This window comes from Podarcis bocagei (genome assembly GCF_964188305.1).
Source record: "Podarcis bocagei genome assembly, chromosome: Z".
NCBI lineage: Eukaryota > Metazoa > Chordata > Lepidosauria > Squamata > Lacertidae > Podarcis > Podarcis bocagei.
In genome coordinates, this window is record NC_138140.1 from 6,853,047 (window position 1) to 7,819,974 (window position 966,928).

The 966,928-nt window shown below is 44.3% G+C and overlaps 3 protein-coding genes, 5 long non-coding RNA genes and 1 pseudogene across 17 annotated transcripts in view; 3 read left to right on the forward strand and 6 right to left on the reverse strand.

Annotated features, from left to right (window-relative positions):
* Positions 1 to 40,151: 40,151 nt before the first annotated feature.
* On the reverse strand, positions 40,152 to 345,027 carry LOC308579100. Of its 2 annotated transcripts, XR_014004283.1 has the most exons (4): positions 344,944 to 345,027; positions 264,156 to 264,226; positions 43,404 to 48,414; positions 40,152 to 40,661 (listed from the first exon to the last, which is right to left on the reverse strand). It is a non-coding gene; the product is annotated as an uncharacterized lncRNA (long non-coding RNA). The 2 variants fall into 2 exon arrangements; XR_014004284.1 differs by lacking the exon at positions 344,944 to 345,027 and having other exon boundaries at positions 264,156 to 264,393.
* LOC308579091 lies at positions 46,343 to 71,612 on the forward strand. The gene is made up of 4 exons (XR_014004273.1): positions 46,343 to 46,446; positions 47,147 to 47,260; positions 58,422 to 61,553; positions 70,089 to 71,612. It is a non-coding gene; the product is annotated as an uncharacterized lncRNA (long non-coding RNA).
* On the reverse strand, positions 88,879 to 143,996 carry LOC308579098. 2 transcript variants are annotated; one of them, XR_014004280.1, is made up of 4 exons: positions 143,728 to 143,996; positions 143,068 to 143,180; positions 106,906 to 107,036; positions 88,879 to 89,060 (listed from the first exon to the last, which is right to left on the reverse strand). It is a non-coding gene; the product is annotated as an uncharacterized lncRNA (long non-coding RNA). The 2 variants fall into 2 exon arrangements; XR_014004281.1 differs by lacking the exon at positions 88,879 to 89,060 and having other exon boundaries at positions 106,596 to 107,036.
* ASTN2 (astrotactin 2) lies at positions 210,718 to 903,763 on the forward strand. 7 transcript variants are annotated; one of them, XM_081179638.1, is made up of 23 exons: positions 210,718 to 211,457; positions 371,346 to 371,533; positions 443,254 to 443,632; positions 483,972 to 484,121; positions 513,417 to 513,524; positions 543,312 to 543,458; positions 566,899 to 567,066; positions 577,650 to 577,734; positions 578,648 to 578,722; positions 581,973 to 582,110; positions 641,555 to 641,705; positions 661,008 to 661,174; positions 664,157 to 664,345; positions 716,266 to 716,390; positions 717,014 to 717,118; positions 720,147 to 720,326; positions 750,094 to 750,359; positions 798,055 to 798,188; positions 800,015 to 800,163; positions 862,101 to 862,242; positions 895,259 to 895,359; positions 897,694 to 897,877; positions 902,826 to 903,763. In XM_081179638.1, exons 1-23 carry the CDS (start codon positions 210,899 to 210,901, stop codon positions 903,061 to 903,063), a joined length of 4,128 nt encoding a protein of 1,375 aa, XP_081035764.1. In that variant the 5' UTR covers positions 210,718 to 210,898; the 3' UTR covers positions 903,064 to 903,763. The 7 variants fall into 7 exon arrangements, with proteins under 7 accessions (XP_081035764.1, XP_081035765.1, XP_081035766.1 ...); XM_081179640.1 differs by lacking the exon at positions 210,718 to 211,457 and adding an exon at positions 346,296 to 346,373; XM_081179639.1 differs by lacking the exon at positions 897,694 to 897,877 and having other exon boundaries at positions 902,826 to 902,990.
* On the forward strand, positions 354,399 to 354,799 carry LOC308578964 (casein kinase II subunit beta pseudogene; annotated as a pseudogene). Its single transcript has one exon. The product of its transcript is annotated as a casein kinase II subunit beta pseudogene (transcript).
* Positions 594,184 to 596,808, reverse strand: LOC308579090. Its single transcript, XR_014004272.1, has 2 exons — positions 596,574 to 596,808; positions 594,184 to 595,055 (listed from the first exon to the last, which is right to left on the reverse strand). It is a non-coding gene; the product is annotated as an uncharacterized lncRNA (long non-coding RNA).
* LOC308579096 lies at positions 666,078 to 667,901 on the reverse strand. The gene is made up of 2 exons (XR_014004278.1): positions 667,798 to 667,901; positions 666,078 to 666,417 (listed from the first exon to the last, which is right to left on the reverse strand). It is a non-coding gene; the product is annotated as an uncharacterized lncRNA (long non-coding RNA).
* TRIM32 (tripartite motif containing 32) lies at positions 729,062 to 737,259 on the reverse strand. Its single transcript, XM_081179748.1, has 2 exons — positions 737,038 to 737,259; positions 729,062 to 731,898 (listed from the first exon to the last, which is right to left on the reverse strand). Exon 2 carries the CDS (start codon positions 731,843 to 731,845, stop codon positions 729,899 to 729,901), a length of 1,947 nt encoding a protein of 648 aa, XP_081035874.1. The 5' UTR covers positions 731,846 to 731,898; positions 737,038 to 737,259; the 3' UTR covers positions 729,062 to 729,898.
* An 18,765-nt stretch (positions 903,764 to 922,528) lies between the features above and the next one.
* Positions 922,529 to 966,928, reverse strand: part of PAPPA (pappalysin 1) — a 246,209-nt gene continuing 201,809 nt past the window's right edge. The window contains exons 19-22 of the mRNA XM_081179613.1: positions 963,818 to 963,927; positions 953,693 to 953,764; positions 948,053 to 948,151; positions 922,529 to 931,738 (exon numbers count right to left, since the gene is read on the reverse strand). Of these exons, the coding sequence (XP_081035739.1) occupies positions 931,631 to 931,738; positions 948,053 to 948,151; positions 953,693 to 953,764; positions 963,818 to 963,927 (389 nt within the window). The 3' untranslated portion in view covers positions 922,529 to 931,630. The remainder of the gene's footprint in view (positions 931,739 to 948,052; positions 948,152 to 953,692; positions 953,765 to 963,817; positions 963,928 to 966,928) is intronic.

The window sequence follows — 966,928 nt, forward strand, 5'->3', positions numbered from 1 at the left end:
TCTTGTGGTGATGTTCCATGTTAAAGAGCAATTTGGAATCTGCAAAATTAATTTCGTGTCCTGTTTCTTTCATGTGTTGGTAAAGAGAGGAAGTTTTTTCTTCTTTTTTGACGGCATTCTTGTGTTCTGCGATACGTGCATTTATTCGTCTGTTTGTTTGTCCAATGTACGTGGCTGGGCAGACTTTGCAGGGTATTTCATAGACCCCTTGGTTTTCTAACTGGATTTTATCTTTTGGGTTTCTGAGGATATTGGCTATTTTTTGGTTGGTGCAAAAGGCTGTTTTGATATTGTGTTTATGGAGGATTTTGCTAATTTTATCTGTAGTGCCCTTGATATAAGGAAGGAGGGCCATGCCATTGTTTTCTTCTGTGTCTTGGTTTTTGGGGGGTGTTTCTTTTTGGATTAGCTTCGTAACCCTGTTTTGCTGGTATCCGTTGGCGATTAACACATTTGAGAGATTCTGTAACTCAGTTGTCAAGTGGTCTTTGTCAGCCAGGCGTTTGGTTCTGGAGATGAGAGTCTTGGCTACGGAGTTTATTTGTGCAGGGTGGTGGTGTGATTGTGCATGTAAGTAGCGGTTGGTGTGTGTTTTTTTCCGGTAGATAGTGTGTCCTAGGGAGCCATCAGGTTTTTTGTAGATTAGGACGTCAAGGAAGGGAAGTTGGTTGTTGGCTTCTATTTCCATAGTGAATTGTATTTTGGGGTGTAGGCTGTTGAGATGTGTGAGGAAGCTATCTAGTTTTTCCTTCCCGTGTGGCCAAATTACAAAGGTGTCGTCAACATATCTGAGCCAAAGTTTGGGTTTGTGTTCTGACTTGTCTAAAGCATTGGTTTCAAAGTGTTCCATGTACAGATTTGCGATGACCGGTGAGAGGGGTGATCCCATAGGTGCTCCTTCTATCTGTTTGTATCTTTGTCCATTGTGGATGAAGTACGTGTTGGTTAGGCAGTGGTTGGTCAGGTCCAGGATGTATTCGGGGGGATTGTATTTGTTTTGAATGGCTGTCAAGGCTTCATTAATGGGCACTTGTGTGAAGAGAGATACAACATCGAAGCTCACAAGTAGGTCATCGGGATGTAGGTTTTGCTTCTTTATTTTTTCTATGAACTGGAAGGAGTTTGTAACGTGTGAAGCGATAGATTCTGCATAGGGCTGAAGTTGCTTAGCGAGAAATTTAGCGAGATTTTGTAGAGGTGAGCCTATGGAGCTGACTATTGGTCTGAGTGGTGTTCCTTCTTTGTGTATCTTGGGGAGACCGTAGAGTTTGGGGCATCTGGATGATTTTTCTCTGGGGATGATTCTTAGCTGGATTTCTTCACTGATAGGAGAGGCTTTTATTTTGGATTTGGTGGTTTTTTCCAGATAGGTGGTGGGATCTGTTTTTATAGGTTGGTAGGTAGGGTCTTGGAGTAGATTTGATAGTTTTGCTTGGTAGTCCGATGTGTTCATCACAACAGTGGCATTACCTTTGTCTGCTGGGAGAATGATTATGTTGTTGTCTTTCCTCAGGTTGGTGAGTGCTTTCTGTTCTTCTTTGTGTAAATTGCTTCTGGGTGGTTTGCTGGAGCAGAGGATGTTGGTGACTTCAAGTCTGATTTTATTGGCTTCATCTGGGTTGATTTTGGTTAGGCTAGCTTCGACTCCGCATATGATGTTTTCCGTGGGGATGCGTCTCGGGGCGACTGCAAAGTTGAAACCTTTGGAGAGTACTTTGGTTTCAGTTGAGGTGAGGATCCTGTCTGATATGTTATGTACTGTTTGTTTCATGGGTTGTTGTGGAGGGTGGCTGGGCTTCTGGCGTTTCTCTAGTTTGTGGAGTTTGTTGGTGTGTATGTCTGTCTTATGTGAGGACTCTGTTTCAGCTCTCCAAACGGCTAGTTGTTTGCATTTGTCCCAGAGTGCAGGGTGGATTTTGTTACAGAACAGGGTTACGAAGCTAATCCAAAAAGAAACACCCCCCAAAAACCAAGACACAGAAGAAAACAATGGCATGGCCCTCCTTCCTTATATCAAGGGCACTACAGATAAAATTAGCAAAATCCTCCATAAACACAATATCAAAACAGCCTTTTGCACCAACCAAAAAATAGCCAATATCCTCAGAAACCCAAAAGATAAAATCCAGTTAGAAAACCAAGGGGTCTATGAAATACCCTGCAAAGTCTGCCCAGCCACGTACATTGGACAAACAAACAGACGAATAAATGCACGTATCGCAGAACACAAGAATGCCGTCAAAAAAGAAGAAAAAACTTCCTCTCTTTACCAACACATGAAAGAAACAGGACACGAAATTAATTTTGCAGATTCCAAATTGCTCTTTAACATGGAACATCACCACAAGAGAATAATCATGGAAGCCATCGAGATAGAGAAACACCCTCACAACATGAACAAGCGTGACGACACGTCCCGCCTGCCAGACATCTGGAAATTAGCCCTCCCCACAAAAACCGACACCAGAACCAGAGGCACACAGAACGCCATCTCCAATCAACCACACCAGACCCAAACCCAGACCCTCTCCACAGATAAATTACAGACACCATCCAGTAGCCAAACCATAGTGGCACCTCCGGATGCTGCACCCCCCTACAATCCCTACACAGATCTGGCTGGCACAGGGCACAAAACCACAGCTCGCCCCTATACACGAAGCCAAGCCAGAGCACAACTATTTGCAGTACAGCCATCTTCTCAGAAAAACTTTTCACAAGCTCAAGAGGTCAAGACACGAAAGCTTTAGCAACTAATCCACACCTAATGACCCTCCTAAGTGGTACTCAGAATATCACTCAAGAAATCACTCAAGATATCCCTCAAGTAATTAATGAACAAAAGAAGAAAAGGCACACTAACCTGGGAACTTCCTCTCTGCCCAGAACGTTGGAGGCTATACACCACACCCCCTCAACAGTATTTATAGGAACTCAAACACTGAGATCCTGCTCTGTTCCAGTAACAAGAAGCCGAAAGCACCAGCCTGAAGATGACGAGTGAGACCTCGTCGAAACGTCGCCTAGACACCCCAACTCTTACACGGGAAGACACCCGAAGACACCAAAACCTGCATTCCTGTACCCGTGAAAATCTACGAAAGCATATATATATATATATATATATATATATATATATATATATATATATATATATATAAAAACAACAACAACATACACTGGCTGGGAGTGACTCTTTGGGGTTTCAGGCAGAGGGAATTCCCAGACCTACTTGGAGATGCCATGAATTAAACCTGGGACCTTCTGCATGCCAAGCGGATGCTGTACTGCTGAGATACAGCACTTCCTAGAAACCACTGGAAGCAAAATAATAAAGTATTTTTTAAAAAATATTTTTATTGCATTTTTTTCCAGGTATAGATGTACATTCATATATAAAACGAAGTAACAAGAAAAAGAAAAAAGAAAAGAAGAATAAAAGGAATCCATCTTTCCAATACATTTTTTCGTAACCAACCGGACTTCCCCACGTCTCCCTCACCCTGCATTCTTTACAATAAAAATAACAGCAAATTAGTACCTTGTTTCATGTGTTTTTTATACTTTCAAATCATTATATTTTAAGTTTAAAATACTTATTATTAATTTACTTTACCCTAATATAAATATAATATAATGTTGTTTTAAACTTTGGTCCTTTCATAATTATAACTTAGTTTCCAATATCCCAGATCTTATTGCTGGAGCTAGATTTTCCAAATCATGCAAATTCTTAACATTCGTATAACTTATAATGCTTTTGTAAATAGTCCTTAAATTTTTTCCAATAATAAGGAAGCAAAATAATAAAGTAGAAGGGCTGTGGACTTCATCCAGCAGGTGACTCCTTATGGCCTTATGTTCTAACCATTCCATCAAAATCAGAAATCCAGCAGATACAGCTTACTACTTGCCTGACAACAGACAACATGGTATAGTGGACAGAGTGTGAGACTAGGACTAGTGAGATCTATGTTGAGATATCTAGTCAGCTAGAAAGCTCTCTGGGTGCTTCTCTCACAAGACCATTGTAACAATAAACTGGATGTGTGGGAACTTGACACTTTTGCAGCCTCCTTTGAGCTGGATGGATGGATGAATTGTCAAAGCCACAAAATATATGCTAGGTGAACATAGTGGCACTCCAACTGCTAGGAATCCATAGGTAATTGTGGGACTAGGCCTTGGAACCTGGAAGCAAAAAAACCCCCCAGATGCTGTCACTCAGGCGGGTTTATTTATTTGCTCAGTCAAAATAGAAGGGGCTGCCTAGGTATTTAAGAAAGCCATTTAAATTGGTCAAGGTTTCGTTGGTGGGATTAGGACTTATGGCTAATATTTGGGAGGGGAGATTTTGGTCGACTACTAGGAGACACTTCTTGACTGTAAGAGCAGTTTGATAGTGGTGCCTATTACCTAGAGGCAGTGGAGAAGAGTCTGCTAGGACAAGTGGTGCCCTGTCCCACCAACCTCACACTGCCAATCGATGCCTTCATTCCTACTTACAAACAGAAAGAAATAGCATCAGTATTAAGGAAACAGCCAGTTATTTGTTCTTGTTTTAATGCATAATTCAAGGGTTTTTACCATGGCACCTAAAAAATAAAATAGCAACAGTCAGAGATGCTGTCCCTGTCAAAATCCCCACTTCTGCAGGACATGGTAGCTGAGATGCAATTTTACTGATATCTGCTTCCTAGCTTTCATCTTTAAACCTGGAAACTGTAATTTTCAAAATTCTGAGATCCACAAATTTGGCCCTTTGGTTGTGCCTCTCCTGAAGAGCTCTGTGTAACTCGGAGAGCTGACATTGTCTTTAGACCAAGTAAGCCTTTTCCCTTTCTTAAATGCTTTTCCTCCGCCTGTATTTTTGATAGAAAAAGGAGGCAGAGGAGGGAGGCAAGATTCTTTCTGTAGCTCTGCAATGCCTCCTTGTGGCATAAGCATGAGCTACAAGCAGAAAGAATCCTCAATGCTTCTACCATTAGAAGAAAAGTGGGAAAATAGCCTAAAGTCTGGCTAGCAACACCCTCCACTAATCAGCTGTCAATGATCAACCTCACAGTAATCTTATGCAACTTCATCCAGTACATAAAAACTAGATCTTGTGGGCACAAATGAGGACACTGGGAAGCAGCTTTAGAAAGCACCCAGGCACTCATTTGAACATTTTAATCTGCTGTCAACAGCAAGAAATAAGCAATCCTGTTCGGAGTTTAGGTTGCCAACGTTTTCATTTGCTTCCCCTACAAGTCTCCTGTGCCTTCAGCTGCTGTTCGACGAGAAGTGCAATAGGAAATTGAGTGTATTAAACACGAGGCTCAACTTTTCCCTGCATACAAACATTAACAATAAGCAAAACTTCTATCAGCTTCATTTCACCTGGCAGCTGTAAAACAGACATGCAAGCCCTGATTTTGGGGGAGGGGGTGCAGAGGGGCAGTACTCTGTTCTGAAGGCCAAGGTCTGGCTTGATTAAGGGTAGGTAAAAAGGTAAAGGGAACCCTGACCATTAGGTCCAGTCATGACTGACTCTGGGGTTGGGGCGCTCATCTCGCTTTATTGGCCAAGAGAGCCGGCGTACAGCTTCCAGGTCATGTGGCCAGCATGACTAAGCCATTTCTGGCGAACCAGAGCAGCGCACAGAAACGCCGTTTATCTTCCCGCTGGAGCGGTACCTATTTATGTACTTGCACTTTGACATGCTTTCAGACTGCTAGGTTGGGAGGAGCAGGGACTGAGCAATGGGAGCTCACTCTGTCGCAGGGATTCGAACCGCCAACCTTCTGATCGGCAAGTCCTAGGCTCTGTGGTTTAACCCACAGCGCCACCCGTAGGCAGATGCAAAAAGAAAACGGGGCTCTTGCATCTTTAATAGTTGTGTTCCTAAAGTTCCCTTTTCCACAGAACCATTACAGGTGTGCAAGCCTCTGCTCCATTTGAGCCCAAGCCCAGCCCTTAATGCTGTGCCTTCAACAGCCAGGTTTGATCTACAACAAGGGTGTGGAAGCTTTTCCAACCTGAAGGTCGCATTCCTTTCTTCACAACCTTCCAAGGGCCACATGCCAGTGGTTTGTGGGGCCACCAGAGGCAAAGGTGGAAGGAGCAACAAATGCAAATTTTACCTTCACACAGTAGGTTAGGCTCAGGTCCTATTCATGGGCCTCAGGTATCTTGCTTGGCCACTGGGAGACTGGAGTGCTGGACTAGATGGACATGTGGCATCTTCATCCAGCAAGTTCTTCTTAGGTTCTTAGGTCCAAGGGTCCACTAAGAAGAATGAAAAGTTGGCTTAGCACATATTTGAAGTAAGAAAAGAAATGCCCATTATCATGTGCTCTGTTTTACAGAAAGCAATCCTCTATTTGAAGGGCTGTCCAACAACAGGGCTATTTGAAAGTGTCCTCTAGTTGAAGGGCTACCTGGTCCAAGTCCAGTTTAAAGATATGAACCTCTAAGCACGGACAGGAGGAGGACCCTTGAGGTTGGCCACCAACAGTTAGTGCCTGGACAGCAGATACAGGTGGCCTCATCAAAGTTTTCTCCACTATGTTGAACTGCATTGTATTTCTATTTATTTCTAAACTTGCATATATACATCAGCATATGATTTTTAAAATGCAAATTGGCATCTGTAAGTCACCTTGCTACATATTGCTGTCTAAAACAGTGCTTTTATAAAGTGGGTAGAAGCACCCCCAGCGGGGGTGAGATTACCAGGTGGTGGTGGGGACAGCATTAAGAGGCAGGGGGGAGGCAGTGGGCACTGGAGCTACAATGGCTATCAGACTTTGTGGATATGCTATCGCTAGATCAAGTTCATCAAATTCTGTTGAATTAATTAAACCAAATAGTTTCTATTTTAATTTTGAATAATGATGCAATTAAATGTTACTGTTTTGAATTTTCTTGTGTTAGACCCACTACTTGGTGGGTCATGTAAACTGCTATTTTGAATTATGCTTCTTTTGGGGAAGGGGGGGAAGGGAAGGGAAGGGAAGGGAGCACTGTGGATGACTTTATGGAACCAAAAAGGCATTGTCCCCAAAGGTTTGTGAACCACTGATCTAAAGGGTGAAGAGAGTCACAGTAAATCCATTGAAGTCCAGAACCAAAAGTTCCCTAACTGAAGCACTGCAGGATAGTGTCGTCGTCCCCCCCCCCCCGCACACTCTTTTCTTAATGAATATGGAGGCATTTAAGCCCCCTGCTGTTTGAGGTGTTTTTCTTTTGCTCTTACATTTGAGATTGATAATCAGTCTAACGATGGATCCAGTTGTACTTAATCTAGAATACCTACATCTCAAGGCACATTAAGCCATGTTTACCATCTGGAGAAGCAGTTTCAGGCAGGATAAGAAGAAAACTAATGTACTCTGGAGCATATGAGGAAATGCTAGCAAAAGAATGTTTTCAAAAGGCATCTGTCAGATGTTCCCATAAAGGCAAAACAGGGGCAGTAGTTTACTAAGGACAGGGACTATAAAAGGGGTGCTGTCCTTGTTAAATAGTGACTGTTGGGAGTGTGTGCTCTCCCAAGCAATTCGCTTTTTTAAAAAATATTTACTTTAATGTCCAGAAATGCCTTGTTAATGTTCATAACCAAGGGTCGTCTAGTCCAACCTCCTGCAATGCATAAATCACAGCTAAGTAATCCATGACAGACAGTCTCTTACAGCTGTCTCCTATCAAGCAAAGGTGGGTAGCCAACTACCTACGCCCCCATAAAATTCCCTTCGCCCCCATAAAATATTTGAGGGGGTCAGGGCCCCCCAAGTTGATAGGCATTGCCATTCAAATGGCACCTGGGCCCTCCCAATATTTTATTCAAGTTGGCATCCCTGCTCTGCTTTAAAACTTCCAGTGAAGAACAGTACATCTCCTTCTGTTCATCTGAACTCCCAGAATTGTATCCCCACCCCATGTAAGTTTTTTCTTTCTTTCTTGTTGTTGTTTAGTCGTTTAGTCGTGTCCGACTCTTCGTGACCCAATGGACCAGAGCACGCCAGGCACTCCTGTCTTCCACTGCCTCCCACAGTTTGGTCAAACTCATGCTGGTAGCTTCGAGAACACTGTCCAACCATCTCGTCCTCTGTCGTCCCCTTCTCCTTGTGCCCTCAATCTTTCCCAACATCAGGGTTTTTTCCAGGGAGTTTTCTCTTCTCATGAGGTGGCCAAAGTATTGGAGCCTCAGCTTCATGATTTGTCCTTCCAGTGAGCACTCAGGGCTGATTTCCTTAAGAATGGATAGGTTTGATCTTCTTGCAGTCCATGGGACTCTCAAGAGTCTCCTCCAGCACCATAATTCAAAAGCATCAATTCTTTATGGTCCAGCTCTCACTTCCATACATCACTACTGGGAAAACCATAGCTTTTACTATACGGACCTTTGTTGGCAAGGTGATGTCTCTACCTTTTAAGATGCTTTCTAGGTTTGTCATTGCTTTTCTCCCAAGAAGCAGACGTCTTTCTTTTTAGCATGACAATATGAGCAGTGGTAGATGACTGGGTCCAGCAGTTGTTTTAGGCCCCAAATCCCTGAAATATTACCTGCTTCCCTACAAATCCTCTTAGATGTTAAGATCAGCAGAGGGGGCCCTCTTGATACTTTCACCACTCTGGAAAGTTTGGGTTGTGACTGCCTGGGAGAGGACATCCTCTGTGGTAGCCCCTGAGCCACTGCTTAGTGAAATTTAGGCAATTCCCTCCCATAGAAGTGTATTTGACAGCTTGATTGTATACCTTTCAATAGGGATGTGACTCAGGTTCAGCAGCCCAAGATTGCTCCAGATCGGATTGGGTCCATTCATACTTTGGGTTAATTCATTCTACTATATCATATCATTGTATTGTGAAATATAGGATGAGAAATGGTAATTTAATCCTTGCTGGACTGGTCATTCCAGAATGTCAAATGTCTCCTCAGTACTGTATATGTTTGTTCTTGTTTTGTTTTCACCAAATTAAATAAATATATGTTTGTTTGCTTCTTTTTAAAAAATATAAATACTTGCCTCTATTTTTCATGTCTGATGCATTAGATTTACATTTCCCCCCTTTTCTTCTTGGCACTAAGTTATCTCCAGATTGCACTTTCTTTTCTCTTTTTTTTAAAGAGTCTTCACTGAGTTACTCTCAGACAGCTTGGAGTTGTCAGCCACTCTCCAATCTCCCAGCCAACATTAAGTCATGGCTTTCGCAGAAAGACAGAAAAGAACCGTCACTTTTTCTCTGCCAGAGATGATCAGTCTGGAGCCTGTCACCAGCCTCAAGTCTTGTTCTAAAATATTTAATTTTGTGATGATAAATTGGCAGATTGTTTGAAACAGACAACAAGGAAACAGAAGGGTGGGGAAAACAGACATGGGCAATCTGTTGCACTGCCCTCCCCGGGCCAGGTTGAGAGCGTTTCCAGGAAGATGGAAGAAGAGAAGATGTCCACAGCTCAGCTGCAGAGCATTTGTCTTGCATGCAGAAGGTCCCAGGTTCAATTTTAGGCAGGGTGGGGAAGGCTTGTGCCTGAAATCCTGAGCAGCCACTGCCGGCCAGTGTAGACAATACTGAGCTAAATGGAAAAGTGATCTGGCTCGGTTTAAGGAAGCTTCTTATCTCCGCATAGCATAAGATCTTAGACTTCTTTGTGAAGCTTTTGGGGAAGGACCATAGCTCAGTGGTAGAGGATCTGCTCTGATAAGAGGGGAAGCCAACTCTCCTATCCTCCACTCTACCCACACAAGTAAGCTCTTCTGATCTGGCCAGCAAGGCTAGAATTGCAGTACCATGGAGAGCTCCGAGCAAACCACTTGCTCCAACAATGGTTGAAAGCAGACAGGGACTGAATCTAGACACAATTTTTAAAAAAGCATTACAGGAAAATGCATTATAAAGCTCATAATGCAAAATCACATAGGCGATTTTGGCTGCTCTACAGCACCATCTGGTGTCACATGTTTATAACACAGTTATAACGATATAATTGAGTGTAGCTGAGTCCAGGGCCTTTTATGGCCTTTTAAGCCTCTGCTCCCAGACTACAGGTTCATTCAGACTACCTTTTGTGCTGCATTTCTAGGCATAGGTCCATGTTTCAAAGCACTGTGTTCAAGTGCTTTTTTAAAAATGCCCATGCACTTTCCCCATGAAATGCTGCTCTTTACCGCTGAATCGAAGCAAACAGTAATCTACAAAAATGCTAAATTGCTGTTTGTTCTGATTTCATGCTAAAGAGCAGCTTCTACTGGGGAAAGTGTACTTTAAAGGACAGACCTGTCTATAGAAAGAGTGGGGCAAAAGGTAGGTGTGGATGAGCTCTACATATCCCATGCTCTAGTGGACTCACCCTTTTCAGGCTCACCCATTGGCCTGAAAACCAGCATTCCTCCTTTGCTCCACGGCCCCCCAACAAGTGCACTTCAGGTGCCACAGGACTGATGAGGCTGTGCAAGAGGTCTTTGATTCCTCCAACTTAGGAGAAGGTACCCATAAGCTGCTGCTGCTGCTGCTGCTGCTGCTGCTGCTTCGGCGATCACTCGTAGCTGAGTAAGATCGTCTTCCATAAATACAGTTTCAAAAATGAGTCCGAAAGTGATTGTGGAGGCCAATTCTGGATCCACACGTCCTTCCACAGTAGGGACCTTGGTTCCCGGGCAGGAGTTGATCATGGTGTGGATTTGCCAAGCGTGCCTTCCTCTTAGCATGTTTCTCCCTTGCGTCCTGAGTTCGAGTGTCTTCAAAGCCCATGACACCTTTGGTAAAGGCTGTTCTCCAACTGGAGCACTCACAGGCCAGTGTTTCCCAATTGTCAGTGTTTATACTACATTTTTTTTTTAGATTTGCTTTCAGACAGTCTTTAAAACTCTTTTTTGTTGACCACCAGCATTACGCTTTCCATTTTTAAGTTTGGAATAGAGTAGTTGCTTTGGAAGACGATCATCAGACATCCACACAACATGACATCCTGGCTCTGGCTCCATGGGATCTAATGCTTTGGGAGGTGGCTTGGATGGCTTCCATCTGTTAGCCTCAGGCAAATAATAGTAGTAGTAATATAATAATAATAATAATAATAATAATAATAATAATAATAATAATAATAATAATAATTTATTTCTACCCCGCCCATCTGGCTGGGTTCCAACAGCAGCAGGTTTAGGAATCTGAACTTGGTTCAGCCCCTTAGCTAGAAACCTTGCAGCCTCTTACTCTGTGTCATAATACCTGGTCAACTTCGGAGTCACAACACCAGCAAGGGATGGAAAAAGTGGTTCCTCCCCTTCCGTTCCTTCCCTTCCCCAGATTGGTCTGCTAGTTTTCTTGTATCTTGGGACTCAGGCAAGCAAAACAGGTAACTTGGCAAATTTACCCCTCACCACCTGGAAAACTAGAAGATGGATGAGGCATATTCCCATAAATGGCAGTGACAAGATTTATTAGACTATGTACTCTCTGCAATCAGTGGTGGTAACCTGAGAATTGATATTATCTGAAGAGTAATAATACATTTCTCTGCCTTGCCATTTCCATAAAAGAAACAGGGAACTGAGCTACTGAATGGGAGAATGATTAGAGTGTTGTTTCTTCTCTCTCTCTCTGCATGAATTTAAAGTTTCTCCTGTGTTTGATCAATGTTCCAGGGAGCAGTGCATTTGCACTGTGGGCAATGGAGCATCTTTAAAATCTTTCCTGCTTAACCACACAAGAAGCATCATGGGTTTGAATGAGAGAAGCAGACAGACAGAAACAGTCATCACATCAATCATGGCTTGCACTTACCATTGTTTGCAAGCCACAACATGGTAGGCACTTCCAAATGTGTGGGATACATGGTAAACCAAGGTTTAGCAGCACTTGCCTACTTTAGTTTTCCAAAGCCTTAGTACACTGGTTTCTAGGTTCAGAAGCCTACAGAGACACAGCAGTGGCTGTAACCATGGTTTCTCCATTCTAACACCATGCTGAACTAAGGTAAGTCAACACAAATGATTTTGGAGGAAAAGGAATTTTCTCCACTCTGATTGAGGCCAAAGAACTCCAATACCTGTTCTACTTGAGGAATGGGAATCCTACATCAAGGGATCAAATGTCATCCTCCAAGTCTTTGTCTGGTCCTCACAGGAGTCTCCCCAATCCAACATCATTCTCCCAAGCTACCTCCTCTTCCCAGACCACATCCCTTGTCAACACTGATTTGCACCCTCCTTGAGTGTTTTTTCCTGGCTGGAATATGACCCTTCAATATCGTCTCTTTCTTGCCTGGATGGAGGATAGAGAAGGATGCATGAGTGTATGCAGACACAGACCTACAAATGCAAAATTTGCATTAATTGCTCTCCCCACTTTTGCTTCTGGCCCCACCCACCACTGTCATGTGCCCCCCCCCCCGAACGTTGCCCAGAAGAGAATGTGGCCCTCAGCTGAAAATTGTTTCCCCATGCCTCTTCTACCTCCATTTATCACCCATAATTTGTGGAAGTTAACTGAGTTTTGGCTGGTGCCTCCATCTAGGCTGGATTGGGGAAAAGAAGGTTCCCCAAATCAGCAGGACTGGCTTATCACATTTTGAAATAAGTAAAGGGATGCACATTACAATTAAAACATCCATAATGCCATTATTCCCTGGAGTCTAAAATTGCCTAACTGTACAAATGGGATTGGGATAATGTTCTGAATAGGCTGTCTGTTGGTGAATCATCCTTCTTACAATGCACAAGGGAACCCTAAAATACCTGATATCATACACACATCCCTCAGGCTGATGTTTGGGCTGTGTGATGTAAATTTCATAGAATCAAAGAACTGGAAGGGAACTCAGATGTCATCTAGTCCAACCTCTGCTACAGGATCCCTGATACATGTAGCCATCCAGCCCTCCTTGAAAACCTCTAGACTGTCCCTCACCTCCAGAGACAATGTACCCTATTATCAAGCAGCCTGTACTATCAAGAACTTCCTTCTAACATTTTATCAAATTTTCCGTTCTTGTAATTTGAACTCAGGCCGTAAGCTTTGGCACATCAGACAACACATTTGCTCTATCTATGCACGAAAACTTTTCAAATAAAATAAATTGTTTGGCAGTCCCAATATGAGATAATGAGCCCCTGAGGCAAGGACTGTGTCAGTTCAGTGCATGCAGGTCCTGCTTTCTGAAAAACAATGCATTCCCTAAAAATCGTTTGTTAAGTGAGTGTTTGCATAATGAGCTGACAATTTCCATTATTTCCTATTGGAACATTTGTAATTCTGTGCTGGATTACCAAATAGGCAATTGCCCTTAAATAGCTGCCCTCAGCCTGACTGACTCCTTACTTACAACCAGTCTCGGCTTTCTCCCCCTTGGTTGCAGCTTGTACAACTCAGAAGGATGTGGGCAAATGCAGAATTAGTTGGCTCCACATCTACTGTAGCCTCCCTGCCTTGCACCCTACCAGCCCCAATGGACACCATCCGCCTTGGGGTTATGAATTACACCATTTCAGACATCCATGGCCTGTTATGAGCCAAGTCCAAAACTTCTCCAAAGTTCACGAACATCCCATTATAACTCCAACACTGCCACCAGCAGTAGCTGCAACCTGCCAGTCAGTTTCTACCACAATCAGCAGCTAATTTACCCTTGCAAAGGAGGCAAGGGAAAAGAAAATTGGCAGCAGACAGAATTATCCAGGGAGAGGAGATAATGTGTTTGCAAAGAACAAGCAAACCAGAATAATGATCCCTAATGCAACTGCTGCACTAAAGCCTCTTTAAAAAAAATGTCCTCTTGTTAGAGGAGGGATGGGTCTTCAGATTCAGCTAAGAAAGATTGCCATGGGGGTGGGGGGCCCCAGCCAATATAGTGGACCTTGCTATCTCACTTCAGAATGAAGCCAGAGGAATGGCCCCTGCCAGAGGCACAATAGGTCCCAGCCAGACTGAAAATAGAAAATGTAGCCAAGTGGAATAGCCTCTGGGCAAGTCTCTGCTGGGATGGGAAAGCTTTCCAAGCTTTTCATGTTAGCGACACACTTTTTAGAAATGCATCTTTTCATGACACAGTAATTCAGTTTTACTAGCAAGCCAGAGGTTAAACTAATCCTTGACCTCTCAGCGGCTTTTGATACCATCAACCATGGTATCCTTCTGGAGTGACTGTCTGAACTAGGGGTGGGTGGCAACGCTTTGTGGTGGTTCCAGTCCTACTCAGATGGTGGTTTCCAGAGGGTGTTGCTTGGGGAATGCTTTTCAGCCCCGTGGAACCTTTAATGCGGGGTTCTGCAGGGCTCAATCCTATTCCCCACATTGTTTAACATCTAGATGAAACCGCTGGGTGGGGTTAACCGGAGGTTTGGAGTACGTTGTCAGCAGTATGCTGATGACACTCAGCTCCACTTCTCCTTTACATCTGCAGGTGAGGCAGTGGAAATGCTGGACCAGTGTCTTGCCTCGATAATGGACTAGATGAGAGCCAAAAACTGAGGCTCAATCCAGATAAGACTAAGGCATTGTTAGTGGGTGGTTCCCTAGACAAGATGGGTGGGAGGTTGCCTGCTCTTGATGGGTTTACACTCCCTCTGAAGGAGCAGGTTCATAGCTTGGGGGTACTTCTGGATCCTTTGCTGTTGCTCGAGGCTCAGGTGGCCTCAGTGGCCCGGAATGCCTTCCACCAGCTTTGGCTGGTGACCCAGCTATGCCCCTATGTGGACAGGGATAGCCTAACTACTGTTGTCTATGCTCTGGTAACCTCAAGGTTAGATTACTGCAATGTGTTATACATAGGGTGTCCTCTGAAGATGGTTCAGAAACTTCAGCTGGTGCAGAATTCAGCAGCCAGGTAGGTCACTGGAGCAAGATGGTATGAGCCTATTACACCGATCCTGGTCCAACTGCACTGGCTACCAATTAGTTTCGGGGCCCAATTCAAAGTGCTTGTTTTGATCTATAAAGCCTTAAAGAGCTCAGGACAGCAATACTTCAAGGACTACCTCTTTCCATATAAACCTACTCAGACCCTGAGATAATTTTCTGAGGCCCTTCTTTGTGTGTTTCCTCCTTGAGAGGTCCAGAGGACATGAGAACAAGCCTTCTCTGCAGTGGCTACCCATCTATGGAATGCTCTCCCCAAGGAAGTTTGCCTGGCGCCTTCATTATACATCTTTAGGCACCAGGCAAAAACCTTGCTTTTTAACTAGGCCTTTGGTTGATTTGACTGACATCTTATGCCCTTTTAAAATGTGGGGGGTTTTTGGGAGGGGGGTTATTGGGTTGTTGTTTTTATTTTGATTATATATATTGTGATTTTATATTTTGATTTTGTTCTGTGAACTGCCCTGAGACCTACAGGTATAGAGCAGTATATACATTAAATAAATAATAATAATTAATAACCCCTTTCCAGCCCCAGGAGGAGCGTGAGGAACATTCGCGTGACACAGCTACACACTGCACTCAATACACTAACGTGTCATGACACACAGTTTGGAAAGCTCTGGAAATGGATGTTAGTCTCAGACAAACAAATGGAGAGGCCCTTTCTGTCTCACACTGCCTTCTAAGGCAGCCACATGGAACAGCCTCTGATGTTATCTGCTCGCATAATGACTATAACAGGAAGAGACGAAACTGGGCTTTCTGTCACCAGAATTCAAGACCCACTTTGGCACACACCCCCCACACACACACCAGATGCGTGTTTGCATACGTGCACATACAAACAAACAAACACACCTCAACACATTTATTTGTAAAGGGCCTAGAAAGGAGACAATATATCATTTGAATACAAAGAAGTATTATGACTGTATGACCAAAGGGAAAATGATCATCTCTTCCAGTAAAAGCAAATTGTTTGTCAAAAGTAGAACTTCCATGTGCAACAATTGTCTATCTGATGTCAAGTTTTGAATTGTATTTATTTGGTCACAGGTTCATTAAAACACTGCATTTTCATAAGATCAGCTAAGACCCTCTGGTTTCCTTTTAAAATGTTTTTTTCCTCTCTCTCTCTCTCTTTGAGGTTTTTTGCTATCCACCCCTCTTCTTGGTTCTGTGCAAACCCTTTCAAGGAGTTTTGTCGTGTAAATTTACTCCTGAGTAAGCTTCAACAAGATTCCTTTCAATTTTATTTTTGTTTGGTTACTCATTTTAGGAAATGATAATTTTGTAGTCATTTTAGGTTCTGTGTATGGTGAAGAAATGATTTTTGCCAGTCTAAAGTGCCCTTCCATTACAATCCTAATGTAGCCAGACTGACCAAAACTTGTCAGGGAACTGCCTCTGGCAGGAAAAATGCTCACACACACACACACACACACACACAACACACACACACACACACCCTTTACTTTCCTGTGTGTAGATCATGTATACTTTGTAAAATGACCCAACCTTAGCTGTTTAAACACATTCTAAGTTCTGAAGTGATCATAGAATCACCCCAAGGATCATCTAGTCCAGTGTTTCCCAACCGGTGTTCCGCGGCACACTACTGTGCCGTGAGACATCGGCTGGTGTGCCGTGGGAGGGAGGCGGGCGAGTCGGGCGGCGAGAGGCGGCGGCGGCGAGGATCCGCGTCGAGCCGGGGGCGGCTCCGCGGTGGTGGTGCCGAGCGGCGGGGCAGCGCGCGCAAAAGGGAGGAGCGTGAGACAGCGGAGGAGGAGGAGGCCGGCATGTCTGGGCAGCAGCAGCAACAGCAGCAGCAGCAACTCCCGGCGACGGCTCCTCAAGCCCCGCCGCCGCCCCCTCCTCCGCCCGCTATCGCCGCCACCACCACAACAGCCGCCGCCACCTCAGCTGCCGCCGTCCCTCAGTCCCTCGCTCTGCTGGCTCCTCCCACCCCGGCAAGGGGGAGGGAAAAAACTTTCACTTTTGTGCGTCCCTCCCGGCGTGACGCTGCGCGCTGACGTCACGGGGCGGGGCTTTAATGGTGGTGTGCCGCGAGATTTTTTTCCGGTAAACAGGTGTGCCGTTGCCCAAAAACGTTTGGGAAACACTGATCTAGTCCAACCGATTCTCTTCCTCAGCTTCCCACCCCTCCCTCCAGAGTTTCTTTCTCACACAGTAAATGAGCCTTCTTCAGAAGGATTGAGCTTGTGGCTGCTATTCACTTTTTCATCTTTCTCTCCAGCTAAAGCCCAGACATGGCGCCCCTCAGGTGGCTTCACCCAGGACTAGAACCCCGCCCCCAGCTATGGCTCTGATGGAGGAGAATTTATTTGGTCTGCATCTTAATGTAAACCAATCTAATTTGCCAGTCCTGAACTTATATGTGGATTGGTACATGACTATCCATTGGTTTAGGCATGTCTTTGAATTTTGCAATGCAGCTTTGGTTTAAAAAATGTCTTTTATGGGGAAAATGCATTGAAAAGCACACAGAAACGCCTACAAAATGCAGATTTTCAAGGAAAGTGCATAAATTTAATTTTTTTAATGATCACATTCACACATGCTTAAGATCATACAATTATAGAGTTGGAAGAGACCCTCAAAGTCATCTAGTCCGACCCCCTGCAATGCCTGAATCACAGCTAAATAATCCATGACAGATGGCCATCCACCTCCGCTTAAAAACCTTCAATGAAGGGGAGTCCACCACCTTCAGAGGGAGTCAGTTCCACAGGTGAATAGCTCTTGTATGGTGCTAATGTGACAGGATGGAAAGGACTCCTGATTGAGCATGTGTGAAACTGGTGTGGAATTGAGAAAGGCTGGTGCTTCCACTCCTAAGCCATAATAACACAATAAAAGCCTACCAAACCCTTAAGTCCCTCTCCCCAGCCAAAAAAGGCTTTCCCCTTGAGTTAGTAATAATAATAATAATAATTTATTATTTATACCCCACCCATCTGGCTGAGTTTCCCCAGCCACTCTGGGCGGCTCCCAATCAGTGTTAAAAACAGTACAGCGTTACATATTAAAAACTTCCCTGAACAGGGCTGCCTTAAGATGTCTTCTGAATGTCAGGTAATTATTTATCTCTTTGACATCTGATGGGAGGACGTTCCACAGGGCGGGCGCCACTACCGAGAAGGCCCTCTGTCTGGCTCCCTGTAGCCTCACTTCTCGCAATGAGGGAACCGCCAGAAGGCCCTCGGCGCTGGATCTCAGTGTCCAGGCAGAACGATGGGGGTGGAGAAGCTCCTTCAGGTATACAGTTAGGCTAAGCTGAGGTGCTCTGCCAATACTCACACAGCACCCACTTACTTTGAAATGAACAATTGAAGCTTCCAGTTTTCTTGATTCATAAGGAGTTAACTTTCTATTGAGCAGCCACTGTCATAAGAAGGATGGGTTTAATTTCAGGGCTGGATCCTAGACAACAAAGGAGAGAGTGGGGAGGAAGGGAGACAGAGACAGAGACAACATTAGACTGCTGGAAGGGAGGGAGAGAAAGAGACAGATTTCAACAAACAAAGGCCACCCCCCTGCGAGGGATTCATTCAAATCCACAGTGTCAGAGTCTATTGAAAAATCCAATAAAACCCACTTGATCTTTTTCTCCATGTGGAGTTGTCACCAGATGCCTTAATTAGATATTGTCATTAACAAGAATGTAGCACACAAATTAAACCAAGCCTGCCCTTAATCTTTGGTGGCCAGTGAGCCAATTTTACCGAAGTAAGCTCACGGCAGGGGCGAGAATTCTTTATTTAGGCTCTCCTTTATTCTATTTTACCATTTTGGAACATGCTATGCAAAGAGAAGTTTTGTTCTGGGAACTGTTACAAGTCTCACCCTGAATCCCTATTTTTGAGTGGCTTCAGTCACATACCGGCAAATTAGGGATGCTCTCTTAAAACTGATTTGGCAATTTTACACAATAAATCCACCCAAAAAAAACTAGTCCCCCCCCCTTTTGTTTCATTCTGCAATATAGAAAGTGACAAGAAGATGCAGTGGAACGTGCAGGATAATAATGATTGCTCCCCATAAACAACTCAGAATGAACACTGCGTAAATAGCTGGTGGCATCTAACAAACTTTGTGCTAGGGTTGTGATATGTCTGGGATTTCCTGGACATTACTGGGATCTCAAAGGCAGAAAGGGATGTCCAGAGGGAATTTTTGGAAGGTGGCGGTTTGTCCTGGATCTTCGGCAAGTAAATCACAGGGGTTTTTTTTGAAAGAAAAGAAAAGCTGAACAATTTTTGGGGTGTCCTGGTTTTTACTTATTGAAATATGGCAACCCTAATTTGTTCTGACAAATCAAGATAATGTTCAGTAAATAGGTAAATCTGGAAGCAACCTAAATGGCTAAGCTAAATTTGATGCAGGGTGGGAAAGGACAGACTTGGCCAAGGGTGGGCATGGGAGATTGTCCCATCTCACACTGTGAAAAACCAAACTAGTGTGATCAAGCCACATGAGGATATCCTTGAGGAGTCACAAGCTTCTTCACACCAAGCCATCTAGTCTAGTGTTGTCTAAACAGACAGGCAGAGGCTACCCAAGCTTCCAGGCAAAGATCTTTACCAGCCCTGGTACCTGCCACATATAAAGCATGTGCTCAGTCACCCAGCTACGATCTACCTAGCTCAGCCATGTCTTCCTTAATCTCAGCTAGCTATGCTATTTCCTTGTATCCTATTGCAGTGGTGGGGAAATGTTTTTCAGCCTGAGGGCCACATTCCCTTCTGGACAACTTCAGGGGGGCACATGCCAGTGGCTAGTGGGACCAGAGGCAAAAATGAGCAATGAATGTAAGTCTACCTTTGTACAGAAGAGTTGGTTCAACACACACATCCAGGCAAGCAGGCAGTGACGTAGCATGGGGGGCAGGGAGGCGTTGCCCAGATGCACAACTGGGGATCCTGAACCAGGCACCCCTTGCAGAGATCCCTGTCATGCGCCCTTCACACCCCACCCCTGCCTAGCACATGAGCTCTCACTGTGGCAAGGCAAGGACTGGATGAGTGTGCTCCATACTTGCTCCAGGTGCCGGCAAACAGAACTACACCCCTGCAAGCAAGAGACATTATCAGAGTTCAATGGCACGTTCTGGCCACTCAAGGAGGTTGTGAAGCAAGGCCAAGGAAGGATGTGGCCAGAGGAAAGGAAGTGGAACCGAGGAGTAGGCTGCAAGTAGGCAAGTCCCAAGGGCCATGTATTGGAGGGGTGTATTTGGCCCCTGAGGTGAAGGTTCCCTTCCTCTGTCTTATTGGGAAAGCCTGAGAGTTTAAGGAAGAGTAGCAGACCACCTGGTAGATCTCTATGGACCATGTTTCTCCCATTGACTACTTAGGATGATGCATCATCCCCTTAACCGTTTAGGAGTTCTGTGAATTCTGCTGCAGAGTCAGACTTCCCAGCAAGACATCCCACTGCCCACTTGACCTAGTGCCCTTTCTCAGTGCTGCCCTTTCCATCTATCCAGGCTTTAAAAAGGTCACGGTGTCATAGACCAGTCATGCTAAGACACTGACCTTTTCTTCTGAGAAATTCAAGTGTTTACAGGCAATCTGTCAATGTTCTGCTCTTCTAAGATGGTAGTCAGTAGTGTGTGTGTGTGTGTGTGTGTGTGTCTGTGTGTGTGTGTGTGTGTTTCTGGTCTAACCTCTGCACTCACGTTCAGAGAAAAACACAGAGAAAGAATATTAGGAGGAACAGGAAACCCTTGGTCCAGAGGGCCAAATACAGTCCTCCAGGTTTTCACTGCAAAATGCTGCAAAATTTGGCACCGGTTTGAAGGGGATCCCAAATTTTGGGGTTTGTAGTTAATGAAGCTTTTGAGGCCTTTGCCCAGGCCACATCCTTTTCTCCAGCCACACAGCTCACTGACCATACTTTGCACACCATATGGTCTGACATTGGCTCCATCTGCACTATAACATTTAAAAAAGGATCATACTGATTTAAGCTGTCATAGATTCCCTCAAAGAATCTTGGGGTGTATAGTTAGCTATGGGTGCTGAGCTTTGTTAGGACACTCTACTTCCTCTCAGAGAGCTACAATTCCCAGTTTCCAAAGAAGAGGGATTGACTGTTAAAGCACTTGGAGAAATGTAGTTCTCTCCTAGCATAAGGGTCTCCTAACAATTCTCAACATCCATAACAAACTACCCTTCCCAAGTCGAAATAATAATAATAATAAAATTCAACTGAGTTAGACCAACACGGCTACCTACCTGAATCTACAATTCCCAAGATTATTTTTTGTGGGGGCGGGGGAGCCATGACTGCTTCAAGTGGTATGATACAACTTTAAATGAATAGTGCAGATGGGACCTTAGTGTAAGGCAGTGATGTCCAAACTTGGCCCTCCAGCTGTTTGGGGTCTTCAGTTCCCATCATCCTTGACCACTGGTCCTGTTTGCTAGGGATGATGGGAGTTGTAGTCCCAAAACAGCTGGAGGGCCAAGTTTGGCCATCACTGGTGTAAGGCAATATGCTATGATCCACCCTGGAGAGGTTTTGGTGAACTCAAAACACTGCTCACTGCTACTGTGACCTTTCAGTTGGCCTTAACAAAGGCTTGACTATTCTCTTCACTTTTGGATTTATTTGTTTTCTTCCCTAACAGGCCTTCCACCTACAGTGTTTTGCCAGTCAAAGCAGAGTCATGCAGACAGGATAAGGCAGCTTCATAGCACTTAAACCTGCTTATATCAGTTTATCTCATTGCCCACTTATCCCTGAGTCATAGGGTCCCCTAAGTGACTGTTTCTGCTTCATGTCCTTGGATTGCAAAACTCTTGATTAAACACGCCACTGTTACACCTTACAACATGCATGCCTGCAGCAGACACTGAATACTGGCGCAGTTCCTCATTTGGTCCAGAGTGATGACTCATAGTGAAGGGAAATTATTCCTTGAACCAGAGAGAGTGAGAAAGAAAGGACCTGATTTTTATTTAGAGCTGAAATCAAAGCTTATACAGCACCTGCCTCTAAGCATCATTGGACAGGACTGAGGTTCCCTGAGCCTTTTGTTTTGCTTACCCCTCTGTTTAGAATGTTCTCAGCATAATGTGGGTATCTGGACTGGGAGTCACAGGTTGTTTGGGAGGTATCCATCTCTGAACATTGTTTCTCTTCTGACTGCAGTCAGCAAAATACAATTATCCAGTTAGCATATTTATGGAGTGTTCAGTGAAGCATTTTAGCCTTCTCCACAGCTGCTCTCAAGGGAGCAGGAATCAGGGTGGTGCAGTGGTTAGAGCAGCCTTTTCACAACCTGGTACGCTTCAGATCATATTAGGACTACAACTCCAGACTACTTGCCATGATGGCTAGGACTGATGGAGCGCAGCGTCATCTGGAAGGCTGGGGAAGGTTTAGTTGGAACACTGAACAATGGTTGTGCAGACTTGATTCAAATACCCACTTAGTGGAGACATTACTGAGGTAGATGAACCAATGGCCTAATGATGTCATTCATTTTGCAAGAATCTTTTAGTGTGGCTGCACTTGCACTTTGGAACTCCTTGCCTACTGGTGCCATGCAGCCGCCTTCACTGTACTCTGTACATGCTTAACAAGTTTTTGTTCAGGCAAGCTTATTCCTACATGTTGTAGCTACATGTGTATTGTTATGCAGTATGACTCACTGTTGTTTTGTGCCTCTCATACACCACCCTAGAATCCATTTTGGATGGAAGAACATTGACAAATAGTTTAATTATAAAAATAAAGACATTTTAGAAATGCAGATGGGGAAGTAACCCTGGAATAGCTGTTGGTAGCGCATGAGAATCTTAATCTCAGAGTTTGAGCCCAAGTTGGGCAAAATATTCCTGCACTGCAAAGGGTTGGATGAGATGATCCTAGTAGTCCCTTCCAACTCTAAATCTATAATTCTATGATTCTAAGTTGGAAAGAATGAGGTGAGACAGCAACAAGTCACTGCAAAAGCAGTCAGCATGATGAGACATGCATGTCCTGTTTTGCTTTACAAGTGGCTTTTAAATGTTAAGACTTATTAGCGGCTGTCGTTAAATTGCTGTGCTTTCTCCCCAAGATCCCTGCAAATGAAATGCACCTTAATGTTAATTGGACATGTTGTTTCCGGTTTTGAAGAGAGAGCACTTTGATTTGTTAAAATGGCCCTCAACCAGACTGGAGTACACACACACACACACACACACACACACACACACAACTTGCACCACAATTTACATCCAAGTCAACCTTCTTGGTTTCAGCTGGGACACAGGTCCAGCACACAAATTTGACCCTGGGCAAATTAAGATAGTCTGAGGGTTGCATTGTAATTAGACAATGGGCAAGCTAAAAACCAGCTGTTAGTAGTGCAGTGGCAATGAGGATTGAACCTGGGACCTTTTGTATATAAGGCATGTGCTTACCACTGAGCTACAGCCCCTTCCAAATGTATCTATTTCACCAACAGGTGGCATTCTGCTTTGCAATGTGCTGCTCTGCTCTGTTGGCAAAATAAATACAATTGGGGGGAAGGCTGTAGCTCAGTTGTAGAACACCTGCTTTCCATGCAGCAGATCCAAGAGTCAATCTCCTTTGCCACTCTGCCACTGATGGCTAGTATTTAATTCACCCCAGTCTAAATGTAATGCACAATAGGAAGTCTTCTCTTAGGGCTTCAAGTCTCCTTTGCCATTAGCACCCTGGAGCATTGGAAACCTCTGGCAACTTGATGTTTCGGTGGTGCCATCTAGGTTCTTTTGCCATACGTGCCAACTTTAGAATTGCCACTTGGCCCCTGTGAATAACTGCAACCCCACAAGCCATATAAATCCTCATCTTAATCAACAGATGTGAGATGAGTTGTGGGGAAGGGGTAGAGCATCTGTTTGCATGCAGAAGGTCCCATGCTCATAGAATCGTAAGCCTATAGAATCATAGAATTGCAGAGTTGGAAGGGACCAAAAGGTCATCTAGTCCAACCTCCTGCAATTGAGAAATCTCAGCTAAAGCATCCATGACAAATGGCCATCCAAAATCTGCTAAAAAACCTCCAAGGAAGGAGAGTCTACAACCTCCTGAGGGAGACTGTTCCACTGTCAAACAGCTCTTACTGTCAGAAAGTTCTTCCTGATGTTCAGCTGGAATCTCCTTTCTTGTAATTTGAAGCCATTGGTTCAACTCCGACCCTCCAGAGCAGGAAAAAAACAACCTTGCTCCATCTTCCATGTGACGGCCCTTGAGATATTTGAAGATGGCTATCATATCTCCTCTCAGTTTTCCATTTCAAAGGCTAAACAGCTTCTTCAACTGTTTATCATAAGGCTTGGCTTCCAGACCCTTGATTATCTTGGTTGCCCTCCTCTGCACACGTTCCAGCTTGTCAACATCCTTCTTAAATTGTGGTGCCCAGAATTGGACATGGTATTCCAAGTGTGGTCTGAACAGGGCAGAATAGAGTGGTACACCTTACTTCCCTCCCTTACTTCAGGACACCTTACTTCTGTTAATGCAGCCTAAAATAGCATTAGCTTTGCGGGGGGGGGGGCTGTATCACACTGTTGACTCATGTGATCCACTGTTGAGCTTGTAATCCACCAAGGCCCCTAGTTCCTTTTCACATGTACTCTAGTAATCCAGGTGTCCCCCATCCTAGTTTAGTGTCATGTGCAAATACGATGAGCATCCCTGCAATTCCTTCATACAAGTCATTTATGAAGACACTGAACAGCAACGGGCCCAGAACAGAGCCCTGTGGTACCTCACTTGTCACGTTTCCCCCAGACTGACAAGGAACCATTAATGAGGACTATTTGGGTTCAGTCAGTCAGTCAACCAGCTACAAGTCCACCTAACAATTACCTCATTCAACCTACATTTTACCAGCTCCCTTGCAAAAATATCATGGGGGACAGCATTCCTCTGATCCACCAAGCTTGTAACTCCATCCCAAAAAGAAATTACATTTGTCTGGTATAACTTCTTTTTTGAGAAACCCACGCTGAGTCTTAGTAATCACAGCATCCTTTTCTAAGTGCTCATAATTGTTGAATTATCTGTTCTAGGAATTTTCTTGCAATCGATGTCAAGCTCAACAGGCGGTAGGTACCTGGGACTTCTTTTTTCCCCTTTCTGAAGATGGGGACAACATTTGCCCACCTCTAGTCTGCAGGGACCTCATGTGTTCTCCAATAATTGGGTCCTAAAGCAGCTCATCAGGCCAAGGGAATTTGAATTCATTTAAAGTAGCTAGGTGTTCTTCTCTCTGTTACCCAATAGCATTTCTCCATCTTCTCGATGCAGAGGACCTACCACTTGTTTATTCTCCCTCTTACTTCAGACATAGCCAAAGAAACATTTTTTTTAAAAAAAAAACTTTCTTGCAAGCCTGAGCTAATTCTGAGCCTTGGTCAGCCTGACCTTCACTCTCCAATTGTTGGCTACTTGTGTATCCTCCTCCTTTGTGATTTCCCCTTTCTTTCATTTCTTATACATGCCCTTCTTAACTCTCAGCTCATCTGTAAGCTCCTTATGCAGCTACATCAGTTACATGCCTCCCACTTTTCTTTCTTGTTGGGATTGTCTGCATTTGGGCCTTCAATATTTCTCCTTGTACAAACTCCCATTCATCTTGGACCCCCTTTTATTTGAGTATTTCTAACCATGGGATCTCACCTAGTAGCTCCTTAAGCTTTTTAAAACCTCTATATCATGAAACCCAGGAGCACACGACCACTTCCTACCAAGTTTCTGAGTACTTCAACTGAAGCTATTACCCCCAGTACCTGGTATTCTTCTATCATTTGTAATCTTGTCTCCCTCCTTCTCAAGATCTAATTTAAAGCTCTTATAATCAGGCTCATGGGATTCCTAGCAAACACATTCATGCCAACCGCTGTGAGGTGCAGCCCATCTCTTGCCAGAAGTCATTCCTCAAGGAAGTATTGACCATGATCCAAGAAGCCAAACCCTACCTGTTGACACAATCGGTACAGACAGTGGTTTACCTCCAGTATTTTCCTCTCTCTTCCTGGGCCACAATCTTCAACAGGAAGGAGTGATGAAAAGACCACCTGTGTCCCAAGGCCATTAGCTTAGGAAGGCAGGGGCAGGGTGCCCCAGCCACTGTCCCTCCTGGGTGCCCTCCAGCAAGCCCAGTGGTGCCTCCAAAAGTGGCATGGGGCTCGGGGTGCACCGCAGGACCTGAGTGGTGCACAGCCTGCAGCGCGCTACAGCTATCACGTCCCTCCTGGCCACAGCTACCCTCCACCAGGCCCCGCATTACCCAGGGCATGCTGTGGGCCACCCACCTGGGAGGGACACGGTAGCTGGGGCACCCTCCATGCCAACACATGCCAGCTGTATCCTTCCCAGTGGTGCACCCCACACTGCTTTTTCCAGCTGCACTGGGCCAGCACATGCCAGCTGCGCCCCTCCCAGGAGGGACACATTCGCTTGGGGGGCAAGCCCTGCCCACTTGGCATGTCCCACCCCATGACATGGGGTGCACACGTGCACTGCTCACTCTCTTCCGTCTCCTCCTCAGTCTCCTCATATTGCAGATATTAATACAGTATTGCATAGCTTGAAGCTATGGGGTACATAAAAACTGACTCCTTTTGAAAATAAAACATTTTCAAGGCCCATAAGTTTAATTACAATTTCGCTTGCAGATCTTTCTTCAAAACAGAATAAAATCATCAAAGATACACCCAAATAACTCCATACAATATCTTGTGCTGTCCAGCACAGGCTCAGCATGCTAAAAATAACTTTAACTTATAATCAGAGCTGACAAACATTGCTCTCTTTCACACAGGTTGCACTTTGCCTGTGTTCCAGCCCCAAGGCTGTGTGCTCCTGAAGAGCCATTTACACATCTTTACTCCACAGAGCCTGGGAACAAAGTCTTCAAAGGCAACTCCCTTCAAAATATCAATTTGCAATTCAATACCTTTGTCACATGTTCAAAAGACAAACAATCAGTATTAGAGCATAGAACATTCACAATTAGATCATTAACTCACTTAGAGCTCAGAAAGCTCTCAATATGCTGCCATGGGGTGGAGTGGACACAATGTTGTGCTGTTGTTTAATCGTGTCCGACTCTTCGTGACCCAAAAGTATGGGTCCCCAGATCCCAAAGAAATTAGGTGGGGCCACAGACAAATTTTTGCTTTAAGGTTTGGTTTACTCCTGTTGGTTTGTGCACGCTTTGGACACTCCCCTTTTGCTGCATTTACCCATGCAGAAGGGTCATGTCTGGGTAGAGCATCTGCTTTGCATGCAGAAGGTCCTAGGTTTTATTCTCAGCATCTCCAGATAAGGCTAGAAAAGGCTCCATATCTGAAACCTGGAGAGCTGCTGCCAGTCAGTGTAGACAATACTGAGTTAGACAGGTGTTGGTCTGATGCAGTATAAGACAGATTCCTCTGTACCTTCTATCCATATTGGAGGTCCAGTGAAATCGGTTTACCCTATAGCTGTGCCAATCCTGCCCCAAGGTCCCCTGCCCCAAGGTCCTCCAACAAGCTTTCTGGCCAAGGGTAGATTTGAGCACAGGTCTTATGCCTGACACACTCTAACCACTGCACTGCTCGATGGGGATCCCTCAAATGTCATTGTTCCAAGTCCTAATGTAGGGAAAATATTCCAAGGCTCAGCTGTGCAGATCCTTGACTCTTCTTAAGGCCAGGTAAGCGAACACTTAGAATCAGCCCAGCAGTATGGTACACCTTCCTGCAATCCTATCCAACTCTCTCCTTCGAGTATGTTCTTACTCCGCAGTCTCTGGCCATTACTCTCTCCACTCCTTCATTACCAGAACGTGCCATTAAAGTTTCACTCACTTCACAATGATCTCCTATTATCTCTCCATGGAAATTACCCTAGCAACAAGCTCCTTCCTTCACTATCTATCAAGCTGAAGAAAGCCATTAAAGAAATTGCAGTACGGACACAAACCCACCCATTCCTCCTCCTCCTCCTCCTCCTTCTTTCCCCTCCTTGTTTTTTAACCATCCCTCCACAGGTAGAAATGAGGCAACTTACAATGACTTTCTATTGCCATCTAGAGGGCATGGAAGGAAGGTCACCACCTATCGTTTTCACTGCTGTTGCTGTTACAATGTAAAACCTGCAAAACGTAGAATCAAGGGGGGCTTGTAAACTATCTAGTCTAATGTCATGGTCAGTTCAGGAGATCCAGATCTACAGCATCCTCAACAGATGCCCATTTAGCTTCTGCTTGAAACCCTCTAGCAAAGGAACTATATTGATGGATGGTTCAAACTGATGCTTGCAACACCATGAGCTGCATCTAGTGCAAGCTGGTCCATTTGGGCAAACAGGGGACTGCCCTGCCAAACTCAGGCTGTCCTCAGCCAGCTGCCAGCTGCCTAACTTCCTGCTTACATCCAGCCCAGGAGGTAGTCCTGCTTGTCACCTTCCTCTTCCTTAGTCTCAAGTGTTTGCCAGTGTGGTGTAGTGGTTAAGAGTGGTGGACTCGTAATCTGGTGAACCGGGTTCGCGTCTCCGCTCCTCCACATGCAGCTGCTGGGTGACCTTGGTCCAGTCACACTTCTATGAAGTCTCTCAGCCCCACTCACCTCACAGAGTGTTTGTTGTGGGGGAGGAAGGGAAAGGAGAATGTTAGCCACTTTGAGACTCCTTAAAGGGAGTGAAAGGCGGGATATCAAATCCAAACTCTTCTCTTCTTCTTCTTCTTAGAACTCAGCAGGGAGGAGCATGGGGAACAAAGCTAGAGTGAGTTCGCTCTGCCTGTCATTGACTCTGTTGCCACCATAGGCGCCGACTCCATGGGGCCTGAGGGGGCCCGAGCCCCCTCAAAAATTTGTTTGGGGGGGCTCCGCCCCCCCAATAATCTCGGGCGCCCCTCCAGCAGAGCGCCACCGCCGCCCCTCCCCCAGCCCAAAATGCACAGGGTCGGGCTGCATGCCTCCTGCCCTCCCTCCCGAGCAAAAGCTCCACCCAATTTCCTTCGGAGCTGATTAATAGGCGCAGCACGCTCTCCCCTATTCGCTCACGAGGAGGCGGCGCCACTTTATCTGCATATTCATGAGCTTATTTATTATTCATGAGCTTTCCCGGGGCCCCCCCAATATTTTTTATAAGTCCACGCCCCTGGTTGCCACCTACTGTTAGCATTTCTGCCTTTTGCCCTATGGGCACCAGCCACCATCAGCTACATCCTCTGTTTCTAGCAGAGTGTGCATGTCTTCAGTGCAGTGTATAAGTAGGGATCCTGGAACAGTGTAGCAAGCAGCATTCCTGGATCCCACCCCTACCCTCCAAACTTCCTTCACAAATGCATGAGCATTAATGTTCTTGTGCAATTGAAAGGAAGGACCAGCATGAAGTTGAGGCTTGTGTCCACCTATGACCCCCTGCAGGCACTGATCCCACCCACTGAGTTTGGGAATTACCAACAATATCCTGTGGCATGCACCTCACCACAGCAGCAGCAAAATGAGCTCTCTAAATCTGTGACCTCATTCAAGTCCATCTGTGCAACTCGCTCCACCAAGCTGCTGAAAGAAACATTTTCTCCCTGTAGGAAGAACAAGCAAAAACAGTGAGACATGTGCCCTCCATGATACTCTCCCAATAGGATAGGGAACATTCAGGATTAATTGCAAGGGCTTTGTGAGAGGTGCTTCTCACCATGCCCCCCAAAAGCACATGGAAGACCTTTTCACTTAGATTAATGGCTAGATAAAGCGGAGACAGGCTAAAAGCAATGAACTCAGCCTGCGTAATTCACTGCAGTGGGAGATCATGGTATGATAGACTTCGGCTAGGGTGGGAAAGGTGCTCTATAATTTTTCAGCCATTAAGAATATGTCATTATGTCTTCTGGGGGGCACAGGGGGAAAGAGATGTAGGTGTAATAAGTGTAGTTTAAGGAATCATCATCCTAAGCCAACTTCTCCAGCTTCCCATTAACATGGAATTTTAGAATCATTGGGTTGTAGCCAGTGTTACTCCTACTCAGAGTAAACCCACTGAAATTGATGGGCATAACCAACTCGAGTACATTAATTTAAATGAGTCTGCTCTCAGTGGGCCTAAAATTAGGCACAGCCCATAGAACCAGGGGTCCCTTGTAAGCAGTCAATGGTCAAATCCCTTGTTCAGTGCAGGAAACCCAGATATAAAGGATTCCCAGTGGATGGCTGTCCAGCATCTTCTTGAAGATTTCCAGTGAGAGAGAGCAAACCATTGGAATTAACCATTGGAGTTAATTGATTCCATTGTGGAACTGCTCCTAATACTTCTCCTAATGCTCAACTTTAATCTACCCTCCTGTAACTTGCATCAAGGGCTCCCAAACTTTGGTCTGCAGACCACTAGTGGTCCACTAGCTTCATTCAGGTGGTCTGCAGTATGTTGGTGAAGAACAGTGGAAGCAGCAGTTGTGAACAGCAGAAGCAGCGGCTGCTCCGTCATTCTTAGAACCTGGCTGTCCACCCAGAAGTTGAGCAGGATAGACCGGGAGGGAGGGGAAGATGGAATTTGAAATGAGAGGAGAGAATTAGCAGTAAATTGGTGGGAGGCTAGAATTAAGAAGTTTAATCATGATTCAGTTAAAAATCATACAGTATCTAGCACAGAGCATTACAGTGCTACAGCAGGCACACACACAAAAAATTATTAAGTGGTTGCGTTCAGTAGTGGAGGAAGGGGATGGAAGGAGGGACAGGGTGTACCAGGCAGCACTTACCTTCAGGTGGCACGCTGGAACCCAAGGTGCAGTGCCCTCCAGCCCTGTGCCTACCGGCTCCCTCTCAGCCACCACCGCATGCCATGTCCTGGTGCACCGGGGAGGGATGCAATTCCGGGGGCATGCCCCACCCCTGGGACGCCTCGCCCCCAGATGCCCTGCCCTATGGAGCAACATGAGCATGCTGGCATGCAAATGTCCACCCCGTTTGTCACCGGGGCTCCCAACTGGTTGCGTTGAACCAAAGTGAAATGTTCAGGAAGATCTGCAAACACCATTTTGGTAGTCAAGATAGCCTCAAAAATAACTGGTAGTTTTTTCATGAATGAGCTCATGTAAGTTTATGTTTCCTTGCTTTGATATATGGTAATTGGCTTGCCTTGAGGCTGTGATTATCTGTTGACCTTGCAAAGCTGGGCTCTAGGCCCAGAGAAGAAAGAAGCTTCGGGTAGCTGCCACCTATGGCCTTACCAGTTGGGTGTGATGGGAGATTCTGGGCAAACTGATGTATGGTGCTTTGTGCATAAAGGCTATACGAATGTTTGCTTGGGTGCGGACAAGTCATGATGACAAAAATATGTCTGACCATGGGATCTCACCCAGCAGCTCCTTAAGCTTTTTGAAACTGGCCTTCTTCAAGTCCAGCATGCATGTCAGTCCACACTCAGCTTTTGCTTGCTTCTGCATCATGAAACCCAGGAGCACATGACCACTTCCTACCAAGTTTCTGAGTACTTCAACTGAAGCTATTATCCCAGTACCTGGTGTTCTTCTATCGTTTGTAATCTTGTCTCCCTCCTCCAAAAGATCTAGTTTAAAACTCTCCTGGTCAGGCCTGTAAGACTCTTAGTAAACACACTCATGCCAACCGCTGTGAGGTGCAGCCCATCTCTTGCCAAAAGTTCTTCCACAAGGAAGCACAGACCATGATCCAAGAAGCCAAACCTTAACTGATGACATCATCAGTGCAGCCAGTGGTTTACCTCCAGTATTTTCCTCTCTCTTCCTGGGCCACAACCTTCAACAGGAAGGAGTAATGAAAAGACCACCTTCTTGTTTATCATGATATGTTACAGTATGAGAGTGAAACTTTGGTAGAGCACCAAAGCCCTGCAAATAGCTGGTGGCAGATCAGCTAATTCATCAATAGGGAAAGTTGCCACTGAGCCACAATTCCAGCTCCACTTCCTTGGGGAAGTGCTGCAGCTCAGTGTCAGTGCAGCTGCTTGGCATACAGAAGGTTCCAGGTTCAAGCCCAGCATCAGCAGGTACAGCTGGTAGTCTTTCCCTTCTGAAACCATAGAGAGCTGCTGTCAGTCAGTGTAGACAATGCTCAGCTAGATAGATCAATTGTCTGACTTAGTAGGAGGCAGTTTCCTGTGTTCCTGTGATATTTTGCATTTGCCCCGCTACCCAAAAATCTTGCTTATTCTGGTGCTTCACCACACTGGGCAAGGAAATGGAACAACTCAGCTGCTTGCTTTGCCACTGGCTGCCGGGCTGGCAGGAGTCACATTCTGTCAACTGTTCCCAAATTGCCTTGCTTCAGTTTGCATAATCTGTGGCTGCCAAGACTGGCATGGAACACGAGACCCAAGGGAAAGAGAAGTAGTAGGCCCAGAATCTAAAATGTGTGAGCTCAAGAAAAAAGTGGTTTCTTTCTGAACATATGAAATGGCTTTGCTAAATGAAGCCTTTACTGCACTTAATTATTGTGGGGTGGGGTGGGGGGTTAGTCATAATTTCTGCTTTTTGTTTTTCTTAATCCAGCAAGGATAGCCAGCTCAGTTGGCAACATGAGATGGATGATCTGGAAGGACCAACTGAGAAACCACAGACTTCGCCAACCAGGTGCCCCACAGTTACTTTGAACTGCAGCTCCCATCAGCTGCAGCCAGCGCAGCCATGCTGGCTGAGACTGATAACCATTAGACTCCAAAACATCTGAAGGACACTAGTTTAGCAAAGGCTGGCATATAGTTATCAACACAGTCTGAGAAATAGATAGCAAAAAGACTTCATTCACCGTTCCAGGGCCTCTTGACATGTTCAAATGCTGGTGTCATAGTCTAATTCTTCAGATGGAATGTCATAGGTGCTACCTGCACTATCCATTTGGAGCAATATGGTACCTCTTTAAAACAGTCATAGCAACATCTGGAGGGGGCCACACATTGCTCCTACCTGGTCCAAGGAGACATTGAAAAACAATGCATTGGTTGAGCCTACATGGTTTCCCAGTTTGTAAAGAAACTCTTCCTTTATGGGTGTTACTATTGAGCTGCCATGAAAAGATCTTGCATTTCAGAATTTAACACTACATCACTGGTAAGCAGCCACCTTATTGGAAGGACCAATAAAGAAGGAAGAAGGAACCTTTTTTTCAGCCTGAGGCCTACATTGATGCCATGGATTGGTTGGATGCAGAGGAACGGTGGGAGGAACCCCTTGGGAAACCACCAAGGGAAGAAGTTTCAGAGCCCAGGGAGTGGTGGTGGAACAACAAATGGTTGGAGGAAGAAGACTGGGAAAAGGGGGGTTGGAAGCTGAGGAGGTAACTGGGCTTAGTGAACTAGGAGAGTCAGTGGCAGAGAGAATTCCAGTGTCAGAAGCAAAAGAGGAGGGAGGTCAAAAGGCAGAGATGAGTCAAGCTGGTAAAGAGTCCCAGGTATCTCCCTTCCTGCTGCAACGTCCCCTCTCCCTTGTCTCCCAGAACCAGAAGAGGCTTGAAAAGGGCAGAGGAGAGCCTGGTGATGTGCAGACCTCATGGGGGCAAGACCTACCAGAGATGAACTGCTGAGCTCAATAGACCTGACACTCCTGTACAGATCATATTTTTGCTAATGAAGAGTTTACTCAAATTTGCACGGTGTGATTTACTGCTGGCTTGCTCCTGACAATTCCCTCCTAGGCCAATTTTCTGGGAGCCACAAAGTAGTGGTGGGCGGGGCCAAAGACAAAAGTGGGTAGAGCAATGATTGAGAATTTTATCTTTGTACAGCTTCTAAATTCTTGCCCCCTCTTAGTCCTGCCAAACAAGAGGTGTGATTAGAGTTCAAGAACACGTTCCAACCAACCAGGCATAAACACTCAAAGAAGTGGGCTGGTGAGGCATGTAGCTGGAGTGGAGGGAAGGGGTGTGGCAGGAGAAGGGCTGTGGCCTGGGGTGTGTGGGAAGACCAGATGGCGAGTGCTGCCTACTGGCCTACAGACCTGGGAGAATTGGGGGGGGGGGGTTATAAGAGAGCAGAGTGATTAGTCCCCAGCAGTCATTTAACAGTATCCTGAGATCAGACAGAAAGACAAGGATGTGTCAGAAACTGGAGAACCATGAGGAGCATAGAACAGTGGACAGGAGGAAGAAGGAGGGGTAGAGTTCATTGTACTTAAAATTGATGGAACAATCAGTCCAAAGCTAAAGCAATTTTAAGATTAGAGCCCCTTTTGTTGGAAAAAGTGATCTTTCTTTGATGAAAACACCGCCTTCACCCATCCTCTATGCAATCTTTTTTCTTGTGGAACCACTACCCTGTATTTCACTCCTGGCCCACTTCCTTTATCTTCCTGCCTCCTTGCCTTCAAGTGAAGTTTTAGCTCCAAACCACATAAACACCTTGTTTAAATTGCTTTAATCTCCAAGTGCTATTTCTATTGATCCACAACAGTTAAGCTGTCAATCAGACCTTTTCACTTCATGCTCTGGAGAAGAAGGCCAGAAAGATTAAAACAACAAGCAAACAAGATGGGGAAATGGAACCAGGGTGTGGGGTGGGAGTGAGAGGAAGGAAGCTCAAATTATTTTTTGCAAATCACTCTTAGAGCAAAGGTTAAAACCAGCACTTTGAATTTGGCCTGGAAACCAGTTGGTAGCCAGTGCATTTGGACCAGGATTGGTGTAATATGCTCAAACTGACTTGCTCCAGTGAGCAACCTGGCCTCTGAATTCTGCTGTAGTCGAATGAAAGGATACTATAGCCATGGTGGAAAATTCCAAAGTGCAGTACCTACTCTAGATGGAATCATAGAATTATAGTTGGAAGGGGCCCAACAGATCATCTAATCCAGGCATAGGCAAACTTGGGCCTCCAGATGTTTTGGGACTACAGTTCCCATCATCCCTGACCACTGGTCCTGTTAGCTAGGGATCATGGGAGTTGTAGTTCCAAAACTTATGGAGGGCCGAGTTTGCCTATGCCTGAACTAATCCAATCCTGTACTATGCAAGAACCTCCTGCATTGTTAGGTATTAATTTGTATGCCGAGCTCATCTGGTGTTAAGTTGTCAAGTCTATGGATCGAGGTGTTTTCTACTGTTTCCAGAGTCTTTTTTGTCAAGCTTGTTGATTTATGGTTCCTAAAACACATGCATATTTAATATCATATCCAGAGCATTTTCACTCAGTGATGCAAATTGTGTTGTGTGTTGTGTGACCTGCAGGTGATGTTTTGTTTGTTACAGTAAGTTCTACCAGCCATAGTGAACCTGAATGAAGACATGGGAGATACTGTGTTTAGATTCATTAAGATGTGACCTAGGATGGTTTAAGGACAGCTCTCATTAGCAATCTACTTAGTTCTGAAGGCTGTTGGATTGCTACAACAGAAGGTTTTAGCTGGTTGCTTTAGCAAGACATTCAGTGTTGGCTAACAGGGAGAGCTTCCATTGCTAGGAGATGCTGAGTGGGAATCACAAACATTTTTTCTATGTAATGCAGAACTTTACAAGCCAGGTACAGGCAGCACAAAATTTCAGTTACTACCCCCTGAATGGGGCTGGCCCTAGGATTAGGAAGAGTGAGGCAGCCACATAAAGATAACAAATGCTCAGACATGGGGATGATTAGAGGCTGTGGACAACCAGATGTCCATGGAAAGCCCATAAGCAGTAACTGAGCACAATTCTTGTGATTCGCAGAAATGGTATTTAGCAGAGGCCATTGTTACTTTCCATAAATGTGTCTTATGCTCTTTTAAAGCAATCCAAGTTGGTGGCCATCACTGCGTCTTGTCAGAACTTAATTCCATTTGTGGATGCTATTCCATCACCAGAACTGAAGTTGGATTCCGCCTGCCCGTCTAATCCACTTCTATGTGAAGGGTGGTGTCTTGCCCTCCACAGGCAGTAAAAAGTTCTGACGACCAACCTGGTTTAGACTTCTCTAGAATTTCCAGAAAGATTTGCTTTCTGTTCCCTCCAAGTTTAAACATGTATCCCCTTTACAGTGGTACCTCTGAATATGAACGGGATCTGTTCCAGAGCCCTGTTCGCATCTTGAAGTAAACATAAGACGTGACTGCGCGTCTGTGCATGTGCGGGTCACGTTTTGCTGCTTCCGCGCATGCATGTGATGTCGTTTTGAGTGTCTGCGCATGCACGACTGCGTGTCTGCGCATGCACGGGTCGCGTTTTGCCACTTCCACACATGCACGTTACGTCATTTTGAGCGTCTGAGCATGCGCAAGCAGCGAAACCCGGAAGTAACGTGCTCCGTTACTTTCGGGTCGCCGCAGAGCGCAATCCAAAAATACTTAACTTGAAGCTACTTCAACCCAAGGTATGGCTGTAGTAAATTTTGATTTGAATTGGAGAACAACATTCTGCTATCAATTCTCTTTGGTGTTAACTTTTCATTTGACTCTGTTTTTCATTTTTTCATTTTTCCAAATAATCCAATTTCTGTTGCATTCCATGCTTCCCCACCCCTTTATATTTTCTATTGATGTTTCATGGCATGTTATTGTTTGTATATTTTTATATTGATTAGAAATGTTATTGTTTTTCTACGGATCTTATAGGTTCATATTTTTGAGTGCTGGGCTGCCGTTTTCTTCCAAAATTATCCAAAGCAAAAGAAGACATAATCAAGGGTGCCAAAGATGAGGAAAGGGTGCAGGGGGAGAGAACTGTCTTCATCAGTGGCCATTTCAACTATCAATGAAACATTTACGGTATGTCATTTTGTTTATCTGAGCATTTGCAACCCAGTCTTCAGTAAAAAAAAAAAAAAAGGCACCCAGAGTCGCTGACATATGATCAATCGAAAACAAGCAAGCAAAATCATGATCAAAAAGGCAATGACACAGAAGGAAAAGACGACAAGGAGGGAAGAAGGAGGGAAGCAAACTCGGGCACCAGTTGTTACAGTTGAATGTTAGACCTTACGCAAAGCCATAGAGACTTGCGAACTACCCAACCTAAGATGAACTTATAATGTCTGGTTTCAATGGATTTTTTCAAATGCTTAACTCAGTCTTTTGTTTTCTTTATCATTTTAGGTAAGTTCATGAAGATACCAACAAAAGGTAAGTTTGGTGTTGTTCACAATACCGAGAGATGCTAGTGAAGTTGTAGACAGAGTGCCGGCGTTTTGCACCTGTTTTGCCGTGGCAGTCCAACATTCCCAAGGTAGTTAACATCCATCTATAACTTCACTAGCATCTCTCAGTATTGTGAACAATACCGAACTTACCTTTTGTTGGTACAGTGGTACCTGGGGTTACATACGCTTCAGGTTGCATATGCTTCAGGTTACAGACTCCGCTAACCCAGAAATAGTACCTCAGGTTAAGAACTTTGCTTCAGGATGAGAACAGACATCGGGCTCTGGGGGCACGGCGGCAGCAGGAGGCCCCATTAGCTAAAGTAGTCACTTCCTTGGCCTCCTCTGAGTGTGAATTCTGTAACAAAGGAGAAAATCCTTTATATTTCCTTCTGCCCATGAGGAGACTCTCTTTCCGCCACGCCTCCAAGCTGACCAGAATTGCATGGCTAAAGCTCCTGCTTTCAGCCATGTTAGCTAAGACTACCAACTTCTATTTTACCGTAACTTAGAAGAATTTTTCTGCACACCGCTTTGCTGTATATGTTGCTTGCATTGAAATGTAGGTAAACGTTTTTTTCTGCTTATCTTACTAAAAACAGGTCGTTTATTCTCTGCAACAGGAGATGGAAGGTCAGCAGACCACAAATGAAATGTAATTGCCTAATTCCTAAGCTTTAATAAACTGCAAAACTTGTAAGTGTTTTACTCTGCTAAAAAGCCTTCACAGCCAGATTACTTTTGTATTTCTCACACACATGTGAGATAAGCAGTTTAGATCTAAATCTACAGATTTAATCCTCAATTCACCTGTCACATATTGAACACAGTTTGCAGGGTGTTTACATATCTCACTGTTAGTAATTTGTTCATCCCACACTTTCCAGTAAATTTCCCCATCTCTTTCCAAAGAGCAAAAAGTCCGTGCTTTTTAAAAAGTGGGTTTGTTGGCAGTGCAGCAATGGAGCCCCTTAGTTAACTTTAAATGCAGAAAACAAAAGTTCAGTGTGTGCTTAGGGATGGTGGAAAAAATTGATTCAGTTTGTGTTTAAAGGCAAACTTACCAAATTCACACTTTCTGAAACAATGTGTGTTGGCATCTGCCTGTTTCAGGAGACAATGGAGGAGTGCAACTTTGGGGGTGAGGTCAAGCTGTTGACAGGTAGCAACACCTGCTGTGCCCGTAGAGACTGATATGGGAGAGAGATGTTTTGTTGCAGCTGTGGCAGTTGAAGGCGTCCAGTTGTGCTGCTGCAAATACACCATGAAATGTCTTCTCTCTGTGCCGTGCTTCTCCCACCAGTCATTTCTCTGGACACGGCAATGGATACATATCTTGACTCCCTGTCTTCAAGGGATTCCCAGATGGCAGGGTTGATGTTGGCAGCCTTTGTGTCACGTTCACAGACATCTTTGTAACACAGAGTTGGTTCTGTCAATTGGTCTGGTGCCAGAAACCAGCTCCCCATAGAGCACGTCCTCGGAGATCCCACCAAATAATGTATACAAAAAAAAATGTATATACTATGGCAAAGTTTCTAATAATGCATATGTTGGTGAAAATAACACATTACATTTGGGGAAATGATTTGCCATATGTGTATATTGGGGAAAACTGCTTACAACAATGTGTAAATTAGGAGAAATCGACATTAAAAACTGATGAGTGGGGGCTTAAGAAAAAATAATTGCAAACTGTTGTGTGTCATTATTTTTCAGGTAGGATTCAAATATGTGCCAGAAACTTTGGTTTCTGAAAATAAAGTAGGTTAAAGCACTGCATTGTCCTAATGTGACAAATCAACTTCTTGCCCTAACGTAACAAATGCACACAGACTTTTTGCAATTTGGTATTGCCAAAAGGAGCAATACTTGTTGTTGGATTCCAAACACAATGCACGCACAAATGGGCTGGTGGCAAAAGATTTAACTAAATAGCCCAAATAATGCATTGCAATTATCTTACACCCCAGAGCTGTTGGAGACATTAGGTGTGGCTTCCACAGCTGAAGCTTGGTCAGTACACAAGGCTTTCTAGATACTGACCTAGACTAACAGAGGTGTTCTTGTGAATTATGGTAGGTCTTTATGGCCACCTTTGCTGTCATCCAGGGATGTGGGTGGTGCTGTAGTCTAAACCATTGAGTCTCTTGGGCTTGCCGATCGTAAGGTCAGCAGTTCGAAAGCATACCAGCGCGAGTAGATAAATAGGTACCACTGCGGTGGGAAGGTAAACAGCATTTCCAAGCACTCTGGCTTCTATCATGGTGTCCTGTTACGCCAGAAGTGGTTCAGTCATGCTGGCCACATGACCTGGAAAGCTGTCTGTGGACAAACACCAGCTCCTTCAGTCTGAAGCAAGATGAGCTCTGCACCCTATAGACACCTTTGACTGGACTTAACCATCCAGGGGTCCTTTACATTTACCTTTTGTGGCTTATATATCCTTGGGGCTGCACATTTATATGAGACATTTGTTCCTGCCAAAATAAAATACTATTTTGCATTGTTGGGATTACATAAACCAACATCACCCCACGCCCTGGAGTGAAAAAACCCAACACAGCATAGCCTATTCTCCCTACTTCAGGTGACAGTCTTATCTTAAAAGTAAGAATTCTCACAGTTCCATCTCAACATATGAGAAACTAATACATTATAAAATGAACAGAATTAACCAGTGCGTTTTAAAAAAAATAAAAAATTGGGGTACTCTCATTTTCCTACTCATATTGAAATACTGCCCCTCAATGAGGCCAAACTTAGATTCACAAAATGTTTAGGGGTATGCGTACCCCTGCATACCCCCAAAAGAACAGCACTGGAATTAATCATTCAAATGGCCAAGCCCACAGGATTTCTAGGCATTACTGAGCATGAGAGGAGCAGACTTCTGCGCACCACCCAATCTCCTCAAGGTAACAGTCATATTTTGCAATGTGGCAATACAGATTGGGAAACCAGTTGAGAGATCCACTGAAAAGTTTGAGATGAATGAACGATTAATGGGAAGCCACATAAACACCCCACAAGCAAATCAGGATGAATTCATGATTAATGCTCATTGCCGTAAAATTCTCCACAAATACAAATGAATGCTCTATAAAGACCAGATATAGAATAATCTATAATCAAAAAGTGCCTAACTCTGACTAGATTGTATTCTTATTCTGCATGCTGACATCCACACATGTATAAAGTAATATTAAGTTTTAATGTTTCAACAAATAAGCTGTGGCTTTTTTCCTTTTTATTTCCTAATTAAGACCCTAAATAATTTTGTTCCATTTAAACCTTTTGATATCTCCTTGTTCATTGTTTACTATTAACACCCTTAATTATTGCAAAACAAAATAGTATGCCAGTCACTTAGTCCAAGATGCTTGTAATTAATTTTCCATTATAATCAACCTTCATATAACCTACACAAACTCATCTGTAACTCTGTCTTCTTTTTTACATGAGACATCTAATTATGTATTTATTTTAGGAAGATGTTAATTATGAATAGGTAAATGCTTCTGAATGTAAAAATAACTGTTCTTATTTATGTTATACTTTTCTGATGCTAACAATCCACAGCCGATGAATGACGCATAAACATTGGGCTTGATGAGCATGTTCTAGAAGTGTCCATTAGTAACCAGGAAATCACAGGTTCTTCTTCTCCATCTTTGTTGCCCTCTTCTGGAAACTTCTGGTTTGTTGAGAGTTGGGAAGAGTCTTGAAGCAGTGCAGGGGATCTACAGAGAGCAGAAGGGAGAACAGATATTGTAGAGGCCATGTGGGCTTTTTACACTGATGGCAGGAGGTGGAAGCCAATGGTGGAGCTTTAATTCATTTCACATTTAAAGGCAAACCCTACCTAATCTGCACTTTCGGGGGGGAGGGATACAGAGTTATCCTTCAAAATTCACATTTCTCCCTAGCTTCCTCCAAAAGATTCTGGGAACTGTGGTTTATTAAGGGTACTGAGAGCTGTTAGTAGACCTCCTATATAAGTTATATATAGCAGTTATATAATTCCCTCACAGTTACATAATTCCCAAAGCAATTAGACATCAATCCCTCTTTCCAGGGGACTCTGGAAACCGTAGCTCTCATAGGAATAAGGGTCTTCTAGCTGCTCCCAGCACCCATAGCAAATGACAGCTCCCAGGATTCTTTGGGGGGAACTCATGACTGTTTAAAGTGACATGATACTTCTTTAAATGTATATGGGACCTAATAAAGTATAATGAATGCCCCGGTATAAATTCACCTATAGTGCACTATTGTTGTATCAATGACATGTTTCAGAATACGCTTGAGTTTTCTGCAACTCAAAAACATTGGTTTGGAGAGATAAATAGGTATGGACAGGATTTCAGTCCACATTACAGGGGCATGCAATTTATTATTTCTGGCTGACTTTCTGGGGAAATGATTTCTATTTATTACGTATGTAGAGTCAGCAAAAACAATGCATAGAAAATTGTTGCATCTGAGTTCAGTATTTTTCTTGCAAAATTAAAAGGGAGAAGGCAGGGAGAAGAGAAAACCAAATAAACTGCTTTGGATTTGCTGATCTCTGATTTTCCAACAGTTGAAATTTACAAGAAATACTGACTGTTGCCTGATTTGTTTTTTCCTTGAAAAACAAAATATGTTTTTAAGGAAAACTATAGAAGCAAGTCTTATGGGGAACACTTTTAATCCTCAGGTGGAATCTCTTCCTTAGAACATAAGAGGTGCCCAGCTGGAGCAGGCCAAAGGCCCATCTGATTCAACATCCTATTCTCAGATTGGCTAACCAGATGGCCCAATGGGAAGCCTACAAACAAGGCTGAAGCACAACATTGCCATAATGGCTAATAACCATTGATACCTTTATCCTCAATGAATTTATCTAATTGACCTTAAAAGCTAGCCAGGCTGGTGTTAATCAATACATCTTGTGGAAGTTTAACTAAACTTGTAGGCCTTGAAAATGAAGCTAAAACTCCCAAATATTTATGGCGGAAATGACTGGCAGAATCCGAGACCAGGGAGAAGAGCTGGTGGAAGAAGATTGGAGGAAGTTTAAAACTTATTTGCAGAAATATTGTAAAATTTTTGAATGCTGATGACATTGAAATGAATTGAAGGGGTTCTAGCAACAAGGTAAAATGTAAGATGGGATCAATAATAGATAAATTAATAGAACATGAATTTGCTGAACCAAATTCTAAAAGGGATACAAAAATGGGAGACGCGAGGAAGTCAGGAAAATAAGTTAACTAAAGATGAGAAACTAAGAAAGACGGAATTTTTGTTTTTTTATGTTTTTCTTTTTCTATTTTTGTGTTTAATGTTTGTATTTTTGTATTCTGTAATCTTGTATCTTTTTCGTTTTTTGTATTTTTCTAAACTTTTCTATTGATAAAACCTAATAAAATATTATATTTTTTTAAAAAAACTCCCAAATATTTAGCCCAACCTAGAAATCTGGCAATCCTCACAATGCCCTTCTTTGGTTTCCTAAAGGCAGCACAGAGTGGACAGGAGAAGAGAACACAGGAAATCTTTTTTTCTGCAACTCTCTTATTCAGGGAACTAAACCTCTGGAGCTTCAGTTGCCTGGATATTAAAAGAGCCATCTGCACATCAGGCAATCCAGGTGGCAAATATGAGGCAGTGAGTCATTATTTTATCATTAGCACTGAGGGTAATGACACTGCCAGTATGACTCATTGATTTAAAGGTGATCAGTCAAGGAAAGAAGAAGGAGAGTGGACATGAGAGGTGTATAATGTGTGTCTCTGATGCAGAAATGCCCCAGTCCATAGATTTGTGGCCTGTGCTTCTCAGCTAGAAGAGGAAGGAGATTTAGAGGTGTTGGTAACTTTCTGCTTCACTCTGCCATGCCTTTCAATATCTCACCTGGGGAAACTTGGGTTTCCATGACTTCTGTCTCTCAGTATGGGCACTAGCATGGCTATTTCCACCTAGCACTGAATGCTGAAAGCCTGCTCAAATTTCAATAGCCTAGTTAGTTAAAGTTAGTTTATTTATGGATTGCAATTTCCACAGATACAGTTTCTACAAATCTGTGCTCAAAGCAGTTAACATAAAACTCAAACAGTCTAAATACAGCAGCACAATCTTTGACATTTTTTTTTAATTGTAATTTTTGGAGCAACTCCCGTCAGCCCTATTTCTGCATCAGGGTGACCTCCTCACAGCTCCTGAGGTGCCTAGGTCATCAGGGATCTCCTTACATCAGTAGTAGGCATATTTTACTGGCTCATCACTGAGCTTCCAATTCAAACTTCTGCCTTTCTCAATTGACCTTCCAATTCTCTCATTTCTTTTGCCCACCCTTCTGGATTCCACTTGAGCTTGCTGCCAGCTGCTGTGGTGCTCCAAGCTGATGCTCAGCTCTAGGACTCCTGTCTCTCCTGCTTTCAGCCAGAGTGGCACATTGCAGAGCATCCCCTAACAAGGGCTGCCATCCTGACACTCACCTCCTGACCCAGCTGTTTCCACAACCAGGTGACTTGCAAGGAGTGATTCCTCAGAGGCTGCCAGGATTCAGTTCGCCCAAAGATGGAAAGAAGGCACATTTCCAACCAAGGAAGGGTGGCAGATAAAATTGATGAACTATGCTGAAATGGCAAAACTTACAGGAAGAATTAGAACCAGGAAAAGGCAAATTTTAATAAAGAATGTCGAAAGTTTATAATTTATTTGAAAATTATTGTAAACAACTACATTCATTGGTAGGTTTGACAGAAAACTTGTAGTAAAAATTTGAACTGTGGGTTGGCAAAGGATTTATAATAATAGAGTTACAGAAGAGATGCAGAGAGAAAGTCTTTACATGAGGATCCACAAAGGGTGGGGGGGAGGAAGTCAAAGGTGATTTCATGTTTTTATTGTGTCTGTCTATTTTTCTTTTGCTTATTGTATGTAAAATTGAAAATGCAAAAAAAAAATTATAAAAAGGAATGACTCCACAGTGGCCAGCCGCAACTACAACCACAAGTCCACATCCACTCTGCAAGTGTGAGCAGGAAGCAGAGGTTCCCATTTTTCAACACTGAGTTTTCCTCCATCTCTCCATCTTCACTTTCAGAAGGACCTGTCCTCTCAAGATCTCTACAAAGTCCTGTTTCTGTCCGAGGCCATGGTGGCAGCTCTTCCATTCCCAGGAGAGACTTAGGCAGAGGGAAGTAAAACACCCTGAAAACATTTGAGGTGATTAAGGGGACCAGGGTTCCTGCGGTCGTCTCTGTGCCCCACTCCTGCCTCCGAAGAAGCAGGGTGTGTGTGAAGACGCAGGATCTTGAACTCTCCGCCTTGGGATTTCTATTTTAGAATGGACAACAGACTACAACAGGAGGTACGTGGAGTGGAAATTTAAGAGTTCTGGACAGAATCTTGGACAGAGTGGACTGCGGAGATAAGAAAAGTAGAAAAATCTAGCGAAAGTGAACTTTTGGGCATTCATACATGCAGAAGGAAGGAAAGGAATTCATTTTAGAAATGATAATTGCTGATTTATTGTGGATTGATAATTTGTAGCGTAACCTGTGCTGATGGTTAAGGATAAATAAGTTTTTAAAATAAATTTTAAAAAGCTATTGTAATATAAGGTGAATTGTAAGGAGTGGAATGTGAACTAGAAACTCTTAGAAATTTCCATTCCACCTTTAGTTACAAACATGGAACTGCTGCGTGTCACATGTCTGTTTACGTTCCAGCACAGTCTGCTGGGAACTTCCATATTATGTATAACTTTTGTTTTTTACTCTCTCTCTGAGGAGAAGAAAGGGAGATGACATGTTTGTTTTGTCCTGATTTACGCTTAATAAATCTTTAGCTGTTAGTATGTTTCCACAAGCTTCGGCGCCTCTTCTGTTTGCGCAGCATGCTCTGCTGATATAGCGTGTTCAGGCTTTTGAAGTCTGAGCTGCTGATTTACGTCGCACCAGAGATGTGGGGATCGTCATGGCTGGAAGGGCATGATCCAGCTGGGGGCTATCCAGCTGGCATCTCGACCCCCAAAGGATGCTGACAGAAACAACTAAGAAAATAAAGCAGCAACAAGAGGAAACTTTGGACACATCAAGAATGGAGTGCAGCAAACCAATTTTTGGAGAAATTGTATTAAATTGTTCCTAATTTGTGGCTGATTTGGTAAAATTTGAAAAATTAATAAAAACGATTTGACAAAAACAAAGTGCATGTGGGGGATTACATCTTTGTTACTCTTTCTCTCATCACAATTCTGCCCAAACTTACCAACTTTTGTCTCATCCAGTGTTGCGTCCTGTCATGGGCCAGGAATTGGCTTTACCTGCTGAGCAACAGCCTGAAGAAGCAAAAGACAGAGTGACTCCACCTGCTGCTGATCAGCCTTCTTGCTCCTAATGAGAACCAGCTGGCTCCAGCTTTCTTAAGCAGGGTTCCAGCCTCAGTCAGTTCCTGGAAACAACATTCGTCATTCCTGGCCAGACCTTGATGCTTTTTGCTTCTCATGACCTTGGAGTCTTGACTTTCTTGACCCGTGGACCATCTGACTATGTGAACGGAGATATTCCTGACCTTAGGATAGGACTGAACCTTGCATATTGACTCTGCCTTAACTGGACTCTGAGAAGCCCTCTAAAACTATTTCAAGTCAAAGCAGAACCTGACCAGTATGTGCATGTCTACACTATTTTTAGATCTATGACTCCACCTAGCTCCTAACTGCTCCTAACAGATTGGGGGGGGGGCATTTGTATTTCCTTTTCTTCCACTCATCTCCCATGTAGCAGCGTGTTAACCTTTCCAACCAGGCCTCTGCCATTGCACAGACATGTTTGCGTGAGGGCCCTTCTAAGCTGCCCTTACCACCTGCCTGAATCTAAGAGAACAAGGGAGGCCCATTTATTTGACTTGCACCATAACTAGGGGCAAGCCCCCAAACCAGTTAGGCAGACGACATGCCATAGTTTTTAGCACTCCCATGGGTGATGAACGCAGATGTTGTCAAACCAGCATCTGTTCAGGGCTGCCCCAAGTCGCACAGCAACTGGAAGATGGTGTCAAAAGGAAAGGGAAGTGGGTAGCAGAAATAAGAGAGGAGGAGAGAAAGACTGACAGAGGAGAGAAGGAAAAAGAGGGAGAAAAACAGGGAATTCAGAGAGAGGGAGAGAAGGGGTGGAAGAAAGAGGGAAAAGGCAATGTTTCTGTCCATTTTTGCCTTTGGCCCCAACCACAACTGGTATTCAACCCTCAACTGATTAAGAGAAAGCAGGCAGTGGCAAAAAAAGAGAAGAGGTTCCTCACAGCAAATCTGTTTAAAAGGCATCAAACATTTATTTTTATTTTATTTTTTTAGGTGCCCCATTATTTGAACGGATGGTTTTGAAATTCCAAAAGCTTGCTCACCTATCCACCACCACCCATTTTTGAGAATAGGAACAGCAGCTGCCACTCCAGCATGTGTATTTGCATCCTCTTTACGTGGAACTCCAGAGAAAGTAGAAAACTGGCAAGCCCCAAATGATGAAAGCCATGGTGATAGCATTTGATTTGTTAATGATTTTTTAAAAAAGGAAATTGCCCTAAAATACCTATGAGGAACTCAGATTTCCTACACAATGTGTGCTGTTCCAAATCTCTTTGTTCTTTTTTTTAAAAAAATACTCTGGGGTGGGGAAAGGAATTGATATCTTAAGGTTCTTTTTAGCAAGCGAATGTAGCTGAAAGGTGACATTTAACACATGTTTGATTTGAAAATTGTTTGTAATCCTTGAACATCAAATGCTAGCAAGAAAGAGGGAGATGGAAAATAGGCAGCTGCATTTGCCGTTCAACATTACCTTAGTAATCGCCCAGACATATGAGCTATTGTGAGCTGTATATAGGGTAAAGTGCAATTGCCCTTGCTGAGAGTGCAACATCACAGCTTCCAGCATTGCATAGCCATTGTGAGGCAGCAGCTCCTGGCAGCATATTTCAGTGACAAAGCAGGTGATTTGCAGAATACAGAAGATTTCCCAGGTTCAATTCCTTCCCTGCATCTTTGCACAAAGGGGCAGAGATGGGGCACCTCAGACCCAAGGGCAAAATGTGACCCACAGGACCTCTCTGTCTGGCCCTCAAAACTCTTCCCAAACCATACCTTCCACTGGTCCTGTTTCACACCCTCTTTGAAATGGGTGTACAGTACAGTCCACTGCACAAAGGTAAAATTTACATTCTTTGTTCCACCCAGTTTTGCCTCTGGTCCCACTCAACACTGGCTATTGGAAGGTTTCCCAGCACAGAATGTGGCCCTCAGGCTGAAAAGGATTCCCCGCTTTTCCATTACACAAAGCTGGCTCTAAAGGTTTGACAATAGCAAGTGATAAAATCTAGCCACCATTTTTACTCCTTTGAGCACCCCTGAATCTTAAGATGCCCCTTCTCCACCTTACTGTCTTTGCTCCATCATTAATTCTCACACTTAGGAGCGGAAAGGGATGCATAAGTTGTGACAACTGAGTTGTGGCATATCCCAGCCCCGTAAGGTTAAGCATCTTGACGCAGAGCATGAAATAAAGAACAGCAAAGAGCAAAAAAATCAATAGTCCTGAGCAGAACTCATTTTCAATATGCGAAAGCAGTTTGTGATTAGCAAGGAGCTCAGCAAAAAAGCCATTATTTCCAGCCTCTGCTCTAAAACTTAAATGTCAGCCCATTGCACGAGGCAGCACAAAAACACTCTCACGAGAGAGAAATGGCAGGTAGACCTTAGAAAGCTGGCTATCTGAGGGGGTTGTCAACATTACATTTGTGGGTAACGGTCCACCTGCCAGTGCCTCCTATGGCACAGGCAAAAGGTCTTATTATATAACCCCTCAAATATCAAAATTACTTGGGGTGGCATATCTACACCATTTTTGGTTCTTTTCTCTTTCTAACCTTTTATATATGAGTAAAACAAAATGTGGAGTAAAACAAAATGACAGCCATTTTGTTTTACTCATAATCCAGGGCAGTCATTTTGTATTATGGCACATGCAAGACAGCCATATTGTGTTCTTGTTGTTCTTATTATTTGTTTGTTTTATAATTATGTATTGTTACATATACAGTGGTACCTCAGGTTAAGAATGTAATTCACTCTGGAGGTCTGTTCTTAACCTGAAACTGTTCTTAACCTGAAGCACCACTTTAGCTAATGCTGCCGCTGCACCGCTGCTGCACAATTTCTGTTCTCATCCTGAAGCAACGTTCTTAACCCCAGCAACTATTTCTGGGTTAGTGGAGACTGTAACCTGAAGCGTATGTAACCTGAGGTACCACTGTAATTATGTTTTATAAAAACAACCTTAATATGAAGATCACAGGACAGTTTACGACATAAAAATACCAAATGAGACCAATAACTAAAAGGTAAAGGTAAAGGTACCCCTGCCCGTACGGGCCAGTCTTGACAGACTCTAGGGTTGTGCGCTCATCTCACTCTAGAGGCTGGGAGCCAGCGCTGTCCGCAGACACCTCCGGGTCACGTGGCCAGCGTGACAAGCTGCATCTGGCGAGCCAGCGCAGCACACGGAAACGCTGTTTAGCTTCCCGCTGGTAAGCGGTCCCTATTTATCTACTTGCACCCGGGGGTGCTTTCGAACTGCTAGGTTGGCAGGCGCTGGGACCGAGCAACGGGAGCGCACCCCGCCGCGGGGATTCGAACCGCTGACCTGACGATCGGCAAGTCCTAGGTGCTGCGGTTTTACCCACAGTGCCACCCGCGTCCCTGAGACCAATAACTACCCTCCCTCAAACACATTTAAAAGCTCATAGATTGTTTAGTCAGTCAAAGTCCTGATTACAGAGAAACCACTTTGCCTGGCACCTAAAGATATGTAATAAAGGCACCAGGTGGGCCTCCCTGGGGAGAACATTTCATAAACGGGGAGTCACCACAGAAAAGACGCTGTTCTCATGTTGCTACCCCTGGACCTCTTGTGGAGGGAGCACACAAAGAAGGGCCTGAGGTGCCACACCCATGGCAGTTATTTAGCCTAGGGCTTGCCGATCAGAAGGTTGGCGGTTAGATTCCGACAAGCCTTGCGGGACCCTGCTCCTCATTAGATGGCAACTCATTAGATGACCTTGTTGAGGACTGGAATAACCAGCTCTAGCGCCCTCTGCGACCCCGTCGAAACTAGGCCCCTTGGTTTACTGAGGAGCTCTGGAAAATGAAGCAGGATCTCAGACGGCTAGAGTGAGTATGGCGACGGACTCGTGACGGAGCCTCAAGAACATCTTATAGGACGCTTATGAAAGCCTATGAGATGGCTATGAAAGCTGCTAAGAAATCTTACTTTGCAGCTTCCATTGCATCCGCTAGCTCTCGCCCAGCACAACTTTTTAGAATAATTAGGTCAAAAACGTCCCTAGGAGGACAACCAAATTTAAGCACAAATTCAACCCACAGCTGTGAGGCATTCGCGAGCTTTTTTGCGGAGAAAGTCCTGTTGCTCCGCCATGACCTCCCTGCCAATTTAGATACAGTAACTGTACTGGAGGCCCCTCGACTTGGAGGGGTGAAGGTCAGGATGACCAGTTGAGAGCCAGGCCAGAGCTAAACGCAAGCAGCTAAAACTAATTTTCTCTCTCTTGCCTTGCAAACAGCAAGCATGCAAGCTTGTGGGTGCAGCTAGCTTGCCCCTGCAGGAAGTTTGCCAGTTGAGGTTAAGCCATTTCTGAGAAACGACCCCTGACAAAGGCAAGTAGCAGGATGTTTGCTGACCGCCAGGCTCCAGATATAACGCTTAGGTGTGAAGTTGCTAAACCACAAGGACATTTCTTGGAAGCGGGGGGTTCAGGGGCACTTCCTGGAATTAGTAAAGAGGTTAAGTAGTTTATAAGCCAGTAGCGCCACCTAGTGGAATAGGCAACTTGGAACCGAAAGGCCACCACCAAATTTATTCATTGGTTGAGCTTTAATGAATATGTATCAATGACCATAGGAAATTGTCAATCATTGGCTAAAGGGATGCCAAGGGGCTGAACTATGCTTTGCAGAAAGGTATATAAGTTAACTGCCCCTAAGGAGGGGTGGGCATTTTCTCATTTTCTGAAATGCACCCTTTGCTTTTGTCTGACAAAACCAAATAAAAATCTTCTTCTTTAAGAAACTTTGCTGCCTGATTTTTACATTCCTGGTCTGCATACCGAAGTCCCTTTCATTTGGTGCCAAGGTGACTCGGATCAGAAGGACTTTAAGTGTCCTCAGAGACCAGGAGGCAGCTCCCTTGCCCTCTGGGCAGAGATGGCGGAGGGCCAACGGACCTCCTGGCTTCCAAGTGCACACCGAACCTTTTCTTCGGAGGGGGGCAGAAGGCAACTTGACCCTCTTGCTGTATCCTGGGACAGAGGACAACGGATTTGAAGAGCCGAGGTTGGGAGGACAGGGCAGAGAACAGCCGGCTGGGGTGAGTACATGGCAACAAGCCCTGAGGGAATAGGAAATCCTCCTTTTAATTAAGGAGAAGGGAGATCCTGATCAAATCTCCAGCGTGGATAGTGGCATTAAGGAGGAGGGTTGACCCCTGACAACCACCCACGCTTTGGTATTAGGAAGGAGAGAAGGGGGGGGCACAGGGTGGTTAGCGTATGGTACAACGTCTGGCGAGAGAGGCATTTTGTGCATGTATGTGTGTTACCCCGGGGCATTCCCCTGGGGTCGTAACAATAAGTACTCCAATGAATGTGTGAGTGTTTGGTGTGGGGAAGCTGTACAGGGCCATACTGAAAATGGGAGGGGGAGGCTCGAAAGGCTTGAAAGGTCCAGTAATCCCCCTTCAATGTATGTTAAACAACTTCAAGAAAGGATTCAGCGGAGACTATGGCATAGACCAGGGGGGACATCCTGACCAGATTCCCTATATAGACAACTGGCTGAAGGTGGTAGATGACAACCCCCCCCCCCCTGGTTGAAGAAATGCAGGACTGAACATTGCAAAGTCACTCCCTCATGTCAGGTTTTGGAGAGGGAAGATGTCCAGAAGAAGTGCAGTGTTTATGGAGAAGAGTGTACAGAACAGTAAGCAGTTATTACTGCATTAACAGAGGAAAAAAAAATAAATACTTACTTTCAAGAAAAGACCATGAAACAGGATGCTGTTATAGAATTAATGTAACAGGATCTTGAACAGACAAATGAAGGACTTAATAGATTAAACACAAGTCATTTAGAAGAGAGGTCTCAACTAATTCAAGACCTCCAGAGGTATGGAAGAGAATTTGACAACCTCAGAGAGGTTTTAGCTGAGAAAGACAAAGAAATTTCTGCTATTATTTCAAATATAAATGTGTATTCTGAGCAGATTAATATTCTGAAATGTCAGATCAAGTGCAAAGAGGATGAAATGCAAGACAGGGAAGAAGTGTTGTCTAAGGCTGAAAGGGAAGTCCAGTTGCTGAAAGATGTACAAACCGAAGATGTGAACAGTGGAGGCAGAAAGCTTTCAGAACTTTCTGACCAGTTAAGTGCAATAAAAATCAGAACTGGCTGAGGGAGAAATTGAAAACGTTAGTAAAACAAAAGAGAATGAAGAATTTGTTAGGCAAAACAAAGAGACTAGCCAAACAGTTAAAGATCTTCATTCTGCAATTAAGACTTGTGATGTTACTTACAACAACAAACTCATGGAGTGTGACTCACAAATTAAATTGCTTAAAGAACAAATAAGTAAATCAGCTAAAAATTGCAAGAAACAGAAATAGAATGTAAGGAGGAACAGACCATCTTAAATCCCAGGTCGATGAACATATCTCTGTAAAGGAGAAATTGAACAAGTTACTAAAATTAAAAGAAAAACAAAGAACAAAGTTTTGTGAATGAGCTGAAATCAGTGAAAGATTCACACAACCAGCTCACTTTACAAAATGCAAAAAAAAGGGATGAAGATTTAGCTAATTTATCCAGACAACTTGCTGAACATACTGGCCATCTAGAAATTGTCAAAAGGTCACTGCAAGAAAAGGCAGAGATTGTGATCCCTAAAAGACAAGTTTAAAGTTGTGGAGAATCAGAATCCCAGGCTTCAGTATTTTAGCAAAACCTCTAAATTAAGTTACCAGAGGAAGGGAAAGAGACCCCTTTGAGTGGGGACCGGCCCAACAAGAAGCCTTTGAGACTATCAAGCAATTAGATTCCACAGTGAAAGGCTGGCCACCCTGTCTGTGGCCTGTCACTGCCACCGCCACACTAGTGGAAGAAGCAGACAAGTTCATGTTTGGCCAGGAGATGCATGTGAATGTGCCCCATTCGGTTCTCACCCTTATGGAATATAAGGAGGCTGAAACAGGCTTTGCCCAACCCATTGAGAAGTCTGCAGGCGCAGTGGAAGTTTGTGAAACAGACGTGCCTGATGGTCTAGAGAGACCAAAGGGTCCTAGCCATTTTAAGGGCCAGCCTTGATTCTTGGCTGTTGCCAATACTCCAAGGGAGGAAGCCCTGGGTCGCGTGGCAGGAACTGAAGACAGCATGTCAGGCCACAATGGCAGCCAGACCAGAGGGGGCTGGAAGCCCAGAAGGGGCTGTGGGACACCCAGAAAGCCCAGAGGGGGCTAGAGGATGCCCAGAAAAAGTACCAAGTCCAGAGGGGGCTGAGGCTGTTTTGGGAAGTTGTTTCTACGCTTCAATAAATCTGTGTGATGGACTGTGGGCTGGAGAGAGGCTGAGACCTGGGAAGAGGAAGGCAGTTACAAGTTGTTCCTCAGGCAGCAGAGCACCCAGAAGTGGGGGTGCAAGCCAGGCAAGCCGTTCCAAGAGCTCTAAGAAAGCCAAAGTCTCCAAGAGTTGTTTGTGCTCTGAGGCGAAGTCCAACAGCAAAAGGCATTGCCCTGCAATTGGCAGCTGGATGCAAGGCTAATGTCCAGAAGTTGAGACGTTACTGGAAGCAGTATGGGGTCCCGAAGAGATTGCCGTGATGCACTGCAAAGCCCATGGGAGAGGCCGGGACATGGTCACTAGGGGCAACCGGAAGGCAGACAACGCAGCTCGTGAAGCAGCTTTGAAACCTCCACCAGCACTCAACGCAGCCCTCATCCCACAACTCACTCCAGACGATGTGGAACCACGCTACACACTGGAGGAACAACAGTGGGCACGCCAGGAAGGAGCAACACTCCAGGAGGGATGGTTCCGTCTACCAGAAAACCGTGTTTTTGTGCCCCAGCATCTAGCCAGCGTGATTGTAAAGAACTACCACGAGTCTACTCACATAGGAAGCCCAGCTGCTAAAGCACACCTTGGGAGAATACTCTACATCCCCAACCTATCCCAACTAATTGCTGCTATATCCCAGAGGTGTGTCCTGTGCGCCAAGAACACCCCCAGACAAGGCCACCTTCCCCCACCGGGTGTACAACACGTGGGCTTTACCCCTATGGAAAGCCTGATTGTGGACTTCACTGAACTACCACCAACTAGGGGCATCAAATACCTGCTTGTGCTTGTCTGCACCCTGACAGAGGCATACCCCACTAGAACAGAGATACCTCGTGAAGTGTCCAAGAAACTGTTACATGAACTCATACCCCGATTTGGCCTCCCCAGAAGTATTGGCAGTGACAATGGCCCTGCCTTCATTGATAAAGTTGTGCAAGAAGTGTGCAAGGCGCTGCAGATAAACTGAAGGCTACACACAGCCTACAGACCCCAGAGTTTGGGAAAACCTGAGCGTATGAATCGCACCTTGAAGACCCACTTGGCCAAGTTGACCCAGGAGACGGGACTACACTGGATAGATGTCCTGCCCATTGCCTTGTTTCAGATTCGGAGCGCTCCAACCAAGAGACTGAGACTATCACCCTTTGAACTTTTGTATGGCAGGCTACCCCCTTTCGTCCGAGACATCCCCGCCAGTTTGGGGCGGGTGGGAGATCACATCACTCAGAAACAAGTGCAATTCCTGTCCCCGTGTGTGTTTGCTTCCCTTTCCAGGTACTACCTCGAGCCTACACTGTGCAGTCTCGCTGAGCCTGTCCACCAGTTCCAGCCGGGTGACAGCGTGGAAGCGCAACCCCCTCATCCCTAAGTGGCGAGGCCCGTATACCGTCCTCCTCTCCATCCCAACTGCGGTGAGAGTAGCCGACGTGATTCCCTGGGTGCATCACACGCGTCTGATCATCACCTTGTGTCTGACGCTACCGGAAACGCGTTGGGCCACGGGCAACGAGATCCTGAGACTGATCATCACAAGGACTTTCACAAGGACTTTCCCCTTTTCTCTATTATGTTCTGTATTGATTTGCTCTATGTCCTACTGCCCTTTTTGCTCTATGTCCTATTGTCCTGACCCCACTGAGCCATACCAACCCTATTGGCCTGCGGACCTCTGCTATGACTGGTTCGTCTTGCCAGTGGTAAGAAACGGCGTGCTCATTGGCTATTGGGAACAGGGCTTTGATGAGGTTGCCGTATTAAAACATCCCACTACCCCACTGTGGCTTCTCTTCCACACCACTGTCCAGCGCACATGGGTACTGCTCCTACGGGAAGTTGCAGAGACGGTCGAAATCTATCGAGTTCTGGACCGCTCTTGCTGTTGTGGGGGGGGTGACGGAGCCTATCTTAATGCAAATATTGCAGGGGAGGGAGCCTGAACCAGGTGCACATTGAAATTGCTGAACAAGTGCCAGTAAATCCTGCAGCCCCACCTGTGGTTGTCGTGGTGGCTCGAGCCTCCCAAAAATCCCAGAATACTGCCTGAACTACTGGGCCTGGTAACTCCACATCTAATACCCTTGAATGTGGTAGGGTATTCTTATGGCTGCATAAGGGTTACCACCCCAGGCTTCAGCCTCCATAGGCCCTGGTCAGAGACCACGTAGGTGACCGCTACCCAGTAGGACCAGCCTTTGAACTTTACAGAGTCTATTGCCATCCCTATAGCTCCCGAGGCCTAACAGTGTATCAGTGCCAGGCGGCCACTTTTCCCTGTGTAGAGTGGGAATGTTTTGTGTGTAGACGCTGTTCACGCCTCAGTAGGGCCAGGAGTTAGAGGCCCACATGACCTGGCCTTCGTGGGCCCCCATCCCTTTGGCCTGTGGTATTTCTGTGTTGGTGGTACAGTTCTTTGTTCTGGGGCACCGAACATTCCTCGCATCAGGATGTGGATCATACCCTGCCTCCTGATGGTTCTCACCTCTCAAATGGCCACAGGGTGGAAGGAAAACACCTTCCTGAATATGACAACAGCTATAGCTAAGAGCCTGAACAGGTCTGAGTGTTACAGGCTGATTTGTACCACAAAATTAGTCTAGATGGTGCAGGTCTCTCCAGTGTATGTACTTGAATTAGTTCTTAACTCCCAGGTTGGTCATGGTTAAAAGAGATTTTGCTTGTGATTTTACTTCTCTTCGTTACCGTATTACTCTTATCATGCTTTTTGCCTTGCCTTATTCAGATTGTACACCAAATGGTAAGCCGCTCAGTTAATGCAGCAACACGTACCTATATCCTGGCTCTCTATGATGTTGCACCTATAGGTCCATCAAGCGAAAATGGAGAACCGTGACCGGTCAGCATTTTCGTGATGGAAAGGGGGGAATGGAGGGGTGAAGGTCAGGATGACCAGTTGAGAGCCAGGCCAGAGCTAAACGCAAGCAGCTAAAACTAATTTTCTCTCTCTTGCCTTGCAAACAGCAAGCATGCAAGCTTGTGGGTGCAGCTAGCTTGCCCCTGCAGAAAGTTTGCCAGTTGAGGTTAAGCCATTTCTGAGAAACGACCCCTGACAAAGGCAAGTAGCAGGATGTTTGCTGACCGCCAGGCTCCAGATATAACGCTTAGGTGTGAAGTTGCTAAACCACAAGGACATTTCTTGGAAGCGGGGGGTTCAGGGGCACTTCCTGGAATTAGTAAAGAGGTTAAGTAGTTTATAAGCCAGTAGCGCCACCTAGTGGAATAGGCAACTTGGAACCGAAAGGCCACCACCAAATTTATTCATTGGTTGAGCTTTAATGAATATGTATCAATGACCATAGGAAATTGTCAATCATTGGCTAAAGGGATGCCAAGGGGCTGAACTATGCTTTGCAGAAAGGTATATAAGTTAACTGCCCCTAAGGAGGGGTGGGCATTTTCTCATTTTCTGAAATGCACCCTTTGCTTTTGTCTGACAAAACCAAATAAAAATCTTCTTCTTTAAGAAACTTTGCTGCCTGATTTTTACATTCCTGGTCTGCATACCGAAGTCCCTTTCAGACTGACATCAGGTCCAGTGTTGGACCATTTCGATCGGATACTCCCTGCTGATGTGGACAGATTCCTCCAAGTTAGTAGGCCCACCACCTGCCTCCTTGATCTGTGCCCATCTTGGCTGATTAGGGAGTGTCCAGATGTTGCGTCGACTCCCCTGGTTGAAATTATCAATTTGTCCCTTGACATGGGGACATTCCCAGGGGAACTGAAGGAAGCAGTAGTGTGTCCACTCTTAAAGAAAACTTCATTAGATCCCTTAGACCTTATCCAATTACCGCCCAGTTTCAAATCTTCCATATCTGGGTAAGGTAATTGAGAGAGCAGTTGCTGAACAGCTTGGTAGGTTTCTGGAGGAAACATCGGCTTTAGATCCATTTCAGTCCAGTTTCGGTCCTGGTTTTGGGACCAAGACGGCTCTGGTTGCCCTAACAGATGATCTCCATAGACAACTGGATCGAGGCGGGTCAAGACTGCTGATCCTTTTAGATTTGTTAGCAGCCTTTGACATGGTCGATCATGATCTTCTGGACCACCGCCTCGCAGACGTGGGGATACAGGGCATAGCCCGTAACTGGCTGTGCTCTTTTATCTCTGGTCGGGGACAGAGGGTGGCGCTAGGGAGGGAAATGTCATTGCGCCATTCCTTGGTGTGTGGAGTGCCACAGGGCGCAATTCTCTCCCCGATGCTTTTTAACATCTTTATGTGCCTCCTTGCCCAGATTATCCGGAGCTTTGGGCTGGGCTGTCTCCAATATGCTGATGACACTCAGCTCTATCTGCTGATGGATGGCCACACCGACTCGGCCCCGAACACACTGACCAGATGCTTGGAAGCTGTGGCTGGATGGTTTCGTGGGAGCCGATTGAAACTAAATCCTTCGAAGACAGAGGTCCTATGGCTGGGTCGGGATGGCATGGGGATGAGGGACCAACTCCCTTCTCTTGCAGGGGCCCAATTAGTGCCATTGCCTTCCGTTAAGAGTTTGGGTGTAATCCTTGAAGCCTCCCTTTCCATGGAGGCGCAAGTTACAGCAACAGCCAAGGTGACATTTTTCCACCTTCGCCGCATCAAGCAGTTGGTCCCTTACCTTTCCCGCCCCAACCTGGCCACAGTGATCCATGCGACGGTCATCTCCAGGCTTGACTACTGTAATTTGCTCTATGCAGGGCTGTCCTTGAAGCTGACCCAGAAACTCCAGAGGGTGCAGAATGCTGCAGCGAGGCTCCTCACGGGGTCTCTGCCATGGGAGCATATTCACCCAGTGCTTTTCAAACTGCATTGGCTCCCGGTAGAGTACAGGGTCAGATTTAAGGTGCTGCTTTTGACCTTTAAAGCCCTTCACGGCCTAGGACCCTCGTACCTACGGGACCGCCTCTCCCGGTATGCCCCACGGAGAGCCTCAAGGTCCATAAATAGCAACACCCTAGTGGTCCCAGGCCCTAAGGAAGTTAGATTGGCTTCAACCAGAGCCAGGGCCTTTTCAACTCTGGCTCCGGCCTGGTGGAGCGCTCTGCCTCATGAGACCAGGGCCCTGCAGGATCTGATTTCTTTCCGCAGGGCCTGTAAGACAGAGTTGTTCCACCTGGCCTTTGGCTTGGAGACAATTTGATTCCCTCCCTCTCTTTCTTTTTTCCTTTCCTTCTCCTCCTGCAATGAGGCTAAATTTTAATATTTTAATGTTCCATTATTTTAATGTTGTATTTTATTTTTGTTTTTAAGTTGTAATCATTCATCTTGTTTTTATTATTGCTTGTAAGCCGCTCTGAGCCCGGCCTTGGCTGGGGAGGGCGGGGTATAAATAAAAAATTATAATTATTTATTATTATAGAATTTGCTCCCACATGAGGCAGTGATGTCCACCAACTAGGGTGGCTTTAAAAGAGGATCAAAAGAGGACTAGCTAGGATGGCTATGCTCTACCTCAATGGTTAGAGGATGTTTGCTTCTGAATAGCAGTTTCTGAAAGCCACAAGAGGGGCGAGTGCTGTTTCGCTGAGGTCCTGCTTTTGGGTTTCCTGCAGGCAACTGGATACTGGACAGGGTGGGCCACTGGCTTGATCCAGCAGGTGCTTCTTCTATTCCTTGTCACCCCAGGACAGCCCATCAATTCCAGGAGTCCTGAGATCAATTTGTGAGCCTCTTGTTCTGCTGCCATGACAACTACAGCACACAAAATTAGCTGCCTCTTCACTAGGAAGATCCCCCCCCCCGCCGCCCAATAAAACCCCAGTATATCCTCTTGAAGCCTTTTGCACTGATTGCTCTCTCTCTCCTTCCTTTCTCCCCTCAAAGCTGGCACATTCCTGAGCCTCTCTGAAACAGTCACTCCAAGCATCCCTGATTGAATGCTGAGTTCTTGACATCCACGAAGAGAATGCACAGTGAGGGGGATAAAGGGTTCTCCTGGACTCTGAATTGACAGGAAATTCTCTAAGATTGGTGTTGTGTTTAGAGCCACCTGGAGTGGACAACTTTTGCCCATGCTGAAATGGTCCCACCTGAACGGAGAACTGGAAACAAGAGAAGAAACATTGGGGAAGCTCAGGTCCAGGGGCCAAATGCAGACCATCCAATCCTCTCCAGCTGGCCCTCAGAACTCTCCCCAGGCCAAATCTCTTGCCAGACCTGACTTCTACCTTCCTTGAGTGCTTTTGCCTGGCTGGGATGTGCCCTTGAACTCTGATCATGCTTCTTGCCTCTCTGTAAAAAGCAAGTGTGTCTAGAAACCAGCCTGCTGTACAAAAGTGAAATCTACACCTGTCTCTTCACATACTTTAGATTCTGTTCCTAACCACCACTGGCCTGTGGCCTCCTGGAAAGTTTCACAGAAGGGAATATGGCCCTCAGGCTATAAAATTTTCCCCAACCTGGGTTAGACTAATCCAAGTTCGTTTTCAAAGGACTGATATGCTTTTGAAGGATGAATCGTGAAGATTTGGTGCTTCAGTTTACAGTTAAATGGCATGGGGCCAGGTTGTTTGTGTGGGAATTAAACTTTAGTTCCCATTTACAGAGTTAGGCAGAAGAGAGCCTGGGTTGTTTGACCCTTTAATTAGTTCCCTTTTACCTCCTATAAAAACTATGCAAGACATTCTCTGTTTAAAGTTTAAATAACATATAACTTTTACTCAGTGTACTTGCACTTGTTAGATTAAATATACAAGACAGATGTTATTTACATTGCTGATACATCTTACATAAGCTTGTCTCTAAGACAAATAGTGTTGCAGACTGACTAACTGAGGCAGACAGCAGCACAACAGAAAATACCTGCTGCTCTCAAACAAAAGACTGTTAATAACTGCCACTGCTGTACCAACGGACATAACTGCCTCAGAGTTCTATAGCCCTTGCAAACATTAACCCTTTACCTAGCATCTTGAATGCTTTCATCCCACAGTTCAGGGGACTGACTTCAACCATATGTTCCTGCCCGGCCCCTGAGATAAGTTATAGAGGCCTTGTGCATAGGCTCCCCTGGAAGATGAATCAGATTAGCAGGCACAAAAAAGCAGAGCCTGCTCAGTGGTAGCCTCACATAAATGGAACTCTCTTCCAAATTATTTATCTATGGTGTCATCAACACAGGCTTTTAAACAGGCCTTTAAAACACAGTTATTTTAGGTTGCTTTTTCTTGAAAGATTCATAGAGATGCTTGTCTACAACTGTTTTAAGCTGTTTTACTTGATGCGTAGCTGGCCTGTGAATGGCTTTAGACTGCCAATCTAAATGCTTGGTTTTTTTACTATGTATTTTGTGGAGTGGTTTGCCCTAAAAGGCAGCCTAGAAATATGGGCATTAAAAAAGGGCCTCTGGAACAGGCTGCAGAGAGATATAGATATATGTAGATGTAGATATACTTGATGAGAAAACACAGAACAAAGAGTTGAAAAGTTTTTGAGGATATCCAAAGTAGAATAAATTAGAGTCCCAAAGGCAGAGGACATAAGCCACTTCAGATGGGGTTCAACAGTCTCAAGAAGGCAGATGGAAGCTGAAGATCTAGTCTATATCCTGTAATGTATTCCTATAAAAAAAAAATGAAACTTTCCAACATACTGTACAATATAATAAAAAAACTAATCAAACTAAAGTAAAAACAAAACAACAACAAAGAGAAATAAAATAGAAGAGAAGGGGGGGGGGTGAGGAGAGAATCCTGTAATATATCCTGAAACGAATTCCATGAGTGGACTCCAGGTTCCAAAAAAGCCAAAATGCTTTGCTTTCCCTTTGCCCAATTTTATACTCTACACTTATTTTTCTTCAAGTGCAATATGCAAAAATCTGTGGAACCATTGCTCAAAAGTTAAGCTGACCACCAACTTCCAGGTTTTTGTAATTTCTAACCAAGCAGCTACTAACATGAAGGAAATTAATGTTTTATGCATTAATTTCTCATTGCACTCCTACCACACGTTAAGTACAGTTGTACCTCGGAAGTCAAACAGAATCCATTCTGGAAGTCGGTTCGACTTCCGAAATGTTTAACTTCCAAAGCGCGGCTTCTGGTTGGCTGCAGGAAGCTCCTGCAGCCAAACAGAAGCTGTGAAAGCCCAGCCAGATGTTTGGCTTCCAAAAGAACGTTCAAAAACCAGAACACACACTCCCAGTTTCTATCGTTCGGGAGCTGAAACATTCAACTCCCAAGGCGTTCGGGAGCCAAGGTACGACTGTATTGCTAATTGTGGAGTAAGAGGAACCATCAGGCTGCAGTTTGCAAACAAAGCTCCACAGAGTCAAAGGTAGTTTACATAGCTGGAAATCAACATGGTGTCCTCTAGATATTGACCTCCAACTCCCATCAGCACTAGGCAGCATGGCCAATCATTAGGCATGATGGGAGCTGTGGTCCATCAACATCAGGAAGGCACTATATTGGCTACCTTTGACATAGTCAAAAGTAAGCTGTTGTAGGAAAGGCAAATCAAGAAGTAAACAAGACGAGGCACCTGATGAGATGAGGAGTTCAGACTGCAGGAATGACTTGGGTTTATTGAACTTACATCTTGATTTGTTTTCACAAACTCTGTGGGGAAGTTAGCTGATGCCAGCTGATTATTGAGAATTCCTTCTGAGTTTATATGAAGTTGTGTCAAGTAATTGTTATCCTATATGTTCCAGCACATTTCTCTTTAATTTGTGTTTATTGCAAGTTCAGTTTTGGGGAGTCAAGTTTGTTGTGCAACAGCAACGGACAAACTTTAAATGTGTAGCCTGAATTTGCCAGTATGTGGCCAAATCTCACTTGAAAAGAGTGATGTTCTGGAAGTGCCCTTGGGTGTCGGTTTTATATTACACAGTGTGCCTTTGTTTGGACTGTAGGGTCAGCCAACAAGCAATTGGGCTTCAACATCAACCTAGAGGGTGCTCTTGATCCACAGAGCCAAATCTGCCTGGTTGGCTGAAGTATCAGAGCACTGGTATGTCAGACTGGTGGCTAGAATCCTTGTTTTGAGACATACACACCCCTTGGTGCCTCACAACTAGTTTAAATATTTGTAAACACAGGCTCTCCACACAAAAGGCACATCAGTTGTCTGGGAGGTCAGTTAGCTGAGATCAAACATCAGCTGCAAACCCCAGGGCTGCCATCAGGAGTTGACATAATAGAGCACTTCCCAAGGCCACTCACCATGCATGGCTAGGGTGGTGGGGCATATCTGAGAGCCTGCTTAGTCAGCTGCTTCTCCTCCTGTTTGCTGTTGTAATCTGCTTGCTTACCCCACACACTCTCTGCCCTAGAGGGGATGAGATGAGCAAGTGAATAGTAAAGGCAGCAATAGCAAATAGCAGCATACACCACCTGATAACTCCCCAGCTTTCTTCCTGGCAAGCAAGCATTAACACAGTGAACATAAGACGCTGCCTTATACTGTGACAGACTTTTGGCCCATCTAGTTCAGTACTGTCTATTCTGATTGGCAGCAGCTCTTCGGGGTTTTGGACAGGAGGTTTTCAAAACATCACAGGAACTCAAAACCTTGGTTTATTACCCCTCTTAAGGCTCCCAAATTATTTGAATTCCTTAACTTCTTCGGCTCATAGATATGCCTTTATAAAGGCAAGATTCAACACCTTCCCATCGAACGTGCTGAGAAATAGATTTTCCAATGGACAGATATCGCTCTTATGTGATTGTAATTGTAGGGCACCGGAATCGTTGCATTACATAATCTTTGATTGTGCTTTTCACTCATCGGCCAGGAGCAAGTTTCTTGATCCATATCTAAAGGGAATCGGACTTCCGGGGGCGGCGCGAAACTGTAATGGCGGTCCTCTTCGAGCTCTGAAGAGGGGCTCCGCGGAAAAGGGTCGTTCGCTGCGGCATAGCGACGACCCATCAAGATAAACCACGGGTAGAGGGAGCCCGTGGCCGTGGGACTCGGCGGGCACCAGAAGCTGCTCCGAAAACACAGAAGGGACCCCGTAAGGAGACCCGGAGTGAAGGAGGGGTAGCGGTGCTGTGAGTTCATCGCTCTTTCCGCGGAAGCGAAGCCGCGCGGCTGTTACAGATGAGCGCTGATCCTTCTTCCTAAAATCAACGCTAAACTGCAAGCAACATACCCGTGAGTAAAGGGGTTTTAAATTTGGCAGAAGAAATTCGGTAAATTTGGCTGAAAGCGGGAGACGAGAAAAGGGAAGTCCGTCTTCCGACATTGCTGACAAGATCAAAGCAAAGCTTTTAAAAACGGAAGCGTTTGAATCGGGACTGTGGGAAGCTTAAAATTTTTCGTGCTATAAGATCTGCTTATTTTACTGAGCTGAAGGTGGAAATGGACATTGACTAAAAGAAGTAGTAAATGGTGACTTTCCTCCTATCTTTTTTCTCCGTTGGGCTGTCTTTTTAAAGAGCCAGATAGTCGGGCTGCCAGAGAGAGAGACTGTGTCAAACTGCGGAAACAGTTGCAAACTTTGCTGAAACGTAACTGTTATATTTGAGCAGAAAAGACTGAATGGGACACTGTTACAAGCACCTTTCATGAAACTTTGTTGATCTATAAAAGGTGCTTTGGGAAACTTTGAGTTTATGAAGGGACTTTTGGACTAATGAATCTACTGTTTTGAAACAATTTGGAACTTTAATGGCGGATTACTTCCTTCTTTGTCTTTGAAACCTGGTGGTACTCCCCCTACAGGGCTTTCGGATTATAAAATCCTGGGAACTGACTTTTGTTTTGAATTCCATCTCACTGGTTGTTTACTTCTGAATTTGCCTTTCCCATGGAACAACAGACAATTTGACCTTGAACATTGACAGATGTGTAATGAGTGGTGCAGGGAGAACAAGAGCATCTAAAGCAAAGGAAACTAAAGAGGCTAAGGAAAAAGAAAAGGAAAGAAGACAATTTGTACAAACAACGTTGACCCAAGGACGCCGTTCGTCGGTTCCAGCTGTACTGGTGACCCATAGAGAACAAGGGGAAACAACTGAGAAGTCCACTGAGGAAGATATGGCAGCAGGTGGGTCAGATACACTATTAAAACAAATATTGGAGCAATTATCAAGTTTAAACCAGAAGGTGGACGATCAGTCTGTGAAGATAGATAAAGCAACTTCCTCGATTCAAAAATTGACTGACCAAGTTTCCCAGCACACGCAAGCCATAGAGAAATTGCAAGGAGCAACAGCGGAAAATCGGGAATTAGCTGGAGAAGCAATTCAGAAAGTGGGAGTTCTACAAAAAGAGGTTGAAGAAATAAAAGGAGAAGTTAGGCCCCTGCACAAACAGGTGGGTGAACAACAAGTCTATCTGTCAATGGTGGAATTGAAAAACCGCGAGAGCAACATCAAATTGAGAGGCATCCCGGAACTCGAGCAAGGAGACTTGATTGGATACTTAACACAGGAATTCTCGAAGTTCTGGGGTTTAAAGGAAGATACAGATTTCAGGATAGTCTCGGCATATAGACTGGGAAGACTGGTAAGGAAAGACAGATCCAGAGACTGCTTGATAATTTTAAGAACAAAGGAAGAGAGAGACAAGATCCTAGGCCTTCATTTTAAAAAAGCAATTGAGATACAAGACAAAAGGGTGGAAATTTACAGAGATATCCCGAGGCAACTGCTGGACCTTAGAGCCACCTATACAGAATTAGCAAAATTGCTGAGACACAACGCAATTCCCTATAGGTGGGAGTTTCCACAGGGATTATCCTTCACCTACAAAGAAAGGAAGGTTAAAATAAGAACACCTGAAGATAACCAAAAGTTCCTTCACGACCACGGAGAAGATCTCCAAAAAGGAGCGGATTGGCTTCCAGGTTTACCAGCACCAATATTGCCCGGAAGTGGGCCAACGCCTACACCCTCGGGATCTGAGAAAAAGGAAGACACCCCACCTTAAGAACATTTTAAATTAAACAGGATGTCTCTGCAGCTACTTAGTTGGAACATAAATGGCGGGAATTCTCCGGAAAAAAGGAGAAGGATATTTCATATCCTAAAAAAAGAACAATTGGATGTAATATGTTTGCAAGAAACACATGTGACTAGGCTCCACAGGAAAGTATTAATCAATAAAAGACTTGGTCAAGAATTTATCTCATCAGACAAAGTTAAAAAAAGAGGTGTTGTAATTTATGCAAAGGAGAACCTGTCGCCAAAATTTTTATTTAAAGATGATTATGGAAGAATTCTCGCAATTGAAATTCAAACACAAGGAGAGAAGATTTTGATATTAGGAATTTATGCGCCAAATGATGGAAAATCAGAATTCTATAAGAAGCTGCATGAGACAATGATGGACTATTTGGACTATGCTAATATTATTGTGATGGGAGATATGAATGGGGTGGTGTCTACAAATATGGACAAATCGCAAAATCAAAACTTGACAACAGACGGCAGACTCCCTAAAACCTTTTTTGAAATGACAGACAATATGGACTTGATTGATATCTGGAGGACAAGGAACCCCTTGGGTAAAGAAGGAACCTTCTATTCTGAGGCCCACTTGTCATGGACACGAATCGACCAAATTTGGATATCTAGAGGGCTGGCTCCGAAAACGAGAAAAGTGGAAATCTGCCCAAAAACCTGCTCCGACCATAATGCCTTAAAAATGGAACTGAGACTTTTTCCAACTGGATCCTTCAGATGGAGAATGAATGACACCTTGTTAAGAGATCAAGAGATTGTGAAGAAGGCCCAAAAAACATTAAAGGACTACTTTGAAATAAATTTGAACACTACGGTGGAGAAAAGAACAATCTGGGACGCAAGTAAAGCTGTAATGAGAGGGTTTCTGATTCAACAGAATTCGATAAAAAGAAAATATTGGAATGGAAAAAAAGAAAAATTTTTAGAGAAAATAAGTGAAGGAGAGAAAAAGCTGAGAGTTAAACCAAAGTCAAAAGAGGTGCTAAGAGAGATCAAATTTCATCAAGCACAATATTCAAAACTGATCAATCAAGAGATTGAGTGGAAAATCAAACAAATGAAGCAGAGATCGTTTGAATCAGCAAATAAATGTGGAAAGTTGTTGGCTTGGCAATTGAAAAAAAGACAAAAGTTAAATACGGTTACAAATTTGGAGATTCAAGGAAAAATAGTTCAGAAACCAGAAGAAATAAGAAAGTGTTTCCACAGATATTTCAAAGAGCTTTATGCACAGGGGCCTCAGAAAGAATCGGAAATGGACCAATTCCTGGAAACAAATGGACTACCTAAAATAAGCCAAGATAAAAGATCAATCCTTAACAGCAAAATAACTCAACAGGAAATTGAAGGTGCCATCCAAAACATGCAGCTGGGCAAATCTCCAGGCCCGGACGGACTCACCTCCAAATATTATAAAACTTTGAAGGATTTCTTGATACAACCGTTGTTGGAGGTTTGTAACCAGGTCATGGAGGGGAGAAAGGCACCGGAAACGTGGAAAGAAGCATTCATCACATTGATTCCCAAGTCAGAAAGGGAAAAGACTCAGCTTAAGAACTACCGTCCCATCTCACTCCTGAATGTGGATTACAAAATATTTGCAGACATTTTAGCAAGTAGACTTAAAAATGTATTAAATGAAGTAATTCACAAGGACCAAGCAGGCTTTCTCCCTGGTAGACACATGTCGGACAATACCAGGAACATTATTGATATATTGGAGCTGTTACGAATTAGAAACACAAGGGCTGCTTTAATCTTTATTGATGCGGAGAAAGCATTTGACAACATTTCTTGGATGTTTATGAAGAAGAACTTGAAAGGGATGGGAGTGGGACGGGGGTTTGAAAATGGATTAGAAGCAATTTATGCAGAACAAAAAGCTAAACTGATAGTGAACAATGTGGTATCGGAAGAACTTCGAATTGAAAAAGGGACACGACAGGGGTGCCCTTTATCCCCTCTGCTATTTATTTCTGTTCTGGAGGTATTGCTGAATATGATTAGGGAGGACCAGTTGGTGCAAGGTATAGAGGTCGGAGCGAAACAATACAAACTGAAAGCTTTCGCAGATGACTTAGTCTTGACATTACAGGAGCCAGAATCTAGCACAAAAAGAGTTTTGGAACTCATCTTGGAGTTTGGTCGGGTGGCGGGATTTAAGTTAAACAAACAAAAAACTAAGGTTTTGGTTAAAAATCTGACACCTACAGAGATAGAGGGGTATCAGAAAGAGACAGAGTTAAGTGTGGTTAAAAAAGTGAAATACCTGGGAGTATCCTTGTCCACTAGAAATTTAAATCTTTTCAAAGATAACTATGAAAAATGTTGGTTGGAAATCAAAAAAGATTTGGATATATGGTCAAGATTGAAACTTACCTTGTCAGGCCGAATCGCAGCTATAAAGATGTGTGTTTTGCCAAAAATGTTATTCTTATTTCAAACCCTTCAGGTCGTGGACAGAATGGAATGCTTTGGAAAATGGCAGAAGGATATCTCTAAGTTTGTCTGGCAGGGCAAAAAGCCCCGAATAAAATTTAAAATACTAACCGACTCAAAAGACAGAGGGGGATTTGCCCTGCCGGACTTAAGGTTGTACTACGAAGCTGCAGCCTTCTGCTGGTTGAAGGATTGGTTTCTGTTGGAAAACACCGATGTCCTAGATCTGGAAGGGTTTGACAATGTGTATGGTTGGCATGCATATTTGTGGTATGACAAGGCGAAGATTCACAAACTGTTTAAAAACCATATTGTCAGAAAATCAATTTTTGCCGTCTGGATGAAGTATAAGGATCTATTAGAAAGTAAGACCCCGAGGTGGTTATCACCTGTGGAAGCTAAGATTTCTAAAAAAAGGCCCAATATGGAGGCCTATTGGCCAAAATATTGGGAACTGATTGAAAGAGTTGGAGATAATTGGAAGCTCCAAAGCCAGGACAAACTAAAAGGTAAGGTGCGAGATTGGTTACATTATGCTCAAATTCAAGAGGTATTCAAAATGGATAAAAAAGTGGGTTTCCAGTTGGAGAAATCGAAACTGGAGACGGAGTTACTAGAACCAAGGACTAAGGTACTTTCAAGGATGTATGACTTGCTGCTTAAATGGAACACACAGGACGAGACAGTTAAATCTGCTATGATTAAATGGGCACAGGATGTAGGACACAACATTATGTCTGAGGACTGGGAAAGGTTATGGAACACCGGTATGAAATTCACGGCATGTAGTGCCTTGAAAGAGAACATTATGAAAATGGTATACCGGTGGTACATGACCCCAGTCAAGTTGGCTAAAATATATCATCTTTCTGATAATAAGTGTTGGAAATGCAAGGAGGCAGAAGGGACATTCTTTCACCTCTGGTGGACCTGCCCGAAAGTAAAGGCCTTTTGGGAAATGATACATAATGAGCTGAAAAAGGTATTTAAATATACCTTTTCTAAGAAACCAGAGGCCTTTCTCCTGGGCATGGTGGACCGGAAGGTGCCAAAGAAGGACAGAACCTTGTTTATGTATGCAACCACAGCAGCTAGGATTCTCATCGCTAAGTTCTGGAAAACACCAGATTTACCCACACTGGAGGACTGGCAGACGCAGTTGATGGACTACATGGAGTTGGCAGAAATGACTGGCAGAATCCGAGATCTGAGCGAAGAAACAATGGAGGAGGACTGGAAAAAATTTAAGGACTATTTGCAAAAACATTATAAGTTGTTTGAATGTTAAGATAGCGCACGATTAAGAAACATTATGCTTCTGCATTTTATTTTAAGCAAATGATAAAGTAAGCATTGATGGAAAAAATGAGACATATTCGAAACAAAATATTATGTTTATTAAGAGTCTTAAATTAAATTACAAATTTTTGAAATTGGTAACATAATATATTTAAAGGTATAATAAGATGGGAAACAAGATAACAAATTGCTGAACTGGCTAGAACAATGAATGCAATGCTGAGAGGATGTGAGGAGGTCCAAAAGTTGAAGGACTGTTGAAGGACGTTAAAGAAAGTTCCTTAATATTTTTTCTTTGTTTATTTTTCTTCATATACATATATATAAAAAATGTTTCTTGAATGTTGCCATGTAAACAAATTTGTTAACCTGTGAAAAGAAACGCAATAAAAAATCTATTTTAAAAAAAAAAAAAAAATAAAGGGAATCGCCGATGATTCGAATGAAGCCAAACTGAGATATCTACTAAATGATGAAGACCCCCTAAGATCACTCACGGTTGCCAGATTCTTGATCAGCGTCCTATCCCTAAAGAAGAAAAACGGACTCCTGTGCAGCTCGGATAACCCTTTTAAACCATGATCTATGTTTTAGGATGTAACTAGGTGATACCACCACTGATGTCTTTTATTAACTTATGAGCAGAGGGTGATGTTTATGTTGCAAATTTATTGTAATGTATGTTGTTGGTCTTTTGCTTATTTTGCTTTGGTTCTTGTCTGTTTTCTGTAAGTTTTTGGCTGTTTTAAATTTGGAGGTTTAAGTATATATATGTTGGTGGGAAACTGTCGTGTGACGGGCCAATGGCCGTAATAAATATCAATCAATCAAACAAACAAACAAACATCACAGGAAGACCAGAAGCTGCCTTCTTCTATGTCAGGCCATTGTCCATCTAGCTCAGTGTTGTCTACACCAACTGGCAGCAGCTCTCTATGGTTTGAGATGGGGACCATTCCCAGCCCTACCTGCTGGTGCTGGGGATTGAACCTGGGGTCTTCTGTATGCAGTGGTTTCCCATATGGAAAGGAGACTAGGGTCCACTAAAGAAGAGGTCCTCACGCTAAGGTTATCCTCAGATATAGGAAGTTGCCTTATAGCAGGTCAGACAAACTATCTAGTTCAGTTCTGTCTTCTCTGACTGGCAGTGGCTTTCTGGGATCTCAGGCAAAGAAGGGATTAAAATAATCCATGTCATGATAGCAGTAAGATAGCTCCAATACTAATCACTGGAGGAATATGAGTAAGAGGTGGCTGTTCCCTTCTTGTCCTTATTTTGGGCTTCTCTGAGATTGACCATTATGGGAAACGGGATGCTGGACTACATAGTCCTTTGGTTTGATCCAGCAGGGCTCTTCCTATGTGCCTATGTCTTTCAAACGTAAGAGCCCTACTGGATTGGACCAAAGTCCCATCTAGTCCAGCATCCTGTTCTCACAACCAGGTATCTCAAAGGGAAGCAGGAAAATCCAGGAAGGGACAGCTCTTCTCACCTCTTTGTTCAGAACTTTTCCTTAATGTCTCTTCAAGAAGTGCAGATTACCTAAAACCGTCCAACTGGGTTGAAACTCAGTGTGTCTGTTAGACTATAATTACATTGGCTTTAATTCTGGTTCAGCCGTTAATATCTGGCCAGTGAAAGAGCTGGACACGTTCTCCTGTTCTCCACCCATTCCACCACCCTCACCTCTGTAAATGTCGAATTATTTTACAGTTGATCATCTGCTGGATTCTCCGACCTTTAAAAGCTGAACACTCTGTGCCTGTTGAATTTTAATCAATTTATATATCTCTCTTTTCTCTTCCCCTCCCTCCCCCCCTTGAATGGAAATGTCAGACTACTGGTATGGAATTACTCAGTGCCAGATAATGTGACAAAGACTCCAGAGTTCAGTGTCTGAAGTCATTCAGGAGCAGGGTGCAGCTTGCATTAACAGAGGTAATTTGTGAGATGTGAAAATTAGATGGCTCATGGGAGAACAAGCATATATTTTTCATTAGGTTTCATTTTGAAAGTTCTGGGACCCCATTCTTATTTCATCCAGAGACCTCTGGCCTCATTAAAATCTTGTCAGGGGTTGGTAATGACTGGAAAGTAGCAATGGTGGAGGCCATCAAAGTGTGTGGGGTAACCAAGTTTGTTGAAGGAGCTTGGAGTGAAAGGCAGTGGTGTCCAGACAGTCAGATTTGAATGGACCACAATGGAAGGAGGGCGAGCTATCAAGCATAGCAGGGATGCCACACCATCTGAAGGTCATCTTTAAAAACAAAACACCATACACACTCACACTACAGCAATTGCTTTAAAAAAGAGAGATTTTGACCCATTATATTAAATGATTTTTTAAGAAAAACAAGAGAGAGAGAAATTACTTTGCTTACAAGGCAGCTCTCCTTCTAAAAATTTGCTTCATTTGCATCTATAAATAAAGATATGAAAAATATGTGCAAACGGCTTGTGCCCCCAAATCTTGCCAAGACCAAGCAATGCTAAGGGGAAAATGGGGGTCGATCAGTGGTAGAGTACCTGCTTTGCATGTACAAGGTCCCAGGTTCATTCCCCGGCATCTGTAAGTAGGCCTGGGAGAGAACACAGTCTGAAACCCTAGAGAGCTGCTGCCATCAGTGTTGGTATTACTGGACTAGGTGGACCATTGGATCTGTATAAGGCAGTTCTCTATGTTCCTAACGCCCCTGGCAAAAGGCATATTCATGAGTAGACATTAATTGTGTCAGCATTTCCCTTTTTTCTCTTTGCAGAGTATTGAGGGTGCAAGGCTCAAAGATAATCTATTTTATCAGAGCCCAGAAAGGTCCACTCTTATTCAAGAAAGGGCAAACCAATTATATCTGTTTAGCTGAAGTTCCTGGCTTTTGGTACAAGGTACAAGCATGTGCCATTTGTAGCAACAACAAAGTGCAGATAGACAGAGAAAGGCATCACAACCATCATTTTCACTGTTTATTGTCCCATTTTCTATGGACTATATTTATATACACCACTGAGAAATCTGAATACAGTAATTAAGCAGTATATAAATGACTTTTATATGCCTGTTGTCTTTGTCTATGGAGTTTTCTTGGCAGGGATATTGGAGTGGCTTGCCAGTTCCTGCTCCAGGTGGATCACGTTTGGTCAAATCTCTCCACTATGACCTGTTCATCTTGGGTGGCCTTGCACGCCATAGCTCAAAACTTCTCTGAGTTATTCAAGCCCCTTCGCCATGGCAAGGCAGTGATCCATGAAGGAGTTCCATGAAGATCAAACCTATCAATTCTGAAGGAAATCAGCCCTGAGTACTCACTGGAAGGACAGATCCTGAAGCTGAGGCTCCAATACTTTGGGCCACCTCATGAGAAGAGAAGAATTCCCTGGAAAAGACCCTGGTGTTGGGAAAAGATGGAGGGCACAAGGAGAAGGGGACGACAGAGGACGAGATGGTTGGACAGTGTTCTCAAAGCGGCCAACATGAGTTTGACCAAACTGCGGGAGGCAGTGGAAGACAGGAGTGCCTGGCGTGCTCTGGTCTATGGGGTCACAAAGAGTCGGACACTACTAAACGACTAAATAACAGCAACATAAATGACTTAAATAATTAAGTAAGATCTTCATCAATAATAATAAGGAATTATATCCAGTGCTAGTCCTGCTCAGATTAGGTCCATTGAAAATATCAGATATAACTATTAGAGTCATTAATTTCAGTGGGTGTACTCTGAGTAGGACTTAGTTGGAGACAACCCTAAGTTTCTAACATTCCCTTTCCACCCAAGGCAGGAAACAGCAAAGTAGCAATTAATAAATGGAATAACCAAAAAGTTTAAAGTCTATGAGCATTTAGGGTTAGCAGTTAGTCCTGAGTATCTGGGTATAAACTTCTGGTAGTAGTTTGCGAAACCCAGGAATCATTGCAAGTCTTTCTTGGTTCTGGGTTCCTGCCATGTCACCACTGCCTGCACTTTGGCAGGGTCCATGTATACTCCTTGGGGAGTGATGTGTTAGCCCAAGGACTCCACCTCAGTCACGTGGAACTGACACTTCTCTAATCTGATCCTGTCGTTTGCAAACTGTAGTCTTCTACCAGCTGCATTCCAAAGCTGGGAGCTAGCGTATTCATGACAGCCACAAAAGGCTGAATCAGAATTCAAAATTACCACAACCGTTTGATGAACTGGGCCCAAGCTAACAAAATGAATTTTAACAGAAACAAATGTCAGGTTCTGCACTAAGCCAGATGCACAGGACACATGAAAAAGATCTGGGGGGGGGGTCTTGGTGGATTACAAACTCAACAGTGGATCACATGAGTCAACAGTGTGATACAGCAGCGAAAGAAGCAATGCTATTTTAGGTTGCATCAACAGAATTATAGTGTCCAAAGCAAGGGAAGTAATAGTATCACTCTATTTGCCCTGTTCATACCATACATGGAACACTGTGTCCAATTCTGGGCACCATAGTTCCAGGAGGAGGGCAACCAAGATGATCATGGGTCTGGAAACCTGGCCTTTTGAGGAGCAGTTGAAGGAGGTGGGTATGTTTAGCTTGGAAAAGAGGAGACTGAGATTAGATTTGATAGCCATCTTCCAATATCTCAAGGGATGTTACACGGAAGAGGGTAGAAGCTTGTTTTCTCCTGCTCTGGAGTGTAGAGCTTGAACCATTGGCTTCAAGTTACAAGAAAGGAGATTCCGACTAAACATTAAAAATAAAAAAATCTGACAGTAAGAACTGTTTGACAGTGGAACGGTCTCCCTCAAGAGGTTGTGGACTCTCCTTCCTTGGAGGTTTTTAAGCAGAGGTTGGATGGCCATATATCATGGATGCTTTAGTTGAGATTCCTGCATTGCAGGGGGTTGGACTAGATGTCTCTTGATGTCCCTTCCAACTCTAAAATTCTGTGATTCCATGAAAACCTCTTGAACCAATGCCTAGAAGCATGGGACAAGTGGGGAACCACCCAAAGTGTGCTTTCTAGGCACAAGACATGTGGATGAGCCCTGTATAAAGATTAGAGTTGAATGACAACTGAATGCAAAAATTCAGTTTGTTAAGCCTGCTGAGCAGTGTTAAAAGACCCCTATTCCATACCTTCCAACATTCCTCAGTTGAACATAGGGACATTTCTCTCTCTCTCTCTCTCTCTCTCTCTCTCTCTCTCTCTCTCACACACACACACACACACACACACACACGACTGACTCTCCTTGATCCCCCACCAAAGAGCATTTCCTATCAGAATAAAGGCGAGTGGAAGAATGAGGAAATCCCAACAAAAGAACAGTGGCAAGAAAAAATGAAGAGCTATGCAGAGTTGGCTAAATTGACATGCAAACTGTGGGACAAGGACAACTGTGACTTTAAGGAAGAATGGGAACTTTTTACAAATTATCTAAAAGACAACAAAATGAACTGAACTGCTTGGCAGGTTTTGAATAAACATACATAAATTTATTGGTTGATAACATGATAGATAGAAAAGGCAAGGATATGTATAATTTTATAACATGCAGAGAATAACATGTGCAGAGAAATCAGAGAGAGGAGCTGAGGGAGGTCCCTGGTGGGGTGGAGGGAGGGATGGAAGGGGGGGAAGGGGGGAAATAATGTATGTGGATATATGGTTTGATAATTTGTTATGTTGAAATTGTTTAATAAAAATATTTTTAAAAAGAATAAAGGTGAGTGCCAGCACTACATCAATGGGACACAGCGCATATTATAGAATCATAGAGTTGGAATAGACCACAAGGGGCATTGAGTCCAACCCCCTGCCAAGCAGGAAACACCATCAGAGCACTCCTGACATATGGTTGTCTTTTTATTTATTTTTATAGATATTTATTGAGAATTTTCCATTTTAAAAAACCAAAAAGAAAAAACAAAAAAAGAAAACATATACAGTTTACAGTCCTTATTTTTCTATGACATATTTCCCTGACTTCCCCACACCTCCCCTTCTTATATTCCAATTCGAATTGTTAATTCAACAAGTTCTTATCCCCAATTTTTAACCTTTTTGTATTTAGTTCAATTTTTTTAAAAAACCAGTTTTACAACTTCTAAATTTATACATCAATGCTCATTCTTAAATCCTTTTTCTAAAGTCGACCCAAATTCCCTTCCACGAGTTCCCCACTTTTCCTACTAATAACCAAACAAAATAAAAAGAAAAAAACAGATTATAATTGTGCACCCTTTGGATCCCCAAACCCCACCCCATCCCCTTTCCCGGTTTCAATCCCCAACAAATGTCCCTCAGTCTTAATCTGGGACAATCAGGGACATTCTGAGATCAACTCAGAAGCCAGGATGGCTTTCATAATTCTGGAACTGTCCCTGGAAAATCGGGACACTTGGAGAGTATGCTGTTCCCCTCCCAAAGCTACAGTCCCAGTGTTCCTTCCAGAAAAAGGGCTTAACTGTTAAACCACTTTGGGAATTGTAGCTCTGGGAGGGAAATAGGGGTCTCCTAACAACTCTCAGCGAAGGGACGCGGGCGGCGCTGTGGGTTAAACTACAGAGCCTAGGACTTGCTGATCAGAAGGCCGGTGGTTCGAATCCCTGCGACGGGGTAAGCTCCCATTGCTCGGTCCCAGCTCCTGCCAACCTAGCAGTTCGAAAGCACGTCAATGTGCAAGTAGATAAATAGGTACCACTATGGCGGGAAGGTAAACGGTGTTTCCGTGCGCTGCTCTGGTTCGCCAGAAGTGGATTAGTCATGCTGGCCACATGACCTGGAAGCACATGACCTTATTGGCTCTCTCGGCCAATAAAGCGAGATGAGCGCTGCAACTCCAGAGTCGTCCGTGACTGGACCTAATGGTCAGGGGTCCCTTTACCTTCACCCTTAACAACTCTCAACATCCTTACATTTCCCAGGTTTCTTTGGAGAGAGCTATGGCTGTAAAAGTAGCATGATATTACTCTAAAAGTATACTGAAGGTGTGGCCTAAGCAGGAAGTGGACCATTCAGTGCTTGGTGTTCCTTTCCCTAGGATGTGATTGCAGGGAATTGTAAAATCCACTGATGATGACTTCTAGAGGCCTCTTAACAGGGGGTGTAGCTATAGACTGCACCAATGCCCAAGGAAGATAGAGTGTGCACAGTTCTCAGAGCTTCTCACAGAGCCCATTTGACCTGATGGGAGCTGTGCTTCGTGCATTTTGTGAATCATTATCTCCTGCAAGTTCACACACTCAGTCACGCTACAGCAGTCCCATTGACTTTGGTGCAGGGTGGCTGGCTGTGACTGAAGGACATGACTGGCCAAAAAAAAAAGGTCTCCTTTGCAGCACCTGTTCCTCTATAGGCTAAGGAAACATCAGAGAAGATACAGCCTTGGCAGTAAGGGGGGGGAAGGACACCAAGGTTGCTCGACTCCTCTTATGCAACAAACTGATATTAAAACAAGAGTGAGCGACAAAAGAGTGATTTGCAAAGATGTGTACCAGGCAGTTGCAAAGACTAGTGCTTTGGCTGATAGTAGTTTGTACTATAGATAGGGTGGCCACATGGGAGCAGATGCACCCACTTCAAAGAAGTGCGCACTTGCAATTCTGACATTCCCAGAAGGTGAGAGAGCCTCATGAGTGAGCATACCACACCACATCTTTAAAAGCTTGGTGAGAAACAGGAATCGTTTACATGCAAAGCAGGTGCTGTATCACTGAGCATTGGTCCGTCTCTCAAGTGGACATACCAGGGATTGAACCAGGGATCTTCCACATGCAAAGGAGGTGCTCTGCCTCTGAATTACTGTATGTCCCAAATGGGAGTGTTAGTAAAACACTGAATGGAAAAGAAAACATTGATACAATTGTATAGATAGTTAAATATCAAGGTCTTTAAAAAAAAAAAAAACAAGCATGCTTTTTTTTTAAAAAAAGCATTAAAAAAATACATTGAATTTTCCATAAGGCTCATCATCGCCATCTAGTATCACATTGTATATTGCACGAAAAACACACATAAAATGTTTTATTTGCAGCTATATAGCTGAGTCCTCGGTCCTGACTCAGAATCTGAGCTTTTGCAACCAAATCACAGGCATATAATGCAGGCATGGGGAACCATTTCAGACTGAGGGATACATTCCTTTCTTAACATTATTCAGGGGGCAATGCAGCAGTGGTGGGTGGGGTCAGAAGTAAAAGTGAGAGGAGCAATACATGTAGATTTTACCTCTGTACTGTAGGCTAGGTTCTACACACACACACACACACACACACCCCTCTATCCTCCATCCAGACAGGCAAGCAAGCAAAAAGCATGACCAGAACTCCAGAACACCTTCCAGCAAGGCAAAAACACTCTAGAATGATCAATGAGGGGCTTGCCTGGGGAGATGGGGTGTGGCTGAGGAAGCCTGGGGAGAGTCCCAAGGAACAGACAGAGAGAACCGCATTTGATCCCCAGGCCTGAGGTACCCCAGCCTTCCAGCATTTAAACCCAATTTCATTATAAAAGTCCTGAGCAGTTCCTGCTAGAGATAAATGGCAGAATATATTCTTATGAAGGTTGTACACCACCCCAGCTCTCTACCAAATGGCAACAAGACCCAGGGGGTTCCTGATGTTCCTCCAGGATTGTGTTTCCATTGGGAAAATCAAGGCACAGCGGAGAGTGTCTTTAAGAAATGTGGTTTATTGGGCGCACATTTACATGTGGAGCCTTCCATTGAGAGGGTGCAGAACATTATACCCCAAGAGTGTCTCTCATTGTCCCTCTCCTAGCTTCAGCAAGCTTGAGTCCAGAGCAGCAGTCAGTCATGTCTCCTGGTCTCTTGGTGCAGCTTCCTCCAGCCAGCACCAATATGGGCTTTTGTTCTCCCAGAACACCTTTAGAATTTCAAAAGGGACAATTTAACCTGTGACATCATGCCCTCCCTTCACCTGGGCAATCTGCCAATTCTCCTTAGAAGCGGGTGGGAAGGCCAGCTCTTTTGCATTGCCAGTGATGCTTAATGGCTCAGTGCTTGGTTCCCCATTGTTCCTTAATGGCTCTGCACTTAACTAGCCCGCCCAGGCTGGTTGCATAAGGTAACCCAGGAATTTCTTCTCTGGCACATTTCTGCAGCTTGTATTTTTCTTCATATCCCAGATATTGTCTAAATAATACCATTTATTAATTTCTACCATTGACTAACAGACTCCAGTGTGCTAGATCTATTGCAATATATATTTCTGCTCGACAACAACACATGGTCACATTGTATGTCTGTATCCTTCTTCCTGTTGTAAAAGAGAGGCCTTGAAGAGTCTTAAAGCACCCCCTTATACATCTATTTGCAGCATGCACAGGTCAAGACACCCTGCTACAAAATGCATGTTTGCTGTAAAGAGTGTGTGTGATTATTATTCTCTGCTTGCCCCTTTAAAATGGATTGGGAACACATTTGTATATTTCAGAGGAGTAAAATGCCACGTAATAAAGACTTTCATGCCCTTCATAACTGACTCCAATGTGTACAGGTATCTTTAAGTAAAAATGGTTTGAGAGAGAATCTACACTGGAGAAAGAAGGTCAACTAAAAATAGGGCACTCAGACTCTAACAAGATAACGAAACTAACTATTGTAGGGTGAACAACAAACCAGGGTGAAAATGTGAGTAGTGAGGAGCAACAGGAATGATAAAGAATAAAAAAGCTTATAAAAGATATTCATTACATTGCCGATTACATTCTGCATCTATTTCAGAGGCATGTGGATGTGTATTTGTTTTGGGGCTACAACAGATGTTTCATGGGTGGGCAGGGGGGAGGTTTAAAATATTTCCTGAGTAGCTCTACATTTGAAACACCTTCACCTCGTTTCACCTAGAAGAGGATGGTGCCCATTGGGATTGCTAGGGCAAAAGGCAATGGTTGGTGGAGCCAGATCCAGCGACAGAGACAGAACCAATGAAGGGCAGAGTTCAATAAGGCAACACTGAAACTAATGAAAAGGAAACTGACAGCCAGTGCTGCCTCCTGGACTGGGTGTAAGTCAGAAGACCGGTGGGTAGGGGATGGCTGAGATTGCTGGGGCAGTGCCCCATTCACCTTAATGGGCCAGCCTTCACTGTTGTAGCCATTGTTCTGCTTCTTGTTTTGTTTTTTTAGCCAGCCAGTTCTTTTTCTAATCACTCAGGGCTTTTCTTCTGTTCATCGCATGATCCTAGCCAGTCAGGGATCATATTGTGAGCAGAATGACATGGTGGTATAGCCAGTGTGGTCAGTTCTGGACTAGGACTCACTGTGTGGCTTCATGCCAGTCACCATTTCTCAACCCAAGCCACCTCACTAGGTTGTAGTAAGGTTGAAATGGGGAGGACCATGCATGCTACCTTAAGCTCCTTGGAGGGAAGATGGGATATGAATTTAATAGTCAATAGATAAGTGCAGCAAATCAGATTAAGCGATTGTGTCACATGACTAAAGAAAACCTAATTGAAGCACAGTTCCTGTATTCAAACATGAAGAACAATAATCCCTGTTGGGAAAGAATAATTCTGCATAGAAACAGTAAAGATGTTCATACATTTAAGAACAGTTTTTGTGAGCTCTGGGCTAATTGGGTGCAGCTGGCCATGGCTACAAAAGGAGAAAAGCTGCAGTTTGAACTCTGCCTGCAGGAAAAACACCCACAAGCTTTGCTGTTTGTTGTTTTGAAAAAAAAGTCTTTATTTGGTTTGGTTTTACACCTGTCTCATGGAGTCACAGTCTCTGTCATCTGCCACCAGTGGAAAATCCCTGCTATACACCCCTACTCTGCTCCTTCCCCAACACTTTCCACAAGTTGAGGGCAAGTCTACAGTGGGGGAACCTACTGAATGTGCATAGGTTGTTCCTATGAGCTGGAACCATGAACACTACTGTACTGAGGTTTCCAAATTCTTCTTGTTGCTAGCTCAATCAGTTTCTGTAATGAAACCTAAATCAGTGTGAGGTTTAGTAAATTTCCAATATCACCATCAATTTTAATTTAAAAACCTAGGGTTGTATATCACCATGTTTTATTCAGAGTAGACTTATTGAAATTAATGGATCTTAGTCACATCTGTTAGTTTCAGTGGATCTACTGAGAGCAGAACTAACAGTAGATATGGCCCAGAGCTTCTAAAAATAAGACAATTCACTTGTACTAGCCATGCAGATGGGGCTCATCAGGGCTATTTTTCTAGAAAAAGAGGTGCTGGAACTCACCATGAAAACCTCTCTCATTCTCTTAGAATGGCAATGATGCCCACCTGAGAGGTGCAGGACCCCACTTGAGACGTGCAGTTCCTGTGAGTTCCCCCTGAAAAAAGCCCTGGGGCTTGTCAACCTGGGAAGGTAGGCCATCTAGGAAAAGGAAAACTCTGTTCCTAAACCTTCACTGCCTTGAGGCTTTCTCATTAATGAGAAAGGCTTCAAGAGTAATCCCCAAGGGAAAATCTGTAGCTGCTGCCTTGCAGGACATATTCAGGAGAAGAAAGGACTAAGAAGTAAGCAATACATAAATCTAGAGTCCCTAAGATACTTCGATGGCATGTTGTATGCCTCCTTCTGGAAACTCCTGCAGCCAAGCTTCTGCCAAATGTATTGCTCTGCTTTCAGCAAAACCAAGAGAGGGTTTTGCCATCTGGGCAGCCCTAGGGTTGCCATATTTCGAAGAGCTAAAAAAAAAGGGGATGCATTTGCCAACTCATGATTTACAACTCATGATTTTCCACAGGTTGGTCCATGGCTTTGCATGTTGCTAAATGCGGTAGTAACAGCTACTGGGGAGAGGAGGCTAGTGTGATATACTGCTGAACCAAGCCTTGCACAACATTGTGCCTTCTAAATAGAGGTGTCAACTCCTAGGGGTCCAGGTCCCTTCTCTTAGCCTTCAATCTTGGGGGTGGGAGTAGGCTCCAAATCACAGCCCTGCAGAGCACAAAGCCATGAGCAGTGCTTGGTCTCCTCCTGCCCAACAAGTGCCAACCCAGGCCCAAGGCAGGTTGGGTGCAGAAGGAGAACAGAAGTGGTTGTAGTCTGCCCAGGACAAGCCGGAAAGGACCAGGGTGAGTGGGAGGACAGTGTTAAGAGGGTGAAAAGACTCCTCTTGCCTTGGCCAAGATGGAGAGGCTACCTGAGTGGCCCCCTCCTCTTACCTGAACTCCTTGTCGCTTGACGTCATTTTCATCAGCAAGCTGGAGATGTAGTACAAAGCACTCACCACGTTGATGGTTCTGGTGGGGGCCATGTCTCTCCGGCTCCATGTCGCCCAGTTCTGTGTGCGTTGACAGTAGCTGAGGGGGGAGCGATGAGGAAAGGTGGGATGGGGTGGGCTGAGGGAGTGCTTGTCTGGTGAGGGAGCGTAGCAGTTCCGCACGGTGCCCTTACCCGAGGTGAGGGTGGAACACGTCAAGGCAGGGTGAGCAGGGAAGGATTAACACCCGTGCTGCATGGAGGTCAGAATCATCGAGAGATCTGAGAGGAAAGGGGAAGTGAGGAGGAAGATGAAGGATAAGGAGGAATGAGGGTGACCTCTCTTTTCTCAGACAAATTGGGGGGGGGCTGCTGTTTGTTTGCCTCACACTCAAAGCCTAGGTTCAAAGAGATCATTGCACAAAAGGGGGCTGTGCTAATGTCACTACTTCACAGACTCCAATTGGCTCCCCACGGCAGCCATGGGCATGATGCTCACACATGCACTGCATCCTTGTCATGAGGGAATGTGTGTGTGGGACAGTTAGTTGAGGAAGAGGGGAGGGTGAATGAGCAACATGGTCACCATGTTTGATTTGGATGCTGCACAGAACCCCTGCTCAGATAGAGATTTTAGCCCTGAAAAAAAGAGGACATGTCTGGGGAAAACCGGACATATGGCAGCCCTACACAGCCCAGGACCTCCACACATACTGCCCAGGCTTGTGCCCTGGAGAGGACATTTCAGTGCTGCTAATGCAGCAGGGGGGAAATGCAGGATGCAGCAGTTTTGAGTTAACAGTCTCTGCAGCCAAAGCAGATGCTGTGATTCTCCAGTGGTTTGACTTCACCCCCCACCCCAGAGGCGCATTCCCTTGTCTCTCGGGACAGACAGATGCCAACAACTCATGTAGCAAAATTAGGTGGCAGGACAGAGTGTACATTCATGAGACCCGAGGAGATGTCATGGAGGAACTGATTGGAACCTAAGGAGGAATTGAAGGCATTCAGGGCGTTGGAGCAAACTTTTTCAGCCGGGGGCCAGTCCACTGTCCCTCAGACTTTGTGGGGGGCCAGACTATGATTTGAAAAATAATAATGAACAAATTCCTATGTCCCACAAATAACCCAGATATGCATTTTAAATAGAAGTACGCATTCTACTCATATAAAAACATGCTGATTCCTGGACTGTCCGCGGGCCGGATTTGGAAGATGATTGGGCCAGATCCGGCCCCCAGGCCTTAGTTTGCCTACCCATGAGCTAGAGAATACTGCTGGGATTGGGGAGGTGAAATAAGGACTCCAATAGGGCTTCCAGTCTCTGAAAGATGGCGAATGGAGCACAGAACTGATCATTCTGACAGATCTGAGCCTTGAGGAGGGTCAGGGTGGAATGCCAAGGTGAGGCATACCCCCAAAAAAGTCTTGAGAGGGCCCTCAAGACGTCAAGGGGTCCAAAGAGCTGTCCCACAATTCCCAGACCCGTGCGCTGAAAGGCTTGGGAGAGTGGGGAAAAGAAGTGGGACTGAGTGCAGTCTTCGCAGTAACGTATCTCCAAGGAAGCGAAGCCTTAACGCTCCGGCCACCAGCAGAGATTTTCCATAACCAACATTCAGGCTGACAGGAATGTAAGAAGATTTACTATTGAAATCAATTAAGATAAATTTGGCACCAGACGAAGGATTAAAAAGGAAGTCCGTTCTTCATCTTCTGGGTAATTAACTGTACATGGGGAAAAATTGCAAGTGGAAAACTATTATCTTATTTGATATTTACAGTGTGGGCCTGCTGATGGGAGAATTCAAAGCAACTGAAACCCATTCTGTATTGTTTGACACTGCTACAGGATTTTAAAGTTGGTCACAACTCGGTATTTGTGTATGGAAAAGGGAAGGTAGTGCTAGGACTACCTTCTGAGAGTCCTTATGCTGCCCTTCCAAAACTTTTCCCCATTTGCGGGGAAGAAAGGCTAAGGCAATTGAAATCTAGTGTTCTTGGTTTGTTACCAATGCAGTGGTACCTCTGGTTACAAACTTAATTTGTTCCAGAGGTCCATTCTTAACCTGAAACCGTTCTTAACCTGAAGCACCACTTTAGCTAATGGGGCCTCCCGCTGCCGCTGCGCCACCACTATGCGATTTCTGTTCTCATCCTGGGGCAAAGTTCTTAACCCAAGGTACTACTTCTGGGTTACTGGAGTCTGTAACCCGAAGTGTTTGTAACTGGAAATGTTTGTAACCCGAGGTACCACTGTACTGGAGAATAAAAGTGGAAACTGGATTTTGAACTGCAGCCGCCGTTAAAATTCACCTCAGCAGAGGAGATTTGGATTAAGACAATTAAAGTACTCTGTTGGGGGAATATAAGAAAGACATATCTGGGCTGGAGGGATCTACAGATCACTGAAATAGGCTTCCTGTATATAAATCGGAATTTTAAGGAGAAAAAAAGAAACTGGCAAGAGAGGTTGATATACCTATTTATAAGAATCTTCAAGTGCTGCAACTCTTCATTCTACCCTGAGACATTTTAGAAAATTGGATACTGAGTTTAGTACTATCTCTCCTGGACAATTAAGTGGTAATTCTTAAGGATATATTGTTTCTGTCTCTTCTTTAAGGTAGATATTTGTTATATATGAATATCAACTCAAACTTTGGATTTTATGTTAAATTGCATATGTGTATAAAGTAAACGGGTCGAAAGAAGTGGAGTAGTGAGAAAGCACAAAAACTGTTACAGTTTACTGAGAAATTACCTTGAATGTCCTTGAAACTGATAAGGTGGTGGTGAAAACTGGCTTTTTTTGAGAACAACAGAAAGATGAAAATATGAAATATGAAAATATGACAATGATTAAACATTCTGAAGAAGTGTGCATGCACACGAAAGCTCATACCAAGAACTAACTTAGTTGGTCTTTAAGGTGCTACTGGAAGGAATTTTTTTATAATGATTAAACAGTCAGAGTTGAGTCTGGACAGAAGGGCCCAGGTAGGGGGAGGCGGGGCACATAGATGCAAGGGGCACATTGATACACCAACAATATTTCAATATTGAGAAACGTTATTCGTGTTGTGACATCACTAAAATGTGTCTATACATGTGTGAGTCTGACTGTTGTGTATCAAAACTAAAGAAACAAATTGTAAGGCTGATTATGATCTCTCACAATAAAAAATGTTTTTTCCCCATTATTATTTTTTGTAAATAATTACCATTCTCATACAATTTACGCTTTGTATCCAAGTGCCCCGTCCACTGTATCCAAGTGCCCCGTAGGTGGGGCAGAATGATACAAACCCATTTTTTACTCAAGTCATTATATTCTTATCTTCTAACTTTAATGGTTCTTTTGATTGCTGTTATAATATTGATTAGTTATGCCATGCATAAAGCAATTTTTTTTATTATTTGACTCATTTTGGTGCTTAAAATATCTGATTGAATTTTTCTGCATCAATCTGCCCCACTTCGCCCTACAGAACGCAGGGGATAAATCTCAATCTGAATTGGCGAATCTTTTTTCTGAACTGAAAAAAGAATTCATGAGGGAAATTATGACTAAAATAACAGATGAGTTTACAACCCGAATGGACCGAAGCAGTAAAAGGGTGACAGAACTGATTGAAACAATAGAGTCTTGGACAGGGAGAATTGAGGAAGGGGATGTTCCTAGGCAAAAGTTGGAGAGGAAGCCTGAAAAACTGGGAAAAGATGGTTAATATGAAGAAAGTCCAAAATAACAGGGTAGATTTGAAGGTTTTGTGGTTTAGGCAGAAAACACTTGAGGAGGCCTTGGTGAAGAAAACAAAGCAGAAAATACAACCTCTGAGACTGTGAGAAGTTTGGAGGGAAGGCGAGCGGGATCTGGAACTTGCCTCAAATGACAGATGTCTTCTGATGAAAGTTAAGGACGCCAGTTAGGGGAAAGAGTGGGAAATAGTCTTGGAAATGGTTCTTGTTTATGTGTCAAATTTTGTAGATATTGGTACATTAGCAGGCTTTGATTAAACACTTGCAATTAGTAGAAATGGGGATAAAATTAGAAGGAAAAATAATAGTTAAGCACAGATGTGGAATGCAGAAGGTTGTTTTAAATTATATTCTAGATTCTTAAATGATATCTGTGTTAAATAATGGTAAATGATTTGAAGTGTTAGTAAGTTTTGATTAATTATGTGTAACTATTAGAAAATTGGGTAAATGAATATGGAAATGTAAGAGAATTTTGTTTATATTAAGAATTAGAAGAGGGGATGGAGGGAAGTCCAGAGATTCCTGGAATCTTGAAGAAAAGGTTTTGAAAAGATATTGTTATACATGGGGATTGTGAGGTAAAAATGTTCTTTTTTACTGATGTTAATGTGGAATTAAATTGTGAAAAACAATAAAAATTTATTTAACAAGAAATGAGGACCCCAGGAAGTGTCTGAGTCTTGGGAGAAGACCAGTAGTCCAGAGAATGGAGAGCTACATCCAGAAGAAGGACCAAAAGGTCATCTTGAATCCTGATTCTGTCTGCTGTGGCATTACCTACCCCTCTCAGTTTGCAGATCTGATGAGCAGCCCCTCAACTCCTTCATCCAAGTTGTTTATGAAGTCATTGAACAACTGTGGGCCCAGGACAGAGCCCTGCAGCACCCCACTTGTCACTTTCCTTCAGAATGATGAGGAATCATTAGTGAGCACTCTTTGGATTTAGTTAGTCTACTAGCTACAAATCCACAGTTAACACTTTTTACCAGCTTCTCCACAGGAATACCATGTAAACTCAGTAGTGTCCATCCGCTCTTGGTCTGTTTGTATGATTAGGGTTACATCTTGAATTTCTGAACTCATTTTGAGCAATGGAGATACTTTGTACTTGTCTGTATCTGTATATATCTGTGCCTGCAAAAGCCTAGAAGCTGTATATATCCATGTCAATAACTGTTTTACTGAGCCTTGTCTTCTGCAACAGTACATTTTCTGAACTTTTCTCTGCTTCTGAAGCAGCAGCATTTGAATACCTATTCAAGGTGTGCTCAAAGACCGCAGACGCAGCAGTTGGAGAAATAGAAAGTAAAGTTTATTGCTGACAGCAATAGGTCCAGAGGAGTTCTCTCCGAAAGACTGGACCTCGATCAGTTGTGCTCTGGGCTTATATATTTTTTTCCAGATAGCTTTAGGCATTACATATTCATAAACTTCAGCAAAACCAATAAGCACAGACATCGCCCTTCCCAAATCCTCCTATGTCCATATACAGATCACTTCTGCTTTCCATATAGTTGCTCATTATATTACTAATTACTCATATACTGTTATCAGCAAGCAAAGCAAAAGTCCCCTTTTGGCAAGCAAAGCCCAAAATTCCCCCCTGTTATCAGACATCCTGTATCTTATGAGGAAAGCACCCAAATTGGACATCCTGCTCTGCTGACTGTCTGGTCATGGTGACCATCTCAAGACTATGATGGATGCCTTCCTTACAGACTGCAAACACAGCTAAATATATTTATGTTTTCTGCTAACGCAGCAATAAGGCACAGAGAGAGACAGCATTTGATTTTCAGAATTAGGCACTTCAAGCATTAAGCACTATACAGTAAAGTGAGACATAACAATATATAAGGCACAGAGATATACCTGTATACTTTCCTTAGGTGGCCCTGCCAAATAAAAAGTGTCTATATACTTCAATATGAAAGCCTTTTGAAGGGAGGGAGGGAAGTCCACACGCGGTAGAGCGTTTAGAAAATAAGTGGACATATGACTGTTGAATTTTAGAGTATTTATTTTGTTTCTGTTAAAGAAAACTCAATAAAAAGCATTGGGCGGGGAAGTGTCTATATACATAGCAAAAAGTAAAGAGCAGAACAGTGATTACTACAGCAAGTAGAAGGGGTGTCCGCCAAGGACGGGGCATTCCTACAAAGGGAACCACACTCCGTCCAGTCATACCCAGTGGAAATTTTCTCATCCTCTGTACCTGGGTTTTTTGGGGGGTTTTTTTGCATATAATTTTTTTATTATTTTCTTTATATAATCTTTTTTCAACAACATCCATCAATCAAGATATATACCCTTTTGCTCTGCCGAGCTGTGACTTCCCTGCGTCCCTTCAGTTGGTATCCCTTATCACATTTTTTATCACATATTTTATTCTCGCATCTTATCTATTTTACATTGTAGGTGTTACTTCAACCCTGCTAGTGTTTTTAAGTTTTTACAGTTCTCTTTGAAATACTCAATAAATTTACTCCAATTATCCTGGAATCTCTGGTCATTCTAGTCCCGGATCCCTCCTGTCAATTTGGCTAATTCCACATAGTCTGTCATCTTCGCCTGCCACTCTGCAATGGTAGGAACTTCTTGTGATTTCCACTTTTGGGCCAGCAAAGTCCTTGCAGTAGCTGTGGCATAGACGAATACTCTTTGATCCTTTGTCTAAATCTCCTTTCCCATCAGACCTAGCAGGAAAGTCTCTGGTGTTTTGGGGAAGGTGTATTTTCTTAAGTTCATTGTAAATTGACTCCCAGAAGTTCTTTACTTTAACACAAGTCCACCACATATTGTAATATTCTCCTTCTACCTCTTTACACTTCAAATATTTTCTGTCCCTCTTCCTAAACCTTTTTGCCAACTTAGTTGGCATTAAATGCCATCTATAAATCATTTTCATTAAATTTTCTTTCAAAGCCGTACATGCCGTAAATTTCAAACTCTCATTCCATAATTTTATCCATGCATCCAATTCAATATTGTGCCGAAAATCTACAGCCTATTTTATCATAGCTTCTTTCACTTCATTTTTCGTGAACCATTCAAGCAACAAATCATACATTCTGGATAGTGTTTTACCTCTACACTCTATTAGTTCAATTTGAAATTTTGATTTTTTTTATCCTCAAACCCAACTTTCCTTTTATCTTCATTCAGTATATCATTTACCTGATGGTATTGCAACCACCCTGTTAACATACTTTCAATTTGGTCATACGGTTTGAGTTTTAACCCTTGTTCCATACTTCTAGTGATTTCCTCGTATGTCGCTCTTTTCCCTTCCATATTCACCTTTTTGATTGTCAGTACATCTATCGGTGATACCCACCATGGGGTTTTCCTTTCCAATAATTTTTTATTCCTTTCCCATACTTTGTATATTGACCTTCTAATCACATGGCTTAAGAAACATTTGTGTACTTTTACTTTGTCGTACCATAGGTACAAATGCCACCCATACCTATTGCCATGACCCTCTAAGTCCAAGAGATCAGTGTTTTCCAATGTCATCCATTCCTTCAACCATACTAGACAGGACGCCTCATAATATAAATTCATATTTGGCAAGGCGAAACCGCCTCTTTCTTTGTCTATTAATATTTTCAATTTAATCCTCAACTTTTTCCCTTGCCAGACGAATTTTGATAATGATTTTTGCCAATTTCTGAGTTGTCCTGTCCCTTTAATTACCGGAGTTAATTACTGCGGAGCCGCAACCATTGAAAGAAGCCCGAGATAACCCTCCAGGGAATCTCAAGGTTCAGTGAAGGCTACGTGGACCTCGGAACCTCAAGGGGTATCTTGGGGGTCGTGGCACCTGGTGGTGTCTGGTCATGCTCCCCTGCTCTTCAGGTTTTAGAAATAAATCCAGAGATGGGATCAAGCTTCTAATGAAAGCGGCGAGCTTCCAAAAATTAAAAACCAATTTGGAATTATAATTGGTAGAGTCCATCCCAGCAGCTGGGAGACGATGGCGTATGGCAGAAGGTTGCAGGAAGGAGTGAGGAAAGAAAGTATCTGCTTGAGTGAGTGTTACTTATTAAGACCTTGGATACATTGTATAAAGTGTCGAGGCGACGCTTTTATTTAAAATAACTTGTGGTGAGTGGAGTTAGAGGTTTCCCTCTGTCAGTATTAGCTGGAATTTGAACTGTCTGCTGCTTAAAATAAATTGATTCGTCACGCTCCACCATTTTTAGATGAGAAAAGTTGTACTAGCCATGACTGGCTAAACATATTAAAGATCTAGATTAGTGACCCATTGCCGAACATGGGAAAATCTAAAAACATTCAACTGTAGCTCTTTATTGGGATTAACAACGGACTTTGTTGGAGAAGGAGACTTTGGCGTTTGGATTTATAAACACACACACCCCAGCATTCTTTCGTGAGGAGGAAGACACCAGAAACCCCGTTCTTTATTACTTTTGGAGTACACGGCTTTTTTCCCTTTTTTTTTTTAGGTTTCCAGTGGACTAAGCTGACAAGCGGACTTTGTTGGAGGGCTTAAGACAGTGTTGGAGAAGGCGATTTTGGCGTTTGGATTTATAAAATCCCCCCACCCCACCAGCATTGCTTTGTGAGGAGGAAGACACCGGAAACCCTGTTCTTTAATGTTTTTGGAGTACATGGCGCTTTTCTGAGGTCACCAGTGGATTAAGCCAACAAGCGGCGGAAAAAAGAAGAATGCAAATTGGGTCACAAATATCTTCCTTTTTTATTCTTTCTCATATACAGCAGTTTGGATTCTCCGCTCTTTGTTTCTTGCTGGCTTTCTTCGGATGAGACGGTGGGACAGACAAAGAAAATGAAAGTAACTGTATTGAAGGACCGTCATTTCTGTGTTTGCTGCCATCGCATTGGACAGAAGGGAATCCAACCTAAAAATAGAAAGGTTGGATTTGTGACCTCTGGGGCTTGTCAGAAAAATTACACAGGACAATTTAAGAGCCAAACAGTACTTTTGGGCAATAAATAAACAACGTGTCTGGGGGGAAATGGGAAAAAGGGAATAGGCACCCCAGGAGAAAGACGTCCTTCCTGGCAGGAGAATGGGAAAGAGGTCAAGGAGATTAGAGACTGTAATGGAATGGTTATACCAGATTTAGATAGATCAATGAAAAGACGAGATGCAAATGAAGGTAAATTACCGAAAACATTCTTTGATATGGTTAATACATTGGGACTAATTGATATTTGGAGACTTAAAAACCCAGCAACAAAACAGTTTACATTTTTCTCAAAACCAAATCAAAGATCTGGTAGAATAGCTTATATATGGACCTCTAAGGAATTGATTCCGAGAGTTTCAAAAACATAGATCTCCCCAAGAACTTTGTCAGACCATAATTCATTATATATTGAAATAATAATAATAATAATACATTTTATTTATACCCCGCCCTCCCCAGCCAAGGCCGGGCTCAGGGTTGCTAAAAACCAATAATAAAAACAAGTTGAATGAATGCAACTTAAAAACAAGATTAAAATACACATTAAAACATTAAAATGCAGCCTCATCACAGGAGGAGAAAGGAAAAAAGAAAGAGGGGGAGGGAATCAAATTGGCTCCAAGCTAAAGACCAAGCAGAACAACTCTGTCTTACAGGCCCTGCGGAAAGAAATCAGATCCTGCAGGGCCCTGGTCTCGTGAGGCTGAGCGTTCCACCAGGCTGGAGCCAGAGTTGAAAAAGCCCTGGCTCTGGTTGAGGCTAATCTAACTTCCATAGAGCCTGGGATCACTAGGGTGTTGCTATTTATGGACCTTAAGGTCCTCCGTGGGGCATACCGGGAGAGGCGGTCCCGTAGGTACGAGGGTCCTAGGCCGTGAAGGGCTTTAAAGGTCAAAAGCAGCACCTTAAATCTGACCCTGTACTCCACCGGGAGCCAGTGCAGCTGGAAAAGCACAGGGGGAATAAGCTCCCATGGCAGAGACCCGTGAGGAGCCTTGCTGCAGCATTCTGCACCCTCTGGAGTTTCTGCGTCAGCTTCAAGGACAGCCCCGCATAGAGCAAATTACAGTAGTCAAGCCTGGAGATGACCGTTGCATGGATCACTGTGGCCAGGTTGGGGCGGGAAAGGTGGAAAAATGCCGCCTTGGCTGTTGCTGTAACCTGTGCCTCCATGGAAAGGGAGGCTTCAAGGATTGCACCCAAACTCTTAACAGAAGGCAATGGCACTAATTGGGCCCCCACAGAAGGGAGTTAAAAGGGAAAGACCCCTCAGCATTTAGATGGAGAATGAATGAGTCTGTTTAATGACCAAAAGATAGTGCAAAAAGCCAATGTGATAATAGCAGAATATTTCAAATGGAATTTAAATAAAGGAACACCCATTGAAACACTATGGGACATAAGCAAAGCAGTGATGAGAGGCTTTTTGATTCGAAATAATAGTTTCCAGAAAAAAGGAAGAGAGAAGAAAAAAGAAATTCTGGCTCATCTCATGGAGAATGCGAGAATGCTAACAATAAAACCAAAAGACGAGACAATAAAACAAAATATTAAAATATTGCAGTTCTCCATTGTGGTGGGTCAGGAAGTGGAGTGGAAAATAAAGACAATGAGACAAAAGAACTTCGATTCGGCTAATAAAAGTAGAAAAAATTGGTATGGCAATTAAAGGCAAGACAAAAGCAAAACACAGTTTGTAAGATAAAAGAGGCAGATAAGATAATTGAAGACCCCAAGGAAATTATAAAGACTTTCAAGAGATTCTGGTCTATAAGGAGTTATACGGAAAAGATAGTAAGAGAATAGAAAAATATATGCAAAACCACCAATTGCAACAAATTCCTACAGAAGAGAAAGAACAATTAAATCAGGAAATATCAGAACAAGAAATTGAGAAAGCAGTAAGAAGAAAGAAAATAGGAAAGGCTCCAGGCCCACATGGCATTTCTGCAAAATACTATAAAACAAAGTGAAAGCTTTCGCAGATGATCTAGTCTTAACTTTGGAAGACCCCAAATATAGTGTAAAAGAGGCCTTAAAGAAAGTGGAAGTTTTTGGAAAGGTATCTGGGTTTAAACTCAATAAAATTTAAACAAAATGCTAGTAAAGAATATGAACAAAGAAGAAATAGAAGAACTACAAGCATCTCCAGGTATTATGGTGCTTAAAAGGGTGAAATATCTGGGAATCTGGCTGACAACAAAAAATATTGATTTGTTCAAAGATAATTATGAGAGTACATGGAAGGAAATTAAGAAAGATCTAGCTATATGGAGTAGAATATAAGTCATTCCTGGGTAGAATATAAGTGATAAAGATGAATATCTTACCTAGAATGTTATTCCTTTTCCTCTGCATCTGCATCTGGTTTAACCGGTGCAGTCAGCTCACACACCACACACATTCCCACTGCGATTCCCAATCGACCAGGAGTAGTGGGTGGTGGGGGAAGGAAGGCTACTGTGACAGGTATGGTGGCAGGGTTTGCGCCCCGGGGTGGTGGAGGAGAGAATACCATCACTCTTTTCTGGGGCTCACCTGGCATTTTTTCCCCTATGTTAAGTCAAAAAGCCCAAGGCAGGAAATGTGCCGCTGTAGCAAAGAGCCAAAGGGAAATGCTGACCTTATATCCCTTCCTGGCTCTTGCACCAGGTGCTGTGAATTACCAATTGGCCTCACCTGTGCAGCCATGCCTTGCCTCTTCAGAACTTAGGAAAGCCCAAGTCCTGCGAAGCCCTACTGGTCACAGGGCCTGGCTCCTTCATGCACTCCTGACAATAGGATGGGAGACACCTGGCTTGCTAGTAGTAAAAGGATCTGAAAAGGATCCTTTTCAGTAGTAATAAAAGGATGTGAGTAGGATCTACGAATCTTAGTAGACCACAAACTTAACGTAAGTCAGGTATGATCCAGCAGCAAAAAAGGAAAAAGAAAAGCTAGTGTTATTCTAGACTGCATCAACAGAAGTATAGTTTCCAGTTTAAGGGAAGTGACAGTCTCACTCTATTCTGCTCTGGTCAGACCACACCTGGAACACTGTGCCCAGTTCTAGGCACCACAGTTTAAGAAGGATGTTGAGAAGCTGGAACGTGTGCAGAGGAGGGCAACAAAGATGATCAAGGGCCTGGAAACCAAGCCTTCTGAGCAGCAGTTGAGGGAGCTATTTAGCCTGGATAAGAGGAGACTGAAGGGCATTAAGATATCCATCTTCAATATCTCAAGGGCTGCCACATGGAACACGCAGCAGGCTTGTTTTCTCCTGCTTTGGAGGTTAGGACCCAAATAAATGGTTTCAAGTTACAAGAAAGAAGATTCTGACTAAGTTTCAGAAAGAACTTTCTGACAGTAAGAGCGGTTTGACAGTGGAACAGTCTCCCTCAGGAGGTTGTGGACTCTCCTTCGTTGGAGATTTTTAAGCAGAGGTTAGTTGGAATCTCATGGACACTTTAGTCGAGATTCTTGTATCACAGGGGGTTGGACTGGATGACTCTTGGGTGCCTTCCAACACTGCAGTTCTATGATTAATCAGATCTAGTTGGGTCACTGGGCTGTTACCATAGCAACTGAACTTTCACCTGCATCATCATGGGATGATTTACAATCATGAAGAAAATTAACCCCTTCTAGTTACTCTGTTTTGCACCTGTTATTTTTTGTACCTCAAACCTAGCCTGTGTACTGTTTTGATTTACACATCAAAGCCTTTAGCCACATTAACTGAGGACTAATGGGAGGTGGAATCGAACCACATAAGGAGGACCCAGAAGTTCTTCCTTTCAGTGCCTGGCACCTTCCCTCTGTACACTGCAGATCTCTCCCTTCACCTTCCCAGCAGCACACTCTGCTCAAGCATCTCAGCTGTGTTGCCTGCCTCCTTTGCTTCTTCTCCCTAATAGTCAGTGCCACATGGAAGCCCAAATTGGCATGATGTTGATTATGCAAGAGTGGGTTCTTAGCACCTCTAATCAGCTGGTAATCCAATAACCTTCTCGGCTAACATGCACTTGCCACATCCTGATGGCTGAGAGAGAGCAGGAGCAATCCCATCAGGCTACTAATTATCACCTGGCAGCTGTAAAGGTGAGCATCAGGTGGGGAAGCAAGGAGAATGCAGTCCTGGATTATAAACCATGTGTCAGGTATTCTCTCCTATACCAGTTATCTGCTACCCATATATATATATATATATATGACAATGAAGATGCTTAGCATGCAGAAGGTCTCAGAACCAATTCCCTGTATCGCCTGTTAAATTAATCTGCTCATGCAGTGAATGGAGGAGGGGAAATTCTTCCTGAATCACTGGAGCAGCATTCTCAGTCAGAGGAGAGAGTTATAGTGTTGGATGGACAAATAGTCTGGCCTAGTGTACAGGAGGCATCCTAAAATACTTGTAGAACTATTTGAATCTCAGCCTCCCATCAAGCCTTGTTAAAAAACAGCAGAAGGATATGTTGCAACCTTGGGGGCTTTTTTGTTTAGAAAAACAGAAAGGGAGGGGGGAGATTGTGACCAACGAATGGAAACTAGGAGCTGGTTTTTTTGTGTGTCTTACTGTTATTGCAGTGCCACTAGACTATTTCTCAAAAGTGAGACATGCTCTCACCCACCCAAAGGCAGATGCCCCAGTTAGAAAAAACATACTCAATCAAAGAAATAGACCAAGAAGTACATAGCACGCAGGCCAATTTTCCAGTTGACGCACAGGGCACTTTAATATCCAGGTTCTTGACGGGGAAAATGTCATTGAGGATTCCATTTCTGTAAAGCAGAGGTGTCATATTTTCCTAATGCTAAATAGAAGGAAGAAGGGCTATGCTATCAGAGGGAAAGGTTATGGCGGTAGCATGAAACGCTACCCCCTGCAATGCATGAAGCATAGCTAAATAATCCCTGTCAGGTGACCAATCCAACCTCTCTTTATAAACCTCCAGTGAAGGAGAGTCCACCACCTCCCAAGGTTGTCCATTCCACTGACAAACAGCTCTTACCATCACAAAGTTCTTCCTGAGGTTTAGTCAGAATCTGCTTTCTTATAATTTGAAATCAGTGCAGGGCAGGCTATTCTGGTATAAATGAATACATCAGACAGTAGAGAATGGATGAGAAAGTTGTGGCCCTCCAGATGTCGTGGGACTCCAAACCCCATCATCCCTGACCACTAGCCACATTGACTGGGGCTGATGCAGAATTGGAGTCCCACAACATCTGAAGGACCACAGACTCCACAAACTCTGCAGGAGAACCTTCAGTAATGTGGAACGCCCTCCCACCAGATGTCAAAGAGAAAAACAACTACCAGACTTTTAGAAGACACCTGAAGGCAGCCCTGTTTAGGGACATTTTTAATGTTTAATAGGCTATTGTATTTTAATATTCTGTTGAAAGCCGCCCAGATGGGTGGGGTATTTATTATTATTATTATTATTATTATTATTATTATTATTATTATTATTATTATTATTATTAATTTATTAATTATTAATTAATTATTAATTATTGATATTAATTACTTTTATTATTATTTATTGTTATTATTTAATGGGAAGTAATCCCCACGATAAGAAGAGTGACACTCCACATTTGTGCCTGTATCAGTCTGTGAAATTTTGGAGAGTGTAAGTTACTGTGAAATGCCAAGTGCCTGACATCTTGTCTGGGGAAGTTTTGATTCCCAAGCAGCAAAAATGAGAGATTTATCTAGCACCCAGTATGGTCATAATAGTTCATGACTGGTGGTGAACTGCATTCATCCAGGTGTGCCACTGATTTTATCTATGATATGAATCCTCTCTTCTGTCTACTGGCAATGCCACATCTAATACATTAAAAAAATTAGATTTGGCATCTTCGCTACTGCATTGCATCAGTGGCTTACAGCATAATTCTATTAATTGTGTTGATATTGTTTTTTAGAATTGTGTTGATTTTTTTATTTTTTGTAGTCACTTAGAGTGCAAACTTCTTTTAAAAAAAAATAGCAGGTCACGTAAGGCAGGTAGAAGAAGCTGACCAAATGATTCCTGACTGCAGTGTAGGTTTGGGGAGATGCTAATGAGAAATGAGAGGGTCGGGACAGGATGCCAGAGATGAGATACTTTGACTCTGTGGTGAGAAGCAAGAAGATGAGTGAAGTTGCTGTTTACTTAGAGAAAGAGTTACTGAAAGAGGCTGGAACGATTGCTGACATGCTGTTTTGCTGAGCAATAAGATTTTTTAAATGCAGCTGAGCAAAATCTAAAAGCCCTTTCTGAGGTCAACCGAGGTCATCCATAATCTGTAAATGCAGGTGTGGGGAACCTCAGTCCCAGGAATCATATTCTGCCCTCTCCATCTGGCCCTCGGGATTCTTCCAAAGCCACACACCTTCCCCAGGTAAAGCTCTGACTAGCCTTTATTTGCAGCCTCCTTTTTGCATGACTGGAATGTGTCACTAAACTCAGATAATATTGCAGGATCACCTTACCCCATGTACACTCAGTCTGCAGAACTGTTACAAGTGCTGTGTAATACTCATTCCACATGTGTAATAAATCAATCTTTCAGTGTGGCAGCACCTACACTTTGGATTCTCTGCCTTTGGGTACCAGGCAATTGCCTTCACTGTATTTATTTTGGCACTTGCTTAGAACATTATTTTTTCTTAGGCATGACTATCCAGACATGCAGAAGTTACATGTGTTTCATAATTTCCTCTGTGCAATGTGGCAAAGAAAATGAATATGCCAGCATAACATTTCCCTTCGCTGGATGTGGTAAGCTGTAACTTATCGTTCCACCTGAGTGGCACTCGCATTGGTGCCATATATCCTCTCGTGTTGATGTAGGTGTTAGACTTGTAGTGAGTGTGTAATTCCTTTACGTTCTAGTCCAGAAATTCCTTTTTCTGTTGGTGTTGTTCTCTATGTAACTTGGACAGAAAACTGTTCTGCATCTCTTCCCCCACAATTTATTTAACCAGGGTTGCTCTCCATTGTGTGTTACACAAGAACCCAGTACGAGACAGCTCTGTACCTCTTCAGTATTTCCTAGAAGTGTGTGAAATGCAGAATTTCCATTTGTGATCTTCTGGGTTTGGAGGGGATGGGATGATGAATCCCATCTTTTTGTAGTAGATCAATGTGAAAAATCGCTTTTCTTTTCTGAATAAAGTGAATTGGATAAGGGCCTGAAATACATCTGCCTCTGTGGACAACCTGCCCCCACCCCCACATAGAAGGTCAAAAATTAGGTTTTCCTAGGGTCTGAGTGAGATTTTAAAGAGAGGGACAATAATGTCATTATTATAATGTCATTATTTTCCTTGTGCTGGAGTGAATTGAGGAAGTTGATGGAATTAGTGTTTGCTTTTCTTTCATACACTAGCCCCCAGACAATAGTGATTTATTTGCAGTGCCATTTTGCATAATTTCTGAGCTTGCTAAAGAGCTTCCTTCTCTACTTTTGGTAATGGGTCAGTTGAGAATGTGTAAATCAGGGTACAAGAAGACTGAATACTATTTGTTACAGTAAGATGCAAATGGAAGGGAAGTGTTTACTAGATTATCTGAGGGCAAGCATGAGAAGTGTATCGTATCCTCCTGATACTTCTGGGGACGGAGTTCTTAATCACATTTATTCTGAAATAATTGGTTTGAAAGTTTGTTAAGGAGCAGGACGTTCAAATAGCTTTCTCCACACCCACCCACATCCTTTCTCCTATAGCTGAAAATGAAATGTTCTAGCAATGTGTCACAACTTCTATAGCCTACATATAGTAGGGGTATTTAAAATGAGAGTCATCATAATGATTCATAGTTAAAAATCGGTGAGGCAGCAAATGTGTGTTCATTTTTTGCTTTTCAAATTATGCCACCCCTACTGCCACCTCTCATTCTGATCTGACTAGCTCTACCATGGTGGCTTCCTAATATTGTCCAACCAAACAAAGGTGCTGTAAATGTGTATTCCAAAATTGCCCAGGTCGGAAAGTTAAAAGGAAGGTTTCCAATATTTGATACGGGTGGCACTGTGGGTTAAACCACAAAGCCTAGGACTTGCTGATCAGAAGGTCGGCGGTTCGAATCTGACGGGGTGAGCTCCCGTTGCTCGGTCCCTGCTCCTGCCAACCTAGCAGTTTGAAAGCACATCAAAGTGCAAGTAGATAAATAGATACCGCTCCGGCAGGAAGATAAACGGCGTTTCGGTGCGCTGCTCTGGTTCGCCAGAAGCAGCTTAGTCATGCTGGCCACATGACTCAGAAGCTATACACCGGCTCCCTTGGCCAATAAAGCAAGATGAGCGCCACAAGCCCAGAGTCAGTCATGACTGGACCTAATGGTCAGGGGTCCCTTTACCTTTAAGGTAAAAAAAAAGGTAAAGGACCCCTGGACGGTTAAGTCCAGTCAAAGGCAACTATGGGGTTGCGGTGCTCATCTCACTTTCAGGCCGAGGGAGCGGGTGTTTGTCCACAGACAACTTTCAGGGTCATGCGGCCAGCATGACTAAACTGTTTCTGGTGCAATGGGACACTGTGATGAGTGTGATAGTGCTCAGAAATGCTGTTAACCTTCCCACCGCAGCGGTACCTATTTATCTACTTTAGCTGGTATGCTTTAGAACTGCTAGGTTGGAAGAAGCTGGGACCGAGCAACAGGAGCTCACCCCATTGTGTGGATTTGATACGGTGACCTTCCAATCAGCAAGCCCAAGAGGCTCAGTGGTTTAGACCACCACGCTATTTGCTCCCCTTATTTGATACTAGACTATAAGTAGGAATGATGGTATAGTTCCAAATTTAGAATTCCAAATCTACCTGAAAGGATTTTCTTGGTGTTGTTGAACCCGAAATACATTTCCTAAACACATAGTTTATCTTCTGGAAATATGTTACAGGTATAAAAACTGACAGAGCTCTCAGAAAATATATAATTATGGGAATAATATTCATTTTGAAAGCATTCACCCTTCCCGAAATGGTAAGGTTTAATGACTCCCATCTGTCAATATCCAAATAAACCTCTTTCATTATTTTATTTATATTGACTGTTACTAGCTGAGTTATATCTCTTGGTATTAGCATTCCTAAGGATTTAATAGATTTGGGGCAAATTCGGAATTGATATTACTTAAATGAATGAGCAATAAAAAGTTTACCTATTGGCATCAATTCCAACTTGTACCAATAAATAAAGTATCCTGGTATTTTACCAAAGGCATAAATTGTTTGCATTAACATAGGAGTACTAGTATGAGGTTTCAAAATAAACAAGAGAATATCAGCTGCAAATAAAACCAATTTATATTGAACTGAATCATGGACTGCTCTGTAAATCTTGCAATGTTGTCTAATAGTGCAAGCCAAGGGTTCTAGGCAAATATTAAAAAGCAAAATACCATTCACTTTAACTCTAGATGTAAGTGAATCATACAATAGTTTAATCCATTTTATAAAAAATAAATAAATCCAAATTTAGTTAAAGCTACCTCTCTATACTGTTTATAAATTTTGTTGAAAGCCTTTTCAGCTTCTAGTGATAAACTTAGAAATTGATCTTTATTTTTGTTTAAATCTACCAATCCATTTCTAATCTAATATTATCTACTGCTTGTTTTTATGAAGTCTGTCTGTTCACTCTTAATGAGCAGTGCTTTTACTTGGTGGATTCTGTTTGCTAAGGTCACTGTTAAAATTTTTGTATCAACATTGATCAATGATATAGGCTGATAATTTGCACACTGAGTATGATCTTTATCTGGTTTGGGTATGAATGTAATATAAGCTTGATTAAATGCCCTACCTTTAGCCAATGTTTTTTCTAGAAAAATAGGTGCCAGTACAACCATGAAGTTGTTACAGTATGTGGCACACTTTTTAACCAAAATAAAAGAGGTGCCAGTACCCCCTGATAAAAGGCACTGCCTTTAGCAAATGATGATGTTTTGGAGTTAATAGAACTATGTATGTCTTATACCATTCAAAAGGAAACCCATCCAATCCTGGTGTTCTACCATTTCTCATTTTAAGAATTATTTGCTTAATTTCTGCTTCCGATACTGCTGCTATTAACATTTGTTTCTGTGAATCCTCTAAATACAGTGGTACCTCTAGTTGTGGACTTAATCCGTTTCGGGGTGCCATTTGCACCCTGCCCCGAAAAGTCCGCAACTAGACTGCTTCTTCTGTGCATGTGCGTGGCACGATTGAGCGCTTCTGCACATGTGTGAAGTGCGCAGATCGCTTCTGTGCATGTGCGCATGGCAAACCCAGAAGTAAACACCAGGTTCATAAGATGAAAGTCCGTAACAAGAGCGGAACGCAACTAGAGGTACCACTGTATGGTATATTTATTTTGTTAAAAACCTCTGTATCATCATAAGCTGCATAGTATTTTACATGTACTGGACTCTGAAGTCAAAACGAGCAAAGAACTGTGTCCTGCAGATCTGCCACTTGTTGAGACAACACATTGTCTGCCAGTACTCAAGATTGAGATGATCAATGAGGACCTCCACCTGGTGCTGTACCCTTTCAAGAAAGTTATTCCATGCTTTGAACAGCTGCTACCTCAGCTGGGCGTGGACCAGTTGTTGGGGCAGCATTATAAAGTCTGCTTGCCCTGAATTCCATCTACCTGGCCCTGCAGTCCCCCCTTGGGGGCCATCATCTACCCTACCTGGAGGATTCCTGCTGTTGCTACAGTTGGGGATACTGCAATCTCCCCCCACTCTGAGGACTCCTGCTGCTACTGCTGCTGTTGGGGGGACTGCCATATCCCTGTGGGAATGTTTAGGGAGGCAGGAGAGGAAATATTGTTTATTAATATCCTTCCTAACTTGCGCTAGTTCTATAACTTAGCAGAGTTTTAACATTCCCCTTTAAATGCACAGCGGGTAGCTGGTTGCAAGCTTGTTTAAGCTTCACAATATAGATTCCTGGTAAGATCCCTTATTTTCCTCTTGAAAGAATGAACTCACGACAATCTTATTTAAAGTCATAAAAGAAGTTTACTCACAGCATCATCAGTTCACAGTTGGATCCCTGAAGGCAGACTTAGTTCCGGATATATACATGTGAGTGTATCCCATATGGATAGACTTTGTTGGCTGAAAGCCAACAGGACATCTCTAGCTAAAAAGCTGCTCCAACGACGAGAGGAAGTCAAAGAGTCTACTGTGTGCCTTGTGCTTTTGTTACCTGCACAGGTAAGGTCATGCCCACCTCTAGTCACATGCAAGAGGAAGGATGCCACAGCACAGGAGGAAGTTTTCGACTGGCTGGACCAAACATCCCCTTTGCGTGTCCACTCTAGGAAAACAAGGAATGTTGTACTAGACTTGCCACTTATCCCACACTCCCCTCTGAGGATTTGCAGGACTCCTGCTGCTGCAGTGGAGGGGATGGATGGCTGGTGGGTGGGATGTTGGGGTGGGTGGGATGAGGGCATGGGCCAGCCCCCCATGTTAAAGTTGTTTTAAAGGGGATAGGGTTTGTATTTGTATGGGGGTTGTCTTAATGTATAGTTGTTTTAGCTTGTATTGTAGCTTTTTTTGTTTTTAGTTAAGTTATTTTGTTTAAGGGGGGGCAGGGCTGCCTGGGAGTGGGATCCAGCCAACAGAACAGCTGGGGCAGATTCCACGAGGGGGGGGGGACTCTTCCTTGTCCAACCCTCGGCCCATCTCCGGGTGTGGTAAGACAAACTTGCCAGGCCACTGAGATGGACCGGCTGCCAGGTGAGGCCTAGTCAGTGGCTCAAGGCATGCTGGAGGGGTCTGCCTCTGCACCGGTGGCCAAGCGCTGCTCCCAGGCACCACTTGGGAGAGGGAGCCCAGCAGCCTTCATGATGGGGGGGCGGGGCGGGGTGAGTATCGGGGAGTAGGGCAACACTGAAAGGGAGTCGTCATCCCCCCAGCTGCAGCCTCTGAGCAACATTTGGACGGGGCCAGAGAGGCCTTCCCTCCTCACTCTGCTTTGTGGGTTGGCTGCTTGTGGGGGGATTTTTAACATTGATTGGGCACTACCATTTGATTCCAGAATATGTGTGTGTTTGTGTGTGTGTGTGTGTGTGTGTGTGTGTGTGTGTGTGTGTGTGTGTAGATAGATATGTAACAGAAATGACAAAGGGGGGCACATCTTTAAAGTTGTTAAATGTTACAAATATTATGCCTGAATGTATCCTTCCAACTTGACAGCTCAGGGAAGATACCTAGCTTTAAAAATCATATAAAATCAACCCCCTTTGCCAGTTTCCTCCATTTCAACACTATTTGCTCTTGGAAAAAGGACTCTTTTCCCTGCCCCCTCGCCAAGCTTGAAGACAAGTATTACACACCTCCTACTCCAGGAAGTTCCCAGAGGTGACAATTGCTGAGCTGATTGTTGGCCAAGGAAAACCTAATCCCATCACCAGACTTCGAGGGGTCCAGACATGCAAAGGAAGTTCTATTGTACTTTGGGTGGTGGGACTTCAGAGGTGTTTGCCTATGCTAATCTTATACCTGGGTCTTGCCCTGACATGTTTTGCCTATGCTAATCTTGGCCCAAGGACTTGTCTGGACATGTTTGCCAAGGTTGAACAAGTGTAACCCCTGTCTACCCCTACCCTTTGGTGACATTTCATGCGGCCAAGGTTGAACAAGTGTAACCCCTGTCTACCCCTACCCTTTGGTGACATGTCAGTGATATAAAGATGATGTACCAATGATGCTGTACGAACTGTATTCTGGGATGTGGTGGGAAGTTTTAAAAGTCAATGTTGCTCTGGGTTCACTCACCGCTGTTGAACCTGTTGCGCAACAATAAAGGATCTAAGTCTACTGACTGCTGTTTTGCTCCAAGTTACTTGGCTGGAATTTCCTACTTTTACTGACTGCATGGACCCACGGGGAACTGGTACCCCAACGAACTGGGTTGTTGAGTAGTCTCTCAACCCAGAATTTCCTTAACAGATATAGATAGATTTAGATATAGATAATATAGATATCCCATACACACACATACCCCCTTCTCCCTACCCCCTTTTCCCTTTTCCTTTTTTCTCCACAAATGTACACATATTTGGCTATTATTATTTTAATTAAAAACAACCAATAACACCCCCCTATTATTTCTTGCTTCTGCAACCGTTTCCCCTTTGCTTCTCAGGTTGCCATGGCAATGCTGCCAGCTTTTCAACCACATAGCCACAGGAACAAAGTCCAGCACCTCACTGCCCTACCTTCACTTTTCCTCTGAAGTGTCTTCCCTCTAGGCAGACTCAACCAAAGGCAGGCGCAACCTAATCTACATGTTGGTGATTAACCATACTCAGGCTGGTACACCTGCAAATAAGAAGCAGCCTTATTCTAAGTTGCACCATTGACTCATCTAGCTCAGGACTCGTCCATACTTCTGCTTGTCCCATGCCTAGAAAGCATGGGTTAGAGCAGTTTTCCCCTTGTCCTGCTCCTTTCCCAGGGAAAACCCACTCTTTAACTCTAAATAAGAGGAAACATCAATCTGGAGGAAAACTGAATTGCCTTTTGCTCCAATTGAGCATGAAAGAGTGGTTTTCCTTGGGGGAAAGCAGCCAGACAAGAGGAAGTGTGGATGAACCCTCAGTCTTGTCTGTGCTGACTGGCAGCAGCTCTCCAGGATTTCAGACAGGGAATCCCTAGGAATGCCAAGAATTGATCCTGGGACCTTCTACATGCAGGGCAGTTGCTCTACCACTGAGCTACATTCCTACAGTCATACCTTGGTTCTTGAACACCTTGGTACTCCTAGGTTTTGGCTCCCGAATGCCACAAACCCGGAAGTGAGTGTTCCGGTTTTCAAATGTTTTTTGGAAGCCGAATGTCCAATGCAGCTTCTGCTTAAGTGCAGGAAGCTCCTGCAGCCAATCAGAAGCCACACCTTGGTTTTCGAACAGTTTTGGGAGTCAAACGGACTCCCAGAATGGATTAAGTTTGAGAACCAAGGTAAGACTGTATGTAAAAATACCGTATTTTTCACTCTATAGGACGCACTTTTCCCCCTCCAAGAATTAAGGGGAAATGTGTGTGCATCCTTATGGAGTGAATGCAGGCTCCTTGGCTTCAGCGATAGCAACGTGAAGCCCCCGAAGCGCAGAGGGAGCACTGACCCCTCTCGCTCTCCAGGCTTCAGGGATAGCCGCCTTCAGGTTCCTTTTGCTGAAGCCAGGTCCTGGCTTCAGCAGAGAGGGAGAGCTGTGCAGCGCCCCTTCAGCCAAGCGGGAGGAGAAATGGAAGGGGCTCCGTTTCTCCTGCCGCTTTGCTGAAGGGGTGCTGAGCAGAGAGGGGGAGGTTTTTTTCTCTCTTGTTCTCCCCCTCTAAAACAAGGTGCGTCCTATGGTCGGGTGCATCATGTAGAGCGAAAAATACGGTAAAAATTGGAAGCTGCCTTATACTGAGTGAGAGCATTGGTCCATCTAGCTCAGTACTCTCTGCCCTGACCTGCAGTGGCTCTCCATGGTTTCAGGCAGAAGATTTTGTCCAGGGATTGAACCAGGGACCTTCTGTATACAAACCAGATGTTCTGCTACTGAGCTATGCCCTTTACCCCTTCTTCGATCAATCTTAATACACTTCAAACACATTGCAGATGCCTATTTCCCACCCTATCTCCTTTTGCTTCCTTGTTGCACTTTCAAATAGTCTGCCAGGGCTACCAGCCTCAGTCAGTGCAGCCAATGGTGATGGGTGAGGGGAATTATGTGTTGGAATTCCTGCTCCATGACTGCAGTCATGGGATTGTTGTCTTTCACATGACGTGGTATGTTTTGACTCCACAGAGTGGGAAGTGATGGAGACAGGGTGTTTTTGATACTGTGTTCCCTAAAGTGGGACTATTGTCCTTTGTTCTTTCTCTTTGCTGCCTGATGCTAGAGAGAGAGGGAGCCATGTTGCAGTGCTCCATGTGTGTTTATATGTAAATAAACTAGATTAGCCAAAATGCTGAGTTGCTGAGGTCTGTCACGCAAGTTGTGAAGACTCTGCAGATCCCTAGGTGTGCTGGTGTCTGTTGGCATCGGTCGCTGTGATGTCCAGACAGAAGAAAGCTATTGAAGCTCCCGAACGATTGACCAGGAGGGAGAGAACATGTCAGTTGGGCATGTGTCTCTGCCAGCGTCCTACTTGAGAGTAGGCTGAGCTCCTGACATTATCATCCAGCAAGATCTGGAGGACCACAGGCTCCCCATCCCTGATTTAGACTTCCATGCTTGTCCAGGAATTGTTAAGGGGCTACATTTGGTTTTTACTTGTTGTCTTTAATTTTTGTTAGTTTGTGATGGTTTATGTTTGGCTTTTATTGTGTTTCATTGTCTTTTTTCAATATCACACAGTGCCATGGGAGTAGTTTAGATGAAGAACAATTTAGAAATGCATTGTTATGAGTTGGGGGGCACAGTTTAGTCTGTACGCCTGAGTCCTTTCAAATTCCTGGAACCCAGGCCAGGTTCTTGATAATGGCCCCCTAAGTATGAATCGTTAAGGTAACAAAGGAAGTTGCTCAGTGCCAGAAGACAAATGGGTAGGGCCCTCCTCCCTCAACTGGCTGGTAGTTAGAAGGACGAAAGCCAGAGCTGAATGTGTCAGAGAGACCTAGTCACTAGAAGCAGATGGCAGGCAGAAGCCTGGGAGGTAGAGACATGCTTGACTTCTGCTGGAATCCAAGGCTGTGGCTATGGAAGAAGCGAGACCTTGGGGTGTTAATGCTGTGATTGGGATGTTAATGCCATTGTAGGCTCAGTTTGTATATATGTGTAAATAAAATATATACAGTCATACCTCATGCCACGTTTGCTTCAGGTTGCGTGTTTTCAGGTTGTGTCCCACAGCGACCCAGAAGTACCAGAAAGGGTTACTTCCGGGTTTCACCGCTTGCGCATGCGCAGACGCGCAAAATGACACCGCGCATGCACAGAAGTGGTGAATCGCAACCCGCGCGTGCGCAGACACACAGACGCGGGTTGTGTTCTTTTCAGGTTGTAAACGGGCCTCCGGAATGGATCCTGTTCGCAACCAGAGGTACCACTGTATTCTAAACCAAGGGTCAGCAAACTTTTTCAGCATGGGGCTGGTCCACTGTCCCTCAGACCTTGTGGGGGGCCAGACTATATTGGGGGGGGTGGATGAATTCCTATGCCCCACAAATAACCCAGAGATGCATTTTAAATAAAAGCACACATTCTGCTCATGTACAAACACCAGGCAGACCCCACAAATAACCCAGAGATGCATTTCAAATAAAAGGACACATTCTACTCATGTAAAAACATGCTGATTCCCAGACCGTCCGCGGGTCGGATTGAGAAGGTGATTGGGCCAAATACGGCCCCCGGGCCTTAATTTGTCTGCCCATGCTCTAAAGACACCAAAGTCCCTTCTGTCCCTCATTCCAAGGAAACCAAACCCTGAATAAGCACCTGGAACCCTTGGAGTAGGGTTGCCATATGTCCGGGGAAACCCCCTCTTTGGGGGAGCAAACACGCCCATTTTTACATTTTAAAGAAAATGTCCAGGTTTGGGTTGGGGGGAGGTGTCTTGGGATTGGGTGGCTCAGGCTCACCCAATCTGCTCTGCATGCCATGGCTGCTGCCAGCCTGAGCAGGGGAAAGAGGCATGAGGTCACAGCAGCGCCCCCACGTGCCTTTCTCCGGCTCGGGCTGGCAACGGCTCAAGCTGCTCTCTTTTTTGCTCTTCAATATATGGCAAGCTACCATGGAGTCTCGGACTGCTCAGAGTGGCATGCAACAATGTAGTACTTGATCAATTTGAACTGCAGAAATTGCCTTTTTACAAGTGCCACATAATGGCTGCATTCCAACATGGGGTTTATTGAGTTTTCCTGATTATAATGCTAGCACTTCTGTCCTGATTTCTAATGCTCCTTTTACACTGCAGTACCTGTTGGGTTATAGAACTGCAACTTTTTAATCAATATATCAGCACATAGTGCTAAATTTTAAACAGCAAAAAATAACTGTATGCGAGGGCATAGCCCCAAATTTTGCCCATGAAATTGCAATGTAAAGCTCCTACAATTTTCTGAGTTAATGCAGTTGCAAATTGACTTTTTTTCTGGAAACAATTAGCAGGGAAATGAGTGCTAAACTTCCGCTAGATTTCCAGAAGTGACCTTTACATAATGTGAAAAATCACATAAAATGTGGAAATTATCTGGTATGGAAATATCAGGAAAATGTAGCAAATTATTTTCTTTATGTAGCAAAATCTCATTCTATATTTGTGAGAGCTCAGTTCTTTGGTATGGGAACAATTGTGCTTGGGAACTCCTAGGCAGTTGCCCTGATTTACTGTTTTAGATACTTGCTTTTTGGTTCAGCAAGCCTATCAAGACATATAATTTAGTCACCTATATCTGTTTTAGCTTTGCATTATCTCTAAGCTTTCTTTGTGCACAGCTGGGGAAACTGTTTTATCAAGAGTGTATATATATTTTTACATAAATTTTACCATAGATATAAGAGAGAGGGAGAGAGAAGAAAATACAAATTGTTACAGACATACAAACTTGCTGGATAGTTTTGGTTAAAAGACAAAGCAGCCCAAGACATATATTTATGTTTTGGTGACATCTTCAGATTAGTTTGCAGGGCTGTTCTTGGAGATGGGTCCAGAGATTACGGCTGGTACAAAATACTACTGGAACATAGGAAGTTGACTTATACCAAGTCAAACTATTGAATCCATCTCAGTACTGGCTGCCTGCATTGGGGCAGCAGATGTGGGGCCCTCAGTATTATTATTGCTGTTGTTGTTAAAGTGGTACCTCAGAAGTCGAATGGAATCTGGAAGTTGGTTCGACTTCCAAAATGTTCAGAAACCAAGGCGCAGCTTCCAATTGGTGGCCATCTTCCAAGGGAGTCCATTCTGCTTTCAAACCACTCCTACTGTCAGGGACTGGGATAAAGAGGCAAAGGGATGGTGGGGATCTCCCCACCCTCTTCTCCTTTGGCTGACAGGGAGGGAGGAGATAGTATTGAATTGTAGTCAAGCTATGAGGGAGATAATGAGACAGAGATGGGTGAGCAGCCAAGCTATGCTGAGTTAGGAGAATTAAAGGAAGGGAGAGAGCAGCCAGCGAACACTTCAATAGACAGTGTAGAAGATCTTCCATCCCCTAGGACTCGGCGGTCGTTGAAGGTACAAGAGCAATGCACACAGCAATGTTTGACAATGGGAGGCTTCTGTAGGGGCCGGTGCTGTTGGAGAAGGGGAAGAGAGGAGAAGCCAGAGTGATCAACTCCATCATGAAGAAAGACTGAAATTCTTCATCTGTTATCGCAGTGACTGAATAAATCTAAATTAAAAGCTTTCTTGTTTTCTCCCAGCTCCTTGAAACCATTGGGAGGGGAGGGAGAGAATTCCTCAAGCCTGACACTTACCCTTAGAACATTCCTAACAGAATAGCTCAGAATGGTGGGTTCAAGCCCCACATTGGACAAAAATATTCCTTGCAATGGGTTTGATTAGATGACCCTTGTGGTCCAAATTCTATGATTCTATGATATTTCTGTCTCCTTTTCACCAGACTAAACATACCCAACTCCCTCAAATTTTCCTCATAAGGCTTGGTTTCCAGACCTTTGGTCATCTTGGTCAATATTCTTGGTCAATATCCTCCAGTGAAGGAGAGTCCATCACCTTCCTTGAGAGTCTGTCCCACTGTCAAACAGCTCTTACTGTCAGGAAGTTTTTCATGATGTTTAGTCAGAATCTCCTTTCCAGGTTGAAGAGCCATTTGCCCTTGAGTTTGTCTGATCCTCATTTAAAGCTGTCTAGGATAGTGGTCACACACCCTCCCAGAGGCCTTCACAGTAGATTACATTTCAGCCATGCAAAGGCAGGTTTTTCTGCACACACACACACACACACACACACACACACACACACACTGTCCTCCTTTCAGGGACACTAGAGGCATTGTCATGGTTCAAGGAGACAGCATAGCATCATCAAGTTGGAAGCTACCCCCAAAGGTGATCTAGTCCAACCCCCTGCAATGCAGGAATCTCAACTAAAACATCCATGACAGATGGTCACCCAACCTCTGCTTAAAAACCTCCAAGGAAGGAGAGTCCACCACCTCTTGTGGGAATCTGTTCCATTGCTGAACAGCTCTTACTGTCAGAAAGTTCTTCCTGATGTTTAAACGGAATCTCTTTTCATGTAACTTGAAGCCATTGATTTGAGTCCCACCCTCCAGAGCAGGAGAAAACAAATTTGCTCTGTATTCCATTGGATATTGGAAGATGGCTATATCTCCTCTCAGTCTCCTCCTTTTCCAGGCTAAACATACTCAGCTCCCTCAACCGTTCCTCAGAAGGCTTGGTTTCCAGACCCTTGATCATCTTGGTTGCCTTTCTCTGCACACATTCCTTCTTAAACTGTGGTGCCCAGATTTGGACACAGTATTCAGGATGTGGTCTGACCAAGGCAAACTAAAGTGGGACGATTACTTTCCTTAAGTAACTGACGCCCTGTATGAATTTCTCCAAACCCCCTTTAAAGCCCTTCAAACTGATGGCATCTTGTGGTCATGAAACACAGTATTTAACTATGTGCTATGTGAAGAAGTTCTTCCCTTTGTCTGCCCTGAATCTTCCAACATTTTCCTTCATTGGATGATGCCTGGTTATAAGGGAGCCCTATCTACATTCTTCACACCATGAATAATTTTAGACAATTCTATCCCCTCCCTTACTCACCTTTTTTCTAAACTATAAAGCCCCAAATACTGTAATCTTTCCTCATTAAGTGATAATGGTGTATCAACAAGGTCATAGGAAAACTTTCCAAGTTGGTCACCAGCATTTGTAGCAAATTCTACAGCTTTAACTATGTGCTGTGTGAAGGGATTGTTCCTACTGCCTGACCTGAATCTCATTCAGTTTCACTGGATGACCCCAGTCTTATGAGAGAGAGAGAGAGAGAGAGAGAGAGAGAGAGAGAGAGAGAGAATCCTCTCTCTAGCCACTTTCTTCACAACATGCATAATTTTATACATTTCTATCATGCCCTCACTCTTACTTACACCTAAACTTTTTAGGGAAGCTCCTCCAACCCCTTGATAATTTTGGCTGCCCTTTTCTGAACCTTTTCCCACTTCTAAAATATCATTTTAAAGGTATTATTTGAGTAAAACTTTTTAATCAGGTAAAGTAACCTGGGGTCTAAGCCCAGTGACTCCAGTTTGGACCATAACAGCCCCCTGTCAACTGAGTCAAAAGCAGCCTTAAGATCTAAAAAGGCCACAAATAGGTCTTCTTTATGGTGCTGCGTGTACTTGGCGGCTAAATGGGATAACACTGTACATTTAGGATTTCCCTGATCTAAACCCTGCCTGCTCTGGGCCTATGCCCACCTGGTGGAAACTCTAGTGCACATGGCCCTTAAATGTAAAATATATGATGATCTCCGCCATCAATTTCTAGAACCATCTATGTATTCCAACATGGAAACCAAAGACAGAGGTTATACACTTCTTATTACAGGGCAGAGACGAGGAGCTCACCAAGACAGTAGCTAAGTTCCTCTATTTGATTTTTTTGTCGCCAAAGTACACTACAGGATCCTACCCTTGCTGGAAACCCACAGAGGATGAAACAGATTGCTCACCTCTTCTTCCCTTTGGTGGGTGGCTGTGCTGTTGGGGTGGCGATGGGATTGCGCTGGCTTATTTATTCTTAATGTATTCTGAATGTTTCTATGTGATGCCAATAAAGGTTACTTGACTTGATTTTTTAGGTGCAGTGACCAGAGTATACACAGTATTCCAAGTGTCATTTCTCCATAGATTTTTATTAAGGCATTTTAATACTGAGTTTTCTTTTTGCTGAATCCTTCAAACAAAAACTAAGCAAAAAAAACACACAAAAATTTAAAAAATGGAACAGTAGCTTGATTATGAAGGACAAAAATGGAGCAAACTCATTTTCTTTCAATTGCAGACAGCTAATGTCTTCCTGGGAATATAGCAGAAGAAGCCTTTTGTTGTAATTTTTGAAACCAACTTTTGCTTTTGGTGTTACATGATTGAAATTTGCCTTTGAACCATGAATTGCTTGAGTTTTTCTTCCCCAAGTGGCCGATTGTTTGATTTTACACATTATTTATTCAATTGTTTATATCCTTCCTTTCCACTTGAAAATCCACAAGGAAGCTAACAACTTGATTTAAAAATCACAAACACAGGCATACACCAATAATTAGAACAACAAAGAAATCAAAATGGTATTGACAGCAAGACAATAAGTCTACGGAATTGACTACAGTCAATTCCAGATTACGTGCATACTGAGCATGTATCCTGATCTGCTTGCACAAAGTTTGCAGAGAGATTAAATGACACCAGCTATTTATTGAACAAGAATTTGGATTTGTTTGCAAGGAGGTTAGATGGTGTTGTAGCAAGCAAATATTAGTCCACAGTTTCCAGTACATTTCCCCTTCACTTTCCCTGCTGCTAAAAGTCCAATGGAAGGAGAGGGCAGGTTTGCCAATGAGATTGGCACATGCCTCCAAAAAACAGCAGTCCTGAAGCACCCTAAGAGCAGCTGCAACTTTCCAAATGCTAACCAGAAAAGTCATGCCTTTGCTATAAATCTAAAGCACAAAAGGGAATATGATGTTTTTCTCATCACCACTTCACTGAGAGGGGATACATTCCACAGGTACAGTTGCTTTCCCAGTTTGGTTTCCTTTGGAGTGGAATCTCTGGGGGCATATCAAACATTATGTAACATTTATTTACAAATATCCAGTTTGGGCATGGGTGGAGCCACGCAGTTTAGAGATTTCTCTGTTCCCACATCAGGTCTCCAGGGAGGCAGCCAGCATCCCAAGATGCCCAAATTCATCTATCTTTTAAAATCTCAGTCAAAAACTGTCCCTTGCTTACATACACAAACACCTATCTAACCCTCTCTGCTTGGCAAGATGGGTGGGAGAGAGATATTTGGTTCTGTTCTGACCATCAGCTTAGAATGTGCCTCTTATACAACAGAATTGTAGAAGTTAGAGTTGGATTGGACCACAAGAGCTATCTTGTCCATCTTTTGCCCAGGGTGGGGCTTAAACTCATGGCCCTAAGATTAAGAGTCTCATGCTCTACCAACTGAGCTAAGTGGGATTCTTTTTCAGCTCAAGGGCCACATCTCCTTCTGCGCAGCTTTCCAGGGGCCATGTGCCCATGGTAGGCTGGACCAAAGGCAGAAGTGGGTGTGTGTGTATGAGCCTACTGTACAAAGATGTTTATATATACGGGCCAAATGGAGAGGCCTGGTGGGTCGCATTCAGCCCCTGGCCTAAGGTTCTCCACCAGTGATATACAGCAGGTATGTCCAACTCCCAAGAGACTGCAATCTACTCCCACTATTAAAAAAAAAATCTGGCAGTGATCTACCCATTGGATTTACCAAAGTTGTTGAGCTTTTATTTGGGGGGGGGTGTATCAGGATCTCGCGATCAACCACAATCTGCCATAGACAACCCACGGTCAACCAGTAGATCACGGTCGACCTGTTGGACACCCCTGATATACAGCAAAGTTAGATGTTATGACTCACATTGACTCCATTCCTAGAATCAGGGACTGCTCCTTTTTTTTAAGCTCCCTCTTTTACCTGGAAGTCATCTGCCATCGCACCCTAGCCACTGCCATATGTGTGTGCAAGTTGAACCTGGCATCACTTTAAGCCCACCCCCACCTCACACAACCCTCTGCCCCATCCTCTCTCTGTCATTCCATGACAGAACAGAATCAAATTAAAGTTCCATTTAGTAGCTTTATGGCCTATTATTTATAACACTTCGGCTCCAAAGTGCTGTTTTATAGAGTGGTTAAGCTGCCATCGTCTGGATAGACTTTGCCATAAATGTCTCGAAGTGCACAGAACATAATGTCCCAGTGTCGCAAAGGAAAAGGCAAGAGATTACTCTCAATTATTTCATATAGTCTGTTTTATTGTCTTATTGTAATAAACTGTCATTCCCCTACAACACTTTAAAATCAATAGTTTGCATTAAAAGTAATGAAAAGTCGTTATTAATCCCACTTAGTGCTTCAGCTCTCCTGCTTACCAAGATGGTCTTGGAGAATGAGGAAAGGGAGTAATTATTCATTTCCAATCAATAGGAACATTTCCAAATGGTCCTGTGTGTATCACCATTATCACTGCCATGTGAGTTAATAATGGTGGGGAAATAGGTCCCAGAACTCTGGCCTGTTGAGATGCTTTCCTGTGCCAGCGCCTCATGGGGTGCCCTTGCTCCAGTTATGAGAAAACAGATAGTTCTGCAAAGCTGGTTACAATCGCAACATGAGCACTATTCATTCACAGTGGAGGTTGGTCGATTGGGGCAGATAGGGCACTTCCTTACCAACCTCCATCTAACTTCAGTTAGTCCCCACCTGCCCACCTTCTTTACTTACAGCCCAACCAGCAGGTGGACCAGGTTGTCAGCTTCCCCCTCCTTAGTCTTGCCCTTCTAGAGCTCAGCAGGAAGCAGGATTGAGACCTAGGATTAGCTGGCTCTGCCTGTTATTGTCTCTGACTCCAGCTACTGTTGGCCTCCCTACCTTTCAACCAACCAGCCCTGATTGCAACCAGCCACCATCGGCCCCCATAACCCACCAGAGTCTCTCTGAACATTCCACATTCTGTTCTGGCTCCATCCCCAACCTCCCGTATTCTTCTACTACCACTAGGGCAACATAAGAAGGCATGGTTTTCCATTCTACCCTGTATTCATTTAATACAGCACTGTTTCCATTGCACTGCAGTTCATCTTCCATTAAAAAAAAAAAGCCTGCATTATTTGCTTCGCTGTCCACTATGGCAAAATTTTGATACTTACACAGTCAATACATTATTCCATCCTATTCATTTCAGTGCAAGGGAAATGCAATGCAAATGGTGAACAGTGTGGGATGATGACACACAACCAAATATGTATTGTTTGCAGTCTGAAAGCAGGACCGCATTTGCTGGGTTTATTTCCATTCTGGACACAGGGTGAATAAGCAAACAGGGGCAATTTCCACTCCCATTTCTGTTTTCATCAGAATTGTCTGACATCGCAAACCACCTCTAACCTTAATGCCCTGGTTCCTCCCTCAGGGCAAAGAATTAGTGCTTTGGAATTTAAATAAATAGCAATCCTTCCTGTACACTTTCATGGTTATATAGGTGAGCTGGGGGCAGGAAGTTAATGCTCGGCTCCCAAGCCCAGCTGTATGTGGAAACAACAACTCTGGAACACACACAAAAAACAACACCCAAACAGAGCCATTTCTGTCTTTATATAAACTCCATTTAATCAAATTTTCTGATGTTTTATCGGTGCCTAGCTGGATGGATGGATGGATGGATTTACTCTGTCTTTGATACAATGTCATTCTAATGAAAAAGAACTCGGCAGCATATTAATTCCGAGGGACGATAAACATCAAAGTGTCTGCGTGCCTGCTGAACAGGCAGGGACGCTGCCATAATATGGGGAGGGGAGAGGGGGACAATTGCTATAGAGCCAGGTTCCATAGGGGGAGTGTAATACAACTTCATAATAACATGACAAAGAGCAAATAATTGTTACAGGGGATTAAAGATCAAGGGAGGGCTTGTTTTAATAAACTTCACCGCTGTCTTGTTTGTTGGAAACATTTGGGGTTAAACACTGCAGGAGCTGTGATCATGGAAAATGAATACGACTTACAATGTCCACAGTGGATTCTGAAGCACTTTTCAGGAAACAAACATTGTAGCGCATTTAAATAACAAAAATGTGGTGCCATGTAGGGGCTACGAGACTGAAGTTTAGAATTAGGAAGTCTCCAACTGGAATCTTCCTGCTGCAGTGAGCAGACCTGAACATTCTATATATATGCTAAGTGGTTAGCTGGTTATAACAACTAGTGGCCCATAGAGACCAAAGGAGCAGTGACCCACAGGTAGGAGTCCCCAGGCTCCATCAGAGCTTAAGCCCACTCTCCCACTCCTTTTCCCTACTTCATAAAATCTACATTCACACCATATATTCAAAGCACTATGATATCACTTTGAACAGTCATGCCTCCCCACAAAAAGCATTATGGGAATTGTAGTTTGTTAAGAGTGCTTTTTAGATGTCCCCTGGTCTCCTTTCAGGGCTACAGTTCCCAGACTGCCCTGTGAAGAGGGGTTGACTCTTAAAGCACCCTGGGAACTGTAGCTCTGGGAGGGGGATAGGTGTCTTTTAACAAATCTTAGGACCCTTAACAGAGTGCAACTCCCTGAATTATTTGGGGGAAGCCATGACTGTTTAAAGTGGTATCATAGCACTTTAAATGTATGGTATGGATGTGGCCAGGATCAGTGATGTAGCATAGGTTGCCAGCACCCAGGGCAAGGCATGTATTGCACCCCCTAACCCATGGACCATTAGCACCCCCTGAGTCTGTGGAAAGACCAGTCCAGTTACTGAACTCCAGTATTGAACCCCTTACCCCCCCCCAGCACATGTATTGTATCTCCAGTAAGTGTGTTCGGGATCCCAGCCTTCAACATGGAAAGTTGTGTGTGTGGCAGCAATCATGTGTTTGAGAAGCCAGTATGCAGTCCTTAGGCATGGCCGGTGATGGCTCCCCGTTGAGTGTCAGCCAGGGCACATGCAGGCCTGCCCTCAGTGCTGTGTGAATGAGCCCCCTGTCCTGTGTTCTCTGCTTTGCAGAAACAAGGGCATTGCTCATGGGCAACTGCAAGTGATGACCTGGTTTCTGTGGACAAACATTGGAAAGACAAAAGTGCTCTGCTCCTGGAAGCACAACAAGCAACTGGAAGAGCAGTGGGACAAACATGCATGCATTGACTACTTCCCTTTCTGGGTTACATGTGTCGGTGACTTCCCCACCTTGTTTTCCACAGATCCCCACACAGCATCTGAAGAAGTAGGTTGTTGCCCACAGAAGCATGTACCACTTTATAATAACACATTATCCAAAGTTATCCAAGCTGGCATGAAACATTTTCCCACAAATCTCCCAGAATATTTTATCCTGTATCATTTTTTCCATGTGCCCGACATTTATCTAAATATAACCACAATGGCCTCATTTACATCAACACTTCAGCCCCTAACCCCAGCTGTTGCAGAATGCACTTTGCACATGATCTGAACCTATTCTACCCATATCTGTGTAGTGGAAGTCTGATCTTTTGCTACTCTGTACAGATCTAGCCTCAAAACTCCATTGGAATAATTATGCTTTGCAGGGATGGCAGGGTAGCCAGTTTGGGATAACAAATCCACAGATTCCATGATGGTGCCTCTGTGGCTGCACCCAAGTTGTGTGAGTGGAAAAGAGGAGGGAGGTTCAGCCCCCTCCTGCCTCTCTGCTTTTGGGAGGCTGCAAAGTTGCACACGCGCACACAAACACACTCCAGAGAGATGACCCCTCCCTGTAAAGTTGAACCCACCCACCCACACTAGAGGGATGATCCCTGCCTGCCTCCATGAAATTAATGTACCTAAGTAATTCATCTCTAGCCATTTCAATGGTTCTACTTAGCTGGATACAATCTCCTGTCTGAAGTCACTGAAATGCAGGAGAGAATGGATATAGAGAAATGAACAAAGAGCTTATCTTTGGAAAGGGTTGGCATGTGTCAGGCAGTGCCCTAAAGCTGTGTTGTAGGTTTCTTTGTGGGGGGGCTGAGTCTCTTCCAATTCTTGGAGTCCTGTACCCAGTGAGGGTTAGAATATAACAGAGGAAGTTGCTGGACTTATCAGACAAGTTTATTTGTAAGGCATGACCTTAGCTGGCCACTTAAGTGTCTTCATTCTCAAAAGAATGAGCTAGTAGTGATGCCATTCCCCACCCCCACCCCTCACATAGGTGCTAGATAGGGGACAGTAACATGTGGTCAGTGGACTGGGGGACTAGGCTAGTCCCCTAAATGTTCCTGGTAAATTAGAGTATTAAAGCCTGACAACTCCTTCCCAAAGCCCATGAAGCTTCTGTCTGGCTTAGGGAGGTATGTGCAATGCCCACATGCACGGCATCAGGATGTCATGATGTTGCCCCCGCTCATCACCCTCGCAAGCTGGTGCCTCTGGCCACCACATGCCACTGGTAGAAGAGCAAAAGCCAGAGAGTTATGTTTGAGTAAGCTGGAAGCAGGCTGGAAGCTGGATATACATAGACATGTTTTCTGTGTGCTGGATCTAAAGCTGTGACGAATGGAGAAACAAGATCTGTTGGGGAGTTCATTCAGTGGGCCCCTCAGGTTGTATATGAGTATAAATAAAGCCATATATCCTAAAGACACCACAGTCTCTGTGGACCTTCATTCCAAAGTAACAGAACTCTGTGTAAGTGCCTGGAATCTGTCTCTCACTGCTTGGTGATTGGGGTGGTGTGTTAACAGCTGTATCCTTGACCCACCACAATATTGGATGAAAGAACTGATCTCATTCCCAGAAGTACGGTACTCAGCACCCACTTCTGCACAATGGAAACCAGGTCACTCTAATTTGGGCATGTAGGTATGGATTTCAACAGCACACTATTCAGGCAACATGCTGGTCTGCCTTTCCTGATAGAGCCAAGAATAGAATGACGATCAATAGACTTTTTGTCTTATGCTCAAGACTAAGGGATCAAGAAGAAGCTAAGTGGGACAGATCAAGTGACGAGCAAGTGAGCAAAGGAGAGCAGAGCTTGGTATGGCAAATGCAGGGGGAAGCTAAGATATGATCACCTGGTGACTCTCTTCACATTCCTCCCACTTCACTGAAAAAACCCAGGAAACAGATTGAGCAAGGAAGCTTGAAGGGTGATGAGCAGGAAATATAACAATGTGGTTTTTGCATGCACATGCACACATACAAAGGTTTTGCATGCCTTCAGACGAGGACACTGAGCCCAGGTCCTGCCCCCCTCCCTCCTTGCTGTCTCCCATCAAGCACGGTGATGCAGATGTTCAGAATGAAGAACTCCAGAGCACACATTTCCCTAGTTCAAAATTTCTGGGCAATTTATAAGCCGTAACTCTCCAACATCCAAGCTCAGGTTGCAATTTCTTTGGCCTCATCTGCAGGACCTGCCCACCCTCCCATTACAGCTTCCCTTCTCTCCTTTCCTATGAAATTTACTTGGTGACAGTAGCAGCAATGAGAAGGATTACTACTGCATCTTTTACTGAGCTATGCAACTGCTTTGCGGATACAAAGACCCTGGGGAACGCCATTTCCCCAGGGCTCCTAAATCATTTCAGGTTATTATTATTATTATTATTATTATTATTATTATTATTATTATTAAAATTTATATACTGCCCTTCATCTGAGGATCACAGGGTAGTTATACAACATAAAAACACAATGATAACCAACAAAACAATACCTCCCCATACTTAACATGGTTTTAAAAGACCATAGACTAATTAGCCAAACACCTGGGAGAAGAGGAATGTTACATATCTTTAGGCAACAGGTGAGCCTCCCTGGGGAAAGTCTCCATAAATGGGGAGAACTGTTATTGTGTTGCCACTCTCCAGGCTTCTCATGGGTGGAAAACATACAGAAAGACATCAGATGACGATTGTAGGGTCTGGGTCGGACCATATGGGGAGAGGCTGTCCTTGAGGTATTGTGGTCCTGAGCTGTTTAAGGCTTTAAAGGTCAAAACCAGCACTTTGAACTGGTGATCCGGAAGACCTACGAAAGTAATTACAATTCCCAGAGATATTAGCATATGAGATACTGCATACCCTTCCAAGTGTCCCAATTATCCAGGGACAGCCCCGGAATTATTGAAGCCATCCAGGCTTTTGATTTGATCCCAGAATGTCCCTATTTTGCCCACCATAGCTGCCAAGCTCAGGGAGGAAGGTGAGTCGATGTTTGTCCTGAGTGATGGCAATGGGGGTTGTGAGGGAGCAACTTCCATGGCCGCTACTGCTAGCCTCCTCCCTTGGGTGGCTCACAGTGGCTGCTGGATAGCAGGAAGGCAGGGAGAAGGAGAGGCTGCTGTCACTGAGGCCCAGCCCTATGTAATGTGCTGGCTTTGAGGGGCGGACAGAGGGCAGGGCTACTCTGGGTGGGAAGAAAGGGGGAGTGGAACTGAGTGCAAGCAGTCTTCATTTTGTTTTTAAAAAATGCTTCGTGCATCCGTGTCTAATCTTGCCCCTTTCTGAAATGTATTTATTAGTGTGGTTTTCTTTTCTTTTTGTAAATCTACCAAAGAATAAGATAAAATGAAATCAGGATTAGGGGGTTTCCTCAGGATGGTGGAGGCTGTGTGTGCTGTGTCCCGTTGGCGTAGTGGTGGTAGCACTCCTCGCCCTTCTGCTGGGAGGAAATGCACGTGGGAGGAGTGAAAAATGTTCCTATTTTTATCTGAGTAATGTTGATACTGTTCCTGCAGCATTCTTGGAACTATTCGAACTGCAGCAGACCTCATTATCTAGCACTACCAAGTAAGTTTTTATGGGGGAAGGAAAGTGGTCTTAGCAGGGTATTCTCAAAGAAATTGGGGTCTGTAAAGCCCCCCTTTTTCACCCCATTTCATCTACCTCAAACCATTCTTTTGGCTTTTTCTTCACTACATACAAATGGAACTGCAAAACTGGGGCAGCATTTCAGTTCACCCTGGCCACTTTAATCAGCTTGCCACATAGCATATGAGCCTGTTTTGCATGCCACTGACCTCAGAGATAGACAGTGGCATTTAGGGCTTCTTTAGTGGTGACACCCCAGCTGCAGAATATTCTCCCTGGTGACACTTGACAGGTGCCTTGTTTGCAACACCAGGTGAAGACAATTGTGTCCTCATGTGCTTTTTAATTGATTTTCTGTTTACCGTATTTTTCGCTCTATAAGACGCACCAGACCACAAGACGCACCTAGTTTTTGGAGGAGAAAAACAAGAACAAAAATATTCTGAATCTCAGAAGCCAGAACAGCAAGAGGGATCGCTGCACAGTGAAAGCAGCAATCCCTCTTGCTGTTCTGGCTTCTGGGATAGCTGCACAGCCTGCATTCGCTCTATAAGATGCACAAACATTTCCCCTTACTTTTTAGGCGGGAAAAAGTGAGTCTTATAGAGCAAAAAATACGGTAATTGCTGCTCTGGTTTTCCTTCTGTGGTGCTTAATAGTTTATGGCTTTCATGTCATACAAACACTGGCAGAGGAACGGGGCTGCGGAGGGAGCGGACCACCCCCGGCACCACTATTCTGGTAGGGTGCCATTGCAGCGGGCCCCCCGGACACGCACCATGCACCCCCCTGCGCGCTGGGCGCCACACCCCCACAGGCAGCACATCACACCCCCAGAACACAGACCACGACCTCGCAGGCAGCGTGCAATGCCCCCAGGAGCGCCAGTCATGCCCCGGGCTGCTCTCCGCCCCTGGTAGTGGAGCATGCAGCTTCACCACTACATACAAATAGCTAGCTGGGTTTTTTTAAAAAAACACTGTTAGCTACCTTGAAATTGTGGGGGGGGGGGGTAGTGAAGGGATTGAGAACCTCAGGCCCAGGGACCAAATGCAGCTGCCCAGGCCCAGGCTAGGCGCTCCAGTGGCACAATGGGTCAGTGTGTCTGGCTGTTAACCAGAAGGTTGGTGTTTCAAGCACCCAGAGACAGCTGTGGACAAGATTCCTGCATTGCTGGGGGTTGGGCTAGATGACCCTGGGGTCGCTTCCGATTCTACAATTCTATGAGTCTTTAGCCAGACCACAAAAACTCTTCTCAGGCCACACCTTGCTTTTCCCTGGCTGGAATGAATTATTGAACTGTCACCTGCTTGCCTGGAGGATGGACAGGTGTGATTGTGACTTCTTGCAGAGACCTCTGGTTTTGCATGGCTGGAATGCAGCCTACTGTGCAAAAACAGCAGTCACATCCATTGCTCCAACTGCTTTTGCATCTTGCTACATTCATTACTGGCATACGGCCCCTGGAAAACCTTCCCATCAGTAAATGTACCCCCTGGACTAAAAATTGCCCCGCATCCCTGTTTTTATGAAAGACACACACACACACAAAGCCTTTTTCCTTTTTTATTATTATAATACATAGCATTAAGGGGCAGAGTTTACACATGTACTTCTTAATGCCCAATGCATTTGTGGAATTAATCACAGGATGAGCTCAGGGTAGGAGAGGATGGCGAGTGCTTCTTTCCATGTTGTTGAAGTATCAGCATGGTGGATGGACCATAAAAGTCATTAAGAGGCATAAAAGTCAAGTGTGTACAGAAGGGAAAGAAAGACACATTGCTCCAGCAGCTCACTGCTACAAGTAAGGAAGGGGTGGCCCTTTCTCTGAAGATGATAGTCCTCTAATCCAGTGTTTCCCAACCACTGTTCCGCGGCACACTAGTGTGCCGCGAGATGTTGCCTGGTGTGCCGCGGGAAAAATTAAAAAATTCGAAAGATTTTTTTTTAAAAAAGTCAAATTTTCGATTGGGGCGCCGTCACTAGATGACCCCTGGGGTTCCCTCCCTCCCTCCCTCCCGCCTCCTCCTCCTCCTCCTCCTCCGGGGAGGCCCTTCCTGGCTCTCGGCCAAGGCTTGGCGGCTGCCACTCACTCACTCGCTCCCTCCATCCCTGCACCCGGCCTCTCCCCCTCCGTCCCCGGCGCGGGGGCTGCCGGGATCCGTAGTCCCCTCGCCCTTGGGCTCTGCGCCCGCGCGGGGTGCGCGAACTACGTTTCACAGCGTGGCCTGGCGGGCCGGCCGTTTTGTTTGAAGCGCTCTTCTCCCGGCCATGGAATGAGCGCAGCGGCGGTGGCCGGGCGGGCAGGGGCTCTTCCGCGCAGACCCCGCGCAGCCTGCCTGCGCCCCCGCGGAGATCGGGCGGCAGGATGGAGCTCGGGGATCCCCGCGGAGGAGGAGCGGCGGAGGCGGAGGCTGCCCCCCAGGTAGGGCTGCGTCGGGGGGGTTTTATTTTTGCAATGCTGCATCCGCGCCGGAGGGGACGCATCGGACCGCGGGGAGACCCCTTGGCGTGCGTGCAAGGCAATGCATGCGTGCAGGCGTTGCATGGAGTGCAGTGCAATTCAATGGCAACGCGGCGCCCTGCATGCATGCATGCAACTTCCACCAGCGCTCCGGACTTGGCAGGCGAGGGGGGTCCCCAGTGGGCGGCAGAGAGAGCCGGGAGGGCGAAGGGGAGCCGGGGGGAGCAGCGCTGCTCCCCGAGCCGAGCCCGGGGGGAAACTTCGGCGTCGTTCCGCCGGGTGTTGGAAGCGGAGGCTGGCGGGGGCCCCTCACCTGCAAAACCTGGTCGCCTCTCATATATTTCGTGCATTGCATTCATCGCCCGCTTTCTCCTCCAAGGAGCTCCCGGGGGCGCGCGTGGTTCTCCCCGTGTTATCCTCGCAACAACAGCCCTGCGAGGTGGGTCAGGCGAGTGGCCCAAGGGAGCACCCAGGGATTGTCCTGGCCAGGTGGGGTGATTTGAACCCTGCTCTCTGCCTGGTCTTCGTCCTCATTTAGCCCCCACATGTGCATGACTGTGCATGACTGAGGTTTTCCCCCCTCGTCTTGGCTATGGTGTGAGTCTGTGCTGTTAATTAATGGGGTTCTGCCTTCGGAGAAGATGAGCCAGCCCTCAAGGAGGTGATTATGTAATTTGCTAGCAATTCATGTCCCTCCTGGCGTGACGCTGCGCGCTGACGTCACGGGGCTGTAATGGTGGTGTGCCTCGAGATTTTTTTCATGAAACAAGTGTGCCTTTGCCCAAAAAAGGTTGGGAAACACTGCTCTAATCGAGCAGTGACTTTATCTGAAATTAAAATCAAACCTGACATATGGACAGTGGTAGGAATGAATTATATCTCAGAGATGGCTAGAGCATTCCTTGCTAATTTTCTGCTTTATTCAGACAAGGAATGGTTTGAGAAGGGAAAGCAGAGATGAGGGGGTGGGGTGGTTCCCATGCCCCCAACTCTGCAGGCATCAACAGCTCTAGGATGGAATGATAGTGAGCCACTGTGCAAAAGCACCAAGTGGGGTGGGTAGGGCAGGTGGCTGGGTGGAGAAGGAATCCCTTAAACATCCGAAGCATCCATGTCGTGAGTCCCATGGAAATGTCATGAAGGAGATGGTCAAATCATGAGAAGGAATGGAAGGAACTTAGTGGCTGGAGCTGGGCAACCCTAGGGAGGGTCCAAGCAGGATGGGGGAGGTGAAATTTACTGACTGAGTTTACTTGTACACAGATTTTCCACAATGAACTGTACCCCAAGCAGCTTACAGCAAACAGCCCAAATGTCAAAATACAGAGCACTGGAAATACAGATATGCAAAATACAGAACCTATCAGTAATTTTTTAAATGGCGAAAATAAAAAAAGGCAAACAGAATAAATTCAATATTACAAACACACACACAATCTAGGCACCTGTTGAGACGTCTGATATCTGATAATTGTCTTGGGGGATGGGTGTCTCAGTGGGTCTCATGCTCAGTGGTAGAGCATCAGGTTCAATCCCTGGTATCTCCAAGCAGGGCTGGGAAAGAATCTGTGCCCGAAACCCTGGAGACCCACTGTCAGTCAGTGAGGGCAGCAGTGGAGCCTAGTACACCCTCCTTTCTCAAGCAGTTCATGCTGGGCATGCTGCCTTTACTGGCACACTGCTCCATGGAGTGCAGGGCCCTTGGAAGCGAGTTTGCCGGCCCCCTGCAAGGTTTGAAAGCTGCTGACTCTGATCCAAGGATCAGTGACAGTGATGGAACTTGGGCAAAGGGTTTCCTGCCTTTGTGACTGGGCCACACTTCTTTAAACAGTGATTACAGAAACATTTCTGAACAATGTTGTTGTTTAGTCGTTTAGTCGTGTCCGACTCTTCGTGACCCCACGGACCAGAGCATGCCAGGCACTTCTGTCTTCCACTGCCTCCCACAGTCTGGTCAAACTCATGCTGGTAGCTTCAAGAACACTATCCAACCATCTCGTCCTCTGTCGTCCCCTTCTCCTTGTGTCCTCCATCTTTCCCAACATCAGGGTCTTTTCCAGGGAGTCTTCTCTTCTCATGAGGTGGCCAAAGTATTGGAGCCTCAGCTTCACGATCTGTCCTTCCAGTGAGCACTCAGGGCTGATTTCCTTCAGAATGGATAGGTTTGATCTTCTTGCAGTCCATGGGACTCTCAAGAGTCTCCTCCAGCACCATAATTCAAAAGCATCAATTCTTCGGCGATCAGCCTTCTTTATGGTCCAGCTCTCACTTCCATACATCACTACTGGGAAAACCATAGCTTTTACTATACGGACCTTTGTTGGCAAGGTGATGTCTCTACTTTTTAAGATGCTGTCTAGGTTTGTCTGAACAGTGAGGAGAGGCTAAAATCAGGGAAGGGAGCTATTCCCAAATGTGTAGAACTTTAGACGGGGGGGGGGCGGGGTGTTGAAGTCTAAAAATGCCCTTCAGACAGAATGCATTTGTTCAACGGTGAGGAAAAAGAAGAAGGAGGAAGTTCAAAATGCAGTTTGTAAACTCTCTTTCTTACATAGATCCTCAATTGATTAAAAACCCCAGTACATTTAAAACAGCATACTTGTTGTTCACACATTCACACTGAGAGAGCATCAAAAGTGCTTTCTGGCAGCACAAAATTGCATGTGCAAATTGAAGTTATGTCCAGTAAAAGTCCACCCACTGTTCTGACATCCCAGCACAGGGAAAGTAACATTATCCTATTTTCCTGCAGCTCGTTTTACTGGCTATCTACTGTGCTGTGTTGCAAAGGGACCCTACCCTACTGTTGCAGTCAAAATATATAGAATAGGATGGGGAAACTGTGGCCTTCTGGGTGCTGTACTTCAACTCCCACCTACCCAAATGAGCCAACTCATAGGGGCCAAGGGGTCTTCCCCACAAATAAAATATTTAAGGGGCCCACCCCAAGCTGATGGTCATTGCCATTCAAATGGTGTGTGTGCACCATGTCATTTGATAAATTCTGTGGGGTGGGGCTTACCTGCCTCCCCATACTTTATTCAAGCCGACACGCCTGCACCTGCCCCATTCACCATGGCCAATGGAACATAGGAAGCTGCTTCATAGTGAGTCAGATCATTGGTCCATCTAGGTCAGTATCATTTACACTAACTGTTAGTGGCTCTCGAGATGCTCTGCATGCAAAACAAATGCTCTACTGCTGGGCAACAGCCCTTCCTCCAAATGTTCAAGGATGATAGGAGAGGGAGAGGTGTAGAAGATACATACTGTGTCACCCATGATATGGAAGATCCAAGAGCTTGTCTGCCCTGCTGCCTGCCTTTAAAGTTAGACATATGTACCTCAGCCATAGAAGGGCTTGCCAATCAGAAGGTTGGCGGTTCAAATCCCCATGACGGGGTGAGCTCCAGTTGCTCAGTACCTGCTCCTGCCAACCTAGCAGTTTGAAAGCACGTCAAAGTGCAAGTACATAAATAGGTACTGCTCCAGCGGGAAGGTAAACGGCGTTTCCATGCACTGCTCTGGTTCGCCAGAAGTGGCTTAGTCATGCTGGCCACATGACCCAGAAGCTGTACACCGGCTCCCTCGGCCAGTAAAGCAAGATGAGCGCCACAACCCCAGAGTTGTCCACGACTGGACTTAATGGTCAGGGGTCCCTTTACAATTACCTTTTACCTTAACCATTCCCTGGTAAGAGAATTTATTTTCCTAGTCTGTGCAGAAATGCAAACTACCAGTAGACTTCCTAGTAGAAAGATCAGACTTACTTCTCTTATGTATGTATGGTTGTGCCTTTTTCCATACCTAGGCGAGAGCCAGTGAAGTGTAAGGGTTAGTGTGTTTGACTTGGAGACCAGGGTTTGAATCCCAACTCAGCCATGAAGCTCACTAGGTGACCTTGAGTAACAGCCACTGCATAACCCCCAACATTTCTCTGATGAAAATAGGGATGTCCTATTCTATAATAATGATAACAATAATTTTATTATTTATACCCCACCCATCTGACTGGGTTGCCCCAGCCACTCTGGCAGGCGTCCAACACACACACACACACACACACACACACACACACACACCATTTAAAAGCTTGCCCATGCAAGACTGCCTTCAGATGTCTTCTAAAGGCTGTAAAGTTACCGTACTTATCTTCTTGGCTTGGGGATTGCATAACTCCATACTCTTCAACATTTATCTGGTGAAAATAGGGACGTCGTAAGGAAAAGTGGGATATTCTGGGATCAAATCAGAAACAGGGATAGTTTCTGTGAATTTGGGACTGTCCTTGGAAAATAGGGACACTAGGAGGGTCTGCCACTGTCTCTCAAGCTACCTTGCCTCACAGAGTTGCTGTGAGGTTAAAATGGGGAGGGGAGGCTCATGTGCACCACGTTGAGCTCCTTGGAGGAAAAGGTCGTATATAAATAAAATTGATAAATAAGAAGAACATAGGAAACTGCCTCATACCAGCTCTGACTATTGGTGCAGCTTGTGCAGTAGTCTTCCCCAACCTGGTGCCTTCAATGTGTTTTGGACTCCAATTCCCATCAGCCCAGCCAGCACAGTCAGTGGTCAGGGATGATGGGAATTATAGTCCAAGCCATTTGGTTGCAGGAGGGCTGGTGTATGCACTGCCTGGCTGTTACCCTCCAAGGTTACATGCAGTGGTCCTTTCCAGCCTAGGATTGAGCCTGGGGACTTCTGTATGCATAGCAGGTGTGTTACCCTTGAGCTATAATATATTCCCTTTTTCTGCACTGAGCTGTGGTCCTTCCGCCATTCTTTTCCCTCCTAGTTCATGTAGCCAGTGGCAGAGGAGCTGGGTGGGTAAGATATGTGGCTCTGCTAAAATGAAACTGGCAGCAAGGCTGTCTGCAACACAACTGAATTTCAAAGCCATTCTTGCCAATAATGAAATGACTCTAAAACAGAACGTAATCAGTAATTCACATTGTAAGGCAAGTCTAATTGCTATGAAGAGGGGGGATGAAATGGGTTTTGGAAAAGGTTCCACTGATGTATTTCGCATTGAGTTTGGTGAGGTCACAAGATAATGGAACATCCATGCTCAAGTGTCATATAAATCAATCTTCAGAACATCTTCAATCTTTGTTTAATGGTAAAGGAGAGCAATGTTGCTTCCTTCAAAGCATCAGAAAACTTTGCGAGGTTTCAGTCTTTGGTTTTCTGTCTTCACCCAAAAGGAAAGTGATGTTAAACCTGGTGATAGCCTCATGAGCTGCATCCAAGGGTACTAAAGGAGCCTGCAGATGTAATCTCAAAGCCTTTGTCTATCATCTTTGAGAAATCTTGGAGAATAGGTGAGGTCCCTACAGACTGGAGGTGGGCAAATGTTGTCCCCATCTTCAGAAAGGGAAAAAAGGAAGACTCAGGGATTGACTGGTGAGCTGAGAATGATACCAGGGAGGGTCCTAGAACAGATAATTCAACAGTCGGTCTGTAAGAATTTAGAAAAGGATGCTGTGATTATGAAGACCCAACATGGGTTTCTCAAAAATAAGTCATGCCATACCAATCTGATTTCTTTATTTAATCGAATTACAAACTTGGTGGATCAGGGAAATGCTGTGAACATAGTGTATCTTGATTTCAGTAGGGCTTTTGACAAACTCCCCCATAATATTATTGTGAGGAGGATGGTAAAATGTGGGTTGAACGAGGTAACTGTTAGGTGGATTTGTAGCCAGTTGACTGACTGGAAAAATGTGACAAATAGGGTGCCACAGGGTTCTGTCCTGGGCCTGCTGTTGGCCAACATCTTTATAAATGACTTGAAGGAATTGAGGGGATGCACATCAAATTTGCAGTTCACACCAAACTGGGAGGGGTAGCTAATGTCACAGAAGACAGAATCAGAATTCAAAATGACCTTAACAGATTGCAGAACTGGGCGCAAGCTAACAAAATGAATTTTAATAGGGACAAATGTCAGGTTCTGCACTTAGACAGGAAGAACCAGATGCACAAATATAGGATGGGGGACACCTGGCTTACTAGCAGTACATGTGAAAAGGATCTAGGGGTCTTTGTTGACCACGAGCTTAACATGAGTCAACTGTGTGATGCAGCAGGGGAGAAAAGTTAACGCTATTCTAGGCTGCATCAGCAGAAATATACTGTCCAGATCAAGGGAAGTAACACTCTATTTTGCCTTGGTCAGACTAGAATACCGTGTCCAATTTGGGCACCATAATTTAAGAAGGATGTTGACAAGCTGGAATGTGTGCAGAGGAGGGCAATCAAGATGATCAAGGGTCTGGAAACTAAGCCTTATGAGGAACGGTTAAAATAGCTGGGAATGTTTAGCCCAGAAAAGGGGAGATGGAGAGGAGATATGATAGCCATCTTCAAATATCTTGAGCTGTCACGTGGAAGAGGGAACATGCTTGTTTTATCCTGCTCTGGAGGGTAGGATTTGAACCAATGGCTTCAACTTACAAGAAAGGAGATTCTGACTAAACATTCGGAAAATCTGACAGTAAGACCTGTTCGGCAGTGGAACAGACCCCCACAAGAGGTGGTGGACTCTCCTTCTTTGGAGGTTTTGAAGCAGAGGTTGGATGGCCATCTGTCATGGATGCTTTAGCTCAGATTCCTGCATTGCAGGGGGTTGGACTAGATTATCCTTGAGGTTCCTTCCAACTCTAAGATTCTATGATTCTATGAACTGGCTGTGAATGATCAGGAAAAAGACCTTGGGGTCATGGTGGCTAACTGAATGAAAATGTGAACCCCGCAGCTGTGAAAAGGACAAATTCCATTATAGGGATTATTAGGAAAGGGGCTGGAAATAAAACTGCCAATAGCGTAATGCCATTATACAAATATCTGTTGCAACTGCAGTGGAAATGTTTCATGCAGGCATCCCAGAAGGAAATAGTTGGCCACTTGAGAACAAGATGTTAGAGTAAATAGCCCTTTGTTTTGATCCAGCAGGGTTCTTCTTATGATGTTATATTCTTACTGTATACACTACAGCAATAAAGAGACAAGAAGACCCTCCTTGTTTGTCTAGTTGTAAGTTGTTTTAACTGATATTCATCTTGTATTTTTAAATTATGACCTGTTCTGGGACCTCAGGTGAACGCTGGTTACGGAATCTAAGAATAATAATTGTTCCCACAGTGCCCCTGACATAGTCCTATTTGCAGCTCTGCTGTTGGCGCCTGCTATCATTGCCAGGTAAACCTTCCAATACCTAGGTAAAGGTAAAGGGAGCCCTGGCCATTAGGTCCAGTCATTGCCGACTCGGGGGTTCGGCAATAAAGCTCATCTCACTTTATGGCCAAGGGAGCTGGCGTACAGCCTCCGGGTCATGTGGCCAGCATGACTAAGCCACTTCTGGCGAACCAGAGCAGCGCACAGAAACGCCGTTTACCTTCCTGCTGGAGTGGTACCTATTTATGTACTTGCACTTTGACGTGCTTTCGAACTGCTAGGTGGGCAGGAGCAGGGACTGAGCAACGGGAGCTCACCCCGTCACGGGGATTCAAACCACGACCTTCTGATCGGCAAGTCCTAGGCTCTGTAGTTTAACACACAGCACCACCCGCGTCCCTACCTGTTGTTAAATGTAGGATCTAGTAAGCCTGCTCTCATAGAATCATGGAATCATAGAGTATGGCTGGGGATGGGCTATGGCTCAGTAACAAAGAATATTGCTTTGCATGACAAAGCTCCCAAGTGATGGAGTGCAGCAGGGTCAGTTGGGGTGAAGTACTACTGATTATTCCACAGCAGGGAGTATGATGTCATCTCCTGGGGCGCTTTAAGACAATCCTCTGCATAGCAAATAAATAACCATTTCCCAGAGAGAAACCCACCTAGTCATCTAAGATAAGCAGAGGAAGAGGGAGGTTGCATTAGCATGCAATGCTAAGGATAATTACATTTGATATTTTGAAAAATCCACTAAGTCCGTATATTATAATTGACCAGCCATGTCACAAGAGAGTGAGCAAATCTGTGAGTCCACCAGAACATTCCATCAGGCTAGATGTGAGCAGAGGTGGGGTGAATGAGGTAGGGAAAGCTGCCTTGGTACCAAAGCTATAACATCTGCACTGGTTAAAAAAATCATTTTTGCTGCGCAGTCTTGGAAGGCTATGGGGGTTGTCACCACCCTGGGTTCAGTTTTGTGGAATGCTCTCCCCAGGGAAACATGCCTGGTGCCTTCACTGTCAGTTTTCAACCGCAAGGCTTCACCCAGGCTTTTAGTTGTTAATTTGGATCACACCTTGGTATGATGGCAGTCTTTTCTATGGTGCTCATCTTTTAGGGAGCAGAGAGGCCTGCAATGCATCACTATCATCTTCTAATATTACAAAGTAGCAAATCAATATTCAAGGTATTTTATAGTGTGCAAGATGATAAGTTCTGCCCCAAAGAGCTTACAATCTAATATTTGACACAAACAGAGGCCATGGATGTCATGCATCACAGTCCCATACTTTGCGGGGGGGGGGGGGCTTCCACCAGCTGCTGGCTTGTATGCTATGGTGTGGCAAACTTACCCGTTAATCTTTGCCTTCATTCCCAGCCAAACACACACTTGCACAAAACCAGCAATAACCTTGGGGAGATGAATGACCTTGAGAGATTGCAAATATATTGCCTGTCATCCCTTAACAGAGCTGCCTCGGGTCCAGAGCTCCTCTGTGCGTTTGCTTGGCTAAGTGCAGGCCCTGAGAATACCGCAGAGACACACGACTCATTACAAGGCACATAGAAAATGTGTGCAATCTGTGGAGAGGCAAGGATGGAGGAAGGAACACAATGACTTAAAGACCTCCCCACTGTGTGTGTCCCCCCCCCTTTTCTTCTTTTTGTGCATTTCTTGGAAATTTAAAAGGTCGCCAGGAGCTAATGAACCTCGGATAGCAAAGCTGTCTCCTGTTTGTTTGTCATTTTGAGTTTTTCTGGTTGATTAGGATCCAGCCTGGCAGGAAGGTATGAAATAACAAGTGCCTGGGAGTTAAGAGAGGTCACATTTTGTTTCCTGAAAAATGCTGAATTGACTGTGGAGGGGGGAATAGTTTGTCCAGAACACTAAATGGAGTGGGGGGGGGGGAGAGAAAGAAGAGCGAGAAAGTGCAGCAGTGCCACAGAAATAAACACACTGTTCTCTGCCTCTACCTACCCTTTAATAGATCTCATTTTTTTAAGCATACCCCCTTCTTCAGTAAATCTATTTATTTCTCCCCGTCACCAGCCCCCGGTTACAGAACTCGGTGACTTTGCCACCCAAACAAAAGGGAACTGTGTTAGAAAGTTGGGTTGACTCATTCGATTGGTTAGGTGGGGTTGCTTAAGCATTGCAGACTACAGTATTTCTGTGTGAGAAGCTTGGCTTTATTTATTCATCTGCCATCCCTTTAACAATAAATCCTCTGGACAACCTACAAAGCACTATTATTATTAACCGTAAAATGTCTTTAAAAAATGCAATCCAAACATAAAATTGAACACGCTAAAGCACCACCAGAATAAAAACAGAAACAAACCCCAGGACAAAGTAAATGGGGTTCCCACTGTCTAAAAAGCACTCAGGCAAGTTCAGGTCCACAGTCACTCGCTCAACCAAGTGAATAGTTGTGGACAAGTACCATCTGGATGGGGAACACTGAACCAGGCAAAAACAGTCAAGGGAGATGTGAATCAAGGCTGGCAAGGAGTGTGTCTTGAGAAGGCTGGCCACATCTGCCCCCGGAAACTAAGGTTCCCTACCTCTGCCCTAGAGTTTCCTTTACAAGCTCTCTTTGCCCCCTGCCCCCTTGTAATGAGTGTTCACCTGTACTCCTGTTCCTGCCTATTGGCCTTGTTTTTGGCTTCAACTGTGTTATAATCATCATCCCTCCCTCAGCCCAATACAACCTTAGTGTTCAAAAATGTTACTTTACTTGCTTTTATTGCATTTCTATCCCACCTTTCTTCCAGTGAACTGTAGGTGACGTGCATGGTTCTTTCCTTCCTCATTTACGGGACCACCTCTCCTGCTCTGCCCCGCAGAGGACCTTAAGGTCCATGAATAACCATAGTTTAGAGGTCCCGGGCCCTAAGGAAGTCAGACTATCCTCCACCAGGGCCAGGGCCTTTTCAGTGATGGCTCCGACCTGGTGGAATGCTCTGTCCCATGAGACCAGGGCCCTGCAGGATTTAACCTCCTTCCACAGGGCCTGTAAGACTGAGCTATTCTGCCTAACTTTTAATTTGAATTTAGCCTGATCTTTTCTTCCCCTCTCTTCCCTCCCCCTCCCCTTTTATGAAGATCACCCGCTCTGAGACCCCACACCTAATTCTCCCCTGGCCTTCTCGCTGGCCCAAGTAGGACTAATTCAGCCAGCTAGCCCTGGGGATTATCTAATGCTTATTAGATGGGGGACTTCCGGTCGGTGCCAGCGCTTAATGGCGGTCCTACCTCCGAGCTCCGGAGAAGGACTGCTTCGCAAGTTCGGGTCTTACCCGCTACGGCAAGCGGGGGACCCCTAAAATCCCAGGCGCTGAAGCCTGAGAACAAGGAGACTCGGTGGGCACCTTCGCGCCCCCCGGTACCGTGAAAGAGCCTTTTTAAAGGCTACGGATCGACATCGGGAGTGAGCGCGGTGCTGAGAGTCGCTACCCAGCCTGCGAAGTGAAGCCGCGTCGCCATAAGCGGAGAGCGCCGATTCCTTCCTGAAAAGAAATTCGGACTGATTCCCCGTGAGTAAGAACTGAAAAATAACTGGGACTTTTTCAATTTTAAAAATTGGGCTAAAAACGGGGGAGATTTAAACAAAGGAAGTCTGCCTCCCCCCGACCGCATGAAAGTGAAAGCAACGGAGCTTTAAACCTGCATCCGCTTAAATCCGTCCTTTGATCAGCTAAACCGGACATTTAAACCTTTGATCTCCCCTCTAGCAAGCAGGGCAGAGGGGAGGCGAATCTGACCATTAACTGCATGACTTATTTGAAGGAAAAAACCTCTGCTATCTCATCTATTTGAAAGTCTGAAACGGTCTGCCTTTTTAGTACATTGAGCTGACTTTTCCCTGTGAAGTGACACCTTGATACAAAGTTTCCACAGTGCCTGACTTTTGTACATTTTAAGAAGAAACAGTATAAACAGCATACTGGGCAACTGTGGCAATTGGAAGCTATAAGACTTTAGCAACATTGATTTTGACTGGGTTAATCTCCTTTCTTTCTACATCTTGGATGGTCTCCTTTGTTCATGTATTTGGAAATTTCCTTCTATGGCCATTTTGATTTGCTCCCTCTAGAGGATAAAGTGAAGTCCAGCACGGCCTAAGACAGTGGAATTTTCCAAGGGAGAATAAATCCCGTGGGAATTGACCTTGACATGAGTGGGCCACAAGAAGAGATAACTACAAGAGCCAAGACCAAGCAACAACAACAGCAACAGCTGCAGCTGCAACAAGCAAAGAAAAGAGGTTCAATCTCAGGCGTAACAGCCGGACTAGCTGGAACAACAGGACAGGACAAAGGAGCAGCCGTTTCTATGGAAGCTGTGACAGAAGCTTTGCTTAAGATAAACCAGACTCTGGAGTCTTTGACAAAACAGACTTCAGAGAACACACAAAAATTAACAGAAATATCAACAAGATTAAACCAGAATACAGAATCTATAAACAAATTGGTCGAGGAAAACGCCACCACGCGTCAAATTGCCGAAGAGGCCAAAGCCACAGCTGGAGAGACGCAGGAGAAATTAGAGCCACTTGCCAAGAAGGTCTATGAGCATGATGCAACCTTGGCCTTGTGGGAGTTACAGAGGAAAGAGAGAAACTTAAAATTAAGACTGATTCCGGAGAATGAAAGTGACAACCTTGTGGAATATTTGACACGGGAGTTTGCGGATTGTTGGGACCTGGAGGAAGACGATTTCAAAATTACAACTGCCTTTAGACTGGGCAAAAAGCAAGATAGAAAGACACCAAGAGATTGTTTGATCACACTCAGATCTAAGGAGGAAAGAGATAAAATTTTAGGACTACACTTTGGAAAAGCCCTGCAAATTGGAAATTCAGCTGTACAGATCTTTAAAGACATACCAAAATATATCTTGGACTTAAGAAACTTCTACAAGGATTTGGTTCTTTTGTTAAAGAAAAATCTTATCCGCTTCAGGTGGGAGTTCCCACAAGGACTGTCATTCGACTACAAGGCAAAGAAAGTGAAAATAAAGACAATTCAAGATAAAGACAAATTTTTGGCAAGATATCAGGAGGACTTACAGAAGGGGACTGTGGACGCACTTGCAGAACAGAGGAGAGCACTGGATATCCTGAATCTCTCGTTTGGACAAAAACCACCACCGTCAGAAGAAGAGCAACAACTTGGAGCTGTTGGAGGAGCCTTAAGAAAATAACAAGATGGCTCTGCAATTCCTTAGTTGGAATTGTAATGGACTGAATGGGCCTTTGAAGAGAAGACAAGTATTTCATATTTTGAACAGAGAACAATTGGATTTGATATGTTTACAAGAAACTCACATAACTAGAGCCCACAGGAGATTACTCACAAATAAAAGGTTAGGACAAGAATTTATTTCATCAGACAAAGTTAAGAAGAGAGGAGTGGTAATATATGTGAAGGAGAAATGGGCTCCAAAAATGATATTCAAAGATGAACAAGGGAGATATCTGGCTGTGGAGATACAAGTACAAGGAGAAAAACTTTTAGTTGTTGGAATTTATGCACCAAATGAAGGCAAATCTGACTTCTTTAAGAGACTTCATGAAACTTTGACGGACTATCTGGATTACAACATGATAATCATGGGAGACATGAATGGCGTGGTCTCCACTAATATGGACAAGGCACAAAGACTAACAGTCACTAAAGAAGGGAGACTCCCTAAGACTTTTTTCGAAATGACAGAAAACATGGACTTGATAGACATTTGGAGAACAAGGAACCCTCTGGAGAGAGAGGGAACCTTCTTCTCCCAAGCAATGATGACCTGGACCAGAATTGACCAAATCTGGGTTACTAGTGGATTGGCTCCAAAGATTAAGAAAGTGGAAATCTGCCCAAAAACCTGCTCCGACCATAACGCCGTGAAGATGGAGATGAAACTCACAATAACCGGTCAATTTAGATGGAGAATGAATGACACCCTCTTTCGAGATAAGGAGATTCTCACGAAGGCCCAAAAGACCCTAAAAGACTATTTTGAAATAAATTTGAGGACTGACGTGGAGAAAAGAGTGATATGGGACGCAAGTAAAGCTGTTATGAGAGGATTTTTGATCCAACAAAATTCAATAAAGAGGAAAAAACAAAATGAGAAAAAAGAGAAGATCTTGGAAATGATAAAGGAAGGAGAGAGGAAACTAAGAACAAAACCAAAGTCTCAGGACATTTTAAGAGAGATTAAGTTATATCAAACTCAATATATGGAATTGATGAACCAAGAGACTGAATGGAAGATAAAGCAAATGAAACAAAAGACTTTTGAATCAGCAAATAAATGTGGTAAACTTTTGGCATGGCAATTGAAGAAAAGGCAGAAACTAAATACAGTTACAAGCCTAGAGGTCGATGGAAAGAACATATCTAAACCTAATGAAATTAGAAATTGCTTTTTAAGTTATTTCAAAAAACTTTACACCCAAGGCCCGCAAAATGAAGAAGATATAGACAAATTCCTTGGAAGATATGGATTACAAAACATCTCTCAGCAAAGTAAGATGGACTTGAACCAGAGAATCTCAGAACAAGAGATAGAGGCTGCCATTCAGAATATGCAACTGGGCAAATCTCCGGGACCAGATGGACTGACTTCTAGATACTACAAATCGCTGAAGGAATGGTTGATTCAACCACTAAGAGAAGTTTGTAATGAGATTCTTGAGGGAAAAAGGGCACCTGAATCGTGGAAAGAGGCATATATTTCACTCATACCAAAGTCAGAGACTGAAAAGACTCAACTCAAGAACTACCGCCCGATATCACTCCTCAATGTGGATTACAAAATTTTTGCAGACATTTTGGCAAAAAGATTTAAAAGAGTTTTGATGGAGAAGATTCATAAAGACCAAGCAGGCTTTCTCCCTAAAAGACACCTAGCAGACAATGTAAGGAATGTAATAGACATTTTGGAAAAGCTGGAGGTGAATATAAACACTAAAGCAGTATTGATCTTTGTGGACGCGGAGAAAGCCTTTGATAATATCTCTTGGAGTTTTATGAGGAAGAATCTTCATGGGATGGGGGTAGGCCAGGGTTTTGAGAATGGTATGGCTGCAATATATTCCGAACAAAAAGCTAAGCTGATTGTAAATAATGTTGTGACTGAGGAACTTAAGATAGAAAAAGGAACTCGGCAGGGGTGCCCAATTTCCCCATTACTTTTCATTTCGGTTCTGGAGGTGTTGCTGAATATGATAAGAAATGACCAGCAGGTCAAAGGTGTGCAGGTCGGAGCTAAACATTACAAGTTAAGAGCGTATGCAGATGACCTAGTATTGACTTTGCAAGAGCCAAACACTAGTACGAAAAGGGTTTTAGAAATAATTCAACAATTTGGCCAGGTGGCTGGATTTAAGTTGAATAAGCAAAAAACTAAAGTCTTAGGGAAAAACCTAACAGATATGGAAAAGGAGAAATTTCAGGAGGAAACAGGTTTGACAGTGGTTAAGAAAGTCAAATACCTAGGGGTTTATTTAACACCTAAGAATGTCAATTTGTATAAGGACAATTATGAAAAATGTTGGTCAGAGATTAAAAAAGATCTAGAAATATGGTCAAATCTGAAACTGTCAATGTTAGGCCGAATTGCAGTAATTAAAATGAATGTATTGCCTAGAATGTTATTTTTGTTTCAGACCTTGCAGATTCTTGACAAGATGGAATGTTTTAAGAGGTGGCACAAAGACATTTCGAAATTTGTCTGGCAGGGCAAAAAGCCCCGAATTAAATTCAAAATACTGACTGACGCTAAAGAAAGAGGGGGTTTTGCCCTGCCGGACCTAAAATTGTACTATGAGGCAGCAGCGTTTTGCTGGCTGAAAGAATGGATGCTCCTCGAGAACACGGACATCTTGGATCTGGAAGGCTTCAATAATGCTTTTGGCTGGCATGCATATCTTTGGTATGACAAGGTTAACAGTACCTTTAAAAATCACATTGTTAGAAAAGCATTATTTAATGTTTGGATAAGATACAAAGACTTATTGGAAAATAAAACCCCTAGATGGGTGTCACCAGTGGAGGCTAAAGCAGTGAAGAAACTCAATATGGAGGTCGGATGGCCGAAGTATTGGGAAATTTTAGAACAGGATGGAGACAAGTTTAAACTACAAAGTCAGGAGAAATTGAAGCACAAAGTAGAAAATTGGTTTCAATATCGCCAAATAATGGAATTTTTTAAACAGGATAGGAAAATCGGTTTCCAAGTGGAGAAATCAAAACTAGAGACCGAATTGCTAGAACCCAATACTAAGAATTTATCTAGAATGTATAACTTGCTGTTGAAATGGAACACACAGGATGAAACAGTTAAATCTGCTATGATTAAGTGGGCGCAGGATGTTGGACACAACATTATGTCAGATGACTGGGAATGGTTATGGAACACCGGTATCAAATTTACGGCATGTAATGCCTTAAAGGAAAACATTATGAAAATGGTATACAGGTGGTACATGACCCCAGTCAAGCTGGCAAAAATCTACCATTTGCCCGATAATAAATGTTGGAAATGTAAAGAGACTGAAGGTACTTTTTATCACCTTTGGTGGACATGCCCGAAGATAAAGGCCTTCTGGGAAATGATCTATAATGAAATGAAAAAGGTACTTAAATGTACATTTTCTAAAAAACCAGAGGCCTTTCTCTTGGGCATTGTCGGCCAATTGGTGACAAAGAAAGATAGAAATTTCTTTATGTATGCCACAACAGCAGCAAGAATACTCATCGCAAAGTATTGGAAGACACAAGATTTACCTACTCTGGAAGAATGGCAGATGAAAGTGATGGACTATATGACACTGGCTGAGATGACAGGCAGAATCCGTGACCAACGCAAAGAGATGGTGGAAGAAGAATGGAAAAAATTTAAAAGCTATCTTAAGGTCTACTATAAACTTAACGAATGTTAAAATGTTGTGGTTGCTAGAAGTAACAGGGTACAGGGATACAAGGTTAGACATTAAAGGAGGACTAAGACGACAGAGATTAGAAAGTAACAACTGGGAGTTGCTAGTTCAAATATGGACACTGGGATGCAGAGAGGGGGGGTATGGGGAAGTCCAAGAAAAGAGGTTTATGAAAATATCTTTGAAATTATTTTGTATGTTTGTTTTGTTTTGTGTTTGTTTGTTTTTCTTAAAAATGCTGTAAAACCAATAAAAATTTATTAAAAAAAAAAAAAATATCTAATGCTTATTAGATGGATTTCCCCTAAATTGATTTCTGAACTTTGAATTTTATTGTTATTCATGTTTTAATACTGTATTTTATGCTGCTTTTACAATTAAGTGTTTTAAATTTGTTGTTAGCTTTTGGTTGGCTCTAGTTTATCGTACAAGGTCTGGACATTCTATATGCATACTGGGAAATAGCCTTTACTTTCAGTATTATGCTAATGACAATGGATTTTCAGGATCTGGTAACCTGTACCTGTTTCTCCCCACTCCTGGGCTACCTGCCGTGTTTGGCCCTGAACTACATTATAATCCACTCCTGGATTTCTGCCATTAGTGGGGATGGATGATCTGGCTTTTCAACCACTGCTGATTGCAAAGCTCCCCAAGAACAGAGGCCAAGGCGTGTAATGAAAGCTACTGTATACAATCGTAACCGCAAGGGGCAATTTAGGCAGATAGAATGCAGTTACCCAAATTACAATTTAGCCAGGGCATAAATCTTTCAGCAGTAATAATAACACTTACCCCGGCTATGCAGGTTTGCATGTTCAAAGCACAGATAGTAATTTGTGTGTCAGAGGTACTTCAGCCCCTGGAAAATTATTAACCATCAAGGAAGTTGCTGCAGCTGTGAGCACCTCCGGTTTCAAATTTGCAAAAGTGGCTTGGGAATCTGTGCTCAGCTTATTTTTCTTTGGCCAACCATTGCAGAAACCTGCAACTTTGAATGGGAAGAGTAAAAAAACAACAACATGTGACAACCTTTCTAGCCTGCCAGAGCTGAGGTTCTCATTCAGCAGGCTTTAATCCTGCCGTGGCATCCTGATGCCCTCTGGATTAGGGCACAATAAAAGACTGGAAGCATGCATTGCAGTATCCACCACTCCTCAATAAATAAATAAATGACCCCTCCAAATTTGAAGGTCATGGCCCCATTGTTCCCGAAGGAGATGTTTAAAAAGCAGTATATTTCAGTAATAGGTCAGCACCATTGAAACAAGCTAAAAAACAAAATAAAATAATTAAATCAGCACCACAATAAGACCTTTAAGATGAAGCAGTATGAGATGGATACTCAGCTGGATAGCTCAGCTGATTAGAGTGTGGTGCTGATAACGCCAAATTGTACTAGGCCAGGCTTCCTCAACTTTGGCCCTCCAGGTGTTTTTGGCCTACAACTCCCATGATCCCTAGCTAACAGGACCAGTGGTCAGAGATGATGGGAATTGTAGTCTCAAAACATCTGGAGGGCTGAGGTTGAGGAAGCCTGTACTAGATGATCCTCAGGGTCCCTTCAGACTCTATGATGCTATGATTCTATGGGTGAGCTTTTAAAGGCCATATTGAAAGGGCCAAACACACAGTGGGAGGGAGGGAGCTCCACATGTGTGAGGCAGCCAGTATCACAGATCTTTGAGCAGGGCCTTCATCATTCATCTGAGCCAGGGCAAGCTCATTCAGGTAAAGACTGCCTTGCAGCTATCTGCCAAACAGACTGGGTATTCTATTCCCAACAGGAGCAAAAAAGCTGCCTTATCCTGAGTCAGACCCTTGGTCCATCTAGCTTTGTATTGTCTACACTGAGTGGCAGCAGGTCTACAGGGTTTCAGGAAGCGGTTTTTCTCTCTCTCTCTACTGAGGACTCAAGATGCAACTTTCTGCATGCAGAGCAGATGCTTCACCACTGAGTGATGGCCCTTCCACATGAAGGCTTTTGCCATAATACATTTGATAGTCTGTTTACTTCAACAGACTAATATGGCTGCTCCTCTGGAAATTGGTACTGTTAGAGCAATTGCTATTATTTATTGCCCCCAGTTACCATTCTGTGTGTGAAATAACCATGCACACTTCATATTTATTGCCCTCGGTTACCTCCATGTGCAAAACAACCATGCACACTTCATATTTATTACCCTCAATTCCCATTCCAAGTGCAAATTTAGCATGCACAGAAAATATTTTGTAGGATTTGTCCTTTTTATAGTATCGCTGGATGAGCACTTTATGAATTCAGTTTATAGTGTTTCATTTCCTTTTTTGTTTCTAACTGGTTTTTAATTGTTTTTGTATTTGTACAGAATTGGAAGTTGCTTTGAGACTTTTACAAAAAGCAACAAATAAATGCAAATAATAATAATAGTTTGCTGTCCTTGATCACCTTTCCATGTGGATAACAAGCATATAGAGCAGCTCATATTTATTGCCCTCTTCGCAATTCCATGTACAGATTAAGAGTAAACATGTAATTTTTGCTCCCCTCGATCACCATTCCAAGTCAATAGCATAGCAGCCCCCACCAGTGCCTGGTGAAGTGGGGGGGGGTGGTTTGCAGGTGTACGACACTATGGGGGTGGGGCATCCCAAGGGGGCAGGGCAAGCAGCGCGGGGTGCGCCACCCAAGCAAATGCATCCCTCCCACATTTGGTTTTGGGACAGCTTCCCTCTCCCCACCAGGTGAGAAGGTGGTTTGGCATTTTGTCAGGGACTGGGAAGAGGAGGAATGGTGAAGACCGCCTCCCCAGCTTGACCTTTCCAGGGAAGAGGAAAAGGAAGAGGAAAACAGTTTAGATTTACAACAGGGGGTTGAGGGAGGTCACAGCTCAGAGACAGATGGGGGGGGGGAGTTGGGAAATAGTGGGAGAGGAGGAGGAGGAGGAAGCACCAGGGGGGTGACAGCTGATGGACACAGTGTCTTTAGGAAGCATTCCAGACCCCCCCTCCCAGAACACAGCAGGCCTTGGGAGTAGGAGAGCAAAGAGTTCAAAGGCAGAGGGCACATAGCAGCACTCGTTCCACAAACGAGGAACTGGGAGAGACAGCAGGATGGAGATTCACTCGGGATAGCGCCATTATCTAAGAGGCTGGGTTCTATAGCCTCTCTCTGTAAATACTGAATAAAAAGCGGACAGTAAGAAAAATTCCCTTGTCTTTGTACATTCCTGGGCAACCAGCCGAGATTTGCTGGCAGCATCCTGACACATTTTCTCTCCAAAATAACTTTTCTTCTTGGGTTTTTCTGCCCCATCCCTCCACTCACTCACCTGGCTCCACAGTTTGCCAGCTGCCCCAGTGTGGTTTGCCAGCCCCCCCTCCCAGGAACAACCCAAAGTTAGACCTAAACTTTTGGGAAGAGGCCAGCTGGCGGCCAGGAAGGAAATAGATACCACCCAAGAGCTGCCAGCCAGCCTTGGAGGGGGAGGGGAACTTGGACGGGCAGAGTTGGCACCGTGCTTCTGTGTTGCCTTCGTGCCACCTCTGCAGCTCTTGCTCCTCCAGGCTCTCCAAGAGTTACTATGAAGGAGTGGATGCCATGTTGCAAAAGAAAGCCAAAAACAAAGGGAAACGTTTTTCAACATGCTGCTCAGCTTTTCTTCCTATGGAAAAGAGGCAACTCGCAGAATGCAAAGCACAGCCACCTCCGAAGAGACCTGTGTCAGCCGGAGACATAGCTGGGCGGGCGGGGGGTTCCAGCCAGGGTTTCTGTCCCGGGTGAAGCCTCCAGAGGGGCGCCATTGAGGCTCCCAGCCTCCCAGCCTGTCTGGGCTTTAGCTGGAGAGAAAGATAAAAAAGTGAATGGCAGCTGCAAGCTCCGTCCTTCTTCACCTTTCCCCATGAAGGCTCATTTGCAGGGAGAAGGAGAGTTGGGAAATCTGGAGAGGCCGTGTGGCTCTTCCCAGTGAAGCAAAAGATAAGATCCCCTGTGGGTTTGCTACTGTGTGAGAAAGAAACTCTGGAGGGATGGAGGGAGGGGTGGGAAGCTGAGGAAGAGAATCGGTTGGACTAGATGATCCTTGGGGTAATTCTATGATCACTTTAGAAGTAAGAATGTGTTTAAACAGCTAAGGTTGGGTCATTTTACAAAGTATACATGATCTACACACAGGAAAGTAAGGGGGGGTGAGCATTTTTCCTGCCAGAGGCAGTTCCCTGACAAGTTTTGGTCAGTCTGGCTACATTAGGATTGTAATGGAAGGACACTTTAGACTTGCAAAGATCATTTCTTCACCTTACACAGAACCTAAAATGACTACAAAATTATCATTTCCTAAAATTAGTAATCAAACAAAAATAAAATTGAAAGGAATCTTGTTGAAGCTTACTCAGGAGTAAATTTACACGACAAAACTCCTTGAAAGGGTTTGCACAGAACCAAGAAGATGGGTGGGTGACATAAAGTCTCAAAGATGAAAAAAAAATATTTTTAAGGAAACTAGGGGGTCTGGGCTGATATTATGAAAATGCAGTCTTTTAATGATCCTGTGACCAAACAAATCCAATTCAAAACCTGACCTTGGATAGACAATTGTTGCACATTGAAGTTCTACTTTTTACCGGAAGAGATGCTCATTTTCCCTTTGGTCATACGGTTGTAATACTTCTTAGGATTACTTTATATTCAAATGATATATTGTCTGCTTTTTATGCCCTTTACAAATAAATGTGTTGAGGTGTATGTGTGTGTGTGTGTTCATATGTATGTGTATGAACACATGCATCTGGGTTTTTGACCCAGGTGACAGAAAGCCCAGTTTCACCTCTGCTGGATCCTGCCCTGAAGGCTCGCTTGTCCCACAGTGTGCCTCACGCTGCTTTTTCTGGCAGCGCTGGGCCTGCTGGAGGGCGACCAGGAGGGCAGGCAGTGACTGGGGTCCCCTGCAGCCCCAGTGCTGTCCAGTGTGCCCCTCCCATTCCTAAGCTACTCTTCTGAGTGATAACAAGTATGCACAGCTCCTATGCCTTGCCTCTCCATCACCACACCAAGCTGTGTCAACTCTGTTCAATAAGTTTGCGGAAAGAGATATAATGGGGGAAAGAGACAATAAAGCCCCCTGCCCCCAGGATCTTCAGGGCTTGAATAACTTTCCTAGGCACAATTAAATGGAACACAGCACTCAGATTTAGCCTGCAGCAGAGATCCCAATGGGGGCAATGCAATCTGAACCTGCAAAGCCTAAGCTTCCCTTCACTTTCTCTTCCTTTCTTGCTCAGAGCAACGAGGGAAAGACTGAATCATTTGGTGGAAGGGAAAGAAAAAAACAAACCCAGAAACCACTGCCATCTGAACTTTAATGGCTTAGTTTCTTGTAGCTGGAGGCAGCGGTTCATATGCATTCCAAACAGTGCTTTGAAAGCAAATGTACCATTTTGGAAGCTATTCTACCTGAAAAACAATATATTTCATCTACGTTCCCCCTGCATCCTGGCAGGGGCAAGAGAACACATCAATCTGAGGGGGGTGGCAGGTTCACACATGCAAGTGAGATGTCTGGGCAGGGAGAGAAAGGGAGAGAGTCAGAAGAAGGTTGATCAATCGCAGGTGCCCCCACCTCCCCCCTACAATAGCTTTTACTGGAGGCCCCCAAAGCACTGGGGTTCTGAATGACTGTAGGGTGGGAAGTGATTCAGGAGGATGAATCAAATCAGTCTTCTCTGGTTTGCTCTTCCCAAACTCTGCACACTACATGTGTAGGTTCAGCCCTGCCCAGGCCTCAAACCTGGCATCTCCTCATCGTGCTTAAGAAGAGCCCTGCTGGATCAAGTCAAAGGAAAGCTTGCACAGAAAATGAGGCAAGATAGAGGCTGCTCACCTATTACACACATCATGCTGCAGCAAAACTTCCACAGAGCAATTTTCTGTAAGGTACGGGTGATGCATGTGCATATGTCTGGCTCCTGTTGGAGTTTTGTAAATACACTGCAGCTGTGTGCAGAAAGAAAAAAAACACTGGTAAGACTGCTGGTTGAAAGGATAAAGAAAACTCAAGGTTTATCGTTCATGACAAACTTAGCCGTTCTGCATAAAGGCTTTATATGTGGCCAGTATGGAGCCAATAAGTGAAAACTAGCACATGCAAACAAGAAATACTGACTAAAACCCCAGTGCTTTGGGGGCCTCCAGTGAAAGCTATTGTAGGGGGGAGGTGGGGGTTTGCACCTGAGATTGATCAGCCTTCTTCTGACTCTCTCCCTTTCTCCAAGCAGTGGCACCATCTGGGGGGGCAAGGCAGTGTCCCCCCAAAAAAATTTCAAAGAGGGGGTCAGGCCTGTTATGTATATGAAAATAAATTTTGATGATATGCGAAGAAGCAGAGTAGCTCACAGCTAGGAAGCTAAGTAATTCTTCTAGGTGATTGATAGCCTCCTTGTAAAGACTATACAATGTCCAGACTCTTTGTATTCAGAAAAACTTTACTTTCATAAACATATAACTAATAACAATATATTTATTCAAATGGGTACGTTCTCACTTGTAGATGGAAGTCGTCTTCCTTAGACTTATAAATAAAAACTGTGGTGAGACTTGCACCAGAGCTTTACCTCACTCAGGCCTTACAGCTTCTTATAAGAGGTTTTTACTTTCGCCTCAGCAGTATTTTCTCTGTTCCTTACAGAGAGCTCCTGCACAGGTTTCTCCCAATTAATGTTTAGGGATCTTCCTCTGTATGTTTCACTTCAGACAGATCACACTGACACAACACTGCCCTCAGCAGTATCCAGAGAAGCCTCTCAGCAGCCATTCTCCCTCACACACAGAGAGAGGACAGAGAGCAATTAAAAACAACAGTTACTGGAATAACAGTCACAACAGAATGGAATGCGTGTCTCATGTGACTCAGTCAGCCAATCACATGAGAGCTACTGCCAAAGGGGGGAGGGAACCCATGTTAAAAGTACATAGTAATTTAACACAAGTAAACATTCAAATCTCAGGAAATTCAATCATTATCCTTAACAGGGCCCCTTCAATATTTTGCAGCCTGCTTTGGCTGTGATGGGGTCTGTCAGGCAGAAGGCCACACCAGCCTGCTCAGCATCAGGAGACGTGCCTGACATCACACATCACTTGTGCGCACCAGGTGAGGGCAACTTGGTGCCTGTGCCAGGAAGGAGATTCAGGGTGGCCACTAATGAGCCCTGTTACCTACACGTAGGGCTGCTCAGGAGAAGGGGGAAGTACATGGCAGCATCTCCCAGATCAGGGCCTGGTTGAAAGCCAGTAAAGTGTTGGAGCCCCCAGCTTCTATATAAGCTCCCAGTTTGGGCTGCTCCGTCGCTGATGCAGCAGCTCTCTTGCAAACTTTAGCCTGCCAGAAAAGAGAGCAGGGTTTATCCTTGGCACAAGCTGATATCTACCATTAGGGCAGGACTTTGAGGCAGTAACCCAGGTCCAGGATCAGCAAGAGCCTGCCACCACCCCCTGCATATAAAGGAGCGGATGAATGTAGGACAATTAACACTGTTGTCTGTGAGTATTCATTTGCCTCCATCTTATAACAGAAGTACCGTATTTTTCGCCCTATAGGACGCACCTTTTCCCCTCCAAAAATGAAGGGGAAATGTGTGTGCGTCCTATGGGGCGAATGCAGGCTTTCGCTGAAGCCTGGAGAGCGAGAGGGGTCGGTGCGCACCGACCCCTCTCGCTCTCCAGGCTTCAGGAGAGCCCCAGCGCCAGCCCCACAAGGTCGGGGGACAGAGGGAGGCGGAACGCCGCCATCCCGCTGTCTCCCGAAGTGGTTTGGAGGCTGACGGCAGGGAGACCCCGCCGCCAGCCCCGCAAGCTCCGGGGACAGCTGGGAGGCGCAGCTCGTCTCCCCGCTGTCCCCGGACCTGATCTCAAGGCGGGCGGTGGGGAGAAGAGCGCTTTTCCCCGCTGCCTGCCCCGCAAGCTCCGGGGACAGCTGGGAGGCGCAGCGCGTCTCCCCACTGTCCCCAGACCTGATCTCAAGGCGGGCGGCGGGGAGAAGAGCGCTTTTCCCCGCTGCCTGCCCCACAAGCTCCGGGGACAGCTGGGAGGCGCAGCTCGTCTCCCCGCTGTCCCCGGACCTGATCTCAAGGCGGGCGGCGGGGAGAAGAGCGCTTTTCCCCGCTGCCTGCCCCACAAGCTCTGGGGACAGCTGGGAGGCGCAGCTCGTCTCCCCGCTGTCCCCGGACCTGATCTCAAGGCGGGCGGCGGGGAGAAGAGCGCTTTTCCCCGCTGCCTGCCCCACAAGCTCCGGGGACAGCTGGGAGGCGCAGCGTGTCTTCCCGCTGTCCCCGGACCTGATCTGAAGGCGGGCGGCGGGGAGAAGAGCGCTTCTCCCCGCTGCCGGTCCCACAAGCGCCTGGGGGGGAAATAAAATTTTTTTCCTTTATTTCCCCCCAAAAAAACCTGATGCGTCCTATGGGCCGGTGCATCCTATGGGGCAAAAAATACGGTAACTGTTTTTGAGTCCCACTCTAGAACCATAGAATTGTAGAGTTGGAAGAGACCCAGGGGTCATCTAGTACAACCCCCTGCAATTCAGGAATTTCAATTAAAGCATCCATGGTGGATGACATCCATTACAGATGATCAAGTCTCTGTAGGAGACTTGGATGAATTTCCCTCTCGTTCATTTTTCCAATAAGGAATTCATCCTCCAACTGGTCACCCAAGTACCAAGAACAATGTATTGGGGAGAGTGTCAGAATGGCAATGATACTGAGAGCATGTTCTTGGGCTGGGAGACATAGCCACCTTATGCTGTCAGAGCATTGGTCCATCTAGCTATGGCCCTTGCTCTAAAGAAGCAGGATGCTGGTTTTAGTTGGAACTTTGGTCTGGTCCCTCAAGCTCCCGCTTATGTACTACCCATAATTGTTATGTTCTGCCTGTACTGTACAGGCAGTACATCTCTGAATGCCTGTTTCAAGGGGAATGCTGTTGAATTAAGGCTCTGCTTTGTGGCTTCCTATAGGCATCTGACTGGCCACTGCAAGAACAGGAAGTTGAGGGGGTGGCTGGCTCTGCGTATATTCCTTTCTGTTCTAGTGGCCAGTCATACAGCTCCAACACTTTTTGTGGTGGCTGTCAAGGCCAGCTGGCAGGGTGCCAAGCAGAGGTTTTTGCCAGAAACTGGACCTCAGGTCTTGTCAATGCAGGGTAGGTGCTATCCAACTGAGCAACAAGCCCTCCAAGAACAAGTTGAAATATATGCTTTGTATGGTTTGAGGAAGGGAGTGTGTGAGAAGGGATGGACAGTCAAATAGCCAGTCCTTTGAGGGGGTGAGACGTCAGCTGCATAAGCATAATGGCTCCGTGGTGTTGCCCTGGCAACTGTAGCCTCCAAGACGATGCAATCAAATTTGGGGAAGAATGAAATGAGAAATGACAGAGGGGACGGGAAACAGAGATATAGCGCATGCAGGCTGCCACAGAACAGATTCAGGCAGCAAGACATTATTCCAAGCAATTACACTAAGCATCATCTTGTATTTGCCAGCTAATTACAGAATATTATTTGGAGCCCACTGTCCATCCGTGCCAGCCGCCCCTTGCTCTCTGGGCTTCGTCAAAGCCTAAGGAATGACATTCTCATTAACCTGGCTGTGTTTGATCTGTTGCTACATCTCCACTTGGCACAAGCCCAACTAGAACCGAGCTGTCCCCTTTGTAACACATCACCACATCCTCTGCTGGTTCTTTTCCTGCTACCTCCTTCTTCCTAGTGTACAATTTGTACAAAGAGAGGGCCTGGTGTTATGGGGAAATCACACCCTTTAGAGCTGAAATCTCTTCCCTCAAATTAAAAATATTCAGGGAGCTGGGTGGGGTCACCCAGTGATGTGGTCCTCAGTACATGCACAGGAGCCACCTTTAACATTAATTCCATCAATCCAATGCTGAACAGAAGCACTGGAAAGATACCTCAAAGAGGAACCCCATAGAATCCATATTAGGGCTTGCCTGTTTCTCTGCACATGCATGTATGTGCAAACACCACATGTAGGTGGCTTGCTGGAAATGGGCTTGACTTCTCTCCTGACCCTCTGCTCTCACAGTGTGGATTCACTGGGTTAAGAATCAGAGAGCACACATCTGACATTAGAAATGTTAGAGCCCTGGTGGATCAGGCATGCTCTCCAGATACCTATGGGGAACCCAGAAGCAGAATCTGAGTGCAACAGCAAATCTCCCCCCTTGTGATTCCCAGAAACTATTACAGTCATACCTTGGTTCTCAACAGGGCCATCTTAAGCATATCCGGTGCCATGGTGCAAAGCTCTCTCCGGTGCCCCCCTTCCCGTTTCCCAGAGTTGTCCAACCTTTTTTTAGGGAGGGCAGCGCTGCCAGCGGGGCTGGAAGAGGCGGGCAGTGGGCAGTGGCTGGAGGGCGGCTCCTCTGGTGGGGAAGAGGCAGAGGCTGGACGCGGCACCTCCTGGCTCAGCTGGCCGCTTCATGCCGTGGTAGCCACGGCAGATGGAGGCTCTGGGTGCGGCGCTGCTTTGGCGTGGCATGGCAGAGGCGGGCAAGGGTGGCAAGCTGATGCCAGGAGGTGCCGCGTCCAGCCTCCACCTCTTTCCTGGCGCCCTCCAGAACTTGGTGCCCTCGCACCCTGCGCCACTAGCCTCTATGGGTAAGTTACCCCTGGTTCTCAAACGCCTTGGTACTTGTCCATTTTGACTCCCAAATGCCACACACCCGGAAGTGTGTGTTCCGGTTTGCAAACATTCTTTGGAAGCCAAATACCCGACGCAGCTTCTGTGGCTTCCGATTGAGTGCAGGAAGCTCCTGCAGCCAATCGGAAGCAGTGCCTTGGTTTCTGAATGTTTCCGGAAGTCGAATGGACTTCCGGAACGGATTCCGTTCGAGAACCAATGTACGACTGTATTCATATTTTTTCCCCTATTTTTTTATTGATTTTCCACATTTATAACAAATATAACATAAAAAACACACACAAAAGAAAACACATTACAATACTAAAAAGAAAAAGAAACAAAAATATAAACACATGTTACTTGTAAAACCCAATTTGTCTTTCATTGTTAACTGACTTCCCAGAATTCTCCCAACTGAATTTCATTGTATCACCTTGTAACAGCTCTCCAAAATCATCTTTCTAATACAATTAACTCCTTCAATTTACTATCTTCTCTTTTCTTAATAATCTAAATCCATATTTCTTTACAATTCATTCTTATTCTAATTCTAAGCCTATTTGATAGTTTCAAGTGTCTTCTAATTATCTTATGTTAAAATATTTGGCTAAATAATCTTTAAATTTCTTCCAATCTTCTTGGTACTCCTCTTCTTCCTGATCGCGGATTCTTCCAGTCAAGTCGGCCAGCTCCAAAAAGTCCAACATCTTCATCTGTCATTCTTCTATCATTGGTACTTATTGCGATTTCCAATTTTTGGCTAATAAAAGTCTTGCCGCTGTAGTGGCATACAAAGACAATCTAACATCTTTTGGGGGCAATTCCAATCCTATTATTCCAAGTAGAAAGGCCTCTGGTTTCTTAATAAATGTACTTTTCAACATTTTTTTTAACTCATTATAAATCTTTTCCCAGAAGTCTTTCACTTTGGGACACGTCCACCACATATAATAAAAGGTACCTTCTTTTTCTTTGTATTTCCAACATAAATTATCATTAGTATGGTAGATCTTTGCTAATTTTATCGGCGTTAAGTACCATCTATACATCATTTTCATAATGTTTTCTTTTAATAAAGATACGACTGTATTCAGAGGCATACTGCCTCTGATATTGGAGGCAGAGCAAAGCCATCATTGCTAGTAGCCATTGATATCCCTCTCCTCCATGAATTTTTCTAATCCTCATATAAAGCCATCCATGTTGCTGGCCATCACTATGTCAAATTCTATAGTTTAACTATGTCCTGTGTGAGAAAGTATTTTATTTTGTCTGTCCTGAATCTTACACCATTCAGCTTCATAGAATGTCCATGAATTCTAGTATTATGGAAAAAATAATTCCCAGCCACATTCTCCATGCCCTGCATAATTTTATACACCCTTATACACATTCCTCATCTAGTCTCTAAATTAAAAAGCCCCAAGAGATGTACCTTTTCCTCCTAGGGGGGGCTGCTCCAATCCCTTCATCAATTGTGTTGCCTTTTTCTGAACATTTTCCAGCTCTCAAATACCCTCTTTGAAGTGAGGCAGCCAACACTGTACACGGTTTCCAAGTGTGGTTGTGCCATAGATTTGTAAAGCAGCTTTGTGGCATCAGTAGTTTCAATCCTATTCCTAGAAAACCCCTAAAATGGATTTTGTCTTTCTCACATCTACTGCGACGGAGGGTTGACAACATCACTGAACTATCCACCACAACCCCCAAGGTCTTATTCCGGGTTAGTCTCTGTTGGTTTACAACCTACAAGTATGTATGTGAAATTCAGATTTATTTCTTTATTGCCCCAGTGTACATCTCTTTGCACTTGCATTGGATTGCATTTGCCATTTAACTGCCCGTCCACACAGTTCTGAGATCCTTCTGCAGTGTGTTGCTGTTGCGGGAAGTGGCAGGAAAAAGTCTGCTGTATGGTTCTAGAGCATTTTTGGAAGTTATGCCTGCTTCAGGCAGCCTGGCTAGCATCATGAAAATAAATGGGAAAAGGGAAGCTCTGGGCTCATCAACACATATCTTTGCCCTGCACTTTCTAGACACAGGTCTGTACTTTCAAGCTTTTCTTTTTGCCCTTCTGCTTTCTGCACCAAAAAATGCTCTTTACTGCTGAACTGGAGCAAATGTCAATCCATCGAAAACCTGAACTGCTATTTGCTCCAGTTCAGTGGTAAGGATTGGGTTTTTGTGGAGAAAGCGGCAGGCCAAAACCCCCCAAAAAACAACGCACTCAGACATTAACTAGGAAAGTGCAGGCCTGTGCCTAGAAAGCCCTCACTGAGCTAGGGAATCTGCTAGTGGCTTTAAAAGTCAGGGAGAAGGCTGGCCCTGGGTATTATATATATATACAGCAACCCATACAGTTTTCAGAATTTGATGTTACTGTTTAACCCTCTGGCAATCCTGAAGATTATCCTAAATCTACTAAATTGGGTAGGGGAGGGGGTAATCACAGGCGATCGCTCCCTCATCTGCTGCAAGCCCAAGAAATTGATGAGTCTGTAACTGCTCCAGCCAGATGGCTTGGAATGGGCATTTACTGTTCTGCTGCCTCCATCACTAGATGCTGACAGCCCTTTATCCCAGGCCTAGAGTGTTAATCCCATCACCTTCTGTGGCTTCGGAATAATTTTTCCCCTAGTGTACAAACCTCTCAGATACAAATTCTTCCCTCTTGCCACTAGTAACAGAGAATATCAGGGGAGGGGGGGGGACATGTCAGGAACTGAATTAACACTGGCAGGGGTCCAAGACCTGGTGATGGGGGGGTGGGGGAGAGGTGCCTGTGGCACTTGGACAAATGTAAAGACTTTGGGTTTGCAAGCAAGGGAAATGGCAGGCATACATGGAAGAATCTGCTTTTGCCAGCTGGGACACAGGGAGGCAATCTTAATTTGATCGCTTGCAGGCTTAGCAGCTCAGCAGTAGGAAATCATTGGAAAATCCATCCAGTGCAGAAGTAATTCTCATCATTAGGAAACAAGATAGGCTTGTGGTGTCTGCAGTGCTGAGGCAGGTGCTGTAGACAAAGGAAGGTGCTGGCCGTAAATGATGTTCTTCTCTTTGTCCTTTTATCTATCTAACCGTTGCCTTTCTTCTTTTACACTTTGGGAGAAACTGCTCCTGCTGGAATTCTCCCTGCTCTGTGCAGCAATGATGCATGCAGCCCGCATCCCTCGTATTGGCTTTGGAAGCCTTAAGTACCCTGCAATGTATGCTAGACTACAAACTGCCTGCTGGACACTGTAGGAGGACATATCCCAGATTGAAACACAGGAAGTTGCCTTATCCAGAGTCAGACTGTTGGTCCTTCAATACTGTTAGCAGCAGAGGTAGGGAACTCCAGGCCTCTTAAAACTCATTGCAGCCCACTCCACTCTCCAAAGGCCACACTTCCTCTGTTTTGAACCCCAAGTGTTTTTTGCCTGGGTGGAGGCTAGAGAGCAGCATGGGTGTGTATAGAAACCAGCCTACTGTACCAAGGAGGGGTCTTTCCTGGCTCCACTCACTTTTGACTCTTGCCACTCATTAGAGGTAGAGGCAGGATGCCCAGAAGGAAATGCGGCCCTCAAGTTAAAAGGTCCCCCACTTCCGCAAAACAGTATTGTCAACTAACATAGCTAGGGGTAGTTCTGCTAATTGCACAGTAACTTGGGTGTAAGTGCAACAAGGAAACTTCCTTGTACCAAATCAGATCATTGGTTCATCATCACTCTCGACTTTGCTTATAGCACCCTTCCCCAGCCTGCTGCCTTCCACAGTGAATCACAGAATTCTAAAGTGGAATGGGACTCCAAGTGTCATCTAGTCTATCCCTTGCAATGCAGGAATCACAGGTAAAGAATCTCTGACAGATGGCCATCCTGCCTATGTTTAAAGACCTCCAGTAAAGGAGAGCCCATTTATGTAGACATTAAAAAAGCATTGGGGACAGGATGGTATCTTGTGGCAACCCACAACACAACTGCCCAGAAGTCAAAAGACAACCACCCACTGCTGTCCTATCAAACCAACCCTGGATACAGGATCAGAACCACTGTCAAGCAGTGCCACCAATACCCATCTTCCTAAATTGGCTCAAAAGGGTACCATAGTCAATGGTATCAGAAATCATAAAGAGATCAAGTAAGAATAACAGGGTCACTCTCCACCTGTCCTCCTTCCAATAGTGGTCATCCATCCAAGCAAACAAGGCTAATTCTCTCCTATAATTAGGCCCAAACCAGGATCAAAATGGGTTGGGATAATTGATTTCATCCAAAAATACCTGCAACTGTTCCACCACAATCCTCTTGATCACATTTCTTAAAAACAGAACACCTGGAAGGCATCTTGCTAGTCTAGTAGTCTGACTAGGACCAGAGCTTTAGGGTTTCAGAACAAAGTCTTTCCCATCTGTACCTGATGATTCCAAGACTGAATCTGGGACTGCATACTCACTAAACACTTGAGGCACGTTTAAAGCATGCTTCCCTATTAAGTATAGTGATTTAATTTACTGAAATTGGGAATGCTTAAATGCATTACTGTGTCTTTAATTCTGGAACTTTCCCCAGTTGCTCTCATGTGATTAGTTAACTCTGGTCACATGGGGGGTATCTTATTACATTCTCCATTATGTTTTGTGTTTAATGACTTGACTGTAATGGTTGCATTTCCATGAACTCAGGAGACAATGTTAAATAACTCTCTCTAAATGCTATAGAGGTAAGGAATGCTAATGTTTCTGTGTGAAGGTATGTGACAGAAAGAAGGACAGAAGTTGATGTTCTCCCAAAGAAGCAGTAAGAAGTCTGCTGAAAGGAGAAAGTGGGAACATCTCAGAAGGAACTGCATGGCCCGGCTGGGTCATGTGCAGAAGTCTGGAAAGAGAGAAATACTGTACACCATTTGTTTGAAGGTTTAAGGAAGAAGCTGTAATCTCCAACTAAGAAAAAATAAGCCCATGTTTGTATAAGCATGTGAATGAAAATACTTTGCACATATTCTTCTTTAGCTATATGTTATGCAAGTAATAGCTTTTGAATATTTTAACAAGTGTTAGGACATTGTTTTGTTTCGAGAAAAGAGTCAGTATTGCACATGATTTGGCTTCCTAGCTGCAGTTTAGCTACTCTGCCCACACTCTGCCTAAATAATCCTGGGAACGAATTTGTTAAGGATGCTGGGAATTGCAGCTCTGTGAGGAATATTTTTCTCCTAGGGGATGTGTGCTTTTAATATATGGTGTGTAGACAGCCTGAAACGTTCTTCATGCAGTGGTATGCACATCTATCTGGGAGAAGTACTTGCTTCTGAGTAAACATGCAAAACAAGTCTACAGTGGTGCCTCGCAAGACGAAAAGAATCCGTTCTGTGATTCTCTTCGTCTAGCGGTTTTTTCGTCTTGCGAAGCAAGCCCATTGAAGGATTAGCGGATTAGCGCTATTAGAGGCTTTTAGCAGCTTTTAGCGGCTTATCTGCTGATCGGATCAGCTGATAAGCGGCTTAGCGGCTTAGAAAAGGGGGGGGACCAGCAGGAACTCGCAAGACATTGTCGTCTTGCGAAGCAAGCCCATAGGAAATTCATTTTGCGAAGCACCTCCAAAACGGAAAACTCTTTCGTCTAGCGAGTTTTCCATCATGCGAGGCATTCGTCTTGCGGGGCACCACTGTATTTTAAATTCCTGGTTTCCCTGAGGGGTGGCAGACTTTGGGCCTTAAAATTTCAGCAGTGCACTGTGCAGTGCCTAAATTTGGCACCGCCTGCCTCCATCTTCCATTGTTCGTTGTTGCTGCAGCACACTTTGCAGCACTGTCTCGGCTCAGTGCCCAGTGTGAGCAAACCAGTTGCACTTTCCTAAATTCACTTCTGCCCTAAGGACAACAAACCACCCAGCCAACAACGGCAGTTGTATTCTAAAGTGTATAGCCTACTATCTAGCCAATAAATAAAGAGAAACAGACAGGGACTGGAAATCTCGAATCTTTAGATAAAACCTTTGGGTTTTCCACCTCCACCACTGCTACCATCTCACACTTTCTCATGTAGCATTCCCAAAGCAAGCCATTTTAAAAATAGTCAAATACTTTTGGATAGCATTAAAAAAAAAAAAACAACAGATCAATAACTTGATGCAGGCCAGACCACTTGAGTGCCAGTTCTTTTCTTTTTTTATAGTAATAATAAAAAACCTTGCTGCCCAATAATGGAGGGAAGAGGAAACGAAGATGGATCTCAAGGGACACTGTCAGGTTTGGTGTTTCGTTTCTCTCTCCCTCTCTCTCTCTCAGAAGAAAAACCCAGGATGAAAAATTCCACAATTCATTTTGCCAATAATGCTAACCATTCATCATCCCAAACAGAAAATCTAATGTCCTGAAACTGTTTTTATTGCTTTCGCGTCAGGTTCTTGTTTGCTTTCATCCATCGTATTTATTTAAATAAAAGCTGCTGTGATTCTTTTTCATCCACAATGTTTTAAAAGATGTTGGTGTTTCACTGAGAGGAGGGGAGGTGTGTAATTAATGGAACAAAGCGCTAACTGCCCTCTTTGGTGCCCTCCCAACAGGCTTCTTCATTAAGCCCTGGTTGTTCTTCTATAATTATGAGGCCTGTGCATCTATCTGTGTGCACTTTTTTTTGCCACCTATCCAAGTTAATTAGCTGTTTCCATTTCTCTTTCTCACTCCCCTCCCCTCCATCTTCTCAAGTGGCTCTTAGGACTCAATGGGAGTAAACAGTTCTCTCTCTCTCTCTCTCTCTCTCTCTCTCTCTCATCTTATCATCACAACTAACCTGCAAGGTAGACTAAGCTGGTAGGTGATGACTTGTCCATTGCACCATAGGCGTGCAAAGGGGTGCTGAAACCATGGGTTTGTCTGCATTCAGTATAGTATAAACCTGAGGTGGGGAACCTGCAGTGCTCCAAATGTCATTGGACTCCAGCTTTTATCAGCCTCATACTTCATAGCTTCAGGGATGTTGGGAACGGGAGTCCAACCGTTCTAGAGGGCCACAAGACAGTAATCGGTCTACACACAGCAGGAAAGGGGAGAGCCCTAAAATAAAAATGTCAGTTGGGAAGGGGAATAGGGAGTATCCGAGAATCTACCAAAGTCACACTTCCTGGCATAATTTGTGAATCGAAATGCAGCCATCATTTGAAATTTGCACTTCCCTGAATATTGCAGTGCAGCTCCTCAGCACAAACCTTGTGTAAATAACATACAAAAATGCAGTATATTAGGAGAAATTATTTGCAAAAGTATGTGTGTTAAGCAAAATTTGCTGTTATAGATGTGTTCATTAGGTGAACTTTGCACTAAATGCTAAGAAATCTTCATTCTTTCCCCCTTATTAATCAAAAAATTGCTGCAGACATGTGGAGGAGTGAATATAAGATTGGGAAAATGAAAACCAAGAGAACCAAAATTGACAGATCCATCCATTCCTACCTGAAAGAGGGCACGACACTCTAGATCAGGGGTCAGTAACCTTTTTCAGCCGTGGGCCGGTCCACCATCCCTCAGACCATATGGTGGGCCAGACTATTTTTTTTTGGGGGGGGGGATGAATGAATTCCTATGCCCCACAAATAACCCAGAGATGCATTTTAAATAAAAGCACACATTCTACTCATGTAAAAACACACTGATTCCCAGACTGTCCATGGGCCGGATTAGGAAGGCGATTAGGCCGGATCCGGCCCCTGGGCCTTAGGCTGCCTACCCCTGCTCTAGATCCCTGATCAAGACTTCTCTACACTTCAACATTTTGTTGCAGGTCACACTTGTGCTTTACACAATCACATGCTCATGCACTCACTCGTGTGTGTGTGTGTGTGTTGTGTGTGATATCTACCCACCTCAGAGCTCTAAGCAGCATTGGATGACTGAGTTTCTCAGCTATTCTAATTTCCCATAATGCCCCAGTGTGACACTGTGTCAGGAGCATTGTGGAAAATTTAAATGGTGGCTGGACTCAATTGCATGGTGCTGCTGCTTCTGTCCACAGCCAGGCACTGACTTTGAGGGGAAAGGATGCCCCTTGTGGGGGGTGAGATTTTTTTTTGGGGGGGGGAAGAGACTTGATTAGACAAATGGATTAGTCTTTTGTATTGATATTCTAAGGACTATGGGGGTTTTCTTCTGGATTTCATTTATTCTTTTTCCTATTTGATTTTGCTGTTAGTAAAAGGGGGAGAAATTCAATTTAGTTTGCTTGTAAAGGCGAACTGACAAATGCACACTTTTCAAAACAATATGCAGACCAAAACACAGCAGACCTTCAAAATTCCGAATTCCAATTACTGGAAACCACAGAAGGGAAAAGGGCTCTTGTGCGCAAGTCCTCTGAGAGCAGCACTCTCATAATTTTCTTATGTTCAAACTTCCTGAATTCTGTTGTGCAGTTCCTCAGCCAAGTTATGTCTATGAAAACGCTTATACTAAAGTGTGCATACATTAGTAGAAATAGCATACAAAATGCATTGTATTGGGGGAAAGTGCTTTGAAAAAATATGCACATTGGGCCAAATTGCAAACAAATGTGTGTATATGAAGAAAAATTAACCTTAGAATGCTGCTGACCTGCCCAAGGGTTAAGGCTTTCTGGGAAATGATATATAATGAGTTAAAAAAGGTATATAAGTATACCTTCCTTAAGAAACCAGAGGCCTTCCTTTTGGGTATTGTCGGCCAAGGGGTGTCAAAGAAAGATAGAACCTTTTTTATGTATGCAACAACAGCAGCAAGAATACTCAACGCAAAGCATTGGAAGACACAAGATTTACCCACACTGGAAGAATGGCAGACGCAACTGATAGACTACATGGAACTGGCCGAAATGACTGGCAGAATTCGGGACCTGGGAGAAGAGACGGTGGAAGAGGACTGGAAAAAAATTAAAGACTATTTACAAAAACACTATAAATTGTATGAATGCTAGGAGAATGCACGATTGAAAGTAACACGGCAGCAGTAAATTTTGATGTAAGACATATGAGAATAAGTGATGTTTAAGGATTTGATGGAATTTGAAGTAGTATTATGTTCAAGCCAAGCAGTTTGACCTATGATAAAACTATCTAAAAGTTGGAACATAATATTTGAGATTTATATAATAAGAAGGGAAGTAAGGTAATAATTTGCTGCATATAATTATTTGATTGAGAACGCAGGGAAGGGTGATGTGAGGAAGTCTAAAGATTATGAAAATATGGTTTATGAATAATTTTATTCTATTTGTAAAAAAAAAAAATGCTGCTGACCTTTCTTTTAAAAAGATCTGCACGTTGATACTGTAATGTAGAATATTGGGGGGAAATGAAAAAGTGAGACAAAACTAAAATGGACAGATTCACCCACCTTTGTTTATTGCAATTCATGCAGCAAATGGCATTATATGGAACATCTAAACAAAGAAAACGTAAATAAGGTCCCTTGTTCTTATTTTTGTTTTCAGACCATTTCCACAGCATCCTTTGCTGCCTCAAAAGCCTTAAACACACTGCATTCAAGCTATTCCTCCTCTCTTCCCAGCACCCTGTCCCTGCCCCACAATGCCTGCTAGTTCCCACTGGGTTGAAAAGCAATAAAAAGTCAAGAAGAAGTATAGCCTCCCCTCTTCTCTTTGTCATGTGGATGAATAGCACAGCACAAAGCACTGAATGCAATCAGTTCAAACAAACTTGCTGCTCCAGGAAAGTACATCTTTGCAGTGCCCTGTGTGGCTGGCTGGGGTGGAGGAAGGTTGCTGTGTTTCTGCATTCCGAAGAACTTTTGCTTATAAGCTCCCAGTTGGGATCTTCCATGTTGACATAGGGCTTCATGCTGCTTCTGCTGCTTTTCTGTTTCTTCGTGTCACAGAAACAAATCTAGAAAATGGTAACTTGAAATCAGGGTACCTATGAACATTTCAGAGAATCTGGCATCATAACCTCAGAGTGGAGAGGTGGTGTTGTTTAGCAGGTTTATATACCACCTTTCTGCCAAGTAGCCCGGCGGTCTACAATTTAAATACAGAAATAAAAAGAATATATAAGCCAAAGACTGACAAGAGTCCCCTCATACCAACTGGTAGGGAATGCTCTGTGTGCTCCCTGGCTTTCTTCTGTCAGGACATGAGGGAAGGTGAGGGAGCAGCTGCCACAACAGTTATTTCAAGCTGTTGGTGGTTCTGGCAGCAGCTGATGTTATGTGTGCTCCCGACCTGGGCTCACTTAACTTAAGAAGAGCCTTTGCTGGTTCGGACCAAAGCCCCATCTTGCCTGTTCCCACAGTGACCTACCAGATGCCTCTGAAAAACTGACACTCTCCCACTCATTCCTCAGTATGACACCTCTGTTTCTGACATTCATTCTGCCAGTTCACTGCTGCAAACCAAGACAGAGGAGGGGAGAAGCAACATTGACCTTGCTACCCATGACAAAGCTGTTTTTATATATAAAAAAGGCCCCTTACTATTTTGCATCCTCAGATATATTGATTGAATCTCTCTCTCTCTCTCTCTCTCTCTCTCTCTCTCTCTCTCTCTCTCTCTCTCATCTTTTCCTTCCTTCCTTCCTTTGTTTCTCCATCTATCTGTCCATCTTCCTTCCCCACATGCTTTTGAATGATTCCACAAATCAGCCCAGGTACATGTGTATGAGATACAGATATTTAGATATGAAAGCAGCCTTGAACCCAAAGTTGTTCAGGAATTCTAAAAAACAACACCACCACAACAACTAAGTTTTGAGACCAGTGGTTAAAATCCATGATTTTGGAAAGATTAATCCAATTATAGAAACTATTCCACTGAACAGGGACACGGGTGGTGCTGTGGGTTAAACTACAGAGCCTAGGACTTGCTGATCAGAAGGTGGGCGGTTCGAATCCCCGTGACAGGGTGAGCTCCCGTTGCTCGGTCCCTGCTCCTGCCAACCTAGCAGTTCAAAAGCATGTCAAAGTGCAAGTAGATAAATATTTTTTTTTTTATAAAATTTTTATTGGTTTTTCAGAATTTTTAAAGACAAACAAACACAGAAAGAACAAACATACATGTACAAATTCATAACATATTTTCATAAACCTCTTTTCTGGGACTTCCCCATACCTCCCCTTTCTGCATCCCAATGTCCAAAGTTTTGTAGCAACTCCCAATTGTTACTTTTCAACCTCTGTCATCTTAGTCCTCTCTATGTTCTGATCTTATATCACTGTATCCCTTTGTTTCTAAAAACCACAGCACATTAACATTCATTAAGTTTATAGTAGTCCTTAAGGTAACTTTTAAATTTTCTCCATTCTTCTTCCACCGTCTCTTTTCGTTGGTCACGGATTCTGCCTGTCATCTCAGCCAATGTCATATAGTCCATCACTTTCATCTGCCATTCTTCCAGAGTGGGTAAATCTTGTGTCTTCCAATACTTTGCGATGAGGATTCTTGCTGCTGTTGTAGCATACATAAAGAAAGTTCGGTCCTTCTTCGACACCAATTGGCCGACAATGCCCAGGAGAAAGGCCTCTGGCTTTTTAGGAAAAGTACATTTAAGTACCTTTTTCATTTCATTATAGATCTTTTCCCAAAAAGCCTTAATCTTCGGGCATGTCCACCAAAGGTGGTAGAAGGTACCTTCAGTCTCTTTACATTTCCAACATTTGTTATCGGGCAAATGATAAATTTTTGCCAGCTTGACTGGGGTCATGTACCACCTGTACACCATTTTCATAATGTTTTCCTTTAAGGCATTACATGCCGTAAATTTAATACCGGTGTTCCATAACCATTCCCAGTCATCTGACATAATGTTATGACCAACATCCTGTGCCCATTTAATCATGGCTGATTTGACTGTTTCCTCCTGTGTATTCCATTTCAGCAACAAATTATACATTCTGGATAAATTCTTAGTATTAGGTTCTAGCAGTTCAGTTTCTAATTTTGATTTTTCCATCTGGAAACCAATTTTCCTGTCCTGTTTGAAAAATTCCACTATTTGATGATACTGAAACCAATTTTGTACCTTATGCTTCAGTTTCTCATAGCTTTGCAATCTCAACTTATCTCCATCTTGTTCCAAAATTTCCCAATACTTCGGCCATCCGACCTCCATATTGAGTTTCTTCACTGCTTTGGCCTCCACTGGTGAGACCCATCTAGGGGTTTTGTTTTCCAAAAGGTCTTTGTATCTTCTCCAAACATTAAACAATGCTTTTCTAACAATGTGATTCTTGAAAATACTGTTAACTTTATCATACCATAAATATGCGTGCCAACCAAAAGAGTTGTTGAAACCTTCCAGATCTAAGATGTCTGTATTTTCGAGGAGCATCCATTCTTTCAGCCAGCAAAATGCTGCTGCCTCATAGTACAATTTCAAGTCCGGCAGGGCAAATCCCCCTCTTTCCTTCGCATCTGTCAGTATTTTAAATTTAATTCTGGGCTTTTTGCCCTGCCAGACAAATTTTGAAATATCTTTCTGCCACCTCTTAAAACATTCCATCTTATCCAGGATCTGCAAGGTCTGAAACAAAAATAACATTCTAGGCAATACATTCATTTTAATCACAGCGATTCGGCCTAGCATTGACAGTTTCAAATTTGACCAAATTTCTAGGTCTTTTTTAATTTCCGACCAACATTTTTCATAGTTATCTTTATACAAATTCACATTTTTTGATGTCAAATAGACCCCTAGATATTTCACCTTCTTGACCAGTGTCAACCCTGTCTCCTCTTGGAACTTCTCCTTTTCTGCATCTGTTAGATTTTTGCCTAAGACTTTGGTTTTTTGTTTATTCAGCTTGAATCCAGCTACCTGGCCAAACTGTTGTATTATTTCTAACACCTTTTTCGTACTAGCGTTTGGCTCTTGCAAAGTCAATACTAGGTCATCTGCAAACGCTCTTAACTTGTAATGTTTAGCTCCGACCTGGACACCCTTGACCTGCTGGTCTTCCCTTATCATATTCAGCAACACCTCCAGGACTGAAATAAAAAGTAATGGGGAGATTGGACACCCTTGTCGTGTTCCTTTCTCTATCTTAAGTTCCTCCGTCACTACATTATTTACAATCAATTTAGCTTTTTGTTCAGAATATATTGCAGCCATACCATTCTCAAAACCTTTACCTACCCCCATCCCCTGAAGATTCTTTAACATAAAGCTCCAGGAAATATTATCAAAGGCTTTCTCCGCGTCCACAAAGATCAATACTGCTTTGGTGTTTATATTCACCTCTAGCTTTTCCAAAATGTCTATCACATTTCTAACATTGTCTGCCAGGTGTCTTTTAGGGAGAAAGCCTGCCTGGTCCCTATGAATCTTCTCCATCAACACTCTTTTAAGTCTTTTTGCCAAAATGTCTGCAAAAATTTTGTAATCCACATTGAGTAAAGATATTGGGCGGTAGTTCTTCAATTGAGTCTTTTCAGTCTCTGTCTTTGGTATGAGTGAAATATATGCTTCTTTCCACGATTCAGGTGCCCTTTTTCCCTCAAGGATCTCATTACAGACTTCTTTCAGTGGTTGAATCAACCATTCCTTCAGTGATTTGTAGTATCTTGAAGTCAGCCCATCTGGTCCTGGAGATTTGCCTAGTTGCATATTCTGAATGGCAGCCTCTATCTCTTGCTCTGATATTCTCTGGTTCAAATCAATCTTGTTTTGATGAGAGATTTTTTGTAATCCAAATTTTCCAAGGAATTTGTCTATATCTTCTTCATTTTGCGGGCCTTGGGTATAAAGCTTTTTAAAATAGCCTAAGAAACAGTTTCTAATCTCCTCTAGGTTCATCAATTCCATATATTGTGACTGATATAGCTTAATCTCTCTTAAAATCTCCTGGGACTTTGGCTTTGCTCTTAGTTTTTTCTCTCCTTCCTTTATCTTTTCCAAAATCTTTTCTTTTTTCTCATTCTGTTTTTTCTTCTTTATTGAGTTTTGTTGAATCAAGAAGCCTCGCATCACGGCTTTACTTGCGTCCCAGATCACTCTTTTCTCAACGTCAGCCCTCAAATTTATTTCAAAATAGTCTTTTAAAGTTTTTTGGGCCTTCGTAAGAATTTCCTTGTCTCGAAAGAGGGTGTCATTCATTCTCCATCTAAATTGACCAGTTGATGTTAGTTTCATTTCCATCTTCACGGCGTTATGGTCGGAGCAAGTTTTTGGGCAGATTTCTACCTTCTTAATCTTTGGAGCCATACCACTAGTAATCCAGATTTGATCGATTCTGGTCCAGGTCAGCATTGCTTGGGAGAAAAAGGTTCCCTCTCTCTCCAGAGGGTTCCTTACTCTCCATATATCTATCAAGTCCATGTTTTCAATCATTTCAAAGAAAGTCTTAGGCAGTCTCCCTTCCTTAGTGATTGTTAGTCTTTGTGACTTATCCATATTCGTAGAGACCACGCCATTCATGTCTCCCATCATTATCATATTATAGTCCAGATAGTCCGTAAGGGTTTCATGAAGTCTCTTAAAGAAGTCAGATTTGCCTTCGTTTGGTGCATAAATTCCAACAACTAACAGTTTTTCTCCTTGTACTTGTATCTCCACTGCCAAATATCTCCCTTGTTCATCTTTAAAAATCATTTTTGGGGCCCATTTTTCTTTCACATATATTACAACTCCTCTTTTCTTAACTTTATCTGATGAAACAAATTCTTGTCCTAGCCTTTTGTTTGTAAGTAGTCTCCTATGGGCTCTGGTTATGTGTGTTTCTTGTAGGCATATCAAATCCAATTGTTCTCTGTTCAAAATGTGAAATACTTGTCTTCTCTTCAAAGGCCCATTCAGTCCATTACAATTCCAGCTAAGGAATTGTAGAGCCATCTTATTGTTTTCTTATAGCTCCTCCAACAGCTCCAAGTTGTTGCTCTTCTTCTGATGGTAATGGTTTCTGTCCAATCGAAAGGTTGAGAATGTCTAGTGCTCTCCTCTGTTCTGCCAGTACGTCCACAGTCCCCTTCTGGAGGTCCTCCTGGTGTCTTGCCAGAAATTTATCTTTATCTTGGATTGTCTTTATTTTCACCTTTTTTAATTTATAGTCAAATGACAGTCCTTGTGGGAATTCCCACCTAAAACGGATGTTGTTTTTCTTTAGCAAGAGGGCCAAATCCTTGTAGAAGTTTCTTAAGTCCAGGATGTATTTTGGGATGTCTTTAAAGATCTGTACAGTTGAGTTACCAATTTGAAGGGCCTTTTGAAAGTGTAATCCTAGGATTTTGTCTCTTTCTTCCTTGGATCTGAGTGTGATCAAGCAGTCTCTCGGGGTCTTTCTGTCCTGTTTTTTGCCCAGTCTAAAAGCTGTTGTGATTTTAAATTCGTCTTCCTCCAAATCCCAACAGCCCACAAACTCCCGTGTCAGGTATTCCGCGAGATTGTCTCTCTCATTCTCTGGAACCAACCTTAGTTTTAAGTTTCTCTCTTTTCTCTGTAAGTCCCATAAGGCCAAAGTTGCGTCGTGCTCATAGACCTTCTTGGCAATCGGTTCTAGTCTCTCCTGCGTCTCTCCAGCAGCAGCTTTCGCATCCTCGGCAATTTGGCGTGTGGTTGCGTTTTCCTCTACCAGTTTGTTGATGGATTCTGTATTCTGATTTAATCTTGCTGATATCTCTGTTAATTTTTGCGTATTTTCTGAAGTTTGTTTTGTCAAAGACTCCAGAGTTTGATTTATCTTAAGCAAGGCATCTGTCACCGCTTCCATAGAGGCAGCTGCTGCTTTTTCCTGTTCTGTTATTCCTGCTGGTCCTGGAGCTGCAGCTGAAATTGAGCCTCTTTTCTTTGACGACTGCTGTTGCAGCTGTTGTTGTTGTTGTCTTATTTTAGCTCTTGTGACAATCTCTTCCTGTGTACCACTCATGTCAAGGTCACTTCCCACGGGAGCTGTTCTGCTGGGAAATTCCACTGTCCTGGGCCGTGTCAAACATTCATTACCCTCTAGGGGGAGCAAATCAAAATGGCCATAAAGTAAAAAGTTCAAATACAAGAACAAAGGAGAATGTCCAAAGGTGTAAAAAAGAAGGATTTTACAGTCAGAGTCAATATTGCTATAAACTTGTAGCTGCAAATTGCCACAGTTTCACAGTTTCACAGTTTCACAATCTATGTTGTTTCCCCTTGTATTACACTGTGGCCAATCACTGTATAAACTTTGTATCACAGTATCATAGTATTACTTTGTGGGCAAAGTCGGTTCAATGAGCTATTGCTCTGAGAAGGCAGACCGTTTCGTGCTTTTAGAGCGAGACAGCAGAGGATTTTGCTTGAAATAGATCTTGCAGATTTACAGTCTCATTCGTCTCCCCTCTGCCCTGCTAGCTAGAGGGGAGATCCAAAATCCCCGTGCCCGGTTCAGTTACTTAGAAAGCAAGTTTCATCGGATGCAAGTTTAAAGTTCCGCTGCTTTAAATTTCATGCAGTCGGGGGGAGGCAGACTTCCTTGATTTAACCCCCCGCTTTCAGCTCAATTTCTAAAGTTTCCCAATTGTTTTTCAGTTCCTACTCACGGGAATTCAGTCCAAATTTCTTTTCAGGAAGGAATCGGCGCTCTCCGCTAATGGCGACGCGGCTTCACTTCGCAGGCTGGGTAGCGACTCTCAGCACCGCGCTCACTCCCGATGTCGATCCGTAGCCTTTAAAAAGGCTCTTTCACGGTACCGGGGGGCGCAAATGGTGCCCACCGAGTCTCCTTGTTCTCAGGCTTCAGCGCCTGGGATTTTAGGGGTCCCCCGCTCGCCGTAGCGGGTAAGACCCGAACTTGCGAAGCAGTCCTTCTCCGGAGCTCGGAGGCAGGACCGCCATTAAGCGCTGGCACCGACCGGAAGTCCCTGCTCCTGCCAACCTAGCAGTTCAAAAGCATGTCAAAGTGCAAGTAGATAAATAGGTACCGCTCCGGCGGGAAGGTAAATGGCATTTCCGTGCGCTGCTCTGGTTCGCCAGAAGTGGCTTAGTCATGCTGGCCACATGACCCGGAAGCTGTACGCTGGCTCCCTCGGCCAATAAAGCGAGATGAGCGCCGCAACCCCAGAGTCGGTCACGACTGGACCTAATGGTCAGGGGTCCCTTTACCTTTAGCCTACTGAACAAAAGTAACATTTACATTTATTGCTTTTCTCATTTTTGTCTCTGTCACTGCCCAGCACTGGTATATGGCCCTTGGAAGGTTGCAAGGTTGCCCAGAAGAGAATGTGTCCCTCAGGATGGAAAAGGTTCCCCACACCTCCTCTAGCCTCCACAACACTTTGCAGCTGTGAGTATCTGGCCCCAGCATTATGATTTGTTCCTCTCCAACTTTCCCCTCTACTCATGCAATGAGGCTAACACAGAATAAACTAAGCTATTTCCCAGAGAACAGAGCAATTACAAAGAAAAGAGGGATCCTGCCCCCCCCCCACAGCCACAGTGCTGGGATCTGGCAGACATCCTAGGGCGCAGGCAATAGAAGGCTGATTTTATACAAGGTCTTCCTTTCACAGTGGCTTTGCCATTCATTCTCTGATGTCTGGCTCCTGCCAACAGCATGCAGGTCTGGAGGTGGGTGAGAAGAGGAAGACTGGAGGAAGGTGTGGTGCTAGGCAGTCAACTTAAGGTGAGAAAGGGTGACTGCAAACATACACCATCAGTGCTTTCACACCGGAAAACAGAAATAACCATCTTTGTTTAATATTCTGTGCTCCCCCTTTCCAGAATCTTATACATGGGCCAACTTCCTCCAGGGGAGGCTGTGCCAGATCTAAGATTGTCTCCAAATGGTCAGTATTTTGCAGGAGGGGTTCAATAACACATCTGGAATGTCTGGTTGGAGCAATTAAAGTGGATTAAAGTACTCTGTTACCCTGGCAGAATAAATCCACTTTTTAAAAAAGCAAGCTTTTGTGGTTGATGAAATTTTTGTAAATGTGTGTGGGGTGTGCGGGTGTGTTTGCATGCGTTAATTTATTTCCAGGCATTCTTAATATTCAGAATTTCTAAGAAGTGAAGATATTTTACAAGAAATATACAAAGAATGAGCACAATTGAAATTTGTCCTCTTAATGAACAAATGAATGAATGAAAGATGCAAACACCCAAAAATGTAGTGCTTGAATGTCCACTGTCATACTGGATAAGCTCAGTTGGTGTGATGCTGATAACACCAAGGTTGCAGGTTTGATTCTCATATGGGACAGCCACATGTTCCTGCATTGCAGGGGGTTGGACTAGATGATCCTCAGGGTCCCTTCCAACTCAGTGATTCTATGATTCTATATAACCTGTATGACACCCAGCTCTACCTCTCCTTTAAATCAGAACCAGTGAAGGCGGTGAAGGTCCTGTGTGAGTGCCTGGAGGCTGTTGGAGGATGGATGGCGGTTAACAGATTGAGGTTGAATCCTGACAAGACAGAAGTACTGTTTTGGGGGGACAGGGGGCGGGCGGGTGTGGGGGATTCCCTGGTCCTGAATGGGGTAACTGTGCCCCTGAAGGAACAGGTGCGCAGCCTGGGAGTCATTTTGGACTCACAGCTGTCCATGGAGACGCAGGTTAATTCTGTGTCCAGGGCAGCTGTCTACCAGCTCCATCTGGTACGCAGGCTAAGACCCTACCTGCCCCCGGACTTTCTTGCCAGTGTGGTGCATGCTCTAGTTATCTCCCGCTTGGACTACTGCAACACGCTCTACGTGGGGCTACCTTTGAAGGTGACCCGGAAACTGCAATTAATCCAGAATGCGGCAGCTAGACTGGTGACTGGGAGTGGCCGCCGGGACCACATGACACCGGTTCTGAGAGATCTGCATTGGCTCCCAGTACGTTTCCGAGCACAATTCAAAGTGTTGGTGCTGACCTTTAAAGCCCTAAACGGCCTCGGTCCAGTATACCTGAAGGAGCGTCTCCACCCCCATCGTTCAGCCCGGACACTGAGATCCAGCGCCGAGGGCCTTCTGGCAGTTCCCTCATTGCGAGAAGTAAGGTTACAGGGAACCAGGCAGAGGGCCTTCTCGGTAGTGGCGCCTGCCCTGTGGAACACCCTCCCACCAGATGTCAAAGCAATAAACAACTATTTTACTTTTAAAAGTCATCTGAAGGCAGCCCTCATTAGGGAAGTTTTTAATGTTTGATGCTGTACTGTTTTTAATATTCAGTTGGAAGCCGCCCAGAGTGGCTGGGGAAACCCAGCCAGATGGGCGGGGTATAAATAATAAATTATTATAAATTATTATAACCTTCCTGCAAGCAAATAAAAAGGGATGTTCAGCCAGATGACTTCTTTATTGAGCATTCATCCTGAGGTTTGGAGCATAGGAAGCATTCTGAGGTGAACCAGAAAGAATAGAACTACATGGATGTCAAGCTAGGAGGCAGGGCTGACAAATAATCATGGAAACAGGAAAACATCCAAGCTAGGGAACTAGGCAGAGGGCCTTCTCGGCAGTGGCACCCACCCTGTGGAATGCCCTCCCAGCAGATGTCAAAGAGAAAAACAACTACCAGACTTTTAGAAGACACTATTGTATTTTAATATTCTGTTGGAAGCCACCTGGAGTGGCTGGAGAAACCCAGTCAGATGGGCAGGGTATTATTATTATTAATAATAATAATAATAATAATAATAATAATAATAATAATAATACATTTTATTTATATCCCACCCTCCCCAGCCGAAGCCGGGCTCAGGGCGGCTAACAACAATAAAACAGTACAAAAGTACAGCACAAACAACACTCTAAAATCATTCATTATAAAATTAATTAATTCAAGCCACTGGCAACCATTGGGCCAGAGCTCCATGAAGATTGCCGAGGGAGGGAGTCAGGCTGTGCCCTGGCCAAAGGCCTGGTGGAACAGCTCTGCCTTGCAGGCCCTGCAGAAAGATGTCAAGTCCCGCAGGGCCCTAGTCTCTTGTGACAGAGTGTTCCACCAGATCGGAGCCACAGCCAAAAAAGCCCTGGCTCTAGTTGAGGCCAGCCTAACTTCTCTGTGGCCTGGGACCTTCAAGATGTTTTTATTTGAAGACCGTAAGTTTCTCTGTGGGGCATACCAGGAGAGGCGGTCCCGTAGGTACGAGGGTCCTAGGCCGTATAGGGCTTTAAAGGTTAAAACCAGCACCTTAAACCTGATCCTGTACTCCACCGGGAGCCAGTGCAGCTGGTATAGCACCGGGTGAATGTGATCTCGCAGCGAAGACCCCGTAAGGAGTCTCGCTGCAGCATTCTGCACCCGCTGGAGTTTCTGGGTCAGTCTCAAGGGCAGCCCCACGTAGAGCGAGTTACAATAATCCAGTCTGGAGGTGACCGTCGCGTAGATCACAGTGGCTAGGTCAGGGCGAGAGAGGTAAGGAGCTAACTGCTTAGCTTGGCGGAGATGGAAAAATGCCGCCTTTGTTATAGCTGCGATCTGCGCCTCCATGGAAAGGGAGGTGTCGAAGATTACACCCAAACTCTTAACGGACGGTGCTGGCACTAATCGCGCCCCCGCAAGAGATGGGAGTTGCCCCCCCAATCCCATATCGTCCCGTCCCAGCCCACAGGACCTCTGTCTTTGAAGGATTTAGCTTCAACCGGCTCCCACGTAACCAGCCACAGCTTCCAAACATCTGGTCAGTGTGTCTGGGGCCGAGTCAGGATGGCCATCCATCAACAGATAGAGTTGGGTGTCATCGGCATACTGATGGCAACCCAGCCCAAAACTCCGGACAAGCTGGGCGAGGGGGCGCATAAAGATGTTGAAAAGCATCGGGGAGAGTATCGCACCCTGAGGTACTCCACACATCAAGGAGTGGCGCGATGAAAATCCCCCCCAAGCGCCACCCTCTGTCCCCGACCAGAGAGAAACAAGTGCAGCCATTGAAGGACTGTGCCCTCGATCCCCACGTTGGCAAGGCGGTGGTCCAGAAGTTCGTGATCGACCATGTCGAAAGCTGCTGACAGATCTAGAAGAATCAGCAGCCCCGACCCGCCTGGATCCAGCTGTCTACGAAGATCATCTGTTAGGGCAACCAGAGCCGTCTCGGTCCCATGACCAGCACGGAAGCCGGACTGGAATGGATCCAGAGCCAATGTTTCATCCAGAAACCCATCAAGCTGTTCAGCAATCGCTCTCTCAATCACCTTACCCAGGAACGGAAGATTCGAAACCGGGCAGTAATTGGATAGATCTAAAGGATCTAATGATGTTTTCTTTAAGAGCGGGCGCACCACTGCCTCCTTCAGTTCCCCTGGGAATGTCCCCGTGCCAAGGGACAAATTGATGATATCCCCCAGGAGGGCCCGCACCTCGTCTGGACACGCTCTAATCAGCCAAGACGGGCACGGGTTGAGAGGACAGGTGGTGGGCTTTCCGGCTCAGAGGAGTCTGTCCACATCGGCTGGGGATATCCGGTCAAAGTGGTCCAATACTGGACCCGAGGACAGTCGAGGGGCCTCCAGTTCCTTTATTGTATCCAAATTGGCAGGGAGATCATAGCGGAGCAACTAGACCTTCTCCGCAAAAAAGCTTGCAAGTGCCTCACAGCTGTGTGTCAAATTGTTATTTAAATTTGGCTGTCCCTCAAGGGACGTTAAAGACCGGATTATACTAAATAATTGCGCGGGGCAAGAGCTAGCGGATGCAGTGGAGGTCGAGAAGTAAGACTTCTTAGCAGCCTTCACCGCCATCTCATAGGTTTTCATAAAAGCCCTATAAGATGTTCTTGAGGCTCCATCACGGGCACCCCGCCATACTCACTCTAGCCGTCTGAGGTCCCGCTTCATTTTCCGGAGCTCCTCGGTAAACCAGGGAGCCCGGTTTCTGCAGGGTTGCAGAGGACGCTTAGGTGCGATCTCATCAATGGCTTCCAGGAGCTGGATATTCCAGCCCTCAACAAGCTCAATGAGTTGCCAGGGGGAGCAAGGACCCACAAGGCTTGGCGGAATCTATCAGGGTCCATCAGCCTCTGCGGGCGAGCCCAAATCGGCTCGCCACCTAAGCAGGGTGGGGGTGGAAAGTCAATCCTGGCTTTCAGAGAGTAGTGATCAGACCATGGCACCTTCATCGAAGGAGACATGATCACATCTATACCTACGCCAAAGATCAAATCCAGCGTGTGGCCTGCTTGATGTGTGGGGCCCGAAACAAACTGGGAGAGCCCTAGTGTCGCCATGGAAGACACCAGGTCCAGAGCCTGTGAGGATGGAGTGGCATCAGCATGGATGTTGAAGTCCCCCAATACCAACAGGTTAGGGAACTCCAAGGCCCAGCCAGCCACCGCCTCCAATAGGCCTGACAGGGTGGCTGCTGGTGCGCTAGGTGGCCGGTACACCAGACAGACAGCCAAGCTCTCCTCGGAGCCCCACACTAGGCCAACACATTCAATGCTGGGGATCGATGGCGATGGTAGAGCCCTGAAAGGACAATCTTCCCGGATTAATAATGCCACTCCTCCCCCCCGGCCCACAGTCCACGACTGGTGGAGGACGGAGAAACCCGGGGGCGCCATCTCTCGTAAGGTAACAGTTACCCCTTCGCGCACCCAGGTCTCCGTCACACAAGCCAGGTCAACCCCCTGCAAGATAAAGAAATCTCGCAGGGTGGCGGTTTTGTTGCCTATAGACCTGGCATTGCACAGCACCAGTGACGGAGGTGAGTAATCCTTGCTCACCCTACCCTCGTCCCTCGGGATGAGGCGCAGATTGGAAGGGGTACGAGCATATCCATATCTCGATCCCCTTCCCCTATAACATCTGCCCCCACCGCCATACCTCCCTCGCCCCTCCACGGTAGCAATCCCAGGCCTCATAGTAGCCTCCATTGATGGCAATTAATGTTATTCTTTCGCAGCCTAAAACAATAAAACCTTAAAACAATAAAAACAAAAACAACCCAGAAAACAATAAAACAATACAAATAAAAACTGCAAAAATTACAAATTCATCAAAATCTAACGAATTCCCAAGCCCACCCAAACATCCATCCCACCCCCATATATAAAAAATCTAAAGAGAAAGGAAAATTTTAAAACATGTTAAAAAGAAGTCTGCACCCCTCCGGATCCTCCTGGGCAGTAGCAGCATCAGTGGCAACAACCGTCCTTGTGAGGCCCCACCCTGGGCCAGATAGTAAGTGGCAGGAGCAGTCCTTGTGAGGCCTGTCAGGCCCCGCCCTGGGCCAGATGGTAAGTGGCAAGAGCAGGGCCCTCAGACACTCACACAGGGGAGTCCTCCTGGGCAGCAGAGCAGTCCTTGTGGGGCTTCAGGCCCCACCCCGGGCCAGATGGTAAGTGGCAAGAGCAGGGCCCTCAGACACTCACACAGGGGAGTCCTCCTGGGCAGCAGAGCAGTCCTTTTGAGGCTTCAGGCCCTGCCCCGGGCCAGATGGTAAGTGGCAAGAGCAGGGCCCTCAGACACTCACACAGGGGATAATTATTATTGTTGTTGTTGTTGTTAGTTAAGGAAAACCATGTTGCTCAGCCAAGGCTGAGCTAGAACAAGAGGCCTTCTTAAACTCCTTCCTGTCCAGGAGCCATAGTATCCAACTCCTAGGGGCTGAGACTCCTTCACCCCCCCTAAAATATTCGAGAGGGCTGGGCACCCCCAAATTTGATGGGTATTGCCATTAAAATGGTGTGGAGAGGGCTGCATCTTATCATCAACTATGTGGAGCAGGGCTTACCTAGGTCCCTCCAATGTTTTATTCAAGTTGGCACCCCTGCTAGGAGCATCCAATAGGCAGGCTGTGTAGATGGAGTCAGGCCCAGGGCCCCAAGGCACCTAATCAAAAAGCCATCACTGCCATTTGATAGCTCACCATATGGGGGAGCTGCATATAGACTCTCCAAGGCCACCTTGAGTTCCCTAGATGGAAGGAAACAGAATACTGTGGTACCTCTAGTTAGAAATTTAATTTGTTCTGGAGGTCCATTCTTAATCTGAAACCGTTCTTAACCCGAGGTACCACTTTAGCTAATGGGGCCTTCCACTGCCGCCTCGCCGCTGGAGCACGATTTCTGTTCTCATCCCGGGGCAAAGTTCTTAACCCGAGGCACTACTTCTGGGTTAGTGGAGTCTATAACCCGATGTGTTTGTAACCCAAGGTGTTTGTAACCTGAGGTACCACTGTATAAAAATTAGTAGGTGGGATTTAAAACCTAGAGTTCTCTGCCACAGGATGCAGTGATGACCTCAGATGGCTTTAAAAGAGAATTAGGCAAATTTATAAAGATGGAGAGGTCTCATCTGCTTATGCCCTATTTGCAGGCTGGCCCCCACTGGCAACTGTTTGGCCACAATGGGAAATGGGATGGTGGACTCAATGGACTAGACTAGACCTGATCCAGTGGGGATCGTCTTATGTTCTCACTAGCCATGAGAGTTAAACAGAACACCCACTGTTCAGAGCAGCAGAGCACCAAAATCTTTTCCACAACGGACCACTTGAAAATTGTATTGTTTTTCGCCTGTGATCTTGAAACTGCTGATCAATGTTGGATGCATCTCAAAATCAAACGCTCTGAGCTGCACCTGGGTGACTTTTCATGCACCACCCCTTCTCTCTCTCTCTCTCTCTCTCTCTCTCTCTCTCTCTCACACACACACACACACACACACACACACACACACACACACAGAGCTGAGTTTCTCACCACCATCTATTGTCTGAGGCAGTCACATGACTCCCAGCATGATTAAATATTTATAAGTTCTGTAGCTTTCAGCATTTTTCATTGCAAACTTCTTTCTTCCCCCTCCACTCTTTCCTTCCCTAGAACAGAGAGAGGCATCGTAATGTAAGAATCTCTCCAGAAATGGGCTGATGAATCCGCCATTCAGCTTTACGTTATATTCAGCATTTACACAGCGCTTTTGAGTGCTCAGCCCAACACGTTGTTTTGTGTCGTTGCTCCTCAGGATAGCTTCCAAAATTATCCTTGTCCACATTTCTTCCTGTATTTTGTAGCTCAGAATGAAGTGGAAACCAGTGTGTTACAAACTATTCCCAAATTGCCACAGTGCTACAATCCTTCATGCCTTTTCAGTGGTACAGCATTTGCTTGGTTTGCAAAAGGTTCCAGGTTCAATTCCTAGCATCTCCTGGTAGGTCTGAGATAGGTTACCAGTTTGAAATGCTAGGGAGCTGTAGTCAGTCAGTCTAGACAGATAGATGGACTATCGCCATGGCTTGTGATGTCATTTTAGAATGAAGATTTTGTAGCTCAATGGCAGAACATCTCCTGGTCATGTAAAATATTCCAGGTTCAATCCTGCACTGCCGACTTTAAAACCCAAAGTGCTGTTTATGTTTTAAATTTAGGACAAAGCCCATTGCAACAGGAGCGTACACGAAAACAACCATAAGGCAGTAGCACTGTTGTGGAATTAATATGCATCCATGCCATTCCTCCTTCCTGGGCTATAAATACTGATCAGGCAGGCAGCAACACAAGGAGCATAAACAAGTGTATCAAAGGGAACTAAAGGACACCAATCAATCCTCCAGTTTTTCAAAACAGACAAGGCCATTCATTGCAGCGGGGCGGGGGAGTTATAAGTGTAGGAGGCTGAGATAAATTATGCCTGGCCACCTTCAGTTATTGCCAGGATTCCCTTGGTAACCCTCCACTTTGGTTCATTGCTGGGTTGGCACAACTGAAGAGCTGTGTTAGGGGTAACTTCCTCTCAGTGACTTTCTCTTCTTTGACTTTCTACTTTCTGCTCTTTCTACTTCTGCCCATTTATGGAATACTCTTCCCAGGATGCTCACCTGGCACCAACTTTGTCACTGTTTCAGCACCAGGCAAATATGTTCTTCTTTTGCCCAATATTTGAACAGCACCAATAATATCATACTATTCTGCTGCTTTTTAAATAGGCTTTTGTAATTTTATTGTTGCATTGTTTTTATTATTATTTTTACTTGCTTATAAATGGCTTTGGCGCTTTTTAGTGGGACACAATACAGTGGTACCTCAGGTTACATACGCTTCAGGTTACATATGCTTCAGGTTACAGACTCCACTAACCCATAAATAGTGCTTCATGTTAAGAACTTTGCTTCAGGATGAGAACAGAAACCGTGCTCCTGCGGCGTGGCAGCAGCAGGAGGCCCCATTAGCTAAAGTGGTGCTTCAGGTTAAGAACAGACCTCCAGAACGAATTACCGTATTTTTCGCTCTATAACACGCACCCGACCATAACACGCACGTAGTTTTTAGAGGAGGAAAATCCATAGGCATGCCACTCGTAGGCATTCCCTCCATAACACGCACAGACATTTCCCCTTACTTTTTAGGAGGAAAAAAGTGAGTGTTATGGTGCAAAAAATACGGTAAGTACTTAACTGAGGTACCACTGTATACAAATTTAATAAATCTGAATCTGCACCTCACATTGCTACGTTTAATTGCAGCTACCACTTGTCACTCTGGTCGATAAGGACAGTTGGAACACACCCAGACCTGTCCTTTTCTGTGCAAAGACACCAAATGCAGACAGGGATTCCCCTTCCAAGAAGACCAATAGCCCTGGATATGTTTGCAGAGCAGTGATAGATTTGCACTCTAGACAGCTCTGTACCTGGGCTATGAAGTGTAGCTTTGCTGGTGGGGTTTCCTGTGCAGCATCTCATTGTGATTTTCAGGCAGGCTTTTGAAAAAAACAAGAGGAAATTAATCCAGAGCTCGCTACATCCACCTGGGAGCTGACAAGCCTGTGGGGTCTATTTCTGGCACTTGTCTGCAGTAACAGGCAGCTCCGTATGTGTTGTATCAGGGGCACACAATGAATTATTTGTTTCACAGGGTTTTCCCCCCCAGTGAAATAGTTCTTTTGCAAAAAAAAAAAAAAAGTCATGCAGCTTTATTCCCCCCAACTCTAGGTCTGCAATCTTAGTGCTTTCCTCGAACAGGAAGCAAGCTTTATGACCTCCAAACGCTCTCCCCCTCCCACATGTCCTTTGCATGCAGAAAGCTGTAGGTTCCACATAATCTCCACATAAGGCTGGGAGAGGCTGTTGTGTGAAACCCTGGAGGGCCAATAACAGTAAATGTAGACAATAATGAGCTACACTGAATAATGGGTTGAGTCCGTTTAAGGCAGCTTCCAGTGCTCCTGTGGATACAAACAGGCCATAGTTCAGTGGTAGCACATTTGTTTAGCATGCAGAATGTTCCAGGTTCGTTCCTGGACTACTCCAGTTAGGGCTGTGAATATCCGTATCCAAAACCCTGGAGGACTGCTGCCAGTCAATGTAGACATTACTGAGCTAGATAGAGCAAATGTCTAAGGCAGCTACCTATAGTCCAGCAGACAGACTTATTGGAGGGGGATTTTAACTGGTGGCAGAGAACAGACTGTGTGACACCATGAGACAGGTGTAAAACCAAACTAAAACGAAGACTTTATTACAAAACAACAAACAGCAAAACTTCTGGGTGTTTTTCCTGCAGGCAGAGTACAAACTGCAGCTTTTTTCTTTTGTAGCCACGGCCAGCTGCAACCAATTAACCCAGAGCTTACAGAAACTTCTTAAAGGTACATACATGTTTCTGTGCAGAATGTCTCCCAACAAAACTACACACAACTGGTCACTAAAGCCTCATCAGCGACTTCCGGTCGGCGCCAGCGCTAATAGCGGTCCTCTTTCCGAGCTCCGGAAAAGGACTGCCCTGCGAGTTCGGGTCTGTCCCGCTACGGCAAGCGGGGGACCCCTAAAATCACGGGCGCGGAAGCCTGTGAACAAGGCAGAATCCGTGATCAGGCAGAATCCGTGATCAAGGAAAAGAGACGGCGGAAGAAGAATGGAGAAAATTTAAGAGATACCTGAAGGACTATTATAAACTTGATGAATGTTAGAATGTTGAGGTTTGCAGGAAAAAAAGGGATACAGTGACATAAGAACAGACTATAGAAAAGATTAAGATGACAGAGGCTGGAAAGGAATATTTAGAAGTTGCTAAAAAATTATGGACATTGGAATGCAGAAAGGGGGGGTATGGGGGAGTCCCGGAAAAGAGGTTTATGAAAAAATGTTATGAAATTATACGTGTTTGTATGTCTTTTTAGGTGTTTGTTTGTCTTTAAAAAAAACTTTGTAAAACCAATAAAAATTTTATATATATATAAAAAACTAAAGCCTCATCAGCCCACAATAACCCCAACATGATAAGCCCACTCAGCTGCTGCTGCTGCTGCTACTTCACAGATGTTGTCAGGGGCTCCTGTGCTGCAACTGGGAGCCTTTGGGTTTATGTGTGGCTACCCCATGTGAAGAGTCAGAGAGCTGCTTTTTGCAACATCTGCCTAGACTCAGGGTGGGGAATCTTTTTTCAGCTCTAGGGACCAAGTGCCAGTTGTGGATGGAGCCATATGCAAAAGCGGGGAGATCAATTAATGTGATTGTAACCTTTAATATAAGAACATAAGAAGAGCCCTGCTGGATCAGGTCAATGGCCCATTGAGTCCAGCATCCTGTTCTCATGGTGACCAAGCAGATGCCTGTGGGATACCCACAAGCAGAACCCAAGCACAAAAGTATTCTCCACACCTGCTGTTTCCATCCACTAGTATTCAGAAGCATCGCTGCCTGCCAACTGTGTAGGCAAATCATAGTATCATGGCTAATAACCATTAATAGGCCTCTCCTCCATGAATTTCTCTTTTGGCAGCCATCTGTCTCAAGAGACCATGGAGTGCACCTCCAGGGATGAAAATCAAACTACTGTATTAGCAGCACCAAAGTGACCTCCCCAGGGCTCAACCAACTGCCCTGTTTTAAGTGAGACAGCCTTGCTGCTCACTTTGAAGGCGTCCCGGGCTCTGCCTTCATCCTGGGGTGTCCTGGTTTTACAGGATGGGTGGGCAAGGGCCAGTGGTGATGGGCAAAAGAGTGCAGAGATGGGGCGAAGGGGGTCTCCCTCTCTGGCTGCAACAAGCTCCCACCTCCCCCCTGGTCTTCAAGAATGAGCAGAATAGGAGGGCAGAACAAAGATCAGAGGTGCGTAGACAATATCCCCCATCTTATATTTGTGCATCTGGTTCTTCCTGTCTAGGTGCAGATCCTTACATTTGTCTCTGTTGAAATTCATTTGTACATTCAGCTCGGGGCCTGAGGTTCTCCACCCCTGATCGAAAGACTAGCCACACATGATTAAGCAACACTGGAGACAGAATTCTTTTGATACAGCCATAACTTGAGCCCAAGTTATGCCTAAAAGGTAAATGCAAAGGTACCCCTGCCCGTACGGGTCAGTCGTGTCCGACTCTAGGGTTGTGCGCCCATCTCACTTAAGAGGCCAGGGGCCAGCGCTGTCCGGAGACACTTCCAGGTCACGTGGCCAGCGTGACAAAGCTGCTCTGGCGAGCCAGTACCAGCGCAGCACACGGAAATGCTGTTTACCTTCCCGCTATAAGGTGGTACCTATTTATCTACTTGCACTTAGGGGTGCTTTCGAACTGCTAGGTGGGCAGGAGCTGGGACCGAAAGACGGGAGCTCACTCCGCCGTGGGGATTCGAACCGCCAACCATACGATCAGCAAGTCCTAGGCACTGAGGTTTTACCCACAGCGCCACCTGCGTCCCGAAGTTATGCCTAAAGCTCTCTGTAAATCATACTGCATGTTTCAATACCTTCTAACATTTCTCTGATGAAAATAGGGACATCCTATTTCATAATAATAATTTTACTATTTATAACCTACCCATCTGACTGGGTGGCCCCAGTCACTCAAGGCGGCATCCAACATATATAATAAAACATGAAACATTTTTTAAAAAAACAACAACACCAAACTTCCCTTACAGGGCTGCCTTCAAATAGCTCGGGGGCTGGATAACTCCACACCTTCCAACATTCTCTGATGAAAATAGGAACATCCAAAGGAAAAATGGAACATTCTGGGATCAAATCAGAAACTGGGACAGCTTCTGTAAATCCGAGACTGTCCCTGAAAATACAGACACTTGGAGGGTCTGTATTTTCACTATGTGGAAAAACAATTTACAAGTTTTCTCTCTCTTTCCTATAACTCTGCCAGTGACTCCACATTCCTTATTCTGAACTGGGAGAGTTGACATCTAAAACCAGATGCAATTGCTAGTTTAAGCTGCTTTCCCTCAAAGTAGCCAACAGAGGGCGTTGGCATCTAGCTGAGCTGAGTCTTCAATGTACAAATACACATACTGTATATTTTAGACATGCTAGTGGCAAAACCAAGCTAGGCCCTTTTGTCATATTTTGACATTTCGCTGTTTACAGGGCTCTGCCTCCCTTTCTTCCCTTCAGCCCATGCTTTTAGTAGGGATTGTTTTCTCTCAGAGATGATTTAGGTGGGAGGGGAACAAGAGCTATTTTTCTAGAAAAAGAGGTCCTGGAACTCACTATAAACAACACCCTTGTTCTCTTATAATGGCAATGGCGCCCAAATGAGAGGAGCTGGAACTGAATTCCAGTGAAAGAAAGCCCTGGCTAAAACTCTTCGGCAATGCAGGTCTGATACATAAAACTTAGCACACAGAAAGAGAGAGAGCGTGCCAAAGTATCATCTCTGATCCATGCTCTGCTCAACTAAATCAAAAGAGCTAGCAAGCCAGACTTTTGGAGAGAAAAGAGGAGACGGAAGGAGAGGCTTTTGAGAATGCATGCCAGCACATTAGTGCCTTTGGAATAAAGAAAGCTGCCTTCAGAGGTAGATTTGGGGGAGTACAACTGGTTTGCCCACACTGGGCACTGAGCTGAGACGATGCCACAGGGTGTGCTAGTAAAGGTAAAGGGACCCCTGGCCATTAGGTCCAGTCGTGACTGACTCTGGGGTTGCAGCGTTCATCTCGCTTTATTGGCCGAGGGAGCCTTCCGGGTCATGTGGCCAGTATGACTAAGCTGCTTCTTAGGCGAACCAGAGCAGTGCACGGAAACGCCGTTTACCTTCCCGCCAGAGCAGTACCTATTTATTTACTTGCACTTTGTGCTTTTGAACTGCTAGGTTGGCAGGAGCAGGGGCCGAGAAACGGGAGCTCACCCCGTCGCAGGGATTCAAACTGCCAACCTTCTAATCGGCAAGTCCTAGGCTCTGTGGTTTAACCCACAGCGCCACCCGCGTCCTTATGCAGGGTGCGCTACAACAATGGAAAACAAAAGGCAATAGGCTGGGGGGCAGGGTACTGGTTTTAGGCATTGCCCAGGGCGCTGCTGAAATTTTAAAGCCTGAAGTCTACCACTGCTATATTCATCTAGCTCAGGGTTGCCTACACTGACTGGCTCTCCAGGGTTTCAGGCAGCGGGCACGTCCAGCCTGACTTGGAGATGCCATTGGGGATTGAACCAGGAACCATCTACATGCAGAGCAAACCATCTACCACTGAGCAGTGGCCCTTCCCCTAAGCCTTAGCTTCATTGATGAAAGACTTTCACTGACATTACTAACCATTTTTGGTGGCTAGAATGAGATAACAACATTTAAGGAGGTGCAAAATTCATTTTTTGTTGCTGCAAGACAGGTGATCACAAAATATTAGAAAGGTGGAAATGGAGGCTCTGTGTAAGAATGGCATTGTGTTACAACTGGCAGTGCCAACCCACCCATGAAGAAGAAGAAGAAGAAGAAGAAGAAGAAGAAGAAGAAGAAGAGGAGGAGGAGGAGGAGGAGGAGGAGGAGGAGGAGGAGTTTGGATTATACATATATACATTTTTTAAAAAAAAAACAGAAGCTTTTTTACTTATAGGTCAGGACATTAATAGGCAAGATGATAAATTGTTTTTATATGCAATAACTGTGGCAAGAATATTGTTAGCCCAGAAATGGAAACAAGAAGAAATTCCGACGAAGGAAGAATGGCAGACGAAATTAATGAACTATGCAGAATTGGACAAAATGACAGGAAGGATTCGAAACCTGCGGGACCAGAGATTTACAGGTGATTGGGAGAAATATATGAATTATTTGAAGAGCAGCTGTAATTAACAAATTACGCTAGTAGGACTACAAGAGGTTTTGTAAGGAGAAATATACAAAGTGTTACAACGTAGAAAAAGATAGGGATATTGGTTATGAGTTTGAAATGTAATATGGAAGATAAGAAATGCATACTGAGAGATTAGATTGGAAAATTTTCAGACAGGATTGATGGAAGTCAAAAATTTGAATAAAATGTAAAAATATGTTTAATTACTGTTGAAAATGATATGTTAAAAAACTAATAAAATTTATATATATATAAAAAAAGAGTTTGGATTATCACTACCCAAAGTAGTCTCAAAGTGGCTAACATTCTCCTTTCCCTTCCTCCCCCACAACAAACTCTCTGTGAGGTGAGTGGGGCTGAGAGACTTCAAAAAAGTGTGACTAGCTCAAGGTCACCCAGCAGCTGCATGTGGAGGAGCTGGGAATCGAACCCGGTTCACCAGATTACAAGTCCACTGCTCTTAACCACTACACCACACTGGCTCTCCATGAGGTAGACTGAAGCAGCAGCCTCAGGCAGTGGAATCCCCATGGGTGCCATGCCTTCCCCTTCTGCTGCTGGTGCCTTGAGGTGGCTTCTGGTGAGATCTCGTGGAACTCTCACAAGCACTCACTGGATGCTGCTGCCACCACACAACCTTTGTAAGCAGGGCTTCAGGGGTCTGGTGCCATGGCACCTTCCTATTTTGCCTCAATTGGTGAAATGGGATTGGCAGTCCCTGATGGATGGCAAGGTGCCTTAGCAGTGAAGCTGGCTAAAGATGATTGGCAGGTCTTCAGGCACCAAGTTCAAAAGAAAAAGGGGGAAGGAAAAGAAAATATCATCTGGTGACTTGGTGATGTCAAGTGATTGACAGGTAGGTTGCTCCACCCACCCATCAAACTTGGCCCATGATGGGCAGAGGAGATAACAGTCTGGTCCACTGAGCTATCAAGGTTCCTCACCCCTGGACTAAATAAACTGGAGCTTCGAGGATGGCTAAATGTGAGGATAACTTTGCACCTCACTGTTATAATTTTATTCTATGGTTTAATAGAGAAGGTAGCCATTGGATTTCACCACCCAAACATGGGACTTTATGGACTGACCTGCTGAGATAAATAAAATACATCCCTTTCCTACTCAGCAAATTAAACTAGGGTTTAGGTGCATTAGCAGAAGTTTGAACTGTGCACAGAAATCTCTTGGAGGAATGCACATTGGCCTGGATGTAATTACAAAGAGAAAAGTTTAAGGTAAAAAATACATGTTAGATAGTAAAGATCCTAGTTCTGGCGAACTGAGTTGGAGATGCAAAGAGCCATGTTAGAGAGAGAGAGGGACAGAGAGAGAGGGAGAGGGAGACTAAAGTAAATATGTCTCCTCTCCCAAGGTGTGATTGAGAAGAAAGGCAAGGGGAAGTTAGGTTAGCAAACCTAAGATTACCAGACATCAGAAGGAAGGTCAGCACAGGTTAGGTCAGAAAGATAGTCTTGGAAGCTTTGAATTCATCTCTATCTACCTTCTCCCTGAGTTGCATCCTAACTGACTGATACAGTATCATGCCCCTTTAAACGGGGTTGGCGTCCCCAAAAGAAACCTGGGAACTGTAGTTTGTTCCAAGTTCTAAAGAGACACCAATCCCCTTCCAGAGCTTCTGGGAATGCTTTAAGAGTTCCATGGGAAGAAGGATGGGTTGTTAAACCACTCTGGAAATTGTGAGAGGAATAGGGGTTTCCTAATACCTCTCAACAGCCTTAAAAAACTACAGTTCCCAGCAGGGTCCCAGCTTGAATAAAATATTGAGGGGCAGGTAAGCCCCACTCCACATAATCAATCACAAGACACACACACCATTTGAATGACAATGCCCATCAACTTTGGGAGCCCCAGCCCTCTAAAATATTTTATTGGATGGCCGAAGGGACCTTGGCCCCTAGGAGTTCCCAGTATCGTTGGGAGAAGCCATGACTATTTAAAGTGGTATGATAATGCTTTAAATGAATAGTGCAGATATGGCTTAAGACTGCTATATACCTACATATGTACTGTGAAAATGATGTGCCACATGTTGTTAGGTTTTTGAAAAATATAAATAAATAAATAAATAAATAAATAAATAAATAAATGGTTCTCTCACTTTTTTTAAAAAAAAAAGTACATTACTTATGGGTGGCTTTTCTTAACATTTAACCACACTTTTGTGTTTCCGGTGGGTTTTCTGAAGAGAAGGAATCAACAGTCCTGAAGCTAGGACAAATATATATCTATATACACACACTCACATGTTTATATATAATCACATATACATAAATCTGAGCAGATGGTGTCCGTTGCTTTGCAAGTACACAGAAATCCTTGGGGTTTGGCGAAGACAGAAGGAAAGATTGTATTCTCAGTACCTTCAAAGGCCATCTTTTGCAGCTGCTCTAAAGACCTGGACATCTCCAGGCATATCATGGGGTGCTGGATTGGTCTGAACTAAATTAAAACCAAACATGATAAGCCATAGCTCAGCTGGTGTTGATAATGCCAGGGTTGCAGCTTTGATCCCCATACGGGACAGTTGCATAGTCCTGCGTTGCAGGGGGTTGGACTAGATGGCCCTCAGGGTTCCTTCCAACTTTTATGATTCTATGTGGGTCCTGCAACCGATCATTGCAGTGTGGAGTGATGCTGTTCAGGCTCCAGCCAGGCAGTCATACTAGAGATTCCACTATGTTTCCCCTCCTCTTTGTTTCCTTCCCTGCCCCTAAGCCAATGCTATGTAGCTACTGATCCTGTCCAGTACTCAAGTTCTCTTTGCACTGGTTCTGCCACCCCCAGCCACTTCCCTTCTTGTACCTCTGCAAACTTTGTGTATGCCGGTACTGTTACATCCACTTTGCTTAGCTGGTAGTGAATGAGACTCTTAATCTCAGAGTCATGGGTTTGAGCAGATGGGTGAAAGATTCTTGCATCGTAGGGGTGTGGACTAGATCAGTGTTTCCCAACCACTGTTCCGCGGCACACTAGTGTGCCGCGAGATGTTGCCTGGTGTGCCGCGGGGAAAATTAAAAAATTCGAAAGATATTTTTTTTAAAGTCAAATTTTCGATTGGGGCGCCGTCACTAGATGACCCCTGGGGTTCCCTCCCTCCCTCCCGCTCTGCGCCTCCCTCCTCCTCCGGGGAGGCCCTTCCTGGCTCTTGGCCAAGGCTTGGCGGCTGCCACTCACTCACTCGCTCGCCCACCTGTCCCTCCATCCCTGCACCCGGCCTCTCCCCCTCCGTCCCCGGCGCGGGGGCTGCTGGGACCCGTAGTCCCCTCGCCCTTGGGCTCCGCGCCCGCGCGGGGTGCGCGAACTACGTTTCCCAGCGTGGCCTGGCGGGCCGGGCGTTTTGTTTGAAGCGCTCTTCTCCCGGCCATGGAATGAGCGCGGTGGCGGCCGGGCAGGCAGGGGCTCTTCCGCGCAGACCCCGCTCAGCCTGCCTGCGCCCCCGCGGAGATCAGGCGGCAGGATGGAGCCCGGGGATCCCCGCGGAGGCGGAGCGGCGGACCCGGAGGCTGCCCCCCAGGTAGGGCTGCGTCGGGGGTTTTTTATTTTTGCAATGCTGCATCCGCGCCGGAGGGGACGCATCGGACCGCGGGGAGACCCCTTGGCGGGCGTTCAAGGCAATGCATGCGTGCAGGCGTTGCATGGAGTGCAGTGCAATGCAATGGCAACGCGGCGCCCTGCATGCATGCATGCAACTTCCACCGGCGCTCCGGACTTGGCAGGTGAGGGGGGTCCCCAGTGGGCGGCAGAGAGAGCCGGGAGGGCGAAGGGGAGCCGGGGGGGAGCAGCGCTGCTCCCCGAGCTGAGCCCGGGGGGAAACTTTGGCGTCGTTGCGCCGGGTGTTGGAAGCGGAGGCTGGCGGGGGCCCCTCACCTGCAAAACCTGGTCGCCTCTCATATATTTCGTGCATTGCATTCATCGCCCGCTTTCTCCTCCAAGGAGCTCCCGGGGGCGCGCGTGGTTCTCCCCGTGTTATCCTCGCAACAACAGCCCTGCGAGGTGGGTCAGGCGAGTGGCCCAAGGGAGCACCCAGGGATTGTCCTGGCCAGGTGGGGTGATTTGAACCCTGCTCCCTGCCCGGTCTTCGTCCTCATTTAGCCCCCACATGTGCATGACTGTGCATGACTGAGGTTTTCCCCCCTCGTCTTGGCTATGGTGTGAGTCTGTGCTGTTAATTAATGGGGTTCTGCCTTCGGAGAAGATGAGCCAGCCCTCAAGGAGGTGATTATGTAATTTGCTAGCAATTCATGTCCCTCCCGGCGTGACGCTGCGCGCTGACGTCACGGGGCTGTAATGGTGGTGTGCCTCGAGATTTTTTTCATGAAACAAGTGTGCCTTTGCCCAAAAAAGGTTGGGAAACACTGGACTAGATAACCCTCATGGTCTCTTCCAACTCTACAATTCTATTATTCTATGGATGGCATGGTTTTGACTGCATAAGGACCTACCCTCAGAAAATGAATCTGCAGATAGGATTATACAGCCAAAAGAATGGTTCAAGGCCCCGTGGGGAGTAAAATGGAACACCGTTGTGGCTGATAGCCAGAGATGATGGGAGTTGTCCAGCGACATTCGGTGGCAGGTCAATGAAGTTTTCTTTAATCCAGGGGCAACCGTCAATGTGGTAGCCTCCAGATGGTGCTGAACTCGATCAGCCCCAATGAAAATAACCAATGGCCAGAGATATTGGGAGTGGCACCCCAACAACATCCAGAAGACACTATGCAGACTTGCCCTGTTTTAAGCTATGGGCAGTCCTGCTACCATGGAGGAGACCACAGCAGTTTGCTGCTTGAGACAGAGGCCAATTTTAAATAATTTATTAAAAGACCTTGGCAGGTGTCAAGAGGGGTGTCTGAGGGTTCTGAGCTTCCCATGGGTGGCAAATTGGGAGGTGATGTGACATCCAGGCACAAAGGCATTGTAGTGAGGGGGTTTTGCTGCTTCCACCACTACCACCACAAAATTGACAATACGGGGTGGGGCAGGACATTGATGTGCTGTACAGCCACCAGCCATTGTCAAGCTAAGGGGCAGAGGGCAAATGAAGACCCTGAAAAAACCTAGAGCCTGATACCAGTCTCAGCTGAGAGGGGCCAGAAGACTGCATAACTGAGGATTCCAAATAGATTGGCAATCGACTTGCTAACTGTGGTTGCTGCTTCACTCGGTGGAACCTGCCGTACTCCATAGGCTTGTTCTATTTTAGCAAAATGAGTATGTATTTAGGGCACACGTTTATCTGCCGAAGTAGCATCCTATGGAGAATTCCCTGCTAGCAGATTCTTGCACCCTTGGGTGGCCCAATCTCCTGCAGGAGGAGCAACCTTCTATAATAAGAAAGAGAACGCTCGCTCCCTACCCACTCCAGCTCCTCAGTTACCTTCAGAAAGCTGCCTTCTGCTGAAACAGATCACTGGTCTATCCAGCACAGTGTTGTCTGCACTGACTGGCAACAGCTCTGGGGTTTCAGGCAGGCATTTGTCCCAATCCTTCTCATAAGTGCTGGGTGCTGTACCTTCTGCATACAAAGCAGGTACTCAGTTGCTGAGCTATGATCTTTTCTCCCCAAAACTGACATTTTAAAATGTATTTGGGTGCATTTTTTTATCTACAAACAGCATTGAAAACTTTGGAGTATTGCCAAATCTCAATAATAATAATTATACCCCAATCCAAATCTTTATTACGGTCATAGACCAGCATAAGATAAAAGCACCTTCATATATAAATAAAATATACTAGATAGGCAGTAAGGCAACTGCAAAATTAGTGGGTACACATACTCATACTCACAGATACAGTAGACCAACATAAGATTTTAAAAAAACATAAAACATGTAAATCAAACCTTCAATTTTAGACCTGCTGTGTGGCACATACCGTCCTCTGACGTATGTCAATCATAGCAGCACAATATCTGGCAACTGAATATGTTATAACAGGATTTATATCTTGGAGCAGTAAGGAGATACAGTGGTACCTTGGGTTAAGAACTTAATTCATTCCAGAGTCCGTTCTTAACCTGAAATGGTTCTTAACCTGAAGCGTGCTTTCGCTAATGGGGCCTCCTGCTGCCACTGGCACGCAATTTCCGTTCTTATCCTGGGGCAAAGTTCTTAACCTGGAGCAACCACTTCCTGGTTAGCGGAGTTTGTAACCTGAAGCGTCTGTAACCCGAAGCGTCTGTAACCCGAGGTACCACTGTACAGTCATACCCCGGGTTGCAAACGCTGCGGGTTGTGCGTTTTTGGGTTACGATGCGCCGAAGCCGGAAGTACTGGAACTGGTTACCTCCAGGTTTCGGTGCTCACGCATTTGCAGAATTACTAAGTTGTGTTTTGCGCATGCGCAGAAGTGCTGAATCGCAACCCACGTGTGCGCATAGAATCACAGAATCATAGAGTTGGAAGAGACCACAAGGGCCATCGAGTCCAACCCCCTGCCAAGCAGGAAACACCATCAGAGCACTCCTGACATATGGTTGTCAAGCCTCTGCTTAAAGACCTCCAAAGTAGGAGACTCCACCACACTCCTTGGCAGCAAATGCCACTGCCGAACAGCTCTTACTGTCAGGAAGTTCTTCCTAATGTTTAGGTGGAATCTTCTTTCTTGTAGTTTGGATCCATTGCTCCGTGTCCGCTTCTCTGGAGCAGCAGAAAACAACCTTTCTCCCTCCTCTATATGACATCCTTTTATATATTTGAACATGGCTATCATATCACCCCTTAACCTCCTCTTCTCCAGGCTAAACATGCCCAGCTCCCTTAGCCGTTCCTCCTAAGGCATCGTTTCCAGGCTTTTGACCATTTTGGTTGCCCTCCTCTGGACACGTTCCAGTTTGTCAGTGTCCTTCTTGAACTGTGGTGCCCAGAAGTGGACACAGTACTCCAGGTGAGGTCTGACCAGAGCAGAATACAGTGGCACTATTACTTCCCTTGATCTAGATGCTATACTCGTATTGATGCAGCCCAGAATTGCATTGGCTTTTTTAGCTGCCGCGTCACACTGTTGGCTCATGTCAAGTTTGGGTCAACCAAGACTCCTAGATCCTTTTCACATGTACTGCTCTCAAGCCAGGTGTCACCCATCTTGCATTTGTGCCTCTCATTTTTTTTTGCCCAAGTCCAATACTTTACATTTCTCCCTGTTAAAGTTCATCTTGTTTGTTTTGGCCCAGTTCTCTAATCTGTCAAGGTCGTTTTGAAGTGTGATCCTGTCCTCTGGGGTGTTAGCCACCCCTCCCAGTTTGGTGTCATCTGCAAATTTGATCAGGGTGCTCTTGAGTCCATCATCCAAGTCGTTGATAAAGATGTTGAATCAGACCGGGCCCAAGACAGAACCCTGTGGCACCCCACTAGTCACTCTTCTCCAAGATGAAGAGGAACCATTGATGAGCACCCTTTGGGTTCGGTCAGTCAGCCAGTTACAAATCCACTGAGTGGTAGCATAGTCAAGACCGCATTTTACCAGCTTCTTTACAAGAATATCATGGGGCACCTTGTCAAATGCCTTGCTGAAATCAAGGTAGGCTACATCCACTGCGTTCCCTTCATCTACCAGGCTTGTAATTCTGTCAAAAAACGAGATCAGGTTAGTCTGACATGACTTATTTTTCAGAAATCCATGCTGATTATTGGTGATCACAGCATTCCTTTCTAGGTGCTCACAGACTGTTTGCTTAATGATCTGCTCCAGAATCTTCCCTGGTATTGATGCCAGACTGACTGGGCGATAATTATTTGGGTCCTCTCTTTCCCCCTTTTTGAAAATAGGGACAACATTTGCCCTCCTCCAGTCTGCCGGGACTTCGCCTGTTCTCCAGGAATTCTCAAAGATGACTGCCAGTGGTTCTGAGATCACATCTGCCAGTTCTTTTAATACTCTTGGATGCAGTTCATCTGGCCCTGGAGACTTGAATACATCTAAACTAGCCAAGTATTCTTGTACTATCTCCTTAGTTATTCTGGGCTGTGTTTCCTCTGCTGAATCATTTGCTCCAAATTCTTCAGGTCGGGCATTGTTTTCTTTATCGGAGAAGACTGAGGCAAAGAAGGCATTGAGGAGTTCAGCCCTTTCTGTGTCCCCTGTTTGCATTTCACCATCTTCTCCTCTGAGTGACCCCACTGTTTCTTTGTTCTTCCTTTTGCTATGGACATACCCATAAAAGCCTTTTTTGTTGCTTTTAACCTCTCTAACAAGCCTGAGTTCATTCTGTGCTTTAGCTTTTCTGACTTTGTGTCTACATGTGCTGGCTATTTGTTTGAATTCCTCTTTGGTGGTTCCCCCCTTTTCCATTTTTTGTACACATCCTTTTTTAATCTTAACTCAGTTAAAAGTTCTTTAGATAGTCACCCTGGCTTCTTTAGGCACCTTCCATGTTTCCGTCTCATTGGTATTGCCTGAAGTTGTGCTTTTACTATCTCCCTCTTAACAAACTCCCAGCCATCATGAACTCCCTTTCAGATGTGTGCAGATGTGGCGCTGCAGGTTGCGAATGCTGTGGGCTGCGAACATGCCTCCTGCATGGATCACATTCGCAACCCGAGGTTCCACTATATAGAACTGCCCTGTGTGTCCTGGAAATGTGTGTATGATCAGCAGAATAAACTTAACACATATGTTTGTGTAATACTGGCAGTGGAGGAAAACATGTTCATTTGTTTCTATATGTCCAGAGCCGCAGGGGCATTTTCTCTCCTCGTAAGGTGTCTTCCTGAAATGACCTTCCTGGGTGGCTGAAGGGAGAGCCTGGCAACAAGCCAGAGTGAAAACTCTTTGCTGTTTTGGTATCTCAAGATAGGCTAAATATGCCATTGGAGAGGTGAGGTACCTACTGGTTTCACTGATAATGAACTTTGGGGACCTAGCTACATACAGTGGTGCCTCGCAAGACGAAAAGAATTTGTTCTGTGATTCTCTTCGTCTAGCGGTTTTTTTGTCTTGCGAAGCAAGCCCATTGAAGGATTAGAGGATTAGCGCTATTAGCGGCTTTTAGCGGCTTATCAGCTTATCGGATCAGCTGATAAGCGGCTTAGCAGCTTAGAAAAAGGGGGGAGGAGGGGGAAAAACCTGCAGGAACTCGCAAGACATTTTCGTCTTGCAAAGCAAGCCCATAGGAGATTCGTTTTGCGAAGCACCTCCAAAACGGAAAACTCTTTTGTCTAGCGAGTTTTCCGTCTTGCGAGGCATTCGTCTTGCGGGGCACCACTGTATATCTGAATGACGTTCTACAAAAACCACACACTGTTTAATGGTTTCTTTGGCCTGTTCATAGCCCATGCCGAGTAAAAGCTGTGAGGTAAGACCTAGAGTTAACATTTTGTCTACCACTGCTGGTTTCCATGTCATTTGAAAGTTGTGTTTTATGATTAGTGGGGCAAGGTCATGTGAGTAAAAGGATAGTCCCTGTGAGAACAGAACGCTGCACTAGCAGGATCCTTTGGTCTTAATAGCGGGCACTTCCAATGTTGTTTCCCCCATCAACAAGATGGCAACAGCAGTGTCCTAGTTTAAACGAGTCAGGGCCAGCCCCCCATGCGGTGAGGTAAGGTGGCCAACTCAGGCTGCAGGCTCTGGAGTTGGGAGGGGCGGCAGGTCCACCACGCCTGCCACCTGCTGTGTGCTACTGTCAGCTGCTCCCTTCCACAGCAGCAAGAAAGGCGACTGGAAAAGGCTCTCAAACCCCTCAGCCGTCACTCTTGTCATTATTCTCTGAGAGAGGGAGACACAGCTACTGTGAACCGACCCCCCCCCTTCCACAGACACACCTTCCTCAAGAGGGTTGGTTCACAGCAGACAAGGAGTGAAGATGAATATTGCAAAGAAGGGCAGGACTCAGATCAGCATCAGATATAAGGGGGAAGTAAAGATCAGCATGGGACGCGGGTGGCGCTGTGGGTTAAACCACAGAGCCTAGAGCTTGCCAATCAGAAGGTTGGCAGTTCAAATCCCCACAACGGGGTGAGCTCCCATTGTTAAGGCTGAGGCTTGGGAGTTAAGGCTGAGGCTTGGGAGGAAAGAGTCCCAAGGGCCAAAAAGAGAGATGTAGAGGAACAACACATTTGCAAGGGAGTACCTCTCTACCTAGGGACGCGGGTGGCACTATGGGTTAAACCACAGAGCCTAGGACTTGCCAATCAGAAGGTCGGCGGTTTGAATCCCCGTGACGGGGTGAGCTCCCATTGCTCGGTCCCTGCTCCTGCCAACCTAGCAGTTCGAAAGCACGTCAAAGTGCAAGTAGATAAATAGGTACTGCTCTGGCGGGAAGGTAAACCGCGTTTCCGTGTGCTGCTCTGGTCCGCCAGAAGTGGCTTAGTCATGCTGGCCACGTGACCCAGAAGCTGTATGCTGGCTCCCTCGGCCAATAAAGCGAGATGAGCGCCGCAACCCCAGAGTCAGTCACGACTGGACCTAATGGTCAGGGGTCCCTTTACCTTTACCTTACCTCTCTACCTACGCCAGCTGAGGATGTCTGTTTGTGGAGACAGACTGCTGTCTGGAGACAGAAGAAGAGAGAGATCTGTGCTTTTGGACTGCACAAACAGAATTTTGGGGTGCTGCCTGTCTTCCTGGAAATCTAATGTGAGAGCACTAGACTTTTTCAGGTATAATATGTGCCTCCAACCATGCTCAGCCTGTATATCTACAAATTCAATTGATAAAGCACACTTCAGCATAACGTGTTGTGTTAAGAGCTTTTTGTGTTCATTCAAGCTCCAAAAAGGTGGGAAATTGCAGCTGCTACAGGCCACAAATTATTTAGGCATTGTAGATATGGTACTGTATTTTGTGCTTCAAGTTTCACAGCTATCTTGGAGCTGAATGACTGTCGGAGGCAGAGGATTGAACCTAGGTCCCAGATTTGGCTGTTCACTGGAACGGATGCAAAGAGTCTCTGCCATGGAAGCTACAAGTACCCAACTAGAATACTTGGGCATAGCCATGGGGGGAGGGGCAACTGTCTCCCCAAATCAAGTAAATAAATAAAAATGAAAAGAAATAATCCCAATATTTGAAACTGAAATGCTCACTGGGGTCACTTGGATGATGTTGTGGTCATTCTAGTGACGCAAATGGTAACCTGATTAAGCAATAGGTGTGGCTTCTGCAAACTGACCAATTGTGACACAGGTAGTTTGGTTCTGGAAGCTTCTCACAGTTTTCAAATGACTGAAGATTTTGACAGATTTTTCTAAGCAGTTGGGGGTCAAGAGAAAGTAATTTAAAACAACGGTTGCTGAGACATTTCATTCTAAATCTGCTAGACAGAGCCAGACAGAGGATGATGACAGGGGGTGTCTTGCCCGCCCCCAACATAAATCCTGACTATGCCCATGACCCTCCGCATAGAATTATAAAAGCTGGAAGGGACCTTTTCATTACAAAATGTTCACAAGTCTCATTTGTCAAACATGGGTAAGTGCTGCACCTCTGGAAAATGTCACTGCTCTGAAAAGTATGGTGTGTGTATGGGTGTGTGTGTGTGTGTGTGTGTGTGTGTGAGAGAGAGAGAGAGAGAGAGAGAGAGAGAGAGAGAATTCCATTGGACTTCTCCCCAGTCTGTCACTGCCTCTAATTTGCTAATGTGAATTGTTCAAATGGTCCCAAGGGTAGGGTGACTGGATGGATGGATCTTATATCGAGCACATAGGCATAACCCATGGGTCGGCAAACTAAGGCCCAGAGGCCGGATCTGGTCCAATTGCCTTCTGGATGGTCTGGGAATCGCCGCATGGATTGGCATGGGGATTCTGACAGTTTGGGGTGCTCCATTTCCCCCCACACATGCACACTGCGGCGGCGCCTCCTCCCTCCCTCCTCCTGGCTTCTCCCCACCCTGCCTAGAAGAAAAAGGGGGCTGGGCTTTGTTGAGCCGCGGTTGGCTGAGTGCCATTTTAAGCAGCCCCTCTCTGGAACCAGCCCTTTCCCGCCGCTCATTGTCCCTCCGCTGCTGCCGCCACCAACCCCTGCCACTCGCAAGGCACAGGTAAGCAGCCACCGGGGCTCGTCCGGTGCTGTGGAGAAGGGAGGGGAGAGTTGGTGATGGGGATTTCACCCCCAAAATATAGTCCAGCCCCCCACAAGCCCTGAGGGACAAAAAAAGTTTGCTGACCCCTAGCATAACCCCCAATCCACCCCATTAATGTAGTGCATTATTTTTATTTTTAAGTTGTTTGGTACTTTTGCCATTTTCATTTTACTGCCAATGGATGGAGACTTGTTTACTGCAACTTCTTGAATCTCTGCAAGTAAAATATTCACTTATTTGCAAAGCTACATGTCTGTGATTTATTTTAGTCTAAGTATTTTTGTGGAGAAGTTTGTGTAAAGATGGATGAGGGCAGATGTAAATCTAAGCAAGTTTTAATGGAGTGATCACAATTGTGCTTCACTTTGCTACTGTGTTATGAGAGAGTAAGATATCTCTCTTCCAAACTTCTCTCTAAAAACTGGTAGATTCACCTTTAAAGGTAAATTGAATAGAAGTTCTCCCCCATTTTTATGCGCTGTATATATAATTGGTGGTTGGATGGGGTAGGAAAGGCAGAGTCATGTTATACTTTCTGATATTTCTCCTTATGTTTCCTTTCATAACTCTGTGTATTTTTAGGTTCAAAAAATGGAAACAACACAGCCAGTGGGATTTGGTGCTTAGATCATTTTTAACTGCTCTATTAATAACCAGTCAAACAGTGGTCAAGCTTTTTAAAAGCAAATCTTAATTAAATCAGCTTACTACAGTTGTTTCACTTATTGAGAGGGCAACAAAAAGACTTTTCATCTTCCTATGTATTTAATGCTTAAAATAATTAACCCAAAAAAGTTAGCCAGGACCTAGTGTGAAACATTGAAGTTTTAATCCTTAACAAAGTGCAATGAATTGGTATAATTTAGGGAACAATGTTAAGTATAAATGCATAAGATATAAGAGGCCGAGCAGTTCTTATTGGTGTTTTGTCTCCAAATACCAGCATGAATAGGACACAAAAGGAAAAAAGAATTGCAATATGCACACTGTATTAAAAGAAACAGGAAGCAAACATAATAAAGGTCATTTCTCCCCTATATTAGCCTTTGCCAACTTGGTGCCCTCCAGATGTTTGGAACTGCAGTTCCCATCATCATCTACCAGCACGGCCATTCTAAGCCTGTTCCAAATGCTATTTAAATTCACTTGGCAGCAAGCCAACCATTCTAGTATTTAGATCTGTGATTCTCAGGGCTCCTCCAGTCCACCTGTTTATTCAGCGCTCATCCTGATCTGCTTGCACAAAGCTTACATGGAGGTTAGTCTGTGCCTAGTCTTTACTGGGTATTTGTTTTCAATGCATTTCTCTATCACATTCCTAACCTCAAAAACTCAATCTGTTGTGCTAGGGGGGACAGAACGCTTTTTACCCATGTTAATTGTGCAAAACTAAATTTTCTGGTATGTGCTCTCTCCCTCTCTCCTCTCCTGCAAAACCAGGACCTCGTTGGGGATAAGAACCGGCCTGAATAGTGCCCTGAACCCTGGACCAGCCAGGAAGATGGGTAATTTAAACGCCCCCCTGAGAGAGAAAAATCAGCACATAAAAAAAGAACTGCAAAGATGTGTTCCCAACATGTTCTGATCACGTGAGCAAGTGAAAAATGTTGATTGTGTCAAGAAACAAAAATATAATGGTTATTGGGCAGCGGGCAGCTTTGCTGAACAGACTTATGAAAGGATATGTGCAATTTCTCTTGATAAGAGTATCGCTGAAACACGTTGGGAATACCAAACTCTCATTTTTAAAAAACAAACCTGCGCATACCTGCATCCTCTTTCAGCTGCTTTTGGCCCTCCTTTTGCTTTCCTTGAACTCCTAAAAATAGACGCACACCCCTTATCCACATTCAAATGATTACAGTAGTACCTCGGGTTACAGACGCTTCAGGTTACAGACTCCGCTAACCCAGAAATAGTACCTCGAGTTAAGAACTTTGCTTCAGGATGAGAACAGAAATCATGCGGCGGCGGCAGGAGACCCCATTAGCTAAAGTGGTGCTTCAGGTTAAGAACAGTTTCAGGTTAAGAACGGACCTCCAGAACAAATTAAGTTCTTAACCCGAGGTACCACTGTACTACGAGTGGGACCTGCAACAAAGTGTTACAGCACATTCCTCATCTCGTAACAGGGGTGCTGTTGCTGAGGCTTCTAGTCAGCTTGCCATTCAGAATGCTGTGTGTGTGCTGTGGTGACTCAAGCAAGCCAACACACACACGCACATACACAATTCCCCCCCCCCACCTCACTTTATTTTCCAACCGACACTCAGTGGTCCATTGTTCCTGGAGGCTGCAGATCAAACTAAGCATGCACTGGGAGGGTTGTGCTAACTACTGCATACAGCAGGAATAGGAAACCTTCTGCATGCAAAGCAGATGCTCTGTTCTGCCCCGAAAGGGTTCAATTATTTAGTGATAAGATTAGGCAGAAGGAATAATAATGTTGCCCCTTTAAGAAAAAGTAGTGCATTTCCCATTTCCAGACCTCAAGGCAGCCTGGGAAATAAAGGAACAGTAATATTTTAGTTTCTATTGGCTCTGTTCAGGGCAGGAAAACTTTCCCTTCCCACCTGTCTTTCCTTGCAACTTTCTGTTTTAGTTCATGCAAGTTCAGGAAGAGAGGCAAAATCGCTCGTTCCTACAGAACTCCATAAAGAACTCCATAACTGTAGAGTTTCCTAACCACATTCATTCAAAGCCAAAAGGACAGCCTACTGGAATGTGAGTCCATGTGCCTTGTAAACTTCAATAAAATACATGTTTAAGAGCTTTGTGGAGTTTTGTTGCATACTAGCCAGACTGAGAGAGAAGTCTCAGGACAGAACATGCTCTAATACTGAGTTATGCTTTTCCTCCACAAGGCAAGGGGTGGATGTCCGCAAAAGGCAAAAGTAAGGATGAATTTAGGACAGTAATTTACCAAGGGCAGGCAACAAAAAGTAGGAACTGCGTCAGGTAAATAGAGACCAGTATTTCAAATATTCTGAAATGTTTTGTACATGACATTCTGACTTTTAAAGATTTATTTACACTCTTCCAGTAGCATCTCATGCCCCATAAAACCACATGCTGGCTCACAGTTAAATCAGAGGAAAGAATCCTGGCTGTTGGATCATAAATGTCACTTCCTGCATTACTTAAAATATTATTTCACTACCCCCTGCTGCCCTCCCTCTCCCAAATCCAGAAATCTTTTAATTGAATTGCTGACCTAAGCATGCTCCTGCTTTAGAGGCTGTGAAAGCTGACAAGACCACAGGTTGTATTGACGTAACTCTAGGCCACAGCTAGATAATATATGGGCACAGAACAGAGTTAATACACCACAGTTTAAAGGGGGAAATTAATTCTGCGGTGTTTTCCTTTGGACTGTGAAAAACTCTCTCTGCTCTTCCTTAGAGGAGTTATTGATGCTGATCTGCATCTTGAAAAGTGAAATATAAGCCTCATATTACATCACAGTAGGGCAATATGACATATTTGACTAGCTGGCCCTAGAATTTGCCAGATCAGTTACAGACAGTGCAAATTGTTCCATATATTGTAAATACGTATGTAGTGCACCATCACTGTATATACATATCATCAATAATTGGTCCAATTGAAAACCACTTCAGAAAGAAAATTCTAAGCCTCTGCTGATATTTTGCAATAACTCTCTCATCTCCTGTACTGCTTGATGAAAGATACATTACACTAGGCTGTCCAGAACCGTAACTCAGAAGATTGTAAGGCAAGGCAAATGTTCCACCTGCTACCACTTAGACCAAAGTGGTTATTTTCTCTTCCTCTTTCTCCTTTTTAACCTGGATTGCATTGGCGTTTTAAGTATTTTTCAGTTTAGATTACTGCATGCAGATGCCTAGAGAGAGACTACGCACAGACCAGCTACCATTGTGTCTGTGTGTGCGCGCACACACACACACGACCAGAGCAACTGATGCTGCTTAGAAAAATACATCACATCACTTCTGGGATTGCTGCTAATGGCTACAGAATGAGAGCTGTAGCCTCCGGGAAAGGCTCAATCACCAAGAGGGATCTGGGAAGAACACAAGAGTGCTGTGCACTCCAAAAGCCCCAAATTGAATTTTGGGTGCTGAGGATTTGGTGGCACCGGTCAGCGAATTCTCCTGTCCGCCCCACCACACAGAAAGGCGGTGGGGGGGGAATGAGACGGGACTGAGTCATGGCATGGAAGAAAAACATCTTTACCCCCTGGTGAGAAGCCTCGAGCTCCAGCTAGGATGTAGTAATCCTTTCCAATTAATTTAAAGCACTATTGAATAAAGATATTTGGAATTAAAAGAATCAGAAAATTGGGCATTATGATGGGGAAACGTTTCAGGAGGTCCGCGCCCTATTCTGGCATTACCTTCTGTGATGCATGCTTTTTTTGTCCCTCCCAAAAAAAGCTCAACAACTCTGGGCCATCTCCCCCCATTTTCTTAAATTGGAGTCCCCAAAAGTAGGGGGTGTCTTATACATGGAAAAATATGGTATCTTCTTTGATCCCTTTCCCATCCATTAATAAGCTGGTATCTTGCTGAAGCTGTAATCAGAACTAGAGTCCTCTTTACCATCATAGAAGGTCAATGCCACAAATCATTACAATATTTTCACACAGTTCAATTCTTGTAGTTATTTCGTAAAAATTATGAAGTCCTCGTTAATTCCCTCTTGCATTCCATTAATAATAAATCTTCGGGGGAGGCTTGCCAGATCATAAAACAGCAAGTATAATGTATATGAAGATAGAGTAAAGGCTCCCTTCCTCCTACATACCAATCAGGTTATGGCAAAAGTCCTCTCCAGTGGCTGATTCATTTAGCAGGTTATCTTGTCTCCTTAGTTCAGAATGCACCTATTACTTAAGTCCAAATCCAAATACATCTTAAGAAACAGAAGGACCTCTGCTCATAGTGACTGCGTTGGAGAGTTACTGATATGTGGCAGTGCTAGGCACTCAGCATCCCCTGCTTCCAACATTCTGTTGGAACGAGAGGCGGGTATTAGATGAACTGCAAGTGAAAGTTCACCCCCCCCAACCCAGCTTGCAAGGGTAATTACTCTCAAATTATCTTTAATTTGCTGCACGGACGGTCTCCGCTAGCGTGGGAGCCACTTTTCACCATGGTGGTAAGCACCGGAAGTCCTTCATAATACAATTTTATATCTGTTTGCTCAAAGGCTGATCCTCTTCTGTCACTACCACATCCAATTCTGAAATGTGCCAACTCTTTCTTGTATTTTCTCCAAAATTGCACAGCCTTCAGTATCTCAGTACATCTGTGGTTTTTTTCATTGTATATGTAAATAAAATCCCTTCTGGGAATTCTCACCTAAATGGGATTCCCTTTTTCCTGAGCGCTTTGGTCAGAAATTTAAAGTCCTTTCTTTCGTTCAGTATTCTTTTTATAATTTATTTCAGAATTAGTATCCTCTTGCCATCTACCTATAGGTTGTTTTTAAAATGCATTTGCAGAATTTCATCTTTAATAGCTCTTGAGAAGAATTGCACTAGGCCATCTCCTGGTAGCTTCTTTGTTCTGGTGAACACAGACAACATGGAATGCTCTCTCTATCACAGCCAGCATCTGTTCTTTCGTTTTCCCCAGAAATTCCGCTAGTTCTGTAGCGTTTGTCTTTAATGTTCTCACCTTCTTGCTCCAATTCCACAAAACCGCAAGATTTTGGTCTCATTTCCAAGAGAGTCATCTGATCTAATACCTGCTCTTTCTCCAGTTTAAGAGCACCCACATCCTTCTGAGTTGTGTCCACATTGTTTTTTTAACCTCTTGATGTTCCACCCAAATTTTCTTCACAGAATCTTCAACAGAGGTTGTTCTCTTAGTCTGTTCCACAATGTTGAAAGGAAGCTGAGTTATTGTATTTTTATTAGCCTCTAATGCCACTTGAACCCCTCTCAGGGATTCATTTAAATCTGAATTTTTCTCCTCTTCCACTGCCACCAATCCTCTCCTTGATGAAGTCCCTATTTGCCTTTCTTAACTTCTGTCATTTTGGTCCTGTCAGTTGCAAATAAGTCCGCTTAGACAACAGCCTTTCTGGGTCAGGATTTTGTTTAGTAGTTCTCTTCCAGACTAAACAATCTCACAGCCAAATTCTTGTGATCCTGTGATTCTTCCCCCACAGATTTCAAATCTGAACCAGCATAAGAGGGTAAAACAACTTCAGAATTTGCATGCAGATGATCCCAGCCACCCTGCTCACAAAACTCTGCATGTCTAGACACTACAATCCCGCCATGCCCAAGAAAAAAATTGATAGCCTTTGGACAAGCTCTGATATCTGACAAACCTCAACCTCTGTGCTGTGGGATCCCCTTTTCTTCTCTGCCCCCCTCAGGTTGTGCACCCAAGCCCAGCAACTAAAGGTTCTGAGATGATCCACGCATGGCTCGTTGCCAAAAAGCAGTAAATAAGGAGTATTATCTACTGTAGAATGAAACAGCTTGTTCTGTATGTAATTAGCACACAGAATTGCTCCCCCCCTCACAATTTTCTGGGTATATCAGAATCACTCAGCATAGAATCCTGCATTGTTTGCAAAGATCTAATCTCACATTCTGTTCTCCTGAGGAGAAAATGGTCATGTTTTGCGCTGACTGATCCCACACTTCTTCAGCCAGGTATGGAAAGCTCCTGACATGAACTCTCCACCTCTATCAATTTGAAACTGTGCCACCTTGTGGGAGAATCTTCTATCCACATAGTTAACCCAATCCTTAATTACCTGGAACGTTTCACTCTTTTGCTTTGTGCCTCACCCACATGAGGCGCTAAAAATCATTGATTAGGACCAAAAAATACTTAGCCCCTCCTTCCATCTCAGGGAACGGCCCAAAGAGATAAACATGAACCAGAGCAAATGGTCTCTGACTAACCCTGTCACTTTTCTGATAAGACCCACATTTATTCTTTGATTCTTTGCATGTATTGCAATCCAGGAAAAGTTGAACTTTTCCCCCCTTTCATTTTGGACCCTTCACACAGCTCAGACATTTTAGCCACATTTTTTGAAATTTGCGTCCCAATGCATCAATGCCATGAATGTAAACAACCATTATGCAAAGCTTTATTTCATGCTCTCATGCACGCCCCAGACTCTTTCACACAGCCTGGTTGGTCTTACAACACATACAAACCATTCTTCAGTGGCGCAGTGGCAAGTTTGCCTGCCTTCTCTACTGTACAGCAAGAATCAGAGAAAGATGCTTTGAAACCTTGTTTCACAAGACATGATACAGACATTAAATTATTTTCCAGACAAGGAACAATTAACACATTAGGCATTGCAGCGTCAAGACTGTGAACATACACACTGTCACGCCCAGCTGATTCCTGCACTCTACCATCAGCCAAGACCATGCGTGCAGGTGTATTAGGAAGCTCCTCTTCAAAAGGCTGTGATGAACAAACTAGAGACTTAGATTATTCACTGTCAATTATCCAGCATAGATGGGCACCTTCATGAGATTCCTTGGCCATTGAGCCTGCTGCTGATGCTTCTTCTGCTTCTTAGCAGCTGCTGGCTGCTGTTTGGCTTTGCTGCCACCCAAATTAGCAGTGCAGTTCCGCTGAAGATGTCTTGATGATCCACATGGAAAACCCTATGCTGACTCCTATGCGCAGTCACCGGCCTCTGTGGAATGCTGTCCATCACCAGCTGCGTTCCTTCCACCAGAACGCCTCCCACTTCTTGGGTTGCATTGAGGGGTTAACTCCTTCCTCTCCTGGTGTTTTGACACCTCCGTCAATGATCTCCCGGTGAGATACTGCATGGTCCCTTGCTGCTCAGGCAGAGCCTCAAGAGTTAAGACTAAACTGTCCCATGATTTATTCAGTGATGACAATATGATATACACCTTCTGCTGCTCTGAGTAATCCTCACCAAGCTTGCTGAATTGTGAAAACAAATCACACATCTTTTGCAGATGATCTGAAACACTTTCACTTTCCCTCAACCTGGCTCTATACAAAGCCCTTGTTCTTACCCCCCACCGAAACTCAGCTGTATCTTGATTGGCAGCATCTATTCTATGCACATGTGATAGTTGGGAATTTTCCAAACTTAAATCAGATTAGCATGGGATTTGTCCTCAAAGCTCTGTTGCCCATTATCAAGATTCCCAACAGGAGGATTCATTACAGTGCTCCACAATCCCTCCTGCTTCAAATACGCCCACATCTTGTCACTCCAGGATAAATAATTGTGTTCATTCAATCTTTCCATCGGGAAAGAAACTGACGTTGAAGCCAACGCCATAGCGGCAACCAAGCTATCAGCTGTCCCGGACCGGTGACTGATTACTCACTCAAAGCGGCAAGAACACTGCTCAACTTCTGGCCCCACAGACTCTCCTTGCTGGCGCTCCTCACAGGCAACTCCTGGTAACACAGATTAGCTGCTGTTTATGCATCTGTGCCAACCCCAACACCTTCACAGGAATTAACCCATAACCTGTTAAAGATTTTATTATCTCCAGATCACATTGGTGTGTGCCAGCCCTAATATCAGCAGAGATTAGCCTTGGACAGCCGCCTTGGAAGCACATCGAAGTTCAGGTCACACACCAAAGGCAACAAAACACTCATGGAAGCAATAAAGATCAATCAAGTAAGTTGTTTACTTGAGCAGGTCATAAAATGCATAACTGTTTCTTTTTACATGCAGTTACTACAACTGTCTCCTGTAGGAACTGTGCATGTTCAGAAAACAATTCCCACAGCAAAAGTTCATTTGTAGACTAAATAATTCAGCTTTCACTGCTTCTTGAATCTTCTTTCTGTTTCTGGAACGAATGATTGAATGCACTCTCAATCACTCAGCCCAACATGCCAAACAAATCCAGGATTACTCTGAAACAAATACTCCCATGATGTGAAGCCAAGAGAACACCAATAATATGGTCTTGGAGTAAGTACTAATGATTCCTGGAATAAAAATATGTAATGCAATGCAAATATATATTACAAGATGTCTGGTCAAATTACACAGGCATTACCAGTCCTTAGTAAGTTTGGTTGAAGCAATAGTTCACTGAGTTCACAGGAATTTGCTTCGCCTGAGCTTGATACTGCAGTCCAAGATGTTGGTCAGGGAGGGAGAACGGCAGGTATGTAGGTGTAAACACCTTTCCCTCCAGAAAATAAACTCCCTTATATTTTCATAACAGCAGGGGACTCATGAGAAGTGGATGGTGCCCACTGAGACCAGTAGGACCAAAAGCAGGGAAGCCAACAGCAGGTAGAGCCAGAGTAAATAACATGCAGAGACAATGACAGGTGGAGCCAGATTTGCCCTATCCTCTTCCCTGTTGGATTTTTACAAATGCAACACTGAGACTAAGAAGGTGGATGACAGCCAGTGTCACCCACTGGGTCTGTTGTAAATAGGAAGGCAGACAGGTGGAGGCTGGCTGAGGGCAGTCTGGGGTTGGTGGGCCAGTGTCCTATTCACTGTAATGGAACAGCCTCCACTAGGACTCACATCTTTATGAAGCACCCCCCCCCCCCAGCATTGAACCCTCATTCACATGGTCTTCTTTCCATGACAGGAGTTCCCATAGGCAATAAATATATTTGGGGTAACCAATATGGTATCCTCCAGATTCCACTGGATCCCAATTCCCATCCTCCCCACCACCACCACCACACATAAAATCTCTCTGCAAGAAAAAAATCTAATGTAGCAGGTAGAGGTCTGAACCTAGCCCACTCCTCTGTCTGAAGAAATGAACCTATGCTGCCAATTCTCGTAGTAGACCAGTATAAAGTAAGCAGCACGTAAGGGGCACACAAAACTCTACCAAACCATTCTACGTTCTAAAACCTATATTAATGATCCAAAAATTGAGAGAGCAATGTACAAGATCTACTACAGAAGCCACAAACAGAAAACTCATTCAGATTGTGTCTGTGCTATACTTACTGGAGAACATTCAAAATTATTATCCACTCCATGGCAGTAAAAAAATGAAATGATGATAATAATAATAATAATAATAATAATAATAATAATAATAATAATAGAAGAAGAAGAAGAAGAAAACATTTCATGAACCTTCATGACATCCCAAATCAGGGCTGGATCTACACTGACCATTTTAACTTTATTAGAATTATACGAGATATATTGTTCTAAAAAGTCACAGGGGATACTGGTAAATTTTTAAAAGTTCCTTACCTTGTTTTCTCCATAACAATGCAGCTTCCCTATTGCTGGTTCCTGGTTGCTCTGCAGCGCTCTCTGATGTCACATTTTAATAATGCATTATTAACGTTAGAAGTGAAACGTAATGTGTCCATCTATGTTATGAAAATCATTCCTTAACCCTTCCTGAATGTTATAAACCATGAGTGTAGATCCACCCCAGCTGGTTGCAGATATTACTTTTGAAGCTCTCCTGCAAGTACAAAAGTAGCATAGATGGAGGAGTGGGCTTGGCTAGAAAGCTAATGGCTGCATGACACTCCAGCTCCCCCGCAACCCATTGCACTGAGTGGAAGAATACAGTTTTTGTCGCAAGGATTCAGATTGTGTGATGGAGCATGCCAAGAGCATTGTTACTGCTGTAACAATTTGTTACTAACAACTGTTTTCTCATGTATATTCTGTACCATGAAAAATAAATAAAAACTTTATTTTAAAAAAGAACATTAGAGCATAAGAAGAGTTAACTTTTCCAGATATGGTTGCTCTAAGTCTGACACCCTTTCCTCTTCCTTTTGTGGCTCTACACAACAGAAACTCAGAGAGTAAAAGATTACAAACACACACATAAACATACACTTACTTCCGACCAGGCACTCCTTTTTCTCAGGCTTACTGCTTCTGATGCCTCACACATGCAAGAGAAGCATCCAGCCTTTCAGCTGGATTTTGTGGTAGACAAAGCAAGGGTCAAAGAGCTTTTGAGAGATGGGGAAAAAATGAAGGTGATGTTTATGAACATCACCACTGCTGCTATAACAAATTAAGCCAAGTGTTCACTGAGATTGTGAACTTTTAAGATCATCTGACCCATTTCTGTGATGGTGCCCTTTCCCTTTTCCCAGTTTAATCCAAATTAGTGGGTAGTCAGCCACTTACGTGCTTGCATCTGAGGCTTCCCAGTAGAGGAGTCAGCAGTGGTGTCCACCTGTGTCTCGCTGCTCAGCCTGCCTCGGATGAGATCCTTTGACTCCGTCCAAGGCAGGAAACAGTGATTCCGATACACGTGGAAGATCTCCAGCCAACCCAATACATTTGCCTTTGTGACCCCCAAATCCCCCTCCACCAGGCCTTTTCCAATCTCAGAAAAACTGCTTTGCGTAGTTGCAGTTGACCCAGAAGTCAATTTCAACAATTTTTAAAGAACAGCAGAAAACCAGCAAAACTAAAACAGCAAAATAAAAAAACAAGATTTAAAGATATAATCAGCCTTTCAAAATAACTGAAAATACTTTTTGATCACATGAGAAACTGTTGTCTGGGTGTGTATACTCTTCCTCCTCTTTCACTCAATGCCACCACAAATAGAATCTGTTTCTGTCTTGAACTTTTTGGTTACTTTGTTCAAACAGAAGGCGCATTGCCTTGAACTGGGTGTTAAGGACATCCAGCTATGATTTTAGCAACTACCAGCTTTCTCTCACATATGTTGCTAAACAGACTATCAAGTAGTAACAGCTCTTTAGCTGCTATTGATTGCAGCTGGATTTGAACTCTAAGGTACAAATCCCCAGAGCCAGTCAACCTATCCAGCGGCTGATATTTGAAAGGGCAATGAAAGGCTGAGCTGAAAGTACATTTTTCTCCCAAGGCCTTCTGCTGTCTCACGCTTGCTTGCCTGAACGTAGAGGAGTTCAACATAGAGGAGCTTGGACACTTTTAGAAACCTTGTATGCATTACAAGCCTATCTACCTATAAAATGGAAATAACCAACCAAGAATATTGCCTGGAGCACAGCTGTGTTGTTATTACAGAGTTGATAGTCTTGAGAGGAATGTGTTGCCGGTGGGTAAACTGGGTAACTATTTCAGAAGAGTGTGTGAGAGAGCTGGACTGTGTAAAGCCTAGACAACAAGAGAAGTTATGCAAAGGGCAAAAAAGGCATTGGAAGAATTAATAGCAGACTGGAAAGAGGAGGCAGAGAAAATGGATCGAAAGAGAAGGAGCAAAAGGGACAATGAGAGAACGAAAGATAGGATGAAAGATTAAATAAGTGAGGCAGAACTGAAGAGAAAACAAAGCTGATGAGAGATATTAATGCATTGGTAGGCAAGAAGTTTGTTGAAGGTAGTACAACAAAAGGGCAGACCTGAGTAAGAGAAAACTAAAGAAGGGTTTAAGTGACAAAGTACTGAAGCAAAGAAAAGGATGGAAGAGTAGTGCACCTCACCCAAGATGGGAATTGTTCCTAAGATTTGATTTGATTGAGAGTTGTGTATGAGAGATCCCATTCAAGGCCCAGGGAACTGAGGGCTTAAAATAAAATTACCGGAAGCAAGCAGAAGTCAGCCAAGGGGAAAGGGGAGTGATGAAGCTGTCTGAAATAATCTTTAGGAAGGACTAAGGGTGGGGGAGATTAGCAGAATGTGGGAATGGAGAGGCGAAAGGTTAAATAACACAGTAAATTGACTACTTTTATCAGATAGGAGGAAAGTGGAGACAGCTTGCAAAGCGTACACAAGGGAGGAGAATATATAAATGGTGGGGTGGAGAAAAGGCCCCCTACTTGTAGTGATTTCAATTTTTGTGACTCCCTTGTGAATTCTTTGTTGTTCTTTCTGAAGGTGAACAGAAGAAGAGTCTTGCTGGATTAGGCCAAAGACTCATCTAAAAGCCCTCTAGACTGGTGGATTTTTGTGTGTGAGAATATTCGGCAATATGCATTAGTTGTGGATTTCAACCACATATCATTCCACTTTATTAATAGTTCTGCAATGCTTCTCCAATGTTTCCAAATTATTTTCCTCTGGAGGGGTACTCTTGCACTGTAGTGCAACAAAAGCAGGACAGTCCCTCCCCTCAGCCCAAACAGTTATGATATGAAAAGTTACATATTTCTGTACGCAACAACAGCAGCGAGAATGTTGGTAGCCAGTCATTGGAAAGGAAATTATATTCCAACAAAGGGGGAATGGTTAAGTAAACTCTGTCAGTATCTGGAGTTAGCAAAATTGACGGATTTAATAAGGCATAAGTCAAAAAAATTAATTCAGAAACAATGGAAATGTTTAAATGATTATTTATACAAGCAGGGCTCAAATACAAAAGTTTGGTTGTTTCTAGACTAACCTTGTGAAGAATTCAGAGAACATAAAGATTTGATTGTGAAAGAATCTAAGGAAGGGAAATGATTGAAGAACAGATGTAAATGCGGGCAAGATAACTAAGAGACGTGTGGTGAATGCGGTGGAAGTCTTTTATAATATTTTAACCAAGATTTATATATGGCAGTACAGTGGTACCTTGGATTAAGTACTTAATTCGTTCTGGAGGTCTGCTCTTAACCTGAAACAGTTCTTAACCTGAGGCACCACTTTAGCTAATGGGGCCTCCTGCTGCCGCTGTGCCGCCAGAGCACAATTTCTGTTCTCATCCTGAAGCAAAGTTCTTAACCTGAGGTACTATTTCTGGGTTAGTGGAGTCTGTAACCTGAAGCATCTGTAACCTGAAGCGTATGTAACCCGAGGTACCACTGTATTTGAAGCAAGAATTTGGTAATATTTCAGGTTATGAAAAGTATTTTTTTTCTTTTGTTCCCCCCTTTATACATTTCCCCCCTCTTTTTTTCTTTTTATTATTGTTTAACTTCTATTTTTTGAAAAAAATATTTTTTTTAAAAAAAAAGTTTCAGGATTTTTGCGGGAAGCTATAGGGACGCGGGTGGCGCTGTGGGTTAAACCACAGAGCCTAGAACTTGTCGATCAGAAGGTCGGCAGTTCAAATCCCCGTGACGCGGTGAGCTCCCGTTGCTCGGTCCCTGCTCCTGCCAACCTAGCAGTTCGAAGGCACGTCAAAGTGCAAGTAGATAAATAGGTACTGCTCTGGCGGGAAGGTAAACGGCGTTTTCGTGCGCTGCTCTGGTTTGCCAGAAGCAGCTTTGACATGCTGGCCACATGACCCAGAAGCTGTACGCTGGCTCCCTCGGCCAATAAAGCGAGATGAGCGCCGCAACCCCAGAGTCGGTCACGACTGGACCTAATGGTCAGGGGTCCCTTTACCTTTTATAGGACTGAGCAGTATGACAAAACTTTTGTTGGTGCAAAGAGGAATGAAAAAGGGATTCTGTACAACCTTCCAAATACCATCATGAGCACACATCACCATGAATGTACTGAGTCAAATATTCTGTTTCTCACAGTGGGCAACCGGATGCCTTTTCTTGAAAGCCCACATGCAGGACCGAAGTGAAACAGTTCTTCACCACTGTTCTTTGTCAGCAACTGGTATTTGGAAACAGGCTCTCTCTGCCCCATTAGCAGCTCTGTCCTCCATGAATTTGGATAATTCCCCTTTAAAGCCATCTAAGTTGATGGCCACAATCATATTTTGTGGAAGTGACTCCCATAGTTAAATCTTTGTGCTGTGTGAATACATACTTTCTTTTGTCTGTTGTGACTCTTCCATCATTCAGCATCATCGATGACTCACAGTTTAAATTTTAATTGCAGGGCCAGGGGAGACTTCTGTCGATTTAACTGCCACATGCTGGCTCACTGTTTCATTGTGCTATCCACCTGCAATATCCGAAAGTACTCTTCCTGATCAGCCACTACCAGCTCAGATCTCATCAGTCTACATGAAAATGTAATTTATTTTTTTTACCTGGTCCAATATACATCACTTTACTGTTAACTTACAGTTAAACTGCATCTTCCATTTTACTGCTGATGGAGACATCGTTTTTTAATTCTTTGCAGTCTTTCTGTTTTTATTTACCTTGAATAATTCGGTGTTTTCAGCAAATTTGGCCACCATACTTCACCGATCACAACTCTGTCATCAGTCCCACTATAGATCCTTAGGAAGATCCCCCCCCCCTTTTATACATGTCCACTGTGCGAATGTCCCCATGATACATAAGGGAGGCTGTCCTCTTGCACCAGGACTACTAAGTTTAATTTTGGCAAGAGACTTTGTCCTCACAAATTAATGGGGATGATTTGTTTTTAAAGAAATATGTGTAAAGGGGCTTTAAGATTTTGCAGGGGTGGCGGTGGTGAGATGAAGTAGAGAATTCTGAGGTGGTTTTAGCAACAATATGTTTAAGTACACTTGAGGGGGAAAAAGGTGAGAGGGAATCCTTATCTGCTAAGTGACTAACTAGAAGGTGCTAATATGTCTTCAGGAAGAGAGCAGATTTAGGTTCCTTGTTACTGAGTATATTTTGAGGTTCTCTCTTCAAGCTTATGCAACAAATTCAAAGTCTTCTATTCAGAAGAAGAGTTTGGGTTTGATATCCCGCTTTATCACTACCCGAAGGAGTCTCAAAGCAGCTAACAATCTCCTTTCCCTTCCTCCCCCACAACAAACACTCTGTGAGGTGAGTGGGGCTGAGAGACTTCACAGAAGTGTGACTGGCCCAAGGTCACCCAGCAGCTGCATGTGGAGGAGCGGAGACGCGAACCCGGTTCCCCAGATTACGAGACTACCGCTCTTAACCACTACATCACACTATATATTCAAGATGCTGCATTCCATGATTTTGGCCTTACCAAGCAGGGCTTTTCTTATGTTTTTATCCTCAGGTACTTTTTAACACATATGTTCTATCCTCATACTTTCCCAGCCTTTACAAAATTCCTCACCCCAAGGTCATTTCCACCTACTGTACCTCTGTACACAAATCCTTCCGCTTTGTATATTTCTATTTCTCCTCACAAGTTCTTCATATCCCAAGAGTTTGTTAGTTCTGTAAAATTATCCATTAACTATTGTTGGCTGTATATTCCCCTCCTTGCCAAAACCCACACATTCCAAGGACTTATTGGATGTATATCATATAATCTGAGTAGTAATTTACCATCCCAAAGTGGTAATTTTTATTTGATTTTACTTGTACATCTTCTTCTCACATTCTGCATATTCTAGGAATAGGTTATTTTTGAAACAATTCCCCCCCACCCCGTATCCCTTACAAAACAGAGGGCAGCATTTTAAAGAGGCTATTTATATACACTTCCCTCCAATTTCTCAAAATACAAAAAAGCTGAGGGGATCCATATGTATTTTCAAAAGCAAAGTAGTATAATACTGCTTCTAATAATAATGATAATGCTTTCTGGTTTTTATCTAATGGACAGACATGCATATCTGCAATTTTTGCTTGCTTTGAAGAATTTCTATTTGAGCTTTGTGTCTACTTCTTCCCAGAGATTTTGCATCTATGTTTTTTCCTCCCAACTTTGAATAGCAGACCAGTAAACAAAAGTGGAGGAGGAATTAAAGAACCTCTAATGAGGGTGAAAGAGACTCTTGAGAGTCCCATGGACTGCAAGAAGATCAAACCTATCCATTCTGAAGGAAATCAGCCCTGAGTGCTCACTGGAAAGACAGATCCTGTAGCTGAGGCTCCAATACTTTGGCCACCTCATGCGAAGAGAAGACTCCCTGGAAAAGACCCTGATGCTGGGAAAAATGGAGGGCACAAGGAGAAGGGGACAACAGAGGACGAGATGGTGGGACAGTGTTCTCCAAGCTACAAACATGAGTTTGACCAAACTGCGGGAGGCAGTGGAAGACAGGAGTGCCTGGCGTGCTCTGGTCCATGGGGTCACGAAGAGTCGGACATGACTAAACGACTAAACAACAACAACAAACATGGGAACATTGTTTGTGTACACATGAGTAAAAGTGCATTAATCTTTCATTGTGAAAAGAGGCTGCCAAAAAGTGAAACTGGCAGTGTGTAAAGATTTGTATAATGTGGTGTGTATAAAGAGTACATTTATTTTTAACTTTGTGAGGGGAAGCAAGGCAGTAAATTGGAACATCTTTTAAGAGAGAGGGAGTGTGTGTGATGAATATGAAGTTCTTTGAATATTTGAAAGTGCTATATAAATGCTAAGCATTATTTTTAGTGTTTATTTATTTATTTATTTTAGTGAGGGGAAACCTAGCCAGCCAGTAAATGAATGCAAAACATCTCCAAGTGCTGAAAGCATAATGAAAAGTCTAAATATTGTACTATTATTAATAATATAATTATTATTGTTTTAGTGTATGTTTTCCTCCGTGTGAAGCATGGGTAAGGGCAAGTGAGGTAGTCAAAATCTTTAAAAGAAGTTTGTGTAATGAATTTAAAAGCACACTTTTTTTGGTAAGGGGAAGCGAGCTATTAAGACTGCAGCTCTTTACCTGTTTACCTAGGAGTAAACCCAACTCAATTCAGTAAGACTTCTGAGTAGACAAGTATAGGATTGTGCTATGATTAAAGTTGGAAGTGTGTTTGTAGGCACATTTATTTTTTCCTCATGTGAAGAAGTGAGTCAGCATCTAAATCTAGAACCTATTAAAAGTGTGTGTGTGTGTTTGATGGCCAAAAATTGCTGACCACATGAAAGTGCCATATAAATGCTAAGTACTAGTTTTCTAATTATTGTTTAGTTTTCCCTTGAGAGAAGAGCCAGTAAATTAAAGGATTTTTTTTTTAAGGACTTATTTTAAGGACCCAGGAGAGCCAATTTTATTTTTCTCTCCTAAGTAGTGAAGTGAGCTTCAAAACTCATAAAGTTAGAAATCTTGAAGAAAGAAATAATGTGTTTCTAAGTGATGCAAACCTGTTTGACCCCTTGAAAGGAGGCATATTTTCTAAGTTATTAACACTATTTCAATTAAGCCAGAGTTTTGTTTCTCTCTCTGGAGAAGTGAGTTAAGATCGATTAAGTTGGGGATATTTAAAGGGCTGTGTGTATGTGATGAATGCCCCCTCAATATCATTAACAATAACTAACAGAGGTGTGGTATTTTTGACCCCCAAGCTCTCCATGTTACCCTAGTTATTGTTAATAATAATAGTTATTATTATTTATTTTTGTGAGCAAAGATGTGTTTTATGTTCCTTTTTTTTTTTTTGAGCTGTGCATTACACCTAAAAAGCACATTTACCGGTATATTTATGCAAAGGGAACAGTCTAAAAAGTCAATAAAAGTTGGAAATCTTTCAAGCTCAGAGTTCTTCGAATTTCTTTTAACTCTTCAAATGCTGTGCACACACAGAGCCTAATTACTAATATTGCTAATTATGAAGAAACATGTTCTCTCTGTGTGTGTGTGTGTATTGCCTAATTACTAATATTATTACTAATTATTATGATTTTAAAACACATTTGCCTTCTTGTGAGGGGGAGGCATGATATATTACTAATATTAATTATGATTAAACGTCTTTTTCTTTCTCTTGTGTGTATACGTACATCCTAATTACTAATACAGTATTAGAGTATATCTAATTATGATTATTTTTAAACAGGTTTTCTTTCTCGTGTATGGGTGTGAGGAGGAGGCATGATATACAGCCTAATTACCTAATATTAGTGCCAATTGTGATTAAATACATTTTATTTACTTTGTGAATGTGTGTGCGCACACACAGAGCCTAATTACTAATATTATTACTAATTACTATGATTTTAAAACACGTTTCCTCCATCCCTCTCGTGTGTGGTGTGTGGAGCCACGAAGCGGCTAGACTGCGCTTTAAAGTTGGGACCTGTCGAACGGAGCGTGTTTTCGGGCGGCTCAAAAGTAACTCGCTTTGATTTTGGAAGCAGGTCGCTTGCGAAGCGACGGCGGCAGCGGCCAGAACCAGAGCCAGCGCGCGAGGCGGAGCCAAAGCAGCGGCGGCGGCTGCCGAGCTGGGGGGCGGCTGAGTCGGGGGCGGAGCAAGGGCGGGGAGGAGGCAGGCGAGGCAGGCTGTGCCCGGCAGGCGAGTCGCTCGCGTCGGCTGCTGCTGCTGCTGCTGCTGCTGCTGCTGCGACGTCCTCCTGCTCTCTCTCGCTCCTTCTCTCTCGCTCCCTTGCTCCCTCTCGCTCCCCGGGTCCGAGCCACCTCCTCGCGCGCCCCGCGCCCCTCTCCGCTCGGGCATGGCAGCCCCTCGCCCCTTGCTGCTCCGCCGCCGCCGCCTCCTCCTGTTCCTGCCCGCCGCTTGCTCTTCCCCATCGGCGGCCGCCGCTGCGCCCGCCGCCTCGGCTTCCTTCTCTTCGTCGCCTCCGCCGCTACTGCCGCTGCTGCTCCTGCTGACCAGCGGGCCGGGCCCTTCGGCGGGGGCGGCCGCGAGAGTAGAACCGGGCGGAGGAGCTGGCGGAGCCGGCGGGAGGAGCGGCGGAGCTGGCGGCGGCAGCCCGTGTCGGGAGAAGACGGTGACGGTGTCTACTCTGCCGGTGCTGAGGGAGAGCGACGTCGCCTGGAGCAGCGGCGGCGGCGGCGGGAGCAGGAGCCCCCCGGTCGGTTCATCCTCGGCAGCGGCGGCCCCGGCTGCCGATTCTTCCTCTTCGTCGTCGTCTTCCTCGGCTGCCGCCGCCTCACCGGGCTCGTCGCCTCCCGCGGACTCGCGGCTGCTGCTCTTCGTACGGACCGAGCTGCCCGGGCGCGTTGCTGTGCAGGACGACCTGGACAACACCGAGCTTCCCTTCTTCACGCTGGGTAAGGTGGCGGGGGAAAGCGACCCACAACTTGGATGGGTGGGGAGGGGAAAGGGGGAGCGGGGTGGGGTGTTTGCCTAGAGGTGCCTCCGTCCTGCCCTCTTCGCCTTCTTTGTGGGAATTTATATCTGCCTGTCGGGAGCTCCTGCAAAAAGTTGTTAGGCGACCCCCTGGGGTGCGGGAGGGGGGGGGAAGCATCTCTTTCTCCCCTCCTTCCCCGCAATTTATGGAGGTAGCGCATGCGACCCCTGGGATGGGGCAAAAAAGAGCTCCTCTGCTTTTTGTGGGATTTCTTTCTTTTCTATCTATCTATCTGGCGCTGCAAAAGTAGTTAGGCGACCCCCTGGGATGGGGAGAGAAAGATGCTTTCTACCCCAAATTTGTGGGCATGAAGAGACTACCGAGGTCGCACATAGGACCCCCTGGATAGGGAAAGAAAGACTTCCTCCTCCCACATCCCTTTATTGTGGGGATTTATATCTATCTATATCCTCAGGGTAAGGATATAAATAAGCTTTCCTTTCTCCCCACCCCTCCAATTTTTTTGTGGGCATGAAGAGAGTATGGAGGTAGTGCAAGCACATACGACCCTCAGGATGATGCAAGAAATACATCCCTCCTAGGGGTGGGGGCATAAAAGGAACTGCAAAGATTGCCCCCCACCTTCCTCCTCCCATTGGGTTGAGGGTACAAAGGGATGCATAAACCCTGACCCCTTGGTGAGCATGGAGGGTGTGTAAAGGTAGATGGGTTTGCCCTCATGACCACACACAATATGGGGATAGAAAGAAGTGTCTCCTCCTTATGGGTGTAGCAGGAGTACAACACCCCCAAAAGGGGGGGGTGTAGAAAGATGCCCACAAAGGGGTTGCTCCCTCCTTTGGGGGCATGCTGGGAGTAGAACATGGATGCCCGCTGCCTCCACTTTTTTGAGCCTGGAGAGCTGAAAAGGTGCTCCTCTTGGCATGAGGAGGCAGCAAAGAAAGGCAGGCATACCCCACCACCACCCAGAAGGGGTGGAACGGGGTGCTGATACCCCTCTCCCAATGAGGGAATGCAAAGTAGAAGGGTGGAAAGAGATCTGCCTGCTTTCCCTGAAATGTCTCTTGGGGAGGAGGGTGTAGTGTGCTACCATTACTTACTCCAGGTGCTGTACAACTGAAAAAACAAGAACAAGTCCTTTGCGAGTTACTTGCAACTGAATGTTCAGAGAGGGAGTAGGTGATGTCTGGAGCGAGGTGAGCAAAAATGTATAGCAAATGTGAGGTTTACTCCACAGAACTGCAGGTGCTCCTTGAAAGGGTGGACTGGAATGGGGATGTGAGATGTAGTGGATGACGGTGCCTGGTGTTGCGCTAGGTGCTGTGCATCTTAAATATAAGAACATGCACTTGCTAACAGCTTATTGGAATGGCTTCAGCTACACAGATAAATAATATTCCTGTAACAGCTTATTGGCTAACACACTGGGGAGCAGGCGCCCAATTGTCCCGTGATGGTTGGGGAATGTGGTGGGGAGTGCAAGGCTTACCATACACGAGTTGTGACTTTTCTACCCCCAACTTTCCCAGTGGGAACACACATTGGAAGATAGGTAGGCTTATCTCGTCTCCATGTGAGTAGGGCTCTGGAACAGTGGGCTGGAATGAAGGGGCAAGATATTGTGCATGAATATTGTGCCGGGAATTGTAAAAATTAAAAGCAGCCAATTCCCTGCCTTGTTGCATACAAAAATTTGCCCACTAGGACTAGGAGAGGACCCTACTTTGGGGTGGGGTTGCAAGTTTACTATGATGGGTTGCAAAAGAGATTCCCCATGGGCACACTTACTGGGAACGGGAGAAGATCATAAGTAGTGAATGCCCAGCACATAGGATAAATGGATTTGTGTGTGGGGATAACACAAGGGAAGGCATGGGGTATTGAATGGCAGGAAGCATTATATGTGCATTTAGGCAGGCGAGAACAAGATTCAGCAGAGTGGGCGGGAGGGCAGTGGCATATATTAGAAAAACCATTCAGGAGGTACAGTAGGTGGCCAGATGAAGGAATTGTGTACACTGGTGAGTAGAAGAGGAGAAGAGCATGTCTTGAAATGGTGCGTTGGAGGGATGCTCATGTGCTGATGGCTGGAAGGATGCAGTGCTGTGTTTCTGGTTTCACAGACAAGAAGCTTTTTGGAGAAGAAGGGCACTGGATGAAGAATATGTTTCACATGGCAATGGACGGTTCAGTAGAAGGAGACACTGGGCCAGGGTGACCCTTCTGTGGATTGAAGGGAACACACCATAGCACAGTAGCGAGGGGTGGGTAGGTAGGTGGTGGGACACAGAGTGAGAGATAGTATAGAAATGAAATACTAAATAATAATAATATTGATAATAATACTCACTGACAGGTGAAGAGGATGCTTTGGAATACTGCATCAGGGTTTAATCAAACCTAAAGTGATGGAGAACCAGTTGCAGATGTTCCTTAGATAAAGTGAGGCATTGATAGGGTAGGTTTGGGAAGAAGTGATGATAACAGCTGTGGAACAGCTCGCTGCAGCAATTTCTTTGGCAGGAAAGAAGGAGATGATGTACTAGGATGCAATGTGCAAAGTACCAGTCATGAGAATGTCCTGGGAATGGACGTGAATGCATAATATGGTGGCCTTGTGGGGTTGTATACCAGGCATGGAGGTTAATCAGGTAGGGAAAGAGCCAGTTGCAGATTACAGCAGGAGAAAGGGGGCTGAGATCCAAGACCTACGGTAGTGTAGGAGGAGCTGTGTGTGTAGATTGGGAGGGGTGGGAAGAGAGGAGGAGTTATCTTGAACATTTTTGGGACTATGGGAAATTTTTCTAGGTTGCGAGGGCTAGTCCAGGTTAGGAAGCATAAAAAACCTAAATTAAAATGTTGCGCAGCTTGTCTGCATTGGATTGTATCAATAGTCTATAAGCATTTTAAACTTTTTCTTTACTTAGGGGAAACTAGCCACGTTAAAAGATGTGTAATGTGATTATTATTTTTCTTTTATGTTTGCTAGGATTTTATAAATAAATAATAATAAGTTTTGTTTAAAAAAGAATATATTTTGCCATTTGAACAACCCGTCATGTACATTTGGAAACTCTTGCGGTGGATCTAAATAAATAGTACTCAGAATAAGGGAAGTAAATGCAAGTTTGCTGTGCTCTGGAGAGTAGCAGAGGGTGGGATGGAATTTGGATTGGTGGTGGTGGTAAGGGAGTGTCTTTGCAACGAATTATTGGTGGCACCACCATGGACCAAAGCAGAATGACTGAGAACTGTGGAGCGGGTAGGCATTGAGGGTCAGGAGAAGGGTGACTGTGCTCCAGTGAGTGAGAATGTTATGAAAGGTGATTCTAAGATGTGTGGCCTGGAGGCTTGCTTCAGTTGAGGTTGGTGTATAGGGGAACAATAATGAGACTTGTTTGGTTGGTATTCTGTAGTATACGAATAGGATTCTAAGCACGTGTTTGACCTACAGTTGCTCTAGGCAACAGTGGAGAGGCTGGGATAACTGCTGGCAAAGCTGCTGGACAACTTGTTCTTCAAGTTGCTATCCCTGGTTTCTGGTTTCTTCTGCTCCTGGTTAGGACAACTAAGAGTGCTAACACTATTGATTGACTGTTAATGATTTGGCTTATGCCTTATTTCTGTTCATGGGGGGGGGGCTGTGAAAGAGAGAGAGAGAATGGCTTGGGCAGAAACAAGTTTGTCAATATGATTTCCATACAGTTTCCAGAGCTTTGCGATGGGTTCATTTGGAGATGCTAAGCGGTTTATGGGTTTTCTTGCCATCTCCTATTCCTCCCTTGCAGTGTGTGCTGGACTGAGTAAATTGTCATTTCCATCCCTCAAGGATTGTTACCTTTGTCCCTGTGGATGTTTAAATTTAGGCCACATCTTCAAATGGAAAGTATCTTCCCTCTTCCCTGCCCCCTTTCCAAGCTGCCAAACACTTTGAATTTTGTAAAAAGACATTCTTTATGCTGAGGCAGGAGTCTCTTTAGTGCTGCTGTCACTTTGCTGTGGCTTGATTTCCTTCTCTTGCAATTGATAGCTTAATTATCTTTTAGTGCTTTGTAATTTCCCCCCTTCCCTTCTTCTGCTTCCTGGTGTGTTCCATGTCCCCCTCCTTTCTGTTCTCTTCGCCTGGTTTTGGAACAAGATCTGCAAACCTGCCCAGGATCTCTTGCTTTGGAGGAAACTCTGCTCATCTCCAGTGTGGCAGGTGGCATCCTTAAAAGACTCTGTTTTGAAGCTGAATGGTGGAGTATGAGAGTTGCGCAAAGCGAAGGCTTTGTTCTAATAAGCATCTTGTATATAAATATTTTGTTCTGATTATTCTCATTCTAGTTGTCATGGTCTGTCACTTGAGTGTCTCTGTGTGTTTGCTCCAAGCTTCTAAGGTTCTCTCTAGTCTAGTGGGAAGAAGAGAAAGGAACAAACGCCTGTCATCCTGTGTGTACCTTGTTGCTCTTTTGCTCTAACATGGTGTGTTCTTGCCAGGCCTTGTCAAGGTTGTCGTGTGTATCATAGCTAACTTGTTATCCTCACTAAAAGTAAACTGTTTAGAATTCTGCATCCAGAAGCAGGCAGGCTCTCTGCTTTGGCAGAACAGCAAAGGCAGTCTGTTGATCTCCACACAGCTCCTCTTTTATCTACCAGCTTCTTCCCCTCACTGACGCTTCAAAACCTTGCTGTAATTTGTGGATCTGCTTGGCTTTGTGCTGCCACTGATTGGTGCTTAACTAGCTGTGGTTGTGAAACCCCCTCACATGTCTTGCATAAACTTAAATGTGTCAGGCTGTTGTGTAGGTACACATATATGCCTGAAGTACAGCTGTCCTAGGCAGTCTTTAGAACACTGGCTTAGTTTTGTTTAAAGCATTTTTTTTCTTTGATCAGGGAAAGTATAATGCTGATGAAAAATACAGATTTCTCCACACCGGGGTCCTTTTAACCCTTCCCCAGTGATTTTAAATGCTGTTTTGTTTTGTTTTTACTTTAAAATAATACAAAAATTGCTAAGTAGAGCCAGTGGCGTAGCGTGGGTTGTCAGCACCCGGGGCAAGGCAAGTAATTTGCGTCCCCTAACCCGTGGATTTGCGCCCCCTAACCCTAACCCCCAGATGTTGCGGCCGGCCCCCCCTGCACCCCCCACGCTACGCCACTGAGTAGAGCTTTCTGTTGAATGTATTTCTCTCACTAAAAGCACAATTTTATACTCTCAGTTACACTGGGTGATGAGGTTGCAGGATTTGGTGAAAGACCCGTCACGCTGGTTGAAGTGGATTGAGTACAGTGGTACCTTGGGTTACAGACGCTTTAGTTACAGATGCTTCAGGTTACAGACTCTGCTAACCCAGAAATAGTACCTCAGGTTAAGAATTTTGCTTCAGGATGAGAACAGAAATCGTGCTGTGGCTGCACGGCGGCAGCAGGAGGCCCCATTAGCTAAAGTGGAACCTCAGGTTAAGAACAGTTTCAGGTTAAGAACTGACCTCCAGAACGAATTAAGTTCTTAACCTGAGGTACCACTGTATGCTGCTACTGTGAAAGATACACCAGAGACTGACCAAATAAGGTAGGGTTGCGGGCAGCACTAGGGTCTACCCTAACTCCTCTGATCATGGCCATGGCCGTGTTGGCAGTGCACTGGACCTGGAGTAAATCGTTGCCCTCTTACAAACTTCAGCAGAAAGGATATTAGCTGCTCCTGCATTGAGGGCTACCCCACCCAAGACATCACAACAGAGCAACTTTGCACGTAGTCACAGCACTCTGCCACCATTGGTGTAGCCAAGGGGGGGGTAGGGGGACAGCTGCCCCCACTAAATCAAGTAAATCAATAATAAATACTTAAATAACTGAGGTTTTTACCCCCTCCCTAATATAAAGGCAGCCTCCTAACAGAAATCCTGGCTACACGCATTCTAAAAAGGTAAAGGACCCCTGACAGTTAAGTCCAGTCGCGGATGACTCTGGGGTTGTGGCGCTCATCTCGCTTTATTGGCCAAGGGTGCCAATGTTTGTCCACAGACAGTTTTTCTGGGTCGTGTGGCCAGCATGACTAAGCCACTTCATTGCCATTTCTGCTGTTGCTAAGAGAAAAATGAGGTTTTTTGATACATAGGTTTTACTCGGAGTAGATCCATTAAAATGAATACATATAAGTTAGTTGCATTCATTAATTTCAGTAAGTCTGCTCTGAGTAGGACCAACATTGAATACAACTAGCATTTGGAATTCACCATTCACCAGGTGCGTTACATGCCTGAGAACTGCTCAAATATGACCAAACTACCGTATTTTTCGCCCTATAAGACGCACTTTTTCCCCTCCAAAAATGAAGGGGAAATGTGGGTGCGTCTTATGGGGCGAATGCAGGCTTTCGCTGAAGCCTGGAGAGCGAGAGCGGTAGGTGCGCACCGACCCCTCTCGCTCTCCAGGCTTCGCGGACCTCTCCTCAAGCAGCGGGAACGTTCCCACTGCTTGGGGAGAGTTGCCGGCATCCCGAAGCCTGCAAGCGCTGATCCCAGCACGTGCAGGCTTCGCGGATCTCTCCCCAAGCAGCGGGAACGTTCCCACTGCTTGGGGAGAGTTGCAGGCATCCCGAAGCCTGCGCGCGCTGATCCCAGCACGTGCAGGCTTCGCGGATCTCTCCCCAAGCAGCGGGAACGTTCCCACTGCTTGGGGAGAGTTGCCGGCATCCCGAAGCCTGCAAGCGCTGATCCCAGCACGTGCAGGCTTCGCGGATCTCTCCCCAAGCAGCGGGAACGTTCCCACTGCTTGGGGAGAGTTGCAGGCATCCCGAAGCCTGCAAGCGCTGATCCCAGCACGTGCAGGCTTCGCGGATCTCTCCCCAAGCAGCGGGAACGTTCCCCCTGCTTGGGGAGAGTTGCAGGCATCCCGAAGCCTGCAAGCGCTGATCCCAGCACGTGCAGGCTTCGCGGATCTCTCCCCAAGCAGCGGGAACGTTCCCACTGCTTGGGGAGAGTTGCAGGCATCCCGAAGCCTGCAAGCGCTGATCCCAGCACGTGCAGGCTTCGCGGATCTCTCCCCAAGCAGCGGGAACGTTCCCACTGCTTGGGGAGAGTTGCAGGCATCCCGAAGCCTGCAAGCGCTGATCCCAGCACGTGCAGGCTTCGCGGATCTCTCCCCAAGCAGCGGGAACGTTCCCACTGCTTGGGGAGAGTTGCAGGCATCCCGAAGCCTGCAAGCGCTGATCCCAGCACGTGCAGGCTTCGCGGATCTCTCCCCAAGCAGCGGGAACGTTCCCACTGCTTGGGGAGAGTTGCAGGCATCCCGAAGCCTGCAAGCGCTGATCCCAGCACGTGCAGGCTTCGCGGATCTCTCCCCAAGCAGCGGGAACGTTCCCACTGCTTGGGGAGAGTTGCAGGCATCCCGAAGCCTGCAAGCGCTGATCCCAGCACGTGCAGGCTTCGCGGATCTCTCCCCAAGCAGCGGGAACGTTCCCACTGCTTGGGGAGAGTTGCAGGCATCCCGAAGCCTGCGCGCGCTGATCCCAGCACGTGCAGGCTTCGCGGATCTCTCCCCAAGCAGCGGGAACGTTCCCACTGCTTGGGGAGAGTTGCAGGCATCCCGAAGCCTGCGCGCGCTGATCCCAGCACGCGCAGGCTTCGCGGATCTCTCCCCAAGCAGCGGGAACGTTCCCACTGCTTGGGGAGAGTTGCAGGCATCCCGAAGCCTGCGCGCGCTGATCCCAGCACGCGCAGGCTTCGCGGATCTCTCCCCAAGCAGCGGGAACGTTCCCACTGCTTGGGGAGAGTTGCAGGCATCCCGAAGCCTGCGCGCGCTGATCCCAGCACGCGCAGGCTTCGCGGATCTCTCCCCAAGCAGCGGGAACGTTCCCACTGCTTGGGGAGAGTTGCAGGCATCCCGAAGCCTGCGCGCGCTGATCCCAGCACGCGCAGGCTTCACGGATCTCTCCTCAAGCAGCGGGAACCACCGCTGGGCTCCCACGGCTTGCAGAGAGCTGCCTGTTTGGGGGCTGGGGTCGGGGGACGCTCGGGCTGCCCCAGCCCCGCGCCTGGGGGGGAAATATTTTTTTCCCTTTATTTCCCCCCCAAAAAACTAGGTGCGTCTTATGGGCCGGAGCGTCTTATGGGGCGCAAAATACGGTAAGCTTTCCGGTCGCTTTCTTTGCACCTGAGCCGTCTGTGAGAAGTGGAGAAACTTCTTTGTTTCCCGACCTCAGCACCACCTGATCCCTGCCCGGCTTGCTTCAGAAAGACTGTTTAGAACACTAATGTCTCAACAAATGAAACTGACTTGTAGAAAATGTAACTTGAAAAAAGAGACATTGCACATACTTTTGTAAACCAATAAATCTTTAATAAAAATACGTTAAAAAAAAGGAAAGAAAGAAAGACTTCTTTCAGCCTTTCTCAACCTGTGGGTCCCCAGATGTTGTTGCACTACAACTCACATCACTCCTAGCTAGCAAGGCCAGAGCTCAGCGATGATGGGAGTTGTAGTCCAAAAACATCTGGGGACGCACAGGTTGAGAACCGCTGGTAGATGCTGGATGAGAAGCGAAGGGGGTGGGTGTGAAACTCTGAGCAGAGGTGACTCCCTGCCCATCCACCAGAGTCGCATGGTCAGCTGTCTTGGGTAGCTGGCTGGTGGGAGCAAAGAGGAGCTGTGGTGTTTATGATGATTAGGGCAGGCAAGAGGTGGTGGTGGGGAAGAGCAAGCAGCTGCCTTGTCCCTCCCTCGGTCCCTTTGTCTCCATCAGTCTTGGTCTCACCTCATTCATATCCACTGAGAGAAGGGTAGATCTTGCCTGTGTAGAGACACCAGTCCCACAAGGCTCAGACTCGCTCTTTCCTCAATAGTTGTGAAACTCACCCCACGCTCCTCCCCACAGCCTGTCTTCCTTGAACCTGCCAGAGGGATGGGCTTTGCTGCCGGAGCAGATTTTGCTGGGAGGAGGGGGAGACCCTGAAAGGAACGGAGAAGAAGATGAGAAATCGGCAGTGTGAGCAGCAACTGTGTGTCTGCTTTGCTTGTTATATGTGTGTGAGAGATAGCAGAAGCCAATAGCAGCACTGCCTGCTTGCCTGCCTGCCTGTTTTAAGGGCTGAACTGAGGAGGGGGAGGCTCCAGTAAGCAGTTTAACCCTCGCCTGTGCAGCATTCAGCCAGCCCTGATCGGCCAGACAATTTTTGAACAGGGGATACCCAGAACACATAATAAAGAATGCAGTTAGGAAAATGACCAACATCAACAGGGAGAGTCTATTCCAGAAATGGACTAACATTTTGGAGCACAGAATAGCCGGTGCATTTGATTTTTCATGTTTGTCCACAGAATTAATGCTCAAACATTGGCATGCAGTATCAGTAGTATTGAACTTTATTTGGATCACAAACCAGCATAAGATGAAACATACGGATAAACTGTACACATAAGACTTAAAACAGGTAAGGGATAAAACCTAATAATTAAAAGATGATTATACCATCGTGGTTGTTGTTTAGTCGTGTCCAATGCTTTGTGACCCCATGGACCAGAGCACGCCAGGCACTCCTGTTTTCCACTGCCTCCCGCAGTTTGGTCAAACTCATGCTGGTAGCTTTGAGAACACTGTCCAACCATCTTGACCTCCGTTGTCTCCTCCTTGTGCCCTCAATCTTTCCCAACATCAGGGTCTTTTCCAGGGAGTCTTCTCTTCCCATGAGGTGGCCAAAGTATTGGAGCCTCAGCTTCACGATCTGTCCTTCCAGTGAGCACTCAGGGCTGATTTCCTTCAGAATGGATAGGTCTGATCTTCTTGCAGTCCATGGGGGGACTGCTGTCACCATCTGCAGTGATCATGGAGCCCAAGAAAGTAAAGTAAAATCGCTCACTGTCTCCATTTCTCCCCCTTCTACTTGCCAGGAGGTGATGGGCCCAGTGGCCATGATCTTGGTTTTTTTTTATGTTGAGCTTCAGACCATATTTTGCGCTCTCCTCTTTCATCCTCATGAAGAGGTTCTTTAATTCCTCCTCACTTTCTTCCATCTCTTTGTGTCATCTGCATATCTGAGGTTGTTGATTTTTCTTCCGGCAATCTTAATCCCGGCTTGGGATTCATCCATTCCAGCTTTTCACATTATGTATTCTGCATATAAGTTAAATAAGCAGGGAGACAATATACAGCCTTGTTGTACTCCTTTCCCAATTTTGAACCAATCAGTTGTTCCATATCCAGTTCTAACTGTAGCTTCCTGTCCCGGCTTAGGATTCATCCATTCCAGCTTTTCACATGATGTATTCTGCATATAAGTTAAATAAGCAGGGAGACAATATACAGCCTTGTTGTACTCCTTTCCCAATTTTGAACCAATCAGTTGTTCCATATCCAGTTCTAACTGTAGCTTCCTGTCCCACATAAAGGTTTTTCAGGAGATAGATGAGGTGATCAGGCACTCCCATTCCTTTAAGAACTTGCCATAGTTTGCTGTGGTCCACACAGTCAAAGGCTTTTGCGTAGTCAATGAAGCACAAGTAGATGTATTTCTTGAACTCTCTAGCTTTCTCCATAATCCAGCGCATATTTGCAATTTGGTTTCTGGTTCCTCTGCCCCTTTGAAATCCAGCTTCTACTTCTAGGAGTTCTCGGGCCACATACAGCTTAAGCCTGCATTGTAGAATTTTAAACATAACCTTATTATACCACACATCACTCAAAAAGATAAAGACAAGGACAAACGGTTAAAGCGACTATAAGGGAAAGAATGTAAAGGAGCACAGGTCTTGCATTTTGGACCTTCAGTTTAGGCCTAGTTTGTGGCACAAACCATCCTTTGACGAATATCCATCATGGCAGCGCAAAATCTGGCAACTGAGTATGTAACATCTGGGTTTTTATCTTGATGTAGTATGGAGGTATAAAGCTGTTCTGTACAACCTGGAAATTTATGTAGTACAGTCGTACCTTGGATCCCGAACGTCTTGTGAGTCAAACATTTTGGCTCTCAAATGCTGCAAACCCAGAAGTGAGTGTTCCGGTTTGGGAACATTATTTGGAATCTGAACGTCCAACATGGCTTCCACAGCTTGCAATTGACTTCAGCCAATCAGAAGTCATGCCTTGGTTTCTGAACATTTTGGAAGTTGAATGGACTTCTGGAACAGTTTCCATTCAACTTCCGAGGTATGACTGTATAGGCAAGATGAACCTCACACGTGTATATTATTAGCAGTGAAAAAAGGCATGTTCTGTTGTTTCCAGTTGCCCTGAGCCACATGGGCATTTTCTCTCCTCATACAGTGTCTTCCTAAAGAGGCCTTTCTGGATGGCTGAAGGGAGGGCCTGGCAATGGGCCAGAGTGAAAGCCCTTTGTTGTTTCGGAATTTCAAGGTTGGTATTAGGTATTTGGGAGGTGAGGTGTCTTCTGGTTTCACTGGTTAAAAATTTCAGGGACCTGGCTAGATCTGCTTGGCGTTTTGTATCTTCCATGCAGTATTTAATAGTGGTTTTTTTTGGCTGGTTCATACCCCATTTCGAGGATAAAGCAGATTTGGGGGAGTTGGGGGCGAAAGGCAAAAGTGGGCAGAGCAACAAATTTACTTTTGTACAGCAGGCTAGTTTCTACACACTTGAACATAGCCCTCTTTATTTTTCATCCAAGTGAGCAAGAGGCATCATAAGAGTTCAAGGAGATACTCCAGCCAGGCAAATGTACTCAATGAGGGTGTAAAGCTGCATTGGTAATGGATATGACCTGAGAAGAGGGTGTAGCCCAGGTGTGGGGAGAGTCCTGATGACCAAACAGAGACTTGGAGACCACATTTGGCCATATCCTAAATTTGCCAGTCTTTTTTCAGAGGCACCCCCATCACAATCTGTTGTTGTTGCTGCTGTTTGCATATAAAGAAAAACATGACCCATCCTACACTGGAGTGAAATCTGTCTACTAATCAGGATCACTTTAGACTTATTCTCTACCCACAGGCATTAGGGGGGGGAAGAGAGAGCTGCAATTATCCTCCACGTTTCAGAATAACATTGTGCTGATTCTGTTATGTGTGAAGCAGCCCTAAGCCTGACTGCATATGATCTAGCTTGCTTGTTACTAGGAAGCATGAAATAGCAGGCTGAGGTTGTCGTCCTGATTCCAAGAACTTGTGTGCTTGCCACATTAAACTAATAAGACTTGAATCTGTGGGGACTGGGTTGCTTAGCCCGATGCAAAGAAATGCAGTTTCCTGGAGAATAACAGGAACATCGCTTTAGAAAACAGCATCAACTATTGCTGCCCTTGCAGTTGAGAGAAATTCCTGTGCCAGCGTTTAGAGCCAGTCTTCTATAAATGTGTGCTGGCCATCACTACATCTTCTGTGAGTGTATGGAAGGAAAAAAGCCCACTCCCATTTGTTTGTTTCCACATGATGCATACTTTTAAAAAAATCTATGATTGTTCATCTTATCTGCATGAAAAGAATGGTTAGGGAACTTTTTTTCTGAATTCCTCTGATGTCATCTGTTAGCAACCACGTTTCATTAATGGTCAGGGCTGAAACCAATAATGGGCAGTGCACATGCTTTTCTCTGTTTACTCTCTCTGCCCTACCCCTTCCCTTGCCACCTTCTTGAAATTAGGCCAAAAACTGCAAGTTGCCCATTTCTGCTTTTCAAATAAAATGTCCCATATATTGAAACTTGTCTTCCAAGGGGGGTGGCTCTTGCCCGCAAACATTTTGGTTGCCCTTTTCTGTATTTTCCCCAACTTTACAATAACCTTTTTGAGATGTGAACAGAACTGTGCGCAGTATTCCAAGTGTGGTTGCAACATAAGTTTGTATGAAGGCATTGCAATATTGGCTGTTTTATTTCCAGTCTCTTTGATCCCTATCATGGAATTTTCCTTTTTTTCACAGCTGCCAGCAGACACTGGGATGCTTTTGTTGAGGTAGCCATTACAACCCCAAGAACCTTTTACTGATCAGCCCACTGTCAGCTCAAAGTCTTAAGATGCATTACTTATATTTATTGTGCATTGAAATGCATTTCTCATTTTATGCCCATTCATATGTTTTAGAGAAGTCCTTATAGGGTGTGACCCAATCAGTTTGTACCAACATTAATATTTTTGTGCCCTCCCCAAAGTCAGCTGCATGCTGGCACACATAAACACACCCACACCACATCCCAGCTTGGGATTGCAGAGAAGAGTAGAAATAAGATTTCTTTTTAGTGTACAAAAGTAAGTGCAACAATCCAAGCATTACCTCTTGCTGTCTTGGTCTAGGATGCAAATAATTGATGACATGTCCTTTAGGGGCATCAATCATACCTTAACTCATAGCTGTAACTGTTGAAAAGTTATGACAGTTCTTTTTACTCATCACATGTCAGAGAAGTATTTTAGCCCACTAGGGGGTGTTGGTGACTGGATGGAAATGCTTCTACAAGAAGTTTTCAGCACTGAATTTGGCTTACAGTAGTTTTAAATTTTTTATTTTTAAGTAGCCCGTATGAGTGTGGGGATAATTATTCCAGCTACCCATCAGAGCCCCAAAATAGCTTTGTGGATTTGTTTGCATGATTACTGCAGGGGATCTCTGTCAGAAAACCCCGCTCCCGACTTCGTTTTCTTAGTCTCCTGGGAGCTGTTAAAATACATATGTGGTCAGCCTTTTTTGCCCATGGAATCAGCAGCTTTCTGTGTTCTCCATAAACTTGCCTCTCTGTTCTGCCCTATCTTGGTGTGGCTGCAATAAAAGAAATGTTCACACTGTACATTGGAGAAACAAACTTTGTTCACTACGTTTTGAGTTCATACCAAAAAGTGTGCTTTTGTTAGGTAGATGTAAGAGACTGCTCCCCTCCCCATAAATGCTTATAGATGTTTCCTGTAGCTCAGGATGCACTGATATCTTGCAGCGCATATCTTTTTTCTATCTTTTGTCATTTTCATCACCATAAAAGACTGCTGGCTCTGATCTTTAGACCTTTTATATGAGAAGGTCTCTACTCTTTCAAATATATATCGTAATTTTGTCGGCAGCCATAATATTTCTTTCGTATTATTCTGTACCTACCTTATGTTCCATCTCATTTTCTTGAACTGTGAAATGCTAGGTTAGCAGAGCAGAATGTGAGTGTGTCACTAGCTTGCATGGGTGTTGTAAGGGTGTTTATCAATAAATTCACTTTGTAAATTAAAGGTAAATTTTCTGGGCTTGAATTCTACTGTGTTGCGCAAGGATAACCTTCTGTCCTTTTAGGGTTGTTATCTGATATGAGTTGATGATCTGATAAGAGTGAGTATAGGAAAGGTTTTCACAAGGGGCTGAATCCCTGACATAGAACTATACTACATCACCAATCAAGTATGCCACATATTCCCTTACATTCTAGAGGATGAGACAAAACAATGGGTACACTTGGAAAGAGACATATTTGAAAACACACCCACCACACCATACCCATTCCTCTCAAACAAACTAAGGAAAATCCCCACAACATTAAACCGGTTCACGAAGACCATGCTTAAAGCATAGAAGGAAGAAGTAGGCAAACTGTCCCCAATCCCATCCCCACTAATCCCCTTGGTTCGTCACCCACTATGCAGCACAAAACCTCCAGGTAAAAACCTGGCAAGCCAACGGCACAAGAAATACAAGACAAATTAAGGGACACCCAAATGCCCTGGCTAACACACCACCAATTTCATGCCCTCTTAAACAATCCAGTAGTAAAAGCAGCAGCAACTAGATCCTTAACCACCTTTGAAAACCTTCTCCCAACAACAAAGGAACAAGGCAAGGGGATGGTATCCATAATATATAAATTATTGCTCCAAAGCCCCACAAACTCCCTCAGTGCAATCAAAAAGCATGACATAGGCTATGAAATTTACCCCACCCAATGAACTGGAATGTGATCTAATCCTCCCTTTAAATCCATCTCAGCCAATAGAAGGGAACTCATGCTGAAACTCACATACAGATGGTACTTAACACCACAGAAACTGGTGATACACCCAGGAACTTCACCAAAATGTTGGAGAAGCTCCACCTCCACAGGCACATACCTCCACATGTGGTGGGAATGTCCCAGAATCCAACCCTTCTGAACAACAGTCCTACAAGAGATATGCAAAATAACTAAAAAAGTATTAGAACTCACCCCAGAACTGGCCCTACTGAACAGTTTCCAAGATCATAATGACCACTCACATTACAAAGAGCTTACAACCCACCTACTTTCAGCAGCCAGAAGCCTCATAGCCAGACACCGGAGAGCCCTGTCAGGAGTGAACATAGACAACTGGTACCAAGTCATATGGGAAACAGCCTTATTAGAAAAAACTAACAAAAAACTGAGACTGACACGGGGGCAAATAGAAGAGGATGCCTTCATCCCAGTATGGCTCCCCTTTATCACATACACAGTCCAACAAGACAACAACAAGAACCCACCAACAACATATGAATGAATTTGTCTTACTTGACCCAACAAGCCCCCCCCAAATGCAAACAAAACCCACCGCAGACAACCAACCTCACCCTGCCCCCCAATACCTCTCACTATCAAGGAAATGTAACAATCAAATAGAAAGAGAACCTACTCAGTTGACTCTGACACTCCCCCCATTAAGTAGAAGAATATAAGCTTTACCACCACCCCACCACCCCTCTTCTCTTCCCAATCTTACACTGCATACAACACTAATGTCTCACAGCAAATGTAACGGATCTGTAGAAAACACAACCTGAAAAGAGACAACGCACTTACTTTTGTAAACTAAGAAAACCTTTAATAAAAATTATTTTTAAAAACAACAAGGGGCTGAATGCAATGATGCTGCCTTTCCTCTCCTCTACCTGTGCACCTTCACAGTCTGCGCTGGAGGGTCTTCCACTCCATGAGAGCAGATTTATAGAATTCATTTATTTTTCAAAAACCTAACTAGCAAATGCAATAAAATGCAACAAATGAACAAGTACGTTGAAGCACAGAAAAGGTGCTTCAATGTATAATACAATGCAGAAATACAACAAATAATAATAATGCAGAAATACAATGTAGAAGAAGGCACAATTTATTTCATTCAGTAAATCCCTCTATAGTCCTCTGTGTGTTTGTGGCGGTTTTCTTGTATGGTTGTCATGGCATATATAGGAAAGAAGAGGAGGCCAAGATGCATAAAAAGTCAGTGGGTCTGAATCTGGCTAGTCAGTTTTTCTGCTAACACAGCATTCCAAATATGGGCATTCCAAGAGCCAAGGGTTAGCCCTTCAACAGAACACAATACCTGACAATTTCTAATTGTGCTATAAGACAAACTATTTTTCATGACTTACATTCTAATTAAGATTGCCTCTGGAGAAGGTTTTGAGGGTGGGGTGGGGCTGAAGGGGAGAGAAGGGAGAAGTTTGACTGTGCAAGAAGAAGTTGGTTATACTAGTAGAACAGCACGTTGGGTTACGACCCATGGCTAGTATTAAATATGCAGAATAGTAGGTAAGTAAACTCAATGTTTAAACTGACTCCAGATAGAAGATTAGATGGACCTCTCATTAATTTGGATTCAAACAACTGCACAAATATTTCTCCATGGCTAAAGGAACTTTTGGCAGCATCGAACTAAGTTCTGTTCCAAGTAGATCAACTGAAATGTGGGCAGAGAGTTGTTACACTCAGTGCCTGCTCATCACCTCCCCAAATGAGTCATCTGGTTTGCCATTGTGAGTTCAGGATGCTGGACTATATAGACCTTTAGCCTGATCCAGCATATTCTCTTATGGTCTTAAAAATATACCAAGATCGGTATTATTTGGCAACCACTGTACCTTAAAAGATCCAGCACTGAATCCTAGCACTCCTGCTAGGGAACTGAGTGACTTCAGCTGAAAATTACAAACAAGGACAAAATTACAAACCTTGTAATAGAGGAGGGAACACTCTTGGACACGCAACTCCATTGGTGCAGCTCTTCAGACACAGGAATACATTATTTATAATTATATGCCATGAAGAGTCAAAGGCCTCTAGAGCTTTTGCCTGTTCCTGCAAGCTATTCTAATGTTCTTATTATGGCTACAACCCTTTGTGCTTCTTAAACAGTGACCAAGTGGCATTTGCTTTTCAGAAAACTTTGAATTGGATTTTTTTTAATACTGGTGTAAATTGATAGAGACCTGATTAAGCATATTTCATTGACATATTTAGCATATATGTTTATATGTATATATGCACATAGACAGCTCTTACTGTCAGAAAGTTTTTCTGTATGTTTAGTCGGAATCTCCTTTCTTGTAACTTGAAGCCATTGGTTCAAGTCCTACTGTCCAGAGCAGGAGAAAACCAGATTGTTCCCTCTGCCATGTGACAGCCCTTGAGATATTTGAAGATGGTTTCATATCTCCTCTCAATCTCCTCTTTTCCAGGCTAAACATACCTAGCTCCTCATAAGGCTTAATTTCCAGACCCTTGATCCTTTTGGTTGCCCTCCTCTGCACACATTTTAGCTTATCAACATTCTTCTTAAACTGCGGTGCCCAGAATTGGACACAATATTCCAGGTGTGGCCTGCCCAAGGCAGAATAGAATGTTACTATGACTTCCCTTAGTCACGACACTTTACTTCTGTTGATGCAGGCTAGCATAGTGTTTTGGGGTTTGTTTGTTTTTTTAAAAAAATTGATTTTTTAAAAAATAAACATACAACAAAAAACAATTCAAAATCCAAATATCGAGATCACTCTGAATCTCCTGACTTCCCCCCATCCCTTCCATGCGTCCTATTGATAATATTTTCCAACTGCATATCAATACTCCTCCGATTTTTTTTGTCTTTCTAAATTATCTATACATTCCGTTACAAGTGTGGTTAAAATCCTGCCAATGTTTTAACCTGCTTACAATGATCTCGTATATAAATTATAAACTTTTCCCATTCTTTTTAAAAGTTCTTGTCTTCTTGATTTCTGAACTTCCCAGTTAATTTTGCCATTTCAGCGTAGTCACAATTATTAATTGTTTTTTATGATTTTATTTTAAAAATGTACTTCTTTAACACTTCTATGTTTGCTACCCTGGATATCTTTGAGAGGAGGTGGGTAGCTCAGTTGGTTAGAGTGTGGTCCTAACAAGGCTAAGGTTGCTGTTTCGAATGAATCACCATAAGAGACAGCTGCATATTTCTGCATTGCAGAGGGTTGGACTAGATGTGTTGGGAGACATTCTGCACAGAAACATGTGTATACCTTTAAGAAGTTTCTGTAAGCTCTGGGTTAATTGGTTGCAGCTGGCCGTGGCTACAAAAGGGGAAAAGCTGCAGTTTGTACTCTGCCTGCAGGAAAAACACCCAGAAGTTTTGCTGTTTGTTGTTTTGTAATAAAGTCTTCGTTTTAGTTTGGTTTTACACCTGTCTTATGGTGTCACACAGTCTGTTCTCTGCCACCAGTTGAAAATCCCCCTCCAATAAGATGATCCTCAGGTTCCCTTCCAACTCTGTCATTTTATGAGGAAAAGCTTCTATGATAGAAAGGTTGAAAATAAGTCAAATCCATAAATAAATAAATAGGTTGTTTGGATCCAGACCTTTTTCAGGCTCCTTTTTTCCTTCAATATTTCCACTTGTGCACAGAGTAAAAATCCTGAAAACTGTATTGAAAGGAGATCAAGACAATCAACTATTCCACTATGAAAACACCTTCAGATGTTACAGCTTTGCAATTTGGGAATTACTGTTCCTCCTTCATCTCCTAAAAAAGGTAAAGGTAAAGGACCCCTGACAGTTAAGCCCAGTTGCAAACGACTCAGGGGTTGTGATGCTCATCTCGCTTTACTGTCCGAGGGAGCCGACGTTTGTCCGCAGACAGCTTCAGGGTCATGTGGCCAGCATGACTAAGTCACTTCTGGCAAAACTTAGAGTAGCATATGGAAACACCGTTTACCCTTCCTGCCAGAGCGGTACCTATTTATTTCCTTGCACTTTGATGTGCTCAGTGGTTTAGACCACAGTGCCACCCATGACCTTTCATCTCCTTAGATGGTAGCTATAATCTGCAAATTCTTAACACGAGTCTGACTTGTGCACAGATCTATGAAATAGCATGTTTGTTTTGTAAATTTAGATTTCATGGATCTGTCCAGGAATCTGACTATTTCCCCCTGGTTTGCAATTGTTTTTATATCCTTGAATGCAGATACCAAAATGACCTACACAGCTGCATTTTGTGAACTTAATCACTAGATTGTGTGGGTTAGGAAAGGGTGCGGGTTGGAGCTTTCTTAAAACGAAAAGATAAAATACAGTGGTACCTCTGATTGCGAATGGGATCCGTTCCGGAGGCCCGTTCGCAACATGGAAAGCCCGCAACCTGAAGTGCTGTATCTGTGCAGGTGCGCGGCTTGATTTGGCGCTTGTGCGCATGTGCAAAGCGCGATTGGCGAAACCTGGAAGTAACCCTTTCTGGGTCGCCGCGGGATGCAACTTGAAAAAACGTAAGATGAAGCAAACATAACATGAGGTATGACTGTAGCTGGTAAGATCTGAATTTGCATAATTTCTTCTTTCTGCATATCACTTTTGTGTCATGTCTGCTATGTTGTAAGCAACTACAGTGGTACCTCGGGTTACATACGCTTCAGGTTACAGACTCCACTAACCCAGAAATATTACCTCGGGTTAAGAACTTTGCTTCAGGATGAGAACAGAAATCGTGCTCCGGCGGCGCAGCAGCAGCAGGAGGCCCCATTAGCTAAAGTGGCTCTTCAGCTTAAGAACAGTTTCAGGTTAAGAATGGACCTCTGGAACAAATTAAGTACTTAACCCGAGGTACCACTGTACATTAAACAGAGATCTGCCTTGAGTGCTGTGGCAGAAGAGCAGTAAATAAAAATGTACACGAATAACTGCAAATGTGTGTTTGATACAGGCCCTGTTGTGCTCTGAAGCAAACTTGGCTTCTTCAGTGCAGAAGCTGGTTCACAACCAGTGCTATTTTTCTAGAAAAAGAGGTGCCGGAACTCACCATGAATGTCTTCCTTGTTCACTTACAATGGCAATGGTGCCCACCTGATAGATACTTCTGGCAAGTTCCAGCTGAAAAGAAAGCCCTGTTCCCAACTATTGTTTTTGTTAGTGCATCCCTCAAAGGACACAGATTTTGTTACTTGGGTATAAAAAAGCTCAGAATTTGTGCCCCAAATAGTACCATTAACATAATTGTTTCCATTGGATATGACCAAAATAGTCTTATCAAGTAGAGTAGCAAGCTTCCAGACTGAAGAGCACTTACCTCCCACAGAACAGAACGAATCCTGCTGAGCAAAACTACTGAAGGGAAATTGTGATGGAAGCAAGACACAGCCTGAGAACTCCCTGTGGTGGGAATTGAGTTAATGTCTCCCGAGTCAAAGGATGAGGTGCTCTCGCTTTTGAGGGAACCTGCCAACACGCAGGAGTCATTCTGTCAGCATGCATGCCTTTGGTCTTTCCAACAGTGTCACAGTGTCGGGCATCGAGCTATGTCTACTTACATTCACACTGAGGGGAATAAAGGAAATAAGGAACAGATTCTGATTCTGGTTTGAATCATTTTGTTGAAAATAAGGGTCGGACTCAAACTGGTTGGTTGGCAATGGTGGTCTGCTTCTTCTTTGTAGACTACCATCTTTGTAGACTACCATTCTTTACCGATAGCATGTCTAATTTGCACAATCAAGACACAAACTACTTTCTTAAAAGCATCAGTGAAATAGATGACTATTCTCATTTACACACAGGAAGGAAAGGAATTCTGTAGAGCAGTCAGTAGGAGCATTCTGTGAAGCAGTGAATGGTATAGTGGGCTCACCTGATCTCCTTTTGGTTGTGTCACTGCTGCTTACCTTGAGGTAGAAGTGTGAGGCAAAATTGAGGTCAATGCTCTGCCATTGCAGAGGTGGGAGTTTTGGATTTGCTTCTGCTGGTGCATTTGTACTGCACCACACTTGCTGTTACCTCTGTCCTTCCCCTCTGCCTCCTGGTAGGCAGCAGTGATGTGAACAGAGGTTAGGTGAGTGTCCCCATGCAACCATGCTGTCCACTACTACTTCTGTGGATGTAGATAAAGGTAGAATATAAGCTTTGCAGTTTGACTAAACTGAGTTTGACTAAACAGTGGGAGGCAGTGGAAGACAGGAGTGCCTGGCATGCTCTGGTCCATGGGGTCACGAAGAGTCGGACACGACTAAACGACTAAACAACAACAACAACATAAGCTTTGCAGAGAGGCAGTTGCAGACTGAAGCCCTGACATCTCTAGGAAGGGGTGCAAAAGGCTTGTAGCTGAAATTATAAGAGAGGTGCTACCAGTTGGTACTGTATATAGTCTAGGCATAGGGAGCCTTCCCTTCCTCACCTATTGGCCATGACTGGGAATTGGAATCTGACAATGTTTGGCAGCCAAAGTTTTCCCACTGCTAGTGTAGACAATACCAATGGTCTGATTCACTATAAGACAGCTTCTGCATTGGGGGGGGGGCAATTCTCCTGAAGGTGCATGCAATCAGAACATGGTCTGAGGAAACTTGGTTAGTGCAGTGGACAGGCATTTTAGTATAGTGTGCCACCATTAGCAAATCTCCACTTGGCCACTAAGACATAAGTGAGGCCATTGTTGGGGCGATGCAGGAGCATGCATACCCCTAAACATTTTGTCAATCTTTGTGGTTTTGTCCATTTACTGTATCTATTTCCCCCGATTTGAACTACGTATAAAATGGTGATTCCCCCCTAAACATTTTTTAAAGAAAAAAAGCACTGAGTGAGGCAATTCTTCTGTTGAAGGGAAATTATGTTTTCAGTATCCAAAGTGCAACATTTAGCTAGCATATCTGTTGCAATTGTGGCTGTGTGACATTTAATTGCACTAGTGTCACAAGGCCTAGCGCAAGGTCTATTAATGATGCAATCACCTCACTCCCCCCAACATTTGTGTACCTTTCCTTGGGAACTTAAAAAGCTTATTTGGCTAGTCTCTCTCTCTCCCCCCCCCCCCAGCAGTTCCTACTATTTCGTAAATGCTAGCCTCTTGCCTTTTAAAATTAATTATCTTTGTTTGCTTTTCCTCTCCGCCTCTGTAATGTGCATCTCCATCTTTCACCCCACCCCCACTGCCAAGTGGTGAATGGAGGTAGGTTATTTACACCTTGTTAATCTGACCTTTAATCCTTTCATTTATGTCAGGGCCTGGAAATTGTGGTACTGGAAAAGTGTGGTTCATAGTTTTTGGGGGGCGAAGTGGTGATGATGATATCAGTCAGTCATTTCACTTGTATCATTTTGTTTGCTCTCGACACTATACCAGTGGCGTAGCGTGGGTTCTCAGCACCAGGGGCAAGGCAATTAATTTGCGCCCCCTAACCCGGGGCAAGGCAAGTAATTTGCACCCCCTAACTCGTGGATTTTAGCACTTGAGTCTCTTCCGCGCCCCCCCAGATGTTGCGCCAGGTGCAGCAGGCCCCCCTGCACCCCCCACGCTACGCCACTGCTCCCACCACAAGTCTTCAGGACAGCCACCCGAAGGCTGGCGTGGGGAGAAGGTCTCTCCGCCCCACCGCCAGGCTTCGGAGCAGCCTTCCGAAGGCTGGCGCGGGGAGAAGGTCTCTCCGCCCCACCGCCAGGCTTCGGAGCAGCCTTCCGAAGGCTGGTGCGGGGAGAAGGTCTCTCCGCCCCACCGCCAGGCTTTGGAGCATCCTTCCGAAGGCTGGCGCGGGGAGAAGGTCTCTCCGCCCCACCACCAGGCTTCGGAGCAGCCTTCCGAAGGCTGGCGCGGGGAGAAGGTCTCTCCACCCCACTGCCAGGCTTCGGAGAAGCCTTCCGAAGGCTGGCGGCGGGAGGAGGTCTCTCCGCCCCACCGCCAGCCTTCGGAGGAGGTCCGAGGACAGTGGGGTTCCTGCTTCCTCGAGGAGGGCCGGCCAAACGCGCCCCCCCAAATGTTGCGCCCGGTGCGGCCGGCACCCCTGGCACCCCCCACGCTACGCCACTGCACTATACTTCTGTTGATGCAGCCTAAAATAGCATTAGGTGTTTTTTTGCTGCTATATCACACCATTGACTCATGTTAAGATTCTTAATCTCAGGGTTGGGGGTTTGAACACCACATTGGGCAAAATATCCCTGCATTGCTGGGGGTTTGACTAAATGCAGTTCTAGGATTCTGTCATGAAAACAATGTTTAAAATGACATTTGTAAAAACAAAACAGAAGCATTTCTGTTAGGGATTCTAGGACAAGACCTGCCAAGAAAAATAAAGAACTTATTCATGTATGCTACAACAGCGGCAAGAGTTTTGATAGCACAAGGATGGAAAGAATAAGGAAATCCCAACGAAAGAATAGTGGCAAGAAAAATTGATGAGTTATGCAGAACTGGCTAAATTGACAAACAAACTGCGGGACAAGGACAACTGTGACTTTAAGGAAGGATGGGAGCTTTTTACAAATTATCTAAAAAGACAACAAAATGAGCAAAATGAACTGGACTCCTTGGCAGGGTTTGAATAAACATACACAAATTTATCGGTTGATAACATGATAGATAGTTAATGTAAGGATATGTACAATTTTATAACATGCAGAGAATTACATGTGCTGATAAATCAGAGAGAGGAGCTGAGGGAAGTCTTTGTGGGGGGAGGCTTTGAAGGGGGAAGGGGGGAAAATAGTGAATATGATATGTTGAAATTATTAATAAAAATATTTTGAAATAAAATAAAGTAGTCATGAATAATAAACAAAGCATCAAAAAGTGCACAACCAAATTAAACAATTTCCCCATAAATCATAAGATCCAAAGTAAAGATACAAAAAATTAACAACAAAAGTAACAACAGCCCCCCCCTCAACAATCCTCCCTAAACAATACCTGATCCCAAGGTTGTGTTCCACAGCCTCAGCTTTTGTAGCTGGAGTCAGTCAGGCCCTGCCCTTCCAGGTCAGGTGGAAAAAGGCATGCAAGGCAGGGAACAGATCTTCCAGCTCTCACAGTTATTTATTGCTCATGCTGTTGATGAGTCTGGGCTTCCAACTTACAACACTTGGAAATAAGTGTAAAGCAATTTTAACGAGTAAGAACCCTTTCAGATCGGGCCAAAAGCACATCTGGTCCATTGCTGTGTTGTCACATTGGTTGGCCTGGTCTCCTTGCCATGGTTACTTGAATGCTGCGCTTCGTCTATCAGAAATGGAAACTTAACTAGAGAGGTTCTTCAGGGAAGTGTATAGAAGGTGCCTGTGGTCTGTGCATCCTAATTTTTCATTGTCTTATACAAGCAAAATGAAATGTATACTTGGCTAGGATGAATCATAGCATGAAGTAGCAAGCTGTTGTCTAAGCCAGAAAACCTTTGGTTTTTATTTATTTACTTCTTGGTTATGTAGCCCTGAGCAAAATGCCTAAGCATAATTTACTGACTGGATATTGAAGGACTGGCAGGGTAGGGAGAATTAATCCCACCTTTGCTTTTGCAGTCTGCGGTCTTGACATGTTTCAGATCTTTACTGTATCTTTAGATATTTTTTCCTTTCACCGAGCACACACATTGCTAGGTTTGGAGTGATCATCACAAAGTGATAGAGGTTTTGGAACATAGGAGGAAAATGTTTGTAAATAAGCATGTTCGGCTTTGAAATGAGATTCATTTTGTCAGGGAATGACAGAAAATTAGAAACATTGAATAATAGCAACATTTACTGAGTTTGCAAGAGGGAGAACAAGAGCAATGTAGCTTGTATGTTAGGGTTGGCTTCCCCTCTTTCTATCCAATTCCTGTAAAATGCCCATTTATTTGTGATTCTTTGGCATTTATTTTCCCATCTATCCTCTGCCACTATCTGTGCGAATATTTCTGATTGTACGTATTCAAAAACATAATCATTCCATTTTTCCATATTCCATTTGGCCTTTTCTTTCCATCCCAAAGCAATAACTGACTTTCCAGCTAGAATCATAATCTTGTACAACTCTTGCTTATTACTCTTTACTTTGTTATTTCCCAGTATTCCCGAAAATAACAAATCCCTATTAGCTTCTATGTTTATTTGAAATAGTCCAGAAATTACCTTTATAATCTTTTGCCAATATTCCTTAACGAGATTACATTCGAGCTGCCTAGGGCTAATGGGAGTTGTGGTTCAAAACATCTGCAAGGCTAGGTTGGGGGAAGTGGCAGTCTTGCTAGTTTGAATGGGGAATGCCCAATCTAATTGGAAGCAGGGCTCTAAACTGGAAGGGGCATTAAGTTATTCAAAGGCCAAGTACCCACTATCCATCATGTGTGCATTAGGCCTCTTGTGATGTGAAGACCTGACAAAAAAAACACTTTCCCCAGGTTTTGTTTTTTTAGTCTCTCTGCTCTCCACCTGCTCCCCAGCTTTCACATTGATACTGCTGAATTGTTGGGATCAAAAGAGAAAAGCAGTGTAGTCCTGGCCACAGCAATGGCTTGAGATGCTATTCTGGGTGGGCAGTTCAAGCACAGAGCAGTTCGTTTAATTATAGTCTCTTTTCTTACTACAATAGATTATGAGTTTGCTCAGAACCTAAATGGCTTTTTTTTTTGGGGGGGGGATAATGGCAGCCTGCCAATAGGAAGCATGAATGGGTCAGAATCACTGAAAGTGTCTTTTATAGTAGGTGCTTATCTATTATCCAACCGGCCACAAAAACAGCTTTATCAAATTGTGGTTGTCAAGAAAAAAAGTATTTATTAGAGCTACTGTTTGTATCTGAACAAAACCAAGCAACCAAGAACTGCACTTTTGCAAGAGTACCCATGTCGTCCAGCTAGTGGCAACAAAGCACTTGCACTCCCCAACAAGAAGACAGTCTGTAGGAAGGTAGAAGCTATTAGAAGATCCTAAAGTTTCAGGGAAGGCAGGCCCAGGGCTGGAATACTGTGAATATTACAATCTTTTCTCTGTACAGAAGGCCTGTGAGTTGAAGGTGGGATTCATTCCAAAAGTACCTATTACCTGCGGTGGTGGATGGTGATATAAAGGCTTGCTGCCCCAGATACTATGGTGGAAGAGTTGTTGTACACAGAAGTATCCAATGTGGAATCTCCAAAAGACTAAGCATCATAGAATAATATAATAGTAGAATTGAAAGGGTCCCAAAGGCCATTTAGTCTAACTCCTTGCTGTGCTGCAATCTTAACTAAAGCATCCAATCACTGCTTTAAAACCTCCATTAAAGGAGAGTCCAAGGGAATCTCTGTTCCACTGTCAGAAAGTTCTTATTGATGTTTTGTTGGAATCTGCTTTATTCTAACTTGAATCGAATGTTTTGGGTCCTAGCTTACTGAGCAGGAGAAAACAAGCTTGCTCCATCTTCCTTGGGACAGCCCTTTAGATACTGGAAGGTGGCTATCATATCTGTTCTCAGTCTTCTCTTTTCCAAGCTAAATAGAGCCAACTCCCTCAACTGTTCCTCATAAGGACACTTGATCATCTTGGTGGTTTCTTTCCTCTGCACATATTCCAACTTGTCAACATCCTTCTTAAATGGTGGCCCAGAATTGGACACAGTATTCCAGATGTGGTCTGACCAAGGCAGAATAGAATGGCACTATGACTTCCCTTGTTCAGGACACTATACTTCTGTTGATGCAGCCTAGAATAGCATCACCTTTTTTTGTTTTTTGCTGCTGCATCATACTGTTGATTCATGTTAAGCCTGTGGTCCACCATGACCCCTAGATCCTTTTCACATGTACTGCTAGTCAGCCAGGTGTCCTCCATCTTATAGTTGTGCTTCTGGTTCTTCTTGTCTAAGTGCAGAACCTTACATTTGTCTCTGCTGAAATTCCTTTTGTTAGTTTGGGCCCAGTTCTCCAATCAGTTAAGGTCATCTTACATTCTGATTCTGTCTTCTGCAACATTAGCTACCCCACCCAGTTTGGTGTCGTCTGCAAATTTGTTGAGCATCACCCTCAGTTCCTTCATCCAAGTCATTTATAAAGCTGCTGAACAACAATGGGCCCAGGACAGAACCTGGCAGCATGCCATTTGTCACTTTTTTTCCAGGATGTCATGGAGCCATTTGTGAGCACTCCTTGTGTTCAGTCTGTCAACCAGCTCCAAATCCAGTTGTTACCTTGTCCATTCCACATTTTACCAGCTTTTCTGCAACAATATTATGGGGGATTTTGTTAAAAGCCTTACTGAAATCAAGATACACTACATCCACAGCATTTTCCTGATTATTATTTTCCCCCTTTTTTTGAAGATGGTGACATTTGCCTGCCTCCAGTCTGCAGGGACCTCACCTGTTCTCCAAGAATTCTCAAATATTATAGACAGAGGTTCTGAGATTACAACCGCAAGCTCTTTTAGTACCCTTTGGTGCAGGTTATCAGGCCCTGGATATCTGAATTCGTTTAAAATACCTAGGTGTTCCCGTAGTACAGTGGTGCCTCGCAAGACGAAAAGAATCCGTTCTGTGATTCTCTTCGTCTAGCGTTTTTTTCGTCTTGCGAAGCAAGCCCATTGAAGGATTAGCGGATTAGTGGCTTTTAGCGGCTTATCTGCTGATCGGATCAGCTGATAAGCGGCTTAGCAGCTTAGAAAAAGGGGGAGAGGGAAAAAAACCAGCAGGAACTCGCAAGACATTGTCGTCTTGCGAAGCAGGCCCATAGGAAATTCGTTTTGCGAAGCACCTCCAAAACGGAAAACCCTTTCTTCTAGCGATTTTTCCGTCTTGCGAGGCATTCGTCTTGCGGGGCACCACTGTACCTTTTTCCCTATATTCAACTGCAGCTTCCTCCTTGTATTGGTTATTCTGTTATCTTTAGGCTGGCAATGCTTTCCTTTTTGGTGAAGACAGAGGCAAAGTAGGTGTTGAGCAGTTCCACCTTCTGTCTGTCACCCAGTAGAGTTTATCTGTCTTTTCCACATAGAGATCTATTACTTGCTAATCCTTCATCTTTGAAAATAGCCAGAGAAAGCATTTTGTTTGTTGTTTTTAACCACTCTTGCAAGCCTGAGCTCATTCTGAGCTTTGGCCTGCCTAACCTTTTCCCTGAAGTTGTTGGCTACTTGTATATACTCTTCCTTTGTGATTTCCCTTTTCTTCCATATTTTATACATGCGCTTCTTAAATCTCAGTTCATCTATAAGCTCCTTATGCAGCCACGCTGGTTTCTTTAGATGCCACCCACTTCTCTTTCTTCTTCTAATTGTCTGCCTTTGTGCCTGCACTAGTTCACCTTTAAGAAATTCCCATCCATCTTTGACTCCCTTCTCCTTGAGTATTTCTGACCATAGGATCTCACCCAGTAGTTCCTTGTGCATTTTGAAATTAGTGCTCTTGAAGTCCAGAGTGCATGTCCAAGTACATTCTGCTGCCCCTTGCGTTCGTATCATGAAACGCAAGAGGGCATGATCACTTCCTCCCAAGGTCCCTAGCACTTCCACTTTGTCAATGTTCCTTCATGTTGGTGAGGACCTTGAATGAGATAGATGTTCATCTGGTTGCTTCTTCTACTCTCTGGGAAATTATATTGTCAGTGAGGCAATGGAGGAATTTGTTGGACCTTACATTATTGGCAGAGTTGGAGTTCCAACAGATGTTGGGGTGGCTGATGTCTCTCATTGTTTCTCTCTACTGTTTTTTTTACCCATATCCACTCAATCTGCCCTCCATGCTCCATTCCGCATTTAGGGCCTTACATATTTGGTAAGTTTGGGAAGCAGAGGAAGAAAGCTTTAATGTCCAACATGAATGGCTAAGGCATATATTTCTGATTTTGTGGTGTGTGGGGAGGGAATGGTACAGTAGCTTCTGACAGTGACACTGAGGTCCAGCGCTGAGGGCCTTTTGGCGGTACCCTCACTGCAAGAAGCAAAGTTACAGGGAACCAGGCAGAGGGCCTTCTCGGTATTGGCTCCTGCCCTATGGAACGCCCTCCCATCAGATGTCAAAGAAATAAACAACCACCCGACGTTTAGAAGACATCTGAAGGCAGCCCTGATTAGGGAAGTTTTTAATTACTTAATTAATTAATTATGTTTTAATATATTTTTAATCTTTTGTTGGAAGCCGCCCAGAGTGGCTGAGGAAACCCAGCCAGATGGGCAGGGTATAAATAATAAATTATTATTATTATTATGATTATTATTAGTGAGTGTTCTGCCTATTTAAGAATCTCTGTGCCATATGTGCAGGCAGAATCTAGCCTAATACAACGGCATGACCTTGTATCTAACTCTTTAGATCCCTCAATCTGTAGTATATCAAGTTCAGATGAGTGTCTTGCTTAGCAGTTAAGCTGTTGCTTTCTTGAATTTAAGGAACGACAGGTCAGTTTTTTGGCTTGGGAGGAGAGTGTGCTGGAGACATACAGAGCCTTCATAACAACTCAGTTTATTTCCAGTTGTAGAGATTGAGGAGTGATAAAAAAAACAGCACCCTCTTATTCTCAGGGCAGAATGGGTTACTCCTCCACACAATTTAACATACCTCTCTTGAATGTATAGCTTCTTCTCTTTTGCAGCATCTTATCAAGTCAGTTAAAAAGATGTGCTGTAACTTCTTGCCTACCTGCACTCTTGTTAGCCTTTCAAGAAAACCCTTTGTGTTTATTATGAGTCTGGACTGGAAAAGTACTGTAGATTGTAAAATGCACCTTTAAGCAACACGCCAGATAGCTAGAGCTTAGTATGAGTGACACATCTAGCCATGCCCATGGGAGAATAGTTAGGCCCTAATATGCGTATATGCTGCGCTGAGATCAGCACTTTATGGAGTGTGTACTGAAGGACTGGCCCCTTTCTGTGTGCATGCAGTGGTGAGGCTGGAGTAGTTATGGCTGACTTAAAAAGTTTAAACTGTGCAAACGTTGTCCTCTACAAAGGGCAACACCAGCAATAGCTAGGAGCAGCATCCCACAGAACAGGACGTTCTATGACATCTGAAATCCTTATGGTTGATCATCAGGAACCTGTGCTCCTCCTGGCATTGTTGGACTACAACGCACATCACTCCCAGTCAACATAGCCCATGTTGAGGGATGAAGGGAATGGTAGACTAGGTGTCCGGAGGACTACAGGTACCCAATGCCTGCTCTGTTCTTTCATGGATTGTGTTAGGGAAACAAGTCCCCAGCCGCTATATGTTCATGAGATAAGTTTAAGCCAATGCAGCCCATAGAATAGACACTATACTTCCTCATTTCCTACAGCACTTAGTTATTTTCTTGTGTGGGATGAAAGCACTGGGAACCTTTCAGATCATTTGGCAGAGAACAAAAGACTCTTAAAAAACAGTGGTTGGGGTTTCCACACAGATTGCTTGCTGCTGCTGGATCACAACTTGTTAGGGCTGATTCTGTTAGGATTATCAGTATCTTCATAATGACCAGGGTTTATGGGGTGGGGTTTGGCAGTAAGGAATTCAGGGATTGGACAGTGTTGACTGCAGCCTTGTAAATAAAACCACAAAATGTACAAGCTTGCAAAGATATTTGCGAGCCTGCTGGGAGCTGGAAATATCAACGCTTCTTCAGGTGGCCTGCTCTACTTCTCTGCTTTCACATATGATGGGTGCAAGAGGGGCTAAACATTCTTTCTCTGCTCCCCAAGCCTTCTCCCTTGTTTGCATGGAGCCCCTCCTGGCATGCAGGTTTTGATTGCATTTTATATTTATTTATAGTAGTATTTCTTTACTGCCATGCCGTGAACTGTCAGGGCTATGTACAACATTAAGACACGAAACACCGTTAAAGACAATAAAATCAGCATTAAAGTGATTAGCTAATCAGTTTAAACAGCTGCAAAGTCCTATTGGCATAAAAAGGTCTTCAGGAGACCCCTGAAAGTCCAAAGTGAACATGTTAGCCAAATCTCAAATGGAAGAGTATATTGCATAGTATGGGACCAGTGTTACTAAATGCCAGACTTCACGTTGAGGCCAATTGAACCTCTGTAACACAGAGGACAACACTAGCAGTCTTCTGGATGAGCTAAGTGATTGTGTTGGGATATAAGTGCTCTGGTGGTCCTTAAGGTATCCTAGACCCGCATTGTTGAGGGCTTTGTGTATCAGCCCAAGAACCTTGAACCTGGCCATGGCATATGGGGAGTCAGTGCAGATATTTTAGCAGAAGCTTTGGCTACTAGTCTACTGCTTACAGGGTTGCTTAATACAGGCAAATACCCACTTACGCAGGGGTTACCTTCCTGGGACCTACATGCATAAGTGAAATCCTGTAAAATAGGGACCACCCTCTAAGCATCCTTTAAATGCCCTGTCTGCTTCTCTCTTCAGTCCATGCCAAAAATACTGTATCCAAAAATATCCACAACTAGAATTGAAGCTCTGGGGCCAGTAGGAGGCTGGAGGTTGTGCGGGAAAGTGAATGCTGCTGCAGCTGCGCTACCACACTAATAAGCTGTTAGACTGAGCCCCATTTCACCTCCAGTCCCTCTGGGGCTTCCTCCACTCTCACTGACATCCTATTTGGGCTCCAGGAAGGGTCTCCTCATGAGCCATGAGGACTCTCCAGCAATCTCCTGCCATTTTCAGGTATGAATTGAATTATTTATTCCTGGGTTCCATGCATCTACTCTTTTGTACATGAATAGAACATGTGTAAGTGGGGAACATGTGTAAGCAGAGCCATCACCTTGCCAACAAAGGTCCGTATAGTTAAAGCTATGGTTTTCCCAGTAGTGATGTACGGAAGTGAGAGCTGGACCATAAAGAAGGCTGATCGCCGAAGAATTGATCCTTTTGAATTATGGTGCTGGAGGAGACTCTTGAGAGTCCCACGGATTGCAAGAAGATCAAATCCATCCATTCTTAAGGAAATCAGCCCTGAGTGCTCACTGGAAGGACAGATCCTGAAGCTGAGACTCCAATACTTTGGCCACCTCATGAGAAGAGAAGACTCCCTGGAAAAGACCCTGATGTTGGGAAAGATGGAGGGCACAAGGAGAAGGGGACGACAGAGGGTGAGATGGTTGGATAGTGTTCTCGAAGCTACCAGCATGAGTTTGACTAAACTGCGGGAGGCAGTGGAAGACAGGAGTGCCTGGCGTGCTCTGGTCCATGGGGTCACGAAGAGTCGGACACGACTAAACGACTAAACAAAAGTGGGGAGTACATTGCCTCTACTTGCTTTGCTGTCACATGTTAATTCTACTCCTTTCCAGTTGGGACGCTAATGGGTGTTTCAGGCTATAGGTCTCTTCCTGCTATGTAGGTTAATAAGTTGGTTCTATTAATCCCACACACACACACTTTTTGAGAGTTAAACCGCTGATTATTATTTTTTCATTTGCTACTGCAGGAATATAAAAATATGACTACTGGCAAATAATTTCTTTTCCTTTGAGCATTGGTTAATTTAAATTCCTTACTACAATGAGAGCTGTTTAAAGAGGGGTATCAGAAGCAAATAATTCAGTGCAGAGATTGCAATTATTGCAACACCCCAAAAGTTAGGAACAGAAGAAGAGCCCTCCTGTATCAGGCCAGAGAGGACCCATCTCGTCTACCATGCTGGTCTCATCATGGGCAATGAGATTTTTATGGGAAACCTGCAAGCAGGACCTGAGTGTAAAAGCATTCTCCTCACTTGCAATTCCCAGTAGCTGGAATTCAAAGGCATAATGTGTTTGATAGTGGAGGCAGAACATAGACAGCAGGGGGCAGAGAAGTGGGGCACCTGGTTATCTCTCATCAGCCTGCAATAATGATGTCCCTTACATGCCAGGTCCTTCCTCTCTTTGCTGTAAAACAGAGTCTGTTTTTGAGCATTTACAGCGATTCTGTTACAAGCTGCTTTTTATTATCTTCTGTTTTCTGGTGGATTTCCAACCTGCCTGCCTCTTATTGTGAAAAGCAAAAAACCAATAAAGATGCTTGAAAGCATGGCCAACCCTAGCTTCCTGAATGTGTGACCCAGAAATTTTGGATCCCCTCCAAACGGGTGCCAAAGTTTTTTTTGCTACTTTTATGTTGTTTTGTACTATAAAATCCACATTTTGTGCCGCTCCCCAAACTGAATAACTGACGCAGCAAACCATGGCCACAAGTTAATGCTCAAAAGTCCAAGTCGAAAGCATGGTTTTATGCTAGTTTTGTATCGTTTTGTGCTGCAGCTCCAATGTTTGGTTCGGCCCTCCTAAACTGAGTAACTGACACTCAAACTGGGGATCATAGGTATACCCCAAACCCAACACTGTCCGATTGACTCCAAACTGGTGCCAAAGTTTTGTGGTAGTTTTGTGCCATTTTGTGCTGCACACTCCACATTTGGTGCCACCTCCCCCAACTGAGCAATTGACTTGGGAATTTGCCCCCTATGCCCTCATCTGCTCGGGTGAAGCGATGGGAAATCCTAGCTAAAGTGATATCTGCTACTTTGTGTATAAAGAATGTAGTATGCACATTTGCTGGGGTGCTGTCAGGCTTCTTTGCTTTAAGTCTACACCTATTTTAGTAAAGCACTAGAACTGGTCGTTCTGATGTTTTCACATCCTTCTTTGGTATCCCTGCACCCAACCACTCGCATGAGCCCTCCTTTGGGATTGCGGTTGAGAACAGTGTTTGATAGGCATTACTTAAACATGACAGTAGACCCTCCATAATTTGGAGACCCTGGAACAAGCCTGATACCAGTCTCCTCCAGAAAGTAATTCAGGCATATCTGGAGTTCACCAACACCTGAGCTTTAGATTTACACATGCAAATTTAGTTTCCAAGTACAGGATACTCTACTCCATGGGTAGGCAAACTAAGGCCTGGGGGCCGGATTCGGCCCAATCGCCTTCTAAATCCAGCCCACGGACAGTCTGGGAATCAGCGTGTTTTTACATGAGTAGAATGTGTCCTTTTATTTAAAACGCATCTCTGGGTTATTTGTGGGGCATAGGAATTAGTTCATCCCCCCCCAAAAAAAATATAGTCTGGCCCTCACAAGGTCTGAGGGGCAGTGGACCAGTCCCGTGCTGAAAAGGTCTGCTGACCCCTGCGTCTACTCCAAAGGGATCCATCGCTACAAGGGTAAAGTGAATGGAAGACAGATAGTAGGCAAAGAGGTGGCCAAATTCAGTTAACCTGCTCACTATCACAGATGTTTCATCCCTTTGTTAAGTGAACAGAATGGCCAGTTTTCAATCTTTCTCACTAGGATGAGCAATGTGAGAAATTTGCAGAAACATTGCGGGAAATAAAATAAAAGATAAGCTGTTATGCTACTGGCCGGGGGGGGGGGGGGTTTAGAAAAAACACATTAGCATATCCCTGAAACAAAAATTAGGAAATCTCTATCCCAAACCATTTAGAAAAAATGTAGATAAAGGGCAGCAAACTGAAGTCACTTACAATTTTGTGCTTGGGTTACAGATAAGTTTGTTTGGTGCAGGAAATACATGATCATGCTTTGATCTTTTTCTTAAAAAAAGAATAAAGTTCGACAAAACTAATCTGCCTGGTACTGGGTGAAAAGTTAGAATGCAATTTCAGATTTTAGTATTGGTCTTAAATTCCAGGCAAAATGTACCGGTAAGTAAGATTTGTATCAATCTGCTCCTTAAGGGAGCAAGGAATTAAAAACTGAAAATGTGTGCATGAGGAAAAATGGTTTACCAGAAGTGTGCTTAAGGCAGCAAGCAAGACCTTTTTGTGACTGCAGGGAAAAACTTTAAAATTCATGTCCAAACAACCCATTGGTGAAGAAAGTGGTTGGATGAGAACAGAGCTTAAAACATTCTACCCTATCTTAAGGACCCCCAAAGTCTATGTGCTATCCGGTTAAGCAACTTGCAAAGGGACAGAAGTTTATGTGAGTCTATTGTTTTATGTGCCTCACAGGAGAACTTACTCAAAGAGACAAGAACCTGGTTTTATAGTAGAGGAAATATTCCTGAGGGAGTCTATGAATGATTTAAGTGCACAGTCAAAAGTTCCTCTAGGCAGACTGGACGTTACACAGCTTACCTGGGTACATCTACAAGAGTCAATAAGTGAAGTACCAGTACAGTGGTACCCCGCAAGACGAACGCCTCGCGAGACAAAAAACTCGCAAAACGAAAGGTTTTTTCGTTTTCGAGTTGCCTCGCAAGACGAATTTCCCTATGGGCTTGCTTCGCAAAACGAAGCTTGCCCCGCAAGCTCCGGGGAGAAGCGATCTCCCCGCAGCCCCTTGCTTCAAAAGAGGTCTGGGGACAGCGGGGAAGAAGCGATCTTCTCCCCGCAGCCCCAGGTCCGGGGACAGCGGGAAGTGCTTCCCGCTGTCCCCGGACCTCTTTTGAAGCAAGGGGCGGCGGGGAGAAGTGATCTTCTCCCCACAGCCCCAGGTCCGGGGACAGCGGGAAGCGCTTCCCGCTGTTCCTGGACCTCTTTTGAAGCAAGGGGCGGCGTGGAGAAGCGATCTCCCCGCAGCCCCTTGCTTCAAAAGAGGTCCGGGGACAGCGGGGAAGAAGCGATCTTCTCCCCACAGCCCCAGGTCCGGGGACAGCGGGAAGCGCTTCCCGCTGTCCCTGGACCTCTTTTGAAGCAAGGGGCGGCGTGGAGAAGCGATCTCCCCGCAGCCCCTTGCTTCAAAAGAGGTCCAGGGACAGCGGGGAAGAAGCGATCTTCTCCCTGCAGCCCCAGGTCCTGGGACAGCGGGAAGCGCTTCCCGCTGTCCCCGGACCTCTTTTGAAGCAAGGGGCGGCGGGGAGAAGCCTGCCCCCACCGCCCGGCTTCGGAACGATGCTCCGAAGCCGGGCGGCGGGGCGGGAACACCTGCCCCCGCCGCCTGGTTTCGGAACGATGCTCCGAAGCCGGGCAGCGGGGCGGGAACACCTTCTGAAGGCGGGCGAGGTGCGAAAGTCTTTGTCCCCCCTGCCTGCCTTCCCAGGGGCTTTTAAATCGCCCCGGACAGCGGAGAAGTCCTCCGCTGTCCCGGGGCGATTTTAAAATGCCGCCGCCAGCATTTTAAGATCGCCTGGACAGCGGAGAAGTCCTCCGCTGTCCCGGGGTTTTTTAAAATGCTGGGGGTGGGAAGAAAAGCCCTTGTCCCCCCCCCCAGCCTTCAGAAGAGGTCCGGGGACAGACTGTTCCCGGACCTGGTCTGAAGGCGGTTTCCCTAGGAATGCATTAATTGATTTTCAATGCATTCCTATGGGAAACCGTGCATCGCAAGACGAAAAACTCGCAAGACGAAGAGACTTGCGGAACGAATTAATTTCGTCTTGCGAGGCACCACTGTATCTGATTTTCTATAGGAAACAGGAGTTCCCAAGAAGAGAGGTGATTTATACAGAATAGACTCTTTAGAACCCATTAAAACTATAACATACACCCATCAAGGTTCTCATTTATATGTAATTCCAAAGCATTTTTTGAGCATTAACTTGTGACCCCGGTTTGAGTGTCAGTTACTCAGTTTGGGGGCGGCAGAAAATGGGTTTGTGGCACAAAACCTTGGCACTAGTTTGGAGTCAATCAGATAAGGTTGTATTTTTGGGCACTAACTTGTGACCACAGTTTGCTGTGTCAGTTATCCAGTTTGGGGAGCAGCACAAAATGTGCAGTTTGTGGCACAAAATGGCACAAAACTAGCACAAAAATTTGGCATAAGTTTGGAGGAGATCCAAAATTTTGGGGTCACACATTAATGAAGCTGCCGACTCTCTAGCCAGCAGGGAATAGTAAGAATCCTCCCCAACATTAGCTGGAAAAAGATAACCAGTCACCTGCTAACTGCCCATTTTAGGAAGATTATTAATAGCTAGGCTCTCTTCTCTACGAATGGGCAAAGAGAAAACCTTTGAAAGAAAGTGGGAGACCCAATTTTCTGTTAGAGGTAGCTGTGACCTTTGGAGATGGATGACTCAGGGATTTGTTTGAAATATTGATATGAATGTAGTTTTGAATAGATCTTCCTCGCAATGATAAATGAAGGGTCAGCATAAGGGTGGGGGACAGTAGCTAATAGGCCACTACTTCATTAGACCCTGACACATTCTACTAATACCCTGGGATAAAAATCTAAGTTGTTGCTTAGATTTTTACCCAGCCTTCATTTTGAGGCAGGCTATAACAACTTAAATATACAATATTAAAATCAGTTAAAAGAGATTGCAGTGACGATAATAGGGTGCCCCCCTCTCTCTGTGTAGAGGTATCAAAGGTCAGAATGAAGTGGTACCTCTTCAGCATATGATGAAAAACAGCATAATAAAGGTGACCAGCTACACCTTTGTAAGGAGGGGATTCTGCAGCCTCAGAGTTGCCACTGAAAATACTCTCTCCTGAGCTACCACCACTCAAACTTCTGAGTGGGGCAGAACTAGCAAGAGAGCCCCCTCTGCGGATGTTAACACCTCAGAGAATCCATAGGAAATGAGTGGTCGTTTCCAATGTTTAGTGCTCCAACATCTAATCGAAAAATACTCCTCTTGCAGCACAGTCTCCCTTTATGCTGTCTTCATTTACTTTAAAGTAGCTGTTGACTCCATATCCAGAGTTAAACTATGAGAGAAATTGGAGGTCTCCACACTTGGCAGGTGCTTGTTATACTTAACACGCATGTCGCATGAAGGAACCTCACTAAAAGCGTGATGTAACCCCCAGACCATCTCTCCAGTACTGTTGCAACTGAGAAAGGTGTCAAGCAAAGGTGCATAATGGCCCTACTCTTATTGAATTTGTATATTAATTATATTTTACCCTACCTGCATAATGTGAACTTCCATCCTCCAAAATTGTCAGGGACGCATATCCTTCTGCATGCAGATAATGCAGCAATTCTTTCAGGAACACGCATAGGCCTTAGAAGAGCTATGAAAGCATTAGCAATATATTGCAAGGACGGCAAATTGGAACTTAAATATCAGAAAACTAAAATCATGGCATTTGCCCAAAGGCCCCAAACCCCTCCCATGGTACATTGATGGTCATAAGATTGAGCAGGTTGCCTGCTTTAAATATCTGGGGGTGCTTCTGGAAGCAGAAAAGCCCATGTGAACTATGCTGCTGAGAATGCACAGAGAAGTGCAACTGACATACTTAAATATCTTAGAACCAAAGGTGGACATTATATACCCACAGCCTTTAAACTGTTTGAAGCCAAGTCGATTGCACAGCTTTTACGGTATATGGCGCCCAACTAGACCTCTTCACCTTTTACATCATTGGAACTAGTACAATCTAAGTTCCTAAGATCAGTTCTTCAAGTGTCAAAATATGTCTCAAATGCTACCATACATCTTGAGGCAGGTCTTGTAAGAGTAGAGGCTACGTTGTGGATGGCTGCACTTAACTTCTGGCTATTGTTTTACGCACATGGCCTTGCTCGACTAATTACAAAAGACAACTTTCAAACGACATGGAATCCAGCCATGGTAGACAAAATGTTAACTGTAGGTCTTACCCCACAGCTTTTACTCGGCATGTGCTATGAACAGGCCAAAGAAACCATTAAACAGTGTGTGGTTGACATAGAACATCCCCAAAGTTCATTATCAGTGAAACCAGTAGGTTTGGAAGCACCCTGCACAATTTGGAGCCACAAATAAATTATGGGTTGTATTCGATGCTCTCCTACTCGGGGTAAAATCATGGAAGATACTGGATTTGACTAAGATACATTAACTTCAGTGGGTCTACTCTGAAAAGATATAACACCATATCTTTTTATTCTGTTTGTGTAGGAACCTGCAAACTTTGGGGTTTCAGAGAGTAAAACAAGCACTAGTGCCTATGCCTCTCAACAAGGTTGATTCTAAGTGCCTAAAACACACATTTCAAATTGCAGTCTGATTCACAAGCGTTTTCCATGAAATGAAAATGGGTGGTGGTAGTTTGCTGTTGCTAATGTGGTGATTAGCCTTTTACAATGTAAACACAATACAATAGGGAGCATTACATTAACAGCAATATTAAATTTCAACATTGTCAAGAATGATAATATTGAAACAGCATATACTTCTGGAGAGCTGCTGAATGGGAAATGCTTTGTGAATAGGCCATTTTCCAAAATGCAAAGCTTTCTTTGCTTGCAAGCCAGTGTGCTCAATACACTTGAGATTTAGCTACTCTTTTGAAAGCTTCTGTACTAGAAGCTCAGAAATATATGTGCAGTTTAAAACCTTATCAGTATGTTAAGCCTACATGTCTCCTCCAACATGAATTTAGCACCTTGCTGTTGAAGGTCTGCAGGCATTCCTTAGAATGTATGAACCTGGCCAAGCAATATTTCCCTCACCCCCTCCCTTGAATTTTCAATTCAGTAGGTGTGTGTGACTTGAAAGCTCAGTTTTCAGTGCTTTAAACACTTGAGCCAAATAAAGGCATTCTCTGTTTGTATTTCAAAAGCTTACATCAACAAAAGGAAGAGAGAAATAAAAGTGCTTTTGTCTGTCTTGCATTTCTTAATCTCTGGGACCAACAAGGATCCTATGATCTGGATCAATCAGTTGGAGACAACAGAAACAGATTTTTCTAAGACCTTTTGTGCCTTCTCTGCTTGCCTTTTAAAATAAATGTTAGAGGTCACACTTAATTAAAGAATGGCACTAAGTGCTGTGCTGAAAAAGTTGCCATGGTACCCCCCACCTCCTGGCATAAGATACAGTACAAAGGAGGTGTAGGGACTGTCAAAGCTTCATAGCACTTTGAAAAGCCTCCAACATCTGACACTGAACTTGGGGGGTCACAGACTCTTAAAAGAGTTGCAAACAATTGGACAAACCTTGGTTACACCTTGTGGTTAGTCTGAATCTTGAGCCTGGGTTTGGGTGGCATGTTAAACCAAGCCATGTGTAGCAGCAGAATGACCTAGGAGGAGCAAATTGGCCTCTTGCAGAACCTACGCATTCCTGCAAAGCCATGGTGTGCCTTAGCATGGTGTGTGAACCAGACCAGCTCAGAGACACTGCTTCCTGCTTCCTTGATCCTGCTTTGCTACCTGGCTCTTTAAGTTCCTTCCTTTGTCTTTCCCTTATCTCCAGCCCTGCTTTCTCCTGGTACCAGGCTCATTGGTATGAACTTTCCTTTCTGAATTGTTGTCTAACTTTTTGGTCTTCAATACTGAGTCACAACCTACTACTATGCCATAGCCTGATCTAATATGGGTCACAGCAACAGCACTACCTCCATACATATATATGGTGGTGAATTTAAGAAACAAGGCTGCATACATGTCATTTGCTTAAAGCTCACAATTTCCCCCAGAGTCCAGAGAACTGTAGTTGGTTAACAGTGCTGGAAATAGTAGCTCTGTGAAGGGTAACTGAAGTTCCCAGGCCGGTGAAAGTCATGTGCTTTGAATGTATGGTGTGTATTCTGTCTGTCCCCAAGTGTATGTTGGGTTTAAATGTTTATCTGTATCTAAAAAGACTGAAGAGTGTTAGAGTTACCTATAGCAGTGCGGAGTGTGTCTCTAGTGATGTATGGAAGTGAGAGCTGGACCATAAAGAAGGCTGATTGCCGAAGAATTGATGCTTTTGAATTATGGTGCTGGAGGAGATTCTTGAGAGTCCTATGGACTGCAAGAAGATCAAACCTATCCATTCTTAAGGAAATCTGCCCTGAGTGCTCACTGAAAGGACAGATCATGAAGCTGAGACTCCAATACTTTGGCTACCTCATGAGAAGAGAAGACTCCCTGGAAAAGACCCTGATGTTGGGAAAGATGGAGGGCACAAGGAGAAGGGGACGACAGAGGACGAGATGGTGGGACAGTGTTCTCGAAGCTACCAGCATGAGTTTGACCAAACTGTGGGAGGCAATGGAAGACAGAAGTACCTGGCGTGCTCTGGTCCATGGGGTCACGAAGAGTCGGACACAACTAAACGACTAAACAACAACAACAACATAGCAGTGCGGAGTGTGTCTCTATGCAACCCGGGGTACGCAGCAGCCATGTATCCCTCGACCCCAGCCTCTAGTGGGGCTGGGGTTGAAGGGCGCATGGTTGCTGCAGCCCCACTCTGCCCTCTCTGAGCGGCCTTGCGAGGCTCAGATCCAGGGAGGCCTGCTCCACCTGCCTGCCTGCACAGGGGGGAACCAGCCAGCTTGTGGCACTATGTGGTGCAAAGCAGGTGTCCTTAGCCCAGCTCATCTCTGCAAGCGTTGGTTTCTCCAGTGCAGGAGGACGAGCTCCAGGCCGTGCCAGATTGGGGGTGCTTGCTTCATGCCCCCTCAAAAATCCACAACTGGGACCATGGCTCCTCTGGCTCCACCACACCACGCCACCAGCCTATAGTTTTACCCCTCAGTCACAATTACTTCAGCTACACTAGCTCATTGGAAAATATTTGGCCCTATGAAAGTCTAATAAGGAAACAAATAAATAAATACTGGTTCTGGTCAATACAGTTTCCCTGGATGGCTTACAAGAAAAATTAAAAATGCAGCGTATAATCTGTGTCCCTTTCCTCTTCTCCCCTAAGCCCAGAGAGAAGAACCATAGATCAGTTGTAGAGCATCTGCTTTGCATACAAATGGTGTGAGGTTCAGTCCCTGACATCTCCAGGTGAGGCTGGAGGAGAGAACACAGCCTGCAGGTCTGGAGAGTTTCTCCCATTCTGTGTAGACAGTATTGAGCTAGCTGAACCAGTGGTTTGCTTCCTAAGATTCTGTCTCTGCTAGGGGCATTGGGGGATCTTTCAGAAAGAATTAACATAGGAAAATGCTAGCTTCCCATTATCCTGCAATACTCTCCACAGTGCTTTGGGGAGACTGGTGTTTCTAATATCGTGCCTGTCCCTGCCGCTACAGTTTGTGAAAAATGCTGGGAATTAATGTAGTTTGTATATTTCTTTGTTTCGCTTTGGGGAGGAGTGCTGCACTCACAAGAACACTTGAGGTTGGGAGGGAGACACTCGTTCTCCACTTGCAACCTGGCTTTTTCATCTTCCTAAGATCTTTGGCAAAGTGTGGAACACCTCTGATGTTCCTTAGCATGTTTACTTGTAGGCAATTTTGATGTAAAATTTACAATATTCCATTCCTTTGAGGCAGGAATAGCAAAGTTGCCTGAATGTTTCTTTAAACACCTTACTGAATATTTAAAACTGTATTTTAGGCATCCTGTTCTTTTTGGTAACTGTTGAGCCAACAGAAAAGAGTTGTATATGTATGCTAGATACATTTAAAGTTTGGCAGCATAGGCATCACCACTTCTCTGAAACTCCATCCCTATTAATGTTAAGCAAGTGCCTTCATTATACTGTTTTTTATGCCTTCTAAGCCCATTCTCATTTAGACACACCTACCCAGACATGTAATTTTATTATGTACATTAAAAAACCTCAACACGGTTGGACCTGGAAGCTGTCTGCGGACAAACGCCGTCTCCCTCGGCCTATAGAGCGAGATGAATGCGCAACCCCAGAGTCATTGGCAATCTTTACCTTCCTTTTATTTCTGATTAGGTTGGCCTCCAGCTGAACACAAAACTCAAAATGCCTGACAGGTGTTTGTACTGTATTGCTGTTTGGCATTGTAGTGGCATTGGGAAGTCTTGAGCAACATTCTGTTTGATCTAGAGCAGAGGTGGGGTACCTCTGGCCCATGGACTGCATGTGACCCACTGCATTTGGCCTGTGAGGCTGTTTTCCCCAGGCCACACCCACCTGCCCCACACCTGACCTATGTAATATCAATTGTGAGATAGGTAGAGACACAGCTGGATCCTGCTGGATTGGGAGTCCAATGCTGCTCAGTTTGAGAGCCCCAGGTAGTTTCCAAAACCCTGCGAAAAAAGTAGGATAGAACACCCGGTGCAATCTGCTTGGTTTGGGCATGCATAGTAATGTAGGTTTTAGAGATTCATGAAAGATTCACATTTATAGTTCAATAAAGCTCCCACTCTGCTTCTCTGCACCAAATTTATTAATACTGTTCCTTTTCTCTGTAGAAACACTGTGCATATGACAAAGGCTTATTTTGTTAGCTGCATTGCATAGCTCTAGTGCCTGTGTTTGAGATGTGGAACGGAGGGGGGCATAACTCAGTCATAAAGCACATGCTGTGCATCCAGAATGTCGTAGCTTGAGACCTTGGTATCTCCATTTAAAAGGTCTCTGACTCTGAAGGCTACAGAAGTCCCTTCCTGGAGCTGTTGGGAGAACCACTCTCAGTCACAGTAGGCATTAGGGAGTGATGGTGGAATCTGTGGTGTTGCTGGATTCAGATGCCCATCAGTCTCAGTCAGGATGGCTGGTGGTCAGGGGTGCTTTTATTTCATTTGTTGGATTTCTTACCTGCTTCAGCAATAAAATATACAACTATGAATAAAGATAATACCATTAACAATGTGAAAACATATAAAACTTCCAGATGGAACCGACAGTATAAATTCAGCAAGAGAAGTGGGTCCCACAAAACAGCAACCTGATAGGTTTTTGGAGGGCCGAAGTTCTTGCCTTTATTTCAGTGACTCCTCAGTGCAATTCTACATAACAGCACAATGGATGTGTATGTGATTGTTTATGTGTTCCATAGCAAGCTTCAGAGGGCAGGAGGTAGTGGCCGTGGAGGGAATGTCTGATGACAAAAGTGCCTTTGTGGCCAGGATGCCCCTTGAGGGATTTGTTCCAATCTCAAAAGGTGGCTTTGCTGCACTGATATGAATCAGATGCCTTTCAGTTCCAGGGCATATGAGTGCTTGGCTGACACCTGCTTTTCTGGCAGGTTTCCCTGCTAGCTTTATAGCATGCGAAGAGTCATTCAAAACAATTTTTTAGGATGTCTCGGCCCATAAAGCCTTTCTTCAGCAGGAACGGCTGAAAAATTGTTTTCAAATTACCTGGCGTGCGCTTTCTAAATTGCATTACTCCCCACCCAGCACTCCCCAGCCTCCCTTGGGATGTCTAGGATTGATCAATTGCTCTGTGTATACAAAACCTTTTCAAGTTGGATGGCTGAGGTGGGGCAGCTCTCAGACCTCTGCTAATTGGGAATGTCTTAACAAGGAGAAGAGTAGATGGTGTTCAGAATGTAAAGTTAAAAGCCTGACAGCTGTATAAAAGACAAGGCTTATAATTTAACATGAAACTGCCTTTTCTTTCTCTCTCTCCTCACAACCCCCATTTTTTGTCTCTCTACGGGGAGATACAAGGAGGGGTATGTTTTATACCCTCCTGCCAGCTTCCTTGAGGGAAAAAAAAAAAGGAAATTGAATTGATCCAAGAAAGGCTGTTTTCTCTGCAAGGGGAATCCTTGCACCATCCCAGAGGACATGTGAATTGTAGCAAAAAGCCATTTGCTTTTACAGAAATATCTTTGAGCAGTATACACTTGAAATCCTAACTGAAAGAATGTGACCCCTAATGACTGCCCTATATATCAAAGTTTTTAACAGGAAAAGTTACCACCTTGTGGTGGTGAGAAGTGAAGAAGGTTTGGATTAAATGTACAGACAGTTTTAGTGGTATTTTGATAACCAGGGTGAGGGAGGTGGCAGGCTAAGTGAGCACATTGTACTTTGTTTTGGTTTTCACTCAGAAATGAGTGTTCGAGAGAACTCTTCCTATTCAGTAGGAGTACCTGCCTGAATGATTTGAGGTTGCACTCTGTCTTGATCTTGGCAGATGCTGCTGTAAATGTAAATCCTACCTAGTATATTGATGAACTTCACTACGGGTTGTATAAAACATCCAATCTTCCTGATAGATTTGGCTGGGAGTGATTCCTGTCCTGCCTTCCACTCTAAAAGCCTGGGCTGTGGCAGTCAGCTCCCTGCTAATCAATGTTTGCCTCAGCAAATGTTCACATGCAGGTGTGTGTGTGTGTGTTTACACATATATGTATTTATATGCGTCCCCGTGTCTCCAAAGGCTGAATTGCAATGTTGACCACTGAGAACAAGACGCTGAACTAGATGGCCCATTGGCTTGATCCAGCAGCTATTCTGATGTTCTCAATGTGATGAGATCTCCTGAGGCTCCTGAGACCAGGGAGAAGAGATGGTGAAAGAAGACTGGAAGAAATTTAAAGACTATTTACAGAAATATTGTAAAATTAATGAATGCTAGAAGGATGTTGGATAGAAACTAAGGGGTTTCCAGCTGTAATGCTTTAGGAGATACGGAAGAAAAAAAAGGTTTACAAATGGGTAAAGGCTTAATGGTAAGGATTTGCTGAACTAACAAATTGAAGTGGAATACAAAGAAGGGAGGTATGAGGAGGTCTGGGGAAATAAGTGTAAGGAAGATATGTTATGGAAAACTATTTGCTTTTTAACTGTTTTTATGTTGTATTTTGTATTTTGTTTCTTTTTATTTTTCATTTTCATTGTTATATTTTAAAAAACTTTAATAAATATCTTTTTTTAAAAAAGAGAGATCTCCTGAGGTTCTTCAAAGAGGAAGGGGGGGGGGACTTAGGAGAGCATAAATTTAGTTGAGACTTGACACTGTGGGGAGGCTCTTTTCCTATGCTGTTTCCCCAGGGGAGCTATTTTTGTATTTCCCCCACCTGCTTCAAGCTTCCTATTGGTACTGCTGGAGAAGAAAATTCAAAGCCATTGGTATCACCATTACAAATACTAATAGTATTTACAGACTGTTGCTATTTACTGGTAAATTCAAGTTGTGCAATTATAGTTTTTTCACATCAAACCTGCTTCCCCAAAAGGTTAGATTTCGAGATAAGAAAAGTGGCTTTGAATTGCACTGGAAACAGCGGGGTAACATTTGCTTTGAGGTGATGCCATGTAACCTCCCTGCAAGCAAATATGAATGAATGCTCAGAACTGTATTTTGTATTATTCATTTAACAGAATTTATATCCAGCTTGATTGTAACAAAACCTTTAAATGGTTTAAAGGAAATTGAAATTATCAGTAAAAGCAAGTACTGTAGTGAAAACATTTAAAAGACTATTAAAATCAGCAGTGGAGGGACACGGGTGGCGCTGTGGGTTAAACCACAAAGCCTAGGATTTGCCGATCAGAAGGTTGGCAGTTTGAATCCCTGCGACGGGGTGAGCTCTTGTTGCTCGATACCTGCTCCTGCCAACCTAGCAGTTCGAAAGCACATCAAGTGCAAGTAAATAAATAGGTACCACTCCGGCGGGAAGGTAAACGGCATTTCCATGTGCTGCTCTGGTTCGCCAGAAGCGGCTTAGTCATGTTGGCCACATGACCCGGAAGCTGTACGCCGGCTCCCTCGGCCAATAAAGCAAGATGAGCGCTGCAATCCCAGAGTCGGCCACGACTGGACCTAATGGTCAGGGGTCCCTTTACCTTTACCTAAAATCAGCAGTAAACTAGATAGATGTAAGCATGTCAACATCTATGTGTCTGGCTAGACTTGTCTAAACAGTAATTTAAGCAGATGCCAAAAGGAATATGGCAAAGAATGCCTCCCTTAGGCAGGGAGTTCCAAACTGTAGGCATTTCCACATTAAAATAGCTACAGTAGTGCCCCGCAAGACGAACGCCTCGCAAGACAAAAAACTCGCTAGACGAAAGGTTTTTTCGTCCGCGATTTGCCTCGCAAGACGAATTCCCCTATGGGCTTGCTTCGCAAAACGAAGCTTGCCCCGGGGACAGCGGGTCTTCTCTTTTGAAGCAAGGGGCTGCGGGGAGATAGCGATCTCCCTGCAGCCCCTTGCTTCAGAAGAGGTCCGGGGGAAGCGGGGAAGCGAAGCGCTTCGCTTCCCCGCTTCCCCCGGACCTCTTCTGAAGCAAGGGGCTGGGGGGAGATAGCGATCTCCCTGCAGCCCCTTGCTGCAAAAGACGTCGGATGAAGCGGGGAAGCGAAGCGCTTCGCTTCCCCGCTTCCCCCGGACCTCTTCTGAAGCAAGGGGCTGGGGGGAGATAGCGATCTCCCTGCAGCCCCTTGCTGCAAAAGACGTCGGATGAAGCGGGGAAGCGAAGCGCTTCGCTTCCCCGCTTCCCCCGGACCTCTTCTGAAGCAAGGGGCTGGGGGGAGATAGCGATCTCCCTGCAGCCCCTTGCTGCAAAAGACGTCGGATGAAGCGGGGAAGCGAAGCGCTTCGCTTCCCCGCTTCCCCCGGACCTCTTCTGAAGCAAGGGGCTGGGGGGAGATCGCTATCTCCCCCCATCCCCTTGCTTCAGAAGAGGTCCGGGGGAAGCGGGAAGCGAAGCGCTTCGCTTCCCCGCTTCCCCCTGACGTCTTTTGCAGCTGTTCCGAAGTGGGGCGGGGGGCGGGGTCACCTGCCCCAGCCGCCCCACTTCGGAAAGCTGTTCCAGGAACAGCTCCATAGGAACCTCCATAGGCGCCCGTCACCTCTCCAGCCAGGAGAGCGCGCGCGGGGCTAAACCAGCCCCCCGCGACCCTCTCCCAGCTGGAGAAGTGACGCGCGCCTATGGCAGGAGCCTCCATAGGCGCCCGTCACCTCTCCAGCCGGGAGAGCGCGCGCGGGGCTAAACCAGCCCCCCGCGACCCTCTCCCAGCTGGAGAAGTGACGCGTGACTATGGCAGCAGCCTCTGAAGGATGCACCGAAGCCTGGCGTGGGGGGGGGGGGCGGAGAGACCTTCTCCCCGCGCCAGCCTTCGGATGGCTGTCCTGAAGACTTGGGGTGGGAGAAGGGTTTTCCTTCCCACCGCCAACATTCAGAATGCTGTTCTGAATGTTGGCGGTGGGGAGGAAAAACCCTCCTCCCACGCAAGCCCCGGGAACAGAGGGAAAGCGCTGCGCGCCTTCCCCTCTGTTCCCGTACCTGTCCTGAAGGCTTGCGGTGCGGAGAAAAGCCCTTCTCCGCACCGCCAGCCTGGCAAGCGGTTTCCCTAGGAACGCATTAATTGATTTTCAATGCATTCCTATGGGAAACCGTGCTTCGCAAGACGAAAAATTCGCTAGACGACAAAAATTGCGGAACGAATTAATTTCGTCTTGCGGGGCACCACTGTATTTCTTACAAAAATGCAGAACAGGTAATTGTTTGGCATGTGTTGTAGTGCCAGACCTACAGATCAAAATGATTGAATGGGCACACATGGAGTAAGGTAGAGTAAAGCCCAGGCTATTAAGGACTTCCTATGTCAATAGAATTTGGCCTGAAGTCAGCTGATCTTGCAAATCTATCAGGACGAGGGCTTACTAAATGGGTGGCTTGAAAGTGCCCTAAAAGTGAACTAAATTGTATTCCCGAGAGGAAAACTGTCTTTGCGCATCCTAGGGTAATCTCTTAATTAAGTTTCCTTAATTGGGGCTGCTGGCAACATTGGAGGGGGTGAGGAAGAGATTATTTCAATTGAGAAAATGGAATTTAAGGGAAAGGTTAAATGTGCCTTTTCTCAATTCCATTTGCCACTCTCAGTTTTAGTGAATTCAGGTGATCTAGTTGTGGTTCTTCTATGTTGTTTGGCCCCTTAATATGTGCACACAGGTTTTAGAACAAAAGAACCTCCCTACACACTGCCCAAGCTCACTTCCCAGGAAGTTCACTAGGTGTCGTTAACACAGCAGTTTGACTTCACCCTTGGAGTCCCAGTCCATTGTCTCTTGAGACAGAAGAATGCCAGCAACAAATAGGTATTAGAAATGGTGTGTAAATATATCATGCTTGCACACTTTAATACATCTGCTGCAGAAAATACTAGCGTGTAAACTGCACCAACTGAAACTTTTTCTAGAGAGTTAGCTGAGACAGTATTTTTCAGGTCAAAACCAAACAAATACCTTAAGACTCTTTGTTGTAATTGGAACTTAATTGCACTGCCCTAATTGTAGATCTGGCCTGACCTGTGTCTTGGAGAGAAGTGCCAAAAGATCAAACAGAACAGTTCCTAAAGAAAATTGGTTGTTGGGGGAAGAAAACTCACAAGTAGATCAAGGGATGATTACCACATGATATAGTACCCCAATTAAACAACATTCTTACTGTGTAGCCTTGGGTGGAACTAAGCATTGAGAAGGTATGGTGTCTGAAGAGGTTGTAACATTCCCCTGCTGTTAACACTCTGTAAATGTGCTGCTGTTTTCCTCTTTAATGTGGTGATAAAATTGTTGGATTTAATTGCTATTGCCATGGGATCCCTTTTAGGGTTGAAGACTGGGGCGCAGATGCATATTAGATAAAAGAAACATAGGTTTGGGTTGTGTCTTAGGAACATGCCATATTTTTTCGTGTATAAGATTCCCCCATGTATAAGGTGACCCCTATTTTTTGGCACACAAAATTAAGAAATCAATATTTTAGGGTTGCCATGTCTCCAGAAATGAAAATCTAGACGATGGGTGGCAGCGAAGGAAAATTGTTGAGCGAACAACCACTAAGCTGTTGAGCTTTTTTTTGGCCGAGCAGGCAAACCCAACCATTACGGTCAGCCTGTAATGGCTGGTGGAACTGGTTCTGGCAGCTTCTTCACTGCAGCCATAGGAAAGTAAGTGCATTCACCATCCATGTATAAGACTACTCCCAATTTGTAACTTTTTTTTTAGCGAAAAACATCATCTTAGATATAGTACTAAGAATGTCCACTGGTCCATATATTACCTACACTGACTGGCAGCGACTCTTCAGGTTTGAGATGGGTGGAACTCTCAGTCCTATCTGCAGATATTGAACCTGGGACATTCTGCATGCAACTATGGAGTCTCCTGTGGGAACTGATATCAATATTAAGTCTCTGCTACGGGCTTCTTCTTTTCTGAGCAAATGCCATTCTTTGAATTTTCTCCTTTTTTGGTGGGTTGGTACATTTATTTTCCCTACTATCCCATGCTGCTGATGTGTGTCTTTTCTGTGCTGCTGTAGCAGAATTTCATGGATTTAAAACTCATTTGACTGTGCTGACAGTTCCGAGTCTCCCCCCACCCTTTTCATTTTGCTACTTGCCTAGAGGCCATTGACTCTGTGCTGTATAATTAAAAACACTGTGTCTGAAGAGTTGTAGCAATGGAGCTGCATGCCCAAGAGTTGCATGTCCACTGGAAAGAACTACTGTGAATTTATAAGGGGAATAGTGCCTGTTCTCCCCCCAGTTATAAGACAAAGGAATTCTGCTCCCTTGCAGGATGGAATACCTACTCTGCAGCACTCTTTGACACGTCATTTCAGTACCTGTCAAATAACACCGGTATTAGTAAACTTTTAAGCACAGAAGAAAAGCTTGATGGATCAAACCAAAGGCTCATCTCGTCCACCATCTCCTTCTGACAGTGGCCAACCAGACACCCCAATGGGAAATCCAGCAGCTGGACATCAGCACTCTGCCTACTTGTGATTCCCATCAAGTAGCATTCATAGGTAAAGGTAAAGGTACCCCTGACCATTAGGTCCAGTCGCAGACGACTCTGGGGTTGCACGCTAATCTCACTCTGCAGGCCGAGGGAGCTGGCGTTTGTCCACAGACAGCTTCCAGATCATGTGGCCAGCATGACTAAGCCACTTCTGGCAAAACCAGAGCAGCACACGGAAATGCTGTTTAGCTTCCCGTCGGAGCGGTACCTATTTATCTACTTGCACTCTGACGTGCTTTCGAACTGCTAGGTGGGCAGGAGCAGGGACTGAACAATGGGAGATCACCCTGTCACGGGGATTCGAACTGCCGGCCTCCCTATCGGCAAGCCCTAGGCTCTGTGGTTTACATTCATAGGTAGAACATAGTAATTGCAGCTAGTAGCCATTGATAGCTTTATCCAACGTGAATTTGTCTAATCCTCTTTGAAAGCCATCCAAGTTGGTGGCCATCGTTGCTATTTGTAGAAGTGAATTCCATAGCTTCGCATTTAAGTGCTTTCTTTTTGTCTGCCCTGAATCTTCCAGCGTTCAGCTTCACTGGATTTCCACTAGTTCTAGTGTAAGGTTACAAGACGTCACCGTTTCCCAGGGACAGCCCCCGGATTTACAAATCAGTCCCCATACAAAATCCATTGAGGTTGAAAAGTGTCCCTGGATTCATTGAAAAAAAATCTGGTAACCTTATTTATGAGAGAGGGAGAAAATCTTTTATCTACACCATGCATATTTCCCCCTGCCATCCCACTTTTCATACACCTCTGTCATTAAAAGCCCAGGCTAGGTGGGTAACCATGCTTAAAAGCAACTTACAAAAATAATCCTCAAAACATATTGAAAAAAATAATAATCTGCAGGTGCAAAAAACCTTTGTGTATCCCCATCAGTTAAATGTGTTTCCAAATTGAAATGCCTTGCATTGTTCATGCAGTGTGCCCTAGTGATGGCTTTGTCATAATAAGAAGTTAGTACTTCTTATGTACAAACTGCTTTCTAGTATGCCTCAGTGTCACTCTCATTTGGTGAGCACAGTTGTTATTTTTTAGAGGAGCGAGCAGCGAGTGGCATGCCCAAAGCCACACAGTGACTTCATGGCTGAGTAGAAACTCAGGCCCTCACATTCTAGTTTCATTACATCAGGGTGGGAAACCTCAGACCCAGGGTCTGAATATAACTCTCCAGGCTTCTGTTAGATCCTTGGGATTCTCTCTAGGCCACACTCACCCCAGGCTACACCCCTCACCACCCGATTCATTGTTTATCGAGTGTTTCTGGATGAAGGCATTGGTATGTGTATGTAGAAACTTCTGACTTCCATGTAGATAAAATGTAGGCTATTCTATCCCATCACACCTGTTCCACTGCCCCAGTTTTATCAGTGGCCTTGCCCACCACTTTCATGCCCTCCCATTCTCCTGCAATATCTATCTTTTGGGCTGCGCTAGTTTTCTGGGTCTTAACATGAGTCACTTTCTAGAGTTGCCAATCTGTCATTTGATTCATTGGTCCATTATTTTGATCTTACCAAAGCTTATCATTTGAAGCAGAGTTGCATAGACCTTTAGTTTAATGCAAGCGTAACAGTAAATAAAATCTGATCTACAGTGGCATTTTTGGGAGGATGGAGAATTCTTGGTTGTGTTTTTAAGTGTAAAGCTTGTTCATGAGAAGATAAGCCTATGGAAATAGTTGCCTTGGTTAGAGGGACAGAAGGGCAAATTCACTCTACTCAGCTCTCAGTTTTGCTCTGCCACTTTTGAAATTTCTTAATGGTCACACACCTCCAATTTTTTCCTTCCACAGCCCCATTGCAGAATTCCCCCAACCAAAAAGAAAAAAAAAGAAAAAAGTTAGGTTTCCTACCTTAACAACAAGGAAGTATTCCAGCCTTCAGTGGCATTAGCTGGTTTGGTGCTGTATTCATCTCTCATGAACTCCTTAACTGTTAGCAATATTCTGTCATTGGAACATTCTCTTTTTGTTTGTCCTCATCCTTCTTTTAGACTATAGCTTAAATTGCCCTTGATCCTTTTGAGTTCAAAAGTAGTTACGTCTGAAAGTAAGCAGGCTTGGTCATCTGCTGAACTGCAATACAGGTTGACTTCTGTTAGAGCATGTTTTCTACCTGTGATGGACAGGCAGAGCCAGTATGGTTAGAGTGCTGGCCTAGCACCTGGGTGACCAGGGTTCAAATCCCTACTCAGCCATGAAGCTCATTGGGTTTTGTTCACTCTCAGCCTAATCTGCCTCACAGGGTTGCCTTGAGGATAAAATGGGGCAAAGTACCACCTTGAGCTTGAAGGAAAGTTTGGATATAAATATAATAAATGAATTCCAAAAGTATGAAGTCTGCAACAGGTCCCTATAGAAGTTTTCAAGTAAATGGGTGTCTCCTCCCTGCCAGTCACTCTAGGTAAAGGTAAAGGTACCCCTGCCCGAACGGGCCAGTCTTGACAGACTCTGGGGTTTGTGCGCCCATCTCACATCTATTGGCCGGGGGCCAGCGCTGTCCGGAGACACTTCCGGGTCACGTGGCCAGCGTGACAAAGCTGCATCTGGCGAGCCAGCGCAGCACACGGAACGCCGTTTACCTTCCCGCTGGTAAGCGGTACCTATTTATCTACTTGCACCCGAAGGTGCTTTCGAACTGCTAGGTTGGCAGGCGCTGGGACCGAGCAGCGGGAGCGCACCCCGCCGCGGGGATTCGAACCGCCGACCTTTCGATCGGCAAGCCCTAGGCGCTGAGGCTTTAGCCCACAGCGCCACCCGCGTCCCTGCCAGTCACTCTACCTTGTTACAAATCAGTTCTTTGATGCTAAATCTTAGGTGACTCAGTTGATCTTTTATACCCCTCTCTACCAATTCCTGTAAAATGTGATGTCGTGTAACCTCAGAAGCTTCCATGCTGTACTGAAAGAACTTTGACTATTCTATTAAAGAATGATTCCTAAAAAAGGGCTACTACAAGTGGTGTTTGTGAGGGGGTGTGGTGTGTGAATATGTGTATGAGTGACCAGGGGCGTAAGAAGGGAAGGTATTATTCTAGATGCAAGACAGTGTTGTTGCATGAACTGAGCCTAGGGAAGCTTCTTCATTTAACACATTTATATACAGTCATATCTTGGGTTAAAGTAGCTTCAGGTTGAGCGTTTTCGGGTTGTGCTCTGCGGTGACCCAGAAGTAACGGTACATGTTACTTTTGGGTTTCGTCGCTCGCGCATGCGCAGATGCTCAAAATGACGTCACACGGATGCACAGACGCGGCGAATTGTGATCTGCACACATGCAGACGCGGGTTACGTTCGCTTCAGGATGAGAACTGGGCTCCAGAATGGATCCCATTTGCGTCCAGAGGTACCATTGTACAGTGGTAAATTGGTTTTCGAGCGTCTCGGAAGCCAACCGTTTGGGTTTTCAAACGCCGAATACCCAGAAGTAAATGCTTCTGTTTTCGAACAGGCCTCGGAAGTTGAACGGCTTCCGCTGCGTGTACATGTTAATTTTTTTCCATTTTCTGCAGACCACCCTTTGCACCTTGGTTTTCAAATGTTTCAGAAGTTGAACGGTATTCTGGAACGGACTACATTTGAAAACCGAGGTACCACTGTACTGTTGCCTTTTATCAATGATTTCAAGGTAGCCTGCAGTTTTTTATAAAAAATATTGACATGCAATATAATTCACTGAGCACCTTAACTGTTGGGCTGCACATGTGCTCTTTCATCCTTCTCTACTTTCACACAGCTGAATACTGCTGTTGTATTTTGCCAGGACAAGATATCCTTGCAACGGTTATAATGGGGCTCCATGTTGGACAGATTAGTAGTGTGTGTTCTCTCTCCCCACCCCTGGCCTTGCATCTGTACAAAATGCTTGTATTTCTTAAAAGGTGTGTGTGTGTGTGTGTGTGTGTGTGTTGTGTGTGTGTGACTTTTCTCATTGTGATCTTTGCCAGGGGATTGACAGCTTCTCTAATTAGGCAAATGCAAGGTAACCTTAGCAACTCCTTGCAGGCGACAAGGACTCATCTCCTGCTGCCCTTGCAGGCAGCACATTGAGCATGAAGTGGCCTCACTTGGGAGTGCTGGCAGAGATTCTGCTGCTGCTTGCTCCAAGGGCTTCTCTCCCTGTCGCAGGACTAATACGGTCTGTGGCAGCTCCTTGCTTGATTATGTGAGGCTTCAGTTTACAATATAGGGTTGCTTACTCTGTGCTCCCTTCTCCCCTCCCCCAGCCTTCCAAGTTCTAGATTGACAGCAGTGAAGAAGCATCTCAAGACTCTAGGAGATTCGTGGAAATGAGGATGTGTAGGAGGAAAAGCAGCGTTGTAGCTAACCCTGTATTCCAAAAAGGTGCTTATTTTTGGCTTAAAAGTTCACAGCAAGTACTTTTTATAATGATTCAGCTCCTCTGATTGTATTCATGCTGGGTTCAGCAAAACACTCTGGGTGGCTACAGCTAAGAAATCATTCTCTCAGCTTAACCCCTTTCATATGAGAAAATTGGTTAAAATACAGTAGATGAGAATGTAGTTCTACTTCCCGCCCTGCCCCCCAGCCCCAGGATGGTATGGTAAAACAAATAATAATTTATCATTTCTATAGCACTTTCATTTTAGAACTGTAGAAAATAGCTCATAAAATTAAGAAAGAAAGCCTTCTCCCCAAAATGAGAACATTTGCTTTATTTGAGAATCAATATCCTGCCAGGCTAATACATTTGTATTACTCAAGGAGGCTTACAACAATTAAACATTAAATTATAACAATCTCAAAAGCCTTTGTTGGGGCTTATTGGCATGAAGCAGACTGCCAAACCCCACCCCATAAACCCTGGTCGTTATGAAGATACTGATAATCCTAACAGAATCAGCCCTAACAAGTTGTGATCCAGCAGCAGCAAGCAATCTGTGTGGAAACCCCAACCACTGTTTTTTAAGAGTCTTTTGTTCTCTGCCAAATGATCTGAAAGGTTCCCAGTGCTTTCATCCCACACAAGAAAATAACGAAGTGCTGTAGGAAATGAGGAAGTATAGTGTCTATTCTATGGGCTGCATTGGCTTAAACTTATCTCATGAACATATAGCAGCTGGGGACTTGTTTTCCTAACACAATCCATGAAAGAACAGAGCAGGCATGGGGTACCTGTAGTCCTCCGGACACCTAGTCTACCATTCCCTTCATCCCTCAACATGGGCTGTGTTGACTGGGAGTGATGTGCACTGTAGTCCAACAATGCCAGGAGGGGCACAGGTTCCTGATGATCAACCATAAGGGTTTCAGATGTCATAGAACGTCCTGTTCTGTGGGATGCTGCTCCTAGCTATTGCTGGTGTTGCCCTTAGTAGAGGACAATGTTTGCACAGTTTAAACTTTTTAAGTCAGCCATAACTACTCCAGCCTCACCACTGCATGCACACAGAAAGGGGCCAGTCCTTCAGTACACACTCCATAAAGTGCTGATCTCAGCGCAGCATATACACATATTAGGGCCTATGTGGAGGAGTAACCCATTCTGCCCTGAGAATAAGAGGGTGCTGTTTTTTTTATCACTCCTCAATCTCTACAACTGGAAATAAACTGAGTTGTTATGAAGGCTCTGTATGTCTCCAGCACACTCTCCTCCCAAGCCAAAAAACTGACCTGTCGTTCCTTAAATTCAAGAAAGCAACAGCTTAACTGCTAAGCAAGACACTCATCTGAACTTGATATACTACAGATTGAGGGATCTAAAGAGTTAGATACAAGGTCATGCCGTTGTATTAGGCTAGATTCTGCCTGCACATATGGCACAGAGATTCTTAAATAGGCAGAACACTCACTAATAATAATCATAATAATAATAATAATTTATTATTTATACCCTGCCCATCTGGCTGGGTTTCCTCAGCCACTCTGGGCGGCTTCCAACAAAAGATTAAAAATATATTAAAACATAATTAATTAATTAAGTAATTAAAAACTTCCCTAATCAGGGCTGCCTTCAGATGTCTTCTAAACGTCGGGTGGTTGTTTATTTCTTTGACATCTGATGGGAGGGCGTTCCATAGGGCAGGAGCCAATACCGAGAAGGCCCTCTGCCTGGTTCCCTGTAACTTTGCTTCTTGCAGTGAGGGTACCGCCAAAAGGCCCTCAGCGCTGGACCTCAGTGTCACTGTCAGAAGCTACTGTACCATTCCCTCCCCACACACCACAAAATCAGAAATATATGCCTTAGCCATTCATGTTGGACATTAAAGCTTTCTTCCTCTGCTTCCCAAACTTACCAAATATGTAAGGCCCTAAATGCGGAATGGAGCATGGAGGGCAGATTGAGTGGATATGGGTAAAAAAAACAGTAGAGAGAAACAATGAGAGACATCAGCCACCCCAATATCTGTTGGAACTCCAACTCTGCCAATAATGTAAGGTCCAACAAATTCCTCCATTGCCTCACTGACAATATAATTTCCCAGAGAGTAGAAGAAGCAACTAGATGAACATCTATCTCATTCAAGGTCCTCACCAACATGAAGGAACATTGACAAAGTGGAAGTGCTAGGGACCTTGGGAGGAAGTGATCATGCCCTCTTGCGTTTCATGATACGAACGCAAGGGGCAGCAGAATGTACTTGGACATGCACTCTGGACTTCAAGAGCACTAATTTCAAAATGCACAAGGAACTACTGGGTGAGATCCTATGGTCAGAAATACTCAAGGAGAAGGGAGTCAAAGATGGATGGGAATTTCTTAAAGGTGAACTAGTGCAGGCACAAAGGCAGACAATTAGAAGAAGAAAGAGAAGTGGGTGGCATCTAAAGAAACCAGCGTGGCTGCATAAGGAGCTTATTGATGAACTGAGATTTAAGAAGCGCATGTATAAAATATGGAAGAAAAGGGAAATCACAAAGGAAGAGTATATACAAGTAGCCAACAACTTCAGGGAAAAGGTTAGGCAGGCCAAAGCTCAGAATGAGCTCAGGCTTGCAAGAGTGGTTAAAAACAACAAACAAAATGCTTTCTCTGGCTATTTTCAAAGATGAAGGATTAGCAAGTAATAGATCTCTATGTGGAAAAGACAGATAAACTCTACTGGGTGACAGACAGAAGGTGGAACTGCTCAACACCTACTTTGCCTCTGTCTTCACCAAAAAGGAATGCATTGCCAGCCTAAAGATAACAGAATAACCAATACAAGGAGGAAGCTGCAGTTGAATATAGGGAAAAAGGTACAGTGGTGCCCCGCAAGACGAATGCCTCGCAAGACGGAAAAATCGCTAGAAGAAAGGGTTTTCCGTTTTGGAGGTGCTTCGCAAAACGAATTTCGCAAAACGATATACTACAGATTGAGGGATTTAAAGAGTTAGATACAAGGTCATGCCGTTGTATTAAGCTAGATTCCGCCTGCACATATGGCACAGTGATTCTTAAATGGACAGAACACTCACACTGCATCATCATCATCATCATCATCATCATGATATGTAAGCTTGGCGTGCTATGTAGTGGTTGGATTAGGTGGGGAATCCAAAGACCATCCACCCCAGCCAGCGTGAGCAGTGGTCAGGGATGATTGCTCTCCATTTCTACTTTAGAAAAGGCATTGTGGAACATATATGTATAAAGGTGGTCACTGGGTCTGTTCTTCTCTGCTTGTGTTTCTTCTGATTGCTGTGCTAGGACAGAATGCTACCTGCATGGATACAGGTAGCATTCTGTTTAGTATGGTGTTGTAGCTTTACCACACACCCCTGCCTGGCCTTGTTAGTTCCTGACCACTGTGGGGCTCTGTCACTCCGTAGACAGCCTGCCCAGTTTCTCTCCATTTTTAATAGCAACTGAGAGTGAGCCAGGGTGAAAATGAGTTGAGGCCGCTTGAAGGGAGATAAGCTTAGGCATAAACTGTGATTTTCTGCCCTGTGAGCCCTATGCGTGGATTTCATCTTTTAATGGAAGTGCAGTAAATAAAAGCCATTTTCACAATAAGCCGAGCAACAGGTCATAAGCGCCTGAGCCACCAAAATTGATAGAAGTGAGCTAAGCGTAACAAATCTTCCAAAATTGCACCAGGCTCCGTGTATCCGGCTCCCTTCCTACATCTCACCAATTACAGCCAGCGGCAATTATTTCTGAGCTACAACACTCTCCAGTTTAAAACCATGCATAGCTGGGAAATGCTTTATCTTTTACTGTTCTCTCCCTCTCTCTAAATAGATTTGTATTGTAGCAAGAGGAGTGGGGGGGGGGAGGAAATTACATTTAAAGGGGCTTCCCTGCTTTAAGATAAAGGAGAAGCTGCAAGTTACAGTGAAGAAGCATGAATACTCATGCAGCGGGAGCAGCCTTACTCAGCTGCATATTGGGTACATTCCTTCCACTAACACATATTGGTGAGACAGCATACTGCAACAGCCAGGAGTCAATGTTCAGCCACTGTGAGCAGGCATGACATATGAGTGGCCTCGTCTGTGCAGTAGCGGAGCAAGCCGATCGGGAGCCTGGGGTGGTGTGCATGCCCTGTGCCCAGGGGCGGGGCCAGCTGCCCACAGGGCAGGGCGAGCTGGGGCAGGATGCTCCATGGGGCCTCCAAGGAGCCAAGGAGTCTGCCTGCCTCCTCCCACTCAGCCGCCCTACAGCTGAGGGGGAGGCGGCAGGCGGACCCTTTGGGGCAGCGCGGAGCCTGCGGGCGGCCAAGCCACCATGTCACTCCCAGGAGATATGTATGGCTCGGGCACACTGCAGGCCCCACGGTGAGTGCTACCCAGCACTTTGTCACACACACCCCCTCAGTGGTGACACCCAGGGCGGACCGCTCCCACTGCATCCCCTTTCCACTGCGCCTGCGTCTGTGTCTGAAACCACAAAGAGTCATCACTCTCCATTATTCTGGTTCCTGTGTGTATCTTGTGGTTCCCTGTCCCCATCCAGCTGTGCTGATAAAAAGGTCCACTCGTCCCTAGCTCCCTAACAAACAGCAACAGTTGGAAGTACTGAGGCAGATGGGCCAAGGAGCTGACAGAGTGTTCCTAATTTAGCCCTTGCTTCCTGTGCTTCAGTAGGAGGGAAATCGTTCTTCTTGAAACTAAATTGAACTTCTGAGTCTCCTTCAACTTGAGTCTCAGGACATATGTATTTTGAAGCTAAAATGCCTTCATATGTTTTCATGAAGGGCTGCAGCTTATTGGCAGGGCAGCTGCTTTGCATGCAGAAGGCTGCACATTCAATCCCTGATGCCAGTCAGTGTAAACAGTGCTTAGCTAGATGGACCCAAGTCCTGGCTTGGTGTAAGACAGCTTGCTATGTTCCTGTGGATACCTGTTGTACTATTTTCTGTGCATGTGCAAAGAAAGAGGAAGTTGCTCCTGTATAGAAGAATGCTCTTCCTTCTGCCATCAGTTGCTTCAGATGTCTTTTAAAGACATCTTGTCGGGTATTAAGGTGGAGAAGAAGGTGAAATATTTAGGTGTTTGGATAACAAATAACAGTGCTAATCTGTTCCAGAACAATTATGTGCTTGCGTGGAGCAAGATTAAACAAAATATGGAGAGATGGAGTAGGATGAAACTTTCCTGCTGTACCTCCCCACAGCAGCAGAGGGATTTTCTGTGCCCCCAGAGGTTCCTGCTGTACCTCCCTGTAGTGGCAGAGGGTATGCCATGCTTCCGCAAAGCAGCAGAGGGCCTTGCCGTGCCTCCCTGCGGTGGTTGTTGTTTAGTCGTGTCCGACTCTTCGTGACCCCATGGACCAGAGCACGCCAGGCACTTCTGTCTTCCACTTCCTCCCACTGTTTAGTCAAATTCATGCTGGTAGCTTCGAGAACACTGTCCAACCATCTTGTCCTCTGTCGTCCCCTTCTCCTTGTGCCCTCCATCTTTCCCAACATCAGGGTCTTTTCCAGGGAGTCTTCTCTTCTCATGAGGTGGCCAAAGTATTGGATCTGTCCAATCAGCTTCAGGATCTGTCCTTCCAGTGAGCACTCAGGGCTGATTTCCTTAAGAATGGATGGATTTGATCTTCTTGCAGTCCGTGGGACTCTCAAGAGTCTCCTCCAGCACCATAATTCAAAAGCATCTATTCTTCGGCGATCAGCCTTCTTTATGGTCCAGCTCTCACTTCCATACATCACTACTGGCCCTGCAGTGGTAGAGGGCCTTAAAACATATGGAAGTAGTAGATTTAATAAAAATATTAAATAAACTTCCATATACTATATTTAATATATTTCTAACTAATTTAAGAGTATTTTAAGTGATTTACTACTCAAGTTGCATCTGCTTCCCCACTCAGCAGTCTAAGTGGAATCTGTGTGTGGATAAGCCCCACTGAGTTAAACTAAACTTATACTTTTCTGGGAGTCAGCCGCATTGAATTCAGTAGGGCTTGCTTGTGAGTAGACACACATTTGCTTGCACTCCTTACTGAAAAACATCCTCCCCATCATTCTCACATACTACCCAAGCTTCCATTGCAGCATAAGGCAACCAGCTAAATCCTCTTCTCTCCACCACCCCCCCAGAAGGCCCCCCAAGCCCTCATTTTACCATCCTCTCCCTTTTTATCAAAGGAAGGGAGGGCAAGCAAGCAAAAATATAGTCTCCTTTAAATAAAAATACCTTTTTGATACGGAGGAAAGCTATTTAGGGGGAACCAACAACATAAACACCACCAGAAAATAAAAATAAGTACTGTTCCCCCTCTTTTTTCCACTCTTGGGGGTGATTGTGAGGGAAGAAAGAAGTGCTTTCCAGTTCTTTCTTTACATTCTTTGTTTACTTTGCCACTGGATCTTTGATTGTCTAGCCTTGGGAGGTTCCTCCTGGATTGTTAGCAGGCTCTGCATAATTAGCTGAGCTCTAAGTGGAAAGATAATGGTGGTGCTGTGGTGTAAACCATTGAGCCTTGGGCTTGCCTATCCGAAGGTTGGCAGTTTGAATCCCTGAGACAGGGTGAGCTCCCGTTGTTCAGTCCCTGCTCCTGCTAACCTAGCTGTTTGAAAGCATGTCAAAGTGCAAGTAGATAAATAGGTACCGCACCAGCGGGAAGGTAAACGGTGTTTCCATGCACTGCTCTGGTTCGCCAGAAGCGGCTTAGTCATGCTGGTCACATGACCCAGAAAAACTGTCTGTGCACAAACGTTGGCTCCCTCGGCCAGTAAAGTGAGATGAGCGCCGCAACCCCAGAGTCAGCTGCAACTGGACTTAACTGTCAGGGGTCCTTTACCTTTACCTTTTAAGTGGAAAGATACCAGTGAAGCTTAGAGAGTTTGCTGGTTTGTGTGAGGCCTTATCATCATTTCTTATAGGTAGGGAGGGGAGAGCAAAAGAAGTGGGAGACACCTGGCCTGCAAAGTATTTGCAAAGTATCCTTTCAGTTGAGCTACCCCCTGGGAAGCTATCAAGACTCCCATCTTTTGTTCCCTGGTATATTGCCTTGTTGAAACACTTAACATGATGTTATTTCAATACTGTATTCAATGATACAGTGATTTATCGCACACCCTAACTATTTGTGGTATGATAAGGTAGAGGTACATAGATAATTTTTAAATCATTATATAAGAAGATGTCTATATTGTGTGTGAACCAGATATCAAGTTCAAGGAAAACACTGCTATGGTTATCACCAATAGAAGCTAGTACTCAAAAGAAACTAAATATGACAGAGAATTGGGGTACCTATAGAGATACAGTGGTACCTCGGGTTAAGAACTTAATTCATTCTGAAGGTCTGTTCTTAACCTGAAACTGTTCTTAACCTGAGGTACCACTTTACCTAATGGGGCCTCCTGCCGAGCAATTTCTGTTCTCACCCTGAAGCAAAGTTCTTAACCTGAGGTACTATTTCTGGGTTAGCGGAGTCTGTAACCTGAAGCGTCTGTAACCCGAGGTACCACTGTATACTGCTCTCCGCCCCCGATATATGTGTAAATCGGAAAAGTTCGAAGAAATCCAAGAATGGGTGTTGGACTGGTTTCAATATTATCAAATTAATGAGTATTTTAAAAAGGATTTATTAAAAGGTTTCATAGACCTTAGACCTGACTTTGAAAAGATTCTGCTTGAAGGAAGAGAAAAATTGATTTCAAAAATGTATAGTTATTAGAATGAATGAAAGAATTAGACGAAAGATGAAAAGGTTAAATCACTAATGATGCATTGGGCTAAAGATGTAGGATATAATATGGAAATGGGAAAAGTTATGGAAAACTGATATGACATTTACTGCTTGCTGTACCTTAAAAGAAAACTACATGAAAATTATGTATAGATGGTACTTAACAACTAACAAGTTGTCTAAAACGTATAAGAAGTTCCCAAATTGTTGGAAGTGTAAACAAGTACAATAGATGGATCTTTTTTTCATATGTGGTAGACTTGTAAGAAAGTGAGGCTATTTTGGGAAATGATATATGATGAGGCAAAAAAGATGCTTAAAATGATAATACCAAAAAACCTGAAGCTTTTCTTCTAGGGAGAAGTTAAAAAAAAAGATTAGGCTCTTTATGTACCGTATTTTTTGCACCATAACACTCACTTTTTTCCTCCTAGAAAGTAAGGGGAAATGTCTGTGCGTGTTATGGAGCGAATGCCTACAGATGGCGGGGAATCTGCTGCAGTCATGAGCAGAGGATCCATGGTTCCCCTTCCTTCCCTCCTCCATGGCCTGCTTTGAGACAGCAAAGCGGGAGAGGAGAGGAGCCTTCTCCTCTTGTACCCCTCTTCTGCATTATGAATAGCATCCTTCTCCACCCAACCCACGCATGTTCCTTGTCCCTTGAGTGCTTTCCCTTCCCTCCCCACTTAAAACGTGGTTACAAAGCATGGATCCACATGGATCCTCAGGATTTTTGCACTGGGCTACTCCAAACTCACCGTCAGATCACATGTCTGTGGCCACAGCATGAACCACAAAAATCATACACCCACTGTTTCGTTTAGAATATTTTTTTTCTTGTTTTCCTCCTCTAAAAACTATGTGCGTGCTATGGTCGGGTGCGTGTTATAGAGCGAAAAATACGGTATGTAACAGGAGCAGCTAGGATTCTGTATGCAAAAACAAGAGAGAGATGGAGGGGAGGGAGGAAGAAGTAGTTTTCACCAAAGAAGAATGGATAAGTAGAGTGATGGCTTATGTCTAACTGGGAAAGTTAACAGCTAAAACATGGGTAGGCAAACTAAGGCCCAGGGGCCAGATGTGGCCTAATCGCCTTCTAATCCCAGCCCGCGGACGGTCTGGGAATCAGCGTGTTTTTACATGAGTAGAATGTGTCCTTTTATTTAAAATGCATTTCTGGGTTACTTGTGGGGCATAGGAATTTGTTCATATTTTTTCCTTCAAAATAAAGTCTGGCCCCCCACAAGGTCTGAGGGACGGTGGACCGGCCCCCTGCTGAAAAAGTTTGCTGACCCCTGAAAATAAGAGAACCTAATGATGATTGTTGAGCAACAGAAGTAATTAGAGACTATTGTTTTGTTATTATGGTATAATAGAGAGTCAATAGGGTACAGCAAGGGAGACAGATAAAAAACACCATGGAAAACAGGGTGTTAAGTTGACCCCCAAAAAATCTATTATGTATTGGAGTGTACATGTGGACTTTTTGAAAATTTAATAAAATATAGTTGGGGGGGGGGAGAGACCTCTTTTGGCTCTGGTATTGCCTGATCCAGAAAAAGTATACCCAGCTCTTAATTTTTTTGATCTCTGTCTTATTTTGTTTTATGTGTGTTTGTGTTGCAATTGTTTTGGTTTTAGGTTGCGTTTCTGTTTTAATGGGGCATATTTCATTTCTTTTTTATAAAGCGTGTTCTCCTTCAGGACACTCCAAAGTTGGGGGCGGGCTAATTGTTCGTTGGCCACTGATGCGATTGGGGCTTCCCTTGTTGTTGGGATGAAGTTAATGTTGCCATTTGATTGATTGACAGCCAGAAATGCTAAAACTCCTTGCACGAGGCTAGGGCTTCCTTTTTTCGACCGTGCATCGGATTGATCGCAGCGAAGGGAGACGGTTGTATTTTTCTACTAATTACCTTGTGTCTTTGGCCTGCTTTAATTGCGTTAGCTTCTATTTAATTGATATTTTAGTCCTATTAAATTTTCTTTTTCCTGTGTAATATTTTCTTTTACTTTTACTCTGCTTTCCCACCCCCACCCCCCCCTTTTTGGTCTTTAATTCCCCCCTACTCCCCCCTCCCCCTCCTTTAGCTTACCTTAACATTGGGCCTTCTAATTTGGTGACAGGCCTCTCCAAGGCCGGTTTTCTTTAATTCATTGCCCTGGCTGCCCCTTTTCTGCCAGTCCCAGGTGAAGGGTGGGCCTGGCTGAGGGCGCAGTGGCCTCATCCTGCGCAGGGGCCCAGCAGCCTTGGCCTGGTCTTGGGCAGCCGTTTTTAGGCCTTTTTCGGAGGCGCCTGGTGCTGCGCTGTGGCAAGGAGTGCCTCCGGCCTTGCCAGGCCCGTGAGCTCCCCCCCCCCGCCCTATTACTTAAAGGGCCGGTTTCGGCCTTGTTAGCCTGGCAGGGAGGCCTGGTGTCTGCCAGGGCTGCAGGGAGGCAGGCGCGGCCTAATTGGGGCCTGGGAGCAGGCCCCGTTGTGATACCACCTTCCCTGCTTTTTGGCGGGAGCGCCATTTTTTAGGCCTAGTTTGCTCTCGTAGGCCCTCTAGTAGCCGTTCTGAGGTACTGCGGTGCTTGTTTTTATTGCATTATTTTAGGCTGACATTGCAGCCTGGGTACTTTAATTGTAAAGAAAATATTTTAGAGGCGAGCCATTGTGGCTTAGTGGCTAGAGTGCAGGACTAGGTCCTGGGAGACAGGGTTCATATCCCTCACCTAGCCATTGTTATAACAAAACAAATCAAAATAAATTTGGGTTTCTTGAGGGGGTGCTTCCCTCTAAAAGGGCAAGCAGGGGTACCTGGACAGGCGGTGGGCTGCCTCAAGTCTGTTATCTCATTGGAAACATTTATGTCTGGCCTAGCAGGTGATCCTAGGGCTTTGCTCGAGAATTTGATGGCCTCTGGCAGCAATTCTGGCCTGAATAGCATCCCCATGTGGTGCACGAAGGATTGGTTTCACTGGTTCCTCACATTGTTTAGTTTTTTGCAGACTATGGCAGGGCCTTTGCAGATGCCTCCAGAGCTTGTCTCTCCTGCAGAGGATGACTTGCTGATGCCCCAGGTGCCTTCTTCTGGAAGAAAGTGTCTTCAGAGGCGGCGATCCAGGAGGGGAGGGCAAAGAAGAGCAGAGATGATTCTTACACTTCCTCACAGGTACTTCATTCCTGGGCTCTGATGACGATTCGGGCGTCACCTTGGACCTCTATGGGGTCAGGGTGAGGCTGTCCCGGGTCTTTAAGGATCATCCTGGTTAGCTCAGCAGGTCAGCATGTGGTGCCAGTAATGCCTAGGCTGCAGGATTGGTCCCTGTATAGGACAGCTGCATGCTCCCCCATCGTTCTACCTGGACAGAAACCTGGTTGCAGGGGGCCAGGCAGAGGGCCTTCTCGGTGGTGGCACCTGTCCTGTGGAGAGCCCTCCCACCAGATGTCAACTACCAGACATTTAGAAGACATCGGAAGGCAGAAGGAAGGTTAGGAAGCAGCTTGCATTGGGACTTTTTTCAGCCGCCTTTTCTTTATCCTTTTTTGGTGCCCTGAGGGTAGGAGAGGTGGTATTGGAGTTCACCCGCGGCAGAGAGTCAAGGGGACTGCTTTTGCAGGACGTAACTCTATCCCCTTCGGAGGTGGTCCTGTTTATCCGGAATTCGAAGACAGACCAGTTAGGCAGGGGTGCCACTCTTAGGCTGCCTGCCACTGGGAATAAGGGTCCTTGCCCGGTTAAGGATGCCTCCAGGTATTTGGATCTCAGGCCATGGGGGGAGGGTCCATTCCTTATTCATGAGGATGGTGCCCCGTTGGCTAGGCATCAATTTGCTAAGGTGGCGCGGAAAGCGATTGCAGCTTGTGGTTTGAAAGCAGCAGGTTACGCCTCTCATTCTTTCGCAATGGTGCTGCCACTACAGCAGCTCATTGGGGACTGTAGAAAGAATTAAGAACATGGGCCGTTGGAAGTCCAGTGCATTTTGTGGATATGTGCATAGACATCATTGATCACCCATACTTATATTTGCTTGTCTTCTCTTAGGTGTGGCTGCTGTTCACATTGTGGGCCACGGTATTGTCTACTGGGCCGGTATCAGAGCAAGGGAGTCTGGACTTGGACTCAGTCTTGGCTTTCCTCAACACGCGCAAGTGTCTTGGCTGTCCAGGCGTGAAATGCTGTGGGCCAAATTGCTTCCCCTTGTTCGGAAGCATGTGAGGTTGGAGGGCCCCCCTACAGCTATCGTGCTGCAGTTAGGGGGAAATGATCTGCTTGCCACAGACTGTTGTTATTTACATTTTACAGTTCAAAAGGACCTGGCTAAATTGGCAGAGTTTTTGCCGGGTGTGAAAGCTTTTGGTCCCAGTTGCTGCAGAGACGCACCTGGCATGGCAGTCGCTGTCCAGCCGCCACTGATGGAGCCAGAAAGCGTGTTAATAAGGTGGCAATGAAAGCAGTCATTGCTCATGGTGGTTCTGTGATTGCGCACCCCGATATCACCTTCAAGGCGGCCGTCCTTTTCAGGGACGATGGTGTGCATCTTTCCCCGTTGGTAAATGACACATGGTTAAATTCTGTTGTGTGGGTTTGAAGGTGGGGCTGCAGTTGAGAGTGGTTAGTGGCGAGCTTGAGTGCTCGGTGGCGGTTAGGCATTGGTTTATGGTTTGGTTGGTTGAGGGGCATGGATTGGCTGTGCCTGCCCCTCTAATGCTGCTGCTGCAAGGGATTCTGTTAAAGGAATTGGGGGCTAACTATTGCTTGTCCACTCTGTCAAGGGGGCTCGGGCCATAGCAATGAGCTCCTGGTTGCATTTGGGGTGAGGGCAGGTTCCCTGCTCCGCATAACCCCCAAGTGTATTCCCCTATTCTGACTTTCGCATCGTGCGGAATGTCAGTCTGTCCCCCATGGTGGGGGCAGATAGTCGCAACCAATGCCTAAGCAACCACTCACAAATTTGTATTTCAATAAAGTTGTGGCCAAAATTATGCCAAAAATCTTAAACAAAAAATTCTGTGTGATGTGTGAGTTATTGGGGTGGCCCTGGGGACCTCGACACGCAACATACACTGCTTAGAGGATTATTTTTTTTAAAAAAAAAACCAACAGAAATATGGAGCAGTTTATAAATGCTTTCAAATAAAATAAGTGAGTTAAGCCTGGGAGGCAGCCATCCTAGTAGTGCTTGGTTTCCTAGGTGATGGCAGGGACCAGTGTGTGTATTGCCCTTCAGCTCAGCTCAGCCATACCAGGGCAACTTAGCTGGAGAGCAGAACAGCTCAGGAGTAGCAATTCTATAGATGCATGAATAATTAGTCAGCTTTGGGCAAAAAAAAAAAAAAATGCTTAGAGAACTATGATTATGAAATGGAACATGAATTCAGGCTCCTTTTCTTAAATCATCCTGTTTCTCAGTGCGTTACATTTGTTAAAAGGTAAAGGGACCCCTGACCATTAGTCATGACCGACTCTGGGGTTGCAGTGCTCATCTCGCTTTATTGGCCGAGGGAGCCAGCGTACAGCTTCCGGGTCATGTGGCCAACATGACTAAGCCGCTTCTGGCGAAGCAGAGCAGCGCACGGAAATGCCGTTTACCTTCCCGCCGGAGCAGTACCTATTTATCTACTTGCACTTTGACGTGCTTTCAAACTGCTAGGTTGGCAGGAGCAGGGACCGAGCAACGGGAGCTCACCCCGTCGCGGGGATTTGAACCGCCGACCTTCTGATCGGCAAGTCCTAGGCTCTATGGTTTACACCACAGCGCCACCCGCATCCCTTTACTTTTGTTACCACATGTTAAATAAGAAATGAGCTCACGGGCTGTACCATGTGCAAATTCTTCTTCTTCTTCTTCTTCTTCTTCTTCTTCTTCTTCTTCTTCTTCTTCTTCTTCTGCGAATCAATGGTGTCTCCGAATAATTTTACACATCACTTGGGAAGACAGGCGAACTAATATCAGTGTACTGGCAGAAGCAAAGATCACCAGTGTTGAAGCAATGATTCTTCAACATCAGCTTTGTTGGACTGTTCATGTTGTGCGGATGCCCGATAATCGTCTTCCAAAGCATCTACTCTACTCCAAACTTAACGATGGAAAGCGTAATGCTGGTGGTCAACAAAAGAGGTTTAAAGACTGTCTCAAGGCAAATCTAAAAACATGTAGTATAAACACAGACAACATGTGCAAATTATTCCTTAGCCCTCCCTGCCTCCACCCCACCCTGTAGCTAACTTTTCACACCAAATCTACTCAAGGATACATTGTTCCCTCTCCCTCACCTACTTCACAAAGTTTTTTTTTTTTAAAAAAAATATTTTTATTAGAGATTTTCTTGGTCTACAAAAGTATGTGCAATGTCTCTCTTTTTTCCAACTAATATTTTTTACAGATTAGTTTTGTTTGTTGAGACATTAGGAAGTAAAGGGGGAGAGAGGTGGAGGGGGGAGAGGTGAGTGGGGGTGGGGTCGGGTGGCGGAAGTTATAGGGTGTACAATACTTGTGGAATATTCCTGCAACAAGTAAAACCAGTTCAGAACGTAGTGCTAAAAACAAACCTATGTGAAGTCATCCGATCAGAAATGATGCAGATTAAATACATATGCATGAAGTTTCCTAGTTTGCATAATGCATCAAATCTTGCTATAAAAGTGCATTTTTCCTTCCAGAATTTGCAATTTTATTTTTTTCTTTAGTTTCTTTAGTTTATGTAATCAAGTAAACTTCTATATGAAAGAATGCATTTGACCCAACTTTGTTTCACAGACTTCTTTTTGTTAATAAAACTTTTGTTGTTGTTTGATCAACTCCTGCCTGAGACTCTAAATCACTAAGTTTTCCCTCACACAAGACCCCCACAAGATAGCCTGTGGTAAATGGTAGACATTCATTTAATTGGCATATCCTGAGGTGGGTCCACTATATTTAATTGTGGGCAGTTAGCAAGGTGAATCCACTACATTATTAATTGGTGGTTAATGGTGGGATCTGCTACACTAGCCTTCCAAGAGGAATGCTAGAAATCATGAGGTGAGCTTTAAAGTGTAGCACGTGACATGAGGAAAAGACTTTGGCAAGAGGTTAGGGTACAAATCTTGACTTTTAAATGCAAACATTTTAATTGCTTCAGATAACAATGCTTAGCAAGTGTTCTGAAGAGACTGAATTTAGTTTTTTGGTTTTTTAAAAAAAATGGGAAATGGAGCAAATTATTAAATACAGCAGGCTTCTGTAAGATAACCTGCCCCATATTTCAAGTGTTTCCAAACTAGTCCGCCCGCTTCATTTAGGTGGTCCATGGCATGTCAATGCAAATACAGTTTAAAATTTACAGCATGTAGTACAATGCATTATAATCACTACAACAGACAGAAAAATCATAAAGTGGTCCACCAAGACCCTCAACAATTCTCAAGTGGTGGTGGTGGTGGGGAGTTGGGGACACAGAATAATGCTGTTCTGTGATGATGCTGGGGAACTGCTGATCTGAATTGTCTGCTTTCAGCATAACTGAGACCTGTGGGTATAGGGCGGTATACAAATTTATACAACAACAACAGCAGTTGTATCTTCAACTGCCAGTGTGGTGTAGTGGTTAAGAGTGGTAGTCTCGTAATCTGGGGAACCGGGTTCGCGGCTCCGCTCCTCCACATGCAGCTGCTGGGTGAATTTGGGCTAGTCACACTTCTATGAAGTCTCTCAGCCCCACTCACCTCACAGAGTGTTTGTTGTGGGGGAGGAAGGGAAAGGAGAATGTTAGCCCCTTTGAGACTCCTTCGGGTAGTGATAAAGCGGGATATTAAATCCAAACTACTACTACTACTACTACTACTACTACTACTACTCTTCTTCTTCTTCTTCTTCTTCTTCTTCTTCTTCTTCTTCACAGCCGTCAAAGAAGATGCAGTCTATTTTTTTTGATGAAGATAAATTCCTGATCCAGGGATTTCATAACTTTTTATTGGATGCTCTTGACTTTATTGTGATCAATACAAGTCTCTTTTCTTCCTCGGTGATCAAGCCAGCGACCATACAGGTGACAGTGATGATGGCAGCTGTAGCACGCATGCCTACACCATACATATGATCGTCTGCATAAAAACACAATGTATTTCTAATGTGTTGTGCTCCGACGTTTTATTAGAAGTGGAAGGCAAACTTGGTTTTTTCATTTTCACCAGCAGAGAAAATTTCAATTGATGGTATGGAAGCATCCTGCTTAGTTCTTTGCTTATATTCAGCAAACCTCTCATATTCTTGCTGCTTCTGCTTCTTGACGTGTTTGTTAAGCTCAGGCATATATAATATAACTGAAAGTACTTGGCAATCATATTTAATGATTTTATGCAATATTACACACATTTTTTCATAATTTTTAAATGAAACAAGTTTAAAATTATTGGAAATTTCACAGAAACATAAAAAGTCAATATTTTTATGCAGTTATCTACCAAGCAAAACCAAATGTTAATTTAACCAGAATATCTTCTGAATTCCCAAGTCATATGACAGCTTCATAGCACCCCTCATTTTAGGAATGCGATAATTGAAAAATTCAACATGCCCTACATTTCCACTAATCATTTGCATTGATTAGCTGTGATAGCAGTCAGAGGTGGATATGCTAGTGGATAACAGTTGCTGGATGTGTGTGCATGCAAAGACTATGTGCCTCTTACTCATTAGACATTTACTTTATTTAATCTTTTAGACAGCACTTTATCATAAGCTCTCTGAAAATCTATTTAGGTTATAGCTGCTAGGTAGCCTTTCTGTGAAACTTTCATTTACTCTTTCTTTCAAATAACTAACAGGTTACTGGCCTGAATGAGTTTTGTTCCCCTTTATGGACTGCTATATCCACTTAACCTAATCAGGTTAGGGTTAATCGGATTGTATTTAATGAAATGAGTTGCTTTCTTGACCCTTAATTTAAGATTGCACCAGTTTCGCAGCAAAGAAACTTAGTTATATGCATTTTTATAAAAGAAATTGTTCTTGTTTTGGGCAAGTAGCTACTATTAGTCTCTCTTGTCTTGTCCTTGATGGTCTATGTTATCAGAATGAGTGTATGTACTTTACTGTAAGAACTACCAGCAAAGGATTTGTCTTTTCCAAAGAGTAGTTCTGATGTTTTCAAGCATCTTGTGGGAAGTACCATTAAAAGGAAGGAGCAGCTTTAGAGTGACACAATTCAAGTTGCTATTTGTCACACTGCAAGGGAATATGTATTTTATTTTAATTTGATTCTGCTTATGAGCCACTTCTCATAAATCTACCTCAAAGCAATTTTGCAATAAAAGCATCAACATAAAAACAATTAAAAATAACTTCACATGCAAAAACAATTTCAGATCCAATGGAGAAACAGACCAAGATTAAAAATTGCCACTTAAAGGTTTGTTGAAAAAAGAGGGTGTTCAATAAGCAATGAAAAGACAATAGAGACTGTGCCTATCTGATATGTAATGGGAGGGAATTCCAAAGGAGTAAGGCATGCCATTTTCTAGTGTGAAGGAGGAAGAACAAATCTGATCGAAGTGGCAAATATTTGGCTGGGGGTGGTATTATTGAATTAAATTTTATTATTACGGTCACAGACCAGTTCCAGCTCACTTACAATATCAGGAAATACATCAGGAATACATTGGTGGTATTATGTATGCACTAATTATTAATTCAGAAGCAGCAGAGACATTCATATGGACCCAAATACTAGTTGAGAGAAGACATATTTCATAAAATGAGACCCTGATTTTAACCACATTTTTATCAAAGGGTATGATGACTTGTCTGCCGTGCAGCAGAATCAGGAACCTGGTTGTTGGATTCTGGCTCCCCTCAGTTCCAGCCAACATTGCCCAGTGACCAGGGATGGTGATGGGAATTGCACTACCACAACATATGGATGGCCAAAGGTTTCTTATCTGTGTCATTCAATGTTCAGCCAAATAATTTTTAAATTCTCATGTAGGCATGCAATGGTTTGATGTAGTCGCTGGAAACCAGTCTTTTAGCTTCCATTTTGCAGTGTGGCTTTTATTCAATGGTAGGCAGAAAGTAGGTCAAAGATTATTAGTAATTTAAGCTAGAATTTGTACTCTCAGTTTAAAATTCCAACAAAAAAATGACCCTCCCTTCCCACTTCTTCCCAAAAATTTATACTGCTGAAATGAGGGAAGGGAGAAGCTGAGGGGGTGTAACTGGCAGTAGGTTTCGCTTTCTGAAAATTCAGAGTATTTCAGTATGTCAGTGTTAACAGTATTAAGGAGGCTGGACCAATGGGCAGACTCTGTGTAAAACAACCTCTCATGTTCACTTGTAGATTTAGAAGTGAACTAGCAGAGAACTTACCTTGAAGAAAATATGTCAGAGAATGGTGTCAGGGATGCTGACAGGGCAGGAAAGGACAGGAAAATACAGGGCAGGAAAGGACCAAGAGCTGCCTGTTAAGACAGACATGTTCCTTAAATTTCTAGTTTTAGGAGACATTTGTCCAGAGGTTTATATGAGTATGCAGTGTTGGAAGAGCGAATTTCAGCAAGACTGCTGGGGACTGACTCTTCTGAAAATCGATTCATCAGCCAGCCTGTTCTTGGGGAACCTTAGTTACAAGTTTTAAATTTCTAAGTAGAATTGAGTTATCGCTGCATTCAAAAATGCAATTCCTGGATTTCAGAGAGTGAGTTAGCTGTAGTGTGGGGGCACTTTGCTACATCAGATTTAGGCCAGGTGTATCCTCCAGATGCTGATGGATTACAGACTTCATCATCCCCAATCATTGGTCATTTTAGCTTGGCCTGATGGGAGTTGGAGTACAACAAAATCAGTAGGGAACTGGGCTATTTGAAACCTTGTTGATTTTTGCAGGATTCTTTTAAGCGGAGTTTTCTTGGAGCAGGGACTGCACATTCTCTGACATCCCCCGTGTTTTTAATTGACTGCACTGATGGCAGCTGAAGATGGCAGAGCTGGCCAGCCACAAGCTCCTGCTGCTGCTCTCAGACAAAATCTGTTGCTATTGTTGTTGTGTTGCTGCTGCTACCCAGGACTATAAGCCATTTCAGCTGTTTATATCCTCAGGGAGATTCTGATGACTTTCTTTCTCTGTCCCCAAAGTGCAAAATTTCACATTGCTTTAAGCAATGAGCATTCTGCTAAGCCGAGAGCCGGTCCTGCTCAGACACAGATGGTGCTTTATGGGCTTGTGGATTTAAACTGAAAATGTGGCGTCTCTTCTCCGTCTGTCTTCTAAGTGAAGGAAACTAAAGCAAATTCACACTTCATATTGGACCAGACTCTGTTAGTGCTAAGAGGATGCAAACTTGAGAGTGAAATGGAGCTCTGTCAAACAGGAATGGTTTTACTAATTAAAAGAATCCGCAGTGCTGAGGCAACAACTCAAAAGATCTGGCATCAGTCCATCTCCTTGTGGTGGACTGTCCTTCCTTGGAGGTTTTTTAAGCAGAGGTTGGACGGCCATATGTCATGTATGATCTAGTTGAAATTTTTGCATCACAGGGGATTGGACTAGATGACTCTCAGGGCCACTTCCAACTCTACAGTTCGGTGCTTCTATGATTCTTTGGCATCCTTTGCTGGAGAAGATATATTTTGGGGTCCACAAAAGGCCTACTCCAAAAAATTGTTGGAATATCTCTGAATTCACTGCACCATTGCAGCATTAGATCAAGAGACATTATTTTAGTAGGTAGCACGGTAGAGATCCTTGGCCATAACCTGCATATTGTGAAGCTTCTTTTGCAGAAAAACTTGGGGAAAGGCTGTAGCTTAGTGGTAGAGCATCTGTTTTGCATGCAGAAGGTCACAGGTTTAATCTCCAATATCTGTCTCTCTCTCTTTTGCCAAATTTTTATCAATTTTCCAAATTTTAACAAATCAACCAGAAATTAAAATAAATGTAATACAATTTTTTCAAAAAGTGGCTTTCCGCATTCTATCCCATGAAGAGTGGCTACCGTAGTCACGGACAGGAACCAGAAGCCCAATCTCTGATATCGCCAGGTAGGAGCCTGGGAGATGCTCCCATCTGAAATCATTAAGAGCCGCTGCCATTCACTGTAGATGGTACATGGCTAGATTGATCCGATGGTCTGACTCTGTATAGGGCAGCTTCCTTTGGTCCTATGCTTTCAAAGAGTGCTTTGCCAGGCAGTACCTTAGTTCATATCCACAACTGGGATGGGGAAGGAAAATGCTGAAGTCTTAAGCATTTTTTGTGCCTCCTTCAAGTTAAAAAAATGTTTCCAGGATAATTTAAAGCATATCAATAAAACAGTAACAATCAAATTGACACTGAATCATGGTTAAAACATGATTATAAATAACCCCACAAAAATATGACTAATGATAGTATAAATACTAGGCTGCAAATTCTGTATTGGCCTGCTCAATCTCTCCTTTGCAAGCCACTCATATACAGTCATACCTCGGGCTGAAGTAGCTTCCGGATGAATATTATCGAGTTGTACTCCACGGCAACACAGAAGTAACGGAGTGCATTACTTCCAGGTTTCGCCGCTCGTTCATACGCATACGCTCAAAATGACGTCGCGGAAGTGGCAAAACATGACCCACGCACGCGCAGACGCATCTTACGTTCTATTCAGGATGCGAACGGGGCTCCAGAATGGATCCCATTCATATCCAGAGGTACCACTGTATATAAAAGGCAGACCAGTGTTCACCACTGAGCTACTAACTCTTGATGCAGACCATCACTTGCTTAGAAACAATCTATGTCACTTATGGTTCACCAAGTAACTGGTTAAATACAAGACAGAGTTAAAAGCGGAAACCCTAGCATTTCACTGGCATTAAAGGTGTGAGGGGAAAAAGAATGTATTAGCCTGGCACCTAGAGGGCACCAGTGCTGTGGGATGGGGAGGGGATTTCTCAAGAAGGGTACAATGTCAGATAAGGCTTTCTCACTGGTTGTCACCCATTTCACCTCAAATACAGGAGGTCCTCCAAAGAAAATATTGGTGTAAGAGCAGGCTGATGTGGGGAGGTGTTCTTTTAAATATAGGGGAATGGTGCAAACCCACCCCCTTCACCACAGAAATAGCCTTCAGTGTGAACTGAACCATCCTCATGTTTTTTATTTATTTGATTCAAATCCCACCTTTCCTCCAAGGAGCTCAAGGTGGCATAAATAGTTTTTTCCCATTCCCCCCCCCCCATGGTTTCCCTTCTTGTTTTATCCTGGCAACAAGGCTGTGCGGTTGGTTTGGCTAAGAAGACTGCACTATGTTCACCCAATGAATAGGGATTTGAATCCAGGTCTCCCAGATCCTAGTCCAACACTCATAACCACTACATCACCACACTGTTTCGGTACCATCTTCAGCTTCTTGTATAGCAGGAGTGGGGAACCTTTTCAGACAGAGGGCTTTATTCCTCATTTGGAGGGGGGCACTGTTGCGCAAAGCCAGAGGCAAATACGCATGGAGTGACAAAGGTCAATTTTATCTTTTGTGCAGTAGGCTAGTTTCTGAACTCATTCACATACTCCTTTATTCTCCACAAGCAAGAGGCATTATCAGAGTTCAAGGACACATCTCAGCCTGGCAAGAAGACTCAAAGAGGGTGCAAAGCAACGCCAGTGAGAGGCACAGGGAGAGTTCTGAGGACCAGATAGGGAGTGTTCAAGGGCCATACTCCCCATCCCTGGTGTGACGTATTGTGACATGGGCATCTGCTGTACCAGGGGTTCCCAAATTTATTTGACCTACCACCCCCTTTTCAGGAAAACAGTTATTCAGCCCACCCCCCAGAACTCTACCTTCTTTAAGTGAACAAACAGAAAAATGCAGTGACAAATTTGCTTTCTTTTAAGTATCTATATTTCTACAGGCATCCTACAATATGGTAAAAGAAGATGTTGTTGTAAATAAGAAACCTTGAAGCTTGAAATTATGGTTGTTGTTTTTAAGAAAAATCAAACAGTAACATTCACATTACACACAGAAAAGTAAGATAACAAAGGATAATATTAAAAAGAAGAATTACGGATAACATTAAAAATAATCCTTATGAGAAGAATGAATCTTGTGCCCTGCTATCAATTTTTATCAATTTTGTCAGCAGCATTCTTAAATCACCTTGATTAGCTATTTGCAGTCAGTTTTATTTTTTTTAGTTAACAGATTTGTGACCACACTGAACCCACAATAAGATGAAGGAATTGGCTAAATAGGCAAGCAAGCTGCGATCCACTTCCCAGGCCTGGGTGAAGCTAAAAAGGGTTCATCCAAGCCCGGGAAAATCCCTCACCTCCAACACAATCACTGGATCCATGGGAGAGGTTGTCACTGTCCCACATTGGTGCCTGACCTGGCGGTAAGCATCATTACACAACAAATGAAACCTGTACGAATGGTTTTTCAAAAAATTCTTCTCTTTATGCTTCCACCAGCCCCTTATTTGTATATTGTACTCGAGGCTACTACCCCATCCCTGGATGGTTCCAGTGCTTCCCAGGGGGCAATATCGACCACTTTGGTAAATACTGTGCTAGACTATAGCCTGCTTCCTCAGATGAAGGGCATGGTGCCACTCTGTTGGCTCTTCTTTTGTACTGCATTTGCTGTGTCTTAAAACCCTCTTTCATCCCAATACAATCTTTGTCCACCCACTTCAAGGCACTACTGCACATCAGATCAATCAGTGCAATCTAATGTAGTTCCTGTAGAAGTTCCTTTACTTATTGATTAAATTTATATCCAACTCCTCCCTCCTGAAACATCCCAACTTGGCACCCAATGGGCAGTTTTAAGTACCAACTGAAGTTACACCATAGACTTAGGCTCGTGTATGCTGGTGATGGTCAAATCACACATTTCTTCTGTGTCTTTGTCTTGCCTCATAATGTGTGGCACAAACTAGGCCACTGTATTTTTATCTTTCCCCCACGACAACCCTGTGAGGTAGATTGGGCTGAAAGATAACGTGCACCAAGGTATCAGGAGTAAACCAGCAATAAATAACACAAAGTAAAGTTGAGTGTATTAGAAGAAACAGGAGTCCCAGGCCCTGTGATATTTTTTTAGAAAAACAGGTGCCAGAACTCACCATGAACACCTCCCTCGTTCTGTTAGAATGGCAATGGTGCCTGTCTAAGAGGTGCTGGAACTAAATTCCTGTGAGTTCCTGCTAAAAAAAAATAGCCCTGACCAGTCCTAATGATCACAGCAGCTCATGGTTTCCCTACCCATTTTATCCTTGCAACAAGGTTTTGCAGTTGGTTAGGCTGAGACTGCACTTCAACAAAGCTTCTTTCTGAATGGATGCCCAGTGCAAGGAGTATATCTGCATTAAGCCAATGGTCTGCTGACAACCAAAGAACGCTTGCTGAAGCTGACATACTGTTCTTGTCTATAATAATTTTTCTCCTGAGTTATCAATGCCCTCTAAATTACCTTGTTAAAACTGCTCTTTATCTTCTCACTCCAGAGAAGCTTTGCCATGGGAGAACTACCTTTGTCCTTACTGCTGCTGTCTCACTTGTCTGTATTTATACATAGAATAAAAATACTTTATTGTTCATATGATGCGTGGTCATAGTAGAAGACTCTCCCATGGTCCTTTGCAAAAGATATAAAATGCAGCCACTTTGGAGGGCAGAAATTGATGGTGAGGGAGAAGCTAGCCAAATAATGCTTGCACATTATTCTGCAGAAAATGTCAGAGTATATTTTTCCAAATAATGGTGATTACCAGTAGTGCTAGTTTATAGTCTCATTTGGAGAAAACACACACTGATGTGGAAAGATGAATTTGCATGATACTTTGTTTTTGTACTAATGGGTTAGGCTGAGCTATGGAGTTGTCTTCTTCTTCGCCAAATCTTTATTAGGCATTACAAATATAGGCTATCATAAAACATCCATATATAAAATTATAAAATATATACAAATAAACAGTCATGGAGTTGTCACATTTATTTGAAAGAGGGAATTGGCATCAGTTGTGTTCAGAGTCTTCAGAATTCCACAGTGTACACAACTGCGCATAACAGTTGCGCTCAAACATACAAACAAGTATTCTATGCAGATGGCAACCAGTTCCAGGAGCTTTTATCTCTTTTGCAAATCCTTCTCCCCCCACTTTTCCATCAGCCAAATGGCTCAATTTCCTGCCAAGTTATTTTGTTTCATTCTTCTTTGTCACTGATGTCAAGCACTTGGATTTTCAACCTAGCCTACGCAGAAGTCCCAGGGACAGTTTAAGCTGTTTATAAAGGCCATGGAATGTCTTCAGGGGGGTTGCTTGATCCTCAAATATTTGCTTCCATATGCAACATGGTAGCCCCCATTACCAAAGAAAACCCAAAGGGGCTGCCTCTTAATCCCAATTTGTTCATTTGGATTGCCTCTGAGTACCAGTTGCTAGGACTTGCGGGAGGGCAGAGTGCTGTTCCATGTGTGTCCAGCTTGCAAGCTCCCCACAGGCATCTGATCGGCCACTGTGAGAACAGGATGTTCAGTGTTGGATTAAACCCATGGAGGCCTCTAAACACTGAACTAAGAAAGATTGGTTGTAATTTTCTTTCAAGGTCAAATCAATATTATTTTGATCTGTTGTTGTGGGCCCCCGAAAAGGCACCCATCGGCTGGTGCCTACTCTGTCTGTTTGGTAATCCGGTACTGAGGGTGTTGGACTATTTTGCATGGGAAACTTTATTAGAAATGTGAGCACCCTACCTACAGTTGACAACAGCCCATCCCAGCACCTCATTCTGCTACATGTATAGCCCATGCCAAAACGTTCATTTGTGTGCTCATTGTTCTGTAAACAAGGTGAGAATTAGGGTCCTCCTTGAAGAAAGCCACAGGTTCTAAAGCCAGACTGCAGCTTCCCATCCTATTATAAGTTGCATGGATGTGATATGCAGGAGTAAATGACTAAGGTTGGTGGGGCAGTGACCCATTTGCCATAATGGACTAGTCGCCAGTCCAGCAGGGGAAGGCCTTGAGAGAAGTGAGGTTGAATGGGAAAAGTGCCCCTTTATGTCTTCCCCACTACTTACCCCCCTCCCCCACTAAATAAAAGCCTGAACAAGGCTCACATTGTAGGCTGTCTGAAACCCTGAGGAGGAACACTTGCCTTAGGAGGTGCAGATTGATTGATTGATTGATTGATTGCATTTATAAGCCCTACACAAGTGACCCATCTATAGGATTGTCACACAATTAAATAAATGATAAGTATATGAGTGGCAATTGATTAAATCAGCCAAAATAAGCATATGACTGAAATAGTAATTTTTAAGAAGAAAAACGATGTTTTCCATTTTTTATGTGTGTGTTCTTCCCTTACTCCCTAAAGAGTGACCAAGACAGCTGGTAGCAGTAAATCCAGTAAATAGCACACACATGTATCCCAGCAGGCATCATCTCAGAAGACATGTTCCTTCTTGTGTAAGAGTGGAGAGGGAATGCTTCTTCTAAAACAGTGCTTGCCAACTGCACTTTTTATATAAGTACTTATACTAAAAACAGTAGTTGTTTTTTTAATGTTGGATTACTTGCTTTTTTAGTCCAACAGATTGATTAAAGTTTCCACAACCCCTGCAATATAATAATTGCCTGAAGTTAAACAATCTTTGTCAGGTGCCCCTGCCATCTCATCTCTTCCAACATAAAGGGAACTTGAAAACTCTGAACCCAAGAAGTCATACCAATCTGGCAGTCTTTCACCAACCAGGATGGGCAGGAATCAAGATGACATGTGGTCAGAAGTGAAGCCACAAGTATCCTGTCCACATCATCAGGCTGCATAAATTGAAAATGATCCAACAAGGCAGAGGGGGATGGTGCACTGGGTACTAAAACCAAAATGCCGTAGCTGTGGCATTCAAGTTGCAACAGAGTCAAGTTAGTTTATCCTCAAAGTTTTGGGCAAATCCCTCGTATTTGGATTGACAAGCCTCAGGACCACACAGAAAATCTCAACTGGGCAACATAGAGACAGCATAGAACCTCTTCTTAGCTGCCCTGGCTGTTATTTGATCAGTATGATTATGTGCTCTTGGAAGTTTTTCGTTGGCTTGAGGGCAAGTTTTATGCCATGCGTGCTCTAGCGCAGTGTAAATGTTTTTCTCTTCTTCTGTTGGGGAAAGGGGATGGAATAGCATATGGCAGAAGGCATTAGTTATGACAAATGATTGATAAAACCCTTCAAGGGTTTTTGACTGCTCAAAGGGAATGCTCAAAGAACCCAATTGATTTTTGGAATGAGGAGTAGGTTTGTTCATCTGCTTTTACCCTGTCCATCAGCCTGTCTGCCTAAAAGCAATGGAGTATGGCTACTGGAATACAAAGATGCAAAATTTTGTGAAGTGTGAGGAGGTGTGTGTGCACGCGTGTGTATTCATGCTGCATAAAATTTGATGCTTTGCTTGTAACTCCTATATTTGTTTGATTTGTTGGGATGCCCTCCTTTTTAATTTAATTTTGTAATGCTTGGAATTAGTGGTGCAGTTTCACCCTTGATCTCTGCTTCTTCAGCTGCTGTCAGTTGAGATAGAGACTTATATGGTGGAGCCTTTCCTATTTGGGCTTATCTATTACATTTGAGGAACTCTTAAGAACTGCAAGCCCATGGATAATGGAAGGGTTCCTGGACAAAAAAATGCTTCCCCAAGCAGTTTTAAATACTTAAGATAATCTCCCCACTGCCTGTGACCAAGTTAGTATGCTTGAACAGCCAAGCCAAACATCAACAGATAAATTAGCACAAGAAAAATATATAGAAAGGAAATAATAAAACTTGCAGCCATTAAAAGCCAGGTCGCGTGTGTGTGCGCGCGCGCGCATGCACAGGACCTGCTGAAGGGTCTGATGCAAGTGCGTATGATTTCACAAGGGACAACATTTTGTGTGAAAAGGTAGTGCTACTAATGTCTTTGCTGGAAATGTGCAGCCAGTGTGCTGTAGCTTCTCTTCTTGTTGGTGTGATCAATAATTGCTTAAAGAGCTCTTGTTCAGGAGACTCTATTGCTAGACAGCTCCAATCAGTGCCAGCATTTTGTAATGGAGATGTCTCTACTGCCTACTCTTTATATTACTGTCTCTCTTCAGCACCCTCAATATGATGCTTGCATTTCTTCTCCCATCTCCCCCCAGCCACACCTACATGTGCTTTTCCAGTATTTTTAGGCCCTATGCCACTGACTTCTGACTTACTCTCACCAGGCAGTTCTGTTCCTTTGCTCATGGTGTCACTGGTATCTGCTTTGCTGCTCTTCAACTGCCTGATCTTATTAGCTTTTGAATAACCTGGAGTGCCACAGTGCAGAGGTAAAGATTGCTTAAGGCTTAGATGCATAATAGGAGAAGTGCAAAGTCAGGCCCTTTGCTAAAAAGACTGCTGAAACTCAAGTTTGATTCATGACTCTCTGCTTGGATAGATGGCTGGCCTTTTTGAGATGCAAGTGATAGATGAGGGGATCCATACCTTGAACTTCTCAAGCACCTCACGTAGTTCCTGAGTACGGGGCAGTAATGGTCGACCTCCCCACCTCAAAGCCTAGCCTGTAAACAAATGGCCCTCGCTCTAGCTTAAAATTTGTGTCCGCACGTCTGCTTGGGTAGAAAAGCTAATCTATTCTTGTTTCCCTAAATGAAGGATGCACTCAAGCAATTGAAAACAACTTCTAGAACAATCTCGTTCCATTATGTCTAATGGAATTGAGTCTGTGTGGTGTGTAGTGTGTGCTGATATCTTGGAGAAACAAAGAGGGATTTCTCCATTATTCAGAGAATGGATGAGACGTGAAATGAACTCCTCAGAGGCATTTTCAGTTTGTCACAGGAGAGCAAAGTGAACCACATTCAAGGGGCTAGGGATAAAATGCATTCTTCTACCCACCCACATGTGTGTTTTCCTTCGTTTTTGGTTGCTAATCAATCTGGCAGCAGAAGCCAAAACCGAAAGGCTCGTTCACTCAGTGTCTTAAAGAGTTGTCACTACTGTTTGGAATACAAAAAGCCTCATTTGAGGGTAGCATTGTCTTTCTCCTGATTGTAAGGGATTGTTCAGAGAAGCTGAATTCTGTTGGTAAATGGAATGAAAAGTTGCTGTCTTGAGTCTTTGCGCTTTCTCACACAAGTGTTTTGGCAGCTGCTTCATTTGGCTGTGAATAAAATCCCATCCCATTATGTCAGGCTGTGTTGCTCTGCATCGGAGAAAATCCATAGGTTGGGCTTTGCATATCCCTCCTGACTGGTATGTTTGAGGATGGTGGCACAAGTGCCCTTGGCTGGATGGGTTTTCTACCTCAAGGATGAAATAAGTCCAGAGCTGTGCAGAAAATTAGGCAAATTTCCTCTTTGCTGATCTAAGGGGTGCTTTGCATAGGTCTAGGGAAGATCTCTGCTCTTCCTTGTCTTTTAAAAATTGCATGTATTTGCAGGGGCAATAGTTGCAGGAACCTAAATATTATTACACTACAGAATGTAGGAAACTGCCTTATACTCAGACACATTATTTCACCTAGGTTAGTATCGTCTACACTGGCAGTGGCTGTGTGGGGTTTCAAGCAAGGAGCATACCCGGAGGTGCTAGAGCTTGAACCTGCATGCAAGGCAGATGCTCTACCACTAGGCTACATGAAGAGTAAAGATGATTAAAGACAGGATTCTGCATTGCATAGGGTTGCCATACATCCTCTTTTTTCCAGATAGGTCCTCTTTCTTGGGGGTAAAATTTCAGCCCGGGCAGATTTTTTGAATTTGCCAAAATGTCTGGGTTTTTGCAAACAGAACTAAGAAGTTTGCATGTGAGTATCTCCATGGACACACCTTTTCTCTGTACAAACATTTGCTTTACAAGCAGAGCCAGGAAGTGTGCATGCAAGGATCACTCTTAACCTTTTCCTATCTCTATAGTGCACCCGCATGGTGGGTGTTGGGATTGGGCAGATTGACCAGCTGCTGCCTAGACCTTTCCAAGCTGTTGGCCATGCCCAGTAAGCTGCCCATGAGTAGGTGGGAAAGATTCCCTGAGGGGGTCTCTGCTGACACCTCCCTTAGTGGGTCTCTGTCTGTCTGTCTGTCTGTCTCTCTCCCCCTTTCCCCTTCCCCTTGCCTTTTCCCTTCCCCGGTTTGGGGCCTCCCATGTACTCTGTGTGCCTCAATGCCAAGAACCCCACCCCACCCTAATGCATTATCCATTGATTGCAATTAAGCTGACTCTATTTTACAATACAGTATTAGAAAGATCTAAGAAAAGGAAGAGAGAGCTTGCTAGTAAAGAGGATCCTCCCAAGCTCTCCCAGTTCTAATTAAAAGTTATTCATCTAAGGCCAATGGACATTTGGATAGAAATTAAACAAATCACCTTGGGTGACTCTAAACACAATTCTTGAATGCAAGTTAAAATACAAGGCTGCCATGTAAGGTCAGGGAAAGCCCCCCCCCTATTTGTGTGTGGGAGGGTGTCCCGAAATCTTAGCAGACTGAAGAACCTAGCAAAGAAAGTGCTGGGGGGAAAGAGTGGAGGAAATGGCTGAAGTACTAGGCACCCCATTTTCCCCCTAAAAGCTTTGCTCCTTTCCTTTGATCACCATACTGCTTGGATCTTCATATTGTATTTCTTATTGCCATTATGCCTTTAGAAGACATCTTTTGAAGGCAGCCCTGTATAGGAAAGTTTTAAAATGTTTAATGTTTTATTATGTTTTTATATATCTTGGAAGCTGCCCAGAGTGACGGGGGCAACCTAGTCAGATGGGATGGGTACAATTGTTGTTGTTGTTGTTGATGATGTCCCTATTTTCATTGGTGAAATGTTGGAGGGTATGATGTGCACGTCCCTAGTGCCCACGAGCCATGGAAGGTGACGGGGCCCTTTTTTCGCTCTTCAAAGTATGGCAACCCTAGCATTGCAGAAGATGGTCAAACAAGGTATCTTCTAAAGTTGGATCCCATCAAAGTTACATTCTGCTTTGCCCTTGTAGTTCATGCTTGTGTAACTTGCTTGAGTTATCTGGAATGAAATGATCCGGGGAAATGTTCTTTGTTTCTGCTCTCTGCTTGTGGTACACTCTGCACAAACCTTTATGACAGTGAGATAGAGTCGCTTCCTTCTAGCTCAGTGAGTCAGTGAAAAGACTGATGTGACAAGCAACACCCTTGAAGAGCGGAAAAGAAATTTGCCTTATATGGAATCAGACCATTGGTTCTGTCAATCCCCTGATGTAACTATGACATCAGGTGATGTTGTGCTTTGAAGACCCCATTGACGGGACTTCCAGTGCCATTTGAAAGTCTTTTGCTGTTTGCAAAGAGCTTTTGATATGCCCATGCTCCTGTTGAGCCTCTGAAGACTCAAACAAGTAGGGGCAGAAGGGGTGTGTTTGCATGCATCTGAAAGCCCTTTACAAAGGCAGCTGTTTCCAAATCACCTGAGGGGGGTGTGTGTGCCTCCTGAAAGGATTTATTCTGCAGGAGAAGTCACATGCATAGCCAATCCTTCTAAAAGGCAGCTGCTTCTAAAAGGGGCTGCTTTCTGTGTCCTTGTGTGCCTGTTCCCACACAGCCAAACTGAGCCCTTTGCAAGCCATTGGCAAATTGGAAGTTGAAAGGAGCTGTGTGGATTGCTTCAAAGGGTAACATTGGGAGGGAGCAGTGGTTTCTATTTGATAGAAACCGCTTTCCCCACTTCCAGCAAGGTGCACTTCTGCTGCTCATCAGCTGAAAGAAACATTGAGGAACCCATTTTCAGATGCTGGTTGTTCCTTTGGAGCCCTGCCCCATATCAGATGTCATGTAAGATCTCAGTTGTAGGTTTCTTCGCAATGGCCTTGCAGGGCAAATAAATAGGCCTGCTGGGCCAGGATTGGCTGGCGGTTCCCCATCTCTGTGATGAAGCATTGTGTCCTCATCCTTCAATCAAGCTTCTCTCTCCAAACTTGATGTCATAAGGCCCCTAACTACTGTAGCCAGTATCTAACCTTGATTGAAGATCTTCAAGGCTTGTATTTAATGTGGCACCTGCAGAAAACTTGAGAAAACTCAAAATTTGTGTGAAGACCTTTTCTTTGTGAAATTTTCTGAGATGTTTGTTCCCCCTCCTCCCTAAAAAGATTGCTTTTCTCTGAATACTCCCCACCTTTGTGAGGAAGGGGTTAGTGGTGGCCACCATTTTCCCTCCTGAAACAAATCTAGGTCTGGGATATTATAAGGATGCAAAATGGTAGTCAAGCTACCAACAAATTTTTGATGTGCCCTCCCCCTCACAAATAAAACTCCATTATGCTAAAAGATAAGCAGTTCTGATGGCCCAGCCAGTGGTAAACATCATCCCTGTGAAACTGTTGGGGATTTCCCACCCCCAAAAAATTTGGCCTACATGCAAGGAGGAGAATTTACATTCAATTCTACAGAAAAATAGGCTGTGACAACTGAAAAGTGGACTTACCCTGGCAGCCAAAGGATATTCATGGAGACATTGTTTTAACACCCATGGATGTTAAAACAAATGTTATTGAAAAGCACTGAAAGTACTCGGTTATCTGTGGTTCTGCCCCCCTAGCAAAATCCTGGCTATGCCCATGTGAAATACTGTCATTTTATCTCCCATTTAAAATGGCATTCTGTTTTCCCATATTTTTTTAAACAAGGGCTCTGCAAAGAAAATCTGTTGCATGAGCATAAAATTGAGAAAACCATACATGAGTGCATTTAAATGCATTCATTAGCCTCACAATCCTGTCCCTCTAAGCAAATGTTTTAAAGAGTTGGATGGGATACTTCCACATCCAATGAACCTTTTCCTTTTGCAATACCCATTGGCTTTTGATTTGTTTGGTCTAAAAAGATTTGAAAAAGCTGCAGTGAAAGAGCTTGCAAAGTTTCTATTGTTTTTTTCACACTGCCTCCCCATATAATAGCAGAAGCCTCCCTTAATTTACACTCAAAGGTTGGGAATTTCCATGTGTGTTCCTTCAAACAGAAATTTGAAGGGTTGCTTCATTCCTCTCAAGTGGTTCTTAGCTGTCTCATCTGTTCTGTGGATCAAGAGGTGATGGGCCTCTCTGCAGATATCTTGTTTTCAATTAGCTTTTTATTAAATATTTTCTGGTGTTACAAAACAAACAAATAAACGGGAAAGGACATGTCTCCACTTTCAATTCATATAGGCTTGCTGCGTTCACAACCTGAAAGTTACGTTACCCAAAGGTAACGTAACCCGAGGGTCCAGTGTATTGGTTGTGTTCACTCCTGATAGGTCGTTCCAGTGTCTAGTTACGATATTTCTTGCTGCTGAGAGTAAGTGACTTATGAGTTTCTTGTCATGTGCATGTGCCAGAGGTGAAACTAGGCTTTCTTTCACCGAGGTCTAAGACTCAATTTGGCACCCCCCGCCCTGGCAAACATACTATATTATTAAACATAATGATGATGATGGCAATGCAAACATATAATGATCGGGCACATACCAGAAAGCCGTATTGAACTCAGTGGGACTTACTTCTGAGTAAAAATGCTTAGGTTTGCAGTATAAGACTGCATAATCTTTATACATTTACCTGTGAGTAAGTTCCATTGAATTCAGTGGGTCTTACTTCTGAGTAGTAAAGGTTTGCAATTTAAGGCTCTAAAGAATAAAATAAAAGAATAGATACTCCACAAGTTTCCTTAAAAATTGCTGGCTGCTAAACCATTGCAATTAAAGAATTTAAAGTGGATTGGCTGCATTTCCCTTCCAAATTACAGGAAGGGATGGACACAAAGTGCTTTGTATGTCAACATCACATTTTTTTCAGTGCAGGTATTTTATTTTCAATATAAACAGGGCTCAGTTTTTTTGTTGATTGCAGTGCCCTCTTTATGTATTCACATGGTGTAAACATATATGTTTACTGAGTTGGCTAGGCAAGAAGCTCCCTGCTGAAGGATGCTTTTAGACTCTGGAGCCACAAGGAGGAGCTGTTTGGAGGAAGCCCAGGCAGGCTGGGAGCCCCTATGGAGCCCCTCTAGAGGCTTCACTCGGCGCCAAAAATCCAGCTAGCCCCCGCTAGTTAAGGACCTGGCATGTGCATTTTTCCTGGAAGATATTTAATAAGGCTAGTTATGGAGTTACTTATATTACCTGTTTTGTTATTTTGGAGATTTCCTGCAGCACTGATATCCAAAAGGATTGAACTTTGGGGCATTCCCACCTCATATGAAGGTATGTGCCTATAGAGGTTCAGCCTCTCCAGCATTCTTCTATGTTCCTGTGCGTATTAGTGACAACTTACTTGGTGTTAGATACCATCTTAGTTAAGTTTCAGAGTGAATTCTCTTTTTTTTTTGTTGAGATGGACTTAAGTGGTGCTTTTTGACCATTGTATAGAGTTTATTTTGTATCCTATGTTGTGTTCCCATTTTTTTTTAAATTCTGGTGAGGGGGTTTGTAGTGTCTTGGGGGTAATATTATATATATTGTTCCCCCCCAAAAAAAACCCTTTATTAGGCATTAACATATATAGACCATCTTAAAACATCCATATACAGTGGTGCCTCGCAAGACGAAATTAATCCGTTCCGCGAGCCTCTTCGTCTAGCGGTTTTTTCGCCTTGCGAAGCAACCCTATTAGCGGCTTAGCGGATTAGCGCTATTAGCGGTTTAGCGGCTATTAAAGGCTTAGCGGCTATTAAAGGTGGTGCCTCGCAAGACGAAATTAATCCGTTCCGCGAGCCTCTTCGTCTAGCGGTTTTTTCGCCTTGCGAAGCAACCCTATTAGCGGATTAGCGGATTAGCGCTATTAGCGGTTTAGCGGCTATTAAAGGCTTAGCGGCTATTAAAGGCTTAGCGGATTAGCGGCTAAAAGGCTATTAGCGGCTATTAAAGGCTTAGCGGATTAGCGGCTAAAAGGCTATTAGCAGCTTAGCGGCTTAGAAAAAGGGGCGAAAAAATCGGAAAAAAATCGGAACACTTGCAAGACGTTTTCGTCTTGCAAAGCAAGCTCATAGGGAAAATCGTCTTGCGAAGCAGCTCAAAAATGGAAAACCCTTTCGTCTAGCGGGTTTTCCGTCTTGCGAGGCATTCGTCTTGCGGGGCACCACTGTACAAAAAAATTAAAATATATACAAAGAGTCATTTAAAATATATAGTAACATAAATTTTCATTGGAGTGTCTTTCTGCTAAATCATGCCATTCACCACTCTAAAAGATAGAATCTGATATTTTCATTGTGCCATGATGTTAAACTACCCCAAAAGGGGGATAACACGTGTTTATGCAACTGTTTGTACAGCGGGCAGTAGAAAAGAATATGTTCTACAGTGTCCAGCACACTCAAATAACATCCACAATGTCTATAATTTCTAGGGATATTTCCCCCTAACAAAAGCTGAGGGGAAAACGTTCAGTCGGGCTGACATAAGTGCCCTGCATCGGACTGGAATTATTAACTTTGAGATAGAAGTGATCCGGTTGTATTTCAACGATAGAACTTGGGGGAGCAGATTTTATTTATAGCTGACTCAATGTTTTGTTTTTCAATATCCCTTAAACTAATTTGGATATTGCAATAAATATATTGCTCACTAGAATTGTAGCATAATTCCAAGTCGTTACCAATAGATCTAATTTTGCTGTGTATGAGTTGGAGCCATCTGGATTTATTGGAGTCCTTAAGTAAATCGGAAAGCAGACTTGAAGGTTGGGAACAAAAATGGCAACGCAGTCAGTATTTTATAGTGCTAGTCCATGCCCAATATTCCATCATGTATATACCTAATTCTGCACATATCGTCTCATAACTGATTGAATTTGGGAGCCCGAGGATATGTCTCAAGAAACATGAGTGTATCTAAATCACTATTATGTGCTTGTATCCATACTGGGATCCCAAAAAGTAGCTGGGATGACACTTTGGCTTGAAAAATCTGAATGGCAGCTGGTTTAAATTGGTTACCTTTCTGAAAATAAAAGCGAGCTACTGCTGAAGAGGTATGCTATGCCTCACCTGGAGTACTGTGTCCAGTTCTGGGCACCACAGTTCAAGAAGGACACTGACAAACTGGAACGTGTCCAGAGGAGGGCAACCAAAATGGTCAAAGGCCTGGAAACAATGCCTTATGAGGAATGGCTAAGGGAGCTGGGCATGTTTAGCCTGGAGAAGAGGAGGTTAAGGGGTGATATGATAGCCATGTTCAAATATATAAAAGGATGTCACATAGAGGAGGGAGAAAGGTTTTCTGCTGCTCCAGAGAAGCGGACACAGAGCAATGGATCCAAACTACAAGAAAGAAGATTCCACCTAAACATTAGGAAGAACTTCCTGACGATAAGAGCTGTTTGACAGTGGAATTTGCTGCCAAGGATTGTGGTGGAGTCTCCTACTTTGGAGGTCTTTAAGCAGAGGCTTGACAACCATATGTCAGGAGTGCTCTGCTGGTGTTTCCTGCTTGGCAGGGGGTTGGACTCGATGGCCCTTGTGGTCTCTTCCAACTCTGTGATTCTATGATTCTATGATTGTACTTGGGCGATGGTTTGACCTTGCTGAGTTGCTCTGGAATAAAATTCTGAGATATCTCTGCATCCTTACTTGCTGGATTTCTTGTCCTCCTATTTTCCATTTCTCTAGTTTTCAGGAATTAGAGAAGACCAGATTTTTGTTTTCTCTTATTTATAGAGCGTTTGTTAATTTCGCAGTAAGAAACCAAAGAGAGTAAAAGACGATTCAAACCTATCCTTGTCAGTGATAATGAGGTTGCATCATCTGCATACGGTAAAAGTGGGACTGGTTTTCAGTTGACTTTGGGGGGCATGTGATTCTATTTTTTGGATGTGCTCTGGAAGATCTGGTAAAAATAAATTAATGAGAAAAGGGGCAAGAATACACCCTTGTCTTACACCTTTCGTGTTAGGGAAATCAGAGGAGAGGTGACCTTTGATAATGAGTTTGATTTGGGAAATGTTAAAAGAATATAAATTCTGTATTAAGATCAAGAAAAGTTGATCAATTCCTAACTCTGCAGGCTTATTCCACAATATCACACAATCAAAGGCACCACGGAAATCTATGAATGCTGCATAAATCTTGGATTGTTTTTGAAATCTGTATTTTTCAACCAAATGTGTAAGTATGAGACAATGGTCTAAAATGGGGCAGCCTTTGGAAAAACCTATTTGTTCTTTTCCTTGTAAGTTTAGATTTTTCATTCAGGTAAGCAATTTAAGTAAAAGGTGCTTAGCATAGATTTTCCCTATCACTGACAGCAAACTTATCCGACTGTAGTTCTTTGGTTCACCCAGATCAGCTTTTTAAAAGATTGGTGTAATTATTGATCTGAGCCATATTTCAAGGATGATTCCATATTTACCAATAAGAGTAAATAATTGAGCTAGGTGTTCTGCCCACCAATCTATGAAAGTCTTCAATAATTTTATTGGTAGACCATCCGGCCCTGGCGAATTGCCCAGTTTAAAACTATTAACTATCTCTCTAAGAGGAGGCTCTTTCACCCTTGGCCACACCTCTAGTCTGTCCAGTTTGTTATCATTGGTCTCCTTTCCATTCAATTCACCGTGCAGGTCATTAAATATGGATATGAAATACTGGGTCCATTTTGATTCTGCAGTTGGTGGAACAACTAGATGGTCATCAGTTTTCAGGCCTCCATACACTAACAACCAAAATGCTTTGTTGTTTTTGTTTTGGATGGAGTCGAGTAATTGGGACCATTTTTGAGAGGCATATTTTTTTGGCCAAAATACTCCCCCCCCCCCCATCAAGGTAGATAGGTTCTAGTTTAGTACGGTTATCTTTGAAAATTTGGCACATTTTAACATTCATTGTTGAACCAGGGACTAGTTCTGTATTTAAATATCCTGATATTTGGTGGAGTGTTGAGCTTTTCAAATGTTTGAAAATTTCACTATATACTTTCAGAATGTCCCTTTGAGAATTGATATTCTTTAGCTTAGACAGCAACTCATTTCTAAAATCAACTGTATGTTTTTGCCCCACTACTAAACTTATTTCCTGAGACCATTTTAGTTGGGTCATTTGCCCGTGTTGGCAAAATTTTGTGTTATTCTAATTAGTTGTTTCTAAATTGAAGTTTAAATTTATAGACATCAACAGTGGTTGGTGATCACTTTTGGTATGTGTCCCAATTTTGAAGTCCAGTATCAGATTCACAATATTGTAAAGGACCATACATATTGTAGATACCACCCCTTTGCTGTGTCCCTCTGTTGTTAGGAAGGAGTTTTTCCAAGCTGGTCAGTGGCCTGCTGGTTGCTGCTTTTGTTGCTAGCTTAGTTAGCAAGTCTTGTAGTTGGTGGGTCAGCCAGGGTACTACAGTTTCCCTTAATTTAACTTGTGTATCTTATGTGGATATGGGGGTTGTCATTTTTGTAGAAGTCAGTGAGGCAGTACAGTGGACACTAGGGTTGCAAACATGGTCCATGCGCAAGGCACATTCGCAACCCGCAGCATTTGCAACCTGACGCGCTATGCACGCGCACACGCGGGTTGTGATTCGCCACTTCTGCCCATGCGGCACTTCTGCCCATGCTGCCCATGCGCAAAGTGCGATTTAGCATTTCTGCGCATGCGCGACCGCCGAAACCCGGAAGTAACCTGTTCTGGTGCTTCTGGGTTTCAGCAGGTCCGTAACCCGAAAAAACCCAACCTGAAGCATCTGTAACCCGATATATGACTGTATAAGCCTTTAGGTTGCCAGGTCTTTATTTGGATGCTTTGGGGTGCATGGTAAAATAGTGGGTGATGGGCCAGGGGAGTTAGTGGGACTAGTTTTCCTACCTTTTCCTTCCATACTTGAAACATGGAATGTGTGAACCTGTTTATTGTTGTGGGAATTTTTCTTAATTTGTTTTGGAAGAATGGGTATGCTGTGGTGGGGGTGTTTCCAGTTTCATCTATCTCCAGGTGCACCCATTGTTTTGTTTTCTCTTCTAGGATGTATGGGATTATGTGGCACACTTAGTTGGTGATGTAGTATACTGTAGTTCTATGTTGGGAAGTCCCCATCCTTGGGGAGCGGGGTGAGGTGTAGGAATTTGGAGCTTACTAGTGGCTTTTTCTGTGAAAAGATGAATGAGTGTAGTCTTTTCTGCTTTTTACGGGGGGGGGGGGGATCCAGATTGGAAAGGTCTGGAACAGGTAGGTTAGCTTTGGGAGTAGAAAGGGGTAGAGTGGACATCCTTATTTGGTGCCTCTTTGAATTTCTATATTGTTGGAGTCTAGGTTGTTGATTCTGATTTTCGCTGAGGCCTTAGAGTAAATGTCTTTCAGGATTTGTAGGAAGTTAGGGCCCAATTCCCTTCTGATTAGTACTTCTATTAAGGATTTGCATTCTAGACAATCAAAGGCTTTAAAGGGTATCTAGAGACATGATCGTTAGTGGGAATTTTGTTATTTTGCTGTGTTCTTTCCAATTTAGTAGCTTCCTAATGGGGTCTGTTATATTATGGCCAGGGACAAAGCCAGCTTGGTCTGGGGTTATTAATTTGTGTAGGAAGCATTTCAGGCTGTTGGCCAGGATCGATGTGAATATTTTGTAATTTTGATTTATCTATGAGATTGGTAGTAAGCTTCTACCATACGGCTGTTACTGAATGGCTTTTGAATAGATATTATCTTGGAGAAGGACCAGGTTTGGGGAATGGGAGCCCATTTTATGATGTCATTAAACAGATGGGTCATGTGGGGATCAGGACTTATTTGAATTTCTTGTAGAATTCTGTTGTGAAACCATCTGGGCCTAGGGCTTTATGTGGTTTTAGGTTTTTAAGGACAGTCTCTGTTTTATCTGGGGTGATCGGACTGTCCATGAACAGGTTCTTTTCACACCGTATATCATATAGGCCATGAAATGGCACTGTAGTTCAGTCACAGGAACTGTGGGCTCAATTCAGTAACTGTAGTTTCTTGTTGCCTTTCTGTGCCTTCTTTTCAATATCACAGTTATGATTAAGGAGATGGTAAACAGGTATGGTGTGAAAATAGGAAGCTGCCTTATCCCAAACCAGATGTTTGGTTCCCCTAATCCAGGCAAGGGGAAGCTGTAGCTCTCCTCTCTAGATGTTGTTGGATTACACTTTCCATTGTCCTTGACTATTGGCCAAGCTAGCAGGGGCTGATGGGAGCTGGAGTTCGACCGCATCTGGAAGACCACTGAGTCCACGTCCATGTGCTAATTAGCCTTGCCTACACCAGGAACAGCTAGCCTGTAGCTCTCCAGATGTTGTTGGACCCCAGCTCACATCAGCCCTAGCCAGCATGGTCAAAGTTCAAGAAAGATGGGGAATGTAATCCAGCAACATCTAGAGGGCACCGCATTGGGTCCTCCTGGTCCACACTGACTGACAGTTGCTCTCCATTGTTTCAGACAAGAGTCTTTTTAAGGTGTCCCTACAGTGGTGTGTGATTTTTTTTTTTGTAGGGGAACAGTTAGGGCCAGTGTGGGCGATTGGTGGGGACATTGTGACATCACACAGGTGAGTATCACACCTTCCTCCCTAAGATGGACAGAAGCTTCCCAGGCTTCTAATTTACTAGGAACATTTAAGGGACTAGCCTAGTCCCCCTAGTGCACTGACAACAATCCAATGGTCCCTAGAAATGCCAAGGATGAAATATCAGCTCCTTTTCATGCAAAGCATGTGCTCTACTATTGAACTACAGACTCTGCCCACTACTGAGAGAATGATTTTCCTTGTGCTCTGGCTGTGCCTGTATATCCGTGGTTTGAGGAAGGGATTTTCTCTTGAGTCACATAATGCTAAACTACCCCTGCCTCTTTTTGACTTCCTTTACAGATTGTGGGTTGAATTATTTTCTTAATCACCTAGATTTATTTGAACTTAGGTGTCATGGACATTTTGGTGTCTCTCTCTCCTCTTAGTTGATGACATCAGGGGAGTAATACTTATTATATATTCTGATCTTACACAGAATTCCCAGTGGTCTTCTGTCCAGATTGCTGATGATGTCTGCACCTTCTTAGCTTTATCAGAGCCATTCTCAGACCATTTGGCCCTGACTTTGGACTTTTTTGCCGTGCTTTCTATGCATAGCAACATGGAAGTTACCATATTTTTCGCTCTATAAGACGCACCAGACCACAAGACACACCTAGTTTTTGGAGGAGAAAAACAAGAAAAAAAATATTCTGAATCTCAGAAGCCAGAACAGCAAGAGGGAGTGCTGCGCAGTGAAAGCAGCAATCCCTCTTGCTCTTCTTGCTTCTGGGATAGCTGCGCAGCCTGCATTCACTCCATAAGATGCACACACATTTCCCCTTACTTTTTAGGAGGGAAAAAGTGAGTCTTATAGAGCAAAAAATACGGTATATCACAAATGGATTTCTTTGGGGGTGGATAGAGAAACATTATACCAAGGACTTTATATGTTATAATGACACAGATCTGTAAACCAAGTATATCTCTTTGTGTAGTCTGACACCCTCATTGCTTCAGAAGAACAGAAATAGTTTTACAGTTCGTGCTGCTTCCCTGAAGTCTTTCTAATCTCCTTTTGAGATAGAGGCATGTGTGTGCGTATGCACAGTTGAAATGTCAGTGATTTTCAAGAGTAACCAGAATGATGATAGGCTTGTGTGGGCTGAAGGTAAACGTTTCTATGAGCAGTGTATTTCTCTCTGTTAAGTGAGTACAGCTAAGAGCCAGCTCCTGCATATGACTGTGCATAGATTTATAGTTTGATCCTGTAGCTTCAGCTTGCAAAAGGAAATGGTTTTAACAAAAGAGACAACTGGAAACAGTCAAGAATTGCTTCTCAGGTGTAATTGCAGCTCATGTTTTAATGCTGCCCACCTTCAGACATTTTTGATCCAGACACCTCCCACCCCAAGTTTTCTTGAGTGAATGAATGTATTTTAGGAACATAAAAAACAACCCTATACTGCATCATACTATATGCTTACTGCACCCAGTGTTGTCTACTCTGACCGCAACATGTTTCTAGTGTTATAATTATGGCTCCTTTACCTGCAAGTCAGTGGAGGCTTGTGCAATAGAGTGAATGGGGCTTCGTTTGCCCTCAGACAGCCCCATATCAGTCTGCCTTCTTACTTACAGACAGTCCAGGAAGCTTTCCTGCCTGCCAGCTTCCTCCTTCTCAGTCTCAATGTTACCCCCTGTTGAACTCAGCAGGGAGGAGGATAGGGACAAAGCTGGAATTAATTGGTCCTTTAAACAGCCAGGAATCAAGCCTGGGACTTTTTGAGTGCTGCAAAATTGAGCTGGGGGCTAGGGCTGGGCAATATGTTGACATATCACGCAAAACCAGTTTGAAGTCCACAACAACAACATCAACAATAATAATTATTAGAATTTATATACTGCCATCTACCCGGAGGTTTCAGGGCAGTTCACAGATATTATTGGTTTCATAATTTTAGACCTGGCAATAATGTGAATCATTGTGTGTGTGCTGTGCAAAAATCACAATGTGGGGGAAATTGTGCTTCTCTTGATTCCTGTGGCCCCTTTTAATTCTGCCGTCTCTGCTCTCCCCTGTCTCATGCAGGGGGCAGTGAATCACAAAAGTAGGTGTCAGCAAAAATCACAGGAAAAACAGATGCAGGAAAAACCACGAAGCCAGCCAATACCTTTATATAGCTCCATCCTTATTTGAGACATAGTGATATATCAGTATATCATGACGTTTAGCTGGTGATATATCATGATGCTGAAAAACAGATATTGCCCAGCCCTGCTGTTCACCTCCGCATAGTTCCATCCTTATTTCAGACATCATGATATATCGATATATCACAATGTTTAGCTGGTGATATATTGTGATGTTGAAAACCAGATATCACCCAGCCCTACTGGGGGCATTCTACCATTTCAAGGAGGTCATTAGCAGTGAGAACAGGCAGGTTTAGCAAGGTTGTCTCCTAAAAGTAATAAACACAGCCAGCGATGGGAATGAAATGGTCCTGAGCTCCGGGTATTCCTCTTCTTTGTTGCTGGCAGAAAGACTTATTGCTGCTTATGCCACACACTTGGTGTTCGTATTTTTCTGTTGTTTGTTATGAAGATTTCTGGGTCTGTTTGCTTGAGTTATGGAAACAGACAGGCTTTGGAACAGCTGTGTTGGTAATAATAATAGTGGCTTGGCTAAGCTGGGAACAGTCTGTTTCTTTCACTTGCTCACTGGGTGGCTGTAATTTCTGCAGTATCTCACTCACTTTATTTTCTCTGTAACATTTATATGCTTTATAGGTCTGCCTTTTCCCTGTGGATTGTTCACTTCCAGGTCTTTGCAGCTTTGTCCCCCTTTCCACCCTGCAAATCAGACCAAGAATTCTGAAAAGCCACAATGATCCAGTGTAATAAGCTGTCACATGTTGTGCAAATGTGGCTCCTCACTGTAAACGAGTGTGAAACCCATGTGTTCTTGTGGTATCTGCTCGATAGTCACAGGCATTCTTCCATGTACTCACCAGGTATTGGCTCATGTGTCCTTCAGAAGGTTCCCCCAGGATTTTTGCATTTCATTGTAGATTGACAGCTGCTCTGAAACACTTGTGAACCTTTCTTTAACAATTCTCACATTTTTCTTACCCACCCACCCCTTTTGTGAGTCTTTATTCTGCAGCAGTGGTGTGCCATCGCCGCCCTCCCCCGGGGGTGGGGTTGGTCAGAAATTGAAGTCTCAGCATTAAAACTAAATACTGGAATTTCTGAGGTGCTGCACACTATGCGTCATTTCAGACATTCCTCTTTTATGCATAATGTATGTGTGGCACAAACAAGTGTTTGCAGTTGACTGCATATTTTGAAGATTTATTTATTTATCCAACGAAAAGTCAGAGGAAGAGCACCAGACAGGCCACAATATATCCACCACCCCCTCCCCCCAGAGCGAGCCCAAGCGCTGCTCATTGGTCAGTTAGATCTGCTTCCAGGGGAATGCCTGTCCCAAGCCTACCGGCACTGGCCAATTGCCAGCAGCCGGGCGATCTGGCCTGCCATCGGCTGAATCGCTGGCGTGGCCCATAGCCTGGCTGCAGCACCGCCCACCATAGAAGGTGAGTGGATTTGCATGCCAAGACCCCATGACCCTGCAGTTCCCTGGGAAGTGAATGACCAGAAAGGACAACAGGATATTGATTTATGAATTCAACTAGGTCATAACTTTATTGGTTACAGAAGAGAATGGTTTGACATAGACATTGGGTAAAGCCCGTCTGCTGGAAGTGCATCTGAGAGTAAATCACATCTTTTTTTTTGGGGGGGGGTGCACGCTATATGACCTACATCAAATAGGGGTACCCCCCGTATAGAGTCCCCATTGGAGAAGTGCTATGGCCCTAGCACCCATCTGGGTGTCAGACAGAAGCCACTCAAGATCCTATTAACAGGATACCCTTTACCGAGGAGGGGCAGGCAGAGGCTACAACCTTCCCTCGGGCCAAGACCTAGGCTTACCCAATGCCTACCCAGCAACTGCGCCGAAACGGCTTGCCACAAAGCCCTTCATGCTTGCAACCAACACTTGATGCCCCTCCACTATGTCACTTAGTCGGATTTTGTTGCCCACTTCCGACGTGTACTCCTACAAACCAATACAAGGCCTCCAGGTCGAATGTGATGTTAGGGTGCTGTATCACCCATTCTCCCAGGCACTCCACTTTCATGCTACTTCGTAGTTGCCTTCTTCCTGTCCTGGTTGATGCCTGCTGCGTCTGGACTGTTGTGCCAGTGCTGCCTTTCAGCAAATGTGACAAAACAATGATCATATGTGGCTATAAATCCAGGAGTCTCTCAAAGTTCTCTATTATATTCCAAGTGAGCTTGATGCCTTTTCACTGAGCTGGATGACAACGATGTCGGGAGGGCCAAACTCAGCAACGTTTGATGTCACCTTGGGCATGAATTCATGTTATTTCATTCTGTACCTAGTTACCCAAGAAATATAGATGTCAGATGGAAATCCAAGGTTGTTATCTCGATCTTTGTCTGTGGTGTGGGTAGCTCAGTTGGTTAGAGCGTGGTGCTGATGATGCCAAGGATGCAGGTTCAATCCCTGTATGGGACAGCTGCTCATTCCTGCATTGCAGGGGGTTGAACTAGGTGATGCTCAGGGTCCCTTCCAACTCTGAAATTCTGTGGTACTATGAGGACAGGGAACCAGTAACCTCCAGTTGCTATTGAGCTCCCACCAGCCCCGGCCAAGTTAGGAACAGTTAGGAATTGTTATCAAACAATCCCTGAAGTTTCCCAGCTTCCCCATCCCTCACTCAAAATGTTAACCACTCTGCACCAGAAGATTCTAGGGTGATGTACAAAAGTGTGAATAAACTATGAATGCATTTAAATAATAACCATAAGCAAACTTTTTATTGAGTATGTGCTCCACTGAGCCTGCATTTCCTGGGGGCTTCCCACTGTGTCTGTGGAGTGCCAAATGTTGTGTTTATTGCTGTGTGACATGCAGTTTGCTAAATAAATATATTGATTCATATTCTCATCTCCTACAGCCCTACCTCCATAACCTGAGGTATGTTAGGCTGGGAAATGAGACTGTGGAACTGTTGTGCTGGCGTGTGTGTAGAGAGGTTGTCTTTCCCCTTCGCTGATAATCTTTGGCATGATATTTTGACAAGCATTTGTTTTTTTAATGGGCTTTTTATGGTCGCTTTGTTTTTCATATTGTGCTGTAAGTTGCATTGAGTATTATTATTATTATTATTATTATCACTAATGCAGAGAAGTGGGATATAAAGTATTTCAATAAATGAGTAAGAGGGAAGCAGGGAAGGGAAATAATTTGAAATCTCATTTTTGTTGTAGCCAGCAACTGGATTGCTTCTGTTTCTTAACCCAAACATGGGTCAGATTCAGAAATAGCCTGAGTGCCAAGAGGCCCTTTAGGTTGTGCTGAAAAACCAGAGGGAGCCACCAGTGTGGGTTGTTCCATTAGGGTGAATGATGCCTTGCCCCATCAACCTCCATCTGCCCTCAGCCAGCCCACACCTACCTTTCTTCTTACTTAAACCAGTCCAGGGGATGGCTCTGCCAGACATTGACTCTTGCTCCACCTACTGCTGGTCTCCCTGCTTTCCACCCAGATAGTCCCAATGGGTCCCTAGAGAATACTGGTTCCACAGATTTGCCTTTGATGGTGCACTCAAACTTGCTGCCAGTAAAACCTGTTTCCCACAATTCATTTCTCTCTCTCTCTCTCTCTCTCTCTCTGTGTGTGTGTGTGTGTGCATTCTTGTGTCGTAACAATTCAGACAGAAGAAAGTGATCTAGTGTACAGTTGTACCTCTACTTACGTATCCCTCTGGATACAGAATCTTCAGGTTATGGCCACGGCCAAGCTGGAAGTCTATACTTCCGGGTTTCACCACATGCGCAGAAGCGCTCAATCGCGCTGTGTGCATGTGCAGAAGCACACCTCTATTTACGTTATTTTTTTCTTTTTAAAATAATTTTTATTAATTTTCAAAACAAATATACATATAATACCACATCACAATTTATCACAAATTTTCTCTTTTGGACTTCCTTCAGCTTCTCTGCCAATCATCCATACTTAATATTTAGTTACGCATTTCCTAAATTTAATATTGCCTTTTAATATAACCTCTATTTACGTTATTTTCGGGGTGCAAACAAACCCCCAGAAGGAATGAAGTTCATATCCAGAGGGTCCACTGTAGTGACCTAAAGCTGTCATTATAACACAGACTGTTTTTCGCTTTTGAAGATATGGAACTGCTATTGCAGATCTGTAGCTACTGAAGGTATCTTTACAGCATGGGTATTTATTTTAAGGGTTATGCAAAATTGGCTCCGATTTCTTTTAATGTTACGCTGAGTGTAATTTGGTCTGGGATTAAATTGTGTGAGTTTAGTGGGAGAGAAGAAGACCTCTTATTGAGGGAGTTTCATTTTTTAATCATTGTATTCTGGACAGTGCAGCTGCGATGATTTAGAAGATCATTTTGTATGGGGCTTCTGCTTGTCCTGCCCAGGTCATGTGATGCACGTGACAAATGTGGAATATTAAATTATTCATCACATCCACAAGCTGCTGCTTTGCATTCAACATCTAAGGTGTGCAATAGGAAATGTATAGAAATATCTTGCTTGAAGTTATACAGTACTGCATTAACCAAACTAAACTTTTGTTGTACCTGGACCATTTGCTTCAGGTTTAGAGGCTGTGGTACCTTGTTTTTTGTTGACATGTTGCTTGTGCAATTCACATTGTCACCTTATGCTAGGTCAGAAAACCTCCTCCAGCCATTTTCCCCTTTGTGGCTGGATGCAGAGGGGAACCCCCAAGGGGAACCTCCAAGGGAAGATGGCTCAGAGCCATGAGATCGGTAGTGGGAAGACAATGAGATGTCAGAGGGAGAAGAGGGAACATACTGGGAGGAAAAGGTGTCAGAGGTTGAAGAGGCAACAGGGTTTAGTGAGCAGGAAGAGGCTGTGGCAGAGAGCAGTCCAGAATCAGAGGCAGAAGTGATGCGTATGTATGTATGTCAAGAGGCAGAGTGAAGACAGGCTGCTGAAAAATCCAGGGAGTTTCCCCACTGCTGCGACCAGCTCTCCTTCCCCTATGTCTCCTAGAAGATGGAGAGGAATGAAGATAGAGCAATGAGAGATAAGACAAAGGAGCTTTAGGCTTCTAGGGAAGGAACCGGGGAAGGAGTCTTGGAGAGTGGACGAAGGTCGGGACCTTCAATCCTCACAACTGTCACATTGGGGCAAGACCTACTGGGAAGAGGTGCCATGATCACTAGGCTTGAGTTGTTTTGGTTTCTTCATGGACACCGGGTCAGGACCTACTCCTAACTTTATTTCACCAGTTGCATGAAGTGTAATCCTTTGACAGACCCAGTTGCCCCAAGTTTATTCTGCAAGCACTATTACAGGACCTAATGTAACAACATCAGGGATTCATTTTCCTACGTGATATATTTTATCATCTTCCAGCATTTTTTTGCATTTTACAGAGGACAAAGAAGCCAGTCTCTATGTCAGTGGTGGGGGGATTTTTTTCCACCATGAGAGAGTCCCATTCCCTTGTGGGAAACCTCCTGAGGGCAGCAGCATGCTAATGGTGGGTGGGAGATAAAAGTGGATGGAGCTGTGGATGCAAGTCTTAACTTTGTACAACTGTATTCCTTCAATGACAAAAACCAGAGGTTTATATATGCCACAACCTTATGTATCTCTCAGTCTTCCATCCAGATAAGCAAAGAGGCATTGTCACAGTTCAATGATGTTTGTCCGTCAGGCACAAGCACTCAAGAAGGATGCAGGGCTTCTGTGTGTTTGTGCATTCTTGTTAGAAGGGGGCATGACCTGGAAAGAGGGACGGTTAGGCAGGCCCTGAGGTTCTCCACCCATGCCTTTCTAATCATTAAGTCCTAAATGTCTCTGCTGGTGCACAAACAGCCTTTTTGGAATTAGTTGCCGTAAGATATAATGATGGACACCAACCTGGATGGCTGAAAGACCTTATGGATAAAACTGTCTGTGGCTGCTTGTCATAATTATGTGCTGTTTCCAGTAAGTGACAATATACCTCTGAATGCCAGTTGCTAGGGAATGTTGTTCTCATGTCCTGCTTCTTCACTTACCACTGAACCATCTGACCAGCCATTGTAAGAACAGGATGCTTGAATAAATGGGCCTTTGGTTTGATCAAACAAGGCTCTTTCTACCATCTTATGATTGTTTTCTGGCTGAATGAAGGGAAGAAGAGTTTGGATTTGATATCCCACTTTATCACTACCCGGAGGAGTCTCAAAGCGGCTCACAATCTCCTTTCCCTTCCTCCCCCACAACAAACACTCTGTGAGGTGAGTGGGGCTGAGAGACTTCAGAGAAGTGAGACTGGCCCAAGGTCACCCAGCAGCTGCATGTGGAGGAGCAGAGACGCAAACCCGGTTCCCCAGATTACAAATCTACCGCTCTTAACCACTACACCACGCCTGAAATGAGTTAACTCCTACTAACCTAGAATCATGCTTTAGTTCAGGGTGTGAGAAACATTTGGCTCTCAGACGTTGCAGAACTATAAATCCCATCATCCCTTGCCATTGGCCATGCTTGCTGGGGATGGCGGGTGTTGTTAAGCAACATCTGGAGGACCAAAGGTTCCACATGCTTGCTCTAGTTGCATTTTAAAAAAAAATTGAGCATGCTTGATTATATCTCGCTTTCTTGATTCCCCCCCCCCCCCCGCATTTCCTGACAAATTCCATAGTCCTAAAGTTGGGTGAATGAGCAAGCACAAATCATTAGGATAAATAAGTTAATATGACTGGCCCTACCGTTAGGTAGAATGAGATGGCTGCCTCGAGCAGCATATGCTGGGGGCGTTTTAAAAGACAGAGAGGATGTTGGAGGATAAATGTGTGTGTCACGCAGCCTATTCTGTATCCCCTAGGCTATCTGCTACCCTCAACTGTGGTGGGGGACACTTTCCTGTCACCAGTGTTGAAATATGATTCAGCTGTCACTGGGTTGACTTCTGTATAATTTAAGTGTGTGAGGTGCCATCTTGTCTGCCTCAGGCAGAAAAATGTCTCAGGCCAACTCTGGAACTCAAGGCTCATTAAGGTAGAGTGGGAGACTTGATAAGCACCTGTCTTGAGTTGGCTGTAGCAAAAAAGGATTGTGTAGAATTAGGTGGTCATTATTTATCTCAAAAGATATTTCAGCTAAACCACAGAGTCATGGGGTCCCGCAGAAGTGCCCCATCAGAAAATTGTGATCCATGCGACGGTCACCTCCAGACTGGATTATTGTAACTCGCTCTGCGTGGGGCTGCCCTTGAGACTGACCCAGAAACTCCAGCGGGTGCAGAATGCTGCAGCGAGACTCCTTACGAGGTCTTCGCTGCGAGATCACATTCACCCGGTGCTACACCAGCTGCACTGGCTCCCGGTGGAGTACAGGATCAGGTTTAAGGTGCTGGTTTTAACCTTTAAAGCCCTATGCGGCCTAGGACCCTCGTACCTACGGGACCGCCTCTCCTGGTATGCCCCACAGAGAAACTTACGGTCCTCAAATAAAAACATCTTGAAGGTCCCAGGCCACAGAGAAGTTAGGCTGGCTTCAACTAGAGCCAGGGCTTTTTCGGCTGTGGCTCCGATCTGGTGGAACACTCTGTCACAAGAGACCAGGGCCCTGCGGGACTTGACATCTTTCCGCAGGGCCTGCAAGACAGAGCTGTTCCACCAGGCCTTTGGCCAGGGCACAGCCTGACTCCCTCCCTCGGCAATCTTTGCGGAGCTCTGGCCCAATGGTTGCCAGTGGCCTGAATTAATTAATTTTATAATGAATGATTTTAGAGTGTTGTTTATGCTATGCTTTTATACTGTTTTATTGTTGTTAGCCGCCCTGAGCCCGGCTTCGGCTGGGGAGGGCGGGATATAAATAAAATTTATTATTATTATTATTATTATTGATTGAGGTTCATCATTGAGGTTGAGCACAGGGAATCAGATGGTCCCTAAGGTACTTTGGACTCAAGTTGTTTAGGGCTTTTGTGAATTACCACAAGTGTCTTGAACCTGGTCCAGTTGCAAATCAGCAGCCAGTGGAGTTCTCTCGGCAGTGAAGTATCATGTTGTTAGGAATCTACTCCTGTGAGCAGCCTGCCTGCTGCATATTGCGCTAGTTGAAGCTTCTGGAGCAGATACAAGGGCAGCCCCACATAAAGCATGTTACAGTAATCCAGCCTTGAAGTTACCAATACATGAACTACTGTGGTCAGGGTGTTGTGGTCCAGGAACCATTGCAGCTGGTGCACCAACTGGAGCTGGTAAAAAGTAATATTGTATAGAGGTCCCTTGGACCTCTAGTGACAAAGATGGATCAAGGAATAACCCCAAACTACCTACCTGCTCCTTTAGAGAGAGTGCTACCTGGTCCAGAACAGGCAGGTGAGATTTCTCCCAGACTTGGGATTCCTCACCCAAAGCCTTTGTATCTCAAGGATTCAAGCTTAGTTTATTGACCCTCATTCAGTCCACCTCTGTATCCAGGCACCAGTCCAGGGCTTTGCACCGCCTTTCATGACTCAGACGTAGTGGAGATATAGAGCAGAGTATCATCAGCGTACAGATGACACCTTGCTCAAAACTCATTATGACTACACCCAATCATACAGATGTTGAATAGCATGGGGTGGGCATTGTACTGGCTCTAAGGCAGAGCACATGCTTTTATTGCAAAATGTCTCAGATTCAATCCCCAGCCTCTCCAGGTAGGGTTGGTATAGTCTCCCTTTTGATGACCTGGAGGACTATTACCAATTAGTGTTGGCAGTACTGTACTAGATGGCTCAGTGGCCCAATTCCATAAAACTGCCTTCCTGTTGCAAATTCTTACACTGTCAATAGTTATTTGCTCATTGTAGAGCTCAAGAGTCTGAGTTCAAACCATTAGCCTGTGGTGAGACGTTATACATTCGTAGACGGCATTTCCTTGCAGGTTGTCATGATCGGAACAATGTGACAGGAGGGAGAGAGCACCCTGAGCCTTTCTTGTATTTCATGCACAGTTCAGCAGCCCTATTGTTTGTTTTGAAAGGCGCCGTCTTGGTGAAGGCTAGCCTGTGTTGGTTAATTTCATGCCTGCTGTGCTGAGATCAATGGCTTCTTTCTTTCCACAGCCCAGTTAAAGGTTCTTGAATTACTAATACTAACCACAATCTGCCCAATTTAAAAAAACAAAACAAAGCATTGTGTGTGTGTGTTTTGCCTCTTGCTAGGTAAATGTTATATGCTGTTTACAGTTATCCTTCCCCTGTTCATCTCACCCCCACCCCCATTCTGCTTTCATTTCCCAGCGTTGATTTTATTAATGGCTGGTTTTGAATTTGTTCTTGGAATGATTGAGGCAGCAGAGACTTACCGGCAAGTGTTTGGAAATGAGCAGTTATCCATGTCTATTCTTGGCAGAGGCAATAGAATTTTTAGTCTCCAAAATTTCCTTTTCACCTACTGTGAATTGAAGACAGTACAGTGGTACTTTGGGTTAAGAACTTAATTCATTCCAGAGGTCCGTTCCTAACCTGAAACTGTTCTTAACCTGAAGCACCACTTTAGCTAATGGGGCCTCCTGCTGCCACCGCGCCGCCAGAGCACGATTTCTGTTCTCATCCTGATGCAAAGTTCTTAACCCGAGGTACTATTTCTGGGTTAGCGGAGTCTGTAACCTGAAGCGTCTGTAACCTGAAGCGTCTGTAACCCAAGGTACCACTGTACTCAAACTGGAGGAAGGCTCCACCCTCTTCATTATTATTATTATTTTAGGTGGGGAAATTGTGCTCCCAAGAATAGGAATAAGGTGGTGGGTGGCAATACATGATTTTGCTTCATGTGATCCTTCTGTAAGTAAGTCATGCTGCTTCTCCCTTTACAGTGTTGCAGAAATATGCCCCTTCTTCTTCACCCACCCCCTTTACTGGCAGAATTTCTGGCCCATGCCCTAACCATACAGTGGAACCTGTACTTAACAACCATAAACTGTTCTGGGGGGTTCCGGTCATAACTAGAAACACACATATGTAGAGGTGCGCTTTTCCATAGAAAGTAATGGAAAAGGGAATTGATCCATTCTAGACGATGAAAAACACCCCCTAAAACAGCAATTTAACACGGATTTTACTGTCTAACGAGACTATAGTTCCATAAAATAAAGGCAATAATCAAAATACTGTACTATAAAATAAATAAGACAGTATTGTAGATGAAAAAAATTAACATTTTTTTTCTTATGTGCACTGAGGGTGGGTGGGATTACCTGGCTACAAGCTGGGGGTGGGGCAAGGGTCAGTAAAGAGCTGGTTCACTTCAGCCATGGTCCCTTTCTTTTTCTTGCAAAGCCAGGTTCTTCTCTGGACTTCCTCAGGTTAGTTCCTTGGCGGGGTTTGGGGCTGCAGTGCGCCCTGCTGTACCTCTTGCAGGTGGCACCTCCTCCACAGCTTCGGGGGGTGGGATGGGGGCCCTCTCCCCAGGGGTGGAGGCCCCAGCGCTGCTCTGCAGCCAGCCAGGCGAGCTCTGGGCTGCTGGCAAGGCCTCTGTTCATATCTAGAGGAAAGTTCATAAGTCGAAGCACCTACGGAAGGCCGTAACTGGAATCGTACGTAAGTAGAGCTGTACGTAAGTCGAGGTTCCACTGTACAGTGGTACCTCGGGTTAAGAACTTAATTCGTTCTGGAGGTCCGTTCTAAACCTGAAACTGTTCTTAACCCGAGGTACCACTTCAGCTAATGGGGCCTCTCACTGCTGCCATAACCACCACACAATTTCTGTTCTCATCCTGAAGCAAAGTTCTTAACCTGAGGTAGTGTTTCTGGGTTAACGGAGTCTGTAACCTGAAGCGTCTGTAACCCAAGGTACCACTGTATCTTGCTTTGACTTCTGCATCATGCTGTTCTCTGTCCCACCCACCCCCCACTGGTCCCTTTGCCTCTATCTGGAGCTGTGTTGCCAAAACAGTATGTGTCTTGCCACTTCATAAAGCCCCTCCTGAAATCCCTCTGCTCATTCCAAGCTCATTGGGGAACAGAGGAAGCTGCCTGATAATTTGGGTCTTTGGTCCAGCTAGCTTAGCATTATCTACATCGGCCAGTAGCAGCTCTGCAGGGTTTTAGACAGGATGTATCTCCTAATCCTACCTGAATATGCCAGGGATTGAACCTGGGACCCTTCTGAATGCAAAAACAAATGCTCTACCCGTGAGCCATGCCCCCATTCAGATATATCCATGACCTGAATACACACCCACTCCAATTTATCTGCTCTTATATTCCTTTGCATCCCTGTTTGTGATCTTTGCTTCTCCATAATCTGTACCATTTTAGAGGTCTCCTTCCTTAAGCAACTCTTCTTCCATGCTATCCTTTAGTGTCTGGATCGGCCTACATGGTGGCTCTCTTCCCCTTCCTTAACTCCCTGTTTCCATTTCTCCTTCCTCTGATGTATTCCCTCTAAGATAACAGTGTAGACCTTTTTGAGGTAGGGAGCTGGCTTCTTGTTTTTCGGAAAATACAATGCACGTTGATGGCACAGTATAAATAATACATAAAAATGGCAAACTACTATGGGAAGGATTGCGCTAACTCTCAGCTCCTTTTCTCTTCCATTAGTTGTGAGTCTTTTCCTGACTCACAGTGTTCTTTGCATGATTAAAATGCAATTTGGGGACCTATTTCGCTTTATTTTATTTTTATCCCTATTTCCATTTATATCACTAATGCTATCTGAATTTTGCTATTCATGTTGTTACTGATTTGTTAATCATAAAATATGACTTTTGCTTTAATTGTGATATTTACTTTTTAGCTGTTGTTTTGCTAGCTGTGTTTTGTAATTGTTTCTGATGATTTGTTAATTATTCTATATGATTTATGCTCTATTTGTTATGTTCTATCGTGTTCTATCATGTTGTTATTTATTGTTTGTAATTCACTTTGGGATTCATTTCAATGAAAAATAGCATATAAATAAAATCAATCAACCAATCCATTGATTGTCTTCTCCAAGAAAAACAGTATTGGAGTTGTGGTTTAAAGCTCACTGAAGTTTTCATTTCAAGGTTCTGCAGTTGTGGGAGTGGGGTGGGTGGGTGAGGTTAGGGGATGCAATGATAAGAATTACCAGGAAACCATCAGTAGGATTCGTTATATGCATCTATCGTCTGCCTACTGTTCATTTTTGTTCTCCAGAAGAGAATCATAGGCAGGGTTCTGCAGATCTGGTTGCCAGTGATAACCACCTTTTCACCACTGGCCGGTGTCCCTGCTCCTAGTCTGAGCAGAAATATATCTGCCTTCCTGCAGCCCAGATTGTCTTCAGATTTGTGGGGTGGGGGACTTGGTGGCTGTAGTGATGTCTTCGTGCTAGGCAACAGAGACTAATCCCTCCCTTTCACCCCTTCCCTTTGGCGTGTGCAGATAATTAGAATGAAAGCTGGGCAGCAGTTCTACCTGCTACAAAGCTCATTGCAAAGTGAAGCAATACCACTTTCACTCCCCTGAGTCCTCTGGTGCACACAGACTTTTCAGAAAAAGGATAATTTATTTTATTTACAAAAAAATATCAAGGCAGTACAGTGGTACCTCGGGTTACATACGCTTCAGGTTACATATGCTTCAGGTTACAGACTCTGCTAACCCAGAAATAGTACCTCGGCTTAAGAACCTTGCTTCAGGATGAGAACGGAAATCATGTGGTGGTGGCGCAGCGGCAGCAGGAGGCCCCATTAGCTAAAGTGGTGCTTCAGGTTAAGAACAGTTTCAGGTTAAGAACGGACCTCCGGAACGAATTAAGTACTTAACCTGAGGTACCACAGTATACAACAATATACAGATGCAATAAAACATAGTGATATGAAGAAGGATAGAACCCATACAAGCTTCTTGCACTATTGGTGGCTGGTGCCCATTGGAACTGGTAGGGCAGGTAGCAGAAGACCAACTTTAGGTGGTGCAAGAGTCAATGTTAGGCAGATAGTGGCCAGGTCATGCGGGAGATTAATAATGATGAACTGTGTAGGGAGAGAGATTTTCCTCTCCTGGTAGGATTTTGAGTGAAACGGGTATGTTGCCCCTTTATCACATCACTGAAGACTTCAGTTGTGAAAGAGTGAAGAGCTCAGTTACAGTTCTTTGCTATCTTTGACCATGGCCATTTTGGGGCTCTGCTCTGATACACACAAGATCACTGTCAATGAGATCTCCTAATGTTCTGCTTAGCAAGCAGTTTATTTTTTTAGTCAGTGCATTCAGTGACTTCATTGTTTTAACACTGAGGCAAAGCCTTTGGTGCTTGTTGGGTCAGAATAGGTTACTGCCAGGAATGGAGAGAAGTAGATAGCTTGGGACCATATTCAGATTGTCCAAAGTGAGCTGGAAGATAACTAGCTCTGATATATTTGAAGTAGCTGGATGGTTTACATTTTGTGGCAGCTGTGTTGACAAGTACATGGATATTAAACTAGTGCTTCTCACACCTAAAGTGTGAAAGACATATGCAACCTTAAACACCCATGTACTTATGTCAAGGAGTTGTGACTGCATCAGGTCTTTCAGACGCATGTTTATACACAGATAATTGGCACCTCCCATTCACACTTCCATGTAATTTCTGTAGGAAATGTTGCTGAACCCACAGTCATAGCAGTTGCCATATAACTGTGGGAGCACTTCCGTACAGATCATTCTGCTAGCAGTTGTCAGCCGATGTGAAGCTGAATTGTGAAAGGATTCTTAACCCTTGATATGGGGCTTAGAAACACCCATCAGGTTTTTGTTCTTGTGCTCATGCGGAAAAGTTTTTTGGAAGGAGTGGGCAATTCATTGCCCTTATACAACATATATAGAAGTATAACGTTGTAGATTTTTTCTGACTCATGACCCATATAGAAAACCCATATTCTGAAGTAGAAGGCCAAACGCCCACATGAGCAAAGGCATGGGTATAAAAAGAGGGCAGGTTGTATCCAATGTTAGTCCTACTAACAGTAGACCTATTAAAAATAATGAACGTTACTTAGAGCCATTAACAGCAGTGGGCCTACTCTGATCTAAGCCACAGAGCCTAGGGCTTGCTAATCAGAAGGTTGGCGGTTCGAATCCCCACAACGGGGTGAGCTCCCATTGCCCAGTCCCTGCTCCTGCCAACCTAGCAGTTTGAAAGCACGTCAAAGTGCAAGTAGATAAATAGGTACCACTCCGGTGAGAAGGTAAACAGCATTTCCGTGCGCTGCTCTGGTTTTGCCAGAAGTGGCTTAGTCATGCTGGCCACATGACGCAGAAAAACTGTATGCGGACAAATGCCGGCTCCCTTGGCCAGTAAAGCGAGATGAGCACCACAACCCCACAGTCATTCATGACTGGACTTAATGGTCAGGGGTCCCTTTACCTTTACCTTTACCATGATAAGAAATGAGAGAACAAGAGGTGTGGCACACATGACAGTAAGAGCTGTTTGACAGTGGAATTTGCTGCCAAGGAGTGTGGTGGAGTCTCCTTCTTTGGAGGTCTTTAAGCAGAGGCTTGACAACCATATGTCAGGAGTGCTCTGATGGTGTTTCCTGCTTGGCAGGGGGTTGGACTCAATGGCCCTTGTGGTCTCTTCCAACTCTACGATTCTATGAATTGCAAGATGTGCAGAAACATAAACTTATGACTGAAACCACACAAGGAGGATGAAGAATAAAAGGGTCTATATCATATAAAGAAAAATGGTCAGCCAGTTAGATGTTCCTCATCCCAACTTGCTTAAGAGAAAAATATTTTTTTTCTTTTTATATATATTCAGTGAAGTCCTATAAAACTGAGATAAAATAGATTATATTTGTTTTTCCTTTCATAAAACAGACGTACCAGGTAAGTTTTTCATGTAATGCAGTTTTCAATATGTCACTCCACCAAAATGAGGTGAATTTCAGTCATTGTTTTCCATCTTTAGGCAATCGATAGATGTGCAGCAATAAGAAGGCAATTCAACATATCTTGATTTTATATTTTTACCCTCTCCTTCAAAAAAAGATAATAATAATTTATGTTGTAAGCTGCCCAGAGTGGCTGGGGAAACCCAGCCAGATGGGTCTGGTATACATATAATAATGATGATTAATAATAATAATAATAATAATAATAATAATAATAATAATAATAATTCCTGTTCACCTCAGGCACTAAGTCTCTTCAATTATTATCACTGGCATAGGGTATAAAATCCACTGCACAAAAATCCAAAGGCTGTGTCTTGCTCTGAATATAGAGTTTTATAGAAACAATAATCATTTAACATACAGGAGAACTAAATCTTTATAAGCTTTTTTTTAGCTGCAAATATCACCATGACAGAGATTAGAAGCTAACATATGTTCTGTACTGATGATGCTTAAGTTGGTTAGTCACTGTTGACTTACTGAGCTTCGGAGATGTGTTTTTATCAGTTTTAATTTGCTAAAACTCCTTTCATTTGAGGCAACTGATACTGGCATTGTAAGAAAGATTCTCAAAACTGTTGGCACTTAGGTCTCCTCAGCACAAAGATATAAATATATATCATCACCATCACAATCATAATGGAAACTGAGAATGATCAGGCGCATACCAGAGAGTAAGATGTATTGAATTCAGTTGGACTTCAGTTTAGCAACTGAGAATGGGTGTTGAGATCACACACACACCCCTTTGTCCGATCCCTCCTTCCTTTCCTGGTGCTTCTATCTTGGTTTGATTAAATCTCAAATAATGCATGTCCAAATTTGGAAACTGTGCTTTAATGTTAGCTTAATAAAGAGGATCTAAAGCACACTGGTTAGCAAATGAACATTACCCTGTTTTGAATTTGATGTCTAACTGTGGCTTGTTTAAAGCAAGAGATAAACCTCCAGGAAGGAAGGAAGGAGTGTGTGGTTTTGTCACTCATTCCTGGCTGCTAATCAATGGTTTAGCAAGCTGGGATCTGTGCAGCCAAACCATGTTGGCTTGGTCCATGCATAATGTTCAAACCATTGTTTTCCTATTTGGGACCGTGCCACAGGTGCATACTTTTTATGCATTACCCTTTCTCCATACACTCAGATTCCCTCTCTTGCTTCCTTGTCCAGGAAAGCTAAAGCTTACTGTTGTGTCCAAATCAGCCAAACTATGGAATATTTATTTATTTATACATACATACATACATACATATATACATACATACATACCCCACCCATCACTCTGGGCATCTTACAGCACATAAAAAATTGTAAAACATTAGACTAAAAAAACCCTGATACAAGGTTGCCTATATTTCAAACAAAATATAGTTTGCCTGATTTGGGTATAATGTCAGACAGTGACTTGTCTGGGTCAGAACTGTGGCAGGGGATGTGAGCATGTGAGAAGAGGAAGGGGTGGGCTTAAGCCCGCAGCATGACCCCATCATCCAAACTGAACTGAGCTTTTGTCTTGTCTGGGATAGAGGTACCTCTTCCATCCCCTGCACCCTGGGGCATAATATTTTATGAATGGGTGGTATATAAATACTTCTGTAAATAATAATAATAATAATAATAATAATAATAATAATAATAATAATAATATCATCCATACTGTATCATTAATCCAGAAGTCAGGTGTGGACGAGAATTGCATTTGTAGCTGCAGAGATACTCAGTTTTTCTTCTTTGCATTCTTCAGCTGTCTTTCTCAAGTTCCTTAGAATTTACTTTAATGGTCCACAAAGGTTCCTAGAAGTCAGAACACTGAGAAGCTTGTTAGTGCTGGGGGAATTCTGGTTGCTTGAAGCCATTAATTCCTTGTGTAATATGTTTTAACTGAACCTTTAATAAATGCTCTAGACTCAGGGAAAGTACTGCTAGGTCTTCCTGCAAGTAGAGGCCTGAGTAGAGGTTGCTGGCATCCATGTTGAAGCATTTGGGTATGAGAATATAGCCTCCAAGTGCATTGCTATGCGGAAGCTCTATCTCGGAGTACATTATATGGAGCCAGCCCATTAATCTGTCTAGTTCAGTGTTACCAAATGGCACTAGCTATGCTGGAACACCATTCAGGAGTCCGAGCTCTACTTGGAGATTCCAGGGAATGAATCTGGAATTGTTTTGCACACAAAGCATGCACTCTACCACTGAGCTACAGCCCCAGACCCTCCAGGTGTCTCTATTTTCCAGGGACGTCCCTGATTTAAAGAAGCTGTCCTGTTTTCTGATTTGATCCCAAAATGTCCCACTTTTCCTTAGGATGGCCCTATTTTCATCAGAGAAATGTTGGGAGGTATGCAGCCCCGGCTGCTGTTGCTGCTTGTGTGAGTGCTGGGAAGACCGCTCCCTCTCCTGCCAACTCCATCCGGCCTAGGGGGCGGGGCCTGCAGTACCACTACAGTTTAGAGGCCTGAGCAGCTACCGGCAGCAATGGACAAAATGGTTTTAAATGTTTTAATTGCTTTTAATTTGCAGCACCTTAAATGGTTGTTGTTGTTTTTTATAATATTATATTATTTCATTATTTTATTTTTGCTTGGGGTGGGATAAGCATTTAGTCAGCGCTATTGTTTCTTTTTTTTGTTTTGTTCTGTTCTGTTTTGTTTTATTATTATTATTATTCTGTTAAATTATTATATAGTTTGTATTTTGCTTTTTAAGGGGAAGGGTCATGGCTGCCTGGGAGTGGGCCTCAGCTAATAGATTGGGTGGAGCAGGTTCCACAGGGGGAGATCTCAGTGATCACGGGCAGGAGGAGGAGTTATGCTAAGACCAGATCATGTCATTACCGAGGAGGCAGGTTTAGTCGTTGTTTGAGGACTATCCCTGCCTCCAGGTCTGGTCCTGACCGGAAGGATACAGTAATCAGCAAGGGAAACCCACATGACTTGAAAGTGTTGCTGTGCAATGCCAGGTCAATGATGAATAAAACCACTGCCATCCACAACCTGATTGTGGATGGAGGATTTGACCTGGCATGTGTGACAGAGACCTGGTTGGATGAAGCAGATGGGCCTGTCCTTGCCGCTGCTTGCCCACCAGGTTTCTCTTACGCACAGCAACCCAGGTCATGTGGGCGGGGAGGGGGGGGGTTGCAGTGATTTTTAGGAAGTCATTAGTCTGCACCAGGCGTCCTATTGGGAAGACCCAGTTTTCTGAGTGCATGTTCTGGAAGTTGGGCAGTAGGGGCAGTACAGGATTCCTACTGGTGTACCGACCTCCCCGCTGCACCAAGGATTCCCTGCCTGAGCTGCTTCAGGTCGTGGCGGATATGCTCCTGGAGACACCTAGTTTGGTTGTCCTAGGGGATTTTAACATCCATGCCGACACGACCTTACAAGGGGCCGCTCGGGACTTCGTGGAAAGCATGGCCTCCATGGGGCTGTCCCTGAATAAGTTTGGCCCAACTCATAGCCGTGGACATGCCTTAGACTTGGTGTTCTGACACTAACTAAAAGCGAAACAAAAGAAGTGCCATGGTCAGATCACTTCCTGGTGCAACTGGACTTCTCCGCAACCCTTCCCCTCTGCAGGGAGGTGGGACCAATTCGGATGGTCTGCCCCCGCCACTTAATGGATCCAATTGGCTTCCAGAGAGTGGTAGGGGATGCTTTATCCCAAGTTGATGGCCTTTGAGCTGATTCCTTGGTGGCACACTGGAATGCGGAGTTAACCAGGGCTATTGACTGTCTGGCTCCGAAGCGCCCTCTCCCATTGCATGGAGCCCGGACAGCCCCGTGGTTTTCCCCGGAGCTGAGGGTGATGAAACAATTGTTGAGATGGCTAGAGTGCCGGTGGCGGAAAACTCATTCTGAATCAGACCGGACACGGGCTAGAGCTCAACATCGAGCCTACCAAGTGGCAATGGCGACGGCGAAGAGAGCCTTCTTCGCCGTCTCCATTGCATCTGCAGAAAACAGCAGCAGGAGACTTTTTCAGGTGGTTCGCAATCTATCGGAACCACCTGTACCACCGGGGCCTGGTAGGGACCCCAAGATCTCCTGCAATGCTTTTGCAAAGTTTTTTTAGATAAAATTGCTCAGATTCAGAAGGAGGTAGACTCCACCGTGGGAGCAGGGCCAGGGCAGGAGAGTGCTAGAGTTCTGTCTGGTCCTGTTACATGGGATCAATTCCAATCTGTTACCTCCGAGGATGTGGACAGGCTGCTTGGACAAGTGAAACCGACCACCTGTCTCCTTGATCCTTGCCCATCCTGGCTGATAAAAGCGAGCCGGGAAGGGCTGGGCGATGGGTTCTGCGGGGTGGTGAATGCTTCCCTCTGTGAGGGAGCCTTCCCAGACCCGCTGAAAGAGGCGGTCATTAAACCGCTTCTTAAAAAAACATCTTTAGACCCGGCCAATTTGGCCAACTATCGCCCAGTCTCAAATCTGCCATTCTTGGGCAAGGTGATTGAGCAGGTGGTTGCTGAACAACTCCAAGCATGCCTGGAGGAAACGGACCACTTGGATCCCTTCCAATCGGGATTCAGGCCTCACCATGGGACTGAAACTGCCTTGGTCGCGCTGGTTGATGATCTCTGGCGGGCTAGGGACAAAGGTGAGAGCTGTTTCCTAGTTCTGCTGGATCTCTCAGCGGCCTTTGACACCATCGACCATAACATCCTTCTGGACCGTCTAGAGGGGCTGGGAGCTGGGGGCACTGTCATACAGTGGTTCCGCTCCTTCCTCCTGGGCCATGTCCAGAAAGTGGTGGGGGGGATGAGTGTTCAGACCCCTGGGCTCTCACTTGTGGGGTGCCTCAGGGTTCTGTCCTCGCCCCCAAGAGGAGGAGAGGCCGCTGGGAGAGATCATCAGGGGGTTTGGACTGGGTGTTCATCAGTATGCAGATGACACACAGCTCTACCTCTCCTTTAAATCAGAACCAGTGAAGGCGGTGAAGGTCCTGTGTGAGTGCCAGGAGGCAGTAGGAGGATGGATGGCGGCTAACAGATTGAGGTTGAATCCTGACAAGACAGAAGTACTGCTTTTGGGGGACAGGGAGCGGGTTGGTGTGGGGGATTCCCTGGTCTTGAATGGGGTAACTGTGCCCCTGAAGGACCAGGTGCGCAGCCTGGGAGTCATTTTGGACTCACCGCTGTCCATGGAGGCACAGGTTAATTCTGTGTCCAGGGCAGCTGTCTACCAGCTCCACCTGGTACGCAGGATAAGACCCTACCTGCCCCCAGACTGTCTTGCCAGAGTGGTGCATGCTCTAGTTATCTCCCGCTTGGACTACAGCAACACGCTCGACGTGGGGCTACCTTTGAAGGTGACCTGGAAACTGCAATTAATCCAGAATGCGGCAGCTAGACTGGTGACTGGGAGTGGCCGCCGGGACCACATAACACCGGTTCTGAGAGATCTGCATTGGCTCCCAGTACGTTTCCGAGCACGATTCAAAGTGTTGGTGCTGACCTTTAAAGCCCTAAACGGCCTCGGTCCTGTATACCTGAAGGAGCGTTTCCACCCCCATCGTTCAGCCCGAACACTGAGATCCAGCGCTGAGGGCCTTCTGGTGGTTCCCTCATTGCGAGAAGTGAGGCTACAGGGAACCAGACAGAGGGCCTTCTCGGTAGTGGCGCCCGCCCTGTGGAACCCCATCCCATCAGATGTCAAAGAGATAAATAATTACCTGACATTCAGAAGACATCTTAAGGCAGCCCTGTTCAGGGAAGTTTTTAATATGTAACGCTGTACTGTTTTTAACACTGATTGGGAGCCGCCCAGAGTGGCTGGGGAAACTCAGCCAGATGGGTGGGGTATAAATAAATTATTATTATTATTATTATTATTATTATTATTACTCAGATTAGTTGTGGATTGCAATGGGGCTGATCTGGACCTGGAATAATGCCATGGGTGTAATAATGAGTGGTCCCAGATGTTCATGAAGGACTAGTTATTCACAACACATTGCCATCCTCATTAGGGACATGGGTGGCGCTGTGGGTTAAAACACAGAGCCTAGCACTTGCTGATCAGAAGGTTGATGGTTCGAATCCCCGCAATGGGGTGAGCTCCTGTTGCTCAGTCCCTGTTCCTGCCAACTTAGCAGTTCGAAAGCACATCAAAGTGCAAATAAATAAATAGGTATTTTTCCAGTGAGAAGGTAAACGGCGTTTCCATGCGCTGCTCTGGTTCACCAGAAGCGGCTTGGTCATGCTGGCCACATGACCCAGAAGCTGTACGCCAGCTCCCTCGGCCAGTAAAGCGAGATGAGCTCCGCAACTCCAGAGTCGGCCACAACTAGACCTAATGGTCAGGGGTCCCTTTACCTTACCTTTACTATTCTCATTATAAATAGCTCCTGGAGTATGTCAAATTTGGAAGTTAGACAAACAGTTGTCCTGCACTTGTTCCCAGGTCCACCCTGCTTCTTATTTTTTGGTGGTGGGGAGGAGGATATTTTGTAGGACCATTATTATTATTATTATTATTATTATTATTATTATTATTATTAATCGTTGGCTGCTGCTCATGTATGTAGGTCATTTCAGGATTGGTGTAGAGAGGATTTCCCCTCCCACGTTTTGTACTTTCTGATGTCTTCTGGATTGCCTGTGGGGACCCAAAATGCTGCATTGTGGAGAAAATGAGAATTCTTACTCTTCATGGACGATTTGGCCTTCTTTGCTGATAGCTCCCCCCCATTACTGTGTTTTCTTAAAAAGTCAAATATAAAATAGAGGAAATCTGACCTCCTTAATAAAATCCTGATTTTTCTATCCAACCTGGCTTGGGGATACATATATATATAATTATTAAAGGCCCTGTGGGCTCATATTAACAAGTCTGGCTTTAAATCTGCAATAACACCTTTGCGAGAGGTATGTGTAGAGACTGCTGCATCTCTCTTCCTTAGGCTGCTATGTCCTTTAACTTTGGTATTCTCGCAGAGAAATAGGAGTAGATAAACGCCTCTCATATAACTGCCTCTGGAAACCACTTAGCATTCCCTCCTTAGTTAGTTTTTAGGAGGATTTTTGAGGCCTGGTTTACTCCCCGTCTGCATTTGGTTAATTTCAAAGTACTGAGGTTTTATCTGCTGCTGCTGCTATCTTAATTGGTACGTCATAGATTCAGATAGTGAATATTTATTTATTTATTTATTTATTTATTTATTTAAAGATTCTGATAGTGAATAAATATTGATTGATTGGCTCGCTCATTTACTATTCTTGTAACGTATGCTGTCATCTGCTCTGTGGAGGGCAACAACAAAAATGAAATTAAGAAAAGAGGGTAAGCAGGTCAGGTGCACAGATTGTAAGGCTGTTGCTTTGTAGTAGAGCACCGGCTTTCCATGCAGAGGGTCTCAGGTTCAATCTACTAAGGCCCGGGGGCCGGATCCGGCCCAATCGCCTTCTAAATCTGGCCTGCGGACGGTCCGGAAATCATTGTGTTTTTACATGAATAGAATGTCTCCTTTTATTTAAAATACATCTCTGGGTTATTTGTGGGGCATAGGAATTCATTCATCCCCCCCCCCCAAATAGTTGCCCCCCACGCTTATCTCGCTTTACTGGCCGAGGGAGCTGGCGTACAACTTGTGGGTCATGTGGCCAGCATGACTAAGCCGCGTCTGGTGAACTAGAGCAGTGCACGGAAACGCCATTTACCTTCCTGCCGGAGTGGTACCTATTTATCTACTTGCACTTTTGACATGCTTTCAAACTGCTAGGTTGGGAGGAGCAAGGACCGAGCAACGGGTGCTCACCCCGTCGCGGGGATTCAAACCGCTGACCTTCTGATGGGCAAGTTCTAGGCTCTGTAGTTTAACCCACAGCGCCACCTGTGCCCCTTTCTTTGGTGAGATAGGAAGGCACATATTGTAGAGAGTGTTAATGAACTACAGTGGTACCGCGGGTTACATACGCTTCAGGTTACATACGCTTCAGGTTAAAGACTCTGCTAACCCAGAAATATTACCTCGGGTTAAGAACTTTGCTTCAGGATGAGAACGGAAATCGTGCTCTGGCGGCCTCTACCCCCCCGCTCCGAATTCTCATGACTTTGTATTCTACAGTGGTACCTTGGGTTACATACGCTTCAGGTTACAGACTCCACTACCCCAGAAATAGTACCTCGGGTTAAGAACTTTGCTTCAGGATGAGAACAGAAATCGTGAGGCGGTGGCACAGTGGCAGCGGGAGGCCCCATTAGCTAAAGTGGTACTTCAGGTTTAGAACAGTTTCAGGTTAAGAACGGACCTCCGGAACGAATTAAGTACGTAACCAGAGGTACCACTGTACTGCCCATCCCAATGACAGAAGACAGCTGCATAAGCAAATTGGTTCTCACTATGTTTCTAGATAGTCTCTTTATCAAGGCAGATATGTAAAATATATATATACAGAATCACACATTCTTAAAGGTTAAAGACACTAAGCTGTTTTTGATCCTTTGCATTTTATTTATGAATTTATAAGATGTATTATGCAGCCTTCATTATAAATTTCTGGGGCAGATTACAACAGTATAATCATACAAGTGAAAGAAGTAGAACAGTTTATATACAGTTGTGTTGGTTTTTTTAAAAAAGTGAAACACTTCCAGCAAAATCAGTACAGATTAGATTATATAGATCAAAAGAGGAGAGTTCTACAAAAATACCTTAATTGTCAAAGACCAGGGTGGAAAGAGGTACTTTTTCAGCATACACTAGAAGCAATAAAAACATAACCTCTCCTGCCTGGAGTCTACTCTTTTAATTCTTCTAATTACCATTTTAACTCTTTTAATTGTTATGATGTTTTAATATGCTTGTTTTTATTGTACATGTTTTAATTGTGGATGTTTATTTTAATGGCTTGATGAAAATAGTTTTGTTCATACCCTCCAACATTTATCCAATGAAAATGGGGACACCCTATTAAATCATAATCTTCACTTTATTATCTACAGTGGTACCTCGCAAGACGAACGCCTCGCAAGACGGAAAACCCGCTAGACGAAAGGGTTTTCCGTTTTGGAGGCGCTTCGCAAGACGAATTTCCCTATGGGCTTGCTTCGCAAGACGACAGCCCATAGGGAAATATCCGGGACAGCGGGGAAGCGCAGCGCGTCTTCCCCACTGTCCTCGGACCTCCTCCGAAGCCGGGCGGTGGGGTGGGAACGCCTCCTCCCGCCGCCGGGCTTCGGAACGATGCTCCGAAGCCGGGCGGTGGGGTGGGAACGCCTCCTCCCGCCGCCGCCGGGCTTCGGAACGATGCTCCGAAGCCGGGCGGCGGGGAGGGAACGCCTGCCCCCGCCGCCCGGCTTCGGAACGGTGCTCCGAAGCCGGGCGGCGGGGAGGGAACACCTTCTGAAGGCGGGTGGGGGGCGAAAGTCTTTGCCCCCCCCCCTGCCTGCCTGTCCCGGAGGGCTTTTGAAGGCAGGCGGGGGGGAGCAAAGACTTTCGCCCCCCGCCCGCCTTCAGAAGAGGTCCAGGACCTCTTCTGAAGGCGGGCGGGGGGCAAAAGTCTTTGTCCCCCCTGCCTGCCTTCCCAGGGGCTTTTAAATCGCCCCGGACAGCGGAGAAGTCCTCCGCTGTCCCGGGGCGATTTTAAAATGCCGCCCGCCAGCATTTTAAGATCGCCCGGACAGCGGAGAAGTCCTCCGCTGTCCCGGGGTTTTTTAAAATGCTGGGGGTGGGAAGAAAAGCCCTTGTCCCCCCCCCCCCCAAGCCTTCAGAAGAGGTCCGGGGACAGACTGTCCCCGGACCTGGTCTGAAGGCGGTTTCCCTAGGAACGCATTAATTGATTTTCAATGCATTCCTATGGGAAACCGTGCATCGCAAGACGAAAAACTCGCAAGACGAAGAGACTTGCGGAACGAATTAATTTCGTCTTGCGAGGCACCACTGTATTTGCCACCCATTAAACATTAAAAAACCCTATACAGGGCTGCCTTCAGATGTATTCTAAAGGTTGCATAGTTACTTATCTCCTTGGCTCGGGGGTCACATAACTCTATACCCTCTGATGTCCTACCATACCTTCCAACATTTCTCTGCTGAAAATTGGGACGTTCTAAGGAAAAGCAGGACATTCCAGGATGAAATCAGAAACTGAGATGGCTTCTGTAAAACCAGGACTATCCCTGGAAAATAGGAACACTTGGAGGATCTGTTTGTTGTGCATTTTAATTACTGTATGTGTGGTTTTTTTTGTAATTTTATACTTGAAAACCACTTTGATTTAGAGTTATACACTTTGTAAATCAACAAATATTAATAATAATACCTGTGGGGAGTAACTGCCACAGGGAGAACCCTCTCCTCGGCCACTGTTCCCTGCACATCTGAGGGTGGAGGGTATTGTGAATTAATTTCAGGCTGTTGCACAGATTAGCAGGAACGCTTTTATGAGGGCCTAACAAATAAAGGGTCAGAAATCCCCACCAGGCGTCTCCCCACCCACCACCCAGTAAACAAACTCTAGAGATGAACTCCAGAAAACTTTGTGTTGCATCACGATCAGATTTTTTTGGTCCGTTCTTGCCCTGGTCTCAGATGTCCTGTGCTGATTGACAGTTAACAAGAGCTAAGCAGTTGTTGGTAAGTAGCTTGTCTCGTTCTCTCCCTCCTTCCCTCCATTGCCTTTTCTGTGGGGAATTGGCTAGGGAAGGGCATGCCAGATGCCATTCTGCACACACACAGCCCCTGCTGCTCAAGGGACAGTAACCTTCCGAGGGCTGCGTTTCCATTCCATCATCCTACTGCTAAATGAAAGAGACAGTTCCCCGTTCAATAATTCATAGCCGCATGAAGCTAGCCACCATAAAGGAAAAAATGTCCTTCCTCCCAGGCTGCTGGTGATGATGGTTGGAGAAGTGATTCTGCATAGCCTTTGAGGTAGTCATTTTTGTCTCCCGCCCCTCCACCCACTCCATTGCTGCCTTTCCTTTCTTTTCCTCCTGAAATGAGTACTCCAAATAGACTTAATTAAACCAAACTTCTATTTGCACAAAAAAGAAAGAAAGAAAGATGCAAACAGGCCAGTTCCTAATTAAATAATAATCTAATGGAATGCATTGAAGAGGATAAAACTCTGCTTTCAAAGCAGTTCCTGCTGGTTAAAATGATAAGAGTCCTTCAAAGGATCGCCTGCAATTTGCCCAAAGGCACTGTTCTCTGCATGTGAGGTGGGCTTGTCTAGCAAACTCATGGAATATACTTTGTATATAGCTCCCATTCAATGCAGTGTCTTTTCAACACTGTAATATGAGCCATCTTCTAGTATTCTACTTGCGTCTAAAAACAATGGGAGATATTCAGTGTTCTGTGCCCCCTAGTGCAAGAGCCTTCGGGCAGAGTTTAAAGGTCACACGAAAAAGGAATCCAGTGCAGCAGTTGTGCTAGTGAAAGTTTGTTGTATGGGATTTGTTGATTCTTGTGCAGTGTGTTCTACAACAATATTTGGTAATGTACTTGTTTTCCTTTGTGCTACATCATCATCATTCTATTTGGGTGCCTCCTTTCCATAGTTAAAACCACGCTCAAGGCAGCTTACAACACGAAAGACTGACATAATTACAAACATAACAAAAGTAGTTATAAACAATAAGACACATAAAAAGCTACACAACCAAATCGAACAATTTTCACAATGATAATAATAATAATAGGATCTAAAAATAAAGATACGGAAAATTTAATTTTGTAGCTGGAGTCAGCCAGGGCCACACAAGTGCAAGTATACTATTAAGTGTCTTCAGGATATGGCCCTGAACTGATGTGGGGAACCTTCTATTTTCATAGAGGCATCCCATCCTGTTTAGAAGCCTGAAGGATTAGGATTCTAAATTTCCTAGGCAGCATCCACATGTACAGGAGACTGCCCACTTAAGATGTTCACCCTCCAAATTGTTGGAAGGGGACTGGGATTGCAAAATGTTCTTGTGGCTTCTGTGTTGCTTTTACATGCAACCATAATACCTGAAGACGGCTACATGCTGTTATTTGTGGCAAAGAGTGGCGGTGAACCTTGGCTCCCTGGAACGTGCACCTGAGGATTGTATGTGACAGAGGAAATAGAGCATCAAAGAGTACCCCTAAATATTGTGGGGGTACCACTGCTCAAAAGGTAAAGAAGGAAGATGCCGACAGAGAGGCTTGTCCAAGGAATGTGATGGACTGTGCTCTGAGCTTCTAGAAGAAACTTGCCTGTGTGTTCTCCGGAATCCATATGCCTGGTCAAGCCAGTTTCAGGATGCATGCAGGGGAAAGAGAGAGGGGAAACCCCTGTTGCACAAACAGAAGTCTTTGTATGGGGCTTCTGTTGACAGGATTCGAACCCCATCCAATTTCTTTACAAGACTTCTGAAACAAATGGTGGCTTATTTATTATTATTATTATTAGATGTAGTAGTATATTTAAATTTATATAACACCCTATACCCGCAGGTCTCAGGGCGGTTCACAAGATAAAATCACAATATAAAAACACCGAATACATGATCAAAATAAAGACAGAAACATCCGAATAACCCCTCCCCCCCCAAAAAATAAAGGGTATTGGATGACAAACAACCAAAGCTCTGGTTAAAGAGTAGTGGTTTTGCCTGATGCCTAAAGGCATATAATGAAGGCACCAGACGAACCTCCCAGGGGAGAGCATTCCAGAAGCAGGGTGCCACCACAGAAAAGGCCCCATTTTCATGTTGCCACCCTCCAGACCTCTCATGAAGGAGGCACACAAAGAAGGGCAGAAAGAAGGACATTCCAATGTTATAAGGGCAATTGTGGAATATTGCTCTATAATATTCTGTAGGGTGATCTAAGTGACCTTTCAGGTTAAATTAGAAGGCTGATCCTATGGTCTAATGATCTCAGGCACTCAATAACATTTTGATCAAGGAAACAAAATAAGCTTGTTTCTTGGCTGTGCTGTAGAATTTGATCCTAGACAAATTCCTTCGCTTCCCTTTTTAAGCCCAACTCATCACTCCCCCTTTTCCTTCAGAGCACACTGAGAACTGATTTTCTTAGAAAATAAAATTAACTAACGATGGCAGGTGTCAAACTTTACCCCCAAACCCTGACCCTCAGTATGGGAAGATTTCCAAATGTGGCTGTTTGCTTCAGCGCCCTATTCAAAGTGGTCAGCATTCCAAGTCTCTCACTTTTCTCTCTCCCCTCAACAACACCCTCCTGCTTCTATTTTTTTTTTTTTTTTTTTTTGCCGTCTGGCTCTGAAATTGCATCCTGTGCCTCCGAGCAGATTCTGCTGGTGGAGAAGTGCCAGATTGAGGGAGTTAATTGAATAGAGGCTGAAAACATCACAGAGCTACTGCTCTTGTAGCCACAGTCTCTCAGAACCCCTCCGGAGGTGTGTGTCCAGAGAACACTTTGGATATCAACAAAATAAAAGAGGTTTCCCCAGTAACAGGAGTAATAAATAGACTAAATCTTCAGAAAGAGTTTGCAGCTTGGCTTCTAATCCCAGCATCTCCTTTAGGCCTGAAGTTGCAAGCTATCATGGGAGAGTCATAGATTCTTCTGTGAGGTATAGTTTCATATTGCCAAGTGCGAAATGAGGGGTTTTGAGGCAGTGACTAGGAGATATATATATATATATATATATATATATATATATATATATATATATATATATATATATATATATATATATGCTTTCGTAGATTTTCACGGGTACAGGAATGCAGGTTTTGGTGTCTTCGGGTGTCTTCCCGTGTAAGAGTTGGGGTGTCTAGGCGACGTTTCGACGAGGTCTCACTCGTCATCTTCAGGCTGGTGCTTTCGGCTTCTTGTTACTGGAACAGAGCAGGATCTCAGTGTTTGAGTTCCTATAAATACTGTTGAGGGGGTGTGGTGTATAGCCTCCAACGTTCTGGGCAGAGAGGAAGTTCCCAGGTTAGTGTGTCTTTTCTTCTTTTGTTCATTAATTACTTGAGGGATATCTTGAGTGATTTCTTGAGTGATATTCTGAGTACCACTTAGGAGGGTCATTAGGTGTGGATTAGTTGCTAAAGCTTTCGTGTCTTGACCTCTTGAGCTTGTGAGCTTGACCTCTTGAGCTTGTGAGCTTGACCTCTTGAGCTTGTTTTTCTGAGAAGATGGCTGTACTGCACTTAGTTGTGCTCTGGCTTGGCTTCGTGTATAGGGGCGAGCTGTGGTTTTGTGCCCTGTGCCAGCCAGATCTGTGTAGGGATTGCAGTAGCCAAACCATAGTGGCACCTCCGGATGCTGCACCCCCCTGCAATCCCTACACAGATCTGGCTGGCACAGGGCACAAAACCACAGCTCGCCCCTATACACGAAGCCAAGCCAGAGCACAACTAAGTGCAGTACAGCCATCTTCTCAGAAAAACAAGCTCAAGAGGTCAAGCTCACAAGCTCAAGAGGTCAAGCTCACAAGCTCAAGAGGTCAAGACACGAAAGCTTTAGCAACTAATCCACACCTAATGACCCTCCTAAGTGGTACTCAGAATATCACTCAAGAAATCACTCAAGATATCCCTCAAGTAATTAATGAACAAAAGAAGAAAAGACACACTAACCTGGGAACTTCCTCTCTGCCCAGAACGTTGGAGGCTATACACCACACCCCCTCAACAGTATTTATAGGAACTCAAACACTGAGATCCTGCTCTGTTCCAGTAACAAGAAGCCGAAAGCACCAGCCTGAAGATGACGAGTGAGACCTCGTCGAAACGTCGCCTAGACACCCCAACTCTTACACGGGAAGACACCCGAAGACACCAAAATATATATATATATATATACACACACACACACACACACACACACACACACTATTGGAGAGGAAGAAGAGCAGTGAGAGCCACTAAAAAGAAACTTAGTGGGGGAGGGGAAAATCCAAAACATACCTTCCAGTATTTCTCTGATGAAAATAGGGACGACACATTCCATAATGATACTTTTACTAATTATACCCCACCCTTCTTACTGGGTTGCCCCAGCCACTCTGGGCAGCTTCCAACATATATAAAAACATAATAAAACAACTTTGTTGTACAGTGGTACCTTGGGTTAAGTACTTAATTCATTCTGGAGGTCTGTTCTTAACCTGAAACTGTTCTTAACCTGAAGCACCACTTTAGCTAATGGGGCCTCCTGCTGCTGCTGCGCTGCTGGAGCACGATTTCTGTTCTCATCCTGAAGCAAAGTACTTAACCCGAGGTACTATTTCTGGGTTAGTGGAGTTTGTAACCTGAAACGTATGTAACCTGAAGCGTCTGTAACCCAAGGTACCACTGTACTTACCGGTACCTTTATTGTAAGATTGTATTTTAAACCAATAAAGATGTATTTTAGAAAACACATAAAAAATTATTATTATTATTTTTAATATTGCCTTCAGATGGCTGGCGGGGGGGGGGGGGTAAAATAACTCCATCCTACCCAACATTTCGCCAATGAAAATAGGGACATCCTAAGGCAAAGTGGGGCATTTTTGGGATCAAATCAGAAACCAGGATGGCTTCTCTAAATCAGGGGTGTCCCTGGGAAATAGGGACAATTGGAGGGTCTGTAGGCCTACACAGTGGTTCTCTGACATACATAATGGGATTTTTATTTAAGATTTTTATTTATTTATTTAAGATAAGGTCTGAGGGATGGTGGACTGGCCCCCTGCAGAAAATTTTTGCTGACCCCTGGTCTAAAGGCTCTAGGTATTCTCCATTTCCATTTAAAATTTCATATATCTCTGATTCATTTTCTTCCTTCCTTTCATAAAACACTGATCATATCATTTTTAATTGTTCAGCCATCAACTGTTGAACAATACTAACACCCACTGGGAGATCAAAAGGTATCATCATCATACTGGATGCTTTTGTTGTTTTTGATATTATTAGCAACTTAAAGGTAAAGGTAAAGGGGCCCCTGACCATTAGGTCCAGTCGTGACTGACTCTGGGGTTGCGGCGCTCATCTCGCTTTATTGGCCGAGGGAGCCGGCATACAGCTTCCGGGTCATGTGGCCAGCATGACTAAGCCGCTTCTGGCGAACCAGAGCAGTGCACGGAAACACTGTTTAGTCTACCTTAATATTTTGAATTTAAGGTTCCACCTTAAAATCACTATCTCAATGAATCTTATCTCACCTGGATTTTTCCCCCACAGGAGTAATGGCTGATTAACTTTCAGCATCCTTAGCTGCAAAAACAGAAAAAAGGGGTAAAGAGATTTTTTTTTTTTTACAAAGAATTCCCTTGTCTGTTTAATCTTTATTATCAACCATAAATCAGGCTTTTCGCTCTGCCTTAGACACTGTAACTACCAGTTTTTCTTTTTGTTGTTCTTAATGGCAGAAAGTGGTACCTACACATTTTCAGATTGTAAATTTTCACCAGCAGATAGAGGGACCTCTCTAAATCACAGTTTTCCTTGTCCCAGAAACGTTTAAGAAAGGTTCGTAAGTGGCATTTGGGTATGATATTGAATCTGCAGCAAGCCAGCTCATTCTAACTCCTGTCCAAGCTCACACTTCTCATTGAGCTTGTTTACATACTGAAGGTTTATACGTAGGAGACTTGTTTATAATTATATTTTGGGAATAATTCATGTTCTTATGTATCTGCATTGTTTTATACTTTCTGGATGTGCCATGAACATATTATAAAGTAGTTGTGTTCTATGTTATAAATCAAGCACTGCTAGGAGTTTGTTTACTAACATGACTTTAACCAAACCGTGGGAGGCAGTGGAAGACAGGAGTGCCTGGTGTTCTCTGGTTCATGGGGTCACAAAGAGTCGGACACGACTAAATGACCAAACAACAACAAGGAGTTTGTTTTTTGCTTTTTTATGTATTTCTGATCAATAATTTTTTTGTGTGTGGCACGAGCAAATTTTTATTCTGAAAGTGTGACCCAGGGGGAAAAGTTTGAAAACCATGACTAACAGGTCCTTTTATTTAAGTGGGTCTAGTCTGAATAGAACGTAGTTGAATTCTGTTTGGTTCAGATGATACCAATGGCATCACCAAATTTAGGTCATTGCAGGTGGTTTCCCTGCATGGGGTGCTGAGCCAATAGGGTGCGAAAGAACAAGAAAACCTATATTTATACAAGTGCCTACTGAGACAATCCATTAAAAAGCAGCTGTACCAAAAGGAAGAATTGTGAAAATAAGAAGTGCTTTTGCGGTGGCACCCAATTTTGTTCTGGCTCAGGGCACCACATTACCAAAATCCACCCCTGCCAATGGGTCCCAACCAAACCAGCACCTGTGACATGGAGGTTTGCAGTAGAGGGAACCTGCTCAAGTGGTCAAATCATTTGCTGACTTGGTAAAGTAGCCAGTCTGAATAACCAAGAAGCTGCCATTTTGTCATACAGGCAAATAAGCAGGCCTCCCTTTTCCTTCAGCTGGATATTTCACTCACTTCGCCCAAGGTCTTATCTTGAAAGACTATACCTAAACTAACCTCAGATTCTGGAATCCATCACAGGAGCTCAAACTTCATGTTCAGTTCCATTTTCACAGCTGCCAGACTCATAAAAATCAAAGTTATTCTTCATTACTATGATTCAAACATGAATACAGATAAAATATGTTGTTTGTTTCAGATCTAGTATTAAAGAACCATGTGCTGCCTTTAAAAGACCTTATAAATTCATTGTCACTAATCAAGCTTTAATGGGTCTAAGCCCACTTTATAGAATGCTTAAAGAGTTTCAGCTAAGTCAGGTATAGAGTATTGGTGGTTCTCTATAGTTGCTGGACTGCAACCGTGTCAACTCTGCCATTGACCCCACTGACTGGGGCAGATGGGAATTTGGGATCCAGCCACATGAGAGCCACAGCTTCCCCAGTTCTTAATTTTAAGTCCACATTCAATGCATCCCATTGACTTCTAACTGTTGCTACTTTAGTGTGAATATTAAAAACAGAGTGTGTTCATTGTGTGCCTGTTTCATTTGGCTTTTTGGCAGGAAGGCTGTAGATCTCACACAGAGGCTTAAATTGAAGAGGGCTGAATCCTGCCTCTGAAACCTGTGAAGGCATGTTTCCACATTCCCGTAGGAGGCTGGGCTTTAAATCATTACCTTCCAGCCTGCATGCAGATTTGTGGAAGCGAATCTCAGTTAATCATAGGATAAATTTAGAAATCAATTATTATTTGCCAAAGTGGTTTCCCTCACTTTCCTTAATGAGAAGGTTGAAGGGATTAATCTTCTCTTCCCTGACCCTGGTATGTATGGATGAAGGGCAAGAACACTTAGCATGCCTTTCCCTTTCCATATGCACTTGGCCCTTTAGAAGATCAAGTCTGAAGTACCTGGATGTGAAGCTGCAGAGAAATGGTTTTCCTTGTTTAGGACAATTCTCTTCATTGGAGGCCTGATGCATAATGGAAGGAAAGAAGAGGTGTGTTCTTTGAGACTCAATTGCAGGGCTGGGAAGCTGCATCTAGTTCCAGTGGGATCCTGCATTTGTGATCTGGTTGGAGGGGAGCAGATGACTCTTAAATGCCTCTTGCCTCCTACGGTAGGATGAGCTGAGCTCTCGGTGTTGATGAGTATATTTTTTAAATGGGAAATAACTCCCCTAAACATAGCAATATCATCAGAATCTCTTACTCCCTACAAAATAAGCTCTGAATGGATGGGTGCATTTCCAAATATTTAATTTACATCTCACTCTTCCTCCTAAGCGAGTCCTAGGTGGCTTGGCTGCCAATATGAGCAGCTTACTAACCAATTATTATGACACTGGGTTATATCTAGTGCTTGTCCTCCTCAAAGTAGTTCCTCTGACGTTAATAGGAATGATTTAGGTTTATTTATTTTAGTAGGTCTAGTTTGAGTAGAACTTAGTTGGATATAACCTACTTCTTTTGTTTTTGGATGTCACAACCGTCACCTTCTCCAAATGTCCTAAGCTCTGAATAGTCCTCTGCTCATCTATGTGGTTTTTGAGCTTCTAAACAGGCATTTTTCACGCTTTTGTTTTGTAAATTTCCATAAAGCACAACTGCCAAAGACTCTTGGATGTACTTTCCACAAAGCTATTGGCAAAGATTTCCTGTGCATGCCTTGAATACAAGAAGAATTAGGAGCACAGGAAACTGTGTTACACTGAGTCAGACCATTGGTCTATCTAGCTCAGTATTGTCTGCACGGGCTGGCAGTGGCTCTCAAGAGTTTCAGACAATAAATCTTTCCCAGCCTTATGTGAAGATGCTGGGGGTTGGAGCTGGAACCTTCTGCATGCAAACCAACACACACTTTTCTCCTCCTCCTCCTCCTCCTCCTCCTCCTCCTCCTTCCCAGAGCCATTATAAGAAGTCATTCTGTACTGCTGCTCATTTTACAAATGGGGAGCAGAGTCCTGACTTATACCTTGTCCAGGATCATCCAGTTAATGTGGGGTTTCTGATGTATATATTGTGGCTTGTCAATCATGGAAGGATAGGTCTGCTACATGTGAACCTCCACCGTCACATGTAGTGTACAGTGCCTCTGAATTCCAGTTGCTGAGGTGTGAGAACATGGGAGGGCATTTATTTACTTATTTAAATATTTAAATACTTATTTAAGTATTTAAAACGCACACTTCCATAAAAATTGCAAGGTGGTATATAACATACAAGAGGTATATAACACACAGTCGTTCCTTGCCTTGCGACTCAGATGTTTTGGCTTCCGAACACCACAAACCCAGAAGGGAAGTGAGTGTTCTGGTTTGCAAACGCTCTTTGGAACCCAAACATCCGTTTTGGCTGTCAGCATTGTTTCCGGGGCCAATCAGCCAATTGGAAGCCATACCTTGGTTTGCGAACCTTTTGGAAGTCGAACGGACTTCCTGAACAGATTCCGTTCGTCAACCAAGGTACGACTGTATTCTCAAAAAAGTAAAATTGTTTGTGACTGTATCTGGCTTCTGTAAGGCAGTCTGACTCCCAACACCTATTATCTATTTTCCAAGCCAGGTCCTGAGAGAGGACAGCAGTTACTGTGTATGCCTGAGGGTCCCCTTGTTTGGGGGTGGGGGCTCCCTTAGCTGCAGCCACCGCTCTTCACAAGTCAAAAGAGGGTCCACCAATGGCTTACAGTCTACCCAAGTGGGCTTTGGGTGGACATGATTGATTTCATTAGACTGGTCATTTGATCTGGGTCAGCTGAAAAAACAGGGCATTTGATTCTTCCAGTTGAAAAGGTCCATGTTGTAGAGGTGGCAGTCATTGTACCACCAACTCTTTTATGCACCTCTGCATATTTCCGGTTCTTGGGCTCCTGCTGTTTGTCCTTGGTTGAGAAAGGCATGGCATGAAAGCGAATCGCCTGTGAGGAAGAGAACAAACTCCAGTCAAAGTCAGACCAAGTTTGCACATATGTGATAATCCCTCTGTTGCCAATTTGTAAGGCAACAGAGGGAAAAGCCAGAGATTCTGGCTACACACCATCAAGGCAAAGGAAACCGTGGACCTCATTTTCCCTCTGCTACAGCGTCGCCTATATGATGGCCAGAGAGGCCACTTTAGTCACTGTGAACTGTAAGGGAGGGAGGGAGAAGCTGGACCCTGTTGTACTCCCAATGACATCACCAGGGAGCGCAATAGAATCACCCAAGGTCTATTATCCTTTGCAGTAAAAAAAATGGCTTGTAGCAACACCTTGGGGTGCAGATCCCAAAGCAGCAGCTGCCACACACCCCACCCCCAAGTGTGACACATAAGGTTAGAATGGTCTTTAAAGGGTGTCACACGTAAAATCATCTTCCCTATCCCAGAAGGGCCTCACCCTCCTTGCCTACTTCAGCTGGCCCAAGCATTTCTCCAAGTCTGGGGGGAGTCACGCCGCCTGCTACTTCTTCCCAGCCCTGTGATTCCACACCACAGCCACCCTTCCTCCCTAGAGGTGGGCAGAGGATGGCTATGGAAGGAGACCTAGACACAGTCACAGTCCAGCAGGAAGCTTCTCATGTGTGCATCTGGTGACTCTTGCACCACTCTCTCACCATGAGACTTGAACACGGGTTTCTCTGGGTCCAGTCCAACACAGCACACTGGCTCTCCCACCTTCACAAGGAGAGGACCCCGGAGATGGCGGTGAAATAGAAAGTGGAGGTTAGAGCAGAAGGACCTGAGTGAAGGAGTGCCATTTACCCAAGGAGGTCAGCAGGTGAAGGTGGTCATTTCCCAGCCAGAATTCCATCAGCTGGCTTCCAAAACCTCTCTTGCAAGATCCCAGTCCCTGTAAAAATCCGCAGAGCCACCACTCCACCTTGGGAATACCTGCAAGGACATGATGACAAGGTATCTTTTAGGTCTTTTTCTCAAAATGGGGCAGAAAACTCCAACGTCTGCTCATAATATATTCCTAAGTAGGTTAGATGCAGCCCACCAGGATGGTCTTCTGCAAAATCCCTGTGGAAAGGAAGGCAAGCAACTATGGTCCTTCACAACCAAAAACCCTGAAAGGGAAGGTTCCTCAGCTCCCGGATCAATTTTTGCCAAAATGGCATCAATTTGCTGCAGGATATATTTTTTTGTGGGGGGTGGGTACATGTCTTTCAATTCCCCCCTTTTTATAACTGTATTTATCATTTTTCATTAAAGTGTTTTACATTTCACTGAATATAACCGTACATTTAATCCTTGACTTCCCTTCCCCCTTCCATGGTTCTATTTCTTCATCCATTAAGACTGCCTATTCTAATTTCCCCTTATATTCATATTTCTCCCTTCCCGCTATATCTGTAATACTTTACACTGCTGAATTTACAATGACTCTGCTAACGTTTTAACCTGATTAACAAACAATGGTGGAAATCTGCGGGGCCTGCCGGGCTCAGCAATGCCTACACTACTTAGGACCCTCCTGAATGCAGAAAGTGTGTTTTAGCCACCAAACTAAAGCTCGTCCCCAACAAGAAACCACGGCTCCCCTTCTCCCCTCCCTTCACTCACCCATCCCTCCCACACTCCTCTAGCTATACCACTGGGTGGTACCCCAGAACCAAGGGGGCACTGCTGCCTCCAGTTACCAAGGTCTCTCTAATTCCTTCCAGTAGCACCTTAAAGACCAACTAAGTTAGTTCTTGGTATGAGCTTTCGTGTGCATGCACACTTCTTCAGATACACTGAAACAGAAGTTGCCAGATCCTTCTATATAGAGAGAAGGTCGGGAGGGGTATTACTCAGAAGGGTGGTGGGAATGGGAGATTGGCAGATAGCTGAGATGAGCCTGTTGACGACTCTTAACGACTGCAATAGGTCTTACAGGAAAAGGCAAGGGGTGAGAAGGTGAGAAATGGCTTAGTCATGTATAATGAGATAAGAATCCAATGTCTCTGTTCAGACCAGGTCTATCCATGGTTTTAATTTTGGTAATGAGTTGCAATTCAGCAGCTTCTCTTTCCAGTCTATTTCTTAAATTCCTTTGTAGTAAAACAGCTACTTTGAGATCTTGTATAGAATGTCATGGGAGATTGAAGTGTTCTTCTACTGGTTTCTCTGTTTACGCCTGAAGGAGTATTTTCAACACACACAACAACAAGACTAATCAGAACAAACAACAGCTTCACAACACAACACCTCTCAACCTGCTGGAGAACAACAACCACCCTCCCAACAGAACACTGACCACCAACTACCACCGAAAAAGTGTTACACAAAAAGGGACTCCACATGGACCCCTCCTGATGGACGCAATACCACACTGGACTTGTACATTGACTGCTACCGGGTCACGTGGCCAGCGTGACAAAGCTGCTCTGGTGAGCCAGCACCAGCGCAGCACACGGAAACGCCGTTTACCTTCCCGCTAGAAAGCGGTCCCTATTTATCTACTTGCACTTTAAGGGTGCTTTTGAACTGCTAGGTGGGCAGGAGCTGGGACCGAAAGACGGGAGCTCACCCCGCCGCTGGGCTTCGAACCGCCGACCATGCAATCGGCAAGCCCTAGGCACTGAGGTTTTACCCACAGCGCCACCCGCGTCCCCTATCCTGAAGGCTTAGTCCATAGTAAAGTTCAGCCAGACCTTAGGCATGTAGGGAACTATTACAAGAATTTCCCCATCAGAGATCTCAGGGGCTGAGATGGAGCATAATAACGTAAGAAGAGCCTGCTGGATCAGGCCAATGGCCCGCCTAGTCCAGCATACTGTTCTCACAGTGGCTAGTCAGATGCCCTTGGGAAGCCTACAACTTGGACTAGATGATTCTCCGGATTCCTTCCAGCTCTACAATTTTGTGATACTACAAGGTATCAGACAGTCCATAAGGTACTTTGGCCTCATGTTGTTTATGGCTTTGTGTATTAACACAAGTATTTTGAAGTCGGCCCAGTAGTTAGTGCTTCCAAGCCATACTTGTGGTGTTCCTAGAGCCATCCAACAAGTCACTATGGGAAATGGGATGCTAGAATAGATCAGTGTTTCCCAACCGGTGTTCCCCGGCACACGAGTGTGCCGTGAGACACCGGCTGGTGTGCCGCGAGATGCCTGGAGGGAGGCGGGCGAGTCGGGCGGCGAGAGGCGGGGCGGGGGCGGCGAGGAGAGGCCGCGCCTCCTGCTGCTGCCTGGCGCTCCTCCTCGCAGCCGGCAGCGCTGCCTGGGCGCCTCCGCGCGACTCTGTCTCGCTGGGTTTGGTCTCCCAGCAGAGACGGGTCACACGCGCCCCTCCCTCCCTCCCTCAGCCTGCGCGGAGGCGGATTGAGCGCAGCTGAGAGGAGCTGCCGAGGGAAAAAACGTTCACTTTTGTGCGTCCCTCCCGGCGTGACGCTGCGCGCTGACGTCACGGGGCGGGGCTTTAATGGTGGTGTGCCGCGAGATTTTTTTTTAGTACACAGGTGTGCCGTTGCCCAAAAACGTTTGGGAAACACTGGAATAGATGAACCATTGTCTGATCCTACCTTTAGCTTGCTGCTCAGTGCCTCCTAACTCTGCTCACTGGACCACATTGGCACATGTTCAGTTAGCCCTAAACAGAGACTGTCTATATGCTATTCTCTGTGCTGTGAAAATGACAACGTACAGGCACCCCATCACTTCTGCACAATCAACTCACATGACCATGTATACACACAGTATGGGGAAATAAATACTTCATTTCATACCTGAAAATGGCAGAAGACAACCAGAGAGTCCTCATTGCCCACAGGAGACCCTCCCGCAGCCCAAAGAGGACATCAGCGAGAGTGGAGGAAGCACCGAAGAGATGGGACGTGCAGTGGGGCCTAATAGCTGGTATCCGGGGTAGCGGAACAGCAGCCACTTTCCCACATACCCTCTATCCTCCTGCTGGCCCCAGAGCTTCAATTCTAGTTGTGAATATTTTTTGATACAGTGTTTTGGGTAAGGATTGAAGAGAGAGTGGCTGGGAGGGTGTTCAAAGCAGGGGTATGCACTCATTGGACTAGTGTAACTAGCCTAGTCTCATATTTTCCTGGCAGTAAATTAGTGTATTAAAATGTATACCTCTTACTTGGAACATAAACCCTGTGTAAGTGGGGGGACGGGGATGCCTGTAAAAATAAATTATTGTTATACCCCATCCATTTGGCTGGGTTGCCCCAGCCACTCTGAGCTGCTTTCAACATAATATAAAAATACAACTAAACATCAAGCATTACAAATCCCCAATATAGATGTCTTTAGATAGATGTCTTTGGAAAGTCATGTAATTGGTTACCTCTTTGACATCTGATGGGAGAGTGTTCCACAGGATGGGCACTACTGCCAAGACGGCCCTCTGCCAGGTTCCCTGTAACTTTACTTTTCTTGCAATGAGGGAACTGCCAGAAGACCCTCGGAACTGGACCTCAGTGTCTGGGCTGAACAATGGGCGTGGAGATCCCTGATGGATCAGATTGAAAGTCCGACTTGGTGTTGATCACTCTGTTTAGCACAGTGGTCATGTGGGTGTGTCTATGTAGCTCCCAAATAGAACCTCTTGTGTTTTCTCCTCTATGCTTGGTCACAGAATGTGTCTTTGGGTGATGAAGATTCTGTATAGCTGCTCTATATCATTGGCAGCATGTTTTGAGTTAGCATTGTGGCTAATAGACTCAAGCTACGAATTGAACAGTCCCTTGTTCGACTCTTGCCTCTGCCATGAAGCCCAATAGGTCACCTTATGCTGGCCACTCCTTTAGTTTTGCCCCTCATTTGCAATATAGTGGGATGATAGTACTGGTTTAGCTTCGCTTCCTGCCAAAAAGACTTAACTTCTCATAGGGTTGTTTTAAGGATTGCAACTTCTTAAGTTATATGAAGTGTTTTTTGTATTCTGCCAAGTTCTAGTGTTGTGGAAAAGACTTACTCCTACTTATCTCACAGCATTCTCTCTCTCTCTCTCTCTCTCTCTCTCTCTCTCTCTCTCTCTCTCGGCCCTCTTCCATTTCAAACTGAACAAACCTCTTCTACTTATTTATTTGAAGAACTGTAGCTTATTATTTTAGCTGAAGTGGCTCCTGAACTAGCTTACAAAGATCAGTAGCAAGTAGTCTTCCTAACCTGTCATCTCCCCTCCCCCCTTCAAAATAAAGTACCTGTTTGCAAATAATGTTTATCTCTGGCTTTTACTAGAATTATCACATGTGTATTTTAGCAAAGCTTAACAAGATGTAATTGTTATCTTCCTGTCTTGTTTTCCCCAGTACTGTACTCCACAACATTTTATTATTATTATTTTTTCTGCTGCCTTTTCCAAGCAAACTCCTCAAGATAGTTTGCAAGCAGGTAAAAGCAATAAATATTATTTTAAAATGTCAGAACAGCAATAGCATGTTACATATACAATGCATGATATTGCAGCTGTTGTAAGAAAAGAAAAAAGAAAAAGAGAAGAGAAGGGACGTCTGGTTTTTCCCAAAGTAAAGTAGCAATTCTCTCTGGAGAGCCAGTATTTTACAAAGTTCATATTTGGGGCTTGTCTGCAGCAAGTCATAACATTTTGCAAACGGGGTGGGGCGGGGGTGGGTCTTAATTCCTCCCCATTGTGTGTGAATGCATTTCCCTAGCAATCACCTGCTGCCAAGCAGATGTGTTATTTATTAAACCTCTTGGTGGAAAAAGGATCCCCTGAGCTTTGAACATCTGTGATGATGAAAAGAGCCTGGTTTTCGTTGCCAAAGCTGCTTTTTGTCTGCCAGTCTGGGTGCTCCTCATGTATAGGCAGTGGCATGCTTTCTGCACATGACGGAGTGTCTTCTTCAGTGGATTAATGTTAGAAAGGCTTGCAACAAGCCCTCAAAAATGCTTTTCGGCACTCAGAGCTTCTCAGTGAATGTCCCTCCTGAACTTGGCACCCTAACCCATGAAGTATCTACAAAATGACATCACAAAGTCTTGATGACATTACTGAGAAACTGAAAATTTAAAAAGTAAAAAGAAAACTACTAAGCCAAATGAGCATATATAAAGATCCTCGAATGCCTCTCTCACCACCACCCGGGCTGCTTTTATAGTCTCAAATTTTGTTGGGGTTTGCAAAAACCCCAAAGTCCTGGAGTCCTGCAGGCCAGGCTCAGAATATGAACCCGGATAGAGCAGAGGAGGAAAGATCCCAATTCCTTGGTGGATTCTTCAACCTCTTTGCCCAAGTCTTTCTCACACTACTACCTCAGATGCAACAGGAAGTTTCATAATTCCCTTTTCACCTGAATTTTGCTGTGTACAAATTGGTGGCTCCTAAATCATGCCCTGGCTCTGGTGACTGATGTTCATAGAATATTTACACAGTAAGCTGCATTGGTTGGTTTGTTTGTTTATTCATATAATTCCTAGGCCACCTTTCTAGAATATATTTGGTGCCATGGGAGACCTGCAAGTGATTGATATAAAACTGCCGTCACCACAGTGCATTCTATTATAAAGCATTTGTTTCATTGCTAATATAATTCCATTCTGAAAACATGACAAGATGAACAGATTTTTTTTTTTAAAAAAACTATGTATGTAAATAACATCTAATTAGCTGGAAGATAGCACTGTTCTAAAAAGGGAATTAAAGCACCCACATCCAAAAATTATAACCTTCCCACCAATTCTGTATATGTTTATTTCTTTCATTCTGATACTGTGGTCTTCCAGTAGGACTGCGGGTGATCAAAGGTGTAATGTGATTTGATTTGACTTTCTGGCGTCTCAGCACCCATATGATTATAAAATACTGAATTGTTAGCAAATTGATGGTGCATTGCAGATACATACTGAATGAGGAGATCCAGCACTGAAAAAATTCTACATTTACCCTTTCTCAAAGGAATTGCAAATTGTCAAAAGGCAATTTGCAAACATGCCATTAAAAAAACTGCTTAAAATAGTCTTAAAAGCAGTTCAATAAACAACTAAAGATTTTGCATTGTTTTAAAGTATAGGACAGAGAACCTTTCATCCAGCTGGAAAAGCTTCTTGAATTAGTCTTGCCCATCCCTTTCAGTGGTCTACTCAGAGTAAGTCCCAGACCTCTAACCATTACACCATGCTGCCCCTCCAGTATATAGGATTCATGGCCAAGCAGTGACACAGTGCTTTTGGGTATTTCAGGTAGCACCCAGGACCCGGTCTTATCATATTGGCCCTGAGCCTACAATGCTGACCCACCGCATCCAATTGTGCAAGTGATTTTCATAATGGTTGTCTTTAATATTTGACAGCACGGTTTTTCTGCTGGGTTGCACTGCTTAGTCAATGAGAACCTCTGCAGACAAATAAAAATGGGATTGGATGGCATGGAAATTGAGAGTCAAAAGGGCCCTGTAAATAATTTTAGAGTGCCTCCGGCAACCTGCTCGAACACTGCCATTATAAATAAGGTGTAATGTACTAGAGACTGAATTACAATCAAGGCAGCCATAAGGATGTGGAATGTGGACCGTGCTTATTTAAAGTATATACAGTTGGATTATGATCTGCAGGCAGCACAGCGTGAGGAATCAATAACCACTCACTCAACCAGGGGCCAAGGAGACTGTGATTATAAAAAAGGAGTTGGTGACAGGGAGGGGAGGGGGAGCGACTCAGAATTGTAAATGCCGATTTCCGAGGACGGTAGATATAGTAGTATAAGTTTCATTAATAGAGTGGCATTTATTAGTTAGCCTGTTGGCTCTCCATAAAATGCCAATGCGAAAGGAGGCTGAGATATCCTTTGGGGTTTTTTGGTAGGAATTTTGTCTTTTCTTCTTGATGATACAATGGGCTTTTCTTTCTGCTGCATGCATGGTCTTAGAAGAACTGTTTGCACCTACTGAACCAAATGCTACTGTGTCAGTGGAGCTGTGTGTGTGGAAGTGGTTTAACCTGCTCTGATGTGTGCTAAACTGCAGGGGTCAGCAAACTTTTTCAGCAAGGGGCCGGTCCACTGTCCCTTACACCTTATGGGGGGCCAGACTATATTTTGGAGAGAAGAAAAGAGAACGAATTCCCAGGCCCCACAAATAACCTAGAGATGCATTTTTCAAATAAAAGCACACATTCTACTCATGTAAAAATGCGCTGATTCCCGGACTGTCCACGGGCCGGATTTAGAAGGCGATTGGGTCGGATCCGGCCCCTGGGACTTAGTTTGCCTACCCATGTGCTAAAGGATATTGTAGCAAACACGTCTGCCCAGAACTTTGCTCCAGGGAAGCAGTCTGAAGCAAGGAGGGGGGGGGGGACAGTTAAACCCAAGAAGGGGGATTTTTTTTAGAAACAAATAAACAAAAATGGAAGCTTGTGGCACCTTCAAAGGAGCTGTTGTGGCATAAGCTTCTGTGGACTAGAGTCGATTTCCCTGAATGGTTTCTTATGAAGGGGTATCTAGTCCATGAAGGTTTGTAGGTAAGGTGCTAAGTAGGAATGTCTCTGACCAGGGCTCCCAATAGTCAAGCTTCAGCATCTGGTGCCTGCGTCAGCAGCATTGTTTCAACAGCACTCTTGCCAACCTGCTGAAGTACTCAATTCTTTTGACAACAAGAACCAGTTCCTGTCCACCAGGGTCTATGCCCCCCCCCCAAAGTGCTTGGCAGATCCACAACATACATTAAAAATACATCCAGTACACGGCCTCGGTCTAGTATATCTGAAGGAATGTCTCCACCCCCATCATCCAGCCCGGAAACTGAGGTCCAGCTCCAAGGGCCTTCTGGTGGTTCCCTCACTGTGAGAAGCCAAGTTACAGGGAACCAGGCAGAGGGCCTTCTTGGTAGTGGCACCCACCCTGTGGAATGCCCTCCCACCAGATGTCAAAGAGATAAACAACTACCAGACTTTAAGAAGACATCTGAAGGCAGCCCTGTTTAGGGAAGCTTTTAATGTTTAATAGACTATTGTATTTTAATATTCTGTTGGAAGCCTCTAAGAGTGGCTGGGGAAACCCAGCCAGATGGGCAGGTTATAAATAATAAATTATTATTATTCTTAGTAGTAGCATGTGACTTTCCCTCAAAAAATCCCATGAATTGTTGTTTGTTAGGGGTGTTGGGAATTGTAGTGTTGTACGGTGTTGTAAAGATGCTTAACACCATTCACTGAGAGATTGAAACGGTATAGAGTAGGGCGTTACCTGAGTGGGTGATATTGGGGTGTGTGTGGTTATGCTGCTGTTTGTGTGGTGGCATATTGCTCTATATAAGGAGTCTTCAACTTCTTCAGAACTGGGACACACCTTTCACCCTAAGATGCATTTTGGGACCTATTTATAAATTTATTTTTTTACCATACATTTGCATGGCTGTAGTGCTGCTCTTGCAACGTACCTTAGCTCAGGTTGCAACCCAAAAGCTGAAAGACCAATACTCTAGATCATAGGCCTACTGACCCCTTTCCAGAAAAAAAGATTACTCAGTGCACCCCTGGAAATCTACCTTCTTTAAGTGAAGGGGCAGGGCTGGCACTGCAGCTCTCCTGCCATTGGCCAAATAGGCAGGTAAGCTATGATCCACTTTCCATTCCTGAGTGAAGCTGAAATGGTTCACCCAAACCCTGGAAAACCCCTTGCCTCCAGCAGGATCACCAGATCCAGGGGAGGTGTCATTGCTGTCATTGAAACAGCACCCGAACTGGCGGTAAATGGCACTACACAACAGATAAAACATGTACAAACGGCTTTTCAATAATGTCTTCTTTCTTTATGTTTCCACTGCCCCCTTATTTTTATTCAACACCCCCCAATTGCACCTGAGGCCGCTCTAGATGGAAGTGGGCGAATGAGCTGGTTGTAAATTGTGATTAATGTTGCCTGGATTTTTTGTGTTCGCACCAGATGCTTGCTTTGCAACAAATTGTTGGCTGGGGGTTAGCTACGTGTGTTATGGGTATGATTTTGGGGAATGAACAGGAGTGAAATTTGTATGTGGAAGGATGTGCTTGGAAGATGCTGCCTTGCAGGGCTGCCAACTTAGAATAAGATATTGAGGGACCCATGTAAACCCCGCCTTTCATGATTGATCACAAGATGTGGCATACCCATCATCTTTGGGGTGGCCCCTCAAATATTGTATTAGAGGGGGGCAAAGGGGCCTCGGCCCCTAGGGTTTGCCTCCTATGCTGCCTTGTGTGTAGGGTGAAGTATAGGTGCAGCATTTACCTTTGTTTAGTTATTAATAATAACTAAATTAATAATAATCTAGTCACTAATTTATTTAATAATTAATAATAACAAGTTAATAATATTGAAATTTATTTTATATAATTAATAATTAAAAATTATTAATAAATTAATAATAATTTGTACATGGCATTTTTATTGTATCCAGGGAAATACTTCTGCCTGTGCAATGGAACTCGCCCTCCTCCTCACATGCCTCTTGTCTTCCCTAATCTGCTCCAGAGAATTGGGGGAACCACCAGAACATATTCTGAGGTAGTAGGGGCAGGCAGGCGAGACACACAGGAGGGAGGAAAAGCTCCTTTGTGCAAGGGAAGCCCTTGTACAGTGTTACCGCAGGTTAAGAACTTAATTCGTTCTGGAGGTCCGCTCTTAACCTGAAACTGTTCTTAACCTGAAGCACCACTTCTGCTAATGGGGCCTCCCGCTGCCGCCCGCCACTGCGCAATTTCTGTTCTCATCCTGAAGCAAAGTTCTTAACCCGAGGTGCTATTTATGGGTTAGCGGAGTCTGTAACCCGAAGCATCTGTAACCTGAGGTACCACTGTACAGTTAATTTCCCTTTGATATTTACATGAATATATATATAGTTTTCTTGCTAATTATTTGCTCTTAAATTGTTCACCATCTCTCTTGGAGCAAAACACTGGTCTCTAAATGTGGATCTTCATCATACTTTGCATTAGATTTTCATTTGTAATCATATCTTGTTATTTTTTTATACTTTAAAATTATTATTATTAAATGCAAATTGGTGTGAAATTGATTGAAGTAAAATAAATGAATAACTGATTAAAATCAGTTAAAAGAAACACAGGAAAACAGATAAAGAAACCATTTTGGTGTTCTTTTAAAGTCTTAGCAAGTGCAATGCCCAATGGAACCAGGAACCAGATGGCTGCTGTTAGGAAGTGTCAGTCAGATTAAAAATGGGGAGTGAAGAGAGCAAGGATAGAACCTGCACCGGCTGCACATTTCCCTGTTCTGCTGATCAATGATCCTGCATGCATTTTGTAATAACAGGATGGATTCATCTTTAACTTCCTATGCGAGTTAAAAATAAAAATAAATAAATAAAAATTTGGAGGCCTTCCCACCACCCAGCGTTGTGATTGGAACAAATGAACAAACAACTAAATGGTTTGCAAGCAAGTGTGGATCTCAAGGGCAACAACTAGTTTGCATTGCAGAATTTTGTGTGTATGAGGGCCTGTAACTTGTCACACCATTGATATAACAACAGCAGCAGCAACAACAACAACAACAACAGTATAACACGTCTAAATACCATTTCCATTGGTGCTTAAATATTATAAAATCAGAAATAAACATGATCATACTCATTATTACAGTGGAGCTGAGAAAAAGTATTTACCCCCCACCTTTCCTCCAAAGGCTTCAAGGTGGTGCACATGGTTCTCCCTCTCCTCATTTAATCCCTATAAACAACCCTGTGAGATGGGCAGGTACATTAGGGGCTAACCAGGTTGATCCCAGCGCCTCTGCCATTGCCCCTTCATGTGCCACTTCTAATCTATGCCATAAATTATTGGAAGAGCTTCAAGAAATTGAAGCATAGTTAGTATACAATGGCAATTTATATTGTATTGTAACTTAAAGTACTGAAATCTACAAAGTCAGTACTAAGACTGCTGGGCTAGAGCCTGGATTCAAAACCTCATGCAGCCACGATGCTCACTGGGAGGACGGGAAGATGAGTAGCTCTGAGGAAGTGTCCTGGATTTCCTGGTTCTGTGGCTTGCGTGGCAATGAGTTCTTCTGTGAGGTAGATGAAGATTACATCCAAGACAAGTTCAACTTGACTGGCCTCAATGAGCAAGTTCCCCACTATCGCCAGGCCTTGGATATGATCCTCGATTTGGAACCAGATGAGGAGCTTGAGGACAACCCTAACCAGAGTGACTTGATTGAACAGGCAGCTGAAATGCTCTACGGCCTCATCCATGCCCGCTACATCCTCACAAACCGTGGAATTGCCCAAATGCTTGAGAAATACCAGCAATGAGACTTTGGTTACTGCCCCTGAGTTTATTGTGAGAACCAGCCCATGCTGCCCATTGGCAGGCACATTAGGGGCTAACCAGGTTGTCCCCCACCAAAGACACAGGCTCAGAGGGACGCAAATATGGCACCATTCCGCCTCTCTGCCCATCTGCACACTCCACACTTCACTGCTCTGGGCAGCTGGGCAAGGTGCACAGGCTCCCCTGGGCGCTTCGGCAGGAGAATCCAGTTGCTGGCAATGACATCCCTGTAGGGCCCCCTCCCCGCTTGGTGGTGGCACTATTAGCTCCTTCCCAAGGGTGCAAGAAATGGGGAGGGGGGGTTGTGCCAATACATCTCATTGACAAGGGTGCAAGGGAGCCTAGGTATACCTCTGAATGTAAATTAAGCCGAGAGATAGTCGCTGGCCCAAGGTCACCAAGTGAACTTCATGAGTGGGGATTTGAGCCATGGTTTCCCAGGTCCTAGTCCAGTACTCTAACCACTACACTACACTGCCTACGTCTCCCTAGTGAATTTGTGGCAGAGGTGAGATTTAAATTGGCTGTGGTTCAAAATATTGGTTATCCAGCTGAGTACATATAGGATATCAGCCAGATCAGAGATTACTGGGACCTACAAGACCAATGTTGAGTTTAATCTCTCTCTCTCTCTCTCTCTCTCTCTCTCTCTCTCTCTCTCTCTCTCTCTTTTCCCTGTGTGTGTGAGAGGGGGAAGGGAGAGGGGACACAGAGACCAATTGCCTGCTCTAGGCTACTTGCAATATCAGTTTTTTATTCATGAGTGTTATAAAAAATATATGCTCACAAGCTTCATGCACAATTACATTCAGAGAGAGAAAAGCGATCCATTGTCTAGGTGGGAGGTGTGGAAAGTTCCTGGCTCTTGCTAAGGGATGCTAAGATGATTGTGCCACCTGCACATTAGGAAGCCACTTCCACAAACTCCTGCTCCCACTCCATCTGTTTAAATTTATGGCCTTCCGCTGCTGCTTTTTTCTTTTCTTTGCATGGACTCAATTCTCTTGCATCTTCCCTTTTTTTCTGTAGATCACGTTTAGCTTGGTAATCATACTGGGAAAAGGAGGGTAGTAAGGGAGGACAGGCCGAGGTGTGTGTTGCTATTCACATGGAGAAGATTTTCCCCCAAGAAAAATAAGCCGTATAACTTATTTTAATAATGACCTTGATAAATTAAATAAAAAGACAATAAGCATGGTAGATTAGAAAGAACAAGCCAATTAAAAACAAAACATGCTCTGCAAAATTCTGTGACAGATAAAAGTGGCCTGCAACCTTGACAGTAAGAGATGAATACTAACATGATTTTGCAAGGACCACACACGGCTGTGGGTTTTTAAAAGCCTTCTGAATTTTTAAAGAGTTGTAGGCTATTTTAGAAAAAGTAGAAAGGTGAAAAGGCTATCTCACTCCTTTTTATTTTTATGTTTTCAGTTAAACAACTTGGGAAGGGATGTGGGGAGGAGGAGAAAGCCATACTGAGTTTGCCTGCAGCTGGAAGGCATGGAACAACATTTCTCCAACTTTAATATCTGCTGTTTCATTTTATATTCATCATGTCAGCATAATCTGCTTTTATGGGAATAGTCTTGGTTCCCGACCAAATGCATTTAAGCCCTTTTGCTTTTAAGTTTGATTGTAATGCGACTTGAAAATTTCAATGAAATGTTTATATTTAAGGACTGTAGAAATGGCAGAGAGAAAATGGAATTACAAAATCAATCAGAAAGCATCTTGCTCTGGTGTGCGTATGTCTCTCTGTTTCCTTGTCTCTCTGACCTTTCTTGTGAGCAGACAACTGAATGGCTGGCTGGAAACGTCTTCCCTGCTTGTTCTTCAGGGACATATTTGTACAATGTGCTGGAAGCAAAATTGGCTTCTTGAGCACAATTCTTCTGCGTTTGGAGGGAAAGTGTGGTGTTCAGCAAATTTTTACTCAGAGTAGACCCACTGAAATTAATTGACCTAACTCAGTTATGTTCATTAATTTCAGTGAGTCTACTTTGAGTAAAAATTAGTTGCCACCCAATCTACCTGCAAAGGGATAGCTGTCCCTTGCCTTTGGGGGGAGGGTCGCCAATTCAGCAGGAACAGAAGAATCTTAAATATATCAGCTCCTAAGCAAGCACAGATTATTGTATTGTATTGTATTGTATTGTATTGTCATATATCATATCATAATCTCATAATGCAGTTTTCAGTGATGAGTGCACTTCAGTCAGATGTGAAGATATGAATTTCTTGGCAGGCCTTGGGAAAGTAAAGCAAATTTCCTGTTTTTTTTTAGCATTCTTCTGTAACATAGGGATGTATCCCACTAAGGCTGGATCAAAGAAGCATTTCAGTTAAACACGTTGTGAACTTTGTATGAGAAACTGGGTTAGCAAAAGTCGAACTCCACAGTGCCTTTTGCACAGTGTTAGAATGCATAAACAACGGATATAAAGCACTTTTTCTTTGCCAATGTAGCTGAGTCCTAAGTGCTACTCAGGTGGAGGCTTGGTGAGAGAGCATCTGCTTTGCATTCAGAAGGTCCCAGGTTCAATTGTTGGCACCTCCAGATTAGGCTGAGAGAGACTCCTGTCTGAAACTCAGTAGAGTGGCCACCAGCCAGTGTAAGCAATGCTGAACTAAATGGACCAAGTGGTCTGACTATGTATAATTTAAATGGGTATATTCTAAGAACAAACATTGGGTATTTACAACCCAAAATGTTGGTCATGTTATAGTGCACATATGCATTATTTATTTATTAAATTTATATCCTGCCTTTCCTCCCCAAGGAACCATGGTGGCAAGTACACAAATCTTTATACAAATGGATTATGTAAAAAGAGTTCCAGTGCAGATTCCCCTTTAAGGTTGCAGTTCCCAGCATCTGCTATGGTGGAGTTGTGCTTGAAAATTCGACCACTAATGCACTTTCCAAAATAAATATATTGAGGAACAAGATAGGGTTTTAGATGTGTTTAGAGGGACAACAAACAATCAAGAGAGTTGTTTCCAGCTGAACAGGCTGCCTGGGTAGGTAATTAGCTGTTGTGGTTCCCACCAACCCACAATAATTTTGGAAACATTAGGCTAACATTAGAGAACCCTTGTGTGTACAAAGCAGTTTGCCCAACCTGACTGCTGACTGTTCTAATCTTATTTTGCATTCCAAGGCGGAGAAGAATTTCTGGGTAAATGACCCTCAATTCATAATGTGTCTGAGCATTACAAGCTGGGCAAATTTTCATTCTGAACTTTGACAGTGTTGCTACTTACCAAGGAATATTAAATAGCTAAGCCAATTTCTTCTGTTCACACTTGCACCTCACCCCACATGAATTGTATGCTTTTTCTTTCTTTCTAATAAAATAGTTTGGTATAAAACATGCCCCCGCCAAACAAAATATCGATAAAGGGCTGTATCTATGTTCTCCTTAGAGTGCATTCTCTGGAATCAGCGGACCCTAGTTGTGTACATTAATTCCAGTGGGTCTGCTCTGAGTAACATTGGATACAACTCAAAATTGGAAGGTGTCAACTTAAAAACAACTTCTGGATCTCCAGGGGGAAAAACCTTAGTTAGTCCAAGGGAAATTCACAGATCTGGGAAATTTCAGAGAAGAGAGGCATGTTCCAAATTTATCTGGTTCTAATTTGGGTGTTGCTAGTGTGCTGCCCTTAAGATTTTGTTGGACGCCCATCAACACTAACCAAAGTGGTCAGTGGTCAGGGATGGTGGGAGCTGCAGTCTAGTAAAATATCAAGGGCACCATTTTGGCTATCCCTGTTCTAACTGGACAGTGTTGGTCATCAAGTCTTAAGTACATGTGCCTCACAAGGATACTGTGAGGACAGAACAGGAATAGTTTTTTAACCTGCCTTTAAGCTCTTATCTATTCTTCTAAATACATTTAATACTAACATCACATTACATTGTGCTTGGCACTGCAGTTCATATTTGGGGTTGTGTGGTGTCATATTTGTGTGGTGTCAGCTATTCTGTGAAGCCAAGAGTGTGACAGTTTTAATTGCATTGTGGTGCCATCTGACAGGGCAAATTGGAGAGAAGTCTTTTGGCTTGCTAACTACAGAAATCTGAGTGTGCATAGTTGCTCACTTAAGAACAGGCACCCACTTTCCTGCTCTGACACCATAACTACGCATGGGTTGTGCAGTGCAGGGCTGCCAACTTGAATAAAATATTGGGGAGGGGGCAGGTAAGCCCCACCCCACATAATCAATCACATGACACAGCACACACACAGCATCTGAATGGCAATACCCATTAATTTTGAAGGGACCTGGCCCCTTCAAATATTTTATGGGGGGGGAGGGACCTCATCCCCTAGGAGTTAGCTCCTATGGTGCAATGTATACACCATGAGTAGCTTGGTTTAAAAATAATGACCCTTGGTCATCGCCGAGATTCTAGGATAAAAGCCAAGAGCTTCTCCGTCTCATGAATATTGTTCACATTTATATTTGCATAATATCATTAGCTGTAGTGATTGATTGCTATAGTTTAGAATGTAATTTGTTTCATAATTGCTAACTAGAATTTTTGTAATGGATGGATTTGTTCTACTAAATTAGTGGTTTTAATATTTGGCCAATATTTGGCCAATTGAGCAAGGGCTTTTCTTTAGAGTGGTCAAACACTGAACATTTTAATATCACATTCTAAAGATCAGTGCAATAACATCTAAATGAGTTGGTCATTCAGACTTTTGCTGCCCCTTTCCCAAGGAGCTATGCAGTACAGCTGTCTTTCTCAACCTAAGACTTTTGATGTGGGTCCAGTGTTGCTGAGAAACAGTTTTTTTGTTGTTATTGTTGTTTTACAGAGCAGCTTTCAAATCCCTCTTCATCCATGAAGCTCACACTGTGAGTGGGAGTTCAGGTTAACCACCATCACTCCAGGCTGTCTTTCACCATAAGGTTTTGTTGTGAGGGGGAGAGGGGAAATAAGTGTTAGAGGAGTGGATGTGTTTGCCTTACCTCCTTGGAAGATGGTTGAGGAAATTTATAATTATTGTATTTTTCCGTGTATAACACACCCTCGTGTATAAGACGCTTCCTATTTTGGGGGACTCAAAATTAAGAAAATGGGGGGAGATTGCCCCTGTGTGTAAGACTACACCCCCTTTTTTAACATTATTTTTTGGTAAAAAGATCCTAGTCTTATACACAGAAAAGTACGGGCAGATGAAGGTGATTGACTACATGGAATTGGCAGAAATGACTGGCAGAATCCGAGACCAGGGAGAAGAGTCAGTGAAAGAAGACTAGAAGAAATTCAAAGACTACTTACAGAAACATTGTAAAATTAATGAATGTTAGAAGGATGTTGGATAGAAACTAAGCGGTTTCCAGCTGTAATGCTTTAAGAGATATGAAAAAAAAGAAGAGGTTTTACCAATGGGTAAAAGTTTAATGGTAAGGATTTGCTGAACTAACAAATCGAACTGGAATACAAAGAAGGGAGGTATGAGGAGGTCCGAGGAAATAAGTGTATGGAAGTTATGTTATTGAAAATTAATGTGTGTTTTTAACTGTTTTTTTATTTTGTATGTTTATTTTTCTTTTTTCTTGTTATATCTTATTTTTTTTTAATAAATATATTTTAATATATATATATATACACAGAAAAGTACGGTAAGTATAAGTAAAATAGGTCCTTGTGTACCATCACAGGTTGAAGTCTGCACTGTGAAAGTGAATGGAGGCAAGCAAACCAGCCAAACCAATCCTTCCTTGTTAACTTTGCTGTTGCCTCCTCTGCTCACTCAGTTGCTTGGAACTCTATGGCTGCCAGGCGAGCTGTTATATGCAAGGCTGCACCAACCACATAAGCACAATGTTTGCAGCTTCTGTTCGCTTAGCTAGGATCCCAAAAACAAGTGAAATGATAAAACTCACTTTCCAGACAGGGCTACATACAGTGCTGTGAAAAATATATTTTATATCTAGTTTAAGTCTAAGGAGTCTCGTATGGCAGAAAAACTCTAGCCCTGCCCCATAGCAACAAAACCCCACTTCCTAACCTGAATTATCTGTTTCATCAGTTATTAGCAGAACATCCACCAAGCTACTTAATGTCGTCTGTCAGCTACAATGACATCTCTGTCTATTTAGCTGTCCCTATGTATGGGTTTCTCATATTGCCAGGGCATGACCTCGGTTTATATACAGTACTGTATTTCATCCTTAGCAGGTGCATGAAATTCTAGGTCTCCTGATAGTACTGTTATTGCTATTGAGGTTCAGATGAAGGTTTCTGTAGCAGTTGACAAACAGAAGTGTTCTGAGCGGATTTCCATGGTGCTGTTCTCCCCCACGCCCTCTTAAAAATACAGATATTGGTTACATCACCTCTTATATACCTCATAAAAAAGGTTTTTTATTAGAAGCTTTAGTGCTTTTTCAATGTTTCACTACCAAAGGTTATGGACTGTTTCTCTGTTGTCAGAACTAAAATGAACACATTTTTCAAAAGCAAAATGATTATTGTGTGTGTGTGAAACCTTGGGTGGGTTAGCTTAACTTGTCCCACTGTTCAAACCTTTTTCACTTGTGCTCCTGTTTTCCCTCTCCTGTTTTGGAAGGTTTTTGTGGGAAGACTAGAAATTGCATTCTATCTACAAGTCATACTTCACCAGGAGAACATATTACACTCCACATTTTGGTTTCTGAGATAACTCAGCTTTTTCAGCTAGAAAAAAGAAGTAGTTAATTTATAGCTTCCAAATTGGAAAATAATGAACCATTTGGCCTAACCTTCTGTCCTGATGGCAGATGAATTTATACAAGGGATAAATTCAGGCATAATGGAAAGCCATGATTTGTTTGGCCAAACCATGGATTGTCTTAATGTCTGAACCTAACTCTGCCCACAAACTGTGATTTGTTTTGAGACTAACAGTCCAAGACATCAAAGTTGAAGGTGATTTGTAAACCACACTTCCTGCTGCGGCTTGCTGTTCATGACTGAATTCACATATCATTAAGCCATAGTTATTTATTATAATACTTTATTTTGTAAGATTTTTTTAAACCCACCCTTCATCACAAGGTCAGGCTACATAGAATATGCAGTTTTAAAAGCAAATGTAAGTAATACAATAAATCATGTAAAATTCATCTAAATGGAGCAGAACCAAATAAATTCTGTAAAAGAAGTGGATCCCACAAAACAAGGTACCTTACCTGTCAAAGGTCAAGGTAAGAAGGTATGCCTACAGCGTACAGCAGGAGATGTACAATAAAGATGCTAGATGCACCTCAGTAGGAAGTTCCACAGTTTAAGGACTGTCACAGAAAAAGCCTTCTCCTGTGCTGCCATTTTTAGGTGAATTGCCTCCCTCTGCTGACAAGGTTGGTAGGGATGTTCGGATATTTGGGGCCTAAGTCATTTAGGGATTTAAACACTAATGTGAGCACCTTGAATTGGGTCTGGAAATGAATGGGCAATCAGTGCAGCTACTTTAAAACAGGGATTATATAGGCACTAAATGAAACCACAGCCACTAATCTGGCCGTTGCATTTTGGCCTGGTTGAAATTTCTGAATCATATTCGATGGCAGCCCCACAATAGAGTGAGTTGCAGTAATCCAGTCTAGAGGTTACCAGAGCATGAAATACAGTGAGCAACTCACTCCTGTCTAATAATAATAATAATAATAATAATAATAATAATAATAATATATTTATACCCCACCCAGCCACTCTGGGCAGCTTCCAACAAAATATTAAAAGACAATAGTCCTTCAGATATTAAAAGCTTCCCTAAACAGGGCTGCCTTCAGATGTATCCTGAAAGTCTGGTAGGTGTTTTTTCCTTTGACATTTGGTGGGAGGGAGTTCCACAGGGCGGGCGCCACTACCGAGAAGGCCCTCTGTCTGGTTCCCTGTAACTGAAGGTCTGCAGCTGGTGAACCAGCCAGAGATGGAAGTGGGCAACCCTGGGCACAAAGACCACCTAAAGCCTCCGCTGACTGTGCTGGATCTGGGAGCACTTCCAAGCTACAGACCTCATCCTTCTAGGGGAGTTCATTCACATACAGAACAGGCCATCTCTCTACCTCCTTTACTAGTGAATGTGGAACGGATAACACCTCTGACTTTTCAAGAATTTGATATAATTTATTGGCTCACATCCAGCCCATCACTGCCTCCAAGCCCTAGCCTAGCACTTTTGCCTCCTCTCCTGATTCAGATGGATAAAAAAGATAGCATTGGGTGTCATCTGCATAATGGTGACACTTTACTCCAAATCTCCTGATGACAGCTCCCAGTGCTTTCGGATAGGTGGGCAGTGAACTTCTGCACCTCAGAAAGATTCTGCACTGTGGAGATGGGGGTGAACTTACATATCTGTGAAGCCAACCTCTAAGCATATGGTGGGGGAGACAAAACAACTAGTTCAAGATCCTGGCTTGCCAGTCTAGAAGCTCAAACCATGGTTTTGCCAACACCTAAAGCATCTTGAGTGTATGTTTGCTGAGTCTTCCCTTGAAAACCACAGAAGGCACTTTTATATCTTACCAAAGTACTTTATTCCACAATTTGGATCTGGGGTACCTGATTAATTGCTTTCTCTTATATGTACGCTAAGGTCTTCCCTGAAGACTCTGTTCTATGTGCCTCTACCAGCTGATACACTCTGTTCTCAGGAGAGAACATAACGTATGCTGGATCAGGCCAAAGGTCTTTCAAGTCCAGCATCCTGTTCTCACATCAGCCAACTAGGTTGCTCATGGGAAGCCTGCAAGCAGGAGCTGAATGCAACAGTGCTCTCCCCATCTGTGATTCCATGCAGCTTGCCCATCCCACTTTTGGCTCCAGCCAAGGGTGTTTCTCCTGTCCAGCTTTTGGGATTTTACAATACAGATTTTTATTAATGAATTGTTGCTGCTGATAGTTGTGTTGAGTTTTGCTTCTTTGGTGGTTCTTTTTATTGTGTCTTATTGGTGCTTACTGATACTTATTTTGTTGTAGTTTAAACATTTCTTATTAGTTGTCTTGTGTGACTTTGTAGATCAAAAGGCAAAGTACAAATATTTTAATAAAATTACGTAGGAAGTTCTTTCACATGTTTTCATAAATCTCTCCCCCTTTAGTTCAAAGCTCTTTCTGCCTGTTTGGCCTAGGATAGCTTGGGCAATTGTTCCCCCTCTTGTTTCTGAGATTAAGAATTCGTGGATTCCCTTCTGATCATCATTATTCCTTTCTGCACAGCATCTTGAGTTTTCTAGGTCCTGCATTATCTAATCAAATTATCTGTGGAAAAGTACAGTGTGTTCTAAATGAGATATTACAAAGGCAGAGTGGAACAGTATTATTAATCCCCAAGTCTTCGAAAATGATGCTTCTGTTGACAGAGCCCTGAATCTGACCCTCATGCCCAGCACATATAACCGATGGGACATTAACTATATTAAGCTTTCCTAATAATTCTTAATATGGATTTGTCTTTTTGCTGCCCATGTACCTCATGTTGACATTTTTCACTGAACTACCCAGTGTGACCCACAAGTTTTCTCTTGGGTACTCACTTCAGAGATTTGTGGTTATGGAGGATTGATTAGTGAAAGCAGCCATTAAGTATACAGTGGCACTGCTGGAAAAGTTAGTTCATGATGAAACTTACCTGTTTCAACAGAATGAAAATATACTCTAAAACACAACAAAATACCCCCCCCCCCAACAGTCAGTATTGAGTCTCAGAAGATTTGCTCTAATGGCCAGCTATGCAGGCCAAATGTATTATGAAAGGGGTGCCACATTTCAAAAAGTGAAAATCAAGAAAGAAAAGTTGTTGAGCGAAGTCCGAAAAAAATGAAGTTTTTGAGCTAAGGCAGATCGCAAAAAAAAACACTACCAACATGGGTTGCCATATGTCCAGATTTTCCTGGATGTTTAAGCGATTTCTGCCCAGACACTGTTTCTGACGACCAATCTGGTCAGCTACGTCCGGGAAATTCCAGACGTATGGCAACCCTATATTATGAGTAGGGGTTGGGGCACAAATGTGATCAAGGTTGCAGTTAAAGGCAAACGTACCTAATCCACACATACTGAAACAATACGTCACATTGCCATCCTTTGAAATTAATACTTCTCTGAGTGTTGTGCTGCAACTCTCCAATCAAATAGTGTGCAAAAATGCATATACCAGGCTGAGGTTTGCATAAAATGCATGTAATAATGAAAATGACATACACAGATGCATCCTAATATGGAAACTCTAATAATAAGCTTAATAATAAATAAAAAGAGAAAATAAGCTTTGCAAAAAGGTGTATATTAGCAGAAATTCACACTAAAGTTTTGATGAATTTTCATAAAGACTTTTTAAAATTTACGAACTGATTTGGATAACTGAAAATATTGGGAAAATGAAAAACTGAAATCGACTGATTTGCCAATTCCCAACTATAGTTAATACCAAGGTCCTTGTAAAAAAACCAGTTCTTCAGTTTTCCTTCGTAATTAGGCAGAACTGAAATATCCTTTTGATGGGAGAAAGTCATTTTCACCTTGTTTTATCAGGGAGGGGGCAGTTTAATAGATAAATGATTTAATGTTTCTGTCCATTTTGTTCCACAAGCACACATTCTCTCCCGATGGAGGATGCAGTTTTGAGAAAAGCCTTCTCAGATTTTGGAAGGCATCACATCTGATAGTTTCCCAAAACACAGCAGACTCTGCAGTCCTGAGCAATGGCACTTACTCCCTAGTAAGTGTGGTTAGGAATGCAGCTTAAGTTTTCATTCAAGGAGCAATTTAAGAGTATTTAATCTCTATGTACTGGGAGATGTTTATTACAAGCACTATAGATTAAACATATTTATTGCTTTGCCCTGATTGAGTTGTCCTAGATGGATTTCAGCCAGGTGTGGGGAGTGTTGATTTATATTGGATGACTAGGTTGGAATATCAAGAAGACTTATCAGCAGTTTTTACAGCTTGTTCCAACAAGCATAGTTTGGATAACCTTAGATCATTTTGATTTCTTATCAGAATCCAGTCCTTAATACCTTTTAGTAACCAAGCAAAGCTAAGAAGCCTTAGCAACTAAAGGTGCTTGCTTTGTGGCATCTCCGGCATATAAAACTACTGTCTCCTGTGGAAGAGGTAAAGGGGCATTTAAAGGTTTTCTTGAACTATCTGGACGTCCTCAGTATTGTCCAGAAACCTCAATACTTCCCCGAAAAGTAGAATTCTGGAAAACAGTAATATAGTATGCATTGGATGTAAGAATTCCCAATGTAATGTAAGCATGCCCAAACCACGTCCCTAAATATTTAAAGGAAGTTGCTTGTTCTGAAGTGTTTCCATCCAGTTGAAATAAGGGGGATAGTGCCAAAGGCCCTGAATGCTTCCTTGTAATTCTGCAGTTGCCAACATGGTGCCTGTGAGCACAACAACAGCCACAAGGACCTCTCTGGTACCCATGAAACCTTTGAGCTCACTCGCTGCCTATTTAGCATGAGGTTGTGAGGATGGTTCCCACCTCCCCCTTTTGAACAGTAGTGATGAAGCAGGAAAGAGCATTGTGTTCTGCCATGTCGCCTTTCAACTCCATGAAGTGACCTGGAGTGAAAAAAATTCTCTGGCTATTTCCCCCAATGCCCCACTCCCCAAACTTTGCTATGGGAAGGTTTCCCTTTTTTCAATCCATTAGTAACAATGAATGGATGCTAATTAGACAAGCTTTGCGGTTCCGAAACTTTCTACCTCCAGGATCTGCTTGAGAGGTGACAATTAGTATAGCAGGTAGATACAAATTTTGTCCTAATCAGTTAGCAGTTACTGGAATCATTTTCCATTACTGTACTACCTAATCCATCTTTGAAGATTGCCAAATTCTTTGCCATAATAATATCATTGTTACAACAAGGAGTTCTATAGCTTAAATTTCCTATAGGTAAGCCCATACATTGACCCTGAACTCAGCCTTCCTATTTTAGGCTCAAAAGTGGGGAAGGCTTCTTTTATATTTCCCCCTCCCTTGCCCAAAGATGCCATTCAAAGTAGTTGTCATCTCCTGCCATTCCTTGCCATACCCTCCAACATTTTTCTGATGAAAATAGGGACGTCCCATTCCATAATGATAATTTTACTACAGTGGTACCTTGGTTTTCGAACATCTCGGAAGTTGAATGTTAGGGTTAGGGTTAGGGTTAGTTTTCGAATGCTTTTCTGAAGTCAAACATGCCGTGCAGCTTCCGCATTGAGTTTTCCGTAAGTAAATGCTTCTGGTTTTTGAATGTTTTGGAAGTCAAACGGTCTTCTGGAACAGATTATGTTCGAAAACCGAGGTACCACTGTATTTATACCCCACACATCTTACTGGGTTGCCCCAGCTACCCTGGGCAGCTTCCAACATAACTCCATTCCCTTCAACATTCCTCTAATGAAAATAGGTATATTCTAAGGAAAAGCAGGACATTCCAGGATCAAATCACAAACCTGGATGGCTTCTCTAAATCAGGGATGCCCCTGGAAAAAAGGGACAATTGGAGGGTCTGCCTTTTCTGCTTCTCCTTTCACACTCAACTTGTGCCCTACTCCACTTCCAGGCTGCATGTGCATTCATCCTTCCTTCTTGTACATGCACCTACAGCAGATTTCTTCTTGTATATTTGTTCTTTATGTTCCTAGTTAGTTAGTTTGTTTGAAACAACCTTTTCTCTCTCTAATTCTACTCCTGGCCTGCTCCACCCTTAAACCTCAGAGGAAGGAGACTTCCATTCCCCATAACTTTCCTTTTCTTCTTTAACTTCCCTTTTCCTCATAACTTCCCTTCTCTGCCTTGTTCTGGCAGAGGCTTGTGATGTGGCCAGGGTGCAGGTGGGCAAGTGAGGTGGCACTGAGCAGGCTGCAGCACTGATGCTCCCCATTTGGGAAGCAGAGTGCTGCACCACAGTGCCCCTTGGGTTCTGTCTCTGCCACAAACTTCCTTAGCCACCACATTTGAGAAACTGCGACCCAGCCATGAGATCTCCTGTCTTCATTCTGTGTGTACCACTTGGTCGTTCTCCATATTTTCTTCACAATTTCAGAGTCTACTGTCTACTGCTATCAGTATTAATATTTAATGCTTGTTTAGCATCATTCACATCCTAGACGCCGTACAGAAAGCAGCAGTAATACAGTCCCTGCCCACGGGGCTTTCTGCCTTTATTAAACATACGAAACAGGAACAGGGGGTGGAGTGAGAGAGAGAGAGAGAGAGTGGGAGGGAAATGGTAATGAAAAGCCTGAACGATGAAGAGTCAAAAGTGTTGCAGTGGGTAGAGTAGTGCCTAGGAAATGCTTTTCAAAACAAACGGATGTTCAGGAATGACTCAGGAGACCAATGCAGTTTGATGTAGGCAAGTTCTAAATGTGTATCTATGAGTAGTGTTGGATGGATCACTGTATTTCTGCTACGTCAGTTTCTACATGTGTTTATTCATAAGTCCGTAATGACCTGTTCTTACAGTTCTCTGAGGTAAAATCAACATGAGGTTATTTTGTCCTAAATTTTGCACAGTTTTTTTAATGCATTTTGGCATGTTATTTGGGTTGAGGATTGTATTGTGAGCTTCTGTGAAGTGCAGAATCGGAAGGACAATTATATTCTGGCCCAGGTATTATATTGGCACATGGGATATCTGTTGGCTCACTTAAAAGCTTTCAAGGAAGATTTAATACACATTTTTAATAAACAAGCAAACAAAGCATTGTTAATTTATCAGGGGAGAGCATGCGTCCTGCATGCAGAAGGTCTCGTGTTCAATTCCTGGCATCTTTAGGCAGGACTGGGAGAGATTTCCCGTCTGAAACCCTGGGGAACTGCTTCCAGTCCAGTCAATGTGCACAGTACTGCGGTAGATGACCCTGTGGGTTTGATTCAGAATAAGGCAGCTACCTATGTTGCTGTTGTTGATAGGCATTTATTCCCCAGCTCTCCTGAAGTATTCAGATAGGACCATTAGATGGAAGTTTGTGTTTCCTGTCCTTGTTCCTGGTTGGATAATGAGCGACCTGGGCCACTAACTGTCCTTGTTGGGGATTCAAGTGGCAATGCCTCTGTCTTGGATATGTCGATAGAATAATTAGCAAAGTGCTGAGTAAGGGAGTTTGCAATAATGGTTTAACCTTGTCTCTGTCAAGGGGGAAAACAGCAGCTGGGTATTCAGTCAGCTATAGAACAGTGGGAGTTTTGTGAGGGGGTGGAGGGGGATAAGTCTGATGGACAGGTAAGCTAAGCTCCACGCAAAGGGTTTCACTTTCTAGATAGGGTCTGTTTTGCCTGTTCATATCTGTTCCACCAGCTTAAACTCACATCAGCTATCTTTTCAGTACTGCAAAATGGGGAGTTTGTGCTGGGGGCCAGTGTTGGAGAAAGGAAAATGAACTTACGTGGAGCAGAAAACCTCTCTTGTGCAGAGGGGCATATGAGTCCTTGACACGAGCAGAATTTTAAAATATTGAAGTCTGTAGCTGTTGGCTACAATCTTTCCAAGAGCAGCTACTGCATATCTTAATTCTGAAGCCAGGGGCAAGCCCCTTTTTTAAGACCACGAAGATTGCACATGGCTGCTCCTTTTGCTTGTATTCATGAGTATCTTTCAGAAATGGTGTAGGGTCTTTCAGTTTCAGCTCATTTTTGGTAGCTGAGTTAAGCAGGTTGAGTGTTTTGTGTTCTGCTGTTGGCAATGTTTTTACTAGTTTTAATTTGGTGGTATTTGGAAGAGGTTTTGTGTGCAGTGTATACGTGTTTATCACCAGGAGCTTCTGAGATACGAGTGGCCTAATAAAGTTGCATCAAATTTAATAACCTAAAATTTGGGCAACTGGCCCAGGGTCACCAAACCATCTGGGGTTCAATTATAAGGGTCAAAGCCAGACATTGTGAATGACTTGCTTCTCCTTATATAAGGATTTGAAATTGTTTTCCTGTCTTAATAGCCTGTGGCTTGATTAAGACATAATGGGAATCCATGTTTTCCTGCTATGTCAGTTGTTGGGAACCTTTGGCCCTCCAAATGTTCCTGAACTACAGCATCCATCAACCTTGGCCATTGACCATGCTTGCTGGGTCTGATGGGAGTTGTAGTTCAGCAACATCTGGAGGGACTAAGTTTTCCCATAATTGTGCCATGTGAATGAGCTGTAGTGAGCCTTGGACTCAATGTGCTCCTCCTTCCCACTTCTCTTTCATGGCTGCAAGGAGAAGACCTGAAGCATTCATTTCTGACTTTGAACAGGCCACTGTTCTCCCTGCCATGCAAAGAGTTTGTTTATCTAGTGATCTGAAACCACTGTTTTATCCTGGTTTATTCTCACTAAAATTAGAATTTAAACAAACAAGAGTTCCTGGGCTTGGACACAGGATGTACCTAGGGGTTGGTCAGGTTGGCCACTGCCAAGGGCGCAGGCCCAGGGGGTGGGCCCCACAAAAATTGTGCTTCTCCACTCTGGCTCATAGTGATTCGGAGTCCACCCTGGGCTGCTCCTCCACTGCTCTGGGTTGCTGGACAAGGCATGCAGGCTCCTCTGTTCACCTTGGTGTAGGTATCCAGTTGCTGGCATAGGCCATCACTGCAGCAGGGTGGGCACTAATTTGTAGGAGAAGGAAAAGGGAAGCAAAAGAGGAAGGAGGTGAAAGAGAAGGCAGTGAGCAGAAGGAGGGAGATGGAAAGGCAGGCAGACGGACCAACAGAGGAGAGGGGGAGGGGGAAGGAGAGGAGGAGCAGAGCAACCAAACTCCAATGGGTCTGGGATGCAAAAGGCAACAAAATGCAAACTTTTTAATTTCTGGTCCATGATCTCTCCCAGCTTTGGAGGCGCAAGGTACACCTCTGCTTGTACATTGCAGGAAACTCAAGCTTTGTTTGAAACCAGATTCAACAATCTTTGTATGAAGCTTTGAAAGAGAAAGAGATATTGGGTGGGAGTGTGGCATTCACACTCCTTATTCATGTAGCTGGAAATCATAATATCCCATTATGTCTGAACTTGGCCACAGGGTGGGCAGGATCCCCCTGCCTTATTCCCAGAAGGTTCACAGTGCAGAGGGCTTCACTGGACACCTTTGCTGTGAAAGATGTAGCAGACTTCCCCAACCTGGTGCCTTCCAGATATTTCAGACTACAACTCACATCAACTCTAGCTTGCACGGTCAACAGATGGAGTGTTGCAAATTGTAGAAGAAAACATCTGTAGAGCACCAGGTTGAGGAAGGCTGATCTATAGCATGTTGTCAAAGGGCATGATAAGAGCTGTTCAACAGTAGAATGGGCAACCTTGGAAGGTGGTGGACTTTTATTGGAGGTTTTAAAGCAAAGGTTGGATGACTATCTGACACAGATTCTTTAGCTGTGATTCCTGCATTCTAGGGAGTTGGACCAGAAAATCCTTGGGAATCCTTTCAAACTCTGCAATCATATGATATTGTGAGCAGTTACATGCAGTTACATGATCTTTAAGCTTGGGTACTGTTGAGAATGGGAGTTGCTGAGAGATACCCAGGAAGAAGCCCTTTTCAACAGTACCTAAATATACTGAACAACTCTTTGTTTCTGTTCTTGCAGAGATGTCCGGAACGGTTTCTGACATTTCTTTGGTACACTGGAAGCAGCAGTGGCTGGAAAATGGCACCCTCTATTTCCATGTCTCTATGAGCAGTGCTGAACAGCTCTCTAGGAACACACCACCGACCCTGCAGGAGCCGTCAGAGATTGTGGAGGAACAGATGCATATTCTTCACATCTCCGTCATGGTGAGTGACCACACTCTCCTCTTTACCATCTCAAAGACACCCCTCTTTTCTTGTCACCCTCCTCAGTTCAGCTTCTTCTGCAAAAGAATAATAGAATCATAGAGTTGGAAGGGACCATGAAGATCATCTAGTCCAAGCCCCTACAATATGCATCTGTCCCTCATCAGGATCAAACCTGCAGCCTTGGTGTTATCAGCACCATGCTGATAACTGACCAACTGCTCTATCTATGGTCATAAGTGGATTTGATTTATGTATATATCTGTAGTGGTTGGGAGTTACTCGTGTGTAATCCTGCACTGTTTGAGCATCGGATTGCCTGGTTAAACCCTCCGGACTGCACAGCCCATCTCAGCATGGCTGCCCTTAGTCACTCGTAGAATCTGTCTGTGGGCGTTTCTTAAAGCGCTGCCAACATAAGAGTTGTTTGACGCCTAAGCGTCTCCGCCTCTCACTGCACGGGAGTCTCCTGCGCAGGGTGGGCGTGGGCAGCGGGGTGCTTGGGCTCTCCTCACTAACTTCCAACGAAGAGTCCTGGAGCCCCTGCACCTCCCTGTCCCGTTGCTCTCCTGGATCCCTGGTGTTACACTCATTCTCTTCCCCTCTTTCCCAGCTGAGTCTCCCCCTAGCGCTGGGACCTTCCCCTGCAGAATCAGAGACCCTCTCCTTCTCCCGTGCCTCTGATGTCAGTTCCCTGACAATATCCATATATTTACACCTGTATTCACACTGCTTTTCTGCATAAGTTACAGCCTTGCTGTAAAACCACAGCAAAATACAATGGAAGCAAGCAGGCATGACAGGTTAAAATGATATTCAGATAAAAACATCTACCCAGCAAAGGCAAATGCCTGCTGCAATAGTAATAGTAATAGTAATAGTCATTCACCAGCAGAAAACAGCAGGAGAAGGTGGATAGCTAAACTTTATTGGGGGGAAGGTGTTCCACAAGTTGGGTGCCACCACAGAGAATGCCCTCCCTAGTCACTGCCAACCACTCTTCCACCACAGGGAACAGTGGAGGGCTTCTCCTCCAGATCCTAGGCAGCAGTCAGGTTAGCATGGGAGGAGGGCTGTTTGGGGAATAATAATAATAATAATAATAATAATAATAATAATAATAATAATAATAATAATAATAATAATAATAATATCTTTATTGTCATTGCCCCCTTCGGGGACAACGAAATTACTTTACTGCTCCATAAAAACACTAATTAAACAATACAGTATAATACAGCAAGGGAGATTAGATGACTTTCAAAGTCCGGGCTTCCCATTCAGGACCGAGATCGCTCTGGAGAAGAAGCTGTTCTTAAGACAGCTCGTTCTTGTCTTCATCGTCCTGTATCTCCGTCCCGACGGCAAGAGCTCGAAGAGACAGTGACCAGGATGCGATGGATCTTTTACTATGTCCAGTGCCTTCCTATGGCACCTTGTGGCATAAATCTGCTCTAAGGTGGAGAGTGGGCAGCCAACAATGCTCTCTGCTGCCTTAACAACCCTGCACAACCCCATCCTGTCCTGGGTAGTACAGCTTCCGTACCACACACATAAGCCATAAGTGAGCACGCTGTCAATGGCACAGTGATAGAAGGCAAGCAGCAGAATGTGCCTTGAGCAGTGAATGCTGGTCTATCAGAATTAACTGCCCCATCAACCTCATTCTGCCCCTCTGTGCCTGCCTTCTTGCTTATGACTAACCCAGGGAGTGGCCCTGACTGATCCTGACTGGGTCAGCTTCCTTCTCATTGCAGAATGCAGCAAGAGACCAAACCAAACGAGGATTAGTTGCCTCTGCTTGTTATTGGTTCTGTCCCCACCTACCCTTGGTGCCCGTGCTTTCTGCCTTACCCAAGGGACATCAGCTGCCTCTGGCCTTGAGTATATTCATGTTTAAACTCCCTTGCTCTTAAAAGTTCCAGGCTGGTCCACTGCCTCTGGGTACTGTGTAGCCAAATTTCCTTTTTAAATTATTTGACAAGAGCAACAAAGTGTGGCCTGGGGGAGTTTGGAGGGATGTTCTCTCTAGGGCAAGGGTAAATGCTAGATGACAAATAGGATGACAACTTCAACATGCCTTTGTTGTCATTATCTCTTGTATAACTCAAAACATGTGAATTGAAGGCTTCAGTGCTGTCAGAAGAGCATGGCTTTCCTATGCTATATTCAGTCAGATAAAGACAAAGCAATGGGACAACATATACTGTACCTTGATGCTTTTTAAAGTTTGATCACACTCATCAAGCAGGTATCAGCAGCACAGTGGTGTGTGGTTTTTTTGGGGGGGTTGTTTTGTTTTTTGCTGTTTGCACTGAGAAAGCAAATCTGTTATTGCAGCACCCTGCAAATCAAAGCTTTATCACTTCAAGGCTTTTTGTTGTTAAGGCTTTTTAAAAAGCTGCTGCTTACCACTGTGCAGACTTTCTGGGACTGAGAAGAGAGACTTCTGGAATAGTAGTCTCTGACTGGTGTTCTTCAGAGACAAGGCAAGGGGAAGACACAGGTGATGTCTGAACTCCTCTCACCTTCATAAGATACTCATGATGGGTAGCTTTGTGATAACCTATCCAAGGAACAGTAATTGATTCCACCTTAACTTCAGCTGTAAATTGCCACAGTTCTGCTTGCACAGCTGCTGTAGTGGGGATTAAACCACTGTTGTTTCTTTTTCCTTTTCGCTTTTGCCAAGAGGAGTAGTGCCTGTGTTGTGGTACCTGTGTCGAGTATAGAGTTCTTTCTATAATTTTTTATTTTTGCATGTTTTAGTTTGGGGGAAAGGCAAGGAGGTTGTGATGGTGGGAAGAATGTGATAGAGGCATATAATGTTACGCATTGTGTGGATAAAGCAGATTGGGATATGTTTTTCTTCCTCACTTGGGACAGATAAAAGGAAGTACTTCACACAGCACATCATTGAACTGTGTATTTTACTTCTACCAACTTGCAAGGCTTTAAAAGTGGATTCAACACATTTATTGAGAATAAGGCTGTCAGCAGCTACTTGTCATAATGGCTATGAACATCAGCTGCTGGGAATTGCAACTGGGGAGAGCACTGTTGCATTCAGGCCCTGCTTTCATGCTTCCCGTGAACGTCTGCTTGGCTATTTTAGGATCAGGATGCTGGACCATGTCAGACCTTTGACCTGCTCCAACATTATGAAAGTGGGGGCTCCATTTTCCCTTTTTGCTGCCACCTTTTGTTTCGGGTGTTGGCAGGGATTGTGTCTGCAGGTGGAGTGAACAAAACTTGTAAGGAGCTTTGAGTGCATACTAAACCCGGCTCTCTATGTTTGCATATAAGTGAAAATGAAATTAATCTTTCCAGCTGTAGCATCTTCAGGAGCTGTAGATACAATATCATACAAGTGCCTTTTTATTTATGTAAGTGCTTTTATGAACCGCTTAGAGCAGTGGTTTTCAACCTTTTTGAGTCCTTGGCTCCCTTGACCAACCACGTTCCTTTTGTAGCTCACCTGTGGGATATAGGGAATCCCCACTTGCAGGTTCCATTTTGGGCCACGCTGTATGTCACTGGGACACACATAAGTGGGAATTTTTCCGTTTCACCCTTGCCCCACACCATTCCATTCCTGCCCATTTTCAGCATCGTTTTTGGTGCGCATGTAAGTGGGAACACACAAAAATACATTGTATTAAGACTTTAAGAGGAGGCTGCTAGGAGAGCAGAAAAGGCAGCAGAGGGTGAAACGCAAGTATTTGCTGTACAAAAGACTGATAAGTATAATTTTAAAAATAAAACTGATTTCCAAGGTGCAGGCAAAAGAGATAAAACTAGATGCTTCTTGTGTGGGAAAATAGGACATTTTGCACAGAATTGTACAAAACAAAGTGGCACTAATAAAGAAAAGTTCCAGGGTGGTGGCAGAAAGCAAACTAAAAATGCATTTGCAGTTCCATCAGAACTATCTAGCAATCTCAAGTTAGAGGAAAACTGATGCTGTTGACAGTAACTCTTCTAGTTGGTTAATTGATTCAGGAGCTTCAATGCACATGACATGTGATGCTGATTTTTTTCAGAGAGTTACCAGTAAATGAAAATGCATCAGAGACAGTTAGAATCGCAAATGGCCATAGAATATCTGTGTAAAGAAAAGGAACAGGTTTGCTTCAGTGTGTTGCAGGCAGAGAAACTATTTGTAACGAAGTGAGAAATATAGTTTACTTGCCAGAATTAACAGACAGTTTGCTGAGTGTGTCAACTCTTACCAAGCATGCTTTTAATGTAAATTTTAATCGTGACAGATGTGTAATTACCAGAGATGGAATTTTGTATGCACAAGGTTTTGAAAATAATGGACACAGGTCAAGAAAGAGCAAATATGGTCAAGAAGAATTCAAGTGCAACCTGTATCCCAGAAAATGGCGTACCAGAGAGAAAGAATTACTCTCTAACGGAGATGGTCAGGTATATGCTGGCACAGTCTAATTTATCATTTGAATATTGGGGTGAAGCAGTGATGAAAGCAACATATTTGCAGAACAGACTGCTAATAAAAGCTACAAATAGAATAGCATTTGAACTTTGGTTTGGAAGAGTACCAAACATCAGTCACGTTAGAGTTTTGGATCAAAAGTGTTTGCATATGTTCCAGCACAAAGACGTACCAAACTTAGCAAAATAAAAACAGTATTAAGGGTTTTTTTCAGGGCAGTGGAGGGTGTGTGTGCTATGTCCCATTTATGCATTTGGAGTGGGACTTGCCCTTCATCTGACAGGAAATGCACTGCTTGGGGGGGGATACAAAAAAATGGGGTGTTGAGGGTCAGTTGCTGGTTCCCTGGTAGATGACTCTCATTGAGTGTGTGTTTGAGGAGAGGGTGACTGCTTCATCCATTTCTAGATCATCGCTTTGTTATTTGAGTCAAACAATTGGAAAGAGCTGCTTCTTTGTTTTGTGTAATGATTCCCTTTGCATGGTTTTAGGTCAGAGATAATCTTGCTCTATTTTTTATCTAATACCAGTGTGGGATTAGATGCTTAAATGAACACCATGAACATTGTAAGGATTTGCACATTTTTATGGGTAGAATAAGAGGGTGTGGGCACAGGTGGGGGGGAATCAAAGAATTGTAGAGTTAGAAGGGACTCAAGGGTCATCTAGTCCAGCCCCCAAACAATGCAGGAATCTCAACTAAAGCACCCATGACAAGTGGCTATCCAACCTCTGCTTTAAAATCTCTAAGGAAGAAGAATCCACTACCTTCTGAGGGACTCTGTTCCACTGTCAAACAGCTCTTACCACCAGAAAGGTCTTCCTGATGTTTACTCAGAATCTACTTTCTTGTAACTTGAATCCATTGGTTCAGGTCCTACCCTCCAGAGCAGGAGAAAACAAGCATGCTCCCTCCTCCATGTGACAGCCCTTAAGATATTTGAAGATGGCTATCATATCTCCTCTCAGTCTCCTCTTTTCCAGGCTAAGCATATCCAGCTCCTTAAACGGTTCCTTATAAGGTTTGGTTTCCAGACCCTTGATTATATTGGCTCTCCTCTGCACATGTTCCAGCTTGTCAATATCCTTCTTAAATTGTGGCTCCCAGCATGGACACAATATTCCAGGTGTGGTCTGACCAAGGCAGAATAGAGTGGGATTATTACTTCCTTTGATCTGGACTCTTCCTTTTCTTTTATTTCTTTCTTTGCTGCTCCATCACACTGGCGACTCGTGTTAAGCTCGTGGTCAACAAAGACCCCTAGATCCTTTTCACATGTACTGCTTATAAGCCAGGTGTCCCCCGTCATATATTTGTGCAGCTGGTTCTTCCTGTTTATGTGCAGAACTTTACATTTGTCCCTATTAAAATTCATTTTTTAGCTTGGGTCCTGTTCTCCAATCAGTTAAGACCATTTTAAATTCTGATTCTGTCTTCTACGGCATTAGCTACCCCTCCCAATTTGGTGTAATCTGCAAATTTGGTGAGTATCCCCTCAATTCCTTCATCCAAGTCATTTATAAAGATGTTGAACAACAATGGATGCAGGAAAGAACCCTGCAACACCCCACTTGTCCTATTTCAGGGGTCCTCATACTTTTTTAACAGGGGGCCATTGTCTCTCAGACACTGTTGGGGGCTGGACTATAGTTTGAAAAAAAATATGAACAAATCCCTATGCACACTGCACATATTTTATTTGTAGTGCACAAAAAACAGGAAAAACAAAACAATATTTAAACTGAAGAACAATTTCAATCAACATAAACTTACAGTATTTCAATGGGGGGGGATATGAGAGTGGAGGGCGACCAAGTAAGAGGGAGGAAAGGAAAGAGGCGCTGCCGGAAGCCGGAAGGGATTGGACCCAGCTGCTTGCAGTAATAGCGGTTCAGAGGGAAGGAAGCTCGTGTTGACTGTGGTCATCCCAGGCAATGGGCGGGCCGGATCTGGCCTGCGGAACATAGTTTGAGGACCCCTGTTCTACTTTAAAGCTCTCCTGATCAAGTTCGCGAGACTCCTAGCAAACACATTCTTGCCAACGGCTGTGAGGTGCAGCCCATCTCTTCCCATAATTCCTTCCTCAAGGAAGCACAGACCATGATCCAAGAAGCCAAACCCTTCCTGACACCACCAACTGTGCAGCCGGTGGTTTACCTCCAGTATTTTCCTCACTCCTCCTGGACCATGACCTTCAACAGGAAGGAGTGATGAAAACACCACCTGTGTCCCAAGGCTTTTCAGCTTCCTGTGCATAGTCTCATTTGTTGTTTAGTCATGTCCAACTCTTCTTGACCCCATGGACTAGAGCACGCCAGGCACTCCTCTCTTCCATTGCCTCCCGCAGTTTGGTCCTTTGCTATACATTAAGGGCTGTGTATGGAAGTATTATTAGTATGCACATGAATCAGGTTAGTGGTCAGTGGGCTTCATAAGACTTCACAACTTCTCTGTCACATCTTGAATCTTGCACCTGGAAGACAGCACACCTCCTGGGATATCCAGTTTCCTCTGCACACAACTGCTTCTGTTCCCCTCAGTAGGGAGTCACCTGTCACCACCACACATCTCTTCCTCCTCTTGGGAGTGGCAGGAATCATTCCATGTACTGTGCCTTCCAAAGCCTGCTTGGAATCTTCTAAGGTCTGCATCATCTTAACTTCAGTCATCCCCTCTTGTGTATTGGAGCTTATTTTGATGTTGTTGAGATCAGTTACAAAGGCAGAAATCTTATGGTTTGAGCAATTCCCTTTCTCCGATATCGTCTCCATGGAAGGTAGCAAGTACGTTATTACCATACACATCCATGATCAAGAGCCTTGGATCTGAAGCAGTTAGATCAAGAATGGAAAAAGATTCCTTCAAGTCCATCTCCTCCTGTCTTCTTTCTCCTCTGGGGGGTGGCAGGAATCCTTCTGTGCACTGTACGTTCCACAGCCCCCTTGGTGTCTTTTGAGGTTGGGAACTGCTGTCCTCTGGCTGAGAATTGGTGCCCAAGGTAAGAACATGGAAGCAATTTTGCAACTCTAATGATAAAACGTGGCTTGTGACTATCCTACTTCTGTGTGTCACATTCCTCCAGGGGTTAGTCTCTTGCAATGGGTGATCTTCCTTGTTCCTGGGGACACCCCATCTATCTTGCTGTTCCATCACAGCCAACTCAATTCTATCAAGAAATTATGCATGTTGTCCTGTAACTCGAGTTGTGGCTGGGCAGGCCTCAAGTTCGTTGCACCTTCTCTTCTAGCAAGACAGTCAGCTTGCACTTGATGCAAGTGCACTATTGCATATTCTCTGGCAGAAAGACAAACATGGCAGAGGTGCTGCAAGTCACTGCAGCAGCTGCCTTGCCTTCCATGTCTCTTGGTCCTATGTACACCGTGAGATTGTCCTCTGGGTCTCCCCATTAAACTCCCCTGTTCATGGGCTCCCAGAATCTGCGAAGAGCTAAGTTTGACTGCTGCTGGCTGCTAACTCCTCCCTCAATTCATCCTGGCTTCCTCTAGGCTGTAACTCCTCCCCTTCAGAGCACTCAGCCACAACCTCAGGCCTGCATTGAAAGATGAATAACTTTAGAAAGGGGGTCAGTTTTGAAAAGTTGACAAAACCCTAGCCTGTGGATTGCAGAATATATCATATTAGTACATATATCACTGTAATAAATCACTGTGCAAAAATATGCAGGCTGAGCAGATTAATTCACCATCAGCATATTTGCATATGGTGCATTAATTAGCATGATTTATTTTGAGCACAGAACCTAAGTTGCTGTTACTGGATTGTGGTTCACTTAGGATAACCCTGACACTGACTAAAGTATGGGGTTTTTACGGAATTCCATTTTTTTTAAGGGAAAAAGGGTTTTTTAGTAGGTTTTAATTAAAGAAGTAAATTTGCTTTCCTCACTGAAGGTAGCTGCATAGCTTCATAACTCAGCCATTGGGAAAGTTGCCTTTTTGCAAAGAAGCAACAGATGTGAGCTGGTGTAAAGTACCATGTCGTTTACGTGGCACTTCCCATCACCACCTGGTTTGATGGAACCTGCAGGTACACCTCTTAAAAGATTCTTAACCAGCCATTGTCTCAGAAATAAACCATGTGAAAGGAAGCCCTTAGCGAGGATTTATAATGACTGGGAATTATAATTAAGCTGGGGAATAAGCAGAGCAGAGGGAGGGGTACGTTGTTCATTTTGTTTAATTCAGCATTTTACAGGGGAAGAATAATTAGTGGTTTTAAATGTTTTGACACAAGCAGCCCAAATAATCATAATAAATCATATCAGGCATATGCCCAGAACCTTGAAGTGACAGATGACAAACAGAGCAGTGACAGGTTGCTCCATCATGCAAGGGAAATCATTGAGGTAATGGAAGAATTATGGCTTCTGAAATCCACTCCACTCCTATTGTGGGGAAACATTCCAATTTATCAAAGCCAAATGAACATTAATTGCAGCAGCCTGGTAAATTTTCGAGCCGCTGTGACCTTCATTGAATTTTAATCCAAAACAGATAAGATTTACTTCCACACACAAGAGGAAACAACACAATTAAAACTCAAATGACAGCTAAGATTATGGTGCTGCGGGAGGTTAGTGGGGGGGGGGGAGGAGATGACAGCAGGCGTAATGACAAAAATATTGATTCTTTTGTACTTGACATTGCACAAATTAAAAAAGGGAATAAATAACATTCAGCTTTTGCATATTCCACTCACACACCCCACCACAACCGAAAACAAATTTCAGATGTTCAAGATGAGAAGAGAAAGGGGTGATGACAGTAATGAAGACGGAACTTCCTTTAAATGTAGTAATTAATGTTAAGTATCATTGGGGAGATATTAACGGGGAAACAAACAAACAAACAAACAAGTATTAATTTTGTTATTAAAAGATGCTCTTGAACAAAGAGACATTGAGCAGCAGAACTTGCTTTTTGGTTTTCAAACTTGGAGGAATGCTATTTATAATGGAATGTGTGTTCTGTATCAGCTACTTAAATCCAGCCCATGTTACTACATAAAAGAAGCTCCTTTTTATTTGTTATGGTAGGTCTGTAGTTTGCTGACTACCCGGGCTTTGTCTAGGACTGCTAGACCTAATCAACCTGCCTACCTTTTCTGAATCTTCTTTACTTCTAGGTTGTTCAGAACCAGTGTGGTGGTGTGGCTTAGTGTGTTGAGTTCAAATCCATGCCCAGCAATGAAACTTTGATACACTCATCTCTGTCAACCTGATCTAACTCAAAGGGTTGTGGGGGGGGGGTCATACTCAACATTACTTGGACTAAATGACTCTTGGGGTTCCTTCCAGTTCTGCAATTCTACGCTGTATGGTGTTTAAAAATGAAAAGCTTTACAAAGAAAATAGGTGTTCGAAAGACCAATAAAATATACAATTATTAACCAGCAAGCTTGCGTAGTTTCTCAACAAGTTGCAAAAACTGCATGTAATTACATACCAGTGGGTTATAAAACATTTGACTGTGCTGACTAAATGTATCACTAAATAATAACTACACCACAGCATTGAAATTCCAAGATATGGTTGTCCAAAACAATTGTATCCTGCTGATGATAATTGCGCCAACCAGATGTTCTTTGAAAAACATGCCAGACATATTTCAACTTATAAAGTCTTCTTCAGTGACAGAAGTTGAAACACATCAGTTAAATATTTAGTCAGCACTGTCAGATGTTTTAGAATACAATGATGTGTAATTACATTGTACTGAGGCTACATGAGATTGTTGATCATTGTATATTTTATTGGTCCTTTTTTGTAAAGTTATTAATAATTGTACAGCACACAGTTGATGATCATAATCAACTGCTGGGGACCTGAAGATCTATGGAAGGGTTACTTTTATGAGCTGGCATTTTAACTATCAGCAACTCCTTCTAGGCTTCTTCTTCTGGAGGAAAGAGTGTGGATGTTGGACTCCTATTCACTTCATTTCTATACTGCTTTATATTTTTAAGAAAGAAAAATTTCAAAGCAGTTCACAGCACATTAAAAGATCAAATAAAACAACTCAGAATGAAACGTTACTGAAGAAAGTCAAATATAAAATATACAAGATAATTAATAGGAAACTAAAATATTAACTTGAAAGATTTCAAAATAAACCATTACAAAGGAGGTCAACTACAGAAAGCCCATTTAGCCATAGAATAGTTGGAAGGGACCACAATGGTCATTTAGTCTAATCAATATTTTGCCCAAAGTGGGCTTGAATCCACAACCCTGAGATTAAGAGTCTCGTTTCATGCTCTACTGACTGAGCTATCTGCCCAAACTTGCATCAAAGTTCACACAAAAAAATCTTGAAACATTTCAAAAGAAAACATTACTAAATGGAGTCAAATATAAAATGTACATTTAAAAGAGAATAATTAACAAGAAAATAAAATATCTTAATCAGAGAATGTATCTGCTGCTGTTGTTGCTAATCCTGCCAATGGTGGTTCATGGTGGAGGCTGCGAAAGCTCTCTGGGTCTGCAATAAGAGACAGATAAGCTGGTCTCCAGCCTCTTCAGCTGCCTCAGCTTTTGTAACTGGAGTCCATCAGGGCCCCTCCTTCCTATGGCAGGTAGGAAAAGGCCTGCAGGACAGGGAGCAGGTCTTCCAGGACTCACCACCAATACTATGAAATCAGCTTCTAGAGATCTGAAGAGATTGAAGTAAACACCTCCACATATCTCTAATATATTTAATCATTTATTAAAAATAAAATACATTTTGATTGCAAGACAAGATGGCTAGCCAATCTTTGCTCAGAGATAGGGGTGTAAATATAACACCTGCACAACCTTTGGTGAAATGAAAATGTAATAAATGGCTTACATCCCAAGTGTTACCAATGGTGATTTAGGACTCCTAAGTAATGTTATTGATTCCAGAAGGGGACTGTATTGCCTAATGAAAACCTCAGACTCCCCCTATGTGCAAAAGTAGAAGAAGGAAAACTCTGATCCTGAAGTGCCTTGCGGCTCTTCTCATTCATGAGAAAGGCTTTGGGAATAAACATCAGGGAAAAATCTGTACCTGCCGCCTTAAGGGACACCTGCAGGAGAAGAGAAGGCTAAGGAGTAAACCCTGCACAAATCCAGAGTGGAATCCCTAAGACAGTTGGATGATGCTTGCATGCTGCCTCCTGGCAACTCCTGCACCCAAGCTGGTACCAAACATATTGCTCTTATTTCCTTTGATGCACATCAAGAAGGCCAAGTGGGAGGTCTTTTCTGGGCAGCCCTAGACCTCCGTACAAACTGCCCAGGCTTGTGCCACACAGAGGTAACTTTGGTGCTGCTAACACAGCAAAAACTATACAGGAGGCAGCAGCTACTGGTCTCTGCAGTCACACAGATGCAGTGATTCTACATGAGTTTGAATTCCTCCCAGAGGCACACTCCATTGACAGACAGATGCCAACAAGAAGAAGCTTGAGTTAACACATTCAGCTGTTACATGACCATTAATGAATATGGCCAAATATTTGGCATGAGAAGGCTTCAAAAAGTTCTCAGATATTCTTATTTTATTATTGTCTGCAACAAGTGTCGTCAGTATGAAGGTGCTCCCTTCCCAACCATTTTTTAGCCTCTGATTTTGTCAACTTTTAGCAGAGGGGCAACCAAGCTCCAAGGGCATGGTAAACTTTTGCTGCTGTTGCATGCAGTTTTGATGAAATGTGCTGGGGACCCCTATTTCTCCCTGTAAATATTGGCTTTTCCTGACATCATTAGTCTTGTAACTGCAATGGTTATTCACAGGACTCTATTTCACAACAAACAATAAGATGCAAAACTGTGTGTAATTACACATAAGTGCATTCTGAAACAGCTGACTACTGAATAAAAAGATCATTCAAATAATAACTACACCACAGCAGTGAAGTTCCAATATACCACATTTTTCCATGTATTGTGGCACCTCAGGTTACATACGCTTCAGGTTACAAAAGCTTCAGGTTACAGACTCTGCAAACCCAGAAATTGTGCTTCAGGCTAAGAACTTTGCTTCAGGATGAGAACAGAAATCGTGCTCTGGCGGTGCGGCGGCAGCGGGAGGCCCCATTAGCTAAAATTAAGAACAGTTTCAGGTTAAGATTGGACCTCCGGAACGAATTAAGTACTAAACCTGAGGTACCACTGTATAAAACTAGGTCCCCCGCAAAAAAAAATGTCAGAAATTAGGGGGCGTCTTATACACGGATAGTGTTGAGGGTGGATTTTTAAAAATCTGGGTCCCCAAAAATAGGGGGTGTCTTATACATGGGGGCATCTTATAGATGGAAAAATATGGTAAGTTTCTACAACACCATACTGTATATATATTTTTTTGCATGATACAGTAATGCATATCATGATCATAAGCAATGGCCAAGGACCCGAAGACTCATTAGAAGGTTACTTCTGTAGGCCTTCCTCTAAGGAATGTAAGGTGATGCACATGGTTCCCCACTCCCCCATTTCATCATCACAACAACCCTGTAAGGTAGATTAGGTTGGGCAACCAGCCCAAGGGTACCAAGTGAACTTCATGGCTGAGTGGGGTTTTGAACCCTGGTCTTCCAGGTCCTAGTCTGACACTCATAACTACTACCTCACACTGGCTGTAGGCCTATCATACCTTAGAAGTTGCTGCCTCCCCAGTGCCCAGTTAGTCTATTGACTTTATGGCATACTTTAAACAATATCATTGATCTGCTGATAGTTTTAGTAACTAAGGCGTGAGGAGAGGTGTCCTTGGTGGTTGCCCCACAGTTAATTAACCTTATACCCCTCTCCCAGGAAAAAGGGAAAACACCCTAAATACAGAGCCTTTCTGTTTGTATTTCCTCCGTCCCGTCCCTTTTACCTATAAGTGGTATAAGGTGCTAAGAAAAGATAAAACTAGCAAAACTTCCCCTGGCAGAGTTATTGCACCCGCCTTCTTTATTACACACTTGAGCTTTTGCAGTTCCATCTCTTTTCCAGGAAAGTGGTAGTGGTGGAGATGCCCCTTCTTGACCCACCTTAAGTTAGTCCATGACCTAGTTTAGGATCCTGACCCACCAGTTGAAGGCCAGTGCTAAAAATTACCTCAAACAGGGAATATCTCTTCTGCCCCTCTCCCTTTTTCTCCGTGCAGAACAACAGAAATGGCCAACTAAGATCTGGTTTAAGAGAAGTAATTCAACTTTGACCTGCTTTATTCAAAGAGCACCAGCATTTTATGGAAAGCTCGCATCACTGACCAAGCTGTCCCAGTGCTGCATTGATGCAAGTGGAGATATTTGGTCTACAACTTGCAAATTCATTTATGGCTACATTTCCAAAGGTGGTTCCTCACCTGTGTAGCATTGTGGCAGTTTTGTATGTGTTAACACAGCTTTATTGAACACTTTTAGTGGCACGTGATGTGATTGATAGTAAAAATGGGGAGTCTTCTTGTAGCCCCCTAGAGGTCGTTGGACTTCAAACTCTTATCAGACCCAGTCAGCATAAAAAATGTTCAGAATGGTGGAAGCTGTGATCCCACAACATCTGGAGAGCCACAGATTTCTCGTCCCTGGACTGGAGGGATTTTGAGGGGGGGCCAAGGGGTTAGTAGAGAGAAGACAACTTTGTTAACTGCCCCCCAAACCCCCAGAGTTCTAACATCTATAGACTACAAGAGCCAGGTTTAACTTTGAGTCCTATAACTCGATATTATACAGTGGTACCTCAGGTTCCATACGCTTCAGGTTCCATACACTTCAGGTTACATACTCTGCTAACCCAGAAATAGTGCTTCAGGTTGAGAACAGAAATCGTGCTCTAGCAACGTGGCAGCAGCAGGAGTCCCCATTAGCTAAAGTGGTGCTTCAGGTTAAGAACAGTTTCAGGTTAAGCATGGACCTCCGAAACGAATTAAGTACTTAACCGGATGTACCACTGTATTGGGATTGAGACCAAGCTGTGGTGCGTGAACTAGGGTGGTGAGAAGACACATGTTCTGGCAAAGCAGAAATGATACTCCCTGCCGGGTATGCCATCATGTCTGAAGAACAGCGGCCACATAGCAGCAGCTGCCAGTATTTAGAGTCTAAATGGTGCAATCGGATGGAAAGCACTTGGACTGCATTAGTGCCCCAAAGAGACCCTTGCTATATGATTAAGCAGCAGGTTTTGCTCGGTCTCTCCTGTATATCCATCATCATTCCTGTCAGGGCTGGGCCTGTCAGCCTCTCTCCACCTCAGAAATTAAAGATTTGAACTTAGCGACCTCATTCCCATGACAGGACAAAACTCAGGAAGTCAACATAAAGCTGTGTGGGAATGACAGAGTTCCTTCAAGTGGCCCAGCGCAGCTGCTGGTGTGGCAGTAGCAGGCAAGAGCAGCTGAACTGGCTGAGGGTGGGAGAGGACCCAGAATGGAGGTGAGGCTGATGCTCCCTGCCTGTAAGCTGGGCTGAGATGAATGGGCTGATGCTCAATCACTGCAGATGGACAGCATGCCGAAAAGGACTTCCTCCCATCTGCTTGGTAATGTGCTGCAGTTAGACATCCCTGTTGATTTTAGCAGGAAAAGTGCATTCAGAACCCGACTTTCTGTATTGTTCTGCTTGGCACTTGGCCATGGCTTTGGGGTCTACTCAAGACTCAGATCAGCGGCGGGATGAGGTGGGGAAGAGAACATTTAGTCTCTTGAAGAATTGCTTTGAGTGGAAGTCCTATTGAAATACACCCAGCCTAGCCTTTTTCTGGCTGCAGCTCTAAAAGGTAAAGGGACCCCTGACCATTAGGTCCAGTCGTGGCCGACTCTGGGGTTGTGACGCTCAGCTTGCATTATTGGCTGAGGGAGCCAGCGTACAGCTTCCGGGCCAGCATGACTAAGCTGCTTCTGGCGAAGCAGAGCAGCGCACAGAAACGCCGTTTACTTTTCCACCCGGGCGGGACCTATTTGCTGCTAGGTTGGCAGGAGCAGGGGCTGAGCAACGGGAGCTCACCCCGTCGCGGGGATTCGAACCGCCAACCTTCTGATTGGCAAGTCCTAGGCTCTGTGGTTTTAACTATACGGACCTTTGTTGGTATAGTTAAAGCCATGGTTTTCCCAGTAGTAATGTATGGAAGTGAGAGCTGGACCATAAAGAAGGCTGATCGCCGAAGAATTGATGCTTTTGAATTATGGTGCTGGAGGAGACTCTTGAGAGTCCCATGGACTGCAAGAAGATCAAACGCATCCATTCTTAAGGAAATCAGCCCTGAGTGCTCACTGGAAGGACAGATCCTGAAGCTGAGGCTCCAATACTTTGGCTACCTCATGAGAAGAGAAGACTCCCTGGAAAAGACCCTGATGTTGGGAAAGATGGAGGGCACAAGGAGAAGGGGACGACAGAGGACAAGATGGTTGGACAGTGTTCTCGAAGCTACAAACATGAGTCTGACCAAACTGCGGGAGGCAGTGGAAGACAGGAGTGCCTGGCGTGCTCTGGTCCATGGGGTCATGAAGAGTCGGACACGACTAAACGACTAAACAACAACAAGGCTCTGTGGTTTAATCCACAGCGCCACTCGTGTCCCTCTGGCTGCAGCTCTAGTCTGTGCCAAATGTACTGCACAGTTGGGATTTTTATCAGGAAACTGAAGCAGCATGTTTATGTTTAGTATAGCAGTCCTTCCCACCATTGTGGCCCTCACTCGCTTTCCCCCGGTACACTTGCTTTTCTAACTTAAGAAGAGCCTCCCTGGATCAGGCCGAATGCCCATCTAGTCCAGCATCCTGTTCCCACAGTAGCCAGCCAGATGCCTGTGGGAAGCCTGCAAGCTGAATCTGAGTGCAAATGCAAATCACTTGTGATTACCAGCAACTTGTTTTCAGAGGCACAGTACCTATGGCAGTGGAAATAGTACATAGCCATTGTAGCTAGTAGCCATTGATAGCCTTAGCCTCCACACACCCCTCCGCCCACAGTTCTCATGACTTTGTACTCTACAGTGGTACCTTGGATTACAGACGCTTCAGGTTACAGACTCCGCTAACCCAGAAATAGTACCTCAGGTTAAGAACTTTGCTTCAGGATGAGAACAGAAATCGTGCAGCGGCAGCGCGGCGGCAGCAGGAGGCTCCATTAGCTAAAGTGGTGCTTCAGGTTAAGAACAGTTTCAGGTTAAGAACAGACCTCCAGAACGAATTAAGTTCATAACCCGAGGTACCACAGTATCTCTGTTCCTCCCTCAACTGTATCCTGTAAAGTTCTGCACAAGCCCTTCTTAGCATGTGCCCAGATGTTTATGACATTTGAAATAAATGCCATGAGGAAAAGAGGCTGTGACGTATTTGCTTTTTTTATTGGTTCAAATCTTTTCTCACTGTGTGTGTATTTAACCTCTAGTCTGTCTCTACAGGAACAAAAGATAGCTCAGCTGAAGCTTGTTCCAGAATTTCAGGAGCCAGAGAATCAACTTGCATATATAGCATACAACACACTTTACTCCACTTGCTTTGAAATTGCTTTTTTAGAGCCTGAGTTCTGGTTACAAAGGATTCATAGTTTGTTTGTTTTTTAAGCTCTCATTGAATAGATTGATTAATCTAGTTACTTTCCTGAATGGTCTTTTGTTGTTTATGTGATTTTGAGGCTCCTGCGAGTGTGAAGTTCACTGTGCAGTACATCTCAAGGGCAGACGATATTCAACATGAAAAAGCTGTTTGGATGCAGAGGTGTTGCAGCACAGAGATGATGGGGTGCTAAGTGGATGCTGGATGAGAGTTGAGGAAGGGAAACTGAATGTGGGTCTTGAAACTAGGAAGAGGCCTATGGCCTTTTGTGGCTGTCCGTAAAATTTAGCAGATCTTGAACTAGTAGCTTCTCTCTTTATAGGTAGAAAAAAGGCATGCAGATAGAAATACAAAGATGTGTCAGTAAATCATGAAGCCCCTTTGATTCTACTCTATGACCTCAGTACATATCTAGTAATCACAGGGCTGACCCAGGAAATTTTACTGCTTGAGGCACAACCCCCACCCACTCAGTGGTGCTGTGGTCTAAACCACTGAGCCTCTTGGGCTTGCCAGTCAGAAGGTCGGCAGTTCAAATCCCTGTAACGGGGTGAGCTCCCGTTGCTCTGTCCCAACTCCTGCCAACCTAGCAGTTCGAAAGCATGCCAGTGCAAGTAGATAAATAGGTACCGCTCCAGCGGGAAGGTAAATGGCGTTTCCGTGCACTCTGGTTTCCATCACGGTTTTCCATTGCTCCGGAAACAATTTAGTCCTGCTGGCCACATGACCCAGAAAGCTGTCTGTGGACAAATGCCGGCTCCCTCGGCCTGAAAGCGAGATGAGCGCCACAACCCCATGGTCGCCTTTGACTGCACTTAACCATCCATGGGTCCTTTACCTTTTTACCTTTGCCCCTGCCACCGCCTCCTCATCCATGTGCCACCCCCCCACTGCCACCTATTTCACTACAGGTGTACACTGCCACCATGTCTTGCTGCTGCCATGTCTCTGCCTCTGCTGCAGGTGTGTGTGTGGTGGCAGCAGGATGCATCTGTGCCAGAGAAAATGGCGGTGGGATGTGGCAGAGAGTGGCATGCTTCTTGAGCTCAGTTCTGCTGCCTGAGACAATTGCCCATCTCACCTCATGGGCAGGCTGGCCCTGGGTAATCAGAAGTACTTAATGTGTTATGTAGTAGAGAACCGCAGCTCTCTTCACATTTTATAGTAAATGAAGATTGGATTGAATACACACACACACACACACACACACACACGAGTTGTCCATGACTGGACCTAATTGTCAGGGGTATATATATATATATATATATATATATATATATATATGCCATAAATGCACACAGATTGGGGATGCAAGTATGAATATCAGATACCTGACATTACAAAATGGGCTCTTTATATTTCTTAGAATTAAACCCCAAGATCTAAGATCTGGCAGTGGTTAAATCACACCCATTGGAATCAGGCAAGTTGGTTCGCTTATGGTTTGCTACAAGTCAGCATAATAAATACTGATAATAGAGATGGAAATCACATACTCGGTTTGGGCCTCTGACTAGGCGTTACAGCAAAATGCATATGCTAAGACTCCTCTTTAGGAGAGTTATGCTCTTTTTTCATTTCTTTAGCATTACCCCAGTCATCTCTATTTGTGGGAAGTGGTAATGAATGATTACAAAACATCCCAGTTGGTGCTTACTAAAGAGAAGAGCTGCTCAGTTTCTACACTGCTGCATGATGAAAGCAGGCACCGTGTGAGAGTTAAGGTGTTAGCGGAAGTAGCCTGGACAGCTCTAAATGGGAGAAAGAGACAAAGCAGCCAGATGTTCTCACAGACCATGAAAAGTGAGCTGCAGTTCAGTGGTAAAGCATCTGTTCACATGCTCAGATTCAACCACTTAGCATCTCCAGGTTGGGCTTCTCAGGTGCTGGTCAGGAGTTGAATCAGTACTGTCTGATTTGTTCTCCAGGGTAAGTGAGCAGGCAGCTGGTGCCCATGGACACTGTCAGGAGAAACCAAGGACACTGTGTATATTGGCATAGATGTCAGTAGCTGTGGAAAAGGGGCAGTGGAAGTCAGGCAGGTGCTGCATACTGAAGCAAGGTACAAGCACTGTGGGACATTGGCAATTTCTGTGCCTCTAAGTTTTCTCTTTCTCTCCATCATGTCCCCTACTCTGTATAGAAAAGGGACAAAGCAGCCAATTGTTCTTATGAATCATGGGGTTTGGGGAAGACATTTATTTAGGAAGGATTGTAGCTGTGTGGTAGAGCATCTTATTTGCATGGGAAAGTGCCAAGTCAAATCCCCAGCATCGCCAGTTGGGCTAGATGTGGCCCCTGCCTGAAACCCCGGAGATCGGCTGCTGGTCAGTGTAAGCAATGCTCAGTTAGATGGGTCAATGGTCTGACTTGGTATAGGGAAGCATCCAGTATCCACACAGTACACCAGTAGCATATGGAATTTTGCTGCCATAAGATGTAGTGAGGGGCACTGGCTTTGAAGGGGCAGTTGGATAAACTCTTTGAGGGATAGGTCAATCAGTACTAGTCATGATTACAGGCTACTCCCCATTTTTGTGGGGGTGAAGTCACGTAGATTTGAAACACCATTGAAAAAGCCTGCAAACCTTCCACCCCACCCAGCCTCCACCCTATTCCATCTCTTTTTGTGATGTTTTTGTGTCACTTCTGGGTTTGGCATGATGCACGTATACACGGTCGTATGCATATTGGACATGCATAAATGGAGGATTGACTGAACTGTGTTTGTGGACCTCTGGAAGCAACAGTGGATGAGAGCTTATTGACTCTGCTTATGGAGTTCATGAAAGCAGTTGGTTGGCCATAACGGGAAACTGAATGGCTGACTAATGTAATCACCTGACCCAGGGCACTATACACTATCTGCTGGTGGAGGGAACAGTGAGGTTGGTGGTGGGAATTGCTTTTTTGCCCTTCTTGTGCTCTTTCACCGAGTACCTGTTTGACCACTATTGGCACAAAGACAATGGATTAGATTAATATATGGTCTGATCTCTGTGTGTATGCATTTTGTTACTGTGTGCTGAAGACACACAATATGCACAATGACACTTCTTAGGACCAATCTCCTGAGAGGATTAGCTGTGGGATAGAACAGGGTTCTCCAACTTTCCCCCCTCACCAACTGCTTGAAACTTGCTAAGCATCTTATCTTATTTTTCTGCCTATTTCAGAAATAGATGCTATATTATTTTTTTATTGTACTTTTGTTGCTGCTTTCATTTCTTATATATTGTATTTTGATGTATTACAATTTGAATAAAAGAAGCAATGAAAACAAAATGAAAGCAATATGAACATGAATGTTTAATGCAACGGATGGTGCTATTTCCCATCTTCTACCACACATCCACGGACATGCTGTGGATGACCTGAAAGAAAGTCATGAACCAGTGGTGCTTCATGGACCACAGTTTGGAAACTCCTGTACCGAGAGAATTGGGTGTAGGATAGAAAATTTAAAGTTTTCATGTGCAAGATGAGCACTAAATTCACCTCAATAGCATAAAATTCTAAGGTAGCTTTAAGAAGAAAAGAGGAGCCTCCCAGATCAGGCCAATGGTTTATCTTCCTGGCCAACAACATGCCTGTGGGAAGCCACAAGCAGAATTAGATCAGAATAGCCCTCTCCCCTCCTGTGGTTTCCAGCAGCTGGTAGATCTTGTAGATGATGATAATTGTGTAAGTCTACACAAAGTTACTAGCTTGCATTATTTATTTTTCACTAGCCTGCTAAGTCTTGCACACTCTGTTTCCAGGCCAGCTGTGGAAGTTGAGAAGGGCCACTGACCTCTTAGCAGACTGTAGTTTAAAAAAGAAAGAAGCCTACCAAGTGGTCAGGTGGGGGAGAGATGGGGTGATCCATCCTACTTCTTCCATTCTGCTGCATTTCTATACAGTGGTACCTCTGCATGCGAATGGGATCCGTTCCGGAGCCCTGTTCACATCCTGAAGCGAACGCAACCCATGTCTGTGCGTCTGCGCATGTGCAGGTCGTGACTCGCCGCTTCCACACATGCGCATGATGTCATTTTGAGCTTCTACACATGTGTGAGCGGCGAAACCTGGAAGTAATGCACTCCGTTACTTCTGGGTCGCAGTGGAGCGCAACCCAAAAAGGCTTAACCTGAAGAGACTTCCACCTGAGGTATGACTGTACAGTGGTACCTCAGGTTAAGAACTTAATTCATTCCAGAGGCCCGTTCTTAACCTGAAACTGTTCTTAACCTGAAGCACCACTTTAGGTAATGGGGCCTCCCGCTGCCGCTGCGCCGCAGGAGCACGATTTCTGTTCTCATCCTGAAGCAAAGTTCTTAACCCGAGGTACTATTTCTGGGTTAGTGGAGTCTGTAACCTGAAGCATCTGTAACCTGAAGCGTATGTAACCCGAGGTACCACTGTACTGGATACAGAAGAGATAATTTACTTCCTCTGCAGCTAGTGTGGAAACCAAGGCATGGAGTGGATCTGTCCATCATCCATCACCCCATTCACTCACCTGAATGAGTTGTGAGTCTCCCCTAAGATGGTGCGCAGTGTTTAGATTTTTAATGGGCTTGTGGTATTCCAGGTGCTGGAAATTTCACCACCTTAGTTTCAAAGTCTAGGCCAGGCATAGGGAAACTCCGGCCCTCCAGATATTTGGGGACTACAATTCCCATCATCCCTAGCTAACAGGAGCAGTGGTCAGGGATAATGGGAATTGTAGTCCCAAACATCTGGAGGGCCAGAGTTTGCCTATGCCTGGTCTAGGCTAAGGAATGAAAAGCATGGTTCAGAGGGTGTTCTTTTCCAACGCTCCTTGCCTTCTCCCCACACTCATGTAAAAACCAGAGATCAGGGTTGTCAGATGGCAGTGAGGGGGGTTGTTCTTGATTGAATGAATACTCAGCTTGCCTTTTGAAATCATTGAATCTTGAGAAGAAAAGCAGGCATGTGCTCCTGGCAATGATCAAACTTAGAAAGAGGTGATGCGCTGTATGGGTATGATACCAAAACCCAGGAGAGAAGCTGTCTGCCTTTATGAACTCCTCCAGGCCTTTTCACTGACTGCTCCCTCTCCTCACAGTGGGAACGAGGTCACACACACGTACGTGTGCGAGTGTATGTACAAGGGAGCATACAGATTCTGAAATAAAGCCTAAGGCTCTGAAATGTATCTTCTCTGCTCTGTCCGGTCAGGTTGAAAAGAAAGAGAGAAATTCAGCTCCTAGAAGCTGCACAACTAAATGCTTAGTTGTCCCCTTAGCTGCTCTCTTGCCTGATTTCTGATGCTATCAAGACAGAGAGCAGGATATAATGATTGTGGGTTCAGAGCTCCCACCCACAATCCACTGGAAATGTCAGCAAGAAATATACCCTTTAATTTCAGAAACACTGGCATCATTAAAAGGGGAAGAGGGAGGAGAAGATGCATGGAATTTGCCATGTTGTAAATTAATGTGTCTCTTATTCTCTTATTTCCTATCAGGTTTCAGTTGCTTCATCACCAGTCTCTTTGCACCCCATTTTTCCGCCTCTCTGTTACTCCACATGTCCCTTCTTTCCCCCCCACCGCACAAAACTCTGAAGCACCACAGGTCTCCCTGAAACTTCATTTCTGCCCCCACCTTTTCCTCCAACCTCATTTCCCCATTGTTTCTTTGCTCTTTCTTGCTCAGCTTGATGGTATCAGCATCACCACACAACAGCTTTCATTCTCCCACTGATTCAAACACCGAATGAGAAATCTCAGAGTATCAGTGTGACCAGCCTGCAGGAGGCTACTACAAGCTCCACCATGCACCTCTCAGTTCAGGGAGAGGAGGAAGGGTGTAGGCCAGTGGTGTCCAAACTTTTTTCAAAGAGGGCCAGATTTGATGAATTGAAGGGCCATGGGGACCAACCAAAGGGCCGACCAAAGTCTTTGAGCTTTTTACCCCAGGGACCAGATTAAACTGACCGGCGGGCTGCATTATGCCCCCGAAATGGACTTTGGACATGCCTGATGTAGGTGTAAAGACATGGGCATTCTTGTTCCCACAGAGTTTGTGAGCTTGGAGAGGGCCTTCAGTGTGAAAATGAGTATTTAGAATTCTTCCTGCACCACTTCCTGCACCCTACGAGTAAAGTTTGCAACGGTTGGGGCTAAGGAATTGACCTTTTAGCATGGCGGCACCTATACTTTGGAACTCCCTGCCATTTGATATCAGGCAGACACCTTCGCTGTACTCATTTTGGTGCCTGGCTTAAAACATTTTTCTTTTGCTGAGCCTGTCCAGACGCATAGATGCTGATTTATTTATTTATTTATTCATTACTACTCATTTTAATTATTTTTATATGTTTTTCAGTTTGTTGTTGACAGGTTTTAATTGATAATTCTAATATGGTAAATGGCTTAAGAGCTTTACTACGATCAAGCAGTAAATACATTTTGTTGTATAAGAATACAATTTTAGTTTACTGAAAGGGGCACCTTGATAGAATGCACAGTGTGTAGAAAGTGTGAGGAGAAAAGCTATTCTCCCTCTCATAATGCTAAAATATCCAGAGATTTAGGAGAGAAAAAAGAAGGAACTTCTTCACACAGCACATAACTAAACTATGGAATTATCTCCAGCAAGAAGTATTTGACTGGGGCCAACTTGGATGTCTTTAAAAGTGAATTAGGCAAATTAATAGACAGTAAGGCTACCTGTGCCTACTAACTCTGATGAGTAAGTTCTACCTGCACTGTTGGACACATTATGCTTCTGTGTTGCAGTTGCTAGAAACCTCTGGAAGAGAGAGTGGTGTTGTGCTAAGGTCCTGCTTGTGGACCTTTTGTCGAGACATCTGTTTGGCCACTGTGAGAACAGGATGGTGGACTCTATGGGCCACTGGCCTGATCCAGCAGAGCAGTTCTTAATGTTCTTATGAAACCTGTTGTAGTGCATTCGTTGGGTGGTTGTCAGAGACTTCTTTCTTTCTATAACTCTGAGATCCACCAGAGTTATATTCTTGCCCAGGAATTTTGCTTTCAGAACCAGAACTGAGCTCACAGTCCTGTCTGGAAAAATCTGCTCCTGATTTCCTTCCATTCCCAAACCTTACTTCTTTTCAGCTGCCTAATTTAGTAGCAAAAGAAGCTGGGAGGGGGAGAGCTCTTGTTGGTGTTGCTATTATTAAACAGTCGTGAGGCAGATTCCTTGCCAGTTCTACAGCAAATCACTCAAAGCTACCAGTAGATCCTGATCTTCTTTCTGCCCACCTCAGCTAGATACCCTAACTCTGAACTTAGGATGCGGGTGGCGCTGTGGGTGCCTAGGTGCCACAGTGCCTAGGACTTGCCGATTGTATGGTCGGCGGTTCGAATCCCTGCAGCGGGGTGAGCTCCTGTCTTTCGGTCCCAGCTCCTGCCCACCTAGCAGTTCGAAAGCATCCTTAAAGTGCAAGTAAATAAATAGGTACCACTCTGGCGGGAAGGTAAATGGCGTTCCGTGTGCTGCGCTGGTGCAGGCTCGCCAGAGCAGCGATGTCACACTGGCCATGTGACCCGGAAGTGTCTGCGGACGGCGCTGGCTCCCGGCCTCTTAAGTAAGATGGGCGCAGAACCCTAGAGTCTGTCAAGACTGGCCCGTACGGGCAGGGGTACCTTTACCTTTACCTTAACTTTGTCTCTCAGTTCCTGGAAGTTGTCATATTCTGATCTAGTCCCAGAACCCCCAAAGCAAGTGGCAATGCTGCAGGCAAAAAGGCTGGCTGAGGGTTGCTGGACCACAGATAACTCCAAGTGAGCAACTTGATCTGATAAAGAATGGGAGCAGATTGAGACCTTTTATGCCTGTGTCTCCAGACTACCTCCTCCGGGATCCAGCCCCTTGAGAGAATTTCAGAGATTCAAAGGGCGAAGTCTCTGTCCTGAAGATGGGCATTCCTTCTTTGTTCCATAGCCTCCCTCCTCCTGGTGCACTTCCAGCATTGCCAGACTGGCAATTTGTAGTGGGAGGCATCTGGTTCTTTCAGCTCCAGGGAAGGTGTCCAGGAGGGTCTAGGCTCTAACTGTATAGGCTCTGGAGGTTGGGGGAGGCTCCACTAGGAGTTCCTGTCCAGTTGTGGAGCCCTCTTTGTTTTTGGTGCTTCTGCAGTCTCCCATCTCTATGCCCAAATCACTGCTGGATAGAGGGGTCGTGTTAGAAGTGTTGCTGGCTTGTTTAAGCAAAATGTGTTTCTGCAGTGCTTGAGATTCATGTGCCCTGACTGATAAATTTCAGCCGCTGCTTTTCTTCGTCTGTCCCCCCTCTCCCCCTTATTCCCTGGGGAGGATTTGCCCGCCGCAACGCACTGCTGGCTCCATCATACGATGAAGTGTTAATGACTTTTTAACACTGCACAAAGGCAGATTGGCGTGCTGGGTTGTGAGCTAATGTTCCTTCCGGTTATAGAAATAGAATTCCATATTACAGCTCAGAGGGGTGGCCACCACCTTCCTGCTCACTGTCTGTAAGATCTTGAAATCTGCATGTTCCTAGTCTGGAAATGAGCCTCGCTGCCCTGGTTTGCTCTGTGATCATCTGCATGTTTTCTGCTAAAGGAAGCTGGCTTAATAAAACTCAGCATTTGGGGTTATTATGCATGAGATGCTGGTTTTTTTCCCCTGTCAGGTTTGCCACCAACCTACCCCCAGCTTTGAAAAGCAGAGTATGCTTTCTGATCGTGGAAAACAATAGGGCTACAAGGGGCCAAAAATATCATCACCTGCCGACTGCATCTCAAGGCAGAACTAAGAACATAAGAAGAGCCTACTGGTTCACACCAGTGGCTCATGTAGTCCACCATCCTATTCTCACATTGTACAGCCTGATGCCCATATACTGTTCCTGCAATCCCAACCCACATAACCCAGACTGCAGAGTGCTGTAAACAGAGTGGCTGCACCATCTAGTTCCATGCTATGTTGTTTGCAGAGCAAATTTACACAACAAAGACACAGGGAGCAGCTTTACATTAAGCCTTAACACTGGTTTCATAAGAAGCTGCTTTATAACAGGTCAAAGTATTTGTGGAGCCACTGTGGAGGATTTTGTATGAAAAGTAGGATATAAATAGCTAAACAAACAAAATGTGTTTGTTATTCCCCCCCCCCAACCCCTGGCACCTCTACCTGGTCCTCCTAAATAGTGATGCCTGGTTTTGAATCTGGGAATTTCTCCATGCAAAGCATATGTTCTGCTGGTGAGCTACAACCCTTCCCAGGAATATGCTTATACCTCTTATATGCAAAGCAAACAGCATCTTTGGAAAGTAAATGTGAGAACATGAGAACTGCCTGCTGGATTGGGTCATTGGCCCATCAAGTTCAGCATCCTATTCTTTCAGTGGCCAACAAGAAGCCTATGGAGAACCAGCAAACAGAACCCAAGCACCAGAAAATTCTCCTCAGTTTTGATTCCCAGCTACTGGTATTCAAAAGCATACTCGCTCGGATATTGGAGGCAGATCATAGCCATCATGGCTGGTAGTCACTGATAGCCTTGTTCTCCATGAATTTGTTTAATCCTCTTTTTAATCTGTCCAAATTGGTGGCGCGCACTGCCTCCTGTGACTGCAAGCTCCATAACTTAACCATGTGCTACGTAGTTATGTGCCACATAAAGAAGTACTTCTTTTTATCTGTCCTGAATCTTCCAGCATTCAGCTTCCACTGGATACCCATGACTTCTAGTGTTATGAGAGAGGGAGGAAAAACATCTGTCCACTTTCTCCACTCCATACATAATTTTATAAACTTCTATCATGTCACCTCTTACTTAGGCAAGATGTCCAGAGGGTGGCAACATGAGAGCAGGCCATTTCTGTGGTGGCTGCCCACTTGTGGAATGTTCTCCCCAGGTGAGCCTCTTCTCCCATTCCTCTTCTCCCAGACGTTTGGCTAATTAAAAAATCTATGTGTGTTGGGAAAGATGGAGGGCCCAAGGAGAAGGGGACGACAGAGGATGAGATGGTTGGACAGTGTTCTCAAAGCTACTAACATGAGTTTAACCAAACTGCAGGAGGCAGTGGAAGACAGGAGGGCCTGGCGTGCTCTGGTCCATGGGGTCACGAAGAGTGGGACACGACTAAACAACAACACATGTGTGTTGGTGGTGGTGAGGATATTGTTTTTGTTTATTATGGTATGCATTTTAGTGTTTATATTGTAAACCTCCCTGTGATCCTTGGATGAAGGGCAGTATAGAAATTTAATTAATAATTGTACCATAATACTTGCCTTTTCTCTAAACTGAGAAAGTCCCAACCACTGCAACCTTTCTTCACGGGGGAGTCACTCTATTCCCTTGATAATTTTAGTCACCTTTTTATGACCTTTTCACAACACTATAATATCCTTTTTGAGGTTAGGCAACTGGAACTGTACCTGGTATTCGAAATGTGGTTGTGCCATTGGTTTGCCTAATGGCATTATGCTATCGGCAGGGAAGGGGTTGGTCTGATCCAATTTCTCCCCCCTCTGCTCCTGCAAGGTTGTTTTTATTTTGTTTGCTTGTTTTAAGTGGTGGAGCTCAATGTTGTTTTAGTTTGGCCATTAAATCTTTTGTCTAAAAATGAATGAAAGCTGGGACATTTGTAGATATCTATGCAAAGCATAAGTTGCCCTCTTTTCATAGAATCATAGAATCATAGAATCATAGAGTTGGAAGAGACCACAAGGGCCATCGAGTCCAACCCCCTGCCAAGCAGGAAACACCATCAGAGCACTCCTGACATATGGTTGTCAAGCCTCTGCTTAAAGACCTCCAAAGTAGGAGACTCCACCACACTCCTTGGCAGCAAATTCCACTGTCGAACAGCTCTTACTGTCAGGAAGTTCTTCCTAATGTTTAGGTGGAATCTTCTTTCTTGTAGTTTGGATCCATTGCTCCGTGTTCGCTTCTCTGGAGCAGCAGAAAACAACCTTTCTCCCTCCTCTATGTGACATCCTTTTATATATTTGAACATGGCTATCATATCACCCCTTAACCTCCTCTTCTCCAGGCTAAACATGCCCAGCTCCCTTAGCCGTTCCTCATAAGGCATCGTTTCCAGGCCTTTGACCATTTTGGTTGCCCTCCTCTGGACACGTTCCAGTTTGTCAGTGTCCTTCTTGAATTGTGGTGCCCAGAACTGGACACAGTACTCCAGGTGTGGTCTGACCAGAGCAGAATACAGTGGCACTATTACTTCCCTTGATCTAGATGCTATACTCCTATTGATGCAGCCCAGAATTGCATTGGCTTTTTTAGCTGCCGCGTCACACTGTTGGCTCATGTCAAGTTTGTGGTCAACCAAGACTCCTAGATCCTTTTCACATGTACTGCTCTCAAGCCAGGTGTCACCCATCTTGTATTTGTGCCTCTCATTTTTTTTGCCCAAGTGCAATACTTTACATTTCTCCCTGTTAAAATTCATTTTGTTTGTTTTTGCCCAGTTCTCTAATCTGTCAAGGTCGTTTTGAAGTGTGATCCTGTCCTCTGGGGTGTTAGCCACCCCTCCCAGTTTGGTGTCATCTGCAAATTTGATCAGGATGCCCTTGAGTCCATCATCCAAGTCGTTGATAAAGATGTTAAATAAGACCGGGCCCAAGACAGAACCCTGTGGCACCCCACTAGTCACTCTTCTCCAGGATGAAGAGGAACCATTGATGAGCACCCTTTGGGTTCGGTCAGTCAGCCAGTTACAAATCCACTGAGTGGTAGCAGAGTCAAGACCGCATTTTACCAGCTTCTTTACAAGAATATCATGGGGCACCTTGTCAAATGCCTTACTGAAATCAAGGTAGGCTATATCCACTGAGTTCCCTTCATCTACCAGGCTTGTAATTCTGTCAAAAAATGAGATCAGGTTAGTCTGACATGACTTATTTTTCAGAAATCCATGCTGACTATTGGTGATCACAGCATTCCTTTCTAGGTGCTCACAGACTGTTTGCTTAATGATCTGCTCCAGAATCTTCCCTGCTATTGATGTCAGACTGACTGGGCGGTAATTATTTGGGTCCTCTCTTTTCCCCTTTTTGAAAATAGGGACAACATTTGCCCTCCTCCAGTCTGCCGGGACTTCGCCTGTTCTCCAGGATTTCTCGAAGATGACTGCCAGTGGTTCTGAGATCACATCTGCCAGTTCTTTTAATACTCTTGGATGCAGTTCATCTGGCCCTGGAGACTTGAATACATCTAAACTAGCCAAATATTCTTGTACTGTCTCCTTAGTTATTCTGGGCTGTGTTTCCTTTGCTGAATCATTTGCTCCAAATTCTTCAGGTCGGGCATTGTTTTCTTTATCGGAGAAGACTGAGGCAAAGAAGGCATTGAGGAGTTCAGCCCTTTCTGTGTCCCCTGCTTGCATTTCACCATCTTCTCCTCTGAGTGACCCCACTGTTTCTTTGTTCTTTGTTTTGAGTTCCTTGTTTGCTGCTGAAGATTATTCAAAGATATGACCAAGAAGAAAATTCAGCATGAGACAGAAAATGGGGGTATACATTGTCTAAAGGCTTCGCTAGTTCATTCTGTATTCCTGAATATCTTTCACCATCCTACATGCATTGTTATGTACCAAGTCAGCTGCAGATTCTTTGCTTGGAGGATCCCAAAGCCTTTCTATTCAGTTGTCCAAGGAAACAAGACAAATTCTTGTGTAAACTACTTTTGTGCAACACCAGGTATGGGTGGGTGAGAGGGCTGGAGGAGAATCTCATTTCGGTTTGGATTTTAAGCTGAATTTACCTAGCTGGCAATTTCTGAAACAGTCCTTAAACCAGAAGAAAGTGATTCTTTGAAATTTGCACTTCTCTGAATTTTGCAGTGCAGTTCTCTAGCCAAGTAACATATCCAAAAATGCATCTTCTGGGGGGGGAGGGGCGGTTTGTGCACAGAAATGGATATACAGTCAACTCCCTATTTAGATGCCTCTGAATGATGCATGAACACGCACACGTGCCCAGCGCCAAACCCAGAAGTATGCTCCAAATGTCATAAAGATGTCATGAAAATGTGTGCTGAGGTCTGGCAAAGAACCACCGCACAAAATGAGGATTGCCTGTATTATGAAAATATAATAATAATAATAATAATAATAATAATAATAATAATAATAATAATTATTATTATTATTATTATTATTATTTATTTGTACCCCACCCATCTGGCTGAGTTTCCCCAGCCACTCTGGATGGCTTCCAACAAAGATTAAAAATACATTAAAATGTCACACATTAGAAACTTCCCTGCCTTCAGATGTCTTCTAAATGTCAGATAGTTGTTTATCTCTTTGACATCTGATGGGACGGCGTTCCACAGGGTGGGTGCCACCACCGAGAAGGCCCTCTTCCTGGTTCCCTGTAGCTTTGCTTCTCACAGTGAGGGAACCGCCAGAAGGCCCTCGGGGCTGGACCTTAGTGTCTGGGCAGAACGATGGGGGTGGAGACGCTCCTTCAGGTATACTGGGTCGAGGCAGTTTAGGGCTTTAAAGATCAACACCAACACTTTGAATAAAATAACTTACAAATATGCAGTGTGTTAGGGGAACTTGCTTTGCAAAAATGTATATTAGCCAAATTTGCATACAAAAATGTGTATAACAAATTTGCATGAAAATACTGATGAATTTTCATGAGCACTTCTGCCCCTCCCAACCTCCCCCCCAACCTTTGTGAAAATATGGATAACTGAATTTAAGATTGGGGGGAAATGAGAAACAGAGAAACGGAAATTGTCGGATGTTCCCATTCCTAGTTGGAGATGACTGAAAAAGGGGGAAGAGTATTTCCTGGATTGGCTACAGATAAAGAGAACCAAAAAATAAATCAACAGGACATCCTTTTAAACTTTCTCACTGTTAAGAGCCATATCCCCTCTTCCTTACTTCTGCTCTCTGCTTCCCAAAGGGACCTTATGAGTTCAGATGCACTCAAGACAGATGTTTACTGAGCTTACTTGCTCACTGTGCTTTGAGACAGCAGGACATAGAACCAGCAGATGGAAATAGCTAGGAGCAGAATTGGGGAAAGCTTCTCGATTGCGATTGATTATTCAGCAGTGGAACAGACGGGCTCTGGAGGTGGTTGGTTCTCTTGCCTATAGATATTTAAGGGGAATGCTGTAATGAGGCAGTTGAAATAGATGACCTCCAAGATCCCATACACCTCTAGGCCCTTCTGCACTGTGCGTTTGAAGCAGTATCATGCAACTTTAAACACTAATAACTTCTCTCAGTGGATCCTGGGAACTGTAGTTTGTTAAGGGGGCTGAGAGTTGTTAGAACAGGCATAGGCAAAATCAGCCCTCCAGATGTTTTGGGACTACAACTCCCATCATCCCTGACCACTGGTCCTGTTAGCTAGGGATTATGGGAGTTCCCAAAACATCTGGAGAGCTGAGTTTGCCTATGCCTGTGTTAGAAGATCCCTATTCACCTCACAGAACTACAATTATCAGAGTACCATAGGAAGAGGGATTTATTGTTAAACCACTCTGTGAATTGTAACTCTACATGACTCTCAGCATCCTTAACAAACCACAGTTCCCAGGATTATTGGACAGGAAACCATGACTGTTTGAAGTAGTATAATAGTGCTTTAAATGTATAGTGCAGATGCGGCCTGTGCTTCTGTGGATCTGAGGTCATTCCACCCCCACCCCCCTTGGGCCCAGTCTAACCAAATTAAGTCTACAAAACTTACTCTGTATTTCAACCTAAGATCGTTAGAAGTCTGGAGCTTTACCATTATGCCCACTCATATTTTTCCCCTTGTTTTCACTTACCTTGTAGCCCGAAGAAGAGTTCTGTTAAACTTGCTCAGTGCTTTGATGTTTCCGTTGGCCCCTAATAAAAGGAATTGCACCATAGTTACTTGTAATCTCTCCTCCCTCCCATCCCTGGGAGAACACAACTCTCTACAATTTTAGCGTCTCCTGCTTGTCATTCTTAGCAAACCAGGGGAGCTGTTACTCAAAGCAACAGTAAACATCCAAAATGGGAAAGAAGCTTTTGCCTGGCTGGAAGAATGAAAAGGTTTCCCCAGTATTGAAGGTGTGGGTAGTACTCCACATACAAAAAAGGCAGGCTACCTGCAGGGTCTCTAGGGAATTGCTACGCAGATGAAGAGATGAAGTAAGCCTCACATGCCTGAAAGGCAAAAATGGAAGGTTGAAGGGGTGTGCACAGAAGCGGCAGGGGAGGCGTTTTAATTTTTAAGCAGGAGAGATTTAAGCATTTCATTAATTTCCTGCCAAGGTGCCCCTTTGATAAATTACAGGCATCTATTCTCCACCTCCTCCTCTGCTTCCCTCTATTACCCCCACAATCTCCCAGTCTGGTGCCTGAAGAAACAAGCAGACAGAGCTGAGAAGCTCCCAGATAATGTGTGTGTGTGTGGAGGGGACAGGGGGCACAAACATGAAATAGATCTCTGCCTGCTTGTTAAGTGTGCAGCTTGCAGCCTTTGAGCTCTTCCTGCCTTATTCCGGCATCTTCAGGGATGCTTCTGTGATGGAGCGACCTGGCTTGTTCCCTGGTTCAGCGTTTCTGACTGCCAACCTCCACTTATTCTAATCTGAGAGACTTCAATAAAAATCTAAAATCTAAAAATGTGATTAAAGTTGTGATTAGAGCTCATATCCACATACAGAGCTGCCTTATGCTGTCAGACCATTACTGTCCACCTAGCTCAGGAATGTCTTCTTTAATTGGTAACTGGTCTCTTATGGTCTCAAAGCCTCTCCTATGAGAAGAACCCGGCTGAATCAGGTGAAAGGCCCATCTAGGCCAGTGCCCTGTTCTCACAGTTGTCAACCTGGCTTACCAGAAGTACATGTGAAAAGGATCTAGGGAACTTAGTAGACCACAAGCTTAACATGAAAGCTATTCTAGGCTGCATCAAAAGAAGTATGGTGTCTACATCAAGGGAAGTAATAGTCCCACTCTATTCTGTCTTGGTCAGACCACACCTGGAACACTGTGTCCAGTTCTGGGAACCACAGTTTGAGAAGGATGTTGACAAGCTGGAACACGTGCAGAGGAGAACAACCAAGATGATCAAGGGTCTGGAAACCAAGCCTTATGAGCAGGGGTCAGCACACTTTTTCAGCAGGGGGCCGGTCCACTGTCCCTCAGACCTTGTGGGGGACTGGACTATATTTTTGTGGGGGAATGAATGAATTCCTATGCCCCACAAATAACCCTGAGATGAATTTTAAATAAAAGGACTCATTCTGCTCATGTAAAAACACGCTGATTCCCAGACTGTCCGCGGGCCGGATTTAGAAGACGATTGGGCCGGATCTGGCCCCTGGGCCTTAGTTTGCCTACCTATGCTTATGAGGAACATTATGAATGCAACAGTAACTCTATCTACCTGTGATTCCCAGGAACTCGTATTCAAAGGCATTGTGGTAGCCACTGATAGCCTTATCATTCATGAATTTATCTAATCCTCTTTTAAAGCCGTCCAAGTTGTTAGCTATTACTACAACTAATGGGAACAAATTCCCTAGTTTAACTACAGGACATCTGAAGAATTATTTGCCTTCCCCACCTCGCCCCCCAAAGTTCTTGCATTATGAGAGGAAGAACTTTTCTCTAACCATATTCTGCATGCTATGCATAATTTCATATACTTTTGTCATAAGCATGCCTGCTGAATCTCTGCTGTCCTACTTTAACACTAGGAGCTGGATCCTTTTTTCAAGACCTTTGATTCTGTCTTGCCAAATGCAAGGTGGTTCTTTTAAAATGAGAGGTGATACAAAACACAAGTGAACGAGAAGATTTAAGATTTTATTCTAAACAGCAAGCAATATACACATTACCAAGCAAGCACTTCAGTCTGCCACTTGGAAGCCCTCAGGAAGTGGCGAAGCGACTCCCCAGGTAGCTTTAGGTTTGCACGGCCCTGCCATCAATCAGTCTGTGCATGAGCTTCTCAGAACTGCCTGTTAGCCAGCTGAACTATTTAAAATTTTTAATGATGCTGTTAAGGTGCTACACTCAATATGCCAGCAAGTCTGGAAAACTTGAGTTTGACCAAACTGCGGGAGGCAGTGGAAGACAGGAGTGCTTGGCGTGCTCTGGTCCATGAGGTCATAAACAGTCGGACACAACAAGCCTGTTACCCTGTGTGGCTTGCCAGACTGGCTACCTGCTACTGGCTACCTGCAGATTATTCATTAGCCACTTCTCCCAATGCCTCACTTTCTTCAAACAATGTCCAACATCTAAAGAAGGTACCCAGCAATATCACTTCCTTCTAACAGATTAGGGCATTTAAGGCTGTTCTCAGCCATCAAAGAGCTTTAAAATAGGTAGAGAGGGGAAAGCAAACAGGCAGGAAGGGTAACCATGTCAGATCACTAAACTCCTCGAAATACAATTATCTTCTGCCTAGATACAGGCCATACAGGTTCTAGGGAAGCACCTCAACTAAATGTTAGGGTGCACCTCGTAGCATTTGCCATCTCTTTAGCATAAAATCTGACGTGTTGGGCCGCATTCTGGGTTTTTTTGTGTGAGCTCCTTCCAGCATGGGCATACAAGCTGAGCGCACTGAAGTGTTTGCATGCTGAAAGTCAGCCTGAAGGCCACATTTCCTTTTCAGTAGCTAACCATGGACCAACCACATACCAGTGATGGGTGGGTGAAGCCTGAGGCAAAAGTGATCCTGGTCAGAGGCAGGAATGGACAGAGCAATGAATGTGAATGTTGTACAGGAGAATACTTACTGCACATTCCTCTCCATCCAGGTAATCAAGAAGCATTGTTCTAGCCCAAAGGTACATTGCAGCCTGGCAAAAACACTCAAAGAGGGTGCAAAGCATAGCTAGTATGGGTATGTGGCTTGGGAAGAATCCTAAGGACTAGATACAAAGGTCTGAAGTGCCACATTTGGGGTCTGAAGTTCCCCATCCCTGCTAAAAGTGCTTCTGCTGCGAAGGAAAAACAGCAACATCTCACCCTGTGCTGATTTCTTAATATTGACAAGGGTTGTCTTTAAGTATAATTTCAGCAAAAAAACAGAGGCTTTCCTGTTGGGGTTAATTGAGGAAATTCAAATGAAATAAGTAAATTTGTTCATGTATGCAACAACAGCCGCAAGAATACTCCTGGCCCAAAAATGGAAGCAACAAGAACTCCCCACATTGGAAGATTGGCAAGTAAAGATGGTCAAATATGTGGAGCTGGCGAAGCTGACGGGGAAGATTTGAAATTGCCGTGATGATTTGTTTCAAAAGGACTGGGGCAAATTTATATTGTATATGAAAGAAAATTGTAAGCAGTTGAATACGTTTGTAGGTTTAAGTTGAAATGTTTGGTAATGGGAAATTAAGGAGCTGATTTACTTATAAGTAGGTGATCGTTATAAGATTGATTTAAGGTAAAGAAGTGAATTTAGGAATGTGGAGAAATTGTTAATGATATATGGAAGTCTGTTAGAGGGAAGGAAGGAGGTCGATGCTTTATTTAAGCAATGTTTTAAGTCATGAATTATTATTATTGTTTTATTCTTTGATTCTGAAATGTAATAAAATATGGAAGACTTAATAAAAATTATATTTAAAAAAAAGACAAGGATTGTCTTTGGGTAGGGATGAATTATTGAATGGTCTTGTTAGGAATTGGCCCAAATCTTTGGCTGCATTTTTGCCATGGTGGAAGCAATTTCCATGTGGTTCAGAAGCTTGCAAATTCTCATCTGCCATTTAGCTTTGCGCCTGGCCATAGATTTCTTCTCTATCAGGATTTTTCTTCCCTTAGGCATTGTTCTCTTGCAGCGTTTGCTGGGCTCCTCCAAATGCAACAAGTATGCTGACTTTGTTCAGAATCATCCAACATGTGTTTAGGAATTCAGCTCATCTCCTCACAGACTGCTCAGAACTTAACTTGCCCCTCTATCTTTCCCTCTTCTTATCTTTCCCAAAGCCTGTCATGTATTTAGAGATCTATGCGCATTGTCCGTGCGGGCAAATTCAATTTCTCTCCTTCCATCGCTGTGATATAAAATTAAAGATTAAGGCAAGCACTCTTGCTGCCGTGACCCCTGGCGGGGATTTATTTGTCTTAGGCATTGTTCCTCAGAAGAACTTAGCTATCTCATGCGTAATGTGTAACTAATGTGTGTCTCCTTTGAGTGCATTCTAGTTTCCCTTTCTGTATTTGTAAGAGGATTTGAGGAGGCAGAAGTCTATGGGTCTTTCGATTTCTTGTCTCTGGGGTGATCCTGTAACCAGACTGCCTAGCATGTTGAGTTGAGGCATTCATATGAATGCCACCACCTACCATGGCATGGTACTGAACCCCCTGCCACCTTTGGTCTTTAAATTCACCTTTCAGCTGTTGGCAGAGTGGTAAAATGGGTTGTTATAAAAGGACAACAGGAGGTAACATAATTGAAATTTGTTCTGCTTGTGAGAAAGAAGAAAATAAAGTTTTAATCCAGGGTGGCTCTGCAGCCTCATATATACCCATTTGCCTTGAACCATAAAAAACAAATGAGATATGTATGACCAATATCAAATAATAATAATAATAATTTTAAAAAAATTGTGGAATTCTACTTCCTTTCTTGATGGATAATCATAAAAGAGACAGGGCACTAACCACTACTAGATCAGACTTGTGGAATTGGTCAGATTTAATAATCCATGTAACTTTGGGATTTGAAACTGTGTGCGGGTGAGTGGATGGCTCTAACCTTCTATTTGACCTGCTTCTGTCTGGATTTCTTTCATTCATTGAGGACACTGGTGTCAAAGTCTTGGCTAAGTTTCAGGGGTCTGTCTGCAAGTAATCATAATTAATCCTGTTTTCGAGGATGGCAGAGGTGAGAATTAGTTGTGATTGCTTTTTAAATCACAGGGTAAAAAGGAGAGTGCGCAGGGCTTTCAGAATGGCAGTCCTTGTGAGTTTTCATATGCATTCACGTTTCTTTCTTCTACATTTAATAGAAAACACATTTGGCTTTCATTTCACTGTGGGAAGGACATCCATTTGAAGCAGCTGACCACTTACCTCCAGTTTCTTCTTTTTAAATCATAAATATTGAACACTTGAGCTAGTACAGTAGGAAGGAGTGGATGAATCTGTCTATTTCCATCCTGTGGCACCTTTGCATATGTTCACACATCAGCCCATTCTCTATTGCTTCTGTATTTATATGCGCTTTTTTTTTAAAAAAAAAAGCCACGTATTTTTGTGCATTTAAACCAGGGGTCAGCAACCTAAGGTCCATGGGCTGGAACCGGCCCGCAGAGGTCATTTGACCAGCCCACGAGCCCCCAAACTGTGTTGCCTGCTCACGCACTGTGTTAAACTGGCACAGCGCGGCATGGGGACTCGCTTCCACGGCGCCAAAAATCACGTCTATGCAGACGCCGAAAATCACGGGTGCGATCCAGCCCATGGAGGGATCTCCCTGGGACCATTCCGGCCCATGCAAGATAAACCTTGCTGACCCCTGGTTTAAACCATGGGTAGGCAAACTAAGGCACAGGGGCCGGATCCGGGCCAATTGCCTTCTAAATCTGGCCTGAGGATTTTTATTTGAAATGCATCTCTGGGTTATTTGTGGGGCATAGGAATTTGTTCATCCCCCCCCCAATATAGTCCAGCCCCCCACAAGGTCTGAGGGACAGTGGACCGGCCCCCTGCTGAAAAAGTTTGCTGACCCCTGGTTTAAACTGTGAAGAACTGAATTGCAACACTTGGAGATGTATTAAATCTGGTGTATAGTTAAGTTCTGATCTGCACATTAGTCCAAGTGGTGCGGATCAGGTCAGTTAATCCAAATTTGTGGGTAGCTCATAATTATTTCAATCATAGAATCATATAATTGTACAGCTGGAAGGGAACCAAAGGGTTGTCTCGTTCAATCCCCTGCATTGGCTATGCCCACCTCCCTTCAGGACAGCTGAAGCCTAGAAAGGGATGTGTTTATGCCGGCAACATTTTTAATTGTCTGGGCTAATTTGTTCTAATTGATGGACAGGATATTGTGGGATTCAGAATTCAGGTCTACAGAAAAAAACAAATAAATGCACAGCTGGCACCAACAATTTTGGGAATGAAGCCCTATAAAGATCTGAGGAAATATAAGAATTGCAATTTTTTTTGATAAATCAAGCGAATCTATTATAATACATAGATCAGCTCACAGGATGCTCCCTCCAATTAATCTGTCGTCAGCTTTTAAACTTCTGAAATTATTTTTTAATACAAGGACTTACATAAACTGTAAACCGAGGAAATACTGTCTTAATATGATGCCTGCCATGATGCAGTTTAATTGGTTAATTATATGTGTTACAGTTAGATATAAGATTTCTCTAATTGTGTGACAGTCCTAAAATTATATTCTTTTCAAGGAGCTTATGTAATTTGAGGTGCCTGGATTTTTTTAACCCTCTTAGAGAAGCAGCTTGATGACTCTTTGGAACAAGATGGAAGCTGAACCAGATGGCAGACACCCTGTTGTGAGGCAGCCACATTGTGTGCTGTTGGGGATAATTTCTGTGCAAAAAGGAGTAAATTTTACTTCCTAGTGTGTGCAGCAGTACGAAACTGCTGGATATATTCTTCTCATCCTTTTTGTTTGATTGTGGCCTTTTGTTTGCCAGAGTTTGCCGTTCCATTATATAGGTACTTGAAGGCTTGTTGATGTGCCATAGTTCAGTGCTAGAGAAGTTGTTTTGCATGCAGAAGGTCCTAGGTTCAGTCACTGGTATCTCTAGTTAGGGCTAGAAGAGACCCCATCTGAAACCGTAAGAGAGCCACTGCCTGTCCTTTTAGACAGTGCAGAATTAGATGGACCAAGGATCAATGCTTCTAAGAAGTGCCGCCTATTTTTACTTTGGTTTTATTTGCTAGATGGCATTGAGCTCAGTGGGTTCAGAAGCAAGAGAGATCCTCTGAAGATGAATGTGCTACAGTCATACCTCATGTTGCGTCTGCTTTAAGTTGTGTCTTTTCAAGTTGCGTCCCGCAGCAACCCGGAAGTACCGGAATGATTACTTCTGGGTTTCGCTGCTTGTGCAGAAGCGCTAAATCACACCACGTGCGTGTGCAGACGCGACGCTTCTGGATGCGAACACTTCAAGTTGCGGATGTGCCTCTGGGACAGATTAGGTCTGCAACTTGAGGTTCCACTGTATTGTGCTTTGAAGTTCAGCAGCACATCAGATGAAGGGTGGTATAGATATTTAATTAATAAGAAATCTTCTTCTTGAAAAAAGTAATAAACATTTGAAGAAAAAAAATGTGCTGACTGAAGTGAAAAAACCCCCAGTTACCTGCCATTGCTTCCCACCCCCACCCCCTACCTGTAATTCTGATCTCTTGGGCTTACTGTGCGATGGTGACTTGATGAGGTCTGATGAGTTGTCTGCCAGCCCAGTTGCCAAACATATTATTTAAATAAGTTGCAGCCTGAAATGTGAGGTATAACTTGTTCAAGGAAGATGATCTACAGATACTGCAATTAAGCTGACAGTATTGTGTCAGAAATGCACTGTGGCACTGAAATTGGCAGCACTAAGAAGAATGGAAGCCATGTGGGACTGGAGAGATTTTTTTTATATATATATAATAATATTTATTAGTTTTCCAACAAATTGAACACAACACTACAAAAAACCAAAAAAGGGGAAAAAAACATACAATAATACAATACAATACAATACAATACAAAAAACTGCAAAGCACTAACATACAACTAACAAACAACTAACAAAACAAAACAAAAACCATTTAAAACACAGTCCAATTTCAATATCTTATCTTTCTTTCACTAATTTCCACGACCTCCTCACACCTCCCTTTTTGTATTCCACTTCTATTAATTGTTTCAGCAATTCCTTTCCATCTTCCTCTGTTTTCTATCCTATAATTGTCTTAACATATTCTAACCTTATTTTTCCCTTTAATGCTCTAATAATATATTTATACTTAATTCCTTATAACATTTCTACTAAAGCCATATAACTTCATTCCAACATCTTTCTAACATTCATTAATTTTACAGTATTTCTGTAAATAGTCTTTAAACTTTTTCCAGTCTTCTTCCACCGACTCTTCTCCCTGGTCTCGGATTCTGCCAGTCATTTCCGCCAATTCCATGTAGTCCATCAACTTCATCTGCCATTCTTCCCTGGTGGGTAAATCTTGTGTCTTCCAATATTTCGCGATGAGTATTCTTGCTGCTGTTGTTGCATACATAAAGAAAGTTCTATCCTTCTTTAACACCAATTGGCCGACCATGCCCAGGAGAAAGGCCTCTGGTTTCTTAAGGAAGGTATATTTAAATACCTTTTTCATTTCATTATAAATCATCTCCCAGAATGCCTTAATCCTTGGGCATGGGACTGGAGAGATTTTAGCCTGTTCTCCATTTGCCTGAGCATCTAATTGGCTTTCAGCTGTAACCTGGATGGTGTTTTCATCTCCTCTTTTAGAGCAGAGATTCTTAGCAAGAAGAGGAGAGTAGGTCATGGGCCTTTTCTGGGCGATTTATCAATAATATCATCCAAAACCACACTGAAGTTGCAATCTACCACATTGTCTGAAATAAGGATGGAACTATGCAGAGGTTTTCAACATTGTGATATATGACCAGCTAAGCATTGTAATCTACCACAATGTCTAAAACTGATAAATGACAATATTATCAGTCACCACATGGTCACTTTCATTAGCAGACAAGCCAAAATGCATCAAATATATATCACACTATACCAATATATCACAATGTCTGAAATAAGAATGGAGCTATGCAGAGGCGAACAAGACAGGGTAACATCCTGGCAACTTAAGGGTCTAAAACTGACAAGGGTATAAAACTTCTGCCACCACCTCCCACTGTCACCATGAGGTCTCACAGGCTGCCACAACTTTTGCCGCTGCTTCTCACTGGTGCAGCAGGGCCTTGAAGGCCATCACGAGTCTATTGCCTCCACCTCCTTCCACCGTTCTTGAAGCTACCAGCATGAGTTTGACCAAACTGCGGGAGGCAGTGGAAGACAGGAGTGCCTGGCATGCTCTGGTCCATGGGGTCACGAAGAGTCGGACACGACTAAATGACTAAACAACAACAACCTTCCACCATGATGAGGCCTTGCAGGCTGCCTCTCACCACCACGAGGCCTTGTGGCCCATCACTGCGTGTGCTGCCACTGCAAGGCCTCACAAGCTGCTGCTGCTACTGCCACCACCTTGAGCAGCACCACCTGACAGACAATTGCCACTTCTGCTGCCGCTTCCCATTGCTATGATGAGGCCTGTGAGGTTGCCATTGTTTGTGCTGCTGTCACCAGGCCACCACGGCTTCTGCCCCCTTGCAGGCCTGCTGGCAGTCCCTGATTATTTGGAGTCACTATGACTCACCACTGTATTTTGGATTGTCCTGAATGCAACCATTTGATAGACAAGCCCAAAACCAAACTTCCTGCTTGGATGCATTTTGATTTTCCTGCTGAGAAAAGTGACCATGAGGTGATTAATAATATCATCATTTAACAATTTAGTAGTAGAAAGGGCATTACCCTGGTCTCCTCTGCTTAGTTCCATCCTTATTTCAGATATTGTGATATATCAATATATTGTGATGATATATTGCTATATTGAAAACCAGATATTGGCCAACCCTACTGATGTCACAGGAAGCTTGGGTTTACAACTACTTGACTAAACCTCTTCTTCCATTGCTGGGAGGAGTTTGAAAGCAACAGCTTCCAGTTTTAAATGCAGCACAGTTCATCATGACATCCAAACTTGGGGAACTGCAGTTGGCTTAAGCTCTTGTAAGACCAACCAGGATGAAACCATAGTTTCAGGCCCTGGCTTGTCCACTAACTAGAATTTAAAGAAACCACAGTTCTCCCGAGTTCAGACATAATGATGAACAGCAGCTTAAACAACAGCAACCTGTTCATCTTTTTGTCATGGTCACTAAAAAGCAGAAGGAAGAATGTGCAAGCCCATTAGTGTTGGTCATCCACATAGGAGGAAATCTGGTTTCCTATTATGTCAGTGTTGCGTCTTCTCTGCTATACAGCTACAAGGAAGTATGTCAGTAGCCACTAAGAACATAAGAATTTTGTTGGCTTGGACCAAAGGTCCATTGAGTCTAGGACTCTGTTCTCAGAGTGACCAACCAGATGCCCCTGAGGAGCTGTCCTGGCCTACCCTAGCTAAGGAAGGCACATGTCTGATAGTTGAGTCTTTATTGACAAAAAGAAGCATGTACAGTAACTCCCGTGGTGCTCTGGATGCGCACGCACACACTCCTCTACCTACTAAGCAACTTCTCCCACATATCTGCACTCTGCGGAGCAGTTGCAGCAACAGTGAGATCCTGCCCCTCTTAGTTCTAGGGATGAAGTGGGGAAAGATGGGGAATCTACTTACCCATCTGTCACCAGAACAGCCTTTTCTTCCACCACATCCTATACACGTTCCTCCATCTTAGACTGCCCTGATTCTCTCTCCTCCCCCGGCCTGGGTCCTGCCTTGTAGGTGCCATCAAACCCCATAGATTGTTGGTCACCTTTACTAGATCACTCTCCTGGCCCCCTTCCTGTGCCACACAGTCTTCAGAGCCCTGCCAGTCCCTGCCAGGAGCCCACAGTAGGGCATGAACACACTAGCACTCTCCCTTGAACTCCTCCTCTGTTTTATGGAAGGGGTATTTATGTCCCAGAGTGAGCACGCAATGGTACATACAAAATCTCATTGGGAAGCTGAGCATACAGGAGGATCTCAAGGAAAGGAGTTGCATGCCACTGGTGCTGTGTGCGCGAGTGAGTGAGTGTGCATGTTCATGTAGCACTAATCCCAAATGCGACTTGAGTACAGTTTGGAACTTCAGAGAACCAGAATTCTAGTCTGTGCAGCATTTTAGTTTTACACCAGGGCTGCCTCAGAAGAACTTTGTATAAATAATCCCTTGCACATTTGAGAGAAAGTGTAACAAAACTCCATGTACATTCAAAACACACCCCCCCAAACTAGCACTTGCATTTTCTTTGCAAAGTGCCTGAGGATAACAATAACCACTGCCTCCCTCACCTGTTCAGGTTCCCTTGTAAAAGACATTCCTAAGGAAATTTTGCTAATGTTTGTGTTGCATTTTTAATGTACTCACTCCTTCAGGTTGCATGCTTGCTTTAAAACATGTTAGACTAAACTGGCAGGGAAAGTGTTGGACAATGACTGTTATAACTGCTTTGAGAGTTCCTGACTCAATGTGTAAACAATACAAAGCATGCATATTATTTATTTCTTCAAATCTAGTCAAGGAGTGGCAGAAAGGCTTACAATTACTCTGACAATAGGGCTAATGTCCACTTTTATGCTACGCCCCCCCTCCCCCAGCTATAATATCCAAGTGGGTTTATGTAAACATTTAAAGATAAAAAGTGTGAATGTGATAAACATATGCTTGGCAATATGTAGATCATGTAAGCCTAAGACTGCTACCTAATTAAATGAATCAACAGTTGATGAATCAGCTAGAGCTCATATGCTTGATCAATTATATTTGCATATGAAAAAATAGTTCTAAAGAAGAAGAAAAATGCTGTATTTTTTGTGACTGACACATGTCAGTGCAGGGATCTTAAAAAGATGCAACATCCCCACCATCCATTTCTCTCTCTCACCTAGGAATAGAATAATTCTTCTAAAATTGCACTTAGCACATGCAGGTATTACAAGTACTTGCATTAAAATATATACCTGTATTAGATAGCTTCTGACCAATTAATCAGGGACACTTCAGTTGTAAATTTAAAATGTTTTCGATCTTTGTACCCATAGTATGCAGACTTGTTAAGATCAGCTAAAACTCCTCATTGAGAGTGGTGACTCACCCAGGAATGCTTCTGGGAATCTGAACACCCCATGTTCTTCAAATTTGTTTACATATTTTATAAAAGTTTTTTTTTTCCTGCACCCACCTGCCTTCAGAGCAGCTTACAAAATCAAATACAGTTCAAAACACATCATAATGAAATAAAATAATGTGAATGAAAGCAGATTGTAGCAAATGGCACAAAATAAAAACCAAAATAAAAACAGCCATGAAAATTGCAGTAAAGATTATGGGTAGGCAGGAGAAATGAGTAGGCGGGATGGGAGAAGTTTCAAAACCAAAGGCCCAGCAAACTACAGTGAACTCAGCAGCCTTTCATAAAGGCTTAAAGAGATTAAACATTTTCCAAAGGAAGAGCATTCCACAACCTCGGTGCCACTACTGAAAAGGTTCTGTCCCACATCACCTGGACCGCTGGAAGCAGTGAACATGAGAACATAAAATGAGCTGCTGGATCATCCCAATTCCCATCTTAGTCCAGCATCCTGTTCTCACAGTAGCCTGTGCGAAAGCTGTAAGCAGGACTTGAGTGCAATGACGCCCTCCCCACTTGTGAATCCCAGCAACTAGTATTCAGAGAGGTATAGTGCCTTTGATTGTGCAGGGGAAATGCAGCCATTGTAGCTAGTAGCCATTGCCAGGGCTGACATCTGTCCCTAGAAAAACGCAGTTGTCCTTTTTTTTGGAGACAAGTTCTCCTCTCCTGTTTGGACTTCAAATGGGATACTTGCTTCATGTATTCAAGCTCCTCCTCAAAACTGCGAGGGCAGAGGGTGGCTCCAGTAGGAAGAGGAGAGTGAGAGCTTGAGCAGGAGTTTGTGCAGGCAGAGAGTGGGTCTATGAGGAGGAGAGTTGAGAGCAAGAGTTATTGTGGGACATGGGCAGAGGGTGGAGTGGGGCTGAGAAGAGGAGTTTGAGAGAGAGAGAGCTTTTGCACAGGCAGAGGGCGGGTCGCAGAGAGCAAGAGAGTGGGTTTGCAGTGTGCAGGTCTGCTACAGTGTAGTTTTGGATTTAGTATGGGATAGCGGGTGGGTAGCATAGCTGTCAACTTTCAGATTTGAAAATAAGGGATCAACAGCCTCACCTGTCCTGGGGACAGTTTACAGGATATCTAACAATCCGGGATAGCAGCGGGAAGCAGCAGGAAACGGCGCTGGAATATGGGAATTTCCCACAAAAAAGGGAAGGTTAACAGCTAAGATGTGTAGGAGTGTAAGAGGGGGTTTGCAGGGGCCTAGCCTGGGGGGGGGGGGAAAGAGTTTTTGCACAGGCAGAGATGGGTGGATTGGAGATGGAGACTCGGAGACAGAGAGTGAGAGGTTTTGCATGTGCCTGTTCCCCCCCCCCCCATTGAATAAACCATTGTAAGCCCGGTGTTCCATTGTAATTGATTGCTTTGAAGTAATTTCTACCCCAGGTAAAGTAATTTTTAAACTCCCCCCCCCCCGTCCAATATTTTGCCAGATCTGTCCTGGTAATGGTGGTAACCCTAATTGATACCCTTTTCATCCATGAATTTGTCTAATAATCCCATTTTTAAAGCCATCCAAGTCAGACTGAGGCCTCTGCACTGGGAAGATTCAACACATTTTTGTAAAAAGCTTTCTGATGTTCCTGGATATTTTAAATGTTTAGATACCCACTTTAATTGTGTTGTTTTTCTCCTTTGCTGTTTGCCATTCTGGACCACTTGGGTGTGTGGGTAGGGCAGAAATCTAACAGATGGAAGTGGTCTGTAACGTAGCCTAGGCCTAAATCATATGAATATTATAACAACCACCTGTTCGGCACTTTTGGAGATCATGCTTAAACCAGGCTTGTGAGTGTCCTTTTCTTCTGAAGCAAGGAGTTTGAAAGCTTTCACTTCTAGTTTATATTACCCACAAGTTGTCATCTCATCCAAACTGCTGTTATGTTTATTTTAGTTTGTTTAAATAAGCCAGTTTCATAGCCACAGTTAGTTGCGTTTGGACTCCACAACAAGTGGAAATGGATGGGTCCCCCAATTTTTGTTCTCTCGTTTTCCATTTTTAAATTCAGTTCTCCACATTGCAGGAATTTACAATTGAAAAATCAGTTTTGCTGTCAGCCCTTCTAATAAAAACATTTTGTGTGTGTGCAATCTTGCTCAATATACCTATTTTTGCAGAACAATTTCCCCTAATACAATGCCTTTCTGTACGTTATTTTCATTAATATATGCACTTTACCTCAGCATATGGACTGTTGTACACAATACTTGGCTGGAGGACTACCTTCAAAACTCAGAGAATGTGAATTCCCACTTCCTTAGTAAGTTGTGAATAATCAAAACTGAAAGCAAAAGCTTCCAGAAACTTTGCAGAGGAGGTGACTTTATTTGGCTCATTTTCCTCATGCTAAATGTGTCTGGAAATGAATTGGGAGCCAGTGTACATAAAAAAGATTGGTTAGTAATGTACTTCCTACAGCTTCCTCTCTAGCATTTACCTTCCAACTATTCATTCCTGCGGCTGTTAAGCAACCTGTTGGCCCTGCTACAAGCAAAGTGATTGCAAAAGCAGACAACTCCCGTTTGGTTGAAATGTATAACTTTATTCAGGCGTCTCTGAATGCACCTTTTTGCCCACTCCACCTGGCAAGATTTTAGTCTGCTGCTTAACTGCCAAGTGATTCATCCCTCCTGGCATGACCTCATATACCTGTGGTAGGGATACACCTGTTGGGAACAGCTGCTCCCTCAAAGAGTGAGAGATTTCAATGTCCAAGCAGAGATGCTAACAGCGTGTCTTGACATCATGTAGGCAAAATTGGTTCAGTCTCATCTTGTGCTTCCATTGCAGAGCGGTATACCTGTCTTAGCCGTCTGCTTTGCCACCTGAGTTTTGTAAAGCAAAAGGGAGGGGGGAGATAACTGGGGCACTGATATGCATTTAACAATATGTATATAAGTTGACTTTTAACCGAGAATAGACATGAGAAGACTGGAGTATAAACTCAACTAAGGAGAACTGGGTTGGGGGGGATTAGCAGTTTCAGAATGTGGTGATAACCACTGGATTGGCTTCAGATAGAGCACTGCTTATGCTAAGAGTCAGTCTTCGTCTGTCTGGTGTGGTTACAGCAAGGATGGACAAACTGTGGATCACCTTGGCCCTCCAGTGTGTGAAGAGGAAGACTGCCTCTGAACATGGCAGTTCCATGTAGCAGATCATTCCTAAGTACATTTGTTGTCCCAATAATTCAGTGGAAGGGGAGCAGGCGCTAAGAAAGTGTGGCTTGCTCAATGCTACTCGTGTGTGTGTGTGTGTGTGTGTGTGTGTGTGTGTGTGTCTGGTGAGGTTGTACTAGGGACTTGCAAATTCACACTCCTACCCAGAGATGGAAAGACCTGCAAGTTTTGTTTCTCTCTGTATCTCATTTATTCAATCTTATATTCTGCTCTTCACATTTCAGCAGCAATTTGCAATTTAAAATATTCTCATAAAAATTCATCAGCATTTTATTTGATTTTCTCCAAAACAAACACATTTTTATAAACACATTGTTTTATAAACATATTTTTGACCATGCATTTTCGCTAGCAGTTTCTCTTATGCAATGCATATTTGTATTTTGTTTTCACTAACATATTCATTTTGTGTGTCTAATCTATACAGTGGTACCTTGGGTTACAAACACCTCGGGTTACAAACACTTCAAGTTACAGACTCCACTAACCGGGAAGTAGTACCTCAGGTGAAGAACTTTACCTCAGGATGAGAACAGAAATCGTGCAGTGGCGGCAGCGGGAGGCCCCATTAGCTAAAGTGGTACCTCAGGTTAAGAACGGTTTCAGGTTAAGAACGGACCTCCGGAACGAATAATGTTCATAACCAGAGGTACCACTGTATGTGTTTTGTACACATTGTGTTGTTGGAGAGGTGCATCACATAATTCAGAGAAATGCAGATTTCAAAGGATGACTGTGTTTCCATTCTCATATCGCTTCTGATAGTGTGAATTGGATAGATTTAGATGTGAACTCGTCATCACATTTCTCCATGAGCAATATTTCAGGGGCCGTATGTCTGGAATGGACTGGGCCAGAGGGGAAAGTATGCAGAGCAGCATATTTAACACTTAGGTTTGTACAGCAGGCTGCATTTCAGACTTGCAAAACCCACCATTTCTTACACTCTCCCCACCCCTGTACCTCTTTCCCCACCCAGGTAGCACCCAGGTAGCAAGAGGCATTGTAAAAGTTCAAGGGCACATTCTGGTTAGGTAAAAGCACTTAAGGCCACTAAGGCATATGGCCAAGGGGTCAGAGAGAATGGAGAGCTGCAACAGGACCAGTGGTCAGGGATGGTGGGAATTGTAGTCCCAAAACAGCTGGAGGGCCAGGTTTGGCCATGCTAGGAAGAAGAAGAAGAAGAAGAGGAGGAGGAGGAGGGAAGGGGGAGTGGCGAGTGGGGTGGGGTTGGGTGGTTATGCTTCTATTATTCTACTTAGTGTGTGTGAGGGATCGTGTCAGTTACCTATATGGGTTCTCTTACCATTCACTTGTTGTATTTCCTTGGTGGTGAGAGAGATTGGGTGTGGCTAAGGGTGTGGTCGGTTGTCTTTGGTTGGCTGTAGTGAGGATTTTTTTTTATTATGTGTGAGTGGGGTGTGATTGTGTAATGTGTACCTTCTTATGTGGAACTAGCAAGAAAGTAAAATGGAATCGTTTTAATGTTTGATGATACCTTGAGCTGGACTCATTTTTCAGATTTTAATGTATGAATAGTTAGAATTCCAGGCGTGGTACCTGGAATTCTAAACTATCCTCTTAAAGGAATGCCCCTTTCCATTGTTGCAAGTTTTGTTTATAGATTTTATGACATATACTGTAAACTGAAAGGGACTTGATGCATGTCACCTTGTGAGTTACAGGTATGTGTAGTGAGACTGCAGTTGCAAGACTCTTCTGGTGTGAAAGCCCCTGAGAAACCCTCTTTCAATACCCTCCACGGGTCCAGTTTTTGACATTTTAGTAAACCTTGGAAGGGTGTATTTTTTTCTCACTGTTTTCTCAAGGAAATGAATGTGTTTCTTTGGGGAGTACTTTTCCTGTTAGACATGGTATGCCTTTCCCCTCATTTGTAGAGGTGCTCATGGTGATTTGAGCCTTTTTTGGATGTGATTCATGGCACAGGATGACAGTTCAGATGTATTCCATTTGCACCCAGACAACTTGAGGAGATTAATTTTGAACTGTTTGAATACCAAGCAATGCAATTATTTTTGGAAGCTTTTTGCACTTTCTTAAGTCTGCCTGTATTTCCCCCAAAGCCCCTGGCACTCTATTTTTTGTGTGGAAATTCTCTCGTCTTTACCCATCTTCTCTTCATTGCAGCTGCTTGAAGACTAAATATTTGTTTTCATAAGGGGAGTGTGGAGTAAAGAACATTACAGGTGCTCTCTTCTCTTGCTACCCTAAGTAACTTGGACTCCTGGTATTACCAGCAACCAGCTCTGATTGTCCAGTTCTGGGCAGCTTTCCTCTTAGGCATGCAAGCCTATGGCTCAAGCTATATGTACTATGCAGAGGGCTAACCGCTGCATAGGAAGCCGAGGGGTCTGCCTCCCAGTAAAATATTTAAGGGGAACTCCCCCCCCCAAAAAAAAAGTTGATGGACATTGCCATTCAAATGGTGTCTGTACACATCATGTGATCGATTATTCAGGGCTGGGCTTACTTGCGTGGCCCCCCACCATTTTATTCAAGTTGTCATCCCTAAATGGCTGGATATCCTGGTGTTAGGATTTTGACTGTACTACAGCTGCAAGGGCCTAACAGGTTTGTGTATTAACCATTTTCTTGATCAAAACTTGCTCTTTGCCCTATAGAAAAGGAGCCAGCATGGGTGTAATGGTTAAACCACTGTGGAAGGACATGTGGGTCCAGAATTGGCCTCCACAGTCACTTACAGACTCACTGTTAAGGCCGTGTTCATGGAAGACAATCTTATTTGGCTATGAGTGATCGCCAAAGAAGAAATGGTTAGAATGTTAGTGTTGGGATGCAGTCAAGGAATCGGGGGGCAATTGGCAGGCCCCCAGCTGGCCCCAGCCCACTGGCCCGGTGTGCTCTGCGATCTCCAGTCCTTGGATCAGCATGAAACTGCGACCTGAGCTTCAGAAGCCTTCAGAAGCTGGAGCACACAACTCAGCAGGGTAAATAACGCTGTGCAACAGAAGTGACAGGAGATGGCTGTATGAGCATATTTACAAGCAGTTTATTCAGTGTACATCAGGACAATAAGAAAAAACATGTTGTCAGGGCTGCCTCAGGTCTCAGCTCACAAAAGACCAACGCCAAGTTCTTATTATATACAAGGATGTTTATTGCAGTTCATAGATGGTTCCATCACCGAGGCGTGCAGCCCCCCATGTCTGTTAGCCTTAGACCGTTGTAGTCCCCTCTGAATCAGTCCCTCCCCTGCACCAGCTTAAGAGGCTTACGCTGCTCCACCTCTTTCTCTCCTTCCTTTTCCGCAGGGTCTTTCTGCCCGCTGGGGTTCTGCTCCTCCTGGATTCCCCTGACGCTGAATCCCCAGACTGCTCTTCCCCCCTCCTGCGGGCTTTGGGACCTGGCTCCTCCTCCGGGCTCCCTGTACTTCCGCGCGCCTCCACATTTGAACTTGGCGCGCGCGCCCAACCTCTAACTTTCCTTTTGACAGTTATACTACTCCCTTCACTGCCCTCCTCCCCTTCCGGGATGATGACTTGCTCTGACCCCTCCTCTTTCTCTGCTGCCGGAGCTGTTTCCCCTGGCACACTGGAACCTCCCCCCCCTTCGCTGTGCTCTGGAGGGGAAACTGGCCCTGATTCCCAGCTGCCGCTTTGGGGTCCCCTGCTGGCCCCCCGCTCCTGACACTCTCCCCCTGGGGCTCCCCTTGCCCTGACCACGGGCGCCCCCTTCTGGGAATCCTCTGATTCGCTGGAGAGACTCATAGAATCCCCTGCGTCATTGTCATCCTCTTCCTCACTGTCCTGGGATTCCTCTCCGTCGCTCTCCATTTCCTGCCTTCCCTGTGCCTCCGTCCCTTTACCCCTGACACATGTCTTCTCCCCTTCATGTCCAAGCAAGCAGCATAAGCAATAGCTATACACAAATGGAAGTTCCCAGCAAGCTGTTCTGGAGTGTAAACAGGCATGTGACACACAACAGTCATGCCTGTACTTAAGGTGGAACGGAATATCCTAACAGTTAGACCAGGACTGCATACATACCATATGTTTAAAAACCACCAGTCAAAAGAATTTTGGGAACTCTAGTTTACCCCTCACATAGTTACAATTCCCATCACCCTGAATGAAACACAGTTCCCAAGATTGTGTTTATGGGTGGGCAGGTGTCCTTTAAATGTATGGTGTGCACACAGCCCAGGGCTCTGGGGAGCCCCATGTTCAAATGTGGAGAGACTCAGCCATGCAGCCTTGGGCTAGTCATGCTTTCTCCATCTAAGCAACTTGATGGGGCAGTTGTGAGGATAAAATGGGGTGAATAATAAAATGGGAGGGAATAATGTATACTGTCCTGATCATCTAAGACATGGGTAGGCAAAATAACGCCTGGGGGCCGGATCCAGCCCAATCGTCTTCTAAATCCTGCCCGCGGACGGTCCAGGAATCAGCGTGTTTTCACATGAGTAGAATGTGTGCTTTTATTGAAAATGCATCTCTGGGTTTTTTGTGGGGCATAGGAATTCGTTCATTTCCCCCCTCCAAAATATAGTCCGTCCCCCCACAAGGTGTGAGGGACAGTGGACCTGCCCCCTGCTGAAAAAGTTTGCTGACCCCTGATCTAAGAGGAAGAGGAGTCTAAATATGTCATAAAATAATGCACGTAAAATGCTTCAACGGCCCCACCCCCTCTACGAGAGATATACAAAGCAAATATTGGGCATGGGGGGGGGAGGCATTTCCATTAGTAAAACTACAAAGATTCTTGTAGCACATTTTAAATCAACAAATGTATTGTGGTATGCGCTGCAGTTCACTTCTTCAAATCTGGTGTGTTGCTGGGGTAGCCTAGGAAGCCCAAGACTTGGGACTTTTGTGCAGAGTCTTCACAAGTTGTCTGAGCATTGGTGGCTGTGGCCCTTGGAACCAGTCAGGCACATAGCTGTCAACTTTTCCCTTTTCTTGCGAGGAATCCTATTCGGAATAAGGGAATTTCCCTTTAAAAAAGGGAAACGTTGACAGCTATGGTCAGGGACAAGGCAGGGGGGGAAAACTGTTGTTGTTGTTTAGTCGTTTAGTCGTGTCCGACTCTTCATGACCCCATGGACCAGAGCACGCCAGGCACTCCTGTCTTCCACTGCCTCCCGCAGTTTGGTCAGACTCATGTTTGTAGCTTCGAGAACACTGTCCAACCATCTCGTCCTCTGCCGTCCCCTTCTTCTTGTGCCCTCCATCTTTCCCAACATCAGGGTCTTTTCCAGGGAGTCTTCTCTTCTCATGAGGTGGCCAAAGTACTGGAGCCTCAGCTTCACGATCTGTCCTTCCAGTGAGAACTCAGGGCTGATTTCCTTAGGAATGGATACGTTTGATCTTCTTGCAGTCCATGGGACTCTCAAGAGTCTCCTCCAGCACCATAATTCAAAAGCATCACCTGTCTGGTTGTAAGAATACTGGCTGAGTGCAGACTTGAGTTTGGTCAGGCCTTGCCCTATTTGCTTGAACAGACCATCGTCCATGGTGTTGGAAGGAACTAATAGACAATGGCAGAGGGAAGGGTATTCCACAATGTGGGGGCATGGCAGAAAATGTCCATATTTGGGTCACTGGAACAATATGCCAATTTCATTCAAAGTTGTGCCTAAGGCCTGTGCCCTGAGTTCTTGAAGTACCTAGCTGCTCCCCTGTGTCTGATACATGAAATGTATGTTGCTGATGTAACTTGATAATGGCTCTGGGCACACTGATAGTGTACACAAACAATATATCTCTATAAAACACGCCTGTTGTAATCCCAGCTTTGCACTTGAGCCTTCTGCTGTCTCCCAGAAAGCTCTGGTGATATTGCAAAGTTTGAACCTTGGCATGCACCACTGCTGTTGCTTTCCACATGAGGCATCTGTTATGCTGAAATATTTACACATTAAAACTGCCTAAACATATTTACACAATAGTCGGAAGGGTTCCCAGAGCAATTGGCTCAATAATAAAGCTTCAAAGACAACAACAAAAAAAGAACTCAAACCCCCCCCCCCATTTCCAATGTGAACAATAACATTTCTTCTTTTACTCAGTTCCCAGCTCCATAAATTGTTTTGAATTGTCCATAAATACATTTTAAAATGCTTTTCAGTACACTTGCATGTGTTCTGTCTCCCATGGTTTATGTGGGTGGGAGGTAACTTTAGTTCCTGAAAAACAACCACAGCCACAGGGAACACATGGTGAGGCCTCCTTGGGAGGACTGCACAAACTCCTGCTGTCCCTATTTTCCAGCAATGGGCCTTATTACTCACCCCCAATGCATGCCCTGGCAAAACACCATCACTGGTTCATCAATACATTTGATTTTTGGGCAGCTATTTTTGGGGGGCAGCTATTTTTCTAGAAAAAGAGGTGCCGGAGCTCACCATGAACACCTCCCTCGTTCTCTTCTAATGGCAATGGTGCCCACCTGAGAGGTGCCAGAACTGAGTTCCATTGAATTCTGGCTGAAAAATAGCCCTGATCTGGGGTGAAATTTATGAGGATTGAAAGAAAAAAGGTCATAATTAGCCCCACTTCTATCACTGCTGCTCATTTAGTAGTTAAACCTTTGAGTAGGGCTGGAGGCATTTGGATCTTAGTGCATTGTATAAAATCAGAGAGTTGGAAGCGACCCCAAAGGTCATCTAGTCCAAGGCAGGAATCGGAACTGAAAAATTTCTGACAGATGACCATCCTTCCTCTGCTTATAAACCCAGTTATGTTGCCCAATAGCTCTTACCAGGGGCATTTTTTCAGGGGGAACTTGCCAGAACTCAGTTCTGGCACCTCTCAGGTGACTTCTGGAATCTCTCAGGTGGGTGCTGTTGCCATTCTAAGAGAAAGAGGGAGGCATTTATGGTAAGTTCTGGCACTGGCTTTTACTACCAGAAAGTTCTTTCAAATGTTTAGTCAGAATCTTGTTGTTTAGTCATTTAGTCATGTCCGACTCTTCATGACCCCATGGACCAGAGCACACCAGGCACTCCTGTCTTCCACTGCCTCCCGCAGTTTGGTCAAACTCATTCTGGTAGCTTTGAGAACACTGTGCTTTCTTGTAATTTGAAGCCATAGGTTTGGGTCCAACCCTCCAGAGCAGGAGAAAACAAGCTGTTCCATCTGCCGTGAGACAGGTCTTCAGATATTTGAAGATGGCTATCATATCACCTCTTAGCCTACTCTTCGCCAAGCTAAACATAGCCAACTCCCTCAACCATTCCTCATATGCAGGGATATAGTGTAGGTTCCTCGCGCCCAGGAAGGGGCGAATGTTGTGCCCCCTTGGTGGACTGGGCAGGGGTCAGTCTCTTTGCTGGCCAGTGTCTAATCAAGGGAGTTTTTCCTTGCAAACTGGCCCTATCCTGGGAGAAGAGATAAGGCAGAGAAACTGCTGACAGGAAGCCAGGCTGAACGAGGAAGTGAGTTGAGGGAGGAGTTAGCAGCCAGCAGCAGTCAAACTTAGCTCATTGCAGATTTTGGGAGCTCATGACCAGGAGCTTGTGAACAGACCTTGCAAACGGGTGTTTGCGAGGGCATTTAGCGGGGGAGTGTAAGGGGGGGTACTGCCTCTCAGTGTGCGTAGGGAGATTCTGAAGTGACCTGCAACACCTGTGCCATGTTTGTCTTTCTGTTGGAGAACATACAACAATACACTTGTAGCAAGTGCAAGCTGGTTGTTTTGCTGGAAGAAAAGGAACAGCAATTTGCGGTCCACCTAGCCACAGATCGAACTACAGGACAACATGCAGAATTTTTCAATAGAGCTGCATTGACTCTGATGAAACAGCAATACAGTGGACGCTCGTGTTGCGAATGTGATCTGTGCGGGATGCACGTTCGCATCCCGCAGCTTCCGCAACCCACAGCGGTGCATCTGCGCATGCAAGGGTTGCGATTTGGCTGTTCTGCACATGCACAAAGTACAATTTAGTGCTTCTGCACATGTGCGACTGCCGAAACCCGGAAGTAACCCGTTCTGGTACTTCCGGGTTTTGGCGGTCCACAAGCTGAAAAAACGCAGGCTGAAGCGTCTGTAACCCAAGGTATGACTGTACAGATGAGACTCTAGGCAGGAAGCAGAAGAGCCTCAGGGCACTGATAGTCTTTTTATTACTCATGGCCCAGGAAAATATTGGAGGTAAACTACTGGCTGCATAGTTGGTGGTGTCAGGAAGGGTTTGGCTTCTTGGATCATGGTCTGTGCTTCCTTGAGGAAGGAATTATGGGAACAGATGGGCTGCACCTCACAGTAGTTGGCAATAATGTGTTTGCTAGGAGTCTTGTGAACCTGATCAGGACAGCTTTAAAATAGAACTTGAGGAGGAGAGAGACAACATCACAGACAACAGAATAACACCTGGTACTGGGGATAATAGCCTCATTGATGCACAGGAAGTGTGAGGTGATGCTCCAGAAACGTGCTAAAGGGCAAGAAATTACAAGAAGGAAGCATCTGGAGGGAATGACTCATGGTTTCAGTTGCCTCTACAGAAATGCACAGAGTATGGGAAACAAGCAAGACGATTTTCAACTATTAATACAGGATGGCAAATATGACCTGGTAAGCAATACTGAAAACTGGTGGGATGAGACTCATGACTGGAATATAGGAATTGAGGGGTATAGCCTGTTCAAAAGAAATAGGCTTAACAGGAAGGGAGGAGGAGTAGCATTTTATGTAAAGGATGTGTATACTTTTGAAGAAATCCATGACCTGGAACATGGAAAGCAGATTGAGAGTATATGGGTAAAAACTGTGGGAGATAGAAACAGCAGTTTCCTTACTGTACCTTACCTTACTGGGGGTCTGTTATAGATCGCAACTGAAGACTTGGATTATGCCTTCCTGGGGCAGATTACTAAAAAGGAGGGATAATAGTCAAGGGAGACTTCAATTTCCCCGATATCTGTTGGAACTCAAACACTGCCAAGATTGTAAGATCTGACAAATTCCTCCATGTTCTTGCTGACAATTCCATTTCCCAGAAGGTGCAAGAAGCAACAAGGGAATAATCTATTCTGGACCTGGTCCTCACCAACAGGGAGGAACTGATCAACAAAGTGGAAATTCTCAGAAACTTGGGAGGAAGTGATCAAGTTCTCCTGGGTTTCAGGATACAGAGGCAAGGGAAAACTGACTGTCGTTGGACACAGACTCTGGAAGGCAAATATCAAAAAGCTTAAGGAGCTATGGATGAGATCCCATGATCATAAATACTCAAAGAGAAATGAGTCCAAAATGAATGGGTGTTTCTACAAGGAGAAATATTGAAGGCCCAAATGCAGACAATTCCAACAAGAAAGAAAAGTAGGAGGCATCTAAGGAAACTTTTGTTGCTGCATGTATAAGAAGGGCGTGTATAAGAAATAGAAGAAAGGGGAAATAACAAAGGAGTGTACATGAGTAGCCAACAGTTGCAGTGTGAATGTCAGGCTGGCCAAAGCTCAGAATAAGCTCAGGCTTGCAAGAGGTTAAACAATAGAAAAGGTTTCTTTGGCTATGTATGATGTAAGAGGAAGTGCTAGGTCCTCTGCATGGAGAAGACAGAGAAATGCTATTGGGTGACAGAGGGTAGGCAGGACCAATAAACACCTACTTTGCCTCTGTCTTCACCCAAAAGGAAAGTGATGCCCAGCCTGGTGATAACAGAATAAGTGATGTAAGGAGGGAGCAGCAGCCCAAGGTAGGAAAAGAGGTAGTAAGGGATCACCTAGCTACTTCAAACAAATTCAAATCTCCAGGGCCTGATGAGCTGCATCCAAGGGTACTAAAGGAGCTTGTGGATGTAATCTCAGAGCCTTTGTCTATGATGTTTGAGAATTTGTGGAGAACAGGTGAAGTCCCTGCAGACTGGAGATGGGCACGTGGTGTCCCCATGTTCAAAAAAGGAGAAAGAGAAGACTGTTGACTCATGTTAAACTTGTGGTTCACCAAGACCCCTAGATCCTTTTCACATTTACTACTAGTAAGTCAGGTGACCCTCATTTTGAGTCAACAGTGTGATGCAGCTATTCTGGGCTTCATCAATAGAAGAAGTCTAGTGTCCAGATCAAGGGAGTAATAGTAACACACTTATTTTGCCTTGGTCAGACCCCACCTTTGTTTCAGGGACTAGCTAGATTAGGAAGAGGCCTCCAGAGAAAGTGGAGCCCAGGACAGTTTGGACCCAGGTTCATGATAGTGGGAGACAGGACAAACCTCAGAGGAAGAGAAGGGCTGGGAAATGTTGGAAGGTGAAGAACAGAGGTAAGCAAGCAGATGCACCAGCCTTGAGCGAAGACAAGACTCAGACTTAATGGAGGTGGCACCAACTGATAATGTGTCTGTTGAAAGCCTGCCAGTTCTCCCTCTCCCCCTAAAACTAGGCGGTTTCTCCACATCAGAGAAAGAAAACTAGACAGAGACAGAGAGAATCCCTTAGCTCTTGACGTAGGGAGGGATCTGACACATAGAAAACAGACCATAGTGGGGAGAGTCTAGTATCTCTGAACCACAGCTTACATGAGAGAGCATATCTCATGAATTTTTGTATATTTCTGTTCTGATTTCATAATAAAACTGTTTGCTGCATGTTCACTGTGTGACCTTATCGTCTTCACTGAACTGTGCTATGCTTCAGCGTTCCAGCCATGATACCTGGAATAATGTGTCCAGTTCTGTGCACCATAATTTAAGAAGGATGTTGACAAGCTGGAACGTGTGCAGAGGAGGGCAACCAAGATGATCAAGGGTCTGGAAACCAAGCCTTGTGAGGAGCAGCTGAAGGAGCTGGGTATGTTTAGCCTGGGGAAAAAGGAGACTGAGAAGAGATACGATAGGGCTGTTCCATAGAAGATGTCGCAAGCTTGTTTTCTCCAGAGATTCCTGCTTTAATGGCACTGGAATGGATGACCCTTGGGTCCCTTCCAACTCTATGATTCTATGAAATGCAAGCCCAGGAGCACCACACTCATATGTCCTTGCATTTAGGTGCTCTGGGCAACACACATGGCTCCAGCAATGCTTTCCTGCCTTCTTCTTTCTCCTTCCCTCCTCAGTGGGTGGTGGTTGCACTCCCTCCCTCTCCCTTTGCCAGCCCAGTGGCAAGGTGCACATTGACGTTCCTTCACTTGCCATGAAAAGAAGGAGGTGCTGCTGCCGCTTCTCCAAAGGCACAGCCCGGGTGTCGCTTGCCTCCTCATGCACCCTTCTCAACCGCTGGGCTCACGGGGCCAGGGCACAGGCCTGTTGTTTCCTTCTCACGGCGCCCTCCAATTGGACGCAACAGCTCATGGTGCTCTCCCTGCGGACCCAGCACCGCTTGCAAAAGCAGTGCTAGGCTTGCAGGGCCAGGGCACACACCTGCTCACAGTGCCCCATGAGCCCTGTGTCTTTTTTGCAAGTCTTGTAAAGTAACACTGCACCCACAGGGTGTCTTGAGCATGCCTTGCTTTGCATCAGTGGGGAGGGGTCGTTCCCCTGGCGCACACCGCCCCTGGCCTCGCCACCACGTTGTGCTCTGTGCATGACCTGGGCACAGGCAGGGGATGCCCCACCGCTGCCTGGTTGCTGCCTCTCATAAACTTGTGCCCGAGGCCTCCCCCACGCCACCCTGGGAAGCAGTGCTTGGAGCAGTGGGGTGGTTATTGCAGTACAACCTGTTGCCATTTTCTCACCAGTGTGATAAATGTGTATTTGGCTTGGACACTGACATGCTAGCTTTCTATGTGTGGTTATCCAGTCCCCACTTGCAGTCTGATGGGATAGAGAGCCCACATGCAGGTTTAGTGTCCCATGTGAAAAATAGGCTGTAGATGGTCACACAATCTAGCTCAGGGGCTGACATGTTTGCTCCTCCTTATCTATTTGGCCATATTTTTTTTTAGATGAGCAAGAGGACAAACTAAGTTGCAGAAAGGTTGTTCAAAAGACAGTACTTAAGTGCATGCAAGAGGCAGAGAGAGAACACAGACCAGAGGCACAATCTTTATTAGCATTTCTTCATCTGCAGATGCGAGGTTTGGTTTTCTTTTCTCTCTCGTTTTTTTTAAAAAATAAAAATAATTCATTTTAATGTATGTGGAATGTGCAGTGGAGCTGCATTAATTTGCACTAATGATCGAGAGATCCACTGAGATTAACTGCATTTTTGTAAATTAGCAAGGAAGCAAATAAACACTATCATCATAATTATCATTCCTCCCCCTCTTTCCTGAAAAAGCAAGCAGTGACTGTTCTGCAAACGCAATTGTTACTTATTGCTTGTGGATCTGGCACGTGTTTTGTATTTAATTATTTATGAAACTTCATTTTATGGATAACAATTATTCTGCAGCAGATTTTGATCAAATAAAGTGCTAGGGGCAGGAGAGGGGTTCAGAGGAAAGGACTGCTTGAGGTTTGGGTTGCACAATAGTGTAGCTTAGCATTAATGTACAGTATTAAGGTAATGCTTAGAAATCCTAGTTGAAAGCAGAACATCATGGAACCAAGTAGGGCATCCAGAAGTCTCTTTATGCATTTCTTTCCTGATGCAATCAGTGACTGCAAAGTTACTACTTACCTGGTATTTTCAGGCTTGCTTAACCCAAGGGCAGTGGTGCTTTTTGCCATTTTATTTATATACGTATTGCATGCCCTTCATCCTAAGGTTCCAGGGTGGGTCATGGATCATCACTTCTTTCATGACCATCCTTCTGCAAGACAAGTGGACTGCCTGATAAAAGTATGCTTCAGACATTGCATGCATGTTGTGTTCTGTACAAAAATGGTGCCTGAAGGCTGTGTACTTCCATTTTTGAGCACCTTTTCAGTGGTTCCTTAATTTTGACCACTGTTCTCTGCAAATCCAATAACCTTTGACTTGTTGCATGCAGAGCCTACCCTCGAAGGATCCTAATTTGGCCCATGAGTCTGTCTTGCCCATCCGCCACGTACCTGATATCTGACATCAAGTATGGGGCAGGTAAAGACATGACTGCAAAGGAACACTCAGTCTTAAAGTGTGCTCCTGATTGTTGTCTGGCAAACAGGGCTTGCATTCATAATCTTTTAAATATGGTACCAGATGCAATCCCCACTGGCACTTGCCATGTGGAAGCTGTGGTTTTGCACTTGGCACTGATCGCCTGATTGACACTAGCTAAAATCCTCTTTTAGGTAGTGTTCTTCCTTTGCAGCCCAGCTTGAGATCATGAAGAGAGGAAAGATTTGGGAGTGTACATAAAGTGCACTCTCAATTCTTTCCTTTTAACTTGGGTCACCTAATGCCATGGTGATGCCAGGTGACTGAAAGCTGGATGGCCCCACTCACCAGTCAAAGTGGCTCACAATGGTGGGGTAGCTGAGGATCTCACTGGCCTAAACCATTCTGTCTATTTGCCTTCCCCAACCTGGTGTTCTTCAGCCCTTTGGACTACAACTCTTGTCAGACTAGACAGTTAGCCATACTGCCCAGGGCCAATAGTACAGAACATCTGGAGGTCTCCGGCTTGAGGAAGATTGTTATAAATGCCTGCAATTTTCAGACACCCTAATGAGAGTTGTGTCTCATATGGTTCAATGAGCTTTGTACTATTAACCCATATATCAGGATTGAGAGATAGTAGGAGAACCTGGAGGAAACAACATCCCTCCTCTTGCTTTCACTGCTGCTGCTTGGTTTGCCCTCCCCCCACTCCTCTTGACTGGGAAGGGGTAGGATTATGTTTAGGCAGATGGTCTGGAAGGCTTCTTGGGATGGTGTGGGACTGATAGGGTGGAAGGAATCTGGCAATTATTATTTGGCTCAATCTTTGAACCAAGCTGGAGAAGATTGCAAGGACCTTCAAAAGCTTGTCTTTCATTTATTGTGTGGTTTTTCCTAGCTCAGGGAAACGGAACTCTGTGACAGGAAGGCAAAATATAGCCACAGCTTGAGTATGGGGATGCAGAAAGGGAACTTGGGTGAAAAGTATTGCAGGAATGCTCTCATGCTGCTCCAGCAACTCCATGTAACCCTTTGGAAATTCAGGTTAAACAGCATTCATTGGCTGAACTGGCTTTTGCTTGTTCAGGTGAGAAGGTGGCCAACGTTAGTGATTGCAGTTGATGCTGCATGACCTGGGTTAGTCAGATTCTTCATGATCAGGAAAGAACATCTCGGCAGAAAATTTATTGAAACAGCCCCTCTTGCTTGTTGTCAACTACTGAACTGCATGAGGCTTTGGCAAGAAAAGCAAAACTTTCATGAGGCCAGTGATGGTACCCCAGTGTTAATTGGGGTCTTTCTCTCCCACACACTCATGACATAACCTGGAACAGAGAGCCGATGAACCCTGAAGAAGAGTCATCCTAGTTCTTAGGATGTGACCTTCTCTGAAGGAATCTCCCCTTTCCCTCTTGTCAATGTGCAGGTGCAAAAAGGAACTGTACACAAGTGTGCATGCACCCACCCACTCACACAATTCTTAGAGCAGGGCCTCATTGACTCATGCATGTGTCCTCATGTTATTATTCTGTTGCCCTCTTTCTTTTGGTCTGGTTTCCCCTACCTCAGGTCCTCAGCTGATGGACAACAATTCTCATACTCCCTGACCACTGACCTGCTGGGTAGGAATGACAGCTTGCTGTCCAACAACTTCAGGGGACCTAAGTTCTGGGAAACCTATTCCAGGAAGGCTTACTGCTCACTCATGTATGTGACAATGAAACCGTGTTTGAAAGCAGTCTCTGTGTATTCACACCTCTCTCCCTATGACACATGCAGTTTTGATCTTGGTGGTTGGGTTCTTGACTGATGGGGGGAGAGATAGAGAGAGGGGGGGCTTTCTCCCTCCTGTCTGTTGACAAAGTAAAGGAATAGAGTAGAGGGCCAGCATGGTGTAGTGGTTAGAGTGTCAAACAAAGACCAGGGCTCAAATCCCCACCTGATAATGACTCTCACAGGGTGACAGTGGTCCAGTCACTGTCTTTCAGTCTAACCCACCTCACAAGGAGAGGATAGCCATATATGCCACCTTGTGCTTCCTTGGAGGAAAGGCAAGATCTCTACCACGATAGTGCTAGTAGCAATAATAATAGTCTCTGGATAGGTGTGGTGCTACATTAGCACACTTTCATTGTTGTGTGTGCTTTTAATCCGAGTAGTTTTTCTAGTTATTGTTCATGCTTTGTGCACAATGTGTAAAAGCAGCAAATTTTGAAAACAAAATGACAAAAAATTAAGTGATCCATTGCCCAATTGTGTGGACCAAATTAAAGAGAAATATTTGAGGTATTTCAATATTCACTCTGAATTGTACTGCCATATTATCTTGGGAGACCAAGAAGTGGAACATTTTTATTTTTTTTAAAGTACCACACTAGTTGCAATGGACCTTGCTCTTATCTGAGGGTTTTTGACATGTCAAAAGGCAAGAAGCTATGACTGGTTACCAATCATAGTTACCAAAGGCTCCCCCCCCCCATTTTTCTACAGCTTTTCATGTTTCGTGGTGTGAGCCTGGTTTCAGATCAAATCTTAAGCTAATTCAAGTAAGCACTTAGTGGAACGTGGTAGTGCATATTTTAGTCAAACAAAATATCTGCTTGACAGAATTGCTGTTCTCTCTCTCTCTCTCCCTCCCTCTCCCCTTCCTTGGAACACTAAATGAAAATCAGCTTTGAGATGAAACTATACAGAAATTGAACATTCTTCACTGTGATTATTTTTTATGCACAGGAAGTCACATACTTTAAAGTTAGAGTTCCCACAGCAATTGTAACTCTGCCCTCTTGTGCATATTCTATATCTTTGGAGTACTTGTATCTGCTATTAAAAGTATGCCCTTTGTGTATATGGTTGGTATAGTACCTAATAAAGACATACATAATATACGCTTTGCAAAAGGAGGCTGACTTCTTAAAATACCTGGCAGAGAGATAACCCTTTTGTTAAACAGCACTATGAATCCCATTTCATCTCTAGGTTTAAGAAGGAAGCACGCCCCAAAGGATATTGAATCATAGAATTTTAACAGTTCCCAAAGGTCATCTGGTCTAGCCACCTGTATTGCAGCAATCTCAACTAGATCATACATGACAGATGGCCATCCAACCTCTGCTGTAAAACCTCCAATGAGGGTGAGTTCAGCACCTTTCATGGAAGTCTGTTCCATTGTCAAACAGTTCTTACTGTCAGAAAGTTCTTTCTAATATTTAGTCAGAATCTCTTTTCTTGTAACTATTCCTCTAAAGACCTGGTTTACAAACCCTTGATCATCTTGGCTGCCTTCCTTGCTTGCCTTCCAGCTTGTCAATATCCTTCTTCAATTGTGGCACCTAGAACTAGACACAATATTCCAGGTGTGGTCTGGCCAAGGAAGAATAGAGTGGGATTATTACTTCCTTTGATCTGGACACTTCCTTTCCTTTCCTTTCCCTTCTTCTCTTGCTGCTGCATCACACTGTTGCCTCATGTTGAGCTAAATTAGTGTGGTAAGTAGACAAAGCAGAGGTCAAAGGCGCAGCAGGTTCAAGGCATGACTAGGCACCTAAAATGTTGTTTCAATGGTTGACATACAGGTGATGTTTCCTCTGGAGGTGGAGACCCACCAGCAGAGCCATAGGTACGGGGTGGTGAGGAAGGACCCCACCAGGAGAGCAGACGGGGGGGGGGAATCAGTCTCCCGGTGGCGCAGCACTGTCTCCTGCTCTGCGGAGCGGGCCAGAAGCTCCCAGTGCTCGCGTTGGATCTGCACCTGCAGCTGCCGGCTCTTGTTGCCCAACGACATGTAGCCCAGGAACTCCTGGCTCTTGGTGCGCAGCTTCTGCGCCTCCCGCTCCAGGAGCTTGTGCTGCACCCACAGCTGTGCCCATCGCCTGTGCAGCCGCCCCAGCTTCCAGCAAATGCGCTCCAGCTCCCCTTGCAGCAGCGAGGTGCCTTTCTTCAGCGGGCAACTCCCATCGTCCTTGGCACCACTCCCACCGCTGCACGTCCTGTCCCGGTTGGCTGCATCTGCACCCTCATCTTCCCCCAGCGCTTACGAGGCATCCTGAGCCCTGGAGGAGGAAGGAGAAGAAGGATGCTGGAGGTCAGCCAAGAGCACAGCAGCTGCCCTCCAGATCCTGACTGACCAAGGGGCCCTGGGAAGCAGAGGAAGATCCGCTGCCTCTGCTCCATGCACAGAGCTCCCCACTGTTAAGCCATCAAACCAGGGGGCACTGGCCACTCAGAGGAATCAAGAGGGGCCAGAAAGCTGCCAGTGACCCCCTTTCAAAGGCGGAAGAAAATCTTCCTCAGCCAAGTTAGGAACCAAATGTTTGAGCGGCCTTTTACGCACGCTCCTGGTGGGCTTGGGGGGTGGGGTGGAGGAGGGCTCTCCAGGGTGCAGGGGAGTCGAAAAGGGGCGGCCCCTTGGCAAGAAGGGGTCTACTTGCTGGCTGCGCTGGAGGGTCCTTTGGGGTGCCCGAAAACCTTTTATTAAGAAATAAGAAATTAAATATTGGATTTTCTTTGAAAGAATTCATCACAAGGTGAAGTGCGTGAGGAATTGAATGGGTGGTGGTGGGGTTTAGGAGAGGTGGAAAGAAGAGCTACTTTGTCCTTGGCTAAGGGGCGCAATCTGAACGGTTCTGCCAGGGGCGCAAGATCACCTAGCCACGGCTGTGTCCACCAGCAGGAACTGAGGAGAGGGGAGGCTCCCGTGGCATGAGAGGTGGGGATGTGGGCTGAGCTGGCTGAATAGCTGACAGCTCACTTGGTCCCTCCCTGGAATCATCGGCCTCTAACTCCCCCCCCCCATCCTTCATCTTCATCTGATCAGTCATCTTCATCTGAGCAGCGGGTAAGCCCCACCCGGCATAATCAATCACATGACACAGTGCACACAAACCATTTGAATGGCAATGGCCATCAACTGGGGTTGGGGTAACCCCCCTCAAATATTTTATGAAGTTGGTTCCTATGAATCCCTCCAATATGTCACAACAAACCATGGTTTAACCCTGGGTAGTGCAGTGGGTGGTAGCAGCAGGACCAGAGGAGAAGCATTGTAACCACAATCTTCATTCCAAAAACTTACTTTATTGCTCTGTCATCCCATGGTTTGGCTGTTATCTGAGAATCTCTGTGTGGAATTATGTAAAGCACCAGCCATGCCTGGACATCACACTGGTAATAAATAATCTTTAGGGAAACTAGCCTATGTATGAGTTGCACCATGGGCGTAGCTACGATTAATGGGGGGCGGGGTGGGCAGAACCAAGTTATCTGCAATGCAATTGGTCAGTTAGTTAAGTGTTTTTATTGATTTACTTGATGGGGGTACAGCTGCCCCCCCATCCATTGGTTATGTCCTTGAGCTGCACACTTGTGCATGCAGTTTAAGCAGCTCTCATTTCACCCCTCCTTTCCTAGTGTGGGGAAACAACTCAGGCAGCAGCTTGCTTAGTGTTATTTACAAGCCAGTGTTCATTTTCGGTTTCTCTCAAAACAAACCACAAACAGAAGGCATGGCTTGGCTTCCCACTTGTGGTTTGCTTTGGAGAAACCAAATACAAGCACCAGTTTGCATGCAGTGGTAAACCAGCCATTCTGTGAGTTACTTTCTCTGCTTGGGTAGGGACTGCTTGACCTGAATGCAGCTCATATACAAGCTAATATTCTTAACAACAGTTTGTGACCAGCATTACCTGCCTAGCAGTCCACTGTGTCCGCTTGAGGACTTGAAGTGAGGATTATGGATGGAGAATGTTTTTTGGTAGATAAGGGGAATTCTTAAGAGAAACAGGCCTGGGGTTTGTTACACCAGACATTCATCACCTCTGTTTAGCATTTCAGCAGCTAGTGGTGGTGAGGAGGATTTCTTTCCTTCTCTTTTCCTTCCAGGGCTTATAGAACTGAGGCACTTTAGGATTACAGAGGCTTCAGAAATGACAGGAATGCAATGAAGATGGTGATGAATGACAGTCCATGGAGAGGGGAGGAGGAGGTATCCACAAGGATTTCACTGAGATTGGCAGTAGCAAGTCCCCTATTTATCATCATTAATGACCTGCAAAGAAGAATAAACAACACATTATATTTCGTAGCATGTTACACAGGGAGGTGCTCTTGGGAGGAAGACAGCAAAAAAGCAGCAAAAAAAATGTATTCACTCAATATTGTGGGGCATCAATGTAGACCTGGAGCTTAAAAATATTTTCCCATATTAATTAGCTAACAAGAATGCTCTAAATTAATAATAAAGAGCATCAACAACTGAAAGATCAGAGCATTCAGCAAAATGGACCTCATTTTAGCAGAACCTGCCTCTATGGGAAGACAGCTCTTAAGTTCATTTCAGAAGATCAAACTTTTCCATTTATTGCTGTGTCATGCTCATGGAAAACATTTAGCTCATACTGCTCCAGTTCGTGCTTGGCAAGCCGAGAACAAGCCATGGTTGTAGGTCATGGTTTGATTGGAATGAAACAGGCCACAATACAGGTTTTGACTTGATGCGAAGCAAAGGCTTATCTTAGGGTAGTACATCAGCAGCAAGACTAGCAGTCACAGTTTTGCTTTCTTTACCTATAAACTGTTTCCTCCAGGAGAATCGGCAGCTGTATCAAACAACCCTCTTGCGCCCCCAAAGGAATATCTGCACCTGGGTGTCAGTTGTCCAAAACATCTAGGTTCTAAGTGGAGTCAGTCCCCCCTCTCCCCATGACTGTTGAATGCTAGTGTGTAGTAAGAACACTGTATGGGCAATGGGAATTTGAGGATGAAGAGAAATGGGCATTGGTTTGACATTAAACATTGAACAGCCGGTCTCATTCTCCCCCACCCCTAGGTTAGGTAGCAGTAATTATCCCGCTTGCCCTTTTCATTATATGTCCCTTATCCCTAAAAATAAAACAAAATATGAAAATGAAAAACAAAGGGGAATCAAACAAAATCACTTCTGCCTCAATGCAGTTGTGAGCAAATGTGCTGAATGAGCTTTTTACTAAGCAAGCAAGCAAACAAACAAACAAACAGTTGTTCAGGTTGCAGAAATCACTCCAGTCCCACAATTGTTGTCTTTGGTTGCAGAACTCAAAATCTTTTAATCTGTCTCTGTTTAATGCCATAAACATGTGCATACTGACAATGGACTGTGAGAAACATGGATTTGTGCTCTGCTTACCTTGGGACAAGGTTCTAGGTACTCTTTAAGAGGCCCAATCTGCATTCTAGATACTCTTCTGAGAGCTCCATGCTTTGTCCTTCTCTGCCAGTGCTTGTGTGGTTTGGGGACACCACGGAAGTATGGCAAAAAGGCTATCTATTATGCAAGAGAATATGCATGTTCACAGCTCGGAGGATTAAAGGCCTGTGTTCTTATCACTGCAGAACAGAGTATTATAAATCCTGTCTTAGAATACTAAATCCCCCCTGGATGTAGCCATTGTTTGGGAATATGGGGTGAGGGGGGAGCTTGGAGACAGAAATAATCAGTTTGGAATGACACATTGTCAAATAAAACATTTCACATATTATCCCTTTTCCTTCCCCTTTTCTCTATCTGGTGCTTTTGGTTGGACAATTCATCATGAAAAATAGATTAAAACAAGCCCTTTCTGAATCCCTCCGAAGTTTGACTTTTCAGAAAGATCTTTCTTCTCTCTGTGCATTTCATGTTTAAACACTGGGCTGCTGGTGTAGGGGTCACTGACAGAAAATAAGCAGCTGAAAATGGGCAGTGTCTGTAAATGAAGGCTCTAATTCTTCTTTCTGGGGCTTGTTAACTTGTTTATCCTTTGCAGGGATGTGGAAACTTAACCTCTGCTCCGTTTGAAATCAGCTCAGGAATTATGGGCTTTCTTGACAGGTTTCTGAAGGAAAAGTATGTCTCTGTTCTTGAAGTTCTTTCTCAACTTCCAATATTGACTGAGCTTTAATGATACTTTGAAACTTTTGTTGAAAAGAGTGAATCATGCACTGAAAATTTAGGTTTGTGCAATTAGTTTAAAGTACTCTTGCCCTAGTGCACTAATGCTGTGAACACACTCACGTTCACTCTGCCTCTGTCCTCCCACCACTGCTTTGGGAAGAGGTGTACACATCATCACAATCCATATCTATCCTGTAATTGTCCTCTCATTTTTAAATTACGGTAGATACTGCATTTTGATGTGCTTTCACCCTAACCAGCTTCAATCCAAATTGAGAAAATAATGACCCCTCTGTGCTTTAAGCCAATAATGTGCACACAGCCCAAATCCACTAAAAGATAAAAGAAAATGACTTTTGCGTTCCAAAATGCCAGGAAGATGTACTGAAACTTGTGGGGTTATTGAATTATTAACGGGGAGATGTGCAACCACCCCACAAGTAAATGAGGACTAATGCTCCTTGCAGTACACTGTTCTTCCAAACAAATCAGAAGAAATGCTCAATGAAGACTGGATATAATCTAGCCTGCATGTAAGCAAATTGGAATGATTGCTGAATAAACAGGTCATGTGCAGAAGCCCTAAGTTTTGATTTCACTTTGTTGTCAAAAAGCACCAACTTTAATTACTTTCCCTTGGTATAAGTTACCTCAGTTGGTTAGAGTGTGGTGCTGATAACACCAAGGTTACAGGTTTGATATCCATATAGGAGAGCTGCCTATTCCTTCATTGCAGGGGTTGGACTAGATGATCCTCAGGGTCCCTTCCAATTCTATGATTCTAATAGGGTTCATGTTTTGTAACCTTGTCTTGTTTAACTGTTATTTCTGTTATTAACTGTTTTGGTCACTACTTTCCATGCATTCATATACTTGTTTGTTTGTCTGTACAGTGGTGCCTCGCAAGACGAAATTAATTCGTTCTGCAAGTTTTTTCGTCTTGCGAATTTTTCGTCTTGCGAAGCACAGTTTCCCATAGGAATGCATTGAAACGGTTTCCCATAGGAATGCATTAACGGTTTTAAGAAAAAGGAAACAAACTTGCAAGACGTTTTCGTCTTGCGAAGCAAGCCCATAGGGAAATTCGTCTTGCGAAGCAGCTCAAAAAACGAAAAACTCTTTCGTCTTGCGAGGCATTCGTCTTGCGAGGTACCACTGTATTTGTTCAACAGTGATCTATAATGGTATATATTCATAATGTCACCAGATCCTGTTTGATCACATTGTATTTTGCAGAATCTTGTATAACCTTTTTTGAAAATTATAGATGGGGTGCTAGGGGAGGGGCAGTATCTCTGGTGGGGGACATGATGTTCTCCTTCTGGGTAGTTCATCCACCACTGGTCCCATCTCCTGCACTCAGCTCTCATCTGTGGCTCCTGGAAGCTGTCAGCATGTGACAGCGGCCACACCCTGGGAACAGCTTTGTCTTACTGGCTAAACCAGGTGTGGGTGGCCAATGGGTCTCAAACCCTCAGTGAGTTAGAGACATGTCCTGCATGTGAAGGCAGGCTCCAGCAGACTGAGCAGATGAGACCAATAGTGGGTCCAGCAGTCAAAAACGCAGATTCTACACAAGATGAGGGTAGGAAAATGGGAAGGTAGCCCATCTAGGAGAAGGAAAACTCTCAAAGGCTTTGGGAATAAACCCTGAGGAAAAATCTGTAGCCATTGCCTTGTCGAACATCTTCGGGAGAAGAAAAGCCTAAGGAGTAAAGCTTACACAAATCCAGAGTGGAGTCCCTAAGGTGGTTGGATGGTGTTTTGTATGCCTCCTTCCAGCAACTCCTGCAGCCAAGCCAAATGTATTGCTTTCCTTTCCTTTGGACCACAAGGGCGTCTTGTCGCCTGGGCAGGCCAGGACCTCCATACACACTTCCCAGGCTTGCGCCCCAGAGATGTCACTTTGGTGCTGCAAATGCAGCAAAAGCAATTTTGGGGGGGCAGTTACAAGTTATAAGCTCAACCTGGGTGGTAAGGTATGAGTGCTACGGGTTGCCTCCATTGATGGGAGAGATGATTGTGACTCACTGGTCAGCTACTGCCTGCCTTAAGCTGGGCAGCCCTGGTCAATAAAGTGCTGACCCACCATGGTCCACCTGCTTCTGTGGGTGCTTGGAGCAGGCTGAACTTCTGCACCATGCAAGAAATATCTATCATCTATCTTTCTATCTATCTATCATCTATCTATCTATCTAGCATCTATCTATCTATCTATCTATCTATCTATCTATCTATCTATCTATCTATATCTATCTATCATCTATCTATCTATCTATCTATATCTATCTATCATCTATCTATATCTATCTATCTATCATCTATCTATCAATCTATCATCCATCTATCTATCATCTATCTATATCTATCATCTATCTATCTATCTATCTATCTATCTATCTATCTATCTCTATCTATCTATCATCTATCTATCTATCTATCTATCTATCATCTATCATCTATCATCTATCATCTATCATCTATTATCATCTATCTATCTATCTATTATCTATCTATCTATCTATCTATCTATCTATCTATCTATATCTATCACAAACTTTTCATTCAGCTTCCAAGTACACCTCAGGTAGGCATACATATATTTGAGCCAATGAGAAATACTTTATTATTGGAAATGTTGCTCAGTTTAGTATAATACACCCTAGCATTTTGAACTGACCAAATCCATATGCTAAACCAAAGGATTTCAAACATTAGCATCCTTGCTACTTATTGTATTCCTTATGTCCAGAGCTGACCCTGCTACATGGTGTGCAGAAGGGAAGGGTTACAATAAGCAGTGGTGATTCACAACTGTGACAAATTTGCTCTGTTCCGGGTAGAAATCTAAGCTTGCCTTTTGTATAGCAAATGCTTGGTCTGACACCCTAAGCCCCTCTGCAACAGATACCACATTAGCTGGGTTTTCCCCCTTCCGCGGCAATACACAGGAAACAATATGATTCAGGGATGAGTCTTAGGCATATATGTTAGGTAACCAGTGACATAGAGTGGGGGTTGGGAGGGGCATTGCCCCAGGCACATTTTTTGAGGGGGCACAACCCAATACAGTTCCGTCATCAAGGGAAGCGTGCCCAGGCCTGGGCTTTGGGGCTGGAGCGGCGGTGGCAGCAGCTGCTTCCCTTTAGGGTCACCCTTGGGCCAGCTGAGAGGAAGGGGGAGGGGTCAAGCCTGACCTGAAGGCAGAAGCTTCAGAGGGGCGGTGGCAGCAATAAGCCGCAACTTGCTCCAGGGGCATTGCTGTGGGCAATCACAGCATCGGAGAGGGTTGCCGCCATTGCCTCAAACAACAACAAGTTTCATTAACAAAAAGAAGTTTGTGAAAGAGAGTCGGGCCAGGAGATGTGTTCTTTCATATAGAAGTTAACTTATCACTTAAACTAAATATAAGGATGCAACAGGCTTAAGCACAGTAGTATATTCACAGCTTTTCTTAAGCTTCCTTTGCTACAACTCCCATCAGTCTAAGCAAGCATGGCCAGTGGCCAGAGTTGTAGTCCAGCAACTTCTGGGCAGGTGAACCCTGGCTCGTGGGTTAGTCCTACTCAGAGTAGACCAACTGAAATAGATAGGCACGTCTACATTAGATCCATTAATTTCAGTGCGGGTTTCTAATGTACCATGTCTGCCTGAAGGAATTTCTGTATAGCACCTAGCAATTTAGACACTGGAAAAATAATGTTTTCTTAATAAGACTGATTTTTAAAATTTGGGTTTAAATGGTGTTGGAGAGTGAGGGTGTTGAACAGCTACAGAGTTTTTCTCTCTCTTTCCATTTAGGGAGGCCTGATTGCTCTCCTGTTGCTGCTGCTGGTGTTCACCGTTGCCTTGTATGCCCAGCGCCGTTGGTACAAGCAGCGCAGGATCCCGCAGAAGAGCGCCAGCACAGAGGCCACCCATGAGATCCATTACATCCCTTCGGTGCTGCTGGGCTCGCAGGGAAGGGACAGCTTCCGGAACTCACGCTTACAAGCCCACACCTCGGTCATTGGCATGCCCATCCGCGAGACCCCCATCCTGGATGACTACGACTACGAGGAGGAGGAGAACCCCCTGCGGCCTGAACATGGCTGCCAGGAGGACGAGTTTGCAAGCCAGATGATGCAGCCGCTGGACAGCTTGGGCAGGAGCGGGGAGAAGCCTGACTATGAAAAGAAAGGTTTGTTTCTTCCATCCCCCTCTCCCCCACACTTTCCCTTTGCCAGAGGCAGCCATCTTTGGAATGTGCTGAAGGGGTCATTAAAAAGTGATGGATGAGAAGGGCAGCAGCCATGCTGGGTGTTTGTTCTTCCCTTGCCCAGAGCTGCGATGTGTAAACACAAGGGGCTGCTGCACTTCAAATGAGTGTTGAGTTTCTAGGAGCAGTTTGCTTGCATGCAAATACAGGTCACAGGCATACTGCCTTGTGATGCTGCTGACAGGTGCTTTGAATGATAAAAACATTAATCAATTCGTCTGCATGCGCATGCGCGCGTGTACGCACACACACACACAGTAAGTTAATCATTGCCTTCCATTGAGGAACCTGGGGGTTGTGTGCAGTTCATCTCTGTAGGGACTTGCCATAAGACACGATGCAGCCTAGTACTTCTTGTGTGGTGGATATTAGATAAGATAGGAGGACTTGTCACCTGAGAAGTTTGCATATCCTTTTTGCTGGATGGAAACTTTCTGGAAACAAATGAAGTACAGCATCTTTCAGTGTAATACTTTGCAGGCCCCTCACCTGGAGCTTTTAATCTTCAAAGCACTCCTTGAAGGAGGGGATTGTCATCTTTTGTAATAGCATAGAAAGGCAGTAAGGGAGATGGGTCATATTTCTAAATTCATGATTGAATGCTCAGGTGGATTGTGAAAGGTATTCTGCTAAGTCTCCATAGCCTTTCTTTCATTCCTGAGGGTCCCATGCTGATAAATGATTCCTGGCTTGTGCTCTTATTTAAATGCACATTGTTCCCACCACCCACTTTGTCACTGGATAAAGGCCACACTTAAATAACATGACGTATTACAAACCGAAATTTTCCATTGGGTATGGAAAATATAAAACAATAGAGCAGCAAATGGAACTGGAAAGAGCCGTAGGAGCATAGGAAGTGTTCTTATACTAGCTTAGGCTATTTGCCAATCTATTATGGGATTGTCTGACTCACAGTGGCTGTCTTGAGGTCTTCGACAGAGAGAGGTGTTTCATCTCACCTGAAGTACGTGAGCAGAAGCAGTGACTCTGTCCTTTTGGCCCTGACATTGTCCATTGTTACCTGCTATGCTCATGGATCTGGAGCTACAGGAAGAGGGGAGAGTCATTCTCTCTCTCTCTCTCTCTCTCTCTCTCTCTCTCTCTCTCTCTCTCTCTCACACACACACACACACACACACACACACACACACTCTTGGAGAGCAGTTGTCCTCTTAGATAGACATATGTAGACAGATGTATATAACTGCATTCTTCGTTCAATAGCACAAGGACTCTTGAACTAGCGGGTGGGTGAATTTCAGTATTGTGCATCAAGAATCCAGCTAGCAAAACCTTGTTGTGCAGCGGATTGCACAATCTATTGTGCAACAAAGATACCAGCAACTTGCTTGTGTATTCTCTTGTACAATGTTTCATAAGTGGAAAACATTTTGTCAGTGGAACAATTATGCCGCTATGTAACTTTAACTTAGTGCTGCATTGGATACAACCCTATAACAATAAGCTTTCTTTTTCCTCCCTCCCTTCTCATCTTTCCCCCCCTCATGTTTTAGTTTGTAAACCTGAGGACAGTGGGTAACTGGTTTTGTAAGCTACTCTGGGAGCCTGCTAAAGAACAGGATATAAATGCTTTAAATAAATGAATAAAAGTGGGTAGCAACACAACTTTTATATCCCTTCTTAATTTTCAGAGTTCTTCACAATTGTTGTTGTGCTGAGTACCTTTTGCGAGTGGCTGCTTTTATTCCCCTTTTTAAGAAAGGGATACTGAAAGACCAAGAGTGATTCTGTGTAAGACAAGAGTGGAGCTCTCAGAACCTCATATCATCCATTACATTTCACCATGCAGCCTTAAGCAAGCCAGCATCTGTTCATCTGTAAAATGCTTGTGATATGTTTGATTTCATTTTTGCATTTGAACAAGTAATGTGTTTAATTGCTGTGTGAATTAAATGTACAGTGCAAATTACAAATCCAAGTATAATTACTTTAAACCACGCACAACAAAACAAAAACCTTATTTTACATTAAAAAAATTCTCATTAAAATAAGATTATGTTTTAAAACACAATGGATACACAGTTCATGGTGCACATGCTTGAGGCATGATGGAACTGCAGAGAGGACGTGCAGTGCTGAAGAGTTGAGTAGAAACATTTCCCCCCCTCTCTTTATGCCTTTTCTACCTCCACATCTTGCCCCCACCTCTGCTTCTACCTGCTTATGCAGCCACCTGCGCTGCAAGTGGGAAGCCAGCCTCAGTGTGAGAACCACATCAGCAAAATAATTAAAATCCCCTGCAGCCTTGAATTTATTGTTTCCCCTTTTTTAATGGTAGAAGGATACTCACTATATTAAAAACCTATGGAGTGGATTAAACCTCTGCAGAAATCTGATTTCTTGCTTGGATCCCTTAAAATATGATCTCTGCAGGCCTTCCACTAAAGCTAACGTGTGCTTCACAGCAGTGATCGAAGGTAGGAGAAGTCCTCCACAATTATTAACATAATCACATATTTCAGAGCAAGCGTCTGATTTCTAGACCAGTCTCCCCAACCTGGTGCCCTTTGGGTGTTATTGGTGTTGTTCGGCTCTAACTCTCACCATCCTTGACCCTAGGCCATGCTGGCTAAGGAGGATGGAAGCTTCGAGTCCAACCCAGTTTTCCGTAGACTTCTCTATAGACACTCAAGCACAGTGCTATTTTTCTAAAAAAAGAGGTGCCAGAACTCACTATGAACACCTCCCTTGTTCTCTTAGAATGGCAATGGTGCCTTATCTGAGAAATGCCAGAATAGAGTTCAAGCAAGTTCTGACTGGGAAAAAAAAGCCCTGCTCAAGCATGTCAATCATTTCCATCTCTTCACTAAGTTTTCTTAAAAAGGGAATCTCCTTGCCTTTCTTACTGCTGGTTCCAACAGTATGGTCTAGGGGTGGAGAACCTTCTTCAGTCTGAAGACTGCACTCTCATCTTGGAGCCTTCCGAGGGCCATATGTCAGTCATGACTAGGGCCAGAGGCAAAAGCTGGTGGAGCAACATATGCATATCTTACCTTCATACAGTAGGCTAGTTTCTACAGTCACACACCCCTCTCTATCCTCTATCTAAGCAAGCAAGAAGCACTGCAGACCCAGGTGTAGTGAAGCTGTGGGAGGGGGTACAGGCGGTGAGCAAAGATCATGAGACACGTGAATGAATTGCAATTAGGCTTTATTGAGTACAGATGCATAGGTTTGGCATAGGCATGGGGCTTGCATCCCTTGATCAACCAGACTGCTTGCTGGTTAATATGCTGTCTTTTCACAGAAAAGGGGGTTGACGGATGTTGGGGGTCACCCTCAACGTAAACTTCTGCTGTTCAGACACTGGTAGTCTGTCAACTAGGGTCTATCAGCCCCTGATTTGGGCTTCTGGAGAGGAAGTGTCACCCTCCAAGGGAATCTCTTGATGGGAGAAGGCAGGGGGGCCATTTCCCCTCTGCTCCCTACTAAGTATTCAGCCCAATGCATCTTCCACCACTAGACTTGGTGCTCTTGCCAACTCATTGTCAAACCTAGAACCCCTGAAACCAATCAATGAGCTTAAACACCTGTTACCCTGGTGCTCACAGCTGCATGCAATCCTGCCTATTCAAGGCTCCGATCTTGTGTGAAATCCTGGGGTGCTGTATTACCAAAGCACCATGAGCCTGCACGTTCCAGTGGACCCCCTGGTTAACTTTCCTATGGGCCCCATCAACTTGAGTGGGGTCTCTGCCTCCCCTCCACCTTCCTTTTGATCAGATTTCACCATATGCTAGTCATTTAAGAACAGTTGAGTTACATGGCATTCAGAAACCAAAGAGGAGCTTACATAGTACCCTTCTCATCAACTGCTCCCCTCCTCTTAACCTGAAGTGAAATTCATTCTGGCAGAAAATGACTATTAGCTCTTGCTGTTTGGAGAGCAGGATCTGGGGAGCTGGCCCAGGCTGGCTTGACCTCCTGACCCTTTTATTCCGTGCGTCTTCTACATGCCCACGCTCTGTGCATTGTGTTTAGAGGAAGGCTCACACAAGTGATAAGAATATGTGTTTTTCTTCCTTGCGCCAAACAGAAAATGCTTTCCCCAGAGTGTTTTGGCTAATGCACATTTGATTGCCTGCATTTTTAGTTGTTGTCTCTTGAAAGCAGCAACACCCATCTCTGCTTATTGAAATGTCATTAGAAAAGCATTTAATATTGTTAACCTGCAACATAGCAATAAAATTCCTCTGAAGAAACAAAAACAAGGCATTAAAATTTTAACTAGTAAGCGAGTGCACGGTAGCAGGGAGCAATTTTATTCTATGTTCTCTCTCTCTCTGTCCCCACCCCCTTACAAAGCATTAGCTTTAATCTTTAAACACCCTGCCATGGATCGGGCCTTGGGTGGGTCTCCTCTCCAATGCTTCCTGCTGTGCTTTTAGGTCTGCCAGGGAGACCGTGTTGATATATCTCATCGTGTAAGCAGTGTTGGGGTCATGCATGGCTGAGAACCAAGGTAAAAAAAGAAATCTGTATGAATAAAACAAAACGATAGAGGTAGCTGGGAGAGAAACAGTCAAGAAAGCAACAAGCTGCTTCAATGTGGAACAATTCCCCAGGGATGGTCTTGTCTTCTATCTGCATTCATCCCCTGAACCCTCTGCACTACTGATAAAAGGAATCGTGATGCTTCGCCAAGAGAAGCAGACATGTGTTCTCAGTGCCACACTCCAGTGAGATATTGGGGGGGGGGGGTCAGAATATTGAGCGTATGTGCCCGTCCTGTTTAAGTAGTAATGGTGTGTGTCAACACCAAAGTTAGATACGCCTTTAAATACAAGGAGCCGTTTATTTTAGCTGACCTTTATAGCCAAGTCAAAATTTAGGCTGCAATATCAGTCTGCATGTTCATTCAAAGGTGAATCCTGTTGTGTTCAGTGGAGTTTACTCCCACTCTTGGTGTCTGACCTGCCACTAAGGCACTGTGGAGAATCAAGGAAAACTCCTTGCTCCCTGCTCTTGATTTAAAGCTGGGGTGGTGGTGGTGGTGGTAGGAGCCCATTTTGGTAGCATGGGAGCTCACCTTACTTTTTCAAGGCCAGAGGAAAAAGCGGTGGGTCAAGTAGTAGGTGTACTGCCAAAACAGTCAACTTAGCTTTCCTCTTCTGCTTGGCTCTAGAAAGGAAGGGGGTGAGAATTTGATTGACTGGTTGATTGGTTTTGTTTATTTATATGCCACTTTTCCACAGTGAGCTGTGCCCAAAGCAGCTTTCAACAAGCACCCACTTATTAAATTGAGTGTGTTGAAGAAATTGTTTTATGAAACATATTAATAAATTCAAGTAGGACAAAAAAAAAGAATTAATTCAGCTTTGAAAAAGAAGTAACTTAGACTTATGTGCAGAGCAAAAAGAATGTCAACAGACAATAAATAAAGTTCCACTGTACTGGTTCCACTGCTGGTTCTACTGTACTTAAAGGTGCCTCAGCTGTTGTTGTTTAGTTGTTTAGTCATGTCCGACTCTTTGTGACCCCATGGACCAGAGCATGCCAGGTACTCCTGTCTTCCACTGCCTCCCGTAGTTTGGTCAAACTCATTCCGGTAGCTTCGAGAACACTGTTCAACCAACATGTCTTTCCCAAAATCAGGGTCTTTTCCAGGGAGTCTTCTCTTCTCATGAGGTGGCCAAAGTATTGGAGCCTCAGCTTCAGGATCTGCCCTTCCAGTGAGCACTCAGGGCTGATATCCATAAGAATGAATAGGTTTGTAAAAGGCAAAAGATTTATACTATCTGAAGAGAAACCAGAGTATATCTGATCTTCTTGCAGTCCATGGGACTCTCAAGAGTATCCTTCAGCACCATAATTCAAAAGCAATGGAGTGGCTTGCCAGTTCCTGCTCCAGGTGGATCATGTTTAGTCAAAACTCTCCACTATAACCTGTCCGTCTTGGGCGGCCCTGCACAGCATAGCTCATAGCTTCTCTGAGTTATTCAAGCCCCTTCACCACGGCAAGGCAGTGATCCATGAGGGAGAGGAGCCTCAGCAGCCAGGCTTAAATATCATTCATAGAAGATGGGGTATTCTTACCAGGGTAGATTTTTCATTGCCAAAGAATGCTGACAGCCTCAAAAGCAGTCTCTCCAAGTGTTCCTATTTTCCAGGGACAGTCCCAGATTTACAGAAGCCTGCCCGGTTTCTGATTTGATCCCAGAATGTACCGCCTTTCCTTAGGATGTCCCTATTTTTGTCGGATAAATGTTGGGGGGTATGGAGTTCGGCAAGCCCCAAGCCAAGGAGATGAATAACTTTACAACCTTTAGAAGACATCTGAAGATAGCCCTGCATAGGGAAGTTTTTAAATGTTTAATGTTTCATTATGTTTTTATATATGTTGGAAGCCGCCTAAGTGGGCAAAGTATAAATAATAAAATGATTATTATTATGGAATAAGATGTCCCTGTTTTCATCAGAGAAGTGTTGGAGTGTATGCAGAAGGAAAGTTTCAGGGGGACCATTTGGGTGAGTCTTCTTCACCAGTCCAGCTTTCCCCTCAAAGTGCTGCAAAACTGTAGGATCCGGGGCTTCTTCTTGCTCCAAGCTGGAGAGGAAGGCCGTGGCTCCTCCCACCACCCTCAACAAATGGTAATGATAATACTTGCAGGAAGGGTGCTGAGCAGAAACTCTTTCTTGAAAATCTTGGTGTCCTGCTTCTGTGAAAGCTGTTGCAGTTTCCTCTTCAGGCATTCAGAAATAGGTATACTGGATTCTGCTCATTTTCCTCTTCCTGCCTCTTGCCTGTTTCTGCCTCTTCTCATGATTTTCTTTGTGTAAATTATTTAGAACGGTATAAGTCTGCAGGGATGTGGGTGGCGCTGTGGTCTAAACCACTGAGCCTCTTGGGCTTGCCGATCAGAAGGTCGGTGGTTTAATACCCGCGTCGGGGTGTGTTCCCATTGCTCAGTCCCAGCTCCTGCCAACTTAGCAGTTTGAAAGCACGCCAAAAAGTGCAAGTAGATAAATAGGTACCGCTCCGGTGGGAAGGTAAACGGCATTTCTGTGCGCTGCTCTGGTTTTGCCAGAAGCAGCTTAGTCCTGCTGGCCACATGACCTGAAAAAACTGTCTGTGGACAAACGCCGGCTTCCTTGGTCTGTAAAGTGAGATGGGCACCACAAGCTCAAAGTCGTCTGCGACTGTACTTAACTGTCAGGGGTCCTTTACCTTTACCTTTAAGTCTGCAAAAGACAGAAATTACTGAATTTTCAATACAGTTCAGAAAAGAAACCCCAAACAAGATTTAGGGCAGAATATCATTCTGCTGACGTTTCAGGAATTGGCAATAAAGCATATTTACATTGTATCACTTTCCTTCTCTCCATCTACAGAAGATCTAAAAAGCCAAAGGTAATCTAACCAAAGGGACGTGGGTGGCGCTGTGCGTAAAACCTCAGCGCCTAGGACTTGCCGATCGCATGGTCGGCGGTTCGAATCCCTGCGGCGGGGTGCGTTCCCATTGCTCGGTCCCAGCGCCTGCCAACCTAGCAGTTCGAAAGCACCCCCGGGTGCAAGTAAATAAATAGGGACCGCTTACTAGTGGGAAGGTAAACGGCGTTTCCGTGTGCTGCGCTGGCTCGCCAGATGCAGCTTGTCACGCTGGCCATGTGACCCGGAAGTGTCTGCGGACAGCGCTGGCCCCCGGCCTCTGAAGTGAGATGGGCGCACAACCCTAGAGTCGGACACGACTGGCCCGTACGTGGTACCTTTACCTTTTACCTTTAATCTAACCGAAACAGTGACGGTAGTAATACACCAATTGTCTCCCTCTTCCTGCTCCTCTAGAAATGTTGAGACAGGGAGAAAGGAGGGGCTGAGCGATGCTCAGCATGAAACACAACTGCATCACTTGATGGATATGGTAGGTGCTGTTGTGTTTTGGAGACAGCTTGTTGCATCCCCAGGCAGGATGAGGTGTCATCCCTACTCTCTAGACGGTAACTTTTGGCTCCCAGGGGAAATCTCTCAGTATAGTATCACAATAATACTTCAGGGTTTTGTCACCAAACCTCAAACAGCTTCACCAGCAGAGCTGTCACTAAAACCTCTGTAGGGTGTCACTTGCTAATTGCCATGGATGGTGAGTCAAGCTGATTTCTGTCATCCTCTGCAACTTCACTGACCTCTTCCCCCTCTTCATTTGAACCTGTTGCAGACATAATTCATTTGGGAGACAAGTTTTCAGGTGAATGTTGAAATAGAGGAGAGAGAGGAAGCAGAGATGCAGGGATGCACGCAGCACAGTGACTGTGCGATGTCTTGAATCATATATTTGCTCCAAAAAGCTATACAGACATACCTCGGAAGTCGAACAGAATCCGTTCCGGAAGTCCGTTCGCCATCCATAAAGTTCAGAAACCAAGGTGCGGCTTCCAATTGGTTCCTGATTGCGCAGGTGAGGCGGAAACAATAGCGGAAGCTGCGCCGGACATTCAGCTTCCAAAAGAAGTTTGACAACTGGAACACTCACCTCTGGTTGACTCCCAAGGTATTCAGGAGCTGAGGTACAACTGTAGTAGCTCTCTTGTTTTCAAGAACTGCAGCATCAAGCTCCTTGGATCCTTCCTATGTTCTTTGTAAGCTATGCTTTCCCTCTTTTTTCTGCAGGAGGCATGTTATGCATTTTGATTCAGACAGAAAATTGCCATGCTCCCTATGTGAATGATTCAATCTGCCCACAGCAGTGGCGTAGTGTGGGGGGTGCAGGGGGGGCGGCCGCACCGGGCGCAACACCTGGGGGTTAGGGTTAGGGGGCGCAAATCCACGGGTTAGGGGGCGCAAATTACTTGCCTTGCCCCGGGTGCTGACAACCCATGCTACACCACTGGCCCACAGTAATTCTTCAATGCTACAACACCCAACTGGACTGCATGCTTATCAAAGGGTGGGCCATGCACTGGTGGCACTACTGTCATTTTATTTTTGTTCTTCTGTTTTGTGCACACACGTGTGTGTACATGTCTGAGAGATAGAGACAAATACAGAGATTGGTAATTCTTTTTGGGAGCTGGGAGCTAGGGGTCTCCCAACAGATATTTATGAGAATCCCATCAAGCTACAGTTCCTCGGAACTTTTGTAGAAGGCATTACTGTTCAAACTGGTATAAAACCATTATACGGTTGGTGTATAATCACCCAGAGAGAAATAGATAAAGAAAGGTGGGCACCTTCAGTCTGAAATTACACAGGATAGATTTAAGGATGGTTCCTGCACCTGAAAAAGTGAAAGCATACCTAGTAAACACCCCATAAATCAGAGTTGGAGCCCAAAATATTGGCGCTGCACTCACAAAAGCTCTATTTAATATATCCAAATGAACTACCTTTCATGTTATATCCATATACAGTATAAACATACAACTGAAGTGAAATACACACTATGCAATCAAATGTGGTGATTTGATCTAATCCAGCCTGTTTGATAGAATGACTGAAATGCAGAATCACAGATTGTAGAGATGGAAAGGACCCTGAGGGTTCTCTGACTTTATTTAGTCTTGGTTGTATGTTTTTAAGTGGCTTTGAAAATAAGTGTTTGGGCTGTTCATCCACAGCTTTCTAGAATGGCCACGTTTTCTCACTTGGGCTGTTTGGTAAAATAAATTCATAATTAATAAACTAAGGGCGATGAGAAGGCTGTGTGTGTGTTTGTGTGTGTGTGTTGTGCAGAAAGTTAACGAGAGACAGATGTGTTGTAGATCGAGCTCTCTGTTTGTCCTGCGCTGGAGCTGTAAGCCAGCACAAATACATCCAGATAAATAAATGTGTTGTATCATCTGATGACAAGCATGTCATAGCGAGAAAGTTAATGGAGTTTCATGCTTTGACCTGATACCAGGCTGTGCAACAGCTAGATAAGAAGCAAGGTAAAGATCAGATGCTATTTTATCGCCCCCCTCCCACCTCCTCTTGCACTATTACCATGAGGCAGGGGGTGAGATCATGGAGAGAGGGAGGGAGTGGAGAGACAGATAAGGAGGCAAAAGAAACCGAAGGAAAGTTCTGATCACATCAAAGACTGACATGGTGACCTTGCGTAGAACACGGACAAAAATCCATGCAGAGAGGAAAATGCAGCATGGGACAATCTTTCGGTGGAGGAATTCAGAAAAGGATTAAAAACAAAACACTGAGATGGAGAAGAGTGGTGTGGGAATGCAGAGACAAAATCAAAGCTGCTTTGTATGTTTATTCACCGTCTGCCCTTCCAAAGCCTGGTGAGGAAAAAATGGAAATGTTGGGAACACAAATGTTCTGCGACATTCCTCCATTCACCCAGGAAGCCGTCCTATGGCAGTGCATCATCTTAAGTTAACTCATTCAGTCTCAGACATGGTAATAATGAACTGGGGGGTGGAGAGCAATTTGTATGTATTTCCAGTGATGCCAGAGTACAGATTTCTGTCAGACTACCTTTCTCCCCAACCACTTGAGATCTCTCTAATAGAAATCTCTTGGTCCTAGATATCTCTTTCTGTTGCCAGATTGCTTATTCTTTCTCCTGTTCCTCCTTTTCTCTGTTCACACTCCACTGTAGGCAGCCTCAGTTCTCTCAAAGGAGCAGCAATGAGCGATTTCCTTATCTTTGCTGTGTTGCTGGTGTGAAGCTCCCTCCCATTGGGGTTTACCAGTATAGTTGCTGCTGCCCTCATTTCATGTCTTTATCTCTCCTTTAAAAAAGCAGAGAAATAAGAAAACTCATTAACTCTTAACATCCACTCTTTTTTCTTTTTCTTTTTGCAGATTCTATACCCAGGTAGTATCCATCAGCCTCAACTTCCTTTTTCTGCACTGTGTCTAATATTCATTCTTTGAAAAATGGCAGAGGACCATGCACCAAGAAAGCTGGTTGGGAGGGTACTGTCCTGGGGCTAGGGATGGGCAACCTGTCAGTTCTTGGCTTGCCATTTTTCCAATCTTAAATTCAGCTCTCCACATTTTCATGTTAGCTTCCAATTCGTTTTTAACATTCTCAAGGAAATCCATCAGAATTATTTGCAAATTTCTCCTAATAATCATAAGTGTGTATTTAATTTTGCCTACTAATATTTATGTTTTGAAAACATGTTACCCTAATATAATGCATGCTTGTATGTTTTTTCCACTAATATATGCATTTTCCTCCCCCGCCCCCTACACACAACACTTTACCGCAATACAGTGGAACCTCTACCTGCGACCATAATCCTTTCTGGAGGTCCATCCAGATGTTGAAGTGAGTCGCTGGGAGAGGCGCTGTTGTGCGCAGGTGTGGGTGGTGATTGCCCACTTCTGCTCATGCACGAATAGCGATCACTGCTCCTGCGCATGCACGAACGGTGGCAAACCCGCCAGTTACTCCCGGATTTGCCACGGACGTTCGGTGAAACGGACGCAAGCAGAGGTGGATGTAAGAAGAGGTTTCACTGTATATGCATTTTTGAACTCATTGCTTGGCTGGAGGGCTGCATTACAAAATTTGGAAAAGTGTGATTTTCAATGGTTTGGTTTTCATATTGTTTGGGAAAGTGTGAATTAGGGAGATTCACGTTTAAATGTGAACTGGATCCAGTATTCCAGAAAATCTCCAGAACTAAAACAAAGACATTATCCCTCCATGGCATTCGTTCATGATAGGCCGGGTTTAGCTTATTCCTTCGCAATCCTTGTGGTTGTGTGAGCTGATTAATGCTCGCCAAGTTCCCAGCGTCAAATCGTTATAAAAGCTAATTACCTTGAGAGCTATAACACAGGCCCCAAACAGATGTGTCCTGACTTTATTGCCCTTTGATGCAACTTTGGGATGAAATGCATAGTGTGCTACAGTTAGAACTGGGACATTTTCTCTATGTCACTTTCCAGATGAAATTTGTTCTCTTTCCCTTGCAGCTGTTATTTGCCATGATGGTGGTGGTGAAACATAGTGGGCTAATAGCAGGGTTGTTGTTTTTTAAATATTTTTTATTAGTTTTACAAAATAAATCTCAAATTTAACACATTAAACAAGATTCTTCTGAATCTTAGGACTTGCCTCCTCCCCTTCGTTGGTCCTTAGTATATCTAAGTCAACTGCATATTATAATTTCTCCACATTAAAGTCCTCCAAAGTATATAAGTCTTTGTCACATTGCAGGAGTTGTTAAAAGAACTCAAGTCATTGCAGTGTTCCTTCGAATACAGTTTGTATTTGTCCCATTCCCTATTGAAGTTCTGATCCTCCTGATTTTTGATTTTCCCTGTCAGTCTTGCCATCTTCATAGTCTAATAGTTTCATCTGCCAGTTCGCTTTTGTCGGCATTTTCTCTTCTTTCCATCGCTGGGCAAGTAGCATCCTTGCAGCTGTAGTCGCATACATGAATAGTCTTCTCAAGACCTGTCTGCACCTAAAATTTCTAAAAGAAAGGCTTCTGGTCTTTTGACAAATGTTATTTTAAACATTTTTTATACTTCATTATATATCATTTCCCAGAATTCCTTAATCTTTTTACAGTTCCACCACATATGATAAAAGGTGCCCTCTTTTCCCTTACATTTCCAACATGCATTCGAACTAGTCCCATACATTTCCGCTAACCTACTGGGTGTTAGATGCCAACGATACATCCTCTTCATATAATTTTCTTTCAGTGTATAGCTTACTGTAAATGTTAGATCATCTTTACATAATTTTTCCCATGCTGCCAACTGTATATTATATCCAAAATCTCTTGCCCGGTGAATCATTACGAACTTCATCTTTTACCTCCCATTCTAACAACAATTTATACATTTTCGAAAGTAAGGTAAAGGTAAAGGAGCCCCTGACCATTAGGTCCAGTTGTGGCCAACTCTGGGGTTGCGGCGCTCATCTCGCTTTATTGGCCGAGGGAGCTGGCGTACAGCTTCCGGGTCATGTGCCCAGCATGACTAAGCCGCTTCTGGCGAACTAGAGCAGCGCACGGAAACACCGTTTACCTTCCCGCCGGAGCGGTACCTATTTATCTACTTGCACTTTTGAACTGCTAGGTTGGCAGGAGCAGGGACCAAGCAACGGGAGCTCACCCCGTCACGGGGATTCGAACCGCTGACCTTCTGATCGGCAAGTCCTAGGCTCTGTGGTTTAACCCACAGCGCCACCCATGTCCCTTTTCGAAAGTAGTTTCACCTTATTCTATAACAATTCTCTCTCAAAGCTTGATATTTCAGTAGTGAAACCCTTTCTTTTATCCATCTTAAATGCATCATTCAGCTGGTGATATTGTAACCAATCTGTTAAAAGGTCTCTAATGTCATCAATTTTTTTCAGTTTTAGCTCATTTTATTCTTCTTTAAGTAATTCTTTATATATTGCTGAATCTTTTCTCATATTCAATTTCTTTACAGATATTGCCTCTAGTGGCAATATCCACCATGGCATTTTTGGTTCTAACAAACTGTTATATTTGTCCCATACCGTGTATGAGGACTTTCTTATTACATGGTTCAGGAATCCTCTGTGTACCTTAAGTTTTTCATACCATAAATATGCATCCCATCCAAATCTTTTGTCATGACCCTCTAGGTCTAATATATTTGTATTTTGTAATGTTATCCATTCCTGGAGCCAGCAGAGACAGGACGCCTCATAATATATATATATATATATATAGAGAGAGAGAGAGAGAGAGAGAGAGAGAGAGAGTTATTATTTTTTGTAAATATTTTTTATTAAATTTTACATCTTTTTTAACAAAGTCACAATTAACAATATAAACACAAAATGATTTCTCAATTACCCCATCCCCATGACTTCCCCTAACTTCCCTTCCTGGTTTCTTACACATTCATTTCTCCTGCTTATTATTTTAATTTGTTCTTAACATTTTATCTTCATTTTTCTGTTTTCACTATTTTGCTAATTGTGTTTAGTCAAACCCTGCAAGTGAGTTCATTTCTTTACATTGTTTCTTTACATATAACATAAAAGGTTCCCAGTTTTTTAAAAAAGTTTCTATTGTCCTTATCTTTGAGTCTTCCAGTTAACTTTGCCATTTCAGCATACTCTTATCAGTTTTTCTTGCGATTGTTCTTTCGTAGGTATTTCATCACTTTTCCATCTTTGGGCTAGCAGAATCCTAGCCGCAGTTGTAGCATATATAAATAAAGTCTTCTTATCTTTTGGCAGGTCTTCACATGAAATGCCTAATAAGAAAGCCTCTTAACAAAAGTTAACTTAAACATTTTTTTTTCATTTCATTATAAATCATTTCCCAATAATTTTTAATTATTTTACAATTCCACCACATATCAAAAAACATATCTTCCATTTCTTTACATTTCCAGCACTTATTAGAACTTGTTCTATACATTTTTGCCAATTTCACAGGTGTAGTATACCATCAATACATCATTTTCATATAATTCTCTTTTAACAATATACAATCAATGAATTTTAAATTAATTTTCCATAGTTTTCCCCAATCTTCCAGTTGTATATTGAGTCCTGTATCTTGTGCCCATTTAATCATTACAGATTTGGCCTCTTCATCTTTGGTCTCCCATTCTAACAATAAATTATACATTTTCTTTAAGAGTTTGTTTTGTCATCTACAATTTCCCTTTGAAATCTAGATATGGTATCTCCAAATCCCTTCTTTTTATCTTCTTTGAAACCCTCATTTAATTGACGGTGTTGCAGCCAATCGTGAACATATTCTCTTATCTCATCATAATCCTTAAATTTTATTTTCCCTTCTTTTTCTATCAGCAGGTCTCTATATGTCGACCATTTCCCTTCATAAATGTTTTCATGATCATATAATCAGGAAATCACTGATAAAAGTATGGGGAAAATATAAATGTCTATTAGAACAAAAAAATTCGTGGTGGGTCGCCCGAACAGAAGCAAATTCATAATATATTTTAAAATCTGCCAGGGAGAAGCCACCTCCGTCTTTAAAATCTGTCAACAGCTTGTGTTTTATTCTTGGTTTCCCCGCTGCCATATAAACCTTGAAATATCTCTTTGCCATTGCTTGACGGGCCCTGCTCCACCGATTACCAGGCTTGCTTGAAACAGAAATAGCATTCTCGGCAGTACGTTCATTTTTCTCACAGATCTCATTCCCCAGAAAGATAAATTCAACCTCCCCCAAATCTCAAATTTTCTTTTTACTTCTTTTCACATGGTTAGGTAATTATCCTTATGTAAATTAATATTCTTTGGGGTCAAAAAAACTCCCAAATATTTGACCTTTTTATTATTATTACCATTTCAGTAACTTTTTGTAATTCATTTTTATTTTGTTCTGTCATATTTTTCACCAGCAACTTAGTTTTATTTTTATTCAATTTGAAACCTGCCACCTGGCCAAACTCATTAATCATCTCCAAAACCCTAGGTAAGCACACCACCGGGTTTTCTGTTGTTATCACAAGGTCATCTGCAAATGCTTTGAGCTTAAATGCTTTGTTTCCCACCAGTATTCCTTTTATATCTTCTCCTCCTCTTATTGTTCTTGCCAGTAGGCTAATAGCAGTTTTGGTGGGGTGGTTTGATCTGGACTTCTTTTTCCTCCTTGCAGCATTCATAACAATCCTTCCTTCTAGCTGCTTTTAAGCCAGGAGATGGGTGTGTGTGCATGAAGATCCAGTTTTGACCCTCAGGAAATACAGATCCCAAGGGCACATGCTTACCAAATTACATTTTCTGGTATGGAAAGGGTGAGAAGCAACAGATGGAAAAGGGTGAGAGGTTTGGAGATTCTCCATGCAGAGGTCCATATTGATTTTTTAAAAAGAAGATATTGAGTGAAAAGATGCTTAGAACTGCACCTTCTAATCAACTCATTTGTCTTTAACTGAAGGTTGCCTTCTTTTAATATGAGGATCTTTGACATTTACCCTCCCTGAACAGCAAAAAGAGAACATCCTGGCCAGCTGTGTGGAGGACAGCGTGACTGTTTTAATGCATCCATAGCTGATACCCCTCCCTGCTGTTCCCATATGTATTCCTGATAGCTTGCAATACCTATGACGATTGGGAAATTGAGGCACACAATACTTAGCCTCAAGGCCAACTGCAAAGGTAAAATGAAATTATCTGCTGGCACTTTGCCGTCTCTTCCTTTCTGCAAGAAACTGGTTTTTCCCCTCACATCCAGACCAAAGATTCAGGTGGTTTTCTTCATATTTGTCTAAAGAGGTTTACCGAAAATAAACTTATGAAAATGCTGTATTTTATAAATATATGCAGTTTTTTTGGTCCCCAGACACAGGAAGGCAACAAGTATATTTGCCTTTCTGCTTGGTTGAATTATCCCTCTCCCCACCCACAAGAATCCCCATCTGCTTTAAAACAATGGTGGAAATGAATTCATTTGAATTGCCCTGAGTGTTTGCACTGAAAGCAGATGGTTTGATTTTTACAGCAGTTCATCATATTTAGGGTAGAGAAGTTAATCATATGGTCCTTATCTCTTTCTCTATAAACAAACTAGTCTTGAGGATTTCACAGAACCTATTTGAAAGGCGTCTTGTGGGCAGAACTCCATGTAGCAGCCCCAAGGGAACATGCCTGGATTATTTATGACTGCTGCAAATTCCCCACAAATACTGTATTTTCCCGTTTTCTTCCATAGCTGTTTTTTTCTGGAAAAATGGGGGGATGGAATATTCAAACTACATCAAACTCCCTTTACCCATTTTTCCAGAGGTAAACGGTTTTGGGGGGAAATGTGGAGAAACTGGTTATCCCCCCCATTTTTTCCCAGGCTTTCCCATCTCTACTCCTGGGGCAGAACCAGTTAGATACAGGTCTCCTTCAGATAAAAACCAGGAACAGCAAAGTTAGCTATAGAAAGGGGTGTCAAGGAGAACTAATTCTAGATGTCTTAAGCAAGACAATTGATATGGAAGAAGGGAGAGACACCAGGGCCACTGACCATTCTGATGCTGGGAAAATTTCCCTTTGCAGTAGCAGTTAAGTTGATTAGCCAGACTTCTTGTATCAACACCACCCAGCATCACTGCCAAACACACAGTGGCACTGATGGCTGCTTCCCATTTGGACTGTTAGGCCAGAAGGCAGGGAGGCCAGCAGCAGGTATAGCTAGAGCTAACGACAGGCAGAGCTAGCTAATTCTAGTCCCCCTCCCCTCCTCCCTCCACAGTTCTCCAAGGGCAGAAATGGAAACTTAGAGGAAGGAAGCCAATAGCCAGTGCTTAACCCTGGATCTGTTGTAAGACGGTAGGCAGGTGTGTGGGCTGGCAGAGGGAAGGCTGAAGTTGATGGCGGTAGTGCTCTGTTTGCCCCAGTGAACCAGATACCACTGCACAGTGGCAAGTCTTGTTTTTCCCAGGTGCATTTTGGTTGCTTTACTTAGTAGTTTCTTTTATTTTTTCAGGTAAGTGACTAGTAGAACTTTGGGAACAGAATTCCTCAGTTGGCCAATCTCTAGGCTCACCTGGGTAAAAACTGTAGCTACTTTGTTGTTGTTTAGTCGTTTAGTCATGTCCGACTCTTTGTGACCCCATGGACCAGAGCATGCCAGGCACTCCTGTTTTCCACTGCCTCCCGCAGTTTGTTCAAACTCATGCTGGTAGCTTCGAGAACACTGTCCAGCCATCTCATCCTCTGTCGTCCCCTTCTCCTTGTGCCCTCAAACTTTCCCAGCATCATGTTGCAAACTGGGCCACTGAGACAGAACATTGATCTACCTAGATCGGTATGGTCTACGGTATTAGATCTCCAGGTCTAAATGGTATGATCGGTATGGTCTACGGTATTGGATCTCCAGGTCTAAACGGTATTGGATCTCCAGGTTTTCAGGCAAAGTCCTCCACCCCCCACTCCCCAAAAAACCCGTGCTGTGTCTGGAGATGCCAGGGATTGCTTACAAAACATGTGCCCCATCGCTGAGTTTCTCCTTCTCATCTAAACAAAGATTCCTTAGTTCTAAATAAGGAGCAGAATTAAATAGGAATATAGGAAGCAACCTTATACTGAATCAGAAAGATAATGATGAACATACTCGTTAGTTGTTTGTTACCCAAAAGTATCCAACTGATCTACAACATATTTATACCTTAAATATAAATATATCATACCATAAATGCAGAAAAACTCACAGAACAACCACAGGGAGCTGTGGCAGCACACTAGTAGCAAAATAACATAGTCTATCAGAAACCAGGGGCATAGGTGGGAAGATAAGTCTTACCTGGTGCCAGAAATATGTTAACGAAGGTGCTAGCCAGAGCTTGCTGGGGAGAGCATTCCACAACCAGGGAAGCAAACCTGAAAAGGCTCACGCCCTAGTCACCACCCCCAAGCCTTCATCAGAGTGGGGAGCTGGAGAAAAGCCTCAGAAGAAGATCAAGGTGTCCAGGTATTTTCATACTTAGAAACATTCCAGAAAATAAGCATCTAGCAGAGTTATGCCTACATTGACTGGTATTGGCTCTCCAAACCTTAAGAGAGAGGTCATACCCAGCCCTAGCTGGACCTTTCTTAAACCTTTTGCATACCATATAACACCGGTCTTGAAAGACCTACATTGGCTCCCAGTATGTTTCCGAGCACAATTCAAAGTGTTGGTGCTGACCTTTAAAGCCCTAAACAGCCTCGGTCCAGTATACCTGAAGGAGCGTCTCCACCCCCATTTTTCTGCCCGGACACTGAGGTCCAGCTCCGAGGGCCTTCTGGCGGTTCCCTCACTGCGAGAGGCCAAGTTACAGGGAACCAGGCAGAGGGCCTTCTCGGTAGTGCCCCCCCCCCGTGGAACGCCCTCCCATCAGATGTCAAAGCGATAAACAACTACCTGACATTCAGAAGACATCTGAAGGCAGCCCTCTTCAGGGAAGTTTTTAATGTGTGACATTTTAGTGTATTTTTCATCTTTGTTGGAAGCCGCCCAGAGTGCTGGGGAAACCCAGCCAGATGGGCGGGGTACAAATAATAAATTATTATTATTATTATTATTATTATTATTATTATTATTATTATTATTATTATTATTATTATTATTATTATTAACAACTATGTTCTACTGAGCTATGGTTCTTCCCCTTCATAGGGTCAGTTTGTAAGTTTGAAAGCAGATTTTGCTATGGATAAACTTTTTGTATTTGAGAGAAAGAATGTCAGATGGTGACCAAAGGAAAAGAGATTTTCTGCTGGAGAGGTATTGCCTACTTGATGCCACAGAGTTGATTTTTCACTGAGTGGAAGAAATTCTCTGCCTTTCTAGTTACATAAAATCAGACCTAATAAACACATTTATTGTCCCTCCACCTCTGAACCTGTGTTTTCCAGAGCTGTGCTGTGTTCGATTTCCCTGTTTTGAGAAATTGATTTTTTTTTTTACTTCCAATGTTGGGTTGCTCTGCTGGAGAAGGCTATGGACAGCTATATAATACAGCAGGCCACCTTGAGTACAGGATGGTTAAAATGTGGGCATTGGGATGCACTACAATGAATGAGAGATGGAGACTGGAAACAGAAGGTGACATCTCTGAATCTAAATATCATTGAGACAAGGAGTGGATTGAGCTGGAGTGAGCCTGTGGTATTTTTATGTTGCAGGGTTAGTTTGGCTGTGGTCTAAACCACTGAGCCTAGGGCTTGCCAATCGGAAGGTCGGTGGTTTGAATCCCCACGACGGAGTGAGCTCCCGTTGCTCGGTCCCTGCTCCTGCCAACCTAGCAGTTCGAAAGCACGTCAAAGTGCAAGTTGATAAATAGGTACCGCTCTGGCGGGAAGGTAAACGGCATTTCCGTGCACTGCTCTGGTTTTGCCAGAAGCGGCTTAGTCATGCTGGCCACATGACCCAGAAGCTGTACACCTGCTCCCTCAGCCAGTAAAGTGAGATGAGCACCGCAACCCCGGAGTTGTTCACGACTGGACTTAACTGTCAGGGGTCCTTTACCTTTACATTTATTCAACAGCAGCCTGTTAATTGTAAGGAAAATAAATTTGCATGGGATGGCAAATGGAAAGAGGCATAAACTGTGATATTGTTATCATCTTTGATAGAAGTAGCAACCATGATATCCTGCTTGGTGTAAGTTTGAGAGTTTGTGAATGTGTGTGACAAGCGAGCCCAGTTTACTGGAGAGAGTGTTCTCTGTACTCCTCCCACCCACAGCTGTGTCCAATAGGCAGATGGTCATGCATTTTGTACAATAAACTGGGTAGCAGCTCCCAGCTTTCTACCTGCATGCATGTTGCTTGTTGAGTTAATTTGGTTTGAGCCTGGAGTTTATTACATCAAAAAGAGGGAAGGAGAACAATCTGCCCTGGTCTCCTCAGTCTTTTGCCAAGCTTGCATTGCTGCCTAACTCTCTTGTTGCCTTGACACTAATTATGTCACAGGGTTTGAGACACTTCACTAGCTGGAGCTCCCCTGCTGCTTGTAGTGCATACACGGACATCTGGAGGAAGATATCTGATAATAGCCTTAACCACAGCTCAAACAGTCCCATGTCATCCAGTTGAAGTCCCCCCCCCACCACCACGTGTGGCTAGGTGCTGTTCTGAACATGCTTCTAAATTGGTTTGTCCTATGCTAGTTTTTCGTTTTTATGCTTGGTAGTGGTGATTGGATTTGGGGAGGCCAAGTACTTTATGACCTTTTTTTCTGCGACAGTGCATAAGAGCTAACTAGTCTTGTTGGTCATTCTCAGGCCTCGATATCAACAAGAGCTTCCTTCCAATTCCCAAATACATTCAGTTTTCGAAAGGATAATCTTCTTACAGCTATGAAAACAGCTAAAAGCCCTTAGATTAGCCAAACCTCACATTTCTGGCAATAATACATTACCCCTATTAAGTGCATTTTCTCCCATACAGACTTGTGTCCTAAACTGCCATTTGTGTGAAAAATAATCAGGAGTCTACATGTCTGTATGTAATGTTTAAAAGTAACAAGTGTGTGCACAGATGCACTTAACTTTCCTAATGTATTCCAAGCGTGCACACACACTCCTTCCCCTTCCTCCACCACCCGAGGCTTAAGGCACATAAAGACTAGCAGATTTATTGCAGAGTAAGCTTTCATGGACTGGAGCTCACTTCATCAGATGCAATATATACCATTGTCACTAGATCTTGTATAATTTTGCCTAGAGTAAAGAATGGGAATGCTGAATCTTGGGTGACAGCTCCTGGTATAGGAGTCAAGCTGCTGACTCAGGTCCTGATACCCTGCCATGGAAATAAAATCAGACTCTGACCATAAGGTGCACAGTATCAAGAGAAGCTACAGGGCTATTATTATTATTATTATTAATGCCTGTTGGATTTTCTGTTGGGTTCCCCCCCCCCCCGTGGAAAGGGTAAATCTGGATTAAAGAGGGGGTGGTAAATACAGGCTGGTGTTTTGATTCCAATTGCAGCTATGCAGATGCTGCAAACAAAACAAAACAAAACAAAACAAAACAAAACAAAACACCAGCCATGCATGAGGAGCACAGATCCTCCAATAAACACTCACCTGGAAACACTCATAAACGTTGCAATACTGAATGGTACTTCTCGTGCTGTTTCTTAAACTCTGCATTCCACCATATTTTCTCATTTCACAGTTACCATATGGGAAGTTGTTTGAAAAGCTTCTGAACTAAAACACAGCTGTTTGATTTAGCTTTAATAATCCAGCAAAAGCTATATCCAGGCGGAAGAATGATTTTGGTAGCAGTGGTGGTGGTGTGTGAGTTATTCAAAGTTTCCAGTGTAATTGTTTCTATACCCCTCTCCTTTGGTCCTCTGCCACCTCAGTCATTGCCAAAAAATTTGTTGTCTATGTTTGTGTACTTAATATATCTGTGCATCCATTGTGTATCTATATTAGCGGTCTTGTACACAGCATTGCCTGGGAATTCCAAGGAAAAACAACAAAAGATTGCATTATTATTTTTTTAATTCAGTGGTTAAAATCAGTACAGTTTTTAAAGGTGCAGTCAGCCGCATTGGTTCAAAATGCTATCCAATTATATCCAAACACAGGCCAAAACTTGCCTGTGCCATTCAAAATTTGGTTGCAGTATCTTAAGAGGTGTCAAAATGCATAGAAGACAGACAGACAAGCAGTCTTCTTCACCCCACACTAATAAAATTTGGAGAAAGAATCAGCGATGCAAACTTTAGGATGGTGTGCCAGTTTACTGAAAGATATATGCATATTTCCAACATGCATATTTCTATACAGGCATCTTTTTGTGGATTCCGAAAGAATAACAAAATATATTGATATTTGTTAGGAATAATTATAATATTTCCCTCCTGCTCATCCCTTGGTAAGCTGAATGAAAAAGTGGGGGATTAAAAATAAAATTGTTCTAGATGACTCTCAGACCATTTATATGGGTTACTATATTTACCATTTTATTTGTCTCAGGGACTTTCGGAAGCTGCTCAGTAGATTAGTGAAAGTGTTGTGATGACTTTCCATGGCATTCTGAAATGGCTTATATGGACAAGGGTCATAAACCGTAGAAAATACCATAAAACTTTAGTTTCCCAGGGAGTAAAACAAACCACTAGGAGCTATTTTGTTATCTAAATTTCAGTCTATGTTTTTCTTAACTTTGTCCATAACTATGAATGTTTGATACAGCTTGTACATTATTTAGGGGCTGGCTGCAAGGTAGATGGTGGGCTGGTATGGAACAAAAATAGCCTAGAGGTGCTCTTTGCTTTCTGAAATAACAGGCATTGCTTATCATTCTTAGGAAATTCACAGATATAATCTCTGCTGCCTCTGTTTCCCAATTGTTTGTTTTTCCTAGGCTATCCTTTATCTAGTATGATTCTTGTCCCAATATGGACCTCTTCTGGCTTTCTGTTGCAGAGGCTTCAGGCAAACACTTTTATCTCTTAAATAGAGAGGGGTTTTAAGCTCAAAGTTCAGGAGTGACACATACAACAGACTGTGCCCTTTTGGCTTTGTTCAGATGCTGCTGCTAAGCTTGTAACCGTGGTCTAAGAGAAGCGTACAGTAAAGGACCCCTGGATGTTTAAGTCCAGTCAAAGGCAACTATAGGGTGTGGCACTCATCTTGCTTCAGGCCAAGGGGGCTGGCGTTTTTCCACAGACAGCTCTCTGGGTCATGCGGCCAGCATGACTAAACCGCTTCTGGCTCAATGGAACACGGTGATGGAAGCCAGAGTGCACAGAAACGCCATTTACCTTCCCACCGGAGCAGCACCTCTTTATCTACTTGCACTGGTGTGCTTTAGAACTGCTAGGTTGGCAGAAGCTGGGACAGAGCAATGGGAGCTCACCACTGTCGCAGGGATCCGAACCACTGACCTTCCCATCAGCAAGCCCCTAAGGCTTGGCGGTTTAGACCATAGCATCACCCGTGTCCCTTTGCCTTTAAGAGAAATATAGCTAGATGTTGTTAGAATGCCAGTTCCCATCAGCCCCAGCCAGGATGACCAATTGTCAGTGGTGATGGGAGTTGTAGTCCCACAACACCTGTTGTACACCAGCCTGTCCTGTTTCACCACATGAGGCAAAACAGGAATGTGCTGCCCCCCCCTCCAAACTCAGAGAGAGCCAGAGTGTTCTGCAAAGCATTGCCTCTCGGCAAGAGGGGGGCACGTGTTCCAGTGGAGGTGGTGGGTGCGTGGGGAGCCACCTCTTGTGCTTCTGCTGCCAGAGATGAGTGCAGCACCCTGCCTCATCAATGGACATGCTCTCTGCACCACATTGGCTACCCCTGGTTTAGGAGATGGGGAGTGGGCTCCCTTAGTGGCTCTCCTCCCTCTTCACCAAATTGGTAGTGTTAAATCCTCACTGATGTGAATCTTTTTTCCCTTCCCCCCACTTTTTTTGACCAAGCGTGTAAAGCTGTGGTCGCATAGGTTAAATGAGCTTAAGTTGCAAATCGACTGCTATTGAAACTTCCAAACTGTTTTCAAAGGCAGGATGTGAGGTGCATTGTAATAATCCCATCTTGCGGTTACCAGAGCATAGATCACTGCAGCCAATTTATCTGTATCCAGATAGGGTCGTAGTTGGGCCACCCACCTAAGGTAACTTAAGGTACTCTGTATATATTGACACATATGTGAACAGAATCAAACCTTGCACTTGGCATTAAATTAGTAGTTTGGTATGTTAGCAAGCATTTTAGGACTGCAAAAGTTGGTTTGGTTTATCTACTCATTAAATTGATTCAGCAATTTTAAAAGATGAGGCTAAGACTGAGTGGCATATAAGAAGTATATTTCTTGAAAGCTTTTTTTTGTCTCTGTTGTGTCAGCATAATAGGGAATGAAAGAAACAAATATTTCATATGGCCTTTTCTTCTAACACAAAGCTGGTAGATTAAATAATATTTTATTGGAAAATGCCTTCAGCAGGTACCTCCTAAATCCCAAGTTCTGATAGTATGTGGAGTGTAGGTGGGTTGAGGCATGACCCAATACTGAGATTAAGCTCAAAAAAGGATTTATTGGAACATCAGGAACAAGAACGACAGACAGAGGCACTTGGCCCAGTATATATACCTCAAGCCAGCCAACGTAAAACACACACACCGTCTGTGATAGGCTGTCTTAATGCTGCAATTAGTGAATCACAACACCGGACCTATCTCAGCAGGGATTGGCTGCCTGCCAGCTACTAACAATGTCATTGGAGGGTTTTAGAACCCTCTCTGTCTTTTGTTATACAGATGAAGCGCCTGAGTTACAGGAAACCTGAAGACCTAGGCCAGCATTGCATGCAGCATACAGCCTGACTTCAGCCTACAGTGCCTGCATACATAACAGTATGCACACCCTCATGCTCCCCATGGCACTGATAAGTTAAAAACCAGACAATTATTTAACAAAACTTTAATTGGTGCATAGCTTTAATAAATCTGAAATATTGGCTGTGCTAAAATTGAAGTCAGAAACCCTGTTTTGAAACACATACACACCAGCATACACATACAACACCTTGGCTTTTTGGTAAGGATTGAATTGTCAAAGTGCAATAAAAGGAGAGGTGTGGATGCAGTGAAGGGGCATGGAACTTGGCCACAGAGAAGCTAGTTGTAGATATACAGCAACTTTGCCAGACAAATGATGCATTTGTTCCTGGCTGCTGCAAGCCCCAGCCAGAGCTCCTGTGTTTGGTTTCAGGCTCTTCAAGGTGTGCAGCTATAAAATTCACATGCTTTTTAGGATCAGCGGGTGGAAGGAATACAGGTCGGAGGAAAACAATATAAACTGAAGGCTTTTGCAGATGATTTGGTTTTGACATTACAGGAGCCAGAACCTAGTACAAAAAGAGCTTTAGAACTAATCTCTGAGTTTGGTCGGGTGGCGGGATTCAAGTTGAACAAACAAAAAACTAAGGTCTTGGCAAAAAACTTGACACCTTCAGAAATAGATGGGTTCCAGAAGGAAACAGAATTAAATGTGGTTACAAAAGTGAAATACCTGGGGGTTAATTTGACTGGGAAAAATTTGAATTTGTTCAAAGATAATTATGAAAAATGTTGGTCTGAAATTAAAAAGGACTTAGAAACTTGGTCAAGATTGAAACTTTCCTTGTTGGGAAGAATTGCAGCAGTTAAGATGAATGTATTGCCAAGAATGTTGTTTCTGTTTCAAACCCTTCAGATCGTGGACAGAGTGGAGTGTTTTGGAAGGTGGCAGAGGGACATTATGAAGTTTGTCTGGCAGGGCAAAAAGCCCCGAATAAAATTTAAAATACTAACAGACGCAAAGGAAAGAGGGGGATTTGCCCTGCCGGACTTAAAGTTGTACTATGAAGCTGCATCCTTCTGCTGGATGAAGGATTGGTTTTTGTTAGAAAACACTGATGTCCTAGATCTGGAAGGGTTTAACAATGCTTTTGGGTGGCATGCATATTTGTGGTATGACAAGGTAAAGTTTCACAAATTGTTCAAAAACCATATTGTCAGGAAAGCTTTATTCATTGTCTGGACTAAATATAAGGACTTACTTGAAAATAAGCCCCCGAGGTGGTTATCACCGACGGAGGCTAAGGCCAGAAAACTACTTAACATGGAGAGTGGCTGGGTAAAATACTGTGAGATAATAGAAAGAGTTGGTGATACTTGGAGGTTGCAGAGTTTTGAAAAATTGAAAGGAAAGGTGCGAGACTGGTTTCACTATGCCCAAATTCTAGAGATCTTTAAAAAGGATAAAAAAATTGGTTTCCAGGTGGAAAAATCAAAATTAGAGTCAGAACTACTTGAACCTAAGACGAAAGTGCTTTCAAGAATGTATAACTTGCTGCTTAAATGGAACACTCAAGATGAGACAGTTAAATCAGCCATGATAAAATGGGCACAAGACATTGGGTACAACATTATGTTTGAAGACTGGGAAAGGTTATGGACCACCGGTATGAAATTTACGGCATGTAGTGCCTTAAAAGAAAACATTATGAAAATGATGTACAGGTGGTACATGACCCCAGTCAAACTTGCAAAGATATACCATCTGTCTGATAATAAATGTTGGAAATGTAAGGAGGCTGAAGGAACATTCTTCCACCTCTGGTGGACATGCCCGAGGGTGAAGGCCTTTTGGGAAATGATTTATAACGAGTTGAAAAAGGTATTTAAGTATACCTTCCATAAGAAACCAGAGGCCTTCCTCCTGGGCATTGTAGGCCAGAGAGTGTCAAAGAAGGATAGAACTTTCTTTTTATATGCAACTACAGCAGCAAGAATCCTTATAGCCAAATATTGGAAGGCACAGGAGCTACCCACGCTGGAAGAGTGGCATACGCAACTGATGGACTACATGGAACTAGCCAAAATGACTGGCAGAATCCGAGACCTGGGAGAAGAGGTAGTGGAAGAGGATTGGAAAAAATTTAAGGACTATCTACAAAAACATTATAAGTTATATGAATGTTGAGAATTTGCTAAGTTTTGGGAAAAGCATGCTTCAGTATTGAGATCTGAAAATGATGGAAATTAAGTTATGACTGTGAAAAGTTTAAATTTTAGAGTATATAATTAGATGAAAGTACAAAAACACATGAAACAAGGTATCAATTTGCTGTTTATTTTTTATTGTAAAGAAAGCAGGGGATGGAAGATGTGGGGAAGTCCAGTGGATTATGAAAAAAGATTCGGAAAAGTGAATTTTCTTTTATTTAATTTCTTCTTTCTTTTTGTAAAATCGCTTTTGTTGTGTTATTGACGATGTATTCTGACCTTGGAAAAAAAGCAATAAAAAATATTATTAAAAAAAAAAATTCACATGCTTTTTTATTAAATAGTGGGTAGACATAGCAGACAACGCAGCGATTTCTCCAAAGCAGCTCTTTATTTGTAAGCTGGAACAGAACTGAACAGCAAACAACTCAGCCGGCCTGCTTTTATAGGCAGCCGGCTGTCAACATTGTAGCAACAGCAACCCAGGGTTTCCCGCCTAAAGTAACTGATGTGGACTTGAGTGAAAACTATATACAGTGGTACCTCGGGTTACATACGCTTCAGGTTACATACACTTCAGGTTACAGACTCCGCTAACCCAGAAATAGTGCTTCAGGTTAAGAGCTTTGCTTCAGGGTGAGAAAAGAAATCGTGCTCCGGCGGCGTGGCAGCAGCAGGAGGCCCCATTAGCTAAAGTAGTGCTTCAGGTTAAGAACAGTTTCAGGGTAAGTACGGTCCTCCGGAAAGAACTGAGTACTTAACCCGAGGTACCACTGTACACGATACTCCTGGTGGCCAGGGTGAGAACTTCAATACATAATACTTTTCTCTTGCCAAAGGAGTCCGTAGTGGAGGTAGAGATTAAGGTCTCTTATTATTCATAGAATACGATTGTGCTAGGCTCCAGAGCCATAGCTGGGGGTGGGGATAGTCAGGTTTATTGCCCTGGATGAAGCCTCCAGAGGGGCACCATTGAGGCTCCCAGCCTGTATGCATGTGTACACAATGTGCGTTGTGGGAGGCAAACTGGGTCTTTGACCCGGGTGAAATAAAACCTCGCTAGGCTCTGTATGAACTTAGAAAACACAAGCCCCTGCCTGCGGACTTGGACTTAAAAATAAGCAAGACCTATTGGAGGAAAGGTCTGAAGAAACTGAAATTGACCAATTATATGAAGACTTGCAACACCTTCTAGAAATGACACCGAAGAAGGATGTTCTTCTCATTATAGGGGATTGGAATGCTAAAGTAGGGAGTCAAGAGATCAAAGGAACAACTGGCAAGTTTGGCCTTGGAGTTCAAAACGAAGCAGGGCAAAGGCTAATAGAGTTCTGTCAAGAGAACAAGCTGGGCATCACAAACACTCTTTTCCAACAACACAGGAGGCGACTCTACACCTGAACATATATCAAGCTACTGGAGATGACATCATCCAGCTTCTGGTGAACCTGGAGACAGTGGTTTTCTTTTTAATTCAGTCATACTTAGCTGTGTTGTGATGGAAATGTGCATAGAATTGTTCAGTGGGGCATCTTTATCAGTCAGGGCAGCTCCAATCAACTTCAGTTATCGATGGGATTCTGAATCATGAATCCTTTGGCATTCATTCTCATCACTTGAATACACAAAGACATGAAGAAACATTCTTTCCTTCCCATTCAGAAGCTGAATTCTCCATACCAATCACATGTCAGTTTCCTCAAGGCTAGATAGTAAGACTGTCTGCAGTTATCCTTGGAGATCTCTGACATGCTGGTGTTGAGAAGGCTGCCCTTTTTTTCAACTTACCAGGTGATGGAAAGGGACCACACTGGTGGAACCTACATTCTCCACTGCTGCTCCTTTGAATTTCTGCTACATTATTAACATCTGGAGGGGTGAAAGACAAATCATTAGCTTTTCTGAGCCATTCTACTTGCTGACATCAAAGTATTTTTGTTTTTTTTTGTTATAATGTCATGTCCTGTTTCAAGACTTATCTCTGTTAATTTTCCTTACCCTTGTGCAGAGTTCTGTGTAGAGCTGAGCAGCTGCACTGTGTGTTAGTATATGTTTGTTTGTGTTGTAAGGTGTGGTTGTTGTTTTCCTGGGTATTCTCTTCTCCTTAAAACATCCCTCTCCCTTTTTGGTGATTTGGATACCAATGTGTTAAAGGTTGCCAGACTGTTCACAAGGGGTGCGCGTGGTTGGAATGTGGAAAAGGAAAAGCATCCTACATCTTCGTCACCTTGATCCAGCAGCACAAAACTCTTCAACTAGCAGATTGGAACTGATAATTAGGTGAGCTGCACTAGCAGCACTACTGTCACTGTCATTCATATGCTTGATAAACAAGTAAGAGAATCCTGTTATGCATGTTCAGGCTAAAGAAGGGTTCCACATATGAAAAAGCTGAAGACTACTAGATAGCTGGCTAGTTGGGGCAGAATATGGATAGGAAGGCACATGCTACTGAATGTCATGCGGTGTGGACAGTTGTCACATTGTGCTTGTCAGCAAGTGTAGCAGGATCAAATGTATGAGCCTGTTTGTCTAGGTAACAAGAATGCATTCTTGTTGATACGTTGAGCCATCTTCAAATATCTCAAGGGCTGTCACATGGAAAAGGGAACAAGCTTGTTTTCTCCTGCTCTGGAGGGCAGGACTTGAACCAATGGCTTCAAGTTACAAGAAATGAGATTTCGACTAAACAGCAGGAAAAACTTTCTGACAGTAAGAGCTGTTTGATAGTAGAATGGTCGCCCCTTGGAGGTTGTGAATTCTCCTTCCTTGGAGGCTTTTAAGCAGAGATTGGATGGCCATCTGTCATAGATGCTTTAGCTGAAATTCCTGCAATGCAGGGGGGTGGACTAGACGACCCTTACGGGCCCTTCCTACTCTACAGTTCTATGATTCCATTATTCCCCTGCCCAAATTTGAAGTGAGGTCAATGGGCTCCTTTCTTTTGTTGGCTGTTGATGTGCATGATCATATAATGCACATTGATTGAAACACTGCACAATGCAATTTGGGGAAGAGCTATAGCTTTGCATACGCTTTGCATGCATAAGATCTCAGGTTCAATCTCCAGCATCTCCAGGATTGGACTGGGAAACAACCCATCCTGAAACCCTGGAGAAATGCTGCCTACTCCCTGTAGACCATGCATGGGGATCCTCTGACCCACAACCCCCAAGGTCCTTCAAGTAACTTGCCCTACACCTGATGCCATATTCTAGCAGGTGTGGGACAGGTAAAGGCATGGCTGCAAAGGAATAACCAGAAGACTTTAAGCATGCTCCTGATTATTCAGTTGATGAAACAGACACAGAAACTTTGTAACTGCCAGCATAACACACTGTTTACTCGGAAGAACAGATACTAGAAAACAACAACAACAACAACAACAACAACAACAACAACAACAACAACAATTATTTCTACCTCACCCATCTAGCTGGGTTTCCCCAGCTACTCTGGGCGGCTCCCAACAGAATATTAAAAGCACAATAAAACATCAAACATTAAAAGCTTCCGTAAGCAGGTCTGCCTTCAGATGTCTTCTAAAAGTCAGATAGTTGTTTATTTCCTTGACATCTGATGGGAGGGCATTCCAGGGTGGGTGCCACTACCGAGAAGGCTCACTGCCTGTTTCCCTGTAACCTCACTTCTTGCTTTGAGGGAACCGCCAGAAGACCCTCGGCGCTGGACCTCAGTGTCTGGGCGGAACGATGGGGGTGGAGACGCTCCTTCAGGTATACTAGAGACAAACCAGAAGTTGGAGCCACTGCTTGAAACAGAAGGCGGAACTGATGGAACATGAAGAAGCACACTAGAACCAGGAAGAGGTATACCTCTAGCTTACCAGATGTTGCGAAACTATAACTCCCATCATCCCTGGTCAGCTGGGGCTGATGAGAGTTGTAGTCCGCAATATCTGGAGGGCCAAAAGTTCTCCGTACCTGTCCTAGACCAAGAAGAAGTCTTTTGTTCCTCTTCCTGTCCAGAGGAGCCTGATGAGTGAGCAGGACCAGTCCATGGTCTGGGACTACTTTACTGCCCAGGCTTATGCTCTAAAACACAGTTCTGTGGTTTGCCACAGAAGGTTCCAATTCTAGCATTGGTAACTTTCTACTGTCTGCTTTCCACTTTTGTCCTCGTCATACCAACATATATACTGCTGACAGGGATCTTCTACACGTACTTTATTGTTTGAGAGACAGATTTATTTCTTTAGGTCAATCTCCATCAGAGTTGACAAGGCCTTGGTATGTTCTCCAGTGAGGTTGTTTGTTGACTGCACTGTGCTGTGATTCTGTTCTGTTTGAATGTCTGTGAAAATGGCAGCCCTCCTGGGTCTATTCTGGTGTTTGTGTGTATGTGATTTTACTGCATTATCTTAATTGTCACAATGAGAGGAATAGCAAAGCAGGCAGGAGAAGGGGTAGATGAAGTGACACTATCTCCAAAGTGCTTGAATAATAATAATAATAAAACCTCTCAGTCACTCATAGGTTGGGATTGTGGCTATAATTGCAAATAGTGCTATTAATACAATGCTTGTTTCATATCATTTTTTATAAGGGGGGTGAAGCATTTCGCCGTTACCCAGCTCTAAATGAAATTAACATTCTGCAGTGTTTTCCAGTCAATGGTTAGTTTGCACACATGAGTGGAGGCAATTAGCTGGGAAGTGATTGAGCACCGTGACTGGGGAGAGGATGAGTATTGGGTCACTGTTCGGAGAAAATAAGGTGTGGGGTAGTTCTCTGAAACTAGCAACCTCTTCCCTTTTGGTAGAAATTGATGTTTTAAGCTGAGATAGGGGTGCTTTTGAACTTCTTGAGGCTCTGTGGTTGTAAGGCCAATATACCCACACTGCCACACTGAGAGCAAACATGGTTGAGGAGATTTGGCACCTCTGGGAGGGTGAGAATATGCAAAGAGTAAAGCCAAGCAGACAGTTCCAGTCCAGATAGTTCATTTCACTGCAAATTTTACAGTAAACTTAACACTGAAGCGTACAGTCTGCAGGAATCCTCAGGTTATTCGTGCTCATTAATTAATCAATTTCATTGCTGAATCACTGCCCACGGAACGCCCTGAAGCCATGTCACAACAGAAACATCAACAAATGCATGCGTGTATGTGCGCGTGCACATGCACACACACAATTCCAAGCTAAAGACATATACAGACTGGGATTGGGTTGCTGCAATTCATGTTAAACTACCCTTGGCATTGATCTGGAGACTACAGCTGGTGCAGAAAACAGCAACAAGTCTGCTTGTGGAGGTGGCATATAACACCTTGCTTGAAGGATTTGTACTGGCTGCCAGTCTGCTATGGGGCTCAGTTGTACAGTTGACATATAAGGCCCTGTACACAGCTTAGGACCATGTTACTTGAGAGATTACCTTATTCATATATATATGAATATATATGAGACAAACCTAGACAGTATCTTAAAAAGCAGAGACATCACCTTGCCAACAAACGTCCGTATTGTTAAAGCCATGGTTTTCCCAGTAATGATGTATGGAAGTGAGATCTGGACCATAAAGAAAGCTGATCGCCGAATAATTGATGCTTTTGAACTATGGTGCTGGAGGAGACTCTTGAGAGTCCCATGGACTGAAAGAAGATCAAACCTATCCATTCTTAAGGAAATCAGCCCTGAATGCTCACTGGAAGGACAGATCCTGAAGCTGAGGCTCCAATACTTTGGCCACCTCATGAGAAGAGGTGGAAAAGACCCTGATGTTGGGAAAGATGGAGGGCACAAGGAGAAGGGGATGACAGAGGACGAGATGGTTGGACAGTGTTCTCGAAGCTATGAACATGAGTTTGACCAAACTGCGGGAGGCAATGGAAGACAGAAGTGCCTGGCGTGTTCTTGTCCATGGGGTCATGAAGAGTCGGACATGACTAAACAACAAATATATATATGTGTGTGTAAAGGTAAAGGTACCCCTGCCCGTACGGGCCAGTTGTGTCCGACTCTAGGGTTGTGCCCTCATCTCACTTAAGAGGCCGGGAGCCAGCGCTGTCTGAAGACACTTCCGGGTCACGTGGCCAGCGTGACGAAGCTGCTCTGGCGAGCCAGCACCAGCGCAGCACACGGAAACGCCATTTCCCTTCCCGCTATAAAGCGGTACCTATTTATCTACTTGCACTTAGGGGTGCTTTCGAACTGCTAGGTGGGCAGGAGCTGGGACCGAAAGACGGAAGCTCACCCCGCCACGGGGATTCGAACCGCCGACCTTACGATTGCCAAGTCCTAGGCACTGAGGTTTTACCCACAGCGCCACCCGTGTCCCATATATATATATCCCAAAAGTTTTAACAAATTTACTTCACATGCAATATATCATTCACTTACAGCACATTTTCTGTTTTTACTTCCCACCCCTCGCCCCTGTTTGTTGTTGTTTTTTTCTTTGTACCCGGTGGATCACAGTGGTCTGCTGGAGAATTTCTCCTACACATTCCAAAGATCTCATAAGCTCGCTGCACGGTTATTGGGAGCAGGGCTTTCTGTATGGCTGCCCCTGTTTATGGAATAGAATTCCTGTCAAGATGCGACAAGCACTTGCCACCTGCCCTTTCCAGAAACAGTTGAAGGTGTTTCTGTTCTGACAAGCTTTCCAAGCTGCATGAATAGGTTTCTGGCATGGTTGCCGATTTTTGTTTTGTTTTTCGAATCACATTCTTTGGTGTTTGTGTTGTGTTTACCTGTTTTTTTAGTTGTTTATATTAATGTTCTGTACAATGCCTTCAGATATGTGGAGGGTCATCAAGTATAAATAATAATAATAGTAGTAATAATAATTTGTATCCAATAAGTTAAAGTCACATAGTGATATACTTGCTCCACCGGCTAAACTTTTTGCACGCGTGAAACATGATTGCGCAAGAGCTGGTTGCTGGTAATGAGTTTTTGCTAGCACAACTGTTGCATTGGATTTCTCTGAGCTTTATTAAGAACCCGAGACTCCTCCCTCCCCAGTTTGTTAAACTAGTGAAAAAACTTGTGATTCTATCGAGGGGTTCCCCCCCACAACTGCTGCATCTCCTCCTGCCTAGTGCCAGATAAGGGCTGCTGTTGGCACAGTGCCCAGAACCAATGAAGGGGGAAGCATCTAGGGAGCGGAGGGATCTCATAAATATATGAAGGAGAAAAAGTACATTTGTTCAGTTCCCCTCAGAGGCAAACTGTATCACTGACAAAGCATCATTTTACTCTTACTTCCTCCCTGCCCCCACTATGAATTTACAATTGTGTGTGGATATGCAATGCATTCATTTTTTATCCTGCAAAGCGCAGTGGGTTGGAGACAAAACTGAATTTGAAGTGGGGGGTGTGTGGAGCCTTTTAATGCAGTGGGTGATACATTTTTTTTGCATAGAATTCTCCCCCCTCCACCGCCTTGGCTTCTCTAAGCTGGGCAGGCTGATGTACTTGTTTTAAATCAGTCCGCTGGATCAGCCTGGGAGCTGGGGAAGGAGACGAAAGAGGGTCCCTGGAGAGAACATTATCCTGCCTTGTTTATAATCCAATTCAATTGGCTTATCTAAAAACTGACTGGAGACCAAAACCACTTTCCAAAGCTATCGATATCTAGCAGGTTGCTACGATACACAATCAGGTTTGGTTATTTTTTATTATTGCTTTGCTGCATTATGCGCCTCTAACAATATTACAGTAGGCCTACCTGTTCCTTTCTTCAGCAAAGGAAGCATAAATATCTCACGCATGCTTTGGAGCGGGTGGTGGGTAGTGGATGAGAAGGGGGATCTATTTGATTCTTCAGGGCCATTTGCAGTTTGTGGTTCAGTGCAGCCCTGTTGGAGTAGCTATAAGATGTTGAAGCACAGAGAAAGCAGTGGTGTCCACAATCTTCCCATCCAAGAAACCCCAGCAGGGGTGCTCAGTGGGTTTGCCTGCTGGCGGAAGCTGAATTATGAATGCCACTTCACGAATCCTTCAATATCTTCCACCAGCAATGTTCTTTTAAATCTACATACGCATATAGTAAGAAATGATACCCCACCACAGACGCACCTGTCCTTCCGATTTCTTATCTTCTTAGAGTAATTTCTAGCTTACACCATCTCTTTCCTCAGGTATTGTTCGCCTGTGTGTGCCATACACCTGTCCATCCCATTGGCAGTTAGCCCCTCGGCTGTCACTCATTACTCTCCTGATTAGCAATCACAACACATGAAATATTTCCCTCTATTTCCCTCAGCCTCTGATCAACCATCTCAGGAGACTCTATGAAACACCAAAGTGACCGTGACGCAGTGCAACTTTGATGCTCTGTTAGGCTGCACAGTGTGGAATCAGGCTTACCAGTAAGCTAGGTTGTTTATCACACATACTCACAGGCTTTCTCCTATTTATAGTGTCCTTTCATAAAACTTGATTAGTTTGGCATTTAGACTTGGCTGCATTCCGGTGCCACCCAGGGGATAAACTTCCTGTCACACTTGCCTAGGCTGTTACTCCAGGCTTTTATAATTTAAGTGGAAAATGAAAATGGGTTGATGTTTGATTATCTGGAGGCTGTGGGCTCAGCTTCTTGCCCCTTTATCACCAGTTAAATAAGCAGCAAGCTGTGGTTAGCTCAGTTGCTCTGGTTTAGGCTAACAAGGAGTGGGTGGTGACGCCCAGGTAGAGGATGTGTTGCCAGGTGTTTTCCCTGCAAGGCTGACAGTGGGACAGCCTTTCCCCCACTTCCACAGTTGTATCAGAGGGCAAAGTGCATCTAGAGTTAGGAACACTGGAAGCTACCTTATACAGAGTCAGAAAATTGGTCCAACTAGCTTAAGCTTTGTCTCCAGAAAGAGGACAAAAGACAACACGGATCTGCATGAAGTTTGTGCACTAATGTATATGTGTTGATTCAAATTTAGAAATTATGTCTACAATTTAAATAGACACCTGTGTGTCTGCTCAGACTGCTGTCCAGGTGCTCACTGCTAATGGGCATTCTTGATACACACCTCATTCTCCCTTCTTAGGATCCATTACTTGTTAACCAGACTTTAACCAGGCAGCCCTAAAATTGGCAGCACTTTCAGAAAGAGGGCTGTTGTCATGCCCCTGCTAGAGGAGTCCTCTTCAAAGGAGGACCCTAGCATCCCACTGGGCACATAGGACGCTGCCTTATACTGAGTCAGACCACTAATCCATCTACATCAGTGCTGTCTACACTTTCGGGCAGTGGCTTTCCATGGGTTCAGGCAGGGGACATTCCAGCCCTACCTGGAGATTGTATTTAGGACCTTCTGCTTGCAAGGCAGGTGCTCTACCACTGAGCTATGACCCTTCTCGGGAAACATATGTAGAACAGTAGCTCTGGATATCCTTTTGTGCCCATCCTAACAAGTTTGGGACCTGGTGATGCACCTAAATAAGCAGGCTATGGCCAGGTAAATATTTGATCAGTTATATTTGGTGTATTGGCTCTATTCAGAGGCTTTTGAAGTCCCTGGATTCCTGCATACCTTTGCAGCCCCTAGGAGTGACTATTCCTTCAAAACATTTTCCATTATTTTCATTCTGAAAAGCTTTTCTGTAATGCAATATGCACCAGGCTACCATTAAGGATAACTCAAAAGTTACCGGTGGTTCAGAATGCTTCGGTTTGCCTCTGAATGAGTATCAAGAGGTGACAGTGTCCTTCTGTTCTTCAGCAGCTGCACTATTGCTGCCTGTGAACTCTTGGACCTAATTCAGGTTGCTGATGCTTACAAGTAAAATCTTTCATGACCTAGAACTGACATCCTGTGAGAATTCACACTGCTTATAGTCAGTCGATCCAAGGCTTGCTCTGTACACCCTCCTTAGACAAGGTTAAAAAACTTCAACTGCAAATGGGAAAAGTATCCACTTCAATTGCCCTCAGGCTTTGAAATGGCCTCCTTAGCAAGGCCAGAAACTACCCTTCTCCTCAGAGGGGTTATATTAGAATGACTTTTAGCAGCTGAAACTGTTAATTGGCCCCTAAAATACCGGTAGTTCATTGGCACCTCAACACATTTACTTGAAAATAAATTCCATGTATTTCAGTCAAACATAATTCCAAGTTAGGTGTATAGAACAACTGTATTAGTTAACCTCCTATTAATGTGTTAGTTCAAGAGGGAAGCGGCTGGTGCTGTGGGTTAAACCACAGAGCCTAGGGCTTGCTGATCAGAAGGTCAGCGGTTCGAATCCCTGCAACAGGGTGAGCTCCTGTTGCTCGGTCCCTACTCCTGCCAATCTAGCAGTTTGAAAGCACGTCAGAGTGCAAGTAGATAAATAGGTACCGCTCCGGCGGGAAGGTAAACAGCATTTTCGTGCACTGCTCTGGCTCACCAGAAGCAGCTTAGTCATGCTGACCACATGACCCGGAAGCTGTACGCCGGCTCCCTTGGCCAATAAAGCGAGATGAGCGCCACAACCCCAGAGTCAGTCACGACTGGACCTAATGGTCAGGGGTCCCTTTACCTTAACCTTTAATGTGTTAGTTCACTGTGTTTGTTGGGAATGGGGAAACATACACACACACAAACAAACACAAAACAGAAACCTATCCATTTGTTCTGCAATAGTTTAAGTGGGATGGCTGACTTATCCACAAGCTATGCAACCAGAAAAAAATTGTAAAATTGGAACATTGTGTAGACGCAAAAACACACATTTTTATCATATTTAAAATGTCCCCTTCTAACTGTCAGATGAGAGCCAGCACATTGCCAGGTCAGGGTAGCCAACACTGCACCCTCCAGAAGTCACTGAACTCCTACTTCCACCAGCTTCAGCCACCGAGGCCTCTGCTCAGGGATGAAGGGAGCTATGGTTCAAAACATGTAGAGGGCACCACGTTAGCTAACCCAGTGTTACACCAAATATCAATGAGAAAAAAGCTGGCTTATAAGTAGGTCCATCTAGTTTGGTACTGTTTGATTTGTAAGCTGTGTAACATTCACACTAATTTCACAGGCGTGTGTGTGTGTGTGTGTGTGTGTGTGTGTGTGTGTGTATCTCCAAGGTTCCATGTTGGCAACTTAGCCTTGCCGCCTGATACCCTTTTAAAGTGGAGAGGTTGGGGATTGAATCTGGGGGTTTCTGCATGAAAGCCAGTACCATTGAACTATGGTTTCACACAAGTGCACCATAATCACCTGACTATTATTAAAATGCTTTTACTGCATATGTTTCATAAACACAGGCTTCCCTTGCTCCCACTGTCCCGTGAATCCAGTTTGATGTAGTAGTGGTTTGTGTGTTGAGCTAGGACTGTAGTGGCCCAGGTTCAAGTCTCCATTCAACCATAAGCCTCACTGGTGGTTTGGGATAGCGGGGGTGGGAGGCGCTTTTCCTCAGCCTAACCCACATCATGCGGTTGTTATGAGAACTGTGCCTGTCACTTTGAGCTCCTTGGAGGAAGGGCAGGATAGAACTAAGGAATCTAAGCCAGCAATGAAATGGGGAGAGGGCAGTGATGGTTGTTGATGATGGTTCCACCTTCACTGAGTCAGAGGCGTATCTAGGACCCCTTGTGCCCTTTGCAAGGAGCTGTTGCAGCTCCCCCGCTCCGAATCACTTTGGCACACGTTTTGTGCTTCTGTGTGAGAAGGACGGGACGCTCCCCCCCCCACGCACATTTGATCTTGCTACGACAGTGGCATCACCTCGCCACATACATACGGTATATGCCATGCACCTCATCATCTGAAAGGTGATTTTTGAGGCTCACCCTGGACCTGTGCCCCAGCAGAGGCCAGTTTTGCCAGCCCCTGGGTACGCCTCTGCATGGAATTACCATCACCTGACAGCTTCATATCATCACCTCCCAGAGCTGGTTCTGTCATTGCTGATAAGTCTTTGGATAAATCCTGGAGCTCTTAAAAGCTACTATCTGGGAAATGTAGGTCCATTATCTCAGGCACCAGGGATACCCTTCAAAGGGAGAGCAAATCTGCAGCATGTCCAGTAACCTGATGTTATTAGAGACATCTTATAGATCCTGCTGCCCATAGTCCAAGTGTGAAATTACACATCCTGGCCGTGGTGGCATCAAAGGCCTGACAAATGAGGGGCTGCTCTGCCTTTCTCCTTCTAACTTTTCCTCCTGATGGCTTTCTATTTTCTCCTCTGTGACCTTTTTGCTGCTTTCTGCACATTTTCTTGCTCAATGATGTCAGTTGCTCTTCCAGAAACAGGGGTCCCTCCTAATGCAGTGCAGGGTGAGGGGAAAGGGAAGACTCGGGCCTTAAATAAGAATTGCATCTCCCCATGTCCTGAGGGGGAGTAGCTCTTTCTACCTTGGTATATCCTACTTCACTTTACACTTTTGCCAATCTACACTGACACCCCGGTGTGTCCTGTTAAAAACACACTCTGCTTCATGCTGGAATGAGAATTAAATCTTTAGGCTGCAGCCTTTCCAGATACCAAATGCCCCAGGTGTCCAAATAACCTCCAAGTGCTGTTCCTATCTAATGCATCTCTGGGCCAAGGCCGGCCAGCAGGGTTAATACTTAAAAAGGGAAAGGGGGGAAAGAGCCCTGGGACTATCTTAGCATCTTAAATCAAGGTACCATGTTGAATGAGTTTAACCAATTCATTTCGCTATGTTGGCAATACAAGTTGGGGTTTGGAACAGTAGGCAAATTCTACATTAGGGCAAGTTTGGGCTAGAATACTGAATGATTAAAAAATAAAGGATTGAAAAACAGCCCAGGAAGATTTTGTCTTGCAAAAATAGCATTTGCTTCAGCCTATAGCAAGTCAGTCACTTCCCCATGTCACCACAGATTGAATTCAGCATTGAGTCTTCATGTCATGGCAGACATACAGCAACCAGCACTGGCATTTCCCACTGGAAGGGGGTTAATGAACCAAAGAGGGTATTGAAAGAAGGAAGGAAGGAAAAGAAAAATCATAGCTCATCCAGTAATTAATACCTGGGCTTTTCAGTGTTGGTGGGAATGACAACTCAAAGCCTCTGTAATGTTGTATACTGGACTTAACCATCCATGGATCCTTTACCTTTACAATTAATAGTCTTTCCTTGGAGTTCAGGCCATTGGTCTTCAAGTTTGGTTCTTGTTGAAGGTGTATAGTAGAGGTTGATAGATATCAAGCTTTTCCTGAGCCCTTAGATGCCTCTCCTACTGGTAACACTGCTCTAAAGGGATCAGGTTATAGCCAACTAAGAACAGACTAATTGACATTAATGGACCTATGTTAGTCATGCCCATAATTTTGTGGGTTTTTTCCTGCTCTAAGTAGGAGTAACATTGGATGTGATGGGTTGCGGAAGGCTCTGTTTTGGTTGGGATGGGCAAACAGTGTTTTGTCTCCGCATGAGCTCTTTAACTGTTCAATTCCTTATTGTCCCCTCACCAGCTACAGAGGTGACACAAGAAACAGTGGAGTCCCTGATGCAGAAGTTCAAGGAGAGTTTCCGAACCAATACACCAATCGAGATAGGCCATCTGCAGCCAGCACTTCGCAGCTCTTCAGTTGGGAGGCGAAAACGCAGAAACCGGCCCAGAGGTAATTTCACAACTTTTGGAATATTGAATCATTTCCCCACTCTCATCCTTCCTCTGCCCCATTTCTTATGTGCTATCTTTCTTTTTGCTCATTCAAACTCAGGGGCTTGGGCATGCTTTTTTTGGCAATGATGCTGTTTCTGGTAGGTACCTGTACAACAGGCTGCATAAGGAAATCCTCGTGCAACTTTCCTCTGACACTTCCATAATCATCATGGGTTAGGGAAATGGAACTTGTTTACACTGATACATCCAGGATACAGTCCTGCACCTCTTGTGCTGCACTAATGTGCTTTGGGATTTGGTGCTCCAGGTATCTGGGTTATTTGTCAGAGGCAATTGAGAATCTTCCAGGGGTGAACATAAGAAGAGTTCTTCTTTACTTACCTATTTTAAATACCCTATTTCTCACTGTGGCCTACCAGATGCCTCTGGAAAGCCTGGGAGTAGGATATGTGCACCACATCTGTCTCCTGCTGTTGTTCCCCAGAAACGGATAATTAGAAGTGTGTTGTCTCTGATCATGTAAGGTTGCATGCAACCAATCATTATGACTCATATCCTCCGATAGCCTTCTTGACATTTCCTAGCACCCTTTTAAAGTCATATGTATTGGTGCCTATTAGAGGCATGTGAAAAAATCATTAGCATTTGTTCTCATGGTTTCTGTGGCTTGGTAGCTTCCTAATTCTACCTAACTTGTAATGTTTCACACACAGTTATGAAAACACTTGCTGCAGCAACTGTTCTCAACTTCTTTCAAACCTTCTTTTCCCATAAGAGTATCAGTTGCATTGTTTACTTTCTCTATGTTACAGCCATTTCAAACATATGCACTCGCATTGGTTAGCAGGTGAAAATGATACTATTCTCGACATCAGCCATCTGAAGACCCCAGCCTGGGGCTTCCCATACTGTTATTTCCCCTGGTCAGTGATGCCATGACTCAGATGCTGTCCAGTTAAGCAACAGACATTTATTGACTTAACATGACTTGACTCTTGAAAGTAAAACCATCCTCAAAATGTCACTGGAAAGCCAACTTAATCCAAGTTTTTAAGATTTTCTGCTAGTAATGTATACTATCCCTGCCTCCTCATAGCTTCCACTTCCCCGCGGGCCAGATAAGGCCTGAGGGACTCATTTATCTGGCCCGCGGCGACCCCCGCCACCCACTGCCAATGCCTGCTCTTACCAGCACTGCACTGTGCAGCTGCCCACTTCCAGGTTGGAGGAGCACCGGAAATAGCTTGTGTGCATGCGCAAGTGTTATTTCCTGTGCACATCCGGGTCAGAGGAGGCCCATGCACATGCACACAAGCTATTTCCGGTGCTCCTCTGACCTGGAAGTGTGCCGGAAATAGTGTGTGCTCACGCGCTCCCCCACCCTCCGGCCCGCCGTGCGATCGGTGCTGGAGACACTGGCCTAAGTTTGCTGACCCCTGATCTAAATGCAGAGCACCAAACATTACCCACTGTGGTTTATCACACGGGGGTGCCTTTGGGGTGCATCGTCTTCCTTTCTATAGGAACCCACACAAAAGAGGGGAGTGGCTTTCCATTGTCAAGCTGACTGCATACCTAACCCCTGTGGGCTTCGGATAGAATTGTGGGTGGGTGTCTTGCCTTAACAGAGTTTCATTACTCATAAATGGATTTGGGAATATGGCATTGGGCAAAGTGAAAGCACTTGTGAAATGATCGCTTCCTTCAGCTGGCTTAAGGTAGCAAAAAAAGGCTCCTAAAATGTTCCATCCTGTTTGTGGGAGGCAAAATTCCGGGGAGCATTTCAACAAATGTTCTTCATTGGTGAGCAGAAATTCTCCCATCCGCTTCCTTAGGCCTGGGATCAACATGACCAGTTTTGGGGAGACAGTTTATTTGTTCTCTCCCCATTTTCCTCCTGTGCAGCAGGAAATAGATTGTTTTCTATTGTTATTGGAAAACGATGATGATAATGATGATCTGCTTATTTAGGTAATTTACTGATGCCTGCTAAATGCCTTCGAGGATCATACTCTTACTAAGCTGAACTAGTTAAAACAACTAAGGACAGGAGGCTAGGCAGTAGTTCAAATGGAGAACTACTTAGCCCTTAACCCACATGACCTTAGAAATTGGATTTTTGTGCAGGATGCCAACCAAGACAGAGCATCCATCATTGCCGCCTGTTACTTTCCTTGGTACCCGCAAATTCTGACCAATCACCCATTACCTTGAGACTCTGACCTTCCCACAACAAAGGAGACCCTTTGCAGAACTAAGATTTCAACAGATGCCCTAGGCATATTTAGAGGGGAGATATCAGGAAATTCACCATATGGATTGCAAATGTAAATGGATGCAATCAGATAGAGGACACCACACACTATCATGCTGATTCACCCCTATATACAATGCCCAGAGGAAAAATTATATTGCCAATTCTTAATTGGTTTCCAGGTCAATCCACAGAGGAAGTGACAGTTGAACTCCTAGCAGATAAACATCTATATATTACACACCAGGGAGCCAGGTTTGCGCTGGCAGCCAAGAAGCTCCATTCTAGCTATGTGAATGCACTCCAATATTAAGTTTTAATGTTGTAAAATTATTTTTATGTTGCAAACCCGCTACAGGTTACGTTGTGTGATTTTAGTTGGAAGTTTCCTTTTATTCTCTGTCGTCCATTGTAAAGTCCTTTGGCGCTATAAAATAAAATTGATTGACTATTGACTATTTAGGTAATTTATGTACCATTTCATATTTCAAAGGAAGTCTGTAAGGTGTTTACAACATCCTAAAGACACTACAAATAAAATTCAAAAAAGGAAGGGGGAAAAAACACAGGTAAAAATATACACATTTTAGAGCAGCAAAGATAATAATCAGTGACTCCCCCAAATAAAAAGCAATGGCAAACCTAGACAGCATCTTAAAAAGCAGAGACATCACCTTGCCAACAAAGGCCCGTATAGTTAAAGCTATGGTTTTCCCAGTAGTGATGTATGGAAGTGAGAGCTGGACCACAAGGAAGGCTGATTGCCTAAAAATTGATGCTTTTGAATTATGGTGCTGGAGGAGACTCTTGAGAGTCCCATGGACTGCAGAAAGATCAAACCTATCCATTCTTAAGGAAACCAGCCCTGAGTGCTCACTGGAAGGACAGATCCTGAAGCTGAGAATACTTTGGCCACATCATGAGAAGAGAAGACTCCCTGGAAAAGACCCTGATGCTGGGAAAGATGGAGGGCACAAGTAGAAGGGGATGACAGAGGACAAGATGGTGGGACAGTGTTCTCGAAGCTACCAGCATGAGTTTGACTAAACTGCGGGAGGCAGTGGAAGACAGGAGTGCCTGGCATGCTCTGGTCCAGGGGGGTCACGAAGAGTCGGACACGACTAAATGACTAAACAACAACAAGCCCCAAATAAATGTGATAGAAAATATTTAGGAAAATGTTCTCCTTGTTTGGGAAGCATAAGTAACAGAAAATTATCTGGGGTAATGGTGGGGGGAACACCCATTCTCCTCCAATAATGATCCAGCAAGGACCTTTTTTTCCTAAAAAATATTCTCAGCATGTGCTTGCTTGAGCAGGAATTAGATTTTCCAGACAATGATTGGAGGCTAGAGGGAAGAAAATCCTTTTCTGGTTCTTTCTGTTTTTTCTGTTTGATTCTCTCTTCTCCCTTATTTATTTCTGAGCTGTGTGAAAGAGAGAGAAAGAGAAAGAGAAAGAGAGAGAGAGAGAGAGAGAGAGAACTCTCTGTATGCTTCTCCTGTACTACAGGCCTGAAAAGCATTCCTTTTATTACTGTTATTATGAGGATGATAGTTTGGGACATAAATAATTCACTTGGTGGAGAGAAAACGTCGCTTTTTCTTAGCTGCTTTAAATGATGTAATTTCTCTTGTTGTTTCTAAGTATCCAGAGAGAGAATGCTGAGGTCATTAATTGGGATGGGACTTCTCTAAGCCTAACAACGTTTGCCACCTTATCTTCACCCTGCATGCAAATCAGGATGATAGGGAGTGGTTATATTGTCTCATAACCAACCACTCCCGTAAACAAATCAGAACAAATGCTCAGTAAATACTAGATATAGTATAACCACTACATAAGCTTTGTCTAAGCAAATCAGGGTGAATGCTGAATAAGCAGGTCATGTGGAGGAGCCCTAACTCTTCCCTTTTGTGCTATTTCTCTTATCTAAATTGCCTTGTGATCAGCTGGCATTATCTTGGTTCTTTCCCAGGGTTAGGGTAACCTGTACTCTGGGTCTCATGATTGTTATTGGGGGTGGGGAGTTGATTCCATTTTCCTGGTGTGCTGTGACACAAATCTAGGAGGAATGCACACTCATCTTGTGTTGATTGTACAGTATATGTGGACTAGGAATGAAACAGTTTTTCACATGGACTTTTTGCTTTCTTCATAGGATCTTTCCATTTGTTTGTTTTTAAAATGCATTTTGGGTTGCATCCAATGCCCTACTCAGAGTAGACCTGTTGAAATTAATGGACATGACGAACATAGATCCATTCATTTTAATGGGTCTCCTCTAGGACTTAGTTGGGTAAAACTCGTTATATCCCAATCTTTCACCAAGGAAGAGTTCCAACTGGTGTTTATGTTTCCCCCTTTTTCTCTTCTTTTGTCCACACAAACCCTCTGAGGTCAAAATAAAAAAATTCCTTCCAGTAGCACCTTAAAGACCAACTAAGTTAGTCCTTGGTATGAGCTTTCGTGTGCATGCACACTTCTTCAGATAAGTACCGTATATCTGATCGTATCTGAAGAAGTGTTCATGCACACGAAAGCTCATACCAAGAGCTAACTTAGTTGGTCTTTAAGGTGCTACTGGAAGGAATTTTTTTATTTTGACTATGGCAGACCAACACGGCTACCTATCTGCCTCTGAGGTCAGTTAGGCCCAGACAGTGTGCCTGGTCCAAAGACACGCAGCAAAATTTTGAACGAGGGTCTCTTCAGGCTCCATCTGGTCCTTCCACTTCACGCTTGTAATAAATAGACCGCCTGCTTGCCACAGGGAAACTCGGCTCCTTTTAAGGTGCTTTTTTTGCTGATAGCCGCAATAAATCTCTTTAGTCCTTAAGGTGCCACAAGGTGCCCTTTTGCGTTTTCTGTCAAGCTGGGCGTTTTAAAACCGCCTTATTCTCTTTTAAACCTTTTGGCCTTGTATTCTCAAATTCTTCTTCACTGCAGCTGTTTTTTCCCTGCAGCTCTTTCCCTCTCCCATTTGGAATGTTCTCTTTTTCACGGCTCATGGTTAATTGCCCCTTTGGTGTGCTAGTGATTGGAACTCTATTGAACATTAAGGTTAAATGATGATATCACAACTTAGTATGTTTGCATTTTACATCCAATTGCAAACACAAACCCTTCGCCTCATTAATCCTTCACAATCTTTTTTTTATTTTATTTTTTACTCTTCCTAAATGAAATCGTCGGTTTGGGATGCATTTATTTTCTCCCTAACAGCCTCATGACAGTTACGCCAGTGGAGTTCACATCCAGCGTTGGTTCCTGGGTAGAGACTAGTACCTGCCTTTGATGGATGTGCATGTGTGCAATTATTTTTACGGTTCTGTTTAATTAATGCCAAACCTCCTCACAAGCTTATATTAGGAATGGCTTCCATTGTACGTATCAACGGGTGGAGGAAGGTTATAGGATGTAAACAGCTCAAAGCAGGACAGATTGTGAAAAGAACTCCACAAAGACACACAACAAATAAGCAGCGCTCCCTTAACTGTGTTTTAAACATTGTCTATTTCTTGATTTCATTACATCTGATGTCAAGCTGTTTCTAACAGCAATGGGTAAAGTTTATTCCCCTCCTCTGAAGAATACCTAAATGTAAAATAGAGAAGATGAAAGAAAAGGGAAATTCCTTGCTATTTTACAAAGCTGTTAGACTTCTTTGTTTTTATGTATTTGTTTTCTCTACTACAAATAAATAACTAAATAAATGCAAATCACCAAACACTCCCCTCCTTAAAAAAACAGCGTATAAAGCACCTAATAAATGTTGCAAAGAGGCAGGTAAGAATGGCTAGGAATGGTCCAAGGGTTCTTTTTTGAGAGATGCCTGCAAACAGCCAAGTTGCAGATTATTGCTGCATGTCCCTGCAAGACAGAGGCCTGAGCTAAAACAGAGTCACATCTCACCAAATAAATCCTGTGTGGTGTTAGCAAACCTATTCACTGTGTCAGGCTTCCTTAAATTCGGCCCTCCATATATTTTAAGACTACAGTCATACCTCGGGTTACAGCTGCTTCAGGTTGCGTTTTTTCGGGTTGCGGACCACCAAAATCCAGAATTACCGGAATGGGTTACTTCTGGGTTTCGGCAGTTGCACATGCACAGAAGCACTAAATCATGCTTTGCACATGTGCAGAAGCACCGAATCACAACCTGTGCGTGTGCAGACATGGGTTGTGAATGCTGCGGGTTGCAAACATGCATCCCGTATGGATCACATTCGCAACCCAAGTGTTCACTGTACAATTCCCATCATCCCTGACCACTGGTCCTGCTAGCTAGGCCAGAAACATCTGGAGGGCCAAGTTTGAGGAAGCCTGCCTGTGTAATGATCCTTATGCAATCAAGGTAGCTCCACACATGAACAAGAAAGGAAGTAACATCAAGCCTGAGAGCATCCCCGTGTTTGCAGAAGCAGCAAACCACAACGCTGGAGTCGGCTTTGGGTTCTATCAGTGAAAAAGGCGGGGTTTAAATAAAAATATAATCATAATCATAATAGCTTTTAGAAACAAGAAATTCTAAAGTGGAGAACACCTTAAAAACAGCCAGGTGAGTATCCCCATGGCCACTTGTTGGTGAAGAAGGGATGCAGCTTTATGAAAGGGACATGGCTGGTGGAAGCCTTTAACGGGACAGTACTCTGTGCTGTAACATTTTGTTTCAGTTCCTGATTGCCAATAATTAATTATTTTATGAATTATCTATTTATTGGTATTTTGATGCTGTATTTTGATCTTGGTTGCCAAAAAGCTGTTGTTCTTTAGTGGTAAAGGTAATGGGACCCCCTGACCATTGGGTCCAGTCGTGACCAACTCTGGGGTTATGGCGCTCATCTCGCTTTATTGGCCAAGGAGCCGGTGTACAGCTTCCGGGTCATGTGGCCAGCATGACTAAGCTGCTTCTGGCAAACCAGAGCCATTCACGGAAATGCCGTTTACCTTCCCACTGGAGCGGTACCTATTTATCTACTTGCACTTTGACGTGCTTTCAAACTGCTAGGTTGGCAGGAGCAGGGACCAAAGAACTGGAGCTCACCCCGTCGTGGGGATTCGAACCGCCGACCTTCTGATCAGCAAGTCTGGTTTAACTCACAGCACCACCCACATCTCTTTAGTGGTTGGATTCTGTCAAATGCTCATAAGTATTCTGAAGCAGTACATTTCTGTAACATATGTCAGAACTTCTTTAAAAAGAACAAGTGGAACCTGCAACAAAACGTTGCAGTGCGAAGATTTTTGTAATCTGTCCTATAACCAGAGGATTGAGTTTTGTCCTCATTTGGTGGGCTGGGGTGGGGTAATAGCTTGGATTTTTAGTAAAGTTCCAGATAGTTTGTTTCCTTTTTCTCTTCTATCTGCTAGTGTGGCTTCACCAACCCATTATCTCTCAAGGTGACAATTGACTTGTTTGTAAAGAATGATTAATTGATTTATTATATTAAGGTTACCAGACATCCCCATTTCCTGGGGACCGTCCCCAGATTTACAAATCAGTCCCCATACAAAATCCATTGAAGCTGAATAGTGTCCCCGGATTCATTGAAAAAAATCTGGTAACCTTAGATCATATTTCTATGTCGCTTTTCATTCAAATAAATCCCACAGTGATTTACTAACAATAAATAAGAATATCATGATAGAACATAATAGAAGTGACCTTACAATGCTACTTTACCTTTCCACACTGGACATAGAAAAGCAGAATATCAGGAGGAAAGGAAATTTTCTGTGTGGATGGATTTATTTATTTTCCATAAGGGTAAATAATCCAGTCATGTGATCCTCATACTTGTGGTTTGATGTTATACAGCTGAGACACAGGTTGACCACCTGATAATGATGATGATGATGCCAAAGCTGCTCCATGCCTGAGCTTGCTTCCTACAGTATTTAGTGCGAACCCCAAGATACATGAAAAAATTGATTTAAAAAGAGGATTTGGTGCCCTCTTTTGGATCAAAATTTTAAAGTGGCCAAATCCACTTGCCCAGAATCAGAGGTAGTAAAATGCTGAAAATATATCCTGAACAGCAGGACCAATATTTTGCATATATAAACATAGAGCCATATCAGTGCATACATTTAGCACATGTCACTACCATGCCTTTCAGTTTCAGAGAGTTGCAGCAAGCATTCACAAAAAAAGGACTCCTGTGACATCTTAAAACCACAAAGCTGTTACTCTCTTGGGTGCCACAAGACTGTCTTTAATGTGTGCATGTAAAACAAATTTGTGTGTCCTTGAGGGCTTGCCAGAGGTCTAGATACTCTGAATAAAGAAAAACAAAGCACCTCAGGATTTCAACAGGAGTCCGTTTATGAACCATGAAAAAGTACCACAGCACCCACACATAGTTGTGCAGGTTCAGGCAGTAGTGTTTATTCTCTGCTAGCTTTGCTTTAAACAGCCACAAACAGCCGGGGGAGGGGGGGAATAGTATGTAAAGGGAAATCCTACTTTAAAAGCAGCTGGCAGAGTTTAGCCCCAGAAGTATAAAGCTGTTAGGTGGATAAGAGCTGGCGCTGAAATATGGTGTTTATCTTGACTGCCAAAGGTAAATAAAAAGGTTAAATGAGCTCCTTTCCCGTTTAAAATAAATAAGTGATTAATAGCTCATTCTGCCAACGGGAATAATTTACTACGGTCGGGGCTGTGCTTAATATGTTTCTCAGGCCTCTGCCGTGCCGTAATTCACCAAAAGCTCCCATTTTGGAGAGCGGCTGTGAGGGTTGGGTGAGGGGTGCAGAGAGTGCTCCACTATCAGAGGCTGTAAGGCTTTGAATGCAAGTTGGGATCGCAAGTGGGGAGAGTGCTGTTGCACTCAGGTCTTGCTTGCTGGCTTGCCATAGGGATAATCCCCCTGGAATAATAAAGGAGCGCTTGCCAATCTCATGCAGATTTATAGTCTCTTTTGTCCTTCTTTGGCAATGCTGAGTCGCCACCTTACCTGAAACTAATCTTCCCCTGTCACAAAAGAACACACCATGTTGCAATGGCTCTCCTGGACAAGCTCTCAGTCTGCAGAGGCTGGGCCACTAATTAGGAAGCCCTTTGATTGACTCCTGCTGCTGTAGTGAACTGAACTCAATAGAAGGGTCATGGCCAGAATATGCAAACTGCTTCAACTGGGAAGTCTTGCAAGTGAAGGTAGAGCTATAGGGATGCAAATACTGTGATCAGCGTAATTGAGCAGTGATGGGCGTTCCACATGGCCTCACACAGCACTGTACAAAGGAACAAAGGAAGCAGCCTTATAATGAGAGAAACAACTGGTCTATCTAAACCAGTACTGCTTACTGTAATAGGCAGTGGCTCTCCAGGGTTTAGCATTGTTGGAGGTTGCACACCAGGGGGGTCTTGCCCACAGAGACAAATGTCGCAGGGTGCGAGGGCACCAAGTTTTGGAGGGCGCCAGGGAAGAGGCAGAAGCTGGACGCGGTACCTCCTGGCATCAGCTCGCTGCCCTTGCCTGCCTCTGCCATGCCGTGCTGAAGCAGTGCCACGCCTCGAACCTCCGCCTGCCGTGGCCACCATGGCACGGGTGCCAGGGGAGAGGCAGAGGCTGGGCACAGCGCCTCCCGGCAACAGCTCACCACCCTTGCCCACCTCACTGAAGCAGCGCCACGCCCGGAGCCTCCGCCTCTTCCTTGCCGGAGGAGCTGCCCTCCAGCTGCTGCCCGCCTCCTCCAGCCCTGCAAAGCTGCCAGCAGCACTGTAAAAAGGTTGGCAACTCTGGGAAATGGGGGGGGGGCGCCGGAGGGATCTTTGCACCACGGTGCCGGATATTCTTAAGACGGCCCTGCTGCACACTAGCAATCAGACGTAGGGAGAGTGCTGTTTCATTCAGGTCCTGCTTCTTGGCTTCCCATGGGCAAATGAGGTTGAATCCCCAAAGACAGAAGTATAGTGGTACCTCAGGTTACATATGCTTCAGGTTACAGACTCTGCTAACCCAGAAATAGTACCTCGGGTTAAGAACTTTGCTTCAGGATGAGAACAGAAATCATGCTCCAGTGGCGTGGCAGCGGCAGCAGCAGCAGCAGCAGGAGGAGGCCCCATTAGCTAAAGTGGTGCCTCAAGTTAAGAACAGTTTCAGGTTAAGAACGGACCTCCGGAATGAATTAAGTACGTAACCAGAGGTACCACTGTACTATTTCTGGGGGACAGGGAGCGGGTGGGGGGGGGGACTTCCTGGTCCTGAGCGGGGTAACTGTGCCCCTGAAGTACCAAGTGTACAGCCTGGGAGTCATTTTGGACTCACTGTTGTGCATGGAGGCACAGGTCAATCCTGTGTCCAGGGCAGCTATCTACGAGCTCCACCTGGTATGCTGCCTGAGACCCTACTTGCCTGAGCACTTTCTTGCCAGTGTGGTGCATGTTCCTGTTATCTCCCACTTGGACTACTGCAATGCGCTCTACATGGGGCTACCTTTGAAGGTGACCCGGAAACTGCAACTAATCCAGAATGTGGCAGCTAGACTGATGACCGGGAGTGGCTGCTGGGACCCTATAGCACCAGTCCTACAGGATCTTCACTGGCTCCCAGTACATTTCTGAGCACAATTCAAAGTGTTGGTACTGACCTTTAAAGCCCTAAATGGCCTTGGCTCAGTGTACTTGAAAGAGTGTCTCCACCCCCATCATTCAGCTCAGACACTAAGGTCCACTTCCGAGGGTCTTCTGGCAGTTCCCTCACTGTGAGAAGTGAAGTTACAAGGAACTAGGCAGAGGGTCTTCTCAGTAGTGGCACCCTCCCTGTGGAACGCCCTCCCATCAGATGTCAAGGAGATAAATAACTACACAATTTTTAGAAGACACCTGAAGGCAGCCCTGTTCAGAGAAGTTTTTAAATGTTTGACATTTTATTATGTTTTTATATTCTGTTGGAAGCTGCCCAGAGTGGCTGGGGAAACCCAGCCAGGTGGGTGGAATAATAATAATAATAATAATAATAATAATAATAATAATAATAATAATAATAATAATAATAATAATAATAATAATAATAATAATAATTTTATTTTATAAGTTTGGCCACTATGTTGACAGGATGCTAGACTAGATGGGCTAGTGACCTAATTCAGTAGTGGGGCTGTGTGCCTCTCTCTAGCAAGCAAATATTTGTGCTCTTTGCTGACTTTTCAAAAAGAAAAGATAGCAGGTGTCATAGTGGTGGTGGCTTTCCATCTATGCCCCTCTCCTCTTAGGTTTACCTCCGTTCAGTGTTTTCTTGCTCTGCATAGAAATTGCCATGGACTGGTTGAACGCCGAGGAATGGTGGGAGTAATCAGTTGGGGAACAACCAGGGGAAGAAGTGTCAGGGCCCAGAGAGTGCTAGTGGGATGACGATGAGTGGTCAGAGGGAGAAGGTGGGGAGGAGAAGGTGTCAGAAGCTGAAGGGGTAACAGGGCTTAGTGAGCGGGGAGAGTCTGTGGCAGAGAGAAGTCAAGAATCAGAGGCAGAAGCTGGTGAGTGAAAGAAGGGAGGCCAGGAGGCAGAGTTGAGTCTGGTGGTGAAGAGTCATTCATTTCATTCATTCAGCTGTTATTGGCATAGTTTAGACAATAAAATCATAAAAGAGGGGAGGAAACAACATTGGTAATCCAGACATATTAAACACATAAAGCGTATAAAAAGACTCAATAAGCCACCATTAAGTAAAATTAAGTAATTTTAGATTGGTTGGCTTCAGAAAAACTCGGTCTATTAAAGACATACTGGTCCACTCTGACCTTACATTGGCATGTTCTCCCACTAGTTCTAGCTTGATGGGTCATCATAAATGTAGCAGATGTGTATCTTGCCAGTTTGTGTTACAGACAAAAGAGATCTACGATGCTCAGTCTAACTTTATAATTCACTATCCGCCACTTCAGTACCTGCCAGACCAAATATGTGGTGTACTTAATTAGATGCCCTTGCAATTTAATTTACATTGGATCTGCTACGCGGGCTGTCAGTGTCCGCATTGGGAAACATCAAGCCCACATTAGGAATCAAGTCATGAAGGCACCTGTAGTTGAGCACTTTGTAAAACACCATCATGCAGATACAGATCTACTCTACACAGTCTTATAGGTTAATCAGAAAAAAAGTTCGGATGAGGAGAGATTACGTCAAATTACTGTACCAACAAGAAACCAGACTGATCTATCTGTTTAAATCTCTGCACCCTGGGGGTCTAAATACTGAATTAGATTTTAATTGTTTTGTTTAAGTTTTCTGTCAAGATGGCTACAGTTGGTATGTTCTTTGCTATATTTCGGATAATGTACCTTTAAATTTCCTGTAAATCTATGTGATTCATTGCACCTGTTGAGAGCCTTTATAATGCCACTAGGGTTTTGCCAACAGCATCAGCTTACTACACTTTTTAGTGGTAGCTGATCCATGGCCATTTGATGTACCTTTGGGGACTATTAATTTGGTATGTATTTATTATTGGTTGGTTAACATGCAGGGCTGCCATTTCTTTCACTGGACTGTATCTGAATGTAATGGTTTTCATTTCATATTATTGTTAGCTGATGAAGATTTATCATTGAAACAGTTCATTATCCTGGAAGAACTGTACTGTCTGCTGCTGTGCTCGGAGCACCCTATTGAGACATTTGGAGCACCCATCTCACGTTTGTAGGATATTGACTGTGGAAAGGCATTCTGCCTCCATTTCAGTGATCTTTGACAGTGAATTACCACTCCTACCATTCCTGTTCATGGAACATTTATTTGATTCTTATTAGTTTGTGACTTCATGCACATATTATATGTTTATGAATTTTGAAACAGTATAGTGTTATAAAAACATTTTCAGTATATTGTTAGGCGACGTGTTGCTCATTGTTGTTCCAAGTGTAGAACCTGACATTTGTCCCTTTTAAAATCCACTTTGTTAGTTTTGGCTCAGTTCTCCAATCTGTTAAGGTCTTTTTTGAATCCCAGGTCTGTCTTCTACGGCATTAGCTACCCCTCCCAGTTTGGTGTCATCTGCAAATCTGATGAGCATCCCCTTCATCCAAGTTATTTATAAAGATGTTGAATAACAATAGGCCCAGGACAGAACCATGATAGCAAGACACCTTCTAGCTTTCTTGCTGCTCTTGCTTCAAGAGCTGGAATTAGGCCCTGTGGGCAGCTGTGGCTACATGTTAGTCTGTTGAGTGGATTATCAAGCTTGTAAATCAGGAAACAGGATTACAGAGAAGAAATGCCTTGATTAAGATGTGTTTCTGGCAGAAGCTACATTAATAGCTGCAGATCCCCCCCCCCCGACTCCTGGGCTGCATTCAGACAGTACTTTTTCTTTTTCCTTACCTGATGATTTCCACATTTTATGTGTTCTTTCATACAATGTTAAAGCCACTTCTGGAAATCTAATGGAATCCAGCAGAAGTTTAGCATTCATTTCTGTGTTCATTGCTTTCGGAAAACAATCCATTTGCACTGGCATTCCCTTGCAGTTTTCATGTATCATGCCATGCAATGAAATTTGTGGTGGTCTTCTGGCATACAGTTCCTGCCTGCCATTTCCATGAGTAAATCATGGGGGGAGAGAAGCATGCATGCACAAAAAGGGTGGCATTATGCCCAGTGACGTTTGCTGTTGTGTCTAGGGTTGGGCACTATCACCAGCTTAAACATCACAATATACCAATATATCACTATGACTGAAGTAAGGATGGAACTACATCAGAAGCAAACAGGGTCATGTCTTGGCAACTGCTACTACTTAGGGGTCTAAAACTGATAAATTTTACTTACCTTTAACATACTGTTACAACTGTTATTTTACAGTTCAGGTACCGTATTTTTCGCTCTATAACACGCACCTGGCCATAACACGCATGTAGTTTTTAGAGGAGGAAAACGAGGAAAAAATATTCTAAATGAAACAGTGGATATATGATTTTTATGGTTCATGCTGTGGCCACAGACATGTGATCTGACAGTGAGTTTGGGGTAGCCCAATGCAAAAATCCTGAGGATCCATGTGGATCTGTGCTTTGTAACCACGTTTTAAGTGGGGAGGGAAGGAAAAGAACTCAAGGGACAAGGAGCTTTTCCGCGGGGAGGAGGGAGGGAAAGAGCACTGTTGCTTTAAAGGTATACTTAAGGTATTTGCCCTGTGCCTGGGTTTTTTTTCCATTTAACAGTTTGCAGCCTTTTCCTTCCGCTCCTTGTTTTGAGGCGGAATAGATTTGAGCAAGTGAGGAGGACTTGGGTTGCAGGGGATTCGCCATTAGCTGTGTAAAAGTGCTCCTCCTTGCAGCCTGAATGATAAGCAGCCACCAGCAGCAATAGAATCGAGCACAAAAAAGCGGTAGGGGCACTAGGACCCAGACAATGCTCAAATCTATCCTGCCTGAAAACAAGCTGCTCCATCCCAGCCGATCAGCTGAGACTCGGGGGATTTGCGAAGTTTTCCCCTCTCCCTCATGCCCTCCCCAGCCTTTTTTTTTTACTTCCTGGTTTTCACTGCGCTGGCTCAGAGCTCGAGGTTGGTTTTATTTTGCTGCTGGTTGCTTAAATTTTATCTTTCCTGCCGTCTCTCTGCAGCCTCATTTCTCTGTTTAGAGAGCGCGCAGACCTTTCCCTCCTCCCGTGTAAGCGGCTGCTGCCGGCTTTGCTCCTATGGCTCTCCTTCCCTCCCTCCTTCCTGGCTCCAGGTCGCTTTAAAGAAAGCAAAGTGAGAGCCTCGTAGAGCGTGTAAGTGGCTCCCGCTTTGCCTGACTGATGGCAGCCATGGCTCTGATCCGTGCATTCGCTCCTTAACACGCACAGGCATTTTCCCTTACTTTCTCGGAGCAAAAAAGTGCGTGTTTTGGAGCGAAATTTACGGTAATTTTTAAATCAGCACATTTTCTCTAAAATTAAAGCTGTATAAGTATAGTTAAAAAGGTAAAGGGACCCCTGACCGTTAAGTCCAGTCGTGAACGACACTGGGTTTGCGGTGCTCATCTCGCTTTACTGGCCGAGGGAGCTGACATTTGTCTACAGACAGTTTTTCTGGGTCATGTGGCCAGCATGACTAAGCTGCTCCTGGCGAACCAGAGCAGCACACAGAAACGCCTTTTACCTTCCCGCCAGAGCGGTACCTATTTATCTACTTGCACTGATGTGCTTTCAAACTGCTACTATAGTTAGAAGTCAAAAATTGAAAGAATTGTAAAATTTAAACAATTTAATCTGTCTCAGCTAACTGAAGAGTAATTTAAGTAGACTAAATGCCTTCCCCTCTGCAGTGGCCACAGGTAGATACTCACAAATTCCTTATCAAGCGCACCTGTGTGCCTGCAGTCAGGGAGTACCAGACTCACTGGACCATATTCTCTTGGACTGCCCTTTGCACAGCAGAGTTCGCAAGCAGATGCTGAGCAAGATACTGGACCTGCAACCCACAGTTCTGAGAGAAAGCCAAATGAGGTTCCTCCTAGTGGACAGGAACAAGGACATTACTGCCTCAATGGCTTCCTTTTTAATATCCATCTTACCCGAAAGGGTTCTTAATGAATCATCCCTCTAGGGAATAGTGAAGCAGAACAACTGAGTGCCTTGCGACCCTCGAATGCCTCACTCCTGTCCCTTTTAAATCTATCCCACTGACTTGAAATGTCTTAACTTGAAATGCCAAAAAAGGTATTTGTATTGTATTGTAATTTACAAATGTCAAGTTGCATCTGCTTCCCCACTCAGAGGGCCAAGTGCAGCTCCATGCATGTGTGTGCTCCACCGAGTTCTACTAAACCTACTTCTACTTTCCTGGGAATAAGCCCCATTGATTTCAGTAGAGCTTACTTGTGAGTAGACACACATTTGCTTTTACTGCTTACTGACAAACACCCCATCGTTCTCACTAGACAACTACCCAACCTCCTAGCTTTAATGTGGCCAGTTAAATTCCCCCCGCCATTTCCCCTATTGTGACACTGAAGCCCAGCCCCCAGCCCCTCCCCCCAAATCCCACCAATCTCTCACTTTTTACCATCCATAAAGAGCCAGTAGTAGTTAGAATGTTAGACTATGACCAGATAGACCCAAGCTCAACCATGATACTCAATGGGTCTCCATCTCTCAGCTTATTCCACCTCTCAAGATCTTAACTAGTACAGCTGCTTGGAAAAGAAATACATTCTAATTCCGCCCCCCTTCCTTCCTGCTAAGTGAATTACCATTGCCTCTTCCCAGGGAGTCAGAATGCTGATTTCCTTTCCAGCTTGTGCAGCAACACATTGTTCTGCCCCATCCCCATGTTTTAAAAACCTGTGCAAGTTCTAGGTAATCAGAAAATGCAATATCCCTGTCACTGACTTTCTGAAGATGTGTGGCCTGGGTAATTTAACCTGTCAGCGCCATCAATCATGGAGGCGCAACCAGCAGCTGAACAAAAATGGAGGGGTGAAGAATGGCAGGCAGCTGTGCAATGGGCTGCAGTCTTCTAAAAGCACCCCCCCTTCCTCCTCTGGCTTGTGCCTTTTGTGTGGCAGCAGTCCATTAAATGCTCCCTTAGTCAGTGAGCTGCCTTGCTTTTAGCTGAATAATTAAGTGCTTAAACTAGACATTAAAACATCTTAACATAGGTGGGTTTTGAGTCGTTTGAGCCTCAACAGTTTCCCTTGACTAAATTACAGATATAAAACTTACATTCTTGTGGAGGATCATTTCCTGCAAGAAGAGATGTGTATAAAACTGCAAAAAGTGCTGTGGCCCCTTAGAGACAGAAACTGGTTTAATGAAACATTTAGTTTATTGGGCTTTACTAACTGGCTTATGGCAGTGACAATTCTCAAAGCGATCACAATACTACTTATGGTCTTGCTGCTGTAGATGCACAATGCACAGGACTACAGTTGTCGCCCTCCCCCCAATAAATTGTTAAAGGTATCTGTGCATTTATAGGAGAAAACTGAAAATAAATCACCTACAAATAGCACTCTCAAAGTTCTGATCCTTAAGCAGCCAAAACTACAACATTCTTGCACAAGAAGTGGGAGTATAAAATATAAATAGGTCTGGGGTATCCTCCCAAATGTTGCAGAAGTCAGAACAAAAAGAGCCCCCAAACACCTTTAGGAAAAACTCAGTGTGAAAGCCCCCCCCCCCCAGCCCAGTGAGGATTGGTGCATAACATCAGCCTTTGGTCAGTTGGGTTTGGCATAAATATCAGGAGTCTAGCCCCCTACGCTGTCCTGCTTCACACATCTGTGATATCTGCATGCTACACTCCAAGACCACCACTCCAGCAAGGGCAGTTAGGACCCTACATTGGGAAATATCTGGACTTGGAAGCAGCCTGATCCCTGTTAGAATTCCTGCTCCGTGATTGCAGTCATGGGATTGTCTATCACATGACGGTATATGTTTTGACTCTACAAAGTGGGAAGTGATGGAGACAGGATGTTTGTGTTACTGTGTTCCATGAAGTGGGACTATTGTCCTTTGTTCATTCTCTTTGTTGTCTGATGCTAGAGAGAGAGGGAGCCATGTTACAGTGCTCCATGTGTGTTTATACACAAAATGCTGAGTTGCTGAGGTCTGTTACACAAGCTTGTCAAACTGCGGATCCCTAAGTGTGCTGATGTCTGTTGACATTGGTCGCTGTGATGTTTGGGCTGAAGAAAGCTCATGAAGCTCCCAAATGATCAACCAGGAGGGAGAGAACATGCCAGTCGGTCTCTGCCAGGGTCCTACCCTGTCATGTGGTAAAGTGAAGCAGCTTGCTTCAGTCACCACAATGAAGTGGCCACAGGATGGGGCATAGATAAAAGCAGGAAGCTCTCAAATGATCAACCAGGAGGGAGAGAACGTGCAACAAGACCCCCAGCTAGAGGTGTGGATACCATTTGGACTCCACTTCAGGCAACAGGATGTCTGGGCCAGCAAAACAAGGTGGTTAGATATAGCCCAAAATTTCCCCACGGACGACCTTTCTAGATATTCTCCAAACAGGACTTCCGGATCAGCGCCATTGGTGAATGGCGGAGTTCCTTCGACCGGAGGAACGGGCTCTGTGGAAACTGGGTCTTCCCGCCGCGGCGAAGGCGGGGACTCGCTAGAAATCCCAGGCGGAGGAAGCCTGGGAACGTGGGGTTCGGCAGGGCACCAGAAGTGCCCCCCTACTCACGGGGAATCCCATCTAGGGGCTCCGGAGCGAAGTGGGGTGAGAAGCGCGGTGCTACGAACTGACTGCTACTTTCACGGAGTGAAGCCGCACAGCTATTGCCAGAGAGCGCTGACTTTTTCCTGTGGACAATTGGACTTAAAACAAGTACCCGTGAGTAGAAACGGAAAATTGGATCAAGAAATTGTTTTAATTTGGTATCGAAGCGGGAAGGTGCAAACAGGAAGTCCGCCTTCCACTTTTTTGTATATAGACTAAAGCAAAAATTTTGCAAGCTAAAGCCGGGAAGCTGTTAGAAAAGACTAAATTTCCTACATTTAGAACCACTGAAACCCCCCTTGGAAGGAGGAGAAAAGGGGGGGGCTTTGTTTAACCCCAGCAGGAGAGGGAGTGAAGAAGGATAAGTTTCCACCGTCTCTAACCTGGGAACGGGGTGTCAGAGACAGAAACTGTTGGAGAGGTTCATTGACTGTGAACGTAACACTATGACAGATAGCTAATGAAGAGAAACAAGTTGATTTTAATGTTGCCTTTTGCATTTTAAAGAAACAAAATACTTGAAAAACATCTGAAATATCTGAAAAATGAAAGTAACTTTCCTTTGTCTTCAAAAAAAAAAAATGGATATAAGTAGATTGTCTCCTCTAGAGGGAGCTTGCTAAATTGTTGCTGCAGCATATTTGAGACCCAACATCTGTGAGATTAAGACTGTGGGAACAGTCTTTTCTGACCTTGAACAAAGATGAGCTGGGAGAAAGACTGGGTGCTTGCTTTATGCAAAACAAATGCTTTGCTGGAACAGATGCATGAGAAGATGGACATGATGAATGAGAAAATGGATTTGACTGTTGTGGTTAATAACATTGATATAGAAATCATCCAAGAACCAATCTATCAATCTGTACTGAATGGGTAAGTGCAGATGACAATGGAGGAGGATGTGGCTGCACCTCAAATAGTACAAATGGAGAGACCCGAGGCCCTACAGGAGCATAAACCGCTGTTATTGAAGATTGAAGTTGGAGTGGGCCAAGGGGAGTCTGGAGATGAGGAGGTTCCTAGCTTTGGAGAGACCTTGAAATTTGATTTTAAATACATTTTGGATTATATCGAGGACTGTGGGGAGTGGGACTGTGGGGAATGGGCGAGCTGGATGAAGGGCGATGGAGACAATTTTGGGCTGGAATCCCCCAGAGTCCTACCCCCCAATGAGAAAGGAAAGAAACTAAGAATCTATAATGGAAATTTTTTATTTTAGAATTAGCTAATGAATATTAGGGAAAATGTGGGAATGAAACTATACGACTCTAGCAGAAATGATATCAGGAGCTATGTATATTTGAAAACTAAGATTTAAGTTCTAAAGTACTTAGGGGTATGTTAAGGTTAAATAAATTAAGGTAATCTGAATAACAGAACATGGGAAAAGATGGTAAGGATCTGTTGAGTTAATTATTAGGTTAAATTGTTAAGATAAATTTTATAACAAAAATTGAGAAAGATGGAAAGAATTTGCTGAAATAATTACTAAACTAGAATACAAAAACGGAGGTGTGAGGTCAATGAAACAAGCAAATGGGAATTATGGGTATGCAATTTGGGATTTGTGTTTTTTTTTCTTTTTTCCCTTTTTTCTTTTTTTATTGTCGTATTTTGTTTTTTTTCTTTTTTATATTGTTTTCTTTTTTATATTGTAGTGTTGTTTTTTGTTTTTTGTTTTTCTTGTAATTCTGAAATTATTAATAAATATTATTATTATTATTATTATTATTATTATTATTATTATTATTATTATTATTATTATTTTAAAAAAGATATTCTCCAAACAGGGGCATTTTCCAAAGTATTGCAAAGCTTGGCAACTTTTCATACCTTCCAGAAGAGTGCAGCTGGATCTGTGCCACTGCCAGGGTCTGTTGTCTGAGCAGAAGCCGCAACACATTTTCCTTTGAAATATTTGTCTCCAGTTCTTGGCTGAGTGGTTTGCTATCATCTAACTCTAGTTTTCCTGAAGACTTTCCTACACTTCAGAAGCATTCCCATGTGTTTTCTCCCTCCCAATGCTAGTGTCCTTGAGAATGTTTTCAACACAACCTGCTTCTCTTCCTCCACTCCTGAACCTGTAGAGGCTGCAACTAGGGAACATAGGTAGCACAGAGCTTCCTAGCAGCTTAGGAACATGAGAATTTTCCCCCAGTCACTGAATAAATCCAACCCAGGCAGTTGCTATCTCCTTTAGGACTTCAAGAATTGAATGGTACTGGGTCATTCATGAGAACACTTTAATCATAGAATCATAGAGTTGGAAGAGACCACAAGGGCCATCGAGTCCAACCCCCTGCCAAGCAGGAAACACCATCAGAGCACTCCTGACATATGGTTGTCAAACCTCTGCTTAAAGACCTCCAAAGAAGGAGACTCCACCACACGCCTTGGCAGCAAATTCCACTGTCGAACAGCTCTTACTGTCAGGAAGTTCTTCCTAATGTTTAGGTGGAATCTTCTTTCTTGTAGTTTGGATCCATTGCTCCGTGTCCGCTTCTCTGGAGCAGCAGAAAACAACCTTTCTCCCTCCTCTATGTGACATCCTTTTATATATTTGAACATGGCTATTAATGCCCTACGTTGTGCGCTTGTGAACAGGTACGGTGCCAGATTTTTAAAGGGGAGAGTTCAGGGTGCCTCACCTTCCCTCCCCCTGGTAATAAAAAAAACAGGGCAGAGCCCAATCCTGTTCACCACATTTTATTTGCCATTGCTGTAGATCTATTGGCCAGACCACTACATTTTTGTTAACTTAAAATGATGGGTGCCCGATATGGATGGGTGCTGAACTTAGTTTTCCTGCTCACTTTGTTTGAGTTTAGCCATAGATTCCTGCCCCTGCCCCTGCCCCTGCCCCCAGATCTGGGCCTCAAAATGCACACTCTCAAACATTTAATAGAGGTAACATAGGGACTATTGTATCCTTACAGCACCCTTATTCTGACAGCAAGAAATTGTAGCCTAAGGACCCCTTGTCTCACTGCATATTTCCCTCCAACATGATGTATTAATTTTTTCTGAAATAGCAGGCTCTATATGGTGCCAATAGTTCAAAATGAACTTTGCCAGCGGCAGCATATGATATCATAGATTGGACACTTGGTGATGTGTTGATGAATGGCCCTAGGTCCTAGCAACCAGTGTCAAGATACCTACAAGCTGGTGTGTGTGTGGTGTGTGTCAATGTCTGAAGAAGTAGCTCAGAACTAAAGAAAGGCAACTGGTTAGAATGTCTGTCTGAGACTAGGGATGCTTGTGTTTAAATGAAGCTCACGGTGACTTTGCTCCAGTAACTCTTTCAGCTGAACCCACCAGAATGGTTGTGAAGATTAGCTGTGTGTGTCTGTGCGCACACAAATGCACACAGCTGAGAGCCTTGGGGGCAATATAAAAGTAAAATGATAAAAACTAGGGCTCAAGGGATGCAACTAACACAACATTCTTTTAAAGACATCCCCAACTCTTTCCCCAAATCAAAATTAGAAACAATGTTTTACCAGGCACAAGTATCATTAAAGAGAGCCTGTCCCTTGTCGGTTGAATGCAGGAAAACAATGGCTTCAGAACTAAAGAACACGTTGTTGCTTTGCAGGAAGTAGTATCTGAATGCAGAAATGGAAGATTTTGCAGTGTGGGGAATAAGCCTTGCTTATTACATGATCTTCCAGGTCTGGAGCTTTTGCAGTAAGCTAGAAGCAAACCGCCATGCCATATGCAGTAGCTTACTATGTGCAGGGCTTTGTGTTAGTCAGATTGCACTCATGCCATAATTTTCAGAGAAATCACAATTCTATTAATATTGGTTGTATGGCTCCCACTGTTATTCCAGTGCAAAAGCTTACTAGGAGGTGGAGGAGTGCCAGCAAATCGCAGCCCAGGCATTGCTAGTTCATAGCCAGAGGGCTTCAATTAGCAGCCACCCGGAATAATGATTTGTTTCTCTTTGATAGAATTTTACAGAGGGTTTTGTTTGTTGTTAGGTAACACCACCACCCTAGACATCTTTTTCCCTGCCTTGTATTTTTTACTTTAGCATCTCTTTAACTTTCTGTTGGTAAAGAGTAGAAATACAGACTTGAAAGACTAATCAAATTATAGAAAATGATAAAGCATACAGTTCCACGTTGTCTTAGAAAAACAACAACCCACAGTGTTCTTCATTTAACTAAGTTCTACTCAGAGTAATCTCACTGAAATTAATAGATCTAAGTTAGTAATGTCCATTATTTTCAATTTATTTATTTAAAATTTATGCATGGCTTGACTGTAGTAAAGTTGTTTTCAAGAAAAATATATAATTATGATTAAAATACAATTATAGTTAAAAACAGTTAAAACATTTAAAAAAAAAATAACAGCAAAGGAAGGAAGGAGAAAGCCAATAGTAGCTATACTCTGAGTAGGGTTAACATTGGATACAACAAATTTTGTTTGGTAATGCCAAACCTTGTTTGGATATGCCGACCTTGACATGGTAGGATTTTTTTAGATTCTACAAAGTCAGTCTCCTAATGATTGTTGGCAACCCTTGGTATAGTCTGTAGATCTCCATTGCTCTCTTAATCGGCAGCAGTATGAAGCACGTTCTTGCTTAAGAGACCTCAGTATCACAATTGCAATTAATTGCTTGCTCTCTGAAGGCTGACGACTGTGTATAGCACACACATTTCAGTGTGTTTCACAATATTTAAAATCTCATTTTATCCTTACACAGTAGGCTTGTGTGCATATAATTTGATAAGCACTCTGTAGTGAGCTTCATGAAGAATCCCCCCCACACCTTGTCTTCTGGCTGTGCCAGAGGTTGAGATCTTTTACCCAAGTGACATTTCCTAGAATGTGGGAAGCCAGTACAGTGGTACCTCGCAAGACGAAAGCCTCACAAGATGAAAAACTCGCAAGATGAAAGAGTTTTTCATTTTTTGAGTTGCTTCACAAGACGAATTTCCCTATGGGCTTGCTTCGCAAGACGAAAACGTCTTGCAAGTTTGTTTCCTTTTCTGGGAGGTTTGGTGCTTTTGAATTTTTTGGATGTGAAGCACTGATTTTTTGGGGGGGTTGCGAAGGTAGGAGCTGTGCTGCCATTCCTATGGGAAACCGTGCTTCGCAAGACGAAAAATTCGCAAGACGAAAAAACTCGCAGAACGAATTAATTTTGTCTTGCGATTCACCACTGTAATGTTTTTAGCCTAAAATATTTCAAGGGCAAGATAGCCTTTAATCTCACCCAAGCTGGCTCTATAACATAGCCTGTCTGGCAAATAAGAACAAGGGTGGCTCTCCTAATTTTTAGCCTTCTTATTTTAAAATGTTTTTTATTATATATTAATAAAAAAGATGGATCTAAAATTTCACAGGTCAGGGCTTGTCCACATTTCTGCTCATCCTGTCCCTAGAAAGCATGGATCTGAGAGGTCTTTTGCTTGTCCTGTTCATTCTCTGCATGGGTGCAAGAGGTTTTCCATTTGCTCTGCCACCCCTGAAAAACCTGCTCTTTACTGCTGAATTGGAGCAAACAGGTTTTTGCAGATTGATATTTGCTCCAATTTAGTGAAAAAAGTGAAGATTTTCCCAGGTAAAAAAAGCAGGAGAAACAGAAAACTGCTCAGCCCCATGCCTAGAAAGCACAGAACAGGCAGAAAACTTATTGGACGTATGCTTTCTAGGCATGCGGCAAGCAGAAGAGTGGATTAGCCCTGAATCAGAGCAAATGTCAATCTGCGGAAAACCCAATTGACCTTTGCTCTGATTCAGCAGTAAAGAGCGGGTTTTCCCAGGGGAAAGCAGTAGGACAAGCAGAAGTTTGTATGAGCCCTTTGTGAGGCAGACAGGCAGTGAGTGTCCTCCAACCCCCGAACAAGAAACACTTTAATATATTTGCCTCTTCCCCTCTCTCTCTCTCTCTGAGCTCCTAGCCATGCTAACTATCTCATTCAGGAATTCAGTCTGCAAGCATGGTCGTTGAGCTGATGCTTCTCCAAACACAGGCTCCAAGAAAATGCCACCATATGGTCACTCTCTCCCAACTATCCTTGATAATTTGAGTATAGTACACATGGTTCACAACTGGTTACAAAATGGCTTTCCTCTGACTCTCTTTGGAGACTTTGGTTCTCTGTTAAATGGTTAGATGCGAGGTGGGCAACCTGCTTCATCATAGAGCAGGCACAGGATGCCATAGCCAACAGCTTGAGACAGGTGCCTTTGGGATGCTTTTCTATACCCATACTAAAAGCCATGCCCTGTCTTCCGAGTTCATTGGTTGAGTCAGGTGATAGTGGAAATACCCCTCCTTATCTGTTCCTGTTGGTTGAGTTGTCCATCATGCCCTTGGCAAAGATGGTGGATCTTCTGCATCCCTTATTGGTGAGGCAAGGGGCAGGCCATCTCAAAATGGATCTCCAAACATCCAAAGGGTGAAACATACTGAGGTGCAACCCAGACATTTAGGATGGGCACCTATGCCTTAGGTTGGGGAAATGACTTGAAACTATCAGGTTGGGGGCTAGAAGCCAGACATGTAGAAAAGTCATATGATCTCATAAAACAGACTTTTGGGGGGTAGGGGATCAAATGTCTATTAAACAATATAAAAATTTATATAAAACAATGCAACACTTACATAAAAGGATGGAACTCCTGATAAAAAGGGGGCAGGGCTTCTGCCACTTTTTGTGAAGACAAAAAGCATGCCTTCTATTCTTCACAAGTCACTGCATTAAGAAAATAAGAAGAAGCTTGACTGTATATACAATGGTACCTCGGGTTAAGTACTTAAATTGTTCCAGAGGTCCGTACTTAACCTGAAACTGTTCTTAACCTGAAGCACCACTTTAGCTAATGGGGCCTCCTACTGCTGTCGTGCCGCCAGAGCACGATTTCTGTTCTCATCCTGAAGCAAAGTTCTTAACCTGAAGCACTATTTCTGGGTTAGCGGAGTCTGTAACCTGAAGCGTATCTAACCTGAAGCGTATGTAACCCGAGGTACCACTGTATTGACAATATTTATTTTGATTCATTGACCAAATCTATTATTTACTGGTCAGATTCTCAGCCTGACCTACATCTCAGCACAGTTTCCATTACACTTTCATTTTTTATTTTTAATCATATTTATTAAAATTTCCAATAATGACAGAATAGAAAAAATAGAAAAGATAAAGAAAAGAAAGAAAAAGAAAGACCAATTTTAAACCCTTATTTTCATAACCTTCTTTCTGGGACTCCCTCCTTCCCCTCCCGACTGTATTCCCCTTTCCCTAAGTTGGTTCCACAAGTTCTCATTCCCAATTTAAACCTAATATGTTGTGCCTATTAGCCAATTTAAATTACAATCTTAACATCACTCCTCATCTTTAACAAAATAGAAAAAAGATTTTTCCCCCAAGATCTACCCCGTTTCCTTCCACGAATTCCCCCTTTTTTTCAAAACATGTTAAATCAAAATACCAAAGTTATATAGAAAGATAAAAGATAAAAGATAGAAGAAGATTCAAAAAGTTGGTTACATAGCCTTTGGATTCTAGAATTCCCCCTCCCTTCCCCGGTTTAGATTCCCCATGTCCATCAGTCTGTATGTTGTCGGCCTGGAGGTCTCAAGTCCACAGCCAAATTTTCCTCAAACCATCTTGCCGGTTTTCTTTAAATTTGCTTGTTTTGATGCTGTTTAACTTCAAAAATCCAGTCTAATAGAGGCCTTTAATTTCCTTTGGTCATAGTTGCTCCTCCCATTGTTCTTTCCATGGCGTAGTTGGTCCTTTGCTCTTTTATTTCTTACTTTTTCAGGTTTTTTCTTGTTCAGCTGCAAAACCATTCTTATTCCGAAATCTAGTATCTCTACAGAGGTTTGTTATTCAGGAACAAAAACTTACGTCCAGTTCCTACCTTGCTTCAATAGAAAAATTCTATTGTGTTGTCACCTCTGTAGACAAAACAATATTTCAGTTTAGCTGCTTTCCCAGGAGATAAGTCCTGTACCCATCCCGGAGTAGTTTTCCACATACGCCACTTGTAATGTCCCAAAGCCCCTCTAGGGGGGTTGCAGTAACTTTGTATCCTCTAATCCAAAAGTCAAGTTGTTGTTTCTTTTCCCCCCCGACATTTTGTATCCATATTTATGTCCAATTGTAACAAAATTTACCAGCAAAATACTTATAACAAAGTCCTCTTTATGTTCTCAAGATTTGACAGCTACTTTGACAGCTGTCAAATTCTCCATCTCTCTCCGCCAGGTTCTCCGAATCGCCCCGGTTCCCAGGGGGGGGGGTTGCCTTTTCCCTCTCACCCTCGACTTTTCTCCTCCAGCACAATTCTTGTAGTATCCCATCGTGGAATTGATATTTTTTGTCAGCAATAAGCTTCTGAATCGATCTTGGTTTCTCAGTCCTTGTTTTAGCATGTTTACAATCAGGGAGGGGACTGACTTCCTTTTTAGATCCCCCCCCCCGCTCGTACCGAATCCGAAAAAAAATTCCTTTTTTTCCTCCTTTTATACCCGGTTACCCAATTACTCACGGGTTGTTGTTAAATAGCCGAATTTTCAATAGAAGAAGCCAGCGCTCTCCGACGACTGGCATGCGGCTGCGCTCGGCAGGGGAAGCGATAGACTCACAGCACCACGCCGCTCCCCGGCACCCGATCCGTAGCCTTTAAAAAGGCTCCTTCACGAGTCGGGAGGGCGCTAACGGTACCAGCCGAGTCCCCATGTCCACGGGCTCCGTGCCCGTGGTTTTTAAGGGTCCCCGCGTCGCCGGCGCGGTAGGACCCAGCCCCTGCCGAGCAGACTCCCTCCGGAGCTCGGAGGGAGTCCGCCATTCGGCGATGGCGCCAACCCGGAAGTCCAGTTTCCATTACACTTTCCAAGAGATATTCACATCTCTTGGTGGTTGCTTGACCTTATTGCTTCCCTCCCAACCAACTTCGGTAAGGCTGAGCTCTGTCAGGTTAAAAATTTCTTTTGGTTCTTGATTTGGAACAGAGGTCTCTTAAAGGGGCCAGTCCTCAGTATTACTCACAACTGAAAGCAGCTTTTGTGTCTTTAACTGCTCTCCATTCGGTGCAGTCCTCTGCCTCCTTGGCTTGAAGTGATTAAGATTTCCATGGGCCAGGGGGCGGCACTTTCATTTGCAGTTCTCTTGCCAAGAAGCGTGGAGGCTGCACTTCTGCGTAGAATAATAAAGAATTTTTACAACAGTAAAATACTTTAATGGCAGTTTAAAGGGCCACTGTCAGCCCCCAGAGGCCTCTTTCCTTTTAACCTTCTTCACAGAGTGAAAGGCGTGCGCCAAACATTTTCACAAGACCTTTCATTTTGCTTTTCTTCTTTGGTTTCCCTTACCTGTACAGTTTCAAAATCACCAGGAGCATGGATCTTACAATGTCCAAAAGCAGGTGACTTTGGGGGAAAGGTCTGGTAGATAAGACTCTGTCAGGGTCTGGCAGGAGGTCAAGGAGAGAGGGGACTTGTGGGCAGAGGAAGAGGAGAGTGAAGAGAATGATCTTGGGGAAGGTGCCAGTGATGCGTAGGGTTCTATGCCACAAGTGAGGAGAAATCTTCCCCTGTCACCAATTCCTTCATTGATGCCTGAAGTATTTGTGAAGCGATTGCCAGAAGAGGCAGAAGAAGCGGAGCAGGAGCCTCTAGAACAAGGGAGAAAGGAGCAGGTTCAGGAATTGAGGAAAGAGCCTTCAGGGATCCCTAACTCTTAGAGGCTACTATGTCTCCAGAATCCCCTGGAAACCCACCCACCCCTGCTGTCTCCCTGCTTGAGGAGGAGTTTAGAGCAGTCTCTGAGAAGGAGCCAATGGTTACTCAAACACAACACAGTCATACCTCGGTTTAAAGATGCTTTGGGTTAAATCTTTTCAGTTTGCGTCCCGCGGTGACCTGGAAGTACCGGAAAGGGTTACTTCCGGGTTTTGCCGCTTGCGCATGTGCAGACACTCAAAATTATGTCATGCGCATGCACAGAAGTGGCGAATTGCAACCCGCACATGCACAGATGTGCAGACGTGGGTTGTGTTCTGCTCAGGTTGTAAACAGGGCTCTGGAATGGATCCCGTTCGCAACTAGAGGTACCACTGTATCTTTTAAGGGATGGTGGTTGGGGATATTCTATTGCTCCAACTATCTGAGACTCGCACAGATCTTCAGCAGTGGCTTGCTTAGACAGCTGACTAGTGAAGAGCTTGTGCACTAGGACCTGATTTAACCAATAAAATGATAAAAAGCAAAAGTCCAGTGTGTTGAACCAAGGTGAACTATTCTTGAAGCTCTGTAAACACCATCTTCGTTATCAAGATAACCCCACAATTAATTGGTAGTTGTTGTGACAATGAGCTAAGATGTGTTTATATTCACTTGCTTTGAGGGTGTGCTTATGTTTGGGCTTGGGGTGCTGGGGTCTGAGCCCAGAAAGGGGAACTATCTGTGAGACTTGGGAATTTATCCCTTATGCCCTCATCTGGTCAGGTGAAGTGATGGGTAGGCCTGGCCAAAGTGATGTCTGCTGCTTTGTGTATAAAGAATGTAGGCATGTTTGCCTGGGTTCAGACAAGCCATCTCTTTGCTGTGGTGTCCGTCCCACATCTGAAAAGGCTTGGAGACCTGGCAGGCTGCTTTGCTGTAAGTCTAGACCTTCTTTAATAAAGCACTAGAACTGATCACTCTGACATTTGGACATCCTTCTTTGGTATCCCTACTTTGGTGTAACCACTCCCTCGAGCCCTCCTTTGGGCCTGCAGTTCAGAAAATCCATTCACTTGTCCCCGTGGGTCTGGGTGTGTTTTGGGTCAGACTTGTTTTCTGGGCAACTGTTTGCCATGATCGCTAGCACTAATCCTCAATTTCCTTCTCCGTAGGTGGGATTGGATTTGGCCGTACCAAAGGCAACTCTGGCTCTGAAGCAGATGATGAAACTCAGTTGACCTTCTACACTGAGCAATACAGGAGCCGACGACGTAGCAAAGGTGAGGAGGGGAGAAAATTCAATTTAATGCTTTAGGCCACAATATGATACGATAATCTTTATTGTCATTGTCCCATACAGAACAATGAAATTGAAAAAAATCTACATCAGATATTCAAAAGCTAACAAGCCTGCTATCCCAGCTATCCCAGCCTGGTTAGCCCCCTAGAAACTCTGATACCCCATAATTAAATACAATATACAATACAATTGGTGAAGGTGTGTGATGCAACAACGTTGCTGAAGCAACGTTCAGTATGACTGGATGGTTGACTGCCTGGGAAATATTAAATCATTTGATAAAGCCTAGGATCTTAACCATCATACAACCCATGGGCTGTATCCAGTGGTAGTTCCAGTGGAGGCTGGTCCACTAGGGTGAATGGGGCCCTTCCCCACTAGCCTCAGTCTACCCTGAGCCAATGCCCACCTGCCTGATTTCCTACTTGCAACCCTCCCAGTAGGGTGGCACTACTGCTGGTCTCCTGGCTTGTCACCCTTCCAGTCCCAATATGCACTATCCTGCACTGGCAAGTCCTACCCAGAGTAAGCCCATTGAAAATTATAGACATGACTAATTAAATTCATTCATTTAAATAGCTCCACTCTGCGTTGAACTTAGTTGGTCATAAGCCCATGTGTTCAGCTGGAATCAGATGTTCTTTGCTGTTCTGCAGCTGTCTGTACTTGCCTTCCCTGGAAATGGATTCTTTCTGTTTCTGTTTCCTTTCTCTCCCCCCCCCTTTCATTTCCTTTTCCTTTTCTCTTTCCTTTCTTCTTCCTGCTTATTTTCTATATCTTACTGTATTATGAAAAACTATAACAAAAATCTCAACGGGCTGCAGGGGGAGAGGAAAAGAAAAAGACAAACTAGTGCAGCAAGGCAAGGAATTGGCTTCGTTGACCACCTTTTCTCCTTCTGTGCCACTTTCTTTCTTTTTGCAGATTTCTTTTAATGTGCTTTATTTTACCTGAAGCAGGTATCTTTCACATTGAAGTGATACAATCCACTCTATACAACCAATAGATTGCACCACCTCATTTTGCTGTATGTGTAGAACAGGCTATAGGCAATTCTAGAGAAATGCAAGAAAAGTAGAGCAGGGAAATCTCCCGAGTTGTGTCATCTTTCAGTTTTAGCAGAGTTAGGAGGCTTGCTCTTTCTCTATTATTTTAAAGCCTTAGTTTCAGAGTGTGTCCCACACTTGCTTCCCTCCCACCAAAAAAAGTTCTAATCTGCATTTGCATTCCTTTATTTTTGTGACAAGAGGTGGTTTTGAAAAATGAGTGTGAAGAAATAATGAAGTTGCAGGGTGCTTTGAGCTCAGGAACAAATTACTGTTTTGTGCGATGGCTTCTGTGCTTTGCATTCACCATCTGTACTTAAGCGTAGCAAGATGCAGGATCAGAAAGTTGCCTCTACTATCCTGGGAAAAAACAGTGAAATTTATTTCAGTGATTAGGTGTTGGCATGCATAGGAATCTGTTCGTTTTGGGGCAAAGCTGTCTCAGTGGTTGCACACTGGATCAAACACAGGTATATTTCGGAAACAGACACATGCTGATGGTGCACAATCTTTCATTTTGGAAAGTGAGAATCATAGAATTGTAGTGTTGGAATGGACCCTAGGGTCATCCAATCCAACCCCCTGCCAAGAAGGAAACTAAACAAAACATCAATGGCAGATGGCCTTCCAACCACAACTTAAAAACCTCCAAGGAAGGAGAGTCCACCACCTCTCGTGGGAGTCTGTTCCACTACCTAACAGCTCTTACTGTCAGAAAGTTTTTCCGGATGTTTAGTCAGAATCTCCTTTCTTGTAACTTGAAGCCATTGCCTTGAGTCCTTTTCCTACCCTCAAGAGCAAGATAAAGCAAGCATGCTCCCTCTTCCATGTGACAGCCCTTTAGATATCTGAAGATGGCTATCCTATCTCCTCTCAGTCTCCTCTTTTCCAAACTAAATATACCTAGCTCCTTCAACCATTCCTCATAAGGATTGGCTTCTAGACCCTTGATCATCTTGGTTGCCCTCCTCTGCACACATTCCAGCTTGCCAATATCCTTCTTAAATTGTGGTGCCCAGAATTGGACGCAGTATTCCAGGTGTAGTCTGACCAAGGCAGAATAGAGTGGGACTATTACTTGGGCACTAAACTTATGTTGATGCAGCCTAGAATAGCATTAGCTTTTTTTGCTGCTGCAAATACACTGTTGACTCATGTTAAGCTGTGGTCCACCAAAACGCCTAGATCCTTTTTACATGTACTGCTAGTAATAGGGTTGCCATATTTCAAAAAAGTGAAGATCTGGACAGGACTCTCAGGGGAAGTGGTGGAGCAAATAGAAGTGCTGACAAGCCCCGAGGGAGATTCAGGATTGTATCCAATCTATCCCAGGATAGATCTGACCCAAGATGATCCAGGACCAACTCAACCTGGATCTGGGCCCCAAACTGATTCAGGATCCTTGCACAGTTTTAATTAGTATTTCAACCCTAATTAAACATGCAGTTGGCTGGGGGAGAGGGGAGAATAAGACACAAACAGGCTGCATCCTTCTCCGTCTCTCCTCACTGCCAGACCTCCCAACTTTTGGATCGTCCTGGGTTGGATCAGGTCAACTTCAACCTAATATGGCCAAAATCCTGGTCCATCTGAATTTACCTGATTTGGTTCAGGAAGGACCTATTATTTGGTTGGATCTGGCGCACAGCTTTAGTAGAAGAAACCAACTATAAATGAAGTGTTCCTGTTCAGGGTCCAAGCTTTCCTTCCCCTTCCAAGCATTCTACTACTCCTTTTCCCATGCTTCATTCCCTGTCCTTTTCCATTGTAGTTATTGAAAATTTTCAGTTCTTCCCCCTCACTTCTCCCCCAATTTACCTAATTTCCCTCTTGTAGATTTTGGGATTATCTTGGCCATGCTGGTGCTTCACTCTTGCTTCTTGGTGCCCCCTTTTTTGATACAATCCTGTTGGCACCAGGGCTGGCCCAATACGTTTTGGTACTTGAGGCAAACCACAAAATGCCCCCCTTGCCAGGGCAGAAAGGTCACTGTAGAGGCTGCATGGGAGAGGGGGAGACTTCTGAGGAGGCAACAGATCAGGCATTCACTGTGACTGTGGGAAATATATTCCTTGGAGGCCAGATCTGCTGCCTCTGTAGATCCTGCCTTCTGAGGCAATTGCCTCACCTTGCCTCATTGATGGCATTATTAGATGTGAGGGGATAGTAGTGATGAAAATGACCTTGAAGATCAAAGTCTTAATTACAGGGCCAGCTGCCTCCCCCTTAACTCTCCATTTTCCTTTGCTCCTGGTCATTTTTCCTGTCCCAGTGAGTCTCTTGTGTAGGCCATTGTCAAAATGGCCTGTTTTGTTTTGATATCTTTGCCACTTTCCCTTTATGGAAGAATATATCTATATCTATCTCATCTATTTCTATTTCTGTATTGAACTCTGCTAATCCCATGTGCAAGGGACATCACCAGTTTAAGAGAAAACGGTGGCTTTTTTTAATAAACATAATAATTAGAACTGCAGCTGAGAACCATAATTGGGCGAGCTTCTAATTCCTACTAGGGAAAGCTGTGTCACCAGAGACAGCTAATTGTTAGTGATGATGCTTTCCTGTTGATTTTTATAGTGGGCCTCTTGTCACGGTTATTTGGAGTTAAATGGCCATTAAGGGCAGTGCAAAAGTGTCTCCAGCCCAGATGAACCATAGCAGGACAGAGGACAATTGTTAAACGTGCTGCAGTGCCTTTTTTTTCTTTTCCAGTGCTTATTGGAGTGGATCTGGTGGTTCATCTTTAACTCTGCACATCTCATTTTATGCTGTATCATAAAGCAGACTTTCTGCATGTGAAGCACATCTCTCCTCATTTGGTTTTGGGGAGAGAGTTCCAGTGTGAGTAATCTGAATTCAAGGTTAACCCCTGAGGTTAATAAATTCAGTGGCCTTGTTAGCATGTCACACTCAAACAAGGATAGCATGGGAGCTGTCCAGTTACTGTTGGATTCGAACTCTCTTCAGTCCCAGACATCATGGTAAATGGTCAGGGATGCTAAGAACTGTACTCCAGAATAACTGCACAACTCAAACAAGTTGTGTGTTTTTTTAAATCAAGTAGTTAAAATAATAAATTCATATTGGGCTTTATTTAATAGCCAATTTGTTTAACAGCAATTCATTCTTGTACTTTATCCCGCTGAAGAAAAGAGTAATGAATACTCCTCACATTTTTGCTTTAGTGGATGTGTTTTGTTCTTCCTCGGGATCCTGCTGTTGTTGTCTAAAGGCCTGTTCTTCACTTGTTGGCTAAAAGCCTGTTCTTCACTTGCAGGAAAATGGGGTAGGCGAATAATAATGGACATTGGCAGTAACCACCCCAGGCTGCAGGTGAAATAAAATGACTCCCCTATGTAAAACTCCTTGCAAAAAGAAGTCTAGCACGTGATAATACATATTATTTATTTATATTGAATTTATATCTGCCAAAGCAGTTCAGGGCAGCAAACACAACCATAATAAAACAATTAGGAGGGGAGAAGCATTCTTTTTAAAAGTTGCAATAAAAACAATTTCTGAAACCTTCTCTCTTCATTCCAATGATCTCAGGATTGCCAAGAACAGTGTCCTTCAGCCATCAAATGTCAGTAATGAGAGGAGGGAGACAGATGCACCTCATCAGAGTCTCACCTGCAGATTGTAGTGTCCAAGATAGTTGATATAAGGGAAGGTGTTCTTTAAGGTACTTGGGTCCCAACCATTTAGGGCTTTTGTATGGTAGCACCAACACATTGAATTGGGCCCAGTAGTTTACAGGTAGCCACCACAGTGCTTTCAGGACCAGTGGCATGTTCCCATCAGGCTGCCTCACTTATCGAACTAGCAGCTACCTTTTGCACCAGCTGCAGCTTCTAGTCTTCAAGGGCTGTCCCACATACAGCACACTGCAGTAGTCCAGACAGGAAGCCAGCAGGGCATGGAAAATGAAGGCCATGCTATCCTGGTCCAGAAATGGTCATAACTGGCAAATCAGCCTAAGCTGTGCCTAAGCACTGCCATCCACAAAGACACTAGTGACAATTGGAACCCAGGACTATTCTCTGACTATGAACCTTTTCCTTCAGGAAGAGTTCACCCTCCCAGAACAGGTTGTGCAGTTCATTCCCAGACACAGGAAACACCCACTGACTACACCTTTTCTTTGCAGGATTCAGCCTCATCTCCCACTGCTTTTGTATAGCTGATAAATAGCATAAGGGACAGTTTATACTCCAATTCCTTGCCTGCTTTTCTGTTTCTAATGAATTTTTGTCCTAAGGGACATTAGGAAGTACCACCATCCACCTACAGTCTGAAGTCTACCACATCATTCTGCTGTGTATAACACCAGCTTTAAGTCCTAGTTTATTCATACCTCCATTGCAGTCATCCGTTTGGCCCCATTGTTACTTGTGGCAGTTTGCATTTTGGGAGCGAGTATCTAGTTCACATGACATACCCACATTCATGGTTCTATGTGGTATAGTCAAATATGGTTATCTTGTAGTAGCCTGAAGAAACCCCTGCGATAACTAGTGCCCCCCCCGAAACATCCAAGTTTATGACCACTTTGTTCTGTTCCAGGGCTGTGCCCGCATTTGCTTCCCTCTCCCTGGACTGTGTGGCTGTTTTCTTCACCAATATTTGGTAGTTTCCTTTTGTCAAGATAACACAGTGAGCCGAAGCATCGCTTGGTCTCTGGAGAGCTGTATTATTGCCTCATAAACCAGCACTGCCATCCCATTATAGCCTAATTAAGACCATGGGGATTTAGGTTCCTCTTGTCCAGTGATAAGTTCCACGCCTTACTGAGATAAGGAGGTTCTGCTGTTGTTCAGAGGCTTGCAGCAGATATCACCAGTATATCTTATTTTTGGGAGGGGTTAGGGGAAAGAAGACCTTTTTTTAGTCTACAGGATGTCCAGCTCTTTCCCCTAATTTGCAGCAATCTTTAATGGGTATTCAGGGGAGCCCAATTATCTGCCTCAATTTTGCATCAGCCACTGTGTGTGTATCTCTCTGACTCACGGAGCCTTCCGAGGGCTGTTAGAGAAAGACGAATCCAGGCTTTGATCTGTTTCTGTATTTGGTGTTTAAAACAAGGCCTTTATAAGGGAAAATTAGGTATTTGGAATCTGTTACATACACAGAAGCCTGTCTTTGATCCTCGCACGCCTCTGGAGGCAACAGACACTTATTATTTCAAAGCAAAGCAAATGAGATGTGGAATGAAAAATTTAGGTAGTCTTTCTCCTCTCTTCTCCCTCCCTTCCCTTCCCCTTCCCCCAAAATGTACATAGATGCTAGGGCTAAGTAAACAAGGTGCATCATAGCAGGAGACATGGCACTGGCTATAACAGCAGTAATGGGTGGGATTTTTGGGGGGCGGGGGTGTAGATATAAATTCACAAGTTCCCCTTCCTCCATTGCTATTCTTTGGACCTGCATTTTATCTACCTTTCACTTACTTATTTAATTTATTGTGAATAGCTTCCTGTAAAATCTCTAGAAGCTATTTCACAATAAGAAACATCAGCAATGAAAACATTTCATTATATATGCAGTTATAACAATTTCATTTATATAGAACTATTTCATAAATAAAAACAATTTCAAATGCAGTACAGATACAGATTGCCACAGGTACACACACACACACCTTTGTTTAAAAGATTTGTTGAACAAGGTGTTCAATTGGTGCCAAAATTACAATAGACACAGCGCCTGCCTGATATGCAGGGAAAGGACTTGCAAAGAGTCTTCCACTGCCTCCCGCAGTTTGGTCAGACTCGTTTTAGTAGCTTCGAGAACACTGTCCAACCATCTCGTCCTCTGTTGTCCCCTTCTATTTGTGTCCTCCATCTTTCCCAACATCAGGGTCTTTTCCTTCTCATGAGGTGGCCAAAGTATTGGAGCCTCAGCTTCAGGATCTGTCCTTCCAGTGAGCACTCGGGGCTGATTTCCTTAAGAATGGAAACTCAGGCATATAAGGCATCAAATCATAAGTGTTTGGACAGGGTCAAATGGTCATTTCAGCTAACCTTCAGGTTGTATCCCTCCCCATATTCTGTTTTGGTTGTCTTTGCACCCAAAAACAACAACTCCTGCCCCACTACATAGTTTCATTTTGTCCTGCAAAAACCAGCTAGTTGCATTTTTTAGTATTATGGCATCTTTTAAAACCAAGTCACAAATGGATCAGTTGCTATATATCCCTAGAACAAGGTGCTGAAATTGGGAGGGGGGCACACAGACATGAGAAATGGATAGGAATGAAAAGAGTTTCAAGGTGAGAGTAGTTTTATGTAACTGAGTTATATAGTTGTTACATTATTACATTACACACACGTGCTCGCATAGGAACATAGGAAACTATACCTAGGCAGACCATTGGTCCATTCACCTCAGTACTGGCAGCATTGATAGGGCCAGGTTCTCCAGTGTTTTGGACAGGCATCTTTGGACAGATGTTGAACCAGGGGTGTTCTGCATTCAAAAGAGGCACAGTACCACTGAACTATGGTCCATATGAACTATAATGAAATAAAGAAAATGTCACCTTATTCTGAGTGAAGCCATTGGTTCATCTAGCTCAGTGTTTTTAGCACTGCCTGGCAGAAGCTTTCCTGAGCTGCAGACAGGAGACATTCCCAGTCCTACCTGAAGATGTTGGGATCAGACCTGGGACTTTCTGCAATGCAACACATGCATTCTACTGGAGCTACAGCACCCTCTCCCCACAAGTGATTGTGGACTCACTTGGCCTTTTAATCTTACTTTCAATTTTGCATTAGAGAAGTATATATAGGAGCCAGCTCTTAGGGGCCACAAAGTTGATGGGCATTCCCATTCAGATGGTGTGTGCACTGCGCCATGTGATTGATTATGTAAGATAGGGCTCACTTGGGCCCCCGTAATATTTTATCCAAGTTGGCACCCATAGAAGTACACATTACGATTTGGATCAGGATCTTAATAAATCCCCCCTCTCTTCCATATTCCCGAGGCTAGTGTGTGTCATAATATACTACTGTGCCACAAACATCAATATACCTAACTATCCCTTTGCTCCTGCTTTGATGCCATGCTTGAGGAAATAACACTGCCTCTGCAGTTTGTAATCTGATCACCAACTGAGGGCAGCAAGGGTAGAGAGCTGGAGTGGTGGTGGGCACACAGATGGTAATCCCAAAAGCGCATCCTCAGCAAATCTCAAGGACCATAGCAATATATGATAAGAGAAGACAGTTCTTCAGATATAGGTCTTTAATAGGATCCTGGGTGGATATTTTACAGTTGTGCTGCTGCCTGCCTTGAGCTTTGGGGATGAACCCTGGCCATAAAGTAGCTCTACATAGGAGTTCCAGAATAATGGGTGGTACAGCAGTGTTAAGTAGGCTGGTGACTGAGCTGATATCTCTGTGGTATCTTTGCTTGCAGCAGTATGAAAGGCAGTATGGAATTGATAAAGTTCCTCCTTAGCTGATGAGATGCTTCCCGCTACTCTTCAGATGACTCGATAAGTGGATAGCACGTAAATCTGAGCTGAGGCGTCTGCTCAAATATTCCCTCAAAGTTCCTCTGCCTTCTCATTATTACATAAGCTGCCACAGTGCTGTCTTGATTCTGCAGGAGGAAGAAATTGGGATAAACATTAAGTTGGGGTGCAAATTACCAACTGTTAAAAGTGAGTCCTGCGTGCCGAGGGAGTAGAATTCTTTCTATTGGAGGAACCCAAATGTCACAGTAAAGTTTGTAGCTCTGGCATAGGGGTGGGGAACCTTTTACAGCCCGTGGACCACATTCCCTTTTGGTGGTCGCATGCCATCAGTGGTGTGGCCAGAGGCAACAGTGGGTAAAGCAAAAAATGCAAATGTTGCCTTTGTACAGTACAGTGGCTTAGTTTCTACGCACATTTTCACATCCCTTTCTATCCTCCATCCAGAGCAGCAAGAGGCATTATCAGACAGGGGCAGCCCATGCAGGTGAGGGGAAGCCATTTGCTCCAGGGGGTGGATTCGATCCTTGCATTGCCGTTGTTATCACAGTTCACACATTCCAGCCATGCAAACAAATGCTCAAGAAGGGTGCCTAGTAGGGCTGCTGATGGGTGTGACTCCTGAGGGTGTGCTGCTTGCGTATACAGGAGGTGCCATTGGGTGCCAAAGCCAACTGAAGTAGCCCTAAAATGGTACTGAGCAAGCTTTCACATTCATTAGACTGGATGCTAGACATGATTTATTATATCTACCTTGAGTGGCAGGCAGGAGCGCTGACTTGCCCCCCACATTTAGGAGGTGCGGTGATGAATCACATGACCTGTCATGTGATGTTGCCTGGCATGGGAGGGGCGGGGCAGAGCAGGAAGTATGGAGGGCGATCTCTGTGCTTGCTTGTCCCAGCCCCTGCCCAGGTCCTGGGTTGCCAGCCAGAGGCTGGAGCTGGGGTGTGCAGAGGGCACCTGGCAGCAATGGGGAGTGGCAGTCCCCTCAGTATTGGGGAGCGCTTCCCCCTGCCCCAATATATTGTGGGAGCCGAAGCCCCCTCCACCCCCTATAGCTAACGCCGCTGGTGGCAGGGAGTATTAGGCAGAGATGCTCATTGACATGGTAATAAAATGAAATCTTACTCTGCAGTTTGTTAGAGGGAGTGGAGGATATGTACATGGACTTGAACAGGTAAAACTGTGAGAGGTGCAAAAATATTTCATGTTTTACGAAAGGCTACTGGAATAGCCAAGTAATGGCTGTTGGCTCAAAATGCCTCTGCCCCCCTGGACCCTGCAGGTTTTGTCCTTGGTCACAACACAACAGACCCCATTAGGAAACTACTGAACTACTGAATTTTCTGAACACAGCAAAATAACCAAACTCCCACTGGCGATCATGTTCCTAGACATCCTTAAAGCCTTTGATCGCTTAGTTGCAGAAGAACTCCAGGCATACCTGGAGGATGCAGACCATTTGAATCCCTTTCAATTGGGATTCAAGCCTCACCTTGGGACTGAAACTGCCTTGGTTGTGCTGGTCGATGCTCTCCGGCAGGCTAGGGACAATGGTGAAAGCTGTTTCCTAGTTCTGGATCTCTCAGCAGCCTTTGATACCATCAACCATGACATCCTTCTGGACCAGCTAGAGGGGTTGGTGTTCAGAAAGTAGTTTTGGGGGATGAGTGTTCGGATTCCTGGGCTCTCACTTGTGGGGAGCCTCAGGGTTCCATCCTCTCCCCCATGCTTTTTAACAGCTATATGAAGCCACTGGGAGAGATCATCAGGGGGTTCTGGGGGTTCATCAGTATGCGGATGATACCCAGCTCTACTTCTCTTTTAAATCAGAGCCAGTGAAGGCGGTGAAGGTCCTGGGTGAGTGCCTGAAGGCAGTTGGAGGATGGATGACAGCTAACAGATTGAGGCTGAATTCTGACAAGACAGAAGTACTGTTTTGGGGGGACAGGGTGTGGGCGGGTGTGGGGGACTTCCTGGTCCTGAATGGGGTAACTGTGCCCCTGAAAGACCAGGTGTGCAGCCTGGGAGTCATTTTGGACTCACAGCTGTCCATGAAGGCGTAGGTCAATTCTGTGTCCAGGGCATCTGTCTACCAGCTCCACCTGGTACGCAGGCTGAGACCCTACCTGCCCGCAGACTGTCTCGCCAGAGTGGTGCATTCTCTAGTTATCACCCACTTGGACTACTGCAAAGCGCTCTACGTGGGGCTACCTTTGAAGGTGACCCGGAAACTACAACTAATCCAGAATGCGGCAACTAAACTGGTGACTGGGAGTGGCAAACGAGACCATATAATACTGGTCCTGAAAGACCTCCATTAGCTCCCAGTACGTTTCTGAGCACAATTCAAAGTGTTGGTGCTGACCTTTAAAGCCCTAAATGGCCTTGGCCCAGTATATCTGAAGGAGTTTCTCCTCCCCCATTGCTCAGCCTTGACACTGAGTTCCTCCTCTGAGGGTCATCTGCTGCTTCCCTCACTGCAAGAAGTGGAGTTACAGGGAACCAGGCAGAAGGCCTTCTTGGTAGTGGCGCCCTCTCTCTGTGGATGTCAAGGAGATAAAAGAATTACAGTCATACCTCCGCTTATGTATCCCTGCAGTTACGTAAACTTCGGGATATGTAAGCGGCAACCCAGAAGTATATTTCTGGGTTTTTGCCACGAGCACATGCGCAGAAGCGTGTGTGCGCAAAAGTGGTCTCTTCAGTTACGATAACCTCGGGATCTGGCTTGACCTCCAGAACGGATCCCTTCCGCAACCGGAGCTACCACTGTGTACACAGCTTTTATGTCAAGGAAATAAACAAGACTTTTAGAAGGCATCTGAAGGCAGCCCTGTTTAGGGAAGTTTTTTAAGTTTGATGTTTTATTGTGTTTTTAATATTCTGTTGAGAGACGCCCAGAGTGGCTGGAGAAACCCAGCCAGATGGGTGGGGTATAAATATTTTGTTGTAGTAGTAGTAGTTATAAAATGGAAATATCTATTATCAGTATTAACTAACATGAAATTTGGCCCCAACTTCCTACAAACCTCAAACAAATTTACTCCCAAGCCTCAGCAAAATGCAGAGTTAAGAATATGGATTCCAATACCATAGCAATCCAAAGAGGCCCAAAACAAGGATTCCCACTGTCTCCCTTCCTATTCATCTTGACCCTGGAACCCCTAGCAATCATACTCCAAGAACCCCAGATATCAAGGGCGTGGAAATAAAAGGTAAAACCTTCAAACTAGGGCTCTTCGCAGCAAACTGATGGTCACAACACCAGACCCCATAAACACAGCAACCACCCTAACCAAAGAACTCAACATATTCCAATGGTGTTGGGCCTACAAGTAAACTTTGCAAAATCTGAGGCTGTGTGCTTCAACACCCCGCCCCCCTGCATCCCCAAAAGGAATTCACCAACATCACAAAGATCAAACTCTGCTACACCAAATTCAGATACCCAGGGGTTAAAATAACCAGAAACCTTGGCAAACTATAATACCTCCACAATTACAAGCCCTTGTGGCGACAAATCAACAGAGACTTGAACAAATGACACCAACTTCATCCTCTCAGACAAAATAGCCATGATCAAAATAATCACCCTCCCAAAACTAACCTATTTGTTCCAAACCCTCCCAATCTGGATTCCCCCAACCCAACTGCAGAAGTGGCAGAAAAAACTGCACTCATTTATTTTCTCACACAAAAAGCCACGAATAAGCCCCAAATACCTGCACCTCCCCCCACAAAAGGAGGATGGGGAATCCCCAACATAGAATCATCTTACATTGCCAACCATAGGCGCCGACTCCATGGGGCTTGAGGGGGCTCGAGCCCCCTCAAAAAATTTTTTGGGGGGGCTCAGCCCCCCCAATAATCTCAGGCGGGCGCCCTTCCAGCAGAGCGCCGCCGCCGTCCCCCGCCTCCTCCTTCGCCAGCCAGCCAGCCGCGCACCCTAATCGGAGAGCCCCGGCCGGAAATCCTGCGAGAACAGGGGAATCCCGACTGGCCACACCTCCCAGCCAGCCAATCGGCTGGCTGGGGGGCGTGGCTTGCCCTATTTAGGGCCGGAGCCACTTTATTTGCATATTCATGAGCTTATTTATTATTCATGAGCTTTCCCGGGCCCCCCCAATATTTTTTCTAAGTCCGCGTCCCTGTTGCCAACCAAGTGTGCCACATAATCCCATATATTCTAGAAGATGAAACAAAGCAATGGGTCCACTTAGAGAGAGGCACCATCGAAAACATCCCTACAATGACATACCCTTTTCTCCAAAACAAACTAAAGAAAATCCCCACAATACTGAACAGATTCACACAGTCCCCATCCACATCCCCACTAACCCCCCTGGCCTATCACCCATTATTCCAACATGCCGCACAAAACCTGTCTCCCCTTCCTGTCTTAGTGATTAGGGCTCTGTTTTGCTTCAGTTGCCTCTTTAACTTCCCCAGGGCTGCAATAGAGATAATGACATTTACATCTGTTCCCAGCGGTCCAGGTTTTTGGATGGTTTTTTTTTTTTATTGCATCTGATACAGTCTTACCAAAGTAATTGAGTATTTGCACTCTAGCTTGGTCCTTATCTTGACAGCAAAGCAACACTTTTAATTTAATTTTGTTCCAAGCATGCAGGTAACAAATTTCACTAATCGTTCCACTCATGCCCGCTGCATGGTAATGAGCCTCTTGTTTCACAGGAAATAAAATACTACCATGTTTGCTGGGGAGGCAAAGGAGGAGTGGCTTACAAGGGTATTGCTGCTTTGTCTAACAAGCAGGGTAAATTGTAAGTCTTTGAGGGCATTTGGTAAATAGACTGGCATAAAGCAGGGTTGGAATTATTGAAAAGTGAATGGTGGTGTCCCCATCACACAGGTTTATTAGTAGGGTTGTGATGTTTAATTGACTTGCTTGGACTCTGACCTTGGACTGGCCCTGGGTACAGCTTTGGTTTCTGCCCCCTTGGTCTGGTTGCTTGCAAGTTCCCTGTTTACTCTGGAGCCCAGTGAAAACAGGTCATAGTAGAACCTAGAGGTGTGTAAATGACAGTATGGTTAGCTTTGTCCTTACCTAAGCCTGGCAGCAAAGTTCTGTGCATGGTTTATTCAGAAACCCCACTGACTTCAGTGGAAATTACTTCAAGGTAAACCTGAGAAGACTTCAGCCATAAGCTCTGATCAACAGAATGGCCGCCTGCTTCTTAACAGGATCAATTATTTTATCACTATTTTATCACATCATATCTATTTCATTCTTGCACTGAGGCTCCTGTTGTCTTTGATCTGACCCAGAATTCAACTCTGGTTTAAGGCATATGACAGCAATGAATCAGCCACGATTTCATCTGATTTGTACTGAAGAACAGCGCTATGCAAAAATCTATCTAAAAGATATCTATAAACAGTTTTCCTCAATGTAACAATGATTCTCATCTGATTCCAGAGCAGGGAAATGAAAGCAAAGTTGACTCCATTGATTTTAATTGTCCAATCTGGAGGAATGAGAGAAGGAGGGAGGGAGGGAGGCACAGAAAGCCCATCAGCAATGCGAATAAAGAGAGAACTAATTGGACTTTCAAGAATGAAAATAATAATAATATTTCCAATCAAAAAGCGAAATGTGTTTTGAATAATAGGACCCCCATAAATGTTTTAATATGTGATAAAAATTTGGCATGGTGTCTCTTAAGCACAGGTTTATATAGGTAAAAGGTTTATATAGCTTCAATGCTATATAAGCAGCAAATGCATATCAAATACACAGCGAATTCACACAACTGATGGAAAATGCAGAACAAGTCTGAGCGCAGAGCCACCCATGGTCCTGCTTCCAGGTGTGGCTTTTTCGTCTTTTGTTTTAAAAATAGTGCTTTTATACTGCTGCCTTTATGTTGCATTTTTGTTTTAATGATATTCTTTACTGTTGTTTTTTGTGTGGGATGCAGGTGGCACTGTGGTGTAAATCACTGAACCTCTTGGGCTTGCTGATCAGAAGGTCAGCGGTATGAATCCCTGCAACGGAGTGAGCTCCTGTTCCTCGGTCCCAGCTCCTGCCAATCTAGCAGTTCAAAAGCATGTCAAAGTGCAAGTAGATAAATAGGTACCGCTCTGGCGGGAAGCTAAATAGCATTTCTGTGCACTGCTCTGGTTTCAGTGTTCCGTTGCTCCAGTCGTTGCACTTAGTCATGCTGGCCACATGACCCGGAAAAACTGTCTGTGGACAAATGCTGGCTCCCTCGGCCTGTAAAGCGAGATGAGTGCCACAACCCCAGAGTCATCTGTGACTGGACTTAACTGTCAGGGGTCCTTTACCTTTACCTTTTATTGTTTTTATATTGTACACAGCTTAGTGGGATTTTTTTTTTTTTTTAAAAAGCCATGTCTGAATGCTTTCCTATAAAATAAAGTGGTTTAAAAGTGAAAATAAAAACTGAGCTCCTCAGTTCTGGGCAGGCAGACAGGCAGGCTGTATGTTTGCTATGTTTACCTGACATCCACTTCTTCTCCGGAAACAATATGGACAGAAAAGAAAGTGTTTGGAGGATGCAACATGGAACAAAAAGCCTACTGCACCTATACTGCCACCCTTTTTGCAGAGTGGGCATTTAGATGATTTGTGGCGGGGTAGAGAGAGAGAAAGTGGGGTAGATGCAACTACCAGGGGTGCTCATGTTCCTAGTTGTTGACGGGCACTATTTTAAAAAACAACAACACCGCGCATTAGAGAGCGTGCAAGTAGAATTGTCTTCAACCAGATGCTGCGTGATTTATTAAATAATTTATTTCATTTCTATACCATTTTATTTTTATTTTACAACCCACATTGTTTTCTCCTGCTCTGAAGGCTAATACCCAAACCAATTGCTTGAAGTTACAAGAAAGGAGTTTCCTACTAAACATCAGGAAGAGCTTTCTGAGAGTAAGAGCCATTCGACAGTGGAGCAGTCTCCCTCGGGAGGTTGTGGCCTCTCCTTCCTTGGAGGTTTTTAAGCAGAGGTTGGGTGGATACCTGTCATGTATGATCTGGCTGAGATTCCTGCATTGCAGGGGGTTGGACTAGATGACACTAGGGGACCCTTCCAATAATTTCAACAATTTGGCAAAGTTGTTGAGCAATATCTAAAAAAAGAGAGACTCCCCCCCCCAAAATGCAGTATTCCGTCTACATCCAAATGTATGTCAGCCCTAATAAAATAATCATAGAGCATAATGTAGAATCATATCTTAATCATAGAACATTTCTGCTGCTGTTGCTGCCAGTGGTGGTTCGTGGTGGGTGGCAGCTGTGGAAGCTCAGGCTCAGTGACCTGGGTCTGCACTAACAAGACAGCCAAGATCGTCTCTTGCTTCTTTAGCAGCATCAGTTTTGTATCTGGAGTCTGTCGGGGCTCTCCCCTCCCAGACCTGGTGGAAAAAGGCTTTTACTTTACAATGGTACCTCGGGTTACAGACACTTCAGCTTTGTACCTGGCACTCCCCTGGGAATTTGTATAAACTAAAGAATCAATTCAGTTTTGAAATCAATGCTTAAAATGAGGGCAGTTTTGAAAAGTTCAACCCACCAGCTTGATTCAAAATGGCATGTAAAAAGGTAAAAGTAAAGGGACTCCTGACTGTTTAGTTCAGTCACAAACGACTCTGGGATTGTGGTGCTCATCTCACTTTACTGGCCGAGGGAGCCAGTGTTTGTCCGCAGACAGCATCCGGGTCAAGTGCCAGCATGACTAAGCTGCTTCTGGCGAACCAAAGCAGTGCACAGAAACGCCGTTTACCTTCCCGCCGGACCTATTTATCTACTTGCACTTTGACGTGCTTTCGAACTGCTAGGTGGGCAGGAGCAGGGACCAAGCAACTGGAGCTCACCCCATTGCAGGGATTCGAACCGCCAACCTTCTGTGGTTTAGACCACAGCGCCACCCACATCCCATAGTTGTTCCCAAATGGAGATGAAATCCTACTTCTTGATGTTAAAAACTTTAATGTGAAATCTAGTTATTACATTTTAGCAGGTATGCAAATGCATAGCAAGCAAACAACTTTCCAAACTGCATAGTGACTTTATATCCCAAAGAGCTCAGGTTGGGGGTGGGGTTTTCCTCTCTCCCCATTTCAACCTCAAGGACAGTGCCTTGTGTCCTCTTCCAGGGGCATTTTTGAATAAAAATGAAATGAAATGGTGCCCACCAGTATCCAGGACTCCCTGGAGTAGGAATAGCCAGGCAACTCAAAAAATAGGAATAAATGGCAGCTTTAATTGGATTTATCCATTTCCAAAAGAAAAAAAAGGGGGGAGAGAACCGATCCATGTTGATAGTGTCCTCAACAAGACCTTTTTCTAAGAAAGGACACATTCTTTGGCTGTGGGTTTTTTTGTTTTTTTGTTTGTTTGTTTAATGTCTCTCTGTCAGGACTGTTCATCTTTTGGGATTATCTGCACAAATTTGGCAACCCATTTCCTATTCCTGTTGAAGTTGTGTATGTTACATGGTTTGTTTGTATTTGAGAGATACTGATCAATTGCTGCAGTTTGACAAACTTAAACTGGAAATAAGGAGACATTATTTTGGTTCCCTTCTTGAATGGGGAAATTCTCCTTGAAACTTGTTGATCAGGATTTCCACACTTCTATTTGTGCCACTGACAATTTGGCCAGCCCTCATCCTCTCAGCCACCTCACCAGCCCACATATCTTTGGAACCTGCACCTTCTCTTGGGCAGCTGTGCACACCGTGATTTGCATTCTGGCCATAAATGCCCGCAGTTAATGCATGAACTATGAGCTAGTCAGCCTCCAGGGCCCATTCACTCCTTGTTGGCTTTGTATTTCCATTTATTCTGTTTGCAGCACCATTTTCTCCTCCCTCTCCCTATTGGGACTCCATAATATGATGAATTTGTTGGCTTGTAAAAGGTAAAGATGTGCCAGTTATTTGCCATAGGACTTTTCATAGGTTTTGTATGCATCAGTATCTGGCTTAAAACAGTGGGGAATACATCAATGTTCACATAAGATTGCCAGTGTACCCTGTGTGTGCTCGTGCATGCACACACAAGAGATCAATATTTGAAGCATTATGGTCTTTACAGAAAAGCATATTTATTTCAATGCATCAGGCATTAAAACTCCTAAAGTCTACTGAGACTGAGTATTAGAGACAGATTAGCAAAAGGCTTCAAGGACTCTTCAGGCTGAATAGAACATGCAGAGTGCTCAGTTGTGGGAGTTGGCAGTTCCTGCTGCTTAAGCCAAAGATTTTGCTGTCTCCATTGATCCTGCTGCAAATTATCACCCATGGCAGATTATTGCTTTGGAGAGGGAGGTGTGTGCGGATTCTCCCTTCATCAGACAAATTATCCTCTTTACTCTACAGGTAGCCTCATTTATGTACCTCCTCAACATGTCAATTGCTGGACTACTGGTTAAGGAAGAGTGGTAGACTAGGTGGAAAGTGTTCTCCAGTTAATACTGATTCTGATAGACTTGGCTTTTTCTCTTTTTAAGTGAGAGTCCACTCCTGAGGTGTGTATCTATGGACAAAACCAAAAGAAGCCCAATGATAGCCCATTGTTTTGCACTGCTCTCTGACAGAATACATTACTGTTAGTAAAGAGAGAGATTGATGACACCAGTCATATGCTCAGCTCTATTGACTCTTGTGAACGAAAATTCAGTAGGATTGGGCATATCACCAGTCAAATATTGTTGAAAAACTGTCAAATATTTTTAAGGCAATGCACCAGTTGAGACACAATGATCTCCTTAATAGATGACAATTTAAAATGCTTAGATTGAACAATCACCCTGCTGACGCACCTCATCCACTGACCTTTGTGAACCAGCTTTGACATTTTTGTTGTGACTGTTTAAACTACAGTTCCCAGAATTTCCCTTTTCAGGGAAGTTTGTGTCTGGATTTTCACTTTTTGAAATACAGCATGGCAACCCTACTAACTTCTTACTTAGCTAAGAATAACTTGTTTATTCTTGGCTAAGTAGCCAACATATGAAAGTAAGGTTGGTAAACTTTATTGTTTAAGCCAAAATCATTGCATAAGAAGTGGCCTAATTAGTGTTCAGAGCATTAACAGAAATATACTTTAGGTTTTATAGTTACACTGTTTACGATTCGAAATCAGTTAACTTATTAGTGGAATTTCATCCATTGAGCACTGAACACAATTCTTTGTGTATAGTTAATTAATCATTGGGGGTTTTTTTTTCAAGAAAGAGGAAAAAGAGAGAATAAAGCAAAAATATTTGTATAGAAGTGGGGGGGGGGAGAGAGATTTTAAAGGCAATTGTGCTAAATTGGCAGTGGACTAGTTCTTCAACCCTCAAGTTCAACTTCCCTGATCTTCTTTCAAAGGTGAACACACTTTTATTTATTCTAGCAGTTTGGAGATAAGTAGAGATTTTTGTCAGTTTTATGTGGTTTTCCAATATTGGCCCTTTTTGGTATACTTTTAAATCGTTTTTAAGTTTACCTCCTGAACTTTTTTTGAGTTGAAATGCTGTCTATAAATAAATAGAAGTATGTCTTTTTCAGAAAAGAAAATATGTTCTAGCTCCTTTTTCAAAAAATCTTCCTTAAAACTCCCAGCAGATTTCCATCTGTTTCTTCTTCCACAGGGATCAGTTATGAAATAAACAGTTCACTTTTTCATCTTTCTCTTCGGCTGAAGCCCAAACATGCTGAGAGTTTGGGAGCCTCAGTGGTGCTCCTCTGGAGGCTTCACCCGGGACAGAAACCCTGGCTAGATCCCCCTAGATATGGTTCTGTGGAGTTCCCCCTCCCCCATCGTGGGGGGCAGCAGTGGGGCATTTCACTTCAGGTTCCAAAATGCCTCCGGCTGCCCCTGCTCTGTGCCAACAACATTCTGTCAAGATCCACCCACACTCCACCCCACATTTTGAGCAAAAAGATCTAGATGCAGTTTGTGTAAACCAAGAAGATATATTAGTTTGCATAATTCTATTATGTTATTAAAAATGGAAATAAGCAACAAACTATGCAGGCTGCTGAAATCTCTCCTCCCTATGCTAAAAAGGCTACTGCACCTCCCTCCGACTTTGCAGGTTACACCAGGCAGTATCCACATAATTGAAAACACATCTTTTCAGCCATAAGTACTAGAAACCATTTTTTGTCAAGTGAGAGCTTCAGGAAGCAAAATAATACAAACAACTGGGGGCTTTCCCATGCTCCTATAGCATTCTGTGTTTCTTTCGATGTAGAATTCACCTGATTGACAATGGGACATATTTCATAATCCATAAATTAAGGAATTTCTTTTTGTTTGCTTGTTTTATTGTGGTTTATTTAACAGAGGTAATCTTGCACCCTTTGATTAGCATGTGGGGCGGCTTTATGCAGTGCTTCAGCTATTTATTTATGGAATTTATGTAGGCTTTCCAATAATGTTTTTCGCTGGGCACTCACCATATAAAATAATAAAATGGGAAGTTATTCCACAGCTGGGGTGCCATCACCAAGAAGACTCTCCCTCCATCTGGCAGCCAGCTAGATAATTTCATCTGCTGGGAACACGTAGAACAGCAAAATAGGGTTCTGAACTTGATGATCCATATATATGCATGGAGATTAGATAGATAGATATACGATAGATGGATATGAAAACAAAGACATTTGTGCAAATAACATACGAAAAATAGATTGTATTTGAAGAAATTGCCTTGGAAAAATGGTCAGGTTAAGCAAAATTGCATAACAAAAATGAGCATATATTAAAAGAAATGCACACTAAAATGCTGCTATTTTTTTTAAAAAAATCATAAACTCATGTGGAAATGAGAAACTGAGAGAAGCAAAAAAATGGCAGATTCACCCATCACTAGGTAAGCAGAAGAATTTCAAAAGTAGCCTTGAGAACAAGCAATGTAGACTGCAGAGATTTAACAGCAAACCTGTCTCCCAACTGCCCCTTCCATGCAATGCCTCACTGAGTCTCTTGGGGTTGTCAATCGGAAGGTTAGCGGTTTGAATCCGCTCGATGGTGGTGAGCTCCTGTTGCTCTGTCCCAGCTCCTGCCAACCTAGCAGTTCAAAAGCACCCCAGTGCAAGTAGATAAAGAGGTACCACTGTGGCAGGAAGGTAAACGGCATTTCCATGTGCTCTCTGGTTTCTGTCACGGTGTCCTGTTGCGCCAGAAGCGGTTTAGTCATGCTGGCCACATGACCTGGAAAGCTGTATGTGGACAAACGCCAGCTCCCTCGGCCTGAAGCAAGATGAGTGCCACACCCCATAGTCACCTTTGACTGGATTTAACCGTTCAGGGGTCCTTTACCTTTACCTTAATTTGTAATTAGTTTTTGAGTTGCAGGATACTTGGTAATGTGAATTGCCTTAATGAGTCTCTGCCTAAACATAACTCTGGATAGTTACTACACAGTGAACTCCCTTGACAAGTGTGGCCTTCTTTGGTGTTTGGTGGGCAATTCTTACCCCTCCCTTAAGTCTGCGAAAGCATACTGGGCATGTACATGGGCAATTTTGCCATGCTTGGTTGCTTCCTTGAGGTGTTGATCTACAGTTTCCTCCCCTTTCCTCCCACACACATAGGGCTGCTGTGAGTTTGCGGCTGCTGTGTACCAGAGCTTCTCACAAGTGACTTCCTTTCATCTTAATGAGATTGGTGCAGGTTCAAAGCAGCATGAATGACCCATTCACCCCCCTCCCCAGCCCTTTTCCATATTCCTGTAATTATCTTGAGGTGGGAATTTTCAATGAAATATCAAGTGCTGCCATGGAGTGGGAAAGAGAGACCTGATTGCTAGGCATTTTGGCATCCACATCTGGCTCCAGTTAACAAAATTTGTGCTGATTAAAAATTGGGTAATTAAAGTTCATTATGTCTTGGTTGGCTGATTTCCCAACTGTGTATTTATAAAGTTGATTTAGGACTATATTGTTATGAGGAGGTTGAGCTATTAAAGATAGTCATAAATCCATACAGAGTTGTGCATGTCTCCATCAAATCTAGCAATGTGCTGGTTTCCCAGTGTTTCCCTAACTATTAAATTCTGCATTATATTTGTACGTGACGTAAAATCTGCTACCAGAAATATAACACAAGTTTAGCACTCAGGGGGGGAAAATCTGTTTGCAAATAACACAGAAATGAGTACCATATTCTCCTATATTTCTGGTAGAGGCCTTTACAGCACGTGAAAGCTCAGCTATAAAGCAGAAATTAACAGGATATTGCTGAGAAAATGGAATATATGGCCATGTGAATGCAGACCCAGTTAACCCTCCAGTGCAATAAGAGGAGGAGAAGAAGAAACTTGTAAGGTACGTAAGTCATGTTGGGGTGCTTATTATTCCCCTTTGCTGACCCCCCAACTTCTGGCTTCTGCCATTCTTTTGAAAGGTTTCAGAATCTTCAGAGGAATCTGCCACTTCATGGGATGTTTTCTCTAGCAGCCTGTCTGCCCCCAGCGAGTCCAGAGCACATCTAATTGGTGCCAATGGAAAATGTCATGAAAGAGAGGTCAGGAGCCGTGTGACACTGGCAGACACTGCTTACATGCCCAGGGTTACAGGGCACCGCAGGGAGCCTTTGTTTCAGAATCTAGCTGTCCTTCCAGACTAATTAAGTGGCAGCTGATTGGATTGAAAATGGCAATGATGCTTGGATGCCATTCCTGTTCAAAAAAACCCAACAACAAAGGCTTGCATGCCTCCCCCTTAAAAAACAACAACCTTCTTGCTCTTTTTTTCTCTTAAACAAGGGTTTCTTGCTACAGGGCCTTTTCTTGCCCTCTTCCTCAGCATTCAGCTACATTTCAGCTGTTGAGTCTTTGCAGAAACATACCATAAAGGTATAAAGCCTGTCCCACAAGACAAAAAGCTTGCCCCTGAATTTAAACTCTGCTGGGTTTGCAAGGTGCTTCTGGGCCAGAGGAGTGCCAGAAATAGTGTGTGCACATGCGCACGGGCGCTCCTCCACCCCAGAAGTGTGCCAGAAACAGCGCATGCATGTGCTATTTCTAGTGCTCTTCTGACCCGGAAGTCGGTCCCCGTGGCAAGAAAAAAAAAAAGGCAGCACTAAAAGAAAGAGCAGGGAATCCCCACGCCGATCCATGGAACGGCCGTGGGCTGGTTCCAGGAAGCTCATGGGCCGGAAGCGGCCCATAGGCCTTAGGTTGCTGACCTCTGGTCTAGATGTTTCTCTCGTAGAGCCCAGACGTGTGTTTGTGTGTGTGTGACTCCTGTAGAAGCAGAGCACTGTTCACTACCCCAACCATCAATGAATCAATTAATGTTCTCATTTCTTGACTAAACCTGCTACTTGACAGCTTTAAGCTTCTGGGGCAAGGGATGAATAGGTGTTACTTTCATGTTCGTAAAATAAGCCCTGAAATCCAAGGATTCTGTTGCAGTGTGTTTAGTTAGTGCTGGGTCATAAAGTTTAAATTCATCTGTTTTTTAAAGGTCTCCTGTTAAGTCATTTATCTCTTGGTGTGTATTTAAATGCAATGTGCACATTGTGTATGCTCTCCAGGTACAGAGAAAGTTACAGAGTTGAAAACAATTAAGTCTCCTTTCTTTTTTAAAGAGCCTCCAAATAATTGGCTAATACTAGCTGTATGGTATGGTTTATTTATGTACTGCTTTTTAGTCCCCAAAGCAGCGAACAATACAAAAATAAATACACAATAAAAGTACAATACATTAAATATATCCATCAAAATGATGTAAATAGCAGTAGGATTTTCTAAGGCTGACATCATGGGGGTGAGGGGGGGTGAGGAATAGTAGCCATTTACCTATTGCAAGTAACAATTCAAGGGACTTAGTTCAGTGGTAGAGTACATACAAAAGGTCCCAGCTTTAGCCCTCCCCCCATGTGATGACATTAACTTTAATCACAGCGAACCAAGTGTAACAGTTAAAATATTTCAAGGGACACCTGTAATCTACATGCTTAATCCAGGCACTGGCAAAACATTTTCAGAATACCATGAAAGTGTTATTAAATCATATTTCAATAATCAACTGAATAATGTTTGACAACTAGATATTGTGTTGTACGGAAACTCTAGTAACATTTTGAAGGCAGAGACCTGAAAATCAAGAGGTAGTGGCATCAGTTTTCAAGTAAAAGATTCGACTACAATTCCAAAGCAATTTAAGCAATTCCTACTTGTTAACGAAAACAAGCAACAGTAGTTCGAGTTGCTAGCTAAGATAATGGTGCAAAACGAGTGTCCAGAAAAACATATTGAGCATTTCCCTCCCCACGTCCATGTTTGATGCTGTTAAATTGGGGTGGGGGTGGGAAGAAGTTTTTATGGTCACATTTCTATTTTTTTTTATATATATAATAATTTTTTATTGCTTTTTTTCCAAGGTCAGAATACATCGTCAGTAACACAACAAAAGCGGTTTTACAGAGGGAAAAAAAAGAAATTATAGAAGAAAATTCACTTTTTCAAATCAATTTTCATGATCAACCGGACTTCCCCACGTCCTCCATCCCCTGCTTTCTTTACAATAAAAATAAACAGCAAATTAATACCTTATTTCATATGTTTTTGTGTTTTCATTTAGTTATATAGTCTGCAATTTATACTTTTCTAAATCATAACTTAGTTTCCGTCATTTACCAATCTCAATACTGAAGCATGTTTTTCCCAAAGGCTTAGCAAATTCTCAACATTCATATAACTTATAGTGTTTTTGTAAATAGTCCTTAAATTTTTTCCAGTCCTCTTCCACTGCCTCTTCTCCCAGATCTCGGATTCTGCCTGTCATTTCGGCTAATTCCATGTAGTCCATCAGCTGTGAATGCCACTCTTCCAGCGTGGGTAACTCCTGTGCCTTCCAATGTTTAGCTATAAGGATTCTTGCTGCTGTAGTTGCATATAAAAAGAAAGTTCTATCTTTCTTTGACACTCTCTGGCCCACAATGCCCAGGAGGAAGGCCTCTGGTTTCTTGTGAAAGGTGTACTTAAACACCTTTTTCAACTCATTATAAATCATTTCCCAAAAAGCCTTCACCCTCGGGCATGTCCACCAGAGGTGAAAGAATGTTCCTTCAGCCTCCTTACATTTCCAACATTTATTGTCAGACAGATGGTATATCTTTGCAAGTTTGACTGGGGTCATGTACCACCTGTATACCATTTTCATAATGTTTTCTTTTAAGGCACTACATGCCGTGAATTTCATACCGGTGGTCCATAACCTTTCCCAGTCTTCAAACATAATGTTGTACCCAATGTCCTGAGCCCATTTTATCATAGCTGATTTAACTGTCTCGTCTTGAGTATTCCATTTAAGCAACAAGTTATACATTCTTGAAAGCACTTTCGTCTTAGGTTCAAGTAGTTCTGTCTCTAGTTTTGATTTTTCCACCTGGAAACCAATTTTTTTATCCTTTTTAAACACCTCTAGAATTTGGGCATAATGGAACCAGTCTCGCACCTTTCCCTTCAATTTTTCAAAGCTCTGCAACCTCCAAGTATCACCATCTCTTTCTATTAACTCACTTTTTTTCCCCAGCCACTCCCCATGTTACGTAGTTTAATGGCTTTAGCCTCCGTCGGTGATAACCACCTCGGGGTCTTACTTTCAAGTAAGTCCTTATATTTAGTCCAGACAATGAATAGAGCTTTCCTGACAATATGGTTTTTAAACAGTTTATGAAGCTTTACCTTGTCGTACCACAAATATGCATGCCACCCAAAAGCATTACTATGCCCTTCCAGATCTAGGACATCAGTGTTTTCTAACAGAAACCAATCCTTCATCCAGCAGAAGGATGCAGCTTCATAATACAATCTTAAGTCACATTTCTAGGGGGTGGACTGGATGACCCTTGGAGTACCTTCCATTTCTACAATTCTGCAGTTCTGTGATTCTGCAATATTGGGTGTGTGTGTCATACCGATGTACATTTTGTTCTAGGTGGCTTAGCTTGGTCAGAATCAAGTATACACTTCCAGAGTTAATGTTAAATACATTGCTTCTGGTAAATGAACCGCCATAGCCAAGTGGGCTCATATGGGAGCAGGTAGTCATTAAAATGTCATTATCGTAACCAGTTTAGGCTTAGTTAAAATGGTTTAAAAATATGTTTTAAGAATCTCAAAAGTGATTTTTTCTGATGCCTGTTTTGATCACTTACTGCGGTTTCCCCACTTACCTCCTGGGATCAAGCTGAGATCAAGGCTTTTATGTTTGTGATAGATACTTTGTAGAATGCAACAAATATTTTAGTGTGGAACAGCAGAATTATGTAATGTGAGCACTTGCCTGTCTTAAAAGGAACCAAAATAAAAAAATTCCTTCCAGTAGCACCTTAAAGACCAACTAAGTTAGTTCTTGGTATGAGCCAGACTGATACCCAGAGAGAACTTGCTGCGAGACAGACCCAAAAAAGAAAATAACAGAACACCTCTAGTCATCACATACAGCTCCCAAGTTAAAACAGTACAACGCATCATCAGAGATCTACAACCTCTCCTGGACAATGACAGTTCTCTTTCTCAAGCTCTGGGAGGAAGACCTTTCATTGCCTACAGACAGCCACCCAATCTTAAACAACTCCTAACCCACAATAATACTACAACCAGACTTAATACGGACACTGGCACCAGAGCCTGCAATAAACCCAGATGCCAACTTTGCTGCCACATACACCCAGACAACACCATTACTGGCCCCAACAACATCACACATACCATCTCGGGACTATTTAATTGCTCATAGTCTAACATTGTGTATGCCATCAAATGCCAACAGTGTCCTTCAGCTCTCTATATTGGACAAACAGGCCAAACCTTACACCAAAGAATAAACGGACATAAATCTGACATCAAGAATCACAAAACAGAGAAACCAGTAGGAGAACACTTCAATCTCCCAGGACATTCTATACAAGATCTCAAAGTAGCTGTTTTACTACAAAGGAATTTCAGAAATAGACTGGAAAGAGAAGCTGCTGAATTGCAACTCATTACCAAACATTACCAAACTTAAAACCATGGAGAGACCTGGTCTGAACAAAGACATTGGATTCTTACCTCATTATACATGACTAAGCCATTTCTCACCTTCTCACCCCTTACCTTTTCCTGTAAGACTTATTACAGTCGTTAAGAGTCGTCAACAGGCTCATCTCAGCTATCTGCCAATCTCCCATTCCCACCACCCTTCTGAGTAATACCCCTCCCCACCTTCTCACTATATAGAAGGGTCTGGCAACTTCTGTTTCAGTGTATCTGAAGAAGTGTGCATGCACACGAAAGCTCATACCAAGAACTAACTTAGTTGGTCTTTAAGGTGCTACTGGAAGGAATTTTTTTATTTTGACTATGGCAGACCAACACGGCTACCTACCTGTAACTTAAAAGGAACCAGTGCATCTTGGACCTTTTTTGGGCTGGGACAGTTCTTCACTGAGTGCATGAACTCTAAGCACTCATCCACACTTCCCCATGTCCTGCTGCTTTTCCTCCGGGAAAAACTGCACTTTGGCTCTCAGTCGGAGCAAATGGCAATTGGGTTTTCCATGGATTGCTATTTGTTCCAATTTAGAGCTAAAGAGTGGGTTTTTCTTAGGAAAGGAGCAGGGCATTGGAAAAACTGCTCAGGCCTAGAAATTAAGGGTCAAGCCGAAAAAGCTCTCAGACCCATGCTTTCTAGGCATGGGGCAAGCAGAAGTATGAGTGAGCCTACAATTCTGTTTAGTCTGCCTGTAGGGAGCTGTCCAGTCTTTCAGAGAATAATAATCAGTGTGCAAGGTTTGCCTGCCAATTCAGTTCCGATTTTGAAATCCTTCCCTTCCTGGAACTAATATTTATTTAGTTTTGGTGCATGTATTTCTCCTTAACTTTCAAATCTGTGTGGCCTGTTCTCTGCTCTTGCTCAAACTGTGTTATTATAGCAGAATTGACCCAATTATTACAGGAAAGGAGGATTCGATGTTCATGTGGTGTTGGCATTTTCCTTGTTTCCGCAGCCCCCTCCCTGTTTCTTTTTCTTTTGCAAAGAGAACATTTTGGCCTTCTTAACTTGAAGGCAGAAAGGGCAACGGGCTTTCATTCAATTAGTTTCACGGCCTTTGTGTTGTGCAGTAGGGTTGCCAATTTTTCTTCTGCTAGCACTGTAACTTGCACTTTCCCCTCATTAAACTGGCTTTATTAACAAGATCCGCAGGAGAACTAGTTTTGGTCTTGATGGAGGCCCAACTGCAGCACAATATTCCTTGGAGCTGCTGTGTATCTTGGCTCTGCATAGACTCAAAAGGTTCTGCTGGCTCTGAATAATTTCTTAGGTGTCAGCTTTTTGGCATGCGGGATGTTAAGACTGTTGGTCCACAGAGAGAGGGCACAGAGAGAGGCAGAGAAGCACTGTTTGACCCTCATGGCTCTCCAGTGCTGGGGTTGGTCTAGCATCAGATTTGGGCTGCAAAGAGCCTGTCTTCATGCTGTCAGAAATTATTTTAGCCCACACTTGCTGTGAGAGGCCCTTTGCAAGAATGACCTTGAGCGATGAAAAGGCTTTCTGTGACTAACAAAACGGATTTTGCTGTCTCTGTACCATTGTAGCTCATACCAAGTTCCAGCTTTTATGTGCTCTGCAATTCCAGCTGATTTCCCTATAAATGGTTTTACATTGGAGAATACTTGATTTTTTAAATTCTTTTATGTAAAAAGTGTATTAATTTTCTTTGGGGAAAAATTACTGTATATAACTATTGATGTTTCTCAGAAGACAACAGCTTCTTATGTAAGGGGAAAATAGTTTTGTGTCTTTTATTTAGTTATCTTCCTTTATCAATTAAAGTTTAATAACATTTCCCCTGCTCCAATATGTTTGGGATTGAGGGAGGGGGGATTGAAGTGTTCTGTAAATGAGATCCACAAAGAAGGGCGAACAAAGGAGTTTCTTTAGTGCATAGGCGCCGACTCCATGGGGCTTGAGGGGGCCCGAGCCCCCTCAAAAATTTGTTTTGGGGGGGCTCCGCCCCCTCAATAATCTCCGGCGCCCCTCCAGCAGAGCGCCACCGCCGCCCCTCCCCCAGCCCAAAATGCACAGGGGCGGGCTGCATGCCTCCTGCCCTCCCTCCCGAGCAAAAGCTCCACCCAATTTCCTTCGGAGCTGATTAATAGGCGCAGCACGCTCTCCCCTATTCGCTCACGAGGAGGCGGCGCCACTTTATTTGCATATTCATGAGCTTATTTATTATTCATGAGCTTTCCCGGGCCCCCCCAATATTTTTTATAAGTCCGCGTCCCTGCTTTAGTGACTAATTTCACAGCACCAGATTTGATGTTGTTCCTTCTGCAAATGTCAATTACAGTACCTGTAGCAGGTAAATGTAGGTGAACCCCTGAGAGATGGCAAGGAGAAGCATAGTCTGGTTTTCCACAAACACATTGTTCCTTTTTTAGCAAGGGACCACAGAGATAGGTATCATAAAGGATTGAGTCATCAATTCAAAATGGAGTGCTTTATAGGCAGGTGGGCAAGTGGGGAGATGGGAATACCAACATGTTTCAAGCTAAAGCCCTTCCCTGGTGGGTGGGGGGAATAGTTCAATAGAAACTTCTCTTCAAAAAGCATGGCTGTGTGGCTTCTTTTACAGGAACATGCATAACCAAGTTTCTCTTGAACTAAATATCCTAAGATGGAGACCTTATTCTAGCTTAAAATGTATTGGTATTCCAGCCCTCCCAACCACAAAAATGCTTTTTGTGCCTATTACTCAATTATTAATGCTCTCCATTGTTGGGGTGCTACCCAAGAAGGTACTGAAAATGCCATTACTACCTTGGTGATGAAAATTCTGGTCAGAGGTAGTCTGAAGGCTCAAATCTAAAACTTTCTTTATCATGAATAAGAACTGAAATAAGGTAATAAATTGCTGTCTATAATTATATGACTGAGAACGCAGGGAAGGGTGATGTGAGGAAGTCCAAAGATTATGAAAATATGACTTATGAATAACTGTATTTTATTTGTATTCTTGTTTCATTCTTTGTTTATTTCTTAATTTTGCTTTGACTTTTTCTGTCTGTTGTATGGTGATGGTATTTTATATGTTTGGTGGTTTGTTTGTTGTTTAAAAATTGCAATAAATATATATATATATATTTTAAAAAAAAAACTTTCTTTATCATGCCTCAGTATGGTGATTGAGATGAGAATGGGCTCTGATCTTTCTCTTCACATTGTAACTGAGTTTTTCTTTTACTTCCCAGGTTCCCTGAAGAGCCCTGTGAACAAGACAGCACTTACCTTAATTGCCGTGAGCTCCTGCATCCTGGCCATGGTGTGTGGTACTCAGCTCTCCTGCCCACTGACTGTCAAGGTGACACTCCACGTTCCTGAGCACTTCATTGCTGATGGTAAGAGCACCAGCCTCACTGCTATGATGATAATTGCAGAGCCCTTCTCTCACACCCCAAGCTTCCTAAAGATGTCATAGGCCATCTGGGGCAGAGGGGTTTGGGATCTTTATTTTAAATTGATCTAGCTCAGCATCTTGTCTCTGATTGTTAGGGTGGCAGAAAACCAGAGTGTGCAGTTTTTCATAAAAGGACTTTTTCTCAACTTGTTATTGCTGCTTAAATTTAATTGTGTGTAATGTACATATTTGATTAGGAATTGCAGATACACACTTATAACAAAACAAGCAATGAAAATATAGTATAAATTATTCCATTTATATTCCCCCACCCCCAGTAACATATAAGGATTTCTTTAATTGTTTTTTATGTCCTTCCTCATGTAAATATAGTTTTTATGGCAAATATGAGATAAATAATCATGAGCTCACATTAACAATAAGAATTATCCATCATTCCCAATTTAAAAATAAATATACACTAATATATGCTGGCATGCGCTCAAGTAGATACCTACTGGTGATTATAATATATACATTCAAATGTAGAAAGGGGCAGCAAGATCTTCAGGCCATGAGTAATGGATGGTGGATGTTTATCCTTCCAACCTCGAAGAAGTCTCTGCTTCATTTTAGTGCTTTGTTAAATGGCAGCACAATCAAATTTTACACTTGTGCTGTTTAGCAAGTCCAAGTTCCTGTATTTACCATACTTTTCTATGTGTAAGACACCCCCTATTTTGGGGGGCTCAAATTTAAGAAAATGGGGGGAAGATTGCCAGTTGTTGAGCTTTTTTGGGGGGATTACCCTGGGTTGTTCAGCTTTTTTTAGGGGGGGCTTGCCGAAAATCACTCAACCTCACGCATCGCTAAATCCACCTTTCGTCTGTCCCCTCACCGGCAGAAGCTGCCAATCGCCCACACAATTGCTGCAGCGTCAGCCAATCAACACCAACCATTGACGCAGCAACCAATACAGTGGTGCCTCGCAAGACGAAAAGAATCCGTTCCGCAAGTCTCTTCGTCTTGCGGTTTTTTCGTCTTGCGAAGCAAGCCCATTAGCGGCTTTGCGGATTAGCGCTATTAGCGGCTTAGCGGGCTTAGCGGATCAGCTGATAAGCGGCTTAGCGGCTTAGCAGATCAGCTGTTAAGCGGCTTAGCAGATCAGCTGATAAGCGGCTTAGCGGATCAGCTGTTAAGCGGCTTAGCGGTTTAGGATCAGCTGATAAGCGGCTTAGCGGCTTGGGAAAAAGAGGGGGGAAAGGAAAAAAACCCCGCAGGAACTCGCAAGACATTTTCATCTTGCGAAGCAAGCCCATAGGAAATTCGTTTTGCAAAGCACCTCCAAAACGGAAAACCCTTTCGTCTAGCGGGTTTTCCGTCTTGCGAGGCATTCGTCTTGCGGGGCACCACTGTAACATGCACAATAGTTGCTGACAGCTGCAGCAGCAACCAATCAAATGTCCACCCTATGCACTACCCGTCTATAAGACGACTCCCATTTTTTTAGCATGCTTTTTACAGGAAAAAAACCTAGTCTTATAGATGGAAAAGTACAGTATTTGTGATATTTTTATATTGCCCTTCTCTTTAGGGATACTAGGAGAGTGCAGCTGGTAGAGCAAGAGGCTCTTTGTCTTATTTTCATGGGTTTGAGCTCCACATTGGGCAAAAGATCCCAGCATTTCAGAGGGTTGCGCTAGATAACCTTTGAAGTCACTTCCAGCGCTGATTCTTAATGGTCTCCACCCATTCCCCTGGTCCCATCTCATTCTCCCAAAGTCCTCTTAATTAGGCCATTGGTTTTCAACTAGTCCAGTGTTTCCCAACCACTGTTCCGCGGCACACTAGTGTGCCGCGAGATGTTGCCTGGTGTGCCGCGAGATGTTGCCTGGAGGGAGGCGGGCGAGTCGGGCGGTGAGAGGCGGGGCGGCGGTGGCGAGGAGAGGCCGCCCAGCGCGGGGCTCTTGCCATCTGGCTGCCTGCGAGCTCGGCGGGCAGCGCCTCCGTCTGCAGCGTCCGCCTCGCGGCTCTCATTCCCTGCCCCGCCAAAGCTCACCCAGCCAAGCCGCGCTCTCCTTCCTGCCTCGCTTTGCTGCCTTCTCCCCCCCCACCCCCAAAGCTTGGAGGTTCCCTGGCAAGGGGGAGGGAAAAAAATTGAAACTTACACTTTCGTGCGTCCCTCCCGGCGTGACGCTGCGCGCTGACGTCACGGGGCTGTAATGGTGGTGTGCCTCGAGATTTTTTTCATCAAACAAGTGTGCCTTTGCCCAAAAAAGGTTGGGAAACACTGAACTAGTCTTCCATGGCACCCTGGAGTGTCCTGAGGAATGTTCAGGGTAGCCCCAGGGCCCGTGCTTTCATTAAATTGCATCCCATATCTTCCTACATTATCTCTCTCTCTCTTTCTTCCTGAAGAACATCCAAGGAAACCAGCTTTAACTTGCAGCCAATTATCTTCCTGAAATAAAACATTGGCAAAAAAATGGGGAAATGCTTTTGCATGACTGATTATTTTCTTTAAATCTCTCTCCCCCCCATTCAACAACAACAAACAAACAAAAATCCTCCCCAGCTTCAGTAACTAACAGTTCCTTAGTTTTACACAGGGTTGTTGAGAAATGCAAGAAAATAGCAAACTAACTTGATGGTGTGTTTGCCTGGATGTGTGTGTGCTCTATAAGGAAGGATTTAAAAATAACCCTGAAAGTGAGGAGTATCTACAGTGTTTTTCGCTCCTTCTACCCCCAGCATTGCTCCCCCCCTCTTCTTCTCTACCTCCCCCCCAACCGGCAACGCTCCTCCTCCTTAACAGTCACGTATATTTCCTAGAACAGGGATAATGTTGCAAGAAAGCACCATGTCTGCATGTGTGTCTTGTGCTGTGCGGTTCTTGCTTTCCCTCCCCACAACAGCAAAATATTTCTGCTTTTGATCTTAATTGCCCTCTCCAACCCCTACCCCCAGCATGTGTGCACAAATTTCGGGAAAGGCAGGCTGGAGCTGCCATGTGGAATACGTCAGCTCAGCCCTGCAGAGCAGTGGCATTTCATGGGTTCCCATTGACACATGTGCTGCCACTTACATGTGTGCCAAAAAGGAGCAGGGCAGAATGGGGAGGGGACAGGGAAATCCCCGCTTACATGTGTCCTGTAATGGAACGCTAGTGTAAGTGGTTTGCCACAGGAGAGCTGCGGTTCATCAAGGTACCTGAGGACTCAAAAATGTTGAAAATGCCTGAATTAGGCTGAGAGACACTGATTGTCCTAACAACACCTAGTAAGCTGGCAAGCCCAGTAGGATTTTGAACCCAACTCTCCATTTTCTAAGCCCATCACTCTGACCACAATACAACACAGATTTCAAAACTCTTTCTCTCTCTCTTTTGAGAGAGTGCTGCGCTGTTTTGTTTATCTCTTCCTGATAGTAGTATTCTTTATGAATTTTTTACCCCACCCTTCCTCCCTAATGAGCCAAGGGCAGCAAACCCCAGAATGTTAACACAATACAATTAAAAAAAAACCCCTAATAATAAAAGTGAATAAAAACATCTAAAAACAATTAGAATTACCTAAAACAAATAAAAGCAATTACATACCCTCACAGCTTATAATTTCCAGGGATAGTTATCTCATACATCAAATGCCTGGGGGAACAGGAATGTTTTAAAATCCTTCCTGAGCATTAATGATGAAGGAGGGAGGGAGACGTCACCATGAAAGCATTCCACAAGTCAGGACCCTGCCGTGAGTCTGGGAAGCAACCTTTGACAGCACCAACAATAGGACCTGTTAACAAATATTTTCAACAGTTTTTCAACTCCTAAAGTGTTTTGTGATTCATCCCTTGCTTTTTAATCTCATGTCAACCCTGCCAGGAATATGGGAAGTTGCCTCATAGAGGTCAGGCTATTGTCCACTTGGCCAGTATTGTGATTAGCAGCAGGGCTCCAGGGTCTCAGGCAGAAATCTTTCCCAGTACAGGAGGCTGGGCCATTCAGGCTAGTGGGGCATTGCCCCACCAGTCTCAATCTGCCCTCAGCCACCATCACCCCCAATCTATGGAAAGTGCCATAGCTCAGTGGTGGAGCACTTACCACACTCAGTCCCCAACATCTGCAGAATGAATGCTTCCTGTTTGAAACCCAGGAAAGCTGCTGCCAGCAGATAATGCTGAGCGAGATGAACTGGTGCTGTGACTTGGTGTAAGGCAGCTTTCTGTGCCCCTGTCTTTCTTCTTATTTAAACCAAACCAATCGTTGGGACTGCCCATGAGCACCCTCCTCCTTAATCTCAGTATTGCCATTGTAGACCTCTGCAGAGTAGAGGATGGGGCCAAAAGTATAAGTTGGCTCTGCCTGTCATTGGCTCTGACCTCTCTGCCTTCTGCCCTACCATTCCTAATGGGCACCAACCACCACTGATCTTTTCCCAACCCCTGCTACTGGACCCTTTCTAAACTGGAGTTTGAACCAGAGGCCTTCTGCATTTAAGACATGCATTTTGCCATTGAATTATAGGCAGAAAATCAGCAACTTGCTACACACATCACCTTTGTTCTTCAATGTCCAAATGTAGCACTATTCACCATCCTTCATTGGGCTGACCTTGGAGTTTCTGTTTCCAGGCTGGAAGTTTGCTAGGCTGGACTTTTTCACTGAACTCATCACTCACAGGAATTACTCAATGGAGGGGACCGGGAGAGCAATGCAGTGTGTGAATCAGCCCTGAGGCACCCAGTTTTTTTGCTGCTAGTGCCTCATCATATCTGAATTGCGGAGAAAATGGTATTTGCCTTCAGGGCTCAGGAAGCCAGTCTATTTCAGCATCCTAGTGTCATCCGAAATGCTACAGTGTGGGCAGGAATGCCATGAAAGGAGAATTGGGAGTGGGTGGGGAAAGACAGTTCTGCCTGGAGCATAATATAGATCTTTGCATGGGAAGGGCTGGTACATTTTATTTTATTTTACTTCCCTTCTACACCTTCTGCATAGATGCTATCTATTTGGCATTATTAGAAGGTATGTGCTGATTTGTAAGGAAATGTTTCAGTGTATTTTAACAGCCTGTTATGGCAACTGTTCTTATCCAGTGCTCCAAGCAGCCAGATAGTGCTGTTGGGGCTAACAGGGGAATTTCCAGAAAGGAGGAAAGGGTCACCTCCCCCACCCTTCACCTAAAGCAGAACTGGCTCCACTGTACTGAACACATAGCAGCTGGTGGATGTGACTCCCCTGAAGCCCTTAATCATCAGGCAGGGATATCAGGGATCAGGCAGTCCTTATGGGATCCTGGACCCAAGTTGTAAAGGGTCTTGCAAATTAACTCAGTAAACCTTGAACTTAGCCCAGTAACACATGGACAGCCAGTGCAAGCTTTTAAGCACCGGTGCTGTGTGCTGGCAGTCGTCTGTCTGCACCAATGATATAGCCACAGCATTTTGCACCAACTGGAGCTACCAAACCAATCTGAATGTTAGTCCCACACAGTGTGTTGCAGTAATGCAGTCTTGAGGTTGCCACTGCATGAGTAATTGTGGCCAGGCTATTCTCAGTCGAAGAACAGCTGGGGTACCAGCTGTACCTGGCAAAAGACACTCCTAGGCACTCCAGTGCTGCTAGCTAGGTAGTTTTACAATTATACAAGTGACCTCTGGTACTCAAAACCTTTGTCTTCTGGCTTCAGGTTTTGATGGTGTGTAGCAAAATTTTGATTGGTGGTGTGAGACACCTTCCCAGTACTGGTTCTATTTTTAATGTTATGACTGATAAAAGCCTCATACCTTCACTTAGAAGCTGCTCATCTCTGCTGCTTTTTCTGGTTCTCAGATGGTGAACTTGCTAATTTCTGATGGGGAAAAGAATGAGATGCTGATGCATTAGTTGGGAGCCATTGCCACTTTCTATTGCTCTCCCCACCCCCAAGGTTCAATGTTTCTTGAATTTAGCTGACCTTATTAGCCCAACGTGCAGTGAGCACCAAGTTCAACTACTAAGGGCAAATTACATTTTCTCCTTCTGCTGGGACCCTTCACTCAGCCACTTCTAACCTTCACCTTTTCTTCTTCTTACCACAAGGGCAAATTGAACAGCATCCTTCTCTTTTGGATCAAATGTTTTGCACAGAAACTCAGAACAGAGCAGGAGCATGGAGGCACTACGCTCGTTTCTGAGTGGTGGGTCACTGTTGCTTACCAGGATGGGTGAGGTGGAGAGGGTGTCGTGCAAACACTCTAGCAGAGCCCATCTGGCACTGCTGCTGGTGTGTTTGTTTCCAGGGCTCAGAAGTCGGTAAAAGGCTTTGGGGCTGTTCCTCATAGCCACTTGTTCCTAGTGCAGGAGTAGGGAACCCTACCCCCCCTCCAGTGTTGCTAGACTCCAGCTCCTGTTAGCCCATCATCATCATCATCATCTGCATTTTTTATTTGTATGCCGCCTTTCCACAGTTAAAAAAACAATGCTCAAGGCGGCTTACAGCATAACAAGATTTACATAATTACAAAAGTAATAAACAATAAATAAACCACATCAAAAAAAAACCACACACAACCAAATGGGAAACAATTTCCACATAAATCAAAATCTAAAACTAAGAATACAGCATTAGTATCACAGCTTAAAATGACATAGGTAAAAAATAACAGCAATTTAAACAAAAACAAAACAAAACAAAACAGAGCCCTCTCTGCCCAGCAGCGGCAGCGGCATCAGTCCTTTATAGAGCCCATCAGGCCCCGCCCTAGGCCAGGTGTTGGGTGGCAGGACTGGGGCCCTCAGGCGCTGAGCAGGGGAGTATAGCATGCTGGATCAGACCTTGACTAATCTACTCCATCATCCTACACTCAGAGTAGTCAACCAGATGCCTATGGGAAACCAGCAAGCAGAACATGAGCACAGGAGCACTTTCCATTCCTGTGGGTTTCTAGCAGCTGGTATTTGTAAGCACTGCTGCCTCCAACTGTGGAGGTAGAGCATATCCATCATGGCAAGTTGCCATTGATAGCCCTCTCCTCCATGAATTTGCCTAATCCTCTTTTAAAGCCATCCAAGTTGGTGGCATCACTGCCTCCTGGAGGAGCGAGTGCCCTAGTTTGGCTGAGTGTTGCATGAAGAAGTATCTGCCCTAAATCTTCCAACCTTCAGCTTCCCTGGATACCTACAAGTTCTAGTGCTATGAGACAGGGAGACAAACCTTTCTCTATCTATTTTTTTCCAGGCCATGCATAATTTTATAATCTTCTTTCTTGTCACCCCTTGCCTTTTTTTCTAAACTAAAATGTCCCAACCACGGCAGTCTTTCTTCACAGAGGAGTAAATCCACCCCCTTGATCATTTTGGTTGTCCTTTACTGAACCTTTTCCAACCCTACACTATCTTTTTCGAGGTGAGGTTATGAGAACTGTACACTGTACTCCAGATGTGGTTGCAACTTATAATTGTATATCGGCATTATGATGCTGGTAGTTATCCTAGGTGGGGGGAGGGAAGTAAGGGAAAGACAACTAGAGTGGACTCTTTGGTCCTGGTTTCCACAATGGATCCCAGTGATAGCATTTCTCTCTCAAAAACTGGCACAAACATTCTTCTTCTTCTTTGATGATCACTCGTAGCCAAGTAAGATTGTCTTCCATAAACATGGTTTTAACAATGAGTTCGTAAGTGACTGTGGAGGCCAATTCTGGACCCACGCATCTTTCCACAGTGGGGACAATGGTTCCTGGGCAGGAGTTGATCACGGTGTGGATTTGCCAGGCGTGCCTTCCTCTTAGCACGTTTCTCCCTTCTGTTCTGAGTTCGAGTGTCTTCAAAGTCCATGACACCTTTGGTAAAGGCTGTTCTCCAACTGGAGCGCTCGCAGGCCAGTGTTTCCCAGTTGTTGGTGTTCATACAAATCATCCAATATCCAGATGGGTTTTTATACACTCCTTAAATATGTCCCAACCTTTCCAACAGCAGCTGGAACCAAGCATAAGGCAACTGTATTGTCTACACTCACTGGCTGTGGCTTTTTAGAATTTCAGGCACAGAGTCTCTTCTATCCCAGATGCCAAGGACTGAGCCACTTTTATGCACTGCATGTCGCCAGGAGAACATAATTTAGGAGTTTTCCTGCTGACCTCTCCCATTGCTTTCTAAGCCCCAAGAGAATACATTTCCAATCAGTATGGAGAAAACTACTCTCCATTTTTCAAGCCCCAAATTGTTTAATTCCTTTTAAGAAGCTAAATTAATGTATTCAGTGCTGGGAAAGAAGTTAAACTAATAACACTTCATTGGGTGTTATTAAAAACTTCTAGCCCCAATGGTATCCCTAAATGGTTTTCTGTAGTTTGCTGTCAGAATGATTTGAAGCTGTTAAAGAAACAGCTCTCAGTGTCTCTGTTTGTCAAGGAGAGAGGCTCTAAAGGAGTTTGCATAAACTCAACCCAGCTGAAACACAGCAAGAGTTCATGCGTACAACTTTGACAAGGCTTTTGTGAGCGACAAAGTGCTGTCCCCAATATTGCACTGCAGTCTGGCTCAGCTTGAGCTAGGATGAAGAGGGCACCGGGAGAAAACACCTTACAGCACCCTGGCAAGAAAGTGCAACATTTCAGAATAGGAGACAGCTGCTGATACTTCCAGCCTCACCTTGGCAGCTAAGGATGCTGCTCCCCATTGAAAGTCCCCTACTCTCTCTCTCTCTCACACACACACATACACACATTTCAAACAATGTTTTACAGTGTCATTATAGATGCCATTCTCATTCTACAGCTAGCTGTTCCACCGGGCCCCCTCTCTTCTTTCTCTTTAGAAAAGTCATTATGTCTGAATTGGAAAACAGCCCATTTCTTCCCCATTTCCAAGGATATTAATCTGTTTTACTGGTATTTCATTGGCAGGCCTGTGCAAGTGTTCTGAATACTTGCATAATTTGCTCAGCTGCCTTTTTCCCAAAGGGACTGGGCTATAAGTGATTCCATTTTTTATTGTAATATTATGGGGACATGTTGGATTTCATTTTATTTCAGCTTCTTTTCTCCCGTTCTAAGAAGGAGCACATTGTAGTATTTAGAGCAGTGTTTCCCAACCGGTGTTCCGCGGCACACGAGTGTGCCGTGAGACATCGGCTGGTGTGCCGCGAGATGCCTGGAGGGAGGCGGGCGAGTCGGGCGGCGAGAGGCGGGGCGGCGGCGGCGAGGAGAGGCCGCGCCTCCTGCTGCTGCCTGGCGCTCCTCCTCGCAGCCGGCAGCGCTGCCTGGGCGCCTCCGTGCGACTCTGCCTCGCTGGGTTTGGTCTCCCAGCAGAGACGGGTCACACGCGCACCTCCCTCCCTCCCTCAGCCTGCGCGGAGGGAGAGCCAGAGAGAGGCATCGCTCCTGCGCGGCGGGAGAGGGAGCAGCCGGAGCGATGCCCCAAACGAAGGCATGGGACCGGAGGGGAAATCCTCTCCGAAGAGGATTGAGCGCAGCTGAGAGAAGCCTTTCGAGGAGCTGCCGTGTCCCCTGGAAACCCCCTTCCCAGCTCTGCCTGCCTGCCTGCCCAAAGCTTGGAGGTTCCCCGGCAAGGGGGAGGGGAAAAACTTTCACTTTTGTGCGTCCCTCCCGGCGTGACGCTGCGCGCTGACGTCACGGGGCGGGGCTTTAATGGTGGTGTGCCGCGAGATTTTTTTTCAGTAAGCAGGTGTGCCGTTGCCCAAAAACGTTTGGGAAACACTGATTTAGAGGATGGTAAGACTGAGGGCTGGAGGGGGAGAGATTTATACCTATTATTATACTACTAGCACAGGGGACACACACCCTATGTAAATTTCACCATTTGCCCCCCTTTCATTATCTTTTTTTAGTCTTACATAGAGAATAGCAGTGTTGCATGAAGCATTTTATTTTATTCATTACCCCCATCAACCAACCAACCAAGTAAACAAACAAGCAACAGAGTTCAATCTTGACTATGTCTGTTTGAAACAAATCAACTTCAAACTATGATTTATGAAGCTGGCTTGTTTCAGCAAACCGTAGCTAATATTAACCTCAGTTACATGCAAACCCTTTCAGTTAACCAAAATTGAAAGCAAAAGCTTTTGAACTTCTCCACATGGCCATGTTGGAGGAGAGGGAGTATACAAGCCCAGGTGGGAGTCTAAGCTCATTTCCATTCATAATAAGTTATGACTTACTATGATGTTTGAATGCCACCATGGTGCAAACCATGACGTGAAAAGCCTGTTCTTGCCTGATTTTGTCCTTTATGTTTAAGATGCCATTCCATTAAATAGATAAAATTACTACTTACAGTTTCCAATCTTTAGGGCCACATTCCACCCAATTTTTACAGTGTGTGTTGCATAATAGGTTCCTCAAAGAACTTGAAACTCCACTGCAGTGTGAGATTTACAGACACACAATGTATGACTTCTTGAAGTTCTGTTTTGTGGCTCACATCTGTTAGGGAATTGTTAATGTCTCACAAATGTTTAGAAGATGAACCCGTGGAACTTTGATCAGAACTAAAGACGCCTAGTGAGAGAGATGTTCCTATCTATTCTGGGCCCCTTGAAAGCATTATCATGCACACAAAACCTCTTGGGACCTATGTGCCATGCTTGTGTATTTTGGATGATGCATCAATCTCTGATGAAGAACATGACCTACTTATTGCAGACAAGCCATGGAAGTAGCATGACATCTGAGACATCATGTGTGTCTTAGTAACCCAAAAGACTTGAAGCTACACAAAATCCCTGATCACAGGCCAGAATGATGTGAGCGGGAAGGGCCTTTCCTCTTTCACATTAAAGAGTGGGAAAGAAACAATGTTGGCACAAAATATTGAGAACTGCATAAGGTTACAGTTAAATGGAAATGAGTGCCAGCTCCAGAAGCAAAATATGGGGGAAGCTATTTGATTGGGGGCAGCTGTGAGGACTCATTCTGTGCTCATATTTCCTTAGTTCTGTTAATTTGTTTGTTGGTTTTTGTGTCCTCTTTCTACTCTTTGAACCATCTCTGGGTTTGTGCAGCTGCTCCATCAACATGTCAGGGACAGATGGTCCCATTCCTGCTGGATGTGGCATTAGGGCAAACCAAGATTTCCTGGAACAGGCAGCTGACCTCTCTTTTAATTATTGGCATAGATGATTGCAGTTTCTGCGTTTTGGCTTGACACCAGTGGCACCATGTCATTGAATTAGAGAATAACTTCCCTGGATAAAGGGGAAAGCAAGGCATGGGTAGAAGGTATCTTGAAATGAGGAGGATCATGGGAGGAAAGTAAAAAGGTAGCCTGTTCTGCAAAATACATTATTTTTAAAAAGTATTTTAGGTCCTCTGGTTTTTAGCCTTCCACCTAATAGTTTTTTTGGGGTTCAGGAGGTGGGAGGAGGAAAATGCATGCTTGCTAGAAATAGATAAGCAGATGCACAGGAGATGATCTTGAAACATTCGAGGGTATATCCTGCGCAGTGCCAAATTTTCGTCTAACTGTGGCTGCTAGAAAATTTCTGCCTCCTCCTCCTCCTTCTTTATTATCATATTCATAGAGGAATTTTGATATACACAGTAAACAAAATAAAATAAAATATTTGAGCAGAAGAGTTAGACTACATTTGTTAAATGTCAGAAGAACATATAGAATGCATTTTTAATGCTTGGCAAAATGCCGTAAATAAAAACCATTTGAAATGAGAAAAGCACAATCCATTAATGAGTGCAGAAATTTGGAGAAACTGCAGGAGGTGGCTGGAGAGAGCCTTGCTAGATTGTGTGGCTAGTCAAAGCTTGGTTGTTGTTGTTAAAATTTGTATACTGCCCTATACCTGCAGATTCCAGGGTGGTTACAACATAAATTCACAATATAAAAACACAAATGCATAATAAAAACAAAAATAACACACACACCCAGCCACAACACATTTTAAAAGGGCGTTGGATGTCAAAAGCCTGGTTAAAGAGGAATGTTTTTGCTGGGCACCTAAGGTTGTAATGAACGTGCTAGGTGAACTTCTCTTGGGAGAGCATTCCACAAATGGGGAGCCATTGCAGAAAAGGCTCATTCTCATGTTGCCACCCTCTCAACCTCCTGCACAAGTGGCACACGAAGAATGGCCTCAGAAGATGATTTCAGGGTTCGGGTAGGTTCATATGGAAAGATGCGGCCCTTGAGGTATTGCAGTCCTGAACCATTTAAGGCTTTACAGGTCAAAGCCAGCACTTTGAATTGGACCCAGAAACTAATTGGTAGCCAGTGCAGTTGGACCAGATTTGGTGTAATAGATTCAAATTGTCTTACTCCAGTGAGCAACCTGGCCACTGATTTCTTCATCAGCTGAAGTTTCTGAACTGTCTTCAGAGGCAGCCCTAGGTATGACACATTGCAGTAATCCAACCTTGAGCTTACCAGAGCATAGACAACAGTAGTTAGGCTATCCCTGTCCAAATAGGGGTGCAGCTGGGCCACCAACCGCAGCTGATGGAAGGCACTCCGGGCCACTGAGGCCACCTGAGCTTTGAGTGACAGCAAAGGATCCAGGAGTACTCCCACGCTACGTACCCCCTCCTTTAAAGGAAGTACAACCCATCAAGAACAGGCATCAGGTCTAGGGAACCACCCACTAACAGTGCCTCAGTCTTATCTGGATTGAGCTTCAGTCTGTTGGTTCTCACTCAGTCCATTATCGAGGCAAGACACTGGTTGGTCCAGCACTTCCACTGCCTCACCTGCAGATAATAAGGAGAAATAGAGCTGAGGCTCATCAGTATTTTGCTGGCAACATACGCCAAACCTCCTGCTAACCCCACTCAGCTGTTTCATGTAATGTTGAACAGCATAGGGTATAGGGTTGAACCCTGTGGAACCCCACATTGAAGGTTCCATGGGGCCGAAAAGCACTCCCCAAGTATCATTCTCAGGAAATGTTCATCTAAGTAGGTCTGGAACCACCATAAAGTGGTGCTACCCACCCCTAACTCGGGCAGCCGCTTCAGAAGGACACCATAGTCGATGTTATCGAAAGCTGCTGAGAGCTCGAGGAGCATTAACAGGGACACATTACCTGTCTCTCTCCCAACAGAGGTCATCATACAGGATGACCAAAGCACTTTCTGTGCCAAACCCTGATTGAAATGGGTCTAGAAAATCAGTTTCATCCAAGAGTGCCTGGTCTGGCCCATGAAACCCACTCCAGAACCTTGCTCAGGAAAGGGAGATTAGAAACTGGCCATTAGTTGGTTAGATTTTCTGAGTCCAGGGAAGGTTTTTTAAGGAGTGGTGTTACCTCTGCCTCCTTCAAACAGGTATGAATCACCATGTGTTGTGAAGAGGTATTAACCACCTCCCTGGCCCAGCCAGTTGTTCCCTCCCTGCTGGTTTTTATTAGCCACAAAGTCCTGAGCCACCCCAGAGCCAGCTACCTCAGCATTGATGCTGAAGTCCCCCAGAAACAGCAGTCTGGGAGTCCTCAACATTGCCTCCAAGATCAGCTCTGTCAGGGAGACTGCTGGGCAGCAAGACAGTGGTAAACCAGCAGAATCCTTAATCTGTCCCGATTGATCAATGCCAGGAACACACACTCTAGATTCTCCTCTGACTGAGGGGGAGAGAGAGGGAGAGACTCTATAGATCACAGCAACTCCCCCCTCCCCAAGCCTTGAGTCTGGCCTGATGATGCACTGAGTACCCAGGTGGACACAGGTGGGTGAGACCAACTCCACCCTGTTCACCCACCCAGGCTTCAGTGATACATGCCAGATCAGCCTCCTCATCCATAATCGGATCATAGGTGAGGGAGGTCTTTCTACAAGCCAACCTGGTATTCTTCAAGAGCAGCTGCAGACCCAAGGGCTGGCTGATATGACAACCACAGTTTCCCAACTTGGAGGAGGGGCTGCCACACAACAGACACTAACTGCCTGTGTCATGTACCCCTTACCCAGCCTGCCCCAACTCTCCAACCTTGAACCACTGTAATTGGGGCACCCCCTGCTCTCCCCCATTCCAAGCACATCCTACAAAGAGCCTTTACAAAATAAGTTTAAAACAGTTAAAAGTATTAAAACAATTAAAAGCAAATTAAATCAGTCTGAACAATTGGGGACATAACATCAAACCCCAACCTAAGGTTTGTCTGGCTATCTCAACTTCCAAGGCTGCAGTTAACTTCCAGGGTCCCACACAATAGAAGGCAGGGGGCAGGTCCCACAGGACTCACAGCAGGTGCTGTAATAAAGAAGGAAATGTATTGACCTTACACTCCTTCGGTGTGCCATTAGTGCACTGGGTGCATAGCTTGAGCTTTCTTGGTGGCAAGCAGACCCCCCTGCCCTCCCAGACTAGGAAGCAATCAGATTCTCAGTCTCCTGTGATTTCTAAAGTTTTGAGTAATGATAAAAGTGTCCTTCATTTCTCATAATATACTGCATTATATAATAACACTGGGGTGGCTGCAGATCTTCTAACATGGTTGTTAAACAGAAATATAAGGCTAACGGTTGGGATTGGAGATGCAGGGCGGATGGATATAAGGTTGAGAGAGAACTCCTGCTCAGTCCAAATGATTAATCCTCCATGAATTTATTACATATGTCTCAGTTAAACTTGGCAATAAGCTTCTGTTTCATTGCAGTAAGCAAGTGTCTGAGAGCTGTGGGCTGGAGCAAAGGACACCAGTGGGCTGGGCTGGGAGTTTGTCCTTGCAGAACAGCAGCTTGAAATACGATGCCAATTAAAGCAAGGCCAGTGTTTTTACAACCCTCCTACATGTTATAGATGCTAGAAGAGCATTGCTGAATTTGTTAGTGAGAGAGGCTGATAGGAGGGTGTGCAGCGTGGGTGAGACTGCGTAGGGCCGTGACCCCAGGCACATTTTTTGGAAGTGATTCAACCAGACACCCCCACAACGGGCTCCCTCATCAAGGCCAGAACTGTGGATAGGGAAGGTGTGCTGATGGACATCTGCAGTGGCAGAGATGGCAAATACATCCCAAGAAAGGCACTTTAGGCACATGCCTGCAAAGCCTATTACACCTGGATAAAGCATTGTTCTAGAGCAGCTTTCTCTGGCCTACAACCAGGTGTTGTTGGGCTACAGCTCCCATCATTATCAGCCAGGATGGGGAAAGTTATGCTAAATATCAAATGATCAGCACTATTCTGTCCTGCTATGGGAGGACTGGAATATTAATGCACTTTGTAAAGGTTAGTGGATATTTCTCAGAACTCTGTAGTAATGTTAGAATTGTGTTGTCTCATCAAGTTTTTGTTTGTTTCTAAAATGTATACCTCCCCACTTTCAGTGGCAATGAGCTTAATACCCAAATCCATAAATAAAGTGATAGTAGCACATTGAAAATGACAAAACAGTAAAGGATAGAAAATTAATAACTGGCTATTAAGGGCTTAAGAGTTTCAGAAGCTTTTAGGAATATGGTCTGACGGTTGGTCCATCAGTGTTCTTATCACTGACTGGCCGTGACTCTCCTGAGTTCAGGTAGAGGACATTCACAGTCTAGCAAGAGATACCAGGCATCAAACCTGGGATCTTTTTGCATGCAAAGCAGATGCTGTACCACTGCAGTACGCTCCTTTCCTTAAGTCTTTAAAAAGTCATGCAAAACAGAAATGAGCTTGCCTGGTGCTAGAATTACAGTGAAGGAGGCACCAGCAAGATTCCACAGGTGGGGCCCCACCACCAAAAAGGCATTCTCCCTGGCTGCCACCTACCCTGATTCAAAGAGTGAGAGTTCCCTGATAATATCCTCAATATATGTCAATGTGCAGGCAGTGCAGACTTGGGGTTTTTCATTTTTAAAAGGGGTTAAGGGTATAACAGAGTGCAAAAGACAGGATACAGAAATTAACAAAGTTGCCTTCTATATACAAAGTCTAAAAGTGGTGTAATTCTTTATCTCCTTGACATCTGAAGGGAGGGTGTTCCACAGGGAGGGGCCACTACCAAGAAGGCCCTCTGCCTGGTTTACTGTAACTTCACTTCTCACAGTGAAGGAACCAGCAGAAGACCCTTGGAGGAGGACCTCAGTGTCCAGGCTGAACGATGGGGGTGGAGACGTTCCTTCTGGTATACTGGGCCGAGGCCATTTAGGACTTAGGTCAATACCAACACTTTGAATTGTGCTCAGAAGTGTACTGGGAGCCAGTGAAGATTATTTGGACCGGTGTTATATGGTCCCAGTGGCCATTTAAGAGTCACCAGCTAGTTAGTCACCAGTTCAGCGGCCACATTCTGGATTAGTTGTAGTTTCCAGGTCACCTTCAAAGGTAGACCCACATAGAGCACATTGCAGTAGTCTAAGTGGGAGATATGCACAACTCATTTTTTTTTTTTAAAAAAGCAAATTAGAGTGAGGGAAATAAAACACTTTTTTTCCAGGAAGGGGAGTTTTCCAAGAAACCAACCAGTGCTTTTTTGGGGGGGTGCAGATCTGATAAACTTAAATATAAGGGCCTGCCTTTGCTGAGCATTGTAATAAGAAGCTGTACAAGCATGGGTAGCAAGTTGCTGCTGTCTTCCTTATGAGCTTTGTCACCCAAGACCCTGACCCACCCACCCCCTCAGAGGTCTTGAGGACAGATAAGTCTGGGTTCTTGAATACCACAGGAATGCAGTCAGCAAGCTCCAGATGCTGCACCCCATCGTTCATTATTCCAGACTCCTGGCCATACTGTCTGGGACTATTAACAATTCAAGCCCAACCTGGGGGGCAACACATTGGTTGTCCTGAGACTTCCATGGTAGATGAGAGAATGAGGCCTCTGTTTTCTATGTTTTTGAGGATGCACCATTAACCCCGTATTTGAATGTCTTCTCAGACCAGTTGCAGCCTGAGAGGACCCTTCTGCACACCAAGCTCTTTTGGAACCACATGAGATATCCTGGCTGTGCTGGAAAGCACACCTGTATGACCCTGTTAACTGTTGAGCGGTCTTCTTCTAGGATACCAGAAGGCCTTTTCTTTGCTGCACACACACCTAATTCTCACTGCAAAAATACAGTGGTACCTCGGGTTAAGTACTTAATTCATTCTGGAGGCCCATTCTTAACCTGAAACTGTTCTTAACCCGAAGCACCACTTTAGCTAATGGGGCCTTTTGCTGCCGCCGTGCCACCACCGCGCAATTTCTGTTCTCATCCTGAAGCAAAGTTCTTAACCCGAGGTACTATTTCTCGGTTAGCGGAGTCTGTAACCTGAAGCGTATGTAACCTGAAGCGTATGTAACCCGAGGTACCACTGTACTTTAATCTTCAGCTTCCTCTAGGTTGGTGTTGGAACACACATTCGGCCTGATGTATTAAGCCCTACTGGGAGCTTTCCATGGTCCTGATAGTCTTGCACTCTGACTTATATGTTGATGGGCCTCACCCCATTTTAGGCCTCTCTCTTGCTATGTAGAAATATACTTGAAGGGTATATGTGTCTGAGATTAAGTGAGTTTGAAGGCAGGTGTTAGAACAAATTGTGCCATATATTATTTTTTTTAAAAAGAAAAGTAGTAAAAACGTTATTTCTCCCTTGTGAGTGATTGGAGTGTAGCCTGGCCTTCTCTAATGAGAGGCTGTAATTGCCCTGAGGTTTTATATGCATCATGCATGACTATGAAATGCTAAATTAATGACAGAGCAGTGAAAAAGCACAGGTTTGGTGTTGCTAAACAATGAGGTAGAAACAGCTGATCACTGGCCAGTAAGTTATATTTGAATGGGTCACTGACTAGCTGCCTGATGGTGATGGACAGGCTTAGTGAAGAGAAGGCCTTAAACCCAGTTAATGATAGAAATATTGGCTGTGGTGGAAAGCTGGACCTAAAAGACTAGGAAGGTATGCTGGTAAGATCCAGCCACATTGGTTTTATATCTTGTGTCCAGGATAGCAAAGTGCCATGCCATGATTGGTGTGCAGATGGACTTTAAGTGTTCCATCTGAAGATTGTTTATCTCTTTTCTCCACAATTGTCTCCACCATGATGCTCTCAAAATTTGATGCAGCTATTACCCGCTTTCCCTTAATTTTCCTCTTGATCTCTGCAGACAGAAATGCTGGGCTTGGAACAACTTTGGTTGTGTTAATTAAATGTGTTGCTTGAAACTGTTTGTTTTGACAAACTCAATCTCTCTGTCTTTCACCTTTAGAGGTGACCCAGTGTTATGTTTGTTTTTTCAGGTGTTTACACCTGTGAGTGTCAAGTTCTCCCCTCCCCCACCAATCCCTCTGAAACAGTTGCTTGTTACATCTCAGAACTAAACAACCTCCAGTACATGATTGCTACAACTGTGTGCTGAAGACTGCAAATTGCACAGTAATTCACTCAGTATAAAAGATTAGCTTCCTGTTTGTTGACTTGGTTCATTGGCTTGTCATCCCATTTAGCATGTAAGAAATAAAAATGTATTTATCTTTTGAATTAAAAAAGTTTACTGCTATAAAATTCCCCCTTTCCTTTCTTTACACTGTAGCTTAATCCCACAGTACAGAGCAAATTAGATCACATTAATGCTTTGGATAGCATTCAGGTTTGATTATTGCAGTAACTTTAATGTGGGTCTGCTCTTGAATACAGAACCTTCAGCTGGTTCAATTTTGTACTTTACATATTTATTATTGTATTTGTAATCAGCACTATCATAGAAGTATATCAAGGCAGTACACAACATGCAAAGCCATAATAATATGAGTGAATGCACCCATGAAAGCATCATTAAAAACACCAACACATCCTGGAAGGTTATAAAGGCAAAATAATATTTCTAAAGTCTATCTAAAAATGCAGTGGTTGCAATGTTGTTAAGGATAATTTATTGTAGGGAATCACCTCTCACCAATATTGGGAGACCTGCAAATCTCCAGCTGGGAGATCCTGAATGGAACCAGTGCCAATGGAGTTTGCATTTGGCACCAAATTTAAAAGGTACTGAATGCAAGCCATACTTGCCAAGCAATGCCTTTTAAAGTTTCCTGGTTGTTCCTTTGCAGCCATGCCTTCACTTGTCCCACACTTGATGTAATATATCTCATTACATGGGATAGCTGAGCATGACTTTTGGAAGACAGTCTTGAAGGCCAGGAGCTAAGCCAAATAGAAGGCAGAAGCCTGGTCTTGCAGGAATCACTACTAAATTGGAATGGTAGGAACATGTCACCTAGTGTTTGGACTTGTAGAACCTCAAGTGAGAAAAATCTTTGGGGTTTTTTTAAAATAAAATATCAGAAAATAGTTTTGCACAGTAAATAAGCTAAAGGAAACAAAAGAAAACAACATTTTATTTAAGTTGCTTTTGGAAGCGCAATTACATATATATTGAAGGATATTAAAGGAGCGGGGAGAAGAATGGGGTGGAGAAGAAAAGGAAATGCTGCCAAGTATTTTGGGCTCTAAAGATATTTAACAAGGGAAAAGAACAAAGTCTGGGGCTGTTTCATCCGATTTTACTTGGGGAGAACCCACACACATTTTTTAAAGTCAAAATTTCAAGCCTTTATTGTAGAAGCTTTAAACAGGCTCAGTGAACTTTGATGAAGACCTCTGGATGAGGCATTTGAACTTTTGAAGCTGCTGCACCCAGCTATGCTTTGATATAAATGTGGGACTAGAGAGAGGGAGGGGAAGGAATAATAAAACAAAACAAACAATGACTATGTCTCTCTGTGAACTCTTGTACAACTAAGAATCAGTTATGCTGGAGGCAGTGCATCCTCTCAGTTTCATTGAAGAAGAAGCCTTTTTGCTGTCTACCACACCCAAATATTTTTTCCTGTGCTAGCCATAACTTGGACTGTTGGTGGCCTAGGAACAATCTGCCACTGGTGCTTTGCTACCGAAAGCAATTATAATCAAGTCTGAATGACACTCATTGTTTTGAAAGATACATTATTGGATACCCTACACATTTTATCCATGGGCTCCTTTTCTTATTGGCTAAAAACTGAAATATAAGAAGCCAAGTGGGGGACTTTCACATCTGCAATGAAGTTTGAAGCTTTGTAGACAGTCTTCTTATTGCATAAAATGTTTCTAGTCTACAGAAGGGAATTGTGGGAGAAAATTGAGCCTACTAGCTCATTTAGATAATCTTCAGAGGTCCTGGTTTGGACAATCTCCTGTTTGCCATGTTGCTGTGACTAGTGGATGCACAATGCAGGTCCTTCTGTGATGGCATCTCGGTAATGAAACTTATTCCTTACCATATGTGCACATAATGCTAAACCAACATGTGTTATTTGTTTAAACCATAATATGCACCTTCTGGTGCACTCTGCTCAAGCATTCCCCTTTCACTCCTCAGTTATATCCAAACAGGAAACCAAGGACAAATGCATCATGGTTTGTGGTGAGAGAAACAAACCATGAATGCCAGCCTAGATGTCATGCCAATTCACATGGTTTATTGCACCTGAATAGAAAAGAAGAGGAACAAAACAGATTCGTGCTTGTACACTTTGTGGTTTAAACAAACCACACACCTTGTATTAGCATTATATGTGAACACCAGCATTGTTTTGTGGATATATTGGACCTAAGCCAGGGCTTCAAATCTGTGCTCAGCCATGAAGTTCACTGGGTGACCTTAGGCCAGCCACACAACATTTTCAGCATAACCTACCTCACAGTGTTGTTGTGAGAATAAAATGGGGGGGGGGAGATGACCTTGTATGTCATTGAGCTCCTTGCGGGCAATGTGGGATATAAATGCAAGCGAGCAAGCAGGCACAAAATAAAGTCAATTAAGACCCTATTATTTCAGAGAGTGTTTGGGATAATAGGCAGCTCCTTACATTCTGCCCTTTTTCATCTCCGGTGTACTGTTGATGCTGTGCCCCTTGGATAGTGACATGGGATGTCAAATATTTTAAATAAAACAAATTAACCTGCATCTGAGCTGGCCATTCCATCTGCAGGAACTAGCCTGGTCATTCAAAAGCAGAAGTTTGTGGGGGTGGGTTGGGGTTGGCTTCCGAAAAGTTTATGAAATAAAACACCATTATTTTTTTAAAGTCCTAGGTTTCTGCCATAAAACTTCAAGGTAACTGGAGGTCTGGGCCAGTGTTAACCATCTCAATTAGTTCCTTTGTTTTTGTCTCTTAAAGTTTGCCTGCCTTCTCAAGCTGTTCCAAAAATCCTTTCCCAGTTTTCAGTGGTTTCCATGACGTAATTTTTTTTGGCAAAATGTGGCATTATGGCAATATCTATCCCTTGCCCCAGTCACCTCTGATCTCTGCAGCAAAATTGTGAAAACAGCCTTATAATCAATGTAATTGGAAATCAGAGTTAATGAGAACCTTGGCATTCACGAAATCCCCGAAGTGATGTTGGGCTTCAGACGCTAGATAAGAAAATGATTGGGCTCAACTGAAAATCGATTTGCCTAATTAGAAGATGCATACTCCCACCAGTCCATGTGGGAACGACTCTTTAACCCTGCCCCCACTAAGGTAAGACAACCTGTTGGCCCACAAATGGACATTTTCTAGGCTAGTGGTTCCCAATTAGGGGTCCGGGGACCCTTGGGAGTCTGCAGAACACACTCAGGGGTTCCACGGCATCATCCCCTGCCAGGGGACTCACTTATCTTGTTAATTGCACAGTGAATTAAATCCCCCCCACTAAATCTTTTTGTGTGTTTTAATATCACAAATTTTATGGTCTGTTTTTAGTATTTCTAAAATCCTTTGCTTATTAGGGCCTACCCTACATTTTATTGCTTTGCACAGGTAACTACCATAGAGTTATCAACATTTTCAAAAGTAAGGGGTTCGTGGCTTAGCTTTTGAAAAATACGGGGTCCTCAGTAATTAGCTAATTGGGAACCACTGTTCTAGGCAATAATAATAATAATAATAATTTTTTATTTATACCCCGCCCTCCCCAGCCAAGGCCGGGCTCAGAGCGGCTTACAAGCAATAATAAAAACAAGTTAAATGATTACAACTTAAAAACAAAATTAAAAATACAACATTAAAATATTGAAACATTAAAATATTAAAATGTAGGCTCATCACAGGAGGAGAAGGAAAAGAAAAAAGAAAGAGAGGGAGGGAATCAAATTGGTTCCAAGCCAAAGGCCAGGCGGAACAATTCTGTCTTACAGGCCCTGCAGAAAGAAATCAGATCCTGCAGAGCGGAGCCAGAGTTGAAAAGGCCCTGGCTCTGGTTGAAGCCAATCTAATTTCCTTAGGGCCCGGGACCACTAGGGTGTTGCTATTTATGGACCTTGAGGCTCTCCGTGGGGCATACCAGGAGAGGCGGTCCCGTAGGTACGAGGGTCCTAGGCCATGAAGGGCTTTAAAGGTCAAAAGCAGCACCTTAAATCTGACCCTGTACTCCACCGGGAGCCAGTGCAGCTTGAAAAGCACTGGGTGAATATGCTCCCATGGCAGAGACCCCGTGAGGAGCCTCACTGCAGAATTCTGCACCCGCTGGAGTTTCTGGGACAGCTTCAAGGGCAGCCCCACGTAGAGTGAATTACAGTAGTCAAGTCTGGAGATGACCGTCGCATGGATCACTGTGGCCAGGTTGGGGCGGGAAAGGTAAGGGACCAACTGCTTGATGCGGCGAAGGTGGGAAAATGTCGCCTTGGCTGTTGCTGTAACTTGCACCTCCATGGAAAGGGAGGCGTCAAGGATTACACCCAAACTCTTAACGGAAGGCAATGGCACTAATTGGGCCCCCCCAAGAGAAGGGAGTTGGTCCCTCATCCCCATGCCATCCCGACCCAGCCATAGGACCTCTGTCTTCGAAGGATTTAGTTTCAATCGGCTCCCACGAAACCATCCAGCCACAGCTTCCAAGCATCTGGTCAGTGCGTTCGGGGCCGAGTCGGTGTGGCCATCCATCAGCAGATAAAGCTGAGTGTCATCAGCATAATAGTGTTCTATAATGAGATATAATAGCAACTCCCATTATTTTGTGAACTCTTTTATGTTCTTTGTTCATTAATTTCCACCTACAAACAATTTCCAACTCTGTATGGAGTTCAAGGTTTGCAAAAGTTCCAGTTTCTGACCAATGTTATTACTAAAGATCTTTCTAAGACCTGTCACCCTGCCTGGTTGCTGTATCTCTGAGCAAGTGTGCATAGTAGTTACAAACTACGCATACCTTTACCACCTGATAGCCCCTTAAAACAGCTAGAAAGCAGCTTTCTAGTTTTGCACATGTGGGGAATCCTTTTTGGCTTCTACTAGATTGAGAGCTGCCAGTTGTCACTCTTTTGTTCCTGTTCTATCTGCAAAGCAGGGAATGGTTTGTGGGAGAAGAACACATACCAACTCAGACAACCAGTCTACCATCTCACTATTATCTAGTACTTGCACAAGGAATGTTCAGAGGCTCATTATTTATTTATTTGATCTTCATAGGATCATGTTGTTTGGGATCTACAGTCTGGTTGCTGACTTATTATCAAACTAACATTTGCTCTGCTTTCTGTGGTTACCGCTTGTACTTGCAGGGAGCAGTTTTGTTGTCAGTGAAGGAAGTTATTTGGACATCTCTGACTGGCTGAACCCGGCAAAGCTCTCTCTTTATTATCAAATCAATGCCACGTCGCCTTGGGTGAGGGATCTCTGTGGACAGAGGACTACAGATGCCTGCGAGCAGCTGTGTGATCAGGAGACTGGTAAGTGGAAACATGGTTGGGGTTATGGTATGAACCATAGCTGTCAACTTTTCCCTTTTTTAAAAGGGAAATTCCCTTATTCAGAATAGGATTCCACGCAAGAAAAGGGAAAAGTTGACAGCTATGGTATGAACCACAAGAGACTGTATAAAAAGGAGAGAGGCATTACTTTGAGAACCACTGCAATAAGAGGGGCGCGTGGTTTCTGAAACCCTCTTTTCTTCTGTCTGGTCTAGGGAAATTTTCCTAGGCCTCTGACATTTTGTCTTCTATTCACAAGTGCTATGAATCACGTAACATATGTTTTTATTGAAATATTTTCGTGCATAACACATAACATCTCTGTTTTCAGTTCACATAGTTCTATCTACAGGTCAGTTACATTTGGTGTGATACATTGCTGTCATAGGCATTGTGAGGGTGGGGGAAAGAAAAATGTAGGGAGAGAGAGATGGGAGAAAGAAGTGGAGGCAACACTTTCCCTTCTTTTGCATAGTGTATGTGGGGGGGGGGGTTGTGTCAGCATCACATGGATATGTTCTTCATCTATTCATTTATTAGTTTTCATTGATGGTAAGAGATTGTGGAGTCCAGGGTATAGTTGGTTGCATTCAGTTGATTGCACTGAGTTTTGTTTGTGTGTCTACTATGAATCACTGTTGTGGACACCTTCACTTGGTGATATATTTGCAAACCTACAGGGTCCCCTACAAGCAGTGGATAAGGTGGGGGGGGTTGGTTGGACAACTTCTAAATTTCCTAGTTGGAAGCTCTGGTCAGATTCACTTCGCTTTGAAGACAGGTTGGGAACAGCCCATGCAAAGAGGACTTTGAATTGTCAGTTCCCCCTGATGAATTCTGAAAAAGCTGCCATGGATGCTTCCTTAATGAAGATGCTGGTTTAGATGTTGCACTGGCAGAGTGGGAACTTCTTTCCCTAACTCACAACACAGTTTGTGAGTTTTAGCTTAAAGACCTGCTTAATGGACACATGGGTCCTTATCACTTGACAGTCTTTCCACAATCCTGGGTGTATGGTGCCTTCACGGTAGAGGCCTGTACAATTGTACAAAGACTTAATTTAAATTGTACAAAGGCTTGTTCAGGAACACCATGGGATGAACGCACAATAAAACAGCTCCTGTGCCATTGCTTTAATGCCCAAAGGACACTTGAGTAGAAAGGCAAGCTGCCTTAGTTCTGGTAAAGCTTCTTGTGTCTTGAGTCTTAAAAAACAGTGCTAAAAACTAAATAGATAAAGCTGGAGACTTTACTTGGCTTACCCTGCTCCCCATAGTGTAACTTGCCCTTTCTCTCCTAGCCCCTCAAGGAGATCCTTTGGAGCAGGATTTTGGGGGAGGTGGGGGTGGAGAGGAAGGGAGCTCTTTTTGCTTGAGCAGGACACCACTTGTGCAATGCTGAATTGAACCTTGGTGGGGGGGAGATAATAATTTGGTTTTAACCAATTAAAAGTGAATACACTTTTAAGTGAACTAGAAACCTTGATCAAGCAGGGTTCAAGTGGACAGATTTACAAACCCCGTCCAGATGCGGAAAGGTCAGAGCCTGAGGAGGAAGGGCTGGCATGTGCAGCCACACCCCTCCCAATATTGTTTCACTTCTTTAATGCCTGTTTATTGTGGTATTTATTCTGTTTATTGTTTATTGTTGTAAGCTGTGCTGCCCTGAGTGGTGTATTCACACCAGAAGGGTGGGATACATTAGTGTTGCTAATAATAAGCATGTAAATAATGTTGGCATGTAAACAAAATTACAAAGAGCAGCTGGGAAGAAGTCTAAATGGGGGTTGTGTCCATGCCATTTTTATCAGAGGTAAGGGTAATCACATCTTGGGAAGAGTTGGCTACACCTATGCAATGTCACCAGTTGCTATAAGAGTTTGGGAGCAGGAAAACAGAAGCTGCTGCCTTAAGTCAGGTCTGTCTAGCCCAGAATTGCCCTTTCTGAGAGCCGACAGCTTTCCAGGGCAAAGCGCTTTACCATCACTGGCTCTCCCAGGGTTGGGTAACATCTTTAAGTCCAAAGTCTGTCATTTCTTCCCAGCAGCCTTCCAAGGGCCATGCTCTAGTGGTGGGCAGTCACAGAGGCAAAAGTGTGTGAGGCAGTGTATATAAATTATGCCTTTGCAGAGTAGGCTATTTTCTACACACAAACACACTTTTCTGTCCTCCAGAAAGGCAAATAAGACACACCCTTGGGAGTTCAAGGACACGTTATAGCCAGGCAAAATCCATCAGCTTGCGAAGCAGGCCTAGTGAGTGGTGTGGTCAGGGAAGAGGGCTGTGTGGCCTGTGGAGAAGGAGAGGCCTGGAAGGGTACATTTGGCCCCTGTGCCTGAGGCTCCCAACACGTGTGCTATTTGATCCTTCTGACTGGCAATGCCAGGATGGACATGGAACTTTATGCATGTAGTCCTAATGTGTTCTACATTCAAGCTGCTTATAGTGTGGACCAGGCCAAACATTTCCATAGCCCTTTAGACATGTCTAAAGGTGCTTATGTCCCCTTCAAAAGAAGCACAAATATGTTTTGAGATTACAGAGTTGATTATTTCTGAGCCTTTCTGGTATCTGAACAAAACAATTAAGTCCTGTCATTGTGTGTGTGTGTGTGTGTGTGTGTGTGTGTGTGTCTGTCTGTCTGTCTGTCTGTCTGTGTGTGTGTTTAAGAGATGCTGCTTTGACCACTGACCTTCAGTGTATCTGATGGGAATGCATGTTGCTTTAACTGAGTTTGGCTTTGGATTTTGTATAATGCAAGAAGGAAAACTCTGCCATCAGAGATCCATTAATCTCCAGGCAGAATGTTGAAATTGTGTTACAGCTTGCCATCTTTAGTTTGCTGAAATGAAGTTTCCCATAAAATGAAGCCTGGAGCAAAAGCTTTAGCTGTGGGTATTAGAAGCACTAATTTTATTGTTTTTTAAGGTTTATAGAGCTTCAGTTTCAGCTGTCATGGAATAAAGAAATACAAAAGGTGTTTGGGCCTTTTTTCCCTTTCTTTGTTTAGGGAAGGGGGAGAGATGATTGAGTGGGGCATGATAGAAAAGTACAGTGTTATATATGATATGAAGTAGACATAAGGGGGCTTAGTACATTTATGGATTGGGGTAAGAGGTTCATCAACAGGCATCAGCCATTGTGGCGCAGTGGAGTACCTCATGGTCCAAGGCAGTCTGTCTCTGAATACCAGTCGCTAGGGGGTAAAATAGCAATGTTTGACTGCTGCTTTTGTGCCCTGCGTACCAGCTTCCCTGAGGCATCTGTTTGGCCATAGCAGGAAGCTGAGGTGCATCTTTGGTCTAACAGTCTTATGCTATATTTCTTTGCCACCTATCCTGCTGTTTATCCAAAATATTTAAACCCTAAAGCATCACTGAAAGTTTCTCAAGAAAACTGCTGCTGTTGTTAAATCCATTCAGTACAAAACAGTGAAACATATTGCATTAACACAGTGTCCATAACACACACTGTTGTTGTTGTTGTTGTTAGTGCAACAAATCCACTTTTAAGAAGAAACAGATTTTATTTGTTCAGGAAAGTGACAGGGAAATGTGTAGAAAACTGTGAGGTGAACAATGTCTTAAGAGGAAGGCATATAAATCCCCTGCAAGCAAATTGGTATGAATGCCTGTTGCTGAATACCTCCCTACAATCAAACCAGAGTGATTGCTCAATAAATAAGCTTTGTGCAAGTAAATCAGAATGAATGCTACACTAAGCAGGCCCTCTAGGGGAGCCCCAAGTCAGCCCCTCACAGAAAGGCATTCCATAGACAGGGCACCACCACTGGGGAAAAACGCTTTTCTGGCAGAGAAAGGTCTGGAGAAGGTCCTTCAATGAAGATCTTAAGGCCTGGATGGGAATATATAACCACGGGTGCTCTTTCAGTTAATCTAAAGGTAAAGGTACCCGTGACTGTTGGGTCCAGTCACGGATGACTCTGGGGTTGCGGCACTCATCTCGCTCTTTAGGCCGAGGGAACTGCGTTTGTCTGCAGACAGCTTCCGGGTCATGTGGACAGCATGACTTAGCCACTTCTGGTGAACCAGAGCAGTGGATGGAAACTCCGTTTACCTTCCCGCCGGAGTAGTACCTATTTATCTACTTGTACTTTGATGTGCTTTTGAACTGCTATGTGGGCAGGAGCTGGGACTGAGCAACGGATTCGAACCAACCTTTAGACCACAGTGCCACCCGTGTCCCCGTTCAATTAATCTAGTCCACAGCAATTTATGATTTTTAAGGTTAAAACCAGCGCTTTGATTGGCCTTGGAGTGGAAAGTAGTGCAAGTGGCAAAGCACTGTACTAACTGGTGCCTATCAGTAGCCTGCCTGCTCTATTTTGAAACAGCTGAAGATTCCAGTCTCTTTTTTCACACAAAAGACCTTGCCGTAAACCTCAGTCTTCAGTGGGAGTGTACCTCTGAGTACCATTTGAGGGATGACATAGTAGGGGCAGACGTGTTAGCTTGCAGTAAATATTCAGTGTAACCAGCTGTCAGGCTCATTATACAGGTCTGTGGAGATAGAAAACTGTGGCTGCTTATAATTGGAGGTGAGTTTCGAACTATTAAAAGTACCACCTTTTTGTTATCAGAAAACGAACATTTTATTATTTGGCCGCATTAAGCTAAATAAGGAAATGTGCATATATTTGATTATATATGCGTCCTACCCAGCAAGGCAATTTCAGACAGATGCAGGGAGTACATTCAGTGACAGAGGGTGTGCAAATGCCGCCTGGGGCAGGCATGTAGGGTGCTCCCTTGGGGGAGGCAGGGCACGGAGTGACTCCTAATCTGGGGAACCGGGTTCATGTCTCCGCTCCTCCACATGCAGCTGCTGGGTGACCTTGGGCTACTCACACTTCTTTGAAGTCTCTCAGCCCCTCTCACCTCACAGAGTATTTGTTGTGGGGGAGGAAGGGAATGTTAGCCACTTTGAGACTCCTTAAAGGGAGTGAAAGGCGGGATATCAAATCCAAACTCTTCTTCTTCTTCCGGCGGGAAGGTAAATGGCGTTTCCGTGCACTGCTCTGGTTCGCCAGAAGCGGCTTAGTCATGCTGGCCACATGACCCGGAAGCTGTACGCTGGCTCCCTTGGCTGATAAAGTGAGATGAGCGCCGCAACCCCAGAGTTGGCCACGACTGGACCTAATGGTTGGGGGTCCCTTTACCTTTACCTTTATATGGAAAGGGATGTTGGAGGCAAAGCTCTCCTAGGAAGAGAAACAGAATTTGTTGCTATCTTCACGTCTCTTTGGCGGGGTTTTACCATTCTTCTTACAGGCAGAAATCCAGCAGGCGGGGAGGATGTGAGTTATTGAAATTAATGTGCATTGCTAACTCAGATCCAGAAATTTCATTGGGTCCACTCTGCGGGTGTGACCAACATTGGAAACAACAAAATGACTTTGAAGTCATTTCTGCACCAAGTAATTTTTAGCCTCCTAATTCTTCCCCACCCCCTCAACTTGTCCCATATTTTTGCCTGACCTGTTCCTTATTTTACCCAACCAAAGGTGTCAACCCTTCACTGTGCACACTATATGAGCTAAAACTTAAAACAACTCTGCAGGGAGTGTGGTAGGGAGGCTGAAACAAAAGACCATGGAGCCAAAAATTATCTGACATCAGGACAAAGGTCCCCTTTCTTTGCCGTTACACTTTCACGACCCCCTTTTTAAAATGCTGCATAATTACAGAACACATATTTGTTATGCAATAAGAGTGAGGAATTAATGATCCAGGCTGTAAGAAACTTGCATGCTAAGCACTGTACGAAGAAAATGACTTATTAATGCTTCTTTCCACTTGTGTTCAAGTTCCTAAAAAAAAAAAAGAGAGAGAGCATTAAATGTGGGCCATCCCTTTAAGTTCTCCCTCCCCACCCCAGGAAAGAACAGTTCCTCCCAAGTAGGGAACAGCCAACCCTTCCTCGGTCCACCCCCCACTTTCTTTTTGGAAAGGTTACAATTTGAAACCTTGCATCATGAATCACAAAGTTAGCGGCTTCTGGCAGATCATAAATCAGGCCTCTGGAGTCGCTAGGACAAATCCCAGGACATTTAATCTTTAATATTAGACATGTTTAAGACGGTGAATATTTTATGAAGGTGCTGTTGCAATTTAGCACATCATTAGCTCCTCTTATTTTCCCCTCCCCTCCTTTACAGAACTTTTTCCCCCCTCAGTGAAAGAAAAGAAAAGAAAGATGTCCAACAGATGAACCCATTTCACTTATCTTTGGCAACAAAAGATGCTTACCTAATCCCAGTGAGAGATTTTAAGGAACCTGATGATCATAAGAGCGAGTTTGTCAGACTGTATTACAGTGGTGCCTCTGGTTACAAATTTAATTCATTCCGGAGGTCCGTTCTTAACCTGAAACTGTTCTTAACCTGAGGTACCACTTTAGCTAATGGGGCCTCCCGCTGCCGCCACCGAATGTTTTCTGTTCTCCTCTGAGGTAAAGTTCTTGACCTGAGGCACTACTTGCGGGTTAATGGAGTCTGTAACCCGAAGTACCACTGTACTTCCTTAGTGGAAGCAGCTTTCAATCTCTGCATCTTCCTTGTTTAGCTAGGCGAGGGGAGGCATTTGCATACCTTCCACTATTTCTCAAATGAAAACAAGTTCAATAATAATAATAATAATAATAATAATAATTTATTATTTATACCCCGCCCATCTGGCTGGGCCTCCCCAGCCACTCTGGGCGGCTTCCATAAAAACCAGAAATACAGTAAAATGTCACACGTTAAAAACTTCCCTGAACAGGGCTGCCTTAAGATGTCTCCTGAATGTCAGGTAGTTGTTTATCGCTTTGACATCTGCTGGAAGGGCGTTCCACAGGGCGGGCGCCACTACCGAGAAGGCCCTCTGCCTGGTTCCCTGTAGCTTTGCTTCTCGCAGTGAGGGAACCGCCAGAAGGCCCTCGGCGCTGGACCTCAGCGTCCGGGCAGACTGATGGGGGTGGAGACGCTCCTTCAGGTATACTGGACCGAGGCCGTTTAGGGCTTTAAAGGTCAGCACCAACACTTTGAATTGTGCTCGGAAACGTACTGGGAGCCAATGCAGGTCTTTCAAGACCGGTGTTATATGGTCTCGGCGGCCGCTCCCAGTCACCAGTCTAGCTGCCGCATTCTGGATTAGTTGTAGTTTCCGCGTCACCTTCAAAGGTAGCCCCACGTAGAGCGCATTGCAGTAGTCCAAGCGGGAGATAACCAGAGCATGCACCACTCTGGCGAGACAGTCCGCAGGCAGATAGGGTCTCAGCCTACGTACCAGATGGAGTTGGTAAACAGCTGCCCTGGACACAGATTTGACCTGTGCCTCCATGGACAGCTGTGAGTCCAAAATGACTCCCAGGCTGCGCACCTGGTCCTTCAGGGGCACAGTTACCCCATTCAGGACCAGGGAATCCTCCACACCTGCCCGCCTCCTGTCCCCCCAAAACAGTACTTCTGTCTTGTCAGGATTCAACCTCAATCTGTTAGCCGCCATCCATCCTCCAACCGCCTCCAGACACTCACACAGGACCTTCACCGCCTTCACTGGTTCTGATTTAAAAGAGAGGTAGAGCTGGGTGTCATCCGCATACTGATGAACACCCAGCCCAAACCTCCTGATGATCTCTCCCAGCGGCTTCATATAGATGTTAAAAAGCATGGGGGAGAGGACAGAACCCTGAGGCACCCCACAAGTGAGGGCCCAAGGGTCTGAACACTCATCCCCCACCACCACTTTCTGAACACGGCCCAGGAGGAAGGAGCGGAACCACTGTATAACAGTGCCCCCAGCTCCCAGCCCCTCAAGACGGTCCAGAAGGATGCTATGGTCGATGGTATCAAACGCCGCTGAGAGATCCAGCAGAACTAGGAAACAGCTCTCACCTTTGTCCCTAGCCCGCCGGAGATCATCAACCAGTGCGACCAAGGCAGTTTCAGTCCCATGATGAGGCCTGAATCCCGACTGGAAGGGATCCAAATGGTCCGCTTCTTCCAGGCGTGCCTGGAGTTGTTCAGCAACCACTCGCTCAATCACCTTGCCCAGGAATGGAAGATTTGAGACTGGGCGATAGTTCAAGACTGGGACAGCTCAGTTCTGATGCCGGTTGTGCCTGTCCCTGCCACCACTACCCATAGCCTGGAGGTTCTGTTCCACCTGCTGCGCTCAGTAGCATTTACTTACTCTGCAGTATTGTTATAATCTACTCTGCCCTGTTTCCCGCTGAGTTAAAGCCCAATAAAGGTGTTTGCTCTTTTGGCTAAAGAAAGATACATTTGATAAGCATGGTTGCCTACAATCTGTTGGTGATAGTTGAAAATACATTCTGGAAATTGCAGTGCATTGAAGTTTAGGCTGGGCATTGTCCAGCACCACATTGTTTTTTGGGCTGATGACTATGCATGCGCATTCATGTACACTAGAGATAGGATGCATGCCTCCTGCTTGTGGGCTTTCATCAAGGCATTTGGTTGGCCACTGTGACAAGAGGATGCTGGGCTACTAGGAGAGGCCTTGGGTCTGATCCAGCAGCACTCTTCCTGCATGCACTTGAGATACAATGCATTCATTTCCCAGGTCTGCCATCTAATAGTTAGGGGCTATGGGTTTGGAGCTGAAATCTGGACAGTTTCCTTTTATGGTTGTTGGTTGGACTCCTTCTAAGGCTGGGGGTGGGGTTGCGGTAGGCTTGCGGTAGTCATACAGTGGTACTTCGGGTTACAGACGCTTCAGGTTACTGACACTTCAGGTTACAGACTCCGCTAACCCAGAAATAGTAGTACCTCGGGTTAAGAACTTTGCTTCAGGATGAGAACAGAAATCGTGCAGCGTTAAGAACAGACCTCCAGAACAAATTAAGTTCTTAACCCGAGGTACCACTGTATCTGGTTTGGGATCACTTTGCCATTTGTATGCAGTGCACTTTACATGGGACTACAGCAGCTGGATTGTTGATGGGGCAGGTGGCTAACAGACTTCTGCAGCTGTTTAACTTTATTAGCCAGTCATTTTAATTATTATATGTATTGTGGTTATTTTTCTAATGGTGCAGTATTTTTTTACCCTGCCCTACTATTTTCTGATATTTATTCATTTATTGAATTGAAATTTCTGCTGAAGGAGCCCAAAGTGGCAAACATGTCCACAGTTAAAAAGGAGAAAGAATTCTAAGACAGTTAAAGCAGTATATGACATTTTAAAATATGACAGTATAAAAATACTTTTATAAACAAATAAATATAACTGAGGAATGGCAACTCACACTAACAAAATATTGACAAGGTATCGTCCAAAAGATAAACCAGGGATAGTGATCAAATTGGAGCGGTCCCTGATAAATAGGAATAGCTGGAGCTACTGGAACATATGTGATGGGGAGTTATGCAAAGAGGCCCTCAATCTTCTTTATGCCAGCTGTGCTTAAAACTTGCCCTAGCTTGGTGCTTTGTCAACAGAAAATGTCAGCTGAAGGGGAAAGGAGAAGAAAAATCAACACAGGCTTTTAACGGCTCCTGGATGAACAAATCCAATTAATCTTTTATTATATATTTTTGCCAGCGCTTGCTTGGGGATATGTATTTCTGTGAAACAAAGGATCAATCTAAGCCACCTAAGAATGGTGTGCCACATGGCAGCTGACTGCTTGCCCCAGGTGTGGGTCATCTGTTCCCACATCTTGCCAAACGGGAAGGGAAGCTTTAGTCCTTTCTCCTCCCCCCTATGCAAGAAAGTTGCATATGAACTGATATTTAATATAAAAACTATATTTATTAGTATATGGAATACGCATTTGGTTTCTCTTCTTTTCTCCCCTTCTCATATTAAGGCTGTGTTTCAGAATGTTAGAATGTGTATTGGGTTTCTCTTTAGGAGAAAGGACATGGCTCATTGGTGGAGCAACTGATTTGTATGCAAAAGCTCTCAGGCTCAGTCCTTGGCAACTCTAGGTAGCGCTGTGAAATACTCCCTGCTTGAAACATTTTAGGAGCTGCTGCCAGTCAGTGGACCAAGTGATACCTTCCTGTGTTCTTTGTTCCATTCCATACTAACATTCACATATAACATATCATGAGGATGGTTCGATTCACTCTTTAGTTTCTTGTCTTTCATTTGTACAAACAGAGTCCAGAATATCTTCAGAATTGCATGAGCCCTTATATCCCACTTTGAACAATTTAAGAAGGTTGTTGACAAACTGGAATTTGTATAGAGGAGGGCAACCAAGATGATCAAGGGTCTGGAAACTAAGCCTTACAAGGAATTGTTGAGGTTGCTAGGTTTCTTTAGGTTGGTAAAAAGGAAACTGAGAGGAGATATGATAGCCATCTTCAGATATCTTAAAGGCTGTCACATGGAAGGTGGCACAAGCTTGTTTTCTTCTGCCCTGGAGGGTAAGACCTAAACCAATGACATCAAGGAGATTCCGACTCAACATGAGAAAGAACTTTCTGACAGTAAGAGCTGTTCAACAGTGGAACAGACTTTCATGAGAGGTGGTGAACTATCCAATTGCTAGGAGTTTAGCATTCCAACATGTGTTCTCTCTTTCTAGGTGAGTGCAGCTGTCACGAGGGCTATGGCCCTGACCCGGTGCACCAACACTTGTGTGTGCGCAATGACTGGGGACACAGTGAAGGGTGAGTGCAAAGTATTCCAAATGGGAAAGGCAATAAAAGCTGGCAAATGGTAGTGGTGGTGGTGGTGACTGGCCTACCTGTTGCATCCAGACTGATCCCTGCTGGGCCACATAAATGTCCCAACCAGTCCAGCCTCCTGCTTTCCACCTTGGCCAAGTAGGTGCTTGCAGGTACAAACGCCACCCCACCCCACCCCTTCCCCACCACCCTGATTTAGAGAAGCCATCCCAGTTTCTGATTTGATCCCAGAATGTCCGACTTTTCCTTAGGATATCCCTATTTTCATTGGAGAAACGTTGGATTTATCTGATCCCCGAGCTGTCTGAAGGCAATCCTGTGTAGAGAAGGTTTTTATTTCTATTTTTAATGTGTTTTTTATTATGTTTTTTATATGTTGAAAGCTGCTCAGAGTGGCTGTGTGGGATATAAATAGAAAACATTATCATTATGGAATGGGATGTCCCTATTTTCATCCAAGAAATGTTGAGAGGATATGCTCACCGACTGAGCTCTGTCCCCTCCTTGAGAGTTTTTGCCCACCTGGGATGTGTCCTTGCACTCTGGTAATGCCTCTTGCTTGTCTGGATGTAGTATAGAGAGGGATGTATGTGTGTGTGCAGAAACCACCCCACTATACAAATGTAAAGTTCTGTATTTATTGCTATGTCCATTTTTTGCTTCTGGACCAAGCCCCCATGGATTGGAGAAGGTCCCCCATCCCTATTGTAGAGAAAGAACCAACGTTATGGCTTGTTATGAGGCAGCTTCTTGCATTCCTACACTTGGTTTGTATGTCACATTGTGAGGCTACACTCTAAAATGTAGCATATAAATAAAATAATTGCTACCTCTCTGCTAACAGGTTCTCTCCTTTCCTGGTTTCATGAGATTCTTCTTTTTCCATATCTTTCAGGCCTTGGCCATATACAACACTGGAAAGGGGCTATGACTTGGTTACAGGAGAACAAGCACCTGAAAAAATACTTCGGTGAGTCATACAACCTCTTCAAATAGACTTTTGGCAGATATGGGAGCTGCCAGCCAGTTTTTGTTCCATTCTGTCAGAACTTATTTACACAATCAGAATCAAGAAGTTGTTATCTTGGCATGTTATGTTGGGAAAGAAACATTCTACACAGAAACAGCAAAGATGTTTGTACCTTTAAGAACAGTTTCTGTAAGCTCTGGGCTGATTGGGTGCAACTGGCCATGACTACAAAAGGAGAAAAGCTGCAGTTTGAATCCGGCCTGCAGGAAAAACACCCACAAGCTTTGTTGTTTGTTGTTTTGTAATAAAACCTTTATTTTATTTGGTTTTACACCGGTCTCATGGTGTCACAATCTCTGTCATCTGCCACCAGTGAAAAAAACCCCCTCCAACATGTTATTCTTCTTGTGCATTTCAGGATGTTTCAACTAGGTTCCCTTCCTGGCTACAATTGACAGACTCTCTCACTAAAGATGAGAGCCAGGCAACATGACTAATTTTCTGGGTGTTTAAATTATTCAGCTCACCCTATTAACAATGCTGGATGGGTCCATTTTAACTGTTTGTGGTAGCATTTCTTTATTTAACTGCAGCCAGGTGTTTTACTTATGTGAAGGATGTCCTATGTCTGCTTATTCCCATACTACTCCAGAGGTTGGTTTTAATGTATGCACTTGTTAAAATGTGCTTCTAGTTATTAAAAAGTGACTAATAGGTAATAATAATAATAATAATAATAATAATAATAATAATAATAATATTAATAATAAATAGAAATAAGGGGAACAATGAATCCCTTTCAGATTCATCTGGCTGGGTCTGGCCCTGTCTGATTCTTGGCGCCAGAGCACTAAAGCCCACTACGCCAGCTCCTGAGAGAAAATTTTGAGGTGGTTTGCCAGCCAAGAAGCAGAATTTATATTTCTTTGTGCATCAGGTTAGAGCTCACTTACTTGCTCTCATTGCCATCAGAGTTTGGCTGACAGGGACTTATGACAAGGCCTTTTCAGTTGTGGCATCTGGGTTGTGGGAATCCAGCAGTGGCGTAGCGTGGGTTCTCAGCACCCGGGGCAAGGCAAGTAATTTGCGCCCCCTAACCCGGGGCAAGGCAAGTAATTTGCGCCCCCTAACCCGTGGATTTTAGCACTCGAGTCTCTTCCGCCCCCCCCCAGATGCTGCGTCAGGTGCAGCAGGCCCCCCTGCACCCCCCACGCTACACCACTGCTCCCACCACAAGTCTTCAGGACAGCCATCCGAAGCCTGGCGGCGGGAGGAGGTCTCTCCGCCCCACCGCCAGCCTTCGGAGGAGGTCCGAGGACAGTGGGGTTCCTGCTTCCTCGAGGAGGGCCGGCCAAACGCGCCCCCCCCCAAATGTTGCACCCGGTGCGGCCGGCACCCCTGGCACCCCCCACGCTACGCCACTGGAATCCAGTACTTTGGGAAATTTGATGGGTCCTCTATATTTTAGTTTGTTGGAGTTTAATAAATACTCTTCCGTTTCACCAAAGCTTGTGGGTTCAGCTTTTGTTTTCCCTGTTGCAAAATTGCTTTTTTGCTGTCCCTGACTGTTAGCTTTTCGTTCATTTTTTAAAAAATGTAATCTGCCTAGAAAGCTCTTCTGGGAACCAACTGAGTTGAGGTAAATAAGGTTATTAAAAAAGCAAACCATGTGATTCTCCTCTTGATTGCATAAAATATTCCAGCACAACAGACACCATAGTGTAGGTCAGGGGTCAGCAAACTTTTTCATCAGGGGGCCAGTCCTCTGTCCCTCAGACCTTGTGGGGGGCCGGACTATATTTTGAAAAACATAAATACCCTGCAAGCTGGTCCTGCAGCTGTCACCGGACCTGGAGGAGGAATGCACTCTGCATGTGCTCAGGAGCACGTCTCGGTGGCGCCTGCTCACCGGCGTTGTTAGCGAGCAGCAGCCACTCCATTGGCCCATCCCCGTGGAGCTACCAGGAGGTGTGCACCATGTGCTGCAGCCCGTCGTCCGAGGCCAGGTTGGTGGGCAGGCAGCACATGCGGGGTGCCCGGCAGGTGGCGCGCAGCTCGCTCTCCAGCTGCTTCAGTGCGGCTGCCAAGCGTGCCACCAGCAGCAGCGTCAAGCTGGGCACCAGGTGTGGGGCCAGCAGGCACACCAAGCGCTGGCTGAAGCCCCATGACGCGCCCGTCACGATGCCCATGGCTCAGCCGAGACTCACCGCCTGCCCGCTGGCTTCTCCGTCCATGGCCATGCTGGGTTTACCTCAGTGGTCAGGTCTCGGACTGGCTGCAGGAACATCCTGCAGCCAATCCGAAGCCACACCAGTGTTGTCACCCACCCAGAGCCGTCCGCGGCTTTGGATTGGCTGCAGGAGCTTCCTGCAGCCAATCCGAAGCTGCACCAACATCGCCACCCACCCAGAAGCCATGCTAGCATCGCAGAAGTCAGTCTCCACGTGGCGAGGCATCCACAGAGGGCGGGGACTGACCGAGCAGGCGGCAGGGTCTGCGGGCAGGATTGACGAGCCTGGGGGGGCCACATCCAGCCCCTGGGCCTTAGTTTGCCAACCCCTGGTGTAGGTGGACCTGTTCATATTTTCCTCCATCCCTAATTATTACTGATGCTTCTCAGGACAGGGAACAAAACACAAGTTACAAGGTAGGCAGTGAATGCCAGCGACCTATAAAATATATTAATTATAAAAAGATATAAATAAATGAGTCTTTAAAATGAACCTCAAAAGGCAAAGTATTTCCATGATTTCAGGAACACCACTAAGAAAGCCCTATGAAGTGGCCCTGAGATGGATAAATTCCGTATTCTGTTAGAAGATTGTCTGTGCAAATGGGGTGCTGCCTCACCAACTTGCCTGCCTTCTTCCTTCCAACCAGTCCAGGAACCTGTCAGCTTCCCCCTCCATCTCAGGGTTACCTCTTGCAGAACTCAGCAGGGAGGAAGAGGGTGGGGACAAAACCAGAATTAGTTGGCTCTTGTGGTCTTTTTCTCTGGGTCCACCTACTGTTTGTTACCCTCCCTGTCTTCCACCCTACTAGTACCAGTGGTCACCAGCCACCATGAAATCTTAAGGAACAAACAAGTCTATAAGGTTCAACACTTCTGTCAGTAATTAATTTGCAAGTAGCAAAAAGCTCAAGTATTCTGTGTTAAAAAGAGCACCAAATTTGGGAACTAGAGCAACCAGAGTCTGTGTAGAATGTAGAGAATGTAGGCACCATTCTCATCTTCTGCTCTTTTTTGAAGGTCCACCTACAGCCTAGGCCAGGGTCTCTGGCTGCCAGTTAGCAAGAGCTTTGTGGTTCCTCCAGTGGAGCTTTCTATAAATCCGCTGGCCAGCTGCAAAACAGATGTCCTGGTGACCGAAGATCCATCAGATGTCAGGTAAGGATGATACTCCCTGCACTGTGGATGAGGGAAGGTCACAGTACCCATTTAGGTTTCTAAAATGGAGTGAGCTGTTGCAGTGAAACCTCTACCTAGGCTTCTCTCTCTGCATGGGACACATGCTGATTTACCTGATAAGCCCCCATATTATGCTGTTAACGATACCCTTGATATTTATAGTGATACGAACTTATTCCTTTGTAGAGATGGGAGATGTGTTGTTTTTCTCTTGGCTTTTCTGCAGTTGTACTCCAGGATAGAGAGCCTGGGTTGTGCACAGACACATCTGTTAATATTTAAACAAAGAGGGCTTCCTGCAGATACTGTCTTACCACGCGTCGGGGCCCTTAGGGTGGTGGCCGTTTCCCTTTGGGAATTCCCTGCCATTAAATATTAGACAGGCACTGTCTGTGTTATAATTCTGGCACTGACTGAAGACTTCAGTTTTTCAACAAGCCTTATAAGTAAAAATAGTTTCCCCTACTGCTTCTGCAGTGAAATTGTTTTTGATGTTTTGATTGTTTTATCACTTGTGTCTTTGCTGTCCAGGGCTCCTTTGGGAAGAATGGCATAATATAAATTTAATAATAAAATAAATAATAAATTTAAAGGTTATTTTTGCTGTGGTGTGAGCTCTGTGCTGCTGCCCCCCCCCCCCCTGTTTCAAGCAAGCACTTTGGCTCTTCAGATAATATCAATCCTGCTCTAAATGCTTTTGCTATCCTTATATCAAATTCTGTTATTTGCCTATTCAGGTGATGTGCATGGTTAGCTCATCAAACCTTTCCTTGGCATCTGTATATTTTAAATTATAAATAGTTCAGATTATAACCGTATTGGCCCGAATATAAGCTGCACCCGAATATATGCTGCACCTTTAAAATTGGAGGGGGAAGAGGAAGGAAGGAAGGAAGGAAGGAAGGAAGGAAGGAAGGAAGGAAAGAAAGAAAGAAAGAAAGAAAGAAAGAAAGAAAGAAAGAACCCAGAATATAAGCCGCTCCATTCCTCACTGCTCCTGGCTGCATACTGGGGGATGGGGGAGCCACGTTGCGTTGCCGGTGGCCTTTCCCCTTCCTCACTCTCTCCTTTCCCGGCCTTGGGGGAGAGGACGGGGGACCATGAACAGGGCAGGCACTGCTTTGCTGCACTCCTGGTGCTGTTTGCCCCACGCTCCTGGCTGCATACTGTAAGGTCGCGAATATAAGCCACGCTTTAACTTTTCACGGCCAGAGTTTGGGGAAAAAGTGAGGCTTATATTCAGGGCAATATGGTATTATTTCCCTTTGTTGTTGTTGAAAAACTGCTCCAAGAGGGAGTGAAGATTGTTTCATGATTGACATAAGGGACAGCGAATCAGTGCTGTTCACAACTGTGCTCTGGGAAAGGTTACAAGGGATTAATAAAATGGCTCCATAATTATGATAGTGAGCTAAGTTATGCACAAGAGCTCGCTTCTAAACGTGTGTGTGTGTGTGTGTGTGTGTGTGTGTGTGTGTGTATGCCAGTCCACACCCATAGAAAATCTCTTAGAATTTGTATATGAGAGCTCATAATTTGGATTGTTTTGAAACTCCAAATTCAGGTTCAGGTGTTACTTTCCATTGCAAGTTAGGCAGGCTTGGTAGTAGACAAGGCTACAAATTTTCCCCCAGTGAAGAAATAATTATAAATGCTCCCACTTCCCAGACAACAGCAATGGTGTCCTGCCTCATAGGCTAACTGGTTTGCCATGCATACAATTAAATGCATCACTTGTGCTTCTATGCCCAAAGCTAGTTGATGAAGACTTGGATTGATAACCCACTATTTAGATTCAACACTATTGAGGGGGGGGGGACTATTTTAATACTCATTGGCAGGTGGTTAATTTTGCCCATAAGGAAAACAACAACAGTAGAGACAGGAATATGAGAGAGCTGCAGAAGGTCTGTGGTTGTACCTCTCAAGAAGAGAACCACAACTTTAGAATACAAGATGTGAAAAAACTGGAGACTCAGCTGCAACAAAGGGAAAATAGTTAACTGAACACCTTGGTGACACACAGCAGATGTTAAATTATTTAACATTTAATAAATGTGGTAATAAATATTTGATGTTGAATTATGGAAGGCTCCACAAATACATTGGGAACCAAAGAGTGATCTGTTGTGTCTGTATTCAAACCTGAGCTCTTCTCAGGTGGAGCTCAGCCTGAAAGACGGAATTGGTGTAGCATTCAATGATTTCTCCATATCTTTTTACTTGAAAGTAAACTTGATCACAGCTGCATAAGCTGCTGTGGAGATGTTAGTCTAGAATTAAGAGCTGGGTCTCAGTGTTTTGTTCACATTGCAAGAAACAGCCAAAAGTTTATCTCTTCCCTCCTCAGTTTTTACCCCCTCCTTCACCATTTTCTTCATTATATTGTTATTATTAAAGCACTTCTTACATAAGTGCCTAAGGCAATTTGCAGATACTTCATAAAAACAGCTAAAATGGATTTATAAGCAGTACAAAAGCAACTGAAAATAGGTTTTAAAACAATAGAGAATTAATACCTAAGGCAGAGGAGACCATTTCACCTAGCTAGGAAAGTTGGTTGAGACAAAAATGTCCTCAGCTGCTCCTGATGAGATAGTACTTTCCTGAAACAATTTAGATTGTTATCTTCAGATTATTCCTTCCTCAAACAAAAATTGCAGATATTGTTGAACATCTATAATGGGGGTGGGGGTAGCCAACATGGTGCCCACCAGATCCACCATTCCTGACCCATGACCTGGCAGGCTGGGGCTGATGGTAGCTGGAGTCTATATTTAGGTTGGTCAGAAGGTGGCTCAGGATCTACTGGTAGATGTATGACAAGCAGAATATCAGCAAGGGTTTCTTGCTCCCAATTCTTTAAAGATAGGAATACACACACACACACACACACACACACACACTTCCACCCCACTGTGTAAACCAGGATACTGAAAGGAAGAAATCTAGCAGGAGTGAACTTTTGTGTGAAAGGCCTGCACACAAAAATCACTGAAAGCAAAATTACCGGCTTAGAATGTGCTCAGATGTACCTGTTCTTTCATTCTAACCTGGTATCTTTGGAACTTGGCACTGGTTGGCGGATCTTAGGGTTTCTAGGAAAGCAACAACAGTGTAGTAGGTCTGACAAGCCAGAAGATTGTCACCCACACCCCAGATCAAGGACATCTGTAAGGCCGCAGGCTGGGGAAGCCTGATGTAAGCTCTGTACAAGTTGTTGTCCCAGGCTGATCTTTCACTCTCTCTGGCAGGGATCTTCTTTTCTCTGACATCCATTGGAATACAAGACCTGCTTGCGAGGTTCCTTGGAGCACAGCCTGGCTTTCTTTCCCAGACTTATTTTATACCTGCCACTGAAGTGGATGCTCTCCTGACCATGTTATGACATGTTGCCTTAGCAGCAAGGCCGCCAGGGCATTCCTCTCTCCTCCTCTGTAGGCATGGTAGCATCCCCACCCCCAGCCCTTACCTGTGAGCACACCATATTCCTCTCGGCCTCTTATTAGCCTGACACCTTTGCCTGAAGGTCATGCTTTGCTAAGAGCTTAATGGAGGAAAATTGTCAAGCACCTGCATTGTGAAAATACTCAAGTTCTTTATAGCTCTCAGGGTGAAGGTCTCAGCATGACCCTTCTATCTTAATGAAGGTGTCTTGAGTGCAGCAGATATGTGTGGTGGGGGGGATGCTGATCTGCTTTTGTGTGCTGGTTCAGAAAAGGATTCTGCTTTCTAGAGATGATGGTATTTATAAAGGGTGTTTGTGTGTAGAATTGTTTGGATCTTTGAGACTTCGTGAATGGGAATAATTACATGTCTTAAGCACAATCCCAGTTTCAGACAAAATGTCAAGTTAAAATTTGGCTTAGCTACAGTCCCGCAGTAACCTAGAAAGCCCAGGAAGAAGCAGCAAAGTATGTGCAAGCTCCCTCCAGAAACCAGCATATTTATGCAATAACAGTACACCATGATTTGGGTTACCATGACACGCAAACCAGGACTAATTACTAGTGTCTGTTCATTGCAGGAACACTAAACTGTGTGCAGAAGAGATAGTGGAGGGTGTATGGTTACTTAAGATCCATTCTGCACATGTGCTAGGGAAGCGGTGTGCTTAGGTTATTTCCCGATACATCTTTCTCGTTGCTTTGTACATTATTTTCATTAATTTATGCATATCTGTGCACATGTTTGGGTTGGAGAACTGCATGACACAATTTGGAGAAGCGCAATGTTTCCAGAGATAAGCTGTACACCATTTTGCTTATTGTGAATTAGGCAAGTCTGCATGGAAATGAAAACTGAATGGCTTTCCCTCCATCCCTGTGAAGGGAAACTCGGGGGGGGGGGGAGAGAGAATACCTAAATCCCCTACAACATTTCTTCTTCTTTTTTTAAAGAGTTAAGGAATCTTTTTTCATTTTCTGCCTTACTGCTTCAAAGCCTGTTGCATTTGCTCACTTTGCCCTCTTATTCTCACGTTACACATTGGGAACTTGAGGGCTACTTGCTCTGCCACCAGTTCTAAAAAGACAATGTTTCTGTAATATTATTTATTTAATTCTTAGCATCTGCAGACATAAATCACAGGAGCAGAGCCTTAGCTGTTGTGGTGACATGACTTATGGCTCTGTCGTTATAGTAACTGTGGAGAGATAGAAAGGCCCTGCACTTGCCTGGCATGCTCTAGAGGAGCTTTGATGGGAGGATCAGCTGGAAGGATGTTTTCTCTTTAGCTTGCTGCAGATTCATCTTAATTTTTTCCTTTAGAGTGAACTCACTTGCTTTTGGTTCATTGCATGGTCTCTGGCATTACACACACACACACACACACACACACACACACACACACACACACCCATCGGAAGGGAAAATATGCTGATTGGTGGTAGGGTGTGTAGATTAGCTCTGATGGCCTTTAAACATGTCCTCAAAATTGGCTTTGCCAGAGGGTCTTTGGCTATTTCGATCTGGTGGCATGATTCAAACTCAGACTTGGACAGGATCTTGTTGTAGATCCCTGGAGACAAGTAAATGTCTTTCAGACTCTGTTCTCCTTCCTTAAAACGGGAGCAATAGCTATCTACCTCAAGAATTCCCGTGAGGGTAAAATATCACAATGGTGTAAAATAATTTGCCTATCACACCCCCACCCCCGCTTGTGAATAATTGAATACCACACTGCCTCCCTACCATCTTTCAGGGAGGGGCTATTGCTCAGTGACAGAGCACATGCTTTGCAAACAGGTGGTCACAGATCCAAACCTTCCCATCAAAAGGATTAGATAGTAGATGATGGGAAAAACCTTGCCCTGAGATCCTGGAGAGTTGCTATCAGTCAGAGAAGGCAGTACTAGACTGTCAGACAAATCAACTCATTTTAAGGCAACTACCTGTTTTCCTCGGCGGATTTCAATCACATCTATAAAAGAATGAAAGAAAGAAAGAAAGAAAGAAAGAAAGAAAGAAAGAAAGAAAGAAAGAAAGACCACCACTACTACTTATTATGATTATGATTAGAATTTATATACTGTCCTATACTTGCAGGTCTCAGGGCAGTTCACAGAATAAAATCAAAATAGAAAACCACAAAATACATAATCAAAATAAAAACAGCAACAACCCAATAACCCCCCTCCAAAAAACCCCACATTTTAAAAGGGCATCAGATGTAATTATCGTTATATACTTGGAAAATGGAAAGGAGCAACAAAAGATCTTCTGAACTAAGGCAGCACTTAAAGAAAGTATTAAAGAGAAAGTGAGATAGAAAGCAATGGGTAAATTGAATTAACCACCAAGTAATTGAGTGAACAGGACAGCTTCATTCCTAAAATAGAGCAATGGTGCTTCCAGGGGGAACATGCTTGGGAGAGATTTCCATAGTTGGGATGCAGCCATAGATAAAGACTTGTGCCTCCAGTCGCTGCCCATGTGATCTTCGCAGTGAAAGAGGGCTTAAAGAGGAGAGCCTATTCTCAGAATTTAGAGTGCTAGAAAATGATTGCCAGTGCTTTTAGAACTTTGTAATGCCACCTTTTGGCTTCGGGACATTCCGTACACCTGTCTGAAAGAGTAGCTTCCTGCACAACCTTTTTTTTTTTTTTTTTTTTGCTTCTAGTGCCACTGAAAGAAAATGGCTTAGCTTTGAGCAAGTCCTTTATCAGACCCTTTAATCAATGGTTACATTGAACCGTAGAGGGAGCTCCCTTCAAAGTCTATTGCTCTGTCAATAACAGCATCAACCGCCTCCGATAAAGGCATCCCTGCACTCCTGACAGCAGGCACCAGTGATGAATGGCAGATTTAACATGATGGAGCAAATTGATCATTGCTTTGCCGGACATCGCTTCACGTCATGGTGGTGCTGTCATCACCAGAGATAAATGCCCCATGCTGGGGAGATTACAGTTTCCTGGCCTTTCCTGTAAGCCATAGTGATTACCTTGGTATACGTCCGTAGATCAGGAAAATACCTTGCAGCGAAATGGTAGAACTTGCCCGGCATTGGTACTGTAGTGCTTGTGGATATATTGAATATTTAATTGGCACTGTCAATGTGCTCAGTAATGTGTACAACAGTAAAGTGGCATGAATTGTGTTCATACAGTTTGTGGCATAAGCCAGGCATGTAAGCAAGAAGAGAAGATTGAATCATATAATCATAGAATTCTACAATTAGGACACTGAGGGTCATCTAGTCCAACCCCCCCTGCAGTGCATGAAACTCAGCTAAAGCATCCATGATAGATGGTCATCCAACCTCTGCTTAAATACCTCCAAAGAAGGAGAGTCCACCACCTCTTGTGGGAGTCTGTTCCACTGCTGAACAGCTCTTACTGTCAGAAAGTTTTTATGAATGTTTAGTTGGAATCTCCTTTCCTGCAACTTGAAGCCATTGCCTTGAGTCTTGCCCTCAAGAGCAGGAGAAAACAAGCATGCTCCCTCTTCTATGTGGCAGCACTTAAGATATTTGAAGATGGCTATCATATATTTTCCCAGGCTCCTCTTTTCCAGGCTAAACATACCCATCTCCTTCAAGCACTCCTCGTAAGGCTTAGTTTCCAGACCCTTGATCATCTTGGTTGCCCTCCTCTGCACACGTTCCAGTTTGTCAATATCTTTCTTAAATTGTGGCGCCCAGAACGGGACACAGTATTCCAGGTGTGGTCTGACCAAGGCAGAATACAATGGAACTATTACTTCCCTTGATCTGGACACTATATTTCTGTTGATGCAGCCTAAAATGGCCTTAGTTGGGGTTTTTTGCTGCTGCATCAGCCTGTTGACTCATGTTAAATTTGTGGTCCACCAAGACCCCTAGATCCTTTCACAGGTACTTTCTCTTTTCCATTTCTTATACATGTCCTTCTTAAATCTTAGGTTATCTGTAAGCTTCTTATGCAACCACATGTCTCATGCTCTCTCGTTAGAATTGTCTGCATTTGTACCTTCAATCTTTCACCTTTAAGAAACTCCCACCATCTTGAGCTACCTGCTCTTTGAATATTTCTGACCATGGGATCTCACCCAGTAGCTCCTTAAGCTTTTTTGAAATTGGCCTTCTTAAAGTCTAGAGTGCATGTCTGACTACACTCAGCTTTTACTTGCCTCTGCATAATGAAACCCAAGAGGACATGATCACTTCCTCTGAAGGTTCTCCGTACTTTGTTGATCAGTTCCTTCCCATTTGTGAGGACTAGGCCCAAGACAGATGATCTCCTTGTTGCTTCTTCTGTCTTCTGGGAAATGATATTGTCAGTGAGGCAATGGAGGAGTTTGTTGGACCTTGCATTTTTATCAGAGTTTGACTTTGAACAGATATCTGGGTAGTGTTAATTGACCAACTGACAACTGAGCTAAGCTGCTTCTCCAAGCCAAATAGGACAACAATTGGGTATTCAAGTCAGCTGAACCTTGTCCTACCCACTTGTGCTCCCCTGATTGGTGGGCATGGAGTGCAGTCCTTGTATGGTTTTGTTCTTCTCAGACCTTGCATTTATTCCTATTAAACAAACAAGCAGATTGATGCTCTAATTCTTTTTAACTCCAGAAGTCCAGTATGCCTCTTCTTTAATTTTTTATCTTCTGATGGCCTAATTTAATATTTTTCCAGTTCTTTGTGATGTTTTTATTTTAAGGGTTCCAACATATCTCAGTGTCATACTAATCAACAGTCCATTTTCCTCAATTCTTCTCTCTTCTCCCCTTCCAGTTCTTCGGAAAACTAACTTTGGGTACATTAGCAGCCTTCTCTATTTGTAAATCCACTCCCCCAGCAATCTCATTAAGCAACCTCTTAAAGTCACAGCTGGCAGGAGAAAACGTATCTTGCCTTGTCACTAACACCTCTTGTAATTCAATTTATTCAACTATTAGCTGTTCATTTTTCTCTGAGCATCAGAAATATTTTGAGCACAGGGTCTGCAGATTCAACATGATGAGGCAAAAATGGCCCCTCTCTGTCGTCTGCAGATTCCACTTCTCCTATTTTTCTAATCAACAAGCTAATCTTTCTGTTGAATTCTTCCTTTACTTCTCGGATTACTTCTCAGAATTCAGATTGCAATGCCACTCGCTGCTCTTTAAGCAACACTTGCAAACAATCTTCTAGGATCAGTGAGATATTCTGATCAATCCTCATTTACTACCTCTCCCTCCCCCTTAAGGATTTATAACGCAGCTGTAAATTCCACAAAGAGGTGAAGACTTACGGACTTGCAGAAGATGTACAACTTAAATTACAGACAATAAAGAGTCATAGTCTGTTGATATCTTTAATGGCAATAGATCCTTTAATGCTTCTTGAGAAAGATTCCAGCCTGTAGGATTGTCGTTTTAAGCTGTCCACAGATCTCTTATCTCTTATTTGTGTGCTTTTATAAAGAATTATTTTTCTATTTCTTCCTCAATTCATTCTATAGCTAAGAAAATAATGTGTTGCAAGCCAAGTGTCCATAGCAGGCTGTTGTGTAGTTTGGGCTAGGTTTTAATTTCCTTGGCTTCAGAGCTGTTCTACTCACCCAGGGTCCCAGACATGCTGTCTTCCGGACCCTCCTGTGAGACACAGCTCTTAGAAAACTTCAAGAGGATGACCACATGTTTCACTCCTGACCCTGGAATGAATTTTCTGGCAGCTGGAAAACTTCTCAGCCACCATAAACGCCACACAGCTACCGGTATCTCTTTCAGCATGGAAGCTAATAAGAGACTTCTAACTCACCACCATACCTCACTGGAACATCCATTTTTACCAAATACAGTCGTACCTCAGAAGTCGATTGGAATCCGTTCCAGAAGTTCGTTCAACTTCTAAAATGTTCAGAAAGCAAGGCACGGCTTCCAATTGGCTGCAGGAAGCTTTAGCTTAGCCTTTAGGTTTAACTGAAGATTGTGTGTTAACTGCTGCACATACCTTTTTGTACACATCTGATGAAATGGGCTGCAGCCTATGAGATTTCATCCCATAATTAATTTCCTAGTCTTTAAAGTTCCTCAGCCACAATTCTCTTTATTGTTAATGCTGCCATGGACTAACAGGGCCACCCCTCTGAAAATCATAAATATAAATATTTTGAGTGGATATATATGGGTGTTTGTGTGCACACATGTGCATTTAACAATTGAAGAGACTGCCAAAATACATAATTCTGAATTATCAAATAATACAACAGGCACTTCATAGCAAAGGGAAGTGATTACGCCTAATAATGAACCATATGGCATTCTAAGGTGTTCTAAACAATTCCCACTTCTCTTCATTATTAGTTTTTTCTTATCATTTTCCTGATTAGTCTGAATACACTCTGGCATTTAATCACAATTGCTTCATCCCAAAATTTAACATACCAAGATCTTAGCTGACAGATGTGCTTTCTTTTGTTTTAAATAAAACTTTTGATCAACTGCAAGAACTTTAGGTTTTACAAACTGAATTGGCAATAAGTAGCAAGTACTGATGGGACATATCCCACAAGTGGGACGTATCCACCAACATTGCAAAAAGTCTTCTTTTGTTAGGGTAGAAACATTTTGTGCCAGGGTTAGGGATTCTGTAGGCCTCTAGTTGTTGTTGCACTCCAACTCCCATCAGCTTCACCCAGCATGTCCCAGTGCTCAAGAATGATGAAATTCCAACAACACCTGGAGGGCCACAGGGCCCCCTATTCTTGTTTTATAGAATTACAGCTCTGTATGTAAGGAGACCCCTTCATGGATCACTGCCTTGCCGTGGTGAAGGGGCTTGAATAACTCAGAGAAGCTATAAGCTATGCCGTGCAGGGCCACCCAAGATGGACAGGTCATAGTGGAGAGTTTTGACCAAACATGATCCACCTGGAGCAGGAACCGGCAAGCCACTCCAGTATCCCTGCCAAGAAAACTCCATGGACAAAGACAACAGGCATATAAAAGTTATGACGCTGGAAGATGAGCCCCTCAGGTCGGAAGGCGTCCAACATGCTACTGAGGAAGAGCGGAGGACAAGTACAAGTAGATTCAGAGCTGATGAAGCGGCTGGGCCAAAGCCGAAAGGACGCTCAGTTGCGGATATGCCTGGAAGCGAAAGGAAAGTCCAATGCAGTTAAGAAAAATATTGCATAGGAACCTGGAATGTAAGAACCATGAACCTTGGTAAGTTGGATGTGGTCAAAAACGAGATGACAAGAATAAATATTGACATCCTGGGCATCAGTGAACTAAAATGGACGGGAATGGGCAAATTCAGTTCGGATGACCATCACATCTACTACTGTGGGCAAGAATCCTGTAAAAGAAATGGAGTGGCCCTCATAGTCAACAAAAGAGTGGCAAAAGCTGTACTGGGATGCAATCTCAAAAATGATACAAATGATCTCGATACGAATCCAAGGCAGACCTTTCAACATCTCAGTAATCCAAGTTTATGCACCAACCACTGGTTCTGAAGAAACTGAAATTGACCAATTCTATGAAGACTTACAACACCTTATAGAAATGACACCAAAGAAGGATGTTCTTCTCATTATAGGGGATTGGAATGCTAAAGTAGGGAGTCAAGAGATAAAAGGAACAACTGACAAGTTTGGCCTTGGAGTACAAAACGAAGCAGGGCAAAGGCTAATAGAGTTCTGCCAAGAGAACAAGCTGGTCATCACAAACACTCTTTTCCAACAACACAAGAGACGACTCTACACATGGACATCACCAGATGGGCAGCATCGAAATCAGATTGCTTATATTCTCTGCAGCCAAAGATGGAGAAGCTCTATACAGTCAGCAAAAACAAGACCTGGAGCTGACTGTGGCTCAGATCATCAACTTCTTATAGCAAAATTCAAGCTTAAACTGAAGAAAGTAGGAAATACCACTGGGCCGGTAATATACAATCTAAGTCAAATCCCCTATGAATACACAGTGGAAGTGAGGAACAGGTTTAAGGATTTAGATTTGGTGGACAGAGTGCCTGAAGAACTATAGATGGAGGCTTGTAACATTATACAAGAGGCAGCAACTAAAACCATCCCAATGAAAAGGAAATGCAAGAAAGCAAAGTGGCTGTCCAACGAGGCCTTACAAATAGCGGAGGAGAGAAGGCAAGCAAAATGCAAGGGAGATAGTGAAAGATACAGGAAATTGAATTCAGATTTCCAAAAAATAGCAAGGAGAGACAAGAAGGCCTTCTTAAATGAGCAATGCAAAGAAACAGAGGAAAACAATAGAATGGGAAAAACCAGAGATCTGTTCAAGAAAATTGGAGATATGAAAGGAACATTTTGTACAAAGATTTCCATAATAAAAGACAAAAGTGGAAAGGACCTAACAAAAGCAGAAGACATCAAGAAGAGGTGGCAAGAATACACAGAGGAACTATACCAGAAAGAAATGGATGTCTCGTATACCCCAGGTAGTGTGGTTGCTGACCTTGAGCCAGACATCCTGGAAAGTGAAGTCAAATGGGCCTTAGAAAGCATTGCTAATAACACGGCCAGTGGAAGTGATGATATTCCAGCTGAACTATTTAAAATTTTAAAAGATGATGCTGTTAAGGTGCTACACTCAATATGCCAGCAAATTTGGAAAACTCAGCAGTGGCCAGAGGATTGGAGAAGATCAGTCTACATCCCAATCCCAAAGAAGGGAAGTGCCAAAGAATGCTTCAACTACCGCACAATTGCACTCATTTCACACACTAGCAAGGTTATGCTTAAAATTCTACAAGGCAGGCTTAAGCAGTATGTGGACCGAGAACTCCCAGAAGTGCAAGCTGGATTTAGAAGCGGCAGAGGAACCAGAGACCAAATTGTAAACATGCGCTGGATTATGGAGAAAGCTAGAGAGTTCCAGAAAGACATCTACTTCTGCTTCACTGACTATGCAAAAGCCTTTGACTGTGTCGACCACAGCAAACTATGGCAAGTTCTTAAAGAAATGGGAGTGCCTGATCACCTCATCTGTCTCCTGAGAAATCTCTATGTGGGACAAGAAGCTACAGTTAGAACTGGATATGGAACAACTGATTGGTTCAAAATTGGGAAAGGAGTACGGCAAGGCTGTATATTGTCTCCCTGCTTATTTAACTTATATGCAGAATTCATCATGTGAAAGGCTGGGCTGGATGAATCCCAAGCCGGAATTAAGATCGCTGGAAGAAATATCAACAACCTCAGATATGCAAATGACACAACCTTGATGGCAGAAAGTGAGGAGGAATTAAAGAACCTTTTAATGAGGGTGAAAGAGGAGAGCCCAAAATATGGTCTGAAGCCCAATATCAAAAAAACGAAGATCATGGCCACTGGTCCCATCACCTCCTGGCAAATAGAAGGGGAAGAAATGGAGGCAGTGAGAGATTTTACTTTCTTGGGCTCCACGATCACTGCAGATGGTGACAGCAGTCACGAAATTAAAAGACGCCTGCTCCTTGGGAGAAAGGCGATGGCAAATCTATTTTTTTTTTAAATAGTTTTTATTGCATTTTTTCAAGCATAGACAGAAAACAGAAGAAGAGAAAAGAAAAAAAAATGAAAAGAAAATAAAAAGAATCATAACCCTTCAACAGCTTATTTCAACTTTCTATCGAACTTCCCCACATCTCCCGCACAATGCATTCTTAACAATAAATTTATCAGCAAATTATAACCTTGTTTCATGTGTTTCTTTGGTACTTTCAATTGCAGTTTAAGTTTAAATCCCTTATTGTCTATTTTCTCTAGGAACAAAACATATTATCATCTTTAACATTTAAACTTTGATTCCTTCAATAATGTTATCCAATTTCATAAATGTTGCACTCTCATTGCTGGGGCTAGCATTTCAAATTATGCGTCATTTTATAGTTCATATAACTTATAAAATTTTTGCAAATAATTCTTAAATTTTTTCCAGTCCTCCTCCATTGCTTCTTCTCCCAGGTCTCGGATTCTGGCAGTCATTTCGGCCAACTCCATGTAGTCAATCAGTTGCGTTTGCCACTCTTCCAGCGTGGGCAAATCTTGAGTCTTCCAATATTTGGCGATCAGAATTCTTGCTGCTGTAGTAGCATACATAAAAAACGTTCTATCCTTCTTTAAGACCTTTTGGCCGACAATACCCAAGAGGAAGGCCTCCGGTTTTTTAGGGAAGCTGTACTTAAACACCTTTTTTAACTCGTTGTAGATCATTTCCCAGAAGGCCTTCACTCTTGGGCAAGTCCACCAAAGGTGAAAGAATGTTCCTTCAGCCTCCTTGCACTTCCAACATTTGTTATCAGACAAATGGTATATCTTAGCAAGCTTGACTGGGGTCATGTACCACCTGTATATCATTTTCATAATGTTTTCTTTCAAGGCATTGCATGCCGTAAATTTCATACCGGTGGTCCATAACCTTTCCCAGTCTTCAAACATGATGTTGTAACCAATGTCTTGAGCCCACTTTATCATGGCTGATTTAACTGTCTCATCCTGTGTATTCCATTTAAGCAGCAAGTTATACATTCTCGATAATACCTTGGTCTTTGGTTCTAACAACTCTGTCTCAAGTTTTGATTTTTCCACCTGGAATCCTGTTTTTTTGTCCAACTTAACAACCTCGTTAATTTGGGCATAGTGAAACCAATCTTGCACCTTATCCTTTAAATTTTCGAAGCTCCGCAACCTCCAATTGTCACCAATTTTTTCTATTAGTTCCCAATATTTCGGCCAGCCGGCCTCCATATTGGGTTTTTTCCACGCCTTAGCCTCCACTGGTGATAGCCACCTCGGAGTCTTACTTTCCAGTAAGTCTTTGTATTTCATCCAGACCATAAAAATTGCTTTCCTGACAATATGGTTTTTGAACATTCCATGTGCTTTTGCCTTGCCGTACCACAAATAAGCGTGCCATCCTAACGAATTGTTAAAACCTTCCAGGTCTAGGACATCTGTATTCTCTAATAGAATCCAATCTTTCAACCAGCAGAAGGCTGCCGCCTCGTAGTATAACCTAGACAACATCTTAAAAAGTAGAGACATCACCTTACCAACAAAGGTCCGTATAGTTAAAGCCATGGTTTTCCCAGTAGTGATGTATGGAAGTGAGAGCTGGACCATAAAGAAGGCTGATCGCCGAAGAATTGATGCTTTTGAATTATGGTGCTGGAGGAGACCCTTGAGAGTCCCATGGACTGCAAGAAGATCAAACGTATCCAATCTTAAGGAAATCAACCCTGAGTGCTCACTGGAAGGACAGATCGTGAAGCTGAGGCTCCAATACTTTGGCCACCTCATGAGAAGAGAAGACTCCCTGGAAAAGACCCTGATGCTGGGAAAGATGGAGGGCGCAAGGAGAAGGGGACGACAGAGGACGAGATGGTTGGACAGTGGTCTCGAAGCTACAAACATGAGTCTGACAAACTGCGGGAGGCAGTGGAAGACAGGAGTGCCTGGCGTGCTCTGGTCCATGGGGTCACGAAGAGTTGGACACGACTAAATGACTAAACAACAAAACAATGTAAGGAGAGGCCTTAAATAAGGGAGTTATAAGAATATTCAGAAGCTGTTGCCTTACTGGGGATTTCTAAAATAACATAGACCGAGCAGGAAATACATTCTAACCCAGGAATTGCCTTGATTTCCTTTCTTGTTCAGTTATCACACAGTGATCACCAAGCAGATTATTTGGCCAGTTTTATAAAAAGTTTTGCTATTGACTTAAACTATAGGATGGGTTATATAATAATACAGTAAGCCCACAACTTACATGCATGTAACTTGTACACATTCAGCTTTATGCGCTTGGCAAAAAGAATTAAAAGGGGGTGGAAAGTGGGGAGGCATCTGAGGAAAAAAGACTTTGGCATTCCCACTCGCCTTTGAACCCAGTGTGTTTTGACTATAAATGATTTTGGTTTTAGGCGTGATCCACGGAACATAACCCCCATGTAAGTTGAGGGTGTTCTGCATAAATAGGGGAGTGAATGGACCCACCATGGTGTGGCGTTGCCAGACATATGAGATACTAAGCTGAGGAGTCCTTCTGACTTGTGAACTGATTTGGGGGGAAGCAGCGGGTGGCGCTGTGGTCTAAACCACAGAGCCTAGGGTTTGCCGATCAGAAGGTCGGCGGTTTGAATCCCCGCAACTGGGTGAGTTCCCGTTCCTTGGTCCCAGCTCCTGCCCACCTAGCAGTTCGAAAGCACGTCAAAGTGCAAGTAGATAAATAGGTACCGCTCTGGCGGGAAGGTAAACGGCATTTCCGTGTGTTGCTCTGTTTTGACAGGAGCAGCTTAGTCATGCTGACCACATGACCTGGGAAAACTGTCTGTGGACAAACACCGGCTCCCTCAGCCTTTAAAGCGAGATGAGCACCACAACCCCAGAGTCGTTCGTGACTGGACTTAACTGTCAGGGGTACCTTTACCTTTACCCCTGTGCGTAGCGCACACGCAGGGCATGCACATTGCTGTGGATGCCCAAACAGGTAGTTACTCCGCTGTTGTTTGTGTTAGACTAATGTCAACACCTTGATTTGGGGGCAGTAACACATAGACCACCATTGCAGATTATTCAGAATATTGGGCCTTCAAAACACTAAAAATACCTGTTGTAGAAATAAATGCAATGTTTGAAGTGGACCAGGAAGCAGCTGGATGATTGTTTTCAGGTGCCATCATCCTTTTTTGTTTTTACTCATGCCTTTGCCCTTGTGTTGGGCACTCTTGCTAAATCCGTGTGTGGTGTGTGCAGTCCTTTTAAACAGCATGGCTGAAAGCATAAAGGACCAAGCTGAGAGAAGGCACTGTAAATCTGCACTGAGAAATGCAGTGGGGGTCAAATACATATTCTTTGCCTTTAAAGACTTCTAACACATTTCACTCTCTGCCAAAATACCACCCTACAATCCATCTGAATCTGCTCATAAGCTGCCTCTGCATTACTCCACTTTAATATTAATCTGCACATATATGGTCTTTTAATATGAAAATGTTGTTAGAAAATGTTTAACAGATACTTTAATAAATGGTCAAGCAATTGATGACCCACTAGACTGTGTAATCTTTCCTTTTAACCAGCTGTTTGCTCTGTTATTATAGATTATGCTTGGCTTGGCTAGACTCTAGTTTCTAGGCAGGTATACTCCAAAGAACAGGTTGGGTGTGTGAGTATGTGTGGGTTCTCAGTGCATTCTGTTCTCTTGTCAGTTTTAAAGAGAGTCTGTGAGTGCTTCGAGGCTGACAGTATTTTGCAGGGGGGATTCAAGCACATACCTGAAATTTTGGTGTGCATGATTAAAATGGATTAAAATACTATGCAACCAATCACCTTTTTTGTTTTCTTTTTAAACAAAAACAACAACAAATAACTTCTGCAGTTAGGGTAGTTAGAGTGCAGGGAGACCTGGCTTCAAATCCCCACCTGGTTAGGAAGCTCACTTTGATGACCTTGGGTTTTCGCTTGTCCCTTGGCCTGAGCAACCTCACAAGTGGTTAGTTGCATTGTGTTAGCTTGTGCTCTTGGGTTTTGTCATGCTTTGAAGTTTGCTTTTCTGTTTTATAAACATAAGGTGCTTTGAGGCCCTAAAAGGTGTGATATAAACAGGAGACTTTAAAATATTTATTTATTATAAATTAAATAAATAAAAGTTACTCTCTTTTTTGTTTTATTTTTAAAAGATTTTTATTGAAGTTTCACAAATTGTATAATAACAAACAAGACAATAATACAAACAAGCAAAGAAACAAAAACAAGTATAATTTCAATCCCTTATTTTCTTATAACTTACTTCCCCGACTTCCTCATACCTCCCCTTTCTGTATTCCAATTTCCAATTATTAATTCAGCAAATCCTCTCCCTTGTTATCCATTTAAATTTTTAGACTTTCTTTTCTTTTTACTTAATCATTACAGCTAGAAACCACATAATTTCTAAACCCACGTCATTCTAACATTCAATAATTTTACAATGTTTCCTAAGATAGTCCTTAAATTTTTACTCTCCATCTTACAAATGGAGAAGTGAGGATTGGAGATAGTGATTTGGCAAACATGGCACACATGAAAATGGGTTCAAATCTTAGGCCTTCCAATCCATGGTCAGCCTTATTTGCAGACGCTCATCAAATTTGCAGATGACACCAAACTGGGAGGGGTAACTAATGCCACAAAAGACAGAATCAGAATTCAAAATGACCTTAACAGATCGGAGAACCAGTGAAAGCTAACAAACTGAATTTCAATAGGCACAAATGTCAGGTTCTTCACTTAGGCAGAAAAAACAAGATGCACAAATATAGAATGGGGGACACCTGGCTTAATAGCAGTACATGTGAAAAGGATCTGAGGGGTCTTGGTGGACCACAAGTTAGCAGTTTGCTATATGCCAGACATTATTCCCCCAAATGTGGTACGCTTCACAAAGTTGAGTATCATCCTTGCAAAGGGGGCACATGTTTTTTACTACGGTATGCTGTAGTGGTTAAAATGTCCTGAGATCTGGAAAAAAATTCTTACTCAGCCATGCAGCTTTTTGGCACTGCTTTGTGAGGCTGGTCCTCTTTGCCTGCCTGGTCCGCCCCCCGCCTTACCACAGGTGGTTGTGGGGTGTGTATAAAGGTAAAGGTAAAGGGACCCCTGACCATTAGGTCCAGTCGTGGCCGACTCTGGGGTTGCGGCGCTCATCTCGTTTTATTGGCCGAGGGAGCCGGCGTACAGCTTCCAGGTCATGTGGCCAGCAGGACTAAGCCGCTTCAGGTGAACCAAAGCAGCACACGGAAACGCCGTTTACCTTCCCGCCAGAGCGGTACCTATTTATCCATTTGCACTTTGATGTGCTTTTGAACTGCTAGGTTGGCGAGCAGGGACTGAGCAACGGGAGCTCACCCCATCGTGGGGATTCGAACTGCCGACCTTCTGATCAGCAAGCCCTAGGCTCTGTGGTTTAGACCACAGCGCCACCCGAGTCCCTTCGGGGTATGTGTGTGTGTGTGTGTGTGTATACATATATACAGTATCTAAAATTGACCCATTAATTATTCGGAATAAAAGAAGCCTTATACCCAAGGATGCAATTTTTAGTGACCATTAGGAACACTGGAATGACAAAATGACTTGCAATGAATTGCAGAGGATGACTGTTATATTTATTAATTTGCTTTATCAGTGGAGATCTGCATGTAACAAGCTGGATCCTACTACTTAAACTGCTAAGTTGTACTGTTTTCAGTAGAAAAGTGTGGTGAAAGTTGAGGCCTCTGAACATGTGCAGAGTGGCACCCTCCTATGTAGCTGCTGCTTGTTCATGGCCATTCTGGCATTACAGGACATGAGGATCTAGGGATGGGGAATCATTGCGTGTAGGATATGTGTGGCTATTAAAAAATAATCCATGGGTTAGGGGGCACAAAGGACTTGGGTGCTGGGAATGCATGCTACGCCACTGGGGGAAACAGAGTGTGGGGTGGAGTGTGGCAGTGTGTGTTTGTGTCTGTGTGCACGCGCTCTCTCTCTTCCTTCCTTCCCCTCTCTCTCCTTCTCCTACATAAAAGTCACCGTTTTGCCTCACTGTTTGCCTTCCACCCACCACTCAGCACACTCCCCAAAGAGGAGGAAGAATCTTTCTTTCTTTCTTTCTTTCTTTCTTTCTTTCTTTCTTTCTTTCTTTCTTTCTTGCGTGAATTTTGCCACATCCCTCTCCACTGCATGCACACGCTCCCCCTCCTCCCGCCCCAGGCACCAGCTAATGTTTCCTCTTTTTTGCTCTTCAAAATATGGCAGCCACAACTAAGCCTTAGAAGGAGCGCTGGAAGGAGCTTGGTATGTTTAGCTTGGAAAAGAGGAGACTGGAAGGAGATATGCTAGCCATCTTCAAATATTTTAAGGGAGCATGCTTGTTTTCTCCAGCTCTTGAGAGTCGGACTCAAGTCAATGGCTTAAAGTTACAAGAAAGGAAATTCTGACTAAACACCAGGAAGAACTTTCTGATAGTAAGACCAGTTTGGCAGTGGAACGGTCTCTCTCGGGAGGTGATGGACTCTCCTTCCTTGGAGGTTTTGAAGCAGAGGTTGGATGGCCATCTGCCATGGATGCTTTAACTGAGATTCCTGCATTGCGGGGGGTTGGACTAGAAGACCCTTGGCTCCCTTCCAACTCTAAGATTCTATTATTCTAAATCAACTAAATACCACTTGGCTTCCCCAACTGTGTGCCATGATTGTATAGTAGACCTGAAGAGAGGCCATTCTGGTCTCATAGTTGCCCTTGCCTAGTGTACTGGGAGGTATAGTGGGTAGGTGTGTGTGTGTGTGTGTTGATTTTAATTTAAACACCATGTTGTGGTACTCTGTTCCTTAGGCTTACTTGTTTGTATTTCAGTCTACCAAGTTAAAAGTTAAAACTTATAAACAGACAAAGATACATGCACATGCACCAGAATGTGTAGCTCAGGCACAGGCATACTCGGCCCTCCAGATGTTTTGGGACTACAACCCCCATGATCCCTAGCTAATAGGACCAGTGGTCAGGGATGTTGGGATTTGTATTACCAAAATATCTGGAGGGCCGAGTTTGCCTATGCCTGGTGCAGCTCATATTTCCCAGAGGTAAGGCTTTTAGGAAATCACCTGGTAATGCGCAACTCCGGATAAAATGTTTGAGAATTAGCATGGCAGGATGGGGAGGGGGTGGGGGATGATAAAGAAACAGAGGAGGAGAGTTCAGTACTGTACTTTGGGCCTCATCAACTGAGGCTTTGCTGAGATTTAGGGGATGATGAAAAGATTTACTGTCAAACATGTGTCTCATTCTCATCGCAGCAGGTCTACACTGGAGAGCTTTGTGTGTGCTCAAGATTTCAACCCCTCCCCCATCCTTTGCATTCAAAGGAGATCTGAGGCCAGCAGCCTTATGTGACTTTTTCCTGATGACACACTGTTTGGAGTCTCATGCTCTCTATTGTCTTCAGAGTGTACTTCTGCTTCGAAGAGCCTGAAGCTGTGAGCCTCCCCACCCTGTTTCTTATTCCCTGTGTTGCCATGATAGTTCAACAGAGAAAGTTACTGCAGGTGCATCAGCCTAGCCAGAACCAGTAGCTCAGGCTGCCATTGTGACACCTGCATGTGCTGGTATGCCTTCCAGTTTCTCCTATGGCACCCACAAAATGTCTAAGCAAATATTCCCTTGAAAATCCATAAGGCAGAGAACGTTCTCTCTCCCTTCTCAGTTCCCGTTTGCACTGACTCAGCCTTTCCTACATTAAACATGCCCCCTTAAACATGCCCACATTTTATTGGATGTCACACTACCCTCCTACCTGTGCTGAACAGAGAAGGGATGCAAAGAGTTTCTTACACACATTTTGTATTATGTTATGCACCTGGGATGCGACGCGGGTGGCACTGTGGGTTAAACCACAGAGCCTAGGACTTGCCGATCAGAAGGTTGGCAGTTCGAATCCCTGTAACGGGGTGAACTCCCATTGCTCGGTCCCTGCTCCTGCCAACCTAGCAGTTTGAAAGCACGTCAAAGTGCAAGTAGATAAATAGGTACCGCTCCAGCGGGAAGGTAAATGGTGTTTCTGTGCGCTGCTCTGGTTTGCCAGAAGCAGCTTAGTCATGCTGGCCACATGACCTAGAAGCTGTATGCCAGCCCCCTTGGCCAGTAAAGCGAGATGAGCGCCGCAACCCCAGAGTCGGCCACGACTGGACCTAATGGTCAGGGGCCCCTTTACCTTTGTTGGAAACCGGCCCCCTCGGGAAAGGCTGACTCTCTTCCCAGGCACTGGGGCCTGTTGCCAGTGATCTGCTCCTGGCTGGTCTTCGGTCAGACCAGGGAGATCTTTAATAAGCGACACCTCCCTCTTGAGAGATGCACACTCCCTTTCCCCTTGCATGTCAGCAGAAGAAGGAAAACAGTCTGAAAAGTAGTCTATTTCATTCTACTTTATTCCTGGACTATACACTGTACACGAGCTTGCACAAAGCATGTCTGCTCTCTCAAAAAGCTCCGAGCATCTCACTGACTCCTCCTTTGCAACAACAACAGAAAGGTCTCAAGTTACACTGAGAACACAACCCTGAGGAGAGCGAAGAACATCCTGTCTCACGCTCAGTCACATCATAAGAATCACATGATGTAAACAATGAGCTGCTAGGTCGCAGCTGCTGAGCACTCATATTACAACAACCTTTACCTATGCACCCGGGGCATGCATTTGTGACTGGTGCCTATGTCATTTTCTCCAAATGTGCCCACAGACCCCAAAATGTTGGAAACCCTTGAGCTAGAGGACCTAGAACATTATCATCATCATCATCAACAACAACAACAACAACATCGTGATGATGATGTATTTATTTATACCTAGACTTTTCTCTTGATAGACTCAAGTCAGCTCGCAGATAAATTAATAACAGCTAAAAACAAAAGGAAATACAATCATGAAAACAATTAAACAGTAATAGAATGTGTGTGTGTTTGCACACATACACACACAAAAAAAGCAATGGTCAGACTTGGCAGCTTCTTGTGTTATGCATTACTTTGCCACTAAAAAGCAAAAGACTGCTGGCAGAATCCGGCAGTTGTACTGTATATATTGAGAATAATTCAATTTGATTGCCACAAAACTACGTTTAGCAAACCCTCTTGAGAGAACACAAACAGCAGTTTTATGCTGCAGAAATAATAATAATATTTTAATCTGATTTAGGTAAAAGAGAGAAAACCTGAGCTAGGGAGCTGAATGTTTGGATTTTACTCACACACATCCCAACAAAGGAAGAAAAAAAGGAAGAGTGAAGCCATGTTTCAGGAGCAGCTTTGGTTCCATGCCTTCATGGGGGCTTCTAAAGATCCCATAAAGGATACTGCTCAGTTGACAGAGAGATTAAGATTTAAGGATAAATGAGTGAGGCTTAATGGGGTGGTTAGTGTTATGCAAAGCCAACTCTAGGTTTTAGAGGAAGTGCAGTCATTGAGAGGGTGGATTGGAGGCTTAGGTGGGGTTAAACCTATCACATTTCTGTCCTTTCCTTGGCAGGCATAACAAATGCATTTGAATCAGTATAAGAGTTCTATTAAGGCTTGGATTTGCTGACCTTGGCAGGGGCTCTCTAATTACTTTGGGCTTTTCCCCTGATAGGGGAGAGCAGGGAAGGTTGTGAATGGAGTAAAGGGCGTGGCTTGCATCTTGGTGAATGGGAAGTGGTTACTGGGAATAAATGACATATTTTTTGTCCAGGAAATGAATCCTTCTAGCACACTGCTTGTACAGTCTCACACACTTCTTCTGGCTTCAAGGCCTCTCCCCCCCCACCCCCACATCCTTTCCCAAAGAGAGAGAAATACAATATGACCCAGTTTAAGTCATCTGCTGAAATGGTGTACTCTGGTGATGAACTTTCACCCCTCTTCCTGGGTGTATTTCATATACCCAGGAGCAGGTATACTTCCCAGAGGATGGATACAACAGTGGCTGACTTTGGGGTCTCAAATCTCAACAGCGCCGTGTGACATGTCTCTTGCCTTCCATTCTACATCATAGTTGTGGCACCTCCTGTGGCACCACCAAGGCTCTGTGCCCAGTCTGGCGAAACAAGTTGCATTCCCTTAAATCTGCCTCTGGATTCAGGGAGCGATTGTGAAGCTTCCTAGGAGGTTGCTGCCTGTTCTTCAAGGAGGGATGAACTACCTTTTTCTGGCCTGCTCTACCCATCACACATTTACCTTTTCCAGACTTGTGTTTAAAAGATTTTCCATGAAATGTTTGGGCAAGAAAGGGGCAAGGAGATGAAATGTGAGTTATCAAAGGAAAATAGGAATATATGAAAGGGGGCATTATTTCAGAAAATACTCTGCCTCACACCTTTCCATTTTGTCTTTTCACATTTACTTTTCAGCCTATAAAATCCAGTACGGACCTAGTCCTCGCTCCCTTTACTTTTTATGCTTACCCTTTCAGTGCATGGAAGGTACATTAGAAGCAGAATAAATTCAGCAAAGCACACTTATACAAATTCTTCTATTGGCAGTAATAATTATTATTATCATTGCAAAGTACACATTTCTCTGCCCACACAGCATTTCTCCAATTTCCCATTTGCTGTCTTTTAAGTCCTACGCACTTGACCAAATAATACTAGTGTAATAAAACGCTGCTTGAGCAATCTGGGTGTGTAAACAAAGGCCTTCTCCACTTCTGAGATCCCGATTTGATGACTGTCATGTGCTACCTCTGACAAATGTTCAGAAATGGCAACGAGTTTAGAATGCAGCTGCAAGCTTTATAACTAGAACATTTTTTGTGTGCATAAAACTCAGATTTCGTCTCACAGTCAGCTTTCAGGCCCAGTTCCAAAATGCTGGTTCTCACCTTTTAAGCCCGTTAATTAGCCTTTCCCAGCCAGCTGCCCTGCAGATTAGGGCTGGGTGATATTTCAATATATCGTCCAAAACTAGTTTGAAGTCCATGTCATGATATCGGTGTCATAATTTTTAACCGGGTAATATATCACAAATCATGATGTGTGCTAGTGTTATCTGGCTTTTCATATCGTGATAGATCACCAGCTAAACATTGTGATATACGGATATATCATGATGCCTGAAATAAGGATGTAACTGTGCCTAGGTGAATAGGGTAATGTCCTGGAAACTGCTACTACTTATTTTTACTTACCTTTAACATATTGTTACAACTGTTATTTTATAGTTCAGAGCAACAGGAGCAGAAGGCATCATCAGAGAAGCAGTGACTGGCTTCACAATTTTCCCCACATCACAAATTTTTGAATAGCGCGCACACACATCATGATTTGTGATATATCACCATGTTGAATATTATGAAATCTTTACCACAATGTTGTACTGACTATTACTACATTGCCCAGCCCTAATGTGTGTGTGAATGTGTGTGTGTGTGTGTGTGTGTGCATGCATGCACGCACTATGCCAAAAAATAAATTTAAAAAATGTGGGGAAATACATGAAGCCAGCCAATGCCTCTACATAATTCCATCCATATTTTAGGCATTGTGATATATCAGTATATTCATATTGCAGTATTTGGCTGCTGATATATCACGATGTTGAAAACCAGATATTGCCCAACCATGCTCCAGATGTGTTAGATTGCAACTCCAACCACACCTCACCATTGACCTTGTAAAATTGGAGTGGTGGGAGTTGTAGTCCAAAACATCTGGTCCCCTTCTCCTTGTGCTCTCAACCTTCCCCAGCATCAGGTTCTTTTCCAGAGAGTCTTCTCTTTTCATGAGGTGGCCAAAGTATTGGAGCCTCAGCTTCGCGATCCGTCCTTCCAGTGAGCACTCAGAGCTGATATCCTTAAGAATGGATAGATTTGATCTTCTTGCAGTCCATGGGACTCTCAAGAGTCTCCTCCAGCACCATAATTCAAAAACATCAATTCTTCAGTTGAGGGTCTTTACTTATGTTTATTGTTAAATTAAGCCTTATCTATTGCCCTTTTGTTCCGTCCCTGGAGAAACTTCCTTGTGGATCCCAATGGATGAAGAGTTGGGATATAATACCTACCCCAATGAACGAACAAAGAAATTATTGTGGTCCCTCTCTGAATTCCACCAGCATTAGAACTCATTTATTTTTGTCTGTTATACTTCTGGAGATGCCTGCCTGGTTTCTCAATCCAACATGTGTCTCAGTTTTATCATGTGGTTGGATGCCTCAGAAAGGGATGTCTGTCACAGGCCTCATTCCTCCCTCAAGCAACAGGTTTCTTGGGCGTCACCCAGCTACAAACTCTGCATCAGAGAGGACTCCATTAATATTCTGGGAATTGCAGCAAAGATTGACTGCCTCATTAGCAGGCATCGTGTGGAACCCTGACAATAATTAACAACTCAACGGTCTTATTTGCTGGCCTATCACAGAAGTATTCAATCAAAAATGTAATTTGCTCAGCGCACCCATTTAGCATGGAGAGAATATTCCTTCAAAGTTTTAAATAGACTAATTAAGAGGGAAGAAATACAAGCAGAAAATTATTAACAGTATAGTTTTAATGGGAAATTATTGGAGCGTATTAATAATGCAATAACCATTTTTAACAGCTGTCTGTCAGTTTGTGGGCCAGGGGTAATTAAATTAGCTGCAAAGGGTTAGTCAAATTAGGTTTGGGGCTTAACGAGGATACTTCAGGCTTCATGGACTGGTGTGTGACAAAGAACAATCTGCCATTGGAGCGTGGATGGCAATTGTTTAATGGGCAAAGGCTCCTCCCTCCCTTCTGTCTTTCCCCAAATAGTTAGAAATTGGCTTTGATTGAAACTTGTAATTTATTTAGTGAACACAAACTGAACCAAGCCATAAAAAAGAATAGATAGGATTAACATCATTTTACAATTTTATCAAACACTTCACTGCCTGAGGCTACCAAAGCAGTGTACAAGATAGAAATGAAATGCAAACAACAACAAATAAGTCTAAAAACAATGAAAACAATTCATGCAGTTGCACAGTTAATGTTTCATAAATGACTGGGCCACACTTCAGAGGAAGCCTTGTTAAACAAAAACCTTTTCAGTAGGTGCCTGAAGGTAATGCATGATGCTGGGCCTACAGGCTAATTTTGTCTCGTAATTGGTTCCAGAGGTATGAAACTGCAGTACTAAAAGCCCGGTTTCTAAAACCACTGAATTGTAGATTTGAAAGGAACTGTGAGGGTCATCTAGTCCAACTGCCTACAATGCAGTAATATCAACTAAAGCATCCATGACGTATGGCCATCCAACCTCTGCTTAAAAACCTCCAGGGAAGGAGAGTTCACCACCTCTTGTGGGAGTCTGTTCCACTGTCAAACTGTTCTTACCTTCAGAAAGTTCTTCCTGATGTTAGTTGGAATCCTCTTTCTTGTAACAAAACCATGGGTTCGGGTCCTACTCTCCGGAGCAGGGGAAAACAAGCTAGCTCCACCTTCCAAGGAACAGCCATTCAGATCAAATATCTGAATGGCTGTCGCATGGAAGATGGAGCAAGATGGCTATCATATCTCCTCTCCATCCCCTCTTTACCAGCCTAAGCATAACCAACTCCTTCAACCATTCCTCAGAAGACTTGGTTTCTAGACCCTTGATCATCTTAGTTGCCCACTTCTGCAAACATTCCAGCTTGTCAAAATGCTTCCTAAATTGCCCAGAATTGGACACAGTATTCCAGATGTGATCTAACCAAGGCAGAATAGAGCAGTACTATTACTTCCCTTGATCTGGACACTATACTTTTGTTGATGCACCTAAAAAGACCCCTAGATCCTTTCCATGTGTACTACTAGCAAGCCATCTTAGATTTGTGAATCTGATTCCTCCTGCCTGAGTTTGGAACCCGACATTCGTCCCTGTTGAATTTCATTTTGTTCGTTTTGGCCCAGTTCTCCAATCTGTTGAGGTCATTTTGAATCTTGATTCTATCTTCTGTGGTATTAGCTACCCCTCCCAGTTTGGTGTCATCAGCAGATTTGATTAGTATCCCATAAATTCCTTCATCCAAGTCATTTATAAAAACATTTATAAAAACACTTCTGGGACATGCAGTAAAGTAAAGGTAAAGTGGCCCCTGACCGTTAGGTCCAGTCGCAGATGACTCTGGGGTTGCGGCACTCTTCTTGTTTTATTGGCCGAGGGAGCCAGTGTACAGCTTCCAGGTCATGTGGCCAGCATGACTAAGCCGCTTCTGGGGAACCAGAGCAGCGCATGGAAACGCTGTTTACCTTCCCGCTGGAGCAGTACCTATTTATCTACTTGCACTTTGACGTGCTTTCGAACTGCTAGGTTGGCAGGAGAAGGGCCCAAGCAACTGGAGCTCACTCCGTCACAGGGATTCGAACCGCCGACCTTCTGATCAGAAAGTCCCAGGCTCTGTGGTTTAACCCACAGCGCCACCCGCATCCCAGGACATGCAGTACTTTCAGTAATATCCCATGTAGTTGCAAGGTTGGGATAAATGAGGTGAGGTGGTCCCAAGTTGTGGGAAGCTACTCAGGGCCCCACTCCCATCATGAAGCATGCAAACCACTATCAGTGTTGTAAAGTGTTGATCACTTCTCCTACCTGGTCAGTTATCTCTCCAGAAGGCCAACATTGTTGTCAAAATCCAGCATCGCCTGAGCTCTGTGAGTGCAGCTTTCTCCCAATTGAAGTGCAGAGTGTTTAAGGACCAGGACATTTGCAGGGAAACCAAAATGCTTGTTTTCAAAGCTATTGTACTACCAACCTTATTGTATGTTTGTGAAACATGGACTACTTATAAACATCATCTTCAACTCCTCAAATGATTCCATCAACGGTGTCGCCAAAAAAATTTACATATCACTTGGGAAGACAGGTGAACTAACCTGTGTACAAAGATCACCAGTGTCAAAGCAATGATTCTTCAACATCCACTTGACTGGTTGGACTGGTCATGTTGTGCAGATGCCTGATTATTGTCTTCCAAAGCAACTACTCTAGTCCAAACTTAAAAATGAATGGTGGTCAGCAAAAGAGGTTTAAAGACTATCTCAAGGCAAATCTTTAAAAATGTAGTATAGACACTGAGAACTGGGAAAAACTGGCCTGCGAGCACTTCAGTTGGAGACGCTTGAACTCAGGATGAAAGGGAGAGACGGGCTAAGAGGAAGGCACGCTTGGCAAAACCTCACCACGATTAACTCCCACAGGAAACCAGTGTCCCCACTGTGGAAGGGTGTGTGGATCCAGAATTGGCCTCTGCAGTCACTTACAGACTAACTGTTAAAACCAGTGGGGGTTTTTCCCCCGAAAGAAATGTTTACTCTCATTTTGATTCAAGAAAATCACCATTTCAGTAGTTCAAATTGGGGAAAATAAATACAGTAAATGGACAAAAGTACAAAGATTCACAAAATGATTAGGGGGATGTGTACTCCTGCGTCCCCCCAGAAAAAAGCACTGATTAAAACCATGTTCATGGAAGGCAATATTACTCGACTATGAGTGATCACCAAATTAGAAGAAACCACTATCACTTACCCTTTTTTTTTTTTAATAAGAACCTAAAATTAGTGTACATTTTGTAAATGTCTCAAAAGCAACTAATACTAATGCTGTTGCCGGTTGGGTTTTTTTAATACCAAAATCTTAGATGATTGATTATATATTGTTTTTAATGTGCAGCTCTGCATATCAGAAACTGGGGGGGGGGGGGATGTTGTTTAGGAAGCATCATTTTAGAAGAGGCACCCCCTCCTCCTTCTTCTCATAGGAGGAAATACCTCTTTCGAGATGGTGTTTGACATGTGCAGTTGTTATTAAGTATGTTTATAAACGGATCCAGACCCTGTGTTCATAATCCGAGGCCCTTGTTTGCATGCTTCCTCCACAAGAGGTCCAGAGGGTGGCAACATGAGAATGGGCCTTTTCTGGGGTGGCTCCCCACATGTGGAATTTTCTCCCCAGGATAGCTTGCCTGGTACCTTTTTACATATGTTTAAGCACCAGTCAAAAACGTTCTTTTACACCCAGTCTTTGGGCCTTCTATGGCCTTTTAAATGTGTTTGTGGGAGGGGGGGTTATTGATTTGTTTTTGCTTATGTTTTATTATGTGTTTTGTGTTCTCATTTTGTATTTTTATATTGTTAAATGATCTTTGGATGAAGAGCAGTATACCCATTTAATAAATAAAATAACTATTAAAAGTAATTTTAAACCAGTTGAAAATCCAGCCTGTAGAACAGTTACCCTTTTTTTTGTTAATGCTAAATGCAGAGTGTTTTAATCAAGAGTGCTGTCTTTGGGCAAGTTTCACTGGGGTGGCAAACTGTGTGTCTGGTTGCCTTATTCTGAAGAGCAAAAAAGAGGGCACATTCACCGACTTCTACGTTTAACTACAGATCACTGTGATGACTCTCATTTTAAATACCCCTACTGTTTGTAGGCTATAGAAGCTGCGATATGTTGCTAGTAGCAATGTTCTTAACTATATCCCTGAAACTGTTTTGCAAAATACTGGCAGTCCGAAGTTGTTCTCAACCTATTTGCATGCTACAATTTCCCACAGATACACTTGTGTTCAAAGCACTTTACAGAAAATAAACTATGTTAATCCACGCCAGGTTTTCCCCCAAAATGCTTACAGCCTTGTCCCTAAATATCTCTTTCTGCTTCACCACCACCTCCAACAGTTCATTACTTCACACGTACACATGCTAGATGCAGCTTGCTGTGAAATGGTGAGAAGCTGCAATTACTGCAATTCCTTTTTATACATAACTATCCTTTACACCTGGTCTCTCTCTCTCAACTGAACTTAGAACCTGGGTAACTTCCATCCCAATCCTGTGCAACTCAGTGGTCACTGAGCACAACCCATTTTACAACAACCCCTTTCTCCGTTTCCCTCCGTTCCCTGTCCCCCCTCTCAGACTTTATATATACACAATAGGTCAAGGGTCAGCAAACGTTTTCAGCAGGGGGCCGGTCCACTGTCCCTCAGACCGTGTGGAGGGCCGGACTATATTTTGAAAAAAGAATAATGAACAAATTCCTATGCCCCACAAATAACCCAGAGATGCATTTTCAGTAAAAGCACACATTCTACTCATGTAAAAACACCAGGCAGGGCCCCCAAATAACCCAGAGATACGTTTTAAATAAAAGGACACATTGTACTCATGTAAAAACATGCTGGTTCCCGGACCGTCTGCAGGCTGGATTTAGAAGGCAATAGGGCCAGATCCGGCCCCCGGGCCTTAGTTTGCCTACCCATGCAATGGGGAATAAGCTGTGAAGGCTTGAAAGTGACCTTATTGGACAGTAAACTTGCACCAAGGGGAGGACCAGGAGGGATGGGTTGGTGGTAGCTCTGGAGAAGGTGGCCTGTCACTCATGTGATCTTCCTTGGTAGGGTGGAGGAGGGAGGGGCAGGGAAGGAGCTGGCAGGGGAGGAGGACTGTGTGCTGAGGCCTGGCAAGCCAGCCATGCTGAACTTTTCTGTTCTGGATGGGATGGGCAGGCAAGCATGCCAAGGGACAGGGCTTGAAGGATAGCAGGGATGGAGCTTGGAGGATGCTGTTGGGCAGGCGAGTGCTTGCGCCATGTTTTTAAAATCCCCCCCGGACATAAATTTTAAGCCTGAAAAAGAGTGTATGTCTAGGAAGATCAGAACAAATGGCAACCCTAGGGTAGGTTGGCAGAAAGGAGAGGGGAAAGAATGAGATAAAAGAGGGTGCAGTATCCACTTTTGGTTGTGGCCCCTGACGCTGATCACCCACCCATTGCCAGTATGTCTCCTTATATATTACTCCTTAGGACAGGGGTTTTCAGACTTTCTACCCCAAGTGCCACCTCCAGGGGCTGAAATTTACTGAGACCCACTAGTCACAAAATGTTAAATTTTCCCTATTTCTGCAATGCCTCTCAAAAATACCTCAACCAGACCATGTAATGTAGTAAGTCCTGTCTTAAGGTGCCATTTAGCTCTTATCACAGGCTTGATGATTTTATCATTCCCTTCCTTTGAAGAAATCAAGGTGGTGTGCATAGTCCCCATGGTTAACAATTTAGCAAAGTAGATTATTATTATTATTTATTCCGGTATCGTAAGAAAATAGTGGCTTGCATAAGGCAACCCAGTGAGTGTCTTAAGGCTACGAGGAAAGCACATGGTGGGGTGATATTTGAACAAGAGACCTCAGGGATAAAGGTTTTAAGGGTGAGGGTGAATGGCCACTTCTCATGGATGCTTTGGTAGCAAGATTCCTGCATTGGCCAGGGGGGTTGGACTATTAGATAACCCCTTGGCGTACCTTTCAACAAATGCAGTACCGTCTGTGTAGCTTTGGCAGACTTGGGTTAGTTTTGAGGAAGGTGCAGCATGGATAGAGATGTGTAAAGGAAGGGGGGGCATCACTTGCCTTCGCTCTTATAGGAAAATTATGAGCAGTATAGATTATTTTAATGGTAGCATTGCCTCCCATCTGCAGTTCCACCATCTGTTCTTCTCCAATTATGGATGCAAAAACCCAGCATGGTTTTTCCATTTCAGCAGTAGAGAATGATATATAAGAGCTATAAAAAGGATGCATATTTTTTGAACAATACAGCCGGCACCTGGGTGCGCATTCTTTGAACAGGGCATTTAACACCTGCACTCCTTTTCTCACACTTGAGGCTCCCATCAGCAGGAATCCCCTTTTTGAGATCAGTATGACTTTAGCACCTGCCACTCTGAATTCCTGAGGTGGTGGATGCCAGAAAAAACATATTGTGCCATAAAGCTGATACTGCCACGTGAGTTGACTGAATTACTGTTGAGTACAAATATGTGTACTGTATAAAGCATCCCAAATGCTAACAAAATTAATCTCAGGACAGTGCTTAAGATGAGAGTTGGGGAACCTCAGTTCCAGCGGAGAGAGGGTGATGTGGCCCTCCAGGTCCCCCTGTATGGCCCTTGAAACTCTACCTAGGTCATACCCTCACTGGCTCTGTTTTGCACCCTCCTTTAGTGTCTAACTTTGATCATGCTTCTTGTTTGCCTGGATGGAGAACAGAAAGGGCTGTGTGTGTGTGTGTGTGTGTGTGTGTGCATGTAGAAACTTTCACCCAGATACATTCTTTTAGGTGTAATTGGGACCTAGAAGTACCTAGAAAACGGGGGGGGGGGATGTTTATATATGCTAGCATGGCTGCTCAAATTATTTATGCCCAAAGATGGAAGGAAGAAACAGTTCCAACAAAGAAAGACTGGGAATTAAAATTAATGGAATATGCAGAAATGGTGAAACTTACCAGAAGAATAAGAAATGAGATACTTTTAAAAACAGAGGAAAATCTATTGACTATACGAAGATGCATTGTAAACAAATCAAAACATTAGTGGGACTGATATAAACACGTGCAGTAAGAGACAGTTAAGGGGAAGAAAAGTGAAAATTTGTAAATATTTTTGAATTGGATATGCAGTAATAAAAATATATAAATAAATTACTGTAGAAAGGAGGAGAGTGAAGTCGAGAGGAAGGTAAGTTCGAATTGTAAAGATTCTGTTTTTTAAAATATTTGCAAAAGGTAAAAAAAAATAATCCCAAAAAATCACACAGATACAATTTATATTAATCATCCCACCCATTAATTGCCTTTGAGACCACCCACCACTGGCACGTGGCCCTTGGAAGGTTACCCAGAAGTGAATTCAACCCTTGTGCTAAAAATGTTTCCTTGCCCCTGCTTTCGACCATGAGCTTGAACAAGTGGGTTGGAGCCAACAAGTGGATTATGCCCTGAGCTATGATAGGTTGGGCTAGTACCACCTTTATTTTGTAAGAGATGTGAAGATATTAAGAAGGAGAGAGGGAAAGGAGGAAATAGAAAGGGGAAAGAGAAAGAGAAGAAAAATAGTGGGGAATGAAAAATGTATACTATTATTATGTTCCTGATCATTATTATTTTCAAAGTGGGTCTCATGTTGCAGGTTATTAGGTTAGCCCTGCATGTCTAATCGCATGCCCATAAGTAACATCCAACCCAGAAGCCATTTTATCTGGCTCCTGATGGCCATTTCAGCAGGATATACCCTGCTCTGCTGCTGTGAACTGAGCACTCCCTCCACCATTGGAAACAGACCCATGTCCCAGAATTGGCACCATTTTCTCAAACGGAAGTAGAGAAATTTGAGAAGTCAATACACAGAGCATACAGAATTAAGTCAGCATCTGCAAAAGGGAGGAAACTTTCAGGGAAGTGTTTAATACAATTCTTCTCAAGAACATTTAGAGATAGAATTCTTCATGCTCACTTTCAAAACAATCTTAAATAGACGGTCAAAGGATTATGATATTAAAATAAATTCCAATAAGGATGCTTAACAAGAAAAAGGTTTACAGGTTTCTGGTAGATGCATTGAAGAACCAGAATATTCATTATCCGGAAGGAATATCCTTAACATATAAATCTACGAGATAAAGATGTAGAGAGCTACAAAAAGCTCGAGTTTTGGGAGAAATACAAAGAGGATCTAGAACAAGAGGAATTGAAAGATAACTAATGAGGCACAACAAAGATAAACAACAATATTAAAAATAGGCTGTAATGTATTAAAACAATGGATTGTAAAATAATGTCATGGAATGTAAATGGACTTAATAACAAGAATAAGAGAAATAAGATTGCACGTGTACTGATAAAACACTAACTAGACGTAATCTGCCTATGAGAGACACAATTAAAAAGACACAAAGGAAAATTTTGCTAAATAAAAGACTGGGTCAGGAATTTGTTACAGTGGATATATGTAAACCCAAAATTGGACCCAAAACAAAATTTTAAAGATGAAGGGAGGGTTATTGGAGGGGAAGCAACAATAGCAGGAATTAAGACAATATTAGCGGATTTTTATGCAACAAATGAAAAAGAAAAGGGCAGAATTCGATAAAAACCCGGAGGACAAACTTTTTTAAAAAATATTATGGGAATATTATCCTATTGGGGGACTTTAATGGAGTGGTCTCAAGTGAAATGGACAGAACCACTATATCAACTAATAAGACACTGGAAGGTAAACTTCCAAAAGTGTTATTTGAGTTAACACAGCGTATGGACCTACCAAATATTTGCAGGCTTAAATTCTCTCTACACTATTCAGCCAGCAAAAAAAGCCATGGGAGATTATGTATGATCTGGACATCTAAGTTTATTACTCATTACTTTAAAAAAAAATATGGAAATACAGCCTAGAACTTTATTAGATCACAACCTGGTATATGCTCTTATGACATTTGGACAAAAGTCTTTATATAGATGGAGACTGAATGACAGTCTATTAAGAAAAACTGAGATAATGCAAAAAGGCTCAGTCACTTGGGGAGTTGGGCAGCAAAAGCCCCCCCCCCCTTTTCTATAACAGTGGACTTGCAATAAAGCGAGGGAAATGATACATGATGAGATAAAAAATACCTTTAAAATGAGATTATAGGGGCAGAAATCCCCTATATATTAAACCCCCTTAAAATGTTAAAGTTGTTTATGTATGTAACATCAGCAGCTAGGATTCTATATGTGCAGAAATGAAAGGAAGCAGAAGTCCCAACTGAAGAAGAATCGATAAGTAAGATAATGGACTATGCAGAACTGGCAAAATTAAGAGCAAAATTAAGAGAATCTAATGATGAGTGTTTTATGGAAGAATGGATGCCTTTTTTGGACTATGTGAAGAAATATTATAGTATGATGAACTTGCGAGCAGGATTTGAGCTATGAGCAACAGAAGTACTTAGATTACAGTGGTACCTCTGGTTACGAACTTAATTTATTCCAGAGGTCCATTCTTAAGCTGAAACCATTCTTATCCTGAGGCGCACTTTCACTAAAGGGGCTTCCTGCTACGCGTGCACCTCCAACACGAAATTTCCATTCGCAACCAGGAGTAGCTACTTCTGGGTTAGCAGAGCTTGTAACCTGAAGCGTTCGTAACAACCAGAGGTACCACTGTATAATATTGTGGTTATGATTTGATAGATAGAATATAGGGTGCAGCAGAAGGAGAGAAACTCCTTGGACAAAAATAGGAGAAAAGTCAAAATTGTGTTTTGACTGTATATAATAAATATAGATTCAGGTAGGTAGCTGTGTTGGTCTGATGCAGTCTATATATATATATATATATATGCAGGTTTTGGTGTCTTCGGGTGTCTTCCCGTGTAAGAGTTGGGGTGTCTAGGCGACGTTTCGACGAGGTCTCACTCGTCATCTTCAGGCTGGTGCTTTCGGCTTCTTGTTACTGGAACAGAGCAGGATCTCAGTGTTTGAGTTCCTATAAATACTGTTGAGGGGGTGTGGTGTATAGCCTCCAACGTTCTGGGCAGAGAGGAAGTTCCCAGGTTAGTGTGTCTTTTCTTCTTTTGTTCATTAATTACTTGAGGGATATCTTGAGTGATTTCTTGAGTGATATTCTGAGTACCACTTAGGAGGGTCATTAGGTGTGGATTAGTTGCTAAAGCTTTCGTGTCTTGACCTCTTGACCTTGTGAAGAGTTTTTTCTGAGAAGATGGCTGTACTGCACTTAGTTGTGCTCTGGCTTGGCTTCGTGTATAGGGGCGAGCTGTGGTTTTGTGCCCTGTGCCAGCCAGATCTGTGTAGGGATTGCAGGGGGGTGCAGCATCCGGAGGTGCCACTATGGTTTGGCTACTGGATGGTGTCTGTAATTTATCTGTGGAGAGGGTCTGGGTTTGGGTCTGGTGTGGTTGATTGGAGATGGCGTTCTGTGTGCCTCTGGTTCTGGTGTCGGTTTTTGTGGGGAGGGCTATTTTCCAGATGTCTGGCAGGCGGGACGTATCGTCACGCTTGTTCATGTTGTGAGGGTGTTTCTCTATCTCGATGGCTTCCATGATTATTCTCTTGTGGTGGTGTTCCATGTTAAAGAGCAATTTGGAATCTGAAAAATTAATTTCGTGTCCTGTTTCTTTCATGTGTTGGTAAAGAGAGGAAGTTTTTTCTTCTTTTTTGACGGCATTCTTGTGTTCTGCGATACGTGCATTTATTCGTCTGTTTGTTTGTCCAATGTACGTGGCTGGGCAGACTTTGCAGGGTATTTCATAGACCCCTTGGTTTTCTAACTGGATTTTATCTTTGGGGTTTCTGAGGATATTGGCTATTTTTTGGTTGGTGCAAAAGGCTGTTTTGATATTGTGTTTATGGAGGATTTTGCTAATTTTATCTGTAGTGCCCTTGATATAAGGAAGGAGGGCCATGCCATTGTTTTCTTCTGTGTCTTGCTTTTTGGGGGGTGTTTCTTTTTGGATTAGCTTCGTAACCCTGTTTTGCTGGTATCCGTTGGCGATTAACACATTTGAAAGATTCTGTAACTCAGTTGTCAAGTGGTCTTTGTCAGCCAGGCGTTTGGTTCTGGAGATGAGAGTCTTGGCTACGGAGTTTATTTGTGCAGGGTGGTGGTGTGATTGTGCATGTAAGTAGCGGTTGGTGTGTGTTTTTTTCCGGTAGATAGTGTGTCCTAGGGAGCCATCAGGTTTTTTGTAGATTAGGACGTCAAGGAAGGGAAGTTGGTTGTTGGCTTCTATTTCCATAGTGAATTGTATTTTGGGGTGTAGGCTGTTGAGATGTGTGAGGAAGCTATCTAGTTTTTTCTTCCCGTGTGGCCAAATTACAAAGGTGTCGTCAACATACCTGAGCCAAAGTTTGGGTTTGTGTTCTGACTTGTCTAAAGCATTGGTTTCAAAGTGTTCCATGTACAGATTTGCGATGACCGGTGAGAGGGGTGATCCCATAGGTGCTCCTTCTATCTGTTTGTATCTTTGTCCATTGTGGATGAAGTACGTGTTGGTTAGGCAGTGGTTGGTCAGGTCCAGGATGTATTCGGGGGGATTGTATTTGTTTTGAATGGCTGTCAAGGCTTCATTAATGGGCACTTGTGTGAAGAGAGATACAACATCGAAGCTCACAAGTAGGTCGTCGGGATGTAGGTTTTGCTTCTTTATTGTTTCTATGAACTGGAAGGAGTTTGTAACGTGTGAAGCGATAGATTCTGCATAGGGCTGAAGTTGCTTAGCGAGAAATTTAGCGAGATTTTGTAGAGGTGAGCCTATGGAGCTGACTATTGGTCTGAGTGGTGTTCCTTCTTTGTGTATCTTGGGGAGACCGTAGAGTTTGGGGCATCTGGATGATTTTTCTCTGGGGATGATTCTTAGCTGGATTTCTTCACTGATAGGAGAGGCTTTTATTTTGGATTTGGTGGTTTTTTCCAGATAGGTGGTGGGATCTGTTTTTATAGGTTGGTAGGTAGGGTCTTGGAGTAGATTTGATAGTTTTGCTTGGTAGTCCGATGTGTTCATCACAACAGTGGCATTACCTTTGTCTGCTGGGAGAATGATTATGTTGTTGTCTTTCCTCAGGTTGGTGAGTGCTTTCTGTTCTTCTTTGTGTAAATTGCTTCTGGGTGGTTTGCTGACAACCTTCCAGCTGACAAGAACCTACGAGAAACTAGAAATCCGAAGAGCCACCATCTTATGTGATCTCTTGTTCCTACGCAACTGCCGAGACAACAACTTAATTCCCACATGCTTCCAACTTAAATTCCATTCTAAAACCCCAGCTACCGAAAGGATCCTGAAACGAACTGAACTATCCCTAATCAGAAACGAACTACATAAGAAAAGATACCTACTAAACCAAACCAACAAAGATCTGCTCACTCTTCACCTCAAACTTTGTAACAAAATCCACCCTGCACTCTGGGACAAATGCAAACAACTAGCCGTTTGGAGAGCTGAAACGGAGTCCGCACATAAGACAGACACACACACCAACAAACTCCACAAACTAGAGAAACGCCAGAAGCCCAGCCACCCTCCACAACAACCCATGAAACAAACAGTACATAACATATCAGACAGGATCCTCACCTCAACTGAAACCAAAGTACTCTCCAAAGGTTTCAACTTTGCAGTCGCCCCGAGACGCATCCCCACGGAAAACATCATATGCGGAGTCGAAGCTAGCCTAACCAAAATCAACCCAGATGAAGCCAATAAAATCAGACTTGAAGTCACCAACATCCTCTGCTCCAGCAAACCACCCAGAAGCAATTTACACAAAGAAGAACAGAAAGCACTCACCAACCTGAGGAAAGACAACAACATAATCATTCTCCCAGCAGACAAAGGTAATGCCACTGTTGTGATGAACACATCGGACTACCAAGCAAAACTATCAAATCTACTCCAAGACCCTACCTACCAACCTATAAAAACAGATCCCACCACCTATCTGGAAAAAACCACCAAATCCAAAATAAAAGCCTCTCCTATCAGTGAAGAAATCCAGCTAAGAATCATCCCCAGAGAAAAATCATCCAGATGCCCCAAACTCTACGGTCTCCCCAAGATACACAAAGAAGGAACACCACTCAGACCAATAGTCAGCTCCATAGGCTCACCTCTACAAAATCTCGCTAAATTTCTCGCTAAGCAACTTCAGCCCTATGCAGAATCTATCGCTTCACACGTTACAAACTCCTTCCAGTTCATAGAAACAATAAAGAAGCAAAACCTACATCCCGACGACCTACTTGTGAGCTTCGATGTTGTATCTCTCTTCACACAAGTGCCCATTAATGAAGCCTTGACAGCCATTCAAAACAAATACAATCCCCCCGAATACATCCTGGACCTGACCAACCACTGCCTAACCAACACGTACTTCATCCACAATGGACAAAGATACAAACAGATAGAAGGAGCACCTATGGGATCACCCCTCTCACCGGTCATCGCAAATCTGTACATGGAACACTTTGAAACCAATGCTTTAGACAAGTCAGAACACAAACCCAAACTTTGGCTCAGGTATGTTGACGACACCTTTGTAATTTGGCCACACGGGAAGAAAAAACTAGATAGCTTCCTCACACATCTCAACAGCCTACACCCCAAAATACAATTCACTATGGAAATAGAAGCCAACAACCAACTTCCCTTCCTTGACGTCCTAATCTACAAAAAACCTGATGGCTCCCTAGGACACACTATCTACCGGAAAAAAACACACACCAACCGCTACTTACATGCACAATCACACCACCACCCTGCACAAATAAACTCCGTAGCCAAGACTCTCATCTCCAGAACCAAACGCCTGGCTGACAAAGACCACTTGACAACTGAGTTACAGAATCTTTCAAATGTGTTAATCGCCAACGGATACCAGCAAAACAGGGTTACGAAGCTAATCCAAAAAGAAACACCCCCCAAAAAGCAAGACACAGAAGAAAACAATGGCATGGCCCTCCTTCCTTATATCAAGGGCACTACAGATAAAATTAGCAAAATCCTCCATAAACACAATATCAAAACAGCCTTTTGCACCAACCAAAAAATAGCCAATATCCTCAGAAACCCCAAAGATAAAATCCAGTTAGAAAACCAAGGGGTCTATGAAATACCCTGCAAAGTCTGCCCAGCCACGTACATTGGACAAACAAACAGACGAATAAATGCACGTATCGCAGAACACAAGAATGCCGTCAAAAAAGAAGAAAAAACTTCCTCTCTTTACCAACACATGAAAGAAACAGGACACGAAATTAATTTTTCAGATTCCAAATTGCTCTTTAACATGGAACACCACCACAAGAGAATAATCATGGAAGCCATCGAGATAGAGAAACACCCTCACAACATGAACAAGCGTGACGATACGTCCCGCCTGCCAGACATCTGGAAAATAGCCCTCCCCACAAAAACCGACACCAGAACCAGAGGCACACAGAACGCCATCTCCAATCAACCACACCAGACCCAAACCCAGACCCTCTCCACAGATAAATTACAGACACCATCCAGTAGCCAAACCATAGTGGCACCTCCGGATGCTGCACCCCCCTGCAATCCCTACACAGATCTGGCTGGCACAGGGCACAAAACCACAGCTCGCCCCTATACACGAAGCCAAGCCAGAGCACAACTAAGTGCAGTACAGCCATCTTCTCAGAAAAAACTCTTCACAAGGTCAAGAGGTCAAGACACGAAAGCTTTAGCAACTAATCCACACCTAATGACCCTCCTAAGTGGTACTCAGAATATCACTCAAGAAATCACTCAAGATATCCCTCAAGTAATTAATGAACAAAAGAAGAAAAGACACACTAACCTGGGAACTTCCTCTCTGCCCAGAACGTTGGAGGCTATACACCACACCCCCTCAACAGTATTTATAGGAACTCAAACACTGAGATCCTGCTCTGTTCCAGTAACAAGAAGCCGAAAGCACCAGCCTGAAGATGACGAGTGAGACCTCGTCGAAACGTCGCCTAGACACCCCAACTCTTACACGGGAAGACACCCGAAGACACCAAAACCTGCATTCCTGTACCCGTGAAAATCTACGAAAGCAAATATATATATATATATATATATATATATATATATATATATATATATATATATATATGTCCAGTAGCACCTTAGAAACCAACTAGGTTTGTTTTAAGTTTGTATCTGAAGAAGTGTGCATGCACACAAAAGCTTATACCAAGAACAAACTTAGTTGGTCTCTGAGATGCTACTGGACAATTCTTTTTATTTTTTTACATAATAAATATAATTGGGGGGAAAGGAAACAGGCTCATGTCCCTTGGATAAGTGAGTGCCTCTAAGCACACCAGTCTCAAGGGGAGAAAGAGTCTTGCAAGTGGTCCCACAAGCTGGCGGGAGGTGTGGGACCTTTCGTTGAGCTATCTTTGCAGCTTTCATCTGGTCGCAGACCCCTGGTACTGTACACAAACTCTCATCCTGCCTTTGGGGATCTGCAGCCATAGCCTGACCTGTGCCTGCAAGCCATGAGTAAAGCTTTCTTTCTTAGTTTCACATAAGAACCTCTGGTGTAGCACGTGGGACTTGAGTCAGGACATTACAGTTGTGGACTAGGAAAGTTTTCTGCTGAAACGCTTGTTGGAAAAGGAAGGTCTTCAGTTGGCACTGAAAAGACAACAGAGTTGTTGCTTCCATCCATCTGCCTCAGGAGACAACGGAAGAGTGTTCCTTCAGGGGTAAAGTCAAACCGTTGAAGAGCTGTAGCTATAGAGACCAGTCCTGGGGGAAGACATGTTTTATTGCAGCTGGGGCAGATTTCGGCATCTGGTTTTGCTACTACCGGTCCACCATGGCGTTTCTGCTCTCTGCACTCTCAGAGTTTGTGCTTGCTTATTATTTAATGGAAGGGAATTCCATAAGGTAGGTGCCAGAACACTAAAGGCCTGGTTCCTGCATTTCTGTAGAATGGGCTTCCTGATAAGATGGTATCTGCAGGAGGCTCTCACCTGTATAGACAACGATTGGTTATAATATTAAAAGGAGGGGTTAGAGATGAGGGGGAGTTAACTCCCACATCTGACCTGCATTTTGTTTCCTCCACACCTTCAAGTCTTAAACCTAGCTGAGGGAGAAGTTTTTGGGGTACTGGACGCAATTTGGCAGAAACATGACGATTTGACAGTACTGTTAGATTCCTGCTCCCCACTTGATATGTCAACAAGGCAGGAGCATGTTCAAACACATATGGCTGTCAAGTCTAGGATGAGTCATTGTTGCCTCCTTTATATGTGGGGTGCTGTGCCTTGAATACTAATTATAGTTGCCCCCTTGGCATTCTTCTGCTGGAGGCAGCCCTGTGAATGAAGAGCCAGAAATAAGACATACGGAACTCAGGAAAGCAGAAGGAAGAGGGGGAATTGTGTTCTGTTGGCATTTTCATTTAGAAGCCTCCTGCCCTCTCCTTTTCTACAAGCGCCTTCCTCACTTGGGGGGCGGGGGATATGTAGAGAGCTGGAGAGGAGGAAGGGGGGAAGAAGCAAGCTAGGTGGTGCTGACGTGCAGATTCAGTTCCTTGCTTGAGTGTTTTGTTGTTTGGCTCTTGATGTTTTTCAAGAATCCTGCCTTCTAATCCGCAATTGAAATCCTGTGAATAAAGGTAATAATAAAGGTGCCAGGAACTATTCAGAGTCACCATGCTCCCATGCGCTCTTAATAGGAACAAGTGGAAGCCTAATTTATTATAATAGTCACGGGGCTCCATCTAGCACTTTGCCTCCACATCTTCAAATACCTTTTGAAAAACAAAACAAAAAACAAATATGAAGCAGAATGCCCACCCCCGTGACTTAGGAACCTGTCAATCAAACCTTCTTTACAAGTAGTAGATAAACTGTGTTATTGAAGTGTATTGCTCAAAGTTTTGCAGTGGCTGCAGCTTGCACACCCATTATTTTATCTGTCCTTTACTGTGGCCTCCGTTGTGTGTTTTGTGAAGTTTTTCCTGTGCTGTTGGTGCTTTAAGCACTACAACCAAATGCCGCAGGTGTACCTATAAAGCAGATCATATGGGAAACCTGTGGTCCTCTACATGTTACTGGACTTCCAAATCCCATCAGTGCCAGCCATTATGGCCAGTGGGGGCATGATGGGAGTTGTAGTCCAGCAACACCTGCAGGGTTGCAGGTTCCTCGTCCTTGTTTCATGGTTTCAGTTAGACCAGGGGTAGCCAATGTTGTGCCCTCCATATGGATTGGACTCCAACTCCCATCAGTCCTGCCCATTGGCACTGTTAATTGCTAAGACTCACGTAACATTATGACCTGAGAAGCCCATGAGATTGTCAGGGCAGTGCTACACCATACAGTTAAATCCCATCCAATACACAATTAAAGCACATTACTTCTCGCAAAGATTCCTGGGGACTGTAGTTCCTCCTCACAGAGCTACAATTCCCAGCACCCTTAACAAACTACTGAATACTTCTTCTTTAAATCTATGGTGTGGATATGCATCACAGGGTTTATTCATATAGAAAGACATTTCCTTCCACACACGAATATGGGCAAAGACATTTACTCATGTCCATTCTCATATTCTTGAAAAGAACTGCTTCAGTTGCAACCTCTTTTTCTAGTTGAGTGCATTTGCATAAGCAATCTATTAGTTCAATCTTCAGTTTAAATGGAATATTGCAGCTGGTTAGTTGAAATGATACTGCAGAATTTGCAGTGGCCAAGAGAGCCCATGCATTGCATCTGGAAGATCCTAGGCTAAACCTCTGGTGCTTCCAGTTTGAGGGTCTCCACTCCCGTGGCTGAGAAAGACCTCTTTCTGAGATCTTTGAGAGCTGCTGTCAGTCAAAATAGACTAGAGGGATCAATAGTGTAACTCTTTGAAAGGTGGCACCATATGTTCATTTATGTGGGAGGATCTATAACTGAGTGATAAAGCATGTACTGTGTTTTTCAAAGGTCACATATCTAATCCCTAGTTGCGTAGTTAGAACTAGCTGCCTGACCCTCTAGGGAGCTGCTGCCAGTCATAAGATAGAGCTGGCTATATTCAATATTATACTAAGACAGCTGCATACATTCATAATTCTGCTCATTGCCTCCTGGACTTTGCTGCTTCCAGTGATAATAGTGAAATGCATACTCATCCCAGTGACAATTATGATCTAGACCCGGGAGTCTACATGATGCCCTCCAGATATTATTGCCCCCCAAATTCCCATCTTACCTGACATTAGTCATGCTGGCTGGGACTGATGAGAGTTGTGGTTCAACAATTCCCATTAGCCTGTGTCTTTTGGTTGAAGGATTTCAGTATTTAGCAATGCAGATTTTAGCTGTTGCTAGGAGAACCTTCCTTATTTTATACATGTGAGCATTACCTCTGGCTGCAGCACACCCAGCTTGGTCTAAAAAACATCCTTTCCTAACCTGATGCTTTCTGTTGTTGGACCACAACTCCCATAATCCCTGGCCATTGGCCCTGCTGGTTAAGGCTGTTGGAAGTTTGAGATCAAGTTGGCCTATAGCACCCCATTCTTCCCAGAAACACTTTGGGTTCATTTGGTATCTATTTCTTATCTACCATGGGGTTGTATCCAGCTAAGTTCTACTCAGGATAGACCAATTGAAATTAATGGACTGAAATTAATAATGTCTGTCAATTTTTATAGTTCTACCCTGGGTAGGATTAGTCTTGGATACAACCCTAGATGTATTTTTTCCCCTATGAGCATCATGGCCAGCCACAGAATTTTCTGAGTGGCCTTAGGGCAACATTGTCTCCAGATGTTATTGGACTGCAATACGCTTTAGCTCCAGCCAGCATGGCCAGTGGTCAAGGATGATGGGAAGTGTAGGCCAACAACACCCAGAGACCCATGAATAGAGAAGACTGCTGTAAACTGCTGTAAAGTGTGAAGGGATTCGTGGTACTTTAGGGTTAGCAGAGCTGGATAAATAAGAAGAATGCTGAGTGGTAGAATGAATAGTATCACATCTTCGAATATCTAGACTAAGGGCTTTCACATGGAGGATGGAGCAAATTTGTTTTCTCCTGCTCTGGAGGGTAGGACTCAAACCAATGGATTCAAATGATAAGAAAGGAGATTTTGACTATCTGTCATGGATGCTTTAGCTGAGATTCCTGCATTGCAGGGGTCTAGATGACCCTTGGGGTCCCAACTCTACAATTCTATGATTATACGACTAAACATGAGGAAGAACTTTCTGACAGTAAGATCTGTTTGACAATGAAATACTGTATTTTCCCATGTATAAGACAATGCTTTTTGCACGCACAAACATTAGGCAAAAATTGGGTGTTGCCTTAATACACGGATAGTGAATGCAGGGGGGGGGGCGTGTGATTAATGTCACCAGCAAGCAGGAGATTGGCATTGGCGATTGGGCAGGTGATTGGTGGCTGCAATTGGCTGTAGCTGCGGCAATTGGACAGGCGATTGGCAGCTGTGGTGAGGTGGGCAGGCAATTGGCTGCGGCAAGTGGGGGGGTGGGCTGTTGGTGGCGGTGAGCGGGCAGACAATTAGCAGCTGCAGTGAGGTTGTGCGATCGGCAGTGGCAGGCAGGCGGGTGAGCGATTGGCAGAAGTGACCTCCCCCACTCCCAAAAAGCTTAATTTCTTAATTTCGGGTTAAAAAAATAGGAGTCGTCTTATACACGGGGGTGTCTTATACATGGAAAAATATGGTAGTCTCCTTTGGGAGATTGTGGACTTCATTGGAGGTTTTTAAGCAGAGGTTGGGTGGTCATCTGTCATGGATGCTTTAGTTGAGATTCCTGCATTGCAGGGGGTTGGACTAGATGACCATTGGGGTCCCTTCCAACTCTACAATTCTAATATTCTAATATACTTTTCTATGACTACAAGTAGTGAGTACGATTTCTCCCCAGTCCTCTTAAACATCCCCCTGCTTCATTCCTACCACCCTGCCTGGAGAACCATTATAAGGACTAAGCAGTCTGATTAATTCTAGGAATCGTCTTATGATGTGACTGAATGTGAGACTGGAGCTTTATTCTCTTTAATAGAGTCTTTATTTTAAAACACAAACACTTCATTTTCTCCCTAAATTGCAGCAGCAGCAACCACACTCAGAACAAGCTGTGTTTCAAGCTGAATCCCATTGTGCTAGCAGGAGCTGTCTTTCAGCTGGGTCGATGAACATTTTCCCTGCCTTTTATATACCTGTGTAGGTTTTCCTCTGAAGTTTCCCTGTATTCACCATATAGCACATTTAGGTCTCGTTCCACAGTGCCGTTCCTGGTCTTCTTTTGTATTCCTTTGCATGCCTCTGTAAAATGGGCAAAATGTAATATGCTTGTGTGTGTTGCAACAAATGCCCTTTTTTTGTACCAAGCTGCTTCCCGCTGTTGTCTTCTCAGTGCTGACAATGGGTTGCACATTTTATTTCTCTAGTACCTTTTGAAAAGGGCTCATGTATTCCAAGAGGGCCTTTCAACATTCCCCAGCTCGTAGGTGGGAGGGAGGGACCATCCCTTGTGTGTTATTACTGGCCTGTAGTGACTTAGAATAAGCCATAAAAGTACTGGAAAAGGGCACTGGGAGAGAGGTTTTGAAACACCAACAGGACAGAACTTTACGCTGTCTGTTCCTCTTGCCAAGTTGCCTGTTGCTAACACACCAGTGGAGAGTGACTTCTGAGGCACAAGTTCTGTCTGATGTGTTTTGACAGATCTAATCAGGTGAGCATGGTGATGCCTTCTCTGTACCCACTCACCAGTGCCTACCTTTGTGAATTGCAGTTCAAACTGAATATCCTTCACAATTACCTTGTCATCTTGAAGCAGAGCCAGTGACTTCACCGAGGTTGATAAAGCAACAGAGAGGGAGAGACAACATGCTAAGGTAGCTGCTGGAGAGCAGAATTCAGCTGTCTGGCACTGGCGCCAGCGGGCCTTGAGAGCCCAGGCACCCACATTTTATTTATTATTATTATTTTTGCCCTGGGTGCCAAGCCTCCCTCCCCGCCCCCCGGGCTGCGTTAACTCTGGCGCTCCAACTGGGCTGGGGCCTCCATGTCCACCACGGGGCATCTGTTGGGGCCCACTACAGCCACAGATGTGCTTCTTCCCCCCTCTTTTTTTTGGGTGTGGTTTTTTTTGTTCTTTATTAAAGGAAAATAAATCTGGAGGGAAATCGAAAATTACAAATAATAAAAACCAACCCAGATCATATATTATAGCAGCCATTTAAAACCGCGCCATTTAAAACAAATCCACTGTTCTGGGGACGAGGGGACGCTCGTTACGAAACAATCCTCTTTCATCAGATTTTTCTCCCTCCCCCAAATATAAAGGTAAAGGGACCCCTGACCATTAGGTCCAGTCATGGCCGACTCTGGGGTTGCGGCGCTCATCTCGCTTTCCTGGCCGAGGGAGCTGGCGTACAGCTTCCGGGTCATGTGGCCAGCATGACTAAGCCACTTCTGGCGAACCAGAGCAGCGCACGGAAACGCCGTTTGCCTTCCCGCCGGAGCGGTACCTATTTATCTACTTGCACTTTGAGGTGCTTTCGAACTGCTAGGTTGGCAGGAGCAGGGACCGAGCAACGGGAGCTCACCCCATCATGGGGCTTCGAACCACCGACCTTCTGATCGGCAAGTCCTAGGCTCTGTGGTTTAACCCACAGCGCCACCCGCGTCCCTCTCCCCCAAATATACACGCTTCTAAATTATTGCACTACTGTTTAAAAAAGAACGAGAGAGAGAAAGAATCACAGCTCCAAAGACCTAGGTATAAAAACTTCACCCTCAAGTTTTGCCCCAGGGAAACTGAACGGGGCAGGCTGGGTGGGGGGGCATCCAAAACAAGGTAGAGTTTTCAAGACATCCAGGTTTCAACAAAATGCCGTCCGTCTTGCCCTGACGGACGCAGCGGTGCCTGCTACCAAACGCTTGATCTCTAAACAAATGACCCGGATTGGGTTTTCATGTACCCAGAAGGTAGAACCGAGCGGTTTATTTTGTTATTGCGGCTTGAGGCCTGAAGATGCCTGCTCCTTTTTTGCTCTCCGTAAATCTGAGCGGGGTGGTCAGCAACCTGCGGACCCCTTCACAAGATGATTACCGGTCTGAATTACTTCATGCAACCTGAGAGAGAGGGAGAGGCAAAGCGAGAAATTCATCTGAGCCCTGAAGCTGGATAAAAGGAATGAAAACAAGGCAGAGGAGTTGTTTTTTCCATCTCGGCCAAATGACATTTCAAAGATCTGCCACACCTTTGGCCCACCAGATGTTCCCAAAATCCTGTTAGTCTTAGTGAGGATGGCCTGGGATGATGTGGATTGTACTTCAGCAACATTTGGAGGGTCAAACTGTCTCCACACACGATCTCACAGATGTGCTTCTGAGGTGCGTCCTGGCCACAGTGGGCCCCAACAGAAGACCTGTGGCGGACACGGAGGCCCCAGCCCAACACCACCACGGTGCTGGAATGTGAGCATGCACCATGACACAACCTCATGATGGTGGGGCATGCATGCATTCAGCACAGTCTGAGAACTAAGTCAGCACTGCTGCTATATATTGTGGTGCTGAAAAGTGTGGCAGATTTAGTGTGACAGAATCTTTGGTGGATTGCAGCCCACTTTCTTTGGTACACAGATTGTTTTCTCACACTAACACAGTCAAAGGGGAGTGTAGGCAGCAGATCCCAAAGGCCATCAAATACAATGGTTAAACAGAGCTGGTTTGCAAGAACAGAATGGAGCCTGTGAATTCAAAGAGTCAGTGTGTTATGTGAACCAAGCCACAGTCTTCAGCATTTCCATGCAAAGCTCAAATGCATAAAGAAAAGCAAAGTGATCACTCAGGATAGCAGTAATTGGCAATAACACACAGTCTTTGTAGCTTTGCTTTGATAATTAACAACTTGAATGGGAGAGCTCAGGTGATCAAGAAGAGCCAGTCATATTCCTGTTATTGCAATATATCTCTGGCCAACTGCTCTCTCTCTCTCTCTCTCTCTCTCTCTCTCTCTCTCTGTGTGTGTGTGTGTGTGTGTGTGTGAGAGAGAGAGAGAGAGAGAGAGAGAGAGAGAGAGAGAGAGACTGACACTGACTGACTGACTGGGCAAGGAATCAGTCAAAGCACGCATCTGCACTTATTTGCCTGCTGTGTGCTCTGCCAGCTGTGCTATCTGCCACTCTCCCTCTTCTGCCTTATCCAGACCTGCTTTATTGCCTTCCCCTCAGTGTAATGGGCTATTGGTTTTCTGCCTGTGCTGCCAGGTGCTACATCTTCCTGAAACCCATCCTGCAAGGGTTTTAGCTCTGAGCACCTGTCAGGTATCTCTTCTCCTAACCATTTTATCTGGGTGTTGGTTTTTTTTTTAAGTTTTATTCCTCTTTCCTCTGAAAGGCACCAAGCAACAATTCCGCTGCTGTGCCAATAACTTGCTGCTGTTGCTGACTTCAGTAAAGCAAGCAAGCAAGCAGGAGACAGAATGTCATGTATTTTATTGTCCCATGACACAAAAGCAGTTGAACAAATTGTGCTGGGCAAAGAACAATTGCCATATTTGTTATTGCTGTATGCCTTACAAATTTGTTTGTGCCGGCATCATGCATGGTACTGTATGAGACGCAAAGCGACAATGGTTAATTTTGAAGGCCTTGTGGTTCACATCAGAGAGACTGGGGTGGGTAGTCTGAGCCAGGCTCCTCCAGGTCCTGAATAGGAAGTGAGTGTATGTTTACAAAGAGTGGTAGATCTAGTAACTCATGATAGTTACTTAGGGAGTGAAGGGGGGTATTGTTTTGTTATTTGTGTTTTAACTATTCATGCTTTTATCTTGTGAACTGCCCTGAGATCTTTTGACCAAAGATGGTATATAAAACTAATAAATAATATTATTATTAATAATAGATCAATTAGGGGAGGAGAACAGATGTCTGTCCCATTGTCTGGGGACCAGCCCTCTGTAAGTGGAATAAATAAAGCATACGGTATGTTTACTATTGGATTAGACATGTGTACTGAAGTTAAAATGTACATGGTACTAGAGAGAGGTGATCAGCTTAGCAAGTATAATTGCAATAATAAAACAATATTAATAGGCTCAGAGAAATGGCTTAATAATGTTCCAGTTAGGATTCTTAACTATGCATCATCCCCAAATTGCAAATGAGCTTGCTGAGTTCACAGAGGAACTTACAAAAAGAGAGCGAGAGGGAGAGCTAACAGCACAAATGCATAGCTTGGTAAATGAGTTAATTAGTGTTCAATTACTAGACATTACTATCTATTACTAAATATTGCTGCTACCAATTAGATGTTGAATGGACCCATATTTTGCTGCAATTAATAATATAAATTTTATTAATAAATGCACAAATGTGTTTGGGTACCAAGTGAAACATGTATCTGCAAATGTCTGGGTATGAAAACATAACCAGGGTTCATAGTTGTTGTGTTTAAATGTAGAAATTTCAGTGGAAAGCTTGGTTTTTAACACATTGAACCCTTTCAGGGTTCTCAGAAGTTGGATAGGACTGTGGTGAGAGAGAGAAGCATGAAAACTAACCCAGCTCAGATAGCCACACTGGTCCACGGTTAAAGAAGCTTCACTATCATTTTAGATGGTTTCTTAATTTGGCAAACCGGAAACAACAGGGTTTGTGCTAACTCTGGTCAGAATGGAAAAACCATAGCTTATGGCATTTTCTCTGCCCCCACTTGCTGTTGCTATGCTGAATGGTTGAGGCTTGGATGGATATGGGATACAGATTTATGTGGATGCAATGAATACAGAGAAGTGCAGACAAGGGTATGCATTTAAATTATTACCCTTCTGCCCTCCCATCTGCTATCCTGGAGGGCTATCAGCACTTCAGGCCAGAGACAGTTTGGTTGGACTTGGTTTGAAGGAAAAGAGGAGGTTCTTAGTGTATAGTGCAGAGCAATAATTGTGAAGTGCCAGAACTGAAAGGATGACAAATAATACCCTTAATAAAATGTATCACACTCTTATATTGCATGCAACAAATTTCCTATTCTCCCACAAGCATTCAAGAGAGACCACAGTGGTACCTCGGGTTAAGTACTTACGGTAGTTCGTTCTGGAGGTCTGTACTTAACCTGAAACTTTTCTTAACCTGAAGCACCACTTTAGTTAATGGGGCCTCCTGCTGCTGCCGCGCTGGCGGAGCACAATTTCTGTTCTCATCCTGAAGCAAAGTTCTTAACCTGAAGCACTATTTCTGGGTTAGCAGAGTCTGTAACCTGAAGCGTATGTAACCTGAAGCATATGTAACCCGAGATACCACTGTATATATTTCTTAACAGTTAAGGCTGATTCAAAAATGCATTAAGCACACATCATATTTGAACTGTGTCCACAGTTATTTTTTGTTGTTTGTCTCTTAAGTATATATATATACTTTCTCCCTACCCCCCATGTATTCTAAATAGATAAGATGCTAAAAATACTCAGATTCTCAGTCTAAATATGCCATGCGGGATATATATTGGATTTCCTGTTGCTTTGAAGTGGCACTTAGAGCTTTTCTGCATTGCAGTTTAAATGTATTTGTCTTCTTTGCAGCTGGTGTTTTTTTTTTGGGGGGGGGGAGAGTAATGATTAGCTTTTTAAAGAATTCTAAACACAACAGCACTCAACAAACTATATATTGTTTCCAAGTCTTTCAGCAGTAACGAAATCTACAATGTGTTGCATTCAGTGATAGTCCTACTCAGAGCAGAACCATTGAAACTGATGGAATTAAGAAGTTCATTAATTTCAATGGGCCTGCTCTGAGTAGAAGATTCTCTATCTTTAAAGTAAAGATGGGTGGATCAGGCTATTTCTGGTCTGTGCCACTTTTGCAACTGTTCACCTATAAGCCCATCCTGTGAAGTTTCTAGCTGTGGCATTAGGGACGTTTGCTGCTGAAGTGCCAACCCTGTAATGTAATCTTGCAACCCACCATTCGGTCTCTCGGATTGTCTGGGCTTGTAAATTTGCAATAGCATTATTAGTCATGTGAGCCACTACAGATCTTGGGGAAAGGGAATACACTTCTTACACTTGCTTCACCTGCCCTTGTCTGATTTGTCTGTCTACTAGTCGCCCTCAGTTCTTGGAGCCACTGCATCAGTTAACCTCACTGACTTGATAGCAGTAGTTTATTGTCTTTAGCAAACTCCTAAGCAAGAGTTGTGAGTTTTATCACCCCACTGCAGGCTTTCTTTGAATGTGTGATCTTTTTTTAAAAAAGGTGTCACCTGCTGTGAAATTGAACACACTGAGTAATTGCATCAGGCCTTTAAGACCTTTGCAGACATATACCGGTAATTTACAAAGCTCTTGTACTGTTGGAGTTTGTCATGTACATGCAAAGTCATATACTTTGTCTTAAACTTTTCACCAAATTCTTGGTTGCCAAGGAAACCAGCAAATATTGGCAGATGGAGAGAAATTCTTAGTTGCACCTGAAACCTGTCCTTGGCTTGCGTGGGGGTGGAAACTCTGGGAGGAAAAAAAGACTTTCTCTGTTTGCGGCTCTGGATAGACATTGCTAGTCAAAGTAGGAAGTATAGGGCTAGATACACACAGAGTCCAACTTGGTATAAAACAACTTACAATGCCCCTGCAGTATGAGTAGCTTCCTTGATGTGCGCTGAATTGGACTTCACGTCCAGTATTGTGTTTCCTGTGTATTTTGTGATGCAGTTGTTTGGAGTAGGGGGTGTTAGGGGAGGGTAGTACCTTTGGTGGCGGACACATTGTGCTTCTTCTGGGGTAGTTTGTACACCTTTGGTCCACACCCTGCACTCAGCTCTCACCTGTGGCTCCTAGAAACTGTCAGCATGCAACAGTGGCCAAACCTTAGAAAATGACTTTGACTCTGAAAGGTGCCCCATCTAGCAGAAGAGAAGAAAAGGCCAAGGAGTAAATCCTACACAGATCTGGAGTAATGTCTGGAAAATAGTTGGATTGCACCTTAGGTACCTCCTTCCAGCACCTCTTGCAGCCAAGATGGTGCCAAACGTATTCTTCTACTTTCCTTTGGACCACATTGGTGACACCGAGAGCGGGGTCTTGCTACCTGGGAAGCTCAGGACCGCCATACTCACAGCCCAGGCTTGCTGCCCAAAGAGGTAACTTCATTGCTGCTAACATAGCAATTTGACATCACCTCTAGAGGCACACTCCATTGAGAGACTCTATTGTCTCTCAAGATAGACAGATGCCAACATGTTAGGAAACTGATTTGTTGAAGGCTTCCAAAATTGTTCCTTGTGCGACTTCTTCTCACTTTGCACTTCAGTTCTCCCCACTTTGCCCTATCAAACAAACTGCTTTGAAATCACCCATTAGTTTGAAAAGCAACATGCTGCATTTCTGGGTAACATATGAAGGTAGCAGTGGGGTGGCCTGCTTTTGAAAATAGTCAGACCCCTCTGCCTCCTCCCTTTGGAGGGAAGCACCTGGTTCCTGGACTGTCAGGGCATAAAATATGCCCCCAACATGCACCCACCCATATCCACACCCAAATATATTGCACTTTTCTTTGAATTTGAATTGTAAGTCACCTTGAAATAAAATCCTGCCTGAAAGGGACAGGATCAATATACTAATAAAATGTGTCCACCTAAACCTGCCTTGGGCTCATGGAATGAATTCTGAAGCCATTTGGTTTCTGCTGTATGAGTTCCTCATAGACTTTGCTATCTCCTATGTAACTGGAGCTGCCTTTCCCACTTCTCTCCAGTCAGTTTTCTTTCTCCTACTGTTGACTAAGATAAGGTTGGAGAAGGAGCTGGTGCAGTTCAAAGCCTTTTGAATTGCTGCACATTCCCTTTGTTGACTCCTATGGCAATACCATACCTTAACTAGTCCTCCTCATCCATCTTCTCCTTCCTTCCCACCACCAAACGCCTCTCTCCTTGTATCATAGGGTTATGGAGAGAAGTTTAGTCATTAAAGTCAGGATCACTGCCTCTAAGGCATTACATCATGTTTGTGATACCTGGCTTAGAGAGTAATGGAAACTTGGGCCTGGAAAGGGATCACTACTCTCTTTTGTGGCAGCACCACATGTAAATGCATCCCTATGTATTAAGAGGAGGGAGAAATTTGATTCAGTTCACATTTAAAAGCAAACCTACCTTATTCAAGAGTAATGCACAAAAATGCACTAGGAGGAACTACTTTGCAAAAATCTGTAAATTAGGCAATATCCCATGCAAGTATGTATGTTAAGATAATTTGCACTAAAATGCTACTGAATTTTCATGGGGACTTTTTCTTTTCTTTTCCAAAAGAAGAATGTAAACTGTTGTAGAAATGTGGAGAACTAAATTTAAGATTGGAAAGATGAGAAACTGAAATGGACGGATTCACCCATCCCTGGCTAAGAGTAGACTCCCACTCCATGCTTCTAGTTCAGGCATAGGCAAAGTCCCGCCCTCCAGAGGTTTGGGACTACAATTCCCATCAACCCTAGCTAACCAGTGGTCAGGGATGATGGGAATTGTAGTCCCAAACATCTGGAGGGCTGGAGTTTGCCTATGCCTGTTCTAGTTAATGTAATCTCCGGGTATAGGGTGGTATATAAATTCAATAAATAAAATAAAAATAAAGAGATGCCAGCTTCAAACTCCCACTCAGCCATGAAGCTGATACCAGACTGGAGGCAAACAAGTTGCTTTGACATAGTGTAATCTGAGGCCTTGCAGTTCTTGCATTGGTAGGTACCAATAAAAAGTGGACTCCCCTTACTTATAGGGCTACATTTTGTCTTGGAGCCTTGGATTCCTGTATCACTCAGATCTTGATCTAAGTTGGAATCTGTTGTCCCTATGGATCCTACTGCCTGAGGTGGTCACCTCACTTTGTGTCATAGCCTGCCCAGAAGGCTTACAGTGTGTCATCCTGAATGCCTCTGTTGGCCGTTAGCAGAAAGCATGGATGGGGGCACTCATCTGGGGCTCCAACTACCTATTTGGACATACAGTTGATGGCTCTGGGATTTTGAGAACAGCATTTTTTCTGCATGTTCCCCTTACTCAGTACCTCAACAATTTGGCTTATCTGAGCATGGGACACCTGGGGCTGTATCCAACTAAGTTTTACTCAGACTGGACCCATTGAAATTAATGGACTTATGTCATATTCAGTTCATTAATTTCAGTGGGCCTACTCTTGAGTAGAATTAGTATTGGATACAACCCTTCATCTACATTAGTATAGGTATCCAAACCAGAATTGAGCCAGAATGCTTAGAATACTTGTTTTTCTGAGGTGACTAAGATTTTAATATCTCTCATCCACCCTGCCCCTTAATAAAAAGATCAGTTTTGAAGAATTTTATCTGAATGTTTACATGCCTCTCTACTCTTTGTGAGAGGCAACTTGTGTATGTATCTGATTTGAATAATTCTTCAATTCATGCTGTCAGGGAACTGCCATCGGAGCTAGAGGCGGAGGGAAGGCTCCAGAGGGATGCCGGAGAGGGTCCCAGTAGGGAGAGAGGCAGCCAATCTGCTGGGGAAGGAAATCAGCGTAACACCAGTGGAGAAGGGGGGCAGATGGGGGAATCGGAGAGGAGGCTCCAAGACTCCTCGCCGGAGACCAGCGGAGAGAGTACGGGTACTCCGCTGCCCACACCCTCCCTGCGCAGAAGACTTCCGCGCAGGGAGAGTAGGAGGAGACTTGGCGTCAAACAGCTTTTATGCTGGAAAAGGTTCAAGAAACGCTCACTGATGGATTCTGCCAGCGACTGAGACAGTCACGATGCTGGAGGCTGTTCAGTCAGAAAGGGTTTAACCAGGTAACCTCGCCAGCAGTGGCAGCAACTTACGCACGAGCAACCCCTAAAACCATTGCACATGCCATATCAGTGAACTTTTTACACACACACACACACACACACACACACACACACATTTATACTTCCTGAATGGCACATATGTTTTTCAGGAGCTACGCAATCATAGTTACAGTTATGCATTTGTGATCAAATGTATTTCTTTGCTTAAAATAAACAATGTACTATGTTATTTGTTTTCTGAAAAGTAAAATTAAAATTAAAACCTCCTCCCTTTAAGCCTTGAGTCCTTTACTTTTAAATGGCAGTGGGATTGTGGCAGTAGTCTAGGGGGCAATAATGGGAAGGGAGTATACATTTATTTGCTTAACATGGATTTATTTGCTTGTTGATGCTTTAACTGACATTCCTGCACTGCAGGGGGTTGAACTAGATGCTCCCTGTCAATTGTACAATTATACAATTCCATTATTCTATGATTTTTTAAGAGTTTCCTGATGCCAAACCCTCAAGATAACATACAATCAAGTTAGATAAAAATATTCAACAAAATCAATACAGCTTTTTAAAAACAACAACAACAAAGAATAAGAAGGGGGGAATAAATAGCAACTAAAGTCAGCAGGGGGGACAATGGTCGCACCCATAGCGTACATTTGAAGAACTATTGTGCCACTTTTAACAGTCATGGCCTCCCCCAAAGAATCCCGGGGGGGGGGTGATTTGCAGTGTGTGTGTGTGTGTTCTAACAACTCTAAGCACCCTTAGCAATCTGCTGTTTCCAGGAATATTTTGGGGAACTAAAGATATTAGAGTGCTTTTCAATGTATGCTGTGAATATGTCCTCTGATTCAAAGCCACAGGACAGGCATACAAAACCAAAGACGTGCTCCTGCCTGATTTCAAGTTTGTTGGAGGGACACTGTTGCAGGCAGGTTTCAGATGCATGTCAGCCATAAAGGCTATATAGTTTTATGTCATAAAGCTATATGGCCAGGCTGCCCTTGTGTGTTTTTTGTTTGTTAGCTTGCTTGTTTGAGCAGTGATTCCTCAGATTCCTGCAAATATATACTCTCCCTACCTCCTTTCTATACCCCAATTTCCTTCCCCAGCTTCTGTATTCATTGTCTCATGTCCTCCAGACTGTTAGTATTTTCCCAGAAGGGTTCCAGTCCATACTGGAACTTTAGATTTGCACATTTTAGATGGATGAATGGGCTGTACTTCCCTAGCTCAACAAATCCACATTTATTCATTCATTCATTCATTTTAGATTTGGGGAGTGACAGTGAAATGCATTGAAAAGTGTGAGATTAACAAATGATTAACAGAAATATGTGTTAGCGCCCCACAAGTAAGTTATGATGAATGCTCATTGTCATCTAACTGCCCTGCAAACAAATCAGAACAAATGCTCAGTAAAGACTTAATATAATCTAACAGCCCTGCAAGCTTTGTGCAAGCAAATCAGGGTGGATACTGAATTAAACAGGTTGACTGTCTGCCTGTTTATTCCAGTAGTGGGCTGACTCCCCCCCCCACTTTTTCCTGTTTGTCTTCTGATGGATGGGTAAGTTATTGATTCATCCCCCTCATTGTGCAATTGTGTCTGTCTGACACACAAATGGATATATATTTTAATAAGTAAATTTTTTATACACCCTGTCCACTGCTTCTGCAGCAGGCACAGTATTCCAGAAAAAAAGTGAAGTGTGTGTAGAATCGCTCAAAACAAGCAGCCCTTTAGAAGATCCCTGGGGCATGGAATGTGGCAGAAAAAGGCCTGGTTTGTCTCCTTCATGCACATCAGTCTCTTCCCCATGAGCTCAGAGGCTTTGCCTGGAGAACCTGCCAGCCCTTTTCTCCAAAGCAACCTTTTGTTCTCAGCTTCCTCTGGGTATGGCAGTCAGCCCTCTCCTGTTTCATTGTCACCTGCTCTTGTCAGACCTTCATATTTAAATAATAATCCTTCTATCGTATCAAACAGTTCAATGGAAGAATCCTGCTTGATACATAACAGCCCTTTCTCTGTTTTCTTTCACTGTGGCAAAAGAAGGAGAATGCCAGCTTGTTCATCTCATTTGAACACTTGGTTTCCCTCTCGTCGGTTCTCACTCGCTCATACTCTGACGAGGTTAATATTTAATACATCCAGCTGCTCAGTCAAGTCCACCAAGCCTTCTGCCTTAGTGGTTGCAGCACCAGTGACAGTTTTCACCTTGCTTGAAAAGGGTGACCCTACTTTACTTAGGAAAGTACTGTTTATGTATGCGACGACAGCAGCAGCAAGAATACTGTTTGCCCAGGGATGGAAAGAAGAAAGAGCCCCATCAAAAGGAGAATGGATAATGAAGATGATGGACTATGCGGAGATGGCAAGGCTGCCTGGGAAGATCAGGGACCAAGAAGATAATAAATTTAATAGAGAATGGCATAACCTTGTAGAATATATTAAAGAACACTGTAAAAATCTAAAAACGTTACCAGGATTGACATAGCAGTTGTAATTTAAAATAACAAAGGATAAAAATGAAGTACAATAATTTGGATAAATGCAACTAGATGCAGTTAAAAGGAAGATACATTTTGGAAGCCAAGAGAGGGGTGGAGGGAAGTCCGGGGTTTAATGTAAACATCTGTTTTTAAAATTGTGGTGTGTTTTTTTCCTTTTTGAAACTTTGAAAATACTTTTTTAAATAGGAAAAAGAAAACGGTGACCCTTTCTCTATCCAGCTGTTGCCACCAGACTCTGCCACTCTCTCAGTGTTATTCTTAGCCTTTGAAGTGCTAGACCATCATGGACCTGGTTATCTCAAAGGCCTCCTTCTCCCATATGAACCCTTCTGTGTTTTAAGACACTTTTGGTGACTGTGCCTTTATGTGAGCAAGCATGAGAGACAGGGCGATCTTAGTGGTGCCATCTGGAATACCTTCCTGATGAAGATTTGATAGGCTCCCTCTTTGCTGTCTTTTAGACAGAAACTGAAAGCCCACACCCCTTTAAAGGTAGACTTTTAAATACAGGGTTTTACAGGATTAGAGGAATTCCTTCCAGTAGCACCTTAAAGACCAACTAAGTAAGTTCTTGGTATGAGCTTTCGTGTGTATGCACACTTCTTCAGATAGGAAAGCTCATACCAAGAACTTACTTAGTTGGTCTTTAAGGTGCTACTGGAAGGATTTTTTTTATTTTGACTATGGCAGACCAACACAGCTACCTATCTGTAACAGGATTAGAGGGTCAGTCTGTGTGATCCTGGGTATTTGTTTAGAATCTAGTAGAAGAGGTTGCTGAACCAGTCAGACAAGTTTGATAATGGCATTACCTGGCCAGATAAGTACCATGATTTACATATCCAAGACACATAATTGGGCCTTTTCTTACCACACCCAGTTGAATGTCACTTCATCTCAGCTATCTGCCAATCTCCCATTCCCACCACCCTTCTGAGTAATACCCCTCCCCACGTTCTCACTATATAGAAGGATGTGGCAACTTCTGTTTCAGTGTATCTGAAGAAGTGTGCATGCACACGAAAGCTCATACCAAGAACTAACTTAGTTGGTCTTTAAGGTGCTACAGGAAGGATTTTTTTTATTTTGACTATGGCAGACCAACACGGCTACCTATCTGTAACTTCATTTTGGGATGGGGAATAAAAGGGCGTGTGTGTGTGTGTGTGTGTGTGTGTGTGTGTGTGTGTGTACAGTATGTGAGGTTTGGGGGTTTTTTGGCTGATGCTGGAAGCTTGAGATCCCTGGAACCCTAATGGGAAAGCAAGATCTGCTGGGCCATTGATGTGGTGAGCCTCTCTATCCTATACTCAGGTGGATATGTGTAAATAAAACCATGTATGCTAAAGACACCACAGTCTCCACTGACCTTCATTCCAAGGAAATACAGTAGAACCCTGGGTGAGCTGAGGCACTCCTGGAGTCTCTCTCCACTCAGATATTGGGGTGTATGCAACAAGATGATTTCTGAAACTGGTTTGTTTATTTGTGCTTGTTAAACTAGTGGGACTGTTCTTTCATTCAATTAAAACAGCACCAAAGCAGCACATGTAAACTAGATTAGCATGTTGAGAGGGAATTGCTAGTCTAAAACTCAATCACTCTATTTTTCTGTGTGCAGGGAATTGAGGCCCCATGTGCAGTTGTGGATTAACTTGATAGTTTATCACCTCTGAAAGAAAAGCCTCTTGTGCTCTTTGTATCTGGCAGCAATACAAAGAACAGAAAAAGAACAACCCCCCCCACACTCTCCTCATATAAGTAGCTTTAATTTCATCCCCTTTAGCTTCACCAGTGGGCACGCTGAGCTAGTTTTAATAGCACCTTTCTCCTCCAAGGGAAGAAGCAATGCTGTCAACCTATTTCGAAACCATCAATGACCTTCTCTCCTCCTTCGGGCCAGTTCGAGACTGCTCGCGCAACAATGGTGGCTGCACCCGAAACTTCAAGTGTGTGTCAGACCGCAAAGTGGATTCGACGGGCTGTGTGGTATGTACACCTCTGAATTCCTCAGAAAGAGAAACAGCATATGCGGCTAGGGGATGGGGGAAATGATTTGGTTAATACTGGGGTTCAGATCCTACCTAGGGTTCAGCTAGATGATGGTATCCTGAACACGCTTTGTATTCTAAGGTTGCTTGTCCAACTTAGGGATTAGCCAGGCAGTAGCATCCTGCACACTCATTTGGGCACTGGGTTAAAGGTTCCACTTAAGGTTCAGCTTGGTAGTAGAATTGTAATTCTCTAATTTGGCAACTGGGAGTACAAAAGTGACCTGGTAAAAACGGGGAGATGTACATCCTCAGCACAACTGCTATGGATAAAAAGGTAAAGGGACCCCTGACCATTAGGTCCAGTTGTGACCGACTCTGGGGTTGCAGCACTCATCTCACTTTATTGGCTGAGGGAGCCGGTGTACAGCTTCTGGGTCATGTGGCCAGCATGACTAAGCCGCTTCTGGAGAACCAGAGCAGCACATGGAAATGCCGTTTACCTTCCCGCCGGAGTGGTACCTATTTATCTACTTGCACTTTGATGTGCTTTCGAACTGCTAGGTTGGCAAGAGCAGGGACCGAGCAACGGGAGCTCACCCCATCGCAGGGATTCGAACCGCCGACCTTCTGATCGGCAAGTCCTAGGCTCTGTGGTTTAACCCACAGCACAAGTATAATTAATAAAATGTTAAAGCTTCCAAAAGAAAGTGCTTATTGGTATCCTGGCTTCATCACTTTTTTGACATGATTTAGGCATCACTGTGCACAAATTCAAAGAGTTTCTTTCTCCAGGTCCTTGCAAATCTCCTTCTTCTTCAAAAAGATGCCTGCATTGCAGGGATTTTTGGACTAGATAACCCTCAGAGTCCCTTCCAACTCTTCAGTGCCATTATTTTTTCTCTTCCCTCCTCCCTGCAACAAGCAAAGTGTTGGAAAAATCAGACTGATCTGGATTTGGTTACTGAGGATATTTATGTCACTGATAATGTACAAAGTTGCTTAAATCAAACAGCTTTATTTTTTCAGTGACTATTTCTCCCATTGTCCCTCCCCCCCAATTTGTCTGACACTTTACCCTACAATCTATGCCTTTCAGATATTGTCATCTGGATGGAGAGAGAGGGATGACTACTGTACTGGACCACCTTTATAAGTCAATATGCATTATGACACTAGAAGGGATTCATGGAATCCTGAGTTGGAAAAGGTCCTGAGAGTGTTCTAGTCCAGCCCCTGCAATGCAGGAATCTGGGGTTTATGCTCTACCGACTGAGCTACCCCAGTCAGAAGGAACCGATGATAAATGGCAGCCCCACCTCCCTATTTACATTGTGTGAGGTGCTGATAGCGGGAATTGAAATCCATGTCATCCAGCAGGGATAGGAGTCCTCCCTACCCTATCCTCCCTCAAAATAGCTGCATCTGTACTGAAAGGGATGCAGGCTTCATGAGCCTGATGGTACCATTTGTGTGTGAAAAAGAGTTTGCAAGCAAAAACACCTACACATCCACACACAAAAAAAAAAGTATTAGAAAAGGTGTGTATGTGTATTGAGGTGTGTGCTTTTCCTCCAGTTCTCTCTGTTTTCAATTGTTATCTCTGAAGAGCAAACACTTTCACAGATTTGATGCCTAGTGCACACTTCTCAGCATTTGGTAGAATGATGCAGCCTGAAGTCACAGAAGTCTACGTTTGCCATCTTTCTCTTTTCATTCCTTCAGCCCCCTTTCTTCCATTTTGAAATATTTGTTTGAGGTGGGATAGGGAAGCAAATGAGGCCAATCCTTTCAGGAGAGAAACACCCATACATTTTGCCTCTGTTTCCATGGAAAGGTCTCTCCTGCACCAGTTGCTTGGGTGTGCCTTTTCTTCTTCTCAGTCTGTGCCCTGGCCCGTGGTGATCCCACTCCTGGTATTCAGCACTAATTGCATACATAACAATAGTAAAAAAGTTGTATTCCCTCTGGCTTCAGTGCAGTTTCTGTGCAATGGATACCATACCTCCAGACATGTTTTTCTTCCAAGCAAAATTTCTCACTTTCTCTTTGCACCCAGCCTGTCACATCATTATTTTCAAACTCGCTCTATCTTTTTGTGTGTGAGAGAGCGAGAGAGCACATCTACAAGATGCTGCCTGTGATTTGGCTGAAGCTGGGAGTAACAACAAAGTGCATCTGACTGTCTGTCTCTTCCCACTTCCAGCATCTCTCTCTTTCTCTATAGAGCTTGGGCTGCCATCTGGTCAATGCTATACCTGTCTCACTCTTCTTTGCTAGCTTGTTATTTTTTCTTTCTTTAAAAAAATCTCTACCTCAGTGCTAGACAAAAGTTATTTAAATATGTAGATTCAATTTTATTTCAACCCTTCGGGTAGCAAGTCCCTCAGTTACACTGGAAGAAATTTGGGGGGAGTAGGGTGGGGAGGAAGCGTGGGAAATGAGTGGCTGACTAAGCAGTGGGTGGATTCCAGGCAGAAATCCTCCAAGGCAGAAATAGCCAACGTGGTGCCCTCCATATGTTGCTGGACTATAACTCCCACCGTCAGCTGTGACTGCTAGCCATGCTGGATGGGGCTGATGGGAGTTGTAGTCCAACAACACCTGGAGGGCAGCATATTGGCTACCCCTGCAGTAAGGGGCAAAACTCTCCAACATTACTGAAGACAAATGGCTATTTTTAATAGGAAGCAAATGAGCGGAGAGGCATTTAATGTCTAGCATCTTTCAACTACATTCCGAAGTGAAGCTGCATTCCTGAATTACTACCACCTATTCCTCTGCTATGTGTAGATCCAGACCCAGGCCTTGGGTTTCACAGTAAAGGTAAAGGTACCCCTGACCATTAAGTCCAGCCGTGGACAACTCTGGGGTTGCGCGCTCATCTCTCTCTATAGGCCAAGGGAATCGGCCTTTGTCCGCAGACAGCTTCCGGGTCATGTGGCCAGCATGACTAAGCTGCTTCTGGCGAACCAGAGCAGCTCATAGAAATGCCCGGAGTGGTACCTATTTGCTCGGTCCCTGCCAGAGTGGTACCTATTTATCTACTTGCACTTTTTGGCACTTTTTGGCATGCTTTTCGAACTGCTAGGTTGGCAGGAGCAGGGACCGAGCAACAGGAGCTCACCCCATCATGGGGATTCAAACCACCGACCTTCTGATCGGCAAGCCCTAGGCTGTGTTGTTTAGACCACAGTGCCACCTGTGTCCCTTGGGTTTCATAGAATAGCTACTAATTATTAGTTCTCATTGATAGAATCTAGAATGTGAAAGTTCTTCTTTCCCACACAGTCATCCACATCTGTTTCCAGTGTCAATGCTTATGTAGCCAGTGTAGCACTATCCTTACACATGAAGGAGACATCAGTAGGCCTGTGGATGGGGAAATCCACAGTTTGTAAAACACACACACACACACACACACACACACACACACACACACACACACTATTTAGAGGAGGGGTATGAAAGTGGGGAAGTTCGGGGGGGAGGAGAAATGCAGCAGTGAGCTGTTTTCTGTAGCCCACTGATTGTCTGCTGATGGGGGGGTTGCATGTGTATTATATGGAACAGCCACATCCAGAGCATATATTTAAAACACTATCATACCATCTTAACGGTCGTGGGGAATTTTTGGGAACTGTAGTTTGTTTAGGGTGCTAAAAATTGTGACTCTATTAGGTCAGCATCCTCAACGATCTACAGTTCCCAGAATTCTTCATGACTGATAAAGTAGTATAATGCTGCTCTAAATGTATGCTGTGGATATGATCAGAGAGTCTGGGATTCTGAATAGGGAGCACTCCACATTACAACATCTTGTTGCATGTTTCACTTGTATGACTGTACATCTGTTAGACTTCCAGGTGCCACAAGACTCAACAGGTTAACAGAGCCATCCTTCTAATTCTTTTTTTAAATAAGTTTTTTATTGGATTTTACAAAGTAATATTTACATTCACAATCATAGATTTTAAAAAACCCAAATAAATGAGATTCTTCCAAATCTTTAGCCTTCCCTCCCCCCCCCCCGTGGGTTCTTTATTTAGCTTTTTCTACTGCATATCATAAGGTAAAGGGACCCCTGACCATTAAGTCCAGTTGTGACCGACTCTGGGTTTGTGGCGCTCATCTTGCTTTATTGGCCGAGGGAGCTGGCCGGGTCATGTGGCCAGCATGACTAAGTCGCTTCTGGCGAATCAGAGCAGTGCACAGAAATGGTGTTTACCTTTCTGCAGGAGCGGTACCTATTTATCTACTTGCACTTTGATGTGCTTTCAAACTGCTAGGTTGGCAGGAGCTGGGACCGAGCAATGGGAGCTCACCCCGTTGTGGGGATTCGAACTGCCAACCTTCTGATCGGCAAGTCCTAGGCTCTGTGGTTTAACCCACAGCGCCACCTGTGTCCCTCTGCATATCATACATCACTCCAATTTTCCAGTTATCCATTATATCCAAAGTCTTTGTTACCTTACAACAGTTATTTTAAACGTGCTAATGGGTTCAAATGTTTACAATGGTCTTCCAAATATAGTATAAATTTCTCCTATTCTTTATTAAAGTTTTGGTCTTCTTGATTTCTGATTTCCCCGGTCATTGTTGCCATTTCTGCACAGTCCAGCAATTTGTTCTGCCATTCCACTCTGGTAGAGACCTTGTCATCTTTCCAGCTCTGGGCTACCATCATCCTAGCGTCTGTCATTACGTACATGAATAGTCTTTTCTGCTCCTTCGGTAATTCTGCACCTATAATTCCTAACAAAAAACTTCTTCTTTTTTTGCAAACATGATTTTAAACATCCCCCCCCACTCCAATTCATTATATATCATTTCCCAGAATTCTTTTATTACCTTACAGAGCCATCCTTCTGAAATTGGTCCTCACTGTGGTGGTCAACCTGTGGCTGGCTTTATCACTTCAGACTATAGGTGGGGTGGGGGTGGGGCTTACATATTTAAGTGATCCTTCAAACCACAATAAATTTAAAAATGTTAAATCTGTGCATGTAGAAATCCAGCATGCCATAAGGAAGGAGTCTTTAAGAGTCTTTCCCCTGACATGCTAGCTTTCTCCACGCAGGGCTGTGTTTAATATGGAGATGCAGTCTTTCATGCGAGCCCCACCTGCAGTCTCAGGTGACATTAGCAACCCAGGCAGAGGTAGACCACTTCAGTGCAAAAAGGTCCTGAGAAGGGGAAAGTACAGAGCTGGACGTTTTAACATCCAGAAAAGGAGAAATTGCTAAACTAATTGCTAATTTGGAAACAGGGGGGAGAACAGTTGCCAGGTTTTATAAATCAGCAACAATGATGCTGGATAAACTCCTATAGATACACTGTGTGTTTTTTATTTTATTTTTAGTGAAAAATATATGTATATCTGGCATCTGCAATATTAAATTATAACTAAGGAGAATCCCTTGTTCTGCTGAGGCCTTCATTTCTGAGCTCTGCACATTGGTTGCCTCAGGGGGACGCTTAGCGAAACGCAGGATATTGTGACTTGTGCTAAGATGCTCAAGAGACAGTTGAGTTTGAACATCTGAAGCTAAAATAATGATGGATGGGTCTTGTAAAGGGCATAAAAAAACAGATAATGTGAGAGGAGGAAATAGAGGTTTTTATTAAGGAAAACATTTGTAGTGTGTTGCCTTAGGAAGAGTTGTTGCTTTTGGAAAGCAGGGGAAGTATTAATGCAGAAGCTGCTAATAGGAGCCAGAGGACAAGATTTAAAAGTTCTGCAAATATTGGCATTCCTGGGACATCGAAACAGTGAGGAATATGAGGATAAAAGTAACTATGTACAGAGGTGGTTCACGCCTGCCCTTTCATAAAAAGAGCCCTGCTGTGAATCACGTCAAACCCACCTCCCTGAAACCGGTTGTTATTCAGAGGAACAGAGCTAAAATGAGATGCAATCAAAGCCATTCCATGCTGATAGACCTATCACCCTCCATGAACTTATCTAATCTCATTTTAAAGCTTTCTCAATCAATGGCCCTCAGCACCTTGTGGCATTGTGCATCAATCTCATTTCGTAACTCCTAAGTCCCCGCATTAATGGAGATGCATCAACTTTATTTATGCCGTACATTAAACGAAAAAACAACAACCCTCAGTCATATCCCTCTGTTGATGTTGCTTTTTCCAAGCTATGTCCAAATGCTCCCAAGCAAGCCCCTTCCTTGGGTCAAGCTCATGGTAGGTGACCAGTTCAAGGCTGGAAGGTGAAAGAAGGAGGGACTCTGGTCACATGGCTTTCGCCAAAGAGTTATAGAAACTTTTGTTGAAAGAATTACACTGCAATATATTTGATGCTGCACAAATGCCCAGGAAAACAAACAAAAAAAAAATCTTTTTCCTAGTGCCAAAGTGATGACAAGGCTGGCAAGAGGCAAGTTCCACTAAGAAGAGCATTCCATAAATGGGGAACAATAACAGAGAAAGTGCATTCTTTTGTCTCCACGTTCTAGATCTTCTTCAGAGGTGGCACATAGAGAAAAGCTTCAGATGATGGCTCTGGGATTTGGATATTAATTATAAATCCTGTCAGGCCTAGGTCATGGGAACAGCCTGCTGGATAGCCCTATGACCCACCTAGTCCAGCAGCCTGTTTTCACAGCGACCACCCAGGCGCCCAGCAGACAGAAACTGGCATTCAGAAGCATGGCTTCCTCTGATCATGGAGTCAGAGCACAGCCATCATGACTGACAGCCATGGATAGCCTTTGATATCCTCCAGGAATTTCCCTGATCCTCTTTTTAAAGCCATTCCAGCTGGTAATGGCCTTGGCAGCAACCATAGTTTAATATTGATTGTTGGGCTTTGGCTGTGCTCTTTCTTTCTCTCTCTTTCTTTCTGGGTGGGGAATAGCATTATATGTAAAGGATGTGTAGACTTGTGAAGAAATCCATGACCTGGAGCATGGAAATCAGATGACCTTACTGTGGAGGTCTACTATAGACCACCAAGCCAGACTCAAGACTACAATGATGCCTTCCTAGAGCAGATTACCAAACATTCAAATAGGAGAGATATCTGTTGGGACTCAATCTCAATTTCTGCCAAGAATGTAAGATCCGACAAATCCCTCTGTTGCCTTGCTGTCAATTTCATTTACTACAAAGGGATCACCTGGTCCTCACCAACAGGGAGGAACTGATTGACAAAGTGAAAGTACTCAGAAACTTGGGAAGAAGTGATCATGTCCTTTTGGGTTTCATGAAACAGAGGCAAGGGAAAGCTGAGTGTAGTCACACACACACTCTGGGCATGATCAGAAATACTCAATGATAAGGGAGTATTTAAATGAATTCATATCTCCAGGGCCTGATGAGCTGCATCCGAGGGTACAAAAGGAGCTTGCAGATGTACCGGTAATTTCAGAGCCTTTGTCTATAATCTTTGAGAATTCTTGGAGAACAGGTAAGGTCCTGCAGACTGGAGATAGGCAAATATTGCCCCCATCTTCAAAAGGGGTGGGGATAAAGTAGTCTCAGGTAACTAGCAACTGGTGGGCTTGACATTGATAACAGGAAAGGTCCTAGAACAGATAATTCAACAGTAAGTCTGAACATTTAGAAAAGAATGCTGTGATTACTAAGACTCAGCATGGGTTTCTGAAAAGCAAGTCATGGAGATGGATCTCATTTCTTTTTTAGATAGAGTTATGAGCTTGGTGGATCAGGGGAATGCTGCAGATGTAGTGCATCTTGATTTCAGTTAGGCTTTGAGGAAGTCCTCCATGATATTCTGTTGAGGAAGCTGGTAAAATGTGGGTTGAACGAGGTAATTGTTAGGTGGATTTGTCACTGGTTGATGGACTGAACCCAAAGAGTACTCATAGTGGTTCCTTGTCATCCAGTGAAAAAAATGACAAGAGGGGTACCTCAAGGTTCTGTCCTGGGCCCATTGTTGTTCAGCATCTTTATAAACAACTTGGGTGAAGGAATTGAGGGGATGCTCATCAGTCTCCCTCAGCAAGTTGTGGACTTTCCTTCCTTGGAAGCTTTCAAGCAGCTATTGGATGGCCATCTGTCATGGATAGTTTAGCTGAGATTCCTGTGCTGCAGCAGGTAGGACTACATGATCCTTGGCATCCCTTCCAACTCTACAATTCTATTATTCTGTTTCTGTGTTAAACCTCAGCATGCCATCCAATTGTGGCCCCAATCATGCAGCAAGGCTTGTTTCATCCAGGCGTGTAGCATGGGCAGGGGCGGGGTGCAGCCAGGGCGTTTTCCCCCAGCACATTTTGGGTGGGGCATTTTGGCCACTCATGCCACCCTCCCTGAGCCAGCCCTGCACAGTTTTGTCTGGGATCTTATCAGATCCCAGCCTCACAAAGCAGCTTGGGGAGAGCAGCATGAGAAGGAGCGTAGTTTCGCAAAGGTGAGACTGGGATCGAAGGGCACATGCCTGTTGCATTCTTCTCCTGCACCCTCTCTGAGTGTTTACTTGGCAGGGTGCGGAGGGCAAATGGAGCCAGCTGCACCAAGCCATCCCTCAAATACTCCATGGCTAGTTTCATCTCCCACATTGTCAGCTGCCTAAACCCCCAAAGCTGGCACCCTGCTGGCTCCTGTTTTTTTTAAGGATGCTGGCAATTTGATAAGGAGGTTGTTTGATATGCAGTGAAGCTGATCCATAGTAGTAGCAGCAGCTGTTTTCCTTTGATATCAAATGGTGCTAACAAGGTACTAAAGGGGGAACTTTGCCTAGCTCCCAGCATCCCTCAGCAGGCTGTTTCCTTGCAGGTGATGGTGTTTCTCTAATGTAGCAGTAAACTAAAGTCACTTAGTGGTATATTTATTGCACTGGTGATTTATTATTTTTTTTTGCACCAGTGGAATGTTGTTCACCAGAAAATGCACAAAAAAATAACTTTGTTGTGGAATGTGTAGCACAAGTTTCTGCTTGTGCAACTGCCACATTGGATTCCTCTTCTGTAGGAGTCATTGTGCTATTAGACAGACAATGCTTGATCTAGGCCCATGCTTTATTCTTTTTAATTCAAGTCCACTTAACACCCCCTATTCTTATTTATTTTTCTACAAGAGGCTACTATAACTTCCGTCCCTGAAGCTTTTATTGTTGCTGCTTCAACCCCCCCCTTTCTTTCTTTACTATCAGGTGTTTTTTGAAGTAAGTGCCAGCAGCATCTCCCAGCACATTTATTAGCACTGCCAACAAAATGGTTTGTAATATTTAGAGGGTGTGATAGAATATTTGAAAAGGCAGCAATTTACGCTCCACGGAAACACTCTTTTTCAAGTGTAATAATGAAGAAAGGAGCTGAGCTTAATAATAATAAAAAAGTGAAACCTTTTAGGCAATTAAGCTCACTTATTTTCCTTTCCGTGTTGGGAAAGAGTGTCAGTAATGAGGCATTTCTGATCTTTTGAAAGTAGAGCCCGTATCACCAGCCTTTGTTGTTAATGAGCTTTGTATCTCCTGGAAGTAGTGGAAATAAACAGGCAATGGTTCGGATGTTTGTTTTCTGGAGCAAATGGCCCAATGTATTTCACATCTTGGACTCATTTAATCTTGCTTTCCAAGTCCTAAATACCTTCAGTTCATTTACCATGGCAATGACATCATTTGGAATAACCACCAGATTCCTGGCTATCAGATAGGAGACACAAAGGCAACATTACAGGAGGGAATTTTGGACTATGGTTCCTTCGTTTTTTTCAATCTGCCAAAACCAACTGTCCCTTCACATGTTCTCCCAATCACATGAGAACCACTTTTGCTCCTGACAGAATAAGGTAAGCTGCCTACACCAAGTCAGGTTATTGGGCCTACCCCCTATACTGATTGTTGTCTGCACTGGCTGACTGCAACCCACCAGGGTTTCACAGGCATTTTAGAACAGCTCTACCTGGGCTTCTTTGGGATTGAACATAGGAATATGTGGATGATTTGACCACACAAGTGGGACCTGATTGTATGGGTTTTTCTTACAGAATCAGCACCGTCTGCCCTTCCAGCAGGCTGACAGTTTTGTGGGGAAGACCCACGCAGTCACCACTACCACTACTCTGCCTATGTAATTAGATCGTTTGAATGTTTCCCCAGTCACGTGCAAGCTGCTTGTTCAAGATGACATGTGTAGCTTTAGGAACTCTAGGATTCTCTTCCCATTTGTGACCTTGAAGAGCATCCTTCTTAATGGCTGCTCTGCTGCAAGAAAAGTGGACAAGTTAGAAATGGCAACCTCTTACTCAGCACATCTGTACTTGTGTGCATGTATAGGATTTTTTTGCTGACTGTGGGCACAAAAGCACAACCATACCTCTTTTCTCTATCCCTTTCTCTTTTTTGTACTGATGGCAAGGCAATGATGAAAGATCAAGCTTAACCACCACCACTACCCCTGCTCCAATGTCTAAAAAAATAATAATGCAGGTAAACATTCTGAGTGAGCATTCTGAGCACTCCAACTCATTTGCCTGTTGTTTCACTATTACGTGGGTACAATTCAGTTCTTTGATTAGGAGGAGGGAATACCTTCAAAGCTCTGAGAATGTGCTTGAGGTGGAATTTATATCTGTGCATTGGAGATTGATTGTGTGCCCTTGTGCCTTATCCATTCTCTGTTTCATCATTTGGGACTTTTGGGTTTTGAGAATAGGCAAGTAAGAGGTGATGTGGTGGAAGTTTTTTGGTTTTTGTTTTAATTATGCATTGCATGCAGGAAGTGGATAGAGGAAAGTTTCCCTCCGTCTCTCTCTCTCTCTCTCTCTCTCTCTCTCTCTCTCTCTCTCTCTCTCTCAACACTAGTACTCCTGGACATCCAGTGAAACTGGAAAGTACTTCTTCATGCAGTGCATAGTTACCTATGGAACTTTCTCCCACAGGAAACAGTGATGGTCCCCAACTAAGGTGACTTTAAATGAGGATTAGACTAGATACATGGAGGACAAGGCTATCAATGGCTACTGCCATGTTGGCTATGTTCTGTCTCCACTGCCAAAGGCATTGTTGTTGGCATCTGTCTGTTGTCTCAAGAGACAATGGAGTGTGCCTCCGAGGAGGGGAGGGGAGTCAAACTACTGTGTTAAGCAGCACCGAAGTGACCTCTCCAGGGTGCAAGCCTGGGCAGTGTATATGAAGGCCCTGGGCTGCCCAGGAGACAAGACCCCACCCCCCAGCCTCACTGATGTGGTCCAAAGGAAAGCTCGGCTGCAGGAGTTGCTAGAAGGAGGTGTACAAGATACCATCCCACCATCTTAGGGACTCCATTCTGGATTTGTGTAGGGTTAACTCCTTAGACTTTTCTTCTCTCAAAGATGTCCCTCAAGGCAGCCAAGGTTCAAGATCAGAGTTTTCCTTTGTCTGTGAATACTCGTTGCTGGGAAGTGCAGATAGGCAAAGTACTGTTGTGTTCAGGTTCTGCTTCCAGGCTTCTCATAGGCATCTGGGTAGCCACTGTGAGAATAGGATGCTGGACTAGATAGGCCATTGGCCTGACACAGCAGACTCTTCTTATGTTCTCCATTCTCACTCAGTTTGCCAAGGGATTTTTACAAGTGAACATGAGTAACCTAAGAACTTAAGCAGAGCTCTGCTAGATCAGCCTCAAAAGTATTCATCTAGTTCCAGCTACATTGTCAGGGCTGGACACTGGCTGGACACTGGTCAGAACACAGGAAGCATAGTTTGTCAGTGAAGTTAACTCTGTAGTCAAGGAAATGGCATACAATTTAGAACATATAGAACAGTTGCCAGGGCTGAGGGTTTCCCCTTCCTCTAAGTCTCTGCTCCCAGATGTTGCCCAAGCAGTCTCAAACTATGTCTGGTCACCTATAGTTGCTGTTCTTCTCTCCTCATTATCATGCATGTTGTTGAAGACGTGAGGGAGGAGAGCTTGTCACAGCTGGAGAGGGAGACTCCCAGGATTCTTCAGCAGTCCATTGATACTTCCTCTCAGCTTCAGCCTTGGAGTGTGAACTGGTCCCTGCCACCGGCTCTCCTTGCTCCCTAAACTCTGTTGCCCCATCAGCATCTGACATCCCCCCCATCTTCTCCCTCTGACCGCTCTTCTGTGTCCCACCACCAATCCCCTGACTCTAAGCCTTCCTTCTCTAGGGTTTTCCTTGGGGGTTCCTCAGCTGGTGCCTACCACCACTCCTCTTCATCCAGCCAGTTCCTGACATGCACACACCCTTCTGCATCCTCCACCAAGGAAGTCTAGAGATATTATCAGAGTTTAAGGGCACATTTTGTGCATGGCAGGGCCAGTGAGGGGAAGGTTCCAGGGTCCTAATAGGAAGGCCTGAAGGGCCACATTCAGTCCCCCACCCCTGCTGTAGCATATTCCTGACAACCAAGCTGTGGTTTGCCCATGGCATCAGTTTCCTCAGTATGTATGGAGCGGTTTGACTTGGCTGTTTTTCTTATCTTTCCTAGGGATCAGTGAATGATTTGTCTTATGTGAAGCATTTGTTCAGACTCCTGCCTAGTTTTTCTTCTTCTCAGCTGTGTTATAGTCTGAATAAATAATGCACGCAAAACTTTGTTCTCCATACAACACGCCAGCCAGCCAGGAGAAAGCTCCTGCGGGGATGTATTGACTAAGGACGCATCATCCACGATTATCCAGAAAGAATTATTGGCTGAGGTGGCTATTGATTTTCTAATAATTTCTAGCCCTCCCCCAGACTCATGTCACCAGAGAGGCAGATCACAAATTGAACTGCAGCTGAATTGCTGCAGGATTGATTAAAACTCACAGTAATTATTGCCTCTCTACTGCTCAAGGCAGACTGATCAATGTGAGCTATAACTGATAGGGTTCTTCAGGCAATCTCAGGAAATAGGCATGAGTATTATTTGCTTTGCACCCGCAGAAGAGCAGGTATGTGGGAACAGTCAATGCTGGGCATTAAATGCTCCCTCAGAAAATGTAATTGATGTCAGAGCTAGAATATAATTCAACCAAGTATGCTCTCCCCCCCCTTCTTTTTCTTGGTCCAGATTGTTCAGGATGAAGGCCAAAAAGTCACCAAGAAACTTTTTACAAACCATGGGAATGTCTGTTGAGTAATTAAAGGTCCATTAAATACAGACTGCATATACTAACTGAGTTGCCAGTGAATTTGCAGCCCATGCATGGCCACTGGAAAATGAGGGGATAACCAGCTTGTGTCAGGGAACCCTGGTTTGCAGAAGTACAAAAGGCAGCAGTGTAGGAGGCAGGTGGGAAGGAACAGGCAAAAACAGCAGTGGTCCAGTGAGGGCTGGACATGCCAAGTAGCCACAAACACTACACTGCAGCATTTGGTTGTGGCGCCTGCTTGTGAATTGCCTAATGAAGACAAAGGAAACAAAGCCAAGATCTAGCTCCTCAGTTTAAGGAAGAGCCTAATAGTGGTAAGTTAGTGGAGGAGTGGGCACAAATAGTTCAACGTGGTGCAAGTGGTGCTTACTTGCTTTCTTGGAAGAGCTGCTGATTGGTTGTGTCACATAGGAAGGGAGCACTTGACAGTCTGTCCCAGTCTCTCCCAGCCTGTGCACAGTTATAGGATGTCTTCTGCTGACTTGTTCAACCTATTTCACAGGCCCCTGCTGTTTGGCAGAATCCCCGAAGCTTCTTGGCGCATGTGGTCCCTAGAGCTGAGATGATTAACAGCTTGCAATTAAAAGAACGAGCATTTAGAAGTACAAAATAGTTTGCAGATATTAAATTAATCATGATGATATAGGTTTATTTAACCAATAAATATATTACTGCGGGCCCTGAATTGCTGCCAGGAGTTTTCCTACCACCCAACTCTTGCTCTCTCTCTCTCTCTCTCTCTCTCTCTCTCTCTCTCTCTCTCTCTCTCTCAGAGGGGAGGTGTAGATGTTCCATGAAGGGGTCAGTGGTAGGGGAGTATAAGACAAACTGATCTGTGCAAACTCATATTTCCATTAATCAAGTCAGAAGAACAGGCCCTCTTTCCTCAGAACTGGCCCTCATCCAGTACACATACTGTTTGTCCCATCTATCAAGCTTTTCAGGAGTTTCACAGCTCCTCATAACTACCCTTCAAGGCAAGCTAAGGTGGAACATCTAGGTCTTACCACCTTCCTGAAACAAAAGAGCCTGAAACTCAGGAAGATGGTTCTTCCCTGTTGAGGATGAGAGACTGCAAGATGCCCATAACTATTCAGTAAGCTTCATATCTGAATGTGCACACACACACACACACACACACACACACACGCACTGCAATATGAATACAGACAGACACATCATTTTATTTGTATGTTGCCTTTCCATAGCCAAAACCATGCTCAAGGTGTCCTACAACTTGGAAAAAAAAATAGATAATACAAACCTTAAAAGTAGTCATAAACAATAAACGAAACATCAAAAAGGTGCAAAACCAAACTGAACAATTTCCACATAAATCATTATAAGATCCAAAACAAAGATTCAAAAAATAATAACTGCAACAAGCCCCCCCCAACCCCCCTAAACAATACCCAGCCCAATAGTTTGTTCAACAGCCTCAGCTCTTGCAGCTGGAGTCAGTCAGGGCCCCTCCCTTCTAGGCCAGGTGGAAAATGGCCAGCAAGGCAGGAAGCAGGTCTTCCAGGACTCTCAGCTAAGATGCTTTTCAATATGCATGATATTAATTCTCTCTTACACACAGGCACAAACTGGTGGTGTCTCAGCTCACTTGCAGAATGTAACATCATTGATAAGCCTAGTGTAGTTCATGTTTTATTCAATACATTCAGGAAAGGAAGATTAAGAAATTGTCAGAAGCAGGTGCTTTTGAAAGGCAGGGAAGCAAACTGCTGGCTTGTGTTGCATTTCTAAATTTTGGTTGCTTTATTAACTGTTCCCAATAAAATACACTCAGACTTGTTCTGTAATTTTTAAATCAATTACTCAGATTATAAATACTGTCCGTTTTCCCTTTTGTGCATAATGTCTGCTATTGCTGTTTAATATAAACAAATAAATAAGGGCAAAAAAATAACAATACTCATTGATTTAAAACATCTTTACAGTGGTACCTCGGGTTACGAACTTAATTCGTTCCAGAGGTCCATTCTTAACCCGAAACCATTCGTAACCTGAGGCATGCTTTCGCTAATGGGGCCTCCCGTTGCTGCTGCGCCACTGCCGCCACACGGTTTTTGTTCTCATCCTGGGGCAAAGTTCTGAACCCGAGGTACTACTTCCGGGTTAGGGGAGTTTGTAACCCGAATCGTTTGTAACCCGAGGTACGACTGTACTTGATAAAAAGATGTCTTTACACATATACATACACTTTCACCTTTCAGATGTCAGACAAAAACTCCCATCATCATCCCTGAGCACTAGCTGCACTGGCTATGACTGATGGGAGTTGGAGGCCAGCAACATCTGGAGAGCCACAGGCTCACCTCTCCTGGACTAGAGGTCACCTTGCATTCAGTAGACAACACTGGGGAAGATGGATCATAGCTAAAGGTAGTGAGGGTGGCGAGCCAATGTGGTTTAGAGTGTCAGACTAGGACCTGGGAGTCCAGGGTTCAAATCCCTGTTTGGTCACGAAGCTCATTAGGTGGCCTTGGGCCAGTCACTGCCTCTGAACCCAGCCTGCCTCACAGGGTTCTGGTGAGGATAAGTTGAGGAGTGGGAAAACCACATATACCACCTTGAACAGAGAAAAAGGTGGGATGTAAATGTATCAAATATATGTTAATTTCTTTTTTAGAAAGAAGGGTACATGCCTGGGACCTTGGAAAGTTCCTTTCAGCCCGGGGAAGCAAGTGAGGGGCAGATGGACCGATGGGCTGGAGATCCTTAGGTTTGGGGCTTCTAAAACATGGCAGCCAGTCCTTTAGCAGCAGCACCAATGGGCATCCAAAGAAGAAGCTGTCCACACAACAGACAGATGGGATCTTCTGTGTTCCCCCACCCCCCAAAAATGTTACGGGTGGGGAACCTTTTTCAGCCTGAGGGGCTACATTCCCTTCTGGGCATCCTGCCACAGGCCAGTGGCAGGTGAAGCCAGAGGCAAAAATGAGTGGAGCAACAAACATAATTTTAACATTTGTATAATAGGACAGTTTTGACATGCAGTTGCACACCTCTCTTTGACCTGCATCCAAGCACTCAAGCGGTATTATCAGAGTTCAGGGACACATTCCAGCCAGGCAAAAACACTTAGGGCACCATGCAGAATCAATGCAGGGTGTTGCTTGTAGAGAGAGGGGGCGTGGCATGAGGAGAGTTCTGAGGGCCAGGTGGAAAGGCCTGGAGGGCTGCATTTGGCCTCTGGGCTCAAGGTTCCCTTCATACAGGGCAGGGGTGGCCAACTCCCAAGAGACTGCGATCTACTTACAGAGTCTACCCCATTTTGGGGGGTTCAGGACAAAGTTGTTGAGCTTCTTTGGGGGGAGCCAGTGATCTACCACAGATGTCCAGTGATCTACCGGTAGATCACGATCCACCTGTTGGACATGCCTGATATAGGGGGTTGTGGTCACAGAGAAGTATTTTAGGAACATAGGAAACTCTTGTCAAACTGAGTCAAACCTTTGATCCATCTAGCTCAGTATCATGTACACGGACTGGCAGAGGCTTAGGGTTTCAGGCAGGAACTCTTCCCCACCTCTGCCTGAAGATGCCAGGGATTAGACCTGCAAGATGGATGCTCTGTCACTGAACTGCAGCCCTTCCCAATTTGTTTTCCTTTATTTTCTTCCTTGAAAAAAGCAACACAGAAAATGTAGCAGTTTTATGACTTTTCCTTCACTTGACAGGCAGTTTACAGCCAACCATCATGCATCTCTGGACTGGCTGTTGTTTACCCCATCTTCAGGAATTCTGTAATGCATCCTTAATTTGGAACTGCTATTAGGCTACATTTATTATCTTTCTCTTGCTCTCCAGATAACTGGTCAGCTTTCTGCTTTTAACTTATTATTATTTCTCTCTCAGTTGATAGAAAATTCAAGTGGAATAGAAGCGTTGCTTAATAAGGATGTCTATGGATTGATGTTGCTGGGTAGCTGTCTGCTTTAATTATTTGGGACAGGCAGAGCTTGCTGCAAAACAGAAATTTAAAATGTGGGTCACATTTTCAGCACGATGATAGTAGTTTAGAACCTCTAATAATAGACGAGAGACCAGGTACCCAGCTGAATTAATGTGTGCGTGCAGGCGTACATGTGTGTGTGGGCACACACACTTGCCTACTCCTTGCTAATTTCAACAGAAATACTCTAGAGCAGGAATGGGGGATGTGTGGCCCCCCAGATCCTGTTGCAAGAGATGGAAGAATGCCTCTCTCTGCCTGAGAGAGGAGGATGCCTCATAGGCTAGATCTAGACAAATCCAAGAAGCTTTCAGTTAAACCAGGCATGGCCAAACTTGGCCCTCCAGCTGTTTTGGGACTACAACTCCCATCATCTCTAGCTAACAGTACCAGTAGTCAGGGATGATGGGAACTGTAGTCCCAAAGCAGCTGGAGAGCCACGTTTGGCCATTCCTGAACTGTTAAACGTATTGTAAATTTAAACAGTGAAATCCAGTAGGGAAAACTGGACTCCATAGCTCCATCTGCTGGCACAGTGTTACTCGCATAAAGGTAAAGGTAAAGGGACCCCTGCCCATTAGGTCCAGTTGTGACCGATTCTGGGGTTGTGGCGCTCATCTCGCTTTATTGGCCAAGGGAGCTAGCGTACAGCTTCCAGGTCATGTGGCCAGCATGACTAAGCCACTTCTGGCGAACCAGAGCAGCACACGGAAAAGCCGTTTACCTTCCCGCTGGAGTGGTACCTATTTATCTACTTGCACTTTGACGTGCTTTCAAACTGCTAGGTTGGCAGGAGCAGGGACCGAGCAACGAGAGCTCACCCCGTTGCAGGGATTCGAACCGCTGACCTTTTGATCGGCAAGTCCTAGGCTCTGTGGCTTAACCCACAGAGCCACCTGCATCCATTTATCCCATATACAACACATATACAGTGGTACCTTGGGTTACATACGCTTCAGGTTACAGACTCCACTAACCCAGAAATAGTACCTCGGGTTAAGAACTTTGCTTCAGGAAGAGAACAGAAATTGTGCTCTGGCGGCGCGGTGGCAGCTGGAGACCCCAGTAGCTAAAGTGGTGCTTCAGGTTAAGAACAGTTTCGGATTAAGAACAGACCTCCCTAACGAATTAAGTACTTAACCCGAGGTACCACTGTAAATAGCTTTTTCTTTAGCAATCTAGCTGAGCCCTTGGAGCAAGGATGGGAAACAAGTGGTCCTTCAGATGCTGTTGGATTCCAACTCACATCAGCCCCAGTCAGCCTGGTCAATAATCAGGGATGGTGATGGGAGTTGGGAATTCAGCAACACTGGGAGGACCACAGGTTCTCAATCCCCATCCTAAAGGATACTAACCCAGGTATAGCCCATTTCTATTGTTCTCAGCGTTTTTCCATCCTCCATGAGAGCAGTCACTGCTGAGTTGCATCTTCTCCTTTCAATATGACTTTCACATTGACCCCCGACAGGAAGTCTTTCTTAAATAGGTGTGTGCAATTGATAGTAGAAACTCAGGTAGAAAATAAATATAGGAGAGAAGAGGTGTTCAAACTCATTTCTGTTACTTAGAATCCATTCCAGACAATCTGTTTATTGAGCATTCACCCTGATTTGTTTGCAGGGAGGTTAGGTAGTGTTGGCATTTTAGTGAGCATTTAACCTGATTTCTTTCTGAGGTGGTTGGACAATGTTGCATGAAGATAGTGTTATCTCACGCTTTGCAGTGCATTTTCTCATCACTGTCCTTGCTGCAAAAATGTTAGCTCTTTTGGGGGAAGTGAGCTTGTTGTACAAGGTGTAACTGTACAACCTGAATTTGCCGGTATGTGATTGAATTCTGCTGTGGAATAATGACAATCTGTAAGCATTACGTTAGAACTCATATTGGGTTCTAATGCACAGGTGAGTTACCCATTGACAACACTTTTTAATCTTAACCTCTTCCCTTCAGAGTACGTCTCCTGGTACTATCAGCCCTCTTGCACAAGTGACTGTTGTTCTTCTAGCTTGTGCAGGCTTTTAAAGCATGAGTGCTATTGATGGACAATGCTTCACACAGACCTAAGCACCAGCTGTAAAGTATTGCTGTTCCTGGAAGTGATAGCATCATTTGGGGACCTAACTTCCCTTGCCTTCTGAAGGCGTAATACAAACACCTTGTGTTATACACCTTTCCTACAATAGTAGGCATCTCAGTGGTATAAAGGTGTCCAACTTGGAGAGAGAGTAATGCTCCCCTCTTCCTTAACTGTATCCTTCCCTTCTCAATGCAGTGCCCTGAGGATTTGAGGCCTATGAAGGATGGCACTGGTTGCTACGACTACTCCAAGGGAATTGACTGCTCAGATGGCTTCAATGGTGGCTGTGAGCAACTGTGTCTTCAGCAGACCCTCCCTCTCCCATCAGAACCCATGTCCAGCACCATCCACATGTTCTGCGGGTGAGTCCCATGGGCAAGAGGTGTTGGTGGGTTCAACGGACTGCTGTCTCAAAGCCTTCTGTATGCTTGCTTTTTGAACATTCCTGCCTGGCTAAGCAAATGTAATATGGAAGCTCAAGCCAACTCAAAACACTGTGCATTCAGCAGACAAAGTAAGGTAGTTGGTAGATGGACACCTTATGGGAAAATGCACCACTTCTGGAAGCTGCTACTGCTGTTGTCTGATGAACTTTGGATATGTCACTTTAAAGGGAGGTCTGGAAGTGACTGTTAACATGGCCGCTATCACCACCCACAAATTCTCAGTGTCATGCTGCCTTGTTCCATCTGGAGCCTGTCACTTTTGCACACCCCAGCCCTTTTATGCATTGTTGCTGTGAAGTCATGTTGGTGGAAGAGGGGTCAGCACAGCTGTCAGAGTTGGTTTGTGTTTAAAGATGTAGCTTGTCCCCTAACTTTGCTGTGGGCTTTGGACTTGGACACCTTGCCTTGCCTCTGAGATAAAGGATGCAAGGGGCATCCAGAGGAGGGAGTTTCTCTCAGCTTTGGGTTGGTGGATTTCAGCTGGCCACATTCCCCAGAGCAGAGGGACATGGGGTGATCACTGCATCCCTCTTTCCCTCCAGTGCCAAATTCCCCACAGATTTTGTTTCTTTGGCTTGTGGCAGCAGCTGTTACTGCCTCAATACTACTTTGACCTTCAAAGGAATGTTAGGTGTGGATTTGTGCTGTGGAGAAGCACATTCCGAAATGTAACTCCAAGGAACATCTGTCAATTCCTGAGACATCCAGGTGCTCAGGCAGCCGAGATTTTGCTGTGTCCCAGCCCTTCATGGCTCCCTGGGGCTTTGAGTTCATCAACTAGCTTTTTCGTGCATGTGTCTATTGCTTTATTTCTCGGCACAGAAAAGTAAAGAGGAATGTGCATCCTGTGGGAAGGCTGATAGCTCCAGTGATGCAGCCAGCCCATCAAAGTTTTGCTTTCAAATCCAGCAATGAAAAGATTGTAGACTGTTCTGATTCCGTGTGGACTGGCATGGGAGCAGAAGAATCGGCACACTTTCAACATTCCACCGCTCTAGAACTTGTGTCCCCTTATGAAAAGAAGAATGCAGTTTGAATCAATTAACTACTTGAACAGCTGACTAATATTTCTTCAGTTGAGACATAATTTGGAAGTGGGGTTAGAGAAGAGAATGCCAAAATATAAGGAGAAATGTTTGATTTAAGGGATGAGGCAGATTGGGATAAGCCTTTCCTCCCCGCTATCGCTTTGGTGAGGGTTCTGCTATAACAAGTGTGGCAAACTATTTGCCCTTCAGATATTGCTGGGCTACAGCTCCCATCACCCCTGATCATTGCCATGCTGGCTGGGGTTGATGGGAGTTGGAGTCTAATAATACCTGAAGGCTGACTGGTTGCTTGCTGCTTTTCTGTTAAGGAACACATTGTGAAATAAGCACATAACATCAGAGGGTTTAGTTAGGCTCCAGAACAGGGTTTTCCAAATGCAGTTCTTACCACCTCACAAGGAGCACCCCACAAAGAGCATTGGGGGTGCTAGTTTCCCCCCATTTTGCTGAACTGAGACTAGACAGCTCATTTGTATGAAGATCTGCTCTGTGATCAACACCCCACCACATGGTGGTATATGAAGGACAGGTGTACTCTTAGCAATCCCAGCAGCAGTTTCTGCAAGCTGACATTTCTTCAACAGCACTGAGGTCAGTCCCCACCCCCCTTCAGAGGAATTGTTTCTTCTGCAAAAGGGCTTTTGAAATTATTCTTAGGAACACATGAGGAAAGCCTTAAATCATAGCTGGGAATTCACGTGACGTTTGTCCAAGAAATATTTATAGGCACATATCTAATATCAATTTTGTTTATTTTCCCCAAAACATAATAATGTAAAATTTGTGCGGATTGTCGTTTTCTTCATAGTAGAAGTATTTAACACCGGTGTTAACCCATTAAACACTGTCCAAAGTACTTCAGATGCATTGTCTAGTTGTAGTACTTAGAACAGCCCTCTAAAATAAATCAATACTGTATAATTTCTCATATTAAAGATGGGGCAACTGAGGCTATGAAGTGTGGCTTGCCTAAGGCCACCTTGGGATTTCATAGCAGAAACAAGATTGAAACCAGGAACTTCATGATTCATAGTTCAGTCTCTTTGCTACAGCAACTCTTACTGTCTTTGTTACTGGTATTCAGTGACTGGTTTTTATTCCTGTAATGTTTAGTTTGGTTTTCTCTTGCTAAGCCCACTTCTACATGTGAGGTTTTTCTGCCCATTCTGTAACATGCTATGTGGTACGCTTAACTTACTCAGGGATTTTCATATGACTTTCCCTACGCAGCTGTAAAATATCTGTCTGGTCCATATTGTTAAAGCAGACTTCATGTAAGCCTATTGCACCCTCAGGAAGCTGCTACAGCTCCAGCATGCTGACAGGGGCCACCACTGATGCCTGTCAGGGCGGCAGCTGTACATTCTCCACATCCTCCCACGGTGCTCTACTCAACTCCAAATTGCCCTAGTATAGTGTTGTCCCAGGGAAAATTAAAATGGCAGCTCCCACCTCTCTGATGCTCATCTGAGCATTGCCACTGCCATTTCACTTCTAAATAAGTGAACCAAAATAAGAGGGACCCACTAAAGTGCATTTTGCTGACAAACTCTCCCCACAATCTTCAAGCTGGTCCTGATTTTAGCCAAGCCTTTGGTATATACTTTCCTCTCTTTTTTAATCTCTTTCACACACAGGGTCCCTTGTGCTGTTCCTTATTTCGGTGCCTCACTTTGGTGCATCAGATTTAATATTTATGCTGCACCATTGTGCTGGACCATTTCACCTATTCCTGCCACCCCCCCACCCAAAAAAAAAAAGAAACAATGTGATAGATTTTATCTGGAACTGACTTTTGTTGTTTGCTGTTTGTGCATATCTGATGTATCTTTTTGTGTTTGGTTCTCAGCTGTGTTGAGGAATACAGGCTGGCACCAGATGGCAAATCATGTCTCATGCTGTCAGACATCTGTGAGGGCCCCAAATGCCTTAAGCCAGATGTGAAGTTCAATGATACCCTCTTTGGAGAGATGTTGCATGGCTATAACAACAGGACCCAGCATGTCAACCAAGGGCAGGTCTTCCAGATGACCTTCAGGTAGGCCTTGTTCGCCCTCAACCAGCTTTTGCTACAATGTGCATTTGCTGGGTATATAAAAATGGTAAAGGACCCTTGACAGTTAAGTCCAGTCGTGAACGACTCTGGGGTTGCAGCGCTCATCTCGCTTTACTGGCCGAGGGAGCCGATGTTTGTCCGCAGACAGTTTTTCCGGGTCATGTGGCCAGCATGACTAAGCTGCTTCTGGCAAAACCAGAGCAGCGCACAGAAATGCCGTTTACCTCCCCGCTGGAGCGGTACCTATTTATCTACTTGTACTTTGACGTGCTTTCGAACCGCTAGGTTGGCAGGACAGACGCATATGCATCCGGACAGGAGTGTTTGTGTGTGTGTCAAAAAGTCGAAATCTCCCAGATTCTGCAAAGTACCCTGGATTCCCTTTGCTCTGCAGTTTCTAATACAGAATCCAGTGAGTCATAGAATCATAGAATCATAGAATCATAGAGTTGGAAGAGACCACAAGGGCCATCGAGTCCAACCCCCTGCCAAGCAGGAAACACCATCAGAGCACTCCTGACATATGGTTGTCAAGCCTCTGCTTGAAGACCTCCAAAGAAGGAGACTCCACCACACTCCTTGGCAGCAAATTCCACTGTCGAACAGCTCTTACTGTCAGGAAGTTCTTCCTAATGTTTAGGTGGAATCTTCTTTCTTGTAGTTTGGATCCATTGCTCCGTGTCTGCTTCTCTGGAGCAGCAGAAAACAACCTTTCTCCCTCCTCTATGTGACATCCTTTTATATATTTGAACATGGCTATCATATCAGCCCTTAACCTCCTCTTCTCCAGGCTAAACATGCCCAGCTCCCTTAGCCGTTCCTCATAAGGCATCGTTTCCAGGAGTCAGAAGAAGCCAAACATGATGTCCATGAACCAGAGTGTACTGGCTTCATGGACTCTTCTTATGGAAATTCTTTTAGTGGTTTAGGTGCTTCTGGTTTTGAGCACTGCCCCCCTGGAATCCCCAGCTTTATCTATTGAAGAAGGGGGTGACAGGTGTATACATACAGTTCCTCAGAACCTCCCCCACAATTACAACAACTAAATTGTCTTATATTTATCCATTTTTTTGGCTGAATACTTTCATACACTCTCATGTTTGTGCTGAGATTCCAGATTCTGCTCTAGATATCATATGCTATAACTCCTAGTATGAGTACAGCAGTGCAGAGTTCTCAGGTCTAAGCTTAGACCAAATAAATTGACCTAGGGGATGGAAGACTGCAAAGCTCTTTTATACCTTTCTAAGTTCCTTTGAGGAAGGATACATACATGTAATGTTTTCTTTTTCTTTTTGGAAGTTTAAAGTTCACATCTGATTTTAAAAAGAGGATGTTGATTGAATGGCATGCACTGAGCCCCCCCCATCTTGCACCTAAAGAATGATCTGGCTTCCGTTCCACTTTCCCTCTGTTCTTTTAAATTCAAACTGGGTTTAGGGCAGCTGATTTTATTGTAGGGAAAAGTCCAGTCTCCTCAGTCTAAAAGCCAGGTGCTTCCTTTTGTGGAGTCAGTAAAATAGGAAGTGAGGCCTCAGGCATCTAATCTAAACCCTATCCATTAAGCAAATGAGAGTTTAATAATAATAATAATAATAATAATAATAATAATAATAATAATAATAATAATAATAGTATGCCGCCCATCTAACTGGGTTGCTGCAGCCATTCCGGGCAGCTCACAACAAAATATTAAAAACTCAACAAAATATCCAACATTAAAAACTTTCCTGTTGTTATTACTCCCTTTTCTTTATGGTTGAAAGTACTCAGTTTCATTCTGGGATCTAACTGCTAAGCAGGAATCACAGGCAATAAGAGCCTGCTGCATCAACAACAGATGGCGCTTTTAGATTCCCTCCAAGTCCAATGCTGATTCAGCAACCCATAATCCACCGTCCTCCTCACTTGAGAAAGGTTGTTGATGATGCAAATCTTAAGGCTATTCATGTCATGGTATGCAATGACTTGTTCTTGTGAGGCTGCCAGGGGCGCTGCCTGGATTTCTGAATCCCACAGAGGATAATTAGGGAGAAATCCCTTCAATGTTAAATCTGTAAGACAGAAAAAGAAAGCCAGTCATGGAATACTGGTGGAATATAATTAATATGAAGAATGTGAATTAATATGTGTGTGTCAGGGTGGGAGAGAATGTAGTCCATGAAAAAGGACAGATTTGCAGACAGTTGTGTTGTTGTTGTTGTTGTTGTTGTTGTTGTTGTTGTTGTTGTTGTTGTTGTTGTTGTTGTTGATGATGATAATTTAAGAAATCAATATCATGGCTCTGTAGAGTAACTATATCACTCCATAGTAATAATTTTAACTATAATAAATGGGCACCTACAGGTTCTCAAGCTAAACCGGACCAAAAAAAATGAGGGAAGTTGTTTTGGAAATTCGAGATCAAAGACTCAAAACTGCTCAGACAATTCTAAGGAAGGAAAGATGCAGATTGTTGGAGTTCACAATATGTGAATTGTTTGATTGAGCTTGTACAGTAAGCCCCAAAACTATGCACATTTAACCTGTGTGCATTCAGCTTTACACACTTGAGATGATAGATAGATAGATGATATAGATAGATGATAGATAGATGATAGATAGATGATAGATAGATGATAGATAGATAGATAGATAGATAGATAGATAGATAGATAGATAGATAGATAGATAGCAGAAAGTGGTGGGTGTCTGGGAAAGATAACTTTGGCAATCCCACCCACCACTGAACCCAATGTGTTTTGACTATATGCAGTTTTGGCTTTAGGCACGATCCCAGGAATTTAAACACCTGCATAAGTTGCAGGTTTACTATATACACATCTGTGTAGCTTGAGTTCCATAGTTAGCTGTACATTCAATCTACTCATCAGAGGATGGTAGGATGGGGCGGTGCTTTTGACCTGACAATGAGCTGGTTGTGTTACTGCTCACTGCTGCTTACCAGGACAAAAAGGTGAAGGGGAAAAGTGATGGTGAGTTTGGCATGGTACAAGCACACCAGCAGAAGCACTGGATTGGTTCCACCAGCATGAGGTGAGCGGTGCTACCTGTGGGAATTACGGTACTTTAGTTCCCATTTACAGAGTTATGCAGGAGAGATCCCGAGTTGTTTGACCCTTTAATTAGTTCCCTTTTCCCTCCTATAAAAACTATGCAAGACATTCTCCATTTAAAGTTTAAATTTTGTTGTTGTTGTTGTTGTTGTTGTTGTTTAGTAGTTAGTTTTGTCCGACTCTTCGTGACCCCCTGGACCAGAGCACACCAGGCACTCCTGTCTTCCACTGCCTCCCGCAGTTTCGTCAAATTCATGTTGGTAGTTTCAAGAACATTGTCCAACCATCTTGTCCACATATAACTTTTACTTAGTGTACTTGCACTTGTTAGATTGAATATACAAGACAGGTGTTATTTACATTGCTGATACATCTTACATAGGCTTGTCTCTGAGACAAATACTGTTGCAGATTGACTATCTCTGAGGCAGACAGCAGCACAACAGAAAATACCTGCTGCTCTCACACAAAAGACTCTTAATAACTGCCACTGCTGTGCCAATGGACATAACTGCCTCAGATGTAGGACAGCACAGAGTTCCAAACCCTTGTGAGCATTAACCCTTTACCTAGCATTTTGAATGCTTTCATCCCATGTTACCGCCTCACCTCCTACTATTCTTTTTTTAAAATTTATTTATTCAATGTTATAACAAAACATATTTTCCAAAAACATATCCTTATTTCCCCCCGTTTTTCCTCCCTCCCCCCTCCCCCCCACAAAATCCATCCTCCCACCCCACCCCCCGACTTCCCTCAGTTCCAGTCTTTGGTTTCTCCAATAACGCTATTTTCTGCATGTTACAGAATTGTGTAGATCTTCAAACTGTTTAACTAATTATTATCAGTAAAAAAATAATTGTGGATGTTTATTCAAAACCTGCCAAGGAGTCCAGTTTGCTTTGTTGCATCTTCAAATACTTTGTAAAAGGTTCCCATTCATCCTTAAAGTCACAGTTATCCTTGTCCCGTAACCTATATGTCAATTTTGCCAGTTCTGCATAGTCCATCAATTTTTCTTGCCATGATTCTTTAGTTGGGGTTTCTTCAGTCTTCCATCCTTGTGCTACCAAAACTCTCGCGGCCGTTGTCGCATACATGAAAATGCTTTTCAACTTTTTTGGCAGGTCTTTCCCCACAATCCCCAACAAAAAAGCCTCAGGTTTTTTAACAAATGTTAAATGGAACATTTTCTTCAATTCATTGTATATCATTTCCCAAAAATTTTTAATTACTTTACAATCCCACCACATATGATAAAATGTTCCCTCCTTTTCTCTACACTTCCAACATCTATTTGAACTAGTTTTGTACATTTTCCCTAACTGCACTGGTGTTGTGTACCATCTGTACATCCTCTTCATGTAATTCTCCCTCAATAGGGAACAATCTGTAAATTTTAAGTCAGTTTTCCATAATTTAACCCAATCTTCCACCTCCTACTATTCTGCAGCGACTGGTGCATTATGGTGCTTAAATTGTTGTGTTGAAGTTTTGTGTTCTTCCCTCATTGCTTTAAAATGGCTGCATTCTTTCATAAAGTTTTATTGTGTGCGCTTCAGCTGTGGGTTCAGGTTTTCTGCCAACACAAGTGTCACAAAGCAGTGGCAGGGAGTTCCAGAAGAAAGGGGCAGGAGAGAAAGGATGGGGGTAGGTAATAGAGGAAGGAATTATTTAATGCAACCTATTCTTGTTCGGTTTTCCTGTAACCACAATGTTTAGAAATCTGAAATGCAAGCTGACATTCTTAGAAATCCAGTGCCTTTCTTTCTGGCAACTTAGAAGAGCTTTCCAATAACCTTGCGAAGTGGGTTAGCCTGAGAGCTAGTCACCTGTCCAAAGCTACCCAGTGAGTTTCACAGCTGTGTGAGTTTAAATGTTGATTTTCCATGTCTATAAAATATTTTGTAGCAGCTCACAGCAGGTTCACAGCTCATTGATATAGACCTGTGGTCCAGACCATTTTTGACATTACATTTTTGCTGATGGGTCCTGGGGCAGAAATTGTAACGTTCTGACAAATTTCATGTGTATCTGTCATGGATACCAGTAAACCAAGAAACAGCTCTTAATACTATTTTGCTTTGCAAATGGACACCATATTTAGTATTTCTGATGCCACATTTTCCCCCAGTCCAGAGGAGTAAGCTGTGGACTTCCCTCCATTAGCCAAAAAAATAACATGTTAGTAAACAGAACAAGGAAATCCCTGGAAAAATTATTTTGCCTATCTTTGGCAACACAGCCTCTGAAATCAGCTCCAGCCAGCATGGCTGGTGGTCAGAGGTGATGGAACTTCTAGTTCAGCAACAACTTGAAGAGTCATGGGCTGGATCCAGACACATCAAAGAAGTGTTTCAGTTAAACACCTTGTAAACTTTGTACAGTGGTACCTCGGCTTACAGACGCGTCAGGTTACAGATGCTTCAGGTTACAGACTCCGCTAACCCAAAAGTAGTACCTCGGGTTAAGAACCTTGCCTCAGGATGAGAACAGAAATTGTGCAGTGGTGGCATGGCGGCAGCGGGAGGCCTCATTAGCTAAAGTGGTACCTCAGGTTAAGAACAGTTTCAGGTTAAGAACGGACCTACTGAACGAATTAAGTTCTTAACCCGAGGTACTAGGTAAAGGTAAAGGTACCCCTGCCCGAACGGGCCAGTCTTGACAGACTCTGGGGTTTGTGCGCCCATCTCACATCTATTGGCCGGGGGCCAGCGCTGTCCGGAGACACTTCCGGGTCACGTGGCCAGCGTGACAAAGCTGCATCTGGCGAGCCAGCGCAGCACACGGAACGCCGTTTACCTTCCCGCTGGTAAGCGGTACCTATTTATCTACTTGCACCCGGGGGTGCTTTCGAACTGCTAGGTTGGCAGGCGCTGGGACCGAGCAGCGGGAGCGCACCCCGCCGCGGGGATTCGAACCGCCGACCTTTCGATCGGCAAGCCCTAGGCGCTGAGGCTTTAGCCCACAGCGCCACCCGCATCCCTAACCCGAGGTACTACTGTATAAGAAATTGAGTTGGCAAAAATGGAACTCCACAGCACCATCTTGGTGTCACAGTGTTATAATGCATATACAGCACATAAAGGTAAAGGGACCCCTGCCCATTAGGTCCAGTCATGACCCACTCTGGGGTTGTGGCGCTCCTCTCGCTTTACTGGCCGAGGGAGCTGATGTTTGTCCGCAAACAGTTTTTCCGGGTCATGTGGCCAGCATGACTAAGCCGCTTCTGGCGAACCAGAGCAGTGCACGAAAGCACTGTTTACCTTCCCGCTGGAGCGGTACCTATTTATCTACTTTCATTTTTGAGTGTGCTTTCAAACTGCTAGGTTGGCAGGAGCAGGGACCGAGCAACGGGGGCTCACCCCGTCGCAGGGATTCAAACTGCTGACCTTCTGATCGGCAAGTCCTAGGCTCTGTGGTTTAACCCAGAGCGCCACCTGCGTCCCATACAGCATATATAAAGCATTTTTTTCTTTGTCAATGTAGCTGAGTTCATCGGTTTTCTACTCCAGTTCTACAACTTCAGCAAGGGAACCCCCATACTTCTGCGTTTCCTCCGGAGGAGGAGGGCTTTCCCCTCTACATACACTCTGTGTGGAAAGATGGACACTCTCCACTGAGTTATATTTTATCTGCAGTTAAAGCCCCAACTCTGGAGACTTATTTCTTCCCCTGCTATTTGTTTGAGCTTTGTTACTCAATTCTTGTTTTCTCTTCCCTCAGTTTCCCAATGGAAGAAGAGAAATAAATGTAGCCTTCCACCCAAGACTACATTTAAAATAAATGGCATATGGGTTATAAAGCAGTCTGTGCAGGATACATAAGCTGTTTACGTATCTCCCTGTGATTGGGAGTGCTTAGCTTTTTAGGTTTTTTGTTTCTGTTTCTATTTTTTTATCTTGTTTGTGCCAAAGATCCCAGTTAAGATATTCAAGAACCTCTCTGAGCATTAAGGACACCAGCTGTTTGAGCAGCCCTTAATTTGATGCAAGTGAAACATAGCAGGAAGCTGCCCTAATGCCGGGGATTAAAAGCCTTTTTCAACAAAGTGGAACAGGGGGGCTGCATCTTTTAAAGGGATTTACAGCTCCTTGGATCCCTTTAGCTACATGGATGAGTCAGCCTGCTTCCTGTGCCTTAGTAGCTTCAGTTTCCATAATAAATAGAATAATCACAACCCACTGTGCAAGATGGCATGGCAGGGAAGCAACAGTCGATACTGCAGGAATCTACTCTGAGCACCTTTATCAGGTAGTACCTAGGAATACTGCTGGGTAGTTGATTCACACCAAGTCAGACCATTGGTCCATCTAACTCAGTATTGTCTACAGTGGTACCTCGGGTTACAGACGCTTCAGGTTACAGATGCTTCAGGTTACAGACTCCGCTAACCCAGAAATAGTGCTTCAGGTTAAGAAGTTTGCTTCAGGATGAGAACAGAAATCAGGCTCCGGCAGCGGGAGACCCCATTAGCTAACGTGGTAGCTCAGGTTAAGAACAGTTTCAGGTTAAGAACGGACCTCCAGAACGAATTAAGTTCTTAACCCGAGGTACCACTGTACACTATAATGATAATGATAGAATTTATATACTCCTTCATCATAACCTCTAGGTCCGGGGGGTGGGGTGGGGGAGCTCCATATGTTGTTGGACTTCAGCTCCCATCAGCCCCTGCTGGCATTAGCCCATGCATCGGGGTGATGGGAGTTGTAGTCCAACAACATATGGAGTCCTACCTCTGTTTAAAAAACCTTCAGTAGAGAGTCCACCACATTAGGAGGCTTTATGTTCTGCTGTCAAACAGCTCTTACAGTCAGGACGTTCTTCCTAAAGCTTAGTCAAAATCTCCTTTCTTGGTGGTTGTGTGTGTGTGTGGGGGGGGGGGGTGAAGCAGCTTTTCCACAGCTCTCTCTGAAATGTATTTAATATGAAAACAACACTGGACAAAACAACTCATTTTTCAATTTCCTTTTCATGTTGTTTGCTTTTTTATTTGACAAAATTCCACCCCTGTGCTGATTAAACACAAACAATTTAAGCATGTGAGTCGAAATTCACGAAAATTCAGTTCACCTCCCCCCCCCCTCTTCCAGGGAGGAGGGTGTGTGTCTTTATATAGTAACCCTGACTCTTCAATTCCAGAATGGCAGGCTTTTGTTTCAGCAAAGTTATGTTAATGTTGTCATGCTTCATGTTGGGTCACTGAACCGATGAGGGAGGAATTGTCATAATATTGATGGGAAGTTTTGGCAAGTTAATTTTAAAGCTGTCACTTGGCATCTCCCTCACTGTTGCTTCTCAATAAAACTCCATGATGATTATGGGTCATGCATGACAGCTAGAGAGCAATATCTGCAACCAAGAGCTGAAAAGCAGTGTTGTTCCCCCCCCCATCATTTCCCCAGACCCCACCCTTCCTTATCACCTACAGTGGTACCTCAGGTTACATACACTTCAGGTTACATACATTTCAGGTTACAGACTCCGCTAACCCAGAAATAGTGCTTCAGGTTAAGAACTTTACTTCAGGATGAGAACAGCAATCATGCTCTGGCGGTGCGGCAGCAGCAGGAGGCCCCATTAGCTAAAGTGGTGCTTCAGGTTAAGAACAGTTTCAGGTTAAGAATGGACCTCCAGAACGAATTAAATACTTAACCCAAGGTACCACTGTACTTTCTTTCTTCTGGTTTGCCACTCAGTTATGGATTATTCACATGGCCCAAACTGAACCTGCTCTTAAGAATTTGAAAATGAAACCTTGGGCTATACATCCCTACCTCACCTTATTGCCCTGCTCAATCAGAACAAAGGCACCTCTATACATTAACAACAACAACAACAACAACAACAACAACAACAACAACAACAACAACAACAAGACAGTGAGGGCCACCTTTCTTTATGGAAAACCGTCCTGAGACAGAGGCTGATTTCATAGAATCATAGAATCATAGAGTTGGAAGACTACATGTAGTCATGTAGTCCAGGTAGGACTACATGATCCTTGTCATCCCTTCCAACTCTACAATTCTATTATTCTGTTTCTGTGTTAAACCTCAGCATGCCATCCAATTGTGGCCCCAATCATGCAGCAAGGCTTGTTTCATCCAGGCGTGTAGCATGGGCAGGGGCGGGGTGCAGCCAGGGCGTTTTTCCCCTGCACATTTTGGGTGGGGCATTTTGGCCACTCATGCCACCCTCCCTGAGCCAGCCCTGCACAGTGTTCATAGAATCATAGAATCATAGAGTTGGAAGAGACCACAAGGGCCATCGAGTCCAACCCCCTGCCAAGCAGGAAACACCATCAGAGCACTCCTGACATATGGTTGTCAAGCCTCTGCTTAAAGACCTCCAAAGTAGGAGACTCCACCACACTCCTTGGCAGCAAATTCCACTGTCGAACAGCTCTTACTGTCAGGAAGTTCTTCCTAATGTTTAGGTGGAATCTTCTTTCTTGTAGTTTGGATCCATTGCTCCGTGTCCGCTTCTCTGGAGCAGCAGAAAACAACCTTTCTCCCTCCTCTATGTGACATCCTTTTATATATTTGAACATGGCTATCATATCACCCCTTAACCTCCTCTTCTCCAGGCTAAACATGCCCAGCTCCCTTAGCCGTTCCTCATAAGGCATCGTTTCCAGGCCTTTGACCATTTTGGTTGCCCTCCTCTGGACACATTCCAGTTTGTCAGTGTCCTTCTTGAACTGTGGTGCCCAGAACTGGACACAGTACTCCAGGTGAGGTCTGACCAGAGCAGAATACAGTGGCACTATTACTTCCCTTGATCTAGATGCTATACTCCTATTGATGCAGCCCAGAATTGCATTGGCTTTTTTAGCTGCCGCGTCACACTGTTGGCTCATGTCAAGTTTGTGGTCAACCAAGACTCCTAGATCCTTTTCACATGTACTGCTCTCAAGCCAGGTGTCACCCATCTTGTATTTGTGCCTCTCATTTTTTTTGCCCAAGTGCAATACTTTACAGTTCTCCCTGTTAAAGTTCATCTTGTTTGTTTTTGCCCAGTTCTCTAATCTGTCAAGGTCGTTTTGAAGTGTGATCCTGTCCTCTGGGGTGTTAGCCACCCCTCCCAGTTTGGTGTCATCTGCAAATTTGATCAGGATGCCCTTGAGTCCATCATCCAAGTCGTTGATAAAGATGTTGAATAAGACCGGGCCCAAGACAGAACCCTGTGGCACCCCACTAGTCACTCTTCTCCAGGATGAAGAGGAACCATTGATGAGCACCCCCTTAGGGTGCTCATCACCCTTTTAGGGATTTAGGGCATCATGGCTGGCTGCCCTGCACAGAGCTCTGAGCCAGAGTCACTGGGCTTTGGGAAGGCGGTATGAGAGCTCTACCAGGGTCCTAGAGTGTGCCCGCCTGCTGCCCAAAGCCTAGTTAGTGCTTGCCCAGCTTTGGGAATGAGACGGAAGACCTCCTTCCCAAAACCCAGCACCTCCCTTACCCATCTTTGGGAAGGCAGCTCTGGTGAGGAGCATCTAATTTTGGCCTCACACAGGGTGCCATATTACCAAGGTCCATCCATGCAGAGACCATATGCCAGTGATGGACAGTGCCAGAGGCAAAATAGGATAGAGCAACTGATGTTCTTAGCTTTCTCGCAGTTCATTCTCACAGTGACTAACAGGTTAGCCTGGATAGCTGGTTAGGGCATGGTGCTGATGATGCCAAGGTGGCAGGTTCGATCCCTGTATGGGCAGCTGCATATTCCTGCGTTGCAGGGGGTTGGACTAGATGATCCTCAGGGTCCCTTCCAACCCTATGATTCTATGTCCAACTCTCTGCATTGCAGGAAACTAACCAAAACATCCATGATAGATGGCCATCCAACCTCTGCTTAAAAAAATGCAAGGAAGGAGAGTCCATAACTTCTAAGTGAGACCATTCCTCCGTCAAACAGCTCTTATTGTTAGAAAGTTCTTTCTGATGTTTAGTTGGAATCTCCTTTCTTGTAACCTGAAGCCATTGGTTCATGTCCTACCTCCAGAGCAGGAGGAAACAAGCTTTCTCTGTCTTCCTTGTGACAGCCCTTGAAATATTGGAGATGGCTGTCATATCTTCTCTCAGTCTCAGTCTCTTTTCCAAGCTAAATGGTCTCAGCCCAGTATACCTGAAGGAGCGTTTCCACCCCCATTGCTCAGCCCAGGCACTGAGGTCCCCCTCTGAGGGTCTTCTGGCTGTACCCTCACTGTGAGAAGTTACAGGGAACCAGGGAGAGGGCCTTCTTGGCAGTGGCGCCCTCCCTGGGGAATGCCCGCCCATCAGATTTCAAGAAGATAAAGAACTACACAACTTTAGGGTTTCTGGTCACCCCCACATTTAATGGTGGGCATTCTCTGCCATCCCTCCATGAGTTGTGAAGAAGTTCAGGCAGTGGGGAGGGAGGAAATGAGGCATAAACCCTCCTGAAACTTTCCAGGGTTACTAGAAAGACTGTGGCACCCGCAGTACCACTTGAACCCGTGTCTGCTACTTCGGAAGGCAGGACAGGAGTGACCTGGAAGCGAGCCCCTGCCAAGGAACGAGCCTCCATTTTCCAGCATGATTTGTCGAAATGTGTCTCCTTAATTCAGCTAATTGGATGAATCATGAGGCATTTCTGAAGCAGGATATGCAAACAGGCTGCGATTAATCAATTGCTGAAAGAACTGATACTTTTGAAAGTATTTGAATGATATTTTAAAGCTTTGAAAAATTCCTGCAACAGGCATGAATGGGAAAAGAGGAGCGCAGGGTGCTTTTTGTTTTCTTATGATTATTGGATATGGTTTCCTTTCCCTCTGCCCTCCCCTGCACAATGGAAAGAGGCATGTGTAGTTGTTTGTATGTTTCTTCTTGGATGAGAAGGAGGGGAATACATCTGATTTATGTTTTACAAGGAATTCAATACGGCTTTGTACGTCAACACGGCTTTATACGTCAACACTTTATCCCCCTTGATTGAGGAGTGAATGGGTGATATTTATTACCATCTCCAGATGGGGCGTTGTGAGAGACGGAATGCAGTGAAAAAATAACCCGCAGCTTAACTGCTATGGAGCCGAGGAGAGGCAGAATTTGAGAGAGACTTGTGTTACAACCGGCATAACAGGGTAGGATCCAATGGCTCAGAGAAAAGGTCTGGAAGATTTGCTCTGCATGTTTGGCTGCAGTCAAACAGATTGCTGTGTGGCTGTGTTATCATTGGAATGCTGTGCATCCTTGAATGAACACACATACAAAACAGACACTCGACCAGGGAAAGATCTACGACTGGAACAGTGAGCAAGAGGATTTGAGTAGGAAAAGGAGTTCAATGAAAAAAACCTACACATGCTGTTTGGATTATATATACTAAGGTTTAATTGAGCTGTTTGCTGTTTGCAGGGCTGTAAAGGGGCAACTGAATGAATGCAATACTATTGGCAAATATGAAGTGATGTCATCTAAAGACTAAATGAGAATTGACACAGCAGTGAAGATACATCTTGGACATACCCTATAACGAGAGTGGGAAACCATTTTTTTTTTATAGAAATTGTACTAAACTGAATTAATTTGGTTTGATTTGTAATAATTTGGAAAATTAATAAAAATAATTGGCAAAAAACCCCACCACAAATCAACTTTTAGAAGACATCTGAAGGCAGCCCTCTATCCAGAAGTTTTTAATGTTTGACATTTTACTACCTTTTTATATTTGCTGTAAGCAGACCAGAGTGCCTGGGGAAACCCAGCCAGATGGGTAGGGTATAACAACAACAACAACAACAACAACAACAACAACAACAACAACAACAACAACCAAACAAACAAACAAACAACCACAGGCAACAACAGGCAACATACCAAGTTCCCTCAATTGTTCCTCATAAGGCTTGGCTTCCAAACCCTTAAACATCTTGATTGTCCTCCTCTTCACATGTTCCAACTTGTCAATATCTTTCTTAAATTGTGATGCCGAGAACCAGGCACAGTATTCCAGCTGTGGTCTGACCATGAGATCAGTATCCCGCAATTATTATCCAGTGACTGAAATTGATTGATTGATTATATTTCTATGCCACTTTTCATTCAGATTAATCACAAAGCAGCTTACAAACAGTAAATAATAATGTAATAGCACATAACAAATCCAACATAAATCTTATAGAATAACCAATAATTGGTAAAACAATTACAAATAATCAGTACAGCAATAGCCATCCCTAAAACACTATTAACAAAATAACTAAAAAAATAAGCTAAACAGTACTATTACAAAAAAAGTCATATTATAGGATTCACAAAGTATTACAGCAGTCATAATCTATAAAACAATATTAACAACATTAACAAAATAGCAACCAAAAAACAATCTAAGCACCGCTGAATTCATATACACACACTCCCCACCTCCATGGCTCACAATCTTCTACTCAAAAAAAAAATAAAAAAATTCTTCCAGTAGCACCTTAGAGACCAACTATGAGCTTTCAAGTGCATGCACACTTTTTCAGATACCTTCGGATATCTTCTACTCAGTTCATCAAAAGACACATCCACATAATGCCCGTGTCAGCAACTCCCTTTTGAGGGCTCCTAGGGTTGTAGGGTGGGACAAGGCAGGTGTAAAAAGCCTTTGTCTGGTGGCCAGCACTAAGTCTCTTTCCCCTCGGAGGCATCCTGTGGCAGGTCCTGGAAGTTCCATATAGTCATTGTAGTTTGTAACCATTGGTAGACCAAATGATATTTCCCTCCTTTTCATATGTTAGGATAGTAAGTGGGGCATCTCAGTGGGACTCTGTGTCACCAATCCCGAAAGCACTGCACAGGCTGCCAGCACGCTACTGAGCCCAAGACAAGGTGCTGCTAGCACCCAAGTACCTAAAAGAATGGCTTCCCCAATATCAATGATCTTGGAACCTATCATTGGCAGGCAAGGCCTTGCTAGGGGTGACGTATCTGCCACTCTGGGATGCTTCAGGAGGAAGGGTGGGATATAGGTTGAAAATAATTAAAGAAGTGCATTTATTTATAACCTGGTGGCTGCTGTTGTGCTCCTGTCCTAACTGTAACAGAAGTGAGGCTAACTCTTTAAGCATAAGCCCTAGAGAAGTACCAACCACTGTTCCATTTTTTTAAAAAAATGGTAGACATATGTCTTTCTTTGCAGTGAGCTGCATGAACTGTAAGCCCCTTTACGTAGTGCACCCCCTTAGTCCTTTCTGTGTGTCTGCAGAATTATGAGAGTCTGGCTTGTTGGCTCATGCTAAAAGGCCAGCATATGAATGAGGATACTGTGAGGATATCATGAAAAGAAAGGCTACAGCTCTGTAAGTAGGGTGAGAAAAGATTCCCATCTGAAGTTTGCAATGTAAAATCCAGTGCAGAGGAAAAGCAGCTTGAGGATCAGCAGAAGCATTACGGGGGATTGTAAGCACATGAAGGTGATGGATGGTTGATGAAGGTCCCTGTGTGAGAGGCAGGGAAGGGAAGATCTCCCAGGGTGGGAGGCTGGGAGAAGAAAGGGAAGCTCCCAGGTGAGAGCTGGGAGGGTCCACCCCCTTCTTTGATATTAATCAAAGGATTAAGATCTACCTTTGAGAGAGGACTCTACATTTTCGTTTTCTTTGTTTTTGTCTAGATTTGTTTCATTTATCTTAATATATTACAAAAAACCATAATAGTAATAGTAATAGTAATAGTAATTATTATTATTATTATTATTATTATTATTATTATTATTATTATTATTATTATTATTATTATTATTATTATTTTATACCCTGCCCATCTGGCTGAGTTTCCCCAGCCACTCTGGGCGGCTTCCAATCAAGTGTTAAAAACAATACAGCATTATAAAATCTTACAAGCAAAAATAGTAGAAGCATTATGGGGGGAAGCCATTGCTGAATGACAGAGCATCTCCTTTGCATGCAGAAGATCCCAAGCTCAACTCCTGGCATCCCCAAGTAGGGCTGGGAATATGCCCCGTTTTAAACAGTGGAGAGCTGCTGCCAGTCTGTGCAGACAGTATGAAGCTAGATGAACTAATTCTCTGACTTTTTGTGAGGAAATTTCCTTCAATTAAGGGTCAGGTGGGATTATTTAGCTTGGCAATATTTTGGCCTTTCTCTTTACCTCTTGGTTATGTATTTCCAGGAAAGGTCTTGTATCTCTGGTTTATTGACCAACCCTGTCAAACAAAAGCCTGTGATTCTGATCTCAGGATGAAGGAAGACCCTTTAGATCTTTGAGCACATTTTGAATAGCTCTTGGGGAATATTAAATGTAAAGCATGTAACAACATTAAATTAATTTCATTGATTTTCAAAAGAGGGGTCCTTTGCAGTACCTAAATGTAAAAAGAATAATTGGTCTGTTTATTATTCCTGCCCTGAAGAGCACCACATTTCTCGGTGCCTTGAATAGCTTGTTTACCTCTTACCCTTCAGCTTGGCATAATAGATAGATCTGCTTCCCCGGGGCTGGCTTCTATTTCATTCCCTTTTATTATGGGTTTTTGTATGTGTGCACGCGCAATTCTATTACCTGTTCAGCGCTCTAAAGCCTCGGACATATTGGTTGGAGGGTAATGATAGTTTTTGAACCCGGGCTAATACCTCCACAGCACATGCTGTGCCGAAGGATTGGACTGAGGGACGTGCTGGCTAGAGAGAAAAACTGAGCCCTTTGCCGTTTAAGCGGGGGAGTGGTACTCTCGTGGCAATTGGCTGGCTCCGTCGGTTCCCACTTGATATGCAGGCTCACGCAGGGAAATTCAAAGCAGTGTGCAAAAAAAAGAGGCTCTCCTGCCATCCGAGAACAGCATTAGTTCCTCAAGATCCATTTTGAACAAGCCGACTCTTCTTGCCTGTGCCAACGTCTCTTTTAGATAATTTGGCCTTTGCATTTCTCTGCATGCAGATGAGCTCCCCAAGGTCAGGGGAGCCTTGTTGCAACACAAGTGGGTAAACACCTTACTTGTTTCTGCAAGGCTGCACATACCCTCCGCAGCATTGGTTAAGGTGGTAAGAAGGCAATGTATTAGCTGCAGATCTTTGGGGCTGGCATCCGTTTTGACTGTGCCCTACTCTGCAAACAATATAAGGAGGGAACCTGAAAGGATCTGATATTAATTTTAAGTATGGCTCCTCCCACCTGTCCCCCTGACAAATGCTAGGCTTTGAATAACTACAGATTGGGCAACATTACGTAGCATATTTTGTCACTGTCTGTATTCTCTTTGTCTGGTTTTGCTATTTAGATCCTCAGTGAAGGGTGTGAAATGTAAAATAATAGATGGAATAGCTGCTCTGAATAAGGCAAAACTGTGCCTTTAGTAAATTCAAGACATATTCCAGGTACTATTTTCCAAAATCTGGCTGCTTTTAATGTTCTCTGCTTTTAAAGTGCTGCTGCTGCTGTTCATATGCTGTCATATATTAAGTTATATTATTGTTAATATGTAAGCAGCCCCAAGTATATTTTAATACAGAAAGGTGGAATACCTATATGACCTTGTGGACTGGTCTGGAAACTCCAGTGGGGCAGAATGCAGTGGCTAGACTGCTGGTGGGGCGACATGTCTGCTAACATATACTCTGGCAGTTGATATGCTAGCAGGCGATGTTCAAGGCTTTTTTGTTGATACACAAAGCCCTGAACAACTTTTGTCCAGGATACCTTAGGGACTGCCTGAGTCCTACCCCCCTGCACACACAAAAATGTTACAGAGACCTGATTGATCTCAATCAGAAGTCAAGCATTTACTGCCACAGGTTCTGTTGTTATGGAACGCTCTTCCAGCAGAGATTGAGCAAGATTGATGTTTGCTCTGATTTAGAGCTAAAGAGCAGATTTTCCCTGGGAAAGAAGCAGGGCAAGGGGGAAACTGCTTGGACCTGTACTTTCTATGCATAAGACAAGCAAAAGTATGGACGAGCCGTCAGGGGTGAAGTGGTTAGGTCCCAGTTGCAGCAAGGGAGCATGGAATAGGTGGCCCTTGATATGCTGATGGACTCAAATTCCCTGTTCCATTCACCCTGGCAAATGGTAACAAGAGCTGCAGCTACACAACATTTGGAGGATGTCAGGTTCCCCAACACTGCCAGATTGAACCCAACAGCATTGGCAAAGAGCTTCTGTGACAGTGGAGTAAGAACACTTGGCCAATAGTCCATGTAGCCCAGCAGTTTGTTCTCACAGTGGGCAGATGCCAGATGCCTCTGGGAACCCCACAAAAAGGAGTGCAACAACATTCTCCCTACCTGTGATTCATAGCAGCTGGAATCCAGAGGCAAATGACCTCCAAGACCGGAAGTAGAACATAACTATTAGAGCTGGGGGGTTACCCTGCCTCCAGGCCATGTAGTCCCTGCCAAAGTGTTCTTACTTCCTAAGAAAACTGGAAAGAAACAGCTTCCCATAGCTTGCTCTCCACCCACCTTTCCTGCACCATAGAACACACTGCATCTTCTCCACAGATGTTTGTAATCTGTTCAGTGAGTGAAAATAGTCATTATCTTGTTAGCTTGCTGTGGTGAAGGAAGTTCAAATTTGCATTTTCACAGATAATCACCAAGCACAAAAAGGGCCTTCTCACGCAGCGGCGTTAATTGGGCTGAATGGTTAGGGAGGAAACTCCTGCCACCAAAGCGCCAGATCATCCTTCACTCAACTTAGAAGAGATTCTGGGAAGAGCCAGTTCTAAAAATAGGCAAGCCATGGTGGGAGGGAAGAAGATTTGATGCTGATGGAAAGGGGTGTGGTAGTGTTGGTAGCAGGATGTGGGACGGTTCCAAAGGAAGTGGAGTACAATAACAATATTTGTATTACGGTAATATTAAATGACAGTGAAAAAGGAAGGTGAAAAAGATAACTCAGACAGATTTTTTCCCTCTGCAGATGAGTTGTGAGTACAGTGGTACCTTGGTTTAAGAACAGCCCTGTTTACGAACTATTTGGTTTACGAACTCCGCAAAACTGGAAGTAGTGTCCCAGTTAGCGAACTTTACCTTGGTCTTAGAATGGAAGCCGAACAGTGGAAGGGCACTGGCAGTGGGAGGCCTCATTAGGGAAAGTGTGCCTCGGTTTAATAATTGTTTTGGTTTAAGAATGTACTTCCGGAACGGATTAGGTTCATAAACCAAGGTACCACTGTATTATAACAGTTTTATCCAGCTTTTTATCCAGGTACTTCTAGCATCACCTAAGCTCCAATAAGGCTGGAGTAGACCTAAACCCATTTTTTTGGGGGGGGGGGGAGCTGAAAAAAAATCACATCTGGCAACCAATACGCCACTTTGGTTTCAGATAGTACATGGGTAGACAAGTCTAAAAAGCCTGGGACACAAATTTTCACAGTCCTCTGGCGGCTGTGGTGGTTCATTTACCAGAAGTATGTATTAAGCATTAACTCTGGAAATGTATACTCCATTCTGATCAAACTAAGCCTCCTGGAGCACAATATACATAAGCATGACTCCCCCTCCAATATCATAGAATTGTAAAATTGGAAGGTACCTCAAGGGTCATCTAGTCTACTCCTGCAAATCTGACCATAAAACCTTCATCTCCTCGTTATTCAATTTAACAGCATTGAACATTGTTGTGCTTATAGATCTGCTATCCTAGAGAACAAAAAAGAAGGACTCAAATGTGAGTTTCTTCTTCCAAATGGAACCTCTGACATGTCAAGCTATTTCCTGTTTAGCCATGGGAAACAAAAAGAGGTGGGAAATAGGAAATTTCTTGGTGTGGAGCTTTCCCATTGCACTGGGTATGAGCTGGCAATGGGAAATTGGCAAAACCTCTCAGACTTTTACTGTATTTTTCGCCCCATAGGGCGCACCGGCCCATAGGACGCACCTAGGGGTTTTTTTGGGGGGGGAAATAAAGGGGGGAAAATTATTTTTTCCCCAGGTGCGGGGCTGGGGCAGGGGAAGCCCGAGCTTCCCCCGACCCCAGCCCCCAGAACAGGCTGCTATCCGCTAGCCGTGGGAGAGCTGCGCGAAGCCCGAAGCTTGGGGCGTGCTGAGCTCAGTGCGCCCCAAGCTTCTGGGTGCAGGCAAGCTCTCCGCTAGCCGTGGGAGAGCTGCGCAAAGCCCAAAGCTTGGGGCATGCTGAGCTCAGCGCGCCCCAAGCTTCTGGGTGCAGGCAAGCTCTCCGCTAGCCGTGGGAGAGCTGCGCGACTTCGCACAGCTCTCCCACAGCTAGCGGAGAGCTTCCTGAAGCCTGGAGTGCGAGAGGGGTAGGTGTGCACCGACCCCTCTCGCTCTCCAGGCTTCAGCGAAAGCCTGCATTCGCCCCATAAGACGCACACACATTTCCCCTTCATTTTTGGAGGGGGAAAAGTGCGTCCTATAGGGCGAAAAATACGGTACATAATTGGCAAGAGACAACATAGGTTAAAACAAAGTTTGAAAAGGACATGAGCCTTTCATCACATAGGACAGTCCTACAGTTGGGTGTGCTCCTATGCAGGATGGTGCTATTTTAAAACCAGGCCTGGATTTTCCAATGTTAGATGTTTTTGAAGGCAAAGAATGCCAGACAGCTTGTGCAGCAGCAGTCGTCCAGGAAAGTCTTCATGGAAGACCATGAGAGGATTAGAATGGAGGGAGTTAACATAGAAAAGAGGAACTAATTCAGGTGCTCGATGTAGCATGGAGGACGAAGGTGCATGAATGGACATCCTCCTAGTACGAACTTAGATGTAGAGTATGCTTCTATAATAAAGTGTCACTCTTCACCAGGGGTAGGGAGTCTTGGGCCTGGCCACTGAATATGGCTCTCTAGTCTTCTCACAACTGTCCTCGAGCCTCTCTCCTCACCAGAACTGCTTTGCGCTGTCCTCGAATGTTTTTTGCCTGGGAGTAATGTGTCCCTGTTTCATTCAGGTAAATGTTTCATTCATCACTCTGCCCAATTTTGCCTCTGACCCTGCCCACAACGGGCATGTCACCCAGAAAGGAATGTGGCCCCCAAGCTGTAGAAGGCTCCCTGGCCTTCCTCTGAATCATAGGCGCCGACTCCATGGGGCTTGAGGGGGCTCGAGCCCCCTCAAAAAAATTTTTGGGGGGGCTCAGCCCCCCCAATAATCTCAGGCGGGCGCCCTTCCAGCAGAGCGCCGCCGCCGTCCCCCGCCTCCTCCTTCGCCAGCCAGCCAGCCGCGCGCCCTAATCGGAGAGCCCCGGCTGGAAATCCCGCGAGAACAGGGGAATCCCGACTGGCCACACCTCCCAGCCAGCCAATCGGCTGGCTGGGGGGGCGTGGCTTGCCCTATTTAGGGCCGGAGCCACTTTATTTGCATATTCATGAGCTTATTTATTATTCATGAGCTTTCCCGGGCCCCCCCAATATTTTTTCTAAGTCCGCGTCCCTGCTCTGAATCACCATTTTGTGTGAGACAAATGAATACCTATCACCAGCAATAGCTACTGCATTCTGTCTAGTGGCATGCGGAGCTTCTCACCAAAGCCCAGCTCTTCTGTAGTCCTAAAGTCAAGGTGGGTTGAGGAAGTCTCCAGGTTTCCCTCACTGCCTGGATAGTAAGCTTTTCAGAATCGGGCATGATTCTCTTTGTACTTCCCTGTTCTCTTCACCTTGCAGCTGATGGCTAGGCATGGAATTAGCTGACCTAGGAGGTTTTCTTGTCTCCTGAGATTTTATTATTCTAAATTTAACCTGGGATTATTGCACAGTTATTCCACATTATTAAGCAGTGTGACAGAAAATTGGTTTTACAATTATAATAATAACTTAGATATATTACACACCTTACCTTTCATCCCTAAAGGAGGTCCAAAGTGCTTCCCCCACCTGTCCCCATTGCTGATGCCTTTCCAGGGCACCCATAAAAAAAAAAATCCTCCAGCACCAAGATGCAATTTAAATTCCCCACAAGTATACATAATGACACCACATTTGGGGGTATTGTCAGAAATTAAAATGGCAGTGCCAAGACCCTCTATGAATGACCCAGTACCACCAAATGGTATTAATTTGGGATTAATTGATAATTAATTTGGCATTAAAGGGAACCTTGCCAAGGTGTCAGGGACTGGGCAGAGGAGGAATGGTGGAGACTGCCTCCCCATTCTGACCCTTCCAGGGTAGAGGAAGAGGAAGACAGTGTAGATTTACAACCAGGGACGCGGACTTAGAAAAAATATTGGGGGGGCCCGGGAAAGCTCATGAATAATAAATAAGCTCATGAATATGCAAATAAAGTGGCTCCGGCCCTAAATAGGGCAAGCCACGCCCCCCCAGCCAGCCGATTGGCTGGCTGGGAGGTGTGGCCAGTCGGGATTCCCCTGTTCTCGCGGGATTTCCGGCCGGGGCTCTCCGATTAGGGCGCGCGGCTGGCTGGCTGGCGAAGGAGCAGTGGGGAGGAGGCGGGGGACGGCGGCGGCGCTCTGCTGGAAGGGCGCCCGCCCGAGATTATTGGGGGGGCTGAGCCCCCCAAAAAATTTTTTTGAGGGGGCTCGAGCCCCCTCAAGCCCCATGGAGTCGGCGCCTATGTTTACAACAGTGGTTTGCAGGAGGTCACAGTTCAGAGACAGATGAGGGGGGAAGCTGGGAAATAATGGGAGAGGAGGAGGCAGAAGCAGAGTGACAGCTGACTGACATGCTGTCATTAGAAAGCATCCCAAACACTACATCTCCCAGAACCCAGCGAGTCTTGAAAGTAGGAAAGCAAAGAGCTCAAAGACAGAGGGCACATAGCAGCACCCATAGATGTGACGAATGAGGAAGTAGGAGAGACGGGGGGGGGGGTTGAGATTCATTTGGGACAGCACCTTTATCGAAGAGGCTGGGTTCTATAGCCTCTCTCTGTAACAGGAGAGGCGGGTCACCTGTGGGCCGGGGCCGCCCCTGGCCTCAGAGAAGATAAAGGCCAGTCAGCCCGGTCCCAGGTTGCGGGAGCAACGTCGTTGGAAACCTGTTTCTGCCAGCACCCAGACCTGTTCTTCCAGAGCTCCCGACCTTGCCCGGCTCCTCGCTTTGGACCCCGCTTCACCCTTGGTGGACAGTCTCCAGACCCTCGACCCAGGACCGGACTCTGGCCACGCCTCTCAGTAACCCCCCCCCCCTTGGGTCCAGCACAATTGGTATTTGAAGCAGCACTGAGCACTAAATAGACACCAACCATTAGTGCACATTACAATTTCCTAATAATCCTCTGCCAAGCCATACTGTGAGGACAGCATGAAACAAGTGTTTCATGGCCATTGTGTCCATAGTATTCTGTGTCTCACTCGCGGGATCATCACCTTGTGGTGAGTGGGCTTGCACGTTCCTATAAGTGGTCCTATTTAGGATTCACTCTGCTTACCCTGAAAAGAGGGAGGGGCTAGAAAAGATGCCCTAAACATAGTCTGCTTCTCTCTCCCCCCCCCCCCGACTGGATCACCACTCAGTGGTTGTAAAAGACAATTGTAATTTGGAACATGGAATATACGCACTTTGTTGAATAACACAGATAATAAGCATCCCGAATGCAGGACTGCAATCATTGCCAGAGAGTTGTGATGTTTTAATATTGATATTGCAGCACTTCAAGAAACTTGAAAAGTAGGAGAGGAACAATTGAAGGAAGAAAAAGGAGGCTATACGTTCTTCTGGGAAGATGTACCTGAACAAGAATGATGAATACATGGAGTAGGCTTTGCTATAAAAAAAATGATCTTGTGAAGCTCTTGTCAGAAGTCCCTACTGGAATTAATGAGCAACATTCAACCCTTCAAATAAAACTCACCAAAAACTAGCAGGCAACTATTCTAAATTTTTATGCACCTACCCTGGGTGCCAATGAAGACATTAAAGAAAAATATTATTCTCAGCTGGATGCCATCCTATCAGAGACACCTAAGGAGATTATCCTCCTGGGTGATTTTAACGCAAGAGTTGCATGAGATTTCAATCCGTGGCCAGAAACTATTGCGAAAGAAGGAATTGGCAACAGCAACCAGAACAGAATTTTACTTTTGACTATATGTGCAGCACACAACCTTGTTATTACCAGCACACTCTTAAAAAAAAAAATCAAAAATCATGGAAGCACCCTAAGTTGAAACACTGGCACCTCTTAAATGATATAATAGTCCAAGCTAAAATTGGTGTGATGTGCTCCTTACCAGAGCCATGACAACTGCCGACGAGTGCTGGACATATCACCAATTAACACATTCCACAATGGCTATTAACATTATACCTCAACACAGGCTTCAAGGAAGGAAACCAAGGTGTAAAATGAACACTCAAGCCCTTCAAGATTCTATTAAGTGGGCTTGCTTTCAAATGACTCTTAAGGACCACCTGCTTTCGGGGTTCCCTGATAGCATCAAGGAACACTGGACCAAGCTAAAATATCCATTACCACGGCCAGTGAACAAACTGTTGGATACCAACCAAGAAACAGCAGGACTGGTTTGATGAGAATGATAGTGAGATAGAATGCTTTATCAACAAGAAAAGATCTGGCAAAGAAATAGAAACTGCATCACTAAGAAAAATAACCTACGCTAAGGCCGAGTTTCAAAGAAGAACCAGAGAACTAAAGAACACCTGGTGGATAAAAAAGCTCAAGGCACTTAGCCAACACTTATGATACATGGGACTTCTTTAAAGCCACAAAGACAATTTATGGACCAGTATATTATGGTATAAGCCTCCCACAGATGGTACCACACTTCCATTACCCTAGAAAGAACATTACCAGCATCTCCTTTACCGCAACTCCCAGGAGCTGCCATGGTCCTCTCGCAAATCCCACAAAAACAAATTAGAGATGAGCTTGCAGTATCTCCAGATTTGGGAGAGTTGTGTATAGCTATTAACAAAATGAAAAACAACAAAGCCAGTGAACCTGATGGGATACTTGCCAAAGTCTTCAAAGTGGTCAGAAATGAACTTACAGACAGTGGCGGAGTATGTCCACACTGCCAAGGAGCGAGCTGCTCACAGGGGCGGAACGAGCCGCCCATGGCAGACACTCGGTGCGCCACCCACCCACGACTCCCAAGCCTTCCCCCAAGCTGTCAAAATGAAGGAGGAAGAGGGGAATGCTGCTGCCAAAGCAGCACAGTGAGGGCACCTGGGGCGGTCCGCCCCCACTGCCCCGCTTCCTATGCCCCTGCTTACAGAACAATTTCACAAGCACATAAAAAAAAAATCTGGGAGAGAGAGGAGATCTCAGCAGACTTTAGGGTTGCCAAAATTATCAATCTTTATTAAAAAGGTGATAGAACAGATTGCAGAAACTACTGTATTGAGGCATCTCTTTATTAGCTGGGCTGGAAAAATTCTTGGAAGGATCTTAGCAAACCATCTTCTAACTATATCTGAGGATACCCTTCCTGACTCACAAAATGGTTTTCAGCCTAGGGGGACAGTGGACATGATTTTCACTGCTCAACAGCTTCAAGAAAAATCCAGAGAGCAAAACTAACCCTTGTATATGGGGTTGACCTGTCCAAGACCTTCGACACTGCAAATTGTACTGCCTTGTGGACTGTTCTTCTGAAAATTGGCTGCCCAAATAAATTTGTGAACATCCTTCAGCTCCTCCACGATAATATTACAGCAACAATCGCAGGTAACAATTGCTCTCAAAGTGAACCATTCACAGTGGAAATAGTCGTTAAACAAGGATGTGTTATCACCCCAACTCTATTTATTATTTTCATTGCGATTATCCTACACTTTGTCGAAGGGAAACTCCCCACTGAGGTAGAAAGCATATATTGAACAGATGGAAAGCTCTTCAATCTGAGCAGGCTGAAAGCAAAGAGTAAGGTACCATAACCTCCGTCATGGAGCTTCAATATGCTGATGACAACATAGTGTGTGCACACTCAGAGGATGACCTCCAAACCATCCTAAATATCTTCACAGAATCTGATGGAAAGCTCTGCCTATCGCACAACATCCAAAAAACCAAAGTGCTGCACCAACAAGCACAAAAAACCCTTTGCAGCACCACAAATCCAGCTTAATGGAAAATGTCAATAATTTTTCCTACCTAGGCAATTATCTTTCCACAAGGGCTGACATTGATGCCAAAATTCAACATCGCCTGAGCTGTGTGAGTGCAGCTTTCTCCCGATTGAAGCGTGTAGTGTTTGAGGACCGGGACATTTGCAGGGAAACAAAAATATTTTTAGTTTTTAATTTGTAATAATTTTTAATTTTTATAATTTATACCCCATCCATCTGGCTGGGTTTTCCCAGCCACTCTGGGCTGCTTCCAACAGAACACTAAAAACAGAATAAAACTTCAGACATCAAAAACTTCAAACATTAAAAACTTCCCTAAAATGCTCGTTTACAAAGCTATTGTACTACCAACCTTACTGTGCACTTGTGAAACATGGACCACTTATAAACGCCATTTCCTACTCTTCCAAAGATTCCAGTGGTGTCTCCAAAAAAATTACATATCACCTGGGAAGGCAGGTAACCTAATGTCAGATTACTGGAAGAAGCAATGATTCTTTGACATCAACTTTGTTGGACTGGTCATGTTGTTTGGATGCCTGATTTTCGTCTTCCAAAGCAACTACTCTTCTCCCAACTCAAGAATGGAAAGTGAAATACTGGTGGACAACAAAAGAGGTTTTAAGATGCCCTCAAGGCAAACCTTTAAAAATATAGTATAAACACCAACAACTGGGAAACACTGGACTGTGAGCGCTCCAGTTGGAGAACAGCCTCTACCAAAGGTGTCATGGGCTTTGAAGAAGCACAAACTGAGGAGAAATGGAAGAAATGAGCTAAGAGGAAGGCACATTTGCCAAATCCTCACCATAATCAACTCCTGCCTGGTAACTTTTGTTCCCACTATGGAACACTATGGCCTCCACAGTCACTTATGGACACACTGTTAAGACCATATTCATGGAAGAATATGGGCCATATTCTATGAGTGATTGCCAAAGAAGAAGAAGGTATTCTGTGTGAAGAGAAAGCAGACCTGGTTCACACAACATGGTAAATCATAGTTTGGCTTACCAAGACTGCACGGGTATGCAGGCTCCTGGAGGGTTGCTCACAGCTGCTTTGCTCCTTCTCTGTCTCTTATACAGCTATATGACACTGAGCTAGGACAAGATTTGACTCACTGCATTCACCAAACTGGGATTTATGGTTAAACTCAGTGCTCACTAACCATGAGCTGTAACCTTGGTTTGTTCTGACTCAACCAGGTTGTGAATCTATATTATGAGTCTGTTTTACACTTTTTTTTGTCCTGATCTTCCATGCCTATTTATGTGGAAATCTAACTGCATTTTGGTCCTTTAGGTTGTCTCAGGAAGTGGTGGAATGTATCTCCATGATGCCTGGGCCTGGTGTGCATGTGGGGGGGCTCCTGCACCAGGGGTGGGGCGAGGGACGGAGGACAGAGCCCACTGCACCTGCTCAGCCCCACCACCACCACTGGGGTGACACCAGCCCCAAACAGCATGGCTGTTGAACCCTTCTCGCACTGCCTTCCATGAATTGAAATCTTGCAAGGCCACTTGGGAACGACAGTGTGGGATGCAGCAACCGTGCACTCTTCAATCCAAGCCTCATATGAGGAGGGTTTAACAGCTCTGCCACTCAGGGCTGGTGTAGCCCCAGCGGTGGCAGGTGCTGGGTGCATGAGGTGGGCTTAGTTTGTACTCCAGCCCCCTTCTTTCCCCCTCACAAGGCTGGGATCAAAGGATACCTAGCTGTTGCCTCCCCATGCTGCCCCACCCCCAATGGCCTTGCAAGGCTGGGATCCAGGGAAGGCGGTGCAAGAAGGCACAACAACAATGGCTGTGCTGACTGGAAGCCCAGTCAGCCCACATGGCATTTGGCAGGCATGAAGCTGGCACCCCCAGCACGGCCTGGTGCTCCTGTGAGCATCGATTCCTCCAACGTCAGGAGAGGAGCACTGGGCAGGGCTGTGCTGGGGGCACCTATTTTGTGCTCTCTCAAAAATCCATGCCTGGGGCCACAGCCCCTCTAGCACCTCCCACACTATGCCTCCTGGTCTCATGGATCCTTACACTCCATCAGTGTGTATTGTGTGAATGTGTTTGCTGTTTTAATCCAGTTTCAGAAATAAAAGCACAAACCAGTATCTGTTGGTTTCTATCCACCATCTTTCATTCCTTCTTTCATGACAGGCTTCTATTTCTGGTTGTTTGTCCAAACCCAACATGAATTAAAGACTCTTCCAAATACAGGATTCTACATTTTCTGGGCTAACGTCAACCTGGATATGTAACATTTTTCGCTTTTTCTTTTTTTATTCCTTGGGTATATTTATCTACCTAATCCTGAACAAGAGCTCAGTGCAAACTTAAACATTTACTTAACTAGGGCATTTAGTTGGCCCAACTGAGGGATTTCAGCATTCTGTATATTCTCTTAAGGTACTATAGTACAGAGATGCTTGCCTTATGTCTGGGGTGGGTGAACATGTTGCCCTAGGGCCACAGTTGGCTCAGTTTCATGCAGTCCTCAACATCATTTGGCTCTCTGGATGCTACAGGGGCAACATTTGCTCTCGGACCACCCTTTTGAGGATCCTTTCCTCCTTCACTCTGTGTGTGTGTGTGTGTGTGTGTGTGCGCGCGCGCACACACACACACACACACATGCATGTGTGTTGACAGAGAGAGAGAGGATAGAGAAAGAGCTATGCAATGATGCAAACTGCTGAACTGTTGGAAACTCATTGCATAGCAGATTTGTATTCTATTGTGTGAAAGAAAAGTTGCCAGCAAACTGCTTATGCATTCCCTTGCAAACGAGGCTGCTGGTGCAGAACACTTTGCCAATGCAATGAGTAATTGACTTTAACTTATTGCCACACTGGATATAACCCTCTGGCTGTGCTCGCTATCAACTGTTCCCCACCCATCTTACTTTTCCCACTGGTAAACGGCATTTCACGTAGAAATAATTCCCCCATCCCAGCTCTACATCATATCCTTCCCCTCAATTGTCCCCCCCTTAAGTATAACATTCTCCCCCTCACACACACAGTGGAGTGTAGAGTAAGAGACCCTTTCCACCCCTTTTTATTCCTTCAGAACCAGCTGCCAGGCCATTTGGGTCCATCTCATTTCTCAGCCTCCTTGAAGCAGTTTGACAATCAGTGCATCACACAACGCAGCAGGGGCTGATAGGTGGGAGGAACTGCAGAACTGATGCAGCAGGTGGTGACTGAGAGAAGGGAAGAGTGCTCAGCCTGCCTGCCATTCACCTTCTTCTCTCCCTTGCCCCACCTGCAATACTGCCATAGAGATTGCAGCTCATACCAGATGTCTGATACCTGCAGCAGCAACAAGTGAACATCTGGAAGGTTATATGGCATTGCCACACGTCATTAAGAAACCTGTGAGCCCCATGCAGTTGATGGATATGCTGATCAAATAGAGGCTGTGTGTAAAATGAAGGCTGCAATAGAGACAATGGGCCTTAGTTCACAGCTCCCTAAGAACTGGATTCTGCCTCCTGGGAAAATTGACTTGGAGATCAACTTGTGTTTGTGCATGTGTGTACACTCTCCTTGCATAGGGTGTTTTGTCTTCTACAGTTCAGTTGGAATGCAGAAAAGTGACATCATCATGTACCCTACTTGTGCTTTTAGTGTAGACAATATTTCACACATGAAAAGGGGGCATACTTGCACCATCCCTATTTTCATAACAAGGATCCTCCCCCTTATTACACCTTGCTGGAAGCTGTACTGCCTTGTATTTATTCAACTTGTAGGGACTTTATGGAGGGGGCTGAACTCGTTCAATTCTCATCAACAAAATTCCAAGTAGGTATTCTCTAAAGGAATAAACAGGGATAAGAGACCAGAAAACCAGAGACAATTGGTGTGTATTTGATTACAGGCACGTGAACACACTGAACTTAACATGCTGTTTCAAAGGAATTTCTAGGAATTGTATCCTGATAGAGTCAAAATATAGACCATAGCTTCAAGGCAGAAAACACAGTTGGTTGTTGTTTGAGCTACACTTATTTCTAGCACACCACTCCCCCAGTACTAAAGCTTTTGAAGATCTGGTTCCTTCAGGAATATAGTAGCTTTCCTATATAAACTTTCCTCTCCCTTTTTTAAAAAGTCACCAATTTCAATCCTTTTCCTTTAATGCTCATGAAGTGTAAATCAGCAATAGTACAGGAAGTAACCCTGCTTCCAGTATTGTGAAAGTAGTGGAATCAGTGTTCAAAACTCCCATTGTTCTAGGCACATTTTGCGACAGGAAATTTCATTAAGACGAGCAGTTTCTGAGCTCTGGACGCAGTACTGTGTCTAAGATTTCAGATTAAAACTGCAAAGTGGAAGGAAAGGAGGACCTTTTTCTGCCTCCCCACTTTCAGCTACTCTCTGAAGACCCTCTTAAGAATATTAGGGGGAGGGGGTGGAACTAGACCATGTGAAAAATGAACATAATATTTTAGCTGCAGTTCATTCTGTTGTTGCGCCCATAACCTAGGTTTGAGGTGTCATTTAGCTCTTAGCTTTCATATCTCAGTTTCTAACACTTACTGGAATACTGAAAAGTGTTTGATGTGTATATTAACATTTAATAAACCAGTTTAAGCTTGGTTTTTCCTGTTTCCTATGGAGTTCCAGTAGGAGCTCCATAGTTATCTCCCCGCCTCAAAAGAGAACAACAGTTGTGTTCATTTTGTTGCTATTAACATGAAACTTCATACAATCAGAAATTGGGAAGTGGTGATCTTGGGCAAGGACTCCTTGTGTGGACCATATTTTTGTGGTGTTTCCACCACAGTAAGTGACAGGTTTCAAGGCTGGTGTAAAATGGACCACATTGAGACCAGACAACAGCTGCAGCATCAGGAATGATTTAGATTTCTTCACTTGGCAACTGTTGATATGCAGATTGAAGCAAAATGCAGACAACCAAGCTGTATTTGAAGCAACTGTGTACACTATTGCTATGGGGAGGAAAACGTACGTCACCATATATTCCCCATTGTGATATTTATGAAGAACCCAGGAAGAAATTAATTGCAAATTTGCTAGTCAGCTTGTCTCGTTTCGGATGACGTATCTAGAGTAAGCTTATCTTTACTTGCCAATCCAGTGAAGGATGTGACGTTTAGAGGTGCCAAAGTTGCAGTGCTTGCACAAAAGCCAAAGAAGGGAAATAGATTAGATTAAAGCTAATGCAATGAACTGCAAAGATCTGTGGAAACTTAACATCCAGCCCCTCATAGTACCATGACCAATTTCCTTTAGGTAATTAGCAATTGTGGCTGACATGGAGACATTAGAACTCTTGAGCCCTTTAATACAATTTCATTTAAACTCTTGGTACACACTAATTGTTTTATGACTTTTGGTCCTTGGCTATTATTTCAAGATGGCCATGTTTTTTGGTGAAACAACAAAACTAAAAAAATGTTTTTTTGTTTTGTTTTTTGAGATAGAGATTCAAAGATGCATTTAGCCAGATCAGTTTCTCTGCAGGTGATTAAGCAAGTGAGAACATGTCTTCTGGTCCCTTCCAACAATTCTGTGATTCTAGCTAGATGTTGAGAGCTGTTTTACTTCAAATTCCACTCAACAAGCTAATAGATAACACACACAGAGAGATATTTATATACACTTCCAAACAGACTCATAGAATTATAGAGTGGGAAGGGACCCAGAGGGCCATCTAGTCCAATCTCCGGCAATGCAGGAATCTCAACACGCAGTCCCCCATCCAATTTGAAACCATATCGGACCCTGCTTAGCTTTGCAAATGTGGTAGTAGTTTTATTGCTGCATTACAAGGAGTGGGAACCTGGGTAGCTGTGCAGCTGTTCTCTGAGACAGTCAGAAAGGAAATGGTCCCTTGCAGTTCAATTGCACCTAAAGGAGGCAACCCACTGATTTCTTCTAACAGTGGGGAGAGTGCAGCTAGCCACAAGTCAGAAAAGCAGAGTGAAAGGGGGAGCCTTCAGATCCAATCTGCAGGGTCCCAGTTTTGAGGCTTGTTCAGAGAATAAACCCATGCCTTCCACACTCTGGCCAGGTTCTAGCTGGCCTCGTCCTTGTTCCGCTCCTGGGAAAACTTCTTTATCACCAAGACCACTGAACTACCTGTGGATTTTCATCCACAAAACGGCATTTGTGTTGTTCAATGATGAAATTCTCCAGGTCCCATTCAGAGGGTCTCAAGTGACCTCGGCTTATCCCCACACGAGCCACCAAAATGTGGTAAGAATTCACTTCTATACCACCTTGTTTATTACCCAGGTGAGGGCCCACCTTTTAAACAAACTACAGAACCAAGGGAACAACTTTGAGTCTCAACATCCTGGAGGGACCAGACATTTTTATTTCTATTGCAAAAGGACAGAGCTGCTTCAGAAATTTTGCTATAAAAAGTAATTACCATATTTTTCGCTCTATAGGACGCACTCAACCATAAGATGCACCTTGTTTTAGAGCGGGAGAACAAGAAAAAAAATTCTCCCCCTCTCTGCGCATTGCCCCTTCAGTGAAGTGTCAGGAGAAATGGAGCCCCTTCCATTTCTCCTCCCACTTAGCTGAAGGGGCGCTGCGCCTTAGCTGAAGGGGCACCTACCTTTCAACAAAAGGAACTTGAAGCCTCCGGAGTGCAGTGGGACCTCCCACTGCGCTCCGGAGGCTTCAGGTGGCTATCCCTGAAGCCTTCAGAGCGTAATGCGAGTTCCTGCTGCGCTCCGGAGGCTTCGCGTTGCTTTTGCTGAAGCCAGGAGAGTGAGAGGGGTCTGCGCTTCAGAGGATTCTTGTTGCTATCGCTGAAGCCAAGGAGCCTGCATTCGCTCCATAGGACGCACACACATTTCCCCTTAATTTTTGGAGGGGAAAAGTGTGTCCTATAGAGCGAAAAATACGCTATTAAGATGTTCTATCCATGGACACTTACGCAATCCAATGAATTCTTGAATGCTGGTTGAGGATGAGGATTTTCTGACAGAGAGCTGATGATCCTTCCAAGGCCCCAGTCTTATGGTTGAGTGGTGAAATGTGTTGTGCTGTCAACGTGATCCCAAGTACTGCAAATGCTCCACCTTGTTACTCCCAGGAGATGCAGACTATGGCACAGGTTGGACAATGGCTGGGGATGGTGGTGGGAGACTCATGGTGAAGATGGCCAAGCATATAATTTTGTCTCTGTTGCATTACAGTGAAGGCAATGTGTAAGGTTTACTTTGCTGCCTACAACGTATCCTCAAGTAGCAATCTGGCAGAGTTTTTCAGAGTGGTGAGAGGTTTATTAACACCTAAATGGGAGGGTGGGGTGTAACAGAGGCTCACTGTGGCAAATTTGCTCAACAGTTTGGAAATGAAATCACTCATCCCTGTAACAATTTAGATGCCATGGATTTGACAGTTCCTGTTGAAGGTGTTTAGTGTGGTTTCATGATACCAGTTTTTAACTCATGAAGTCAGAGGAGAAAGACAAGGTGCTTGGAAAACTTGGTCCAACCACATGCCCTCATGATCATTTACCTATTGTGAATCATTCAAGGAGGGTGCTGGCGAGATTGCTGCTGCGTATGGTAAAACATAATTTCACAAGAGGATTGTGCTCACCACCTTAATAGTGGTGGAAGTGTGTCTCCTGCTCAAAAAGCCAACCTGGGCCTAGAGGTTTATGTCAATCATCACCAAGTTGTAAATACACCTTTGTCAAGGAAAGGCAAAAGTTGAAAAAAGACAGGTCATGACTTTGGGACTGAGTTGGCTTTGGTCCCCTTTATCAGTAAAGAAACAGGGAGTGCGTAACTCTGTTCCTCTTGCTTGATCTCTCAGCAACTTTTGAGACCCTTGACCATAGTATCCTCCTAGACTGGCTCTGTGAGTTGTAAATTGATGCCGTGCTTCCCAGTGGTTCCATTACTACTTAGAAGGAGTTGTTTTGGAGAGTAGCATTGGGCAACAATTAATGCCCCCCCCCCCCGGTGCCATGAGGTGCCTCAATATACCACCTTGTTTCCAGTGCTGTTTAAAGTAGCCGTTGTATGCAGTCATTAGGAAATTTGGGACATGGTATCAATATGCTGGTGACAGCTAGCTCTATATCACTATTATATCTGAGTCAGATGAGGCTGTGGAAGTTCAAATCTTATCAAAAACAGTCTTCACCTGCTAGCAGGAGGAAGTCATCTATGGAGGGAGTTCTAAAGTCTGGGCCCTTTAAAGGGCCTCCCCCAAAGATCTCGGAACAGGTTTGTATGGGAGAATATGGCCTTTCAAATAGCCTGGTCACAAGCCATATAGGGCTTACCCATCTCATGTCCAGGATGGAAATCAATCCATGGAACACAATTTGTATTTGCTAGTATTGTTGCTTTCAGTCTGCAAACAATATGCAGTTGATTAAACAACCTCCCATTTGAGTTGTGGTTCCTTTGAAGGGAAATGAATGGGGCAGAATAGCATAATGACAACATAGGTTGCATAATTAATCACCTAAAAACATAAATTTCACAGTAAACAGATACAGTGGTACCTCGAATTACAAACACCTCAGTTTACAAACGCTTCAGGTTACAAACTCCGCTAACCTGGAAGAGTTACCTCGAGTTGAGAACTTTGCCCCAGGATGAGAACGGAAATCGTGTGCCGGTGGCGCAGCTGCAGCAAAAGGCCCCATTAGCGAAAGCACACCTCCAGTTAAGAACAGTTTCATGTTAAGAACAGGCCTCCAGAACGAATTAAGTTAGTAACTAGAGGTTCCACTGTAAAGTGAAAATTAACTGCAATGGAATGGAAGCAATACTGTATGCCATGTATATAGAGCTGAAGCAATGCCTTCTTACTTCCCTACTTCCAGCTCTGTATACAGCTGACCTAAAGTTGCCATACATCTTGGAAAACATGTCCTCTTTTGGGGGGCCAACATTCCCATATGGGTGGATTTTTACATTTTAAAGAAAATGTCCAGGTTTTTTGGGGGGCAGGGGGGTGGGTTCAGGCTCTGGCAGCTCTGGCTTGGGCTGCTCTGCATACTGAGGCTGGTGCCAGCCTGAAGTAGGGAAAGAGGTGCAAGGGCACAGCGGTTCCACACATCTATGTACCTCTTTCTCCAGCTTTGGCTGGAGATATGGCAACCCTAGCTGACCATTATGGTCAGCAATCAGAACTGCAGTTTGGGACATCTCCTTGAACAGTGTGGTGTTCACCTGCCCCCCATGAGGCAGTAGTGGAGAATGGGTTACCAGTCCCCAGGAAGGCGCAAAAGGGGTGGGGCACCATAGCTCAACTGTAGCACGCCCCACTGGAAGCTCCGCCATTCAGGCCCAGGAGCCAGCGCACTGCTAGCCAAGGCTTGCATGGCTGCCTCTGTGTGCACTGGGTGTTGCAGCGACACATCACCATTCCTGTGGCTGCCTGCTCCCATACAGCAGCCTTGGCTGGGGAGTCAGTGGCAGCTCTGGGGCAGGAGGGAGCCAAGGACGCTTCCCGGCACAGCAGCAACCCGGCAAGCACTGTGGTGCCAGCCATGGGGGCAGGCAGTGAGAGGGGGCTTCACCCCAGCAGGGAAGGGCCTGGTTGGCTGCCCACTCTTGACTTGCAGCCCATCCAGCCAACCATGCACCGCACTTTGCAGTGCCAGAAAATGGAGCCACCTTCCTCCCACCCTTAAGACTCCTATGGCCTAGTTGCACCCTTCTGAATGTTTGCCCAGGGTGACGCCCCACACACTACACCTCTGCCACCAGGCCATTGTATTCTCCTAGGTAGGAAGGACTATAGGCAGCTTCTTGTTTGGAATGGGATCTTATGTGAACTATGCCTCTCCTTGCCAGCCTTGCTCTGATGCAGTTGGGGAAGGCTGGTTCCTTTTGAGCATCAGTGTAGTATTTCTAAATCAGGATGTCTTCTGTCACATCTTTCCTGATTGTTCCTGGGGTTAGATTAACTGCCTGACAGGTGTGAACTTTTAAAAACACATTGCATTTGAGTAGGAGGTCAGCAGTGTAAAGGTTCTGCAATCTTTTATATATTTATACTAGACTGCTCAGTAGAAACTCCCCCCCTTCTTTCGAACTTTAAAAAAACACCACTGCCTTTTTGGGACACAAAAATTGCTTTCCCAATTTTAGTCAAGCTTTGAACTTAATCGTCACAAACATAAGGCTCTGTGTAAGTGGCTGGAATCTCAAAGGAAGGAAGATAACCTCTGATTTACCAAGAAGTTGAGAGCAAAATAATTTAGCAGTGACTACCTCCCATAACAGTGACTTTGTAATTAAGGCATAAATCTGGAGCGGCATTGCCTTAACAGTGCATTATACATACGAACAAGGTGTTGCTGTGGGAACGATAAATTTTCCTGAATCTGTTCACGTTCCACACCGAGTCTTCCGACATTCCCTCTAGACACTTCAGGGGAAGCTAGATCTTTTTGCCTATCATGAGTTTTAAACCCATGGGAGACAGTTTAGTAGAATAAACAATTGCAGCGAGGAGGGAGGGCGGATTGAAAGACCAGGAGAGAAGGGAGGAATAAACATTAGAATGGGCATGTAGAAACTCTGCCATGGTACTCAAGCATTGCAGGAATTAATACTGTGCGTTGGGATACTTGTATGTCAGGATGCACCTCATCCATCTCCTGGAGCAGAACCCTCACATGAATAGTCTGAAGAATAGTCAGCATAGTTTACCCATTCATCTTTTTCTTGGCCCCCTTAGAACAGGGGTCACCAACCTTTTTGGGCCAGTTGACATTGGAATTTTGAGAAGCCATGATGGGGTGTGACACAACTCAAAACGCCAGTTGTTGAAGGGTGTATATGAAAGGCTGGTTAGAGAAGAGCAAACAGTCTTGCATGGAAGGGGTATTATACCTTTTGTACCCTGTCCATAACACAGGTTGGACCAATTCCAGCACCAGTAACTTCCCCACATGCTAAATACAGGTGGACCAAAGACATGAGAAATTTGAGGGACCAGGGGACATCTCCTTCCTCCAAGGAGAAAGGGCAAGAGCAGGTGTTGGAAGAAATCAGAAAGACAAAGTGTTTCACCCCCCCCAATAAGTAAGAAGGGAGGGAGGGAGGGAGGGAGGGAGGGAGGGATGAGCTAAAGCTGCTATGGGAATGTATGCAATTGGGGAAGTAATTCTTTCTGTTTGTCCTGAATCTTCCAACACACAGTTTATTTGGATGTCCTGAGGTTCTAGTATTGTGAGAGAGGAAGAAAAACTATCGATCCACTTTATCTATCCCATGCAAAGTTTTATATGCCTCTAGCACGTCTCTGAGCCCCATGTTGGGCAAAAGATTCTTGCATGGCAGGGGGTTGGGCTAGATGATCCTTATGGTGTCTTCCAACTCTACATTCATTCCTCTCATTCAGCTTTTATCTAAACTTAAAAAGTCCCAAATGTTGTAAACTATGCTCATGGGAGAGTTATTCCATCCCTTTGATTGTATTGGTTGAATGAGGGGGATGAGGGTTGTGGGTGGCTTTCCTGGGAGCTGACACCACAGTTTCCAGGTGACACTTGTGCTGTTTTGCAGCAGTGCACCTGGAGAGACTTTCAGTAGACAGCTGCCTCTTTATTTCCCCTGTCCCTGTGCCATTTGTGTGTGTGTCATTCTTCCTTGTTTCTTTTGTTTGTATGTGTGTGTGTGTGTTCTCAAATCAGATGCTATTAAGGAAGAAGGGTCCAGGTTGTGCCGTCTGGAGCATCCCTTGGCTCCGAAGCAAGTGCAGCTTTTAGTGCGCCTGTCGCCATTATGATTAGTATTCTGCTGTTAGGATGAAAAAAGGCTGCCAAGACAGAGCCCGAGGCATTCTGCCAGAGATGATTGACTGAATCATTTTCAGCACCTCGCAGTTACAGACCCGCTAAGTTTATATTACAGCGCTGATAATCCACCCACCCACTGAGTGGTTAATTTATTTTTAAAAGGGGTGCCAGAGCTTTAAGTCTGCCTGGGAGGCAGGTTTGCTAACCTGGACAAGGCTTTTACTTAATCCCAGGTGTGCTGTGGTTGCTCCTGGCGACTCATTTTTGCAGAAGGGCAGTCTGCACATGTCCATAGATCCTCTTCTCGTACTTGCTTAATGTGCTTAGAAGGTGAGAAGGTGAGCTCCACTTCACTAGAAGTGATACTTCCACTCCATTGATGTACTGGGGCTCCTAGCTCAGTGATTTGCATCTACAAGGTCCCAGGTGTAATCCCCGACATTTCCAGGCAGGGCTGAGAAAGACTTCTGCCTGAAATCCAGTCATTGTGAGCAATCCTGTGCTGGAGAGACCTGATTCAATATTGATATGACATTTACTGGCGCTTCAAGTTTCATGACTCTGAATTACAGAAGGGATTTTTTGAGTGTATTGGAGTGGGTGGGGGGGAGTGCAATAAAATTCTAGCTGAACCAAAGATTGGACGAAAGATTGCTAACTCATAGCCCTTCCGATGTTGTGGGACTACAGTTCCCATCACTCCCTGACTGTTGGCCATTCTGGCTGGGGTAGGCAGGGTTGGAGTCCAGCAATACTGATGATCCTGATTTGGGATGAGGCAGCTTTGTATGAGAAATTCTCTTGTGCCCAGTGCCACCTTCTGCGACCGACAGCAAGCAGCTCTCTTGAGCAGAGAAAGGCCTTTTCCTGGTTGTGATCCACAGAATCAGGGACTGGGTGTGAGTGTGCAGCTGTGATTCTTGCATTGCTGTGGCTTGGACTAGAAATCCCTTTCCAATCCTACAATCCTGTTGTTCTGTTATTCTAATAGCTTGATGACAGAGCATCTGCTTTGCATGCAGAAGGTGTGAGGTTCAATCCCCGGTACCTCCAGGGAAGGCTGAGAGAAAATCCTTGTCTGAAATCCTGGAGTGCTGCAGCCAGTCGGTATTGGCAGCGCTGGGTTGGACATACATATGGGCTGATTCAGTGTAATGTGGCTTCATTTGACTACCGAAGATGAGGCAAGGGGGCAAGATGTGGTATAAACGGGATAAACTAAGTGACAATGCACATTTCAGTGATCACAAGTCATGGGTCACTAAGAGGTTCTCTCTCTCTCTCTCTCTCTCTCTCTCTCTCTCTCTCTCTCTGTGTGTGTGTGTGTGTGCGTGTGTCGCCACTTTCCTTAGGAAGACCTGCTGTTTACTGCTGGATCAGATTTTCTGTGGATTGACATTCATTCAAATCCAGCAGTACAGTGGTACCTCGGGTTACAGACACTTCAGGTTACAGACTCCACTAACTGAGAAATAGTACCTTGGGTTAAGAACTTCGCTTCAAGATGAGAACGGAAATTGTGCTCCGGCGGTACGGTGGCAGCGGGAGGCCCCATTAGCTAAACTGGCTAAGAACAGTTTCAGGTTAAGAACGGACCTCCGGAATGAATTAAGTTCTTAACCTGAGGTACCACTGTATACAGCTGGTTTTCCTAGGACCTTTTAGATCTGTGTCTTGAAATCCTACAAGAAATATGTAAAATAACCAAGCAGGTGTTGGAACCCCCCCCCCCCAGAATTGGCCCTATTGAATATTTTCCAAGCCAGTAATGCTTGCTCACTCTATAAAGAACTTAAAATCCATGTACTCTCAGCAGCCAGAAACATCATATCTAGACACTGGAGAGACCTGTCAGGAGTAAACATGGACCACTGGTACCAAATTGTATGGGAAACAGATATATTAGAAAAGCTAACCAACAGACGGAAACAGACCCGGGGACAAATACAGGAGGACTCCTTCACCTTGGTATGGCTCCCCTTTATTATATATACAGCCCAAAATGACAATAACAGGGATCCACCAACACATATGGATCAATATGGCTAACCTGGCCTAACTACTCATCCCCCTTCCAAACACGCAAACAAATCTCACTGCAGTTAAGTGAAGGCAATCATCCATGCCCTGCCCTCCAACCTTCTCTCACTGCCAATGTAAACCAACAAATTAATAGAAAGAGAATCTGCCCAAGTGACGCTGACACAAAAACCTCACACATTTACCAATTTTGAAAAAAAGGAAGAATAATATGTACGTTTACCACCCACCACTCTCTCCCCCACCTCTCTTCCCCTTCAACCCTATACTGCTTAGAACACTGTCTTACATTGAACATAACTAAGAGACTCTGTGATCTGGAAAAAGAAAAGAAAAAGAAGAGAAACATTGCATGTTCTTTTGTAATTCAAGAAAATCTTTAATAAAAATTATAAGAAAGAAAGAAAGAAACTCTACTGTTTACATGCCTCTAATTAAAAAAGCCATTGCTGACCCCATATCAAAACACATCATGCTGAAGCCAGCTGAGCTGTTTTTGAATTGCTGCAGTGCAATTTCCTCATTGTCACTTTTCGGAATGTAACCTCATTGGACAAAGGGGTGGATGTTAATATGATTAACATTTGTAGCAGTGTGAGCTGGGAGAAAAGGTAATTAAATACCATGCTTTGTGGCTTCCGCTAATCACTGTCATGGGTCATGATCTCCTCCTCCTCTCCCTCAAATTAATGTTTTTATGTTGGTGCATTATGGAATGGCAAGTGGGGGAAGCTACTGCCTTAAGCAGGGAATCAGGAACACAGGAAGCTGTCGTAGGCCAGGTGAAACTATTTTATTGATAGGTGTCTACTCAGACTGGTTGTTCTACCTGATCCTGTTAGCAGGTGATAGCAACATTGGTCCATGTGGTTCAGTGTTGTCTGCAGTGACTGGCAGCAGGGACTGAGACTAGGACCTTCTGGATTAAAGCATATTTCCAATTTAGGATGCTTCCAGACTTTCCCTATTTCAGGTGAAATACCAGAAAATTCAGTTTGCTCAGGTGGAGTGGATTTAGTGGTCTTGCACAACATACCCATTCTCCACACCCCATGCCAAAAAATTGGACTTTTTGTGATAAGGAAAGTCATAGTGAAATGTACTAGAAAGTGTGGGTTGACATTTGCTTGACGTAATGTCCTCTAACCTCTGCATAGTTTAATTAGAATGAATGCTCAACATGAATGAATGCTGTATTGTTTTTAACACTTGATTGGAAGCCGCCCAGAGTGGCTGGGGAAACTCAGCCAGATGGGCGGGGTATAAATAATAAATTATTAAATTATTATAAACAGCCGGTGTAAACCAACCTCTCTGTTAAGGGATGTGTCTAATAGGCAAGCTGTTTGAAAGACCAGTGACTTACGTCACCTGCCAGTGTTGGGGGCAAAGGGATGATTCTCCCCCACAAGCTTTTTGCTTTCTTGAAGGGTCCTATTCCTGAGACACTACCTGGCTGAGTGTGTGAGTGTGCTTCCCCCCCCCCCCAAAAAAAACCCAACACTCGGCCTTTGCCTCAGTTTCATTCAAAACAATTGGAGCTGTGATCTGTTAAAAAAAGAATAATTTTTTGAAATTTTCCATGTTTCCAAATACAGTACAAACTACATGGTGGAGCTTATGATTAGAACAGCACCAAAACAAGGGAAGGGGTTGTTAAAGAAAAGAAAACACAGGAAAACAAAGTAAAAACCTAATTATGCACGCCCAGGTGTATTCAAGAAACGAAGAAAGGAAGTTGCATGAATTAGCAAGCTATTACTATAGGCACACACTAAGAGGGCTGAGGCCACAAATATTTTGGCATTAAGTCATATCAGAACCATTTACGACGTGATTCCAGAGGTTTCATAGCATTGCTTTTGATACATTGTACAGGCATTGAGTGGGTATCAAGTGCTAATAAACGACTCTTTTACTATCACACCTCTATTTATTCTGCTCACACACTTTGGACAACAGAGCCCTGAGAAGTAAACAAAGAAGTGTAATGTTAGTGTCTCACTGTTTTGAGTCAAACTGCCACTAGGAGGAAGGTGACCAGATATTTGGGTATAAGATTTTGCCTAGTGAGTGTTTGGCAAGATACTAAGGCAAGATATTATTATAACTGAAATGTAACTGACATTAATTAAGATCATGGAACGCAGTGATATAAGATCGGAAATGCACCCAAACCATCATGCAGGGAGCCACTTTAACTAAAATGTATTAATTGGAAGTTGCTTGGCATTCTGATAATTGTATAATTTGGGAATTGTTATTTTTGTAATTTGGCTGTTGTTGGGGTATGTTGGAAAACTAATAATAATAATAATAATAATAATAATAATAATAATAATACAGTGGTGTCTCGCAAGACAAAAAGAATCCGTTCTGTGATTCTCTTCGTCTAGCGGTTTTTTCGTCTTGCGAAGCAAGCCCATTGAAGGATTAGCGGATTAGCGCTATTAGCGGCTATTAGCGGCTTTTAGCGGCTTTTAGCGGCTTTTAGCGGCTTATCTGCTGATCGGATCAGCTGATAAGCGGCTTAGCGGCTTAGAAAAAGGGGGGAGGAAAAAAACCAGCAGGAACTTGCAAGACATTGTCGTCTTGCGAAGCAAGCCCATAGGAAATTCGTTTTGTGAAGCACCTCCAAAACGGAAAACCCTTTCGTCTAGCGGGTTTTCCGTCTTGCGAGGCATTCGTCTTGCAGGGCACCACTGTAATAATAAATATTTAGATAATAAAGCTAGCTCTGGAGTCAAAGGGATAATTTGCTGCAGTGTTGGCAGGATTTCTGGGAGCTATGAACTTGACTTGAGGAGACTTCCACTTTAGAATAAATATTGGGATTCCGAACTGTGATGCACTTGATGGGAGTGATGGCTTTGGATGTGGGATGGTGAGAGTCAGATTGTCACAATTTCTCAGTCTCTAGCCTATCTCAAGAGAGTGGATAAATAGTGTTGCATTTTAAAGCGTGCAAGAGGAAAAACAGTACTTTAGTACCTCTGGTTAAGAACTTAATTCATTCCGGAGGTCTGTTCTTAACCTGAAAGCGTTCTTAACTTGAGGTACCACTTTAGTTAATGTGGCCTCCTGCTGCCGCCGCACCACTGGCACGCAATTTCTGTTCTCATCCTGAGGTAAAGTTCTTCACCTGAGGTATTACTTCTGAGTTAGCGGAGTCTGTAACCCAAAGTGTTTGTAACCTGAGGTGTTTGTAACCCAAGGTACCACTATATTGCCTAATCAGTACTCATTACCAAAACAATCATGTCCAAACACTGACCTATTATAACTTTCCCAAACACACATTCTGTGTTTCCTCCTTCTCACACCTTCTTGTTCTCTTCCTCAGTAATTAGGTATATTTTCATTTCATGAGTGTAAGCCATGGGTAGGCAAACTAAGGCCTGGGGGCCAGATCTGGCCCAATCGCCTTCTAAATCTGACCCGTGGACGGTCCGGGAACCAGTGTCTTTTTACATGAGTAGAATGTGTGCTTTTATTTAAAATGCATCTCTGGGTTATTTGGGGGCCTGCCTGATGTTTTTATATGAGTAGAATGTGTGCTTTTACTTGCATCTCTGGGTTATTTGAGGGACATAGGAATTTGTTCATTCCCTCCCCCCCGCCCGCCCCCCCCAAATAGTTTGGCCACCCACAAGGTCTGAGGGACAGTAACCGGCCCCGTGCTGAAAAAGTTTCCTGACCCCTGAAAAGCAATCACACAAACCTTCCAACTCTTTGCCCATAGCAAGGAGGGCTGGCCATGAGACTTCTTTAGAATTCCGAAAACCCACACACATCTAGCAAGAAACTCTGCCTTTTCACAGTTGCTTGAGAATGGAAGTTAACAGAAGTAGTGCATTGTTCAAGGCATGTGCAGCCCTCTACTGGCTGAAACTTCTAACTGCACCTCTGGTTCTACCGTGTTTCCAGCTGGAAGGACTGTGAGATGTTTCTCTGTCTTCCACAATCTCTGCAAAGCCATTTAGTGCAGCAGCCTTTCACCTTTTCAGACCCAACTTTAGCCCAGACATGTGTTTTGGAAACTCACTTCTTAATGGTTTCTTAGAATCCAGGTAGTGCTGCCACTAACCTTTGATGAATAAACAAGACTACAGGTGACTTTCATTTTATTTGGACTGATTTCATTTCTTACACGATGGCTAAAGAACACGGTTATCACCCACCTTGATCAAACACATGCATGTCTATGGAGCAGAATTCTAAAGTGAAAACCTTTTGGGTTCAACTCCTTGCCTTTTTAAATTCATATTGTTCTGGAGAAAGGGGTAGGACTGCTTTGCGGATGCTGTTATTTTCTGTATATGTTTGTATTTGTCCACTGTGTTCCTGAAAATCAATAAATATATTTGAAAGCACCCATGCATAGACATGCACAACTTAGATCTGTCCTTGAGTGAGAGATTTAGCATGATTGTGCAAGGAAAAACACATAGTTTTAAACCTGTTTCTGTGTGAGGTGAATATGTGATGCTGGATGGGAGAAGCTGCAGCTCACATAAGACCAGGGTGCCGTGACAATTTGCAGGTCCAGAATTTCAGGGAAGGGTCCACAACTCAGTGGCATTCTCTAGCTGAAGGCCCTTTGGGATCTACTGCTAATCAAAGAAGGGAATACTCAGGTAGATGGAGCAAAATGTATATGGCAGCTTTGATTATGTGTGTTGTGGGGAGGAGGAATCGCTTTCAAGGAAGGGAAGGGAATATGGTGGCAGAAAGAAAATGGGTGGTCCACTGCTTGTTTTCACCCCACACCCTTTGATCCTACCACTGCTTTGGTATGCAGCCCCGCCAGCAAAGGGGGGGGGTATTCCTAATCTACATACATGTTACGCACACACCTCTTTTCATTACCCCAACCCCTCAATTGCACATAAATTCTATTCAGAAATGATTTGATTTCTCTCTTTCCCCCCACACTCCACCCCCAAATTCATATGCAGATGGAGCTTTTGGGTGTTTCTATTCTTCGACTTCTTGGAAATCTGGGTTGCGATTGACAGCAAGCCAGGAAGGCCAGCTTCTGAGCATGTATGCATGTTGAATGTGTTCAGTTCTGGGCACCACAGTTTAAGAAGGATATTGACAAGCTGGAATATTTGCAGAGGAGGGTGACCAGGGGATAAAGGGTCTGGAAACAAAGCCTTATGAGGAACGATTAAGGGAGCTGGGTTTGTTTAGCATGGACAGGAGGAGACTGAGAGATGACATGATAGTCACATATCTCATGGGCTGTTACGTGGAAGATGGAGCAAGCTTGTTTTCTGCTTCTCCAGAGTGGATGACCCATATCTATGGATTCAGATTACAAGAAAGAAAGAACTGTTTGACGTTGGAACAGACTAGTTCAAAAGGTGGTGAACTCTGTTTTTGAACAGAGGTTGGGTGGCCACGTGCCAGGGATTCTTTAGCTATGACTCCTAAATTGCAGGGGGTTGGACTAGATGACTCTTGGTATCCCTTCCAACTCTTGTGATTCTATGAATACCGAAAGGAATTAATGTGCATCTCATGCATGTTTGAATCTCTGACATCCTCTCTGAAAACTGCAGCCTGCATTGATCCCTCTTCCATTATCTAGGTTGCGATAATTTATGAGGGTCATACTTTTCAGTGGGGTGTGTTTTGTTTCATCCCCATCACACACCGGGCCTAAGAGCAGAGTGAAATGGTAGTGCAGATTTCCACTGCACCTGCCTTGACTGATGCATCTTGCATCTGTGTCCAGCATGTGCTTTGCAACAACATTCATCAGAGGCATAAATCTCCCTTGTCACTGCTACTGTCTCTCCCAGAGCTGCTGTTGCAGAGTCAGCTTTCCATGGATGTTGGAGCTGTCACTTTGTACAAAAATCTATTTGCCAAGAGTTTCAGTGTCCACAGTGCACTGTTGCCATTCTTCTCACGGGCATAGCCAGGATTTTTTTGTTGGGGGGGGCAGGGCTTTTGTTGGGGGAGGGGGGCAGAACCTCAGCTTGCTATGTATTTTTATTTATTTTTGTTTATTTGGGGGGACAGCTGCCCCTCCCTGCCCGCCCTTGGCTATGCCCATGATTCTGAATGTACATGGAGTTGCCTTACTCTGAAGGTGCACATTTCATACATTCTGCTGTTTTGTTTAAAGAATAATAGAATCTGTAGCACGAAGACAGCATCTGATCAGTCTGTGGTGCTGGTGGAAGAGGGCTAAACCTTCTCTGCCTTCACCACACACACACACACACACACACACACACACACACACACACACCATTTTCCTGAAATCACCTCACCTCCCAAGCAGCAATAGCCCCATGGGACAAAACATTCTGCTGTCATGTTTTGCTTGGTCCTAGATGTTGAACTGCCTAACTTGGTAGTGTCATAGCCTGCCTGGCAATCATTCTCCAGGGTCTCACAAAGAGATTCCGCTTTCTATCTGGTATCCTTTTCAAGGGAGATTTCAGAGACTGACCCCTTGATTTATACCTGTGATGAATGTTCTAGATCCCTCAGAAAGTGTTAGAGACCCTCATCCATTAGAGGGAGTGAATGACCATCTGTCAGAGGCTCTTTAGCTGTGATACCTGCATTGCAGGGGGTTGGACTGAATGATCCTTAGGGGACTTTCCAACTCAACAGTTCTGTGGATCCTTCCCATATTCATCCATAGCAAAACTTTGCAAATGAACTGGTTTGCAAGTGCTGGTTTCGTTTAGCTGAGATAACCTTTCTGGGTTCTCTTGGAGGGAAGAAGAGTGTGTATTTTTGTTGTTGCCATTTTTTTCTGTCTTGAGCTCATAAGGAAGGTTTTCCCACCGCCTTGCTTTCCCTTTCTGTATAAACTGTCAGCACTGTGTTTTGTCTGGCTTACCGGATTGCAGATCAACAGGGTTATATTCAGTGTGGCACCTTTCATATCAGTTGCTGCTGCAAAGTGCCTGAAGCAAAGAATCTGAAGGGAAAGCAGGAGTGGTGGGAGAGAAGATTTGTCACACATATTCAGTGTGGGAAAGAGATTCAGGGTACTCTAGACTTCGGGTAAACTGATGGCATGAGTAGCAGATCAGACGCACCAAGTATATAAGAGTCATAATGACTGAGACTAAATGCTGCTTGCATTGAAACAATTTGGGCGGGGGGAACTTTGGCTATCTGATTGCTATAGCATTGGCAGAACTGTTACGTCTTATCAAATTCTGAACCTTGAAGAAGGGGCTGCTGTTTTCTAGAACTAGTTATGAAACACCAGCTATCTTCTTCTTTTTTGGCGATCACTCGTAGCCGAATAAGATTGTCTTCCATAAACACGGTTTTACCAATGAGTCCGTAAGTGACTGTGGAGGCCAATTCTGGATCCACACGTCCTTCCACAGTGGGGACATTGGTTTCCAGGCAGGAGCTGATCACGGAGTGGATTTGCCAAGCATGCCTTCCTCCTAGCACATTTCTTGCTTGCATCCTGAGTTTGAGTGTCTTCAAAGCCCATGACACCATTGGTAAAGGCTGTTCTCCAACTGGAGTGCTCGCAGGCCAGTGATTCCCAGTTGTCGGTGTTTATACTACATTTTTTATATATATATTTGCCTTGAGAGAGTCTTTAAACCTCTTTTGTTGACCACCAGCATGACACTTTCCATTTTTAAGTTCGGAATAGAGTAGTTGCTTTGGAAGATGATAATCAGACATTGATAATGCCTTAAATTCTTACCCAGAGGGTGACGATCAACTTTGCTTGGGCAGAAAAGAGTCTTGAGATATTCAAGGCTTGCAGTGCAGTGGCAGAGATGGAGTCTAGTGATGTGGTCGATGTTTTGCTCTTATAGGGGTTGGTATACCCACGGCTTTTTTTTCAACTGGAACACAGGAAGGTGTTCATGGTGAGTTCTGGCGCCTATTTTTCTAGAAAAATAGCACTGGGTATACCTAAATAAAGCATTTGAAAAGAGGGCATGGGTGATGGAGGATGACAGAGGCTATGCTTGATTTAGGCTGCTTATAGCATTATATCTTAGCAAATTTAAATAATAACAACAAATGTTGGGAAAAATACACAGTAAGACCATTCACTCACTCACTCACTCACTCACTCACTCACTCACTCATTGTGAATAAATAGTGATATGAATTCCTTCTCCCCACTAGCACTACTCAATATCTCTAAGCCTCCTGGATCTCATTCAGGACACTGCCTGTTAATATGCTTTAGGAAGCCCACAAGCAGGGCATAAAGGGCAATAGCCCTTCTGTACTTTCTCTCTCTTTTCTATTCCTCCCATACCAAACCTGCAAATCCCCAGTTCAGTGGCATTCTGCTTCCAGGTGGATATAAAGAGAGTAGAGCTGAAAGAACATATAGCAATTAAAAAAGGGCAAGACACTGACTCATGGTACAAAGAAATCCAATTAAAAAAACCAAAAACAAACCCACCACAGTTGCTGTAATATAGCAACAAAAACCAAAATGTGCATATATATTTTTAAAAAAACTTCCAGATAGCAGTGTCCACGAAACTACCAGCAAAAGCTGCTGCTGCTGCTGCTGCTGCTGCTGCTTCTTCTTCTTCTTCTTCTTCTTCTTCTTCTTCTTCTTCTTCTTCTTCTTCTTCTTCTTCTTCCTCTTCTTCCTCTTCTTCTTCTTCTTCTTCAGAAAAGCATATATAATATAAATGTACACCAATATGCTAAAGGCATATTGACATATCGACTCAAAGAGAAATGAGTCCAAGATGGATGGAAGTTTCTAAAAGGAGAAATATTGAAGCCCCAGATGTAGACCATTCCAAAAAGAAACAAACATGGGAGACATCTAAGGAAACTACTGTGGCTGCATAAGGAGCTCAGAGATGAGCTGAGAGTTAAGTAGGGCATGTACAAGAAGTGGAAGAAAGTGGAAATCACAAAAGAGGCATACACATGGGTAGCCAACGGTTGCAGCGATAGGGTCAGGTGGACTAAAGCTCAGTATGAGCTCAGGCTTACAAGAGAGCATAAAAATAAAAATAAATAAATTTTTTTTGGCTATGCCCAAAGTAAGAGGAAGAACAAGCAAGTGGTAGTACTCTGTATGGGAAAAAGAGAGAAATGCTATTGGGTGATAGAGAAAAGGTGGAACTACTCAACACCTACTTTGCCTCTGTCTTCACCCAAAAGGGAAGCACTTCCAAACCTGGTGATAACAGAATAATGGATATAAGGATGGAGCTGCAGCCCGAGATAGGAAAAGAGCTAGTAATGGAACATCTAGCTATGTTAAATGAATTCAAATCTTCAGGGCCTGATAATCTGCATCCAAGGATACTAAAGGAGCTTGCGGGTGTAATTTCAGAGCCTTGTCTATGAGCTTTGAGAATTACTGGAGAACAGGTGAGGTCCCTACATACTGGAGGTGGGCAAATGTTGTCCCCATATTTTTTAAAAAGGCAGGAGGATAAGACCCAGGTAACTACTGACCGGTGAGCTTGACATTGGAAAGGTCCTAGAACAGAAAACTGAACAGTAGGGCTGCGAACATTTAGAAATGGATGCAGTGGTTACTAAGACCTAGTATGGGTTTCTCAAAAATAAGTCCTGCCAGACTAATCTCCTTTTTTATGGAGTTACATGGTGGATCAGAGAAATGCTACGAAAAATAGTTATCTTGATCTCAGTAAGGCTTTAGACAAAGTCTCCCAAGATATTCTCATGAGAAAGCTGGTGAAATGTGGGTGGAATGTGGTTAGGTGGACTTGTAGCTGGCTGGCAGACTGAACCCTAAGAGTACTCATTGATGGTTCATCGTCATCCTTGAAAGAAGTGACAAGTGGGGTGCCAGAGGGTTCTGTCCTCGGCCCATTGTTGTTCAATGTCTTTATGAAGAAATTGAGGGGATGCTCATCAAATTTGCAGATGACACCAAACTGGGAGGAATGGCTAATGTTGAGGAAGGCAGAATCAGAATTCAAAATGACCTTAACAGATTGGAGATCTGGGTCCAAGCTATCAAAATGAGTTTCAATAGGGGCAAATATAAGGTTCCGCACTTAGGCAGAAAGAACCAGATGCACAAATACAAAATGGGGAACACCTGGCTTACTAGTAGTACATGTGAAAAAGAATCTAGGGGTCTTGGTGGACCACATGCTCAACATGAGTCAATAGTTCCAGTTGCAGATAGGTAGCCGTGTTGGTCTGCCATAGTCAAAATAAAAAAATTCCTTCCAGTAGCACCTTAAAGACCAACTAAATTAGTTCTTGGTATAAGCTTTCGTGTGCATGCACACTTCTTCAGATGTGTATCTGAAGAAGTGTGCATGCACACGAAAGCTTATACCAAGAACTAACTTAGTTGGTCTTTAAGGTGCTACTGGAAGGAATTTTTTTATTATGAGTCAATAGTGTGATGCAGCAGCAAAAAAAGCTAATGCTATTCTAGCCTGCATCAACAGAAGACTATGTTGGACATTAGTGAGTATATTTTCCAATTCACAAGGTGTCCAGCACACTCCTCACTCTGCACAGCATTGCAAGGCCTTTTGGAGACAATCACCGATGCATTAAACTCACTTCAGGCAGTAAAGTTTATTGCTGGTTTGCAGCTTAATGGTTCTGTACATCATTAGCCCATAAATTAGTCACTAGCATGCTGCTGGGACAGTCCGCTTCTGAAGATGGTTCTCTCCCTCCCAGCAGAGAGAGCAAAGAGAGAAAAGAACAAGCTCAATTCTTTTTCTCAGTCTCTTATCCAGGCCTTAAGAACTCTGCGCATGAACATTACCTCATGCTTCTGACCTTGAAGCTACCTGCTTCTAGATAGTTTACATGACATGTGCAGATAAGGAATGACTACTGGTTTCAGTTTCATATATATCAACTGTCTAGTGTCCAGATTAAGGGAAGTCATCGTCCCACTCTATTCTGCCTTGGTCAGACCACACCAAGAGTGGTACCTTGAGTGCCTGGGGTGTGCATGCATGTGTGTGTGATGTTGGCAGGCCCACAGCATGCTGATGTCATTTGCACACATCGTGTTAGTGTGCCAACGTGACATGTGCAAACCCCACAGTGTGCACATGCCACTAAGTGGAATCGTGGGGGGGGGGGTATCAGCCCCTTCATTTAAAATTTGTGGGTGCCTGGAGATCCAGGGCCATGCATGGTTGCTGCCTGTGAAGCACACCTGGAATACTGTGTCCAGTTCTGGCCACCAGAATTTAGGAAGGATGTTGGCAAACTGGAATGTATGTAGAGGAGGGCAGCTAAGATCAAGGGTTCAGAAGCCAATCCTTATAATTGAAGGAGCTAGATTATTTAGCCTGGAAAAGAAGAGACTGAGAGGAGATATGATAGCCATCTTCAACTATCTGAAGGGCTGTCACATGGAAGATGCTGCCGCAAGCTTGTTTTCTCCTGCTCTGGAGGGTAGGACTCCAGCCAATGGCTTCAAGTTACAAGAAAGGAGATTCTGACTAAACACCAGGAAGAACTTTCTGACAGTAAGAGCTGTTCAACAGTGGAATGGACTCCATCAAGAGGTTACGGACTCTCCTTCCTTGGAGGTTTTTAAGCAGAGGTTGGGTGGCCATCTGTCATGGATGCTTTAGCTAAGATTCCTGCATTGCAGGGGGTTGGACTAGATGTCTCTTGGTGTCCCTTCCAACTCTAAAATTCTATGATTCTGTGATATGTGCTTAAATATGCGTTGGAGAGCTCCCTGATGGTGGTTATGCCACATGTGAACAGAACAGGAAGAACATAGGAAGGAAGTCAGGGCTCATCCAGACTTCCTTTGGGGCTGTTTCCAGGCACAGGTCCACACTTGAACATGCCATGTCATGTCCATGTGCTTCCCACCCTCCCCCTGAGCATTTTCCCCACAAAACTCACTCTCTACTGCTGAATCGAAGCAAATGCAAATCCGCAGAAAACCTGAACTGATGTTTGTTCTGACTCAGGAATAAAGAGTGGCTTTTCATAGAGGAACTGCCAGGGCAAGAAAATAAAAAGCTCTCAGACACAGTGCTTTAAAGCACAGACCTTTGCCTAGAAAGCGTTGGGCAAAAGGTAAGTGTTGTAGCTTGTGCAGAGTTTCATATTGGCTTCTGTATGTGTATTTTAAAGAAAGAATAAAAGGGAGGAACAATACAGCAGACCCCGAGGGATCTAATTAACAGCTCCTGTTTCTTGGAGGGGAAATCCAGGTTTGAAGCTGAATGGCGGTGTCACATCTCAAAGAGACAGCGTCTGTCTGCCTTCCAGAGTACATCTGCAGAGTGTTCTGGGACGAGGTTGGCGGCAGCCATCCTCCCAGACAGCAGCCTTGCTGAACGTTCCTTTGCTGAGTGTAAGTGGCTCCTAAAAGCCAAGGCACCAGGCTGACTGCCTCGCGGCACTCCCTGGGCAGCCCTGTTAGTTACTTGCACCTTGTGGTGGAGAGCCAATGGTAAGGGGAACTCATTATTGCATCTGCAAAACCATAACAATGCACTCGAGCAACTTGAAAGCACAATGTTTTCAGTCTATCTCCACCACCACCAACAGACAAAGAAGGTCTGGACAAGACAGAATGCCAATAGGCAAAGACTGGAGCATGTAAAATAAACGTAGCAAAAGTAGGGATGGTTTTGCTACTAAGCTTGCCACCTTCTGGTTTTAGGAAATTCAAAGCATTTTACGGTGAAGCTTAAACTGGAGAGGGGTGCCTCTCATTATGAGAGAATCAGCATTCATTGTTTAAAATGCTGCTGTTGTCCGGGTGCAATCGTAGAGGTGAGGGCAATGTACTTGTAACTTGTCCTTTACTGCAAGTTGGGACAGTATTAGCCGCTCTAGAGTGTGTTTTAAAACAAAGAACGTAGCAAATGGTTCATTCTACAACAAATCACAGGGAGGCAGTTGATTACCTGAAGAGTTGTATCACTGGGTTTCCCTCTCTCCTTGCACACACACATAAACACACAATTTCTCTTTTACACAAATGCACCGTTAGCTTAATGTCTCCTACCACCTAACACTGTGCTCAGATTCTCTGCCCAGAGGGCACCCAGATCATTATTTTTGAGTTTTCTGATTTCTTTCTGCAGGGAGAATAATTTCATCAAGGACTTTCCCCAGTTGGCTGATGCGTTGATGGTGATCCCGTTACCAGTTGAGGAGCAATGTCGTGGTGTGCTCTCTGAGCCACTTCCAAACCTCCAGCTGCTCACAGGTAGGAGACTTGGACATAGTTGCAACTCACCCGAGTTCTCAGTGGAGGGTAGTTCTTATTAATGCCCAGTTGGGAAGGAAACAATTTAAGCTGCTTGATGGAGTGGTCACTGCCACGTGAAAAGTGCAGGAGAGGCAGAGCCAAAGGCAGCTGGTCTTTCAGCAAAGCCAAATGCATAGTGTTACTTCTTTCCCTCTCTTGCAGCCCAATGGAATAGCTGCTACAGACTGACAGCTGTACGTGAGCCGAGGGAAACTGGTCTATTGGCAGAGCCCTGCTTCTTCCCCTCTCCCTTTGCCCTTCCCACAGATGCCACAATTTTTGTGGCTGGAAATTACGTTTTTCTGGATAATTTCCAATTCTAATGCCATGTTATGTTTCTTCTAAAACACACACCCTGTTGGTGCCAATAAGCATGGCTCTGTCTTCATCTTGCCTGCAGCCTGTTCATCGAAGAACCCCAGCAGTGACTATTGTTATGAGGCTGTGATCTCTGTTACTGCACTCTTCATAATCCCAAAGTTTGTGACAATGAAATAAGCCTGTGGGAGTGTAAGTAGACAGCTCTCTTCTCTGGCCACCTCCTGCCTCTTGTGCTCTGACTCCAAATTATGTCTTCACAGGTGATATCCGGTATGACGAAGCCATGGGCTACCCCATGGTGCAGCACTGGAGGGTCCGAAGCAACCTGTATAAAGTAAAGCTAAGCACCATTGCCCTCTCAGCAGGTGAGAACAGCCACATTACAGTGACGATTGCAAGCTGGGAGGCAGCTGTAGTTCTTTGCCAGAGAGTTCTGCTGCAACTTGCAATGGTTGCAATGGTAACTTCTCAGTGGCAGTGTTTGAAACTCCCATTGTTCTAGGAGCATTTTGCGACAGGGTATTTCATTAGTGCGAGAGGTTTCTGAGCTCTGGGTGCAGAACTGTGCTTAAGATTTCAGGTTAAAACTACAGAGTAGAAGGAAAAGAGGACCTTTTTCCGCCTCGCCACTCTCTGAAGACTGGAGAAGAGACCCTAGTAATAATATTAGGGGGGTGGGCAGGGGAAGGACTAGACCATGTGGAAAATGAACATAATATTTTGGCTGCAGTTCATTCATTTTCACCTTTGTATTCTTGTTGTAAAAACGTGCACCTAGACATTCCATTGCTGCAGCCATAGTGTAGGTTTAAGGTCCCATTTAGCTCCTATCTTTCATGTCTCAGCTTCTAACATTGCTCAGTGGTGATACATGTGTCACACGCATCCATCAACTAGCTTCCTAAAAGACTAGCAAAACACATGCCTGGCTATTGATCAGGGATGGGCATTTCAGCAGTTTCTGTACACATCTGCAAGGGGAGCAGCATTAGGGATACAGAACAGCATATTGTCAGCTTAGAGCAGGTTCACTGAAAATAATTGACAAGACTTAGGTCTGTAAGTTTCAGTGGGTCTGCTTAGGTGGCTATAACCTGAAGGAAGCTGCCTTATACTGAGTCAGACCATTTGTCAGTATTGTCTTCATTAACTGGCAATGGTTCTCCAGGATTCCAGGGTCTCCCCTGGGGATTGAACCTGGGATGTTTTTCATGCAACTCAAGAGCTTTACCTCTGAGCTAAAACCATGTATTTAACAATGAATTAAGAGCCTAGTCCTCATGGTTCCATTGAGCTCAGTATTGTCAACACTGATTGGTAGTGGTTCTCCAGGGCTTCAGGAGGGCTCATTGCCAGCCCCACCTGGAGATGCCAAAGATTTAGCCTGGGATCTTTTGCATGCAGATCTGATGCTCTACCCCTTCCCTAATAAAGGATCATAAGAAGCGGCCATATTCTGGTTCGGGCTGTTTATCCATCTAGCCCAGTAATGTCTAGTCTGGCTGATCTCAGGCACGGATGGCTCTGCCTACTAAGATTCTTTCACCTCACCATTTACTTGGTCCTTGTAACTGGAAATGACGGTGATTGTCCTTGTGGTCTTCTTCCCATGGCTTTCTGCAGTCAGGGCCTATTTTCAGTATCAGACAGTGAGATGGGGCAGTAAAGATGCTGCTGTGTAGGGGGAGGGGCAAGGTGGTATCAAAATTGGTGCTATGCAAATACACCAACACTGTAATAGCCCATGGAGGAGAGGGCTATCTGTGGCTAAGCTCTACCTCCAGAGGTGAAAGCAATAACGCTTCTGAATCCTAGTCACTGGAAACCACGGGAGGGGAGAGTTGCTGTTGCACTCAGGTCCTACTTTTTGGTTTCCATGGGCATCTGGTTGGCCACTGTGAGAGCAGAAAGCTGGACTAGATGGGCTATTGGCCTGATCTAACAGGCTCTTCTCATGTATTGGCTCCACTGTGTGTTTGACCAGCACTGATCTCTCCGCTTGCCCTTCCCACTCTCCATACTGTCAGAAAGTCAGGCAAGTGCTGCTGTTCCACCCTTCTGTTGACTGCTGTATGTGCTCTACCACTGAGCTACAATGCCTCCCTCCAAGGCTAGGGTTATGCCATGCCTCTACCTATAGCATTCTGTATAGGTTGGCAGCCAAAGCAACAGAAACACTAGGAATGTTGCTTATCACAAACAAGAATGTGCTCATTTTTTTTTTTTTTTGTATTTACCACCCAATATCTGTGTAAGGCCATTAATTTCATGTTCCCATTTTTCAGATGAGATGCCTGAGGCTGAGAGTGACTTGGCTGAATTAATCAGCATGCCTATAACATATCCGAACTCAGGTTTTCTGAGTTCTCTTATTTTTAAGGACAACACTGTCTGATTCTACTTACAAAGTACGGTCATCAGGCACTCTTTGCCTAGCTGTGGCATCGAAGTATTATGGTGATGGTTCTTTAGCCCTATGCACACTCCCACCAGAAAACACGCACTATTCTGTGTTTTACACAGTGCATATTTACATTGTGCAACTCGCACACATGGGAGAGAGTAATGGCCACCATCATGGATGGCTTTGAAACAGGATTAGATAAATTCATGGAGGTTAGCCATGAAGGCTACGCTCTGCCTCCACAGCTGGAGGCAGTATACTTCTGGATTCCAGTTGTTGAAAACCACAGGGTGGGGATTGTGGTCAGATCCTGCATGTGGGTTTCCCACGGGCATCTGGTCAGCCACTGAACCTGGAAGCAGAGGCTTGACAACCATATGTCAGGAGTGCTCTGATGGTGTTTCCTGCTTGGCAGGGGGTTGGACTCGATGGCACTTGTGGTCTCTTCCAACTCTATGATTCTATGATTCTATGACTGTGAGAACAGGACGCTGGACTGATTCAGCAGGCTCTTCTTATGTCCTTATGGTATTATCCTATTCTTTGGAATTGGTTTTGGGCCCCATTTATCTAAAAGGCATCCCCCCAGAGAACCCGGTGGCAGTTGATAAACAAATACTCACTGATCTTGCTGTGTTGGTTGCTGAAATGGCTGCATTGAAGGTCACAGTCTTGCAAAACAGGTCCAATGGTGTAGGTTCGAAGGTGGGAGTGTGCAGAGCGGTAAAGAAGAGCAAGCTTCACCTGAGGAATCCTTATGGAAACAGCAGTGCAGGAAATAGTGAGTAAAGTTCCACTTGCCAAGCACCAAAACTGGAATTTGTAGGAGAAACTAATAGAGAAGGAGGGCACATTGAGCAATTGGTCAATAGTGTATGTGAATGGTATTCCAGGTTCCCTTCTGTTGCATCATTTCTTAACTTAAAAATATATATATAAAATAAAATAAAATCTGTGACATCCCTCCTCCTCCCTCTTGGCTCTTACAGGATTTTTTAATGTCCTGAAGATCCTGAACAAGGACAGCAGCCGTGAAGAACTGCTCTACTTCATTCAGCAGTATGGCTCCCACTACATAGCAGAGGCCCTCTATGGATCCGAGTTCAGCTGCACCATCCACTTTCCCAGCAAGAAAGTCCAGCAGCAGCTCTGGTTCCAGTATCAGAAAGGTAAGATGCTCTTGGAGGCTAGCAGAAGTTTTCTCGCTTACTCCCACTTTGCTTTGCATATCACGAGTTCTGCATATTTCCTTCTTTTGCATGGATGAGAAGAGGGCTTCTTTCCAGTGCAGGAGCCTGGGGCCACCACTTTTTTTCTTCTCCCAGATGCAAACCTCCCCCCCCCCCCACTCCCACCAAGTCCATCTGCACTCCTTGCTTTCCGCCTGCAAGGCTTCCGCTTGCTGTCCTCTTTCTGAGCCCAACGCGCTGCAATCCTTGTCATCTGCTTGCCAGCCCTCTGAAAATTGCGGAGGGTGATTTGAGTAGGTTTCTATAAATGTGACATAATTGAGCTGTCTGGGAATGGTTCCGTTTTATCGCTTGCGACAATGACGGTCTTTAAGGAAGTATATTAATTCAGCAGCAGACTCATTGTGCAGTGCCATAAATAACCAGACACATCATTAAACAGGGCAATAAACTTTGGGACTTTGAAGTGATACAATTAGGTTATATTTCTAAAAGTTCAGCGATTTGCAATAGCCAGCTTGTTTGCCGCCTCCAGAAAACTACATGCCCACCTGGTTTTTGCAGCTTGCCTGCCACTTACCATTTTCAGAAAGTTGGGCCACTGCTAATCCCAGTCCCCTGCTGGTTAAATTGTATAGCTTGTTGTGAAAACAAATCTCCAGAAATAATTGATCAGGGTCCATCAGCATAAAACCCCATTGTACATGAGATAAAGATCCTCCTCAACACTCTGTTTGTTGGTGACACAGGATGGAACTGCAGTGCGCTGGAATTGGGGGGGGGGTTGCTCCCTAGGGACATTTGCCTCACTCCTTATCTGCTGGTTTATGAGGCTATTAGCTATGATAGCTATCTACTGTCTGCAGTCTGGGATTGGGCTGTGCATTGCATTCAGGAGAAGAAATGGAACACTGCGAGCATAATATACTTTTAAAGTACATTTGAAGCATATCACACCCCCCCAAGAATTCCGGGCACTGTAGTTTGTTACAGATTGATGGGAATTGCAACTCTGTGGGTGATAAACAGCAGTGCACATAGTTCTTGGGTGGGTGGGTGGGTGGGTGGGTGGGGAGTGTTTCAAATGTGCTTTAAAGTTATTGTGCATAGGCAAGTTATTGTGCATAGGCAGGTTATTGTGCATAGGCAACCTGATGCAAGACAGTGCGGGTGAATGAAATCCACAAACTGGATGCAAAACAGTTTGATGCTCCAAACCATTTCCTGGACAGTCTTTCCCCCTCCCGTGTTTCCCTATGTGTTGTGTTTTGTATAAAATGCATTCAGAACTCATCTAACCCATTTGCTTCAGTCTTAAACAATGATAAATGACAACTTCCTGGTGCTGCCTTACTAGAGAGTGTGAAAAAGTGAGTGTGTGCTCCTCCTTCCATGTCATTGATCTTACCCACTGTGTGATTTCTGGGGAGTCTTAAAATTTTTGATTATAATGATGGTATGAATGAGTAAACTAGACTGAATCCTGTAGGTTAGCAGTGCAGGTTTGTGTAGTAAATCCGGTGTAAAGTTCAGCTTGGTTGAGGGATTTGCCCTTCAGTGAATTCCATACAGTAGCTTTCTTTTTTAAAAAATATGTAATGTCCTTTCCCACAAAGAGAAACCTTTACTTTTCTGCATTTCGCTTCTTTACTGATGACAATACAGCAGCGGTTGCCAGTGTGGCACCCATGGGCACTTGTGTGCCCACAGAGGTGTTCCTTGGTGCCCACAGGGCTCTCCATTCCCAGTGACCTTAAGTTTGGAAGAAGAATCCAATAGGATAGCATTTGTGTGTGGTGCTCACAGTCAGTTCTCCAGTTTGCCAATGTGACCATGGGAAGGAAAAAAAAGGTTGTCACCCCCTGACCAACAGATAGATTGGGTGGCGCTGTGGGTTAAACCACAGAGCCTAGGGCTTACCGATCAGAAGGTCGGCGGTTCGAATCCCCGCGACGGGGTGAGCTCCCGCTACTCCGTCCCAGCTCCTGCCCAGTTCAAAAGCACATCAAAGTGCAAGTAGATAAATAGGTACCACTCCGGCGGGAAGGTAAATGGTGTTTCCATGTGCTGCTCTGGTTTGCCAGAAGCGGCTTAGTCATTCTGGCCACATGACCCGGAAGCTGTACGCCGGCTCCCTCGGCCAGTAGAGCGAGATGAGCGCCGCAACCCCAGAGTCGTCCGCGACTGGACCTAATGGTCAGGGGTCCCTTTACCTTTTATGCAAATAAGCATCTTTGCATTTAGCGTCAGGGCAGGGTCTTGTGGCATTTTTGCTTTCAATAACCCGGCTTTCAAATAATGTAGAGTTCCTTCTTGGAAAGTAGCGTAACAACTGTAGCTGAGAGGGTTTGTGAGATTATTGTTTCTTTGCTTATCATTTTTTAATGCCTTATTCTTCCACAAAAGAGCCAACCATTGTTATCTTCTCTCCACCCACCTCACCCCAACCTCACAACAATCCTGTAAGGCTGAGTGTCACCTGGCAAAGCTTCATGGCCAAGTAAGGATTTTAAGCCATGAATCACTGCTCTAACTCCTATACCACACTGGTCCTCAGTTATATACTAGTTGATTGAAACCACAAGACCAAGACAACAAAACACCAATGAGTGATCATGTTTCTGGTATCTGCTGTTTTGTCAAATTCCTCTTGCATTGCTTCACCAGTGTGAGGGCAGAAGGAAAGAAACTACCTTGACCTTTTTTTTAAGGAGAAAGAATTTGGGGAAATTGCAACATTTCACTGGGGACAGCCATTACACTAGCTACCGTCTGCCTCAACCATCCCATCCTAAACATATGCAGCTGTCCTGGACTGATTCATATTGTCTACTCTGAGTAGCTCTCTCCATGTTCTTCCAGAGTTTGGAGATGCTGGGGACTGAACCTGTTGCTGAGCCTATACAGTGGTGCCCCGCAAGACGAAATTAATTCGTTCCGCAATTTTTGTCGTCTAGCGAATTTTTCGTCTTGCGAATCACGAAATCCCATAGGAATGCATTGAAAATCAATTAATGCGTTCCTATGGTCAAAAAAAGTCGAAACAAAGCCAAATTTGGTACAACAACAGTTTACTAACTGCTCTTTAAAGTCACACATACTGTAAAGAGTAGTTCAAAAATTGAAGGGAAAATAAATTAACTTTATAAACAAAACATGTCTTTGTTTTTAGACAAAGGAAACAAAGCCGCGAGACGTTTTCGTCTTGCGAAGCAAGCCCATAGGGAAATTTCGTCTTGCGAGGCAAATTGAAAATGGAAAAACCTTTCGTCTAGCGAGTTTTTTGTCTTGCGAGGCATTCGTCTTGCGAGGTACCACTGTATACCTTAAGCAACACACCTAAAGAAAAGGGCAAAGAGTTCCAAGATGGAAGATTAGTGGAATGGCTGTTGTCATCACAGAGACACATTTCCACCGCTCTAAAACAGGGATGGGGAACACTTAGCCTTCAAGAAGTCCTCCAGTTACCATCATCCTTGACCACTAGCCATGCACAGAGGGGCGAGGGGGGTGGCAGGGAGTTAAGAGTCCAGCACCTGAAGGGTTACAGCAGGCTTCCTCAACCTCGGCCCTCCAGATGTTTTTGGCCTACAACTCCCATGATCCCTAGCTAGCAGGACCAGTGGTCAGGGATGATGGGAACTGTAGTCTCAAAACATCTGGAGGGCCGAGGTTGAGGAAGCCTGGGTTACAGGTTCTCCAACACTGTTTTAAATTCATCACACAAGATCTACCAATATTGTAAAATGCTGTAAAACAACACACTTGGCGACAAAGATATTACAGCTGAGCCATGGGACACCCCATTGGTTCACCATTTAAGCACAAAATCATGTTTATATAGGTGTGCTGAGTATATCCTCAGAAATTGACCCTTGACTATGGGATTAATTTCCCTGAGATTCAATGCCCAAGCTTGAGAGCTACCACTAAAGGTGTGTGTCCCTGATCTAGGTGAAGATACACAGAGTCCTTCACTGGAAGATTCAGAGAAGAGCCATAACTCAATGGTCGAGCATCTGCTTTGTCATTGTACACAGTACTGAGCTTGATGGACCAGTAGTCTGAGTCAGTATAAGATAGATTCCTATACATCCAAAACACATAGACAAAATATGAATTCTTTGCTTCTTAATGCTTTAGAGGAGATGGGGGGGGGTTTCTTAAATAGCCCTACCTTTACCTAAAATTTCTGCTGCAGCTGCTGCAAAAAAGTGAGAGATTGTGTTCAGGCTGCTTCTCTTTGTGTTTAAGAAATAATAGGAGCCAATACAATAAAGGAAAAGAAACCCCTAATATCTGAGTAGCAGGGAGTCAAACTTGATGAAGTTACCCTGTGTACGCCCACAGGAATTTCTGTTTGCTGCTGTTGCAATTACTGCATCTCCTAATAGCACAAGAGAGAATGCTTCTGTTTCTTCCCTACCTACCAAGCATAATTTGTTTTTAAGACCTTGTGAAACAGACCTGCCATTAAGGGGGAGGAAGGAGGCGAGAGAGGAGATGAAGTGTTTTTAATAACACCAGCTTTTTCTCTTCTTATTATTTTTGCCGTGAACATTTAATTCAATTTCCTCTCTATTACTCAGCCTTCTAAAAACACAATGCACCCTCAAGCACACAGCCAGAAACAAAAGGCAGAGCAAAACACATTTGTGCAAGTGACAAAACAGTTACCCAGCTGTTTATTAATCCACATATGTGTATACCAATAGCGAATGTGGGTGAAAGAGTGCCTATCAGTGTTGGAAGCGAAACAGGGGCCACCCCCACACCAAACTCAAAATGGTTTCTACAACACTTAGGTGTGCCTCCCTGCATACACAGACGTGTAGACATGGTGCTGTGGGTTAAACCACAGAGCCTAGGACTTGCCGATCAGAAGGTCGGCGGTTCGAATCCCCGTGACGGGGTGAGCTCCCATTGCTCGGTCCCTGCTCCTGCCAACCTAGCAGTTCGAAAGTACGTCAAAGTGCAAGTAGATAAATAGGTACCGCTCCGGCGGGAAGGTAAACGGTGTTTCCGTGTGCTGCTCTGGTTCGCCAGAAGTGGCTTAGTCATGCAGACCACATGACCCGGAAGCTGTACGCTGGCTCCCTCGGCCAATAAAGCGAGATGAGCACCGCAACCCCAGAATTGGTAACGACTGGACCTAATGGTCAGGGGTCCCTTTACCTTTAATGGGATGAGATGTGTGGAACCAAATGTAGCCCCAAGGGAGCTGACCATGCTCAGCTGTCCAGAAGGGAAACAACACTTCATTTCAGCTGAAAGAGGAAAGTGGACCCAAGGAGCAGAGCCATTCCTGTTAGGGGCTGAGGATATGATTCAACATTTGTTTGAAATTAATGGATCTGTGGTAAGCCCTGTTTGTATTATACATTCAGATCATTATCATACTACTTTAAGTGCTCATCACTTCCCCAAGGAATTGGAAGCTTGTTAAACTGCAGTTCGCTATTCCCCTCACAGAGCTAACAGTTCTCAGAGTGGTTTAACAATATTTTCGTAAACTGCTTTGAGGATTTATTACAATTGAGTACAGTCAAACCTCAGAACTCAAACGTAATCCATTCCGAAAGACCGCCTGACTTCCGAAACCTTTGAGTTCAGAGTCGCGGCTTCTGATTGGTTGCAAGAGCTTCTTGCCCTCAAGCGGAAGTTGCGTCAGACGTTCGAGTTCCGAGGAACGTTTGAGAACTGGAACACTTCCGGGTTTTTGGCGTTCAGGAACTGAGACGTTCGGCAGCGGAGCCGTTCGAGTTCCGAGGTTTGAGTGTATATACATTTTATGAAAATAATCGTAATATTTCCCTCTTCCCTGGGAACTGTGGTTCTGTGAGGGGAACAGGGGTCTCGTAACAACTATCAACACCCTTGTTGTTGTTGTTTAGTCGCCTTAGTCGTATTTGACTCTCCGTGACCCCATGAACCAGAGCATGCCTTGGAAACTCTCACTTTCTTCTCAAAGCTTCTCCTTTTTAATGTCCATGGAGTTTTCTTGGCAAAATACTGGAGTAGTTTGCCAGTGCCTTCTCCACTCAACACCCTTAGCTTACCACATTTCCCAGGATTCTTTGGGGGGAAGCCAAGACTGTTTCAAGTTGTATGCTTCTGTTTTAAACATATAGCCCATGTGAATCATCACTCAGTAAGAACTCTGGCTTAGCAGCTGCTTGCAAAAGCGATTCTCTCCTCACCAAAGCAGGAAAGGCCAATTCAGAGAGTTCTGCTTTGCCAAGAGAGGCACGTGGACTGCAGCTGGGGTAGAAACGTCCTGTGTCTTCCTCCATCTGTGCTGAAAACAGGACAGCAGAGCAGATGCAAAGAGCCCCCCCCCCCACCATACAGCGAGCATGTGGGGTGGACCTCTGTGAATCACAAATGCACCATAAACTAAAATGTGCTGTTCCTCTTCCCTCTGCCCATTTGCTGTCGGGAGAGTGGAACAGATGGTGGGCTTCGCTTAAACTGCAATGTGGCTATTTGGCTAAAGCCAAGGCAGTCAAGTGCTCTGTCAGCAGAACAGAGTGGGCTTTAAGTCCACTTAAATGAACCTATGGCTTTCCCAAATGCTCTCTGTAGTGGGATATTGACTACAAAAGATGCTCCCTGGAACAGCATATGCGGCAAGTGCTTATTTATAAAACACAATATTGCTTCTGCGAATCAGTCTGGCACAGGCTGTGTGCAACAGCCAGCTCATAAAAGCAAACATTTCAAAATTGCAAAAAAATATTAAAAAATATATATTGATAGGCGGCAGCTATAAATGTAATGTTTATCGAAGGGCCGTGGGTGAAGGCAGCACAGCAATTAGACAGAAGAGACACACACATACCCCAATCCAGGTGATTATTTGCAATCTCAGTTGTTTCTACATACTGAAGCCATTCTTTGTCTCTCTGTTTGGTATAAAAGCTCACTGGCAGGACCCACCCATTAAAGCTAAAACCCACACAGGAAGGGGCAGCCCACACCATCAGCTTTCCATTTCATTCACACAACTGGGATTGCGGGTCACTGTCGCTTTATTTGGGATATTACCATAAATACAATCCACCTTATTTAGAAGCAATAGTTGGCTGCAATCAAATCTATCTTAAAAATAAAAATAGTACCCTTTCACTGTGCTTTCGATCATTATGTAGCATCTCATGTGCAGTCCATCATGAAAAGGTTGCTTATGTTGGAGCTAAAACAATGTTCTGTTTCTCATGATGATAAAACATGGAAATAGAGCAGCTTTTAAAAAAGATAAGGTTTGGGTAAGGGTCCCAATAGCAGAGGGACAAGTTCTCCACTCACCAATACTATCATCCAGGTCTTCTTTCTCCCTAACTATGCCCTTTTAAAATGTGTGTGTGTGTGTTATTGGGTTGTTTTTGTTTTTATTTTGATTATGTATTTTGTGGTTTTATATTCTGATTTTATCCTGTGAGCCACCCTGAGACCTGCAGGTATGGGGCGGTATATAAATTTAATAAATAATCATAATCGTTATTATATGAATATTATTCCCCTCTACTCTCTTCACATCACACACTTAACAAAAATCACACAACTCTGCATGTCATTAAGAGAATGAACACAAACAAACACAGTCTGCAAAATTCATTCCAAGTGCAGAGTCTGGGATCTTTAGGACAGAGTTACAGAGCCACACTAGCACAGAATAAGATCTGTGGTGTTTTTAGGTGTGTGTGTGTGTCTGGGTTGTGCCCCCTAATTATTCACACTCCTTCACTTTTTTTGGTATCCATCACCTTAACTGTAACCCTGCCTTTCCTGAACTGTCTTTGGGAAAAACTAAAAGGAAGCTTGAAGAGAGAGCAGCCTGCCAGTCCCCCTCTTCGCAAGAGTAAATTAGTAGGAAAGGTATCTATATATCCAGCTCTTGCAACTACAGTGGGAGCGTAGTGATCCTCTATGTTCTACATAATACCTGTCACATCCAAAGCATTTCAGACCAATTAACACTCCACTCTTGCTTGGCACAGCCAGAGCACAAACCCATATGCAGTACCTTGGCCTTCCCCAGCCCACGTTGAGAATGCAAGGGCCATGATAACTGGAGCTTTGGCGAGCTGTGAATTTTTTTCTCCCTCCAGCAATCCAAGCCACTATAGAACCAGCTTGAAATCATTTCCCCTGCCCCAGCATTTTTGCAAGGGCACCGCTGGAAGTGAACACCGTTAATTCTGGCAGATTAACGCTGGGCAACTGTGTCCTATTTATGCTTAACAAGCTGGTTTCCTTTCTCTCTGAGACATTTCGGTTACATCAGAGGGTGTGTTTCTTGTCCTTTTTTGGGCATGCCTAGGGTGTGCTAATTCACCCAGCTGTGGTTTCATGCTTCATCTGACCCAAGCCTTATGCCCACTGGCTGATGCGCAAACCCGTCTGTTACCTTAAATAAGGCCTAGCGGCGTCGCTGGCAACATAGCATTTTGCTGTGAAAGGAATTGAGACGTGAAGAAATGGCGTGCGGGGGGCGGGGGGAGATCCCCTGTAATGAAATAAAAAGCTGCCTTTCCCCCATCTTACGGACAAGTAGCTTTTCCGTATGGTGCAACTAGTGGAAACCCATCAGGCAGTGCAGCGGTGTGGAATGCTGGATATTGAAGGTGCAGGGTTAAACATATCGTTTGTCAGATTTGATCTTGTTTGCTTCCAATTTCTCCTTCCCCTAGCAAAAACATCAACAAGAAACATGGCTTTCCAAGACATTTTTTTTTTCCAAGCGAGAGACAACACAAAAGTCATGAATCAAAAACAAATCTCGGATCAGTTCCCATCCAGCAACGCTATCGCTGCTGTTGAAAACAAAAGGTTCATGAACATAGAATCCTAGGAGACAGTTTTAGCTTCAAGTCAAGTTTCCTGCAATTGCAGCAGTCTAACTTCAGAATGATCAATGGGCAGAAAGTCAGTCTCTCTCTTGCACACACACACACACACATACACATTAACACATGTTGAGCGCTAGGGCTCTGTTGGCACTGTAAGAATGGGTGAGATCCTGGTTTGGGGAGGAGGGGGGTTGATTTCAAACCAGGACTGTGGTGATGAAGTGTTTGTGATGGGTGGGCTGCACCAACACAGTTGGGAAATTAAAAGGATTCAGTAGTGGGGAAAGTACTACCAGCTACTGTGGTGAAAAGGCCAATGAAAAGAGACTGGTGCTGGAGCCCTGATACGCATGCAGTGGCATAAAGTGGGGGTGGAGCCTACGGGTGCAAGGCAGGACTAATAAAAATCCCAGCTCTCTTTTACCAGCATTCTCCACTTACTCAGGAGATTTACTTAGCTAACTTCTATTTTAATAATAATAAAATGCGTACACACAAACACAGAGATTGCCTATCTTTTCTTCTAAGAGCACACACAAAAAAGGTGGCCGCTGCACCAGTTCAGCCAGGACTGTGGCACACTGCTTGAAAACTATGGCACTGAATCACAAGTCAGTCTACTAGGAACAACAACGGAATCTCTTGCGTGGACACACGTGTTACCCCCCCCCCCCACACACACACCATGCCTTTTTCCTCTTAAGGTGTGGAGTACCTCCTCAGGTGGTAACTGTAGATCTTAATGCAATGATCCCAACAGTCCAAGACCAAGAGCTGTCCCTTGGGGGTGATGGCTATGCCAACAGGGCACGTGAGTCCCTCCCGGATTAAGATGTTATAGCCACCCCCTTTTGGAAAATGCAGTATTTCCTTCCGGCTGCTGTCTGCAACGATCAGGTCCCCCCGGGCGTCCACGCACATCCCTGCGATGCACCGGAAGTCCTCGTTCTCCGAGAAGAAATGGCTGATCTGCCGGCCAAGATGGCCATCTGGGCCAACGGAACCAATCGAAAAGCCTCCTTCCAAGTGGTGCTCGTGTTGCCGGTTTTCAAGGTTCAAGCCCAGCCCCTGGGTGAAGTAGATAGTCCCTTCGGTGTCACAAGTCACGAACTTGGGCCGCACAGCGCTACACAGGCAACTGTACTTCACAACCCCAATGCTGCGGTCTACTGTGAAGCACCAAAGCTTCCCCCCTTCCACATCCGTCACTACAAACTGCCCCGACGGGAGGGCAGTGATGCCCCATGGCTTGCTTAGCTGGCTCCTGTGGCACGCCACACAGTGCCCGTCCATCGTGTACACCTTCACAGAGTTGTCGTAGCTGTCGGTCACGCCAATCAGTCCATTGCAGTTCATAGTGACAGACAAAGGAGTCAGGTTGGGCAGATCTGCTCCGAGAAAGCTGAGCACAAAGCTGTCAATGCCACTGGGACTCCGGCGGATCTCCTTTAGGAAGCCCTTGCGGGTAAAGACTTGGATTCGGAAGTTTCCGCGATCTGCTACAAGCACCTCACCCTGGGGCGTGACATGCAGGCTAACGGGCAGGTTGAAAGTCCCTGGAGTGCTGCCTTTAGAGCCCATCTTCTTGAGGAAGTTGCACTGCTGGATGCTGGCTGCTGCCTCTGGCATGCGTGGTTTGGTGGGTGAGGAGCAACTGGGCAGCGAGCTGACCTCTGCGTCAGCCACGTTTGCCTCCCTGAAGGAGACAGAGGCCACTGCCACCATCTCCACCTGCGATTCCTCCACATTGATGCTCCTGGGTTTTTTAACCACTTGTCCAATCTGCAGCGGCCCAACATGGCCTACCTTGAGGAGCTCAACTTCTTGCAGGGTCAGCTCTTTGGGGAGGCTGTTCATCAGTTCAGGTTCCTCTTCATCACCCTCTTCCTCTAAGAGGGCTATGTCTCCCTGTTTGATTTTGGCAAGGAAGTAGTCACACCGTGACACAATCTGCACCTCGGCGATGTTCAGCAGGTAAGCCTGCTCCTCCATGATCTGGCTGTTCACTTTCTCCACCTCAGAGAGGGAAGTGGTGAAGAACTTTCGGGATCTAGCAAGCTCCTCTTGGACTTTGCGCTCCTCTTTCCCATACTCCTGCAGGACGGCTTTGTACCTTACTTGGAGGTCTTTCGAAACTCCTTCCAAAGTTGCCTTCCTTTTCTGCAGGTCCCCCATGAGCTCTCGCAGCTGGCCAAGCCGAGCCCCAAATTCCCTCCTCCGTTCGTCGGCTGCCTCTTTGATAGCAACCACGCCATGCCCCTGCTGCACATGCTCAGCTTCTTTGCACGATTCACACAAGACCATGCCACAGCTCTTGCAGAAGTGCTTGGGGAGCCTCCGCCCACAAGCCTTGCACATGAGGATGCCAACTGTTTCGCTGAGTCCCGCTGTGTCTATGATCTTCAGCACGGTCAGGTTGTCCGCCAGCTGAGCCAAGCTGGTGATCCTCGTGACTTTGCTGCAGAAGGGACATCGTATCCCGTTGATGCTGTTGGCCAGGAGCTTCTCAGTGCACTGTTTGCAGATGGTATGCCCACAGTGCAGCAGTTTCGGCCTTAGGTACTCTTCGGTAAAACATTCCATGCAGATGGGGCATTCCAAGACTTCACGGAGTGCGTCCACATTGAGATGAGGGGCAGCAGCCATGACTTTGCAGGTGAGGTCAAGAGTGGCTGCATTTATCTCAGATGTTTTTGATGCTGTTTGGGAAAAGAGAAGAATAAAATATTTAAGTCCTAGTGGGTGCTTAGCCCTTCCAATATTCTGAACCAGGCTGATTTAATTGCACTGCTTTTTTTGCTTTTTTTAAAAAAAGTGTCAGGCTTCTAGATCTCATGACATTTTTGGTGTGGAGCAGGGAGCTTCTAAGACTAAAATGGACATAGAAAGAGCTTTCACTGGCCCAAGTGAGAGATTCCTTACTTCTGCATCCCTCTACCTATGCCAAGCCATTATCTCACAATAATCCAGTGCATGCAACCTACTGCTTTCATTACACCTCTAGGCCACCATGCCCTTCAAGCTTTGAGTGGGTTGCAGTTCTCTCTCTCTCTCTCTCTCTCTCTCTCTCTCTCTCTCACACACACACACACACACACACACAATACCCAGATTTGGGTTTGTTTCTTTGTTTTTTGTCACTCTAATTAAAGCCATGGGCTCAAAAGGTACAATTAAATAGGAAGTTTAACCTTCACAGCTGAACTGCCCCAAGTGGAAAGGAAAGTTCGCAAGTTGCAGCAGCCTTGGCACTGAGCAGGTCTGAATGTGGAACAGCCTTTTGAGAGGAGCACAGTATGTACCCCTGGCCTTTCAAAGGCTCTGCACATGCCAAATAAGTAAAAGGCTAGCATGGAGCATCTAGCTCAGGGGTCAGCAAAGTTTTTGTGGCTTGGAGCGGTTCACGGTCCCGCAGACGCCGCGGTGGCCTGAGTGCACACACGTGCAAACGCTATTTCTGGCACTCCTTCTGGTGCAGAGGAGGCATGTGCAGCTTCCTGCAGCCAATGGGAGGCCAGACAGCATCACAGAAGGCGGTCCCTGCTCTGTTCCCCACCGGTTTAGCGTGGCGCACAGGAGCCGACTGAGCGGGCGGCGGGGGTCCATGGGCAGGTTAAACGACCCCCACAGGCCGCTTGTGGCCCATGGGCCTTGGGTTGCAGACCCCTGATCTAGTTCAACCTAGGTAGGAATGCCTCTCAAGCAGAATGTTACTCTTCAGAGCTGATGCTAAATATAATCCACCTTAATAAATCAGATCTGTTTAACATGATTTGGATTGAGAGAAGGACTGCAACTCATTGCCAGCACACCTGTTTTGCATGCAGAAGGTCACAAATTCAATCCCTGGCAGCTCCTGTTAAAAGGCTCCATTAGAACAGGTATGGGGGACCTTTGGCTCTCCAGATGTTGTGGAATTACATATCCCATCATCCCTAGGCATTGATCATGCTTTCTAGGGCTAGTAGGAGTTGAAGGTCAGCAGCACGCAGAAGGCCAAAGGCTCCCCACTCCTGAATTAGCAGGTGATGGGAAAGATCTTCCTCTGCCTGAGATCCTGGAGGCCATTCACAGCAGATGCTACTAGGATACATGGAAAAATATATTTTGCAGTACAAGGCAGGTTACCATATTCCTAGCATGGTATAGAATAATGAGGGGACAAATTGACTAACAGAGAAAAGAGTATGAGATGAGAAGGACATATGGGAGAGAGAATGGAGAGATGCAGTGTTATTTCTTCTAAGACATGGCCAAAATAATGGTCATGACCAACTTAGGTTGATTTGAGCTTTGGGGAACCTTTGGCCCTCCAGCTGTTGCTGAACTAACTCCCACCAGCCCCAGCAAATATATCCAATGGACACGGATAATGGGAGTTCTAGTCCAGCAACAGCTGGGGGGGGGCAAAGGTTCCCCTTACCTGGTTAATTTCTGTGTGTCTACTCTGTGTGTAACTTAGTGGAGGGGTACAACCTATAACACCGATTCATATTTTTGGGGCAAAATATCTCAATTTTGGGGGTTAGTCAGGCTTGGGAGGGGAAATGTGGGGGTGGCATGAATGAACAGATTCTTTTAAGGACTAGATCACCTTCACACAGCTTCAGCAGCATGCATGTAGCTGGTGAGGGGCCAGAGCTATGTAGAGAGCGCATGATTCACACACATATTGGACTTGGATTCAATTTCTGGAATCCTTAAAAGATGTGAAATTGCAACGCTGGGAGAGATGCCTGCCTCAGTTTTTAGAGAGCCACTCTGAAAAGCCATGGCTCTGTGGTAGAGCATCTGACTTGCATGTAAAAGGTCCAGCTTCAATCTTTAATAGCAACTGAAGGTAGTAGGGCTGTGAATGTCTCCTGTCTGAAGCCCTGGTGAGCTCCTTCCAGGCTGTGCAGGCAATACTAAGCTAGGTGGAGCAGTGGTCTGACACAGCAGAAAGTGCCTTCATAACAGGAGAGAATGACCATAGTTCAGGAGTAGAGCGTACGATCTGTGTACCTCAAGACACAGGTCCAGTCACCAGCCTCAGGTAAGATGGGGCAGGGGACAGGACTCCTGACTGAAACCCTGGAGAACTGCTTCCAGTTAGGAACAAACAGATATGAGCTAGATAAGATGGTTTTCTGTGTTCATAAGAGGAGCATAGCTCAACACCAGAGCTCTGCTCATGGGGAGTCCCAGAATCAAGCCTTAGCGTCTGCTGTCAGTAAGCAACATACAGCACTGGATTAGGTACGTGCAGGCATGCTCTGCATGCAACATATACAGGTTTTAGTTAAAAAGGTTTAGTGTGAAAGAGTGCTTGAGACCCTGTGGAGCCACTTAAAAGTGGAGTGGAAGGAAAGACCGATGATCTGGCTCATTGTAATGTAGCTTCAGAATAGGAAGGCCATCACTCAGTGGGAGTTTTCATGCTACCTGGATTAAGGTTAGAGATTGTGAAGCAATGTTGCCAGTCAGAGCATGCGGTACTGGGCTAGTGCCTTGATTCCATATAACAGAGGCTCATGTGTTTACATACATTTGTTCACCCCTGTGGAGCTGTACCATTTGTTGGGTATCAGGAATGGCAAAATAAAGATCCTCTTAGGTTACACGTCAAAGACCACGTAACACTGCTTACTGAGGAGATGAGTTTGGAAAAAATGTGAAGAACAAAGGAAATGGACTCGGTGAGGGCAATATACCACTCCTGGTATTAGTCACCCAAAACAATCTTTCAAAGCAAGAAACTTCAACAAAAACCATAGATTTGATGTCTCTTAACAGGCTTTATGCTTTCATGCCTCAAGTGTTCCAATCAGTGCTGGTACAGCAGGGGTTGATCAGGTGCTTAAAAAAATGATTGCAAAAATCCTGTGCATTTCCCTGTGCAGGGTCACATTCCTAAGCAACCCCCTCCACATGGGCATTTTTTTGGTAAAATACATGTAATTTCCCTTCTCAACTATCCTTAATGAGTCTTGTAACAGCCAGATATCTTGCACATACTGTATAGTCAATCTAATGAGACGGTATTGTTATCCAGGCTCCCAAACCACTTCCCTATTCCTTTCCTTTATATTAAACTCTGCATTCTCGGGATTCCAGCTGTGCTGTCTTCAAAGTAGTTAAGCCATTGAAAGCCATTGAAAAAGAGCCACACAAAACAGGTGGCATCATTAAGCCATTATGTGGTAGGATAGAGATGGTCTACGTCTTTCTCGTGGATTTGCAATTGGGAAAGCTTCCAGTTCTGCGCAAGAATACAAACTTTGTATGCAGAAGATCTTGGGTGCAATCCCTAACATCTCCAGCTAAAAGGATCAGGGAGCTGATGACGAAAGAGATACCAGCAGGTGGTGTAGTACTGAGCTAGGTGAACCAATTGTCTAACTTGCTATAAGGCAGTTCCTATGTTCCAAATAGGGACGTGGGTGGCGCTGTGGGTTAAACCACAGAGCCTAGGACTTGCCGATCAGAAGGTGGGTGGTTTGAATCCCCGCGACGGGGTGAGCTCCCATTGCTCGGTCCCTTCCCCCGGCAACCTAGCAGTGCGAAAGCACATCAAAGTGCAAGTAGATAAATAGGTACCGCTCCGGCGGGAAGGTAAACGGCGTTTCCGTGCGTTGCTCTGGTTTGCCAGAAGCGGCTTTGTCATGCTGGCCACATGACCCAGAAGCTGTACGCTGGCTCCCTCGGCCAATAAAGTGAGATGAGTGCCGCAACCCCAGAGTCGCCCACGACTGGACCTAATGGTCAAGGGTCCCTTTATCTTTACCTATGTTCCAAATGCTTGGTCATTAAAGGAGGGGAGGGTGGGTGAGAGAAATCCTGCACAACCACTGGGGTTATTAGAAAACATGAAGCTAGAGATGCATGACACTGGCAACCCCTGGGTTAGACAGAAGCCTTGTTTTCTTCCAAATTGGGAAGGACTAGAGCACTTTCATAAAGCAGATAGGGGACCCATGTGCCCAAATGCTTCTCCATATAAATATTTTTAGAACAAGAGCAACAAAATCCCTACCCATAGAAAGCTAGCATGTCAGGGTGAAGGGTTCTGCCCTAGTCTTCTCTCCAGCATACTGATTTTCTATGTGCAGGGACTGTTTTTACTACTTTCTTTGTGTGGGTCCTCATCTGCAGCCCATAATGTTACAGCCCTACCTATCATAGCAACTTTAATACCTGAGTGGTGAAAACTCCCTAACCTGCTACCAAGCAGAATCTGATTATTAGATTTTTCCATGGATGCTGCAAGACACTGAACTTTCTGGAAATGCGCTTCCAGGAGACATTGCTTGTTATCTGCACATGTACAAGACTAGCAGATGTGTGAGTTTCTTTGTGGATTCTTGGCTTGGTAAATTGCACAGAGGAGCATCTGAAATGAGCTCCGAAAAGTGGAGAATGAGAAAGTTGGTGGCTTTTTAACAAAAGAGGGGGCTCTGGGCTTTTACAAAACAAAAACAGTTAGCTGTTTGTGGGGGGTGGGTTGCAGTTAAACAATGAATTTGCACATCTTCTGCTTATCAGCTTTCTACAAAGTATGACTGCAAAGAGGCATAAGTGCAGGGGAATTTCTAGATAACCAGAAGGGGATGGAGGATTCCAGGGCACTATTAAATAATACACTGGCCACATTCTGCAGAGATCTACTTCTTAGCAATAAACGGCAATCGGTTTTAATAACAAGGCAGATTTGTGACTGGTGAAACTAAGTAGTGTTACCGTTTTATTGGTACTAAATTCACATCATAAATACTGTGTGTGTGTGTGTGTCCGTCCCCCTGCGTGTTCGGATGCAGTTACTGGAAATAATTCAGCAACACAGCCAACTTGGTCTTTACCTCACTTGTGGTAGATGATCCGTAATGACATCTAAGCAGCCTTTGTCTTGTGTGTCTCGTGTCAAGGCAGTTCCCTGGATTCACAGAGGCAAAGAGAGGGGAAAGAAAATCGCAGTTAATGAGCAAGTTTCAAGCTGCCCCCACCCTGCCCTCAGAAAGTACTTTAGATACTACAAGAAACATGGTTAGCAATAAGGAGGTATATTCATTATCAAAGTAGTAATAAGCCCAACACTTTCCAAGCTGTATTCAGCTCTTAACAGGAGAAATTTAAATCTAAAGACAAAAACCTAAAGTCTGAAGGAGACCAGCACTATATTATTTTCACTTCCCTCTGTGCTAAGCGTGAGCTGAATCAGTTGGGTACAATTTCCTGGTAGGGCCCAATTTGAATAAAATTAGTGCTGGAGTATAATTTGCTTGTCACAATTGTTTCTCTCTCCCACCCTAAAAAAGTACATTTACTCTATTTTGTTGTTTTCCAATTAATTTCATTTGCAGATGTTTGCACTAGGGCAAAACCTAACAAACACAGCCAACAGAGGAGATTTAAAGCTGACTGATCTGAACCAGAATTCTCAGTTGCATTGGCTCCCTCTGAGCTTGGGTTTACTGAACAATTTTGTTGTATGATGTCAAAAGCCCAGAGCGCGGTGACAGTTCTGGGAGAGAATAGCTTAAAAGGAATGATCTGCAAGGGAGAAACTGTGGACAGAGGAGTGTGGGCTTAACCCATTCCATGGCTTGTGTTTCCCACCCACCCACCCCTTTCCACCAGCTGCTTGCTCTTCTGCTGAGATTCTGGACACATTTTTGCTGTGCTTGGGGAGAGGCTTACAATGAGAGAAGAATGGTTGGGTGGCGTGGTGGGAGGGGGGCAGCTGAGAGAAAGATGGAGGCAGTTTTGGGGAGAAGAGGTGGGTTGCCCACCACAAAGCATGTTCCAGTCTTCCCCATAACTTTTCAGTTCAGTGGCCACCTAAGCTCTTGTCCCCATGGCTCCTGCCAAATGAGCTCACACCCACAAGATCTGACCAGTCCATACCATCTTGGTATCTCTGTGCTTCCACTTTTAACAATGGCAATAGAGGCAGGGTTCGAAATTAGCCAGGCGCCAGGCACATTTTGCACCTGCCTTTTGACCACTTATGATTAAGTGAAGATGCCTGGGCCCCTGACATCTCCATCTGGGAATCACTAGATCTGGACTGTTTCCACACACTAATACCCCATCCTGCAGAATACAATCAGTTGTATTTTATCTGCACAATCGGAATGAACTTCTGGAACCAAAATGCATTTTCTGTGCAGCCTGGGAGCAGTCACCATTAAGTAAAAGAGGTTGGAATAGGCCAATATATATATATGTTGACTGTCCCTGGACCATGTGACTTTTATTATTTAAGTTATCAGAGCTCTTAATCTAGTTTAAGGTTGTCATCTGAATTAGCCAGGTGTTTAACTGAGAATCATTCACAGTCAATCCATCACTTGCCCCAAAATAGCAACTAGACATTCAGTTTTGGTGACTGCAACCTTGGTTTAAGGAACCATTTGGCACCTAGCTTATATATCTGAGTTTTTAACACTGAACAGAGGTTTTAGTATTCAGGTTTAAAGTGATGTATAAGAGAGTAAGTACAACACAAAAATGAAGTGTTTTGCTAGCAGTTTTATTCAGCTTCAAGTCTTATAAACACACTCTTCAGTACTCTAGGTGCACACTTGAGTGAAAGAAGTTGGCATTGTTGGGGTGCTTGGAGGGGGCAAGCATGTTAGCAGCTGCTCAGCAGAAACTCTCCTAAGTGAGGTTTCTCAGATAGGAGGAGTGTAGTTGCTTAGAAGACTGCTTAGCAAAAGTGTGACCAGGTGCGCTGCCTTGCCCCCACAACTGAGGGAGCCAGGGCTGTGCAGCTAAAGTTAGAACACCCTGCAGCATGTGTGCATAGGTGCTACTGAATTTTGAGGGGGCCCAGCCCCCTCCTTGGAATTTTTTGGGGGCCCTCAGCCTCCGCCCCAGAGTGAACATGATACAGTGATTGAACAAGACTCCATGAATGTGGAAATAAGGCAAATTAACCAAAATTAACCACGGATACAGCTGGAGCCATATGTAAACAAGCCAAAGCGGTCTGCTAACGTGAGGATGAAATGGCACCTTAATACAGTGGTGCCCCGCAAGACGAATGCCTCGCAAGACGGAAAACTCGCTAGACGAAAGAGTTTTCCATTTTGGAGGTGCTTCGCAAAATGAATTTCCTATGGGCTTGCTTCGCAAGACGACAATGTCTTGCGAGTTCCTGCTGGTCCCCCCCTTTGTATAAGCCGCTAAGCCACTTATCAGCTGATCCGATCAGCAGATAAGCCGCTAAAAGCCGCTAATCCTTCAATGGGCTTGCTTCACAAGACGAAAAAACCGCTAGACGAAGAGAATCACAGAACGGATTCTTTTCGTCTTGCGAGGCATCACTGTATCAGAAGGAAGCCCTTCCAAACGTCTGTCGTTTATTCAAGGAAGTATGGCACATTAGCAGATCTGGCTCAAAGCATCCCAGTTTGGTTAATAACAAAGGGACACGAGACTCTCTCCCCACACCCTTAGTGTTTATAGCAGGCGAGTCCACCCCCCCCCCCCAATATTAAGGGAAGTGCAAGGAGCAATGAATTCAAACTGTGGCAGATCGGATTTAGGCTGACTGTGGAGAAATATTACTTAATTTGTAAGGCCAGTTGAAAAGTCTCAGGGAAGTCTAAACTTGTAGCACTCAAAACCACTTTAGCCACTTTGCTGTACTTGCAAGCAAGGCAATTAAAAGATTTGAAAGAGCAAGTTCGTTTTAACCCTCTAATAACACACTGTTGGTTTATAGTGGCCCATGTTAAAGTGATGTGGTGACATTTCTGGCTTAAGGAGGAAAAGCACCACCACAGTTATTTAGGAAGGAGGGAATAAGGAGATCTGGGAGAGGCAGAATCATTTATAATCGTCAAATGCTGACACCCAGTTAGAATGGTCTTCCATCCCAAACTATCTGCTTATTCCCTCCTTTCTTAATAACCTTAGTGACACACTTTATACACACACTATACACACTTTAAGCCCTGTAAAAACAAACAAAAACACCAGCGCAGGAGCTGAAATGAATAGCCCTCATTGTGGTTCTGCCGCCCTATAATGTACTGCATGGATGACTTCTTCTGAAATAGGGAATCCAGTACCCATTAGAGGAATGGAATATAGCAGACTGGAAAGTGAGGTCTTATGTCTTCCTTCCATATCCAGTGCCACTTTGTATATTGACAAGGTTACCCAAGTATAGTATGGCTTTGCTGGGCGTGCCAAATGTATGGCCAATCCAAAGCATTTTATAATTTATAACTAAGGGGATAACTTTAACACAGTCACGCTCTCTACTGCAGTGATTCTCCACATCTGTTCATGTAAATCAGGCTTAGGCAAACTTGGCCCTCCTGATGTTTTTGGGATTACAACTCCCATCGTCCCTAGCTAACAGAACCAGTAGTCAGGGATGATGGGAGCTATAGTTCCAAAACTTCTGGAGGGCCGAGTTTGCCTATGCCAGATGTAAATGGACTTATTCGCAGTCCTAGGTGCACTAATAATAATCTGCTACTACCAATAAAGACTTTGTATTGTGCTTTCAGGTGTTCAAGCACTGTACATAATGATCCAGCTGTAGGGACGCCACTAGGGCCCACCCTAGGGAGGAGAGGGAGACAGACATACTTTTTCAAGCCTTTGACAGAGCTGCACTTTCCAGGATATCGCTATAGGGAAGATGGCTACAGATACTGTGTTTAAAAAGTATTCTATTTCTGGTTTTCGTTTTTAAACTATTGGTGAATATTCTTATGCTCATTGAGGAGGTAACGTTGTGGAGGGAACGGAGGACATTTTTAGCAAGATGTTGCTCTACACAGAATCACAAAACTGTAGTGTTGGAAGAAACCCAAGGGTCATCTAGCTCCACCCCCCTTCCAGGGCATGAATCTCAACCTACAATTCCTTGATCTTATCTGAAACCATACCAATTCAGAAAACCTAACTGCCTGCCAGTTAGTTGCTAATCTCCATTTCCTGAGCAAGGTTCTGGAGGGAGTGGTTGCAAACCAGATCTGGGTGCTTTTGGGAGAAACTGATTTCCTGGACATTTCAATCAGGGTTTAAACCCAGTTTTGGCACAGAAACTGCTTTGAGAGCCAAAAACTGAGGCTCAATCCAGATAAGACTAAGGCATTGTTAGTGGGTGGTTCCCTAGACAAGATGGGTGGGAGGTTGCCTGCTCTTGATGGGTTTACACTCCCTCTGAAGGAGCAGGTTCGTAGCTTGGGGGTCCTCCTGGATCCTTTGCTGTTGCTCAAGGCTCAGGTGGCCTCAGTGGCCCGGAGTGCCTTCCATCAGCTTTGGCTGGTGGCCCAGCTACGCCCCTATCTGGTCAGGGATAGCCTAACTACTGTCATCTATGCTTTGGTAACCTCTGGGTTAGATTACTTCAATGCATTACATGTAGGGCTGCCTCTGCAGATGGTTCGGAAACTGCTACTGCAGAATTCAGTGGCCAGGTTGCTCACTGGATCAAGGCAGTTTGAGCCTATTACACCAATTCTGGTCCGACTGCACTGGCTACCGATTAGTTTCCGGGCCCAATTCAAAGTGCTGGTTTTGACATATAAAGCCTTAAACAGCTCAGGACTGCAATACCTCAAGGACTGCTTCTCGTATGAACCTACCCGGACCCTGAGATCATCTTCCAAGGCCCTCCTTCATGTGCCGCCTCCTCGAGAGGTCCTGAGGCTGGCAACACGAGAACGGGCCTTCACTGCAGTGGCTCCCCGTCTATGGAATGCTCTCCCCAGGGAAGTTTGCCTGGTGCCTTCATTATACACCTCTTAGCACCAGGCAAAACGTTTCTATGTAAGCAGGCATTTGGTTGATTTGATTGACATCCTATGCCCTTTTAAAAGGAGTTGGAGGGAGGTATTGGTTTGGGAGGTTTTTTTATTATGTATTTTGTGGTTTTATATTCAGATTTTACCCTCTGAACCGCTCTGAGACCTGCAGGTATAGGGCAGTGTATAAACTGAAAAAATAATAAAATAAATAATAATACCAAACTCTGCTTAGATTTGCAAATGTGCTAGCAGGTTTATTGCTGCATGTGTAAAGGGTGTTCTTTTAAAGCAGGGGTGGTGAACCTTTGACAGCTCCAGCTCCCATCATCCCTGAAAAGTTGGCCATGCTGGCTGGGACGGATGGGAGTTCAACTACATCTGAAGGGCCACAAATTCCCTCATCCTGATTTAAAAGACTGCTATGAGTTCTCTCAAGGACCAGAGGCTTTAAAAAAAAAAGCCACCACCAAACCAAAACACAGCATCTCCTCTTCTGCCTGACACACCTCTGTGATCCTATATATTTCCTTCAATTCTCTCCACAAAACCCAGCTTTTTTTTCATCAGGCCTTTGGCACAATCTCCTAGTTCTTGTACTGCACTACAGGGGTGGGGAACATGTGCCCACCCTCCAATTGTTGTTGAACTCTGATTCCCATCAGCCCCAGCAAGCATGGCCAATGGTCAGAGGTGATGAGAGGTACAGTCTACCAACATCTGCAGGCCACAGGTCCCCCACCTCTACTGACCTGTAACTCAGCCATTAAATATCCTGCCCCTGTTGCATTACATGTGGCAATTTTGAGATTGCAGTCTCCTCCTGCTGAGCAGACTGATTGTGCTATACTGTATGTATAAAAACGAATTGCTTATCTGGCTGCTGCTACAGGTGAAGGAACAAAAATAATTTAAAAAGAGGAGATGGTGACAACATTGGTAGGCTACCCTAATGTAGATTAGGAAGTTGATTGTCAGTTTTCAAAGAATCCACAAAGCAATGTGTATGTGTGTGTTTTCTATGTAGTGCTTTCTATCTTAAATTGTGTGACTTATCAAAGCAAAGATAAATTTGGGTTTGTATACCTTATGGCATGGAGAGGGAAGTATGTATTGCAATGCAGTTGCACTCAGGACACTTTTTATAGGCTATCTTGGAAGTTTACTTGAGAGAAGGCAGGGAGGAAAGTGAACAGTGTGCCCTAATGAATTTTATTAATAATTATCAAAATGACATCATTGCATTTTTCCCTTCCACCCTTCTTGCAAACAGCTCTCGATTCTCCCCATGACCTTTATAATCTTCACAGTGGCCCTGTGAGGTAGATTAAGCTGAGAGACAATAAATGGCTGTCCAAATAAAACATGGCACTAAGCCAGGGAGTTAAAGTCATGCCTGTCCAGTCTTAATTCCAACATCCTGACCGCTAGGTTAGGGAACTGGAGGGGTAAAAATAATATTTGGCCCATGAGGCTTAGAGGCTTTTGTGGTGTACGAATTTTAGTCGTGTGCAGCACTGATCACATGCTGGGCATGGAGAAAGAAAAAGAGATTTTTCTATGCATGTAATCCATAGATCTCTATGAAATTTTGTGTGCACGCCATAGCTCACCATGAAACTGGGGCTTCTTTCAGGGAGCTCTTGTCAAACCCGCAGGGGGGCTGAAGATTATGCCCTTCAGCGCCTGAGAGATAAGCACTGCTTGTACCTCTGGAAGGATTTGGGGCTCCCTATGCAGGAAAGGACTGTGGGCTCCTTTCACCTGAAAGGGAACTCTGGCACAAATCTGCATGCAGAATTGCGGCTCCAGGAACTGCAAAACTTAGGTTGTGCTGCTGCTGCTGCTTGCTGTCTCTCTTTTCGGCCCTCTCTCGCGCATCCTTCCTACGGTGGGACTTGCTTCGGAATAGAAAGTGTGCTCCAAGCTGGACTAGATGCCCGTTTTAAGGGCCACTGAGCAGCTGGAAATTAGGAGAACTGAAGTGTTTTAACATAACAACCTGCTTTTGTATTGTACGGTGTGCGTGTGTGGTTTTTGAAAAAAAAAATGACGTGTCCTTTGTTGCTTTTTCTGAAGTCGGGTCCCCCCGCCCCCGCCCCTTGTTCGGATTTCCGCATCTGTGGTGGGCCGGAAGCTGGACTTTGGCGAGGCCTCTCTGCAGCGGGAATGATGCTCGCGTCTCTTTGAACGGCCAGATCTCTCGCTCTCTTTTTGCACAGGAAGCGAAGCGCCGCAGCACTGTCTGCTTTAGGGATGCAGCGAGGGGAAAGGAGGCGCGGCGGCATGGAAGAAGCAGCCTTTTCTGGGCGCAAATGAGAAGGGTGGAAGTTGCATGGGGATAACTGGTTGGGGAGGAGATGTGCTGGGGTCGCCCAGTTCCTGCCCGTTGCCCCCCTCCCTTTCCCCGGTGCGGCCACCCCTTTGCCCCCCCCCAAACAAAACAGAGCCCCTCCCTACCTGCAAGCTTTCTCTCTCTCTCTCTCCTGCAGCTGCATCAAGCCTTTGTCCCCACCATCCTCTGCGCCTGCGCGAAGGGGCCTTTGCCACTCCCACTCCTCCCTCCCCCCTCCCCTTGGCACAACCCTCATTCGCTCGGCAACGTCGCCTCCTGCGAAGCTTCATGGGAGTTGAAGTCTTCAAGGGAGGTCTTCTTTCCTCCGCCTCCAGAAGGAGTTTTGGGACTGTAGGGTTCGAATCCGCGGAATACCCGTGGCGGATAATTGTTTCAGGCATTATTATTAATAACAATAATTGTTATAATGTAATTATAATATATTATTATTAATAATAATTGTAATAATAATATAATTATAATTTATTGTTAATTTTAATATTAATAAATAATAAAAATAAAAATAATGGCAGCAATAATGGAGACTGAGAGTCATCCAGCTTTAATGCGACTTTAGGGCTTTAAAACCCACACACAACGACAACTTTGTTTTTCTTTGGGAGAGTAAAAAGTGTTTGCTGTACTCCGTGGTTGGCGGTGGGGGGGGGGTTAGATCAATTTTGTTTTGCAGAACTTCCCCCCCCCCAGTTGTGTTTTAAAGTGTTATTTGTATGTAGGGTGTGTGTTTGCCCAAAGCTTTTGTTCTGTTGTTGTTGTTTATACCCCGTCTTTTTCTGTGATGGGATTCAAAGAAGCGTACGGTTGAAAACAACCATTAAAATATAGAAAAATCAATCATTAAAATAAAAGAACAATTGAACATTGATAGAATTAAAATCATATACATATGTAATATCCATTAAAGCCAATAAAATAATCACAATTGAAACAGAATGGCACTAGCCGTTTAATTAAAAGCAATCAATTCCCGGATGTCTTCATCTGCCAGCAGAAGGACAAGGAGGCAGCCAGTCTGGCTTCTCCAGGGAGGGAGTTCCAAATCTTATTGCAAGTTTTTATACTGTGCAGTACCTCATGCACCAATCACATAAATCCTGTACCTACTTACTTCCAACATTACTTCAGAGTAAGTGCCCTTGAGGTACTTTCTTCTGAGTAGGGCACATTAAATGATCGCCTTGTCAATACAGGTGTCTAATAAAACAGTGACAGAAATTTTAAAAGGTAACAATTTAGAGATATGGCAAAACATTTAAAAATAATAATGAATAAGGCACTTCAAAACCAAACAATGTGAAATAAGCTAAAACAGAGAAGACTAAAACACCCAACAGACTTGTGGGTTGTTTTTGTTCTGCTTATCCCCCTTTATGTTAATGGTTGCAACCATTAACTCCTCTTTGTTACAGGCATGGAAGAAAGGTCTCCCCACCTTTTTTAGTGCTACCACCCACCCTTTGGAAGATGGCATGGGAGGTTACACTGGGTGGTGCCTGATGACCTGTTTATCTAGCATTCATCTTGATTTGTTTACAGACAGATTAGATGAGGTTGACTACCTGATAAGAATTCTGATTAGTTTGCAGCTGGGTTAGATGATGTTGTGTCTACCATCTGAGATCATCATAGAGTTGGAAGGGAGGGTCATCTAGTCCAACCCCCTGCTCGAACTACCAGCCTTCTGGTTAACAGCCAGGTACACTGACTCATTGTACCACAGAGATTACCGCACATTCCCCCCTGGTGCTTTCCCCCATCACTTTCTTTAATGCAGAAAGTCCAGTTTTTGGGGGAGCTGATGACAGACCTCCCAATCAACTATCATTGTGCAGCCTGAATTTGCCTGAACCTACATTAAAACGGGGGGCGCGGGTGGTGCTATGGGTTAAACCACAGAGCCTAGGACTTGCCGATCAGAAGGTCGGTGGTTCTAATCCCCGCGATGGGGTGAGCTCCCGTTGCTCGGTCCCTGCTCCTGCCAACCTAGCAGTTCAAAAGCACGTCAAAGTGCAAGTAGATAAATAGGTACCGCTCCAGCGGGAAGGTAAACGGCAATTCTGTGCACTGCTCTGGTGCGCCAGACGCGGCTTAGTCATGCTGGCCACATGACCCGGAAGCTGTACGCTGGCTCCCTCGGCCAATAAAGCGGGATGAGCGCCGCAACCCCAGAGTCAGTCACGACTGGACCTAATGGTCAGGGGCCCCTTTACCTTTACCTTTTACATTAAAATAGATCCAGAATAATTGATTTAAATGGACATGGGATAATCACTGTGCTCTGTGTGTGTGTGTGATTAATATTTCCCTTTTTAAAGCAAATTACATCATCAAGAGCCACAAGTTGTTTTGGGGGGACCTGAGTAGGAGTCACAAGACCACACTGCTTTCCTGGGGGAAGCAGAAGATTCCCATTTATGAGAAGATAAAGAGCTGCCTGCAGAAGTCCTGGTCCTCTCTCTGCCCCATCATGCCTCACAGACATGGGGATTCAGAAAGAACCTGGCTTTCAAAGGGTGGCTTAATAAGCCACAATCCTTTCGCCTGCCCATTAAGATGACTAGGAGGTATGCCTAAGGCATTGGAAAAAAGCTCCTTGGATTGTGACTTTGAAGAGAAACACCCAGCTGAGCCCCCAAAAAAACCCCTTTGGCTTATTTGGATACAGGTAGCTTTCAAATCTGCTGCTATGTGATGAAACTAGGAGACAGTAGGAAGTGCCCCCGCCCACCCAGCAGGAATCATAAATTGATCAGGGCTGTGCTCCATGCTTTAATAAACTTGTGTTGGGATTACTAACCAGCAGGCAAGACAGTAACGTCACAACGCAAGTCTTGTGGGACTCCAACACTGCTAGCACCTTGTAAAAGTGACCTTCCCTTCCCACTTTTGCAGAACTTTAGTAGAGCAAGTTAAAAGCCTTTTCCCACTCTGGTATACTCAACTCAATGCTGGTCTGAGTAAGGATATGAGTACTGGTACCTTTTTTCCTAGAAAAAAAGCACTGAAGGTGACCTTTCCATAGGGAAATAATTTTGGTTTTCTAGAGGGAATAACACCCTGCAATCCAGGGTCTGAATCCCCACAAAGTCATATTGCTCACTGCATGACCTTTGACCATGGGTAGGTAAACTAAGGCCCAGGGGCCAAATCTGGCCCAATTGCCTTCTCAATCTGGCCCATGGACGGTCCTGGAATCAGCATGTTTTTACATGAGTAGAATGTGTCCTTTTATTTGAAATGCATCTCTGCGTTATTTGTGGAGCATAGGAATTCGTTCTTCTTTTTCAAAATATAGTCTGCCCCCCCCCACAAGGAGGGGCAGTGGACCGACCCCCTGCCTTGGACCAACCATAGAGTCTCAGCCTATGTTACCTCACTTGGTTGTTGTGAGGGTAATATGTGGGGTGGGGTGGTGGTTGTGGAGAACCATGTACATCACCTTGAGCTCTTTGTAGAAAAAGTAGGATAGAAATGTAATAATAAACCAAACTCTTAGAACTGTGTCCAATGTTCATCCCACTCATTGGACCCTTTGAAAGTAATGGACATGACTAACTTGGATAGATTAAACAAAAAAAATTCCTTCCAGTAGCACCTTAAAGACCAACTAAGTTAGTTCTTGGTATGAGCTTTCGTGTGCATGCACACTTCTTCAGATACACAGTCTTTAAGGTGCTACTGGAAGGAATTTTTTTTATTTTGACTATGGCAGACCAACATGGCTACCTACCTGTAATTGGATAGATTAATCTCAGTGTGTTGTATCAAATGTTAGTTCTACCCAGAATAGACCCATTGAGATTAATGCACAAGTCTGACTTAGGTCCATTTATGTTAATAGGTTCTGTTCTTAGTAGTGGAACTTAGTTGGGCACAACCCTTTACTTCTATGCCACTGTTTGTTACATATTCATTTGATGGATGCATTGCCTTAATCTTCCAAGTGCAGCATTTTTCCTTATGCTTCAGGTATCTATGTTTTGTCTGGTTTTTAGCATCATGTATACATTTATTCACTTAAATCTCCTTTTGACCCCCTTGTTGTTGTTTAAACCTTTTTTTTTTGCAAAAAAAATTGCTTCATATAAGAAAGTGGAGGTGAGATGATTTTGTCACTGATTTCCAGCCAGTCAGAGCTGCCATGTAGACATAGCACTCATTTCGCCTTAAGCTGAACCCAGAAAATAAGATTGCTTGTCTCGGCTAAATGCAGCTAGTGTCCTTTCACAGCACCCACCTCCTCAAATTATCTACCTCAATTGTCTTGAGAATAGAAATGCAATAACAGAAGCGCTCTTTTTGCCTTGCTATAAGATGCCTTTTGCCACTGCAATAAGGGCTCACCAAATATTTGAGCTGGATGCTGTTTCCTCATTAAATAAGGGAGTTGCATAAGTTTAGCCTGTTTTGGACCCTGGATCTCTGCAGAGGGCTTCTGCTTTCGGACACAATTGCTTTTCTTGAGACTGCAAACAATGCCACCTTGAGATCTCTGAGAAGGAAATTATTTTTGTCTGTCTTCCTCTCCCCTCACCATATACAACCCACTTCCCTTCACCAGAAGTTACAACTCTATAACTCCACTGGAGGGCAGCAGAAAATTACATAAACCAGTTTTTAAAGCACAGCATGCGCTCCCTGAAAAGTTCAAGATTTAGGCAAGGATGGTGTGTGTGTGTGTGTGTGTGTGTCTAATCTCCAAGCAGTCTGAGATATTGGGGTGCCATCACATGCCCTGTGGTTACTTGGAATGAAGGTTGCTGGAGACTGGTTTCTTTGTGATAAATATGGTTTTATTTACACACACACATATACATAGGCTGAGTGTAAGATAGGTCTCAGGGCAGGAGCACCCCAACAGATCTTTCTCCCTCATTCAGTTTTCGGGGGGGGGGCGGGTCCCAAAGCCATAGCATTGGTTTCAGTACAGAACATTCCAGGCTACTTGCTCAGAACCTTTTCTGGGAAACAGGAGGTGCCCACCTAAGTTGGTACAACCCATTAATGGTGAAGAGGATTCTTTGGCTAATGTGGCTGGTGCCCTTGTAATTCCCTTCATTGGCCAACACTTAATCCCTGTCTATTGTTCCCCAGCTCTCTAATTCAGGACTTGCCGTGGTGGCTCAAATGCAGATAGTTGGCAATTTAATTTCAAAACAGCTTAAAAGGTGTTGAGAGCTGGGAAGATCATCCCCTCCACACATACACACAGATCAACCATATTTTACTTTTGATTAATGAATGTTCAAACTACATCCTCATACAACTATTATTTGCAACCGTACAAACCATTTAGAACACTCACTTCATCAATGAGCTGTTTCCACCCTCTGTGCTGGATGGGACATGTGCTTGTTGGGTACACAGTTGAAGACTTAATTGTGAACTTAGAGGGTAAGTTATGACAGCTCTGTATCAGCCTATCTGGGACAACTCTGAAATTTGCAGTATTAGAAATATATATTTAGAGGATAGATCCTCAACAGCAGCCCAGTGAGAACAGCATATTCTGTGGCCACATAATTCTGTGTGGCATTTGTATGGGGTGGGGGGTTAAGCCCAGAAACCTGGAGTGGGGGGGGGGGATGAATGAATAGGATGAATGCTGAAAAGAGGCATGGGTGGCTAAAATTCTGAACGGGAGCACTCCACAATGCACTATTTTGTTGCAGGTACCACTTTTTTTATATATCTACTCTAAAATAATTTACTTGGGACTGAACTTTAGTGTTTTACTTTTGTTCCCCCCACCCTCCATCCCACCTCTCCCTGCTCTGTTCCAAAACCAGAAACAACTGAACTAGGTAACAAGAAGGAACTGAAGTCCATGCCATTCATCACCTACCTCTCGGGCCTGTTGTCCGCCCAGATGCTGTCAGATGACCAGCTGATATCGGGTGTGGAGATCCGCTGTGAAGAAAAGGGTCGCTGCCCCTCTACTTGCCACTTATGTCGACGCCCAGGCAAAGAGCAGCTGAGTCCTACACCTGTGCTCCTTGAAATCAACCATGTGGTCCCTCTGTACACGCTGATCCAGAACAATGAGACCCGGGAGGTGAGTGGAGCAAGAGATGAAACTGGGGAAGTTGGCCAATTAGGGCAAATGGGGCACTGCCCCACCAGCCTCAGTCTGCCCTTGGCCGGCATATGATAAAGGGTAGAACATTCAATTTTCACACACCAGCTGCTCAAACTATATTAAAACACCTTCCTGTTGGGGGACAGAAACTCCTATAATTCACCTTTCATCACGTCTTTGTAAATACACTTGAAGTGCTATTGTTTCCGTTCCTTAGGCCTGTCTTGCTCACCGAGTTCCCTTTCTCTTCAGCCAGTGCAAAACACATGGTCTGGTGTCCCTCTCAGCCACTGGTGGCATATTATAATGGATGTAAAGATACCTGAGCCCTGCTTTTCCTTTAGAACACATTGCTTATACCTGTGATCCTCTCAGTGCCAGCACCGCGGGGCTTGGCAGAAAGTATGCTGGCACAGTTCGTAGCAGTGTTCTGTTATGGTAACCCTGCAATGAATTTGACTTTGTCCATCAAAGCCATGGAACACACACTTTCAACATACTCAGCGCAGATTATTTCATCAATAAAAACATCATCAATTTATTTTTTGCTTTCTTAGAAGAGTGCTAAACTCACTGCTTTCATTTTTTTCTTCACACAAACAAATGAAAAAGATAGCGAGAGAGAGAAAACTTCAGCTGAGTATGAGAGGCAGAGGAGATCCTATTAGTGAGCCAGCCCAGAGAGCTACTATTTTATTAATCCATTTCAACTTTGCTCACTAAACTCCAGCATCTCCTAGTCACGCCTTTAAGATTCATCAGACCAGTAATAGGCCTCCTCCACTGAGAAGCCCTCTGAAAAACCTTGTTGGTTACCAACGTGTTTCTGCAGACAATGCGCCTGGCAGAGAAAACTGAGCCCGAACATCCTAGTGATTGTAGAGCACACTGAACACAACAGCCAATCTGACTTTGGCTGTACTTTGGCTCCACTTGACTGAAGGAACAACTTATGTAGTATTTTTTGCTGCTTTGTTGTGGAATGTTTAAAAAAAGAATGATGTAAGGCCAAAGATAATAGACTTGTCTCACCCAAAGGATTTTCAGACAATCAGTAGATCAACATGTATTTTAGTTCTATTGAGATTTTGGTGGAGCTGGCAGCATTGGAATAATTTCAGGGCATAAAGTTTTGCCTGGAGGTCTGGTGTGCCTCAACCTACCTCATTCAGTCTGCTTGGCCTAGTAGCTGCTTGACTTTGTCCAAGAGTCTCTCTGAAGCTTGTGCTGTAGGTGCTGTGAATTTAGAGGAAGAAAGAGTTGAGAATTGACTGCAAATTTCTATGGTAAGAACTTAGCAGAACCAGGGCTGAAAGGTGGAGGAAGAAGACACTTGAAGGCAAAGGAGAACAGCAGCTGGTGGGCCATGTGGGCATACTAGAAGAAGTACTGCATTGATTCCAGTGGTGTGCTCACACCGTCCTGACTTCACCGCCATCCAGTCATACCCTGGCAGTGGCAGTTATGCCAGTGTCAGGAGGGTGTCTCTGCAGCCCTGCTCTACCATTCTGGCTGCTCCTGGTTGTGAGGCTGGATGACAAACAGGCAAAAAGATTGATGGTGAGCAGAGAAAGGAGATTCATGTCAACATTTTTTAAAAAATGATACCTGAGCAGCAAACACCAGGAATTTTGTGTAGAATGGCATCTCAAAATCTTCTATAGTAAAAGAGAAGGTGCTCATGTTCCTCCCCTCAGAGATGGTATCTCTGTTGTGTGCTTAAATCAGAGCCAAGCTCCTTCTCCTTCAATTCTCTTTTTAGTTAGAGTTGAAGAGGGAGTGTTTGACTCTCTTCTTAACTGATAGATAGATGGCCATTTTAACTTTATTTGCTCTCTTTGGTCCTCACTTGCTCTCAGTGCTGCATTGTGGCATGGAAGCACTTATTTCTTCTCTGAGCTGGCTCTTAGCACCATAGAGACTTTAGGAAGCTGCTTCATAACAAGTTAGATTGGGCCCTTCTAACCCAACAGCATCTCCTCTGGCCCTCAACAGCTCTCTGGGGCCTTCTGCATCGTCTGCAGTCTGTTTAACTGAAGGTACCAAGGGGCACTTTTCTGTGACTGAAGCACACGACCTACCACTGAGCTTTGATCCTTCGCCATATCTTTGTAAACCTTTGAAAGTCAGGCTCCTTGAGTAAGGAAGTTTTGATTTCCCTTTTGGCAGTGGCCTTTTCTAGCTATGCCAGACATTTGGAAGCCTAAAACTAACAGCAATTCTTTGCATCATTCAAATCCCCACCAGCAGCCATATAGACTGCTTCTCTCTCACAACATCCCTGCTGTACAGTAAAATTGCCGTCAAGCAGAGGCCAATGGAATGTGCCCAACTGGCCACTGGAGGTCAGTGTAAGTCTAACAGGTGCAGGTGAACTTTCCTTGGTGAGCTTAGCTACTTGGCTCCTCTTCTTCCTTACTTCAAAACACTGAAAGAGCTTACATGTTAATTATATGTAGATTTATTTCCTCTCCCCCACCGTTCTTCATCTCGCCTCTCTCTCCCACGAACCAGGCTGTTGTTTCTCCATCCAAAAATGATAGCCCTGTTTAAAGTCACTTATTAGCACTGTAGCCTGCACTTGATTAAGGTGCTTGGAACACACCAGCTTGCAACAGCTGTGGGTGGGATGGGCAAACTGAAGGTCTGGAAGTAATCACAGGTAGTGAAGGTATGGCCACCATTCAGCCAAGCTGATCCACTGTCCTTTACCCCATGGCAGTGGTGTAGTGGGGGGCTGAGGGGGCTGTCACCCCAGGTGCAGTTTTTAGGGGGCGCATCACAGCACCCTGCCCCATCATGGGCTATTGCATCCTTCTCAGCACCCTCCAGCTGGGGGGAGGGCAGTTGAGAAGGACGCAACAGACTTGCCCCATGGCTCCCCTGCGAACCCAGTGCTGCTTTTGTGAGCGGCGCTGCTTACAGAGAGGCTGCTATGAGCTGTTGTGTCCTTGTCACGGCACTCTGCAGCTGGCTCTCGGGCCAGGGCGCTTGTCTGTTGTGTCCTTCTCAGCCGCCCCCCAGCTGAGGGCGCTGTGAGAAGGAAGCAACAACTCAAGGCACCCTCCCAGAGAGCCCAGCTGCCTTAAGATGTCTTCTGAATGTCAGGTAGTTATTTATCACTTTGACATCTGTTGGGAGGGCGTTCCACAGGGCGGGCGCCACTACTGAGAAGGCCCTCTGCCTGGTTCCCTGTAGCTTTGCTTCTCGCAATGAGGCAACCGCCAGAAGGCCCTCGGCGCTGGATCTCAGTGTCCGGGCAGAACGATGGGGGTGGAGACGCTCCTTCAGGTATATTGTGCTCGGAAATGTACTGAGAAACGTAATAGTAGTAGTAGTAGTAGTAGTAGTAGTAGTAGTAGTAATGATCTTGCAGCCCAGACACAACTTCCAGTCCCACTTTCTCCTAGCAAGGTACCTTGAGCATACATTCCACATCTCCTTAGGACAACCACTTCATCTGAACTAACTTTTATGACATCTGGAAGGAAAGATGGTTGTGCTGGCAGTGCAAATCCTGCTTAAAAGCTCCGCTGGAGACTTGCTTTCCTGCAAAAACTGGAGACTTGCTTCCCTGCAACTGGGCTGGAACACTACCCAGCTGCTGCAATGGAACATCTGAAGGAAGTGTGCAGAGGCACTTATGTTCCCTTTGCACAGAGGTGAGGAACATTTTTCCAGCCCAAGAGCCACATTCCCTTCTGGGCAGCCTTCTGAGGTCCACATGCCAGTGGCACGTGGAACTAGAGACAAAGGCGGGTGTAGCAACAAGTGTAATCCTTCCCTTTGTACAATAGACTAGTTTCTGCACAGGCAACCCTGTCCTCCATCCAGGCAAGCAAGAGGCATTATCAGAGTTCAAGGGCACACATCTAGCCATGCAAGAAGCACCTAGGGTGTGAAGTGCAACTGGTGGTGGCTTGGGAAGAATTCTGAGGTCAAGTCCGAGAGGCCTGGGGACTGCATTCAGCTCCCGGCCAGAGGCTCACCAGCAGTGCTTTTCTTCTAGAAAGAAAGGTGCAAGTACTCACCATGAAGTTGTTACAGTGGGTGCCACACTTTTAACCAGTGCCTTTCTTCTAGTACAAATGGTGCCGGTACTGTGTACCCTTGCGTACACCCCTCCCAAATAAAAGCACTGGTCACCCCCCCTTGGCTTCCTACTCCAGAAAACTGGCCTGGGGCACCTGTGGTTCCCCCAATCCCCTCCTCTCACCCTCTGGAATTAATCTGCTGCATTAATTAGGAGGGGGTCTGTGGAGGGTGATGCTTCTCTCCCTGGCAGCACAGCTTGAAGAGAACTGTTCCCAGCCCTTGAGACAGAAGCCAGCTCCTAGAATAAACCAACCAGACACTGACTGATTAGTCCCTGCAGAAAACACCCCAGCCCTGTCCTGAGTAGGGGGACTGCAGGAGGTGGGGAGTGGAAGCAGCATGCTTGGGGTGTGTGGAACGGAGTCCAGAAGGGACAAGTCGGGTGTAGCAGATGGTGTGGCAGGTTTTTGTGCTGCAGGATGGAAGGCAAAAGCACACTTGAGTTACACCCCAGGCAAAAAAAAAAAGGGGGGGGAGTGCCCTTATTTTGTGGGAAGAGGAGCAGGGGTTTGCCAGCAGACAATGGGTAAACATTAAGGACAGTGATCAGTGTAGTCGTAGGGCCTCTCCTGACATCATGTTTTCCTTTTCCAGAGCACTTTTGGAACAGTTCCTGTGGAGAAATGCATGCACAAAACTTTATGTGGGGATGGAAAATCCCCACATATTTCTTTCCCTTTTTCTTTTCTTTTCCCCTCTCCTCCTCCTTCTCTCCCCGCCCCCTCCAACTTTTCTTCGTGAAAGATCCATGAGCAGGAAATTGCAGGACTCCTTGTTTGCTACTTATGGATCTTACCTGGAAAATCCACTTTAATATTCCATTCTGGCATGTGGTTTTCCACATGGAGGGTGGGGACCATGTTTGGCTTGGTGAAGCTGCTATGTGGAGACTGTTGTTTCTCACCCATTAGCCATGGCTGCAGCCACCCTCCTCCTCCCTCCCTCCCACCAGTTCTTATGGAGCAATCCGAATTTAAGGAAGCCAGCATAATTCATGCCTGGGTAGATTGTGCTGGGGCTATTTACCCCCATTTCAAACTCAGTTCAGGGGCAGTTCTGCTTCCAGCTGAACTGACCTGAGCCTGGCAGAGGAAAAACAAACCTTTTAAATAGAGTCTGATGTACTTTTTTTTGCCTTTGCAACTTCCATGGCATTGTAGGTTATGTGACTGAGCTGAATGGAGTTCGGGCTCGGGGGGGGGGGAGTTTTCAAGCTGTACATTTGGAGCTTCAGTAAGAGGCAGAGTGGGCTCACACATGAGGCAAGGTGAGGCAACCGCCTCAGATGACAGGATCCACAGAGGCAGCAGATCTGGCTTCCAAGGAATGCATTGCCTGGCACTGCCACCACTGCTGCAGTGGCAGCAACAATTGCAGCACACTCCTTGGAGGTTGGATCCGGTGTCTCCTCAGCAGCCCCCCATGTCACCTCTTGGCAAATAGGAGATGCTGCTGGTGTCTTCCAGTGGGAGCCAGTGTGGTGTAGTGGTTAAGAGCGGTGGACTCGTAATCTGGTGAACCGGGTTCGCTTCTCCGCTCCTCCACATGCAGCTGCTGGGTGACCTTGGGCTAGTCACACTTCTCTGAAGTCTCTCAGCCCCACTCACCTCACAGAGTGTTTGTTGTGGAGGAGGAAGGGAAAGGAGAATGTTAGCCGCTTTGAGACTCCTTAGGGTAGTGATAAAGCGGGATATTAAATCCAAACTCCTCCTCCTCCTCCTCCTCCTCCTCCTCCTCTTCTTCTTCTTCCCACCCTTCCTCCCAATATAGATTTCTCTCCCCACCCTACCACTGCTTTATCCTAAGTGTGGCTCTTCACTCATCCCTGGGGTGGGCATTTTCTGGTTCTCCTCAGGTACCAACATTTCTTGGGCCACCCTGGTGACAAACAAGTGGGACAGTCACTTCTTTGGCTGCTTTTCTCCTCACTCTCCTGTTTTCAGCCAATCTCATTTTTTCTTGTCCCGCCAGGGCATGAGAGGCTGGTTGGGGCAGGCTTTTCTCAGAGACCAGAACCATTTCTTTCCCTTGTTGTTCATTACGGGAGCAGAGCGTTCTTCAGCCATAGCGTCAGAACTTATGAGATCCTGCAAACCAGGATCCCCACTACTGTTGCTCCCTGTAGTTGATTACAGTTATGTACCCCTCTTGCATTTGTCTGGGGTTCTAAACGGGATGTTACGCAAGTCGGAATGGATACTTATAACACACACACACACACCACAATTCTGAGTTGGGCAACCACCACACCAGTAGCCCCTTGGTTTGTTTGTTTTAATCAATTTATGTTAAAAGTTTTCAACAAAAAATACAATAAAAGCCTAATTGACGTAGAGAAAAGAAAAAAGAAAGAATAAGAAAAGAAAGAAAAGAGAGAAAAAAAGTGAAAGTGAAAGCAAGGCCCTCTACAATTATATCTTAGCCCTTATCAGTGGTACCTTGGGTTAAGAACATAATTCGTTCTGGAGGTCCGTTCTTAACCTGAAACTGTTCTTAACCTGAAGCACCACTTTAGCTAATGGGGCCTCTCACTGCCACCGTGCCGCCAGAGCATGATTTCTGTTCTCATCCTGAAGCAAAGTTCTTAACCCGAGGTACTATTTCTGGGTTAGTGGAGTCTGTAACCTGAAGCATCTGGAACTCGAGGTACCACTGTTTTCCACACACAGAAGAGTGAACCCTCCCAGCTCCCACCTGGGAGCTTCCCCATCTTCCCTCCAGCCTCCCACCCTGGGGGATCCTTTCTACTCTGCCCCTCACATGTCCCCTTGTTTTCCATCTATCAACTTCCGATGTCTTCTTCATTAATCCAAATTCGGGAGCTTCAAAAAGCAAAGCATAAATATAGGTAGAACAGAAAGAAAACAAGTATTAGAGATCATAGAAAGATAAGAAGAGAAAGAAAAAGAAAAGAAAGAAAAAGAAAAAAGGCTTCCAATTCTCTGTCTGCTAATTATGACAATTATCCAAAATATTCAAAGTATTCACTCCAGGATATCATCTATCTGTATTGTCCAGATGTTTCTCAATCTGCTAGGTCTTGTTTTCTCTATCTTCCATTCCAGACATCTCAAATTCTGCCCTTTCCACTCAAAAACTCCAAAAGTAGCTTTTCAATGATTATTATCACTAAATGTCCAAAATAGTCGTTCTCTGGTCCAATGTGATGAATTTCTCCCCAAAAGTTTTGACAAATCTTAAAAATGTAATAGTCCATTCTTATTTGTGTTTTGTATCTTCATTAATTCATAGTTCCATATATTCCAAGCCCATTTCCTGTTGGCCATGTGTTTTCCTGATCTAAAGGGAAAAGGAAATATCCTTCCACTGTTTCCATTCTTTTTCTAGACCAGTTATCAAGAGCTTAGAGGCATTTTTTCCCCCTGTTTTCACTTCAGTTTGTACACAAGGCCCTTTCTTTCTCAGCTCCATCTCTGCCATCTCTGGTTGTCCCTGTTCAAAAATCCATTCATCTCTTCTGGCATTACAGCAGCATCCTTTGTCTGTTTAATGCTCCAGATAGCTGTATGGATATCCACTCCAATTCATTGTCCGCTGTTACCCATTTTGTCTGCTTGTTAGCCACATCTTTTTACACAGGTCCTGTGCATTCTCTAGTCTGATGTATCTTTGATCCAATCTCTTTTAACGTTCTACACATCTCAGCTCTTAATTCTGTCAGCTGTTCATCTAGTAGTTATTGCATGATACCAATGATTAATGAGGCATTCAGTGTTGTCTTTCCCATGTTGGTTTCCATTAATCTCCCCCTTGGCAGTCTCTGCTTCCAGGAACTTGTGCGCATTCCTTTCTCACACAGATAAGGTTCCGTTTAGTATTCGCAGCTAATACAGCCCATACAAGACGCAGACTTAGTGGCAGTATAAAATGAAGATTTAAAACAGACTTAGCTCTTATCAGTTGTATTCTTTTAGAGTCATCAGTAATTAAGCTTTTTTTTGGTCAATTATTTTTATTAATTTTCCAATTTTAACCCAAGTATACAAATACCAATTAATTCCAAATTAATACATTAATAATACATTTCATTAAAGTGGTTTCCTGCGTGCTGTGCTTGATGCGTCCATTATGATTTGATATTACTGTGTTTCATATTTTTATTAACTTCTAGTTATATTCCATTTAACAAATTAATCACTTAGACAACAGCTGAATTCTTAATGATTTCTATTCTGTTGCTTAACCTTTCATAGAACTTCAAGTGAAGAACGCTAATTGTTTTCCCCCCCAGTCTGTGTGCGACAATATAATATGTACAATTGTTGGTTTCATTGCCCTTGTATGCTGCCACGTCCTTGAGCTTCTCTTGCTGCTGTTGTTTCTTTCCCAGTGTAATTCAGGGCGGAGCTATGATCTCATGGTTAGCTCCTACTTGCTCACTTTAGCTCCATCCCATAATGCTCAGGCAGTTCCATATAAACAACAGTCCACTCCTTCCCTCTGATTGGTTGAAATCTAGAAGATTTGCCATTCCCTCTTCAATCTGGGAAGGGGGAGCTGTTTCAAACATATCTGCTGATGCTCTGGCAGCACTTTCCTTTTGATTCATCAGCATCCTAGGAGCCCCTGTGCCCCTTTTCATCCACAGCCACTAGAATCCTTTCATCTTTACAGTTGCATTTTAGTTTTGGCCAGTATTCTTCCTCTTAGGTTATGTCTCAACTCCTTTTAGTCTCTTTTCTTTTTCCATTGTTCGGGGGGGGGGGGTCAGCTCTAGTTTCTCAACGTGATCCATTTAAACAATAGAGCTCCTCCTCCTTCATTCCCTTTAAACCACACGCAGCTTCAACTCTCTCTTTCAAATCTCAATATTACATCATCCAGCAATCAATCCTCACTTGTATATCCTTAAAACTTGCAATTGGAGAGGGTTGCCAAATCATAAATGTAGAAACTACCGTAATATAAACAATAGGGCTTCCCTTTCTACCAGCCACCTCCAAAACAGAATAAAATCTTTTCTCAATCTCAAACCTCAGATTGGTGTAGCTGGATAGTCCACAGTTCTGGTAATCACATCTCCTCTGGCATGTGCCTTGCTTTATGCCAATTAAGATCCAATTATTAGGAGAACCTCTGCTTCTGAATGGCAGTATGGGGGGCTTGTGTCAGGAGAAGTGCTTACCCTTCACCTCCGCCTGCCCCTACGTTCCAGTAACAGAGGAGGCAGGTGGGGACTTTCGCTCCACTGCTTTTCACTGCCGTTGATCGAGAGGGACCAGTATACAGTAGGTATACATTTGGTGCACACACCCCCGCCCGAATTTGTTGCATGGGTGCACCACACCTCTTGCACCCTTGGGTAAAGACGGCCCTGTTCAATGCAACTAATGTGTCCATAATGGAGAGTCTTCATTTATTCCAATGTATTATATCCATATTTAGAGCTTTCCAAACCGTACTATAATTAAACCGATACAACTTTTGTTCAAATTTTGGGTAAATTTGCACCCCCAGATATCTAAAACTTTTCCTAGCTATTGGAGTCTTCAACATTGCTGTAAACGTCTGTTGCATATGAATGGGGTGGTGTATGAAAAAGCATGACCTTCACTTTCTTAAAAGTATCCTGCAATCCTGAGACCCTGGAGAACTGTTCCAACTCTGTACATAGTACTTTGCCTGCTTTGATAGGGTCAGAGGTGCATAAAATTATATCCTCTGCAAAGAGGCTTGGATTTTGTTCATTTCTGTTTGCAACCACTCCTGTACGAGTAGGTCCCAGGGGGGTTTGGGGTTCTACCTGCTGGAGGACCAGAAGCATTTCCTTGTTTGCAGCTGATGCAGCTGATGGCATAGGGACAGGGCTCCCAATCTGGACAGCGGGGTTCCTCTATTCCAGTGGAAAGGGGCCTAAGTTTCCGTGATGGTAGAGGCCCACCCCGGTCAAAGATTTAGGCACCGGCTAAACCTTACACCTGTTAAGCTCACCTGTTTCTATAATTCGGTGAGATAGGGGTTACAACAGCAACAAAGATCATCATTCATCTAAGGAACAATTGCTATTTCAGGCTCTCACATGAGAGCAGAATCTAACCAAACTGCTTTTGGTTCTGGATCAATGTGGAACATTTATGGACATTTTTATGGACTTATTTATCTACTGCTTTTCCTCCCAAACTGATGTTTTGTGTTGTTGCTCCTTGGAAACTCTTGGTTCGTAAGCTGCTTTGGACAAGTGCAATGTACATTGTTCTACAAAATGCAATGTAGATGGACAGTAGTACCAAACATATATATGTGATTTTGAAGGAGCCTCAGACTTCATCGGCACATCTAGTGAAATATATATTCAAGACTATGTCCCAATGAAGGCCATTGAATGGGCCTTAATCATGGCCTATCTAAGCCCCATGGGGGGTACTGGGACCTTGACTAATTGGGGTGGCTTTTTAAAGGAATCTGCCTTTCTCCCTTCTCTCTTGCTGTCTATCACAGCATCCACTTGCATGTATGCTACCATCTCTTAAGTTGTCCAAAGATTTCATCCATTCCCCAGCTATAAATCCTTAACTTCCCAGCTGGCTTCTCTGTCTGCTTCATGGGACAATGAAGCAGAACAGGTGAACATCTAGATGGCACAATTTTCTACCTGCCATGTTGATAGGAATGCTGACACAAAAACCACAATTATCTAATCTGAGAGTACGCCTTGCACTGCTTACTGAACGACATTCGGTAAGAAGTGGGCAATGGAATAGCGATGATGCAAAGTTGTTTCTTGCTGTCTCTACGGTAACCCTGCAGAATGTGAGGAAGGGGCTAGGAGAATACCAGAATCAGAATCAGATGATGTCATCATGGAAGGTGGAAGAGCAGCCCAGGGGTGAGAAAACCTTCCTGGTTGACTATTCATCTTCACAAATGCTCCGTACACATGTTTAAACATAGTCACCTGAATTTTCCTTTGGAGTTTGTTACTATCTTCTATGGAGACGATGTTGGAGAAAGAGAATTGCACTCTAGAGATGGCCAGCCGAGAGGAAGTTGTAGGAAATACTCAAACCGTACAGTTCCTGCTTTTGTAACTTATCCCCACAATATCCACATAAGCAAGAGGGGAAGACTCAAGAGCAGCACTTGTAGACCTTAGAACACTCCAAACAACCATTGGAAGGCACAGCACATAGAATGATTCCTGCCACTTCCCAGTGGAGGAAGAGAGATGTGGAGGTGGCAGGTGACTCCCTACTGAGGGGAACAGAGGCAGCAGTGAGTGTGCAAGGGAGAGGTGGGAACTGCTGTTGCTGCCTCTTGCCCTGGCTTAAAGCATAAAAGTTAGAATATCCATTAGAGGCAATGCTCAAGGTGAGGTCTGCTCCTCCTTTGCAAATGAAGCTTCCTTGGGAAAGGTGGCAGGGGAAGTGGTGGAAGTTAATCCCAGAGTTGGTCTGCAGTAAAGGGGTACAAGGACTGCTGGGGGGAAATAATGACTTTTTTAAAACCCCAGAAGAAATTCTAACAATTGTAGGTGAAATGTGCCATCATAAAATAGGCATTTAGTTCGTGGCCGGGGGAAGGGAAGCATTTTTCAAAAACAATTAAATGGCAGGATTAATAGAGGACACCAGATCAGTGAGAAAAAGTAGGCAATATATTATTTGAATACAGTGGTACATCTGTCTATGAACAGCCTACTTTATGAACTTTTTGGATTACGAACACTTCAAACATGGAAATCAGTGTTCCGGTTTGCAAAAAAAGTTTTGGAATATGAAGCATCAATGTCCCCCTGCCCCTTCTCCGCTTCTCCTAGTGGACTACAAAGGGGCACCTTGCTAGACCCAGAACTCATCCTTTTTCTTCTCTTTTGTTTCTTCTAGATTTTTATTTATAATTTTTAAATTTATACATTTCATTAATTTTGCAAGCATTTTAAAATTTAAATGTTTGGCTTCCTTCCCCCTCTTTCTGCGGTTCCTTAAATTTATTTTTTAATATCTTCTGCATATCCAAATTCATTTAATTTGTTCATTTAATTATCTACTTTAAATATAAACTCTTATGAAACTGCAGGTTATTACAGGAATCCTGCCAATGTTTTTATCTGTTTGCAATTTATCTGCAAATATTCAATAAACCATTTCCATTCTTTTATAAAAAGTTTGTTATGTTGATTTCTTATTCTTCTGGTAAGTTTTGCCATTTCTGCATATTTCATAAGTTTTTGTATCCATTCTTCCTTTTCTGGGACTTTTGCTTCTTTCCATTTTGGGGTGAGTAGCATTCTTCCTGCTGTACAGTGGCACCTCTGGTTTCGTATTGTAATGTGTATGGGTTGCTTGTGCGTAAGTTGCCGCCTCTCCAGGCTTTGTTGCCTTGCTAAACCTTTCAGTCTGGGCAGCCCTTCACTTCGTGGCTGCCTCAGTCGCTAGCAGAATCCATCAGTGGGCGTTTCTTAAATCTTTTCCAACATAAAAGTTGTTTGACACCCAGTCTCCTCCTACTCTCTCTGCGCGGAAGTCTTCTGCGCAGGGTGGGCGTGGGTAGCGGAGGACCCGTGCTCTCCCTGCTGGTGTCCGGTGAAGAGTCCTGGAGCCCTCTCGCCGATTCCCCCATCAGCCCCTCTATATCCCTGGTGTTGCGCTGATTTGCTTCCCCAACTGCGGAGCTGCCTCTCTCCCTGCTGGGCCCTTCTCCAGCATCATTTGAGAGCCTTCCCTCCACCTCTAGCTCCGATGTCAGTTCCCTGACACGTATTTAATTCGTTCCGGAGGTCCATTCTTAACCTGAAACTGTTCTTAACCTAAAGCCCCACTTTAGCTAATGGGGCCTCCCGCTGCTGCCACGCAGCGGCGGCACGATTTCTGTTCTCATCCTGAAGCAGAGTTCTTAACCCGAGGTAATATTTCTGGGTTAGCAGAGTCTGTAACCTGAAGCGTATGTAACCTGAAGCATATGTAATCCGAGGTACGACTGTAGTAGCATACTAGTGCTTTTTCGTCCCCCAGCAGTCCGTTAGTTTTCCAGTTGCTAATTAACTGGCAGACAGAAAATCCATTTCATATTTGCTTCCAGCCTTAGCAATAGTTAAAAGAAGGTGTTGTCTACTTGGTGCCCTGATTTAAGGACTATTATGTGCAGTGAATATTCCTTGCTAGAGAAGATCCTCTATTCCAGGGACGTCCATCTCCCAATAGACTGCGATCTACTCACAATGTAAAAAAAAAACTGACAGTGATCTACTCATTGTCATAAAAAACTGGCAGTGATTTTAGGAAGCCAAAGTTGTGGAGATTTGGGCTTTTTTTTCTTTTCTGCTTTTCTATAAGGAAATTGCTGAGGGGCTGGAGATCAACCAGGATCTACCAGGAGCACCCCATGATCTACCAGTAGATCATGATCTACCTGTTGGACATGCCTGCTCTACTCCAAAAAACTTTCTATCTCTGGCATGATGAATGTCTTCTTCTGAGCTTGTGAGGCTTATTTCTGAACTCCCTTATTTGGTAACTTAGACATTACCATGGTTGTCCTCAACCACCGTATAATTATCTTTGCTGACTGGAATGTCAGCAGTCCATTTTCCTCCCCAGAAGTTCCAAAGGCAGCCGAAGTGGTAGCTCCCCTTAACGAATAAGCTGTATGCTCCTTAGAAGCTTCCCAGAGCCCCATAAGCCTGGACAATAAACTCCTTAGGTCATCTAGAAATCAAGGAAGAAGAAATTTTCTTCCCCACAGAGGCCCAGCAAATGCCAGAAGCAAAGACTTGTGGAATTCCTAAGCTCTGTCTAAATAAAATTGTAAGCACAGACCTCCAGTTCACTTGAGCAAAAACTGAAATTGGTTTCTTACAGTGAATTTCTGTTTGAAAAGAAGAGTGGAAGGCATTCTTCCCAACTCCTTTCCTTTTGCTTTCTGCACCCATGTCTTTGGGTGGGTGGGACGATGGTGTAATAGGGTTGGATAACATTTGAGTTTTCCCCTCCACTGACACGACATACTTGATGTTCGTTTGAATGGTTGGTGAGAGTGTGATTGTTACGCAATTCTCAGCTTATACGTGTCCACTGTGGCAGTTTTTTGAAACAGACATGACCATTTTGGGCTATGGGTGGATGAGTTGTTTTTAGCTCTGCCAGTTCAATCTGGAGGGCTCCCGCCAGTGGAAGGAGAGGCAAAAGACTTCAAAGGGCCCTGCCTATCTGGTCCTATGGGAGGAGTCATCCTGTCAGAACAATGTCCTCTGGTCTACTCTTCAAATAGAAATTCATGGTAAGAAACCAATTTCTGATTTTTCTACCCAAACAGTTTTTACAAAAAATAGCATATATTAGATAAAAGTGTGAATTTAAGAAGAATACATTAGGGAAAATAGCATACAGAAATGCTTTACATTAGGGGAGATTGCTTGCAACAACAACAACAAATCGTACATTAGTCAAAACTGCGTATAAAATATTTTATTAGGAGAAATGAAACTAAAATACTGATTTGTTTTCTTTGTTTTCTTTTATCTTTTAAATTGTTTATGCATTTTCCCCAGTTTTATATTTACACATCATATTTCCATCCTTATACAATATTTTACATAGACTTTCCCACCCAGCTTTCCATGGCAGTTCAGATATATCTAATTTGGCTGCATATCCAATAATCTATCCATCCTATTCTACACCCCCTTCCATATTTTTGATTGTTGTCAACTGTTGTTCATAAAGTTTCCCCTACTTGGAAGTTAAATTTAATGCCATATATTTTTAAATACTCCCCAAATATTTCCCACTCATCCTTGTATGTTTTTCATCTTGATTTCTTATTTTAGTAGTCATGCTTGCTAGTTCTGCATATTCTGTTAATCTATACAACCATTGTTCTTTTCCTGGAGTTTCCTTTGGTCTCCAATTTCTAGCATGCACTATTGTTGCTGCTACTGTTGTATACAATAATAAATTGTGAGTCTTATTTGGTATCGCATCACCAATTATACCCAGAAGGAATGCTTCTGATTTCTTAGGGAATGTAAATTTAAATATCTTTTTCAGCCATTGTATACCATCTCCCAATAATCTCAGGCATATTTACACCACCACCACAGATGTATAAATGATCCTTCTATTTCTCAGTACTTCCAGTACAGCTTGGAACCTCTTTTGTACATTTTGACCACCAATTTGGTAGGCATCAAATACCACCTATAAAGCATCTTTTGCATGTTTTCTCTTATCAGATAACAGGCCGGAAAGTTCGTAGTTTTATTCCAGAGTTTTCCCCATGCTGAGATTTCAATGCTATGCCCAATGTCTATTGCCCATTTTGTCACTGCCTCCTTGATCAGTTCATCTTTCGTCTCCCATTCTAATAGGATTTTATATACAGTTGTACCTTAGTTGTTGAACAGAATCCATTCCAGAAGTCCGTTTGACTTCCAAAAATGTTCGACAACCAAGGCATGGCTTCTGATTGGCTGCAGGAGCTTCCTGCACTCAATCAGAAGCTAAAGAAGCCACGCCAGACATTCGGCTTCTGAAGTAGGTTCGCAAACCGGAACACTCACTTCTGGATTTGTGGCATTTAGGAGCCAAAACGTTCGAGTTGCAAGGTGTTTGGGATCCAAAGCACTACTGTATTTTGGAAATTATTATTTTTGTTGTTGTTGTTGTTCCCCAATACCACTTTTTCAGTTTATGATCCTCCTTGTACAAATCCTCTTTGTCTTTCCTAAAGACCTCATTTAGTTGAAAGTATTGAAACCAGTCAGTTACCCAATTCTGGATTTGCTCCCAATTTTTTAGTTTTATGATGCCCTCTTTATATTTAAGAAGTTCATTATATGTTCCCCAGTCTCTTTCCATGTTTAGTTTTTTCCTGCCACTGCTTAAATGGGTGAAATCCAACAGGGAGTCTTGCTTTCTAAAATATCTTATGTCTTTCCCATACATTGTATAGGCTCCTCCTTGTAACATAGTTAAGGAATCCCTTATGTACCTTAGCTTTATCGTAATGAAGATAGGCATGCAATCCATAAACTAAGTCTGCTCCCCCTAAGTCTAATATGTTTACATTCTTCAGTTCTATCCACTCCTTCATCCAACACAAAATGCTGATTCATAATATAGTTTCAAGTCTTGGAGGGCAAACCCCCCTCTATTCTTCGCATCAATTAAAATTTTATATTTAATCCGTGGTTCCCCCTCCCTCCGACATATAAAGTTTGATATATCTTCTTTCCATTGCTTAAAGCAATTATTGTTATGCTAATCCAAAATCCATATATATTATACATTTCTTCATAAAAACCCACAAGACATTATCAAATACCTTCACTGCATCTAGGAACAGTAGTTTTGCTTATTTCATTTCTCTATTCTAGGTATTCAGTTATGTTCAAGATGTTCCTAATGTTGTTTCTTATTTGTCTAGATGGCAAGAATCCTGCTTTGTCTTTGTGGATAAATGTGTTCAATACCTCTCCCAGTCTTTTAGGCATAATAGTTGCATATACAGTGGACCCTTGGTTTTCGAACGTAATCCGTTCCAGAAGACTGTTCAACTTCCAAAACATTTGAAAACCGAGGAGCAATGTGCGGTTGGCAAAATCCATTGAAAAAAAGAAAAACACGCAGTGGAAGCAATTGGGAACCAATGACACTGCAAGCAATAGCCTCCAGAAGATCAAAAGAGACTACGAGGCTCTGGGCAGGAAATTGAAGCAATTAAATGCACAAATTGTCATCTCATCTGTCCTCCCAGTTGAACGACGTGGCCCAGGGAGAGAGGGAAAAATAGTGGAAGTGAACAGCTGGCTTCGCAAATGGTGTAAACAGGAACGGTTTGGATTCTTAGATCACGGACTGCAGTTTCTTGAAGATGGACTTCTGGCAAGCGATGGGCTGCACCTCACAACGGTTGGGAGGAATGTTTTTGCCAAAAATCTCAGAAACCTCATCAGGAGGGCTTTAAACTGACTAATGTGGGGGAGGGAGACAGTGCTCCTGAAGGTAGGAGTCTATCAATTGATGAAGATGATCATCCAAATGTCATAGACCAAATGGAGCAAACAGCACGCAGACCTAGTGGTGGGAGGAAAAAATCCTTAAGAGACACGGAATGATTAATGGACTTCAATGTCTGTACACTAATGCGCAAAGCATGGGAAATAAACAAGATGAGCTTGAGCTCTTGGTACAGCAAACTAAATATGACATAATAGGCATCACTGAAACCTGGTGGGATAAGTCCCACGATTGGAATGTAATAATGGAGGGATACAATCTATTTCAGAGAAACAGACCAGACAAGAAAGGTGGAGGAGTGGCGTTATATGTCAGGGATGTGTATACCTGTGAAGAGATCCAAGATTTAGAACCTCAAAGCCAAAGTGAGAGCATTTGGGTCAAAATTAAGGGAGAGAAGAATAACCTCATTGTGGAGTTTACTATAGATCCCCAAGCCAAACGGAGGACATAGATGATGCCTTCCTGGAACAGATGGCCAAGCATGCAAAAGGAAGGGAGATAGTAGTAATGGGAGACTTCAATTACCCGGATATTTGTTGGATGTCAAACTCAGCCAAGAGCATAAGGTCAAACAGATTCCTCACTAGCCTTGCAGACAACTTCATTGTCCAGAAAGTGGGAGAAGCAACAAGAGGAACAGCCATTTTAGATCTGGTCCTAACCAATGTTGATGACCTGGTTAGTGGGGTAGAAGTGGAAGGATTATTAGGCGTGAGTGATCATGCTCTTCTGAAGTTTACTATACAGCGGAAAGGAGCAGCCAAGCATACTAGGACTCAATTTCTTGACTTTAAGAAAGCCGACTTCATAAAACTTAGGGAAGTGCTGGGTGAGATCCCATGGACAGTAATACTAAAAGGAAAGGGAGTTCATGATGGCTGGGAGTTTGTTAAGAGGGAGATAGTAAAAGCACAACTTCAGGCAATACCAATGAGACGGAAACATGGAAGGTGCCTAAAGAAGCCAGGGTGGCTATCTAAAGAACTTTTAACTGAGTTAAGATTAAAAAAGGATGTGTACAAAAAATGGAAAAGGGGGGAAACCACCAAAGAGGAATTCAAACAAATAGCCAGCACATGTAGACACAAAGTCAGAAAAGCTAAAGCACAGAATGAACTCAGGCTTGCTAGAGAGGTTAAAAGCAACAAAAAAGGCTTTTATGGGTATGTCCGTAGCAAAAGAAAGAACAAAGAAACAGTGGGGTCACTCAGAGGAGAAGGTGGTGAAATGCAAACAGGGGACACAGAAAGGGCTGAACTCCTCAATGCCTTCTTTGCCTCAGTCTTCTCCGATAAAGAAAACAATGCCCGACCTGAAGAATTTGGAGCAAATGATTCAGCAGAGGAAACACAGCCCAGAATAACTAAGGAGATAGTACAAGAATACTTGGCTAGTTTAGATGTATTCAAGTCTCCAGGACCAGATGAACTGCATCCAAGAGTATTAAAAGAACTGGCAGATGTGATCTCAGAAGCACTGGCAGTCATCTTTGAGAATTCCTGGAGAACAGGCGAGGTCCCGGCAGACTGGAGGAGGGCAAATGTTGTCCCTATTTTCAAAAAGGGGAAAAGAGAGGACCCAAATAATTACCGCCCAGTCAGTCTGACATCAATACCAGGGAAGATTCTGGAGCAGATCATTAAGCAAACAGTCTGTGAGCACCGAGAAAGGAATGCTGTGATCACCAATAGTCAGCATGGATTTCTGAAAAATAAGTCCTGTCAGACTAACCTGATCTCGTTTTTTGACAGAATTACAAGCCTGGGAGATGAAGGGAACTCAGTGGATATAGCCTACCTTGATTTCAGTAAGGCATTTGACAAGGTGCCCCATGATATTCTTGTAAAGAAGCTGGTAAAATGCAGTCTTGACTATGCTACCACTCAGTGGATTTGTAACTTGCTGACTGACCGAACCCAAAGGGTGCTCATCAATGGTTCCTCTTCATCCTGGAGAAGAGTGACTAGTGGGGTGCCACAGGGTTCTGTCTTGGGCCCGGTCTTATTCAACATCTTTATCAACGACTTGGATGATGGACTCAAGGGCATCCTGATCAAATTTGCAGATGACACCAAACTGGGAGGGGTGGCTAACACCCCAGAGGACAGGATCACACTTCAAAACAACCTTGACAGATTAGAGAACTGGGCCAAAACAAACAAGATGAACTTTAACAGGGAGAAATGTAAAGTATTGCACTTGGGCAAAAAAAATGAGAGGCACAAATACAAGATGGGTGACACCTGGCTTGAGAGCAGTACATGTGAAAAGGATCTAGGAGTCTTGGTTGACCACAAACTTGACATGAGCCAACAGTGTGACGCGGCAGCTAAAAAAGCCAATGCAATTCTGGGCTGCATCAATAGGAGTATAGCATCTAGATCAAGGGAAGTAATAGTGCCACTGTATTCTGCTCTGGTCAGACCTCACCTGGAGTACTGTGTCCAGTTCTGGGCACCACAGTTCAAGAAGGACACTGACAAACTGGAACGTGTCCAGAGGAGGGCAACCAAAATGGTCAAAGGCCTGGAAACGATGCCTTATGAGGAACGGCTAAGGGAGCTGGGCATGTTTAGCATGGAGAAGAGGAGGTTAAGGGGTGATATGATAGCCATGTTCAAATTTATAAAAGGATGTCATATAGAGGAGGGAGAAAGGTTGTTTTCTGCTGCTCCAGAGAAGCGGACACGGAGCAATGGATGCAAACTACAAGAAAGAAGATTCCACCTAAACATTAGGAAGAACTTCCTGACAGTAAGAGCTGTTCGACAGTGGAATTTGCTGCCAAGGAGTGTGGTGGAGTCTCCTTCTTTGGAGGTCTTTAAGCAGAGGCTTGACAACCATATGTCAGGAGTGCTCTGATGGTGTTTCCTGCTTGGCAGGGGGTTGGACTCGATGGCCCTTGTGGTCTATTCCAACTCTATGATTCTATGATTCTAAGCCGTTCGACTTCCAAGGTGCGTTCGTGAATGGAAGCAATTACTTCTGGCTATTCGATGTTTGGCTTCTAAAATGTTCGGCTTCCGAGGTGCTGAAAAACTGAGGTTCCAGTGTAACTTATCATCATTATTTAATAGGGATATTGGCCTGAAGTTCTTTGGTTGCTAATTAGTTTTCATAAGGCTTTAAAAAATGAATAAAAATGAATCACAAACAGCTGCACAAAATTTGCAGAACTGAATTTAAGATTGCAAAAATGACTAACAGATAAAACTGAAATTAACAGATTCTACCATCCCTACACTTTGCCCAGGCCCTGTCATTATTTAGGATGAGACCTTTTTCTGCTTTCCACCCAGAATACATAGGACAGGTGGTGTCTCCCCCCATTTGCAGAGCCGTGTCATCTAGAAAGCCTGCATGTTGAATATGGAAACACATGTGCTTCCATCATCCATCACACTCACAAACACACACCCTACTCAAATGAGAAGGGGTTGTCCCTTCTTTTGCAGCTGGAAACTATCCCCTAATTACTGTGTTTTGCCAAGGCTCTGAGCAGCAACAGCATGAACAGCAACAAAAAGATCCTCTGCCCTGGAGACTTTGATTAATGCACACTTCTCCTCCCTGCACCTGCTGGACATGCATACAGGCAAACCCACACCCAGAGCAGCCCCTTTCCACGTGAGCATGGATTTCTCCCCCCCTCCCCCACAATCCACCTACACCCCTGCTAAAGAGAATAGAAGCACGTTTCTTCCATTCTCCACCATGGATTCTTTGTCAACCTTTGTTTCAGGGCCTCAGATCCGAAACATTTGTCCAGATCCTTCACTGAAGAAGCCTGGAAAAAGATAGCACAGATAGAATAAATTTGGGGTTGATTTGTCCAATAGCTGCCAATAAGAGATGTCTAGTAGGGCTCCTACTTATTATTATTTTTTAGGACGAGAGCAGTGTAACTTCTGGTACCCAGAGGCTGCATTCCCTCCAAAAGAACAAGTGCACAAGATGTAACCATCTTTGTCCATGTAGGCCAGGCTATCTCTTAGCCACCACACCAGTTTTAAGGTACTGCTACTTGCATGTTTTTTAGTCATTTAGTCATGTCCGACTCTTCGTGACCCCATGGACCAGAGCACGCCAGGCACTCTTGTCTTCCACTGCCTCCCGCAGTTTGGTCAAACTCATGCTGGTAGCTTCGAGAACACTGTCCATTCATCTCGTCCTCTGTCGTCCCCTTCTCCTTGTGCCCTCAATCTTTCCCAACATTAGGGTCTTTTCCAGGGAGTCTTCTCTTCTCATGAGGTGGCCAAAGTATCGGAGCCTCAGCTTCAGGATCTGTCCTTCCAGTGAGCACTCAAGTCTGATTTCCTTCAGAATGGATACGTTTGATATTCTTGCAGTCCATGGGACTCTCAAGAGTCTCCTTTAGCACATAATTCAATAGCATCAATTCTTTATGGTCCAGCTCTCACTTCCATACATCACTACTGGGAAAACCATAGCTTTAACTATACGGACCTTTGTTGGCAAGGTGATGTCTCTACTTTTTAAGATGCTGTCTAGGTTTGTCATTGCTTTTCTCCCAAGAAGCAGGCGTCTTTTAATTTCGTGACTGCTGTCACCATCTGCAGTGATCATGGAGCCCAAGAAAGTAAAATCTCTCACTGCCTCCATTTCTTCCCCTTCTATTTGCCAGGAGATGATGGGACCAGTGGCCATGATCTTAGTTTTTATGATGTTGAGCTTCAGACCGTATTTTGCGCTACAAAGCCCTAAATAAAGCCCTTCCTTTCACTGCAGATCCTTCAGCACAGGTGTGATACTAGCCCAATATGGAGTAGCAGTCTGCATCTCGGTTATACTGTTCTGAACCAGCTGCAAGGGAAGCTCCACATAAAGCTCATTACAATGGTCCAGACATGAGATAACCAATCCATGTGTCACTGTGGCCAAGTTGTCCCCATTCAGGGAAGTACACAGTTGATGCACTAGCCAAAGCTTTAATTAGGTTCAGCTAGTGTGTCAGCTGCGCCTTTACCTGGACAGGGATAACTTTGCTACCAGGAGTACAACCCCATCCAGATCAGGCGGGCTCCTCAGTGCTCAGACCTGGGAAGCTCTTGCCCATAGTGTGTCTGTTTTAACAGGATTCAGCTTCAGCCTTTTCACGCCACCACTTCATCCAGGCACTGGCTCAGCTTATTCACGGCCTCTCCTGACAGATTTAATAGAACTGAGTATCATTAGAATACTGATGGCAGTGTGTCACAAACCTCCTGATGATTGCTTCCAACAGTTTCATATAGATAAGTGGTTCCCAAACTTTCAGGCCACCTCTACCTCGTGCAACTGATTGTGCCACAAATGTTACCAGCAACCTGCTTATGCATAATCTTGTGCAACAACGTTCCAATGGTGTGGAACGAGTACAGTGGTACCTTGGTTTACAACCATAATCTGTTCCGGAGGTCCGTTTGTAAACCAAAACAGGTTGTAACCCAAGGCGCGCTTTCACCAATGGGGCCTCCTAAAAAATTTTTGTCCGTAATCCCCCCCCCCAAATGGGTTGTAATCCAAAAAAAAGGTTGCAAACTAGGACACATACTTCAAGGTTTGACGTGTTTGTAATCCAAAACGTATGCAAACCAAGATGTATGCAAACCAAGGTACAACAGTATACTACTTGTATAATACTAAGTGACTTTAACTTAGCATTGGATGCAACCCATTGTTCTGCTTTTAAAAGTGTTTTCTCCCCTTCTGTTTCCTCTTGCCTTGCTTTTTAAAAAAGAAAGAAAGAAAAAATTCTCTATTTTGGTCCTCCTCCCAGTCTTTTTATTTCCTTCACCTGCCACCACCTTCCTTTCCAGCACTGTTCTGTGGCATCTGATCTGCCCTTTGTAGCAATCTGTCCTCTGCTGGCTGAGAGATCCCAGTGACTTCAGAGTCAATCAAAGGTAATTGATAGCAGGCATTCAGGGGCTCCCAGTAGGCAATCGTGGTCACTACTGTGGAAAGAAATATGAGTCAGGTCTCGTGAGTACCAGCCCAAGGCAAAGATCCAGCCGCCCCCGGCCAAATGTCTATTAGCAGGAGGGCTGGTGCATGACATGTGTTTTCTTCTTGGAGGGGTGGAGCAGACAGCAGGATCAACCAAGGAGCTAGTCGAGGTGGAGATGAGACAAGCTGCCTCTTTGCTTCCCAGATGTTGGCTTTCTTTTGGCGTGGACGCAACTGTTAAGTAGACAGTTGTTCTGGAAGCAGACATGCAATGTGAGCTCAGGCGTAGAGTGAGGCTCACAAGGGGAGCCAGAGCCTCACAGTAACAGACACGAAAGTGTCTGCAAGCAGCAGTTCTCCTGCCGGAAGCAGGCATAAGGTCCATGTGGCTGCTTGTAACATGGTGTGGCAGGAAACAGGGTGCTTTATAATGAAATTTGTAGCTAATAAATGAGCAGTCTGGTTTGGTCAATTGGGAGCATCCATTGGCAAGCTTTCACTTCCGGTCATGGGAACACAGGAAACTGTCTTCTTCTGAGTCAGATCACTAGTCTGATCAGCCAGTATTGTCTACACTGACTGGCAGCTGCTCTTCAGGGTTTCAGCCAGCAGTCTCCCCCAGGCCTACCTGGAAATGCTGAGGACTGAACCTCAGATCTTTTGCCTGAAAAGCAAATTATCTACTATTGAGCTACTGCCCTTCCCCATTCTTCAGTTGTTTCACTCAGAAAGTCAGGGGTCTTATATTTAAACTTAACTTTTCTCTCTAAAGCTGGGCCTCATTATTCTTACAGGGTACATATGCTTTTTTTGCTTTTGCTTTTGTTTTGTTTAGAGCTGTGTCTTGTTTCTGAATTTTCCTTCGTCCAGACTTCCGCTTGTTCCATGCTTAGAAAGTACTGGTCTGAGCACTTTCCACTTGGCCCATGCTTTCTAGGCACAGGTCTGAGTGGTCCCCCCCCCCCAGCTCCAGTCCTTTCCAAGGGGAAAGCCACTCTTTAGCGATAAAGTAGAACAAACAGCAATCCAGGGGAAAAGTCAGATTGCCAATTACTCTGATGTGAGCACTGAAGAGCAGTTCCCCCTTAAAGGAATGGGGCAAGAGGAAGTGTGGATAACCCCTAAGTATCTGTAACTCTGCAAAGTCCACTGGAACTCCAGGCCTTCTGGCACATGTGAATGGAACCTCCAGATTCAGAGGCAGCATGTGACTAAATAACAGGCTGCTGGGTAGCAGCTACAACATAAGAGGGTGGTTGATTCCATGCTCAGCTCACATACAGGCTTCTCAAGGGCACCTGGTTGGGCACTCAGGGCCCAGCCACACTTCTGTTTGTCATGTGATTTCACATAATTTTAAACTATGGCTGAGAGGTGCTTTTTTTTGTCTTGCCACTTTCCCCAGAAAAACCTGCTCTTTACTGCTAAATTGGAACAAACATCAGTTGGGTTTTCCATGAATTAACATTTGTTCTGATTTAGCAGTAAACAGCTGGTTTTTCTGGGGAAAGTGATGGGACAAAAGAAATACTATTGGCAGGGCTTTTTTTTCAGCTGGAACTCACTGGAACTGTGTTCCAGAACTTTTTCTCCCCCCCCCCATCAACATTTTTTTTTTTAAAAAAAACCTGATTGGCTGGCTATCCGCATGTCCAATTGCAAGCAGGAAAAGGGGTGACCCAACAGGAACTAGCACTCCCTTTTCTCACCACGTGCATTTTCCTGGAACAGTTCAGGCTTTTTTGGCCGCCAGCTAATTGCAGAGGCTCCCATTTTGCACGGTAGATCCCAGGATCCAGGAATCTCAGATCAGCTGAGTGTGGGGTGGTGAAGGGTAGGGCTGGGCTATGTCAGCTTGTGGAGCAGGGCTGCCCCACCCTGCTTCCGAACCCTGGACCCAGCAGCAGCTCCCGGCAGCCTCGGCTGGGCTCCATGAGGCAATGAGGGGCAAGCCTGTGAGAGAAATCTCTGGTGAACACTTTCCATCCTGGAATTACCGTATGTAATTAAAACATTGAAGGAGCTTGGACTTCTTCTCTCCGCACCCCTCCCCCCATCTAAGATATTTAGCAATGGAAGGAAGCCCCACCAAACCTATTTATATACTGTAGACTATTATGCAATTTGTTAATGTCAGCCTTCACAGATGCTTCTGTTTCATTATGCTTTTAAATATTACTTTATGCTGCAGTGTGTTGGGTTTCCTCAAGCAAAAAACAGGATGACTTTCTGTGCACTTGGTAGAAATTATTATAATTATTATTATTAGGGCAGATCATTTCTTTCTTTAGCAAAATTGTTGGGTAGTGCCACCATTTCCCTTTTTAACCTACCTATTTTGGGGCAGGAAAGAGAACACGATTTAAGGTAGTTATAATGATCTGAGAAGAGAAAACACTTTTCTAGAATCCCTACCTTGAAAGAAGCATCCCAACTCCAAGCTGCAATACAGTTTCTTTCCATGACGGTTTAGAGCATGGGCTCTAAGTTATCCATGCAATGGGAGGAGGCCAGATCCAGAATTCAAATTATGAGTGGGCAGGGAGGCTGTTGTCCTACTTTTTTATTTTTATTGGTTGTTTATATATATATATATATATATATATATATATATATATATATATATATATATATAATTTTCAAATTTTATAATCACAATGATTCATAAATTCAATGCTTTTCCAAATAAGAGGAAACAAAAATATAGACTTTCCCCCGCCCCACCCCTGGATTCCATTCTTTCCCCTCATAATTTCTTGCATCTCATTTTATCTCCAGATTCTTTGTTTCCCCTCTTGTTTATCTTAATTTCCAATTATTTAACTACATAAATGTTATATCAAACCTGCTAACGTTTTAATAGATTTACAGTGGGGGGTTTCTTTTTTTAAAAAAAATCTATAAATTCCTTCCATTCCTGCTCAAACTTCTTCTCATCCTGATCTCTGATCTTCGCGGTTACCTTTGCCATTTCAGCATAGTCCACCATCTTAGTTATCCATTCTTCTTTTGTTGGTATCTTCTCCTGTTTCCAATTCTAGGCAAGCAACATCCTTGCAGCTGTTGTTGCATACATAAATAACCTTTTTAGGTCCCTAGGTATTCCATCCCCTGTTTATCCAAGTAAAAAGTCTTCTAGTTTTTTAGTGAAGGTTGTCTTAAACATCTTTTTCAGTTCATTATATATCATTTCCCAGAAGTCTTTTACTTTTCTACAGGACCACCACATGTGGTAAAACGCACCTTCCTTTTCCTTACATTTCCAACACACATTTGATGCACTTTTACACATTTTTGCTAGTTTTGTCAAACTCAAATACCATCAGTACATCCTATTCATATAATTTGCCTTCAGCAAACAACAAGCCGTAAATTTTAAGTCCTCTTTCCATAACTTTTCCCATTGATTTAAAGGTGTAATGTATCCCACATCTTTTGCCCAGTATAGCATGACCGCCTTAACTTCCTCGTCCTTTATCTCCCATTCTAACAGTAATTTATACATTTTTTATAACAGTTTATCATTATTATCTACTTTTTCTTTCAAACCTTGAAAATTCTTTTCAAAAGCCCACTCCCCTATTTATCCTGAATACATCGTATTGTAGCCAATCTGTTAACAAGTCTTTTACATCATTAAATTCTTCTACTTTTAATGAGTTTTCAGCCTCCATTAATAATTCTCTCTTTTTTAAAAAAAGATATTTATTAAAAGTTTAAGAATTACAGAAAGCAGAAAAAGGAAAACAATAAAAAATTAACAAAACATACATTACAATACATAAAAAACAAAAAATAAAAACAATACAATACAACAAAAAAGAAAAAAAAACATTAAAACACATCCGATATTCCATATCTTTACCTTTCATTTACTTGTTTCATCGACCTCCTCACACTTCCCTTTTTGTATTCTAGTTCAATTAACTATTTCAGCAAATTCTTTCCATCTTTCTCAATTTTTGTTCTATAATTTATCTTAACGGTCTAACCTTAAATTTTTTCATTTTGGCCCATTATCAACCAGCTTTTACTTAATTCTTTATTACATTTCTGCTAAAACCATATAGCTTCATTCCAACATCCTTCTAACATTCATTAATTTTGCAATGTTTTTGTAAATATACTTTAATTTTTTTCCAGTCTTCTTCCACCAACTCTTCTCCCTGGTCTCGGATTCTGCCAGTCATTTCCGCCAGTTCCATGTAGTCCATTATTAATGCTGATGGCATTAATAATTCTCGATAGGTCGCCCAATCCCCTTTCATATTTACTTTTTTAACAGATATCGCTTCTTATGGGGAGAACCACCATGGTGTTTTAGTTTCCAGTAAGTGTTTATACTTTTCCCATACTTGATGAATTGATTTCCTTACAATGTGGTTCAGGAATCCCTTGTGTACCTTTGTTTTTCCATACCATACATATGCATGCCACCCAAATCTATTATCATGCCCTTCCAGAGCAAACACATCTGTATCCATCCCCATAGCCAGCATAGGCAGGACGCTTCATAATACAGCACAGTTTTATGTCTGGCAGGGAGAATCCGCCCCTTTCTTTGGCATCCATTAACAATTTATATTTAATTCTGGGTCGTCGTCCCCCCACCAGACAAATTTAGAAATATCTTTTTGCCATTGTTTGAAGTGACTTGCCCCTCTGATCACCGGTACTGTTTGAAATAGAAAAGACATTCTTGGCAATACATTCATTTTTGTCACAGAGATCCTTCCCCACATAGATAGTTTCGGCCTTCCCCATATTTCCATATCTCTCTTTATTTCACTCCACACCTTTGTATAATTATCTTTGAATATGTTTATATTTCTGGGTGTCAACCACCACTCCCCAAATATTTCGCCTTTTTTCTACCACCAATTCTGCTGATTGTCTAAATTTATTTTTCTGTTGTTCTGTCATATTCTTTACCAATACTTTAGTTTTAGTTTTATTCAGCTTGAAACCTGCTATTTGTCCGAATTGTGAGATTTTTTCCAACACCTTTGGTATATTTTCCAAAGGGTCCTCTACCATTATTAATGGTTGTTGGGTCAGGTTAGCCATATGCTGCTATGTTATATTTCCAGATTGCAATAATGCTTAGCACTGGGGTATTATTGCAGTACAACTGAAAGCGGAATGATGTGTGGATGGTCCAGTATAAATCCACCAATAACGCACTATCATTGCATCAATTTCTTCTTCTTCTTTTTAATCCTTGATATTTTATTAAGGATTTTCTTGTTTTACAGAAGTAAGTGTAATGCCTCACATTCCCCCCCCCCATGTAACATTTTTACAAATCTGTTTCATTTGTTGAGGCATTAGGGGGAGAAGAAGAAAAAAAAGGAAAAAAGAAAGGGGGTGGAGAGAGGTAAGATGGATGGGGGTGGGGTCGGGTGGCGGTGTTTCTATTATGTTTAATGTATGTAGAGTTTGGTGTCAGCGTTGCTTGTGTTCCTTTGGTGGTGAGAGAGGTTGGGGTTGGCCTAGGGTGTGATTGTTTGTTTGTGATTGGCTGTGGTGATCTTTGTTTTCGTGTGTGAGTGAGGTGGGTGGGTGTTTTGGATCAGGTTAGCCATACTGATTTGTACGCTGTTGGTGGATTGTTGTCATTGTCCTGTTGGGCTGTGTATGTGATAAAGGGGAGCCATACTGGGGTGAAGGCGTCTTCTTCTGTTTGTCCCCACGTCAGTTTCAATTTATTAGTTATTTTTTCTAGTAGGGCTGTTTCCCATACTATTTGGTACCATTGGTCCATGCTTACTCCTGACAGGTCTCTCCAGTGTCTGGTTATGGTGTTTCTGGCTGCTGAAAGTAGGTGGGTTATGAGTTCTTTGTGGTGTAAATGGGCATTGTTGTCTTGGAAGATGTTTAGTAGGGCCAATTCTGGGGTGATGTCTATTACTTGCTTAGTTATTTTACATATTTCTTGTATGGCTGTTGTCCAGAATAGTTGGATTTTGGGACACTCCCACCACATGTGGAGGTATGTGCCTGTGGAGGTGCACCCTCTCCAGCATTTTGGTGAGGTTCCTGGGCATATTAGCGCTAGTTTCCTTGGTGTTAGGTACCACCTGTAGGTGAGTTTCAGTGTGAGTTCTTTTCTTTTCGTTGATAATGGATTTAAAGCGGGGTTTAGACCACATTCTGGTCCATTGAGTGGGGTTAATCTCATAGCCTATGTCATTCTCCCATTGTTTTTTGATTGCGTCTAGGGGATTTGCGGGATTTTGGAGTAGTATTTTGTATATTGCGGATACCGTCCCTTTCCCTTTGTTGTTAGGAGGAGGTTTTCGAAGGTACTTTGTGATTGAGATGAGAGTTCATAAGCAGTCTTACCCAGTAGAGATGTTAATAGAACATAAAAGTTGGCCAGTGTTTTCTACTTCCCCACTAACCTGCTCTTTCTTCTGTTCCCTTGGCCCCTATCAGTGACAAAACGCAGCACAAGCTGCTCACCTTGAGCCTGTTTTCAACACTATGACCTCTTCTGCAGAAAAGATGAAGTCTCTACATGGGATGAACTTCAGGAGATATGGCTCCCTGGGGTTTGGCAGCTTGGGGAGCAGTGTGTGTGAATGCTAGAAAGATGAGGTCACCTGCCAGCAAAAATACAGAAACATCATCATTGTTAGCTCTGTGAACCTGACCTCAGCAAATAGAAAACCTCACAATCCTTGAAAGCATCATCTGGCCTAGAAAGTCGGTTTGTTAATACTTTTCTTCCCTGGTGTTTCAAATGCTGCAGAACTCGCTTTAGATCCTCCAACCACCTAAAGAAAACTTGAGGTCCCATGCAAAGGTAACCAAAAACATTGCACCTGGGAGCTGTTAAGTTCCTGGGTTGATACTTTTAGCATCCCTGTCATTGGTAAATCAGGACATTATATCATTTAACTTGGGATTTAGTACACCGGCAGTGTACAGTGTGGAACAGCAACAGGGAACAGATGGCCCTCCAGATATTGTTGGGCTACAAATGTCCAACCCCGCCCCCCATGCCTGTCAAAGGGAGAAAGGTATCTACACCAACCATTTCTGCACTCATAGATAGAGGCTCTTTGTACATATCTGCTTTTCAGAACAGAAAGGAAGTTGGGTGTCTAGTCAGTCCTGACATCCAATGAAATGTGGGCATGTTTAAGGAGGATTGTTCATTTGTGGCCTCTATACAATTTCCTGGCAGGCACATTAGTGCCTACAATTACCATGTTGGTGACACCTGGCCCAATATACGTTTAGTGAATTATTTTTTACATCCTCATTTTGGTGCAGACTCCCAGTCTCCCTTGCCATTGTGAATAATTCAGCGTCCATTGAAAACATGCCATAGGTAAAGCCAGCACGAGTATTGTTTGTTTGCAAAACACAACACTAGCAATTCCCTTGACCCAACAACAAATGATAACCACTCCTTGATGCAATTGTCATTGCAACACACAAAACAGAGGAAGCCGTTTATTTGCTTAATGGCTTGTTGTATAAAGATGCTTAATGTAAAGCAGGATGTGGATATCCTTTTGTCTTGTTTGTGTCAAAACTAATTAACAGAATATGCTTTGTGGTGATGGGGGGAGTGATCCATCAATTCCACCCTCTGTGGGTGCACATGGGTGTGTGTGTGTGGAGTCAGTCATCTTACACATTTAAGAGCAAATCAGATAATGTTTTGGGTGATTCATAATACCATATATTTAATGGTATGACTCCTTTTCTAAAAACAGCCATTTCTAGCTAGCTTAGAGTCTTGCAAATCCCCCTTTGGCACTGGAGGATATAAATTAAGTATAGCAACTGACTCACAGAAGAAACAAGACTCAGGTCAGAGACATTTGTGTTTTCTTTTAAGATGCTGTTGAAGGCAAAGTCTTGCAGCTTACTAGGAAGAGGAATGGTGCTGCTTGCCCTTCTCCAAGAACCAGGAGCTGTAGAGGGCAGCTTCCCCGCAAGGAAGAATTCTACTGCAGGCTGATCTGTTACGGAGGTTTGACTCCTAACATGAGCTAACTCAAAGAAGTTCATGAAAGGAAATTTTCCCTTTCCTTCCTTCCTTGTAGCCACCTGTGCTCCCCAAAAACTTTTGGGGGTGCAGAGGCCATTCTGAATATTGTGGGGTGAAGCAGGCAGGGGGGCTGCTGGAGGAAGAGGGCATCACCCAAAACCAGGATTGGATCCTTAAATAAATTAACTTAAGGAAGTTTACCCCACCCCATATTGTTCTGAAGAGGCTTTTTTGTGCATTGTAGAGGGCTGCTAAGGAGGGCAAGGAGCAGACAAGAAATCCTTAAGTTTAATAATAATAATAATAATAATAATAATAATAATAATAATACCCCACCCACTGGACTGTGTTGCCCCAGCCTTTCTGGGAGGTTTCCAACAGATATAAAAATATAATAAAACACCAAACTTATCTTAAGACTCAAGTCGGAAAGTTTGGATGGTTCTATTTTCGCACCTTTCTAGAGGTAATCTTAGGGGCCACTTCTTCCATGCCTTTGACACAATATATGGTCCTTTAAACTGGGGGAGGGAAGTATTATTTTTCTTTGATACTATGCTATGCATTTTTGTGTTTTTATGTTGCATAACATCCTGTGATCCTTGGAAGAAGGGTGGTATAATAATAATATTAATAATAATAATAATAATAATAATAATAATAATAATAATAATAATAATAATAATAATAATAATAATAATAATAATAAAAAATTATAATAATTTTTAATTTATACCCCTCCCTCCCCAGCCAAGACCAGGCTCAGGGTGGCTAACAACCAATAATAAAAACAAGTTGATTAAAATACAATTTAAAAGATTAAGATACAACATTAAAACATTAGAATGCAGCCTCTTCACAGGAGGAGAAAGGAAAAAGAAAGAGGGGGAGGGAATCAAACTGATTCTAAGCCAAAGGCCAGGTGGAACAACTCTGTCTTATAGGCCCTGCGGAAAGAAATCAGATCCCGCAGGGCCCTGGTCTCATGAGACAGAGCATTCCACCAGGCCAGAGCCAGTGTTGAGAAGGCCCTGGCTCTGGTTGAAGCTAATCTAACTTCCTTAGGTCCCGGGACCTCTAGGGTGTTGCTATTTATGGACCTTAAGGTCCTCCGTGGGGCATACCAGGAGAGGCAGTCCCGTAGGTACGGTAATGATAATGATAGTACTGATAATGATGTAGCTTCATAATAATAGCTTAGTGGTGTTAGCCCAAGGAGCCACATACCAAAGGCAGGCAGAGCCATAGGCAAAAGTGGATGGAACAATGGATGTGATTCTGTAGCACCCTGCTTGTGGTTAACGCTTAGCTGGAATGAAATATTCAACGCAGCAATAGAGAATTTAAAATAATTATTTATTTGTCAGACAAATAAATGAGAGGCACAGTGGTATATGGTTACCAAGCTCTGGCCTGGCCTCCTGCCATTATGGCCAGCACTTATATTCCCTTAATCCAGCCCCCTTTGCTCCTCCTTTGGCTGCCTCTGTCCAATCAGCCTGGTTGGATTTCCTATTGGCTGATTGCTATAACCAATCCTAAAAGATACACCCATATCCTCCTGTCCTTATATGGAACACAAAGAGCTATATATTGTTACATCTATAAATGACAAATAAGTAGTAATATATCTTACATGTGTCTCAACAAGAAATCTTAATTACCAGCTCACCTCTTGCCCTCCTTGCCCTATTGCCTTCTAAAACAAATGGTTAATCTTAAATTTTTATCTTAAACATATGTCAAGGATCTTGAGTTTCACATCAACATTGAAAGATCTCCTTCATTTGAAGGTTTCTAAACAAATGTCTGACAGCTTATATATCAGGACAGCCCGGACGGCGTCTTCCCGTCTGGCAGGGGGGGCTCATCTGGTGGCTGACTTAATTTCAAAATACAACTCTTACAACTATATGAAATCTAGCATTTCTTAAATCCTTTGCATAATTACATTTATGCCAATACACTTAATACACAACACAGGTAGCCTCTTAAAAGGAATAAGGTCTTTGTAAAGTAGAAAAGGGACTCAGTAAAAAAAGGAACACAGTAAAAAACCGCTTTAAAAGAAGCCTCTTCAGTTTACACTTCCCCCCCCTTCTCCAGCCAGTTGCTTTGTTTCCATTAGCTCTTCCCAACATTTATTGCCCTCTAACTTTCTCAGTTTAAGAAAGAAACAGCTTTTAAAAAGGACTTCCCCAAAATGCTTTCTTTCTCCCAGCTAAATGCTTCTCCATTTGGTCTTTAACCTTAGAAAGAAGATCTGGCTCATTTTACTGGGAGGCACATTGGTATTATTTTACTGTTTACCAACTATTAATTATGTAGGGTCTGTGTAGCCTTGCTCTTCAGCCTGTAATTCCAGCTTTTACGACTTTGAGAATTGTTTTCTGCTATAAATCAAGGGGCCCCTTGTCTAGGAGGAAAACATTGCCTGTGTTTTCTTAAGCAGCTGGTCTGCCTGGCATGAAACATTTGAAAATCTAAGCCCTCTCTTTAATATACAAGTCCTGATCAAACATTAATAAAATGCAGGCTTATGCCTGATGCCTCAATTCTTTCCTTTGTGCAGTATGCAAAAATAATGGGGTTTTGATACACTCATACATCTCCATTTAGGCAGCAAGAAGCATCCACAAATTCTCAATTCTAGGCATATTCTTTCCTCCATGGGCCATGCTTGCTTCATACACGTTTTCTCAGCTCTGCTCCTCTAAATCCATTTGGGTTTGTCAACATTCTTCCTGAACTCTGACATAATAGAGAGAGCTGAGCATGTCCTCTTGATGTGGTCTGCCTTGCATTGCATGCAAAGTGTCTGCAATTGATTCCAGATCTTGAAAACAACACTTCGCTCATAAATGGCCTTTCATGTCTCACCATTGCAGTCTTGTCTCTCACTGAGTTGTGGTCCTCTCGCTCATGCAGCTATTGTATAGATGGCCTTCTAGGCTAACAGGGTGGTGAGATCTATCTTATCCTTATGTTCTTTGTGGGATGGGGAAGATGAAAAATGTTTCCCTGAAGGCTACAGCTAAGGAGGCCAGACATGTCCAAAGTCCATTTCGGGGGCCCACCAGTCAGTTTAATCTGGCCCCTGTGGAGTTTATTTCCTGGGGTAAAATCCTAAAAAAAGCTGAACAACTTCAATCCTAAGAAAAATCCTAAGAAAAATCCTGTTTTTAAAAATAATTTTTATTGAATGATTTTATGTTACAAAGAACAATACAACCATACTACCACTAAATATAATTGAGAAATAAAAATTACATACATTAATATTTAGTTTGTTATTTGTTATTTACCTCCCAAACATTCCATACAAAAACACACATATGTACAGACACACACATACACACAAAAAATGATAATAATGAAAGTAAATATGTTTCCCCCTTTTATCTTACAAAATCTTTTCTTCAACTTTGACTTCCTGTCAAGTCCCTTTGCATATATTTTATCTTACAACTGAATGTACACGAAACAGTAAACCTTTCTATATAAATTTTCCAATACATTCTGAAAACATAATAAATCCTTAATTGTTGTCCACCTCCTTTTAGTTCCTTTATCACGCGAATGCTAGCACGGAGTCAAAACTATTATTGTATTTTTGAACAAATCTTCTATAGCCATCCAGTTTTTCCGCAAATTTTTGCTTTGAGTTTCTTCTGAGTTTGCTAGTCAATTGAGCCGTCTCCACCAATTCCTGTAATTTGATTTGCCAGTCTGTTATTTTTGGAGCCTCGTGATCTTTCCATCATTTGGCCCAACAACTTTGGTTGGCCCTCACAGCCCTTCACTTCATCAAATCTGGTCCTCTTTGAAAAAGTTTGGACACCACTGGCTAAGGCTGAAAACTCAATTCAGTTGACTTTATCAACGACTTGGATGATGGACTCAAGGGCGTCCTGATCAAATTTGCAGATGACACCAAACTGGGAGGGGTGGCTAACACCCCAGAGGACAGGATCACACTTCAAAACGACCTTGACAGATTAGAGAACTGGGCAAAAACAAACAAGATGAATTTTAACAGGGAGAAATGTAAAGTATTGCACTTGGGCAAAAAAAATGAGAGGCACAAATACAAGATGGGTGACACCTGGCTTGAGAGCAGTACATGTGAAAAGGATCTAGGAGTCTTGGTTGACCACAAACTTGACATGAGCCAACAGTGTGACGCGGCAGCTAAAAAAGCCAATGCAATTCTGGGCTGCATCAATAGGAGTATAGCATCTAGATCAAGGGAAGTAATAGTGCCACTGTATTCTGCTCTGGTCAGACCTCACCTGGAGTACTGTGTCCAGTTCTGGGCACCACAGTTCAAGAAGGACACTGACAAACTGGAACGTGTCCAGAGGAGGGCAACCAAAATGGTCAAAGGCCTGGAAACGATGCCTTATGAGGAACGGCTAAGGGAGCTGGGCATGTTTAGCCTGGAGAAGAGGAGGTTAAGGGGTGATATGATAGCCATGTTCAAATATATAAAAGGATGTCACATAGAGGAGGGAGAAAGGTTGTTTTCTGCTGCTCCAGACAAGCGTACACGGAGCAATGGATCCAAACTACAAGAAAGAAGATTCCACCTAAACATTAGGAAGAACTTCCTGACAGTAAGAGCTGTTCGACAGTGGAATTTGCTGCCAAGGAGTGTGGTGGAGTCTCCTTCTTTGGAGGTCTTTAAGCAGAGGCTTGACAACCATATGTCAGGAGTGCTCTGATGGTGTTTCCTGCTTGGCAGGGGGTTGGACTCGATGGCCCTTGTGGTCTCTTCCAACTCTATGATTCTATGATTCTATGACTCAAGGGGAATATGGAATCCTTGATCGTTATGGGTATGTCTTTTAAGAATGACATGAGCCTGCTGAAGATGGAGGGCCCCCTCTTTGATCTTTTTTCTTCACAATTATTCTAAGGCATCTCAATTCTTCACACCCCTGTTGCATTTTGCTCAGCCTTACCTTGCAATTCCCACCACTTGCATTCATTAGAAATTTTGATTAAAAGCAAACAAAACCCTAGCCCCAATGAACCCTATCAGCTCAGCCAACTCTCTCTCTCTCTCTCCCTCCTCTTCTCCTGACTTAATTTGAGGTCAGTAGTCGGTTGCTGCTCCATAAACAAATGTCAGCAAATTGAATTGAAAATGGGGGAAGGGGGGAGCTCTTGTGCCTCAGTGTAACCGCGTTAAGGCACGTAGATGAACTCGCCATAATGAGGGGAATTGAAGGATGCATCAGATGGATAACACTGTTTGTTTGAAGGTTGAGACAAGGCAGATGGTGCCTTGTGTACCTGCAGGATCTAATTAAAGCAGAGGCGCACAGTATTGGACTTACTGTAAGAAACAAATAAACCAAAAAAATTACTCTATTGGATTAGACTCTGTGGCAAGAGCACAGCCAGCAAGATTACTCCTGTGGCTCAGCATGCCATCAAGCACCATAATCAGCCTGCCCCGCTCTTCATTATGCATCCTTATTTTATTAATTATATTGTTATACCACTTCCTCACACAAAACTTGTCTCTCAAAGCAACCCACAGGCAATGAGTAATGCAAGGCAGTGCTGAGTGTAGGCTCTGTTACTTACATGAAAATAAAAAGCGTGCCAGGGGAAGGGCTACTCTCAGGACTGTTGTTGTTGTTGTTTAGTTGTTTAGTCGTGTCTGACTCTTCGTGACCCTATGTACCAGGGCACGCCAGGTACTCCTGTCTTCCACTGCCTCCCGCAGTTTGGTCAAACTCATGGTGGTAGCTTCGAGAACACTGTCCTACCATCTCGTCCTCTGTCGTCCCCTTCTCCTTGTGCCCTCCATCTTTCCCAACATCAGGCTCTTTTCCAGGGAGTCTTCTCTTCTCATGAGGTGGCCAAAGTCTTGGAGCCTCAGCTTCAGGATCTGTCCTTCCAGTGAGCACTCAGGGCTGATTTCCTTCAGAATGGATAGGTTTGATATTCTTGCAGTCCATGGGACTCAAGAGTCTCCTCCAGCACCATAATTCAAAAGCATCAATTATTTGGCGATCAGCCTTCTTTATGATCCAGCTCTCACTTCCATACATCTCTACTGGGAAAACCATAGCTTTAACTATATGGACCTTTGTTGGCAAGGTGATGTCTCTGCTTTTTAAGATGCTTTCTAGGTTTGTCATTGCTTTCCTCCCAAGAACTACTACTACTACTACTACTATTATTATTATTATTATTATTATTATTATTATTATTATTATTTCTGGTCTCCCTTCCCTTTTTTAAAACTCTCAGGCCCAGAGACTTTTAAGAAAGGGAAGGGAGACCAGAAATAATAATAATAATAATAATAATAATAATAATAATAATAATAATTTATATCCCACTCATCTGGCTGGGTTTCCCCAGCCACTCTGGGAGGCTTACAACATATGAAACACAAAACATCAAACATTAAAAAACAAAACATCCATAAAAGCAACAAACCAACCAACAAGTCAATAAAAACCAATAATAAGAATAATAAACAGTTTAGAGTTACACCCAAATTAAAGTAACTGCCAACCGCAACTAAACATTTAACCAACACCATCCTGACAAAATGAAGCAGAGGAACCAAAATGAGAACCATTTAAAACATTTTAGCCAGTTGCCCCAGCCCTAGAGTTGTTCCTGCAATGTCCCAGTGGACTCCCAGGAACCTTTTAGCCGTTCAGGGTGAGTGTGGGCCCCACCCCGTAGGCCAGGTGGAAATGGGCCTTGCAGCAGGGAGCAGGTCTTCCTTTCAGCACTCACAGCAGCAGCAGAAAATTGGGATGGATGAGACTGTCCATCAGAGATGTAGCTAGGAGGGGCGGGGTGCTTACCAAAGGGCCTGCAGCGTGCCTGAGTCACACATCTCTCCTGGTATCTTCACCTCCTCAGAAGTTTGAGTGACAAAGACACTTTTCTACTTGAAGGGAGTTTTATTTTGTGAGTGGATCGCATTAAAAGAAAACAGCTGCTTCTTACCAACCAACTATGGTCTGAAGTGGTACAGCACATTCTATCCCTTTGGGACTCTGCCACCTCATTCTGCTGCCCTTTGTAGGTGGCCATAAATGCAGTTTTCAAACTCTGCAAAGCATCAGCAGGCCTTTAGAGCACTCCCAGAGCACACTGGAGGCCACTTCCTGCTTTCTCCAGCTGGTCAGGTATCACCTCTCCCCCCCCCCATCCCACTCCCTGCTTTGCCCTGTTCCACGACACCTTCTGCAGATGGCCCCCCTCACACCATCAAGTTTAGCTGAGCTTCTCACTTTAGCTGGAGATGTAATTAGAAAGGGGTGCTTGAAGGAGGCTCAAGGGAACAGAGGTTTCCACTGCCGCCTCAGCCGATGGCCTCCAGGGCTGGGGAAAGGCTTGGACAAAAGGGAGGGAGGAAAGGAGGCCATTATGCCCCCTGGACCTCCTCTAGAGAAATTGGAGAGACTACGGTACCCAGTCATGCTGGCCACATGACCTGGAAGCTGTACGCTGGCTCCCTGGGCCAATAAAGCAAGATGAGTGTCGCAACCCCAGAGCCGGCCACAACTGGACCTAATGGTCAGGGGGTCACTTTTCCTTTACCTTACGGTACCCACAGATGGGTTTGTCCCTGCAAGGGCAGACACAATAAGGTGCAGGTGCAAGCTGCTTGTTGACAAGCAGGTCTCCATGTTGCCTTGCTGTATGTAGAATCCTCTTCTAGATTTGGCTAATTGGAATAAAGTTAAAAAGGCTTTTTCTTGGAAAGATACTGAAGGGATACTGCAAACAAATCATCTGTCCAAAGGATCAGGATCGTGAAGGTATTTATTTGGAATTTCAATGACTTAGAATCCTAGAGTCAGGAGGGACCCAAGTGTCATCTAGTCCAAACCCCTGCAATGCAGGAATCTCAGTTAAAGCATCCATGATAGATGGCCACCCAACCCCTGCTTCAAAACCTCCAAGGAAGGAGAGTCCACCACCTCTTGTGGGAGTCTGTTCCACTGCTGAACACCTCTTACTGTCAGAAAGTTTTTCTGAATGTTTAGTTGGAATCTCCTTTCTTACAACTTGAAGCCATTGCCTCGAGCCCTACCCTCCAGAGCAGGAGGAAAAAAGGACGCTCCCTCCCCCATGTGACAGCCCTTAAGATATTTGAAGATGGCTATCATATCTCCTCTCAGTCTCTACTTTTCCAGGCTGCATCACACTGTTGACTCATGTTAAGCTTGTGGTCTACCAAGACCCCTAGATCCTTTTCACATGTCCTGCTACTAAGCCAGGGGTCCCCCATTCTATATTTGTGCATCTTTTTTTCCCCTTCTGCCTAAGTGCAGAACCTGACATTTGTCCCTATTAAAATTCATTTTGTTAGCTTGCACCCAGTTCTGCAATCTGTTAAGGTCATTTTGAATTCTGATTCTGTCTTCTGTGATATTAGCTACCCCTCCCAGTTTGGTGTCAACTGCAAATTTGATGAGCATCACCCTCAGTTCCTTCATCCAAGTCATTTATAAAGATGTTGAATGACAAGGGGCTCAGGACAGAACCCTGCGGCACCTCTTCTGTCTCTTTTTTCCAGGGTGACGAGGAACCCTTAATGAGTACTATTTAGGTTCAGTCAGTCAACCAGCTACAAATCCACCTAACAGTTACCTCGTTCAACCCACATTTCACCAGCTTCCTTGCGATAATATCATAGGCGACTTTGTCAAAAGCCTTACTGAAATCAAGATACACTATTTTGCAGCATTTCTCTGATCCACCAAATTTGTAATTTCATCAAAAAAAGAAATCAGATTGGTCTGACATGATTTATTTTGGGGTCTTAGTAATCACAGCATCCTTTTCTAAATGTTCACCGACCGACTGTTCAGTTATCTGTTCTAGGACCTTCCCTGCTATCGATGTCAAGCTCACCAGTCGGTAGTTACCTGGGTCTTCCTTCCCCCCCTTTTTAAACAAGGGGATGACATTTGTCCGCCTCCAGTCTGTAGGGACCTCACCTGTCCACCAAGAATTCTCAAAGATCATAGACAAAGGCTCTGAAATTATATTCACAAGCTCCTTTAGTACTCTTGGATGCCGATCATCAGGCACTAGAGATTTGAATTCGTTTAACATAGCTAGATGTTCCCTTACTAGCTCTTTTCCTATCTAGAAGAAGAAGAAGAAGAGTTTGGATTTGATATCCCGCCTTTCACTCCCCTTCAGGAGTCTCAAAGCGGCTAACATTCTCCTTTCCCTTCCTCCCCCACAACAAACACTCTGTGAGGTGAGTGGGGCTGAGAGACTTCAGAGAAGTGTGACTGGCCCAAGGTCACCCAGCAGCTGCAGGTGGAGGAGCGGAGACGCGAACCCGGTTACCCAGATTACGTGACTACCGCTCTTAACCACTACACCACACTGGCTCTATCTAGGGCTGCAACTCCCTCTTTACATCATTTATTCTGTTATCACCAGGTTGGGCACTGCTTTCCTTTTAGCTGAAGATGGAGGCAAAATAGGTGTTGAATTGTTCTGCCTTTTCTCTGCCACCCAAATGCATTTATCCATCTTCCCCATGCAGAAGACCTACCACTTGCTTGTTCTTCCTCTTACTTTGGACATAACCAAAGAAACCTTTTTTATTATTTCTAACCTCTCCTGCCTCCTACTTTTCTTTCTTCTTCATATTGCCTGCATTTGGGCCTTCAATATTTCTCTTTTTAGAAACTCCCATCGTTCTTGGACTCCCTTCTCATTGAGTATTTCTGACCATGGGATAACACCCGGTAGGCTCCTTCAGTTTTTCAAAATTGGCGTTCTTAAAGTCCAAATGTGTATCTGACTACACTCAGTTATCCCTTGCTTCTGTATTCTGAAACCCAGGAGAACATGATCACTTCCTCCAAAGCTTCCAAGTACTTCCACTTCATCAGTCAGTTCCTCCCTATTGGTGAAGACCAGGTCCAAGATAGATGATCTCCTTGTTGGTTCTTCCACCTTCTGGGAAATGAAATTGTCAGTGAGGAAATGGAGGAATTTGTTAGACTTTACACTCTTGGCAGAGCTTGAGTCCCAACAGATATCAGGGAAGTTGAAGCCCCCCATGAATGTTATTTCTCTCCTTTTTGAATGTTTAGTAATCTGCTCTAGTAAGGCATCATCAAAGCATTCAGTCTGTCTTGACAGTCTATAGCATTCACCCACAGTAAAGTCACTGTTGTTTCTCTCTTCTACAATTTTTACCCATGTACTCGCAATCTGCTTTTCATACTCCAGGTCATGAATTTATTCACAAGTGTACACATCCTTTATATATAATGCTGCTGCTACTCCCTTCCTGTTTGGTCTATACCTTTTGAACAGGTTATGCCTCTCAATTCCTACATTCCAGTCATGAGTCAAATCCTAACAAGTTTCAGCAATGCCTACCAGGTCATATTTCCCATCCTGTATTAAAAGCTCCAGTTCATCTTGTTTGTTTCCCATACTCCGTGCATTTGTGTAGAGACAACTGACACCATAAGTTTTCCCTACAGCTGCATCCTTCCTGTAGTTTCTTATCCTTTAGCAGGTTTCTGGAGCACCACCTCAGTTTCATGTGCATCAATGAAGCTTTTGCCCCCAGTGCCAGGTGCTGTTTTGTTGTACAGATTGTTTTCTCCCTTCTCCTCAAGATCTAGTTTAAAGCTCTCCTGATTAGATTCTTAAGAATCTTGGCAAACACATTCTTGTCAACTGCTGTGATGTGCGCCTCATCCCTTGTTAGAAGTCCTACCTCAATGAAGTTGAGACCATGATCCAAGAAGCCAAATTGTTCCTGATGACACCACCTGTGCAGCCAGTGGTTTACCTCAAGTATTTTCCTCTCTCTTCTTGGGCCTAAAGTTGCTGCACCTTCTCTTCCAGCAAGACAACTAGCTTGCAGTTGCTGCAAGTGTACTCTTGCTTGTTCTCTGGCAGAATGACAAAGATGGCACAGGTGTTACAGATCACTGTAGCAGCTCCCTCGCCCTCCATGTCTCTGGTCCTATGCACACCGAGAGACAGAGTTCTGGGCCTCCCTCTTAAACTCTTCTGCTGAACGCCCTAGTTTGGGAGGTCTGTTCACAACCTCTGCTGTTAACTGGAATTAGGGGGAGTGGGGCAGATTCTTTTATGTATTACTGGGAATTTGCCAAGGCTTTGTTTTACTACACCCTCACAAGTGAGGAAAGTGCTACTGGAAAATGGAAAATGAAATGAATAACAACAACTGTGTATTCAGGACTTATTAAAAGAAATGGAGGAGAGGAGTTCTCCTGAGCTGTACTGGGGCTGGGTGACTTTGAGACTAGTCGAATTTGCAGTGTATTGTCTTAGTGAAAGATCTCAAGCCAGAATTTGAATTTATGCTTGAAAGGCTGGAATTGATGGTTGTAATCAAGGAAAAGTCATGGAGGATTGAAGTGAGTAGGCCTGAAGAAGCGGATATATTAGTATAAAGGCTCCCCTGGAATTATAAATGGCAAGATAAATTTGCCTTGAGTTTATCAACAAAGGAAAGGAGGGGGCCAAGTTTTTTATGGCTGGATTTTTCCAGGGAACATGGTAAAATCTCCTTCCTTACACAATAGGCCTGATGCAAAAGCCTTATCTCCAATGGAATGTAAATAATGGCCTTGAGATGTTGTAAGGCAATAACAAAGACTGAGACAATCTGGCTTGCATATGAAAGGATGAGTCTTCACAGATGAAAACTACCAGGGATGAGAAAATAGAATTATGCAAGTTGAAAAGAAGAATGAAAGATTTAAATTACTATAACCTCACTTGTTGTCATTTGATATAATTCCTCTATGCAGGAGTTGGTAAAGGGACAGCTGAAGGACAAGAAATTTGCTAATAAATGAATGTTAATTAGAGATAAATCTGTAAAATAAGAACAATGCAGGTTGAATGTGGTAAATGTTAGGTGAATTGGTAGCTGGCTGACTGACTGAACCCAAAGAGTACTCATTAATGATTCCTCGTCATCTTAAACAGGAAGAATCAGATGCACAAATATAGGGTGGGGGACACCTGGCTTACTAGCAGTACATGTGAAAAGGATCTATGGGTCTTGGTGGACCACAAGCTTAACATGAGTCAACAGTGTGATGCAGCAGGGGAGAAAAGTTAATGCTATTCTAGGCTGCATCAGCAGAAATATAGTGTCCAGATAGAAGGAAATAATAGTCCCACTCTATTCTGCCTTGGTCAGACCACACCTGGAATACTTTGTCCAATTCTGGGCACTGCAATCTAAGAAGGATGTTGACAAGCTGGAATATGTGTTGCAGAGGAGGGCAACAAAGATGATCAAGGGCTTGGAAATTGGTCTTAGGAGAAATGCTTGAAGGAGCTGGGTATGTTTAGCTTGGAAAAGAGGAGACTGAGAGGAGATAGGATAGCCATCTTCAAATAACTTAAGGGCTTTCACATGAAAGCAGGAGCATGCTTGCTTTCTCCTGCTCTGGAGGCTAGGACTCAAGGCAATGGCTTCAAGTTGCAAGAAAGGAGATTCCGACTAAACAATCAGAAAAACTTTCTGATAGTAAGAGGTGTTCAGCAATGGAACAGATTCCCATGAGAGGTGATGGACTCTCCTTCCTTGGAGGTTTGTAAGCAGAGGTTGGATGGCCATCTGTCATGGATGCTTTAGCTGAGATTCCTGCATTGCAGGGAGTTGGACTTGATGACTCTTGGGCCCATTCCAATTCTAAGATTATGAATTGGAATATATCTGAGAGAGTGGGAAACCAGTCTTTGGAAAAAAAAATGTACTAAATTAATTTTAATTTGGTTTTGATGTGTTATAAATTTGAAATTGAATTGGCAGATAAATGGGAGCTGAAAACAGGGAGCCCTCCAAGTAGGTGGGGTTCTCAAGGAGAGCAGGAATGAGTATTGCAAATTTCAAAGGAAGGAAAAGTTTTTAAAAGTCCAAGTACTGAGCTCATGTTTGGGCTTTCATCACTAGGAAGTATTGGTGTACCTGACCACCAAGTCTCCCTCCCTTCCACCCTTTAGTATCCTTCTGTCGTCTTCTCAAACTGTTCATTTTTGTATTATGCTAAACATGTGGCGGGGGCGTGAGTATATTGGGAGGGGTGATGCAGTCCCAGAAGCATGAGGGAACTAGTTCTCATTGAGCAGATCCACCTCTATCTCTAGGCTATTGAACTTTAGATTGCTATGTATGGTGCCTTAATGTTTGGTCTTGAGGAGGAAATAGCAGCTGTAGGAGGGAAGTGATTTCAGCCCTGGTGCTGAGAAGGGCGGAGAGATTAACACTATTTAGCATTGTTTCCCATCTGAACCACTTCTCACTATGCTTGTTCATGGATCTCCAATAATCTTCTCTAGTTCTTCCCATATATCAGGGAGGGAGGGAGGGAGGCCTGGGTTCAAACCCCCACTCAGACATAACATTTTATCAAGAGAGCTTGGGCCAGTTCTGTGCCTGCCAGCCATGCCCCTCTCCTCTCTCAAGGTAGTTCCATTCCATTCCACTCTCTACTTGCTTTCTTTCTTTTCCCCATTGACATTCAACGTTCTGTGGTGACCGAGTCCTTGATGATTGTTCCCTGGTGGGGGGAGGGGGGTCTAATAATGGTTTGTTGGTTGTAGTTCTGCAGAACTTGGGGTTCCCCCCAAGTATGCATGCCTTCCTGTTTCTCGGTGGCTTTGTTTTGGCTATACAGTGGTGCCTCGCAAGACGAAAAGAATCCATTCTGTGAATCTCTTCGTCTAGCGGTTTTTTCGTCTTGCGAAGCAAGCCCATTGACGGATTAGCGGATTAGCGCTATTAGCGGCTTTTAGCGGCTTATCTGCTGATCGGATCAGCTGATAAGCGGCTTAGAGGCTTAGAAAAAGGGGGGGGGGGGAACCAGCAGGAACTTGCAAGACATTTTTGTCTTGCGAAGCAAGCCCATAGGAAATTCGTTTTGCGAAGCACCTCCAAAATGGAAAACTCTTTCGTCTAGCGAGTTTTCCGTCTTGCGAGGCATTCGTCTTGCGGGGCACCACTGTATAGCCTTTGATACTCACTGCCTAGGTTTGCTTTTAGAGGTAAGATGCACTTGTCATTAAAAACAAAAGTACACTGTGCTGTTCACAACATTGGTAAGCCTGCTCCATTGGACTGTGGTACTTGCATTTTGCAGCACACGCCCCACTCTGTGTGTTCCATGATTTCAGGGTCTTTCTGTTCTCCCATGCAAATTGTAGCTAGGTTGAATGTGCAGCACTACAAAATATTGTTAAATATTGTTGGTTGGTTGGTTGGATGGATGCTAGATTCTCTCTCCCCCCCCCCCCTCTCTCTCTCTCTCACACACACACACAGACACAGACATACACACCATTATATATCCCTTCCTCCATGGAACTTTGGGGTATACATTAACAGCAGCAGCAACAACGCCAACACAACCCTAGGAAGTAAATCAAGCTGAAAGATGGTATCTGTTTTAGTGAACATTTGAGCCCATATCACTTAGTTCCATGCTACTCCATACTAAGAAAAGAAGAAAAGCCCTGCTGAATTATGCAAAAGGCCCATCTAGGCAAGCACTCTGTTCTCACAGTGGCTATCTGGATTCCTATGAGAAGCCCATAAGCAGAACCTGAGTGCAACAGCCCTCTCTCCACTTGGCAACTAGTTTTGAAAAGCATACTCTTTCCAGCAGTGGCAGAACATAGCCATTGTGGCTGGTAATCATTGGTAGCCTTATCCTCCGTGAATTTGTCTAATCCTCTTTGAAAGCCATCCAGCTCTCTCACACCCATTCTGGAAATTTGCTAAATATAGGGTTTCTAAGTAAAACCTTATTTTGGTTGTGGGAGAGAGATTACGCATTAATTTGGGTTTGTTTTCTGATTTCCCTAGTCACTTTTCTGTCCATGTGCCAACTTACTTCAGCAGCAGTCTGTCTAATACTGATTACTATTTGATTACTAAAATGTCCACAGATCCAGCCCACTTCTGAACTTTCAGTTATGATCTAAACCTAACAAATGAAATCAGATTATCTCTTTAGCTTCTGTTACTTCTCTTTTCTTCCTTTTTGATCAAATGGGAACATTTCCTAAGTGTCTGGAAGGCAGAAACAGCAGATGTGTGTGACTCAGGACGCCTTGTTAAAGGCAGCTGTGTATCTGGGGAAATTGACGAAGCTCAAGCAGTGGGGAGTGTTGCACTGGGCTCTGTTTATACCCCTTCCTTTTATAGCTGGCTTGAATAAAACATTTTTGCTATTGTCTGCAGTAGAGCCCTTTGGATCCTCTCTTGATACAGTGGAAGCCAATCCATCAGGGCAAATGGTGGCACTGCTCCACCAACCTCATTCTACCCTCAGCCAGCCCCCACCCTGCCTACCTTCTTCCTTACAACCACTTTTGGGCATGACACCACCACCTGTCATCTTCCTTAATCTCAGTGTTGCCTCAGTAGGGAAGAGGAAGAGGACAAAATGGGGGGATGTGTTGGCTCTGCCTGTCAGTGGCTCTGGCTCCCCCTACTGTTGGCCTCTCTGCATTCTGTCCTACCACTCCCACCATCCTCCAGTGTCTTTAGATGTGGATTTTAAAGGTTTACAGCAGAGATGGGAACTTGTAGCCCTCCAGATGATGCTGGACTTCAGCCCCCATCAATCCCAGCCAGCATGGCCAATGTTCATTCACACCGATGGAAGTATTAGTCCAATAACATCAGGAAGGCCACAGGATTCTTATTCCTGTGAATCCATAGTGAATTCTCACTATGTTTATTTGGAATAGAATCCTACCAAGTTCAATGGAAGTTGCTAGGAAGTGCCCTGGCTTGGCAATGCTGCAGTTTCTCAAAACGTATTGAGACAACAAGTTTAGTTCTGACTAAGATGGGAAGTCTTTCTCTAGAGCTGTATCACGCAGGTGGGACTTGAATATTGTGCCATGCAAAAAAGAAAGCCCTGAACCTAGAATATTAACTTTTCAGGGAGAAAGTCTTGAGCCCAGCCTTTTGCCTGGTACACTTATTTTCTATGTGCAGGGAATTACAATATTCTCTCACACGCTATCCTCTTACACACTATAAAGCTGAGATAGAACCCTTCTCCCTGACAAGACAGCTTTCTACACACAAGGTTTGTTCATTTGGTTGGTTGGTTGGTTGATAAATATGGAAGAATATTCCACCATGCAGCCTTCACCAACCTGATGCTCTCCAGATGTTTTGGATCACAGCTGGCTAGTGCTTATGGGAGTTGTAGTGCAAAGCATGTAGAAGGCACCAGGTTGGCAAAGACTGACATGGTGTGACCCCCTATCTTAGTCTGAAACTGTACAACCCAGACACAGGTTGCGTATTTAAAAAGATTATTGTTGAAAGTTGACATACAATAAGGACTGTTCAGAGTGTTAGGTCAGAGAGCAGATAGAGGTTTTCTCATTGAAGTGAACTGTGTTTGCTTGTGTTTCATTCCAGGGTTCAATTTCATAAATGTGATCTCCCATCAGCAGTCTGAAATAGTCTAGTCTAGTTAGCAACTGCCACCTCATTTATATATTAACACTGGCCCCTTTTTTCTGACTAGTAGTAGTGCTATGGTAAATGCCTTTATCAGTTCTGCAATTCTTGACAGTCCATTTGTTCATTATTCTTTCCTAGGCCTTCAAGGGGGCTCTCATGAGTTCATACTGGTGCTCAGGGAAAGGGGATGTAATTGAGGACTGGTGTCGGTGTGATCTAAATGCTTTTGATGAAAATGGACTCCCCAGCTGCAGCCCTCTCCTACAGCCTGTGTAAGTATCTCTTTACAGACAGACTTCTTCTTCTACAGTCAAAGATCCCCCCCACCCTTTGTGTGTGAATTTTTAAAACATGATTTCCAAGGAGCTACTGGAACACCCATGTTCATAAACAAGTAGGTTGATCCAAATTATTAGGATAATGTAAGCAAAATGTGGCGTAAGTCTGTGTCATAGCATGGAGAAAGCCCTGAGTTTGATTCCTGACATTTTCAGGTAGGGCTGGAGGATACTGAAGAAAAGCAAATTGATTCCCTTCTCTTGTAGTTATTGCATGTGTCACTTTAAACTACCAGAAGCACTATTTTTTATAGTAATCTAGCCAACAATTACTTGTAGCCTTTTTGTAGTAGATAGGTAGCCGTGTTGGTCTGCCATAGTCAAAATAAAAAAATTCCTTCCAGTAGCACCTTAAAGACCAACTAAGTTAGTTCTTGGTATGAGCTTTCGTGTGCATGCACACTTCTTCTTCGTGTGTATCTGAAGAAGTGTGCATGCACACGAAAGCTCATACCAAGAACTAACTTAGTTGGTCTTTAAGGTGCTACTGGAAGGAATTTTTTTATTGTAGCCTTTTTGTTAGCTCCACCCCTAAAAGCTGAGCCTTTCTGTTTATTATTCTCTCCCACCTGTTGAGACAATATGTCTGTTATTTGGCTCTTTCATTTCTATTCATCGTGTAAATGATTCCTGCATGAATAAAGCCTTTGAACTCCAGAAACTGTAAGTGATTACTTCAGTATAATTAACCCTCCTGTCTGAAACCCCAGAGAGTTGCTGCCAATCAGTCTAGGCAATACTAGGCTAGATGGACCAGTGATCTGACTCATATGGACCTCTCATACAGACAAAACCTGGTAGACAGAGGAAGTGTGGTTTCCCCCAATATAGACTTCTCTTGCCACATATTTGAAAAAAAAGAGAGAGAGAGAGTGCAATGGTTTTATAAAGATGGTAAGAAGGTAAAACTTGATTCTGAATACTAATGAAAAATGCATTATTATACATGAAAGCAGACACTGTCCCTTGAAAATTCACCCTGTACATATGATTAAGCATATAGGAAGATAAAGCACTTAATAAAATCAAGTTCAATTATTCTTCGCTAAGGTCGACACAGTGTTCCATCAGTTCCAGGAGACAGTGCTATCTTTGTTGTATAAGAATGCTTCATGCTGACAGGAGCACAGGTGGTTCATTTTGGACAGCAGGAGGGCATTACAGTTCTGTCTGGAGGGAACTAGGGACTTGGGGAATGCTGAGTCTCTGTGGTTTTGCTGGCCCTTCTGTGAGAGAGAAAGGTCTTTTTCTGGTCTGGTCCTAGGTGGTTCAGGGAAACCATAGGCCAGGCCTATGTGGCACAGGACAGGCACTGGTCATATTCAGTACAATATAAGGCAGCTTCCTATGTATCTGCAAGCAGATGACCTGCACAGATAAGCTCCTATTGTGTTGATTTGTGCACACAGATCCTAAAAAATACTGGGGCGGGGGGAACAACTTAGTTTGATTCATATTTTAATGCAAACTTCCCTACTTGAGACTGTCCATAACAATATGTAAACAAAAATGCAACTAACCTTTGAAATTTGCACTTCTCCAAATTTTGCGATGCACTTCTGCACAAAAATGAACATTGTGAAGGTAAAATGTGTATAATAATGCATATATTTAGTGAAAATGGCACACACAAATGCATTGTATTAGGATAAGCTGCTTGCAAAAAACGCATTTGCGTACATAAATGGTTTTTTGTTTGCAGCTGTACCAAAGGAAAGAAACTGGTTTCCAACCTGCCTGTCTTTTTCTGTTTGTCCCAGGTTGCGGCTTTCCCCCAGTGTGGAACCTTCTAGCACTGTTGTCTCCTTGGAGTGGCTGGATGTCCAGCCAGCCATCGGAACGAAAGTCTCGGACTACATCCTCCACCACAAGAAGGTTGATGAGTACACAGACACTGATCTCTACACAGGTGAACAGAGAGAGAAGGGTGGCTGGGGGGGGCAGGGGCGGACGGACAGATGGATGGATGGACAAGAAAGAAACCCTTGTCTCTCGCCATAGTGCAAGTTCTGGGACTTGGTTGGTTTGTTTTCAATAACAAGGACAAGAACCTTGTTGGAAGGGGTTTTTAAAATGTGTTTTCCCCCAGAAGGTGACAAAATTTCAATTGTTGTGCTAGCTATTCTGCATTAAAGAAAAAAGAAAAAAAAAAGACGGGATATACTTACAGAAGAATGGTTTCATGTTGCAAAGTTATCTCCCAGAATCACAAAACTCATCTCTTTCACTTGGATTTGGATATCAGCTCATATTTTAGACCCTTCACAGGGAAGTGCCCCTCGGTCTTTAGCCTCTCAAATAAGTATCATAGTGCAATACATCAGACATCAGTGAGACATCAGCTAACAAAATACTGTATCATCATTTACATGCTGATTTTCTTCCCAAACACTCAAGATGGTTCATCGTTTCCTAATCATGTGTTTATTAACCTTCTGAGCATTCTTGGGGAGGGAGGGTATGCTTTAATTGTGTAGTGTGTATATAGCTTGAGAGACCTGATAGGAAAGGAAAAATGTATGGAGCTACAAGAGGGAAAGAAGCAAATACAGGTGACCACTCTTGGGCGTGGGAAATTACACTGGACCCTGAGGTTTATGCCAACTACTGATCAGTAACTATCACACCTTTCTTGGCCAACTTGATGGAGAGACCAGTGACAGTTCATTTGCAGGCACTCTTAGCTGAAAGTGAATTAACCCTGGTTGGCCTGATAGATTACCTTATTCAAGAGAGGAACAAGGGGCATGCAGTTCTTGTTTCTCTGTACCATCTGAATTCGGTTACAGATAGGTAGCCGTGTTGGTCTGCCATAGTCAAAATAAAAAAATTCCTTCCAGTAGCACCTTAAAGACCAACTAAGTTAGTTCTTGGTATGAGCTTTCGTGTGCATGCACACTTCTTCAGATACTCTGTACCATCTGAATTCGGAGAGACTATGAATGTCATAAACCAGCTGCAGTGGTACCTCACAAGACGAAAAGAATCCGTTCTGTGATTCTCTTTGTCTAGCGGTTTTTTCGTCTTGCGAAGCAAGCCCATTGACGGATTAGCGGATTAGCGCTATTAGCGGCTTTTAGCAGCTTTTAGCGGCTTATCGGATCAGCTGATAAGCGGCTTAGCGGCTTAGAAAAAGGGGGGGGAGAGGGGAAAAACCAGCAGGAACTCGCAAGACATTTTCGTCTTGCGAAGCAAGCCCATAGGAGATTCGTTTTGCGAAGCACCTCCAAAACGGAAAACTCTTTCGCCTAGCGAGTTTTCCGTCTTTCGAGGCATTCGTCTTGCGGGGCACCACTCTAAATGGGTGCAGTCATTGATTAGGGCTAATAAACTGCAACTGAACTGACAGAGACCCTATGCATAGGCTGGTGCATGATCTCCTACTATCTCACCTCTCCATCTGAGTTAACCAGGTGGAAACAATCTGTCTATCCATCCATTCTATCTCGGCCAAAGTATACGTAAGAACAGTACCAAAACTGAATGCCATTGCTTTACCCAGTGAGCATAGAAGGGCACCCAAGGTTTTTCCAGGCAGTCTCTCATTCATGTCACAGTATCCATTTCCTGAGACACGCATCCCCCACACCCCACATTCGTCAAAAGCAAAGCACTTCCAAAATAGAGTGCTAGAACTCCAGTAGATTTTAAGAAATTCTCTCTTTTTGCTGGTTACTAGCATGGATAAGTTTCTGGGCCTCCTCTAAAGACCCATGTAAATCAAAATGCCTCTGAACATGAGCAGAGCACTTCATGTAATCCCAGCTCGCTCCGACACAGTGCCTTGAATAGATTGGTCACAGCTTTTCATCAAGTTCCAAAATACTCCGTTCTGCTCATCAGCTAAGCATGCATGTTACCTAAGATGGCAAAGAACACAAAGTCCTGCATGATGTGTCCTTGGATCTTTGGGGGTTGTTTGAAGATAAGAATGAGTTGTAAGCGATTAATCATTCCTTAATTGTCCTTACTTCCCCCTGTCCAGGATTTTTCCTTCTGAAACATCCATTCAGAGATGAAGGGCTGGAAGGGTCATTATCTAACCCAATATGGCAGTTCTGCTGTTTGCAAATACTTTGGCATCTTTGGGCTCATGTAGCTTTTGCAGCTTAGTCCCATCCCCTCTCCCATCTCCAGGGGAAATTCAGTACTGTACGTGCCACAAAGCCAGTCTCTGGCATGTTTAGAGAACAGACTTAGCTCTGGAGGGGTTATTTATGAGGTGCTAGTGGACAGATTGAGGATGGGTTTCTTTGTTTGTTTGTTTGTTTGTGTTGGTGGTGGGGTCTACAACTTTTATGTGCAGTTTGACAGGTTCTACCAAAGGAACCTAAAGGGTACCACAGCCCAAGATGTCGGTCTCACTGTCACAGAACCTTGTGAACCCTTGAACACTTAGGATTGTTTCCAGAATCATATAACATTCAAACATTCCTCTTACCACTGTCAAACAGGTTTAATTTTCAGCTAGATCTTCTTCTCAGATGGGAATGGGGCCAGGGCAACTTCCAGGACATGCTATATATGGCAATTCCCCCTGAAACCTATATGCAGAAAAACTCCCCTCCCCTCCATCATCAAAGTTTCCAAGACTAGGTGAGGAGCTAGTATTGAACCATTAGGGACAACCTTTCCCAACCTGGTGCTCTCCAGATGTTATTGAGCTACTGGCTGTGCTGGCTAGGGCTGATGAGAGTCATAGGCTACTAACCCTGATGACTGTGTTCTGCCTCTCCTGTTGGAAGCAGTATGCTTTTTAATACCAGAATCCTCAGGAGAGGAGAGCACTGTTGCACTCAGGTCCTGCTTACATGCTTCCCATCGCCACCTGGTTGGCCACTGGGAGAAGAGGATATTGTAGTGGATGGGCCAGTGGCTAGATCCAGCAGGCTGTTCTTTCATTCTCATGTAATCCAACAACATTTTGAGGGCAGCAGAGTGTGGAAAGCTAATTTGGGATGATATATGTGTGGTCACCCTGTAGAGCTGGAGGAGAGAAATCCATAGGCATAAGGGCTGGAGGATAAGACAGGGGAAAGTCAATATACAAATTAAAGATATAGACCAGAAATGGGGAACCTGGTGCTCTCCAGATGGAGTCCAATGTATATTCTCATCATCCCTCATTCTCAGGGGCAGCACCAGTAGAATGATGAACTTAACATGAGTCAGCCTTATGATGCAGGAGCAAAGAAAAGCTAATGCAATTGTAGGCTGCATCAATAGAATTAGATCAGAGGTTTTCAACCTTTTTGAGTCCATGGCTCTTTCTGCGGCACCCCTGTGGGGCTCAGGAGCCCAGTTATGTCACCCTCTCCCTGCAGAACTGGCAGCCTCTCACCCTTTTTCGAACACCCTCCCTTGTGGAGTGTTCCCTCAACCTCCTCTCCTCTCCTCTCCCCTCTGCTTGGGAGTCCTCTGGGCAGCTGCTGCTGCTGTCCCTGGTCTCTGAGCTGCCCCCCTTCATGCCCCAGAGAGGTGCCTCCTCATACTGCCCCACAAGGGCCTGCGGAGAGGATGTTCCCAGCCTTAGTGGCCCAACAGACACTGGCCAAAATTTAACGTGAGGCCAGCACTTACCTTGGGAGGCAGCAGTGGCAGCAGCAGGCACTGCCAGGCATGCATGGTGGAAAGGCTTCCCTTCAGAACTGGGCATTCAGCTCCCAGGCAGGCCGTGCATGCAGCAAGCACAAGAAAGGCCAGCGCAGCACCTGCCTGCCAAGCCTCCAATTTCTCTATCCATTCCCAACCGCAAGGTCTGGTGGACTGGCTGGCTGGCTGGGTTCTCATGCCTGCCTGCTTGTTTGCTTGCTTACTACAAGGCTACCTCAGCTCCTGGCAACCAGCACCCCCTGGCCACCCCCAGAGGCACCATTCACCTGCAGAGCTTGTAGCCAGGGCTGCTGCAACAAACAGCCATGCAAGCCTTTTGGAAGCAGAGACGTGAAAGGGCACCAGAGGCAGGAGGGAAGGAAAGAGGGACAGAAGCCAGTGTTGCCCGTGACACCCCTGACCATACTTCAAGGCACACCATGGCACACTGGTTGAAAACCACTGGTCTAGATTAAGGGTACCCGGAGGTAAATCCTGATACAGTGGTGCCTCGCAAGAGCAAGACAAAATTAATTCGTTCCGTGAGTTTTTTCGTCTAGCGAATTTTTCGTCTTGCGAAGCACGGTGTCGGAAAAGCTTCAAAAATCACCAAAAAACTCAAAAAAGGCTACCACACCGCGTTCTATGAGTTGCTCCTCGAAGTCAAGTCGCAACTGTATTAACAGTGTTAAGAAAAAGGAAACAAACTTGCAAGACGTTTTCGTCTTGCGAAGCAAGCCCATAGGGAAATTCGTATTGCGAAGCAGCTCAAAAACCGCAAAACCCTTTCGTCTAGCGAGTTTTTCGTCTTGCGAGGCATTTGTCTTGCGGGGCACCACTGTAGTGCACACAGTCTCAACACTCAAGGGTAGTCAAAGAGTCCACATGGTCAAATACTGGTCCAGGTCCAATACAACAAGCAAGGTCTGAAGTCAATCCACAAGGTCAGGTTCATGCCTCATCAGCTAGGGCCAGTCCTGAAGTCACAGTCCAGTGGAGTTCCCAAAGCAGCCAAGCTATAGTTCATCAGTGGAGAAAGTTGAGCAGACCCAGAGTCTCTGCCTTTCTTCCCTTTTATCCTTCCCCATTTTGATTGATGCACAGGAGTTTGATCCAGCTGAGCAGCTTTGCCTCTCCACTTCATTAAGCAAGTGATTCTTACCTGCCCTGACCAGCTGAGAGACCACAAACCTCCTCCCAGACCTAATGCACCCCATGATCTCCACCTGGTCAACTAGTGAGCTGGGCTGTGTCCCCTTGCCTGTCAGTATCCTGGAGTGCATTTCCTGCTGTTCCCAATGCCTTAGAGTTCTGGTGATGTGTTTCCTCTGGTTCTGATAATATGTACCCTTCCCCTGGCTCACCCTGAACTGTTGGTTGCCCCTGCAACATCATCTGATGTCCCTCCTAAGACCCCGACCTCCCCTTCTTCATCTTCAGCTTGTCCTAGTGTCTACCAATTGTGGTTACACTGCTCGCCAGGATTCCCTTCCCCTTCCTCTGTGTTCTGACAGCTCATGACTGGAAGTAATAGTACCGCTATATCCTGCCTTGGTCAGACCCCACCTGGAGTACTGTTTCCAGTTCTAGGCACCGCAGTTTAAGGAGGATATTGACAAATGAACATGTGCAGAAGAGACCACCAGGATGATAAGGGGTCTGGAAACCAAGCCTTATGAGAAGTGCTTGAGGGATGTGGGTATGTTTAGTCCGGAGAAGAGAAGCCTGAGAGGTGATATGATAGCCGTTTTCAAATATCTCAAGGGCTGCCCCATGGAAGATGGAGCAAGCTTGTTTTCTCTTGCTCTGGAGAGTAGGACCCAACCCAATTGATTCAAACTACAAGAAAGGAGATTCCGACCAAATGTTAGGTACAATTTTCCACCTCAGGAGGTGGTGGACTCTCCATTGCTGAAGGCTTTTAAACAGAGGTCAGATGGCCATCTGGCAATGATTCTTTAGCTGTGATTAGATGACCTTTGGGCACCCCTTCCAAATCTATAATTTTATGATGCTTTCAATGGCCACTTGTGGGGAGCGGTACTCTGCCCACAGCAGCTGAAAACAGCCCTGCTTGCATCCAAATCTATTGAGTGATAGTTGTGGAAATGTGTCCTGAACAACAGTGCAACAATATGCTGCGCAGACGAATGGTGCTCTTTGCTTGCGATGGAAAGCCTGCCTCTGTGTGTGAATATATTGCAGGCCACAGAACAACCCAGCCCATTATGTCACAGTAGAAACAGGCTCCACAACTGAAAGAAAGGGAGTGTGTTTTTCTTACAGGGTGAGGTACAAACTGCATGGCTTACAAGCATCTGGAATTAATATTAGGCTTGGGGAAAAATGTTTTTTGTCACACCAGTGCTCCTCTAGTAGAAGGGAGAGACCCTCTAAAGGAGGGGGGAGGGGCTGGAGAACAGCGATAATTCTGTACCCCTGTGCTATATTTCACAGACTTTAATAAAAAAAATGTGGGGGAAATGGATGAGGTTTGTAATGATTAAGATATGCCATGTCTGCCATACACATCTAAGACAATGAGTAGTTTTATCTAAAGCAGTCAACAGTTCTGGGACTGCACCGCTTCAGGCTGTAGAAAACTAGCATGCTGAACTAGGCCTGTTCTCCCTGACATCTATACTTCATTCCCACTGAAGGTGTAAATTAATATCTGAGCTGGGTTGCACCAAGTGGAGACTCATCTTCCAGGTCTTCCACCAGACAAACCAAGTTCATAGTTCTACATTTGGGAAGGAGAAACTAAATGCATAGGTATAGGATGGGGAAAAGTACACGTGAAAAGGATATTAAGATTGTGGTTTTATCACATTCCGAAAATGTGTCAGCAGTGGTAATGTGTAGGAGTAATAGTTGGCATTCACGTAATACCAAGCCACAGTTTATTAAATTATGGTTTGTGAAGCTATGGCTTGGCGTTATGCGTGACCCCTGTCCAGCAGCTTAACAGTGGTTAAACCAACCAAGCTAGTTTATTCTAACCACCCCATTCCTTCTTGAGAGTGTTGTGTCCCACTCCCCATCACACAAGCCTCCCACTGGGATAAGTGTAGTTGTTTCCAGTTGTTTCCAGTGCACCTTCCCAATCTCTTGGATATTTGTGTCCTGGAAAGAGTTGGGGGAGGGAACAAGAGAGGCAGCAGGGAGGGAGGAGTATTTTGGCCAAGGTTGAAACTATATGCCTAAATAATCCATTGAATCATGTTTTCCACAAGGCGGTTCTAGTTCATCTGACCAGTAAATTCTTTTTTTGGCTGCAGCAGGTTCTGGGCATTGCTGCTGGTTCCCCATCACTCAGGAGGTTATTTTAGGTAGGGGCCTTGCAGTGGGTGGGGTGTTTGTGTGTGTGTGTGCATGCTGCTTTGTGCTAGGGTTGTTCTGGAAAGTCTGTTCTGGTGATATGAGCCTTGGAGAGAGGAGAGCCTGGCACATTTGATGTGTGGGTGCCAGAGAAGTTGTGGCCAGTGTTAGCCATACAATATGTTAGCAGACATATTGAAAATAATGGGCATGACTATTTAGATCCATTAATATCAGTGGGTCTACTCAGAGTAGGACTAACACTGGCCATATCCCATTGAGTGGCATGTGTGTACACATGTGTGCTGTTATATATCTCAAGAAAATAATTGGTGCTAGAATGAGAAGAACAAAATAAGTTATCTGATATATTTCATCAGGGGGAACAAACATAGTACTCTCCAGATATTGTTGGACTACAACTCTGACAACTCTTTGGTTACTAGCAGTGTTGACTGGAGCTGATGGGAGTCATAGTCCCACAACATATGGAGGGGCACCATGTTGGCTAGTCCTGCATCACATGGTACTTGGGCTATCTCCAGTGGTGGAGGGCAGAACATTTTCCATTCATTTATTGCTCTGTCCATTAGTAACATGAATTTATGCCAGTTGCAAATAAATATTAGGTTAGTTTGGAAGTTTTCGAAGTTTTTTTGGTTTCTTCTTGTTGTTCTCCTCCTCCTCCTCCTCCTTCTTTCGCGATCACTTGTAACCGAGTAAGATGGTCTTCCATGAACACAGTCTTAACACTGAGTCCGTGAGTGACTGTGGATGCCAATTCTGGATCCACACGTCCTTCTATAGTAGGGACATAGGTTTCCGGGTGGGAGTTGATCATGGTGAGGGTTTGCCAAGTGTGCCTTCCTCTTAGCATGTTTCTTTTGTCCTGAGTTCAAGCGTCTTCAAAGCCCATGACACCTTTGGTAAAGGCTGTACTCCAATTGGACTGCTCACAGTCCAGTGTTTCCCAGTTATCGGTGTTTATATTACTTTTTTATATATATTTGCCTTGAGAGAGTCTTTAAACCTCTTTTGTTGACCACCAGCATTATGCTTTCCATTTTTAAAGTTCAGAATAGAGTAGTTGCTTTGGAAGACAATAATCAGGCATCTGCACAACATGACCAGTCCAACGAAGTTGATGTTGAAGAATCATTGCTTTGACACTGGTGATCTTTGCTTCTTCCAGTACACTGACATTAGTTCGCCTGTCTTCCCAAATGATATATAAGATTTTTCAGAGACACCGTTGATGGAATCTTTCAAGGATTCCAATGCACAGTATTCGCAGTAAGGCTCTGTTCCGATGGCATGAGTAGTCACGATGACCAGTAGATTCTTATCTGCTTCAGCCTTCATCCACCATCACAGCCGTTGTAAAACTTTAGAAAAAAAAATCTTCTAATGTACCTATTTTTGCAAAGTATTATTTCCTCTAATATTTATATTTTTGAATGTTTTTAGTCATTTTTTTGGAATGTCTGTATTTTGGAGTGTCCTCCCCAAAATGAATACAGTGGTACCTCAGGTTAAGTACTTAATTCGTTCCGGAGGTCCGTTCTTAACCTGAAACTGTTCTTAAGTTGAAGCACCACTTTAGCTAATGGGGCCTCCTGCTGCTGCCGCACAGCCAGAGCACAATTTCTGTTCTCATCTTGAAGCGAAGTTCTTAACCCGAGGTACTATTTCTGGGTTAGCAGAGTCTGTAACCTGAAGTGTATGTAACCTGAAGCATATGTAACACAAAGTACCACTGTATATGCATCTTTGTGCTGACTTTACCTAACTACGTGCATGTTTTTGCACATTACATGGCTGGAGCACTACATTACAACATTGCGAAAACCGTAAATTTTGAAGGATGGCTAAGTTTCAGTTTGCGTGCTGTTTCAGAATATGTGAATTAGCTAGAATTGCTGTTAAATGTGAACTGAATTACCCACCATACCTGGACTTTGACCATGCAGACGGGAACTGATGAGAGTTGGGGTTCCAATAACATGTGGACTGTCCTTTAATGTGACAGTCAAATGTGGCCATGTACAAGAAACAGCTTGCCAGGACAGGTGTAGAGGAAGCTTTAGGGGCGTGGAACCTGTTTCAGTCTGTGCATTGCTTCAGAACATATATATGAGGCATATTCACCTTTTAATTCAATCTGAATTGAATTTCATCCCCACTTGTAGTGTGGATAGATATAAGTAATAAGGAGATACCCTTGAAGTGCCCAGAATCTCTTGTACTCAAGTGGAATTTGCTTTTCCTGGGATTCATCCTCTACAGGCACATTGGTGAGCCAAGCTTCTAGAGGCCAACAATGGATCCTGCTGAACAACCCCAGGCACGCCTTTCTGCTTCTGTCCAGTTGTTTTAGCCAGATGCATCCAGAATAAGGGCTCATACTTACCTCTGTTTGTCCTGTGATTTCAAATCACAGGTCTGAGAGGTTGGAATATTTCCCCCCATTTTGGGGGGGGGCTTCTGCTACTTCTCCTGGGAAAACCCACTGTTTACTACTGAATCAGAACAAACATCAATTTGGTTTTCTGTGGATTGATGTCCGTTCTGATTGAACAGTAAACAGTGGGTTTTCCTGGGAAAAGCTGTGGGTCAAAAGAAAAACCTCTTGGACCTGTGCTTAGAAATCGCGGGACAAATGGAATTGTGGATGAGCCCTAAGTCAGAGGGCTGTGGAAGCCTAACACTACAGTTTGAAAATGCAGAGAGCCGTCTTTCCCATAGGGCTTAGTGGTGCATCGCGCCAGGGCACTGGCCTCTCAGGGGCGCCTCAGCAAGTGGGGGAGCTGTGCAGCTTTGCCAGTGGCCTCCCTTATCCCTGCACCCTGCCAACCATAAGGCTGGCGGGTGTGCAGCTTCCCTCCCAAGCCTCTCTGGGGATTGCTCTCCTCCCAAGGAGGCTTGGGAGGGGTGCAACTTCACTCCCAAGCCTCTGCAGGGATTGCTCTCCCGCAGCGCCCCCCCCCCGGATGGCTGGCAGTGCGCAGCTACGGCCACCCCAACACTATCCATGGTAATTTGGGGGTACTGGGCAGATATTTGCACCCCAGCACTGCATCTACTAAAGACGGCCCTGAACACACACACACACACACACACACACACACACACACACACACATCCTCCTTTGACACACAAGCTTTCAAGCACCGGATAGGTACTTTGAGTACCTTTCTTCCCTTTTGCTGTCATCAGCAGAAAAAGCCTAACAATCACCTGTTTTAATTTTGGCAGAGCATTATTTGTGTTCCTTAACAGAGGTGGCAAGATTCTTTCCCTTCTCTCCCCTCCCTGCCACTTTCTGCTGCTTGTTTTACAAATGATCCACTTTATCAAGGAGCCTTTAAAGTGGCAACTTCATCAATCACCCATAATTTGCCTCTGCCATTGCGTATACCTGCATAATGGGAATCCTACATTTATTAGGATTAATTTATTCTGTAGTTCTTGTTTTTGTTGTTTCTCCCTTGGGCTGTGAGTGGTTTTGTTTGTTTGTTTTCCTTTTCTTGGTTTGAACACATCGTTCTACGCAGCACAATTTCCTGCTTTCTTTCTAAGACCCAGCACACTTTTGATACATGATGAAACTTTTCCAAAATAAAACGAATGTTTTATCTTTGATCACGGGTCTTTGGATAAAAGTGACTTGTTCCAGTAAGAATGCTAATGAACTTCATTTTAATTAGTATTCCTTGTGTCCAAATTGGGGGCAGGTGATTGATGATTACTACACTTGTCCCAAACTGTGACTGAGACAAAGGTTGTAAGCCAGTTAAATCCTTTTTTATTTCATAAGAAACAGTCTGCTGGATCAGAACAGTGGTCCATGTAGTCCAGCATCCTGTTCTCACAACGACCAACCAGATGCCTGTGAGAAGCTTGCAAGCAGGATCTGAGTACAACAGTGTCTCTGTGTGTCACATTCTAGTGGTGGACGGAGCCAGAGGCAAAAGTGCATGGAACAATGAATATGACACTTACCTTGCTCTACTTATGTTTGTTTCTGCACACAATTGTGCAACCCATTCTATCCTCCATCCAGGCAAACAAGAGGCATTCTCAGAGTTCAAGAACACATTCCAGCCATGCAAAAATACTCAGGGATGGAATGCTGCAGGCCTGGTAACTAGTGGGGAATAGGGAATGTGGCTTGTGGAGAGACTCAGTGACCAAATACAACAGTCTGGAGGACCACATTTCTCTCCCCCTGACCTGAGGTCCTCCAGTCCAACCTTTGAGGCTCCACAATTTTCAGAATCCAGATCACATCCAAAGTCTTGATGCTTAAGCTGCTAAGCTTAAACTTTTCCCTCCCTCCCCCAAAAAAGTTTCCCTGTTCAGACTTCACTTGCCTCTCTCCCTTTTGTGTATTTCTGAGCCTCAATGAATACAGCGGCACCTCGGGTTGCATACGCTTCAGGTTACAGACTGCGCTAACCCAGAAATAATACTTCGGGTTAAGAACTTTGCTTCAGGATGGGAACAGAAATTGTGTGGCGGCGGCGCGGTAGCAGCAGGAGGCCCCATTAGCTAAAGTGGTGCTTCAGGTTAAGAACAGTTTCAGGTTAAGAACGGACCTCTGGAACGAATTTAGTACTTAACCCGGGGTACCACTGTATATTGCTTGTCCCAAGCTTATCAAAATCACCAATGCTCTGGCTTCCTAACCACTGCTTAGGTGATAACAGAATAAATGATGTAAGGAGGGAGCTGCAGCCCTAGTTGGGAAAAGAGGTCGTAAGCTCAGGGGTCAGCAAACTTTTTCCACAGGGGGCGGTCCACTGTCCCTCAGACCTTGTGGAGGGCCGGACCATCTATCTATCTATCATCTATCTATCTATCATCTATCTATTCCTATGCACACTGCGAGGGAGGGGCAAGTAGTCGTACTCCCCACCCCACCCCAGGCCCAGCCGCCTTCTTGGTTTGCCGCCTGCCTCATTTGCCAAAGGGCTAGCAGTGTTGGCATGAAACAGGCTTCCTCCCCGCTGAGAGAAAGAAGATGCTTTGCTTATCTCCCCACCACCGCTGCTGCTGCTACTGCTGCTATAGGCAGGTAGGCAGAGCGAGCCTGTCCACTCCGCTCTCTGGCCCACAGGAACACTAGGGCAGTGGCGGCAGGAGGAAGAGGCTGAGCAGCAGTGGCTCTGCCAGTCAAACCAGGCACAGTGTTTGATTTGCAGACCTGCCACCGCTCGGCCTCTTCCTCCTGTTGCCATCGCTGGGAGTCCCGTCTTCACGTCGGGTTCCACTTTGTGGCGCGGGCCAGTTTTACGAGCCTGGAGGGCCATATCCGGCCCCTAGGCCTTAGTTTGCCGACCCCTGATATAGCTACTTTAAATGAATTCAAATTCCCAGGGCCTGATTAGTGGAATCCAAGGGTACTAAAAATGGGCCTGGGAAATCACACAACTGCTAAGGAGACAGACAGTAAAGACACCTCAGAATGAAAAGACCACAGCAAGGATGCAGCTGGAAAAGTAGGAGGTAGAAGCACTTGCTGCAGGGATGTAGCTGGAATGAAGGTGTAATCACACATGAAATGTTAACAGGTTTGCATGGTTGAGGTTCAAGAGAAAGCAGTGTTCCCGTGGGCCAGTAGCCTTTTAGCCTATGTGAGCATGAAAGTCCAGTTTAAGGATTACTTGGAAGAGTGGCCCTTCCCTCTTGTAGCTGAAAGAATTGGCTAAAGGTATCAGGTAGGGCTCAGCAAGACCAGGATCTGGTCAGCTCTGACACTTGGCCGACAGAGGGTGCTCCTGCACTGTCCAGAGCGACGAAGAACAAAAGTAAAATGAAAAGGGCAGCAGCAGAGGCTGCCAGCTGACCTTTTTTTCAATCAGATCATATATTTCCAGAGCAGCCAAGGTGCCAGCAGTGTGGAGCAGTCACAGCTTCCCAGGAGTTGCTGAGGGAAGGCAAGGAAGTACATTATTGGGGAGGCAGGCAGCATGGTCTTGCAGTCTAATCAACATTTTCTCAGCAAGTGCAAGAGAGCAAAATGGGAGTGTGCCATCTCCCATTATGGAAACTTTTAAGAATTCTCTTTTTGTGGCTTAATACCCAGCAGTAGCTGAATGAGTGATCAAGTGACTGAGGCATCCTTTCTAACTGGCTGTTTATGCACACCCGGGGCTGCAGTTTTTCTGGAAGGGATGCAGATTTCTGTACAAAATAACCCACAGGTATAGCATGTGGTGCTTCAATGCCTGCACATTCAGCAGCAAGGCAACTCCCTGTGGCCCCCAAAAACCTTCTTCGCTGCCCTTGTCTCTTAAAGCAAGGGTGACACCTGGACTGTCCTTGGTGATTGTTAGTTTAGGTGGAATTTATTTAATGCCCAGTGGAATTTCAGCACGTCTTGGTGTTGAGGAACTGTGTGCAATTGAATGAGAGGAGATGAATCCACAATCCAGGGTGCTAGATTGGTGTCCTGTTAAGGTTGGTGTCCTGTAGCTACTCCTGCTTTCATTCATCATTTTGTTCTATAAGCCACTAGAGGAAGTGTTTAGAAATACAGCAGTTTTACAGATCCACTTTATATTTTGTCCCTTCTCAAAAGCAAGCCCATGTGGGGTTGTCTTGGATGGATCATATACCTTATACAGTGGTGCCCCGCAGGACGAATGCCTCGCAAGACGAAAAACCCGCTAGACGAAAGGATTTTCCGTTTTTCGATGCTCTTTGCAGGACGAATTTCCCTATGGGCTTGCTTCGCAAGACGAAAATGTCTTGCGAGTCTTGAGATTTTTTTCGCTCCCCCCCCTTTTCCTAAGCCGCTAAGCCGCTAATAGCCTTTTAGCCGCTAAGCCACTAAGCCTTTAATAGCCGCTAAACCGCTAATAGCGCTAATCTGCTAAGCCGCTAATAGGGTTGCTTCGCAAGACGAAAAAACCGCTAGACGAAGAGACTCGCGGAACAGATTAATTTCGTCTTGCGAGGCACCACTGTACCATGTGTCCATTGAGCCCAGTGTCTTGCAAAATTTTTTACAGTGGGCGGGTGCATGGCAGAGGGAAGACTGGCCCAATACATTTTGGCACCTGAAGCGAACCACAAAATCAGGGAAAAAGGGGTGAGTAAAGATCTACCACAGGAACAAAGTGGGGATAAATATCTATATCAGGAATAAGGGTGGGAGGAAACCAACAGTGCCTCCTATTTGCCAAAGAGGCAGCTGTAGAGGCAGCATTTAGAGGCTGTGGGACTGCCAATAAGATGGCAGATCTGGCCTCTAAGGAAAGTGCTCCAGCAGGCAATGCATTCCTTGAAGGCTAAATCTGCTGCTCATGTGCCCTTACCAGGCCTCATGGATGAGCCAGCCCTGGGCAGAGGTGATATTGAGGCTGAGGACTTCCTGAGTCATAGCTCAATCTCCTAGACCAGGCATAGGCAAACTCGGCCCTCCAGATGTTTTGAGACTACAATTCCCATCACCCCTGACCACTGGTCCTGTTAGCTAGGGATGATGGGAGTTGTAGTCCCAAAACATCTGGAGGGCCGAGTTTGCCTATGCCTGTCCTGGACACTACACCTATGTCAGTTATCATATATAGTTAGTAGCAGTAGCACATACCCTCCAATATTTCTCCAATGGTGATGATGATCACCATCACCACCATGTTATTATTTATATGCCACCCATCTGACTAGGTTGCCCCAGCCACTCTGGGCGGCTTCCAACATATATAAAAACATAATAAAACATTTAATGTTTAAAACTTTCCTATACAGGGCTGCCTTCAGATGTCTCCTAAAGGTTGTATAGTTCCTTATTTCCTTTGCCTAGGTGCCGCATAACTCCATACCCTCCAAGATTCTCTGATGAAAATAGGAACTTTCTAAGGAAAAGTGGGACATCCTGGGATCAAATCAGATACAGGGATGGCTTCTGTAAATCTGAGACTGTCCCTGGAAAATAGGGACACTTGGAGGGTCTGGTAGCAGCAGTAGTAAATAGCAACAGCAACAACAATAGCAGCTAGTGGCAGCAGTATTTTTTACCTGCCCTTCATTAGAAGGTCCAGGACAGGTTGTAGCATATGAAAACACATGCAGCCAGAACACTCTCCAAAAATGTGCTTATTGATTGGGATATGGAATGGCTCACTGCTTCACATGCACAGGTCATGTCCTCCCAATATAGCCCCCCTCAGTTAGCCCTGGTTTTTCCTGCCCAGTTTGTGTGGGTCCTATCCAGGGGTTGGTGTTATCAGATTCTGCCAAGACTGAGGAAAGCTCCAAAGCTCCCCTTAAGCCTGCTGATCCTTCTTGCTATGGCTGCCTGTTCATCTGGCCTCTCCAAGTGGGTAAAGCAGTGACAGCAAGCAGTAGGAGTCACAACCTCTGCTATCTGCCTCTTGCCTTTTGTACTGATGGGACAAGGCAAGTAAGTGAGTGGTGGGGTTACCCTGGGAAGTCCACCACTCCATGGCATGTTGGGTTTATCCAACTAAATTCTACTCAGAATAGATCCATTGAAACCAATGGACCAAAGTCACAGTTATGTCTGCAACAAACCATTATTCAAAGGTCCCTGAATAATAATAATAATAATAGTTTATTATTTATACCCCGTCCATCTGGCTGAATTTCCCCAGCCACTCTGGGCGACTCCCCATCAAGTGTTAAAAACAGTACAGCATTAAATATTAAAAACTTCCCTGAACAGGGCTTACTTCAGATGTCTTTTAAAGATAGGATAGCTGCTTATTTCCTTCACATCTGAAGGGAGGGTGTTCCACAGGGTGGGCGCCACTACCGAGAAGGCCCTCTGTCTGGTTCCCTGTAACCTCACTTCTCGAAATGAGGGAACCGCCAGAAGGCCCTCGGCGCTGGATCTCAGTGTCCGGGCTGAACGACGGGGGTGGAGACGCTCCTTCAGGTATACAGGACCAAGGCCGTTTAGGACTTTAAAGGTCAGCACCAACACTTTGAATTGTGCTCGGAAACGTACTGGGAGCCAATGCAGATCTCTCAGGACCGGTGTTATGTGGTCCCGACTTGACATCCTAGAAGAATGGAGTTGGAAGGGACCCTAAGAGTCATCTGTCCGAAGCCTCTGCAATGCAGGAACCACTGCTAAAAAAAAGGGTACTAAACATACCCAACTCCCTCAACTGTTCCTCATAAGACTTGATTTCCAGATTCTCTATCATCTAGTGTGCCAATATCCTTAAGCTGGTGCCCAGAAGTGGACAAAGGCAGAATAGAGTGGTACTGCCATTTCCTTGGATATGAATAATAATACTTCTATAGCTATAATTCTTTCTTCAGCTGTCTAAATCCTACTCCCACTTCCCCTCCTCCCATGGGATATTCTTTTGTTTCTCTCCCCTTCCCACAACCCCTAATATGCTGGACACCTCAGTCCTGATACTCCCATTAATGTAAGGACAGGACCAGAGCTCAGTGGTAGAGCACCCTCTTTGCATGCAGAAGTCCCAAGTTCAATTCCTGACATCTTCAAGTAGAATTAGGAGAGACTTCTCATCTGAAAGCCCTGGAGAGCCACTGCTAGTTAGGGCTCATCCACACTTAACTTTTGACATGTGCTTTCTAGGAACAAATCTGTGCTTTAAAGCTCCGTGTTTAAGCACTTTAAAAAATATATTATTATCGCCCCGGTGCCTTCTCTGAGACAACATGCTCAAGCAGTAATCTGTGGAAAGCTCAAATTGTCATTTGTTCCAATTCAGTGTTAAACAGCAGGTTTTCACAGGGTAAGTGCCAGGGTAAAAAAAGGGGAGGGGGCTCAGACATGGCGCTTTAAAATCATGGGCCTGCTCCTAGAAACAGAGTACAAAAGAAAGTCTGGATGAGCTCTCAGTATCATCAAAAGCATCTTCCTACGTCCCTCTCTTCCATTACAATTCCTGCTTCTAATTCACACAAACTGGGATGGATGGCACATTGCTGCAACAAAAAATGGAGAGTCAGGCATATTTTTCATTCACACATGCAAGTTCACGCTGCCTTAGGGGCAACCGTAAGGAATTTTTCCACTACAGGAACATTGTGGTGGTGGTGGTTGTTAATGTATTTATACCCTCCCTTTCCCCCTGATGGGATGTGAGGCAGGTTGCAGATAAAAACAACTGATAAAAACATAGAAAATGCAATAATTAAAAAACACAACTAAAAATTAATAAAATTATACACATATATAAAATATGTTTAAAACAGAAATAACAACAACAACAATCTATTTCTTATACTCCACCCATATGGCTGGGTTGCCTCAGCCACTCTGGGTGGCTTCCAACAAAAATACAGGAAAAATAACATCATCCTCAGACATTAAAAGCTTCCTGAAAGAGGGCTTCCTTCAGATGTCTACATTAAAAATAGCAGGGCACCAGTCCTTTCATTAAAAGCAGTCTGCTTTCAAAAACCTGTTGGAGCAAGAAGGTATTCACCTGCCAGCAGGATAACAAGGAGGAAGCCTTCCTGGCTTCTCCAGGGAAGGCATTTCGAAGTCTGGGAGCAGCCACTGAGAAGGCTCTCTCCTGAGTCCTCAGCAAGTATGCCTGTGAGGGTGGTGGGACTGAGAGAAGAGCCTCCCTGGAAGATCTCAAAACCCAGGCAAGCTTGTATGGTCTTTCAGATAGCTTGGACCGTGTAGGACTTTATAGCACTTTGAATTGTACCTGTAAACAGGCAGGTAACTGGTGGAGCTGTTCTAACAAGGGATATTAAATATTTTTTTCAATTCATTATAAATCATTTCTCAATATACTTTTACCTTTTTACATGTCCACCACATTTGAAAAAGGGTTCTTTACACTTCTTTACACTTCCAACACATAACCCTATAACCAGCTCCAGTCAACAATCTGGCTGCAGCTCTTTGAACCTGTTGAAATTTCTGAGCCCTTTTCAATGGCAGCCCCATGTAGACTGTGCTACAGTAATCCAAATGGGATGTAATTTAAGGCGTATGTGACTGTGGCCTAGTCAGAACATGTGAGGAACACGTTTCCTAACTTCCCTCTTCCCTTCCCCAATTCAGCTGCTCAATGCAAGAGCACCAGAGGTCCCTGCTGCTATCCATTAACACTCTCCCTGTTTCTAGGCACAAGGCTGATTCTTGCTGAAGTGAGTAGTTGTAAGGTGTTGTTGATACGTCCTAAATCCTGCTGGGGTGGTGGGAGAGTCCATCCGCCCCTTGGTAGCTGCCTCTCTGCCAGACATGAGATAGTATGATTGTAAATACTTGAAGTTTGAAAGCCTCAACTGGCAAAGCGGGTGGTGCTATTGTTAAGCACATTCATTTATACCAGTGCCCCACCAGAATAAACAAGTTGACAAAGGGCTGATTCGTGCTGGACATGGCATTCATGTTTGTCATGTTCCTTGCTGTTTCATTGTGTGTGTTCTCTTCATGCAACATGTAAAATGCTAAGGGGTTCTGTCTGTCTCCAGAGCACATTATACAGTAGAACCTCACTAGGGAGCTGTGATTGGTGTTCATTGGTGTCAAGGTCCCAAGTACAAGGTAAAGGTAAAGGGACCCCTGACCATTAGGTCCAGTCGTGGCCGACTCTGGGGTTGCAGCGCTCATCTCACTTTATTGGCCAAGGGAGCCGGCATACAGCTTCCGGGTCATGTGGCCAGCATGACTGAGCCGCTTCTGGTGAACCAGAGCAGCGCACAGAAACACCGTTTACCTTCCCGCCGGAGCGGTACCTTTTTATCTGCTTGCACTTTAACATGCTTTCAAACTGCTAGGTTGGCAGGAGCAGGGACTGAGCAACGGGAGCTCACCCCGTCGCGGGGGTTCAAACTTCTGATCGGCAAGCCCTAGGCTCTGTAGTTTAACCCACAGCGCCACCCGCGTCCCAAGTACAACTTGGATGTAAATAGCTGGGTACCATGTTTGCAAACGGGAGCCATGAAATTATGAAAGGAACCAACTTGTTGGTGGTCCTATAGCTTCTCTCACACCTAAGGGTAAACTCAAAGCCAAATTTCAGCTTCTGATTTACTATGAATGAACTTGCTAAGTAGCCCATTCAACTTAATGGACTGTGCAAACATTTAGTAACTCTTCCTGTACCTACTGGACTTAGGCAAATAGATATAGCTATTCCTGGGCAAATAGTTTCAGGAAATAAATGAGGCTGAGAATTCTAGCACTCTGATAATAGTTACCAAATTATTCTTGTTGGGGTTTTTTAAAGTATAAAATATTAAAATGAAGTTGGAGGACAATAATGCAGTAATACAGCTCAGAAGTCAGAATTCAAAATGTAGCAAAAATATAGGCCAATCATTGATAATATCCACACATCTGAATAGTATTCTACTAATACTTGAGCTGCAATCTTTTATCCACTTAACTGGGAGTAAGGTCTGCTGAGTTCAGGGAGCTTTCTTCTAAGTCAGGCTTCCTCAACCTCAGCCCTCCAGATGTTTTTGGCCTACAACTCCCATGATCCCTAGCTAGTAGGACCAGTGGTCAGGGATGATGGGAATTGTAGTCTCAAAACATTTGGAGGGCTGAGGTTCAGGAAGCCTGTTCTAAGTCCTGCAACTAAATTAAAAAAAGTTATTATTTCCCCTGTATTGCTGGGCAGAGGGAAGTGAAGAGAGAAAGGCTTTGCTTAAGACCCCTTGGATCCTATCCAAGCATCCTACCACCAGCATCCTATCCACCAGCCCTGTTTGGAAAGGGCACCATCCTTTATGAAGACAGAATATTTGCTGAGAGCTTCAGCAGAATGAAAAACTTTTGCCGTTTCTTCTGTGTCATGGTTCCACCCTCCCCCTTTAATTATTCCTAATTCAGGGGAGTTGGGTTTAAGGTGAGTAAAAGGTGGCAGATGAGCTCACTTTGGTTGCAACTTACCTAGGAGGAGTAAGCCCTGTTGTGCTTCATGGGACTTGTTCATTTCAACCTGGCTGACTTGGACGCTTGTATACAGTGGTACCTCGGGTTAAGTACTTAATTCGTTCTGGAGGTCCGTTCTTAACCTGAAACTGTTCTTACCCTGAAGCACCACTTTAGCTAATGGGGCCCCCAGCTGCTGCCGTGCTGCCAGAGCACGGTTTCTGTTCTTATCCTGAAGCAAAGTTCTTAACCCGAGTTACTATTTCTGGGTTAGCAGAGTCTGTAACCTGAAGCGTATGTTACCTGAGGTACCACTGGATTTGCTTTTGCTATTGCCCCCCAGAAGAATCTGAGGAACACAGCTGTGCCATTGATAGAGGAGGCCCATTCTGTGTCTCTTTGTATAAAAGGTAAAGGTAAAGGACCCCTGACAGTTAAGTCCAGTCACGAACGACTCTGGGGTTGTGGCGTTCATCTCGCTTTACTGGCCAAGGGAGCTGACGTTTGTCCGCAGACAGCTTTTCTGGGTCATGTGGCCAGCATGACTAAGCCGCTTCTGGCAAAGCCAGAGCAGTGCACGGAAATGTCGTTTACCTTCCCGCCAGAGTGGTACCTATTTATCTACTTGCACTTTGATGTGCTTTCAAACTGCTAGGTGGGCAGGAGCTGGGACCGAGCAATGGGAGGTCACCCCATTGCGGGGATTCAAACCGCTGACCTAGTGATCAGCAAGCCTGAGTGGCTCAGTGGTTTAGACACCTGTGTCCCTGTCTCTTTGTATAGTTCATCCCATTCAGCGCCCCCTCTCCTGCTTCAGCAGGCTGGCCCACCCATGAGCAAAGGTGAGGTGAGCTCAGGTGGCAGGATCCACAGGGGCACCAGATACACCCCATAAGTCATGTGCTACAGTGACAGCAACAATTGCAACATGCTTCATTTGGACCCGGGGCAACCTTCTCCTCAGCAGCCCCCCAGTGCTGCCTCTATAGTGGCCTCTGGGTGAATAGGAAGCACTGATAATCTCCCCGTCCCTTAGGGAAGAAATGGCAGAAGCTGCCAAGTGGGGTCTCCTGGGCTCTGTCCAGTATGATTCAGAGTGGGCCCCTTCCCTCACCTCCACTATGGCCTTTGATTACTGCTTCAAAGGTCTGGTAAGGTTAATTTTACCCCCCCTTTTTTTCCTGATAGAAATTTTCGCCCACACTTTCTTCCTTGATGGGGTGTGTGTGCCATTTTGTGTTTCACCTCAGGTGCCCAAATGTCTTCAGCTGACCCTGCTCTTTAGTGTGGATTGTGCCTTGCCACCAAAATGTTTCACAACCCAACCATGTTGACCTTGTACTTAGGTCCTCTGTCTTACATCTTTCGGAGCAGGTGGGTATGGAATATGGAGGCGTTCTAGCTTCCCATCTGCTGGTCAGGAACAGCTGAGCCAGCATTGCAAGCAGAGGTGTTAAAATTTGCTGATGGGCTAAAAGCAGGGTGGGATTACTATCTGCCAGAAACAGGCAGGAGGCATCGTGACTCATTGAGGGGTGGGGGGTGGCAGCAGCCAAGGAAAGTGTGGGAGGGTTGCCTCTTGGGGTATTCCAAAGCAGAGCATCTCACACACTGACTGTTTTGCTAGATTGGACTGGCTTGGGTGTCTCTGTCTGGCAATCCCTTTGTGCCCCCTTAATATGAATTTATATGAAATGCACACTATCCGTCCTCCTCCTCTTCCTCCCCACACTTGGCCCTTCCATCAGCATTTTTTGATACATACAAATCTCATCTGCAACCACAGGCAAAGTTGTTGTTTTTTTTTTAAAAAAAAATTTTTTATTAAGTTTTCAATTTTACATCTAAAAATAAACATTTTTCAAACTTTAAAATATCCAATGACTTCTCTTCTTCTCCTTCCATCATTCATTTTACATATCAAGCATTCCTGCATATTTTACTAAACCATTCAGATCAGCTTTCCACTTTTACATCCATCGAAAATTATTTAATCTGTTGCATTTACCTTAGTGCTGCCAGCGTTTTCAGCTGTATACAGTTGTTTTCCATATATTCAATAAATGTTTTCCACTCTTCTTTAAATATATGTTCTTCTTGCTCTCTTATTCTATGTGTTTAATCTACAAGTTCTACATATTCTGTCAACTTAAGTTCCCACTTCTTTTTAGTTGGGACCTCACTCATTTTCCATTTTGAGGCTAACAAAACACGGGCCACAGTTGTTGCATACATAAATAACCCTTTATGATGCCGAGTAATTTCTTTCTGGGTTATTCTCAACAAAAAGGACTCTGGTTTTGGGGGGAAAGCAGTTTTAAATATTTTTTTCAATTCATTATAAATCATTTCCCAATATACTTTTACCTTTTTACATGTCCACCACATGTGAAAAAGGGTTCTTAACACTTTACACTTCCAACACATATCTGATTCTGTTTTATAAATCTTAGCCAATTTACTCAGAGTTAGGTACCATCTATGAATCATTTAAAAATAATTCTCTTTCAGTGAATAACATGCTGTAAATTTCAGGTCACTTTTCCAAAGTTTCTCCCAGAGGTTAAGATCTATATTGTGTCCTATATCTATTACCCTGTGTGTCATTGAAGCTTTAACTAGCTCGTCCTTTGTTTCCCATTCTAATAAAAAAAATATACATTTTGGACAAAAGTTTATCCTTATTCTGTAAGAGTTCTTTTTCAAATTGTGAGCTTGGTCCAAAAATCCATTCTTTCTATCTAGTTTAAACATGTCATATATCTGGTGATATTGCAACCAGTCCGTAACTTGGCTCCTTATGTTTTCCATTGATTTCAGTAAAATCCAGCAGTCTCCTGTAGGTCACCCATTGTCTATCCATATTAACTCTCTTAATTGTAATTGCTTCAATGGGAGATAGCCATAAAGGTGTTTTTCTTTCCTGCAGATTTTTATATTTCTCCCAGACTCTACACAGATTCTTTCTAAGAATGTGTTCATTAAACTCTTATAGATTTTAAGCTTCTCATACCAAAGACGCATGCCAGCCAAATTTTAAATCGTGACCTTCTAAATCTAAAATATCTACATTGTCCAATATAATCCATTCTTTTTACCAACATAATCAAGCTGCCTCATAGAACAATTGCAGATTTGGCAGGGCAAAGCCTCTTTCTTTTGTATCTATAATAATTTTATGTTTTCTTGTCTTCTCCCCGTGCCACATGAATTTAGAGATATATTATTTCCTTTCTTTGAAGCAGCTTAACTTATTTAGGGAGGAGTTAATGTTTTATGTCTTATCACTTATTATTATTATTATTAATAATAATAATATTCTGTTGGAAGAATATTATTTATACTATGGGGTATAAATCATTGTTGTTGTTGTTGTTACCCCACCATATAAATAATATTCTTCCAACAGAATATGTTGTTATTATTATTATTGTTGTTGTTGTTATTATTTATTATTATTTACAATCCAGATTGATTGGAATAAAAATAACATCCTGGGGAGGATATTCATTTTGATGGCTGAAATTCTACTAAACGTGGAGAGTTTCCTTCCCCATATCTCCAAGTCTTTCTTAACCTCTTTCCACAATTTAGTATAATTATTTTCAAATATGTTAAGATTTCTTAATGTCTGGGTTGAGTTAAATCTGTCATTCTGAGACACTTTTGTGTAAAAAAGTGACAAATAAATGTTGGGTTGTATCCAACACTGGTCGTATTCATAGGATACCCATTGAAGTTAATAAACATTGCTGTCTTTGGTCCATAAATACCAATAGGTGTACTCTCAGAAGAAATTTGTTGGATACGAAACAACAACAACAACAACAACAGACCTTAATTTGAAAGCCATAGTATAGTCACAGCAAGCCTTTTCAACCTGAGGTTCTGTGATTGACATTTGTAGACAGCATGGTCATGGAAATCATACCACTGCTGTTTTCACATGGACATTGAGATCTGAAATTGTAAGACTCCAGTGCTCTTTCTGCGCACTCCTGCAAGTGTGATAACAAAAACTCATGTCCCTTTAAGCTGTAGTTGCTATGAGGAACTTTAAATCACTGAGATAGCCCTGTTAACATTTACCTTGATTCTGCTGTCAGACAAACCATAACATTCTCATCAGGAGCCTCCAGGCTTAGAGCCTGTGAACTTCTGGATCTGAGTACTAGTAGTGGAAGAGGATTTTGTATGGCCTATATTTTCAATAGAAGTTACCTAATTTACATCTCCCGTTCTAACAATACACAGGTGAGAATGTAATTATCTTTCGGATGATTTTTTATGTAATTAACCTCCATGATTTTTGTTGTTGTTGTACAAATCTCTGCTTCAAAACAAACAAACAAATACCACCCACTACAAAAGAAATTGCATTTTAGGATAGAATATGTTTAGAAATGTGTACACTGAGATTTAAATATTCAAGTACACATTTTGTGATAAACAATTTAAATGCAAAACTTTTGAATGGAAATCACAATTTATTACACTGGGGCAGAACACATGTGAAATTGGCATGTGCTGGAAAGAGGCTGATTCATCCACCCATGCTGTGCACTACGCCCTCCCCCCGGGTGTGTTTAGGCGCAAACACGATACAATAATGGACTTGGGCTTTCCAGTTTTGATGGCACCCTATTTGGCATTTAGCACACACATCCGCCTCTCACCTTCCAGTCTACCTCACTGCTGCAATGCCCCTTGTGACACCCTCTTGGCTTGTTGCCTAATGCAGGCAAACCAGTTACGCTCTCCTAAATCTGCCTCTGAACTATACAGGTTGCAGAGTCCCTTGACTCCAGTGTCTCTCTCTTCCTCCAACCTGGATATTGCCTCCTCTTGACCAAAAGGACTTATAAAGTCTTGCTGTTCATCCTGTGATTTGCCTGGGAAACAGTCATGACACGTTCCTCATAATTTTTAATTCTCAGTTCTTAGTCTTCACTTGGCAGTGACTTAGGGCAAAGGTCTGAGAATGCTGTTTGGTGGTTTGGTTGGGTGAGTAGGTGGGTGCACTCAGTGGCGTAGCGTGGGGGGTGCAGGGGGGCCGGCCGCACCGGGCACAACATCTGGGGGTTAGGGTTAGGGTGCGCAAATCCACGGGTTAGGGGGCGCAAATCCACGGGTTAGGGGGCGCAAATTACTTGCCTTGCCCCGGGTGCTGACAACCCACGCTACGCCACTGGGTGCACTATATCTCCTGCCTTTGAAAACCTCTGCTTATGTCAGTAGTGTTGAGGAATATGAATGTTGCGGAGAATGCTAATTTGGAAAACACAGTTTGTGCATATAAGACCTGGTAGTGACCCAACTTTGCTTAGCACTGCTGGGACTTTCTCTCTTCTAAATGGTGAGCCCATGTCCAGGAAAGGGGATGTTGAGAGAAAGACACAGATCTGGCAGGGTGGAGTCATTTCTTGTTTTTGCTACCAGTGCCAAAAGTGCTCAGTCTGCATGCTAATGGGCCCAGGGCTTATTAGCTGGAGAGCGCACAGAGATTTTTGACAGTGGGGAAATGAAATTTGCATACATTCTTAAGTTAACAAGCGAAACAATCTGGCGTCTGCATCTCTTTCTCTGTGGCCCCACTCCCCCCCCAAAACACCATCCTCAGGAGGCAACCCTTTAGACAAGGAGAGTTGCCAGCATATGCACTGAGCCAAAGGCCAGGAGCATATCACCAAGCATTTTGCTCCAGCCAAATTTAGAGCATACCAGATTGTGTTCTGTGTGTTTGGAACTGGGTGGGGCCCCCACCACTCTGGAATCCAGACTCTGGATGAACCTGAAAGAAAGCTCAGAATCCTACCACCACCCATTTCCAAACTTTTTGGCAAAACCAGGATCAGATCGCAATCCAGACCTCCACGGTTACAAATGCAGCCTAGCTCTATGTTCTTATGTAACTTTGCTTTGGGAATCCATGAATTACATCCCCATATTTTCATAGGAGCAAAGTCCTAGTGAGGGACTTAAATGGGAAACTGTTTCCCTTGTATCCCTCAACTAATAAGCTCATGATCAGAAGCTTTTTCTTTCTTTCTTTTTGATATTTTCTGTGTCTGTCCACCCATTCTTCCACCATATCGACACACATCAGTGCAGAACAGAAATAGGACCTTCAATAATGCTTTAAATAGGACAGAAATACAAATGAAATTTAAACAAATAAGAAGAGGGGGTGGGATCCAAGTTTTGATTTGCCTGGAAATCCTTACATTTGGTAGGTTGTGACAGTGTCATAGATATAAATAAAAATATGTAGGACTGCAATGTTTAAATGATTCAACCCAACCTTGTAAACAATCCCACAAAGCCTGCAAAAAACACGCACACCACCCTTACTAGCCTGCTTAGAGTTTCCATGCTGGCTGTGGAGGAGGTGATGTATGGAACTCAGCAGGCTAGTAAAAGAGAAAAGAAAAACCTTTCTACTAAGTAGATTAAAATGAGAGGCAATTCACTCCTCCCATCTTCTACACCCCTACAATATTCCATGCTGGTTTCAGAAGAAGGGCCTTTTCTTCCTCTGTGACCTAGCACAGGAACCAATCAGGCTGGTGAATGGTCTGAAGGACAGTCAGGGTGGTTGTTTCAGCACCACAGAGAGTTCCAAGTAGGCAACTTAGGGCTCATCCACACTTCTGCTTGCCCCACTGCTTTCCCCCAGGGACTCCAAGATGAACTGAGGCCTTTGAAGCCTTTGCCTCCAGCCTATCTCTGCTGAGCTCTGCGCTCTTTTGATTGAATAGTCTGTCTGAAAGGACCAGCCCTCTGTCTTGAAGACAGACACTTTACTCTGCCTGGTGAACTCCCTGTGCTAATGGATTGGTGAGGTCATGTGGAAGGCATTCTGGTTCCATGTTGGCTGGTGCCCACTGGTACACAACATTTGGTGGAGCCAGAACCAGTAACAGGCAGAGCCAACTGATTCTAGTTCTGCCACCATGCTCCTCCCTGCTGAGTTCTACAAAGGGAACACTGAGTCTAAGGAAAAGGAAGGTGACAGGGAGTCCCCTGGACTGATTGTAAGCAATGAGGCAGACAGGTGGGGACTGGGTGAGGGCAGGCTGAGGTTGGTGGGTCAGTGCCCTATTCAGCCTCCTTAAAAAGAATATTCTCAAGCATTTGCCAAAGTATGTTTTAACAAGCCACATTCCAGAGGTGTCTCCCAGTGCTTGAGTTGCACCATCTGGACTTTCTCAGATTTTAATAAAAGAACACGGAATGACAGTATTCTGATAATGCAGTATTTTTTTTTACAAATGTGGTCTCTATCTGAGATTTTCAGAACAATTTATGCTTATTGCAGACCAAACTCCTTATTGTTCTTATCCACAGTTCATTTAGTAGTTACTGCTTTTGTAATTACTGTATAATACCAGGGTATGGTGTAGAGGCACGTGAGGCTTCTACCTCACTAAAGCTAAGGGGTTCTGGGTCTGGTCAGTGCCTGGATGTGTGACTGCCTGGGGATTTCCCTTGGGTTCCATGATGGGGTATAAAAAGCCAGGATATAAACAAAACGGTTAAGCACACACCTACCCTCCACTCATTTTCCACCATAAAGGCCCACCTCCAAAAACAAAACAAACAACAGCTTGTAGGGCCTTCATTCACATCACGGCTGCATAAGAAATGAAGGTGGTCCATGGAACCAAAAAGGAGAAGCACAGACCTCATCTGGTGATGAGTTCCCTTCCTCTCTCAGTCTGCATCCCTGCCCTCCGGGTTCCTACCTGCCTTTCTGTGTCTCCTTCTCAATAACTTTTAAGCCCAACTCCCCAGCATCCACATCCAAGACAGCAACACCAGCCCCCCTGCCAAAGGCAGGCTTAGAGACACACACACAGACAGAGCTTCTTTAAGCCAAGCCGAGTCTTACTGGAATAATTCCTGGCCGTGTCTTGAGAAAACAAATATAGCACGTTGGTTTTCTTTGGCTGCTTTGAAAATGAGGTGGGGCTGGGGGCTTGAGGAGGAGGGAGGATCACTCAAGGACACACATTTGCTGTTCGGATCTGGAAGAGTAGCAGGCAACAGAACCAGAGCCTGGCTGCAGGGCTGTTGATGCATCAAGGGTGATTCTAGCAGCACATTAAGGAAACAGACTTGAGGATGGCTTGCTATGTGTTGTAGTGCCCACTGAATATAGTGCAGCTTGGTTGCATGGGGGTTATATTCCCTTCCCTGGCATTCTCCATCATTCTCCCTGAAGTAGAGAGAGGAGCTGCAATGATGGAAAGCATGCTTTTCATGCAAAAGGCCCCTAGTCTCCAATTCAGTTTATGGTTCCTTCAGACAACAGCTCAAGGACTGCCTCTCCCCATATGAACCGACATGGGACCCTGCAATCACCATCCAAGGGCATTCTTCGTGTTCACCCTGCACAAGAGGCGTGGAGGGCACAAGAACTGACCTTTTCAGCAATGGCTGTTTTATCCCCAGGAAAAAACCAACTTTCCTCTATAGCACTTGATCTTAGCCAAAAGGCAGAGAAACTTTATAACCAGGTCTTTGGCCTTTAACTGTCTGTGGCCTTTTAGAAGTGGAGGACACATTTTTAATGCCCCGTCATGGCTTAGTTTAATGTATCTATGTGGGGTTTTTTGGTTGCTTGGTTGTAAGTCGCTGTAGGCTTCCTTGGACAAAATAAAGCAACTAACACAACAACAACTCATTCATTCATTCATCCATTCTAATTTGCTTGCACAAAGCTTACGCATAGACTAGACATGTGCCCAGTCTTCATTGAGAATTAGTGGGTGGTTATATGATAAAAAGCATTGATCCTGATTTGCTGGGGTGGTGGTGTTATATATACCTTCCCATTAATCATTTGTTCATTTATTCATCCCACACTTCAGTGGATTTCTGCACCACTTTCCTCACTGAATAAATCCTGTTATTTGTTTTAAGTGAATTTGTTGCACCAGGGTGACAGAACACTTATAATACACTTTAATTGTGCAAACATGCATACCGTATTCACATGAATCTAATGCTCCATCGAATCTAATGCAGACCTAAATTTTCAAAACCTTGAAACCAAAAAAGCATTTGCTGCTGAATGTAAAGGTGGCCAAATGTGCATTACATTTGAGTAAATACAGTATAAGGTATGCAAAATAGTGATGATCCGGAGACACCTTCAAATGGTTGCTGGGTTGCAGGGATGTAAGAGACCCCTGTCTGAGCCCTTTGACAACTGCTGGCAGACAATGCTGGATGGCGTGATGGGACGACAGCTCAGTGGTACAGCAGATGTATTTTGTGTACAGAAAGCTCCAGGTTCAGTCTCTGGCATCTCCTATTAAAAGGATCAGGTAGCAGCTTGAAGGGAAAGGACTCTTGTCTGAGACCCAGGAGAGATGGTGCCAGAGTAAACAGTTCAGGATAGATGGACAAATAATCTGACTTGCTATTAGGCGACTTCTTAAGTGCCTCCAGCGTTGAGCAACTTCTGTTTTTGGCTCTGGGGATTTGCTAAACAGCAGGTGTATACATGCTCATGTGTATTTCCCCTGGCTCTTTTTTTCTTTACTCACTGATAAATGTCTCAGCTTTGACACTTGAACTTAAAAGAGCAGCTTCGACTCAGCTGGGCATGGTTAGTTTTTTCTTACCATCTAGTGTAGGGGTTAATATTGTACCCATATTAAACCATGGTGGAAGTGCACAGCTAAGGGTTTACATTTACCTTTTGTTCTGCTCACAGGTCTGTGCTTTAAAGCACTGTGTTAGAGCTTTACCTGTGAAAACCCGCTCTTTAAAGCTGAAGTGCAGCAAATAGCAATTTCGGTTTGGCGAGGGTTGCCATTTTCTCCAGTTCAGCTTTAAAGAGTTGGGGGGGGGGTAAGTGTGGATAAATTCTAAGTGACTGAGCTGAGAATTAACAGGTTGGCAGTTCATCTCTTGCCTCTGCTATGGCAGTGCCTTTAAAGGAAACCTCTCCCTCTCTCTCCTTCTCCCTCTTCAATAACAACAACCTATAATGCAGGTTTATTTAAATAATTAACATGCCTCAGGTCTTGGACTCAATGGGACATACTTCTGAATAGACATGTATAGTATTGCACTGCACCGCTTGGCTGTCATATATATATTTTTAAGGCACTCTCCCCTCCACCGTCCTTTTAAAACCATGCAAACCACTCTTTAAACCCCAAAGATAACCTAGCATACAGACAAAAGCCATATGAAGGTCCCAAAATGCTCCATCAGCAAAACACAGAAAGTCTGAAGGAGGACAGGGGAACATGCAGCCCTTGAGAAGTCATAACTCTCATCATTCCTAACTGCTGGCCATGCTGGCTGGGCCTGTTGGGAGCTGGGAGTTCAGCAACATTTAAAGCATTCGGCTGATTAATATTTTGTGGCCTTTTAAATGCGTCTGTGGGAGAGGGGATATTATTGGTTTCTTTGGTTTTGCTTATGTATTTTGCGTTTGCATTTTGTATTTTTGTATTGTGAACTACTCTGTGATCTTCAGTTGAAGGGCGGTATAAAAAATAAATAAAATAAAATAAAATATACAGTGGTGCCTCGCAAGACAAAAAGAATTCGTTCCGCGAGTCTTTTCGTCTTGCGATGTTTTTCGTCTTGCGAAGCACGGTCCGTCGCAACTGCGCCTCTTCAAGCGGCTTTAAAAAAAAAGCGCAAGACGTTTTCGTCTTGCGAAGCAAGCCAATAGGGAAATTCGTCTAGCGAAGCAACGCAAAAACAGAAAACCCTTTCGTCTAGCGAGTTTTTCGTCTTGTGAGGCATTCGACTTGCGGGGCACCACTGTAAAATGCTGCAGGTTCCCCAGCCCTAGTTTAAGGCCTTGAAGCATCTTATGCATTTTATGCATCAAACTTCCCTATATCTGCAGTTTTGGGAAATGATACATAATGAATTGAAAAAGATGTTTAAATTGATAATTCCTTTAAAACCACACAAAAGAACCCTACAGCCCTTTTGCCAGGAATAATGGGGATGCAAGTCCCGAAAGAGCTGACTAGTTTATGTAAGTATGTGACAACAGCAGCTGAAACTTTATATAAACGCATAATGGGAAGAGGCAGGGTTACCAACAAAGGAGGAATGGCTTATGAAACTGATGGAGTTATGCTGAAATGGTGAAATTAACTGCCAAATTAAGAGGACATAATGACAAAGTGTTTAAGGAGGAACGGAGACCATTAAAGGATTGTCTATCAAAGTATCGCACATACCTGAAGTCACAAGCCAGATTTGAAACAGAAGCAGTGGATTTCTGAAAGAACCAATGATAGTAAAGTTTAGATAATGAAATCATATGTGTCGTAAAATAGATTATAAAATGAAGTAAAAAACAAACATCAGGAAAGGAGGGGTATAGTTCTGACCATTCATTGAAAGCTGAAATTTTTAGCAGAGAACATTATTCTAAACTATATACTACAGTGGACTCTTGGGTTGCGAATGTGAGCCATGCGGGATGCACATTCGCGACCTGCAGCATTCACAACCCGCAGCGGTGCATCTGTGCACACGCGGGTTGCGATTTGGTGCTTCGGTGCATGCGCAAAGCGCGATTTAGCGCTTCTGTGCATGTGTGGCCGCCAAAACCCGGAAGTAACCCTTTCCGGTACTTCCAGGTTTCGGCGGGTGCATAACCTGAAAAAACGCAACCTGAAGCGTCTGTAACCCGAGGTATGACTGTATATGATGGTTAACAATGGGATAACAAAAATGTATTCTACATGTTCTAATGGTAGCCAAGCCATATTGATGAACTGGAAGAGAAAAGCTATAATCCCCTTTAATAAATGGATTGACAATATGATAACACTTGCAACTTTTGAACGGACTACTTACAGACGTAGCCTTGGATAGATATGACAATAAGGATAATAATATGAAATTTATAAAATAATGTATGGGTTAGGGTATTTTTCATATATATTCATATGCTGTTTTTTTCCCTCTCTTCACATTTTGGTGCCTTTTATTTTTTTCTTTTCTTTTTTTGTATCACTTTATTTTTTCATCATTGAAAAATTTTCAATAAAATATTACCATAATACCAAGGAAAGGAAGGGTGGGAAGTCAAGAATGAGCTTTCTGTTTTTAAATAATGTATATGATGATAAATATTTTGGAATATTTTTGGAGTGTGTGTGTGTGTGTGTGTGTGTGTGTGTGTGTGTGTTTGTGTGTGTTAGATCCAGAACAGGATTATCTCAGTAAATGAGAATGTGGCTCCTGAGGCACTGACCAACACATTCAGTTGTGCTCTCAGACAAATAGTCCGCTAGCACACCTGGGGATGTGCTACTCTTATAAAAGTAGCACAAGGTGTGATACTCTTCTGTGTGATAACTCTTCTAAGAGATGTTCCGCAGCTTCTGGAGAATAATGCAGTCCTGGGCAGTGGGCATTACAGTAATTGATCCACTGTTGTTCTCAATAAATGACTCACCTCTCAAAGCAAAGTTAGCATACTACACGCCCCCCCCCCCCAGTTGCAGCAATAAGTATATTAATTGCAAACTGTTTTCTTCTGAAGGTTTCCTGCTTTGCTTGGTCTGTTTATTAGATTATTGTAATGGTTTTATTGTAATGTATTATATTGTTTTAATGCTATACCTTTGGCCTTTTTGTAATTCAATTATGAAATGTTTTTGTAGTGATTGACTACTAAGATGATGGTGATGATAGTAGTAGTAGTAATAGTAGTAGTAGTAGTATAGCTCAGTGCAAGTGGACCTACTTTGCATGCAGAAGCTCTCAGGTGCAATCCCTGATATTTCCAGGCAAGTCTTGAATATACCCTTTCATGAGGCCCTGAAGAGCCATTGCCAGTTGGTCTTGAATCATAGAAATGTAGAGTTGGAAGGGACCCAAAGAGTTACCTGGTTCATCCCCCCCCCTTAGTAGTCCAAGTACTACTAAGCACAGAACTACTAAGTGAGATGGATCCTCATATAAGGCAGCTTAGTAGAAAGTTCTTCACAGAACTCCACCCTCTACCCCCCAAGAATGGATGATCTAGGAAGGAGTTTATTTTGTAAAATCACCAGAACCCTCATTCAGCTTCTGTTGCTCTCCCAGTTGCTGGTAGGCATTGTCCCCCCCCCCCCACACACACATACAAGTGCAAAGCTCCTAAGTGAAGGTGGGAAACATAATCCCCTGAGCTTTGACTTAATGATGATTTCACATCATTACACAACACCCATCATGAAAGCCAAATCAGAGTGAGAGCAGTGGTTCTTTGCGTTCGCTCTCACTTGTATCCAACTAAGTTTTACTTGGGGTGCACCTGCTGAAATTAATGAGTGTGAACTAGTTATGTCCATTAATTTCACTGGGTCTACTCAGAGTAGTACTAGAATAGAACACAACCCCCCAAAAAAACCTGATTGGGGGAAGGGAGTAATGTACCTCCCAGTATCATTATCACCACTACTGTAACGTAATCACCACCCTTTGCCTGATTTGTGCCACCACTCAAAAGATCATATAAGCCCTTCCAAATTTTGCATCCTGCAAACATGGCAGCTGAGCACTTCAGTTTAGCACTAGGGGATGATCATCTGGTGCCAGTTGAGTTTTCTGTCTAGCATAGTTGGGATTCAGAAAGGAAAACATTTGGGAGTTGGGGAATAAATAGTGAGTGAGGGAATTCAGTGTGTGTGTGTGTGTAACGATCGTGAATTAAATCCAAGGTGGCTTAGCTCTTTCTTCTTGTGGAGTAAAGTGTGTGTCTTTTGCCCTCTGAGTGCTGAGGTTTTCCATTGGTTTGGCTCTGCATGAAGATTTTTCCTGTTGCTACTGTGTTCTCCCAAGGCAAAGGACTGGAATCCTGCCTGCTCTGAGGTGCTCTGTCTTCTCTTTCATCTTTGCAAAGAGAGTCACTGAAGCAGACACTGCCATGGCCTCTGGGACTCTCCCACTCCACCCCCACCCTCAGACCTCCTGCCATGGGTCGACCCCAGCTTGCTTGGAAGGCCCCACTTGACTGCAAGCCAGCAAGACCCTCTTGGCAGCTCAGCCTCTGACTCAGAAACAGCCCCACCCGGAGCACCTTCCTTAAATCATGTATATTGCACACAGCCTGAATGTTCATTGGAAGCCCATGGCGATGGCAGGAAAGGATTTACCACATCCAAATTCACTTGACAGAAAAACAAAATTCCAGCATAATTTTAACCAGCTGTTATAGGGAAAGGGAGAGAGAAAACAGTGTGGGGAGCAAGAGAAGCGGGTTCAGGAGAGGAGGAGGAGGAGAGAGGAGAGGTTGTCACCACTGAATGTACTTGCTGCAAGAGGAAAAGGCCATGGTGGTGCAACTTCCTAGCTATCGCTGTGCAGAGTACCTTGGGGTTGCCGATACAGATGACTGTAATTATCACCAGCAACCAGAGATGGTCACACATTTGCATGTGAAAATCTGGAGGTCACATCCAGTAACCTTTTCCCTCCTGCAAAGCCACTCTTCTCCCACACAAAACACCCCTCCATTTTAATCACCAGAGGGGGGAAATTGAGACTTTTGTGCAGAGGCATTATAATACATTTTTTTTATTTTGTGGGCCATGGTAGATATATTTATTTATAGCATTTATATCCTACCTTCGTATCCAAGGAACTCAAGGTGGTGTACATGGTTCTCCCCCTCCTCATTTAATCCCTACAACAGCCCTGTGAGGTAGGTTAGGCTGAGAGGTAGTGACTGGCCCAAGGCCACCCAGTGAGCTTCATGGTTGAGTGAGGACTTGAACCCTGGTGTCTCATGTCCTAGTCCAACACTCTAACCACTACATCACACTGTCACCCTGACATTGTTTTGCTGATACCAAAAAACTCATGTCTGTAAAGGAGTAGTTAGAAGTCATAGAGATGTTAGGATCTGGCTGTGTGTCCATTTTATGGTACAAAGGAAATGCTATTTTTCCTGAGCTGGGTATATGCATGTCATCCAGTGCACAATGCTATCCAAATATTCTGGTCATATTTGAAGGCCCTCTGCCATGTCCCTCTCTCCCAATTTAGACAGTTATTGATAGGTGCTAGGTAACACCACATGAGCAGCAGGTGATGTTTTTAGGGGTGGTTTTTTGGGGGGGGTGTAGAGAAAGCCTCCTGCCAACCTAGCAGTTCGAAAGCATGCCCAAAGTGCAAGTAGATTAATAGGTACAGCTCCGGCGGGAAGGTAAACAGCATTTCCGTGCGCTGCTCTGGTTCTCCAGAAGCGCCTTAGTCATGCTGGCCACATTATCCGGAAAAACTGACTGCGGACAAACGCCAGCTCCCTTGGCCTGTAAAGGAACATGAGTGCCACAACCCCAGAGTCATCTGTGACTGGACTTAACTATCAGGGGTCCTTTACCTAGAGAAAGTGAGCATGAAGCCCTGCAGATAATGTTGGACTACAACTCCCATTAGCCTAAGCCAACATGGCCTGTGCTCAGGGATAATGAGAGATCAAGTCAAATAGCATCTGGAGTGCACCATGTTGTCTACCTCCACTCTCAGCTATGCTGGCTGTAAGTCCCGGGTTGCTGTTTTTGAATCATTTCCTCTGCATTTCCTAATGTATTAGTAACATTAACAGCAGCAACAATGGAACCAGTTGCTTAGAAGGGGGTAGTCCCTCCCTCACTGAAGGAGCAGCTCTCGCTTTGGAGATCCCAACAACAGCAGAGAGCAGGGCTAATACCCTGTGTGAGCTTTGTTTTGGTTCTCGCTAACCACCATATTCTGCGGGGAGGAATCTCTCCTCTCCCCTTTGATTTGAGGTTGGTTGGTTTTCCTTCTTCTGAAAGACATAGTTTTTCTGCTTATTAGGGTCAGCTGGAGCTTATGCAGGATTCTTAATGAGGCATATTTGACTGCTTTGGCCACTTAGATCTTTTTTTGCAATACCTGATCTGAGATAGCCTGGCTCTACTTATTAAATGGGTTACATTTAGTCCCTTACAACTGCCAGGAGCAATGCCTCAATGCCTTCCACAAGCTCTACATCAGGAAGATTTGGGGCATCACATGGCAGGACAGAGGCTCAAACAAAGGTGTGCTGTCCTATGCCTACACTCCCAGCATGTTTGCATTCCTGTCTGAGCAACATCTATGCTGGCTTAATCATGACCATAGAATGGAAGCTGGCAGGGTCACCAAGCTCCAGGGGGAACTGCCTTAAGGAACCAGGCCCATTGGCAAACCATCTCTGTGCTACAAAGATGTCTGCAAATGTGGCATGAAGACTGGCAACATCAACCCCACTATTTGAGAATCCCTTGCAGACAACCACAGTGCCTAGAGATAGGCAGCCAGGTTGTGCATCCATAGCAGTGACCAGAGGAAGAATGACTGCTGGGAGGACCACAGAGAGAAGAAGTGCCATGGCGGATCTGCAGCAGGACAAATGGATGCCTTCATTTGCCCCAACTGCAATAAAACATGTCTCTACAACCACAACAGGCGCTGTATTCTTCTAAGAGTTTAACTTTATCCTCAAAGGGGCACTCCTCCATTGTCTTATGAGACAGATGGATGCCAACATAGACCTATTCAAACCACTAGCCCATCTAGTTCAGAATAGTCTACAACAGAAGTGGGGAACTTTGGGCTCCAGGGTCAATCTGGCTCTTCCAGCCTCTCTGTGTGATCCTTAAACTCTTCCCAGGCCACACACCTTCACAAACAACACCCCTCACTAGCCCTGCTTTGTACCTCCCTTGCATGCTTTTCCCTGGCAAGAGAGTATCTTTGAATTCAGAACATGCATCTTGCTCACCTGGATGGAGCATAGAGAGGGTTTTGTGTGTGAAGAAGCAGGTCTAGTATACAAAGATGAAATTCACCTATATTGTTCTACACACTTTTCCTCTGGCCCTACCTGCCACTGCCATATTCAGAAAGGAATGTGGCCATTGGGCTGGAAAAGCTTCCTCGCTCTGGTCTAGTAAAGGCATCCTCCTTTACTAATGCTGAGGATCTGACACTGCTACAGCTGTTAGATGTTCTTTAGCACTATGAGTAGGTGAATGTACCCCCGCCCCAATGTTATTGTGGACTCCAGCTCTCATCATCTTGACCATTCATCATGTTGGCCAGGGCTGATGGAAGTTGGAGTCCCAACAGCATCTGGAGGGTGCTATGTTGGCTGTCCTTGACCTACTGGCTTCTCTTTGAAATGAATTGTGTTGTTGCCACTACCACCACCAACCAAATTAAAACAAGTTTTGGCTCAGTCCATTGGCATTCCCTTGTTGCCCCATCCGCTCCTGTTAAGGATGCTCCTGTGCATTTGGTAGGCCTGAGATGGACAGTTTTTCTGTATTTCTAGCACCATTTCACCTAGGGCAACATCTGTTTTGCCTAATACACTGAGCACCCTGCCTTTTAGCTGAAGGTGAGAGCCTGGTAGCAAAGAGCAGAAAAAAAAGAAGAGTGCTCCACCAGCTTTTGGAATGCCTGCCAACTAATTTTCAGTCTGTTGAGAATGTATGTTTTGTGGGCATGAAGGCTATTCTACGCTTTTTTAATGACAGCATCAAGCCTAAGAGAGAGATTTGCAGACATAGAACATTCAGGTCAAGCCCCATGTCCTCATTTTGCATTCGGCAGAGAACACCTGCATCAGTTACATGGTGGCCATGGATAAAATCTGCAGATTTGTGACATTATCCTGGAAGTACCAATTTCAACACACCTTTTTATTGAGTTTTCAAATACACTGACATACTGATACAATGAAATAATACCCTCACATAGCATCATGTACTTTGTAAATGAGAGAGGTACAATTAGCAAATCTGCACATAGAATTACGGAGAGATTCTGGCACTGTGTTCTAATCAAAACTGTTTAGTCTGATACACAGTGGGGATGGTATGGTGAGGCTCTGCATCATTTGTATATAATTAACACAATGCCAATCATATTACTCTGCTTTCTTTGGACCATACCAGCGAGGCTGAGAAGGGGATCTTGTCATCTGGGCAGCCCAGGACCTCCATACACATTGCCCAGGCTTGTACCCTGGGGTGGTAACTTCAGTGCTGCTTACAGCAATTTGACATTGTCTCCAGACATGCACTCCATTGTCTCTCGTGACAGACAGATGCCAACAACCAACAACATACCAGACTGCAGAAAGAAAGAAAGAAAGAAACAACATGTCATGAATACTTTGCTTCTGGCTACCTTTTAATGTATGTGAATTTTTCTTCAGTGAAGTATCCTGCCACACTTTATTACAGTAATAATCTAAATTATCAAAATCTGAAATTTTCCCCAAAATATTGCCTATTGTGGCTCCAGCAGCCATGAGAAGACAGGCAGAGAGTTTTCTGTTTTGGATACTTGTATCAGGATGAACCACGCTATGCCTCTTCTCCCAAGCACTCAAGGACATGGCCTAGATTGTTGCTGTTCTGGTCAGATGACATCATTGGGCAACTGAGACCCTTCCATGTCCCCAGTCTTTTGGATCACTTCACTAACCAATAAATTCTTGCTGGATTCATGGACTTCTTAAAACTATCTAAGAAGCATTCTGGGTGGGAACACTTACATGGGACAGGCAGATAATAGAGACTAGCATTACAGGGCACCTAGGAAGGCCCACACACCCCTATCAGGAGGGGTTGCATTGCCAGTCCTGGAGGCCCAAGATTATCGCATTGCCGTCCTCTGACTCACAGGACTCTCATTACAGAAGCCCCAGTACAAACAGAGTCTCTTCTACTTTGCCAGTGAAGGTAGAGCTTGTCGTTGTGGCTGAACTGCTGCTCCTATAAGGGGCTCACCCTGAAGCAACATCAGAGTGGTACTATCCTATATTATTCAGCGTTAGCCAACCCCCCCCCCCCAAATGAGATTGCTCCCTCTCCTTTGCCAGTTGGGATGATTACTGTCCTCTTTGTCCTGTAAAGTAGAGAGTATGAAGGTTTGACTGTTTCACACCCCATCAACATTTGAAGCCAGAAGAACTATTGTCAAGGCAGAAAAGAGGAATTCCATCCCTACAACACTGCCCCCCCTTGCTGTTAATATGCACGCTCAAGAAAACCAAAGCACGAATAATAAATCAGTACCCTCTTGTGGGCCTCAGTAACTTTACCAAGCAACTCTCCATGTTTTTCCAAGCTGCTTGATGATAGATGATTCTGTACTGCCCGTTGTTACTCTGAACTCCCTCTAAAAGTATGGAAATAGGTGGCATGGCTCTTACTACAGGTTCAGGGCGTTGCATGGCTTCTTCTCTTCCTCCTCCTCCTCTTCACCCCCCCCCCCCGCAATACAGAATAGCAGTGGTTCTCAAACTTTTTGCTCTATGCCGCACTTTCAGAATAAAAACGTGCTCACACCACACTAATGGAAAACAAAAATGAAACAATTTCTAGTAGTGATTTATAACATAGGACCCATCTACTTTATAATATGACCATGGGATATCCAGAAAGTATGAAGGAATGCAGCTACACAAGAACATGACTCATTTCTCTCTCTCTCTCTCTCTCTCTCTCTCTCTCTCTCTCTCACACACACACACACACACACACACACACACACACACACACGCAATACGATAAAAAAACAAATCTGAATAAAAATAATACAAACAAAAAATACAGTCAAATCCGAGTTCTCGAACGGCTCCGTTTTCAAATGTTTCAGCTCCCAAATGCTGAAAACCCAGAAGTAAATGCTCTGGTTTTTAAACTTTTTTTGGAACCCGAATATCCAATGCGGCTTCCGCTTGAGTGCCAGAAGCTCTTGCAACCAATCGGAAGCCATCCCTCGGTTGTTGAACATTTCTAAAGTCAGATTGACTTCTGGAACAGATTATGTTTGACAACCAAGGTTTAACTGTAGCAAGAAAGAGGATAAAAGAAGAAGAAAATAGAAAGCCCTCTATCAGAGGTGGATCTTAATCCTGCTCTCACACTCAAGGGTTTGGACCCCCCCACCTCTTACCAGTGGCGGAGGAAGCCTCTCCGGCATCCGGGGCGGAGGGCACCCACGTGGCGCCCGTACAGACTGCACCCATGCGGACCCATATGGACTGTGCATGCGTGGCGCCCATGCAGACTGCATGCATGGCAGCCTGTATGGATGCCGTACAGCTGGGGGGCAGCGGGTCATCTTGTCAATCCCCCCCCAGGGTGGCACGCGGGGGACGCCACCTCCCCGCCCCTCTTTTGCATGCCTCTGCCTTTCACCTGGGAGCTTCTCTCTCTTCTCCCAGCCTCCCACCCTGGGAGATCTTCCCTTCCCTGCCTCTCACCCAGGGACCTTCATTAATTATCCATCACCTTCATGTGCATACCCTCATTAACCCAGAATGAAGGACATCAAAAAACAAAACATAGGCAAGAGTAAAGTGAACAGAAGAAGAATGAAAAAGAGGAAACACAGGAAATAAAGATCATAACAAAATGAGAAAGAGAAGAGAAATAAATAAAGATTATTCAAAATATTCCAAGTGGTCATTCTAGAATGGTATCCAGCTATATTCCAGAGTAATATCCAGTTTTTCCTCAATTAGCTAGGCACTGTTTTCCCAGTCTTCAACCCCAAACATCTCAAGTTTATTCATTTTCCTTTCCACACAAAATGTCCAAAGTTCAATTGTTATTATTGCTAAATGTCAATAATACTTTTCATCCCGTCCAGTATAATGACTTTTTCTCCAAGAAATACCAACATCCATTATCATCATCATCATCATCATCATCATCAGTAGTTGTTTACTTGTTGTATATTCATTAATTCATACCCAGTTCTATATATTCTGATCCCATTTCCTGTTGGCCATGATTTCCCGTTCTAATTTAGAAAAATAAAAGGTTCCTTCCATTACCACTTCTTCCACTCTTTTTTTCCAGAAGAATCACCAGAGGCTCGGTGGGTTTTTCCTCTGAATTCACTTCAACTTGTACATAGGACTTTCTCTCTCAACTCTATCTCTGCCATTTTAAGATGCTTCTTAATGTCTCTATCAATGTTTTTATTCCACTTCTCCAACATCACAACTCCATTGTTTTTCTGTTTCATTCCTATAGACACCTGTGTGGAGATCCTCTCCATTTCATCATATGCTGCCTTCTCACTTTACCATTCCATTCTCATATTCAGGTAGATCTTGATCAGTATTTTTCCCAAAGAAGTTGTGTATTCATTGGTTTGATCTGATGATGATGATGATGATTCTATTTATTAGATTTGTATACCACTCTTATACCCCATGTCTCAGAACCGTTCACAGGATAAAACCACAATATAAAAACACAAAATATACAATAAAGATTAAAAACAAGTAGAAGCCATTTTCGTTCACCATTTTATGCATCAGAGCTCTTTCAATTGCTCTTCCAATAATTGACACATGATACCAACAGTCACCGGGGGTGTTCAGCAGTATCTTGCCATATTGGATTATGATAGTCTCCCCCTTAACAGCCTGTTAAGATCCAAAATATAATATTGATTGTCCTTGAATATTCCCATCACACGTGCCAACTTCTCATGCCACACCAGTGTAGCGCACCACAGCCTTTGAGAACCACTGTAGTAGCAGGTGGTTTAAGGCACAATTCCATTAGTTGTTTTGCTGTTGTTTTTGAAGTGGATGCTCAGCCTCTAGCAATATGCCCTGCTACCGACTCGACCTTTGAAAACATGCTGATGATGGGGCATACCACAAAAATGATACTTCCTTGTATCTGTGCCAAAATACCATGGTTGTGGCTATCCAGAAATTCCTAGACTGATCAAACTGATACTTTGCCTTTGATCTCCCACATATACCTGGCTTGACTCCTGTGAACTGTGTAGTGTGGGGGACGGAAGGGGGAAGAGGGAGAAGGAGATACCCACCACTCCCAAACTGTAATGACTTCCATTGTTACGATATGGATGCAATGCGGCAGCGAGCTGCAGCTAGCTGGAAAGCTAAACAGGATGGGAATGTTGGGACTGTACCGTGGGAACAAAAGGGACAGTCTATTCACTGTGCGATGCACCGGAATTAGCTCTGAGTGTAATATGAGCTGTACAGGAAGTACAGAAGGAGGAGTTTAATCTCTCTCGGCTGTTGGAGTTTGAACAGAGCAGACGTGTTTTCTGTAACGCTGCAAAGACAGAAATAAAGGCATGTAAATACATTTCTGTCTACCTCTTTCTCCTCCCTGGGGGGAGCAGGGAGCAGGGAAGAGTGGTGTGTCCTTTTCACGCTGAGGAGGATCGCCGATCGTGACCTAGCCTGTATCCTGCCGGGGAATGCAGACAGGGAGGTCAACCGGGAGATCAAGCCAGGTGCCTGGAGAATGGCCAGTTTCTCCTGATAAGGCTGGATTTCCTAACTTGGGACTGAACTTTGTGATGGTTTTCCTTTATTGACATATTTTATCACCATCCCCTCCTATCTCACTTAAGAGGGGAAGGCATTGACAGCACCCAAAGGAACTTCCTATCCCAAATGTTTTACCTCAGAAGTTTGTGGCCTCTCCTTCATTGGAGGTTTTTAAACACAGGTTGGATGGCCTTCTGTCAGGGATTGTTTTGTGTGATTCCTGCTTGGAGTCAGTGACCCTCAGGGTCCCTTCCAACTCTACAGTTCCATGATTCCATCCACTTTCTACCATCTCCAGTACTCTTCCCTTTCCTCACCACTTGGATCCATTTGTGCCAGAGCCCTCACAAAACTCTCTTATACATGGGCAAGGGAAGTTCATATGACTGGAGTATTGGCTTCCAGAAGAACTTTTGTCTCTTAGACCAGCTCTGCACTTCCTCCCTAAGCTGGTTCAATGCTTATATTGATCAATTTTATTATGGGTGATACCCTGCTCTGAGGATGACTGAAGTTGGATACTTTAATCAGGTATGAGGAATCCCCAGGCTACCATTCATACAAGCCACAACACTTCTGTGCACCACCCTTGAGTGTTTTTTGGCAGGTTAGAATGTGTCTTTGCACCCTGATAATGCCTCTTGGTTGCTTGAATGGAAGATAAAGATGACTGAGAGTGAAGAAACTAGCCTACTGTACAAAAATAAAACTCACATTCATTACTCCACCCACATTTGCTTTGGCTCCACCCACCACTGGCATATGGCCCCCAGGAGGTTGCCCAGAAGTGAATGCAGACCTTGGGCTGCAAAGGGTTCTTGACCCCTGATATATATTTCTTTAACCCACTTTTTCAGACCAAAAACTACCCTCTCCCTAAAGCAGTGTTTCCCAACCGGTGTTCCGTGGCACACTAGTGTGCCGCGAGACGTTGCCTGGTGTGCCGTGGGAGGGAGGTGGGCGAGTCGGGCGGCGAGAGGCGGGGCGGCGGCGGCAAGGAGAGGCCGCCCAGCGCGGGGCTCTCGCCGTCTGCCTGCGGCTAGTCATCTGCAATGACTAAGGAAGGCAGCGCGGCAGGTTCCCTCCCCCCGCCTTTCTTTCAGAGATTTATTGCTGCGCTGGAGGGAGCAATGGGATCCGGAGGCCCAGAAGGACAAAGGCAGTTGCCCACCAGTCGGGAGGAGTCTCACTCAAATGGGGCATTGCTCAAAGGGGAACGTCTCCCTCAAAAGGGGAAGAATGTGGTTTGCCCATGGGTTGGGGGGGGGGGAGAAGACACAGCGCCAGCCACCCATCTTTTTCTGAGCTGGCTGCTATTGAGCGGATGGCAAGGGAAACAACTGTGGGAAAGACAGCAACCTCCGGGAAATTCTTGGCGTTGGCCTTAAGGCATTCAGAAGTGTGTGTGTGTGTGTGTGTGTGTGTGTGTGTGTGTGTGTGAGAGAGAGAGAGAGAGAGAGAGAGAGAGAGAGAGAGAGAGACCATGTTTATCAGATCTCTCACTTGAATCTGAAACTCTCGAGGGACCCTGTTTTCACACTTTTTAAACATTTTGAATGGATCACTTGTTTAAAATCTCACCACTTTTGTTTATATGGCATTGAAACGCTTTTACTACTGGGCTATGGCAAGAAGTATTGTCTGCAAATCCAACCTTTTGGCTTTCTTTCTTCTTCTTCGGGGTGAGGAGAGTGGAGGTAGGTTGGGGGAAAGTTCCCCAAAACTTTAGAAATACTTCCCCAGTGTATATTCTTGCTTTCTTCCAGTGTCCACTGCTACTTACGGTAACAGGGACACCAAAGCTGGCATTTCCAAAGCAAGACTCGGCCCCAGGCAGGATCCTGCAAAGGTTTTTCAATGCAAACTGTTGCAGGCCACCCCAATCTACAAGTGATGAGAGAATCCAGGGGTTCCAAGTGCTTGCGCAGGTTTTGTTTCCCCAGAATGAAGGTCAGTGGAGACTGTGGTGTCTTTAGAACATATGGTTTCATTTACACATCTATGCAACCTGAGCATAAGATGGAGGGGCTCACAGAATTAACCGATCTTCCTTCTCCGTTATGTATGAGCACCAATCAGACAACTGCAAAATGAAAGACAGTAATCAAAGCTTTGGATCCAGCCCAGAACAAGCATGTCTCTAGGTCTCCAGCTTCCATTCTGCTTCTAGCCCAGCTCACTTACATACAACTCTGAGTACCAAAAACACGCACAATCATTTCTGTTAAAAACAAAACCAGACAATGTAAAATACTTTCTTTGTGTTTATTTGATTCCTATTAAAGAGAATTACTTTATATATAGTCAATATAGGCACAGAGTTAATTTTTTAAACATTTTCTAATGGTGGTGTGCCTCGAGATTTTTTTCATGAAACAAGTGTGCCTTTGCCCAAAAAAGGTTGGGAAACACTGCCCTAAAGTGCCTCATACTAGTAAAAAATCCAACACAGTGCTGGTGGCATGGACTACTGTACACGAATATGAATGAGATGCAGCTCCTGCCTTCAACCTTATAAACTAAAAGGCAGTGTTCACACACATGGGAAGTGATGTGAAGGGGACAGTAGAGAAGGGTGTTATATTTGACCATCTTGGAATTATGAGTATGTCCTTTCTCTGCTGTTGGAAGCAGTACGCCTCTTATTAGCTGTTGCTGGGAATTGCTAGTGAGGAGAGCGCTGTTTCAATCAGGTCCTGGTTGCAGCCTTCACTCAGGCATCCAGCTGGGTACTGCGAGAAAAAGATGCTGACCTTTGGACTCATCCAGCCACAGAGTTCTTCTTACATTCTTAGAGAGATGGTCTGGCTGCTGTTATCCATGCCCCAATAATGTCCATCCCAGGTTATTGTAATGCTGGGGTCTCCAGTGTATCATCAGATACCTACAGAGATCTCCCAAGACTGCAATTAGGTCCTCCTTTCACCAGAATATAAGTCATAATGGCTGTGTGCGTGTCTCTTAACTCTCCCAAGCACTACCCACACTAGCAGTGGCTGCTAGCTACAATTCCTATATTCTGCCCCCAACGTCATTATGCCTCCAAATGCCACTTGCTGGGAATCACAAGTGTGAAGAGTGCAGTTGCACTCAGGTTCCTTTTGTCCCTTCCCATGGACTGCTGCCTTCAAGATGGTGGACCAGATGGGCCTTTAGCCTGATCCAGCATGACTCTTTTTTACATTCTTAAAGAATGCTAGTGAGTTGTAAATGATGCAACTACCCAGTGGCTTCTTCCTCTGGCTTGGTGGCACAGGCCACAGTGCCTTTCCTGTTTACTTCTTCTGGAAACAGAGTTGTGTTGTTGTAGTTTTGGCAGTTAAGGTGGAAGCCTTCCTCTTGGATTGCCAGAGGAGTCACACAGGATGTTCAGAGGACCCGGAGATTAAATACAGCCTTACACATATGTTTTAATCAGGTAGCCTGATCTTTTCAAATTGTGTTAATCTGAATAAAATAAAATAAGATTTTTAATTTTTTAAAAAGTACCTTGTACTCACCAACCATTTTGGTGTCTTTGCACTCTTAGACCACATCACTGTACAATGCAGCAGGTTTACTTAGTTCTGCTTTCCACGGTGGGGAGCCTCAGGCCTGAGGGCTGAAAGAGTCTGGTCCTTCCCCTGCAGACATGCCTTCTCCCCAGACCACACCCCTTCACTGTAGGCCACACCCCCTCAGCCCTCTCATGCTTTGCTCCCTACTTGGGTGTTTTTGCCTGGCTGGAATGTGTCCTTGAACTGTGATAATGCATCTTGCTTATCTGGCTAGGGAGAGGAAGGAGGATGTAGGAACCATGGATTTTTGTGTGATATTGTGGGACTGAAATGTTGTCCTCTGCACAATGGTAAGAATCACCTCCATTGTTCTACTTGCATGTGACCTCATTGGGCTCCCCCATGGAAATGTGATCTTTGGACTGAAAAAGGGCTGCTCTAGGTGGTTGTGTAGGATACTATCTGGGCAGTGGGGACTGTGGTATGAGGCACTCTTTTTTTAAAAGGACACAACCCAGCACTCCCATGACAGGCTCCCTCATCAAAACCAGAACTGTAGGGAGGGAAGCCATGCCTGGGCCAGGCCTTCAGGGCCTGGTTCCATCGTGCGAGGGAGCTGCTGAGACAGCTTCCTTGTGCAACAGCCCAACACCACCAGCTACCTGCAGCCCCACTCCTAGGTCAGGCCTGACCTGGGGACGGAAACAGCGGAGAGGAAGAGAGGCGGTGGCAACATCATTTCCCCTTTCCTCCGCTGGGTTCTGGAGTGTGAGTGCACCCTCTGCGCTACTTTGTGAGCCTAGGTTCAGACAGTCCAACCCTAGCCTACCTCAGGCGGCAGTAGCGCACACTCTGGGTGCTTTTCCTTCTATTTCCAAAAGTAAAAGGGATGAATACTTAACTTTGTTGAAAAGCTGAAAGTTAAAGGAAGGGGTCTAGGATCTCTCTGGGAGGTGAGGACCTCCCACAGCCCCTCCACCTCCTAGTTGTGGCCCTCAGTTGGAAGCAGCTTGGTGTGCAGTGGTGGTTTCTTTAAAACATTGTTTCTGCAATGCTTTCTGCATTGGCTTCTCTGGCAGGGACACTCTGACATCTGGCAGAGATTCCCTGCGCGCCTTGCACAAATTCCAAATATGTGTTCTAGGGCATGTACTCAGTTCATGCAGGGTGCTGGTCAAACCCATAATTTATTCTTATCCTGCCCTTCCTCCATGGTGCTCAGAACAGTACGGTACATTGGTTTCTCTCTCCCTCCCTCCCTCCTGTTCAACTTCTCTCTCTTTCCCTCCTGCGCCACCCCTTCGTCCTCACAACTTCCCTGTGAGGTCGGCTAGGCTGGGAGATAGGGATGAGTGAATCTGTAGGTTCTGATTTTGCTCTGGAGTCCCTGTCCCCCCCCCCCAGTCTTGAGTTCAGTTCTCCACATTTCCACATCAGTTTTGACAACCTCTTTTTTTAAGTTCTCATGAAAATCCATCAGTGACATTTTCCTAATATACACATTTCTGTGCAAGCACTTTTCACTAATATGATTTGTTTGTGTATGTTCTTTGTACTAATGCATGCATTTTTATGAGTATATATATCTGACTGTGAAGAATGGCAGGATTTCAATTCATATGTTTCTTTGGAAAAGTGTGAATTTGGTAGATTCACCTTTCTCTGCAAACTGAACAGAATCCCTGCTGGGCAATGGTGACTAACTTCAGGGTCACCCTTGGAGTGTTTTGGTTGAGCAGGGATTTAAAACCCATTCTCCCTGATAAATGTCTGTCCACTTCCCCATCCTGGCTTTCTTAGTTATCACTGTAATCCTCATGTGAACATAGAGTAAACCCTAGGAAGCACCCACACTTGCCCATAACCTCGCAATGCAGGGGAAGATCAGAATACTGGGCAAATATTCATATGCCTCTGGGGAAACCCACAGGGCTTGAGTTACGAAGCAGCTACCAACAGACAGAACCATGCTGCCTCCCAGCAACATAGATTGCAAATGACAATAGAAGGGAAGGACATTAATTCTACTGCAGGCTGAGAAGAAGAGACCCCACTGAAGTGAGACTTTTAAGATTTATTTTATGATGCGTTACCTCAAATGTATTCACAGTGCTTTTTTTTCACTTGGGCATTGTCTAAAATGCCAGTCCTGACAGCTGACCTAAGTTTTCATGTGCCTGCTCAGCCTGCTGCCCATGTTCACACAGCAGCTAGCTTCCCCCTGTCCCGCTTTCATGCTGAGAGCCTCCCGCTCCACCTCTGGCCATGCATTCCATTGTTGTTCAGCAGTAATGCAAGGTGGTTGTGGTGGGAGTGAGAGAGATGGGAGCATTTTGATTACTCTTATGGACTTGATTTATGGGGACCCTTTTAAATCACAAACCATCTGTGCACCTCTTCCCGGTCCAAAATGGATAAAAGACCAAGCCATCAATCTGAGCACAGCCACCCGCCACCCGCCCTGCAACACATGCATGCACATACAAAGCCAGATCTCCCTTCCTCTCTCCTTCCCTTCTTATTAGCAGCTCAGTTTCCCAAGCCTAACTGTCTTTTTGCCCGAGCCTAACTGTCTTTTTGCCCGAGCCTAACTGTCTTTTCCCAAGGGTAGGGTGACTTGCATGCATTTTTATTATTTCCTTATGGAAGCCAAAAAAGCAGATAGGGGAAAATGAATACCAATCTTTATTGCTCTTTGGCAAGATTATCTCTTATCTTCCTTTCCTGTGAGGGTGCCTTGGAGAGGAGAGAGAAAGGGGGCATGCTGCCATAAAGATCCCAAATGACCTCGGCCGCGTCTCAATCTCTAATTCACCCTTTTTGTGTGGTAGAATAGTGATAGCCCTTCTCATGAGCCTAAATTGGGGCACAACATGGGTAAAGGAGGTAATCATCTATGCAGAGCCTAAGGGGTGTGCAGTCAAAGCTCCTTGATGGAACATATGCTTTGCACGGAGAAGATCCCAGGTTCAGTCCCTGGCATCTCTAGCTGAGAAAGGCTCAGGTACCATAGGGGAAGGAAAGTGCAGGCCTGGGGCCAAATACATCCCTCAAGAATTCTCTGCCTGGCCATTGAGACTCCCCGCACCACGCCGCCTCCCAAGCCATACACTCTCTCCATGGGCCATGCTACTCACTGACCTCCCTTGCACCTTTCTTGGTTGTTATTGGCAGGATTGCATCCTTGGACTATGATAACACCTCTTGGTCGCCTGGGTGGAAGATAAAGGAAGGTGTGTGGTAGAAACTAACCTACTGTGCAAAGATTATTTGAAGTTTATTCATAAGCAAATGAAATTGCAGGCAGGATTTGAAATTTGAGCAACGGGAAGAAATGATAATTTATGGAACAGAGGAATGTGTATTAGGTGAAATGCGCAATATTATGCAGTATACAAAAAGGGTGGGTATAAAAACAGCATAGATGAGGAAGTGGGAAAAAATATAAGATAAATGTATAACTAATTTGAAGTTGAAAATTAATTGGCTAAAGTTATAAAAAAATTAATGAAAATTGTAATTAAAAGATAAAGTCTGCATCTATTATGCCACCCAATTTTGCTCTTGGTCCGCTGCCACCAGCATGTGACCCCCTGAAAGCTTGGCCAGTAGGGAATAAGGACCTCAGGTTGGAAAAAGGTAGTAGGTGATGGGAAAGTCATTCTGCAATCTAGTTCAGCAAACATGATAATCTTTTAAACATGAGTTTCTAATAGTGAAACACTATGGAGTTGTGTGCGCAAAAGGTTGTTAGTGCTGTAAGTGCTCTTCCAGGACACTCAGTTCCATGACAGTTTTACACATTCCCCTCTAAACTCTTTGCATGTTAAGAGCATGCTCAATCCTCTGTGAGGTCATCGAGGGGAGGATTCTGACTCCTCTGCACCAAAGAACACTTTTTATTTCTAAAGGATTTTGGAGGGGGCAGGCATAACATTTGCAAATCTAGAGATTTCCACAAGTCTGTTGATAGCTCCTGACTTTAGATGGGTGTGCTGTTTTAGCTATGGAAGGATTGACACTCACCCTGAATATCACTCACAAGAGGAATGGTACAGCTATAAACATATGTACACAGACAATTATTTTAGCTTTCCCCCATTAAATTGCAGGTGCCCCATGAGAATTATCTTGTACCCTCTTTTTTATTATTTGAATTCCTGGTTTGGTTTATGAAGATGCCTTTTCCTCATGGTTTGGATCATGAGTAGGCAAACTAAGGCCCGGGGGCCGGATCCAGCCCAATCTCCTTCTAAATCCGGCCCGCGGACGGTCTGGGAATGAGCATGTTTTTACATGAGTAGAAAGTGTCCTTTTATTTAAAATGCATCTTTGGGTTATTTGTGGGGCCTGCCTGGTGTTTTTACATGAGTAGAATGTGTGCTTTTATTTAAAATGCATCTCTGGGTTATTTGTGGGGCATAGGAATTCGTTCTTCTTTTTTCAAAATATAGTCTGCCCCCCCACAAGCTCTGAGGGACAGTGGACTGCCCCCTGCTGAAAAAGTTTGCTGACCCCTGGTTTGTATTAAAGGCTTTTAAAGTAACCAGATAAGGAATTTATTTTTGTGCACTCATTGCCTATAAATAAACTGCTTCTTCCTAGTCCTTGAATTCCATCATACCCCAGTAGATTCCATAACTTAGCTGCCAGTCTGGATAGTCTCTGACAGGAACAATTAAAGTATTATCTTTGAAGACTTTCAGATTTCAAAGGGATATAATTTGGAAACAAGGGCATCCTAGCCTAGTCCAAACCTCCTTTGAAGATATATTTTCTCTCTTTCTAAGAACTCCAGTCACATGGACTGTATTCATACCAACCAGCTCTCCCATTTTGAATGTTTCACCCTGGATTATCAAAAGCTGCCCTGGCTTCTGTCTCCAATCCCAGCTGTCCCACTTTGGTTCCTTCCACAGCCCCCGCCTCAATGGCCTCCTCCATGGCCTCTTCTGCTGCCGCCACCATACTTCCAGAAGCCCGCACTTCCTGAAGTATGGTGATGGAGAGTGCAGTGGTAGCCATGGTAGGGCTGCCAGAAGGATATTGTGGTGAAAAGTGAGTGGGCAGTCATGGGTATGCCAACAAACAGGTGCGGGTCAGCAGGCAGGTGGCAGTGGCAGGATGGTGCCGGGGGGGTGGGGAGTAGAGTCCTGATTTGTCCTCCTGAGAGGGTATGCTATATATATACTGCACTGTCCATAATCCCTATTTAGCAGGAAAAGTTATTTTTAAAAAATACTTTCAAATTTAACAGAAGAAAAAACAGAGAAAGAGACAAAAAAGTTGAAAGAGAAAACAGTGTCAGCTCATATTAAGGGTACAGTAACCATTAGTACGACTAATATTGCACGGTTTGAAGCGTCTGGATGCATAAAAACTGGCTCCTTCTGAAATGAAATATTGTCGAGACCCATTAGATTGTTTAAAACTTTACTTGCAGAACGTTCTTCAAAAGAGAACAGAAACATCAAATGATACATCCAAACAGTTCCATAAGACATATGACAGTCCAAGGGACAGACTCAGAACCTTACAAAAAAATGAAATAATTCCAACAGACCTAGAAGCAGAGGTCTGTTTCTTCCCACATACTGAGGCTGTGTGCTTCAAGAGAGCTTCATTTACATCCTTACTGAGAACAAAGACCGAAGGCAACTCCCTTTCAAAATGGTGATTTGCAATGTGATACCTTTGTCACATGTTCAATGCTAAACATTCAGTATTGGAGCAGAGGACATTCAACAGTTAATTAGCAACTCAGTTAAAACTCAGAGTCCCTTAGAATACTGCAGTGGAATTTCCCTGCGTTGAACTTTTTTGGTAATATGCATTTTGCCATTTTCCATTTCAGTGTCAATTAAACAATTATACTTAACAAGTACATCCATCTTAAACATGTAACTTGATATACACGATCCAGCTGCCGAAATAGGTGTCTACATAAGACTGACGTATATAGGGAAAATGTTCAAATGTAGAAAAGGCAGTAAAGGTCCTCAGACCATTTCATAATGCATGGTGGCTGTTTATCCTTCCAGGCTCAAAGTACAAGTCTCCTAGCAACAGGGATGATGATGATGATGATGATGATGATGATGATGATGATGATAATAATTTATTTGTACCCTGCCCATCTGGCTGAGTTTCCCCAGCCACTCTGGGTGGCTTCCAACAAAGATTAAAAATACCGTATTTTTTGCACCATAACACTCACTTTTTTCCTCCTAGAAAGTAAGGGGAAATGTCTGTGCGTGTTATGGAGGGAATGCCTACGGGTGGCATGCCTATGGATTTTCCTCCTCTAAAAACTACGTGAGTGTTATGGTCGGGTGCGTGTTATAGAGCGAAAAATACGGTACATTAAAAATGTCACACATTAAAAACTTCCCTGAAGAGGGCTGCCTTCATATGTCTTCTAAATGTCAGGTAGTTGTTTATCTCTTTGACATCTGATGGGAGGGCATTCCACAGGGCGGGTGCCACTACCGAGAAGGCCCTCTGCCTGGTTCCCTGTAGCTTTGCTTCTCGCAGTGAGGGAACTGCCAGAAGGCCCTCAGCGCTGAACCTCAGTGAAAGATGGGGGTGGAGACGCTCCTTCAGGTATACTGGACCGAGGCCGTTTAGGGCTTTAAAGGTCAACACCAACACTTTGAATTGTGCTCGGAAACTTACTGGGAGCCAATGTAGGTCTTTCAAGACGAGTGTTATGTGGTCTTGGTGGCCGCCCCCAATCACCACTCTAGCTGCCGCATTCTGGATTCTGGATGGGGGAGAAATCTGATTCAGTTCGTATATAAAAGTGAACCTCTCAAATTCACACTTTCTGCAACAATATGAGTACTGAAACACACCCATCCTTGGAAATTCATTTACTCAAATTGTGCAAATTTGTATTCAAATTTGTAATCAAATTTGTGCAATTTGTACTCAAAACCATGCTTACAGAAGTGCATGTTTTAAGTGTTCATAACGATGAATGTGTTTGGGAAAATATTCTGAAATTAATCTTATGACATTGCTTGCAAAAATATGTCCATCAGTCAAAATGGTAATCAAACTGTGATTATTAGGAGAAATTCTCACTAAAATGTCAGAGAATTTTTTGAAAATTTAAAAAATCATTGCATGGATGTGCAAGCATGGAAATCTAAATGTAAAATAAGAAACTGGGGGAACCAGGTCGTTCCATCCCTTCTTAACAACCTGGCAGGGAAGATAACTTGATTGTTAAGTTTTGTTTTGTTTTTTAATCTGTCCCTGTTGGAGGGATACTTGTTAAATTTTTGTTGGTGTAACTTGTTAAGAGTTTTCAGGGTTCAGCTTCTTCACCACAAAATCCCACACCAGATTTCAGGGAGTGGGGTGAGAGTAAAATTTGTGGGCCCAAAACTCACTGCTGCTGTCTTAAGAGGAGCCCTAATGGCTGCTTTCCCCATCTGCAGAATTCAGGTGGGGGCGTGTGAAGTGTGTATGTTTGTCCCACTTTCCTGTCCCCAATTGTTGGTAGACTGGTATGGGGGACAGGAGTTCTGTGGCTTCATCTGTGATTCTCCACCCTACCCCACCACTGCACAGAGCGAACAATTTGATAGGACACAGGCACAACCTCCTTCATTTCTCATCGAAAAAGAATTCAGAGGAGCCTAACTATGTTGTCAATTGACCTGAGGATGTTCTTGAAAATATAATTTTGGCCTAGATCTGGATTTGGTGCACACCTGGCCCCTATGTTCAGTGCCCCAATGTGAACTCTTACTTTTCTTTTTAGGTAAAATTGAACGTTTGGAGCATGCAGCATGTTAGCAATGTGTGGGGTTGGGTGCTTCTACCAGACAGTTGGGACGTTTGTTCATTGGTTCCTGCACTCTATTAATGAAGCAGACTCTTTCTTTCTTACAAAGGGATCTGAGAGGAAAACTACGCCTCCTGGCCTAAATCACACCTCAGCCAGGCCTCCAAAGCCTTGTTTTGTTTAAGCATATGTTGAAACAATCAGTTACAGCTATACACAGGTAGAGTCATAGCTTCGTTGTTGGTTGGTATGTCTGTGTATATACATGTCTGTGTGTACACACACATACACACACAATGTAAAACCATAAACTGTATGGTTTAGGTATGAAGTAGAACCTTATAAAATGTGCTTTCTCATTTCTGTGTAACTCAAAGCAGGGATTAAACAATAGGAAAAACTCACCAGAAAATTTTCCAAGGTAGAAATCTTTTTGCAACTTTTCATTGTGCATTTGAGAGGGTGAAGCATTTTTCCCATTTTCCTCTCCATTTAAATATTTTCCCCATGTCTTTAAATAAATCAATATAGGGTGCTCTGCGGGTGGGGGCCAGTCAGGAATGAGAAGACAGGAAACTGGAATTTAATAGGCAAAGAAAGGAACAAATGAAGGGGGGCAAAGTTTCTACAAACCCCCCCACCCCCACCCCCAGCTTTCAGACCACCATGCATAAGGCACAGAGAGGAGAAATTTCCCTGTGTCTGTGGCATTCGGGAAGGCATCCCTAGAGCTCTCAACATTACTAGATGAGGCCCTGCTTTTCTCATCTCTTTGAAGGCCAGTTTTATGGAAAAAACAGAAATCTCTTTTTACTCCAAGGCAGGCAAAGCGACAAGGTTGGATAAAGCAGTGAAAGTGAGGAGTGAAATGCAGCCTGTGTGGGTTACAGAAGGCCAGGAGTTGAAGGAGAAGGGCTGGGAGGCACATGAGACTGCTCTTCCACTCCTCTGTTAGGCAACACTTAAGCAGTACAGTCATACCTCGGGTTACAGCCGCTTCAGGTTGAGTTTTTTCGGGTTGTGGACCACTGAAACTCGGAAGTACCGGAACTGGTTACTTCTGGGCTTTGGCGGTTGTGCATGTGCAGAAGTGCCAAATCGCAACCCGCACACACGCAGACACGGGTTGCGAACACTGCGGGTTGCGAATGTGCATCCTGCACAGATCATGTTCGCAACCTGAGCGTCCACCGTATTGCTCAAATGACCACCAGAGGAAGGAGCAGTTAAATGGTCTGAGTGTCAGACAAGGATTGGGAATACCCAGGTTCAATTCATAAGGGAATAAAACAGGTGGGAGCCTGTGGCCCTCCAGATGTTGCTGGTGTGCATCTCCTACCACCCTTGACTGGCTGGGGCTGATGGGAATTGGAGCCAAACAGCATATTGGATGGCCATCTGTCATAGATGCTTTTGTTGAATCATAGAATATTAGAATTGGAAGGGAGCCAAGGGCCACGTAGTCCAACCCCCTGCAATGCAGGAATCTCAACTATTGATCCAGAGAGTACAAGTCATTGCCTCCATTTTATTTTACAAAAATCTAATGATCCAGTGATTTTTCAAAAATATACATAACCTCTGCATGTTCCACTGTAATATATGCCTTCTTATTACTTCTAAGTAAATATCTAGAGCTGAATCTTTGGGGCCAGCAGGAGGCTGGAGGGTGTGCGGGAAAGGGGCTGTTGCTGCTGCGCTACCACACTAATCAGCTGTTAGACAGGGAGGCTGAGCAGCATAAACAAAGCCCCACTGCGCCTCCAGTCTCTTCAGGGCTTCCTCCACTCTCATTGACATGCTCTTTGGGCTCCGGGGAGGATCTCCTTGTGGGCTATGAGGACTCCCCCGTTTTCTTTCACCAGTTCCTGGTGTGATTCTGTTTATTTATTTCCTGGTGCCAAGTGTATACAGAGTCTCGTGTGAGTAGAAAGTGCATAAGTGGATGGTTGCCTGTATAAAATGCATCTGCTCTCTCTGGCTCATACATTTTCAGAAGTGGAAAGGAAGACCAGGAAATAACCCTGACAAGAAGGCTTGCCCCACTTCCCAGTCACACTGATTGGGCCCTGATCACAGCCAAGAGCCCATTCTTGCTAACCCAAGTAGCACTTTGGTTTATCTATCAAATTGCCATTTCCAATCGCCACCCCAGAAGCTCCACACTCCCTTAGAACCGCCTCTGCCTTGCTTGCAAAAATCAGGATTTTAAGGGACATACTGTAAAAGTATGATTGCTTTACGGTTTCCATGAATGTCTTGGGAGAAACGGGGCATTTGACGGGTATGCTGTTAGCCACATCCCCGTGACCTCGTATGTCTAAATAGCTGATCATCCTGAATTGTCCAAAATCCAACCCACCCAAAAAACCTTGCATGGAAAAATGAGACCAAAGAAAGTGGCATATTTCTTTGGGCTAGCAAGGTGATAATTGGATTTTAAAAAATTGTCCACACCTGTTGAAGATTAATTACGCTGTCAGTTTTCTCTCTAGGAAATGGCTCCTATTTTCCTAGAGAAAAAGATTATGTTGCTTTAATTGTTTTGTTTTCTTTATTAATGACCAGTGTAAAGTTTTGTAAATATTAAAGACTCTGAGAAACAGAACCAAATTATGTTTATTCCTATAACAGGAATTTCACTAAGAGATAGTTGGAATGCTGCTGCTGAAAAGAAGTAAAATATGCAGGAAAACTTTTCCGTAAAGAACTCAGCTGCAGAAAGAAATGAAAACACAAGAGTAGATGCTCACACACCAACAGTATAACTTTGCCATCTATATTAATTTTATTTATAAAATTCATACCCTGTTTTTTCTTTTATTGCCACACCTGCAATTTAACTGGTTTGTTGGCAAATTCAAAGTGTTTATGTCACAATTTTTTTATTTTCTATTCAATTTCTTGATTCAGACTTCCAGATCAGTTGTGATCACGTTCAGGTCATGAGTTTGTCCAGTAAGCTTGACAGGATGACTCAATCATAGAAAAGGGTGAAAGGGGGAGCGAAGGCAACACAATACCCCTAAATTTCTTGATTTACCAACATTGAATATTGTGCTTGTAGCATCTAAAGGCAGCCCTGTTTAGGGAAGTTTTTAATGTTTGAAGTTTTATTCTGTTTTTAATGTTCTGTTGAAAGCCACCCAGAGTGGCTGGGGAAATCCAGCCAGATGGGCGGGGTAGAAATAAATTATTATTATTATTATTATTATTATTATTATTATTATTATTATTAATTTGTTTTATGGATTCTTTTTCTGGCTTTTTGATCAATTCTTTCTCATTTTAAATCAAGTCTTCCAGAAGTTCTAGGTTGAAAAAAAAAATCTTTTGATATCTCAAGGGTTGTCACATCGAAGAGGGAACAATATTGTTTTTTTCCTGCCCTGGAGGGTAGGATTCAAACCAGTGGCCTCAAATTACAAGAATGGAAATTCAGATTAAACATCAGGGAGGAAAACTTTCTGGCTATAAGAGCTGTTTGACAGAGGAACAGTCTCCTTCAGGAGGCTGTGGACTCTCCTTCCTTGGAGGCTTTTGAGCAGAGGTTGGATGGCCATCGGCCTTGGATGCTTTAGCTGAGAATCCTGCTGTGGTGTTTGCCCGTTCCTTTGAAAATGTCTGTACAGGGGAAGAGAAAGAGTTAATAGGTAGACCAATAGAAAAGCCAGAGGGCTTAGCCCAAGGTTTAGTTAGTTAGTTAGTTAGTTGGTTGGGAAAAGGCAGTTGGGAAAGCAGCTGGCAGACAGATGGAAATAGAGAGACAGTGCAGTTGGTTCTTGTGTGAGGGGAGGTAGAAGAGTTAGAGGCAGAATAAAATAAGACTAAGAGGGTAAAGGGTAACAGTGTTTCGAATGCATTTAAAGTTTATTTGTGTTTGCAATAAACCACAATCTTCATTATTAACTTAAGAACCTGACTGAGACTAAGTGATTTACCAGGGAAGACCTGGTTGGTGGCAGCAGATTAGTGGTGTACGGGTCAATAGCCCGTGAGACGACTGGGGGCTCCGTACGAACACCATACCTGCATTGCAGGGGTTTGGACTAGATGACTCTTGGGTCCCTTTCAACTCTACGATTCATATGAAGCTACCCACTGTGACCCTAAAGCTTTGGTCCTGGTCAGTGACCGCCAGTCCATTCCCACAAATGTGTATGTAGTGTGGCTAAAATTGGCAGGAAGTGGGGAAGAACCATGCCTGGAGCTCCTTGAGGATAGGTGGGGCAAAATGCAACAATTTAACAATAGCAGAGTCTGAATTTCCTCCTTGCAGGTTATTGTAGAATCATAGAAGTGTAGAGTTGGAAAAGCACCAAAGGGTTCATCTAGTCCCAACCCCTGCAGTGATTACTGCATTGGAAGGGGTTGGACTAGATGGCCTTTTGCATACCCCCTTCCAACTCTATTATCTCCCCTTTTTTGTTGGCTACAAAAACATAACATCATACATTTAAAGCACATGACTTTCCCCAAAGACTCCTGGAAATTGTATCTTGTTTAAGATGCTGGGAACTGTAGCTTTGTGAAGGGGTAAGCTACAGTTCCCAAGATTCTTTTTAGTGGGAGGGGATGTGCTTTAAATGTATGGTGTGTACACAGCCTTTGTGTACACGTTCTATAAATTCACAGCAGGCATCTCATTGCAGACTTGTCATCCAGAGCTGCAGCCTGGGAACTGAATTTTTGCAAGGTTCAAGGCAAGGTGGGCTAGTTTGAGCAAGCCACCAACCCCAGAATCCCCCCTCTCCAGTCTTAACACCTTGAGGTGGAAAACTGGGAGAAGGGAAGGGTGCGTTGAACACACACCACATGTGACGTATTTTTATGGATCTCCTAAGGCCAGGTGTTTCCTGAGCAAAGAAAGAACCAAACTGGGCAGGAGCAAAATGGAAACAATTCTTACTCACCTTCCTTTCCACTGCCTCCCTGCTTTGCACCTCACAAAGGGCTGTCATTTGGGAGAGGGAGCTGAAGTCCTAAGTGCCCCTCCCCCTTCCACCCTCCCAGTCCCCACCATTTATGCCTATTTGTGCCTCTTGACAATTCTGCTGTGTTTTCCTTTCCTTGAAGGAAAGGGAATTGAGAGCCTCCCCTCCTCCCCAATTCAGGTATGTGCCTGTTCTCCATTACAGCTCCATTGGGGCTGAAATATGACCATGCCTGTGTCAGACCTACCAATATATTTATTTATCCATATAGGCTTTTCTCCTTAAGTTCATTATGTCCAGAGGTTTTCAAGCTTTTTGAGTCCACGACTTCCTTGACCGACTATATTCTTTCTGCGGCACCCCTGTGGGGCTCAGGAGCCCAGTTATGTCACCCCTTGCCTGCAGAGCTGGCAGCCTCTCACCCTTTTTCGAACACCCTCCCTTGTGGAGTGTTCCCTCAAACCTCCTCTCCTCTCCCCTCTGCTTGGGAATCCTCTGGGCAGCTGCTGCTGCTGCCCCTGGTCTCTGAGCTGCCCCCTCCCACCCTAAAGAGAGGTGCCTCCTCACACTGCCCCACAAGGGCCTGGGGAGAGGATGCCCCAGCCTTAGTGACCCAACAGAGACTGTCCGAAGGTGAATGTGAGGCCTGCACCTTACCTTGGGAGGCAGCAGTAGTATCAGTGGGCGCTGCCGGGTCTGCATGGTGGAAAGGCTCCCCTTCAGCACTGGGCACTCAGCTTCCAAGTGGGCCTTGCACACAGCAAGCACAAAAAAGGTCAGCACAGTGCCTGCCTGTCCGGCCTCCCACTTGTCTGTCCATTCCTAACAGCAAGGGCTGGTGAACTGGCTTGCTGGGCTCCCTCGCCCACTTGCTTGCTTATGTCGGCTGCCTCAGCTCCTGGCAACCAGCACCCCCTGGCCAGCCCCAGAGGCACCACTCGCCTGCAGAGCTTGTAGCCAGGCTGCTGCAACAAACAGCTGCACAAGTTTTGGGGAGGCAGAGATGGGAGAGGGCATCAGAGGAGGATGCAAGGAAAGAAAGAAGGGCAGAGGCCTGTGTTGCTTGTGGCACCCCGACTATCCTTCAAGGCACCCCAGGGAGCCATGGCACACTGTTTGAAAACCACTGTGTTAGGCAAAGGATGGCTTGCTATTACTGTAGTAGTAGTAGTAGTAGTAGTAGTAGTTGTGGTCATCATGTTAATCTCACTGCTGCTTCTAAATTTCAAAATGAAGCAAAAAGCTAAATAAAATACCGTATGGGAAAAAATAAGAAGAGGGAATTTCCCCCCAACCACCCTACTTCATTGGCAGAACTTAAGCTATGTATACACTCCTATTTGCTAGAGTAACTCCCACCACTGGTCCTTGAATTGGCCTACACACAAAGTTAGCCACAATCAACAAACTATGTCTATCCTGCTGTTTCTCATGAAAAAAACTGTGTTTTCATACCCTCTGACATTTCTCTGACGAAAATAGGGACGTCCCATTCCAGAATGATAATTTTACTATTTATACCCCACACATCTTACTGGGTTGCCCCAAAAGCTGCCCAGAGTGGCTGGGGCAATCCAGTAAGATGTGTGGGATATAAATAGTAAAATTATCACTCTGGAATGGGCCGTCCCTATTTTCATCGGAAAAATGTTAGAGGGTATGCAAGCTATCCTACACTTGGGCCAAGATCAGTATTTAGGCCCAATATCAGCTCTCGGCATCGTTGGGCATCTTCCAGGGCTCCAGAGGTGCTGGGAAATCAGCCCTCTACCACCTTTGCCTAGCAGCAGCAAGCAAACTTAAATTTACCAGAATGCCCTGAAGCAATGCCATCCATCATGGCAGTTATCACCAGGTAATTTCCATGGCTAAGATCCCACCAAGAAAATCTTTGCCAAGAGCTCACTCAAAACTGGAGCCAGTATCAATTTTCTAGACCACAGATGGAAAATCTGTGACCCTCCAGATGTTGTCAGGACTCCACCTCCCATAAGCCTCAGTCGGCAAGGCCAGAGTTGATAGGAGTTGGAGTCCAGGAACACCTAGAGGACCACAGGCTCCCGCCACACAGGTTCTAGAGAAATAAAGGCAGCACATGCAACAATAGTGTCCAGCCTCAGTGCCCTACACCAGGCATCACTTCAGGCCAATCACTTCTGCCACTCCCAAATTTTGGTCTAGACTTGCTTCTTGAAACTGCTGGAGCAAACAGTGGTGTGATGGAAACAGCATAGCAATGGTGCCATTTGGGGACTTGCAAGAGGCATTAAGATGACTAACTTTGCCTTTTGGTTTCTTTAGGGAAAGAATAAATGTTCTGTTTCTCCTCTGGCAGGAGAAATTTGTTACCCGCATGTGGCTTTTTATGAAAATAATGTTTGCATGTCCATGTTTTGTTTTGTTATTGCCACTGCCACCACCTGTAAAATCAGCTCCTGGCTTTATGGATTGCTGGTTTGTCACACCAATAGGCTGCTTTGCGTGTTTTATACCAAAGACTTCAGCATTTCTTATGCACTTTTGAGTCTTTGATCAGGTTGAGAAGAAAGTAAAGAAAGGAGGATAGGCACAAGAGCCATTTTGCTGTTCGCTGTCAGAGCCAAAGCCTGACTCACAATAGATGTTCAGAGCTAAGGAATGAGTTTCTTGTTACTTTAGGATGCCCAAAATGCTGACTGTTCTCTCCCTCGACATGCAATCCTACTGTGCCACTAACATGTCCAGCTCTGGAAGCTGCCAATTTATATGTGAAGCCGAAAGAACACAGGGCGTGATCCAGAAGTACTCCTGCATACACAAAAGTTATTTTTGACCATTTGCAAAGCCATGCAAAGGGGGGAGGGGACTGGCTTGACAGTTGCTTTATGTAAAATCCACTTTTCAACACTTATTTATGCAAACATGTGCCCCTCAACTGCTTTTTACATTGTCTCAGGGCCGAGCTGTACCTTACTGATCTTCCATATTACATCTCCACTGAGTATTCATTCCAATTTATTTTTCAGGAAGCACATAACATTGAAAGGAGCACTCTGTTTGCACTGTATTCCACTACTGTTCCCAAAAGTGGCTTTTACATTGTGTTAAAGTTAGAATATAATGCAGAACTTAACATTTAAGGAAAAGCCATGAAAATGGAATAAACTATCATGTGAATGCAGCCTAAATCAGCACTGGTGGGATACAGTACTCCAGGGTTTCTGGCAGGAAGCCTTGCCTGAGCAACTTAAGACAACACATGTGCAAAGTGCACACACTACCACTCAGCTCAAGCAAGTCATTTCCATAAATTCCAATCTGCAATGTATGGAAAAGTCTCTTGTATTGTCAGTCCTGAATCTGCTGCTCAGGGGTTCAGTTGAGTGACCTCAGGTTCCAGAGTCACAGGAGATGGGGGGGGGGGGAAACAAACCCAACAACAACCAACTCCTCACCACTTCCTCCACCACATGCATATGTTTTCTCTGTCAAGTAAATAAATGAATGTTTCTCAGGTGTTTCTTTTCTTTGGCCTGCAGGAGAGTCCTTGAGCTTTGCTGATGATTTGCTCTCTGGTCTTGGAGCTGCCTGTGTGGCTGCTGGAAGGAGCCATGGAGATATCCCTGACACAAGCCTCTACTCCGTCATTTTCAAGTGTCTGGAGCCTGATGGATTGTACAAGTAAGGAAGGAGATGCGGTGGAGTCGTGGGGCATGGGGAAAAGAGCATCCAGTGTCCTGTGCACATTACTTCTCGCATTTCAAAGTCTGTATGGATTGGAGACTGCCCAACCCAACCTCAGTCTGTCCTTAGCCAGTCACCATCTGTTTGTTTCTTATTGATAACTAGTTCAAGGGGTGGTGCTTCCTCTCAGCTTCCTCCTCCTTGTCCCAGCTTTGTAGAAGGGAGAAAGATGTGAACAAAAGCAAAATTAATTGCCTCTACCTCTAATGGACTCTGGCTCTGCCTGCCATTGCTCAGGCTCCACTTACTGTTGGCCTCCCTGCCTTCCACCCTACCAGTCCCAATGGGCACCAACAACCACTTTCTGTATGGCAGTAGCAACAAGGGGCTGAAGAGAGGCAACTGTCCTATTGTTTGCTTCTTAAATTAGAAATGAACCACTTTCCCCCTCAAAATAAACTGAAAAGTGGTTTACAATAAAATAGACTTAACACTAAAACTATCAATGCAATTGTTCCCTTAGGTTCTTAATCCAATCACAGTCAAGTCAGCTCCTTGGCACTCCAGAGAGCTGCAGACTGTGAAATGGCCAATGGCGGAGGAAACTTGCGATGATTGCAACTGAAGATGTACAGAAAGCCAATATAGGACTTACTATGTGACAATGGTGTTGGCAAAGGAAGCTTACTTCTCTGTCATCATTGCATCTGCAGAATGCCAGCCATCATAAAACTTTTCTGTAGTGAAGAGCCATTGAGTTAGGAGTTAGATACAAGGCTGGCCCAAGACATTTTGGCACCTGAGGAGAACCACAAATTGGCACTCTCATCTCCCTGCCAGGGAAGAAGGGATGAGTGAAAATCTAAAACAGGAAAATGGGAAGGGGGGAATAGAGATCTACCTCAGGATCTGCTGTCTTATGTATCCTGCCACCTGAGGCAGTTGCCACACTTTGCCTCATGGGTGGTTAGCCCTGGTTAGATAATAAAAAGAGCCCTCAAAGAGCCAGGGTGACCAGTTTGCATTGCATTATGCAAATAAAATCACTCATATCCTTTCTAAATTTAATGCCACAGATTGGGCAGATTCAAAGATGGATATAGGAAACCATCTGGTTGTGATGATTTGGATACTTTCTTAATGTATCCTCCAAGCATCTTGCTCATGGTATGGCATGGAAACAGCCCTGGTCATAGATGATTTACACCAGTAAATGAATGTGGGGTATGTGACCCTGTTGTTTCGAATGGAGCTCTTAGTGACCTTTGATACCATTGACTGTGGCATCCTTCTGGGCTGTCTTGTTAGTTTGGATCAGGGAAACACCAGTTTTTGTTGGCTGTGGTCTCTCCTGAGAGAATGGACCCAGTATGTGGTGCTGGGGGGACTTCTGTTCCACCTCAAATCACTCCTGTCCTTCAACCAAAATTGCTAAAATGCACCTGCCAAGTTTGCAGCCTGCAACCTGGGGATGTATTTCAGCTCAGTAGTGCCTTGGGTGCTAAGGTCAAAAGCTTTGTCAGTTTGGAGAATCCTCTTACTAAAATGGGAAACCTCCCCTGTTGGAGTCTGTGCGTCTTTGAATGCTTGGAACCCCAAGTGGGGAAAATGCTGTGGTGCTCAGGTCCTACTTTCAGGCTCTCAAGAAGCATCTGTTTGGCCACTGTGAGAACAGGATGCTGGACTCGATGGGCCACTGGTCTGATCTAGCAGGGCACTTCTGAGGTTTGGAAAACAAGTCCAGGTATCTAGGTGTCCAGAGATATGGCCCGCTGCATTAGCCTTCTGCTGTGACCATCATTTTTCTTACAACTTGCTTGGTAAAATATTGGGGGCGGGGGTTGATGGAAGAGAAGAGTGCTTTAATTTGCCTGAGATTTAAGACATGAAGTACAGAATGAAACATTAGACTGGAAAGATGTTTGGAACGGGTGGGGGACAACCCTGGAAAACAATAGGAGAATATCAGAGCAGCCTCGGATAATTAAAACCCATTGTTGGAATGAATAATTCTCCCCCCTGCTTGGAACCGCAAAGGCAATTAAACCTGCGAACTGGCAAATCTACCACCACTGGCAAACTTTTCAGGCTTTGTTAATACTTTCCTTCTGCACCTCTAGCCAACTCCACAACCATTGGCTCTCACCAGCACCACTCTCAGGCCTCCCCCACAAACTCTATTACATATGTTGACATGATCTTTAAAAAGGAAATGGCTTTATTACACTTTGGTTTACGAGGCACGGCAGCTCTAACGTGTGCTTGCCATTTAATAATTTTTAATGTTTCCTTTTTAAAAAGGCGTGTGTGTGTGTGTGTGCACACGCGCGCGCACACACACACATAACCCTTCTGATTGTATATATTAAGAGTCAGGCAGTTCTGAAAAGGTGCCCAGCATGAATGTGGAAAACACAGCGCAACCTGGCAGTGATTTGCTTCTAGTAAATTGTTCAGTCGCTATCAGTTGCTGCATATCCTCCAACATTTCTCCGATGAAAATAGTGACATTCCATTCCATAATGATAATTTTACTACAGGGGTCAGCAAACATTTTCAGCAGGGGACCTGTCCCTCAGACCTTGTGGGGGGCCAAACTATATTTTTGGGGGGGTTTTGGGGGGGTATGAATGAATTCCTATGCCCCACAAATAACCCAGAGATGCATTTTAAATAAAGGGACACATTCTGCTCATGTAAAAACATGCTGATTCCCGGACCATCCACGGGTCAGATTTAGAAGGCGATTGGGCCAGATACAGCCCATGGGCCTTAGTTTGCCTACCCATGTTTTACTACTTATACATCTTACTGAGTTGCCCCAGTCACTCTGGGCAGCTTCCAACATATATAAAAACATAATTAAACATTAAGCATTAAAAAAACCCACACCCCTTCCCTATACAGTGGTATCTCGGGTTACATACGCTTCAGGTTACATACGCTTCAGATTACAGACTCCGCTAACCCAGAAATAGTGCTTCAGGTTAAGAACTTTGCTTCAGGATGAGAACAGAAATCGTGCTCCAGTGCCACGGCAGCAGGAGGAGGCCCCATTAGCTAAAGTGGTGCTTCAGGTTAAGAACAGTTTCAGGTAAAGTATGGACCTCCAGAACGAATTAAGTACTTAACCCAAGGTACCACTGTATAGGATTGCCATCGGACACCTCGGGAGTCAAATAAATCCATACCTTCCAACATTTCTCCAATGAAAATAGGGACATCCTAAGAAAAAGCAGGACATTCCAGGATCAAATCAGAAACCAGGATGGCTTCTCTAAATCAGGGGTGTCCCTGGGAAATGGGGGCACTTGGAGGGTCTGTTGTTGACTCCTCAGTTGCCAGTGGTACAAGAAAAGGAGGGGGAGAAGGAAGAGGTGGGGTTGTGTTCTTCCTCCTCCCAAATACATTGAAAGGAAGCAGCACAGCGTAGGCTTGCCCTTTATGATACACGTGGCATGAGAATTAATTCCCCCCTGTTGGACGTATTTATTTGTCAACTCTATCCATATATACCACTCAGCAACAATGTTCTCAGGGCGGATAACAACAACATTTTTAAATTCCATAAACAGAATACAGAAGGGAGATAGAAACAATTTCAACCTGAGGGCCACATTCCCTTCTGGGCGCCACTTGTCAGTGGTGAGGCAAAAGTGAGCAGAAATGTGGGTGGAGCAACAAATGGAAATGTTACGTGTTTGTGTGTGTGTTCCAATCTGTTATAGATATCTAGTTTTCTATAAATCTTATCAGTCTGCATGGTGCATTATCTGTCAGAATAATACCAACTATACTAGGGTAAATTGTGCCACTGGAGCTTATCCCTGTTCCAAACTCTGTTCAGACTGAGCTGGCCCAAGCCTGGCAGATGGAAAATAGTTTTGCTTACCGTGTCCTTTTTGCCAGTGTAACTTTCACTGGGTTGCTAAGTCATGTGACAGAGCTGAACGGAATTTGGAATGGATTGGAATTTGGAATAGGGGCCTGCCTCCCTTGCCCCATCCTGCCCCCACTACACCCCTGGAACTTTTCAGCTATGACTCTTGGGGACCTGCTTACTTGCAGGCCTATTCCACCTGTGTGGAGGGCATAGGAGGGTGGGGCCAGACTGACTGCCGTAACTTCATGTATGGCTGATGCATTGATAGACAATCCATCAATGGTCTCCATTCCTCCATAAACACTTTGTCATTATTCAGGTAGGTAGCCGTGTTGGTCTGACGTAGTCGAAATATATAAAAATATATAAAAACTGTCCAGTGGCAACTAAGTTTGTTCTGGGTATAAGCTTTTGTGTGTATTTGAAGAAGTGTGTATCTGAAGAAGTGTGCATGCACACAAAAGCTTATACCCAGAACAAACTTAGTTGGTCTCTAAGGTGCTACTGGACATTTTTTATTATTTTTTATATATATTTTGACTTTGTCATTATGTCCTCTTAATTTGGCAATTAATTTCGCCATTTCAGCATGAGTCCATTAGTTTCATAAGCCATTTCCGCTTCGTTGATAATCCTTCCTCATTCCACCTCTGTGCATATAAAGCTCTAGCTGCTGTTGTTGGGTACATAAATAAATAGTCAGCTTTTTTGAACTTCTGTCCCCATTATTCGTAGCAAAAAGGATCCTTTCTGATTCATTATATATCATTTCCCCAAATCCCTTCACCTTTTCACAGGAACACCACATTGTTGAACTTCTTCATCAACACAGAGTGTGTGCAGCCAATGGGTCTCAAAATATGTTAGACAACCAATTATCTCCTGGGCACCTTCGAAGGTGTCCTAAGAACATAGTAAGAGCCCTGCTGGATCAGCCTAGTGGCCCCTCATATTTCAGCATCCTGTTATCATTGGCCAACCAGATGCCTCTGGGAAACTCACAAATAAGACCTGAGTGCAAAAGCCCTCTGCCCACTTGTGACTCCCAGCAACTGATATTTAGAGGCAGGCCACCTCTGACAGTGGAGATAGAAGATAGCCATAGCGGCTAGTAGCCACTGGCGGAGGAAGAGGAGTGCGGGAGGAGCGCACCGCCCTTGGCAGCGCAATCCCGGTAGGGTGCCATTGCAGCTGCCACCTCGCCTGCGCTGGGCACCCCACCCCTGCAGGCAGCATGCCCCGCCCCCAAAATGTGTGCCACGCCCCTGTGGGCAGTGTGCCACACCCCCAGGACACGCGCCAGCCCCGCCCCCACCTGTTCTCTGCCACTGCTAGTGGCCACTGATAGCCATACCCTTCTCTTTCATTCCTGTATGTGCTCTTTTTTCTTCGTCTGACGGCAGTCCTCCCTTCGTGGAGGATGCTGAAAAGCTAAATGTGTCCAAAGGGAATGATTTCATGCCAAATGTTCTTGTTATCACTGGCAACATCAAATCACAAGCAAAACACTTCAGAGTAACCTTAGTGTTACCATGAGCCAAATGGCCAAGAAGCCGGTGTGGAGGCAGCCGTAAAAGGAATATCTTTAAAACCATTTGGCATGTTCTCTGCTGTGCTCTGTGATGACAACAACTGGTATAAAATAATGTCAGTTTCCTAGTTCAGGAAGGCTGGAGCTTGGAGCTGGCGTGAGAGATGTCGCTTCAGTAATGAAGCAACCCAGACTGAGAGCTAGTTCAGGAACTCCACCTTTCATGGCTTTGGGTCAGCCCCTGATCCAAGCAGATGTTCCCATGCACACCCCCTTCCTCCCAAACAGCCTCACAGGCAACTAGCTGGGCACTTGGGCTGCTGCTCACTGTTTCCTCTGCTTCTGTAGCCTTGGGGGAGATGAGGGGAGGGATCTGAGAGCCAGCCATGAACTCAGGCAGCTTTTGCGGAGGTGTCCAGCCCTGGTGTTGGGATGTTTGGATCTGATGGCTTCTCAAGGTCATTGGCAACATGGAGATCTGCTGAAGGGTTCTGCTCTCCTTCCTCCTCTAAGGAGGAAACCTTGGGTTCAAGGACAGGGTTCAACACTGACATAGATATGGATATTTAAATACCTGAAGCTGCATTATAGTTTCAGGGCATTCAGTTCATCCTTTGTAGTATTATCTACACCAGACTACAATTCCCATCATCCCATCATCCTGAACCTCTGGCTGTGCTGTCTGTGATTTGAATTGGTGCCTAGCACCATCTGGGAGCTTGAGGAAATGCCAAGATTTGCAGGGTGAATCTAAGAGTGTTTGGGAGGCAGCTTCAAAACAGCCAAATGTGGACTAATCATCCTCAGTGACCACAAAATGCCAACTAATGGTTGGGGGAGGGTGGGATGGAGAACTGAATGAAAATGTGAATTGAATGTGGTATCCTGGAAGATATTGCTGCAGCTGCACTTGTCTATTTAAATGTGCTTAACACACACACACACACACACACACAGAGAGAGAGAGAGAGAGAGAGAGAGAGAGAGAGAGAGAGATTTGTTCTTTTTTTACCCTCAGATTTGACCCATTTAAATTAATGCACATGGCTAACTTAGGTCACTTAATTTCAGTGGTTCAGTGGGTCTACCTTAAGTAAAACCTAGTTGGCTATAACCCAGATACCTTTTGGGTTCTCACTGGTTGATAGGTATGCTGCCTTTGAGTGCACTGATTTATTTGTCCTGCCTGCAGAATAGTGGAATAGTAGGGGTACATGAGATATCTGGAGGCAATAGTGAGAGGGGGTGAGGGAGCAGGAACTGAGGAAAAGGAGCATGCTGGCATCAGGATCAAACAGATGTGTGCAGTCCTAAAAATGAGTAGCCTTCTCAAGACATCCTGAAGGCCTCTCCACTCCCAGAGGTGCTTTGATGTTAGTTCTATTGCAGCAAAACCCACAGCACCCAATAAAGCTTATAGCTGATGCTGCCTTCACCTCTCAAAAGTGTCACCCTCCCCAAAAGCATTGATGGATGACAGTTCCAGTGGCTGTCCAAAATCTGTCCAAAATACAGCCCATAAACATTCACACACATACAGAGAGAGAGAGAGAGCTTCATATCAAACACAGTTGAAAAGGAAGCATAGGTTCCTCCAGTTTCCCAACACTTCAAAAGTGACAACAGCCTGAGCTGTGGAACGTGAGGCCAGCGCTGTGCTCTGAACCTCTGCAAACATCTCAGAAACAGAGGCTCAAGAGGTGTGTTTTTGTTTTGGCCTCTGTCTCATTTCCTCCCTATTCCCAAATGACTTCCCCATTGCTTATTTGCTTCCACCACTTGCTATCACCAGTAAGGGAAAGAGAAAGGCATACTCTACCTCTCACCAGAGCCCTTCCCTTTCCCAGCAGTTCCTCAGGAGACTTTTGTTTTGCAGCCACCTCTCAGGCATGCTGGACCATATTGTCCTGTGCCCCAAACCCAGCCCCAATTTGAATAATATGATCTAAAGTCAGAAGGGGGTTGCTTCAGAAACCTATGTGGATTCCATCAATATTATCTAACCTGCGGTCCATTTGCATCGTCCTGCTTCAACTTACCTCAAGTAATTAGTCTGCGCAACTGACTGACTCTTTCCCTCTTCCCTTCCCTTCCCCAAGCCTATTTCCTTCCTCAGATAAAAGCTGGGCTTGAGGTTTCTGAAAACAAACAAACAAACAAACAAACAAACAAACAAACAAACAGAGGCTGATTGATTTCTCTGCTTTTTTAGACTCTATCATTTTAAAGAAATAAACAAAAACATTATTCTCTTCCCCTTCCCCATGCTTTCACTCTCTCTTATGAAAAAGCAGTTTGGCAAAAATATGTTCTCTTTCATATTGGAGCTGTCTTACCTGTAGATTAGGGCTTGGAGAACCTGTGTCCCTCAGTATGACTACATATTCCAGCATCCCTGAACATTGGTTGGCTGGGGTTCATGGGAGTTGTAGCCCAGTAACATAATGGAGACAAACATGTTCCTCCAGAGCTGCTGCATCAATTACTACTAGCCACATAGGCTGTGTTCCACCTGCACTGTCAGAGGCAGCATGTGTCAAGTACCAGCTAGGGAAGGGGAAATCACACAGATAAAATGTGTAAATGGAATGGAAGTCTAACAGTGCAATCCTATGCATACCCACTAATGACCTTAATTGTCCCATGCACCATTCTTCCCCACTCTTCAGATGGTTTAATTTTACTTGCTTCAAAAAGTGGCAAGCCAGACCTGCAGAATTTGAGCTTATTCTGCTCAATGAGGGCCCGGACCCTCCCTCCCTCCCTCCTCTATTTTCAATTGCAGTTTCTTTGGAAGTGGGGGAACCTCTGAGAGGGGGTGAGCTGTAGAAGGGATGCTGCTTTGCCTGCAGAAGGTCTGACGTTCAATCCATGACATCTCCAGGTTGGACTCCTGTGAAACCCTGGAGAGCTGTTGCCAGTCAGCATAGATATTACTGAACTAGATGCACCCAGCAATCTGACTCAGCTTCCTATGGAACTGAAAGGTGTCAAGCCTGCCAGCAGTATGCAGTAGTAAATTTATAATAGTAGTAGTAGTAAAGTATTTGCACTTGGAGAGGCCCATAAACTGGGTCCCAGCATGCCAGTTTTGGGGCCTCCTTTAATGGAAGCAGTGGTCATTGTGTTGGGCAGCAGAGGCTTCTAAAGGCCTCTGTTCTGCTTAGCCCATTCTTTGAGAGATGTCTGTGAACAAGCTAGCTAGGCTGTTGTCTACCTGGGATGAGAAATGGAGGCTCTTCCTGCAGAAAAGGCTCATAAAGGTCAGCTCCTTCTGGCTAAATCCTCGGACCACCTGCTCTGCATTCAGAAAACTTCAATCCTTGCCACCTCTGGCTGAAAGAATTTGGTAACAGGAATTGTGGGGGGAATCATTGCCAGAAAGCACTCCCTGCTAAGCAATATGGGGGGGCTAAAAGAGATTAGAAGAACAGATGGTACCCCAGTTCCTGCTCTCTCTTCCGATTGCTTGCCATATTACCCCAGTGCTCCACACTCCTTTTCCAAATCAATTTCAGTATTTTGGAGTTGGAACCAAAAAAATATCAGGGTATTTAGCATGGTAGGTTGAAGGGTGTATAAGCCAAGGAAGCTCAGTAATGTCTACACTGACTGGCCAGCAGCTCTCCAGGATTTCAGACAAGGAAGTCTTTCTCAGCCCTACCTGGAGATGTTGGGACGTTCCTCAGACAGATGCTGTGACCATGAGCCCCAGCCCACCATGTGTATAAGCGAGCTGCCCTATACCAGGAGTGGCTGTTCCTTTCCACTCACTTCCTTCTGAACAATGCACTTCTATGAGTTGTCAGCCTATTGAACCTACTTCAGTGTTCCTAGAACTGGAGCCATAAACTGGATGCTGAGAGAATGGAGTTGGGATTTTTTTGCAGGAGAGGGAGACATCATGCCCCACTCCATCTCTTTCTGCAACCCACTCCTCTCCTTCCAACAATACAGGCGGAAGAGAAGTGTCAGTTGCCACAGAGTTCCTGCTTCAAGACTACATTAGCTGTAGGTTAGACTAAATCCCAGCATTTTGCTTTATTTACATTCCTGCACGACCTTCCTAATTTCTGGTGCTTCTGCCAAGCACTGGCCTACATGTTACTGGAAATAATGCAGTAGCTATCTCATGGGAGACCTCAGTCCTTCAACCTCCTGCTGCACATTTCTCTGTGCTGGGCCAGATTGGCTACTTCACTGTGGAGCTGACCTGCCCCACTGTGCATGCATGTTTAAGAGGCACTGCTGGGGGAAGGTGTGATCATACAGTCATGCATCATTACCTCCAGGAGACAATATCTTGGAAGCCTTCACTGCCTCGGCCAGTGCCGTTTTGCTCCTTTGCAGGCAGCAGAGAAAGGAAGGTTATGTTGTTTGGATGGCAGTGGCTAGGCGATCTCAAAAAGGAAATGCACCATGTTGTACTCTAGCAGGCTTAAGTTGCAGAGCATTTGGAGGATCTGTTAGATAGTAAGAACAGTTTGCCCATGGAAACAGTTCCTGGAGGCAGTCCGGCTCTCTCACTTTGCTGATGTTCTCTAGGCAGAGATTAGCAGCCATTGGTTGGCAATGATGTCCCTCTGGAATCCTCTCATTGAGCAAAATGCTGGACTGCATGGCCTTTCATGACCCCTTTGAGCTCTGAGATTTTGTGCACATTGGCAAACACTAGAAAATTCTTGATGAGGCAGGTGGGTGTGGTTTGGGAGGGGGAAATAGCTTTGTGGGCCAAACAGGAACCCATGTTGGGCCTAATTACACCAGCAAGCTGGAGGTTTTCACTATACACAACCATCAAGTTGGGTCAGATAAAGAGAACAAACCAAGAGCCCAAAAAGACTCTCTTTGCTCAGTCCCCTCATGCAGGAAACTTTCTACCACCCTGTTCTATGGACCAGGACTGAATCCTGGAGATCCGTAACTTTGTAGTATGTATGGTGCATCAGAACTTTCAAGATTGTCCCCTTGCCATTCATTGCTGTCATAGGCTCCCAAGCTAAGTTCATTGGCAGTCAGGGCAACCATTGATCTTAATTGCTGCTGTAAGCCAATCCTGATCACACCTAGCCCTTTCAGAACTCTCAGTCGCCACCATCCTTCCTGTCTCTGCTTTGTACCACCAAGTTTTCCTGGCTGGCTGGAATGTGACCTTGAACTCCGGCTTGTCTGAATGAAGATGTGTATGTGTGAGCATGAAAGCTGACCTACAGTACAAATGTATGTGTGTTGCTCTGCCCATTTCGGCCTCAAGCTCTGCCCACCACTGGACCTTGAAAGGTTGCCCAGAATGTCACCCTCAGACAGAAAGAGGCTTCCCATCACCTGATGTATTTTTAATAGTAGGGCCATTCCTGAATGTCTCTTGTAGCCCTGTCTCCAATTCTTAGAGTAGGAAAAGAAGCTGAACTTTCAAAGTTCCCTTTCTTCTTCCTGCTCCCCACAACACACTTGGACTTGGACTTTTCCTTATAACATCACAAATCAATCAATCAATCAATCAATCAATCAATCGACTTTATTTGCGTAGCCGACAGGCCATAGCATCGAAGGACAAACATCGACAAGAACACATTACAAATATAGATACCATAAAATCTTATGACCTATTAAAACCTTAGGTAAAAACTGGATTATCATTCACCAATGACCCTCTGTCCCATGGGTGGCGGCCTTTTCTCTGGTAGATTGTTCCAGGTTGGTTAAGTAAATAGACCAGCCAAATTGCAAGATTATAAATATTAAATATAACCTCGGAGGGATTGTCAGGACAGGATTGTCAGGACATTCTTTGCATTTTTGTTACAAAGCTTGTAGAATTCTCCACCCAGCCCCCAGCCATGTCCAAATTTTGGATGTGTGTGTTGCCTTGGTCTGATGCAGGAGGACAGGGAAAGCAAGTGAGATATGATTTTGGCTTTGAACTAAAGTGGGGAGGACAAATTAGCTGAGACATTTAGATTTATTCCAGCCAAGGAGAAGAGAAAATTGCTGATTGCCTTCCCTTTCTGCGAAATGTTAGCAGTTCTGTCTGTTGATAGTTTAATAACCCTTCATTAGTCATTAACCCTCCATCAGAGGTAGAACAACTCACTGGTTTTATCTCAATTCCTTTTTTCCCCTATGCCTCCTCCATGTCCAGCAAGCTAATGTAATTAAACAAAACATTTCCTTAATCTTATATCTATCCAAGATAGTGGAGGGAGGGAGATATCTAAGTCAGAGGCAGCAAAAGCTGTTGGTGATTTCACTTTCTGCATAACCCATAAGTGTTCATTCCATAGCATCCTCCTTAGTGAAGGAGTATTTATTGATGTTTGGCAACCTTATTCCCATTCCTGCTAAGGCTAAAGTGGCAGGATTCCCTCCCCCTGCCCCATGGAGTAGAGTTGATGTCGTTAGAATTTTTCATTTTTCCAGCGTTTAGTTCTTCCTGTTGTAAGGAAAAGCAAATGGTGAGAAATGTACCCATGGATTCGGCTGTGCTGGCCAGCATATAAAAAAAAAGGCACAACATTGTTTTTCTGCTCAAAGTTGTGAACTCTGTAGCACAAACCCACAAGAGGGCAGTGTCATAGAAGCTGTGAGAACAAGGCTAAGTCCCCTCCTCCTTTGTAAAATATGAATACACAGCTGCTTTACACTATCAGATCACTGGCACATTTAGATTAGTGCTAAATGAACCTGGCATCTTCTGCATGCAAAGCTATGTGCTCTACTATTGAGCTGGAATGGGCAACACCAGCAACTTCAGTTTTTCATTTTTCCAGTCTTGAGTTCAGTTCTCCATATTTCCACATCAATTGCATTTTTCTTGTAAAAAAGATCTCAGGAAAATTCATCAGCAGTTTAGTGTGAATTTCTCAAAATATACACATTTCTGTATGCAATTTTGCCTAATATACAACTTTTCTTGTGCAAAGCAATTTCCTCTAATGTAATGCACTTTGGTATGTTATTTTCCCTAATACAATTTATTAAATTTATGCCCCAGCCTTCCTTCCTCCTTGCAGCAAGCAACAAGTGTTAAAACAATAAAACATGTTAAGACCAATCTCAGTACAAATGCAGACTGGGAAAGTTCTCAATTTAGGTGGCTTGTTGGAAGAGGAAGGTGATCAGTAATATATGCATTTATAAGCGCACTTCAACTGAATCTGTGTGCATTTCTTGGCTGAATGCAGTTCTTCAGTCAAAGTGAGCCAAATTTTGAAGAATGGGTGGATTTTGGTTTGTGTATTGCTTCAAAAGCATGTTTGGTAGGTTTGCCTTTCTCCCCCATCTCTACCACAGAGCCATCCTTAAAGGTAAAGGTAAAGGACCCCTGACAGTTAAGTCCAGTCGTGGATGACTCTGGGGTTGAGGCACTCATCTCGCTTTATAGGCTGAGGGAGCCGGCATTTGTCCACAGACAGTTTTTTCTGGGTCATGTGGCCAGCATGACTAAGCCGCTTCTGGCAAAACCAGAGCAGCGCATGGAAATGCCATTTACCTTCCTGCTGGAGCAATACCTATTTATCTACTTGCACTTTTGAGCATGCTTTCGAACTGCTAGGTTGGCAGGAGCTGGGACTGAGCAACGGGAGCTCACCCCGTCACAGGTATTCGATCTGCCAACCTTCCGATCGGCAAGCCCTAGGCTCAGTGGTTTAGACCACAACACCAATTTATGTACGTTCCCTCTTCTGCCCATGCCCCACCTCCTTAGAAGATGCAGGGGGGAGGGGGAACAACAATGTTTGCCTTCAGGCTCCTCTAGGTGACCTGTTTATTGACCACACATCCTGATTTGCTTGCACAAAGCTTATACGGAGCTTAGATGACATCCAGTCCTCACAGAGTCTTTGTTTCCGCTTAGTTTGAAGGGAGGTTATATGACCATGAGCAGTCATCCTGGTGGTTATGCACCTTCCAATTAAGCATCGGTTCATCCCAACTTTTCAGTGCATGCCCCCTCTCTTTCCTAACTTCTTTGTTGTTGTTAAAGTGAATTTGTTTTGCTAATTCTCTTCAGTTGTGCAAATCTACATTTCTGTCATGTGTTTGAATCCCTCCAGCAAAATACTGTCAACCTGGGAACAAACCTTCATCAGTTTCAGAATGCAAAATCGTCCTGGATTACTCTGGCCATTGTTATTGATACATTCTTGTTGTTGTTCTTCTTCTTGTTGAAGTGTGTCGTTTTGTGATGCAGAAAACACAGAACAAAGAAGCACACACTTATTTTTCTAAACTGGCCTTGAATTAACACTTTTATAGATCCCTTTCCCTGAGCAAAGGAGAGCCTGCAAGCCTAGGCTCTGAGGTGGTCCAAAGCAGCTCTCCCAGGACAAGGTTACAGCTTGAGCTCACTTGACCCAAGAATCAGTTATCTATATCACTGACACCTGCAGTATGCATTCTGTTTGCCCTGCAGGGTTTTGTTTTTTGCAGCAACTTAAAAATAAACACAAGAAGTGCCATTTCTGTTTAATCTCCAGAAGGGTGCTGTTGCTTACTTCGCCCCAGCCTGCTTTTTTTTTCCCTTTTCCCTTTTCTAACTGAAAAAAGACCTCCATTTTCCATCTAATCTCCCATTTACGCAAAACATTACGCCTTTTCGGCCCCTTCGTTCCCACTCGCTTCCAAGTCCAGCTGCCGCCGCCGCTTATCAAGCTTTGATAGCAACCCTTGGACCCATCCCAGCTGCGCAAGGCATTCTTACAACTCAAGGTTTTTGAGACCCAATGTTTCCACCACAGTTATCGTGGGGGTGATGCTGCCGTGCCAGCGGCCCCACCACAGGGCTGATAGGAAAGCGGATGGTGGGCATCGCATCTCAACAACAACCCCTTCCAGGGGGAATTTGGCTCAATCTCCTGAGACCACCCAATGGGTTTTCTCCCACGACTGAGCAATATGAGAACAGATGTTTCCTATGTCTACGGCTATCAGAGGGGTGGTTAACAGGATGGGCCAAGGTTTAGATTGGCATCCCATGCTCAGCTGTATGTTTCTCGCTGAAATGCAGACAGAATCGAAAAACGGTTTCACATGGGGTTCATTTGGGAAGACACATAACAAGCAAGAATATGCAGGGAAATGGCACAATTACAACCCCATTTGAACAATGCAATACAATAATCTTTATTGTCATTGTCCCATACAGAACAATGAAATTTTTAAAAAAATCTACTTAAGACATTCAAAACCAACAAGCCTGCTATCCCAGCTATCCCAACCTGGTTAGCCCCCTAAGAACTCTGATACCCCATTTTTAAAATACAATACACTCCCATAGAGACTCCTTACACTGTGTTTAAAACCAAAATCGCATTTGGATAGAAACTGTTTCTCAGGCGGCTAGTCCTAGTCTTTATAACCCTGTACCTTCTTCCAGAAGGCAGAAGCTAAAAGAGATCATTTCCGGGGTGTGCACTATCCTGCTCTTCCATTGAGTCCTTACTTGGGAAGATGGTATTCAAAACAGCATTCATGGTTGTGGAACAAATAATTAGGGATAATTAAGGGAGCATCCAGGATCAGTTGAAGTACTGATTTTTATTCTTTCTGCCTCTTGCAACTGTTTGGATTGCTATGAAACAAAATTATTTAATGTCTAGATTTTTGAGCTGCATTGGGTATTGAACTGGCAGCCTCAAGGGTAGCAAGAGCAGGAGGTTCAGCCTTGTGTGCCATTACCCAGCTCTGGGCAATGTGGGGGTGAGGTGGGAATGGCAGCCATATCAGCCAAGAAAGCAATAGGCCAGAAGGAGTCGAGTGATGCTTCCTGACCCATATAAATAATCCACTTGGCCACTGTAAGAACAGAATGCTGGACTAGAAAGGCTTCTTCTAATGGACTTCATTTGTTTTTCTGCCCACAAATAGGGGTGGAGAATTCCAAGAAGCCATTCACACACCATTCTGCCTTGCCATTGCACAAAGACAGAATCTGACACCAACCTCTCCCTTATCCACAGCGGCCTCTGAATTATACTGTCACACCCTTTCAGATAGTAAATTCTGCTTCATGTTGATTCGGCTGAACCAAGCTACCTGTATTGTTCCTGTAAGAAGCAATCAATTCATTTCCCATCCTCAAAACTCGAGCTTCAGTTAAAAAAACTCTTCCTCCCGCCTTACTGGAAAAAGACTTGTTCACATTTTCTGTGGGAAGCATCAGTGGCCATTAGTCAGGTTCACCCAGGTTTACTTTATTCAGCTCAGGACAGTCCCCAAAGCCTTAATTGCCCAGGAACTTGAAGCAAATCTCAGTTAAGACCCAGAGCACGCCATGATTGGCCAAGTGCCACTGAGCACTTCCACAGTAACATCTGTTCCCTCCCCTCAGAGACAGGATGTTTGGCTGCTTGGACAGCTGGGCTGGACCCAAAAGGACGTTCTTCTGCATTCAGCCTGGCACTGCCCAGCTGGAGGCATCGGTTCACTGCACAGCCAGGGGTGGTTTGGGGTTGCTGGGTGCTCTTCCGGAAGCTTCCAAGATTTCGCATTCCTTTCTCCATCCGACCATGTCACTTTGTTCTTTGGTTTTGCAATCAGTTAAGCTCTCATATTTTGTGGTGCTGCCACAAGAGGATGTTTTCTTGGTCAGAGGCGGCACATACTTCTGCCGGGATCATATCCCCCTGTGGGTTTCCCTTTTCTGTCTGTCTGGTTTCTGAGACTGCATTAAAAAAATCAAAATCAAACTATTTGTATAAATAGGAACCCTCCCATGTCAGGAGGTTGGGGAAAAGAATTCCTCAAACAAGAGACATTAGCATCCATACATAATAGTGTGCTTTTGTTGTTCAACCCATGAAATCTGCAATGATAGAGGCAAACCAAGTATTCACATTCTTTGCCTATTCGATTTGAAACTAGGTCTTGGCTGAGTTTTCAACAGTTCAACCCTTTAGCCTGAATTTGGTGATAGAGTTGTAGGGTTAAGAGGGAGCAAAACCACTTCCTCCCTTTTGCCATTTTGAGGGTGAGGCAAAAATCACAGGAGCTTCTTGCAGTACTCATCAGCTGACAGCTGTCATTTTGTCTTTCCCAGAATGCCCCATTCCAATAAACATTATGGGGAAAAGAAAATGGTAGCCACCAGCCAATTAGAACTGTAAAGAGCTCTGGTGACCTTTCCCACCATCCCCCCCAAATCACTGACATATTGCCCTTCTCCCAGTTTTATACCCTACAACCAGAAATGTCGTTAGTGTGATCAGTCCACTGCAGCCTAAACAGTTGTGCTGTCTTCACACAAGTTTGTCTGGACCACAGGGTAATGGTTTGAGGTGATCTGGAACCGAAGGGAAGTCAGACCCCAAAGATAAAGAATAGATAGAGCAGTGAAAGGGATACAGTAACATGCCAGAACTGAAGATGACCTAGTAGCACAAAACGGGGTACCACCAGTTGACATGTTTGGTGATCATTCACTTTGATTTGCTTGCACAAAGCTTACATGGAGATAATATGATGCCCCCTCTTTATTGTGTGTTCATTCTTATTTGTTTTCGCAGACACTATACATCTTCCAGTTAATCAGCCATATATCCAGCATTTAGTGCAGTGCCCTGTTACTTTTGTGACTGTAAACAAAAAAACCAAAAACCAGTTGTTGTTTTTAAAGTAGATTTGTTGTGACAGAACTCTTTATTATACTTTTAATCTGCAAACTTGCATTTCCGGCATGTGATAGAATCCCTCCTGCAAAATAACTCAAAGTCTGCTCGAATGGCCAGGAAGCCCTCTAATATTCTTGTTCAGGAGGACCTAATGGCCAGCCTGTGTGGGCTCACTCCATATCCTAAAGGTAACTAAATTACTGAGACAGATGCAGAAATGTGCAGTTTGCTGATTCACCATATGGGGCAGCTGTACACAAACCCAAAGTCTCCCAGTTTGAGCCCCAGCAACTCTTAACTATCTTCTTAAATTTATTTATCTAATGTATGAATTGCTTCCTATGAAACATCTTGAAAGGATTAACTGTGAATATATATTTGTGATGTACCTCTAGGGGCTTTACCCCTCTACCTCACTACTACTGCCACCACATGAATCCCCTAGAGTTTCCCCTTCCCACACCATGCAGCTACTAAGCTCCCTTTGCACCTTCCCAGCCCCATTTCTGAAGCCATTTCTTTCTTCTATTCTTCAGCCCCATTTTACACCCCTGTTTTCACCTTTACCTCAGTTTATTTATTTATTTTCATTGCATGCATATCCCACAGTTTACTGAGAATGGCTGTGTTTTGGTTTTCATGTTTTGGAAAGTGTGAACTGAATCTAATTTCTCCACCATGCCTAGAAGGGTACACACAAAGAAGCTGTTATACACCTGTCACTAGAGCAAAGTTGGAGAAGCTTGAAACAATTCTCTTCTCTTTCCCCTTCCCTCTCTGGGTGATGCCCTTTGCTAACAAGTCATTGACAAAGACCAGGAGCAACAGATACCTATCACCAGTCCCCCTGGTGTATAGGCATGGATCTGCCACCCTCCTTTTGAACCCAAGGCTCATAAGGGTTTCATTCAAACATTGATTCCATCACCTCCCACTTGGGTTAATACCACAGACAACCTTTTTCAGATGCCAATAAGGTATATCTGTTCTTCTTGTGAAATGCTTTGCACCAGCAGAACACTGTTGTACAAGAGAATGTATAAGCAGGTTCCTAGTGGTGCAAATGATTATGTGATCTGTTGCACAACAGGTTTCCACTAGTGCAACTGTTGCATTGTATTCCTTATGAAACATTTAAAGAGCCCTTGCCCTTGTGGACAGAGAATGCTGCATACAGTCCTAGTTATACTTGTTCACAAATTATTCCTTTTTAAAAACAAGAATTAACTAAATCCATGAACAATTAAAACAGAAGTTTAAAAACCAGATTGTTTTGACACCAAGCTCATCTTCCTTTTCATAATTGTGGTCTGATTTTGATGGCTACAGTGAAGAATGTGGCTTTGTTTTCTGTATAATCTTGGGGGTTGGAGCTTGCCTTCACTATTAAAACATAGAATTCATCTTAATCTGTCATGTGTAGAGAAAATACTGGGTAGATAAATTGGCATCTTCTGTCCCTGTAAACGTTACAGTATAGAGGAAGGAGGACCAACATCTCAACTGAGCCACTTGCACAAAGACAGATTATCAAGTACCAAGGCAAGCCTGGCAGACTGACCTTCTAGATCTGCTGATGGCAAAGCACAAAGCAAAACCACCTCCCAATTGAAAATGCTTTTCTGTATCTAAGAATCTTAAATTTCCCACCCCTAAATGACTAGTGTCACATGAATGAGAGGAACAGCAGTCTCAGTGACATTGGTTGGGGTTAGGTTCTTGCTTCCAGGCAGCCATTTACAGGTAAACACATTGTAGACTGTGGCAAGATGAGGATGGCTAAGATTGTATTAAATAGAACCAAGCTTCAAATCCTCTAGCTCAACACCACCACTACGCTGCACAATCTCTGATGCTCAGTTGGCCCATTAATCCATCTGGCTAAACACCACTACTCAAGTTGGCCCTTCAGGACCTTGGGCAGATTTTTTCCCTATCAACAGCTATCTGAAAGCTTTAACTGAAGAACATGGGAACTGAACACGGAAACTCCCCCTTGCATGCAAAACAAGACTTACCACTGAGCTATAATCTACCTTATCCAATATTGCAGATGCTCTTCAAGGTCTCCGGAAAAGTCTTCCCTCTCTCACACAGATAAAACCACACACGCCTAAGATATTTTTATCCAAGGACGCTGGAAAATGAACCTAAGAACTTTTGTTCATTCATGTACTCTACCGCTGAGCTATGGTCCCTCTAAAATTGCCCAGTCTTTAAAATATTTGGGTAGGCCCCGCTTCTGTTGAGCTGCCTTTGTACACTGGAGCCCTCTTGCAGACCTTTGGAGGGGAGCTGATGAATTTATTTTGGTGTACGCCTGGAATCTGAACCCCATAGAGATTCCCTAGCTTTGCATGGCATCAGCCCCCTGAAACTGCCATCTGTGACTTGTGTGTGTGAATCATTCATGCGCTCTGATATAGGATCCCTACCTTTCCTGACCACTGGAGTCAAGGTTATTTACCGGGTATTGTATCTGATCAGCCGGCAATGTGGTTCAGATTATATGGAGAGCTCTCACTAGGGTCAGGACAATGACAGTGATGAGGGAGCGTCTCCTCACACACACAGCCAAACTCTTCTCCCCCCCCCCAAAGTAGATTTTAATTCAAAGAAAAGGATGGGGGTGTTTACTGATAGCTGGGGAAAACTCCATCACTTGAGCAGAAATGAGTGGGAGGGCAGTGTTAGGAAGAGCGATATACATAATGAAAATATATTGTGTAGAACAGAAGATGCTATATGAAGCACAGGGGCTATATGCACAGAAACTCTTTGTCTGGGAGTTATTGTCCGTAAGCTGTTGCAAAGCAGGATGGAAGGTGTAATAATGAGATGCATCTTAAGTCACCTATAGCACACATATCCCTGCTATCAGAAATGGTAAAATCTAGGGGAAAGCTTCTGATTTTAGCAGGGGCGGGGACAGAATTGACTGAAGTTGCCGTGTGTGTGTGTGTGTGTGTGTGTGTGTGTGTGTAGTCTTCTTCCTGAGTTTACAAGGAAAGTTTTGGGGTTCAATTTAGAGGACAGACTCTCTCTCAGTGTACAATGGTTTGTTTTGGATTAGATAGTGATAGCACTCAGCATGGATATGAAACTGCATAGGATGGTACCTCTCCCTAATCCACATGTATGAGAACAGGAGCATTCTCTCCGCTCACCTAATTTGCCTTCCCTTTCCCAATGTTGCTAAGTGGCTGTAATGTTTAAATACAGCTGACATGCCTAAAATCCAAAGTGCGTAGACTCACAGAACATGTTGTTAGCTGCCAGGTTTTCTCCATGTGAAAGATGAATGTAAACGTTAAGCCCCCTCCCCGTCACACACATCAACATCCAAGGATGTTGGTGGCCAGATGGGCACACCACATGTGTGGACTGGATTGGAGAGATGATACAGTACACCATTCAGTTTAGCCACTGATTTTTGAAGTTTCCAGAGCATATTGCATACAGTGTCCCATCTCAGAAGTCCTTAAAACAACTCTGCAAAGTCTCATCACCCACATAATATGGGTAGCAGACTGTGGGTGCCTCCAGCCCACAGAAGAATTCAAACAGAAATTGGAACTTTAGGTTTCTACAGTGTAAGTAGACTGAAGTGCTGTGTTGCCCTAGCACAACAAATCTACTTAAAAAAGAAGACTTTTTGAGGGGTTGGAATGTAACTGGGAAATACATTGGACAGTGGTGTGAACAAATGATTAACAGAAAGATGAGCAAACACCCCACAAACAAATCAGGATGAATACAGGATCAATGCTCATTGTCATGTAACCTCCATGCAAACAATCAGAACGGATGCTGAAGGAAGATCAGACATAGTTTGACCACCACTTAAACTTTGTGCAAGCAAATCAGATTGCATGCTGAATAAACAGACCATCTGGAAGAGCCCTGAAGCTGAATGATAGCGGCTTGGCCACCTCATCGAGTTTTGTGTTGGAAGTAAGACTTTAATCCATCTCAAAGCTCCAGTACCTAGCCACTACTATAAGCAGCTCCCTGATATTATGTAAAATCTCCATCAACAGATGTCTTTTTAATTGCATCTCCCTAAAAGACATCATATCCAGGGAGCCTCCCTTGACTTGCTGTATCCCACCCGTTACATGAAGGCAGGACTAAACCTCCCTAAACCTCCCTAATAAAGAAAGGCAGGTCCAGGTGGGAATGTATGTTCTTGAACCTGGCTAGGAGAATCATTGGTAGATCACATCCTTTGCTTGAAGAAGGTCCTAGGAACCATGCCTTGCAATTTCAGTTTTTAGAAAGGGTCAGATGGCAGGTGCCAGGAAAGCCCTCTGCCTGAGACCCAGAGAACTACTGCCATTCAGAGTAGACAATATGGGCTGATTAAAGGATGGGGAACCTTGGGTTTCTAGAGGTTACAGGTCTCTCAACTCCCATCAACCCTGCCTAGTATGGCCAGTGACCAGGGATGATGGGAGTTGTAGTACAATGGGCCACAGAGGTCCCTGGTCAAGTTGGACAAATATTCTGTAGCAGCTGTTCTCTACCATTGAAGGTCTGCTAGATTTGGCCATCTCTGTGATGCATCTTGCCTGATTATCATTCCATGATGTAAAAACGGGGGGGGGGGAGACATCTGTTCCACTTCAAAGAGGGGCGCATATTTTTTTGCTCACCAGAAATGTGTAAACCCCATTGAGCCTGAAGCAGCAAGTGCCCTTTTCCAAATCTACGCTGAACTTCAAGCGCATCCTGACATGCACACAGTGATTATTGATTTGACCTTAATTCAGCTTCGAAGTTTGTTTGTTTGTTTTCCTCTCCCTGACGGCCCAGCTTCTCCTTTCTTAGCTCATAGCATTCATGTGGATTCCTTGCCAGCTATTACTAGCACAATGTACTTTCTCCCATTGCAAAGAGACCCAGATAAGGGCAGTTTACTATTAAAGGGAAATGCTGTTCTAAGCCAACATAGTAGACTTGCCTACAACCAGTCACAATGACTGCCTCATCCTCTGTGGGCATTTCTCTTGAACAAACTCTGTTCCAAAGCCCATTCCCCTTTCTAGAACCACTTATTGGCCACCCCTGCCCACCACTTCATTCTCTCCCCCCTGTCCGTTGTGTTTGTTTATTCCAAACTCTGCTGTACCCTATCCTAAAAACTCAGGGCAGGTCATGACATATTTGCTGTGTAAACATGGTAAAGCTTGAAAGGATTTAGTTGGATCACAAAATTAGATGAGATGTAATGGTTTGTCTAATGCAGTGTTCTTCAAACTTTAGTAAATGTTGTTTAATTATTTTTTTATTCTCCCCTTCCTCTAAGCCAGTGGTCCCCGGTTTTTCAAAAGCCAAACCACGGACCCCTACTTTTGAAAAAGTAGATAACTCTATGGTAGTTACCTCTACAAAGCAATTTTTTGAACAAAATGTCAGTGGTGGCAGCCAGTGAAAATGCACATCCACTGTGACTGCTTTCCTACTAACTGAGAAAAGCTGCTCACCTCAGTGCCAGGGGAAGGTAGTGCCATGATGACTTGAAGTGAGGGCAATCAGCTGCCCTGTTCTCTCTCAGCGTGAGGGAAGGCAGCTCAGATCAGCAGTGTTATCAGCTGACATCATTGTGCGATATCAGCAGTGCCTTGAAATTGGCTGGCCTGCTCCCCCTTGCACAAAGAGTGATATTTTCCTGCGTACTGCCAGGCCAATATTTCCAAACAAATTTTGGCCAATATATTGAAAAATCACACTGTGCTAAAACAGACCATAAATTTTGTGATATTACCATGCAAAAATGACAAAAAAAAATAGTTGGGGGGGGAGCAAGGGATTGGGCCGTGGACCTAGGGGTCCCCAGACCTCTAATTGGGAACCACTGCTCTAAGCAGTTCAGGGGAGCCCCCTTCCCCATCACAACAACCTTGTGGATCACAACAACCTTGTAGCTGGGTTGAGTTAAGATATAGTAAGTTATTCAAGATGTTGATGATTAGGAATTCAAATCTAGGTCTCCCTGATCTAAGTCCCACACTCTATCCACTACTCAAGGTATGAGGAACATGTGGCCTTCAGGATGCTGCTGGACTACCACTCCCCATCATCCCTGACCACTGGCCATGTTGCCTAGTGCTGATGAGAAGTGGAGTCCAACCATATCTGGAGGGACACTGGTTCTGCATCCCTGTGCTGCACCACACTAGCTCAAGTAAGCAACTAATGGAACCCCTTACTAAAGTATGTTGGGATATGTTCTAGAATGCATGCTCAGTTCACATTTGCCTCTGAGAACTAACACCGGAGTCGGATCATGTGTGCTTTTCCTGTCCAGTGAACAGGTGTTTGCAAACTTTGCATTGTTTCAAAACAACAACAATCATCATCATCATCTGTGAATGGAGATGTCTCCTGGAAAAATTGGGAAGTGATGCAACTCTCAACCCACTTTTAATTCTCAAAGGGTGCTCTGCACCACACCCAACACTGTTGCAGCTGTGCATTGCAGAAAAAGAATGTGCAGTAGTGGTGAGCAAGCTGCCTTTCAAGAAAGCTGGTCCACCACTGCTAATCTTTTAATTGAGGAACCCCAATAAGTTTCTAAGGAGTGGCAAATTCTTGTGGTCTCTGTGCAGGTGTGCATATGGGGAAACCTGTATCTGGACAGACCATCTTATGAACATTATAACACTCTCAGGGTCACATAAGCAAGGTCAGAGCCAAGAGGGGATGTGCCACCCACTGACTCTTTCTGCTGCTCCTTTTCCAGGTTACATTTACATGTTTTGCTCTGCCATATTGACATGTGGTTCCTGGGAGGAGAGGCGGCTCCAGGGGAGTGTGACTGGTACGATCCCTCCAGGCACAGAGCTTCTGGAGCGCCAGAGCAGGTTCCACCACTATTATTCCAATGGAAGGTGAGAGGGAGGAGCACTGGATTTTGGCGTCACACAGGGGGCCACTGAAATCTGAGGTGCCAAGGTCCAACACTTCTGGGAAGCTGCGCAGAAATGAATGTGGTCTCCTGGATGAAAACAAAGTTCATTGTCCTTGATATAGAGAAATGTTCTGCTGCACTTTTTGGATATTGCTGTGTCGTTGCCTGATAGGATTCCAAGGAACCACACTTTGAAAAGCAATGATCTAATTCAACCTCCTGTCCTAAAGCATGCTTGCATTGATATCTGAGGACTTATGTGCCTGCTTACACATTCTGGGGTATCGAATGACTCATTCGCATGTTCAAGTCACACATCAGTTGTTGTAGTCAGTTGACATAAGATATCCCAATCGGAAAATTAAAACAGCAGGATCTCTTTTGATTTCTCTTTCTTCAAAATTGATGATCACTGAATGATTACCCATTCAGGGGTTCTGGAATGTCCCCAGATTCATTGCTTTTATAGACAAGTGTTTGCTATCCCAGGTTAACAATCCGGAGATAATTACCCATTCACTCTCCAAGCAGACTGCGAAGCAGCCCACACAGAGCCTGTCCAACTTTTTCTGTAAAATGTCCAAGAAAAGAGATTCCACAACCCCCTAAGGTAACTTGCTATGAGTAACTTTTAAGAGCTAGAATATGTATAGTGCTTTATTCCCCCCTCCCCCAAATGCATAACCTATGTATGTTTTCCACTTCTAAAAAGTAGGTTTTCTTCTGCCTTTTCAGGACCAAGCAAGACGTTAGATGCATGTACCATTTTGTTTGGCCTCTCAGTCAGTCTTGCACTCTGAAAAGTCCTGGTGATTTTATGCGCAAGCTCCCTCACATTAACATTGCTTTTTAGCACTAAGGAACCCCTGAAGAAAATTAATTCTTCAATGCAATTCCCTGCCTATTTATTTGTTCCCTTAAACTAAGAGTGGAAACATTTTTTCAGTCCAAAAGCCACATTCCTTTCTGGGTATACTTCTGAGAGCCACATGCCAGGTGGGGGGCAGAATATAAATGTTGCCTTTGTACAGTAGGCTAGTTTACAAACACAGACACTCACTTCTCTGTCCTCCATCCAGGAAAGCAAAAGGCATCACCAGAGTTCAAGGGCATACTCTTGCCATGCAAAAACACTCCAGGTGCAAAATAGATTGCACATATAAGAGAAGTTGTCTATTGCCCAAGCACAGTTTGCAGCTGTTCTCTCCCCACGCTGCAGCAGTACCACCATTTTTCACCAAACAGTCTTGTTTCCAAGGCGATCCCAGTTGACAAGGGATGTTGGCAGCAGCCTGGTGATTTGAGATTGATATACAGCCAATCACAGTTTGACTGCACATCAGTGGACTCAGCCAGTGGCGAAGCTGCATGCTCCGGTACTGGAGGTGGAGAGCAGGCAGGGGCGTGACTGGAGCGCGTCCCAGGGCGTGGCATGCCGCCCATGGGGGTGTGCATCCCAGGGGTGTGGTGCACCGCCCTTGGGGGCATGGTACTGCCTGCGGGGTCGTGCGCCTGACACGGTGGGGTGTGTGCAGCGCATGTCTGGGAGGGCGGCCGTGATGGTACCCCACTCCTTGATGGTGCTGTGGTCAGTGTGCTCCCCCCCGCCCCTCCCTTCCTCCACCAGTGGACTAAGCTACATTAGTAAAGAAAAAGCACTTTGTGTGTGTTATAACACTGTGACACCAGATGGTGTTGTGGAGTCCTATTTTTCATCAACGGGATTTCCATTTATGAAGTTTACAACACATTTAACTGATTCCTTTTTTCTTTTCTTTTCTTTTTTTGGATGTGTCTAGATGATCCAGCCAGTGTCATATAAGGGACAGGGAGCAATTTCTATCACTCTGAATCAGCACTATAAAGCCCATCAGATTTAGGGGTTATCCACACTTCCACTTGTTCTGTGCCTAGGAAGCATGGTTCTGACCAGATTTCCACTTGTCCCATGCTTTTTAGGCATGGGTCTGAGCAGTTTCCTGTTTGCCTTGCCACTTTCCTTTGAGGCAAACGTCAGTCCACAGAACACCCAATTGACATTAGCTTTGATTCAGGAGTAAATATTAGGTTTTCCTGGGGGAATGTGGTGGGACAAGTGGAAGTTTGGATGAGCCCTTAGTTTACATAATCAGGCCACGATGTTGCACTATAAGGTGGGCCCATCTGGGGAGGGTCTTCAAAGGCAATGCTTCCTGTAGGGCCTCCCCTACTGCATCATCTCCTTGGTTACTTCAAGAGGAGGATATTGATTTTCTTTCTCCTTTGCTCATTGTGATGAACCTTCTCTCCTCGCACCACCTCCAGCTGTCAGATTGATGCCAGTCCCTGGAGACCCTCTCACTTAAGGGGTCTTGAGCTTTTAAACAGCTTTCAGATGTGTCTTCAGGCACTTCCAGCACTAGAACTATAAAAAGCTGATAGGCTGTAACCTTTGACTAATGGATTCAGTGTTAACATTGAACTTTTATTCAGGGCACCTTTGGCCTGAGGGCTAGCTGAAGCAGCATTTGCAAAACGCTCATCAAATGCTTTGGCTGAAAGAGATGGTGAATCCTAGAAGACATGGAACTGCTTCTGGCATGTTCTAGCAGCCTCTGGAGTAGCAGTATAGAACATCTGAACGTGGTGATTCCTCCTTGATTGGAACACAGCAAACTGTGATGTTGAGGTTGTATCACTAGGATATAACTCTATGCATCATTGTGGGGTCTTGCCAGTTCCAGATGCTATCAGACTTGAAATAGCTCATAATTGTCATGTAGATAATTGTACCCCTGAGCACTGTTATCTCCGTCATATATAATTTTGTCAAGTTATGGGCCTGCTGAGGGCATCAGAAAGTCATCTGCAAAGCCCTAAAGCCAATATCTGTAGCCGCCCATAGCTTCCTGTTGAGCATAGCAACTACAGGTTATTGCCCCCAATTACTCTGGGGCAGAATCTGTGGCCTTCCAAATGTCTTTGGACTCACAATCCCTGACCATTGGTCATACTGACTGGGGTTAATGGGAGCTGTAAGTCCAGGACCACAGATTCCCCAACCTTCCTTTGGCAATTTCTTCTCAGGTTCTAGCAGTGCTATTTCCCCCTTTTTAAAAAAAATGTTTAGGGGGTACTCTCATTTTCCTACTCATATTGAAAGGCTTCGCTCAATGAGGCCAAACTTACATTCACAAAATGTTTAGGGGTATGCGTACCCCTGCAAAGCCCAGGAAAAAAGCACTGGGCAAGCTCTCTCTCCAACCTCTTTCCATTGCTGATGTGCTGTTTTTGTGGTGGTTATAGCCACAGGGATATCCTGTTCTCCCCTCATAGAATTTACCCCCATCCTCAACGACAAGCCACCACAACCGAATGAGTATGCAAAGTAGATCTGTTTATGAGCTTCCTTTTATTGTGGCATTGTCAATATGCTTCACCCATTGAAATTCCAAAATCCAAGAAAAAGGCTCCATTTATTTTATTGGCACAGTGAGAAGGTTTTATGTGTTGATTTACTGATCCCTGATTATGCTGAATCACAGAGTTGCCATCAAGCAGAGGAAATGCATTCTTGTGGCTTTGATTTATATTTGTATAAATATATACTTTAAATTGAGCAGCCTCTGAGTAGACATTCTTGCACAGATATCTGAGGAGCTTACAGTGGTGAGGGCACACTACTTTGACATTCCGGAGGAAAGCTGCATTGCTTGGTTTTTCTGAGACATTGCACAGTTCACACACACACACACACACACACACACACACACACACACACACCCTTATTTTGTGAAGCTCTGAAGTAGCACTGAACCCAAATGGTGCCCAAATGTTGTAGTCTCTTTGCCAGGTGGAGAATTTTTTTTGGGGGGGAGAGAGATTTCTTATATTTTTTTGTGGGTGTGAAATTTCCCATCGATTTCAGGGGCAACTTGCTGTTGGTAGGATTCTTCCTTCTTTCCCCCTGCTAGCTCTATAGGCCTGGGGTGGGGGACCCCAGGTCCAGGACCTAGCTGATGTGAGTGCTCTGGTCCTTGGGACTGGTAGGGCAGAAGACAAGCAGCACAAACAGTAGGTAGAGCCAGAACCACTCGTTTTGATTTTGCGCCCATTCTCCTTCTCCCTGTGGAGTTCTTTGCATGAGAGAACACAGAGAAGATGGAGCCAGAAGCTAACAGACAACCCCCCCCCCCGCCCACACACACACTGGTTGTAAGTACAATAGGAAGGCAGGCAGGGAAGGGCTAGCTGAGGACAGACTGACATTGGCAGGGCAGTGCCCCACTCACCCTAATGGATCACCTTCAACTGATTACACCTCGGATGGTGAGAGGACCAGAGCAATGACTCTATGCTGCTGATCTCACTGTTATGGAAGGTTCACAGCAGCAGGAGATAGTCAATTCATTCATAATAGCATATCCCTTCACAACATGCCACCTTGGTTCTTTTGCATGGACAGCCCCTGTCCATCAACATGTTATTCTTGTTCACTGACCTCTTCAGATTGGCACCACCTGGCAACTTGTGCCAAACAGCAAATTAGAGCAGGGACAGGGTGGCTTCAAGCTTACTGGGTCTATCTTGCCTCTCTCTCCCCCCCCCCCAACATGAGGTTCACCATTGCAGTTGGATCAAATAAATAGTGGCAAAGGGCAGAGCTGAGGAGGAGGGAATGGTGCCTCTATGGGGTGAGTCTAATTATCTGCATATATATGTTCAGACAAATATATGTTGCTACAGATCAGGGATGCTGACACATCTTAGAAACCAGGCCAGTGGTGAAGTGCTTGTTTTCACAGCCTGCAGCCAAGGATCTGAGCCCCAATATTTTGCCTATTTTTGCCTTTGTGATCTGAAGGCTGAGCTGGATTCTGCAAAATAGTTGTCTCCCCACCTCAAAAAAAAAAAAACCCCAGGCAGCTGTTATCGCTAAGACAAGAGTTCTTGCTGAAACACAAACACACACCAGCCTGCCTTTGTTCCTGGGCTGTGCCTTTCATTTTGTTCTGTACGCAATAAACTCTGGCATGGTCCAATCCCTTCAGATGTGGGGCCCCATATAGCAGTACTTATGCTGCTGGGAACACTCTGCTCTTAATATTTGGGCTCATCCAGCTGCACAGACCCTGTGAGGGAACGAGATGTCATAGAAGGGGAGACCTAGTCATCCACCGCAAGCAGCTTTTACGTGAAGATCAAGACTTTTCACATTTTCCCCCCAAAAGGGGAAATAAGGTATCATAAGACCAGGCAGTTCCCAGAGAAAAAGAGAAGGGTGTGGGTGGGGTGGGTGGGCAGGACAGAATCTGGTCCTTCCTGCCAAGAGCACTTGTCTCTGCTTCACAGCCTCTGCTAAGGAAATTTTTTCAAGGAAAATGCATACAAAGTCAGTTTTCACCCATACTTCTCTCCAGTTTTCTTTCAGGTTCTGCCCACAGATGTATAGAAGCTGGGTGTGTTAGTTGTGCTGGTACATTAAGGCAGCTATAGCGGCCTGAAAAAGATCAGAGGAGGCCCCATTGTTGCTGAGGAGCATCTATGCTGGAGTCCAATGCTTTCCTCAGCACCTGGCATCCTTGGGTAGCCTCCAGGGTCCCAGCACCTTCGCAGGGTCTCACTGCTTAGGGCCAACAGGAAGCTGCCTTTTACAAAGTCAGTCCTTTCTTCCATCTAGCTCAGTATTGTCTACACTGTCTGAAAATGAGTTTGCAGATGGGTCTCTCCCAGCCCTACCTAGTGATTGAGCCTAAGACCTTCTGCATGTAAATACTGTACCTCAAATCTAGCCATCCTTTACATTTTCCACAATGCTCCTCACCCACCATAGCTGACTCCACAAACTGCAAATGAAGATGCAAAGCTAGGGGTGTTTTCCCCCAACTGTACCATTTAAACTGAAACTGCCAAGGACTGGGATCTGCTACTTTCTGCATGCAAAGCCAGTGCTCTGCTGCTAAGCTATGGACCTTCTCCATAATAGGTGCACATTATTGTGCTGAACCAGCCTATTGGTCCATTTAGCCTAGTATTATCTAATAGTGATGGGAGCCTGTAGACATTCCGGATGTTGCTGGACTCCTAACACTTCTCAGCCCCAGCCAACATGGCCAATGTCCAGGAATGATGGGAGGTGTTATCCAACAACATATTTCCACTGGCAGTAGCTATCCAACATCTCCAAGTGTTTGAACCAGGTACCTTCCACATACGGAATTGTGCTCCGTTGCTGAGCTTTTGCCTTTCTCATTAGGATCACAGTTTGTGACAGGTAAAGCAAAGGCAACAGATCTGTGGTGCCTCCTCAGGGCATATGCTCCTATGTGGAATTCACTCCCATGAAGAAGTAGTGATGGACACGATCTTGGATGACTTTCAGAGAAGGTTAGACAAATTCAGGCTGTCCATGGCAACTATCCAAGATTGTAATGTTATTCTTCCAATGGATCCCACCACTGTTGGAGGTCGTGTACCAGTTGCTGGGAATAGCAAGTATGGGGGGGTATCCTACTAATGGCTTCCAAGGGGTATCTGGACGGCCACAGTGAGAACAATATGCTGGACTGGATGGACCACTGGCCTGATCCGGCAGAGCTCTTATTTTTCATACACAAACATGCACACCAGCTTCTCCATGCAGTTGTCCCTGAAGAGCCTGTATAGTCTCCACTCCGAACATACTTTAGATCCTGTGTGTCCTCAGACCCTTTTTCACAGCCCAACGGGCATATTTTACATATCAGGTGCCTGGCTGCATTATCCCTTTCTCGGTATGTGATTTCTCTCTCTCTCAGTGCCTCTCCCTTTCATCTCATCACCATACATATATACCTCCCTATAGCATTCCCCCCCCTCAACATTCAGATTGACAGTTTAAAAGTGCTATGCCTGGCTAGCCATCATATTTAAAGAACTGGAACGATTCCCCCAGCAGAGCAGAGCAGCTGTCCTCCTCAGCTTTCTGTGGCCAACCATGTGTTCTGCCTACATGTAGTTGATTGTGACCATCAGGTTGGCTTGAATAGGGATTCCAATCTCTCAGATTTCTGACATCCCCAAAAGGGAGAGGGACCAACCAAATTCTGACTAAAATTCCCAAGAACTCTACTCCTTCCTTTGTGTCCCATGCTGGTTGTCCAACATTTCTCCCTGCTTACATTGTGTGAAAAGTTAGCAGTGAGTAACCATGCTTAATAAAAAGTGTAGACCAGAGGTGGAGAACTGGAGGCCTGTGGGTCAAAGGAAGCCCTCCTTCTTTGTTTAGCCCTCCAAACTCTCCCCAGCCCACACCCTTCACTGGCTCTGCTTTGCACCCTCTGTGAGTGCTTTTTCTTGCCTGGAATGTTTTCCCAAACTCTGATGATGCCTATTGCTTGCCTGAATGGAGGACAGAGAGGGGTATGTGAGTGTGTGTAGAAACCAGCCCACTGCACAAAGGTAAAGTTAAGTTTAATCGCTGTGCCCACTTTTGCTTCTGGCTCCACCCACCCCAGCACATGGCCCCTGGAAGGGAATGCAGCATTCTACTCCACCCCTGGTGTAGTCAGTTCCCACTGTGGGTGTCTGGAAGGGAATAAGCTGCACAGGTTGTGTCCCTGCTGAGATGCTCAGAATGGAGTGTTGCTTTTGTCACAAGTAAAGGAACTTTGAGGGGTCAACTTGCCATTAAGTAACCATCCAAATCCCACTTGAGCTGCATCTGCTTTCAGAAAGAGCAGCTCCTGCTCCTCTTCAAGGGCACAACTGTCTGCCTTCCATCAGCAGGTTCCCTGACACTGGGCAGCTTGGACCATCTGCACTTTGTCAAAGCCAGCCCAGAATCCTTGCTTTGTTTGTTTGCTTACTTGCTTGTTTTGCACCACTTAGCTAAGAATGGAGAAAGGGGGGAAGTGACTGCAGATAAGAAAGGAGGAGAGGGAGAGGGAGAAATCAAAAGCTTATTCAGAGATTTACTTGGACTGCTTCTGATGAGGAGATCTTGGGTTTCTACAGTGCAAACATCTCCAGATGCCACGTGGAGCCATGTGTTAGGCTTCTTTTTCCAGTAGGGCACAATGGTGTGCTTAGAACCACATGCACCTTGCAGAAGGATGTGTGTGCTCTCCTGCAGTACTTCAAACACTCTGAATTTGGGAGCATGTCTTCGGCATTATTTATTTATTTATTATTTCCATATATGAATCACTTCCTATGAACCACCACTGGTGGATCAACCTTCATGCATTAACCCAAAAGTAATTTTTTACATGTCAGGTGTGGAAAAAAGCACCTCTACAACACTATTTCCTTTGTGTCTTTAGTGTACATTGGAAACACCGTATTTGGTGGCAGTGTACTACCACAAGACTTAAAGGGCAATTCAGAACTGGTAGGGTATGGTGAAGCATGGCCATTGCCACACTTGTTGATGTAGGCTGTGATGGAAGGCAGGGGGGTGGTCCAGTTGTTCTGCCAGGTGCTGCAGTTGGGCCACAATTGAACCCTGAGCTCTCAAACATTTGCAGTGGGTCTGACTGTGTACCCTGAGGCAGTTCAGTCCATTCCTGCCCCTGGACCAGGGATTGGGTGGGGGTGGAAGTTCATAGATCCCACCTGCGGACTTTTTGCTGGCCTGAATATTCAGTGGGCAGAACTGACCTCCCTACTGGCAGAATGATGCTAGCTTTACTCTGTAGGTTGAGGGACACTTTCACCAAATCCAATACAGACCAACATGAAGGGTTGTTGACTTACAGCCTAAGCCATCTCTGTGAGTCTCCCTTGAGCCTTCTTGAGTACTGGTGAGCCATCCATACCACTGGCAAGAGTGATCTGTGTCCCCGTGTGAGCAGTCTACCAGGAAGAGAAAGGGGTGGGGTGGTAGGAAGAGTGAGATGAAAAGTGATTAGCTCTGCCCACTTAATTGGTGGGGCCTCAGGCAGAGAGAGATTAATCCCAAGGGAATGTGGTTCTTGGCAGAAGAAAGGTTATCTGTTCCTGCTTTAGTCTGACAACACCTTGCACCAGCATATTATGTTAACTTTACTTGCACCAGCATATTATGTTAACTTTACTTTTCATGGTTGAGGTCTTATAGTTTTCTTCTCTTCCAGGTTCACCCTCTATGCTGTGGACACCCGAGGAAGACACTCCGAGCTGAGCACAGTCACTCTGAGAACAGCTTGCCCATTGGTGGATGACAGCAAGGCAGAGGGTAAAAGCTCTTGACTTCAGAGCTGAGTTATGGTCATAATTGATCATAATCACACCTTCATAATTGCCCCTCCCCCCGCAAACTCACACAAGTTCTTAGCAACCTAGCACACTGCTCAGATATTTCCAGGGCAAGGTCTAGAGGTGTATGATCCACCATCCGTTATGAAGCTGCACAGGGTTGATTTTGGTCAAAGGTGAGGTGAAAGACCACCTGTGAAGCCTCTTCATGCTGCTCTGAGTCCAGTCAGGGGTGGATGGGTGTGGTGGGGTAGGGGAGGGCGAGGTGGGATATTGCCCTCACAATAATGTTGACATTTTCTCAATACATTTGTACCTATATGTAGGCTTCCCATGAAGTTCTAACTGGCCACTGTGAAGATAGTGTGATGGATTAGATGGGCCTTTGGCCTGATCCAGTAGTGTTTTCTTAATGTTCTTATATTCAGTATGTGCACAGCAGTTTAAGAAGGATATTAACAAGCTGTAATGTATACAGAGAAGGGCAGCTAAGATGATCAAGGGTTTGGAAACTGAGTCTTACGAGGAACAGTTTAGCCTTGTTTCATGTTTAGCCTTGAAAAGAGGAGACTGGGGAGATAAGATAGCCATGTTCAAATATCTGAAGGCTTCCAGTTACAAGAAAAGAGATTCTGATTAAACATTATAAATAACTTTCTGATAGTAAGAACTATTTGGCAGCGTAACTGACTCCTTCAGAAGGTGGCGAATTCTTCTTCCTTGGAGAGCCTTTTAAGCAGAGGCCAAGTGACCATTTATCAGGGATTCTTTAGCTGTGATTTGGCATTACAGGGATTTGGACTAGGAAACTCATGGGGTCCCTTCGAACTCTACAATTCTATTATTCAGTTAACATGGTAGATCCCTCCTCTGGAATTCTTGCTTGAGTGGACATCACCTTGTCTTTTCCCAACCCAGAGCTGCAGTCTTTGATCCCCCAACAGTAGAACAGTAGATTAGACCCCCCCCCAACTAATCTGCAGTAGCAACTTTGGCCAGATTAGTGTCCCTCCCTTTCGCACGTGTTGTATCCAACATCTGCCGACCAGTAATTCGGCACAAGGCATATGCAGCTCATTAACATTGAAACTTGTGAGGGGGTTACCTGAGAACTGCATCCAATACTACATTTCCCCGTTTGAATTATATGTATGTGTTTGTGTGTGCATGTACACGTACCTGTGTAGGGGTGCTGGCAGCATGGACAGGCCAGATGAAAATACAAGGCCAATATACCCTGGACACCTGCTTTATAATCCTCACACCTCCTCCTTTCACTTCAAAGAGGTGTGCCTTGTCCCTCCATGTGCTTGAAAATGCAAGTGAGGAACTAATATTAGACGGAGCCTTCAGATGCCTGCTGTAAATCAGAAACTTGCTTTGTTAGGATGGATGTGCACACACATAAGTCAAAATGCCTCTCCCTTTCCTAGACCTTCTTCACCATATTCCCAGGGTGCAAAGTGGTGGGGATGGGGATTTTGATGACTGAGGGTGGGTGTTGAAAACAGTGACAAAGTGCTTGCCCAACGTTTCAGTGGTGTTACACGTGCTGCCTACTAGTATGGTGGGCACCATTTCTCTACTGCTTCCTTCCTACCTAGAATGCACCAAAGCGAGAGCAGAAAGTAGCTCCCTATGTTTCTAAGAGATGACCTGGTCTCCACTGCTGGATTCCCATTCTGCCATGGCCATAGCTTAGTGGTAGGTAGGTTTGCTGCTCCATGTACAGGAGGTCCCTGGGTACATTACTAGGTAGGGCTGGGAAAGACTTCTGTCTGAAACTCTGGATCTGTGTAGATCAAAGGTGGACAACCTCTGACCTTCTGGCCAGTGCTTTTTTCTGGGGGGTACTCAAGTACTAGCAACTTTTTAGTTAAAAGTGTGGCACCTAATATCAAAAATTCATGGTAAGTACCAGCACCCTTTTTTTCTTTTTTAAAAAAGCAAAAGCACTGCTTCCAGCACTGCTGGAGTTCGGCTCCCATAATCCATTACTATTGGTCATGCTGGGGCCACAAGCTCTTTATCCCACTGGCAACTGATGTAGACAATCCTAAACTAGATAGATCAGTGATTTGACTAGGTTTGAGGGAACTTCCTTTATAGAGGAAGGTGGTGGAGGAGGTGAATATTGGACATAATTTCATGAAAACTTTTCCAGCTACAACCCATTCACCCTCTAAGCCTCCAGGTCCAAGCCAAAAATGTATCTAAAAGTAATTTTTGTTCCATTCCATTTGGGCCAAGATCTTCTTCCTTTGTGCTTAGATGATGATTGCCCCTTCCCACCCCTCTCCTACTTCCTTTCCAGAGGTAGCAGACAAGATCTACAACTTGTACAATGGCTACACCAGTGGGAAAGAGCAGCAGACAGCCTACAACACTCTGATGGAGGTCTCCACTTCCATGCTTTTCCGCATCCAGCATCACTATAACTCCCACTACGAGAAATTTGGGGACTTTGTCTGGCGCAGTGAGGATGAGCTTGGACCCAGGTAGTTATTTCCAGCAAGCTTACATTTGTGACCCCTTCCTGAAATCCGGGAGCACAGTGTCGAACCAGCCCTGTACTGCCAAATTTTTTATGTTGCCTTAAAAGTTTTGGTTGCTCAGGGAGATGCTTTGGCCTGCAGCCTTGGTGGCGTGTCACACATGTCTGGCATCCACAGAGCTGAATGTGCATGCCCCTCCATTCTGGCCTCAAACACCTCCTGACACTGTCCAAAAAAGCACTTGCCTCCTGCTTAGGAAAAATCCAATTTTCTTTTCTCCTTTCCCAAAGATCCCTGGCCATCTACAAAGCCTCCAAAAGAGGAGAAGGGCAAGCCAACTCTTTTTGGAGGGCGGGGCACTTCTTAATGAAGTTTTAATAGCAGAAAGTTTGTATTCTCAGAGGGTCATTTATTTCCCTACCTTGAAATGTTTATCAGAGGATCCACAGATCCACAGTAAATGCTGAGCCATAAAACTTAGTGGCGAGCAGGGAGGCTGTTGCATCTGCAGCATAAATACATCACACCAAAGACCTCCAGGGCCCAGTTTCAGGAGGAGCCACAGATTGCTGCAAACAGCTGCTTGCAGTACGACCCAGTATTCAGTCAGCAGGAGACAGGAAAAGGCTGAGCTCATAGGTGGCCTTGGTTGCGATGCTATGAAGCTAGCCAGCTCTTCTCTGCACCTGCCTCAATCCGTGTCTGGGGCCATCTCTCTCTCTCTCTCTCTTTTAAGCCCTCCACCAGCACCATTGCAAGAATCTCACTGTTCCTCCTGACCCCCAATTTGTAGCAAACATTCATTCCAGGAAAACAGCAAGAACATATTTGCATTGACCACATTGTGATCCAAGGGCAAGGGCATGTAGGAGCATAAGGAGCTGCCTTATACAGTCACACCATTGGTCCATCTAGCTTGTTAGTATATGCACTGGCTGGCAACAATTCTCCAGGGATTCAGACAGGGAATGTCTCCCATCCCTACCTGGTGGTGCCAGGGATTGAACCTGGGGCTTTCTAGGTGCAAATCAGATACTGTAACAGCTGAGCTATGGTGTGCCCCTGAAACAATACAATAAGAGCAGCAGCAGTAGACAGTAGGTGAGAACGTTCTCATATCTGTGGTGCTTATCAAAAGCTTGCAACACCTATAAGGGGTCAGTTTGTGTGCTACTGAAATGAGCTGTTTGGCAGTTTATTGATCTTTGTTTTTAATTTTTTTATGCTTTTATTGCATGGTCTAATCTCATTTTTATTCTAGCAAACTTCTTTGATACATTTTTATGATATAGTTGCATACAAGCATTTTTCATAAATAAATTAACCCTCATCAACCCAGCCAGCACAGCTGGTGGCCAGGGAAATTGGAGTCCCACAGCACTGAGGTAGGTAATACACTCAATTCCTGGTGCAGATGAACAATAAGCTAGATGAATCCATGTTCTTGAATTTGCAAGGCAACATTTGACGTCCATATACCTATGAAAGGTTTCAACCCTGCCCAGACCTTGAAACTAAGATATCCTCAGATGAGGTAGGTTTCTGTGGCCTACAAGCAAGATAAAGTGCCTGCAAGTAGTCTGTGTATGGCAGGAATGAGCTGACTTCAAGCTTGTGGGGTTCTTCACTAGGTCCGCAAAAGACTCAACTCTAAAATAAAACAATTCCATGCTAAGCAATTGGCTAAGAAAGTGAACTGATCTCCAAACCCTTCAACAGAAAAATCCCTGTTGGTTACTCTAACCTTTTTTCTTTTCAGAAGTATAATGTACAGGAGGGGCTGGGGGTTGGGCTATTTTGTTGCTGCTACTGTTAAAAAAGCAGGGGCATCCGGAAACCTTGACGATCTGCTGCAAATCACCCAGAAATCTATCTAAATCACTCTCCTGGCCACCACATTCATTGTAAGGCATACCATAAATTGCCCTCCCTTTTTTGATGCTGCCCGTTAATGACTTAATCAATCACCACTTGTGTAAGATTATTACTGTTTTCTGGAGTGGGTTCAGTGGGAGGCAGGTCAGCGTTTGAGACAATTTCATCTCCAGGTTTATAAAAATCCACAACTTCCACAGGGAGAACTTGGAGAGGACCCAGCGCGTGATTTATGGCCCTGTCCTGGCTGCTTTTCTAATTGATTTCCTTGCCTTCTCCAGGAGGTACCTTGCTCTTGCCTTCCCTGTTTCCTTCTCCCTTCCTTCTCTTTCCCTTGTCTTCTTCTTCCTTAAAGGGGGGAGGGGCAGTGGCAGGAGAGGGGAGATGTCAGCCAAAGATAAGCCTAACCTTTACACATTACTTCATTAACCTTTTCACATAAAGTGAATCACACCAGGAGTTTGGCCTCAATATTCCCAATCTTCCAACTTTTGCTGAAAGGGAGCTTGTCATAACGAATGTCTCTGAAGGCTCCATTTCCTCCTCCTTCTCTCCAACCCATTCTCCCTTCTAGATTTACTCTTGCATGGTGCTGCTGCCACTTCTCCCAGCCTGCTTTGTCCCATCCAGTCATGGCTGCTTCCTGTAAACCACACCCTTGAGGATCCTTGCAAGCAGTGGACCGCTCCAGGGGGCTATGGGGATGGGAGCAGACCATAACTCTCAACAGTCAGGCGGTCGTGATGGGGATTGCTCAGGTGGTAATAGTGGAAGGATGGGATCCTCAGCAAGGAGCAGGGGATGACTCTCAACCTGAGCTTCTTTTAAGTCCCAGAGTCATCTTTTGTAAAAGTATAATACTAAGCATCCATGTAAATAAACAAAAGCTTTTCACAGCCAAGCTACATAATCGTTGACTGATGCATGTTTGCCTTCAACTTGCTGTCCACCTCTCACCCCCTGCCAGCTGCCCACTGGTGGGTGGTGCATGACCATTGGGCAGAGGGAGGCAACCACTCAGGTGGCAGTTGTTGAGGAGCAGCAGCAGCAGCAGCAGCAGCACTGACTCCTTGATTCTTTTCCTCCATTGGAGGGCAGACGTGGGTGTGCCAGGTGGCCAGTCCTACACCCCCTAAACTAACCTTCAGTAGCCTTTAGGTGTGCTTGCGTGGGTGTGGTGCTGCTATCCTTTTGCCAGCAATTAAGTCACCTTCTGCACATGGAATGGGACATTATCTTGTCCTTTACTTCAGGCAGCAAAATGTCTCTATCCAACTCTGGCTGGTGCCCTCTGGGGCTAGTAGGGAAGAGGACAGGGAGACCAAGAGTAGATGGAACCAGAGCCAATGACAGGCAGAGCATACTAATGCTACTTTTGCCTCCATCCTCTTCCCTGCTGAGGAACATTGAGACTTAGGAAGAGGAAGCTGACTACCAATGTGTGTGTGTTTTAAAAAAGTCAGGCAGCTGGGGGCTGGCTGAGGGAAGTCTGAGGTTAGTGGGGCAGTGTCCCAGTCACCCGTACAGAGCAGCATCCATTGCCATCACCTTTTGTTGTCTCTGTTTCATACAGTGTGTAAGGAATTCAGTCTTGGAATGAAGGTCCAAGGGGCCATTCTCTGTGCCAGAGGGACCAGCTTGGGAGGCCAACAATGTGTGTGATGGTTGGGTGTGCACGATGTCCTGACATCACAATGTGATCTCAGGAGGAGCCTGGGATGGAGCTGAACGTGGCAGCCATGCAGCTTCAATGGCCGCAGACGACTCCACCTCCTTCTGGCGCTGCCACTGGCGTGAGGCTGCTTCAACCTTCCTTCCCTTCTGTGGCAGAAGGAGCAGAAGGAGAAGGAGCTGGTCACTGAAGCCATGCTGCACTCAGCTGAATACTTTTTGGACATTGGGGGGCCAGCCTACTCCCCAAATACCGGGCCCCTCCAAAGGGCTCAGCCCCCAGAAGCTGGCACCTCTGTTCTGCACACATCAACAAATAGCCCAACTCCTTTTAAAAAACATCTTAGCTGGCAACTCTGAGCTTCAAAACCCCACAAAGCTCCCCATAATCAAATAATTCCCCTGTTTAGACTTGGATGACTGAGAGCTCTGCTCCTGACATGTCATTAGCTTGAATTTACATTCCTGCTGGGAAACCCCAAAGCTGAAACCCAGAGCTTTACTGTGGCACCAGAGGGAGAGGAGAATAATCAATAGTCTTGGAGCTTTCAAACCACTGTAGTAAACACTTCCTTTTGATTTAGCAGCGTCTCCAGAGTGCTTTCTTCTGACCCTTGGCCTGTCACCTCTTTCAAGTTCACTGCACTTGACCGTTCCTCTTTGACTTTCTTCTCACCACAAAGTCAGCACCGCTTAGAGAGCAACTGCAATCAAGGAAATACAGGTCTACAAAGGGGGGGGGGAACGCTAGCACCTGCTAATTTGGGGCAGCCTACTGATGCTGGCTTCACGTCCTTGCACTTTTACAAGTGTGCTGGAGATGGGGGAGAAATCCGTTTCATTTCACATTCACAGGCAAACCTGTCGTAATTCACACTTTCTGAAGCAATATGCAAACCAAAATGCAGGCCAGCCCCTCAGAATTTTGCAGTGGATTTCCCCGACCAAGAAATGTGCATAGACTAGGTATGGAACAGAAATGCATATGGTAGAAACAATAACATACTAAACTGAATTATATTTGGGTTAGTTGTTTACAAAAATCTCAGGATGTTTGTGTCTCAGGAGAAATGTGCATTAAATGCTGATGAATTTCCAAGATGACACTATCTCTATCTAAAACTGATGTGGAAACGTAGACAGTCGAACTTAAGTTTGGGTGGGGGGAATAAGAAATCAAAATGGACAGAGTCGAGGGTTGTGTGGACATTTTGGCCCTAAAACAAAGTTTCCCCAGACTCTGGAAGAAATGGAAGCATTTTGGCCCTGAATTGAGGAAGCGTTTGGGGAGCCCCAGCGTATCAACAGACGATGTCGGCCGCTAACTGCGGTTGCCCTGGCTGCTTCTCCCACACCTGACGTCCTTCTCCTGTGTAGTCTCAGACTGTCCTGTTTTCCCTTCCAGAAAAGCTCACCTCATCCTGAGGAGGCTGGAGAAGGTCAGCAGCCACTGCTCAACCTTGCTCCGCAGCGCCTACATCCAGAGCCGCACGGACACCATGCCGTACCTGTTCTGCCGCAGCGAGGAGGTCAGGCCACCTGGCATGGTGTGGTACAACATCTTAAAGGACACCAAAATCACATGTGAGGAGAAAATGGTCTCCATGCTGCGCAATATGTATGGTGAGTCGAAGGGGCGATGAGAGGATGCAACGGACCAGGCAAGCGCACGACGAGAATCTCTACTGTGGTGGTGACTTGTGGCATCTTGGAAATTTGAAGCAAAAAAAGAGGAATGAAAAACCACATGGGACTTCATGGAAAGTTGCAAATTGAGAGATCAGCAAGACTTCTTTTTTTGTTTGTTTCCTTTTTTCAACTATTATTATTATTGTTTTTAAAAAGGAAGTACATAATTTTGCTCAGTTTTTTTAAAAAAGTGTCTCTCCTTTTTAATCTCTCTCCTCCCCTCTCTTCCTCCCTCCCTCCCTCCCTCTCTCTTTTGTCCTTACTAAATGCCTAGATTATGTGATCAAAAGTAAAGAGAAAGAGATGGAGAGGGAGGGGAGGGAAAATCAAAACAGCTGGGGAGGGGGACACAACAGTGATGGGTAGGATAATCCCTACTGCCCTTCAGGATGGACTCATTTGCCCAGGAAGAACTATGTCCCAGAAAATGTGTTTAACAAGCAAGGAGCCAAACAAGAGGCACCATCCTGGAGGGAAGAGATGGAACAATTAACAGGAGGCAGGGACAAAGGCTTTGCTAGAGACCCTTGGAAAGAGTGATGAATGCAAACACAAAATGCTCTTGAGTTTACAGAACTTGCTGTTCACGCAGCCATCTTTTAGCAGGGTCCTGACAGGTTGTTCTGTGCATTAAAACATTCATATTTACTTCCACCTTCTCTGCCTGCCTGACGTTTCTTCAATCAGCAGTGCATTCGTTCGTTTTTTTAAAAAAGTTTTTTTTTAAAAAAAAAGTTTACACACTTCCTTATTGCTTGCTGCCTTTGTCGATCAGGAAGGTTTAGGGTTGGGTTCCCTCCCCAGAATTTGTTCCAGGAATGAGGTGATAAGCGGTGTTTCTTTTTAGTATGAGGTAGACCTGAGATAATGGAAACTTTCAGAATCATGGGCAGGTAAGGAAGAAGCAAGCGTTGGGGGATATAAAAAACCAAGTGGTCCATGAAAGGGTTAGGAAGACATGATTTTCCCAACAGTTTGTCTAAAAACATAAATTTGAATATATGTATAAAAGAATCTGCATTTTAAACCATGCAGCTGTACACAAGATGATAGGACTTGCCTTATGTCAGATCAGACCAGTGGTGCATCTAGCTAAATATTGTCTGCATTGACTGGCAGTGGCTCTCCTGGGTTTCAATCCAGTATTACCTGGAGGTGCCTGGGTTTGAACCTGGAACCTTCAGCGGGCAAAGTAGGTACTCTACCACTGGTCTATGGCTCTTCCCCTGTGGTTGTATAATCAGTGATAGTGCCCAAAGAAGAATTTTTAAAAAGTAGAACTTTAGAGTTGGAGAAGGGACCTTGGAGTTCATTTAGTCTAAACCCATAAGGGTCGCTTAACCGGCCCATGAGCTTCCCCCAAACCGAGCTGCCCGCTCGGCGAGTCCCTGCATGCTGCACTAAACCGGGGCAGCGGCTCCGGAAATCATAGAATCATAGAGTTGGAAGAGACCACAAGGGCCATCGAGTCCAACCCCCTGCCAAGCAGGAAACACCATCAGAGCACTCCTGACATATGGTTGTTAAGCCTCTGCTTAAAGACCTCCAAAGTAGGAGACTCCACCACACTCCTTGGCAGCAAATTCCACTGTCGAACAGCTCTTACTGTCAGGAAGTTCTTCCTAATGTTTAGGTGGAATCTTCTTTCTTGTAGTTTGGATCCATTGTTCTGTTTCCGCTTCTCTGAAGCAGCAGAAAACAACCTTTCTCCCCCCTCTATATGACATCCTTTTATATATTTGAACATGGCTATCATATCACCCCTTAACCTCCTCTTCTCCAGGCTAAACATGCCCAGCTCCCTTAGCCGTTCCTCATAAGGCATCGTTTCCAGGCCTTTGACCATTTTGGTTGCCCTCCTCTGGACACGTTCCAGTTTGTCAGTGTCCTTCTTGAACTGTGGTGCCCAGAACTGGACACAGTACTCCAAGTGAGGTCTGACCAGAGCAGAATACAGTGGCACTATTACTTCCCTTGATCTAGATGCTATACTCCTATTGATGCAGCCCAGAATTGCATTGGCTTTTTTAGCTGCCGCGTCACACTGCTGGCTCATGTCAAGTTTGTGGTCAACCAAGACTCCTAGATCCTTTTCACATGTACTGCTCTCAAGCCAGGTGTCACCCATCTTGTATTTTTGCCTCTCATTTTTTTTGCCCAAGTGCAATACTTTACATTTCTCCCTGTTAAAGTTCATCTTGTTTGTTTTGGCCCAGTTCTCTAATCTGTCAAGGTCGTTTTGAAGTGTGATCCTGTCCCCTCCCAGTTTGGTGTCAAAAAATCACTTCTGCGCATACCCAGATGCTGGAAATCACATCTGTGCATGTCCATGTCGCTGGAAATCACTTATGCGCAGGCACGATTTTTGGTGTCTGGGTATGCACAGAAGCGATTTCCAGTGTTGCGCTGCACTGGTCTGGCCCACAGAGGATCTCTGCGGGAGTGATCCAGTCCATGCCCAGTAAGCCTTGCTGACCCCGAAACCACCTGCTCAGTGCAGGATTGTGCAGTTACAGCATCCCTGACAAATGGCATTTGCTTCTCCAGTGAAGGAGAGCCTCCCGCCTCCCAAGGCTGACTGTCTAACTGCATATTTATGACCCACATTTGCATTACACCCCCCCATGTGCACACAAACATCAAGGCAGCCTACAACATACAAGAATAAAAAAGACATCCATAAAATCATCAGTAATTGGTTCGTGTGTGTTTTTTTAAATCACATTTCAAAGGTCTATTTAAACAATATGCATGGAGGTTCCACCATCCAAATCCTCATACAGTGGTGCCCCGCAAGACGAATGCCTCGCAAGACGGAAAACCCGCTAGACGAAAGGGTTTTCTGTTTTTGAGCTGCTTTGCAAGACGATTTTCCCTATGGGCTTGCTTTGCAAGACGAAAACGTCTTGCGAGTGTTCCGATTTTTTTTCGCTCCCCCCTTTTTCTAAGCCGCTAAGCCGCTAATAGCCTTTTAGCCGCTAATCCGCTAAGCCTTTAATAGCCGCTAAGCCTTTAATAGCCGCTAAACCGCTAATAGTGCTAATCCGCTAAGCCGCTAATAGGGTTGCTTCGCAAGACGAAAAAACCGCTAGACGAAGAGACTCACGGAACGGATTAATTTCGTCTTTCGAGGCACCACTGTAATATGAACATTCAGTTGTCCAAACACAAAGAATTGGTACCCAAACCTCACTATATACACTGCAAATCCAAACAGCCAGATCTGCATATAGTACTGTAGTACTGTAAACAAATAAGCAGCCGTAAACAAGCCTTACTTTTTGTTTTTTGCTGGTTTGATTTTCCTGGGTTTTACTTTTTTATCATTTTGGGGTCCAGATTCCTTGGTTGGGAGCACATTAGAATTTTTCCCAATGGGGATTGTCAGCTCCTTATGCAGACACCCACCTAACAAAACTGTTGTGGAGCTACAACATAGGTGTCATACTTAGTAGCCAGAGGTGCCAGCTTGTGAGAGCAATTTGGGGGGTGGGGGCAACATCACACGTGTGACGAAATGTGTGGCACTGTGTCCTGACATCGCATGTGTGGCGTCAGGATGTTGAGAGGAGCTGGGGATAGAACTGGACACAGCAGCTGCATTGCTTCAAGTGGCTGGCGGCTTATCCTCCCCATGCTGCCATGGTGGGAGGCTGCTTCCACCCTCCTCCCCCTCCACGGCAGGAGGAGGAGCCAGCCACATCTGGAGGAGGAGCCAGCCACATCTGGCTTCGTGCCTGGCTCCATGCTCAGCCTCCTCCTCTCCCTCAACATGGGGGAGGGGGCTGACCCGCTACCAAAAGATATTGAGGGGCCCCAAAACAGCTGGCGCCCCTGCTAGTGGCAGTTGATAGCCTTCTCCTAAAGAGGGGAGGGGTGGTTCCTACAGAACCTGTTCCCATACGGAGTCCCACAGAGCAGGGTCTGTCACATGAATGTCTCAGTCCTTAGGGGTGTGGGGAGCCACCAGAAGTGCCCCACCAGAAGGCATCAGTGATACAAGGAATCAGATGTGCTTTGTACTTTGGCATCAAGTTTGAACTCATTCAACATGGAAGTATTACTAAGGCCAACGTAGATAGGGCTGATATAGATATATAGATATAGATACATGCCTTCATGCAAGAGGGAGGCCTCAGCAGGCTTAAGGGAATCACTTTTTTGGGTGGGGGGGGACATGCTCAGTGGCACAGAATGCTCACCGACTGTTGGGAGAAGAATGGAAAATGGACGAGAGGGGAGATGGAACAGTGTGCCTGGAGTGCAGAACTGCTGCCATGCCTAACCTTGACCTGGTACCAGTCACAGAGAATGAACCAGGCACCCTGCAGATCAAGGAATTTGAGAAGCAGCTAGGGTCCCCGGAACCAGAGCTGAAGATCCCCCTGATGGCCTCCTAGGCACAAACCTGTTCAAGAACATTTGGAACTACCAGAGGAGAAATCGGCACCACCACCACCCAGTCCATGATAACAACATAGCATGCACCTGCTTATCTCAAGTCATCGTGCAGCTTGTGAGTAAGGGGTCCCCTACTGAGAAAATAAACCCTGAAGCTTCCTCACTCCCAGCAATTGTGATTAGGGTGTGGTCTAGGAGGTCAGAGGTCTCTCTCTGTTGAGCCACTCAATTGCCAGAAACAAGGTGGGTCGTTGGGTCCCTGGTCCTGAGTGTAGCCTCTTCTTGCTCTTTTGTAGTTTGCCTGCACTCCTTATTGACAATAGTTATTGACGCTAGACTGTTGCCTGACCTTGTCTTTGGATGATGCCTTGAATCTAGGTCAATTCTCTATGCTTCACCTTGGTTTGTTTAGACTGTGCTCCACCCACAAACCTGCCCTCAAAGTGTTTTGGTAAGAGGCTTATCCATCCTGGGAGTGAAACCCTAGCCCCAGCAGGCACCTACTGAAGTGTGACAACTGCAGTGCTTCATACTGCAACACTTTGTTGTAGAACCCATTTTCATTTTGTTTCTGTGGGGTTCCCCCCCCTCCTCACCCCAGTTGGTTCTTTTCTGCTGAGTCTATGATTTAAGCAGGTTTTGCCCAAATAGCCATATGCCTACAGTTTTCTGGGGCCACCTTGCTGACTTTGCCTTGTAATGACATCTGTCCTCTGAACCAGGCACCACTTTGCCACGCTGTCAAAAACTTTGTAAAAGCAGAGAAGTAGCCACTGCTTTTTTAATTTTATTTTACTTGCTTAAGGTGTATAGCAGAGGGTTGGACAAGATGACCCTTGGCTTCCCTCCCATTCTATGATTTCAAGGTACCTGTTCCTGAAAGTTTTTAGAATCTTGCAAGCCTAGTGGCCAAAGTGTAAAAAGTGCCTCCCCACCATCACAACCCAAGAATGGGTCTCCAAAGATGGGAAGACACTATCTACACTGTCCAAGTGTATCCTTTTTTATTTTATGCATATACTGGGGATTAGGAGAGGCGGGCAGACTGAGTTCCTTCCCAGCCTTCTTCTGCTGTCACCACAGCTGCTAGAGCAGCCACCATAGGAAGGGAGGCGGAGGCAGGTAAGCAGGAACACCACAAAGCCCAGAAACACCAGGCCAAGGTTTGGGGGCCAAAGTGGTGGGGGGAGGGGAAGTATTTAGAACTCTAAGGAATTTGGCACTTCTGCTAATTCCAGACCCACTTCAAGCCTTGTGTGTGTGTGTGCATGTACTTAGGTGTCAGAGCCAACCCAATACATTTTGCCACATGAGGTAGACCCCAAGATTGCACTCCCCCTTTGCCAGGGAAGAAGGGGTGAGGGAAGCGCTACATCAGGAACGAGGGTGGGGGACAGGAAGATCAACATCGGGATCTGCTGCCCCAGTGAATTCTGCCACCTGAGGTGGTCGCCTCACCTTGCCTCATGGGTGGGCCAGCCCTGGTGTGTGTGTCTGTGTTTCTGTCTTTCTATGTATATAAATTATTCCTCTTGCCACATTTTAGGCCGGTTTAATTTCTGCTGTGTATTGTCCAGCGAGCAGATTGCTTTCTAGTTTACACCTAGCAAGTTGCTGCAGACCACCCAGGAAAGTTCATGGTAGAAACATGTTTTTCAAATCTTCTAATTTAGCATTTTGTCAATCCATTTCTCCTTCTCTTTCTCCTTCTCCTTCCCCTTCTCCTTCATCTTTGTCCCCTCCTCCTAATCTGTGCTATCTCTGCCTACTCTTCTTCTTCCTAAGTCTAAATGGGTCTTCAAAATCATTCTAGCTATGTTTTGTACTAATTGAAGCTCCAAGGGAAGCCTCATGTATAACACATTGTACTGACCCAAATGGGATGGTAACCATTTGCCAGGCCAGGAGAGCTGACTAGCCAGGAGGTGAACTAGCTACAACTACCTCAGTGAGGAAAAAGCAGAGGTATGTTAGAGGTAGTGTTTTTTTTCTGTGGGTACGCAGGGGTACACATACCCCTAAACATTTTGTGAATCTAAGTTTGGCCTCATTGTTGGGCATTATTTCAATATGAGTAGGAAAATGTAGGGACGTGGGTGGCGCTATGGGTTAAACCACAGAGCCTAGGACTTGCCAATCAGAAGGTCGGTGGTTCGAATCCCCGCAATGGGGTGAGCTCCCGTTGCTCAGTCCGAGCTCCTGCCAACCTAGCAGTTCAAAAGCATGTCAAAGTGCAAGTAGATAAATAGGTACCACTCTGGCGGGAAGGTAAACGGTGTTTCCATGCGCTGCTCTGGTTCGCCAGAAGCGGCTTAGTCATGCTGGCCACATGACCCGGAAGCTGTACGCTGGCTCCCTCAGCCAATAAAGCGAGATGGAGCGCCGCAACCCCAGGGTCGGACACGACTGGACCTGATGGTCAGGGGTCCCTTTACCTTTTACCTTTTTAGGAAAATGTACCCCTAAAAAAATTATTATTTTTTTAGAAAAAAGCACTGCTAGTGTAGTTTTAGTAGGGTTTTCACCCAGTAAGGCCAGAGGTGCCAACTTGAATAAAATATTGGGGGAGGGAGGTAAGCCCCACCTTGACTCCTATGAGCAAGGCTAATAACTTTGGTTGGTTTAAGGAAATAATGTCCCACAGCACTGCTTCCCCATTTAAATTAGCACACCTGCCTGATAGCTGCTCTGAGATAATGAAGACTATATAGGCTTTTAGAGTTGGAAAGGATATTGGATCTCATCTAATCCAACTCTCTGCATTATGCAACTGGAGCATTCCCCAGCAGCTGAAATGCCTCTGCTAAAATATTTCCTTTGCTAGAGGTATTTAACCAGCATCTGGATGACCTTTTGTCTGGGATCTCTCTCATGCCATCTGTGATCTATAGATGCTAAGCAAAAGGACCTAGGATTGCCTGTCTTTTTTGTCTTGGGACATGATTCTCACTGAAAGCACAAGAAATCCCAGGTTAGAATCCCAGGCAAACCCAGTTTCAAGTGATAAGATGGTGGTGCCTTTGGGAAGTTGGACATAGCTCACTGGCAAATCTCTACCAAAAGAGGCACATCTAACCCAGATAGGCAGTGCTGGAGGCACATTGTCTGCCTTCCTGTAAGGCAGCTTCCTATGTTTCTAAATTCAGAAGCAAATTGGGGAAGGGCTGTAGCTTGGTGGCAGAACATCTGCTTTGTACACAGAGAGTCCAAAGTTCAACCCCTGGCATCTCCAGGTAGGGCTGGGAAGGACCCTACCTGAAATCCTGGACTGCCGCTGCCGGTTTGGGTAGACAATACTGAGTGAGACAGTCCGATAGTCTGAGTATAAGGCAGTTACCTGTGTTCCTAAATCTTGCCTACCTGGTTTGGGCACAGGAGCAAAGAGGCCCTCAACATTCTCAACCAAAAAAGAGAGGAAGTTTACAAGACACTTTAAAGGTTGTGAAGATCCCAAGCAATGATACACATAGACTTCAGTACTGCTGGGATGGGAGAGGGGGTGTTGCATTCAAGCCCAGAGCTTGATTGACAAACACTTGGGGGAGTCACGGTATAACTGCATCTTCCCCAGCAGCCGTCATCTCTGCCCAGCCAAACGTGATGTGTCCAGCCCTTCAGATCAAAGCCAGCCCCAGGCACTGGAGCAATGTGAGCCCTTGATGCCCGGCAGCAGAGCCAAACCAAATGCAGAATTGACATAAAAGGGGTCTTGACTGAAAGGAAGGATCTGTGGTTCCTTCTTTGGAAACTTTTTGACCATGTTATGCTCGGGCTTTGAAGCCAAGCCTGTTGCACTTTCCGGCTTCCTGAGACTTGGCAGGCTGTTGAGCACTCTGTTAATATATACTCAGGTGTCCCTACCACTGCTGGCTGGCTGCCTTCCTCTGAGCACGGTTCTACTCCAGTCCCACATTCAATACATGACATGGAAGAACCCAGACCCACACAGTTGCTTCCACCTGCCCTAAAGGCTCTACGGCAGTGCCAGAAACTGACCAGGTGAAGGGGTTGGTGGAGGTTGGGGCAGTCAGATCAGCCTCTAGTAGCAAATTTAGCACCTGGGCCCTTAGATGCCTTGACCAGGGAATTCTTGACATGGGCAGAGACTGTTTTTTCCCCCTGGAAATAGAGGCTATGGAAGACCCTTGTGAGATCAAAAGACTTTTTCATGTACTTGGTTTCTCTCTCTGTGTGTGTGTATAGTTGGCATCCATCTGTCTTGAGAGACAATGGAGTGGGCCTCCAGGGACGAAATCAAATTGCTGGAGAATCACAGCACCTGCTGTGGCTTCACAGACTGGTAACTTGTAACTGTTTCCTCCTGTGTTGTTTTTGCTGCATTAGCAGCACTGAAGTGAGCTCTCTGGGGTTCAAGCCTGAGCAGTGTCCAAAGGAAAGCAGAGCAGTTCATTTGGCACTAGCTTGGCTTAGGAACTCCACTCCAGCTTTGTGTAGGCTTCGTTCCTTAGCCTTTTCTTCTCCTTAAGATGTGTAATGGATTTTCCAATACTTGAATAATATAATATAAATACATAAATGGCCAAATAAAAGACAGGGTGAGGAGGGGAATGGGGTTGGGGACACACTGGGTAGGGACAAAGATTAGGCAGAGGAAGGTATCACAAATGAGTGCTTAGTTAGGAGAGATATAATATGGTCATGCCCACAGAAGGGAAGATGGCTGGATCCCTAAGGACATGCTCTATGAGGAGCCACCTTCAGGCACTAGGCTTGTTGGCAGACCAACGCTGCATTACAAAGATGTTTGCAAAAAAGATATGAAGGCTTGCAACATCAGCCCCGCCTTGTCAGAGTTCCTTGCAGCTGACCACAATGCCTGGAGACAGACAGTCGGGTTGTATATCCACAGAAGTGACCGGAGGAGGAATGACTGCTGGAAGGAACACAGAGAAAAGAAACACTATGGTGTACCAGCAGCAGCAAAACTGGATGCCTTCATCTGCCCCACCTGCAATAAAACCAGTCTTTCCTATATTGGTCTATACCAGTGTTTCCCAACCACTGTTCCGCGGCACACTTGTGTGCCGCGAGATGTTGCCTGGTGTGCCGCGGGAAAAATTAAAAAATTCGAAAGATTTTTTTTTTAAGTCAAATTTTCGATTGGGGCGCCGTCACTAGATGACCCCTGGGGTTCCCTCCCTCCCTCCTGCTCTGCGCCTCCCTCCTCCTCCTCCTCCTCCGGGGAGGCCCTTCCTGGCTCTCGGCCAAGGCTTGGCGGCTGCCACTCACTCACTCGCTCGCCCACCCGTCCCTCCATCCCTGCACCCGGCCTCTCCCCCTTCGTCCCCGGCGCGGGGGCTGCCGGGATCCGTAGTCCCCTCGCCCTTGGGCTCCGCGCCTGCGCGGGGTGCGCGAACTACGTTTCCCAGCGTGGCCTGGCGGGCCGGGCGTTTTGTTTGAAGCGCTCTTCTCCCGGCCATGGAATGAGCGCAGCGGCGGCGGCCAGGCGGGCAGGGGCTCTTCCGCGCAGACCCCGCACAGCCTGCCTGCGCCCCCGCGGAGATCGGGCGGCAGGATGGAGCCCGGGGATCCCCGCGGAGGCGGAGCGGCGGAGGCGGAGGCTGCCCCCCAGGTAGGGCTGCGTCGGGGGGGGTATTTTTGCAATGCTGCATCCGCGCTGGAGGGGACGCATCGGACCGTGGGGAGACCCCTTGGCAGGCGTGCAAGGCAATGCATGCGTGCAGGCGTTGCATGGAGTGCAGTGCTATGCAATGGCAACGCGGCGCCCTGCATGCATGCATGCAACTTCCACCGGCGCTCCGGACTTGGCAGGTGAGGGGGGTCCCCAGTGGGCGGCAGAGAGAGCCGGGAGGGCGAAGGGGAGCCGGGGGGGAGCAGCGCTGCTCCCCGAGCCGAGCCCGGGGGGAAACTTCGGCGTCATTGCGCCGGGTGTTGGAAGCGGAGGCTGGCGGGGGCCCCTCACCTGCAAAACCTGGTCGCCTCTCATATATTTCGTGCATTGCATTCATCGCCCGCTTTCTCCTCCAAGGAGCTCCCGGGGGGGGTGCGTGGTTCTCCCCGTGTTATCCTCGCAACAACAGCCCTGCGAGGTGGGTCAGGCGAGTGGCCCAAGGGAGCACCCAGGGATTGTCCTGGCCAGGTGGGGTGATTTGAACCCTGCTCTCTGCCCGGTCTTCGTCCTCATTTAGCCCCCACATGTGCATGACTGCATGACTGAGGTTTTCCCCCCTCGTCTTGGCTATGGTGTGAGTCTGTGCTGTTAATTAATGGGGTTCTGCCTTCGGAGAAGATGAGCCAGCCCTCAAGGAGGTGATTATGTAATTTGCTAGCAATTCATGTCCCTCCCGGCGTGACGCTGCGCGCTGACGTCACGGGGCTGTAATGGTGGTGTGCCTCGAGATTTTTTTCATGAAACAAGTGTGCCTTTGCCCAAAAAAGGTTGGGAAACACTGGTCTATACAACTATAGCACACACTGTAACTCTTCAACAGTTTGACTTTACTTCCAAAGGTGCACATTTCCATTGTCTCCCCAGACAGATGGATGCCCGCAACAACGATTTCCACTCCTGCTGCCTGAAGTGCTACTATCCATTTCACTACCCCAGGCCTCTTCAATCTCAGTCTGTTGCAAGTGTAGACCAAACATGCAATGTCATTAAAAGGACATTAGACTATCAGGATAGCTACAGGGGTAGCTTGGATTTTTGCCCCGGGTGCAGCCTCCAGAGGGACACGATTGAGGCTTCCAGCCTGTGTGTGTGGCAAGGGTGTGCTAAACTGGGTCTTTGGCTCAACTGAAATAAAGCCTAGTTTCACCCCTGGATTAGAGTGGGGTAGGTCTGTCACCCATTATTGCTGCACAGGCTGCCTCTTAACAAGGTGGTCCTTTCTCTATTAATTGATGGGAAGGCAGCAGCAAAGGCAGTGTGTGCGGATGCATTGTGCTTGTACCCAGATTGCAGGATTCCCAGGGCATCTGATTGGCCACTGTTGGAATCAGGATGTTGGACTAGATGCATCTTTGGCCTGAACCAGACAAATTGTCTTTGTGTTCTTGAGCCACATTAGAATAGGTAGCAGCCACATGTGTGCATGTGCAGCAGTTCCTATTCCTTTCTCTGTGGTTGCACCACCTTTTAATTAATGGGGGTTGTGGGCGGGGCTATTGCTATTTGGATTCTCCATTGTAGGTGTCAGACCCCTTGTTCACTGGCTCTGTGACAAATCTGTGTGGACATTTATATGAAAATGAACTTGGGAAAGGTACAAATGGTTGGAAATGTGTGGTGGGGCTGCTAGACAAGTGAGTCTGTATTATGTTGGGAAGAAAAGCTGTGGGGCTGGCTACATGGGAATAGCCCCTCCAAGGTTGAAAGGTTATGAGAACAGGGTCATGGGTGGGTCAGAGGCAGACCATTGTCAGCTTTTGTGAAATGGGGAAGGTTCCCTCAGTAGGCAAGGCAGGGCATGGAAACAAGGGCAGGTATAACCAGGGAACTGGTTAAGTCACCAAATCTGAAGTGAAGGCTCAATTCGCCAGTTGTTCCATTTGGTTTAAGCACAACCACCCCCAAAGTTATAACTTTCAAATTTTCTGAATTTGTTACTGATCTTTAGGTGGTCAGAGATGCGGATTCTGCAGTCTTCCCCATGTTCTTTGACTATAACCCCAACCCATCCCTGCCCTTTGGGCAAGCAGGCTGAGGCTGGTGGGAACTGGAGTATCTCCAACAAGTTTGGGTGGGCCATAGGTTCTGTATCTTCAGTGAACTTAGGATACCTGCAATGAGCTTAGGATACTCACTGAAGGATTTAGTAGCTCTAATTTTATTGCCAATGAAGAGGGAGACAGTGAAAGGGAAACAGGTTGAATGATGGGGAAAGATCTCAAAGATTTTGGTGGGGGTAGCCAACTGGGTTCACTCCAATTGCTGCTGGACTCCAACTCCCAAGAGCCCCAGCCAGCATAGATGCATGGAGTACTGGGAAGTGCAGCTTTCTAGGACTCCTGACAAATATGAGATGCCTTGGGGAAATTACATTTCCCAGGGATCCCAGAATTAATGCACCAGGAGAGAAGAGAGGGCACTAAGACCTCCTGCCCCTGCAGGATTTGTTGCTACTTGAGCTGCTGCAGTAGCAGTGAAATGAGCTGATTGATGGGACGGAGTTCTTCTTGTGTTCTTCTTGTGATGAAGATCTGACCCAGGCAGGAACATAGGGCTGTAATGTTCTGCCTCCTGTGGAATTGTCAGATCCTGAACTTTTGCGGTCTCAGCATACTATCTCTATGTAGCTTGTTGTCAGGGACTGGACTGAACAGGAGGAATGGGAAATGGCTCCTCTCAGAAGAGGAGGAGGAGTGGGAAGTTTCGCCCTCCCAGTCTCCAGCAGTTTCAGGAGAAGGAAGCAGATAAATTGCGACACCATAGGTCTTATGACTGCAAGATAGATCTCCTGCCGGGTGCTTGGCTGCCCACAAGCTGCCTCTATTCAATATCCAAGACAGAGCTGGTGGCTTTGAGAGAGTTTTTGGAGAAGAATCTGGCAAGGGGCTTCATCAGACCTTCCAATGCACCAGGAGGTTCCCCAGTGTTGTTCATGAAGAAAAGGGACACCACAGAACTTAGATTATGCACAGACTACTGAAAGATCAATAGCCTAATGGTGCCCAATCGCTATCCCCTACCACATATTGGGGATTTATTAGAAAGGCTGAGGTCAGTGAAGATTTTCACAAAGCTGGACTTAAGGGGGGGGGGCTTATAACTTGATCCATGTGAAGGAGGGAGACAAGTGGAAAAGAATGTTCTGCACCAGGTATGGAATTTTTGAATACCTGGTCTTCAGTTGGGGACAGCAGCGTTTCAAGCCTCCCTTAACCATTTTCTCAGTGGCCTGGTGGATAAGTTCATGATCAGTTATCTTGATGATATTTTTGATTTACTCTGAAAGCCAGGAACAGCACATGCAACATGTGACAGAGGTGCTGCAGAGGCTGAGAGAACACCGGCTTTTTGTGAAGTTGGAGAAATGCCAATTCCATGTTTCTGTGGTAGATTTCCTGGGTTACTGCCTCACACTAGAGGGGGTGTGCTTGGATCCAGCTAAGGCGCAGAGCGTAGTTTCATGGCAGGAACCCAAGACGAAGAAAGACCTGCAGCAACTACTGGGGTTCGCCAACTACTACTGCAAGTTCGAGCTGGCCTATTCAAGACTCAAGGTGCCTCTCATGGACTGCTTGAGGGGTAAGAAGTCGTTTCAGTGGACAGCTGATGCGCAACAGGCATTTGAGCAGCTCAAAACCATGTTCTCCTCAGAGGAATACCTAGCACATGGCGACCCTCACTGGCCACTGGTCGTGGAAACAGATGCCTCTGACAGGGCAGTAGGGGCGGTAGTGCTGCAAGAGGACCAGAATGGCAACCTACACCCTTGTGCTTTCCATTTTAGGAAGCTGACTCCTTCCTGAGCAGAGGGGGTGCAACACCAAGTGGAAGTGCGCACTGACCATCAGAATTTGGAGTATTGGCAGATGATGCAACGTCTCAATCAACAGCAGATTCGTTGGGTGCAGTTCTTTGCCAGATTTGACTTTAGAGTGCATTATGTGTCTGGCAGTCAGAATCAAGGGGTGGACGCCTTTTTCAGGAGGCTGGAATATCAGGATGCTGAGCTAGTTCCAGTGTATAGGCATATTTGAAACCAGAGCATTTACAGATGGCAGCAGGGTCAGTTGTCGAAGTATCTGAATTTCAGCTGAAGACATGGGAGAATGCTTTTGCAAAAGGCAAGTTAGAGGTGCTGCGGAATGATGCAGGTGATGCTGAGGGGTTTGTGGGGAAAGATGGGCTACCGTATAGAGGAGAAGCACTCTATGTTCTGGAGGGAGATCTCCTAGCCAAGATCCTACGTCAATGCCATGATAACCCTATAGCGGGACACTTTGGGCAGCACAAGACACTACGTGATGAGGCAATTCTTGTGGCCAAGGTTGAAGGAGGATGTCAAGGAATACGTCTGAGCCTGTGAGATTTGTCAGCAGGCAAAGAGGCCCAGGGAAGCGTCTGCAAGATTGCTCCAACCACTACCCACACCACAAGGACCATGGAAAGCCATAGCTATGGACTTCATCACTGATCTGCCTGAGCCACAGCGACAGACAGTAATTTGGGTAGTGGTAGGCCTATTCACAAAAATGGCGCACTTTGTGCCCTGTAGAGGACTGCCGACTGCACAAGAGACAGCACAGCTTTTTGTAGATCCTGTGTTCAAGTTGCACGGGCTCCCCCTTAAAGTGATTTCGGATCGGAGAACCCAATTCACCTCACAGTTCTGGAAGAAGCTCGTGCAACTACTCAAAGTAAAAATGTGTCTCACCTCAGCCCAACACCCAGAGTCTAATGGGGAAAAGACCAACTCCATGCTGGAACAGTACCTCCAGTGTTACGTGAACTACCAACAAGATGATTGGGTGTCCAAATTCCCCTTGGCAGAGTTCGCATTCAACAATGTACTTCATGCTTCAACCCAACAGACCCCCTTTTTTTACCAGTTATGGGTAGCACCCACATACTTTCCCTTCCCAAACTGACATAGTGTCAGTACCAGCTTCAAAAGACTTCGTAGAAGAGTTAAGAGCCATACAGAGCCTGCTAAGGGAACGTTTGGATTATGCTATGGAGTTGTATAAGAGGACAGCTGATGCCCATAGACAAATAAGCAGTGAGATAAAGATAGGGGACCAGGTGTGGCTGTTTACAAGAGATTTGCCCCAGAGAGGTAGATGCAGGAAACTGGATCCTCAGAGGGTGAGGCCATTTGAAGTGATAGAACAGATCAATCCGGTAACTTTCAGACTCAGGTTGCCAGCCTCAATGAAGATACACCCTGTATTCCATAGGCCTGTGCTGTCCCCAGTACTGCCAGCACACCCCTACCAAGTGCCCGGGCAAGCACCCCCACCTCCTGTCCTGGTAGAGGGAGAGGAGGAGTTTGCAGTAGAGCAGATTCTAGACTCACGCTTGAGATGGAAGAGACTACAGTACTTGGTTGCATGGAAGGGGTATGGGCCGGAAGAAAGGCCTTGGGAATATGCATAACATGTTCATGCCCCGGAGTTGCAAAGGGAGTTTCATAAGAGCCACCACAACGAACCAAAACTGAAGGGGTGGAGGGAGACAGGGGAGGAGGAGGAAAATTATGGAGAGGGGGATGATATCAGGGACTGGACTGAACAGGAAGAATGGGAAATGAGCCCTTGGTCTGATTGGCTCCTCCCAGAAGAGGAGGAGTAGGAAGTCGTTCCCCCCCCCGTCTCCAGCAGTTTAAGGAGGAGAGGGAGACAGGGATGATGTACAGCTGAAAGAGGAAATCCTTAGTTACAAGATAATGGGGGGGGGGGGTTAGAGAGCAAACAGCAGAGACCTCCCTGGAGAGTATGGGAGACCCTTCTATTCCAAGGGCTTGCTGGTCCCTCTGCATTCAAGAGCAAAGAATGCAGAGAGATGTGACTCCTGTGACTTCCCGTAGGTTTCCAGGATGTTGTGGGAGACGGAAGAGGGGGGACTCAGAATAGCCAACCTCTCCTATGCATGGAGACATGGATCTTTTGTCTGGCAACCAGATGAATGAAAAAAAGCCACAAAATATGAACTGTTTATTCTTCTTGCCGCTGAGGCTACCAAGGGAAGAGAGGATACTCTACGTCTGACACTTGTTAACAAAAGCCTTGATTATTCCTTTCATATGTGGCTACTGGGTATTGAATCCAACCAAGAGCTCTGTGGCCACCTTCTAGACATTCTATTGCACAAGGAATTCCATGGAGTATCCTTGAACTCCAGCAAATTTTTCTCATAGTTTTAAGAGTTTCTTGCACTATGGAGGCTGCAGAAAGCCAGACACTGAGGTTTCTGTGTAGCTGGATGGAAAGTTTGAGTTTTAAAATTCTGGAGGTTGGGGGGGGGTATTGAATAAAAGGGATTCCCTTCTGCTTTTCCCCTCCAGCCATGTTTCCCCCCCACTGTGGCTGCAAAGCTCATTTATAGCCACTTCCATGAGCTGGAGCCATAATACGTGATGGAAAGAGCAGTTGGAATTTGCAGAAATAAGACGGCTAGCATTTCAGATTAAAAACAAAAAGAATCCTGACCCTTTTGAAAAGACGGTGGGGATTTTAACAATGCTTCCAGTGCAGCAAAGCCCACAGTAGTGGTTTTGGGAAACTTTATTAGCCTTTTTCCAGAGCCTGATCTATAGGTCAGGACTGAAAAAACTGGATGTTTTAGCAAGGAAATAAACTTTATGCATGAAAATTCAAGGGAATTTGCCAGCATAGGCACATAATGGCAATGGCAGGTGAACGAAGGGCCACAAGAATGACACAGGACACTGGTATTGGGTTGAATTGGGCCACAACTTTATTGATTACAGGAAAGACTGGGTTTGTCTAAGGCACTGGGCATGCCTCCAGCATCAGGCAGCCCCCCTGCTACCTGGTAGGAACCTGGTGGGGTCAAGCTTGTGCTGGGGAGTCACTTCCAACATGGAATGGATTCCACAACCCTGTACAAGCCACCATTGGGAGAGGTGTATTGGCCCATCGGTCCCCCAGTGGATTCCTGGACAGAGTCGCCCCTCCTGGACCCCTTCAATGGGGTGCCCCTGTAACTAAGGATCCAGCCCAATGCCTTGTCCACCAGAGTTGTGACAGTTTCTATGAGGTAAGCAAAAACCTGCAACCCAGCCAATTTGCTTGCAGGAGAAAATTCCTCCTTGGCCCCAAATACAGTGACTGAATAAACCATAGCACAGTCTGTAGGCAATGTGCCCACTTCCCTCCTCCCCAGACAGGTCCCTAAAGACTGGCTGGATGGAAAACTGATTGGCCAAGAGGGCATTTGACACCTGGCCACCTTCTTAAATAAGCTAGAGGTGGGTTGCTCACAGACCCCAAGCCCTTGCCTCCGATTGGCAAATGGGCACTTCCTGCCCTTACCAGAGGACCTGATGCAGCTGGAGGTGGCCAATGGCAGCCATCACCTCCCCTAGTTGCACCAGAAGATGGCAGCCTCCTTGAACCCACCATGGCCATGCCATGAGGCCACGGCCGCCCATCCGGAGTTCCAGGTGAGTGGATATTCACAGCTGATTCCAATGAAATGAGATTTCTCCCCTCCCCTCTTTATGTGTGCTTCTCTCTCTTGAAACCAAGTTGCCCTGTACTTCATGAGCATGATAAAACAATTGTCTGCAGGACTAAGTGGCCTTCCAGATATTTTTGAACTCCAACTCAAATTTTAAGAGTCCAGTGTCACTTTGGTCAGTTTCTAGATGTGGAGAAGGGCCAGCAGGTGTGTCAAGCCACTTTGTCCTTCATCTTAAGCAGCAAAAGATCTTGGGCTGTCCCAAGCATTTTGAAAGAAGGGAGGGGGGAAATTGGGTCTGGAGACAGAAACCCATGACAAGAAAAGTTTATATGAGGTGTCTGGTGTGGGACATCTGCAGAACCATTGTCAGGTGTGGTAAAATACCTGCAGATTTTTTTAGTTTTTTAGCCAGTGTCCACCTATACAATGCAGGTAATTTGGAAGAGCAAGGAGAATGATGGTGGCATAAAAAAGATTATCCATGGCAGCAAAGCCCTGTTGATGTGATTGTTGGGACCACTTCTTGACTAGCAGCCAATGGTAGGTTCTGCCTCCACTTTCACAGGGAATATTTGCCTCTGAATACAAGCTTCTGGAAATAGTGCTGATGTGCCAATGTCCTGCTTTTGGGCATCTGGTTGGCCACTGTGAGAAGATGATGCTGGACTAGATGGGCTATTTGGCCTAATCCAGCAGTCTGGCTCTTCTTAGATGCAGTGGAGGATGCTACCCATCTCCTATACTGAATTTGTCCTTATCCAGTGAATACTAATGCAGGACTGCCATCATTGCACGAGAGTTGTGGCATTTTAATATTGATATTGAAGCACTTCAAGAAACTCAAAGAGCAGGAGAGGGACAACTGAAAAAGGAGGCTATACATTCTTCTGGAAAGGTCTAACTGGACAAGAACGATGATTACATGGAGTAGGCTTCGCTATCAAAAACGACCTTGTGAAGCTCTTGTCAGAAGTCCCTATTGGCATTAATGAGCAATTTTCAACCCTTCGAATAAAACTCACCAAAAACCAACAGGCAACTATTTTAAGTGCTTATGCAGCAACACTGGATGCTGATGAAGACATTAAATAATTTTTTTTTTTATTCTCAGTTGGATGCCATTCTATCAGAAACACATCTGGAGAATAAAATTATCCTCCTGGGTGATTTTAACACAAGAGTTGGGTGAGATTTCAATCTGTGGCCAGGGACTATTGGGAAAGAAGGAATTGGCAACAGCAACTAGAATGGAATTTTACTTTTGACCTTATTTATTTATTTATTTAATTTATATATTGCCCTATACCTGGATGTCTCAGGGTGGTTCACAACATAGTGTGTGCACACTCGGAGGATGACCTCCAAACCATTATAAATATCTTCACAGAAGCTTATGGAAAGCTTGCACTATCACTCAATATACAAAAAAGAAAAAAAAAGAATTTTTTTTTAAAAAAATGCATCAACAAGCCCAAAACAACCCCTCTGCAGTACCACAAATCCAACTTAATGGTGTAACGTTGGAAGGTGTTGATCACTTATGGACACACTGTTAAGACTGTGTTCATGGAAGACTGAGTGATTGCCAAAGAAAAGAAGGTAGCCTGACTACCACACCAGGTGGGTTCATAGTAAGACCTTGCTCATTTGCAACTTGATCACAGATGAGGGAGCCAGCCTGGTGTGTATTACTGAGACCCAGGTAGGTGAGATAGGTGAGAAGTACGGTAGATCTTTCCTCTGTAGGAAGTGAATGGTGTTTGTTTCTCAACTGTGCTGCAGTAATTGTTCATTTCCTTAGCCCCATGGAACAGTACAAGAAAGGAAGGAAGCTGAAGTCACTGGAATCGGAATAATAAAAAGGACATCCATCAAGTTCAGAACTCTTTTAATACAAGCTTTTATACTGCTGCTTTTGAGTCTTTGTTTTCTCAGGTAAAGACCACATATATATAACTTTAACATACAGGAATAAGACAATGGGAAAATAGTGCTGATGCATGATGGGGGAAAAATTATTATTATTTGGATATGTGAAATATAACCCGTTACCTGAAAAACTGAGGGAGGGTATGGGGAGGAAGAGAATAATTGAAAATGAACAAATACCAGACCTGTAAAAAAAAAAGACATTTAAACAAAGACCCTGAACAGGAAAAAACAACAACACCAGTACAATCATAGAGAAAATAACTGTACTACTAAAAAGGTAATAAATTAGATGAACAATTGTGTAAATATAATTTTTCTTAAAAAAGATGACAATCTTAATAAATAAGGTGGTTTTTTTTACTATTTACATCTTTATATATTGCTTGGAGATTTAAATTAGATTTGTTAAAAACAAACGAACGCAGCAACGGAACAAGTAAAATAACCAGGAGCAGCAAAAGTACAGGCATGAGGTACCAAAATAAGGTTTAAACTGTGTTTTTGTTTTGTCCCTCCAATTTCCTTCTTACTTCTCTCTCTCTTTCTCGCTTATACAGTAGACCCGTAGAACTCTTATGCAAATAGTTCCATTTAACTTTTTTGGGGGGCGGGGATAAGTATTGGTTGACACGGACTTGGAGCTGATGCCTAAAGTACAAATTCCATAATAAAATCACCAATAAGTGTAACCATCATAACTGTAACAATAAAAAATGATATAATATGGTTTATCATTATGGAGGAGCAGTTGGTAATAGGAATAATTATATTATCTATCAATATATATATATTTATATCTATATATGTTGCACTAGAAGAGATCACAGTTTTATTTGCAAATATTACTATATTATATTCGGATATAGCTCAAAATACGTATTCTGCTTCTCTTGAAGGCAGCAGCAAATGGGGTCTACTCCCCCCTTACACTTGTGTTTTGTTTCAAAGGAATAGAGAGACAGACCCATAACTTCAGTCGGAGCAGTTTATGTCCCAGGCGCTCAAGCGCTGTAAACCCCACAAATCAATTTCCCATCCCTCTTGCTCCTCTTGCTGGTGAAAATTAAACCCTTAAGTCCATCAGCCAGATCCAGCAAAGGGGTTGATGGTAGAGTGCTGGTTGCCCTCCAGATAGCCCAATAAGAGTGTGGTGTGGTGTGGTGTGTGTGTGTGTATGGGAGGGCCTACTCTGTGACCACCCGTGACTGTACATTCAGTTGCCCTTGCTAAATCTGAGTCCACAGGTATGCTGTCAGCTCTGAAAACACTGAGTTACCTGCTTAGGGCACAGGATCATGGTGTGCATCAAAGTGTTTTTGTTCTACAATCAGCAGAGCGTGGCTTTGGTACATTACACTTAACTTCCTGTTTACCTCCTTATTGAGAAATGATAGAGAACAAAGCAGGAAAGATGGCTTCAGACCTACTTTTGAAACCTGAACCAGTGGCTGAAATGTAAGCCTCACTACTTTTCCCCAAGGCAGTGTGAGGAACCTGTGGCATTCCAGCTTCTATCACCCCTGGCTATTGGCCACATTGACTGGGACTGATGGTCCCAGCAATATTAGAGGGTTGGGGGAAGGAGACATACATTTCCCCACTTCTGTTCAAAATAACTTGCAGGCCTCTGTGATTTTTGGGACTGGGGCTCTCAAACTATCTCTGTGTCAGGCATTCCTGTGGGCTGCAAATATGCTCTGTTTGCCCCTTCTGTGCCTTTGGGGTCTAATGTGTGTTTTGAGATGAGTGGGGTGGGAAACGTGTGTTTCACAAGCAGTCCTTTTGGCCTTTTCCCAGCTTTAGGGGGCCAAAAAGATCCAGCCACTAGGTGGGTTTCTAGGTCAGCTACATTCTACCTCTTCTCAAACACGCAACCACTTAGCACTCAGGCGGGGGCTAGCTATGTGAAAGCAGCATGACTTGTCTGGTCAGTGTTAGTTATCCATTCATTTGTCTTGCCAACCCATTTCTACTGTCAGGTTGTGCAAATGTGTGCGGCTTTCCATGTGAGTGTACACAAAGCTCTACAGAATGGAGAAATCTGCCATTTTAACTGTTTGGAAGCACAGGAACACATGACTCAAACCTGCTAACACTTTGCAAGTCTGTTTTTCTCTTGAAGCAGCAACAGTAAGGGTATATTTCAGCCACTGCTAGTGATTTGCACCTTTTTCCCAACACACATGGAAGCTTGATACAAAGAGGTGATCTCTGGTTCTAGGAAAAGCTTTGACTTGGGACAAAAGTAGGTGCTATGGAATGGGTAATGAAAATATACCTTGTTATGCTGTTAGCGAAAGGGCCTTATCTTATTGGAAGAGTATCTGCTTTGAATGCAAGTCTCAGTTTCAACCCCCAGCCTCCCAAGAAAGGATTGGCTATGTCCCCTGTCTGAAATCAGCTAGTGCAGCTTCTTTCATACCTGCCTGACACACAGGCCAAAAATTTCCACTTTTGCAGAACTTGGGAAACAAAGAGGCCCCACTTCCAAGGAAGAGTCTGCCTGATTGTACCAGGACCTCCTGTTCCTAGGCTGGAGAAGGGTGAGCCAGGGAGAGCAAATTGGCCTTGGTCAGTTGTGCAGCAAAATTGAGACACTTCTCTGTTTGTGCCGCAAAAACATTAGGCTGCTCTGCCTATACTGGGCCATTATCATTACACCAATGGTGGGATACCTTTGGCCCTCCAGATGTTGCTGAACTATAGCTACTATCTGCCTCAGTAAGCATGAGGAAATGTGGGAGCTGCCTCCGGTAGTGTATGCTGGTGATGCAGTGGTGGTGGTACAAGTCCCATCCAACAATTCTCCATAAGCTAGCCTGCTCTGTACCTCCTAAGCACTCTGATATGGTGGAAGACATGAACATAGAAATTTAGATCAACTGGCTGGAACCTGTATATGTACTGACTGGGCACCATTTTGTCCTTTGCTTCTAGAAGCAGCTTTGGGTTGGCCCTGTCTTCTCCTAAATCCTTAGGGTGGTACAAGCAGTGACTGTTTGGTGTACTTTATACATGTTGGTCACGCATGCGTCAAGTAGGGCAGTGTAATTGTTTTCCAGTTTTGTGACCTGAGCAATAAAGAAGGAGCTGGTTTGGGATATGTTGAGGACCAGTGAACATTTTGAAGAATTGTCTCCTAGTTCCCATACTGGGTATAAACTCATCAGCAGGAACACTTAGTGGCTGCTCCCACAATCCTTTGCAACACATACCACCCACAGTTAAGAGCATTACTCTCCCCTAACCTAACCAACATCATGCATTGGTAGTAAATGCTGTCCAGATCAACATGACTTCCATGATCAGCAAGATCATGCTTGAGGAAGTAAGAGGAACACTGATTCTAGAAATGGCCTTGGACTATGGGGTGGACAAGGGATGGAGCTGTGAAAGTGTGTGTGGTAAAATAGGGATGGGGAACAATAACTCCTCCAGATGTTGCTGGACTCTCAACTCCCATTTGCCCCAGCCAGCATGGTCAATGGTCATGGATAATGGGATGTGCAGTTCAATGCAATCTGGAAGACCTCCTCAGTTCCACGGCAGAGGTAAGATTTGAGATCCATCTGATTCATTATTGTCTATATCAGGGATGGGGAAACTGGTGACTCTATAGGTATTATTGGACTCCAACTCCCAGCAGCTATAGTCAGCAGGGCTAGTGCTCAGGAACGAAGGGAGTTGGAGTCCAGCAACATCAGGAAAGACAGAGTCTCCTCATCCCTCCTGTAAAACAACACATATTATACTGTTAGAATTAGTATACTGCATATATCACACACACATATATTAGAATGTTAAGGTATTAATCATGCTATACATGCAGCACATTTCATGGCAGCCCAGTCCTGTATAGAAAGTCCAAAGGCAGACAGAGATGGTGCCCCCACATCCCCCACAAACTTTGCGATCTGTGGCTGACCTAGCTGTTCTGCTAATCCTGCACCACCTATCCACTAAATGATTTTTTTTCTTAATGAGAAAACATTGATGTTTTCCCCAAGAACTGGGATCATCTGTCTAATCATTTTAGCAGCCGCCTTCTTTTGCATTCTTCTTTTGTGTGTGTGTGCTGTCGTTCTTTTGAATTTAGTCCGTGCGGTTAGGAGAGCTGTGAAACACTGGAAGTTGTATCAAATACAGTCTGATCAGTGTGGACTGGGTTAGGGGGAGAGATGCAATTTCTTTGCCCTCAAAAACATCTTGGGAGAAATTAAAGTAACCCCCCCCCCCCAAATGACAGACATACCAAGGGAAAAGGCAGATGCCTATGAAGTACTACAAAGCATAAGGGAAAAAGGAATCAGGGCAAACCAAAATTGGCAAACGTTATTGGACTCCAACTCCCACCAGCTGCAGTCAGCATAGCAAACAGCCAGGGATGGAGGGCAGCATGTTGGCCAACCCTGGATTAGACAATGAACCCAATTCTCTGACTCCCCTCTGAGCTATCTCCGGAAGACTTGCACAAGATAATGTTTCATGAGATTTGTGCCCAACATATTATAAAGCCCTCAAGTTATTTGAGTCTCTCTGTCTGACTGTCCTTAGTTGTTAGAAATGGACATTTCCTTGAAAACATGTGCAGTCCCAGCAATAACGTTGCCTCTCCTCTCCCCTTTCTTTGCACCACCCTCTTTTGTCTTTTCCTTTCTTCTCTTCAGTAGCCACTCAAATCAGTTGCAGCAGGAAATGTTGGTTGAGAATCTTTCAGGTTTAAAAAGCAGGCAAGCAAATGAACAAACAAACCTCCCTCCCTCTTTCTCTCTCTCTCTCTCTCTCTCTCTCTCTCTCTCTCTCTCTCTCTCTCTCTCTCTCTCTCTCTCTCTCTTTAAAGACAGAAACAAAACACAGGTAAAACCTAGAACAAACCGACAGTTACAACCAAGTGACACCAGAATGGAGGTAGCTGAGTCCTGCTTCCAAAGCACCTTCCAGCGGCTAAAACCCTCCTCACCATCTTGATGGACAAGAAAATCCAGGCCACCAACCCAGCCCAATATGTTTGACAGGGTGGAGGGTGGTGAAACTTCTAGGAGGAGTCATTTGCCCTTAGCATTTGCATATTTGTTTCAGAAAATTTACACACCACTTGATGGTTAAAAAAACAACAACTCAAAGTGGTTTAATATGTGCGATGTTCTCTTTTGATTGCTTTCAAATCACCTGTCCCTTGCACATTTGAACTGATTTGCGTGCACAAAGGTTGCAAACTGGGCAATGCTGGCTATTTATTGTTTATTCTTATTTGTTTGCAGGGAGGTTATACAACCTTGCAGAGCCTTTTTGCCCTACAGCGTCAATGAGGCTCCCAGGCTGTGTGTGTATATATATATATATGCAAATGCACATGGGATGTGTGTGCCAAGCTGGGTCTTCGACCCAGATGAAATAAAGTCTAGCTTTGCCCCTGCAACCTTGTGTCAAGTGAATGTTACTCCACAGTTTCCAGTGGAACAGTTCCACAGTTTCCCCATCACTTTCCTCATTGCAAAAAGGCTAGTTCTTTTTCTTTCTTTTGGCTGAGTGGAGTGCTGTGAAGAGGAGGCAGGCTTGTAGCACAAGAGCACCACATCCATTTTAACTGATGCAACCCCAAATTCGTGGACACATGAATGACTCCCACCTGAACACAGCAACAGTATGGAATGGGTGGAGTTAGGAGAATAAAAGCAGTTTCCCAATTATTTCAGGAGCTGGTTAACATGGAATAGGATGCAAACTAACAGGGATAGACAATTCTGTCCAATTTCATTTTCTCATTTCCCCCCCAATCTTAATTTCAGTTTCTGAACTTAAGTTCATTTCTGCATCCGTGTGCAATTTTTTATGTCCTTATGAAAATTTGGCAGCATTTTAGAATGAAATTAACCTAATAAACCTACTTTGTATGCAATTTTATCTAATATGCATATTCTTGCGAGCCATTTTCCATAGTCATAATAATTTATCATTCATGTTATTATTATTTTGTACATTTATATCCTGCTTAATACCAGGACAGCATTTAAGCAGCTCACAAAAGTATAATGCTTTTTTTCTACGTTGCTTTTACCAATGTGGTGTTTTTACTGCACACTTTTTCTGAATATTTGCATTTTTTTCATGTATTATTTGGCATTGCAAATTCTAAAGAAGTGTGAAATCCGAAGGACAGCAGCATTTTAGCCTGTGGATTGTTTTGGGGAAGTGTGAATTACATAGGTTTCCACTGAAATACAAACCATACTGAATCCTCCCCCCCTCCCAATTCTTATTCATGAACAGAGTTGGTGCTTTTTAAAGCAACTGGGGCCAAGACAGCCACAAGGAAGTTCTGTAGGAAATTATTGGGTAAGAATGTTTCTGACAAATCAAATTCACTTGCCTTTTTAAAGTCACACCCCACGCCCATCCCCAAGCATACTCCCTTGTGTATTTCAGCTGGAATTTGTTTTTAAAAAGATGTTCTCAGATGGGAAAAGATTCCCATCTTAAATTCACTTATATCTGGGTGGATTTGGGACTATAGAACGATATTTTGCATGGTGGTGGAGGAGAATAATGTCTCCAAACCATAGTTTGAGAATGTGTGTGTGTGTGTGTTTTGGGGGTGATTTGTTTTGAGTAAATGGCATGGCAGCAGGAAAAGGTTAACCCTTTCTTTCCCAAGTGCCACCAGCAGGATTCAATTCAGAGGCCCCCCCACAGCTGCTTAGAAAGAGGTAGAGCTGCAGACCTGCACATACATTCCCTCCACATGCCATTTAATTTGGCCTTGTCATGCCTTTCCCTGAAGAATACTGGGAAAGTCAGTTGGGTTCTGGGTGTTTTTGAGAACACCCAGGTTAAAGGTTCCCAGAATTCCTAGGAGTGAGAGAAGGACTATTAAACCATTTTATGTTTATGTCTGATGCACAGTCATGTCCAATTTGAGAATCAGTTAGCAACAGTTAACGTTTGCAAAGACCAGGGTTCTTTTAAACTTGAAATATTTCCATTGGCTGCGAATAGCCCCCCCCCCCCACAATTTGCTAGAATTGAAATACAAAGGATAGATGTGGGGAACCTAGTTTGCAGAATCACATGAGTGGCCAGTGCTGTGGTTTCTCTTCCCCATAATGGCATCCAGTTATGTCAAGATGGGGCTACTGCTTTTTCAAAATGGCAAGCAAACAATCCTGGCAACAAGTCAAATTGTGTGCCTGTTCCATCACCGGACCATCTAACACTTGGCTTCTTCTTCTTTTGGCAGACACCAGAGGGAACTGTAGTCAGTTCTTCAGATTCCCTGCAGGGATAGGAGACCCTGAAGTTGTACAAGCCCAGGCCCCTGTGTGCAGAATTTAGAGTTCTAGCAGCAAAATTGCACATGGAGTCCAATGATTGAGAGACAGAGAGAGAGGATGGGGGAAAGCTGGTAGCTACCAAGAGCTGACTCCAGATATGATGGTGTGGAAGAGGTTAGACAGGCAATGGCAGGAGCATTGTTGGGTCCTACCCGAGAGGTTAATACTGATAAGGGTTGTTCCACACAGCTCAAGGGTCTTGCACCAGGTAGCTTCTATCACTTTGGGAAAGGCCCCCCTCTCTCTCCTCAGTCACAGGTTGGGTCATTGTCTCAGGGATTTTATATTTGGAGGAGAAAGGCTGATCAGGTGATGGAAAAGCCACATGCCCTCACGAGGCTTTGTTTGCTGCTGAAATTTCATTTTGGGCCTTGAGGGTTATTGGTCGCATCCAACCCACTGAAATGAGCAGACCTAAGTGGGCTAGGGCCATCAAATTCAAGGGGGTCTACTCTGAAGAGATCTTAGTTGGATATGTTTGGGGGGGCTGATTGGTGTCTTGTTTTTCTTTGTCGTGCTTGAGGAAAGGAAGGTGGGGAGGAACCCCGAGGTGGTTTGGAAGGCAGGCAACCGGTAAAGCGGTTTAAGGCAGACTGTTTGGTTGCTTGGAGGTTAAACAGCACCCTGTTCCTGACACAGTAAGGGAATCAGTTTTACGGGATATAGCAGCAGCAAGAGTAACAGCAGCAGCAGGATGGAGGTTTGGTGGCCTTCTTCTGCTTCCTTTTCTTCTCTGTTCCCCATTGGTGGTGCAGAGGGACTTCCATCCTTCACCCCCAGCTTAGCAGCTGAAGCCACCCCCCCCCTTGACCTTCAGCTCTTTGCCACAGAAATGCATCCTCTCCCTCAAGCACAGGCTTAAGCATCTCAGGAAGCCCCCCTCTCCTTGTCTGCAAAGCTGGCAAGCAATTCTTCTTTTTCTTCCCCCCCTCCTCTTCTTCTTCTTTCCAACCCAACCCCAACAAACCAAATGGCTTACTGGCTCTCCTTCCTTCCTTCCTTCCTTCCTTCCTTCCTTCCTTCCTTCCTTCCTTCCTTCCTTCCTTCCTTTCTTTTTCTCACATCCTCATTGAGCATGAAGGGAGTCTGAGCGTACAACACTGAAGGCAGCCAAGGCAATGCACTCCTTCTTCTGTTGCCATGGCATGCTCCTCTCCCTCTCTCCCTCTCTCCACCCCGCCCCCGCCAACTTCTCTATAAATATTAGGTACATATTTATATATGGCTTGGTATTTTTTTTTGCCTTAATCTGCATACAAAAGAGGAGGAGGGACTTAAGCCAAAAGACATACAAACCCACAAACCGAACCACACATTGTTCAAACGAGGTGGATGCACAATTGCATCAGACATGATGCCTCCTCCTTCGTCTCCTGGCACATTTTTGTTGTTGTTTTAAAAAAGTCCTCTTTGACTCAACTATTTGCCATTTCCTGTTTTGCTTCTTCTTGCTAGGTAAGATATGTTTAATACAAGAGCCTGCCTCTCCCTCCACCCTCCACCCCCACCCCAAATTTCAGTTCTCCTTGGGCAAAGAAATTAAAGGCAGACTGGTTGAGTTCTACAGGTCCCTGGTGCAGAAACACCATTGAGTTGAGCAGCTGAAATTGTTTTGTTTTAAACAAATGAGGAAAAAACACACACAATACCAACAAAAATGGGGTAAGTGACGATGCCTCTCTCCTAGCCTTTGGAGGTGGTTTCTCTTCTGCCATCTTGGTATTATCCAAAGCTGAAGGCGCGAATCTCCCGTCGGCTGTGCTCTTGGGCGCTGGGGTCCCGACAAGCACAATCCCCCTGCATGTCGCAGGACATTGGGAAGGGGATAACCTGCACAAAGGAAACCAAGAAACACAGGGCATCAGTGCCTCACTCTTATTTGCAAAGCTGCTTAAAAGGATTTCTAAAAGCACAACAGGGCAGGGCCTTTTTGGTGTTGACACCATCTTTGTGGAAAGCCCCCCCCCCCATGGATATACACTTGGCTTCCTCTTTCAAATGGGCCTTAAAGACTTGGGGCAGCTCTAGGCAACCTAGACCATTCATCCTGATTTGGTTTGTATCAAGGTTCTGCAGAGGTTTGGCACTCTCTGTATCAATGATTTGTTCTGATATGTTTGTAGGAAGCCTTATATGGCAATGAACATTCATTCTGATTTGCTTTTGGGGTTTATATGCCTTCCCTTTAACCATCAGATTGCCCCCAAGTCTCTTCCAGTACATTTCCCATCACATTCCTAACCACGAGAAGTCATTTTTATGAATATCTAGTAGATCTGTTGCACTAGGGTGACAGAAGGATGTGCTTTAACTGTGCAAGCCTTCAATATCCAGAATGCACTTGAATCTCTCCAGCAAAAATCTGCCATCTGGAGATGGTGTTAAACTGAGCCACTGACCTATCAATAAATGAGCCACATGGCTTAGCCTTTAGAAGACCATTAAATCAGAAACTAATGAATTTGGGTCAGGGACAAGAATGGGACCTTTTCTGCAGTCCATAGCTGGAGGTGGGTGGGATCAGAAGCAAAAGTGGGTGCAGAACTGAGAAGATGCTTGCCTTTTGTAATGCTGTGTCCCTGCTATACAAAGTTAAGAGGCTTCTATATCTGCCACCTGCCTCCTCCACCCTCCACCCAGGTGACCAAAGAGGCCTTGTCTCAGTTTAGGGGCACATTTAAGCACTTAAGGTGAGGAGCTGGGCCAGTGTGACCTGGGAATGACCCAAAGGCTGGACGGAGGTACCTGGGCCAATAAAGGGGTGTGGCTTATGGGGAGGGGGGAGTTCCAACGGCTGGATATACATGCCTAAGAGGCTGCATTTTGCTCCTGGGCCTGAGATTCCACACCCCTATGCTAACAGCAATAATCTGCCAGCATTTACAATGTAGACTGGTTTAGCAATAACCCACCCACCCCAGTCACACTTGCCCTCCCTAACAGTTAAGATCCCATCCAGATCAGACCCAGGCTTCGTTTTGCAATGTTCGAAAGTGAACATCTCTCTCTCTCTCTCTCTCTCTCTCTCTCTCTCTCTCTCTCGTATTACAAAGCTTGCATCAGGTAGAGCAAGACCCTGCCCAGCTTTCCCAGGTGAGCAGAGTTCTGGATTTGGGGTAGGAGGTCACATTTTGCCAAATGAAGGTGGGTGAGGAGCTTGCAAGGAATGGAAGAAGGCTATCATGCAAGAGCAGCTTCCTGTCTCTTTAACCGAAGAAGCGAAGGCAGGAACTGGAGCAGCAGCTGGGTGTTGCTTTGGTGAAAGGAAGTTGATTTCAGTGGATTGCATCAGGAATTTACATAAAGTAAAGAGCAGGGCAAAACTGGGGTTGGGGTGGGGGTGGAGAGACTTTGGTGCCTGGGATGAATTCCCAAGAGTCTTTTCCATTTATTGAGCCAGAGTTAATGACCTAATTCCCTTCCCTTCCTGAACGATGCCACAACCTGTTCAAATGTTTTTAGCAAGCATAAATGTGTGTTCCCTCCCTGCTGACACATTGGCTTCCTCCTGCTATGGCAATTTCTTCTTCTTCTTCTTCTTCTTCTTCTTCTTCTTCTTCTTCTTCTTCTTCTTCTTCTTCTTCTTCTCCTCATTCTTCTTCTCCTTCTTCATTTGACAAGGTGCCCCATGATATTCTTGTAAAGAAGCTGGTAAAATGCGGTCTTGACTATGCTACCACTCAGTGGATTTGTAACTGGCTGGCTGACCGAACCCAAAGGGTGCTCATCAATGGTTCCTCTTCATCCTGGAGAAGAGTGACTAGTGGGGTGCCACAGGTTTCTGTCTTGGGCCCGGTCTTATTCAACATCTTTATCAACGACTTGGATGATGGACTCAAGGGCATCCTGATCAAATTTGCAGATGACACCAAACTGGGAGGGGTGGCTAATACCCCAGAGGACAGGATCACACTTCAAAACGACCTTGACAGATTAGAGAACTGGGCAAAAACAAACAAGATGAATTTTAACAGGGAGAAATGTAAAGTATTGCACTTGGGCAAAAAAAATGAGAGGCACAAATACAAGATGGGTGACACCTGGCTTGAGAGCAGTACATGTGAAAAGGATCTAGGAGTCTTGGTTGACCACAAACTTGACATGAGCTAACAGTGTGACGCGGCAGCTAAAAAAGCCAATGCAATTCTGGGCTGCATCAATAGGAGTATAGCATCTAGATCAAGGGAAGTAATAGTGCCACTGTATTCTGCTCTGGTCAGACCTCACCTGGAGTACTGTGTCCAGTTCTGGGCACCACAGTTCAAGAAGGACACTGACAAACTGGAACGTGTCCAGAGGAGGGCAACCAAAATGGTCAAAGGCCTGGAAACGATGCCTTATGAGGAACGGCTAAGGGAGCTGGGCATGTTTAGCCTGGAGAAGAGGAGGTTAAGGGGTGATATGATAGCCATGTTCAAATATATAAAAGGATGTCATATAGAGGAGGGAGAAAGGTTGTTTTCTGCTGCTCCAGAGAAGCGGACACGGAGCAATGGATCCAAACTACAAGAAGATTCCACCTAAACATTAGGAAGAACTTCCCGACAGTAAGAGCTGTTCGACAGTGGAATTTGCTGCCAAGGAGTGTGGTGGAGTCTCCTTCTTTGGAGGTCTTTAAGCAGAGGCTTGACAACCATATGTCAGGAGTGCTCTGATGGTGTTTCCTGCTTGGCAGGGGGTTGGACTCGATGGCCCTTGTGGTCTCTTCCAACTCTATGATTCTTCTTCCTCCTCCTCCTCCTCGTCCTCCTCCTTCTCCTCCTCCTCCTCCTCCTCTTCTTCTTCTTCTTCTTCTTCTTCTTCTTCTTCTTCTTCTTCTTCTTCTTCTTCACCATGGTACAGGTCATGTAAGGAGACCCTCCCATCTGTCCTCTCTGCTGACACATTTGTTACGGGTGCTTCTGGGAATGCACATGCCACACATACATATGTGTGTCCTCCCATTGCTAGGCAACGCTTCCCTTCTCCATGCATGTCCCTCCCTGCCTCTTCACAACATGCCACTCTCTCTTTGCACCCAAATTATGTAGAATGAGGGGGGCTGGGTCACCTCTGGTTCCCCCCCCCAACCTGGCAGACTTTTCCACCAGGGGCTGGAAGGATCTCAACACAGATAACTGGGTCCCCACCGTCTGGCACCAGACAGATCTTCCATTGTAGTGCTCTGCTTTCAAAGCTGTGGAGATCCTTCAAAAGTAGCTACTGGGGAAATCACTGACTAGGAAGCATCAATACAGTTTCAGCAGCAGTGAGGATGTTCCAATGTTCCTCCGCAGAAGGGAGGATTTTTCTCCTTCTTCTTCGTGGAACAAGGAGGGTATTCGATTCAGGTCAGCTCCTCCTTGAGGAGTTTTCCTGTTGAAATCCATGTGGATTTTCCTTCCCGACATAGTGTCTCAATCCTCTACAGGAAAGATTCCAGAAGTCCTACCACAGAGGAAAACATTATGCTGAGAGAAGGGAGGGAACACTGAAGGTCTAGTAACATGATAGGCACTGGAAGCTTCATCGCCAACAGAGGAGGCAGAGGAAGGTGAGATCCCCCAAGCCCTGCTGCGCACTAAAACCAAACTAAGCCACAATCTGTTTCCAGTGGTAGCTAATCAGATGCCTCCATGAAACCTATAAGTAGGGCTGGAAGGTGATAGACCTTCACTGCTGTGGCCATCCTAGGCTGGCATAAAATCACAATTTGCCAGGGCTCTTGGAAATTTTGGGCACAGGAATGTAGGAAGCTGCCTTAAACAGAGTCAGATCTCATTAGGAGGGGACTTAACCTGGGACCACCTACATATTTGTCCACGTACAAGATTTTGTACCCACCCTTCATCATAAGGTCCCAGGCTGGGAATAATATACAGATATGAAAACAAGCAAAGCCCTTTATTATTATAAAACAAGGAGAACTGTTCCAAATGGAACAGGACAGTATGAATTCAAATGAAGAGGCGGGTCCCACAAAACAAAATACTGCAACTGTCAAAAGCCAAGGTAACGGATGTGCCCTTAGAATGAACTGTGCTTTCCTTCCCATTTGACAAAAGCTCAAATGCCATGGATTTTTGAGCATGTCACCAGCAGCACATAAGCCACTGTTATTATCATGACCTAGTCCTCCTCTTCATCATCACTTTACCCCACAATCTCTAGGTGGGTTACAATCTAAAACACATTAAAAACAGGCTTTTTTTAAAAAAAAAAAACTTGCAATCACATAAAGGGTGGTTCCTGAAAATATACATCTCACGTGACAAAAGAGTAGAGTAAAAAGATGTGTCTTCATAATTTGAAGAAAGCTGTACAATAAGGTTGCCATAAGCACTTCTGTGTGGAGGGAGAACAACAGCTTAGGGGCTGCTGCAGAGAAGGACCTCTCCTGAGCCACCATCAGCACTCCGAGCTTCAGGGGGGTGGCAGAACTATGAAGAGTGACCTCCACCCTAAACATCTGATAGGTTCTACAGGGGAGGAGCTGGCATTTGAGCTATTCATCACTGCTGCCATTAGGCTGCCTCCCACAGGTTAGGGATATGAACCTGAGGAGAATCATTTTATCCTGGGAGAAAAAGAACTTGTTATGTGATTTTAGTACCAATAATGTTCAAATTTTTAGTGAGCAAGTCAGGCTAGCTGTAGGAGATCCAGGGCAGATATGTTTTGATGTTTATTGGCTGATCCTGCCCTTAAGGCACAAGTTACTAGATCCCTTACTAAATCTAGAGGATTTGTTATTACACCTGGGCCATTGGGACAGAGGACTGGTATCTGTTATTTATATGGAACTTCTTGATAAATCTATGTGACCGTTAGAAGTGGACATGGGTAGCTCTGTGGTCTAAACCACTGTGCCTCTTGGGCTTGCTGATCAGAAGGTCGGCAGTTTGAATCCGTGCAACAGGGTGAGCTCCCATTGCTCTGTTCCACCTTCGGCCAACCTACCACTTCTAAAGCATACCAGCACAAGTAGATAAATAGGTACTGCTGTGTCAGGAAGGTAAATGGTGTTTCCGTGTGCTCTGCCACTCATCACAGTGTTCTGTTGCACCTGAAGTGATTTAGTCATGCTGGCCACATGACCCGGAAAGCTGTCTGTGGACAAACGCTGGCTCCCTCGGCCTGAAAGTGGAGATGAGTGCCATACCACATAGTCGAATTTGACTGGACTTAACCATCCAGGGGTCCTTTACCTTTTTTAAACATTAGAAGGTCTTAAGCTTACCTGGGAGAAGGAACCTACAATTGAAAAGAAATGACTCTTAAGTGGACTGCAATATATTTGTGTGCCTTCTCCATGAGAGGTCTGGAGGGTGGCAACATGAGAAAGGGCCTTCTCTGCAGTGGCTCCCCATCTGTGGAATGCTCTTCTGGGGAAGGCTTGCACAGCGCCTTTATTACACAGCTTTAGGTGCCAGGCAAGAACAATTCTCTTTAACCAGGACTTTGGTTGATTGTCATCCAATGCCCTTTTAAAATGTTTTGGCAGGGAGAGGGGTGTATTGGGTTTTTTTTGTTTTTATTTTGATTATGTATTTTGTGGTTTTATATTGTGATTTTATCCTGCGAACTGCCCTGAGACCTGTGGGTACAGGGCAGTATACAAATTTAATAAATCATCATCTTCTAAGTTCTATAAATCTACCTCAGCTTACGTTAAGGGAATGTCGTTTAAAAATTCTGCATGGGTGGCATTGTACTCTTGTGCAGCTTTCTGACAGGACATCAAATGCACCGTAGAATTGTTGGCATAGTTGCGACAATAGGAGAATATTCTTCAACTTATGTTGGGAATGCCCTCTGGCATCAAAACTTTGGATGGATTTTTTAAAAAAGAAATACAGTACCAAAAGCAAGCAAGCAAACAAATAAATAAATGCCCCACCCAAGGCTTCCCACAACCTGACCTTCTAAACTTATGAGATAATGAAACAGCACGTTTCCAAACTAAGGAACTTCTTAGGTGGATGCTGGAATTAGGTGGAATTTCCAGGACTTAAACATCTCGCTGTGGACTTCCGGGATAGCGCGAACGGGTAATGGCGGATTCTCTCCGAGCTCCGGAGGGAATCGGCTCCGACGAGGACGGGTCTTGCCGTGCCGGCGACACGGGGACCCTTAAAAACCGCAGGCGCGGAAGCCTGCGGACTTCGTGACTCGGTGGGCACCTTAAGCGCCCTCCCCGACCCGCGAAGAGCCTTTTTAAAGGCTGCGAAGTGGACTGGGGAGCGGCGTGGTGCTGAGAGTCCATCGTCACCTCGGCGGAGCGAAGCCGCGAGCCAGGACCGAAGAGCGCTATCTTTCTTCCTGAAATTGGACTGGAAAATGTAACCCGTGAGTAGAAGGAAACTTCGGCACTAAAAGATTTTATTCTTGAATTTAAGTACGATCGGGGGGACGTGTTAAAAAGGAAGTCCACACTCCCCCCCCCCCACTAAAGGACCTAAAGCAAAGAGAGATCACTAGGTCGGAAAAGACGCTGGTGTTTAAATAGATAACTTTCATAAATTGGACTAAGAAGTATTTGCGCTGGAGAGGAAAAGAGAGGAATTTCAGAGGTCTTCTTTTTGGGTTGACCCCCCCCCCCTAGACCCGGGAAGTGCCCTGTGTGTGAGCCCGAGGAAAAGAACAAGGAGTTTGACAGCTGTCAAAAGAGCTGTCAAACGGGAGATTAAAGATTGGAACTGTGTTAATAATATCTTTTTGGATTAAAAGTGCTACATTAAAAGTGAACTGATTGGAAACAAGGTGACTGTGAACAACAAAGTAACGGACTGTTGGAAAGGAATTGATGGAAATCCCCCTGGAGGGAACTAAAGACATTGCAATGGCTGCAGAAGGGAAAGTATGGGCGGAGATAAAAAGAATGTTTTGGCTTGTGGGAACTCTACAAGAGCACAGTACTCTTATGACTGAACAATTGATGACCTTCAATCTTGAACTAAACAACTCTGTCGATGACACAAAGTGGATGGAAAAAAACTCTGCAGCTGCAGAAGAAAAGATAATCTTGGAGCTGGGGGAAAAAGAAGAAGAGAGAGGAGAGGAAATGCAAGTGGAAAAAACCAACCAAGAGCCTGTAACCTTTGGAAACAAGGGAAGTAAAGAAGATGACCAGTGGATTACAAATCTGCAGAAGGAGAGAAAGATAAAGGAAGAAGCCCCTGGAATAACTCGAATATTGGATTATAAAAAAACAGACATTTATGATCGGGACTTCTTCTTTAGGTTGGAGTATGGGAGACTGATTGATCCTGGCCAGAAATTGCTCCTGGTTGACTTGGAAAGAGGGAAATACGAGGGGTGGATGGCAGAACCCCCTCGAGAAGAGAAGGTTAACAAAATGGACTGCCAACAAAACTGGTGGAGAGAGACTAACTGGGGCTTAAGGGCCTCGGATGTGAGAAATCCGGGCTAAAATGGTTTCTTTTTTTTTTTTTTTTTTTTTTAAGGACATTGGTTTGGGAAGGGACGGAAACCGGGGAAGGGGGGAGGGGAGAGTAGAGTAGTGAAAATCTGAGATTTAGAAAGGGAATATATGATTTTTGGTTTAACATTTTAAGGAGGGAATTTGTGGGAGAGAATTTAGGCCGACTCTAGAGAAAGTACTTAATGTATAAAGCTTGATAAGCAAAATTGGGCCAAGAAAAAGTAATAAACTTTAAGAAAAGACAAGAATAACATTTAAGAGACGGGAGAAAATAATTTGCTGAGACAATTAAGGAAATTGGAAGGTGGAAAGGGGGGTGTGGGGAAGTCAAGGAAAGAAGGGAATGAAAGTAAGTTTATGAAATGATACGTGCTTTATTGTGTCTTTTTATGTTTGTATGTCTATTAAAACGTGAAAACCCAATAAAAATTTTATAAAAAAATAAATAAATAAACATCTCGCTGTGGTATAAGAATACGTGGACTCTGCCTATTGCAGAGATAATAGCTCACAAATTACACATTTCTAAGGGTAAGCAAGACCCAGAACATTTCTGCACCATGAAATTCATAAAATTGTTGGATAATTTTCTCTCTTCCTCTTTTTCCTATATTGGGGGGGGGATCCTGAACGACATTGATTGTCAGTAGATTTAGTAGGCCACAGGCATGTCCAAAGTCCGTTTCGGGGGCCTAATCTAGCCCCCTGTGGCAGTTTATTTCCTGGAGTAAAATCCCCTCAAAAGCTCAATCCTAAAAAAAGGTCAACAACTTTGGCCAGCCCTTTGCTGCCAGCATGCAACAACTTTGGCCAGCATGCTCACTTCATGAAATCTGGCTCTCTTTGAAAAAAGTTTGGGCACCCCTGTAGGGATCCATGTGAGAATAAATATTGTAGTATGATTTATTTTAGATCCTAGCTATTGCGTATCAGGACAACAGAAGAGCCCTGCTGGATCAGACCAAAGGGCCTTGCCCAGCACTCTGTTCTCACACCTGCCAACCAGATGCCTATGCAAGTAGCAATCAGCAGAGAAGGGAGTGATCGCCTGAGCTCCCATCACCAGTATTGCTGCAACATTCTGGGAAGAGGAAGGAGGGGTGAGGCTGATGCACGGCACGTGTCCTGGTGGAGCTGACCTGGTGTTCCCAATGGTGCCTTTGCACCAGACCCTTGTTGCTGCCTTGATCCTCCTCCTACCAGTAAGTCACACTGATGCCTGTGACAGGAGGTCAGGTGAGCACCCACTTGCCAGCTACTGCTGAACCTATGACCATATTCTCCAAGCCTTACTGTCAGGGGTTCAGAGACAGAGGCACAGGTGAGGGGGGAGACGGAGAGCGATGGGGAAGAATCACAGGACAGTGAGGAAGAGGATGACAATGACTTGAGGTCTTCCATGAGTCTCTCAAGTGAATCGGAGGATTCCCAGAAGGGGGCGCCCCTAGTCAGGCCAAGGGGGGTCACAGGGGGGACCTGCCAGGAGCAGGGAAGCAGCAGGGAAACCCCGAGTGGGAGTGGGAGATCGGGGCCGGCTTCCCAGCAGGAATGAAGTGAAGAGAGTGGAGTTCCCAGTGTGACACACGGAGCAGAGCAGGAAGGAGACAGGGGAAGGAGATCGGGGCAGAACGTCCTGCCGGAAGAGGCGGGGAGTAGTACAGGGAGTAGTGTAAGTGTCAAGAGGAAGGTCAGGGGTAGCGAACGCGCGCCAAGTTCAAATGTGGAGGCGCGCGGAAATGGAGAAAGCCCGGAGGAGGAGCCTGGCCCCAAAGCACGAAGGAGGGGGGAACAGGCATCTGAGGAATCTGCTTCAGGAGAGAGCAGGAGGGAAGGAACCCAGGGGGGCAGAAAGACCCTGCGGAAAAGGAAAGACAGGAAGAGGTGGACTAGCACAAGCCTCTTAAGCTGGTGTAGGGGCGGGACCGATTCAGAGGGGACTTAAAACGTCTAGGCTAAGAGACGCGGGGCTGCGCGCCTCGGTTGTGGAACCAATAATGAACTGCAATAAACATCCTTGTATATAAGAAGAACCTGGCGTTGGTCTTTTGTGAGCTGAGACCTGAGGCAGCCCTGACACTTACATCCATAAATTTACTTTGGGTTCTGCCAGGTATTCACTACCAAGTACAGTGGTGCCTCGCAAGACGAAATTAATTCGTTCCGCGAGTTTTTCCGTCTTGCGGTTTTTTCCGTCTTGCGAAGCACAGTGTCGGGAAAGTTTTGGAAAAGCTTCAAAAATCACCAAAGTCTTCAAAAACCTCAAAAAAGGCTACCGCACCGCGTGCTATGAGTTGCTCCTCGAAGTCAAGTTGCAACTGTATTAACGGTTTTAAGAAAAAGGAAACAAACTTGCAAGACGTTTCCGTCTTGCGAAGCAAGCCCATAGGGAAAATGGTCTTGCGAAGCAGCTCAAAAAACCAAAAACCCTTTCGTTTTGCGAGTTTTCCGTCTTGCGAGGCATTCGTCTTGTGAGGTACCACTGTATTCACTATCACTATGCAAACATGTCAGGTTGACTGCTTGAGTCAAATCCCATCTGCCCTGGCCATTTTTGTTTTTTTGCTAAAGGAGGAGTGGTCAGCCTGCAGTTCACATGGGTAGGGAGAGAGCCCAGAGAAAGAGAGAGGGAAGGATGGATGAGAGGGGGGTCAGAACAGGTAGACTGATGGGAAAAGAATAGGGAAAGAGGAAAACCCTTTGCAAGCAACAGAGATCTGTCCCTCCACTATCAGGAAAAAAAGAGCAAAGAAGGGTGACTGAAGAGAGAAAGCGTTGCTTGTTTTGCTCTGGACTTTGCACACTTCCAACATGTAATCTGCCTGACCGATTACTCCCAAGGGAATGTAGCCTTCAATGGAAGAAAGGCTTGCCCCAGTCCTGCTGTAAACAGACTGCAATTTGTGTTTATGTGCATTTCTGATAAAACAGTGTCAGGTTCTCTAAAATGTGCGCTTCCTTTCCAAGATCAGCACCTGTTTTGCAAATCATCCAAAAGACTGTTGAACTGACAACTTAAAATGGCCTCTTTTTATAAATAAATAAACATGTAGGTCATTTATTTTTTTCCAAATTGCTTTGATACTCTGTGTGTATCTGATGTATAACGGAATTGCTAAAAGCCCATGTGCTACGATATTCCCCTCCCAGTCTGTAGTGAGGCAATATTGTGGAATTCTATGGCCTGATCCTTGCTTTAAGGAAGCAATGGTTCTGGCAGAGGCAAACAGAGGCCCATCTTTTTGCAATTAGAATGAGCTCATTATTCATGATTCGCGGATGTGGACTGTGAGGAGAGGTCGCTCCAGCCATGGAACCTCCTGACAAAAGAGAGAGCAGGTGAGCAAAAGCAATCCAGATTTTCTCAGCCAGCAAGAGAAGTTACACACACACAGAGCCAGATTATACACCAGACAGGAAGAGCTCAGTAGTGGTTGGCTGCCTGTGTCTTCCAATGCAAACATATTTCAGCACAGCAGGGGTAGCTCGTCAGATATTGTTGGATTCTAACTCTCGCTACCCCTGACCACTGACCATGCTGGCTAAGGCCGATGGGAACTGGAGTCCAACATCATCTGAAGGGCACCATGTTTTGTCTAGAACATTATTGTTTTATCAGTTTCTCACCTAAGATATGGAAGCCTGGAGAGCTGCCTGTCATTGTAGACTACATGGAGTTAGAAGGACCAATGGCTATTGGGGAAGGACCATAGCTCAGGAATAGAGCATCTGCTGTGCATGCAGAAGGCCACAGGTTCAATCCTCAGCATCTCCAGGAAGGGCTGGGAGAGGTCCTTGTGAGTTACTGCCAGTCAGTGTAGACAAAACTAAGTGGACCAATGGTCTGACTTAGTATAAGGCTTCTTCTTATGTTCCTATGCATTTGCAAAGACTGAATTATTCAAGCATCCTTATGTTACCAGGATGCTGTGCTTCAAGATCTCTGAGTTAGCTAGTCAGGGATGATGGAAATAGGATGGGTGTGTGTGTGATATATATATATATATTTAGGAGGCACACATCAATGTAAAAACAAGCAAAGAATTGAGTCATTTTTAAAAAAGTGCTATGATGCTTACCCTGGATCTTAATAATGTAATGAAAAAACAGTCCACTATTACAACCTATAATTTTTTCCCCTAACTCCACTCATGGTGGGCAGGAAATCCTATGAAGAAAACATTGCAGTGGAAAGATATGTCATGGTGAGTTGAGAATCCTGGAATATTTGATAAGGAATTGTGGCCACAGTGACCGTCTAGCCTTTAGGGAGAAAGATGGTGACCCCTTCCATTCACAAATAACATAAACAAGAATATGAATATGAATATGAATATGAATATGAATAGTCTAGCTGCTGGATCAGGCCAAAGGTCTATCTTGTCTAGCATTCTCTGCTCACAGCAGCCCACTAGATGCCCCAATGGGAAGCCTACAAGCGGGACACAAGTGCAAAAGTGCTCTCCCCATGTGCAATTCCCAGCAACTGGGATTCAGAGGTGATACAACAGGCTTCCTCTTTTGAGGGATATCCAGAAAGAGCAGCAAAGTCCTGTTTGCTAGAATGGGCACACAGTGGAATGTGGATCCAACAGGGAGAACTTCCTGTCAAACCTGCAGGAGCCACTCCTCCTGGGTGAGATGTGCGTAACTATAAGAAGGGCTGGTCCTGTATCTCTCTCTCTCTCCCTCTCTCTTACTTCATCTTGCTCGTTTGCCTTCATCACGCATCTTCTACCACTGCTTTTGACTCCATCATCCTATATACACACAAATGTACCTCCAGATTGCTACTGAATGTGATCTGTAAGTAAACACTATTTTATTATAAAAAGACTTTTTTGTGTTATTGTTTTAAGTGGGATAAAAGGGGGGAAATACCTGGAAGAATCCAGGCTGCACCAAGGCATTCTGGTTGCTTCATCAAAAAGGCTGTAACCAGCTGAATCAATAGCTTCCTATTCTGCTGCAAAGGGATGTACTCTGCTGTACTCACAAACTTGAGTAAGGAAGGATAATATCTAACTAATATATCATCTCCTAGTTTCCATACACTTTCCAACATCTGTGTTTAGATGTGAAACTGAAATGTAGTTGTCTGATATTCATTTTAGCAGAGAACTGGGCTATATTCCTTTGGTTGCTGCCCAATGTATTTCAGCTTTTGATTTTATCTGTATTTTGATAATTTTATTATGTCCACTTGTTCTAAGAGTTTGATGTTTTAGATTATTTTATGTGAACCGCTTAGAGGTCTTTTATCTATTTATTCTTTTTGATTAGGTAGCATACAAATAAATGTTGAGAGAGAAAGAGAGAGAGAGAGAGAGAGAGAGAGAGATGCTCTGCTTATAACTTTGCAGAAAACCAATAAATACAATAAATAAACAGGAACCAAATGATTTGCAAATATGTCTGCAAAATCCAACCCTTTCTGGTCGACAATCACCCTAGAGGGATACAGTTAATGCCTCCACCATCAATAATACACACACACAAACACAATTGCTGGCTTGCTTGCTCAATTTAACAGTGTAGTTCGGCTGTTCTAAAGCATTTGTCTCCCATTACAATTGTTATGCAGTGGAGAAAATAAGAAGGTAGAAAGCTTCACTAAGCATTCAAGCTATGAGGGAGCTGGGAATCTGGGGAGGGTCAGGAGGTCGCAGACATTAAAAGGAAATAGGATTTTGTTTGTCCTTAATGGAGGACCTTATCCCCTCTGGATCCCTAGAAGAAGGCCCCATTCCCTGCCATTAGTTAGGAAAGGCTGGATGGAACACTCTTTGTTGAGCCTCAAAGACGCTCCCAGGTCAATTGCAGGGCAAGCGGCTCAGTAGATTAACATGTTCATTCTGCTGGCTGGCTACACACTGCCTTCCTGCTGAACTAGCAAGACAGCCTGCCTGGTTCATAGGAGCGTGTGTCTTGAAAAACCTTTGCAAACTGGTAGGGATAGGCAAATCATCCATTTCAGTTTCTCTGTTTTCCAGTATTAAGTTCAGGTCTCCACTTCCAGGTTGTAATATTTATTTTTTTAAGTCCTTGTGAAAATTTGTCAGCATTTTACTGCAATTTTCTCCTAAGAGACACATTTCTAATGAAATTTTGTCTAATAGACACATTTTTGCAAGACAATTTCCCCAGCTATAGTGAATTTTTCTACTTTGTTTTCCCAAGTGTATGTATCTTTTATGCACATTTTACTTTGGTTATATGCATTTCTGCACATATTATTGGGGTGGGAAACTGCATTGCAAAATTTGGAGAAGTGTAAATTTTGAAAGTTGGCTGTGTTCTGGTGTGCATGTTATTTCAGAAAGTGCAAATTAGGCAGATTCATATTTAAATATGCAAACTTTATCAAATTTCTCTCTCATGCCCTTCCTTTCATTTCCCTCTCCACTTTCCTTAGCCTGGCCTTCACATCCAAGTTCATTCTAGGCTTGTTTTTGTGAAGGTGGCATAATCATGCTTGGAAGACAAAGCAGTCAGAGTATTTTGATACATAACACCCTCCTTTCTCTTGCCTTTCATTCTCCTCCCCCTTTTGGAACATACCATTTTAACATTCCACTAACAAAGTACCTCAAAGGGCAAAGCAAGGATGGAAGTGGGGTTACTATATTTCAGCAAACGATGGCAAGAATCTGCTTTACAGTCAAGGGTCGCAGACAGGGCCGTCTTAAGCATATCCGGCACCGTGGTGCAAATATCTCCTCCACCCCGTTTCCCAGAGTTGTCGACCTTTTTTAAGGGGGGGGGGACTTTGGTCCAGCTCGTTTACATCGCATTGTCTGACGCGCGCTCAGTGCTGCACGTAAGTAAGAGGCGCCCGGATTGCAACCCAGACGGCCTCCCATCCTTGCTTGGTGCTGGGATTGCACAAGGCACTTCCCTGCTCCACTCGCAGACTCCACAGGGAGGCACACAGGCAGAGATGCGGCCAGAAAGGGGTGGGAGAGACATGCCCACCCCACGCCGCCCCTGCCCCCGATTGCACCCACCAGACGCCCAGGCAGCCCCAGAGGGAGGGGACACAAAGGGGCTTCCCTGAGCCGGAGACAGCGTGCTCCGATGGGTGGCTGAGAGGAGAGGAGCGGGCTGCCCCAGCGCAGGGAAGGGAGCGCACCCGGACACTCAGCCTGTGGCGCCCTCCAAAATCTGGCACTCTGGCGCCCTGCGCCACTAATGTCTATGGGTAAGACGCCCCTGATCACAGAAAAGAAAATACTTCTCAGGGCTGGGCCCCACTGTCCGAATGACCTAGAGTCTGAATCCGATACCCAACAGGTACCTGCAAGCTCCTGGAAGCCACAGAACAACATACATTACAAAGAGGGGCATAAACTGAATCACAATTTCCAAGCATAAACAAAAAGCATCAAACAATAAATGGTAATTGTAGCTTAGTTGGCAGAACATCTGCTTTGCATGCAGAAGGTCCTAGGTTCAATCCCGGGCATCTCAAGGTAGGGCTGGGACTGACCCCTGTCAGAAACACTGCTAATAAGTGTATACAATCTTGAGCTTTATGGGACTAAAAGTATGGCTCAGTATGGCAGCTCTCTGTTCTCCTAATGTGCTTGCATTCATTCAATTCAATTGTTTTGGAGCAAATATACAGATCTGGAATAGTCAGTATAATGTCCTAAAGATTTTGTTGGCTTCCTACTCCTATCATGCCAGGCCAGCATAACTATTAGCCAAAAATGATGGGAGTTTCAGTCCAAAAAGATACAGAGGGCACCACATTGCCTACCTCTGATGTAGATAAATTTTGATATAGATAATTTTACTCCGCTATCCGCTCCAGATGTGTTCACATCTCACCAAAAGCTTTGTTACTTTACTTGGACAGTACATTTTGACCTCTATTTTGATTCACTGTTACAAGTGGAATTAGCCAGGGAACACGTTGACTTTGTACTAATTGCTCAGTGTTTGCAGAAAAACACCAAATGTCCAATACTTTGTGCATTTATTTCATTGTTTAAATACGGCCAATATTTTTAAGAATTTCTGGCAGATCTGTGTCCTCCACTTTGGAGAGGTTCTATTCTAGTGTTGCAGCTCTTCTTCCATTTCAACAGAAGTGAGTCAGGATAGAAATCAGCCAGTTACCTACTAGGAACATAGGAAGCTGCCTTATACAGAGTCAGACCATTATCTACACTGACTGGCAGCTGTGACTCTCCAGAGTTTCAGAGTGGGGACACCACCAGCCCTACCTGAAGAGGCTGGAGACTCAACATGCATGCGAAGCAGTCACTCTACCACTGAGCTAGTAATTTACCCCATTAAAATATTAACTCTGATTGGTGCTCTCCTAACACATCATGGTAGTTAAGGCCCAGCATCTAGACAAGAAAAAAGTAAAAAGAGTGGCCACACAAAACATCCCCAAATGTACCAGTACTTTCTGGCACATCTGAACAAAGCAAGCTATGCCTTTGAACACAGGACTATCTGCAGGAGATCTGTCACTGACATCCCTAACACAGAGATGAGGAACATGTAGCCTTTGAGATGCCTTCTTAACTCCTATCTGCCCCTGCCAGCACAGCCAGTGGCTAGGGATATGATGTGAGTTGTTGTTCCATAGCACCTGGAGGGCCACAGGTTGCCTAACACTGCCCTAATGAAGTAACAGCAATACACTTCCCTCTAGTGTTCTTCTTCCATATGGGGGCTGCAATAAAATCAGGAGGGTGCCAGCTTACCTTTTTAGTCTTCACTGTTGAGGCACAACAGTCCCCACCATCATAGTTGCAAAAGGCTCGGTTATTGTTCCCATCACAATAGTTGTCTCCCATAAAAGGCTGAAAGAAAGAAGCCAAATTGAGACAACAACAACAACAACAATAATATTGGATCAGCCCAATGGCCCACTTCCTCCTGGCATCCTGCTCTCACAGTGGCCAACTAGATGCCCCAATGGGAAGCCTACAAACAAGACCTGGGCACAACGGCACTTATCCCCCAGCAGGCCTTCTGGCTGATGGACAAGGCCTATTGGTCAATTACCTGGTGTCACTATTACAACCGGTGATTCATTTCAATGCCGCATGCTGTGCCACAAAGGTAAATCCACGCCTAGCCAAGCAGGGCTTGAAGTTGCCTTTGAATGGCTGATGGGTTCTGACTTCCAAATTCCACTTTTGCATGGCACATACTTAAACTGTGCAATTCACTCCCACAAGATGCAGTGGGTGACCACCAACTTGGGTGGCTTGTAAAGTGGATTGGACAAATACAAGGAGGAGCAGGCTTTCAATAACTACTAGCTATAATGATGTTCCATGTCCAAAGTTGGAGGCAGTATGCCTCTGAATGCCATTTACTAGCATTCAAAGGTGGGGAAAGCGCTGTTGTGCTCAGGTCCTACTTGCAGGCACCTGGCTGACCTAGTGAGGACACAATGCTAGGCTAGATGGATCTTTGGCCTGATCCAGAAGCAGGGCTCTTCTCACGCACTTACAACACAGTTGGCTGCTTGCACAAAAATCACACCATTTCATTGTTTCCCCATGAAACTGCCCTGCCTGCTGCTGTTTTTGCAGGTGGGGGTCACTTAATTGCATCCCACAGTTCCCATTATGTGACCATTAGGGCTCTCCTGTTCCGCTAATCCTAGATGGAGACACGCTGTCCTTTCGGAAGAAGAAACTGTCTCTGGAAAATGAAGTAGGGAGCTAAAAGCAGCCCTTGTTTTGTTTGCAGCTAATTAATTGTGTGGGGTTTTGTTTTGTTTTGTTTTTTAATAGCAGGAGAAATAAAACATAGGGACATCTGAAGAACAATCAGTGAGGACATTTTGGCACTCTTTCCTTTCTGTGGAGCCAAGGTCAAGCTCATAAATATTTCAAGGGGACACTGTGAAACATTTTAGACCCCATAAGTTTTTAAATCACAGTTATTCCCCTCTCTCCATACGCAAACCTGCCCTTGAGGGGCTAGAGGGGAGCATCAATGCCCTTCATTGAGTACCATGACAGGAGAGCTGTCAGCTTGCTCATTGTAAATTTCTAAATTCCTCTTTATTCATTGATGGACTCTAGGGCACTGTACAGCAACACAATACTGTGGTACCTCGGGTTACATATGCTTCAGGTTACAGATGCTTCAGGTTACAGACGCTTCAGGTTACAGACTCTGCTGACCCAAAAATAGTACCTCGGGTTAAGAACTTTGCTTCAGGATGAGAACAGAAATCATGCGGTGGCAGTGCAGTGGCAGTGGGAGGCCAGGCCCCATTAGCTAAAGTGGTGCTTCAGGTTAAGAACAGTTTCAGGTTAAGAACGGACCTCCAGAATGAATTAAGTTCTTAGCCCGAGGTACCACTGTACAGTAGAACAGAAACTGAAACAGCAACAAAACTCTTCCACAGGCCCATCTAGTCCAGCATCGTGTTCTCACACGGGTTACCCGGATGCCTCTGAGAGGCTCACAAGCAGGACTTGAGTGCAACAGTGCTTTCCCCACTGGTGATTCCCAGCAACAGGCATTCAGAGGTTTGCTGCCTCCAACAGTGCAGGGAGAAAATAACCAGCATGGTTATTTTCCATTGTTAGCCTTTGCTGCCATTAATTCATTTAATCTTCCTTCAACGCCACCATCACTGCATATTTTAGAAACCAGCTTAAAATGCCTGAGATAATGGCATGAAATGAATCACAGAGCCATTCTAGGGAGTGTGTGCCAAAGCCGGGATGCCACCACAGAAAAGATCCTCTCCTTTGTGCATACATAACCAGGCTTCCCCAACTGATGGTTGTCGGAGAAGGGCCTTATTTAAGGATCTTACTGCACAAACAGGATGGTACAGGAAGAAGTGTTCCTTCAGGTATCTAGGTCCTGAGACCTTTAGAACCTTAACGGAGGAATAGGTTGTGATCCTCCAGCTGTTGTTGCACACCAATTCCCACCATCTTTGGCCTGCAGGCTGGGACTGACAGGAACAGAGGTCAGAGAAAGCTTACGCTGAGTCAGACCAATGAATTTTCTTGCTCAGCCCTGCCTACACTGATTGGCAGCATCTCTCCAGGATTTCAAAGAAGGGCCTCTCACACAGCTCTATCTGGCGATGCCATTGGGGAATTGAACCATGGGACCTTCTACGCACAATACAGATGCTCTACCCCTGAGTTATTGCCCCCCCCCCATTAGAATGGAAGTCCAACCGTCTCTGGGAGCCATAGGTTCCCAACCCTGCTTTAAAGGTTAACATCAACACTTGAATCAGGCTCAGGGATGAGTAGGCAGCCAATGTCATTCTTTCAGAGTTGGTATAATATAGTTTCACTTAGCTAAAACATTCAGAATCCAAGCGGCCAGATTCTGAACTAAATTAAACTTCTGAATAATCTCAAGGGGATTATGCCTTCTAGAAGCTCATAAATGAAGAAGGGGTCTCAGGCATATTCCAGTCTTGGGCATACTCCTGTTGTCAAGGATAAACGTCCAAGTCCTTCAACCCAGCCCACAAATACACATGATTGTAAAATTATGATTTTTACGTTCCACACTATCTTCCCAAGATGACAAACATGTGGTTCTGAAGTGGTCACCCAACCAGGAACTTACCAGAACCAGGCCTGATTAGCTTCATTAAAGTTGTTATTTCATGTGTTTATACAGACCACACCCTGGAATTTGACTCCTGGTTTGTAAGCAATCTATGGCTTGCTTTATAAAAAACATACTTTACTGTGCTTTGATGGAATGGGAAACTATGGTCTGATGGTTGGACAATTTCTTAAGTTGAAAGGGAAGGAGAGGAAGAGAGAAGGGAAGTAGGGAGATCACTTCTGATCTCTTTCCATGAGCTTGGAGCAGACTTCTCCACGATGGTTCCTTACAGATGATGTCAGTCAACAGCTCCTATAACACCCATCCAGCATGACCAACGGTCACAGATGATGGAAGTTGTAGTCTGAGAATATCTGAAGGGCAGCAGCTTGGGGAAGACTGGCTAGGAGGATCATTTGAATACATTCACATGTGTACACCTTGGCATCCTTTGATTGCACATTGTTGTGTGGTTATTGTTTGCCTTCCTCCAAGCTGCTCAGAGCTCCATCTTTCACACCCTCATCCCTTTTCTTTAGCTTTGCAATGACTTTAAGCAAACATAGGAGACCTACTGGAAAATTCACACACATACCCTTAATCAAATCTTGTAGCTGTACCAGGGAGTGAAAACAACACGTCTTGGCCAAAACTATGTCTGTATGCACATACACACCTCAAGAGCGAGTGAGCTAATTTCAAGGAGATGAGTTAAGTGCAAAGCGTAAACACAGATCTATTAATGGAGCAGTGAGACAACTTCTAATCATAGGTATTAAGATTCTCTTTCATCTCTTCCTCCCTTTCTTTTCAATCCCCTGCTTCCTATATACGTGGTTTTTTCTCTAAAGGGGGAACTGGAATTTGTTGCAGGTAATTTTTAGTTCAAGGAAAAGTGTGAAATGAGTGATGTAAGTGTCACCAGAAAGCTCTAAGGTGAGAAGAGGTAATAAAGAAAAGAGAAACAGTGGGGGTTATTTTTTAAGAGTTCAAGGTTTTTGAAGACACTGAATTTTGGGGAAAGGCTGTAGCTCAATGGCGGAACATCTGCTTTGCACACTGAAGGTTCCAACTCTTGGCATCTCCAGGTAGGGCTTGGAATGCCTCCTATCTGAAACCCTGGAGAGCCACAATACTGAGCTATATGGTCTGACTTATTGGATGGCAGCTCTCTATGTTCTTATTTAAAATCAGCTCTGAAGGCCAGAGTCTTAATTTATTATTAGGCAAATGGTCATAGCTCAGTGGTAGAGCATCTGATTTGCATGCAGAAGGCCCTAGGTTCAATCCTTGACATCTCCAGGAAGGATTAGGAATGTCTTAAACTCTAGACCAGGAGTTCCCAATTAGGGGTCCAGGAAGTTCTCGGGGTTTGTGGAACGCACTAGGGGGCCTGCGGCCCCATCCCTTGCCTCCTCCCCAACTATTTTTTTGTCATTTTTGCATTGTAATATCACAAATTTTATGGTCTGTTTTAGCGCTGTGCAATTTTTCAATATATTGGCCAAAATCGGTTTTGAAAACACATCACGATAACGATTTTGATCCAGCAATACACAGCAATATAGCGCTCCTCGTGCGAGGGAAAGCAAAGCAGCTGATTTCAAGGCACTGCCAATATTGCACAATGATCTCTGTCGAAAACACTGCTGATCTGAGCTGCCTTCCCTCATGCTGAGGGAGACCAGGGCAGCCGATTGCAAGGTGCTGCCTTCCGCTCACACTGACAGAGAACAGGGTAGCTGATCTCCCATACTTCAAGGCGCTGTGGCACTACTTTCCCCTGGTGGAGCAGCTATTCTCAGTGAGCAGGAAAGCAGCAGTAGCAGCCACAGTGGACATGCAACTTTGCTGGCTGCCACAACTGGCTGCCCTAGCTTGATGGTCCCCCATCCCCATCGCCTCCCCCTCAAACCATGTGCTGGAGTGACTCCGCTTTCTCTCCTCCCCCCACCCATTTGATGTCCGCAGCTGCTCCTTCCCTCACCCCCATGCCTGATCTCCAATTTCAGACACAAGGAACTAACTCAAGGAGCTCGAACTTAGTCCAGTAGCAAACTGGCAACCAGTGCAGCTCTCTCAGCTGGCAAGTAACATGTGACCAGTAGCTTGCTCCTGTGAGCTGCCTGGCCATCACATTCTGCTATAACTGCAACTTCTGGATCACATACAAGGGTAGCCTCATGGGAAATGCACTGTGTACCCAACAGCGTTTAAATAGGAACAATGAATTCCTCTTGCTAGGACAGGGATAAGGAGCTGGATCTGCCCAGTGGGTCAGATTCTTATCTTCCGAACCCCTTGCAGGCAAAGTTTGACATCATTTAAGGTCAGATTACATTTTTTTTTGGGGGGGGGTTGCCTTCAGAGATATTGTGGAGCATGCTTCAAGGGGATCCACAAAACTCCACAATCAGCTGATGCATCTTATTAATTAGTGAGCCAGCGTGTTGTAGTGGTTAAGAGCAGTGGACTCGTAATCTGGTGAACCGGGTTCGATTCCCCGCTTCTCCACATGCAGCTGCTGGGTGACCTTGGGCTAGTCACACTTCTCTGAAGTCTCTCAGCCCCACTCACCTCACAGAGTGTTTGTTGTGGGGGAGGAAGAGAAAGGAGAATGTTAGCCGCTTTGAGACTCCTTAGGGTAGTGATAAATCAGGATATCAAATCCAAACTCCGCCTCCTCCTCCTCCTCCTCCTCCTCCTCCTCCTCCTCCTCCTCCTCTTCTTAGTATTGCTTGGTTTAACACACACAAGAATACATATGCAAGAGTTGGCTCATGGATGCTCACCTCACAACCCTTGATGCAGTGGATCAGTGCAGGATGAGGATACCACTTGAGTTCAGCGGTGCAGACAACGTTCTAGATGGAGGAAAGGAAGCATGGAGACATTAGGAACAGAAAGAACTGTCTAATATCAAGTCAGACTCACTGGTCTATCTAGCTCATTGCAGCTATGGGCAAAACTTTAAAAAGCTCACAACTGTGCCCCAAACCATGTCCGGATTTTCACTTTTTAAATATGGCAACCCTGTTCCTGGAGATTGAACCTGCGGTGGTCTGCATACAAAGCAGCTGCTCTATCAACTGAGCTACAGCCACAGATGGCACAGCACATTTCGTTAGGGTGTGTGTGTGCACCCTGGGATTTTTTTAAGTGCAAACATTTATTGAGTACATACTCATACTAATACAGGACATCATTTTTATTCATCAGAGTAAAAAGACTAAAACTTAATGAAACTTAAAAATAAATAAATCAACAACTAAACTTTACTTTTTTAAAAAATGCAAACTTTAAAAATGAGACACAAAAGCAAATTTTTGCTGTACTGATAAAAAGGTGTACACAAAAATATAGTCCATTTCATGATCTTTATCTTTAACCATATGATGAGTGAACCTAATATGGGAGAATATGAAATCCTTCCTAGGCTTGAGTGACTGAAGAGCTCTGTGAAAGTCAAAGCTCTTGTGTATGCCATAGCTGCATTCATGGAACATTTGAAAATCACCTTGAGGCAAACATAAAATGTGAATTATTATTATTATTATTATTATTATTATTATTATTATTATTATTATTATCATCATCATCTGTCAGGCTAGACTGTTCAGCTGATGTATCAGAATGAATAAACTGGAATACATGTTAATTGACTAAAGAATTCAATTAACTGGGCAACATTATGGTAGGGGAGGAACTCCCAATTTGAATAAAAGGGTCATCTGAGAAGAAGGTTCCCCTCCTGTGTGTGAAAAAATTGGGGCACCATGTTTAAGAGGATGCATCCTGTGACACACATGTGCATCACCTAAAAAAGAAGGAATGCTTTTCTAAAGTTAGCACTACTTTTCATCATATTCAAATTGATGTAGATTGATGTAGTGTTGTCCAGTGGGATAGGAAGGGGGGGCGGACCACCCCGGGTGCCCTCACTGAGGGGTATGACATTCGGTGTGCCACCTGCCCACGACTCCCAAGCCTACCCTGAGCCATCAGGGTAAGGGGGGGGGGGAGCTGCGTCGCTTTGCTGGCGGAATTCCCCGATTCCCCTTTCATTTTGACAGCTTGGGGGAAGCTTGGGAGTTGCAGGCTGGCATGCCGAATGTCTCTCATGGGTGGTTTGCTCCATCCCTGTGAGCAGCTCGTTCCGCCCCCGGCTGCAGGGCTTGCATGCCGCTCCAGGCACTCGAGCGGCTATCCCGTGCCTGGAAGGGCACCCTCCACGCCATGCCCCCCTCAGGAGCGCACCCACCCTGGGCAGCGGTAGCATATGCTCCACCGCTGGTGTTGTCTCTAAGGTTAGTTCTTCTTAGAGTAGATCAACTGAAATTGATGGGCATAGCTAATATGATGTTCAAGACATAAGGCAGTAAAATCCTGTTAGCGTCTCTCCCCATTCTTATCTGTAAAAACATAATATGTAAGTAAGTAAGTAAGTAAGTAAGTAAGTAAGTAAGTACCGTATTTTTGCACCATAACACTCACTTTTTTCCTCCTAGAAAGTAAGGGGAAATATCTGTGCGTGTTATGGAGGGAATGCCTACAGGTGGCATGCCTACGGATTTTCCTCCTCTAAAAACTATGTGCGTGTTATGGCCGGGTGCGTGTTATAGAGCGAAAAATACGGTAAGTAAGTAAGTAGTTCCTCTACTTCTGTGCCCCTCTTGTTATGTATCCTTCAGGATACGCAAGCGGCAAACCCGGAAGTATATTTCCAGATTTTTCCATGAACACATGTGCAGAAGCGCTCTATCACGCCGTGTGTGTGCTCAGAACAGGCACCTCCAGTTGCAGAAACCTCAGGATCTGACCAGAGCTCTAGAACGAATCCCGTCTTATTAGTACAGGTAGTATAGGTAAAGGTGCCCCTGCCCGTACGGACCAGTCGTGTCCGACTCTGGGGTTGCGCGCCCATCTCGCTTAAGAGGGCGGGGGCCAGCACTGTCCGAGGACACTTCCGGGTCACGTGGCCAGCGTGACGAAGCTGCTCTGACGAGCCAGCACCAGCGCAGCACACGGAAACGCCGTTTACCTTCCCGCTAGAAAGCGGTACCTATTTATCTACTTGCACTTAAGGGTGTTTTCGAACTGCTAGGTGGGCAGGAGCTGGGACCGAACGATGGGAGCTCACCCGCCGCGGGGATTCGAACCGCCGACCATGCGATTGGCAAGTCCTAGGCACTGAGGTTTTACCCACAGTGCCACCCGTGTATTAGTACAGGTACCACTGTACTAATAATGTGCTGTCGTTTCATGACACCCAAAATCAGCTGCCTGAGGTCACGACTTCCCTCTGCCTAATGATAGGGCTGCTCCTATACCTGAAGATCACTCACTAGAAAAACCTAACATGCCTCAGAGGGTATTGTAATGTTCACCACCACCCCTGGGGTGGGTGGGGAGGGACAATTAAAGGAACTGAGCACTCATCTAGAGCTTCTGAGTCACTCTATTTTTTGTTCTTCTCCAGGGCCTGATGAGCTGCATCCAAGGGTACTAAAGGAGCTTGTGGGTGTAATTTCAGAGCCTTTGTCTATGATCTTTGAAAATTCTTGGAGAACAGATTGAACCGGGGAGAACAGAATGAACTTTGCATCTGCATGCAAAGCAGATGATCTACCATGATCTACTGCTCAGCTATGGCATTTTCCTTAAGAGACAGTAACGTAGAAAGCTGACTTTCATGGAGTCAGACTATTGGTCCATCTAGCTCAGTACAGTCTACGCTGGCTAACAGAATTTCATACACTTGACATTCCCAGTCCTACCAGGAGATGCCAGGGAACGAACCTGTGGCGACTTCTGCAAAGTGGATGCTCCTCCACTGAGCAACAGGATACTGAGAGACAGGATACCATTTTATCAAGCTATTTCATGGCAACACACTGGTGGCATTTATTTTGCATGTGTTCAGTCTCATCAGGTTTTTACGAAAAGTGTGGTGGTCTATGCACACACACATACATTACCCTTCCCCCCCTGCTAATTCTGAAGGCTAATTTAATCTGTCTGTGGGGAAACCTTGGTGTGTTTTTACAGTTTCGGTCATTTGAGGCTTACCTGGTATGTGCTAGAAAAAGGACTTTTATACTATCTGCACAGGGCTGTTTATCTTTCCGATGCACTCGGATTTTCCACTATTACTCAGGGCCCAGATTGCTCCACCTGTCTTGCAACAGGCCTGGTCTGTGTGAAATGGAAGGGAAAGGAGTCTGGGGAAGGCCGGGCAGGGGGGCGGGGAGGAGGAGAGCCCCGTGCTGTTTATTTGCTGAGTGAGCGAGAAGACTGCAAAATTCAGCAGGGGCCCCCCTTTCTTGGGTCAGATGCCTTCCCAATCGAGTCCTTGACAACCCTCTGGAAAGTGAAGGGCTGGTGCTTGCCACAAACAGGAAGATAGTATTTCATTTCATTTCAATCTCTTATTTACCGCAAGATGAGGAATAGAGGAGCATGTTCTTATTTTTAATATTTGGAAAGATTGATGAAGTCATCAAGATGGGCCTCAGGATAATGAGAAGCGGGAAAAGCAACACATTCTATTCCCCTGAACCCTGAGGGCAAACAAGCTTAGAGGTGCCAATAATTCCTCTCACCTTATCTGGTGGGTGGTGTTGCAGCCAGAGCATGGGCCCTGCAGTGATCTGGTGAGGGGGGGCGGGGTTTAACTGACTGCCTACTGGCGATTGACCTGAGCCCGCAGGTCTTGGATGGGCTTTCCCTGGGGGCAGGCCCAGCCAGCCAATCAGCACCACCTGGGCCTGCTCCCCGGAGGGGCGGTATAAACTGTGGCCCAGCCTGGCAGTCCCTTCTTCTGCCGGATCTCCCTCCCTCTAATTTTGTTGCAATTCATACTATGACCTTGCTATGGATCATGTTGGCTGCCATATTGGGGCCATGCAGGAATTTTTCCACTTGGCAAATTGGCACTGGCCATTTGGTTTGCCTACCTCGTAGCAATCATTACAACTTCGTGAGGTTAGGTACTGGGGAAGCCTTGGTTTTGGCTGGAGGGGAGGTTGTAGCCTCTGCTTGCCCTTCCTTGGTTAATGGTATTCTGTTAAAGGGATCCATGGGGAGTGGCTTCTGTCTGACATCCAGGCAGGGGCTAGGGCTATGACACTCCTCCAACAGAGACCCCTTGGGGATACCCCTATCTTATGTAGGTCATAGAGCCCCCTAGTGGTGATTTACCCTTAGATGCTGTCCCAGGCCGGAGTGATATAATTTGGCTTCACCCAATGCCTATGCCAAACAGTTCACAACTGTAACTGATTGTGACCTATTGGAACCCATAAAACTATATGCTGTTGTCTCGTTTGGTTATTCACCCCTTAGGGATCTGCGGAGTCTGGGAGACTTGGCACACAAGGGAGGAGAAGATAGCAAGACTTTCTCTTCCATACAGTCAAAAACATCCCTAATAGAGTGCATTTCCAGACATCCTCTTTGACAAAAGCAGAGAAGGAGGCTAGTGTGGCACAGGGGCAATTTCCACTCAGCCTGAAACGCACTGGGTGATCTTGGACCAGTTCATTATCAACCTAACCTACCTCGTGTACACCGCTTAGAGATTTTTGACGTATGAAACGATTCAGAAATGCTTTTAAAATAAACAAGATTACAGCCTTAAAGTTTTTCCAAGTGGAAAGAATGACTGTTGCTATTCTTCCTCTTAATAATATTTATTTGAAGACGGCAATACCAAGTCCTTGTGCTAACAGCAGCAGCAGCTGCAAGGCAAATGTGTGTCAGCTGCAGCAAATGCCAGTGTGTTACATTTGGCCCCAACCTGGTTTCAATTCCAGAGGGAAAGTTTTCAAGGTGGTAACAGGCATCGTAAAAGTCTAATGGCCCTGTCTTATATAACACTCACTCTCAGCTGGCTAACCAGTGGCTGTGGCACTGCAAATGACCCCCATACACTGCTTTCTGGTCACTGATGTTGTCTACAAGACACACCTATGTCATACAGGTGCCATGGGTGTCCTCCAGCACCCAACACTTACATCTGCCTTCAATTTTACACCTGCAATCTAGCCCATATTTCCTCGTGGCCATCCCTACCATTGTATTTGTTAAACCTGTGCTGTGAGTTTTGGGCATTCTGTCTCTCAGAGGTAGGCATATAAAGGGAGATAGCTGCACACTGTTTCGGTGACCTGCTACAGAAGATCTTCAATTGAATTCTAGTGGTTTGGGAAATGTATTCCTTTCATAAAGGCCTCAATTTATGCTTGCTGTGGGAGTGGGGGAGTGCAAGCTTGTAGGTGATTGTAGCAACCCAGTGATCTTAATCCCTAGAAGAGAAATGGTATTTCAGTCCATGTTACAGGCAAATGAGGTGAGGACAGTAAGGGTAAAGGACATTTTCCTCCTTCATCATCTAAACAAATCTGAATTAGGGCTGAACATAAACAACTTGCTTCACTCCATGATCATTTCCTAGAGTGTTGTAAAGCACTATTCATTTTTAGCTGTTTTCAACACTCATTTCCAACATAGGCATGTTATTCCAGTCATCTTCTTTGTTTACATTGCCATCTTCACCCTCACTGTCCTAATTTGCACTATTTCATTCCGTTGCCTGTGGAAGCCTATTTGAATGCCTCAATATCACTATCCAACATCTGGTGTGGCAGCATCATAGAAACACTTGTAGATAAAAGCTTAGTTTGCATGTAACACTAAACCATGGTTAAACATAGTTAAACCATAGTTAAGTTGAGGTGTCTGGCGGATGATCACTTAAACCTTGTTTTATTACATAATAGTTAAAAGCACCAGTGAGAGCAGATGAGACATGAGAGTGGTTTGAATTTTTTGTCACTCTTCACTTAAGATAAAATTAAAGAGGTCTGGATTTGTACAAAATGCAAAGCTATAACTATGGTTTATAAATGAATTATAAACCTTGGTTAGTGGAGAACCTTCAAGTTTTTAATGCTTGATGTTTAGCTCTGTTTTCATTTTACAGTGGTACCTCTGGATATGAACAGGATCCGTTCCGGAGCCCTGTTCGCATCCTGACGTAAACGTAAGATGCAACTGCGTGTCTGTGTGTGCACGGGTCGCATTTTGCCGCTTCTGTGCATGTGTGTGACATCATTTTGAGCATCTGCGCATGTGTGAGCAGCAAAACCCGGAAGTAATGCGCTCCATTACTTCTGGGTCGCCGTGGAGCGCAACCCGAAAATATTCATCCCGAAACTACTTCAACCTGAAGTACGACTGTATGTTGGAAGCTGCCCAAGAGTGGCAGGAGCAATCCAGGCAGATGAGCGGGGTACAAGCAAGCAAGCAAGCAAACAAACAAACCATAGTTTAAAAACCATAGTTAAGCTGCTGGGCTGGGTTAACACATAACACTAAACCATGGTTTAGATTTTGTGTGAACTAGGTCATATTTTTGTGGATTGTCACAGCCAACTGGATTGACAGCTATGTGGGCAATGAAGTTGAGGATAATGAGGGCAATGAATGGCAAATGAGGGCAAGAAGGAGGAGCAGCCAGAGGAAGAAAGGGATTCTGAAGAGCATTGAAACAGTGCAAATCTTCAGCCAAGGGAGCACCCTATCAGTGATTTGTCCAGCTGCATTGAACATGTGACTTTTGAAATAAATGATCAAAATTAAGGAATAGTCATCACACCCCTAACCTGAATTGATTTTCTGCATGCCTCTTCCCATTGAGGGTGAGAGTGACTTGTATTTTTTCCTCCTTTTTTTGGTCTGTATTCCTGGAATACTTCAGCCTTTCTCTCTGTCACCTCCCCGCAATCTGGGCCGCTTTCCCCTTTTTACTACCAGTTATTTCCCCTCCTCTGGCTACCTAATGAGCCCTCCAGGGATATGTAGGTATAAAACTCGTTATGGCTTCTTTCAAGAAATGGCATCAATAAAGGAGGACAGAATGGGGAGGGAGGGGGGAGGGGAAAGCTACAACACTTTCAAGCCAGGATTTTTATTTCACAGTGAATTACAAAACCAAAAAACCAACCCCCCTGAAACCCCACTTGAAAGTCTATATGGTGAGAAAGAGCCTCTAAAATGTAGATAAGGAAGTTCCTAATGTGTTGTGTGGTGCAAAGAGTGACAGGAGGCCCTGTAAGCGGGGGGGGGGGTAGGTTGTTATTATTGTAGGCCACCCACTCTCTGGTCCTATTCTCTGCAAGAAATTGCCCCAATGGCCATGATAGATATGTAAATTCCAAATTTATCTTGAGGTCTGAGCTCGGTCATTCCTCCCTTCCTTTATTTTGTTTCCAAATCTGGATGCTCAAGGACTCTCTTCAGCCTGCTATTTTAAGAGGACCCACCTGATTTGGACTTCGCAGGCAAATGTACAAATCTGGAGCTAGTTCTCGTGTCAGTTTTTTACACACACCACCCTTTTCCAATAGTTCTCAATTCAATAAATGTACCCGAGTGTGTACAAAACTGCATGCTTCAGATTAAAAAGCATATGAAAAATGCATACCTGAGGTAAAACGGTGTACAATTCAGCCCAGAAAAAGTGCAAAAATAATGGGAATTTTTATGTGTTTAAAAGATAAATAAATCATAGACTGATGGGGAAGCAGGGAGCAGATTTATGGATTAACAGAAGTGAATGGCATGCACCAGAAATAGACTGCGAATGCTCTATCCCTATCTTCAGAACAGCCAATTCAATGACAAGGTTTTTGAGTTAGCAATCTTAGAAAATGTGCAATCTGAAAGAAACCTAGAGCCCTCTGACATGGAATGTTGGAAGATCCAGGACAGATAAAAGAAAATACTTCTTTGCAGAGTGCCTAGTTAGACTATGGAACTCGCTGCCACAGGAGGCAGTGATGGCAACAAGCCTAAATGACTTTTTTAAAAGATTAGATACAGTAAATGCATGGAGAGGGGTATCAATGACTACTAAACATGTTGGCCATGCTCTGCCTCTACAGTTGGAGGAACAATGCTTCTGAATAGCAGTTGCTGGAAATTGCAGGAGCCAAGAGTTCACTTGTACTCAGGTCCTGCTTGTGGGCTTTCTTCCCATAGAGGCATCTGGTTTGTCACTGTGGGAAAGGGATGACAAAAGGGATGGACCATTGACTTGACCCAGCAGGCTCTTCTTATGTTCTTAAGATAAACGAAGCCTGAGAATTTGGACTTCTGGGAGAAGTGGAAGGTGATAGGTGATCGAAACTCATTGTTTACTGAGCATTCGACCTGACCTGATTACAGTCAGTTTAGATGGCACAGACTACTGAATGAACATTCATCCTGAGTTGTTTGCAAGGAGACTAGGTAGCATTGTAGGAAGATTAGATGATAGCCAAGAGCCACCCAACCCTCCCAGTGCTTTTCCCTATCACTGACCTTTCGGATTGCAAAAGATCCTTTCTCCTCCGGAAATACAAATCAGCTATAATTGTGCAGCCTGAATTTGCTGGCATGTGACTGACCCCTACCTGAAAGCAAGTCACTGCTTGAATGTCGCTAATAATACTAATAATAATTTATATGCTGCCCATCTGACTGATTTGGGCAACTGCTCTGGGCAACAACTTAAAACATCAAACAAGGTAAAACATCAAACATTAAAAAGATCCCTTCAGATATCTTCTAAAAGCCAGATAGTTCTTTATTTCCTTGACACTTCATGGGAGGGTATTCCACAGGGAGTGCATAACTACCAAGAAGGCCCTCTGTCTGGTTCGCTGTAACTTCACTTCTCACAGTGAGGGAACCACCAGAAGGCCCTCAGAGCTGGGACTAAGTGTCCAGGCTGGATGATGGGGGGTGGAGATGCTCCTTCAGGCATACATGGCCAGAGCCGTTTAGGGCTTTCAAGGTAAGCACCAACATTTTGAATAGTGCTTGGAAACGTACTGCCTCTCCATCACATTTGTACACTTGCCCATAATACCATAAGGATAAGCATGTATGGCTAGCCCAGGATCATGCTTCCCTCACTGGGATCCCCTAGGTAACAAGTTTATAGAGCATTCATCCTGATTCGCATGCACAGTGCTTATGCAGTGGTCAAACTAGGTCCAGTCTTTAGTGACCATTTGTTCTGATGTGTGAATTGGCTATATGACAATGAACATATATAATGACATACATATCCTCCCATTAGTCATTTGTCCAAGCCACACTTTCCTATGCTTTTCTCCATCACTTTCCGAACAAAAAATGGAGTCCAGTTGTTTTTTTATGGTAGATTTGTTGAATGATGGCATGTTTTAATCCACCTTAAAAGTGCAAACCTAAAATTCTAGTATGCATTTTAATCCCTTCTATAAGATAATAGCAGTCTGGAAGAACCCAGTGACCAACTAGAGTCATGAAGGCAACATGACACTGTGTCTGGTATTCAGGGGTAGGCTACCTATGAACTAGCAGCACCACTTTGTGCCAAAGATTGAGGGGACCCGATGTCACCTGTGTGCATGGTTGGCAGAAGGCCCACACTGTCAGTAGGAGGCTGGGCATCACCCTGTAACCCAGCGCCCTGCACAGAGGGGATAGGCCAGGCAATGTACTGTGCCTCACCCCCCATTCTGCAGAATTCTGCCCATGCTGTTGGGAGGCAGCCGTGTGCCAGAACACCCCATGGTTGGGAGCAGGCTGGGTGCCATGCCACAAAACATGTGCCCTGCACATGAGGATGGGGTGGGCCCCCTACCCTAAGATATTGAACAGCTAAGCCCCATGAGTCAGTACGCCTGCTCTGAACATCAAGTTTCTGTTTATTATCCTGGCCATTGCTGATTAATGGTCTTCTCCCTGACCATGAATTTGCCCAGTTCCGCTTTCAAGACAATCTGCTGGGTTTGTTGCAACCAAACCTATCTAGGAAGCCCATGAGGGGGTCAATGTTCCACGACAACCTATCCATCAAATCACACTTGGGACTATCCACTGACCTTCACTCTTGGAGGGTTCATCCAGTGCTGGATGTCTTGTAATGTCTCATTGGCACGCAACAGGATGGGCTCACTAGGATGGTCTGGGCACAAGATGGTACACTCAGCTCCTTCAAAAAGGAAAAAAGGAAGATTGGGGAGGGGAGGCCCCATTATATATTTATTTTTTAAATAAATATGATTACACTTGATTGTAAAAGAAACCTCTAAGCAGTATTCAACCCCCAAGCAGTTTATTAATCACCCATTCATTGCACACAACATTTTTATGCCACTTACTCCAAAAATATTTCTGTGATTTACATAAAATTGCATAAAATGCTCATTTAAAATAGCAATAAAAGCCGACTTTAAGAATATAATAAAATTATCAAAATATAGATACAAATCAACAGAATTTAAAAACAAATGTGCATAATAAAATGTATGGGGAGGCTCACCTAAATAACAACAAAAAGGCTTTCGGCAAGTGAAGAAAGCATTATAACAAAGGCTTGGCCTAAATATCAATAGGGAGGGAATTTCAGAGAATAGATGTTGCCAGATCTTCCAGCTCAGACAAGACAGAGGAGATGGTTCATACACACTGGCCATTAGCACCAAGCACACTTGGGGAACCACTGGGCTCCACACACCCATCCCCACTGACACTTTCTGCTACCTCCCACACTGGAAGACTGGATTTGTGATTTAACCACAAAAAGTCCTCAGATGTTACTATGTACGTGCAAATCACCAAGGTTAATTTAGATGGCTGGTGGTCACAGCAACCTACTGGGTGCCAAAGTACAACTGCTGCCTGCTGATGCTACCAGCAGCCTGTAAACCAGAGATGAAAGTGAGCTTCCAACATATGAGGGCCCCACTGTAGCAGAGTAAGGAGTTGCCAAGTCCCCTTGCACCTGAAGCTGGACTAGTCACCACAAAGAAGCAAAAGGAGTGGGGTGGAGTTCTCCAATGTGGGACTATCTTTGTAGATGAGGAGTGGGGAATCTTTCTCACCTGGGGGCACTCTTTCTCACCTGGGGGCAAGCTTCAAGAGGGGCCACATGCCAAGCAGTACCAAAAGCAGACATGGCTAGATATGTACCATATCCATATTTCATCCAGGCATGAAAGACAGTATCAGTCACAATTCACAGACACATTACAGCCAGCCTTGTGAAAATCACTAGAGGGTCAATGAGGGGAGCCACTGGGGCTGAGGTTCCCCACCCTTGTTATAAAATCTGGCAGCAGAGCTGACAGGATCAGAGGGGGCTTATCTTAACAGGGGAAAGAGCACAACCATTTGCCAGGAAAATGAGAAGGGGAGAGTCTTCCCAGCAAGAAGCCAAATCACCCTTGTCATGGGCCCAGACTAACAAAATGAAATTTAATAGGGACCAATGTGAAATTCTGCAGATGCACAAATCTAAGATGGGGGACACCTGGTTTGCTAGTAGTACATGTGAAAAGGATCTAGGGGTCTTGGTGGATCACAGGCTTAACATGAGCCAAAAGTGTAATGCAGCAGCAAAAACAGCTAATGTTATTCTAAGCTGCATTAACAGTATAGTGTCCAGATCAAGGGAAGTCATAATATCATTCTATTCTGCCTTGGTCAGACCACACCTGGAGTAATGTGTCCAGTTCCGGGCGCCACAATTAAAGAAGGATATTGACAAGCTGGAAAGTGTTCAGAGGGGCGACCAAGATGATCAAGGGTCTGGAAACCAAGCCTTATGAGGAGCAGTTGACAGTGCTGGGTATGTTTGGCCTGGAAAAGAGGAGACTGAGAAGAGATAGAATACCATCTTCAAATATCTCAAGGGCTGTCACATGGAAGAGGGAGCAAGGTTGTTTTTTCCTGCTTTGGAGGGTAGGAGTTGAACCAATGGCTTCAAGTTACAAGAAATGAGATTCCAACTACACATCAGGAAGAACTTTCTGACAGTAAGAGCTGTTCGACAGAAGAATGGTCTCCCTTGGTAATTTGTGGGCTCTCCTTCCTTAGAGAGTTTGGATGTCCATCTGTCATGGATTCTTTAGTTGAGATTCGTGCATTGCAGGGGGTTGGACTAGATGACCCTTGGGGTTGGTTCCAATGCTCTGATTCTGAATGTTTTGAATGGAAGGATGGGGGCCAGTTGAGCCAGTAGCACCTACCACCTACATGAATTCCAAATTTGGGCTGTGATGATAAGCTCAGGTCCACTAACCAGGAAGCATCATAATCCATGGACTGCAGCTCAGAGAAGGAGCAGCATCACTGATCCCCAAAGCCATTGTGTCTAAAATCTGCTCACCACTGCAATAGGCATGCCCAGCAGATGAGCGACCAAATGCTAGACTGCATGTCAGAGGCCTCTTCCTTTAAGCATCTCCATTCTCCAGCAAGGGCAATCAGGCTGAATGACTATACAACAGCTCAACCTGCAACCAGCCCATGTTGGAGAAGGTTGCCTCTTCCTTGGTACCTGTCCAGGGTTCTGAAGGGCTTGGCATTGGCCATGCTCTTTCCGGAGTGGATGCAAATGCCTTGCCCCTCAGTCCCCTGCACTGGCTGGCTGCTATGGACCCCTGCCTGCCTCCTCTTCTGAGAGCCAGTGTGGTGTAGTGGTTAAGAGCGGTGGACTCGTAATCTGGTGAACCAGGTTCGCTTCCCCGCTCCTCCACATGCAGCTGCTGGGTGACCTTGGGCCAGTCACACTTCTCTGAAGTCTCTCAGCTTCACTCACCTCACAGAGTGTTTGTTGTGGGGAAGGAAGGGAAAGGAGAATGTTAGTTGCTTTGAGACTCCTGAGGGTAGTGATAAAGTGGGATATCAAATCCAAACAACCCTTCTTTCTTCTTCTTCTTCTTCTTCTTCTTCTTCTTCTTCTTCTTCTTCTGCACTCCAGCTTGGCTTCTTCTCCTCATCAGGACTTGATGCAGATCACTTGTACCCAATTTCACAAACTGAAAGCCAGAAGCAAGGCTACTGCACAAACAGGCAAGTTTCCCATATACAGTATGATGCTGGATAGCTCACTTTCTATGAGTACAGTGGTACCTCTAGTTGCGTTCCGCTCTTGTTACGGACTTTCAGCTTACGAACGCAGAAAACCCGGAAGTGTTTACTTCTGGGTT

Excerpts from the sequence above, each read along its gene's own strand:
- ASTN2 (XM_081179638.1), top strand. The coding sequence starts at position 210,899 with ATGGCAGCCCCTCGCCCCTTGCTGCTCCGCCGCCGCCGCCTCCTCCTG. Across the intron at positions 513,525-543,311 it reads GAGCCGACGACGTAGCAAAG|GTTCCCTGAAGAGCCCTGTG; the intron begins GTGAGGAGGGGA and ends TTTACTTCCCAG. Across the intron at positions 897,878-902,825 it reads GAGGATGAGCTTGGACCCAG|AAAAGCTCACCTCATCCTGA; the intron begins GTAGTTATTTCC and ends TTTCCCTTCCAG.
- TRIM32 (XM_081179748.1), bottom strand. The coding sequence starts at position 731,845 with ATGGCTGCTGCCCCTCATCTCAATGTGGACGCACTCCGTGAAGTCTTG.